This window comes from Bubalus kerabau, chromosome 5 (genome assembly GCF_029407905.1).
Source record: "Bubalus kerabau isolate K-KA32 ecotype Philippines breed swamp buffalo chromosome 5, PCC_UOA_SB_1v2, whole genome shotgun sequence".
Lineage (NCBI taxonomy): Eukaryota > Metazoa > Chordata > Mammalia > Artiodactyla > Bovidae > Bubalus > Bubalus kerabau.
In genome coordinates this window covers 64,343,376-65,496,808 of record NC_073628.1, presented here as the reverse complement: position 1 = coordinate 65,496,808, position 1,153,433 = coordinate 64,343,376, and the positions used below count along the sequence as shown (strand labels likewise).

Sequence of the window (1,153,433 nt, the reverse complement as noted above, 5' to 3'; positions counted from 1 at the left end):
TAAAGGCAGTAATCATTTAACTCTCCTCTCTCCAATAGCCTGTTTTTTTAAAATTAAAATATCATGTTATATGCTTAGTCACACAATAGAGTTAGGTGTCACTTTCCTGGGGTTGGGGGTCTCCTTTCCTTGCTGGGACTATGGAATTAAATTAAATTGACCTTATCAAACAGTTAAATATTCTCAGCAATGTGACCTGGATTGACAAACTGAAATGCAAGCTGGGCATTTTGACGTGAGCAGGAGTGTGGGGAGAGTGTCCTCTAAACTTGTTTCGCTCAACCTTGAAGGCAGGTTAAGTGTTCATTCCCTGCCTCAAATAAAGTGTACCCAATGTACGCAGTGTTCCTGAAAGCTTCCTAATGAACTGAAAAACAAACAGTTTGAGGTGGGAAGCAACATATTTCATCAGCCCCCTGCACAGCGGTGATTTACCTCAGCTTGTCATACCTACTTGATTCTGATTAGAAAAAGGCTAAGGAGCTATTTTAACCTTTCTTGATAAAGAAATTGCACTTGTATTTAATAAAATCTCAGACCTTTTATCATTTGGGTTTTATACATTCACTGTTAATGTGAGGCTAGATGGGTATATGAGATGGTTAAATCGAGGAATGTATTTCAGAGGTCACGGCTGGATAGAGAATTTGTCATTTTAAAATGATCCAAATGACAAAGATGACAGGATTTGATGTGATGACCTGGTTAAGGAGGCTTTCGAAGCTCGTGATTTAAATGTTAGTCACTCAATCATGTCCAACTCTTTGCAACCCCATGGATGGTAGCCCACCTGGCTCCTCTCTCCATGGAATTCTCCAGGCAAGAATATTGGGGTGGGTTGCCATTGTCTTCTCCAGGGCATCTTCCTGATTCAGGGATCCAACCTGGGTCTCCTACACTGCAGGCAGATTCTTTACGTTCTAGCCACCAGGGATACCTTGATTAAAGCCAAGTCCTCCTCAAATAGTTCCATTCTTTTTTGATATTTCTTGTAGTTGGGTTAATAAAAGCCACAATGGTGACTGATGTTTCAAGAAAGAAAAACAATATCTTAGGGGAAAAACAGAGGCAATGCAAAATGAATTAAGTTTCTTGTGCTACAGAAGACAGATGAAGGGTAGCAAGACAAAAAGGTAAAGATGGTCCCCAGGCTCTCCTTGCATCGCTGTTCCCACTGCAGGTCTGAACAGGAGAGGGTCAGCTTGAAGCTTGTTGATATACTGTAGGCTGCCTGTTAACAAGCTAGCTTCCTACCTTCTGAAGGCATCTACTAGGAACAGCAAGACTTTTAGAAATGATCTACATAATTTTAATCAAAAGGATATTCTGCTTGACTAGTAATAAACCAAGATGATTTTGTAGTTAGTATGATGGCTTATGTTTTATAAAGCAAGTTCAGCATGTGATCTCATGCATGTTTACAAGGACTTTGGAAGACACCCTCATCCTTTAAGGATGAGGTTCACAGAGATTAAGTTGAATAACTAGAACATGAAATTGGATTTTCAGATTTCAGATTTAGAGCTATTCTACCATTTTGATGTCTATATTTCTTACCTGAAGGTCTTAGTGAAAATCATCTTGACAGAGAGCATCTAACAGTGACTAGGCATTAATATCTACTATTATATCTATGACTGGTTCTTGGAAATACAGAGTGTGGCTTTCTTCTTTCTGCACTAGGCATTTCAAACTTTGCATTGTAGAATGTAATGTAAAGATATAATATGACTTTGGTTCTTTATAACATTTTAATATGATATACAGATATCTTCTCAGAGAAGGCAATGGCACCCCACTCCAGTACTCTTGCCTGGAAAATCCCATGGACGGAGGAGCCTGATGGGCTGCAGTCCATGGGGTCGCTGAGGGTTGGACACGACTGCGCGACTTCACCTTCACTTTTCACTTTCATGCATTGGAGAAGGAAATGGCAACCCACTCCCGTGTTCTTGCCTGGAGAATCCCAGGGATGGGGGAGCGTGGTGGGCTGTTGTCTATGGGGTCGCACAGAGTCGGACACGACTGAAGTGACTTAGCGGCAGCAACAGGTATCTTCTATAATGCTACTGTCTAATTTCATGTTAGGATCTTTATGTGTGTGATTCAGTAATTCACTGTCCTTTGGAATATCCTGATTATGAATATGTTGGTTTCTGATTACAGAATTTTGGGTTGTTGTGTTTGCTGTGTGTGCTCAGTTGTGTCCAACTCTTTGCAACCCCATGGGCTGTAGCCTGCCAGGCTCTTCTGACTGTGGGATCCTCCAGGCAATAATACTGGAGTGGGTGGCCATTTCCTCCTCTAGGAGGTCTTCCTGACCCAGGGATTGAATCCACATGTCCTGTGTCTCCTGCATGGAAAGCGGGTTGTTTTTATTACTGAGCCACCTGGGAAGCCTTGGGATGCTGAGGGCCCTGCTAAAGAAAGGCTCTTAATGGTCATATATTTTTATCTGAAGAAGACAAAATATTTTTTCATGGGAATATTATTATTTTTTTGGAATTTAAATATGCTTTTATTTGCTAATAATTCTGTGGATCAGAAAATTGGGCTGATTTTTAAAAAAAATTTCATTGGAGTATAGTTACTTTACAATGTTACATTAGTTTCTGCTGCACAGCAAAATGAATCAGCTATATGTATACATGTATCTCTTCTTTTTTGAATTTTCTCCCTATTTAGGTCACCACAGAGCATTGAGTAGAGTTCCCTGTGCTATGCAGTAGATTATTATTTATCCATTTTATACATAGTAGCAATAATATATATATGTCAGTCCCAAACTCCCAATTCATCTTAATCCCCTTTCCTCCTTGGTGTCCATATGGTTGTTCTCTGTCTGTGTCTCTATTTCTGCTTTGCAAATAGGTTAGTCTATACCATTTTTCTAGATTCCATATATATGCATTAATGTACAATACTTGTTTTGCTTTTTCTGACTTAACTTCACTCTGTATAACAGTCTCTGGGTCCATCCACATCTCTGCAAATGGCATGATTTTGTTTCTTTTTATGGCTAAATAACATTCCAGTGTATATATATACCACATCTTCTTTATCCATTCCTCCATTGATAGACATCTTGGTTGCTTCCATGTCCTGGCTATTGTAAATTGTGCTACAGTGAACACTGAGGTGCAGGTATCTTTTGAAATTATGATTTTCTCCATGTATATGCACAGGATTGGGATTTCTGGGTGATATTATTATTATAGTCAATGTTTGTTTATTGAAATACACACGTACAGACACACATATATATATAAATGTACATATACATCCTGATATTCAAGATGGCTGTGAGGAATTCTACATTATTTTTAAGTAACATATAACATGTATATGGAACACTTTTATAACCCACCCCTTACACATAACCTCTGTTTCATTCTCAGGAGTTTATTCAATTTTATTAATCTTTAGGCAGAATATTTAATATTTTGAAGGTATATATTTTCCATAAAGTAATAAAATCTATAATGTCAATAACATTTCCAGATAGATTTTTTTTGAAACTTAGAAACATGAAAGTAAATTTCAACTGAAATTTATTTGTAAAAATAACAGGAACTTTTTGAAAAAGTAGAGTAACACAGGAAAAGAATGGTTTTAAAACTATTAGGACATTGACACTAGCAGAGATGGTGGAACAAGATAGGGTCCAGAAAAGGCCCTTATGAATATTCATGATATGTAAATGGCATTTCAATTCAGTAGAGAGATGGTTCACTCAGTAACTAGTATTGGAGAACAGTGGTTCATGTGGAAAAATGAAGATGAATCTCAATCCTTGCAGCAAGTGGGACTTTTGCTTTTCACTTGTACTATCTTATCCTACTTCACATTTGTACTCTGTTCATGTTTTATTTTTATAAAAAATTATTTAAAAATTAATGATCTCATAATTTGACTGTCGTGTGAATACCAGTTTATGCTGCTGTTACCATAAAATGAGTGATTTGTTATTCTAATGTTTCATATTTTAGTCTATGTAAACATTGAATACACATTTTAAAATGTGGACTTTTAAGTTGATAACAACAACAGAATGCCTTGCTTAGATAATGAACTGTTATGCAAGTACTTTTAATAATAAGTTTTAGTTCCCTGATTTTCTTATGATGCTTCTTGTTGATGGCTTTTGATTCTGCTTTAAGTCTCTGACTTTATAAAACTCAACTTTCGCTAACGCTGCAGTGCCTGTGATGTTCCTTGTGGGCAGTGATATTTCTGTTCACCGTTTAGTCTGTGGGTTCCTTTTCTGAGCTGAACTTTGTACAGCTGTGACTCAGTTGTCAGCATGGCACAGCTTCTGTTACCCGGAAGGAAGGGTCAAAGAGGAGCCTCCCTCATGGGCCTCAGTTCTTGGTGAGGACACAAAGAAGAATCTGAGGTCTCACCCACGGTAGAAACAAATTTATTAAAGAAAGAACAGAAAGAACACCTCAAGGGAGAGGTGGGCCAAGCCAAGAGAGGCACTGGTGCTGGAATGATGAGTTGTGGGTTTTTCAAAACAGGGGTTTTGTGGGCATGGACTAGCAGTTTTGATTGACATTTGCAAGTTACATAACAACAGGCTCCATTGGACAAGTCTTTCCCACAATTCTGTCTGTTAAAATCAGATATATGTATGTATAGAGCATTTATGAACTCTTAATGGGCTCTTGGCTACTTAAGGTCACTTGAGGACAAAGCTTTGCCTCAAGAGCAGTGTCTAGGAGCTGGAGAAGCCACTGTGGTTAGTTTGTAGCTACTGTGTGCCTAGGGTGCATGCCTGGAGCTGAAAAAGTCTCTGGTTATCTTGTAGCTTATCCAGGAGCTCTCCCTGTATCTGGGGTGGGATTTAAAGATAAGCTTGTGTCCTTTTTGGCTAGTCCACCAGTCCTTGCTCATGCTTTACTTCCTCCCTGATGCTTTGACTTTAGTAAAATCTAGATGCCAATAGGAGCACATTAGAAACAAGATGTCTTCATCTAATAATAATTGGAGATGAACTTGCATGCTTGAGATTGTTATACTATCTCAGAACACAAGAATCCTAAATGGAGGGTAGCATTTCCTAGAAATGAAATATTCTCTGCCTCTGTTTTCTGGTGATATAGCCAAAGGGGTGCTTTATAATACCTCTAATTTAGCCTATAGATAAATAGATAAAGTTTTCTGTGGAGTAGGATATATAAATATATGTGTGTATATGTGTGTGTCTCTGTGTGTTTATTGCTTAAAGGAGTGTTTTACATTATGAAAGATGGTTAATACATATTCATTATAAGAATATTTGAAATACCAAGTAGACTGGTAGCTGATAGTAAGATTCAGACAAGCACCCAATTTTCCATAAGCTGACTTATATTGTTTTATTTAAGTCTTTAACTCTCATATTTACTCCTTCCTGATATTTTTTTCTTCTTTCACCTAACCTGCAACCTCATTGTACCTTTTCAGTTACATGATAGAGAAACAAGAAGAGGTACATGCTGAAATCTTAACCTGCTTTCGTAAGACCTCTGGATAGTGTGAACTTTTAGTTAATAAAAGGCAAACATTTCAGATTGGATTGAGAATAAGGTCAAGTCTACTGCTTCAAATAGATGTCAGCTCCACATGGACTTACCTACCAGAGAAAAGAAAATCTACTTTCCAAATCCATATCACATACAGAGTTTATGTATATATGGGTGTGTGTGTGTGTGTGTATGTATATAAAATTAAGACTTTTTAAAGGTCAGTTTAAGGTTCAGAAAATTTTGTAAAGCGGCAAAACTCCCCCTGGCCCCTCATGCATAGCTTCCCCCATTGTCAACATTCCCTGAAGTGTACATTTGTTACAACTGATGAACCTACAGTGACACATCATAATCATCCATGGTCCATATCTTAGGGTTCAATTTTGTTGTTATACATTCTATGGATTTTGACAAATATATAATAATGAGTATCTACCTTTGGGGCTTCCCAGGTGACTCAGTGGTAAAAGAATCCACCAACCAATACAGGAGATGTGGGTACCATCCTTGGATCAGGAATATCCCTTGGAGAAGAAAATGGCAACCCACTACAGTATACTTGCTTGGAAAATACCATGAACAAGGAGCCTGGCTGGCTGCAGTCCATGAGGTTGCAGAAAAGAGTTGAACACAACTTAGTGTCTAAACAATAACATCTACTCTTATTGTATCATATACTTTCACTACCATAAAACTCCTCTGTGCTTTGTCTATTCATTCCCCTACTACTCCAGCCTGTACTTAGAGGCAATCTCAAAAATGACAGAATGATCTCTGTTCATTTCCAAGGCAAACCATTCAATATCGCAGTAATCCAAGCCTATGCCCCAACCAGTAATGGCTGAAGAAGCTGAAGATGAACGGTTCTATAAAGACTTACAAGACCTTTTAGAACTAACACCCAAAAAAGATGTCCTCTTCATTATAGGGGACTGGAATGCAGAAGTAGGAAGTCAAGAAACACCTGGAGTAACAGGCAAATTTGGCCTTGAAATATGGAATGAAGCAGGGCAAAGACTAATAGAGTTTTGCCAAGAGAACACACTGGTCATAGCAAGCACCCTCTTTCCAACAATACAAGAGATGACTCTACACATGGACATCACCAGATGGTCAACACCGAAATCAGATTGATTATATTCTTTGTAGCCAAAGATGGAGAAGCTCTATACAGTCAGCAAAAACAAGACCGGGAGCTGACTGTGGCTCAGATGATGAACTCCTTATTGCCAAAATCAGACTTAAATTGTAGAAAGTGGGGAAAACCACTAGACCATTGAGGTATGACCTAAATCAAATCCTTTATGATTATACAGTGGAAATGAGAAATAGATTTAAGGGACTAGATCTCATAGACAGAGTGCCTGATGAACTATAAATGAGGTTCGTGACATTGTACAGGAGACAGGGATCAAGACCATCCCCATGGAAAAGAAACACAAAAAAGCAAAATGGTTGTCAGGGGAGGTCTTACAAATAGCTATGACAAGAAGAGAAGCAAAAAGCCAAGGAGAAAAGGAAAGATATAAGCATCTGAATGCAGAGTTCCAAAGAACAGCAAGGAGAGATAAGAAAGCCTTCCTCAGCGATCAATGCAAAGAAATAGAGGAAAACAACAGAATGGGAAAGTCTAGAGTTCTCTTCAAGATAATTAGAGATACCGAGGGAACATTTCATGCAAAGATGGGCTTGATAAAGGATAAAAATGGTATGGACCTAACAGAAGCAGAAGATATTAAGAACAGTTGGCAAGAATACACAGAAGAACTGTACAAAAAAGATCTTCATGACCCATATAACCATGATGGTGTGACCACTCACCTAGAGCCAGACATCCTGGAATGTGAAGTCAAGTGGGCCTTAGAAAGCATCACTATGAACAAAGCTAGTGGAGGTGATGGAATTCCAGTTGAGTTCTTTCAAATCCTGAAAGATGATGCTGTGAAAGTGCTGCACTCAATATGCCAGCAAATTTGGAAAACTCAGCAGTGGCCACAGGACTGGGAAAGGTCAGTTTTCATTCCAATCCCAAAGAAAGGCAATGCCAAAGAATGCCCAAACTACCACACAATTGAACTCATCTCACATGCTAGTAAAGTAATGCTCAAAATTCTCCAAGCCAGGCTTCAGCAATATGTGAACTGTGAACTTCCAGATGTTCAAGCTGGTTTTAGAAATGGCAGAGGATCCAGAGATCAGATTGCCAACATCCGCTGGATCATGAAAAAAGCAAGAGAGTTCCAGAAAAACATCTATTTCTGCTTTATTGACTATGCCAAAGCTTTTGACTGTGTGGATCACAAAAAACTGTGGAAAATTTTGAAAGAGATGGGAATAACAGAGCACCTGACCTGCCTCTTGAGAAACCTATATGCAGATCAGGAAGCAAGAGTTAGAACTGGGCATGGAAAAACAGACTGGTTCCAAATAGGAAAAGGAGTACATGAAGGCTGTATATTGTCACCCTGCTTATTTAACTTCTATGCAGAGTACATAATGAGAAATGCTGGGCTGGAAGAAGCACAAGCTGGAATCAAGATTGCTGGGAGAAATATCAATAACCTCAGATATGCAGATGACACCACCCTTATGGCAGAAAGTGAAGAGGAGCTAAAGAGCCTCTTGATGAAAGTGAAAGAGGAGAGTGAAAAAGTTGGCTTAAAGCTCAGCATTCAGAAAGCTAAGATCATGGCATCTGGTCCCATCACTTCCTGGGAAATAGATGGGGAAACAGTGGAAACAATGTCAGACTTTATTTTTTTGGGCTTCAGAATCACTGCAGATGGTGATTGAAGCCATGAAATTAAAAGATGCTTACTCCTTGGAAGGAAAGTTATGACCAAAAGCATATTCAAAAGCAGAGACATTACTTTGCCAACAAAGGTATGTCTAGCCAAGGCTGTGGTTTTTCCAGTGGTCATGTATGGATGTGAGAGTTGACTATAAAGAAAGCTGAGCACTGAAGAACTGATGCTTTTGAACTGTGGTGTTGGAGAGGACTCTTGAAAGTCCCTTGGACTGCAAGGAGATCCAACCAGTCCATTCTAATGGAGATCAGTCCTGGGTGTTCATTGGAAGGACTGATGCTGAAGCTGAAACTCCAATACTTTGGCAACCTCATGTGAAGGGTTGACTCTTTGGAAAAGACTCTGATGCTGGGAGGGATTGGGGGCAGGAGGAGAAGGGGATGACAGAGGATGAGATGGCTGGATGGCATCACCGACTCTATGGACATGAGTTTGAGTGAACTCCGGGAGATGGTGATGGACAGGGAGGCCTGGCGTGTTGCCATTCATGTGGTCTCAGAGTCAGACAGGACTGAGCGACTGAACTCACTGACTGACTGACTGACTGACTACTCCAGCCTATGACAACCACTGATCTTTTTACTGTCTCCATAGTTTTGCCTTTTCCAGAATGTCACATAGTTGAAATATAATATGTAACCTTTTCAGATTGGCTCCTTCACCTAATATTATGCATTTAAACTTCCTCTCTGTCTTTTCATGGCTTGATAGCTCATTTCTTTTTAGTGCTGAATAATGCAGGCATACCTTAGTGTGAGTTTAGTTCCAGACCACTGCAAGATAGCAAATATTGCAGTAAATGAGTCCCATGATTTTTTTGGTTTCCTAAAGCAAATAAAAGTTACATTTACATTATACCATAGTCTATGAAGTATACAATATCATTGTGTCTCCAAAAGTTATGTTTATTAATTAAAAACTCTTTCTTGCTAATAAATGCTAGCATCTGAGCCTTCAGCAAGCCATAATCTTTTCACTGAATGGAATAATTCATAATCTTTTCATGTTTCTGCTGACTGATCAGGATGGTATTTGCTGAAGATTGGGGTGGCTGTGCCAGTCTTAATATAAGACAACAGCAAAACTTCCTGGACTGATTTACTTTTCCTTTCACAAACAGCTTCTCTGAAGCACACAGTCTGTTTGATAGTGTCTTACTCACAGTAGACCTCCTTTCAAAATTGGAGTAAATCCTCTCAAACCTGTCATGAAACCTAACCAATCCTGGGTCTGCTTACACAATGCACAGCAAAGCCAATCTATAGACATCACTTTGCTCATTCATAAGAAGTAACTCCTCATTCATTAAAGTGTTATCATGAGATTGCAGCAATTTAGTCACATCTTCAGGCACCACTTCTGCTTCTGTTGCTATTTCCACTACTTCTGCAGTTATTTCCTCCCCTGAAATTTTGATCCCCTCAAAGTCCTCCAAGAGGTTTGAAATAAGCCGTATACAAACTCTATTAATGTTGATCTTTTGGTCTCTTCCCATGAATTATGGATGCTCTTGATGGAAGCTAGAATGGTGAAACCTTTCATGAAAGTTTTCGATTTACTTTGCCTGGATATATGAGAGGAATCACTATTTCTGGCAGGTGAAGTTTTACCAAATGTGTTTCTTAAATAATAAGACTCACAATTTACAGTTGATCCAGATCCATGGGCTGGAGAATGGATATTGTGTTAGTAGGCATGCAAATAACATTAATCTTGTACATCTCCATCAGAGCTCTTGGGTGACCAGATATATTGTCAATGAACAGTAATAGTTTTGAAAGTAATCTTTTTTTTTTTTTTCGGTCTGAACAGTGGGCCTCAACAGTGGGCTTAAAATAGTCAGTAAACCATGTTGTAAATGCATGTGTTGTCATATAGGTTTTCTTGTTCTATTTCTAGAACACAGGCAGATTAGATTTAGGATAATTCTTAAGGATCCTAGGATTTTCAGAATGGTAAATTAGCACTGACTTCAACTTAAAGTTGAAGCTGCATTAGCTGCATTAGCCTCTAACAACAGAGTCAGCCTGTTCTTTGAATCTTTGAAGGTAGACATTGACTTCTCCTTTCTATCTATGAAAGTACTCAATGGCATCTTCTTCCAATATAAAGCTGTCTCATCTACAACTGAAAATCTGTTTTCTAGTGTGCTGTGCTCAAGTAGCTTAGTTGTGTCCGACTCTGTGACCCCATGGACTATTGCCCACCAGGCTCCTCTATCCATGGAATTTTCCATGCAAGAATACTGGAGTAGGGTGCCATTTCCTTCTCTAGGGGATCTTCCTGACCCAGGGAGTGAACCTGCATCTCCTGCTTGGGAGGCAGATTCTTTACCACTGAGCCACCTGAGAAGCCCATTGTCTAGCCACCTTCATTAAGTATCTTAACCAAATCTTCTGGTTAACTTGCTGTAGCTTCTACACAAGTACTTACTGTCTCACCTTGCACTTGTGTGTTATGGAGATGGCCTCCTTCCTTAAACCTCATGAACAATTCTCTGTTAACTCCAGATTTCTGCAGCTTTCTCACCTCTCTCAGCCTTCAAAGAATTGAAGAGAGTTAGGGCCTTATTCTGGATTGAGCTTTGTCTTGGAGCAATGTTGTGGCTGATTTCATCTTCTAGCCAGACCACATAAATTGTCTCCATATCAGCAATATGTCTGATATGGAGGAAATTAGTTATTAATAGATGAGTTAGACCAACTAAGTCTTAGATGGAGAATATTCAACTTCTAGCTTGAAGAGAAGGAATTCAAACCTTGGTAGCCTAGAAGCAAAGCAGACTGAAGGATTTGATTTTCCTTTCTTCTCTTTTGACTTAAATTTCAAACCTTGATGTGACTATTTCAGTGTGAGAAAACATCAGTTAATCATATGGTAAGTGGATGAAAATCAAGAAACGTGCCCATGAGCTGAGGGCAGCACCTGTGCCAGATGTGTTTCTTGGATCAGCTTGGGTTGTTTAACAAAGTACCATAGACAAGGTGGCATATAAGTAACAGAAATTTATTTATTGCAGTTCTGGAGGTGAGGAGTCTGAGATCAGGGTACCTACATGATTTTGGATTTTGGTGAGCACTGAAGAGTTGATGCTTTTGAACTGTGGTGCTGGAGAGGACTCGAGATTCCCTTGGTCTACAAGGAGATCCAACCAGTCTATCCTAAAGGAAATCAGTCCTGAATATTCATTGGAAGGATTGATGCTGAAACTCCAACACTTTGGCTACCTGATGCAAAGAACTGACTCATTTGAAAAGACCCTGATGCTGGGAAAGATTGAAGGTGGGAGGAGGAGGGGACGACAGAGGATGAGATGGCTGGATGGCATCACCAACACAATGGACATGAGTTTGAGTAAACTCTGAGAGTTGGTGATGGACAGCGAGGCCTAGCGTGCTGCAGTCCGTGGGGTTACAAAGAGTTGGACATGACTGAGAGACTGAACTGTTTTGAACTGAGCTGAGAGCCCTCAGTCAGCAGGCTGCTGACTTCTCCTTGTATGCTCACCTGGTGGAAAGAGTGAACTAGCTTTCCTCTTGTAAAAGTGCCAACCCCATTTACTAGGGCTCTACCCTTGTGGTCTAGTCACTTCCCAAAGTCCTCACCTCCAAATATAATCACAGTGGGGTTTAGATACCTACACATGAATTTGAGGAAATAAAACATTCAGCCATTAACAGGGATGATGGGAAGGGGGTAGTTCTCAAGCCAGTTGCATCTAGGATTTAGGGCACATCTTTATGTGGGGGAGAAAAAGCAAGCATCTGAAGAGAGAAAGTTCCAGCTGAGAGTGATATGACTAATAATTCCGTGTTGTAAAGCCTGTTGAATCACAGCAGCACTTTTTCTCCCTAGGGATAGAGGGTTGCATGGTGGACAGAGAGTGGATGGAGAAAAGCCATGAGCTTTCCTTTGAACTGTGGTCCTCATTCATTTCTTATTTTTTTTTCTATCCCTACACACAAGAGCATTATTATACTAGACCACCAGTAAACAATGGACCTCAGTGGCAGGGAAGGATATAAATCACTGTCTTGGAAGTGAATTGGTCTATAAGGGAAGGACAGGTATGTTGTTGGAAGAAACCCCTTCCTATTCAGGGGTTCTGGTGCACTGTGCTCCCTTCTGATTCAATAGGAATCTTGCCTTCAGATTTCATTCACAGGAAAACGTAGTGTAGGGAGAGGGGATCAATGTGAAAGACATAAAATGTAATCTCTATAGGTACATTCTGGCTTATGCAAGACACTGAAATGAAGAGGAATATATGAAAAAAATAAGTGATGACATGTCATGTTGTTCAGTCACTAAGTCATGTCCAACTCTTTGTGGCCTCAGGGACTGCAGCAAGCCAGGCTTCCCTGTCCTTCACCATCTCTCAGAGTTTGCTCAAACTCATGTCCATTGAGTCAGTTGTCCATCTCACCCTCTGTTGTCCTCTTCTCCTGCCTTCAATCTTTCCCAGCATCAGGGTCTTTTCCAGTGAGTTGGATCTTTGCATCAGGTGACCAAAGCATCAGACTTTCAGATTCAGGATCAATCCTTCCAAAGAGTATTCAGGGTTGATTCCCTTTAGGATCGACTGGTTTGATCTCCTTGCAGTCCAAGGGATGCTCAAGAGTCTTCTCCAGCACGACAGTTTGAAAACATAAATTCTTCAGTGCTAAGCCCTCTTTATGGTCCAACTCCCACATTTGTACATGACTACTGGAAAAATAATAGCTTTGACTAGGCAGAACTTTGTTGGCAAAGTGATATCTCTGCTTTTTAATATGCTATCTAGGTTTGCATAGCTTTTCTTCCAAGGAGCAAGTACCTTTCATTTTATGGCTGCAGTCACTCTCTGCAGTGATTTTGGAGCCCAAGAGAAGTGAGGTGGAGGTAAAATGTAACTAAAATGCAAAGACAAATATCCTTGACTATCTGTGGTCTAAAAAATGCAGTAGGCTTGCTAACAGTAGTGAACTGTGGAAGGTGTGTTGGCGTTTGTCAGTGATCAGCGTATGGATCACTGAACATGTGTGATTTCTCTTGAGTGCAACATATCCATCAAGCAGGCTCTACAAGAAATTTGATGATTCTGTGAAGTCTGGATAAAGACTTTTAGATTTATTCTGTGGTACCATTGAAATATTTAAAATAGTCTCATTTTTAAAATTTAAATTATTATTTTTTACCTATAAACTAGTTTTTTTTGTTTTATTTTTAAAATTAAATGTAGTTAATTTATAATATTGTGTTAGTTTCAGGTGTGTGGGAAAGTGATTTAGTAATATGTATATACATAGACATCCATATTGGCTTCCCAGGTGGCTCAAGTGATAAAGAATCCACCTGCCAACTCAGAAGATTCAGGTTTGATCCCTGGATCAGGAAGATCCCCTGGAGGAGGAAATGGCACCCTACTCCAGTATACTTCGCTGGAAAATCCCATGGACAGAGGAGCCTGGTGGGCTGTAGTTCATGAGGTCACAAAGAGTTGGACATGACTGAGCACACACACATACATATATATATTATTTTCCACATTCTTTTCCATCTAGGTTACTACAAGATATTGAATATAGTTCCCTGTTCTATGCAGATGGTCCTTGTTTTTATCTATTTTATATATAATAGTGTGTATATGTTAACCCCAAACTACTAATTTAACCCCTCCTCTTTGGTAACCATAAATTTGTTTTCAATATTTGCCTGTTATGATTATCAAAATATTTTACAAAGACAGTTTCACCTTTTTTTATTTTTTTAAATATAAACAGTTTCACCTTTTAAAATTAAGAAAGTACTACTAAAAATCACACACACACATCTGCGGCTATAATTCAGGCAGTTCCTCAAAATAATTAAAAATAATTATCATATGCTTCAGCAATTCTAATCCTGGTTGTACACTCAAAAGACTTGAAAGTAGAGACTGAAATAGATATTTGTACAGTTAGTGTTCACAGCCATAAAGCGGAAATAATCTAAATCTCCATTGATGGATAAATGGATAAACAAAATGAGGTATGTATAAATAAATGTATCAATTCAGTTCAGTTCGACCCCATGAATCGCAGCACGCCAAGCCTCCCTGTCAATCACCAACTCCTGGAGTTCACTCAAACTCACGTCCATCGAGTCGGTGATGCCATCCAGCCATCTCATCTTCTGTTGTCCCCTTCTCCTCCTGCCCCCAATCCCTCCCAGCATCAGTCTTTTCCAATGAGTATATGTGTGTATATATGTGTGTATATATGTGTATGCACATACTTACAAAAAAAATAATTCAGTGGTTTATACAAGTTCTTATTCTGCAATAAAGTGGTAATATGCAGATATTTTAGGACTGCCCCAGGGAATAGTGAGTAATAGTGAGATATTTCCTGTGCTCCTCTGGATTTACCCAGTGGTATGAAATTGAATCATTGTGAAATATCAGACAATCTGTGGAATGATTTCCTCTTACTCTAAGATTCCTCACCAGAATATTCCACCCAATTCTTGGCTGATATTATTTCAGTGACTTTTGAGAAGGTAAACGAAGCAGATTCCTTTCCATGTGTTTATGGACCAGAAAGGACAGATCTCTAGGCAAAACAGGATGATCTTGAACCTAGAGCTTTATATGTAGAAAAGTGCCAGTATTTAGAAACTAACATGACTTACTTTGGAGATTGCTCTTCAAGCCTAACTCATGTAAACTCTACATAGTAACTGATTAGCATTTACAATATAGAAAACTTCCATTCATGTAGCTTTTTATTTTGCCTGTTTATCAGTTCAGAGCATACTCTGGTATTCAGCAGTTTTATACCCTTAGGGTATAATAGTGAATAATCTTTACAAAATATCTCAAAGTCATTGAAAAATTGTTAAGTTCTTTGTGTCATCAAAGAAGCATAATACCCTATTCAAAATAATTGTGTGAAATATGCTTACTACATTGAGTTTTTTATTTTGAAAATTGTAATTGTTATAAGGGACTTAAAAGGAGTTTTCTACTTCTCAGTCATATCATATAATACAATTTACTGTGCTGAATTGATTTACTATATTTATATATTTTTATAAGTTATATCTTAGTCCAAGACTGATTTTCTTTTGTATATTACTAACAAAACAAGGACTTTCACTTTGAGGCAAGAAAATAGAGGCTAGTAAGGCCAGCATGTGAAAAAAAAGGTGAAAGTGGTAGTCTGAGTTGTGTACAACTCTTTGAGGCCCCATGGAATGTAGCCCACCAGGCTGCTCTGTGCATGGAATTCTCCAGGCAAGAATACTGGAGTGGGTTGTCATTCCCTTCTCCCAGGTATCTTCTTATCAAGGGATCGAACCCAAATCTCCTGCATTGCAGGCAGATTCTTTACTAGAGTCCCCAGGGAAGCCATAGATCTTATAATAAAATGGAAAAAAAAAATTATGGACCACTATAAGAGTTATGCTGCATAATTTTAAAGGTGTTTGTATATGCAACTAAAAGGAATTTAAATATATTCTATGGTGATTTTTTGTGTCCTATTGAGTATCTCTATATAGACCTCCTTTAACCTTTCAAGAACAAATACTGTTTAATCATATACCATTGACATCGAAGAATATCAACAAACCTAGAAAAAGTAAATCTTGTTAAAACACATTTGTAAGGGGACTATTAATAGGCCCCTCACCTAGTCCCTACTCCAGTTACTAAAATCTGGTTAGCATTAATCAGATATGGTTTAGTTGTATCATGTGGAGGATTAAAAAAATGCTTCATAAAAATGCATCATACAAATAACTGAAGGACTTGTGCAGAATACATGAATTCACAATGTAGGATGATGAATATAGGCAGTTTCTCCTGCAGTTAAAGTAAACATAGTTATATGCAATACACACCAATCACATTCAGTGAAGTTTTGCTATTCTTTTGGGGCTTCCCTTGTGGCTCAGACAGTAAAGAATCTGCCTGCAATGTAGGAGACCTGGGTTTCACCTTTGGGTCAAGAGTATTCCCTGGAGAAGGGAATGGCAACTGACTCCAGTATTCTTGCCTGGAAAATCCCATGGACAGAGGAGTCTGGTGGGCTATATAGTCCATGGGGTTGCAAAGAGTCAGACATGACTGAGTGACTTTCACTTTCACAGCCAACTGAGGTGAAGTCATGCTTTGGAAACAGCCAACTGTCAACTCTCAGTTGCTCAGTTCACCAGCGATTATTTGGTTCTTGTCTTCTGCATAACAGAATTTGGCCTTTTCTCTGCTCCGTGTCATCTTCACCCCAACATCAGGCTGACTGAATGATTTTTGCTGGAACATTTATGGGCTCAAAGCAGAGGGGAAAAATGGCAAACTGTGAGCTTTAAGGTTCGGCTCAGAGGTAACATACATATCTCTGTGGTATGTTTCACATTTCACATCTGGGTTCAACAGCATGGAGGTGAGTACACTTCCCTAAAGAGGGGGTCCATGGTGAGGTGCAAATTCAAGAGAGGAGCCACAAATATATGGGGCAATAATATACTCTCATGTAGGTTTGAATTTCTAGTTTATCCTCATTAAGGAGCTGATAGAAACCCTTGGGCTCAGTTCAGTTCAGTTCAGTTCACTCACTCAGTCGTGTCCAACTCTTTGCGACCCCATGAATCGCAGCATGCCAGGCCTCCTTGTCCATCACCAACTCCTGGAGTTCACTCAGACTCACGTCCATCGAGTCAGCGATGCCATCCAGCCATCTCATCCTCTGTCGTCCCCTTCTCCTCCTGCCCCCAAGCCCTCCCAGCATCAGAGTCTTTTCCAATGAGTCAACTCTTCGCATGAGGTGGCCAAAGTACTGGAGTTTCAGCTTTAGCATCATTCCTTCCAAAGAAATCCCATGGCTGATCTCCTTCAGAATGGACTGGTTGGATCTCCTTACAGTCCAAGGGACTCTCAAGAGTCTTCTCCAACACCACAGTTCAAAAGCATCAATTCCTTGTTACTCAGCTGTCTTCATAGTCCAACTCTCACATTCATACATGACCACTGGAAATACCATAGCCTTGACTAGACGGACCTTTGTTGGCAAAGTAATGTCTCTGCTTTTGAATATGCTATCTAGGTTAGTCATAACTTTCCTTCCAAGGAGTAAGTGTCTTTTAATTTCATGGCTGCAGTCACCATCTGCAGTGATTTTGGAGCCCCCCAAAATAAAGTCTGACACTGTTTCCACTGTTTCCCCATCTATTTCCCATGAAGTGATGGGACTGGATGCCATGATCTTCGTTTTCTGAATGTTGAGCTTTGAGCCAACTTTTTCACTCTCCTCTTTCACCTTCATCAAGAAGCTTTTTAGTTCCTCTTCACTTTCTGGCATAAGGGTGGTGTAATCTGCATATCTGAGGTTATTGATATTTCTTGTGGCAATCTTGAGTCCAGCTTGTGCTTCTTTCAGCCCAGCGTTTCTCATGATGTACTCTGCATATGCTAAATATGTTGCAAAGGATGATTTCAGTTTGCAAATCCCATGCTTTTACTATGAATAGCTTGTCATTAGTGAATTTTTAAAATCATTTTTTTCTTACTATTGCAGAAAACTCTCATACCCTATTATAACTGCGGCTACTCAAAAGTTTATGTTATTCATCAAATGCTTAATACTCTAATGTAATCATGAATATGATAAAATTCTTACCCCTAAAACCTCAGCATTTAGTTGAGAATAGAGATAGTTATGCCAAATCTTTTGAGGACAGTAAAATGGAAATATAGGTTTATTTAGAGAAGGAACTGACAATCCACTCCAGTATTCTTGCTTGAGAAATCCCATGAACAGAGAAGCCTGGTGGTCTACAGTCCGTGGTGTCACAAAGAGTCAGGCACCACTGAGTGTCTGAGCATGAACACATGTTTATTATTGTATTCTGTATTATTTTAAAAAATATGAAATGTACTTTATGTAGATTTTCTCATTTAATGCAGCAGTGTACCAGGTGGAGGTCATTATTTTTTCATAATGACAGGCTTAGAGTGGTTAGTGACATGCCCAAGGTTATAGGCTATGTTCAACTCAAACCAGGAAATCTGTCTAGAGCCTAAACTCTTTTCTAACACTATACTTTCAGCACCTTTGTTTTTTCCTCTGAAAAGGTCTTACTTTCAGCCTATGTGATCCTGAGGTTACTGTCTACTGTGTGTCCTGCATCGGGGTTATCAGTAGTGTCAAGGGCTGTTTTCTCTCACATTTGGTAGCATGAGTGTCTTCTACTTCCGGGTCAAAGCTGAATGTTTGTCCCATTGGAGATGCATCACTTCCTGCACATCTTTCTTCAACTTCCCCAGCAGCAGAAATTCAATACTGTTTCACCATTTGTAGGCTTCATAGTGGATCTAATTATGTTCAGTGTGCTTTACTATGAGGGAATCATGATGGAAGGGACTCAGCATGCACGCATGCGCTTACTCTGAAACAAGAAGGAATTTAAAACTTAATGATAAATAGATTTAAATACTTACAGTAGTTTTAGGTACTCTCACTTAAATCACTAAGCCTGAACAGAATGGAAAATAAATTTATCCAAAATACTTCTATTGTTGAATAGAGTGCAATCTACTTATTAATGAAGACTTTTTACACTTTAAACATAATCTTTGTCAAGCTCCCATGCTTTGAAAAGACTGATCAAAATTATGAAAAACTCAAAACCACTTTTGTGAATTCTGACGATTTGAGGGCAATAAAAATCTAGTTAATTTAGTTTTTTAAATTGAGGGAATTTGTTTCTCTGTATCTCAGAAGTAACTACAAGGGTTCAGATTTTGCCTGAATATAAGGAAGAATTATTATTATTACTTTTTACATTAAAACTTTTCTCCAAAAACTTGAATTGTTTTGGAGGTGGAGAGTTTTAAAGTCATTTTAGAATACAAATAGAAAATAGATATCTACTTTGCAGAGAGGCGATGGAGAGTTTGTAGCATTAGACAGAACCTAACAGATATCGACAATATTGCTTGAGGCCTCAGTTTGTAACTCTTGAAGCATGACTCATATTTCTGATGCCCTTGACATCTTAATGTAAATTTATTTCCCAAATTCAAATTAGTAATGGATGTTTTTATGACAATTTCTTGGGATGAGAAAGGAGAAACCGTGTCACCGGCCATACAGCAAATAGCTTTATGAAATCTCTATTTGACATCTTGTTCTTCCAAAAGGACTTTCTTGGTAGCTCAGCTGGTAAAGAATCCACCTGCAATGCAGGAGACTCCAATTGGATTCCTGGGTCGGGAAGATCTCCTGGAGAAGGGATAGGCTACCCAGTTCCTGATGCTTTACTTGACAGGGTATCTCTTGCTCTCTGCCTTCCTTCCTTTCCCGCTCAGGCATCTAAATTTTCCTCAGTCTGGTTTATCGCCTCAATCCTCTGCCACTTGGTATTCTCTTCAACTCTCTAATGCCTCCTTTTTAAAATCAGAGCAATTTGGCTCTTTATTATTTCTCTAATACTATCCCTGTCCTCTTGGCCTTGCTTTGCTAACAAAACACTTTTGCCTAGAAATTTCTTCCATGATTGCAGTGGAGATTGTCAAGAACAAATATAATTTGCCTGTGATATATGTAGGTATGTACACTTTGGGATGAGAACTTCTAAAAAAAAATGATGAAGATGCCATATGGATTGAAGAAGAAAATTGGAAGTACAAAAAAGGCATTATTTCTAAAGTTAATAAGCTGAAATGTTTGCAGCTAGATACTGTATTTGGTGATGGAAATAAATCATGCCTAGAAGGAAACCAGAAGATCTGACACTAATATCCTCCTCTCATGTTGTTGCAAATATAACTTAGTACTTAAAAAAAATTAAACCATTAGTTAAGATGTACCTTACACTTTATTTACGTGCAGTGTATCCACAGTTGCTAGAAATCACAAGAGGAATATAGACGGGAAAGACTAGAATTTTTTTTTTTTTTTTCTTATATCTATTTAACACAGACTATCATGACTCCGACTACAGTCCATCCTTTTTTGTAACAAGTGTTGGTATCTTCAGTTAGGACGTTCAGTCGTGTCTGACTCTGCTACACCATGGACTGCAGCATGCCAGGCCTCCTGTCCATCACCAACTCCCAGAGCTTGCTCAAACTCATGTCCATCAAGTCGGTGATGCCATCCAACCATCTCATTCTCTATTGTCTCCTTCTTCTCCTGCCATCAATCTTACCTAGGATCAGGGTCTTTTCAAAGGAGTCAGTTCTTCAAATCATGTTGCCAAAGTGTTGGAGTTTCAACTTTAGCATCAGTCCTTCCAATGAATATTTAGGACTGATTTCCTTTAGGATTGACTGGTTTGATCTCCTTGCAGTCCAAGTGAAAGTGAAGTCACTCAGTCGTGTCTGACTCTTTGTGACCCGTGGACTGTAGCCCACCAAGCTCCTCCATCCACGGGATTCTCCAGGCAAGAATACTGGAGTGGGTTGCCATTTCCTTCTCCAGGGGATCTTCCCGACCCAGGAATCGAACCCAGGTCTCCCACATTGCACGCAGATGCTTTAACCTCTGTGCCACCAGGGAAGTCCTTAGGGGCTGTCAAAAGTCTTCTCTAACACCACAGTTCAAAAGTATCAATTCTTTGGTGCTGGGCTTTCTTTATAGTCCAGCTCTCACATCCATACATGAATACTGGAAAAACCATAGCTCTGACTAGATGGACCTTTGCTGGCCAAGTAATGTCTCTGCTTTTTTAATATGCTATCTAGGTTAGTCATAGCTTTTCTTCCAAGGTGCAAGCATCTTTTAATTTCATGGCTGCAGTTATGATCTTCAGTGATTTTGGAGCCCAAAAAAGTAAAGTCTGTCACTGTTTCCATTGTTTCCCCATCTCTTTGCCATGAAGTGATGGGACCAGATGCCATGATCTTAGTTTTTTGAATGTTGAGTTTTAAGCCAACATTTTCACTCTCTTCTTTCACTTTCATCAAGAGGCTCTTTAGTTCTTCACTTTCAGCCATAAAGGCGGTGTCATCTGTGTATCTGAGATTATTGACATTTCTCCCGTCAATCTTGATTCCAGCTAGTGCTTCATCCAGCCTGGCATTTCTCATGATGTACTCTGCATATAAGTTAAATAAGCAGGGGGACAATATACAGCCTTGTACTTCTTTCCTGGTTTGGAACCCGTCTCTTGTTCCATGTCAAGTTCCAACTGTTGATACTTGACCTTCATACAGATTTCTCAGGAGGCAGGTCAGGTGGTCTAGTATTCCCATCTCTAAAAATTTTCTGCAGTTTGTTGTGATCCACACAGTCAAAGGCTTTGGCATAGTCAATACAGCAGCAGTAGATATTTTTCTGGAACTCAGTTGCTTTTTCGATGATCCAAGGGATGTTGGTAATTTGTTCTCTGGTTCCTCTGCCTTATCTAAATCTAGCTTGAACATGTGGAAGTTCACGGTTCACATAGTTTTGAAGACTGGCTTGGAGAATTTTGAGCATTACTTTGCTAGTGTGTGAGATGAGTGAAATTGTGTGATAGTTTGAACATTCTTTGGCATTGCCTTTCTTTGGAATTGGGATGAAAACTGACCTTTTCCAGTCCTGTGGTCACTGCTGTGTTCTTCAAATTTGCTGGCATATTGAGTGTAGCACTTACACAGCATCATCTTTCAGGATTTGAAATAGTTCAACTGGGATTCCATTATATACTAGCTTTGTTCTTAGTGATGCTTTCTAAGGCCCACTTGACTTCACATTCCAGGATATCTGCCTCTAGGGCAGTGATCACACCATTATGGTTATCTTGGTCATGAAGATCTTTTTTGTACAGTTCTTCTGTGTATTCTTGCCACCTCTTCTTAATATCTTCTGCTTCTGTTAGGTCCATACCATTTCTGTCCTTTATCAAGCCCATTTTTGCATGAAATGTTCCCTTGGTATCTCTAATTTTCTTGAAAAGATCTCTAGTCTTTCCCATTCAATTTTTTCCTTTATTTCTTTGCATTGATCACAGAGGAAGGCTTTCATATCTCTCCTTGCTATTCCTTGGAACTCTGCATTCAAATAGGTATATCTTTCCTTTTCTTCTTTCGCATAATTTCTCTTCTTTTCTCAGCTATTTGTAAGGGCTCCTCAGACAACCATTTCGCTTTTTTGCATTTCTTTTTCTTGGGGATCGTCTTGATCACTGCCTCCTGTACAGTGTCACAAACCTCTGTCTATATTTCTTCAAGCACTGTGTCGATCAGCTCTAATCCCTTAAATCTATTTGTCACTTTCACTGTATAATTGTAAGGGATTTGATTTATGTCATACATGTATGGTCTAGTGATTTTCCCTACCTTCTTCAATTTAAGTCTGAATTTGGCAATAAGGAGTTCATGATCTGAGCCACAGTCAGTTCCTGGTCTTGTTTTTGCTGACTGCATAGAGCTTCTCCATCGTTGGCTGCAAAGAATATAATCACTCTGATTTCAATATTGATCATCTGGTGATGTCTCTGTGTAGAGTCTTCTCTTGTGTTTTGGAAGAGGGTTTTGCCATGACCAGTGCATTCTCTTGGCAACATTGTTAGCTTTTTGTACTCCAAGGCCAAATTTGCCTGTTACTCCAGATACCTCTTGAATTCCTGCTTTTGCATTCCAGTCCCATGTAATGAAAAGCCCATGTGTTTTGGGTGTTAGCTCTCAAAGGTCTTGTAGATCTTCATAGATCCATTCACCTTCAGTTTCTTTAGCATTACTGTTTGGGGCATAGACTTGGATTACTGTGATATTGAATGGTTTGCCTTAGAAAAGAACAGAGATCATTTTGTCATTTTTGAGATTGCACCCAAGTACTGCATTTTGGACTCTTTTGTTGGCTACTCCATTTCTTCTGAGGGATTCTTCCTCACAGTAGTAGACAAAATGCTCATCTGAATTAAATTCACCCTTCCCATCCATTTTAGTTCACTGATTCCTAAAATGTCATTGACCACTTCCAATTTGCCTTGATTCATGGACCTAACATTCCAGGTTCCTATGCAATATTGTTTTTTACAGCATCAGACTTTACTTCCATCACCAGTCACATCCACAGCTGGACATTGTTTTCGCTTTGGTTCCGTCTTCTCTGGGGTTATTTTTCCACTCTTTTCCAGTAGCATGTTAGACACCTACTGACCTGGGAAGTTTATCTTTCAGTGTCATATCTTTTTGCCTTTTCATACTATTCATGGGGTTCTCAAGGCCAGAATACTAAATTGGTTTGCCATTCCTTTCTCAAGTGGACCACATTTTGGTATCTTGAAAATGAAATGACAGTGAAAGTCACTCAGTCATTTCTGACTCCTTGTGATCCCATGGCCTATACAGTCCATGGAATTTTCCAGGCCAGGACACTGGAGTGAATAGGTTTTCCCTTCTCCAGAGAACCTTCCCAACCCAGGGATTGAACCTAGGTCTCCCACATTGCCGGGCAGATTGTTTACCAGCTGATCCACAATGGTTAGTAGCTGTCAAAGCTGCTACTTTTTCCTCTTCTTCCTTCTCTTCCACCAGAGTCCTTTTTGAAGGACAATCTGAAAGGCCACAGAAAGATGAACCAAAAATTCTGACCTGCAGAGCTGAGTTTGTGAGACACAAACTTTTTTTCTTGACTCTTTGAAGCTCTTTTGTGGATATAGTAAATATTCCTGGAACTAACTTATGATAGTGAGTGAAATAGAAGAACATTATTATAAACATAATTTACTTTTAAATGCAGTGCCACTTGAAATTGAAAACATTTCATCATTATATGAACTATGGAATGTACGCTACAGTGTCTGTTAAGTCTTGGACTTCTACCAGTCTGATGATCTTTCTCAAGATTCATGAGGTAATGTACAAAAGAGGTACAGTAACATAGTTTTATTAAAACTGTTTTGTTCTGCTGAGCTTTGGCACTGTTCTTCTCTTGTCATGCTGGGGCATTATTGTCATAGCTGTCTCAGGGGGTGCTGCCTTGAATATGGTTAGCAAATAACACACAAATAAGGAACATGATATTCACTATAAAAATAAAAAATAAAACTAAAAGTGTCCTGAAATTGACAGAGTGATAGAAACAAAAATAATAACCTGGTCCCTATTTCTTTCATATTTTATGAAATTAAAATACAACAAAATGTCATGGGATGTTGTTCTATCTCTTGAAGGGTATCATACAACTTTAATATAATCGATACATAATCTCAATTGTTTGGTTTTTAGTTTATACTCAATTATAGATCTTTTTCTGTCTTAAATATGTATTAATTTTCCATGTGGACCTTACCTTCTCAGTCTTTAAAGCATTTTGGGAATATATGGTTTCATTGAACTCTCCTTACTGAGAATGTGTGCAGAGTAATCAATATTTTAAAATAATTTGTTACCTTATCTTGGGACATTTCTATTTTCTTTACCTTATGAAATAGTAACCTATTTGAACTAAAAGTTAAACAAGAGCATTCCAGTTTTTTTTTGTTTTTTTTTTAACAGGGATGAGTTATTAATTTGGGACATATGAGCAATGTCAATAAACTTCAAAAAACAAGATAGGTTTATAGTAAATAACAGTCTTAAGCAGTCTTAATTTTGGAAAATGTAACAAAGTAGAGTGTAATCTTTTATTCTTTAATAATGTCTATTACTGCAACATTGTTTTCAATAAATTAAGGAATCCCAGTAGAGATTCTTAGAACATATTAGAAATTAAAGAAGTGATTGCATTTCAATTAAGCCCATACCATGTTAATTTTCATGATATTTTATATAATACATCTAGTATTTGCAGTGTTCTATATATATGTAATGAAAATATGTAGTTACATGTGTATTTCATGATTAACTTCTTCATTAAAACATTACTGTTCAGAACCTTCAGGAATTAAAATTATCATAGATAAATTTATTTTCCATGCAGATAGGGTTTAGTGTTTAAATCAGGCTATCTAAAACTAGTATATATTAAGATTTATTTGATACATTATAAGATTTTATTTTATATTTTAGAGTATACTGAACATAGTTCATATTTTATTTGAGTCTGAATTTGTTGTAAACACCCCACTTTAATTTACTACTTTGGGAGCTTTCAGATGTAGACTGTAGATTGGGTTGGGCCTGCATGTGTTGACCAGGTGTTTATGCCCACTTTGGCTTTAAATCTTTCCAAATGATTCTTCAACATAAAAATTAATAAAGTATTATTTTACTGATTGACCCTGCTAGGTAAAACTATTGAACATAATCAGATGTGAACCAGTTTTATCTAAATTATAAAGGTATTCCTTTGTAAACTAAAAGAGTGCCTGACCCCATGTTATGTGCTGAAGTCAAGATTTACTGAATGAGTAGATGAATGCACTGTAGATTTTTTAGTCAACTCAGTCGTGTCTCTTTGTGACTACAAAAAGAGCAGTAGTAGCAAAAAGAGTTGTTTCTGACTCTTTACTACTACCGTGAACTGTAGTCCACCAGGCTTCTCTGTCCGTGGGATTTCCCAGGTGAAAATGCTAGCGTGGGTTGCCATTTTCTTCTCCAGGGGATCTTCCCAACCCAGGGATAGAACCCAAGTCTCCCGCATTGGAAGCTGGGTTCTTTATCACTGAACCACCTAGGAAGTCCGGATGAATGTATACCTATTCTGTAGAAATATTTGGCCATTTTTCTTCCATGCCATTTTCAGGTCATGGGTAGATAGCTATTTCACTTTGATGATTGCTGTAATTTTCTTAACCATATGCATTTTGCCTTTTATTCAAAGTATTAGTTGGTTTGTTATGTTCCTATTTGTATATGACAGTACACAATGTGGAACTACTGCAGAGTTTTAGAATTTATTTTGTCTTTCATTTATTCACTTACTAAGCATATATTCATTATTTTCTATTTGCCTGATCCTTTGCTAGGAGGATGTGATACAAACATTAGACCTACTCTCAAGAAATGAGAGAAATAGAAGTGTTCACATTTATTATAATTATAAAACAGTCTATAGCATACACACTCAGTAAAGCTCAGGCACAACGTACTTTGGGACATTACAGATAGGGTGACTTATGGTCACCCTTGTGCTCAGTAAACAAACACTGAATGCACAGAAAAGTGGAAGTGAAGGAAATTATAAAGGGTTAGTTTTAAGTCTGAAGAAGGGAGTATGGATATAAGAAGCTATAAGGGATGAAGAAACAGACTTCCTAGAGGATACTGCAGAAAGGAACTGAGTAGAGAGTGATCTCTTTCTATCAATAGTGGACCAAAGGTGTTCAGGAGATTTTGCTTTGGACACAGCGTGGGAGAAGGAGATGAAACGTTCTAGGGCACTGGCTAGCTTCTGTCCTTCAATTTTTATTGTTTCTTATTTAATTAAATTAATTTATTTAATTTATATTTAAAATTTTCTAGACCTTGTTTCATGGCATGTGGAATCTTAATTTCCTGACCAGGGATCAAACCCATGCCCCTGGCATTGGAAGTGCTGAGTCTTAACCTCTGGACCACAAGGGAAGTCCCATATATTTCTATTTCTTCTAACCAGTTATGAACTTTAATGACATTTTAGTCTTTTAGTATGAATACTTTACAAAGAGGGCCCTCCTCAAGCCTTCACTCTCTCCCATTTAGGTTGACATCCTTTTCAGTCTTTACATGCATGCTAAGTCACTTCAGTCATGTCCAACTCTGTGATCCCGTGACCATAGCCCACCAGGCTCCTCTTTCCATGGGATTCTCTAAGCAAGAATATTAGAGTGGGTTGCCATGCCCTCATCCAGGGGATCTTCCTGACCCAGGGATCAAACCCATGTGTCTTATGTCTCCTGCATTGGCAGGTGGGGTCTTTACCACCAGCGAATAAATCTGAATTCTGGCATGCATCCAAAATGGCAAGTGTAAGAAGCCAGAAGGCACAGCTGTGTAGGTGGGGTAGGGCAGGGGATGTTTCTTATGATTAGCTGTTAATTTGCTTTTCAGATCAGATCAGATCAGATCAGTCGCTCAGTCGTGTCCGACTCTTTGTGACCCCATGAATCGCAGCACGCCAGGCATCCCTATCCATCACCAACTCCCGGAGTTCACTGAGACTCACGTCCATCGAGTCAGTGATGCCATCCAGCCATCTCATCCTCTGTCAAGCATTTACAACATGGAGATGTCTCAGCACATTCTCACTGTGTGCATTGCTCCCTCCTGGGATTCTAGTGCTTAGCATTAATCCTTTTATAATATATCCTTCCTCTTCATCTGATTGCTAGCTTTGCTATTGTTGTTCAGTCACTAAGTCATGTCCAACACTTTGCAACCCCATGGATTGCAGCACACCAGGCTTCCCTGTCCTTTACTATCTCCCGGAGTCTGCTCAAACTCATGTCCATTGAGTTGATGATGCCATCCAACCATCTCATCCTCTGTCATTGCTTTCTCATCCTGCCTTCAATCTTTCCAGCCATCAGGGTCTTTTCCAGTGAGTCAGTTCTTTGCATCAGGTGGCCAAAGTATTGGAGTTTCAGCTTCAGCATCAATCCTTCCAATGAATATTCAGGGTTGATTGTCTTTAGGATTGACTGGTTTTATCTCCTTGTAGTCCAGGGGACTCTCAACAGTCTTGTCCAGGGCCATAGTTTGAATGCATCAATTCTTCAGTGTTCAACCTTTTTTATCCTCCAGCTCTTACATCTGTACATGACTACTGGAAAAACCATAGTTTTGACTGTATGGACCTTTGTCAGCAAAGTGATGTCTCTGCTTTTTAATATGCTAAGTGTGTCATAGCTTTTATTCCAAGGAGCATGTGTCTTTTAATTTTATGGCTGCAGTCACCTCTACAGAGATTTTAGAGCCCAAGAAAATAAAGTCTGTCAGTGTTGTTAGTTTTTTAACATCTCATTTGCCATGAGGTGTTGGGACTGTATGCTATGATTTTAGTTTTTTAAATGTTGAGCTTTTAAGGCAGTTTTTTCTCTCGCCTCTTTCACCTTCATCAATAGGCTCTTTAGTTCCTTTCACTTTCTGCCTTTAGGGTGGTGTCATCTGCATATCTGAGGTTATTGATTTTTCTCCTGGCAATTTTGATTCCAGCTTGTGTGGCATCCAGCCTGGCATTTCACATCATGTACTCTGCATAGAAGTTAAATAAGTAGAGGGGCAGTATACAGGTTTGACATACTCCTTTCCCAATATTGAACCAGTCCATTGTTCCATGTCTGATTCTGTTGCTTCTTGACTCATACACATTTCCCAGGAGGCAGGTAAGGCTGATATTCCCATCTCTTTAAGAATTTTCCAGTTTGTTGTGATCCACACAGTCAAAGGCTTAGCATGCTCAATGAAGCAGAAGTAGATGTTTTCCTTAAATTCCCTTGCTTTTTCTATGATCCAGCAAATGTTGACAGTTTGATCACTGGTTCCTGTGCCTTTTCTAAATCCAGCTTGTACATCTGGAAGTTCTCAGTACATGTACTGTTGAAGCCTAGCTTGAAGGATTTGAACATTACCTTGCTAGCATGTAAAATGAGTGCACATATATGGTAGTTTGAGCATTCTTTGGCATTGCCTTTCTTTGGGATTAGAATGAAAACTGACCTTTTCCAGTCCTGTGGCCAGTGCTGAGTTTTCCTGATTTGCTGGCATATTGAGTGCAGTGCTTTACCAGCATTATCAAAAGGTTTGAAATAGCTCAGCTGGAATTACATGAGCTCCACTAGCTTTATTCACAGTAATACTTCCTAAGGCCCACTTGATTCACACTCCAGATTTCTGGCTCTTGGTGGGTGATCACACCATCACACATAATAAACACATGAATGGTGTTTATCATCTAGGTCCTGCAAAATTTCAGCCTGGAACCCAGGCTTCTAATTCTCAGCCCACTTTCATTCTCACCTTATGTTTCTCTTTAACTTACTGACTATTCCATGTGAAATTCTTGCTTAGTTTTATATCTCCTAATGAGTGAAGCTGGGATTCCCTTGTGGCTCAGTGGTAAAGAATCCACCTACCAATGCAGGAGACACAAGTCTCATCCTTGGGTTGGGAAGGTCCCCTGGAGAAGGGAATAGCAACCCACTCCAATGTTCTTGCCTGAGAAATACCAAGGACTGAGAAGCCTGGTGGGCACAGTCTGTGAGGTCACAAAGAGTCGGACATGATGTAGTGAAAAAACAACAATAAATGAGTGAAGCTAAGTACTTTTAAATGCTTAAAAAAAAGGTTTTTTTTCCCCCCTGTGTTAACTGTTTATTCATGTCTTTTATATGTTAATTCTTCTGTTGGATTTTTTTTTTTTAACTGCATCTCACTTTATTGCTTCCTTTATGTATTAAGGAACTTCACCCTTTGACATAGATATTTTTCCCATTTCATGGTTAGTGTTTTGGGTCTTCTCATGGTGTTTTGCCCTATGGATGTTTTCATTCATTTTTATGGAGTTGACATTATCAATCTTTTTGTGACTTCTGGACTTTGACGTATGGTTATGTCAAATGTGGACTCCTCAGAAGGCAAGTATGAAAAAGCCTGTTAACCCGAGTAAAGTTAAGCTAATTAGTGTGGTTAATTAACAAAAGAGGAGAGAAGGGGAGAACACCAACTTGACAGAGTAAAGTAGTATTTCAAAATGAGGAAATTAGGGCACAGATCTATAGGGTTTCAGGGCCTGCAAGGATGAATGTAAGGCAAGTTTTACACAACAAGTGTTGGCTGAGCTTATGCAAAATACATGGCAAAATTGCTTTTGGTTGATGAGAATGACAAAATGAGGATCTTGAAGAGAGCCTTGGTAAACAAGCTGTTAATATTGATTGGAAGGCGAGATCTTAGTCTTAGACCTGATAGTTCTTGGAGAAAACAGCTAAGCTGTTTTTGCCTGCTCCTGATATTGTTTTGTACAAAAACAGTAAATTGTCTCCATTCTCTATCATTCAACATAAGCATAGGGCAAAATGTTAGATTCACTTCTCAGTTATAAGGATATGTTACCCTTTTCTCTCATTTTACCTTTCTTTGCTTGAAAGTGAAAGTGAAGTCTCTCAGTGGTGTCTGACTCTTTGTGACCCCGTGGATTGTAGCCTACCAGGCTCCTCCATCCATGGGATTTTCTAGGCAAGAGTACTGGTGTGGGTTGCCATTTCCTTCTTCAGAGGATCTTCCAGACCCAGGGATCAAAGCTGGGTCTCCCACATTGTAGGCAGATACTTTACTGTCTGAGCCACCAGGGAAGTCCTGTATATATGACTTAGTTTTATATTTAATTATTTATTATTTATAGACTTTATCCTGATGGACTGTGGATTTAGCTTTGTTTCCACACAGAGTCTACTTGGTTATCTCAGTACTATTCATTAAACAATTTAATGTTCCTCCAGAGATTTGAGATTTTATTATATATAAATTTTCATCCATTTTTGATTCTCTTTCTGCACTTTACCTTCTGATTCATCTAGGTGTCTACCTTCATATGACCATCACGCTATACAAATTCCAGACTCTGGGTATGTTTTGAAGTTTGTTAGTGGTTATTCTCCCTTAAAAAAAACAAAGTACTACTTTCTTTTCAGAGATATTTCTGGTTATTCCTATATGTTTATTTTTTCCATGGGAACTTTAGAATCAGCTTTTTTTCCTGAAACTGATATTTTCTAAGACATTTTAGAATAAAATCAGAATATTTTCTAATAAATTATTTGTATTCTATAGGAAATAAAAAATTGAATTAGTTTAGAAATTACTTTAGAAAAAATTGGCTAATTTTTCACAAAGTAAAGTAAACTCAACCAGACCATGGGTACACTACAGAGTGTTTTGGTATCTTTATACAGTACCTGCTTCTTTTTTCAGAACTTTTATTTTTGGTTGACTGTCTTTTCTACTTGGCATCATAAATGAGAGCTCTTCCTCTATTTTTGGTTGACTGTCTTTTCTACTTGGCATCATAAATGAGAGCTCTTCCTCTAGCTGTTCATATTCAAATTTATGATGGATTTTATTATTTAAAGCTATTATGTTTTGTCATTTATTTACCCTATCATGTTACTAAATTCTCTCATTGCTTATATAGTTTTTAAGTTTATGCTTTTAATTTTCAAGATGGACAGTGATTTCATCAGCAAATTTTACACCTTCTTTTAGTTTTACATCTTCTTTTCAATGCATATCCCTTTTTTGGGCTAACTGAATTGACTAGTACCTTAAATAATAGAGGTGATGGTGGACACTTTCTTGTTTTGTTTTTTTTTTTAATTTTTTTAAAATTTTATTTTATTTTTAAACTTTACATAATTGTATTAGTTTTGCCAAATATCAAAATGAATTCGCCACAGGTATACATGTGTTCCCCATCCTGAACCCTCCTCCCTCCTCCCTCCCCATACCATCCCTCTGGGTCGTCCCAGTGCACCAGCCCCAAGCATCCAGTATCGTGCATCGAACCTGGACTGGTGACTTGTTTCATACATAATATCTTACATGTTTCAATGCCATTCTCCCAAATCTCCCCACCCTCTCCCTCTCCCACAGAGTCCATAAGACTGTTCTATATATCAGTGTCTCTTTTGCTGTCTCGTACACAGGGTTATTGTTACCATCTTTCTAAATTCCATATATATGTGTTAGTATACTGTATTGGTGTTTTTCTATCTGGCTTACTTCACTCTGTATAATAGGCTCTAGTTTCATCCACCTCATTAGAACTGATTCAAATGTATTCTTTTTAATGGCTGAGTAATACTCCATTGTGTATGTGTACCACTGCTTTCTTATCCATTCATCTGCTGATGGACATCTAGGTTGCTCCCATGTCCTGGCTATTATAAACAGTGCTGCGATGAACATTGGGGTACACGTGTCTCTTTCCCTTCTGGTTTCCTCAGTGTGTATGCCCAGCAGTGGGATTGCTGGATCATAAGGCAGTTCTATTTCCAGTTTTTTAAGGAATCTCCACACTGTTCTCCATAGTGGCTGTACTAGTTTGCATTCCCACCAACAGTGTTAAGAGGGTTCCCTTTTCTCCACACCCTCTCCAGCATTTATTACTTGTAGACTTTTGGATTGCAGACATTCTGACTGGTGTGAAATGGTACCTCATAGTGGTTTTGATTTGCATTTCTCTGATAATGAGTGATGTTGAGCATCTTTTCATGTGTTTGTTAGCCATCTGTATGTCTTCTTTGGAGAAACACTTTCTTGTTCTTGACTTCTGTGGGAATGCTTCTGGATTCTCCTCATTAAGCATAACCCTACTTTTAAGCAGAGTATCAGTGTTTTATCATGTTAAGAATATTTCTATTTCTGTTTCAACGCCTAGTGACTTTACTAGGTTATGTCTTCAGTAGAAAGTATTAGGTCCAAATTTCCTTTGCCATGTGTCCTTTTTAGTGTTGCTGGATTCAAGTTTTCCTTTCTTTGATGGGGAAATTTTTGAATTATAAATTACATATTTTTTCCTTTCTGTACTTTTGGTTTTCTTTGAGAATACATTTATATATTGAATCTGCTTTGCATATATTTACGTATCTATGTCTTTTTCTACTTCTTTCAATTGTGTATTTTTCTTCATTGGCTTAATTTTTTTCAGAATTATGACCATTTCGTGCTTCCTCCAGTACTTATTCTTCTTTATGCACTCTCCAATTATTATGTTTATTCCTGTGAATTTCTGTGTTCTTTGTTCAAGTCCTTTTACTATCAGTTCATGTGTCTCCCTCTGTTTTATTCATTATCTCCATGTTGAGTCCCTGTGTGCTAGTTTTGTGGTCTTAAACTTTTACTGGTGGATTCCATATTTTTTTTTAAAGATGACATGTATAGTCACAAATTTTATCTGCTCTCTAATATACTCTTTTCTCTTAAATGTTTTCCCACTGTAGATGATTTCACTACTGTTTTTTGTAGTTTTCTTATAGTATCTTTGCATCGAATCTATACCATGGTATTATTATGGATTTCTCTTTCATAGCTTTTGAAAGAGGTTCCTTTGGGGATGGGGATGGATAGCTTTCTAGTCTCTACAGCCCAGTCCTCCCTTCTTCCCCCAATCCTATGACACAGGGACAGAGTGATTCTTGCATATGGGGTGTGTGTGTGTGTGTGTGTGTGTGTGTGTGTGTGTGTAGATGAACCTCTACCTCTTCTCTCCTCTGTGAGTAGACCATTTATAGTAAAACTTAAACTGACTTTTGTAACTTTTTTTCCTCTTTCTTTAAAGACTGTAGTCCTTATTTCCCAAGGTAGACTCTTCAAAGAGTGTATTTTTGTTGTCACAGTTTGAAATTTTCCATCTGTGTTTCCCTTAACACGCCCCTGAAACTCTCCTAATGGGTTGTGACCATTCTGACATATATTATGCACCCCTTCTTAAATTTTGAAGTCTCAGATTTAAATACCTAAAATTGGTGTTTGTGAGACTTTAACAATTCGTAGCTTTATGCACATTTCAGAAGAAGGAAAAGCTTTGAATTAAGATGGTATCATGTTTAAGTCAGAAATCTGAATGGCCTTTAATTAGAAAATTGGGTACTCATTACTTAAAAGATGCTGTCAGCTTAGGATGGGTTAGGAGATATTATTTGTAGCTTGGTTACAAGTTATTTAAAAAATTTTTATGTTTTACACTATTAATATTTCTATAGATTGCATAAAATATCACTTACAGATCTTTGCCTCCTGTCTCTGTATACACACCCTTTGCCAAGTCCTATCAATAAATGGAGTCTATTTCTCCACCCTCATCCCTCCTGGCTAACCTTGTAACTAGCTTTGGCCAATAGATTAGAGCAAAAGAATTCCTGGCTTCTGCCCACATTCTTGTGGAGCTCTGTCAGCACCATGTGCAGACACCAGGCTGACCTCTTTGAAGGTGACAGAGAGACCCAATTTAACTTCAGCATTAACTCCTAGATAACTGATTGACACTGTTTAGACTGTCCAGCTGCAGTTATATTGAACAGATGACTCCAAGTGAGACAGCAAAATGTCTGTGCAGTTGAGTCTAGCCCAAATTGTTGACCCACTGAATTGTGAACAAATAAAATGGTTTTGATTTTCAGAATATGTATTTGGGGATTTTGCTATAGTGCAATAGAATATTGATGTAATAGTTCAGTATATTTAATAAATATTTCACTATATCTATGCTGTCGTTAAACATGGCATGAAAATAATAATAAAATAGTGCTCATGCATTATTACTATTTTTAAATAATAGAGTATACCACATTATAGAGTAAGATTTAGTGATGTGCAGAAAATAAGCTCTTTGATACTACATGAAGACCCTGATGCTGGGAAAGATTGAGGGCAGGAGGAGAACGGGACGATAGAGGATGAGATGATTGGATGGCATCACCGACTCAGTGGACATGAGTTTGGGTAAACTCTGGGAGTTGATGATGGAGAGGGAGGCCTGGCATGAAGTGGTTCATGGGGTCGCAGAGTCGGACATGACTGAGCAACTGAACTGAACTGATTAATATATTAAGTATTGCTTTATCTTAAAGATTCAGTGCTCTAAATTATTGCTCTCAATCTAGTCCTGTGGTTGGAACTCTGTGGCAATACTTGTAAATGTGTCAAAATTTAATAACTTACCTAATAAATTTTAGAAGTGACTAAAAGCATTCTAAAATTATAGAATAAAATATATATTTACCAGTTGGCATAAGATAGTCTATCACTTTTTAAAATTAATTTTTTATTGAAGGATAATTGCTTTACAGAATTATGCTGTTTTCTGTCAACCTCCACATGAATCAGCCATAGGTATACATATATCCCCTCCCTTTTGGACCTCCCTCCCAGATCCCTCCCCATCACACCCCCCTAGGTTGATAACAGAGCCCCTGTTTGAGTTTCCTGAGCCATACAGCAAATTCCCCTTGGCTATCTATTTTACATATGGAAATATAAGTTTCTATGTTACTCTTTCCATACATTTCCCTCTCCCCTTCCCTTTCCCCATGTCCATAAGTCTATTCTCTATGTCTGTTTCTCCATTGTTGCCCTGTAAATAAATTCTTCAGTACCACTTTTCTAGATTCCGTATATATGTGTTAGAATATGATAATTTGATAAAGTCCAGAATTAGTATTTTTCTTTTATGGTTTGTACTTTTTGTAAAGTCACATCTAAAATATCTTTGTTTTCCCCAAGGTTGCAAAAATTTTCTCTTATGTTCTATTTCTTTTTTAGTAATCTCAACTTTTCATTTAGATCTGTGATCCATTTTAAGATAATTATTGTGTGTGGTAAAGGTCAGGAAGCGTTTATTTTTTCCATATGGTTATGGTGTTGCTCAAACATCATTTATTTGAAAGCTCTCTGCATTGAATTACCTTTCTACTTTGTTGCAAGTGAATATGTATGTAGAGTGTATTTCTGCATTCACTATGAGCATGGGTCATTTTTTAAAAGTAATTATCATCTGTAGTTCACTTTTATTCTGATTCCCTCTAACACGTAACTGTAGTTTAGTCACACTGCAGGACTGACTAGCTAGGGGAAGGAGAACTGGAAAGGAGGTATTGTAAAGAATGAGAGGTGGTGGTGGGGCAACCCCAGCCAGGAATGAAGGCTCAGAACAACATTCATGGCTTGAACACTGGCCAGCAGGAGAAGGATATTCCCTGAGAAAGGTTCTCAACAAATTTTAACTAAATAATGAATGAATTGATATATGAATAAATTGGGAAGTGGAGTAGCAAGTTAAGTTTTCTGTTCTTATAAATTATTACTGTTTATTCCTACTTTTTTCTTAAGGCTTTCAATGGGGTTTCATTCTAAGACCTATTTGGTATAGTGTGTCAATAACTAGAATAAATTTAGATGCCATCTGGTAAAAGTTTCTCATTTTACATGTTAAAAAAACATTCCACTCAGAGAGAGAGAGTGTTCAAGGCACACAGTAAATGATCAGAGCAGAATCTTGATTCAGATCTTTGGACTTTTTGTGCAGGTTTGGGTTCTTTTGACTGTACTAAATGTTTTGTTTCAAACACTGAACATTATGCTTTTAAGTGAGTAATGGAATCAACTCTGGCAGACCAAAAAAATTTTTTTTTAATCTATAAAGGAAACCTTTTAGGGGAAAAAAAAAAAAAGTCCAGGGAGTAAATGTTTTACTAATTGTTAAATCTAATGCTTTCTTCCAGCCAAGATCAGTTTGGGTCTAAATAATGTTTCAAGACTTTGTAGTTCAGCATTGGGATATAATGCCTAATTTTCTGGTGTTCAAATCAAGCAAGAGATCCATGCACAGTCCCTTCTTTATTTTTTTAAATAGGGCTACTGTTGCAGATATCAAAATCTGTTATATTTACTGAAAAACAATTTTCTCTGAAGAATGTAGAATTAAGGCTGCTTTCTGAAAACTAAGTGACATAGTTAATACATAATGAGTCAGAATAAAGATATTCAATGTTAGCTTTAAGAAACAGTGACTTTCACAGTCAAAACCAGACATGACATTAAACTATTTTGAAGTAAATAATCTGTTTAAAGAATGAATGTCATTCAGGAGAAAGGTTAGTCAGTAGAGGAAAGACAGGGGAAAAAAGGGAGGCAGATGCATGCAAAGAAGTCACTGTGGTACTTAAAGAAGAGAATGTTCTAATTTTTAAAACTCTTTTTTGTTAAGAATAGGTAAGTTCTACTTTCTTAGCAAATTTCAGTTATACAGTACAGTGCTATCAACCACAGTTAACATGTTATTATACATTAGATCCTCAGACCTTGTTTATCTTACAAATGAAAGTTTGTCCCCTCTCACCAACCTTTCCTTTTCGCCACCCCATCCCCAGCTCCTGGCAACTACTTTCTACTCTGTTTCTGTGACTTCATTTTTTTTTTTTTTTTTTAAGATTCTACATTTAAGCAATACCATGTGGTATTTCACTTAGCATAAATGTTCTCCAACTATGTCCATGTTGCTTTAAATGACAGGATTTCTTTCTTTTTTTAAGAGCAAATAGTGTTCCATTGTATACACATAGCACAGTTTCTTTATCCATTCATCCTTTCATGGACACTTAGGTTGTTCCCATAGCTTGGATATTGTAATAATGCTTCAGTGAATGTGAGAATGTGAGAATGTGAATGTGAGAATGCCCATATCTCTTTGATATGATGACTTCATATCCTTGAGTGTATACCTACAGGTGAAACTGCTGAATCATATGGTAGTTCTATTTTTAATTTCTGGGGGAACCTCTATACTCTTTTCCATAGTGACTACCAGTTTACATCCCCACCACCAGTACACTAAATTTCCCTTTTCCCCACATCCCCACCAGTATTAGATGTCTCTCGATTTTTCAGTAGTAGAAATCCTAATATCTCATTGTGGTTTTAATTTGCATTTCCCTGCTGATTAGTCATGTTGAACACCTTTTCATGTACCTATTGGCCATTAATATATCTTCTTTGGAAAAACGTCTGTTTAGATACATTGCTCCTTTAAAAGGATTTAATTTAAAATTAGATGATGATGATCCTGTTCTAATGAGTTATATAAGCTTCTTGTGTATTCTGGATATTAACGCCTTATCATATATGTATTTGCAAATATTTGCTCCCATTCCATGGGATGATCTTTCATTTTTTTGATAATTTCCTTTGGTGTGTAGAAGCTTTTTAGATTGATGCAATCCCATTTTTAACCTTTGCTTTTTTTGCCTTTGCTTCTGGTGTCATATCTTTGTCAAATGTCAAGGTGTTCCCACTTATATTTTCTTACAGAAGTTTTGGAAATTCAGGTCTTACTTTCAAGTCTTTAATTCATTTGAATTGATGTTTGTATATGATATAGGATAATGGTCCAGTTTCATTCTTTTGCATGTGGTTATTTTTCCCAGTGGAGAAGGCAATGGCCCCACACTCCAGTACTCTTGCCTGGAAAATCCCATGGATGGAGGAGCCTGGTAGGCTGCAGTCCATGGGGTCGTGAAGAGTCGGACACGACTGAGCGACTTCACTTTCACTTTTTACTTTCATGCATTGGAGAATGAAATGGCAACCCGCTCCAGTGTTCTTGCCTGGAGAATCCCAGGGATGGGGGAGCCTGGTGGGCTGCCGTCTATGGGGTCGCACAGAGTCGGGAACGACTGAAGAGACTTAGCAGCAGCAGCAGCATTTTCCCCAGTACCAGTTATTGAAGAGACTACCCTTTCTCATTGTATACTCTTGTCTTCTTTATAAAAAAAAAAAATTGACCATATATGCTACTGCTAAGTCACTTCAGTTGTGTCCGACTCTGTGTGACCCCATAGACGGCAGCCCACCAGGCTCCCCCATCCCTGGGATTCTCTAGGCAAGAACACTGGAGCGGGTTGCCATTTCCTTCTCCAAAGCATGAAAGTGAAAAGTGAAAGTGAAGTCGCTCAGTCGTGTCCGACTCTTAGCGGACCCCATGGACTGCAGCCTTCCAGGCTCCTCCGTCAATGGGATTTGCCAGGCAAGAGTACTGGAGTGCGGTGTGGTTCTCTTTCTGGGCTATCTATTCTTTTCCACTGATCTGTCTATTTCAGGCCAGTACTGTACCATATTGATCACAATAGTTTGTAATGTAGTTTGAAATCTGAAAGTATGATACCTCAAGCTTTGTCCTTTTTCACAAGATGGCTTTGGCTTTTTGGAGTCTTTCATTATTCTATACAAATTTTAGAATTGTTAATTTGATTTAAGTGAGAAAAATGCCTTTGGAGTTTTGATAGGGATTACACTGAATATCTTACTTGTTTTGGGTAAAGAGATATTTTAACAATGTTTATTTAATCCTTCCAATCCATGAATATCAATACCTTTCTATTTATTTGTGACTTTTCCAATTCCTTTCATTAGTGTCATAATTTTCAGTGAATAGATCTTTCACCTACCTGCTTAAATTTATTTCTAAATTAAAATAATATATTTTAGATGAGATTGCTTTCTTAACTTCTCTCTCTGATAGTTTGTTGTTGGTATATAGAAATGCTACTGATTAATTCTCTTGACTTTATATCCTATAATTTAACTGAATTCTTTTATTAGTTCAACATTTTTTTAAATAAAGTCATTAGGGTTTTCTGTATATAATATTATATTATCTACAGAGAGAGACAGTTTTACTTCTTTCCCAATTTGGAGGCCTTTTATTTATTTCTCTAGCCTAATTTCTCTGTCTAGCACTTTCTGTAGTATGTTAAATAAAAGTAATGAGAGTGGGAATTCTTGTCTTAGAAGAAAATTTTCACTGTTTAGCCATTGGGTTTGATGTTAGCTGTGGGCTTGTCATGTATGGCCTTTATTCTGTTGAGGTACATTCCTTCTGTACCCAGTGTTGGTGAGAGTTTTTAACCATTAGAGGATATTGAATTTTGTCACATACATTTTCTGCATCTATTGAGATGATCAGATGATTCTTATCCTTCCCTTTTTATGTTGTGTATTACATTAATTGATTTGTGAGTATTGAGCCATCCTTGTGTTCCTGGAATATATTTCCCTTGATTATGTGTATATTGTATTTTTTTATGTATTCTAATATATTGTTGAATTTTGTTTGCTGATTTATTGTGTTAACTATTTTTGCCCCTATGTTCCTCAGAGATATTGATCTGTAATTTTTCTTTTTTGTAGTGTTTATATCTATCATTAGTATTAGGGTAATTCTGGCCTCTTAAAATGAGTTTGAAAGTGTTTCCTCCTCCTTTGAGAGGGTAACAGGCAGGAAAGCCAGGGGTCTCCAAACAGAAGAAATAGGCTGCCAAGTGTCACATTTTTTATTTCTCTCTTAAGCAGCAGGAGGAAACAAACTAGTGTTATATTTTTTCCCCCTTCTCTATACAAATTTAAAAAGAGATTTCTCTTAAAATTCTGTGTTGCCATAATAACACCTGGTTCCACCTGAACTTAACTTTTCTCTAACCAATGCATTTTTCTTATGAAAATGTTTGTCTTAAGCTATGTTAATGTACCATGTATTTATCCTAGACTCTGTCTTCAAGTCAGTTACACCTGACTTGAACTTGACAAACCAGTATGTTATACTCATACATTGTTCTCCTAATCTATGTTAATGAAACTATATATTTGTATGGAAATTTGTCTTTCTTCAAGATTCATGTCAATTGATTTATGGCCGGGGACGACTCACCTGGTGCCAATGTTATCTCAATGCATGTTGTGGGTGAGGGGCCTGGTGCCATTCTCTTGAGTTTTGAGACATTTCCTTTCTCTAATTAGCAAACTGCTAGCAGCTATATAATATCTGGCTAAAGAGTAGCAGAGGGGCACTCTTTCTGCCCCCTTCTGGTGTCTATGTCAGAAGCTTTCTCTATCTCTTTTATACTTTAATAAAACTTTATCACAAAAAAACAAACAAACAAACAAAAAAAAACCTTTATCACACAAAAGCTCTGAGTGATCAAGTCTCGTCTCTGGGCCCAGATTGAATTCTTATCCTCTGGAGGCCAAGAATCCCAACATCTTTTGTGGTTCAGCAACAACTTTTCATCTTTATTTTTAGAAGAGTTTGAGAAGGATCGGTACTAATTCTTCATTAAGTATTTGGTAGAATCAAACTGTGGAGCCATCTGGTCCTTGTTTATGTTGTTCAGTCACTAAGTTGTGTCTGACTTTTTACATCCCCATGGACTGTAGCACGCCAGCCTTCCCTGCCCTACACTATCTCCCAGAGTTTGCTCAAAACTCATGTCCATTGAGTCGGTGATGCCATCCACACATCTCATCCTCTGTTGCCCCCTTCTCCTCCTGCCCTCTGGTCCTGGACTTTTTTCTTGAGAGGTTTGACTTTAGTGATGCAGTCTCCTTACTTGCTATTGGTCTGTTCATATTTTCTACTTCTTCCTGATTCGTATTGATTGGTTTCATGTTTCTATAAATTTACCCGCTTTTCTAGGTTATCCAGTTTGTTGGAAAGTAATTGTTTATAGTAGTTTCTTAAGATTTTATGTATTTCTGTAGTATCACTTGTAATATTGCTTCTTTCAACTTGGACTTAATTTATTTGATTCCTCTTTCTCCTTTTCTTAGTTAGTCTAGCTAAAGTTTTGTCAATTTTATTTATATTTTCAGAAACCCAACTCTTAGTTTTGTTTATCTTTTCTGTTGTTTTTCTGTTCTCTATTTCATTTCAAAGATCCACTCTGATCTTTGTTATTTATTTTTTCTTTGGACTGATTTGGTTTGTTCTTTGTTTCAAGTTCCTTGATGTTTAAAGTTAGGTTTTTTCTTCTATAGAGATTTTCTTATTTCTTGATGTAAATGTTAACTGTAAAGTTTATGTAGCTATAAACTTCCCTCTTAGAACTGCTTTTACTCTGTCTTTTGCTATATTATATCAGAGAAAATAGATTTTTAAGCCAAATACTGTAACAAAAGATCAAAAGGTAATTGTATTATGATAAAGGAGTATGTAACAATTGTGTATACAATATACAAAGGATATAACAATTGTAAATACTTATGAACAAAATATATGGGCCTCTAAATATATATAGCAAATACTGACAGTTCTGAGGGGAGACATAAATAAAATAGTGATACAACAATAGCATGGGATTTCAGTCCTCTACTTTCACCAATAGATAGAATATCTAGATAGAAAATCAACATGGAAACATTGGACTTAAACTACACATTCAAATGGATAGATCTAACAGGATTATATAAAACATTCCATCCAACAGCAGAATATACAATGTTCTTAATTTCACATGGAGTATTCTTTGGAATGGGTCACGTGTTAGGCCACAAAACAAGTCAGTAATTTTAAGATTGAAATCAAATCAAGCATCCTTTCTTAACACACGTGTATGAAAGTAGAAATTAACTACAGGAAGACAACGAGAAAATCCACAAATATGTGGGCATTAATCAAAATGCTCCTGAATAACCAATGAGTCAATAAACAAATCAAGACAAAAACAAAACAAAACAAAACAAAAACAAACCTTGAGATAAATGAAAATGAAAGTCCAACATGCCAAAACTCACAGAAGAATCCTCTGACCTGAAGGCATGGTCTGTCTTATTTGGGTATCCAAAAAAATCCTACTTTAAGCAGGAATAGTTTAGATTACCTCATGTCATTTAACATTTGAATTTTATGTCCCACTTCCTATGCTCTAATCTGTGGTCATCAGGTCATCTGCAATGTATATTTTTACTTCCCAAAAGCACACTCCTGTTGACAGTATTCTGCCAAGAAGAAGTTAGTTTCTGGTTCTATTAGTTTAATATTCTGAAAGTTACTGATTAAAGTACCATTTTGATTTTGTATCTCAGCCTCCAGCATATTTAGGTACACACTCTGTATCCATGAATTTTATAAGCACCTGAGGAGATAAACATCTGTAAATCTGCAGAGGAGACATGGTAGAAAAAAACTCTTCCTTGTGGGGGATAAATAATGGCAACATGTCAGATGTTATTGAGTTAGCCAATGAGGGGTTCGGAGAAGGCAGTGGCACCCCACTCCAGTACTCTTGCCTGGAAAACCCCATGGATGGAGGAGCCTGGTGGGCTGCAGTCCATGGGGTCGCTAAGAGTCAGACACTACTGAGCGACTTCACTTTCACGCATTGGAGAAGGAAATGGCAAACCATTCCAGTGTTCTTGGCTGGAGAATCCCAGGAACGGGGGAGCCTGGTGGGCTTCCATCTATGGGATCACACAGAGTCGGACACGACTGAAGTGACTTAGCAGCAGCAATGATGGGTTTCATCTGTGGAAGGACTCTGGGATCAGGAATATTTGAAATTCAGCTTTAAATTTTTCTTACCCATGTTGTAATTAATTTACATGGCTTTATGATTTTCAATATTGAAGCTTATGAAGATATACATTGGAAAGAAAGGAATATATTTTGTTCATCTCTGTATCAAAATTAAATTCAGCTACAGAAAAGCCATGAATTAGTTGTGAATATGAGAAGGAGCCAAGAGAGTAGCCCAGAGCTCTGCAATGGCTCTAAATCATCAGGTGTGGATTTGCCAAGTAGCAAAGCAAAAGAGTGAATGTCCTTTCATCCTCAATAAGAATGTGCAGTGCACAGAAGTATTAGATATATTGTTTTCATTATTTCTATTTGTGCAGTAACTGTCTTTCAGGAACTAAGTTGAATAAAGAGTCGTATAGAGTTTTTTTAAACCTCAGGTAACATTTATATGTTTTACTTAAAAATGCAGTTTCTTGTAGGAAAAAACATACTTATATGGTTAAAATAGAAGTCCAGATGATTTTTTCCCTCAAGGGTGTCATTTGATGTGTGGAAAAAATATTAGCCTGACATTGGTGATCATCTTTTGTCACCACCTGGCTCAAATGGATATGTTTTAAGCTTAGATTTTGGAACAAGAAAGACATAGCTATGAAAAATGATATCATCATTTTCACTGGGATAATCTCCAGTAACTTTTGATAATGATAGAGTCTGACAGAGTATTTTTATCTAAACACTTTTTTGTGAAGTAATATAGTATAGAATCTCACTATCATTCTCCCACTAAGCAAGATTTAAGGGTCTGGTGAGTGTTTCCCCCTGGACAGTGTTAGAAGTTGCACATTTGTAATCAAATGAGTTACGTTCTTCTTTACTCAGTTCAGAAAAGAAGAATGTGAACCTCTTTCTATTTGCTCACTACAGATGAAATCAGGCATTCTGCTATTCCCTTAATAACGTATAGACAGGGCCATGTCATAGATTGAGAAAGCATTTGATAAATTAATAGAAGCATAGGCTTTAGCACTATTTCTGTGAAAATTTAATATACTTAATATGGAATTCAATAGAGTGTGTCTAAACTAAACAGAGCAGTAAATTAAATTTGTATACCTTCATTTTGATTTAAGAAAATAAAAGAATTATTGGTAGAGCATAGAATGTGGATTATTCATAGGACTGGCAGAAATTATTAGTTTTAGATAGATGACCACTCTTACTTAAAAGAATGTTTGGATAGTTAACCTAAGGCATAATTTGTGAGCTTAAATGTATAGCAAGAGAAGGAAGATATTTGTGTTAAAAATGAAAGGTTAGAAATATCATTTTGTCTGTATCACTTACTTGGAGGAGGAAAAATCTAAAAAAAAAAAAAGACAACAACTGGAATTAGAGAACAGAGATTCTGCATGGAAAACATGGATTAATGTTTGGAGAAGTAATTTAAGGGGATAACTAGTGCACCTCACAAAAAATTCTCAAATAATAAATGAAAAGATGCAGTTGAGGGATTTAACTGTGTGGGCTGGCCTTAATGCCATAAACGTCTAGGAAACTGAAGGAAGTACATGAAACATTGATTTAATATATAGAAAGACAAACAGGACATAATTTTGATCTCTGAGAGAAGAGAAATAAGCATAGTGAACCCTATGCACCATGGCTTTCTGACCAAAGGAAATGTCTAGGCTTCAGTACAGGGACGAGTAGCCACAGAGACTGGCACTCAGAGACAGAGACCATAGCTCAGGAAGGTCAAGGTGGTTTGGACTGGGCAGGGGGCTGGAGGCAGAGTGTTAGAGAATTGGGATTAATAGAGAGAGAGTGAGAACTCTAAGACTCAGTGAAGTGACTCTATCAGTTCTTCATGCAGGAGAAATTCCCACAAGATCAAGCAAAGAACCACTGTAAAAAAGCCATAACTCAAAAGTACCAGAGAGATATCTTTGTTACTACTAGTCACAGTGAACATTTGATAGAGAATCTATCAATATCTCACACCTTTATTGGGGGGGGGCGGCAAACTTACTATAGAGTAAAGGTGACTCTAGAACCATACTAACAGAGCTTAAAAAGCAAAGCTTCAAAAGATGAAGCTGATTTGCAAGAACTCTGAAGGGTCTGTGTGAAATTTCATGCTACCTATATGTTCACATGTTAGCCTGCCATGGTTTGATGGAAACTGGGCAAGAGACACAAGTATATTGGATGTGAGACAGAATACAGTTTATTATCTACAGCAATGATGTTAATAGTAAGCAGTGGTCATGTATTTTTGTGTTGGTTTTCTGAATCTCAGTTCCCATTGGCAATGCAAAGAATAGTGTGTAATAGTGGGGTTTGTTAGAGGAGAGGAAACCAGATCTCAAGGAATCTGAATCTTAATAGAAAAGTTAGCTTGCCTATCCTTCTGAGGGAGACATTAACTGTATTATAGTAGACAGTGAAGATACTTGGCATTTGCTCTGAAGGGAGGCAACATCTCTATCTTCCCAAGGTTGATTGCTATTAAAATATCTTTGAAAAGATAGTACAAAACCAGGAGAAATTTTTGACTTGCTCATAAGATCTGCAGAATCCCATGGAGAATTGTTTCCCAACAGTATTTGCCATCATTTCTGTGCCATTTTGTCATCTGTTAAATTTTCCCATGAGTAAGCCACTGTCTTGGCCACTCTGTAATATAACTGGCAGTGTCTGGGACCAGACATATCCTATTTATTTCATGGAGCATTTAATTAAGGCCAATATCAACAGAATTTCAAGGAGGAGGATAAGGCCAATCTGTAGTTTTGACCTCAACCATGCCCCACACCAGCTAAACTAATACCCATAACCCAACATTAGGAAGAAGCTTGAAACAACCTAGCTCATAGAAAATATCATGGGATACATTAGAAAATATTTGGAATTGAATGATAAAGATAACATAAAGCCATGGAATACAGTGAAAGTAGTGTCTGGACAGAGATTTATAGTTTTAAATGCTTATATTGGAAGATAATTAAGATCTAAAACCTATGCTTTAACCATCTACCATAAAAAGTTTGAAAAATAACAAATTAAACCCAAAATATATAGAAGAAAGGAAAAAAATAAAAAGAAATCAACAAAATAGAACACAAACAATAGAGAAGCAACAAAACTAGAAACTTGTTCTTAAAAAGGAAAGATAATTAAAATCAATAACCCTATACAGCCAAACTGGCAAAGAAAAAAGAGAGAGATGATACAAATTTTGAACATCAGGAATGAAAGAAGTGATAGTCACATAGATAAAAGAGAAATTAAGTAGAAGATAAGAGAACTTTATGAGCAAATATATGCAATAAAATAAACAACTCAGAAGAAATGGACAAACTCTTGAAGCAAATAACCAAGGTGACACAGGAAGAAACCAAAAATCTTAATGTGCCTATGTGTTAGTTTTATTAGGCTGCCATAGCAAAGTACCATAGGCTAGGTGACTTAAGCAACAGAAATTTATTTTCTCATAGTTTAGGAAATTGAAAGTCTGAGATCAAGGTGTAGGCAGATTGATTTCTTCCAAAGACTTTGTTCTCTGCTGTCCCACTCTGTCTTTATGTGATCTTTCCATCTTGCCTCTTGGTGTGTATCTGTCCTCACCTCCTTTTACATAGATCAGATCAGATCAGTTGCTCAGTTGTGTCCGGCTCTTTGTGACCCCATGAATCGCAGCACACCAGGTCTCCCTGTCCATCACCAGCTCCCGGAGTTCACCCAGACTCACGTGCATCGAGTCAGTGCAGTAATACTATTGTTGTTGTTCAGTTGCTAAGTCTGATTGTTTGTGACCCCATGGATTGCAGCAGGCCAGATTCCCCTGTCCTCCACTTCTTAGAGTTTGCTCAAATACATGTTCACTGAGTTGGTAATACTATCTAACCATCTTATCCTCTGCCACTCGCTTATCCTTTTGCCTTCAATTTTTCCCAGCACCAGTGTCTTTTCCTATGAGTTACCTCTTTGCATCAGGTGGCCAAAGTATTGGAGCTTGAGCTTCAGCATCAGTCCTTCCAATGAATATTCAGGGTTTATTTCCTTAGGGTTGACTTGACTCCTTGCTGTTCAAGGGACTCCCAAGGGTCTTCTCCAGCACCACAATTCAAAAGTATCAGTTCTTCAGTGCTTAGCCTTCTTTATGGTCCAACTCTCACATCCATACATGACTACTGAAAAAGCTATAGCTTTGAATATGCAGACCTTTGTTGGCAAATTGATGTCTTTGCTTTTTAATATGCTGTTTAGGTTTGTCATAGCTTTCCTTCCAAGGAGCAAGCATCTTTTAATTTCATGGCTGCAGTCATTGTCTGCAGTGATTTTGGAGCCCCCAAAATAAAATCTGTCACTATTTCTACTTTTTTCCCTTCTATTTGCCGTGAAGTGATGGGACTGGATGCCATGATCTTCGTTTATTGAATGTCGAGTTTTAAGCCAGCTTTTTTGCTTACCTCTTTCATCCTCATCAAGAGGCTCTTTAGTTCGTCTTCACTTTCTGACATTAGAGTAGAAACATATGCACCTCTGCATATTTGAAGTTGTTCCAGCAATCTTGATTCCAGCTTGTGATTCATCCAGCCCAGCATTTTGCATGATGTACTCTGCATATAAGTTAAGTAAGCATGGTGACAGTATACAGCCTTGTAGTACTCCTTTCCCCATTTTGAACCAGTTCAGTTATTCTGTTGGTTTCTAACCACATACAGGTTTCTCAGGAGATAGGTGAGGTGGTCAGTTATTCTTCTGTCTTTAAGATTTCTCCACAGTTTGACCAGCCTAGACAGTCACAGCGGTTTGTTTTGACCCACACAGTCAAAGGCCTTGGCATAGTCAATGAAGCAGAAATAGACATTTTTCTGAGAATCTCTTGCTTTCTCCATGATCCAGAAAATGGTGACAATTTGGCCTCTTGTTCCTTTACCTTTTTGAAGCTTAGCTTGTACATTTGGAAGTTCTTGGATCACCTACTGTGGAAGCCTAGCCTGAAGGATTTTGAGCATAAACTTGCTAGCATGTGAAATGAGGTTAAATGTATGGTAGTTTGAACATTCTCTGGCAAAGAAGGATATTTGGTATTTTGCCCTTCTTTGGGATTGGAATGAAAACTGATCCGTAATATTATTGGAGAAGGAAATGGCAACCCACTCCATTGTTCTTGCCTGGAGAATCCCAGGGACAGGGGAGCCTGGTGGGCTGCCATCTATGGGGTCGCACAGAGTTGGACACGACTGAAGTAATATTAGATGAGGTCATTTAATCTCACTTTAATTTAGCTTAATTTCATGCAAAGATGGGCCCAATAAAGGACATATATGGTATGGACATAACAGAAGAAAATATTAAGAAGTGGTGGCAAGAATACCTAGAAGAACTGTACAAAAAAGATCTTCATGACCCAGATAATCACAATGGTGGTATGATCACTCACCTAGAACCAGAAATCCCGGAATGCGAAGTCAAGTGGGACTTAGAAAGCATCACTATGAACAAAGCTAATGGAGGTGATGGAATTCCAGTGGAACTATTTCAAATCTTAAAAGATGATGCTGGGAAAAATGCTGCACTCAATATGCCAACAAATTTGGAAAACTCAGCAGTAGCCACAGGACTGGAAAAGGTCAGTTTTCATTCCAATCCCAAAGAAAGACAATGTCAAAGACTGCTCAAACTCCTGCACAATTGCACTCATCTCACATGCTAGTAAAGTCATGCTCAAAATTCTCCAAGCCAGGCTTCAACAGTGTGTGAACCATGAACTTCCAGATATTCAAGCTGGTTTTAGAAAAGGCAGAGGAACCATAGATCAAATTGCCAACATCCATTGGATCATCGAAAAAGCAAGAGAGTTCCAGAAAAACATCTACTTCTGCTTTATTGACTACACCAAAGCGTTTGACTGTGTGGATCACAACAAACTGTGGAAAATTCTTTAAGACATGGGAATACCAGACCACCTTACCTGCCTCCTGAGAAATCTGTGTGCAGGTCAGGAAGCAACAGTTAGAACTGGACATGGAACAACAGACTGGTTCCAAATAGGGAAGAGTACCTCAAGCTGTATATTGTCACCCTGCTTATTTAACTTATATGCAGAGTATATCATGCAAAATGCTAGTCTGGATGAAGCACAAGCTGGAATCAAGATTACCAGGAGAAATATCAGTAACCTCAGATATGCAGATGACACCACCCTTATGGAAGAAAGTGAAGAAAAACTAAAGAGCCTCTTGATGAAAGTGAAAGAAGAGAGTGAAGAAGTTGGCTTAAAGCTCAACATTCAGAGAACTAAGATCATGGCAACCAGTCCCATAACTTCATGGTAAATAGATGGGGAAACGGTGACAGACCTTATTTTTTGGGCTCCAAAATAACTGCAGATAGTGACTGCAGCTATGAAATTAAAAGACACTTGCTCCTTGGAAGAAAAGTTATGACCAACCTTGATAGCATATTAAAAAGCAGAGACATTACTTTGCCAACAAAGGTCTGTCTAGTTAAAGCTATGGTTTTTCCAGTGGTCATGTATGGATGTGAGAGTTGGACTATAAAGAAAGCTGAGGACTGAAGAATTGATACTTTTGAACTGTGGTGTTGGGGAAGACTCCTCAGAGTCCCTTGGAATGCAAGGAGATCCAACCAGTCCATCCTAAAGGAAATCAGTCCTGAATATTCATTGGAAGGACTCATGCTAAAGCTGAAACTCCAATACTTTGGCCACCTGATGGGAACAGCTAAGTCATTTGAAAAGACCCTGATGCTGGGAAAGGTTGAAGGTGGGAGGAGAAGTGGACAACAAAGGATGAGATGGTTGGATGGTATCACTTACTCAGTGGATATGAGTTTGAGTATACTCTGGCAGTTGGTTAAGGACAGGGAGGCCTGGCATGCTGCAGTCCATGGGGTCGCAGAGAGTTGGACACGACTGAGCATCTGGACTGAACCCAAAGGTTCCATCTTCAAATTCCATCACATTCTGAGGAACTAGTAAAGCTTTAACATGTAAGTTTTGAGGGGACACAATTTAGCTTATGACATTTTACATATTAAAGAAATCAAATTTGTAACACAATTTCTCCACAAAAATGTCTAGGTCCAGGTGCTTTCACTCATGATTATTTATTATACTTTAAAAAAGAAATAGTGTCAATCCTGCACAAACATTCAGATAAAAGTAGAAAGGATAATGCATCCCATCTTGTTTTATAAGGCTGTCATAACTCTGATACAAAACACAAGACATTATGAGAAAAGAATAGATACAAATATCTTCCAAACTGACAAGTTGAATCCCGGAATAAATAAGCATGATAATACATTATGACTGACTGAAGTTTATTTTAGTAAAGGAAGGTTGGTTTTGCCTTTAAAAATCAACATAGTTCACCTATTAACAGAATATAGAGAAAAAAACCATACAATTACATCTGTCTTTCCAGAAAAATAAAAAAAGAATAAGCAGGCATTCATGATTTAAAAAAAAATTATAACAAACTCAGAGTAGGAGGAAATTTCTTCATACTGGTAGAGTTAATCTTCAACTATCTTAAGTTAATGTCATACTTAACGGTCAGAATGTAAACCCTTTTACTTCAAGTTCAAAATCAAAGTATGTCCACACTCACCACTTCTTCTCAACATTAGAGAGGAGTTCTGGCCAATGTAATAAGGCAGTGAATATATATGAAGGCACACATGTTTTAAATGAAGAGGTATAGCTGTATTTTCAGACAACATGATCATGTCTGTGCTTCCCTTGTGGCTCAGCTTGTATAGCATCCTCCTGCAGTATGGGAAACTTGAGTTTGATCCCTGGGTTGGGAAGATCAGCTGGAGAAGGGAAAGATTACCCACTATGGCATTCTGGCCTGGAGAATTCCATGGACTGTATAGCCCATGGGGTCGCAAAGAGTCGGACACAACTGAGTGACTTTCACTTTCACTGATCGTGTCTGTAGAAAAATCTATGTGATCTGTAAAATGCCTGTGGTTTATAACATTAATGACCTTAATAAGGCTGAAAGATATAAGGACAATATAAATTATCAACTCTATTTCTATTTACTAGCAAATAAAAATTGAGATTAAAAAATTTATGTCAAACAATGAAATATGTAAAAATCAATATAAGATACAGATGACTTTTTACACTGAAAAGTATAAAATGTTGCCAAGAGAAATTAACAAAGACCTAAGAATAACTGAAGAAACATACAGTATTTATGAATTATAAGGATCAATATTGTTGAAATATAAATTCCACCAAAGTCGAATCTTTACAGGGTTTAATTTTATTGAAATTAATAAGTAAATTCTAAAATTCATATGAAAATTAAAAACATCTTTGTGTGGTTGCTAAAATAATTTTGAAGAAAGCTGGAAGATTTATATTCATGATTTTAAGATGTACTAATTTTCAAATAGTTATGTCTATCTCTCTTGCCAAATAGAATAGAGCCCTCAAGACTTTTGGGGTGATGGAATTATTCTTTGTTGTGATGGTAGTTATATGGATATATGAATATGTGTGTGTGCGTGCATGTGTGCGCTCTGTGTGCTAAATCGCTTCAGTTGTATCCGATGCTGTGAGCTCCTCAGACTCCTCCCTCCATGGCTTTCTCCAGGCAAGAATACTGGATTGGGTTTCCATGCTCTCCTGCAGGAAGATCTTGATCCAGGGATCAAAACAACATTTCTTAAGTCTCCAGCATTGGCAGACAGGTTCTTTACCACAAGGACTGCCTGGCAAGTCCCACGTACATGCAGACACACACACACACACACACACACACATATGTGTGTGTATATACATATATACTTTTAAAGACACTACTTGTATACTTAGAAAGGATGCCTTTTAATTATATATACATTTTATCTCTATATTTTGTTGTTCAGTCACGAAGTCGTGTCTGACTCTTTGCGACCCCATGGGCTGCAGCACGCCAGGCTTCCCTGTCTTTCACCATTTCCTGGAGCTTGCTCAAACTCATATCCATTGAGTCAGTGATGCCATCCAACCATCTTGTCCTCTGCCTTAAAAAAACTATAAAAAGAGTGAAAGAAGAAATCTGGGGTTAAAACAGTTGGCTTGTCTTGAACTATTCAAAACTATTTATAAGTAGAATTGAACTTTTCACTCATTTGAATTTAGAGTCAGTCAATATTTAATTTATTTAAGGCAATACGAGAATAGGTCATGTGTCACTTCTTGTTGGAAAATTAAAACAGATAAAAGGATTCCCCAAGCTCTATTTCCCTCTGATGGTATTTGGGATGGTGATTTCTTTATTAGCACAGATTTCTGAGTGACTTGGGTTAAGGAGAGGCTGCCTGTTGATGCAGGATAGCTGTGTAATGCAGCTTGGTGGTTTAAACTACTAAGATTTTGTTTTTATTCTAATTTTGGGTTGTTTTTGCTGTCGTAGGTTAAAAATAGCCTACCTGGACTGGCACAAAAATTTTTCCTTATATAAATGTGCCTGGCTTAATTATAGTCTTACTGTGTGTATGGGCCCATAATTTCCTAAGGAAATGCAGTCTATTTATATAGCTTTGTCCATGATTTCTATTCTTAGGTATGCCTGTTGGTTTCTTTCTATTTTAATACTACACCCTCTGATTCCTATATTCATTGAGATAAACAAAAAGATGTTGTGAGGGCAAACTACCACGTCTGCCAGAGAGTATCTTCATTGCAACTAAGTCCTTCAAATATTCAGCTGAAGAAAAGTCACATAAATCAGTTAAATTCTCAGTGTCATATAACTACCACTGTTTAAAGAAAATGAAAGTGCTAGTCACTCAGTCATGTCTTACTCTCTGTGGGCCCATGGACTGTAGCCCACCAGGCTCCTCTGTCCATGGAATTCTCCAGGCAAGAATACTGGAATGGGTTGCCATTTCCTTCTGAGGGGGCTCTTCCCAACCCAAGGATTGAATCCGGGTCTCCAACCCAAGGATTGAATCTGGGTCTCCTGCATTACAGACATGTTCTTTACCATCTGAACCACCAGGGAAGCCCTTAATGGTGACTCATTCCAGTATTCTTGCCTGGAAAATTCCAGGGACAGAGAAGCCTGATGGGCTACAGTTCAGGGGCCCGCAAAGAGTTGGATACAATCGAGCACAACAACAAATCACTGTTTATCCATTCTGTAATTATTGAACAGAATTTAAGTTACCTGTTTAACATTTTTTTAATAAATTTTTCTTTAAATTTTATTTTATTTAACTTTACAATATTGTATTGGTTTTGCCATATATCAAAATGAATCTGCCACAGGTATACATGTGTTCTATTCCCCATCCTGAACCCTCTTCCCTCCTCCCTCCCCATACCATCCCTCTGGGTCGTCCCAGTGCACCAGCCCCAAGCATCCAGTATCGTGCATCGAACCTGGACTGGCAACTCGTTTCATATATGATATTATACATATTTCAATGCCATTCTCCCAAATCATCCCACCTCTCGCTCTCCCACAGAGTCCAAAAGACTGTTCTATACATCAGTGTCGCTTTTGCTGTCTCATATACAGGGTTATTGTTACCATCTTTCTAAATTCCATATATATGCATTAGTATACTGTATTAGTGTTTTTCTTTCTGGCTTACTTCACTCTGTATAATAGGCTCCAGTTTCATCCACCTCATTAGAACTGATTCAAATGTATTCTTTTTAATGGCTGAGTAATACCCCATTGTGTATATGTACCACTGCTTTCTTATCCATTCATCTGCTGATGGACATCTAGGTTGCTTCCATGTCCTGGCTATTATAAACAGTGCTGCGATGAACATTGGGGTACACAAGTCTCTTTCAATACTGGTTTCCTTGGTGTGTATGCCCAGCAGTGGGATTGCTGGGTCATAAGGCAGTTCTGTTTCCAGATTTTTAAGGAATCTCCACACTGTTCTCCATAGTGGCTGTACTAGTTTGCATTCCCACCAACAGTGTAAGAGGGTTCCCTTTTCTCCACACCCTCGCCAGCATTTATTGCTTGTAGACTTTTGGATCGCAGCCATTCTGACTGGCGTGAAATAGTACCTCATAGTGGTTTTGATTTGCATTTCTCTGATAATGAGTAATGTTAAGCATCTTTTCATGTGTTTGTTAGCCATCTGTATGTCATCTTTGGAGAAATGTCTAGTTCTTTGGCCCATTTTTTGATTGGGTCATTCATTTTTCTGGAATTGAGCTGTAGGAACTGCTTGTATATTTTTGAGATTAGTTGTTTGTCAGTTGCTTCATTTGCTATTATTTTCTCCCATTCTGAAGGCTGTCTTTTCACCTTGCTTATAGTTTCCTTTGTTGTGCAGAAGCTTTTAAGTTTAATTAGGTCCCATTCATTTATTTTTGATTTTATTTCCAATATTCTGGGAGGTGGGTCATAGAGGATCCTTCTGTGATGTATGTCGGAGAGTGTTTTGCCTATGTTCTCCTCTAGGAGTTTTATAGTTTCTGGTCTTACATTTAGATCTTTAATCCATTTTGAGTTTATTTTTGTGTATGGTGTTAGAAAGTGCTCTAGTTTCATTCTTCTACAAGTGGTTGACCAGTTTACCCAGCACCACTTGTTAAAGAGATTGTCTTTAATCCATTGTATATTTTTGCCTCCTTTGTCAAAGATAAGGTGTCCATATGTGCATGGATTTGTCTCTGGGCTTTCTATTTTGTTCCATTGATCTATATTTCTGTCTTTGTGCCAGTACCATACTGTCTTGATGACTGTGACTTTGTAGTAGAGCCTGAAGTCAGGCAAGTTGATTGCTCCAGTTCCATTCTTCTTTCTCAAGATAGCTTTGGCTGTTCGAGGTTTTTTGTATTTCCATACAAAATATGAAATTATTTGTTCTAGCTCTGTGAAGAATACCGTTGGTAGCTTGATAGGGATTGCATTGAATCTATAAATTGCTTTGGGTAGTATACTCATTTTCACTATATTGATTCTTCCAATCCATGAATATGGTATATTTATCCATCTATTAGTGTCCTCTTTGGTTTCTTTCACCAGTGTTTTATAGTTTTCTATATATAGTTCTTTAGTTTCTTTAGGTAGATATAGTCCTAAGCGTTTTCTTCTTTTCGTTGCAATGGTGAGTAGAATTGTTTCCTTAATTTCTCTTTCTATTTTCTCATTATTAGTGTATAGGAATGAAAGGGATTTCTGTGTGTTGATTTTATATCCTGCAACTTTACTATATTCATTGATTAGTTCTAGTAATTTTCTGGTGGAGTCTTTAGGGTTTTCTATGTAGAGGATCATGTCATCTGCAAACAGTGAGAGTTTTACTTCTTCTTTTCCAATTTGGATTCCTTTTATTTCTTTTTCTGCTCTGATTGCTGTGGCCAAAACTTCCAAAACTATGTTGAATAGTAATGGTGAAAGTGGGCACCCTTGTCTTGTTCCTGACTTAAGAGGAAAAGCTTTCAATTTTTCACCATTGAGGGTAATGTTTGCTGTGGGTTTGTCATATATAGCTTTTATTATGTTGGGGTATGTTCCTTCTATTCCTGCTTTCTGAAGAGTTTTTATCATAAATGGATGTTGAATTTTGTCAAAGGCTTTCTCTGCATCTATTGAGATAATCATACGGTTTTTATTTTTCAGTTTGTTAATGTGGTGTATTACATTGATTGATTTGCGGATATTGAAGAATCCTTGCCTCCCCGGGATAAAGCCCACTTGGTCATGGTGTATGATCTTTTTGATGTGTTGTTGGATTCTGATTGCTAGAATTTTGTTAAGGATTTTTGCATCTATTTTCATCAGTGATATTGGCCTGTAGTTTTCTTTTTTTGTGGCATCTTTGTCAGGTTTTGGTATTAGGGTGATGGTGGCCTCATAGAATGAGTTTGGAAGTTTTCCTTCCTCTGCAATTTTCTGGAAGAGTTTGAGCAGGATAGGTGTTAGCTCTTCTCTAAATTTTTGGTAGAATTCAGCTGTGAAGCCGTCTGGACCTGGGCTTTTGTTTGCTGGAAGATTTCTGATTACAGTTTCAATTTCCGTGCTTGTGATGGGTCTGTTAAGATTTTCTATTTCTTCCTGGTCCAGTTTTGGAAAGTTGTACTTTTCTAAGAATTTGTCCATTTCTTCCTCGTTGTCCATTTTATTGCCATATAATTGCTGATCATAGTCTCTTATGATCCTTTGGATTTCTGTGTTGTCTGTTGTGATCTCTCCATTTTCATTTCTAATTTTATTGATTTGATTTTTCTCCCTTTGTTTATTGATGAGTCTGGCTAATGGTTTGTCAATTTTATTTATCCTTTCAAAGAACCAGCTTTTGGCTTTGTTGATTTTTGCTATGGTCTCTTTTGTTTCTTTTGCATTTATTTCTGCCCTAATTTTTAAGATTTCTTTCCTTCTACTAATCCTGGGGTTCTCCATTTCTTCCTTTTCTAGTTGCTTTAGGTGTAGAGTTAGAGTATTTATTTGACTTTTTTCTTGTTTCTTGAGATATGCCTATATTGCTATGAACTTTCCCCTTAGGACTGCTTTTACAGTGTCCCACAGGTTTTGGGTTGTTGTGTTTTCATTTTCATTCGTTTCTATGAAAATTTTGATTTCTTTTTTGATTTCTTCTGTGATTTGCTGGTTATTCAGCAGCGTGTTGTTCAGCCTCCATATGTTGGAATTTTTAATAGTTTTTCTCCTGTAATTGAGATCCAATCTTACTGCATTGTGGTCAGAAAAGATGCTTGGAATGATTTCAATGTTTTTGAATTTACCAAGGCTAGATTTATGGCCCAGGATGTGGTCTATCCTGGAGAAGGTTCAGTATGCGCTTGAGAAAAAGGTGAAATTCATTGTTTTGGGGTGAAATGTCCAATAGATATCAATTAGGTCTAACTGGTGTATTGTATCATTTAAAGTTTGCATTTCCTTGTTAATTTTCTGTTTAGTTGATCTATCCATAGGTGTGAGTGGGGTATTAAAGTCTCCCACTATTATTGTGTTATTGTTAATTTCTCCTTTCATACTTGTTAGCATTTGTCTTACATACTGCGGTGCTCCTGTGTTGGGTGCATATATATTTATAATTGTTATATCTTCTTCTTGGATTGATCCTTTGATCATTATGTAGTGACCTTCTTTGTCATTTTTCACAGCCTTTGTTTTAAAGTCTATTTTATCTGATATGAGTATTGCTACTCCTGCTTTCTTTTGGTCCCTATTTGCATGGAAAATCTTTTTCCAGCCCTTCACTTTCAGTCTGTATGTGTCCCCTGTTTTGAGGTGGGTCTCTTGTAGACAACATATGTAGGGGTCTTGTTTTTGTATCCATTCAGCCAGTCTTTGTCTTTTGGTTGGGGCATTCAACCCATTTACGTTTAAGGTAATTATTGATAAGTATGATCCCGTTGCCATTTACTTTATTGTTTTGGGTTTGAATTTATACACCCTTTTTGTGTTTCCTGTCTAGAGAATATCCTTTAGTATTTGTTGGAGAGCTGGTTTGGTGGTGGTGAATTCTCTCAGCTTTTGCTTGTCTGTAAAGCTTTTGATTTCTCCTTCATATTTTAATGAGATCCTTGCTGGGTACAATAATCTGGGCTGTAGGTTATTTTCTTTCATCACTTTAAGTATGTCTTGCCATTCCCTCCTGGCTTGAAGAGTTTCTACTGAAAGATCAGCTGTTATCCTTATGGGAATTCCCTTGTGTGTCATTTATTGTTTTTCCCTTGCTGCTTTTAATATTTGTTCTTTGTGTTTGATCTTTGTTAATTTGTTTAATATGTGTCTTGGGGTGTTTCACCTTGGGTTTATCCTGTTTGGGACTCTCTGGGTTTCTTGGACTTGAGTGATTATTTCCTTCCCCATTTTAGGGAAGTTTTCAACTATTATCTCCTCAAGTATTTTCTCATGGTCTTTCTTTTTGTCTTCTTCTTCTGGGACCCCTATGATTTGAATGTTGTAGTGTTTAATATTGTCCTGGAGGTCTCTGAGATTGTCCTCATTTCTTTTAATTCGTTTTTCTTTTATGCTCTCTGATTCATTTATTTCTACCATTCTATCTTCTAATTCACTAATCCTATCTTCTGCCTCTGTTATTCTCCTATTTGTTGCCTCCAGAGTGTTTTTGATCTCATTTATTGCATTATTCATTATATATTGACTCTTTTTTATTTCTTCTAGGTCCTTGTTAAACCTTTCTTGCATCTTCTCAATCCTTGTCTCCAGGCTATTTATCTGTGATTCCATTTTGATTTCAAGATTTTGGATCAATTTCACTATCATTATTCAGAATTCTTTATCAGGTAGATTCCCTATCTCTTCCTCTTTTGTTTGGTTTGGTGGGCATTTATCCTGTTTCTTTACCTGCTGGATATTCCTCTGTCTCTTAATCTTGTTTAAATTGCTGAGTTTGGGGTGTCCTTTTGGCAGTTTGTGGAGTTCTCTTTATTGTGATATTTCCTCACTGTGTGTGGGTTTGTACAGGTGGCTTGTCAAGGTTTCTTGGTTAGGGAAGCTTGTGTCGGTGTTCTGGTGGGTGGAGCTGGATTTCTTCTCTCTGGAGTGCAATGAAGTGTCCAGTAATGAGTTATGAGATGTCTATGGTTTTGGGGTGACTTTGGGCAGCCTGTTTATTGGAGCTCAGGGCTGTGTTCCTGTGTTGCTTGAGAATTTGCTTGGTATGTCTTGCCGTGGAACTTGTTGGCCCTTGTGTGGTGCTTGGTTTCAGTGTAGGTATGGAGGCATTTGATGAGCTCCTGTCAATTCATGTTCCCTGGAGTCAGGGTTTGGAATTAAGCCTCCTGCTTCCAGTTATTGGTCTTATTTTTACAATAGTCTCAAAACTTATCCTTCTATACAGCACCATTGATAAAACATCTAGGTTAAAGATGGAAAGTTTCTCCACCGTGAGGGTCACCCAGAGAGGTTCACAGCGTTACATGGAGAAGAGAAGAGGGAGGAGGGAGTTAGAGGTGACCTGAATGAGATGAGGTGGAATCAATAGAGGAGAGATCAGGCTAACCAGTAATCAATTCCTTATGTGCACTCCACAACTGGACTGCTCAGAGATGTTAACGGAGTTATACAGAGAAGAGAAGAAGGAGGAAGGAGACAGAGGTGGCCAGGAGGATAAAAGGAGGGAATGAAAAGGAGAGAGACAGATCCAGCCAGTAATCAGTTCCCTAAGTGTTCTCCACCGTCTGGAACACACAGAAATTCACAGAGTTGGGTAGAGTAGAGAAGGGTTAGGGAGGAGACACAGGTGACCTGGTGGAAAAAAAAGGAGAGTCCGAAGGGGGAGAGAGCAGTCAAGCCAGTAATCTCACTCCCTAGTAAAAAATGGGTACTGAAGGTTGGGTTCTTAAAGGTACAAAATTGGTAACAAATACCTAAAAGCAAAAATTAAAAATCTAGAGTAGAGTTTGGAATTTCAAAAATACAATGTTAAAGAAAAGAAGAAGGAAAATAAAGAGAGAAAAAGAAAGAGAGAAAAAGAAAAAAAAAACAAAGTCACAAAAATAAAGAAATTATAGGTACAAAATTGATAACAAATACCAAAAAGCAAAAGTTAAAAAATCTAGAGTACAGTTTGGAATTTCAAAAATACAATGTTAAAGAAAAGAAGAAGAAAAAGAAAGAGAAAACAAAAACAAAAACAAAAACAAACAAAGTCACAAAAATTATAAAGAAGATATAGGTACAAAATTGATTTACAAATAACCAAAAAGCATAAATTAAAAATCTAGAGTAGAGTTTAGAATTTCAGGAATACAATGTTAAAGAAAAGATGAAGAGAAAGAAAGAGAGAAAAAAAAAGTCACAAAAGTTATAAAAAAAAAATAGGTAAAAAATTGATAACAAACACCAAAAAGCTAAAATTAAAAATCTAGAGCAGAGTTTGGAATTTCAAAAATACAATATTAAAGAAAAGAAGAAAAAAAAAAAACAAGGTCACAAAAGTTATAAAAAATATATATATGAAGTTTGCTTTTTTTAAAAAAAAGGGTCTTTTTTTTTTTTTGAAAAATAATAGTAGGTTATAAAAGTGAAAAAGGAGTAATAGAGGACTTAAAAATTTAAAAAAAATTAAAAAAAAAGAAAGAAAGAATGATCATAAAAATAGTAAAAATATATATAGGACTTTCTCTGATGTTGTTGTGGGTATTGTGGGTTTAGTTCATTTTCAGCTAGTTCCTTGTTCTGGCTTGTATTTCTCAACATCTATAGGCCCTTTCCTATGTAGTCAGTACTAACCATGGGTTTTAATCTATTGCCTGTCGCTTCCAAGGCGATTCCCTCTGTTATAACTTCTTCTGTTTGCTGGTCTCTTCAGTGTCTGATTTCTGCCCTGATACAAAGAGGGTGGTGGACACCTTTTTTTTTTTTTTTTTTTAAGGCTCACTTGTTCAGTCGTGCTGTGGGGAGGAAGGGACGCTGCAAATAAATAAGACTGGCGTGTGCTTGCAGTGCCTCAGCCACACTGGGCCTGCCCCTGCTCACGGCGCATGTAGCCTCCTGCCCACACTGCTCAGGCTCTAGATTGCTCTGCCGGGAACCATCCGAGGCCAGCTCTGGGCTGCTTGCACCTACCAGGTCTAAGCCGCTCAGGTTCAGGCACTCGGGTAGTTCTCAGAGGCACAGACTCGGTTGGGCCTGCGTTTTGTGCCCTTCCCAGGTCTGAGCAGCTCAGACAAGAAAGACAAGACATATACTTGTCTTTCAATGATGAGGTGTTTGGCGAGTGCTGTTGCTGCGACTTATCACCTCCCTGTCACTCTGTTATCTGGGTGTACAACTGGCACAACTTCGCAGGCGGATGTTGACTGTCCAGAACCCTAAGAAGTTTTAGTTAGCAAAGAAGCCTGCTTACAGTTTTGTAGATAATGTCTCTCTGGGGCTGCAATTGCCCCCTTCTGGCTCTGGCTGCCTGTCACTGGAGGGGGACAGTCTGCAGCTGGCTATCTCTGTACAGTCCTTTGTTCTGTGCGTGGGCCTGGCGGTGTCTTAGGTTAGGGCTGGCTTTTTGCGTGGTAGATATCCCACAGTCTGGTTTGCTAGCCCAAATTATTTCGCTCAGGTAGCACTCGGGGTATTCAGGCCAGATCCTTACTCTAAGCAATGCAGCCCGCGCCACGCCTCCCTGCCCAGCCCCCGCTTGCTAATGGCGGATGCAGGCATCTGCGCTGCTTCTCCGCTGGGGGAGTTACCGTAAGGCTCGTAATCTGTGGGTTTTAATTGTTTATTTATTTTTCCTCCCTGTTATGTTGCCCTCTGTGCTTCCAAGGCTCAACACAGACTCGGCAGTGAGAATGTTTCCTGGTGTTTGGAAACTTCTTTCTTTTTAAGACTCCCTTCCTGGGATGGAGCTCTGTCCCTCTGTCTTTTGTCTCTTTTTTTTTTCTCTTTTATATTTTTTCCCTACCTCCTTTCGAAGACAATGGGTTGCTTTTCTGGGTGCCTGATGCCCTCTGCCAGCATTTAGAAGTTGTTTTGTGGAATTTACTCAGCGTTTAAATGTTCTTTTGATGAATTTGTGGGGGGGAAAGTGTTCTCCCCATCCTATTCCTCCGCCATCTTCCCTGTTTAACATTTTAAGGGACATTCATTGTTAAAATTATTCATAGATTCATTGGGATGACACCAGATTTAGAAGAAGGAAAAAACAGTAAATTTAAGATTCATGAGAATTCAATATAAGAAAATGTGCAGTATTTACAACAGAATGACATGTTACATTTCTCTTTCCAAAGGCCAGGAGTTATGGACTTTTGGTTAAATGACTGGAAAACACAGCAGTTGAGAACATGGTCTCCCAAGGCAGGCTCCTTCAGGTCAAATCCCAGTTCTGCTATTTACTCATTACTTACCCTTTTTAATTTGATTAACATCTCTTTCCCTCAATTTTTTTTCAAGTTTAAAAAAAGACAAAAAGTTATTCTCTACATCATATTGTTGCTTTGATGAATGGATTCCCTGGTAGCTCAGTTGGTAAAGAAGAGTTGGCAGGAGACCCCAGTTCGATTCCTGGGTTGGAAAGATCTGCTGGAGAAGGAATAGGCTACCCACTCCAGTATTTTGGGTTTCCCTTGTGGCTCAGCTGGTAAAGAATCTGCCTGCAATGAGGGAGACCTGGGTTCAATCCATGGGTTGGGAAGATCTCCTGGAGAAGGGAATGGCTACCCACTCCAGTATTCTGGCCAGGAGAATTCCATAGACTGTATAGTCCATGGGGTCACAAAGAGGTGGACACTACTGAGGATTTTCACTTTTCAACATCTCTTTCCCTCCATTATTTTCAAGCTTGAAAAAGACATAAAATTGTTCTCTACATCATATTGTTGCTTTGATGATTGAAATGAGTCAACAGAGAAATTAGAACAATGCCTACTATCAGGTATTATTTTTGTTCTCTTACATTCCTGCCAATGTACATTTCAAGTGAGCACCACTCCGCTTAAACTTGCTTCCCCAGCACTGTGCACAGTTGCTTGGGGCTTCTCTTCATCAGCTGGCCAGCAGATGGATAAAGAGTAGCCTCAGTCAATGCAAATGTGTTTGCCTTTAGAACTCTCTGCTGATGAAGTTCTTTCTGAATGGATATGAAATTAGTTTATACCCTTTAAAAGACCAGTCTGTCATGTATGTTAAACTAGAGACTGATTAATTTACTGAATATTCCATGCATACACAAAACCAGCAGTTTTGGATTGGATAACGTGTAAATCTATTTTCAGTCTATTTTCGATAAAATGTTTGTAAGTTTTGGGTAAGGTTGTACACTGGAGAGCATTGTTATTTCCTTTCTAATGCCTAGGGGCAAGCTGCCAGGAATAATAGATTTTGCTTTTATTAACTTTTGCTCAGTCTTTGATTCTGGGGATAGGAATTGTTATGGGCTAAGTTTAATTGGCTGAACATAAACTCTTGACAATCGATTTCCCTGTGGAAGCTGAATTGTAGTATTGTAGTAGCTACCTGAGAGTCAGGCCGTGCCTCTGTCTCTTAATTGTTAGTGATTTCCAGTGACACAAAAGAGGGGTATTTTCTCTCTTTCCCTTAAAAACATTTTCCTTAATAAATCAATGGTGCTTAGTCATGTGTGACTCTTTGTGACCCAACCAGGCTCCTCTGTCCATGGGATTTCCCAGGCAAGAATACTGGAGTGGGTTACCATTTGCTATTCCAGGGGGTCTTTCTTACCCAGGGATTGAACCCATGTATCTTGTGTCTCTTGCATTGGTAGGCAAATTCTTTACTGCTATACGTCTCAGAAGCCCAAGTCAATACTATTTTTTAATTAACTAGACATTGTTTTAGTGAATGGAAGGAGATGAATTTTCTTATACCTGACAATGCTAAGAAAGAGATATGAAATTACAACTGAGATGCAGATGAAGAAAATTATGGAGACTACTCCATTAATACTCCAAATAATGCTCCAGCTTTATTCATTGCTCTAGTCTTCTTGTAGACCACAGAAAAAATTTCTCACTTCTAGCTCAAAGGACTTCGCTAAAAATCTATTTTACAATGGTTAATGAATAAGTTTCTTGTGAAATTTCATCTCCAAAACATGTGATCATTCTAACAGTTTTGATATCTTCCTTTACTCAAAGACAACAATATAAAATAGAAATGATTACATACCATTACAGAGAAGGCATCCAGTCATTCTTTAAGATTACAGTGACATAATCAATCCTGTAATTGCCTTAGAGAAATTGTGTCTTATTAGCTCATCTCAGAGATGACTCTTTCATTAAAAGGGGGCACACTGCTTTTAGTGTTATAACAATAAAGCCTTTTCTTATTGTCTAATTCACAGTGTGAACTCATTTCCTCTTTTAGAACTCTCCATTGGGTGGATATTTTGAATGTTACAGCCAGAACCAACTTTCTCTTATGTTCCTGAAAAGAAATGTAAGATCTTTCTAAAAAATTCTGTTTCAGACCTGACTGATTACCTCCCCTCAGAGTCAGTACATGGTCACTCTACATTATATTGTGTATCTTTGATTTTCTCCATTTCTGTGGCCCTTTTTGTTTGAAAGAAAGGATCAGGCAACCTGAGTCCAGAAAAGGCCTCACAACTGAGATGAGATATCAATGGTTGGAATTGGGAAGACTTAACTTAATTCTTTTGAAGTGAGAAATGGACCCAACATTGAGAAAAATGGGCAATCTCAAGAGGCTTATTTACAACTTTTAAAATATGACCCTTAGGTATCTAAGTTGGTGAAAATTTCAAAAAACAAAAAGTCAATTAAAAAAACAAAAAGTGTGTAACACTTGAAATAGTCAAAAACTTGTGTTGCTCCTGACTGTATTGGTGTGTAGTATACTCATCTTGTGAGGCTTAAATATTCAGGCCCAGTAATTAATATGTACCAAACTTTTGTACATTGAAACTTCAAACTGAATTTTTCCAGAACTAACTTTATATTGCCACATTATTAACACTGTTTTCTACTTTTTATTTTTTATCAAAGTATAGTTGATATATGATGGTTTTATAAGTTACAGATGTACAGCATAGTGATTGACAATTTTTCAAGGTTATACTCCATTTATAGTTATTATAAAATATTGGTTATATTCCCTATGTTGTACAATATATCCTTGTAGCCTTTTTTGAATATAAATTATGTATTATTTTTGAATATAGACTCATAGAATTTATGGTTATTGTTTCTAAAAAATGGCTTGTGTTTTAACTATTTACACAGCTCAGCCTGTAGCACTTTTCTCTTCTCTTGGCTGTTCTGAGGCTCCTGTATGTTTTCAAGAGCTAGACCTTTGAGAGGAGACTGTATAATTGGGTCAAGTCCCTGGAAAATAAGGTGAACAAATTGTGTGCCCAAGTTCACAGTGTACTCAATTATTTTTGTAGCCTTTCTGTCATAGCCTCTTGTTTAATCCACAAACTTCACTTATTCCACCTTACTCACTAGTCAAAGAGGTAACATGAAACATGATCAGTAAAACCTGTAAAATCTATTCAATATAATAATATAAACTATCTAGTTGGCATAAAAAATAAAACTATTAAACTGTTATTGGTTTAATTGAAGTTGATAGTCATTCAGTTCAGTCACTCAGTTGTGTCTGATTCTTTGCGACCCCATGGACTACAGCACACCAGGCCTCCCTGTCCATCACCAACTCCCAGAGTTTACTCAGACTCATGTGCATCGAGTTGGTGATGCCATGCGACCATCTCATCCTCTGTCATTTTCTTCTCCTCCTGCCTTCAACCTTCCCCAGCATCAGGATCTTTTCTAATAAGTCAGTTCTTCACATCAGGTGGTCAAAATATTAGAGTTTCAGCTTCAGCACCAATCCTTCCAATGAATATTCAGGACTGATTGCCTTTCAGATTGACTGGTTTGATCTCCTTGTCATCCAAGGGACTTAAGAGTCTTCTCCAACACCACAGTTCAAAAGTTCAAAAGAATTTTCAAAAAAATTCTTCAGCGCTCAGCTTTCTCTATAGTCCAACTCTTACATCCATACATGACTACTGGAAAAACCATAGCATTGACTATGTGGACCTTTGATAGTCATTAATCTGTCTGAAATAATTCTATTACAGAGTTAGTGCCTCATGTATATGTCTGCCTTCCTGAAGACAACTCTGGAAAAAGTGTTGGCAATAAGGTCTGAATTCCCATTGCTGCCCTCTTTCAAGACTTTTGCTAAAGTTTAATTCAAATTCCTAAGATTCCATTTGAAATAAAAGTACATGCTTTCTAGGGATATGAAAGCCCTTCATTCAAGAGAGACAAGTTCTATTTTCATCACTATAACCATTCTTAATAAGAATGTTCCACAGGAAAATGATAGTTATACTATCATAATAATAACAGTGATGCTGCCAACTAACTGGAGAAAGGAATGGCAGTCCACTCCAGTACTCTTGCCTGGAGAATCCGATGGACAGAGGAGCCTGGCAGGCTATGGTCCGTGGGATCTCAGAGAATCAGACACAACTGAGCGACTAATATTACACACTACACTGCCAAGTAATGTGAGTTCCCAAGCATCTCTCTATAGCATCCAATTCTGCCAAGACTGCACAAGAACTGCTCTGTCTGCACAGAAATTCCTCTTTAAAAAAAAAAAAAGGCAAATTAAAGTTTCCTCTGGAATATGAGTCATTTGTAACTGACTTCACTGAAGTACAGACTCACTGTGTGCCTGATGACTGAGACTGTGGTTAAAATGAGAACGTATTGCTTTCCCCGGGATACCAGAAAAATTACTGCCAACTGTTGGCTTAAAACAATAGACATTTATTGTCTTGTGGTTCAGGAAGCTAGGAATCTGATCTCAAGATATTGGCATGGTTGGGTCCTTCTGCAGGATCTGAAGAAGCGATCTTTGCCTCTTGCTTAGCCTCTGGGGGCTCCTGCAATCCTTGGCATCCCTTGACTTGTGGCTGCATCCCTGCAATCTCTGCCTTTATCTCTGCGTGGCCTCCACCTGTGAGTATGTCATCTGTGTCTCTGTGTCCAAACATCCCACTCCTTCCTCTTATAAAGACCCCGGTCATTACATTGGGGGCTCACCCTGATCCAGTATGACCTTGGCTCAACTTGATTACATCTGCTAAGATCTTATTTCCATATAAGTGTACATTCACAAGGACAGGGGTAAGGATTTGTATCTAACTTTTGAAGAAATATAGTTCAATACACTTGGCAACTCAGTGTTATAGAACCTACCAGTCAATGCAGCACCCGCAGGAGATGTGGGTTCGATCCCTGGGTCAAGGAAGAGGAACTAACAGCTACTCCAGTATTTTTGCCTGGGAGATCCCATGGACAGGTGGGCTACAGTCTATGGGGTCACAAAGAGTCAGACATGACTTAATGAATAAACAACAATAACAAATGCAATACACTACAGAGGGGATAGGTAAGAATATGTCAAAGAACTGAATGGAGACGCAAGACAAATTAATTCCTTATAATGGGATAGACTTAAACATTTTGGTTCAATTAATCAGCTAAAATTTAAATATCATTTTATAGATGATTTGTAGTTATATTATCAGTTCTATTTTGTTATCATTATTGTTGATTACAATTTCCTAGACACAGATGGCTCAAAGAGAGAAGGAAAGAGAGCAAAAGTAAAATCATCAGTTTTTTAATAAGATTCAAACTTTAGGAGCAAAATTAATTTGAATATGAGGAATTACAAATAATTACAGTTCAAAGCTTATTTTTTCCCTCAAATAAATACAATCTTTTTCTAAAAGACAGCTTCAGAAAAGTGCTATTATTCTGGTGGTAAATAGCCAACATTTTCAATTTGCTGTATGATATTAGTTTCAATAGAATAATTTTTTAGTATAGTCATTGCCAATCTGATCTAGGTCAGATTTTTGGAGGTCCCTAGTTACTTCTATCACATAATAATCTGGCTGTATTATCTCAATCTAGGAATTGCTTTAACAGATAGCTCTACACAATATTTATTTATTATTTGATATAAAGGTTAAAAATAAATACTGAAAAAGATAGTTTACTATCTAGGTAACATAATTACATCTCAAACTAATTTATGGAAAATAATGTTACATCAGGTCACCTTATTCAGATGCCTTCCCCCCCCCCCCTCCCCGAAAGAGACTCTCTTGGGAAGTTTACTAGAAGTAGTACTGTATAAAACTGGGTAGACTATGAATGCTTTGTAGAGATTTATTTTTATGACAGAGTTAGACATTTGGTTCCTCTTTTCAAATTTTAAGCTAAAATTAACCTCTGGATAGTGATCTCTGTATTATAAATTTGTGCAAAGTGTTTTGTTTATTCAAAGAGGCTTTGTATCCTTCTCTGCAGATATTCCCTTAGTTTAACATTGAAGAAAGTTCTGCTATCCTAATTTCAAGTACTTGTTCTTTTTATTTTCCTTAATTTCTCAAACAGCAGTGTTACTTCTATTTCTGAATCCTTGAGTTTCTCTGGTAAATAACTTCACTTCATAGCAAGTTGTGTAAGGATGCTTATGAGTTTAGCTTATATGCTCTGCTTCATTTCTAACCTCTACTTTGTATGTAACATATCTGGTTTTTCTGAAATGTTTGCTCTTGTCGGTAGGGGCCATTGGCCTTTTAAAAAAAACATCTGTTGCTCATTTGAAACTTGTCCTTTGTTTCAGCTGTTACATCACTGCTCTCATCCTCTCCAAATATTCTGTCCAGCTGACTTCTCATATTCTGTTCTCTGAGTCAGCATCTTATCCAGGACATTCTAACTTGTGTACTCCTTCCTCCTGGTCTGGATTAAATATGTGTTCCCATAATTATAGTGATCATATAATTGTCATTCCCTACCAGGACACTGAGAGTCAAGTAGGGTACTAACCAGATGGGGCTCTAGGGAACTGACATAAATGAATTTTCCTAGGTTACCTGACAGGCATGGTCAGAGGATAGTGTATTTATTGTGGGTTACATTATAATTATTATTATGCTTTCCACAATACTGCTAGCTTTCTGTGGGTAGTGATTATGTCCTCTAATTCTGGACCCCAGTACTTGGTATTTCATAAATTTTTCTTGAAATGAAATAAAAAATAAAGTGAAATCAATGAATGTATAAATATGTAAAGAAGGAGCTGGAATTGGTAAGATCTGAGCCTGCTAGGCTAGGCTCCTCTGGCCATGGAATTCTCCAGAAAGAATACTGGAGTCAGTTGCCATTCCTTTCTCCAGGGGATCTTCCTGACCCAAGGATTGAACCCTGGTCTCCTGCATTGCAGGCAGATTCTTTACCATCTGAGCCACCAGGGAAGCCCCAAGCCTCTTTTCAGTTATACAGGAATTTAGCACTTATGATGGTTATGAAAATGCCCCATTTACCTTAACCTTTGTACCAGGCTTCTCATGCTGCTCCCAGCCAGTGGTCGAGCACAGTGGGGGTACTAATACAGGCTCATTCCAGCAAGAAAGTTTTTCATATTTATTCATTTACTCTGTTAACAGGCAGCTTTGGCTGAAAGACTCCACATAGACCTGGCAGATCTTTCTTACCCCTGCAGAGCAGTCAGATTCTTCCCACCAGTTCCCCCTCCTTTTCCCTTTTCCTTCAATGGCTTACATATCTATATTTTTTTTCTCTCCTTTATCCACGATTGGCATGTCCCCCAATAAATTTGTTGTGTATTATTGTAGGATAAATAATATCCCCTAAAAGATATCTATGTCCCAGTGCCCCAAATCTGTGAGTTTACATGACAAAAGGGACTTTGCAGATGTGATTGCATGAAGAATTTGGGTATGGAAGGTTATCCTAGATTATCAGGGTGGACCCAACATAGTCATGAAGATCTTTATAAGAGGAAGGCATAAAGGTCAGAGAGAAAGAAAAGGCACTGTGATGGCACAACCAGAAGAAGGAGAGGTGACAATGGAAACAGAGGCTGACATGAGGCAGCCAGGGGTCCAGGAGTTCAGGGAGCTTCTAGAAACTGAAAAGGCAAGAATTGGATTCCCTCATAGAGACTCTGGGAGGAACACAGCCTTTTTGATTCTAGCCAGTAAGATCTGCTTCAGAGTTCTGTCCGTCAGAATTCTAAGGTATACATTTGTGTTGTTTTAAGCCCTGGCATTTGTGGTCTTATATTACAGCAGTTATAGGGATTCCCTATAACACTAACAGAGTTTTGCCAAGAGAATGCACTGGTCATAGCAAACACCCTCTTCCAACAACATAACGGAAGACTCTACACATGGACATCATTAGATGGTCAACACTGACATCAGATTGATTATATTCTTTGCAGCCAAAGATGGAGAAGCTCTATATAATCACAAAAAAACAAGACTGGGAGCTCACTGTGGCTCAGATCATGAACTCCTTATTGCCAAATTCAGACTTAAATTGAAGAAAGTGGGGGAAACCACTAGATACCATTCAGGTATGACCTAAATCAAGTCCTTTATGATTATACAGTGGAAGTGACAAACAAATTCAAGGGATTCGATCTGACAGTGCTGAAGAATGATGGACACAGGTACGTGATATGGTACAGGAGGCAGTGATCAAGACCATCTCCAAGAAAAAGAAATGTAAAAAGGCAAAATAGTTGTTTAAACAGGCCTTACATGTAGCTGAGAAAAGAACATAAGCTAAAGACAAATGAGAAAAGGAAAGATACACCCATCTGAATGAAGAGTTCCAAAGAATAACAAGGAGAGATAAGAAAGCCTTCCTCTGTGATCAGTGCAAATAGACGAAAACAATAGAATGGGAAAGACTAGAGATCTCTTCAAGAAAATTAGAGATACCAAGGGAACATTTCATGCAAAGATGGGCACAATAAAGGACAGAAATGATAAGGACCTAACAGAAGCAGAAGATTTTAAGAAGAGGTGGCAAGATTACACAGAAGAACTATACAAAAAACCTTCATGACCCAGATAACCATGATGGTGTGATCACTCATCTAAAGCCAGACATCCTGGAATCTGAAGTCAAGTGGGCCTTAGAAAGCATCACTATGAACACAGCTAGTGGAGGTGATGGAATTCCAGTTGAGCTATTTCAAATCCTAAAAGATGGTGCTGGGAAAGTGCTACACTCAATGTGCCAGCAAATTTGGAAAACTCAGCAGTGGCCACAGGACTGGAAAAGGTCAGTTTTCATTCCAACCCCAAAGAAAGGCAATGCCAAAGAATGTTCAAACTACCACACAATTGCACTCATCTCACACGCTAGCAAAGTAATGCTCAAAATTTTCCAAGCCAGGCTTCAACTGTATGTGAACTGTGAACTTGCAGATGTTCAAGCTGGTTTTAGAAAAGGCAGAGGAATCAGAGACCAAATTGCCAACATCCGTTGGATCTTTGAGAAAACAAGAGAGTTCCAGAAAAACATCTACATCTGCTTTATTGACTACACCAAAGCCTTTGACTGTGTGGATCACAACAACCTGTGGAAAATTCTGAAAGAGATGGGAATACCAGACTACCTGACATGCTTTCTGAGAAATCTGTATGCAGGTCAACAAGCAACAGTTAGAACTGGACATTGAAAAACAGACTAGTTCCAAATTGGGAAAGGAGAAAATCAAGGCTGTATATTATCACTCTGTTTATTTAACTTATATGCAGAGTACATCATGTGAAATGCCAGGCTGGATGAAACACAAGCTAGAATCAAGATTTCTGGGAGAAATATCAGGAACCTCAGATACACAGATGACACCATCCTTATGGCAGAAAGCTAAGAACTAAAGGGCCTCTTGATGAAAGTGAAAGAAGAGAGTGAAAAAGTTGGCTTAAAACTTATCATTCAGAAAACTAAGATCATAGCATCCTGTCCCATCACTTCATGGCAAATACGTGGGGAAACAATGGAGACAGTGAGACACTTTATGTTTTATGGCTCCAAAATCATTGCAGATGGTGACTGCAGCCATGAAATTAAGACTCTTTGTCCTTGGAAGAAAAGCTATGACCAACCTAGACAGCATGTTAAAAAGTAGAGAGATTAGTTTGCCAACAAAAGTCCATCTAGTCAAAGCTATGGTTTTTCCAGTAGTCATGTGTGGATGTGAGCGTTGGAATATAAAGAACGCTGAGTGCTGAAAAATTGATGCTTTCAAATTGTGGTGCTGGAGAACTCTTGAGAGTCCCTTGGATTGCAAGGAAATCCAACCAGTCCTTCCTAAAGGAAATCAGTCCTGAATATTCATTGGAAGGACTGATGCTGAAGCTGAAACTTCAATACTTTGGCCATCTGATGTGAAGAACTGACTCATTGGAAAGGATCCTGATGCTGGGAAAGATTGAAGGCAGTAGGAGAACAGGATTACAGAGGAGATGGTTGGATGGCATCACAGATTCAGTGGGTATGAATTTGTGTAAGCTCTGGGAGTTGGTGATGGACAGGGAAGCCTGGGGTGCTGCCGTCCATGGGATCGCAAAGAGTCGGACATGACTGAACAACTGAACTGAACTGATAGGACTTCCCTGGTTGCTCAGATAGTAAAGAATCTGCCTGCAATGCAAGAGACCCTAGTTTGATCCCTGGGTTAGGAAGATCCCCTGGGGAAAGAAATAGTTACCCACTCTAGTATTTTTGCCTGGGAAGCGCCATGGACAGAGGAGCTTGATGGCTACAGTCCATGAAGTCACAGAGTCGGACAGGACTGAATGACCAACACTTTCTTACTTAGGAAGCTGACACAAACATCTCATTCTTTTTTAACATCTTCTTGGGAATCTGAACTAACCCAATTTTGATTGTTTAGTTTCACTATCTGATGAAAAAAAATATATATATATGAGCAATGACTTAAGGGATTATTCATAAAGTTTTTTCATTGTTTTGTCACTTTTGAAAGTCTTTAATTTTTAAGGAAATAAAAGTACTAAGATGAGATGAAGTTCCCCTCAAACTTCAAACCGCAGCTTAAATCATTTAGAAATATTATACATAATATCTGTGCTGGAGGAAAGATGTTTCCCAGACATATACGTTGATAAAATATTGAGAAATCATCCTAAATAATGGATGATGCCAGTTAGAGGGAGAAAGCAGTAGTCTCAATCTTTGTCCTGGAATACATTATAGAGTTTTGTCTATGTTTATTAGACTGAAAAGCCTAATTTCTTAGGCAAGTTCTAAGAAGGCTTTTATTGTTCAGAAATGTCGATGGACAAGGAGGGTATGAGACCCTGCCTGCCAGGCATTTAGCCTGTGTGCCTGCTGTGTGCACAGAGCAGCATGGAAGCCACCCCACAATGCTGTTTTGTTCAATTTCATGCTTTGACTCCATCTGAGAACTTACACGGTACAGAGAACATTGTGCTCTTCACAACAGTCTTTGATATTAGTCAAGTCCGTGATAAGTAAGCCTGATGGTAACTTACAGACCAGTAGGCTTGAAACTTTTTAGAATTCCTTAGAAACTTAAAATCAAATTATCTGTTAAATCTGAAGAGAGGGCTGTAAAACATGTTGTCTTCATACCTTTCTTTGTGTGAGCTTGTCATATCTTACCTTGTTATCTGCTCTGCTTAGATTTCATGTATTCTGATGCATTCTGTGGAGTGTCTTTATTACTCTGGTAGTCTGAGTTAAATTAACTAATCAGTAATGGCTCATATTACCTGATAAATTTGAATTTAATGATGGGAATTGATAAGATTAGCCTTTCTTTAAAAGGAGGAAGCAAATTCCAGGAATACTAGCAGTTTTGGTTATGATCAAGCCTTTTGTGGGATCTTAGCTCAGTTTCTTATAAAACATAATGGTAATTTTCCAAGTAGCATTTTGACACACACCTGTAATTTTTAATTAACTGACCACAAATTAAATGGGACATGGCGCTTACATATTCTATATCACAAGAAGAGTTAGAAGAATGGTACAGTGGACAATTAATTCAGATCTATCCTACTGTATTATATATCAATCAACACAAATTTATTTGTTGATTCAGTATTTGCATTTCTAATGCAATCTCTTTGAGAATGTATGTGTTCAGGACATGCACACTAGGCACAGAGAAAAGTAGTTACAGCCCTTACCTCTAACTATTTCACAACCAAGTGAGACTTGGGCAGGTAAGTAAATGAAGTGTGACAATGTGTTATGGGAAGAACTGCAGTAGCATTAATTATGGGTAGGTGGAAACACAAAGAAGTGTGCCAATATCTGGACTGGTGGGTGGGTTAGGAAAACCTTCTTGGAGTAGGTGTTGCCTCTGCAGAGAAGTCGGTGGGAGTGATTGACTAGGGAAGAGAGGGGAAGGATGAGTTGTCCACACGGTGGGAACGGAATATGAAAGGTGAGAAAAGTCGCAGTGCATTTGGAAAAGTGGTTTGCTTGCCATTGTTCAAATCTGGGTGCCCCTAAGGTGCCTGTGCCTGCATGCATGTGTGCTTAGTCGTGTCCAGCTCTCTGCAATACCACAGAGACTCTTTGTGCCACCTGGGAAGTTTAAGTTGGTGGTAAGAGATGCGAATGAAGCATTAGGCAGACACTCCGTGCACTCTTGCCTTTACATACTTGCCTCTAGAAAATCTCTCTCAATGCCCATTGAGTGTGTATGTGTGCTAAGTCACTTCAGTCGTGTCTGACTCTTTCTGACCTGCCAGGCTCCTCTGTCCATGGGGTTCCCCAGGCAAGAATGCTGGAGTGGGTTGCCATGCCCTCCTCCAGGGGATCTTTCCGACCCAGGGACTGAACCCGTGTCTGTTATGTCACCTGCATTGGCAGGTGGGTTCTTTACCACTAGCATTCTGGGAAACCCCTCGATGGCCATTATTACCTCCAAATTTCTTTCTCATCTTCTAATTTTATTTGTGTTTTCTTCCTTGCCTTTTTATGGAAGATAATTTAGTTGAGATTCCATTCTTGCTTTGTGGCTTCCCCTCGGGGTATATCTTTGGAAACTACTTTTTTCTTGGCTTGAGTCTTGGATCGTGATTTCTGGTTTGTTTCATTCCCCAGTGTGCAATGTGGGCACTACCCGCTTTTATATTTTCTCATATCTGAAAATTCAGCTTGGATGCTTGCTGTGAGAGAGAGGGTAGAAAGTAGAGGGAAGCCTGAGAGGCTGGGTATGCCATGATTATGTTTCCTAAAGAATGTGAAATTTAAATTTCTGAGATTTTAATTTCAGAAGGTTTACCCTGGTCATAGTGTTTGGTAGAGTCAAGTGATTGAGCAAAGGAATTAGGAGTCCAGAACAGAAATTGAATCAAGAAATAAGAATGATAACAGTGGGGAAAGTAAGGAAAGGGTGGCTTTTAAAGTACAGCTAATAAAATTGATCACAAATTAAATTTTTTCAATTTTCTAGCTTGAGTGTCTGAGTGGATACTAGTATGATTACCTTAGCTAGAAAACAAGAATAGAAAAGCAAGTATAGGGAGACAGATGGTGCCTTCCTTTTTGCTGACAATTTGAGTTTGAATTGCTGGAGATATCTTTCAATAGAATATTACTTATTGGTATAGACAATCTTATTTTCAAAGCAGAAATAGAGATATAGACATAGAGAGCAAATGTATGGTTACCAAGAGGGAAAAGGGGGGTGGGAGGAATTTGGATTGACCTATATAAACTCTTGATACTATGTATGAAATAGATAAATAATGAGAACCTCTGTATCATGCAGGGAACTATACACAGTGCTCTATGGTGACCTAAATGGGAAGGAAATTCAAAAAAGAGGGGATATATGTATATGTATAGCTGATTCACTTTGCTGTACAGTAGAAATTAAAACAACATTATAAAGCAACTATATTCCAATACAACTTTTTTTAAAAGAATGGAATTGCATATATGGCTCTGGAAATCATGGAGTCAGTTCTAGACTTGTAATATGGTTTGGAGTGTTACCAGTCAAGAGGTAATCATGAAGACTGCCATAAATATCACTCAGTTCATAGTAACTAACATGTAAAAAATACTGTGGGTTTCCCTTGTGGCTCAGATGTTTAAAGAGTCCTCCTGGAATGCAGGAGACCCAGGTTCGATCCTGTGTCCAGGCACTGTTCTAACTGCTTTATGCATGTTAAGTCATGAAATTATCAGAGCTCTATGAGACAGGTTCTGTTTTATCATCCCTGTTTTGTAGATGGGGAAACTTAGACACAGAGAGGTTAATTATCTTGTCCAAATTACAGGTATGTGTGGAAGAGCTGACATTCCACTCAGCCTGTTTTCCATTCTCTTGATCATTATGCTACATTGTTAGGAGAAGCAGAACAAAAGAGAAGCATCTGAGCATTAGATCTCTGAAGGAACACCAGTGTGTCAGTTGATGGAGACAAAAGAAGCCACAAAGGAGCCTGAAAAGGAACAGGGAATAAGCAAAGGGGAAGAAAGAGAAATTGGTTAGAGAAACAGATGAAAGAGACAGAGGGAGTGGTCAGTGGGACCAAATACTGGAGAAGAGCAAGTAGGTTGAGGCTGAAAGTGCCTATTAAAATTAGCATTTAATTCGATGGTCTTTGCCTGTATTGCTCATAGACTTTTTATAATGATAAATAATTCTGCAAATATGCAGAAAACAGTGAATCTCCAGATACATGTACTTTTATTATTGTGGGTAAGGTACCAGACTATTACAATACTCAGCTTTTGCTCCTAGTGGGCATTCAGTTGAGTTGTATATCTCTGTTATCTTTGAAGATAGGTGAAGCCATATGAGTTTCTTGGAAGAATATGAGTTGAAATGATTTCCGTCCCTTCTATGTATAAGCACCTATGCACATTTTGCTGGTTCCCTTTCTCTTCCTTGGCAACGGGAGCTGCTGTTAGCTCGGGCACTGAGTAGCCCCGCCCTGTGCGGAACATGTGATGTGAGGCGTGTGTGTTAAGTCACTGTGGTCCAGAGGGTCAGTTACTTCTTTGCTTCCATAGGCTTTTTGTTTGTTTGAAATCTCATTGTCATAATAAGTCAGTGTAGTAGAATACCTTACAGCAGAGAATGAAAGTATATATTATTCTGATACTCTTGGAAATTAAATACAAAAAATATTTTACTAGTAAAGATACCCAAGAAATTAATTAAACACAATTTAATAATGAAATAGACATATTTCTAGGTCAAGGTTTTTTGGTGCTCTAAATTTATAAAATCATGTTTTTGGACTCTCCAACATATGCAGTATGCACAGATATATAGAATAAACCATAGGCCAACGTTTTGGCACAGTGATAAAGAATCTGCCTGCCAATACAGGAGATGCAAGAGACTCTGGTTCAATTCCTGGGTTGGGAAGATCCCATGGAGTAGGAAACGGAAATCCACTCCAGTGTTCTTGCCTGAAAAATTCAATAGAAAGAGGAGCCTGGCAGGTCTGTGGGGTCGCAGAGTCAGGCATGACTGAGCAGGGTCCATGCACGCAAGCATTTTTAGAGAGCTGATACAACTTAAAAAATTGTAGTGTGTTTATAATAAATAAGGTTAAAATCCATTTTATTATAATTTGAAAGTCTGTTGATTTATAGGTAAAACTTTTTACTGTAGTTCTACAATTATATGAAATTCTACTAAATAAAGCATTAAAAATGCCTTTCTTCTTCAAGTTTATACAGAGCTTTTAAATTTACAAAACACTTTTTGTGAACATTATTTCACTTAATCAACTAACATTTGAAGTCTCTGCTCTTTTAAGAAATGAGAAAACTGAGGATAGAAGTATACATTTAAAAAAGATTTATAATAATAAATTTTCCTCTGAAAAAAGTATGTGCTGCCTATAGTAAATTCACTCTAACATTACAACACAATGAGTATTGTCATAGTGGGGAAAAGGCCACAGAATATCTTGTCATGTTTGTACTGGTAAAGTAGGTGTTTATAATCGAGGTACTTAGACAGGCAGGGCTTTAAAATGGAAATAACACATACTCTGGTTTTTTAGATAATTTCTTGATCTCTCTTCTAAACTTCACATTCCAGAATTTACTTTTAACTCAGCATGAAGTCTAAAGAGCATAAATGTTTATCAGTTGTGTTTTTGAGTCTTTCCCCCCCCCCCGTATATAATATGATCCTGATTTTTTGGAATCACGTTTCTTCGCAAAATCTATTGACATTTTTCTCCTGTGAAAATGTGAAAAAACAGAGAGTTGGCAGCTGTGATACATTTGGTGATGGAAGTGGTCCAGGTGACTGGTTGTGTGGCAGATCTTGAAAGGGGGATATGGAGAAAAAATCAGTATAACCAGGAAATTCCTTTAAAGAGAACCTGTTTATGCATTAAAGGCAAAATTAAAGTTAAGGTTTGAGGAAGCACAAGGATGAGGAACAGTATCTCAGGTCTATAGATAAAAAGAGGATAAATATATGCATATGGGGTCCTCACGCTCCTGGGGGCTGGGATGGTGGAGCGGAAGGGATAACAGGAAGAAAGAATAACTGCAAATGAGAATACACATGTGTTATAATAGAGGGCACGGGGGTCCTTCAGGTGCCAGAATTACTCTTACAAATTTGTTCTCAGTGAGACATATGCCAAGGAAATGAAGAGTCCAGTGTTTACTAATAGGGAGTGAGCTTCTTGCAGTTGGAAACCATGCCTAATGTGTATATATTTCTAATTCTTGGTTCCTAAAAGGAATGGTGATTTGACTGTTGTATCTACTTCAATCAAGTGGCAACAGTGATGCCAAAGAAATGGAGGAGAAAGGAGAATTTTAGTAAAATTCATTATTATCTAGCAAGGTCATATCTAGTGAAAGCAAAATTAAACAGAAATAATAGGATATATAGTTCAACTGGGATTGGAACTAAACTTCAAATAGTTTTTTAGTATAGATGTGTCTTAGATATTGCCTGTTTATCTTATCTAGCAAATGTAGTGATATTAAACGCCTCAATGCCACCTTGCCCCTGTGCCTATATGACTGAATTTACTGTTTCTTTTCTCTAAACATTTCTCAATTAAAAATGTTTAATGGTATAGCTGCAACTATAAGTTTGTTTTTTGTCAACAGAAATTCCATTGCAATTTTATCTTTCTGTAATAATATAAAGTATAGTAATAGCTTGAGGGCTATACCCATAGAAGATGATAAAATCTATACTTCTGAGGACAATGTAAATTGATCTTATTGTAATTCTTATGGAATCAGACTGTAAATTCCCTGAGTACAACTAGCAACATCTAAATAACATGAATCATATCTTATATTATCCTACTCAAGCTGGATAAAGCAAAGGGATTTATAGCCACAGCTGCCATTCCTTTATTTAGGTATTTATTCATCTCTTTTCAAACGAAGTTCCTACTCTCATTACTTTTATCATTTATCTTGAAAGTGTCTGACACTGGTAAGACCACATTTTCCTGGACTAGAGTGTAAGAGGTTTTCTGACTAGCACTTGGACATACGTATTCATTGTAGGTTTTATTTTTTCTCTAGTTTCTTCTGGTCGGAGAAGGCAATGGCACCCCACTCCAGTACTTTGCCTGAAAAATCTCATGGATGGAGGAGCCTGGTAGGCTGCAGTCCATGGGGTCGCTAAAAATCGGACACGACTGAGCAACTTTACTTTCACTTTTCACTTTCATGCATTGGAGAAGGAAATGGCAACCTACTCCAGTGCTCTTGCCTGGAGAATCCCAGGGACAGGGGAGCCTGGTGGCTGCCGTCTATGGGGTCACACAGAGTCGGACACGACTGAAGTGACTTAGCAGTAGCAGCAGCAGTTTCTTCTGGTGGGGTGAATTGGTTTAGGAATCTTTAGACTACAGAATACATGGCTTATAGACCTTTATTTCTGTTTTTAGAATTTCAGTTCTCAAATTCACTCTGAATATGTATTGTTGTTAATGATGAACTAAATTAAAAAAAACCCCTAATTTTCTTAATACACAATGTCTAATTCAGACCATTGCTTATTATTCAGCCTTTTGTGTTTTGACTACTCTAAAAGTAGTTATTTTCCTTAACATGCATGCAAAGGTACATGCAAAGAAAATATATGTGTCATGTGGTCTTTTTTGAAATGTGGTCTGTAATTTCAGGCTTTTTACATGTAATGACATAAAATAGCTTGTGTGTGCTTAAAGTTTTATCATTTATTTTAAAACCTGTTTTAATACTGTGGTTTGGGGTCCTGTCTAGATGTTAGCATTTCACAATTTTATGCACTAAGGAAATTGGGCTGTAAGTAGCAATATATCAAAATAAACAATAGTTTAAATGTCTAAGAAAATAATGATAATTATTCCATAGAACCGAAGACTGGAGTCAGTGTTTCCAGTATTGGGTCAACATCTTCAGAATCCTGTACCCCCATCATCAAGATATCAGCCTTTCATTTTCACTACATGATTTTAAGTTGGCTGCTACGGCTTTACTGCCATATCTTCTTCTTATCAGGTTTAAAGTCCTGCAGCTATGAGGTCAGAGTAGCTAAATAGCTCTCTTTTCTGTTTTAATCAGGAAGCAGAATATTTCCCAAATGTTTTCAGCAGCTTTCCCTTCCTCTCTGTAGGATGGATTCATGTGAGTGCGCTGCATTTTCCCGTTTTGGAGAAGACCACCCCTCCAGTATAATAGACTCCATAGTCTGCATGTCCTGTGTCTTATTACGGAGGTTTAACCCTTACTTTCCTTTTCACAGACTTTGGGAAAATGAGGCTGTGATGGAAAATGAGATTGTGATGGAAAATTTGGATTCTAAATTTTAATTGATGTTTTTTTAGTTCCTGTATTCTGTGTTTGCATTAATTTTGAATAAAGTAGAAAATGTGGAGAATGTTGTTACTGTTACAGGGTGAACTTGATTTAGTCTATATTTTTTATATTATGCCACTGAATCAAGCCCGATCATATGGTTTCAATGAGCTTATGATATAATCTAATGACATAAAAATAGGTTAATAATAAAGGCTAATGCAAAGACCTAATGGTCTTTAAAAATTTAAGTGAAAAGTTGCATTTTAGCTTCATCATTCAAAATGTACCTTTTTTGCTGTGATTTTCAAATATAGGTTAAATTTCTGTCTTTTAATTTGACTTTATGTTCTTATTTTGGGATGTTGTTGACAGGAAGTGAAAAAGAGGTGTGCTAATAAAGCTAGGTATAGAGTAAGAAATGACTTCTGAAAATGTCTAGTAAGAACCCTTCTTGTTGAGCCTTGGAAAAATATTAATGCTGACATTATATTTATTTAGTAGTAAGCCAATGGCCCTTTAACATCGTGTTCTACCCTTAAATTAGTTCAGTGAAATTTCCATGTGGCAGTAAGGGCAGATGATGTCCAGTGGGTACCAGGATAGGAAACCTGGTCAGTCATGTAGGAAAGCAAATAAAAAATTGGACAGGCAGGACAAAGTTAGAATAGACATGTAAACACAAATTTGAGACATCATTTTAGGATCTAAGAGACAGTTATATAACAGAAGATGAAACAGCAGCCAAAATATATGGGCAGATCAGGAAATCGAGTGATGTCACCAGTTTTTCAGAACATCAGTATAATTCTGGTGCAAAGACTGTGGGTGGATGAGGAAGTTGAGAACTGCCACTTATCTCTCTGAGTAGATACCCAGATTTTGCAGGTTGTAAGGGAAAGATTTTGTTCTACAAGTGTAAACTGAGACAAAATCTTAGATCACTCAAAAATAAAAGAAATCACGTCATCAAAGAAAAACAGAGGATGGGGCTTCATTTTCTTCCCAGCTCTTTGCTTCTGCTTCCTAATTCTCCCATGGCTTAAGAAAAAGAAACAAACTGGAGAGATAAGTAAAATTCTGGAGCATCATTTTCCTCCTTTTGAGAAGACTGACTGAGAAAATACTTTCCCGTAGGATCTTTGACAAAGATATAATTTTATTGATCTCTTTATAAAGGGATAGAAAGTTACAAAATTGAGTAGCAGTAATATTCTCTAATAGAGTATTCAGTAAGAAGCATTAAATATATAGAAATGTATAACATGGAGCTATAAATTAGATTTTCCTATTAAGGAAATATTGTCTCAATTTATTTACAATAATTAAATGCCTGTCCTAGGCCTGATAATTTGTGACTAATTTGGTGAAATAAACGAAGAGCTGATGGCTACTGTTCTGTGAAAACTTACAGTTTAGGAGGGGAGATAATATTCATTTGACAGGTCTACAACTAACTTGTTAAGTTAGAAAGTGAAAAATGAAAGTGTTAGTCATTCAGTCATGTCCAACTCTTTGCGACCTCATGGACTGTAGCCTGCCAGGCTCCTCTTTCTATGGAATCCTCCAGGCAAGAATACTGGAGTGGTTGCTGTTCCCCTCTCCAGTGGATCTTCTCAACCCAGGTCTCCCACATTTCAGGCAGATTCCCCATCTCAGCCATTAGGGAAGCCCCCAAGTTACAAAGAACAAGTTCCAAATCCTTGTGTATAGGCCTTGTTCTGAAAGCTTTCTCCCAGGTGATAAATTACAGTATTCTTGAATACAAGGAAATATGTTATCAAACATATTCATCTCTCAGAAAGTATCTTGGACTTAAGTATGACGATCAATAAGAAAATGAGCAGAGGGGCAAAAGTGACATATTTTCTGAAAATTTCTTTCGCTAGGTGGAGAAATATAAGCTAGAGTTGTGGCTGCAGATTTTAGAAGGTAGATTTTATCTGCTCTGACGGACACTTTGTGTTCCTGTATCTTGACTGCTATGAATAAGGCTTCAGTGCACCGTGGGTAGGTGTATATCTCATTGATATCCTGTCTTCATTTCCTTTGGTTGTATACCCAGAGGCAGAATTGTTGGATCGTATGCTATATCTATTTTTGATTTTTCGAGACACTTTGATGGTTGTTCCAATTTACATTCCCACTAACAAGGCACAAGTGTTCCTTTTCTCAACATCCGCACTGGTACTTACTTCTTATCTTCTTGGTGATAGCCATTCTAATGTGTGCTATATGTAGACAATGGAATTTTACTCAGCCGTGAGAAAGTAGGAAATCTTGCAACAACATGGATAGAGCTTGAGAACATATGCTTTGTGAGATAAATCAGACAGAGAAAGACAAATACTGCATAATATCACTTATATGTGGAAGTTAAAAAAAACTAAGCTTAGTTACAAAGGGCTGGGGAATGGAGGGATGGGAGAGAGGTTGTTTAAGGGTCCAAACTTGCAGTGAGTTGTAAATAAGCCCTAGAGGTCTAATGTGCAGTACAGTTAGTGTTGTATTGGGCTCAGTGGTAAAGAATCTGCCTGCCAATGGAGGAGACATGGGTTCGACCTCTGGGTTGAGAAGGGCCCCTGAGGAAGGAAAAGGCAATCCACTCCAGCATTCTTGTCTGAGAATCCCATGGACAGAGGAGCCTGGTGGGCTAGAGTCCATGGGGTCGCAAAGGGTAGGAAATGACTTAGTGTCTAAATCACCATCACCATTGTATTATAATCATCAAACTTGCTAAGAGACTAGTTCTTAGTTATTCTAACCACAAGAAAAAATGGTAATCATGCCATGTGACAGAGGTGGTAACTGTGGCTACAGTGACCATCTTATTACAACATACACATAATTAAATCAGCAGGTTCGATGCACGATACTGGATGCTTGGGGCTGGTGCACTGGGACGACCCAGAGGGATGGAATGGGGAGGGAGGAGGGTTCAGGATGGAGAACACATGTATACCTGTGGTGGATTCATTTTGATATTTGGCAAAACTAATACAATTATGTAAAGTTTAAAAATAAAATAAAATTAAATTAAAAAAAAATCAGCATGCTCTATACCTTACATTTACAGAATGTTATATGTCTAATGTTTTTCCATAAGAAAGAAGGCAGATTTTGATAGTTATAGAAAAATATTGGTAAGAACTAAGTATGATGACGGTGGTTTAGCCGCTAAGATGTGTTCAACAATTTGAGACCCTAGGGACTATGGTCCACTAGGCTCCTCTGTCCATGGGATTTCCCAGTCAAGAATACTGGAGTGGGTTGCCATTTCCTTCTCCAAGGTCTAAATACAAATTCTCAAAAAATGAAATTTCAATAAATAAATCACAAGCTTATTAGATGAGAAAGAAAAGGAGGAGGTGTTTGATGAAAGTGATTTAACTGAATAAATAATTTCTTTGACTGACATTGGGCTCAGTTTAAGTTGAGAGGGAGTGTATAGATGGATGGCATTGTGCTCTAATATATATGATGAGAATTATGTCATTTAGATAAGGACTCAATAGAAAGAGGCTTGCAAAGTGTTAAAACAATAAAACACATATTTAAAAATGTCCACCAAGCAAAGGGAAGAATAAAGAGGTGTGTATTTTGAGATCAGTGATGATATGAACAACTGAGGATGAGAAGTATTGCTATTCAGTTCTTGTGTTGCCTGGTTCTCTCTGTTGTGGAGACTGCTTGTCAAATCATTCCATGCAGGAGTACTGTTGGTAGGAGGATAATAAAGCCCAAAATAGTTGAGAAGAGGCAGAGGACTCATTGGTGCTTTATGTGGGTTCATTTCTTCTAACAGGAGCTGGTTTTATCACCAAGCACACAGAGATAATGCATGAAATTGGTGAACTGCTATCAGTTACTTTGAAGGAATAGAGGTAAACCAAAGGAGTTCCAGATTAGAAATGAACTAGAAATATTATTGGATCCAGTATATGTGTAAACTTTCCATAGAGATTGGGTGAAATATAGAATTATTAAAGATCGTTTGTGAATTTTCAAAAAAAAAGTCCAGATTTCCTACTTAAAATGATAATTTTAAGTAGTCCAAATTGAGAATTTCCTTGCTTTAAAATTCTTAGTAAAAATGAATAACTAGAGGAATATTAAAAAAGAAGATCTGATACCATTCTTGGATCTTAATGTAGCATGTTTTCCACGTGTGAGAAAATTCTTCAGTATGTAGTTCAAGAGAGTTCAGATTGGGGAAAAGATCAAAGATAAATAATATACGAGGTGTGAAAGAAAGGTTCTCCTGTAAAAGCACCCCAGAATAAACCTAACAGTTTTCCCTGAGTGAGAGAACAGATGTGAGTGAAGGTCAGGGAGCAGATAATTGGGCAATTCCCCCTCCTACTAGGGTCTTTGGATTCTCCCCCGTTGATGGAGCCACAGGTGCCAGAGCAAATTGTCTCAGAAGGTAAACTTCTGCATTATAGATACAGCCAGCTTTAGCTATTTCCTCAGACCAGTGCATCTTCACATAGGTTAGTTTAGACTGCAGTCATCTATATTTTCCCTTATCCTTTCATCTGCACCTACAGTATTAGATCAGAGACCACACAGTACTCATTTTTTTTTTTTTTTTTTTTGATATGAGAAAAAAAAAAGAAACCAACTCAAAACCCTTAGTTTGTAAGATAAACAATGAGAAAAAAAATGCTGGGGTTTACCTGGTGGTCCAGTAGTAAAGAATCCGCCTGCCAGTGCAGGGGTCACAGGTTCCATCACCAGTCCGGGGAGATTGGACATGCTGGTGGGGCAGCTCAGCCCGCATGCTGCAGCCACTGAAGCCTGCACACTCCAGAGCCTGTGCTCTGCAACGAGAGAAGCCACCACGCTGGGAAGCCCGGACTCCACAAACTAGAGAAAGCCTGTGAGCAACAGCAAAGACCCAGGGCAGCCAAAATAAATACATAAATAAAATTAAAATACTGAGTATACAAAAATATTGATCAGCTCAACAGTTGGGGAAATTCTAAGAAATAAATTTGTTCTTTATGAGAGTGAAGAGGAAGCAGTAACAGATTTAATCATAGACCGTGGGCAGTATATTTTTCCTCTTTCAACTGTGGTAAGCAAATTAAAATTCTGGAGAACTCCCAAGTGGACTGGAAAGCAGGAATGGTCAAAATTCAAGCTGGTTTTGTTCTTTACTTGGTGCCAGCTAGTGTCTGGTATGGTCTTTAGTGAAACTAAGTTCTTGTACTGGAAACACAGTTTTACAGAGATAACTACTATTAAGGTGGCATGTTTCATAAACTTTTGGTTTGCTGGGCCAGCGCTGTGACCCCTAGGGTCACACTGAACTATTCAGTTACAGAGACCTTAAAGAACCATACCCAGCCTGGTGAGAGGCAGCGTGGGATGCAGCAGTGAAAACTCCCATTTCTACCTGCCTGATATTTGGAGCCCCACCAAGAGCAGGAAGAAAGAAGCTGTTGGGGAGCATAAGTTTGGGACTCTAAGTTTCATTTATCCCATTCCTGTATCATCATTGCCTGTCAGGTATATGGGCAGCAGGGAGCTTGTTGTTGAATTCATAGCTCTTTGATTTGGAAGGAACCAAATTCCAGGATACAAGGCAGAATAAACCTCATCTCTGCCTGGTCCTGATTTGGGAAATCAGGGTTGTGCTGAATGAAAGTGTAGCATCTGTTGCTGGTGCTGAGCAGTGAGTCAGGGGTGACTAGTGCTTAAAAGACTGAAACTCCCTGAAGGTTTTCAGGGAAAGGTTTATAAAAGCAGGGTGAGGGAGGGGGATGTGGGGTGTGTGATCATCTGGTGGACATGTTTCTAATTGGCTGGTGGCGAGGTAATCAGGAGTCAACATCATCAACCTCTGACTGACCTGGTGTCTATGTGCTCACAAGCGTATAGTTAAACATATAATTAACTTCTTCCACCTGATGGGGGTTTTAGTCACTGAAAAACAGTTCAAAGGACATGGCTCAGAATATTGTCTATATCCCCTGAGGAGGAATGAAAAGTCTTTGACTTTGTTTCATGGCTGGTGGTGGTGGTTTAGTTGTGAAGTTGTGTCTGACTCTTGCGACCCCCTTGGGGTAGAGCTTGCGAGGCTCCTTTGTTCATGGGATTCTCTAGGCAAGAATACTGGAGTGGATTGCCATTTCCTTCTCCATGTTTTGTGGCTAAATTATTGTTATTTTGTCTTGCTTGACTTGACTGTTTGCTTTCTGCATTTTCTCACTTCTCTGATTAAATTTATTCTTTGAAGTTTTTCTACAGACAAAAGGCAGACAGAGATTGTGGGTGGCAGTCTGTTCTGGGAAGGCCTTGAAGGGTCCTGCTCAGTTGCACAAGTGGGAAAATGCAGTTCATGGCCAAAGGGTAGACTATGGCAGCTGAAAGATAAGTGGACCTTGTCTAGTAATCCTCTCACTAAACTATGATGTCTCTGTCCCTTCCCTCTGATTTGGGCTGGGCTGATGTTCACGGTAATCTAGGATGGTAGCAATACTCTGTCAGTTCCAGGCCAGGCTTTGAAAGGCCTGGAGGTTTCTGTTTCTTCCTCTTGGGGCCCTGAGCAGCCATGTAATAAGTCTCACTGTCCTGCTAGAGAGACCTGGAGAGGAAGAGCGGGGCTGAGTGCCGCCTTCCTGCTGTCTTCACCCAACCTGTGCTGCAGCCATGGAAGGAAGCACACAAAGAGGGCTGTGGGGGAGGCTGCCATGACCGAACACATGCGTCTTCCCCAAACTCATGCACTGAAGCTGTAATCTCCAGTGTGATAACAGGAAGTGCGGCCTTTGAGAGGTAATTAGGCCATGAGGAAGGAAAGCTTTGACAAACCTAGACAGCATATCAAAAAGCAGAGACATTACTTTGCTGACAAAGGTTATGGTCTAGTCAAGGTTATGATTTTTCCAGTGGTCATGTATGGATGTGAGAGTTGGACCATAAAGAAAGCTAAGTGCCACAGAAGTAATGCTTTTGAAATGTGGTGTTAGAGACGACTCTTGAGAGTCCCTTGGACTGCAAGGAGATCCAACCAGTTCATCCTAAAGGAAATCAGTCCTGAATATTCGTTGGAAAGACTGATGCTGAAGCTGAAGCTCCAATACTTTGGCCACCTGATGTGAAGAGTGAAGACTCATTGGAAAAGACCCTGATGCTGGGAAAGATTGAAGGCAGGAGGAGAAGAGGGCAACAGAGGATAAGATGGTTTGATGGCATCATCGACTCAATGGACATGAGTTTGAACAAACTCTGGTTGATAGTGAAGGACAAGAAAGCCTGGTGTGCTGCGGTGCATGAGGTCACAAAGAGTCAGACACAACTGAGCACTGAACAAAAAGCCATATGGCAGAGATGGTCTTTCTTTTCACCATGTAAGGATACAGTAAGAAGGCAGTTAGTTGTCTGCACATCAGGAGGAGGGCCCTCATAATGCACCAAATCTGCTGGCATTCAAGGTGCTTACGTATCCACTTGAAGTTATGTATCCAGAATATAAACTGCAAGGACATGATGGTGTTTCTGTTCTCATTTTTCTGAGGCAAGATTTTCTTTGAAACCACTTATGTTTTCTTAACCTCGCACTGGAACTGGAAACATGGGGGGAGGGAGGAGGGCTAGATTTGCATAGTTCACCCCTTGTGCCTCTCTTCATTTTGTGAAACAGCTACTTATAGGATGCACACAATTTTGTTTGCTTCTCTGTACCTTAAGTGAGGAGGACTGAGTTTGTTTCTCAGAATGCTAATTCTAGCCTGTTGCTGATACATGAGTTGGCCATATCTTCCCCTTGAGCTTTCATTGATGACAAAGCTGATGTTCTGATCTCTAACTTCTTTTTCTATGTGTTTCTTGCTGCTGCTGCTAAGTTGCTTCAGTCGTGTCTGACTCTGTGCGACCCCATAGACGGCAGCCCACCAGGCTCCACCGTCCCTGGGATTCTCCAGGCAAGAACACTGGAGTGGGTTGCCATTTCCTTCTCCAATGCATGAAAGTGAAAAGTGAAAGTGAAGTCGCTCAGTCCTGCCCGACCCTCAGAGACCCCATGGACTGCCGCCCACCAGGCTCCTCCGTCCATGGGATTTTCCAGACAAGAGTACTGGAGTGGGGTGCCATGTGTTTCTTAATTGGTTCCAAACTCTTGACAAGAGAAAGGGTGTCATTTATTGATTCCCTGAAACCCAAGTATCTAGATGCTTTGTCAGGCCCCACCTGGTAACACTTTCACATAACTTTTTTCAGGTGAAAGTAAACAAGGGCACTCTGTGAGAAACATGGAGTTGAGAAAAAACATGTGGATGTTTCAGTCTGTCTCAGTCATGTTCTCTGAGCCATGCTGATGTAGTTGTAGCTCAATAGTATGTAGATTATCTAGAAAATGGTTTTCGTGCCAGGCAGTTCACAGAACTATTTTGTTAAACTCTTTAGTGATAAACTCAAGAGATGGTTAGTTAAACTAAAACTGGTTTAAAAGAAAATGACTTGGATAATGATAAGATAAAATCTTTGGCCATTGAAACATTTTTAAAGTTTGAGATGCTTGGCTTTGAGAAGGACAGACTCGGGGATTTGAAAATTTTCTTCTGCTCCTGCACATTCATCACACAGAAGAAAAATGGGCCTTGTGTGAGCAGCTCTTGACTCTGTTTGCAAGTTTCAAGGAAGCAGATCCTCTCCAGTTTATCGTTTTCCATCAAATGAGAAGGGTATCCTTGGGAGATGGTGAAAAACCTCCAGAGGCTTTTAAGCAGCAAACATTGAGCAAATGTTTGTAAGTGATATTTTAGAGGACATTCAAGTACCAGATAGCAACTAGGATATTTCTAAAATTTCTTCCAATCTTGACTTTTTAATCTTTTAATTCTGTGATTTAGATAATGTGATACAGTCTAGAGCGCTGTGGAAAGGTGGGCATAACACATAAAAGAGAGAGGGCATTGCTAACCGAAGTTACCTGAAATATCCCAGACGAGGCCTCACAGTCTGATATGATCTTTGGCATCCACTCCATTCTGCTCTGCATAGCACAAACATTATTTTATCATTCTGCCAGAGTGGATCAGACTCAGGAACACTTGCAACTCTAAAGAAGTTAGCACAAGACTGATGTATAAAACCAGAATGCTGATTTATTCATTTACAATGAGAAATAAATCTCTAATGGAGTATATATTCAGTTCCTCTGGCTAACACATCTCTTTGTAGGCACGCTATATTGAAAGCCAAATTAAAATCAGACTGTCGTTTGATTAGAATGGGATCAGAACAACCTGGAACAACTCTAGGAATTTAATGTTGGATGATATGAAGCCACAAGAGCCTGATGCATCTTCTCTGTGGTGGGGGTGTACCCTCCGGCCTGGAATAGTAGGTCTTCTTGTTTTATTACCCTCTCCTTTGGTTTGCATTTACTGGAAGCCTCTGTGCTTCACTTTCAGTTATATTTTTTCCTAGGCTTTCTGGAATGAGCCGTTAACTTTCTTTAGTGGTTAAGAATACAGGCTGTGTGAGTTCTAATTTAATTCTAACACCACTGAGGTTTCTTGGGCAACTTGCTTAACATCTCCATAGCTGTTGCCACATCCATAAAAAAACATAATAATAGTGCTATCTCTCAGTATTGGTGTGAAGATTTAGTGAGTGAATATGTCTAAATGAGCTTTGAATCATGCCTGGCACATATGAAGAACTAATATTAATTATTATTATTACTAAAGTGGCCACAGTTAAGTGACTTTGTTCTGAGACACTGGTTTTATTTCAGTTTATTTTGAAGAAAAATATTTTTGTTGATATTTTAATTTCACTTCAGATGATAAAGTTTTTGTTTTTATGTCAGTGTTCTTAGAAGATATTTCACTATTTCCCTGTCTACCCACACGTATACCAACACCAAGCATGAAGGTAAAGAAAGACAAAAGAGTCTTCCTTGGTGGTGGCTCAGTGGTGAAGAATCCACCTGCCAGTGCAGGGGAGTGAGTTTGATTCCTGGTCCGGGAATATCGCACATGCAGTGGAACAACTAAGCACGTGCACCACGACTTCTGGGCCTGTGCTCTGGAGCCTGGGAGCCAGAACCACCGAGCCTATGTGCTGCAACTACCGAAGCCTGTGCTCTGCAGATAGAGAAGCCACCGGAGCGAGAAGCCTGAGTATTGCAACTAGAGAAAAGCCTGTGTGGCAACGAGGACCCAGTGCAGCCAAAAATAAATAAATAAAATTTAAAAAGAGAAAGATAAAAATGTTACTGTAGGCTATGATTAGTCAAGGGAAAGTTCGAGATCAAATGAGTGTTGAGGGTGGGATCAAGATGGCCAAGTAGGAAGATGCCAACTCACCTACTGTCATGAACACACCAAAACTACAGCTACACAGAGAATAGTTACCTTTTAGAATGACCTGAAGACTAACAGAATGGCTCTTCTACAACTAAAGATATATAAAAAAACACACCAAAATAGGTAGGAGGGGCAGAGACAGTCTCTTCAGAACCCACACTCCTGGTACAGAGACACTCAAGCAGGAGGGGCTGTCTCAAGTGTAGAAGGTCTTCCCTAAGAGTTAAGGTCTTCCACAGAGTTAAGAAAATGAGGAAACAAAAGAAAAGTTCCAAAGAAAAGACAAAAGCAAAACCTCAGCAAAATTCCTAAACAAAACAGAAATAAGTCATCTAGAGTTCGAAGTAAAGGTCCTAAAGATGCTCATTCACTCATTCACTTCAGTCGCTCAGTCGTATCCGACTCTTTGCGACCCCATGAACTGCATGCAGCATGCCAGGCTTCCCTGTCCCTAAGAATGAGGGGGTTTCTAGTCCTAGATCCAGTACCCCAGCCCTGGGAACCTGCTTTGGGGAGATGATCCCCTATAATATCTGCCTTTGTCAACAAGGGGGACTTATGTCTGGGAGAGCTGGAGGGCAATAGGAAATTGAAACCCTGCTCTTAAAGAGCCCTTGCACAAGCTCACTTGCCTGGTGTCCCAGAGTGTACAGGCAGCAGCTTGAAAAGCTATACGTGAAAGGGATTCATTGATAAGTTTAGGGCGAATACCAAAGGGACAGGGGTCTGTTGAAACTTTCTTCACAGACTAAAGCACTAGCAGGCATCATTTAAAAAATTTTCCTCTAATTTTTTTTAATTTAAATGTATTTATTTTAATTAGAGGCTAATTACTTTACAATATTGTATTAGTTTTGCCATACCAAAAAAAAAAAAAATTTTCTACTGAGTTTTCCAGGAGCTGGCAGAGGCCATTTTTAACATTTTCTGTCTCCTTGCTAGCATATTCATCCTGTCCTAGTGTTCCCTGCAGACCTGCCCAACCCAGGACACTTGCCTTGACTGGCCATCCTCCAAAGTAGTCCCTGTCCCACTGCACCCAGTGAGTGGTCTCAGCTTGGACTGGGGCCTCCACAAAGTGGCTTCTGCACCGGGGCTCCGCATGCCCACCAGGTTGCAAGCAACAGTCATGGCTGGACCTCACAGACATCTAGCCCTGGAGCCAGTGCCACCCACCAGTAGGCACACAGCAACCACAGCAGTGCCACAACTGAAGGGCACACACAGCCCACACAGGGGACACCTCTGGTGCTCCTAGCTCTGGTAACAAGGCGGGGGGTGGGGTTGTTTTTCTGAGCACTACAGGAAGTCTTCTACAGAAGCCCACTACCTCAAGACCAGAAGATGTAGCTGAACTACCCAACACACAGAAACACACACACACACAGAGTTAAGAAAATGAGGAAACAAAAGAAAAGTTCCAAAGAAAAGACAAAAACAAACCTCAACAAAATTCCTAAACAAAACAGAAATAAGTCATCTAGAGTTCAAAGTAAAGGTCCTAAAGATGCTCACTCACTCACTTCACTTCAGTCGCTCAGTCGTGTCCAACTCTTTATGACCCCATAAACTGCACACAGCACGCCAGGCCTCCCTGTCCATCACCAACTCCCAGAGTCCACCCAAACTCATGTCCATTGAGTCGGTGATGCCATCCAACTATCTTATCCTCTGTTGTCCCCTTCTCCTCCTGCCCTCAATCTTTCCCAGCATCAGGGTCTTTTCCAATGAGTCAGCTCTTGGCATCAGGTGGCCAAAGTATTGGAGTTTCAGCTTTAGCATCAGTCCTTCCAAAGAACACCCAGGACTGATCTCCTTTAGAATGGACTGGTTAGATCTCCTTGCATTGAAGGGAATCTCAAAAGTCTTCCCCAACACCACAGTTCAAAAGCGTCAATTCTTTGGCGCTCAGCTTTCTTTATAGTCCAACTCTCACATCCATACATGACCACTGGAAAAACCATAGCCTTGACTAGACGGACCTTTGTTGGCAAAGTAATGTCCCTGCTTTTGAATATGCTATCTAGGTTGGTCATAACTTTCCTTCCAAGGAGTAAGCATCTTTTAATTCCATGGCTGCAGTCACCATCTGCAGTGATTTTGGAGCCCCCAAAAATAAAGTCACCCACTGTTTCCACTGTTTCCCCATCTATTTCCCATGAAGTGATGGGACCAGATACCATGATCTTAGTGTTCTGAATGTTGAGCTTTAAGCCACCTTTTTCACTCTCCTCTCTCACTTTTATCAAGAGGCTCTTTAGTTCCTCTTCACTTTCTGCCATAAGGGTGGTGTCATCTGCATATCTGAGGTTATTGATATTTCTCCCAGCAATCTTGATTCCAGCTTGTGCTTCCTCCAGCCCAGCATTTCTCATGATGTACTCTGCATATAAGTTAAGTAAGCAGGGTGACAATATACAGCCTTGACGTACTCGGTTTCCTATTTGGAACCAGTCAGTTGTTCCATGTCCAGTTCTAACTGTTGCTTCCTGACCTGTAATAGAAAATGGATGAGCACAGTGAGATCTTTAAAGAGAGAGAAAACATTAAAGAGCCGAGCAACGCTGAAGGATACAATAACTAAAATAAAAGCACACTAGGTGGAATCACGGAGAAGGCAATGGCACCCCACTCCAGTACTCTTGCCTGGAAAATCCCATGGATGGAGGAGCCTGGTGGGCTACAGTCCATGGGGTTGCTAAGAGTCAGACACGACTGAGCAACTTCACTTTCACTTTTCACTTTTCACTTTCATGCACTGGAGAAGGAAATGGCAACCCACTCCAGTGTCCTTGCCTTGAGAATCCCAGGGATGGTGGAGCCTGGTGGGCTGCCGTCTATGGGGTTGAACAGAGTCAGACACGACTGAAGTGACTTAGCAGCAGTAGCAGCAGGTGGAATCATCAACACCTTAGATGGTGTAGAAAAATACATCTACAATCTGGAAGACAGGGTAGTGGAAAGCACCCAATCACAACAGCAGAAAAGAATTTTAAAAAATGAGGATAGTGTAAGGAACCTCTGGGACAACAGTCAGTTGTACTGTCATTTGTGATATAAAGATCACAGCATGAGAAAAGTGAGAGAAAGAGGCAGAAATCTTCCCTAATCCGAGGAAGGAAATACATACCCAAATCCAGGAAGCGCAGAGAGTCTCAAACAAGATGAACCAAAGAGACCCACACCATGACACATTATAATGAAAATGCCAAAAGTTAAACAGAATCTTAAAGGCTGCAGGAGAAAAACATCTAGTTATGTATCAGCTAATTTTTTAGCAGAAGCTTTACAGGCCAGTCATCCTGGAATGTGAAGTCAAGTGGTCCTTAGAAAGCATCACTACAAACACAGCCAGTGGAGGTGATGGAATTCCAGTTGAGCTATTTCAAATCCTGAAGGATGATGCTATGAAAGTGCTGCACTCAATATGCCAGCAAATGTGGAAAACTCAGCAGTGGCCACAGGACTGGAAAAGGTCAGTTTTCATTCCAATCCCAAAGAAAGGCAATGCCAAAGAATGCTCAAACTACTGCACAATTGCATTCATCTCACATGCTAGTAAAGTAATGCTCAAAATTCTCCAAGCCAGGCTTGAGCAATATGTGAACCGTGAACTTCCTGATGTTCATGCTGGTTTTAGAAAAGGCAGAGGAACCAGAGATCAAATTGCCAACATCCACTGGATCATCAAAAAAGCAAAAGAGTTCCAGAAAAACATCTATTTCTGCTTTATTGACTATGCCAAAGCCTTTGACTGTGTGGATAACAATAAACTATGGAAAATTCTGACAGAGATGGGAATACCAGACCACCTGACCTGCCTCTTGAGAAACCTATATGCAGGTCAGGAAGCAACAGTTAGAACTGGACATGGAACAACAGACTGGTTCCAAATAGGAAAAGGAGTAGGATTTCTTTGGAAGGAATGATGCTAAAGCTGAAACTCCAGTACTTTGACCACCTCATGCAAAGAGTTGACTCATTGGAAAAGACTCTGATGCTGGGAGGGATTGGGGGCAAGAGGAGAAGGGGACGACAGAGGATGAGATGGCTAGGTGGCATCACTGACTCAACGGACATGAGTCTGAGTGAATTCCGGGAGTTGGTGATGGAAAGGGAGGCCTGGCGTGCTGCAATTCATGGGGTCACAAAGAGTCGGACACGACTGAGCGACTGCTCTGATCTGATCTGATCTGATTTCAAACTATATTACATAGCTATTATGAGAAGAACTGTTTGCAGTGGCACAAAAACAGACACATGGATTAACAGATTGACCCAATACCATTTATTGAAGAGACTTTCCCCTGCCATATGTCACTGCCTCCTTTGTCCTAAATTTGTTGGTATATAATGGTGGATTTATTTCTGGGCTCTCTATTCTGTTCTGTTAATCTGTGTCTGTTTTTGTGCCACTACCATTCTCATCATAATAGCTTTGTAATATAGTTTGAAATCAGGAAATGTGATACCTTCAACTTTTTCTTCCCTTCTTAAGATTTCTTTGGCTATCTTCGTCTTTGATGGTCTATACAAATTTTAGGATTATTTGTTCCAGTTCTGTGAAAGATGCTGTTGGTGGTTGGATGGCATCACCGACTCAATGGACATGAGTTTGAGCAGGCTCTGGGGGTTGCTGATGGACATGGAAGCCTGGTGTGCTACAGTCCATGGGGTCGCAAAGAGTCAGACATGACTGAGTGACTGAATTGAGCTGAAACTCTGGACAACTGTATGCAAAAAGGTGAAATGGGACCGCTTTCTTACACCATACACAAAAATAAACTTATAGCGGATCACTTAAAGGCTTAAATGTCAGACCTAAAGCCGTAGAACTCCATAAAAGAAAACATAGGAAGTATACTCTTTGACATAAGTTTTAGCAATGTTTTCTGTATCTGTCTCCTCATGCAAGGGCAACAGAACCAAAATAAACAATGGGACTACATTGAACTAAAAGCCTTTTGCACAGCAAAGGAAAGAGTCAATAAAATGGAAAGGCAACCTACTGAATGGGAGAAGATATTTGCCAGTGATGTTCCTGATAAGGGTTAATATCTGAAATATATAAAGACCTCACACAACTGAGTATCTAAAAACCAAATTATCTGATTTAAAAATGGGCAGAGTGCCAAAATAGACATTTTTTTTTTTGCAAGGAAGACATTTGCATGTGTGCTCAATCATGTCTGACTCTTTGCAACCCCATGGACTGTAGCCTGCCATGCTCCTCTATCCATTGGATTCTCCAGGCAAGAATACTGGAGTGGGTTGCCATTTCCTACTCCAGGGGATCATCCCAATCCAGAGACTGAACCTGCATTTCCTGTGTCTCCTGCATTGTCAGGCAGATTCTTTACCACTGAGCCACCTGGAAACCCTAAGGAAGACATACAGATGTCCAACAAACACAGGAAATGATACTCAGCATCACTAAATATCAGGATAATGCAAATAAAAACCACAGTGAGATATCACCTGACACCTGTTGAAATGACTGTTATAAAAAAGACACACATACAAAAAAGTGTTGGAAGATGTGGAGAAAAGGAAATCCTTGTACTGTTGGTCAGGATGTAAATTTTGAAATCAAGGTGTCAGCCAAGTTGGTTCTTCTGTAGGCTCTGTGGGAGACCCCATGTGTCTCTCTGAGCTTCTCTTGACTCCTGTAAATCCTTGACATTCCTTATCATGTAGCTGTATCACATGCTTCTCAAAGTTGATCTAGTCTCTATTATCTGACTCTACATCCATTTCCACATGTCTCACTATTTGTTACAGCAGTATTCCACCTCCTGGTATCACAATCTGTGTTAGGATCCTAGGCTCTCATTACAAATTACTTCAAACTCGATGGCTTAAAGCAACAGAAATCTATTCTTTCCCAGGAGAGAAGTAATCTGAAGGCCAGTAGTCTGAAACTAAGGAGTTGGCAGGGTTGGATTCTTTTGGAAGCTCAGAGAGAGAGACTGTCCTGAGCCTCTCAGTTTATGGGGTTTCTGGCAGTCCTTGGTGTTCCTTGGCTTGTGGATGAATCATTCTAATTGCTCCTTCCCTCTTCAATCACCTTCTTCTCTGTTTCTCTGTGTGTTTCTCTGTATCTTTTCTTGTCATAAGGACACCAGCCATTGGGGTTAGGCTCAACTTACAACCACAAGGAGGTCATCTCGAGATCCCTAATTAATTATACATGGAAAAATTCCATTTCCCACTAAGGAAATGTATTTATATTTTTGGTGTAAAGTAAAAATCATATTTCATTAGGTTCCCAGAGGTTTCATATGTATCTGAATTTTGTGGGACACTATTCAACTCACTACAGCTTCCACTATGTAGATAGAAAAAGGAAAGATGAATGCCCATGGGAATAGGTGTGTTGGTGGGACGTTTTGTTGTGATTTCCAGATACGCTGTGTTTGTGTGTATGCCCACATGTGAAGTAGGTTCATCAGCTAAGTCTGAGAATCATGTATCAGTAATTTCAACTTGATTAACATATGCCTTAAAAAGGCTGGAATCGAGTGTATGAGTAGACTGACAACATCTATTAGAATTGAGGTTTGTGATGAGTGTACTGAGGTCTCCATCTGCTACTGTGACTTCTAACTTTCGATTCCTTGGTATGGTCTTCAGGTGATCCCAATGCAAGTTATATCTTCAGATTTTCTGTTTGAACGTTAGCCTATGATGCAGCCATATAGTTATTGCTGTTGCATAGAATTTCCTATCAAAATTCATACCTCTGTTCCCTTACTCTTTATTTTTTTTTAATTTTTTTTTTTTTACTTTACAATATTGTATTGGTTTTGCCATACATCAACATGCATCCACCACGGGTGTACACGTGTTCCCCATCCTGAACCCCCTTCCCACCTCCCTCCCCGTACCATCCCTCTGGGTCATCCCAGTGCACCAGCCCCGAGCATCCTGTATCCTGCATCGAACCTGGACTGGCAATTCGTTTCTTGTATGATATTATACATGTTTTAATGCCATTCTCCCAAATCATTCCCCGCCCCTCTCTCACAGAGTCCAAAAGACTTCTATACACCTGTGTCTCTTTTGCTATCTGGCATACAGGGTTGTCGTTACCATCTTTCTAAATTCCATATATATATGCATTAGTATACTGTATTGGTGTTTTTCTTTCTGGCTTACTTCACTCTGTATAATAGGCTCCAGTTTCATCCACCTCATTAGAACTGATTCAAATGTATTCTTTTTAATGGCTGAGTAATACTCCATTGTGTATATGTACCACTGCTTTCTTATCCATTCATCTGCTGATGGACATCTAGGTTGCTTCCACGTCCTGGCTATTATAAGCAGTGCTGCGATGAACATTGGGACACACGTGTCTCTTTCAATTCTGGTTTCCTTAGTGTGTATGCCCAGCAGTGGGATTGCTGGGAATCTCCACACTGTTCTCCATAGTGGCTGTACTAATTTGCATTCCCACCAACAGTGTAAGAGGGTTCCCTTTTCTCCACACCCTCTCCAACATTTATTGCTTGTAGACTTTTGGATCGCAGTCATTCTGACTGGCATGAAATGGTACCTTATTGTGGTTTTGATTTGCATTTCTCTGATAATGAATGATGTTGAGCATCTTTTCATGTGTTTGTTAGCCATCTGTATGTCTTCTTTGGAGAAATGTCTATTTAGTTCTTTGGCCCAGTTTTTCATTGGGTCGTTTATTTTTCTGGAATTGAGCTGTAGGAGTTGCTTGTATATTTTTGAGATTAGTTCATTGTCAATTGCTTCATTTGCTATTATTTTCTCCCATTATGAAGGCTGTCTTTTCACCTTGCTTATAGTTTCTTTTGTTGTGCAAAAGCTTTTAAGTTTAATTAGGTCCCATTTGTTTATTTTTGCTTTTATTTCCAATATTCTGGGAGTTGGGTCATAGAGGATCCTGCTATGATGTATGTCGGAGAGTGTTTTGCTTATGTTCTCCTCTAAGTGTTTTATAGTTTCTGGTCTTATGTTTAGATCTTTAATCCATTTTGAGTTTATTTTTGTGTGTGGTGTCAGAAAGTGCTCTAGTTTCATTCTTTTACAAGTGGTTGACCAATTTTCCCAGCACCACTTGTTAAAGAGATGGTCTTTTCTCCATTGTATATTCTTGCCTCCTTTGTCAAAGATAAGGTGTCCATAGGTGTGTGGGTTTATCTCTGGGCTTTCTGTTTTGTTCCATTGATCTTTATTTTTTCAATTTGGAATTTTCTTGCCCTCTGTTCTTTATTGACAGTCTGTCCAAGAAGATGTCTTCATGTGTCTTTATCTCAGAAAGGCAGTTTTAAAATTAGTTGCTCCATTTTTGTATTTCCACAAGGTTCCTTTATATTCAGCTGATTTCATCCTTACCTCTGTTAAGAGTTAGGTGTAGTCTACCTGTCTGTCATGCCAGCCAGACTGTAAGATCTTGTCGGTGAAGGAACTGGTCCCACTTAAAGTTTTGGATCTAGTACCTTGTGCAGAGTAGACACTTGAGAAATGTTTTTAGGCTTGGATTGGTGACAGCTTGCTGTTTTATTTATGTTTTCCAGTTCATATGGGAAGATAAACCTACTGAAAAGAAAAATTGTTATGCTTGCTTGTTTTTCTAGCAAAGAAGATAGATTAAAAGCAAATCATATCTTCTCCTTTGCCAAGAATTTCTTGGTCTTATGGCTGGCCATGTTAAATAGTATAAACCAAGGGCCTGTAAACAGAGTGAAACAAATTAGCTTATACAAGAATTTAATTTGTAACTTAGTCTTGTAATGATCTTACCAAGAGATTTAGCTTATTGCTAGCATATGGTCTCCAAAGATTGGCATTGTTTATTATTATCAATACATTGCTTATTGTACTTTTTTCTAAACAGTGAGCTATGCTGTGGTTGCATGCTCAGTTGTATAAGACTCTTTGTGTCCCCATGGACTATAGCCCATTAGGCTCCCCTGTCCATGGGATTCTCCAGGCAAGAATACTGGAGCCAGTTTCCGTGCCGTACTTCAAGGAATCGTCCTGACCCAGGGATCAACCCTCATCTCTTATGTTTCCTGCATTTGCAGGCAAGTTCTTTATCACTGGCATCACCTGGGAAGCCCTAATTACATAAAGCTTTCTAAATAATATCTCAGTGAAAAGCTGCATTTTTTTTAACTCAAGGCTGTATCCATGCACTTTAAATCATTTACTGAATGTCCGCTTGGTACCCACTGCTTTGTTCTACACTGAGGGGAATCTAGGAGCGAATGCAGTCAATGGGATCTGCCCAGAGTTCGTAGTCTTAAATACAGAGGGTTACCAGGAGTGAGACCAGTGAGTTTATGTATGTGTCAAAGATATAAAGACATTTCTCAGGATGCATATTATATGCAAAGATATTTTATCATCTTAATTCATTAAGATGTGCCCTACATGTTATTATTCTTAAAAGGCAGGCATGTTTTCCGCTTGCACTGATGTTACTATATATGCTATCTCCAGACTGTTTTAGTTTCCTAGAAAACTAAGTATATTGATATAGACATTTGATATTTGCATAAAAGTGAAAAAAATTTTTCACTTGGAATTTACCAAAAAAAAAAAAAAAAAGAAAGAAAATGTTCAATTAAAAAAAATGATAGGGAACTTAGAAAGACACTAAGAACAATCACTCTTATCCCAGGCCAAATCAATCTAAGACTTTAAAATCAATTTTAAAACTATTTAAAAATCTAAAATTTACCCCATAAAATGAATTTGAAAACTTTGAAAACAGACTCTTTTGTTTGGGAAATAGGTACATTTAGACATTAATGTCTAATGGCTAACAAATAAGAGTATAAAATTGTATTAAAAGCATTGTTTTGAGACTTCAGTTGTCATGGAAAACAAAAGCTGTAAGATCAAATATTTCCTTGAATATAATATAATAAAAATAAGATATAATTTCTAGCTCAGAATTTGTTCATTCACAAACATCTCCAGGACCAGGAAGTGTTTTGGTCTTAAGAAATGAATGGTGAGAGCCCTAGAAATTCCCTACTTCTTGCAAGCCTGCATTCTAGTGTCCGGAGATGGTGTAATTACAGATTACATAAATGCTTTCAATAAAATAAGTATGATGAGTTTAATGAGGAGCTTAATCTGATAATATGGTCATTTAGCAATAAGCCAAGACCTGAAAGCTGAGAACAAGCTTCCTCTGCTTCACATCTTATGGTTTATTATGTTAGATCAGGAAATGCCCATGCAAAAATGTATTTATGTTTTTATTCAGAAGTAGAAATTACATTTCATTATATATCTAGCTTTCCTTGGTATGAACACACTTTTTTTTTTTTCAAATGAATCATATGCTTAATAAGGTGAAAAATATGCATTTTAAGATGAAGAGTAATTTGCATTAAAATAAAATGAAGCTTGTAAAGTTCAATTGCCTATAATCTCACTAAGCCATTCTAAAGTGTACTTTTATTGAGTTTCAGTTTGTTACAGCATGACTGCATAAAGAAGCACATTCTCAATGGGGAAAAAGGCAGGGTTTTAAAAAATACATCCAGAAAAACGTTTTATTTAAATTTAATGACAGTACAAAGAAGGTTAAAGCTTGAATTTCGAGAAGAATATTCATTGGAAATAGATTTTCCCATAATCATTCAGTTTTTCATATCATGCACGTCTGAATATAGCATTGGGCCAGCATTATATATCATGATTTCTAGTTTCTACTATGTTTGTTACTCAGTTCCTATGTCACAATAGAGTTATTTTAAAAAATGAGAAAAAGATTATGGTAGTTCTGATGGGGTTGTTGAGAACATATCTGCCAGTATTTCTCAATGAGAAATTTTATGATAGAACTTCTCTCCAAGCTGGTGAAATTAAGCCTGTATAATGATAATACCACTAGGCAGATATAACTGTTTATATCACCATAATCAGAGTGATGTTTATTGCATTGATGTCTCCTTTGAGGGCCATTGAAAAATTTGAGAATTATTAGGGAAGTAGAGTATCTAATCAGAGAAGGCAATGGCACCCTACTCCAGTACTCTTGCCTGGAAAATTCCATGGATGGAGGAGCGTGGTAGGCTGCAGTCCATGCGGTCTCTAAGAGTCGGACACGACTGAGCGACTTCACTTTCACTTTCCACTTTCATGCATTGGAGAAGGAAATGGCAACCCACTCCAGTGTTCTTGCCTGGAGAATCCCAGGGACGGTGGAGCCTGGTGGGCTGCCATCTATGGGGTCGCACAGAGTTGGACACGACTGAAGCGACTTAGCAGCAGCAGCAGAGTATCTAATAGTTTTTGAGCACATAGTTATTTATTTCCTTTTTTTTAACATATGCATAATGAATGCCTGCTGTGTTCAAGGTACCTTTGTACAGTGTTTCAAGTTAACATATAATCTGTTATATCATTTAATCCCTAGAACAAATGTGTAAAGGAGGTAAACATTCAGACATTGTACTTATTTTGCTAAGCCACTAGTTTCTGCTAATCTCCCCAGGCTTGTATTATGCATCATCCTTTTTTAATACAAGGATTTAAAAGAGAAACAGAACTCTTTGAATTCTCTTAATTTCTTATTTTGCTTCTGAAGACATGTTTCTGAATTCCTCCTTCTTAATGTGATTTGGACACATTTTCTAACTTCTCAAGTAGATATTCTCATCTTTAAAATATGGATGTTCATCTCTGTAAGCTTTATTAAGGTTTATTATACAAAAATACACAAAATAACATATACAGTACAATTATTACAATGCTGATCATAAAGAATAAGTAAAATAATATATATAGAACAATGATGACAACAAGCAACACATATTGGTTTGTGATTTCCATTTTCTGATGATGACATTGATGATGTTGAATGCCTTGTCTTATGATAGTGTCATAAACTCTTCCCGTTTATTCAGTCTCTCTGCCTACCATTTGAAATGGCTTTGGGATTTGCCTCTTCCTTTCTGTTGCCACAGTCGAGGCAAAGGGCTATGTGAAGTTTTGGAATGATAATGATGAAAAGCATTCTTTTAACCAAAGTACGTTTTAACATGCTCAGCTGTACTATATCACCTCACTCCTAGACTATATCTTTGGAGAACTATTCCATTTGAAGCCATCTGAAATCAGTGTAAGAGATTCGGACTCAAACCCTCTGACAGTGGTCTTTGACAATGAAATGAATAACCGTGAAACCAGCTTACAAAATGAAGCAAAGCACTTGGTGCCACTGCGTCATGCCTGTCTTCAATTGAACTTCAAATAAATTGCAAAGATACAACATTCACATTTTCAAAAGGTAGAAAAGTCAAATAGTTATATTCATGAACACTGTTTATTAAGGCTATGCCACTTAATCTGAATCCATAAATCAGGTTTAAAAATACACTTGAAATAGCACATACAAGATAGATGAATTTTTCTTTTCTTGGGAAAAAGAACAGAATATATGTGCCTGTTGATAGATGGGAGAAAATTATTTGCAAATAAAGTACTCCTTCACAATGGGCTGTGGGTATTTGGTGATTTAAGATGCCTGAGTGGCCAGTCCAATCATCTGGACCTGGACTGCCTATATTAAGTCACTTGTACTGATGGCCCCTAGCCACACATGACTGTTAAAAACTTGGAGTATGCTAATAAACAGTGAGACATGCTATGACTGTGAAAAACACTGGACTTTGAAGAATTGGCTTTATAAAAATAATGAAAAACATCTAATTTATAATGTTTTATGATTATATGATGAAATAACAATTCAAATATATTGAATTAAGTTAAAATATTATTAAAATGAATATCACTAATTTTTTTCTTTTTTATTGTAGGTATTAGGGCATTTTAAATCACATCTGTGCCTGGCATGATGTTTCTATTGGACAGTGCTGGTTTAGAATCTAGTCATTGTATTTGCCACTAACAAGCTCTTTGTCATGGCCTCAGCATCCTAAACGTCAGGTCTAGTTGATTTCCAAGGTCCTTTTGCTTCCTGAATGTTCCATGGTCCAGTTGTAAGTCTGACTTCACACACTTCAAACTTAGAGAAGTCCAGTCCTTGTGTAATCCATGTTTTACTCAACTTCTCTGTGTTCTTGTTCTGCAGTACCTTGCCCATATGGAGAACATTTTGGTAAAAATATTTTCCAAACTGATGCATTTTAACAGAATATCTTTCTTGTGTGTAAAACCACTTGTGTAGTTTAATAAAAAGCTATTAGTATTATTTCTAAACTTTGGAATTGTTGTACCATGCTAAAGGTAAAATCTCTAACTTAATCTCAACACAGGATTAATTTCAGGTACAACTTGTAACAACAGTCAAATATTACCAAAAACCATTTTATTAAACCTGGCAATGTATTTGATATTTGACTCATTAATAAGATTAGTTTCTTTGAAGGCCATAGTAAAATTATCCTGTGATATAATTGTCATATGAGGTCTTCTTTTAATTCCTAAAAAGGAGATCAATCCTGAATATTCATTGGAAGGACTGATCTGATGCCAAAGTTTCGATACTTTGGCCACCTGATGCAGAGAGCTGACTTATTGTAAAAGACCCTGATGCTGGGAAAGATTGAGGGCAGGAGGAGAAGGGAATGACAGAGGATGAAATGGGTGGATGGCATCACCAATTCAATGGATAGGAGTTTGAGCAAACTCTGGGAGATAGTAAAGGACAGGAAGCCTGGCATGTGGCAGTCCATGGGGTCACAAAGAGTTGGACATGACTGTGTGAACAACAGCAAGATTTTAGTTTATAAAGATCTGGGGTTAAGAAATTCACTGAATGTTTAGTGATTGTGCAATGGGGGGAAAACCCATCAACAGATTATATTACCCTTTGGCTATAAATTTCATGACAGCTAATAGATTTGTTAAGTGGATAATAATAAAAAGAATATTGCATGGGCTCAGCACATGACTGCATAATGTGAATTCCACTGCTTACTCAATGTCATTATTCGAAGGAAAAAAGTCAAGAAGATAAATTGAAACAATTAGATGAACTAAAGTATTTGGAAGAAAAATGTTGTCATTAAGATCCCTTCTAACCCTACTTTTTAAACTTATTTCCTATTCTTTCACGTTTTAGTAAAAAATGAATGAATGTAATCCCACAGGCATCAATTGATCACCCAGGATGTCAGCACATGTAAACAGGAATCAAATGGATTAACCATGGTCTAATTTGGGGCTTAAAATTGCTACAGTGTATGCATGCTCTCATTTTAGGAAAATAAATTTCTCTATTATGTTGCAAGGTATGAGATTAGATACTGTAAGAAGAAGCAGACCCTGAGACAGTTCAGTGTTCAGATATGCATTAGGGACTTCCCTGGGGACACATCACTGGGGAAGAGAGGAGAAGGATGTCTTGTGTGAGAGAGGGGAACCTGAGGTGCCATGAAGTCCAGACAAGATTCTCAGATGACTCCTTGAAATCAAGGCTGAAGTTGTTCAGTTGCTCATTCTTTGCAACCCTGTGGTCTGCAGCACACCAGGCTTCCTTGTCCTTCACTATCTCCCAGAGTTTGCTCAGACTCATGTCCATTGAGTCGATGATGCCATCCAACCATCTCATCCTCTGTCATCCACTTTCATCCTGCCCTCAATCTTTCCCAGCATCAGGATCTTTTCCAGTGAGTCAGTTCTTTGCATCAGGTGGCCAAAGTATTGGAGTTTCAGCTTCAGCATCAGGCCTTCCAGTAAATATTCAGGGTTGGTTTCCTTTAGGATTGACTGATTTTATCTCCGTCCTGTTCAAGGGACTCTGTCCAAGGGTGAAGTGGTCAGACCTTTATGTTGTTGTTTGCTAGCCATGTCTGGCTCTTTCGCGACCATGAACTGTAAACCCACCAGGCTCCTCTGGCCATGGGATTTCCCAGACAAGAGTACTAGAGTGGGGTGCCATTTCCTTCTCCAGGGGATCTTTCTGACCCAGGAATCAAACCCACGTCTCCTGCTTGGCAGGTGGATTCTTTACCACTGAACCACTGGGGAAGCCCCAGACCTTTATATCCTCAGTAGTTGGAACAAGCCATCCTTTAGAGGTTCTGGGTCATGGATACTGTGTTTGCTGCAGGGAACATTTATATAATTTACAACATAGACTGTGGCACCCTGGTCTTCATGATACTTATTTACTCCTTCATTTAATAAACATATATTGAGAGCTCTGTATACGCCAGGCTAAGATTTCTTGACACAGAGAAAGTGGGTTGGATCCCAGGACTTAGGATTCCGGCAGCTCTAGCACCCGAGTCCTCCTCCCCTACTTGCTCCCTGACTGCACCAGGACTGCCGCCCGATGCAGATGGTCATGTCTGCATCCTGCCTTGCATCTCTCTCGTCTCTTTTCTTCCTTCCCACCTCTGCCCTGTGGTCCACCATGATAACCCCCAGTCAGTTCCTCAGCTCCCTTTTCCTCTCTTATACTAACAAAGCCCCTGCTCTGTCTCAATTTTTAGTCCTTCCAGGGTTCTCCAATCACCTGATTGGAGAAAGGTGTGCACACAGGCATACACACACACACACACACACACACACACACACCCTGTGCTGACTTTGTCACCTTGAATTCACACACACACACACACACACACCCGGTGTTGACTTTGTCACCTTGAATTCACACACACACACACACACCCGGTGTTGACTTTGTCACCTTGAATTCATGACCGTGAACCTCAAGTGAGCCCTCTGTGCTTGCTTGCAATCCTATTAGACCATATTCCCCTAATGACTTCACGTTACTGTCTGGATGATTCATTCCAGTGATACACTGAGACATAATTAAACTCTAGCTTGCCAGTGGGTGGAGGGGGAGCCACCTTGACTTGTAATATTGTGCACATAGGCGGGTTTCAGGTTCCCAGTCATACATTGCTGAAAGTAGTGTTGGGAACACTCAGCTCTCTGGGACTTGGAGGAGCCAGCACCTCCACACTCAGAGTATATACCTGGTTCTGTTTTCCTTTCTCTCCAAGCCTGGAATGGTATCCCCTTCCTTCACATTCAGATGATGACCTGTCTTCTTTCTTCAATGAAATATTAGAAGCAATTTTAAGAAAGCATCCATATCCTCCTTTACACTACCTCCCCTGTACCTACCCCCACCCCCAGCACCCCTCTTGTTGCTGGGGTGGACCTGTCCTGCCTTGTGGCCAAAGCTAAGCCCTCCGTTCATGCTCTGGTTTCCATCCAGCCTTGTCATCTCGGTTATTTTGCTCTTGGAACGTTCCCTCCACAGCTATGCATCATTATCGCTTTCCTCTTCACAGGATCATTCTCATCAGCATCTCCCATTGAAAAATAACACTCCTTAGCCAGAACTCTCTTGGAGAAGGCAATGGCCACCCACTCCAGTACTCTTGCCTGGAAAATCCCATGGACAGAGGAGCCTGGTGGGCTGAAGTCCATGGGGTCGCAAAGAGTCTGACACGACTGAGTGACTTCACTTTCACTTTTTCCTTTCATGCATTGGAGAAGGAAATGGCAACCCACTCCAGTGTTCTTGCCTGGAGAATCCCAGGGATGGGGGAGCCTGGTGGTCTGCCGTCTATGGGATCGCACAGAGTCGGACACGACTGAGGTGACTTAGCAGCAGCAGCCAAAACTCTCTACAGCTAACTTCTCTCTCTCTCTCTCTATCTCATGGAGCAAAATGTAAGAGTTAGATGAACCACTGTCTATAGTTTTTCTACTTGCAGTTTTTATTGAAACTACAATAATCAGAGTTCTGCTGTCACTTCTTTATTTTTAATTTTTATTTTATTTTGGACTATAGTTGATTTACAGTGTTGTGATAGTTTCAGGTGTATAGCACAGCTATTCAGTTGCACATAGATATATACCTATTCTTTTCCAAATTCTTTTTCCATTTAGGTTATTACAGAATACTAAGTAGAGTTCCCTGTGCTATACAGTAGGTCCTTGTTGGTTATCTGTTTTATACATAGTACTGTGTGTATGTTAATCTCAAATTCCCAATTTATCCCTCCTCATCACCTTTCCCCTTTAATAGTATGTTTGTTTTCTATGTATGTGAACCTGTTTCTGTTTGGTAAATGAGTTCATTTGTATCTTTTTTTTTTTTAATTTTATTTTATTTTTAAACCTCAAACACTGTATTAGTTTTGCGGTGTGGGGAGGGAGGAGGGAGGAGGGTTCAGGATGGGGAGCACATGTATACCTGTGGCGGATTCGTTTTTTTTTTTTTTTTAATTTATCATATCAGGCCGTCACTTCTTGAGCTTACTGTTTACTAATTCTCTAATAACCTGCATATTGCCGAGTCCAGTCAATTCTCAGTCCTCTTGCAACTCAGTCTTTCTGCATCTATCTTTGAACAGTTGATCCTTTCCTCCTTCTTAACCTGATCCCTGTGGGAGCCTTTTAGTTATCTGCTCCCTGTTCCCTTCCATGGTCTTCTGTACTCTGTAGGTAGCAGCCCAGGTGGTATTTTTAAAACATGTCATGCCTTATGTTTGTTCTCTTCATCTATGTCTCTATCTCTACTTTGCAAATAGGATTATCTGTTCCATTTTTCTAGATTCCACATATATGCACTAATACATGATATTTGTTTTTCTCTTTCTGACTTCAGTCTTTGTGACAGTCTCTGGGTCCACCCACATTTCTGTTCAGTTCAGTTCAGTCACTCAGTCATGTCCAACTCTTTGCGACCCCAAGGAATGCATCATGTCAGGCTTCCTTGTCCATTACCAACTCTGGGAGCTTGCTCAAACTCATGTCCATTGAGTTGGTGATGCCATCTAGCCATCTCATCCTCTGTCGTCCCCTTCTCCTCCTGCCCTCAGTCTTTCCCAGCAGCAGGGTCTTTTCCAGTGAGTCAGTTCTTCGCATCATGTGGCCAAAGTATTGGAGTTTTAGCATCAGTCCTTCCAATGAATATTCTGTAAATGACACAAATTTGTTCCTTTTTATGGCTGAGTAATATCCCTTGGTATATATGTACCACATCTTTATCCACTCCTCTGTTGATGGATATTTAGGTTGCTTCCGTGTCCTGGATATTGTGAATAGTGCTGCAATGAATGCGTAAAAGGCACATGGGATGAATTCAGAGATTGGAATTGACATATATACACAATTGATACTAAGTGTAAAATATAATAAGGACAAACTTATGCCACCAAAGGGGAAGGATGGTGAGGAGGGATAAATTGAGAGTTTGAGATAACCAACAAGGACCTACTATATAGCATAGAGAAGTCTAGTCAGTGCTCTGTGGTGTACTTTGGTTTATACTTTGTGGTGTACTTTTGGATGTAAATCCAAAAATGAGGGGTATATGTATCAGATCAGATCAGATCAGTTGCTCAGTTGTGTCTGACTCTTTGCGACCCCATGAATCGCAGCATGCCAGGCCTCCCTGTCCATCACCAACTCCCGGAGTTCACTGAGACTCACGTCCATCGAGTCAGTGATGCCATCCAGCCATCTCATCCTCTGTCGTCCCCTTCCTCTCCTGCCCCCAATCCCTCCCAGCATGGGAGTCTTTTCCAATGAATCAACCCCTCTCATGAGGTGGCCAAAGTACTGGAGTTTCAGCTTTAGCATCATTCCTTCCAAAGAAATCCCAGGGCTGATCTCCTTCAGAATGGACTGGTTGGATCTCCTTGCAGTCCAAGGGACTCTCAAGAGTCTTCTCCAACACCACAGTTCAAAAGCATCAATTCTTTGGCGCTCAGCCATCTTCACAGTCCAACTCTCACATCCATACATGACCACAGGAAAAACCATAGCCTTGACTAGACGAACCTTTGTTAGCAAAGTAATATCTCTGCTTTTGAATATGCTATCTAGGTTGGTCATAACTTTCCTTCCAAGGAGTAAGCGTCTTTTAATTTCATGGCTGCAGTCAGCATCTGCAGTGATTTTGGAGCCCCAAAAAATAAAGTCTGACACTGCTTCCACTGTTTCCCCATCTATTTCTCATGAAATGATGGGACTGGATGCCATGATCTTCGTTTTCTGAATGTTGAGCTTTAAGCCAACTTTTTCACTCTCCTCTTTCACTTTCATCAAGAGGCTTATGCATACATATAGTTTATTCACTTTGCTGTATAGCACAAACTAATAACATTATAAAGCCACTATATTCCAATGAAATTTTTTTTAAAAAACATGTCATGCCATGTTTTTCCCTTGTTCAGTGTTGTAAGAACATAAATGTTTGTTTGGTATGATAAAGTCAGACGTGGCCATAGGAGGAAAAGGGAATGGAGCTTTGAAATAATAAGTGTAAGGCACTCACAGGTCCCATAGAGGGAAGGTCCCTGCTTGTCATGAAGTGACTCAGACACAGTGTTGGTCAGGAAGCAGAAGGGCTAGGGGCCTGGGGGTGGGGCTGGGGCCATGGTCTTTGCTGGAGTTTCCATGAGAAGGTCAAGGTGGGGCAAGGTAAACAGTGTCAGATATGCTAGTCTGAGTTATTTGGTGAGCTCTAAAGTGTAGGAGTGATCCTTCCTTGTCTGGTCCTTGCAGTGAAGACTGGCATGGGGACCTCGTTCACACAGAGAGGGTGATGGAAGCCATGGGCAGGGATGAAGCCCAGGAGAGTGTAACATGAGGAAAAAAGAGCACAGGAAGGTACCTGGCGAACACTGACTTTTAAGGAATGGTTTGAGAAAGAGAAATACATAAGGCAGTCTCAGGAAAAGCTACCAAAGGGGGAAAAGGGAGGAAAATGTGAACTTGCAGAAGGTAAAGAAGTGAAGGGTTTTCAGCAATCAAATGAATGGCCACAGTGTATCAAAACTGCAGAGGTCCATGAGATAAGACCAGAAACAGATTCCTATAGTCTGAGCAACAAGCTCAGGGTCCTGGTGGACACAGTGTGACTATAGCACTGGGAAGGGAATCCAGAATTCAGTGAGCTAGATTTTAACAAGTAGAAACCACGAAGAAAGGAATTTTTTGAAATATAGCCATGATGGCTAAAGAGAGATAGGGCAGATATTTTAAGGGAGGTGTAATTTTCAGGATTAGCTTATTTATTTTAACTGAGATGAACAAATTTAGGTGACCAAGAACAGCATTTTTTCTTTTTGTAAAATTTATGTTTTTGAAGAATAGTTGATTTATAATGATGTTAATTTTTGCTGCTGCTGCTGCTGCAAGTCGCTTCAGTCGTGTCCGACTCTGTGCGACCCCACAGACAGCAGCCCACTAGGCTCCTCTGTCCCTGGGATTCTCCAGGCAAGAACACTGGAGTGGGTTGCCATTTCCTTCTCCAATGCATGAAAGTGAAAAGTGAAAGTGAAGACGCTCAGTCGTGCCCGTCTGTTCACGACCCCTGTACTGCAAAATGATTGTTTTATATATATACACACACATTTAAAAAATTTTCTTTTCCACTATGGTTTATCACAAGATATTGAATATAGTTCCCTGTGCTATATAGTAGCACCTTAGTTGTGTAGCCATCCTAAATATAATAGCTTGCATCTTCTAATTACAAACTCCCAGTCCACCCTTCCTGCACTCCCCACCCCACTGGCAGCCCCAAGTCTGTTCCCTATGTCTGTGAGTCTGTTTTTGTTTTGCAGATGTGTCCATTTGTGTCATATTTTAGATTCCACATGTAAGTGATATCATATGCTATTTGTCTTTCTCTTTCTGACTTACTTAACATAGTATGATAATCTCTAGGTTCATCCATGTTGCTGCAATGGAATTATTTTGTTCTTTTTAATGACTCAGTAGTATTCCACTGTATATGAATACTACATTTTTATTAATTCATTTGGTATCAGTTCATTCATTTAGGTTGTTTCCATGTCTTGGCTATTGTGAGTAGTGCTGCTCTAAATATAGGGGTGCATGTATCTTTTTTGGATTATGGTTTCTCCCAGACATATGTCCAGAAGTGGGAGTGCTGGATCATATGGCAATTTTATTTTTAGTTTTTTGAGGAACCTCCTGTCTTTCTAGTCACACTGTTCACTGTACCCAGGCTAGATAAGGCACATGTGGGGAAGCTGGAAGAAAACTTGGGGAACCGTAGGAACTGCAGACATGTTTATTGTTTCCAGGCTGGCACAACAGCCATAGCAGCAGCAGCTATGCTGTATTCTCTTGAAGCTGACCCAGTGGACACAGCCATAATGCAGCCTCAAGGGCTTTTAAGGTGGAGCTTATATATATTTACAGAACAAAAGTGGTCTGTGGCCAAGCAGGCACATCGTGACATGCATGTGCAATGCTATAAGTGATCTTAGCTGTTACATAACCATGTATTTACAAAATATGGGGAACAGCAACAGGCCATGGGGTCAGAGAGCCTGATCACTGCCATCTTGGTTAATTTGTTCTTTCTCTACACCTCCATTATGTTTTCCACAGTGGCTGTACCCATTTACCTTCCCACCAACAGTGTAGAAAGGTTCCCTTTTCTCCAGAGCTTCTCCACTGTCTGTTATTTGTAGACTTTTTAATGATGTGCGTTCTGACTAGTTTGAGGTGATACTTCTGTAGTTTTGATTTGCATTTGTCTAATAATTAGCAATGATGAGCACCTTTTAATGTGCCTCTTAGGTGTCCATTTTCCTTGGAGAAGGAAATGGCAACCCACTCAAATATTCTTGCCTGGAGAATCCCATGGACAGAGGAGCCTGGTAGGCTGCAGTCCATGGGGTCGCAAAGAGTCGGACACGACTGAGTGACTTCACTTTCACTTAGCATCTGTATGCAGGAAGAGCATTTGACATGGGGGTTCCCAGATAATCTTCACTGCCCCTCTGTTCCTTAAGAGAATGCAGGACAAAGTAAGTGTGAGGAAAGGAGGAAAGATTTTGCTTTCTTGTAGGTCAGCTGTTATCCAATGAGATTGAGGTTTTGAGGAATTCCAGCTCAGGTGAGCAGGTAAGCAGGTGAGCATGGGATTATTTGCTTGTCCATTTTCTTTTTCTCTGCGTGTGTTAGAAACAGACTAGTCTTTTGTAATATAGATATGTCTTTTGGGCAGAATCATCCTGGTCTGTTTGTTAGGGCACTGGTCCCAAGAAAGGCTGTGTTTGTGTTGGGTCTTTTGGATTTCACTGTGTGTTGGAAATGGCAGATTTACTTCACAAGAAGTTTTTCCTGTATATTTTGATCCTACTAAAAAATACTATTGATTTATATGAGTGGTAGATATTGACCTTCCTGCCTCCAACCTTTGCACTTTTAGGGAGCTTGTAATTGGTATTAAATAGTTGCTTTATGATCTAGTTTAAGACATGCTGAAAAGTTGCACCTGTGAACCCAGCTCCTCTGCTACCTCTCTTGAAACAATTATACATTAGAGAATAATTTTTTAATTCTTTCTTTAAATCCACACTCACCATGAAAGGACCCATAGGTGTAGCCTAGCTGGACATTCACATTTTAATGACATCATTAAATCTTACTTTGAGGTAGAATATGACTATTGAGGATTCTGAGGAACATGGGCATAGGGCGGGAGTCATATGGGTACAGAAAATAGAAGGCAGAATATTAAAGCTACATGAACTAGGTAACAAAGAGTCTACACCTAGTGTGTGCAAGGCTTTTTACTAAGTGTTCTACAAATATTAACATATTTAATCCTCATAACAGTCCCATATAGTGGATACTATTATTACCATTCCCACGTTACAGATGAGGAAAATGAAGCATAGAGCAATATAAGGAACGTATCCAGGGCTGCACAGCTGAGTGGGCTGGAGTCTATCTTGGGCTAATTGAGAAGCAGCTGAGCATAATGGTTAACTAATGCCATTCCCAGTATATTCACTCGTCCTGGTGGTTAATCAGTCTTGGGTTTCTAAGCAATTTGTAAGGGATGATGCAGAGGACTATTTAAAAGAACCAATAGCATTTGCATAATTTAGAAGAGAATTGAGAGTGATAAAACTGTCAGTATCCTCTCCTGTGGTGATTATGCATGGCAGAGAAACTAAATTATATCCAATCAAATCTCAAACTCCAACTGTAGTGTGGAGTTTTCATTAGTTGTGGCGAAGACAAACATGTACACATTGGATTTTTTATAAGAAATTAATGATATATTAAAATTAAAAACAAACTTAAGCAGCATATTTTAGAGGCTGTGTTTTAATTGCTTTCCTAATTATGTTTTAATATGGTATATTTCTAGATCATGTACCAAGTGGTGGAGTCTGTGACCTTATACTATCCCAAAAGGCTTGGGACGATCCCACCTGGAATTAATATTTTCCCCAGATTCTTTATAAAGGATTCTAAATAGTGGAATTTAATCTAAAAAATTACACCTAGTCATATATATATGTACACATATATACAGATTTAATGATGAAAGGCATGTGGAATTGTGGAATTCAATCTAAACAATTACATTTAGTATTATATATATTGTTCTATTTTGTTGTTTTTAGTTAGTCATGTCCAGCTCTTTGCTACCCCATTGACTGTAGCCCCCCAGGTCCCCTGTCCATAAGATTTCCCAGGTAAGAATACTGGAGTGGGTTGCCATTCCTTCTCTAGGGGATCTTTTCAACCTCGGTATTGAACTCCTGTCTCCTGCATTGCAGGTGAGATCCTTACCTTTCCTATCCTACCTGATTTGAGCCATCAGGGAAGTCCACTATATATATATATATATATATATGAACATATATATATATATATATATATTCATATTTACGGAGAAGGCAATGGCACCCCACTCCAGTACTCTTGCCTGGAAAATCCCATGGACGGAGGAGCCTGGTGGGCTGCAGTCCACGGGGTCACTACAAGTCAGACACGACTGAGCGACTTCACTTTCACTTTTCACTTTCATGCATTGGAGAAGGAAATGGCAACCCACTCCAGAATTCTTGCCTGGAGAATCCCAGGGACGGGGGAGCCCGGTGGGCTGCCGTCTGTGGGGTCGCACAGAGTTGGACACGACTGAAGCGACTTAGCAGCAGCAGCAGCAGTTCATATTTATGAATAGCTCATTTTATATATATACATATATATATGTTTATTCATACTTATAATGATAAAAGGCATGTAATTTAGTATATTTTATACTAATAAGGAAAGGAGAAATTATTCAATAACCGGTACTGAGAAATTTGATTGGATTACAATTATAGAGGTCCGATTTCTATTTAATTCTACACACCGAAGTATGTCTTGCATCTAAACAAAGTTTTCCAAATGGTATCATAAAGTTTAGTGTATAAAAAAAAAAAAAGAAGATTGAACTGGTTCCTAGGATTCAATTCAAGGAGGCAGGTTATCTTGTTATATTTCGAATTCAGTTTCATATAGCATGTGATTCCTGATTCAGAATCTGATGCTCTAAGCTTCCTGGTGAAAGCATCACGCAAATGTGAGCTGAGAAGATGGAAGTGCCCAGAGCTGAAACACCTGGAGGCCCAGCCGTCTCTCTTAGGTGGGGAGGTGCTAAGGGAAGGACCCTGATGAAGCGTCAGCGGCCATCTTCCCAGGACCAGCAGGTGCAATCCAGCCCCGGCCGAGGCAGGTCGGATGCACCCCTTAGTCTACATTCCTCTCTTTTTATCCCAAGGGTCTGGAATGGCAGAGAACGCTTGGTGTGATGCCAAAGGTAAAAAACAGTGACGCTCAGCGTAATGTGATCACACGGTTTCTTGGGCCTGGATGAATTGTTTGCTGAAAGCTCTCCTTCTGAGTGTGAGAAGTTCTGGCAAAGTCAGCAGGTTACTTAGGAGGGGAGGTTTTCATGGATTATTGTTAAGAATTCCCGCAAAAGTTCTGGATATCTAACTAGTTTGGTCATTGTAGGAAGCGTGATTTTATTTTAATTTGACTTGAGGGATTGCGTGATGCCTAAGAACAAAGGGTTTGGAGACGGGCTTTGAGTTAAAGTCTAGCTTCCCCCTTCTCTTATCAGCCACGTGTTTCCTAAAGTTTTGACAGTACCTGAAAATGTGAATTCCAGTTTAGTAAACGTTCTGCCATTCTTCCTGTAACAAATACAAATCTAATTCAAAAATTCAACCTTTTCCTCTTTTCTTTTGCTGTTCTATGAGGGAAACATAATTCCGGTGTGTTTTTATGGAGGATGGAGGATCCGAGGGGCTTCCCAGGTGGCGCTGAAAGTGAAAGTTGCTCAGTGGTGTCCGACTTTTTGCGACCCCATGGACTACACCAGGCCAGGCCTCCCCATCCATCACCAAATCCTAGACCTTGCTCAAATTCATGTCCATAGAGTCGGTGATACCCGTCTGAGCAACCAGGGAATCCTCCAGGTGGCGCTAATGGCAAAGAATCTGCCTACCAATGCAGGAGACATAGATGAGGGTTTGCTCCTTGGGTTGGGAAGACCCGCTGGACGAGGGCATGGCAGTCCTCTCCAGTATTCTTGCCTGGAGAAACCCCATGGACAGAGGAGTCTGGTGGGCTAGAGGCCATGGGGTTGCAAAGAATGGAACATGACTAAAGCACATACCCAGAGCAAGGAAGGACTTCAGGATCCTGACAGCATGAAAAACTGGCTTTGTCTGTATCAGATGAGGGTTCATGCTTGTCTTATTCTCACCTGGGTCCCCTCTGGCCCCCACCCATCTTGTTGGGATGATGTTGCTTTTCCCAAGCAGGCATAAGCCCATGGAATGCCAAAGGCCAGACCTGCCCTTGTTTCTTCTTCCTTGTCCTCACCCGTCTTCAACAGGCTAGTCTCTGGACTCCTTCTCATCTCCTCCAGAAGCACATCTGTCTTTTCCTATATCTGGATTCTTGCCCTGAGCCTCCACACCATATATCCCTTCCTCCCTTCAGTCCTCTGCCTTTCCTTGTATTATCAAGATTAATTACTACACAGGGTGATTGATAGTCCATAGATAAGTTTCCCTTCAAGGACAAACATCATCATCATCATTTAGTCCAAAGGCTAAATCATTAGACTCTGGTAACATTTGGGTGCAAAAATTTGTTAGGTGTGGGTCTTCAGTGTCATCCATGATTTACCTTGTTTGTACTCAAATGATAACTTTCGTTTGCTTACTAACTGTAAGATATGATATGATGAATTTATACACATGATACATATCCAGATTCCTCGTGACCATCCTACATGGTGGTTACCGTTGTCCTCATTTTATTAAGTGGAGGAATGAGGAATTGAGGCTGGACAATTCAGTATTGTGCCTCAGATTACACATCTAAGTATAAGAGTTAGAACTCAAACTAAACTCTGACTTCAAAATCTTTTTCCTAATTCATGAAATGAATTTTTACTTATTTCTTTTCTTACTTTCAACTGCAGTACATGTTTTATTTTTATATCAAGCATTTATAAAAGCATTTCTCCACTCTTAAGTAGGAATGAATTATTATTAATTTTTTAAATCAGAAAATGAACTGAAATTATAGCTGGCTTTACTTGACTAAATTACATTGATTATTTTAACTGACCTTATTGATTAAATGAAAAAAATAAATAGTAATCAAATCTGGTTATGAGAAAACATTTCCTTTAGGCAAATCAATCAAAGAAATCTACTCATAAAAAGGACTCTAGTTTAAGACATTGCTTGAGGTTTGATCAGCTTTAAAATACCTGAAAAAGTTTTCACATATGAACATATGCCAAAATCATATTTGTCCCATATACATGAGAATTTTCTCCTGCAATTACTTATAACTTACTCTAAATATTTGTGTTTGAGTTGCATGTACCTTCCCCTGAAGTATGTAGAGATATTTTCACTATAAGTGTGCCCTGAATAAATTTGTCAATGAATTTTTTCAAATATATTTGATATTTTATATTAATTTTTGCATTAATTTTGCAGTATATTCCTAGTGAGAAATTAAAAACATATTTTGACCTTTAAGACTGCTGAGTATAGCAAAATGAGTGCCATTGTATTTTAAATTAGGTTCAAGGGAATGGAACAAACTTATATTTGTCACAGTTGAAAATGCTCCAATGTAATCTCTTTTGATTTATGGACCAAAAGCTCCCTGGAGATTTTGTAAATCAAAGTAATGCTCAAAATATTCAAGTTTGCTGTTGGATTTCTGATTTAGACAAAGATCTGAAATGTCACAATTTAACCACTTTCGTTTTAACCCACCATCACAGAAGATATTCTGATTTTGTATATCCTTTCTTATGTAACTGGATGATTTTTATGACCTATGAAGCCAAGGTAAATTCCAGCATGAAAGCAAGAAAGGATATTTAAAAATTCCTACTACTCTCACAACAGAATTTTGATCATGAAATGTCAAATATTAAATTATAGTCAGATATGCCTACAATTTCATAACAAATGTCCAATATACCCTCAAGTAATTTTTTTTTTTAAAGTGCTTCTGCTTTTCCAATTGCAAGAAAATCATCTCCTGATCATCCTCTGAAGATCAGAAGGACACTAATTGCTCATGTCACTAAGCCCAGTTTTAGTATTTCAAAGTAGAGATTAGGTGGCATTTTTGTTTTTGTTTGCTTTTTATGTTTTATATTTCAACTTGTTCAAAGTTCACTTCGATCACTTATAAATATATTCATCTTTCTTCAGGTACCAGAGCATGATGACTATGAAAACACATTGATTCCAAAGAAATATGTGTACTTGGGAAATAAGAATGGATCTGGATGTGCAGGAATAAGCTCTAATCAGAATAGCATCCACATGGGTGACTCCTTGAAAACCATTATCTCCCAAGGCAAGTAAAATCCATTAGAAGATTGGATAATACACAGATAACATCCCATGTATGGCATCTGGACCCCAGATTGGAAATGGAACAACTCTGCTGACAGTGACAAAATTTAACCTCATTATGATTTTCCCAAACCTATAGGTAAGATTTTCTGCTGTATGGTACCATATGGACTTCTTGGTTATTTTTAAAAATTCCTAACTTTTGTTAAAAAGTCAAAGCTTAATCTTGATTTTCTTCTCATGTAGCACTGTTCCTTTCAATTAAGAGCCTGTTGAACAAAGACTGTCCATTCCTCTCCTTCCTAAGGAGGAAGGGGATACAGAGGGGAGTTATGCCTTAGCAGATGGTCCTCAGTGTGGGCTAGTATTCTGGCCTCCTTCCCAGATTGTCTCTGCTACACTAGGCTTGAAATCTCCACATCAGTTGCTGCCTGGAATTATAGCTTTGAAAGGCCACGTTCAACTGTAAAGAGCATTACAGTCTAAGAGTAGCATTTGATACATACACTACTCTATATAAAAGAGATGACTAATAAGGACCCACTGTATAGCACAGGGAGGTCTACTCAATGCTCTGTCATGGCCTATATGGGAAGAGAATCTTAGAAAGAGTGCCTATATGTATATTTTTAACAGATTCACTTTGCTGTACACCTAAAACTAACACAACATTGTCAATCTACTATACTTCAATAGAATTTTTTTTTTTTAATAAAGCTTCTCTGGGCCAATGAAATTTTGTCAGATCAACCCCAGTGACTAGCAAAGCCCTTGGTACATGAGTGAGCAGAAGCATGTTTTAAAGGGAGAGGGGTAATTTATAAATGTAAGCTTCGTGTTACTCTTGATTATTCACTTTCCTGTTTATCTGAACTTATTCTTCAGCCACTTCTAATTTTCCAGGTTCTTTAAAAACTAGGCCTCCAATTCCTTCCAGATACCATTTTCTTTCTTATTCTGCTATGAATTTCCTCCCAAGCCCTCAAAAATACTCTCAATTCTTGGCTTTCCCATTTTATCCAAATTGGACATTTTCAATCTAGTAACTACCCTCTGCTACATTATTTAAATTTCCCTAAAATTTTTGAGAACATCCATAAAATTGGTGGAGATCTACCTTCCTTTCTGTCTGCCTATCTATCTACCTAACTATAATATTAATAAACTGAGATTTCCAGTCTCATCTGGATACAGGCCCACTCAGCAGCCTTCATAATTTTGTGGCCAGGTTGCTCTCCTATTGAACTTTATTTTTCCAACTTTAATCTTTTTTATTATGGTCCCTATTTAAACTCTTCCCTTTAGCAGTATGTGTTCTTTGACCCCATAAAGACCTTCTCCAATCATCCTAATGTCCTTTAGCCACCAAATATGTCTATCAATATAAGTGTGCCATCTGTAACTCCTCTATTAAACTTTTGTGAAAAAGAGAATTTTTGTTGTAAAAGAAAAATCTCTTTGTTTGCATTTTAATTCATATGCCCATCTATATTCTCAGATTTTTATTCCATGAATTATATAGTCTTTCCATTTTAAAGCTTTCTCTACTTGTTGACTTTTCAAGTAGCTACCATCCACACTCAGCCCTCCTTAGAGTTGACCAGCTCAAATGATCAACCTATTGCTCCCTTTTTCACCATGATCAAGTACTTGAAAAGAGTATCTATCTCATCATCTGCACTCTTCAGTGTCCGTTTCAATGACTGTAATTTCTGCTTTTATTATTGCATTAAAATGGCTCTTGCAGTATCAGTAGTGATTTGCTCATAGCCACTTCTTGATCCTTATGGTACTTGACCTCCTCACAGCATCTGGCCTTATGATTATACCCTTATTAAAATGAATTTCACTTTACAAGATATTTGTAATCATTTGGTTAATACTTGTACTATATAACCAGTGAGGAACCTGGTAAAAATGTTCAATTCTTTCCCCCTAGTATCACAAAAGTTCACAGGGATCATAAGTACTGCTGGTTGTACTCTGAAATAACGGTCTTCCTATGCAGCTCCTGTTCATCACTAATGTTACTTTTGTAGGTAAAAATATTACCAACTTTTTATTAGCCTACTAAAATGTTCTTGTAAGTAATCTTCATTTAAAAATTGAGAAAGGATCTGACTTCTCTTTGAATCATTCTCCAAATTCCCACTAATTTTTTTTTTCAAAATGCCAATCTAGTCATGTTTATCTAATTTACACCAATAATGTTGCTTAGGCCATGGTTCCAAAGTATTAGTTCAATGACCTTCTTTGTGGTGTATATATATATATATATACTGTTGATTCCCCAAAAGGAGTATGGCCTATTTTTATTATATCAGAACCCTGATTTTATTCATTTATTTTTATCAGATATTGTGTATTTAGGTATTTCATGGAAGTCCATGTCTGTTCTCAGAAACAAGAGATGAATTCTGGTTAGCTGTCATGGTAAATCCACAGCCCTTGACAGTGGCTGGTTTCGAGGGGCTATACAAGGATGTCTTGGATAATGAAACATGAGGAAGTAAATTAGAGATACCAAAGGACCATTTCATGCAAAGATGGGCACAATAAAGGACAGAAATGGTATGCACCTAACAGAAGCAGAAGATATTAAGAAGAGGTGGCAAGAATATACAAGGAGACCTATGCAAAAATGATCTTCATGACCCAGATAATCATGATGGAGTGATCACTCACCTAGGGCCAGACATCCTGGAATGTGAAGTCAAGTGGGCCTTAGAAAGCATCAATATGAACAAAGCTAGTGGAGGTGATGGAACTCCAGTTGAGCTATTTCACATCCTAAAAGATGATGCTGTGAAAGTACTGCACTCAATATGCCAGCAAATTTGGAAAACTCAGCAGTGGCCACAGGACTGGAAAAGGTCAGTTTTCATTCCAATCCCAAAGAAAGCCAATGCCAAAGAATATTCAAACTACTGGAAAATTGTACTTATCTCATATTCTAGCAAAGTAACGATCAAAATTTTCCAAGGCAGGCTTTAACAGTACATGGACCGAGAATTTCCAGATGTTCAAGCTGGATTTAGAAAAGGCAGAGGAACTAGAGATCAAATTGCCAACATCCGTTGAATCACTGAGAAAGCAAGAGAGTTCCTGAAAAATATCTACTCCTGCTTTATTGCCTACACCAAAGCTTTGACTGTGTGGATCACAAGAAACTGTGGAAAATTCTGAAAGAGACAGGAATACCATACCACCTGACCTGCCTCCTGAGAAATCTGTATGCAGGTCAAGAAGAAACAGTTAGAACTAGACATGGGACAACAGACTGCTTCCAAATTGGGAAAGGAGTACATTAAGGCTGTGTATCATCTAAGGCTGTGTATCGTCACCCTGCTTATTTAACTTACATGCAGAATATATCATGCAAAATGCTGGGCTGGATGAAGCACAAGCTAGAATCAAGATTGCTGTAAGAAACATCAATAACCTCAGATATGCAAATGACACCACCTTTATGGCAGAAAGTAAAGAAGAACTAAAGAGCCTCCTGATGAACTTGAAAGAGGAGAGTGAAAAAGTTGGCTTAAAACTCAATATTCAAAAAACTAAGATCATGGTATCCAGTCCCATCACTTAATGTCAAATAGATGGGGAAACAAGGAAAACACTGACAGACTTTGATTTTGGGGCTCCAAAATCACTGCAGATGGTGATTGCAGCCATGAAATTAAAAGACACTTGCTCCTTGGAGGAAAAGCTTTGTACAACCTAGACAGCATATTAAAGAGCAGAGACATTACTTGCCAACAAAGGTCTGTCTAGTCAAAGCTATGATTTTCCAGTGGTCATGTATGGATGTGAGAGTTGGACTGTAAAGAAAGGTGAGTGCTTAAGAATCGATGCCTTTGAACTGTGGTGTTGAAGACTCTTGAGAGTCCCTTGGACTGCAAGGAGACCCAACCAGTCCATCCTAAAGGAGATCAGCCCTGGGTGTTCATTGGAAAGACTGATGTTGAAGCTGAAACTCTAATACTTTGGCCACCTGATGGGAAGAACTGACTCATTGGAAAAGACCCTGATGCTGGGAAAGATTGAAGGTGAGAGGAGAAGGGGATGACAGAGGATGAGATGGTTGGATTGCATCACCGACTCAATGGACATGAGTTTTAGCAAGCTCCGGGAGTTGCTGATTGGCAGGAAGGCCTGGTGTGCTGCAGTCCATGTGGTCTCAAAGAGTCAGAAACAATGTATGACTGAACTGATCTGTTGGCAGGGGCATCTCTGATAGTTTTCTTTGCCCATAAAAAGAGAGACACAAGAGAAGAGGATTTCTTTCACTGGGTATTGTTGTATGAGGATATAAACCCCAAGGCTACTGAACCTACCTCAGAACCAAGAGGTGGAGTAGCTGACACTGCAGCGTGTAATGCAGAAAAACAGAATCTGAATCCTTGTTGGCATCATTGGGCTACTAAATTATTCAACAGTGGAACTGTCCCATCATGAGACTACTTACTATATAAGATGCTACATCTATTTAAGGTTCTTCCTATCTGAAGCCTGATATAATTATATCATAGTTACCTGAAAACCTGTTCAAACTATTTACCCCAAGGTGATTCTGATTCAGTAAGTCTGGAGATTAGACTCAGCAATCTATATATATGTAACAATTTTGATGAGCAGCCAGGTTTGGGAACCACTACTGAAAAACTTCTTTTTAAGTTGTTTTGTATGGTTAATACTTTGTAAGATATGACCCTTGCAGACCTTCTTGTTTTTTTCTCATCTCATTGTTCACTACTCTGTAAAATGTATTATGTCTTCAAGTTACTTGACATTCATCCTTTCTCTCATCCTCTAGCTTTTCCTGGAATGTAATTTTCTTCTTCTCTTACTTGGCAAAATTTTACTTATGTTTAATGTCTCAATTTGAGCTTTTCCTTTGTGATTTCTTTCCTATTTCACCAATGTGCCATTGTTTTACATAGTGTCACTGTTTTACTCAGTAACAATGTTTTCATTATTTAATGTATGGCACTGTAGCCTAATTATGTTTACACACTGTATTTGCTGTTAGGTTCAGAGTTTCCTTGGGGGTAGAGGTGATGTATTTAATTTAGTCCTAGTGAATTAACTGCATAGAGAGGTTCTCATTACAAGTTTGTGAGATGAAATTAAATTGATGAAAAAACCAGAGCTTCTTTTACATGTCAAGGAGTGGTGGCGAAATGATACCTTAGCAAAATTTGGCAACTAAGAAATAGCTGGAGAACAGATTCTCCTTTGACTAACCTATGCTCATGAGAAATTGAAGATGAAAAATATTTTAGATGAAACAAGATAAAAAGTTTACTATTATATATGTTCTAGTAAAAGCATACTTTTTACTAGAATTACTAGACGAGATGGCAAGAATACACAGAAGAACTGTACAATAAAGGTCTTCATGACGCAGATAACCACAGTGGCGTGGTCATTCACCTAGAGCCAGACATCCTGGAACGTGAAGTCAAGTGGGCCTTAGGAAGCATCACTACAAACAAAGCTAGTGTATATGATGGAATTCCAGCTGAGCTATATCAGATCCTAAAAGATGAGGCTGTTAAAGTGCTACACGCAATATGACAGCAAATTTGAAAAACTGAGCAGTGGCCCCAGGACTTGAAAAGGTCAGTTTTCATTCCAATCCCAAAGAAAGGCAATGCCAAAGAATGCTCAAACTACTGTACAGTTTCATTCATTTCACATGGTAGTGAGATTATGCTCAAAATTCTTCAAGCTAGGCTTTGGCAGTATGTGAACCGAGAACTTCCAGATGTTCAAGCTGGATTTAGAAAAGGCAGAGGAACCAGAGATCAAATTACCAACATCTGTTGGATCATTGAGAAAGCAAGAGAGTTCCAAAAAAATCTACTTCTGTTTCATTGCCTATGCTGAAGCCTTTGACTGAGTGGATCACAACAAACTGGAAAATTCTTAGAGATGAGAATACCAGACCACCTTACCTGCCTCCTAAGAAATCTGTATGCAGGTCAAGAAGCAACAGTTAGAACCAGACATGCAACAATGGACTGGCTCCAGATTGGGAAAGGAGTAGGTCAAGACTGTATATTCTCACCCTGTTTATTTAACTTATACGCAGAGTGTGTGTGTATGCTTAGTTGCTCAGTCATGTCTGACGCTTTGCAACCCCATGGACTGTAGACTGCCAGGCTCCTTACTGCATGCAAAATGCCAGGCTGCATGACTCACAAGCTGGATTCAAAATTTCCAGGAGAAATATCAGCAACCTCAGATGTGCAGATGATACCAATTTAATGCCTGAAAATGAAGAGGAACTCAAGAGATGAAGCTGAAAGAGGACAGTGAAAAAGCTGGCTTAAAACTCAACACTCAAAAAATGAAGATCATGACATCTAGTCCCATCACTTCATGGCAAATAAATGGGGAAAACATGGAAAGAGTGACAGACTTTCTTGGGCTCCAAAATCACTGGGGATAGTGACTGCTGCTGCTGCTGCTAAGTCACTTCAGTCGTGTCAGACTCTGTGCGACCCCATAGACGGCCGCCCACCAGGCTCCGCCGTCCCTGGGATTCTCCAGGCAAGAACACTGGAGTGGGTTGCCATTTCCTTCTCCAATGCATGCAAGGGAAAAGTGAAAGTGAAGTTGCTCAGTCGTGTCCAACTCTTTGTGACCCCATGGACTGCAGCCCACCAGGCTCCTCCATCCATGGGATTTTCCAGGCAAGAGTTCTGGAGTGGGTGGCCATTGCCTTAATTAAATAACACTTGCTCCTTAGCGGGGGTGGGGGGGTGGGGGGGAGCTATGACAAACATAGACAGCATATTAGAAAGCAGATGTATCAATTTGCCAACAAAGGTCTGTATAATCAAAGCTATGCTTTTTTCCAGTAGTCATGTATGGTTGTGAGAGTTGTACCATAAAAAAGGCTGAACACTGAAGAACTGATGCTTTCCAACTGTGGTCTTGGAGAAGAGTCTTAAGAGTCCATTGGACAGCAGGGAAATCAAATCAGTCAATCCTAAAGCAAATAAGCTCTGAATATTCTTTGGAAGGACTGATGGTGAACCTGAAGCTCCAATACTTTGGCCACTGGTTGCCAAGAGCCAACTCATTGGAAAAGACCCTGTTGCTGGGAAAGATTGAAGGCAGGAGGAGAAGGAGACGTCAGAGGATGAGATGGTTGGATGGCATCAATGACTCAATGGACATGAGTTTGAGCAAACTCTGGGAGATGGTGAAGGACAGGGAAGCCTGGTGTACTGCAGCCCATGGGGTCTCAAAGAGTCAGACGCCACATAGCAACTGAACAACAACAAAAATAGTGACTACTGTTAAGAAAGAATTTATCCATCTCTGGAGTTTTTTGTACCCTCTGTTAAAGTGAAGTCACTCAGTTGTGTCCTACTCTTTGTGACCCCATGGACTGTAGCCTATCAGGATCCTCCGTCCATGGGATTTTCCAGGCAAGAGTGCTGGAGTGGATTGCCATTTCCTTCTCCAGGGGATCTTCCCAACCCAGAAATCTAACCTGGGTCTCCTGCATTGCAGGCAGACGCTTTACTGTTTGAGCCACCAGGGAAGTCAAAGAAATATATAGTATTTGATTTTATCTAAAGTGTTCTCAGAATTAAGACAGAAGTGATGTGTGTGTGTGTGTGTGTGTGTAAACTTCATCCCAGATAAAAGCAGAACTGTCAATGTAATATTTTTAAAATTAGCCTAAACTGGAAATTTTTGATATTTCTATTATTTAGTTCAATAAACTTTAATGATCTCTGACTATCTACCAAGTATTTTTCTAGATTCATGGAATATATCAAAGTACATAATTATTGATATTCTCTAATACCCATGAACCATACATTCTAGTGGACAAAAATGTGATTATTTGAAATAGTCAATTATTAATAATAGCATATTTACATTTTTCCCTCAAGGAAAAACTGTTGTCTTAAAACTTTCATAATGGATCTGCAGTATTCTGTTACCTGATATTGTTTTTAATGCTGATTTAACCAGAGATTTTATTATTCTTGCATGAACTAGGTTAGTTATGATAAAAATTCCTAAGCCATGAATTGTCTTATTCAATTAATATATTGCTCAGAATTTCAGTATATAAAATAGAGATGACGGTTGAACTGCCCTGGTTACAGTGGATCTGAAACCTCACCTACGTAGCTTCCCTTTTCTGCCCTCCAGCACTTCCTACCTCGAGGTTACCTCTGAAAAAGCTCCAAGGTTTCTCTCTGTTCCCAAGACATCTAAAGAGCATAATTTTAAACCCATTAAATAGATCATCCATGCAGGTAAGAGATTTTTCTGTTTCCTTTTTTATGACCATTTTCTTCAAATTTCTGAGACAAATTAAATACTTAAATGAAGTTAACGGTTGGTTTGAAATTAACTGCTGATATATATGTTTGAGTACACAGAGTTATTTAATAGTTCTTTGGGGTTTTCTTCAAGCTCTACTTCATTGAATTACAGAATCTCAAGGGTTGGAAATAGCTCTAGATAATTTAGCATAACCTCCCACTCAATGGAAGTCTCCCTTCTACAACATCCCTAACAGATGGTCACTTAGCTTCTGCTTGAACATTTCCCGCCATCAGAGTTCATTACTTTCTGAAACTATTTCATCTTGGCTAGCTCTGAATATTACAAATTTCTTTCTTTACTGATCCCAACTGTGTATCAGGGTGATTGCCAGTAGTTATTAAAAATTATTGACCTGATTTCTTTCATCTCCCCCTCACCTGTTCTGATTTATAGATCTTAATATACTTACATTCTTCAATGTGTATTCTACTCTCATAACATTTATGTCTTTATTCTTAGTGGGAAATTGTGGAGAATGCATTGACTTCAACAAATGTACGTGAGGGAGCAGTGTGCAGGTACACTACTCAGAAAGCCATCCCATAAGAATGTTTCTTGTAAGCTCAGGAATAAGTCTGATACCCAGGACCCATGAGAGGTTCCTACCTGAGGTCCTCTGAGTGGACTTCCTTTTAGATTAATCTTACGACTTTTCTTTTCCCCTACCTCCCTCTCCTCCTCTCCTTCTCCCTTATATGTGTGTAAGGGTGAGGAGGCTATTATATACAATAGTTAAATAGTAAGTTATTATCTAAATAGTATTAGCATAAATTATTAGCTACTGATGTTAATCTTTTCTATTCATATTTTAATAGAGGGGAATGAATGTAGGGAAGGACATGAAAAATAACTTGTCAAGTTTTCATTTATAATTGTGCTTATTCTGTTGCACACAGTTTTATAAAAGCAAAGCTTTCTAAATCCTCAGAATAAAACTTTGCTTATGTTATAATTTAATGATTAGTGAAGACATATAGATAGCCAAAAGACATATGAAAAGATGCTCAACTTTGTAAATTATTAGAAAGATGCAAATCAAGACTACAGCGAGATATCACCTTACACTAGTCAGAGTGGCTGTCATCAAAAAGTCTACAAACAATAAATACTGGAGAGGGTGTGGAGAAGAGGGAACCCCCTACACTGTGGGAATGTAAATTGGTACCGCCACTATGGAGAACAGTACAGAGGATCCTTAAAAAACTAAAAAGAGAGATTCCATATGATCCTGAAATCCAACTCCTGGGCATATATCCAAAGAAATATGTTCCAAAACGATACATGTACCCCAATATTCACTGTTTACAATAGCCAAGATATAGAAGCAACCTAAACGTCCAACAGATGAGTAGATAAAGAAGATGTGGCATATTTATACAGTGCAATATTACTCAAACATAGAAAATGAAATAATGCCATTTGCAGCAGAATGATTAGACTTAGAGATTATCATCCTAAGCAAAGTTAGCCAGAGAAAGACAGCTACCATATGATATCACATATATGATATAAATCTTCAAAAGATGCTGCTGCTGCTAAGTCGCTTCAGTTGTGTCCGACTCTGTGCGACCTCATAGACAGCAGCCCACTAGGCTCCCCTGTCCTTGGGATTCTCCAGGCAAGAACACTGGAGTGGGTTGCCATTTCCTTCTCCAATGCGTGAAAGTGAAAAGTGAAAGTGAAGTCGCTCAGTTGTATCCGACTCTCAGCGACTCCATGGACTGCAGCCTACCAGGCTTCTCCATCCATGGGATTTTCCAGGCAAGAGTACTGGCAGATTAACTTATATGTAAAACAGAAGGAGACCCACAGAAGTGGAAAACTTATGGTTGCTGAAGGGGAAGGAGTAGGAAGGGATAAGTCTGGAGTCTGGGATTAATATATGTATATACACTATTATCGGAGAAGGCAATGGCAACCCACTCTAGTACTCTTGCCTGGAAAATCCCATGGACAGAGGAGCCTGGTAGGCTGCAGTCCATGGGGTTGCAAGGAGTCGGACACAACTGAGCGACTTCACTTTCACTTTTCCCTTGCATGCATTGGAGAAGGAAATGGCAACCCACTCCAGTACTCTTGCCTGGAGAATCCCAGGGATGGGGGAGCCTGGTGGGCTGCCATCTATGGGGTCGCGCAGAGTTGGACACGACTGAAGCGATTTAGCAGCAGCAGCATACACTATTATATATAAAATTGGAGAAGAAAATGGCAACCCACTCTAGTGTTCTTGCCTGGGAAATCCCATGGATATACGAGCCTGGCAGGTTACAGTCCATGGGGGTCACAAAAGAGTTGAACATGACTTAGTGACTTAACAGCAAAACAAATATATAAAATAGTCAATAAGGACCTATTGAAGAGCACAAAGAACTATACTTAATATTTCTTTATAAGCTATAAGGCAAAAAGATCTGATCTGAAAAAAATATATATATACACACACACATAACTGAATTACTGCTGTACCACTGAAACTAACACAACATTATAAATCAACTGTGCATGTGTGCTAAGTCATTTCAGTTTATCTGACTCTTTGCAACCCTATGGACTGTAGCCCACCAGGCTCCTCTGTCCATGGGATTTTCCAGGCAAGAATACTGGAGTGGGTTGCCATGCCCTGCTTCAGGGGCTCTTCCCACCCCAAAGATTGAACACACATCTTCTGAGGCTCCTGCTTTGCAGTTGGATTCTTTACCCCTGAGCCACTGAGGAAGCCCGTAAATCAACCATACTTCAATATCAATACATAAGTAGTTTTTAAGAATGGAGAAGGAAATGGCAACCCACTCCAGTATTCTTGTCTGGAGAATCCCAGGGACGGGGGAGCCTGGTGGGCTGCTGTCCATAGGGTCTCAACAGAGTTGGACACGACTGAAGTGACTTAGCATGGATGCATGCATTGGAGAAGGAAATGGCAACCCACTCCAGTATTCTTGCCTGGAGAATCCCAGGGACAGAGGAGCCTGGTGGGCTGCCATCTATGGGGTCACACAGAGTCAAACATGACTGAAATGATTTAGCAGCAGTAGCAGCAGTTTTTAAGAAAAGATTAATGGAACATCTAAAGTTTAGATAGTTATCCATGCTAATTGTAGCTAAAGATAGAGAATGCCATATAAAATCCAGACATATTTGTCTATTTTTTTATTATGATTTCTTCATGTGGACTATCCTCCTCACCTACTTCTAAGTGTTCCAAGTCTTACTATGCCCGTGAATCTCTGCAAGCCCTAATATTTCCTTAATACTTTTCCTGAATATTATAATTTCCAATGAGCTCAGCTTCCCAAACTCCCATATTTGTGTTTAAAAACATTTGTTGAATAATTAATGGTTTGCCAAGCTTTGTAGTAGATACTACAAATAAAATGATGAAACTAAAATGTTCAAACAGCTTAAGTTCAGAGGGGACTAAGAAGGCAATCAAAAATTAGAAAATAGTGTGAAAATGCTATGACAGAAATAAAAACAGGGCTATTTTTGTGAAGAGACAAAGGACACTCAATTTTCCTGGCATGTGTTTCTGGCAGATACAGAGTGATCTAGTGCCCGGGTGCTGGGGAAGAAGTCTTGTGTCCTGAAGTGCTGGAGGACATCTCATTATATTGTAGCCATTTATTTATATGTCTATTGTAATACGTTATTGCTAGCAGTAAATTAGTGGCAGTAGTAATCAGAGACTGTTTCCAACCCATATGAGTTCAGTTTGTAGATTATCTTTTTGTCTTTGGACACCTTCAAGCTATGTGTGCAAACATAAGCATTAGTTACCTTCAGAGTCCCATCCAAAAATAAGCACCTATGCTTTTTCTTATTTATTTATTTATGACTGTGCTGGGTTTTCCTTGCTTCGTGGGCTTTCTCTAGTTGCCGTGAGCCAGAGCTACTATTCTTCAGTGCAGTGTGGGCTGCTCATTTCAGTGGCTTCTCGCTGCAGCACATGGGCTCTGGGGCGATCTGGCCTCAGCAGCTGCAGCACACAGGCTTGGCAGTTGTGCTCTAGGGCTTGAGAGCGCAGGCTCTGTAGTTGTGGTGAATGCACTTAGCTGCTCCCAGGCATGTGGAATCTTCTCAAACCAGGGCTCGAACCCGTGTCTCCTGCATTGGCAGGCAGATTCTTTACCACTGAGCCATCAGGGAAGTCCTATAATTTTTTGATTACATATTAATCTTTTTAGTATTTGATTTGTAATATTCTCCAAGAGTTTTGTTAGTTATATTGAACAGTTGTGTTTGGCCCAGCTTTTGTTAAGGTTGTTTTATTTCTGAATGTTTTCAGCTTAATTTTATGGCCAGTTTTTTCTTTTCTTATTGATGTTTATGCTTCTCAAATATTTATTATCAGTGATCACAATTTTAGATGTCTTTCACCCAAGCCATGCATATTTAAGGACTTAGTCTAATTTATACATTGCTCATTCTTCCAAAGTCAGTTGTGCTGTGTTCTTTGAAATTCCTACAGGTCTTTTCCAGCTTCCTGGGTTTGAAATACCTGGTTGAATATATTACATCTCACTTATATTTACTGTGTATTTTGCATATTGCCTCCTGTCTTGTAGTTGTTTAGTTTGGTTCTATTTGGTCCTAGCTTCCCAATCAATACCCACAGATAAACATTTCTAACACAGATGATGGCAAATAGCTATTTTACTTACATTGAATCCCAGGTTAATGTGATAAAACCAAATAATATATAAGAAATTTAAAAACTAATTCATAGCTATTAGCTAACTCATGCATAATCAGATCCGTGTATAGAAATGTTTTATATTATATTCACTGGAACTATCAGTAAGCTTTATTTGAAATCACACTACATCTCCACAAATTTTGTTTTGCTCATTTATCCAAATAAAATGCACAAGTTAAACTCAAACATCTTTTATTTCCTACAGTATAACCTCTACTCAGGAACATTCCTTCAAACAACAGATTTAAAATTTAAAACATGTTTGCCAACATTTAAAATTCCCCAAAGCTCAGATTAATTACCAAATGCTCTTGCATACTCAGCAGCAAGAGTACCCTGAGTGCAACAGACCTTATTTTGTACAGAATTGGCATGTTTTTGAACTTTGTGAACCCTCTGTAGACTTCTTATGCATGGCTTTCTGGCTAATTCATGAAAAGTTCATTTTGCAATAATTAAATGTTAGTCTAGGACTATAATCAACAAACTTTAAGAAAGTGTTGGAAATTATCAAGCAAATTTGGCCAATATAAATGAATTACATAATTAAGTTATATGACTTTCTTTAAAGGTAATTTAATACACAATGAGATTTCCTCAGTCAATCTCATAGTAATTAACATCTACTAATTGTCATGATAGTAAACATTTATTACTTTCTAAGAATTTAGTAGTGATCTCATCACTGAGGATATAGTGATGGTTAGTTCTAGTACTCACGAAGTTCATATTTGTGTAAGGCACAGTACACTCATGTTAGGTACTGGAATAGAGGGTACAGACATTTTTTTAAATATAGTATTTTTATTTTATTTTTAAGTTTTTTGGCTGCATGGCCTGTAGGATCTTAGTTCCCTAACCAGGGATCGAACCTGAGTCCCCTGCAGTGGTAGTGTGGAGTCTTAACCACTGGAAGTCCTGGGATGTAGCCTTTTCTGAAGAACAGGATAGATTAGGGAACACCTAAGGGAAAAATCAAGATTGGAGATGTCACTGAGGAATACTTGTAGGACTAGTGAATACTAGAGAAGGGAGCCTGGAAAAGGAAGAGGTAGGGAGAAAAGGGCAAGACCAAAGAGTTTGTGCCCAGTGGTATGAGAAAGGTTGGTGCAGTCATCATTATAACTAATTTGCTTAGATTAGTGTGGATGGCTTATATTGGCCAGTGCTGAGTTGAGTCTAGAAAATGGGCAAGAAAGAGTCAGATAATACTTTTAATTTTATACTAAGAGGATTACAATTTTTCTTTGATAGACATCAGAGTTGGTGACACATTTTTAAAGTATAATGATCTCTTTTTAAAAATATCTACTTACTTATTTATTTATTTGTGCTTGGTCTTAATTGTGGCATATGAACTGTTGGTGAGAGTATGTGAACTCTTAGTTGGGGCATGTGGAATCTAGTTCCCTGACAAGAGATTGAACCCAGGACCCCTGCATTGGGAGCATGGAGTCTTAGCCACTGAACCACCACAGAAGTCCCTCTAATAATATCTTGAGTAAGTGTGTAGGTCAGCCCAGTGAACTACCAGTCTTTTCCCTCTTGTCTTCTATCCACCCTGCCTTCCGTCCTATTTACTTGCTCTTCTTTTCCTCCTCTCTTCTTTCTCACCTACTGTCCTTCCGTACTCCCTTCTATACTTTATCTCTTTTCTCCTCCCCTTCCTCCTAATTTTCCCCTGCCTCAATAGATTACTTTGTATTACATTGTTTTTTTTTTCTATAAAATCTGATTATTTTAAAATATTTTAAACATTTAATGCTATGCCACAATATTGCTTTTTAATTTATTTGACAGTTTCAAGAATCTTTGAATCTATAAAGTTTAAAATAAAAATTAGTTATTTATCCATTGTAAGATACAAATTCCAATAACCAAAACAGAATAGAAAAAGAGTAATCCATCTAAACTAATCATTTAAAATATGTAAATAAGAATGCAATATTATTAGAAGAGTTAGTCTCCCAATTTTATGCAAATTACTTAATGATGTATGGCAAAACCAATACAATATTGTAAAGTAATTAGCCTCCAATTAAAATAAATAAATTTATATTAAAAAAAACTTCTAGTGGAAGTATAATACATACTGCTTTTTTATTTTTTAGGACACTTTCCTAATGAATGCTTATTTTGGTGCTAAATATTTTTCTTTCTGATGGTTCTTTAAGATTTAAACTTTTAAATGTACTAGTGATTCATTATTTTACAAACTATCAAGAAATGTACTTGAATTATACTTCTGTACTGTACAAGGTTTCCAAAGGTATCTGTATTTTTTAAAATAAGTTATTCCAGTAAAATGTTAAAGAGAAATGTTAGAGTAATTTCTGTTAGAATTAAATCAAATAGGTTTAAAGACTGTCTCAAGTATTGAGTGAAGATTTAATGGGACATTTGGAAAAAAAATCTCAAGGTTGGAGAAGATGAGTATTATGGCAGGGAAACTAAGATGTTACTTTTGAAGGATTATGTGACTTTCAATTATTTACTATGAACTAAGCTATTTAATTCTGCCCTCTTACTCAACCTGATGTCAGATTTTATACAGGTAAATGTCATCTGCTTTTATTATTCAGCAGCCACTTATTTGTATGATACCTTCCCTTAAATTACTATTTCTGAGTTGTATAGGAGGTTCCTTGGCAAGTTTGAACCCAGATATTTTATTTCCAAAGCCTCTAATGAAGTTGCCTGTTAATGCGACCACAGTGCCTAATAGAAACTGGATAATGTCTAAATATTGATTGTGATGTCTGTCACAGCTTTCCAAGTACTTCTATTTAATTCAGTTTAAAGAAATAAGGAGTAAGAAACTGGCAGATGAAGAGAGTTCATTTAATTTTGAAACATAATTCAGCATATTTGTGTAATATTAAAAATGAGAACTTAAGAATGTTATAGTCATATTAATAATAGTGTTGAATTATAAAACCATTGCTCTTCAACCCATGCTATATGTGGATTTGAGCCTTCTGTATTTTTTAATGGGATATATTTTAGTGAATTCAGCAAGCTGGCAGCATAGGCGCTTTCCACTGTTATCCCATCATAAAACATTGATTTTTGACTACCACTCATGGACAAACGTACTTTTATGGGAGTCCAGAAGTCCAGTGGCGAAGTTATAACATACTGTTGGAGCAAAAAACATACAAGGCAATTGAAGAAGGTAGGAATAGTTTTACTTCATCTACATCACCCCTCTCCTAAGACAGCTCAGTTAGTTCACTGATAAGGGAAACCTCTCAGCCCCCAGTATCTCCCAGAGAGAAAAATGAGTACACAGTGCATAAGCACCTAGCCTCCCCAGATGTGCAGGAGATGCCCAAGGCACCCACTTCTTCCTCATCCCACCAAGAGCACTATAGAGATGGGCTCAGCTGAGAAATTGGGAGAGGCTGGGCAGACAGCAACCAGGACTCAGAACTCTCTGGGGGACTGCAGGAATGTTGCAGACTCCATCAAGAAGACAACTTATGAGCTCTTCGGGACACCTCTGCTGTGGAGGCCCCAGCTACCCTATGGGCAAACCCACTGCTCCATGTGCTGCATCCCTTCCTGCCTCGTGGCTGACTCCCAGAGCAAGCATTTGTAGCTGAATTATGAACACATGCAGAAAACCTGCCCAACCCTGCAGGACTGGGAGAAAACACAGAAGCTGGAGCATTTCAGGGAACTGCCCTGGGGAACCCCAGTGGAAGGCTCTTGACACTTGACCTGGCTTTGCCGGGTTGAAAGGAGGCATATACTCTTAAGAATTCCCCCTGCAAGAGGGAATAAGAGATGTGAAAATGGGCATATCCATAGAAAAGGCCTGAGAGAACTTCAGACTGGGCTGACATGTAAAGGCATTTTTTTCCTAAAGCCAGTCAGTAAGGACTAGAGGAAGTGACTGCTGCTTCCAGCGTGAAGACAGCAGCGCAGTGTCCAAGGAACACTAAAAATCAAGGAAACGTGACGCTGCCAAGAAAACAGTAGTTTTCAGTAACCACTTTCAAAGAAATGGAGATCTATGAATTGCCTGACAAAGATGTCAAAATAATTGTTTTAAGGAAGCTAAAGAGCTATGAGAGAACATAGACACCTCAACAGGATGGGGAAAACAATACATGAACAAAACGAGCAGTTCCACAAAAAGATAGAAATTATAAAATAAAAGACAAATTATGGAGCTAAAGGAAACGAATACATGTGACAACATAAAAATGTAAGAAAGTGTAAAGCTAACTGGTAAAAGTACATATACAGTCAAACTCAGAACTCTATTACTGTAGTTTTGGCATGTAAATCACTCTTAACTGTAGAATAAAGGTTGAAATAATAAAGTATTACAAATAACTATATTTATAATGACTTGTTAATGAATATACAATATAAAAAATTACCTATTTTATATCAAAATATAAAATAAGGGACATAAAAGGGTATGTGACCAAAGTTGTTACCAACTTTAACTTATAAATATGTGATGAATTTTGCAAGCCTAGTGGTACACCATGAAACAAAAACTTATAGTGGATACACAAGAGAAAGAGAAAGAAAAGAGCATACCACTAAGAAAATCATCAAATCACAAAGCAAAACAGAAAGAGGAGAAGAAAGGGAGACTGAAATATAAAACAGTCAGAAAATGAACAGGATGGTGATAGAGAGTCTTTACCTATCAACGTGTGAGTGCACACTCAGCGGCTTCAGCCATGCCTGACTCTTTGTGACCCCGTGCCTGCCAGGCTCCTCTGTCCATGGGATTTCCCAGGCAAGAATGCTGGACTGGGCTTCCATTTGCTCCTCCAAGGGATCTTCCCAACCTGGGATATCAACCCTGTGTTTCCTGAATTGTAGGCAGATATTTTACCACTGAGCCACTGGGGAAGCCCTACCTATCAATAATTATGTGTAAATAGATCAAACTCTCAATCAGTATCTATAGGGTAGCTAAATATATAAACAAACAAACAGTAAAAAAACAAAACCCAACTATATTCTGCTTAAAGACTCACTTCGGCTTAAAGACACACATAAGGTGAAAGTAAATGAAGGGTAAAAGATCATTCCATGCAAGAAACAAAAGAGCAGAGTTAGGTATATCTATATTGGACAAATACATTTTAACAAAGTCTTTATCAAAAGATAAAGATCATTATAGAATGAGAAAAGTGTCAACACATCAAAAGGATACAATAATTTTAAGTATATATGTAGTCAGCATCAGAGCACTTAATTACATGAAATCGATTTTACCTAATATGAAGCAAAAAATAAACTACTTTTTCTGACTATAATGGCATAAAACTAGAAATAAATAACAAGAATCCTAGAAAATTTACATATATGTGGAAATTAACTAATACATTCCTGAATAACCAATAGGTCAAAGAAGAAATCAAACAGGGACTCTAAAAACATCCTCACACAAATGAAAATAAAAACACATCATATCAAAACTCAATGGGTGCAGAAAAGCAGTTCTGAGAGGAAAGTTTATAGCAATTAATGTCTCCAATAAGCAAAGAGAAAGATCTCAACCAACCTAATTTTATACCTCAAGGAATTAGAAAAAGAACAAAACTAACCCCAAGTTAGCTGACAGAAAGAAAAAAGCTCAGAACAGAAGTAAATGAAATAGAGATTGAAAAATAATACAAAAGAATAATGAAACAAAGAATTGGTATTTTAAAAAGATAAAAGACAAATCCTTATCTTGACTAGCCAAGAAAAAAAGAGAGTACTCAATAAATATAGTTATAAATGAAAGAGAAGACATTACAAGGATAGACAGAAATACAACGTATCATAAGACTTCACATGTGCTCAGTCCTGTCCGACTCTTTGTGACCCCATGGAATGTAGCCCACCAGGCTCCTGTGTCCATGGAATTTTCAAGGCAAAAATAATGAAGGGGGTTGTCATTTCCTCCTCTAGGCAATCTTCCCTACCCAGGGATTGAACCCTTGTCTCTTGAGGCTCTTGCATTGGCAGGCCAAGTCTTTACCACTGTGCCACCAGGAAAGGCCATCATGAGACTCTTGGGGCAAATTATATGCCAACAACCTAGAAGAAATGGATAAATTATTAGAAAACATAATCTATCAAGACTGAATCAAGAAATAGAAAACTGAACAGACCAAAACTGAGTAAGCAGATTGAATCATCAGTTAAACATACCCCAAAAAGAAAAGTTCAAAACCAGATTGTTTCACTGGCAAGTACTTCTAAACATTTCAAGAAGAATTCACAGCAGTTCTTCTCAGATTCTTTCAAATCACTGAAGTGGTGGGATCATTTAAAAACTCATTTTACAAGGTCAGCATTACCTTGATATTAATGCCAGATAAGGACATTACAATAAAAGAAAATTGTAGGGCAATATCCCTTTCAACGTAGAAACAAAAATTCTCAACAAAATACTTGCAAACCAAATTTAATAGCATTTTAAAAGGATCATACACCATGATCAAGTGGGATTTATCCCTGAGATACAAGGATGATTCAGCTTATGCAAATCAATAAGTGTGAGCACCACCTTAATAGAATGAAATAAAAATGATTTGATCATCTTATGAGATGCAGAAGAATCATTTGAGAAAATGATACCCTTTTATGATAAAAACTCAGAACAACTAGGCATAGAAGAAATGTACGTCAACATAATAAAGGCTGTACATGACAAATTTATAGCTTACATCATATTCAATGGTTTAGAAAAAAGGTTATTTCTCTAAGATCAGGAACAACACAAGGGTGTCCACCCACTCTTGCCACTTATATTGAACTTAGCCCTGGAAGTCCTAGCCCAGAGCAATTTGGCAAGGAAAATAAAGAAAAGTCTTCCAAATCAGAAAGGGAGAAGTAAAATCATCTCTGTTTGTATATGACATTGATCTTACACAAAGAAAACCCTGGACTCCATAAAAAACTATTAGAATAAATGAATTAAGTAAAGTTGCAAGATGTAAATCAACATACAAGATCTGTTGTGTTTCTGTATGTTAACAACAAAATGTCCAATAAAGAAATTAAGAGAACAACCCTTTTTATAATAGTGTCAAAAAGAATACTACATTTTGGAGTAAATTTTACCAAGATGTGATCTAATCAAGGAAAGCTATGAGACATTGATTTAAAAAATTAAAAGACACAGATAAATGGGAAGATATCTCATGCATCAGAAGGATTAATATGTTAAAATGTTCTTACTACCCAAAGCCATCTGCAGATTGAATGCAATCTCTATGAAAATTTCAACAAAACTGGAAAAAAAGAAGGGCAGCGGGAGCTTAAACACAGAAAGAGAAGACCATGTCAAAATGGAAGCAGAGATTGGAGTGGCAGCTACAGTCAAAGAACGTGGCTTGTTTCCTCCTTGCTCTAACATGGCGTTATTAAGAGGTGAAGTTTGAAAGAGCTGGCCAATTTGCAAGGAAGAATGAAAATAAAAAGAAAATTTTCAGAAATGGGACTTGAAAAAGGCAATGGCTTTCTAAATCCAAACAGCAAGAGAATATGAGAAACACTTTAGAAAATTATGAGTGACCTTTGCTCCATTAAAGATCAACCTTTTGTCAAAGACAGATTAAGAATATGGTCTCCGCACTTTGGAGAAGGCAATGGCACCCCACTTCAGTACTCTTGCCTGGAAAATCCCATGGGCGGAGGAACCTGGTAGGCTGCAGTCCATGGGGTCACAAAGAGTCGGACACATCTGAACGGACTTCACTTTCACTTTTCACTTTCCTGCACTGGAGAAGGAAATGGCAACCCACTCCAGTGTTCTTGCCTGGAGAATCCCAGGGACGGGGGAGCCTGGTGGGCTGCCATCTATGGGGTCGTACAGAGTCAGACACGACTGAAGCGACTTAGCAGCAGCAGCAGCAGCAGCTCCGCACTTATTCTTAATTATCCTCAATGGATTATTGTGCATAAGGAGAAGTTCAAGTTAAGACAATGGGCCAAGTAAAAGTTCAAATTCAGATAAAATGACTTTGGGACAAAAGCACAAAGTTGTGGCTCTTTTAATGAAGTCCAGATGTTCAAAGTGCCTACTGCTGATTTGTGAGAGACATGAAGGCAGGAAAGCAAAGCAATATTGGTATTTGTATTGGTTCTGGTATTTCTGTTAAGGAAGTAGAATTCTAAGTATGGTTACAGGAATATGAAAAGGTTGGTATAAGGTAGTTATGAAGCCTATTAAATTTTTGAAAGACATATATTGGGTTGGCCAAAAAGTTTGTTTGGGTTTTTCATATCATTTTATGAAAGAAGCCCAAGTGAATTCTTTGGCCAACCCAATACTTCCAGAAAGAACTAAGAGTCTGTGACTCAGGTTTCAAGTGATGCTTGGACTCCCAAATATTTCTTACTAATCCTTGAAAACCTCCCTTTTTACTGTTCAAGAAATTCTATTGCAGTTGCTTAGTGGAGGCATGTAATAAAATAGGTGCAAATTTGGCTGTTATTCAGTGAATCTGAAACTTTTCAAAAGCAAGTTATGAAATTAGGTAATAAAATAAGAGATGTAAAATATATGGATGTTGTAAGATATAAGAACCAGACTAGAAATCTTTAGTGTCGCCTTTATGCTCCAATATATAGTTCTATATTCTTAGCCAAGAAATCATACCTTTCTGTATCACACTGCTTTTTCAAGGCAAAACTGCAGTGATAGTATATCAGCTAGCCCTTTAAGAATTTCGTTTTGAGAATATAATGGAAGGGAACATACTTTGAATATGTTACAGAGTTGTGTAAAGTAAAACTTGAGCCCCACAGGCAATCAGAGGTCTGTAGCTATCTCCTATTGGTGATGCAGCCTCAACCGTCACCTAACTGCCAGGATCTATTTAGAATATCCACTTTGTTTTGATCCTGTAAGATTATGTGCACCTGAGCATTAAATGTTCATTTAAACACTGAACATTTAAACAAAAAAAAAAAATGCCTTTTTCTAAAAATAAAGCTTTCAGATGGAATGGTTTGTAACACCTAAGGTTGAAAGAATGAGACCATTGTCTTTCCAGATTATATTAAATTTTAACTGTGGCAAATCAAGTAATTCAGAATAAAAGTAAAAATTTAAAAACAGCAGGTTCTGTTTTAAAGATAAAGATCTAAGGAAAGCTCAATAGAAAATGTTTTCATTTAAAGTGAATTTACATTCTGGGCATAGCAAATTGTATTTCTTTTTTAAACTACAGACGAAGTGAAGTTTGAGATGTGAATGTATGCATTTCCCCGAGTGCCTCATGAATGCTTTCCGGAGCCCCGTCAAAGATCAAAACCACTCTAAGCAGTGCCATGTCAATTAAAACTGTCTACAAATTGAATGCATTTTGGCTTTTGTTCAGTTACTCCAAATAATGTCAAATGCCTGAAAGGGTCAGTCATCTTCAATAGTCTGAACTGAAGGCCAATTTTTCAAGTTTGGTTTATAATTCAAAATAGAGCCTATGCTGTCTTGACAAATTTAAAACAACCACCACAAATTACTTCCTGCCCATGCCATATGCATAGATGAGCAGGCCTGGGAGTTCTACTCATTAAAGCTCTCATTCTGGGATCCAGAATAATGTATCAACTACAGTGAACAGTGGTGGTAACTATAGCTGAGGGAGAAGAGTGTAGTACACAATTGTCAAAGCAGGCACTGCACTGTCTTTTTGCCCTTCTCTCTTTGCCCATGGCAATGAACACAGCCATGACTGAAACACGTGGCACAAGAAGGTGAAGCCTCCTGCAGGCAGGGGAGCCATGGAACATAACACATTCAACACATGTGGCTGCTTACAGTGCAGATTTATCACTCATGTTCCAATGACTACTTCAGCAAATAGAATATTTTTTTAGAAAGAAAGCGTTAGTTGCTCAGTCGGTCTGACTCTTTGTGACTCCATGGACTGTAACCTGCCAGACTCCTCTGTCCGTGGAATTCTCCAGGCAAGAATACTGGAGTGGGTTAGTGATTCCCTTCTCCAGGGCATCTCCTTGACCCAGGGATTGAACCAGGTTTTCCAAACTGCAGTCAGATTCTTTACTGTTTGAGCCACCAGGGAAGCCCATAATGCTGTTTTCCCCATGTCCCAAACTTACTCAGGACTCAGCCAAGTTTTCAGATACTATGTTAAAACAAACAAACAAAAACCACAAAGCAGCCTTCTAACAACCTATGGACTAAAATATAGTTTTGTTCATAAATAACATTTGTGCTGCAACTCTTCCTTCTCTGGCTGTGTTATAGTTCACAGGGGATCAGTTCAGTTCCGTCGCTTAGTCATGTCCGACTCTTTGCGACTCCATGAATTGCAGCACGTCAGGCCTCCCTGTCCATCACCAATTCCCAGAGTTCACTCAAACTAGTGTCCATTGAGTCGGTGATGCCATCCAGCCATCTCATCCTCTGTTGTCCCCTTCTCCTCCTGTCCCCAATTCCTCCCAACATCAGGGTCTTTTCCAATGAGTCAACTCTTTGCATGAGGTGGCCAAAGTATTGGAGTTTCAGCTTTAGCATCAGTCCTTCCAATGAACACCCAGGACTGATCTCCTTTAGAATGGACAGGTTGGATCTCCTTGCAGTCCAAGGGACTCTCACGAGTCTTCTCCAACACCACACTTCATAAGCATCATCAGCTTTCTTCACAATCCAACTCTCACATCCATACATGACCATTGGAAAAACCGTAGCCTTGACTAGATGGACCTTTGTTGGCAAAGTAATGTCTCTGCTTTTTAATATGCTATCTATTTTGGTCATAACTTTCCTTCCAAGGAGTAAGTGTCTTTTAATTTCCTGGCTGCAATCACCATCTGCAGTGATTTAGGAGCCCCCCAAAATAAAGTCTGACACTGTTTCCACTGTTTCCCCATCTATTTCCCAGGAAGTGATGGGACTGGATGCCATGATCTTAGTTTTCTGAATGTTGAGCTTTAAGCCAACTTTCACTCTCCTCTTTCACTTTCATCAAGAGGCTTTTTAGTTCCTCTTCACTTTCTGCCATAAGGATGGTGTCATCTGCATATCTGAGGTTATTGATATTTCTCGCGGCAATCTTGATTCCAGCTTGTGCTTCTTCCAGCCTATCATTTCTCATAATGTACTCTGCATAGAAGTTAAATAAGCAGGGTGACAATATACACCCTTGACATACTCCTTTTGCTATTTGGAACCAGTCTGTTGTTCCATGTCCAGTTCTAACTGTTGCTTCCTGACCTGCATATAGGTTTCTCAAGAGGCAGGTCAGGTGGTCTGGTATCCCCATCTCTTTCAGAATTTTCCACAGTTTATTGTGATCCACACAGTCAAAGGCTTTAGCGTAGTCAATAAAGCAGAAATAGATGTTTTTCTGGACCTCTCTTGCTTTTTCGATGATCCAGCGGATGTTGGTAATTTGATCTCTGGTTCCTCTGCCTTTTCTAAAACCAGCTTGAACATCTGGAAGTTCACGGTTCACCTATTGCTGAAGCCTGGCTTGGAGAATTTTGAGCATTACTTACTAGCGTATGAGATGAGTGCAATTGTGTGGTAGTTTGAACATTCTTTGGCATTGCCTTTCTTTGGGATTGGAATGAAAACTGACCTTTTCCAGTCCTGTGGCCACTGCCGAGTTTTCCAAATTTGCTGGCATATTGAGTGCAGCACTTTCACAGTGTCATCTTTCAGGATTTGAAATAGGTCAACTGGAATTCCATCACCTCCACTAGCTTTGTTCATAGTGATGCTTTCTAAGGCCCACTTGACTTCATATTCCAGGATGTCTGGCTCTAGGTGAGTAATCACACCATTGTGATTATCTTAGTTGTGAAGATCTTTTTTGTACAATTCTTCTGTGTACTCTTGCCACCTCTTCTTAATATCTTCTGCTTCTGTCATGTCCATTTTCTGTCCTTTATTGAGCCCATCTTTGCAGGAAATGTTCGTTTGGTATCTCTGATTTTCTTGAAGAGATCTCTAGTCTTTCCCATTTGGTTGTTTTCCTCTATTTCTTTGCATTGATCTCTGAGGAAAGGTTTCTTATCTCTCCTTGCTCTTCTTTGGAACTCTGCATTCAGATGCTTATATCTTTCCTTTTCTACTTTGCTTTTCGCTTCTCTTCTTTTCATAGCTATTTGTAAGGCCTCCCCAGACACACAGGGGATACTGATGGGTAATTAGAGTATGCTGCTGGTGCTAGAGGGGGCTGTCTCATCTCTACCAGAAACTGGTGCCATTAAAAATGCTCACCTGTCAACACTCACACCATCTTGGCAAAGCCTGCAATTCCTCCAGTACTGGCTGGCCGGAAATGCCACGTTGGGGTAACTTGAAATTATTAGAGAACTGCTGTATGAAAGACGAAAATATGAAAGGGACTTAGGTTGTCAGAGTGTGAAAAGTTTGAGTTTTATTAAAGCCCAGCATCTGAAAAATCAAAGACAATTTTAATGTATTTTTATACATTTTTTTCTGTGTTAATTGTATATAGTCACTGTAGATTGAACTTTGTATCAAGGTAAAATGAGTCTTCAACAAATTTAATATTTTAAAAATTTAATAGTTTTAGCCTGGAATCCTACTTTTTTTGATTCATATCCTGCTTTCTTTGTGTTTTTTTTTTTTTTTTGGATATATTTTACTCATTTTTTATCTTCCTATAAGTTTTTATCTTTTTTTTCTTATAAATAGTATATATTTTTAACCTTATTTGAGAACTTTGCTCTTTTAGGAAGCAAGGTTAAGCAGTTTATATTCATTTAAATAAGTGGAAAGTGATGTCAGGAAGGAGTCCCCTGCTTAGGGCTGTCTTCAACAAAAATAATTTGGCACTTAAATGGGCACGGGAAAAAGCCCCTTTCTGCGAGCTTTGGGATGTAGACAGGAAATTGTGAAACTGTTAGCAGCCCTCCTGAGTCGGACCCCAGCAAGTGTCCTTCTGCCTAGTGTCGCTGCAGCGAGTAGGAGAAGGTTGAGTTGGGTTCTGAAGCAAACGAAAGCTTTACTGTGATCAGAGGTGTGAGCTCAGGCTCTAGAGCACAGGCTCTCCTGGTGACAGGCTGCGGTGGGGCTGCTTTGTGTGGTCCCTGCAGCTGGGGTGGGGGGGGTGGGGGGCCGGGGAGGGCGCTCAGCGCTGCCGCTCACTCTCCAGAGCGCAGTGCCGCGCGCAGCATCTCCGCACAAGGCCCACTCCTGCCATCTCGGATGGCGTGTCCTGCGCAGCGTCTGTATGTGGCCCTGAGCTGAGGTGCTGAGGCAGGCGTTTTGCACTGGGAACTCCAGTCTGAAGGGCTGCGTCTGAGACCTCTGTACACAGGATCCTGTGAGCCAGTGAAACTAGACTAAGCACAAAGGAAGAGGGAAAAAAAGAAAAGTTTAGATTTTATTATCCAGATTCTATTTTTATTTCCCTGAAATTGCTACTGGATCTTGCTGGTGACAAATCCCTCCTCTGCCTTTTGTCCTGCTCCTCATCCTTGCCTGGTGGCTCAGACAGTAAAGCATCTACCTACAATGCGGGAGACCGGCTTCAATCCCTGGGTCGGGAAGATCTGGTGAAGGAAATGGCAACCCACTCCAGTATTCTTGCCTGGGAAATCCCATGGACGGAGGAGCCTGGTGGGCTACAGTCCATGGGGTCACAAAAAATCGGACACAACTCCTGACTTCACTTTCACTTTCATTCTTGATGCTGCTGCTGCTAAGTCGCTTCAGTCGTGTCCAACTCTGTGTGACCCCATAGACGACAGCCCACCAGGCTCCCCCGTCCCTGGGATTCTCCAGGCAAGAACACTGGAGTGGGTTGCCATTTCCTTCTCCAATGCAGGAAAGTGAAAAGTGAAAGTGAAGTCGTTCAGTCATGTCTGACTCTTTGCGACCCTATGGACTGCAGCCCACCAGGCTCCTCCGCCCATGGGATTTTCCAGGCAAGAGTACTGAGGGGCGCGGAAAGGATGCAGGTCTGTCTTCTGTAACTGTTTCCTGCTAAGTGTGGGCATCATCACAACTCAGGTGGAGGAGCAGAATGTCCCCCAGTGGCCTTTAGGTGTGTTTGTCTGTCACGAGGCCTCAGGCCTGACTCTTTTTCTCCATCATCCCACTAACCTTTTGGAGACAAAGGACACCAGACAATTTAAGATACATGCCTAAATACTAGCAAGAGGACAATGGTCACTTGTCCACTTTTTCCCAAGAATGTAGCTATCTTGGTTTTGGGCCTGTAGGCAAGTATGTCCTGATGTCCAGGCTTACTGCTGTGGCCTGAATCTCCCTGCTCACACTTGTGTTTTTCAGAAGAGAAGCTTCAAGTCAGAAAGTGTTTTGCATGTGTAGTCGAGGGCACCCATTGCCCCAGGCTATCCCTCCAGAGGTTAGTGCGAGGTTCCCAGAGAGTGACCCCTGCAACTCTGGGGCAGTGTGAGTGGTTAGGGTCATTGAGTGGGGTCCGTCTACTTTAGAATGAGCTGAACTTGGGGGGCTGCTGGTTTTCTAGGTTTTGGGGTACACTCAGACTCCTGGCCAGAAGGGGTGGAAGGCCAGGTCAGTGGAAGCAGGCAGTACCTGGTGACCATATCTCATGAGAGCTTTCATGGCTTCTGCTACCTGGTGGACATAGCTGAGTTACGCATTTTAAGTGGGCCAGGGTGTCCTGTCTGTTGGACTTGGGGAATGGGTCTACCCTACATGAGTTCAAATGTACTTAACTTTAACTTATCCTTTGTGGCTAACTACATGGGGAGCAGGGCCATGAGAAGCAACCTAATCCAATTTTCTTGAGTTTCCTGTCATAGGTTGGCCAAGGCCCATTTCAAACTCTGAATGGATCTTCCTATTTTCCCCAATGGCAGTTGGGTCTCCAGAGTGAAGGCACATTCCATTTTTTATGCCCAGGGCACTCATGGAGTGGCCAGCAGGATGTAGGGAATAGGGACCACTGGATGTATATCCTTGGTGGCTTCATTGGCTGCCCTGAAGTCCTATAGCTTCAGGTTTAGGACTTCATTGGGTTTAAGGAGAATGGGAGTACTACAGACTGATTGGATGGTCTAATAGGGCCCTTGTCAATTGGGCCCTAGATAATAACCAATCAGGTCTCCCAATGGAAAGGGTACTGTTTCCTCTTGGGCCATGTTTATCTGGGTTTTAGATGGGCTATCATGGGACTGAATCCTGAAGCTCATTTCACCTGTCCCTGGGCCCAGACCTCAGGATTGACTCTGTGGAGGTCAACTTGCCCTGTCCGGGGAGGTCTGTCCTCAGCCGTTAACCTTATCATCATGTGCCCTCTATATAAGGGAATGACAGTCTCCAGTTGTCTCCCACTGAGTGGAGGTAGTCCCCAGTTTATGCAAGATATCTCTTCCTAGCAGGGGTACAGGTCATTCAGGGACATAAGGATGGGATAGGTGAGCATGTGGTTACCCAGTTTACATTCTGCTGGCTCTGTGAATGCCTGTTCTTGAGCTTTCCCTAATACCCACATAACTATGCTACTCTTGTGACAAAATTTGTCTGATGTGGTGTTCAGAGCCAAGTAAGTGGCGTCAGTGTGGACTAAGAATTTGACAGGCTTTCCCTTTATGCCTAATGTCAATTGGGGCTCCTTGGAGATTGGTTGGCATGCCAGCCCTCAGCTCCATCATTTTTAATTTCTTCAGACCATCTGCCTTCAAGGTGGGGATCTGCTATTTCCACCCCACTTTGGGGGTGGTGTGAGCCTTCTCTCTTCCTGTGTCTCTCTTGTTTATATATGGCACATGGCTTGGGTCCTATTTCTTTGGCTCACTGTCTCCTCTGCTGACCAGTTGACACTGGGGGGCAACAGCCAGTAGGTGGGTTTGCTCTGGAACGTTTATCCTCCAGCTTCTATTTGTCAGTTAAGAAAAACCAGCTAGGCAGCCTCTGCTTGGCAAGGTCAAGGGGTTTTCTGTTGGCTCCTGATTGATTGTCTTTGTCTTATTCCGATTGCCAGGGTACTTTCCTGCTACTGCCTGGATTCTGTTTAGGTTCGGATTTTCACTGTGGGTCAGCCTCTGTCTTCCAGTCCCTTCTCCAGTGCCTTGGTGGCCCCAGTGGAGCTCGTTACCCTGAAACCCCCTGATTCCTCATTCTGAAAGAGCATGGCCTGCATTATTTCTTTCTCCTCGTCTGCTTCCTCTTGGGCTTTTGAAAATACCTCTTGGTTTTTATTCCCCCATTTGTCTTTTTTTTAAATTTTATTTTATTTTTAAACTTTACAATATTGTACTGGTTTTGCCAAATATCGAAATGAATCCACCACAGGTATACATGTGTTCCCCATCCTGAGCCCTCCTCCCTCCTGCCTCCCCATTCCATCCCTCTGGGTCGTCCCAGTGCACCAGCCCCAAGCATCCAGTATCGTGCATCGAACCTGGACTGGCGACTCGTTTCAAATATGATATTATACATATTTCAATGCCATTCTCCCAAATCATCCCACCCTCTCCCTCTCCCACAGAGTCCATAAGACTGTTCTATACATCAGTGTCTCTTTTGCTGTCTCGTATACAGGGTTATTGTTACCATTTTGGTGGCTCTGTGTGTCAGCCTTTGTGGAGACATTGGTCTGAAAGAGTCCCCTAAGCAGATTCAGGAACCCCTCTGGATCTTCTCTCAACCCCTTACTATGGATTCTCCTGTTACACAAGTCAGAAGTGGTAAATGGGATGTGTCCCTGGATGGGCCCTCCTTCTCCACTGGGGATTTGCCTCCAAGGAAATACTTTTCCTGTTGTGTTGGTGGACCCTTACTGGTAATTAGTCCTGCACTTTGTCCTTGCTGGACTGCGTTCTGAAGGATGGGGCTGGTAGGGAGGGGCCCATATTGGAATATAGGAAGGAAGGCAGAAGGGACAGAGCAGAAAGAGGAGGGTAAGAGAGGAGATCAAGAAGGTCCTCTGGAGAAAGGTCAAGGACTGGTATTTCCTCAGTGGAGAAGAGTCCATGTCCCTTTTGAAAGGCTTTGTTCTGATGTAAGGCCATACAAGGACACAGGGAAATTCATCCCCTTTTCTTGCATAGCAGATTCAGTTTTTTTTTAATATAAATTTATTTATTTTAATTGGAAGATAATTACTTTACAATATTGTCTTGGTTTTGCTGTAGATCAACATGAATCCACCACGGGTGTACATGTGTCCCCCATCCTGAATCCCCCTCCCATCTCTCTCCCTATACCATCCCTCTGTGTCATCCCAGTTCACCAGCCCCGACAGATTCAGTTGTAAAGTGGTATTGTAATTTAGAGACCCACTGGTGAGCCAGCTTTGCCCATCTCTCAGCATATATTGGGACCAGGCTATACTACATAGTATGTTTTGGGGGTCATGGGGTGATACCTGAAAAGCTTTCAGTTCTGTATAATGCATTCTTTAGTATGGTGGACATTTGGTTCCCCTAGATTCTTTGGGTTTGTTTCCAAGTACTGAGGGGATTGGTTGGAATGACTCATTGGCCCAGAAATGCAACACAATTTGACCCAAATAAGATTCTAGTTCAGGAAATTTGGAACCAGCCCCAAACTATTAATGGACTCCTCAAAGTCCAAAATAGGAGGCATCCAAATGGCCTGGGGACCACCTGATGAAATGGAACAAGGATGCCCAGTGCAAGTTCAGGAAAAGGCACTGGGGTTGCCTGAGTGATAAATGGTACCAGGGTAGGTGCACGACAGTAACTTGGCCTTGTGTGGTCTGCGCTCGTTTCTCTGAAGTGGAAAGAGGAACTTTGTGAGCTACTCAGAAGACCAGGAATCCCATCAATGGGAAGTTCTGCGAGCTGCTGGTGAGAGTAGGAAACACCCACCGACCTACCTCTCCTTGCCCTTTGCTTACGCGGCACACTTTAGACAAAGCTTTGTCATCCAGGGTTCCCTGAGCTCTCCTCCCATTATCAGCACAGAATTCCAGGCACCCCAACAATCTGGTGAGTACCCTGTAGGAATCCCTTGTGCTTTTAGTTCTTACCTGGCAGGAAGTCCCCAAACTCCTCCTTTTCAGCTGAAAGGAGGAAACAGGAGATCCCCTATCTTAGACAGCTGTGTCACTCCATATGAGACCACATTGGTCAGGGACTAACATCATTAAGCTGCTCCGGCCTGGAGATGGTCCTGTCTAACCTCCCATGAGACATTCTGCCTGAGTAACTATCTCAAGCACAGGCCATTACAAATTTAAGGGAAATATCCAATTATATGAGAGTCCATGTCACTGGTCTTCCCTGGGACTCAGTGGTAAAGACTGCATCTGCCAATGCAGCATACACAGGTTTGATACCTGGGTCAGCAGGATCCCCTGGATGAGGAAATGTCAACCTATTTCAGTATTCTTGCCTGAGAAATCCCATGGACAGAGGAGTCTGGAAGGCTACAGTCCATGGGGTTGCAAAGAGTGAGACACAAACAACAAATGGCATGGTTGCTTGGTTGATTATTCTTAGTTGTGTCCAATTCTTCACGACCCCATGGACTGTAGCCCACCAGGCTGCTCTGTCCATGGGATTTTTCAGGCAGGAATACCTGAGTGGGTTGCCATTTCCTCCTGTAGGGGATGTTTCTGACCCAGGGGCTACACCTGCATCTCTTGCATTGACAGGTGGATTCTTTACCACTGAGCCACTTGGGAAGCCTATGAGGGTATACTATAAAAAATATAAAAGAAATTTATACTATGCAATAGGAAAAATGCTGCAATAATCTAATTTTAAAAAATGCGCAGAGTACCCAAAGGGATGTTAATTTTTTTTTAAGGTGATATATAGATGGTCAACCAGAATATAAGAAGTTGATCAAATTATTAGGAAAAAGAAAATCAAAACCAATATCAAATCAAATCAAATCAAACCAAAAAATCAAAATCAATAACGCATATATATGGAATTTAGAAAGATGGTAACAATAACCTTGTGTACGAGACAGCAAAAGAGACACTAATGTATAGAACAGTCTTATGGACTCTGTGAGAGAGGGAGAGGGTGGGAAGATTTGGGAGAATGGCATTGAAACATGTAAAATATCATGTATGAAATGAGTTGCCAGTCCAGGTTCGATGCACGATACTGGATGCTTGGGGCTGGTGCACTGGGACGACCCAGAGGGATGGAATGGGGAGGGAGGAGGGAGGAGGGTTCAGGATGGGGAACACATGTATACCTGTGGCAGATTCATTTTGATATTTGGCAAAACTAATACAATTATGTAAAGTTAAAAAAAAAAAAAAAACACTCACAGCCGTCAGAATGGGTAGCATCAAAAAAGACAAGAGAGAACAACTGTTTGCATATAGTAAAACTGAAACCTTGTGCACTGTTGGTGGAAATGTAAACTATTACAGCTATTGTAGAAAATATGCATATTCCTCAAGAAAATAAACATGGAAGTACCTTCAGTCAATTCAGTCACTCAGTCGTGTCCAACTCTTTGCGACTCTGTGGACTGCAGCACGCCAGGCATCCCCATCCTTCACCAACTCCTGAGCTTGCTCAGATTCATGTCCATCAAGTCTGTGATGCCATCAAACCATCTCATCCTCTGTCCTCCCCTTCTCCTCCTGCCCTCAATCTTTCCCAGCATCAGAGTCTTTTCCAATGAGTCAGTTCTTTGCATCAGGTGGCCAAAGCATTGGAGCTTCAGCTTCAGCATCAGTCCTTCCAATGAATATTCAGGACTGTTTTCCTTTAGGATGAACTGGTTTGATCTCCTTGCAGTCCAAGGGACTCTGAAGAGTCTTATCCAACACCACAGTTCAAAAGCATCAATTCTTCGGCACTCAACTTTCTTTATAGTCCAAGTCTCACATCCATACATGACTACTGGAAAAACCACAGCTTTGACTAGATGGACCTTTTTTCAGCAAAGTAATGTTTCTGCTTTTTAATAAGCTGTCTAGCTTTTCATCCAAGGTGCAAGTGTCTTTTAATTTCAAGGCTACAGTCACCATCTGCAGTGATTTTGGAGCCCCCCAAAATAGTGTCTGTAAATGTTTCATTGTTTCCCAATCTATTTGCAATGAAGTGATGGGACCAGATGCCATGATCTTAGTTTTTTGAATGTTAAGTTTTAAGCCAACATTTTTACTCTCCTCTTTCAATCTCATCAAGAGACTCTTTAGTTCTTCACTTTCTGCCATAAGGCTGGTGTTATCTACATATCTGAGCTTACTGATATTTCTCCCTGCAATCTTGATTCCAGCTTTTGCTTCATTCAGCCTGGCGATTCACATGATGTACTCTGTATAGAAGCTAAATAAGGAAGGTGAAAATATACAGCCTTGATATACTCCTTTCCCGATTTGGACAGTCTGTTGTTCCTTGTCCAGTTCTAACTGTAACTTCTTGACCTGCATACGGATTTCTCAGGAGGGAGGGAACATGGTCTGGTATTCCCATCCCTTTAAGAAAATAGTGAACTGGAATGCAAGATTAGGAGGTCAAGAGATACCTGGAGTAATAGACAAATTTGGCTTTGGAGTACACAATGAAGCAGGGCAAAGGCTAATAGAGATTTGCCAAGAGAACACGCTGGTCATAGCAAACACCCTATTCCAATAACACAAGAGAAGACTCTCCACGTGGATATCACCAGGTGGCCAATACTGAAATCAGATTTTTCTGATTTCTTTGCGGCCAAAGATGGAGATGCCTTATTCAGTCAGGAAAAACAAAAGTGGGTGCTGACAGATGCAGGGAAAGTGCTGCACTCAATATGCCAGCAAATTTGGAAAACTCAGCAGTGGCCACAGGACTGGAAAAGGTCAGTTTTCATTCCAATCCCAAAGAAAGGCAATGCCAAAGAATGCTAAAACTATCACACAATTGCACTCATCTCACACGCTAGTAAAGTAATGCTCAAAATTCTCCAAGCCAGGCTTCAGGGATATGTGAACTGTGAACTTCCAGATGTTCAAGCTGGTTTTAGAAAAGGCAGAGGAACCAGGGATCAAATTGCCAACATCCGCTGGATCATCAAAAAAGCAAGAGAGTTCCAGAAAAAACATCTATCTCTGCTTTATTGACTGTGCTAAAGCCTTTGACTATGTGGATCACAATAAACTGTGGAAAATTCTGAAAGAGATAGGAATACCAGACCACCTGACCTGCCTCTGAGAAACCTGTACGCAGGTCAGGAAGCAACAGTTAGAACTGGACATGGAACAACAGACGTTCCAAATAGGAAAAGGCTGTATATTGTCACCCTGCTTATTTAACTTATATGCAGAGTACATCATGAGAAACGCTGGGCTGGAGGAAGCACAGGCTGGAATCAAGATTGCCAGGAGAAATATCAATAACCTCAGATATGCAGATAGCACCGCCCTTATGGCAGAAATTGAAGAAGAACTAAAAAGCCTCTTGATGAAAGTGAAAGTGGAGAGTAAAAAAGTTGGCTTAAAGCTCAACATTCAGAAAACTAAGATCATGGCATCTGATCTCATCATTTCATGGAAAATTGATGGGGAAACAGTGGACACAGTGGCTGACTTTATTTTGGGGGGCTCCAAAATCACTTCAGATGGTGATTGCAGCCAAGAAATTAAAAGATGCTTGTTCCTTGGAAGGAAAGTTATGACCAACTTAAACATCATATTAAAACGCAGAGACATTACTTTGCCAACAAAGGTTAATCTAGTCAAGGCTATGGTTTTTCCAGTGATCATGTATGGATGTGAAAGTTGGACTAAAGAAGGCTGAGCGCCGAAGAATTGATGCTTTTGAACTGTGGTGTTGGAGAAGACTCTTGAGAGTCCCTTGGACTGCAAGGAGATCCCACCAGTCCATCCTAAAGGAGATCAGTCCTGGGTGTTCATTGGAAGGACTGATGTTGAAGCTGAAACTCCAATATTTTGGCCACCTGATGCGAAGAGCTGACTCATTTGAAAAGACCCTGATGCTGGGAAGGACTGAGGGCAGGAGGAGAAGGGGACGACAGAGGATGAGATGGCTGGATGGCATCACTGACTCGATGGACATGGGTCTGGGTGGACCTTGGGAATTGGTGATGGACAGGGAGGCCTGGTGTGCTGTGGTTTATGGGGTCACAAAGAGTTGGACACGACTGAGCGACTGAACTGAACTGACTGTGGCTCAGATCATGAACTCCTTATTGCCAAATTCAGATTTAAATTGAAGAAAATAGGGAAAACCACTAGATCATTCAGATATGACCTAAATCAAAGCCCTTACAACTATACAGTGGAAGTGACAAATAGACTCAGGGGATCAGATCGGATAGACAGAGTGCCTGATGAACTATGGACGGTGGTTTGTGACATTGTACAGGAGGTAGTGATGAAGACCATCCCCAAGACAAAGAAATGCAAAAAGGCAAAATAATTGTCTGAGGAGGCCTTACAAATAGCTGAGAAAAGAAGAGAAGCTAAAAGCAAAGGAAAAAAGAAAAGATATGCCCATTTGAATGCAAAGTTCCAAAGAAGAGCAAGGAGAAATAAGAAAGCCTTCCCCAGTGATCAGTGCAAAGAAATAGAAGAATACAATAGAATGGGAAAGTCTAGAAATCACTTCAAGAAAATTAGAGATACCAAGGGAGCATTTCATGCAAAGATGGGCACAATAAAGGACAGAAATGGTATGGACCTAATAAAAGCACAAGATATTAAGAAGGGGTGGCAAGAATACATAGAAGAACTATACAAAAAAAGATCTTCATGACCCAGATAACCACAATGGTGTGATCAGCCACCAAGAGCCAGACATCCTGAAATGCGAAATCAAGTGAGCCTTAGGAAGCATCACTATAAACAAAGCTAATAGAGGTGATGGAATTCCAGTTGAGCTATTTCAAATCCTGAAAGATGATACTGTGAAAGTGCTGCACTCAATATGCCAGCAAATTTGGAAAACTCAGCAGTGGCCACAGGACTGGAAAAGGTCAGTTTTCATTCCAATCCCAAATAAAGGCAATGCCAAAGAATGCTCAAACTACTGCACAATTGCACTCATCTCACATGCTAGTAAAGTAATACTCAAAATTCTCCAAGCCAGGCTACAGCAATACGTGAACCGTGAACTTCCTGATGTTCAAGCTGGTTTTAGAAAAGGAAGAGGAACCAGAGATCAAATTGCCACCATCCATTGGATCATTGAGAAAGCAAGAGAGTTCCAGAATACATCTACTTCTGCTTTATTGCCTACGCCAAAGTTTTGACTGTGTGGATCACAACAAACTGCGGAATTACCTTATCATCTGGTAATACCACTTCTTTTTATTTACTTGAATGAAGTGAAATACTTATTTTAAAGAGATATCTATATTACCATGTTCATTCAAGCATTAGTTGCTATAATCAAGACATGGAAACAACTAAAATGTCCACTGATGAGTGGTGAAGAAAATCTGGTTTATATATTCAGTGGAAGATTTCTCAGCCATTAGAAAGAACTGCTGCCTTTTGAAGCCACATAGATGGATCTGAAGGGCATTATGTTAAGTGTGATAAAACAGAGAAAGACAAGTATTGTATGCTCTCACTTATATGTGGAATCTCAAAATGTTGAACTCATACACAGAGTAGATTGGTGGTCACCAGGTTCTGGGATGCAGGAGAAATAGAAAGATGTTGGTCAAAATGTACTAATGTGCAGTTATAAGATAATTAACTTCTGGGGATCTAATTTAAAGTATAGTTAGCAAAGTTATGGAGAAGGCAATGTCACCCCACTCCAGTACTCTTGCCTGGAAAATCCCATGGATGGAGGAGCCTGGTGGGCTGCAGTCCGTGGGGTCACTAAGAGTCGGACACGACTGAACGACTTCACTTTCACTTTTCACTTTTATGCATTGGAGAAGGAAATGGTGACCCACTCCAGTGTTCTTGCCTGGAGAATCCCAGGGACGGGAGCCTGGTGGGCTGCCGTCTCTGGGGTCGCACAGAGTCGGACACGACTGAAGCGACTTAGCAGCAGCAGTAGCAGTAGCATAGTTAACAATACTACATTGTATACCTTAGAGCTGCCAAAGAGTAGATCTTACATCTTATCATCACAGGCGTAAAAGTGGAACTATGTGAGATGTTAAAAAACAAAGTTCAACTGAATTAATTTTAAAGGTGTTTTTGGTTTTATTCCATAATTTATGAACTGGACAGAATCCAATCTAACAGATAGAAAGAAGCTCCAAGGATCTGTACAAAATGAAAGACTTATAGATAGAAAGGAATGAGAACAGTGATGCTATATTATACTAGGCAAAAAAGCAGGTTGTTTGTTGGAAGGTTATCTTCTCTATAGGGGATGGCAGGTGTCTGTTGGGCAGACGACCTCGCTAGTGCTGATCAAGCAACCCTGACTGACTGCTGTAAGAGTCCAATTCTAGGAGAGCTGAAACTAATTAAGTCTCTGGTGGTGTTGGACTTAACATAAGTAGCTCCATTTTGGGCTAGTTGTTTTGTTTCTATGAGAGGTAATGGGTTAACCTCAGAACTAAACACTGTAATCATTTCATGAGGGAAATACGATGTATATTAAATCATCACATTATAATCTGTAAGCGTACACAATTTTATATGTCAAATAGATCTCAATAAAGCTAGAGAAAATGAAATATTTTAGCATTAATTCTTTTATAAGACTGAATAATTGATATATTTTATGGTTTTTTTTTTTAAGTTTTCCTTATCATGCTTTATAAAATAATGTTTAGATTTTGGTGTCACAGCTATTTCAAAGCTATTTTTAAGGGTATGCTATAGAAAATTTTAAATATTATGAAGCTACATTTGTTCTTTCCTTAGCATTTCCTACCTTAGAATTTCTCATTATTGGCAGTTTTACTCTTCTGATTGTCTAGTCATAAACCTTGGTGTTGTCTTTGTCGCCTCTCTTTCTTTTATTGATACATACCACATCCAGTCAATAATGAGTTATTTTTGGTTTTAATTTTATATGTAGTGAGAAATACAGTTACCTTCTGCCACTTCCACCTGTTAGGTTTTGCTCCGGGCCCCTGATGTCTTTGGTTACATCACTGGGGCATCCCTTGACTGCTCATCCAGTTTCTACATTTTCCCACATGAGCTAATCTCAGCACAGGATCTAGAGAAGTCCTTTTCATATATGTTTGGGGCTTCCCTGGTGGCTCAGCTGATAAAGAATCTGTCTGTAGTGTGGGAGACCTGGATTAATCCCTGGGTTGGGGAAGATTCCCTGGAGAAGGGAGGGGCTACTCACTCCAGTATTCTGGCCTGGAGAATTCCATGGACTGTATAGTCCACGGGGTTGCAAAGAATCAGACATGATTGAGTGACTTTCACTTTCACTTTTCATATATGTTAATTTACCTGTCTTCTCTGCTCAAATCCCTCAATGATTCTCCATTTCTTTAAAGTTCCATACAACAACCCACAAGGCTTCTCATGATCTGTGTGGCTAATGTCTCCCCTCATTTATACATATATATGTTTCTATTCTTCTTTCCCCATTTAGGTTATTACAGAGTATTGAACAGAGTTCCCTGTGCTATACAATATGTCATCGTAGGTTAACCATATTATATATAGCAATGTTCACATGTCCATATCAAACACCCAATCTGTCCCTCCCCTACCCAATCTTCCCCCTGGTAACTATAAGCTCTTCTCTAAGTCTGTCAGTTTGTTTCTGTTGTGTAAATAATAGAACACATTTAAACACCAAATATTGAGAGTTATATTAAAGAAAAAGAAATGCAAAAAAGAAAAATGGTTGTCTGAGGAGGCCTTACAAATAGCTGAGAAAAGAAGAGAGGCTAAAAGGTAAAGAAGAAAAGGAAAGATGTACCCACTTGAATGCAGAGTTCCAAAGAATAGCAAGGAGAGATAAGAAAGCCTTCCTCAGTGATCAATGCAGAGAAATAGAGGAAAACAATAGGATTGGAAAGACTAGAGATCTATTTAAGAAAATTAGAGATATCAAGGGAACATTTCATGCAAAGATGGGCACAATGAAGGAAAGAAATGGTATGGACCTAACAAAAGCACAAGATATTAAGAAGGGGTGGCAAGAATACACAGAACTATACAAAAAAGATGTTTATGACCCAGATAATCACGATGGTGTGATCACCCACCTAGAGCCAGACATCCTGGAATGTGAAGTCAAGTGGGCCTTCGAAAGCGTAACTACAAACAAAGCTAGTGGAGGTGATGGAATTCCAGTTGAGCTATTTCAAATCCTGAAGGATGATGCTGTGAAAGTGCTGCACTACATATGCCGGCAAATTTGGAAAACTCAGCAGTGGCCACAGGACTGGAAAAGGTCAGTTTTCATTCCAATCCCAAAGAAAGGCAATGCCAAAGAATGCTCAAACCACCGCACAATTGCATTCATCTCACACGCTAGTAAAGTAATGCTCAAAATTCTCCAAGCCAGGCTTTAACAGTAGTACATGAACTGTGAACCTCCAGATCTTCAAGCTGGATTTAGAAAAGGCAGAGGAACCAGGGATCAAATTGCCAACATCCATTGGATCATTGAGAAAGCAAGAGAGTTCCAAACAAAATCATCTACTTCTGCTTTATTGACTATGCCAAAGACTTTGACTGTGTCGATCACAACAAACTGTGGAAAATTCTTCAAGAGATAAGAATACCAGATCACCTGGCCTTCTTCCTGAGAAATCTGTATGCAGGTCAGGAAGCAACAGCCAGAACTGGACATGGAAGAACAGACTGGTTCCAAATCAGGAAACCAGTACATCATGGTTGTATATTGTCATCTGAATATTTAACTTATATGCACTGTACATCACGTGAAATGCCAGGCTAGATGAAGCATAAGCTGGAATCAAGATTGCCAGGAGATATATCAATTACCCTCAGATACACAGATGACACCATCCTTATAACAGAAAGTGAAGAAGAACTAAAGAGCTTCTTGATGAAAGTGAAAGGAAAGTGAAAAACCCAACATTGAAAAAACTAAGATCATGGCATCTGGTCCCATTCAGTTCAGTTCAGTTGGTCAGTTGTGTCTGACTCTTTGCATCCCCATGAATTGCAGCACCCCAGGCCTTCCTGTCCATCACCAACTCCCAGAGTTCACTCAAACTCATGTCCATCAAGTCCGTGATGCCATCCAGCAATCTCATCCTATGTCTTCCCCTTCTCCACCTGCCCTGAATCCCTCCCAGCACCAGAGTCTTTTCCAATGAGTCAACTCTTCACATGAGGTGGCCAAAGTATTGGAGTTTCAGCTTCAGCATCAGTCCTTCCATTGAACACCCAGGACTGATCTCCTTTAGAATGGACTGGTTGGATCTCCTTGCAGTCCAAGAGACTCTCAAGAGTCTTCTCAACAGCACAGTTCAAAAGCATCAATTCTTCTGTGCTCAGCTTTCTTCACAGTCTAACTCTTACATCCATACATGACCACTGGAAAAACCATAGCCTTGACTAGACGGACCTTTGTGGGCAAGTAATATCTCTGCTTTTTAATATGCTATCTAGGTTGATCATAACTTTCCTTCCAAGGAGTAAGTGTCTTTTAATTTCATGGCTGCAGTCACCATCTGCAGTGATTTTGGAGCCCCCAAAAATAAAGTCTAACACCGTTTCCACTGTTTTTCCATCTATTTCCCATGAAGTGATGGGACTGGATGCCATGTTCTTAGTTTTCTGAATGTTGAGCTTTAAGCCAACTTTTTCACTCTCCTCTTTCACTTTCATCAAGAGGCTCTTTAGTTCCTCTTCACTTTCTGCCATAAGGGTGGTGTCATCTGCACATTTGACGTTATTGATATTTCTCCTGGCAATCCTGATTCTAGCCTGTGCTTCTTCGAGCCCAGCGTTTCTCATGATGTACTCTGCATATAAGTTAAATAAGCAGGGTGAGAATATACAGCCTTGATATACTCCTTTTCCTATTTGGAACCAGTCTGTTGTTCCATGTCCAGTTCTAACTGTTGCTTCCTGATCTGCATATAGGTTTCTCAAGAGGCCCCAGTCCCATTATTTCATGGCAAATAGATGGTGAAACAATGGAAACAATGAGAGATTTTAATTTGGCGGGCTCCAAAGTCACCACAGCCATGAAGTTAAAAGATGCTTGCTCCTTGGAAGACAAGCTATGACCAACCTAGAAAGAATATTAAAAAGCAAAGACATCACTTTTCCAACAAAGATCTGTCTAATCAAAATTACGGTTTTTCCAGTAGACATGTATAGATGTGAGAGTTGGGACTATAAAGAAAGCTGAGCGTCGAAGAGTTGATGCCTTTGAACTGTGATGTTGGAGAAGACTCTTGAGAGTCCCTTGGACGGCAAGGACATCCAACCAGTCCTTCCTAAAGGAAATCAGTCCGAATATTCATTGGATATACTGGTGTTGAAGCTGAAACTCCAATACTTTGGCCACCTGATCTGAAGAACTGACTCATTGAAGAAGACGCAGATGCTGGGAAAGATTGAGGGCCGGAGGAGAAGGGGATGTCAGAGGTTGAGATGGTTGGATGGCATCACCGATTCGATGGACATGAGTTTGAGCAAGCTCCGGTAGTTGGTGATAGACAGGGAAGCCTGGTGTGCTGTAGTCCATGGAGTAGCAATAAGTGGACATGACTGAGCTGTTTAACTGAACTGATTGAATGTTATCTCTGGGTTATGGTTTCAGTTCAGTTCAGTTCAGTCACTCAGTCGTGTCCGACTCTTTGCGACCCCATGAATCACAGCAGACCAGGCCTCCCTGTCCATCACCAACTCCCAGAGTTCACTCAGACTCACATCCATCGAGTCAGTGATGCCATCCAGCCATCTCATCCTCTGTCGTCCCCTTCTCCTCCTGCCCGCAAGCCCTCCCATCATCATAGTCTTTTCCAATGAGTCAACTCTTCGCATGAGGTAGCCAAAGTACTGGAGTTTCAGCTTTAGCATCATTCCCTCCAAAGAAATCCCAGGGCTGATCTCCTTCGGAATGGACTGGTTGGATGTTCTTGCAGTCCACGGGACTCTCAAGAGTCTTCTCCAACACCACAGTTCAAAAGCATCAATTCTTCGGTGCTCAGCCTTCTTCACAGTCCAACTCTCACATCCATACATGACCACAGGAAAAACCATAGACTTGACTAGACGGACCTTAGTTGGCAAAGTAATGTCTCTGCTTTTGAATATGCTATCTAGGTTGATCATAACTTTCCTTCCAAGGAGTAAGCGTCTTTTAATTTCATGGCTGCAGTCATCATCTGCAGTGATTTTGGAGCCCCCAAAAATAAAGTCTGACACTGTTTCCACTGTTTTTCCATCTATTTCCCATGATGTGATGGGACCAGATGCCATGATCTTCGTTTTCTGAACGTTGAGCTTTAAGCCAACTTTTTCACTCTCCACTTTCAATTTCATCAAGAGGCTTTTGAGTTCCTCTTCACTTTCTGCCATAAGGGTGGTGTCATCTGCATATCTGAGGTTATTGATATTTCTCCTGGCAATCTTGATTCCAGCTTGTGCTTCTTCGAGCCCAGCGTTTCTCATGATGTACTCTGCATATAAGTTAAATAAGCAGGGTGACAACATACAGCCTTGATGTACTCCTTTTCCTATTTGGAACCAGTCTGTTGTTCCATGTCCAGTTCTAACTGTTGCTTCCTGACCTGCATACAGGTTTCACAAGAGGCAGGTCAGGGGCCTGGCATTCCCATCCCTTTCAGAATTTTCCAGTTTATTGTGATCCACACAGTCAAAGGCTTTGGCATAGTCAATAAAGCAGAAATAGATGTTTTTCTGGAACTCTCTTGCTTTTTCCATGATCCAGTGGATGTTGGCAAGTTGATCTCTGGTTCCTCTCCTTTTTCTAAAACCAACTTGAACATCAGGAAGTTCATTCTTCACGTATTGCTGAAGCCTGGCTTGAGAATTTTGAGCATTACTTTACTAGCATGTGAGATGAGTGCAATTGTGCGGTAGTTTGAGCATTCTTTGGCATTACCTTTCTTTGGGATTGGAATGAAAACTGACCTTTTCCAGTCTTGTGGCCACTGCTGAGTTTTCCAAATTTGCTGGCATATTGAGTGCAGCACTTTCACAGTGTCATCTTTCAGGATTTGAAATAGCTCAACTGGAATTCCATCACCTCCACTAGCTTTGTTCATAGTGATGCTTTCTAAGGCCCACTTGACTTCACATTCAAGGATGTCTGGCTCTAGGTCAGCGATCACATCATCATGATTATCTGGGTCGTGAAGATCTTTTTTGTACAGTTCTTCTGTGTTCTTGCCACCCCTTCTTAATTTCTTCTGCTTCTGTTAGGTCCATACCATTTATGTCCTTTATCGAGCCCATCTTTGCATGAAATGTTCCCTTGGTATCTCTAATTTTCTTGAAGAGATCTCTAGTTTTTCCCATTCTGTTGTTTTCCTCTATTTCTTTGCATTGATTGCTGAGGAAGGCTTTCTTGTGTCTGCTTATTTTCTTTATTTATTCTAGCTTTAACATTGTCATAGTGAACATATATAAAGAAACAAAATTCTAAATAGAAATACTCATTGTTTGTAAGAAATGATAGTGTAGTTTAACGTTTTTTTTCCCTACATATCCTCTAAAATGCCATTTATTTTGCCCTTCTCCTTTTGGAATGTGAGTATCTCAAAAGATAGGTGACATTAACACATGTAATTTTTCATATTGTTTGGTTGTTGAAGATTGCTTTTAATGACTGAAGTCACCCTACTTAGAAACTTTAAGACCCAGAGGGATGGTATGGGGAGGGAGGAGGGAGGAGGGTTCAGGATGGGGAACACGTGTATGCCTGTGGCGGATTCATTTCTATATATGGCAGAACCAATCAATATTGTTAATTTTAAAAATAAAATAAAATTAAAAAAAAGAAACAACTTTACTGAGATATCTTTGATATATACAAATTGTAGAATTTAAGGTATACAACTTAATATTTTGATATATGTCTTGTACATTGAGAAAAGGTCGCAGTTAAGCAATGTATCTGTCACCTCTGCATAGTTACCATTTTCTGTGCCTGTGTCCAGAAAATTTAATACATATCATCTTGGAAAATTTCAAATATGCAATTTTGTATCATTATCTATACTCATCAAGCTGTACATTGCATCTCTATAATTTATTCAGCTTGTGTAACTGAAAATTTATAACCTTTTGATCAAAATCATTCCATTTCTCCGTCTGCCATACCCTTGCAATCACCATTCTACTCTACTTTCATGAATTTGACTATTTACATTCCACAAAGTAAGATCATGCAGTATTTTGCTTCTTTTTTTTTTTAAATTTTATTTTATTTTTAAATTTTACATAATTGTATTAGTTTTGCCAAATATCAAAATGAATCCGCCACAGGTATACATGTGTTCCCCATCCCGAACCCTCCTCCCTCCTCCCTCCCCACACCATCCTTCTGGGTCGTCCCAGTGCACCAGCCCCAAGCATCCAGTATCATGCATCGAACCTGGACTGGCAACTCGTTTCATACATGATATTATACATGTTTCAGTGCCATTCTCCCAAATCTTCCCACCCTCTCCCTCTCCCACAGAGTCCATAAGACTGTTCTATACATCAGTGTCTCTTTTGCTGTCTCGTACACAGGGTTGTTGTTACCATCTTTCTAAATTCCATATATATGCGTTAGTATACTGTATTGGTGTTTTTCTTTCTGGCTTACTTCACTCTGTATAATAGGCTCCAGTTTCATCCACCTCATCAGAACTGATTCAAATGTATTCTTTTTAATGGCTGAGTAGTACTCCATTGTGTATATGTACCACTGCTTTCTTATCCATTCATCTGCTGATGGACATCCAGGTTGCTTCCATGTCCTGGCTATTATAAACAGTGCTGCGATGAACATTGGGGTACACGTGTCTCTTTCCCTTCTGGTTTCCTCAGTGTGTATGCCCAGCAGTGGGATTGCTGGGTCATAAGGCAGTTCTATTTCCAGTTTTTTAAGGAATCTCCACACTGTTCTCCATAGCGGCTGTACTAGTTTGCATTCCCACCAACAGTGTAAGAGGGTTCCCTTTTCTCCACACCCTCTCCAGCATTTATTACTTGGAGACTTTTGGATCGCAGCCATTCTGACTGGCATGAAATGGTACCTCATAGTGGTTTTGATTTGCATTTCTCTGATAATGAGTGATGTTGAGCATCTTTTCATGTGTTTGTTAGCCATCTGTATGTCTTCTTTGGAGAAATGTCTATTTAGTTCTTTGGCCCAGTTACCCACTCCCGACCCGGGGAGGTAGTGATGAAAAATAACAACACAGGACTCTTTCAAGGCCCAGTATTTTGCTTCTTATGTCTTGCTTATTTCACTTAGCATAATGTTCTGTGAACATAATGTTCACAGAGCTGTAATTTCACATGGCTCTACCCATGTTATTGCAAATGGCAGGGTTGCTTTTCTGTAAGGCTGAATAATATTTCATTGGGAATATGTATGTGTGTGTATGTATATATAGAGAAGATGTAGAGACACATACCTATATATATCTGTGTCTTACATTTTTAATCCTTTCATAGACACATTGGTTGTGTCCATAACTTGGTTATGGTACGTAATGCTTCAGTTAGCATAGGGGTACAAATATCTTTTCAAATGCTAATTTCAAGTATTTTTGATATGTACACAAAAGTGGAGTTGCTGGATCATGTTACTTCCAGTTTTAAGTTTTTAAATAACCTCCATACTATTCTTGAAAAAGCAAGAGAGTTCCAGAAAAACATGTATTTCTGCTTTATTGACTATGCCAAACCCTTTGACAGTGTGGATCACAATAAACTGTGGAAAATTCTGAAAGAGATGGGGATACCAGACCACCTGACCTGCCTCTTGAGAAACCTATATGCAAGTCAGGAAGCAACAGTTAGAACTGGACATGGAACAGCAGACTGGTTCCAAATGGGAAAAGGAGTACATCAAAGCTGTATATTGTCACCCTGCCTATTAAACTTCTATACAGAGTACATCATGAGAAACGCTGGGCTGAAAGAAGCACAAGCTGGAATCAAGATTGCCAGGAGAAATATCAATAACCTCAGATATGCAGATGACACCACCTTTATGGCAGAAAGTGAAGAGAAACTAAAAAGCCTCTTGATGAAAGTGAAAGAGGAGAGTGAAAAAGTTGGCTTAAAGCTCAACATTCAGAAAACGAAGATAATGGCATCCAGTCCCATCACTTCATGGGAAATGAATGGGGAAGCAGTGGAAACAGTGTCAGACTTTATTTTTGGGCTCCAAAATCACTGCAGATGGTGACTGCAGACATGAAATTAAAAGACACTTACTCCTTGGAAGGAAAGTTATGATCAACCTAGATAGCATATTCAAAAGCAGAGACATTACTTTGCCCACAAAGGTCCGTCTAGTCAAGGCTATGGTTTTTCCAGTAGTCGTGTATGGATGTGAGAGTTGGACTGTGAAGAAAGCTGAGCGCCGAAGAATTGATGCTTTTGAACTGTGGTGTTGGAGAAGACTCTTCAGAGTCCCTTGGACTGCAAGGAGATCCAAACAGTCCATTCTAAAGGAAATCAGTCCTGGGTGTTCTTTGGAAGGAATGATTCTAAAGCTGAAACTCCAGTACTTTGGCCACCTCATGTGAAGTGTTGACTCATTGGAAAAGACTCTGATGCTGCTAGGGATTGGGGGCCGGAGGAAAAGGGGAAGACAGAGGATGAGATGGCTGGATGGCATCACTGACTCAATGGATGTGAGTTTGAGTGAACTCCAGGAGTTGGTGATGGACAGGGAGGCCTGGCATTCTGCAATTCATGGGGTCGCAAAGAGTCGGACACGACTGAGCGACTGAACTGAACTGATACTATTCTCCATAATGGCTGTACCAATTTACATCCCCAGCAACAGTGTACCAGTGTTCCCTCCTCTCCACATCCTCATCAATATTAATCTTTTTTAACTTTTATACTAGCCATGCTGACTAGTGATAGTCAGGTGAGTTTGTGGTTTTGACCTGTATTTCCCTGATGAATAGAGATTGTGAATATCTTTGCATGTACTTGTTAGCCATTTGAATTTCTTCTTTTGAGAAATGTTTATTTAAGTCCTTTGGCCATTTATTTTTTAAGAGTTTATTTTTTTAAAGAAGCTTTTGGTTTACAACATAATGAAGGGGAGGATATAGAAGTTTCTCATATACCCTTGCCTCCACACTGTGTAGCCTCCCCCGTTTTCAACATCCCCTATCAGAGTGGTACATTTATTGCAACTGATGAACTACATTCTCACATAATAATCATTCAAAGTCCATAATACACATTATGGTTCACTCATGGTGTTGTACCTTCTATGGGTTTGGACAAATGTATAATTACATGTATCCATCATTGTGGTGTCATTATAGAGTATTTTCACTGTGTTAAGAATTTTCTGGGTGCTGTCTATTCATGCTTCCTTCCCTAACCCAACCCCTGGCAACTCATCTTTTTACTCTCTCCACAGTTTTGTCTTTTCCAGAGTGTCATATAGTTGGAGTCATACAGTATGTCGTCTTTAGAGATTGGCTTCTTCACTTAGTATCGTGCACTTATGTTTCCCTCATGTCTTCTCTTAGCTCAGTTGGTAAAGACTCTACCTGCGGTGCAGGACACCCGGGTTTGATTCCTGGGTAGGGAAGATCCCCTGGAGAAGAAAATGGTAACCCACTCCAGTGTTCTTGCCTGGAGAATCCCATGGACAGAAGAGCCTGGCAGGCTACATTCCATGAGGTTGCAAGACTCGGATACGACTTAGCGACTAAACCACCCGCATCCATGTCTTCTTACAGCTTGATAGCTCATTTATTTTTCATGCTGAATGATATTCCATTGTCTGGATGTACCATGGCTTATTCACTCATTCTTCTACTGAAGGATGTCTTGGTTGCTTCTAAATTTGGAGAATTATGAATAAATTTTTTAAAAACACTGGTCTGCAGGTTTTCTGGATCTGTTTTCAGCTCTTTGGGGTAGATACCAGGGAGCATGGTTGCTGGATCATAGGATAGGAGTATGTTTTTAGAACTAGAGCCAATGGTGAGTCCTGTAGGGCCAGTCTCACTTGTGCTGGATCTTGGTGCTGGGGTGCCTGGGGCACTCCTCACTGGGGCTTTTCTGGTCCAGGGAGGGGGGTTCTATTGGCTCAGGCAGCTGGCATCTCTGAGGACAAAAATTGTGGCTCCTTTGGTGATGAAAGCTTCAGGGGATCTGCAGCAGATGCAATGGCTATTAACCAGCAGCCTGCTCAGTGGTGGAAGCTGCGGAGATGCTCTGATACAGGCTGCTGGTGTCCACTCCCAGGTCCAGACTGTGAGAGTTGGAGGGGGTCTGCAGTGGCCCCAAGGGCTACTCAGGCCCACAGCAGATGGTCTCCTCAGATGTTGTGGTCTCCACAGAGTGCTCCACAGGGGCCGTGGTAACACCCTGCCCTTATGTCCCTTCTTTTCTTCTGTCTCCAGTTGCCTCTGCTGTGCCCATCACCCCCTTGCTCTGGCTGGGATGAAACAGCTCCTCAGGCAGCACCTGGAGAGGTTGGGGAAGGAGGAAGCTCACTCTGCTTTAGTTTCCTGCCTGCCTGGCCCATGGAATCCTCCAGTGAAGGGGACCCTTTGGGTGCTGAGCTGTGCCATCCTGGGGTGCAGGATGATGCAGGTGAGAGGAAAACTTTCTTCCTACCTGTTCTTTGTGGTTCTTCTTTTATTTATGTATTTTTCCTTTACTGTACTGCTGTACCTTCATGACTGGAGTCCAGAGTTCTCCTGGGGCTGTTTCTGTTTGCAAATAGTTGTCCAGCTGTTATTCTCTTGTGGAGAGATAAGGGTGAGTTTTCCTACTCTGCCATCTCACTGACATCACCTGATAGAACATTTATAGTTCATTCATTTTCAGTTATATAGGGTGTGCCTACATTTTATCATTAAGTACAATTGTTTATCTGTTCCACTATGATGACACCTCCCTTTATATTTTGGGCTTCCCTGGTGGCTCAGATGGTAAAGCGTCTGCCTGTAATGCGGGAGACTCAGGTTCAATCCCTGAGTCGGGAAGATCCCCTGGAAAAGGAAATGGCAACCCACTCTAGTACTCTTGCCTGGAAAATTCCATGGACAGAGAATCCTGGCAGGTTACAGTCCATGAGGTCACAAAGAGTTGGACACGACTGAGTGACTTCACTTTTTTTCCCTTTCCCTTTATATTTATTTAGCTTTTATGAACAATATAGCTATGAATATTCTCCTGTTTGCTCTCTGGTGGTTGTATACAGAGTTTCTTTAGGGAATTCTTCTCCTGGCCCAGCTAGGGAAAGCTTCTGTTGTTGCAGGCATTTGATGGCTTGATTGGGTCTGCTGGGTCCATGGTGGCTTCACTTAGTCTGTCTGGCAGTCAGTGCTGGTTTTGGCTAAAATAGATCTGTTGTCCTCCATATTGAAGAAGGCAATGGCACCCCACTCCAGTACTCTTGCCTGGAAAATCCCATGGATGGAGGAGCCTGATAGGCTTCAGTCTATGGGGTCACTAATAGTCAGACACGACTAAACAACTTCACTTTCACGCATTGGAGAAGGAAATGGCAACCCATTCCAGTGCTCTTGCCTGGAGAATCCCAGGGATGGGGGAACCTGGTGGGCTGCCGTCTATGGGGTAGCACAGAGTTGGACACGACTGAAGCGACTTAGCAGCAGCAGCAGCAGTCCTCCATATAGCTTGTGTTCTTCCAGTTGACTGGATTGGGTTTTTGCAAAGCAATATTGTCTCAGGGTTGTAAGAAGTTTGGAGGAAGAGACACAAGGTCTCAAGTTCTAGGCTCTGTCCTTCTCACCTATGCTTTTGGTCAGAGGAAGGCATGACACCCGCCTGGATTTAAGAGGCAAGGCTATGGTTTTTCCAGTGGTCATGTATGGATGTGAGAGTTGGACTGTGAAGAAAGCTGAGCACTGAAGAATTGATGCTTTTGAACTGTGGTGTTGGAGAAGACTCTTGAGAGTCCCTTGGACTGCAAGGAGATCCAACCAGTCCATTCTGAAGATCAGCCCTGGGATTTCTTTGGAAGGAATGATGCTAAAGCTGAATCTCTAGTACTTTGGCCACGTCATGCGAAGAGTTGACTCATTGGAAAACACTCTGATGCTGGGAGGGATTGGGGACAGGAGGAGAAGGGGATGATAGAGGATGAGATGGCTGGATGGCATCACTGACTCGATGGACGTGAGTCTGAGTGAACTCTGGGAGTTGGTGATGGACAGGGAGGTCTGGCGTGCTGCGATACATGGGGTCACAAAGAGTCGGACACGACTGAGCGACTGAGCTGACTGAACTGACTGAGTGTAGATTTCACTTCATGTTGCCAAGTTTGCAAGTTAACACAATCTCTAAGATACCACTTTAGTTATCTATCACTGCATATTAAACCATCTCAAACTTAATGAAATAACAGTGCTTTAATATTTTCTGTGTTGTGGTTGGCAACCTGCTCAGTTTTTGTGCTTTTTCTATCTTGGGCTATTTAAGAGACTGCAGTTCACTGAAGGCTAGAATGGACCCAGAGGATCCACGCAGGTCTCAGAATCTGTCTGGCAGTTGGAGCTGGTTATTTCTGGGATCTCCTCTAAGTAGTGCTCCATTCTTCAGTAAACTGCATTAAGAAGATTCACACCAGTGTGGTCTCAGAGGTCCAAGAAAGTGAGGGCAGAATTCACAAAGACTGTAACTGCCTGAGCTCTGCAGCCCACCCAGCATCACTTCCTACAGGTTATTGGTCACAGCAGGACACAAGTCCATCCCAGTTTTAAGGGGTAGGGGAATGAGCTTTTATTCATGTAAGGAGTTGCAATATAATCACGGAGATATTTTCAATCTACCATAAACTGCAAGGTTTTTCCCTTCTTTGTTTTAAAGATTTAGTAATGTACATCAACTTTTAAAAAAAAAATAGGTAATATTTGCTTGGTTTTGTTTGGTCATTTACATTTCAATCTTTTTTATTTCTTCTGCTTTAATGAATATGTGGTTTAACTCTTAAAATCCATCTAAAAGTATATGTATTTTCTAACCTTTGTTACATTTTTTTAAAATTGTTTTTTCCTGAGAACTAGTTTTAATGTTAGAACATTAATTTTATCCTCATGTTATTTGATGCATTATAATCTCTGTTGCATAGATTCACTGGTACTTCTCATCTGTCACTGGATTGGACAGAATTGCAGAGTAAGTGTCAATTTTGGTTTAGAATTCAGACAACACCCTAAGTAGGAGAAAGTACAGGAAAATGTAGATAAATGTATTTTCAGGGAGTATTACAGAATTTCTATTTTAGCTAGAAAATAGTACAACTAAAATTTTTTGTTTGATGATGATTTTTAGTTATTTATTTCCAGAAAGACTCGTAGCTATTAATACTTTTCTTGATGCTATCTTCAATAGGAAATACTATCCTCAATAGAAATTTCTGGATTTTTAAAAGTTTAATTTAATTTTATTACTAGTATAAAATTTTCTTATAATAAGCAAAGCTTTCAATAATATAAAAAAAACCCTTATTTAAAAATGAATTTCTCTTTGATTTCTTTAAAGTAATTTTTATCAGAAATGCCTCTTCAATATTTATTTGATTAACTTAAAGTCTTACTTTGGAGGTTGAACATACTTTTGCCCTTATTTTCTGCTACATTTTAAATTTTGCCAAGATTTTTAAGCAAACTATTTTCTTAATTATTTGTAAGGCCACATGTTACTTTTATAATCAGAACTATTCTTGAATTTTTTTTCTTAATTTTCTTAAATGAAAGCCATCTGTTTAAATTTATAAGCAATGACTATGCTAAAGTAAACAATTATGGTAACAAATCTGAATCTGTGAGCATATAAACTATGACAAAGTCATCTCATTTAGCAGGGAAATTAAATGAATAGTAATTGTTCCATGTGTGTGTTAGTCACTCAGTCGTGTCTGACTCTTTATGACCCCATGGACTGTAGCCTGCTAGGCTCCTCTGTCCATGGAATTCTCCAGGCATGAATACCAGAGTAGGTTGCCATTCCTTTCTCCAGGGGATCTTCCTGACCCAGGGATCAAACTGTAGTCTCCTGCGTTACAGGCAGATTCTTTAATTTGTAATTTCTTCATAATTTGTTGAGCCACAAATTACATTTTTTAAGTTCCAGGGCAAGAGCAGAGACTGGAGATCATAATTCAGTATTTCCTCTTGCATATTACTGAAAAACATTACCTTGACTTTTTTCTCAAAATACAGCTGAACGTATTCTTTTGCATAGATATTAGTCATAGCAGCTGTGAAGTCTTATTTAATGGGTGGACAAGGGAAGATCACATGCCTTGGAAAAATGGCTAAAATAAAGTCAATATTTATTTTCTGAGGGTGTGGTTTAGTGGATGAACAGACCTATGGATTTCCTTTAGATGAAGCACAGCAGAGAAATGGAAGTTTATCTCTTTTGGAGACTCAGAATTAGTCTAAATGGACTAAAACTGAGCTCAAGCTCATGGCTTATTTTTCTTTCCTTTTGGACAGTTAATGGGTATTAAAGCCATGCCTCTGGACTTGACCTTCTCCAGGAGAGAGGGGGCACACAAGACTTTAGGGAAGGTAGGTTCCAGACCTCCCGGTTTCAACCTGAGGGCTGCTCCCAGGGCTCTGCCCTTTTCTGTTTCCTGACCAGGTTCTTTAAGCATCATCAGTGAGCAGCCTGCTGACCCCTGAGCAGCACAGATAAGGTGCATAGGCTCAGGCGGTTTGACCACAGTTACTAAAAATCAATTAATCTCAAATAATTGAGATTTTTCAGTATTTATGAACCTTTACTATTCCATTAAGCTCACAAATAACCTTATTAAAGTGTTGCTTTAGTAAACTCCACCCTGACAGACCTCAAAAAAAAAAAAAAAAAAAAACATCACGAGAGTCAGCTTCATTATCAGCAAACTACAGGCTTTGCATGAGTCCCTGGAGCAGGTGACAATTTGATTTTTAAGTGGCTTACTGATACTTTGCACTGATGTAGCACCATTCAAACCATATCTCAAAGTGCTTTACAAAACATTAATTAATAACAGCTCATAATATCCCATGGAGGATGGTACATTTTGCAGCTATCCTTTTAGAGAGGAAATTTCCAGGGGTTAAGAGGCTTCATAAAAGTCACACTTCAAAAGCAGTTGTGAAGCTATGGACTGAGTTAAGAATATGAAACTATCAGTTTCTAGCACTATCAAACAGGACTCACTTCTTCTTACTGTGTTAATAATCAAACTAATTGACATGTTGTTTTTCAAGTTTTTAAAGCAAAAGCAGCACAATTCAGAAGGTAAAAAAAGGTCAATGCTTCAGAAAGGCTTTTGAAATAAGTCTGAAAATGGCTATGAATTTCTTGTTGTTCAGTCGCTAAGTCATGTCCAACTCTTTGTGACCCCATGGACTGCAGCACACCAGGCTCCTCTGTCCTCCACTATCTCCCAGAGTTTGCTCAATTTCATGTCCACTGAGTTGGTGATGCCATCAAACCATTTCATCCTCTGTCACCCCTTCTCCTTTTGCCTACAATATTTCCAGCATCAGAATCTTTCCTAGTGAGTCACCTCTTCATATCAAGTGGTCAAAGTATTGTCTCTTCAACTTCAGCATCAGTCCTTCCCATGAAAATTCAGGGTTGATTTTCTTTAGGATTGACTGGTTTGATCTCCTTGCTGTCCAGCGGATTCTCAAGAGTCTTCTTCAGCACCACAATTTGAAGGCATCAATTCTTTGGCTGTCAGCCTTCTTTATGGTCCAACTCTCACATCTGTACAAGACTACTGGAAAAGCCATAGCTTTGACTATATGGACTTTGTTGGCATAGTGGACTGTATGGACTATATGGACTCTGCTTTTTAATACACTGTCTAGGTTTGCCATAGCTTTCCTTCCAAGGAGCAAGCATCTTTAATTCCGTGGCTGCTGTTACTGTCTACAATGATTTTGGAGACCAAAAAAATTAAATCTGTCACTCTTTCTATTTTTTCTCCTTGTTTGCCATGAAGCAATGGGACTGGATGCCATGATCTTAGTGTTTTTTTTTTTTTTAATGTTGAGTTTCAAGCCAGCCTTTTCACTCTCTTCTTTCACCCTCATCAAGAGCCTCTTTTGTTCCTCTTCACTTTCTGCCATTAAAGTGATATCATCTGCATATCTGAGATTGATATTTCTCTCAGCAATCTTGATGCAGGCTTGTGATTCATCCAACCTGGGATTTCTCATGATGTACTCTGCATAGAAATTAAATAAACAGGGTGACCAATATACAGCCTTGTCATACTCCTTTTCCAATTTTGAACCAGTCAGTAGTTCCATGTCTGATTCTAACTGTTGCTTCTCAACCCATACATAGGTTTTCAGGAGACAGATAAGGTGGTCTGGTACTTTCATCTCTTTAAGAATTTTCCACAGTTTGTTGTGAGCCACACAGTCAAAGGTTTTAGCATAGTCAATGAAGTAGATGTTTTTTTCTGGAATTCCTTTGCTTTCTCCATGATCGGATGAATGTTGGCAATTTGGTCTCTGGTTCCTCTGCCTTTTCTAAATCCAGCTCAGTTCATGTATTGAACCAGTTCACTGCTTAAGCCTAGCTTGAAGGATTTTGAGCATAACTTTGCTAGCAAAAATAGTTGAATTTTTAAAATGAAGGTATTTACTGTAAAAGACACTAACTACTTGAAAACTGTGTTGTTGGAAGAGGGAAAGGTTAAATTTGGCATTGAGTATTGATTTAAAAGTAACATTTAGAGATACCTAGTTGTAACTAAAGAGCATGTACTGTATGTTGGTTAAGACAATAGGTTTTGGAGTTGAAAAAAATTGAATTTAACCTTCAGTACTGCAGTATAATTGCTGTGAGACTTGCAGAAATTACTAAGTCCATCTGATCTTCTGTTTCTTCATCTGTAAATATACAGGATCTGACTCTGTTAAAATGTTCCTAATCACATACATAGACATAAACATGAAGAAGAATGCCAGGTTCTTATTATAAATGTATCCCATTTCTCTGAGTGGTGTATCTGTAAAAATCAACTGGAAATTTTTGCCTCTGTAAATTTAATGTTTAAAACTATATAGCCCACAAAGATCATATAACATTTAAATTTTACAAAGAATATAAAATTGAAAAGTATCTACCTCTTTTGCTTGTTTTCTAAGCCACCTAGATAATCTCCAAAAGGAACCTCGAAATTTCGTAAGTGGGTTTCCAAATTTAGACGTGAATGTATTGACATTCTATTTGTGGATTTGCTCATGCAACTAAAATTATATTGTCCTAAAATTCTCTCTTAATATATCAGAAATCATTTCATGTTAGTATGCTTAGAGCTATTGTTTTTTGAGCTGCATATTATTTCTTTTTAATTCATTAAAAGTGTTAGTTGCTCAGTCATGTCTGACTCTTTGTGATCCCATGAACTGTAGCCCCCACCAGGCTCCTCTGTCCATGAAATTCTCCAGGAAAGAATACTGGAGTGGGTAGCCATTCCCTTCTCCGGGGGATATTTCCAACCGAGGGATTGAAACTGCTCTCCTGTATTGCAGGCAGAGTCTTTACCATCTGTGTCAGCAGGGAAGCCTTTTGAATTCTTTAAAGGCAGATTCTTTACCAGCTGAGTCACAAGGGAAGCCCATTTTTGTATATAAGGGTAGAATAAATACCTGTAGCGCAATTGTTGTCAAATTGTATGTGTTTTTAATTTTAATAGATATTGCTTGTTTGTATTATAAATTTGGCAGTTCCATCTGTATCTCTTTGCCACGCCAATAGTAAACACTATCACTTTTTAAAAAATTTTGTCAATGTTATAGGTATAAATGTTTCATTAATTAGAATGCATATAAAATATTAAAATTAAAAGACATGTAGATAACATAACCAACGACAAAGAATAACTTCTGTTGATGCTAAATTTTGACTGATATTTTGTATATACTCTTCAATAATTTAAATATACCGGGCTTCCCTTGTGGCTCAGCTGGTAAAGAATCTGCCTGCAGTGTGGGAGACCTGGGTTTGATCCTTGGGTTGTGAAGATCCTCTGGAGAAGGGAAAGGCTACCCACTATAATATTCTGGCCTGGAGAATTCCATGGAGTGTAGAGTCCATGGGGTCATAAAGAGTCGGACACGACTGAGCAACTTTCACTTTCTTTCAGTTTAAATATACCACCTGCCCAGTATTATATTGCATGTATTTGGGCCATATTGGTTTGTATTGTATAGGAAAATATAATTCTCAAGAGTCATTCTAAAAATACCATCAATTTTTAAGTGATATGTTTTTTCTGAAGTTTTAAGTGGTGTTTTTATAATATCAAATTGTTTAAATTACCTTTTCTTAAACACTAGCCTAAAATATATTATCGGGTTCCCAGGTGAGTAAAGAACCCACCGGGCAGTGCAGATAGAGGTAAGAAAGGTGGATTTGATCTCTGGGTTGGGAAGATCCCCTGCAGGAAGGCATGGCAACCCACTCCAGTATTCTTGCCTAGAGAATCTCATGGACTGAGGAGCCTGGCAGGCTGCAGTCCACAGGGTCACTCAGAGTTGGGCATGACTGAATATATTGTCAGGATACATATTTGAGAAATTCGGTGCAAAATTTTTGAATACTTTATCTGTTGAAATTTTGTAGGAATGAAAGTTTGGTTTGCATGATTTTGTATTTTCATTTGTAGTTGACTATTTGTTGAAAGAGTTGCCAGTCCAGGTTCGATGCACGATACTGGATGCTTGGGGCTGGTGCACTGGGACGACCCAGAGGGATGGAATGGGGAGGGAGGAGGGAGGAGGGTTCAGGATGGGGAACACATGTATACCTGTGGCGGATTCATTTTGATATTTGGCAAAACTAATATAGTTATGTAAAGTTTAAAAATAAAATAAAATTAAAAAAAATTTTTTTTTAAAAAATCTTACAATGCACTTGGAGCGCAGCATATGTGTGTGTGTATATTAAATGTGTGTAGTGAGTACTGTTTGTATTGTTATATTTTTCTACATGAAATAGTAGAAAAGATTTCACTAATGTCACCTATGTTTTCATGAGAGAGCATTCTAATTTAACAGAGTTATTCTACTAACAGATTGGAGTTGACATTCATGAAATTGAAATTTATTTTACTTGTGTATGAGATGAAAGTTTTAAGCAACTATTCCTATAATTCTTTGGCCTTATTTATGCTCATGTACAAAAATAGTATTCTTTATAGCCAGGATGATTTCTGTAATTGAATTAGTCCCCTACTTCATTTTCCTTTTATTTTTTAAAAGTGAAATAGAGAGCTCGAATTTTTCTGTGTCTGTATCTCTCTTGACAAAAGAAGCTTAATATGAGCATTCAGAGGTGGGGATGGTATACATGGAGGGGATTGGTGATAAAGCTCATAGTGGCCAGCATAAATGATATTTTTCTAATTTGCTTACAATTTGTATTTTATTCCATATTATCTCCTGGCTTTAAATGTGCTTCCACTCACATCATTGCATAAATCTGTTGCTTCAGTGTTATGTACCACATTTGTTGGGTGACTATTCCTATCCTTGCCACAAATAAGCCCTGTGCACAGTTTGAGAAGGACTGGCATGTGTTGAGTTAAACGAGCAATTCACTGGATAATTGAACTGATTCAATCAAAGTCAAAAGACTTTACCCAAAAGGGTATAGAGCTAACATTTTTCCTACTAAATAATTAAATCAAACACAATTGATTTTATTTAAAATACAAGTATGCCTTGGAGATATTGTGGGTTTGGTTTCAAACCACCTCAATAAAGCAAATATCACAATAAAGCAAGTTTCACTCAAATTGTTTTGTTTCTCAGTACATATCAAAGTTATGTTTACACCATGCAGTCATCTCTTAACTGTGCAACAGTGTTATGTCTAAAAAAACAATGCACATACCTGAGTTTAAAAATGTGTTGCTAAAAAATGCTAACCATCATCTGAGCCTTCAGTAAGTTCTAATCCTTTTGCTGATGGAGGGTCTGGCTTGATGCTGATGACTTCTGGCTTTGCTGATCAGGGTGGTAGCTGCTGAAAGTTGGGGTAGTTGTGGCAATTTAAAAAAATAAGACAGCGGTGCAGGTTGCCACAGTGAATGACTTTTCCTTTCATGAATGATTTCATGAAATCATTTTAAGGAATGATTTCTCTTAACATACGATGCCGTTTGATAGCATTTTGTCCATCTGCTAAGTCACTTCAGTCGTGTCCGACTCTGTGCGACCCCATAGACGGCAGCCCACCAGGCTCCCCCGTCCCTGGGATTCTCCAGGCAAGAACACTGGAGTGGGTTGCCATTTCCTTCTCCAATGCATGAAAGTGAAAAGTGAAAGTGAAGTCGCTTAGTCGTGTCTGACTCTTCACGACCCCATGGACTGCAGCCTACCAGGCTCCTCCATCCATGGGATTTTCCAGGCAAGAGTACTGGAGTGGGGTGCCATTGCCTTCTCCAATTTTATCCATAGTAAAACTATTTCCAAAGTTGGAGTCAACCCTTTCAAACCCCGAAGCTGTGCTTTATCATTGATTTTATGAAATATTCTAAATCCTTTCTGTTATTCGAGTAATTAAATTCACTGTCTTTGATGGTTGGGATTTGTGGTGCCCCGAAATGCTGATAATGGTGGCATCTAAGATCATTTATCACAGATCATTGTAGCAATTATAATATTGATAACAATGAAAAAGTTTGAAATATTGTGAGAATTACCAAAAACATGACATAAAGACACAAAGTGAGCAAATGCTGCTGGGAATGGTACCAATAGACTTGCTTGACCTAGGGCTGCCACAGACTTTCATTTTGTTTTTTTTAAAAATAAATCACAGTTATCTGTGAAACACAGTAAAGTGGAACATGATAAAATGAGATATGCCTGTGCTCTTGAAACCCAATATGATATTTACCCTGTTTGGGCCAAACTTTGCACATTTCAGTGAAGAGCAAAACAAAATAACTGACTTTCTTAGATATTTGCCTTCAACTAGTTGCTCTGCCCTGGCGTTCCAAGATCATCTGTTGTGAGGATAAGGAGTGTTTGCTCTTCCCAGGCTGCTTCACGCTTTGTCTAAGGGGAGTCTTAATCAGAAAGTAGACACTACTTGAAAACAACCACTGTTTGTCTGGGTTTTGAGTTCCCAAAGCCTGGTATCCTAAGGGAAAGAGCTGAAGCCGCTGTGGAGAGGAAAGAGGTGAGCCCATGGTTTCTTTTTTCCTCTGGTTCTGGGTCAAGGTTTAATTTGATGGGTGGGGGGTATGGGAAGGCGAAAGCTGTGCAGTGCACTAGACTTTGGGTTCCAGGATCCTTCCACTTCCCCCACCCCCACACCTACAAGCAGTTCTCTGGCCAGTTTGGCAGAGAAATACTGAAGGTCACAGAAATTCCAGGGAACCTGTGATCCTGGACAGCAGACACAATTGCAGTAATGGGTTGACGGTGACCAGAGGGCCTCCCAGGTGTTTAGTCACCTGGAACATTTCTGGAAATATTACTTTGAAGCTTGGCTTACACCTCAGAGATATCATTGTAATCAGCCTGGGTGGGCAGACTATATGTATGCAGGCAGATGTGTGTACATGTAAGTGTAATTACTGTACAAATACATATACTTAGGGCTTCCCTGATAGCTCAGCTGGTAAAGAATCCACCTGTAATGCAGGAGACCCCGGTTCGATTCCTGGGTTGGGAAGATACACTGGAGAAAGGGGTAGGCTACCCACTCCAGTATTCTTGGGCTTCCCTTGTGGCTCAGCTGGTAAAGAATCCACCTGCAATGCAGGAGACCTGGGTTTGATCCCTGGGTTGGGAAGATCCCCTGGAGAAGAGAAAGGCTACCCACTCCAGTATTCTGGCCTGGAGAATTCCATGGACAGAGGAGTCCTGGGGGGCTACAGTCCATGGGGTTGCAAAGAGTTGGGTATGACTGAAGTGACTTAGCATACATGCACATATGCATATATATTCAAGGTGAGTCTGATGATGGTCTTCACAACAGCTTTTGAGGTGTGTATTAGTTTTCTCTTTCAGAGGATCTCAAACTTTAGTGTGCATTATAAAACAAAGATTGATGGGCCCACCCCTGAGTTTCTGATTCAGATCTGTGGAAGGGCCTGGGAATTTGCTAGTTTAACAAGTTCCCAGGTGCTTGCTGAGGCTATGAATTGGACACCACACTTAAAGAGCTAGAATCAAAGAAGCTCAGAGACTTGAAGGGAAATAAGGACCTTTCCAAGTTCACACAGCAAGACAAGCTCAGTCTTGAAATTGGCATTCTAATTTTAAGTCCACTGTTTTGTTTTTATTTTTTAATTGAGACTAATGTGTTAAACTTTGTAAATTATTTTTGATCTATTATATCTCAAATGATGCTTGAAAGAACAGGGCTGATGGGGGATATTATTGTGTAATCATGGAGAAATTTAAACTCAGATTAATTGAAGTGATTTCTGCATGTCCATATAACAAGGAAATAAACAAAGAATAGAAATTAATTGAGATACCTAATTTTCAAGTCCATGTTTTTCTAGTTTTATAAGTTGTTCTAATCAGCCAAAATGAAATGACCTCATACTTTTAAGTACTTTTATTTTTTATTTTTATAACATACAACAACTTTTTATCAACTACATTCTAACTGAATGGAGAGACATAGTATTAGAACTACTTACATGACAAAATTTGCATCAATATTTAAAATAAATCTTTTGGTCTTAATTTCAGTTTCTGTACTATTACAATAAATTAAATTTTTATAAATCTTCCCATAACATTCCCAAGAAATATGTTTATTTGGAAGATAAACCTTCTAAATATACCTCATTTGTGATAAATTGATAGGAAGTATAAAGGTTGCTTTATACCTCATTTGTGACAAATTGATAGGAAGTATAAAGGTTGCTTAATTTATTTAAAACATACAGAGTGTTGTGTTTTTGAAACATCCATGGGTAGATACAGATTGTTCTGTTTGAAACTATATTTGCTTCTAAACATTCAAATCATGCATTTCATATAGAAGAGATGTTTAAAGACCATCAGTTCAGGATCTAAGTTTTTACTTGGCGCTTTCCCCTTTTCTTTGGATTTGGCAGAACAAATAGTTATTCCTTTAAAAGACTGTTTCATCGCTATGCCTGCCTGAGGCTTCATCTTTCTACATACACTATAAAATGCACATTTGTCCCTTTCAAGGGACTCTATCTCTTTGCCAACATCTGCAGAACACTTCAGTGAAAGATATCCAATGGTTGCTCAGACTTCATCTGTTTAGAAGCTACCAGGAACTCAGCCAGACTGACAGCTGCTTCTTTAACAGCATCAAAAGTAAGTCACACACACACACACAATTATGAATCTGGAAAGGTGTTTAAATTTTGAGGACCCACAAGAAATATTTCTAGAAATAAAGTTTAAGCTAGCTGTACATGTTACACAAAGTCTGTTTTAATATTTACAGCATAAATGAATAGATGTTACTTTGCCCCAAACAAAAATAGCAATGTCGAACAATAGCACACTCAGTTAGAAAGTGTGTGAAGAAGACCCCAACCAAAGGCCTGAAACATGGTAAGCAAAGACTTTTGAGAAGAAGGTAGCAAAAAGCTTTAACAGGGTAGAAATGCAGATGTATTTAATTTGAATGAGGTGGGGGTCATTTTTAATGTTGAATTCTTGTTAATATTCTCAACCACAAAGAAACGGTTGGATTTTAAGAATTACCTGTGCCTCTGGTTTAAGATCGGTTCTGTCTGGAGCTTAAATAATCCTCTCTGACCATGAATGCCTGGTAGCTTGAACACTAGCAAATTTAGAATAGTATTCTCTCTACAGTGAGGAGGGTGGGCTGGGGGAAGCATCACTCTAACAGTTGTAATGATGAAGTAGACTAGCTCCTTGCCCAGCCATCTGCACTGAGCCTGAGAGCCTGCACAATACTGTCCCACTAAGATCCCTTCCCTATCCCCACCGCCACCTGTGTCCATGAGGCTTCCACGTTAATATCAGGTATTTTCTTACTGTCTTGGTTTCTGTGATGGGTCGATTCATTTATCCCTCTTAACTCCTTGCGGTCCTTTCATCATCTCCCCATCAGATTGTCAGCTTCTTAGACACCAAACCTAATTCTGTATCCTTTGCACTGTGCCAAACCTAGGAGAGTCTAGGCATGCAAAAAACAACCAACAAGTGGGTGAAACAATGTTCAATTTTATTACAGGGGTCTGAAAATTCCCTGTGGCTTGAAACAGTCAGCTCACTGGTAGAAATATCTGGATTCTGTGAGGATCTAGTTCAACTGTCTCCATATTTTTTAAACAATGTCTGGAATATAATTTTAAGGTGGGATTACTGAATCTTGGCAACAGGCAACTATTACTTGCTGTGGATAGAACGCCTTTGTTTCAAATGTTCCACCACAGAAGAACCCGGATTAGTAATGAGGAAAATTGTTCATGTAAAATGTTAAACTTTCAAAAATATTCTATTTAAAATTGGTTAGCTTCAGAATTGTTCACTGATTGGAGCATTCATATGAGCTAACAAAATTTGTAGGAATTTCTTAATTTAATCAGAATAAGCAACTCAACCAAGGGCCCCAAGTAAAAACTATCAATGAGCCTATCAATAAATCACCCTAATTGGCCACTTATCTGGAGGGTGAGATTTAAAAGAAAAATCATTTAAGAACAATAGATATGATTTGTAAAATCACTAGAGCTGACAGATTCTGAGGCTTATCCTTAAGTCCTCCTTTTAGGCAAAGTTATGTTTATTTTGCTATCATTATTGCTCAAAACATCTTTCTTTCTAAAACCCTGAAAACTAATTTTTTAATTTATTTCATTCTCTGTCCCCTGCCTCCTTTCCATCTTTCCTCTCTACTTTCCTTCTTTCCTTCCTTAATATCCTGTAGCCTGAACAATAGGATGAAAGTGTAAGAGGAGAGTAAAAAAAACACAACATTCAGAAAGCTAAGATCATGGCATCTGGTCCCATCACTTCATGGCAAATAGATGGGGAAACAGTGGAAACAGTGACATATTTTATTTTTTTGGGCTCCAAAAAATGCAGATGGTGACTGCAGCCATGAAATTAAAAGACGCTTGCTCCTTGGAAGAAAAGCTATGACCAACCTAGACAGCATATTAAAAAGCACAGATATTACTTTGCTAACAAAGGTCCATCTAGTCAAAGCTATGGTTTTTCCAGTAGTCATGTATGGATGTGAGATTTGGGCTGTAAAGAAAGCTAAGCACCAAAGAATTGATGCTTTTGAACTGTGGTGGTGGAGAAGACTCTTCAGAGTCCCTTGATTGCAAGGAGATCTAACCAGTCTATCCTAAAGGAGAGCAGTGCTGAATATTCATTGGAAGGACTGATGCTGAAGCTGAAACTCCAATACATTGGCCACCTGATGTGAACAACTGACTCATTGGAAAAGACCCTGATGCTGGGGAAGCTTGAAGGTGGGAGGAGAAGGGGATGACAGAGGATGAGGTGGTTGTATGGCATCACTGACTTGATGAACATGAATTTGAGCAAACTCTGGGAGTTGGTGAAGGACAGGGATGTCTGACATGCTGTAGACCATGGGGTCTCAAAGAGTCGGACATGACTGAGCGACTGAACTGAACTCAAATGGGGCTAAAAATGCATGTCCAGTTTTTAGAACCTAGTTATTTCTTTTGGCAAAATAAAGAAACTGGAAGACCTTATTCTATGTTTTCTAGTATTTTTCTCAGTATCAAAAAAAAAAAAAATTAAGCAACATATGGTGAAAAGATGATAAGCATTGCTGACCAGAGAGGAAATCTAAATAATACAATTTTGGCAATTCAGATCAGATTCTATTAATATTCTGTCACATAAGACAGACCACTCTATCAATTCTTTATCAAGGCTAAAATAAGATATATTAATTAGAGTCTGACAGCTGTAAACATTTATTAAAGAGCACAAAACAATAAAATAATGTGTGCTTCTATAAAGTTTCTCTGGATTCTAGTGGAAAAGTTTGAGGAAAGATGATAGATGACAGAAATTTTTCTAAACCTCAGGTAAATGTTGCTAGACGGGAAGTATATACAAACATTCCAAATTGTGTTGAAATATGAACACAATTTCTTTTTTTCTTCAGTATATCCATGGCCGTTTCTCTAAATTCCCTTTCTGTCATGGAATGCTCTTTGATTTTCAGACATGTATTATGCAAAGCCAAGAATAGAGGCTTTCAGAAATCATTCATTCTCACAAACTTAACTTCAAAGTTCTTAACATATGGTTGTTGTTGATTGAATTTATCTTGCAGAACAAGAAACTAAGATAGGAGTTGATTCAGCAAAGAATACTATGAAGTATTACTTTATGGAAAGCCATTAGCTAGGACTCTAAAGTATGAAGTAGCATGAGAAATGCAAATAACAACAATGTAATTAAGCTGTCAAATGTGATAGAGAAATTTATGTGAAAATGCATGTAGCCCCAGTATTCTCTGCTTCTTTTCCCTCTGGTTTTTAAGGCAACATCAAAACAGTTACTACTGAGAATATTTATAACCTGTCACGAAAAAGGAGTGAAGAGGAGGTAGCAATGTATCCCTGAAGGAAAATGTTAGTTTCAAAGCACCATTGATGTAAATATTGCCTCTTTTCTATTTTGTGAAATGGGTTGCTATGCTGATAAGTTTATTTGTGTTAGAAAATGGCATTAGAAACATGAGCAAATTTTTGTAATAGAAATATAGATGTGGTTTCATCTTTAATATAGGGACATAAATCTTAACACAAAGATTGCTTTTTATGTGGTGAAATATGGAATAGTACAGTAACATCAAAAAGATACTTAAGAGGAAGTTTGATATGGTTGTAGGGAGACAGTGTTGAGAGAAGAGAGATCCTTGTAGAGAAATGTTGCTATTTCTGCTAAGCTGTGCGAAAAATTGGAACATGTTCAAATTTTTATTGTCACAGGTGTACAAAGCATTCTTACAAACACACCCAGAATGTCTTCTCATTGGTTTTCTTTTGGTTTTATATATACACTGAGATTATTTTATATATGAAGTGGAAAAATATCCCTGCAAAGGAAAAAAATGACTACAACAAAAATGTCCATTATATCATTCAAACTGAGCAATATAACACGGAATATGATACTCTAATGAGAGGGACTTATGCCTCACTAATGGGAGTTAAATATTATTAACAAAGATGAAAGAGGCAGTTTGCATAATAATGGATGTAGGAGAGAGGAAACAGATGGGTGTATCTATGTTTTTTATTTAAAAAATATAAAACTTTTTTTGGTTGAACCTAAGGGAATTTCATTTTAGCAAACCAATTTTTTTTTATGGAATGAATGCAAAATCTATAATTTCCATGTGTTCACTAACAAACACTCTAAATAATAGCAATTTTATAAGGCTATTATAAGTACAGTATTATATGTATGACATATGTGATATGATTTTGTATAATATGTAAAAGTGCACACAGAAAGCAGAATTAACTCCAAGCTTTAGAAGAAAATATTTCTCAGTATTCCTGGGTATATGAAATGCCCTTAATGCAACAGCATGGCCAGTTGTAATAACAGAGAGCCTTGTTGTAGTTCTGTCTGTTACATGCCAGATCACATATATTCATTGATTCTGTTTAGGTGATCAATGATTCTGTGTAGTTTCCAGAAGTAATAGTATATATTTATTTTGATAACAAAAACTGATGTTTTTTTTTTTTTTTTTTTTAAAAGATAGGGCAGAAGAAAGTAAGAAGGAAGGGAATGGGGAGATGGGGGAAGGAAGGAAGGAAGAAGAGATTTCATTTCTCCAACATGATAAAAACACAGACAAAAACACATGGATAATCTCCAGAATTCATTGGAAGGACTGACGCTGAAGCTGAAACTCCAATACCTTGGCCACCTGATGCAAAGAACTGAATAAGACCCTGATGCTAGGAAGGATTGAAGGCGGGAGGAGAAGGGGATGAAAGAGGATGAGATGGTTGGATGGCATCACCAACTCAATGGACATGAGTTTGAGTAAATTCCGGGAGTTGGTGATGGACAGGGAGGCCTGGCATGCTGCAGTTCATGTGGTTGCAAAGAGTTGGACATAACTGAGCAACTGTGGAGAAGGCAGTGGCACCCCACTCCAGTACTCTTGCCTGGAAAATCCCGTGGACGGAGAAGCCAGTGGGCTGCAGTCCATGGGGTCGCTAGAGTCGGACACGACTGAGCGACTTTACTTTCACTTTTCACTTTCATGCATTGGAAAAGGAAATGGCAACCCACTCCAGTGTTCTTGCCTGGAGAATCCCAGGGATGCGGACGCCTGGTGGGCTGCCATCTATGGGGTCGCACAGAGTCGGACATGACTGAAGCGACTTAGCAGCAGCAGAGCGACTGAACTGAACTGAACTGAATCTCCAGAAGTTGTGCCTATTTAGCTTCCCCAAACCCAGCCATCATCCTTGACTCCTTTATTCCCTTTTTGTTCCTCACACTTCACCTCCATTCTGGGCTTCCCTGGTGGCTCAGACAGTAAAGAATCTGTCTACAATGCAGGAAACCTGGGTTCAATCCTTGTGGTGGGAAGATCCCCTGGAGTAGGGAATGACAACCTACTCCAGTATTCTTGCCTGGAGAATTCCGTGGACAGAGGAGCCTGGCGGGCTACCATCCATAGGCTCAAGGAATCAGACGTGGCTGAGCAACTAACAGTTTACTTTCAATTTCCACTTCCATTGCATGATAATCCTGCCTTTAAAAAATCAGTATACATCAGCTTAAAACAACACATTTGTTCATAAGTGATTTTGCGAAAGCTATTTCTTATGGCTCCAACTAGGATATGTTTTATTTCTCTCAGGGAAGTTGTCACTGAACACTGGTTCTTTATAAAGGGAAGGGGGAAATAATCTTTCTGGTATGTTTTCCTACATTTTTCATGTAGACTTTATCAACACCTTGTTATCTGTTTTGTGAGGACTGTAAATCAGGATAAGGGGCTGAGATCTGAACAGATAACCTCCAGCCTGTGAAGTAAATTCATGTCTTACCCATCCACTGGGTCTTTGTTGCTGTGAACTCGCTTTCTGTAGTTGTGGCCAGCAGGGGTTACTCCCTGGTTTCAGTGCGCAGGCTTCTCATGCTGTGGAGCACAGGCTCTCGGGTGCACAGGTAGCACGTGGGCTCAGTGGTTGCGGCTTCCTGGGCTCTAGAACACAGGCTCGGTGGTTGTGGTGCACGGGCTTAGTTGTTCCTTGGCATGTGGGATCTTCCTGACCCAGGGATCGAACCTGTGTCTCCTGCATTGGCAGACGGATTCTTTACCACTGAGTCGCCAGGGAAGCCATGCATCTTCTGAATAAAGTGTGCAGTGCATATGTGTTCACCCTTCCTACTGGGCACACATGCACAGAGAGATCATGCTAATATACTCATCCAAAGAGCCTTATAATATGTATAACTTTCATATATTTATGTGATTCTATGGCTCAGGACTGTAAATGAACAGCAGAGTTACTTTGAGGCTTTCCTAGCATTCTGGATTCACGTTAGTTGCTATACATGCATTTTTAATATCAGAACAGAGACAGCCAAAAACTTAAGTGCTGATTTGAAAAGTTTTTGTTAATTTAGGTCTGTATGTTCTGAAACTCTCTGAAATTGAAATTTTGATATACTTTTATAAAGCATACTACTTTTTAGAGTGACATAAAATCAGTAAGAACCAGGTAATGAGCCTCCAGTAATTAATGCATTTTGTAGAGGTTTTTTTTGAAATATTTATTGAGTGATCAATATCCCATCTCTGACTGTTATGATATTATTATGAGCCTAAAACTAGTAACACGATTGACACGAATTCCACACAAACAAAAAATAGTAACAGGAGTCTTAGAACTTTCAGACAGTGTATTTGACATTTTAGGGAGAAAATGCTTAGTTGACTTAGAAAAAGTCAATCCAATTTCTCTGCTCTCTGTTCATTTTGTTTGTCTTCTAAGTGAGTCAAGATCAATAGGATCACCATGTTCATCTAAATCAGATTGGAGATATTGACCTGAAAATAGATAATTCCATTATCCTCATGGGCATGGTTTTACTGTTTGTGTTATTGGTACTTACCAAGACTTCTTGGAATTTCTACTGAAATTTTGTGATAAATTGTGTTCAACTCAACAAGGGTTTCTTCAGTTCCTCCAATGGTGCCTAGATGGATTAAGTTGGAATGGGTGGTGTTAAAACTGTGTTGTCGAGTAATGTGAAGGAAAGGGTTACAAGAGAAATGCCAGGATTGCACCAGAGCTATGCAGACAGCACTGTCTGCAGCACACAAGGTCAGATGGCTCTCTTTGTTTGGGGTCCATAAGCAATTTTCAAAACAGTGGGATGTAGTTCTCAGCTCTTCAGCTTTTCCAGGCCTTCGAACTCTCCACCAAGATGGGAGGTACAGTCCTTGTGCTCTTTCTGGAAACGTGAGAATCTTTTGAAGCCGAGTTTGCTTGTAGTTAGTGCAAATGGCAAGAAAGAGAATTTAGTCAAACTATTTGCAGAAGGCTATGTAAAGAATTACATGCAGGATTGATTTACTAGTTCTGGGGACTTTAGGAGACCTATTAGAAGATTTTAGAAAAATAGCTGAAGTTAGCTTGAGAGGAAGTAAGCAATATCCCACTGGGCAAATCACACAATTCTAAAAAGAACTTTTGTATCACAAGAGAAAGCTTTTTTTTTTTTTTTTAATCTCATTTGTGTTTCCATTCTGGAAAACCATTTTGATTTTGTTGTTTAAAAAAAAAGTTTCAAGCAAATCTATTTATATCAAGGTATGACTTATGGGCAACAACAGTAAATGTGTCTTCTTGAATTTATTTTAGGTTCCTATATCCATGTGGCTTATTTTGGCAGCATCCAAGTCACAATCTCTACTCATACCAGTTTCAAAATTATGAAAGTGGTAGATGTACCCCTCTTTGCATTTCTCAACATCACCTCTATTGTGCATTAATCATTAGTTCTCCTTTTGCACATATGTTGGAATTTTATATTTTAAGCTACAGATTTAGATACAGTATGTTACTGCCTTGTCCCCTTCATGGATCAAATAATTATTATCATTTATATAATTTGGATGGTACTTCCAAGGATATGTCGCTGACTCTAAAATGGCACAAAGCTAAATTTCAAGAATAACAAATTTTTCTGTACTTTAAATTCACCATTATTATTCTAATCTCAAATTTTAAATATACTGTACTTTTTTTCCCCATAAATATTTTTCTGAGACTAGGTAGGAAAACTTTCTGTGATTGATTACTTGACAACTATTTACTTGGTTTGAAGTAGCCTTGGTATAATTCTAATATACTTCTGTGAGACTGGGATTGTAAAAGTGTTCATCTGACCCGAGTTATTGTGAGAATTAGTCAAATAATTTATGCAAAGTGCATCTGCAAAATATTTGGTATGTTATCAGGAATCTGGCCTTTACTAGCATTTGTATTAGGGCTTCCCAGGTAGCTCAGTGGTAAAGAATTCACCTGCCAATGCAGGTGCCACAGGAGATGTGGGTTCGATACCTGGGTCAGGAAGATCCCCTGGAGGAGAAAATGGCAACCCACTCCAGTATTCTTACCTGGAAAATCCCATGGAGAGAGGAGGCCTGGCAGGCTACAGTCCATGGAGTCGCAAAAAATTGGACAGGATTTAATGACTGAACACACACATAGCATTTGTATTGCACTTTATATGTTTATAAATTTGCTCATACATATCTTTTATTTTCTTAATAGCTTTATGAAGTGATTAAGATTTAATATACCTATCCTGGGGCTTTCCTTGTGACTCAGTTGGTAAAGAATCCGCCTGCAATGTGGGAAACCTAGGTTCGATCCCTGGGTTGGGAAGATGCCCTGCAGAAGGGAATGGCTACCCATTCCAGTATTCTGGCCTGGAGAATTCCATGGACTGTATAATCTTTGGGGTCGCAAAGAGTCAGACACGACTGAGTGACTTTCACTTTCACTTTTCATACCTATCCTGATCTGATAGAATAAGAACTTTTAAATTTCTTTATTTCTAGGGAATATAAGTAATCTTATAAAAATACATTTAATAAAACAAGACTCAAAGCAACATAACATAATTTTCAAGGTTACATAATAATTAGTAAGATACCTAGGGCCAGGCCTTAGGTGTCTTGAGTTTCAGTCTAATTTTTTATTCCATCTTGATTCCTTCCAGATGGATGAGTCTCAATGGATGTAACTGTGTTTTATTCTAAAACCATGAGAAAAATTACATAACCACAATTGAATTTTTATAAAATATTGTGACAAAAATTCTTATTTTGGAGAATTCCATGGTGATCCAGCGCTTAGGACGCCATACTCCACTGCCAGGGGCCCAGGTTCAATCTCTTGTCAGGGAACTAAGATCCTGCAAACCATACACCACCACCAAAAATAAAAAAAGATAAAACATTCTCATTTTCATCCTTTGATCCTAATAAGTGCTTGAAAAATATTTTTATACCAAGTCTCCTTAATTATTAATGATTGTCTTTTAGTTGAAGGGGATAAAGCATAAGACTTTCTTCATTTGCTATACATTAGTGAAGATCATACCCCAGCTTATCTATAACATTTTTTTCCTGGAAATTTTTAATGTATTCAGTTAAAGGAACTCTGTTCTTTCCAATATGAAAATAATTTTCAGTGACAAACTGGATCTTAGTACTTTTTTCTGAATTCTTAGGGAGCATACACCTTACAGCACATAGGCAACGATTTGGTGCCAATGTCATATGAAACTGCAAGATTAATGTGAAGTCCATAAAACAGATTCTTTTTAATCTCTTGGTTGATTGCAGGGCAGAGGTTTACCTCCATTCTCTGCCACTTCCTTCAACATAGCATGTAAACAGAAGTTCAGCGGATCACTAATTAGAACACGACCAGTGATACAGTAAGTTAATTAGTTACGTGTTTTGCTGGCTACTCTTCTTGGCAGCAGATATAGCACCTGGGGCACGGAAAATAGAAAATGGCGAAGATATGGACAAAACAGGTCCCTGTCACAGTTTAAAGCAGACATCTCACTCTAGGCAGAAATGTCCTCAAACGTAACGATGCCTGGCACATGACAGAGGATTCATGAAAATGTAGATTATGAAGTGCTTTATGAGTGTCCTAAAGGGATTTCAATAATTCTAAGTAAGCAATATCTATGGTGTACAAATAGAAATTACGTTCATTCATTTTCTTTTGGTCCATTTCAACCCATTCTGTGGTTGGTTTTCTGCCCTTGGGCAGACTCAGTCCCTGTGTGTGTGTGTGTGTGTGTAGGAATTCGCTCACAGATAATCAACCATTCTCTGATTATGAGTGGTTCTATAAGAATTCCCCGGTTTAGTAATTATCACGTATAGTCCAGTGTGAGGATAAACTGCTTACTTCATTGAAGTTGAATCTTCCTCCCTCGCTCTGCTGCTGCTTTGGTCTCGAAGACTGGCATGGGAAAAGGCAGCACAGCGCATTTTCCTAGCATGTTCCCATCAACGATTCCACTGCCTCCTCCCAGGGCCTTAGACTGCCCAAGACTCCTCCAGGACCCCAAAGGAGGAGAGGCAGGACATGGGCTCTTTGAACTTGAATTGATCTTCTATCGATGGGTTCTCCCTGGTTATGGCAAGTATGGACTCGTTTTCTTTTCTTTCCCCCCCTTCAAAACAAAACAAAACAAAACAAACTTTGCTGGAGATCTCATATCTGCGATTTCTTTGGGACAGTTACTTGTGAAGGGTTCCTTTATCTGGTCTCTTAAGATATGTCCTTGGGACATCTGCTAGGACTTCTCTAGTTTTTCTCTTCTGAGCTGTGTTGTCCCCACAAGCCAGCTGTCTTGAGTACGATGGAAGGTGAGGCCAGACTAGCACATTCTCTCTCTTTTTGACCCTTACTTTTCCATGGCTTATGCAAAATCATATAGTTTTTGCTCCTATAAATTCAGGAGGAATAAAAGCTTTCCTTTTCATTACTCAGCTGTGAAAGAAGCTGGCTTGTGGCAATCATCTCTTTTGCAAAGTCTCTGTTATCAGGTGTCTCCTTTTTTTTTTTTAATCTTAGCAGTGTAAAATGAACAGAAGAAAAGTTCATTTCTCATGCATATGTTTGAAGGAACTAATGTTTTGTATATTAGGAAGGAAAATAGAAGTGCTTCCTAGTATGAAACTTTTCATTATTAGGTTTCTCTGACAAACGAAATGTTCACTGCTGAAGGGGAAACGGGAATGTTACAGTTCCCTTCACAATTATATAATCCCTCATGTTACAGACCTTCAGTCCCAAAGAGTAAGACATGTCAACTGTCTTTCATAGAGTGTTCCCAGTAGCATTGTCTGCATTGTTCATGTTGCTGCTCACAGGAGGAAAAGGTCATTCTGTCAATGAGACCTGGTGCCTGTGAGCTCCAAATGTGAAGCGTGTTGTGCTTTAAGGCATATCCACCAGGGTTGCAATTAGGCTGAATTTGGATAGATGGGATGGTGTGCAGGGCAGGAAAAGAATATTCAACAGACATCATTTAAGTAAACACTGAAAATGGGAATATTTTTGTATTTTGCTATCTGGAAATATTCTCTTAAGCAAAATTTGGCGAGTTCTTTGAATTTTGTGTTAAAAGATTAATAATAGGTTAATGGATCTTGATGTTTTTCTCCCCAGAGGACGATGATGTAGCAGATAGTAAGAGGTCTGAAGGAGGATGTGTAGCATGACCAGTAACAAGGCTAGGACCACCTAGTAGGTCTGGGTCTGAATTCTGGCCCAACCATGTGCAAACCAAGTGAGACACTCAAGCTATTTGCTATAACATAAGTGGGATAAGACTGATTCATTAGGTTGTGATGAAAATGAATGAGAACAAATGAAACATTCTTGGGATATTGTAAGCATTTTGGGGTAGGGCACACTTTATCGATATTTATTTTTATCAGAATATAATTGCTTTACAATGTTGTTTTAGTTTTTGCTGTACAACAGAGTGAATCAATTGTATGTGTACATATATCCCCGCCCTCTTGGACCCCCTCCCATCCTCCCCATCCCACCCATCTAGGTTACCACAGAGACTGAGCCGAGCTCCTTGTGCTATACAGCCGCTGTTTTACACATGGTAGCGTATTTGATAGATGATAGCTGTCACCATCGCCATCATTATTTTAAAGGTTCACTAAGAGAAGATTCTGAGTTAATATCTGTTCTATCAATCTATGTATCTGTCTATCTACCTATGTATGTATCTATCTATATCATCTCTTTCCAATATTAATAATGATTAATATTCAGCTCCAAAGGTATACATTAGAGGTCAGACAGTGGTTATCTGTAGAACTGCATTTGTGTAATCTCAGGCAGCAAGGCTAAGAAATGCTTAAAGAACACTGAAAGATAGTTTAAATAGTTATGATTTTGGGAGGGAGAAAGTAACAAAAAGAACAGTTATAGTAAGAGCTGCGAAGCCTTGAAAACTGTATATTTAGCAAACAAATTGACATAAAAATTTAAAATAAAATTCCCTCATGTACTAGTGTCAGCTTTTATGTCTTGAGACTTTACTCTGCTTTTCCTTATGCTTTGAATGTTTCAGTTATCAGAAATATCTGGTCATTAGCCACATTCCTGCTCCATGGACTGAGGACAAATCTAAGATTTCAATGAAAAATCACCTTATTTTTTTGCTAATTCTGATTAGACTTCATATACATTTCTTTCCATTGTGTGAAGATCTTTAAGCTCAAGGTATATATGTATTTAAGAAAAATATGTTAACATACTTTAAAAATAATAGTTTATAGTTTGTAGTGCCAGACATTAAAATGAAACCAAATGATCATGGTCTGTTTATGAGTATCCTTGTGGATACTGGCCTCTTTAAACAAGCATTAACATGGTTTATAGTCATAATTCAGTACAGTTCAGTTCAGTCACTCAGTCATGTCTGACTCTTTGTGACCCCATGGACTGCAGCTCGCCAGGCTTCCCTGTCCATCACCAACTCCCAGAGCTTGCTCAAATTCAAGTCCATCAAGTCGATGACATTCAACCATCTCATCCTCTGTTGTCCCCTTCTCCTCCCACCTTCAGTTTTTCCCAGCATCAGGGTCTTTTCCAATGAGTCAGTTCTTCGCATCACATGGCCAAAGTATTGGAGTTTCAGCTTTAGCATCAGTCCTTCCAATGAATATTCAGGACTGATTTCCTTTAGGATGTACTGGATGGATCTCCTTGCAGTCCAAGCGAATCTCAAGAGTCTTCTCCAACATCACAGTTCAAAAGCATCAATTCTTTGGTGCTCAGCTCTTTTTATGGTCCCAAGTTTCACATCCATACATGACTACTAGAAAAATCATAGCTTTGACTATACGGACCTTTGTTGGCAAAGTAATATCTCTGCTTTTTAATATGCTGTCTAGGTTGGTCATATCTTTTCTTCCAAGGAGCAAACATCTTTTAATTTCATGGCTGCAGACACTATCTGCAGTGATTTTGGAGTCCAAAAAATAAAGTCTCTCACTGTTTCTATTGTTTCCCCATCTATTGCCATGAAGTGATGGGACCAGATGCTATGATCTTAGTTTTCTGAAAATTATATTTTAAGCCAACTTTTTCACTCTCTTCTTTCACTTTCACCAAGAGGCTCTTTAGTTCTTTCTGCCATAAGGTGGTGTCTTCTGCATATCTGAGGTTATTGATATTTCTCCCAACAGTCTTGATTACAGATCGTGCTTCATCCAGCCTGGCATTTCTCATGATGTACTTTGCATATAAGTTAAATAATCAGGGTGACAATATACAGCCTTGATGTACTCCTTTCCCGATTTGGAAACAGTTTGTTGTTCCATGTCCAGTTCTAACTGTTGCTTCTTGACCTGTATACAGATTTCTCAGGAGGCAGGTCAGGTGGTCTGGTATTCCCATCTCTTTAAGAATTTTCCACAGTGTGTTGGGATCCACACAGTCAAAGACTTTGGTAGTCAATAAAGCAGAAGTAGATGTTTTTCTGGAACTCTATTGCTTTCTCGATGATCCCATGAATGTTGGCAATTTGATCTTTCGTTCTTCTGCCTTTGTTAAATCCAGCTTGAACATCTGGAAATTCACAGACAGTTCATGTCCTGTTGAAGCCTGGCTTGGAGGATTTTGAGCATTACTTTGCTAGCATCTGAGATGAATGCAATTGTGCAGTATTTTGAATATTCTCTGGCATTGCCTTTCTTTGAGATTGGAATGAAAACTGACCTTTTCCAGTTCTGTGGCCACTGCTGAGTTTTCCAAATTTGCTGGCATATTGAGTGCAGCATCTTCACAGCATCATCTTTTAGGATTTGAAATAGCTCAACTGGAATTCCATCACCTACACTAGCTTTGTTTGTAGTGATGCTTTCTAAGACCCCCTTTACTCTGCATTCCAGGGTGTCTGGCTCTAGATGGGTGATCACACCATCATGGTTATCTGAGTCATGAAGATCTTTTTTGTATAATTCTTTTATGTATTCTTGCCACCTCTTCTAAATATCTTCTGCTTCTGTTAGGTCCATACAATTTCTGGCCTTTATTGTGCCCATCTTTGCATGAAATGTTACCTTGCTATCTCTAATTTTCTTGAAGAGATCTCTAGTCTTTCCCATTCTATTGTTTTCCTTTATTTGTTTGCATTGATCTTTGAGGCTGGCTTTCTTATCTCTCCTTGCCTTTCTTTGGAACTTTGCATTCAAATGGGTATATCTTTCCTTTTCTCCTTTGCCTTTAGCTTCTCTTCTTTTCTCAGCTATTTGTAAGGCCTCCTCAGACAACCATTTTGCCATTTTGCATTTCTTTGTCTTGGGGATGGTCTTGATCACTGCCTCCTGTACAGTGTCACAAACCTCCATCCATAGTTCTTCAGGCACTCTGTCTATCAGATCTAAACCCTTGAATCTATTTGTCACTTCCACTGTATAATCAAAAGGGATTTGATATTTATGATTAATAACATTATTTTGTTGAAACAGAATTAGTTTTCTGAAAACTTGATAATAATGGTTCCAGAAAGAGGACCAAAGCAAACGTTAATGATCCCAGTCATAGACATGAAAAGCTCATACTTTCATTGTAAATTAATTCTATACAGAAAAATCATTTTGAATCATTTGGCTGTTATTATCTTTGATCTAAAAAATATTAAGTAGATTTTCTCCTTTAAACAAATTTCTTTGATATGGGAGATAATACACAGATGTGCTGTGATTACACTGAGAATACATGAATTCTCTTGTCCAGTTTATTTCAGATAATGTTTTAATTGAAGATTATTTGCCCAATGGGTAAGATATAAGCAGTTGAAAGTTGAGACCTCTAATAATTTTCTGAAAATGTTGTTACATAACATAGATGCAATGATGCAGGCAATATCTGAGACATTCCATGATGGATTCTATTCTCAGAAGGACTCTTGTGTTGACCAAGGAAACAAGGAGGCTAGACTATGCATGGATTTTTTAGAAAAGCACCATCAGTTGATTGTTTCATGAGTGTAAATTTGTTAAAATCAGATAATCTGCCTTGAATGTGTACAGTTTAGTGTACTTCAGTTATGCTTCAGTAAAATTAAAAATAGTCACCATCAAGTGTGAGATAAAAAATTTGGGGGACCATGTGGATAAAGATAAAAGCTGTACTTCCTGCCACAACACAGGATAAGAAATAATTGAGTCTCCAATTGGAAGAGGAGAAGGAATTTAGAAAAGAGTTTTTTATTTTTTAATTAAAAAAAAAAACAAGTAAGCTAGCTGCTTCCTATGCCTCTCATAATCTCTGTGGTGGGTGGCAGTGAAGAGAAGCTAGGAATAGAAATGAGGAGTCATTTATGTTGAGGAGAATAGGACATCCTGAGATATTGCTTTTTGGCTAGAGCTTGAAGGCAGAAGACTTGTAGAAAGGTCCAGCAACATTGACTTGAAGCACATAGCAAACAGGATGGAAATATATGTTTCTAACCTCAGATATGCAGATGACACCACCCTTATGGCAGAAAGTGAAGAGGAACTAAAAAGCCTCTTGATGAAAGTGAAAGTGGAGAGTGAAAAAGTTGGCTTAAAGCTCAACATTCAGAAAACAAAGATCATGGCATCTGGTCCCATTACTTCATGGGAAATAGATGGGGAAACAGTGGAAACAGTGTCCGACTTTATTTTTGGGGGCTCCAAAATTACTGCAGGTGGTGACTTCAGCCATGAAATTAAAAGACACTTACTCTTTGGAAGGAAAGTTATGACCAACATAGATAGCATATTGAAAAGCAGAGACATTACTTTGCCAACAAAGGTTCGTCTAGTCAAGGCTATGGTTTTTCCTGTGGTCATGTATGGATGTGAGAGTTGGACTATGAAGAAGGCTGAGCACTGAAGAATTGATGCTTTTGAACTGTGGTGTTGAAGAAGACTCTTGAGAGTCCCTTGGACTGCAAGGAGATCCAACCAGTCCATTCTAAAGGAGATCGGCCCTGGGATTTCTTTGGAAGGAATGATGCTAAAGCTGAAACTCCAGTACTTTGGCCACGTCATGCGAAGAGTTGACTCATTGGGAAAGACTCTGATGCTGGGAGGGATTGGAGGCAGGAGGAAAAGGGGATGACAGAGGATGAGATGGCTGGATGGCATCACTGACTCGATGGACGTGAGTCTGAGTGAACGCCGGGAGTTGGTGATGGACAGGGAAGCCTGGCTTGCTGCGATTCATGGGGTCTCAAACAGTTGGACACGACTGAGTGACTGAACTGAACTGAAGAAGCGTCACTCATGTCTGAGGATAGTACGGATTAGACGTGGACATTTCTGTGTGCCCAAGTAGCGAGGAGTAGGACAGAAGTAAGAGAATGGGCAAATCAGATGAATACCATTTACGTGGAAGCAGGGCTAAACCACAGGCCTTCCTGGTGGCTCAGCTGGTAAAGAATCCGTCTGCAATGCGGGAGACCTGGGTTCTGTCCCTGGGTTGAGAAGATTCCCTGCAGAAGGGAATGGCTACCCACTCCAGTATTCTGGCCCGGAGAATTCCATGGACTGTATAGTCCATGCGGTAGTGAAGAGTTGTACACAGTTGAGCGACTTTCACCTGCATACATAGGGCCAAACCACAGAGTCAGACATGACTGAGAGACTGAACATGGATGCACAGCTAAGCCTAAAAGTGAAAGCTATTTTGAGGGTCTGTGAGAAGTCTGGAGGTGTAACTGTAGAAATGATTGCTACCCATTAGAGCCAGCAAGCACACCAATAGAATGGAGTTCAAGAGTTTTCAACCAAGGACGACGGTAGAGAACAACTGTAGATCATATGAACCTCACGTCACCCCTACGCCTATCATGCATGACAGTCTGTAAACCTCACTTTCCAATTTTGAGGGGAAGGGAAAATTGCTTAAGTGGAGTCATGTTAAAGTTTGAATTTTTGAGAATAATCCTAAATGGGCTCTCTACAAAAAATTTAAAATACCTTGAATTTTCTCTATTAATCTGAATTCTACATAAAGAAATGAAGACAGAATCATTGCTGAATTCTGTGGACAGTTTTCAAGTATGAAAAATTCAGTCCTACTACCAATATTTTGATCTGGGAAAGAATTGGAGAATAGAGAAAGAAAACACAAACACACAAAAAAGCAAAACAAAATAAACAAGCACAAAAATTGCTCTATTGGTATGGGTACTAAAACAATAATTTTTTTTTTACCTGCATCTATATTAACCTATATATCTTAACCCTGTAATAATTCATAGCAGTATTCTTGCTATGTTTGTAATTTCGATTATATGAAATCAGATTTGAAACCAAAAATCTTATAAATTAATTTGCTTGTAATGAGAAAGTGAGATGAGAGAATGATATGTATTTGTTTCCACAAAAATCTACCACTAATAAAAGTAGGAGGGAAAGAAGCAAATGTAGTGAAAACATCTATTTGAGAAATAGATTATTCATATCTGAGAATTCCATTGAAATTATGCTAAATACTTTGAAAATAATATTTTGATAATAAATCTTGCTTTGATTTTTATACTATATGTATATGTAAAGCTAGATAGATTCATGTATATAGCTTTCTGTAAGTGTGTATATATATATGTATATGAAGATTAATTATTTTTTAAGTTTATGTTATGATACAGTACATTTAAGTTTTGCTTTAATAAACAACTCAATAATTACCAGCATTCTTTTGAGGACTTCTTTTTTATCAACAAAATAAAAATCTAATGTGCACTAGTATGGCTTCCCTGATAGCTTAGTTGGTAAAGAATCTGCCTGCAGTGCAGGAGACCCTGGTTTCCTGAGTCGGGAAGATCTGCTAGAGAAGGGATAGGCTGCCCACTCCAGTATTCTTGGGCTTCCCTTGTGGGTCAGCTGGTAAAGAATCCGCTTGCGATGTGGGAGACCTGGGTTGGAGACATGGGTTCATTCAATATCTGGGTTGGGAAGATCCCCTGGAGAAAGAAAAGGCTATGCATTCTAATATTTGAGGCTAGAGAATTCCATGGACTGTATAGTCCATTGGTTGCAAAGGGTGGGACACGGCTGAGTGACTTTCACTTTCACACTGATATGATTAAATTAACATAAATCATTTAATAGATCTATACAAGAGTTTGAATTCTTTGATAATCTTTTTTTAATCAAAGATGAGGAATTCACTGTTTATGTGTCCTTTTCTGAAAAAATTGTCTCTACATGACCCTTGCTTAGTTCCCTTAAGATTCACAGCTCCTATGTTTTGCAATTATTCAGGTTGTGAAACTTTAAACCAGCTTAGGATTCTCTTAAATCATTCTGTCACCTCAGATCCACCCCTAATTTCTCACATTTACCCATTAATGTGCAGTCTTTCCAATATAAGTCCTTGGGAAATTCATACTCAAATGTCTCCTTTTCTGCATCTCTCTCTTAATATAAAAGTTTTCTGAAGTTTGCCATTTAAGTAAGTAAAGAGAAGTCAAGATCTGTTCACATGCTGATAATGACTTAAAAAAATGTTATATTTATCTAAAATTCTTGTCTAAGCCTTATTATAGAAAATAAGTGAAATAAGTGTATCTTTCTGTCTTCAGCAAATTCATTTACAAAATTTAAATTTGCAAAGTTTAAATAATCAAAATCTGTTACTAAAGCACATTATTAATGTTAATGCTTTTTCCCCCCCAGTTTTTTTTCTTCTTTCTGGTGACAGAGAGAATCTATGTCAATTGTCATCCTCAGTCATTTTATTAATTATGATCTCTAAAATTCTTTACCTGTGTTAATCTTTTGCTCTGTGATGTCCAGACAGATTTTTCTAAAAGCAGAAATATGTATTCCCTCAGTTAAAAACTGGGCTTCCCAGCTGGCGGTACTGGTAAAGAAGCTGCCTGCCAATGCAAGAGAAGTAAGGGAAGTGGGTTTGATCCCTGGGTAAGGAAGATCTCCTGGAGGAGGGAATGGCAACCCACTCCAGTATTCTTGCCTGGGAAATCCCATGGATGGAGCCTGGCAGCCTGAAGTCCATGGAGTTGCCCAGAGTTGGGCAACTGAAGCGACTTAGCATGCACATAGTTAAAATGTGACCTACTATATACCGAAAATTCACCAAACGTTTAAAGAAGCACAGGCTGGAGAGCTGTTTGTTATGAAGGGATTCTAAAGTAGATCAGAAAAGGCTTGATTTTGTATGAATGGTATCATCCTCTCATATCCTGCTGGAGAAATCTTCTGCTTTTGACTTCACTCTCCTCTGTCCAGAACATTTAGGTACCTCTCTGCTTTCAAGGGCAGGGTGTATTTTATTAATTCTTGTGTTTGGCTCATCAGACATGTTCCGTAAATGTTGAGGGATGACTCAACAGACTCTTGAGAATAGAGAAGCAGAGTCATTACCAAAGGGTCTGGATCTGGGAGTCTCACGAAAGCTTGTTTACCCGGAGTGGAGAGAGATTTGGGTGTCTGAAGGCAAAGCACTTGTTGTTTTGCTTGAGGTCAGCCCTGGCTTTAAAAATGAATAGTGAAATTAGAGTGTTAACTCCGCTAGACTATTAATGTGTGGTGTTTCAATTACAACCAACGACTTGGTTAAGTAGTAATGACAATCCCTAATTTACAAATGAGAAAATGAGACTATGAAACTTGCCCAAGTAGAGGTTGTAGAAGGGTCTTTCAGGTTGTATTCATTCTTCCACTATGGGGTACTTCCACTTGTGTCCACTCACTTAAGTGACAGGAAACCTCTTTTTATCTCTCTTGCGAAAGATCTCCAACATCCCTGACACTGATAAAATAATGCTGCTTACTATTTAGAAATTATTTTCATGTCATTTCATATACTTTAAATTATGTAACAAGTCAGTGAGATTAGCAAAGGGTGATTATTTCCATTTTGTATATGATGAGAATTAGATTGTGGAATATTAAGATAATTGACCAAGTTTATATGTTGACAGTAGATACTGGACTCTAATCATCTTGCTCTAAGTCCAGTGCTCTCCATGATAACAAGATAATAATAATAATTAAAAAGAAACTGTTAGCTGTAGACTGTCTATTAATGAAGTGTTCTTATCCTGCAAATAGTCTTATAGGATAATCATATGTATGATTCTTAACTTTATGTTTGATTCCCTTCCCCTTCATCAGATATATTATTTAAATGTGACTAAATAGCTTGGCTGGCTAATGTCACAACTTTTAACAGGAGGCAACTGATAGAATATTTATTGAATTACTACTTGTTTGCTTAAATAAAGATCTATACTTTCTACAGTCTAGATAGTTGCCACAGTTTACAAAACTGTAAACACTCTACAGGACTTTTCAGACCTAAGCTAATTGACAGAAGAGAATGACTGTGTTGCACTTAGGGGAAAAAAAAGTGTTTCAAGATGATGCATAAGATTCCATTTGTTTGTAGTTGCTTCCCACACACAGAGTTATTAAACTTAAAGGCATGGGTACAGAAATATCTTACTTATATAGAAAAGGAAAAATATGAAAAGAAATCAGAAAAAGAGGTAAAATATTCATTTATGTATATTTAATTTAGAGTCTGCTGTGTTCTAGGCTGTGGTGCTAGATTATTATTTAAGCTTTATGCCATCTTAAAACAACATACATATTCTAATATTTTGCAAATAATGAAACTGAATCTCATTTATGTTATATGACCTTCCCAAGGCCCCATAGGTGATGTTGGGACTATTAACCAAACCTAGGGTTTCTGATTTACAAGACTTCATTTTGTTACATATTTTATCATATGATGGTGAGACATAATAGATTGATTTTTAAAATTTTTTTCTGTTAATCACCCAATAAGTTGGGACTATTTGTGAATCTGAATCTTTTCCTCTTTCACTCCCTTCTGAAATATAAGCTCTTACTATTTTCTTCCTCTTGTCTGAGAGTGACTATGCCAAGTAAGGCTTACTTTTCTTTGCAGTTTTTACCATAAGCTGTTCTGTGATATTTCCTAAGACTTCATTCTTATACAACTAAATTATACTGAATGAGGCAAACAAATTTATTTTGTCTCTTGCAGAAGAATATACAGTAAATACTGACGGAATTAATAGACCTGTCAACTGGCTGCTGAGTAAATGTGTGAGATATTCATGCCATTTTCTCTCTGAAAGTAGCATTTCTCATTGATTTATGGTTAAGCATATCACTAATAAGAAACTGCCAAATAAAAACACCCGAGCTGATAATTTAAGGAAATATTCAAAGCGAAAAGAAAGTCACTGGAGCTTCACAATTGCTATAGTCATGGCTGGATACACTTAAAGTCAAGAGCATGCACAGATCTTATTGTTGTACCTGAGGTGATGTAGGGTGCACGGTACTGGCTGAACTCTGCACCGAGGAATAGAAGCTTCTGGGAGAAAGACACATTTCACACCTGAGCAGATTTTTGCAAACTGAAATTGGTGCTTCCTTCTGTCAAAGAATTCTGGTCCTGAAGGATTTATTTTTTCTAAAAATATCCCCTAAATGATTTCACACCTGATTTTGAGTTAAGTTTCCTACAGAGGTTTTAAGGCTGTATTTTCATCTAGTTATTTATTTTCTTAATTTTATTTATTTAACATTTAGCACAGTTCTGAAGCCAGTACCATGGAATATATATGTGTGTATATATATATATATATGCATATATATGTGTATAGATATGTATATATACATACATATATGTACAAACCCTGGAGGAGGGCATGGCAATGCACTCCAGTATTTATGCCTGGAGAATCCCATGAACAGAGAAGCCTGGCAGGCTACAGTCCATAAGGTCACAAAGAGTCAGACATGACTGACTTAGAGCATGCATGACTTAGCATGCATGCACGTACACATACAAACATACATACTGGTAATACATACACATGCATCCATACACGTGGATACACAGTGCTAATCAGTAAGAAGAGGCCCTGTTCTTGCAATTCTTTTTATTTAAAGAACCACTTTAAAAATTATTTATTTATTTATATAATTTTTGGTTGCTCTGGCCTTCATTGCTGTGTGTAGACTCTCTAGTTGCAGAGATCTGGGGCTACTTTCCAGTTGGAGTGTGCTGGCTTCTCAGCACAGTGACTTCCTTGCTGCAGAGCACAGGCTCTAGGCACACAGGTTTCAGTAGCTGCAGCAGGAGGACTTCAGTAGTTGGGGTGCTTGGGCTCATTAGTTGTGGTACATGGGCTTAGTTGCTCTGTGGCATGTAGATCTTCCCAGACCAGGAATTGAACTTGTGTCCCCTGAATTGGCAGGCAGATTCTTATGCACTGTACCACCAGGAAAGCCCTGTAATTCTCAACTTGCAGAATTTATTTTAGTACTTCTGCTTCTATTCTTTAGGAAATAATTTTAGGAAACTCATTGCACTTAATAGCATTTCACATAGCTAATTGCTAACAGTACCATAGAAGCTAAAATTAAATTTGAAGCTGTAAACAAATTGATCATTCTTATACAAGTTTTTTCATATGTTAAAAGTATCTTGTAAATATTCTGAACTTGAAATCTAAGCTGTGCTTTAATTGAAAGAGTGATCGAAGAACTATAAGCATATACAGGTAAGGCCTGAAAGCTAGTTTAAATAAAAATGGAAAGAAGATCTTTCCATTCTGTCAGTATTTACTGTATATTCTTCTGCAAGATCTTCTGCTCTGATCTTCATCTTCAAAATTATATTGGTAGCCAGAAGGCCATTTTCTTGGAATATCTTTCTAGCAGTGGAGGGCCAAGGGAAGAAAGAAGCAATGGAGAAAAAATGACTGCATGTTAATTAGTGAGACTTTTAGAGAAGTGCTCACTAGGCAAAAATCATAGTGATAAGTACTTCTTGATTTGGCTTTCATCCCAAACCTCTTAATGCAGTGATAGTACTGTGGCATGTGGGAACTGAATCTCAGATTATTTTGTGACCAAAAATACTCCCTTTATCACTACTTATGTACCCTTCCTAAGCTCTTAAACTTCAGATACGCGAGCCCCACCCTGCCATGGCACATTTCCTCCTTCTCTATCTCAAATCTTTGTTAAGGACCATCTCCACATGTTGGATCTTTTCCCCTTTCTCTTATAATCATTGGAGGTGACTAGTCTAATAAAGAGAGTTACATGATAAGGCATTGTTATATCAGATACCATATTGCCAACTTTATGGTAATTTTTAGTGTGAAGTTTTAGCGACAATAAGATGTTATAAATTCAGACTGCAGATTTCCTTTCAAACACACTGCAGGGAAAATGAGGATTTTATATCAGCAGACTTGCATGTTAAAATATTGACATATTAATAAGCATAAATAGTAGCATATTTTGAGGACAAATTTCAAAATAAACAAAGTCATACTTTGACAGATTTTCTCCTTCTTTTGTGTAACTGCTCCTGACCACACCCCTTTAGGTCCTCAATCCTCTTCCATAGTCTGCATCCTCAGTACTGTTCCCTGGTCAAACCTGGTTATTCTGGGCTGCCCCATGTCGATCTTCTTTTGCCCACAGCCACCCAACTTCTCTCAAGTTCATGGTCTTGTTGCTGCCGTATTCCAAGGTGATTAAAGAAGATTTGTCCAGCAGACAGAGTCTGTCATGGTGTCATGCAATCAGATCCATGCAGATCAAGGCAGGAGAGCAGGGCTGGGTGAGATTTGTGACGGGTAAGAAGTAGTTGTCATGGTAATGACAAGTGTGCCTGTAAGAGTGATAGTGATGTTCAGATAATTCAGTGTCAGACTGTTGAAAATAGAGAGACATAAGCAGGAACTTTCATAGGAATAGAGAAGCATTTTCTGTACCATTTTGATATCCTATGACTGCATCCTTTATAATAACACTATACTAATAGATGATTTGTTTCTTTCAAAAAAAGACAGTGGATTCCTTGAGTTCATGGACTGGGCCTTTGGTCTTTATATTCCTAGTGCTTATCTCACAATGTATGTGTGTATATATGTGTGTTAGTTGCTCAATTGCGTCTGACTCTTTGCAATCCTGTGGACTTGTAGCCTGCCAGGCTACTCTGTCCATAGAATTCTCCAGGCAAGAATGCTGGTGTAGGTTGCCATTCCCTTCTCCAGGAAATTTGCCTGACCCAGGGACTGAATGCAGGTCTCCTGCATTGCAGGCAGATCCTTTACTGTCTGAACCACCAGTGAAGATGCTCAAGTAAATACATGCATGTTCAGGAGTTATAGAGGAATTAAGACTTTAAAAAACCTTCTCTGCTGGAATAATTCTTTTACTCTGGACTCTTCAGAGCTGTTCCTTGGATTTCTATCTGTAGACTTGACTGACGTCAGTAAGTCTCAAATGTTCTTGGTTTATAAATCATCAGTTATGCTGTGTGTGTACTAGGATGAGGGGATCTGGGGGAAAAGGAGTCTCAGTTCACATATTTAGATAAGTTCAAATCAGAGAAAGAAATTAAGAGATTTGCCTCAAACCTGTTTTCTCTCTTCTTCCTACAGTTTTAGCTAAACCCTGTATTAAATAACTTCCTGCTTTATTATTGTTCAGTCGCTCAGTTGTGTCTGATTCTTTGAGACCCCATGGGCTGCAGCATATCAGGCTTCCCTGTCTTTCACTGTCTCCTGGAGTTTGCTCAAACTTATGTCCATTGAGTTGACGATCCCATCCAACCATCTCATCCTCTGTCGCCACCTTCTCCTCCTGCCTTCAATCTTTCCCAGCATCAAAGTCTTTTCCAATGAGTTGGCTGTTCACATCAGGTGGCCAAAGTATTGGAGTTTCAGCATCAGTCCATGAATATTCAGGGTTGATTTCCTTTAGGATAGACTGGTTTGATCTCCTTGCAGTCCAAGGGACTCTCAAGAGTCTTATCCAACACCACAGTTAAAAAGCATCGATTCTTTGGTGTTCAGCCTTCTTTGTGGTCCAACTATCACATCCGTACAGGACTACTGGAAGAACCATAGCATGGCTTTGACTGTATGGACTTTTGTCAGCAAGGTGATGTATCTGCTTTTTAATATTCTGTCTAGGTTTGTCATAGCTCTTCTTCCAGGGGCAAGCATCTTTTAATTTTATGGCTGCAGTCACCATACCCAGTGATTTTGGAGTCCAAGAAAATAAAGTCTGTTACTGGTCCCACTTTTTCCCCATCTATTTGCCACATGAAGTGATGGGACTGGATGCTATGATCTTACTTTTTGAATGCTGTGTCTTAAGCCAGCTTTTTCACTATCCTCTTTCACCTTCATCAAGATGTCCTTTAATTCCTCCTTGCTTTCTGCCATTAGGGTAGTGTCATCTGTATATTTCAAGTTATTGATATTTCTCCTGGCAATCTTGATTCCAGTTTGTGCTTCATCAAGCCTGTCATTTCACATTGATATATTTTTCATGTAAGTTAAATAAACAAGGTGACAATGTACAGCTTTGTCATACTTCTTTCCCAATTTTGAACCAGTCCATTGTTCCATGTGGGCTTCTATCTGTTGCTCCTTGACCAGCATACAGGTTTCTCAGGAGGCAGGTAAGGTCGCCTAGTATTCCTATTTCTTATTTTCCACAGTTTGTTGTGATCTGCACAAAGGCTTTAGTGTAGTCAGTGAAAGAGAAGTAGATGTTTTTCTGGAATTCTCTTGCTTTTTCTATGATCCAACAGATGCTGGCAATTTGATCTTTGGTTCCTCTACCTTTTCTAAATCCAGCTTGAACATCTGGAAGTTCTCAGTACCTGTACTGTTGAAGCCTAGCTTGGAGAATTTTAAGCATTACATGGCTAGCATGTGAAATGAGTGCAACTGTGTGGTAGTTTGAGCATTCTTTTGCATTGCCCTTCTTTGGGATTGGAAAGAAATCTGACCTTTTCCAGTCCTGTGACCACTGCTGAGTTTTCCCAATTTGCTGGCCTACTGAGTGTAGCATTTTAACAGCATCATCTTTTAGGATTTGAAATAGCTCAGCTGGAAGTCCATCACCTCCACTAGCCTTGTTCTTAGTAATGCTTCCTAAGGCCTGCTTGACTCTGCACTCTGTGATGTCTGGCTCTAGGTGAGTGACCACACCATCATTGTTATCTGTATCATAAAGCCTTTTTTATACAGTTCGGTATATTCTTGCTGCCTCTTCTTAATATCTTCTTCTTCTGTTAGGTCCTTGCCATTTCTGATGTTTATTGTGCCCATCTTTGCATGAAATGTTCCCTTGGTATCTCTAATTTTCTTGAAGAGATCTCTAGTCTTTCCCATCTATTGTTTTCCTCTATTTCTTTGCATTGTTACTTAGGAAGGCTTTCTTGTCTCTCCTTTCTGTTCTGTGGAACTCTGCATTTAGATGGGTTGATCTTTGCCTCTTTCCTTTGCCTTTTGCTTGTCTTCTTTTCTCAGCTATTTGTAAGGCCTCCTCAGACAACCATTTCATCTTCTTGCATTTCTTTTTCTTGGGGATGGTTTTCACCATGGCCTCCTGTACAATGTTATGAACCTCCGTCCATAGTTCTTCAGGCACTCTGTCTATCACATCTAATCCCTTGAATCTATTTGTCACTTCCACTGTATAACCATAAAGGATTTGATTTATGTCATATGTGAATGGCCTAGTTGAATTAGAAACATGACATTTCTTATTCATTTTAAAAAATCACAGTAAAATACAGAGTTGAGTTCTGGAGACTGGAAACTAAGATCTGTTTTTTTTAACTCTATTGTGGTAATAAAAAAGTTTTTTTGAAGTCTTTGCTTCTTCTATTACACTATCTAGTTTTATCAATCTTCTATTTCTTTACACATTTATAAAGAAAAGCATATCATGATGTGTGTGGTGGAGAAAAGTAACCAAAAAATAACCATCAAGGCCACTTTTGAATATTGGCAAATTGAGTGGTGAGGATAAGAGATAGGATACTAGTCTGTTTAAATTCCTTAATAAAACTGGATCCTAATTTTAAAAAAATTATCAAATTGGATTTATTTGCCCCACTTACCTGAAATTAAAGACTTAAAAGATTAATTATAATTTAAAGATGTCATTGATATTTTCTAACATGCTTCTTGAGACTCAATATTGAAGGTATTTGTTATTTATGTAACAGTATTTATATGTTATTTATGTAAGAACTGGGACTGAGTAGAAACTACATTCATAGCTAATATGTTTGATTAGCGACACACCTTCCTAACAATTTAAGATTTTGTGCACCTGTGTTGTTCTCATTAATATATTGCTATCAGATCAGATCAGTTGCTCAGTCGTGTCCGACTCTTTGCGACCCCATGAATCTCAGCATGCCAGGCCTCCCTGTCCATCACAAACTCCCGGAGTTCACTGAGACTCACGTCCATCAAGTCAGTGATGCCGTCTAGCCATCTCATCCTCTGTTGTCCCCTTCTCCTCTTGCCCCCAATCCCTCCCAGCATCAGACTCTTTTCCAATGAGTCAACTCATCGCATGAAGTGGCCAAAGTACTGGAGTTTCAGCTTCAGCATCATTCCTTCCAAAGAAATCCCAGGGCTGATCTCCTTTAGAATGGACTGGTTGGATCTCCTTGCAGTCCAAGGGACTCTCAAGAGTCTTCTCCAACACCACAGTTCAAAAGCATCAATTCTTTGGTGCTCAGCCTTCTTCACAGTCCAACTCTCGCATCCATACATGACCACAGGAAAAACCATAGCCTTGACTAGACGAACCTTTGTTGGCAAAGTAATGTCTCTGAGGAAGCGTCTTTTAATTTCATGGCTGCAATCACCATCTGCAGTGATTTTGGAGCCCAGAAAAATAAAGTCTGACACTGTTTCCACTGTTTCCCCATCTATTTCCCATGAAGTGATGGGACTGGATGCCATGATCTTCGTTTTTTGAATGTTGAGCTTTAAGCCAACTTTTTCACTCTCCACTTTCACTTTCATCAAGAGGCTTTTGAGTTCCTCTTCACTTTCTGCCATAAGGGTGGTGTCATCTGCCTATCTGAGGTTATTGATATTTCTCCCGGCAATCTTGATTCCAGCTTGTGTTTCTTCCAGTCCAGCATTTCTCATGATGTACTCTGCATAGAAGTTAAATAAACAGGGTGACAATATACAGCCTTGATGTACTCCTTTTCCTATTTGGATTCAGTCTGTTGTTCCATGTCCAGTTCTAACTGTTGCTTCCTGACCTGCATACAAATTTCTCAAGAGGCACATCAGGTGATCTGGTATCCCCATCTCTTTCAGAATTTTCCACAGTTTATTGTGATCCACACAGTCAAAGGCTTTGGCATAGTCAATAAAGCAGAAATAGATGCTTTTCTGGAACTCTTGCTTTTTCCATGATCCAGTGGATGTTGGCAATTTGATCTCTGGTTCCTCTGCCTTTTCTAAAACCAGCTTGAACATGAGAAATTTTCCTTTAATTTTTGACCTAGGGATTTAAGGAGCCAAGACCTTTCGTGGACTCTGAGAACATTATACTATTTTAACTCTATATGAAAGTGAAAGTGTTTGTTGCTCAGTCATCTCTGATTCTTTTAGACCCCATGGATGGTAGCCCACCATGCTCCTCTACCTATGGAATTTTCCAGGCAAGAATGCCCGAATGGATTGCCCTTTGCCTTCTCCAGAGGATCTTCCCACCCAGGAACTGAACTCGGGTCTCCTGCTTTGCAGGCAGATTATTTACTGTCTGAGCCACCAGGGGAATCCAAAGTGCAATATTCATAGTCAGCTCTGGAGAGTAAAACAGGGGTAGTTTTTGCCAAAAATGAATAATGATTAGGTTACAGAAAATTGAAATATTCCTCTGTGTATTTTTTTTTACTGGATTTTAATTTTACTTTATGAAAGTATAGTTGATGTCCAATGTTGTTTAAATTTCTGTACAGTAAAGTTATTTAGTTTTATATATATTTTCTTATTCTTTTCCATTATAGTTTTTTACAGGGTATTGATTATTAGTTCCCTGAGCAGTACAGTGGGAAATTTTTGTTTATCTACTTTGCATATAGTAGTTTGTATCTGCTAATGCCAAATTCCTAATTTATCACTCCCTACTCTTCACTTTCCCTTTTGTTAAATGTAAGTTTGTTTTCTATCTGTAGTTTAGTAGGTTTCTGTTTCATAAATAAGTCAAATGAACCTGTATTTCTGGTTTTATCAGAAAAGACAAAAACTTTAGATTTATGTGCCCATGAAAAACTGAGGGGAAAACAATCTACTTAAAAAAAAAATGTTTGTCTCACTTTACTAATAAGTGAATATCAGATTTTTCCAGAAGATGCAAAAGATATTTTATCAAAGTACATTGGGTATTAGGGCAAAGAATGAATTAAAAGGGAGAGTTTTATTCAACTTGCTCCAGCATATTGATGTCCTAAGAGACTTTTCCATAGGGGAATCCATCCAAATGTATATGGATAGAAAGCCAAAGAGGAAGCAGAGGTGGTAACAAAAATCCATTTCTCATGATTTTGGATTTTGGTAGGCTGGTCTTTCTTCTGTTCTATTCTTCCTCCTCCACCTCCTTCCCATTCTCCTCCTCCTTTCTTCCCCTTTCCCTCCCCTACACTCCCCTCATCCTCTTTTAATTCTCTTTAACTTTTATTGAGTTCATTCCATTCATTACAAGTACTTTACACTGATAGCCTGTTAAAATTATACTACCTTAAAAGAAGTTCCTTTGGTATCTTTGCAAAACTGGTAGTTCATTAGGTCAGCAAATTGTGTCTACCCTATGGAAAAGTAATGTTTATAGTAAGATCTCTGCTTTGGCTCAGGCTCTTCGTTTCTTCTGGAGCTGTTTCTACAATCTTCTCCAGTAGCATATTGGGCACTTACTAATCTGTGGAGTTCATCTTTCAATGTCATATCTTTTAGCCTTTTCATACTGTTCATGTGGTACTCAAGGCAAGAATGCTGAAGTGGTTTGCCATTCCCTTCTTCAACGGACCATGTTTTGTCAGAACTTTCTACTTATGACCCGTCTGTCTTGGGTGGCCCTACATGGCATGGCTTATGGTTTCATTGAGTTAGACAAGGCTGTGGTCCATGTGACCAGATTGATTAGTTTTCTGTGATTGTGGTTTTCATTCTGTCTGCCCTCTGATGGAGAAGGATAAGAGGCTTGTAGAAACTTCCTGATGGGAGGAACTAGCTGTGGGGAAAACTGGGTCTTGCTCTGGTGGCTAGGCTATGCCCAGTAAATCTTGAATCCAGTTTTGCCAATGGGTGAGGCTGTGTTTCCTCCCTGTAGTTTGGCCTGAGGTGACCTCCTTCCAAGGGGTTTATGCCAGCTCACCTAGGCTCCCAGGACTGTTGTAGTCAGTGCCCCTGACCCTGTGGCAGGCCTCTGCCAGAGACTCTTGAAACTCACAGAGAAGTCTGTTCATTCATTTGTGGGGTTACTTCTCCTTTCTCCTGGGTCCTGGTGTGCAGGAGGTTTTGTTGTGCTCTCCAAGAGTCTGTTTCCCCAGCCCTGTGGGAGTTCTGTAACCAAATCACACTGGCCTCCAAAGTCAAATTCCCTGGGGTTCTCAGTGTCTTTGCTGAATCCCCAAGTTGAGAAATCTGTTGTGGGCCCTAGAACTTTTGCAACAGTATGAGAAATGCTTTGGCATAATTGTTCTCCAGTTTATGGGTTGTCTTCTTGGTGGCTCTGTAGTGGAGCTAATGGTGACTTTCTCCAAGAGGACTGATGCTTTATGCAACACCTCCCAGGTCTGCTGCAGCCAGAACCCCTGTCCTCACAGCAGGTCACTGCTGACCTGTGCCTCCACAGGAGACACTCAGACACTCAAAGGCAGGTCTGCTTCAGTCTCCTGTGGAGGCCACTGTTCCTTTCCCTGGGTCCCAGTGCACACGAATTTTGTTTGTGCCCTCTAAGCTTCTCTAGTGGGTCTGCAATATAACTTTAAATGCATTGCACCTCTCCTACAGTCTTTTTGGAGTTTCCTTTTTGCACCTGGATGCAGGATATCTTTTTTTGGTGGGATCCAACATCCTCCTGTCAATGGTTATTCAGTAACTAGTTGCGATTTTGGTGTTCTCACAAGAGAAGATGAGCACATGTCCTTCTCCTCTGCCATCTTAAGAAAAACTTAAGAAAAAGTGAATTCCTATTCTCTAAAGAACAATATTGTATAGCAACCTGGAATGTTAGGTCCATGAATCAAGGTAAATTGGAAGTGGTCAAACAGGAGATGCAAGAGTGAACATCGACATTTTAGGAATTGGTGACTAAAATGGACTGGAATGGTGAATTTAACTCAGATGACCATTATATATTCTACTGTGGGTAGGAATCCCTTGGAAGAAATGAAGTAGCCCTCATAGTCAACAAAAGAGTCGGAAATGCAGTTCTTGGGTGCAGTCTCAAAAACAATAGAATGATCCCTGTTCATTTCCAAGGTAACCCATTCAATGTCACAGTAATCCAAGTCTACGCTCCAACCACTAATGCCTAAGAAGATGAAGATGAACGGTTCTATGAAGACTTACAAGACCTTCTAAAAACAACACAAACAAAGATGTCCTTTTCATTATAGGAAACTGGAAAGCAAAAGTAGAAAATCAAGAGATACCTATAGTAACAGGCAAGTTTGGCCTCAGAGTACAAAATGTAGCAGCATTTTGCCAGGAGAACACATTGGTCATAGCAAACACCCTCTTCCAGCAACAAAAGATGACTGTACACATGTACATCACCAGATGGTCAATACCAAAATCAGATTGATTTACAGATGAAGATGGAGAAGCTCTATACAGACCGCAAAATCAAGACCAGGGACTGACTGTGGCTCAGATCATGAACTCCTTATTGCCAAATTCAGGCTTAAATTGAAGAAAGTAGGGAGAATCACTAACCCATTGGGGTATGACCTAAATCAAATTCCTTATGATAGTACAGTGGAAGTGACAAATAGATTCAAGGGATTATATCTGACAGAGAGAGCCTGAAGGACCATTGATGGAGGTTCATAACATTGTACAACAGGGTGTATTCAAAACCATCCCCAAGAAAAAGGAATGCAAAAGTCAAAATGGTTGTCTGAGTGAAGTAAGCCAGAAAGAAAAACACCAATACAGTATACTAACGCATATATATGGAATTTAGAAAGATGGTAACAATAACCCTGTGTACGAGACAGCAAAAGAGACACTGATGTATAGAACAGTCTTATGGACTCTGTGAGAGAGGGAGAGGGTGGGAAGATTTGGGAGAATGGCATTGAAACATGTAAAATATCATGTATGAAACGAGTTGCCGGTCCAGGTTCGATGCACGATACTGGATGCTTGGGGCTGGTGCACTGGGACGACCCAGAGGGATGGAATGGGGAGGGAGGAGGGAGGAGGGTTCAGGATGGGGAACACATGTATACCTGTGTCGGATTCATTTTGATATTTGGCAAAACTAATACAATTATGTAAAGTTTAAAAATAAAATAAAATTAAAAAAATAAATAAATAAAAATAAAAAGCAAAAAAAAAAAAAAAAAAAAGGTTGTCTGAGGAGGCCTTACAAATAACTGAGAAGAGAAGAAAGGCTAAAGGCAAAGGAGAAAAGGAAAGATATACCCATTTGAGTGCAGAGTTTCGAAGAATAGCAAGGAGAGATAAGAAAGCCTTCCTCAGTGATCAGTGCAAAGAAATAGAGCAAAACAATAGAATGGGAAAGACTACAGATCTCTCCAAGAAAATTAGAGATACCAAGGGAACATTTCATGCAGAGATGGGCACAATAAAGGTCAGAAGCAGAAGATATTAAGAAGAGGTGGCAAGAATACACAAAAGAACTATACAAATAAAGATTTTAATGACCCAGATAACCATGATGGTGTGATAAGTTACCTAGAACCAGACATCTTGGAGTGCAAATTCAAGTGGACTTAAGAAGCATCAGTACGAACAAAGCCAATGGGCTGAGGAATTCCAGCTGAGTCATTTCAAATCCTAACAGATAATGCTGTTAAATTGCTGCACTTAGTATGCAAGTAAATTGAGAAAACTCAGCTGTGGCCACAGGACTGAAAAAGGTCAGGGATGTGAACCAAGAACTCCCGGATGTTCAAAAAGGATTTAGAAAAGGCAGAGGAACCGAAGATCAAATTGCCAACATTTGCTGGATCATAGAAAAAGCAAGGGAATTCCAGAAAAAACATCAACTTCTGTTTCATTCACAACGTGAAAGACTTCGACTGTGTTGATCACAAAAAAACTGTGGAAAATTCTTAAAGATAATGAATACCAGATAACCTTACCTGCCTCCTGTGAAACCTGTATGCTGTCAAGAAGCAACAGTTAGAGCTGAGCATTGAACAGTGGACTGGTTCCAAATTGGAAAAGGAGAACAAGGCTGTATATTGTCACTGTGCTTATTTAACTTATATGCAGAGTACATTATGTGAAATCCCAGGCTGGATGAAGCACATGCTGGAATCAAGATTGCCAGGAGAAACATCAGTAACCTCAGATATGCAGATGACACCACCCTTATGGCAGAAAGTGAAGAGGAACTGAAGAGCCTCTTGATGAAGGTAAAAGAGGAGATTGAAAAAGCTGGCTAAAATCTCAACATTCAGAAAATTAAAATCATGTCATTTGGTCCCAACATATCATGGCAAATAGATGGGGAAACAATGGAAAACAGTGACAGACTTTATTTTCGTGGGCTCCAAAGTCACTGAAGATGGTGACTGCACCCATGAAATTAAGACATTTGCTCCTTGGAAGAAAAGCTAAGACAAACCTAGACAGTGTATTGAAAAGTAGAGACGTTACTTTGCCGACAAAGGTCTGTATAGTCAAAGCTGTAGTTTTCCCATTAGTCGTGTATGGATGTTAAATTTGGACCATAAAAGGCTGAGCGCAGAATTGATGCTTTTAAACTGTGGTTGTGGAGAAGAGTCTTGAATGCCTTGGACAGCAGTAGGATCAAACAAGTCAATTCTAAAGGAAATTAATCCTGAATATTCATTGGAAGGACTGATGTTGAAGCTAAAGCTCCAGTACTTTGGCCACCTGATGCAAAGAACGGACTCATTGGAAAATACCTTGATGCTGGGAAAGATCGAAGGCAGGAGAAGAGTATGATAGAGGGCGAGATGGTTGGGTGGCATCACCAACTCAATGGACATGAGTTTAAGCATACTCCTGGGGATAGTGAAGGACAGGGAAGCCTGGTGTGCTGCATTCCATGGGGTCACATAGAGCTGAACACAACTGAGCGACTGAACAATACTATAGTAAGATCTCATTTTGGAGTGGAGTGTTAATTGCTCAGTTGTGTGGAATCTTTGCAATCCCATGGACTGTAGGCTGCCAGCCTCCTCTGTCCATGGAATTCTCCAGGTAGTAGTATTGGAGTGGGTTGTCATTGCCTTCTCCAGGGTATCTTCCTGACCCAGGGACTGAACCCAGGTCTTGTATTGCAGACAGGTTCTTTGCTATCTGAGCCACCAGGGAAGCTCCTCAGATATGAATTATCTATTTGTAAGATCTCAGTTTAGTATAATATAATTGTAGGTTATTTTCTCTTTTACAGATTATTCTTTTGTTTGGTCACACGTAATCTTGCTCAAAACATTTCAATTTAGAGTCATAACTTTGCATTAAAAAATGTTGGAAGAATTCTGGTGATTTGTACTTTAAAAAAAACTTTGATCTCTTTTTAATATGCCATATAAAACATGAAATTCTAATACCTTGCTTAATTAAATTTATAAATAAATCTTGACATATTCTTAGGTATATTTGTTTGCTACTATATGGCACACAAATATAAAATGTATGTCATTAAAATAGATTACTCAGTATTGAAAATATGGCAGACTATGTGTTTTTTTAATACTCAATACTTTTAGTAAATAAGATAGTATGTGTTGCAAATGTGTTTACACACAGACACACACACACACATCTTTGTCTTTGCTGATTTCTTCTATCTTCTTTATTCTTTACCCACATGTGAAGTTTTCCTTTAACTTTCAGTTACTTCATATTACTCATCATTAGGCTATGAGCTTATTAAGGTCAAGGATGTTGTGTATTCAAACTTTACCATCAATGCCTAGCAGCATATCAGGCACACAGTAGGAGATAAGTAAACGCCATGTGGCTCCTGTGTAGACTTAATGTAATAGATTCTGTAAGGAGGCTTGCTTAGTGTGCTTGAGGGGTAAGTGAGCAAAATGTGAGAGAGTCACACAAGGGAAAAATCTGACCTCTGGGCACATGGTGGCTGTGGCAGCCCGTTTTTCTGAAGCAGCTTTGGTGAACATCTGCTCCCCACCTCACATGCCTTGGGTTCTGAGCAGCAGGGGTGGAGCAGTGGCGTTTCACCTGTACTTGCCCAGCAGGCCAGCCACTACTTTTGTCTGTTAACACACACATCAAGTCCTCTGGCCCTCTTGGAGATTCCTTAAGCTCCATGGGATATTTCTGTAGACCCTTTGTTGCCTAATTAGCAGCATTGAATTCTGTTGTTTGAAAACATGAGCACTAATCGATTATATCTCAGAATGCAGTAATGTGATTACAGCACATCTCTAGGCCACCCTAAGACTATGAATTACTGCACCTTTAATTGAAAGATGTGGAAGAGTATGGAGGAATGTATGAATGAGAGTGTGCGATTTATATTTTCACAAATTTTGTGTCAAATGGGTTTTAGTTCCGAAGTACATAAATGAAGTTATTTTGATATTGATTCAATATATTTCAATTGTAGACTATTGCACTGCATTTTCAACATTTAAGTGCCTTAACATGTTATTTCATCTGATAATTTCAAAAATCTTAAAAAGAATAAGTATAACTTACAACTTTCATGCTAATCAGAAGAAAATACAAACCTAGGCATAGGTGCCTCATTCTTAATTCATGCTCTGTCCAAAGATTATTCTCTGTGTTCTTACTTAAACTATGGTTGGTCTTAAGTATGTGGACATTATATGGCTTTGGTATCTACACTTATTTCTCCTTTTATTTAAGGGACAGAAGTATTGAGTCTCTGGGTATTTTTGTCTTGACTGACAGGAAGCATCTATAAATTGAATTATTAACTAGATGTGTCAAGTCATCTCTACTATGTGAAGATTGAAAAAGCACTTAGACATTATTCACATATTTAGTTTTCAGTATATTCCTTGAAAATTAAAAATATCTATTTTTAAATTTAGACCACTCTCCTTTACAGCATAAGAAAAATGATTTTTAAATCTTATTTGGGCATAAAGTCTCAAAAAAACTCCCTTGAATTTATTTCCCACTAACAGTGTCTTTAAGAGATTATAATATAACATAAAAACTTCACTAAGAAAATCTGCACTTATTGTTACAGAATCATAATAATGTTTCAACTATGGGAATAGAATTCTGTGCTTACCTGTGCAATATGCCATTTCCTGATAGTTTACCAAGAGCTTTTCAGAAGTTCTAAGTTCTGCATAAATTGTTTCTGTAACTTATGAATATACTGCAGAAACAAATAAAAATATAGAAAAAAGAATATGTGAGAAAATATCAGATTCTAGTAATATTTAATGGTCTTGTATCTATTCATAAAGGGAAAAGAGGTTTTTATGACTAGTTCAGGTACTATTTGGAAAACCTACCATGGTCACTCTTTATTTCTCAAGGTTCCACATACTAATTTTCAGGTTTGATCTGAGTGATGCTATTTTCAGAAAATCTGGTGATACTGAAATCATGCATATCGACTTCTGGATCATGCTTCTGAATAACTGGTTTCTCAGTTTAGTGAGGGACATTCAGAAGCACATTAATATTCTCATGTCACTAAGATATGAATGATGCATTATCATGGCAATTTCACAAATGATGTCCTGGAGTGTTCAAAAGTTAATGCCATCCAGACAGTAATTAATTACATCTAAAGGGTTGTGAAATATTTAACTTGATTAGAAAGTACATTTAAATATATATTTACTTCTGGAAAACCATATGGAAACATATACCATTTATTAACAAAACCTAGAATCAGACATCTTGAATTGACCTCATGTTAAACAATTTTGAAGAAATCTGCAAACAGTTCCATTGAATTTTTACCGTTGATGTGACTTTAATCCTTTCCAGAGACTAGTTGAACCTTTTAATGGATAACATAATACTTTTTATATTAACACATGGTATTATAGGACATAGATGATATAGAAGGCTTAATTTACTCATGAATTCTGCTTAGATTATGCTGTCATTTGGATAATTCAGAGAATTGAGGGGGATGTTGATGGTACATTGCAAATTTAATTTTTGAAATGTTTTATTTTATATCGTTTTAAAAGAACTGAATATAAGGGCTTATCATATTACAGAAATTAAAGCTCTAAATGCAGAGGGAGAGACGCATTGCAAAGATATTGCTGCAACTATATTGGCCATTTTATTGTAGAGTAGTCTTTTATCACTCTATATTATTAAAATATCATACTCTTAATTAGATTAATTATTTAGAGCAAAGCAATACCCAAACAAACAAACAGTGTTCACTGGCTCACAATCTGGTACTCTGGCACAGGGGTGATAATGTGGGTAATTGCTTACTCTATACAGAAACAAATAAAGAGATCCATTTGATGAGGTGGTATCTTTCAGGTAGATAAATCTGAGTAGAACACTGTTCATGCTCTCAGGATCATCATAAACTCTGTTTCCCTATTCCCCTCTTCCTCACCCTGCATGCGTGCGTGCATGCTAAGTTGCTTAAGTTGTGCTGAGACTGTGCGACCCTGTGGACTGTAGCCTTCTAGGCTTCTCTGTCCATGGGATTCTCCAGGCAAGAATACTGGAGTGGATTGCCATGCCCTCCTCCAGGAGATCTTTCCGACCCAGGGATCGAACCCCCATCTCTTATGTCTCCTGCATTGGGAGACTGGTTTGTTTGTTTGTTTGTTTTTACTTTTAATGCCACCTGGAAAGCCCCTTCCTCACCCTATTATATACCTAAAACACATCCACACCTTTTACATGGTTCACTGATGTCTATAAATACGTGTTAGTCTCTTTGGGTAGAGGCTTTGTTTTTTCCTACTAAGTGGATATTATTGGTAAAAAGTAGCACTTTTTTTTTTTTTTCCTATCAGGCTTTTTCCTATGCTTTCATGAGTGTATTAGAAACTCATGAGATGATGTGATGCAGGAGGATTATTTCTGAGGAGGGGACAAATGTTCCTGGAAGTATCAGTTTGAAGGACTTGGCACTGAGTAAGAAAAAAGTGAAGCAGGAAAATAGGTGATAAAGAAATGATTCACGAATCTGTCTAAGACTGTCTGGTTGTGGGAAGGAGAATGTCTGTGCTGCTTTTACTGTGGAGTGAATGAGAACATCCAACTGAAGATGCATTTCAAACAGTATTTAGACTCACATTGCTTAATGAAACAGGGCTATGAGAACTATAAAAAAATAGTTAGGAGAAAAGAAAGAAATAAACAAAAAAGAGACCATGTAGGAAAATAAGCAAATTAGGTACATTGTACTTTAAAAATATCATTAGCAAATCTCATTATCTTACATACTGGCCATCAGAAGAAGTTGTAAAAGGATATAAAAACAGAATTAAGGTGGAAAATATGACAGTACTAACAAGAAACTTTTTCCAAATAAGCGGTCAAGTATTTTATTCAGTCCTTTTTGTTCCTTATAATACTTGTACAGCCTTTCAAAACTTGAGCCAGTGAAAAAAGAAATAATAATCAATGTAGCTAAGAACTTTTGACTCCTTCAGGCATTTTAAGAAAAACTTCTGACTCAGTGATATATTCTAAAGAGAATCTAAACCACAGCCTTGGCTTCTGTTTTTATACTGACTTTTAATGAATTCATTGTAAATCCATAAGGATGCTGAGACCCAATTATATTTGTTAAAGAAAAGTGTTAGCTAAATAATTCATTGCTATTCACCTATACTTTCTCTCTTTCAGTTCCTAAATCCTGTCTAACCTTTGAACATATTCTTTCTGATTTCATTAACTTTTAACTTTCGGTGGTTCTTTAGTTGCTTCCCTGTGATAGTTCTCTGAGTGCAGGAAACGTGTTCAAAGATGATGTTCAGTGTGTAACTTAAAATTTATCACGTGATGAATTATTTTAGAATTAAGATAATTAAAAATAGCATGTTAGTGGAGAAAAGCAGGACTAGATCAATTGAGAAGCTTTTTTTCTTTAATATTTCTTGATCATTCAAATTAGTTACTTTAGTAGAGACTTAAATAAAACCCACCAAACTGGTGGACAGGTGAACAGACAGATACTGTGAATCCTCAGAGAAGCCAAATACTCTTACAGGCAATAAGATCAGTTGCTTAGATTTTCTTTAATCTCTTTTGAGCCATTCAAGTTTAACATCATTTTTTAGTGATTATTTGTTCTATGAGCTTTCTTGTTAGGTTGCTCAATTTAAAATGAATACATGAAACATGAACATACTTGTAAAATATAGTAATAATGCTACATCTCTGTTTTTGGATGTGATGCATATTTCCCTTTCAATTTTAATTATTGATATTCTACCTGTTCTTAAAATAGAAGAATATGTGGAAGCTGTAGTTTTCAAGGTCTAATTACCTGTGAGAATGTAGTAAGGAGTGCAAGCAAGTAATGATACCAAATAAGCAATTCTACAACTTTTGCAAGTGTGATTAGCGTGTGGCAAGAATATATGTGTTTAAAGCTGACTGTGTCATCTTCTTTCCTCAAGCTTTTTTGCTGTGATTATTTTTAATGTCACTTGAAATTCACTTGGCTCACTATTCTACTAGCTCAGGAATAAGTTTGAAAATGTTTAATAAAGTTTCTTGCTTTAGATCTCTCAGGAATATGTACTAATTAGATTTGTGTTTGGGAAAAAGGTAGCAGAAAATGTTACAAGGCATCACAAAATAGTGTACATTTATTCCTTGAAAAGCAACACAATTTGAAATATTAGAAAATGATCTATTGGCACAAAAAAGTAAAGACACCCTCAAAAATGACCATTTTATGGCCAAACTGATTGCTTTTAGAAGAGCAGATTCATCTTGTTGTTAGGTTAGAAGTGTGAATTATTCTTCCCAAGTCAGTTTTTGTCTCAGAATGTTGCATGTGGCTGATTTCAACTTTATATATAGCCCTGGGCTGAAAGTTAAACCCCAAGGATTGTGACTTCAAATTTAAAGACAACTGACACTTATTTTTTAAGAGACTCACATACTAATATCCATGGGAACAGAACTTACTAAATTAAAGGATCATCAAATTGACTTTTTGAATGTAACTTTTGTATAAATCCTTTTGAAAATCACAATGGGGACCTTATTCTAAAGGAAATAAAGTAATCCTTATTTTATATTATGATTTTAGAAATCCCATTAGATTTTTAAAATATTTGTTACATAATATGTACAGGCCAGGCAGTGTGCTGAATCTTAATATTAATTTAATCAATATTTATCAAAATAACTACCATTTAGTTGGCATTTTGTCCACACTGAGAATAGAATAGTAACCAGATTAGACAATGTTTTCAAACTTACTTAAGTTTAAGCACATGATTTCAACTGGAAGTTGTTCACTCAGTCGTACCTGATACTTTGTGTCCCCCATGCACTACAGCACACCAGGCTTCCCTGTCCTTCACTAACTCTCAGAGTTTGCTCAAACTCATGTTCTTTGAATTGGTGATGCCATCCAAACATCTCATCCTCTTTTGTCCACTTCTCCTGCTGCCTTCAGTCTTTCCCGGCATCAGGGTCTTTTCCAGCGAGTCGGCTGTTCACATCAGGTAGCCACATATTGGCGCTTCATTTATAGCATCAGTTCTTCAAATGAATATTTGGGACTTGATTTCCTTTAAGATTGACTAGTTTGGCCCTCTAGTGGTCCAAGGGACTCTCAAGACTCTTCTACAGCACCACATTTCAAAAGCATCAATTCTTTGGTGCTCAGCTTTCTTTGTGGTCCAACTCTCACATCTGTACAGGACTACTGGAAAAACCATAGCTTTGACTAGACGGACCTTTGTCGGCAAAGTAATGTCTTTGCTTTTTAATTCACTGTCTACGTATGTCTTGGCTTTGCTTCCAAGGAGGAAGTGTCTTTTAATTTCGTGGCTGCAGTCACCATCTACAGTAATTTTGGAGCCCAAGGAAATAAAGTCTCTCCATATTTCCATTTTTTCTCCATCTGTTTGCATGAAGTGATGGGACCAGCTGCCATGATCTTAGTTTTATGAAGGTTGAGTTTTAAGCAACTTTTTCACTGTCCTCTTCCACCTTCATCAAGAAGCTCTTTAGTTGCTCTTTGCTTTCTGCTCTTAGGTTGGTATCATCTGGATATCTGAGGTTACTGATATTTATCCAGCAATCTTGATTCCAGTTTGTGCTTCATCTAGTCTGGCATTTCACATGATGTACTCTGCATATAAATTAATAAGTTGGGTGACAGTATACAATCGTGTTGTACTGCTTTCCCAATTTTGAGCCAGCCCATCATTCCATGTGAGATTCTAACTGTGACTTCTTGACCTGTGTACAGGTTTCCCAGGATCCAGGTAAGGGGGTCTGATATTCCATTCTCTTTAAGAAATTTCCACAGTTTGTTGTGATCCACACAAAGGCTTTAGCATAGTCAATGAAGTAGAAGTTTTTTTATGGTCTAACAGATGTTGGCAATTTGAATTCTTGAACCTCTGCCTTTTCTAAATCCATCTTGAACATTTGGAAATTCTTGGTTCATATACTGTTGAAGCTTAAGGATGTTGAGCATGACCTTACTAGCATGAGAAATGAGTGCAATTGTGTGATACTCTGAACATTTTTTGGCATTTCCCTTTTTTGGGTTGGAATGAAAACTGACTTTTTCCAGTCCAGTGGCCACTGATGAGTTTTCTCAATTTGCTAGCATACTAAGTGCAGCAATTTAATAGCATTATCTTTCAGCATTTGAAATAGCTCAGCTAGAAATCCATCACCTTCACTGGCTTTGTTCATAGTGATGCTTCCTAAGCCCACTTGACTTTGCACTCTAAGATATCTGGCTCTAAGTGACTTATAACACCATAGTGATTATCTGGTTCATTAAAGTCTTTTTTTGTATAGTTCTTCTGTGTATTCTTGCCACCTCTTCTTAATATCTGCTGCTTCTGTTAGGTCCATACCATTTCTGTCCTTTATTGTGCCTATCTTTGCAAGAAATGTTCCCTTGGTATCCTTAATTCTCTTGAAGAGATCTCTAAGTTTCCCATTCCATTGTTTTCCTGTATTTCTTCACATTGATCACTGAGGAAGGCTTTCTTATCTCTCCTTGGTATTCTTTGGAACTCTGCATTCAGATAGATATATCTTTCCTTTTCTCCTTTGCCTTTAGCTTCACTTCTTTTCTCAGTTATTTGTAAGACCTCCTCAGACAACCATTTTGCCTTCTTGCATTTCTTTTTCTTGGGGAATGTTTTAATCACTGCCTCCTATACAATGTTATGAACTTCTCTCCATTGTTCTTAAGGCACTCTTTCTATCATATCTAATCTCTTGAATCTATTTGCCACTTCCACGGGGGATTTGATTTAGGTTGTACCTGAATGGTCCACTGGAGAAGGGAATGGCAAACCTCTTCAGTATTCTTGCCTTGAGAACCCCATGAATAGTATTAAAAGGCAAAAAGATAGAACAATGAAAGATGAACTCCCCAGGTTGGTAGGTGCCCAAAATGCTACTGGAGATCAGAGGAGAAGTAACTCCAGAAAGAATGAAGGGACGGAGCCAAAGCAAAAACAACACCCAGTTGTGCATGTGACTGGTGATATAAGTACAATCCAAAGCTATAAAGAGCAATATTGCATAGGAACCTGGAATGTTATGTCCATGAATCAAGGCAAATTGGAAGTGGTCAAACAGGAGATGGCAAGAGTGAACATCAACATTTTAGGAATCAGCAAACTGAAATGGACTGGAAAAGGTGAATTTAACTCAGATTACCATGATATCTACTATTGTGGGAAAGAATCCCTTAGAAGAAATGGAGTAGCTATCACAGTCAACGAAAGAGTCCAAAATGCAATACTTGATGCAAATTCAAAAATTAAAGAATGATCTCTGTTCATTTCCAAGGCAAACCATTCAATATCACAGTAATTCCAGTCTATGCCCTGACCAGTAATGCTGAGGAAGCTGCCATTGAATGACTCTATGAAGACCTACAAGACCTTCTAAAAATAACACCCAAAAAATATGTCCTTTTCATTATAGGGGACTGGAATGCAGAAGTAAGAAGTCAAGAAATACCTGGAGTAACAGGCAAATTTGGCCTTGGAGTACAGAATGAAGGAGGGAAAAGGCTAATAGGATTTTGCCAAGATAATGCACTGGTCATAGCAAACACCCTCTTCCAACAACGCAAGAGAAGACTCTACACATGGACATCACCAGATGGTTGATACCATATTGATTATATTCTTTGCAGCCAAAGATGGAGATGCTCTCTACAGTCAGCAGAAACAAGACTATGGCTCAGGTCATGAACTTCGTATTGCCAAATTCAGACTTAAATTGAAGAAAGTAGGGAAAACTACTAGACCATTCATGTATTGCCTTCCTCCATGATCAGTGCAAACAAATAGAGGAAAACAATAGAATGGGAAAGACCAGAGATCTCTTCAAGAAAATTAGAGATACCAAGCGAACATTTCATGCAAAGATGGGCTTGATAAAGGACAGAAATGGTATGGACATAACAGAAGCATAAGGCATTAAGAAGAGTTGGCAAGAATACACAGAAGAACTATACAGAAAAGAACTTAATGACCCAGATAATCTCGATGGTGTGATCACTCACCTATAGCCCGATATCCTGGAATGTGAAGTCAAGTTGTCCTTAGGAAGCATCACTATGAACAAAGCTAGTGGAAGTGATGGAATTCCAGTTGCGCTATTTCAAATCCTAAAAGATGAAGCTGTGAAACTGCTCAATATGCCAGCACTTAATATGCCAGCAAATTTGGAAAACTCAGCAGTGGCCACAGGACTGGAAAAGGTTAGTTTTCTTCCAATTCCAAAGAAAGGCAATGCCAAAGAATGTTCAAATTACCACACAATTGTACTCATCTCACACGCTAGTAAAGTAATGATCAAAATTCTCTTGATCCCAGCTTCAACAGTCCATGAGCCATGAAATTCCACATGTTCAAACAGGATTTAGAAAAGGCAGAGGAACCAAAGATCAAATTGCCAATGTCTGCTGGATCATCAAAAAAGCAAAAGAGTTCCAGAAAAAACATCTACTTCTGTTTTATTGACTATTCCAAAGCCTTTGACTGTGTGGATCACAATAAACTGTGGAAAATTCTGAAAGAGATAGGAATACCAGACCACCTGACCTGCCTCCTGAGAAATTTGTAAGCAAGTCAGGAAGCAACAGTTAGAACTTGACATGGAACAACAGACTGGTTCCAAATAGGAAAAGGAGTAGGTCAAGGCTGTATATTGTCTCCCTGCTTATTTAACTTATATGCAGAGTACATCATGAGAAACACTGGGCTGGAGGAAGAACAAGCTGGAATCAAGATTATTGGGAGAAATACCAATAACCTCAGATATGCAGGTGACACCACCCTTATGGCAGAAAGTAAAGAAGAACTAAAGAACCTCTTGATGAAAGTGAAAGAGGAGAGTGGAAAAGTTGGCTTAAAGCTCAACATTCAGAAAACTAAGATCATGGTATCCAGTCCCATCAGATCAGATCAGATCAGATCAGTCACTCAGTCGTGTCTGACTCTTTGCCACCCCATGAATCGCAGCACACCAGGCCTCCCTGTCCATCACCAACTCCCGGAGTTCATGCAGACTCATATCCATTGAGTCAGTGATGCCATCCAGCTATCTCATCCTGTCATCCCCTTCTCCTCCTGCCCCCAATCTCTCCCAGCATCAGAGTCTTTTCCAATGAGTCAACTCTTTGCATGAGGTGGCCAAAGTACTGGACTTTCAGCTTTAGCATCATTCTTTCCAAAGAAATCCCAGGGCTGATCTCCTTCAGAATGGACTGGTTGGATCTCCTTGCAGTCCAAGGGACTCTCAAGAGTCTTCTCCAACACCACAGTTCAAAAGCATCAATTCTTTGGTGCTCAGCCTTCTTCACAGTCCAACTCTCACATCCATACATGACCACAGGAAAAACCATAGCCTAGATGAACCTTTGTTGGCATAGTAATGTCTCTGCTTTTGAATATGCTATCTAGGTTGGTCATAACCTTCCTTCCAACGAGTAAGTGTCTTTTAATTTCATGGCTGCAGTCACCATCTATAGTGATTTTGGAGCCCAGAAAAATAAAATCTGACACTGTTTCCACTGTTTCCCCATCTATTTCCCATGAAATGGTGGGACCGGATGCCATGATCTTCGTTTTCTGAATGTTGAGCTTTAAGCCAACTTTTTCACTCTCCACTTTCACTTTCATCAAGAGGCTTTTGAGCTCCTCTTCACTTTCTGCCCTATCATGGCAAATAGAAACAATGGAAACAGTGAGAAACTTTATTTTCTTGGGCTCCAAAATCACTGCAGATGGTGACTGGAGCCATGAAATTAAGAGACGCCTGCTCCTTGTGTCTTGGACTGCAAGGAAATCCAACCAGTCCATCCTAAAGGAAATCAGTCCTGAATATTCACTGGAAGTACTGATGCTGAAGCTGAAACTCCAATACTTTGGCCACCTGATACAAGTAATTGACTCGTTTGAAAAGACCCTGATCCTGGGAAAGATTGAAGCTGAGAGAGAAGGGGACAACAGAGGATGAGATGGTTGGATGGCATTGCTGGCTCAATGGACATGAATTTGAGTAAACTCCGGGAGCTGGTGATCACAGGGAGGCCTGGTGTGCTGTAGTCCATGGGGTCGCAAAGAGTTGAACACGACTGAGCTACTGAACTGAATGGTCTAGTGGTTTTCCCTACTTTATTTAATTTATGTCTATATTCTGTAAAAATCTGAGCTACAGTCAGCTCCTGGTCTTGTTTTTGCTGACTGTGTAGAGCTTCTCCATCTTCGGCTACAAATAATATAATCAATCCAATTTTGTATTGACCATCTTGTGATGTTCACGTGCAGATTTGTCTTTTGTGTTGTTGAAATAGAGGGTTTTGGTATGAGCAGTGTGCCCTCTTGGCAAAACTCCATTAGCTTTTACTCTGCTTCATTTTGTGCTCCAAGGCCAAACTTGCTGGTTACTCCAGGTATCTTTTGACTTCCTACTTTTGTATTCTCGTCCCTTGTGAGGAAAAGAACTTCTTTTTTTTTTTTTGGTGTTAATTCTAGAAAGCCTTCTAGGTTTTCATAGAATTGTTCAACTTCACTTCCTCAGCATTAGTGGTCAGGGCATAGACTTGGATTACTATAATTTTGAATGGTTTGCCTTGGAAATGAGCAGAGATCATTCTGTCATTTTTGAGACTGCACCCAAAAACTGCATTTTGGACTCTTTTGTTGACCATGTTTTCTAAGGGATTCTTGCCCACAGTTGTTGATATAAAGGTCATCTAAATTAAATTTGCCCATTCCTATACATTTTAATTTACCAATTCCTAAATTGTTGAAGTTCAATCTTGCCATTTCCTGTTTGACCACTTCCAATTTGCCTTGATTCATGGAACTAACATTCCAGGTTCTTATACAGTCTTGTTCTTTACAGCATTGGAGTTTATTTTCACCACCACACACATCCACAGCTGGGCATCATTTCCACTTTGGCTCGACCTCTTCATTCCTTCTGGAGCTACTTCTCTAGTAGCATATTGGACACCTACCGACCTGTGGGGTTCATCTTTCAGTGTCATATTTTTTTGCCTTTTCACACTCTTCATGGGGTTCTCAAGGCAAGAATGCTGAAGTAGTTTGCCCTTCTCTACTTCAGTGGACCATGTTTTGACAGAATTCCGCACCATGACCCGTGTGTCATAGGTGGCTCTACATGGCATGGCTCATAGTTTCATTAAGTTACACCAAGTTGTGATCCATTTGATTGTTTTGGTTCGTTTTCCGTGACTGTGGTTTTCATTCTGTCTGCTTTTTGGTGGATGAGGATAAGAGCCTTGCACAAGCTTCCTTATGGGAGCTACTGGCCATGGGGAAAACTGGGTCTTGCTCTGGTGGGCAAGGCCATGCTCAGTAAATCATTAATTCAGTTTTCTGCTGATGGGTGGGGCTGTGTTCCCTCCTTGTAGTTTGACCTAAGGCCAAACTATGGTAGGGCTAATAGTGAAATCCTCCAAAAGAACTTATGCCAGCATGCTGCACCTCCCAGGACTGCTGACGTCAGTGTCCCCAGCCCCAGCACAAGCCACTGCTGGCCCAACTAGAAATTAGGAAAAATATTTTAAAGTAAATTAAAAGGATGATGAAAGATACACAAGGTTATAGGAAAAAGTTTCCTTAGGAGATTTTTTTCAAGCTGTGATATGAAAGGTTAGAAATAAGACCATAGGAATGAACATTCCCAAAGACAGAATGTGTGTACAAGCCTTGAGAATCTGGAACAAAGTAAGGGTGATGGACAGATATGACTGAGGAATGACCAGAGATGGAGTTTTAAAGTCTTGGCTATTACACTGTTATTTACAGACCCTAATATATGATTACCTTCCATGTTAAATATCTCCCTTCAGATCGTCCATGGGCCCCTTACAATCAAAATATTGAAAGCAAAACTAAATATTGCCATGTTCCTCCTCCTTTATTCTTTATATCTGTAAATACAACCATGATATACCCTGATGTTGAAGCCCAAATCATTACTGCAAGTTCTCTCTGTCATAGGCCGTGAGGTTTACTCCATTCTGTCTCTTTAGCATCTCTGAACTAAGTTCTCTACTCCCCAACCCCCACCCTACCACCCCCCTCCCCAGCTCCCCCTTTTATCCCAGGCACTTGGACTGCTACAATCTCTTAACTATTCTTTGGTTGCTTTGTGGAAGACGCAATCAAACTCCTAGTGAAAATCTGGTTTAAATATACAGACTGATGATACCACAGGCATGCCGATAGGACACTAAAAGGGTTGTACCCCCTTAATGAGTCTTCTAAGCTGAGAAACCCAGGTTCCAAGATGGGTACAAAAATATCTTCAGGGAGCAGGGGGAGGAGATTGATGTGGAGTTTATCGTCCTTGAGGGGTGGGGCTAGGGGAATGGTTCCATACAAGAGTTTAAAAGTTTGCTTTGTTGGTTTGTACTTCTTGCTGACACCAAGGCAGACATGAACTTTCTCCTCAACTTGCCCACTTGTGAGATAAACAGGGATCTTAAGGTTGTCGGTGGTTTAACATCAGAAATGGAGTCAAACTTTTTATTACACAGGTCCTCATGACTCAGTATTGAGCTCCTAAATTTACTCCTGTGTTACAATCTAAGGGACTCTTCTAAAATTTAGATTATTTCATATTTTTTTGTTTGAGTATAACTCCATTCCTGATGCTGGGAAAGATTGAAGGCAGGAGGAGAAGGGGACAACAGTGGATGAGATGGTTGGATGGTATCACTGACTCAGTGGACATGAGTTTGAGCAAGCTCCAGGAGATGGTGATAGACAGGGAAGCCTGGTGTGCTGCAGTCCATGTGGTCGCAAAGAGTCAGACACGACTGAGTGACTGAACTGAACTGATAACTCCATTGCCATATACGAAATTCTGAGTTTCTTAAAGTGGCATATAAGGTCCATCATTCTGGTGTTCTGCTCACATTTTCAAATTTTCTCTCACTATTTCTACCTTCAGGCTCTATTTTCCAGCCACATGGATTCACTGAAGCATCATAATGTGCCTAATTTCAAACTTCTGGATATTTGAGGGTATTCTTAACCAATGTCTGAAGGACTATTCTCTGTTTTGGTCCCATAACCTACTTTTTGAGTTTTTAGTTTCAGGTTTATTGAGGTATAATTTACATGAAAATTTAACCCTTAAAATTTTTTTAAGTTTATTTTTTTAAATTGGAGCATAATTGCTTTACAGTGTTGTTTTCATTTCTGCTGTAGAGCATTGTCATATGTATACACAGAGCCCCTCCCTCCGGAGCCTCCCTCCCCCATCCCCAATTCCATCCCACTATGTCATCACAGGGCACCAAGCTGAACTCCCAGAGTCATAAAAGGTGAGGTACATATATATAGTGGAATATTACTCAGGCAGACAAAGGAAGGAAATGTCACCCTTTTTAAGTGTTTAGCTCAGTGAAGCATGACAAATGTATAGAGTGATATAGTTACTATAATCAAAATATAGAAAGTTTCACCCACAACAAGTTGTCCTTTTATGCCACTTTGCAGTCAAAATACATCCTGTCACCATTTCCAGTCCTAACCCTAACCGATCTGATTTATATCCTTGTAGTTTTGCCTTTTCCATGATGTCTTATGAGTGGAATTATGGGGAAACAGTGGAGACAGTGTCAGACTTTATTTTTCTGGGCTCTAAAATCACTGCAGATGGTGACTGCAGCCATGAAATTAAAAGACACTTACTCCTTGGAAGAAAAGTTATGACCAACCTAGATAGCATATTGAAAAGCAGACACATTACTTTGCCAACAAAGGTCTGTCTAGTCAAGGCTATGGTTTTTCCAGTGGTCATGTATGGATGTAAGAGTTGGACTGTGAAGAAAACTGAGCGCCGAAGAATTGATGCTTTTGAACTGTGGTGTTGGAGAAGACTCTTGAGAGTCCCTTGGACTGCAAGGAGATTCAACCAGTCCATTCTAAAGGAGATCAGTCCTGGGTGTTGTTTGGAAGGAATGATGCTAAAGCTGAAACTCTAGTACTTTGGCCACCTCATGTGAAGAGTTGACTCATTGGAAAAGACTCTGATTCTGGGAGGGATTGGGGGCAGGAGGAGAAGGGGACGACAGAGGATGAGATGGCTGGATGGCATCACCAACTCAATGGACATGAGTTTGAGTGAACTCTGGGAGTTGGTGATGGACAGAGAGGCCTGGCATGCTGCAATTCATGGGGTCGCAAAGAGTCGGACATGACTGAGCGACTGAACTGAACTGAACTGAATGCTTTATTTATAACATTTCCACTTAGCTTAATGTTTTTGAATTATAATCAATAATTATCTTCCACATATTTGAATATATTCAATAGTTTGTTCCTTTTTATTGCTGAATAAATATTATGATGTAGATATACTGCAATGTGTTTATGCATTGACCATAGACATATGTGTTGTTTCCAGTTTAAGGCAATTATTAAATAAATTTTCTGTAAATATTTTCAAATAGACCTTTTTGTGTGGGTATAAATTTTAATTTTTTAAGATAAGTATATAGGAACAGGATTGCACATTTTATGGTGAGAATAGATTTAATTTTTAAAGAAAGTACAGAACTTTTCAATGTGGTTGTACCATTTTAAATTCTTACCTGATATGTATGAAGTGTTCACTGGCTCAAATACTTACACTGATATTTTTAGTTGTTAAAAATATCCATTCTAGTAGGCAGATAGTACATCTTATTGCATTTTTAAAATAACTAATGATGATGCATATCTTTTTATATGCTTATTTGACGTTAATATATCTTATTAATTGATGTACCTCTTCATATGTTTTTGATCACTATTTTAATTGAGTTGAGGATCTTATTATTCAATTGAATTGTCAGAGCCTTTTATGTTCTTAGAAAGATCCTTTGGCTGAGACATATCTGAGTCTGATAACTTTTGTTTGTCCTGTTCACTTGGCTTCAGTGGTCCTTTGCCTGGATCTGCTGCCCTACCCCAGCATTAGGAAGCTTTTAATTTTATTCCTCCACAGGAGGCAGTAGCTTGGGACCACAGAATATGGATTTTCCTGACTTTCACAGAGTGACCTATTTTTTGCATGGTATGTAAGAAGGACCTATGAAATGTTGGGGAGTTTGTGTTTTTGTACGATATAGAGGGAGGAAGGCACTCTTTCGTATTGCTGTTTCTCCTGTCTTTTTTTTTTTTTAATTTATTTTATTTTTAAACTTTACATAATTGTATTAGTTTTGCCAAATATCAAAATGAATCTGCCACAGGTATACATGTGTGCCCCACCCTGAACCCTCCTCCCTCCTCCCTCCCCATACCATCCCTCTGGGTCGTCCCAGTGCACTAGCCCCAAGCATCCAGTATCGTGCATCGAACCTGGACTGGCAACTCGTTTCATACATGATATTTTACATGTTTCAATGCCATTCTCCCAAATCTCCCCACCCTCTCCCTCTCCCACAGAGTCCATAAGACTGTTCTATACATCAGTGTGTCTTTTGCTGTCTCGTACACAGGGTTATTGTTACCATCTTTCTAAATTCCATATATATGCGTTAGTATACTGTATTGGTGTTTTTCTTTCTGGCTTACTTCACTCTGTATAATAGGCTCCAGTTTCATCCACCTCATCAGAACTGATTCAAATGTATTCTTTTTAATGGCTGAGTAATACTCCATTGTGTATATGTACCACTGCTTTCTTATCCATTCATCTGCTGATGGACATCTAGGTTGCTTCCATGTCCTGGCTATGATAAACAGTGCTGCGATGAACATTGGGGTACATGTGTCTCTTTCCCTTCTGGTTTCCTCGGTGTGTATGCCCAGCAGTGGGATTGCTGGATCATAAGGCAGTTCTATTTCCAGTTTTTTAAGGAATCTCCACACTGTTCTCCATAGTGGCTGTACTAGTTTGCATTCCCACCAACAGTGTAAGAGGGTTCCCTTTTCTCCACACCCTCTCCAGCATTTATTACTTGGAGACTTTTGGATCACAGCCATTCTGACTGGCGTGAAATGGTACCTCATAGTGATTTTGATTTGCATTTCTCTGATAATGAGTGATGTTGAGCATCTTTTCATGTGTTTGTTAGCCATCTGTATGTCTTCTTTGGAGAAATGTCTATTTAGTTCTTTGGCCCATTTTTTGATTGGGTCATTTATTTTTCTGGAGTTGAGCTGTAGGAGTTGCTTGTATATTCTCGAGATTAGTTGTTTGTCAGTTGCTTCATTTGCTATTATCTTCTCCCATTCTGAAGGCTGTCTTTTCACCTTGCTAATAGTTTCCTTTGTTGTGGAGAAGCTTTTTAGGTTAATTAGGTCCCATTTGTTTATTTTTGCTTTTATTTCCAATATTCTGGGAGGTGGGTCATAAAGGATCCTGCTGTGATGTATGTCAGAGAGTGTTTTGCCTATATTCTCCTCTAGGAGTTTTATAGTTTCTGGTCTTACGTTGAGATCTTTAATCCATTTTAAGTTTATTTTTGTGTATGGTGTTACAAAGTGTTCTAGTTTCATTCTTTTACAAGTGGTTGACCAGATTTCCCAGCACCACTAGTTAAAGAGATTGTCTTTAATCCATTGTATATTCTTGCCTCCTTTGTCAAAGATAAGGTGTCCATATGTGCGTGGATTTATCTCTGGGCTTTCTATTTTGTTCCATTGATCTATATTTCTGTCTTTGTGCCAGTACCATACTGTCTTGATAACTGTGGCTTTGTAGTAGAGCCTGAAGTCAGGTAGGTTGATTCCTCCAGTTCCATTCTTCTTTCTCAAGATCGCTTTGGCTATTCGAGGTTTTTTGTTTTTCCATACAAATTGTGAAATTATTTGTTCTAGCTCTGTGAAGAATACTGTTGGTAGCTTGAAAATGAGTATACTACCCAAAGCAATTTATAGATTCAATGCAATCCTGTCTTTCTCAGAATCATCAGTGGAGCACCTGGAGAAAGCTGGAGAATGAGTTCAAACACCTCATATATCTGGGCTCCTGAGAATTCTCAACCCTTGCTCCAGCCTAAACTTGGCATCTATAAATTTTTTAACAGTTAATTTTTTTTCTTCTACTGTGATACCATGGTGGCTGCTTCTTTCTTGCTGACCAAAGACTTGTGGGTAGAAGAAAGTTGAGCAGAGTAGATTCTGTTGCTCAGAAAATTCTATAGTTGAGGGTGGATAGGAAGAGATAACAAGGGGAAGTGTGGGTTGTTTCTGTCTGTATAGACATCTTGATGTGTGTCCTTAGTATAATTCCAATAGAGGAGTAGGACTGCTAGAAACGTCTTTGTATAATTTTGAATCTCTTATTTTACCCAGGTAAATTCAGTATTTAAGTTCTAAATCAAAAGTTTATTAAATTTTTTTTCACAGTTTACTTGAAGTTCACATTTAAAGTCTTAACCCCTGAAAGTGAAGGAAAATAAAATGCCTAGTGCAACACTTTGTTCTGTTGAAAACTCAAGAATTTAGTTGTTATTGCGCTAACCAAATAAACTTATACTAAAAGTTGAATTTATGTATTATATCTATATTGCATCATATACATTAAGTTTATAATTAGTAAACAATGTATATATACAATAAAAGATATAAATTCATTAAAATGATATATTGGGTTAATTTTTCACTGAAGTCTACTAGGAATATATATATTCTAAATGCTGAATCAAAATTATTTAAAAATTCATTGACTGTTCACCTCCTCTCTTTTCTCATGATGCACGGTCTTGAATCTCTTTGACTTTCAAGAGTTCAGCCAATCATTAAAATGTCTCATAATTTTGAATGGGTTTGAGGGATTTCTTTTCCAAAATATCAGCCTCCTATTAGAAGTCAACTTCAAGTATATTTAACTTCTGTCCACACAGATCTGTTCCTTGTTTACAAAGATGTAAAAACCCAAGAGAATGTATTAAAAACAAGTAGGAAAGCCTGATTGCATGTAAGAGTCAACACATTTGACCTGGAAGAGAACATAGAGCATATTAACAATTTGCTTCTTATTAAAAAAGATAAGCGCCAAAGCACCTCTATGGTACTGTAAACTTAAAAGTTTAGTTATCAGGACTATTGTGAAAATCTCCTCTAATTCCAACAACTCTCTTCTTCTTCCAGGATCTCTTTCCTCCTTTATGGATAGAACGCATGGGCAGCATATGAGCACTGGGCAGCTCTACTTTTATGTCACAAAGCATTCTCCAGTCATCCCAGTTTTCCCCATCTTGCCTTTGGTTGGACTCCTGGACTATAACCCCCTTTGTTTCTTCTAGAAAGTGTCAGTGGTGATCAAATAATGATCATATTTATCCAAGCCAGGCCAGATTTTAATTGTCTACAATAGCACACAACTATTCAGCTTTACTGAAAACTCGGGGGATAATTTAAAAATTATGACTTAGAAGGAGATGATTTGTTTAGACTCTATATTATGTATAAGACTAATTGAGGCAAAAAGTGTGTTAAACATTCCGTAGGTTGTACCCTTCATACCCCTTAAGGCTCATTTCTCCCCAGGTTTTATCTCACTTGATATGGGCAAAAATCCTCTCTTTGGCTTGAGGCTTTGTGCTAGATCCATTTTATTTCCTCTTCCAGCAACTAAGGTCAGAATGGTTCCATTTACCCTGCTCTGGGGTGTGGGAGGTTGTGTGAGTGAGGATTGGCTGCAGCTGGACTGTCCATAGTGAGCTGTAGCCCTCCGTGACCGAAAGAGCATTCCAGGGTGGGCTTTGTTATGCCAAGTTCAATTCCCTTCAACATCTGTGATACAGTGACTGTGAGGCAGAGAGTAAACATTCTTCCTGATTCAGATGGAACCAGTTTAACTATGCAAACCCACAGGTCTGTGAACACAGCTGCCCCTCCCTACCATCAGTCTCACATACGAAAACACACATCTCGAAACTAATCGTCCACCAGTTTACCATCTTGATCAGTATGTTTTACTTGGGATATGCACAGCACAGATGGTGGGCAAAATAATCTTGTGTAATATGACAGACATTTAAGTTTTACTAGTTATATGTCCAGTATGCAGTATTCTTCCAGCTTTATTACTATGTTATGCTTTACTATACATATATACTGTAAAATAATGATCACAATAAGGCACTTGGGGTCTTCAGTTTACATGTATCATCCTCCACCCGAATTACTGCCATGTTTCTCATCTAATCAAGAGTCTGTTCTCCACTCTCATTCTCCAGTAGTAATGAAACACAGGGAAGCAGCCAGGGAGAAGCCTTGCCCAGGCATCTTGTGGTGTGTTTATGTGGTCTGGGCACCAAGAGGTATATCCTTTCACAGGAGAAAAATTCTCAGCCATGAACTCAGGCACTCAACAGGCTCTGGTGCAGATTTATAGATTCAGTGGTATGGAAAGTAGGGGTAATAGAAGTGGAAGAAGAGATTATAAATAAATCAGATTTGTGTCTCAAGTCCAGTAATTCCTCTAGGTTAAGTTTCTGGTCAAGACTAACCAAAATTTTAAAGTAAAATATTCTTAGGAGTGTAAGGCTACCATATCTTTAATATAATTATGTCCAAGCAAATATAAATGTACACCTGATTAATCAGCTACATTCTTCTCATTTAAAAACGTTTGCATTTAAGAAATTGCATTATTACTTTCAGTTCAGTTCAGTTCAGTCACTCAGTCATCTCCGACTCTTTGCGACCCCATGAATTGCAGCACACCAGACCTCCCTGTCCGTCACCAACTCCTGGAGTTCACTCAAACTCACGTCCATCGAGTCAGTGATGCCATCCAGCCATCTCATCCTCTGTTGTCCCCTTCTCCTGCCCCCAATCCCTCCCACCATCAGAGTCTTTTCCAATGAGTCAACTCTTCGCATAAAGTGGCCAAAGTACTGGAGTTTCAGCTTTAGCATCATTCCTTCCAAAGAACACCAAGGGCTGATCTCCTTTAGAATGGACTGGTTGGATCTCCTTGCAGTCCAAGGGACTCTCAAGAGTCTTCTCCAACACCACAGTTCAAAAGCATCAATTCTTCGGTGCTCAGCTTTCTTCACAGTCCAACTCTCACAACCATACATGACTACTGGCAAAACCATAGCCTTGACTAGACAGACTTTTGTTGGCAAAGTAATGTCTTTGCTTTTTAATATGCTGTCTATGTTGGTCATAACTTTTCTTCCAAGGAGTAAGCATCTTTTAATTTCATGTCTGCAGTCACCATCTGCAGTGATTTTAGAGCCCAGAAAAATAAAGTCTGACACTGTTTCCACTGTTTCCCCATCTATTTGCCATGAAGTGATGGGACCAGATGCCATGATCTTCATTTTCTGAATGTTGAGCTTTAAGCCAAGTTTTCACTCTCCTCTCTCACTTTCATCAAGAGGCTTTTTAGTTCCTCTTCACTTTCTGTCATAAGGGTGGTGTCATCTGAATATCTGAGGTTATTGATATTTCTCCTGGCAATCTTGATTCCAGCTTGTGCTTCTTCCAGCCCAGCGAACTTCATTTTGTTTAATTTAAGCTTTTTAAATGGCATAATTTTTTTTCTATTTATATTTATGGTCATCTATTTATTGTAAGTGCTACCAGTTTCCCTTAATGTAGTAATATGTAGTTTGTCTTAAAAATAAATTTGCTCAAATATAAAAATTTTATTTGAATAAAAATACTAAATAATAATATAGACAAGTCAAGATGTGACCCAAAAGCATGAAGTTTGTTTGAAAATGATACCAACTTGAAAAGCAATGGCTTTAGGGGGAGAAAGGTTTAACGACTTAAAAGATTTTAAAGGTTTAAAGACTGCAAGACAGTCTGAGTAGGATTCTAAGCACAGTTGAAAGAGCACATTAACAGGTCCTGTAGGCCAGGCTACTGCTATGCTTCCAGACTTCTCATTTCAGAGGTGTCCACCCACTGAGGTTTACACAAGTCTGCAAAGTTACAGTATAATTGCTTCTTGATATCTATGTCATGTATCGTTTTTAGCTATGATGTTTTCAAACTATTCTTTCCAGCAGTGTTGGAGAAAAAGTCATTGGATACATTGTTCATTTTATGTGAAAAAGTTTCCATTTTAGAGTAGGAAGAGTGATCTTTGAAACTAAACAGCTGTGGGTTTGAAATTCAAAATTTAGTTTTATATCAACTGTGAGGAAACTTGGGCAAGATTCTAAAACTTTCTGTACTTTTCTGTGCTTCTTCTGTCTAAAATTAGAATAGTAATTCCACAGTAAGTTAAGAATATTAAATGAGAATATATATGCATGTGTGTGTATGGGATACACATATATATGGCATCCTGACTTTGTTAACATGAAGAACAGAGCGGTTGTTGATATGTTATGATCATTTTATGAAAATAGTCTTAAAATGCAGCTCATAAAAAGAAGGGATTTCCTCTTCTTTTGTTAAGAAGAGAGTCAAATGGAGTAATCTTTAAGTTTCTCTCAGTATGGAAATGTTGACCTTGCCACTTTTAAAGTTGAGCATGACCTAGGAAAATGAAAAATATGATAGAAATCCTTGCCAGAGAAATCATATGTGGAAAATTCATTGCTTTCTAGTCAGGTGGATTTGGGGGCGGGGGAGGGTGGCGTTGAAGTAGCAATGCTGGGGGATTGCCTATGACACATCTCTAAATGTGTTACGGGAAGTGAGGGTGTTCAGTAACTTGGTGGTGGGGGGGTGGAGTCAGAAAGCAAGATGACCGCTCTCTATGTGGGACACTGGGAGGAAGGTACAGGTATGTCTTTTATCAACTTGAGTTTGGTAATACAGCAGCAGTGTTCAGGTGGATCAGACTGAGAGGGTTTTCCTGCTTTCCTGTGACCAGCACAGGTTGACAGGATATGCAGAGTTTCCCTGTGCAACATTAAGCAGTTACAGAGAACTGGAGTCAGGATAAAGAGGCTGCCTTTCTTGCTTGACTTGGTGACTAGAGGCTGATGCTATGCATTTTGAACTCTGCTGTGGTCTTATGTCACATCTCTAAGGTTACCTAGTGTGACCATAATGCCTTAACTGTCACTATTTCTGGGATGAGACAAGGATAACCTTTGACTAGCCATTGAGATTCTGGAAAACACTCAGGAATTCAAAACTCACTCTTTCCCATCACTTGAGGTTATGTAAATGGCACTTCTCCCATACACTCAGATGCTGTGTCTAAGGTGGTGAAGGAGGGAGGTGAGTCAGGAACACTGAGTAGAAGCAAAAATCAAAGACTCTTCTTTTTGTTAAACAAAGTCTTTAAAATAGGACTGAGAAGAAGTTGAACTTTAAATTGGCTGACTCACAGCATAGATGACTTAAGTGTGAAGATACTGATATAGTATTAATCGGCAAGCTTAAGTTACTTCATTTCTAAAGGTAGAGAGTTGTGAGGAAAAGATGATTGGATCAGTTATGGAAAAAATACAGAACTACATTTTCTTTGCAAATCTGAATGATAGTGTGATTAAAATTTGACCACATGACATACATCACAGTGCTAGAGTTCTAACAATAAAATATTAATTTCCTTTACCCTATACCATGCTTAAAGAAACAAATGGCGACATTCTAATAAGAGTTTAACATGTCCACTCTGTAATTCATTAAGTCACACCTCATATATATCCTACTTATAGTTTTTAGGTGCATAAAGTTAAGATTTTATAAATTGGAGACTGATAATAAAATGAGTCTTAGTGGTTCCTCTGTAGATTTCTAATGTCAATGGACCTTTCACAGTGACAATCAGTCTCATTGTATTTCTTTTTTTTTCACTCTTGGGAAAAGTTTAACTCCTTCCTGGGGAAATGAGGCTGAGAGGATCTGAAGTCTCCATCATAATCTCTTATCCTCATAGAGAGAGCAAATCTGAGAATGGTCTATCTATGATGAGACACTGAGGACAGGCATACCTGGCTGGTGTTTTCTGAGCCACTGATCAGGCTGTGTTTAAGTTTCAGTTTTGTTAAACAATATATTCCTTTAATATATTAAAGGAATGTTTAATATATTAAATATATTGTTTCTTTAAGCATGGTATAGGGTAAAAGAAATTAATATTTTATTGTTAGAAATCTAGTACTGTGATATATGTCAGGTGTGGTCAAAATTGAATCACACTATCATTCAGATTTGCAAAGGAATATTTGGTCAGATATTCCATCATTTTTTTCTGAAAAAATCTGACTAATAACAGAAAACAAGAGCCATGGACAGAGTAAAGGGTCCACATAGTGTTTGGAAAGATGTCCAAATTGAGCTTAGAGGGTAGGGCCTTAAAACTGATACTTCCCTGAAACATCCTCATGGCAAGATGAGGGAGCCCAGGGGGTTTGTGCATTAGCCATGCTCCTTATCATCTCATTTAGATTTATACACATTGAAAGACAATTGAAATTGTTAATTATGAAAGAGTAAATGAATCACATTTGATGAAATTTATGGAAATTAATCAGGCTGAGTTTCACTCAGTCGTACTTTGTCAACAAATAAAAGCATAGGCCTGCCCATTCACGTTTTAACATTAACCATGTTTTAATTGGTTCTTTACTTTTCATAAAAGTACCCCAATGTTCATCGCAGCACTGTTTACAATAGCCAGGACATGGAAGCAACCTAGATGTCCATCAGCAGATGAATGGATAAGAAAGCTATGGTACATATACACAATGGAGTATTACTCAGCCATTAAAAAGAATACATTTGAATCAGTTCTAATGAGGTGGATGAAACTGGAGCCTATTATACAGAGTGAAGTAAGCCAGAAAGAAAAACACCAATATATATATACTAACGCATATATATGGAATTTAGAAAGATGGTAACAATAACCCTGTATACAAGACAGCAAAAGAGACACTGATGTATAGAACAGTCTTTTGGACTCTGTGGGAGAGGGAGAGGGTGGGATGATTTGGGAGAATGGCATTGAAACATGTATAATATCATATATGGAACGAGTCGCCAGTCCAGGTTCGATGCACGATACTGGATGCTTGGGGCTGGTGCACTGGGACGACCCAGAGGGATGGTACTGGGAGGGAGGAGGGTTCAGGATGGGGAACACGTGTATACCTGTGGCATATTTGTGTTGATATATGGCAAAACCAATACAATATTGTAAAGTTAAAAAATAAAATAAATATAAAAAAATAATAAAAAAATAAAAGTTATTGTTCTCCTTAATTCCATTCTTTTCAATACTTTTACATTTCCTATTCTTCCTAAACCTGGCCTGCAAATAGCACTTAGCTAAGAGATTTATTCTGTATTTGTTGGAGATCATTTTGAGACTAGTTATAAGCATCTCTTGAAAGAAGTGGAGGGTGCAACCATATGCTAAATGTTCAGTATTTCCCCATTAAGGAAGAGAACAGAATGGCTTTTCAAAGTCCTTCATTCTTCCCTCCATCTCAGCATTATGTGCCTCCATCCTAGGAGATTTAATGAAAAAGCTAATTCAAAAGGATCCTTCCAATTAAGCAACTGAAGACAAGAAAACAATACAAAACACTTAAACTCTTTTTAAAATCAACTTTCATTCCTTCACTTCTTATTCTGTACTTTTCCCCCTAGGCTACTTTAGGAATGTCTATGACTTCACTAGTGATTGAGAAAATGACTTATAAAATTATTTCTCTAGCCCAGTGTTCTCCTCTAAGTTCCAAACTGATATAGCCAGAAGCTAACTGTTTTTATGTTTGATTTAATTTATTTTTGAAACCTTTTTATTTTGTATTGGAGTATAGCTGATTAACAATGGTTTGTAAATTTCAGGTAAATGGTGAAGGGACTCAGCCATGCATATTCATGTATCAATTATTCCCCAAACTCCCCTCCCATCCAGGCTGTCACATAACATTGAACAGAGTTCCCTGTGCTATACAATAGGTCCTTGTTGATTATCCATTCAAAATATAGTAGTGTGTACATATCCATCCCAAACTCCCGAACTATCCCTTCCCTCCCCATGTACTCCTGACAACCATAAGTTCATTATCTAAGACTGTGTCTGTTTCTGTTTGTAAGTTCATTTGTATAATTTCTTTTTAGATTCCACATATAAGGGATGACCTACCATATTTCTGACTTACTTCACTCAGTATGACACTCTCTAAGCCCATCCATGTTGTTGCAAATAGCATTATTTCATACTTTTTAAATGACTAAGTAATATTACTTTGTGTATGTATATACCACATCTTCTTTATCCATGCCTTTTTCAATAGACAATTAGGTTGCTTCCATGTCTTGGCTATTGTAAACAGGCCAGCAACTAATTTTATCTCTCTTTTTTAAAATATGTTAAAAGTAATCCAAAACTCAATGTGTCTAAAATTGAATTTATTACCAACCTCTTCCCAGTTCAGGAAATCAAGGGATGCCTATACTATTCCCCTGATGCTGGGAAAGATTGAAGGTAAGAGGAGAAGGTGACAACAGAGAATGAGATGGTTGGATGGCATCACCAACTCGATGGACATGAGTTTGAGCAAGCTCTGGGAGTTGGTGATGGACAGAGAAGCCTGGCGTGCTATAGTCCATGGAGTCACAAAGAGTTGGACACAACTGAGCCACTGAACTGAACTGATACTATCCCCCATGTTTAATCCATCACACTCAAGTTCACCATTTATATATCTTTCACATCTCTTTAGTTCTCTCTATCCTTGTAGCAGTGATCTGTTCAAAATACAAATATAATAATGCTACAACTATCTCCTTACGCCACACATACTATGTTTAATCTATCCAATGTCTTTGTAAGGAAAGAGACCACGTGTGCTTTTGCTTACTGTTGTATGCTCAGCAACTCAACAGTTCCTATCACATGTTAAGAAATGAGTAAATATTTAGGACATATTTACTCATTTCTTAACATGTTGCAACGGAAAGAATAAAATACTTAGGAATATATCTACCTAAAGAAACCAAAGACCTATATATAGAAAACTATAAAACACTGGTGAAAGAAATCAAAGAGGACACTAACAGATGGAGAAATATACCATGTTCATGGATTGGAAGAATCAATATAGTGAAAATGAGTATACTACCCAAAGCAATTTATAGATTCAATGCAATCCCTATCAAGCTACCAACGGTATTCTTCACAGAGCTAGAACAAATAATTTCACAATTTGTATGGAAATACAAAAAACCTCGAATAGCCAAAGCGATCTTGAGAAAGAAGAATGGAACTGGAGGAATCAACCTACCTGACTTCAGGCTCTACTACAAAGCCACAGTTATCAAGACAGTATGGTACTGGCACAAAGACAGAAATATAGATCAATGGAACAAAATAGAAAGCCCAGAGATAAATCCACACACATATGGACACCTTATCTTTGACAAAGGAGGCAAGAATATACAATGGATTAAAGACAATCTCTTTAACTAGTGGTGCTGGGAAATCTGGTCAACCACTTGTAAAAGAATGAAACTAGAACACTTTGTAACACCATACACAAAAATAAACTCAAAATGGATTAAAGATTTCAATGTAAGACCAGAAACTATAAAACTCCTAGAGGAGAATATAGGCAAAACACTCTATGACATACATCACAGCAGGATCCTCTATGACCCACCTCCCAGAATATTGGAAATAAAAGCAAAAATAAACAAATGGGACCTAATTAAACTTAAAAGCTTCTCCACAACAAAGGAAACTATTAGCAAGGTGAAAAGACAGCCTTCAGAATGGGAGAAGATAATAGCAAATGAAGCAACAGACAAACAACTAATCTCAAGAATATACAAGCAACTCCTACAGCTCAACTCCAGAAAAATAAATGACCCAATCAAAAAATGGGCCAAAGAACTAAATAGACATTTCTCCAAAGAAGACATACAGATGGCTAACAAACACATGAAAAGATGCTCAACATCACTCATTATCAGAGAAATGCAAATCAAAACCACTATGAGGTACCATTTCACGCCAGTCAGAATGGCTGTGATCCAAAAGTCTCCAAGTAATAAATGCTGGAGAGGGTGTGGAGAAAAGGGAACCCTCTTACACTGTTGGTGGGAATGCAAACTAGTACAGCCACTATGGAGAACAGTGTGGAGATTCCTTAAAAAACTGGAAATAGAACTGCCTTATGATCCAGCAATCCCACTGCTGGGCATACACACCGAGGAAACCAGAAGGGAAAGAGACACGTGTACCCCAATGTTCATCGCAGCACTGTTTATCATAGCCAGGACATGGAAGCAACCTAGATGTCCATCAGCAGATGAATGGATAAGAAAGCAGTGGTACATATACACAATGGAGTATTACTCAGCCATTAAAAAGAATACATTTGAATCAGTTCTGATGAGGTGGATGAAACTGGAGCCTATTATACAGAGTGAAGTAAGCCAGAAAGAAAAACACCAATACAGTATACTAACGCATATATATGGAATTTAGAAAGATGGTAACAATAACCCTGTGTACGAGACAGCAAAAGACACACTGATGTATAGAACAGTCTTATGGACTCTGTGGGAGAGGGAGAGGGTGGGGAGATTTGGGAGAATGGCATTGAAACATGTAAAATATCATGTATGAAACGAGTTGCCAGTCCAGGTTCGATGCGCGATACTGGATGCTTGGGGCTAGTGCACTGGGACGACCCAGGGGGATGGTGTGGGGAGGGAGGAGGGAGGAGGGTTCAGGGTGGGGCACACATGTATACCTGTGGCGGATTCATTTTGATATTTGGCAAAACTAATGCAATTATGTAAAATTTAAAAATAAAATAAAATTAAAAAAAAGAAAAAAATGAGTAAATATTTAGGATATAAAAGAGAATCAAACTATTCATATGGAAATATGGGAAAGAATTAACTATGTATTCTGAAAGGTTCTGGCTGGAGATGTAATGCGGAAAATTTTAAAACACTTCTGATAATATTTTGGATTACTTTATAGCACATGTTCACTCTCCTCCCCCTTCCACTGTAGTCAGGGTATACTTCTGGGATTCTTGACTTTGAGATCAGCCACATTACTTGCACTGTTTAAAGGGAATTTAGGAGACATGATATAAGCACAAGGTTGAATTATGCATATGAGCTAATGTTTGCACCTCCATCGATGCCATGTGGAAGACTTTTCCTTGGGTAACTATTGCAGCTTCAGCCTCAGCTGAGTCTCTAGTAAAACTCACAGCTTCAACCCCATCCAGATCAGCTGAATCATGAACAACAACAAATTATTGTTCTAAGGTACTAGGTTTAGGGATTGTCCAAATAATTAACAATGGTTAAGTATTATAGCTCCCATGACAGGTGCCTAAATACAACTTAAAAAGCAAAAAAAGATGCTGTTTTGAATAGTGAAGTATTTGGGGTAGATCACTGGACTTAATGCTTAACAAGATGGCCTTGATGTTTCCCTCTTTAGACATGTTTCATCCTGACTATAGGTTCCTGACTTTTCTTAGAGCATCTACTTTAGAAAAGTTTCACTTATAAATACTTTCCCTGCCCCTTTGAGATGTAAACCTTCTCATAACCTCTGGCAGTATTGCAACCTAGGACGCTAGAAATGTAATCAAGAAAGGTAGAACCCTATCTCCCAGTCTCTGTGGGAAGGTAGGAGACTAACTTTCATAAACACCAGTTAGCAAACACGAGTGGCCTGATCACATTAAACAAATTCTCCACTAATATATAACAATATATAACAATAGTATTTTTCCACCAGCTAACCCTAACAATTAAACACTTCCCTGCCTCTTATGTATTTCAACAGATTTGAATTCATTCTTTCCCTTATTGACTCTTATGGCAATACTCTATTTTTAAATTGAAATATAGTTGACTTACAATGTTATATTAATTTTAGATATACAACATTGTTCTTCAGTATTCATATATATTATGACATGATCACCATGGTAAGTCTAATTAACATGTTACCCCATACAAAGTTATTATAGTATTGTTGTCTCTATATCACATACATTGTGCTGAGCTCTTCTTAGTCACTCAGTTATGTCTGACTCTTTGTGACCCCAAGGACTATAGCCTGCCAGTCTCTTCTTGTCCATGGGATTCTCCAGGTAAGAATACTGGAGTGGGTTGCCGTGCCCTCCTCCAGGGGAATCTTCTCATCCCAGGGACTGAACCCAGGTCTCCTGCCTTACAGGCAGATTCTTTACCATCTGAGCCACCAGGGAAGCCCAATACTGGAGTGGGTAGCCTATCCCTTCTCTAGGGGAACTTCCTGACCCAGGAATTGAACTGGGGTCTCCTGCATTGCAGGCAGATTCTTTACCAGCTGAGCTACCCAGGAAGCCCATCATGTACATTACATTCCCTTATTTATGATCTGAAGTTTGTACCTCTTAACACCCTTAACTTATTTTGCCCAATCCTCCTCTCAGACAACCACCATTTTTTTTTCCTTATCTATGAGTGTTTCTGTTTTGTTTTGTTTGCTTTAGATTTTGCATGTAAGTGAAATAGGCCTTTTTGCTATGAACTTCCCTCTTAGACTGCTTTTGCAGTATCCCATAGATTTTGAAAGATGTGTTCCTTTTTTCATTTGTTTCAAGTTTTAATTTCTTTATTTATTCATTGACCTGTTGATTGTTTTAGTAACATTTTGTTTAGTTTCCACATATTTGTGTTTTTTTCAGTGTTCTTATAATTTATTTTTCATTTCATACCATTATGCTCAGTAAGGATGCTTGATTTATATCAAGCTCTATCCAGGAAAATGTTCTATATGAATTTGAAAAGAAATTATCTTTGGTTGCTTTGGGGCTGAATGTTCTGAATACACACACACACACACACACACACACACACACACAAACATATATGTAATCTATCCAATCCAATGTATCCTTTAAGGCCAATGTTTTCTTATTGATTTTCTGTATGGATGATCTATATATTGATGTAAATGGAACATTTAAATTTCCTACTGTTATTACACTATTGTCAATTTCTCCCTTTATGTTTATTAACAATTGCTTTATATAGCTAGGTTTTCTGATGTTGGGTGCATAGATATTTGTAATTATTTTATCTTGTTGCATTTTTCCCATTATCATTATGTAATTCCCTTCTTTGTCTCTTGTTAGTCTTTCTCTAAAGTCTATTTGTCTGAAATAAGTATTGCCATACCAACTTTCTTTTTGTTTCCATTTTCTTGGAATATCATTTTTCATCATTTCTCTTTCAGTGTGTATATATTTTAGATCTTAAGTGAGTCTCTTGTAGGCAGCATAGGTGGGTGCTGTTTTATTATCCATTCAGCCATGCTATGTCTTCTTGGGGCATTTATTCCATTGACGTTTAAGGTCATTATTGATCAGTTCAGTTCAGTTGCTCAGTCATGTCCGACTCTTTGTGACCCCATGGACTGCAGCACGCCAGGCTTCCCTCTCCATCACCAATTCCCAGAGTCTGCTCAAATTCATGTCCATTGAGTCAGTGATGCCATCCATCTCATTCTCTGCCGTCCCCTTCTCCTCCTGCCCTCAAGCTTCCCCAGCATCAGGGTCTTTTCCAATGAGTCAGCTCTTCACATCAGGTGGCCAAAGTATTGGAGTTTCAGCTTCAACATCAGTCCTTCCAATGAACACTCAGGACTGATCTCCTTTAGGATGGACTGATTGGATCTCCTTGTAGTCCAAGGGATAGGTATGTGTTTACTGCCATTTTGTTCATTGTTTTCTGGTTGTTTTTGTAGTTCCTCTGTGTTCTTTCTTCTTTTGGTCTCTTCTGTTGTGGCTTGAGGATTTTCTTTAATTTTATGTTTCACCTTCTTTCAATTTATTACTGTTATCTGTTTATCTATTATAGGGTTTTGTGCTTACCATGAGATTCATGTATATAGATAGATTTTCATCCATTATTTTTTCAAATAAGTTTTCTGCCCTTTTCTTTCTCTCTTCTCTTTCTTGAACTCTTACAGTGTAAAAGTTAGATTCCTTGAACTACCCGCATTTTTAAAAATTCTTTTTCTTTCCTTTTTGCTGTTCTGATTGACTGATTTCTCCTATTTTGTCTTCCAGATCCCTCATCCATTCTTTTGGATTATCTAATGTTGATTTCCTCTAGTGTATTTTTCATTTAAGTTGTGGTCTTCTTCAGATCTACTTGATTCTTACTTATATTTTGTAACTGTTTGTTGGTATTTTCATTGTCATTATCCATTCTACTCTTAGGTTTGAGGAGCGTATTTATGAACATTAGTTGAAATCTTCTTCGGGTAATCACTGATCTCTGTTTCATTTTTTCCCCCCCTCTGGGCTTTTACTTTGTTCCTTTATTTGAAATATATTCCTCTTTGTCCTCATTTTTTTTTAACTTCATATTTCTTGTTTTGGTTTTTTTTTGTTGTTGTTGTTAATGAATTAGGTGAAAGTGTTACTTCTCCTGGTCTTGAAGTTATGGCTTTCTGTCAGCACATTTTCTATGTAGACTCTGTGTGCTGATGGCATTGTCAGGCTGCATGGATCTGGAGATAAAATTGCTTGGAGGGTGCTAGAACATGTCACCCTCAGGCTGTATTGGCAGGAAGGCTAGCACTGCAGTGGATGTGGACTGGAGGAATCCTGGTTGTACCATTCCATGGCTTCTTGGTGGGAGAGCTGGAGTTGGGGAAGGTGGGCAGGAGTCGGAGGGATGTTGCGCTGTGGCTGCCTTGGGTGCCAGCTGAAGCTGATGTGGGCCGGGGACTTGGAGTGTGCTGGTGTGGTCCTGGAAGGCTGGAAAGAGTGCCTGTACCATGTTCCCGTCTGTGCTATCAAGAGATGGGTCACGAAAAATGCTCTCTGGTGTCTCTGACCCTTAAGAGAGTTTCAGCAGTTCCCTACCCACTTGGCATTTACTCTAGGGTTAGCGAATGGGTTTTTTTACATATAGTCAATATGCCTTTTGCACTGCTGTTATTTTGCTGTGCCACATGGTGGGTGAACCTTAGTACAGGCTCTTTAGTGACATTTTTCCCTACTGCAAGCCTCTGTGTCCTGGATGGGGTTCCCATCAGTGCCATGGCTCCATGTCTTCTACCAGTCTCAGTATGGTCCCTTTTTTGTTTGTTGAGAGGCAGCAGTTGAGTCAGCCCAGAGTTACGATATCTTTAAGAGGAATTACCTTGTATGTAGTTGTGGATTTGGTATGTTCTTGATAGAAGGTGAATTCAGAGTCTTCCTTGGGAACCATCTCAGACTAGACCCCCTACTGTAATAGTCCTGAGTGATGTCTTCTCCATCTGGTGTGACTGTCCTTTGATAATGCACATAGAAACTGTTTTCTAGGGAAACAATGAGAAGAATGGGCATGGTCATAAATAATTCACAAGTTAGCTGCAGTGCTTTACAGAGAGTATTCATTTTGTGATGCATGTGCTATCCATACTCTGGCAAGTAATCTCTTTCACGTAAAATAAAAATAATTAATAAAAATAATATGTAACATCTATTGTAAATTTATATTAGCTAGTATTTCATGGACTTTCCATTACCTAGCTTGAAATATTTTAATCTGAATGATATTTTGGTATGGTTAGCACTATAAACACATAAAATGAGGATCAGTGACGTTAAATATATTCCTTCAGGTCACAATTTCTACATAAGGTTGTTCATTTCCAGCTTATTGCTTGTAGAACCCACATCATTAACACTTCCTGGACAACCCTATGTATATTCTGGAAGTTGTTTTGTGCCCTTCCGAACATATTTTGGAAGAGAGATGTGAGATGCACACAGATATGTTTTCTTTGATTTATGGTCAGTTAGGAGAAGGAAAACTGAAGATATATAGAAAAGTACTAAAAATTTAAAACTATGTGAAAAGCAGAGAAAAACAATTGATTTAAACCCTGAGACAAATGTATCATTTGACTCCAGGCTAAACTAGTAATCTTAATGTTCATAAATGATTTTTTGTTATTTCAACAATTTCCATCAGCCCACATGGGGATATTTGACTCTATCTATAAATGAACATTTTATATATAAGAATATACAGTAAATTCAAAGATTTTAAAATGTATATATGTAAAACCAATGATTTAGATAGATTTTTATTCAGATAGTTATTAATTTTGTTTATTTGGAAGTAGTTTCCTAGTATAATGAATTAAAGGCTAAAAATATACAATAAACACAGGCACTGTCTCTGTGAATCACAGCATACTAATATAATATATTCTAAGATATTAGTAATTTGGTTTTGAAATTAAGATTTTAGACTTAATTGTTGAGATGATTTCAAGGCATAATCTCTAGTTAATTTTATCTATATTAAAATGTATATCTATATTAAAATGAAACTCTCTCTACATTTTATCTATATCTAAAATGTATTTTATCTATATTAAAGTGTATACATAAAATGTATATATATATATATAAACAATGCTGTTTATATATTTCATAAAGAATGCTGAGCATCAACAAATTGATGCTTTTGTATTGTGGTGTTGGAAAAGACTCTCGAGAGTCCCTTTGAATGCAAGGAGATCAAACCAATAAATATTTTTTTTAATTTAATTTTATTTTATTTTTTAACTTTACAATATTGTATTGGTTTTGCCATATATCAAAATGAATCCGCCACAGGTATACATGTGTTCCCCATCCTGAACCCTCCTCCCTCTTCCCTCCCTGTACCATCCCTCTGGGTCGTCCCAGTGCCCCAGCCCCAAGCATCCAGTATCGTGCATTAAACCTGGACTGGCAACTCGTTTCATATATGATATTATACATGTTTCAGTGCCATTCTCCCAAATCATCCCACCCGCTCCCTCTCCCACAGAGTCCAAAAGACTGTTCTATACATCTGTGTCTCTTTTGCTGTCTCGTATACAAGGTTATTGTTGCCATCTTTCTAATTCCATATATATGCATTAGTATACTGTATTGGTGTTTTTCTTTCTGGCTTACTTCACTCTGTATAATAGGCTCTAGTTTCATCCACCTCATTAGAACTGATTCAAATGTATTCTTTTTAATGGCTGAGTAATACTCCATTGTGTATATGTACCACTGCTTTCTTATCCATTCATCTGCTGATGGACATCCAGGTTGCTTCCATGTCTTGGCTATGATAAACAGTGCTGCGGTGAACATTGGGGTACACGTGTCTCTTTCCCTTCTGGTTTCCTCAGTGTGTATGCCCAGCAGTGGGATTGCTGGGTCATAAGGCAGTTCTATTTCCAGTTTTTTAAGGAATCTCCACACTGTTCTCCATAGTGGCTGTACTAGTTTGCATTCCCACCAACAGTGTAAGAGGGTTCCCTTTTCTCCACACCCTCGCCAGCATTTATTGCTTGTAGACTTTTGGATCGCAGCCATTCTGACTGGCGTGAAATGGTACCTCACTGTGGTTTTGATTTGCATTTCTCTGATAATGAGTGATGTTGAGCATCTTTTCATGTGTTTGTTAGCCATCTGTATGTCTTCTTTGGAGAAATGTCTATATTTAGTTATTTGGCCCATTTTTTGATTGGGCCATTTATTTTTCTGGAATTGAGCTGTAGTAGTTACTTGTATATTTTTGAGATTAGTTGTTTGTCAGTTGCTTCATTTGCTATTATTTTCTCCCATTCTGAAGGCTGTCTTTTCACCTTGCTTATAGGTTCCTTTGTTGTGCAGAAGCTTTTAAGTTTAATTAGGTCCCATTTGTTTATTTTTGCTTTTATTTCCAATATTCTGGGAGGTGGGTCATAGAGGATTCTGCTGTGATGTATGTCGGAGCGTGTTTAACAGACCCATCACAAGCACAGAAATTGAAACTGTAATCAGAAATCTTCCAGCAAACAAAACTCCTGGTCCTGATGGCTTCACAGCTGAATTCTACCAAAAATTTAGAGAAGAGCTACACCTATCCTACTCAAACTCTTCCAGAAAATTGCAGAGGAAGGTAAACTTCCAAACTCATTCTATGAGGCCACCATCACCCTAATACCAAAACCTGACAAAGATGCCACAAAAAAAGAAAACTACAGGCCAATATCACTGATGAACATAGATGCAAAAATCCTTTACAAAATTCTAGCAATCAGAATCCAACAACACATTAAAAAGATCATACCCCATGACCAAGCGGGCTTTATCCCAGGGATGCAAGGATTCTTCAATATCCACAAATCAATCAATGTAATACACCACATTAACAAATTGAAAAATAAAAACCATAGGATTATCTCAATAGATGCAGAGAAAGCCTTTGACAAAATTCAACATCCATTTATGATCAAAACTCTCCAGAAAGCAGGAATAGAAGGAACATACCTCAACATAATAAAAGCTATATATGACAAACCCACAGCAAACATTATCCTCAATGGTGAAAAATTGAAAGCATTTCCTCTAAAGTCAGGAACAAGACAAGGGTGCCCACTTTCACCATTACTATTCAACATAGTTTTGGAAGTTTTGGCCACAGCAATCAGAGCAGAAAAAGAAATAAAAGGAATCCAAATTGGAAAAGAAGAAGTAAAACTCTCACTATTTGCAGATGACATGATCCTCTACATAGAAAACCCTAAAGACTCCACCAGAAAATTACTAGAGCTAATCAATGAATATAGTAAAGTTGCAGGGTATAAAATCAGCACACAGAAATCCCTTGCATTCCTATACACTAATAATGAGAAAATAGAAAGAGAAATTAAGGAAACAATTCCATTCACCATTGCAACAGAAAGAATAAAATACTTAGGAATATATCTACCTAAAGAAACTAAAGACCTATATAGAGAAAACTATAAAACACTGGTGAAAGAAATCACAGAGGACACTAATAGATGGAGAAATATACCATGTTCATGGAATGGAAGAATCAATATAGTGAAAATGAGTATACTACCCAAAGCAATTTATAGATTCAATGCAATCCCTATCAAGCTACCAAGAGTATTCTTCACAGAGCTAGAACAAATAATTTCACGATTTATATGGAAATACAAAAAACCTCGAATAGCCAAAGCGATCTTGAGAAAGAAGAATGGAACTGGAGGAATCAACCTGCTTGACTGCAGGCTCTACTACAAAGCCACAGTCATCAAGACAGTATGGTACTGGCACAAAGACAGAAATATAGATCAATTGAACAAAATAGAAAGCCCAGAGATAAATCCACGCACATATGGACACCTTATCTTTGACAAAGGAGGCAAGAATATACAATGAATTAAAGACAATCTCTTTAACAAGTGGTGCTGGGAAAACTGGTCAACCACTTGTAAAAGAATGAAACTAGAACACTTTGTAACACCATACACAAAACTAAACTCAAAATGGATTAAAGACCTAAATGTAAGACCAGAAACAAATCAATCTTAAATGAAATCTACCCTGAATATTCATTGGAAGGACTGGTGCTGAAGCTGAAGCTCCAGTACTTTGGCCACCTGATGCGAAGAGCTGACTCATTGGAAAAGACCCTGATCCTGGGAAAGATGGAAGGAAAAAGGAGAAAGAGGCAGCAGAGGATGAGATTACTGACTCCATGAATATGAATTTGAGCAAACTTTGGGAGACAGTGGGAGGACAGAGGAGCCTGGCATGCTGCAGTCTGTGGGGTTGCAAAGAGTTGGAGAAGACTTAGTGACTGAACAACCACAGCAAGGATCAACACTTTAAGACCCCAAGAATGAAGGCCTCCTTAAATTTTGCCACAGGCTAGTTCTTGTACTGCAATGGGCCAAGCCTGAAAGTAACAAAGGTTGGCCACAGAGTTTCCAACCAGGCAGCTCTCTCCCAGTGACAGAGCCTTCTGTGAAAGGAGGACATACCTTTTGATGAATTGCTTGTATTCATAATAGTTTGATAGGTCTTTAAAATAGGACCTTTGAGTTCAGTTCAGTTCAGTTGCTCAGTTGTGTCTGACTCTGTGACCCAGCACGCCAGGCTTCCCTGTACATCACCAACTCCTGGAGCTTGCTCAAACTCATGTCCATCGAGGTAGTAAGGCCATCTCATCCTCTGTCATCCCCTTTTCCTCCTGCCTTCCATCTTTCCCAGCATCAGGGTCTTTTCCAATGAATCAGTTGTTCACATCAGGTCAGCTTCAGCATGAGTCCTTCCAATGAATATTCAGGACTGATTTTCTTTATGTTTGACTGGTTTGATCTTGCTGCAGTCCAAGGGACTCTCAAGAGTCTTCTCCAACACCATATTCAAAAGCATCTATTCTTCATTGCTCAGCTTTCTGTATGGTCCAGCTCTCACATACATACCTGATTACTGGAAAAACCATAGCTTTTACTAGACAGATCTTTGTCAGCAAAGTAATGTCTCTGTTTTTTAATATGCTCTCCAAGTTGGTCATATCTTTTCTTCCAAGGAGCTGCTGCTGCTGCTGCTAAGTCGCTTCAGTCGTGTCCGACTCTGTGCGACCCCATAGACGGCAGCCCACCAAGCTCCCCTGTCCCTGGGATTCTCCAGGCAAGAACACTGGAGTGGGTTGCCATTTCCTTCTCCAATGCATGAAAGTGAAAAGTGAAAGTGAAGTCACTCAGTCGTGCCCGACTCTTAGCGATCCCATGGACTGCAGCCCGCCAGGCTCCAAGGAGCAAGTGTCTTTTAATTTCATGGCTGCAGTCACCATCTGCAGTGATTTTGGAACCCTCCCCAAAATAAAGTCTGTCACCGTTTCCATTATTTCCCCATCTATTTGCCATGAAGTGATGGGACCGGATGCCATGATCTTAGTTTTTTGAAAGTTGAGCTTTAAGCCAGCTTTTTTGCTCTCCTCTTTCACTTTCATCAGGAGGCTTTTTAGTTCCTCTTCACTTTCTGCCATAAGGGTGGTGTCATCTGCATATCTGAGGTTATTGATATTTCTCCCAGCAATCTTGATTCCAGCTTGTGCTTCATCCAGCCTGGCATTTCTCATGATATACTCTGCTTATTAGTTAAATAAGCAGGGTGAAAATATAGAGCCTTAATGTACTCCTTTCCCTGGGACCAGTCTTTTTTCCATGTCCAGTCTAACTGTTGCTTCTTGACCTGTATATGGATTTCTCAGGAGGCAGGTAAAGTGGTCTGGTATTCCCATCTCTTTAAGAATTTTCCACAGTTTGTTGTGATCCGCACAGTCAAAGGCTTTGGCTGAGTCAATAAAGCAAAAGTAGATGTTTTTCCTGGAACTCTTTTGCTTTCTTGATGATTCAATGGATGTTGGCAATTTTATCTCTGGTTACTCTGCCCTTTCTAAATCCATCTTGAACATCTGGAATTTCATGGTTCACGTACTGTTGAAGACTGACTTGGAGAATTTTGAGCCTTACTTTGCTAATGTATGAGATGATTCCAATGGCACCCCACTCCAGTACTCTTGCCTGGAAAATCCCATGGATCGAGGAGCCTGGTGGGCTGCAGTCCATGGGGTCGCTAAGAGTCAGACACAACTGAGCGACTTCACTTTTCACTTTCATGCATTGGAGAAGGAAATGGCAACCCACTCCAGTGTTCTTGCCTGGAGAATCCCAGAGACAGGGGAGCCTGATGGGCTGCCGTCTTTGGGGTCACACAGAGTCGGACACGACTGAAGTGACTTAGCAGCACTTAGCAGCAGCAGAGATGATTGCAATTGTGTGGTAGTTTAAACGTTCTCTGACAGTGCCTTTCTTTGGGATTGGAATGAAAATTGACCTTTTTCAGTCCTGTGGCCACTGCTGAATTTTCCAAATATGTTGGCATATTGAGTGAAGCACTTTCACAGCATCATCTTTTAGGATTTGAAATAGCTCAACTGGAATTCCATCACCTCCACTAGCTTTGTTTGTAGTGATGCTTCCTAAGGCCCACTTGACTTTGCATTGCATGATGTCTGGCTCTAGATGAGTGATCACCGCATCATGGTTATCTGGGTCATGAAGATTTTTTTTGTATAGTTCTGTGTATTTTTGCCACCTTTTCTTAATATCTTCTTCTGTTAGGTCTACAATATTTCTGTAACCTGTGAGTTACTTACTATCTTACCCTCAGAGTACAGGATAGTGATAACTGAAAGAAAAAAAGTACTATTTCCAGGGGAAAGAGAAAAAGGAGAGGGACAGGAATGGGGAAGATTTTTACTTTATCATTATGTCAACAAACTGACTGGAATGTATTTAAATTATTAATAAAAATAAATGTATTATATATATAAAATATTCTTTTTAAATTATTTCATCTGATTCTTATAAAAAAAACTCAACAAGAAACAAAATCAAACTTTTTATCATAATTTTATAAATAGAAAGATTAACACCTACTATGGGATAGTCATTTTTTGGTCAGAATTTATGATTGTCAATTTAAATCTCTTTAATACCTTTCTATGTAATTGTATTTTGAACAATTGTGGTAGTCATCTTATGTTAACATATTCCCTATAGTGAAAAGTAGCCTAATTTTTGATTAAATATTATCTTCAATACCTGCAAATGCAGTTATTATATATTTTGAAAATTATATTATCCATTATCATAGAGTGTTTGATTATAAATAAAACTTTCAACAATAGACTTTTATTTTTATCATCCTGTTTAGAATTTCTCGAGGTACTATATTGCTTCAGTGTTCCCCAAATATAAAAAAAAAAAATTCTAATCTTGTTATAATTTAGATACTTAGATATAACATTTCCATAAAAATTACATTAGTTCTACCATTTAAGTAATCAGCTTCCGTTAGTGTTTTATAGATGTAGAAATACATTCATTTAAATGATAATGAAGATGGTAGTTTTTCTGGCACTGTGGTCAAAGATATTTAATCTATTTTATGACGAAGATGAGATGAAAATCTCAAGCCTACTGTATGTCAGAACATTCCTATGCTTCTTTTTGTTATATCATTTTTAACATTGGGGCTTTCTTTTGTTTTAATTTTCATGCTTGTTTGCTACTGGTTTAGAAAATAAGCATGTTGGGAAAAATGTGTGAATACATATATTATGAAAAATATATACTACAGAGGTCATTATTGGAAATGGGAAATCTGTATCATCTATGTGTGTGTGCTTAGTTGCTCGGTCATGTTCGACTCTTGTGACTCCATAGACTGTAGCCTGCCCTGCTCCTCTGTCCATGGGATTCTCCAGGCAAGAATTACTGGGTGGGTTGCCATTTCCTTCTCCAGGGGATCTTCCTGACTCAGGAATCAAACCTGGGTCTCCAGAATGCAGGCAGATTCTTTACTGACTATGAGGGAAGCCCCTGTATCATCTCTGGGTCTATGAAATTTTCACACAAAATCTTTTACGGGTAATTTGAAGTCATTCTTCTATTAGTAAGTTTGGTACACTCTGGGGAATTTAATTGTTATTGTCTTCTCCAGTAATTTATTAATCAGTGGGAGACATTCTTTTAAGAATTTTGATTGAAAGCCTATTTTCTTAGCTGGAAACTAGCAACTGTGTTTGTGAAGTATCTTAAAGAAGACCCACATGAGTGCCAATTTAGAAAACACTTGGTAAAGGAAGTGCTTTCACGAACACTTAATTGTGGATAACCTGCTTCACTATATAAATAATTGTTTAGGATTGAACTACAGAAATGAATGGAAGGAAAAATCTTAAATATACACTTATCTTTAAAACATATTCTGCTGCACAGGACATTTTAACAGAGAGTTTTGCAATGAGGGCAAATGAAAAGTGAAGTGTTTGTGTGTGTGTGTGCCTGTACATATATATGTATATAATGCATAATTACATATTGAGTACCATATGTATATGTGTTAGTAAAGACATTTTGTTAGGTGATATACATATATGTAAAGAGAGAAAATGTAGTACTTATAGGAGGTGTAAAACCTAAGTGGTTATATATATGTATGTTGCATACATAGGTACATATATGCTTACATATATGCTTACACGTATGTGTATGTTACAGATGTTTGTGTGTGTACAAACACATAACCAAATGGTTTATCAGAGTATACATTTCCCGGGGATATGTGCTGCATTTGTGATATGGACACAAATGCTAAGAAAACAGAAGGATAAAACAGAAGAAAGGCTGGATTAAGTCTCAAAGGATTCGGAGCACGTGCAAAATCAGAAAAGGGGAAAGGTAACACAGTGGCCCCACAGGAAGCTCTGGAGTTAGAATGCTGGGATGACCTGGGCAACATGAGAGAAGGTATATGGCAAGAGTTTTAATACATTGTAGAGGTGAGCTCTGAGTATGCCGTGTCCAGTATAGCATCATCTGAATTCAAATATCAGCAAGTTTGGTCACACGTTGGCAACACTATCCTCCTAGTCAGGTTTCTCTAAATATACCATTGTGGCAAATTGTACTGCTGACAAGACTACCTACTTACCACAGTTCGTGTTTCCTGCCTGCTCCCATTTCAAGCCATTTCACAAATCATCACCTCTCTCCAAATAGCTTTCTCAATCTTCTTTCCAAAAATATGTCACTGTCTCCTCCAAGAGCTTACTGACTACTCCTCTTTCTTTGTGACAGTTTCAAAAAGACTTTCCAAAAAAGTTTGACTTAAACACTCCATTCATTCCAGCAAATACTTTTGCTGAGGCTGGGCCAGATTCTCAAAGCTCTCTCTCCTTTGTCCTCTGAAGTTTATCCATTTATCCAGCTTCCATCCCAGCTCACATCTATCTTCACAGACCTGATCACCTCAGTCTGAAGTGGTCCCACCCTCTCCTGAACTCTTATAGAATTTATTGTCTGAATAATTCATCCAGCAATGAATCATGTTCTGCCTTGTGACATATCTTTTATAATTGTCTGGTGCTGTTATTTAAATATTTTGGTCTTTTTTTTCTCTCTTCACATGACTATACATCTCTTTTCTCACAAAATAGCACTTATATATTTTATATTCGCCACAGTTCCTGACTCACCACATTGAGATATAGGCATTTAGTAAATATCTCCTGATTTGAGTTGGCTTTCATTATATTAAAACTCATACAAAGAAATTCCCATCATTTTGCTTTTTATTTTATCTAAGGATTGTGAGTGATTAATCTGGTCCCTCAAAGAGCTCTTTCTGCTCACATCTATCCCACCTACAAATGATGTGATTCAGAAAAATAAGTGACATCAATGAACACAGGGTTAGAATATTAACAATAGGAAAGTTTCTCAGCATAGTAGAAATCATGTAACAAGGTAAAGAGAGGTAAGATCATTATGTATTCATAGGATTAGTAATTTAATATAAATCCAGTTGAAAAAATATTTATGTGACAAGCATCAACAAAAATTTCATGTATTAATGATTAAACGAGATTTTAAAATTCAAAGTTGCACAGTTGCTGTAACAGCTTATAGAGTTTTAGCTTTTATATTACAGATAAAGAATAAAACCAAGACCTGTAATTATAATGCTTTTTCATATTGTATAAAAGCTGGTCGGTCACAGAAGTTTGTATCAGCTCTAGCATAACATGGGCGAGGAGGAGATTGAGATAAATGGGAAGAACGACAGCACACTCAGGTGGTTTCATAATCGGTGATAAACTGTTCCACAAGTGCTCACCCATGAATCAGTGCCAGCCTGGAGACTTCATATAAAATCTCCTTCATACTCTTTGTACTTGTTCACATCTATTCAGTGGCTTGGGAATTCTGAAGATTTGTGATTGCTCAGATGCAAGGAGAGATTGATAACATGGACTAGTTGGCACTTGGGACCTAATTTTACAGAAATAGAATTATATCTATGTGTTATGTGTATGTGTGTGTGTGTGTGTGTGTGCATAGTTGCACACATAGTTGCACACATAGTAAATTTGTGTAAAAGCAACTCTGCCTCTAATCTAGTTCCCAAGTACAAATAATATATATATATATATATATGCATATTATATATAATATGAACATAATGTTTACATACTGTACAAGTTGAACAGAGATAGGTGGGAGACAGAGAATGAAGGGCACATATTAAAATGACATGAAGTTTTAGTTACCTTAAGTTCAGCTTGAACTGGATGATTGCCGTGAGTTATATATATGGCATTAAAATTTTTTATTTACTTTTGTGTTGGTTTGAATTTATTATTTGGCTTAGTTTTAATTTGAGTTTGTTTGTGGAAAATTCATGTGTATATTTTGGGGGTTGAAAACTGGTCACATGGGAGATAAGGAAGAAGGTGAGGTTGTAGGTTTTTAATCTTTTCAATTTTTACCTTACTGTTGTGTGAAAATTGTATAAATCTTAATTATGTTGAATTGGTTCATAGTGCTTTTCAGGTCTACTGTAGCCTTCTACTTTTCTGTATATTTATTCTGTTAATTTTGAAAGTTTGATATTGAAACTCAAAATCTTAGTTTTCACACTTTAAAAAATAATTGTAATATATAGTGCGATACTTTGTTCTATATTTTCTAAGTCTCCTGTAAATATGTAATCATGCTTTCATAATTTAAAAATAAAAAGAGGAAAAATAAATAAAATGAATAACCAACAAGGACCTACTGTGTAGCATATGGAACTCTGGTCAGTGTTATGTGGCAGCCTGGATGGGAGGGGAGTTTGGGGGAGAATGGATACATGTATGTGTGTGGCTGAGTCCCTTCGCTGTTCACCTGAAACTATCACAACACTGTTAATCAGATATACCCCAATACAAAATAAAACGTATGTTTGTTTGTTTTAATAAACAGAATATTTTAGAGGTCTGCACTTTTTGCGCAGAGAAGTTGAATTCTAATCATTGTGCTATATCTCTGAGGGGTAAAGCAATAACCAAGGAATGGAAGCCATGAGGAGATGGATTTTGGTTACATTAAGCGACTTAGCAGCAGCAGCAGCAGCAAGGAAGAACTAACCTTTAGAGTAAAGGTCAGAAAAGTTAGCCAGTGGAAGTCCTCAGATTCACTGAGGAATATCTTCCAGGGAATTTATTTAATCAAAACCTATTGGATTAAATGAGCCTTATGCATTTGACACTAATCCTAGGACCACTTTGGTTTTCAAATGCATGTTGGACAGTATCATCTTCCTTTTTTAATTTTTAATTTATAATTTATATTGGGGTAGAGTTGATTAAGAATGTTGTGTGTTTCAGATGTACAGCAAACTGGTTCATTTATACATACATGTGTATCTATTTCTTCATTTAGGAGTCTTACTGTATGAAAACAGAGCAGTCACATACCTAGTATGGGTGCCCTTCCTATGAATCACAGACTCTCCTTACAAACTATAAGGAAAACGTGTCTAATTTTGTGGTTTTGCTTTAAAATGGCTTTTATATGACTTGCCTGGTGGCTCAGATGGTAAAGCGTCTGCCTACAATGGGGAGACCTGGGTTTGATCCCTGGGTTGGTAAGATCTCTGGAGAAGGAAATGGCATCCCACTCCAGTACTCTTGCCTGGAAAATCCCATGGATGGAGAAGCCTGGTAGGCTACAGTCCTTGGGCTGGCAAAAATGTTAGACACAACTGAGCGACTTCACTTTCACTTTCTACATATTTTATAAAATGCTATCATTTTTAGTGTTTATAATTATGTATTTAAAAATATAAAGTGAGACTGAGAATAAGATAATCTCTCTGAATTGTCTTCAGAAAGATTTTCTGTTAAATTGTAAGTTTCTGGTCCCTTCAAACACTCAGTGGCATCTGATCATCATTTCAAAGAGTATTATTTAAATATGGCCTCTTGAACTTTGGAATGCCTCCCTAACTGCTACTATTGTAGCTCAGGGCCTCACCTTACCATGTTAGTTTTCTAACAATGGCACGGATTCAGCTTTTCTTTCCTAAATTGACCTTCTCTATAACTAACTACTGATTGTCATTTCAATATTACTACAGAAGACGTCTCCCCAAGTTCAATGGCTTAAAATAAAAACTACCTACTGTTTCTCATGATTTTACCAGTTGACCAGATTTTTCTAGTGATCTGGGCTGCTCTGAGAAACACTCATCCTCAGGTCTTTGATCAGCAGAGGGTCAGCAAGGTACTTTGTCCATCATTTCTAGGCTTGATCACATGTAACACATCTCACCTGGGCTGTCTGACTGACTTGGCTCTGTTCAATGTGGCTTTCCATTCTTCAGCAGGCTCACTTGTCTTTATTCTCATGGAGGAGTTAGGGTTTCAAAAAGACAGTTCATTTCAGTTCAGTTCAGTCACTCAGTCGTGTCCCACTCCTTGCGACCCCATGAATGGCAGCATGTCAGGCCTCCCTGTCCATCACAAACTCCCGGAGTTCACCCAGACTCACGTCCATTGAGTCAGTGATGCCATCCAGCCATCTCATCCTCTGTCGTCCCCTTCTCCTCCTGCCCCCAATCGCTCCCAGCATCAGAGTTTTTTCCAATGAGTCAACTCTTCGCATGAAGTGGCCAAAGTACTGGAGTTTCAGCTTCAGCATCATTCCCTCCAAAGAAATCCCAGGGCTGATCTTCAGGATGGACTGGTTGGATCTCCTTGCAGTCCAAGGAACTCTCAAGAGTCTTCTCCAACACCACAGTTCAAAAGCATCAATTCTGCGGTGCTCAGCCTTCTTCACAGTCCAACTCTCACATCTATACATGACCACAGGAAAAACCATAGGAGTAAGCGTCTTTTAATTTCATGGCTGCAGTCACCATCTGCAGTGATTTTGGAGCCCCCAAAAATAAAGTCTGACACTGTTTCCACTGTTTTCCCATCTATTTCCCATGAAGTGATGGGACCAGATCCCATCAACTCTGTTTTCTGAATGTTGAGCTTTAAGCCAATTTTTTCACTCTCCACTTTCACTTTCATCAAGAGGCTTTTTAGTTCCTCTTCACTTTCTGCCATAAGGGTGGTGTCATCTGCATATCTGAGGTTATTGAGATTTCTCCCGGCAATCTTGATTCCAGCTTGTGCTTTTTCCAGTCCAGCGTTTCTCATGATGTACTCTGCATATAAGTTAAATAACCAGTAGAAGTGTGGAACTCTGAGGCTTGAGGTTCAGCTCAGAACAAGCTTGCTGTCACTTCTTTTGCATTTCATTGGCTATAACAGCACAAAAACTAGCCCATATTCCAAGGCTCCACTTCAGGACAGGTAGAGCAGCAAAGCCACATTGCAAAGCATGTAGTTACAGCAAGGATGTGGAGACTTAGAGCAATTTTTGCAAGCAGTCTTCATATAGATTCATTAAGAATATACTAACTTTAAGCCAAAGAATTCACAGGGACTGCCAAATGCCTAAATTGAATCAAATCCAAACTTTCCAACCTGTGATCAAGGACCTAATCCTTGTTACATAGCTTTCTCTAACAGCTTACACAAGGGGCCAGCTCTGCCTGTAAAATAGTGCCATGGTTTGGTGGGAAGAGAAGTTATGGCCTCAAAAAATCTGACCACAACTTATTAGGCATGTGAGGCATTAAAGCCTATAGTCTATAATTTGCACCTTAGACCTATCTCAGTTTTTTTGTTTTGCTTTGTTTTTACTATATGTGTTGTTTACTAAATTGAGTTGTTTGGTGAGAATGCTGGAGATGGCTCCAGTGGTTCCTGCCTTCCTAAGTTTTCATGGCCTTGTGCAGTCACTTCCTCTTGAGTAATTTGCTCCTAGCCAGAGTACTAGAAAGACCCTGATGCTGGGAAAGATGGAGAGCAGGAGGAGAAGGGGTGACAGAGGATGAGATGGTTGGATGGCATCATCGTCTCAACGGACATGAGTTTGAGCAAACTCTGAGAGATAGTGAAGGACAGGGAAGCCTGGCATGTTGCAGCCCATGGTGTTGCAAGGAGTCGGATGCAATGAAACAACAAGAATACAGTGGTATAGATGGACTTCACTTCCATGATTATGTTACACAAGATTGTGACTTCTGTCTTGCAAGCATGATCTCCCATTGCCTCCTCAGCTTGCACACATCAATAAAGCTGCTGACATGTCGGAGAGGCTCAGGGGGCAAGGACCCGAGGGCAGCTTCTAGCCAAGAGTCAGTGAGGAGCTGAAACCGTCAGTTCAACAGCTCATTGGCAACAGAACTGTGACAATGATGATGTAAATTTGGAAGCAGATCCTTCCCTAGCTGAACCTTAAGATGACTACAGCCTAGTTGACACTTTGATTGAGAGATTCTGCAACAGAAGACCCAGCCCAGCTGTGCTGAGGTCCTGCCCTATAACTGCTGTGAGATTATACATATGTGGTCTAACCCATTACATTTTGGGGTTATTTGTTATGTAGCAAAGATACAACAAAGGTCCATCTAGTCAAGGCTATGGTTTTTCCAGTGGTCATGTATGGATGTGAAGAAAGCTGAGCACTGAAGAATCGATGCTTTTGAACTATGGTGTTGGAGAAGACTCTTGAGAGTCCCTTGGACTGCAAGGAGATCCAACCAGTCCATTCTAAAGGAGATCAGCCCTGGGTGTTCTTTGGAAGGACTGATGCTAGAGCTGAAACTCCAGTACTTTGGCCACCTCATGCGAAGAGTTGACTCATTGGAAAAGACTCTGATGCTGGGACGGATTGGGGGCAGGAGGAGAAGGGGACGACAGAGGATGAGATGGCTGGATGGATCACCGACTTGATTGATGGACATGAGTTTGGATAAACTCCAGGAGTTGGTAATGGACAGGGAGGCCTGGTGTGCTGCGATTCATGGGGTCGCAAAGAGTGGGACACAACTGAGCGACTGAACTGAACTGAACTGAAAGATAATTAACACAGATTGTAAGTATTTTCTATCAGAAATTTATTTTCATGAACAGAAGGGAGTGAGTCTGTCATATACCTCAATATTTAAGCCTTCTAAGCATTCTCGTTTTTGGTGTATCCTTGACTCTTAGGACTTCCCAGGTGGCTCAGTGGTAAAGAATCTGCCTTGCATCACAGAACACCTGGGTTCAATTCCTGGGTCAGAAAAAATCCTATGCAGAAGAGAATGGCTGCCCACTTCAGTATTCTTGCCTGGAGAATTCCATAGAGAGAGAAGCCTGGCAAGCTACATACAGTCCATGGGATTGCAAAGAGTCAGACATGACTGAGCAACTAACACTAAGCATGTGGCTAAAAGACCAAATTCCATATCTATTTCATAGGATTGTTGTGAGAACTAAACAAAATATCAAACAAATTGTTCCTAGTACAGAATTGTGCCATGAATTTCATCTCCCTCCCTTTCTCCTTTTTCTGCATAGTGTTCTCTTTGCCATTTTCAATTGAAGTTTCCCTTTTACAGTCCATATTTTTGAATGAATTGGTTAAAGGAAGATATGAAATGGAGGTAGAGGGGGTACAATTGATTCATTTTTACCGAATTAATCTTACGATGGATGGCAGATTATTTGTCTTAGTCTTGGCTCACCTGAAAGTAGAGCCTGAACCCAAGGGTTATATGCTGATATTTTAAAAGAGATTTCATCAGGGAAGCAGGGGTTAGTGACAGTGAGCCAAGCAAAGGTGTGTTACTGAGCTGGGCTGCACTGAGTGAAACAACCTGCTTTTCAGCCCGAGGGGCAGGGGACTTGTGTGGGGTATGGAGAGGAGACACGTTATTTGCCAGCTCCTGATCCTCAGGTTTAGGTGTGAAGCACTGACTCATGTACCCTCCACCCCATATATCATGTACAAATAGCAGGTCTCCTGTGGCATATTAGCTTGAGCACCAACATAGAGACGAGAAGCTTGGCATAATATCAGCACTCTAAGACCACAGCTGCATCCAGGTGGTCAGAAGTCATGCCAGAAGGGATGCCATGTCTCCACCTTGGGTTGGAACCAAAGGTAGGAGAGCTGAGAGGTCCCAGAGCATCACAACATGTACCTGGAGAGGGGTTGAGAGTTTCAGAGGCAATTTTCTGAAAAGGTTGTGCTGTAGACTGACTTTGTGTCCCCCATGGCCCCCAAATTCATATGTTGAAGCCTAATCTCCTATGTGATGGTATTAGGAGGTGGAGCCTTTGGGAGGTGATGAAGTCATGAGTGGGATTAGTCCTCAGATCCAAGAGACCCCTAATGGCTCCTGAGCTCATCTGCTGTGTGGGGACAGTGAGAAGAGCCATCTATGAATCCAGAAGCAACTTCTCACTGGACCCCAGTCCACCAGATGCCTTCACCATAGACTCAGCTTTTGGAACCATGAGAAGGAAATTTCTGTTGTTTATAAGCCACCCAGTGTACAGTATTTTGTTAGAGCAGCCCAAACAGACTAAGGCAGGTTGTTAAGATGACCCAGTTTTATTGCCTTGTATTATAAAACATTCCTTATCATAAAACATTCCTTCTTTGGAAGGAATGATGCTAAAGCTGAAACTCCAGTACTTTGGCCACCTCATGCGAAGAGTTGACTCATTGGAAAAGACTCTGATGCTGGGATGGATTGGGAGCAGGAGGAGAAGGGGACGACAGAGGATGAAATGGCTGGATGGCATCACTGACTCGATGGACGTGAGTCTCAGTGAACTCCAGGAGTTGGTGATGGACAGGGAGGCGTGGCATGCCGCGATTCATGGGGTCGCAAAGAGTTGGACATGACTGAGCAACTGATCTGATCTGATCTGATTATAAAACAATGTAATGTGTCAATCTAGGATACATAGATTATAGCACAACTGTGAAGACGAAGGCAGGGTTTTGCTAGAGATCAGGTAAAAAAGTGAAAAATGAAAAATGTCAATCACTTTTAATATTAGGGGCCAGAGGGATGGGAAGGTGTGAAAACCACATTCTGTAAGATATACAGGAGCACTTTGTGTACAGAAGAGCAAAACATCTTGAAAAAAGAGGAAAATTTGACCCAAATCTGGAAAATAATGCAAAATTAAATATACATAGCCTTCTCAGTTAAAATTAATGAGGGACACAACTGCTACGAATATCTGAAGGGTGTTAACAGGAAGAAGGGAGCATAATTACTTAGCACCATACCTGTAAACATAATTAGGAATAATGGGATGCAATTAAGAAAAGAAAAATTTAGTCACAACATTATGAGAGTTCCTCTGTGCTCGTGACATCTATTAAGCTATGGCATCATTTTCCAAAGCAACTGGGAGGAGTCCTATTCTCTGAACCACAGAGGATAAATGAAACTAGGCAGCAAAAAGAACACCTCCTAGTGCTAACAGAACAAAACAAAAAGAGATGCTTAGCAGCCCGAATAGGTCTGTATCATGGATTTATGTGTATCTTTGAATTGGCCGCTTAGAGAGGAGAGAAGTACCAGGGTTTCTGTTCTTAACTCTCGCTATTTGCTGTGCGTGACCTCACTGTTTTGTGTTCGCATGAAAACCTGGGGCATTTGCTGAATAGCTCTTTGTTCACAAGTCAGTATCCATCTCAGCCCAAGCCTTGACGGTCTCTCCTGTACTTCTAAGGTGAATCTGACAATGGAAACAGCACTTTTAGGGCAATTAGAGTATTTAGTATTCTTTTCTTCCTCCGAAAACAGCTTGGCGCACTCCTTTTTAAAATAGATGGGGATTAAGTAGTGATCTGCTGCTGGATAAGAAAAGGGCAAATGAGGGTGCCTGCTCTCAGCTCCAAGATTCCAAAGCGATTACTGCAAAAGTGGCAAAAGAAACAGGAATCGGTGGCCTATTAGAGAGACCTCAGATTGTTAAATGGGGAACTAATAGTAGGAAGAAAAGGGTAAAGGAAATTGAATGGTAATTTTTTTATGGTCTGCTTTAAAAAATGCCAATGCTCCAACTCTGGTTGCTTTAATAACTCACAAGACATTTAGGCTTTTGCAGCAATTGTGCACATTTAAGGAACAGGAGTTGGCTGCAGTGTAAATATTCTTTTATTAGTATGAAAATGGTCCTTCCTTCCCATTTCCCTTTGTGATGCTGACAAGACACTGACCTGATGGATGCATGAATTATGTATTTTCAGAAGACAGAGCTTCTAGAAATTGAAGAGAATACTTATTTTATATTGTTTTGTGCTTTCCCTACAGAGGGAAATATGCTTAAATTGGCTGTGGTTAATTTATGAGGGCTGCCATCTCCTTTTAATCTCTAGTGCACAGAAATCTGTTCTTCGCATCTTTATTTCTAGATATTTTAGGATATTTCTGGAAAGCAAGCTGATCTGTGCCTTTTCATAGGAGTAAAAAGTAATCAGAATTGGTTATGAGTTCAGTAAAGCTAAAAGATATAGATCCCTCTCAAATGTCTTTCCCATCCAGAATGTGACAGTGTTTAAATTCTTCTTTTTAAATTCAGTTCTTTAGGTGAAGGTATGGTTTCCTAAGTACCCTTTTAAAATCCAAATATGTTGTTGCTATTTAATAATAGTAATATTTATTCCATGGAATTCTTGAAAGGATTATATCAAATAACTTAATGCCTTTAAAGTACTTAGCATAGAGCTTGGCGCAGAGTAAAGATTTAATAAACATCATTTTATTATCATTATGAGTGCTCTCATTACAGTTATGATTACTGCATTTACCTGTATAAGAAATAACCTCACAGCATTTTAATATAATGGCAATCCTTGACTTGTGACTTCTTTAGCAGACATCGGAGCCCTGAGAAATAGTGGACAAGGTAGGAAATTATTCAGGAGGGTGTGGAAAGACCAATTTGAATGGTGCTAGTGGCTGGTCTCCTCCCCATTTTGCTGGGGGAGCCTAGAGGTAGCTCAGCAGATGAATTAGCTCAGCAAAATCCTTAGGCTAATTCCAGTCACTGGAATAGCTGATGGTGCTCTGACTCCAGGCTTTCCGGGTGGCTCAGTGGTCAACAATTCGCCTTTGAGATAGGAGACGCCATGGGTTCGATGCCTGGCTTAGGAAGATCCCTTGGAGGAGGGCATGGCAACCCACTTCAGTATTCATGCCTTGGAGAATCCCATGGACACAGCAGCCTGGCAGGCTATAGTCCCTACTGTTGAACAGAGTCAGACACGCCTGAAGCGACTGAGCACGCATGCGTGGAATGACGCCACCTTTTGAACAAGGCCATTTTCTATAGTTACTTAGGAGTACAAACATTCAACACCACCCCCACCCTGCTGCTTCCTACCTCCACATCTATTCCTGTAAATATATAGACCGTTACAGGTTTAGGACTTCTCTGTACAGGATTGCCAGCTACAATGCTGTGTGCCCAGCCTGGGCTATAAGGAGAGCGCTCAGGGGACCACATGTGTTCCATTCCTTCTCTGTCTGTGAGTCTTGCCCAGTAAACCCTGTGTCTGTGCCGCATGACATTAATAGTGTAGGTCCATGGGTGCTTTGCAGAACAGGTTGGGGTGGGCAGATGCCTCATTAAGAAAGGAATATAGGCTCTTGGGTAACTCGAGAGCATTGTACCCTGTTAAAAAAAATAGTGTACAGTGCAAATGACTCAGAAGTTATTAGCTCTGCATAAAATTCACAGTGGTATGTGGCCCTTGTTACAAGGAACACTAGTGCTAATGCTATAGCATTTTCTGAAGAAAATTAATGCATGAAATTTTAACTTGGTTTATTTCTCTTTTTCCCTGATCTTTGCTCCCTGATACAGTCTGCTAATTTCTAATGTCTTTTAGTTCAGTTGCCAATCAAAGAGGCCATTAAAACGTTGGATTAATAATTAGTGCTTTTGATAAATGTTATTATGGTCATTTGAAATATTATACACAGAGGCATATATATTACTGTTATCTGTTTCTAATTAGAAATTAATAATCTACGAGTAATTAGAAATGAATGATACACTATTAAGTGAAGATTTAAATATAGTAGTCATACTAAATAAGAAATAAGAAAATGTCAAAAGAGATTCTCCTTCCCCAAATATATTTAAATTAAAAAAAATCAAGATGATCTCCTTTATTAAAGGAAGTATGTTTGAGATAAAGGGAAGAAATCTTTATTTCAGCAAATCACTAAAACAGAAAATATAGACAGAAATAAAACCACTCCCATCTGACATTGAAAAATGCCCATCTCTTAACAGCCAGTATTAAAAATAAGTAGGTCGTAAAGATGAGAATGTAAAATGCTATGATATTGGCTTCTTATCTTTAAATGAAATTCTAATTTGACTATAGCACAAGGAAAAGGAATGAATACGGTATGTTTTCCCTTGCGAGCTGTCAGAATGATAAAACTGAATACTCTCTAAATCAGCTTTTCCATGGACAGCTGGTTCATCATCATTAGTATGTATATCCTTATTAATATCTAAGCCACTCAACTATAGGAGGAAACTAGATTGATGCTCTTTGAAATTCTGCACTACTCCAATCAGTTGCTAAAGTCTACACACAAATATCAAGCTATAATGAACAAAGAAATACTATTTGTTCTTACTGGTTTCTTCAAAAAAGTGATAATATTTTACTATAGCATTCTGTTCTAAAAATACCCTAAAGATTTTCTAATAGCATAGACTATGCTTATTTAGATCTCTACAAATCTGTGCATGTCTTACTCCCTTAGCTCTAGAAGGAGCTGGATATGCTGTGTGGGTTGATGCGTTTTCTCAGATGGTCCATGTGCCCTGGTGGGGAGCAGAGAGCCTTTAATTTTCAAGTGAACTGAATTAAAATAATTGACCATAATATCTGAGTTCCTATCTAAGAGTTTAGTTATATTTCTTGTGATCATTATCAAACTATATTTGAATGTACAAAAATCAGGTAAAAGAAGCATGAGTGATCAACTCTAACTTTATTACAAATGCAAAATTGAGTCAAAGACAATTCAGTGAATTACTAAAGGACAGAAAGCACAGCAAGGACGTGAATTTAGATCAAAAGCCCAGGGCCCTTCTCTAGACCACACTGCATGCAAGAACATGAAAACCTTTCCTGATGCTCTTATCAACACACCCACATGCTTTGCCCAATGTTGGTATAGAATTTCTGGTACTCAAACACTAATAATCCCTGGTGGCTTAGCGGTAAAGGATCTATCTGCCATTGCAACAGCTTTAGGTTTGATCCCTGAGTCAGAAAGATTCCCTGGAGAAAGAAATGGCAACCCATTTCAGTATTCTTGACTGAGAAATCCCATGGACAGAGGAGGCTGCTGGGCTTGCAAAGTCCATGGGATTGCAGAGAGTTGGACATGACTTAGTGACTAAACAAGCAACAATGCTCCAATAATATACAGTATTTTAGGCACAATGGAATTTTCCCTGCCTTCCTCCCTCCCTCTGTCCTTCCGTCCTTTCCTTTTACCCTCCTTCCTTTTCTTATTTCATTTATTTTTTGTGTCATTTGATTTCTTTTTCTCCACTAATTGGTGGTTGAGGCTATTTGAATAATAGACTCTGCCTGAGGAGTGCATTCCTCTGATAAACCATAAAATCACAGGAATTTTTCTCAACCAAATGCTGTTTCAGTCTTATTTCCTATTCTTGAGCCACAGAAGCAATTTACTTTTCAATTCTTAAAGATCCCTAAATCTTGGACTCTATTCACTTGCATTTACGCTCTCTAACCAGAAGCTCTTTCCTGAGCTCATTCTTTATTGTAATACTCAAATATAAGGAGGGAAAAACCAAACATATAATGTTGTAGCTCTCACTGCCTCCTGAAGCAATTGGTTTGTGTTCAGAGTTACCAGAGTTTACCTAATGTTTTGACACATCTTATCAGGGCTTTCCAGCCTTTCAGCCTTGGAATGTATTTTCTTATAAGCCCTCACCTTTCAACTGTTGCCTCTCAACCCATTCAATGGCTGTGCCTATGTTTTCCAGGCTTCTCTTATTATAGCACCCCAATTCAAGTTTTCAGCTTCTGTATCACACTTAGACATCCGTTGTTTTAATAACAAAAGAATATTAAGCATTTATAAATTTAAACAATCATATTTACAATAATTCCAAAGCAATATATGTTATTACTCACCTAATAATGAAAAGTGGTTGGGTGGGGTTGGCAAAGTAAAATCACATCAAAGTTAACCAATGAAGAAGATTTTATTCAAGACTATTTCAGTAAGGGAGAGAGGTTGAATTTGACTGAATCAAATGGTTGGGAAGATTTTAGGCACTGGAGTGGGCTAATGAGAAAGTGCTAGAGGATTTTTTTTTTTGGGGGGGGGGTGTGGTGATCAGTTATTCCTGTGTTTACAAATGTTTTCCTCTGAGATTAGGCTATCTGTGTTTGCTCATTAGCCATCCATTGAAGTAAGACTTCCTCCCTCCCACAGGGACTGAGAGAGAAGAGTATTATCTCTTTCTAGCTTTATATTTCAAAGATAAGGTTCTTAGGTCCTTAAGAAAGATATGTTCTGAGTTATAAAGTTGGAAGGAGGCTGGGAGATTTACATACATTTTGAAGGGTAGAGAAGAATGGACATAGGCTTCTAAGGTCAAGCTTCATCACCAGCTGAAGGAGGAAGAACATTGAGAAAGAAACGTAAAAAGTATTTATTGGCCAGAATGGTACACATCACTTTTGCTCACATCTGTTCACAGTCGTCCCCCCATGGCTCTATTATCTCCAAAGGTGGCTAGTGTTTGTGATCTTAAAGAAGAGAGAACATGAATTTTGCTAGCTGTTTTTACCACAACCGAATGTTTAGTAGGATCCATGCCAAATCAGTAAATAGATATGATATTATTTAAATACTGTGAAAATAACCTGAGAAGCAAGTATTAGTGTCCTCATTGTGGAAAGGAGAGCTGAAACCGAGAGAGATTAATACTTTGCTCAAGACTCACTCATGTAATCAATAGCTGAATAAAATTTCAAATTAAATCTTTAGGGGTAAATAATGGCAACTCACTCCAGTACTCTTGCCTGGAAAATCCCATGGACGGAGAAGCCTGGTGGGCTGCAGTCCATGGGGTCGTAAAGAGTCAGACACGACTGAAGTGATTTAGCAGCAGCAGCAGCAGCATGCAATCTTTACCTTTATGATATAAACACAGACGCATACATACTCAGAGGGGAAGGGGGGGAAACAGAGAATGTATGTGTGTGATTATGTGTGAAGAGTGAGAGAGAGGAAAATGCAATTTCCCTTTGTTTGTTCCTCTTAACATGACCATATGGTACAGTATCAATGGCATTATAATTAATCATATATATTTTATTATAGTTTCCCCTCAATTCTTCTTTGATACATTTCTAATTTCCTAAATGCCTCCCTCCTATTCTATCGCTATCCTTGCCTTTCTCTCTCCCCATTTCCATTCTTTTCATTTTCTCATGGTGTTTAACCTCAGATTGCTACTGCTGCTGCTAAGTCGCTTCAGTCGTGTCCAACTCTGCGCGACCCCATAGACGGCAGCCCACCAGGCTCCCCCATCCCTGGAATTCTCCAGGCAAGAACACTGGAGTGGGTTGCCATTTCCTTCTCCAATGCATGAAAGTGAAAAGTGAAAGTGAAGTCGCTCAGCCGTGTCCGACTCTTCTCGACCCCATGGACTGCAGCCTACCAGGCTCCTCTGTCCATGAGATTTTCCAGGCAAGAGTACTGGAGTGGGGTGCCAATTGCCTTCTTTGAGAGGATAGAGACTGTACCTTTTTTTCCTGTTTCTCTGGTTTGCAATAACAACATCATTCTGGTGGGGAAAGCAGACCAGCTTTGGCAGCCCTGGTGGGAAAAGTGGATCTTGCATTTACCTAGGTTGGGGGTGGGAGGACCCTCTCTGGAGGGAATGCTAAACGGGGTATACATGAGTGAGACAGGAGGCTCTGGGTTCACACACCCCCGTGACAACAGGGCAGGCTGGGCTGGGGGCCCTGCCCTTGCGTTTCTGAAGCCCCAGGGCTCTTGCTGCCTGAAGTGTGGGCTGTGATTATTCAGGAACACAGTCTTCCTTCTCAGGCCCGGAATGGCCAGAAGACTGGCTGTAAAATGCCAGTGGGGAAGGGTGAGGGGGCCTGGCTGGGGAGCTTATGCTCCACAGCGAATTGTCCAGAAGCCAGGCAGCGTGGCTTTTCCAAGCAGGTAGATGTCCTCATCTGTGCCAAGGTTGAGGTGCTTCACCAATGTCTTCTCAAAGAGGAATGGGTGGTAGGCGCCCATTGTGCAGGCACTGTGGAAATACCTCTGATAGTAGTAGCCCACGTCAGTCTTGCGCTTGGATGGGAGGAACTCGGAAATATCCACCTGGTCACACAGTGACATCATAATGGCAATGCCAAGCATCCCAGAGGATGGGGGGTTTGGCTGGATCAGCTCTGAGGAGATTTCTTGAATGATGTCCCACAGCTCCCAAGGCATCTGGGGCTTGAGGATGTAAAAGGGCTGATTAGGATGCAGCTTACCATAGCTCTTGAAGTTAACCTCAGATTACCCCAACTTTATTTGAATAGTACCTTTTTCAACTCAGTTAGTATACCTTCAACAAATTATGCATTATATACAAAAGACAGGGGCTTCCCTGATGGCTCAGTGTAGGAACCTCAAGAGATGCAGGTTTGATCCCTGGTTTGGGTCGGTGAGATCCCGGGAGGAGGAAATGGTAACCCACTGTAGCATTCTTGCCAGGAAATCCCAAGGATAGAGGAGCCTGGCAGACTAATGTCCATGGGGGGTGGTCACAAAAAGTCGGATATGACAGAAGTGACTGATCAGGCATGCATGCGTACAAAAGACAAGAAAAGTATACTTTTTTGGAACATGAATCTCAGGCTTGCCTATATAATTTGATTTTTCAGAAGAAAATGATTATGGAAGATGACATTGAAAAACACAGAAGAAAAGAAAAAACTGAGAAATATTAAAACATACAGGGAGATAAGAAGGGGGTAAAACATACAGGGAAGAAGACAGAAGAGAAATAAAAGATAAGGAAAGTCAGGAATTAGATAAAGAAAATACAAAAATGAAAGAATTGGTCTGCAGTTAACTGTACTGCATCACTCTAGTAAATTAAATTTTTAAAAAAGAATGAATATAATGATTCCTGGATTTTTTTAACGTTTTAACCAAAAATGAAAGATGTTTCTCAAATGTGGAGACATACTTTCTAAAGTTTCCCTGTTGAATTTTATGTTGGGTATATTTTATATAATAGACTGGGTCCATGTAATCACAGTGTATGAAGGTCTTTTCCAAATTACATGCAGTGGTTACCTGCCACAGAATGAAGGTGCACTATACGACTCAAGGTAAAGCCTACATTTTTATATCAAAGCGCAAGTGTTGCTCAAGTTTTCTATCTTTGGGACTGATTTTATATATGGTCAAAGTTCCTTGAGCTTAACTGCTAACGATGAACATAAAATGTTGTTCATTTAAATCAGAGGCTACACACACACACATACACACACATTTTCTCACTTATGCTTAATTTCTTCTATATAATTTTAAGTTTTCTTTTAAAAATAATATGAGTCTACATTTACAGATATCCCCTGCAGTGGCATAATATGAATCTGTGTGATAGCTTATGATGAATGGTGCTGCTGGATTCTTGCTCTTCAAAGGAGAATATTTAACTCCAGGCCCAAAGACAGGTCTCAGTCACTCAGGGCTTTGTGTGCAAAATTTTAAAGCAACAGGACAGAGAAAGCTTCTGACATGGACATCAGTTCAGTTCAGTCACTCAGTCATGTCCGACTCTTTGAGACCCCATGAATCGCAGCACGCCAGCCTCCCTGTCTATCACCAACTCCTGGAGTTCACTGAGACTCACGTCCATCGGGTCAGTGATGCCATCCAGCCATCTCATCCTCTGTCGTCCCCCTCTCCTCCTGCTCCCAATCCCTCCAAGCATCAGTCTTTTCCAATGAGTCAACTCTTCGCATGAGCTGGCCAAAGTACTGGAGTTTCAGCTTTAGCATCATTCCTTCCAAAGAAATCCCAGGGCTGATCTCATTTAGAATGGACTGGTTGGATCTCCTTGCAGGCCAAGGGACTCTCAAGAGTCTTCTCCAACACCACAGTTCAAAAGCATCAATTCTTCAGCACTCAGCTTTCTTCACAGCTCAAATCTCACATCTATACATGACCACAGGAAAAACCATAGCCTTGACTAGACGAACCTTTGTTGGCAAAGTAATGTCTCTGCTTTTCAACATGCTATCTAGGTTGGTCATAACTTTCCTTCCAAAGAGTAAGTGTCTTTTAATTTCATGGCTGCAGTCACCATTGGCAGTGATTTTGGAGCCCCCCAAAATAAAGTCTGACACTGTTTCCACTGTTTCCCCATCTATTTCCCATGAAGTGTTGGGACAAGATGCCATGATCTTCGTTTTCTCAATGTTGAGCTTTAAGCCAACTTTTTCACTCTCCACTTTCACTTTCATCAAGAGGCTTTTGAGTTCCTCTTCACTTTCTGCCATAAGGGTGGTGTCATCTGCATATCTGAGGTTATTGATATTTCTCCTGGCAATCTTGATTCCAGTTTGTGTTTCTTCCAGTCCAGCGTTTCTCAGGATGTACTCTGCATATAAGTTAAATAAACAGGGTGACAATATACAGCCTTGACGAACTCCTTTTCCTATTTGGAACCAGTCTGTTATTCCATGTCCAGTTCTAATTGTTGCTTCCTGACCTGCATACAAATGTCTCAAGAGGCAGATCAGGTGGTCTGGTATTCCCCTCTCTTTCAGAATTTTCCACAGTTTATTGTTATCCACACAGTCAAAGGCTTTGGCATAGTCAATAAAGCAGGAATAGATGTTTTTCTGGAACTCTCTTGCTTTTTCGATGATCCAGCGGATGTTGGCAATTTGATCTCTGGTTCCTCTGCCTTTTCTAAAACCAGCTTGAACATCAAGAAGTTCACAGTTCACATATTGCTGAAGCCTGGCTTGGAGAATTTTGAGCATTACTTTACTAGCGTGTGAGATGAGTGCAATTGTGTGGTAGTCTGAACATTCTTTGGCATTGCCTTTCTTTGAGATTGGAATGAAAAGTGACCTTTTCCAGTCCTGTGGCCACTGCTGAGTTTTCCAGATTCACTGGCATATTGAATGCAGCACTTTCACAGCATCATCTTTCAGGATTTGAAATAGCTCAACTGGAATTCCATCACCTCCACTAGCTTTGTTCGTAGTGATGCTTTCTAAGGCCCACTTGACTTCACATTCCAGAATGTCTGGCTCTAGGTCAGTGATCACACCATCGTGATTATCTGGGTTGTGAAGATCTTTTTAGTACAGTTCTTCTGTGTATTCTTGCCATCTCTTCTTAATATCTTCTGCTTCTGTTAGGTCCATACCATTTCTGTCCTTTATCAAGCTCATCTTTGCATGAAATGTTCCTTTGGTATCTCTGATTTTCTTGAAGAGATCCCTAGTCTTCCCCATTGTGTTGTTTTCCTCTATTTCTTTGCATTGATCGCTGAAGAAGGCTTTCTTATGTCTTCTTGCTATTCTTTGGAACTCTGCATTCAGATGTTTATATCTTTCCTTTTCTCCTTTGCTTTTTGCTTCTCTTCTTGTCACAGCTATTTGTAAGGCCTCCCCAGACAGCCATTTTGCTTTTTTGCATTTCTTTTCCATGGGGATGGTCTTGATCCTTGTCTCCTGTACAATGTCACGAACCTCATTCCATAGTTCATCAGGCACTCTATCTATCAGATGTAGGCCCTTAAATCTATTTCTCACTTCCACTGTATAAGATAAGGGATTTGATTTAGGTCATACCTGAATGGTCTAGTGGTTTTGCCTACTTTCTTCAATTTAAATCTGAATTTGGCAATAAGGAGTTCATGGTCTGAGCCACAGTGAGCTCTGGTCTTGTTTTTGCTGACTGTATAGAGCTTCTCCATCTTTGGCTGCAAAGAATATAATCAGTCTGATTTCTGTGTTGACCATCTGGTGATGTCCATGCTTAGAGTCTTCTCTTGTGTTGTTGGAAGAGGGTGTTTGTTATGTCCAGTGCATTTTCTTGGCAAAACTCTATTAGTCTTTGCTCTGCTTCATTCTGTATTCCAAGGCCAAATTCAAATTTGCCTGTTACTCCAGGTGTTTCTTGACTTCCTACTTTTGCATTCCAGTCCCCTATAATGAAAAGGACATCTTTTTTGGGTGTTAGTTCTGAAAGGTCTTGTAGGTCTTCATAGAACTGTTCAACTTCAGCTTCTTCAGTATTACTGGTTGGGGCATAGACTTGGATTACTGTGATATTGAATGGTTTGCCTTGGAAACGAACAGAGATCATTCTGTCGTTTTTGAGATTGCATCCAAGTACTGCATTTTGGACTCTAATAAATGGAAATCCACAGCTGCATGGAGTCTTCAATCTTTTTTGCTTTTACTTCTCAGAGGGAAGATGACCAGCCATAAAGTCCCGTGGAGAGGTTATGTGCTTCTGCTCTGATGAGTCATCATCTCCCAGAGAGAAGACCTGTGATTCTCAGTGTTTCAGGGTTCCTGGCTGTCTGGTTATGAGAGTAGGAATTGGGGTGTGTCTCTCCTCCCACTCTGTGCTACATTCAATCTTTCTGATGAAGACTTTGTTTTCGATATTCTCCATGACACCTTCCAGCTCTTACATTTTATAATTCTGAGGTTTCTGAATAGAGAATGAGCATACAAAAACATTGTCCATAAAAATCAATTGAATTTAAGCATAATTAAACATTTCTATCATTTTCCTCAACTACCAGTTACCAATTAGACTAGAATTTAAGATTCAGTTTTTAGATTTGCCATTGAGAGGCATCTTCAAAGAACTAATTTTGAAGATAAGGCATCTTGCTTTATAGAACTTCCTCCATTCTAGTTTCAGAAGACCCATCATGACCCAGGGACTAGAGTGAAACTTATCAGCTGCCCCTGATTTAAAAGTTCTGGGGAAAATAGAATATTTAATGTTCAAAAAATATTGTCATATTTGACCAAATATGGTCATATGTTTTTGTTTAAAGGATTTTTGTTTTCTTTTCTGGATCTTTGAATGTTTCTCTCAATACTCTATAAATAAAATGAAAATGACAGAGTTTTTTTTTCTCTATCCCCTGAGGCAATTCATGTATTACCAGTTAAAAATATTTTAATTAAATAAAAAAGAAAAATTTTTTTTTCCCCACAGACATTTTTGTGAAAGTTGTCACTGAAAAAAAGTAGCTTGCATTTCCAAAACTTTCTGAACCACCTTCTCCTAACTAGTGCATTGTCCAACGATGACAGAAGGAGACTAGTTTTTAAAGCTTAAACACTTTACACTTAATTTTTTTCCAATTTTGTTGAAAACTAAGAAGAGGAAAAAACTCTTGTATAATGCACTGCTGTGAAAGAAAAACTCTTAATTTTAGCCTTTTGGACATTTTAATTTGTACCCATCTTATTCACAACTATTATAACCTCACAGCTTTCATAACCTTATCTAATGAGAGATTTTCTGATTGACTCCATTACCTTGTCTGAGCATGTCATATAATTTATCAGTTCATTTGAAGTGTCTTTTACTAAGACTCTACTGCAAAAATGTCATGGTAATATAAACAAACATTCGTGCATATGATGACTCAAATACAGTCCTGGGATGGTGTATCCTGTTCTTTTTAGCTCATCTAAAATAAAACCCCAACCTAACAGATGGCTAATAACAGAATCCTTAATTGTTCTGCAGAGAGACATGAAATAAAAGATGTTACTTTGATCTGTCAGAACGTCTGTTTCTGATCACAGCTTTAAAGATAACCTTAGGCTCTTTTTCAAATTATAGTATAAAACTTCCATTTGTAAGAGACTTTCATTTAGCACATTGCTACTATTTTATTAATTGCGGCCTCTAATAGCCTTGAATAAAGCTAGAGTCCAATTGTTTTATTTGACTTATTTTTCCATATTGCTTCCTTCCAGAGTCTGATTTCATACATAATGCATATTTTTCCTTGAACGGTGCATTTTCTTTGTTTCCATATTTACCCACATATCATTCTTCAAGATTTCTTTTTCTTTTAATCCATTTCTCCATTATGCTTTGTATATACTGTTAACATTGAAATACACTGTTCAGTCTTGACCCACTTTCAAAATTCTTAGAGAATCCTATTAAGTCATCAATATCCTCTGTCTTCCGCCTAAATGTGATCTTTCAGACTCTGTATGTTTAACTAACCTTTGGTGGATTTTTAAGGCACAGTTCAGGGAGATACCTGAGGCAAACCTGAATTTGAACCAGCGAGGATGATGTCTGACCTGGGAAGCTATCACTGTAGGTTACCCTGGAGTGATTACCAGTGCTGTGATGTTGGACAGGGTTAGGATGAGGTCTGTAGCAGAACACTTGAAATCTTCACCCTGATTAGGTGTATCACCATTGGGATGTATGGCTACAAAGTTTCATTTATTTAGTTTAGCTTATGAATACATTTAAACTACTTCAATGTCCTCCTAAATATTGAATTGAATGGAAATTTCTGATGAGTTATAGATATAGATATACACACACATAGTTTTTAAATGCAAGTGGAGAGGAAGGAGGAATTTATTATATATAATATTGATATATATGTAAATTTATTAATCTACAATTTATATATATAATATAAACCAATGATATCATCTGTTTGTACTTGCTTCACCTTTACTATGATAATAGAGGTGCTTAGGTGATTAACTTTACCCTTTCTAATCATTTTTGCTTTTTCTTCCCTGTATTCCTTATTTTAGATTTTCAATATTAGTTAAGTGGTATTGACTTAGTAAACTATTTTTGCTTTGATTATTTCTGGTGGTAAAATTAAGTAAAAAGGTAAGTAGAGCTTAGAATTAAGTGAAGAGAATAGCAATAAACAAAGCTTCATCGATTTAATAGAAACATAATACACTCACATATTTCTATTTTTTTGAATGTCCCAGAACGATAGGTCTTTTTTCCATTTTCATTGATAGCACCTATGTTTTCTGAGGTAGGACACCTCCATGACTCATTGTGTTTTAACCTCCTCTTTCTCCTCATTCATTCCTTATTCTGTAACTGTCTCTTGGCTACTTTTTAAAGAAGAGTCATAGGAAGAATTTACAGTTATTATAATGCTCCATGATGTGCGTTTACTTTCTCACAAGTGTAGTAAGTAGAAATTATTGTCAATATTTTGTTGCTAAACTGATGTACACATCATAACTCAGGAGCAAACACCTTTTAATACTCCACAAGCAGCTACCTGAAGATCAGGTAGGTAGCTAGGATTAGGGAGTTGAAGTTAGTAAATGACTCAACTTTAAAATCTTTTTGGCAAGAACACTCCTACTGTGAGATAAATGAAATGAGTGCTGTTAAACATCTGTTGTATCCATCACAAAATAAAAACCATAAGGTGCTCTTAAATATTTCTTTTAATTATTTACAATTATCCTAATTGTATGATCATAAGAACCTGTTAAAAAAATTTGTTGTCCAGTATCAGTTTTCTTTTAATGATGGCATGTTTTTTATCATTAGTATTCTAATACTTGTATAATATTTTCAATTTTATATCTTATTCTGAATTTATATTTATGTCATGTGAACCTGGTTAATGAATCTTTTCTGGTTATGTTAACAAGTAAGTTTTCTCATATTAAAAGTTTTGGAACTGACATGGTAACATGGCAGATTTACCAAGGTCTTGAGAGCTAGTGTGAAAGATCACATGGCTATTTATTACACGTGTAGCCATCCCAACACAGGCATATGGGATCATGCACAAGGCTTTACAATCTTTAGAGAAATTTAAAATGAAGCCAAATAATAGTATTATGCTGTGATTTCTGTGATTTTTGCTCTTACTTGCTCTTTGTCAGTTCTAAGATTGGAAATGCAAAATCTCACAAAGTGCTACACCCCACATAATTTGTAAGTTCCCACTGGGTACAAGCACATCCTATCAGCTAGCATATTTTGCCTGTGTTTTTCCTTCTGTGTCTTTAACTCTAGCCCAGAACCACTTTGGGGACACTTGACATTGAGAATCATTTATTTGAGCAATCCTGTGAATGTCTTGAACTCACTGATGTAATTTTAACTCTGTTTCCACCTTTTTCTGTCTACTCTTTCAGTTTAGAGCCCGTGATTTGTGAAGATCATTACTACTTATTACTACTACCTATTATACCTTTGCAATAATGCTCAAATATCTTTCCATTTTGCACTCATGTTGCTGAATATTGTTGGAAAAAATACCCACGCATGCCTGTGTTGATGTCACTATACATGTATAATCATCAATTTTAAAATAAGACTATAAACTCACACTTTATAAAATCACTTTCCTACCAAATCATATCCTTTCATAACCTTTCAAACTTCTTACTCCATATGTTTCTTTAATTTCAATGGTTGCCCTTTCCTTCTTGGGTGAAGGGGAATCTCATGTGTAAAGTCTCTCACCTTGCCATCACCATGTCTTTCTATCTGTCAGCCCATCTTCCCCTATAATCTTAAAGAAGAGACTCATTATCAAAGGTCAGTGTATCTGCACTTGATTCTCACCAAATCCCTTTTTCCTTATCAGGATTTTTCTCCTGCAATTATCTCCATTCTTCCGTGTGTCATCTGTTACTCCGTTCCAGATGAATGGTTGTCCTCGCCATCCATACATGCTCCAGTAAGCACCGATATAAAATTTATTATCTTAACTACATACTCTTTCTTCATATATTCCCCACTTTTTATGGAAGCATTTTTGTATTCATCTCACTTCTTCAAATTCTGTTACATCCTCTCTCCATCTGGCTTTGTCAGCTTTCCTGATCTTCCACTGAAAGGATCAACAAAAACCCCATTGTTGCCAATATCAACAAATTACCACAAAGATAGTGGTTGAAATAACATAAATTCGTTCTCTTACAGCTCTGGAGGTCAGAATGCCAAAGTGATTCTTACAGGACTAAAACAAAAATTCCAGCAGTTCTAACTCCTACAGGAGATTCTGGGAGAATCTATTCCTTGTCTTTTCCATCTTCTAGGATATGACTCATTCCTTCATCCTGGTCCCACATCACATGCTCTCTCCTCCCTCTGCTCCATCATCTGACTCTGCTTGTCTTGTGTCCCTCTTGTGAGAACCATGGTGCTTACCCCAGGCCCACTGAAGTTAACTTCAGAGTTAACAGAATATCCTTTTTAGCTTGTTGTCAGCTCCCAGTAAATTTGGCAAAAATGTGGAAAACAATACATTTTTGTTTACATGGTTTGAGTCATTATTCATTACTTATGTGTGCAGAGTCACGTGAGCTACCCAGCTACTCAGTCTGTCCATAGACTCTGTGCCCAGCGTCCTGTCCCCAGGTCCCATCCACGTGCATAGAACATTCCCAACATGCACTTCCTTTTGTAGGCATGTGTAATAATCATAGCTTCCTTTTGTGAGAAAACATCATGCATAGAAATATGTCTATGAATGTCCCATTTTTAGAACTTTGAGCTTCAGTTATCTTCACAGGTACTGCTTGTCTTCCAGTTTTTACTAGTGCTTTGGGATTTAGTCTAAAAGTACACATCCTTATCTCATGATTTTTACTTCTTTCCTTTTCTTTTCCTACCTAAAAACTACTTATGTGGTATAAATGATTATTTCATTATTTTAAAATCTATTATTTGATTCCTTTGCAGATTGATGAAATATGTCTTCAAGTAATTTTCACGGAGTCTTTACGTATCAGTGAATATAATTCCAGTAACTTCACAGAAAAATATTAACTTCACCGTGTATATTTTTGCCATACTTTTCTCTCTCTGTTAAACATCACTTGGTGTTGTAAAATATTCTTAGATATAGTTATTAGACGCTTAAAGCCTAGTTTTTATTTCCTTATAAATAGCCTAATTATTTCTTTCCTTTTATCTTTGTAGAAATTTATTCTTTAAGCATTACCAAAAGGATCATGTGTTTTTCTTTCATTTCAGCTTAGTTTTATCTTAAATATTTGTGATTACTTTTGTCTACTTTTCTATTTTTTTCTGATAAAATGCCTATCGTCCCATCATTTAACCTCATTGTCTGTCTTACTCTTCATAACTAATTATATCTTCTGTGGTAAGATTCTAGTTCTTTGAGACTTCCAATAGAGAGATTGAAATCTAATGTAAAATTTTAGCTTCTTTACTGAAGAAGCTTCACAGCTTATTTCAGTCAGCTTCTTTTTCATTTCAGTTTATATACCAGGCTGTTGCTTTCCATTTCATTTTCTTTTTTCTGTTTCTTATAATCCATATTCTATTTTATTTATTTTTTTGCTTTTTATTTTTTTAATTTTATTTTATTATTTAACTTTACAATATTGTATTGGTTTTGCTATATATCCAAATGAATCCGCCACAGGTATACACGTGTTCCCCATCCTGAACCCTCCACCCTCCTCCCTCCCCGTACCATCCCTCTGAGTCGTCCCATTGCACCAGCCCCAAGCATCCAGTATCATGCATCAAACCTGGACTTGCAACTCGTTTCATATATGATATTATACGTTTCAATGCCATTCTCCCAAATCATCCCACCCTCTCCCTCTCCCACAGAGTCCAAAAGACTGTTCTATACATCAGTGACTCTTTTGCTGTCTCATATACAGGGTTATTGTTACAATCATTCTAAATTCCATATATATGTGTTAGTATACTGTATTGGTGTTTTTCTTTCTGGCTTACTTCACTCTGTATAATCGGCTCCAGTTTCATCCACCTCATTAGAATGGATTCAAATGTATTCTTTTTTAATGGCTGAGTAGATAAATGGTTTAACTTTTCATTTTGTTTTGGGTATTAAACTTTTTAAAAAATATTATTTCATTATATATATAGATATTAGATTGCAGAATTGTTTTTCATGCCCCACTTTTATTTTCCCTTTAGTGGCCCTTGAATTCCTTATTGTTTATTTGAGTGTTAGCCCAATATTTTTTTCAGATTTTAAGCTGAATGTCATTTATATGTAAACCCCCGTTTTAGTTTGAATTAGACTCGTTTACTGAAACAGGCTTCCCAGGTGGTGGTGCAGTGATATAGAATCTGCCTGCCAATGCAGGAGATGATAGAGATGCAGGTTCAATTCTTGTGTCAGGAAGATTCCCTGGAGAAGGAGATGGCAACCCACTCCAGTAGTCTTGCCTGGAAAAATCCCATGGACAGAGGACCCTGATGGGCTACAGTCCATTGGGTCACAAAAGTTAGACATGGCTAAGAGTCTGCATACACACACAAACACAGAAACAGAGACCACAAAACGCAGTTGCTTAAATCGGATAAAAATTTAGTTCTCATGTAAAAGTCTGCAGGATAGTTATTCAGGCTGACAGGGTCTCAAACTGCAAGAAGCCCAAGTTCTTTCCATCATCTCATTTCAAAGAATGTTTTCCTTATCTATCAAGTCAAAGCTGGGCCACTTCTGCACCATGTTTCAGTCTGAGAGAAGGGGAAAGACAGCAAGTGAAAGTAAAATAATTTTCCTTTTTTGTTTTTAATTAATTTATTTTAATTGGAGGCTAATTACTTTACAATATTGTGGTGGTTTTTGCCATACATTGACATGAATCAGCCACGGGTGCACACATGTCCCCCATCCTGACTACCCCTCCCACCTCCCTCCCCATCCCATTCCCCTGGGTTGTCCCAGTGCACCCGCTTTGAGTGCCCTGTTTCATGCATCGAGCTTGGACTAGTTGTCTATTTCACATATGGTAATATACATGTTTCAGTGCTAGTTTCTCAAATCATCCCACCACCCTCACCTTCTCCCACAGAGTCCAAAAACCTGTTCTTTATATCTATGTCTCTTTTGCTGTCTCACATATAGGGTCATTGTTACCATCTTTCTAAATTCCAGATATATGCATTAATATACTATATTGGTGTTTTTCTTTCTGACTTACTTCACTTGGTATAATAGGCTCCAGTTTCATCCAGCTCATCAGAACTGATTCAAATGCATCCTTTTTAATAGAGTAATATTCCATTGTGTATATGTACCACAGCTTTCTTATCCATTCATCAATGATAATTTTCTTTCAAGCTAGTTGCTTAGGAGTCATAAGCATCATTTCCACTCACACATCCTCTAAATAAAATAAGAACACATCCTTTAAAATAAGAACTTTATTACCTTACCACCATTAGCTGAAAAAGAAGCTGGATAATGTAAGCTTTAACTAGGTAACTATGTGCTCAGTTAAAACCCTATTACTATGGCAATAGGAGAAATGGAATTGGATGGAAAATGGCCCCAATCTTTAATGATTCTGTTTACAATTCTGTTTTTTTTTCAATAAGAAGAAAGTTTTCCTAGATAATATGTATCAACCATCAACTCAGTTTTCTTGGAAACCCTCGAGTAAATGTTTCCCTAAAAGCTCAACATTCAGAAAACTAAGATCATGGAATCCGGTCCCATCACTTCATGGCAGATAGATGGGGAATAGTGGAAACAGTGGTGGAGTTTATTTTTCTGGGCTCCAAAATCACTGCAGATGGTGATTGCAGCCATGAAATTAAAAGATGCTTACTCCTTGGAAGGAACATTATGACCAAACTAGAGAGCATATTAAAAAGCAGAGACATTACTTTGCCAACAAAGGTCTGTCTAGTCAAGGCTATGGTTTTTCCAGTGGTCAGGTATGGATGTGAGAGTTGGACTATAAAGAAAGCTGAGCACCGAAGAATTGATGCTTTTGAACTGTGGTGTTGGAGAAGACTCTTGAGACTCCCTTGGACTGCCAGGAGATCCAACCAGTCCATCCTAAAGGAGATCAGTCCTGGGTGTTCATTGGAAGGACTGATGTTGAAGCTGAAACTCCAGTACTTTGGCCACCTGATGTGAAGAGCTGACTCATTTGAAAAGACCCTGATGCTGGGCAAGATTGCAGGCAGGAGGAGAAGGGGACAACAGAGGATGAGATGGTTGGATGGCATCATCAACTTGATTGATTAACATGGGTTTGGGTGGACTCCGGGAGTTGGTGATGTACAGGGCAGCCTGGCGTGCTGCGGTTTATGGGGTTGCAAAGATTCGGACATGACTGAGCGACTGCACTGAACTGAACTGAAGCTCCACCTATCTCTTTCTCGACTTGTTGATGTCACATCTCAGACTATAATGTCTTGCTTTCTGTTCTCTTACACCAGGCTTTGTCTTAACTGTAGTCCCTGAAGGTTCATAAAAAGAAGTGCTGAGAGAATGAGTTGTCTTCAGCCCATTCAAAGAATCATTCAAAAATTTACAGCAGACATGATGGAAGGTGAGGAGCAGAGGGACACCTGATTTTGTGTATTAAATGACAGGAAAATGACCCTATACAAAATGGCTAAAGATATTGGATGGAAGGAAAAACTTTAGCCTCCTTTGCTCTAGAGATTAAAACACGTTATTGGAATCACAGGAAAAATGAGAACAGGATCAAAACCTCATAACTTAGTGTTCAGAACGTGAAGTCTTTTCTCACACCACATACCATCAGTCACTCAGTAATTATTTTCTCAGGGTTGAGAGTACATTTACTGCCATGAGGCCTTTCAGAGTTGCACATTTTATGTATGCAACTGTTGAAGTTATGGTTAGTAATTTATTTTCCCAGGAGGGGGTTTATAGAGAGGAGGCTGTGTTTTTCTTATCAGTTTACATGACAGGGGGCTACATATTTTGAAACAAAAAAAGTCACAAAAGTATTTGTGTGTTTTTCATTTAGAGATATAGTCTTTGGTTTTACGATATGGTTATATTACTGTGCTAAATGCTTCGGGACATACAAAGATAGATAAACTGCAACAATAAAGTAAAGGGATTAATTTTGGTGTTCTTCACAATCATGCCAGTATTTGAACGGTGACAAAGAGATATATCACCATTCTTCAGACATATTATGCAAACAAAATTCAATCTATGAAGTAATTTCCAATGGAGAATTTAGTACAGGTAATTTCAATAGTAGTGTAATTTAACAAATAACATTTTAGAACTTCTGAGGATCTGGTTTTGCATTAGAACCATGTTACTATTTTCCAAAGATAACTCATCCTTTTTTTTTCTGTTGCTGGCAGTGGGTTTAATATTGGTAAATTTCCAAAAGCATTCTTTTCAAGTTCACTCTATATAATATATGCAAGCACATTTAATATATGCAAGAACATTTGCTAATTCTATTTATAGTTACATGTGAGGTGACAACCATGTGAAGAAACTGACTTTACTTCATAAGGGACAACCTTAATGACTGATGCCCCAGGCTAGGCAATAAAGCATGTTAAATGTGTCAGTCCTTCTTAATCAGTTAATTAATTAATATTAAGTTAATGAAATTTAAGACAGTGCTTGCTTTAAGCTTAAAAATTATACAGCAAATTTTATCTGGGATAAAAGGGATTTTTGAAAAAGAAAACAATGATTGGGAGCTAATTCAACAACTAATATGAAATTTTATGTATACATATATTAATAAAATCATTCTGATACAGTTGTAGATACAAACAAGCCTGACAGGCCAGGATGAAGAATAGGGAAGTAGAACCAAGCATGTATGATATTACATAACAATTAGAATTGTAGAAAAAGATTTTAGATTTCTATTTCTTACTATGTTAAGAATAAATTCCTAAGAGTTCTCCTTAAGCTTTTAAATATGTGGTTTAATTTTCCTTTTAAAACATTGGAATGCTTGTATAAGATGTAAAAGGCTTTCTTTATTCCAAATGGTGATATATTATTCTATTTTTATTTTTTTATAATTTTTAAGATGTTTATTTCTTCCTTGAAAATAGTAAAACAAAAAATTTTAAATGAAACCATAAAATTGAAAGAAAACAATTGGGAAAATAGATGCAACACTCATTTGTAGAAAATGAATTGGTATTCATAGTGCTACAATGTATTTTATAAAAAAAAGAAAAGAAAATATGTGCACCTATAGTTTATAATAAATTTTTATTTATTCAATTCAAATTATTTCCTCTTTATATTTAAATTTTAGATTCCATTCTTTGTTTTTAACAATTAAAGAAGAAGAAAATTGAATCAAATACCTCTTGCCATAAGAGAGAATTTTATCTCTATATTGAGTCTCTTTTTCTTACTCAAATACACAGCAATAAATAGACTGTACATTTTTAAATGTACAATTTGATGTGTTTGCAGCTGTGCATACACCCATGCAACAATTGCCACCCACAAAATGGTGAATGTATTCATCACCTCAAAGCTTCCTTAAAGTATTTTGTAATCTCTCCCACCCATCCCATACTCTCTCAAACAAAAAAAGTCACAAAAGTTTTTGTGTGTTTTTCATTTAGAGAAATAGTCTTTGGTTTTATGATATGGTTAATTACTGTGCTAAGTGCTTTGGGATATACAAAGATACCTAAATTTCCTGTCTACTGCTAGGCAACCACAATCTCTTTTCTTTCATAATGGATTAATTAATTTCTCTAGAATTTTAGATAAGTGGGACTATATGCTTTGTCTTTTTTTGGATGTCTGTCTTCTTTCACTCAGAATACATATTTTAAGATTGATCCATGTAGCATATATGAACAGTTTATTCCTTTCTGTTGCTAATTAGTGCTCTGTTGTATAGATATTCTGAAATTTGTTTTTCCAATTATTGCTTGGTGAATAGGTAGTTGCTTTCAATTTGGGGGTATTACAATTCTCTTAGGTAATTATCTAAGAGGAGAATGGGTGGATCATATGTTAGGTAGGTTTAAATTTAAATTTTAAATTTAAAGGGCATTGCCAAACTCTTTTACAAAATGGTTATAAAATCTTGCATTCCTTCCATCAGGGTATGAGTTCCAGTTCCTCCATAACCTCACCAATACTTGAAATAGTCATTGGTTTTAATCTTAAAAATCCTAATAGATGTACAGTGGTAGCTCACTGAGGTTTTAATTCACATTTCTCTGTCTCCTGATGTTGATCTTTCCTATGTTGTTATGTATCTTATGTATACCTTCTTTCATGAAGTGTCTATTCAAATCTTTTGTCCAATTTATCCACCATTGGCTTGCTTGTTTTCTGATTTTTGAGCTTCAATGTTTCTTCATATATTTTAGCCCTTTATTAAATATATAGCTTTCAAATATTTTATCATTATGTTTGCTTTTATTTTCACATTCTTCCTTTCTTTATTATTATTCTTATTATTTTACTTTTGAAAAGCAGAAGTTTTCAATTTTAATTAAGTCAAATTTGTAAATTTATTCCTTTATGGATTGTGTTTTTGTGTCATATGTAAGAAAATTTTCCTAATTTAAGTAAATATTTCTTCAATTTTTTCTCCTAGAAGAATTAGAATTTTAGGTTTACATTTAGACATAAAACTTGTTTTGATATAATTCTTATGTTTGGTGTGAAGTATGGCTCAGGCTCCTTCGCTGATATCTCAGTGGTAAAGAGAGCACCTGCCAGTGCAGGAGACAGTTTCGATCCCCGGTTAAGAAGATCCCCTGGAGAAGGAAATGGTTACTCACGCTAGTATTCTTCCCTGGGAAATCCCATGAACAGAGGAGCCTGGCAGGCTACAGTCCACGGAGGCACAAAGAGTTGGACACCACTGAGTGACTAAAGAGCAACAACGGCGCAGAATCTCTTTTTTCCCTTTTCAACAGAGAAATCCAGTTGTTCTAGCACCGTTTCTTGGAAAGACTATCCTTTATTCTCTGAATTATCTTTGCAACCTTGTTGAAAATCAGTTATCCATCTGTGTGTTAGTCGCTCGATCTATTTGACTATCTATGTGAAAACACGACACTTCCCGGAGGCCTGTGACATTTGCTTGGGAACTGAGCGAGACTGATGGGCAGCATCTGGTCTTCCCCTTCTACGGCTCTGAAAACTCCCTTCAGGCATTTTCTGGGGCAATTGTAGTCCCCTCGTTTGTTCACTTCTCCCAGGGATCACTGTAATGTGCTAACCGTTTAATGTTTGAAGTCTATTTCTCATCTATTTCGCTTAGTCTTGTGGTATTTTAAGGTGTGAGGGCAAATCTTGTACCCTTTACTGCATCTTGTTCAGAAGTACAAATCCATACTTATCTCTTTTGACAATCTTAGCTTTCAATTGGGCTATTTATGATGTTAATAATTTAATTATTCATAATGTTTCAATTGTCATCTATAATTTTACTCTTTTCTCTGTTGTACCTGTTGTCTGCATTTCCCTGTTCCTCCTTCCCTTCTTATTTTGACTGATTTAAATATTTGTAGAGTTCCATACTTACTTACTTACAGCTTTTGGCTATACCACTTTACCTTTTCCGTATTTCAGTAGTTAGTCAATCATTTTTTAATGTTGTTTACAGGTCTAAATTATCTTTATATAAACAGTACAACAATCATATTTTTCTCTTTTTTAACATTTTTTCTTGATCTCTGATTAAAATTGAACTGATATATTTCTTAATCTTATGTTACAAGTTCAACTAATAGGACCAGTTTTATCAATTAGGATGAAGGTGGGATTAAAGATCTGGGCTGGTAATGGTAGTGTCTTGGGCATAGATTTTACATGAGGACACAGGATATGAAGATCATAGGGTTTCAGGATGATCCTACCTAGCTAGTGATGTTTATGATAATTCTTATTTTCTTAATAACTGCTGTGTAAACAGGTGAACCCTGATCTATTTCCTTCACTTAAGATGAGTTTTGCAGTGTTTCCTGGTTACTGTTTAAATTTGCAAGGCTTGATTGGATTCAGTCAATTTCTTTATGCCTTATTGAAAGTTAATAGCATCATATTTTTGACATATTATTTTTTAATGACATTCCATTTCAGTGTTACATTTCTACTCTGTATTCTCATAGCTGCATGACCTTGGGCAATTATTTAATTTCTCTCAGTCTCATTTTCTTCATATGTAAAGTGAAGACGCTAATAGAACAGGTTCAGAAAGATGCTATAAGCATTAAATGATGCAATACATGTCAAGTGCTTAGCACAATGGGTGATGGATCATAATTTTAACTAAAATTGGTATTATTAGAAAGTGCTGCTATTGACCTTCATATTAATGCAAAGACTTTGAGCTTTCTTTCCTAATGAAGGACCTCCATTTGTGATGGTGTGTTCACACACTCTCAGTCAAGTCTCACTGGGATACACAGTGTACTTACGGTGGCTTTCCTTGCTAACTTACACACTTCTCAGGTAGATTGCCCTAATGTGATCTGAAAACACCCTAGTGCATGGATGTTTCATTCATTCATTGAATCTCTGTCATATATCTGTATTTGTTTATTTTACTACTGGGTGATGCTTCTGCACAGATAAAGGGAAAATGACCAAATGGTTTTGTTTGGTTTAACTTCTTGAAATAATTTATCCAGCACTGACATGACATCTTAACTAAGGTGGTAAAAGTGTGTGGGGTGATTTACAGTATTTATTTTGTAACATTAAAGGGACAGTCAAAGAGATTGAATTGAATTGAAGTGAGATGACAAGGGCTGTTTATGTTATATGTTGACTTTGTGGAATGCTAAAAATTAGGAACAAATAATATCTACCCTAAAATAAAATATTACTTTCTATGTTTCTCATTCTTCATAATTTGAGGTGCATGCAATATTTGTTTTCATTGAAAGTGAAGTGAAAGTGAAAGTCACTCAGTCGTGTCTGACTCTTTGTGACCCCATGGACTATTCAGTCCATGAAATTCTCCAGGCCAGAATACTGGAGTGGGTAGCCTTTCTCTTCTCCAGCGGATCTTCCCAACCCAGGGATCAAACCCAGGTCTACCGCATTGCAGGCAAATTCTTTACCAAGTGAGCTATGAGGGAAGCCCTTTCATTGAAAATAATAGTTAATTCCTCTTGCAAACAGTCTTACCATTCATTAGAAATTTTAGTAATTTTCAATGGCACTTCAAAATCTGTCCATAGACTAATTATAAGATTCCAAATATTTAATTTGTTAAAGCTCACAAAATCACAAGCTTGGTGACTGGATTGGACACGTAACACCAAAGTCAGAGTCTTCATTTTCCATAAGAGCTGAGAGGGATGACCTGTCCGTACTAGCTAATATGTTAAAAAGTCTTCCAGCATACACTATTATTAATTCTGTGTGGATCAGCAGGATGAAATACTTGTAAAAGTTTTAACAACTTTTTTGTTAGCACACTTTCTAAGAATTAATTATAATTTAATGAACAAACTGGAGCAGTTTGGAATATCAGTGGAATTTTACATTTAAATCATTGAGTTCTTTTTTCTTGGCATTTTAGGCTTCACTGGAGCAGAGCAGTGAAAGGACTTTTTGCACTTATGATGTGTACTTTTCTGTTCCCATACTGCATTAGCTTCAGCTTAAGATTTCTACATTTTTGTTTGTCATAAAGCTATTCTTTTAATACTCATTTAACATATTTGACCTAATCATGCCATCATGGTAATCTATACTTGAGTAAAGACAATGGAATTGACCTCACAGCTGAAATTTAATTTTGTTCCAGTCACTATACAAACAAAGCAATAAAACTTCAAAGTCATTTTAAAACCTGGCATACTTAGGTATATAAAAATGCACATGTGTCATGTTAAGATTTTGCTTTTCCTTTTAGATTTAAAGCTGCTGCTGCTAAGTCGCTTCAGTCGTGTCCGACTCTGTGTGACCCCAGAGACGGCAGCCCACCAGGCTCCTCCATCCCTAGGATTCTCCAGGCAAGAACACTGGAGTGGGTTGCCATTTCCTTCTCCAATGCAGGAAAGTGAAAAGTGAAAGTGAAGTCGCTCAGTCGTGTCCGACTCTTAGCGACCCCATGGACTGCAGCCTACCAGGCTCCTCTGTCCATGGGATTTTCCAGGCAAGAGTACTGGAGTGGGTTGCCATTGCCTTCTTTGGATTTAAAGCTATACTTCAATGAAAAATCCATAAGTGATTGTTTATCATTTATTAAAAAATAGAGATAAAATATAATACAAAAGCCCATTTCCAGTTTTTTGACCATGCATTTGTATACCTTTTATTCTTACCATTTTTAGATATTTATCAATTTATAATGCTATTTCAACCTGGAGGGATACTTTATTAGAAGTCCAATTAATTTGGGCTAAATATATAGTATCTTTTCCCAAGGATGCCTAATCAATTTTCATTTAAAAATAGAATCAATTGATAATTAATTCTCTAGAATCTGTCATCATTAGGAGATAATTTATGATGGGGGTTGTATTTCCACTGAAACAGAGTTATGCATTCACAAAGATTCATCAGTGCCAGTGACTGAATGCAATGATGGCTTAGTTGTTTTGGAAATATAATTTTTCTACAAACTTACTTCTGAATATTACCATTCAGGAGTAGAAAAAGCATCCCAGTGATTTTATGTTAATAGTACAAAAACAGAAACCATGCTGATTCATGGTTTCTTCAGAAAATAACTTTACATGTTGCGCTGATAAGTATTTTGACAAAGGCCATGCAAACTCTTAGTCCAGATACCATGTGTGAACTTTCATGAAGGTATATGTAATTTCCACATATTCACATTCACCAGTTCACATTATAAATCCCTTGACAGTTCAGCCCCTTCCTTATCTCAAATGCATCCCATTAAAGCACTCTCAGGAGGGTTTATCAGCAGAGATGGGAAGAGCAAGCCTGGTCTGAAGATCTTGTGTTTATTTTCCATATTTCAAGTTATCATACTTCTGTTTTGAAGGCTATTCATGACATTCAAATGTGCATATGAGTGACTTTATCTGGGGAAAAAAAGAAAATGTGGAATATTAGAAAAATATATGTTAACACAAAATTCTTCTTCTTATGCCAGGTATTTTTATGCTTAGATTGACTTCAATAATACTACATTGTCGGTATCTTCTTTCAAAGGTATACCTCAACATTTTCTGCCTCTTTGATTATTTATCTAGTACACAGCTTTCTGACTAGTAGCAGGAATCTATTACTAGTAGATTCCTACTAAACAAATCTTATTTAGATTTGCTTGCTTTTTCAAATATGCAATTCAATTATATCTTTTGGGCTGCTTTAAGCAGTGAGTAATCTTGACCAAACTGATTTAAATGATAAAGAAATGTTTTGTTTCTCATCAGAAGTAGTTCTAGTGTCATGAGTATTTTGCCATCCTCTGTTGTCTTGGTAACAATGATTCCAGGTCCAGGTTTCGTATTTGGGTATTCAGGGAAGATGAGGCTGGGACTCTTCCTATATCTATATCGTAGGAGCAGTGGAAACTTTCCCAGAAGTCTTACCTACAGACTTTTTAACATGTCTAATTGACCAAAAATGGCCATAGGCCCATTGCCGGGGTCCAGCCCCGGCAGGATCCAGGGGTACCCTCAGGATGACGGCATAGGCGAAAGGATAGCAAAGTGGAGAGAACAGAGGCTTGACCTTCCTTGGTTAACACAGAAAGCCAATAAAGCTCCTGGCACGGAATTTGCTCTGTTCATGGAGGCCGCAGGCCCCCTCTTGGTGGGGTGAGGACACAGGATGCCCCCTCCCTTGGGAAGATGCAGGGCGCCTTCCTGATCGGGTCTTAGAAGCCCAGGCAAAAAAGTGAACTCAGAGAGCCCCTGTGCCCCAAGGAGTCATCCTGAAAGAAGAACAGAGAGAGAAAAGGAGAGAAAAGGAAAAAAAGAATGACATGGGGAGACCAAGCTTTGGTGAGCGAGGCCCATAACTTTATTTGCAAAAGGAACTTTTATGCCTTGGCTTGTACATAGAGGGAAATGAAAGATGCAAAGTCATACAGAGTCAGCCAAAACATTACATCTGTTTCATCTTTATCGAAACCAGGATTTTTTCTGCATACCTTTCCCATAAACAATGTTGTGTACATTATCTTCTGGCCTTGGAGGCCTGTGAACATTTTATGACCCTTTTTTGATAAAGGCTGCTCAACCAGAAAACTTATTTTCCCTTGAAATGTTTTTTCTTTATATTTCTAATCTATGTCAGCCTCAGAAAGTGCTAAACAGAGTTACATTCTCATGGAGCAAAGGTGCAGTGAGTTACAACAAAGAAAGAACCAATTAGCTCAAAGGTCTGATGTGGTTAATTCCAAGGCTACTACTTGTTTTTCTTACATTCCAACTATGTTAACTAATGCACTCCCAGGTGCACAATAGATAAGGGATATGGGAACTTGGCAGCAAGCATTGGCTCAACAATGAAATCTTACACCAGTACTACTCTAATAGTTTTTAACTCTTCGAAAGGCTCTATGTTTTTAGAATGTTTTAAGTTTCCTCTCACGGTGGGGAGGCTGTGAACAATCACATGCGTAGCTGCAAGAATCTAGATAAACCTGTCAGGGAAGCTAGAAAGCCATCAGAGGAGTTTGAATTGAAACACTCTTATCATGCCCAGGAGACTTATTAATTAGAGCCCTAAGTTGACTTTTTCCAGAGAAAGGTGGTCGGGGATAGCCCCCTGTTAATGTCAGAAGAGTTGGTGAAGGACATAATATAATAAACAGTAGACAGATTTTGGTTTTGGGGTAGATGCTCGAGCAGATCCAGGGGGTCCCTTGAGTTCTGATCCACCTTGCTCGTCAGATCTCTTCCACATGACCTTGTCATGGGTGGGATCTCCCGTGGTGGCTCCTGGCAGTCCCATTATTAAACAAATCACCAGCCAGGGAAATGAGAGTCCTATGATTGAGACTCATAATTAGAGAAATCGGTTTGTCAATTTCTTTCACCACCTACAAGAGTATTTAAACATCTCAAAACATTGAGGGCAATTATGATTTAATTCATACATAATTAATTATATTAAATTAGTTATATCAATTAATAATTAATATATATTTAATTCATATGGGCTTCTCTGGTGGCTCAATTGCTAAAGAATCCGCTCTCAATGCAGGAAACTCAGGTTCAATCCCTGGGTGGAAAGATCCCCTGAGAAGGAAATGACAACCCATTCCAGTATACTTGTCTGGAAGATTCCGTGGACAGAGGAGCCTGGCAGACCACAGTCCATTGGGGTCACAAAGCGTTGGACATGACTTAGCCACTAAACCACCACCATAGTAATTATTATTAGGGACAAGCTATTTGAATAGTGTTGGGACTTCCCTGTTAGCTCAGTTGTTAATGAATCTGCCTGCAATGCAGAGACCCCTGTTTGATTCCTGGGCTGGGAAGATCCACTAGAGAAGGGATAGGCTACCCACTCCAGTATTCTTGAGCTTCCTTTGTGCCTCAGCTGGTAAAGAATCCACCTATAATCCGGCAGACCTGGGTTCGATTCCTGGGCTGGGAAGATCCCCTGGAGAAGGGAAAGGCTACCCACTCCAGTATTCTGGCCTGGAGAATTTCAAGGGGTCACAGAGTTGGATACGACCGAGGGACAGATATGCAGATGACACCACCCTTATGGCAGAAAGTGAAAAGGAACTAAAAAGCCTCTTGATGAAGGTGAAAGAGGAGAGTGAAAAAGTTGGCTTAAAACTCAACATTCAGAAAGCAAAGATCATGGCATCTGGCCCCATCACTTCATGGGAAGTAGATGGGAAAACAGTGGAAACAGTGTCAGACTTTATTTTTTGGGGCTCCAAAATCACTGCAGATGGTGACTGCAGCCAGGAAATTAAAAGACACTTACTCCTTGGAAGGAAAGTTATGACCAACCTAGATAGCATATTGAAAAGCAGAGACATTACTTTGCCAACAAAGGTCCGTCTAGTCAAGGCTATGGTTTTTCCAGTGGTCATGTATAGATGTGACAGTTGGACTGTGAAGAAAGCTGAGCACCAAAGAATTGATGATTTTGAACTGTGGTGTTGGAGAAGACTCTTGAGAGTCCCTTGGACTACAAGGAGATCCGACCAGTCCATTCTGAAGGAGATCAGCCCTGGGGTTTCTTTGGAAGGAATGATGCTAAAGCTGAAACTCCAGTACTTTGGCCACCTCATGCGAAGAGTTGACTCATTGGAAAAAACGCTGATGCTGGGAGGGATTGGGGGCAGGAGGAGAAGGGGACGACAGAGGATGAGATGGCTGGATGGCATCACTGACTCGATGGACGTGAGTTTGAGTGAACTCCGGGAGTTGGTGATGGACAGGGAGGCCTGGCGTGCTACGATTCATGGGGTCACAAAGAGTCGGACACGACTGAGCGACTGAACTGAACTGAACTGAGGGACTTTCACTATTTAAATTATTTTAGGTTTTTACATAATGCAAAATTAGTTTTTTATTTATTTTTGTCCTGTTTTGCCATTTGACGCAATTAAATAGTGATTCTGCAAGAGGGTCTTTTGGCATTCCTTTTTATTTACTCTGACATGTTTTATCATTTTGCTGATTTTTGTTAATTCTATATCTCTTTTGTTAATGGTAGTGAAAAAGATTTATAGTTGGGTTCTTATTGTTTTGATATTTTTAGTAGAGCCTTTTAGGTTTCTAATGATATATAATCTCATCATTTATCAAAAATAATAATGTTGCCTCCCACCTTTGATACAGGATTTTGCAATTCATTTTTAGTGCCTTTTCTCATGGCATTCCTTAGAAACTTCCCATCACTGTTCAATATCAGAAGTAATAGGGGGCAGGCCTGTCCTCTTTCTGATTTTAATGAAACTGCCCTTAGTAACTTTATATTAGAAGTAGATTTTTACTTTTGTTTCCTACCTCAATACTAATTGATCTTACAAACTTTCTACAGTATCATGCTTAAAGACCAATGAGATTCGGCTGCAAAATTTACCACGTTCTTTCTAATGGTTCTTCCTAAAATTTATCCTAACATATTCTAGTGAAAGGAAACTTGATAGATGTTCTAATGATAGAATCATCTTTTCATTCATGGGATAATTCGTAACTTGCCATGTTGTGTTATTCTTTTACAATGCTGCTGGGCTTTTTTCTTATTTTTTATTAATCATGTATTTATAACTTATCATTAGATTTTATAAATACAACTGAGATTTTATTTTATCAGTTTGTGATAAGAGGTGTATGTTAGCATTGCAAAATAAGTTGGGAAACAGTAGACTATGTACTCTGATATATTTTTCATACCCAAGAAATTAATCTACCTCTTGAAAATTAGGTTGCAGTCACTTTGCATTCAGTAAATAAATGTGTGCTCAGTCTATCAGTCGTGTCCAACTCTTTGTGGCCCCATCAACTGTAACCCACCAGGCTGCTCTGTCCATGGAACTTTCCAGACAATAATACTAAAGAGGGGTGCCATTTCCCACTCCAGAGAGTCTTCCCAACCCAGAGACCCACATCCTTATGTCTCCTGCATTGGCAGGTGGATACTTCACCACTAGTTCCACCTGGGGAGATGCCATTAAATAAATGGTATTGCTGTCCAGTCGCTAAGGGGTGTCCAACTCTTTGTGACCCTATTGATTGGAGCATGCCAGGTTTCCCTCTCCTTCACTATTCATTAAATAATTTATAATAAAAAGTTTGGCTCTTACTGAAACATTCAAATACTTTTATTTATTAAATGCCTCAGTATTTCTAAATAATATAATTTTAAGCTCTTTTCTTATTTTCTTATTTATCATTTCCATGGAAGATGACTTAGCATGCTTTCACCATTACACTATAGTTTTATTTCTTCTATAATCTCAGTATATTCACTATCATATAATCTCTTTTCCTTGTTTATCCTGGTTTCAGAAATTGATAGGACTATATAGTGAAGGGCCTCATGAGTTTTTGTAAGAAAATGGATTTTATTTTATATGAAATAGGAAGCAATTAGAGTAGATTTTTAGTAGAGAAACGGTGTAATCTGATTTCATCTTAAAAAGATCACTTCTTTTATTGCACAGAGATATTTTAGGAAGGCAAAAATGGAAGAATGGCAAAAATGGCAAGCTGTTGCAGTGGATTAGATAATGGATAGAAGTGGTTTGAATAGAGGAGTAACACTGGAGATGAAGAGAGTACACAGTATGGTATGATGTGGAAGTAGACTCAACAAGACGTCGTAATTGGATATAGGGACTGAAGGAGAGTCCTCAGTGATGACTTCCGAGTTTTTGGTCACAACAGCTGAACGGTGCTGTTATTTTCTCAGGTGGGAAAGATTTGGGAGGGATAGATAGAAGTGAGTTGTGGGTAATTCTGAATTCTGGTTGAATCTATTTATTTTGAAATACCTATTGTGTGTTATAACTTCATCGAGTTACATGGCTGCTGTCCGAGTTTCCGGACACCACTTGCCAAAGAGACTGTCTTTTCTCCATTGTGTATCCTTGCCCCGCTTTGTCAAGGATTAATTGACTATAGGTGTGTGGGTTTACTTCTGGATTTTCAGTTTTATTCAATTTATCTGTAAGTCTGTTTTTACACTGGTACCACAGTGCTTCTCTTACTACCGCTTTGTGCTAAATGTTGAAATCAAGATGTGTGAATCCTCCATCTTTGTTTTTCTTTTTCAAGATTGTTTTATTTATGTGGGATATCTTGCAAGTTCGTATGAATTCTCAACTCAGCATTAAATGTCTGCAAGAAAGACTTTCAAGATTTGATAAGGATTGCATTATATCTTTGGGGCATTATTGGGTTTGGGGTATTATTTCCACCTTAAAAATACTAAACTTTCTAATCGATATACATGGATATATTTCCATTTATTTAGGTCTTTAATTCCATTAAGCAAGACCTTATTCTTTTCTGAACAGGTCCTCTACATCTTTGGTTAAATTTATTCTTAAATATTGTATTTTTTGTTGCTATTATAAACCATATTATTTTCTTATTTTGTATCCATTGTTTGTGCAATGAAATACAATTGCCGATTTTTGTGTTTTGATACTGTACTCTACAATAATAATAAATTGGTTCATTAGCTTCAATAAGTGTGTGTGTAAACGTAAGGATTGTTTGTGTATAGGACCTTGCTATCTGTGGTTAGATTAGTTTTACTTATTCCTTTCCAACATAAAGGTCTTTTATTTATTTTACTTGCTGAATTACCCATTTACAACTTACAGTAAAATGTTAAATAGCAGGGCCAAAAGTGGGCATTCTTGTTTTATATCTGATGTTGGGGTGAAAAAAGTCTTTCAACATTGAGTATGATGGTAGTTGGGGATTTTCTTATAAATGCCTTTCATATTCTCCTATTTTGCTGACTTGTTTTAAATCATGAAATGTTCAAATATGTCAAATGTTTTCTTTCCATCAGTTGAGATAATAATGTATTTTCCCCCTAATTCTCTTAATGCAATGTATAACATTTATTTTCTTTTGTTGAAATATATTTTCATTCCTGGGATAAATATCACTCAGTCATGGTGTATACTCATTCTTATATACTATTGAATTCAGTTATTAGTATTTTGTTGAGAATTTCTTTAGCTTATATTCAAAAGTCTTATTGGACTATAACTTTTATTCCCTTTGATATTTTGTTTCATTTTTTGGCTTTGGAATTAGGATAATGCTGATCTCATGGAATAAATTAGAAGGCATCCCCTCTTCCATTTTTTGGAAAGCTTGAAATGCTAGAATTCAGCAGCAAAGACATCTGGTACTGTGTCTTTCTGTTTGGAGAATTTTTAATTAATGATTCAGTGTCCTTATGTGTTACAGATTTGTTTAAATTTTAAATTTCTCTTTGAGTTAATTTTGTGTAATTCTAGAATTTGATCAATTTACTTAAAATTATCTATTTTGTTAGTACATAATTGTTTAGAATATTGTCCTATAATCACTTCTATTTCTATAATTTTAGTAGTAATGGCTTCACTGTCACTTTTGATTTTAGTGATTTTCTTTCATTCTTCTTAGATAATCTGCTTATAAATTTACCAATTTTTAAAAAAGAATATTTTCTAAGTGTCAACTTTTGTTTTTGCAGATTCCCTCTTATTTTTCTATTCTTAATTCTCTTTATGTATTAATTTTTATTCTATTCTTCCTTTCACTAGCTTTGAGTTCCAATTTTATCTTCTTTTCCTAGTTTCTTATGGTAAGAAGCCCTGTGACTGACTTGAGAACTTCTTTCCTTTTCAATGGACATTTAAAGCTATACATTTCGGTTTGAGCACTGCTTTTGTCTCATCCTGTAAATTTTGTTATGCCATGCTTTTAATTTATCTCATTTATTTAATGAAATGTTTAATTTATTCTCATTTTCTATGTGATTTTTTTCTTTGAATCATTTGTTATTGAAGAGTGTGCTGTTTAATTTCCACATACATGCAAATTTTCAGTTTCCATTTTGTTATTGATTTCTGGTTTCATTCCAGTGTATTTGGAAAAAATATTTTATATGATTTTAATTTGCTGAATATTATTTACATTTTCCTTGTGACCTAATATCTGTGATCTGTCTTTGGGAAATATTTTGTTTGCATTGAGGACAGTGTGTGTTTTGATGTTTTTTGGAGGAATGTTTTCAATTTGTCTGTTAGGTCTAGTTGGTTTACAGTGTTGTTCAGTTCCTCTTTTTCCTCACTGATCTTCTTTCTAGTTATTCTATCCATTGCTGAAGGTGGGACATTGAATACCTCATTATTGTAGAATTATTTCTTGCTTCATTTCTGTCTATTTTTCCTTCATATATTCTGAGCTCTGTTTTGAGAATCTGTTTGTAATTGTTATATTTTCTGAATGGATTGACACTTTCATGAATATGTGACATCTTTCTTTGTCTCTTGTGCCAATTTTTGACTTAAAGTCTATTTCATCTGATGTTAGTATAACTACCCAAGCTCTCTTTGGTTACTATTTACATAATATATGATTTTATATCCTTTCATTTTCAACCTATTTGTATCTTTTCATCTAAATTGAATTTCTTGTAGATAGCAGATAGGTGGGTCATTTAAAGAAAAAAATCTAATTTGCTCATCATCTGTCTCTTTATTGGAGAGCTTAAAAATTTTGACATATAAAGTGATAACTGATAAGGAAGAACTTCTGCCATTTTGCCTTTTTATATATATCTTATACAATTTTTATTCTTTTTATTCCTTCCTTGCTGCCTTCTTCTGTGTTTAACTTTTGTAGGGCGATCATTTTCATTTCCTTCTTATTTATTTTTCTTTATATTTTAAAATATTTTTTCTTAATGATTATGATGAGAACCATACATCAATCAATATAAATTTATCTAAAGATAGTTTACATTAATACCTATTTAGATGGTACATAAGTCTTTGCTCTTATACTACTTCATCTCTCCCTATTCTATTGTCACAAGTTATATCTTTTATATGCTATGTGCTCATTAACTTGATTTATAATTTTTATGTATTCATTTGTCTTTTAAATATTATAGAGAAAAAATGATTGCGAATCAAATAAACAATAATAGCACTTTTTTACATTTACCTATTAAGTTTCTTTGACTGGTGTTCTTTATATTTTCATATAGCTTGAGTTTGTTGATCTGTTTGGTGCTTTTTTGAGGCTGGATCTAGTGCTAGTATTTCCTTTTGCTTTTTTTTTTTCTGAGAATGTCCTTATTTCTCCTTCACTTTTGAGGGTTAGTTTTGCTGGATATGGAATTTTTGGTTGACATTTTTTCCCAGTACTTTAAATAAGGATATTCCCTTATGTGTCCTGCTATGAATATTTAAACATTCATTTTATTTGGGGTTTGGTGAGCTTCTTGGATATGTAGAGTCATGTCTTTCATCAATTTTGGAGGGTTTCAGGCATTATTATTTTAAATATTATTTCTCCTTCAATGCTTAGTCAGGCTATTTGCATTTCTGCTTTATCCTACACTGACTGCTTAATGATAACCAGAGATAGAAGCTTATGGTCTTCTCAGTTCTTTTCTGAGACTTCATCTAGCTTTGGTCATGTGTATCTGTCTTCTGTGAATGCCCATTTAGGAGGTCTTTAACACCTTTATTTCCAATGCATATCCCCCTACCCAAAACTTTTACTTTGTTGAATTTTTGGTCTGTTTTCTGCTTGCTCCATCTGTTGTATCTTACCCCAGGTGGCAGCAGGTAGTATATACCTTTAAATGTTTTCAATAATTGTCATAGAAGGATCATTCCAGCCCTGATGGAGATCTCAAGGAGGTGAAACAAATCCTTGAGCAAATTCCATAGGGATTACAAGTTAGGCCTTAATGTATAATTTGTTTTTTTGAGAGCAAGGTCTATACTCTGTTTTTTACCTCAGTGACACCAGGAAGTTTCACAAGAAACATTGTCTTACATCCCTATGGCCATGGCTTTTATTTTTTAATGTTTTGTTTTACTCAGTGGGTTAAGATATTATTTTATATTGATGGATATTTAGTCAAAACCTGCAGAAGCAAATGGAAACCCACTCCAGTATTCTTGCCTGGAAAATCTCATGGACAGAGGAGCCTGGTGGGCTATAGTCCATGGGGTCGCAAAGAGTCAGACATGACTTCACTTTCTTTCATTTAGTCAAAACATATATTTTTTAAAATATTTATATCAGCTTTATTAGTTTTGGTGTTAAAATAATTCATTTGTAACTTCTAATTCCTTTCTATAATTTTGTAAATTTGTATGTGATAATGGAATTGCTGTAATTATTTTCCAGATCTGACCTAACATAGTGTTAAATACATCCAATCCTGGTCATTTTTGAAAATATGTCATGTGTGTGTGTGTAGGATAAAGGTTGGATACTGGGGAGAGAGAATGTTCCTTAATGACCCTATTAGCTTTCCTAAACTCAGTCTTCTGCACTTTTTACTTATTAAACTATTATATTGGATTTTTAATTAATTTAAATTAAATTTTTAAAGTATATTCAGTTTCTTGATGTATAAATACAATAATTGTGCATGATTTTTAATTATTTTATATATTATTTCTTATCCACTTGTTAAATTATATTTTATTTCTAATTTTGCTTATTACACTGTTTTCTTAACTCTGTTTTTAAAGTTTATTTTATCTTTAAATATGACTCTGTGACATATGAGAAAAGACAGTGTGAGTGATGAAAATTAAAAAAAAAAACTATTGCTCTATTTATTTTCTATGATTTTTGTCAACTGAAAATTGTATCTAAAAATTTCCTTTGAGATATAACTAATGATTTTGAATATCAATGTGCACTAAGAGTCTTTTCCTTTCTTGGAAATTATTCCATGTTTGATACACTGATACAGGTTGCTTACCTAGTATTTACTTGTTCCGTCAGTAAATTATGAAGGTCAGAATCATCTGGGGTGAAAATATTTTTTATTTTCACAAAGCATTTCCTACAGAAAGCCAGTGTAAATATTGGAGGTACTTGGTATCATTTTCTGGTATCATTTTTCAGTTACCAAAGCAGTTCTTCAGGTGAAATATGACTTTCTGGTTTGAGAGTCATATTTAAAACAAACTAGTGGGATAGTTTAAAATATATACACAACTGTATTTTAAAGAATATGGAAGAGGAACTAAAGAGCCTCCTGATGAAGGTGAAAGAGAAGAGTGAAAAAGCTGGCTTGAAACTCAACATTCAAAAAGTGAAGATCATGGCATCTGATCCCATCACATCATGGCAAATAGATGGGGAAAAAGTAGAAAAAGTGATAGGTTTTATTTTCTTGGACTCTAAAATCACTGCATAAAATGACTGCAGCCATGAAATTAAAAGATGCTTGCTCCTTGGAAGGAAAGCTATGACAAACCTAGGCCTCATATTAAAAAACAGAGACATCACTTCACTGACAAAGGTCCATATGGTCAAAGCTATGGTTTTTCCCACAGTGTATGGATGTGAGAGTTGGACCATTAAAGCCCTGAAGAATTAATGATTTTCAATTGTGGTGCTGTAGAAGACCAACCCTTGAGAGTCCCTTGGAGAGCAAGGAGATCAAACCAGTCAATCCTAAGTGAAATCAACTCTGAATATTCATTGGGAGGACTGATGCTGAAGCTGAAGGTCCAATACTTTGGCCACCTGATGCTAAAGGATGACTCATTGGAAAAGACCCTGATGATGGGAAAAAGTGAAGGCAAAAGAAGGAGGGGGTGACAGAGAATAAGATGGTTAGGTAGCATTGCCAACTCAATGGACATAAATTTGAGCAAACTCTGGGAGATAGTGGAGGACAGAGGAGTCTGGCGTGCTGCAGTCCATGGAGTTGCAAACAGTTGGTCATGACTTAGTGAACAACAATAACACTTTCAAATACCTTTTAGTGACGACAATTAAAATAATGTTGATGGTTCTTAGTGTACAAATACTGTGATTCAGGAGAACATTGAGTACAAAGGCACTTTCTTCCTACATAGCTCATGATAAATTTTTAGATATGAAAGTTATTTTATTTTTGAAGAAAAAATATTTGCCAAACTGGAAAAAAAAAAACATTGGAGAATTAAGTAGATTCTTGTTATAATGATAGCTAGAAAATATTAACAGATCCTATTTGTGACATCATGCCATGAATGGTCTATACTTGATTCATTTTTCACAGATACTGCTGAGGATGTATTTAAAAGGTGAGGAGTACCAATGCCCTCTCATTGACAGAGGAAAGAACTACCTCCCAATAAGTAGATATAATCTTAGATGTTTATATCTCATATTCTAATGAGAGAAGATAAATTATGGTAGAATTGAATGTGAGATTACACAGTGAGAAAATGAGTGAAATTTTCCATTAAATTCTGAGTCATAATGTGCCCCTGAACTTTTTAAATATCCCCATTTTTTTGGTTCAGTTGTTCTAGTTGGCTAGTCTTTGATTTATCCTATCTTCTCTCAGTTCTTGGAAAGGCAATGATAGACCTTATGGCATAATATAGAAAATTTCCAAAGTTTGTTCAAGCAATAGAACCTCTTTCTTCTCCTCTAAATGCAATCTTATTCATAATGCCATATAGATTGTAATAAAAGGAGAGCCCAACTCATCCCCTGCTTACCATTGCTTAATTTACAGTGTTTCATGAACTCTAAAAAAGGAATCAGCTTTTCCTAGCAATAAAAAACAAACAAACAAAAACCTGTATTTTTGTTTGTTTTGAAGCCGAGGCTTCCTCTGCAACTAACTGCAGCATTTAAATATAGTTTAGCAAGACATGTCTAATTTGATTTTATCCTTTTTTAATTCACATACTCTGTATGTTGAGGATCATGCATTTCAGTGTAAGTTAAATTGTGGTGCAATAGTTAAACAGATTTAGCATACTGAGAAGTATATAGAATTTTTTAACATGATATCAACTGCTTGGTTGTTTCAGTGTGTGCCTGTGGGTGACTATGAACATATACAAATGTTCCGTCTTCACTATGACGGATTTTTCATTGTTATAAACAGAAGCATCTTGCTAGGTCAGACTGATTGCCAGTTGAAAATCTCATTACTTACAACTGTGCTATTGGCATATTCCTCTCTTATGCAAAATTTGGTGATAAACTTCCCTGTTCTTTATAAATATTGGGAATTACTTTTAATTTTCATTCTGACTTTTTATGATTTAAAAAAGTATATGTATCATCATTAGGGAGTTATTAGATGGTGAAACATATTGCTATAAAGACATACTGTTAAAATAAATTTTTAGCAAAGAATCCAAGTCAGTTGTAATTAATATAATTATATAAAATTCCCAATTGAAAAGTGATATTTTCAGTAAGAGTTGCTGTGATGGCATCTCAGGCTCAGGTATTAGCTCATATTTGTTTTTTATTTAGAAGTGTGGAGAGGGTAGACAAAGTTTAATAAAGCAGTGCCTTTAAAATCAAATCTTTTAATGAATGACTTTTAAGATTTATTGTATGTTCTCTCTCCCCTTGATCTGCATGTACCCCTCTCCTGCCATGTGCCATTTTTAAAAGTGATTAGATCCTTCATAGAGCAAATAGAACAGATTTGATTTCACTTTTTCCTATGTCAAGTAATTTTATATCAAGATTAATGAGATGAATGTTTTCCTACATTTATTCTTAGTACTGCATATCCTGTACTTGAATTGGTTTCATTAATTATGCATCCAGCACTCAAGAGAAGATGAGATATCCAGGAAAATAGGATGATATTTGCTTTAAAAACTCTTATTAACTTAATATCGGGGCCAAGTGAAACCTGTCTTAAAGCCTAGTAGTGCTGTGTTGCCAAGAGGTTCATTGACGCTAATCAGATCCTCTTTGTGCTAATGACAGTCTACACTCTATTGTCTTCTCTCATCTGCTAATTCTAATTGAAATTGAGAGTCTGTGCTTCCGTACTCCTTTCTCATACTTAATTCAAATATGTGTATGTGTGTTCAGTATTTCTTCCTGCAATATGAGGAATACCAGTTCAGTCTTTTATGTGTGTTTGGATTCAGCATTGTTTATATACACTCCTTCAAACTGAAGGCTCAAAAAATTTCTATATAATACTAAATCCATTATTGGTTGGTTCTAAGTCATGCTATTTCAGGAAAAAAGCCTTAATATTAACTTGTTATTTACCTAATGAAGGAAATACATTTCTTTTTTGAGTTTGACTGACTTTTAGGTTTGATACATGGTATCATCAGATATTTAGGTAAGATTATCACTTTAAAATATTTTAATACAAGACATTTGTTGTTTTCCTATAATTCACATTTCAAAAAAAGGACAGAGATACAAAAACTCTAGATAGCATTTTAAAATTTTTATTTTTATCTGAAGGAGATATATTGGAGTTCCTTGCTTGTTTATTGAAGTTGTAAAGTATTGATTCTTTAAAAATAACTTATTAAGAAATATTTGACAGATGTTACGCTTTTAAAACTGGTAATGCAGGATCTATTTTGTCCTTTTGGTTTGTTTTTTGTTTTGCTGTTAGGCAAATTGAGAGCTTACCCCATACTGCCAGAGCCTAATTTTGTCCAAATAAATGTTTTATATCTGCTGCTGGAAAGCCCAGTGAAAGAGAACACTTGATTGAGTCTGTGGGGAGCAACTCCCCACTGAGCCTTTACAGAAGAACAACTGCATAAAGAAGAATGTAAAGTAGAACAGACACAAAGTTACAAGACAAATGTGCAGACTCCTGCTTGTAATGGTATTTCAGGGTTTAGCAAGCCATTAACTTTAGTGCTGCAGAATTGCTGAAAGGAAGATTTAAAAATAAAAAGTTGTGACTATCAAGGGATTAAGATGCTGAAGGATCCAGAAAGATCATTTGCTGTTGGAGAGGATCTCCAAGCATGAAAGCTCAGAGTCAATTGAAATATTGAAACGGTAATTGACTCTGCCTGAAAATCTGGTGGCCAGTACAGAGAAGAAGAATATAGAAATTGGCAAATCATTGATGTTTTAAATATTAGGAAAGCCACTTTCTTAATATCTAAATCATTCCAAATATCACTAAATCTTTACAGCCTATCTTACATTTTCTTTTATATTTAATAATGACAGTTGTGTGTGTGCCAAGTTGCTTCAGTCATGTCTGACTCTTTGTGACCCTATGGACTGTAGCCCAGCAGGCTCCTCTGTCCATGGGGATTCTCCAGGCAGAATACTGGAGTGGGTTGCCATGCCCTCCTCCTGGGGATCTTCCCAACCCAGGGATCTAACCCAGGTCTCATACATTGCAGGCAGATTCTTTATCATCTTAGCAACCAGGGAAGCCCAAGAATACTGGAGTGGTAGTCTGTCCCTTCTCCATGGGATCTTCCCTACCCAGGAATTGAACTGGGGTCTCCAGCATTGCAGGTGGATTCTTTATTAGCTGAGCTACCCAGGAAGCCCATAAGGACAGTTGCCTTTGTGCAATTAAATTATCAGTAAGTACTTAAAATGAAAACTGTCAGCATTGTTGAAGATTTGCTTATGAAGTATTGGGGACAATTCCCCATAAAATATCATATTTTGTCCTGCTGAAGTATCAATCCCTGGTGCCCTTCTACATTTTCTAGAATAAGTTGCTTTGGTGTAAAACCCCTCAATACCTTCTGCTATCCACTTCATCACTCATTCTCCATCTCTTATGTGAATTTTAAAATATCACAAAGAGCTAGAAATCTTGTTCTTTTCTTTTGAAAATAAGACATCAGTTTTAATCCTGGGACTGTGATCAAATTTTATAATGATGTGGCATTCTATTAGTGTGTTTAAGTTTTTAAAAAACAGAAAAATAAATGTGGTTTTCCTTTCAATGTTAATGTGCTATCCCCAGAGTAGAGAGGGGAATCCTATCTAGGTTTGATTAATTAGCTCTAAAAATGGTTTGCAATAAATCTTTGTGTGTGATTCTTCTTAATATAAAAGGAACCTGACTTAGAGCCAAGTTACCAGCAAGAAATAAATGCCTTTTACAGTTACACTTATTTAGAGATAAGTCTTGGAGTGAAGCCACATGTGTAAAAGGAACCATGCATGGTTCATGACGGAAGAGAGTGCTGTAGATGAAAATGGAAACTTGCATCCTACCGCAGGATAGAGACTAGAAAGCACTTAATGCCAGCCAGGTGGCAATTACTTCTGTACACACTAACACACTCAGTACAAAGTTAAATGCTCTAAAGCAGCAGTGCCCAACATTTTTGGCACCAGGGACCAGTTTCATGGAAGACAGTTTGTCCATAGATTGGGGGTTTGGGAGATGATTTCAGGGTGATAAAAGCACATTACATTTATTACACTTTATTTCTGTTATTACATCAGCTCCACCTCAGATCATCAGATATTACATCCTGGAGTTTGGGGACTCCTGCTCTAAAGCACCAAGGAAATTATACCATATATAGCAAGATGCATTACAATCTCAAGGTATAGTCCTAGAGTTAGACCACTTGAACTTGATTCCCTGCTTTGTCACATACTAGTTACACGATGTGGGCCAAATGCTTATTTTTATGTGCCTGTTTCCTTACTTGTAAAATAATAATACTGATGAGGTTTTAAGGATTTTAAGGGTCAATATTTATATGGTTTTTAGCACAATGCTAAACATCCAACTGCTAGATGAAGGTTTGCTACTGCTATTTATAAGGATAAAGATTTAATATCATGAAGCATTGCCTCATATCTCTTTATAATCTTTAAGATATTATTTGCACATAGCTTGAAAAGTAAATGCAAATATCTTAATAGTAATACTAGTATTAATATTATTAGATAATGCTCTATCATTACAATTAATTAATAATAACATACTTGCTTTAATAGATTGGTATTTACAACATTGCTTTTGGTATTAATAATGTGTTTTTGATAAATTGATTACATGTTATAGCAAGGTGGATGGTATAAACCTAAATAAATGACTACATTTTTAACTGGATTCTTCTTGATTTTTAGTTTGCTTCCTAGAACATGGAGTTTAAGGATATTCTGATGCCTGTAAAAGGGAACTGAGCAATTTTGTCATATTGTTTCTAAGATATTTTGGCTTTACAGAAAGACCTGGGAATCTACATTTAAAAAATTCCCAGCACCACTTGTTAAAGAGCTTGTCTTTAATCCATTGTATATTCTTGCCTCCTTTGTCAAAGATAAGGTGTCCATATGTGCGTGGACAAAGAGTGAATATCAGTCTCAGTGGGTTGAAACATTTAGAGATTCAAGGCAATCCCTATCAAGCTACCAATGGTATTTTTCACAGAGCTAGAACAAATAATTTCACAATTTGTATGAAAACATAAAGTACTTTTAAAATAAACCTATATGAGAAGGGTTTGTAGGTAAATTTCAAAAGATCTGCTGTTTCATGTTGAGGGTTTGACAGAAAACAGGAAAATTCTGTAAAGCAATTATCCTTAAATAAAAAATAAATTAATTAAAAAAAAGATCTTGAGCCAGCCATACTGCTTACTATAGACATTAACATATAACTAGACAATAATTGTATAATATATATAAATTATAAAGTTATTTTTAAATGTCCAGCAGACCAAGACATTCAACCATATAAATAGTTTCAATTCTATAAGAAATTATGATGTATTTACGACTGTGTGCCTTTGAATACCAATAAATATTTAATTTTTGTTTTATTGCAGTAGTCTCATATCATATGAAAATATTTGTTCTCACACATGTCAAGTTATATTCTTCCATTTGAAAGCAATCTTTTTCTGAGTCCTATGGATTATTTCTAAAATGGGTCAAGAATGACAACTTCAAATAACTTGAAATATCTTCTGCTTTTGATGCTGAATAACTGCCGATGTTTGATTTTATAAATAGACTATTTTAAATATGGAAATTCATGGTTTTGTAGTAGATGAAAATGAGATCTTAATATTTTATAAGCAACTTCTTTTTCCATTTATAATATAATAGTAAGTAGCAATGAATTATTATTAAATTTCTTCAGTATAGCTGATATTGAGCACATTTAAACTTTTATAACTTGCTTTTTAATTATTCTGTAATATTTTATGCATATAGATTAAGTTCTTAAATACATGAAAAGAGATAATTATTTTAATAACAATAATGTATGAGTTGATATTCTTCTTGACTATACAGCAGAATAAAAAAGGAAAGTGATTTAAAACCTTTAATGAAAAATTATATCTGGGTTTAATATCCTTTTGCTTATGTACTAGTAATTACATTCATTAAAGTTTTAATTTCAAGAAATATTGCCTAGATAAAATTAGGTAAACATCTCCTGTTAGTATCTGTTTATATTCTGAATATCATTGCCTTTTACTCTTCATTTCTTGTAATCTACATTCAATTATAATGATCTTTTCTCATTTAATGCTTGCCCATGTTGTAAAAATGATGCATGTACTGCAAAATTATATAAAGAGCTTCTTAAAGATGTGAAATATTTATTATACATATAAAATAAGCTCTATATAGTCATCCTGAGTTTCTATTTAATAAGTACTATGTCATCTTTAAAACATTTAAATTAATAATCCTTGGAATAATAGCCTGCTGTTTTAGATAAAAGTTTACATATTTTTTTTGCCAAATTCAGTCAATATTTTTAATAATTATACAGATAATTCTTTTTTTATTGCAGTATAATTGCTATGTAATGTCGTGTTAGTTTCTGCTGTACAACAAAGTGAATCAGCTATATGTACACATATACAGAGCGAGTACTTGGCAAATGTTGATATTCCAGTCAATAATTGCCAAAGTAGTTTCTTTTTTTAATGGAGTTGAGGCTGAGTGATGGTCACAAGCAAGCATGATTCATCTTTAAAAATGAATTTGGCTCGATTTTTTAAACCTATATAAAGGAAGAAATCAAATTTTTCAATTTCTTCCAGAATCTTCCCCATGCTGATATCCTTATTGTATAGTGTACACTCTTCATTCTAAGATATGTGAAGAAAGGAAAGGAAAGAAAAGGTGGGAAAAAAAGAGATTTACAATAGGTAGAACATGCAGTGATTATTGTAATGAAAATTATCTCCTGTAGGGATTTTTACACAATGACGTATATTCTTCAGTCTATGCAAAAGACAATATAAATGCCTCCGAAATACAAGTGGAATAGATTCTTGATGGCTTGGAATAGACTTGCAGTTTTCTGTCCATGCTTTTTTTTTTTTTTTTTTAAGAATCCTAATTTTCAAATAAAACCTAATTAATAAAATGGATGATACAAGTAAAAAACTAAAATCAACTTAATACAGAGGAAACACAATTGCAAAAACTAAAAGAACAGAGTAGAGATTTACCTTCCCTGAACATACTGATTAAATTTTCCCATCCTATTCTGATTTTTTCTTAACTAGATATAACTCAATGCCATCTTTAAAGGAGATATAGGCATTTTATTAATTTTTTAAATATAGTTATTATGAATCATTACAATATTCTTAATTTTGATGCAGTCTAAATGAAATGTGAGACAGAGTAATTAATCATATTTACCATATTTTCTTAGCTATCATATTAGTATAATTATTATCATTACTCTGTTATTATCCTTTTGTACTGCACAATCTACTGAATATTGGTAGTTTAAGTCAAGTCTCAAGAGTTTAATTTTTTCTAATGTGGGAAATTAGAGCTTTGAAAATGAAGAGTATTTTTTTTTTGTTTTACATGATTTTGAGTATCAATCAAAACTAGGAAAACCATTTGTGATATATTTGTAGATAAGCCATTCCCAAATTAATGAGATCAATGTATTACTCACAGATAATGTAATTATGATCCAGAAATTAATGTATATCATCTTCCAAGGAGGATGAGTGTCTCTTCATAAGTTAGAGAAATGAAGGAGGAAAAAAAAGTCAGGTCTTTAGAAAATGGTTTGCCATACAAACAAGATGTATTATTTTTTCCTAATAAGTTCATAATATCTGAGCTGATAATTTCATAATATCAAGGATATATACACATATATATTTTAGATTTTTCAGAAACGCTTGTAGGTTTATTAGGTCTGCATTTTAGGTCCACAACTCAGGCAGAGCAGCACATAAGGGAACTATAGAACTTAGTTGAGAAAAGTAAACAAACAAAATTGTCTTAGCAAGATGATATACGTTAATTTCTGGGTCATAATTACATTATCTGTACTAATATTTTGACCTGATTTGGAAATGGCTTATCTACAAATATACCACAAATGGTTTTCCCATTTTGATTCATACTGTTCATTCTCAAAGCTCTAATTTCCTATAGGAAAAGGGGACGGCAGAAGATGAGATGATTGGATGGTATTACCGACTCAATGGACATGAGTTTGAGCAAGCTCCAGGAGTTGGTGATGGTCAGGGACGCCTGGTGTGCTGCAGTCCATGGGGTCGCAAAAAGTTGGACATGACTAAGCAACTGAACTGAATTCAGCTCCCATGCAAGAAGTGAAGACATTATAGAAGTTTGAAGTTTGAGTAGCCAAAAAACTGATGCCTATAAATTCCATTGCCTGGTTAATATTTGTTTTATTTTTATAATTATTCTTAGAATCATATTTAACTAGAAATTGGTATTAATTAAAATGGTCACTAAGAAGATTATAGACAAGTATCATTAGAAACTGTAAATGTGTCTGTCATAGGTTTATAAAAGCCATGACTAAGGAAAAAAATAGCAGTAAAAAGGGGAGTGATATGAAATCATTGGTTGTATTATGGAAAGAAAAAGAAAAAAAAAAAAAAACAAGATAGACTATTACAACTAAAAGATGAGAGAGCTAAGGTAATTCCAGAGGACAAGTCCAACAAGTTTCATTATAAAATATAATATTTGGTGTAATGAGGCATTGAGCAAATGAGCACAAATGAGCAACTAATTTGTGTCTGACTCTTTGTAACCCCACAGACTGAAGCCCTCCAGGATCCACTGTCCATGGAATTCTCCATGCAAGAAAATTGGAGTGGGTTTCCATTCCCTTTTCAAGGGGATCATCCCAACCCAGGGATCATATTCAGGTCTCTTGCATTTCATGAACCTTCTTTACCATCTGAGCCACCAGGGAAGCCTATATATATATATATATATATATATATATATATATATATATATATATCTCCCATATATATCTATATATCACATATAGATATATAGATAGATATCAGACTATCAGATTTGTTTTGTAATTGGACTCAAGGGAGACATGAGTTTTATATCTAAATATTCATTGATTTGTATCTTTCTGTTTTCACACATATCCTCACATACAAACAAATAATGTAAGTGACATATCCACATATCCATGTATACATGAGAATTAATGTACAAACATATATGAGCATCAAAGCATGTGCATGTAGACTTAAGTTGATGGCTATGTGTATAATTGCATGTATTAGTACATCACATGAATAGAAATAAAAGTGAAACTACAAACTTTGTAATATGAAAAGTAATACAGACTGAGACATAGAGTGCTGAAGATAGCTTTAAAGAATATTCATATGTAAGGAGTATGATGGACAAATGGAATTAGAGAGGAAGTGACTGATGATACAGCTAATATACTATAGTAGTCCCGTCTGATGGAAGCTAAAGGATAAGAAATTTTCAAAAAGGCTATACATATTCTGGACTTCCCAGGTGGTGCCAGTGGTAAAGAACCCACCTGCCGATGTAGGACATGTAAGAAACATGGGTTTGATCCCTGGGTTGGGAAGATCCCCTGGAGGAGGGCATGACAACCCATTCCAGTATTCTTGCCTGGAAAATCCCATGGACAGAGGAGCCTGGCAGGATACACCTCACACGGTCGCAAAAAGTCTGAGATGACTGAAGTGATGTAGCAAACATGTTCAAGTAGCACTTAAATGAATCCTCCATCATGGCTATTAGACTACTGAGAGTCAAATTACAGAGCATGAAGGAACAAGACGGTAAGATATGGAGCTGGCTGTTACAGATTAACAGCCAGCTACATATGGAACAGCCAGCTCCGTATGGAAAGTAATGGAAAGCTCCATTATGGAAAGTAATGCTCAAAATTCTCCAAGCCAGGCTTCAACAGTATGTGAACTGTCTGTGAATTTCCAGATGTTCAAGCTGGATTTAGATAAGGCAGAGGAACCAGAGATCAAGTTGCCAACATCTGCTGGATCATTGAAAAAGCAGTGAGTTCCAGAAAAACATCTATTTCTGCTTTATTGACTATGCCACAGACTTTGACTGTGTGGATCACAACAAACTGTGGAAAATTCTTCAAGAGATGGGAATACCAGATCACCTGACCTGCTTCCTGAGAACTCTGTATGCAGGTCAGGAAGCAACAGTTAAAACTGGATATGGAACTGGTTCTAAATTGGGAAAGGAGTACGTCAAGGCTGTATATTGTCACCCTACTTATTTAACTTATATGCAGAGTATATCATGTGAAATGCCAGGGTGGATGAAGCACAAACTGGAATCAAGATTGCTGGGAGCAATATCAGCAACCTCAGATATGTAGATGACACCATCCTTATGGCAGAAAGTAAAGAAGAACTAAAGAGCCTCTTGATGAAAATGAAAGAGGAGAGTAAGAAAGCTGGCTTAAAACTCATCATTAAAAAATCTAAGATCATGGGATCCAGTCCCATCACTTCACAGCAAATAGGTGGGGAAATAATGGAAACAGTGAGAGACTTTATTTTGGGGGGCTCCAAAATCACTGCAATGGTGACTCCAGCCATGAAATTAAAAGACACTTGCTCCTTGGAATAAAAGTTAAGGCCAACCTAGACAACATATTAAAAAGCAGAGACATTACCTTGCCAACAAAGGTCTGTCTAGTCAAAGCTATGATTGTTCCAGTAGTCATGTGTGGATGTGAGAGTTGGACTATAAAGAAGGCTGAGCACTGATGAATTGATGTTTTTGAACTGTGGTGTTGGAGAAGACTCTTGAGAGTCCCTTGGACTGCAAGGAGATCAAACAAGTCAAATATAAAGGAAATCAGTGCTGAATATTCATTGGAAGAACTGATGCTAAAGCCGAAACTCCAGTACTTTGGCTACGTGATGCGAAGAACCAATTCATTGGAAAAGACCCTGATGCTGGGCAAGATTGAAGGCAGGAGGAGAAGGGGATGATAGAGGATAAGATGGTTGGATGGCATCACTGACTAGATGAACATGAGTTTGAGCAAGCTCTGGTGATGGACAAGGAAGCCTGGCATGCTGCAGTCTGTGGGGTCACAAAGAGTCAAACACAACTGAGTGACTGAACTGAACTTATGCGTTACTCAATTTTAAAAGTTGTCCAGTGGAAGAAGTGGGTGAAAAATTGCATTTTAATTTCATCCTCAATTTTTTAATGATATCTTATAATTTATGTTTCAGTGGAAATATCGTAAACTTTTCAGAGTATCCACTAATCTGAGAACTTCAAAAAGTAATTGAACTATATTCACTAAAGTCACATGCTATAGTCTTGCCTGACTCTGTAATGCATTAAAAAAAAATTATTTATTTGGCTGGGCTGTGTCTTTGTTTCCACGTGGGCTTTTTCCTAGTTGCAGTAAGTGGGGGCTACTTTTTTGTTTCAGTGTATGGGTTTTTAATTGTGGTGGCTTTTCTTGTTGCAGAGCAGAAGCTCTAAAACCTTTGGGCTTCAGTACTTGCGGTGCATGGGCTCAGTAGCTGAGGTGCGTGGGCTCAGTAGTTGCAGTTCCCAGGCTCTAGAACACAGGTTCGGTAATTGTGTCATATGGGCTATCATGCATTTTGTTGCCAGTGTGTGTCTGTATTATGTTTACAGCCATCTCAAGACTCAGGGTTCCAATGTGCTAAATCTTAAATATGCCCTACTTTATTGCAGAGTATTTATGAAGGTTAATTCCATAGATTAAGTTGAACATTAAAATATATTGCATTGACAACAAAAAGATTTATCAAATAGGGTCTAAAATTTCAGAAATTAGTGCAAAATTAAAAAAAAAAAAAAAAAAGGGTGGAAATGGATAAAGTATAGGCCAGAAGGAAAGAACCCATGATGTGAAATAATTACATAAATAATTCCATTTATAACCTAAATGGAATGTAAATGATTTAGGTCATAGAGAAAGCAATAAGGGACAAGATATGCAGCGTATTTTAGGAATTAAAACAATTTTCACTTTATTAATTTATGTTATTTTCTTTGACAAAATATATCTAGAAAATATAGACAGTGTCTAGAGATAAAGAGTGAATTAGATTCTGTTGGATTAAGACAGTCATTCATTTGGTCACCAATGCTACATAAATATAAAATAAAACAGGTAATACAAAATTTTATCACATCATGCACCTCTGTTTTAAATAATTTCTTTTGAATTAGGCTGGCTGATCCACATAGTGCATGCCTGTTTATATTGTTTTAAACCCTGGTTAGAGTTGAGTGGAATTGATGAAATTAAAAGATACCCCATGTCCAAAGACAAGAAGCCACAGCAAGATGGTAGAAGGGTTCAATCACAATAAAATCAAATCCTATACCGGCTGGGTGGGTGACCCACGGACTGGAGAATAATAATACCAAAGAAGTTCTTGCATTGTTGTGAACATTCTAAACCCCACGTCAGGCTTTCCAGCCTGGGGATCCAACCGAGGGACTTGGAGTTTAGGAAATATGTCCGGGAGGGCCAGTGGGATTTGATTATAGGACTTCCAGAAGACTGGGACAAGCAGAAACTCCAGTCTTGGAGGGCACACACAAAATTTTGCTTGCACCAAGCCCCAGAGGAGAGGAACAGTGACCCTACAGGAGACTGAACCAAAACTACCTGCTAGTGTTGGAGGACCTCCTGTGGAGGCATGGGTCAGCAGGGAGTGGAGCACTGGAAGGTCTCCCTTGGCATAACCCCTTTTGGATTACATAACCCTACCCCAGGGCTGGGTCACCTCAGGCCAGACAACTACCAGGGAGGGAGTGTAACCCCTCCCATCAGCAGATAGTTGGATTAAAGCTTTACTGAGCAAGGTCCTGCCCACCAGCTTTTCCCATCACCAGTCCCTCCCATCAAGAAGCTATAGTATTCAAAAGAGTATAGTACTGGTACAGAGTGGATAAATAGATCAATGGAAGAGGATAAAGATACAAGAAATAAACCTAGACACCTATGGTAAATTAATCCCAGCAAAGGAGGCATAGTCTCTTCAATATAGTCTCTTCAATATAGTCTCTTCAATAAATGATATTGGGAAAACATAACAGCTGCATGTACAACATTGAGATTAGAATGTTTTCTAATACCATATACAAAAATAATCTCAAAATGGATTAAAGACCCAAATGTAAGACCAGAAATCATAAAACTTGTAAAGGAAAACATAGGCAGAACATTCTTTGATATAAATCACAACAATATTTTGAGGGGTCTTTTTCTTAAAGTCAAGGAAAGAAAAGCAAAAATAAATAAATGGGACCTAATTATTTTAAAACCTTTTTCACAGCAAAGGAAACTATTGAACAAAGCAAAAAGACAAACTACTGTATGAGAAGAAATATTTGCAAATGCTATGACCAACAAGGGAGTAATATCCAACATATATAAGTAGTTCATACACCTTGACATCAAGAAAACAACTTGATTAATAAATGGACAGAAAAACTGAAGAGACATTTATCCAAAGAGAAAATTGTTGTTGTTCAGCCACTTAGTTGTGTCCAACTCTTTGCAACTCCATGGACTGCAGCATGACAGGCTTCTGTGTCCTTTACTATCTTTCTGAGTTTGCTCGAACTCATGTACATTGAGTCAGTGATGCCATCCAACCATCTCATCCTCTGTTGTCCCCTTCTCCTCCTGACTTCAATCTTTCCCAGCATCAGGGTCTTTTCCAATGAGTCAGCTTTTCTCATCAGGTGGCCAAAGTATTGGAACTTCAGCATCAGCCCTTCCAATGAATATTCAGGGTTGATTTCCTTTAGGATTGACTGGTTTGATTTCCTTGCAGTCAAGGGATTCTCAAGAGTCTTCTCCAACAGCCAGTCAGGTCAGTTGCTCAGTCATGTCTGACTCTGTAACCCTATGGACTACAGGATGCCAGGCTTCCCTGTCCGTCACCAACTCCTGGAGCTTGCTCAAACTCATGTCCATCGAGTTGGTGATGCCACCTAACCATCTTATCCTCTGTCATCCCCTTCTTCTCCTGCCTTCAATCTTTCCCAGTATCAGGGTCTTTTCCAATGAGTCAGTTCTTTGCATCACATGGCCAAAGTATTGGAATTTCAGCTTTAGCACCAGTCCTTCCAATGAACACCCAGGACTGATCTCCATTAGAATGGACTGGTTGGATCTCCTTGCAGTCCAAGGGACTCTCAAGAGTCTTCTCCAACACCACAGTTCAGAAGCATCAATTCTTCGGCACTCAGCCTTCTTCACAGTCCAACTCTCACATCCATACATGACCACTGGAAAAACCATAGCCTTGACTAGATGGACCTTTGTTGGCAAAGTAATGTCTCTGCTTTTGAATATACTATCTAGGTTGGTCATAACTTTCCTTCCAAGGAGTAAGCGTCTTTTAATTTCATGGCTGCGATCACCATCTGCAGTGATTTTGGAGCCCAAAAAGGTAAAGTTTCTCACTGTTTCCATTGTTTCCCCATCTATTTGCCGTGAAGTGATGGGACTGGATGCCATGATGTTAGTTTTTTGAATGTTGCATTCTAAGCCAACTTTTTCACTCTCCTCTATCTAGGTCTTCTTTGCTTTCTGCCATAAGGTGGTATCATCTGTCTATCTGAGGTTATTGATATTTCTCCCGGCAACCTTGATTCCAGCTAGTGCTTCATCCAGCCTGGCATTTCACATGATGTACTCTGCATATAAGTTAAATAAGCAGGGTGACACTATACAGCCTTGACATATTTCATTCCCAATTTGGAACCAGTCTGTTGTTTCATGTCTTGTTTTAAGTGTTGCTTCTTGATTTACATGCAGATTTCTCAGGAGGCAAGTAAGGTGGTCTGGTATTCCCATCATTTGAAGAATTTTCTACAGTTTATTGTGATCCACATTTGGATTTGCATTGATTTTGTTAGCTCACTATTTGTCATATAATATAGGTACATATTAATAAATTTATCTTGTTGTTTTTTATTATGCTTGTGACATAATTTCTTTTTATTATAAAACCTCTTTGCTCTCATCCTAAAATTAGAAGTCTCACTAGAACCCAGAAGGATAATATTGTTTATCTTATCATATTTTCAACTAGTCACAAAAATCAGTTGTATTTATTATTGAATCAATTGTATTAGTGTATCATTCAGCATTACTGCGGAGAAGGCAATGGTACCCCACTCCAGTACTTTTGCCTGGAAAATCCCATGCACGAAGGAGCCTGGTGGGCTACAGTCCATGGGGTCGCATAGCATCAGACACGACTGAGTGACTTCACTTTCAACTTTTCACTTTCATGCATTGGAGAAGGAAATGGCAACCCACTCCAGTGTTCTTGCCTGGAGAATCCCAGGGATGGCGGAGCCTGGTGGGCTGCCATCTATGAGGTCACACAGAGTCGGACACGACTGACGTGACTTAGCAGCAGCAGCATTACTGGCTGTAAGTTTTGTACTCTGTTACTCGTACATGTTGATTCTGAATATATCAAATAAAGTTGTACTAGTCTTAGTGTTAAGTTTTATTAAAATGTGTCAGTTTTAAGAATAGCTTTTATGACAAATTAAAAGGAACGATGTTTTAAACTATATGCTCTTTATCTCTGTTTATTACACAAAATTAATTCGTGAAAGAATTGTTGAGTTCCTTAAGAGGAAAATGTTATATCATGAAATGTACCACAACTCTTAAAATTTCTTACAATTACAAAATTGCCAGATAGGTGGAATTCACTTCAATTTGTAATACACTTAATAAACATTATGTGCCTCACAGACAAAATAATATATATTTTTTTCAGTTGTCTGAGGTTCTGTAAGAGAGGAATAAATTTAAAGTAAGTGAGGGAAGTAATTGTGACATATTCTTAACTGATTCATGTAAGCTGGGCATGGGAAGGACATTGGAGTAGTGCCTCAGCATATTTTAGCATATAAATCTTCATGAATTACCACTCAGAGTCATTGCTTCCTTCTTAAATTAAACAATTTCTTAGATGAGACAAGTAGGTAGTTGATTCATCTTTTGTCCATTAGGTTTTTGCTTGAAAGACAGGCTTTCATGAAAAAAAAAAAAAATCAATTTCATGTTGCTGTACAGAGTGAGGTTATCCAAGATGTTTATTCTGGATGGTGCTGATTTTATTTTCCCTTTGTGATAAAAGAGACAATTGTTTAAATAGTTGTACAACGCACATGAGATGGTGTGATTTTTTTATATAGAAAATATATTATCCAATGTTAATAAATAACAGTTTTATTGCACATTACAAGTAATTTTTTTCTATGAACCCCTTATTTCCCTCTATTTAACACTGTATTTCTATTTCTCTTCACAGCCATATTTCTTCAGTTTCTTTGCTATTTCCATTTTATTATGTCTCATCCAAATTTCTACCAATTGAACTCTACCTTCCAGCATAATCATTCCACGCAAACATTTCTCTCTGAAGTACCAACAGTGTCCTTATTGCCAAATCCAGTGGACAACATTTCCTTCTCCAATTTTGAGGTGTTCATTTACATTGAGAATTTTTCTCACTATGTTTAAAATTTTTCATTCCATATCTTGAAGCTGGTAGTGTATCCTGAGCTAATACCTTAGGGAAGAGTCTGTAACAAAGCAGAAAAGAAAAATGCATATTTTGCCTCCAAAATCTTGTCTTAGATATGTGAATGACATAATAAAATGGATTCATGGGGCGGGTAGACACCAAGCTTTGAAGAGGTCCTTGCAAAAGATTTTGCCTCAGTTTTGCACAAGGGAAAAGAAAGATCTGTGGGTCCCAAGAGCCCCTAAAAAGAAGGGAATATATGTCACTATTTTCAGCAATACTTTGGGACAATTGGGATCACCCTGAACAGACATAATTATTTGGACTGTCTAGATTATTTATCCATCAGCAGCCTTGCACAATATTGCATATTCTGAACATGACCCAACTATAACAGAAAACTTATCATGGGTCATGTGAAAAGGTTAGGCAAGTGTCTCAGAAATACAACGTATAAACAGAAGATCCATCACAGGTGGCATCAACCTTAGTGCTATAACACTAAATCTTGGAAACTAAGACATAGTTTTCAGAACTGAAGAAAATGAGATTGGAGAGTTCTGCCAATCTCATTAAATTATGAGTTCGGCATTGAAGGTAAAGCTTGTAGAAAATGTTTCTTGCATTTCTTATTTGTTATGAACTGAATATTTGTGCCTACCCCTAGTCCCCTGCAAATTTATATATTAAAGCCCTAACACCCCAGATGATATACTTTGACATGTTCAACCAAATCCTTGCAATACTCACGTATTCAAGTTAAAAAATGACCCTGTTCTGTCATGTGGTCTGAGCTTTATCTTGTACCTAGACTTAAGAAAATAATATCTGCTTATTTCAGAAAATGTGGAAAATAAATAAAAATAAACCCTGTATGCGAGACAGCAAAAGAGACACAGATGTATTGAACATTCTTTTGGACTCTGTGGGAGAGGGAGAGGGTGGGATGATTTGGGAGAATGGCATTGAAACATGTAAAATATCATATGTGAAATGATTCACCAGTCCAGGTTTGATGCAGGATACAGGATGCTTGGAGCTGGTGCACTGGGATGACCCAGAGGGATGGGATGGGGAGGGAGGTGGGAGGGGAGTTCAGGATGGGGAACACATGTACACTCATAGTGGATTCAAGTCAATGTATGGCAAAACCAATACAATATTGTAAAGTAAAATAAATAAATTAATAAAAGAAGATTTTCATAAGTTTTTAACTAAAAGTTTAAATATTTAATTCCTGGTTTTTAAAAACTATACCCACTATTATTTATATAAATTCAAAAAAGATAATAGCTAACATTTGATAAACATTTACTATGTGGCACACTCTTAAGAGTTCTACTTGTGTGAATTCAATGAATACTCACAATGCTATGAGGGAGATTCCATTAGTATCTATTTGTCTAGGATAGATTCCTAGTAATATAAATCTTTGGAGCAAAAAATTGATAAATTTCATAACTCTTAATTTGTACTGTCAGATGGTATTCTAGAATATTAGATTAATTTATGCTTCCTTCAGGCTTATGTGAAATTGTCTTTTTACTCTTGACAACATGATTTTTATTATTATTTTTTAATATTTTAAAATATATATGTATGTCTGGTAGGTTAGAAGCTCCATCTCATTTTGGAGTAGATGGTTCTGCACGTCTATATCACAAGAGGTGAATCCATGGATACATGTCCATGTATGCCTGAGTCACTCTGCTGTCCACTTGAAAGTATCACCACATTGTTAATGGACTATAATATAAAATAAAAAGTTAAAAAAAATGCTTTGTTCATGATTCTTTTATTAGATGGTGCCAACTACCACAAGTCTTCAGCCTCTGTTATAAATATGAGTCATCCTTCATTCTTCCCTTCCCCTCACCACCCTATTCTTATTCACTCCATCATTAACTCCTATGAACCTGGCCATCACAACGTATCCCAAATCTGTCTACTTCTCTCTATTTCCTCTACTGACATTCTCAGTCAGGTCAAAGTCAGCTTTTGCCTAGATTTCTTGTAACCTGGCTCACTACTTCCATCCAAAGTCTGATTTTCCATTTTTAGGCCCTAAAATTCTTTACAACAACTATGATTGTAGTAGGTTGTTTTAACTTCCCCAATTATTCATTGCCCCTCCCTGTAAAGGGTTATGTACACTTCCTTGCCCCATGCTTTAGACTTTGCCAAATGAGTCACTTTGCCTATTAGAATGCGAATAAAAGTGATGTGTGTCACACCTGAGAGGCGTCTTTTAAGGGCATCGTGTGGTGGTACCATCACTATTTTTCTTTTCCTGCTAGAGCAGTGACGCCCTTGACAGGGCTTGTTCCTTCAGTCTGGGGTGGGTGTGTGCTGAGTTGCTTCAGTTGTGTCTGACTCCTCTCTCCTTGGGATTTTCCAGGTAAGAATACTGGAGTTGGTTTCCATGCCCTTTGCCAAGGGATCTTCCCAAACCTAGGGATTGAAGCCGCCTCTCTTAAGCCTCCTGCATTGCAGGGTGGTTCTTTACCACTAGTACCACATGGGAAGCTTTAGTCTGGATCTCAGCGCAAAGAAGGTAAGCGGTGTAAAGCCATGGCATATTGTAACCTAGATTCTGTGCTTGTATGGGGCAGCCTCACGTTTCAAAATATAAAACAAATAGTGTTGCTTTCCTGTTTCAACTCTGCAAAGGTTTCTTATGACATTCAGGGTCACCTGAAAACTCCTCACCACGACCTTGAAGGCTGTCTATTATAAGGAGCTGACTACACCCAGATATCATCTTGCATGATTCTCACAGTTCTGTGTTCAAGTACAGTGATACTCATCACAATCCCAGAACCAACAATCTTACCCCTGCCTCGTGGCCTCTGGGATAGGTGTTCTCTTCTCACAGTAGTGCTCTCCCCTCATATATGTCCCTCTCTATTAGTTCATCCCATTTTATTTCATTCATATCATTCTTTACTCTCAGAATATCTTTGTCTAAGTGATTATTTTCTTTCTCCTCCTTCTCAAATCTAGAAGCAGGGGCTTAATACATCCTGTCTCCCTTCTGCCTAGATGAGACTTGCCCTGCAGGAGGTACTAAACAAACAAACTAAATGGGAAAATGAATCCAATTCCCATTGTCAAGTGAAATTTGGTGCTAAGACAATTGCTGTTTCCTCTCAGCTTTTCTCGTAGTATTTCCTTTTCACTGAATGTCTTTTAGTTTATCTTAAATTACAAAATATGTGTGTGCATATGTTAGTCACTCAGTAATGTCCAACTCTTTGCAACCCCAAGGACTGTAGCCTGCCAGGCTCCTCTGTACATAGAATTCTCCAGGCAAGAATACTGGAGTGGCTAGCCATTTCTTTCTCCAGGGGATCTTCGTGACCCAGGGATTGAACCTGTGTCTCAGAAGCCCTAGAAATATTACCCACTTAAAAACAAAACAAAACAAAAACAAAACAACAACTTGAGTGTTTCTGTAGCATGGTGGCCGTGACTTTATTTCAATGCATTTTCTTTTTCATTTTTTTTTAAATTTATTTTTATTGGAGTATAATCACGTTACAATGTTGTGTTAGTTTCTGCTGTGAAACAAAGTGAATCAGCTATATGTATGCATATATCTGCTCCTTCTTGAACCTCAATGCATTGTTTTATACACTAAAATTTTTCTTGTAGTTCCCCCACTGGCTGTGTGTTTAGGGACAATGAGAACACAGTGCTGTGGTGAACTGCTCGAGAGCTGAAGCCATGATGCTCAGGTTCAAGTCTTGGTTCTGCTGCGTATCAGCTACGTGCCCTTGAAATTCCCAGAATCCCTTTGAGCTCAGTTTTCCCATCTGTGGAATTTAATTTGACAGTGACAGCATGTTCCTTAAAGTTCACTGTGAAGATTAAAAGAGTTAATACATGCAAAATGGTTTCAGCAGGGCTTTCATGAAGTAAATTTATATAAATTTGAGTAAATACAAAATTAAATTTTGTCATATTCATTTTATTTCCACAACCCCTGGAATGTAACTGCTGAATAAACACATTTAAAATAAATTGAACCAAGTTTTTAGGTCTTTAGGCAGAAACTTTGACTTTCCTTGTGGTAGATCAAGAAGTGTTGTACTAGGAAGAGAAAGTGAGGATCTGAGTTTAATATACTGTTTTTGAAGGTAGAGCTGATAGGACTGACATGCTAAGAAACAGAATGTGAGGTGTGAGAGAGAAATACCGAAGGTGACATAGAGTCTTCTCCCTGGTGTTTGGAGGGTGATGCTTTATATCAAAAAGGGGAAATCTTGGAGCTAGGAGGTTTGAGGGATGAGGAAAAATACTATTCTGTTTTGGCAACATCAACTCTGAGTTATGTATTGAATATTTGATTTCCATGTAATAATATCGAAGTCTTTTGTATACTGTTGCACATAAACTCTTGAGCTCAAAAGTCCACAAGATACAATGAGATCATCATGAAAGAGAGTAAATACAGATAAGCTCTGGGTGAATTTCTGAGCATTTAGACAATTAAAAGCCAAATGGAAAGGGTGGAAATGTTATTGCTTCTAGACTAAAAAACAATTGCCAGAGATATTTAGAGAGTGAGTATTAAAAACTTATGTAAGAATTTGCTATCACTTTCAAGGAGTTAATAATCTAAAATGGAGCTTGCCTCCAAATCACAAATATTTTGAGAATATAGAGCATCTAACATTTGCAAATAGTGCTAACTTGTGAACTAAATTCTTTCATGTTCCCCTCTCATTAGCATTCAACCGTATAGTTTTACAAGTAAAGAAAGTTCTTGAAACTTATTCTCATGCATTTTAATTGGTGAAGCGTTTTCAGATGTTTCTAAAGTTCCATGTATTGTGACAGTACACAACATTGGTTTTTCAGTGAGCAGTTAAATCGGGCAATAATTATTTTTCTGTACAATTAAAAAATCCCTATTTTGACAAAAAAGCCCTGGATGCTGCATGCTCCTCACTTGTGTTCCAGGCCATCACTTTCCATTTCTATAGCTTTTAGTGCTCTCATTTTTAGCTAAAATTGTGTCATGTCTATCAAGTGTAATTTCCATATCTTTAACTTCCCACTTCTGTAATCAGTCTCCTGTGAATTTTTCAATTTCAATTGAGGTCATTGTGGTCTGGATCACATCCAATTTACTACAAATATCTCTGGCATCATTTCCATGTAAGTCTGACATGCCTGATGCACCTGTTCTTTGCCATATTAGAAGAAAGAGATCTTGAAATGTCTTCAGTTTTTCTTCTTGATTTTCAAAACTTTGATGACAAATTAAAGATTATGAATAATCCAGTTTATTATTATTTGCTTATTTTGCATGTTTATTCTTCAATACTAATGATGTCATAAACCTATAATAGAATATGTTTCAGGGTCTGTAGAGAAAAAATTTGTTGAAAAATTATATTCCCTTTTATATATTGTTGTGAACATGAAGCAGTTCTTATAATTAAGGATTATAACTATCAGCCCTCATTCAATTATGAATACCCTTATAAGCTTGGTGTAAAATCTCAGAATTAATAGTCAGAAGCATTTTGTTATTTTTTTTCAAAGAGCCAAAGTATAATTTTAATATTTTAGGATGTTTAGTTTTGAAATTGTGTTTTTAATGACAATTAAAATATTAAGCAATTCTATCTCTTGGAAGGTTATTATATCAAGCAGAAAATTTCTTAAGTCAATTTATTAAGGATTAAATACTAAGAGGGAATATTTTAAGCTGTTGAATTAGCTTTTCTGCAGGAGCTAAAGGAAAGTAAGATAAATGTCTTTTTATTTATAAATCACAATCTCTAAACAGGATTTCATTTTTTCTTATTAACCAACAGAACCTTTTATGTGCAAAGATTTCACACACAATTAAAAACATAATGTTAAGAGAAACCATATGTATGAAACCTAACATCCCACTAAAGTGAAAGTGAAAGTCGCTCAGTCGTGTCAGACTCTTTGCAACCCAATGGACTGTAACCCACCAGGTTCCCCTGTCCATGGAATTCTCCAAGCAAGAATACTGGAGTGGGTTTCCATTCACTTTTCCAAGGGATCTTCCTGACCCAAGAATCAAACCTGGATCTCTGTATCACAGGCAGATTCTTTATCATCTGAGCCACCAGGGAAGCCCCAATTGACTTTATGTTAAACATAAAGTTTAGTGGGAAACTAAATGACTACCACTTCTAAAATAGGAATTTAGTGTCCACAGATTGTAAATTCTCAGATGTTATTTGGGGATTATATTTTCCAAGATTAGTTTAAAATGAGATTAAAGTTAGGAATGTAGCATTTTTTAGAGACAAGTTATTGGTTAAGGATTTTAGCTTACAGGTAGATTTTGAAATTGATCCAGGCCACACTGAAGGTAAATGGAATAACAGTAACAGGAAAGGAAGTATGTCAGTTATGCTCATCATTATCTCTCCAGCACATAACACAGAATCTGGCACATGGAAAACAGACAAAATGTATTTGTTAAGGGAAGAGGAAGGCACATACACACACACACACACACACTCACTCATTCACTCACACATGGGCACACTTCATAAAATCATTCTCTCTACAGAGTTTGTCCCAGAGACCCCAAGCTGGCTTCCACAATATTTTCAGCAGAGCTAGTCATACTCTTGAAGAGATGCTACCCTACCCTTCATCACTTACTGGCAATTCCATCCATAACGCTACAAACTGCCCAAGAAACTAGTCTCAGGTAAGAATTGAAATTCATTATCCATTAAAACAATACTCAGTACTATAATGCCAACTAATTCTGTTTTCCTTAATCATCAGGAAAAAGTCCAAGTTTCCTCAGTCATTTCTCATCACCAGGACTTTTACCCTCATATTCAAGTTGACCTGATTCTACATCCTTTTCTGGACTCTCAGTACTTCCAATGCGCTCTCTAGAAACTCGAATTTAGTTATAACCTTACGTCTTTGAAAATTCCCTTCACTTTCCATGAATTACTTAGCCTAAGATTTAAGTAATAAGCAACCTTTGCTTATCACTCCACCCCAGGCCATTGTGACTATCTATGTCCTAGTGAGTTCCTTGATACACACACCACCAAGTCTGTCTCAGCTACCATTTATTTAACTAGTCATCCGTAGTCCTTGGGCTCTGCATCTGCATTCCCTTCTCCACTTTTTTTTATTGTATCCATTTGAACTGGGACCTCCTTTGGTTCTACATCTGTATTCCCTTCTCCATTTCATTTCTTGCATCCATTTAAAATAGGTCTTCAGATATTGCCATATCCAAAGTCCTATTCAGTCTACAACCTACTCTACTCTCAAAGATATACGATTCAGTTGATCACTCTCTTCTTGAAACTTTTCATTACTTTGTCATGGAGACCACATGTTCCTGTTTTACTCAACTTCACTGGGGGTTTCTTCCCTGAGCTTTAACATCTTCATCATTTTGCATTCTCAGTATCCTGATATCTCATTAGACAATGGGCCTCATTTTTGTTCTCTAAGTCATGTCACGGAGTCCTATGCTTTTAAATTCAGTTTAAACATTAGTAGCTTCCAAATTTATATCTCAAATCACAGCTTTTTCCCTGAAGTCCACATTCCTATATCCAATATTGAAGTTGATGTCTTCATTGGTTGTCTAACAAGTGTCTTATGCTCAACAGATCCAACCCTCATTTACGGAACCCTGAACCCTGCTTCTCCCCGTGTTAATCAAGGGCATCACCACTCTCCCAGTTGCACAGGGAGAGAAACCTAGAGACTTTCTTGTATCCCTTCTCTTTCTCATCCCTTACTTCTAATCCACCAACCACTTCTACTCTTTCTTCCAAATATTTTCTAAATCTATTTCCCACCACTTCCACAGCTCGTGTAGTGTTTCATATCATCGTTATTGTTTGGACTGTTACAAAAGCCACTTGGCTAGGCTCAGTGTTTCCATTCTCAACAGTGTATTTACCATTGGTTAGTCAGACTAACAAGTTAAAAATATGAGTGGTTTCAGTTCAGTTCAGTCGCTCAGTCGTGTCTGACTCTTTGCAACCCCATGAATGGCAGCATGCCAGGCCTCCCTGTCCATCACCAACTCCCGGAGTTCACCCAAACTCATGTCCATCGAGTTGGTGATGCCATCCAGCCATCTCATCCTCTGTCGTCCCCTTCTCCTCCTGCCCCCAATCCCTCCCAGCATCAGAGTCTTTTCCAATGAGTTGACTCATCGGAGTTTCAGCTTTAGCATCATTCCTTCCAAAGAACACCCAGGGCTGATCTCCTTTAGAATGGACTGGTTGGATCTCCTTGCAGTCCAAGGGACTCTCAAGAATCTTCTCCAACACCAGAGTTCAAAAGCATCAATTCTTCGGTACTCAGCTTTCTTCACAGTCCAACTCTCACGTCTATACATGACCACTGGAAAAACCATAGCCTTGAGTGGTTTACCCCTTGCCATAATTTTGTTGTTGTTTTTATGGTAGACATTTCATTATCATTTTGAAATGAAGCTGATTTGCAGTGTTGTGTAGTTTCAGGTATACAGCTAAATGATTCAGTTGTACATATATATAAACTTATATATTCTTTCTTACATTGTCTTCCATTATAGGTTATTACAAGATCGTGAGTAGTGTTCCCTGTGCTATACAGTAAGTCCTTGTTAGTTATGTATTTGTATATGGTAGTATGTATATTTTAATCCCAAACTCCTAATTTATCCCTCCTCCCCCTTTCCCTTTTGGGAATCATAAATTTATTTTCTGTGTCTGTGAGTCTGTTTCTATTTTATAGATAAACTTGTATAATTTATTTTTAGATTCCACATAATGGTCATAATTTTTATAATAGAGTTCTAAATCCTTGTGATGATTAGAAGGTCGCATAGAATCTAAGTCTGGCTATTTCTTCTATCACGACTTTCAACTTCCTTCCTAGCTTATGTTGTTTACTTCTTTGTGGTGTCTCCAACAAGTCAACCACACTCTCATATCAAGGGCTCTGGAGGCTGGCAGTCTTATCCACAGATATTGCCATGACTCATTCCCTTAGCTCATTCTCATGTCTGTACCCATCTTCTCTGAACACTCAAACTAAAATAATTACCTTTATCACTGTGCTTAGCTCACTCACTTTTAGTTTTATAATCACTCTCCATGGACTTCATTTGACTTATTCTTTTCTATAAGCCTTATACCAAGAACAGGACCTCACATAAAGGATTTCAGTACTTGTTAAAATAATAAGTGAATAAAAGTTGCATATTTTTCATATGACAGAGTTTTTCTCATAGGAATCATATAGTGAATTATTTATAGAGTAAGTGGTTTTTTTCTTTCTGAAGCATAGTACATATTTGGCAAGTGTTAGTAGGGGGGACTTGAAATAACTCAAATCATCTGTAACAAATCTGTTAAGTATCAATACCTAGGAATCATTAGATGAGAAAAATACTCATTTTAATTTTTAAATGACTGTCCTTGTTAGAAAATAAAACAACACTTAAAAATAACTCCATGTGACTACTCTATACTGTATTATTATTTTATCAAATCATTTTGTCACATGTATGGGTGAACATCTCTGTTACTCTGCTGAAGCCAAATGAGTGTAGCGCTGTTCTCATATGCTTTTATACTTACAAGGCTATGCCAGAAGCTTTGGACACTAGACATTATCTTATTTTTTTTGGTTTTATTTCCAATGAAACATGCAAAATTAAGACGCTCTGTGTAAATTAGACTGCCAGATACAGACTAGGGAATGGAATATTGAAAAGAAATATCTCTTACATAGATAACTAGAAAGAAACATCCACATCATTACACACAATAGATTTTACAATTGGACTATGAATCCAACAGCCACATGGCAGGTGGCTTGTTTTCCACATTGACAGAATTTATCTCTGTCTATATAATGGCCTTGCTATGTGATGCAAGAATAACCACATGCCTTTTTGACCCATCAAGCAAGCTATTTTAAAATATCTAATCTTTTGGCTTGTGTAGCTTTCTAAGATGCAAATGCACTGAGCTTCCTCACATTTTGTGTCTACATTTTATGACATAATGAAATCTTGTAAAGTATTTATGTTTGATTCAGGGCATTTATTAGAATATCAAGCAATTACTTCTCCCTCTAATGAAGAAAATTATATTTACACCCATAATAAATGAAACAAAAATAATATGACTATTATTTGAGAACAAAATCAAGTTACCTACTGGGAGATAATAGATATTTTAGATTAAAATCATAAAATATAGAACATATGTCTTGGAAACTTTAGAAAGACATACTTATGTTAGATATCCCAATAGGATTGGTTTTTTTCTACTTGCAGTCCAGAGATCTAGTTTAATAAATGTATTAGTTTTATTTGCTGCCTTAACAAATTATCATGAATTTAGTTGCTTAAAACAATGCACTTCATAGTTCTGTATATGAGAAAGTCCAACACCGACCTCTCAAGGATAAAATCAAAGTGTTCTTGGGGCTCTTTTCTTTACTAGAGGTTCTGTGGAAGAATTTTCTTCCCAGCTTATTCAGGCTGTTGGCAGAATTCAATTCTGTGTGGTTCTAAGACTGAAGTTTCAGTTTTACTTGCTGGTTGTCAGACACAGACTGGTCTTTACTCCTAGAGGTTGCCCATATTTCTTCTCATGCTTTCCAGAAATCCTTTTTCTGGGCCTTATACCTGGGCCCCTCCATCTCAGAGCCTTGCATCCAGCCTCCCATACTTTGAATATCTGACTTCTCCTTTTGTCCAATTTCTCTTTCTTCCACCATATCTCTCTGAGTCCATCAGAGGGAAACTCTCTGCTTAAAGGGATCACTGGGATTAGGTTGGCTTTACCTGAATAATCCAAGATAGTCTCTCTACTGTAAAGTCCGTCACCTCGAAGCCACCTCTATGCCATCTCTTCACAGATTGGTATTAGAATAATCAGGGGGTGGGAGTTTGGAGAGAATTCTACCTACTACACTGAGTTTATATTTTAAAACTAAAGTCCACATTTTTGTTTTGTTAGCTTTTTAAGCTAATACAGTGAGCAAATGTATTGCACAATATGCTAACTTTGAAAATTCAGAGGCAGACATATTCATCCCATGACTTACTTTCAGATTATTTGACATCCTGAATGACTAACCAATGCTGTCTACTGAATTCCATTGGAATTATATTTTTGTAATGTTCTGACTGAGCGACTTCACTTTCACTTTTCACTTTCATGCATTGGAGGAGGAAATGGCAACCCACTCCAGTGTTCTTGCCTGGAGAATCCCAGGGATGGGGGAGCCTGGTGGGCTCTATGGGGTCGCACAGAGTTGGACACGACTGAAGCGACTTAGCAGCAGCAGCAGCAGCAGCAGCAATAACTGCATGAGAAAATTATTTTCTCCTTCTCCTTGGCCTTCTCTTTCATCTCTTTTCTTCCTGTTTTTCTTCCTTTTCCACTGTTCCTCATCCTTTACATCTTTTTTCTCCTCATCTTCCTTTTGTTCAGTCCTCATTCTCTTATTTCTTTTTCCTCCTCCTCTGATCAATTATTATTTTAAATTATTTTTCTTGCTTTATTTTTGCACTCCTTATGCACATATGTTATTCTCAAAACTATTTTGGTGAGATAGGTATATTTGATATTATTATTGCCTCCTTGATATAACAAAGTGGAAATAGAGTTGTTAATTATTTTACCAAGCCTACATTTGTTGTGAGGAATAAAAGTCTATAATACAGACATCTGCTCCTATTACAGTATTCTATCCACTATATTATGTATTCTATACAGTATTCTATCCACTATTCTATTATGGTTTGGCTTTTGAAGAGCAAAAATAAAAACATGTTGATTATTTATGCTATTAAATATGTAGACAATATAATTTACACACAAACACACACATATTTATATATATAACAAAGTGCTAAAAAAGCTTAAAGTCTAATTAATGATATAAAATATGAAACACAAAAAGTGAAGTTTGCACAGTTAAGGGCTAAATGTAGTGCTATTAACTTTAAAATGTAGAAGTTAAGATAAAGAACATTTTCTGCAGAAGGAAGTGTGTATGATTAAATTCAATAAGGTGAGATCCAGCTTGAAGTGTTTGTGGAGAAGGGAAAGGACTTGTAAATACAGCAGATGTTAGGGAGTATAGAAAAACAGGTTAGAAAGATAATATCAAACCAGAATATAAATTTCAAGTAATAATTATCAAATAAGAGCTTAATATTACCCAAAGAAATATGACACAGAATTTTAACTTACCAGTTTAGATAGTTCATGTAAGAGAGAAATCATCCTTAAAATAGCCTGTACTTTAGTGTGGAGGATGTAACTTCAGAGAAAACTAAATTGTCTGTATTTAAAAGGTGAAAAGAGAGTATATGCTATCTAAAAAGATTCTATTCCTAAATATATCTTCCCTACACAAAATACCATGTTTCATCTAATTTGTCCACATACTATTTTTTTTTTCACATGGTGTTTTTTTTTACCTTTCAATTTTATTTGATGATATTGTTACATTTTTACCATATCATCTATAACACATTGTTTCTTTTTTTTTGAGATATAATTCGCATTTAAAAATTTGTGGGTTTATCAGATTTCTCAAATGAATGTTTGTGTGTGTGTGTGTGTATATATATATATATATATAAATATAAAATCATATAACCCACAGTCCAATTAAACCATAGACATAGTCACTGATGTACTTGTTTTATCACTACGTTTCTAATTAGTGACATTTAACCCTGTTTTCTATCACAATAGATCACTTTTGCCTTTTCTAAGAAATCATCTAAGATGCGAAGATGTTCCTTTGTGTCTAGCTTACTTTGCTCAATGCAGTATTTTTAAGATTCGTTCATGGTCTTTTGTATATCATCCCTTTCCTTGTTCCATTTTATAAATATACCAAACTTTGTCTATTCATTCTCCTGCTGATAAAGGACATGCTGTTATCACTTTTTGTCTATTAGGGCTAAAGTTCTTATAAACATGCTAATACTAGTCTTTTTGTGGATTTATGTTTTCATTCCTTGGGGCAAACACTTAAAAGTGATTGCTGAGTTGTAGGATACGTATATGTTTAACTTTAAATAAACTGCCAAATGCTCTTATAAAATGACCACAACACTTTATACTTCCATCAGCAATCCTTAAATATCTGATTGCTTCATCTCTTCACCAATATTTGATCTCTTCAGAGTTTCAAAGTTTAGGAATTAGAGTGACTGAAGTAATACTTCATGGTAGTTTTAATTGGCAATTTCTAATAATAAATAATCTTGAGCATGTCATATCTAGTTATTTGTGCATCTACCTATATGAAGTGTCCATTTCAGTATTTTGCTTTATTTTTAGTCAGGTTGTGATTTTAAATTATTGAGTTGTAGCAGATATTTATACATTTTGAATTTAATTCTTTTGTCAGACATGTAGATATTTCAAGCAGTTTATGCAGGCTGGATATTTTCATTTTTTTTCCCCAAGAATTAATGGGAATTTTAATTAATATTTTTCACAGTTTCAGTTCAGTTCAGTTCACTTCAGTTAGTCGTGTCCGAATCTTTATGACCCATGGACAGCAGCATGCCAGGCTTCCCTGTCCATCACCAGCTCTTGGAGCTTACTCAAACTCATGTCCTTCGAGTTGGTGATGCCATCCAACCATCTCATCCTCTGTCATCCCCTTCTCGGCCCACCTTCAATCTTTGCCAGCATCAGGGTCTTTTCCAATGAGTCAGTTCTTCAGATCATGTGACCAAAGTATTGGAGTTTCAGCTTCAGCATCAGTCCTTGCAAAAAATGTTCAGGACTGATTTCCTTTAGGATTAACTGGTTGGATCTCCTTGCAGTCTGAGGGACTCGCAAGAGTCTTCTCTAACATCACAGCTTAAAAGCATCAATTTTTCAATGCTCAGATTTCTTTATAGCCCAACTCTCACATCCGTTCATGACTACTGGAAAAACATAGCCTTGACTAGATGGACTTATGTTGGCAAAGTACTGTCTCTGCTTTTTAATATGCTGTCTAGGTTGGTCATAGCTTTTCTTCCAAGGAGAAAGCATCTTTTAATTTCATGGCTGCAGTCACCATTGCAGTGATTTTGGAGCCCAGAAAAATAAAGTCAGCCACTGTTTCCACTGTTTTCCCATCCATTTGCCATGAAGTGATGGAACCAGATCCCATGATCTTAGTTTTCTGAATGTTGAGTTTTAAGCCAACTTTTTCATTCTCCTCTTTCACTTTCATCAAGAGACTCTTTAGTTCTTCTTCACTTTCTGCCATAAGGGTGGTGTCACCTGCATATCTGAGGTTATTGATATTTCTTCCAACAATCATGATTGCAGCTTGTGCTTCATCCAGCCCAGCATTTCAAGTGATATACTCTGCATACAAGTTAAATATGGAGCAACCCCACGTGAAAGGAGTGGTGGCTGTGTGGGCACAGGAGGCCGGAAAGGAGCTACTCCACGTTCAAGGTTAGGAGGGGCAGCGGTGAGGAAATACCCCTCATCCAAGGTAAGGAGCAGCAGCTGCATTTTGCTGGAGCAGCCGTGAAGAGATACCCCACATCCAAGGTAACAGAAACCCAAGTAAGACGGTAGGTGTTGCGAGAAGGCATCAGAGGGCAGACACACTGAAAAAGTCAATCTAATCACATGGACCACAGCCTTGTCTAATTCAATGAAACTAAGTCATGCCGTGTGAGGCCACCCAAGACAGACAGGTCATGGTGGAGAGGTCTGACAGAATGTGGCCCACTGGAGAAGGGAATGGCAAACCACTTCAGTATTCTTGCCTTGAGAACCTCATAAACAGTATGAAAAGGCAAAATGATAGGATACTGAAAGAGGAACTCCCCAGGTCGGTAGGTGCCCAATATGCTACTGGAGATCAGTGGAGAAATAACTCCAGAAAGAATGCAGGGATGGAGCCAAAGCAAAAACAATACCCACTGTGGATGTGACTGGTGATAGAAGCAAGGTCCGATGCTGTAAAGAGCAATATTGTATAGGAACCTGGAATGTCAGATCCATGAATCAAGGCAAATTGGAAGTGGTCAAACAGGAGATGGCAAGAGTGAACGTCGACATTCTAGGAATAAGCAAACTAAAATGGACTGGAAGGGGTATATATAACTCAGATTACCATTACATCTACTTGTAATGGTCAGGAATCCCTTAAAAGGAATCCCTTAGAAGAAATGGAGTAGCCATCACAGTCAACAAAAGGGTTGGAAATGCGTACTTGGATGCAATCTCAAAAACAACAGAATGATCTCTGTTCATTTCCAAGGCAAACCATTCAATATCACAGTGATCCAAGTCTATGCTCCAACCAGTAATGCTGAAGAAGCTGAAGTTGAATGGTTCTATGAAGACCTACAAGACCTTTTAGAACTAACACCCAAAAAAGATGTTGTTTACATTATAGGGGACTGGAATGCAAAAGTAGGAAGTCAAGAAACACCAGGAATAACAGGCAAATTTGGCCTTGGAACACGCAATGAAGCAGGACAAATGTTAATAGAGTTTTGCCAAGAGAACGCACTGGCCATAGCAAATACCCTCTTCCAACAACACAAGAGAAGACTCTACATATGGACATCACCAGATGGTCGACATTGAAATCTGATTGATTATATTCTTTGCAGCCAAAGATGGAGAAGCTCTATACAGTCAGCAAAAACAAGACCGGGAGCTGACTGTGGCTCAGATCATGAACTCCTTATTGCCAAATTCAGACTTAAATTGAAGAAAGTCGGGAAAATCACTAGACCATTTAGCTATGACCTAAATCAAATCCCTTATGATTATAGAGTGGAAGTGAGAAATAGATTTAAGGGACTACATCCGATAGATAGAGTGCCTGATGAACTATGGAATGAGGTTCGTGACATTGTAGAGGAGACAGGGATCAAGACCATCCCCATGGAAAAGAAATGCAAAAAAGCAAAATGGCTGTCTGAGGAGGCTTCAAAAATAGCTGTGAAAAGAAGAGAAGCAAAAAGAAAAGGAGAAAAGGAAAGATACAAGCATCTAAATGCAGAGTTCCAAAGAATAGCAAGAGGATATAAGAAAGCCTTCCTCAGCAATCAATGCAAATAAATAGAGGAAAATAACAGAATGGGAAAGACTAGAGATCTCTTCAAGAAAATTAAAGATATCAAGGGAACATTTCATGCAAAGATAGGCTCAATAAAGGACAGAAATGCTATGGACCTAAGAGAAGCAGAAGATAGTAAGAAGAGGTGGCAAGAATACACAGAAGAACTGTGCAAAACAGATCTTCATGACCAAGATAATCATGATGGTGTGATCACTCACCTACAGCCAGACATCCTGGAATGTGAAGCCAAGTGGGCCTTAGAAAGCATCTCTATGAACAAAGCTAGTGGAGATGATGGAATTCCAGTGGAGCTATTCCAAATCCTGAAAGATGATGCTGTGAAAGTGCTGCACTCAATGTGCCAAAAACTGGGAAAACTCAGCAGTGGCCACAGGACGGGAAAAGGTCAGTTTTCATTCCAATCCCAAAGAAAGGCAATGCCAAAGAATGCTCAAACTACCACACAATTGCACTCATCTCACACAATAGTAAAGTAATGCTCAAAATTCTCCAAGCCAGGCTTCAGCAATACGTGAACTGTGAACTTCCTGATGTTCAAGCTGGTTTTAGAAAAGGCAGAGGAACCAGAGATCAAATTGCCAACATCCGCTGGATTATGGAAAAAGCAAGAGAGTTCCAGAAAAACATCTATTTATGTTTTATTGACTATGCCACAGCCTTTGATTGTGTGGATCAATAAACTGTGGCAATTTTTCCAATAAACTGTGGAAAATTCTGAAAGGGATTGGAGTACCAGACCACCTGACCTGCCTCTTGAGAAGCCTATATGCAGGTCAGGAAGCAACAGTTAGAACTGGACATGCATGGAACTACAGACTGGTTCCAAATAGGAAAAGGAGTACATCAAGGCTGTATATTGTCTCCCTGCTTATTTAATTTATATGCGGAGTACATCATGAGAAACGCTGGGCTGGAAGAAGCACAAGCTGGAATCAAGATTGCTGGGAGAAATATCAATAACCTCAGATATGCAGATGACACCACCCTTATGGCAGAAATGAAGAGGAACTAAAAAGCCTCTTGATGAAAGTGAAAGAGGAGAGTGAAAAAGTTGGCTTAAAGCTCAACATTCAGAAAATGAAGATCATGGCATCTCGTCCCATCACTTCATGGGAAATAGATGGGGAAACAGTGGAAACAGTGTCAGACTTTATTTTGGGGGGCTCCAAAATCACTGCAGATGGTGACTCAGCCATGAAATTAAAAGACACTTACTCCTTGGAAGGAAAGTTATAACCAACCTAGATAGCATATTGAAAAGTAGAGACATTACTTTGCCAACAAAGGTCCATCTAGTCAAGGCTATGGTTTTTCCCGTAGTCATGTATGGATGTGAGGGTTGGACTGTGAAGAAAGCTGAGCACAGAAGAATTGACGCTTTTGAACTGTGGTGTTGGAGAAGACTCTTGAAAGTCCCTTTGACAGCAAGGAGATCCAACTAGTCCATTCTGAAGGAGATCAGCCCTGGGTGTTCTTTGGAAGGAATGATGCTAAAGCTGAAACCCCAGTACTTTGGCCACCTCATGTGAAGAGTTGACTCATTGGAAAAAACTCTGATGCTGGGAGGGACTGGAGGCAGGAGGAAAAGGGGACGACAGAGGATGAGATGGCTGGATGGCATCACTGACTCGATGGACATGAGTTTGAGTGAACACCGGATGTTGGTGATGGACAGGGAGGCCTGGCATGTTGCATTTCATCGGGTCGCAAAGAGTCAGACACGACTAAGCGACTGAACTGAACTGAAAATCTTTTTTGCATAGTTCTTCAGTGTATTCTTGCCACCTCTTCTTAATATCTCTGCTTCTGTTAAATCCATACCATTTTTGTCCTTTATTGTGCCTATCTTTGCTTGAAATGTTCCCTTGGTATATCTAATTTTCTTGAAGAGAACTCTAGTGTTTCCCATTCTATTGTTTTCCTCTATTTCTTTGCCCTGACCTCTGAGGAAGGTTTTCTTATCTTTCCTTGCTATTTGGAACTCTGCATTCAAATGGGTGTATTTTTCCTTTTCTCCTTTGCCTTTCACTTCTCTTCTTTTCATAGCTATTTGTGAGAACTCCTCAGACAACCATTTTTCCCTTTTGGATTTATTTTTCTTAGGAATGCTCTGATCACTGCCTCCTATACAATGTCTGTCCATAGTTCTTCAGGCTCTCTATCAGATCTAGTCCCTTAAAACTATTTTTCACTTCCACTGTATAATCGTAAGGGATTTGATTTAGGTCATATCTGAATGGTCTAGTGGTTTTCCCTACTTTATTCAAATTGTCTGAATTTAGCAATAAGGAGTTCATGATCTGAGTCACAGTCAGCTCCCAGTCTTATTTTTTGCTGACTGTATAGAGCTTCTCCATTTTTGGCTGCAAAGAATATAATCAATCTGATTTTAGTATTGATCATCTGTTGAAGTCCATATGTAAAGTCCTATACATGTCAATTTGATTAAGTTGATTGATAGTGATGTTCAAATTTTCCTTGTTATTAATGATTTTTTACTATAGATTGTCTCAGTCACTTAGGGGAAGTATTTAATTTTTCAAATGTAGACATAAATTTGGCAATTTTACCCTTATTTCCATCAGTTTTTAGTTCACCAATCTTGGAGCTCTGTTATTAGATACATGTAAAATTAAGGTTTTTATGTCATCTTCCCGAAGGGATTAATTCTTCGGCATGAAATCTCTCTATATATGTAGGTTAAACATCGTCTGGACATCTTTAATAAGAATTAAAAAGTACGTGTTACTTTCTTATACCTAGTGTTTGCATGATATATATTTTTTGTACTTTTTCTTTTAACTTATTTGATATTTATATATGTAAAACACATCTTTGTGAATAGTTTTTAGTTGTATCTTGCTTTTTCCTTCAATCTGACCATCTCTGTCTTTTAATTGTAGTGTTCAGTTTATTTATATTTCTGTCTATGGGGTCGCACAGAGTCGGACACGACTGAAGCGACTTAGCAGCAGCAGCAGCATCATAAAGAAGGCAGTTTGTAAATTGAAAATAATTAAAATTTAAAAATATCAAATTCTCTATTAAGAGTATAAAAAAGGCAAACTGCAACATTGAAATTAAATATATGGAAAAGTTTTTATATTAAGAATTTGTAATTTACTCTGACCAATAAGCCAATAAAAATCCAATAAAAAAAGGAAAGACAACCCAGTAGAGAAATGGGTAATGAATTTAAAACCATCACTTTAAAAAAAATAATGCCAAGTATTCAGTAATGACTGGGAAGGAGGATGCTACAAATATTCAACACCTTATGTTAAATTTGTGTATTCAATCTGTAAAAATGTATTGGCCAGTACAATAGTGATTTGTGTCATTTTCTCAGACTTTTTTACAGTTCATAACAATGCTGTGAAAACACACATATTTTCCAATTAGTTTATCAATGGAATTGTGTGACTCACACAGCGTCTTTCTCTCTCTCTCTCTTTTTTTTTGTCTGCCAACTTAGGTAAGAATCCATCAAACTGAATTTTCTGTATCATAATTTTATTTTCTCTTTAATTATAATCTTGAACTCATGGAATTTTCAGGGCTAAATGCTTTCTCTTTAATTTTTTAATTGAAGTATAGTTGGTTTACAGTTTTGTGTTAATTTCAGGTGTACAGCCAAGTGATTCAGTTATATGCATTTATATATCTGTAAAGATTGATAGAAAGAGGTATAGATTCTTTTTAGATTCTTTTTTCTTATAGGTTGTTACAAGGTATTGAGCATAGTTCCCTGTGCTATACAGTAAATCTCTGTTGATTATCTCTTATATATTTATATAGTAGTGTATATATTTTGACTTCCCAGGTGGCTCATTGGCAAAGAAACTGTCTGCCAAGCAGGAGACATGGGTTTGATCCCTAGGTCAGAAAGATCCCCTGAAGAAGGAAATTACAGCCCATTCTAGTATTCTTCCCTGGGAAATCCCAGGGGCAGAGTAGCCTGGGGGGCTACAGTCCATGGGGTTGCAAAGAATTGGACATGATTTAGCAATTAAGCAAAAAAGTTCATATATTTTAATCCCAATCTCCTAATTTATTCTCTCTTCATTACAGTTTCCCCTTTGGTAACTGTATTTGTTTCCTATGTCTGTAAATCTGTTTTTGTTTTGTAAATAAGTTCACTTGTATAATTTTTTTTTTTTTAGATTCCACCTATAAGCAATATCATGTGATATTTATCTTTGTCTAGCTTTCTTCACTTAGTATGATAATCTCTAGGTCCATCCATGTAGCTGCAATGGCATTATTTTATTTCTTTTTATGACTGAGTAAGAGTCCATTTTATACATGTACCACATCTTTACTCATTCTTCTGTTGATAGACATTTAGGTCGCCTTCATGTCTCGGCTATAGTGCCGCAAGTATCTTTTTGAACTATGCTTTTCTCCAGACACATGCCCAGAAGTGGGATTGCTGGATCCTATAATAACTCTGTTCTGTAAATTCTCAATTTTTATTGTTCAGATTTTGAGGTATTAGCCATTAGCGGACTTCTCTCAAATCTGACAAATCTATCATTGAATTTATCATGAATTGCTTCATACCTAGCCATTATTTAAACTGCTTTTCCCTTCTGTTGCCAACTGAAAGAAAAATTTATCCATGTTTATCTTGAATTTGACTGCCACAAAGATTAAACTAGTTAATGACCACCCATTCAGAAATAAATAGTGAGAGAGGGCACATGCTAGTCTTTGTGTGTGAATAGAATAATGGGGCTTCCCAGGCGGCACAGTGGTAGAGAGTCCACCTTCAGTGTAGGAGACTCAGATTAGATCCCTGGGTCAGGAAGATCCCCTGGAGGAGTATCTGGCAACCCACTCCAGTAATCTTGCTGATAAAATCCCATGAACAGAGGAACCTGGCGGGCTACAGTCCATGAGGTCGCAAAGAGTTGGACAGGACTGAGTAACTAAGTGCACACCTGGAATAATGCAGGTACACATGAGAAGTGCTTGGTAATATAGCATAAAATTACGTGTGTTTTTCAAAATGCTCTGAGCTAAGGTTGATTTTCTAGTCTTTTCTGAGCCAGTTGTCTTTCCTTCTCTGAGTATTATTTCCATTTTCCCTCTAGTTCAACAACATATTGTCATAGTCATATAAATAATTGAACAAATATGTTCAATTTTAGCCAAAATTCAAATTTTTGTTTCCTCCTTTAATAAGCATTTATGAAGAATCTTCTGTTTAATTTCAAAATACACAGATCTAGATGAACTTCCTTGCCGTTAGCAAGCAAATGGTCAAAAAACATTCCATTCTGCCTGTATGATAACACCAGATAATTTAGAGACAGAAAATTTCCTCTGTCAGAATTATATTTGCATGTAAGATAAGATTTTGAGATTCTCTGAAAATATTACTGTTTATTTCTTTATTTTCTTGAAGAAATATAATTAAAGATACTTGAAACATAGACCTATAGCATTTTACTAATAATCATATAATATATTGAATAATCATGCAGAGATACAACCTTAAAATAGGCAACCTTTCCCTACTCTTTTATGGATGAATTCTATGAAAATTTCAATTAACAGATAATGTCTACATTTATTTTCTTTCATCACCTTAGAAGGTCATCGTCCACATAAATAAAATCAATAGTTCTCTTAACTACATACATTGTCTTAAAACCATTAAAATTCAGTTAATTGTGGTTCTTAAAATCACGTGCAGCATAGTAAATCAATGCAGTAACATTTTAATATTCATCTCTTTCCCAAAAGAACTTTTTAAAAGTGCTTCTTATAGTCTTTTAAATATGAAGGTTTCATTGACTAAATGTAGTTCCAATATTTCGATTGGAGAGTCTATTTCAAGGAAAGACTTATTTCTGAGAGCAGATTCCCAAATGCAGTTTTTCAAAACCAAGTTTATTTGCAAGTTACAGGATTCTAAGTCTCTGTTCCTTTTCATATGAGAAGTTCTTAACATAGACTGCTACTTGCTGATCCAACATCTTTTTGCCTTTTTATTACTAAAAACAGATATCATTCTGAGTAGGAACGATCCCAAGTAACAGCCTAAATCTTTCAGTCTTTCTTACAGTTGGAAAAATCAGTGGAAGTTATGTACATGGTGATTTCAAGCATCCTTAAATGGACTGGCTCGCTTCAGTATTGTTGCTGTTTTTCTTTTATTCCCTTATATCATCTTTTTGCTGAGAATATTGGTGGATGCTCACAGTATGTGAACAAGGATATACTGTACAGCACAGGGAACTCTACTCAATATTCTGTGATAATCTGTGTGACAAAAGAATCTTAGAATGGATATATGTATATGTATAACTGAATCACTTTGCTGTACACCTGAAACTAGACAACATTGTAAATCAACTATATTCCAGTAAAATTACCGTGTTTTTCAAAAGGCAAGCAAATAAATAGCGGTTGGCTCCTGCACACATTAAAATGAAGCTGGTGAGAATTCAATCAATATGTTATTAATGGTTTTTTTTTTTTCCTATGGGATCTACCTGCTTTTGACTAATTCCTGAACACACAAACACACTTTCTTTACAGAACAAGCTAGAGAAGTGACTGTTGATATCAACTTTTCTCTGCTTCAGTCTCACCCCTTGGCACATCCATAAACTTGGCAGTTATTCAATATTTGTCTAAAAAGTTGTCAGCTACCAATCTAGCTGGTGTTGAAGGTATGCTTTCATGACACGCATGACTGTGGGTGATGTCTCCACCCCATAATATCAGGCTTTTTTACTCTTAAACCCAGATTTCTCAGCTGCTCGTTCCTTGTTTCAAAATTCCCTAGAAAGCCTCTAATGCTAGAATTCACAAGAGTAGTCTGAACATTTTCACTGTGGTCATTTAAGATTGCTATTTATTTTCAGTTCAAGGAAATAAACAACTTGGGATTAAGGTAGAACTGGATTTAGGTCATTAAAGCAATTGTGCCTTAATTTTCCAACAGTCTTGCGATCTTTTCACAAGGCTGGCACAGCCTTTGATGACACTTGGTTTCCCTGTGGTTTCTCCCCAACTCTCTCAAAACAGTTTATCTCCTGACTCAGTTACATTTTGATGTCTTCAGCACAGTCACTAAGATACAGTGTTATATAATAGAGTCTAGTGTAGTTGGAATGTGTGTATGCATGTTCCTTATTAAGATTTATTCCTAAATATTTCTAACATTTTGTTTTATTTTATGAATGGAATTTCCTATCACAATTTTTCAATTAGTTATTGTTTGTTTGCATAAGAAAATATTTCAATATATTCAAATTTCTAATTCAGTGAGTTCTCTTCTATTAATTGATTAAAAGATTTTTTTCCAGTTTCTCTTCTTTTTTAGCTTTTTACTTTAATTGAAATATAGGTGATTAACAATGTTGTTTTAGTTTCAGTATACAGCAAAAGTGATTCAGTTATTCAATACATGTATCTATTCTTTTTCAAATTCTTTTCCCATTTTGGTTGTTAACATATTATTATGTAATGCAGTTCCCTGTACTATAAGTAGATCCTTGTTGATTTTCCATTTTAAATATAGCAGTATGCACATTATCAATCCCAAACTCCCTATCCCTCCTTTTCCTACCCACTCCCATAACCTTAAATTCATTCTCTAAGTCTGTGAGTCTGTTTCTCTTCCTCTTGATTTCCTTGTGAAACAAGCCTATTAGGTGCAAATAATTGCAAATTTCTTCTTTTATTTCCAAGAATTCCCTTATTGCATTGGCCACTATTTCCAACAGCAAATTGCAATTGACATCCTTATTTTGTTCATAAATTTAATGTATTACATTTTATTTTAAAATTTAATTCATAAACCTTTATTTAATTTTCATTATAAATTTTATTTAATAATATTATTTTGAACAATACAGAAATAAAATTTTGTAGCAATATCTTTATAAAAGTAGAATTCAGAGTGTAAAGTGAATACATAAAAACTGAACAACTAAATTGGAGGAAATTGTTGTATATGATATAAAAGCTTACACATTTTATCTACTTTAAAAAATCCACTGTATACTCCAGAATCAATCTCTCCTTATCAAAAGGTCTTACATAGTCATAGGGAATAGATTCCCCTTATTTTATACAACTGCTGATTCTTTTATGTCTGTATTAGCAGTTATTACATACTTACTGTTTTAGTTATCCTCACTGGATTGTGAAGTGTTCAGAACTATAAACAATGTTCTGTGATTTGTATTCATCACATAATCTAGCTTTAGTGCCTTGTACACAGCAGGTATTCAATATGTGTTTATGATGGAGAATACTGTGTTGTTTATTTTGCAAAATTCAGAAAGAGTCATATTATTGTTGTCATCAGCAGTGTCTGTCTGTCCAAATGTGTTGCCCAGTTAATCTGTGAGTCTAAATGGTTCTGGCAAGTTATACAAAACCAGAATCATGAAAAATATAAAAAGAGTAGACAGTATTTTGGGGGACTATTTTATTTTATAAAATTATATTTTTAATGTGAGTTGATGAGAGTAGGTTATAGATTTTTTCAGTTTTTCACAATATATTTAAAATAAAGTGATCTTAACTAGCATTTCTTCCAAGCTATTTTTAAAATGCCAGGGCAAAAATTTTAAGTAAAACTGTACACTGTATTCGGAGAAGGCGATGGCACCCCACTCCAGTACTCTTGCCTGGAAAATCCCATGGATGGAGGAGCCTGGTAGGCTGCAGTCCATGGGGTCCTGAAGAGTCGGACACGACTGAGCGACTTCACTTTCACTTTTCACTTTCCTGCATTGGAGAAGGAAATGGCAACCCACTCCAGTGTTCTTGCCTGGAGAATCCCAGGGACGGGGGAGCCTGGTGGGCTGCCGTCTATGGGGTCACACAGAGTCAGACACAACTGAAGCGATTTAGCAGCTTAGTACACTGTATTAATTAATTATGATCTGAACAACAAATACAAGAAGTATCTTGCAGGAAAAAGATATATTTCTTTGTCCAGAGGCATTTATGTTTCTGGCAAAGGTGTTTTAGAGAATCAGGGACTTTCTGCTCAAGGGTGTCTTCATTTTTGTCTTTCGGCTTAGAGATTTTAGGCTCTGAAAAGGACCTCCTGCTAATGCGTGTGGGAGTGAATGGGTATCAGAAGCACAGCCACTTAAGACTAAAGCAATGAAAGACGTGAATTATATTGCTCTTCCCTGTACAAGAGACTCAGGGTAGAAAGAAGTGTAAAGCTTGTTTCATTTTTTGAAATAGGAAAAAATATATATATATAAATGGCCTCTAACTGGACCTTATGACCTTCAGTTCTTCCTGACAAACTCCTTTTATACATGAGAAATCTGAGTTCCAATTAAAATAGCTTATCTAAGTTTAGTATTGATAATGGGCAAGATACTATTATTGATGTGGACCTCAACTCCCCTGATTGCCAATACAGGGGCAATAGTTACATAGATTATTTCATCTAATTTTCAGAACAAGTGTTAGCTTTCATACTGATATACTATATATAGATGAAAAAAAAATGTATTCCAAGAAATTGTAGTTAAAGTTTTCCAAGGTCACATAGCTGTCAAGTAGGAAGATTGAGATACAGTCATTCAATTCAGTTCAGTTCAGTCATAAGAAAAGTAAATAGCTTAATTATTAAAAGTTTAAAATTTAAGTGTATCTGAATTTGGAAATTAAATATTATATATTTAATTTACAAATTTCTATTACCTATATAAATAATGAAATAAGTCCTAAAAATTTAATTATTTTGTGACAATACTGTGTTGCACACGTATCTTTATCAGTCATGTGAAGTTTGCAGGAAGGGAAATTTGTTCTGAGTTAATTCTGTGGGAATACCATTTCTAAATTTATACATGCTGTAGCTGAGTGATTATAAGCAAGTAAGCTACAGAATGAGGCTTTCTTCCTCATCAAAAGAACCAGACAATCTTCTAGCATATGGGAGCATTTCTGCACTACAAGTTATTCTGAGAGGGACACACATGATTTATAAATACTGTCAAATAAAATATGCACTTCCAAATGCTAGTAATATGGTAAAAAATATAGCATGGATAAAATGCCCTTCCACACCTTCTTATAATAACTTCCTGATGCACTTTGCAGTTGAGCCAATTCAAGTTCATATATGACTGCGCTATTCATAGTCCATGTGGTCTGGGGTGAGTTACTTGATCTCTCCTGGTCCTTCTCCTTTCTCTTATCTGTAAAATGTAAGCAACAGTTACTTCTATATATGGTTGTTGTAAGAGTCAAGCTAGATAATATTTGTAAGGCAACTAGCCCTATGCCTGATATCTATCATTCAAAAAGTGTTCATTCTCATCTGTCTTCTGTAAAGCTATTGCATATATTTCTCTTGCATATATACAGGAAAATCCAGGCTGAATTAGGTAACATCAGTGTTTCTAGTTTCTTGGTAGCAATCTTTATGCTTCTACTTATGAGCAGGATTATCAACACATAAGATATAATCAACACTCATATCTCACCTATTAGACTGGTGCAAATCCGAAAGGCATTTGACATCACCTTTGTCGGTGGATTGTGAGGAAAGCCAAGATCATAGAGCGTAGGTGTATGTAAAGTGTCAAACCTCTGTGGAGGGCAATTTGACACTTTCTGAAAAAAACTCAGAAATACATACATTCTTGGACTCAGTAATATCTGTATCTCTATATATAGATATATGGAAATTGGCTTACATGATTATGGAGACTGAGAAGTCCCATGATCTGCCATCTGTAAGCTGCAGACCCAGGAAAGCCAGTGATATAATTCAGTTTGCATTCAAGGGCTGGAGAATTAGGGAAGTCAGCAGTGTCAGTTACAGACTAAGGGCTAGATAAAATGAGGTGAGGTGTCCCTGCTCACGCAGCAAGGTAGGAGAAAAGGGATCACTTCTTCTTCTGCCTTCTGTTCTATTCGGGGCTTCCATATTGGGAGAGATGATCTATTCGACTGAGTCCCCTGATTCAAATGCCAATTTCAACTAGTAACAACCTTACGCAAACTCACCCAGAAATGTTTAATCTGGGAACCCTGCAGCTAGTCAAGTTGATGGTTAACCATCACAATGTTTATCTGTGTAAAATACATATGTAAAAAGAAAAATATCTACATATGTATATAGATATCTCTCTATCTCTGTCTATCTGCCTATATTTATTGGAAGGACTGATGCTGAAGCTAAAGCTCTAATACTTTGGCCACCTGATGGAAAAAGCTGACTTACTGGAAAAGACCCTAATGCTGGGAAAGACTGAGGGTAGGAGGAGAAAAGGGCAACAGAGAATGAGATGGTTGGATGGCATCACCAAATTAATGGACATGAGTTTGAGCAAGCTTCTGGGAGGTGGTAAAGGACAGGGAATCCTGGCATGCTGCAGTCCATGGGGTAACAAAGAGTTGGACATGACTTAGTGACTGAACAATCTATCTACTGTAGCCCCCCAGGCTCCTCTGTCCATGGAATTCTCCAGGCAAGAATACTGAAGTGGGTTGCATCTCCTTCTCCAAGGTATCTTCCTGACTCAGGGATCAAACACATGTCTCTCGCATTGCAGGCAGATTCCTTACTGTCTGAGCCACCAGGGAAGCCCCAGCTATCTATCTATCTGACTCCAAATGGTAACAGTGAAATATATCATGGTATGAGTGGAATATATCACAGTTTGATTTTTTACCAGCTGAGCCAACAGAGAAGCCCATGAGTGGGTTGTTTAGGAGGAAAAACAAATAACTCATTTAAATTTTCTTGTTAATACAGAAAAGAATTTTGGGGAGATCCACAGGAAATGAATGGGAGTGAAATATATAAAAAATGTGTGGGAGCTAAGTGTGGGAGAAAGTTTTCAGTTTGCCTTTATAATATTTAAGGGATTTGATTATAGGTGTATAGAATTTGGGGCTTCCCTGGTGGCTCAGAGGGTAAAGCGTCTGCCTGCAGTGCAGGAGACCTGGGTTCGAACCCTGGGCTGGGAAGATCCCCTGGAGAAGGACATGGCAACCCACTCCAGTATTCTTGCCTGGAGAATCCCATGGACCGAGGAGCTTGGTGGGCTACAGTCCACGGGGTTGCAAAGAGTCAGATACAACTGAGCGACTTCACTTTCTTTTCCTTCCTCTTTCTTTCTATATAGAATTTGAAGATTAAAGAGAGGTAGAAAATCAGTAGGAGGCCTCTCAAGCAGCACACTAGAAACCAGATACCTTACCAACGTGGCCACTCGGATAGTAAATATTTTGTTTAAATCATGTGGATACAACTTAAATCTTTTAGTTTTCCTTTTTAAAAAATGAGTAGTTTGAACTTCATAGTGTGTTGCATATTATTTAAATACTTTAATTGTTTGAAAATGGGTTTCTTTTTTGCACATTTTACTTTTTTTTTGTTTTAAATGTTGTTTTTTTTTTTTTACTGTGGTAAAAGTCACATAATATAAAACATATGTTTTAAACCATTCTTAACTGTACACTTCAGTGGCATTACATATATTCCCATTTTTGTGCAACTCTCATTATCCTTCTCCTGACCTCTTCACCCTCCCAAACTAAAACTCTGACTGAATTAAGCACTAACTCCCTCTTCCCCCTCCACAGTCCCCTTCCTGATGCTCCTGGCATCTATTCTTGTACTTTCTGAATCTATGAATTTGACTAGTCTAGGTGTCTTGTATGAGTGGAATCATACAGCCCTTGTCTGCACTCAGTAGATATTGGGATGCATTTTTAAGCTTAATATATGTCCTACAGATTGCACCTTCTTCACTTTCCCCCCCACCATGATATACAGTAGGTTCTCATTAGTTATCTCTTTCTGACACATGTAATGTTTATACATAATCAAATGCAAGTATTCAACTCATGAAGATAAGGTGTAAATCAAGTGAGGCAATGTGTTTTTGTTTATAAAACGAGATATGTCTATAACTTGGTTAGTCCCTGCTATGATTTTGTTGAATTAGCATTTGTTAAGTAGAGCCCAGCGGTGTTGGATGGTGAGCTTGGGTTTAGTAAAGTGCCACAAAGGAATAGGAATGCCTATGTGCTCAGTCATCTCTGACTCTTTGCAACCCTCTGGATTTTGCCACCCCACAGACTGCAGCCCACCAAGCTCCTCCTTCCTTCCATAGAGTTCTCCAGGCAAGAATACTGGAGTGGGTGGCCATTTCCTACTCCAGGGGATCATCCTAACCCAGTGATTGAACCTGTGTATCTTGCATCTCCTGCATTGGCAGGCAGATTCTTGATCACTGTGCCACTTAGGAAGCCCCTTATTAGTCAGAGGTCTTGGAAGAAGTACCAGTTAAGCCTTGAGGAGGGTCACATGGGGAGACCAAGGCAGGGTGCAGGCAGAGAGAGAGAGGACCTGGGGAGAATGCCTCATTAGGGTCCGAGGGTGGAGGACTTTGGACTTCCTGGGCTAAAGCTGGATTGATCAGTTCACATCAAAAAGAGTGGGGCTCTGATAAGCACTGTGGGACTCTTATCTAAGAAGCACACAATGGAGGGATCTGGGAGGCAGTAAGACCATTCCTCACAAAGGCCTTTGGGAGAGTCGTATCAGGAACTTGATTCCAAAGCCCATATCGTATCCTTAACCACTTCATAATGAATACAAAGCAGAATGTGCATGTTGATATTCAAGAGTCAAAAAATATTTAAAGACAAAACAAATCTCCAGACTTCCTCGGTGGCCCAGTGGTTATGGTTAAGACTCTGGGCTTCCAGTGCAGGAGGTGTGGGTTCCATCCCTGATCGGGGTAGCAAGTTCTCACATGCTGTGCAGTGTGGCCAAAAGGTTAAAAAAAAAAAAAATCTCTAAGACTCTGGCCATATTCTTTTTGTTGTTGTTGTTGGAATATAGTTGTAACTCCTGTTCCTTAAAATAAGGTGGCCATTATCTGAGATTACAGACATTTGACCATGCTGTAAATCCTGTCCTCTGTAGTACTTGTGGGATCAACAGTGAAAGGAGGAAAATAAGTATTTAATAAGGGCCACTCTGAGACTAACATGATACTAAATATTTTTCAAGTCATTTCACTTAATGTTCACAGTCATTTAGATAATATCTATTACCACTGTAATGAAAATTGATACAGAAAGAGGATAAATAAGCCTCCTTAGGGCCTGTAGACTGGTGATGGAGCAGGAATTCAAGTCTATTTTCTATTAAAGCCTAGTTTCCACCACATTTCATGATATTCTCTATACATATGCAGTAATCTTTTTCTTAATTTTCTACTCAAATATAAAGACATATAAAATATGTTTTTTAGATAAGGCACTTGAGAGTCCCTTGGACAGTAAGGAGATCAAACCAGTCAATCCTAAAGGAAATCAACCCTCAATATTCACTGAAGGACAGATGTTGAAGCTGAAGCTCCAGTACTTTGGCCACCTGATGTGAAGAGGCAGCTCATTAGAAAAAAACCTGATATTGGGAAAGACTGAGGGCAGGAGAAGGGGGCAGCTGAAGATAAGATGGTTGGATGACATCACTGACTCAATGAACATGAGTTTGAGCAAACTCTGGGGGAGAGTGAAGGACAGAGAAGCCTGGTGTGTTGCAGTTTATGGGATCACAAAGAGTTGGACATGACTTAATGACTGAACTACAATTTAAAGTATGTATTTACGTTTCACCAAATAAGTAGTTTTAGAGACCAAATAGAACATGTTCTCAACTTTTAAAACGTATTTTGTGGAAGTTGTTAGAAACTTGGGTCAACTTTTCTCAGAAGAGGAACATGACAAATCATAATTAAGATGTCTGGTTAGTCCACAAGAGCTGATAATGTAGCTGGCCAAATAGGCTCATAGGACCATACAACTTAACAGCCATTTTGGAAAAAGATAAAAAGAAAAACAAAAACTTCATATTCCCATCGTGATGTCTGGGGAAATGCCTTTTTATCTCATCCCTAAGTTTGGGAATCCATCTCTTCCCATCTCCATAGTTTGTTCAGGGAACAAACTCCCTTCCAGGATAATTATCTGTGACAGCAGAGATAGAACATGTATGTATCAGGGGAGAAGAAATGGAGGACAAAGTGTCTCATGCTGATACTTATGTGTTTAGGTCTGATGAGTGTTTCTAAAATGTTCCTGTGGAAAACTATGATTATAAAAATGTTACTGTATCTCAAAGGTAAAAGTTAAAAATGTCAAATAAAAATATATATTCCAGCAGCAGTGGTTTTCAGAAAGGGGCAGGCCCTCTTAGAGGTGAAGTGTTCATAAAAAGAAGCCTGCTTGGGGTTATTTAATCTGTTTTAAAATCTTCTATCTGTTTTATGATTACCCAGAGGTTGGATCAAGTAAAGCAATCATATTATAGGTAACTGAATTTCCCTCCTTTCTGTGAAAGGAACATATTGAGGCAATTAAATAGACAATATAAAATAGCTGAGAAACAACTCAAAATGAAAAAAAGAAATACACTAAAGACTAGGAAAGGCAGCATTCTTGGTTGCCAAATAGTTTTAAGTGTTACGGAATAAAGGCCATCGGAAACATTTCCTTTATAATGAACAGCTGCTAGCGGAAATCAAACTTTGTGTGTACACAAAAAGCTTTTGCCATGGTCCTTGTGTGGGTGGAATAATAGTCAAAATGATTCTAATAATCGAAATGAAGTAGGCCGTACAGTTCCCAACTGCCACAACAAAAACATTTTAGAAAATTGGATCTTTCCCATGGCTGAAACATGTAGCAATTTGTTTTTATGGAAATTGCATTTATAAGCTCAGTGTTAAACTGAAAGCAAGGTCCTAGCCTAGACCTCTCTTCAAGATTTAACATATCCAAGTAAATTAACCTGCTGAAATTCTTCATTTGTTTAAATTGATTCATTTAAGAAGTTGTAAAAGCCTTTATTAAAGAACTTTCTGTAAGGTTCTTTACATCTTTATATAGTCTGGGTAGACTCTATCATTCATTACCCTGTGGCCATATAGTCAATAAGGAATAGACCCTACTATTACCATTTGATATGTAAGTATAACTGGGGGAAAGGGACATGTTTGTGTGTGTGTGAAAGAGCTGTTGAAGTATTTTAATTCATCAGAGAAACTAGAATTGTGAACCTGCTTGCTTTGTGTCCTCTAAGATCAACTTCTAAGGACAGAGTCAAGAAGGCTCGCTACCCAGTGTTTTCCGTTAGGATCAACCACAGTCATTGCGAGGGGACGGGAGGATAAGGCGGGCTTCAGGCGGACACCTAACCCCCTTGTTTCTTCCTGCTGAGCTGGAGTTTGCCAGTGGCTGGCTCTGTTCCTCTGCCAGAGGGTTCTGTCCCGTGTCTCCAGCTAGCTCTGGGTCTGGTGTCTGCACAGAGGACAGTGTGAGGACCAGGGAGGGGACAGCCATCCACAGGCTGGGGAGAAGTTCCTGGAACTGTTCTTTCCCTCACAGCCTTCAGAAGGACTAACTCTACTTGACCTCTGACTTCTGGCTTCCAGGACTGTAGGAAAGTAAATGTGTCCGTATCTGTAAGTTCTACATCAGCTGATTCAACCAACTGTGGGTCAAAAATATTTGGGGGGAAAAAAAATCCCAGAAATTTCCAAAGAGTAAAACTTGTATTTGCTGTGCACCAGCAACTATTTACGAAGGCAATGGCACCCCACTCCAGCACTCTTGCCTGGAAAATCCCATGGATGGAGGAGCCTGGTGGGCCAGAGTCCATGGGGTCGCTAAGAGTCGGACACGACTGAGTGACTTCACTTTCACTTTTCACTTTCATGCATTGGAGAAGGCAGTGGCACCCCACTCCAGCACTCTTGCCTGGAGAATCCCAGGGACGGGGGAGCCTCCTGGGCTGCCGTCTATGGGGTCACACAGAGTCAGACACGACTGAAGTGACTTAACAGTAGTAGTAGCAGCAACTATTTACATAGTAGTTATATTGTATCAAGTATTACAAGTCATCTAGAGAAGATTTAAAGTATATGGGAGGCTATGCATAGGTTATATGCAAATATTGTGCCTTTAGCCAGTCCATTCTGAAGGAGATCAGCCCTGGGATTTCTTTGGAAGGAATGATGCTAAAGCTGAAACTCCAGTCTTTGGCCACCTCATGCGAAGAGTTGACTCATTGGAAAAGACTCTGATGCTAGGAGGGATTGGGGGCAAGAGGAGAAGGGGATGACAGAGGATGAGATGGCTGGATGGCATCACTGACTCGATGGACGTGAGTCTCAGTGAACTCCAGGAGTTGGTGATGGACAGGGAGGCCTGGCATGCTGCAATTCATGGGGTCGCAAAGAGTCAGACAGGACTGAGTGACTGATCTGATCTGATCTGATTTAATCTAAGATGCTTGAGCATCCCTAGATTTTGGTATCCGGTGGGAGTTCTGGATCCAATCCCCTAAGGATATGAGAGATAGCTGTGTGTTATTTAAATCCCTTAGTCTGTGGTATTTTGTTTTGGGAACCTTTATAAACCACTACAGATTCTTCTCATTGCCCCTTCAGAGCTAGGCATGGTAACAGCTTTCTGAGTTGGGATGTTGAAAATGAACTTGACATAGTCTAATATACCATGAAAGGTTGTTGAACATGAACCACAGCATACAGTATATTCATGTGCAAATGTTCTAGGAGAATGTAATATCCTAAGATTGCTTAAAGATTTAGGAGAAAGCCTCACAATACCTGAGTGTATTCATAATAAGAAAAAAATTGAACTGTTAAACTTTGTTACTTTTTTAGAGAAAGCTTTCTGATATGTATGGTCCTCTCTTTTCAGTTTTTGTATTATTCAAAAGAAGAAGTTTTACATTTCTTACAGTATTTCTTAAAGTAATTTCTGTGTTCTATTATTTTGCTGCACTGAGAAGATTTAGGGTTTGACTGAGTTAAATGCTCAATTTGGGTGACTAAATGACATTTTCAAAAACTGATTAAAAGTTGTGAATAACATTAAAAATGACCACATAGAAACTGCACTGTTGAAGTTTCGACCTTACGTCTAGATTTTGGAAGATTAAATCATTTCCTGATTGATTTACTTATTTGATTTTTTTTTTATTATCGGTGAAGTAAAAACATGCAATCTGTATGTTAGGTTTGTTTCTGATGTTGTCCATAAAAGTAGAGAGCTCTGTGAATGTCTGTTGTAAACAGGATATTACAGACTAAAGTAAATGCAAATAAAATTAAAGCAGACATTGTTAAAACATTTTAGGAATCAAAATTTTGCCCTGACATTTACTTTAGGTGGTATAGGGACTTGATTACCTAAAGGGTTTTCCTATTAAAAAACAACAATAACAGCCTCTTGGGGAAATAAAAAAATAATATTGTTTATAGTATATTGATAGTCTTATGAAAATAAGTTAAAGAGAAAAAAAAAAAAAACCAACAACAACTAAGGTGTTGTTGTTTAGTCACTAAGTCCTGTCTGATTCTGTGCAGCCCCATGGACTGCAGCCCTCTAGTCCTTCTGTCCATGGGATTTCCCAGGCAAGATACTCGAGCTGGTTGCCATTTCCTCCCCCAGGGTATCTTCCCAACCCAGGGATAGAACCCACATCTCCTGCATTTCCTGAATTGGCAGGCAGATTCTTTACCACTGAGCCACCAAGGAAGCCCACTATAAAAGCAAAAAATGAAAGTAACAGAGCAATGAGCACTAAGCATTTGTATTTGTATTCAGTGATAATGGAGCCTTTCGACAGAGCACCACAAGCCCAGGAGACACCTGCATTAGTCAAGAGAAGGCTCCAAGTGCTGGAAACATTTTGTAGGAAGGCAGAATATCTAGCTTCTGGATGAAACAATTGCAAATTTATGTGCATAAAAGAATCTTCCATTTAGATACTTAGCATTCATACAAACTAAGATTACAGTATAACCATACATAAGCTATTTTTTTTTAAAGAGAGAGATAAGGGGGAAAAAAACAGCTAGAATGAAAGATTTGCATTTATTGGAGAGATAGGAAAATAAAAGAAGTCAGACTCTTAGAAATACAAAATTGAAATGCATTGGACATGTGGATAAAATGATGGAAAGCAGGTTAGATTTAGCTAAAAAGAAAACACTTTCATCAGAACATGAACCAGAGGAAATACTCAGAGCAGAGCTAAAAGAAATAAGGATATGTAAAATGTAGAAAACAGATAAAGAGGTACATAAAAACTCAACAACTTCTATATAATTCTTACCAAAATTGAATCAAGAAGAAATAGAAAATCTGAATTATTCCTATTAAAGGAATTAAATTTGTAACAATAAATAAAAATATTCCCAGGGAGAAATCTTCAGAATAAGGTGATTTCATTGGTTAAATCATTGGTGCATCTTCACAGACCTTTAAGAAAGAAATAACATAAGCTTTGCAGAAAATCTTTAGAAAACAGAAGAATGAACATTTTCTAGCTTATTTTATTAGGCTAACATAACATCTATAAATAATTTTGACACATAATGAAAATAAAAGAAAAATTACAGATCAATATTCCTATTCACATAGAAGTAAATACATTCAACAAAATTTTAGCAAGTAAAATTCAGCAATATTAACAAGGATAGTAAGCCCTGATAAAAATAGAATTCATTACTAAATTTAATCAAGGCACAGACTAGCAGTCAGCAATCAGAAACAATGTTATTTCTAGATAGTAGCAAAAATCAATTAGGAAAAATACTAGGCTGTACCAATAAAATACCATTAATATCATAAATTACTTTGAAATATAATTGATAAAGAAGTCCAAGCCCTTTACCCAAGACAGAATAAAACAATGAAGAATAAAGATGTTGTTCAGTCACCCAGTCATGTCCGACTTTGCAACCCCATAGACAGCAGCATGCCAGGCCTTCCTGTCCTTCACCATCTCCTGAAGTTTGCCCAAGTTCATGTCCATTGCATCAGTGATGCTGTCCAGCCATCTCATCCTCTGATGCCCTCTTCTTCTGACCTCAATCTTTCCCAGTATCAGAGACTTTTCCAATGAGTTGGCTGTTAGCATCAGATAAGGCAAATACTGGAGCTTCAGCTTCAGCATCAGTCCTTCCAGTATTCAGGGTTGATTTCCCTTAAGATTGACTGGTTTGATCTTGCTGTCCAAGGGTCTTTCAGAAGTATTCTCCAACACCACAGTTCAAAGGCATCAATTCTTTAGCATTCTGCCTTCTTTAGGGTCCAGCTCTCACAACTGAACGTGACCGCTGGTAAGATCATAGCTTTGATTATATGTTCCTTTATTGGCAGAGCAATATCTCTGCTTTTCAACACACTATCTAGGTTTGTCACAGTTTTCCTGCCAAAAGGCAATTTTCTTCTGATTTCATGGCTATAGTCACTCTCTGCAGTGATTTTAGAGTCTAAAAAGAGGAAATTTGTCACTACTTCTACATTTTTCCCTTCTATTTGCCATGAAGTAATGGGGTTGGATACCATGATCTTAGTTTTTTTTTTTTTTTTTTTTAATTTAGTTTTAAGCTGGTTCTTTCACTGTCTTCGCTTTTTGCCATTAGAGTGGCATTATCCATATATCTAAGGTTGTTGTTTCTCCTGACTGCCTTGATTCCAGCTCGTAACTCATCCAGCCTGGCATTTCTCAGGACGTGCTCAGTGTATAGGTTAAACAAACAGGGTGACAGCAGACAGCCCTCTTGTACTCCTTTCCAAACTTGAACCAATCAGTTATTCCATACAGAGTTTTAACGGTTACTGCTTGACCCGTAGTCAGGTTTCTCAGGAGACAGTTAAGAAGGTCTGGTATTCCCATCTCTTTAAGAACTTTCCATGGTTTGTTATGATCCACACAGTCAACGGCTTTAGGGTAGTCAATGAAACAGAGATAGAAGTTCTTTTGGAAATCCATAGCTTTCTCTATGATACAGCAGATGTTAGCAATTTTATCTCTAGTTCCTCTTCCTTTTCTAAGCCCAGCTTGTACATCTGGAAGTTTTTGGTTCACATAATGTGGAAGCCTAGCATGCAAGATTTTAAGCATGACCCTACTAGCATGGGAGAGGAGTGCAGTTGTCCAATGGTTAGCACATTCTTTAGTACTACCCTTCTTGGGTATAAATAAAATAAAGAAGCCTAAATAAATGGACAACTACACCATATTTACTTTTTATTGTAATCAATAGTATTGAGTTCAGTATTCTCAAAATTGATCTATAGATTCAAAACTGTCTTTACACTTTAAAAAAAAGGCCAACACACTTTTTTCTTTTAGAATTTGTTAAATGTATTCTCAAATTTGTATGAAACTTCTTCAAGACTTTCTTAATAATTTTGAGAAGGAACAATTTTGAAAAGGAATAAGGTTGTAGAATATATAAAACCTCATCTGAAGCTGTACTTCTCAGGTGGCTCAGTGGTAAAGAATCTGCCTGTCAATGTAGGAGACATGGGTTCGATCCCTGGGTCTGGAAGATCCCCGGAAGAGGAAATGGCAAGCCACTCCAGTATTCTTGCCTGGACAATCTCATGGACAGAGGAACTTGGGTGGCTATGGGGTCACAAAGAGTCTGATGTGACTGAGCACTCATGCACACCCATCTGAAGCTGTGCCATAAAGCTATAATATGTGGCATTTGTTTGAGGATAGTCAGTTAGGTAGATGAAACAGAATTAAGTCCAGAAATTAACCCACACTTAATATGGTCAAGAAAAAATACAATGTTATCTATTTACTCAGAAAATGCAAATTAATATTACAATTAGATATCACTTCACATCCACTAGAATTGATACAGTTAAAATAATTGGCAATATTAAGTGCTGACCAAAACATAGAGCTACTGAAACACTTGTATCACTTACCAGATTGTGAAATGACACAACTACTTTTGAAAATGGATTGGCAATGCCTTTGTAAATTTAAACTTATACTTACCATATATTTCAACAATTATACTTCTTGTAAATAACCAAAATAAAAGCGACTGTGTGTCTACAAAAGGAGTTGCACTTGTTATTCACAGTATCTTAATTCATAAGAGCCAAGTACTGGAAACAAGCCAAATGTACAGCACCAGGTGTGTGCATCAGCAAATTGTGGTACATTCACACGGTGGAATATAAGTGGGCAGTACAACAAGTGAACGTTTGATAAGAAAGCAATAGCTGGGTAATGGAAATCAGAATCGGATTTTGCATATTTCATTTGAAATTTTAGAATAGGTAAAGCTAATCTATTAAAAGCAAACATACTTGTGGTTAACTGGGGCACAGGTTTGGTGGAATTGATTGTAAATGGACAAGAAAATTTTTTTACTTAATAAAAATGTTCTGTACATCTATTGAGCTAGTGATTAGAAGGATTTAACCATTTGTCAAAAACTCATAAGACTATATACATAAAATGTGTTCTTTATATTGTATGTTAACTAAACCTCATAGTGTTGATAAAAGACAAATAGCTAAGCGAAGTAAGATAGATTCTCTACAAAGAAAGGACAGTTGTACTCAGAGCAAACTTTTCGATGTCAAAGAATGAAACTAAGTAAAGTGGTATAGCCTCAAAATCTTCTGAAAAAATAAGCATCAACTTAAATTGTGTATTCAGCAAAAGTATCTTTCAAGAACAAGGGCAATACGGACATTTTCAGATAAACAAAAACTAAGACCACCCACAGAGCTTCAGTAAAGGAACTTCTAAAGCATATACTTTAGTAAAAGAAAGAAAAAGAAACAATGAGCCCTGAAAATGAGCCTGAAATTCTAGAAGCATTTTTGATAAAGAAATTGGTAACCATATGGGTATCAGAACACATATTATTTGTATGAAGTAATGTTTTAATTTTCAAATTGAGCTAGGCTAAAGAGACCAATGTCTCCTGAGAAATTTGTATGCAGGTCAGGAAGCAACAGTTAGAACTGGACATGGAACAACAGACTGGTTCCAGATAGGAAAAGGAGAACGTCAAGGCTGTATATTGTCACCCTGCTTATTTAACTTATATGCAGAGTATATCATGAGAAACGCTGGGCTGGAAGAAGCACAAGCTGGAATCAAGATTGCTGGGAGAAATATCAATAACCTCAGATATGCAGATGGCACCACCCTTTTGGCAGAAAGTGAAGAGGAACTAAAAAGACTCTTGATGAAGGGGAAAGAGGAGAGTGAAAAAGTTGGCTTAAAGCTCAACATTCAGAAAATGAAGATCATGGCACCTGGTCCCATCACGTCATGGGAAATAGATGGGGAAACAGTGGAAACAGTGTCAGACTTTATTTTTTGGGGCTCCAAAATCACTGAAGCCATGAAATTAAAAGACACTTACCCCTTGGAAGAAGAGTTATGACCAACCTAGATAGCATATTGAAAAGCAGAGACATTACTTTGCCAACAAAGGTCCATCTAGTCAAAGCTATGGTTTTTCCAGTAGTCATGTATGAATGTGAGAATTGGACTATAAAGAAAGCTGAGTGCCAAATAATTGATGCTTTTGAAGTGTGGTGTTGAAGACTCTTGAGAGTCTCTTGGACTGCAAGGAGATCCAACCAGGAAATCCTAAAGGAAATCATTCCTGAATATTCATTGGAAGGACTGATGCTGAGGCTGAAACTCCAATACGTTGGTCACCAAGTGTGAAGAACTGAATGTGAGAACTTCACCTTCCAGTGAAGGTCTTTTCACTGGAAAAGACCATGATGCTGGGAAAGATTGAAGGTGGGAGGAGAAAGGAACGACAGAGGATGAGATGGTTGGATGTCATCACCAACTCAATGGACATGAGTTTAAGTAGGCTCCGGGAGTTGTTGATGGACACGGAAACCTGGCATTCCACAGTCCATGGGGTCGCAAAGAGTCAGATAAAACTGAGTGACTGAACCGAACCAATCTGAAAAAACACAGGAAAATTTCAAATAGAAATAATTATTTATCAATAATAATGGATAAAAGCACTTATCAAACAATGGTGGATCCCAGTGAAAGCAGTTCATCAAGGACTATTTTTTTTTTAATCAAGGACTATTTTCTATAATACAGAAAGGAGTGGTTGTAGAAAAAGAAATAATGTTAAAATTTAGAAAACTTGTCATCCAAATTGAGAGTGGGAAAATAGCATTATAATAATGAAATAAATAACACATCATTATAACAAGAGAAGAAAAATAAGCAAAATAGCTATAGAAGCTATTTTTCAAGTACAAAATCAATAGAAACTCAAAAGAAGGATGAGCAAGATGTGGAAGGAGCCAAGGGTGAGTGTGGCTCAAGAGGTCAGGCGAGAACCATAGTCGAATGGAAGAGGCAGAGAAAGAGGAGGGGAAAACAGAGGAGGGAGGTTTTTCGGGAGGCAGACTCTGTGGGTGAGGGGCAGACAGGCAGAGAGATGGAATACAAAGGTATCAGCACTTTTAAGGATTAGTATGTTTTCATTCTTAAATTAAGAAGTCGGTAAGCAGCTATTCATTTTATTATTGCAATTCACATGTCCGTACTATGGTACATATAATATTATTTGATTATTTTATTATACAATATAAACATATTAAATGTAGGAAAATTCCATGTCCTCACCACCCAGATCAATAAATATTGGATTTAGTCTTCCTTAGTAAACGGGCACAGAATGAAAATAGATGAGGAAATTTTTTTTAAGACATTGGGTAACCCTTCTCACAGGGCTTGATGAGTGAGAAGGAGAATTCCACCCTCTTTGTGTGCTATGTATTCATCATGAATTTCTACCTCAGGGCACAGGGAGGTGGAGCCCAGAGATCAGTGATCTCATTAGGGGAAAAAAAAAAAAAGAAAAAGAAACTAGAACTTTCAGGGTCATGAAAAGAAGGAGCCCAGAAATCTGCACAGGGTTTCCTTGAGTTATGACTAAGCATTAGGCTGTGTTTGTTCAGAGGCTTTTGTATACATTTATTTAAAAATACATGCGTGTGCCAAAAAAAGGTTGAAACAAATGTAAAATATTAACTACAAAAAAAAATCTCATATTTGTGCAAAATATAGTGATATAACAGAAGTAAACATAACTAGAGAAGGCCATGGCAATGCACTCTAATATTCTTGCCTGGAAAATCCCATGGATAGAGGACCCTGGCAGGATACAGTTCATAGGGCTGCAAAAGAGTTGGACAAGATTGAAGCAACTGATCACGAGAAAATATTAAATTATTGGAGGGAAAATTTCAATATTTGAAGATTCAATTCTGCTCCACATTAATCCATAAATCTAATGTGAAAGTGAAAGTTACTCAGTTCAGTTCAGCTATTCAGTCATGTCTGACTCTTTGCGACCCCATGAATTGCAGCACTCCAGGCCTGCCAGTCCATCACCATCTCCCGGAGTTCACTCAAACTCACATCCTCCATAGAGTCGGTGATGCCATCCAGACACCTCATCCTCTGTCATCATCTTTTCCTCCTGCCCCCAATCCCTCCCAGCATCAGAGTCCTTTCCAATGAGTCAACTCTTTGCATGAGGTGGCCAAAGTATTGGAGTTTCAGCTTTAGCATCAGTCCTTCCAAAGAACACCCAGGACTGATGTCCTTTAGAATGGACTGGCTGGCTCTCTTTGCAGTCCAAGGGACTCTCAAGAGTCTTCTCCAACACTACAGTTCAAGAGCATCAATTCTTTGGTGCTCAGCTTTCTTCACAGTCCAACTCTCACATCCATACATGACCACTGGAAAAACCATAGCCTTGACTAGATGAACCTTTGTTGTCAAAGTAATGTCTCTGCTTTTGAATATGCTATCTAGGTTGGTCATAACTTTTCTTCCAAGGAGTAAGCGTCTTTTAATTTCATGGCTGCGATCACCATCTGCAGTGATTTTGGAGCCCTAAAAAATAAAGTCTGACACTGTTTCCACTGTTCCCCCATCTATTAGCCTTGAAGTGATGGGATGAGATGCCATGATCTTCGTTTTCTGAATGTTGAGCTTTAAGCCAACTTTTTCACTCTCCTTTTTCACTTTCATCAAGAGGCTTTTTAGTTGCTCTTCACTTTCTGCCATAAGGGTGGTGTCATCTGCATATCTGAGGTTATTGATATTTCTCCCAGCAATCTTGATCCCAGCTTGTGCTTCTTCCAACCCAGCGTTTCTCATGATGTATTCTGCATAGAAGTTAAATAAGCAGGGTGACAATATACAGCCTTGACATACTCCTTTTCCTGTTTGGAACCAGTCTGTTGTTCCATGTCCAGTTCTGACTGTTGCTTCCTGACTTGCATATAGGTTTCTCAAGAGGCAGGTCAGGTGGTCTGGTATGCCCATCTCTTTCAGAATTTTCCACAGTTTATTTTTATCCACACAGTCAAAGGCTTTGGCATAGTCAATAGAGCAGAAGTCGATGTTTTTCTGGAACTCTCTTGCTTTTTTGATGATCCAGCAGATGTTAGCAATTTGATCTCTGGTTCCTCTGCCTTTTCCAAAACCAGCTTGAACATCTGGAAGTTCACGGTTCACATATTGCTGAAGCCTGGCTTGGAGAATTTTGAGTATTACTTTACTAGTGTGTGAGATGAATGCAATTGTGTGGTAGTTTGAGCATTCTTTGGCATTGCCGTTCTTTGGGATTGGAATGAAAACTGACCTTTTCCAGTCCTGTGGCCACTGCTGGGTTTTCCAAATTTGCTGGCACATTGAGTGCAGCACTTTCACAGCATCATCTTTCAGGATTTGAAATAGCTCCACTGGAATTCTATCACCTCCCCTAGCTTTGTTCATAATGATGCTTTCTAAGGCCCAGTGGTGTCCGACATTTTGTGACCCCGTGGAGTATACAGTCCATGGAATTCTCTAGGCCAGAATACTGGAGTGGGTAGCCTTTCCCTTCTCCAGGGGATCTTCCCAACCCAGGTCTCCATCATTGCAGGCAGATTCTTTAGCAACTGAGTTATCAGGGAAGACGTAAGTCTAACTTAATCCTCATTAAAATGCAAAAGATCTTTTAAAAAGTTTGACAAAATGACTCTTATTCAGACGGGTAAGTGTACCTTAAAAATACAGAACATTTTTGGATAAAAATAATGTTGGAATGATTTATGCTATCAGCATATCAAAATTTACTCTACGGTTCCTTAACTAAAATATTGTACTGTCTTGCACAAGGACTCATGAATAGAATAATGAAACACAGACCATAAATTGAATCGTGCCTATATGGAAACTTAATATTTGCATAAATGGTATTTCAAATCTCTGATAAAAGGACAGATTATTAAGCTTACTTATGTATGTTGAATTGTGAGTATTTAGCAATTCAATATATATTATATTAAAGAAAAAGTACCTGTCTCATAACCTCATACTATGGAAATATATCAAAAAATGTTTGTAGTGGAAATTATTACATTACAGTAAAACATACATAGAAAAATTAAAATGTACAATATTTGGCCCTACCTATATTTATAGTCCCAGTCTTATAAATATATCTTAAGGAAATTTTATTCTCAAAGTTATTTGTATGATTTTTGAAAAGATATTGAAAAAGAATGAAGTAAATAAATATATGTATTACCATGGAACTGAATTCAAGATATAATATGGGGTGAAATATAGAACTATATGTTATGAAAAGTATATTATATATATAAAACATAAATTTTTATAATATTAAAGAGATACTGTGTGTGTTTTTAAAATGTGTATAAAATGCCAAGAAAGGACAAAAAATATTTACTTTTGTTTCCTCTAAGGGTTATAAAATAAATGGTTTGGGGACCACAGTGGAGTTGAGAAAATGTGAACAGAGATAGGATTTACATCGGGGATGGTATATGTCACTCTAAATCCTATAAAGCCTATATACACAGTTTTAAATTGTTTCTCTGTATATGAATTATAATTTTAGAACTAACTTAAAAAATAAGTGGTTATCACATATGCAAACTATATCCAGATAGAAGGCATTTAAAAAATAAAAGCACCATTTTATATAACCTCACAGAAGAGATCATACAGAGAAAAGTGAAAGTGAAAGTTGCTCAGTCATTTACAACCCCATGGATTATACAGTTGATGGAATTCTCCAGGCCAGAATACTGGAGTGGGTAGCTGTTCCCTTCTCCAGGGGACCTTCCCAACCCAGGGATTGAACCCAGGTCTCCCACATTGCAGGTGGATTCTTTACCAGGTGAGCCACTAAGGACGCCATACTAAAGCAAAATGGGAGCCATAGCAGGAGCTAAATGCTAAGAAAAAGAAAAACAGCTGTGCAAAACTTTAGCAAAATGCTAACAAACAAAAAAAAAAACTGCAAAACTTCCATGAGGAAATCTTTAAAATATTCCTGGAGATCCCCAAAGTAGACCTGAATAGATAGTTATATTGGAAGACATCCCTTTATGAATCAGGGGTGCACATTTTCAGTTTTTGGAGCCCACTTTATCCTGATTATTAGGCACTTTCTGCAGTGTCCACTTGACTCACATAGAAACGTATATGTTCTTGCTTCGTTTTTCAATAGAATATAGAATGTCAACTGGGCACTCTTATTCTGCTTCATCATCCCTTTGCTGCCAGTTTCACCATGTTTTAGCAGGCTTACCAGCACAGATCTCTGAACGGCGAACCCACTGTCTCAGGACTTTAATAACAGAAGTTATTGTAGAGCAAAGATCTAGAATCTGTAGAGAGATGTGTAGGGGGTGAGTGTTATTGTGTTAGCTCCATTCAAACAATATGTCTCAACCAATCCTATGATTAGGAGCTGTGCCCAAGGCTGATAATTTACTTAGACATAGAATGCATTAAGGCCTTTTGTTTTCAGATGTGGATTTAACTTAGGAGTTTTGGGAACAGAAATGACATCACTTGTGGGTGTACATCATTATAGCACACACACACACACACAGAGCCCTAACAATAATTTATCCAAATTTTATATGTAGAAACTGAAGCTTGGATAAGATGTCATTTTTTTTTTAATTGAAGCATAATTGCTTTACAGAATTATGTTGTTTTCTGTCAAACCTCAACATGAATAAGCCATAGGTATACATATATCCCCTCCCTTTTGAACCTCCCTCCCATCTTCCTCCCCATCCCACCCCTCTAGGTTGATACAGAGCCCCTGTGTGAGTTTCCTGAGCCATATGGCAAATTCCTGTTGGCTATCTATTTTACATATGGTAATGTAAGTTTCCATGGTACTCTTTCCACACATCTCACCCTCTCCTCCCCTCTCCCCGTGTCCATAAGTCTATTCTCTATGTCTGTTCCTCCATTGCTGCCCTGTAAATAAATTCTTCAGGACCATTTTTCTAGATTCTGCATATATGTATTAGAATACAATATTTATCTTTCTCTTTCTGACTTACTTCACTCTGTATAACAGGTTCTAGGTTCATCCACCTCATCAGAACTGACTCAAAGACATTCCTTTTTATGTCTGAGTGATATTAATATTCCATTGTGTATACGTGCCACAACTTCTTTATCCATTCATCTGTTGATGGACATCTAGGTTGCTTCCATGTTCTAGCTATTGTAAATAGTCCTGCAATGAGCAATGGGATACATGTGTCTTTTACAATTTTGGTTTCCTCAGGGTATATGCCTAGGAGTGGGTTTTCTGGGTCATATGGTGGTTTTATTCCTAGTTTTTATAAGGAATCTCCATACCATCTTCCATAGTGGCTGTATCAATATACATCCCCACCAAAAGTGCAAGAGCATTCCCTTTTCTCCGCACTCTCTCCAGCATTTATTGTTTGTAGACTTTGTGATGGTGGCCATTCTGACTGGTGTGAGGATATCTCATTGTAGTTTTGATTTGTTTTTCTCTAATAACGAGCCATGTTGAGCATCATTTCATGTGTTTGTTAGTCATCTGTATGTCTTCTTTGGAGAAATGTCTGTTTAGGTCAATGTTAAGTTTCTTAAGATATAGTGTTTAATGAGTGACAGGATTAGAATTTAGCCCCAAGTTGGTCAGAGGAAAAAGCTCATGTTATAACCTCCAAACCACAATGCCTCAATTTAGCATGTTCTTTCCTAGCAATATCAACATGAAATGTTATTTAAAATATTTTAGCATTTATTTTGTTTTTTTTTTTTGAAATATTATTCTAGAATATTTGTCTTAAAGAGAGCTCAAGAGATCATGCATCAGAAAGAGACTGAGAGAGAAAAAAGTGAAAAGAAGAAAAGAGAGGGAGGGAGAGAGAGAAAAACAGCCTTTGTAAATAAAGATTCCAAGATTAGGAAACTTTTAATTTTAATGATTTAAGGAGATAAAATGGAATAAAAAATAAATGGAACCTAAAAATCCAGAGGGAAATGAAAGTATAGGAAAAAAGGAGTGTTTTATGGAGCCAACAATAGCAAGAGTTTCACCAAGGTAAAGGAAATCAATGCTGACCAAAGGAGCTTTAAGGTCAGGCAGATTGAAGGCAAAAACATCTTCATAAGAACAATGTGAGTTACTTTTAGTCAGCAACATTGTTTACATTATCTCAACAGCTTTCCAAGTTGACTTTTCCAACCACCTTCCAAATATTTTATCTACTTTTGTCACTAAGATTTCTTTCAAAAGCACTTAAGGGCTTCTCTAGGGTGATCTTATCCTTAATTGTGTTTGTGATAGAGACACTAGAGGAAAGAGAAGGTTAAGGTCTCATTATGAAGCTAAATTATCACCAGTGATTAAGTTTGGTGGTGCTAATATTCCAAAATGGGCTTCCCAGATAGCTCAGTGGTAAAGAATCCACCTGCCAATGCAGGCAATTCAGGTTCAATCCCTGGGTCAGGAAGCTCCCCTGAAGAAGGAAATGACAACCTACTTCAGTATACTTGCCTGGAAAATCTCATGGTTAGAGGAGCCTGGCAGGCTACAGTCCCTGAGATCACAAAAGAGTTGGACACAACTTAGCAACTAAATGACAACAACAATATTCCAAAACATTTAAGCCATGATTTATGTTCATAATTATCTACAGATGTATAAAATTATTAAAGAGTTACTCTTCATAGTTTTGTGGAGAAATGCATATGGTACTTAAAAAACCATACTTCCTAAGCTTATGTAGTATCCTCCTGTGATTCTGTGTTTTGAAGAAGAGATGGAGAGACTTATCACTGCATACTCTTTTGGGTATCCAAAGGTCATTATTTCTTCCAATGTAAAAGTACTACATTTTAAGTCTTAACTCATAAAAGATGTCTTCTGGGAGTGAGACTCTTCAGGAGAAAGTGATGAGACATGAATATATGAGTTGCTGAGTTGGTAAAGAGAGCAAGATATAAATTCAGGTCCACTAAAATTTGTTAGAGCAGTGAAAGTGCTGGCTTCAGTGTGAAAAGTTCATTGTGATTTTTCTAGATAAACTGGTAAGCTGCCTTCTTTGTGTTTGTATAAGGCAGGTCTTTACTTGAACCAACTACCACACTATACACTGTTTTATTGCCAAAATTGCAGACCAAAAGAGAACACATTGTGGAAGAATTTAAATTGGTAAATAAATGAGCATTTCTTTTGGTTTTTGTAAAATTGTTAAATAGATAATTTTTTACTTTAGGGAAAACATATTTCTTTAAAAAAACTTTGAGATATATTTCAGATATCATAAAACCCACTCATTTAAATTGTACAGTTCAGTAGTTTTAATATATTCAGAGTTGTGCCACTACCACCCCTAAATTCATTATGTTTTAATTACCCCCCAAAGAAACTGTGTCTGTGGCAGTCACTCCTTATTACCTGCATATCTCCATACATAAACAGTTATTAAGCTACTTTCCTATCTATAGATTTGTTTATTCTTGACATTTCATAAAAACAGAACCATGAAATGTATGGTATTTAGTGACCTGCTTTCCATTTAGCAAAATGTTTTTAATATCATTCATAGTATAGCACGTTTCAGTATTTTATTCCTTTATCTTTTTTTTCCTGAGGTGTAATTTGCATATAACATTATGTTAATTTCAGGTCTACAGCATAATGACTCTATACTTATATATATTGAGAAGTGATCACCACAATAAGTCTAGGTAACATCCATTGTTCCTTTTTATTGCTGAATAATATTCCATTGTATGGGATACCCCATCATGTTTATCTATTCATCCGGACAGTGGGTGGCTTTAACTTTTTTTGTCTATTAGGAATAACGTGTTTAGTTTTGTACACGTTTTTGTTGAATACATGTTTTCATTTCTCTTGGGTAGATAACCAAGAGTGGAAATGCTGGGTCTTACAGTTACTCTATGCTTAACCTTTTGAGTAACTGCCAAACTGTTTCTCAGTGTGGCTGCATGAAAAGAAGGCCCTTCTGATAGTTTAAAAATAATTCTTTGGTGTACAAGGGAAGTCAGCAGAGTTCAGTAGAAATTAAGCAGGGAATGTGAAAAATTTGGACCTAGTCCCAGCTCTACCACTAATTAGCTGCTTGACCTTAAGCAACTCATTTACATTCCCTAAACCCAAGTTTCTTCATTTGTAGAATAACTCTGTTTTCTCAAACAAGCACGACTTTTGAATATTATTATATAATTATAGCTAATTTACTTTTTGTTTTTTGTTGTCTCTTTAAATTTGCTTTGAGGTCTGTTTCCTTGGCCCTAAAAACAAAACAAAACAAAACAAAACAAAACAAAAAAAAACTCAGTAGGGCCTGTGACATCTCTGACTATTATTAGGTATTATAAAGATTTCCAGTCACTTTCTGTCAGAAAACATGACCTCAATTCAGTAACCGAATTGTCCATCTGTATATAATAACCGAAACTCTGAATTTTATGTCAGTTAGAGATTTCTTTCAGCCTCAAATAAACAAGGAGGGCAAGCGATCTTGATCCCTCAAGGGTTAGAATACCAAGAGGAGTAGGAAGAGAAGGGAGCAGATAGTTTTCTCTTTGTCGTGATCTCTAGTGATGATATGACTTGGGCATACTCTGCATTGGCAGATGTTTAAAACTAATATTTTCTCCTGGTGATTTGTGATAAATCAGATTATTATTCCTGTATCAGTTTGCTAAGGCTGCTATAACAAAGTACCACAAACTTGGTAGCTTAGCAACAGAAATGAGTTATCTTGTTGCCAAAATCTTGGCCCTGTGTACCATGCCAAATAGAAATACAGAGACAGAGTCTGGAGGAGATGGAAAGATGGCTTTATTCCTCTGCCAGGCCCTGGGGGAAGACAGAGCAGGCTAGAGCCTCCTGGTCAATAGAAATTGATCAGAGGCCAGACAAGAATCTTAGACAAGGCTTTACTGGGGCCCCTGCAGCATGATGAAGGAGTGGGGACAAGCAATAGGTTCCCTTGCTCAATCTCTGAAGAGGGTGAATGGTTCCTTATATGGGGTGAGGGTAGGGGGCATGTCCAGCGGTTGGGCCAGAGGGGTGACTTAGGTGGTTTGCACACCTCTCTGGTGGTGTTGAGTGCAGGGGTGTGCACAGTACCCTGCTTGAGCTCCCAGCTCTTCAGAAATGACAATTGGATTTCTTTGACCTTTCTGTATCTTCTGTCCATAATTTGCCCCAACTGTTCATGCCTGCAGTTATTTTTAGTTCCTTATAATTTTGTATTTTGTTGTTCAAGGAGATGTTTGTCTAGATGCTAGCGCTGCAGCAAAGGGTCCTAGGTCCAGCCAGTCTCAGCAGGATTATTCTCCTGTGCCCTTTGCCATGTGACTTCATCTTCCTTCCCTATCGGCACTTCATCCTGGTGGCTGTGGTGCATACACTTGTCTACGTCCATGCAAATGGGTAGGTGTGACAGTGTCAGCATGTCTGTACTGAGCATGTGTGTTCAGCTCCTCTCCTTGAGATTCTGTTGTCTGCCATGAAAACAGCAGGCCCTCCATATTCCTCCATATTCAGGAAGAAGAAACGCAGATAGAAGAACTTCTGAGCTCTCACAGAAGTTAAGCTGCAGGGAAATTACAGACATCATGTAACAAGAATGAGAAATATGCTTTGTGATGATAAGCCATTGTGGTTTGACTTGGGGTGTGACTTGTAGCCACAGCAAAATGTGGCTTACAGAGTTTTAATTTGTATTTGAAGATACCCTCTTCACTGAGACTTCTCACCTATGCATCCTCGATTCCAGTGATGCATCTCTGGGTTGTTGTTAATGTCTTCTTCAACCCCAGTTCATTGATGATGTTGCTAGTCTCTTATCTTAGGTCTTTCCTAGCAGTCACCTTTGACTGGCAACACAAATCATCCCACATTGACATCATCCCTTTCTGGCCCATCCTTACCTTGGAAAATGCATGTACATTCTTTGCCAGGACAGACTGAGGAAATGAAGAACATCCAGAGCAGTCAGTTCCTTTTTGACTCCTCCATTTTAATAGCTAGCCAATTTGTCTCCTGCCTTCTAGGTTCTTCAACAGAGAGTCAGACATCAGCCTACAAGGTGTCTCCTATCTGTAGGAAATGCATATTAAGTGCTTCTAGTTTGTCTAGCAAGTCTGGGGCAGCCAATGTAATCACCCTGCTCCTATCTCCTTCAGGATAATCTACTGTGAGGAGTGAAGTTGACTGACAGTCACAGCTGCTACTTCTTTCATTCAGTTACAATGTTTGTATCAAGGCCCTACTTCCTCTCCTTTTTCCCACACCATGACTAAACACAGTGGAAAGCACCATTCTATTCCTGCCTGCAGGGAATTCCAGTAAGCAAGGTTGCCAAATAAAATGCAGGACATCCAATTAAATTTGAATTTCAAATCAACAATTTGTAAGTTTTTAGTATAGATATGCATGTAGCAGGCTTCCCTGGTGACTCAGCAGTAAAGAATCTGCCTGCAATGCAGGAGACCCAGGTTTGATCCCTGGGTTGGGAAGATCCCTTGGAGGAGATTCTTACCTATAGAATCCCATGGACAGAGGAGTCTGGCAGGCTACAGTCCATAGCGTCACATAGAGTTGGACACGACTGAAGTGACTAAGCAGCAGCATGGATGCGTCATTTGGGTACTATGTATTCTAAAAACTATTTGCTGTTGTGCATTTGTATTTTTATTTGCTAAAGGTACTTATAATGACAGTTGTTATTTTTACATAGTGGGGGTAGGGATTGGTTCCAGGACCTGCCAAAGGTACCAGAATCTGGGGATGCGCAAGTTCCATGGTCAGCCTACAGCCTCATGAGTCATACTCATTGTTCTGTAGCTGCAAATTCAAACAATATTGGATTATGTATTAAGTTTGCTCTCCACGGTTCATTGAATCCTGGGATAAATAACCAGGGGATATGGAGGGTTGACTATAGCTTCACTGAAGAAAATCCTCATGTAAGTGAATTTTGGAATTCAAAAGCTTTGTTGTTCAAAATCATCTTTGTCTTTGCAAATGGCACAATTTCATTTATTTTTATGGCTGAGTAATATTCCTATATATATATATACACAAAACATATATACCAAATGTCCATCAATTTGTCTGTTGATGGGCATTTAGGTAGCTTCCATGTTGTGGCTATTGTAAATGGTACAGATGAATCTCTTTGCAAAGCAGACATAGAGACACATGTACAGAATAAACATATGGACACTAAGGTGGGGATGGAGGGTGTGATGAATTGGGAGATTGGAATTGACATATATACACTAATGTGCTTAAAACAGATAACTAGTGAGAACCTATTTTATAGCATAGGAAACTCTACTCAGTTCTCTGAGGTGACGTTAATGGGAAGAAAATCCTAAAAAGAGGGAATAAATGTATATATGTAGCTGACTCACTTTGCTGTACAGCAGAAACTAACACAGCATTGTAAAGCAACTATACTCCAATAAAATTTAAAAATTGAAAAAGAGGTCACCTTGAGCACATTCCGGGACCCTGGCTGAAAATTCCTTATAAGTGCATGAAACTCATATGCTATCCTTCTTTATTTCTCCCTTTTCACATGTGCCAGATCCGCATCATAGTTTGAATGTTTGCCCTGCCTATTCCTGCATGTTTCCTTTTATCTTTGACAGGCATTTCTCCATAAAAGCTCTTGGAAGTCTAATCACATCTTGGCATTTTCTCAGAGGACCTGAACTGACACATGGAATTTGATGGAATTGGTATATTTATCTGCACTGAAAATTCCACTGTAACTCTGCCATGTGGATATTGGACCAGATGATTGCTGACGTCCTTCCAGCTCTATCTCCTGATTCTGAGTTTCTCCCTCCTAGGCAGAGAGATCACACTGTAAAAAATTCCACTGTGACTGTATGAGAATGAAAGTGAGACTTTAACTTGTTGTAGATTGATGTCTTCCTCTTCTTGGTTGTTATTCAGTTGCTAAGTCGTGACTCCTTGGACTGCAGTACATCAGGCGTCCCTGTTCTTCACTATCTCCCGGAGCTTGCTCAAACTCATGTCCTTTGAGTCGATGATGCCATCCAACTATCTCATCCTCTGTCATCCCCTTCTCCTGCCTTTAATCTTTCCCAGCATCAAGGTCATTTCCAATGAGTTGGCTCCTTGTATCAGGTGGCCAAAGTATTGGAGATTCTATAAGACTCTATGATTCAGCTTTCTCTAAGATTCTATGGAAATTGGCTATAGTGAAATGCTGTAAATGGTAGTTAAAAGAGCTTCAACTTATGTTTTGCATTCAAGCTAGTGCCTACCTCACTGTAAATGCTGAGATGGTAGAACCAAGCCGGAGAGCAAGTTTCTGTTACACTGGACTGCTGAGTCTCTGGGCTTGAACTTCAGCCTGCTGACCAAGCCAAGGAGGAGCCAGCTCTTCTACAATCACACAGCTAAAAAAATCCCACTACTCAAGGGCCAGGCTGCTCTCTCAGAATCTGCATCTGGTCCTATTGAATTGAAGTGGACAGTGAGAGACAGATCCACTATTTTGGGGGGTGGGTTCATTGATTTTCTGCAGTAAAGGCTTTCCAGCAGAGAAAATGTATCCTCTCTGGTCATTGTCTTCGTGTTATTGAAATCAGCACTATGACCAGAAGATTTATGTTGGCCTCCAATTTGGAAGGCTAGAAACATCCCAAGTGACTGGAAGTCAAAATCTATGCCAGGAGTGGGAAAAGCTGACCTTTGGTTGTTGTGATATACATGAGGTCTGAGGTGGGCTTCTGTTTCTACTTGCTACATAGGTCAGTAAAATGGGAATCATGAGAAGGGGACACTACATCCCTTGACCCATGTGACCTCCACCATTCCCATCCATAAATAAAAGAAACAACCCCCATGCAGACCAAATGAGTCAACAGAACTACCAAGTGGGCTTGGCACATTTATTTTTGAAAAATGTGATGAAAATGATATTTCCCCATCCCACTTAGTTAGATTAACCACTTAGTACACAAGATAAAGAATATTAGAAAAAGATGCAAACAATCTGAAGGGTGGAGATACAGAGACTCCAAAACTATGTCTAAATCATATTAGAATAGAAGGGGGATGCCTCTGAGAAGTACTGGTTCTGAACAGTTCACACCTCTATCTTTCTGAGAATTGTCCTTGACTAAAGGGAATAATGGGCTTCCCAGGTGGTGTTAGTGGTAAAGAATCCACCTGCCAGTGCAGGAGACAGAAGAGATGCGGGTTTGATTCCTGGGTCAGGAACATCTCCTGGAGGAGGACATGGCAACCCACCCCAGTATTCTTGCCTGGAGAATCCCATGGACAGAGGAGCCTGGCGGGCTACAGTCCATGGAATCACAAAGAATGGGACATGACTGAAGAGATTTAGCATGCACACATGTGTGGGAATAATGCACCCAGAAATGCCAGGGATGTTACTGTTTCCCTCAGAGGCAGCCTATAGCCAGTTACTAATAGACACTGGCCATAAAGGTCATCTTGGTTGCCTCAACCTGGGGTGACTCTATGGTATTTTTCATGCTCCAGCATTGCCCCCATTAGAACCAGCTATGGTTGGACTTCTGCTGAACCCACCTCTTTCCCTAAAGTTCTCTTCCATTAAACCCAGTTACCTGCTCCTGTGGGGCTTCCCAGGCGGCTCAGTGGTAGATAATCTGCCTCCAATACAGGAAATGCGAGTTCAATTCCTGGGTCAGGAAGATCCCTTGGAGAAGGAAATGGCAACCTATCCCAGTATTCTTGCCTAGGAAATCCCATGGACAGAGGAGCCTGGTGGGTTACAGTCCATGGGGTTGCAAAGAGTCAGACATGACTTACTGACTCAGCACAGCACACATGCTCCTGCTCCTGTACTACATTCAGCTGAGATCACTTTTTCCATCAATCATTTGCTCAAGAATCCTTGTTTCAGGTCTGCTTCTACAGAACCTGACCCAAGGCAGAAAGACTTATGTCCTCAGGGATGATAAATGGTGAAATAGAGGAACATGGCAGAGGGTTGTTATTTCTCAAGACATGCTGCTGTTGGATCCCAGCACTCTTATTACTGGTATGGAGGTTGGTATTTCCCCCACTGTAAAACTCAGTCATCTCCATAACTTAAGGATCAGGATTGCTCCTCTGGAATCTGATGTCTGACAAGCCCTGTTAAATTTCTCTGTGTGAATTCAGAAAGTGATAGATAATGAAGGAACATGAAGGAACACACAGCTAATATTGCTTCTGGGTCTATGATTTATCCCTAATAAACATTAAACCAGAATTCCGATGAGAATCATGTATTATATATTCTTTGATCAACAGAACATAGTCCCTCCAGACACCATGAAAAGGACAAGAATTTGGAGGAAAGTGACTGTGGAACTTCCAAACATTTTGCATCCAAATTCTTAAGAATGGATAGAAAGGTACCACAGATTAAATTATTCATGTTTCTATCACTTGCATTAGCTTAAACTTATTAATGTATTTTTTTTCTTTCTGCATGATCAGCTTGTCACATGCTGCTTAGAAATAATATTCACATGCTATTACTCTCAGCAAACAAATGAGAAAATTGAAGTGGAATTTAAATCATGATTTCATGATTTCCCCAGAGTGGAAAGCGTGGGCCTAGTTTTATATGTGAAACTTTAGAAATAGAGTAGTTGCAATCTATAATTTTAGTCTGAGCTTTACTAATTAGGTTCTGTGGACCTCTTTGTGTGCAAATACTTTACTAAACTTTGTCAAAGGGCTACTTCTCATGTTTCTATCAGATATCTTCCCAAATCTCTTAGGCTGTTATTACTTACTATTAATTCATTAATGAGAAAGGAAAACAGAAAGGGAACTGACATTTAGAGAACCAGGATTAAAATTAGAACATATCACCCTAGGTTGAAAAGGAGAGAAACACTTCCACATTTTAAAGAAAAAAAATTGGAGCTTACCAGTGTATTTCTAGGTCTAAATCATTGCTATATTTGGCTGCAGAGAACCATGTAATCTCTTCTAATTTGTGTTAAACTTGTCAATGAAAAGAAAGAAGGCCTCTTACAGTTACTGTATGCCTCTTCTCCTTAGGTTAAACATTCACACACCACGACTTACCAGTTTACAGGGAGATTGACTACATTTCTTTGTGTCAGATGTTTCCTCATCTGTAATATAGGAATGCCTTCCTCAGCGATCAATGCAAAGAAATAGAGCAAAACAACAGAATGGAAAAGACGAGATCTCTTCAAGAAAATTAGAGATACCAAGGAAATATTTCATGCAAAGATCAGCTCAATAAAGGACAGAAATGGTATGGACCTAACAGAAGCAGAAGATGTTAAGAAGAGGTGGCAAGAATACACAGAAAAACTGTACAAAAAAGATCTTCATGACCCAGATAATAGGGATGGTGTGATCACTCACATAGAGCCAGATATCCTGGAATGTGAAGTCAAGTGGGTCTTAGAAAGCATCACTATGAACAAAGCTAGTGGAGGTGATGGAATTCCAGTTGAGCTATTTCAAATCCTGAAAGATGATGCTGTGAGAGTGCTGCACTCAATATACCAGCAAATTTGGAAAACTCAGCAGTGGCCACAGGACTGGAAAAGGTCAGTTTTCATTCCAATCCCAAAGAACAGCAATGCCAAAGAATGCTCAAACTACCACACAATTGCATTCATCTCACACGCTAGTAAAGTAATGCTCAAAATTCTCCAAGCCAGGCTTCAGCAGTACGTGAACCCGTGGACTTCCAGATGTTCAAGCTGGTTTTAGAAAAGGCAGAGGAACCAGAGACCAAATTGCCAACATCTGCTGGATCATGGAAAAAGCAAGAGAGTTCCAGAAAAACATCCATTTCTGCTTTATTGACTATGCCAAAGCCTTTGACTGTGTGGATCACAATAAACTGCGGAAAATTCTGAAAGAGATGGGAATACCAGACCACCTGACCTGCCTCTTGAGAAACCTATATGCAGGTCAGGAAGCAACAGTCAGAACTGGACATGGAACAGCAGACTGGTTCCAAATAGGAAAAGGGGTAGGTCAAGGCTGTATATTGTCACCCTGCTTATTTAACTTCTATGCAGAATACATCATGAGAAACGCTGGGCTGGAAGAAGCACAAGCTGGAATCAAGATTGCCGGGAGAAATATCAATAACCTCAGATATGCAGATAACACCACCCTTATGGCAGAAAGTGAAGAGGAACTAAAAAGCCTCTTGATGAAGGTGAAAGAGGAGAGTGAAAAAGTTGGCTTAAAGCTCAACATTCAGAAAACTAAGATCATGGCATCTAGTCCCATCACTTCATGGTAGGTAAATGGGGAAACAGTGGAAACAGTGTCAGACTTTATTTTTTTGGGCTCCAAAATCACTGCAGATGGTGATTGCAGCCATACAATTAAAAGATGCTTACACCTTAGAAGGAAAGTTATGACCAACCTAGATAGCATATTGAAAAGCAGAAATATTACTTTGGCAACAAAAGTCCATCTAGTCAAGGCTATGGTTTTTCCTGTGGTCATGTAGGGATGTGAGAGTTAGACTGTGAAGAAAGGTGAGCGCTGAAGAATTAATACTTTTGAACTGTGGTGTTGGAGAAGACTCTTGAGAGTCACTTGGACTGCAAGGAGATCCAGCCAGTCCATCCTGGAGGAGATCAGTCCTGGGGGTTCATTGGAGGGACTGATGCTGAAGCTGAAAATCCAATACTTTGACCACGTCATGCGAAGAATTGACTCATTGGAAAAGACCCTGATGCTGGGAGGGATTGGGGGCAGGAAGAAAAGGGGACGAAAGAGGATGATGGCTGGATGGCATCACCAACTCGATGGACATGAGTCTGAGTGAACTCCGTGAGTTGGTGATGGACAGGGAGGCCTGGCGTGCTATGATTCATGGGGTTGAAAAGAGTCGGACACGACTGAGCGACTGAAGTGAACTGAACTGAACTGAATATAGGAATAATGATAATATTTTCCTTAAGATGTTACAGAAAAACCCAAACAAACTTTTTTGGTCAAACCAATAGAATAAAGCTATCAGCACATGGTAGTAGATCAATAGATTATACCTATTTTATGTTTCTGTTTGCTTTTTGTAGCTTTTACTTGTGTGATCTTTTGACTTAGTCAAAAAGGTCAAAACCCACATGGCCACTTCAAAATATTTGGTAAAATAATGAATGTTTAATACTACTCTTTGTTCTTTCACATTCTTTTCAAATATTATAAAAAGTTATTTTGAGCATGTTAAATATTCTATTCTATTCAGTAAATGTACACTGTTTAAATTTACTATGTAATTACTTACTCTTTTTCTGCTTGATCTGTCCCTCTACCCACTGAACGTTTTAGATGTGGCTCTGTAAGCACTCAGTTGGACTTCCCTGGTGGCTCAGACTGTAAAGTGTCTGTCTACAATGCGGGAGACCACGGTTCAAGCCCTGGGTTGGGAAGATCCCCTGGAGAAGGAAATGGCAATCCACTCCAGTACTATTGCCTGGAAAATCCCATGGACAGAGGAACCTGGTAGGCTACAGTCTATGTGGTCACAAAGAGTCACACCTGACTGACCGACTTCACTTTCCCTTTCACTTTTTGTAAGCAGAATAGAGTTGTGTTTGTTTTGCTACCCAGTATTTTAACTGAAGAATTACATCTGTTTATCCTGTCTCTTTTCACTTCTCTTCTTTTCACAGCTATTTGTAAGGCCTCCCCAGACTGCCATTTTGCTTTTTTGCATTTCTTTTCCATGGGGATAGTCTTGATCCCTGTCTCCTGTAGAATGTCACGAACCTTAGTCCATAGTTCATCAGGCACTCTATCAGATCTAGTCCCTTAAATCTATTTCTCACTTCCACTGTATAATCATAAGGGATTTGATTTAGGTCATACCTGAATGGTCTAGTGGTTTTCCCTACTTTCTTCAATTTCAGTCTGAATTTGGCAATAAGGAGTTCATGATCTGAGCCACAGTCAGCTCCTGGTCTTGTTTTTGTTGACTGTATAGAGCTTCTCCATCTTTGGCTGCAAAGAATATAATCAATCTGATTTCGGTGTTGACCATATGGTGATGTCCATGTGTAGAGTCTTCTCTTGTGTTGTTGGAAGAGGGTATTTGTTATGACCAGTGCATTTTCTTGGCAAAACTCGATTAGTCTTTGCCCTGCTTCATTCCGTATTCCAAGGCCAAATTTGCCTGTTACTCCAGGTGTTTTTTGACTTCCTACTTTTGCATTCCAGTCCCCTATAATGAAAGGACATCTTTTTTGGGTGTTAGTTTTGAGAAGTCTTGTAGGTCTTCGTAGAACCGTTCAACTTCAGCTTCTTCAGCTTTACTGGTTGGGGCATAGACTTGGATTATTGTGATATTGAATGGTTTGCCTTGGAAGCAAACAGAGATCATCCTGTAGTTTTTGAGATTGCATCCAAGTACTGCATTTCCGACTCTTTTGTTGACCATGATGGCTACTCCATTTCTTCTAAGGGATTCCTGCCCGCAGTAGTAGATATAATGGTCATCTGAGTTAAATTCACCCATTCCAGTCTATTTTAGTTCGTTGATTCCTAGAATGTCAACGTTCAATCTTGCCATCTCTTGTTTGACCACTTTCAATTTGCCTTGATTCATGGACCAGGCTCCAAAATCACTGCAGATGGTGACTGCAGCCATGAAATTAAAAGACACTTACTCCTTGGAAGAAAAGTTATGACCAACCTAGGTAGCATATTGAAATGCAGAGACATTACTTTGCCATCAAAAGTCCATCTAGTCAAGGCTATGGTTTTTATAGTGGTCATGTATGCATGTGAGAGTTGGACTGTGAAGAAAGCCGAGCTCCGAAGAATTGATGCTTTTGAACTGTGGTGTTGGAGAAGACTCTTGAGAGTCTCTTGGACTGCAAGGAGATCCAACCAGTCCATTTTAAAGGAGATCAGCCCTGGGATTTCTTTGAAAGGAATGATGTTAAAGCTGAAACTCCAGTACTTTGGCCATCTCATGCAAAGTGTTGACTCATTAGAAAAGACTCTGATGCTGGGAGGGATTGGGGGCAGGAGGAGAAGGGGACAACAGAGGATGAGATGGCTGGATGGCATCACTGACTCGATAGACGTGAGTCTGAGTGAACTCCGGGAGTTGGTGATGGACAGGGAGGCCTGGCATGCTGCGATTCATGGGGTCACAAAGAGTCGGACACGACTGAGCGACTGAACTGACATGAACTGATCCTGTCTCTGTTTACTCACGTATTTGGACCCATTTCTGTTAAGTTATTTTATACTGTCCCTGGGACTTTCTTTTTCCTTCTCTTTCCCTTCCTTTTTTTCCCCCTCAATCTTTCTTCTCTTTTCTTTTTGATTGATTGAGTTTCTCTTGCATGTCATTTTTTTTTTCTTCTGCTACTAGTGTGAAAATGTACATTTGGTTTCAAGTATTTTAAAGGTTACTCAAGTGATTTAAGTGTGCAGTATTTATATATCATATATAAATATAATTCATATTTTACCACTTCAAGAATAATTGTATTCACCAAACTCTCTTTCATCATTTATGATGTGATTTTTCAGAATTTTTTAATTTAACTTGACTTTGTCCTTCAAGTTATACATTAAACATTCATGTTTCATTTTTTTAGGAAATCATCCATTTATTATTACCTTTTTTAAGTGATTTTCTTCTCTGTATATTGGATTTTTATGTTCTTGTTGTGTCACATTGTATGCCTAGTTGTGGAATTCTTGGGATTCAATGGGTTTATTAAATAGGAGAATGACATTTAAAATTAATTTTTAGAAACACTTAAGCTATTATGTCTACTCTTATTGCCTCTTTCTCATAATTTCTGTCATCTCCTTTGGAATTCTGATAAGTTTATTACAGGTCTTTTCTCTCTAGCCTTGAAATACATCCACCTCTCAAACTCAAGAGGACAATGTTTTATCTCTTAGTGGTATCTTTCTATAGTACTGCCTGTATTTTCCATCCCATCAGCAGTCTCTTTAGTTACGCCTTAATCTTCTGATTCAACATTTATTTGAATTTATGTTTTTAATTATAATTTGTCACATATAGTTATTTTAAAAATCAGCCTGATTAATTTAAAAAGAAGCTTTCTTTTGAAACCTGTTCAGTTTACTTTGTTACTGCACTTTTGACTCTATAAACCATCCACTGCTCTCCTTCATGTGGAAACTTGTTCATGACATCTGTATTCTTTAATTAATATGGGATTGTGAACACATGCTTCTTGCACCTTATTTTTGTGGAATTCTTTGAGTCCTCAATTTAGGGTGAGTTTATTCAGCAAGGATATGCTTTTGCTAGGCTCCTTATTTTCTTCCCTGGTGGCTCAGATGGTAAAGAATATGCCTGTAATGCGAGAGACTCGGGTTTGATCACTGGGTTGGGAAGATCTCCTGGAGCAGGGCGTGGTAACCCACTCCAGTATTCTTGCCTGGAGAATCCCCATGGACAGAGGATCCTGGCAGGCTACAATCCACGGGGTCAGAAAGAGTCAGACACAACTGAGTGACTAAGCACAGGCTTCTGAGTAGCAACACCAACCCAAGGTCAATTTATTAAATATTTGCATCAAGATTTTACAGGTCACATATGTAAGATGAATTCTAGTTACAACCCCTTGAATGGAGGGTTCCTACTAGAAATTCTCAGGGAGACTTTTATTTCTATTTTTTTCTCTCTACTTAGAGCCCAGACTGAAAAAAGAAAGGGTATTCTTCTGCTCTCCTTTCACAGGAGAGATTTCTATTAGATTTCTATTTAATAGAAAATTCCTATTAAATTTTCTACTATTGAAATCTACTGAAAAGTTTGGATTGTGCCCCTTTTTTCCCCATTTGCTTGCCCACACCCATCCTTCAGTCTTCTCTAAGCAGCTGACCTCCAGAGACCACATTATCCAAGCTTTTTGCACACCAGCTTCTTCTTGGATTCAGGCAGTGTATGGACCAGAAATGGTTCAGAAGGTTGGAGAGAAGGATTCCTTCTCTTGTTTTCTCCTTGCCTGATGTAGATCTGGGCATGGTGTTACATTCTCATTTAAAACCTGCCTTTTAAAAAGTTTTTTTTTTTTTTTTTAACTGCCTTAAAAAAGAAGAGGAATGCAGACTAGTATAGCCACTATGGAGAACAGTGTGGAGATTCCTTAAAGCACTGGAAATAGAACTCCCATATGACCCAGCAATCCCCTGCTGGGCATACACACTGAGGAAACCCAAATTGAAAGAGACACATGTACCCTAATATTCATCACAGCACTGTTTATAATAGCTAGGACATAGAAGCAACCTAGATGTCCATCAGTAGAAAAATGGATAAGAAAGCTGTGGTACATATACACAATGGAATATTACTCAGCTATTAAAAATAACTCAATTTATTTGAATTGGTTCTAATGAGATGGATGAAACTGGAGCCTATTATACAGAGTGAAGTAAGTCAGAAAGAAAAACACCAGTACAGTATATTAATGCATATGTATGGAATTTAGAAGGATGGTAATGATGACCTTATATGCAAGTCAGCAAAAGACACAGATATAAAGAACAGACTTTTGGGCTCTGTGGGAGAAGATGAGGGTGGGATGATTTGAGTGAATAGTGCTGAAACATGTATATTACCATATGTGAAATAGATCGCCAGTCCAAGTTTGACGCATGAAAAAGGGCACTCAAAGCCGGTGCACTGGGACAACCCAGGGGGATGGGATGGGGAGGGAGGTGGGAGGGGGGTTCAGGATGGGGGACAGGTGCACCCATTGCTGATTCATGTGAATGTATGGCAAAACCCTCTACAATATTGTAAAGTAATTAGCGTCCAATTAAAATTAATTAATTTAAAAAAGAAGAAGAAAAGGGGTAGTTCTTCTTCCATGGTCTGTGCGTCTCTGGCCTTCTCTAATACCATTCCCTACAGATCCTGGAATAGGTATAATGTATATCTGTTGGTCTCTGGGTTCTTCATGGTCCTTTTTGTTCCCTAATGTGAATCACCCCTTGAGCTGCTTCAGAGGCATTTTAGACTCTTTAAATCCCACCCAGCTTTAGTAATTAGTGCTTCCATTAAATCCCTTACCTTTGAGAATTTCACCTGTTTCCTGCTGGGACCCTGCATGCTATACTACTACTATTGCAGTTTTGTAGGTGAGGGAAGTGAGATACAGAAAAAACAGTGCTTTTTTCTTTTATTAGACTACAATTGCTTTACAATATTGTGTTAGTTTCTGCTGTATAACACTGTGAGTCAGCTACATGTATACATATATAGTATATGCATACCTCTTAAGCCTCCCTCCCAAACCCTTCCCATTCTACCCTCTAGGTCATCACAGAGTACCAAGCTGAGCTCCCTGTGATATACCATAACTCAAAAAGACACATGTACCTGAATGTTCACTGCAGTACTATTTACAATAGCCCAGGATTTGGAAGTAGCCTAGATGTCCATCAACAGAGGGATGGACAAAGATGATGTGATCCATATATAAAATGGAATATTACTCAGCCATAAAAAGGAAGATTTTTTAAAAGAGAGAAGTAAGGTTGTTGCATTGTTTCAACCTGGGTAAACTGAGATCTATGTTTTCAAGACTCCTTGCAATGTTTCTAGATCAGAGTTGGCCAAATGAAAACTTGCCTGGAACTTGGAAAGCATTAGTAGGGTGATGTTGGTCACTCCCTGAGGTTCCTGGTCCTAAAATAGAAAGAGGGACAAACCACAGGTGCCTAGTGGTTCCTGTCTTATCCTCACACTCTTCTGTACTTTTTTCTGACTGCTGAGTCCTTCCACAAACAGGACCCTCAGACCAACCACCAGAGATTTCACTGCAAACTCACAGGTTAACTGCTACACAGGAGCAAAAACTTCTGTTTCTCACTGTGAAGATGTCTGGGATAAAAGACATCTCAGCAGAGAGAGGCCCAGAGATCACAGCCATTCCAACCATCCTAGGGTTGGCCTCAGACTTGTGAGTGAGGTCATTATGTACCCTCCAACCCCCATCAAGTCATCCAGGTAATTAGCGCCACATGAGTGACCTCAGGCAAGATCAGCAGAAGAAACACACTATCAAACCTTGAGACAAAAAATACATCATTATTATTTTAAGCCATTAGTTTTGGGGATTTTTAAAAATGTAGGCTCTAGACATTAGTATTATAAGTACAGTATGGCTGTAATAATAATTGATAAAAGACCTTAAGACATGTGACATTGAGTTTGGGACTGGAGGATGGGAAAAAAAATCTAGGATAGTTTCAAAGAGGCTGCTACCAGAGATGACAAAGTCCTGGGGAAAATAATCGGAGGCAGAGAAAAGGCAACCTGCGTTCTTTAGTGGCAGAAAATTGGCCAAAACGTTGCCTGTGGTAATTTGGAAGCTAGTGTGAACTGTTGGATCTGCCTGCGGGTGCTTTCAGGGAGAACACTGAAAAGCTAATTGGCTTCTTTTAGTATCATGTGGTCATATATAGGAGGAAAGATGATACAGACATGGAACTATGAATTTTAAACAGAGTTGATAAAATAAGGACCAATACTTTAATGTTGGAAAATAAAACCATCTCACCCCTCATCTCCCCAGCCAATAAACCATCATCAAAGTAATATGAAACCTAGGGCTACACATGAAACAAAGGTGCATTTCAAAGACCTCCTGCTAATACTTACAAAAGATGTAAGGTGGTGTCAAGTATACACTGTCAGCTAGAACAAAAGCATTACAAAAGTAAGGATTATTGTCAAAACAACCTCATATGCGCCCCCAAAAGTGTGAGGTCATCTTGAACCCCCCCAACACCAGTTACACTGTTAGATGCAATCCTAGGTGACAGGGGTCGTCCCAAGTGATGCCAACAGAAGAGCTACTCAGATTTCCAGCAGTTCTCTGTCATGTGATGCAAGACACATGCAAGCTACTCTTCACAATTATTTGTAACCAGGGGTATGGTTTAATGCTGAGTCAATTATCCTTTTTGTTTGTTTATTTGTTGTTCAGTCTCTAAGTCATGTCCAACGCTTTGTGACCCAATGGGCTGCAGCACTCCAAGCTCCTCTGTCCTCCACTGTCTCCCAAAGTTTGCTCAAATTCGTGTCCTCTGAGTTGGTGATAAGCTATCTATCCATCTCATCCTCTGCTGCCCCTTCTCCTTTTGCTGTCAATCTTTCCCCTCATCATGGTCTTTTTCAGTGAGTTGGCTCTTTGTTTGTTTGTTTATAAAATGCTAAAGAACAACTTAAGTGATCAGCTGCTGCTGCTGCTTTGTATCTTCAGTCGTGTCCGACTATGTGGGACCCCATGGACTGTAGCTCACCAGGCTCCTCTGTCTATGGGGAGTCTCCAGACAAGAATACCGGAGTGGGTTTCTATGCCCTCCCCCAGGGGATTTTCCCAATCCCGGGGTCAAACCCAGGTCCCCTGCATTGCAGATGGATTCTTTACCAGCTGTGCACATGATCAGCCTACCATAGCAAAAATATGCAACACCAAAGCATTTGTATTCTCCTTTTAAAATTGACAGATGAAGAAATTCAACTAGGAAGAGTTTAGAATTACATAATAAGATACGGTAGTATTCCATGTAGAATAGAATATAAATAGAAAGGATTTAGCTAAACTTTCTTTTGCTTTGGGGTATTATTGTTTATCTTCATTTTGCCAGTTTATCCTTTTTCTAAATATATTAAAAAAAAAGTTGTGTGTGTGTTCAATAATACAGAATAATAAGTAGCTTAATCACTCAGTCATGTCTGACTCTTTGTGACCCTTTGAACTGTAACGCACCAGGCTTCTCTGTCTGTGGGATTTTTCAGGGAAGAGTACTGGAGTGGGTTGCCATTTTCCTCCTCCAGGGGATCTTCCCAACCCAGAGATCAAACCCGTGTCTCTTGTGTCTCTGGCATTAGAGGCTGATTCTTTTTCAGCTGAGCCACTGGGGAAGCCCATAATAAAATTAACCTGACCCCCAAACTCCATCTTAGAGCTAATAAATCATCTTTCTCTTATTCATAAGCCTAGTCTTCCTGGGACAGTATTACTCTCCAAAGGACTTATGATATCAGCACCCATCGTTTTTCCTCAGCACTGTGGCATGAACCCCTCCTGAGAGAGGGAGATTCACAATCATCATTTTTTTTTTTTCAGCATGGTAGCATGAATCCCTCTTGAAAGGAGATAATCACTACCTGATGCTAGAGATATAGAAGCATGCCAGTTGGCACTCGTGGTAAAGAATCCAGCTGCAATGCAGGAGACCTGGGTTTGATCCCTGGGTCAGGAAGATCCCCTGGAGCAGGAAATGGCAATCTGCTCCAGCATTATTGCCTAAAAAAATTCCATGGACAGAGAAGCCTGGCGGGCTGCAGTCCATGGTGTTGCAAAGAGTCAGACACGACTACGCAGCCAAGCACACACAGACACATATTTTGGCTCTTAACAGTACATTCAGAATTTCCAGCTTTAGCTACCAGCACCATCATTCTCACTGCTGTGAGAGAACCAAACATGTGGTCCCCTGTCTCACGCTGGGTCTCTCACCCCTACCCAGAATCAAGGTCTCCTTGCCCTGTGCTTGGCGCCTGCAGGATGCCAGCCTTGTGAGACTTGGAGCCACACACAACTGGCAGGTCGTCTTGGAAATGCTCCCTGCTCAGCACTGCCAGTCTCTCTGCTCTCTCTGCCAAGGCACCAAAACCCACGATTTCTATTGAAGACAGACAGGCAGGCTGTTCCCTGTCGGCCCTAACCAGGCTGTGTTGATGACATTTGTGGTTTAGCAGTGTTTCTCGAGTTCCAGAAGGGAAATCTCAGTGGCCCCCCTCTGGTGTCTAACTTAGAGTGTGTTCCTTCCACCAAGCTATGCTTCTTAAAATCTAAATAGCAGACTTATTTGTTTACCCTTGCAAACACAACTACTATTTATGAGGCAGATTTGGAATTATAGGTGTCTTAAGGCTACAGAAATGTCTAGACTCAGCAGGAAGCTGCTCCATGGACCCATCCTCTCTAACCAGCATTGAGCCCATCTGGATTTCTCTAAGTGATGAGTCCCTGCTTACAAGCTCTTAGTATCTACTTCTGTTGCTTAACATAGGCTGCACTATGAACGCCTGGCACAGGTAACCTAATACTATTGTACTTCAAAAGGGACAAAACCAGTCTTTCTTTTTGCTCGGCAGTACATTGGTTTATATGAAAATTTGTTCTTCCTAAACAAACAACACTTTCCAATTGACACTTTGGAACTGTGGTGCTGGAAGACTCTTGAGACTCTCTTGGACAGCAAGGGGATCAAACCAGTCAATCATAAAGGAAATCAACCCTGAATCTTCATTGGAAGGACCGATGCTGAAGCTCCATTACTTTGGCTACCTGATGTAATGAGCTGGCTGATTGGAAAAGAACCTGATGTTGGGAAAGACTAAGGGCAAGAGGAGAAGAGGGAGACAGGATGAAATGTTTTGATGGCCTCACTGACTTAGTGGACATGAGTTTGAGCAAACTCCCGGAGATAGCGAAGGGCAGGGAAGCCTGGCATGCTTTTCAGTTCATGGGGTTGCAAAGAGTCAGACACGACTTTAGCGATTGAACAGCAACAATAAAGCAAACAACACATGTCTTCTACCTCTAAGAGAAGAGAAGTAATGTAGTCAGCTGTAACAAAATAAAATGTGGCAGAAAATTATTTCTAGTAGTTGGGCTGTCAGTATCAAAATTGATTCATTATTTCATTCACCATGCCTGGAGAAAGAGTCAGAGCCCACTTAATCGTTTTCTGCTGTAAGTGGGCTCACGATTTTCTGTGTCTGAAGTATGAGAGAAAGAGGTTCTCAGGAAATCTTTTAAAGGTGCGAAAGACGCTGTAAGGATTTCCTGTCATAACACCTAGAGTATGATTCTGTTTCTGAACTGTCAATCTAACTTTTGCTAAAACGTGTTGGCAGCCACTTCCCTCAGAGCTGTCAAAAGTGTCATTGATAAGAGTTTTGCATCACAGAGGGGAAAGGGGATATTAGGAACATAATTCTCGACACTCGTCAGCAGTGTCATCAGCAGCTTAAAACAAGAAGTAGTCTAATTCCTCTGAACATCTAATCCAAAATCTTGCAAAGTGATGGAGTGTGTGAAGGGGAGAAAGGAAGAGGTGTTTATTGTAGATCTATGACTTGTTTTGGAGAAGGAAATGGCAACCCACTCCAGTACTCTTGCCTGGAAAATCTCATGGGCGGAGGAACCTGGTAGGCTGCACTACATGGGGTTGCGAAGAGTCAGACACAACTGAGCGACTTCACTTCACTTTCATGCGCTGGAGAAGGAAATTGCAATCCACTCCAGTGTTCTTGCCTGGAGAGTCCCAGGGACAGGGGAGCCTGGTGGGCTGCCATCTATGGGGTCGCACAGAGTCGGACACGACTGCAGCGACTTAGCAGCAGCAGCATCACTTGTTTAGTGTCTCTGTATTTCAAATTCTGCACAACCCAATGGGGCCAAATTAATTCTCTTCCAGTTTCATAGAAAGGGATGAGGCAGGTCCCATAGCTGTTGGTGTCTCTTGGGAGACACCGGAGTGGACACCAGAGGCCAAATCATTCTCACTGAATCGTGTTGCTGAGCACATGTTCAGGAACGTGTGAAGTGAGGGACTGTTAGTTTGCTGTCTCTCTTCATCAAAATAGGTAAATAACAAGTACAGTGATCAGTGTTATTAGAAAATGGAGATCCCTAGTAGTACTCTGTGTGTGTGTGTGTGTGTGTGTGTGTGTGTGTGTGTTAGTCACTAAGCTGTGTCCGACTCTTTTGCAACCCCATGAACTATATAACATGCCAGGCTTTTCTGTCCATGGGACTTCCCAGGCAAGAATACTGGATTAGTTTGCCATTTCCTTCTCCGGAGGATCTTCCCCACCCAGGGATCGAATCCATAGCTCTTGCCCCATCTCCTGCTCTGTAGGCGGATTCTTCACTGCTGAAACACCAGGAAAGCCCGACTATAAGTCCTAAATGACAATATTACTATTTTATAAGCTATTCAGTGCTACAACAGTTTGGACTGTCATAGGTAGGACTGCTGCCGCCCGTCAGACTATCATGTTTTCCCCAACAGAAAATTATTTTTAAAAATGTGGTATGCTTATTGTTAAGCCCCTGGGCATAGGTACAAGAATGCAAACATCATTTACATATCTATTATCTATTAACTGACACTGCATTTGCCAGGCATTTGACACAATTAAGCAAATGCTTGACTGAACAGATGGGTCTTATAAGGATCCCTAAGGGCATGTCTGCATTAACTATGCCAAGGGGGGTTAATGCTCTCATTTGGCATCTGCGTGTATTTTCCCATAAGCTGACTTGTGTTGCTGCAAATGGGTCCATTTTTGTCTCAGAGGACTAAGTGTAAATGAATTGAACTATTTCCAGTTTATTCCATTTTTGTCTTCTGTTTGAAATGTATCCACAACAACAGTATGTTACATTCCATGCTTGTGTCCTGTATTCATTTACTTTAAAATACCCTAATGTTTTTATTTAGTTTGCTAGTGATGGTTGTAGTAGGTAGAGGAAGGAAAAGAAAAAAAAAAAAAACACAATTCAGATCTTACTAGTAAAAATAAAGAATTTTATATTATGAAAGCTGATAAGCATTTGTCTTTCACTAAACTATATCATAGGGCTTCCCAGGTGGTGCTAGTGTTAAAGAACCTGCCTGCCAATGCAAGGGATGTGAGAGATATGGGTTTGATCCCTGTGTTGGGAAAATCCTCTGCAGGTAGGAAATGGCACCCCACTCCAGTACTCTTGCCTGGGAAATCCCATGGACAGAAGGGCCTGAGGGCTACAGTCCATGGGACCACAGACAGCCAGGCATGAGTGAGTGACTGAGCATGCACAGAAACTATTTCATGGTGTCTGAAATTAAAACCCCACCCCAGACGTACATACTGAGGTCAATACCATAGACTCTCCTTGCTGTCTCCTGGAAATCTATCTGGGAAATGATCTCATCGTGTCAGGTAAACTTTCTAATTTTTGTTCTGGCTAAGACTTTGAGGCCTCCTTTAAAAGCTCTCCTAAAAGAAGAACAGTTCAACACCTACTCTGGGGGGTAATGTATTTTGTTCATTGAGGGAATAATGCTGTTCCATGAAACAAAACATGGATAGAATAAGTGTTGGGGTTAATTACATGTGAAGCTGTATAGACTACAGTCTTTGAATCTTGCATCGATCTATAGCTTTATCAGACATTTTTGGTCCAGTGGGCTTTGTGCCATTCTTGATACCTAGTAGAGTTTAGCATGAAAAGTAAAGGAGTCATGAAAGTATGTTGCACACTGCAGATCACTGTGTGAGAGGATAAACTTAAGCGGAAAACAAAATTGATGAAAATCTCAATATTGATTCAGCTTTGTGAGGCAAGTAAATGTACAGAATTACTAAATTAAGTGACAGTCTTATCAAATCAGGCATTAGAACTAGAAACTTTTCTATGTTTAAAAAGAGTCAGCAGTGTTTTATCAATATATATATTTGATTTATTAAATGGAACATAATCTCACACAGGGAAGATCCCATATAACATTTTTTTCCACATCCCATGCTTTTATTTCCTTATTTACTAAAAAGAAAAGGAAAAATTTCCAAAATCCATAAATATGACCAAAAGGATTTGCTTTTTTGCACTGCCTAAGTTCTCAGGATTTTCTATAGAGAAACCTGAGAAAGGTATTCCATTTTTTTAAAGTATATTCAGAAATTCTAGTGTGTGCATTTTGAAAGTGAAAGTCACACAGTCGTGTCTGACTGGAGTGGGTTGACATTTCCTTCTGCAGTGCGTTTTTTAAATTTCGGTTAATACACTAGCAATGGAAAAATAAACAAGAGTTATCCAGGATTATTTTCATTGTTTCTATTTGTTTCTGTCATTTCAAGATATTTACTATAGTTTGGTTGAACATTTGGAGTTGCTGATTCTAGAATGAAAAGAGACCTTTGTATTTTTCTACTATAGCACAATTATTTGAGAAATTGAGACTTTCACAGCATATGAGTCACTCAGTCAAATAAATAGTTAATGATATTCTAGTGTTAAAATTGCAGAGAAGGCGATGGCACCCCACTTCAGTACTCTTGCCTGGAAAATCCCATGGACGGAGGAGCCCGGTAGGCTGCAGTCCATGGGGTCGCTCAGAGTCAGACATGACTGAGCAACTTCACTTTCATTTTTCACCTTCATGCATTGGAGAAGGAAATGGCAACCCACTCCAGTATTCTTGCCTGGAGAATCCCAGGGATGGGGGAGCCTGGTGGGCTGCCGTCTATGAAATTACACAGAGTCGGACACGACTGAAGCGACTTAGCAGCAGCAGCAGCAGTGTTAAAATTGACTGTATCAAAACTCAACTTGTTTTTGAGCCTAGTACAATGCTACCCAGAATCCTAGATGATTTTGGACTTTATTTTCTTTAGATTAGTTATTACCTAGAGCATTGTTGTTCAGTTGCTAAGCCGTGTCTGACTTTTTGTGACCCCCATGGATTGCAGCATGCCAGGCTTCCGTCCTTCACTATCTCCCAGAACTTGCTCAAATTCATGTCCATTGAGCCGGTGATGTCATCCAACCATTTCATTCTCTGTTGCCCCCTTCTCCTCCTGCACTCAGTCTTCCCAGCAGCAGGGTCTCTTCCAATGAGTTAGCTCTTCGCATCAGGTAGCCAAAGTATTGGAGTTTCAGCATCAAACCTTCCAATGAGTATTTAGGGTTGATTTCCTTTAGGACTGACTGGTTTGATCTCATTGCTGTCCAAGGGACTTTCAAGAGTCTTCTCCAGCACCACAGTTCGAAAGCATCAGTTGTTTGGCACTCAGCCTCCTTTATGGTCCAACTCTCATATCCATACATTGTGCATAATATATGCAATAAAACAAGTATTATATGCTCATGTACACGCATGCATGCTCAGTAACTTCAGTTATGTCCGACTCTGGGATCCTATGGACTGTAGCCTGCCAGGCTCCTTTGTCCTTGGGATGCTCCAGGCAAGAATACTGGAGTGGGTTGCCGTGCTCTCCTCCAGGGGATCTTCCCAACCCAGGGATCAAACCCACATCTACTGCATTGCAGGTGGATTCTTTACCACTGAGCCACAAGGGAAGTCCATTATATGCTCATATAAGCACACAATTTAACAACTAAAATTTGAGCAATACTGTTAAATAAAACTTTATATTTATCCTCATAATAGTAATTAAAATTTAGTACAAATTAAAGCATATATCATTTCCCTAGAGATGTTATATCCACTGTTAACAATTTTATGTACATCCTGAAAGCCTCTGTGTATTAGTATATGTTTAAATATTTAATTTTACACAAAAGGTATCACACAATAGATATTTTTCATTTTTACTTTTCACTTAACAATACATTGTAGATATAATTGTCTGTATATGTATCTATTTTGAAATAAATATTGCAGTGCCTTTTCTTATCTATATTTCTGTACTTACTTGGACTGAGTACTTTTATATGACAGATTTGTAGAAAAGATATAATGCTGATGTTACTACATTAGACCCCCATCACTTTTGAGTCAATTAGTCAAGAACAGACATATGAGCACATCTTGAAGATTAAATAAAATTCATCTTTTCCTGGTTTATGCTAACAAAATATGGCTATAGTTCTAATATTTTTGTCTCAGTTCTAATGTAGACCTTATATTAAAATCTAAGACCCATTCAACAAAATACTGAAAATTAAACTACCACATCTTAAAATATCCCACTTGATCCCTGGATGCTAAGGCCAGAACTTCATGGTAATTAATCCGTGGAGCTTTGGCAGCGAATCTAGGGAGAGCTGTCAGCCCAAACGCCCAGCCTGCCTGGCACCGTGGTCTAAAGACTCCGTGGAGAGCAGAGGCTTTCAGTTGTGTGACCTCCCTCCTGCCCTGGAAATACATCAGTGTCAGTCATGGCCTGGAGGTGAAGGCAGAGCATCTCAGAACTCAATCTAGCAAATCGCACTCAACAGAGTGCGGGCTTGCCTCTCAGGGACTGGATCGGGGATTTGCATTTACTGCCTCCTCAAGTTTTTCCTTTTTCCTATTTTCTCATTTACACAATACATTTTATATTTAATGAGCTCTTGGCAGAGATGATACACTTCAAAGCCAAAACCACACATTTCTCTCTTGGAGGCTCTATTAATACAAGTTAATCATGTAACATAGTACCTGAACCGCATCTATTAACAGGCTTTCTTATTCCAGGAGCTTCATAGACCAAAGTGTGATAGCCCTACTCACAGAACCAAGTTAGTTATAGTAGAATATCAGTGAACAGTGAATACATTTTCAAGATAAGTTCATCTATGATTTATCCTTTCTATTTGAACTATCACAAAGATACTAAGTAGTTACGTTTGTTCAAGGAAAAAGACTTATTATGCATCATCAGAATATACTGCCTAGTTTACACTAGTGGTAAAGAATCCATTTGTCAATGCAATGGCAACCCATTCCAGTGTTCTTGCCTGGAGAATCCCAGGGACGGGGGAGCCTGGTGGGCTGCCGTCTATGGGGTCGCATAGAATCAGACCCGACTGAGGCAACTTAGCAGCAGCAGCCACAGTAAGGACTTCCCAGGTGTCACTTGTGGTAAAGAATCCATTTGTCAATGCAGGAGACATATGTAAGAGACACGGGTTTGATCCCTGGGTTGGGAAGATCCCCTGGAGGAGGGCAGAGGAAACCCCTCCAGTATTCTTGCCTGGAGAATCCCATGCACAGAGGAACATAGGGGGTTACGTGGGGTCACAAAGAGTCAGACACAACTGAAGTGACTTAGCACGTATGCAAGGAATATCCTTCATTATTTGTCATAGATGGATAGATATTACTTATTTGATCATCTTGAGAGTACTTCTGGCAGAAATAGACCAGCTTCTCAGATAAATTTAGAGCTGATCCTGCAAAGTGAAACTATGGGCACAGTTTCTTCAATGGTCAGCCACGTGATTGCTTTCTTTTTTTATTTGTCATCTTCTACACACACGCACACACACACATACACAAAGTATGCATTATTTAAGAGTTTATAAAATATTCCTGATTAACTTATTAGGAGAGTTATACCCTGAATCGCATATAAAAATAGTTCTTTGTTCTACTCTATTTCTGATAAAACTTTCACTTTCCTCAAGATTAGTTTTGGGGGAAATCACTATACTACAGAAGCTGCAAACATTGTCCTGTTTATACTCATGTCTGTAATGGAAATGAATATCCAATAAATGAAATCTGCAGTTTTATTTCCAGGTTTCATTATAGAGTCATTTCATAGTTCTTCTCTGGTTAAGTTCTGGCAGTATAAGAGTTGTACAGAGTAGCTCAGAATTCATGGAGCACAGAGCACAACCATCATCTGCTCAGGTTTCCTGTAAGAATCCTGAAGGAGCCATATGCCAAGGCAAGGCAAGAATTTGGTTGTATGTAGCTACCTGCATCTCGATCCAAGATATATCTTAGATTTTATCACAAAGTGAGAAACTGCAGATTTTTCAGAACAATGCCACAACCATCTTATTTAAGTTTTGTCAACTTAGTCCTTTCTTCATAAGTAATAATTTGACCATAGTATTTTACAAGCACATAGCGCATTATTGAAATGAAATAAGAAAATCAAAGTGTTTCCTTTGCCACTTCACTTCTCTTTCGGTCAGTAGAATGAAATAGAATTATGGCGAGCTAAATACAATTTACTTTTTCTTAAAATAAATCCTTGCTTTCAGAAAGAAAGTGCAGTGGTACAAAGTCTCTCCACAGTAATTTTTCTGCCCATTTGAAACTTTAAGTCAACTCTTCAGTAAGAAATTCTGTTCAAATCAAACAGCAGGTGGAAGAGTTGGAGCATTGTTAAAAGCTGCATAAGGATATGTGATTTGTTCTATTTTCAAAATATGGTGAAGGGAAATCTATAGTTCTCTTCCTGTGTAGGAAGAAACCCAACTGTTTCCTCCTGAGACTCTGTCACGTGTGTCCTTTGCTCCATCACACATGACACTTGATTTCTGATGCTTCTGGTCACCACAAGTGTGCGGATCCATCTCTGCACACCCCGCCACACCAAAGCAATTCTCTGTGACACTGTCTGAGTGTTCCACAATTTAGCTCAGTTCTGACGCTATCTATCAAGAGATAGTGTCAGATTCCACAGATTTGGGGCTCAGTCCCATGAGACTGCTCCCGTCCTGCTTCTGTTGCCAGGTTACCCACAACTTCTGTCCAATTTGGCTGCAATCAGAGGTTTAGACCCTTTCCTTGGGTTTGACTGTTTCCCTAGAACAGCTCACAGAACTTAAGGAAACGTACTCTTGCTTGCCAGTTTATTAAAGGATACGATAAAGGATACAGATGAACAGCCAGGTGAAGAGTTCCTATCTTGCTGTTCCTTCATCTGGGAGGTCCTGGAGTATCATTGCAGGAGTGCTGTCCCTGTAAAGCTGGAGTGTGTCACCGTCCTGGTGTGGATGTGTTTTCCTACCTAGGTGCTCTCCAAACCCTATACAATTCATATTTTATGGACGCTTCCTTACATTGCAGTCATCAGTTCTGAACTTCATTTCCAGCTCCTCTCCTTTTTCTGAGGGATGAAGGGTGGAGCTGCAAATGTCAAGCTTGTAATCCTGGCTTGTTCCTTCTGCTGAATAGCCTCATCCAGGAGCCAGGCAGGAGTCCACCAGGACAACCTCATTAGAATTAAAAAAGCTCCTAATGCTCTGATCAGTTAGGAACTTATGAGGTTATGGGAGCCCTGCATGGGGAAAGAGGAGAAAGACCAAATACTAGAATAAGAGATACTCTTATCACTTAGGAAATTGCAAGTGTTTTAGAGGCTCCATGCCAGGAACCTGGAACAGATATACATACATACATATAAATATATAATATATATATATATGATATATATACACACACACACAAGCACACACACACACGCACACACACATATATACATATATACGGGGGCTTCCCTGGTGGCTCAGATGGTAAAGAATCCACCTGCCAATGCAGGAGCCCCAACTTAGAAATGTGGGTTGGGAAGAGTCCCTGGAGAAGGAAATGGTAACCCACTCCAGTATTCTTGCCTGGAAGATCCCAGGGACAAAGGAGCCTTGCGGACTGCAGTCCATGAAAGGGTCAGACACAATTGAGAGACTAACCTTTTCACTTTTTCATACATACAGGTTCTAATCTATAATTTATTTCTACTCCTTTTAAAAAATTCTCTATGCTTGAGCCTTGTGGAAAAAAAATCAATCTGTTTTCTTTTAAAAAAGATTGTTTTCTACTTCAATATGTGATATTTAAATGACCACTAAATTAAATGTATTTTAATGTCACTTTCTCTACAACGGATGTGTGCTATTTTCTTCTACTCTATGCTTAATATTTATCTTTATCAGCATTATCCTGAATGTCAATGTTAAATTTCTGGAACAGACTAGGTTACTATTTACTTGAAGCAAATGAATAAATGTCTCAACTTCCATTTGCCCAAATTCTTACCCCTGGAGTGGTGATATGAGAAGCAGATGTAGTCCTTTCCATGGAGTGGGGGCTCTGTATGTGAAGAGCTCCAAAATGAGCCCAGCATTTATACAGGAAAGAGAGGTGGCTGACCTTGCTCTCCCATCACCTTGGAGACATAATGGAGACGATATTGATTCTTCACTCTTGGTAATGTTAAGCAAGTTTCTCTTGGAGGAAAGTAAGACTAGTGTCTCCAGCTTAACAAAGCAAGGGATGCCCTTTTGCTCCCAAGTCTTCTCCCTCTTGAGATATAAACATGTACCTCCTGGGAGGTGCATCTCTCTGGCATGCTCACGATTCATAGTTTAGGTCCTTTTAGCCCAGGTCTTAATAAAATTTTCTCATAAAGCTCTAACTATGTAGAAATATATAAAATAAAATATTTTCTCTGCAGCACCATGTCTTCCAGGTAGTCACTTTCCATTTGGCTTGTCCATCAAATTTGCAGAGCCGCTTTTATTTTTCTTTTGCATATATACTATTAGGACAGATCAGATACCATTTTGGACATGACCATGGAAAGTGACTCTAAAATACATTAAATTTAGTGGTCATTTAAATGTCACATATTGAGGGAGAAAACAATCATTTTAAAACAAAGATGAGAGACCAAATTTTTAACAAGGCTCAAGCATAGACCATTTTTTAAAAAGACTAGAAATACATTACGGATTAGAAGTTATCTTTGTGATTATGTATATATGTTCCAGGTTGAGTAATTTCATGGTTAGCTAAAATCAAGCAGGTTGAGGAACAAGGCGCATAGGGCTCCAGATGATGGCAGAGACCATCGAATTTCAGAGCTTGGTCTCAGCATTTTTGTCCTTCAAGTAAGTGGTTCGACCAGCAAGGCATCCTCAGAGTGATTGGTTTGAAGGGAAGTTGGAGAGCAGACTCCGTTTAGAGTATAGTCCTAGCCTGAGAGATCATTTTGGATAATGATGGTAGATATTTTAAAGAGATTTCTATTCATTACATATCATGTGTAAATGGGTGAGAGAAGAGTAGAAATTAAATTCTGTGGGAACATTTATCATATTGCCATGTGTAAGAATGTAAGGTCCACGAGGACAGGAGCTTGTTTTTTCATTTGATGTATTTTCTTTATCCACAGAAATGCCTTGTTCATAGCAAGCACCTAATCTATATTACATAAATGAATGAATGAATAAACAATAGTAGAAGGAATTAGTAAATGTGAAAAAGACACTAGTATTATTTGAAGGATGCTGGTCTTTTGGTATCACCTTATTTTGATTATGTTGACATTTAACACCTTTTTCCTTATTAAATTTATATCGGTCCTTTGTTTCCTTTGACATAATTTTTAAAACATTCATTCCATCTCTATGGACAACCTCTTTAGTCAATTACAATCGCTGAGCTCAGTTCTTAGAATATGAGGTTACCCCAGACGCTGTCTTTGTCACTCCTCCTTCTCTGCCTTTCCCCTGGATGATGTCATCCCAGACCTTGGCCTTGACCACTCACTATGTATACATACCTTCTAAACTCTCACTTTAGCACAGACATCCCTGCTAAGCTGTTCCTTAATGTTTGGTACCTAGTGTATAAAGTTGAACTTATCATCTTTCCTGTCTAGTGATTCTTGTCCTAAATGTCTTCCTTTTGTGTTTAGAACTAATATTTCACTTGGTGCACAAACCCAAAGCAAACTTCCTTCATTTCTCCCCTTTCCCTTAGAGTCTATTATTCAAAATCACTGGCAGAGGAGGTCATAGAAGAGATGATGCAACCCCTAGTTTATTCCAGAGCTGCCAGCAATCAAAGGCTCCTTCCCTCCCCTTGGAATGTAGTACTGCCCACTCTCCCTGCAGTGGAAGCTGTTTTCCAGAATGGAGCATGGAGAGAGCAGTGTTTTCCAGACCATCTGGATGAACCCGGTAAAGCCTCCGTCTAAACTTTCACATTCCTGGCAGGCACGTGGGCGAGATCTAAACTTGCAGTGCCCAAGATGAGCCTTGTAAGTTCCCTTGCTTATTAAACCTACCACCTACTATCGAAAGCTGTTCTGCTTCCTCCGTGTCTCCTTGCCTTCCATGTCAGAGGCCAGTTTGAGGTTCACTCAAGAAGTTCCAGGGTTTCTCACCAGCAATCGCTCATTTACTATACTTTCTGTTACTGCTGGCGCTTTCGTCTCTCATCCACTTCGATGATGTCCCTTTGTTTCTAGTTTTCCTTGCTTCCCTTCTGTCCTTTATGCTTCTGCCAAAGGGATCATACAACAAAATAAATATGCTCACACAGCTAATTAAATTTTAATGAATAAAATCAACTTTCAAAGTATGGCTCAGATCTTCACTTTCTGTACTCTACCTTCCTTGAAATCCTCAGATTTTACTCTACCTACAGTTTCTTTGTTCCTCTCAAAAATTTGTTATTTTATTCACAAGTTAAATGTTCATTTTTTTTCTCACTCAGCAATCATTGAATGAGAGAACCTGTGATGACCCAGGGGTTTTACTAGGAGCTGAGGATGCATCAGAGCATAACACAGTTAAAGTCTGTTTCTTTGGAGTATAGTACAAAGATTAGAGATTAAGAATCCAAGCAATGAAACATGTGAGCAATGGTGTAAACAAGAATTACAGAGTGCCCGTAACAGGGATGTCTGTGATGGAAACCATAAATAATGAGGAACAGTGAACTAGATATGAGGGGGGAAGCATCATTCCAGGAAGGGGAAGGAGTGCTGAGAAGAGCCTGAGACAGGAACAAGCATATGTCTGGAGCAATTGGAAAGCTAGGACGTCCATAAAGGAGGGAACAAAGGGATAGGGGGCCTCTGTTCACTATAGCGTGCTATTCTATTCCTCCTTCCTTTACTGGGTAGCTAATATTTCAGATGGAGAAGGCAATGGCAAGCCACTCCAGTACTCTTGCCTAGAAAATCCCATGGATGGAGGAGCTTGGTGGGCTACAGTCCATGGGGTCGCCACGAGTCGATCGCGACTGAGCGACTTCACTTTCACTTTTCACTTTCACGCAATGAAGAAGGAAATGGGAACCCACTCCAGTGTTTTTGCCTGGAGAATCCCAGGGGTGGCAGAGCCTGGTGGGCTGCTGTCTATGGGGTTACACAGAGTCGGACATGACTGAAGTGACTTAGCAGCAGCAGCAGCAGCAGCAATATTTCAGAACTTGTTAAAACAGCCCCACCTCCTTTATGAAATAGCCCCACTCCTCTTTATTGGAGTATAGTTTATTTATAATGTTGTGTTACTTTCTGTTGTACAGAAAAGTGAGTCAGTTGTATATATATATGTATGTATCTCCAGTCTTTTTTAGATTATTTGCCCATATAGGTCTTTACAGAGTATTGAGTAGAGTTCCTTGTGCTATACAACAGGTCCTTATTAGTTATCTGTTTTATTTATTTCTTGTTCAGTCCCTGAGTCATGTCTGACTTTTTGTGACCCCATGGACTACAGCATGCAAATTCCTCTGTCCTCCACTGTCTCCTGGAGTTTGCTCAAATTCATGTCCATTGAATTGGTGATGCTACCTGACCATCTCATTCTCTGTTGCCTGCTTCTTCTTCTGCCTTCAACCTTTCCCAGCATCCGGGTCTTTTCCAGTGAGCCGGTTCTTCACATCTTGTGTCCAAAGTATTAGAGCACCAGCTTCAGCATCAGTCCTTCCAATGAATACTCAGGATTGATTTCCTTTAAGATTGACTAGTTTGATCTCATTGCTATCCAAGGGACTCTCAAGAGTCTTCTCCAACGTCACAATGTGAAAGCATCAATTCTTTGGCACTCAGCCTTCTTTGTGGTCTAACTCTCACATCCGTATGTGACTATAGTAGTACATAGAGTATGTCAGTCCCAGTCTTCCAAGTTAACCCCCGCCCTAGCCTCGGAGAAGGCAGTGGCACCCCACTCCAGCACTCTTGCTTGGAAAATCCCATGGACGGAGGAACCTGGTGGGCTGCAGTCCATGGGGTCGTGAAGAGTCAGACACGACTGAGCGACTTCATTTTCACTTTTCACTCTCATGCATTGGAGAAGGAAATGGCAACCCACTCCAGTGTTCTTGCCTGGAGAATCCCAGGGACAGAAGAGCCTGGTAGGCTGCCATCTCTGGAGTTGCACAGAGTCGGACACGACTGAAGTGACTTAGCAGTAGCTACCCTCTTAGAAACTATAAGTTTTTTTTCTATATCTGGAACACTTTGATTTTTATCTGGTATGTGTGTGTGTGTGTGTGTGTGTGTGTGTGCTCTTAAAGCACCCTGTGAAGACTTTAGTCATAAATTTACCATGTGTTTATCCCCCACTAAGATTATTATCTCCTCATTGGAAAGAACTATCTGCATTCTTGAGGCTCTGCAGAGAGCCTGGTAGAAAGAACAACTGTTTGATATAAGAATGAGTTACAGTCCTTAGGTGAGCATGGGCACTGTGGATGCTTTATGATAAAGTACTACACATAATAGCTCCTCTTATGACTTGATATGAGTGGATTTGTTGCAATAATTAATTAGTATTAGAATCATACATGTCTGTAGTTTAAACCATGTATCAATCTGGCAATCTCCCATATATATATATATATATATATATATATATATATATATAAAGATTTAAGCTCCCCAAATGTTCAGCATCTCTCTGAGAATCAAATGGGATGAAAGCACAATTTTCTTCCTTCAAGAAGTTCTAGAGAAACTGGAGAAGCTCTTCTATATGGATCTTCAGGGAATACATTATTTCAAGCAAAGTTTTGCTCAGCACCTTAGGGACCGACTGCTGAGAAAGAAAGGGCCCTGTAGAAAGAAACCTGAGTTCTCATCAAATTGCTGCAGTTGCTATTATTAACTTGGCAGGACAGATCTTATATGTATTAAAGAAAACATATTTCATCTACCCCAGCATTATATTTTGCATCTCACATTGGCTTACTCTACCTTTTGAACTCTTTAAATTTAAAATTTCCTTAGCATCTTTAGTGACATCTTTTATATAGGTTAATAAAGCCTCATTGGTAATCTGCATGCATTGTTTACATGACTTTCTTATATATGAATAGGATTTTGATTTTGTGTTTAGGACTCACTGACCATGTACTCTATTTAAGCAGGGCTATGTATTGTAATCAATCATGGACCACTCTAAAAGCATTTTCTAAAAGCTCTATAAGGTCCTAGCATAGCAGAAACTCAGGACTAAAAAAAAAAAAAAAAAAAAAAACCACCACCACCATCATTACACAACAAGGTTTCAATTTATACCTTCTGGCCTTTACAAATGAAACTTTAAGGTGTTAATTAAAGATGTATATTTTAACTTGTAAGAGTATTTATCTCCTTTATACTATGTGTGTGGTTTTTCAATATAAACAGTTATGTGTAACAGAATTCTTTTAGACTTGAGAGTTTGGTTGAGTAGTTTGTATCTCTAAGGAGAACACCAATCATTGATGAGGTCTCTAAGCTACAGCCAATTCATACTACAAATATAAGTTTTATTGGTTACAATTTTGGGTTATCCATTTACATGGGAATAGTGCTGGAATGGTGCCATGAATTCCCAGTTGGGAAGGATGGATTCAAAAGAGGTTTAAACAGTACAGTTACATCATATGCATTGGATTTAATTCAGATTCTCTGTCCATGAGATTCTCCAGGCAAGAATATTGGAGCAGGTTGCCATTTCCTCCTCCAGGGGATCTTCCTGACCAGGAATTGAACCCATGTCTTGTGTATCCTGTATTGGCAGGCAGATTCTTTACCACTAATGCAATCTGGAAAGCCCTAACATGTTAAATTAAATGTGATCTTACAATGTTACCTATTCTTCTTGAGTCTCCCTCAAATAATATCATCTTATGGGGTTGTTAATTAAGATAAATTATATATATATATATAAATATATATATAAATATATATATTTATATAGATACAGCAGCAGCATATAGATATATATATATATTTATATATAAATATATATAGATAATTAAGTTATCTAATTAAGTTAATTATATAAATTAAGTAGTATACCTAGTGTGCTTAGCAAAATACCTGACATATTGTAAATGCTCAATAAATGGTAGATCACATTGTTATTATAAAAGAAATAATTATAAAGGAAGAGCCGCATATATTTTTTGGTGAATTTACCATTACTGCTGACTAGGACCCATTTCACCTTGCAGATGTAGCCTCTGTATTTACTTACCTTAGGTTTGTATACTTTTGCTTGAGTTAGTTGCCCTGGTTAGGGAGGAGATTGGTTTTGCTTAACCTAGGATACAAAAAAACATGAAACTAAAGCAGTTATAAGCAAGTTTTTTTAGGCAGCTTTACTGAGATATAGAGTCTTTGGATTTGCCTTTTCTACACATTTCATACAAAAAGATTCATATGATATTTAATTCATGTGACTTGCTTTTTTCTACTTGTTGTTGTTCAGTTGCTAAGTTGTGACCTCTTTGCAGCCTCATGGGCTGCAGCACTCCAGGCTTCCCTGTCCTTTTACTATCTCCCGGAATTTGCCGAAAGTCATGTCCATTGAGTCAGTGATACCATACAACTATCTCATCCTCTGTCACCCCCTTCTCCTGCCCTCTGTCTTTACCAGAATCAGGGTCTTTTCCAATGAACTGACTCTTTGCAATAGGTGGCCAAAGTATTGGAGCTTCAGCTTCAGCTTCAGCTTCAACATCAGTCCTTCCAATGAATATTTAGGGTTTATTTCCTTTAGGATTGACTTATCTCCTTGCTGTCCAAGGGACTCTCAAGAGTCTTCTCCAGCTCCACATTTTGAAAGCATCAGTTCTTCAGCACTCAGCTTTCTTTATGGTCCAACTCTCACATCCATACATGACTACTGGTAAAACCATAGTTTTGACTATATGGACCTTTGTTGGCAAAGTGATATCTCTGTTTTTTAATATTCTATCTAGGTTTGTCATAGCTTTTCTTTTAAGGAGCAAGTATCTTTTAATTTCTTTCACATGGAAGAATATTTTTGAGGATTATCTATGTTGTAACACTTATTATAGTACATTCCTTTGAATGAATTCAGTGATATCAACATTGAATGAATATGGAACTACATTCAGTTCAGTTTAGTTCAGTCTCTCAGTTGTGTCTGACTCGTTGTCACCCCATGGACTGCAGCACTCCAGGTGTCCCTGTCCATCACCAACTCCTGGAGTTTATTCAAACTCATGTCCATTGAGTCAGTGATGCCATCCAATCACCTAATCCTCTGTTGTCCCTTTCTCCTCCCACCTTCAATCTTTCCCAGCATCAGGGTCTTTTCCAATGAGTCAGTTCTTTGCATCAGGTGGCCAAAGTACTGGAGTTTCAGCTTCAACATCAGTCCTTCCAATGAATATTCAGGACTGATTTCCTTTAGGATGGACTAGATGGATCTCCTTGCAGTCCAAGGGACTCTCAAGAGTCTTTTCCAACACCGCAGTTCAAAAGCATCAATTCTTTGGCGCTCAGCTTTTTTCACAGTCCAACTCTCACCTCCATACATGACTACTGGAAAAACCATAGCCTTGACTAGACGGACCTTTTGCAAAAACAGCCAAAGCAAAAACAACATGTAACTATATATTCAGTAGTTATTCACAAGTTTATTTGTATTAAATGTATTGTTTCCAGTTTTTGGTTATTATTAATAATGCTGCTGTAACATTTTTGTTAAATAAGCAGGGTGACCTCTTGATGAAGGTGAAAGAGGAGAGTGAAAAAGTTGGCTGAAAACTCAACATTAAGAAAATGAAGATCATGGCATCTGGTCCCATCACTTCATGGGAAATACACAGGGAAGCAGTGGAAAAGTGTCAGACTTTATTTTTGGGGGCTCCAAAATCACTGCAGCCATGAAATTAAAAGATGCTTACTCCTTGGAAGAAAAGTTACGACCAACCTAGATAGCATATTCAAAAGCAGAGACATTACTTTGCCAACAAAGGTCCATCTAGTCAAGGCTATGGTTTTTCCAGTGGTCATGTATGGATGTGAGAGTTGGACTCTGAAGAAAGCTGAGCACCGAAGAATTGATGCTTTTGAACTGTGGTGTTGGAGAAGACTCTTGAGAGTCCCTTAGCCCGAAAGGAGATCCAACCAGTCCATTCTGAAGGAGATCAGCTCTGGGATTTCTTTGGAAGGAATGATGCTAAAGCTTAAACTCCAGTACTTTGGCCACCTCATGCAAAGAGTTGACTCATTGGAAAAGACTCTGATGCTGGGAGGGATTGGAGGCAGGAGGAGAAGGGGACGACAGAGGATGAGATGGCTGGATGGCATCACTGACTCGATGGACGTGAGTCTGAGTGAACTCTGGGAGTTGGTGATGGACAGGGAGGCTTGGTGTGCTGTGATTCATGGGGTCAAAAAGAGTCAGACATGACTGAGCGACTGAACTGAACTGAACTGATCTGAACTGAACATTTTTGTTAAAGTTTGTATGGATATATGTTTTCATTTACCTTGAATATATACACAGAAATGGAATTGCTATAATAAATCAAAGATAATTATTTGTTTAACTATTTGAGCAACTGCTGGGCTGTTTTCCAAAGTGGCTACATCATTTTAATTTCCAAAAGCAATTATGAGAGTTCAAGTTTCTGCACATTCTCACCAGAACTTGTTACTTTCTATCTTTTTTTTTAATCAAGCAATCCTGGTGAGGATATAATTGTTGATCTGCTTTGCATTCACCTGATGGCTAATGATGTTGAGCCTATTTTCATGTGCTCATTGGCCATTTGCAAATTTTCCTTGAAGGTATATCTATTCAGATTCTTTGTCTGTTTTTTAAATTGATATTCCCTTCTTTTTATTATTGAGTTGCACATGTCTTATGTATTGTAGGATGGGTCTTTCAATTCAAAGCCAGAACTTTCCACACTCCAAGGAAATATTAAGGAATGAGTACCACTCAGATTGAGATTGCAGGGTCTACAAAGGGTCTGAGAGCAAGAAATTGAAATATTCAAGTCATGCAGAGTTTTTTGGAACAACCTGGAATTACAGCTATGAATTGTAATATAATATAAATAGTAAGGTAATTTTTGAGTTCCAAAAAACCTGACTTGCAGATGAATGCAGCTATTTTGTAATGTAGAGAAGGAAATGGCAACCCACTGCAGTATCTTTGCCTGGAGAATCCCATGGACAGAGAGTCGGACACGACTGAGTGACTAACATACATATTTTGTAATGAGTAGACCCAATTGATATGTACAAATTATAAAAAAACTCCCTTCCACAAAGTGATGTGAGTTTGCTTCCTGATATCTCATTGCAATTTCATTTTCAGTCAGCATTTTCAGACCATTAATTTGTCAAATACTGTGAGAAGAATTTATTACTTTTTAAATTCAGTTTTTAAGGCATTCTCCTAAATATTTAAACTTTCCAATTCACTGGATATTTTCCTCACCTTCCTTCATTCGGTTTGTGTGTTTGGATGTATATATGTATTTGTGTGTATGGAGACATTCATTCATATGCATGTATACATATGTATTCATTTATATACATATTTACATATTTAGTATCTTTAGTATTCCAAATAAGACCACTTGTACTGATCAATATGTATATATAGTATCCATTGCAGGTTTCTTTTTTTTAATGTGTTTAATTGGAGGATAATTACTTTACCGTATTGTGATGGTTTTTGCTGTAAATCAGCATGAATCGGCCACAGATATACATGTGTCATCCCCTATCCTGAACGCCCCCCGCCACCTCCCTCCCCACCCTATCCCTCTGGCCTGTTTCTGGGACGCCCAGAACATTGCATGTTTCTGATCTTGATGGAATCCTTTCACTTGCCAGTCCTTTTGATCTTTGAAATTTATTTGGAAATATATAATAACATCGATTACTTCACTATTCTAAGATCTTCTTCTCTTTCCTGCTCTCCATGTTGCACAGAGACCATGGTTTCTCCTCCTAGATCCCAGTCATGATTTTTTATGTGCTTTTAGGGCAAACAGAGGGCCATTTGAAAGGAATGACACTGTGATCATGTTTTCACACTTTTCTACATTGTCATTCACATCAGCCTATGCACTGTCTTTTCACTTTCCTGACGGAATCTTTTACTCTGGTTATTTTAAAAAAGGGTCAGTGACAGAAACTGAGAATTCGTGATCTACTTTTAAGCCAGTCTAGTGTAACTCCACAGTATTAACAGTTTTTTTTGTTGTTATTTTTCACAATGCAGGAATGAAATGATGTGCATACAAATGAAGTTGCATTTACAAAATACACACATTTTGTAGGCACTGGAATAGCTTCAGGACCTTCGTCTTTTCCTCCAGCTTCTGTAACTGGCTCTGGGGGGGGGGGGTCACATGTATTTCACATAAGCCCAGGAAAAGACCCCCTCATGCCCTTTATCCTTGGTCTCCTTGTCATTATGTAGCGTCCAAAGTTCAATGGATGGAGCATTGCATTCATCACTCACTGCTGCCAGTCACCTCTATGAAAAATACGTTCTCTACCTATAGTGAAAGTGAAAGTTGCTCATTCGTGTCTGACTCTTTGCGACCCCATGGACTGTATAGTCCCTGGAATTCTCCAGGCCAGAATACAGGAGTGGATAACCTTTCCCTTCTCCAGGGGATCTCCCCAACCCAGGGATCAAACCCAGGTCTCCCTCATTGCAGGTGGATTCTTTACCAGCTGAGCCACCATGGAAGCCCGAGATTAGTGGAGTGGGTAGCCTATCCCTTCTTCAGTGGATCTTCCTGACGCAGGAATCAAATTGGGTCTCCTGCATTGCAGGTAGATTTTTTTACCAACTGAGCTATGAGGGAAGCCCTCTAGTGCAATCTCCTAATTTCTTCTTTTCTGTTTAATACAGAAATGAGGAAAGGGTCTGTAATATCTTGGTAACTTGCGTCAAACTCAGTCTCAACTAGTGTCTCAAATAGGATAACAACTGCCACACTAAGTAAATTTTATTCAAGGTAATTCAAGTAAAGAAAAATTGTAGTGAGGCATTGCATTCTACATAGGAATATCACAGGTCTATCATTAACATTCATTTGGAGGGACTCTGCAGTCTGCCCTCCTCACACCATTGATCACAGTCTGAGAAGCTAGATCTTGCAAGTCACCACTGGTGTGAATGTACTTGAGAAAGCACCAGCACTGGACATAATCCAGAGATATCAATTTGGATTTGGCTTGTCACTAACTAGCTTTAGGAATGTATGATGCTGGCTTATGTGTGTGTCTCACTTTGCCCGTTTCTAAAGTAGTAATGATGATCTTTCTCGTGGGCAGTGTTGATCTGTGGCACAGCGTCCTGGAAAGCTGGAGGTTTGGACAATAAGATGACTTATATTTAAAGGCAGGAGTAGCCTTCTCTATATGGATTAATTTCTCTCCAGTTCTCAGCTCAGTGTCTGAATGTGAACATGCCCTTCATGCTTAAGAGATGCTCTTGATATTACTGTTCCAAAGGTCTTGAATTAATGGAAGGTGCTTTTTAAGTCACGCACAATTTTTTTATCTGAAATTTTGAATTAATCAAACTTGTTCAGAATGCATCTCAGATTGAATTAATATAATTCTGCTCTAAGTCTTTAAAGTACAATATAAACACCACATTAGTGAAAATGTAATCATACCATAACCATTAACAATCAAACATCTATAACTTCTCTCCCTGCTTCCTGCCTTGTTCCACTCAAATGCATTCTCCACACCTTCTCTACTGTAATCTTTTTAGAAATAGAAATTGAGTCGTATCAGATTTTAACAACATACAACAATTTCCCATTGCCTAGTCAACAAAACTCTGGCTCCTCAGCATGATATGCACATGTGTTTGAAATCTCGTAAGCTTCTCTCTCTCCAGGATTTTTAATGCCTACTCTGGATCATGAACCTACCACTCTCGTAACAGGAGACTGTGATCTAGGCATTTTTTCCCAATGCTGTTTGTTTGCATATGCTACTTTTTTTCCATGGTATGCATGCATTCCCTTTCTGCTCCACTGACTACTTTAAAACTCAACACAAAGCCTTTCCTCCTGACCCTTTCTCTGAGTAGAACATGCTCAGTTGAAGCCCTGCTTTTATGTTCACATAATTACCTGTGTGTGTGCTGTTCAGTCACTAAGGCATGTCTAACTCTTTGCAACCCCATGGACTGCAGCACGCCAGACTTCCCTATCCTTCACTATCTCCCTTCACTGTCTAACTTTGCATTTATCCTGTTTATTAAATGTATCTCTTAATGAGTCCTGTTTTAAGTAAGTTCCTTGAAGGCAGAGGCAGTCTCTCTCATCTTTGAGTAAGACTCCAAGCATTGTATAGGAACCCCACACAGAGGCTAGGTTCTTTGCTAAGCACTTTATATGCATTAGGTAATCAAATTTTCACAATCACATTATATGGTACTTCAGTTTTATTAACAAGGAAAGTGAGACTTGGAGAGAAATAAATACTTCTCCAAGCTCATGCAGCTAGGCTTCGCTGGTGGCTCAATGCAGTGGTATATAATCCGCCTGCAATGCAGGAGGCGCAGGAGATGCAGGTTCGATCCCTAGGTCAAAAAGATCCTCTGGAGGAGGAAATGGCGATCCACTCCAGTATTTCTTACCTGTGAAATCCCATGGACAGAGGAGTCTAGTGGACTACAGTCCATGGGGTGGCGAAGAGTCCGATATGACTGAGTGACTGAGCATGAACACAAGCAGACTCATGCCGCTACCACATGACTGAACCTGCTCTCGTGCTTTTCATTTTTGAGCCGAAGCACTTACTATATATACCCTTGTACTGCTTCTGAAGTATCATTTTACATTAAACACTCAAATATCCTCTCACAAACTTCACTAGTTCTGCCTGCAAATATGTTCCTTCCCAATCATTAACTAAGTCTTTGATTGAGCCTATTTTAATCTTCCATGTGTCTCTTTATTCTTTTTTCATTTCTTGACAGATGTCTTTGTGGAATCCCCCACCCCCAGCTCTTGTCATCTAGGTCCTTCTCTGAATTGTCTAACTCATCAAGGACCCACATTGTCAACTCTAACAGCGTTTTTCAAGACAGCACTGAACATACGCATGACATTCCTTCTGCCAGCAATACCATTTTCTTTCCATTCTGCTAGAAGAATCTTCACGAGACTCAAATACTACTTTTTATGTGAAATTCCCAGATTCCCTGGGCACTTAGCTGTCTGTGATCTGTAGCCCTGTTAATATACTAGGAATGGCTGAACTATAGCCACTGCCACACAGCATCAAAGCTGCCTTTCTTCCTAAATTGGAAAATAATAATGGGGAAGACTCTGAGGTACAATAGTCCCCCAATTTTTGAAATGTAAGAGATACCTAAAAGGGCTACAGAATAAAGAAATATAAATGTGATACTTAGTACTGGTATATATAAATATATTTAAAATTAAAGCTGATATTGTATGTGTGTGTGTGTGCTCAGTCGTGTCTGACTCTGTGCAACCTCATGGACTGTAGCCCACCAGGCTCCACTGTCCATGAGATCTTCCAGGGAAGAATCCTGGAGCAGATTGCCATTTCCTTCTCCATGGGGATCTTCCTGACTCAGAGATTGAACCACTTGTCTTACCTCTTCTGCATTGGCAGGTGGATTCTATACAACTGCACCACCTGGGTAGCCAATGCTGTTATTAATTTACTCTATATAATTTATATAATGTGTGCTTAATCGCTCAGTTGTGTTTGACTCTTTGCAACCCCATGGACTGTAGCCTGCTAGGGTCCTCTATCCATGGGGTTCTCCAGGCAAAGAATACTGGAGTGGGTTGCCATGTGCTCCTCCAGGGGATCTTCCCAACCCAGGGATGGAACCCAGGTCTCCTGCATTGCAGGCGGATTCTTTACCACCTGAGCCACCAGGGAAGCCCAAATTTATATAATATATAACCATAAATTAATAGTTGTTTATATCTGTATATAACACTAGTTTATTCAATACCAATTTATTCACATAATCTTAGGCTTATATTTAGACTCAAGGCAAGTTCCTGTGCGCTATTGAGGTTTACAGTGGTATTATATTGAAAATGTCATATGATTTTTGGATGATGAGATGAAAATTTGTTGACATTTGGATCTGTATTCCCTCTGCAAAGTTTAGGCTACTTCTTCCAAGCAAAACTCCAGAGAGTTTTCTTAAATATCAAAGAGTACTTCAATTATATTTTGTTTAGTAAGAGTGAAATATTATAAAATTAAGTTAAGTTGAATTCAGAATAATTGACTAATTGTTGACACATTTGAAATGAGATATTTCAAATATAAATGCCATTTTTAATAATAACTATGGGCAGGCTAACTGTGTGACTTCACTTTCACTTTCCACTTTCATGCATTGGAGAAGGAAATAGCAACCCACTCCAGTGTTTTTGCCTGGAGAATCCCATGGAAGGAGAAGCCTGGTAAACTGCAGTCCATGAGGTCGCACAGAGTCAGACACGACTGAAGCGACTTAGCAGCAGCAGCAGCAGGCTAACTGTATGATCATAATTCTGCATAAAAATGTCACACTCTTTGATGTCTTGTGGATAGGTAGATTTTAGTTTATGTTCATATGTTAGGTAGCAGCTATTATGCTAAGTAGTCCTAGATCTGACTGTATTCTTCAGTCTTAGAGAAAATGCAGTCACAAATCAGATCACTGTAGTATACATCACTTGCTCTAATACAGGGCTGGTTTTGTTACAGCACAGATGGAGACAGACATTAGGGGTCTGGGAGTCTTGTAGACTCTGCAGAAAGACTCTGGGATGTTTGAGAGGATGCAAGCAAAATACACTGGTGAAAGCATAGACTCAACCATTTTTTACCTTGTTAAAACTTTCCAGTGAAGCTTCTTATCATGTGGAAGTTCAGATATTTCTCTATCACTTCCACCTTTCCAGATCTGGTAATTTCCTACTCCAAGGTAAGTGATTTATAAATAAAATTTCAGAATAAGTATGTCCTCCAAGCACATGACTATGAAATTTTTTAAAAATCTCATTTTTAATTTAATAAAACTGCATTGTACTTGCAAAATGAGTTCTGATAGTTACTGTTTTAGTTGTAACTGTGGATTAATATTGCTTATGAAATTATACTTATATGGGGACTCAGAAGAAATTACCTCTTATGAAAGGGATAACAAAAAAGTTCATGTCTGAGTTTTGTTTTTTTAAACACTTAATCAAATTTTTTAAAGAAAGACTTTGATGTCAGAGAGAACTAAATTGAATGTCTAATATTCTGGTAAATCCATTGTGAAGACCTAGAGCTTTTGTTTTTTCCAATCTCCATGTAGATAACAGTACTAAATCAGTAATATTTGTGTGTTGGTGATAAATAACATGTCACAGGGCTTCGTAGGTGGTGGTAGTGGTAAAGAACTTGCCTGCCAATGCATGAGACACAAGACACGTGGGTTCAACCCCTGGGTCATGAGGATCCCCTGGAGTAGGAAATGGCAACCCGCTACAGTATTCTTGCCTGGAGAATCCCATGGATAGAGGAGCTCAGTGGGCAACAGTCTTTAGGGTTGCAAAGAGTTGGACACAACTGAAGTGACTTAGCACACACACACGTGCAATAACATGTCAATATTATACTGATGCCTCGTGTGAAAAATACAAGGCATCAATACGTTTATCTGATTTATTATTGTAGGAAAAATTATATCAATATTTATGTCACAGAATTATTGCTAGGATTAAATTTACAATAAATATGATTCAGGAAACACTACACTATTTCAGTGAAATACTCACTGATTCTCTGGTTAGAAGGTGCTCTTCACCAAAAATTTTCCTATTCTACCTTCTCGATACGAGGAGCTAAGTTTCTGGATCTGAAATACAATTTAATTATATACTCTGTTATCTTTGGTATGATAATAACTTCCACAAAGAGTTGTTTTGGGAAGATAGTCAGAGATAGAAGTAAAGCACTTCCTACATTGTTTGCCAGAAAATAATAAATATGTGCCAATTTCATAATTATAATTATGATTTACCTACACATTTAAATTCAGTTAACCAAACCATCAGACTTAGAAAAAATATGAACTTAGGAAAATGTCTTTGGAAAAGCTCTAGTTTAAATCACAGATGACTGAATGTTAAATCAGACATATTCTTCTCATCGCTGTCCTAGTAATCAGGTACAGAGAGATTGTCCCCAGATTGTACCTTACTTTTACCACCTGATTACTTGCCCCACATTCCTGTCTTTCCTTTTGACCTTAACAACTTTTCTTTCCCTGTTGCTCAGTGAGAGCCATCCTACCCAGAACCCTAAATCCCCTACCTGAGGTCCTGCCACCTTGAACCATGGGGTAATTTGGTTGCCCGGTTTTCTGTGGCTTGGTTTAAACTGTCTGAGCAGGGCAGTTTTTCTGAATTGATGGTTTTGATTCTGAGTACTTATTTTGCTGGCTAACCACATGTGCCATTTTTGCCTGACTGAACTGATTTCTGGTTAACATTATCAGGGGCAAGTTTAACTCCAGCCAATCTACCATCATGCTCATGCACATGCATGCACATCTGTGAGTGTGCAAACACACACACATGAGGCAATTTTTTCCTGTTTTCCCAGCTTACCCTGATCACCAAAGTACATTTTTTTTTTTGCATAATAGTAGATGTCAGCACTTAAGATGACTAAATCTAGATCCTTGGTGAGCAATATAAGATTTTTAAAAATGAAAACATATTTGTTAAAATCTTTATATTTATTTATTGAAATTCTTTAATTCAGTTAGAAATAAGTACACATAGTACTTAAGAATCTGCACTCAGGGGTAAGGTTTCTCAAAGTCCCATCCCTGTTCTGCTGCTTAAAAAATTGTGATAACTTAGGTGAACAACATAATTTTTTCTGTGCTTTAGTTTTATAATCTCTATAATAAGGATATATTGCTGTCATGATTAAATGAGTTAATTCTTACACTGCTGGGAAAACTGAAAGATGGTAAGCATTCAATGAGTATAGATTAGCTTTATGTTGTTATGATATTATATTTCATGGAAGTAATCCTGCTAAAAAAATATTCACCTCTAAAATAGAACCCAGATTTTTATACTAATATTTAATTTTTTAATTTGACATATTCACACATGGCAGAATAGATTTAGACTTATGACTATGAGGTCTTTGGCATCCAAGGGAAACAGTAATCAATCAGTAAAATGGGTTCAGTGAGTTTATGAAACATATTCACAAAAAGATGATTACATTTATTTCTGCTACTTAGGAAATATCTTTGAAAAATATGTATAAACGTATTAAGTCATTCTTTCTTCATGATGACACCATATACTATATGAAATGGTCATATAACTATAGTATATCTAGAAACACTTGCATTGACAGGAATTAAATAAAATGTGAATAAAGATTAAGTAAAATACTATTAGTAATATTTACTGTGGTTATATTGGGCCAAGGTCAATTGGTAAAATGTCTATGAAGAACAGTGATGTTTCTATATCATTAGTTTTAACTTTCACCATTAAACATGATGAGTTATAGAAACCACCATAAATCTTGTATGGAAAAATACCAATGAAGTCATAATGCAAAAATAAAATTAAAAGTGAAAAAAAATGGATAAATTAAAACAAAACCAGAAGTAATCCACACTAAATACTTTGGAGAATGTAACTATTTGGATAGATATGGAATTTATCAAACCGTAAATGTATTTCACCACAATACAGCTGTGGTTGGACACACCACTTAGAGTCAGAACTTTGGGAAAATCTCAGTGTTTGGAATAGTCAAGCTTACTTGGAGCCTAGATTAAAGGAAGAAAAGGAAACACAGCTTCGGTAGAAATAAAAAAAACTTCAACATCACAAATTTTTAATTTTATTATTATCAAGTAAGTTATGGAATTCTTAAATTCCCAAAGAGAGAGGAATACCAGACCACCTTACCTGCCTCTTGAGAAACCTGTATGCAGGTCAAGAAGCAACAGTTAGAACCAGACATGAAACAATGGACTGGTTCAAGATTGGGAAAGGAGTACATCAAGGCTGTATATTGTCACCCTGCTTATTTAACTTATATGCAGAGTACATCATGTGAAATGCTGGGCTGCTGTTGCTGCTGCTGCTAAGTCGCTTCAGTCATGTCCGGCTCTGTGCGACCCCATAGACGGCAGCCCACTAGGCTCCCCCGTCCCTGGGATTCTCCAGGCAAGAATACTGGAGTGGGTTGCCATTTCCTTCTCCAATGCATGAAAGTGAAAAGTGAAAGTGAAGTCGCTTAGTTGTGTCTGACTCTTAACAACCCCATGGACTGTAGCCCACTAGGATCCTCCATCCATGGGATTTTCCAGGCAAGAGTACTGGAGTGGGGTGCCATTGCCTTCTCTGAATGCTGGGCTGGATTGGATGAAGCATAAGCTGGAATCAAGATTGCCAGGAGAAATATTAATAATCTCTGATATACAGATGAGAGCACCCTTATGGCAGAAAGTGAAGAGGAACTAAAGAACCTCTTGATGAAGGTGAAAGAGGATAATGAAAAAGCTAGCTTAAAACTCAAAAATTGAAGATCATGGCATCTGGTCCCATCACTTCACAGCAAATAGATAAAAATGGAAACAGTGACAGACTTCATTTTCTTGGGCTCCAAAATTGCTGTGGACAGTGACTACAGCCATGAAATTAAAAGACACTAGCTCCTTGGAAGAAAAACTATCATGAAACTTGACAGGATATTAAATAGTAGAGGCATCACTTTGCTGACAAAGATCCATATAGTCAAAGCTATCGTTTTTCCAATAGTCATGTATGGATGTGAGAGTTGGACCATAAATAAGGCTGAGCACCAAAGAAATGATGCTTTTGAGCTGTGGTGAGGAAGAAGACTCTTGGGAGTCCTTTGGACAGTAAAGAGATCAAAGCAGTCAATCCTAAAGGAAATCAACCTTGAATATTCATTGGAAAGACTGATGCTGAAGCTGAAGCTCCCAATACTTTGGCCACCTGATGGCAACCAACTCATTGAAAAAGACCCTGATGCTGGGAAGAATTGAAGGCAGGAGGAGAAGGGAACAACAGAGAAGGAGATAATTAGATGGCATCACTGACTCAATGGACATAAGTTTAAGAAAACTTTGGGAGATGGTGAAGGATAGAGAAGCCTGGTGTGCTGCAATCCATGGAGTTGCAAAGAATCAGACATGACTGAGCAACAGAACTGAAGTTATGAAATAAATAGCAGATATATTATTTGTTTTCAAACTTTGATTAGAAAATAGTGACAGCCTGTATCATATACTTTTCAACAATTAGGTGAATGTTGATGGTTTTCAAGATGTGTAAGTCTGGGCTAGTAGGGAAACCCTCAGCTCAGATTAAATCTACTGTTGGAATCTTGAAGGCTGTTGATATTTTCAAAGTAGTGAAGGGATTCTTGCTAAATAAATATAAATATTAAAAAGTCATGTGCTTTGTGATATGATAAACAGTTTTCAGTGCTTGGGAAATTTACACTTTACCTGTAGCATCTCTATATATCTATATATTTCTGCATCTATATCTCTATTTCTTCATCTCCCTGTTTATGGGGGGGAGGGTCATTGCCAGCACCACCATTGCTTAGAAATCCCTGCATTCTATATCCTCATGGATATTTGGTGACCTTTTATTTTTTCTCCAAAGTTGTTATTAAAAAATCCTAGTATTTTAGCTAATATATATTTTTCCTTATCAGTAACTTTTTCACATTATTAATATTTCTTGGATTGTTTGGCTTCTCATACTGATCTGTAATCCTTTATATTTTCAAGATAGCAATCCAATATAATTGATATATACTCGAGATACATAATTCTAGTTTTAGCTTTTAATTTTCTCCAGGGTATCATCTAGCTAACATAAATCCTTAATTTTGAAAATAGCCAAATTTATCAAACTTTTCTTTAATTCATTTCTTCTAAGAACTTCTTTTTTGTTTTAATAAACCTGTTTCTATCTTAATTACATATGTTCCTGTATTTTATTCTAAAGGGAAAGTTTTTTCTTTCACCTTTAAAGGTTTAATTTCTCTGTGATTTCTCTATGAATGTGAGATAGGAGGCTAATTCCATTCTTTCCATAAACATAACCAATAGTTTCAGATCATTTATTGAAAAATCCATGTTATCAAAGTACAGTAATGAAAGCTAAGTCATATATCAAGTTTCCATCAATGGGTGGATTTGAATATAACCTTTTAATTCCTTTCTAGTAATTTTTATTTTATATTTTGACAACAACATTGTACTACTTTTACACCAGCTTTATTATAAATCTTGATTTCTGATGAGGCAAATTCTCCCTATTAGGCCTTGGCTGTTCTTGAATTTATTACATCATATTATTTTTAGATTTTTATTGAATATCAGTTCAGTTCAGTTCAGTTGCTCAGTTGTGTCCGACTCTTTGCAACCCCATGGACTGCAGCACGCCAGGCTTGCTTGTCCATCACCAACTCCCAGAGCTTACTCATATGATGCCATCCAACCATCTCATTCTCTGTCATCCGCTTCTCCGCCTGCCTTCAGTCTTTCCCAGTGAATATCATGTTCTATCAAATAGAAAAACAGACAGCTTTTATGTGAATTGCCATTGCAGTGAATGTCTGGGTCCCTTTGGGAAGAGTTGATATTTTAAAAATATTGATAGTCATTATTTACAAAGATGTCTTTTGTGTATCTTATTATATTGTGGGGTATGTACAGAAATGCAATTGAATTTGTATATGCTGATTAGGTAGTTTTGAAACAAACTAAATTTCTTGATTGATTTTAGTAATGTATTTTATTAATAGAATACTTTTCCTTTTCTATATACACAATCACATAATGTCATAATAATGACAGTTTGAGTCATTCTTTCCAATCCTTTTAGTCATGATTTTCCCCACCATTGACTAAGAATATTTAGAAGAAATTTTAATTTAAAGAAAATTTAATTTAATTTAAATTTAATGACATTTTAAATTAAATTTTAATTTAAAAATTAAAATTTACTTAAAATTTAATTTAATTTTAAAATTTAATTTTAATTTAATTTAACTCCAATGTTCATCATTAAATTCTATGTGTCTATTTGTGTGTGTGTATCATGTATATAGTACATGCATACATATATACATTCTTATGTGCATACATACACACATGTATATAGTTACTGAATTTCTTCTTTCTAATTTTTCTTTTAGTTGAAAAAATTTTAAATTATGAATGAATATTGAGTGCTAAGTAATTTTTTTTTGCTTTAATTTGTTAATCTGCTATTGTGAGTAAATTAAACTAAGCGCTTGCCTAATATATTTGGATAAACCTAAGTTGCTTTTCGGAGAAGGCAATGGAACCGCACTCCAGTACTCTAGCCTGGAGAATCTCATGGATGGAGGAGCCTGGTAGGCTGCAGTCCATGGGATCGCTAAGAGTCGGACACGACTGAGCAACTTCACTTTCACTTTTCACTTTCGTGTATTGGAGAAGGAAATGGCAACCCACTCCAGTGTTCTTGCCTGGAGAATCCCAGGGATGGGGGCAGCTGGTGGGCTGCCATCTATGGGGTCTCACAGAGTTGGGCACGACTGGAATGACTTAGCAGCAGCAGCAAGTTGCTTTTGATGAGTTGGTCATTATAAATATTGATGAATTCAATCTAATTTTATTTTATTTTTCATTTTTCCATGGTCAATGTGAGAAACTGATCATTTTAATTTCTTAACCTATACTTGTTTTAAAGTTTTATTGGCTCTATAAAATGAATTCTGGGAATGTGTCCTCTTCTCCGATTCTCAAAGTATTTTTGTAAGGTTGAAATTCTGTCTTCCTTGAAACTTTGGTAGAAACTCACCAGAAGGAAAACATTTGGCCTGATATTTGACTCTTTAAATGTGAAAGGAATATCTAGGCTTTCTAATTTTTCTTTGCTTCCTTTCATGAGCTATATTTGACAAAATTTTCTTCTACTTTTCTAAGTTTTCAAATTTATTTTCATGTTTTTTTTTCAGTACCTTCTTATCTTAAAAAAAATCTCTTCCACCTCTGTATTAATGCATCTATTTGATTTTGAATATTATGTAATATGGAGAAGGCAATGGCACCCCACTCCAGTACTCTTGCCTGGAAAATTCCATGGATGGAGGAGCCTGGTGGGCTGCAGTCCATGGGATCGCTAAGAGTTGGACACCACTGAGTGACTTCACTTTCACTTTTCACTTTCATGCATTGGAGAAGGAAATGGCAACCCACTCCAGTTTTCTTGCCTGGAGAATCCCAGGGGCAGGAGATCCTGGTGGGCTGCTGTCTATGGGGTCATGCAGAGTTGGACATGACTGAAGTGACTTAGCAGCAGCAGTAGCAGTAGCAGCATTATGTAATATTCCTTTCTTTTGACTTTTTTGACTGACTTCTGTGTGCTCTTCTTTGTAGAATTCTTTTCAAACTCCTCTCTTTATTATTGTTCTCCTTAACATATAGCTACTTATTTTGGAAGAGAGGGGTCTATTAAACAGTTTTTTTTTTTTCTTGTCAAGTTCTAAATGTGGATGTTTAATTTACTCCTTTTAGTCACTGTTTTAGTTTATCATTCCCTCTTAAATCTCAGACTTTCTATCTGAAGTCATATTTATTTGATCTCAAATGTAACCTTAAATATTAGCATTAATGAAATGTGTTTGTGGAAATCACAACATATTTTTGCGTGTTCTAAATGCTATTTAAGTTATCATTCCCTGCATTTTGACATCCTTTCTGTCAAGAATCCAGTTAATTTTTTTTCCTTGTTTGATTTTATGATCTCTGTTTTTTTGTTTGTTTAATATATGTTCATAATATTATAAATTTTTAAAAAATCTAACAATTTTACTTGGCAATTTAAAAATCTGCTTGTTTATCTGTTACTTTTTTTGTCCTAACTCATATTTTCAATCTTTTATCTTAATTTCTTTAAGCACATTTCAATTTCTTTTCATTATCTGTGTCTGAAAATGCCATTCGTAAAAGTATTTGCACATCTAATTCTGACAACTTTAAAAAATTACAAATTTCTAATTGAAACAGCTATATACATGTAGAAAACTGCAACTATTACATGAGCTGAGAAGGCTGAATTTTCATTCTTGCCTGGAAAATCCCATGGACGGAGGAGCCTGGTAGGCTGCAGTCCATGGAGTCACTAAGGGTCGGACACGACTGAATGACTTCACTTTCACTTTTTACTTTCATGCATTGGAGAAGGAAATGGCAACTCACTCCAGTGTTCTTGCCTGGAGAATCCCGGGGACGGGGGAGCCTGGTGGGCTGCCGTCTATGGGGTGGCACAGAGTCAGACACGACTGAAGTGACTTAGCAGCAGCAGCAGCAGCATTCGTATCTTAATAGCACCCAGATCAAGAAGTGAGACATTATTGGCAGCAAAGAAGCCCCCTTGGTGCTCTTGGTCAGGCCTGAGTCTCTCCTAAGGGAATTCCTTTCCTAATGGCTTCACTAAAGGTTAGTTTTGCCTATTTTTAGTCAATAATGAGTATTTTGTGTCTATATGTTCTTTAATCTTTCCATTCTTTTGCAAAATTCCTCCCTGTTGGCACCTCAGTTGTGGTTCATTCGTTTCCACCATCGAAGGATATTTCACTGTGTGTGTAGAAGTTTGTTCTATTGCTGATGGGCATTTACGTACTTCCTGTGCTCAGTTGCTCAGTCTCAGTCATGTCTGACTCTTTGCTACCCCATGGACTGTAGCATGCCAGGCTTCCCTGTCCTGTACTATCTTCCAGAGTGTGCTCAAACTCATGTCCATTGAATCGGTGATGTCATCCAACCATCTCATTCTCTGTTGCCCCCTTCTCCTCCTGCACTCAGTCTTTCCCAGCAGCAGGGTCTCTTTCAACGAGTCAGATCTTCTCATCAGGTAGCCAAAGTATTGGAGTTTTAGCATCAGTCCTTCCAATGAATATTCAGGGTTGATTGCCTTTAGGATTGACTGATTTGATCTTTGTAAAGATTGGGTTTACATTTTAGCTTGTGTAGAAAATATACTTCTGGTGCAATGGGAATGTTTTATTTCAATTTGCATTTTGCTGAGGAGAGATAGGCAGGGAAGGAGAAGAATGAAGATGAGACGGGGTAGGGGTAATTTCTTTTTAAAAAAAAATGAGAGTGGGGAGCCAAGATGGCGGAGGAGTAGGACGGGGAGAACACTTTCTCCCCCACAAATTCATCAAAAGAGCATTTAAACATCAAGTAAATTCCACAAAACAACTTCTGAATACTGGCAGAGGACATCAGGCACCCAGAAAAGCAGCCCAACTCTTTGAAAGGAGAGAGAAGAAATACAGCTCCATCCACCAGAACATTGACACAAGCTTCCCTAACCAGGAAACCTTGACAAGCCACCTGTACAAACCCACACACAGCGAGGAAACGCCACAATAAAGAGAACTCCACAAACTGCCAGAATACAGAAAGGACACCCCAAACTCAGCAATTTAAACAAGATGAAGAGACAGAGGAATACCCAGCAGATAAAGGAACAGGATAAATGCCCACCAAACCAAACAAAAGAGGAAGAGATAGGGAATCTACCTGATAAAGAATTCCGAATAATGATAGTGAAATTGATCCAAAATCTTGAAATTAAAATGGAATCACAGATAAATAGCCTGGAGGCAAGGATTGAGAAGATGCAAGAAAGGTTTAACAAGGACTTAGAAGAAATAAAAAAGAGTCAATATATAATGAATAATGCAATAAGTGAAATTAAAAACACTCTGGAGGCAACAAATAGTAGAATAACAGAGGCAGAAGATAGGATTAGTGAATTAGAAGATAGAATGGTAGAAATAAATGAATCAGAAAGGATAAAAGAAAAACGAATTAAAAGAAATGAGGACAATCTCAGAGACCTCCAGGACAATATTAAACGCTACAACATTCGAATCATAGGGGTCCCAGAAGAAGAAGACAAAAAGAAAGACCATGAGAAAATACTTGAGGAGATAATAGTTGAAAACTTCCCTAAAATGGAAAAGGAAATAATCACCCAAGTCCAAGAAACCCAGAGAGTCCCAAACAGGATAAACCCAAGGCGAAACACCCCAAGACACATAGTAATCAAATTAACAAAGATCAAACACAAAGAACAAATATTAAAAGCAGCAAGGGAAAAACAACAAATAACACACAAGGGAATACCCATAAGGATAACAGCTGATCTTTCAATAGAAACTCTTCAAGCCAGGAGGGAATGGCAAGACATACTTAAAATGATGAAAGAAAATAACCTACAGCCCAGATTATTGTACCCAGCAAGGATCTCATTCAAGTATGAAGGAGAAATCAAAAGCTTTTCAGACAAGCAAAAGCTGAGAGAATTCTGCACCACCAAACCAGCTCTCCAACAAATACTAAAGGATATTCTCTAGACAGGAAACACAAAAACGGTGTATAAATTCGAACCCAAAACAATAAAGTAAATGGCAACGGGGTCATACTTATCAGTAATTACCTTAAACGTAAATGGGTTGAATGCCCCAACCAAAAGACAAAGACTGGCTGAATGGATACAAAAACAAGACCCCTACATATGTTGTCTACAAGAGACCCACCTCAAAACAGGGGACACATACAGACTGAAAGTGAAGGGCTGGAAAAAGATTTTCCATGCAAATAGGGACCAAAAGAAAGCAGGAGCAGCAATACTCATATCAGATAAAATAGACTTTAAAACAAAGGCTGTGAAAAGAGACAAAGATGGTCACTACATAATGATCAAAGGATCAATCCAAGAAGAAGATATAACAATTATAAATATATATGCACCCAACACAGGAGCACCGCAGTATGTAAGACAAATGCTAACAAGTATGAAAGAAGAAATTAACAATAACACAATAATAGTGGGAGACTTTAATACCCCACTCACACCTATGGATAGATTAACTAAACAGAAAATTAACAAGGAAACACAAACTTTAAACGATACAATAGACCAGTTAGACCTAATTGATATCTATAGGACATTTCATCCCCAAACAATGAATTTCACCTTCTTCTCAAACGCACATGGAACCTTCTCCAGGATAGATCACATCCTGGGTCATAAAGCTAGCCTTGGTAAATTCAAAAAAATAGAAATCATTCCAAGCATCTTTTCTGACCACAATGCAGTAAGATTAGATCTCAATTACAGGAGAAAAACTATTAAAAAATCCAACATATGGAGGCTGAACAACACGCTGCTGAATAACCAACAAATCACAGAAGAAATCAAAAAAGAAATCAAAATTTGCATAGAAATGAATGAAAATGAAAACACAACAACCCAAAACCTGTGGGACACGGTAAAAGCAGTCCTAAGGGGAAAGTTCATAGCAATACAGGCACACCTCAAGAAACAAGAAAAAAGTCAAATAAATAACCTAACTCTACACCTAAAGCAACTAGAAAAGGAAGAAATGAAGAACCCCAGGGTTAGTAGAAGGAAAGAAATCTTAAAAATTAGAGCAGAAATAAATGCAAAAGAAACAAAAGAGACCATAGCAAAAATCAACAAAACCAAAAGCTGGTTCTTTGAAAGGATAAATAAAATTGACAAACCATTAGCCAGACTCATCAAGAAACAAAGGGAGAAAAATCAAATCAATAAAATTAGAAATGAAAATGGAGAGATCACAACAGACAACACAGAAATACAAAGGATCATAAGAGACTACTATCAACAATTATATGCCAATAAAATGGACAATGAGGAAGAAATGGACAAATTCTTAGAAAAGTACAACTTTCCAAAACTCGACCAGGAAGAAATAGAAAATCTTAACAGACCCATCACAAGCACGGAATTTGAAACTGTAATCAAAAATCTTCCGGCAAACAAAAGCCCAGGTCCAGACGGCTTCACAGCTGAATTCTACTAAAAATTTAGAGAAGAGCTAACACCTATCCTGCTCAAACTCTTCCAGAAAATTGCAGAGGATGGTAAACTCCCAAACTCATTCTATGAGGCCACCATCACCCTAATACCAAAACCTGACAAAGATCCCACAAAAAAAGAAAACTACAGGCCAATATCACTGAAGAACATAGATGCAAAAATCCTTAACAAAATTCTAGCAATCAGAATCCAATAACACATTAAAAAGATCATACACCATGACCAAGTGGGCTTTATCCCAGGGATGCAAGGATTCTTCAATATCTGCAAATCAATCAATGTAATACACCACATTAACAAATTGAAAAATAAAAACCATATGATTATCTCAATAGATGCAGAGAAAGCCTTTGACAAAATTCAACATCCATTTATGATCAAAACTCTCCAGAAAGCAGGAATAGAAGGAACATACCTCAACATAATCAAAGCTATATATGACAAACCCACAGCAAATATTATCCTCAATTGTGAAAAATTGAAAGCATTTCCTCTAAAGTCAAGAACAAGACAAGGGTGCCCACTTTCACCATTACTATTCAACATAGTTTTGGAAGTTTTGGCCACAGCAATCAGAGCAGAAAAAGAAATAAAAGGAATCCAAATTGGAAAAGAAGAAGTAAAGCTCTCACTGTTTGCAGATGACATGATCCTCTACATAGAAAACCCTAAAGACTCCACCAGAAAATTACTAGAACTAATCAATGACTATAGTAAAGTTGCAGGATATAAAATCAACACACAGAAATCCCTTGCATTCCTATACACTAATAATGAGAAAACAGAAAGAGAAATTAAGGAAACAATTCCATTCACCATTGCAACAGAAAGAATAAAATACTTAGGAATATATCTACCTAAAGAATCTAAAGACCTATATATAGAAAACTATAAAACACTGGTGAAAGAAATCAAAGAGGACACTAACAGATGGAGAAATATACCATGTTCATGGATTGGAAGAATCAATATAGTGAAAATGAGTATACTACCCAAAGCAATCTATAGATTCAATGCAATCCCTATCAAGCTACCAACAGCATTCTTCACAGAGCTAGAACAAATAATTTCACAATTTGTATGGAGAAACAAAAAACCTCGAATAGCCAAAGCGATCTTGAGAAAGAAGAATGGAACTGGAGGAATCAACCTACCTGACTTCAGGCTCTACTACAAAGCCACAGTTATCAAGACAGTATGGTACTGGCACAAAGACAGAAATATAGATCAATGGAACAAAATAGAAAGCCCAGAGATAAATCCATGCACATATGGACACCTTATCTTTGACAAAGGAGGCAAGAATATACAATGGATGAAAGACAATCTCTTTAACAAGTGGTGCTGGGAACTCTGGTCAACCACTTGTAAAAGAATGAAACTACAACACTTTCTAACACCATACACAAAAATAAACTCAAAATGGATTAAAGATCTAAACGTAAGACCAGAAACTATAAAACTCCTAGAGGAGAACATAGGCAAAACACTCTCTGACATACATCACAGCAGGATCCTCTATGACCCACCTCCCAGAATATTGGAAATAAAAGCAAAAATAAACAAATGGGACCTAATTAACCTTAAAAGCTTCTGCACATCAAAGGAAACTATTAGCAAGGTGAAAAGACAGCCTTCAGAATGGGAGAAGATAATAGCAAATGAAGCAACTGACAAACAACTAATCTCGAGAATATACAAGCAACTCCTACAGCTCAACTCCAGAAAAATAAATGACCCAATCAAAAAATGGGCCAAAGAACTAAATAGACATTTCTCCAAAGAAGACATACAGGCTAACAAACACATGAAAAGATGCTCAACATCACTCATTATCAGAGACATGCAAATCAAAACCACTATGAGGTACCATTTCACACCAGTCAGAATGGCTGCGATCCAAAAGTCTACAAGCAATAAATGCTGGAGAGGGTGTGGAGAAAAGGGAACCCTCTTACACTGTTGGTGGGAATGCAAACTAGTACAGCCACTATGGAGAACAGTGTGGAGATTCCTTAAAAAACTGGAAATAGACCTGCCTTATGATCCAGCAATCCCACTGCTGGGCATACACACTGAGGAAACCAGAAGGGAAAGAGACACGTGTACCCCAATGTTCATCGCAGCACTGTTTATAATAGCCAGGACATCGAAGCAACCTAGATGTCCATCAGCAGATGAATGGATAAGAAAGCAGTGGTACATATACACAATGGAGTATTATTCAGCCATTAAAAAGAATACATTTGAATCAGTTCTAATGAGGTGGATGAAACTGGAGCCTATTATACAGAGTGAAGTAAGCCAGAGAGAAAAACACCAATACAGTATACTAACGCATATATATGGAATTTAGAAAGATGGTAACAATAACCCTGTGTACAAGACAGCAAAAGAGACACTGATGTATAGAACAGTCTTATGGACTCTGTGGGAGAGGGAGAGGGTGGGAAGATTTGGGAGAATGGCATTGAAACATGTAAAATATCATGTATGAAACGAGTTGCCAGTCCAGGTTCGATGCACGATACTGGATGCTTGGGGCTGGTGCACTGGGACGACCCAGAGGGATGGAATGGGGAGGGAGGAGGGAGGAGGGTTCAGGATGGGGAACACATGTATACCTGTTGCAGATTCATTTTGATATTTGGCAAAACTAATACAGTTATATAAAGTTTAAAAATAAAATAAAATTAAAAAAAAAAAAAAAGAAAAAGCAAGAGAGTTCCAGAAAAAAAAAAAAAAAAAAAGAGACTATAAAGGTTATCTTTCAATCAAAAAATGAAGGGATACCACTGATACTAAACCATTTTTAGCGCATCTAGTCCTGATTTTTACTATTATTTTTACTGTATTTTGGCCCATTTTTGCAGTCAGAAAATTATCTTCCACCATTAAACATATTTTGCTTATCATTGCCCTGAGTTTGTGAGCAAATTAGTGGCATACCAGCTATGCTGTCATATGCTCTCAGAAGCACTGTTCAATTCAGTTCAGTTCAGGTGCTCAGTTGTGTCCGACTCTTTGCGACCCCATGAATCGCAGCCCGCCAGGCCTCCCTGTCCATCACCAACTCCCGGAGTTCACTCAGACTCATGTCCATCGAGTCAGTGATGCCATCCAGCCATCTCATCCTCTGTTGTCCCCTTCTCCTCTGCCCCCAATCCCTCCCAGCATCAGAGTCTTTTCCAATGAGTCAACTATTCGCATGAGGTGGCCACAGTACTGGAGTTTCAGCTTTAAGCATCATTCCTTCCAAAGAAATCCCAGGGCTGATCTCCTTCAGAATGGACTGATTGGATCTCCTTGTAGTCCAAGGGACTCTCAAGAGTCTTCTCCAACACCACAGTTCAAAAGCATCAATTCTTTGGCACTCAGCCTTCTTCACAGTCCAACTCTCACATCCACACATGACACAGGAAAAACCATAGCCTTGACTAGACTGACCTTTGTTGGCGAAGTAATGTCTCTGCTTTTCAAAATGCTATCTAGGTTGGTCATAATTTTTCTTCCAAGGAGTAAGCGTCTTTTAATTTCCTGGCTGCAGTCACCATCTGCAGTGATTTTGGAGCCCCCCAAAATAAAGTCTGACACGTTTCCACTGTTTCCCCATCTATTTCTCATGAAGTGATGGGACCACATGCCATGACTTCGTTTTCTCAATGTTTAACTTTAAGCCAACTTTTTCACTCTCCTCTTTCACCTTCATCAAGAGGCTTTTTAGTTCCTCTTCACTTTCTGCCATAAGGGTGGTGTCATCTGCATATCTGAGGTTATTGAGATTTCTCCCGGCAATCTTGATTCCAGCTTGTGCTTCTTCCAGCCCAGAGTTTCTCATGATATACTCTGCATATAAGTTAAATAAGCAGGGTGACAATATATAGCCTTGACATACTCCTTTTCCTATTTGGAACGAGTCTGTTGTTCCATGTCCAGTTCTAACTGTTGCTTCCTGAGCTGCATACAAATGTCTCAAGAGGCAGGTCAGGGGGTCTGGTATTCCCAACTCTTTCAGAATTTTCCACAGTTTATTGTGATCCACCCAGTCAAAGGCTTTGGCATAGTCAATGAAGCAGACATAGATGTTTTTCTGGAACTCTCTTAAAACTTGTTTTTTCCATGATGCAGTGGATATTGGCAATTTGGTCTCTGGTTCCTCTGCCTTTTCTAAATGAGCTTGAACATCTTGAAGTTTACGGTTCACATATGGCTGAAGCTTGGCTTGGAGAATTTTGAGCATTACTTTACTAGTATATGACATGAGTGCAACTGTGCAGTAGTTTGAGCATTCTTTGGCATTGCCTTTCTTTGGGATTGGAATGAAAACTGACCTTTTCCAGTCCTGTGGCCTCTGCTGAGTTTTCCAAATTTGCTGGCATATTGAGTGCAGCACTTTCACAGCATCATCTTTCAGGATTTGAAATAGCTCCACTGGAATTCCATCACCTCCACTTTGTTCGTAGTGATGCTTTCTAAGGCCCACTTGACTTCACATTCCAGAATATCTGGCTCTAGGTGAGTGATCACACCATTGTGATTATCTGGGTCATGAAGATCTTTTTGGTACAGTTCTTCTGTGTATTCTTGCCACCTCTTCTTAATATCTTCTGCCCTTGTTAGGTCCATACCATTTCTTTCCTTTATCGAGCCCATCTTTGCTTGAAATGTTCCCTTGGTATCTCTAATTTTCTTGAAGAGATCTCTAGTCTTACCCATTCTGTTTTTTTCCTCTATTTCTTTGCATTGATTGCTGAGGAAGGCTTTCTTATCTCTTCTTGCCATTATTTTTTTTTTTAATTTTTAATTTTATTTTATTATTAAACTTTACAAAATTGTATTAGTTTTGCCAAATATCAAAATGAATCCACCACAGGTATACGTGTGTTCCCCATCCTGAACCCTGCTCCCTCCTCCCTCCCCATACCATCCCTCTGGGTTGTCCCAGTGCACCAGCCCCAAGCATCCTGTATCGTGCATCAAACCTGGACTGGCAACTCGTTTCATACATGATATTTTACATGTTTCAATGCCATTCTCCCAAATCTTCCCACCCTCTCCCTCTCCCACAGAGTCCATAAGACTGTTCTATACATCAGTGTCTCTTTTGCTGTCTCGTACACAGGGTTATTGTTACCATCTTTCTAAATTCCATATATATGCGTTAGTATACTGTATTGGTGTTTTTCTTTCTGGCTTACTTCACTCTGTATAATAGGCTCCAGTTTCATCCACCTCATTAAAACTGATTCAAATGTATTCTTTTTAATGAACTCTGCATTCAGATGCTTATATCTTTCCTTTTCTCCTTTGCTTTTCACTTCTCTTCTTTTCACAGCTATTTGTAAGGCCTCCCCATACAGCCATTTTGCTTTTTTGCATTTCTTTTCCATGGGGATGGTCTTGATCCCTGTCTCCTGTACAATGTCATGAACCTCATCCCATAGTTCATCAGGCACTCTATCAGATCTAGGCCCTTAAATCTATTTCTCACTTCCACTGTATAATCATAAGGGATTTGATTTAGGTCATACCTGAATGGTCTAGTGGTTTTCCCTACTGTCTTCAGTTTAAGTCTGAATTTGGCAATAAGGAGTTCATGATCTGAGCCACAGTCAGCTCCTGGTCTTGTTTTTGCTGACTGTATAGAGCTTCTCCATCTTTGGCTGCAAAGAATATAATCAATCTGATTTCGGTGTTGACCATATGGTGATGTCCATGTGTAGAGTCTTCTATTGTGTTGTTGGAAGAGGGTGTTTGCTATGACCAGTGCATTTTCTTGGCAAAACTCTATTAGTCTTTGCCCTGCTTCATTCCATATTCCAAGGCCAAATTTGCCTGTTATTCCTGGTGTTTCTTGACTTCCTACTTTTGCATTCATAAGCACTATTGCTAGTTAATTAGAGAAAGGTGAAACGTTATGCCATGCTCAGAACCAGTGTTCATACATTAAATGCAAAATGATGCTATTAATATTTGTTCTATAACAGTTATTTCAGTCATGAAATAATCAGCAAATTCAAACTTATTTATAAATTCTTACATAATCTTTATTTTATAAAATGTCATTAATTATTCTTGCCTGGAGAATCCCAGGGACCTGGGAGCCTGGTGGGCTGCTGTCTAGGGGTCACACAGAGTCAGACACGACTGAACCGACTTAGCAGCAGCAGCATTAATTATTAATGCTCAGATGAGTTCAAGTAACCTTGTTCAATGTATCATAATACATTGTTCAAATTGGCCACTTCTTTGTAAGATGTTGGTAACTTACTTTGTTAACAGTGGGCCCATACAGGCATTGAGAGTATGAAGATAACAAAATTCTGTTTTAAATACTACTCAGTAAGCAATAGGGACTGTCCAGTTCAATCTTGTGTAACTGATAAGGCATGCAAATCCAGTGTGCCTATCTGTAATAAAATGTTTTCCATTATTTATTAAGACATATGCAGTGATTTTACTGAGCTCACGCATTTGCAAGCTCAAATGAGAATCTACAACTCAGTTAAACAAAGAAAATATATTGTGAAAAATAAAGGATAGGAAGAATTTAAATAAAAATCAAATTATTGTTTTATTGTCACCAATTCCTCCTACATTATTGTGTAATCATGAACTAACTTGCAGTGATTAACATTCTGTTTGAATAGGGCAACACCACATGCAGAATTATGTTTGTAATTCAACAATGATTATATGGATTATTATTTTCAAAACCCCCAACCACAATTTTCAAAGAAAATCACAGCAAATTTGTTGATTTTTAGATTCCCACGAAAGGGTGTATATTTTAGTCACTTACTAAAATAAAAGTGAAATCTTCCCATGTATGCATCCCTGATAAATGTGACCCATCTTATCTCCTATTATTTTTTGGAATGATAACATTAATTGTGAGAAGTTTGGTGAATAAAGGGACTCATCATTTTCTTTTTCAAATGGACCAAGAATATGATTAGGTCAGCCTGGAATTCAGCCTTCATTCCTGAGAGCTGCTTGCCAATATAGATGATGCTTCACATGACTATGCATTTGTGTACAGACACACATGCACACACACACATACCCATATACACACAATGAGGGCTTTTTAAAGTTTTGACAGGGGAAAATGAAATAAGACTACATAGCTACATATACATGTCATGATCTTTAAAAAAAATAAATACTTTAGATTTATTTTAACATAATAACAGAAATCTGAGTGATTTCTTTTTTGCAACTCAGAATATACTCTAGGAAAAATAGAAAGAGACAAAAATCTTTATGGGGAAAGGTACATCACATAATATGATGAAATGAAGCTCAGAATTCTACAACAGAGTGAATTAATAGGTATTCTAGATTAGACTTTTCATTTTAAAAATGAGGAAATGTGGCTTTCAGAAGTTAGTTGGTGGTTTACAAAAAAAAAAAAAAGAGAGAGAGCATTCTGAAAGGTTACCTGAAGTACAGCTGGATATTTCTATGTTGTTCTCTCTCTTGTGTTAGCACTTTTATAAAAATTAACTTTATAGAACTAATCCAATGTATTATTATCTCAATTGTTGATTTATCCATTCATTGTTTTGCTGCTGCTGCTGCTGCTGCTAAGTTGCTTGAGTCGTGTCGGACTCTGTGCGACCCCATAGACGGCAGCCCACCAGGCTCCCCTGTCCCTGTGATTCTCCAGGCAAGAACACTGGAGTGGGTTGCCATTTCCCTCTCCAATGCATGAAAGTGAAAAGTGAAAGTGAAGTCGCTCAGTCATGTCCGACTCTTTGCAACCCCATGGACTGCAACCTACCAGACTCCTCCATCCATTGGATTTTCCAAGCAAGAGTACTGGAGTGGGGTGCCATCGCCTTCTCCACGTTGTTTTTCTACTAGAATATAAATCGTATGATGGCAGAATTTTGTTGCTGTTGATCACTTCATCTTCAGTGCCTGAACAATGTCCAGCAAAAATATATGTTTGATAAATGAATGTTGAATGAATTTGCCTATGAATAAAACTTGCCACTCACTGCTTAAATTACTGTACTCTACCTTTTATACTGACCACACCACATATAGTACTCAGGCAAAGTTCACCAGTGAATTTTGTGTTGAAATGAAAATATCTCCTTCCAGTATTTTTCCTACATCATCTTTGCTTTATATGTTATTCTGGGAACTACAATTTCCATAAAATAAAATGCATGAGTTTTAAGTATCCTTGAGTAACATTTGTAATCGCTATGTAATTATCATCCTTGTCAAATTAAAGAATATTTTTGTCACCCTAGGAGATTTCCTGATGGTTATTTTCAGTCATCCTCTCCTCACAGATAACCATTACTGTGATTTCTATTATATAGGTTAAATCTATCTGTTCTTCTTGATTAAGTTTAAACTTTATATAAATGGAGTTACAGAGTGTGTACACATTTGTATCTGGATTACTTTAGTCAAATTAATATTTTGAGGTATGTCTGTGGTATGCCCTATTTCAGTCAATTTTTTTGTTTTATTGAAGTATAGTACATCATTCCTTGAATATACCAAAATTTATTTATTCATTCATCTATTGAATAACAATCTTGTTTTCCTGTTTTGAGCCATGATCATTAAATCTGCAATGTATATTCTGACACAGATCTTTTTGCCTTTACATATATTTTCTTATTCAAGTGAATAACTGTCTAGATAAGGAATTCCGGGGGTATAAAGTGGTTTTATATTGAAATTTAAAAGATACTCTCTGAGAGTCTTCCAAATGGTTGTATCATTTTATATCCTCACAAGTAATAGCAAGGGAGTGCAAGTTATTGCATATTTTCTTCAATAGTTTATTTCATCTTAGTCTCTTAATTGAGCATTTAGGGACATCTCATTTTTTTTGTTTGTTTGTTTTAATTTTCATTACTCTAATGACAAATGACAGTGGGCAACTTTTCTTATTCTTGTCTACCATTCATATAGCTTAATTTTTTAAGTGTGTTATTCAAATGTTCTAACCATTTAAAAATTTTTAAAAAATATTGTGTTGATGTATAGTTGATTTACAATGTTGTGTTAGTTTCAGATGTACAGTAGAAGTTAATCAGTTATAATTGACATATATCCACTCTTTTGTGGCTTCTTTTTCCATATAGGCCATTACAGAGTGTTGAATAGGATTCCCTGTGCTATAAGCAGATTCTAATTAGTTATCTATTTTATATGTAGTATTATGTATATGTAAATCCCAATCTAATTTATCCTCCCCACCATTTTTAATGAATCATTTATTCTATTATTGATTTATATATTTTTGTATGTCTATATAAGTATCAGTTCAGTCGCTCAGTCATGCCCGACTCTTTGTGACTCCATGGACTGCAGCATGCCAGGCTTTCCTGTCCATATATTCAGTCATGTCTGACTCTTTGCAAACCCATGGACTGTAGCACACCAGACTCCTCTGCCAATGGAATTCTCCCGGCAAGAATACTGGAGTGGGTTGCCATCCCTTCTCTAGAGGATCTTCCTGACCCAAGGAGTGAATCCGGGTCTCCCGCATTGCACGCAGATTCTCTACCGTCTGAGCCACCAGGGAAGCCCTATACATTTCATTTGTTTATGTATATACGCTCTTCATTGTGACTTGATTTTTGCTTCCTCAATCTTAATTTCAATGATCCCGATTTTGTTATTGCTATTTATTCTACCTCTTAACTTAAACTTTTTGTCTATTAAAGAAATCTCATCTATCTCAAAGTTTTGTAAAGATATTCTTCTTTCTTATCTCCTATATGCTATATAATTTTAGGATTTGCATTTAGCTCTATAAATCTAAATAGATTTCTGTGGATAGTGTGAGGTAGGAACTGGAGTAAATCTTTTCTTCATATGGATGTATATTTTTCAGCATAATTTATTGGAAATACCATCATTTCTCCCCTGACTTATTTTGATATCTTTGTCAAAAATCAATTGACCATATATATGTGTGAATTGATGACTATGCTTTTCCTTTTTAGTCATTGATTTAAATGTTTATCCTTAAGTGAATAACACAGTCTTGATAGCTGTAACTTTTTGGTAGCCTTTAAAATCAACTGTTGTAAATCTTTCAATTTTTTTTTCCTTTTCAAAAATGTTTTGCTCTTCTAAATCTTTTGCATTTTCATGTACAATATTTATATAATCAACTTGTCAATTTCTATAACATAAATTTGTTGATTGGAATTGTATTGAATCTGTGTAACAATCTGGAAAGCATTTGTATCTTAACAGTGAGTCTTATTCATAAATACAGGTTTATGCATGCATGCTAAGTTGCTTCAGTCCTATCCACCTCTTTGTGACCCCAAGGGCTGTAGCCCACAAGGCTCCTCTGTCCATGGGATTCTCCGGGTAAGAATACTGGAGTATGTTACCATGCCCTTCTCCAGGGTATCTTCCTGACCCAGGGGTTGAACTCATGTCTCTTAAGTCTCCTGCATTAGTAGGCAGGTTCTTTACCACAATCACCACCTAGGAAGCCCAAATATAGGGATGTTAGTTATTAAAATTATTCTAATTCATGAATGTTTGGAGATTTTATATTTTATAATATATATTATATAAAATTATATTGTTATACATTTTGTATTACATCTAATGTTTTAAGCAACATGATCTGTATGATTACATTCTTTGACACTTTTGATAACATTCCATTGCCTTTCATGTAGTCTGTTTTATGTTCTATGTGTATTTACAGAGAATTGAATGTTGAATCCTGCAACAGTTTGATTTAAGAATCTAAGAAAGGGATGGTATGGGGAGGGAGGAGGGTTCAGGATGGGGAACACATGTATACCTGTGGCGGATTCATTTTGGTATATGGCAAAATCAATACAATATTGTAAAGTTAAAAAAAAAAGAATCTAAGAAAGATGATTAAGTCTTGATAGTATTATTTACATTTTCTAAAGTCAAACCTTCTAAAACCTTTTGCTTCTTATTTACTAAGAATATAGTGTAAAAATATCTCTGTATATGATTAAATATATTTAAGAATTTTTGTATTTTTCCCTTTACTTCTGACAACGTTTGCTTCACACATCCGGAAACTCAAATCTCTATTGTTAGGTACTTCCACATAGATAATTCTGTTGACCTTTCTACAAGATCAGTGACCCATTCCTCTGTAGTTTCCAGTCTATTACTAATCCCATGTAATATATTTTTGATTACATATATTACATTTCTCATTCCTAGCATTTATTTGCATATAACAATTTTTAGAGTTTTCATATCTCTCCTGCCTTTCCCAACTTTAGCAATTAAACATATTTTTCTTCAGATTTTTTAACAAAATTTAATAGGATTATTTTAAAGTCCTTTATTTAAGGTCGTTTGTGTCAACTCTTTCTTTTTTTTTTAATTTTATTTTATTTTTAAACTTTACAATATTGTATTGGTTTTGCCAAATATCGAAATGAATCCCCCACAGGTATACATGTGTTCCCCATCCTGAACCCTCCTCCATCCTCCCTCCCCATACCATCCCTCTGGGTCATCCCAGTGCACCAGCCCCAAGCATCCAGTATCATGCATTGAACCTGGACTGGTGACTCGTTCCATATATGATATTATACGTATTTCAATGCCATTCTCCCCAATCATCCTACCCTCTCCCTCTCCCACAGAGTCCAAAAGACTGTTCTATACATCAGTGTCTCTTTTGCTGTCTCGTATACAGGGTTATTGTTACCATCTTTCTAAATTCCATATATATGCGTTAGTATACTGTATTGGTGTTTTTCTTTCTGGCTTACTTCACTCTGTATAATAGGCTCCAGTTTCATCCACCTCATTAGAACTGATTCAAATGTATTCTTTTTAATGGCTGAGTAATACTCCATTGTATATATGTACCACAGCTTTCTTATCCATTCATCTGCTGATGGACATCTAGGTTGCTTCCATGTCCTGGCTATTATCAACTCTTTCTATTTATTGATTATTTTAAGTATGGATTATATTTTCCCTTGTCTTCTCAAGTCTATTAACATTTGAATATTCACTCATTATTATAATTTTGAGAAGCTAAATTATTTTATCTTTCTCTAAAAAGTCCCTACCCTGGCTTTACTGTAGAGGTGGTCATATTAATGGTGGTCTACTTTATTTAATGTAAACTTGGTTTTAGCTTTATTGGGAAAGATCTGTTTTAGTTTTTTCCTTATTTCTAGGATATACTCTTTCTGGAGTTTCAGTAGCAAATTTGAGATGATTACTAAGCCTATCCCATATTGGCAGAACTTGAACTTAAATCTTATTTTCTAACTATTGGGCAACTGCTGAAATCTCTAATCAAGTTTTTTAGGTCATTTGCTTTAGTTCATACCTTAGCTTACTAGAAATCTCTCCTTCATAATATAGACCAGAAATCAGGCAGAGATTTGAGAGGAATTTGCTAACATGATTTTGAGACCTATATTCTGCAAATCTTTCCTTTATGGTATTTTTCCTACTTTTGCATTCCAATCCCCTATGATGAAAAGGACATCTTTTTGGGTCTTAGTTCTAGAAGGTCTTGTAGGTCATCATAGAACCATTCAGCTTCAGCTTCTTCAGCATTACTGTTTGGAGCATAGACTTGGATTACTGTGATGTTGAATGGTTTGCCTTGGAAATGAACTGAGATCATTCAGTCTTTTTTGAGAGTGGGTGCAAGTATCGTATTTTGGACTCTTGTTGACTATGATGGCTGCTCCATTTCTTGTAAGGGATTCTTGCCCACAGTAGTAGATATAATGGTCACTTGAATCAAATTTGGCCATTCTGGTCCATTTTAGTTCACTGATTCCTAAGATGTCAATGTTCACTCTTGCCATCTCCTCTTTGACCTCTTCTGATTTACCTTGATTCATGGACCTAACACTCCAGATTACTATGCAGTGTTGTTCTTTACAGCATCAAACTTTACTTTCACCACCAGACACATCCACAACTGGTTGCTTATTGCACTTTTACTTAGCCTCTTCATTCCTTCTGGAGCTATTTCTCTGCTCTTCTCCAGTAGCATATTGAACACCTACCAATCTGGGGAGTTCATCTTTCAGTATCATATCTTTTTGCCTTTTCATACTGTCCATGGGTTATCAAGGCAATAATGCTGAAGTGGTTTGCCATTCCCTTCTATAGTGGGCCATGTTTTGTCCAAACTCTCCATCATGACCCGTCTGTCTTGGGTGGCACTTCAGAGCATGCCTCATAGTTTCATTGAGTTAGGCAAGGTCATAGTCCATGGGATCAGTTTGGTTAGATTTCTCTGATTGTGGTTTTCATTCTGTATGCCTTCTGATGAATTAGGATAAGAAGCTTGTGCAAGCTTCCTGATGGGAGGGATTGGCTGTGAGGAAAACTGGGTCTTCTTCTGGTGACTTAGGCCATTCTCAGAAAATCTTTAATGCAGTTTTCTCCTGATGGGTGAGGCTGTGTTCCCTCCCTATAGTTTGGTTGAGGCTGAAGGACTAAAGACAGCACACAGCACATAAGTGTTAGACCAGTTTTGAACTCATTGGTCACCAAGAATTGACTATATGAAATCTGAGTAGTTAAATATAAAATCACTTCCCGTGTGTAAAGTAGCTAGCTAGTGGGAAGCTTCTGTATAGCACAGAAGCTCAGCTCAGTGCTCTGTGATGACCTAGAGGTGTGGGATGGAGGGGTGGGTGGGATTGAGGGGTTTGTGGATTGGGAGTATGGGGTAGAGAAGGGATGAGGTGGAGGGAAAGTGGGGTGGAGCTGGGTGGGAGGGAGGCTCAAGAGGGAGAGGATCTCAAGAGCAAGGTGATATGTGTATACTTATAGCTGATGCACTTTGTTATACTGCAGAAACTTCCACAACACTGTAAAGCAATTATACCCCAGTTATATATATACACACACCATATTTCTAAATAAATAAAATAATAAAACTACTTCCCATTCCTATACATATGTTTCCACCTTTCAGGTTATATGGTAAAAAATAACTACTGTTGCAAGTGAAGGCAGCTATCAGCTACACAGAGTGTATTTGTTTGGATTTAAAATTTCAGCTCCATCATTTTAGTAGCTGTGTACCACTGTTAAAGTAACAATGTATCTGACCTTAAGACTTTTCATCTATATTGAGAGTAAATAATAACACACTAATTTCAAGGTTGTTCATAATAAAAATAGCTAAAACGATTGAGTTTTAGCTATGTGTATATCATGGGCCTTCTAAATAACTATCAAAACAATCCTCTGACATTATCATTAGCCCTAACTTTACTAATAAGAGACCTGAGAACTAGTAAGATGAAGTAACTTGACAAAAGTAAGTGTTGCTGCTGCTGCTGCTGCTAAGTCACTTCAGTCATGTCCGACTCTGTGCGACCCCATAGACGGCGGCCCACCAGGCTCCCCTGTCCCTGGGATTCTCCAGGCAAGAACACTGGAGTGGGTTGCCATTTCCTTCTCCAAGTAAGTGTTAGGAAGCTGCAAAGATAATATCTGAATCTGATATTTTTTTTTTCCTCCAAATCTATTTTCTAAACCACTAGCAAAATGAGAAAACCATAAAACTTTCTCAATGTACTGGAGGTGTTTGATTAATGTTAGTAATTATTATATCTTTCTTCCTTTACCTTAAAAAAATTCTACCGATAATCTTCCATTTAAAATAATGACAAGTCAGTGTAGCAGAGACTCTTGTCATAGGAAAAAAAATGGTTCCACTAAATTTATAAAACTCAAAAGCTGCCTTACAATAAAGAAGTGACTATATTTGATTGTTGATATAGGTCTTTCCAATTAACCTTTCAGTTCTTTGCAGTGAACCATGCAGAACCTACTTCAAGATGTATAAAAACTCAGTTTTCACCTGTATTAGCAGAAAGTTAAATCTCCTAAGAAATAAACTATATCAAGAAATAACATATTGTCAAAGACTATTATCCATGTTAAAAGTAGAGTAAAATATTTTAAAGATGTTTTATGCTTTTTTGTCTTTGAAATCATATTTTACAGGTAGTCAAAATATTTAGAAAACCAATGATTTGACTCACAGCTGTGTGTTCTTATGGGCTTCCCTGGTGGCTCAGGGATTCAAGCATCTGCCTGCAATATGGGAGGTCTGGGTGCGATCCCTGGGTTGGAAAGATCCCCTAGAGAAGGAAATGGCAACCCACTCCAGTATTCTTGCCTGGAAAATCCCATGGATGGAGGAGCCTGGCTGGCTACAGTCCACGGGGTCGCAAAGAGTCAGACAGGACTGAGCCACTTTCACTTTCACTTGTGTGTTCTTAGTTCTTAGTCAATCAGTAGTATCCAACTCTTTGTGACCTTTTGGACTATAGCCCACATGGCTCCTCTGTCCATGGGTTTTTTCAGGCAAAAATACTGGAGATGGTTGCCATTTTCCTCCTCCAGAGGATCTTCCTGATCCAGGGATGAACCCATGTCTTTGTGTCTCCTGCACTGCAGAAGAATTCTTTACCTGCTGAGGCATCTAGTTGTGCTGGAGTGTCCTAGGTGGGGTTTAGAATGCTAGAACAGATGAAAATCCAGGGAAAATACCATTGTTGTTTGTTGTTTTTCAATCATTCAATCGTGTCCAACTCTTTGCGACCCTATGGACTGTAGCACACCAGGTTTCCCTGTCCTTCACCATCTCTCAGAGTTTGCTCAAACTCATGTCCATGGAGTCAGTGATGCCATCCAAACATCTCATCCTCTGTCATCTCCTTGTCCTCCTGCCTTCAATCTTTCCCAGTATCAGGGTCTTTTCAAATGAGTTGGCTCTTTGTACCAGGTGGCCAAATTATTGGGACTTCAGCTTCAGCACCAATCCTTCTAATGAATATTCAGGGTTGATTTCACGTAGGATGGACTGGTTTGATCTCCTTGGTGCCTAAGGGACTGTCAAGAATCTTCTCCAGCACCAAAGTCCAAATCATCAATTCTTCAGTGCTCAGCCATTTTTATTATCCAGCTCTCACATCTAGCTCTCAAATCCTTTTGAAGGAGGTGCCTTGACTCTTTCTGACTGCATGGCCTGTGATCCACCAGGCTTCTCTGTCAATGGGAATTCTCCAGGATAGAATACTAGAGTGGGTTGCCATGCTCTCCTCCAGGGGATCTTCCCAACCCAGGGATAGAACTCAGATCTCACACACTGCAAGTGGATTCTTTACTGGTTGAGCCACCAGGGGAAAATGTTTGCCATATTTCCTACTGGCGGCTTGTGATATATGAATTGTGTGTGTATATATATGCACATATACCTACACAAGTATTAATATTGGGCCTTCAAATGTGGATGACTGCTTGGTTTCCTTTATTACACTTATAAATAAAATATCTGTCCACACCATGTGGGCTTCCCTGGTGGCTCAGATGGTAAAGAATCTGCCTGCAATATGAAAAATCTGGGTTCAATCCCTGGGTTGGGAAGGTCCCTGGGAGAAGGGAATGGCCACCCACTCCAGTATTCTTGCCTGGAAAATCCATAGGCAGAGGACACTGGCAGGCCACAGTCCACTGGGGTCACAACGAGTCATACATGACTGAGCAACTAACACTTTCACCTGGGTGATCCATGCTACTTTCTACACCATTTTCTTAACACTTCATTTTTTTTTAAAGAGTAATTGAGGTTCATAGCAAAATTTGAAAAGGAGATACAAAATTTTCTATATACTCCCTGCCCTACACATACATAGCCTTCACTGTTGTAAAAATCTCCCTTCAGAGTGGTACGTTTATCATGATTGATTAACCTACATTGACACATCATATTCACCCAAAGTCCATGGTTTACCTTAGCTTTCACTCCTGTATATTCTAAGCATTTGGAAAAATATATAATGACATGTGTGTATCATTACAGTATCACACAGAGTGCTTTCACTGTTTAAAAAATCCTCTGTGTTCTGCTCCTACATCATATTAAAATTGGAATAAAAAGTTTACTTAGTTACTAAAATCTAGTATTAATGAGACTGTAGACATATGACTTCAAAAATGTTTTTCATCCCTTTAATCTTTAAAATTTAAATTAAAAAAATTCACCTTCAGAATACATTATTTTTGATATACTGAATATAAATGATATTTTTCTTCACAGGTTATTGCTGGTTTAGCTTTAATTCATATCAAAAGAAAAAGGGACATTATGTTCCTTTTTGCAACCAATTTTTTAACCTAAAAGACGGGCAAGAATTCTCATCAATCTTCCTGTCCCTGTAGTTCATTATCATGCTTTTCTATTTGGTTCACTGGTGGAAGGTCCACTAGGCCCCATGTTTTCATTTTCAAATTGCAGTTTGAATCCTTCATACTAAATCATTTTGATAGCAAATTTTTCCCCCTTTGGAGATTAAAGAACACAACTCTTGACTCAGTTTGAAGCCAATAATCCTTTTAATGAGAAGATGAACTCAGCCACAACACTTCTTTGATTTTGTTTAAGGGACAAGTGTGTTAATTAGGAATAAATCAATGGTAACAGAAAGGGTTGGTACCCAATTTATTTACATTTCCTTGAAATAATAGAAGTAGGTAGCTGTAACACTATATTCTTCCAGATAGGCATTAAAAACGATTTTGTATTATTAGTAAGAACTTACAGTAGTTCAAATAATGATTTAACTTGCATTAGATAAGTCTTTTCAGATTTACTTTTAATTGAAACATAAGTGTAACATTCTTGCAGAATTTGTATGATGCATTTGAAACTTTTTTAGAAAATGCAAAGTTTTTATTAAAACTACTATAAATGTAAGACAAAGCAAACAGATTAATAAAATAGAGCAGTATCTTATTTTTGCACTAGTTAGATTACTGATCTTGAAAAGTCTTAAAGTCTCAAGGTGATTGACTTAAGATCTCTGTATTAGTGGCTAATTTAGGTGCTAATATAATTTTGTCCTCATATGTCCAAACATTATACATACTCTGACTTGCTTTCAATTACATTTGAGGAAGTAAACTTTATTTTTTATTTTTTTAAATTTTTTTAATTTAATTTTATTTTTTAAACTTTACATAATTGTATTAGTTTTGCAAAAATCAAAAGGAAGTAAACTTTAGATTTAATGTCACCTGTGAAATAGGTTTAATGTCACCTGTGAAACATTTTTGTATTAACTCTTATTGAAATATATCTATTTAAGTGTCTGTAATTTGATTTTTTCAACATTTATAGGCTCTCTATATTGTTTATTTACAACTTAGGAAAAATTTATGAGACAATTTACCTTTATTTCTTCTCCTAAATAATTCTTTTTCCTATAAATATCAGTTGCTCTTCTAATAAAAATATTCATCTCTCTTGAAATTTGATTATCCCAAACTATCACAGCACTTTTCTCCTATCAGAAATATTTTTTATTCTAAGTTTAGGGGACCTGAAGGAAGATTAAATTTCCTCTATAACATTAGCTAACATTCTTTATGGGATTTAGTTAAAATATTAGTGATGAAAATGTACACTGTAAAGGGTAAGTAGATGAATAATGCATAATTTCATATGTGAGTAACCTAAAGAATCTCAAAAATAACATTAATGTGTGACCCTAAGGATATAATAGATACTAGGGAAAATACACCTGTATCTTTGGTCAAGGATTATTTTCTTGCCTGGGTATAACATGAAACAAATTTAATACACTTCTAATTGTAAAATAAATGAGTGCATTGTGTTGTTAAGAGCAATGAATTAAAAATTGTTTCCTTGAATAACATGTTCTTATCTGATATGTGTGTGTGTGTGTGTGTGTGTGTTAGTTGTTCAGTCATGTCTGACTCTTTGAGACCCCATGGACTGTAGCCTGCTAGGCTCCTCTGTCCATGAACAGCTGAGCTGAGATATTTCTGAAAATTGATATATGATGGATTACTTCTGCGCTGGTTTTTGTGATAACTTCTTTTGATATTTTGAAATATCACTTAACCATCTATTTGAATGATACAGACTTGAAGCAGTGATCTGACTGTGGAAGAATAAACATCCACAAAGGACTTATTTTCACTCTAGAGATTAGAGAAATATGACATATTTAGAGCACCCTTTTCAAAACTATTGCAGAAGTAGGGCACAAACGGCTAATCAATACACACTTGACTAACATATCGTGTAAGCTTTATTACTTTTTCATGTAAAACAATGTTGACCTACAATAAGATTCTTAGGTTTGAAAAAAAAAATGTAGGGAAATAACTTCTCCCCCTTTATTCTTTATTCATTTGTTCCTTTAATTGAATTTATTCATTTTCAAGGCCATTTATCATAAATAATTAAATATTAGTCATTAATTGAAACATAGATTCTAAAGGCACAGGAAAATAGCCAATTTTAGCTAATTGTCTGTGTTTTTAGGTTCATTCAGTTACAAAGACACTGAATTTAACTATATACTATTTTTAAAAAGTATACATTTAAGTACATAATACAAAATATATAGTATATAAAATGTATGATACATTATTATTGATATTGTATAAGAACTATATTGGAGAAAGCAATGGCACCCCACTCCAGTACTCTTGTCTGGAAAATCCCATGGATGGAGGAGCCTGGTAGGCTGCAGTCCATGGGGTCGCTGAGAGTCGGACACAACTGAGCGACTTCACTTTCACTTTTCACTTTCATGCATTGGAGAAGGAAATGGCAACCCACTCCAGTGTTCTTGCCTGGAGAATCCCAGGGACGGGGGAGCCTGGTGGGCTGCCATCAATGGGGTCGCACAGAGTTGGACATGACTGAAGCATATTTTGTGCACATATGTGTAATATATGAAATATTTTTTTTATTTTTAAATCCATTATCTGTCAAACTTCATTTTCTGCACTCACATACAGCAGCTTATCTACCCAATAATCAAAAACATAGTGTATTTGTGGTTTAAAATTAGAAGTAAACTGTGGCCTAAGACTAAGAATGCCACATTGCAGTCCTGACCCTGGGAAATCTAAGTAATCACTCATGCAAGTGATTTTTCTTCCTGATTGATGGTTTATTTTTGTGAAAAGAAGTTTGAACTAGTTTCTCTACCACACTTGAATGATATGAATTGATAATCAAATTTCAGTAGTTAAAGAGAAAGAAGCCACAACCGCTTATTAGGTGCCTAGAGAATTTAGGGTTTCTACCAGATGTGAGTCTGTGCTCATCAGTTATAACTGACCTTGTTAACGTTACACTTTGCTTCTCAATTTTAATCTAGCATTTAAAACATGAATGATCACATGAATAAGTTATAAATAGGAATGCAAACTGGAAATAATAACAAGAGAGATTAATGTCCTATATTTCTACCTTTTCCACTAAGAATTTCTAAGAATTGCAGAAATGTCATAAAATAACAGAATCAATTTGTTGTAGATCTGGAAACTTAGAAAATTATGTCATCAGCAGAAGAAAACTTTGAAAAATTCTTGGAGACTAGAAAGCAAGTGGAATCATATTGCTGGAGGGCAAAAAAAGCGGAGAAAAGTACAGGTCAAAGCAAGGTTACCAAGCAACTACTACGGAGGTAAAAGCAATTGCAAAAATATTCAAGTTCAGAGACAACATACACAAAAAAGAACCTGAAGGTTCAGGGCCAATTGTCAAAATAATTAATGAGGATTACATTAAGGACTAATGGGTACTGCGCCCGCCTTATCAGGAGCTGTAGCAGCTGTTCTAGATACACAGGTTAAATTTTGAAACTGCTTTCAAAATGTGAACTGCTGTTAAGAGAAGGGCTCTGAATGTAAGTACCAACATTTGGAAAGAAGCAGGAAAGAGCCTAAAGAAGCTCTAGCTAACAGGACTTAAGTAGGAAAGGGAGCCTCTGATTCTGGGGTTAGCCATCCAACTAAATTGTGTGCTGTTGCTCAGGGGAGTGGTGGCTTTCCGGGCTAAGACCAGCATTTGAATGGAGCTCCCAGCTAAATGACAGCCCCAAGAAGGATGCAGGATATTGGCATCCAGAAGTCAGACGAGCTCACATTCTGCTGAGACCACAACCCTTTCGTTACAATCCCTTGGGGACCAACCACTCATTCATCAGAGATAGTCAATAAAGCTGAGAAAAGACAGCAAAGAAAAAACTAGTATTTGATGTAAAAAAATCAAGACATCAAATTTAGCAAATGAGACTTAAAAAAAAAAAAGTATGACATATGGTACTTCTATTTTTAGTTTTTTAAGGCCCCTCCATATTGTTCTCCAAGGCGGTTTTATCAATTTACATTCCCAACAGTGCAAAAGAGTTGCCTTTCCTCTACAACCTCTCCCGCATTTATTTTTTGTAGATTTTTTTGATCATGGCCATTCTGACCCAGTAATCACACTACAGGGTGTAGACTCAGAAAACAATAATTCAAAAAGACACATGCACCTGTTCATTGTAGCTGTTTACAATAGCCAGGATGTGGAAGCAGCCTAAATGTCCATCAACAGATGAATGGATAAAGAGTGGTACAGTCTATGCAATGGAATATCACCCAACCATAAAAGGAACGATATTGTGTCATTTGTAGTGACCTGGAGGGACCTAGAGTCTGTCCTACAGAGTGAAGTAAGTTAGAAAGAGAAGAACAAATATCATATATTAACACATAAATGTGGAATCTAGAAAAATGATTCAGACGAACCTATTTGCTGGGCAGGGATAGAGACACAGAGGGAGAGAACAGATGGGTGGATTTAGGGAGGAGAGAAGGGGCGGGATGGATCGGGAGATTGGAATTGGTGTCTGTGTACTGCCGTATGTGAAACAGACAGCTGGTGGGAAACGGCTCTGTAGCTCAGGGAGCTCGACTGGGTGCTCCGTGGTGAGCTGGAGGGGTGGGATGGTTGGGAGAGGGAGATCTAAGAGAGAGGGGACACCTGTATACATATCGCTGATTTGCTTTGTTGAACAGCAGAAACTAGCACAACAGTGTAAAGGAATCATACCCCAGTAAAGACAGAAGTATGACACATGCATCCCTCCTTACCAGGCAGCCCTGAATTTTCAGTGATGAGAATAACAGTGTGTGCTGGTGTGGAGTTTCATCAGTGAGTCTCTGATAGTTCTGGTTCTGGAAATTGGGCTGATGGAACAGCTACTATCTAGAACATTGCTACTCATAATTTTTGATGGGAAAAGAAAGTGTCAATTATCATCTAGGTCCTAAAGCTTCCACCTATATCCTACAGATACCATTCAGGTCCCATTTCATTTGCAAAGCTAGTCTCCTGCTCACATTTCACTTCAAAGGGATAACTGATCTTATCACGTACCTGAAAACAGGGGAGAACATACCTGGGCACATCCCTAAAGAGTATCATGGTAAGTGCAGTGAAATATCCTAAAGAGAGTCATGAGTAAATCATACCCATAAAAGAAGAATGGAGCACTGTGAAAATTTCTGAATTCAAGAAAATTAAAAGCACTAGATTAATAATACAATAATAATTTAATAGATTCCTGATCATTAGAAAAGAAACACGTTTACATTGGGTTCATGAGAATGTAAATTCAGCTAAGTGTAGCGTAAAAGATGTAAAATAAAAGAAATTCATAAACAGAAATAGAAACTAAAACCAGAATTTCTAATACTTACCATAAATGCTTCGTCACTCAGTTGTGTCCAACTCTTTGCTACTCTAGGGATTGTAGCCTGCCAGGCTCCTCTGTCCATGGGGTTTTCCAGGCAAGAATACTGGAGTGAGTTGTTATTTCCTACGCTAGGGCATTTTTCCCAACCCAAGGTTCGAACCTGTATCTCCTTCATCTCCTGTACTGGCAAGTGGATTCAGATTCTTTACACTAGCACCACCTGGGAAGCCTTATCATGATGAACTTGTATTCTAGAAACAAAAGAGGGAAGTAGGAGAAAATTTCCCAGAGATGTGTGTTTTCTGACCAGAAAATTCCACCAAGAAAAAGCAAAACTGTTGAGAGAGAAACATACGGAGATAAACACAATATTTTAGAACTGCTAAAAAACTGTAAGGGTATAAGTCAATGAGTTAAATATCCATCTCATTAAATGTCCTAGAATAGATTTTGTACTCTGTAAGTGATCCACTTTACAAAAACCTAAATACTCCCTAATGTAGGAAATGTTAAATTATGGAATAATCATTCTATGGCCTATTTATTATGTGGCATTAAAAATAATATGTAAACGTTATATGTATCAATATTGATATACAGATTATACCATTGTTAGTAAATTCAGAACAGTAGGAAAATGTGACCTTTTTATTCAAAAGAAAGCGTATTCAACAAAATCCCACAGCTAGTGTGTATGTGTGCTTGTGTGTGTGTGCGTGAGTGTGTGTGTGTAAATGTTTTGAAGAATTTGAGTAATTCTGGTCAGAGAAGTAGATTTTTGAAAAAAAGAGCTCAAAGCTCTCACTTTTTTTTTCTATTTTTTTTTTAGTTTTTATAGACTATTCATACATAATATTTATATATAGTAACTGAGTTATTTTAATGTCGTGAGAGATCCCACATCATTCACAACCTTTTGCCATCATTCTAGCTCTCTCTTCTTATCTCCCAAGCCATTATTTGTCACCCATTGTGCTACTGTTAAATAGCTTCTTCTCTAAAGCCTTGAAACCTGACAATCTCATATGTCCCACAAAGACAGCTAACAGATGGTGGCTTTTACCAAACATTTTCTCAGCAAAAGAGTTTCTCGAGACAATACTCGTCTCATCTTGTTCAATACCAACTGTTAAGAGACTAAGCCTCCTTCTGTGGTCGGAGGAAGAAGGGAGTCCTTGTAGAGAGCTGTAATTTCATTCCATCAACACAGAGATTTCACAGATGCTCTAGATAGCTATGAAGTGACTTTAGTATATACCCATCACTGCCAGGGGTTATAGTGTTAATATTACTCTATTTAAAGTAAATATAATGACTATCAACAAGAATGCTTCTGCTGACAAATGGCTAGTCTCATGTGATATTAATTTGAATTGTCTTACTAATTGAAGTACAATTAATTTACTTTATAATAAATATCTTTTATATCTGCTTTTATCTTAATTTATTTTAAGGAACTATCACAGGATTGTTAATTGGCTATACCCCAAACAAAATGTTTTTAATATTAAAAAATTAAATAAATATAATAATACTGGGAAAAAAAAGACTTCTTATTCTAAAATAACAAAAAAAAGTGGTTAATTCTGTTGAGATTTCATGATGATGGCAGCTGTGGTATGTTTTTCCTTAACATGGCTTTCTAGAAAGCTTGTCATTGAAGTTGCTTAAACATTTCTGTTACTCTTCAGTCTTGTCTTAGAAAATATTGACTATAGCAGTAGGAAACAATCTTTCAACAAAAATGCATTTTTAAAAGAGAATAAGCAAAATAATAATTTGGAAGTTAAAATCGTTTCACTATTTTACCTCTTGCATAAGAGACCCGTAGTTTTTACTTTCGGAGGTATCCATGTGCCTCTAGGGAATTACTGAATGGTTACTAAATAGTTTGAGAGGTGTAAAAATCAGTTAAGGACTTGGACTTCCCTGGTGACTCAGACAGTAAAAATTCCACCTGCAATGTAGGATACCTGGGTTCAATCCCTGGGTCAGGAAGATTCCCTGGAGAAGGACATGGCAACTCACTCCAGTGTTCTTGCCTGGATAATTCTACAGACAGGGGAGCCTGGTGGGCTACAGTCCAAGGGGTTGCAAAGAGTTGGACACAACTAAGTGACTAACACTAACTAAGAACTTGAAATATGCATAGACAAACTCTTCAAAGTTTGACCTTGGTAAAATTATACATGTTCTTTTCTTAAAAATACATAGCCACTCCCCAAGGGACATTTAATTTTATTATAATCTAGAGAACTATTTATAATGGGTCAGAATAGTGGATGTAGTGGATGGGATATCTCTGCTACAAAAAGAATACTAAATAGCTAGCTCTTCAATATGTGTAGGTCATGGGAAAGAGGAATGAGTTGGACTTACAAGATGACCCATGTTATTCTTTTCTTTGCCTTTCAAACTAAAATCCTTCATTATTGGGTCTGTCAGATAGGTTGGTGGGAAACTAAATGCAGAAGTGTTTTACCACATTCCCTCATTTCAACCTTAGGAGGAGATGACCATCCAGGCTAATGCAGCACAAACACAGCCTAGGGAAGGGAGAAAAACACATCTGTAGGTGAGGGAGATGATTATCCAGATTAACTTTCATCACCCCCTCATGACATGGAAGGATCTGAGACATTTCTAGTATTTGACTGTGAAGCAGAGGAGATGTGTTAGCAAATACTGCTGAGAGTCTGGCTAGGGTTTCCAGCTGTGCTGCCAATGCGGCACACAGTGGTTTTCTGATCAGATTCTTCAGGGCAGCCTGCCTAGATTACAAAGTCACAGGCAAATATCAGAGCATCATCTGTAGATCAGGGTCCTGCTGCACACAAGATTCTGTTTGTGCCCTCCAAGAGTCTATTTCCCAGTCCTGTGTAAGTTCTAGAAATCAGTCCTGAATATTCATTGGAAAGATTGATGTTGAAGCTGAAACTCCCAATACTCTGGCCACCTGAAGCGAAGAACTGACTCATTTGAAAAGATCCTGATGCTGGGAAAGATTGAAGGCAGGAGGAGAAGGGATGACAGAGGATGAGATGGTTGGATGGCATCACTGACTCAATGGGCATGAGTTTGAGTAAACTCTGGGAGCTGGTGCTGGACAGGGAGGCCTGGCATGCTGCAGTCCATGGGGTTGCAAAGAGTCAGACATGACTGAATGACTGAACTGAACTGAAACAGAGCAAGATTAAGAAAAGCAGACTGTCAGTTCCCCAGCTCATAGTTAGGAGCAGAAACCAGAAGGGCTCCCAGAGATTAAAGAGTACTAACCACCTCAGTGAACACCAATGGGCACTCTCACTGAGAACAGACTGGCTGAGCCTAGGCAGAATCTGTCAGAATCCACCAGAGACTCATGTTGAAAGAATTGCTGGGCATACACACTGAGGAAACCAGAATTGAAAGATACACATGTAACCCCAATGTTCTTCGGAGCACTGTTTATAATAGCCAGGACGTGGAAGCAACCTAGATGTCCATCAGCAGACAAATGGATAAGAAAGCTGTGGTACATATACACAGTGGAGTATTACTCAACCATTAAAAAGAATACATTTGAATCAGTTCTAATGAGGTGGATGAAACTGGAGCCTATTATACAGAATGAAGTAAGCCAGAAAGAAAAAAACACCAATACAGTATACTAACACATATATATGGAATTTAGAAAGATGGTAATGATAACCCTGTATGTGAGACAGCAAAAGAGACACAGATGTATAGAACAGTCTTTTGAACTCTGTGGGAGAGGGCGAGGATGGGATGATTTTGGAGAGTGGCATTGAAACATGTATAATATCATATGTGAAATGAATCGCCAGTCAAGGTTCGATGCAGGATACAGGATGCTCGGGGCTGGTGCACTGGAATGACCCAGAGGGATGGTATGGGGAGGGAGGTGGGAGGGGGGTTCAGGATGGGGAACACGGGTACACCTGTGGAGGATTCATGTTGATGTATGGCAAAACCAATACAATATTGTAAAGTAATTAGCCTCCAATTAAAATAAATAAATTTATATTAAAAAAAAGAAAGCGTAGAGGCAGGCAGACCTGATCCCCACTCTTCCACTTTATCTTTGTGCAACTTTAAATGAGAATGTATTTTAAGGCTGAGAAGAGCTTATCATTAAATGGTAAATGTCCATAATGGGATGATTAAGTCATATATAGAAATAAAAAAACTGTCACATGTCTGTGTAGGGCTCTTTAGAGCAAATCTAATGTCACTGCCAAAATGATGATAAAAATGTACTATTTTAATTAAATATGTGGCTCTATACTGACTTTTCTGTTTCTTTGCCTGTTAAGTGGACCTTTAGTACAGCTTTGAGAAGAAAATTAAAATATTTTGGTTTCAAATAAATTTAGGAATTATACAACAAAAATGTATAGAAAATGTTTTATGAACAAAAATGCTAACTGCAGTGAATATATGATATATAACATTAGATAAATTCCTTTTAAAGAATATCAGTGATTATGGTTCAAATACACTTAAATTTATAGCTACAGAACATGCAGTTCACACATCAAAATCAAAATCTTCTAAAATTACACTGGTTTAATCCATAATTTTGGAGTAGGAAATGGCAACCCACTCCAATATTCTTGCCTGGAGAATCCCATGGAAAAGGAGCCTGGAGGACTGCAGTCCATAGGGTCTCAAAGAGTCGAAGACAACTGAAGTAACTGAGCATGCACGTATGCACAATCCATAATTTATAGGTATAGTTTGGTACATAGTCTTGCTGTCTGATTTCATAATGGAACATAATGGGGAAATGCAGACTCTAGAGCCAGGCTGACTGACTCTACCTTCATGTATTTGTTGGCCATTAATTAGCATTTTGTTCTTCAATTTCCTCATCTGTAAAATGGTGATAATAACAGTACTCACTTCACTGGATTGTTTGGCACAGTAAAATTAGAAATTATTCTAAATTAGGTAGAGTGATTAGATAGTGCCTGCATATTGAGGCATTATATGAGGCTTGACTTTTATTAACTTCAACCAGTCTCCAGCAGAAAAAAAATCCATAACAAATATCAGATAATGCAAATTCCTGTAATCTTAATTTCAAAATCAGATATAGTTAAGTGTTTTCTTTCTCATTTCTGACCTTGGAAGTATTTAACATTCCAATTCCCTGTGTAGAAACACCAGGTCAGTACATAATTGTTCCAATTTAAATTTTGCTCCTAAGTGATTTTAGCTCTTATTTTGGAAGCAGCTTATACAAAAATAGATTGAAAAATCATAAGCATTTTTGGTAAGCTGTGATACACGTTCTCCAGAATTATTCTTTTTTTTTTTTTATGCTTAATTTTATTTTATTTTATTTTATTTTTTTTAATTTAATTTTATTTTTTTTAATTTTATTTTATTTTTAAACTTTACATAACTGTATTAGTTTTGCCAAATATCAAAAAGAATCCGCCACAGGTATACATGTGTTCCCCATTCTGAACCCTCCTCCCTCCTCCCTCCCCATTCCATCCCTCTGGGTCGTCCCAGTGCACCAGCCCCAAGCATCCAGTATCGTGCATTGAACCTGGACTGGCAACTCGTTTCATACATGATATTTTACATGTTTCAATGCCATTCTCCCAAATCTTCCCACCCTCTCCCTCTCTCGCAGAGTCCATAAGACTGTTCTTGAACACATCACTTAGAGTTCTTCGAGAAGTCTGTGAAATGAGCCTGTAGTGCTGCCTAGCTGCGCCGTGCTTGGTTGCTCAGTTGTGTCTGACTCTTTGTGACCCTGTGGGCTGTAGCCGGCCAGGCTGTTCTGTCCATGAGGATTCTCCAGGCAAGAATACTGGAGTGGATTGCATGTAATGCTATTAAAAGCTAATATGAAAGCATCTTCAGCTCAGAGACTTTACAAACTTCCATAGTAATGGGCAGACTCTGGAAACTGACAGTTATAATGGCTCATCTTAGGCAAATGCAGGCCTGGATCTCCTCAATAATTAAAATCAACAAACTTATTAAAAAAAACCTCCTCATTATGAGGGTCAGTTCAGTTAAAATCAACAAACTTATTAAAAAAAACTCCTCATTATGAGGGTCAGTTCAGTTCAGTTCAGTCACTCAGTCCTGTCCGACTCTTTGAGACCCCATGAATTGCATGCAGCACGCCAGGCCTCCCTGTCCATCACCAACTCCCGGAGTTCACTCAAACTCACATCCATCGAGTTGGTGATGCCATCCAGCCATCTCATCCTCTGTCATCCCCTTCTCCTCCTGCCCCCAATCCCTCCCAGCATCAGAGTCTTTTCCAATGAATCAGCTCTTCGCATGAGGTGGCCAAAGTACTGGAGTTTCAGCTTCAGCATCATTCCTTCCAAAGAACACTGATGTCCTTTAGAATGGACTGGTTGGATCTCCTTGCAGGCCAAGGGACTCTCAAGAGTCTTCTCCAACACCACAGTTCAAAAGCATCAATTCTTTGGCGCTCAGCTTTGTTCACAGTCTAATTCTCACATCCATACATGACTACTGGAAAACCCATAGCCTTGACTAGACGGACCTTTGTTGGCAAAATAATGTCTCTGCTTTTGAATATGCTATCTAGGTTGGTCATAACTTTGCTTCCAAGGAGTAAGCGTCTTTTAATTTCATGGCTGCAGTCACCATCTGCAGTGATTTTGGAGCCCCCAAAGATAAAGTCTGACACTGTTTCCACTGTTTCCCCATCTATTTTCCATGAAGTGATGGGACCAGATGCCATGATCTTCGTTTTCTGAATGTTGAGCTTTAAGCCAACTTTTTCACTCTCCTCTTTCACTTTCATCAAGAGTCTTTTTAGTTCCTCTTCACTTTCTGCCATAAGGGTGGTGTCATCTGCATATCTGAGGTTATTGATATTTCTCCAGGCAATGAGGGTACAGTGATACTTTTCATAGCCTCAGCAAGCCTACTATGTTTGGTTAGAAAGTATCATTAAGTTGGCATTAAAAATTGTCCTCCAGGGAAGTCCCTGTGGTTCAGTGGTAAGAACTCTGTGCTTCCATCATGGGGGCTGGGGTTCACTCCCTGGTTGGGGAACTAACATCCCACAAGCCATGCGGTGTAGCCAAAAACAAAATTATCCCCTACTCTGAATGCTCCTACACTGCTTCAAAAAAGAAGGTATCTTCTCTTCTTTTTGTATCAATCAGGAAAGTAGGATAACTTACAAGATCAGTTTCTTGGGAATTTTCTGGTGGTTAGGACTCTGAACTTTCACAGTCAAGGGCCTGGGTTCGATCCCTGCTGGGGGAACTAAGATCCCACCAGCCATGTAGCTTGGCCCCCCAAAATAAATTTCTTAAAATTCTTCAGAAAGTTTAGGACACAAAGAAACAAATATGAACCAAATCCACTAAGTGAGAAGCCTGCCTGGGAGAGGTACAAAGCTTCTTTTAACCCCAAAGGAGGAGAAGAAATCATCCACCGATGAGGGTAAGAAAAAAACAAGAAAATGTGGAGAATTTGTATGGCTCAGTGGGGGCTAGCAGATGATTCAGAGTCCCTGGGAGCACAGGTCACAAAGAGAATCTGCACCCCCAGCTGTTTCTGATGGGACTGAATCAAGGCTCAGTGGGATACGGGGGCCAGGAATACTGGGGACAGGGCAGGAAAAAGCTCTCCCTGTCCTGGGATCCGCGGTGCTCCAGGCAGTGGCTTCTGAGAACTGGCATAAGAGCAGGACAGCTCATAGTGACCTCGCTTATGGCTCAGGTCCACACCTGCCAGCTGAGGGCAGGACAGCACTGAGGAAAAAAAAAAAAAAATTCTGAGGGAAAACCTCTGAATTTTGTGTGTTACGGAATGCATGGCAGAGGCCACTACTGTCGGGCTAGGGCAGGAGTGCGGAAAAAAATGCTCTGAATTAGAGGCACACGTATTTTTGCTGAACTCTTCAGCCAGACAGAGGAAATGAGAAAAATCCTCTGTGTACTTGGGATCATCACTGAAAGATGAGGTGACTGTTAGTGGCTGGGCGAGGGGCAGGAGAGCCGAAATGTACAACGTGTGGGACAGACATGCAGGAGTGCTGATGGCTGAGAATATGAACGCAAAATTGAGAGCGGACCCCCATCCCAGGAAGGCATACAAGCTCATACTTGTATGGACTGTTAAAAAATTATTCTGTATTTTGATCTGTTTATTTTTAAATTTTAATGGCATATAGTGGCTTTATGGTGTATTAGTTTATGCTATACAGCAAAGTGACACAGACATACAGAGATCAAACCAGTCAATCCTAAAAGAAATCAACCTGGAAATTCATTGAAAGGACTGATGCAAAAGCTGAAGCTCCAATACATAGGCCAACCTGATGCAAAGACCTGACTGACTGGAAAAGACCCTTATGATGCGAAAGATTAAGGGCAGGTGGAGATGGGGGCAACAGAGGATGAGATGGTTGGATGGCATCACTGACTCAATGGACATGAGTTTGAGCAAACTCTGGGAGTCAGTGAAGGACAGGGAAGCCTGGCATGCTGCAGTCCATGGGGTCGCAAAGAGTTGGACACCACTTAGTGACTGAACAACGGTCTTGTTTTTGGATTTCCTGCCCATGTAGGTCACCGCAGAGCACTGAGTAGCGTTCCCGGTGCTATACAGTAGATTCTCATTAGTTACCTATGTTTTACCTACATTATAGTAGTGTATACACATCAATTCCAATCTCCTAATCCACCCCACTCCCCCCGTACTCTCCTTGGCATCCATACATTTGTTTTCTACATTTGCGTCTCTATTTCTGCTTTGCAAATAGTTTCATCTGTACCATTTTTTTAATTACTCTCTTAAATTACACTTCAATTTTCACATCCTGACATGTAGGCTCCCCATAATCCTAGGGACCTCCTCCTTCACAGTAAGTCCTTTTATACAGAGGTCATGCTGTGAGTCTTTCTGTTTCAAAAGGTCACCCTTCTTATTGACCTTAAAGTTCCATACAGTTTTAGCTGGCCTGCCAGTGCCAGGCCAGCTAGAAGGAAGGAAGAAAAAAATTGGCATCCACCAGTACTTTCTTTTGGAGAAAATTCCACCACATCTCTGCCCCTCTGGCATATGCCCTAAAATGAATCAGTGAATCCACATCTTATATATGACCCAGGCACTTTTCAAGCAGCTTCTCCACGTGGTGACTTGAAACAAGTGAGTTTGTGCATGAACATTTCAGGAGTGGGGTACTGGTTTCCCTTAGCTCTTCAGCTCTTCCCACTGGAAGCCCTGCTGGTTCTTAAGCCAGATGTTATCGGGCCTTGTCTTCCTGGTGCAGGTCCTCTGTGCTGAGGAGCAGGGTGTGGGGAAATCTCCATAGTTGTGACATCCCTCCCATTCCCTACATTGTGGCTATTGGTCGAGAGTAGAACATGTCTCTTCTTCTCCTACCATCCCAGTGTGTCATTTTCTTTATAGCCTTACATACTTGTGTTCAGTCATTAAGTCCTGTCAGACTCCATAGACTGCAGGACTCCAGGCTCATTTATCCTCCTCTATCTCTTAGAGTTTGCTCATGTCCATTGAGTCAGTGATGCTCTCTAACCATCTCATCTTCTGCTGCCCTCTTCTTCTTTTGCCTTCAATCTTTACCAGCATCAGGTTCTTCTCCAGTGAGTTGGCTCTTTGCATCAGGTGGTCAAAATATCGGAGATTCAACTTCAGCAGCCAATAAATATTCAGGATTGATTTCCATTAGGATTGACTGGTTTTATCTCCTTGCAGTCCAAGGGACTTTCAGAAGTCTTTTCCAGCACCACAGTTCCAAAGCATCCAGCCTTCTTTATGGTCTAACTCTCACATCCTTACATGACTACTGGAAAAATTATAGCTTTGAATTTACGGAACTTCAGTTCAGTCACTCAGTCATGTCTGATTCTTTGCAACCCCATGGACTGCAGCATGCCAGGCTTCCCTGTCCATCACCAACTCCTGGAGCTTGTTCAAACACGTGTCCATTAAATCGGTGATGCCACCCAACCATCTCATCCTCTGTCATCCCCTTCTTCTGCCTTCAGTCTTGCCTGGCATCAGGGTCTTTTCCCAATGAGTCAATTCTTCTCATCAGGTGGCCAAAGTATTGGAGTTTCAATTTCAGCAGCAGCCCTTCCAATGAATATTCAGGACTAATTTCCTTTAGGATTGACTGGTTTGATCTCCTTGCAGTCCAAGGGACCCTCAAGAGTCTTCTCCAATACCACAGTTCAAAAACATCAATTCTTGGGCACTCAGCTTTCTTTATAGTCCAATTCTCACATCCAAACATGACTACTAGGAAAATCATAGCTTTGACTAGACAGAGCTTTGTTGGCAAAGTAATGTCTCTGCTTTTTAATGTGCTATCTACATTGGTCATAGCTTTTCTTCAAAGGAGCAAGCGTCTTTTAATTTCAAGGCTGCAGTCACCATCTGCAGTGATTTTGGAGCCCCCCCAAAAATAAAGTCAGCCACTGTTTCCCCATCTATTTGCCATGAAATGATGGGACTGGATGCCATGATCTTAGTTTTCTTTTTTTTTGAAATTTATTTATTTTAATTAGAGGCTAATTACTTTACAATATTGTATTGGTTTTGCCATACATCAACATGAATCCACCATGGATGTACACATGTTCCCAATCCTGAACCCCCCTCCCACCTTCCTCCCCATACCATCCCTCTGGGTCATCCTGAATGTTGAGTTTTAAGCCAACTGTCAATATGAACCTTACTTGTAGAAAATCTATTCCACTAGTCTTTTTTTTTTTCCCTAGTTAGTATTTTTATTTTTATTTATTTTTATTTTTTTAATTTTATTTTATTTTTAAACTTTACAAAATTGTATTAGTTATGCCAAATATCATAACGAATCCACCACAGGTATACATGTGTTCCACTAGTCTTAAGGTCATTCTCAGTGACAGCTATTTTATATGTAATTGTAATTCTAGAATGTATATGGGAGGAAATTAGCTCATAGTCATCCCAGTCTACCATCGTGACCCAAACATGATTTTCGTGTGTTCAATTTCATTGATTTCATCAATTTCAATGATTTAATTCTAATTGTTATTATTTCTTTTTTTGTGCTTACTTTAGAATTAACTTGCCATTCTTTTTGTAGTAAAGAAGAAAGCTTAAATGATTGATTTTACAATGTTTCTTGTATATGCATTCAGTACTGTAAAATTTCCTCTAAGCACTCTTTCAGTGCATCCCACATATTTTAATAGGTTGTGCTTTCATTTTAATTCAGTTCAAGTTGCCTGGCTATCTGGGTCAGTAGAGCATGAGACTCTTAATTTGATTTGAATATTTAAAATTTTCTCTTGAGATTTCTTCTTTGACTCATGTTATTTAAATGCATCTTGCTAAATCTCCCAATATTTTAGGATTTTCCAGTTATTCTTCTTTTGTTTATTTCAAGTTTAGTTTCATTTTGTCTGAGGGCAGAAATCGTATGGTTTCTACATGTTAAAATTGTTAAGGTGTGTTTTATTGCTCAGTATTTGGCCTATCTTGGTGAATGTTCCGTGTGAACTTGATAAGAATGTGTTCTGTTGTGGAAATGAAATAGCCTATAGATGTCAATTATATCCAGTTGATTGATTTTGTTGTTGTGTTCAACTATGTCATTTCTGATTTTCTGTTTATCCATTTCTGAGGGAGGGGTTTTGTGTATCCTGCAATGGCAGGAGAGTTCTTTACCACTAGTGCCACATGGGAAGCAGATTACCTAATTATAGTTTTTTTCTCAGCATTTTAAATATGTCACTCCATTCTGTTCATGAGCTTCCCAGGTGTCTCTGACAGTAAAGTATCTGCCTGCAATGCAGGAGATCCCAGTTGGATCCCTGGGTTGGGAATATCCCCTGGAGAAGGGAATGGCTACCCACTCCAGTATTCTTGCCTAGAGAATTCTATGGACAGAGGAGCCTGGTGGGCTACAGCCCACAGGATGGCAAAGAATCAGACTTGACTGAGTGACTAACACTTTCACTTTCTTTCTGTTCTTGCTTGAATGGTTTTGGAGAAGTTGGATGTAATGCTTATTTTTATTCCTTTGTAAGTAGAGTGTTTTTTTCCCTTAAGCCTTTTTCAGAATTTTTTTTTTTTAATTTTTGATTATTTTTATAACTTAAAAGTGATATGCATAAGGGTAGTTCTTTGGCATTTATTTTGCTCTAGTGTTTTCTGGGATCTATAGTTTGATATCTAACATTAGTTGAAAATTCTAAGTCATTTTTAGTTACATATTTCTTCTTCTTCTTTTTTTGTTTTTTCCTCTTTCTGGCCAGAAATATTGGAGTGGGAATTCAGGACTGAATACTGGGCTGGATTCAGGCCAGAATACTGGAGTGGGTAGCCTTTCCCTTCTCCAGGGGATCTTTACAACCCAGGGATGTAATCCAGGTCTCCTGCGTTGTAGGCAAATTCTTTACCAGCTGAGCCACAAGGGAAGCCCCTTTCACTTTCACCTCCTGGTATGCCCCTTCATGTACGTTATACCTGTTGTAGTTGTCCACTGTTCCCTTGTGGCTCAACTAGTAAAGAATCCGGGAGACCTGCGTTCGATCCCTGGGTTTGGAAGATCCCCCGGAGAAGGGAAGGGCTACCAACTCCAGTATTCTGGCCTAGAGAATTCCATTGACTGTATAGTCCATGGGATCACAAAGAGTTGGACACGACTGAGTGACTTTCGCTTTCACTTTTCACTGTCACTGTCTCTAGATATTATGTTTTTTCCAGACTTTGTTCTCTCCACTTTTCAGTTTTCAAGGATTCTATTGATGTATCCTTGTTAAATTAAAAAAGGCCAGCCTTGAAAATTCCCCGTGTAGACAAAATCAGTTTATTCATACAAATAAAGCTTAAGTTAGCTTGTTCCGCTAGGCTAAGTTGACCAGGGCCATTTCTTGTATGCCTTTCAAATTATTAGCAAAATGTAAATTTTTACCAAAGTTGGTATGAGGTAACCAGTGAGTAATTCTCTATCATTTAAGGAAATTTTAATATTATAAACAGTCATTGACTTCTCACTATGTAAACCAGTTTATAACAATGGACCCTGAGCCTCATTCCATGTTTTGGTTAGAGTGCTTTGGTTCAGGACCTGTCTTTTTGGTGTGTGTACAATAAGCTTTTACTTATTACTGCTTCAGTCATTCATTGATTTTATTTCAGACATGTATGCCCTTTTGACATCCTCTAGCTCAGCGATTCTTACTTCAGCTGTGTTCAGTCTGCTAATGAACCCATAAGAGTCATTCTTCATTTCAGTTGTAGTGTCTTTTATCTCTTGATTTCCTTTTTTGGCCCTTAAGATTCCCAACTTTCAGCTTATAATGCCCTTCTGTTCTTGAATGTCATCTGTTTACCTGTTAGACCCCTTAGCAGAGTAATCATAGATGTTTCCAACTCTCAGTCTACTAATTCCAATATCCCTGCCTTGTCTAATTCTGGTATTTCTTCTGCCTCTTCAAGCTGTAATTGCTGTCTTTGATATGACTTGTAATTTTTCTCTTGATAGCAGACATGATGCCCTGGGTAAAATCAGCAGCTGTAAATGGGCCTTTAGTAAAGTGATGTGGAGGGTGGGGGAGGGGGAGTTTTCATAGTTCTGTAAGTAGGTCTCAGTCTTTATTTCCTTTTAAAATATTTATTTATTTGTCTGTGCAGGATTTTAGTTGTGGCCCCTGGAATCTTTAGTTGCAGCAAGCAGGATCCAGTTTCCTCACCAGGGATCTAACCCAGGTCCGCGCATTGGGAGCCTGGAATGTTAGCCCCTGGACCAGTGGAGAAGTCACAGCCTCAGTCTTTTAATGAGCCTATATATCTGCACTGCAAATTGCTTACATATTTCTCATTCTCTCTTTCTTTTAGGGGACAGGATAGCTAGTATGGTCTGCAGATGGGCAAGTCAGGTTTAAAAGCCAGCAGTTAAGGCCATGCTTAAATAGTTTCTCACCTGCTGGCAGCCTTATTGAAGAACAGTAAGTTCAGGTGTTTTTCATAATAGTGCCTTTTTCTCTTTCCTCGCCTGAGGCTCTGGAATCTTTTTCTCCAGTATTTACTGTGAAAACTTGGTCAAGTTTCTGAGGTGAAACTCAGTTGTGTGAAGGGCCCCTTGGAGTTTTTTAATTCTTGGACTTGTCTACTCTGAGCCCCCATCATCGAGTTACTTACAGTCGGGCTTTTTCCCTCTGGGATGAGTTCTGGGGGAGTTTCAGCTCGTGACTTTCTGCTCTGGTAAGTTGTGATTCTTTGTCTGCCTTTCTGCTCTCCAGTTTTGGGTCGAGTTGTTTGCTCTGTGGCCTTTTCTTTTAAAAAAGTTGTTGATCTTTTAGTTTGTTCAGGCTTTTACTCGTGTTTAGAACAGAGTTTCAACTTCAAATTTCCTTACAAGAAGATTCAAGATACATGAGAAAATTTTAATTGTTTGGTGTATCTAAGACATTTAATAGATTACTTTAGTGTGGGATATTTAACATTTCAAATTATAAAGATGATAATGTGGTTTATCCTTCTTATAAAGCACTGAGGTTTCTCCATTAGAAATTTATATTTGCTTTCATATAAATTTTTCAGTTTATATGAATTATATGCTATATTTAATATTTTAAATAACATTTGGTTTTTCAGACCTTTAAGATTTTATTCGTTAAATATTTTCATGACCTATTCCGAGCAGAAACTGTTAACTAGTGCTGTTTAAGCTGTAGTTTGAAGACAAAATGGCATGTCTTCATGGACTGTCCAGTGAGATTTTTATTGAAATAATTTTTTATTGGTAAAATTTCCATTTTGCCTTCCTTATAAACTTTTATATTTTGCTTAAAATTTCTACCTTTTTAAATGTATCTCAAATAGTGTTCCTTTACCACATAAAACATAGTTTCATAATAGCTGCTTTAAAATCTGTATCAAATAATTTTATCATCTGAGTCATCCCAGAGTCTGTGTCACTTTTGGTTGCCTTTTCCCCTGAGAATGACTCATATTTTCCTCAGTTTTGGTGTGTTAAGAATTATTATTTTTTTAACATTTTATTTTATATTGAGGTATAGCCGATTAACAATGTTTTGATAATTTCAGGTGAACAACGAAGGGATTCAGCCATACATATACATACAAAGAATTATTATTAATATTATTATTATTATATCCTGGATGTTGTGAATTGTGTAGACTCTGGGTTTTGTTTTAATCCTGTGGAGAACGTTGATGGTTTGTTTCTGCAGGAGATAGAGTTTATTTTGTTCAGACTGCCAGTTGTGTTTTACCTTTTGTTGCCATGATTCAAATCTCAGTTGTTTTCTCAAAACGTTGGTCATGAATATTTTGGCCTGTGAGGCATGCTTATTTGAACCTGTGAAGTTCAGGGCTTAGGCTGATTCTGCAGGTGGTTCAAATGTTAGTTGAATGCTCAAAATTGCTCTGCTGATAACGGGTTTGTGCAGAGCAAATGCAGCTCACACGTTAGGCTGAGAGTTTTATGTGCTTCTCCACAGAAATGCCAGCTTCACCTCCTTTAGGATTTTCTTGCATGCTCTGGCCTAACTAACTGACTTTCTTCCATTGTTCCCTGGAAGAAATATCTTAATTTTCTGCCAAAGTTTTAGCTGTGCATGCTACATACCCCTGTGCAATTGGTGTCTACCCTTGGTGATAACCATGAAAGAAGAATCAAAAACGCAGCCTGCAACCGGTTTGCTTCTCCAACTCTTAACTCATTCCCATCACTCCTCTGCTGTTGTTTACCTTCCAGGTCCTCAAGTCATGTTATTTGTTTTCTTCTCTAATGTCACCACATTTACTGTTGAGATCGGTGAGAGAGATGGGTGTTAGGGGCCTGGATCTCATAGGCAGAATGGGAACTCCTACAGAGTATACACTGATATTAAGCACACATTTCCCTTGACAGTGAGACATTAAGGAGTTGCCACTCACATTTTGAAAAGCAGTATGTTTGTAGCATCTCTGAAGGTATGTCTGATGGGTCAGTGGTTGGTATAGGTTTCTGAATCTGTACTGGATTCAGCACTAAACTGAACCCACCTGGTAGTTAATTGGCACCAATTAGGTAAGTGTACCTTATGGCTGCCCAGCTGCTTGGCAAGAAAGTAAGACTGGGAAATAAACTTTCATCTTTGCTATTTAAAATCACCCATGTCTGTTATTTTTGAATTTGAATTTGCTTATTTTGAAATTAAGCAGAATTTCTCTTCTGAAAATTGAACACATCTGTCTTAGTAAGCTGTTAGATTTAAACAACATAAAGGTTTGTCTCAAACATTTAAAAACAAATTAAATCCTATTGCTGCTACTATCAGGTACTCACATGCAACTTATGTTTTAACTGGAAAATAAATTCACCCAGATTGTACACACTTTTATGCTTTAGTAATTTATTACCAAGTGGAGGCAAAAGATAATAGTTATTAGTTGAGTGCTTCATCTTTATGTGATAACTGCCATAGTCAAACCCAAATTAATGATTAGATTTCAAAAAAAATTTTTATAATTTTCTTGCTGAGGGTAACCAATCTGGTATCCTATATTTGGACCCTGTTGTTAAACATTTTGAGCCAGCAAATTGTTTTAAAACACACAGGAATAAAACATAACTATTTATTATGTATATTCCCAAGATGAAGATGGGGAGAAAATCATGGAATCAATAAATACAGGATGCAATTCTATTTTATTAGGCCTCTGAAGATATCCTGCAAGTCTGTAACAGTTTTCTTATTAATTCTATATTTGTGTGTTATATCCCTTGTGTTTTGTAAATGGGTGTGTAACTGATTTTAATTTAGTATTATAACACCAAATCGGGTTCTCTATTTTTCTCATTCTGAGAGCTTTATTTTTGTTATAATTTCTTAAAGCTGATGGTCATAAATCGAATACATTATGTACAAAAGTTTTTATAATTGCTAGAATCAAATGGCATTTGCCATTTTATAAATTACCTAGAATATAATGATTAAAGAAATTATCTTTTTCTATGATAATGAAAAATAAACTTCACAAATAGGTTTAATGATTACATACATAAGCAAATTGAGAATTAGTGAGATGTTTCTAACACTTGACCTTTCGATGAATTCTGTGCTTTCAAAAATATCAGTATTAACTATTTCATAAGGACAGTAGTATTAAGAGCAACATATTTTTATGTAGAAAAATAACAAATAACTAGATATCTCGGCTCCTGTATGAGGTTGCTAGGGCTGCTATAACAAAGTTCCACAAGTTGAATCTCTTAAACAATAGAAATGCATTTGTCTACACTTGAGGAGACTAGACATCAGAGAACCAGGTGTCAGCTTGGTTGGTCCCTCTTGTGATCTGTACTTGCCTCTCTCCTAGCTTCTGGTGGTTTCCTGATGATCATTGTCATTCCTTGGCATAGATACTGTTCTGCCTAAGAAAAATCTTTATCTTTACATGGCATTTTCACTGTGTCTGTGTTGTCCAAACTTCCTTTTCTTATAAGGACACCAGTCATATTGGATGCTCACTACTGATCTCATTTAAAACTTGATGGTCTCCAATAAAATCACATTCTATGGTGCTAGGAGTTTAGACTCCAGAGTATCTTTTCTGAGTAGAAACAATTCAACCCATAATATCCAAAATCAGGAAATATGTGCACTAGAGATTTATTTATTAATCATGCCCTTGCTTTTGAATATTGAAGTAATTTCCAAGAATACAACAACCCATTTTTGTTTTGTTTTTCTCTATTCAGTTCTTACTTCTTTAGGAAAAACAAATATACTGATGAAAATTTAATAAAACAAATTATTCTATAAGGGCTTGTTTTGATATAAGAATAACTCATTCATTTATTTTCTCTTTCATTCAAATACTTTTGAGTACACTGGGGAAACAGACTTCATTAAGAAGAATTCAAAAGATTCTGCCATGAATTGGGTGTCTCTGGACTTAACTTGTACAGATTAAGAAGTAGCTAAGTATTAAAAAAAAAAAATCAAAGATTGAATTTTCTAATAGCTGTACTTCTCCAAGAAAATTTTATCTTGTATTACTCTGATAAAAAGCCTACAGCACAGGGCCAGAAACTTCGAAGCTCCTGTAATCTGAGTCAACAGCTGTCATTATTCTTACTGTTACAGGTGATAATATACTAATGAAAGACTTGAAGCTCTTTTTTTTTTTTTTTTTTTTTAAGACTTGAAGCTCTTGAGTTCACTTCTGCTTCCCTGCATTACAAACATTGGTGTCTAAGAGCCTCATGTCTAGAAGCCCAAACTTATTAAAGAAGTGTAGACTTAATAACACTGAACATATACAAAGGCTTTGGGAAGCATGCATGGAAATGGCAGACATAATCCAGCATAGCAAACACACTGAGAGCCAAGTGAAGGCTAAAGCCACCACACACACAAAGGGAAGCAGGACTACAGCCTGAATCTGACTTTGAGTATGTGCTGATGAAACAAAAGTAGACGTCTATCTAGTATAGAATTCACATTATCCAGAATATAATGCAGATGATTTGACATATAAGCAATAGGGAGAATAAACAGTGAATATATGCCAATACTCAGCTGTTTCAATGTTGGAACTATTAGACAAAGGCTTTAGATCAGCTATTTTAAGTATGCACCATGAGGTAAAGGAAAAAAAACGTCAAACACATAAAATAAGTTTATCAACAGTTACTCATATTTTATTATTCTAAATATTCCATCTAATAAGCACAGTTCTTCAAAGAGGATAAGAGAGCATGACATCACTACTTTGCCTACCAAAGTAAAGAAAACCTCTTTTAATAACATAAAACATCAAAATAATGATAAAATCAGTATTACATAATCAAAAAAATGGCTTAATTCTCCTAAAAGAAAAGGGGGGAATGAAAGTGTCAGTTCCTAGGCAGGTTGATAGGGAGTCTAGGGGTCCCCAAGGAGAGAGGGGTCTGGAATTCTCAAGGTGGAAGAAAGGACAAACTTTTTTTCTTTCTCCACATTCCTTAGGATTATATAAGAATAATGTATCTTGCCTAAGGACAGTCTTTGGATTAAACCTTCTGGCTAATTCTGTTATCTTAAAATGTAACTTATGGGAGTAGGTCTGATGAGGCCTTTACAACCTCCAGACATTCTTTGGATTCATTGGAGAGTATATAACTTCATTGTTAACACTAGCAAGTGGGTACTCTTTCTGCCCCCTTCTGATGCCATGTCAGAAGCCTTCTCTATCTCTTTTATACTTTAATAAAACTTTATTACACACACACACACACACACACACACACACAAAAGGAGCTTATATACAAGGCACATGTCTACAAGTCTCAAAATATAGAATTAAATTTTTGGCACCCGATTAATAAAAATTGCAGAAAAATAAGTCTGAAAGATTTGAACAAGATTGGCAAATCCTTGATCTAGCTGACCTTTTTAGAACAATATATTCACTAACTGGAGAATACTCATTTTTTTGGCGTTCCCATTATGTATTCACCAATGTAGACCACAAGCTTTGCCATAAAATAGGTCTCCGTAAACTTAAAAGAACTGAAAATATACAATGCCTTCTCATCATAACAAAATTGAATTAGAAATCAACAATAAGATATCTAGAAACATCCTAATATCTGGAAAGTAGACAGCATGTTTTTAAACAATTCATGAGCCAAAGATGAAATGAAAAGTGATAATAGGAAGTGTTTTGAAGGGAATGGACAGACATCAGCTGATACCAATGCTCATGGGATATAGGCAAAGCAATTCATAGAGGGGAAGACTATCTACTATCTTTAGTGCTTCTAAATTCAAGGACTAAGGATCTACATTTCCAAGCCAGGGAAAGAAAAGTAAAGTGAAACCAAGTAACTGGAAGGAAGTAAATAATAAAGAGCAGAAATCAATGAAACAGAAAAGTAGATACATGATAGAGAAGTTTAAAAGACAAGAGCTAATTCTTTGAAAAGATCAACAATGTTTACACATCCTTAAAATAACTTGACCGACTAAACAGTAAAAGAAAAGAACAAAAATCAATAATATCATAAATAAAAAAGCAAGGTTATCACAAGAGAGAGAATGAGTGCAGTAACACTATGAAAAGAGTTTTGACCTCCAGGGCTGGACACAGTGTGGGCATTAATGCTATAGAGGAGTCAACTATCAATGTAATTATTGTTTCCATTGGAAATCAGATGTCTTTTCTTTCTGGATGTTTTAGCATTCTTTTTTCCTTCATGTGGCTCAGTATAGATTTTTTTTAATACTGTTTAAAATTTGGGGAGCTATTCTTAAACTTTAGGATTATTATCTTTTCACCAGCTAATTAAATCCTTATTCACTATTTTTTTTTTCAAATACTGTCTTATATTCACCATTATTTCCTTTTGTAATTCTAATTAGGCATGTTAGAACTCTTCAATATTTTTTAACTTGATGACATCTAAAAGATGTTTCATCTTTTCCATCTTATATTTTATGTAGCATTTATATGTCTGAATATCTACCTTTCTATTTAGCCATGCATATTTTGCTTTCACCTAGACAGTGACATTCTAATTTCAATTATTAAAATTTTATTTATAGACATTCTCTTTGTTCCTGAGATATCACTTATCCATTTTAGGAGTCTACTTTTACTCACACAGTCAAAATATTCTTGTATCTTTCAAAATACTTTAAAGTCTTTTTATGACTTTCTATGTACAGTTTTCACAGACCTAGGGCTATGATTTGTTGATTTTGCTAGTTAGTAATATTACTAATATTATAGTTTATATTTTTAACTCTATTTTTTTGTGTATTTACTGATTTGTTATTGCTTGTTCATGTTCCATTAAATTTTATCCTTGCTAATTTTTTTAAGTCCTGGTTTTAAAAATTGTCTCTCTTGAGAATATTTAAATTTGATCCTTCCAGTTGAGTTCCCTGGTGGCTCAGATGGTAAAGCATCTGCCCACAATGCAGGAGACCTGGGTTCGATCACTTAGTCAGGAGGATCTTCTGGAGAAGGAAATGACAACTCACTCTAATACTCTTGCTTGGAAAATTCCATGGATGGAGGAGCCTGGTAGACTACAGTCCATGGGGTTGCAAAGAGTCAGACACGACTGAGCAACCTCATTTTCTCTTTTTCACTTTTCTGTTATGTTTAGACTATATTTCAGTATGGGATTTTTAAGATCAATGGATAGTATAAATCTTTGCTTGTGTCAAATTGTGATAACAAATTCTCCTGGCAAATGTTTATTCTTTCTTCCTGTGCAATTATGGCCAAGGGCAAAGTCTTTATTTTCTCCCTTGCTGAGACAGATTTTTGTTTGTTTGCTTGGGATTGTTTTCTTTTGCTTCCCTCCCAGACCCTAGTGACTCACTAAGGGTCTTACTTCTTGGAATTACTAACTTCAGGTTCTATTGTGAATCATTTCTCTACCAGGGTACTTGCCTTCTCTGTAGCTCTAGTGTGCAGCTGCATCTATGGATTCTTCTTTTTTGTTTGGGGATGAGGGGAGTTTAGGAAGAATGGAGAGAGGGCTGCTGACTTGGTTCACTTTATCTTTTTCCTTATTATTTTATCCAGCATTTTTAGGTATGTACTCAAAAGCATTTTTTGAGCACTTAATTTGCGATATCTCTCATTACAGAAACTATATCATTTTTTAAAATTTAAAGTTATTGATTTTAATTGGATGCTAATTACTTTACAATATTGTATTGGTTCTGCCACACATCAACATGAATCTGCCACGGGCATACACGTGTTCCCCATCCTGAACCCCCCTCCCACCTCCCTCCCAGTACCATCTCTCTGGGTCATCCCAGTGCAGCAGCCCCAAGGATCCTGTATCAAACCTGGACTGGCGATTCGTTTATTATATGATATTATACATGTTTCCATGCCCTTCCTCCAAATCATCCCGCCCTCTCCCTCTCCCACAGAGTTCAAAAGACTGTTCTATACATCTGTGTCTCTTTTGCTGTCTCTCATACAGGGTTATCGTTACCATCTTTCTAAATTCCATATATATGCATTAGTATACTGTATTGGTGTTTTTCTTTCTGGCTTACTTCACTCTGTATCATAGGTTCCAGTTTCATCCACCTCATTAGAACTGATTCAAATGTATTCTTATTAATGGCTGAGTAATACTCCATTGTGTATATGTACCACAGCTTTCTTATCCATTCATCTGCTGATGGACATTTAGGTTGCTTCGATGTCCTGGCTATTATAAACAGTGCAGCAATGAACATTGGGGTACACGTGTCTCTTTCAATTCTGGTTTCCTCAGTGTGTATGCCCAGCACTGGAATTGCTGGGTCATAAGGCAGTTCTATTTCCAGTTTTTTAAGGAATCTCCACACTGTTCTCCAGAGTGGCTGTAAAAGGAAACTATAAGCAAGGTGAAAAGACAGCCTTCATAATGGGAGAAAATAATAGGAAATGAAGCAACTTACAAAGAACTAATCTCAAAAATATACAAGCAACTCCTGCAGCTCAATTCCAGAAAAATAAATGACCCAATCAAAAAATGGGCCAAAGAACTAAACAGACATTTCTCCAAAGAAGACATACAGATGGCTAACAAACACATGAAAAGATGCTCAACAACACTCATTATCAGAGAAATGCAAATCCAAACCACAATGAGGTACCATTTCACCCTAGTCAGAATGGCTGCTATCCAAAAGTCTACAGGCAATAAATGCTGGAGAGGGTGTGGAGAAAAGGGAACCCTCTTACACTGTTGGTGGGAAAGAAACTATATCATTTTAAATCTACATTTATTATGGCATTTGGAGAGTTTATCGCTTTTTTTTCTCTACAGACTGATTCAATATATTTACAAGTTTGCATATTATTTTACAACTCTTAACTGTCCAATTTAAATGATTTGTTAGTTTACAATATGACTAATAGATTCATATCATTTTACTTTTGCTTTTAAGATGTTAATGCCTATTTAGAAATATTATCAACATTAAAGTAAGATATGAATTTTGTAATGCCTCATCTCCCCACTATTAATGTCCACTGACTTAATTGCCTCTGAGACCCATTAAAAGCTAGGCTGCATCCAACTTCCTAATATCTTTGTTTTTCTAGAGATGAAAACTATTTAAAATCCTTGTCTCTTCTCTCTGGGGAACTTAAATGCACTACCCAGAACTAAATCTGGTAGATGTGTATTTACTCTTTTCGAAACTCAGGCAAAAGGCAAGTCCTAAAGAAAATTAAAAATAATAATGGCAAATTGTGGCAGAATAGACAAGAAATTAGTAGCATTGTGTTTTAATTCATGCATGTGTTTTAAGACCCATGTTTAGAGACTGTTTAGTGGAGCTAGATCTTTTAATTTTGAAAGCACACATTTACTGAAATTACAGTTACAGTGTGAAACATTTCTCTGTGCCTGTGATCTTTTCATTGTATAACAAATTGTAGCTTTCTATTTGTCCGTCTGTGGCTCCTCCATGATCACTTTGAAAAGTGTGTCCCAAGAGATGGAAGTCGTAAGACCTCAAATTACTCCTCACCCCGAAGATCAGAGTAGTTCAATTTGTCCCATCTTGTATTCTTTTCTGAAAATAAAGCCAATCCTGTTACTCTGGCCACAGATAATTAGGTCAGTGATTCACACAGCTGTTGGGATAAGTATGTATAGGCTCAGAAAAAAAATTAAAAAAAAAGAGTGTGCGGGGAGGTGGCGGTGGGATCTAGCGAGTCAAAACTGATGATGCTCTCCCAATATGTTAGTCAGTACGGATGCTGCCTCTTTCTCTTGGGGAAGCTGTGACTTGTAAGCGAGGGGAGAAAGTCAGACATTAAAGCTGGCTTCCTTGTATGTAAACTTTGTATTTCAGTTTTTGGGGATACAAATAATACATCTCAGAAAATCTCAAACCCGGAAGTCCAGATGGGTAATGAAATGACATCTGTACCATCTTTTCATACTTTATTCTGTATTTAGCCTAAGATTCCTGAAGGTATTATTATGTATTTTCTGGGATGAGGACGTGGTGCCTTATACTAGAAACTCTTTGGATTTTCTATTCATCCACAGTAACTCCCTAATTTGTGTAGAATTGTTCCTTGTTCATATAAATGTATTTTCATAGGAACCATGATTGGATTTAGTAATTGTGTGTATTTACATTAAAAATTGCATCATGTGTATAAATTGTTATGACTGAAGTAAAAATAAGTTTGTCTTTGGAATAGCCAAAATCTCCCTAGGGTCAGAGGCCTCATAAAAAACTCAGATTCTGACTTTCTTAGCAACATATATGAGGTAACTAGATGGATAGATCAGGATAACCGATTGGAGGCCAACAGGTAAATATTGTGGTAATGTTGCAAGGTAATAACATGGCAAGGAAATATTAATATTTATTGAATATTTAAATATATGCCAGTCACTGTGCGAAATGTTTATGTTCAACAAATGTAATCCCCAGAAGAGACCTGGAAATGGTTCTAAGACATGTAACTTGTTTTTCATAATGGCAGTAACATTAGAACAAGTGAGCTGATCCTCATCTGAGTGGTTTTAAAACCTATAATCCTAGTGACACCCCCATTTTTTTTTTTTTTTGCTGTTTTTTAAATATGTTTGTGTATTTTCTTCATCAGGACTGAATCTTATTAAAAATCAAATTCCTAGTAATCATGGAAGTGAAAGTGTTAGTCTCTCAGTGGTGTCAAAATCTTTGTGACCCCATAGCTCACCAGGCTCCTCTGTCCATGGGATTCTCCAGGCAAGAAAACTGGAGCGGGTAGCCATTTCCTTATCTTGGGGATCTTCCTGACCCTGGGATGGAACACAGGTCTCCTGCATTGCAGGCGGATTCTTTACCATCTTAGCCACTAGGGAAGGTCTAGTATCCATATTAAATACTAGTAAGATTAAGAATTTTACTCTCTGAGTTCCAGTGAGAAATTATAAATATTTAAAAAGTAATGAAAATCCTGTGTGATTATGATACCCAGATTCTTGAAAATGTAGGTTAGATTCTAGCTGTAATAGGACAGCAAACTAAGGCTAAGAAAATACTTAAATGGAAAGAAAATAGCTTAAGTGGGAAATACTGCATAAAACTGAGAAATAGAAACAAGATTTTTTTGTTTGACCATGGCTGCACAAGGAAATCACTTTAATTTTTTTTTTTTTTTTTTAAGCCCATGCCTTGGCTCTACATTAGACAGAGTAAGCCTGAGCCCTGCCAAGCAGTACTAGTAGAAGGCTCCCCGGATGGTTTTCAATGAGAAGCCAGCATACAGTTGTTCATTAGCATACAATTCTAACTAATTTTCAGAAGAGTTTCTGTTAAATGAGACACAAAAATAATTTAAAGCAGCCCCTGTAACCTTCTCTGTTATATTTAGCAGACTCTTGGAATGCTTTAGAGAGTGCCACCTGGCTATTTTTCTCAATCATGGTAGTTTACAGGTCATAAATAATCCATGCGTATCTAGTCATCTTAGTATTGGTCTTAAGGAAAATAATAGTGATGATGTAGTGAACTTCTCTCTATTTGACATTATAAGGACAAATAATCATCAATTCATGTTACCTCACGATGATTTCTGGCATAATTCCTTGTCACTGCCCAAACTGAATGTTAAGATTATAACTGAAGGTTGATCTAAGAATTTGAGGGGGAACTAAACTTAATCACCAGAGTAAAACTATCCTATGTTCTCAGATGTATGCACCTAGATCTGAGAAGTATATATAGACATTCTAGTAAACAAACTTATTAGTCTTAAATTCACTAAAATGTTTCATTTCCTCCCCTTAAAATTTATTAGGACCATTTGTTCTCTAATTTGAAGATTCTGTATCCCTGCCATAATGGAGGGAGATAGAAGTGCTTAGTCACATAGTCCTGTCTGACTCTGCAACCCCATGAACTGAAGACCGCCAGGTTCCTCAGTCCGTGAAAATTTTCCAGGCAAGAATACTGGGTTGCCATGCCCTTCCCCACGGGATCTTCCCAACCCAGGGTTCGAACCCAGAGCTCCTGCATTGCTGATGGATCTTTTACCATCTGAGCCACCAGGGGAAAAAGTGAAAATAGGATAGCAAAATGTACTGTAAAATTTTTAATAAAGGAAAGGGGCTTCCTTTGCTTCTATTGGTGAAGAACATGCCTGCCAATGCAAGACTTGGGTTTGATCCCTGATTTGGGAAGATACCCTGGAGGAGGAAATGGCAATCCACTCCAGTATTCTTGCCTAGACATTCTTGCCATGGACAGAAGAGCCTGGAAAATATGGTCCACAGGGTCCCAAAGAGTCAGACACATTGAAGCAACTTAGCATACATGCATGAACAAGAAAATAGAATTGGAAGACCAGAAAGGGGAACTCTCACACCCAATGACACCTCAGAGTTCAATAAGAAGTGGAAAGACTCGGGACTCAGCCAATGAAAAGCTATGACTTCTTGTTTCCTTAGTCCTCCCAACATCCTTTTCCATCTATAAGGCTTTCTTTTTCCTTCATTTTCTGAGGAATTTCAGATGTCTTGCCATGGTTGCAGACCCTGAATTGAAATTCTCTGCCTATCCCAAATAAGCCTGTCTTTGCTGGAGAAATATCAGCAGTCTGTTTACTTCAGATGCACAGTACTTTAGAAATACTAATTTTATTTGAAAACTCACTGCTAAGGCATATGAAATAAAGTGTCTAACCAATGATTCACAGTAATTTGGCTCTACTTTGCTTCACTTAAATGTCTGACAGATATTCAGCCTCATGGATGTTTTTCTTAGAAAACTACTAGAATTCATAAGCAAATAAATGTTTTTTAGATGAATACATAACTCTTTAATACATAACTCCTGAATGTGAAGTCAAGTGGGCCGTAGGAAGCATCACTATGAACAAAGCTAGTGGAGGTGATGGAATTCCAGTTGAGCTATTTCAAATCCTAAAAGATGATGCTATGAAAATGCTGCACTCAATATGCCAGCAAATTTGAAAAACTCAGCAGAGGCCACAGGACTGGAAAAGGTCAGTTTTCATTCCAATCCCAAAGAAAGGCAATGCCAAAGAATGCTCAAACTACTGCACAGTTGCACTCATCTCACACGCTAGTAAAGTAATGCTCAAAATTCTCCAAGCCAGACTTCAACAATCCAGATTGTTTTAACTTTAACTTCCAGATGTTCAATCTGGATTTAGAAAAGGCAGAGGAACCAGAGATCAAATTGCCAACATCAGCTGGATCATCAAAACAGCAAGAGAGTTCCAGAAAAACATCGATTTCTGCTTTATTGACTATGCCAAAGCCTTTAACTGTGTGGATCACAATAAACTGTGGAAAATTCTGAAAGAGATGGGAATACCAGACCACCTGACCTGCCTCTTGAGAAACCTGTATGCAGGTCAGGAAGCAACAGTTAGAACTGGACATGGAACAACAGACTGGTTCCAAATAGGGAAAGGAGTACATCAAGGCTGTATATTGTCACCCCGCTTATTTAACTTCTATGTAGAGTATATCATGAGAAACACTGGGCTTGAGGAAGCACAAGCTGAAATCAAGATTGCCAGGAGAAATATCAATAACCTCAGATATGCAGATGACACTACCCTTATGGCAGAAAGTGAAGAACTAAAGAGCCTCTTGATGAAAGTGAAAGAGGAGAGTGAAAAAGTTGGCTTAAAGCTCAACATTCAGAAAACAAAGATCATGGCATGTGGTCCCATCACTTCATGGGAAATAGTTGGAGAAACAGTGGACACAGTGGCTGACTTTATTTTTTGGGGCTCCAAATCACTGCAGATGGTGATTGCAGCCATGAAATTAAAAGACACTTACTCCTTGGAAGGAAAGTTATGACCAACCTAGACAGCATATTCAAAAGCAGAGACATTACTTTGTCAACAAAGTTCTATATAGTCAAGGCTATGGTTTTTCCAGTAGTCATGTATGGATGTGATAGTTGGACTATAAAAAAAACTGAACACCAAAGAGTTGGTGCTTTTGAACTGTGATATTGGAGAAGACTCTTGAGAATCCTTTGGACTGCAAGAAGATCCAACTAGTGCATCCTAAAGGACATCAGTCCTGGGTGTTCTTTGGAAGGACTGATGCTGAAGCTGAAACTCCAATTCTTTGGCCGCTTGAAGTGAAGAACCGACTCATTGAAAAAATACCTCATGCTGGGAAAGGTTGAAGGTGGGAGGAAAAGGGGATGACAGAGGATAAGATGGTTGGATGGCATCACCGACTCCATGGACATGAGTTTGAATAAACTCCAGGAGTTGGTGGTGGACAGGGAGGCCTGGTGTGCTGCAGTCCATGGGATCACAAAGAGTGGGACAAGACAGAGCAACAGAACTGAACTGAAGAAGGACAGTTTTTTAAAAGTAGATTTTTTAAAAAACAAATAAAATCCTTCACTAATCCTTGCTAGGAAAACATTCATCAATTAAGTTAATATCCAAATATTTTCCCCTATTTTCTAAATGTTGTTTGTGATTTGATTGTATGGGGAAATTCTCAGATAAGTTGGCTACTGTTTGACTATATCAGTCTATTTTACATCCCATACTTTTTTTTTTTTTTCATTTTATTTTTTAACTCTACAATATTGTTATGGTTTTGCCATATATCAAAATGAATCTGCCACAGGTATACATGTGTTCCCCATCCTTAACCCTCCTCCCTCCTCCCTCCCCATACCATCCCTCTGGGTCGTCCCAGTGCATCAGCCCCAAGCATTCAGTATCGTGCATCGAACCTGGACTGGAAACTCGTTTCATATATGATATTATACATGTTTCAATGCCATACTTTTGAATAATTTTTGTTTTTTGGATGAATTCCAAGAGAAATAAGGCATTACTAATCGATGCACATAAAACTTATTTATCAACCTCTTATTGGTATCTACCTTATCATTGTATTGTTGTTCTTGACCAGTTGCTCAGTCATATTCAACTCTTTGCAACCCTGTGGACTGCAGCATGATAGGCTTCCCTGTCGTTCACTATCTCCCTGAGTTTGCTCAAACTCATGTCCACTGAGATAGTGATGCCATCCAACCATCTCATCCTCTATTGCCCCCTTCTTCTCTTGCCCTTAATCTTTCCTATCATCAGGGCCTTTTCCAATGAGTCAATGTTCGCTTCAGGAAGCCAAAGTATTGGAGCTTCAGCTTCAGCATCAGTCCTCCAATGAATATTCAGGGTTGCTTTCCTTTAGGATTGAAAGTTTTGATCTTCTTGCAGTCCAAGGGATTCTCAAGAGTCTTCTCCAGCACCATAGTTCAAAAGCATCAATTCTTTGGTGCTCAGCCTTCTTTGTTAGTCCAACTCTCACATCCAAGCATGACTACTAGAAAAACTATAGCTTTGATTAGATGTACCTTTGTAGGCAAAATGATGTCTCTGTTTTTTAATACGTTGTACACACGTTTCTCAGGTGGCAGGTAAGTTGGTCTGGTATTCCCATTTCTTGAAGAATTTTCCACAGTTTGTTGTGATCCACATTGTCAAGGGCTTTAGCCCAAACAATGAAGCAGAAGTAGATGTTTTCTGGAATTCCCTTGCATTTTATTTGATGCAACAGATGTTGGCAATTTGATCTCTGGTTCCTCTGCCTTTTCTAAATCCAGCTTGAACATCTGGAAGTTAAAGTTAAAACAATCTGGATTGTTGAAGTCTGGTTTGGATAATTTTGAGCATTACTTTACTAGTGTGTGAGATGAGTGCAACTGTGCAGTAGTTTGAGCATTCTTTGGCATTGCCCTTCTTTGGCATTGGAATGAAAACTGACCTTGTCTAGTCCTGTGGCCACTGCTGAGTTTTCCAAATTTGCTGGCATGTTGCCCGTAACACTTTAACAGCAGCATCTTTTAGGATTTGAAATGGCTCAGCTGGAGTTCTATCACCTCCACTAGCTTTGTGGTAATGTTTCCTAAGGCCCACTTGACTTTGCACTCGAGGATGTCTGGCTCTAGGTGAGTGATCACACCATCATAGTTATCTGGGTCATTAAGACCTTTTTTTGTACAGTTCTTCTGTGTATTCTTGCCACCTTTTCTTAATATCATCTGCTTCTGTTAGTTTCATACCATTTCTGTCCTTTTTTGTGCCCATCTTTTTATGAAATGTTCCCTTAGTATCTCCAATTCTCTTGAAGAAATCTTGTCTTTCCCATTCTAATATATTCCTCTATTTCTTTGTATTTTTCACTTAAGAAGGCTTTCTTATCTTTACTTGCAATTCTTTGAACTCTTCATTCAGAAGGGCATATTTTTCTTTTCTCCTTTGCCTTTTGTTTCTCTTCTTTTCTCTGCTATTTGTAAGGCTTCCTCAGACAGCCATTTTGCCTTTTCACATTTCTGTTTCTTGGGGATGACTTTGATCACTGCTGTACAATGTTATGAACCTCCATCCATAGTTCTTCAGGCACTCTGTTTATCAGATCTAATCTCTTGAATCTATTTGTGACTTCCCCTGTAAAACTGTAAGGGATTTGATTTAGATCATACCTGAATGGCCTAGCAGTTTCCCCTTTTTTTTCTTCTGAATTTAATTTAATTCTGAAATTTGAAATAAGGAGCTGATGATTTAAGCCACAGTCAGCCCATGTCTTGTTTTTGCTATAGATCTTCTCCACCTTCAGCTGGAAAGAATATAATCAATCTGATTTCTGTGTTGACCGTCTGGTGATGTCCATGTGTAGAGTTGCCTCTTATGTTGGAAGAGGGTGTTTGTTATGACAAGTGTATTCTCTTGGCAAAACTCTGTTAGCCTTTGCCCTGCTTCAGTCTGTACTCCATGGCCAAACTTGCCTATTACTCCAGGTATCTCCTGACTTGCTACTTTTGCATTGCTGTCCCCTGTGATGATGAGGACATCATTTTTGGTGTTTATTTCTAAAAGTCTTGTAGGACTTCATAAAACCATTCAGCTTCAGCTTCTTTAGCACTAGGTGTTGGGGCATAGACTTAGATTACTGTAATATTGAGTGATTTGCTTTGTAAGTGAACAGAGATCATTCAGTTATTTTTGAAGTTGCACCTAAGTATTGCATTTGAGACTGCCCAACTCTTTGCGACCTCATGAACTGAGCCTGCCAGGCTCCTCTGTCCATGGGATTTCCCAAGATAGTCTCCCTTCACCAGGGGATCTTCCCAACCCAGGGGTTGAACCTGGATCTCCTGTATTGAAGACAAATTCTTTACTGTCTGAATTAAAAAATGATTATCACAAAAAATTAGTTAATACATGCTTTGCTTCATATATTTACAGTTTTATTGAAAAGCTTTAGCATCTACTCCTTTGGTAGCTTGCAAATAAACAACAAAAGAATGTTAACTGCAGTCCCCTACTGTACCCTACATTCCCAGAACTTCTCAAGCATATTCTAGAAGCTTTCACATTTTGATCACCTTCACTCATTTCCTCCACCTGTCTCTGTTCCAAATAGCCACCTATCTACTCTCTGTTCCTGTGAATTCACTGTTTGCAGAGGGTGGGGAAAAAAGAAAACACTTATGCATGGTTAGTGGGTTGGTGTGAATGTTAATTGGTGCAGCCATTTTTGGTAATTGGTTTGAGAGTTTCTCAAAAAAAATAATAGGACAATAGCGCTACCATAAGATCCAGCAGTTTTACTTTAGATATAGATCTGAAGGAAGATTAAATCACTATCCTGAAGAGGTATTTGCACCTCCACATCACTGCAACATTATGTATTATAGCCAAAATATGAAAACAACTTGTGTCCAATGACCAATGAATGGATTAAAAAAAAATTGTGGTGTGTGTGTACATATATATGGTCAATGTACTGCTATGGTAGAAAATGTGAAAAATATAAAAAGTATATGGAAATATCTCCTCCTCTAATTTCCATCTTCTGTCTACCTAGTTCCTATCTTCCTTAATACTTTGATAGTAGCTACTGATCCTAGGACTTGAGAGTAATGGTTTTTTTGGGAACATTTTTTAAATGTTCTTTGCAAATGTGCCTGTTTAGATTTTATCTCTACATATGACATTTATAAAATATAGCTTTATATGTGGTGTTTTCATTGTGGCTTATTTGTTTTTCTTTACTATCCCCCCAAATGGAGATTGCTTTTGCTTTTTTAAAAAATTATGGTTTGAAGAGACTTTTCTAATTTGTAATTTTATGGTACAATGATCTGAAATTTTTATACTATTTCTATTTTTTGAAATTATTGGAATATACCTTGTGTGTTAACATGAAGTCAATGTTTGTAAATAGTGAATGAAAACCGGAAAAGATGTGCCCTATTTTCAGGTTCTAAATTATGATATATGTCAATCATATATATCCAATTAATTGTATTAAATACTACTATATATTTTTTGTTCTATTCATTACACATGGGGTAAAAGTCTTTACTAGCCATTTCCAATGATTTGTTTCTCTTTCTCCTATATGAATGTCATTTGCTGTTATCTTCATTTTTAATATTTTTAGCATTATATAATGTTATTACTGATGTCATTTTATGTTTTTACCCAGATTATACCTATTTTGATAAAATTGTCTTAGTTTTCTATTCATGAATATTAAAGAATTGATGCTTTTGAACTGTGGTGTTGGAGAAGACTCTTGACAGTCCCTTGGACTGCAAGGAAATCCAACCAGTCTATCCTAAAGGAGACCAGTCCTGGGTGTTCATTGGAAGGACTGATGTTGAAGCTGAAACTCCGATACTTTGGCCACCTAATGCAAAGAGCTGATTCATTTGAAAAGACCCTGATGTGGGAAAGATTGAGGGCAGGAGGAAAAGGGGACGACAGAGGATGAGATGGTTGGATGGCATCATCAACTCAATGGACATGGGTTTGGGTGGAACCTGGGAGTTGGTGATGGACAGGGAGGCCTGGTGTGCTGCGGTTCATGGAGTTGGAAAGAGTCAGACACGGCTGAGTGACTGAACTGAACTGAACCCTTTATTTATTATAAGATTCTGTTCAATGGCGATTTGAGCTAGTCTTAGCTGGGGAGGGGATGTTTTCTGTCTTAGATGGCTTCACTTTGCTTCTAACCCAAGGTACCAGATTGGCTGGAGACTGGCACATGTTGTAGGGCCTCATCTTGTCATCTGGATGTCTGGTGTCTTGTCACTAGTTTCTAGGGTGTCTCATCTTCCAAATAGGCCAGGGCAACTTGTTCCCCAAACAGTGAGACTTTTGCAGCTCTGTAGAAAGTGTTCCATAAGTTGGAGCTGGCATTGCATCACTCCTGTGACTTCCTATCATCTCAAACATGTCTCAAGACCAGTTCAGATACAAGAGGAGGGGAATAAACTCCACTGTTTAATGGGAGTAACTTTAAAGTTACACTGCCAAGGGCATGTCTCTAGGAAGGAATAAAGAATGTGGCTAATGTTACATGAGAACGTGCTGTGGTCTGTGCATTTATATCAGTGTAAATGGCACCCCACTCCAGTACTCTTGCCTGGAAAATCCCATGGATGGAGGAGCCTGGTGGGCTGCAGTCCATGGGGTCGCTAAGAGTTGGACAGGACTGAGCAACTTCACTTTCACTTTTCATTTTTATGCACTGGGGAAGGAAATGGCAACCCACTCCAGTGTTTTTGCCTGGAGAATCCCAGGGACGGGGAAGCCTGGTGGGCTGCTGTCTATGGGGTCGCACAGAGTCGGACACGACTGAAGTGACTTAGCAGCAGCAGCGGCAGCAGCAGCAGGGAAGGAGTCAAAAGAAAAATATTTTCTTAAACGTGTGCCTATTTAGTGTTGGTTGCCTTTGTTCTTAGAAATTGGGTTCGTTTATGTCCCTAAGGGCTTTATAAGTGTTCTTTGCCTGTGTTGTAGTGTTAGATGGAGAAACCTGCGACCAGTATGATTTTTCTTTCTATGATTTGATTTGTTTTCTTTGTTAGATGTTCAAGAACTCTTACTTTATATTAGAAGAATAATACCTTTGATAGGGTATCCTTGTGTTAACTATTATACCTCAGTGTTCCACACTATATGGTATTCTCTTTCAGTATGTAGAACTGAATTATCTCTCATTTTTGGTAAATGTTTTCAATTCCAGCTTACTTTTTTCTCACTGGAGACTCTAATCTGTCATATGTTGGTGTTCCTTACTGTATTTTTTATGTCTATTTTGCCTCTAACACTTCTAATTCCTTTTAAGCGTTTTCTATCATCGTTCTCCTTTCTCTTCCCTCCCCTTTCCTCCTTTGTCTGTGTTTCTCTTTCTCTGTCTCTCTTTCTCCCTCCTCCTCTCCCTCCATCCATTCTGTATGACTCTCCATCTGTCCATTTATCTATCTATCCATCCGTTGTCTATTACCCATCTGTCCACCTAATCTAATCTCTCTGGTGTTGCCTATGATCTTCACCCCTGCTCTCTGTCTCGCTCTTTCTGTCTCCTCCATCCCTTCTCTCTCTCTCTCTACCTATTCCATTTTATCTCTCATCTTCCCTTCAGCTTCCTCCCTCCCTCCTTCCCACTCTGCCTTCCTTCCTTTTCTTTCCTTCCTTTTCCATTTTCTGTCTCTTGCTGTGACGTAACAGTGATAATTATTCTTCCCTATCCTTTCAATTTCCTATTTCTGTGACTATTTTTTTTTTCTGTATTTCATACGTTCGTTCTGTCATCTCATATGTTCTCTGCTTAGGTTTTTCCTTTTTACCCATTTCTTCCCTGAGCTCTCCTCATACTACCTTGTCATTTTTATAGAGAAAATTAAAATGTAGGTCATATTTAAATTTATTATAAATTTTTAATGAACCACATTCATTTTCTTTTTGGCAGTGTTCTTTTGGCAAGTGTTCAAAAAGTGATGTTCAATTTTCCAATCTTGTCTTCATTTTCCTTATCCTTCTGAGCATGCTGCATCATTGTCATGTTTATCACTCATATTTGACTCTGTATGTTTTCCTGAATCAACAATCATTGGCCAAGCTTCTTCTAGACAGAAAATGTTTCCAGGCTGTCTGGCATTTGCAACGCAGAAGGACTCTTCTTGTCTGATGCATCAAATGGAGATTATGTCATTAAAATTGTCCTGTCCTATTTGCTTTTGCTGTAGCTTAATTCCCCCCAGCTCCTCACTAATTCTTAAACTACTAATTCCAGTGTCTATGTATTTGATTGCAAATAAGAAGTAAATAATTTGCACATCAGGGCTTCTCCTACTAAGTGTGTTTTGTTTTGTGTTTTTTGTTTGTTTGTTTTTTTCTAGTGTTTTCTGAGATCCTATTATCTGATCCTCTTTTTTTAATTAATTTATTTTTAAATTTTATTTTATTTTTAAACTTTACAATATCCTCTTTCTTTATGTGTTTCTTTTCTTTACATTCTTTCAAATGGGTTCTACCATCTCTTCTAGCTGTGACACAGGTTGAAACTGAAGCTTAGCTGTTACCTACTCCTACCAAAAATAGGTATATCTTTTTATATTTCTTATCTTTATTATATTTAAATGCACTATATAAAGACTGAAGGAATTAAAAATTTAGAATCCATGTCTCTGTTCACAACAATGTATTATTAGTCATATTTATTTCACAAGTGAGGAAATTAGAGCACACAGATATTAAGGTGTACACACTAAATTAGGTAACCGGTTAGGACGAGTGATAGGACTCTACTCAGGGAATCTGGCCCCAGAAGCTACACTCAGACATAGATAATATTCCTGAGAATTCACATATGGATCTAGTTCTAGGTTATAAATAATTTCCCAAGTAGAGCAAAATATTTTCTTCAAATAAAACTACCTGTTATTAAAGATATATTTCCAAAACCATACTTTATTTCATGAATTCTCATCTGGAAATTGTAGTAACTAGTGCTCAGTCGTTGCCTATTACACCAACTCAACAAATGTATTTATATTTATAAAAAGGTATGCCTATTCTCTTATGTAGGTTTATATACATAACTGTTCTTTATGTTTAAATTGGTTTTAAATCAATTTTGTTTTACAGTCTTTTAAATTGGAACAACTTTGCTTATCTTTGTATGAATTTTGTTTAACTGCTGTTTCAAAAAGAGTACATTTTGTTTTTTTCTGACATCACCTTCATAGCTGTATTCATACCCTAGTCCTTGTATTCTGTTTTTTATTTTTCACATGAAAAAATTTTGTCACTGAACATTTTTTTGTTTGTTTTTCATGTTCTGTATGTTATATTCTCTTTCTGTTTTATTATTCAGTTTATTTTTCAACTTTTCCTTTTCTCTGTGTTCTAAAAAGCTGAGAGTTCTGTCATAAGTTTGTGCTATTATTTAAAAAACTCACTCTTCTGCAAGTGTTGGGAGTTACGTCCACATGGAGAATGTCTTTCTGTTTGTTGACTTTGATATTTGAGTAAAAATTCTATGTTTACTTAATTTTATTGTTACTTTTTCTTAATATTTAGCTTTAACTTCTGAATGAATGTGTCCTATGTGTTCTGTGAGGTGACTTTATTTCAATTTATTTCCCGTATCTCATTCGCCTATGATAGTTTATTTCCTTATGTTTTGCTGTAGAACTCATACCAATGATAAAACAGAGTAAATAGATTGTAAACATTCTTTTCTTTTTCTATTTTTGAAAGTAAATAGTAATTATTTCTAAGTGTTTTTTAAAATATAAATTTATTTATTTTAATTGGAGGTTAATTACTTTGCAATATTGCATTGGTTTTGCCATACATCAACATGAATCTGCCATAGGAATACACGTTTTTAAAGATTCTTACATTTATTGTATTTCTTACACCTATTATATTTCTTATTTTACTTTCTAGAGTTGAGTATAGTTCAATAACAGAAAACTCAAGAGATTGTTTAAACATTAAGTCTTGTTACTTTCTGTGTTAGGTTAAAAGTTTTCAACAGCTTGATTAAATACTAAATTGACCAGTGTTGACTCAATGTACCTGCCAGATTTTCAGGAAACATTGCTTTGCTGGTTGATAAAGTCATTTGCCTTGGTTTATGCTTTTTCCTTTTTACTTACAGTATCTCATATGTACAATGTGGAAAAGTATCATTTTGAAATTTAAAGAAATATATAGTTTGTGACAATTTAGACTATGTTAAAAATATTTATTGAAAATGTCACAAATGGCATTGCTAAAACAATGAACTATATTTATTCAATCAGTACAGAAAAACATTTGAAAGTTGGGATCTAGGGAAGCTGAAATTTTTGCTAAGATATTAATAGTTTATACATATTTAATGGTAAATGCTTCATTATAAGAAAAACCATTACATTAGAGCTGAGAAAGAGAAAGTATAGAATCTTCATCAGAAACATATGATGACTCAGGGTAATCATTTGAAAAAAGAGATTTTGATCTAGACTTATGAAATAAAGAGAATTGTCAAGACCACTCTAATTTTGTAATATGCAATATTGTATTTTCCTCATATGACAATGAATGTATTAAAATAATAATGAATAAGCCAAATTTTATTTCAGAAATAAATCTTTTGTCAAGAAATTAAATATCCAAAATCTAATATAATGCATTATTTAATTAATTCCCAGTCTCTGAAGAGTCTGTTTTCTGTATTGGTGATGATGGTTGAGGCAGTGAAGTTTTGGCTAATGTATTTCTGAAGTCACCTGGCTAGCAAGAGCTACAATTCCTGGTTACATCTACTAGGCGTTGGTACGCAATTTTTACAAAATGAAATAAGATGTTCTCAATGTGAGTATAATTTTTCTTTGACAGATATTATCAGTTAATCAGTTAATATAGATTGTTTCTTATGTAATCTTTAAGCATTTTCAAGATAAAAAGGCAAAAGAGCAAGTTTTAAGTTTAAGCTTGGAAATAAAATAAAAATTTACAAAATATGTAATAATAAGATATGTATGTATATAACTATGGTTAGTGGTGCTTTAGTTGCTAAGTCATGTCCGACTCTTTTCAACCCCATGGACTGTTGCCCGCCAGGCTCCTGTGTCCATGGGATTCTCCAGGAAAGAATACTGGAGTAGGTTGCCATTGCCTTCTCCACTATATAACTATAGATATATGCATATATTACTATAAATATGTACTACTAAACACTAAAAACCTTTACTGGTAAAGCTTGAATGATTGAATAGTTAAAGCACAATGATAATGAATAAGTTGGAAAGCCACATGACTAATTTACTAATATAATAATACAGTACAAAAGTGGATAGATGGAAAATATGGATAAAAAGCTATAGAATTTAGATCATCAGCTGATAAATTTCAGCATCTTTATAATGGAATTTTGAGCAGAAGAAATAGAGTGAATGGCTACAAACAATTCTAAGAAATGCTAAAAAGGAAAATTTTAACTAACTGAAGAAAACAGAATATCAAAAATTTAGAGTCCATTGAGTGCCAACCAAACAAACTCCCTGTTGATGGTTTCCTAAAAAACCATCTAAGAACTAAAAAAATAGATGTGAGAATAAGAATCACGTCCCTCAAATTTGATAATTTGAATTATCAAATTCAGATAATAGAAATCAATAGAATATCTTTGCTGAGGAAAAACAACTCTCAACTAGGATATGTCCACACCATGTAAGACTTAATAGAAATTTGAAGTGAGTTGAAGATATTCTCAGTCATTCTCTGACTCAAATTTCACTACCCACGGAAACTACAAAAAGAATTGTTAGCATGTATACTGCAGCAAGAAGTATATAATGAATTCAGGGGAAGACAGTTGGGTAAATAAAGCAATTAAAAATAAATAGAACAAAAAACAAGAAAGAAAGTAGCTGCTGCTGCTAAGTCGCTTCAGTCGTGTCCGACCCTGTGCGACCCCATAGACTGCAGTCCACCAGGCTCCCCCGTCCCTGGGATTCTCCAGGCAAGAACACTGGAGTGGGTTGCCATTTCCTTCTCCAAAGCATGAAAGTGAAAAGTGAAAGTGAAGTCGCTCAGTTGTGTCCGACTCCCAGCGACCCCATGGACTACAGCCTACTAGGCTCCTCCGTCCGTGGGATTTTCCAGGCAAGAGTACTGGAGTGGGGTGCCATTGCCTTCTCCAAAATAAAGTAGCAGGAATTCCAAATTGAATTCATGTTATATGACAATCACTAACTATATTGGTTGCAGTGTTTTTTGTTGTTTATTTTTTGTCTTTGGCTGTTCCAAACTGTCATGCAAATTAAATGCTGTTTTAAAACAGTGTGTTATTTAAAATAACATATTTGTAGTAAATAAAGATGCCAGCTGTACACTTGCTACTCAGGTAGGCCAATGTGTTATTTAGGATCCTACTCCTTGCTATTTTAATTTTCCCATTCTACTTCTTTGTAGTTGGCTCCAGTCTCAGTTACAACCTTCGTTGGATAACCCTAAGATCATCTCTGTGTCTCTTTTCACATACAAGGGGAAAATCATGCTGTTTTTATTAACCACTTTTTGAATTGAAGTATTGTCAGTTAAAACTGTTAGTTGCAGGTGCATAGCAAAGTGATTCCAATTTTTTTCCATCATAGGTTGCTATAAGACATTGACTATGGTCCCAGGCTATACAGCATGTCCTCATTTTTTATTTTATATACTTGCTGCTGTTGTTCAGTTGCTAAGTTGTTTCTGACTCTTTGCAACCCCATGCACTGCAGCACATCAGGCTTACCTGACCTTCACCATCTCCTAGAGTGTGTGCAAATTCATGCCCATTCACTCACTGATGCCATCCAACCATCTCATCCTGTGTTGCCACTTTCTCCTCCTGCCTTCAGTCTTTCCCAGCATCAGGGTCTTTTCCAATGAGTCGGCTCTTCACATCAGGTGGCCTAAGCATTGGAGTTTCAGCTTCAGTGTCAGTCCTTCTAGTGAATGTTTAGGATTGATTTCCTTTAAGATTGACTGGTTTGATCTCCTTGCTGTCCCAAGGACTCTCGAGAGTCTTCTCCAGCACCACAGTTCAAAAGCATCAATTCTTCAGCACTCAGCCTTCTTTATGGTCCAACTCTAACATCCAATTTTATATACAGTAGTTCAGTTCAGTTGCTCAGTCATGTCTGACTCTTTGCAACCCCATGAATCACAGCACGCCAGACCCCCCTGTCCATTACCATCTCCCAGAGTTTACTCAAACTCACGTCCATGGAGTCAGTGATGCCATCCAGCCATCTCATATTCTGTTGTCCCCGTCTCCTCCTGCCCTCAATCTTTCCCACCATCAGAGTCTTTTCCAATGAGTCAACTCTTCGCATGAGGTGGCCAAAGTACTGGAGTTTCAGCTTTAGCATCATTCCTTCCAAAGAACACCCAGGACTGATCTCCTTTAGAATGGACAGACTGGATCTCCTTGCAGTCCAAGGGACTCTCAAGAGTCTTCTCCAACACCACAGTTCAAAAGCATCAATTCTTCGGCGCTCAGCCTTCTTCACAGTCCAACTCTCACATCCATACATGACTACTGGAAAAACCATAGCCTTGACTAGATGGACCTTTGTTGGCAAAGTAATGTCTCTGCTTTTGAATATGCTATCTAGGTTGGTAATAACTTTGCTTCCAAGGAGTAAGCGTCTTTTAATTTCATGGCTGCAGTCACCATCTGCAATGATTTTGGAGCCCAGAAAAATAAAGTCGGCCACTGTTTCCACTGTTTTCCCATATATTTCCCATGAAGTGATGGGACCAGATGCCATGATCTTCGTTTTCTGAATCTTGAGCTTTAAGCCAACTTTTTCACTCTCCACTTTCACTTTCCTCAAGAGGCTTTTTAGTTCCTCTTCACTTTCTGCCATAAGGGTGGTGTCATCTGCATATCTGAGGTTATTGAGATTTCTCCCAGCAATCTTGATTCCAGCTTGTGTTTCTTCCAATTCAGCATTTCTCATGATGTACTCTGCATGTCAGTTAAATAAGCAGGGTGGTAATATACAGCCTTGACATACTCCTTTTCCTATTTGGGCCAGTCTGTTGTTCCATGTCCAGTTCTAACTGTTGCTTCCTGACCTACATATAAGTTTCTCAAGAGGCAGGTCAGGTGGTCTGGTATTCCCATCTCTTTCAGAATTTTCCACAGTTTATTGTGATCTACACAGTCATAGGCTTTGGCATAGTCAATAAAGCAGAAATAGGTATTTTTTCTGGAACTGTCGGGAAACCGGGTAGAAGGAAAGAGATAAATTAGAGGTATGGCATTAACATACACTTTGCTCAGTCATATCTTTGTGACCCCATAGACTGTAGCCTACAAGTCTCCTCTGTCAATGGGATTTTCCCAACAAGAATACTGGAGGAGATTGCCATTCCCTCCTCCAAGGATCTTCCCAACCCAGGGGTCAAACCTGTGTCTCCTGAATCTCCTGCATTGCTGGTAGATTCTTTACAGCTGAGCTATTGACATATATATACTACTGTATATGCACTCATCTCACACACTAGTAAAGTAATGCTCAAAATTCTCCAAGCCAGGTTCAGCAATACATGAACCATGAACTTCTAGATGTTCAAGCTGGTTTTAGAAAGGGCAGAGGAACCAGAGATCAAATTGCCAACATCCTCTGGATCATTGAAAAAGCAAGAGTTCCAGAAAAACATCGATTTCTGCTTTATTGACTATGCCAAAGCCTTTGACTGTGTGAATCACAGTCAAAGGGTGGATGAGGTGGGTGGATGGCATCACCGACTCAATGGACATGAGTTTGAGTGAACCCCGGGAGTTGGTGATGGACAGGGAGGCCTGGCGTGTTGCAATTCATGGGGTCACAGAGAGTCAGACATGACTGAGTGACTGAACTGAACTGAATCCTGTTTCCCAATAAACTCTTTTTATATTGTATGTCTGTGAGCTTATTTCTGTTTCATAGACTATGCTCTTTTAAACCAATATCTTATTTTTCCTGTTTTCATTTTCATTCTGAGTCATTCCTGAATCAATTCCATAGTCCAATCTGTTTCATCTTTAGAGGAAGAGGTAGAGGTCAACCCCAACCAAATCACTGGCATGAAATATGGGTACCATAGGATAGGATGAAGGAGGTAATGGATATGGGGAGGGATCCCCCAAAATCTGTCACTGTACTCACCTACTAAAGACAGAGAACTCAAAGTGGATTTAAAAACTGAACTCAGGCAATATGTTATTTTAAAGAGAAATATATATATTCACAATGCACAAATTATGTAAAATAGTAATTGAAAACAATACAATAGGAAGATGCTAGCCAAGAACTGTGAATGTATAGATATCAATATGGAAATACTATCATCAAGCTGACATCACTCTTATGGCAGAAAGTGAAGAGGAACTCAAAAGCCTCTTGATGAAAGTGAAAGTGGAGAGTGAAAAAGTTGGCTTAAAGCTCAACATTCAGAAAACAAAGATCATGGCATCCGGTCCCACCACTTCATGGGAAATAGATGGGAAAACAGTGGAAACAGTGTCAGACTTTATTTTTTTGGGCTCCAAAATCACTACAGATGGTGACTGCAGCCATGAAAATAAAAGACACTTACTCCTTGGAAGGAAAGTTATGACCAACCTAGGTAGCATGTTCAAAAGCAGAGACATTACTTTGCCAACAAAGGTTCGTCTAGTCAAGGCTATGGTTTTTCCTGTGGTCATGTATGGATGTGAGAGTTGGACTGTGAAGATGGCTGAGCGCCGAAGAATTGATGCTTTTGAACTGTGGTGTTGGAGAAGACTCTTGAGAGTCCCTTGGACTGCAAGGAGATCCAACCAGTTCATTCTGAAGGAGATTGGCCCTGGGTGTTCTTTGGAAGGAATGATGCTAAAGCTGAAACTCCAGTACTTTGGCCACCTCATGCGAAGAGTTGACTCATTGGAAAAGACTCTGATGCTGGGAGGGATTGGGGGCAGGAGGAGAAGGGGACAACAGAGGATGAGATGGCTGGATGGCATCACTGACTCGATGGACGTGAGTCTCAGTGAACTCCGGGAGTTGGTGATGGACAGGGAGGCCTGGCGTGCTGCGATTCATGGGGTCGCAAAGAGTAGGACATGACTGAGCGACTGAACTGAACTGAACTGATCATCAAGCCTGAAATATTATGAAGGAAAGACTTCATTATTAGTAAGGAGTAGTCTAAGAAGTAGATGTAATAATATTAAAATCTTCCTTACCAAAACATATAATTAAAAAAGAATCCTCAGGCCTAATTGCATCATCTAATGTCACCATTTATATAAATTACCATAATTCAAACCAGAATCCAGGGTCATTTCTCATTTACTGCATCTAGGGCTCCTTAGCAAATTGGGTACCCCAAGCCTATTTCCTCTATATTTTCCTTCAATCTGATTTGCTGTACTTTTTGTAACATATAATAATCTCACAAATGATACTCACAAGTGTACTTGTCTGTAGCACTTTATTAGAGTATAAACTTCATCCTTAGTAAAAGAATAAGTAAATCAACAATTAAAGTAAGGATATAGGGAAATTGAGTCAAACAATATAAGATTTTGTTAGAAATCTGTGTGCTGTGCTTAGTCGGTCAGCTGTGTCTGATTCTTTGCGACCCCATGGATTGTAACCTGCCGGGCTCCTCTGTCCATGGGGATTCTGCAAGCAAGAATACTGGAATGGGTTGCCATGCGCTCGTCCAGGGGATCTTACCAACCCAGGGATAAAACCCAGGTCTCCTGAATTGCAGGCGGATTCTTTATCATCTGAGCCACCAGGTATAAGCATAAAATATTCATATATGGCCATATAGTAAGATAAATATTAACAAATTCCAAAAGTTATCATTCAGGATAAACTCACTGACCAGAGCATAATAAATTTGAAAATCAATAAAGTAAATTTCTTTAACCTGTTATTGATAATAGATTTTTTTGGGGGAACTATAAGTATTAGATGTAAGAAGAAAAATGTAAAAAAGAGGACCAAAACCTCAGTGGTGGTGGTAGTGGTGGTTTTTGTCGCTAAGCTGTGTCTGACTTCAAAGCCTTGGACATGAGACCAAATTAGCATAAATGTTAGCTGAATTTATTAGCAGCAAAAATAGTTCAATTTTGAATTAAGTTATATAAAGAAAATAGAGAATAATCCAAAGAAATTTAAAGAAAATAATGGAGGGGAATATGCTAAAGATCAGAACAATACATAATTATAAGGCAGGTACATGATAAAGTTAATAAATAAAATGAAGGCTAGTTCTTTTACAACTCAGGGAAATAGATAACATTTGATAAATAGAATCAAGAAAATTATAGAGAATCAGCTAATAAACCACAAAGATACATAATAAAGTGATTACCTAATTTTAGATACAGAGATTTACAAATTTATAGGTGACTCTCAGGACCAAGTTATTTCAAAATGAATGTGAATAGGAAGATAAGAGGGAGATATTTTAGGGGGAAAATCACACATTAACTGAAGAAGAACATTTGAAATAGCCATTAGATACAGAAAAATTTAAATTATATGTTAAATGTCTTCATATTTGTCCCTTGGACGCTGGCAAAGGACTAGTACAAAACTTTTTTTTGGACCTGGGTAAAATTAAACAAATTTTAAGAAGCTGTTACATTCAGTCTCAAAATGAGAAAAAAATAACTCATTTTACAAAGGTAAGATAACTGATAAAAACACAAATATTACTATGGAACAGGCAACTATAGGCCAATTTTGCTTTGACAAATCATGCAAAAAATTTTAAGGTGATTCAGTAGAATAATTAGTAAAAATGCTCTAGGAACAAATAGATACAAGGATGGCAAAAGATTAGATCATTTTTGGAGTCACTACATTAATAGATTAAATTAGTACAATTTATGGCATTTAATGGGCTTCCCTGGTGGCTCAGATGGTTAAAGAATCTGTCCACAATTCAGGAGACCTGGGTTTGATCCCTGGGTTGGGAAGATCCTCTGCAGAAGAAAATGGCAACCCACTCCAGTATTCTTGCCTGGAGAATTCCATGGACAGAGGAGCCTGGTGGGCTACAGTCCAGAGGGTTGCAAAGAATCAGACAAGACTGAGTTACTGACACTTTCACTTTCACTAATGGCATTTAAGTGGGCCTTCCCTGGTAGCTCAGCAGTAAAGAATCTGTCTGTAGTGCAAGAGATATGTGTTGGATCCCTGGGTCAGGAAGACTCTCCAGAAGAAGGAAATGGCAAAACACTCCAGTATTCTTGCCTGGGAAATCCCATGGACAGAGGAGCCTGACGGGCTATAGTTAATGAGGTTGCAGAATTGAATACAACTTGGTGGCTACACCACCCCCCACCATGGCAAATAAGAAACATAAGTATCTTATAGATAGAAAGAAAGCATCTGTAAAATTTAGCAAAAGCAAGAGAGACGGAAGGAAATGCCCTTAGCTTGATAGAGTCTAGTATCTAAAGAAGTTGTCATGCTTGCTGGGAAATCATTAGAATATTTCCCGTCCACAGCCCCACGGTCAGTGAATGAGTGTTCCCACAAACTTTTGCAATCTAGGGTTTTGTTTCGTTTTTTTTTCCAAGTCTGATAAGGATATCAATGTCTCTTATTGGAATTTTAATTTTGCATTTTTCTGAATAAAAATTAAGCATCTTTTAATATGTTTATTTGCCATTGTAATTTATCTTTTGTGACTTTTGCTAGTTCATACTTCTGTGGTTTTTGCAATGTTTGTTTTTCTCACGAATTTCCTATAAGTTCAGTTGTTCAGTTGTGTCCAAGTCTTTGTGACCCCATGGAATGTAGCACACCAGGCCTCCCTGTTCATCACCAACTCCTGGAGCTTATTCAAATTCACTCCATTGAGGTAATGATGCCGTTCCACCATCTCCTCCTCTGTCATCCCCTTCTCCTCTTGCTTTCAATCATTCCCAGCATCAGGGTCTTTTCAAGAAAAGAGTCAGTTCTTCACATCAGGTGGCCAAAGTTTTGGAGTTTCAGCTTTAACATCAGTCCCTCCAATGAATATTCAGGACTGATTTCCTTTAGGACGGATTGGTTGGATCTTCTTACAGTCTGAGGGACTCTCAAGAGTCTTCTCCAACACCACAGTTCAAAAGCGTCAATTCTTCGGTGCTCAGCTTTCTTTATAGTCCAACTCTCACATCCATATATAACTACTGGAAAAACCAAAGATTTGGCAAGACAGACCTTTGTTGGTAAAGTAATATCTTTACTTTTTAATATGCTGTCTAGGTTGGTCAAGAAGCAAGGAGCAAGTGTCTTTTATTTTAATATCTATTTATCTCCTCCCTTTGCTGCTCTGTTTATATCTCTCTTGAATCCTTTCATTTATATTGGTTGCAGACAGACTTTCTACCTTATAGATTGTCTTTTCACTGTAATATTTTTTTGTGTGTGAAGCAGACTTTAAATTTTTTGAAATGGTAGAATTTGTTACTTTTTTCCATTATACTTTGCATGTTTTGTGTTTTGCATTTAAAAAAAAAATCCTTCACTATGCATATAATAATGCAGTGATTAAGAACATGGCCCAAAGGCAGGCAAACCAACTTTGAATTCTCACTCTCTCCTATACTAGCTGAGTAACCTCAGGCAAGTTATTTAAATCCTGTGTGGTAAGCAGAATTCTAAAATGGGCCCTCTTTAGCATGCATATTCTCTATGATACCCTTCTCCTAAAGGTTGGATATAATAGCTTACTAATCAATTGTCTTTTGGTTAATCAAAATGGGGATTACTTGGATGGAGTCCACCTAATCAGGCACAGCTTTGAAAGGGACTGGATCGTCTGTCCCTGAGATTGGACGGAATGAATTCTGACAGGGTAACGCCTACAGGGAGGGTTCCATTAGTACAGAGAAGGCAGAATGAAGTGTCAGAGGGCCTTCAGAGAAGATTGTGTGCCAAGGACCTGAAGGCAGTTAGTTTTGGGTCACTTGCTAGCAAGGCAGTGGAGACCTCAGTCACACACACCCAAGGAAATGAATTCTCCCTACAACCAAGGAAACCTGGTGTGGGGATCTTTCCGGAGTTTTGTCTCCACAGCAAGAGAGAGTCAACCACCACCTTGATTTCAGCCTTGGAAACCTGGGAGCAGACAACCCACCTCGGCTCCTGATCCATAGAAACTTTGAAATAAGGAATTGGTATTATTTTCAGTTTTAAGCTTTGTGATGGTTCGTTAGCAGAAAGCTTCCTTTTTTCTAAAACGCAGGTAATAGAAGTGTCGTTCACAGACTTGAATGTTAAGACTGCATGAGTCGTCAGTACAAACTTGGAAAGTGCTTAGCAGTGCACAAGGAAACACTGTATAAATGATTATTTTAAAGATACTATGAAGAATATTATCTTCTATATTTTATTCTAAATCCTTTTATAGTTTTATTCTTTAATTTTAGCTTTATGATCGATTTGATGTTTATTTTTGGGTAGGAAGGATCAGAGGCAGGAATCCATTTTTCCTTCCTCCTTCCCTCCTGCTGTGCCTTCCTTCCATGGAGAAATAATTGGATCACTTGAAAATTACATACTTTTCTCAATGATCTGAGTAATCATCTCTTTTATAGGTTAGCCATTCATGAATACATTTATTTCTGTATTCTCTGTAGTTTTCAATTCTTTTGTTTCTTTTCTTGTACCAATAACTCACTTATTAACATAAGTCTTAATATCCACCAGGGAAAATCTCATCAATTTACTCTTCATAGGTTTTTCTTCTTTTTTTTTTTTTTTTTTTGGAGAAATAAGACATACATATTAAAGTGCATTCAGTCACTCGGTCATGTTCTGACTTTGTGACCCCATGACTGCAACCACTCAAAGCTTCCCTGTCCTTCACTGTCTCCTGGAGTTTGCTCAAACTCATGTCCATTGAGTCAGTGATGCCATCCAACCATCTCATCCTCTGTTGTCCCCTTCTCCTCCTGCCCTCAATCTTTCCTAGCATCAGGGTCTTTTCCAATAAGTACACTCTTCACATCAGCTGGCCAAAGTATTGGAGTTTCAGCTTCAGCGTCAGTCCTTCAACAAATGCTTAGGGTTAATTTCCTTTAGAATTGACTGGTTTGATATCCTTGCTGTCCCAGGGACTCTCAAGAGTCTTCTCAAGCACCACAATTCAAAAACATCAGTTTCTGCACTCAGCCTTCTTTATGGTCCAGCTCTCACATCCATACATGACTAATGAAAAGACCATAGCTTTAGCTATACAGACCTTTGGTGGCAAAGTAATGTCTCTGTTTTTTAATATGTTGTCTAGATTTGTCATAGCTTTTCTTCCAATGTGCAAGTGTCTTTTAATTTCATGTCTGCAAGCACTCTCACAGTGCATTAATGTTAACTATATGGATCAGTAGTTTCTATATTCATGTACTTCAGGCTAACTATCAAACAGACCAAGATGTAGAATGTTAGCAATATGCATGTCTGTCATGCACAGTACAATCTCTGTAAAACCCCTTCCTAACCACAGAGCTAACCACTATTTGGGTTTCTAAAACACAGATTTGTTTTGATTGTTTTTGAACTTCACCTAAGTATTATTATACTTTTTTATATATTTTGTTTTTGTCTATATTCTTTCACTAAACAGTGTTTTTGAGATCCATCTATTTTTGTGTGTAGTAGGAATCTGATTTTTTTTTTTTTTTTTTTTTTTTTTTTGCGGAGTGGTATTCTATTGTGTGATTATACTATAGTTTATTAATCAGTTTTCTTGTTATAGGCATTAAAGTTCTTTTCTTTTTCAATATTTTGAGAAATGCTCCTAAAAACAATCTCTTAGAAGTCTTTTTTGGAGAAGGAAATGGCAACCTACTCCAGTATTCTTGCTGGGAAATCCCATGGATAGAGGAGCCTGGAGGGCTACAGTCCATGGAGGTCACAAAAGATTCAGACATGACTTAGTGACAAAACAAGAAAGAAGTTTTTTTTTAATTATTTTTATATGCACTTATTATCTTGGATATACTGAGAAAATCTAAATGACTGGGTCATAAAATAAATACATGTTTAATTAGAAACTTCTAAATAATTGTCCAAAATTGCTGTATAATTTAACTTTTACCAGCATTGTATGACAATTCTAGTAACTGTTTTCACAAATATTTATTAACATAGTAAGTCAGTTTATTTTTGACCAACCTATTTAATTTTATCCAGTCATTTCCTCATTTTACTTTCCATCGGCTTTTCCCTGGTAGTGCATATTTTATGTTTATGTGCTTATTCACCGTTTTAAAACCTTCTTAATGAAATGTCTCTTCAGGTATTTTTTGAGTTGTTTGTCTTGTTTTTACTGACTTCTGATTGGTTTAACATACGTACACAGTACCTACCTGTGTATGTGTAAATATGCATATGTGCGTGCTTAATTGCTCAGTCATGTCCAACCCTTTGTGACCCCATGGACTATAACCCGCCAGGTTCCTCTGTCTATCAGACTCTCCAGGTAAGAATACTGGAGTGAGTAGCTATTCATATTATATATTTAGTTTTCTTAAAATATAAATTGTGGTCCTACATATGATTTTATTGAAATAAAGGATTTCATGCAAAAAAGTTTGAAAGTCATGATACATTCAATTAGCATTTACTGAGTACATAATGACTAAAGACACAGACAGTGTTTTGAGCCCTGACTATTCTGGAGACCATGCTTGCTAATGAGAATAAAGCAGTGAGGCACATAAATGCAATCCTGATCTCTTGAAGCATAGAATGATAGACAATAAGCAAATTAATATTTAATTGCAATATGTACTTTAAAAATGATGAGGCTTCTCTTAGTAACAGTCAGTGTATCCTAATTAAGAAAGTCAGGGAAAGGAATCTCCAAGAAGGACCATTGAAGTCAAAGACTTAACCAGGGCAAAGAAAGCAGCCAAGTTTTTGAACTCCAAGTATCATGCACTCACATAGAAAGAACAACCAACACAGTTTGGTTAGAAGTCTTATGAGAGGAACTGATGATAAAACACCTAACAAAGATATCTGACATTTTAAAAATAATTTCTGAATATTAAATGTTTACTCCTATTGTACTTTGCTTTTCTGATTTATTTTCTTACATTTAGGAAATATCATGGTACTTAAGCTTTAGGTATCTAGTATCTTTATGGTACATTAACTGCAAAAAATATTAGGCCCTGGACTCAGGTACCATACAACGACTGAACTTGATGGAGTTTGTTACCATTTATATACAACCAGGTGGACAAATATGTCAAGTGGACCACATATAAGTGATATGAACTGACCTAACATAAATTACAATGAAATATATTATTTACGTTTGGCTTTTAACATAAATTTAAAGCAAGTTTGTGTCAATGGCACCCATGATTTTTGAACAAGGGTAGCATTCTTATTTTGGAGAAGGCGATGGCACCCCACTCCAGTATTCTTGCCTGGAAACTCCCGTGGACCGAGGAGCCTGGTGGGCTGCAGTCCATACGGTCGCTAAGAGTCGGACACGACTGAGCGACTTCACTTTCACTTTTCACTTTCATGCATTGGAGAAGGAAAGGGCAACCCACTCCAGTGTTCTTGCCTGGAGAATCCCAGGGACAGGGGAGCCAGGTAGGCTTCCGTCTATGGGGTCGCACAGAGTCGGACACGACTGAAGTGACTTAGCAGCAGCAGCAGCAGCAGCAGCATTCTTATTTAAGGGCCTTTATTGAATTCCGTCGACCCACAAAAAATTTGCATGCATGCAACACAGCATACAGAATAAATTAGGACACAAATTAATCAACTGGGTAATACCCAACAATTACCTTTTTTGCACACAAGGATAAATCATCAAAAACTGTCTCAGATTTGCTTTTTTAGTGTCTAACATGATTAATTATATTTTTATGATTTGAAAAGAAAAATTATTTGCTGTTATGGAGAATGACATTATTGGAGTTTTAAAGCCGTGCTCTTTTCCTCCATCTGGAAATTCTTTCATTCGATAACACCAATCAAAAGCAGCTTTCAAAGAGGACTTTCCTCCCCTTTCAACCTTGTTTCACATCTAGCAGAGTGCTACTTTCTATAAGGAATGTTTCCATTTCATAAGATTTCAAATCATAGATAAATCATCATGTACTAGGACGAAGTTAACGTGGAATAAATATTTTGTAATCTTCTTGTTCCAAATGGATAGAACTGCTTCCTCAATTTAACAGATTTTGAAAATATTAAATGCCTTATAATTCTTTGAAAAGTAAGATACTTTTGTTCTAAGCCTATGAAAAAAAAACAGGTTATTGTTGTTCAGTTGCTAAGCTGTGTCCCACTCTTTGTGACCCCATTGACTGTAGCATGCCAGGCTTCCCTGTCCGTGATACCATCCAACCATCTCATCCTCTGCGACCCGCCTTTTCCTCATGCCCTCTGTCTTTCCCAGTATCAGGTTTTTTTCCCCCAGAGAGTCAGCCCACCCAGTCATAAAACACAGAGTAAATAAGTTGTAAACATTCTTTTCTATTTTTGAAAGTAATTAGGAATTTTTCTAAGTTTTTAAAGATTTTTATACTTATTGTACTTTTCACACCTATTATATTTCTTATTTTACTTTCTAGAGTTAAGTATATGGTGCATGAACAGAAAACTCAAGAGATTGTTTTAACATAAAGTCTTGTTACCTTATGTGTTAGGTTAAAAGTTTTAAAAAGCTTGACTAAATACGGGATTGACTCTTGTTAGCTGAATGGAGGGCTTCCCTTGTGGCCCAACTGTAAACGAATCCGCCTGCAATGCAGGAGACCTGGGTTCAGTCCCTGGGTTGGCAAGATTCCCTGGAGAAGGGAAAATCTACCCACTCTGGTATAGGAGCTGAATGGGAGAGTTGTTCAGTCGCTCTGTCATGTCTGACTCTTTGAGACCCCATGGACTGCAGCACACCAGGCTTCCCTGTCCTTCTGGAGCTTGCTCAAACTCATGTCCATCAAGTCAGTGATGCCATCCAACCATCTCATCTTCTGTTGTCCCCTTTTCCTCCTGTCTTCAATCTTTCCCAGAATCAGGGTCTTTTCTAATAAGTCAGTTCTTCGCATCAGGTGGCCAAAGTATTGGAGCTTCAGCTTCAGCATCAGTCCTTCCAGTGAATATTGAGTTGATTTTCTTTAGGATTAACTGGTTTGATCTCCTTGTTGCCCAAGGGACACTCAACAGTCTTCTCCAGTACTACATTTTGAAAGCATCTATTCTTTGGCTCTTAGTCTTTGAAACAAGGGAGACAGGAGATACAGAAAAAGAATATTTTTCTCAATTTTAGATTTCTCTCCTTCAATTTAAACTTGTAAAATACACTGCTTGCAATGTAATGATGACTTATTTGATTACTTTTATTTTCTGTACATTTGATTTGAATTTTGGAAGCTGCCACTTTTTTATTGACCATTTGCAATTGGCACTAGTGGTAAAGACCTGCCTGCCCATGCAAGAGATGTAAAAGACATGGGTTCAATACCTGGGTCCAGAAGATGTAAGAGCCACAGGGTTGTCACCTGGGTCAGGAAGATCTCCTGGAGGAGGAAATGGCAATGCACTCCAGTATTCTTGCCTGGAGAATCCCATGGACAGAGGAGCCTGGCAGACTACTGTCTGTGGGGTCATAAAGTCAGACACAGCTGAAGTGACTTGGCCCACAGAGCCCACTCTTTTACCATTTAAAGGAAGGGATATATATATACCATCCTAATGCTGTTCATAAATATTTTTTATTACTCAATGTCAGATGCTTTCTTATAATGCTGAAATCAGTGCCAATGTTTTATATAAGCTGTGCTTGAGTAAGCTGCAAATGATGAATAAATACATGAAAACATTCTTCAGGAAAATTGACCTGAATAAAAGTATCTTTCTACCTACCAAATCCGGGCCTTTACAGCCAACACAGAAACAGAGAAAACAGCTGCCGGAAGTCACAAGCAGAACATTATAAATTCTGATTTTAGCAGCCAAGGGATCACCTTGCAGGGTCATGTTGGAAGACAGCACCAAGGCAGGAATATTGGAAGGTGAACAATATACTCTGTACAGAAAGTGGATGACAAAACTGCTTAATATTCAGTTCAGATTGAAATGGATAGTGCAGAGTTAAGCATATTAAATAATTCAAAAGATGAAGCATCAGGAAAGAGGACCTCTTTTTATTAGAATAGGATTCATATGTCTTTTTTATCATAATAAACAGACACTGAGTAAATCAGGAAAATAAATTTTTACCCACCACAGTTGGCAAATGCTTCTGTAGCCAGGAAAAATGATACACAAGTTGATACAGCCAGGAAAAATGATACAAATGATACACAAGTCAGAGGGCCCCAAGAAATGATAGAATAAAGTTCAAGAAGGAAAAACAATTTAAGATGAAGAAATACTCCTTTTAATCTAAATATGCTGGGATGTTATTAGTTTTGATAGGGAAGTCACACATGGAGATGATACATAGAGTGTACAGATAAGGACTGTGACGCCCGCCTGCTGGTATCCTAGTCCATGCTTATGCACCTACAGTCCTGAACTGTCTTAAGTCCAGTGTGTATATTAGTATCCTTTCTCTTTTTAAAATAAGGGTTACCGCATCTAAGTTACGTGTGTCCCGTGAATCTGATAGAATATTCATATTGCATACCCATTCCTGATTCTGACACATGGTAGGCACTCAATAAATACTTGGTTAGTGAATGCGGATTCATGTTGATATATGGCAAAACCAATACAATATTGTAAAGTTAAAAAATAAAATAAAATACTATTGCAAGTGGAAAAAAAAATAAATAGATGGGTTATATAAGTTTCAGTAAATAAGATCTTATATTTACATCTATTGAATTTTAGTTCTATGCTCCTTTGCTTTCAAATTCAATTAAATAATGCACTAATCTAGCACACCTCTCCAGTCTGAACTCCCATTGTATATATTGAAAGTATTCCATAAATGGCCTACTCCTTATTCCTTGAATATACTCTAACCTGCTAATTTTTGCTTTGGTCACCCCAAAATGCCCTAGTTTCTTCTCATTCTCCTCTCAAAGTTATGTTTATCCATAAAGTGAAAAATCTGATGAACTCTTCCATCACTGAACACTCACTTCCAAATAATGATATAATCATAACACTGTATTTTTGAGTAGTTCAGTTGTGTCTGACTCTCTGTGACTCTGTGGAGTGTAGCCTGCCAGGCTTCCATGTCCGTGGGATTTTCTAGCAAGAATACTAGAGTGGATCGCCATTTCCTCCTCCAGAGGATCTGCCTACCACAGATTGAAACTGCATCTCCTGTGCCTCCAGCATTGAAGGTGGATTCTTTACCACTGAGCCACTGGGAAAACCTATCATAACACTAAAATTGGTATTATGATATCTTATGATTGGTTTATAAAAGCATTTTAACATACAGTACTTCTCATTTTACGTTAATTCTAATCCCTTCCTAAAGCAAAATAGTGATGTCTCCCATAATGTATATATAGTCTTTCTTGTTTGTAAGTTTGTAATTTTTCTAGACATTTTTCTTCTGGATGATGTATTGACATATGAATTTGTGTGCATGTATAACATTTCTTTTTGTGTTCCACTCTGTTGTGATTGGTGTAAGTTTGCTAATATGAACTAATGAATCAGGAGCTTAGAAAACAGCCTGGTAACAGGCTCTTGTAACAAAGGTAACAGACAACAAATGTTTACTGAAAAATGACTTGAGGTCCCTCGCTTAAAGAATTCTTTTTTTAAAAAAATATTTATTTATTTTTGATTACACTGTGTCTTTGCTGCTGCACATAGGCTTCTCTAGTTGTAGCCAGCAGGGGCTACTCTCTAGTTCAAGTGTGTGGGCTTCTTACCGCAGTGGCTTCTCATTCCACAGGCTCCAGGGTGTGTGGGCTTCCGTAGTTGCAGCTTCTGGGCTCACTTGCCCCATGGCATGGAGAATCTTCCTGGACCAGGGATCAAACTTGTATCCCCTGAATTGGCAGGTGGATTCTAAACCACTGGACTACCAGGGAAGTCCTTAAAGAACTCTTAACTCATGATCTGATGAGCTCTTCCAATGCAATTAGATACTGATGTATCATCACCATGAGTTTGTAACAGGGACCTAATTGCTATATCCAATGTCACTGCTAATACAGAATGCACTTCTTTCCTGTGATAATACCTTTTTAAAAGCAAGTCCAGAGCTGAAGATTATTACATTACACCACAATTTGATTCTAAGGGTGAAGAGGGCTCTGGTTTTATGCCACAATTTCTTACTTTTCAAATCTGCTAGTGAAAGTCATTCATATTATTATTTTGTGAAGTGGCCTTCTTTTTTTGTGAGTGAGATGTACTCACTCTATATTCTAACTCATCAAAATTTCACATAAAATATAAACCTGTAATGATATAGGTATATCTGTTTCAGTTTTCAAATATATAAGAAAATATTGACAAGTATTTATAGACTGTCAGCTTAAATAGGAAACTGGAGGTGTCAGAATTATGATATAATATTTGCCAGACTCTTAGGACTTCATTAATAATGTGTGATTATTAGGTGATAATTATTCTCTTCACTCTGATAGAGGTGGAAGTGCATTGTGAGTAAAGTTTCCCTTTTATGAAGAGGGATGATCAAAAAAAGTCAGGACTTTATAATCAAGGGTACAATGTAGGTCATTGATTTCCTACTAAATTCTTAACATTTTTTGAAAAACTTTAGGTTTGTGTATACTCTTAGTTCGGAGAAGGCAATGGCAGCCTACTCCAGTACTCTTGCCTGGAAAATTCCATGGATGGAGGAGCCTGGTAGGCTGCAGTCCATGGGGTCGCTAAGAGTTGGACACGTCTGAGTGACTTCACTTTCACTTTTCACTTTCATGCATTGGAGAAAGAAATGGCAACCCATTCCAGTGTTCTTGCCTGGAGAATCCCAGGGACGGGGGAGCCTGGTGGGCTGCCGTCTATGGGGTCGCACAGAGTCGGACAGGACTGAAGTGACTTACCTTATACTCTTAGTTAACTATGAGTTGTCAGTATTGACTGACAAAAAGTTTAGAGTCCTTTAAAAATCTATGGCCCTTTCAGGAAAATGCAGTTCTAGACTGTTGTCATTTTAAATACACGCACAAAAATCAGGATGCTGAGCAGCTTCTAAAGTATAATGATGTTAGACTACAAATGTCTTTCTTTCAGCTAAGGCCATTCTGCATGTCAGAATGGTCTTTCAAACTGTAAATACATGAGGATGAAAAATTTAAAAACAGTTTTGTCCTAGAACTTACAGTTCTGATATGACTTGGCCTCCTGCAATGCAGAAGATCCAGATTTGATTCCTGGATCAGGAAGATCTGCTGGAGAAGGGATAGGCTACCCACTCCAGTATTATTGGGCTTACCTTGTGGCAGAAAGTGAGGAAGAACAAAAGAGCCTCTTGATGAAGGTGAAAGAAGAGAGTGAAAAAGTTGGCTTAAAACTCAACATTGAGAAAACGAAGATCATGGCATCCGGTCCTATCACTTCATGGCTAATAGATGGGGAAACAGTGGAAACAGTGGCTGACTTTATTTTTCTGGCCTCCAGAATCACTGCAGATGGTGATTGCAGCTGTGAAATTAAAAGACATTTACTCCTTGAAAGGAAAGTTATGACCAACCTAAACAGCATATTCAAAAGCAGAGACATTACTTTGCCAACTAAGGTCTGTCTAGTCAAGGCTATGGTTTTTCCAGTGGTCATGTATGGATGTGACATTTGGACTATAAGGAAAGCTGAGCACCGAAGAATTGATGCTTTTGAACTGTGGTGTTGGAGAAGACTCTTGAGAGTCCCTTGGACTGAAAGGAGATCCAACAAGTCCATCCTAAAGGAGATCAGTCCTGAGTGTTCATTGGAAGGACTGATGTTGAAGCTGAAACTCCAGTACTTTGGCCACCTGACGTGAAGAGCTGACTCACTGGAAAAGACCCTGATTCTGGGAAAGATTGAGGGCAGGAGGAGAAGGGGATGACAGAGGACGAGATGGTTGGATGGCCCCACCAACTCGATGGGCATGGGTTTGGGTGAACTCCGGGAGTTGGTGATGGACAGGGAGGCCTGGTGTGCTGTGGTTCATGGGGTCACAAAGAGTCATGAACTGAACTGAGCAACTGAACTGAACTGAACTTGTGGCTCAGCTGGTAAAGAATACTCCTGCAATGCAGGGGACCTGGGGTTGATCCCTGGGTTGGGAAGATACCCTGGAGAAGGGAAAGGCTACCCAGTCCAGTATTCTGGCATGGAGAACTCTATGGACATATAGTACATGGGTCAAAAAGACTCGGACACAACTGAGCTACTGTCACTTTTCACTCCTCCTTGGAGAACTGGGTTGGCTACAAAGTTCATGTTATTCTTCTGCTGTCCTATGTTCACAGAAGAATAGATATTCTCAAGTTAGGCAATTAAAAAGCAGTAAAATCTATTGAGTCTGACTTTGACTAGACTAAGGGGCCATTTAGGAGGTACCATTTCAAAAGTTCTGGTCATTTTTAAAATACTTTAATGAAAATTTAGAATTAAATGGACAGCATTGTCTGTTTTGTTTTAGAAATTTAGCCCTCTAGGTTTTCTAGGTATACTAATGTGAATATAACTCATGGGCTTCCCAAGTGACTCTGTTGTAAAGAATCTGCCTGCCAAGAAGGAGCTATGGATTCGATCCCTGGGTCCAGAATATCCCCTGGAGAAGGAACTGGCAGCCGGCTCCAGTATTCTTGCAAGGGTAATACCATGGATTTAGGATCCTGGCTGAGTCAGACCCAATTTAGAGACTAAACAACAACGATGAAAAATATAACTCATAGTTAAGATTTAAGAAGACCTGGAGCTGACTGTGGCTCAGATCATGAACTCCTTATTGCCAAATTCAGACTTAAATTGAAGAAAGTAGGGAAAACTACTAAAACATTCAGGTATGACCTAAATCAAATCCCTTATGATTATACAGTGGAAGTGAGAAATAGATCTGATAGATAGAGTGCCTGATGAACTATGGACTGAGGTTTGTGACATTGTACAGGATACAGGGATCAAGACCATCCCCAAGGGAAAGAAATGCAGAAAAGCAAAATGGCTGTCTAGGGAGGACTTCCAAATAGCTGTGAAAAGGAGAGGCGAAAAGCAAAGGAGAAAAGGAAAAACATAAGCATCTGAATGCAGAGTTCCAAAGAATAGCAAGAAGAGATAAGAAAGCCTACCTCAGTGATCAATGCAAAGAAATAGAGGAAAACAACAGAATGGGAAAGACTAGAGATCTCTTCAAGAAAATTAGAGATACCAAGGGAACATTTCATGCAAAGATGGGCTTGATAAAGGACAGAAATGGTATGGACCTAATAGAAGCAGAAGATATTAAGAAGAGGTGGCAAGAATACACAGAAGAACTGTACAAAAAAGATCTTCATGACCTAGATAATCATGATGGTGTGATCACTCATCTAGAGCCAGACATCCTGGAATGTGAAGTTAAGTGGGCCTTAGAAAGCATCACTACAAACAAAGTTAGTGGAGGTGATGGAATTCCAGTTGACCTATTTCAAATCCTGAAAGATGATGCTGGGAAAGTGCTGTACTCAGTATGCCAGCAAATTTGGAAAACTCAGCAGTGGCCACAGGGAAAGGTCAGTTTTCATTGCAATCCCAAATAAAGGTAATGCCAAAGAATGCTCAAACTATTGCACAATTGCACTTATCTCACATGCTAGTAAAGTAATGCTCAAAATTCTCCAAGCCAGGCTTCAGCAGTACGTGAACTGTGAACTGCCTGATTTTTAAGCTGGTTTTAGAAAAGGCAGAGGAACCAGAGATCAAATTGCCAACATCCACTGGATCATAGAAAAATCAAGAGAGTTCCAGAAATTCTGCTTTATTGACTATGCCAAAGCCTTTGACTGTGTGGATCACAATGAACTGTGGAAAATTCTTCAAAAGATGGGAATACCAGACCACCTGACCTGCCTCTTGAGATATCTGTATGCAGGTCAGGAAGCAACAGTTAGAACTGGACATGGAACAACAGACTGGTTCCAAATAGGAAAAGGAGTATGTCAAGGCTGTATATTGTCACCCTGCTTATTTAACTTCTATGCAGAGTATATCATGAGAAACGCTGGGCTGGAAGAAGCACAAGCTGGAATCAAGACTGCCAGGAGAAATATCAATAACCTCAGATATGCAGATGATATTACCCTTATGACAGAAAGTGAAGAGGAACTAAAAAAAAGCCTTTGATGAAAGTGAAAGTGGAGAGTGAAAAAGTTGGCTTAAAGCTCAACATTCAGAAAACGAAGATCATGGCATCTGGTCCCATCACTTCATGGGAAATAGATGGGGAAACAGTGGAAACAGTGTCAGACTTTATTTTTGGGGGCTCCAAAATCACTGCAGATGGTGACTGCAGCCATGAAATTAAAAGATGCTTACTCCTTGGAAGCAAAGTTATGACCAACCTAGCTAGCATATTGAAAAATAGAGACATTATTTGCCAACAAAGGTCCATCTAGTCAAGGCTATGGTTTTTCCTGTGGTCATGTATGGATGTGAGAGTTGGACTGTGAAGAAGGCTGAGCACCAAAGAATTGATGCTTTTGAACTGTGGTGTTGGAGAAGACTCTTGAGAGTCCCTTGGACTGCAAGAAGATCCAACCAGTCCATCCTAAAGGAGATCAGTCCTGGGTGTTCATTGGAAAGACTGATGCTAAAGCTGAAACTCCAAATCTTTGGCCACCTCATGTGAAGAGTTGACTCATTGGAAAAGACCCTGATGCTGGGAGGGATTGGGGGCAGGAGGGGACGAGAGAACAGAGGATGAGATGGCTGGATGGCATCACCGACTTGATGGACATGAGTTTGAGTGAACTCCGAGAGTTGGTGATGGACAGGGAGGCCTGGCGTGCTGCAATTCATGGGTTTGCAAAGAGTCACACATGAATGAGCGACTGAACTGAACTGAGCACTTTAATGTATTTACTTTAATAATTGAAAACCATGTTTATGCAAATATTTATACTTAATTATTTGACAGTAAGTATTGGATTCTTTTTCTGTTGAACAAACTTTTAAGGTAGCTGGAGGCTTAGAAATAATTATTTTATAGGTATTTCACTTTTATCTTTCAGATTTTCCTGACACAAGTATATAATTTTGTGTGTTATCATATCTCTTAACTTTTCTAAACAAATATTAGCCTTGACCTGGTGTTCCTTTTTTTTTTTAATCATGTTTTATATCTTGAGGCAGCACTTGGCTTTGTTAAATAATACCAAAGACAGGGGCATCAACAAGCTATTGAACTCTTCCCTTTTTTGGTTTTTAAATCCTTTTTATATATTGTTTCACTTTTTATTTTTTTGAATTTGTTTAACAAAATTCAGCTATCGCTTCCCTGTCAACAAGAGACCCTCTTTTTGGAGGTCTTTTGGTTTCTCATAAACAATTGTGATAATTTATTGAGGTGCTTTCACAATACATAAAATATTTTGTGATTTTCTATATCTTAGTGTGTACTGAATTTGCTATAACATGTCTTAAACTTTTATGATTATGTATTCCAGCGTATCTCATAACATTCAATAGCCATGCATAAAACATCTGATGATTATGCTGTTTGAAATCTAGCTTCAAAGATTGTAATTTAAATAATTAGGAAATTGGTGAAATATTTTCTTGCATGTCATTTAACAATTTTTTTTCTCTAAACTTCTAAAACACGTTTCTACAGAGTACTATACTTGATAACCACCAACACACACCAGGTGTCACTTACGATTCTATTAAAACTGAGATTTCAGTTAGTCATTATAACAAAAATTCTTATGTGTAGATTCTATACAGAGCAATGCTTAGTGTGATAGGATGAGACAAGTGATATCAGTATATTGTCTATTGGACCCAATGTACAATAAATAAGATGAAAACTTAGCCCACAGGCTGCACTTCAGAAAAATGATAACCAGTCTTGGAGAGCTTGAGGTGTTATAAAAATCGTTTTTGTTTTTTTGTGTTTTTTTTTTCCATTGTATGAGAATGATTGTTTTAATCTGTCTTAACCATTTGAATGAACTTGCATATCTTATTCTCAAGGTGCTGTATATCTGCGTGGATGGAAATGGACTAGCATGCTTTCATTTTTCAAGAGAAGTCTAAATATTATTGTACAAAGACAACACTTTTAGCAACCCAGGCACTCATGCAATAAGGATGGTTGTAAAAATTATAAGCACGTGTTTAAAGCATAATAAGACTTGCTATAAGTTTAGATAAATAACAATGATGATTTGTATATATAGAGAAAATTTAATATTATTGGCTTTAAGCACCATTAGTCTGCAAGGTGTATACCACACCTCCCCTTCAGAAAGATTTCCAACAATATAAAATTGGTTAAAGTCAGAAAGAAAAACAGAGGTCTGAAATGTAGTTTTATGGGACTTACAGTTATAAGCCTTCTGATGTAATGTTTTCTGAAGAAAATGTCTTTTTAATTAGAATTTTCTGTTTTTGTTTTGTTTTTTAATTCTACCCTTTAACTCAACCTGTATTTGGAAAGAGAAAGGCACTCAGTCACACTAGTTCACCATCCCGTGAAAGTTCCATGTGGTAGCCATGGTTAGAGGGGCTTCGCAGGTGGCACTAGTGAAAAACCTGCCTACCAATGCAGGAGATATAAGAGACGTGGGTTCAATCCCCATGTCAGGAAGATCCCCTGAAGGAGGCCATGGTGACCACTCTAGTATTCTTACCTGGGAAACTCGGTGGACAGAAGATCCTGGCAGGCTACAGTCCGTACGGTTGCAAAGAGCTGGACACTACTGAAGTGACTTAGCACATACGCACATGGGTATGTTAGTGTCCTCCCCCACAGCCTGTGAATTTAAATCAGCTTTGCTTTATGTTGCTGTTTAGGTCATTAGGACATGAACAGCCATCCTTTTCTCTGGCATCTTTTATCCCAGTATTTTCAGTGAACCTAGGGCTACTTGCGTATGTTGGAAAAAAGCCATTGCTTTTTGTTAGATTTTGCCATTTATCATTTGTTATCTAAGAAAGAGTAATTAGATTATCACCTAGAAGGTAAAATTCCTATATGATGGATTTCAAATAGTCTTGCCTTTAGGCCTTTGCTTTCTGGGCCAAATGGTGAGCACTGAGGCCCCTGTGTGGTGCTACATTACAGATTAAATCACTGTTTTAGATGCTCTTTTCAGTGTCTTCAGACAAGGCACTTACCTAGTGGTCCAGTGGCAAACTCTGTACTTCCAATACAGAGGGCCCAGGTTGATCCCTGGGCGGAGAACTATAACCCACATGCCACAACTCACATGCTGCAGTTAACACCTGGTACAGACAAACACATAAATAAATAAAAAAGAATATTCGGACAGACGTCTCTCAATTCAGTTATAAGGACATTATTAGTAAAATCATTTCTGCACTGTGGCAGGCAGAATTTTAAGAGGCTCCCCAAGGTTCCACACCATCCTGGGGATTGAAAAGGAGGTTGACATCATATTATTCCTGTGATCTGATAATGTTATATGCCATGGTTGACTTCAGAAGATATTATGGACTTGTTTCAATTAATTTTAACAAGTTGTTTAAAAGCACAGGAGGTTCTCCTGCTGGTTCTAAGAAGGGAAGTCAGAGATTTTAAGAGTCAGAGGGTTTCGATACATGGACATTTTCCATTGCTGAGATGGAGCGGGCCACGTGGCACCGACTTGATGGCAGCACTTGGATCTCTGGTCCAAGCCAGCGGAGCCTCAGTCCTCCAACCACAGAAATGAATTCTGCTCACAACCTGAATAGACGTAGAAGCACATCTTTGCCCAGTTTCAGGTGAGGATGCGGCAGACTGACACCCTGATGCTAGTCTCCTGAGACCCTCAGAACAGTTCAACTGGGGCAGACTGCCGACCCTAGAAGGTATATGTGTTTTGTTTAAAACTGCTATAACTTGTGCCAGCAGTCAAATTGAAACCAGGTACGGAGTGTTCCTCTGTCCCTTTCATTAAAGTTCCTCTCAGGCTTCTCACATGTCCTCAGTATTAAGATGTGTTCTGTCAGAGTCAGACCCACTTCAGCCCACAGGCTAATTTGGATAATTTGCAAGGTCAAAAGGAAGAGAAAAGACCACATGTTCTTTTCACAAAGAAGAATAGGGAATAAATTAAATTAAAATAGATGTGCAAAATAGGTACCCTGATAGGCCACCAATCGTTGCCTGTTGTGTAGTTCAGTTCTAAAGCCCTCCACAGTTCATTCTATAAGCCATGAGCCGTGGCTGCATTTTGCATTACCTTCGCATCATAACAGGGTCTAATTAAGAAGGGCCCAGAAGTCAAATATTTGTGGTTGTTGTTTAGTTAATATTGACTATAAATTTCGAGATAGCGATTTACAAAATAGTGATAAGGTTTTATGTTGTTGTTTGATTACTTATATCAGTTTTAGAAAATTGCAAGGCGTCTTTCAAAGATTGCTTGTTTACACTTCATTCTTTTCTGTCTGGCAATATAATCCTTTTAAAGAGTCAGACACGACTGAGCGACTGAACTGAACTGAAAGATGTTTGTTTGTAGTCTATTCCTTAGATCTCTTACTCTCGTTTTCATATTTTTATATTATTTTTGCCTCTCTGTATTTTACTATAGTTATTCTATAGTATAATATTAGCATAGTAATAGTATAATATATAGTATTATATAATATATAATATAATAATATAGTATAGTATTCCATAGTATAATACTATACTATTATTATCTTCCACTTCATTTTCAGTTTCACAGTTTTATTCAGATGAGTCTAGATGGCTGTTAAATGTACCTATTGAGCCATTCATTCTGTTGTATTTTTCAGTTCTATAATTTGCATTTATCTTTTGATTCACATTGGTTCGCCTTTTATTTCTTGACCAAAATTATAATACTGCCTTTTATAGTAAATAGGGGATTCCCAGTTTGTGCTAGTGGTAAAGAACCCTCCTCCCAATGCAGGAGATGTAAGAGACGAGTGGAGTCTTCGATCCCTGGGTGAGGAAGGTCCCCTGGAAGAAGCATGGCAAACTACTCCAGTATTCTTGCCTGGAGAATCCCACAGAAAGAGGAGCCTGGCAGGCTATGGTCCGTGGGGTTGTACAAAGTCGAACATAACTGAAGCAACTGAGTATGCACACACTTACTCATGGTGAATATAGCTGTTTAAAGTCAATATTTGAACACTTCATTATTTGGATTCTCTATGGATCTATTTTTTCCCTGTTTTTCCTCTTGTATTTGTCTGATAATTTATCTAATTTCATACGTACATGCTTATCTTCTTAACTTTATAAAGAAATGGGATCATGGAATGGTATCAGCTTCCTTAAAATAATTTAATTTTCATTCTGATAAAGTTGGATTACCTTAACCAGCTATAAAGACTGAAATGATTCAAAGCTAGGTTGACTTCCTTTATGAATATGTCTAATTTTGGTTAACCTGTAGTTCTAATACTGCTTGTTGGAGTCCAAACTCAAAGCCTAAGTAGGAAGATTACCAAGACATCAACATATTTTCTGGCAGCCTGTTAACCACAGTTTTGTCTCTCCTAGTCTCAGAAAGCCATCAATCGCTCCTTATCTCTTCTCTGATTCTTACTTTTTCAGCTGTCTCTTTCTGACAGCTAGTTTGTATCCTAGTTTGTTATCAAAAGAAAGTTTATTTGAATTGTATGTAACTGTCAATAACAACAACAACAACAACAACAACAACAACAAATTGGTCTAGCTATATTGTTATACAAAAGTGTTAGTTGCTTAGCCATGTATGACTCTTTGTGACCCCATGGACTGTAGCCTGACAAGCTCCTCTGTCCATGGAATTCTCCAGGCAGAAAACTAGAGTGGGTTGCCATTCCCTTCTCCAGGGGAGCCTCCCGACACAGGGATTGAATCTGGGTCTCCCACATTATAGGCAGATTCTTTACCATCTGAGCCACCAGGGACTGAAATCTTTTTGTTTTATATATATGTATAATTATATATACTTTATATATGTTATCTATTATATATATGTTATATATATATATGTTTATATATGTTATTTTATATATATATATATATATATATATAGGCTTCCCAGGTGGTGTTAGTGATAAAGAATCTGCCTGTCAATGCAAGAGACTTAAGAGGTGTGGGTTCGATCCCTGGGTCAGGAAGATCCCCTGGAAGAGGGCATGGCAAACCACTCCAGTATTCTTGCCTGAAGAATCCCATGGACAAAGGAGCCTGGTGGGCTATACAGTCCATGGGTCACAAAGAGTCAGACACGACTGAAGCCACTTAGCGTTTAGCATAGCATGAATCAAACACAACTTAGCAACTAAATAACAACAAATTATAAACACATGTTTTATTCTTACAAAATAACTTTGATCATAGGTTTAATGAAAAGTCCATAAGCTTACTGTTCAGTACTTACCTGAGTGTTAGGTTATGAAAACATTAAAAATATATTCTTACAGAATAGCTTATTTGAAATCTCTACTCTGTACACATCAGAGTTTTGGATAGTTGAAAAGACATTAAAAGAAAAGTAATGCATTATATTAGAAGTTTTATAGTTAATAATGTTTATTATGTGCAAAAATTGTAATTTAAGAGAAAAAAGAATAACCTAATCAAAACTGTCAAAAACTCTATAAACTGCGAATAGAGTTTTTGCTGTTTTAGAAATTTTGCAATGAAAATTAAATTTTAGGAAAACATATTGGAAAGAAAGGCAATAAATTCATTTTTATAGGTTATTAATATACAAATGATATTTTGGATATTTGAATTTTCATTATGGTTATTGTACTTTTGTAGACAAATATATAATTATTGGCTATATAAAAAAGCTCAAAAAGTAATTTGTGTAGCCTCAGGTAGTTTTCCCTTTTGCTTTTGAAATAACATACACAGGATAAATTTTTGTGCCTTCAGTAAAAGTCACTTCAGTTCAGTTCAGTTCAGTTGCTCAGTCATGTCCGACTCTTTGTGACCCCATGAACCACAGCACACCAGGCCTCCCTGTCCATCACCAACTTCCAGAGTTCACTAAAACTCAAGTCCATCAAGTCAGTGATGCCATCTAGCCATCTCATCCTCTGTCATCCCCTTTTCCTCCTACCCCCAGTCCCTCCCAGCATCAGGGTCTTTTCCAATGAGTCCACTCTTCACATGAAGTGGCCAAAGTACTGGAGTTTCAGCTTAAGCATCAGTCCTTCCATGAATACCCAGGACTGATGTCCTTTAGGATGGATTGGTTGGATCTCCTTGCAGCCCAAGGGACTCTAAAGAGTCTTCTCCAACACCACAGTTCAAAAGCATCAATTCTTCGGCACTCAGCTTTCTTCACAGTCCAACTCTCACATCCATACATGACCACTGGAAAAACCATAGCCTTGACTAGATGAACCTTTGTTGGCAAAGTAATGTCTCTGCTTTTGAACATGCTATCTAGGTTGGTCATAACTTTCCTTCCAAGAAGTAAGCGTCTTAGTCGTGTCAAACTCTTTGTGATCCCATGTAGCTTACCTGCCAGTCTCCTCTGTTCATGGAATTCTCTAGGCCAGAATACCAGAGTGGGTAGCTATTCTCTTCTCCAGGGTATCTTCCCAACCCAGGAACTGAACCCAGGTCTCCCACATTGCAGGCAGATTCTTTACTGTCTGAGCCACCAGAGAAGCCCTTGTGATCTCTAGGGATGAATTTTTTTTTTCTCTAATATATAGTCCAGAAACTGCAATTCTTTCCCTCTAAACAATACTGTCTTCCAAACCAAGTTCTTTTACTCGGAACATAAACTGAATACAGTATGTACACCAATGTATTAGTACAAATATATCATTCATAGGAACTAAAGTAATGATAGAACAAAGATAGAACACTGAAGTATTATATACTTAGAAAATAAGGCATATTCACAAATAATATTTATAGCTATTTTTACTGGCATTATGTATGTTCTTAAATTCATACATTGTAGTATATTATTTCTTCTAGTGATACCTTTTAATTAAGAACACTAATCAGAGCCCCAAATAATCTTCATATTTCCTGGATATAATTAGATGTCACAGAGTACAGATATAGTCTCTTATTTTGCCAGAATCCATCATAATTTTTTTATCTCATTTGGCAACTCTTCTAAGAACATGTTTCTATGAAAATATTAACTATGAAGTAAATATTTATGTGAATTAAAAATAGTTATATTTGATTATCAGTAACTCCCATTAAGACTAAGTAAACCCAATGTGAGCCAACATATCTTCATTCGGAGAAACATTTGTTTTAATAGAAACATGCTATCCTGTGAACTTTGGTATGAAAACCCTAGACCCAAAAGAAAAATGCCATTATAAAAATAAAAATATGGCTTGTTCTGGTGGTACTTTGTTATATATTCATACTCTTGCAAAGAAAATTAAACTCAAAGGTAGAAAGACATGTATAAAGAGATGAGTTCAATCAAGAATAAAATGAAAATTTTGAAATTCTCAAAAGATGCTATGGTATTAGATTACTAAGACACATTATTTACTGGGAAAGTACAAAGTTTTTTTTTCAAAAGCAGAAGGTGTGTTCTAATTTTGTTTCATCTCAAATAAGAATTGTATAATTTATGCTTTGATATTCTAAAACCATTTAAAATTTATATTTTTATTAAATTGTATAAATGCAAAATAAGTGCCTTTCTACTTAAGACAGGCATTTAAGCAAAAAGTAAAGGATTCTGAAACTTTTATTTACTGTACCAGAAAAAGCCTTAAGTTTAGATTTATTCATTAGTTCCTTCTTTCCTTTAACATGAATGTATTAAGCTTCCACACTCTATGCCAAGACTCCCTGGCTGGCAAGAAATATGCAAAGATATATGATGAATACAATAAATATCTAACCTAAAGGATTTGATATTTAATTTTTAAAAAAGCGGGATATATAACCAAAAAGGAAAGAATACAAAGCCCTGAATGCAATGCTGGAGATGAGATGTGATATGGCTTGTTCTCAGGGGTGGGTACTGATGATTAAGAAGTTTCCTTATGGAGAAAACTTGAAAAAAAAAAAAGTGGCTTAAGAGGCTGAGTAGAGCTTATTTAACAAGAAGATGTGCTTACATAATGTTACAGAGTCTAGGAAAAGCGTGTGGTGAGAAGAGCTACAGTTTGGTGCTGATCAGAGAATTGCAGAATGTGGGACCACTTTATAAAATAAGGTGTATTTATGGCACCTTAAAAATCATGGTTTGTACAGACCATGCACTGATAGAGCTTGTTTTTATTCTGATGTCAAATATCAGGCAAAAATCCAAATCCTGTGTCACAATTGCCTCCAACATAGAAACGGAAAGTTGAGGAAGGCTTCTAAACCACTGTGTTATATGGGTAAATTGGCCATTTAGAAGATCACACTGGAAGCTGTTAAAAGACAGAAGGAGTTTGATGGAAAGTCCTAGAAATAGATTTCAGCCAAGACAAGTTAGCGTTACTATAACTGCAGTGATTCTTAATGCCTGCATTTTAGTGTGTCCTATACATTCTAGGCACAGTGTTAATCAGTTTATATATTATCTCATTATAATGTGAAGGACAAACTTATGAAGACAGAATTTACATCTCTAGTTTTAGTCCAGATTCTTGGTAAAGCAACACCAAGAGGGGAACAAATGTGCAAGGTTTTTTTTTGTTCGTTTTTTCCTTCCTAGAAAAATGCCCATGATGGAGAAATGGGAAAAGATCCAGAGAAAGGGGAAAGTCTTCAGACCGTGATGTAGGACTAACTTAAGAGTGAAGAGCAAAGGGTCTGAAGACTAGGTGGGAATGATCTAAATGGCTATGGATTCTAAAATAGTTGTGCCAAGACTGTCAGCCAATGTTTGCATTTTACAGTTAGGTATCTATATATTTGTAGTTAATTGAAAGTATAACCTCAGGATCTAGAGTCTTTTCTTTTTTGCATATGGATGTCCACTTGTTTTAGCACAATTTATTGACAAAACTACCTCTGCTCCACTGTATTGCCCTTGTTGCCCTTGGTCCTTTGTCAGTGATCAGTTGACTATATTTTTTAAACTATTGTTTTTTGTATTGGGGTATCACATATGCAGATGACACCATTTAATGGCAAAAAACAAAGAGGAACTAAAGAGCTGCTTGATGGAAGTGAAAGAGGAGAGTGAAAAAGCTGACTTAAAACTAAGCATTTAAAAAATTAAGATCATGACATCTGATCCCCTCACTTCATGGCAAATACATAAGGAAACAGTGACAGACTATTTTCTTGGGCTCCAAAATCACTGAGGATGGTGACTGTAGCCTTAAAATTAAAAGACACATGCTCCTTGGAATAAAAATTATGACCAACCTAGACAGTGTATTCAAAAGCAGACATCACTTTGCTGACAAAGGTCTGTCTAGTCAAAACTATGGTTTTTCCAGTAGTCATGTACGGATGTGAGAGTTGGACCATAAAGAAGGCTGAGCATTGAAGAATTGATGCTTTAGAACTGTGACGTTGGAGAAGACTCTTGAGAGTCCCTTGGAAAGCAAGGAGATCAAACCAGTCCATCCTAAAGAAAATCAACCCTGAATGTTCATTGGAGGGAGTGATGCTGAAGCTGAAACTCCAATAGTTTAGCCACCTGATGCAAAGAACTGAGTCACTGGGAAAGATCCTGGTGCTGGGAAAGATTGAAGGCAGGAGGAAAAGGGGACGACAGAGGATAAGATGGTTGGAGGGCATCACAGGCTCATGGACATGAGTTTGAGTAAATGCCAGGAGTTGGTGATGGACAGGGAGGCTTGGCATGCTGCAATTCATGGGGTCTCAAGGGGTCAGACATGACTGAATGATTGAACTGAACTGAAATTTTTCTCTGCCAAACTTTCCTCCCATCCTGGCTGCCACAGAACATTGAGCAGAGTTCCATGTGCTATACAGTAGGTCCTTGCTTGTTATCCATTTTAAATATGGCAGTGTGCATCACGTCCGTCTCAAAACTCCCTAACTTTCCCTCCCCACCCACCACCGGCAACTGTAAGTTTATTCTCTAAGTCTGTAAGTCTCTTTCTGTTTTGTAAGTAAGTTTCAGTTTAGTTCAGTTCAGTTCAGTCACTCAGTCGTGTCTGACTCTTTGAGACCCCATGAATTGCAGCACGCCAGGCCTCCCTTTCCATCACCAACTCCCCGAATTCACCCAAACTCATGTCCATTGAGTCGGTGATGCCATCCAGCCATCTCATCGTCTGTTGTCCCCTTCTCTTCCTGCCCCCAATCCCTCCCAGCATCAGAGTCTTTTCCAATGAGTCAACTCTTCGCATGAGGTGGCCAAAGTACTGGAGTTTCAGCTTTAGCTTCAGTTCTTCCAATGAACACCCAGGACTGATCTCCTTTAGAATGGACTGGTTGGATCTCCTTGCAGTCCAAGGGACTCTGTAAGTAAGTTTAATTGTATCATTTGAGTATCATACTGAGTTATATTCCATTGAACTATGTGTCTGTTCTTTCATCAATACTTTTACCACACTGCCTTGATGACGGTAGCTTCATGATGGGTAGCATCAGTCCTCTAACTTTGTTCTCTTTCAATATTATGTTGGCTATTCTTGGTCTTTTGCCTCTACACATAGCCTTTAAAATCAGTTTATCAATATCCACACAGTTACTTGCTTGAATTTTGTTTGGAATTGCATTTAATCTGTAAATCAAATTGGGAATAACTGATATATCTTGATGATATTAGTTCTTCTTATTCATAAACATGGAATAAAGAGTACTCCTAAAGAAGTGTGACAGATTCCAGAGTCCACAGGATATAGAGTTGGTTGCACCTGGTAAGTGATTTGATTGGCTGAGGGCATTTTATTATAAATGTATTGATAGCCTGGGATTCTTGCTTAACATGAATTGGGTAATTGTGGCAGAGATAGCTAATTCAGAAAAAGAAACTGGTTTGAGGCATGGATCTTGAGAACATTTTTGGCCATGCTGATTTCAAAGGGCAGTATGGTGACTGACTAAAGGTTTGAAGGACACAGCTGTATGGATGAGTCAGAATTTTGGGTGAGTGGCCTGTCCAGAAATTTTGGGTGAGTGGCCTGTCCAGAAATTTAAAATATGTATTATTATAACATAGTTTATTGGTCCATCTGAAATCAGTGATGTACAAATGCAAAATGGCCTTATTTTGATCAAATTATTGCCTTTGACAAAGAAAAGACATCGCCCCTCAGTTGTCAGCTGAGAGTTGACCTTGAGGTCACAGTGTGCTACAGAACAGAATCATTTCGCTGAACACCAATATCACACGAGGCCATTCTGTGACTGTGATGGAGTGAGGCCCAAACAAGACCCCTCATGTGGTCATGAGCACAGATAAATGCAGCAACACTACCCAGACCACATAAAAGAGGAAACAGTGCCTTCTCCAGGCTAACATGAATGCCCACTTTTGTGCTGTCAATTCCGGCATTTGCTGTGCTCTGTGGGCTCTGCCTCCTAGTTAAAAGCATTTGATACTGATCCCAGAACAGTTCACTCTGAATGCCATCATCCAATTTAGAGCAAAACCATGGTGTTCCTGCCAGATGATGTGTGTGCTGCTGGTACACACTTCAGCCTCATGTTCCTTGGCATCTTTGCTAAAAAGTCCTGTTGTGTAGGGTTTCAAACATACACTTGAGTTATAGCAGCCTTCCCCTGGAGCCACAGAGAACTTCTTGGTAGGCCAAAATGCAGGAATGTCTGTGCTTTACTGATGCTCCATGTGTCTGTTATAACATCACGTGTTCTGTTTACTTCCTCTACTCAGATGGGCCAACAAGATTAGCTGAGCTGTTCTGTGCGAAGTAGGTATGGGATGTCAACCTTCCTTTCTTGCTGTCATTCCTGATAACTCTGTTTTTGGACATCCACGTTTCTGAAGATGGAGCTCCCTTCTTTGATACTAATAGTGATGATAGAAAAAAAATGTACATTTTCACCATGTGGAGAAAGGAAGGGGATAAATACAATAGCACCATGGCTTAACTCTTCTATCCAGTAGCTGTTAGCCATATGTGGCTATTTACATTTTAATTCATTAAAATGGGACAAAATTTAAAATTCAGTTTCTTAATCTTACTGGCTACATATTAAAGGCTCAATAGCCATGAGTGGCTTCGTTGCTACTATCCTCTATGGCTCATATGCCGAACGTTTCCATCAACAGCGAATTCTACTGGACAGACTGCCCTAGACTAGAGAAGGAGATGCATTCTGGTTGAATGGAATAGGAGAGCAGAGCGATTTCATTGGTGTATTCATTTTTTTTTATTGCTTTGTAATGTTTTCGCTGGTAGCTCAGTGGTAAAGAATCCACCTGCCAATGCTAGAGGAGTGGGTTCGATCCCTAGGTCAGGAAGATCCCCTGGAGAAGGAAATGGCTACACACTTCTGCATTCTTGCCTGGGAAAACCATGGACATAGGAGGCTGGTTGGCTACAATTCATGGGGTCAACAAAGAGTTCAGACATGACTTAGCAACTAAACAACAATAACATTTTAGCAGTGTAGGAGCTTGGATAAACACATTTTATTAACCTACAGTTTCCAGGAACCAGGAGTATGAGCTTGGCTTAGCTGGAACCTCTCCTCAGGTCTCAGACTTATATCAAGACATTGAACAAGCTGTGTTCTCATCTAGGGCTTGGGTCCTATACCTGGCAAATTTAGGTGGTTGGAAAACTTCAATTTTTTGCAGTTATGTGACGGAGGCTCTCAGTTTCTTCCCAGCTTCCAGTCAGGGACTCCTCCTAGATGCGCCTGTAGTTACTTGCCCTGTGCTTTCGTAGACAGTTTGCAGCATAGCTGTTCCATTCTTCAGGGAAGTTCTTGTTGGTCAATTGCTTAGTCGTGTCCGACTCTTTGCAACCCTATGGACTTCAGCATATGAGGCTTCCCTGTCCTTCACCATCTCCTGGAGCTTGCTTAAACTCATGTCCATTGAGTCGGTGATGCCATCCAACCACCTCGTCCTTTGTCATCCCCTTCTTCTCCTGCCTTCAATCTTTTCCAGCATCAGGGTCTTTTCTAATGAGTTGGCTCTTCACATCAGGTGGCCAAAGTATTAGAGCTTCAGCTTCAGCATCACTCCTTTCAAAAAATATTCAGGACTGATTTCCTTTAGGATTGACTGGTTTGATCTCCTTGCAGTAGGAGTAGCTTATCTGATTTTTTCTCTGTGAGAAGCCTTCAAGAGCTCACCTGATTAGGCCAGACCCACCCAGAATAATCTCCCTTTTCCCATATAAAACATAATTATGTGAATTATATCTCATAGTTATAAGTTCCACCCAAACTCACCATAGTTATGCAGGGTGTTTATTCTAGGAGGAAGATACTGCCTGCCACAATTAATCTCTTTGTTCTCAAATGGGTGTTTTGGTCCCAAGGCATTGCAACTTCTTCTTCAATGTAAAAACAGTTGACACAGATTTGATTTAGATTTAGAACTAGTTTATCAGATTTTCAGTTAAAATGACTCTTCCACATTTCTTAAGGCATGAACATGGTTGAGATTAAGCAGAGAGATTGCTTAACACTGTAAGATCAAGGGGAGAGAAAAATTAATCCTGGAGGTCAGCAAATGTTTAAGGGATGGATGGAGGTCATGGAATGAGGCAAGAATAGCCAAAGAATCCAAAGAAAAGTAGAGACAGTGTTCCTCTCTTAGGTCAGGAAAGCTAAAGGAATAATAAGTGTTAAGATAAAACAAGCAAAACATTTCACAACACAGTCACATGCAGCAGAAAGTTTGCATTTTAGGGAGACTCATTGCATTCATCATTGAGTTCAGTAGTGGCAAGTGGAGCAGAATCATGGTGGCAAGATACTTTAGACACGAGTAAGGGGAAATTATATACCATGTCTGTTTGAATGAGGATGTTATAGGAGACATACTGAATGAGGTCAACATATGTTAATTTGCATTGTGTTTTTTTGTGCTTATTTATTTCTAATATAGAAAGATGAGGCTGTATAGTTGCAGGCATTAGGGGAAAAAAACAGGGAAATAAACAAAAAGTTTAAAATTCCATGATACGCAAAGGCTACTTGATAGACTAGGAATCTGTAAGAGAAGATAAAAGATAGTTCTTGGGAGAAATATTTTCCCTTCTTCTTTTTTAGGTTGTTTTCCTGCCCTAATAAGTAAATTGACATAGGAGAGATTAAGAGAAGAAAAACAAGTCTAATTGTGTATAAATGGGAGCTCATAAAATAAGAGACTCAAAGAAATGACCAAAGAAAGCAGCTTTTATGCCTTTAGATAACAAAATAATAAAGGTGTCAAGAATTGACAAGACAAAGACATTTGGACTGGGAGTAGTAAATTAGTGAAGAAGTAACCTGATTTGTTTATACAGCTTTCATGGCCCTGAATTCGGTTCCTTGTGATAAGGATGCCTTCTACTCTCCAGGTGCAAGGAAAGTACCCTTAACATGGGCAGCTTATTTCCTGCTTTCAGAGGCACAAGGAAGAGTCAGAAGATCCTTTTTGCATTGGCTATTTCTTAAGTACCTTTAATTCAAAATTACTAATATGCCAAAGTGATATGTTTGGGGATAACATATTTTGTTTTCTCTCAATAGAATGAAGGATAAATGTATAATAAAAACTAATCCAGGGATGCTTCAGATGACAAACTTGGGTATAGAAATATAAATAGATACATTGTATAGTAGATGTTTTTAATTTTCTAAATGGAACAAATACAAAGAGCAGTGTTATTTGTTGGGAGTAAGAGTTATGGTCATTGAGTATGAAACTTTATTAACCTGATAAGGATTGGAAAATATATTGAAGTCATGAAATGATCATAGCTAAAAAAGAAAAAAAAAAAGGAATGCCATATGAGACTGAGGCACAGTTGAAGTGGGGGTTAATATATTTTATTGGCATCAGTTTTCACAATTCTACGACTTTCCACAGCAAAAGTTTATCACAGTTTATATATTAAAACATGAGTTCAATTGTAGCATTGAGAGAGGGTTTGCACTCTCCTTCTTTACATAGGATTAAAGAAAGTTGGATTGTGGTGAAAGGTAGCTGATTTGAAATAGGAAGAACAAAGCAGAGGAAAAAGAAAGGCAAGGCCAGGACAGGTAAATGGAGAGAAAATACCAAGTTAGAAAGACTGTGTTTAGAAAGAGTTAGAAAGATTGGGCAAAAGTTGAATGGGAAGATGTCAAAGATAAAGATACTATTTATTGTTGTTAGAGCAGTTATTATTTTATATAAATAGTTTTGTTTATTGCCCGTGTAATCTTAACAAGTTTTTTTTTTTAATTAAATAACAGTTGAGCTTTTTCCCAATATGCCTGCAAAACCTGAAGAATTAGTAGAATTCATTAGCATTTTCCCAAAAGAACTGAGATAATGTGCAGTTATCTATTTCAGTGTGGCCTTAAATGTGCAGAAGCAATGAGACAAAACATGCAAAGATAATAGTGTTCCTTTGCCAAATAAATAGTAAAGAATGTGAAAAAATGGCAATTCTTGATACCACAAAGTGTCATTTGGGGAGGAGGCACTCAGGTCTACGCTGTCAGTTTCTTTTACTGGTTGTCGGTCTGGAACCACTCTGTGAAAGGTGAAGGCTGACAGCTTGAGTAAATTATTGTGCTTCTAAAATCACTAAATGCTGTCTTCCTTTTTGAAGGAGAGCAAAATATACCGCCCCAAAATATGCCACCTTGAAGTATTGATCACTTTGAATTAAAGGTACTTAAGTAACAACAGGTACATGAAGACACCTTGATCCTTCTTTTTCCTCCTGAAAGCAGGACATCAATCTCCCACATGAAGCTACCCTGCCTGCCCCAGGAGGATAAATGACATCCTCCTTGTGGACGGAGATAGGAAACTCAGGGCCAAGGAAGCTGAATGGACACCTCTCTTGTTACTTCTTCACTAATCTCTCATCCTGCATCCAAACCCCCTTTTTTGTCAACTCTTCTTTTTTTTTTTTTAATTTTATTTTATTTTTAAACTTTACAATATTGTATTAGCTCCGCCAAACATCGAAATGAATCCGCCACAGGTACACCCGTGCCCCCCATCCTGAACCCCCCTCCCTCTCCCCTCCCCACACCCTCCCCCTGGGTCGTCCCAGTGCACCAGCCCCAAGCATTCAGTATCGTGCATCGAACCTGGACTGGCGACTCATTTCATACATGATATTATACATGTTTCAATGCCATTCTCCCAAATCTCCCCACCCTCTCCCTGTCCCGCAGAGTCATTTAATTGTATCTTTGGCTGCACTGGGTCTTCGTTGCTATGGATGTGCTCTCTGTATTTGGGGCGAGCAGGGGCTGCCCTCCAGTTGCGATGCGTGGGTTTCTGTGAGTGTGGCTACTCTCGTTGCACAGCACAGGCTCTAGAGCGCAGGGTCGGTAGTTGTGGTGCTTGGGACTTAGCTACCCACAGCATCTGGGATCTCCTGGACTATGGACTGAACCTGTCTCCCCTGCATTGGCGGGTGGATTCTTAACCAGTGGACCACTGGGGATGTCCCATTTTGTCATTTCTTTACAAATGTGTTTTTTACATGTCGAAGAGGTATAAATGGAGAAGGAAATGGCCGCCCACTCCAGTATTCCTGCCTGGAGAATCCCCACGGACAGAAGACCCTGGTGGACTACAGTCCATGGGGTTACAAAGAGTTGGACACAACTGAAGTGATTTAGCAAGAGGAATAACATCTGCCTGCTTTGGTCAATCCTTTGAGTTTCATACTTTATGAGCTCCTATTCCTGAAAAATTAAATGTTTTTTTCCTGTTAATCTGTTTTATGTCAATTTAGTTATTAGGCCCAAAAACCAAGAAGGGAAGGGAACCTCAACATTCTATACAATTAATGTCTCTCAAATTTTATAAATTTTTATTCTATTTAGGACGATTATTACTGTTTTAGTGAAAGCTCATAAAAATAGTTTACTTATAAATTAGACATTACATTTGAAAGAAGCTGTTAAAAATAAATTCTGAACCTGAATGGACAGTATCACATTGAGAAAGCCTATTAATTCATTGTCTTAAGAGACACTTTTATGGAAATTTCTAATGAAAAGCAAAACAACCACATTTTATCTTGACTATGATGCTGCTGCTGCTAAGTTACTTCAGTCGTGTCTGACTCTGTGCTACCCCATAGATGGCAGCCCACCAGGCTCCCCATCCCTGGGATTCTTCAGGCAAGAACACTGGAGTGGGTTACCATTTCCTTCTCAATGCATGAAAGTGAAAAGTGAAAGTGAAGTCTCTCAGTCGTGTCCGACTTTTAGCGACCCCATGGACTGCAGCCTACCAGGCTCCTCCATCCATGGGATTTTCCAGGCAAGAGTACTGGAGTGGAGTGCCATTCTTGACTATGGAGCCTCATAAATGATAGTTATTTTGTATTTCAGTGAACAGGTGTCAGAGGACAACACCAACAAAGAAATTAAATGTAAGAAAACAAAAATAATCTGCTGTCTGGAATAGTGTAAGAGTCTATTTCTTATATGAAAAGGAAGACATTCTTATTCAAAAGCACATTAGTTTAATTACACATGTATGTCTTTAAGCTTATGTCACCAATTTTAGAATATAAGATAATTTTTCAATGTCTCCTGTTTTATAAGCACAATAATTATTCAAAGTGAAATCCAAATGACAGATTTCAGTTTCATTCAGTGGAATGTATGGTGTTGTATTTTAGGATATGCAAACACACAGATATATACAAACACACATATATGTGTGTATATATACACATATATATGGGGCTTTCCTGGTTGCTCAGATGGTAAAGAATCTGCCTGCCATGCAGGAGACCTGGATTCAATCCCTGGGTTGGGATGATCCCATGGAAAAGGGAATGGCTACTCACTCCAGTATTCTTGCCTAGAGAGCTCTATGGACAGAGGAGCCTGGCAGGCTATAGTCCATGGGATCACAGAGTCAGACACAACTGAACAACTAACACACACACATATACACACATATGTATGTGTGTATATGTGTATATATATGCATGTATGTATGTATATATGTATATTCCTTCTTTCCTACATTTATTTGGTGACATCAGAAAAAATGTCAAGTTTGTAATTAACACAGTAAAAACTGAAATATATCTGACACCAAATTCCATTTTATAATACAGTTGTTGCTAAAGAACTTTTTCTTAAACAAATTCTAATATGTTTTAATTTATTTTCTTAGAATGGCTTTTTAATATTGTGATTTATAATAAGTGCATACCTGTTTCTTTTCCCTGTTTCTGACACCTACGTTATGTTACTATCACTGTCACTGTTTCCATTGTGACAGTATTTCTTTTTAAATAAAGTGACAGACTTTATTTTTGGGGGGCTCCAAAATCACTGCGGATGGTGACTGCAGCCATGAAATTAAAAGATGCTTGTTTCTTGGAAGAAAATCGATGAACAAACTAGACAACATATTAAAAAGCAGAGACGTTATTTTGCCAACAAATGTCCATCTAGTCAAAGCAATGGTCTTTATGATAGTCATGTATGGATGTGAGAGTTGGACTATAAAGAAAGCTGATGCTTTTGAACTGTGGTGTTGGAAAAGATTCTTGACAGTCCCTTGGACAGCAAGGAGAGCCAACCAGTCCCTCCTTAAGGAAATTAGTCCTGAATATTCACTGGAAGGACTGATGGTGAAGCTGAAACTCCAATACTTTGGCCACCTGATGTGAAGAACTGACTCCTTGGAAAAGACCCTGATGCTGGGAAAGACTGAGGGCAGGAGGAGAAGGGGATGACAGAGGATGAGATGGTTGGATGGCATCACCTACTCAATGGACATGAGTTTGAGCAAGCTCCAGGAGTTGGTGATGAATAGGGAAGCCTGGGCACCCCACTCCAGTACTCTTGTCTGGAAAATCCTAGGGACGGAGGAGCCTGGTAGGCTGCAGTCCATGGAATCACTAAGAGTTGTTCACGACTGAAGAGACTTCACTTTCACTTTTTACTTTCATGCATTGGAGAAGGAAATGGCAACCCACTCCAGTGTTCTTGCCTGGAGAATCCCAGGGACAGGGGAGCCTGGTGAGCTGCCGTCTATGGGGTCACGCAGAGCTAGATATTACTGAGCGACTGAACTGAACTGATATTATGTTAATGAGGTAACTTTTGGATCCCACCTAAAGATGAGGCTGTTTGCCAGCAGAACCAACTAGGTAATTAATTAACTAATTAATTAGCTTTCAATCATACCCCTTGTATTCTGAGATGGGGTGGGCAGCAGGAGGTTGACTCAATTACCAATGCCCAATGAATTAACCAGTCATATCTATGTAATGAAATTTGCAGAAAAACTCAAAAGGACAGGGTTTGGAGAGCTTCCTGGTTGATCATGTGGAGATGTTGGAAGAGTGGCACACCTGGATGTCATGGATGTTCTTCACTTTCCATACTTTATTCGCTGTGCATTTTTTGCCATCAACTGTTCCTGAGTTACATACTTTTATATAAATGGGTGTTTAGTAAGTGAAATGTTTCTCTGAGTTGTCATTTGTAAATTGTTGTTTTTCAGTTGCTAAGTTGTGTCTGACTCTTTGTGATCCCATGGACTGCAGCACGCCAGGCTTCCCTGTCCTTCACTGTCTCCCAGAGTTGCTCAAACTCATGTCCATTGAGTCAGTGATGTCATTCAACCATCTCATCCTCTGTTGCCCCCTCTCTTCCTGCCTTCAATCTTCCCAACATCAGGGTCTTTTCCAGTGAGTTGGCCTTTTGCATCAAGTGGCCGAAGTATTGGAGCTTCAGTTTCAGCATCAGGATTTTCATAGCTTTTCTTCCAAGGAGCAAGTGTGTTTTAGTTTACTGGCTGCAATCACCATCCACAGTGATTTTAGAGCCCAAATAATATAAAATCTTCCAGTTTCCCTTTTCAGTTCAGTTCAGTTCAGTCTCTCAGTCGTGTCTGACTCTTTGCGACCCCGTGAATTGCAGCATGCCAGGCCTCCCTGTCCATCACCAACTTCGGGAGTTCACCTAAACTCATGTCCATCGAGTCAGTGATGTCATCCAGCCATCTCATCCTTTGTTGTCCCCTTCTCCTCCTGCCCCCAATCCCTCCCAGCATCAGAGTCTTTTCCAATGAGTCAACTCTTCCCTTTTATCCCCATCTGTTTGCCACAAAGTGATGGGACTGGATGCCATGATCTTAGTTTTTTGAATGTTGAATTTTAAGCCCACTCTTTCACTCTCCTCTATTTAAATTAATGAAACCCAAAGAGGAGATCTTAGGAAAGTCTAATAAATAGCCTGATCAGTCAAAAGTACAGGTAACAGCTCAGGCTTTTTACCAGCATCTGAAATGTGAAAAGGGCAGTTCTGAAGGAATGAATCTGTAACCTGTGGAATCTGATACTGTTACCACATAGAGTCAGAATTGAGTCAGGGTTCTAAGTCTCATTTGTTGGTGTCAGGGGAACTATTCCCTCACGTTGGAAATTGGGTCCAGTAACCTGATTTAACACTTCATTATGAAGTGACTAAACTAACAAGAAATTAATATATGCAAAATAAAAAAATGTATAAAAGTTTAAATATTTAGTTCAAAATTATATTGCCTTATCTTAAATCTCTAGTTCAACACATTTATTTTTATCCATTCTTGTTTTGTTGGTCTTATACTACCATAAAAAGAATTATCAAGCTTATCCTTCTTATATTATAATTTTTAGACAGATTCTTCTGGGTCTCCTCTGAAAAATGAAAATTTTTCTCACATCTCAACTCCCTTCATCTCAGTACCAAATAATTCATGCAAATCCTTTTACTACTTGTCATTGAATTTAAATATGATACCCAAATCTACATTTCTTGATAAAATCAATTTTTAAAAATCTTAGCTACTCTAGATAAGGAAAACAGTACCTCTCGATTGCTTCTTTACACTTATTGCTTCCAATTCTGTCATTTGTATATCATTATTATAGAAATTTCAAGTACACAATATCATGAATCAACATCTCTGTACATTGCAGTTACCACCTCCACGTGTCTTATTAACGCACATCACCATTACATTGACTCCTTCCTTGCATTTTGTCTCACCTAAACACCATCCCTTCTGGTTTATCTTTGTTTTTACTTTGACCATTTTGTTCATTTGTTTGATTAAATTAGCAAAGTGTTTAGTTTTCTCCATTTGACTCATTTGACTTACCTTGCAAGTCTACCCATGTTGGATAATTTTATTGATTTTTTTTGTCTACTTCATTTACTTCTGCTATAATATTATATTTATTTCCATCTGTTAATTTTGGACTTTGTTCTTTTTCTAGTTTTTTTAGGTGTAAGGTTAGATTGTGTGCTTGAGCTTTTTCTTGTGTCTTGAGGTGAGCACGTGTCTGGGGGCTTGCCTCTCCTCTTTGGGGTCTAAGGGCTATGGTGCATGAACAGGGAGCCCAAGTCACTTGCTCCTCAGGAAAAAATAACTGGACCTTTGTGATCCTTCCCAATTATGGGTCACCAGTACTGGGGTATGGGTTTGTCCTTATAAGATTATATCTGTGTCTCCTACTCATCTTGATGCTGTTCTTTTACCCCTTTTTTGGTGGAGACTGTTCCTCTGTTTTTCATAATTTCAGAAGAAATTATTCTATATCTAGTTGTAGATTTGTTGTGCCCATGGGAAGAGTTGAGTTCAGAATCTTCCTCCTTCATCATCTTGAACCCTTAGGCTGTATCCTTACTCCTTAATGCATAAAGTTTAAATTTTGAAAATATGTCTTTTGTACTATAGCCCATGCTTCTGTGATGTCTATTGGTTGAACAAAAATGTAAAGTCTGTTGGTAATTCAGAATACTATTGACAGTAGATCCAGATTGATTTGACCATACAGAAAATGAATTATCGTATCACAAGCATGTGTTTCAATGGAAAAACAAATCTCATACAGGATGAAATGATCTTTGAGCACAGGGCACTTTTATCTGTCAGTGCAACAAAAGAAATTCAGTCATCACACTGTATTTGACACAAGACTCTGACATCAGTCAATCTAATCTACCCTTTAATACAACAGAAATGAAATAAAATAGCTGCTGAACAAATATTTGTAAGCTAACATTAAACATTATAGAAGGAAAGTGTCACAATGATATGAGAGCCTTTAAGGTATAGTGGTTTGTGATTCAAGGCAAGAGTGTTAAAAAAACAGAGTGACCTTTACATTTATTCTGCATTACAGCACAATGAGTTACTGGGGGGAGAGGGAGGCAGTCCCATTCTGTCAGAGGGAGGCAGTCCCATTCTGTCAGAGGGAGGCTCTGTATCAAGCTTAACTTTCTGTAGGAGCAGAAACTTCTTTTCACTTTCTAAAATGGAATTCCAGTTTTCCACGAGCTGCATATCTTCATCTGTTAGACAACTGGTTTTCTCAGAGAATTATTATAAGTAGTTATTATTCAATGGAGAAGGGAATGGCAACCCACTGCAGTACTCTTGCCTGGAGAATCCCATGGACAGAAGAACCTGGTAGGCTGCAGTCCATGGGGTTGTGAAGAGGTGGACATAACTGAAGCAACTTAGCAACAGCAGTTGTTATTCAAACCCAGTAGCACTTGGCCTACTATTTTGTTGTTAAAGTTGTTCTCAGGCTATAAAGCAATAGAGAGGGATGTGATCTGAGTACTGATGTCCCACTTCTCCCCAGCATTCACATGTTGAAATCCTCACACACACACACAGTGGGATGGTGTTAGGAGAGGGAGCCTTTGGGAAGTAATGGGTGATAGGGGTGGAACCCTCACAGGTGGAATTAGTGCCCTTGTACAGTAAATCCCACGGGGCTCCCACACTCCTCCCACCCTGTGAGGACACAGTGAGAAGCTGGTTGTCTGCCCTCCAGCAGAGGGCTCTCACCAGGACCCTACCATACTGGCACCCTTATCTTGGACTTCCAGCCTCCAGAATTGAGATGAATAAATTTCTGTTGTTTCTAAACTATGTAGTCCGTAGTATTTCGTTATAGCAGTTTGAATAGACTAAGACAGATTGAAGGTCTTTCCTTAGAAGGCATACTCCTATGTGTCCAAAAGGGCTGGTTCTGAGAGAACTCTCCAGTGTCCTTTTCTTGCTTCCCCAGTTTGAATGTGTCTTCTGACAGCCTGTTCTTCTGTTTATGCATGGTGTGTCACGTTGTGGAAGATATCCCAGGATCTGGTATGCTGTGCAGTGAAGATACACAGTAAACCTCTGACCTGGTAGTCTGCAGCTGGACTGCTGGCTGTGAATTCTGGCTACACCACTTAACCAAGTTTCTTTTTTTTCCAATTGGAGGAAAATTGCTTTACAATGTTGTGTTGGTTTCTGCCATAGTGATATAGCCACTATAGAGAACAATATAGAGATTCCTTTAAAAACTAGGAATAAAGCTACCATATGACCCAGCAGTCCCACAACTAGGCATTTACCCTGAGGAAACCATAATTGTAAAAGTCACTTGTACCCAAATGTTCATTGCAGCATTAGTTGCAATAGCTAGGACATGGAGGCAACCTAGATGTCTGTCAACAGATGAATGGATAAAGATGTGGTACATATATGCAATGGAATATTACTCAGCTGAGTTTCTTAACTTTGCCAAGCTTCAAGCCCCTCATCTCGTAATTGAGATTGATAATAATTGATAATGAGATAATAATCTCATTTCGTAATTAATAATGATAATAAACCTACTTCCTAGGACTGGTCTAATGATTAAATAGGTTAATAGTTATAATGCAGATGCAGATGGTGACTGCAGCCATGAAATTAAAAGATGCTTGTTCTTAGAAGAAAAGTTATGACCAACCTAGACAGCATATTAAAAAGCAGAGACATTATTTTGCCAACAAAGGTCCATCTAGTCAAAGCTATGGTTTCTCCAGTGGTCATGTATGGATGTGAGAGTTGGAGTATAAAGAAAGTTGAGCTCTGAAGAACTGATGCTTTTGAACTGTGCTGTTATAGAAGATTCTTGAGGATTCCTTGGACTGCAAGGAGATCCAACCAGTCCATCCTGAAGTCCTGACTATTCATTGGAAGGACTGATGCTGAAGCTGAAACTCCAAAATTTTGCATCCACCTCATGTGAAGAACTGACTCCTTGGAAAAGACCCTGATGCTGGGAAAGACTGAAGGCAGGAGAAGAAGGGGACGACAGAGGATGAGATGGTTGGATGGCATCACCTACTCAGTGGACAGGAGTTTGAGTACACTCTGGGAGTTGGTGATGGACAGGGAGGCCTGGTGTGCTGCAGTCCATGGGGTCACAAAGAGTTGGACATGACTGAGTAACTGAACTGAACTGATAATGTGGTTATTATAATAGTTATCAGTTTTATGAACAATTTGTACGATTAATCACTGCACCTTTTTTAATTTTTTTATTGGAGTATAGTTGCTTTACAATGTTCAGTCTGTTTCTACTGTACAACAAAATTGAACCAGCTATATGTGTACATATGTCCCTCCTTCTTGAACCTCTCTTCCACCTCACCTGTCCCTAGATCATTTATGCTTCATAATATTATTGTATCAGTAGTTCTTTATTATTTGAACAATTGTTTGAATTTTAAAATTTTTTTCCTGGACTTTTTCAATGATTTTTTTCCCTGTTGATCAAAACAACATATTATAGTTATACTCATCAGGACTTTTCATCTATCTCAGATCAATATAAAAAGATAGCATTCACTTGATTTATTCTGAATGCCACTGAATAATATTTGGGGTTTTATTAATGGGATCATACATACATTACTCTCAGGCACACTAATAAGATTTATGAAGTAAAAAACTATATGTAGCATTTGTTTTTTACTCCCTTTTGCATAAAACAGATAGATGTTACGCCTTGGTTACATTTTTAAATTTAAGTTTTTCTGGTTTCTTAAGAAAAGGAGTGTTAAAATCTAGTAGCTCAATGTGTTTCTGGCTTTTCCCAATCAATTCATTGGCAACTAGAATTTAAATCATAGTGTAATTTTTCTCTAAGTCAATGTTTATTCTTTTCAGGCTTAAAAGTCAATATTTTTCTTTAAAATAGCTATAGCTTATTTCATTTTATGAAGTTTTGCTTATAATATTTAAATATCATTAGCACTTTTGAAAATATACACAATAACACTAATATTAATAAAGATGCAATATTATCAATTAGAAATAGACTAAGACACCAAATAACATTTTGGTGAAGTTCATTTCTGTCTTATTCATTAACATTGGTAAGCCATGTTAAGACTCTATTGGACGTGCAATCTTGGTCTTGTATCAACTTGTATTTTAACCTGAGTCAGTTATTTCAGTTCATTTAGAAACTTTTAACAATCATTTATAAAGATTAAATTTCATTGCCTTGCATGTGAATTTCCATACTCTTTTGTTATATATGTAGGGAGTTTTCCTAAACTTCATTTAGAAACCATACATATTGCCATAATAGGAAGGTCAACAGATTACATTTCAGTGATCAGATCAATACATCTGTTAATTAAATAATGTTTATTTAGCTTGGCAATGAACATATAGAATTATTCAGAACATCTAAAGAGAATAGGGAAAAATTTTAAGTAATCAGCCCTAGCTTAGAAGACTTCCCTGGGTTTATTTATCTTCCTGGGTTTATTCAATGTATTTTTTTTTTTTTTTTGCACAGAGTGAGTCTTGTTGAACATAAGGAGAAAAATCCAAGCTCCTCACTCACCTTATATAAACCTCACTTTTCAGGGATACTCACAGATACATACAATAGTAAAGAAAAAAAAAAAAGTATTCAACTGACTATGACACCACCCTTATGGCAGAAAGTGAAGAGGAACTAAAAAGCCTCTTGATGAAAGTGAAAGTGGAGAGTGAAAAAGTTGGCTTAAAGTTCAACATTCAGAAAACGAAGATCATGGCATCCGGTCCCATCACTTCATGGCAAATAGATGGGGAAACAGTAGAAACAGTGTCAGATTTTATTTTTCTGGGCTCCAAAATCACTACAGATGGTGACTACAGCCATGAAATTAAAAGACACTTACTCCTTGGAAGGAAAGTTATGACCAACCTAGATAGCATATTCAAAAGCAGAGATATTACTTTTCCAACAAAGATTCGTCTAGTCAAGGCTATGGTTTTTCCTGTGGTCATGTATGGATGTGAGAGTTGGACTATGAAGAAGGCTGAGCACCGAAGAATTGATGCTTTTGAACTGTGGTGTTGGAGAAGACTCTTGAGAGTCCCTTGGACTGCAAAGAGATCCAACCAGTCCATTCTGAAGGAGATCAGCCCTGGGATTTCTTTGGAAGGAATGATGCTAAAGCTGAAACTCCAGTACTTTGGCCACCTCATGTGAAGAGTTGACTCATTGGAAAACACTCTGATGGTGGGAGGGATTGGGGGCAGGAGGAGAAGGGGACAACAGAGGATGAGATGGCTGGATGGCATCACTGACTCGATGGACGTGAGTCTGAGTGAACTCCGGGAGTTGGTGATGGACAGGGAGGCCTGGCATGCTGTGATTCATGGGGTTGCAAAGAGTCGGACATGACTGAGCGACTGATCTGATCTGATTTGATGAGTTATAAAGCTTACCGTGATATGTCTCTCTCTACCACAATTACTACCTGGTTTTGAGACTCTTCATTGCCATTGTAAAATTCATCCTCATATTTTACTAACCATATTATTTTCAAAATTAGAATTTTCTGCTATTAAACATTACATGTTTCATATAATGAATACATGAATAATAAAAATATTCATTAATCTTATTCACTTTGAGAAATAATGCATGATAACAATCCCCTCTCACCATCAAGATATTTTAATATTTCCCTGATTGTCCACTTTTTGTATATTTTCTGTATAAATTTTAACTAAAAAGTAGATAGTTTTACGTTTAGTGAATATCAGTATCCTTAATAGTCTGTAATAGTTATCAAACCTTTATTCATCAATATTTTTCAGTCTTTGTAACAGCTTTAGATTGTTTTAAACATTTATTTCAATTTCTTCTCAAATTTTGCCTATTTCTATGCATTTGCCTTTTGCACATTCATAAAACTTCCATGACAGTCTCCTTTCATTGGCACTTTATATTAATAGCCAAAATTATGAAATATCAGGAAATTACTATTAAAGATCATATGCTGTTGCTAAGTCGCTTCAGTCGTGTCCGACTCTGTGCAACCCCACAGACGGCAGCCCACCAGGATCCCCTGTCCCTGGGATTCTCCAGGCAAGAACACTGGAGTTCATATGGTAGATGGGAAAAGTGAGAATTTCCAAAGCTTTGTAACCTACCCAAGTCTCACAGCTAGTAAATGACATAGCTGGGACTTGTCCTTAGATTTTTCTGCCTGAAATCTCATACTTACCCAGTGTTCTGCTGCTTCTTAGATACTATTATAGTTATTTATGTATTACTCTATAGTTTTCTGTGTCTTTTGAGTAAGATTGGCTTTTTAGACAACTTATATGCCCTTGTTGCACAATGCCTGCTTTGAATAGATGCTTCGTAAATGTTGCACCCCCTTTACTTGTTAATCATAAAAATGAATTGTCTTCTTCTGTTTTATTGTTCAGAGGCTAAACAGACTTAATAGTACTGTTAATCAGAATTAGAAAAGACCCTGATGCTGGGAAAGATAGAAGGCAGGAGGAGAAGGGAACAATAGAGGATGAGATGTTTGGATGACATCACCAATTCAATGGACATGAGTTTGAGCAAGTTCCAGGAGGTGGTGAAGGACAGGGAAGCCTGGAGTGCTGCAGTCCATGGGGTCACAAAGAGTCAGACATGAGTGACTGAGCAACAACAACAAATCAGAATAGGACAGTCAAGTCACTCAAACAGTCCAAGTTTACTTGCCAATAGACATAGAATGCATCCTCTGATTTGAATTGACAGATACTATACATCTTAATAAAGGTGAAAAACTGTACACCCATTTTTAAGACAATTTTATAAATTTTAGGTATATAGTATAGGAATCAGTCTTTAAAAACAGCAAGAAAAATTATCAACATGAAAAAAGAACAAAAATCTTCTATATAGATACAGGCCATAAACTATTTCTGTGATTAAGATTTCAGAATGCAGGAAAACCACATGTGGAATCTAGACTGAAATTATCTGACCCCAAAACCAAACAAAAATTTAAAACTCTACCTTCTCTTACTGAGTCAAAGTTCACTCTGCTTGCCACAGGACAGGCCAATAAATTGGATATGAGGTGTTGAGGAAAGGAATAGCAACTATATTCTGAAAGTTAACAGATGGAGAAGATGGTAGACCAGTGTCTCAAAATAACCGTCTTATTGGGGTCTGGATGCCAGGTTATGTTATTGAACAGAGAGAAGGACGTGAGAAAGTAAGCACTTAGCATCTTTACTCAGAAAGATAACTGATGGTAGGAGAAAAGCCAGCTGTGAGATGAAGGATGAATAATGTCTGTAAAAGAAGATGGATAGCTAAATATTTATATGAGTAATTCTAACCAGTACAGAATGTTAAAATATGTATTTTATGTAATGTCAACATTAAAAATAAGATAGCTGGTTATTTTATCAGTTATATGTTTATCCAGGAAGAGCAGAGAATTGCAATTCAGGACAGGAAAACTATGGTGACTCACAGGCAAATCTGGGGAACAAAGGGGAAAGACTTGCTTTTATTAGGTACTGGGAGGAAATTAGGTTGTTCACTTTTGTCCCATGAGCTGAACAAGAATTCAAGGCTGTGGCAGCTTCTCATTTGTTGTACATGGAGGGAGGAACATTGTGGCTGGCAGAGGGAGGATCTTGCTTTTTTTTCAAAGCAGGGGGTGAAATTCCCATGTTATTAGTGTTTCCCTTGCCTACATGGTTCTCATCTTTCTCGTCTTCCTATTTATGCTGGCTGCATGAGTGGTTCATGTGAGAACCTTCCCCTTGCACAGGGCCTCCTGACTTCACTTAAATGAGGTTTGGTTTTCTTTCTTTCTTTCTTTTTTTTTTTTTTAAGATTTTGGCCTCACCCTGCAACATGAGGGACCTTAGTCTCCCCATCAGGTATCAAACCCACACCTCCTGCATTGAAAAGCAGAGTTTTTAACCACTGGACCACCAAGGAAGTCCTGAGGTTTTCTTTCTTTATTTCACAACAATTCTTCCTCCATTTATAATTGGGTTATGTCCTAATTAATTCACTGGAGGTGAAAATATCATTAAGTCTGAAATGCATTTAATACATTTAAACTTAGCAACATCATACTTAGCCTAGCTGATGTTAAGCATTCTCAGAACACTTAGGTTAGCCTACAGTTGGGTAAAATCATCTATCACAAAGCCTATTTTATACTGAAGTGTTGAGTATCTCTGGAGTAGGAAATGGCAACCCACTCTAGTATTGTTCGTGGGATAATCCCATGGACAGAGAAGCCTGGAGGGCTACAGTCCATGGGGTCCCAAAAGAATAGGACATGATTGAAGAACTGAGCACGCATGCACGTTAAGTATCTCATGTCATTTCTAGAATACTGTACTGATGTGCTGGAGAAGACAATGGCACCCCACTCCAGTACTCTTGCCTGGAAAATCCCATGGACGGAGGAGCCTGGAAGGCTGCAGTCCACGGGGTCACTGAGGGTCGGACACCACTGAGCGACTTCACTTTCGATTTTCGCTTTCATGCATTGGAGAAGGAAATGGCAATCCACTCCAGTGTTCTTGCCTGGAGAATCCCAGGGACGGTGGAGCCTAGTGGGCTGCCGTCTATGGGGTCGCACACAGTCAGACACGACTGAAGCGACTTAGCAGCAGCAGCAGTACTGATGTGCAAAACAGGGTCCATGTGTAGGTAGAAAACAGTTTTAAAAATATTGGCTGTTCACTCTTATGGTCACCTGGCTGGCTGGGAGCTTTGGCTGCCACACCCACCATTGGAGAGAGTATCTTACTGCATAACACTAGCTCGGGGGAAGATGAAAATTCAAAATGCAAAACATATCATTTTCATGTCATCATAAAGTAAAAAATTTAAGTTGATTCATGATGAATCAAAGAGGTCAGATGTATAATTTTGCACTTTTCTAAACAACTACACTGTACCTAGACATAGCTACTAAGCTATGGATTTTTTTTTTTTACCAGAAAGTGATTAATATGCCTTATTTGAATTAATATGTATCGTCAATGTTAGGAATCATCACAGGGATTACTTATCAATTCAATTTATTGTGATATAGTACATATGAAACTTGCAACACGTGAGAAAATAATTATACAATGCTTTATTAATATTATCTAGAAAGCAACACTGCTTTTATTGTGATAGAAGGAAATTATTGCTTTTCTTTTTTATGTAGCATGTATCTTACATATTGTTTAAGGAATCAGCAAACACCGTTCTTGTTAGGTGAAGAAATGTAAACACCTGAATTTATTTTGTAATATAACTAGGATATTCTTCATGATCAACTTAATGCCTAGCTAGCAAGAAGAAAAATATATATAAAAAAAAGGAAAAAAAGTGAAACGGGTTGAGAATTAAGAAAGATGAAAAAAAAGTTCTCTGAAATCTTTTTTTTTTTTAATATTGATTTATTTCTGACTATGTGTATTTTTCTCTAGTTGTGGCAAGCAGGGGGCTACTCTGTAGTTCTGGTGCAGGGTCTCATTGCGGTGGCTTCTCTTGTTGCAGAGCGCAGGCTCTAGGGTGCACCGGCTTCAGGAGTTGCAGCAATTAGGCTCAGTAGTTGTGACCCGTGGGCTTAGTTGCTCCTTGGCATATGGGATCTTCTGGGGTCAGGGATCAAACCTGTCCCTCCTATGTTGGCAGTCGGATTCTTAATACCCATTGTCGTTTACTGTGAGCTACTAAATGAGATTCAAAGTGAAACTAAAAGGTACAAACACTTGGACTGCTGCTGTTGAAGCTGCGCATGTAGAAGCATCTGAGGCACTCTTCCTGAGGCCAGGAGTGTCAGCAGCAGCAGTCAGCCATACAAGCGCCAAGACAGCTTTCCTTACATGTGTGTGCTCACTCACGTCTGACTCTTTGTGATCCCATGGACTGTAGCCCACCAGACTCCTCTGTCCATGGGATTTCCCAGGCAAGAATACTGGAGTGGGTTGCCATCTCCTCCTCCAGGGGATCTCGCCAACCCAGGGATTGAACCCACATCTCTGCGTTTCCTGTATTGGCAGATGGATTCTTTACCAGTGAGCCATCTACGTGGGTTTAATTAAACAAGGAGGCTGTTAGACTGAGGTGACCTTAATACATTAGCTGTGTACATAAGCACCCCCAAACCTTAAATGCCTCAAAGTTAAAATTCAAAACCTAAAGGCAACCAATCACAACCAACCAACTAGCCTTTTCCAAACACTTAAGCTGTAACCTATCAAAGAGTGCCCTGCCTTTGCTCCCTCCGTGTCTTTCCCCAGGTCTGTTTGGTGCAGGGCTCTTCACTCTTTCCAGTTTGGCACTGCTTGATTCAAATTGTATTTTGCTGAAATAAACTCTTAAAAAGTTAATATTCCTCAGTTTATCCCTGAACAGGTGCTTCTTAGCCTTTGGACCTGATAAAAAGTTAGACTGTGGCCAGTCCTTTAATAAAAGTATTGGCATCTTCATGACTATAAACAGCCACAGTTCCAACTATGCTTAGATCTTCTCAGACATGAGCTATTCCTGTAATTAGAGATCAAGCACTCCTGGTGCTATTAGATTTCCTTATACTGAGTAAATGGTGCTTTGAAGAAGTGAAATCAGAAAAGATGTTAATCTAAAAGCAAGAACTCTGCACTGGCCATGACGTTAACCCTAATTCCATGTATAAATAAATCCCTAGAGAAAGGTTTGTCCTACACAAACCTCCAATATTACTCCCTAGGTGTAAAGTTATAAAGATTTCAGAGCCTGATATCCCTTATGTTCGGTGGACCTGAGTAGAGAGTTGCAGCATATGCAGTGAAAATATGTCAGAGGAATTTGTAAAAAGTATTTTAATAAGATATGCCTATTGATAACATTATTTTCATTATAAAAATTAACAGTTTAGTGGCATTGTGTATATACACACAAATATACACATGTGATGTTTCAATGAGTTAACTTAAAACTAATAATTATTACTGATGATATCAGTGTCACAAACACATGATCGAATGCATGTTGCAGAAATTTAACAAGTACTAATAATAAGTGTTAATCTCCAGGGGAACTGGAAGAAATATCATAGATCCTTGAGCTGAATTTGTTGTGTGATGTGTCCTGGGTCCATAAAGGGAAGGTGATTATTATCTCTATTCAGTCAGTCAATCAGTTCAGCACTCAGTCATGTCCCACTCTTTGCAATCCCATGAACTGCAGCATGCCAGGCCTCCCTGTCCATCACCAACTTCTGGAGTTTACTCAAACTAGTGTCCATTGAGTCCGTGATGCCATCCAACCATCTAATCATCTAATCCTCTGTCGTCCCCTTCTCCTCCTGCCCTCAGTCTTTCCCACCATCAGGGTCTTTTCCAATGACTCAGCTGTTTGTATCAGGTAGCCAGAGTATTGGAGTTTCAGCTTCAGCATCAGTCCTTCCAATGAATATTCAGGACTGATCTCCTTTAGGATGGACTGGTTGAATCTTCTTGTAGTCCAAGGGACTCTCAAGGGTCTTCTCCAACAGCACAGTTCAAAAGCATCAATTCTTCAGCACTCAGCTTTCTTTATAGTCGAATTCTCACATCCATACATGACCACTGGAAAAACATAGCTTTGACTAGTTGGGCCTTTGTTGGCAAAGTAACATTTCTGCTTTTTAATATGCTGTCTAGGTGATCATAAGTTTTCTCCCAAGGAGTAAGTGTCTTTTAATTTCATGGCTGCAGTCACCATCTGCAGTGATTTTGGAACTCAAAAAAATAGTCTGCCACTGTTTCCTCATCCATTTGCCGTGAAGTGAGAGGACCAGATGCCATGATCTTAGTTTACTGAATATTGAGCTTTACGCCAACTTTTTCACTCTCCACTTTCACTTTCATCAAGAGGCTCTTTAGTTCTTCTTCACTTTCTGCCATAAAGGTGGTTTCATCTGCACATCTGAGGTTATTGACATTTCTCCTGGCAATCTTGATTCTAGCTTGTGCTTCATCCAGCCCAGTGTTTCTCATGATGTACTCTTTATATAAGTTGAATAAGCAGGGTGACAATATACAGCCTTGACGTACTCCTTTTCCTATTTGGAACCAGTCTGTTGTTCCATGTCCAGTTCTAACTGTTGCTTCCTGATCTGCATACAGATATCTCAAGAGGCAGGTCAGGTGGTCTGGTATTCCCATCTCTTTCAGAATTTTCCACAGTTTACTATGATCCACACGGTCAAAGGCTTTGGCATAGTTGATAAAACAGACGTAGATGTTTTCTGGAACTCTCTTGCTTTTTCCATGATCCAGCAGATGTTGGCAATTTGATCTCTGGTTCCTCTGCCTTTTCTAAAACCAGCTTGAACATCTGGAAGTTAATGGTTCATGTATTGTTGAAGCCTAGCTTGGAGAATTTTGAGCATTACTTTACTAGTGTGTGAGATGAGTGTAATTGTGCAGTAGTTTGATCATTCTTTGGCATTGCCTAAGAAAGGGACTGGAATGAAAACTGACCTTTTCCAGTCCTATGGCCTCTGCTGAGTTTTTCAAATTTGCTGGCATATTGAGTGCAGCACTTTTACAGCATCATCTTTTAGGATTTGAAATAGCTCAACTGGAATTCCATCAGCTCCACTAGCTTTGTTTGTAGTGATGCTTCCTAAGGCCCATTGGACTTCACATTCCAGGGTGTCTTGCTCTAGGTGAGTGATCACACCATAGCGATTATCTAGGTCATGAAGATCTTTTTTGTACAGTTCTTCTGTGTATTCTTGCCACCTCTTCTTAATATCTTCTGCTTCTTTTAGGTCCATACCATTTCTGTCCTTTATTGAGCCCATCTTGCACAAAATGTTCCCTTGGTACCTCTAATTTTCTTGAAGTGATCTGTAGTCTCTATTAATTATCTATTATCTCTATTAATATTTATATAAAAATGACAACCCACTCCAGTATTCTTGCCTGGGAAATTCCATGGGCAGAGGAGCCTGACAGGGTTCATTGGGTTGCAAAGAGTTGGATATGACTGAGCAACTGAGCATGAAAACACAAATGTAAAACAGAGAAATCAGGTTAGTTGTGTGAGGTTAACTGACTAACGTGAAGGCATGGTCCTTACACAGGTCAGGAACTGGAGTCACGAGCAGATCAATGAAAGTTATGAACTAATTCAAGGCATATGTCCAGAGAAACAGTTTGTACTGTAACCAGGAAACCAAGGGGTTCATCAGTGTGGTTCCTTGTTTTTAAGATTGGTCTGCATCAGTGGTTCTCAAGGTTTAGTGTGCATTATAATGGCTCACAAAGCTAATTAAAACACAGAATTATGGGTCTTACCCCCAGAGTTTCTGATTCTGTGGGTTTAGGATGCGACCCTAAAATTAGACAGTTCTAACTTCTCAGGTGATATTTATGCTTCTGGTCCAAGGACCACACTCTTGGAAGCACTGGACCAAATCGTTCTGTTCAAATTTATAGGAATGTAGGAATTAATGTATAGATCTTGTCTAACATCCTTATCCCATGGCATGACTGCTCCCCTGTATACAGTCTCATTCATTGAGTCTGGATGACCTCAACAATTTGTGATCCTTTTTCAGACACCACATGTGATTCTTATGATGGAGTAGGACTGTGAAACAGAAGTCTAGATACCTGGGGTGAGGAGGAGGAACAGAAAGAGTGATTGACTCTCTTTGCCGAGCCCTGTATATTGGGAGCTCCTCAAGCTCAGATAGTAGCACTTTTTTGCTGAGGAGTCTTGTACATATTGGCTTCCCAGGTGGGGCAGGTGGTAAAGAACCCACCTGTCAGTGCAGGAGACATAAGAGATATGGGTTCAATCCCTGGGTTGGGAAGATCCCCTGGAAGTTGGCATGGCAACCCACTCCAGTATTTTTGCCTGGAAAATTCCATGGACAGAGGAGCCTGGCAGGCTACAATTCATGGGGTCACAAAAAGTCAGACATGACTGAAGTGACTTAGCACTCATACATATTGACCATCTTCATTTTCCCCATAGACAGACCTGCATTTCTGTCATGGTAGAGCTGTGGATTATTATCTTATATGCTTAAATTAAAATGATTTAGGAATGAAGCCCTTGGACACTCAGCAATCAAAACAACTTCTGTAATTCTTACTCATCTTGAAGACAGAAGGTTTGTGTTTTGGAAGAGGATAATTGAGTTTGATGCTTTTAATTAGAAATGTCCTCAATTAATAAACAGAATTTGTATCAAGGGAAAGAATATTTTTTTCATGCAGTTTCAATTCTGAGAGACTTTTTTAGGCAAGTTTTAACTGTAAGTGTTGCAATGGTTTTCATGATCCATACATCTTTACAAAAGTAGAGCACCTTTGTAAAACATTGAAACACTGTGAAACTGTATACTATCACTCTTAAATATCAAGATTCATGTATATTTTTCTGCTTCTGATTTGAATTAAAGTAGTATACAGTGAATAAGAATCATTTAGAAAGTAATTCAAATTTTAAAATGTAAAATGATACTTATATATTGGACTTCCCTGGTGGCTCAGTGGGAATCCTGAGACAATGCAGGAGATGCCTGCAATGCAAGAAATGCAGGAGACACAGGTTCAATCCCTGGGTTGGGAAGATCCCCCGGTGGAGAAAATGGCAATCTACTCCAGTATTCTTGCCTGGAGAATTCCATGGACAGAAAAGGCTAGCGGGCTATGGTCCATGGGGTCTCAAAAAGTTGGACACTACGTAGCAACTGAGCATTTATATATTAGGTAATTTGAAAGTATACTTTATTGCTTCTTGATATGTGAGATCTGAATGTCAGTTAAAGAAGAAATTACTGCACCAGCACCTTCAAATAAACGCAATAAAATAGAGGATTTAAAATTGATTTTAGAAGATGTATGGTTGACAAACTGAAAAGAAAAATGTGAAGTGTCATTACCTGTCCTATCAAAAATTTCAAAATATTATATGTCATTCCTATCTCCTCTTAGAAAAACTGCTTAACGTAAAGTTTCTAACAGCTAGTATGTAACTCGTGTATTTTTAGTCATTCCTGTATTTCATAACTGGCAGTTCCTGAGGAAATATTGAAGTGGACAAATGCTACATCTAATAAGATATGACTGTAATACAGTGTAGCACAAGAAAAGCTAAGTGTGTTTTCTGTGTACATGCACTGTTTCTACAACTCCAATAAGAATAAATGCTTCTGATATAATAAGATTTTTCTGAGACATGTGTTAGTTTTCCGAAAAAAATTCTTTCATAATTTCCAGGAATGTAATTAGAGTCAGCAAACAGTTTCATACAATGGCAAATATCCACTTGAAGTAAAATTATAAAATTGAGAAACTAGGGAAAGAAAATCTGAACAGCCCATCAATTCAACAACATAACATAGAGTACTTTAAATACAAGACAAATTCTACTAAATACTCTGTAATGACCTAAAAGGGAAAAGAATGTAAAAATGAGTGGATATTTGTATGTGTATAACTAACTTACTCTATTGCACTTCAGAAACCAACACAACCTTGTAAATTAACTGTACTGATTTAAAAAAATTAAGGCATTTTATAGATATGTACACATTTTAAGTTGTAGAATCAGCAATATTTTTAAATTGATAGAAATATGGCTATATGGCTTATCTGTCAGAATAATTATTAAAAGCATGAGATGTCTACTTCTTTAAGAACAAAATAATGCTGAAAAAAATATTAAATGTGAAATGTTCAGATGGATAATGTTACTAGGCAACTTAAAGATGGGGCTTCCTAGGTAATTCAGGAGAAAGAATCTGCCTGCCAATACGGGAAATACAAGAGACTTGGGTTCAATCTCTGGGTTGGGAAGATCCCTTGTAGTAGCAAAGGCAACCCACTGCAATATTCTTGCCTGGGAAATCCCATGGATGGAGGAGACTGGTGGGCTTTAGTCCATGGGATTACAAAGAGATGGACATGACTGAGTGGATGTGCACACACGTGCACACACACACACACACAAAACTTAAAGATAATTCTTGATTTACTGAATCTTTTCATACACGTTTATTGAAACATACATTACTGTCACCTACGCAAATAGTATATAATGAATACTATTCATGTCTTTAAAAATACCTCATTGTGACCATTTTGTAGAAATGTTGCCCATCTTTCTGGACATACGATTCAAGACAGGTTCTTGTGTAGTCTTGAATTAAGGGAGAAAATGATTGAATTGACATCTAATACTACAGTTATTGGAGAAGGAAATGGCAACCCACTCCAGTATTCTTGCCTGGAAAATTCCATGGACAGAGGAGCCTGGTAGGCTACAGTCCATGGGGTCGCCAAAAGTCAGACACGACTGAGCCACTTCACTTCACTTCACTACAGTTATTGGCATTAGACACTGGAAAAAATATATGAGGCAATTTATATTCAGGCAACACAGGACTGCAAACCCTCAAAGGGGAGAAGCTCACAAGGTGAGGTGATTTTCCTGTTCTCTGCCTAAGCAGAAATAATTGCAAAAATGAGGTGGAATCTGCACAGAGTATGGTGATCCTACTGAGCTGAGGAAGCAGCAAATAGAATATGGGGTAGCGGCAGCTGGAGTTTTTTTTTAATATGTATTAGCAGCAAAGAATTAGGAAATTTTGGATAGCATCTATTGATAACACAAGTAATTTTTGAAATTTAAAATGGGAAATTCTGGTATGTAGGCATGTGCATGTGTGATCAGTCACTTTAGTCATGCCCAACTCTTTATGACCCTGTGGACTGTAGTCCTCCAGGCTCCTCTGTTCATGGGGATTCTCCAGGCAAGAATACTGGAATGGGTTGCCATTTCCTCCTTTAGGGGATCTTCCTACCCAGGGATCAAACTTACATCTCTCATGTTTCCTGCATTGGCAGGCGGGTTCTTTACCACTAGCACAACCTGGGATTTTCATAGTATGTAGTCATCTTCCTAGATAAGTAACAATTTAGCCCCTGGCCCCAGTGTTAAGCAGTATGTTTCTCTGCTGTTTCCTAGGGATCAACTTCCCCCCCTGAGTTCATGGGATTTGGTGTTTTTTTTTTGAATCTATCTCTAGCACAGATAAATAAAGCTTGAGGTTGCAAGGAGATCCAACCAGTCCATTCTGAAGGAGATCAGCCCTGGGATTTCTTTGGAAGGAATGATGCTAAAGCTGAAACTCCAGTACTTTGGCCACCTCATGCAAAGAGTTGACTCATTGGAAAAGACTCTGATGCTGGGAGGGATTGGGGGCAGGAGGAGAAGGGGACAACAGAGGATGAGAAGGCTTGATGGCATCACTGACTCGATGGATGTGAGTCTCAGTGAACTCTTGGAGTTGGTGATGGACAGGGTGGTCTGGTGTGTTGCGATTCATGGGGTCGCAAAGAGTTGGACACGACTGAGCAACTGAACTGAACTGAACTGAAGTATGTGTTGTTGTTATGATCAATTTTAGTTTATTTGTCTGTAATTCTACTCTTTCTTGCTCTTGAACTAAATGAAGGGTGATGGTCCGTAAACTTCTGGACATTGTAAATTGAGAGTCTGGCTACTGACTACCATACCTAGACCCCAAACCTGTCTTAAACCTAGAAAATATGTCTAATGTTACAAACCAATCTCTGTGTAATATGTCAAAATAGCATGCCTAAGTGAAGAATCCCAAGATTTTACCACTGTTATACATAGCTGTTTTATTAACTACCTTTTACTGATGTTAATACACCCCACTGATGCTGGGAAAGATTGAAGGCAAAAGGAGAAGAGGGCAACAGAGAATGAGATGGCATCACTGATGCAGTGGACATAACAGGGCAAACTCTGGGAGATGGCGAGGGACAGGGAGGCCTGGTGTGCTGCAGTTCATGGTGTCTTGAAGAGTCGGACACAACTGGGCAACTGAACAACAACAGCAATACACTCCATGAATATTTTCTGTATGAATTACGAACACCAAATCTAACATAGGTGCTTTCTTCTTCTTATTATTTTTTTTGTATCTGTCTTGTTTTATCTATATGTTTTTCACTATCCACTGCTTGTGCTGCAGTTTTGAGATATAGTTTACTTCCATAGCAGGTCTAGATGATTTCTCTGTTACGTGATCGGTAAGGAGAATGATAATGATCAGCCTTGGAAATCCATTCAATCCAAGAAGAAAATAGTCCTGGTTGTGACCATGTGATGTGATATGGATGGAATAAAAAAGTGAAAATTGATAATACATACATCTGAAAGCCTCACAGATGTATCAACATCCCCATCAGTTCACACTCAATCTTCTCTGCCACTTTTCTTACTGTTCATACAGCTACTTCTCCCATCTATTGTCCTAGGTCCTCAGGTCCTCATATTGGAAATCTCATTGACGTCTTAAGTGCTGTAATATTAAAAGTGGAAAAAAATACACTAGAGATATTTTTACAAGAGAAATATGAAGGTTGATTAATTTTGGAATGCTTTATTATTATGTAGTTATTGCAGCTGGTGTTGAAATGAAGATGCCAAAAATCCATAGAGCAAGTGTTGTTTAGTATGGACCACTTTCATGAGAAGTACAAGGTATTTTTAACTCATGAAAATTAGTTGTAAATAGCCTGGCACCAATTAGAAGTAATGTTCCGTTAAAACTCTTTAACATTTCATCTATTTTGAAGCAGGACTCTGGCCATTTCCATTGAAAATATCATATTCTATAAAGCAATTCACCTTTTGGGAGTTTTCCTCAGAATTTTGACCTATTTTTTTTTAAATCCTATACTCATTCTACTCCCAATTTCTTTACTGAGAGACGTAGATTTATAAAGAAGAGTTAGTGGTATGAGTCATCTTTGTGTTTTGATCAGTTTTATTGGCTATTGTAGATTAAAGATATAGAACATAGGTTAAGACATGAAGTTAGACTATGAGAATTTTTGTCATTCAGTTGCTCAGTCATGTCTGACTCTTTTGACCCCATGGACTGCAACACACCAGGCTTCCCTGTTCTTCACTATCTCTCAGAGTTTGCTCAAACTCATGTCCATTGAATCGATGATGCCATCCAACCATCTCACCCTCTGTTGCTCCCTTCTCCTCCTGCCCTCAATGAGAACTTAGTATATATCATTAATTAGAATATGCTTAGAGACAGAGCTTGGGATATGGTGATCAGGGCATAACCAGTGATTTATAATCTGGACTCTCAGGATCATTGGGCATGACTTTGAATCAAGCAGGTAGGTGATCCATGAAATGGGAAATACAAAGAGAAGATCCCACGAACAGTGCATTAGAAGCCTGAGCCCTGTTGTGAAGTTCTAACAGAATGACCTCAGGGGGCAAAAGAAAAGGGAATAAAAGAAAAACAAACAAAAAAAAAGTGACTCCACCCGCATCCTCTGTTTCACATGATCCCTTTACAATCTTCTGACTAGAAAGAGGAGGATATCTTTCATAGTTTTGTTTTTTTTTCCCCTGTGTTGACCCACAATTCAGTTCAAGGACTGGGCCCCACCCTCTGCAGACATGGGGAGAAAAAAGCAAAAAAAAAAAAAAAAAAATTGTGAAATTTATCCACGTACAGGTCCTAAAGTTTAGACTGTGCTCTCCTCTGATACCCACTATTGTAAACTTATCTTTGTTTTCTCGGAGTTGCTGTTAGTGTTGTGCCCTCAGTTTCTAGTTTTAATGAGCAGCAGAAACAGGCTACAGGGACTTGACTCCATCTTGCCTTACATTGCTGCCAACCCCAAGGTTAGTGTTTGAATATAGTAAGATTTATATAGACTAGCAGTACCAACTAGAATATACATGCATTTGGGTTGTACAGCATAGGAGACAAATAAGATTGGATTTCTAATGAATGCCTTATATAAAGGTAAACTCCAGGTGAAATAAGATCTAAATGTGATCTATGAAATTGCCAATAGTATGGAAAATGTGGAGGATATCATTGTGTCATGGGTAGAAAAAATACTTATATATACCTGAAAGGCACAAAATATAAATGAAGAACAAAAACAAAAAAATAAGACGACAATCAGAAGCAGGTTGCTTTCAGCTGGTAAGGCCAGTACGACACCTTCACTGTCCCACCTCTGGGGTATATCAGCTCTCCAGCTATATATCATGATTTAGAAAATAGAGGACTTAGTTGCATTTCTCTTCCAGTGGCACCTTGCTTGCCCATTGCATTAGTAACATTATGCTGATGGGACCTAGTGAGCAATAACTAGCAAATACTGTAGTTATTGGTAAGACATCTGCATGTAAGACAAAAATGCAGAGGCTCTCTTTCTTTAGAAAAACATCTAGAGATACAGTGGTGTAGGACATGTGGAGATGTTCCTTCTAAGGTTAAGCATGAATTGTTGCATCTGGTTGTTCTTCTTTTCATTTCTCTTTTCCCCTTTCCAGGGGATTATTTGAACATTTGGGTAGGGGGACGGTTCCCTGTACATTTATTTGTTATTATTAAATGTATCTCTTTGTATATTTGTTATTAAGTTTGCTTTGGATATTGCAATACATGTATAGCATAATACATATACTTCTTCCTTTCTTTTTATTGAAGTATAGAGAAGGAAATGGCAACCCACTCCAGCACTCTTGCCTGGAGAATCCCATGGACAGAGGAGACTGGTGGGCTGCAGTCCATGGGGTCGCTAAGAGTTGGACATGACTGAGCGACTTCACTTTCACTTTTCACTTTCATGCATTGGAGAAGGAAATGGCAACCCACTCCAGTGTTCTTGCCTGGAGAATCCCAGGGACCGGGGAGCCTGGTGGGCTGCCGTCTCTGGGGTCGCACAGAGTCGGACACAACTGACGCGACTTAGCAGCAGTAGCAGCAGCAGCATAGTTGATTTACACTGTGCTAGTTACAGGTGTCAGCTTCCCAGGTGGCACTAGTGGTAAAGAACCCGCCTGCCAATAATGCAGGTTCTATCCCTAGTTTGGGAGGATTCTCTGGAGCAGGGCATGGCAATCCATTCCAGTGTTTTTTTGCCTGGAGAATACCCACAGATAAAGGAGCCTGGTGGGCAATAGTCCACAGGGTTGCAAAGAGTCGGACATGACTGAAGTGACTTAGCAGCAGCAGTTTCAGGTATACAACAAAGTGGTTCAGTTATACATATAGATATTTTCATTCTTTTTAAGATTCTTTTCCCATATAAATCATACAGCATATTGATTAGAGTTCCCTGTGCTATATGGTAGATCTTCATTGGTTTTATATTCTGTATACAGTAGTGTGTGTATGTTCATCCCAAGCTTCTAATTTATCACCCCACATTTCTGCTTTGGTAACCATGAGTTAGTTTTCTATATCTGTGGGTCTTTTTTGTGAATTCATGAATTCACAAAACTTATGGATTCATTTATATCATTTTTTTAGATTCTACATACAAGCAATATCATATGATGTTTCTCTTTCTACATATACTTGTAACAAATGTTGGTAACAAGAATACTCACTTGGAGAGAAATGTGGAAACCTTATGTCCATTTAGGTACCTTTTACTTTTCTACTTTTAAGTATCATTGTCTTAAGTATCAGTTTTAAACATATTTATTTCAGTTATCAAATATGATTACAAAATTCATGAGAAAAGAATAGTTTATTATATATATGCATAATTCTATTTTCTTTCATTCTTTTTCATTCTTGATCTAAGTTAACTGTTTTTCTAAAATCATATCTTTTCAATTTGAAGAACTTCCTTTAACCAGTTGTCGGGAATAGGTCTGCTAGTGATAAATTGTTTTTGCTTTTCTTCACTTGAGAATGTTTTTATTCCCCATTCATTACTGATATGTAGCACTTGAAAAATACTGTGCCACTTTCTCCTGGCTTCCATGGTTACAGATGAGAAATTTTCTGTCATTTCAATTGGCATTTCTCTATGGGTAATGTGGTCTTTGGCCTTCTCTGGTGGCTCAATAGTAAAGAATCTGCCTACCAAAGCAGGAGATGTGGGTTCAATCCTTGGGTCAGAAAGATCCCCCAGAGAAGGAAATGGCAACCCACTCCAGTATTCTTGCCTGGGAAATCCCATGGATAGAGGAGCCTGGTGGGCTTCAGTCCTTGGGGTCGCAAAAGAGTAGGATACAACTTAGCAGCTAAACAGCAATGTGGTATTTCTGATTGTTAAGATTTTTTTTTTTTAATTTTTAAAAGTATAATTATAGCATATCTTGGTGTGAATTTCTTGGGCTGATCAGATTTGCAGTTTTTTGTCTTCCTGTGCCTGTAGAAAGGTTTAACAAAGACCTAGAAGAAATAAAAAAGAGTCAATATATAATGAATAATTCAATAAATGAGATAAAAAACACTCTGGAGGGAACCAACAGTAGAATAATGGAGGCAGAAGATAGGATAAGTGAGGTAAAAGATATAATGGTAGAAATAAATGAAACAGGAAAAAAGAAAAAAAGAATTAAAAGAAATGAGGACAACCTCAGAGACCTCTGGGACAATGTTAAATGCCCCAACATATTGATCATAGAAGTCCCAGAGGAAGAAGACAAAAAGAAAGACCATGAAAAAATACTTGAGGAGATAATAGCTGAAAACTTCCCTAAAATGGGGAAGGAAATATCACCCAAGTCCAAAACCCAGAGAGTCCCAAACAGGATAAACCCAAGACGAAACACCCCAAGACACATATTAATCAAATGAACAAAGATCAAACACAAAGAACAAATATTAAAAGCAGCAAGGGAAAAACAACAAATAACACACAAGGGAATTCCCATAAGGATAATAGCTGATCTTTCAATAGAAACTCTTCAGACCAAGAGGGAATGACAGGACATACTTAAAGTGATGAAAGAAAATAACCTACAGCTCAGATTACTGTACCCAGCAAGGATCTCATTCAAATATGAAGGAGAAATCAAAAGCTTTACAGACAAGCAAAAGCTGAGAGAATTCAGCACCATCAAACCAGCTCTCTAACAAATGCTAAAGGATCTTCTCTAGACAGGAAACACAAAAAGGGTGTACAAACTCAAACCCAAAACAATAAAGTAAATGGCAACGGGATCATACTTATCAATAATTACCTTAAATGTAAATGGGTTGAATGCCCCAACCAAAAGACAAAGACTGGCTGAATGGATACAAAAACAATACCCCTATATATGTTGTCTATAAGAGACCCACCTTGAAACAAGGGACAAATGCAGACTGAAAGTGAAGGGCTGGAAAAAGATATTCCATGCAAACAGAGACCAAAAGAAAGCAGGAGTAGCAATGCTCATATCAGATAAAATAGACTTTAAAACAAAGGCTATGAAAAATGACAAAAATGGACACTACATAATGATCAAAGGATCAATCCAAGAAGATGTAACAATCATAAATATATATGTACCCAACATAGGAGCACCACAATATGTAAGACAAATGCTAACAAGTATGAAAGGGGAAATTAACAATAACACAATAATAGTGGGAGAATTTAATACCCCACTCACATCTATGGATAGATCAACTAAACAGAAAATTAACAAGGAAACACAAACTTTAAATGATACAATAGATCAGTTATACCTAATTGATATCTATAGGACATTTCACCCCAAAACAATGAATTTCACCTTTTTCTCAAGTGCACACGGAACCTTCTCCAGGATAGATCATGTCCTGGGCCATAAATCTAGCCTTGGTAAACTCAAAAAAATTGAAATCATTCCAAATATCTTTTCTGACCACAATGCAGTAAGATTAGATGTCAATTGCAGGAGAAAAACTATTAAAAATTCCAACATATGGAGGCTGAACAACACGCTTCTGAATAACCAACAAAGCACAGATGAAATTAAAAAAAGAAATCAAAATATGCATAGAAATGAATGAAAATGAAAACACAACAACCCAAAACCTACAGGACACTGTAAATCAGTGCTAAGGGGAAGGTTCATAGCAATACAGGCATACCTCAAGAAACAAGAAAAAAGTCAAATAAATAACCTAACTCTACACCTAAAGCAACTAGAAAAGGAAGAAATGAAGAACCCCAGTACCGGGGTCCAGCCCCAGTGGATCCAGGGAATTCAAAGGGGAGACGGCTTTGGCAATCGGGATACAATAGAGTTAAAAATATAAAGTTAATATAGAGTTAAAGATATAAAGTTAAGATAGAGTTAAAGATATAAAGTTAAATAAGGATAGCTCAGTGAGAAAATTCAGTGGAGAAAAGAGGCTGAATAACTTGGTTTACGTGGAAAGCTAATAAAATTCCAAAATAAGGAATTTGCATCACCTACGTAGGCCACAGGCATCCTCCTGTTCTCCCGAAGAAGAGGAGACACTAGGGCCTCCCCGGTCAGATCTTAGAAGCCCAGGCCTAGTTAGTAGGCTTGACGAGCCTCCACGACCCAGATGGGAATTCAGCCAGAAGGTGAGAGAAAGAACGACATGGAGAGACCAAGTTTCGGTGAACAAGGCCCACACTTTATTTTCCAAAGTAGTTTTTATACCTTAAGTTATGCATATAGGATAATGGGGGAAGGGGTAGAGTCAGCAGTAAGCCAGGCTTTCTTCCTGCAAACTTATCATATACAAAAGTTAGGTGATTTACATCATCTTCTGGCCTGGAGGCCTGTCAACATTTTAAGATCCTTTTTTCAGAAAACTTATTTTTCTCTAAAGTCAGGCGCCACCCTCTGAAAGCATTAGATAAAGTTGGATTCCTAAAGGGCAAAGGTGTGGTGGGCTGTAACAAGAAAAGAATTAACTCAAGGGTCCAAGGTCACAAACATTAAAGCTACTACTTAAATTCCTATACACCAATTATATTAATCAATACACTTCCAGGGACACAGTAGGTAAGGGATATGGAAACTTAGCAGCAAACATTGGCCCAACAAGTGAAAAACCCGTCACCAATACAATTTCTAATCAATCTTTTAACTGCTCAAAGGAATCTGTATTTAGATAGTTTAGACACTCTTGTCATGCTCAGGAACTTTATTAACTGGAGCGGTAAGTTAACTCTTTTTCAGAGAAAGGTGGTGGGGGACAGCCCCCCATAAAGTCAGAGATGTAGGTGAAAGCACAAAGCAGCAAAGTAGGCAGACTCTGGTTTTGGGGGTAGATGCTCGAGAATTTCCAGGGGTACTCCTGAGGCTCGATCCTGCCTTTGCATATGCCGAGCCTCCTTCCTCAAGACCTTTGCCATGGGAGGAGTTCCTTACACTGCCTCCCAGCACAGGGTTAGTAGAAGGAAAGCAATCTTAAAAATTAGGGCAGATATCATGACCAAGTGGGCTTTATCCCAGAGATGCAAGGATTCTTCAATATCCACAAATCAATCAATGTAATATACCACATTAACAAACTGAAAAATAAAAACCATATTATTATCTCAATAGATGCAGAGGAAGCCTTTGACAAAATTCAACATCCATTTATGATAAAAACCTTCCAGAAAGCAGGAATAGAAGGAACATACCTGCCTGGAGAATCCCAGGGATGGGGGAGCCTTGTGGGCTGCCGTCTATGGGGTCGCAAAGAGTAGGACACGACTGAAGCGACTTAGCAGCAGCAGCAGCATGACAAACCCTCAGCAAACATTATCCTCAATGGTGAAAAATTGAAAGCATTTCCCCTAAAGTCAAGAACAAGACAATGGTGCCCACTCTCACCACTACTATTCAACATAGTTTTGGAAGTTTTGGCCACAGCAATCAGAGCAGAAAAAGAAATAAAAGGAATCCAGATTGGAAAAGAAGTAAAACTCTGTTTGCAGATGACATGATCCTCTACATAGAAAACCCTAAAGACTCCACCAGATAATTACTAGTTCTAATCAATGAATATAGTAAAGTTGCAGGATATAAAATTAACACACAGAAATCCTTTGCATTTCTATACACTAACAATGAGAAAACAGAAAGTGAAGGAAACAATTCCATTCACCATTGCAATGAAAAGAATAAAATACTTTGGAATATATCTACATAAAGAAACAAAAGACCTATATATAGAAAACTATAAAACACTGGTGAAAGAAATCAAAGAGGACACAAATAGATGGAGAAATATACCGTGTTCATGGATCAGAAGAATCCATATAGTGAAAATGAGTATACTACCCAAAGCAACCTACAGATTCAGTGCAATCCCTATCTAGCTACCAATGGTATTTTTCAGAGAATTAGAACAAATACTTTCACAATTTGTATGCAAATACAAAAAACCTTGAACAGCCAAAGCAATCTTGAGAAAGAAGAATGGAACTGGAGGAATCAACTTGCCTGACTTCAGGCTGTACTACAAAGCCACAGTCATCAAGACAGTATGGTACTGGCACAAAGACAGAAATATAGATCAATGGAACAAAATAGAAAGCCCAGAGACAAATACACGCAGCTATGGACATCTTATCTTTGACAAAGGAGGCAAGAACATACAATAGACAAAACACAATCTCTTTAACAAGTGGTGCTGGGAAAACTGGTCAACCACTTGTAAAAGAATGAAACTAGAACACTTTCTAACATCATACACAAAAATAAACTCAAAATGGATTAAAGATATAAATGTAAAACCAGAAACTATTAAACTCTTAGAGGAAAACATAGGCAAAACACTCTCCGACATAAACCACAGCAGGATTCTCTATGATCCACCTCCCAGAATATTGGAAATAAGAGAAAAAATAAACAAATGGGACCTAATTAAACTTAAAAGCTTCTGCACAACAAAGGAAACTATAAGCGAGGTGAAAAGACAGCCTTCAGAATGGGAGAAAATAATAGCAAATGAAGCAATGGACAAAGAATTAATCTCAAAAATATACAAGCAACTCTTGCAACTCAATTCCAGAAAAATAAATGACCCAATCAAAAACTGGGCCAAAGAGCTAAACAGACATTTCTCTAAAGAAGACATACAGATGGTTAACAAACACATGAAAAGATGCTCAACATCACTCATTATCAGAGAAATGCAAATCCAAACCACAATGAGGTACCATTTCACACCAGTCAGAATGGCTGCTATCCAAAAGTCTACAAGCAATAAATGCTGGAGTGTGTGGAGAAAAGGGAACCCTCTTACACTGTTGGTGGGAATGCAAACTAGTACAGCCACTATGGAGAACAGTGTGGAGATTCCTTAAAAAACTGGAAATAGAACTGCCATATGACCCTGCAATCCCACTGCTGGGCATATACACTGAGGAAACCAGAATTGAAAGAGACACATGTACCTCAGTGTTCATTTCAGCACTATTTATAATAGCCATGACAAGGAAGCAACCTAGATGTCCATCAGCAGATGAATGGATAAGAAAGCTATGGTACATATACACAATGGAATATTACTCAGATATTAAAAAGAATATATTTGAATCAGTTCTAATGAGGTGGATCAAACTGGAGCCTATTATACAGAGTGAAGTAAGACAGAAAAACACCAATACAGTATATTAATGCATATATATGGAACTTAGAAAGATGGTAACGATAACCCTGTATGTGAGACAGCAAAAGAGACAGAGATGTATAGAACAGTCTTTTGGACTCTGTGGAAGAGGGAGAGGGTGGGATGATATGGGAGAATGGTATTTAAACATGTAAATTATCATATGTGAATGAATAGCCAGTCCTGGTTTGATGCATGATACAGGGTGCCCAGGGCTGGTGCACTGGGATGGCACAGAAGGATGGGATGGGGAGGGAGGTGGGGGTGGGGGTTCAGGATGGGGAACACATGTACACCCATGGTGGATTCAAGTCAATGTATGGCAAAACCAATACAATATTGTAAAGTAAAATAAATAAATAAACAGAAAAAAAATGTATAATTATAGCATATCTTGGCATGAATTTCTTGGGCTGATCAAATTTGCAGTTTTTTGTCTTCCTGCGCCTGTAGGTTTCTGTTTTTTGCCAAATTTAGGAAATTTTCTGCTATTACTTTTTAGAATTTTTTTTCAGTCCTTGCCTTTTCCTCTCCTCTTGAAATTCTATTATACAAATGGATCTTTTGTTGTTCCATTAGACCCTGAGGCTCTAATCAGTTTTCTCTTTCTCAGTCTATTTTCTGTTTTCAGAGTAGGTGAACTCTATTTCTCTGTCCCCAATTCACTGATTTTTATTCTCTATTATCTCCACTTTAATAAAAATTTCTTGAGATTTTTATAGTTGCTTTATATTTTTCATATCTATACTTCCCATTTGTTCTTTTCTATTAGTTTATTTCTTTGCTGAATATTTGTAATTTTTCATTTGAATAGGAGAGTGTGCTATTGAATGTTGAAAGGATTTTATGAAGGCTGCTTTCAAATTGTGGTCAAATCATTTTAACATCTGATTCAACTTGAGGTTGGTGTTAGTTGATTTTCTTTTCTCATTCCAGTTATGATATTATTGATTACTGGTGTGATTGGGTCATTACTGTTTCCTGGGCTATTTTTATTATGTTAGGAGTCTCTGGGCCCTATTAAAATCTATTATTTTAGCTGTTTATCACACTGTTGAGAGTTAACATATGGGTATTGGCCTACTTCCGAGGTGGCATAATGGTAAAGAATCCATCTGCTAATGCAGAAGACACAGGTTTGATCCCTGGGTTGGGAAGATCCCTTGGAGTAGGAAATGGCAACCTAGTCTACTATTCTTGCTTGGAAAATTCCATGGACAGAGGAGCCTGGCAGGCTACAGTCCACAGAGTCACAAAGAGTTGGACACCACGAGGCGACTGAGCAGATTGGCCTACTTCGGTGTGATGTGTTTCCAGTGACAGTTTCATTTTCACAGCTCTTTGTTCTGCTTGTTTTTTCTGGTGCTGCTATTTCTTCCATGGGACTTTGGCAGTACTTCCCTGCAGAGCAGAAAGCATGTCTCCTGTCCAGGTTGCTTGGTCTCTTTAGGTAGAGGAGGGGTTACCCTCTCAGTGCCCACCTGCTTCCCCATGTCCCTGAGCAGATGAAGGGATCCTCAGGTCTCTGAGAACAGAGAGGCTGCCTGGATCATGCTATTTGTTGTGACTTGGTCCTTTCTGCTTGTTTAACTCACTTGTCAGGTATGTCTGGATAGGCCAGGATGTCTTAAGCATGTAGGACAAATAGGCTTCTAGGGTGAGGCCACATGTGTGACTGGATCCCTGTGTCTTGTCCCATGAACCCTCTTCAGTATCCCTGAGTGGGAAGGAGAGTCCTGGCCGGTAAGGATGCTCTTATTGATCGGGCTGTTTTCTGGATTTGGGTCTCTCTCGTACCTGCTGCCTGCACACCTTAGGAGCTCTTGTTCTAAATGGAAAGTCCCAGGTCCGGCAGCTAAAGAGAATGATTCCAACGGCCACTTATTGTTGGGTTCCCAGCAGATTTTCTCTGCCCAGTAGGTCTGGCTTTTTCAGAGGTTTTCAGAAAAATTTCTGTTCAAGGTGACAGAGAAATAAGGTTTTCTAGCTTCATTTTGTCACTAGATGGTGAGTTGGGATTGGGGGTCTGAGTAGTCTTTATCTGTTTGTTGAGGAGATAACACATTACCCTGTTATTGGTGGATTCTTCAGTCCTGAGGTTCTGAAGAAGTATGCTTTCTTCTGGTTTAGAATTCTCCTTTAACATTTAAGAATTCTCCCTTGGTTTGATATGTGTAATTTCCTGAGTTTTTAATTGTGATTAGCAGGATAGAGTAGAGAAGAAAAAAAAAAAGAAATTCTACATCATTCTTTCTAGACCAGACCCCTTTAACTATTATCATTAAAAACTCGATTATCATTCCTAGTTCCTTCTTGTGAAATTTCAGTTGATCTCTGCCCATCATTTAAAAATATATAATATTTGCTCAATATCTTTATATGAATTCTGTGTTTGGTATCTATTTATGTCATCTCACTTATCACTCACAATGTAATATATCTTCATTTTACGATGAAGAAAAATTGTATGTGACTTACTTAATTATGCTTAAGAAGAGCAAGGATGGAAATTCTAATTGGACTGAGTCCTGATACCACTCTCTTCTCTTGGCTTTAAACAGCCTCTTTCATGAGTAAAGCTCACATAGTTGTGTGCTTCTTCCTTTAATATATATAAAGTAATTAGGTCTCCGTGTGTGTGTGTGTGTGTGTGTGTGTGTGTGTTTTAATAAAATCTTGGATGACACTCATTCATATTCTGCAGATAAAGCCAAGTATACGCTTTGTTAGGGTAGTAAATTTTAATAGTACTAGTGTTTTTGCTTATGACAGCAGTATGCCCATTTCTGACTGTAGCAAGGCTAACTTAATTACCAGAGGGACTTCCTGGTGTGTGTTTAACAATACAAACTACCACTGGACATCTGTGTATCTTAGTGAGCTTGTGTTATAAAAGGGGGAAATTATTTGCTTATCTCAGAGAATGATTTTTCCTGACTGTATTTTTGTGCTTCTTCCTTTTAAAGATTCTTTCTTGTTAATTGCTGTTCAAGTTTAAATCAGTTATAAAATATATGTATATACACCCAGGAACTCCTGCCATCTGGTGTTCAGTAAAAATAGCATAGAGATCACCTTGTATACACTAATTATTTCAGGCTACCAGTTCATCATTATACACTGTAGATGGTATCTATTGGAAGGAAATGAATTCCTGAAAGATTCTTAGCATTTGAAGAAAGCAGCATAAAAACATGGTCTGTTTTTCCTTCCCTCCATCTGGAAAATATGCAAAACGTGTTATGAGCTGAAAACCAATCATTTGATACCATTAATAAAGAGCATTTTGAGGAATTCTACTCCTATTCAAGATAGAAAAATAGGGACTAGTTTTCTCCTTTTGATAAATCTTTAAATTTAAAATGATTTACCATTTAAAAAAATTTAAAAAGTAAGTATGTGCCATAATGATTTTATTGGGTTAGTCATAAAGTTTGTTTCCATTCCCAAACAAGCTTTTTGGCCAACCCAATAGAAGTGTGATCCTTAAATACAGGATAAACAAACATGGTGGGTGACCAACTCCTCAGCTCACTGCCTTGAGAGGTTTTTCAGACTGTGGTATGAGGAGCAAGTGCCCAGGCAGGGCTTGGCTGACTCTCTGGGTTGAAGTGATGTCATTGAGTTTAGAAAAGCCCTGGTGGGTAAAATTCCCAGGGCAGAGGAGTGGAAAGAAAAGGGATTCAGAGGGAGAGCTTCAGAAAAGTGCAGAAGGACCCCTGGGTATTGAGTAGAACAATGATGAGTTCATACAGCTTGTACTAGCTGAGAGCTGGGAAGGATCTACTTGAAAGGACCAAAAGAAACAGTGCTTATACTCCTGCAAAGTAAAAAACTGGGCCTGTTTTTGGCCCACATTATGGAGCAGTGGGAAAAGCACACAAATAGAGCTTGTCCAGCAGTGGAGGATACTTAAACTTAGGCTAGATGCTGCCCTAGACCTGCCTAAGAAATCTTCAAAACAAGACATGATAACTATTGAACAGTTCCTCATTGCTCAATGGACATAACCGATTAGTTATGCCAGATAAATTTATTGTAGAGATCTGTCTTACAGCACAGGGCCTAGAGTTTCTAATATGGTATTGTGCACTTCACAACTTGTTAAGAGAGTGAATCTCACAGTAAGTGTTCACACTACGAAAAAATGCAAATAAACCACCACAACAAACCAAAGATACTCAGAAACTCTGGTAAGGTTCTTTTACTATATGTAAAGTGGCATAATATCATTTAGAGATAGATGGAAAGTAGCTAACAAAGGGTAGTAGAAACTCTCACACAGCCTCTAAAAGTTAGTTAGAGTGTTATAGCTTCAGTTCAGTTGCTCGGTCGTGTCTGGCTCTTTGTGACCCCATGGACTGTAGCACGCCAGGCTTCCCTGTCCATCACCAACTCCCAGAGCTTGCTGAAGTCCATCGAGTCAGTGATGCCATCCAAATATATCATCTTCTGTCATCCCCTTCTCCTCCTGCCTTCAATCTTTCTCAGCATCAGGATCTTTTCCAGTGAGTCAGTTCTTTGCATCAGGTGGCCAAATTATTAGAGCATATTGTTATAGCTTATAAATCAACAAAATATATAAAATGGAATAATAATATTGGATTAACCCAAACAAAGCAAAAAAGAAAGAGAAATACAACAAAGACCAGATGAAACAAAGGTAAACAAATTGCAAATGAAAGATTTATGCACAAATGTAAATACTCATGCATAGTAATTAAAAGGTAAAGATGATCAGATTGCATAAAAAGCTAAGAACCAAGAATATGTTTCCTTTATAATATTATTTTATATACAAACACACACTAAATTTAAAAGTAAAAAGAATCAGATGTAGTTTGTTAATATTAATCAAAAGAAAGCTTATGTGACTATTTTAATATCAGATAAATTAGTCCAGATCAATAAATAAACCAGATTTTTAAAAGTTTATTTTGTAATGACAAACAACAATTTGTAAAACAGTCATAAAAATCCTAACACTAATATTATTATACTCTTAATAACAGCGCTTCAAAAATAAGAAACAAACAATGATAGATCTCTAGGGAGGAATAGATAAAGCCACAATTACAGTTAGATATTTTAATAGCAGATCTCTCAGTATTTGAGGGACTGATACAGAAGGCTTGACAGTAATTTAATGGATTAAAATCCAGATATATCCCACCCAACAAGTGATGAATACACATTTGTTTAAGGACACATAAAACGTTTGACAGAATATTCTGTCCATATTCTGGACAATAAAGCATATTTAATACATTTTAAAGAGTGTTATATCATACAAAATGCATGCAGTCAATGGTATCAAATTGGAAATGACCTTTGAAAATTTCCAAATATTTGAATATCAAATAATGCAGCTTTAAATTACCTGTACATTGAGGAAGACATCAAAAATAGATAAATTGTGTAAAAGTAAAACACAACATATCCAAATTTGTGGTATGATACTAAAATAATACTTAGGAGACGGCTTATCACACTAACACCTATTTGAGTAAAAAAGAAAGGTCTCAAACCAAAGCACAACTTTTGTTTCGAAAAACAGAAAATGAAGAGAAAAGGAAAGCCATATAAAGGAGAAAAATCAACAATAAAAATAAGGGTAAATATAAAAGGGAGAAGCATAATAAGCAAAAGTTAGTTCTTTTAAAAGATCAATAATATTGATAAGATTCTAGCCAAACTGATTAGAAGGAAAAGAAAGAACACACACATGACAAACACCAGGAATTGAGAAGGTTGCATCACTACAGATTCTACAGGGATGGCAATATTAATACGGGCTGATGTATCATTAAAAATTTTATGACAGTAAGGACGACTATATAAAAAATGGACAAATGTAAAGGCTGCTCCTAAGAAAAACTCTCAGCACATAGAAATACCAGGAAACTTCCTCAGCTTGAAAAGAAGGTCTGAGAAAAACTTACTGCTAGTATCATATGTAATGACAGAAACTAAGTACTATGAAGATTAGAATATAAGAAGAATGTGTATTCTCATCACTTCTATTCAAAATTGAATCAGTCAAGCCAATGCAATGAGAAAAGATGAAAATCAAAAGCACTCTGACTAGAAGTAAAAGTCATTACTAATGGAATACATTATCAAGTAGAAAAATCCTAAGAAATCTACTGCAAAAGCTACTAGACCTAATGGAAAAGTAAGTTTTCTAGATATAGGAAACATTTTTAAAAATAAATTCCTAAATACAACAGTAATCACCCTTAAAATAAGATGTAAAAGATACAATATGCAACAGAACAAACATGGCTGATTCATGTCAGTGTATGGCAAGAACCATCACAATATTGTAAAATAATTAGCCTCCAATTAAAATAAATTAATTTAAAAAAGCTTAATTCAAAAAAATAAGCTGATTTTAAACTTTACTTGAAAAGTCAGAGATTATAATACAAGCAAAAAAAAAACTTTGAAAACAAAAAACTTGAGAGATATATATATCTGACTTTAAGACTTATAAAACACTATTATACAGTTGCTAAGTTGTGTCCAACTCTGCTGCCCCATGAACTGCAGCATGCCAGTCTTCCCTGTCCTTCACTATCTCCTGGAGTTTGCTCAAACTGAAGTCCATTCACTCAGTGATGCCATCCAGTCATCTAATCCTCTGTCACCCCCTGTTCCTTCTGCTCTCAATCTTTCCCAGCATCAGGGTCTTTCACAAAGAGTTAGCTGTTTGCATCAAGTGGTCAAAGTTTTGGAGCTTCAGCATCAGTCTTTCCAATGACTATTCAGGGTTAACTTCCTTTAGGATTGACTGGTTTTATCTCCTTGCTGTCCAAGGGACTCGCAAGAGTCTTCTCCAGCATTACAGTTTGAAAGTCTCAATTCTTCTGTGCTCAGCCTTCTTTATGGTCCAACTCTCACATCCATACATGACTACTGGAAAAACCATAGATTTCACTATATGAGCCTTTGTTGGCAAAGTGATGTCTCTGCTTTTCAATATGCTGTCCAGATTTGTCATAGCTTTCCTTCCAAGTAACAAGTGTCTTAAATTCATGGCTAAGGTCACCATCTGCAGTGACTTTGGAGAACAAGAAAATAAAACCTGTCATCATTTCCACTATTTCCCCATCTATTTGCCATTAAATTCTGAAAGAGATGGGAATACCAGACCACCTGACCTGCTTCTTAAAACTAATACAGCGTTTCAGGTTTAAAAATAAAATAAAATAAAAATGCAACAACAACAACAACAAAAAGGGAAACCTATATGTAGGTCAGGAAGTAACAGTTAGAACTGGACATAGAACAACAGACTGGTTCCAAATAGGAAAAGGAGTACGTCAAGGCTGTATATTGTCACCCTGCTTATTTAACCTATATGCAGAGTACATCATGAGAAATGCTGGGCTGGAAGAAGCACAAGCTGGAATCAAGATTGCCGGGAGAAATATCAATAACCTCAGATATGCAGATGACAACACCCTTGTGGCAGAAAGTGAAGAGGAACTAAAAAGCCTCTTGATGAAAGTGAAAGTGGAGAGTGAAAAAGTTGGCTTAAAGCTCAACATTGAGAAAACGAAGATCATGGCATCTGGTCCCATCACTTCATGGGAAATAAATGGGGAAACAGTGGAAACAGTGATTTTGGGGGGCTCCAAAATCACTGCAGATGGTGATTGCAGCCATGAAATTAAAAGATGCTTACTCCTTGGAAGGAAAGTTATGACCAACCTAGATAGCATATTGAAAAGCAGAGACATTACTTTGCCAACAAAGGTCCATCTAGTCAAGGCTATGGTTTTTCCAGTGGTCATGTATGGATGTGCGAGTTGGACTGTGAAGAAAGCTGAGCGCCGAAGAATCGATGCTTTTGAAGTGTGGTGTTGGAGAAGACTCTTGAGAGTCCCTTGGACTGCAAGGAGATCCAACCAGTCCATCCTAAAGGAGATCAGTCCTGGGTGTTCTTTGGAAGGAATGATACTAAAGCTGAAACTCCAGTGCTTTGGCCACCTCACGCAGAGAGTTGACTCATTGGAAAAGACTCTGTTGCTGGGATGGGTTGGGAGCAGGAGGAAAAGGGGACAACAGAGGATGAGATGACTGGATGGCATCACTGACTCTATGGACGTGGGTTTGAGTGAACTCCGGGTGTTGGTGATGGACAGGGAGGCCTGGTATGCTGCAATTCACGGGATCACAAAGAGTTGGACACGACTGAGCGACTGAAATGAACTAAACTGAACTGAACTGATGGGACCAGAAGCCATGATCTTAGTTTTTTGAATGTTGAGTTTTAAGCCAGCTTTTTCACTCTCTTCTTTCACCATCATCAAAGGGCTCTTTAGTTTCTCTTTGCTTTCTGCCATTAGAGTGGTATCATCTGCATATCTGAGGTTGTTGACATTTCTCCTGGCAGTCTTGATTCCAACTTATGATTTATCCAGCTTGGCGTTTCACATGAAGTACTCTGCATATGTTAAATAAGCATGGTGACAATATTCAGGTTTGAAATAGTCCTTTCCCAGTTTTGAACCAGTCTGTTGTTCTATTTCTGGTTCTAAATGTTGCTTCTATCTCTGTATAAAGATTACCCAGGAGGCAGGTAAGTTGGTCTGGTATTCCCATATCTTAAAGCATTTTCCACAGTTTATTGTGATCCATACAGTCAAAGGCTTTAGCGTAATCCCTGAAACAAAAGTAGGTGTTTTTCTGGAATTCTTTTACTTCCCCTATGATCCAACAGGTGTTGGCAATTTGATCTCTGGTTCCTCTGCCTTTCTAAATCCAGCTTAAACATCTGGAATTTCTTGGTTCTTATACTGCTGAAGCCTAGCTTGAAGGATTTTGAGCATTGCTCTGCTAATATGTGAAATGAGTACAATTGTACAGTAGTTTGAATGTTCTTTGGCATTGTCTTTCTTTGGGATTGGGATGAAAACTGACTTTTTCTAGTCCTGTGGCCAATGCTGAGTTTTCCAAATGTGCTGACATATTGAGTGCAGCACTTTCACAGCATCATCTTTTAGGATTTTAAATAGCTCAGGGAATTCGTCACCTCCACTAGCTTTGTAGTGATGCTTCCTAAGGCCCATTTGACTTCATACTCTAGGATGCTTGGCTTTAGGTGAGTGACCCACACCATCATGGTTAACTGGGTCATTAAAACTTTTTTGTACAGTTCTTCTGTGTTCTTGCTACCTCTTCTTAATATCTTCTGCTTCTATTAGATCCTTGCCATTTCTGTCCTTTATTGTGTCCATCATTGCATGAAGTGTTCCTTTGGTGTCTCCAATATTCTTGAAGAGATTTTTTTGTCTTTCCCACTCTATTGTTTTCCTTTATTTCTTTGCATTGTTCACTTAGGAAGGCTTTCTTTTCTGTCCTTGCTATTCTCTGGGACTCTGCATTCAGTTGGGTATATTTTTCCATTTATGCCTTGGTTTTTGCTTTTTTTCTCAGCTATTTGTAAGGCCTCCTCAGACAACCACTTTGCCTTCTTGCATTTCTTTTTCGTGGGAGATGGTTTTGGTCACTGCCTCCTGTACAGTGTTATGAACCTCTGTCCATAGTTCTTCATGCACTGTGTCTATCAGATCTAATTCCTTGAATATATTCATTACCTTTACTGTATATAAGGGATAAGTCACCTCTACTGTGTATAGAACTGCCTAGTAGTATTCCCTACTTTATTTAATTTAAGTCTGAATTTTTCAATAAGGAGTCAATGATTTGAGTCACTCTCAGCTCCAGGTCTTGTTTTTGCTGACTGTATAGAGCTTCTCCATCTTTGACTGCAAATAATATAAATAACCTGATTTTGATATTGACCATCTGGTGATGTCCATGTGTAGAGTCATCTCTTGTATTATTGGACGAGGGTATTTGCCAAGACCATTGCATTCTCTTGGCAAAACTCTGTTAGCCTTTTCCTACTTCATTTTGTACTTCAAGGCCAAACATGCCTGTTACTCCAGGTATCTCTTTACTTCCTCCTTTTGTGTTATAGTCCCTTATGATGAAAAGCACATATTTTTTAGTGTTAGATCTAAAAGTTCTTGTAGGTATTCATAGAACCATTCAGCTTCAGCTTCTTTAGCATTAGTGGTTGGGACATAGACTTAGATTACTGTCATGTTGAATGGTTTGCCTTGGAAGTGAATCAAGATCATTTTACCATTTTTGAGATTGCACCCAAGTACTAGATTCCAGTCTCTTGTTGAATATGTAGGCTACTCCATTTCTAAGGGATTCTTTCCCACAGTAAATATAAAGTTCTATATTCCATGTCAATGTGATATTAGATAAAGATAGATTAATATATTAATGATAATACTAAACAATTCAGAGATATTTATGTGGCTATATATATATATGCACGTGTGTGTGTATATATATGTAAATGAGGCAATCAACCCTGAATATTCATTGAATATTCTTTGGGGGAACTGATCCTGAAACTCCGATAATTTGGCCAACAGATGTGAAGCATTGACTCATTAGAAAAGGCCCTAAGGCTGGAACAATTGAAGGAAAAAGGAGAAAGGGAGGCAGAAGATGAGATGGATAAATAGCATCACCAACTCAGTGGACATAAATATGAGCAAACTCCAGGAGACTGTGAAGAACAGGGGAACCTGGTGGGTTACAGTCCATGGGTCACAAAAAGTCAGACATGACTTAGTGATATGATAATAACAACAGCGTGGAGGGAAAGTGTGTTGAGAAAGAAGACATGGTATAAGAATCTTTTAAAAGGTGCTGCATTTGTATATCAATATGCGTAAAATAGAAAGGAAGAACAGAAGAAACTTAAATACATATCATGAATGGTATATTTTTAAAAAGTCATAGTGTATTATCAACTGGAACATAAACTTAACATTTTTAAACTTTTAAAAACATTTGATAAAATCTTTGTTCTTTGCTCATTTCAAAGTATGATTTCTTAAAAACAATAAATTGAACTTAATATCTGTTTTTCATAAAATATCATTAAAATTAAAAAATCAGGCAAGGAAAATATTTGAAAAATCACATGTCTAATAAAAGATTTCTATCAAAATACACACAGAATTCTCAAACCTGATAATAAAAAAGCACACATATCAATAAAAATAAGTAACAATATTTCAACAGATTCTTCACTCAAAAGAAAACTACACAGATGGCAGGCAAACAAGTATATGAAATGTGTTCAAAATCATGAGTCATTAGGAAAATATAAACTAAAATTACAGTATTATATTACTACATATACATTAGAATGGTGAAAACAAGCAAACAACTGGAAAAAAAAAACAAAACTAAAAAACCTTTAGCAATGATTTAAAAGTTTTAGCAATGATTCGGAGGAATTGAAATTCTCATATAATATGGGTACAAATGTTAAATCTTAGAAGATTTTCTGCTTGGGAGAAACTTTTGAAAGTTTTTAAAAATATGTTTTTAAATGTTAGATATAGAAATAACATTATCCTTGTATTTCTAGGTATTTATCCTAGCAAGTTAAAGCATATATCTCAACTCAAAGACTTGTGTATGAATGTTCATAGTCTCTTTATTTGTAATAGCTAAACCTGAAAATAGCTGGAATGTCATAAAAGTATGCATAGATCCAGAAACTATGGTATAGCAATACAATGGAATACTGCTTAGCATTAAAAATTAATTATTAATATGTAACACAACATGAATGAATCTTAATTATCATGACTGAAAAATCCATAAAGAATCCAACTCTATGATTATATTCATATGGATTCTAGAAAATTCAAGCAAATATATAGCAAAAAACAACTCCACTGATTAGTGGTTTCCTGGGCACAGGGGATTGGTGAGGAAGGGCTGAAGTTCATTCAGAGAGGAGGAGACTTTCAGGGGTGATGGATATGTGCAGTGAGACATCATCATTGTTTCTGGAATACATGCCAAAAGTCATAAAGTTAAATACTTAAAGTACAGTTTATTTTTGCAGGTTATAAAAGCATTTTATTAATAATTGACCTTCAAAAGAATGTGGAGTCATGTTTTCCCACATATATCACAGGTACTACCTCAACAAAGTTAAACGTTATTTGGAAAGTAATCTCAATAACATACTTAAACTTACAAAGCTTCAGCGTCTTAATCACCAGCATCTGTGTGGAGGTATTTAGGTAGATAATGTAGCTGATGTGATATGTTTATTTCGCCCTGTGAGCACTGTTAACAATTATACTCCTCAAGCTAATAGAACATTCATGTTTGATGTTTAAATAATTTCATTATCAAGATGAATAATAGCATTGACTTTGACAACTTTCTTAATTACTGATTTTGACAGGAAGCCAACACTAATTAGAATTTCATTTTTTTTAAAAAAATGAATACACTGTTTGTAATCAGCTAAACACCCCTCAATTAAATCAGAGCGCTAATATTGCCCAAGTTGTCATTTTAATTACTGCATAGTACATGTAGAAAAATAAGTATTTATGCCAATTTTAAAATACTGCTTTATAAACAGACCAATACATATGTGAATTTTTGGTGGTCTGCAATTTCTGCTACATGTGACGGAGACATAAAATGCATGTTTGGCACTTCAATTATATTTAAGAAATACAAATTTCTAAAGATTAACATTTTCTCATCCTAGAAATAAAAAATATTATACTCTCCTATGGGAATGAGAACATTAAGATAACCTCAACAAAACCCAAAGGCTTTCATTAGGGTTCCTCAAGTTTGACCTGTGGGACACAGGTTGACATTGTCTAATTTCCATCCCTCATCTAACTAGCTGGTAAACATATGGTTTCTAGTTCAGTTGGGATTGTTGAGTCTTGTCTGATTTTGGAGGAACTGGCAGAGAGAAGTCATTCCAGTCTGTCCTCTATCTATGCTAACACCAAGAGGACATTGCCACCATATGAAATGACTGAGGTTGGAGGTTGGAACTCTGAGAGTTCCCAAAAATGGTGAATAACCTCTTCTTTTCAGGAGACCTTGTATGTCATTGGGATTGTGTTTCTATGGAAAACAGGGTGTTAACTTTCTTTTTTTTTTAATTTAAATGTATTTATTTTAATTGAAGGCTAATTAAAATATTGTGTTGGTTTTGTCATGCATCAACATGAATCCACCACGGGTGTACACATGTTCCCCATCCTGAACCCCACTCCCACCTCCCTCCCCGTACCATCCCTCTGGGTCATCCCAGTGCACCAGCCCCAAGCTTCCTGTATCCTGCATTGAACCTGGACTGGCGATTCGTTTATTATATGATATTATACATGTTTCAGTGCCATTCTACCAAATCATCCCCCCCTCTCCCTCTCCCACAGAGTCCAAAAGGCTGTTCTATACATCTGTGTCTCTTTTGCTGTCTCGCATACAGGGTTATCGTTATCATCTTTCTAAATTCCATATATATGCGTTAGTATACTGTATTGGTGTTTTTCTTTCTGGCTTACTTCACTCTGTATAATAGGCTCCAGTTTCATCCACCTCATTAGAACTGATTCAAATGTATTCTTTTTAATGGCTGAGTAATACTCCATTGTGTATATGTACCACTGCTTTCTTATCCATCCATCTGCTGATGGACATCTAGGTTGCTTCCTTGTCCTGGCCATTATAAACAGTGCTGCGATGAACATTGGGGTACACATGTCTCTTTCAATTCTGGTTTTCTCGGTGTGTATGCCCAGCAGTGGGATTGCTGGGTCATAAGGCAGTTCTATTTCCAGTATTTAACTTTCATCTCCCTGCAAAAATAATGCCTCTACCTTAGAGTTTGTCATGAGTGCATCAACTGTTCAACCTCATGGTAGGAATCCAGGGTAAGCTGAATTGACAGCCAACTGCCTGGACAGTAGGCTGAATTGTTGTACCTATTGTCCAAGGTGGGATCTGGGCAATCTTGATTACATCCTGTTGGACCCAAATTTATAACTTGGTCCTGTTGACCAAGTAGAAAAGTCAGTACAGACACTTAGGGGAAATACCACCTGGCTTTCTAAGCCAGACACTGATAGTTTATCGGGTTTGTTCACCTGAGGATGCAACATACCAGGCTGAAGTCAATAGTACAAGTTGTCATTTTGCTGTTAGGGTCTTGTTGATAGTAGCATTTAGTTAGATGCTCTATAAGATGTTTCAAACAGATTTAGTTCCAGCCCATCAGTCAAATCAGAATCAGAGTGGCTGACAGATGGCATATACCCATATGAGGAAACTCGCCAGTAGTGAAGTGGTCTAAAAATTATGGTTATGCATTGTTGGGAGATAATTCTCCATGAATCTCATTCATTTCTGAATGATGTAGGTTAAATAGTGTTGTTTGGACTGACTTTTCAAGGATGTTTGTACAACAGGCAGCATTGGAAGATATAGTATCTTTCTCCGGGCAGAGGGAACAGGAATTTACTGAACAATACCCAGCTCAGTTGGTAAAGAATCTGCCTGCAACATAGGAGACCTGGGTTCGATCCCTGGGTCGGGACGATCCCCTGGAGAAGGAAATGGCAACCCACTCCAGTGTTCTTGCCTGGAGAATCCCGTGGACAGAGGAGTCTGGAAGGCTACAGTCCATAGGGTCGCAAGAGTCGGACATGACTTAGTGACTACACCACCACCACCTTTATTAGATGGTGTATCTTCAATGGCAACAGGTAGGCAAGCACCCCAAGGTTTTTCAGTTGCAATGCAAAACTACAGCACTCAGAACATGCATCTAGCCCTCCTCCTATTGCTTCGTTGGCATGTCAGCTACAAGAAACTGATAGGAACATGAAGCTCATGGTATCTACTGCAAAGTGAGTGATGAAGTCCTTTTGTCTCTAATGCCCCTCACCAGCATCTATGAAACTAGGATAGTTACTTATTTTGTAAGCAGTGGAAAAATCTCAGGCCTTTCACAGTTCTTGACACCCTTCCCCCTTGCTATAACTGTAGCATTGATTCCCAAGGACCAGATTGGTGAATCCTTGCATAAAGAGACAAAAGTCATTGGGCAGTAGTCCTAGTTTGTTGTTTTGTTTTCTTTTTTAAAAAAATTTCCATTCCATTTTTATGTTTTTAATTTATTTTTTGATTGGAGAATAATAGCTTAACAATATTCTGTTGGTTTCTGCCATAAGACAATGTGAATCAGCCATAAGTATGCATATATTCCCTCCCTATTGAACCTCCCTCCCACCCACACCCTCTGCCCCATCCCACCCTTCTAGGTTGTCACAGAGCCTGGGTTGAGTTTCCTCTGTTATACAGCAACCTCCCATTAGCTATCTATTTTACATATGATAATATATATATATATATTTCAATGCTACTCTTTCGATTCATCTCACCCCCTAGAGAACAGACTTTGGACACAGTCCTAGTTTTTAATGATTATTTGTACATCTGTTGTGTTACTCTATGAAAGCATAACTCCTCAGGAATCCAGAGAATTTATCTTGGCAAAACCAAAAATCCTTGAAATGTTTGGTATCACCATTTTCCGAACATAAAATCATTCTAGCAGATTGTCATTGTGAATAGAATTGAGGGAGTCATTATAGTGTATCTTTGCCATGACTTTGAATGGTCCTTCTCTCTTGGAACCTGGCCACTTCTTTAGTCAATCAGTTCAGTGGATGAGAACTGGTTCAGGTCTGAAGTGGAATATAAGGTATGTTACTTGAATCTGGATGGGACACTAATTACAAATCCTCTTTTATTTTGTATAGACTAAGCAACTGCTTTATTAGTTATCTGTCTTATCTCAAGTGAATCTGTGTTGTCTTAACCATCTTCAGAGAGCTCAAAGAGTGTATTTACCTGTCTTCCACTGAGATATTACTATTCTTTACAATAAAATTGAGGACAATTTTTTTGCTTCTGATGGTTAAGCACCATCATTATTGCCTTTTACGTCATGCATGTTGCTATCTGGATAGTCAGATCTGTTCTAGTGTTTCCCACCATCACCTCTGACCTACAGAGAACACCCACCACATTGCATCTCAATAATACCAGTTTCCCTGTCACCCATGTGTCTTCAAGGCACGCCTGTGAATCATAGCCAATTTTTATATATAAGGTTCTTTTTTATATATAATTTTATTTACTTATTTTTGACTATGCTGGGTCTTCATTGCTGTGTGGGCTTTTCTCTAGTTGTGGAAAGTGGGGGCTACTCGCTAGTTGCAGTGCACAGGCTTCTCATTACAGGGGCTTCTCTTGTTGCAGAGCACAGCCTCTAGGGCACACTGGCTTCGGTAGTTGTGACTCATGGGCTCAGTTGTTGTGGCTCCAGGCTCTATAGCACAGGCTCAGTAGTTGTGGCATAGTGCTCAGCCTCTCCATGGCAGATAGGTTCTTGATGTTATATATTTATGCACATCCATTATAGCATGCTGAGTTTTATCAGTATTTTTACCATTTCCTCTACTTGACCTAATTTTTAGCAAATATTCTGGTATTTCTACTTTACCTAGTGTGGACCATCACTTTCACCAAACTTTCCAGAGGTTTCCTACCAGTATGATAGTATTACCTTCTGCATCCTTTCCAGAGAATTGATTCTTTTTATAGGAGATTGCTCCCATGTTGATAACATTTACCAACTTCAAGTTCTGCCCTTTTTGTTCCAGCTCCAGTTAGATCCATTGTCTCCCACCCTCTGCAGGCACATGTGGATGGAGTCCTACAGATCATTGAAAGTAACAGTGTTGTTTCTTCCTTAGTGAATATAACCTTTGCTTCACCAGGTTATGTAGTGGCAATCCTGGCTATGAATTTTATGGCCAGGAGGGAAGGCATGCTGTTGGAAAGACAGAGGAGTGGGCCACTTCTGAAAATCCTGTGAGTGTAGGAAACCTGAGATTCCAAGATTTTCAAGTGCATTTTACTGTAGTTTATTAATCTCATACTGCAGGGCCTTAGTCCTCCCAAATCGGAGCTCTTAAGCTGGCATAGCAGACTTGCTGGGCTTGAGAACTGAGTCTTACCTTCAGCTCCATGGCTGACAAAGTGGATTTGTGATAGAGTATACCAATCTATGGAACCCCACTCCAGCACTCTTGCCTGGAAAATCCCATGGATGGAGGAGCCTTTTGGCCACAGTCCATGGAGTCACGAAGAGTCGGACATGACTGAGCGACTTCACTTTCACTTTTCACATTCATGCCCTGGCGAAGGAAATGGCAACCCACTCCAGTGTTCTTGCCTGGAGAATCCCAGGGACGGGGGAGCCTCATGGGCTGCCGTCTTTGGGGTCACACAGAGTCGGACACGACTGAAGCGACTTAGCATACCAATCTACGTTAGCCTGAAAATAGAAAATCCAAACCAAATCAGGCATGGGAGCTGTATCCACATACTGACAGGAAGTGGAGGAGATGGAGTCTCAGTTTAGAATCCTGAGGGCAGTCTGGTGATCAGAGTCTAAGATCAAGCAGAGTGGCAGCAAATAAATGTGGTTCCTCTTCAGATTCTGTTGATGTCAAATTTAGGGAGGTGGGAGGGGAGGTTAGTCGGATCTAGCCAATGATTGAAAGAGGAAAATCAAACCTGAGTGTTCCTGAGGTGATCCAGTCAACTTGTTAGATACTAAATAACATATTCTAGTAACTTTGTTCCAAAATGAAAAGAAAGGGTAAGGTAAAACTAGAGTGTGGGCAAGTTACAACATATTGGACCTATAAGAACAAAGCTGACACTTTCTTCTGGCTCTGTTCCTCCTGCCTTGTTCCTTTATAGCCTGCAAACCCTTTCCTTCTCTCAGCTTTTTGTTTCCAAGTTGGTCTTTGAGGATAAAGCATTCTGTTTAAACAGAATGTTTAGACAACAGTATCCTAAGGTAATGCTGGGGGTATTACAAAGAAAATGCGACTGATAAATGGGCAGGTAAGTGATTTCAAACCTCTTTCATCCCTGTTCTTTTCCAAGTGCAATGTGCTTGAATCAGATAGCATCTCACTGGCTCAGAGAGAGGGATGGGTTAGGCAGGGAGTAGAAGATGGACCCCCTCGGAACACATGTGATGGAGGTAAAAATGGAGCAGAGCTAATAATCTTTCATATTTAACAGAGAGAAATCAACCCTAGGAGCAAGGAGAATGATGGGTATAAATCTTTATATTGAAACATGTTGTCAGTAAAAGAAAGTATAATCTATATATATAGCCACAGAAGAAGACATTTGTGAGAGAAGACTGGAAGATCAAAAGAATAGTAAAAATTTATTGTTTATTATTAGCCTGTTGAAGAATAGTAAATGGCATCAATCTATTATGTGATCAAGAATAGTATGTGGATAACAGTGCTTTAAGATGAAAGAGATGTATGTTTAAACAGTATTAGCAATTAATGTAAACAAAATGTTCATATTAAAGCCAATAGAGTTAAAAGTATATTTCCTTTATCCCTTTATTGATTTTCCCTCAGGAAAAAACTAAATGCTATAAAGTCAGTAATTGCAGGAACATTTCCTTTTAATGTTATAAGGGCTGTTGAATTCTTAGCAACTGGATTACCTTTCCGAAGCACAGAGTATAATATGGACATAAATGTGATTGTTTTCTTCCTTTCTGAATACACATAAACATCCCATATTATTAATTTAGGTGATTATTCTCATAAAGCAATTTCCTTTCAACTATTTTTTTTTTAACTGAAGCATTCCCTAATAACAGGATTCTAGTATCTGGTATAGTTTAGAGAAAGAATGTATAGGACTTTAGAGACAATTATCAACTTTCATAAAGAAGTCTGAGTCAATTATTTTCTCAGAAAAGATAATTTATAACTATAGAAGGAAAAACAGAAATTTTTATATCTCATGTTATATAAACAGAGGCACTAAAAAGGATATATGTCATGCAGCTTCATCAATAGTAGATGTTGGTGGTTTGGGATTAGCACATGCAAGCTATTATATTAGATTATAGAGTGAGAAAACAGCAAGATCCTGCTGTATAGCACAGGGAACTCGGTTCAGTATCTTGTGATAAACCATTTTGAAAAAGAATATGGAAAAGAATAGGTACATATATATTCTTACTGTTGTTTAGTCTCTAAATTGTGTCCAACTCTTTGTGACCCCATGGACTGAAGCCCACCAGTCTCCTTTGTCCATGGGATTTCCCAGACAAGAACACTGGAGTGGGTAGTCATTTCCTTCTCCAGAGGATCTTCCTGACCCAGGGACTAAACCCATATCTCCTGCATTGACAGGTGGATTTTTTACCGCTGAGTCACCAGGGAAGCCCTTTACACACACACACATACATGCGTGTGCACACACACACACACACACATGCACACACACACATACAGCTGAATCACTTTGCTGAACATCAGAAATTAACACAACATTGTAAATAAATCAAATAAAATAAGTTAAAAATAATAATACATGTTTAATAAATGCCTCTTGAATTTATTGGCTATGGGATTATGGATATACAGACCTTCTCTAGAGGGAATTAATGTAGATTTTTTAGGAAGTGGCATCTGCCTGGTGTCAAGAGCAAGGTGCCCATGTGGATGAAATATGGCCATGCTGAAAAGGATCCTGTGGCCAGATTGTATAGGGCATTTTGAAGCATAGTAAAGATTTCTGATTTTACGTGAGGTGTGAGGGCTGAATGATTGTAAACAGTGAAGAGATAATAGTCAGATCTATATTTTTAAGTGATTACTCAGACTGATGTATGGAAAATAGATTATAGGGGAAATCCACTGTAAATTATAATAAATAAATAATAGCAATATGGGGGCTATTGATTAGTTAGATAAGTGACTATCATGGCTTGGATTAAGACAACTTGGAATTGTTGATACACGATCATATTTGGGAAATATATTTGAAAATATCTGGCAGCATCTTCTGTTTTTATCTGGGATGAGAAGAAAGGGTCATGATGCTTCCAAAGTCTTTGGCTTGAACAACTATGTGAATAAGATTGACATAATGAAATAAAAAATTGAGAGTGGAGCAGGTTGAGTATGGGATATCAAAATTTATATTTTAGATGTGAATATTTAGTGGAAAAAGTCTTCCCAGGTGGCTCAGTAGTAAAGAATCCACCTGCCAAGCAAGAGACCCAAAGGAGACTCTGGTTTAATTCCTGGTCAGGAAGATTACCTTGGAGAAGGAAATGATAATCCATTCCAGTATTCTTGCCTGGTAAATCCCATGGACAGAGGAGCCTGGCAGTCCACGGGGCCACAAAAGAGTCAGACACAAACTAGCGACTAAATAACAAGAACAAATTCAATGGAAGAATATATAAATCTACATTTTGAGGGGATATTGGAACTAGAAAAAAAAACTGTGTCATCATCACTACATCTATGCCTTTGGAAATTATAGGATTAGTCTACCAATAGAATTATCATGTATTCCAGTCTAATCACAGTGTAGCAGTGAAGAAAAGAATTTCTAGGACAAAACCTGAAGACACTTTATATTAACACATCACTGACCAGAGACATACTGCAGCCACAGGTGTTAGATTCTGCAAAAATCCCCTAGTCATGTGATGTGTAGAAGTGTTGATCTGGAAGGAGGGAGGAACCATCAGAAAGATGAAGAAGAGGGGCCTGGGAGGCACCCAATATTAAACCCATGACTCTTCACTAAATAACTTCTCCTTTTCCTTCACACCTTTTTTGCAATGTTAGTTATTTATTTAGCTGCTCACATTATTAGCATTTGCATTAAAATGCAGACAATTTGGTAGTAGGGAGTGTGCTTTTTTAAATTTATTTTTAATTGAAGGATGATTGCTTTACAATATTGTGTTGGTTTCCGCCATACATCAGTATGAACGAGCTATACATATACATATGTCCTGTCTCTCTTGAGCCTTCCCTCCACATTCCACACCTTCCCATGCCTCTAGATTGTTACAGAAGTGTATTTCTTTAGCTCACCACATTCTACCTAATTCCTGCCACTGGGTCCAACACACTTAGATGCTAAAAAATTTATTTTGTGATGAAATAAAATAATTACTTTGTAACATTATCCATAAAATATTCCTTAAATGCTTAATATGGTAAGAAGTACTGCATTTTATATTTGAGATTTCTATTGAATTTTCTTTCTGTGACTATAAGTATAATTATATCCAAATATTTGGTCACACTTTTATTGTTTTTCTGAACACTTATACTTTAAAGGGTTTTATTATTAAATATTAAATATATTTATTAATATAAATACTAATTTTTATTTATTTAAATTTTATAATTTTGTGTACATTTACTACCTTTCATAGACTTACATTTCTTGGTGATTTGTATTTTTCCATTTTAAAAATTTGTACAACTGTTACATACTGAGAGCCTATAAATAATCTCTCTTCTGTATACATTTTTAATAAATTATTTTACATTTATCTCTTTAATGTTTCTTAAGTATACCCTGATGGTAGTTGTGATGTAAAGAGAAAAATAAACTTTTTTTCCTGTCAAAAAATAACCCCATCGCCTTTTATTTAGTACTTATTCCTTCCAAGATATGCACAAGATATTATCTTAAAAATTTAATCTAATAAAATATACTTATGCCAAGAAATTTATCTTGCACACACTCCAGTCCCCTTCTCTCCCCTAAGTAACACTGCCATCCTTAACCTCTACCAAGAGAGTTTTGAATTTTTAAACAATGGAATAAACTATACATTCATATATCTAGGGTTTCCTTTTTTTTTTTTCTTATCTCAATGCTGTGTTTGTAAGATTAATCCCTGTCATTGTAGACCTATAGTTCATTCTTTCTCATTGCTTCAGTTCAGTCACTCAGTCATGTCCAACTTTTTGTGACCCCATGAACCGCAGCACACCAGGCCTCCCTGTCTACCAACAACTCCCGGAGTTTACCCAAACTCATGTCCATTGAGTTGGCGATGCCATCCAAACATCTCATCCTCTGTCATCCCCTTCTCCTCCTGCCTTCAATCTTTCCCAGCATCAGGGTCTTTTCAAATGAGTCAGCTCTTCGCATCAGGTGGTCAAAGTATTGGAGTTTCAACTTCAACATCAGCCCTTCCAATGAACACCCAGGACTGATTTCCTTTAGGATGGACTGGTTGGATCTCCTTGCAGTCCAAGGGTCTCTCAAGAGTCTTCTCCAACACCACAGCTCAAAAGCATCAATTCTTAGATGCTCAGCTTTCTTTATAGTCCAACTCTCACATCCATATATGACCACTGGAAAAACCATAGCCTTGACTAGATGGACCTTTGTTGGCAAAGTAATGTCTCTGATTTTTAATATGCTGTCTAGGTTGGTCATAACTTTCCTCCAAGCAGTAAGCATGTTTTAATTTCCTGGCTGCAGTCACCATCTACAGTGATTTTGGAGCCCCCAAAATAAAGTCAGCCACTGTTTCCACTGTTTCTCCATCTATTTGCCATGAAGTAATGGGAGTACATCATGAGAAACGCTGGACTGGAAGAAACACAAGCTGGAATCAAGATTGCTGGGAGAAATATCAATAACCTCAGATATGCAGATGACACCAACCTTATGGCAGAAAGTGAAGAAGAACTAAAGAACCTCTTGATGAAAGTGAAAGTGGAGAGTGAAAAAGTTGGCTTAAAGCTCAACATTCAGAAAATGAAGATCATGGCATCCGGTACCATCACTTCATGGAAAATAGATGGGGAAACAGTGTCAGACTTTATTTTTCTGGGCTCCAAAATCACTGCAGATGGTGACTGCAGCCATGAAATTAAAAGACGTTTACTCCTTGGAAGGAAAGTTATGACCAACCTAGATAGCATATTCAAAAGCAGAGACATTACTTTGCCAACAAAGGTCCATCCAGTCAAGGCTATGGTTTTTCCTGTGGTCATGTATGGATGTGAGAGTTGGACTGTGAAGAAGGCTGAGCACCGAAGAACTGATGCTTTTGAACTGTGGTGTTGGAGAAGACTCTTGAGAGTCCCTTGGACTGCAAGGAGATCCAACCAGTCCATTCTGAAGGAGATGAGCCCTGGGATTTCTTTGGAAGGAATGATGCTAAAGCTGAAACTCTGGTACTTAGGCCACCTCATGCAAAGAGTTGACTCATTGGAAAAGACTCTGATGCTGGGAGGGATTGTGGACAGGAGGAGAAGGGGACAACAGAGGATGAGATGGCTGGATGGCATCACTGACTCGATGGACGTGAGTCTGGGTGAACTCTGGGAGTTGGTGATGGACAGGGAGGCCTGGCGTGCTGCGATTCATGGGGTCGCAAAGAGTCGGACACAACTGAGCGAGTGAACTGAACTGAACTGAATGGGACCAGATGCCATGATCTTAGTTTTCTGAATGTTGAGCTTTAAGCCAACTTTTTCACTCTCCTCTTTCACTTTCATCAAGAGGCTCTTTAGTTCTTCTTCACTTTCTGCCATAAGGGTGGTGTCATCTGGATATCTGAGGTTATTGATATTTCTCCTGGCAATCTTGATTCCATTTTGTGCTTCATCCAGCCCAGCGTTTCTCATGATGTACTCTGCATAGAAGTTAAATAAGCAGGGTGACAATATACAGCCTTGACATACTCACTGCTTATTCTATGGTAATCTACAGTATTATATGTCATAATTTATGTATTCATTCTTTTATTAATAAACATCTATATATTTATTAAAATTCAATAGTTATTCCAATTCTTTGCAGTGTTACTAAAAATTAAGGCATATATATATATTTCTGTATATGTGTCTACAGTGGAACAGCTGAGTCATCTTCTTAGCTTCAGTAAACACATCAAATAATTGTAATGTTTTCTAGTCAAAGCTATGGTTTTTCCAGTGGTCATGTGTGCAACTGAGAGTTGGACTATAAAGAAAACTGAGTGCCAAAGAATTGATGCTTTTGAACTGTGGTGTTGGAGAGGACTCTTGAGAGGCCCTTAGACTGCAAGGAGTTCCAACCAGTCCATCCTAAAGAAATCTGTCCTGAATATTCATTGGAAGGACTGATGCTGAACTTGAAACTCCAATACTTTGGCCACCTGATGCAAACTGACACATTGGAAAAGACCCTAATGCTGGGAAAGACTGAAGGCAGGAGGAAAAGGGGGCAACAGAGGATGAGATGTTTGGATGGGATCACCAACTCAATGGACATGAGTTTGAGTAAACTCCAAGTTGGTGATGGACAGGGAGGCCTGGCGTGCTGCAATCCAGGGGGTCACAAAGAGTTGGACACAACTGAGCGACTGAACTCAACTGAATGTTGTACCAGTTTAAAATTTTACCATCAGTGCACACAAATTCTAGTTGCTATTTATTTTCAACAAATATTCTGTCCTTTAATCCATTTTGGTGATTTGAGCAATATTTTGCTATGGTTTTTTTACATTTCCTTAGTGATTGGAGAAGGATATGGTAACCCACTCCAGTGTTCTTGCCTTGAGAATCCCAGGGACAGGGAAGCCTGGTGGGCTGCCCCATATGGGGTTGCACAAAGTTGGACAGGACTGAAGCGACTTAGCAGCAGCAGCAGCAGTAATTGATGAAGTTGAACACCTTTCCATATTTTCATCTGTTATTTGAATATCCTCTGTTTTGAAATGCTTCTTCAAATCTTTTACTTATTTTTCCACTATGTTGTCTTTTTCATGTTAATATATGGGGAATATATATGTGTTTACATATTGTCTCCTTTTAGAGAGAGAGAGAGAGAGAGAGAGAGAGATAAAATATCTTTTTTTTTTTTAATGTTAAGCCCTGTAACTTACCTTTTAAACAGATTTATGGTGTTTACCTATCTATTTTAATGTGGTCAGTTTATCAAGTTGCTTTGTTTTCTTTTAAAGTTAGTAATGTGTGTTTGTGTGTTATTTGCTCAGTCGTGTCTGACTCTTTTTGACCCCATGGACTGTAGCCTGACAGGCTCCTCTGTCCATGGAATTCTCCAGGCTAGAATAATGGGTTGGGGTGACATTTCCTTCTCAAAGAGTTGGTAATATTTGTATCTTAATTAAAATATTTATTTATTTTAAGGTCATATAATCTCTGTTTTCTTTTAAAAGCTTTATTATCTTAAAATTTACATGTGGATTTATGATCTGTCTAAAGTTGAGATTATGTATGGTGGCGTGTGGAAATATTAATTGTCAAGATTTTTCCCAGCCCCACCATATATATCCCCAAGTGACATTGCACCATTTATTAAAAAGACCATTGTCCCCCTGTGATGACGAAGTGGTATCTTCTTGTAACTCATCTGCAAGTCCGTCTTTGTCAATCTATTTTTCCCCCACATTCTCTTTATTCTTATGCCAATATCACATTTTAATCAGTGTGACTTTATAATCAGTTTTAATGTCTGATAGTATAAATCCTCCAACTTGATTCTTTAAGATTGTTCTTGTCATTTTAGGTTACTTACATTGCCATTGCAGTTTGAAATCAGCATTTTGATTTAAAATTGCTGTATTTTTGATAGGAATTATGATAAACCGATACATAGAGTTTGAGGTAAATTGACATCTTTACATTATTGAGGAGTCTTTTAATTTGCCTCATGGCATGTTCCTTCATTCATGTCATTTTAACTTCAACTGAGTTTAATAATTTTAGGTATAAAAATATTAAACATCTTCTTTTAAGCTTTTTAATATTTTATAGCCTGTTACAACAGTATTTCTTTAATGAAAATTCAAATTCAGTTTTTGTGTATCCAAAAGTGTCTTTATTTAACTTTCATTTTGAAAAATATTTGAATAAGTAGAACTTTCTGAATTGGCTGTTATATTCACATTTTAGGATGAAATCTTAAAACCCATCTAATTCATTCTTAATTTTTGTTTTTTTTTTATTTTCTAGTTTTAGAAATACTGTTTGACTTTTTTTATGGATTCCAATTCTTTGGAGAAAGGCTCTAAACTTGTACCTAGTTTGTCAATTGTAGGTTTTATTTCCTTGAACTTATTAATTACAGCATTTTTAAAGTCTTTGATAACTTGAATATGTGAGTCACATATTGAATCAGTATGTAGTAAATTTCTCTTGGTAGTTTTTGTTGTTAGCTTTGTTTGTTATTTTAGTTTGCTTGGCAATTTGTTAAATTAAAAACAGACATTGTGACTGAAAATTATAAAGGCTCTGGATGATGCAAATGTCTCTAGAAAGAGTTGCCCTTTTCTTTACAAAAAAGGTCCATCTAGTCAAAGGTCTGTCTAGTCAAAGCTATGGTTTTTCCAGTAGTCATGTATGGATGTGAGAGTTGGACTATAAAGAAAGTTGAGCACTGAAGAATTGATGCTTTTGAACTGTGGTGTTGGAGGCAACTCTTGAGAGTCCTTTGGATTGCAAGAGATCCAATTAGTCCATCCTAAAGGAAATCATTCCTGAATATTCATTGGAAGGACTGATACTGAAGCTGAAACTCCAATACTTTGGCCACCTGATGTGAATCATTTGAAAGGACCCTGATGCTGGGAAAGAATGAAGGCAGGAGGAGAAGGGGATGACAAAGGATGAGATGGTTGGATGGCATCACCGACTCAGTGGATATGAGTTTGAGTAAACTCCGGGAGTTGGTGATGGACAGGGAGGCCTGGCATGCCACAGTTCATGGGATCGCAAAGAATCGGACATGACTGAGTGAACTGAACTGATATGTACATATTTGTATATATAAATTGTATTCATTTTATACACAATGTACATGTACATTATAACTATTTCAGTTCAAATGTTGCAGAGATCAATATCAAGCAATATGTCTTCAGAATATGTATATAATAGGCAGCAGCAGAATTATATTATTTTAAAACTACCTTTGTTTATTTGGAAGAAAATTAAACTGTATTTTGTACTAAAATGTCTTTAGAAGTTTTCAACATTTGATGGAAGAACATACAATTAAATACAATTTAGCTTATTTAAAACTTTGGTTTATAAATGTTGTTACCAGAGTAATGACTGCATTTAATGAAAACAGATGAATCACATTGGGGACATTAAAAAGTTCAGTTAAATAATAATTTATTCAGAGGATGAAAAGAGAAGTAACCTTTGCCTATTATGAGGTCTTTATTCATTTTTTTAAGAGGAGCTTTAATGGATTCCCAAAATGCATAATAGAGAAGCAAATTGGGTCATAATAAGTAAGGATTCTGGCATATTTCATTTTTAAAGGTGCAGAGATTTCTGTATTGAGAATTTTCAGGAGAAAAATAACTGACAATGGATAATTTTGGAAGATGTTATCATGCTAATTAAAGTATTAACATAGTAATTACAGTTAGTTAAAATTTAAACAGAGTAGTGGTTAAGAGTCTTAACATTATGGGTGAGTTTGCCTTGGTTCAAATTCCAGTTCTACCATTAACTAGCTGCAGGTGTATGAAAAATTACAGTGTCTCAGTCTCCTCATCTTAATAATTGAGAAAATAATAGTATTAAACAGAAGGATTAGTGTTGGAATGAAGTTATTGTACATGAGGTGCTTTGAGCAGTACAATGTAAGTTTTAGCTGTTATTATCATTTAGATCAAATAATGAATAGTTTCTGAAGAGTATAGGTAATTTGTTCATTTTCATTTTATTTAGAAGAAAGTTTCTTCAGTTTATTTTACTATTATATTTCAACATTTTGAAAAGGTGCTGGAAACAAAACTTTGCACCTGCCCACAGGATCTCAGTGTTTGCCTTTTTCAATATTAAGAATCAGTCATATTGTTGAGATTTTATTTTTCTTTTCCTAATTAGTATTTTATATGAGGTGTTTCTCTATTATTGGAATTGACATCCTAAGCATAGGGTGAAAAAAAATAGCCTTTTTTTTTTTTTTTTAACAATGAGAAGTTCAATCAGGCTCCTATTACCTTTAGATCAGTATCCATCAATCTTTGAGCAGTTCTTTTTTTTTCCCCATAGCAAGATATTCCAGGTTAATTTTACATTGTCCTGGTTCTACTCATTAGAGTAACAAATTCTCTATAAGACTCTCTGTTTTCTGTAAGGGAGAAAAGTAATTAGAACCAAGATCTGGGTACTAGTATTTTCATTGCTTCTGGGTTTCATTACTTCTACACACCATCAGCAGACAGGAGTTTATTATTATATTTGTGTCTCTATCTATGTATGTATTCATCCATTCATCTACCAACCTATATATATGCATGTAAAACCTGAGATACATATTAAAATCCTCTGATTCCAATCCAATTAGCACAAGTTTCTTCTAGCATTTCATATATATATATGTGTGTGTGTGTGTGTGTGTATATATATATATAAAATTCTCTTGTCCAACAGTGAGACATTATTTATAAAAAATTGTTTCTCATTATTTATAAAAATTTCTTATGTGCTTAATCTGAGAATATAAGTGATGTACATGATTCAGATTCACTAATCCATATCACTGTGGAAAGCAAACCTGCTGGCAAGCATTTAGCCTGAGTTGAGATTACAGTCATTTTGATTTTTAGCTTGAAGAACAAGAACTTTCCAGCTCTGTGTGTGACATTTCCTGTGGATTTGTTGGCCAAAGCAAGGCAATTTCAGTGCAAATAGAAAGAAATTTCACAATTGCATGTATACAGAGAAGTGTGATGCACTGTGGAGCAGTGTTACTGTAACGATCCACCACAGTGTTCCACTGAACCCAGTGATTCATAATCCTTCATATGCAACATGCACACCTTCTGCCAAGATCTCCAGAATCTTATCTCATTATGGCACCAGGCTCAAAATCCAAAATTTGTGAGCACATCGCCTGGATGTGAGTAAATGAAGCTATTCTGAGGTCCCAAACTTCATTCACAGACCTCTGAGTTGAACAGCAACAGGGGACTTCCCTGGTGCTCCAGTGGTTAAGTCTGCCTTCCAATGCAGGAGGGTGCAGGTTCAATCCATGGTCAGAAAGCTAAGATCCTATATGCCTCTCCACAAAAAAAAAAACAAACACAAAACAAACAAACAAACAAACAAAAAAACTCAAAACATAAAACAGAAGCAATATTGTAACAAATTCAATAACAACTTTGAAAATGGTCGACTTCCCAAAAAAAAAAAAAACACACATACACAAAAAAAACTTTAAACAACAGATTATTCAGCCCACAATCTTGATATGGTAGGCAGAATTCTAAATGCCCTCAAGATTCTCTCTTCCTGGAATATGTTCCCTGAGTGTAGATGAACAGTTAATATGATAGAATATCTTTCCTACAATTGTTGCTGTTATTGCAGTTCAATCACTAAGTTGTGTCCGACTCTTTGCAACGCCATGACTGCAGCATGCCAGGCCTTTCTGACCATCACTGTCTCCTGGAGGTTGCCCAAGTTCATGTCCATTGAATTGCCAATGCCATCCAACCACCTTATCCTCCGTTTACCCCTTCTCCTCCCGCTCTCAATCTTTCCCAGCAGCAGGATCTTTTCCAGTGAGTCAGTTGCTCACATCAGTTTGCCAAAGTATTGGAACTTCAGCTTCAGCATCAGTCGTTCCAATGAATATTCAGGTTTGATTTCCTTTAGGATGGACTGGTTGAATCTCTTTGCTGCCCAAGGAACTCAAGAGTCTTCTCCAACATCACAGATCAAAAGCATCAATTCTTTGGCACTCAGCCTTCTTTATGGTTCAACTCTCACATCCGTAAATGACTGCTGGAAAGACCATAGCTTTGACTATACAGACCTTTGTTGGCAAAGTGATGTTTTTGCTTTCTAATATGCTGTCTAGATTTGTCATAACGTTCCTTTCAAGAAGCAAATGTCTTCTAATTTCATGGCTGATGTCACCATCCACAGTGATTTTGGAGCCCCAGAAGAGAAAATCTGTCACTGCTTCCACTTTTCCCCCATCTATTTGCCACAAAGTGATGGGACTGGATGCCATGACCTAAGTTTTTTTAATGACGAGTTTTAAGCAGGTTTTTCACTTTTTCTTACCATTAGATTAACAGTTTTCTCATCTATAGTTACTCAAAAAGGCAATTATACTAAGTGGATCTGACCTAACCAGGTGAGCATTTTAAAAAGAGGTGAAGCATCAGAGATTTCTGCTCCTGTTGACCTCAGAGGAAGCAAACTACCAGTTTGTAAAGAGAACCATGAAACCTGGGATGACGAGTGTTCTTTAGAAGCTCAGGTCCTTCATCCTGCAGCCATGGAAAACTGAATGCTGCTAACAGCGATCTTGGAAGAGGTAACACAAGAGGTCACAGCCCTGGCTGACACCTTGAATTTAGCCTCAGGAGACTCTCAGCAGAGGGCTCAGCAAATGGTATCCAGATTCCTAACCCCCAGATACAATGAGACAATAAGTTTTGTTATTTTAGGCAGTGAGTTTGTGGTAATGTACAGTGTAGCAATTGAAAATTAATACAGGGGCCGATTTAATGTAGGAGAGACAGCATAATAACTGGTCCAGAGAACTTCTGAAATCCAGACACCTGTTTCTGGACCCTATTCTAGGGGCAAGGACTGGTCTCTGACTAGACCTCAGTTTTCCTCCCTGGACACAGCTCCTTATGCTGATTTTCTCTGTAGTTCTTGGCTCCACCCTTTAGATTACCCGCCCTTAAAAAATAAAACAGATGAAGAAATATAACAAAACAGAAACAAACTCACAGAAAAAGAGAGCAAAATAGCAGGTACTCCTAGAAAAGGGAAGAGGGGAGGGGCAAGGTTAGGGTAGGGAATTAACAGGTACAGACTACTGTGAATAAAAGAAATAAGTGAAAAGGATATATTGTTACAGCACATGAATATAGCCAATATTTTATATCTATAAAAGGACTATATAAAAATATTGAATGAATATATTGTACATCTGAAACTAATATTGTAAATCAACTATGCTTCAATTAAAAAACAAACACAAACAAAAAAGAAATAGTCCATGCTTTTGGCAAAGCATTCCTTCTCAAAATGCATTTCAAAAGTAGGGCCAAGAGGCCTCATTTAATTTTGAATCCTCTCAGTTCCTGCTTCTCCATCCAAGCTGTCAGGATTTTTAGTAGTACACTTATTTAAAGACCTTTATGAATTTCCTGGGATATTTTGGAGAACTTGCTTTGTGCCCCTGAAGTCATTCATTTCATAATATACCTCTATCTCCTTCTGGATGTTAGGCTACTGTGTAGCAATGTTAATATGATATTTTAATCCATCTTTGTCAAGCTGAACAAATCTTTTGGCATACCCTTAAACCACTCTGAGATTCTAAGAAAAGGCCTTCTACCACAACTTTGCTGATCTTTCCCTTGAGGCAACTTACTGCTTTATGGATTTTTGCCAGATAGACTGAAAATGTAAATGCTTTATTTTCCAAACCAACGAGTCACTTCTATTTTTCCTCGAAAACGCTTGCAAAATGAAGGGTTCCTTTTTGTCTCTCCTCTTTGTCCTCATACCTTAGGAAACTCAGCTGAAAGAGGCCAGATGATACTTGCAAAAACTGCCAGGACATGTCCTTAGCCAGATCCAACAATTCATTAGATACAGTGACTTTTCAAGGCTGTTTCATGCCGGCTAATTATTCTACCTCAGCTTATATTGGTCCTCAACCCCCCATGCCCCTCCAGCAGCCCTTTCTTCACCACTTTTACAGAAATAGTAGCAGTTTATTTGCAGTTCCTCCAAACTGACTCAGGCCTCCTCCTGGTTTTCTCCTTTATTATCAATCTCCTTATATTCCTTGACAATGCCACATCATTTTAGGCTTTTGCTGTGACAGTGCTCCATTTCAAGGTACTGTTTCTATGTTGCTCTTGTTATTTACTTGCTCAGTTTTGTTCAACTTTTTGTGAGCTCATGGATAGTAGCCCACCAGCCTCCTCTGTCCATGGAATTATCCAGGCAAGAATACTGGAGTGGGTAGCCATTTCCTTCTCTAAGGGATATTCCTGACCTAGGGATTGAAACTGCATCTCCTGAATTGGCAGGCAGATTCTTTACCACCGAGCCATCAGAGAAACCCAAATCAAATATTTATCTGTAATTCCACACACACAGACAGCTCAGCTGGTAACGAATCTGCCTGGCATGCAGGAGACCCCAGTTCGATTCCTAGATCAGAAAGATCCCCTGGTGAAGGGATAGGCTAGCCACTCCAGTACTCCTAGACTTCCCTGATGGTCAGAAGGTAAAGAGTCTGCCTGGGTTCAATCCCGGGGTGGGGAAGATCCCCTGGAAGAGGGCATGGCAACCCACTCCAGTATTCTTGCCTGGAGAATCCCCATGCACGGAGTCACAAAGAGTCGGACATGGCTGACCAACTAAGCACAACAAGCACAGTGCCCACACACACACACACACACACACACACACCCCAACAATTATTGGCTTAAAATTATCATTAAATTATTATAAACATTTTCTCATGATTCTGTGGCTCAGAAATTTGGCCTGGACTCAAGTGGAGGTTGCCATGGTTGTTCTCAATGGGAGATATCATGTGGCTTCAGTCATTCATTTGAGGCCATGTGGCCTCTCTGCACACTAGGTGGTTAATGCTACCTGTCTTCTAAGACGCATGTCTGTAGCTTATTATCCTGGGCGTCTTCACATGTGGGAAGTGTGCATAGTTTAAGCTCCAGTGTAAAAGAGTGTTTTATGTCTCTGCTTGTGTTAAATTTCTTCTTGTCCTGTTGGCCACAGCAAGTCACACGGCCAAACCTAGACTCAACGTGGAGGTGACTACAGAGGGCATAGATACAGCAGGTTCAGGAAGCTCCAGTGGGAGGTGTTATTCAGATGATTTTCAGTCTTTTAATAGGAATATCCTCTGATGTTTATGCCCATGACTTGAAAATTCTATCACCCCCAAAGTTACTATTATTTAAAATTTTGGGTACCATGATGGGGTTAGCTACATGTGTTTCTCGGTGTTCATTGGACCATCTGGTTGCTCTCATGGAGGTCACTTCTTTTACAAAACCATTCTCCTTAGTCCCACTAGATCTGATCTGATTTTTCCCCTGCCATTCTATTAGTCTGTACTGATGAGGTTCGGTGGTTGTCTCAATGATTGCACTTGAGTTTCTAGAGGCACTCTGTTCTCTTCACACTGTGTCCTGATATTTTATATATATATAAAATTTATATATATATATATATATATAAAACCTAGAATATATGTTCTATTACCCTCAGGTACAAAGTGCCTTTTTCTCTAAAAGAGATATACTGCATATTTTGAGTTACAGTAATGCCTATGATTTTTTTTTCCTCAAATAAGTCATGTTCTAATTAAAAAGGAAGATTTCCAAACAACTTAATTTTATATTAACTCTAATTTAACTTAAGAAGACATGATTTTGAAGAAATCTTGAAAGAATTCTTTTGTCTTTCTGTCATGATTTCTTAATAAAAGTTGTTGTGAGCTAGAGGCATAGTAATAAGAATGCTTTTAACTTAAATCAATCATATCAGTTCATGGCCTCAATGTATTTTAAACTGACTCAAAGTAAAGAAACCACTTTTATTTTCGATGCTATTGGCATTAAAGCTTGATCTCTGAATTCTACAAACTGTATGTCCTTCATGCTGGATGGGGATGAGGGTTTGAAGAGGAAACAAAATAGAGAAAGAAAATCCCAGTGAGTTTTGAATCATTTTTTTGGTCAAGTGAAAATGTTACTACATTTTTCTCCTGGATACATTTATTAATAATTTATTTATTTTGATAATTATTTAGGACTATTTTTTCTGTCAGTTGCAATCCCTGATTAATATAAAACCTAATTAAGGCATCGATTCTTTTAGTTAGGTTATTGCAAGAAAAATTCAATTACAATCACATACAACCAAAAATTAATGATATTCTTTCTTTGTGCCATGTAATAAAAGTTGTATTTTTACATATAGTATGTTCAGTCTCAATTGATATCCTTTCCATAAAAGTCACCACCCTGTCATCTTCCGCATCATCTATTTAGTCTCCCTCATATTAGTCATTAATTTTGCATATGAGCATTTGTCACTTACTTTGATTTAGACACTATACTTTGTGATGTGGAATAATCATTAACAAATATACTGCCTTCCCTCAAAGAGTTTTTATCCACTTTAGGAAGAGAGACAAACAGTCAACTTAAGTACAAAACAGTGAAAGTTGACAGGGGAACTTTCTGGCATTATGGAAATTTATTCATCTTAACTGTGTAGTGCAGGTGTACACATCTATCAAACTCATAGAAATTTAAAAATAAAATTGAAATATTTTATTTGATATAAATTATATTTCAAAACAAAGTTTATTGTGATGAGGGGCAGTCATAGGAGTAAATAATAAAGAAACATGTATTTTGGGGTTTGCACAGCTTTGAACCAAGGCCATTTTCACTTTATAGCCATCTTACAGTATTCCAGTTTGCCTTGCAATTATGTTTTTCTTTCTCTATTTTCTTCTCTTTAGATTTCTTCCTGTCACCTTCAACAAACTTTAGCCATAAGCTTGGATTTGATCAAATACTCTTCTAGTGGTCATGAACCTGCTGAGTGTCACAGAAAATTACACAATATGCTTGACTGTAAGGGGGAAATATAGTAAAAAAGGAAAGCAAAAATAAAAGTAAAATAATGGGAAATGTTTTGGAAAATATTTCAGGAAAAGATTGATAAGAGTGAGCAGTTAATAGAGACTGAGGGAATGAGTGTCAAAAAATAAAAACTATTCAGCTTAAAAAAACACACAATTCATTTGTGTTTAAATTTCAACTTGGGGTTTCTGCATTTTGGTTTTGATCTGTTTGATAATTAGTTTCTTGAATTTCTCTTGCTCTTTCATTTAAGAAATGAAACATATTACTCAGAGGTAAGTAAAATAACTCCAGATGAGGAGCAATGTATTCGACCACCATCTAGAAGAGTGAGCCAAGCAAAGACCCCCGTGCTGCCCTTTAATGTACGTGTTCCATGTTCTTTAATATGAATCTAGAGTCTCTCACCTGGAAGTAACTTATATGCAGAGAAATTACTTCAGTGGAGCTCTAGGGGACTATCTTCCTTTATTTATCCACCTTGCATGTCTTTTTCATAGGGATTTCAATAAAAAATAATAAACGATATTTGCATATTTATTTTGCAAGTAGTTTTTGAAATGCAGATTTCAACTTTTACGTCCTTACCAGGATTATTTTAAGTGCCAGGATCTAGATCTTAATTTTAGCTATTAAAATATCATTAATATCTTTAATACTATATAAATAAAGTACTTTGTAATAGTTCTCTGCTATGTGCTTTGAACACATATTGATTTCTCAGCCTGTTAGTACTTCAAAACAGCCTTATGTGGGCCTTGTTGCTGTTCAGTCAGTAAGTCATGTCCAACTCTTTGCAACCCCATGGACTGCAGCACACCAGGCTTCCCTGTCCTTCACCATATCCTATAGTTTGCTCAGACTCATGTCCATTAAATCAGCGATGCCATCAAGTCATCTCATCTCTGTTGTCCCCTTCTCCTCCTGCCTTCAATCTTTCCCAGCATCAGGGTCTTTTCCAAGAAGTCTGCTCTTCACATCAGGTAGTCAAAGTACTGGAGCTTCAGGTTTAGCATCAGTCCTTCCAATGAATATTCAGGGTTGATTTCCTTTAGGATTAACTGGTTTAATAAGATGTACGTATGCAGGAATTTTTTTTTTTTTTTTTTTTAAAGAAAGGCTGCATTAAATTGGTAGGCCCAGGGCTTCCCTCCCCTTTTGCCAGTGCCTGCCTGAGGTTTGTTTTTGTGTTATTTAATCCTTTAGTCTTTTTTGATTCTTTACAACCCCATGGACTGAAGCTCGCCAGGCTTCTCTGTCCATGGAATTTGCCAGGCAAGAATACTGGAGTGGGTTGCCATTTCCTCCTCCAGGGGATCTTCCAGACCCAGGGATTGAATCCATGTCTCTTGAGTCTCCTATATTGGCAGGAGGGTTCTTTACCCTTGAGCCACCACAGAAACCCTTGCTTTAGGTTTAAGGAACCACATCTCCAAGGCTGTCAAGATTTAGTAGGAGGAAAAAGAAAATGAGTTTGTATTTCTTTTCACCATAGATAGAAGGTGATTTTGGAAATAGTTTATAGGTTTAAATTTGTAAGAATTGACTTTGAAAAGTATTTCTCTTTCTCATAAGCAATGATCCTGAAATTAAAACTCACAATCTATATGCTGTCAATATTCTGTGTGTGTGTGTGTGTGTGTGTGTGTGTGTGTGTGTGTTTTGCTTTGTTGAATGTGGGATCTTAGTTTCCTGACCAGGGTTTGAACTTGCACCCCCTGCATTAGTAGCACAGCACTTTAACTACTGAACCACCGGGGAAGTCCCTTTTTATGTACTCTAAATTAAATTTAAACAGAATGATATTATTTGTAAGCTGTTGTCAGATAATTGCCACACAACTTCCATTCCTTTGTTTTCAACTTCGAATTAAGAAAGCATTTGATTCAATAGAGAAATATCCTGAATTTCAATTGAACTCAAAAAAATGTTTGTATAAAGTAACTGATTTACTAAATCAAATTTGTTTGTATCCATCAATATATCATCTATTTAAGTATGCATTTTAATCATGATGTGATTTAGCAAAATAATCTACTTAAAATATTTTTCTGAAAAAGTGCAAAGTAACATCAAATTACAGCAGTGATCCTCTTTCAAATTGTTATGTGGGGGAAAAATAGATTTTCTAAAGAATAGATACTTTATTATACATCAAAAGTGTCTCCTCTGGAAGCTTTTGGAGATCAATAAAAAAAGAAAAAAGATTAAAAAGTAAACTGTAAAATAGAACAGTTTTATGTGGCTGTATAGACCTATCACTTTTTGAAAAGTGGTTGGTTGAAGGATTATTTTAATATTTTAAAATCAATACTACTACACAGAATAAAGGGAAGGCTTCAGATGATTTTATTTTGCTTTAAATAGGCAAATAATGCTCTTCCAATGTCCTTTGCCATTTTGTGAGAATGTTTTATTGGCAAAAATTTTGATTACATGCAATTCTAAGTGGTATACATTTTTCTGTGATGGATAATACAACATTATTTGGCCAGTGCCACTCAATTTGTCTAGTTTCTGGTGTTCCCAGTATATATTGTGTGTTGTAAGCCACCCCAAAATCAAATGACCTAAATGATTTTAATATTCCTATGGACTCTGTCAGCCAGAGAGGGGGTAGTGGGGTCCGACCTTCTTAGCCTACAATATCTGGAGCCTCATCTGGATAGCCTGAATGGCTCAGGGTGACTTGTATAGATAGGGCCAAAATACTTGAAGCTGGAATATCTGATTCTAAGATGGTTTTTTTTTTAAATTTTATTTTTTAACTTTACAATATTGTATTGGTTTTGCCATGTATCAACATGAATCCGCCACAGGTATACATGTGTTCCCCATCCTGATCCCTCCTCCCTCTCCGTACCATGCCTCAGGCTTTTTAAAGTCACACATCTGGTTTCTGCTGGGAAGGCTGAAGGCAGACACAGCTTCCATTGGTTTTTGTTTGTTTGTTTCATTTTAAAAATTATTTATTTATTTACTTGTCTACGCCAGATCTTAGTTTTGGCATGTAGGATCTTTTAGTTGTGGCAAGTAGAATCTTTAGCTGCATCATGAACTCGTAATTGCAGCATGTGGAATCTTGTTCCCCCACAAGGGATCGAACCTAGGCCCCCTGCATTGGGAGTAGGGAGTCTTAGCCACTTAGCTGGATGACACCAAGGAAGTCATCCAGCTCCCATTGGTGACTGGGGTGTTTCATAAACAACATGGAAACTGAATAGTGTGTAGGACACAGCTTCACTATGCAGCTTTCACAGTGCCAACTGGAACACTTTTTCTAGAAATACTTCTACTTGGAACCCTGATACTCCACTCTAGAGAGGTCATAGACATTTTAGTCCACAGTCGAAAGTCTGTGCTCTACCTGCCCCTCAACCAACCCAGCTCAAATCCAAAGCCCTACATGTGATACGTCTTTAAAATAAATCTGAAACCAATACTTATATTTGCACCAATCTGCTAAGTATATATAATTACTGAAAAAAAAATGCTTTAAATATTCCAGCCCTATCCATTTTTATTGTCAGCTATGGTAAGCCCATTACTTTATTGCCTATGATTTTTTAATTGTAATAGCTATTCCTTTTGAGAAGGCAGATTATTTCTTAATTTGTGACCATACTCATTTTTGAAGTTTTATGTTTTTCCACAGAGAATAATTGACACTCTCTATGTTTTGTGCTATTTTCTGCATATCCATCTATCATCTCTCTATATATATATATATACGGGATGAGTTCATTTAAAATTCTTTTAAAAAAATCTTTAGTGGAGTAGAATTGTCTTACATTGTTATGTTACTTTATGCTGTATTGCAAAGTGAATAAGATAAACATGTATTCACTTTTCTATAGATTTTTTTTCCCCACATAGTTCATTACAGAGTATTGAGTAGGGTTCCCTCTGCTATACAGTAGGGTCTTATTGGTAATATATTTTATACATAGTACTGTATATGTATCAATCCTGATCTCCCAATTTTTCCCATCCCCTCTTTCTGCCTTGATAATCATGTTTGTTTTCTACATCTGTCACTGTTTCTGTTTTGTGATCAAGTTCATTTGTATTTTTTTAATATTCCACATATAAGTAATATAATATCATATTTGTCTTTCTTTAACTTCACTCAGTATGGCAATCTTTAGGTCCATCCATGTTATTGCAAATCACATTATTTTGTTCTTTTTATGGCTGATTAATATTCCATTATATATATATATATATATATATATATATATATATATATATATCCCACAGCTTCTTTATCTATTCCTCTGTCAATGGACATTTAGGTTGCTTCCAGCCCTAGCTATTGTAAACAGTGCTACAGTGAACACTGGGATGCAGGTACCTTTTTGAATTATGGTTTTCTCCAGATATATGCCCAGGAGTGGAATTGTAGGATCATATGGTAGCTCAATTTTTAGTTTTTTAAGGAATTTCCATACTGCTCTCCATAGAGGCTATAACAATTTACATTCCCACCAAGAATGTGTTAGGGTTCCCTTCTCTCCACACTCTCTTCAGCATTTATAGTTTGGAGATTTTTTGTTGATGGCCATTCTCACCAGTGTGAGGTGATACCTCATTGTAGTTTTGATTTTCATTTTTCTAATAATTAGTGACATTGAGAATCTTTTCATGTGCTTTATGGCCATCTGTATATCTTCTTTAGAGAAATGCATATTTAAGTCTTCTGCCCATTTTTTTTTTTTTTTTTTTTTTTTTACTGAACTGCATAAACTATGTGTGTGTATTTTGGAGATTGATCCCTTGTCAGACACTTCATTTACAAATATTTTCTTCCTCCATTATGAGGATTGTCTTTTCATTTTGTGTATGATTTCCTTTGCTGTGCAAAAGCTTTTGAGTTTAATTAGGTCCCATTTGTTTATTTTTATTTTCATTACTCTAGGAAGTGGGCCAAAAAAATCTTGCTGTGATTTGTCAGAGCGTTCTCCCCATGTTTTCCTTTAATGCTCTCATAAGATTTTAGTTTCATTTCAACAAACTCTATTAAGGTAGCCAATTCAAGGAACATTCACAGGTTGGTATTACCCCCTAGATACTCAGATCTTTCCAATCTTTAAACTGGGGATAACCACTCAGTTGTAAGGAGATGACAACCCACTACAGGATTCTTGCCTGGAGAATCCCACAGACAGAGGAGCTTGGTCCAAGGGGTTGCAAAGAGTAGGACATGACTGAGTGACTAACTCACAACCACTCAGTATGTAAACTGAGATTTCCCAGTTCCCTTCACTGAGGATAACCCACTCAGTGCCTAAACTGAGCAAAATTTACCTAGTCCTTCAATTGAGGATAACCCAGGTACCTCTTCTTGAAACTAAGTTTCAAGGATAACCTATTCCCTCACTTAATAAAACAGTATCATCAACCAATAACAGTAAATCCTAGAGCCAGGATAGATTCACCCAAATTCATCTGAACTCCATGGAGGTGGATGGGCACAGGAGGCCTCTGCTGGTACCAAGGCTCTGAATCCTTGTAGAGTTCAAGCAAAGTAAGGGAATCTGCTCTGGTACCTTTGTTGGCTGGTCATAATCTTCGACTAAAAAATATTTTCCCAACCTCAAAATTGAAAGTTATGTTTTATTCAATGAAAACTTTTAATACTTCAAGCCCAAGAGGCAGAATCTCAAGTGACCCTGAGAGAAATGCTCCCTAAAATTCTTAATTGTAATTTTTGTAATTTATAAGAATTAAAGAAGTGTTCAAATGAAATGCAACTAAATTGATGCAGCTTATGCATCAAGATGATGACTTGAGTATATACCTTTGCTTCCTGTTCTTTAAAGAAACAATGTAATGACAATAAGCAGACACAAAAGGAAATGACTCCATTTGTTGAAAAGGATTCTTTGGATGATTAAAGATTTTAATAAATTTCTAGAAGAAAGAAAGGAAAGGATGATGATGAATAAAACAGAGCCAAGAAACTCGAAGCCTAGAATTGCTCACTCTGGAGCAGGAGTGAGGAAAGAAAACTAATCTATACAGTAAACCTCAGTCTCCAAATTTAGAATCAGGAGGAAAGAAGGTGGGGGGTAAGGTTAGGGGAAAAGTAGGCCTCAAAATAGGTCAGTTGACTAAAGATAGGTCCGTGGAAAGTTAAACCAGTATGAGTCTGTTCCCCCTCATTCTTTAACTATTATTTTTAGCACTTCCACATTTTTTCCTTTTCTTCCATTAAACTGAGCAACTTATATTAAAAGGTGGATCATTGACTTAATAAAAAATGAGAAAACTCACTTTCTTATTGTAAGATTATACTACCTATATCTAAAACTATAGAAAAATTATGTATAAACTGACATACCAAAAATTTCTCTCATTAGTGGAAGAGAGAAAGAATTAAAAATTGCCAATGAAAAGCACAATTATTAAATTATAGATTTCTTTTGGCTTTGGGTATATTAATAATTCACCAAATTGTTATCTCATGCCATATAACTTATTTCAATAGTATATGCAACCAGTTAAGTTTCAATTCCATGCTAAGTCCAAAGATTCAGAATTATCTTTAAAAGAGAGAAATAGTATAAAAGTAGGTGTGGTAATCTCTTAGTAGCCAACCATTGTTTGCATTTCAAGTTAGAAATGAAGAAGTCAGAGAAATGTCTGCCATTAAATTATCTTATTTTATTGACAGGAGAGAATACACAATGACTGAGAGACCGACAATGCGTTGAACTGTTGACACGACTGAATGCTTGCTGGGTGAAAAATCAGCAAAGCCAATGATGGCACTGCCACTTTCCAATAAGAGAGCAACTTCTAAACTTTCAGATTTAACTGCAAACAGTAAGTTAATAGCTGATCTGTGGATGAATTTATGAATGAAGTATACCTGGACTTGATGTTTTTCTATCATCTAGAGTCAGTTCCACATTTTTCCTGAAGATGTGTGTGTGTTTGTGTGTGTATAAATAATGCTCATTAACAATGAGTGCTGACATAATCCAGTGTAGAATACATTCTTTAAAATTTCCTGATTTATCCTAGAACAACTCTATGTGATAACATTTCCTCTGATGGTATGAAATCATAGACTGTAAAATTGCTGGTACCTTAGTGCAAGTCAAGGCAGTACACCAAAACATGTAAGTAGTCACTATTCTTCACTGCCATGTACTGCTCCCCCTCCAAAAAAAAAAAAAAAAAAATCAAATTTCATTTAATAAAAATGAGTATCTTTGAATGTTATTAAATTTGCACACTTGAATATTTGTCAATTTTAATATGTCTACTGAGATTTAATTGAAATATCATAAATTTCATATATTTGGGGCATGCAGTTTGGTGTGTTTTGACTAAGGTATACACTTGAGAAACCATCACCTCAATCAAGATAATGAACAAATCCATCAGGCTCAAGTTTCCCATGCTCAAGAGCAGCTTCTTCTCTCTTTCAGGCCAACTGCAGCAGGACTATGTCTTAATGGTGAATGATTTGCTTCACTCTAGTTTAGTTTGTATTTTCTGTATGTCCACAATCTTGCTATCTGTTTATCTTCTTTAGTGAAGTATCTGCCCAAATCCTCTATTTTTTATTCAGTGGTTTGGTTTGTTACTGAGTTTCAAGATCTCCTAGAGTCTAAATATAACTCTATTATCGGATTGTGATTTTCATTCTTTTCTCTCAGTCTTTGTCTAGCCTTTTCATCTTCTCATGGCATGTTTTAAAGAGCAGAAGTTTTAAAAATTTTAATGGAGTCCAGTTTACCACTTCTCTTCTTTAAGACACTACCACTTAATGAGTTTTGGTGTAGTATCTAGGAATAAGATCTAAGATGATCTGAAAAGATTATTAAAATAATGTTATCAAAGTACTATAAGGTAAGAATTTCTTCATAAACTTCAAACAGAGCAAAGTATAGCAACATGGTAAAAGCAGAAGCAGATAAAAGAATTCAGCTCTTTTCTATCAATCTAGACATTAAGGAACTTGTAAAACTGTAACTCACTAGCTTTATTGTTGTTTAAAAACTGCAGCTAATTTTTATAAAACATGTCTTTATATTAATATGTGGCAGGTTTATCACAATTATTTTAAGTAAATTAATATATACACTTTAAATTTTTTTTCTCAGTTCTAATTTCCAAGCTGACAAATGTACATCTAAAATTTATCCAGTATAAAATCTATTTTGGGTGTCCTGATAATTTTCAAGTGTGTAAAAAATCCAAAAACCGAAATATTTGAGAAATACAAATTAATACATATTGAGGTAGAGGTAGACAGGCTCCAGATTTGACATTTACAATCAGCCAGCCTCCTCTCTGCCTTTCCTGAGATAAAAGATTGGTGGGCTTCAGTATACATGTCCAGGACTGATACTGAAGTTGAAACCCCAATACTTTGGCTACCTAATGTGAAGAGCTGACTCATTTTAAAATACCCTGATGCTAGGAAAGATTGAAGGCAAGAGAATGGGACAACAGAGGATGAGATGGTTGGATGTCATTACCGAGTCAATGAACACGAGTTTGAGCACGATATGGGAGATGGTGAAGGACAGAGAAGCCTGGCGTGCCATGGGTTGCAAACAGTCGGACATGATTGAGAGACTGAACAACAACAACACATGCCCAGAAAGGACCCTTGGATTCCAAAGTCAGAGGATAATTCCAGGCCATAATGAATCTTGCTCCTCCCAGAAACCTTCACTTTGAGATCCATCTTGGCTAAGGTGTGCATGTGCACCCCAGGGGAGGGTCCTAAGACAAATCAACCAGGGGAAACAAAGCAAGGTGTTCGGCCAGAGGTAAGACAAAGACTCAACTTGGAGAACTGCCCCCTTATAAAGGATTTAAACTTCCCAAAGGCGCGACTTGCTCTCTGAGCTCACGCATGTGCCTTTCTGCGTGTACTTTTTTTTTTTCAATCAACTTTTTACTTTACTCTTTACCTTCTGCCTTCTTGCCTGATTTTGTTCTTGACTAGGCAGGCAAGACTAGGGACCTTAGCCATTACAGCTGGCTCCTGTGGTCCAGTGGTTAGGACTCCTGGTCTGGTAAACTAAGACGTTGCTTCCAGCTACTGCTTGCTGCAAGCTGCCACTTACTGCTAAGAGCAACTGGAATCAATATAACTAAAACATATATGGGTAGAGTTATCACTTTTCATCTAATTCACAAGAGAATTAATTCTCAGGTAAATCAAGTAATTTTTCCAGTGCCATCCAGGCTTTGATTTAGGAAATGAATTTGGAGAATGATGGAAAATATCAAGAATGCAGAAAAAGCAAAAAATACATTTACAAATAGGAAAGGTTGAAATTTGATTGAAACAGGAGAGAAGAGGACAGAGCACAACCTTTAAGAGAAGGATATAACCCAAGGACATGACATAAACTGATCAGACCAAATAGGAAGATGACAGTCAACTCCCACTAGAACTTGAACCTCAGTATATGCTCATTGGAACATATTCCCAAGTTAAATGACACCCACAGATGCCATGACAGTTCCAAGGCGAATCAGAAAGGTCAAAGTGTGGGCCGTGGCCCAATTTTTGGAAATCCCCACCCCCTTCCCCCAAATAGCCAGAATATTCCTCCCCCTCATTAGCCTATGGAATTACCCACCCCTATGAAAAAAACTGACAGTACTGAGAGCACTCTTGCCTTCTGAAACAGCCAACACTCTGTGGACTGTTTCTCTCTAAATAAATTCACTCTTTGCCATCAGGGCTTCACTGATGGCTCACATGATAAAGAATCTGCCTGCAATGCGGGAAACCTGGGTTCAATCCCTGGATTGAGGAGTTCTTCTGGAGAAGGGAATGGTTACCCACTCCAGTATTCTTGCCTGGGGAATTCCATGGAGAGAGGAGCCTTGTGGGCTACAGCCCATGGGGTCACAAAGAGTTGGACAAGACTGAAGGACTAACACTTTCACTTTCACAGACTTGTATCTATCACTTTGTCTCTAACTGAATTCTTTCTGAGACAAGACCAAGAACCTGAGCTTCATTAAGTCCTGAGACCAGGTGTGTCTTAGTTAAAGACTGACTTTTAGTCCCAATCTAGGTTTTGGTTGGGTTTGAGTCTTCACCCGTGGGTTCAAGCCCCAGTCTGAGTTGCATAGTTTCAACATCATGAGAAAGAAGAGGGGATTATGAATTCATGCTATTAGACCCTATTTAGGAAGTCTAATGTGCTTTCAGAATCTGTACTTTCTTATACTCTTCTTACTCTGCTGAAATTTCTGGAAGATTTTACTGTTGTTTAATTTTGAGTGTTGACTTTAGAAATCATCTTTGTTATTTTATGCTATTTTTATGCTTTTGCCTTCAAAGCTTCATTGAGAGAAGTTAGGCTTGGATATAATAAACATTTGTTTGTAGCTAGTAATGACTTCAAGAGATTGTAAAGAACCTTTTACCTTACTGTTCCTCTATTATTTTTTCTCTCCCATTAATTTCTGTTTCTTTTAAGTACTGGCACACAGTGCTCTTAATTTTTTTTTTTGAAAGCTCTTTTCAGCAGATGTCTGAAAAATGTCAAATTTCTTCTAACTCCACCTTTCAGCATTATTCTTTTTCCTAATAACTTTAATATTTTGTTCTATTTTCTCTATATTCTTCTCACATAGTCTGGGGATTCATAACTTGCCTTTAATAATTTGTTAAAGAAAAGCAATGACATTAATGATTCCTGCTGCCCACAGACATGTATCTCTGCAATGAATATGATTTTTAGATGACATATTTACCATAGATCCTTTCCTTTATACAAGTGATTCTTTCATTTATTATATTTATTTTTGTAAAATTTTCATTAAAACCTATTCCAAATATATATTGAGTTGTTTAATGAATGTCAGACACTGATCAAGTATTGTGAAATAGTTGTAAAAAGCAAATAAGGTATCTATTTTCAAAAACCTTATATTTGAGTAAGCACAGGCAAAGTAATTTAATTATTAATGAAATAAGACTAATGCAGATAGTATTAAGAATTATTATGAGAGTAAAATAGAAAAGCGATATGAACTAAATGACAGTAAGTTGTATTTTTTTTAAATAGGTAGGACAGAGAAGCCTTCTAAGGAATTTGGACTGAAAAGTAAACAAGTGAAGGAACTAGTTGTAAGGGAGGAAAACTTCCTGATCAAGGCGGACCGCAGTGCAAGTATTCATATACAGAAATAATTTAGGTGCTCTAAGACAGAAGAAAACAAAGCTTGTCAGCTCACAGTAGCTAGAGTAAAGGATAAAGTCAACTGTTAGATGAGAGCTAAATCATTCAGAGTTTTGCAGAACAAAATAAGAAATTTATCTTGTATTCTGAGTGCAATGAGAAGACATGGAGAAGTTTAAAGCAGAGTGACATAAAGTTATGACGATTATTCCAGCTACTTGGTGAATAATCAACTGAAAGGGCAAGAGCAGAAGCAGGAAGATCATTTAGGAGGGTGTTACATGACTCCAAGAGAAGATCTAGAGTTGGCTCTCACTAGGATGGTACAATAAAGAGAGCAGACTGATGGAAATCAAGACATACTTTGGTGGAAGAGACTCGCTGGGGAATGATTCAGGCTGTTACTCAGTGTTTGGTCCCTACTTGTCTGGGGAAGGACAGTAGCGAGATGGGAAAAATGGAATTGGAGGTATCTACATTATGTTTGTTGTTGAAACTGTCAATGCAGGCTTGTCCATAGCAATTATATTTACACTCATCCCATACAAATGCACATCAATGGAAAAGGAACAGTGCAGTTTTATGTATGTTCATGTGAGTCTTTGCTATTTATTTTTGGTTTGTTTAAACAACTTGTTATTTATGATGATTGCTTTCACATCTTGTTTAACTTTTCAGTAAAAGATGTCCAACAATTAGAATACTAGAACTCTTTTGCTATTATTAAAACCATACTTTTCAATACTCACCCTTTAATGAAATTAATTTATTTTTCTTAATAAGTTTTAGAATGTTCATAATTTATAATTTATGGTCTCATAACATATATTGTAGTGTTGTTTCAAGATCTATTTGATTTTTCAGTAAGCATTTTAATTGAACTTACAGTTTGAAAACATCCCACATTTTCTTTTTATTTTTAATGTTGTTACCATGGTAACAATAGCTGTTTCTCATCTAACAATTTCACCTCAATGAAAAAGCTATGCCATTTTAGACAGAAATGATAGGGTGTATAGTTTCCTGATCTCTCCCTATCATTTTCTCTTTATCATCATGATGACCGAATGTAATGCTTATTTTGAAATTCTGATTGTGTAATGCCATCTTGCTCTAAGGTTTAGAGCAAGTCTTAATTCTTTTTATTTCATGTTGCTGTAATGTACATGCTAAATGGCTACCTGATTTTACCACTTAAACAATAATCATTCTACTATTATAGTTTTGTGGTGTGAAAGTTGACTTACAAAGCTGAAACTCCTGCTGGGATACTCAGTGTATTTAAGCTTTGAGCTTTGCAATGTGCTGTCTCTGCAAGTCTAAATTTAAAGTGGGTACCCTGATGCAAAATTTTGTTTTATTTGAATCAAATGCCTGTTTAAGCTCATTTAAAATTTTAAACACTGCCCCCCCTTTTTTTGAGAAAACCTTATATAGGAGCTATCTGCTACTTGACTGTCCAATATCTATTCTCCCTTTAAAATATTGCATCTTGATTTTATTATGAGCTATGAAAGGATGTCAGTTGAACTGTCTTCTGGGAGACCATGAAAGGTTCTCTTTCAGCTGTGATGTACACTTGTTTGTTTCTCTTTTCTTCTTACATGCTTTCTATAGATGTTGACCAATCATTTCAGAGACCATATTGGGCCATGAATAAGTAATTTGAGCATAAGCATCATGAGGCAAGGATGGCCAGGGAGAAAGTTAAAAGAAAAAAAAGATCGAGCTTCTTCTGGTCATTTTGGACCCTCCATAACAGCCCTGTACTATCTACCTCTGGATTTCATGTTATGCAAAGAAAGCTGAGTGCTGCAGAATTGATGCTTTTCAAATGTGCTATTGGAGAAGTCTCTTGAGAGTCCCTTGAACAGCAAGGAGATCAAACCAGTCAATCCTAAAGGAAATCATTCCTGAATATTCATTGGAAAGACTGATGCTGAAGCTGAAGTTCCCATACTTTGGCCACATCATGTGAAGAACTGACTCATTGGAAAAGACCCTGATGCTGGCAAAGGCAGGAGGAGAAGGGGATGACAGAGGATGAGATGGTTGGATGGCATCACTGACTCAATGGACATGAGTTTGAGCAAACTCCAGGAGTTGGTGCTGGACAGGGAAGCCTGGTGTGCTACAGTCCATGGGGTCTCAAAGAGTCGGACACGACTGAGCGACTGAACTGAACTGAAACAACATAAACCTTTATACTTTGCTTAAGTCATTAGATCTTTTAGTATCTTTCAAATGTATTGCCTAACTCATGTGCCTTATATAATAAAGCCAACTGTGGTGTCTGTACACGTTGATATTCAACATCTGATAATATTTATAATTCTCTCTGAGATTTAATTTATGTTAATTCTGTGAGTTAATTTGAACCTTCCATTTGACCTTCACAGCAACTCTATGAAATATGTATTATTAACTCGAATACTCTGGCCACCTGATGCAAGCTTCTGACTCATTGGAAAAGACGCTGATGCTGAAAGATTGAAGGCAGAAAGAGAAGAGGACCACAGAGGATGAGATGGCTGAATGGTATCACTGATGCAATGGACATGAACTTGGGTAAACTCCAGGAGACGGTGGGGGACAGGGATGCCTGACATACTGCAATCCATGGGGTCATGAAGAGTCAAACATGACTTGGTTACTGAACAACAATGAACAATTATCATCTCCTTTGTTTAGATGAGAGAACTTAATAATATGGGGTGGGAAAGAGTGCTTATGAAGGTCACATGGCTTCTGGGTTGTGTTGGCCATTGAATCCACTCGACTTGTCCCAGATGAACATTCTTGACTAATAGCTTTATATGCCCTCTAGAAAGATGTCGTCACAGACTCAATGGACATGAATTTGAGCAAACTCTAAGAAATAGTGAAGGATAGGGAAGCCTGATAAGCTGCAGTTCATGGGTTTGCAAGGAGTCATACAGGGCTTAGCAGCTGAACAACAAGAAAGCTGTAGGTCTGTATTGAAATAGGGCCCTAAATGGAGTCTGAAAGAATATTTTGCCATTAAAGGGAAACAGCTCTAAACCTGGTTAATGAAGTCACAATAGTTTGCAGTTTTACTCAACATCTTATTCTTTTTTAAAAATTAATTTATTTTGAATTGAAGGATAATTGCTTTATAGAATTTTGCTGTTTTCTATCAATCCTCAACATGAATCAGCCATAGGTATACATATATCCCCTTCCTTTTGAAACTCCCTCTCATCTCCCTCCCCATCCCACCCCTCTAGATTGATACAGAGCCTCTGTTTGAGTTTCCTGAGCCATACAGCAAATTCGTGTTGGCTATCTATTTTATTAACAGAAGCAGAAGATACTAAGAAGAGGTGGCAAGACTACACAGAAGAACTGTACAAAAAAGATCTTCATGACTAAGATAATCACGATGGTGTGATCACTGACCTAGAGCCAGACATCCTGGAATGTGAAGTCAAATGGGCCTTAGAAAGCATCACTACGAACAAAGCTAGTGGAGGTGATGGAATTCCAGTTGAGCTATTCCAAATCCTGAAAGATGATGCTGTGAAAGTGCTGCACTCAATATGCCAGCAAATTTGGAAAACTCAGCAGTGGCCACAGGACTGGAAAAGGTCAGTTTTCATCCCAATCCCAAAGAAAGGCAATGCCAAAGAATGCTCAAGCTACCACACAATTGCACTCATCTCACACGCTAGTAAAGTAATGTTCAAAATTCTCCAAGCCAGGCTTCGGCAATATGTGAACTGTGAACTTCCTAATGTTCAAGCTGGTTTTAGAAAAGGCAGAGGAACCACAGATCAAATTGCCAACGTCTGCTGGATCATAGAAAAAGCAAGAGAGTTCCAGAAAAACATCTATTTCTACTTTATTGACTATGCCAAGGCCTTTGACTCTGTGGATCACAATAAACTGTGGAAAATTCTTCAAGAGATGGGAACACCAGACTACCTGATCTGCCTCTTGAGAAATTTGTATTCAGGTCAGGAAGCAACAGTTAGAACTGGACATGGTACAACAGACTGGTTCCAAATAGGAAAAGGAGTTCGTCAAGGTTGTATATTGTCACCCTGTTTATTTAACTTCTATGCAGAGTACATCATGAGAAATGCTGGGCTGGAAGAAACACAAACTGGAATCAAGACTGCCGGGAGAAATATCAATAACCTCAGATATGCAGATGACACCACCCTTATGGCAGAAAGTGAAGAGGAACTCAAAAACCTCTTGATGAAAGTGAAAGTGGAGAGTGAAAAAGTTGGCTTAAAGCTCAACATTCAGAAAACGAAGATCATGGCATCCGGTCCCACCACTTCGTGGGAAATAGATGGGGAAACAGTGGAAACAGTGTCAGACTTTATTTTTCTGGGCTCCAAAATCACTGCAGATGGTGACTACAGCCATGAAATTAAAAGACGCTTACTCCTTGGAAGGAAAGTTATGACCAAGCTAGATAGCATATTCAAAAGCAGAGACATTACTTTGCCAACAAAGGTTCGTCAAGTCAAGGCTATGGTTTTTCCTGTGGTCACGTATGGATGTGAGAGTTGGACTGTGAAGAAGGCTGAGCGCCGAAGAATTGATGCTTTGGAAGTGTGGTGTTGGAGAAGACTCTTGAGAGTCCCGTGGACTGCAAGGAGATCCAACCAGTCCATTCTGAAGGAGATCAGCCCCAGGATTTCTTTGGAAGGAATGATGCTAAAGCTGAAACTCCAGTACTTTGGCCCCCTCATGCGAAGAGTTGACTCATTGGAAAAGACTCTGATGCTGGGAGGGATTGGGGGCAGGAGGAGAAGGGGACAACAGAGGATGAGATGGCTGAATGGCATCACTGACTCGATGGATGTGAGTCTTAGTGAACTCCGGCATTGGTGATGGACAGGGAGGCCTGGCGTGCTGCGATTCATGGGGTTGCAAAGAGTTGGACATGGCTGAGCGGCTGATCTGATCTGATCTATTTTACATGTAGTAATGTAAGTTTCCATGTAAGTCTCCATACATCTCACCGTCTCCTTTCCTCTCCCCATGTCCATAAGTCTCTTTTCCATGTCTGTTTCTCCATATTCTTTAATTATCTGATTTAACATACCTTTGTGGGCATTGATGTTATGCAAACACTCTGTAGAAGAATGCTTTTTTCTCCCATTAAATTACCATTAGTAGTCTATGAATCAAAATAAAAGAGTGAAATTCAGTCTCAGAGTCAGAAATAAAGGAAAACAATAATGTCTTAATAAAGAATAAATACTCTGTCTAGAATTCTATGGGAATTACTAAGATGGGTCCTAAAATCACAGGGATATCAATTATTTATTGACTAAATTCTATCTGCTGTAGTGTACAGCACTACAAAGCTCAGTACAGAAATTGTCATATTTAAGCAACAGCATTATGTCTAGAGTACAATACTTTCCCCATTTTATAGATGGAGAGATGGAGAACTAAGTGAATATTAGGCAGTTCAGAACATTCACACTCCATGAGTATATAAAGAGCATCTTATTTCATGTTGTATTGCTTCTCCTTAAACAGTGCCTGTCATATGGTAGATACTCACTAATAATGATCTTGAATAAAAATCACACATCTGGAAAGGGATGCTGTTGGTTTTAACACTCCATGTTTATGCAATGCAACTTTACACCACTATTCTGTAGTGTTTAATTTGGAGAGAAGTTGAAAAGTCTGTTCTTAAGATAGAATTCCAAAGAGATAACAGTTTAAAAGATGCTTGCAAAGTAGATAATTATCACGCTTAGGCATTGGTTTGGGGGAAGAACCCTTTGTTATTAGAAGAAAACCAGGAACTTTAACTCCAGATCAACATGAAGCAAATTATTTATATTTATATATAGTTATTCCTGTTTTTGTCATCAACTCATTTAAAGATATAATTATGAATGTTAGCTTTGAAACCTGTATTTCTCCCTTGGCTCTATTTTGTCAGGAGCATGATGCATTATCACATATTATTAAGTTCAAAATTTTTCTCAACTACTAGACTTATAATTAAAAAAAAATTATTGGCTATAAATTTGTAGTGTTAATGATAGTAACTCAGGAGTACATTTACTCTGGCTTTTCTTATTCCTCATACTGACTCTGATGATGTATTGTGATAATGCATATAGAAGCATTAAACTCATGCTTTTGATTAAACTTGTGCTCTAAATACCATTTTAATTATATGAATGTGTGTTTCAGTGTGTGTGTGAATAGATGTAATATTTTTTTCATGGTCATGTGAAAGATTTTGGTTGAATTAACCGTAAAACCAGATAATTGCTTCTTAAAGTATTTAACTGTTCAGCAACTATACCTGACATATATAAAGATGTTACAATAATTAGACAAATTAAATCGCTATCTTATTAAAACAGAAATTAAATCACTTGTCTTTAGCCTGTTTATTTTTAACCCTACCAGGAGTTCTTAGACATTATTTTTCTAATTACTCTCATGTGAAGTTTTATACCACAGTATACTGTGTATTTCTATACTTTATGCATATCTGATTTATACATTAAAAGGTAAATACATTTCACTATCCCCACCATCTGTTTCAGCATCCTTTCCCAGGTGGTGCAGTGGTTAAAAAAAAAAAAAAAAAGAAACTGCCTGTAGTGCAGAAGACTTGGAAGATATGGGTTCAATCTCTGGGTCAGGAAGATCCCCTGGAGAAGGAAATGGCAACCCACTCCAGCATTCTTGCTTGGAAAATTCCATAGACAGAGAAGCCTGGTGGGCTACAGTCTATGGGGTCTATGAGGTCACAGAGAGTTGGACACAACTGAGCATGAGCATGCACATCATGCATAGTAGCTTTAGTAAGAACTTCATGATAATTAAAATAATTGACTTGATGCAGATTGAATGAGACCCACTGTATTACTGGATCATAATAGTGAGACTGAAATTTGAAGTGTTTACAAGTGTGCACAAAATTTTTGCTAGCTCTCCTTTCAGGAAGTAGAGCTTGATTCTCCTTCCTTTTGATGGTGGTGGTGGTGTTCAGTCACTCAGTCATGTCCAACTCTTTTCAACCCCACTGACTGCATGCCAAGCTTCCCTGTTCTTCACTATCTCCCAGAGTTTGATCAAACTCATGTCCACTGAATTAGTGATGCTACCTAGTCATCTTATTCTCTGCCACCCCCTTCTCCTTTTGCCTTCAACTGTCCCCATTATCAAGGTCTTTTCCAGTGAGTCAGTCCTTCACATCAGGTGGCTAAACTATTGGAGCTTCATCAACAGTCCTTCCAAAGAACATTCAGGGTTAATTTCCTAAAGGATTGAGTGGTTGAATCTCCTTGCTGTCCAATAGACTCTCAAGGATCCTTTCCAAAACCACAGTTCAAAAGCGTAAATTATTTTGTGTTCAGGCTTCTTCTCACATTCATACATGACTAATGGAAAAACCATAGCTTTGACTAGACAGACCTTTGTCAATAAAGTGATGTTTCTGCTTTTTAATTTGCTGTGTAAGTTTGTCATAGTTTTCTTCCAAGAAGCAAACATCTTTTAATTTCATGGCTGCAGTCACTGTCTGCAGTGAGTTTGGAGGCTGTCACTGTTTTCATTTTTCCCCTTCTATTTGCCATGAAGTGATGGGACTGGATGCCATGTTCTCTGTTTTTTGAATGTTGAGTTTTAAGCCAGCTTTATCACTCTCTTCTTTCACCTTCATCAAGAGGTTCCTTAGTTCCTTTTCACTTTCTGCCACTAGGGTGGTCTCATTTGCCTATCTGCGTTTATTGATATTTCTCTGGCAATCTCGATTCCAGCTTGAGCTTCATCCACCTTGGAATTTCACATGATGTACTCTGTGTGTAAGTTTAATAAGCAGGGTGACAATATACAGCCTTGGATGTACTCTTTTCCCAATTTTGAACCCGTCTGTTGTTCTATGGTTCTAATTGTTGCTTCTTGACCTGCTTGCAGGTTTATCAGGAGACAGGTAAGGTGATCTCATATTGCCATCTCTTTAAGAATTTTCCACAGTTTTTGTGATCCACACAGTTAAGATCTTAAGCATAGTCAGTGAAGTAGGACATATTTTCCTGAAATTCCCTTGCTTTTTCTATGATCCAGCAGATGTTGGTGATTTAATCTCTGGTTCCTCTGCTTTTTCTAAATCCAGCTTGTACATCTGGAAGTTCACGGTTCACATACTGTTGAAGCCTAGCTTGAAGGATTTAGTGAGTTACTTCTAACAAGTAGAATACAACAAAACTGACGGGGTAAAACTTGTCATCAAGATTATGTCAGCCTCCACCTTACTTTCTTCTTGAATCACTGGCATTGGGGAAAGAGAGCTGTCATGTTGTCAGAACACTCAAGAAGTACTTTAGAAAGGTTCCTATGGTGAGGATCTGAGGCCACCTGTTGACAGCCATGTGAATGAGACATCTTGGCAAGTCTTCCGTCAAGTCTTCAGACTGCCCCAGACACAGCCAGTACATTGACTGCATCCTGGTGAGACTTCCAGATGAGAACCACCCAGCTTAGGCTTCTGAAGAACCACTCCCAGAATTCTGACCCATAGAAACTTGAGATTGAAAGTTTGTAATTTTAGGGAATTCCTGGGCAGTCCTGTGGTGAAGACTCTGCATTTTCATTGCTGAGGGCTGGATTCATTTCCTGGTGAGGAAACTAAGATGCTGCAAGCCATGTAGTGTGGCCAGAAATAAAAATGTGTGCATATATGCTCAATAGAGTTCAACTCTTTGTGTCTACTTAGTCTGTAGCTCCCCAGGCTCCTCTGTCCATGGGATTTTCCAGACAGGAATACTGGAGTGGGTTGCCATTTCCTCCTCCAGGGGAATCTTCTCAACCTAGGAATTAAACCTGTGTCTCTTGTGTATCCTTCATTGGCAGGCAGATTCTTTACCTCTGTGCCACCTGGGAAGCCTGAAAAAAATAAAATAGTTTGCAATTTTAAGCTGTTAAATTTCATGGCAGTTTGTCATGCAGCAATTGATAAGTAATATACCATGGTTAATTATTTTTTGCACATATTTGCTTTCCTTTTGATATAATTATTTCCACTGTGGGAATAGGTTCTATTAAATTGTGTTATTACATTTAAGCTATACTCATAAATTACCTCTTTTAATATTCCAAACTTTTCAGTTCAAGTATCTGCAGATACCCTAGGTTTTAAGGCTGTGGTCATAATGAAATTTAATTTTATGTTTTCATGTTATTTAGAGTTTATAAACACTTGAACAAGTATTGCTATGTTTAAATCTTAAATAATGCTAAAAGATGCATTAATCATATTTTCTGACTTTCTAAGATTAAAAAATGACTCAGCACTTTTATACATTATGTTCTCAGAGTCACACAGCAGGTGAATCAGTGCCGGGTCTTTGATTCAGTAATAATGTTTTTTCCAAGGCTTCATGTTGGAATGGTTTCTAATGTATGCCATGTAAAGATGAAAGAAAGGGATATTGGCTACTGTGTTGCCATGAATAAAATGTATCTATCTGAGACATGTTTTATTGGAATGTTAAAATGTATATTTATGATATGATCATTTTAAAGAAATTATCAAAATTAACTATATTAAAACATTTTAAAATATGATTAACCCATTAGAAATACATCACTTATTTTGATTGAGTTTCATTATAAGAAGAGACTAAGAATGAATCACAATGTCCCAGCTCCTCTTTACTGTATTAAGGATAAATAATTAGTTTGAACATAACACGGTGAAGAGACATAGCTATATCTTTTTCACTTGCTGTTTGGTTTTAGATACTTTCTTTTCCCTCTGTGTTATTTTTACATTTTAGTGGAATGTTTAGGGACTGTGGGACAATTTTGTTACTGCTTGTTATTTGATAGCTAAAAATATAATTACATAGATTGTGTTAAACGGTGATTTTTTGAACAATACTAATTTTTGTAATTAACAATAGCTACAATATTGAATTGCTCATTATAAGGAATTAATTTTAATCATATTAAATATTTACTTATCAGATGGACTTACTTGTAAACATAGAAACAGCATCATATTAACTTCAAAAAGAATGGATCTAAGTTTTGTAAAAGAATCTTGCATATATTAAATTTGCCTTCTGAATACCTAAAGAAGATAATCAGCCTTGAAAATGACATAAATGATATATGAAAGTGGGGTTTCCCAGGTGGCACTAGTGGTAAAGAACCCACCTGCAAGTGCAAGAGACCTAAGAGATGCAGGTTCAATCCCTGGATTGGGAAGATCCCCTGGAGGAGGGCATGGCAACCACTCCAGTATTCTTGCCTGGAGAATCCCATGGATAAAGGAGCTTGGTGGGCTACAGTCCATAGGGTCAAAACAGTCCGACACTACTGAAGTGGCTTAGCACACATGTTGAAAGTTATTGTCTACTTTTTCCAGGAGGATCCACAGGTGGGACATATAAATTAGGTGGGATATGAAGGCTACACCAGATATGAAGCACTAATGAAGATATACCAGATATGAAGTTATGAAGGAGAAATACAATCAGGTAGTTAAGCATGTGGGTTTAGTTGACAGACTATGAGTTTGAAATCTAACTCTACCACTTACTGTATGTGAGATCCTGGACAAGCTATTTGAACTTAATTTTCTATATCTTTCTTAAGCCAGTGGATTTTCTCTTGTATATTAATGGTTACAATTTCTAACTAATGAATGTGGTATTATATCATCATCTTTGCACAATTTGTTATAATATTTTTTTTTACTATTAATAATGCTAAATGTTAGTACCTAGAACAGTAGCCTACACAATTAGTCTTCAGTACTATTAGAATTAAAGCTACCTGTATTGAATCCAAACTAGTGATAGGGTCCATCTATGTTATAATTTCTTCCAAGATTTATGTCTATAAGTTAGCATTTTATATTTCCAAAAGCTACTCTAGAAAATTTCCTTTCCCTTTAGGCCAAACAGGCTCAAAATGAAGGTTTATTTTTTCGTTCTATTAGTAGAATATTAAATTTTAATAATATTCTACTAATAGAGAAAATAAACCTCATAAATAAATAAATATATTTATATATAATTCTTTTATATTCTTTTCATAAAAATTTTTGTTGGTTTTACACTGTAACAGGAGAAGGAAATGGCAACCCACTCCAGTATTCTTGCCTGGAGAATCCCATGGACAGAGGAGCCTAGCAGGCTACAGTCCATGGGGTTGCAAAGGGTCAGACAAAACTGAGTGACTGAGCTCTAAACACGATGTTCATACTATCAAAATGTAAATTAAGTTTCTGGTCACACACCTGGATTCTGCTTTTACTTGTTCAAATCTGCAGGATGAATGGGGCCCTAATATTACCAACCATGTGACTTACTTTAACCAATAGGAAGTGAGGAGATATGATGGCAACAGAGAGTTGATACACTTGTGTGGTCATGATGCCTTTCTTGCATGTCTGACATTGCAGTGAGAAGTTACCCCAGCTCGTCCCTTCCTCCAAGGAGTTACATGGAACAGACCCAGATCCAAACTGAAGCAGAGAGCCAGGCTGAGCCCAGTCTGACTCTACATCTTTCAACCATCTGATGCATAGACACATGAGGCTGTTTTCTAATGCTTTGTATATAGTATTGTGGCAGTAACTGCTTGACACACCCACTTATAAGGATGAGTCAACTATGTAGAAAATAGTTGCTAGGGATCTGAGGAAGTTAAATATAGGGCCTTAATCCTGATGTTGTTTTGGAGAAGGAAATTGCAACCCACTCCAGTGTTCTCGCCTGGAGAATCCCATGGATGGAGAAGCCTGGTAGGCTGCAGTCCATGGGGTCGCACAGAGTTGGACACAACTGAAGCGACTTAGAAGAAATCCTGATGTTATTTAAAATACGTGTATGTATACTAAGTTGCTTCAGTTGTGTCTGACTCTTTGTGACCCTATGGACTGTAGACTGCCAGCTCCAGGGAAAAATACTGGGGTGGGTTGCCATGCCCTCCTCCAGGGGATCTTCCAGACCCAGGGATCGAAACCGTGTCTCCTGTGACTCCTGCATTGCAGGCAGATTGTTTACCACTGAGCAACAGGGGAAGCCCTATTTAAAATATAGTTAATAAAAATTTGAGAAAGTAAATATGTTTTTCCATTCAAACAACAGAATGGTGTTGGTGCTGCAATATGTCATCAAGCTGGGAATAGTTATGATTAGCCTTTGCTGTCATATCCACTCTCTACCATTTCCAATAGATAATTTTTCCTAGAATGCAGCTTAGAAATTTAACTACAAATGATACATTCCATTGCATGTTGGTCTCTGAATATGGGTAGTGATGCTACTGGCTAGGAGTGCCTGAGGCACTCACAGGGCCATACTGCTTGTACAGAGCTCCCACAGACATTCAGACAGTAGGAGCCAAGCTTGTGGTTCTTTTTATTAGTGCAAGATATTGTAAGATACACCTCAGTAACAACCAGCAGGTAATTGAAAAAACAAGGTTTATTCTCCCAGGTCCTGGAGGCTACATGGTGGGCCTAAGAGTCACATAGGGAGGTCATGTAGGGGTGGGAGAGAAAGAGAGAGATGCCAAAATCATGGCCCCTGTGTTATTGTTGTTCAGTTGTTAAGTTGTCTCCAATTCTTTGCAGCCCAATGGACTGCAGCACACCAGGCTCCCCAGTCCACCTCTACCTTGTGGAGTTGGCTCAAGCTCATGTCCATTGAATTGGTGATGCTATCTCACCACTTTAACCTCTGCCACCTCTGCCTATCAGTGCCAAATAACATCTTGAAGACAGAGCTTTGAGTGAAATAGAAAAAAAAAAAAAAAAAAGCTTTATTGCTTTGCCCACCCCACCCCCCTGCAACTGTGTCCCAACTTAGGAGGATTTGATGAGGAGTTTTGTAACAATGGTTCTTCAAAAGCAGGGATACTCATAAGATTAGGGTGTGTTCAGGAACATTACTCTGTTGTTGTTGTTTTTACTCAGTTGCTAAGTTGGGTCTGAGGCTGTGATCCCATGGACTATAGCATGCCAGACTTCTCTGTCCTTCACTGTCTCCCGGAGATTGCTCAAACTCATGTCCATTGAGTCATTGATGCCATCCAACCATCCCATTATCTGTAGTTCCCTTCTTCTGTTCTCAGTCTTTCCCAGCATCAGGTCTTCTCTAATAAGTCAGCTCTTTGCATCAGGTGGCCAAAATATTGGAGCTTCAGCTTCAGCATCAGTCCTTCCAATGAACACCCAGGACTCATCTCCTTTAGGATGGACTGGTTGGATCTCCTTGTTGTCCAAAAGACTCTCAAGAGTCTTCTCAAGCACAGCACTTCAAAAGAATCAGCCTTTAGTGCTCAGCCTTCTTTATGGTCCAATACCCACATCTGTACATGACTACTGGAAAAAATCACAGCATTGACTATATGAATCTTTGTTGGCAAAGTGATATCTCTGCTTCTTAATATGTTATCTAGGTTTGTTATAGCTATTCATCCAAGGAGCAAGTGTTTCTTAATTTCATGGCTGCAGTCACAGTGACATTGGAGCCAAAGAAAATAAAATCTGAGACTGTTTCCACCTTTTCCCCATCTATTTCCCATGAAGTGATGAGACTGGATGCCTTGATCTTAGTTTCTTGAATGGCTCCTTTAATTTCATCAAATTTTTTAAGTTTTTTTTTTTAATGTGTACCATTTTTAAAGTCTTTATTGAATTTGCTACAACAGTGCTTCTGTTTTAGGTTTTGGCTTTTTTTGGCCTGGCAGCATGAGGAATCTTTTTTCCCTGGCTAAGAATTGAACCCACACACCCTACATTGGAAGGCAAATTCTTAACCACTGGACTGCCAGGGAAATCCCTCAAGTAATCGTCTTGATGAGTTCCTCTGGTTCTTTTAATGTAGCCTCAGGTGATCTTTCTCTGGTTTGAAGAATGCTGATACCTTAAAGAGCTCAAAGATACTGTTATGTGTATCCCTTGAAAGGGAACCAGGACCTGCCCCAAGACTGCACCGTTGTTTCCTGGCTGCACTTCCCTTATCTCTGCATCCCATCCCTTCCAGGATATCAACTGTCCTAGAGTATATGCTTTGGAACTCAAGGAAGGTCATGGAGGCTGGCGCCAAAAAGCAAGGAAGTGAAAGGTTTTCATACCTAGAAGCCCATAGGACCCTGCTCAGTTTCAAGAGTGTGTGTGCATATGGACCTCGAATTCTGCCTTTCCTGGGGATGAGGATGGGGTGCCTAGAATTTTGTGGGCTCGCTATTACTGTATTTAGAGTTTAAGAGTAGGAATTAGGATGAGGGAAGGGAAAAGCTTTTTGTTATCTATTTCACCCAGAGCTTTCTATAAAGGAAACTTCATGTGTGAGGTGGCCTGGTTCCTTATCTAGTTGTTTTGTTAGTAGTTGTGACTTGAAATCCAGTACTCTTGCCTGGAAAATCCCATGGACAGAGGAGCCTGGTAGGCTGCAGTCCAGGGCATTGCTAAGAGTTGGAAACGACTGAACGAATTCACTTTCAATTTTCACTTTCATGCATTGGAAAAGGAAATGACAACCCACCCCAGTATTCTTGCCTGGAGAATCCCAGGGACGGGGGAGCCTGTTGGGCTGCCGTCTATGGGATCACACAGAGTCGGACACGACTGAAGCGACTTAGCAGCAGCAGCAGTGACTTGAAATTGTTAGTTGCTCAATGATGTCTGACTCTTTGCAACCCCATGGACTGTATCCCATCAGGCTCCTCTCTCCATGGGCTTCTCCTGGCAAAAATAGCAGAGTGAGTTGCCATTCTCTTCTCCAGGGGATCCTCCTGTTAGGTAAGTAGAATAAGAAAAAGGAGTCCAGAATGGTGGTGGCTAAAAGACAATGAAGGGAAAAGCCCACAAAAATAGAACAAAGGAAGGTCTGAGGACTGGAGTGAGAACAGATCTCCTGGCTAGCCAGATTTACATAGGGCAGGCTCAGGGGGAGGAGAAATAGCAAATAAAAAGAGGAGCCAAAATTGAGCCAGGGGTTTCTCTTCTTTTCCAGTCTTTTGGGTCGGCCCATCCTCATGCCTCAAGGATGTATTTCCCTTTGCTTGCTAAATAAAACTGAGCTGTAACATGGAGCTGTTAACACTGGTCCATCCATTCCTTCAAATTTTTGCTGTGGCAAGCAGAAGTGAGGAAGTTACAAACTCCTCCAACATTCCCAACCAAGGGATTGAACCCGGGTCTCCTGCATTGCAGGCAGATTCTTTACCGTCTGAGCCACCTAGGGAAACCGATTCAGTTGGCAATATATTTGTTAAAGAAGGATGACTTTGAAATGGATTTCTCAGCAATCTAAAGCTTAATGTCAGGCACATATATTACAATCAAAAAAGCTTCTTTTTATGCACTTACAATACTTGCTTATATAATTTTAAAGAATGGTTGGTTGGTTCAGTCACTCAGTCATGTCCAACTCTCTGCAACCCCATGAATTGCAGCACGCCAGGCCTCCCTGCCATCACCAACTCCTGGAGTTCACTCAAACTACGTCCATCGAATTGGTGATGCCATCCAGCCATCTCATCCTATGTCGTCCCCTTCTCCTCCTGCCCCCAATCCCTCCCAGCATCAGAGTCTTTTCCAATGAGTCAACTCTTCACATGAGATGGCCAAAGTATATTTTAAAGAATGGAGTGTCTTTTAAACTGTTATGTTCATAGAATGCTATGAAAATATGTGTATGTGTATGTGTGTATGTGTATAATATTTACTACTTAGCAGGGAAATCTGTAGGCAGGTCAAGAAGCAACAGTTAGAAATGCACATGGAACAACAGACTGGTTCCAAATCGGGAAAGGAGTATGTCAAGGCTGTATATTGTGACTCTGCTTATTTCACTTATATGCAGAGTACAGCATGTGAGATGCCAGGCTGGATGAAGCACAAGCTAGAATCAAGATAGCCTGGGTAAATATCAATAACCTCAGATATGCTTTGATACCACCCTTATGGCAGAACTTGAACTGCTGAGCCTCTTGATGAAAGTGAAAGAAGAGACTCCATGGGATTTCAGAGTCAGACATGAGTGAGCTACTGAACTGAGGGAAATATTTAAATAATAGATTTCCAATCCCTACAATTCATAATTAGAAATTATACATTTCAATTTCTCCTCATAAGAACAACTCTATTCTAAAGTTTGAGTATTTTGTGTTTTGTGATATTTTCTAACTCTTCAACCAGCAATGATTAGAATACAAGAATAGTATATTTTCTAAGTTTTTTCTTTCCCTGAATGTACCTCCTAAACCTTTGTGATGGAGAAGGCAATGGCACCCCACTCCAGTACTCTTGCCTGGAAAATCCCATGGATGGAGGAACCTGGTGGGCTGCAGTCCATGGGGTCGCTAAGAGTCGGGCACGACTTAGCGACTTCACTTTCACTTTTCACTTTCATGCATTGGTGAAGGAAATGGCAACCCACTCTAGTGTTCTTGCCTGGAGAATCCCAGGGATGGGGGAGCCTGGTGGGCTGCCATCTATGGGGTCACACAGAGTCGGACACGACTGAAGCAACTTAGCAGCAGCAAACCTTTGTGAACACTGCATTGTTTAGAGAATAGCTTATTACACTTGGAGAGAGATTTTGAAGATAGGAGCTTGTGATATACTGTTGGGCTGAACCCCACAGGTGTCTAAGACCTGCACTTGCCCAGCTTCAAGGTCAAGTTTAGTTCAGTCACTCAGTCGTGTCCAACTCTTTGCAACCCCATGGACTGCAGCACACCAGGCTTTTCTGTCCATCACCAACTCCTGGAGTTTACCCAAACTCATGTCCATTGAGTTGGGGATGCCATCCAGCCATCTCATCCTCTGATTTCTCCTTCTCCTCCTGCCCTCAATCTTTCCCAGCATCAGGGTCTTTTCAAATGAGTTAGTTCTTCACATCAGGTGGCCTAAGTATTGGAGTTTCAGCTTCAGCATCAGTCTGTCCAATGAACACCCAGGACTGATTTCCTTTAGGATGGACTGGTTGGATCTCCTTGCAGCCCAAGGGTCTCTCAAGAGTCTTCTCCAACACCACAGTTCAAAAGCATCAAATCTTTGGTGCTCAGCTTTCTTTATAGCCCACCTCTCACTTCCATACATGACTACTGGAAAAACCATAGCCTTGACTAAATGTACCTTTGTTGACAAAGTAATGTCTCTGCTTTTGAATATGCTGTCTAGGTTGGTCATAACTTTCCTTCCAAGAAGTAAGCATCTTTTAATTTCATGGCTGCAATCACCATCTGCAGTGAAGCTGATTGCAGATGGTGATTGCAGCTTCAAGGTCAAAGAAACAGTCAAAGTCAGTGACAGAGACATCAATGGTTTAATAGATGGGGAAAGGGGCTTACATGTTGGAAGCAGGGTCCTGGATAGACACTCTACAATGTACAGCACACAAGAGGCAGGACATTGTCAACTACACATTGGGTCTCCCAAGGGCATTTACAATCTACCTCTGCTGGACTGAATCCTGTGTTGCTCTATTTGTTGACTTTTGTCATGCTCTGAAAGGAGTTCAGGGTAGAGAACAAAGCTGAGGCACTTGTGTTCCAGGAAAACTGGTGGAACAGGTCTTCAGATAGTTAAATATTTTTAGGAACTGATTTTGTGAGCCCAATTCTTGCATCTCCTTATATCTAGAAAAGCACTAAATCCATTCATGGTGACATTAGCTCCTTGTGACTAGCAGAAAACCTTTTGTAGGATAAGTGCTCGATTGCATTGAACTCCCTCTTCACCAAAATCACATATATTTACCTTCCCCCTCTGCTTCTTTGGAACAGTTTCTCAGAGCTATCCGAGGTGCAGCCTCTTGGGCTGCAGTCCTCATATTGCCTGAAAGAAAACAAGTCGCAACTCTCACATTGTGCTTTTTTTTTTTTTTAAGTCCACAATATGGTGGCAAGCTTTATTTGAGGAGAATGGAAGATTACCAGTAACCAGTTACGGGGGAATTGATGTCAGGTGGGCTCATTATTTACCAGGGAAACAGCAGAGGGACACACCACTCACTACCCTTTTGACAAGAACCATCACTAGTTGGGGTCTAGCGCAAATACATAGGAAGGTCAGTCATTTGAGTAGGGTACAGTTGAAGCAGGCGCTGGTTGGGCAAGGAATGTACAGAGAACAAAAGGACAGCTGTTTTGAACATGCATATAATTTTTTTTCTTTTCAATTTAAATTATTTTGATTAAATATGAAATCACAATGCCTTCTCTTTTAATTGAAAAGCATAAATCTAGGAAATGTTTGTGTGTGTGTCTTTGAGTAGCTCAGTTGTGTCTGATGTTTATGCCTATATAAATCATCTTCCTCAAGTATGTAAATCAAGTACATTGAGGAAATAATTCTTTGCTTTTGATCAGAAATGAACATTTTCCATGATTAATCTTTTGAGTGGATGAAACTTTTCAATTCTACAAATTTAAGGATAAAATAATTATGTTTGAAAGAATTTCTTAAACTGCGTTTGGCTTCCCAGGTGGTGCTAGTGGTAAAGAACCTGCCTGCCAGTGCAGGGGATGCAGGAGAAGTAGGTTTGATCCCTGGGTTGGGAAGATCCTTCAGAGTCAGACACAACTGAGTTAAGCATGCATGCATAAAACTGAATTTTGACACAGTTATTTTTAAAGTTTACTGCTTAGAAATATGTATGAAAACTGACAAAATGTTCCTTTTCTTTTTCTAAATACATCTAGAAGTGATTCTAAAAGGGAGTGGGTGGTCATTCTTTTCCCAGAAGGGCCATTTTGAGAAAGATTTTTACTTATAAACAATGTTTTTATTGTCCTGGTAATGGACATGTGTTATCTCCATGAACTGGTATATTGGAGATCATATAAAAATTGTGATAGTGCTAAACAACAAAAACATTAGGGTCCCTGAAAATGTTAAAATGATGACAAAATTTTGGCATGTCAGAGGCTGATGTATCATATGTAGTGGTTATTATCACAGTGATTCTGTTTGCACATCATTGTATCTTCTGCTCTGGTGGTGCCTAAGAACTACTTATATCATGAGATAGGTATTCATTTATTAAAATTTGATTTCCTTTTTATCCTTCATACTAGAATTACAAGGCAGAATGATAAAAATATATTTTAATATTTAGATCCAGTGAACACTTTGATTTTGGTGTCAGGTCAATACTGTCCTCACAATGAAATCAGAGTATTCCTTCTTTTTCTAGTTTCTGAGTTTGTCTAAAATTGAAATTATTTATTCATTAAATGTCTGCAAGAATTTACCAGTTTACTCTCTCAGAGTTTTCTATGTAGTGAGATATTGCATAATGAAATTTATTTTATATAAAGACTACTTAGGCTATCTATTTGTTTCATAGAATAGCTTTCTAAATTTGTGTCTTTCAAAAAATTTGCCCCATTTATTAGTTGGGAAATATATTGGCATAAAGTTTTTCGTATGTCCATATTATCATTGTAAGGTCAGTAGCATCTGTAGTACTATCCCCATTTCATTTCTGCTGTTTCTCTGTATGTTCTCTGCTTTTAATTTTAACAGTCTGCTGGGAAGTTTATCAATTTTCTTGGCTTTTCACGAAACTAAAGGGTTCTGTTCATTTTCTCTATTCTTTTTATACTTTTAAAGTTACTGATTTCCTTTCTTATCTTTCTTATCTTCTTTATTTTTTGTTTTGATTTTAATTTACTTTCATTTAATGTTTTTAGAAGCTAGATATTTCATTTGAGATACTTCTTCACTGACATTATGTACTTATTTTTAAAGATATATAAATTATGCATTAATAAATGCTTTAGGTGCATCTTGCAACTTTTGATATGTTGAGTTTTCATATTAATTCAATTTAAAACATGTTGTAATATTTCAAGTGGCTTCATTTATTAATGTATTATTTCTTTTGCAAGTTTTTGGTGGGACCTTTTTCTTGTTAATTTTGTTTTAATCCCATCATTATTATAAAATGCAGTGGATCCTTGAACAACATGTGTTTGAACTGCATAGGCCTGCTCATACATGAGTGTTTTTCAATAGTAAATACTGTGCTACTACATTCACAGTTAGTTGAATTGCTAATACAGAACCACAAATATGGAGGATAACAATAGATACTGAGAATCCACGTATACAGAGTACCAACATATTATAGGGGAATTTTTGACTGTGCGGACAGTCAGCATCCCAGTTCCTATATTGTTTGTTCAAGGGTCAACTGTATGCTTTATATAGTCTAACTTCTTTTAAATATGCTTAGACTTATTTATGGTCCAGGACATAGTTTACTTTGGTGAATATTCCTTATGCTTTTGAAAAAGAGTATATATTCTGCTCGTCTTGGGTGGAACATTCTAGAATTTTCTATTTAATCTATAATTACCCATTAGTTCAAGTTGGTTAATAGTGTTATTAAATATTTCATATGTTTACTGAATTTTTAACCTCATTGTATTGCTTAATAAGAGAAGTTTAAAGAACACCTTTATAATTTTGGGTTTATCTATCCTTTTAGTTTTATCACAACTTTTTATGTATTTTGAAATTCTGTTGTAAGACACATACATATTTAGGGTTAACATGTCTTTGTAAAAAATTGCCAAACTTTTCACAATGATAATGTTCCTCTTATCTCTGGTACTATTCCTCGTTCTAAAGTCTATTTGGTCTAGTATTTTAGTCACTCTATTGTTCTTTTACTAAGTAGTTAGATACTATATTTTCCATTCTTTTTTCTTAACCTACTCATGTCTTCTTGTGTTTATATAATTATGCATAGATGGCATTTTCTTTCTATTGGGGTGTTGTAGAACATCTGTATTTAACCTGATTAAGATGTTAAAGTTTACCATTTTGCTACTTATTTTTGTTTGTTTGTTTGTTTTTGTTTTTTCTCTTTCTCTATGCTTTTGGTTTATTCAGTAGTGTTTAAAAAATCATTCCATGTTGTCAACCTTTTTGGCTTACTGCTGCTGCTGCTGCTGTTGCTGCTACTAAGTCACTTCAGTCGTGTCTGACTCTGTGTGACCCCATAGATGGCAGCCCACCACTTATTACTTATATTTAATATGGATTAATATATGACTTTGGATTGGGGCACCCCATATGGAACATGAGATGTAAGTGACTGAAAAAGTTTGAACCAAAGCTAGTTTTTATAATTTAAGGGATTCTGCAGTAGAGAATTGCCCCCTCAGGGAGCCTGGGAGAGCTCACACCTGTGCCTTGTGAGAACACCAGCATTTGGACACCTGCTACAAAGAGGTTATTATTGTGAATCAGAGCTTCCCTGATGGTTCACCGGGTAAAAAATCTGCCTGCAATGCAGAAGACAAAGCAGACACAGGTTTGGTTCCTGGGTTGGGAAGATCCCCTGGAGTAGGAAACGGCAAACCACTCCTGTATTGTTGCTTAGAAAATGTCATGGACAGAGGAGCCTGGAGGGCTACAGTCCATAGGGTGGCAAAGATTCGGACATGACTGAGTGACTGAGCAACCAGCAACCAACATTGTGATTCAGAAAAAAGTGATCATCAACTTAGACCTAAATACAAATGCTAATTAAAAATGTGTCACATATTCACACATTCTTACTCTTAGCATTTCAACATACCAGAGGTGAGAGAACAGATTTTTTTTTAAAAAAGGAGGAAATTACTTTATTCGTATTTCAGGATATTTGTCCCACTAGCATGATTAGCAGTGGAGAGAGAAGATATTTTAAATTAGATAGAACATTATGGTTTTAAGGTGGATGAACATTTAATAACGGAAATGTACAAGAGAGTTATATAATCTTCCCAATACATGGTAAAATATCTGCCACTGGGGGAAAAGAAGATTTCACTTAGTACAGTTGGATGAAATAAATGAAGAAAAGTGAAAGGACTTTATGCGTTGGTGAATTGAGGTTTTCAGTATGCTTGTCTCATGTTTATTTAACTCTCCAATAATTCTTAGGCTTTTTTTTTTCAGTTGCCTAGTATATGGAAGGAGAATGGTACACTCTATCAGTAATACCAACTGAATCTAGCAGTGATTATTATTTTAACCTGTTTATGCAGAAGCCCTGAAAGTTAAGCCAGTTATCTCAGGATATCTAAGTTAAAAATACATATAGTCAGAAAAAGTTTCTCATGTGATTCTTAAAATTAACTCATTGAGAATCACATTTTATGTTGCAGAAGGAGAAAAGTAATAATGAGACAGGAAAAACTGTCAGTGAGAGCCAGTTCAAAATAGTTTAGAGTTTGCTACTGGAGGGAATATTTTTGAAAGGTTAGGATGAAAATGTAAATGCTACTGAGAAATCATGACTGATGATCTTTGGATTTAGCATTTAGTAAGCCATTGTGGTACTGGAGAAGACTCTTGAGAGTCCTTGAACTGCAAGGAGATCCAACCAGTCCATCTTAAAGGAAATCAGTCCTGAATATTCATTGGAAGATCTGTGCTGAAGCTGAAACTCCAATATTTTTGCCACCTGATGTGAAGAGTCGACTCACTGGAAAAGACCCCGATGCTGGGAAAGATGGAGGGCAGGAGCAGAAAGGGATGACAGAGGATGAGATGGTTGGATGCTGCAGTCCATGGAGGTTGCAAAGAGTTGGATATGATTTAATGATTGAACAACAACAAAGATATCAAAGAGGGTCAAAGATAATAGTTTCAGGGCTATGATTATCATAGTAATAACTTTATAGGTACGGCAGAAAAGTATTTGACTAAGATCATTTATTCAAAATATTTGTGAAGGTAATATGAAAAAAATACTGCCTAATAAATAATGCAGAGTGGCAAAAGAAATAAATCAGAGTAGATCTGTAGATATAAAAGGATAAAGAGGTGGAGACTGAAAACTGAAGGTTTATCAATAGTAGGGCATCTTTGAAGAAAGAAAGAAAGAGGCAAGTGGGATAAAAAGGAGGAATCAGTAATTAGTTCCTAAATAAACCCCTTTCCCCATCTTGGGCCACAAGGATAAGAAAAAAGAATGGGGAATTCAACTTTACCCATGGATTGAAAATGAAGTTGTAATGCATATATTATTTTGGAGCTGTATTAAAACCCTGGCCTTTTGGGAAAAACCCATTAATTTCTTTATCTTGTGGTTCCTTTAAAAGGTAAAGGATCTGGAGAAAAAAAAAAAAGAAAGTCATTCTCTTTACCACCAGAGTTGATGCCAATAATTCAGGCGCATTGGCCTTTTCAAAACAGATCTCTAAGGAAAGCAGAACTGAATCTCCAGGGATCAAACTTATCAGTCAGATTGTCTTTCTGGTATTGTATTCAGATTGGGTTTCTGAATTCTGAAAAAGTTAAACTGAAATCAACAGAAATCCCATGGGTCTTGTAGCATTATTATGTTTACTTTTTATGTGTTTGTGCGAATCATTCATCTCCCAGTTCACCACATACAACTGTCCATTCTGGGTGCAGCTAGTATCCCCTCATGTATCCACAGAAAGGATGTGGGCTATCTTCTTAGAATAGTGATGTTGTAAGAAGCTCTCATAATTCACATAAGATATTGAGATTCTTTCTGCAAGGTTAAATGACATTTAATTTGCATTTGTACCTCCAGGCTTTTTCGTTTGCTGGTGAGCATTTTGAAATGCTTGTACAATCTTTCAAAAACAGAAAATCTTGCACAAGCCTCCCACCAAGTCCACTCACTTACCATGATAGTAGGTGGTAATCATTTTAACTGAATATTTCATATTGGGGGTAACTAGCACTAGATTATTTTCCCTTTAGTATTTTGTCGATTAAAGTCTGTATTTACTCTTTCTCCCCTCCTCCCCCTCCCATGTATTCCAATATGCATTTCTAAGGAATATCTCTCAGGCATTCTGTTAAATATTGGGAAAACCACAGGGAGTCTAGCTAACAGCAGCTTCTCATTTCACGGAGTTTACAATCTAGCTAATAAAATTTAAACATGAGATTATAGTTGAGATTGTGTGCAGAAAGTATTGTGAAGCACAAAACAGGGTGCTTATGGTAAATCAGGGTACTTGTTTGCCCAAACAGAAATATTGTAACTTAGGCAGCAAAGGAATCAGTTTCAGAAGATACCTAGTAGTTCCGAGAATGGCAGGGAAAGCTGGAGGAAACCTGTCTCAGATGGGAACCACAGGAGGACGGACAGAGACACCACCCTCCCACAGGCCCTTCATTCAGTATTTACACGTTGTCTTGACTCTGAAGATGCCATTCTGAGTCATCCCAAGGATCTCACAACACTGAATCACTCCACAGGATTCAAAGTCCTGTAGCAGGAATATTTTTAATTACCAAATCTAATATTCATCATCTAGTCAAGGCTATGGTTTTTCCAGTGGTCATGTATGGATGTAAGAGTTGGACTGTGAAGAAAACTGAGCACCAAAGAATTGATGTTTTGAACTATGGTGCTGGAGAAGACTCTTGAGAGTCACTTGGACTGCAAGGAGATCCAACCAATCCATCCTAAAGGAGACCAGTCCTGGGTGTTCATTGGAAGGACTGATGCTGAAGCTGAAACTCCAATACTTTGGCCACTTCGTGTGAAGAGTTGACTCATTGGAAAAGACTCTGATGCTGGGAGGGATTGGGGGCAGGAGGAGAAGGGGACGACAGAGGATGAGATGGCTGGATAGCATCACCGACTCGATGGACGTGAGTCTGAGTGAACTCCGGGAGTTGGTGAGGGACAGGGAGGCCTGGCGTGCTGTGATTCATGGGGTCACAAAGAGTTGGACACGACTGAGAGATTGAACTGAATATTCATCATGTGCTGCTGGCTGTTCTAAGCTCTCTATATATTTTAACTCAAAACTCATCATAACCTGGCATCACTGACTCAATGGACATGAGTTTGAGGAAACTCCAGGAAATTGTGAAGGGCAGGGAAGACTGGCACGCTGCCGTCCATTGGGTCGCAAAGAGTCGGACACAACTTAGCAACTGCACAACACTATAACCTAAGGAGCTGGCGAGTGTCACTGTAGTTATCTTATCCACCTTTTCCATTGGAGGAAGCTGAGGCAGAAGAAGAGAATTCCTGCAGTCGTCACACAGCCAGAAAATGACAAGGCCTCGTGTTGCACTGTGTTGCCCTGGCTGACTGATGTCTGAGGTCAAGGACATGAACAGGGAGAGGTAATTTCTGACCATCGTGCTTTCCTTACAAGGAAGTGGCACTTTGTTTCCCATTTATCTAGGGGTTCACTTCAAGTTGGGACTTGGATCCTGGACAGCCAAAGTGAAAATTGTTCACTAACGAGTTTGGAAAATAGGAAGGTGATACGTTGTAGGGTTTCTGGGGATTCTGAGTAGAGTAATTGTGGAGCACTGGTGCTGTGTCTTCTGTTGGGAGGACTCAATCTCCATCCACCTTCTTTACCTACTTCTGACTCAATTTTCAGTATATGCCTTGTGTTGTGCATGCTAAGCCACTTCTGTTGTATTTGACTCTTGGCGTCTATGGACTTTAGCCTTCCAGGCTCCTCTCTTATGGGATCCTCCAGGCAGGAATACTGGAAAGAGTTGCCATGCCCTCATCCAAGGGACCTTCCTGACTCAGGGATAGAATTCATGGTGTCTTATATCTCCTGCATTGGCAGGTGGGTTCTTTACCAGTAACGCCACCTGGGAAACCCCCAGTTTGTGCCGTATATCTCCCTTTTTATGAGAAGATCATTTTTGAAGGGATAGAAGCTTCTTTTATATGTAATCATCATGCCCTCAAATAGCATCATAACCTCTCATCATTACCAAATTCTTCAGTTTTCACATTTTAAAATGTAGAAGGAATAGTTTGAGTGAAAAGAAAATCATATTCTTTCATTCTTGACTTTGCCATTTATAAAATACAGATTTAATGTTTTTATTGTGCTGTGTGGTCAGTAGTCACTCGGTTGTGTCTGACTCTTGCAACCCCATGGACTGCAGCCCAACAGGTCCCTTTGTCCATGGGATTTCCTACGAAAGAATACTGGAGCAGGTTGCCATTTCCTTCCCCAGGGAATCTTCCTGACCCAGGAATTGAACCCTTGTCTTCTACACTGCAGGTGGATTCTTCTACCACTGAGCATCAGAGAAACCCTCAGTGTTTTTATTAGTTTAATAATAATTGTCAGTGTAATTACAAATTGAGTGGCATGCATTCCAAATCAGCAGAAAGTAAAGAACACATGTCATAGAATAAAGAGTTCAAATCAAGCTAAATGCACAAAACAAGATGTTAAAATCATGCACGTTATAAAAATATGCATAAACATTTTCAACTCAGAGTTAATTAAAAGTTATTTTTAATTGGATCATCAGATACAGTGCCAGGCAAATAGTAAGCCCTCAGTAAATACTTGCTGAATGCACAGACTTTTCAACTTACAAAAGATTTATACTAGATAATAAGTAAAAACAAAAGGATGATATAATATTGACTATAAAAGTTCAAATTAAATGTTTATCATTAAAAGTTAGTTTTATACAAAGTTAAATGAAAGGTATAGAGAAAATTTTAGTTGTAAAATGGACGGTTACATTTAAAAACTATTAGTTTAAAATATTTAAGTGGCAAATTACATGTCATCAAATATAAAGTGAAAACTGTTAGGTTGTCTGGTTGATCTCATTAAAAGTCCCAGGCAAGTTAAACATGTCAGTAGTGCTTATCACAATCTGGCAGAATCATCTACTAAAAAACACCATCATTATTTTTAATAATCCTTATTGCCATCTTTGTAATCTGTTAGAATTACAAAGTTATGTAAAAATATTAGAAAAGAAGAGCAAAGAAGTCAATATGTGTTCAGATTAAATACTAAGAAGTGATAGAAAAATAACAGCAACATTTTTTGGAAGAGGCAACTTATTTTCTGCCCTACCACTCTTCCCTTTTTTCTTACTAATAACCTTTCTATTGGAATCCAATATATACAGGTAAAAGACATGTTTTGGAAATCATTGAGAGTTGGTTGGGTAGTGTGACTATTACCTAACACATGGAATAAAAGCTAAACCTATTGGAAAGTTTGTGGATGATTCCATAAGAGGTGCGTGTAGGTACAGACAGCTGGGAAGGTCACATTTACCCTTACACTGATACCTGATACCTGGAGTACAGATGTGTAGATAGAGCTTCATCAACTTATTTTGGGCCATGAGAATAGAACTTTGAGTCAGAAGAGAAAGTTAGAAGCATTGTTCTTGATAAAACCATTGATCTACTGTATCAAACCTAAACTCCAACCTGTAGACATTTTTGTATGAGGAAGAAATACATTTTATCCTGTTTAATTCACAATTGTTTCTCAGAATTCTTAATATCAGTTCATTATAATTCTAAATAAACACTGCTGCACATTGTAAATATTTCAATAGAGCAACCAGATAAAAATAAAAAAATAGTAGATTTTAATGTATCATTAACATTTGTTAGATTATATAATGAACAAATGAGTCCATTCACTTCCATGTCTTCGCGATTGTAAATAGTGATACAGTGAACATTGGGGTGCATGTATATTTTTGAATCAGAGTTTTCTCTAGATATATGCTAAGGAGTGAAATTTCTTGATCATGTGGCACCTCTATTTTCAGTTCTTTATGGAACCTCCATATTGTTCTCCCTAGTGAATGTACCAATGTATGTTTCCACCGGTGTAGGAGGGTTCCTTTTTCTCCACCCCCTCTTCCAGCATTTATTGTTTGTAGACATTTTGATGATGGTCATTGTGACAGGTGTGAGGTGATAGTTCACTGTAGTTTTGTTTTGCATTTCTCTGATAATCAGAGATGTTGAGCATCTTTTGATCATGTGGATTTTATTCTTCAATATGTCAATATGGTACATCACACTGATAGATTTTTAGATATTAAAAAATTGTTACATCCTTGGGATAAATTCCACTTGGCTATGGGATATGATTCTTTTAATGTATTGTTGGATTCAGTTTGCTAGTATGTTGTAGAGGATTTTTGTGTGTATGTTATCAGTGATATTGGTCTGTAATTTTCTTGAAGTATCTTTATCTGGTTTTGGTATCAAGGTCATGTTGACATCATAGAATGAGTTCAGAAGTGTTCCTTCTGCATTTTTTGAAAGTTTCAGATTTGTTAACTCTTCTCTAATTGTTTGGTAGAATTTGCCTGTGAAGCCATCTGGTCCTGGACTTGTGGCTGGGAATTTTTTTAATTAGGTTCAATTTCAGTACTTGTAACTGGCACATATTTTATGGTTCAGTCTTAGGAGAGTATATCTTTCTAAGAACTCATTCATTTCTTCTAGGTTGTATATTTTATTGGCATATAGTTTATTGTAGTAGTTTCTTACTGTCCTTTGTATTTATAAATTTATTTCAAATACATTTAATATTTGCTATCATGTCAGTGATTCAGTTAATTCAATGATGAAACTCTTGAGAGAGCAAATATAAGTTGGAGAAGCTAAAATCAAAATCTGTCAAATATCTGTTACTATGACAGACTCAGAATCATGTAGATAGTTAACATATTTTAATGCATTGTAAGTACAACATTGTGAAACACATTTAAAGTGACATGTTATAGTGTTTTATGATTATTTTTTAAAAATTTTAAGTAAAAGCTTAGATAACGTAATTTTTATAAGCTTCTATAATCTTTTATCTGTCAGTGTTTAGATTTTTAATGACAAGTATGTTACTTACTTGTCATTAAATATATTTGAAATGGTCATGCCAAAGTCATCTCCCTTCAAGCCTGGGAACATCTTAGTATATGAGTAGCATGTCCTCTGTGTATAGAGCTTAAATATCTTCTTTTCCCTTCCCATTGTTTTTCGGGCTTTGTTTCTTGCTTGTTTGTTTTCAACTACTTTTGTGGAGAATTCATAGATTACTTGGAAGGTTGACAGCAAAATCTTAGATTAAGATGAAATGTGTGACACTGAATATTTCTTCCTCTGGATTGCTATGTTAGGAGTGATGAATCTCAAAAGTTTGCCTTACCAAGATATTTAACTTGGATATAACCCATCAATTCTAAATGAAATCAGCCCTGAATATTCATTAGAAGGACTGATGCTGATGCTTTGATACTTTGACCAATTGATGCAAAGAGCCTATTCACCGGAATAAGTCCTGATGCTAGGAAAGGTTGAGGACAGGAGGAGAAGGGAGCGACAGAGGATGAGATGGTTGGATGGCATCACCAACTCAGTGGACATGAGTGTGAGCAAACTTTGGGAGATAGTGAAGGACAAGGAAGCCTGGTGTGCTACAGTCCATGGGGTCACAAAGAATTGAACACGACTTAGAGACTGAAAGAAAAACAAAGGAAGCCACTCTGAGGAGGAAGATAAAAAAATGGAACCTGAGATCAGGTGATGTCATGCCCAATTTATCTAACTGTGCCTATAAATAACACCAGTGATTTATTCTTCAGAATTATTCAATTCCTATAAATCATAGTTGTAGTTTAAGGGTATTTGATTTGGATTTTCTGCAACTTGTAACTGGAAATTATAATTGGATTTATATTCTTTGAAAATGATGCAATGCGCTAAGCATATAAAGTGAAAAAGATAGTTTACAAGGGATCAGAGACCTTAGCCTAGTTCTCTTGGTGAAGATATTATACTAAATAAACAAGTCTGGGTGTTTAGGGGAAAACACTAGACATTCAATGGGAGGCACACCATAGGAGTTGAATATAATAGAAGAGGGAACATGCCAGCAAAAGTAAAGTTAGGTATAGTGGGCTGGGAGAGAAGTTATGAATTTTGAACCAAAAAGAATATTCAGATAATGACTAAGTTTCATGGTTACAACTTGCTGAGTATTTATTGAGAAAGCGTTTAATCACTCAGTCATCCCCTACTCTTAGGGACCCCATGGACTGTAGCCCACCAGGCTTCTCTGTCCATGGGATTTCCCAGGCAAGAATACTGAAGTTGGTTGCCATTCCCTTCTCCAGCGCACCTTTCTGACCCAGGGATGTAACCCAGGTCTCCCGCATTGCAGGCAGATTCTTTACCATCTGAGCCACCAGGGAAGCCCCGAGTATTTATTGGTCTTGACAAATTTTGAGCAGGTAATAGATCTATGTGATACAATTCAGACCACATCACAAGAAGGTACAAGACAGTGGGTGGTTAGGCATAATTTGTGTTTCTACTGCCTTTTAATAACAAAATATATTTGAGGACAGTGATGCCTGACATTGGTGTGGAGGGAGCAAGTAAAGAAACTTGAAGATTTTCTTGCTAGTTTTTATCATCTTATTGCTGAGCAATAAATATTCCTCCCTGTAGGTTAGCTGTTTAGCCAATTAAAGAAACTGCAATAATCTATTCCAGGAATAAATCTGCATTAGCCCTTCACCCCTGCCATACTTCTTTATTTCATTCTCTCAGTGCCCCATAAGCAGGATTAGAAAGTGGAGTCAGCCAAGGGTGAGACTGACATGTAACTCCCAATTCTGAACAAGAACAAGGTGACCCGAGGAAGAGATTATCTCACTGCCCCCCCAATTCTACTGGGATCCCGAGGTCTTGAACAGCTGTGGTCCCTGTAACATTCTCACTCCCCAATCACAGATATCTCTAACCCTGGAGGATTATTACAGGCAGTATAACTGGATGACTATGAACAAGCATATGTTCCAAGCTTCCTCAGCATGAATTTTGGACCCTCTTGACAATAAGCTTTTATAATTTTCCAAGCCTCTTAAACAACTTTTTCTTTTGTAAAATGAGAATAATAAGAACAGTATGGCATCAGATTGTTTTGAGAATTGTTTAATGCATATAAAGAGCCCAGCAAAGGTCCATAAAGGAAATATTTTAGCTAAAGATCTTTAACAATTCTTTTTTTCTATTTAAGAATTACTCCTTAAAGATCAATAAGTATAGTTTTACAACCACTTCATGATATTTGTGCTCATTGGGAAATTAAATCACATGAAAATTCATGTCCAACCATGACTTATTGTAATTCTACTTAGTTGATAGAGATATTTATTCTACAGGATACCCCAATATATTAGATTTTCATCATGAAAAACTATGATATTACAACTGAATTGTCAGAGAAGTTAATCAGGGTAAACAATATTGTAATTTATTCTGATTCATTCTAGAACACCTAGCCGACCCTAGAAGACATAGAGTCTATTGTATTGTAGACTCTAGAATACATCCTAGAGTATTAAAACATTGATTGGATAAAGGATGTGTTACTTCCAGTATGCTTCTAAAATTCAACAAGTGGTATTGGAAATATAGTCTCTTTGAAAAAAAAATTTTAGTAATTGTGATATAAAACAAATATCTTTAAAAATACTAAGAAAATTTAAAAATATAAAAAATTTTATAATGCTTACTTTATAAAAATTGGTGAAAGAAATGCACAGTTAGTATTTAACATAAATGTATAGGACTAGAAACAAAAAGTCCAACCTTAATAACAGAGTATAAAAATAGTATTATATATAAAATTAATAGAAGCATTTAAAAGCTATTTTTTGCTTACCTCTGGGAATACTATAGTTATGATTTCTCATTTATTACCTATAGGAATATAAAAAGGAAGAGTCTTTTTAGAGTAAAATTTGGTAAAATTTTAAAACTATTCATATTGCCATTTGTAAGATCATGATAAACTATTAACATAGGAAGAAAAAGCACATTTCTATTCCTTATTTATAATTGTAAAATATTATAAACTGTAGCCAGGTTGAACAGTGGTTAATTGCCTTATATATACCTATTGAAATGTTAAATAGCCATTAGCAATAAGATTTTGAAAATATTGACAAGGGAAACATCTGGCATAATAAATTAAGAGTCAATGTTCAACACTTTGATTCAAGCGTGTAGATGTGTGTGTATGTGTGTCTGTGTGCATGCATGCGTGTGACTTTGCAATACTACCCCTGCGTCTACTGTATGTTAGATCATCGGCCAATCCTGATGATTCCACTGCCTTTCCTACCTGCTGATTAAGGGACAACGATGTGGCTTAAGTCCAAATAATGCATCTGGAGAAAAGCTGGGGCGTTCCTGGAGCAATTCCTTACTCCCAAGGGAGACACACAGGAAATGACACACTCTCCTCCCTCTAAGGGCCATTGTGCTTAAATTCTAGCAATTGTGTCTGTTTCAGCAACTACTACAGTCTTTCTATCCCATAATAATTAAGTCAACATTATAGACTGCAGGACCTCTGACTGATTCAGTTTTGAGGTCCATCTACCACTGAACTTGATGTTATTTTTGTATGTTTTTTATTGAAACTAATTGTCAATTTTAGCCCAACATGTATTAATTAATACTTCCTATATCATCGCCTATATATTAATCTGTACAGAAAAATATTTAAAAAATATATATACTGTACTATATATATTTTAAAAATATACTGTAGTATATATTTCAGATTTGGTTATGTAGTATATGTTTCAGATGTGGTTATGTGGAGATGGGCCATTCTTTTGTCATTACTCAGGATTTTCATTTTTGATGGGCTTGAGTTATTCTTCAATACTTTTTACTTGAATTCCTGTTTTGAAAAACTGGTTTACTTACCCTTTTTTGAGTTTATCATATTGGTTCCCATTTTATTATTCTTTTCTTTTTTAATTGTCTTCTAGTATCTAACACTTCTGAATTTTCTGTCAAATTATGTACTTTTACATTTAATATTGGTTCATTAAGAGACACAGGCTACTATATATAAAATTTGTAAGCAACAACAATATATGGTACAGCACAGGAAAATATAGTCATCACTTTGTAGTAACTTTAAATGGAGTATATATAACCTATAAGAATATCAAATCAGTATATTGTACACCTGGAATTAATATAGTATTGTAAGCTAGGTATATGTCAATTAAAAATTAACAAAAAATATACCTTCAGATTTCTTCTTAAAGAAGATATTATGGCTTACAGTAAAGTTGTGATGACTCTTTTTATAAACCACAAAGACCACCCTAGAGCTACATTGAGAATGCAAAAAGTTAATCCATAAGTGTGGGCAAAGAAATCAATTAAGGAATGGTACGCAACCAGGATACTATTCTTGTCTTTTCTCTGTTTCTTTTTTATGTATCTGCTTCACTTTTAACATTGATTACAAAAGAGCTTCCCCTCCACTCCCATCTAGGTTACAATACCAGCGTGTTTACTTTTTCTTGGCAGCAGCAAATCAGATTAAGCCTTTGGATCTCATAGTTCCAATTCCAGATTGTCAGAGCGAACACTGCCTTTAAATCCTAGACTAATCAAATTTGAGAGAATGTGCATTCTAAATTGTGCAAAATGAGCCAAAGAGCTTGCCTTATAAGGATGTTAAAAGAAGACACAGTTCCTAGAAAGTTTTCTGTATGTGTGCAGCAGAGGAGGACTGGATATACAGGCACATAAGCATCCATTAGGTAGCATTAGTATGTGAGAATAGAGGGAACATTGTCCTGGATTCCAATCTTCAACTTGCTGTTATCCAGATGTACATTTTTGGAAAGTCATTTACAGTCTGTGAAATAATTTTTCCTTCATAAAATTTTGTGTTGGACACAATTCTAGCTTGACTTCTTCTTATATTAATGTTTTTTTTTTTCTTCTTATATTAATGTTATAGTTTTCTCCAGGTGTATAATTTATTTTAAAATTCTTTTCAATTCCCACCCATTGATATGCATTGCAGTTTAATCGACTGCTTTTTTGGTTATGTTCTATAACATTTGTTATCATTAAGATCAGTTCCTAATAAATAAACTGTAAATATCATAGGATACAGACTGTATATAAACTTGATAGTGCCACCCACACACACACACACACACACACATACATATATATAGTAGGTACTTATATATATATATAGGGGCTTCCCTGGTGGCTCAGACGGTAAAGCATCTGCCTGCAATGCAGGAGACCCAGGTTCGATCTCTGGGTTGGGAAGATCCCCTGGAGAAGGAAATGGCAGTCCACTCCAGAACCCTTGCCTGGAAAATTCCATGGATGGAGAAGCTTGGTAGGCTACAGTTCATGGAGTCACAAAGAGTCGGACACGACTGAGCCACTTCACTTCACTTCATATATATATAAACATTTATGACTATGTGTGTTATATACACACACACACATACGTATATATTCAAAAGGCTAGAGAAGACACTGTGCCTATATTTGAGAAAAATCTTGATAATTATTTTGACATGTATAATATGAAAAAGTCCTATACAATTTAAAATCTGCCAACATCATTACAAAATTTTTCAACATTTATCCAAGAAACAAAAGAGCCACTAAAAGAATAATTACACACATATAATAAAAATTGATTGAGCTCTTCAAATTGTATTAAATTGCAAGAACAGAATTTGTTAAGTGGTTAGAAAGGAAAAAAAGCAGTCAGATCTCTCTTGCAGTTTGCTCTTAACCTGTGTGATAAAGCATCTTATTGATGCTGTCAGAAATTCTAGACAGCATCACTTAATATTATGATAAAAATTATAGATGATCATTTTAGCTGTTAAAGTTGATGTTAATTACAGTTAAGTACCTCATTAAAATTTAAAATTTTTTCATTTGAATATTGTAAATGATTTTAACATACATTGCCATTAACTTTTATTTTTTGATTACACAATTAGTTTGTATAAAGACAATATAATTATTTTTTTGAGACTTCTATAAATACCTTCAAAACCCTCTCTAGTTAACTCAAGTGTGCTGTGAAAGTTTTATTTTGTTGTGTAGTACCATATGGAAATGTTAGCTACCTCTGGTCTGCTTGGTCTGAAATAAGTAAGGTACATAACATTGTGGTTTTCAAAATTAACTGATGAACACATTTTGATACATAATCAAGGCAAACTCCATGCAGCTGTAAAAAAAACATAATGAAGATTGTATGTTTTTATACAGTGATATGATATAATATATAATGGTTTGTCAGGTATATTTTAAGTGTGACATGTTTGTGTCAGACAATAGAGCAAGGGAAATTTATATACACACAATAAAAATTTATATACACACAAATATATACATACATGTATGTGTATGTTTATATAAATGGAATATATGTGATATATGGGTTTCCCAGGTGATGCAGTGGTAAAGAATCTGCCTGCCAATCCAGGAAATGCTAGAGATGTAGGTTCAATCCCTGAGTCAGGAAATGGCAACCTACTCCAGTATTCTTGCCTGGAAAATTCCATGGACAGAGGAGCCTGATGGGCTATAGTCCATGGGATCACAAAGCGCCAGACGTTACTGAGCACCATCACCACCATATTTGATATATGTGTGCGTATGTATTTTATATTTACATTTGGAAATGAAAAAAATGGTAATAAAAGCCTGAATTAAAGTTTTTTAAAGGAGAAAAGAGTGTGGTATTGGGTGGAAAATGAAATGTACCTTATAGTATAATAAAATAAAAAAATGAATTGTACCTTGAAGCCATATAACTATTTTAAATGAAAATGGTAAAATGCTATCTCAAAGGACGAATAAAAATCAATCCTGCATAACTGCAAACAAGCAGAGGAATCTCAATATATGTCAAATCAGTGGTATAATAACCCAGAGAAAAGATGAACTTCAAGTGACTTTAAAAAAGACTTTTTTGTGTATGTACTCACTGTTTTATATCCTGGTCACAAAAAGAACCTCAAATAAATTCTATCATGATTTTAATAACCTTAATATTGTTAATGATATTTGTATTATTATTCAGAAGTTGTTTTAAGTATATATTGTAGGCATATGTTATATTGGTTGCAGAATGAAGCAAAAAGAGTTGATCCTCATTATTCACAGAATGTTTATTTGTGAATTCATCTACTCATTAAAATATATTTTCAACCTCAAAACCAAACAGTGCTTTGGTGACCATTTGAGGGCAAATGCAGAGTGGTCATGAATTTGAGTCCCTGGACACATGTTCCCTGCTGGAGTCAAACCAGGTGATGCTCTGCTTTCTCTCAGCTCTCTTACTGTAGATAAGGGTCTTTTTTGCAGCCTGTTATAGTTCACATTTTTTTTTTCAATTTAATTTTATTTTTTAACTTTACAATATTGGTTTTGCCATATATCAAAATGAATCCACCACAGGTATACATGTGTTCCCCATCCTGAACCCTCCTCCCACCTCCCTCCCCATACCATCGCCTCTGGGTCGTCCCAGTGCACTAGACCCAAGCATCCAGTATCGTGCATCGAACATGGACTGGCAATTCGTTTCATATATGATATTATACATGTTTCAATGCCATTCTCCCAAATCATCCCACCCTCTCCCTCTCCCTCTCCCAGAGCCCAAAAGACTATTCTATACATCAGTGTCTCTTTTGCTTTCTCGTATACAGGGTTATTGTTACCATCTTTCTAAATTCCATATATATGTGTTAGTATACTGTATTGGTGTTTTTCTTTCTGGCTTACCTCACTCTGTATAATAGGCTCCAGTTTCATCCACCTCATTTTGTTATAGTTCGCATTTTATTATGGTTCGCATTTTGTGCTCTTTGTTGGTGACTTTGCTATTTATAATGGTCCATACATGTAGTGTTGAAATGCTTCCTAGTGTTGCCAAGTGCAGGAAAGCTATGATGTGCCTGATGCAGGAAATAAAATTTGTTCCATAGTTTAAAAACTTTAATTTTAGATTCCCAAATATCAACTAGGATGATGAATTCAATTGCTATTTTCATTTCTATATATGAATTTGCTAGTCTTTAATATTTACATCTCCCTTCACATATTGTTTTTAACTTATGAATCATTTCAAGTGAAGTTTGATGTACAAACATGAGAGTTAAAAGAACATTGTCATGCATTTTTATAGTAATGTGGAATAATCCATTTTTTTGTCACAGAACGTTCTGTAATGAATTTCTTCCTATTGAATAATTAATTGGAGATAATAATTTATTTTTGTCCTTCATAATATATATTTTTAAAAATATAAAAATAACTAATTTCAAAATAAGAGAAGTAGCATCCATAGTCGAGTTTTGGGTAGAGATTATTAAGTAAGGCCAAGGTAAACACTAGTTGTGCATACATTGTGTCAGATAGAATAACCAAACAGTCCATGAGGAAAAGTGGAGAATTTTTTCTTTGCAGAATGATTTCACCTAATACTTGAAAAAGAAGTGATAGCCTTTCTTATAGTTACAAATTTAACATTCCTATTGGAGTTCATACATTTATTTAATATTCCTACAACCAGGTGAATGGTTAATGGGTGATTTGTGATAAAGGAATCAAGTCAAAACCATCTGGCTTATTTATTTGTTGTAGCATCACCAGTTATGAGACTGACAACACATAATATTGTATATGTTTCCTAATGGGAATGTCCTAGAAATGACAAAACACCACCTGTAAGGTATTCTTGCCCCAATCCTGAATTTTAACATATTTGAGGCTCTAGATATTTTATAATGGATGTGGGAGTGTTGGGATCCAGAGATTCTGATTTAATTTCCTTTGGATAACTGCTCAGAAATGAAATTGCTGAATCACATGGTAGTTCTATTTTTAATTTTTTGAAGAACTTTCATACAGTTTATTATAATGTCAGGAAATTTTTCCATAAATTATATTCTTGCCAACACTTCTTATCTTTTGGCTTCTTTGATAATAATAAAAATCCTAGGTGCAAATTGACTTCTCACTGTGGTTTTGGTTTTTATTTTCTAATGATCAGTGATCAGATCAGATCAGTCACTCAGTTGTGTCCGACTCTTTGCGACCCCATGTATCGCAGCACGCCAGGCCTCCCTGTCCCTCACCAACTCCCGGAGTTCACTCAGACTCATGTCCATCGAGTCGGTGATGCCATCCAGCCATCTCATCTTCTGTCGTCCCCTTCTCCTCCTGCCCCCAATCCCTCCCAGCATCAGAGTATTCTCCAATGAGTCAACTCTTCGCATGAGGGGGCCAAAGTACTGGAGTTTCAGCTTTAGCATCATTCCTTCCAAAGAAATCCCAGGGCTGATCTCCTTCAGAGTGGACTGGTTGGATCTCCTTGCAGTCCAAGGGACTCTCAAGAGTCTTCTCCAACACCACACTTCAAAAGCATCAATTCTTTGGCGCTCAGCGTTCTTCACAGTCCAACTCTCACATCCATACATGACCACAGGAAAGACCATAGCCTTGACTTGACGAACCTTTGTTGGCAAAGTAATGTGTCTGCTTTTGAATATGCTATCTAGGTTGGTCATAACTTTCCTTCCAAGGAGTAAGCGTCTTTTAATTTCATGGCTGCAGTCGCCATCTGTAGTGATTTTGGAGCCCAGAAAAATAAAGTCTGACACTGTTGACACTGTTTCCACTGTTTCCCCATCTATTTCCCATGAAGTGGTAGGACCGGATGCCATGATGTTCGTTTTCTGAATGTTGAGCTTTAAGCCAACTTTTTCACTCTCCACTTTCACTTTCATCGAGAGGTTTTTGAGTTCCTCTTCACTTTCTGCCATAAGGGTGGTGTCATCTGCATATCTGAGGTTATTGATATTTCTCCCAGAAATCTTGATTCCAGCTTGTGTTTCTTCCACTCCAGCGTTTCTCATGATGTACTCTGCATATAAATTAAATAAACAGGGTGACAATATACAGCCTTGACGAACTCCTTTCCCTATTTGGAACCAGTCTGTTGTTCCATGTCCAGTTCTAACTGTTGCTTCCTGACCATGATCAGTGATACCGAGCTCATTTTCACATAACTGTTGACCATTTGTATGTCATCTGCAGAGAAATGTCTATTTGGTATGTTGCCCATTTTGAAACTGAATTATTTTTTTCTTTGCTATTGAGTTTTAGAGGTAACTTATGTATTTTGCCTACTAACCTCTTATCTGATATGTTTGCAACTCTTTCATTCCATTTGTTACCTTTTCTTTTATTGATTGTATCCTTTGCTATGCAGAAGCTCTTTAGTTGGATGTAATCTCACTTGTTTAGTTTTGCTTTTGTTTTCTGTACTTTTGGCATAGCATCCAAAAATATCATTGCCAACATCAACATCAAGCAGCTTCTTCCCTGTTTTCTCCTAGAAGACTTATGGTTTCAGTCTTATTTTTAAATTTTCAATTAATTTTCAGTTTATTTTTACATGTGGTGTGACATATGAATCCAATTTCATTCTTTCACATGTGGCTATCCAGTTTTCAGAACACCATTTATATGAGAGACTACCCTTTGCCCATTATTTATTCTTGTCACTCTTTTGAAAATCAGTAGACCACATATATGTGGATTTAATTCAGAGCTCTTTATTTTGTTCTACTGGTCTATGCATCTGTTTTTATGAGATTTTTTTGTTTTTGTTTTTATGAGGATACATAGACCAATAGAACAAAATAAAGAGCTCTGAATTAAAAACTGACTTTCATTAGAACCTAATTTGAATGGACTAACTACAAAGATTGTTTGAGGTATTTGGGGAAATGTAACCATTAAGATTTTATTAGATGATGTTGAAGAATTACATTAATTTTGGTAGGAAGTAGTGTATTATGGTCATTACTATATTCATAGTAATATATAAGATTATTATGTTTTCCATGATGAAGTATCTGTGGGTAATATAACATCTAGGATTTTTTTTTCAAAATGCTGGATTGGCCAAAAAGATCCTTAGGGTTTTACCATAAGATGTTACAGAAAAGTGCAAATGAACTTTTGGCCAACTCAATACTTGTGATTAAAAAGGTGTAGATGGATAATGCATTAAATGAATGAAAAACTGCTTACTTTTGAAGTTGAGTGATAAGTAATTAGACATTATGTCATTTTTTCTGTGTTTTGTTTCTGAAAATTTCCATATTCACAAATTAAAAACAGTATCATGAAAACATTATTTTTTTTTTACCTTCCTTAGAAATAATCAAACTGTGGTAATATAAGTAATGTGAACACTGAATATTAAAAAGCAAAAAATTTTCCGGTTAGGGTTAGTATTTTTAATAGGCTTCTTATTTTTATCAGTTTTCTCATTATTTTTGTTTTATCTTCTCCATTCTATGAAATTATTCTTTTTAGAAAAAGAAGAAATCCTGCTTTAGAAATTGTTTTCTTCATTTCTTCATGCTATTTATTCTGAATAGTTTTCTAACTTTGTAAATATCCTTCCTCCAGCTATCTCTTCAGTCTCACATTGTCATTTTTGGCTTCAGAAATCTTTAATAAAATATTAAGGACTAGTCTTTTGTTTTGCTGAAAATGAAAGTATTTCTTTTTTTAAAAAAATATTTCTTAATATTTCTTTGAGAGTCACCCGTGATTTTGCCCTATGAAAAGTCTGTCAGTCTTCCCTGCCACCATGTCTTCTGACTTCATCTCTAAATATTAACTGGCTCTGAACCACTGACCACAGCTTTTGTTTGTCTTTGCCATGAGTGAAGAAAGGATCCTTTCTATCTATGCTTTCTTGCTTTCTAAAGTGTGTAGCAGACTTTTAATTACTCATAGTCCTCCTGAGATAAAGTTGTAAAAGCTTATAGGATTTAATGGAACCCTTAGGAAGAACAGATATGAATTAATTACATAACACAGAGTAACTTAAACCTGCTGCTCGACGTGAATATTTTACAGCCTTCTGGTCTAGATGTGTCTTTGGGGGCTCTGAGAATACATTATGTTCTTGTTTCTGATCTCCCTGTGTATAATAGATCCCAGCTGTCCTGTGTCATCACAAGTGAGCAGGTCATGCCTAGATACTTCATAATTCAACTCGCTGTAATTTCCAAAGATGCTGATATTCACCTCTGTACACCATTAGAAACCAAACATCTGTCCCAGGAGCCTAAAATGTAGATGGGGATGGGAATGCAAATGCAGCGTGGGTGACAGAAGACCCTGGTCCTGGCGTATTCTTTGGAAGTGGTGCCTGTTACCGTGTGTGGTAACACATGGGCTTCCCTGGTGACTCAGCAATAAACAATTTGCCTGCAGTGCAGGAGACCCTGGAGAGAGGGGTTGATCCTTGGGTCAGGAAGACCCCCTGGAGGAGAGCATGGCAACCCACTCCAGTGTTCTTGCCTGGAGAATCCCATGGACTGAAGAGCCTGGTGGTCCACAGTCCTTAGGGTCGCAAAGAGATGGACATGACTGAAGCGACTGAGCACAGCATAACACCTTAGGGTAACACATGGATGTGATGAGTATGAAAATAAAAGCTGTAGTGGAAGCCTTTGAAAACAAGATTGTGAAACCCTGAGAGAGGTCAGTCAAAGACGGAGCCTACATTTTATTTCCTTGTGTAAACCATTTAGGTGTCATCTAGCAAAAGCTTGTTTTACTCGTTCAGGTATTAGTACTTGGTTAAGTATAGCCATGAAATTAAAAGAGGCTTACTCCTTGGAAGGAAAGTTATGACCAACCTAGATAGCATATTCAAAAGCAGACACATTACTTTGCCAACAAAGGTCCGTCTAGTCAAGGCTATGGTCTTTCCTGTGGTCATGTATGGATGTGAGAGTTGGACTGTGAAGAACGCTGAGTGCCAAAGAATTGATGCTTTTGAAGTGTGGTGTTGGAGAAGACTCTTGAGAGTCCCTTGGACTGCAAGGAGATCCAACCAGTCCATTCTGAAGGAGATCAGCCCTGGGATTTCTTTGGAAGGAATGATGCTAAAGCTGAAACTCCAGTACTTTGGCCCCCTCATGCGAAGAGTTGACTCATTGGAGAAGACTCTGATGCTGGGAGGGATTGGGGGCAGGAGGAGAAGGGGACGACAGAGGATGAGAAGTAGATGGGGATGTAGATGGGGATGGGAATGCAATGGCTGGATGGCATCACCGACTCGATGGACGTGAGTCTGAGTGAACTCCGGGAGTTGGTGATGGACAGGGAGGCCTGGCATGCTGTGATTCATGACTTAGCGACTGAATTGAACTGAACTGAAGTATAGGTGGTGTTTCTTCCTAGAATTGGTGATAACTGTTATTTTTCAGAGGTGGGTTTGGGCTTGACAGAATTCTTCTGAGCCTATGATATTCGTCAGCATCCTCAAGGCACTCAAAATATGTAGCCTACTTGCATAAAAATATGTTTGTGTAATACATGTACAGCTTTATAATGAATATCTAAATGTCCCTTTGTCTTTCTGCCACATAGACTGCCTCTCTCACAATGATTTTGCTCTTTCTAAACTCACCTATGGAAATCCTGGAACACAGTGGTCCACTACTAGCTCATTTCTCAAAGTTTTCAAACAAAAATAAGTTTTGATATTTAAAATGTATTACTTATTTCTAAAATGTTATTTAATTTCTAAATATTTGAGAAATTTATTTTATTTTTTAATTTATTTTTATTATTATTTTTTTTACTTTACAATATTGTATTGGTTTTGCCATACATCAACATGCATCTGCCACGGGTGTACATGTGAGAATTTTCTGCTCATCTTTCTCTAATTGATTTTTAGTTCAATTTTACTGTGGTCAGAAAATACCTGTATGATTTCAAATATTTGAACTTCCTAAATCTGGAGTTACGTAGTGTATAGTAAAGTTTGGTAAATGTTTGAGGTATACTTTAAAAGAATGTGTATTCTGCTGTCTTTGGGTGTAATGGTCTATATCTTATTTAAGTCAAGTATATTCGTATGTTTAATTATTATATCATGTTACTGATGTTTATTTGCCCCTTCTTAAAGAACAACTGGATAGGGATGATAAAATATTCAAATATTTTTGTACATGGATCTACTTCTTGTCATTGTATCAAATTTTCATAATAACATTAAAATTATGTTATTTTTTGCATGCAAATTTAGGACAGTACATTTGTTCCTTTCAAATGGAATATTTGCTAATTTTCTTTCTTTGAATCTAGAATGATTATTAGCTTAAAATGTTATTTTTTCATCAATTTATCTTCAAAAGTCTTATTTAGGTAAGCATTCTCATTGCTTAGTGGCTCTGCTGCTGCTAAGTCACTTCAGTCGTGTCCGACTCTGTGCGACCCCATAGAGGGCAGCCTACCAGGCTCCCCAATCCCTGGGATTCTGCAGGCAAGAACAGTGGAGTGGGTTGCCATTTCCCTCTCCAGGGCATGAAAGTGAAAAGTGAAAGTGAAGTCTCTCAGTCTTATCCGACTCTTAGTGACCCCATGGACTGCAGCCCACCAGGCTCCTCCATCCATGGGATTTTCCAGGCAAGAGTACTGGAGTGGGGTGCCATTTCCTACTCCAGGGAAGCATTCACATTGTGTGTGTGTGTGTATATTCATATACTGCTGCTGCTGCTAAGTCACTTCAGTCGTGTCTGACTCTGTGTGACCCCATAGATGGCAGCCCATCAGGCTCCCCCATCCCTGGGATTCTTCAGGCAAGAATACTGGAGTGGGTTGCCATTTCCTTCTCCAATACATGAAAGTGAAAAGTGAAAGTGAAGTCGCTCAGTCTTGCCCGACTCTTAGTGACCCCATGGACTGGAGCCTACCAGGCTCCTCTGTCCATGGGATTTTCCAGGCAAGAGTACTGGAGTGGGGTGCCATTGCCTTCTCCGATACACACATACACAAACCCAATTATAAATTGGGACTATATGTGTATATATAGAGTCCTGAAAAGGACAGTTTTAATTCCAATCCCAAAGAAAGGCAATGCCAAAAATATTCAACTACTGCAAAACTGCACTCATCTCACAAGATAGCAAAGTAATGTTCGATATTCTCCAAGTGAGGCTTCAACAGTATGTGAACCAAGAACTTCCAGATGTTCAATTGGATTTAGAAAAGGCAGAGGAACCAAAGATCAAATTGCCAACATCTGGTGGATCATAGAAAAAGCAAGAGTTCCAGAAGAACATCTACTTTTGCTTTATTGACTCTATCAAAGCCTTTGACCGTGTGGATCACAACAAACTATGGAAAATTCTTAAAGAGATGGGAATACCAGAACACCTTACCTGCCTCCTAAGAAATCTGTATGCAGGTCAAGAAGTAACAGTTAGAACCGGACATGGAACAATAGACTGGTTCCAAATTGCGAAAGGCTGTATGTTGTCATCCTGTTTATTTAACTAATATGCAGAGTACATAATGAGAAATGTTGGGCTGGATGAAGCACAAGCTGGAATCAAGATTGCTGGGAGAAATATCAATAACCTCAGATATGCAGATGACACCACCCTTACAGCAAAAAGTGAAAAGGAAATGAAGAGCCTCATGAAGAAAGTGAAAGAGGAGAGCGAAAAAGCTAGCTTAAAAATCAACATTCAGAAAACTAAGATCATGGCATGTGGTTCCATCACTTCATGGCAAATAGATGAGGAAATAATGGAAACAGTGAGGATTTTATTTTCTTGGGCTCCAAAATCACTGCAGATGGTGACTGCAGCCATGAAATTAAAAGACGCTTGCTCCTTAAAAGAAAAGCTATGACCAACCTAGACAGCATATTAAAAAGCAGAAACATTAATTTACCAACAAAGGTGGTCTAATCAAAATAAAGGTTTTTCTAGTAGTCATGTATGGATGTGAAAGTTGGACCATAAAGAAAGCTGAGCACCAAAGAATTGATGTTTTTGAACTGTGGTGTTGGAGAAGACACTTGAGAAGTCTTCTTGGACTGGAGAAGACCCTTGGACTGGAGAAGGCCCTTGGACTGCAAGGAGTTCCAACCAGTCAATCCTAAAGGAAATCAGTCCTGAATATTCATTGGAAAGACTCATGCTGAAGTTGAATCTCCAATACTTTGGCCACCTAATGCGAAGAACTGACTCATTGGAAAAGACCCTGATGCTGGGAAAGATTGCACGCAGGAGAAGAAGGGGATGACAGAGGATGAGATGGTTGAATGGCATCACTGACTTAATGGACATGAGTTTGAGCAAGCTCCAGAAGTTGGTGATAGACAAAGATTCTGGTGTTCTGCAGTCCATGGGATTGCAAAGAATCAAATACAACCAAGCAACTGAACTGAACTGAATAGAACATCCATTTATTTTAAAATATTTTTGTATTTTTATATTATCATAAGTTTTTTCTTAAAATTTCTGGATTTTGCAGTTTATATATAGAAAAACTGTAGATATGTATCTGTTTAAGTCAATTTTGCTGTTTGATTTATGTTTGTTTCTTCTTTGTTAATTTTTCTCCTGTCTGGATAAGTCATATATTTCTGTGAATCATATTTTTATTATTTTATATATGTCACATTTTACATCTCTTATAGATTTATATGCATTTTATGCATACAAATACTTATTATCTTATGGTTCTCGTGTAGTAGATCCAAAATTTGAACCATCTGTGACTTTGTTTCTAATGTCTTCTTCTTCCTATTGACTTTAAGTCACAAGGTTTTGTTTTTAGCTTAAAAATTAAGAAAACTCTAAAAAGCATTTTCTTTTAAATAGGGATTTATTTTTCTTTAGACTTCTATGCTCCTGGGATGTCCAGTCAGAGGTTTGGCACCTAATGGAAATACCTACCTACCTTCCTACAGGTGGGCCTACCTGTGCATACCTGATAAAGAAATCAACCTAGCTCTTGAGTAGGTGGGCAGTTGCCCCTCTATAGGATTGACATGATGAGTATCACCATCACCACCACAGGAAGGAGATTGGAAGGCCCAGATGAAGTACATAGTGCCCTTATTTCATCTGCTATCACAACGCTGGTCCAGGGAGCTGGCCTGTGGCCACACTATCAGTAACACTGGGCATGAGTATTTCTGTCCATCAAATGGCACAGGCAACCATCTCACTGATAATCAGAAGGATCCTAAAAATATAACCGCTAGGGTCTTGAATATCTGTGCTCAGATTTGGAATGCATTTTTGTGGCTTACACCAGTCTATGGACATTTGAGCAACTGGGTTTGGATACAGAAAAATCATTCTAAATAGAGTTAGCCCAACTGTACTGGGCATATAAGAAGGATATCCTATCACCCTAGAGGATAGCAACTGATTTTGCATTGATGGGTTGTGCCACTCAGGTATTTATTGGGTCCACCTGAATGGGACTCAGTGGTTGTATAGTACAAATTTTTGGCCATACCTTCTACCTGGGAGGTTGGGCTGCTGTATTCTGGGTTTTTCCTAGGTACAGGGAGAATCTACCCCACAGTAACAAAAATTTCCAGCCTTCTCTCTACAAGGCCAGATGGCACATTCTTTTTTGTGTTGGTATGATCATTTTGCTGCCATCTTTGTTACCCTCATTGGCCTGAAGGACATAAGCAAATACATGCCCTGACTAAATTCACCCACCAAGCCTTAAATGATGGTTGGCCAAGCTTGTCTTTACTGAACACTGATGTATGTCTAATGAGGAAGCTGTCCTCCAAAATACAATGCCCTTGGACATTTTTATGACTTTGCAAGGAGGCTGTATGTTCATACCTGATGACTGTGTTAATGAATCATCTTTATTAAACCACATTGGGCCACAAATGAACATCTCGAGTGATCTGACCTCCAGTTGAAGGGAATTAACACATCAATGATTTGGATCATGGAGCTCCTATTGGAAAACAAAATTTTTATTTATTTTGGTAATCATTTTTTAATCTGTTTCTTATTACATGTGCCTCTATTATTGCTGTGACATCTGTTCCAAGGCAGTCAGATAGCCACCAAATGAACCATCCCCCATGATGAAACCCCTTGCTGAATTCTTCAGTGCATGGCAGGAGGTGAGGGGGGCATGTGGGATTGGCAGAGGAGGTCCCCAAGGTCAGGGTGTTGGGAGAGGTCATCAAGAGAATGTGACCAATGGTTGAACTGAGAGCTGAGCTTGGGCAGTTGGAGAATGCTCACCCTCTCCTGTCCTTGGCATGTACATTCTGCCCACTGTTCACATAGCAGGGGCCTTTTTCAAGGGCCTTGAGAGAGCAGTGCATTGTTGAGACCGTTCTGCATGGTATTCCACACAGGACCCAATTAAGGCCTCTGTATAAATGTTTAAGATTCTAGTGGTTAGATGAGAAGGTCTCCTCTTCTGCCTTGTGATTGCCCAAGAGAAAGAATTACCAAGCTCAAACATTTATTTACTTTTTTAAACTTTGTATTTTGTGTTAGGGTATAGCCAATTGACAATGCTGTGACAGTTTTCAGGTGGATAGCAAAAGGACTTGGCCGTACATATACAGGTATCCGTTCTCCCCCAAGCTCCTCTCCCATTCAGGCTGCCACATAACATTGAACAGGGTTTTCTATGCTGTACAGTAGGTCCTTGTTATCTGTTTTAAATATACCAAGTTCAGAAGTTTAAATAAGTATTCCAAGGAAACACCTATTGGCTGAGCTAGTCATCTTCTTTCTAGTGTTTCTACATTTACAATAAAATTGAAATAGGGATTTGTGTTGGTTCAGTGACCTTTGGCATTTACAGTTTGGGAAAGGAGTATGTATGTGTGAGCATAGTGTGTATGTGTGTGTTTCCTTCCCATGTTCGATATGTATATCCTCCTAGTGTGCACGGTTTTATATAGAATAATTCTCTATAAAAATGCTGTATGCATTAGGACTAAGAGAGCAACTCTTTCCCTAATACGTGTTATTGAATGATTAAATGTTTGCCAAAGTTTTAAATCATAGATAAAATTATTTGTTAGTAATTCAAGCTTATTTAAATTTAAAGTGAAATTCATATTCTTAAGTATATTTTTATGAAAATCCTTTTGGAAAAATTACATGTCCATACAATATTCCCAACTATTGGGTTGGCTAAAAGTTTGTTTAAGTTTTCCAAAACATCTTATGGAAAAACCCAAATGAACTTTTTTCCAACCTAACATAGCTTGAGAATTAGACCTATGATTATAAAAACATTCTATGATTCAAAGTTGAGGCTGAAAGCATTAGTTTAAGCCCAAGGAAAAACTTATTTCTTTTAAAAAATTACTTTCTAAAAAATGAGTTTTGGTGTAAATCGTGCAGTATTTGTGGCAATCAAACTAAGTTACCATTTTTATTGTGCACCATGATATGAAAACTTTTATTTTTTTAAATCTCATTTTAAGAAATTTACCTTCACTAGTTACTTAGATTTTGTGATGTGACAAACTCTGAAATAGCCTATCAGTCTCTAAATTACATTGACTACTTTCTGCTAATAATGAAGGACTTTTCTACTAATCAATAAGGTAGTACTTCAACTTTCAGTTAAATCTTTTTATCCTTTTTGATTAATAGGACCCTACTTAATAAGACATAGATAATCAAGGTATTTAGAGTTGACATAGCTTTTAAAAAACTAAGAGTAGAGGTGCTTAATATAAAATATAATCATTTTTTAAAAAGAAAAAAATTAAACAAAAGCAATATTTTCCTCAGCCTAACTACAGGTGATTATCCTGGTATTATGCAGTTAAACAAGGATAAATAACAGGCAATGCTTTATGCAAGATACCATCATATCCTTTACCTGATATATGCTGTAAATGGGGCTGGGGAAGTTTTACTAGCCTAATAATTCATTCATTTTATGTTTGTGATACTCATTTGTGAACACAATCTTTGATTGTCATGAAAAAATAGTTGCATGATTAAAATGTATACTCCTGAAATCAGAGGCTTTTCCCTTCCTTCTTTTGTATCTTTAGTTAGTACAGAAGAGAATTTATGTTATGAAATTGCAGCTGTAATAAATGACCCAATCAAAAAATGGGCCAAAGAACTAAATAGACATTTCTCCAAAGAAGACATACAGATGGCTAACAAACACAAGAAAACATGCTCAGCATCACTCATTATCAGAGAAATGCAAATCAAAACCACCATGAGGTACCATTTCACACCAGTCAGAATGGCTGCTATCCAAAAGTCTACAAGCAATAAATGCTGGAGAGGGTGTGAAGAAAAGGGAACCCTCTTACACTGTTGGTGGGAATGCAAACTAGTACAGCCACTATGGAGAACAGTGTGGAGATTCCTTAAAAAACTAGATATAGAACTGCCTTATGATCCAGCAATCCCACTGCTGGGCATACACACCGAGGAAACCAGAATTGAAAGAGACATGTGTACCCCAATGTTCATTGCAGCACTGTTTATAATAGCCAGGACATGGAAGCAACCTAGATGTCCATCAGCAGATGAATGGATAAGAAAGCAGTGGTACATATACACAATGGAGTATTACTCAGCCATTTAAAAGAATACATTTGAATCAGTTCTAATGAGGTGGATGAAACTGGAGCCTATTATACAGAGTGAAGTAAGCCAGAAAGAAAAACACCAATACAGTATACTAACGCATATATATGGAATTTAGAAAGATAGTAATGATAACCTAGTATGCAAGACAGCAAAAGAGACACAGATGTATAGAACAGTCTTTTGGACTCTGTAGGAGAGGAAGAGGGTGGGATGATTTGGGAGAATGGCATTGAAACATGTATAATATCATATATGAAATGAATCACCAGTCCAGGTTCGATGCAGGATACAGGATGCTCGGGGCTGGTGCACTGGGATGACCCAGAGGGATGGCATGGGGAGGGATCTGGGAGGGGGTTTCAGGATGGGGAACATGTGTATACTCATGGTGGATTCATGCTGATGTATGGCAAAACAAATACAATATTGTAAAGTAATTAGCCTCCAATTAAAATAAATAAATTTAAAGGTTAAAAAAAAAGAAATTTCAGCTGTAGATGTGGTTTCACTAACTGAATAAGGGCTTAAATAAGGTCTGCTTTTAAAGACTTGATGTTGTGCATATGTATGTGTTTTATGTGAAGTGCTTAATTCTTATGTGGATGGACTTCTTAGGTAAGTTAGATTTAAATAAATAATATTTTTCTATTGATTAATGTTGCTCAGTCACTAAGTTGTATCCAACTCTTTGCAACTGCAGAGCTGCACACTAGGACTCCCCTGTCCTTTGCTATCTCCAGGAGTTTGCTCAAACTCATGTCCATTGAGTCAGTGATGCCATCCAACCTCTGTCGCCCTTTTCTCCTTTTGCCCTCAATCTTTCTTTTTCTGTGTGTAATAAAGTGTGTGTAATAAAGTTTTATTAAAGTATAAAGGAGATAGAGAAAGCTTCTGACATAGGCATCAGAAGGGGGCAGAAGGAGTACCCGCTTGCTAGTGTTAACAATGAAGTTATATAATCCAAAGAATATCTTAAAGGTGTAAAGACCTCATCAGACCTACTCCCATAATTTACATTTTAAGATAATACTGTCCTTAGGCAAAATACATCCTTGTAAAGACCAGGTCTACTCCCATAATTAACATTTTAAGATAACAGAAGGGTGAATCCAAAGACTGTCCTTAGGCAGGATACATTACTGTTATATAACCTTAAGGAATGTGGAGAAAGAAAAAAAGTTTGTCCTTTCTTCCTCCTTGAGAATTCCAGACCCCTTTCTCCTTGGGAACCCCTAGACTCCCTATCAACTTGTCTAGGAACTGACTCTCTCATTCCCCCCTTTTCTTTTAGGAGAATTATGTTGCCTAGGGAAAAGGGGCATCGTTCTCGTTCCATAACTACTTCCGAGCTGACAAGGGGCATTGTCCCTAAATTGGTGAGGCAACATATTCTCCTAATCCTCATATTGAGGATATCTGATCTAGGGGCCCCAAATAGTAGCTGGAGGAAGCTACAGCAATAGCAGGAGTTTGAGCCACCATTTGTAACTTAAAAGCTTTCAAGCGGCTAGAAACAAACCCAGTTATACAGTTACAGATGTAGGGAGCAAACAGCAAAAACAAAACAATCAGAATCAAAATTAAAAGTCACATTATGTCCGTAGTTAAAGTGCAACGTGTTGCACCAGTCCATTTTAGGGTTGGTAGATGTCATCAGATGAAGAAGAGGCATCGCATGTGATTGTTGTCGAAGGTATTCACAGACTTGGAGAAAGTCTTTTCCTTGAAGTGGAGATGTCCACCATGGGAAGCCTTCCACTGACGAAGAGGGGAGTGCTCCACAGACCCAGCAGTTAGACAAATTGTGGAATGCAGCATAGGAGTGAGCCCAGGACAGGAAGGCATGGTCTTGAGGATCAAATGGCAGACTCAGGATTTTTGGAGTCAGCAGAAGTAGACTCACACAGATTATCAGGCCCATCCGCTGCCCTTTGTTTAACTCTAGAGCTCGGGTCAGAGCCACAAGCTCCGCTAATGGAGCACTGGTTCCCTGGGGGAGAGATTTTGCTTCCAAAACCTGTTCAGCAATCTTTCCCAGCATCAGGGTCTTTTCCAATGAGTCAGTCCTCAGGTGGCCAAAGTATTGGAGCTTCAGCTTCAGCATCAGTCCTTCCAATGAGTGTTCAGGGTTGATTTCCTTTTGGATTGAATGGTTTGATCTCCTTGATGTCTATGGGACTCTCAAGAGTCTTCTCCAACACCACAGTTCAAAAACATCAATTCTTCACTGCTCATCCTTCTTTATGGTCCACCTCTCACATCTGGACATAGCTACTGGGAAAATTATAACTTTGATTATAGGGACCTTTGTTGGTGAAGTGATGTCTCTGCTTTTTAATACACTGTCCAGGTTTCTCATAGCTTTTCTTCCAAGGAGCAAGCATATTTTACTTTCATGGCTGCAGTCACCATCTTCAGTAATTTTGGAGGCCAAGAAAATAAAATCTGTCACTATTTCCACTTTTTCCCCATCTATTTGCCATGAGGAGATAGGATCAGACACCATGATTTTCGTTTCAAATGTTGAGTTTTAAGCTAGCTCTTTCACTCTCCTCTTTCACCTTCATTAAGTGGCTCTTTAGTTCCTCTTTGCTTACTGCCATTAGGATAGTATTATCTGCATATCTGAGGTTATTGATATTTCTCTCAGTAATCTTAATTCTGGTTTGTGAGTGATCCAGCCCAGCATTTCACATGATGTACTCTGCATATAAGTTAAATAAACAGGGTGACTAAATATAGCCTTGACGTACTCCTTTCTCAATTTCGAATCAGTCAATTGTTCCATGTCTAGTTCTAACTTTTGCTTCTTCTCCTACATATGGGTTTGTCAGGAAACAGGTAAGGTGTTCTGGTGTTCCCATCTCTTTAAGAATGTTCCACAGTTTATTGCAATCCATACAGTCAAAGGCTTTAGTATAGTCAGTGAAGCAGAAGTAGATTTTTTTTTTTTTAATTCCCTTGCTTTTTCTATGATCCAACTTTTTCTATGGTAAAATTGATCACTTGAATAATTGTAAGAAGGCTTTATGACAGATTCTCAGAAGTAGGAATTAAGAAGTTAGTTAACATTGACCAGCTATGCACAAATGGAACTTTAGGACTTGTTATATAAACTGCTAAAAATAGTTCTTTAGAAGAGGAAAGGCTGACCTTGGTAGAGCAAATCTGTTGATCAAGAGGGTACGTGCATATGTCCATGTTCAGTTGCTAAGTCACATCTAACTCTATGAGACCCCCAAGGACTGTAACCTGTCAAGTTCCTCCATCCATGGGATTTTTCAGGCAAGAATACTGGAGATGCTTGGCATTTTTCTCCTCCAGGGGATCTTCCCAACCCAGAGACTGAACCAACGTCTCCCGCATCGACAGGCAGATTCTTTATTGCTGAGCCACTGGGGAAGTCTATAATAACACAAAGACTGGTATATATTTGTATGTATATATTTGCCTACTCTGGGTAAAGTAAATGAAAATGAGATAGACTATCTAGTGTCTTTTATGATCTCGAATCATTTGGAATATTGCTTCTTTCAAAACCTAAATGTTTCCTTGAAATCTCAGAAAGCATCCTTTGCCACACAAGTGTTATTTTTATCCTCACAGCATATTTCATTCTAATGCCTTTGACTTATTTATTTTTCTGTAAAATAAATATAATCATAATAAATGCATCACCACTGGGAACAATAAGATATGATTTAATAAAAATGTCTTTATTAAGAAGAAAGTTAAATAAGTAAAGCAGTTCTTTTTTTATTTCTCATCTAAACATATGGAACATATTTGTATGTTTTAGAATGTTTTGATGAATAGTATTTTTGACATCTTAGATTTGTATATAAGTACTGACATTAAGAGTGAATGTCGACATTCTAGGAATCAGCGAACTGAAATGGACTGGAATGGGTGAATTTAACTCAGATGACCATTATATCTACTACTGTGGGCAGGAATCCCTCAGAAGAAATGGAGTGGCCATCATGGTCAACAAGAGTGTCCGAAATGCAGTACTTGGATGCAATCTCAAAAATGACAGAATGATCTCTGTTCGTTTCCAAGGCAAACCATTCAATATCACAGTAATCCAAGTCTATGCCCCAACCAGTAATGCTGAAGAAGCTGAAGTTGAACGGTTCTATGAAGACCTCCAAGACCTTTTAGAACTAACACCCAAAAAAAATGTCCTTTTCATTATAGGGGACTGGAATGCAAAAGTAGGAAGTCAAGAAACACCTGGAGTAACAGGCAAATTTGGCCTAAGAATACAGAATGAAGAAGGGCAAAGACTGATAGAGTTTTGCCAAGAAAATGCACTGGTCATAAAAAATACCCTCTTCCAACAACACAAGAGAAGACTCTATACATGGACATCACCAGATGGTCAACACTGAAATCAGATTGATTATATTTTTTGCAGCCAAAGATGGAGAAGCTCTATACAGTCAGCAAAAACAAGACCAGGAGCTGACTGTGGCTCAGACCATGAACTCCTTATTGCCAAATTCAGACTTAAATTGAAGAAAGGAGGGAAAACCACTAGATCATTCAGGTATGACCTAAATCAAATCCCTTATGATTATACAGTGGAAGTGAGAAATAGATTTAAGGGCCTAGATCTGATAGAGTGCCTGATGAACTATGGAATGAGGTTCGTGACATTGTGCAGGAGACAGGGATCAAGACCATTCCCATAGAAAAGAAATGCAAAAAAGCGAAATGGCTGTCTGGGGAGGCCTTACAAATAGCTGTGAAAAGAAGAGAAGCGAAAAGCAAAGGAGCAAAGGAAAGATATAAACATCTGAATGCAGAGTTCCAAAGAATAGCAAGAACAGATAAGAAAGCCTTCTTCAGCGATCAATGCAAAGAAATAGAGGAAAATAACAGAATGGGAAAGACTAGGGATCTGTTCAAGAAAATCAGAGATACCAAAGGAACATTTCATGCAAAGATGGGCTCGATAAAGGACAGAAATGGTATGGACCTAACAGAAGCAGAAGATATTAAGAAAAGATGGCAAGAATACACAGAAGAACTGTACAAAAAAGATCTTCACGACCCAGATAATCACAATGGTGTGATCACTGACCTAGAGCCAGACATCCTGGAATGTGAAGTCCAGTGGGCCTTAGAAAGCATCATTATGAACAAAGCTAGTAGAGGTGATGGAATTCCAGTTGAGCTATTCCAAATCCTGAAAGATGATGCTGTGAAAGTGTTTCACTCAATATGCCAGCAAATTTGGAAAACTCAGCAGTGGCCACAGGACTGGAAAAGGTCAGTTTTCATTCCAATCCCAAAGTAAGGCAATGCCAAAGAATGCTCAAACTACCGCACAATTGCACTCATCTCACACGCTAGTAAAGTAATGCTCAAAATTCTCCAAGCCAGGCTTCAGCAATATGTGAACCGTAAACTTCCTGATGTTCAAGCTGGTTTTAGAAAAGGCAGAGGAACCAGAGATCAAATTGCCAACATCCACTGGATCATGGAAAAAGAAAGAGAGTTCCAGAAAAACATCTATTTCTGCTTTATTGACTATGCCAAAGCCTTTGACTGTGTGGATCACAATAAACTGTGGAAAATTCTGAAAGAGATGGGAATGCCAGACCACCTTACCTGTCCCCTGAGAAATCTGTATTCAAGTCATGAAGCAACAGTCAGAACTGGACATGGAACAACAGACTGGTTTCAAATAAGGAAAGGAGTACATCAAGGCTTTATATTGTCACCCTGCTTATTTAACTTACGTGCAGAGTACATCATGAGAAATGCTGGGCTGGAAGAAACACAAGCTGGAATCAAGATTGCCAGGAGAAATATCAATCACCTCAGATATGCAGATGACACCACCCTTATGGCAGAAAGTGAAAGGAACTCAGGAGCCTCTTGATGAAAGTGAAAGAGGAGAGTGAAACAGTTGGCTTAAAGCTCAACATTCAGAAAACGAAGATCATGGCATCCGGTCCCACCACGTCATGGGAAATAGATGGGGGAAACAGTGGAAACAGTGTCAGACTTTATTTTTCTGGGCTCCAAAATCACTACAGATTGTGACTGCAGCCATGAAATTAAAAGACGCTTACTCCTTGGAAGGAAAGTTATGACCAACCTAGATAGCATATTCAAAAACAGAGACATTACTTTGCCAGCAAAGGTTCTAGCCAACATAGTCTAGTCAAGGCTATGGTTTTTCCAGTGGTCATGTATGGATGTGAGAGTTGGACTGTGAAGAAGGCTGAGCGCCGAAGAATTGATGCTTTTGAACTGTGGTGTTGGAGAAGACTCTTGAGAGTCCCTTGGACTGCAAGGAGATCCAACCAGTGCATTCTGAAGGAGATTGGCCCTGGGATTTCTTTGGAAGGAATGATGCTAAAGCTGAAACTCCAGTACTTTGGCCACCTCATGCGAAGAGTTGACTCATTGGAGAAGACTCTGATGCTGGGAGGGATTGGGGGCAGGAGGAGAAGGGGCAACAGAGGATGAGATGGCTGGATGGCATCACTGAGTCGATGGACGTGAGTCTGAGTGAACTCCGGGAGTTGGTGATGGACAGGGAGGCCTGTCGTGCTGCGATTCATGGGGTCGCAAAGAGTTGGACACGACTGAGTGACTGATCTCATCTGATCTTACTGCCATTATGGCAACCGTCTCCCATTTTATTGCCTGTGAAATCCCAAGGAAAGAGGAGCCTGGCAGGCTATAGTCCATGGGGTGGCAAAGAGTAGGATGTGAGTGAGCAACTAACACTCACTTTCAAGGTCTACATATTAACACATTTCATTGATAAATTATGTGATTTGTGGAGACTTAAAAGTCCACACTCTGATCTATTCATTGGCTTGGAGAGTCTTTATGAGAGGAAATATTTGCGTTTGCTGAAATGTTGAAGATTTTTTTTTTCGTATAAATACTATAGTCCTAAGGTTAGAAAGTTTTTTCTGATAGATCAGCTGGAAAATAAAAAGTACTTCTAACGTTTTCCACTCTTCCTACTATTCTCACTCTTAAAGCATTTCTTGCTAATATTATGACATGTCACATCATATATTTCAAATTTCTAAGCATCAGAACAAAGCCCTGAAAGGTGTTTTGTTTTTGAGACTTAACAGAGAACTTTTTGTTTCTTTCCAAATTGTTATTTTTTTTTTTTTAACTTTCAACTTTGCCATTTTAAATTAGGATAAGCTCCCAGTACTATTTTAACTGTACAGCAATGTGAATTTTGTAAGAAAGAAAACATCTGTGTTGGCCACCCACATCAGTAAATGGAAAATTACAAGCTCCTCACAGTCCAATTACTCATCTCTTCTTATTCCTATCCCACATAGTACACTACCAGGCTTTTTTTTTTTTCTGTGTGCCAATCCTTTATAGTTTTTTTTGTTTTTGTTTTTAATTTAAGTATGAATTCCTAAATAGTGTCATTTAGTTTTGAATAATTTTGAATCATATATAAATGGGAATGTAGGGTAAATATTATGTTGTCTGTAGTTTTCAAATTTTTTTGTGTAATTCACCTATATTGTCTATATCTATAATATGTTGATTTTCATAGTACTTCGTTAATGTAGCACACTTTAGCCAATCATTCATTTCTCATAGAAAGTAGCCTACATCCATATTTGGTCACTGCAGAAATGTCTCTTGTTGCATATGCGTTGCTGTTATGTAGTTCAATTTTGGTATTAATAGTTCAGCAGCTATTATATTTTCCATCTCAGAACTCCATTTCATTCTTAAGAATTATTGAGAAACTGAAGACCTTTTATTTATTTGAATTAATTCTATTGTTTTTCATATTAAATTTGATCTTGGTAGTTACTATATTATAAATTAAAATGAGAATATGTATATTATAGTGTATACATTCTCTTAAAAGCAATAACATTAAACTTTATAAAAGAAAAATAAAATGAAAGTTAAAGTCACTCAGTTGTGTCTGACTCTCTATGACCACGTGGACTATAGCCCACCAAGCTCCCTTGTCTGTGGGATTCTCCAGGCAAGAATACTGGAGTAGGTAGCTATCCCCTTCTCCAGGAGATCTTCCTGACCCAGAAATGGAACCAGAGTCTCTTGCACTACAGGCAGATTCTTTACCATCTGAGCCATATTTATTCCCTTAAAAGCAATAACACTAATCTCATTATCATTTATTTGCTAAGTTGTGTCTAACTCTTTTGTGACCCTATGGGTTGTAGCCAGCCAGGCTCCTCTGTCTGTGGGATTTTTCAGGCAAGAATATTGGAGTGTGTTGCCATTCTCTCCTCCAGGGGATCTTCCTAACCCAGGGATTACCCATGTCTCCTGCACTGCTGGCAGATTCTTTACCACAGAGCCTCCCGGGAAGCACAAATAATATATTTTTTTTGTGAAAAAAATGTATATATTTTCCAAAGAAATTAAATACTGAGCAAATGACATTGATTTTTGCATTTTTGCAAATCTCATTAATGTCCTTGCTCTTAGGTCTGATAAAGACAGGTGACTCCCATATCTGCTTCTATTGATACATTCTGTCTGTTGAAATTCTACACATCATGGAGCACTATTTACCCCTGAGTATATAGAGTATATAGTGTATAGAGTATATAGGGCTTCTCTGGTGGCTCAGAGGGTAAAGCGTCTGCCTACAATGCAGGATACCCAGGTTCAATCCCTGGGTGGGGAAGATCCCCTGAAGAAGGAAATGGCAACCCACTCCAGTACTCTTGCCTGGAAAATCCCATGGTCTAAGAAGCCTGGTAGGCTACAGTCCATGGGGTCACAAAGAGTCGGACATGACTGAGCAACTTCACTTCACTTCATATAGAGTGAAGCAGAAAATCATGTCTTAGCTTTGTGTAAACATTTTTCACCTTACAGACCTTTAAGAGAGCTCTTAGGAACCCTCCAGAAATCTCAGGACTATCCTATGAGATTTGTGGTAGATAATGTCCAACTGATTTGTAGATGAATTGTACTCTCACTATTGATAGCTTATGGATTCATGATCTCCGAAGAAGATTTAGCCTTGGGATCAGGGACCAGGCTTGATTACTCAGAGCTTTTGTGTGGCAGATGTTTTGTTACAGTGAAAAAGGGCAGAGAAAGCTTCTGACATAGACATCAGAAGGGGGACAGAGAGTTCCCCCCTCGCTAGTCTCAGCAAGGGTGCTATATACTTTTTCAATTGTTTATTACAGAATCAAAAGAATGTCTCAAGGTTGTAAAGGTCTTACCAGACCCACTCCCACAATTTACCTTGTGTTTTATTATCATTCAGTTTCTTATTCTTATTCTATTCATTAACTTCATTTATTATATAGTTCTTTACTTTTGACTTTTTATTCTGTGTATTATACTTTGTGTCTTCTACTTTGTACATATCATTTAGTTGATAAAATGATTGTTATCTGGAATTCTTCTAAATGTATTCATATTTTTTTTAACATTCCTGTTCTTACCCACACATTCCTGATTATTTTTCTTATTTGAACGATACTGCATTTGAAAAATTGTAGAAACTATTTGAGGTCAGAGATCATGTTATTTTCCTTCTGAAATCTGCAAGTATTGGTGTTTGATTCTATTGATATCAGACACATATGATCACTGACAAAGAGGCCACAGCTCAGCCCCTGACATTTGATTCTGTGCTTCTAGTTTACTGATATTATACTTTACATACCTTTCTTTGAATTGCTTCTCATCTACATTTTGTATTATCAACATTACATATTCTGCCTTAGACAGGTTATTTTAGAAGCAGAATAGCCATAGGAGCTTGATCACTCTTCCCTACTTAAAACCTTGGACTTCACCACACTTCAGTCTCTCCCACAGCAGTATCTTCTCGCCATCAGTCTTTTTATTAGCTCATCTCTCTGATTTCTCAGTGTTGGAGTGACTCAGCACCCAGTGTTTGACTCTTCTGTTCTTTACCTATATTCACATCCTTGGTGGTTTAATCCCATTTCTTGGATTGAAAAACTATGTCTTGAAGAAATACCAGTGTATACCTGCAACTTGCACTTGCGTCTTGAACTTCAGATGCATGTATCTTGCACGACATCTCCACTTGAGTGCTTAATAAGCATCTTAAACCTAACCTCCAAACACAAGTTTTGACTTATTCACCTCACCCCAAAATAACTTTCCATTTCAATTTTTTTTTCTATTTCATAAATGGAAACTTCATTCCTCTCGTTTTTCAATATTCTTTGACTATTTTTTCTTTCTCTTACACATGTATCTAGTTCTCCAGGCAATGGTATCTCTAAGTCCTTCCAAATATATCTAGGTTGTGACCACTTTCTGGGATCTCTCTATAGTCATCTTGTCCAGGTCATCAGCACTTAACTCCTGAATTACAAGTTCAATATGGCAGAAATGGCTCTCACAAATCACAGAAATGGCAGAAATCACTCCTGACCACTCACCTAATGACTATTACGTAAAAAGTGAACTTTATCTACTTTAAGCCATCTTATTTTTGAGGGACTTTTTCCAAAATATATGTTTAGCATCTACCCTAAATAATGCAAATATATAGATACCACTTTAGTGAGTTTTTAGAAAAATAGCTTTTATGGTAATGATGAAAGGCATATATTATAACTTTGCTTCTCAAATTCTAATGTGCATAGAATAACCTGGTGATCTTAAAATATAGATTTCAGATTAGGGCATCTAGATTTCTGTCTGAGAAGCTCTAAAACCGATGCCCCTGGTCCAAGTACCACGTTTTGTGTGTCAATTGCTGAGAAGAAACTATATCAATTTACCCATCCTTATGGATGGCATTAACAACTACTTACCTAGTTTCTTTTTTTTTTTTTTTTTAGTCAAAACAATGAGATTCATGAATAGGTTTTTCAGAATTAGTTCCCCAAAAGGAGACAACAATACAATTAACTCTTGAGGAAACATAAGCACAATTGACGATTTGAATTAAAGCCCAGTAATAATGAGCCAGGAAAATTCCCACTACCACCATAAAATCTCATCACCCAATTTGAGGGGATATAGAAGTATGAATCTGGAACATCCAGAAATTTAAATGAGAGGAAAAAAATAGTTCAAATGAGGGTTTTAATAAAATCCAAACACCTGGCAGTTAGATTAGAGTTTCTCTGTCTCAAGAGCGTAGGAAAATTGAGGTTGTCACTGGGGAAAGAAGCAGGGAAGAATTTAATTTGTTGTGAATCTTGTTCATTTCCTTCTTGTATTTGAGAATTGAAAGGTTTTGCTGCAAGAGTACACTTTCTATGCACTTTTAGAAAGAATTTAAGGGAGAATGACAAGTTATGGCATTTACCATTTTGGAAGATAAGTCAAAGTTCACATTGCTAGGAAATGTGAAGCTCATTTGAGGATCTTCAACATTTCACTTTATACCACCTAAATTGTTTTTCTTACTTTTTTGTTAAAATAAATGAACATAATTTTTTAAAATCTAGCTTGTGATGATGGAACTGACATTATTTTAGAGTTCAGGAGGAAATTTTGGCATGAAGACCCTCCTTTAGAAAGTTGACATTTTGGGCCATACATTGAATAAGAAGTTTTAATTTTTCTCAGTGACTCAGTTGTGACTGATTCTGTGACCTCATGAACTGCAGCATGCCAAGGTTCCCTGTCCTTCACCATCTCCCAGAGCTTGATCAAACTCATGTCCATTGCGTCGGTGATGCCATCCAATTATCTCATTCTCTGTTGTCCCCTTCTCCTCCTGCCTTCAATCTTTCCCATCATCAGGGTCTTTTCTAACAAATCGGCACTTGCATCAGATGGCCAAAGTATTAGAGCTTCAGCATCAGTCCTTCTAATGAATATTCAGAGTTGATTTCCTTTAAGATTCACTGGTTTGATATTCTTGCAGTTCAAGGGACTCTCAAGAGTCTTCTCAAACACCACAGTTTTAAAGCATCAGTTCCTCAGTGCTCAGGCTTCTTCATGGTCTAACTCTCACATCTATACATGACTATTGGAAAAACCATATCTTTGACTATTCAGACCTTTGTTGGCAAAGTGATGCCTCTGCTTTTTGACACAGTGTCTAGATTTATCATAGCTTTTCTTCCAAGGAGCAAGCCTCTTTTAATTTCATGGCTGCAGTCATCATCTGCAGTGATTTTGGAGACCAAAAATAAAGTCTGTCACTGTTTATATTGTTTCCCCATCTATTTGCTATGAAGTGATGGAACCAAGTGCCATGACCTTAGTTTTTTGAATGTTGAGTTTTAAGCCAGCTTTTTAACTCTCCTCTTTCACCTTCATCAAGAAGCTCTTTAGTTCCTCTTCACTTCCTGCCTTAAGGGTAGTTTCATGTGTGTATCTGAGGTTATTAATGTTGCTGCCAGCAAACTTTATTCTAGTTTATGCTTCATCCAGCCTGGCATTTCTCATGATATACTCTGCACATAAGTTAAATAAGCAGGGTGATAATATACAGCCTTGAAGTACTCCTTTCCCAATTTTGAATCATTTGGTTGTTCCATGTCTGGTTTTAGCTGTTGCTTCTTGATGTGCATACAGGTTTCACAGAAGGCAAGTAAGGTGGTCTGGTATTCCCATCTCTTTCAGAATTTTCCACAGTTTATTGTGATCCACACAGTCAAAGGATTTAGAGTAGTTAGGAAAGCAGAAGTAGATGTTTTCCTGGAATTCCCTTGCTTTTCCTATGCTCCAACAGATGTTGGCAATTTGATCTCTGGTTCCTCTGCCTTTTCTAAACCCAGCTTGACACATGAACGTTCTCACTTCATGTACTGTTGCATCCTAGCTTGGAGAATTTTGAGCATTACTTTGCTACTGTGTGAAATGAGTGCAGTTATGTGGTAATTTGAACATTCTTTGGCATTGCCCTTCTTTGGGATTGGAAAGGAAAACTGACCTTTGTCAGTCCTGTGGCCACTGCTATTTTCAAATTTGCTGGCATATTAAGTGAAACACTTTCACAGCATCATCTTTTAGGGTTTTAAACAGTTCAGCTGGAATTCCATCACCTCCACTAGCTTTGTTTGTAGTGTTGCTTCCTAAGGACCACTTGACTTTGCATTCCAGAATGACTGGCTGGAGGAGAGTGATCAAACCATCATGATATCTGGATCATGAAGATCTTTTTTGTACAGTTCTTCTGTGTATTCTTGCCACCTCTTCTTAATATCTTCTTCTTCTGTTAGATCCACTTTGTTTATGTCCTTTATTGTGCCCATTTTTGCATGCCCTTGGTATCTTTAATTTTATTGAAGAGATCTCTAGTCTTTCCCATTCTATTTTTTTCTTGTATTTCTTTGCATTGTTCACTTAGGAAGGCTTTCTTGTCTCTCATTGCTATTCTTTGGAACTTTGCATTCCGATGGGTGTATCTTCCATTTTCCCTTGTCTCAGCTATTTGTAAGGCCTCCTTAGACAACTATTTTCCCTTTTTGCATTTCTTTTGGAAAGCATATGATGCTGGTTCTACTTACCTGTAGTATCATTATAACTTAATAAAAGCAGTTGTAGAGTATATAAGAGATTAATCAAACTGTAAAATGTACAAGTCTTTACATCTCCCAGTCTCCTGTTGCATGAGTTTGCTGAAAAACAACTTGAAAAATTAATGGCTTACCTAAGCATTTTGCTTACTCATGAATCTAGAGGTCAGTGTTTTGGGCTGGGCTCTCCTGGGTTGTTTTCTATTAGTCTTACCTGGAGTCACTTATGTGATTGTAATCACTTGACAGCTCCACTGAGAATGAATAACCTAAGAGGCTTCATTCCCATGTCCATTAGTTCTTGATGGCTATTTGCTACGTGGCCTAGTTTCTCATTTTCTTTTTTTTTAATTAATTTATTTTTTATTGAAGGATAATTGCTTTACTGAATTTTGCTGTTTTCTGTCAAACCTCAACATCAGTCAGCCATGAACTCTTGATTACATTGTCTTTACTAATGATCCATTGACCAAAGTAATCACATGACCAAGCACAACTTGAATATAAGGAAAAAGACTATGTAAGTGCTTGGTGAATCCTTGCAGAGAAGTGATTCACTGGGGGCTATTGTTGTAAAAATCTACCATGCTTCCCTTCATGAGTCAAGAAGGTAAATCCAATTTCACTCCAGAAATCATAAAATTAAAGATTAACACTGTATAATTTAACCATAAATCATAATTACTTCATCATATTTGTTCTTTTGTGACTTTATGTTTCTGAACCAAACTTGGATCTGCTCATCCACATACAATTAAACCAATATACTGACACTGAGTTATGTTGAATGAAAGTGAAGTATTTATTGTAAGGTGCCATATAAGGAAGGAGAAGGCAATGGCACCCCACTCCAGTACTCTTGCCTGGAAAATCCCATGGACGGAGGAGCCTGGTGGGGAGTCCAGGCCAGCTAGTGTTCAAAAAAGCCTGAACTCCCCAATGGTTTCAGGAAAGCATTTTTATAGTAGGTAAGGGAGACACATCTCAGGGTATGTGATGAGCTCTTGCACAATTCTGATTGGTTGATGATGAGGTAACAGCTTGGTGTCACAGGGGTTAACATCATCAGTCCTGAGGCTCAAGTATGCCTGACTATGTGCTCATTGTCATCAAATAACTATGGTCTTCCATTTGGTGGAAGTTTTAGTCCCTGATGGCTCAATGCAGGAGACACAGGAGATACAGATTTGATCACTGGGTCAGGAAGATCCCTTGAAGGAGAAAAATGACTATCCACTCTAGTATTCTTATCTGAAAAATCCCATGGACAGAGGAGCCTGGTGGGCTACAGTCCAAATACAAAGAGTTGGACATGACTGAGCGACTAAGCAGAAAAGAACTCAGGAAATCTGTATCAGATACTGTTATCTAAGTACTTTTTGTTAATTTCTGAGTCATGTTTGACTCTTTGCAACCACATGCACTGTAGCCTACCAGGCTCCTCTGTCCATGGGATTTCCCAGGCAAGAATACCAGAGTGGGTTGCCATTCCCTTCTCCAGTGCATCTTCCTGATCCATGGATTGAACCTACATTCTCTGTGTTGCAGGTGGATTCTTTACTGTCTGAGCCACCAGGGAAGCCCATCAAAGGACTTTAGAAAGGAGCCAAAGCATAGGATATAGGGGAGGGGTCTTTCCAGGGATGGCCTTTTAGGGTCCTGCTCAGTTAGGTTACACTTCCTTGCAGTGCTAAGTCACTTCAGTCATGTCTGACTCTGCAACGCTATGGACTGTAGCCTATCAGGCGTCTCTGTCCATGGGATTCTCCAGGCAAGAATACTGGAGTGGGTTGCTGTGCCCTCCTTCAGGTGATCTTCCCAAGCCAGGGATTGAACCTGTGTCTCTTAAGTCTCATGCACTGGCAGGGTGGCTCTTTACCACTACTAGCTTCACTTGAGAAGCCCCAACTTCATAAAGGGTCTTTCAAAAAGCAAGAGTCATTGAAAATATTAGATTTCCATTAAGACTCTTACAAATTTCTGTGGTATGCTCCTTTTCAGAAACACATGGTTAATTTATGAATAATTGAAATGTGCATTATATTGTACTTCTTAGTTGTCTGGTTTCTTAACACTTTAGGCATATTACATTTGATGTTTTGAAATATGAATATGGCTGTTCTTCCCTGAACCCTGGCTCTTCTCTTTGAAGAATCAAAAAATGCACATGTCTAATTCCAAATTTCTTGAGACATAGTTTGGATTTTAACTATTAATATAATATAGTCTTGTCAGTGAGGCTTACTCTGACTCCTTATTTAACACTGTTTTTGCCAACTTGATACTTATTAGTATTTAAAACATATTGTATTTAACTATATAAAATGTGTTTACCTGTCTTTACCCTCTAGAAAGTAAGCTTCAAGAAAGCAGGCATTTGTTTCTGACCTGCTTTATTCTAAGAATCAGAATAATGACCATCGTGCTGTTGTTGCTCAATAGTCTTCTTCAAATGAATGAGTGTATGATTGAATTAATAAATGCTACCTCAAAAGGATAGTTTATTAGTTTTAGTTTATTTATTTAAATATAAATTTATTTATTTTAATTGAAGGCTAATTGCTTTACAATATTGTATTGGTTTTGCCATACATCAACATGAATTTGCCACAGGTGTACACGTGTTCCCCATCCTGAACCCCTCTCCTACTTCCCTCCCCATCCCTCTGGGTTATCCCAGTGCACCAGCCCCGAGCATCCTGTATCATGCATCGAACCTGGACTGGCAATTCGTTTCACATATGATAATATTCATGTTTCAATGCTATTGTCCCAAATCATCCCCCCCTCGCCCTCTCCCACAGAGTCCAGAAGACTGTTCTATACATCTGTGTCTCTTTCGCTGTCTCGCATACAGGGTTATCGTTACCATCTTTCTAAATTCCATATATATGCATTAGTATACTGTATTGGTGTTTTTCTTTCTGGCTTACTTCACTCTGTATAATAGGCTCCAGTTTCATCCACCTGATTAGAACTGATTCAAATGTATTCTTTTTAATGGCTGAGTAATACTCCATTGTATATATGTACCACAGCTTTCTTAAATCAGCATACTATAAAGGCAAACTCCTAAATCCACAAACCAGCAAAAACCTCAAATGTTGACAAATGATGTAAATATTGTAAATTTTTGTAAGGTGATCTAGTCATTTTAATTGACTTGTTAAGGAAAGCCTCTCATAAGAAACACATTTAAACTTAGACCTTTAGTACAAGAAAAGTCACAGGCACAAGTTTCACTCCAGGCAGAAGTCACAATAAATACAAATGCCAAAGGTGAAACTTACATTCCTGTGGCTGAGAAACATGTCAACGAGTGTATCCTATGCAAAATGGCATAGAGGAAACTGTTATCAAGTTATCAAGGGTTCATTGCTCAGTTGTGTCCAACTCCTTGCGACCCCATGGACTGTAGCCTGCCAGGCTTCTCTGTTCATGGGTTTCTCCAGGCAAGAATACTGGAATGAGTAGCCATTCCCTCCTCCAGGGGACTTCCCAAAGAAGAGGGTATCTTGCACAAAATAGCATGGAGGAGACTAAGGTTTACTAATTCTGTAAATTTTTATGGAACAACAATTCTGTCAGGAATTGTGTATGAAACAGGAAACAAAGTAAGTGTCATGTTCTCATAGAATTCAGAATATTAATTTTAGTGGGAAAGAGAAGTGGAAATCAGGTCATGTGGGGCCTTGGGCACAGTCAGAAGAATGAAGTTCATTGTTATGATCAGAGCTTGATTGAGAAATTTGATTTCTCTTTGAAAATAAGTCACTCTATATGAATTTAGAAAGATGGTAACATTAACTCTGTGTACGAGACAGCAAAAGAGACACTGATGTATAGAACAGTCTTATGGACTCTATGGGAGAGGGAGAGGGTGGGAAGATTTGGGAGAATGGCATTGAAACATGTAAAATATCATGTATGAAACGAGTTGCCAGTCCAGGTTCGATGCACGATACTGGATGCTTGGGGCTAGTGCACTGGAAAGACCCAGAGAGATGGTATGGGGAGGGAGGAGGGAGGAGGGTTCAGGATGGGGAACACATGTATACCTGTGGCAGATTCATTTTGATATTTGGCAAAACTAATACAATTTTGTAAAGTTTAAAAATAAAATAAAATTAAAAAAAAAAAGAAAATAAGTCACTCTGATGCAGAGCAAATGGAATATAGAGAGGCCATCTGCAGGCATAATGAGATGAATGTATATAGCAGGCATGACTTGGAGAGAACTGTGGGAATGGACAGGCATGGTCCCTGAAGGTGATGAGTCAGAGCTGGCATCCACAAGACTGACTGTGCATTCTGTGTGGGCTGAGACAGAGTGTAGTCAGGCGTGACTGAATTTTCCTTCCTGTTAACAGCTCGGTTGTAACTTGGCTCTTTTGTGTCCTACTAAAGAAAAAGTAGCTTCCATTTTGAGGACACTGTAGTTATGAATTTCTAATCTTCAAATGTTTTTGCTAGTATGTCCCAGAAGTCTGGCAGTAGAATTGCTTTTAACCAATTTTTTATGTTGGTGGATGTTATTAAATTTACTAATTTAGGAATTTTAACTAATTTTTAAAATCACATCAAAATTTAATGAGCGAGGACTCTGTTGTAGGCATTATAAAATATCTTCTTTAATCTCACAGCTGAAAAACATTTTGCCATTGTTATTTTGGTCTGTTTCTCTTTCTTTATGAACCTAAATTTCCTTTTATATATTTATTGTTCATTTATGTATTTTTCTATGTATGTCATGCCTATTGTCCATTTTGTTAGCTTATTGTTCTTTCTCATAAATGATGCTAACAGATTTTATATATATATATAATCTTGGAATTAATTTTTCCAGTTGTTTTTTTTTTTTGTTTGGGGACATTTTGAACTTCCAGTTATCAGTGATTTTTAATGGCTTTTTAATATTCTATAAAACATTGCCCAACACATGTAAAAATAAGAAAACAAAACAAGTTAGGCTTTTTTTCTAGTAACTACACAGTTTTTCTGTGTATGTTAAATGCTGGTGTATTTGATAGTTATTTGTTTCAAGGACTGATTATTAATAAGTATTATTTCCTCTCTCTTTCCCTTCTCCCTTTATTCCTACCTTTCTTCAGTTCAGTTCAGTTCAGTCACTCAGTCATGTCCGACTCTTTGCGACCCCATGAATCACAGCAAGCCAGGCCTCCCTGTCCATCACCAACTCCCGGAGTTTACTCAGACTCACGTCCATCGAGTCAGTAATGCCATCCAGCCATCTCATCCTCTGTCATCCCCTTCTCCTCCTGCCCCCAATGGATTTTCAAAGCATCATTTGTCTCTAAAAAGAAATGCCACTTTCATATATCATAAATTTGCATATTCAATTTGATCTATACCTGAACCAACCTGTTTATTAGTCTGTTTATATTCCATTACTAAATAGTTTATTTTCCTGCAGTTTCATAATGCATTTTTTATAAAGAAAGTGTCTACTCTTTACTGTAACTATTTTCTTTCTATATATTTTCTAGTATTGAATGTCTAGGGTTGCTTCTTTTAAAATTCTGAATCAAGTTATAGAATTCAAACAAAATTAAAAACTATAGGTTTTTAAATTTAAATTTAAGTGGCAATTTAAATTTAAGTGGCAATTTCAGTCAAATGCACATATTTACATTATTGGATCTTCCTAAGACAAGCTATGATTTTTTTTTCATATTTTCATACTTGATAGAAATTTTAACAATTTTCTCATAGAGAATATATCTGCACATTTATTCTTAAGTATATTTGTGTGCTTTGTTTTCATTGTAACATGTATATAAGTAACCTACTGAGTTTCATATATTAATTTTTAACCATCTGGCATAGTAAATTTTCATGATTTCTGTCATCTGAATATAATACAAAAGCATAAACCAATTACTATGTTGTTAAAAGTTTTAATTGAAATAAGTAGGGTTATACAATAATATACACATGCATTGTATAAATATTTTTTATTTAAATATCCACACATGAATAATTAATACTATTACTATTAAAGTGTTTAATGTTACTGATGCTGAATTGTATTAATTTTATTTGAATTAAACTTATAAGGAGAAGAGATTGATTATATATAATCTATACTTTTAATATAGATACACACATATATAAATACACATGTATTTATAAATTAATTTAAGGCTTCCCTGGTATTGGGCTTTAAATAAATTTACTGTACTTTAATCACAGCTGACAGAGAAGGCAATGGCACCCCACTCCAGTACTTTTGCCTGGAAAATCCCAAGGACAGAGGAGCCTGGTAGGCTGCAGTCCATGGGGTTGCTAGAGTTGGACACGACTGAGCAACTTCACTTTCACTTTTCACTTTCATGCATTGGAGAAGGAAATGGCAACCCACTCCAGTGTTCTTGCCTGGAGAATCCCAGGGACGGGGAACCCTGGTGGGCTGCCGTTTATGGGGTTGCACAGAGTCGGACATGACTGAAGTGACTTAGCCGCAGCAGCAGCAATCACAGCTGAACTTTATCAGAGGTTATTTCTGTTTCTCTGAAATTTGTCCTAGGGCTTGCATTTTTTTGCCTGTCAATATATTTCATGTTTATGAATACAAAACTCCTTTAAAATCTATTTATTGGCATATTGATCTTGCCTAGTACAACTGGAATCTATTTGCTGTGATTTGGATTTTCACATTCATGGTCAAAGTGGATTGGTGTGTAGCTGTCATTATTTTGTACTCCTTTATTTAAATTAGGAAATTGGTATTTTGCTGATTTCATATTTGTGAACACCCTCTTAAATTCTGGAATTATAGACGTAGATTTGGTATAGTCTCTATTCATAAAGTGATAATATCCTGTGATTCATTCTGTATTTAATACTTTTTTTGAAATGGGTGGGTAAGTTGTTAGATGAATTAATCATCAAAATTTTACATGTGAATTATTTGGTTACATTTTCTTTTATAGTTCTTTTAGTGTCATTTTCTAGTAGTTGACATTTTCCTAAAAGTATCTTGTAACATGCAAGATTTCAATGTGTTTTATTCATGAGATATTATACTTCTATCATTCTTTATATCAGCCATCATTTATTCAATTTCATATCTAATTTTGTAAAATTTCTCTTACATTTCTTAAGTAAGTTTTTCATGAATCTTTTTTTGTTGTTTCCTTTTCCTTTGACTTGATCTTTGATGTGCTTTTCAGATTTCGTGCCATTTGTAAAAATAGATTTTGTGTAATCTTATAATTTCCTTATCATTTTTTGATAAATATAAATATTTTCAGCTGAATGTTAATTATTTATCTTTCTTGGTTTGAACTATTTATGACAATTTTTCTGGATTTTTAAAAAGTCATCTTTGTAGGTCATGAAGTTACAATTTGACTATAATTTGTTTCTAGATATTTTATAATTGGTATTTGTCCCCCTCTTTGGCACAAGTTGTTGAAAGATCTTTGTGTGTATTGATGTCACAGAAATAACACAGTGGAGATCTCCAAAATTTGGTCCTTCTCCTGAAATGTTAGGCTGGCAAAAGCTGACAAAGTCAACTTTTTCCTAAGTCTGGAACCAAAATTTAAAAAAAAAAAAAAAAATTTAGATAACCATGGGTCTGTTTAAATGAAGAAGGAGGCTACTAAATTTTGATGAATTAGCCCACCTCCCATTTCTCACTCCCCAGATTAACACCAACCATTGCCCATGTTCCTGGGGCAGCTTGCTGGTAGTGGGTGGTAGGGAAGGTTTAAGAGGAGAACAATATAGATCTTGATCTAAAAAAAATGTTTTTATGCATTTTGATTGGTCTGGAGGTCCCTGGGAGACCAGTGTAGAGGCTGACCTTTTTTCCAACCCCCTTTTGAGCCACAGGAGCTTTCTTAACAGCAGCTTAGGTAGCATGCAAAGGCATATCCCACCCAAAGCTTCCTGGAGCAAGGGAGACAGGCAGAATAAGTAGTGGTTAAACTCAAATGCATGAGGAGGAGGCTGAGAAAGATGTTCTTGAAGGAATAATGGCTTAGAAGGACTGCCATGTATACCAGGGAGTCTGGTGTGCCACTCACATGCCCAGGGCTGGATGCATACTCTGAAAATACCCGAGGAGCTTAGGTTTACACCAATGTTGATCTTTGTGTTGTGTGAAAACGGACATGAAAACTGAAGCAGAGTTGTAGATGAGTAGGCTTAGCATTAAATAAGTGCCCTGCACAGAGCCATTCTGTAAAAACCAGAATAGAATATTTTCTTTGCTCTCACAAGCATTTAAAGAAATCTTTGTCAACTAGCTGACCAATGAAATAATGGAATAGGCACTTCAGTGACCACGCATGAAAATAAATACAGTCTTTGGAAAGATAATTTGGAAAAGTCACTAAATACTGATACTTGGACACCTAAAATTCTCAGTAATCAACAAGAACAAACTCTGGGGAGGGGGAAAGTTTGATTTCCAATATTATCACATTATAATATATAAAATGTCTATATTTTGACAAAAAAGCTTAAAGTATGTGAGGAAATAGGAAAGTATGATCTATTCAGAGGACTAAAATAAATGGACAGAAACTATCCCTGAGCAAGTATGGATATTGAATTTGATAGAGGTTTAAATCAGCTGTCTTAAATTTTCTCTAAGAGCAAGTGTTGATCCCAAAAGTTTTATGAAGTTAAATGAATCTTTTATTAATTAAGAAACAAGAAGAAAAGAATGAGATTGTAGATATTACATGTGAGTATTGATTCAACATAGAGTCATGTATTAGAGGGAGGAATTATAATTATATTACATTTTGAGAAACTTTGCCCTAAAAGTAGATACCATATAGGTATTTCTTAACTTTGTAATCAATAGAGCAAGTTTTCCTACCCACAATCTTTTACTGGCCTGATCAGTATAGATCACAAAGGAAGTCAAATAACACATGCTATCAAGAACCAATGAGGATACACCATTCAAGTTCACATTCCTAACTCCTATGGGATATCCAGTGTCTGTTAAGTTGGGCTTTACATAACTTTCCTTCTAAAATCCAATGAAAATAACTACTAATGCATGCCGAGATAAAGATGTGCAGCCATATTCATGCCTTTCTCATGAATATCAGTTTTGCACACCCTGCAGTCATTCTTCTGGCAAATATAAATGAGGACAAATCGATATTTGGTGCTACTCACTAAAAGTTAGGTGCTTAAACTTGCTGAGGCTAAGAGTATATTATCATAAAATAAGTCATACTTTTGTATAGTGTATTATTTATTTCATAGCTTGTCATATTTGCGTAAAATAGAATATCAACTTTGATGTAATAAAGCTAAAATTTTTAAATAATGACAGCATATAACATGATTTTTTAGCATTATTTGAATTTAAAGAATGTATCATGTCCTGACTAACTATGGGATATTTATGTGGTTTCCTAAATATGTGGATCATGAGGTACCTGCAGTAATCAAATCACTGTTGATAAGAATGTTGTGCTGAATTAGTAGTACATTAATAATTAAACTGCTGTTTCTACTCCTTATCACTTTGGAGAAAATTGAATCATACTTTCTATAGTATCATACTGTCCAAGTATCATACTATCCATACTTCATGTGAAAACAGAGGAGCCTGGTAGGCTGCAGTCCATGGGGTCAACTTCACTTTCACTTTTCGCTTTCATGCATTGGAGAAGGAAATGGCAACCCACTCCAGTATTCTTGCCTGGAGAATCCCAGGGACGGGGGAGCCTAGTGGGCTTCCGTCTATGGGGTCGCATAGAGTCCGACACGACTGAAGCGACTTAGCAGCAGCAGAAGCAGAAAGTAAAAGTGTTTACTCATTCAGTCGGGTCTGACTCTTTGTGACCCCATGGACTGTAGCCTACCAGCCTCCTCTGTTGAGGTAATTCTCCAGGCAAGACTACTGGAGTGAGTAGCTATCCCCTTATCCAGGGGATCTTCCTGACCCAGGAACTGAACCTATGTCACCTGTATTACAGGCAGATTCTTTACTGTCTAAACCACCAGGGAAGCTAGAATCTGTGCTAAATGTAATTATGCTGAAATAGATTTTACTCTCATTAAAGCTAGGAAGCATATGAAATCATTATGGACACATGTGCTGCTTTCCTTCGTAGAAGGCAATGGCAACCCGCTCCAGCACTCTTGCCTGGAAAATCCCATGGATGGAGGAGCCTGGTAGGCTGCAGTCCATGGGGTCGCGAAGAGTTGACATGACGGAGTGACTTCACTTTCACTTTTCACTTTCATGCATTGGAGAAGGAAATGGCAACCCACTCCAGTGTTCTTGCCTGGAGAATCCCAGGGACGGGGGATCCTGGTGGGCTGCCATTTATGGGGTTGCACAGAGTCGGACACGACTGAAGCAACTTAGCAGCAGCAGCTGCTTTACTTACATTATTTTGAAATGTTTTCAGAATAGAGCAAACAAAGGAACTGCCATTCCATCATCTCCTGGTTGTCATAATTACATTACAAAATGAAGATGCATTTGTAATCCTCATTAGTTTAGGAGAAAATGGAGTTGTGTCACTTGATGAAAATCTGTGCCAAAATGTTCTGTGAAATTTAGTGTTATTCTCAACGTGCAGGCACATAAAATGCTAGCATTATCTAACTGTATGATGTTTCTTTGACTTTGAAGTGCCAGGAAAAATTATTTCATTACAAAATAAAAGAACCTTTGTACTACTTTGTACTACTGAGTTTGTTTCTTAATCACTTAACTTGGGCACCTAACAACCTCTAAGTTCAAGGTCATCAGAATCAAGACTCTAGGGCTAATGAAAATTGAATCAAAGCAAAACACTTTGAAAGAAGTAAAGTGAATGTTGTCCTGAGGTATTGATTCAAACAGAAAATGCTACTTGAAGTTTATTTTTGAGTCAAGCAGGTGGGAAAGTCACTGAGGGAACACTTCCAAGAAAAGGTACAAAGGAAGGTACTGGCCTTTCACTTGCCTTGTTTCCCAGGCTTTCCCAGTAGAAAGTCGAGATATGCTCTGGATTATTTTTGAGGATGGAGTTCTGTTTCCAGAAATGCTATTCTGTTCTTCCTGTTCTAATTACAATCCTGTTAGGCCCATTGTGTTGGATTGCAGGTCTTTCCTACTGTCTGCAGTTTGCCATCGTAATGATAGGAAACCTCAGTGAAGACAAGGTGAAACTGCAGAGAGAGTGGGCATAGAGTCAAAATGTATGTGATTGGTTACCTTTTTTTTTTTTTTCTTTTTAAATTATAGCCTTGATTGGTAAGATGCCTGAGTCTCATACAGATTCAGAGTTTAGCAAGAATGAGGACTTGGAACTTTTCAGTCAGTTTCGAGACAAATAAATAATCCCAAGTTTTTAACTGGACAACAGTACAGAGAATACATGGATACATCTTCTGCAGTGGGCACAGTAACTCATAGAGGTGGTCAGGAAGCTTGCTGAGAGTGAGAAATCATTTAAGTTTCAGTAACTCCGAGTCATGGGCTTGCTTCCTGCTATATAATTAAGCAGATTGAGAAGTAATGCTTTATCTCACTTACTGCTTACTGACTCATTTGATTAACTGCAGGCCTGGCTGTGTGTGGAAATGAAGAGTGTAGTGGGAACATAGAGGAAGGTAAACCAGAAGGTAGCTTCACTCCGTATTTATCTCTTGTTGTCCATTGCCTGTTTGTATGTACATTACTCTGCCTCTTGATAAAAGCAACATGTAACCCATACTTACAGAGTTTACATCAAAGGCCCTCTAAATAATGAACCAGCCACTTCATGGTAGTAAATTATAGTCTGGAGAAATAACAAAAACAGCAAAGTATATGCTGTTCAGGTGGATTGATGGAATAAAATAATTTGCTTATGATTAATACTTGAAAACGCTTGGGGCCGACAAGTTTTCCACAAGATGAGTAGATGAGTATTCTAAAAACATTATTTCAAAATCAATGCATTCTCTCTAGTCACTGGACATCTAAATGTCAACTGGAAAGGTAAATGCAGATAGAGCTTGATTTGAGGACATACTTATTAGTGATAAGCTACAAAACAAAGGTTAACCCAAAACTGACTCATCTATACAATGTACTTGTTGATTTCACATATGACTTAAATCCAGTGGCTCTAAGAATTTCATTACAGGCTCCCCCATCCCACATCTGAATGTTTGTGTTTTGTTGTTTCAACTGAATCATCAGCCTTCACAGGGTGACTGTTGCTCCCCTGAGAGTGTCGGAGATGTTGCTTTGTAATTAAGTATCTGTAGTGTCCTTGTGGGGCTTCCTTGGTGGCTCAGCTGTAAAGAATCTGACTGCAATGCAGGAAACCTGGGTTTGATCCCTGGGTTGGGAAGATCCCCTGGAGGAGGGCATGGCAATTCACTCTAGGTCTCTTGCCTAGAGAATCGCATGGACAGAGGAGCCTGGCAGACTGCAGTCCTTAGGATCACACAGAGTCAGACATTACTGAAGCAAGTAAGCGGCAGTGTGCAAATACGTCACATAGTCAAAATTTATCTTCTAGGGGAAAAGAGAGAGTCTCTTTTGAGAAATCTAACAAAAATCCTACATTCCACTCTCTTTGGTTAGACAAAACTCAATTAAATTCTCATACTTGAACAAGTTACTGTTACCAAAGAGGAAAGTTACTTAATTATCTTAATTCATAGAGCTAAAGGAGGAAACTTTATTGCTATGGAATTTATGGCTGAGAATAGGGGAGTGGTAAAGGGAGGAAAAAAGGGGAAAAAAAAGAAAGAAAAATAGTGGGGGCATGTCAGAAGGGCACAGACACTACCAATGGCCAAAGCGGAAGTAATTTAAACAACTTTAGAATTGAAGATAAATGGTATTGGATTATAAGTCAAAGAACAAAATAAATATTCCTGACTCTGACAGTATAATAAATAATCAAGTAATATAAATAAATAAGTAGGAAGACTGCATAACTCTATTAGAAAAGAATTTCAATTAATTAATGTGTAAAAAATAAAGGAAGAATAAAATCACCGTTAAAACTCCACAGCAGTATTTCCCACAGACAAGATCCAAAAATGTGTATTAAGATAAAAACAGAATATATACATGTTCTCAAAGTATCTCTCTTTAAGTAAATATGTTTTAATTATAGAGGGAATAATGGAACAATTCAGTGGAGAAACCTGACACTATCTTAACCAAATTTCTAAGTTAGTCTTGCCAGAAAGGGGACTTAGCATCATGTACTCCTGACAGGCACTGAGAGAGACACATCACTTTGGTGCTTTTCTTTCCAATAATGCATAATTTGAATGCAAGTACAAAAAATACTGTCACACTCAAACTGAGAGTCATTCTGAAAAATGACTTAGCAGTACTCTTTAAAATTTCAAGACAATGAAAATCAAGACTGATGAACCAGTATTATGTATTTCAGCAGGCTAAAGAGACATGACAAAATGCCGTCTGACTCGAGCCAGAATGCTCAGTGGCTCCACGTCAGCCCTGGAAGGCATTCAAGTCAACCTTGGCTCACCATCCAGTGTGGTTCCGGGTGATAGAGTGACCTTAGTCTTCCTCCTTATGGGATGGTGTGCAGTCCATAAATCTCTAACACATCCTACAGTGCCTAGATAAATACCTCAAATCGGTGTCAAAGTTAATACCAAATCTTTGGGAGACTCTAACTTAGACCCTGAAGGCTTGCAAGATTTGTTCACAGTTTGTTCACAAGTTTGTGTTCAGGTCCTGGGAACGCAGGTTGAGGTCAGTTCTTCGAAGTGACTTCTTATTGCTGCTTGGAGTGCTTTTTATAGGTTCCTTATTTAAATATTGTATAGAGAAAAATAAATGAATTTGGTTCTAGATTCTATTGGTTAGAATAATTATATTGGCCAACAGAGTGGCATACTTATGGGAAAATTCCCAAAACCCAAGATTGTATAGATAAAAGTGGATATTGTTTGACAAGATTATGCTGGATAATTCTTGCAGAAAACTCAAGATAATATGTTTAAAACTGAACTTACAATCTCTGTATTTTAAAAATATTTTACTATTTTTTGTTTTCTCATTAGCTACAGCATGAACCAATCAAGTGCCTAAAAGTTATCTGGTTTTCTTTTATATCCTATATCTTACCAACTACCTAGTTCTGAACTTTCTCAAATTGTCCCTATTTTTTCCATGTCCACTGTGGCCCTGGGTGCAGCTTTCATCTTATTTTCTGTGTTTATATTGTGGTGCTCAAAGTTAACTTCTCTGTTGCTGCTATTAATTTCTCTCCTTTGTTGATGCCATGTCTGTGCTGTGCTTAGTTGCTCAGTCATGTCTGACTCTTTGTGACCCCCCAATGGACTGTAGTCCACGAGACTTCTCTGCCCATGGGGATTGTCCAGGCCAGAATACTGGAGTGGGTTGCCTTGCCCTCCTCCAGGGGATCTTCCCAACACAGGGATCAAACCCAGGTCTCCTGCATTGCAGTCAGATTCTTTACTGTCTGAGCCACCAAGGAATCCATAAGATAAAATAAAAATTAGCTCATGATTCAAGTACCTCTGTAAACTATTCCCTGTCTACTTTCCAATGTTGTTTTGTGCCACTTCTTATTTTGAAGTCTGTGGTCAAGCAATAGTGAACTAGGAATTTCTACTTCAGTCCTACAAACATATAAATACTCTTTCAACTCCCAGATCATACTTGTGATGTCCCCCTGGAACACACACAACTGGAATAATTCCATTTTTACTGTGTTTCTAGAAAAGGCAGCTTTTCTTTTAAGAATTGGGACTAACTTCAGAAAACCCCTTCAGTCTTAATAATTCACTATTATTTGGTATTACATTACTTATTTTTGGTACTCTCACAATATGTTGTGAATTTCTTTTACTGAAACTATAGTTATTTTTGATCATGTTTGTCTTTCTGTGTTTTCAAGTTGGTGAATTCCTTAAGGTGAGGTGAAGTCAGGAAATGTGCCTTTTCCATCTGTTTTTTTTTTTTTTTTTTAATTGTTTTTGTCAAATACAATGGCTGGTGAAGGCTCATGGATGAGGCAATTGAGTTAAATGAACAAATGCAAATCATATCTATATCTACATCTACCTACATGAATGCACACACATACAAATAAGATCTGCTCATCTATGACTAAAAATTATTGTTGTTGTTCAGTTGCTCAGTCGTGTCCAACTCTTTGATCCCTCATGTACTGCAGCACACCAGGCTTACCTGTCCTTCATTATCTCCCAGAGTTTGCTCAAAGTCATGTCCATCAAGTCAGTGATGCCATCCAACTATCTCCTCCTCTGTCATCCCTTCTCCTCTTGCCTTCAATCTTTCCCAGCATCATGGTCTTTTCCAATGAGTTGGCTCTTCACATTAGGTAGCCAAAGTATTGGAGCTTCAGCTTCAGCTTCAATCCTTCCAATGAATATTCAGGGTTGATTTCCTTTAGGATTGACAAGTTGGATCTCCTTGATGTCCAAGTAACTAGGGTGTTTTTGGCTTCTCTGAAGCAATGTTTGGCTGTTCTGAAGCAGTATTTATTAAATCATAGCAAAGCCCTCTCTGGATTGCCCTTTAGCAGAAGCAGCAAAATTCAATGTCTATATTTAGCAAACTGGCTTAAGAGCCTATGTGAAGCTACTTCAGACTCATTTCCAAGTCATTTATTTTAACAGCTAGAGCATTTCTTTAAACCATTTCTACCTTAATTCTTTCCTCCTAAGCAAATGTGTGTTTCCCACTAAGAATGACATACCCTGGTAGCACCATGAACACCTCCTGCCATGTGCTTAGTTGCTCAGTCATGTCCAGCTCTGGGACCCCATGGACTGTAGCCCACCAGGATCCTCTGTACATGGGATTCTCCAGGCAAGCATACTGGGGTGGGTTGCCATTTCCTTCTCCAGGGGATCTTCCCAAACCAGGGATCCAACTCGCATCTTCTTTGTCTCCTGCATTGCGGGCTGATTCTTTACTGGCTGAACCATCAGCAATAACATAATTCTTATCTCCTAAGTGCCAGTTATGTAAAGAATAATTTATGTATTCTTTTTTGTTTTTTTTTGACTGAACATTACATAATAATTTAAAGCATACCCACTATTGAACATGTGCATTGAAAAATATATACATATTAACATATATTTTGTACTTTCAGATATTATTATGGCACACATATATAATACATAATTTTCAATAAGTAACTGATATTTGTCTCTTTTCCAAAGCCATACTATAGGATTCTACCTTCTAGAAAAGACTTTCATAACCCCTTCTTATATTTTTAGGTGCCACAACACGTTTCCTCATGAGAATGTTTGAAAATGCCGTCTAGATTTCTGCCAGATTTCTAGTCCTATTTTGGGGCAACACAATAATGGTAATACATTTAAATGCTACTAATGTTTAAAAACAAGTATTAGTCAAGCATTGTTTTTTCAACACCTCAAATCCACATAAATATCAGCATTCATCGACTCTCAAAATACTTGTATGTCTTTGCACTAGCTCCTCAAATGGCTCACATTAAGACCAAATTGGGATCATGGAAAAAAAAATAGAAAATATTTTAACAATATAATTTTATCTAGAAACAACCATAAATTTTAGATTGAGTAGTTTTAAATATTTAATCCAACTAGACTTCTCTTTAGATATGAGTCTTTAAAATTATGATTTATTTACAAAGGTAATACATACACATCATTTAAAAATGAAGAATTATTAGACTAATAAAAATATCAGATCCTTGTCTAATCATTCCTGAATATAAATTCCCACTTCTTTGATTATATGATTTTTATTATGCTTAATTCTTTTTTGAAAGTTTTCCTCTACATTGCTGCTGCTAAGTCGCTTCAGTCGTGTCCAACTCTGTGCGACCCCATAGACGGCCTCCTACCAGGCTCCTCTGTCTCTGGGATTCTCCAGGCAAGAACACTGGAGTGGGTTGCCATTTCCTTCTCCAATGCATGAAAGTGAAAAGTGAAAGTGAAGTTGCTCAGTCATGTCCGACTCTTAGCGACCTCATGGACTGCAGCCTACCAGGCCCCTCCATCCATGGGATTTTCCAGGCAAGAGTACTAGAGTGGGGTGCCATTGCCTTCTCCGTTCCTCTACATTACGCCATTATTTTTTAATGTTTCTGTTTTAGAAATAGTTTTAACTTCTTATTTTGAATGGTAACTACTGTATAGCAATTCACTAAGGGGCTATATGCTGCTGTATTTACCCACTCTATCACTGGATATTCAGGTAGCTCCTAGACTTTGTTTAGTTTTGTTATAAGTAGTCCTGTTTAGATGTTTAGTGTTAGTGCTCCATTTCTTTTACAGATTATTGTTACTAATGAAAATTTATTGTCATTATGATTCCTATCTTCTAAAAATCCAGAATGATGTGGTTGGATGTGTATGTTTTATTCATTGTGTACAGTACCCAGAAAGTTATTTCATCATCAACATCCATAACTTTACTCAAAAATAATGTGTTACAATTTGATAGTTTACATCTAGTTCTTCTTTAACTTTGTTTTATTTGTACAGTGAATCTCTTAAAATAATTTTCTAAACCTCTTATCTCTTTCACTGATATTTTATTGCTTTTTAATTTTGCCTTTTTTTCTCAGAAGATTTCCTTAATCTTTTTTCTATTTGTTTTTTGAGAATTTGTCTTTTTTGAGCTCATATTTTTATTCCAAAAGTACTTTATATTTCTAATTATTTGGTCTTCTCTTTTCAGTAGACTCCTCTGTGTTTCGATAATGAAGTATCTTCTGTTTTAGAAAAAATCATATATTTGAAATTTCAAAATAATTTTTTCTGTCCTAATATTTTAGGTTGATTTTTTTTTTTGGCCTTGATCTGTTACAATAGAGATTTTTCACAAATATTTGTTATTCTTTGCTTTCATATTCATATTTACTAATGAGGACCTAACATTTTGGTATGGTGGTTTATCCATTGCTGGGCACTGAACATGCCATTGAGGAATTTCAAACACCTGTAACTTTAACAAGTGGTGCTGGGAAAAACAGGTCAACCACCTGTAAAAGAATGAAACTAGAACACTTTCTAACACCATACAAAAAAAAAAAATAAACTCAAAATGGATTAAAGATCTATATGTAAGATCAGAAACTATAAACCCTTAGAGGAAAAAATAAGCAGAACACTCTCTGACATAAATCACAGCAAGATCCTCTATGACCTACCTCCTAGAGTAATGGAAATATAAACAAAAATAAATGGGACCTAATTAAACTTAAAAGCTCTTGCACAATGAAAGAAACTATAAGCAAGGTAAAAAGGCACGCTTCAGAATGGGAGAAAATAATGGCAAATGAAACAACTGATAAAGAATTAATCTCCAAAGTATACAAGCAGCTCATGCAGCTTAATACCAGAAAAATAAATGACCCAATCAAAAAATGGGCCAAAGGACTAAACAGACATTTCTCCAAAGAAGACATACAGATGACTAACAAACACATGAAAAGATGCTCAACATCACTCATTATCAGAGAAATGCAAATCAAAACCACAATGAGGTACCATCTCACGCTGGTCAGAATGGCTGCCATCAAAATGTCTACAAACAGTAAATGCTGGAGAGGGTGTGGAGAAAAGGGAACCCTCTTACACTGCTGGTGGGAATGCAAACTAGTATAGCCACTATGGAGAACAGTGTGGAGATTCCTTTAAAAAATGGAAATAGAACTGCCAGATGACCCAGCAATCCCACTGCTGGGCATACACACCAAGGAAACTAGAATCGAAAGAGTCACATGTACCCCAATGTTCACTGCAGCACTGTTTACAATAGCTAGGACATGGAAGCAACCTAGATGTCCATTGGCAGGCAAATGGATAAAAGTAGTGCTACATATACACAATGGAATATTACTCAGCTATTAAAAAGAAAGCATTTGAACCAGTTCTAATGAGGTGGATGAAACTGGAGCCTAATATGCAGAGTGAAGTAAGTCCAAAAGAGAAACACCAATATAGTATATTAATGCATATATGTGGAATTTAGAAAGATGGTAATAACTACCCTATATGCAAAACAGCAAAAGAGACACAGATGTAAAGAACAGACTATTGGACTATGTTGGAGATGGTGAGGGTGGGATGATTTGAGAGAATAGTATTGAAATCTGTATGTTGCCATATGTAAAATAGACGACCAGTGCAAGTTCGATGCATGAAGCAGGGCACTCAAAGCTGGTGCTCTGGAACAACCCAGAGGGATCAGGTAGGGAGGGAGGTGGGAGGGTGTTTCAGGATGGGGGAACATATGTACACCTGTGGCTGATTCATATTGATGTATGGCAAAAAACATCACAAATATTGTAAAGTAATTAGCCTCCAATTAAAGTTAATTAATTAAAAAAATACCTGTAACATTTTTATTTTATTGAAGATCCATTTTCCCAAAGAATTGCACTTCTCTTTCTTCTTATAGTGGTTTGGTTTGAGCATTCTGTGTGTCAGGGGGAGCAGGATGGGTAGAGGGTTGGAGATCTTGTGGTATATGTACTTACACTTAAATTCACTGTTTTCAGCATGCTTTCCACCATTACAGTGCTTTCCAGGTTCCAAATTTTTTGAAATATTTCTATTTCCTTCTATTATCTCTCACTTCATTCTTTTTGACCTTTAATCTATGCCTTTTAAAAAATATGAATTTTTAGTAGCAATTTTAGTGAAGTTTTAAAAGGAAAGGGAGCTGGAGATAAAGTACATTCAAGCCACCATATTTAATTTGAAAGTCTCATATGACCTCTAAATTCAATAGCACTCTTGAAAGTTATGACAAAAGGATTCATGAAAGTTTATTTAGTCATATTTTACTTTTCTCATTGATCTTTTTTTTTTTAAGTGATTTTTTTTCATTTTCTTTTATTTTTTTATTTTAATTTTATTTTTAATCTTTACAATATTGTATTAGTTTTGCCAAATATCGAAATGAATCTGCCACAGGTACACCCGTGCCCCCCATCCTGAACCCCCCTCCCTCTCCCCTCCCCATACCATCCCTCTGGGTCGTCCCAGTGCACCAGCCCCAAGCATCCAGTATCGTGCATCGAACCTGGACTAGCAACTCGTTTCATACATGATACTATACATGTTTCTATGCCATTCTCCCAAATCTTCCCACCCTTTTTATTCAATCATTTAATAACTATTTATCGAGAGTTTAGGAGCTGTGCTAAAAATTGTATTACATAGTTAAAAAAATAGACATGACCTTTACCTTTAGGATGGCCCTCAGCCATCTCCCATGGTGTTTAAAAGAGGAGTATTTCCTGATGGAGGGGATTGAGTGAAGGAGCCATTTCATCCATGGCAAAGTAGTGAAGAATGGATGGGTTTGAGAGAGAAACTAAAGCCCTGAGCTTCAAGGAACAGGCAGCAATAATTTCCTGGGATGAATTCTAGACACCTTGCACCTACCAGGATGAAAATCTGGCCTTAGGATGTACATGAGTGACTGGGTTTTTTTTTTTGTATGGATGTGTGAGTGAGTGCCAGTGTGCGTATCTGTGTTTGCATGTAATTGTTTCCTTTTCTCCACCTACTGTGTGAAATGTACTAAGCTGAGTTCATTGCTCTTTTTCAAAAACATCGTCAGGATGAAAAGCCCAAGGTACCTCAGGATCAACCGTATAATGTGTACTCATTACTACACCTGTGGATCTGGGAGTAAAGGGACAAAACAAAGTCAGTTGGGGATTTTAGGTCTCAGTATATCAAGTGAAATGTGTATATCAAGAAAAACTAATAAGAGCATCTTACTGTATATAAAGTTGAATAGTCAAATCTTGGATACCAGGGTGGTTTTCCTAAGATATCTATGGTTAACATTTTACCTAAAGGGTAAGTAAAAGTAGGCAGCATAAATCTGGGAGCATTTCAGATATGAGGAAAGTTATATTTAGTGATTCTGAGGTGAGAAAGAACTTTGATTATTTCTAGGAATTTAGAGTAACACCTTTTCCTGTTCTTTTGACTAAATGTAAGCAAACCCTTAGACATTATGTACAAAATAAACTTAAGAAAACTCTGAGAGGTGGAGCAAAATAGGCAGACCAAACAGGGGCTCTGGAATCTGAGGAATGATGTGATGAAGTCCCTAGGTTTTTAAAGAAAAGAAAATTATCAAGAGATGAGAATTTTATATAAGAGTCAATCCACCAGGAAGAGTAACCCTACAGGTATATACACTTAACAACAGAACTGCAAAATGTATGATGCTAAAACTGATATACCTGGAAAGAGAAGCAGACAAATCCAAAATTATGGTTGAAAAATTTAGCACTCAATTCTCAACAGTTGATAGAGCAACTGAACAGAAAATCAGCAAGCATATAGAAGAATGCAACAACTCCATCAACTAACAACCTCTAATCAGCATTGATAGAGCATCCCACTGAATAATGACAGGATATATCTTTTCAAATGCCCATTGAGTATGTACTAAGATAGACTGTGGGGTCATAAATAGTTGGACACAACTGAGTGACTAAGCACAACACACACAGGGTCATAAAATGTATCTGAACAGTTTAAGAGAACTGAAATCTTACAGAATATGTTCTCAAAAACACAACAGAATCAAGCTAAAAAAATCAATGCGGAAGATAGGAAAATTTCCAACTACCTGAAACTAAACGTTTCCGAATAACCTCTGAGTCAAAGAAATGAAAGAATACATCGAACTGAATGAAAATTTCAAGGCTTATCATATACACAAGACTGTCTTATAGGCAGAGGTATTAACATATAGATCAAAGTAGAAGAAAAGATAACCCACATGTAAATCCATGCAAATATACTAAGTTGACTTTTGGATAAAGTTTTAGAAGCAGTCCACTGAGAAAGTATGGCATTTTCAACAGTGTGACATCAATTGGATATTTATAGGCAAAATGTGAACTATAGCCCTTCACAACTTATACAAAAGTGAATTCAAAATAGATTATAGACATAAATGTAAAATATGGAATTCTGAAACTTTAGTGAAATCAAACAGAAGAAAATCTTTAGAACCTAAAGCTAGGCAAAGTATTCCTAGACTTGACACTAAAAGACTAATACATAGAAGCAGAAAAGAATAAACTGGATTTTACAAAATAAGAAACTTTTCCTCTCTTAGAGAGATAAAGAAACAAGATGTTAAGGAGATAAACTTTAAGGTGAGAGAAATATTTTCAAGCCACACATCCAACAATGGACTAATATCTAATATTTATAAAGAACTCTCAAAACTAAGGAATAAAATGAAGATGTTCAGTGAAGCAGACATACAAGTGGCAAATCAGCATGTGGAATGGTGTACAATTTACTTAGGCAGTAGGGAAGTTCAAATTAAAACTTCCATACCTATAGGTAAAACAAAACAAAACAACATCAAATACTGCTGAGGATGCAGTAAAATTGATTTATATATACATCAGAATAATTTAGTGTAAAAATAGTATAGCAACTAATTGCATAGCAAAATACTATAGCAACTCTGGACTATACATTGTCTTTTTCTTTCAAAAAAAAATGTAATTAATATATGGTCCAGCACTTAAAATCCTGAGGATTTATCTCAAAGAAATAAAAACTTATGTTCACACAAATTCCTTTACAGCCATGTCTATGCTAGCTTTACTTGAAGCAGGCATAAATATAAAGAACCCAAATATCCTTCAAGATATGAATGGGTCTATAATACATCCATTCCTTAGAATATACTTAAACTACATCGGCACAAAATTGATACATGCAACAATTTGCATGGGCACATTCCCAGAAAATCATCTTATATAAAAAGGCCAATCCAAAAAGGTTCAATATTCTATGATTCCATTTACATAACATTTTTGAAATCTTAGTATACTATAGTAAAAGTGAAGATGTTAGTTGCTCAGTTGTGTCCGACTCTTTGTGACCCCAGAGACTGTAGCCTGCCAGGTTCCTCTGTCCATGAAATTCACCATGAAAGAATACCAGAGTGTGTTGCCATACCCATCTCCAGGGGATCTTCCCAACTCAGGGATCAAACCCCAGTCTCCTGCACTGCAGGCAGATTCTTTACCGTTTGTGCCACAAGGGAAGCCTTATACTGTATTAACATGTTTAAATAGCGTGAAATGCTAGTATACAGAAACAGATAACAGTTTACCAATTGCCAGAGTTTAAAGAAGTCAGGTGGTCAGGAGGGAAGTAAATGATACAAGGGATCTTTGTGGTTATAGAAATGTGCTGTGTCTCAAATGTATTAATGCCAATATCCTGATTGTGATATTGAACTATTATTTTGCAAAATATTACCATCTGGGGAGACTGAGCAAAGAGTACATGAAATCCCTCTATATTGTTTCTTACAGCAGAATATTTAGGATTATCTTAAAAAAAAAGAACTTTATTTAAAAAAGAAATGAGTGGCTGAACCAATCCCCAGGTTATATGATACACAACTCCTGAAAACGTTGTACTCCTTTCTGTTCCCACCTTAGTGTTAGCTCACTAGCTATAAGTTAATAGTTCTTCTATGAATGTATATATGCAAGTGCATAAGTGTATCCACATCACACACACATCATGTTTTTTAGCATAAGAAGGAGCCCAAGCTGTTTTAAGTTATGCCAACCTGGACTATTCCAGTTATTTCCTGAAGTAATAATTATTCAGAAATTCATTTATTCATCTATTTATTCTTATGTTTTTATGTGTTAATGCCTTGGTAAAAAAAAATTATAAGGTGGTTTTGAGTGGTCTACCATTAATCTGAGACTGACCCAGACTTGCCTGTGAGTGTCCAGGAGCCTCTGGCTGAGGCATGGGTTGACTGTGGCCTTCTGCAGGGTTGGGGGCACTCAATGAAGCAGTGAATGCATGGGGCCTTTTGAAGGAGGTCACCATTATCTTCATTACCTCCACCATAGTTTGGCCTCAGGTCAAACAACAGGGAAGGAACACAGCCCCACCCATCAACAGAAAATTGGATTAGAGATTTACTGAGCATGGCCTCACCCATCAGACTAAGATCCAGTTTCCTCCACAGTCAGTCTCTCCCATGAGTAAGCTTCCGTTTGCATCTTATCCTTCTCCATCAGAGGGCAGAAAAAATGAAAATCAGAATCAGAGAAAACTAACCAAACTGATCACATGGACCACAGCCTTGTCTGACTTAATGAAACTATCAACAATGTCCTGTATGGCCACCAAAGATGGATGGGTCATGGTGGAGAGTTCTGACAAAATGTGGTCAACTGGAGAAGGGACTGGCAAAACACTCCAGCATTCTTGCCTTGACAACTGCATGAACAGCATGAAAGGGCAAATAGATAGGACACTGAAAGATGAACTCCCCAGGTCGGTAGGTGCCCAATATGCTATGGGAGCTCAGTGGAGAAATAACTCCAGAAAGAATGAAGACACAGAGCCAAAGCAAAAACACCACCCAGCTGTGGCTGTGACTGGTGATGGAAGTCAAGTCTGATGGTATAAAGAACAATATTGCATAGGAACATGGAATGTTAGGTCCATCAATCAAGGCATATTGGAAGTGGTCAAACAGGACATGGCAAGAGTGAACATCAACACTTTAGGAATCAGTGACTAAAATGGACTGGAATGGGTGAATTTAACTCAGATGACCATTATATCTACTACTGCAGGCAGGAATCCCTTAGAAGAAATGGAGTAGCAATCAAAAGAGTTGTCAAGAAAAGAGTCCAAAATGCAATACTTGGATGCAGTCTCAAAAACAACACAATGATCTCTTTTCATTTCCAAGGCAAACCATTCAATATCACAGTAATCCAAGTCTATGACCAAAACAGTAATGCTGAAGAAGCTGAAGTTGAACGGTTCTATGAAGACCTATGAGACCTTCTAGAATTAAAACGCAGAAAAGATGTCTTTTTCATTATAGGGGACTGGAATCCAAAAGTAGGAAGTTAAGAAATACTTGGAGTAACAGGCAAATTTGGCCTTGGAGTACAAAACGAAACAGGGTAAAGGCTAATAGAGTTTTGCCAAGAGAGCACATTGGTCATAGCATACACTCTCTTCCAATAACACAAGAAAAGACTCTACACATAGACATCACTAGATGGTCAATGCTGAAACCAGATTGTAATATTCTTTGCAGCCAAGATGGAGAAACTCTATACAGTCAGCAAAAACAAGACCGGTAGCTGACTGTGGCTCAGATCATGAACTCCTTATTGCCAAATTCAGACTTAAATCAAAGAAAGTGGGGAAAACCACTAGACCATTCAGGTATGACCTAAATCAAATCCCTTACCATTATACAGTTTAAGTGACAAACTGATTCAAGGGATTAGACCTGATAGACAGAGTGCCTGAGAACTATGGATAGAGGTTTGTGACATTGTACAAGAGGCAGTGATCAAGACCATCGCCAAGAAAAATAATGTAAAAAATGAAAAATGGTTGTCTGAGGAGGCCTTATAAATAGTTGAGAAAAGAAAACAAGCTAAAGGCAAAGGAGAAAAGAAAAGTTACATCCACTTCAATGCAGAGTTCCAAAGAATAGCAAGGAGAGATAAGAAAGCCTTCCTCAGGGATCAATGCAAAGAAATAGAGGAAAAGAATAGAATGGGAAAGACTAGAGATCGCTTCAAAAAAATTAGAGATACCAAGGGAACATTTGATACAAAGATGGGCTCAATAAAGAACAGAAATTGTATGGGCATGACAGAAGCAGAAGATATCAAGAAGAGGTGATAAGAATACACAGAAGAACTATACAAAATAGATCTTCATGATCCAGATAACCATGTGGTGTGATCACTCACCTAGAGCCAGACATCCTGGAATGTGAAGTCAAGTGGGCCTTAGGAAGCATCACCATGAACAAAGCCAGTGGAGATGACAGAATTCCACTTGAGCTATTTCAAATCCTAAAAGATGATGCTGTGAAAGTGCTCCACTCAGTATGATAACAATTTGAGAGGCCCAGCAGTGGCCACAAGCACTGGAAAAGGTCAGTTTTCATTCTAGTCCCAAAGAAAGGAAATGCCAAAGAATGCTCAAACTACCACACAATTGCAGTTATCTCACATGCTAGCAAAGTAATGTTCAAAATTCTCAAAGCCAGGCTTCAGCATTACATGTACCATGAACTTCTAGTTGTTCAAGCTCGATTTAGAAAAGACAGAGGATCCAGAGATCAAATTGACAACATTCGTTGGATCATTGAAAAAAAAAGAATGTTCTAGGAAAACATCTACTTCTGTTCTATTGACTATGACGAAGCCTCTGACTGTGTGGATCACAACAAACTGTGGAAAATTCTTAAAGAGACTGGAATACCAGACCAACTTACCTGCCTCCTGAGAAGTCTGTATGCAGGTCAAGAGACAACAGTTAGAACTGGATGTGGAAGGGACAGGTTACAAATTGGGAAAGGAGTAAGTCAAAGCTGTATTGTCCCCCTGCTTATTTAACTTATATGCAGAGTACATCATGTGAAATGCCAGGCTGGATGAAGCACAAGCTGGAATCAAAATTGCCAGGGGAAATATCAATAACCTCAGATATGCCTTGATATCACCCTTATGGCAGAACTTGATGAACTAAAGAGCCTCTTGATGAAAGTGAAAGAGGAGAGCGAAGAAGTTGGCTTAAAACTCAGCATTCAGGAACTTAAGATCATGGCATCTGGTCCCATCACTTCATGGCAAATAGAAGGAGAAACAATGGAAAGGGTGGGAGACTTTATTTTCTTGGGCTCCAAATTCTCTGCAGGTGGTGACTGCAACCCTGAAATTAAAAGATGTTTGCTCTTTGGAAGAAAAGCTATGACCAACCTAGACAACATATTAAGAAGCAGAGACTACTTTGCCAACAAAGTTCCATCTAGGCAAAGCTGTGGTTTTTCCGGTAGTCATGTATGGGTGTTAGAGTTGGACGATGAAGAAAGCTGAGCACTGGAGAATTGATGCTTTTGAACGTTGGTGTTGGAGAAGACTCTTGAGAGTCCCCTGGTCTGCAAGGAGATCCAACCTGTCCATGCTAAAGCAAATCAATCCCAAATTTTCATTGGAAGGACTGATGCTGAAACTGAAACTCCAGTACTTTGGCCACCTGATGCGAAGAACTGGCTCATTAGAAAAGACCCTGTTGCTGAGAAAGATAGAAGGCAGGAGGAAAAGGGAATGACAGACGATGAGATGGCTGGATGGCATCACCAACTCGATGGACATGAGTTGAGCAAGCTCTGGCGGTTGGTGATTGACAGGGAAGCGTTGCATGCTGTAGTCTTTGGGGTCACAAGGATTTGGACACAACTGAGTGACTGCACTGAACTGAACATGCATGCGTGCGCACATACACACACACACATATGTATATATATATACATATCTGTGTTTGTATATGTGTATATGTATATACATATGCACATATACACATATATGGTAAAGAATGTTACCATCTCAGATGGTAAAGAATCTGCCTGCAACGCAGGTGCCTTGGGTTTGATCCCTGGTTGGGAAGACACCTGGTGAAAGGAAATAGGTACCCAGTTCAATATTCTTACCTGGAGAATTCTGTAGACAGAGGAGCCTGGTGGGCTCTGGTCCATGAGGTCTCAAAGAGTCAGACATAACTGAGCATCTAACACTTTCACATATATACATATACCTATATGTGTGTGTGTATATAATTTTTCAAAAAATCTGGAGTTAAACCACCCACCTGGATCAGTATCCAAGCTACTTGTTCATGAACTACAGATAATTTCATAAGAAAGTAGGTGCCAACATTAAAAATAGGTTTTTGTTTCCTTATTCTTTACCATTATTTGTAGCACCAAGTAGATTCTACTTGCTATGTGGCCATGCCTAAATTAAATGCAATAATTTACATATTTGCCATATAAACCTTAATTGATGCAATTGCTATTGCTATTGCTAAGTCACTTCAGTCGTGTCCGACTCTGTGCGACCCATAGACGGCAGCCCACCAGGCTTCCCCGCCCCTGGGATTCTCCAGGCAAGAACACTGGAGTGGATTGCCATTTTCTTCTCCAATGCATGAAAGTGAAAAGTGAAAGTGAAGTCGCTCAGTCGTGTCTGACTCTCAGCGACCCTATGGACTGCAGCCTTCCAGGCTCCTCCATCCATGGGATTTTCCAGGCAAAAGTACTGGAGTGGGGTGCCATTGCCTTCTCCAATTGATGCAATTAACCTACCCTAATTAATTCTTCAATGTTTCTATATTACCCAAAGATTTTTGGAAGTCAGTGTTTGTGTACAGATCTTTGAACTTAGGATGGAAACATCAGTTACATTAAGATTCTGGCTTCCAGAATGCTGGATCTTTTAGCTCCTAATAGATGACAAATGTATAGAACTTGTAAATATATTTATGTAAGGGAATTTGTAAGTTTTATCTTTATATATTTCTCATGTTTTGGATGGAATGCAGGATTCCATAATTTGAGGTACTATCTGGTTTATGATGCAGTATGCCAATATCAAAGTGAAAATAAAACTCCAGTTTGAGACTGTATGTGTGACATAAATGGGAAAGGTTAATGATTGGGTGTGTGTATATGCTGATCAGGGAAAAACTGGTAGAGAAAAAATAGAGAGTCACTAAATTTGAGCAAAGTGAAAGCTTAAAATTGGAATTTAGTGGGCTAAGAACAAGATTAGTAGAGACTGATAAAGGAGCCAAAGAAATTAAAGTAGCACATAGAGGAAATGTAAAAACTAACCTAGTTGTCTCTGTTAATTTGCTGCAACTCTCTGCCCATCTTTGGCAAGGTCTATTTAAAGTTCTATCATTTATTCCTTATTTTTATCAGAAAAGAGTCAAACTCAGCATTCAGATTCTTGCAGTCTGTGTTATATTCTGTTCTGTAAATTTCCTATTTACCTTCCCTGCTACTTGTCATTGTATGTCACTGAGATAATTCTCCTCAATATCAGCATCTCTGCTCTCTTCCTATCTCTAAGTGGAGCAGTTCCTATTTAATAAAGATAATTTCCATTCTATGCCTGATATATTTTAATTCAGTAATAATAGTGGGATTTTAAAACATTGAAACAGAATAATAACATGAATATATTAACAAATACTAGTAGCAACAAGAAAGGACTTTTACATTATCTTCCTGCAGAAATTAAAAAACATGGGACTTTACAAGTTACAATGGTTTGTACGTTCTTATAAGGAAATGCATGTGATTTATTCAGAGGAAGATATCATATCATACTCAAAATAAGGCAGCAATTAAGAGCAATTTACGGAATGAAAATGCCCTATTTTTTCTTGCCAAATTATATCTGGAATTCTTCTGGTAGTGACATGAGTGCTAATGTTCTCTGGAGCTACTCATATAGAACTATGGAATCAGATGAAGATAATAAAAATTGCAGGTATAGAGAAATATTGTCACACTAAATGAGATAGTTCAGAGTATTCAAGACACTTAATCCAAATAACGGACTCTTAACAGTTCATTTCCTTTTCATTTTATACTCTCCTATTTTAACAAGACTAAAATAATATTAGTGTAAGGAATCAGTATTACCAAGTATCATTGATGATTTTCCTATGAATACTTCTAACAGTGTCAATATGGGCAAAGCTCCAAATGTTTCTCTAACAATGGAATTAGAATAGTACAAGACCAGTATGACATACATCAAGAAAATGAACAAAAATTTCTTTGAAAAATATGTACATATCAGTATTGTGCTTACGGATATCTTGAAGATACAATTTGGCCATACCTTAAAATCAGCAATGCCACAGAAGTAGGGAAAACTCAGTACCCATCTCACTTCAATTAGCAGTTTGGTGTAAAACTCTGGCAATTCACTTCCCAGATGTCTGCCTTAGATTTCTATCTATAGGTGAAAATAGTTTTTGTCTCCAGAGAAATGCTGTGAGGGTCAATTTCTGATTTTTAAAGCAATGTAAGGAATATCCCACGTCTAAGGACAGGGGCGGTGGCCGAGAGGAGCACGTCCGAGGTCAGGGATGGTGGCTGAGAGGAGCTGCCCCATGTCTGAGGTCAGGGGCTGAGGCCGAGAGGAGCTACCCCATGTCCGAGGTCAGGAGCGGCCGCAGAGAGGAACAACCCCATGCCCAAGGAGCAGCGGCTGCACGGGTGCAGGAGGGCCTAGAGGAGCTACTCCAAAGTTCAAGGTCAGGAGGGGTGGCCATGAGGAGATACCCCCCGTCCAAGGTAGGGAGCAGCAGCTGTGCTTTGCTGGAGAAGCTGTGAAGAGATACCCCACATCCAAGGAAACAGAAACCCAAGTAAGACGGTAGGTGTTGTGAGAGGGCATCAGAGGGCAGACGCACTGAAACCATAATTACAGAAAACTAGCCAATCTAATCACACTAGGAACACAGCCTTGTCTAACTCAATGAAACTAAGCCATGCCATGTGGGGCCACCCAAGACAGATGGGTCATGGTGGAGAGGTCTGACAGAATGTGGTCCACTGGAGAAGGGAATGGCAAACCACTTCAGTATTCTTGCCTTGAGAACCCAATGAATAGTATGAAAAGGCAAAATGATAGGATACTGAAAGGAACTCCCCAGGTCAGTAGGTGCCCAATATGTTACTGGAGATCAGCGGAGAAATAACTCCAGAAAGAATGAAGGGATGGAGCCAAAGCAAAAAAAATACCCAGTTGTGGATGTGACTAGTGATAGAAGCAAGGTCTGATTCTGTAAAGAGCAATATTGCCTAGGAACCTGGAATGTTAGGTCCATTAATCAAGGCAAATTGGAAGTGGTCAAACAGGAGATGGCAAGAGTGAAAATCGACATTCTAGAAATCGGTGAACTAAAATGGACTGGAATGGGTGAGTTTAACTCAGATGACCATTATATCTACTACTGCGGGCAGGAATCCCTTAGAAGAAATGGAGTAGCCATCATGGTCAACAAAAGAGTCCAAAATGCAGTACTTGGATGCAGTCTCAAAAACGACAGAATGATCTCTGTTCATTTCCAAGGCAAACCTTTCAATATCACAGTAATCCAAGTCTATGCCCCAACCAGTAACACTGAAGAAGCTGAAGTTGAACGGTTCTATGAAGACCTACAAGACCTTTTAGAACTAACACCCAAAAAAGATGTCCATTTCATTATAGGGGACTGGAATGCAAAAGTAGGAAGTCAAGAAACACCTGGAGTAACAGGCAAATTTGGCTTTGGAATATGGAATGAAGCAGGGCAAAGACTAATAGAGTTTTGCCAAGAAAATGCACTGGTCATAGCAAACACCATCTTCTAACAACACAAGAGAAGACTCTACACATGGACATCACCAGATGGTCAACACCGAAATCAGATTGATTATATTCTTTGCAGCCAAAGATGGAGAAGCTCTATACAGTCAACCAAAACAAGCCCAGGAGCTGACTGTGGCTCAGATCATGAACTCCTTATTGCCAAATTCAGACTTAAATTGAAGAAAGTAGGGGAAACCACTAGACCATTCAGGTATTCAACCACTAGACCTAAATCAAATCCATTATGATTATACAGTGGAAGTGAGAAATAGATTTAAGGGACTAGATCTGATAGACAGAGTGACTGATGAACTATAGACGGAGGTTCGTGACATTGTACAGGAGACAGGGATCAAGACAATTTCCATGGAAAAGAAATGCCAAAAAGCAAAATGGCAGTCTGGGGAGGCCTTACAAATAGCTGTGAAAAGAAGAGAAGCAAAAAGCAAAGGAGAAAAGGAAAAATATTCCCATCTGAATTCAGAGTTCCAAACAATAGCAAGAAGAGATAAGAACTCCTTCCTCGGTGATCAATGCAAAGAAATAGAGGAAAACAACAGAATGGGAAAGACTAGAGATCTCTTCAAGAAAATTAGAGACACCAAGGGAATATGTCATGCAAAGATGGGCTCGATAAAAGACAGAAATGGTATGGACCTAACAGAAGCAGAAGATATTAAGAAGAGGTGGCACGAATACACAGGAGAACTGTACAAAAAAAGTGCATTTCAACCCAGATAATCACGATGGTGTGATCACTGACCTAGAGCGAGACATCCTGGAATGTGAAATCAAGTGGGCCTTAGAAAGCATCACTATGAAAAAAGCCAGTGGAGGTGGTGGAATTCCCGTTGAGCTATTTCAAATCCTGAAAATGATGCTGTGAAATTGCTGCACTCAATATGCCAGCAACTTGGGAAAACTCAGCAGTAGCCACAGGACTGGAAAAGGTCAGTTTTCATTCCAATCCCAAAGAAAGGCAATGCCAAAGAATGCTCAAACTACTCCACAATTGCACTCATCTCACACGCTAGTAAAGTAATGCTCAAAATTCTCCAAGCCAGGCTTCAGCAGTACGTGAACCCGTGGACTTCCAGATGTTCAAGCTGGTTTTAGAAAAGGCAGAGGAACCAGAGATCAAATTGTCAACATCTGCTGGATCATGGAAAAAGCAAAAGAGTTCCAGAAAAACATCTATTTCTGCTTTATTGACTATGCCAAAGCCTTTGACTGTGTGGATCACAATAAACTGTGGAAAATTCTGAAAGAGATGGGAATACCAGACCGCCTGATTTGCCTCTTGAGAAACCTATATGCAGGTCAAGAAGCAACAGTTAGAACTGGACATGGAACAACAGACTAGTTCCAAATAGGAAAAGGAGTATGTCAAGGCTGTATATTGTCACCCTGATTATTTAACTTATATGCAGAGAACATCATGAGAAATGCTGGGCTGGAGAAAGCACAAGCTGGAATCAAGATTGCCAGGAGAAATATCAATAACCTCAGATATGCAGATGACACCACCCGATGGCCAAAAGTGAAGAGGAACTAAAAAGCCTCTTGATGAAAGTGAACGAGGAGAGCGAAACAGTTGGCTTAAAGCTCAACATTCAGAAAATGAAGATCATGGCATCTGGTCCCATCTTTCATTGAAAATAGATGGGGAAACAGTGGAAACAGTGTCAGACTTTATTTTTCTGGGCTCCAAAATCACTGCAGATGGTGACTGCAGCCATGAAATTAAAAGATGCTTACTCCTTGGAAGGAAAGTTATGACCAACCTAGGTATCATATTAAAAACAGAGACATTACTTTGCCAACAAAGGTCTGTCTAGTCAAGGCTATGGTTTTTCCTGTGGTCATTAATGGATGTGAGAGTTGGACTATGAAGAAAGCTGAGCGCCGAAGAATTGATGGTGTTGGAGAGGACTCTTGAGAGTCCCTTGGACTGCAAAAAGTTCCAACCAGTCCATGCTAAAGGAGATCAGTCCTGGGTGTTCATTGGAAGAACTGATGCTAAAGCTGAAAATCCAATACTTTGGCCACCCCATGCGAAGAGTTGACTCATTGGAAAAGATCCTGATGCTGGGAGGGATTGGGGGCAGGAGGGGAAGGGGACGACAGAGGATAGGATGGCTGGATGGCATCATTGAATCCATGGACATGAGGTTGAGTATACTCCGGGAGTTGGTGATGGACAGGGAAGCCTGGTGTGCTGCGATTCATTTCGTCTCAAAGAGTTGGACACAACTGAGTGACTGAAGGAATAAACATTAATTTTGTAAGATGGCAGTCGTCAAAATATATTTTATCTACATACTGGACTGTGTTTTATTAAGTTTGTATTTGGGACTTCTGACTTCTGGTTTTCATGGTAGAATATGAATGATTTCTGATTCCCCTATACTGTCAATCCCATTAATGCTTAGGAAAATATGCACATATTTATGCCTGTGTTTCTGTTCTCTCAGGGTTTACATTCCCTCTCCTAGAAGTATTCTCTTTAGTATTACTCTATATAGGTTCTGATGGTGAAAATCAAGATTTTTTTTTCCCCAGAAAACCTTTGTTTATTCTCAATATTTAGCGACACTTTTGCTTAATTTTAGAAAGTAGTTTTTTCTCTATACCCCTTTTATAATGATTTCACTTATATTTATAACTATTTTTTATTGCTCTCATTTTTGCCATTTCTGTTAAAAAGTTAGTCATCAAACTTACTTTTGCTTTTTTGAGGATAATACATTTCCCTCTGTCCTTATCTGTGTATGGGTTTTTATTTTCTAGATTTTAATTTAGTTAAAATGAGCTATGGTAGGATATCTTTATTATTGTTGCTTTTGCTTTTTATTGCATTTATGCTGCTTGAGATTATTTGAGATTCTGGAGTATCTAATATGCTTTTGAAGCTACCTATTAAGTTCTTGTTTTTCAGTCAATAAGTCATGTCCAACTCTTTGTGACCCAATGGTCTGCAGAATGTCAGGCATCCCTGTCCCCCACTATTGAGTTCTTAGCATCAGGTATAACATTTTTCAGTTTTAGGATGTCAATTTTGCCTTTTTTCTAGATTCTGATCTCTTGCAATTTGTCATGCATATAAGAACTTTTGTCATTTACTTTTGCTTTCCTGAACTTCCTAACATTGTTATTTTTAAGTTTGTGTGTTATTCACATCCTTTATACAGTCTGTATTTTGGCAGAAGTGTCTAAATGGGAGAAAATAAAGTTATGAGATCATAAGGGAGAAACTCAGTCCTGGTGATAAAATGTTCTACTTTAAAGAAAGGTTGCCTGAATCATTATCATTATGTGTGGACTTTTCAGTTATATGAGCAAAAATATTTACTATATATTTCCTGTGTACAGATTCATTCTGGTTGTGGTGTTCTGTCATCTGTGGCAGTTGAGTAGCAGAATTAAGGTTAAATAAGTATTGAGACAGTGAAGAGAAAGAACCAAATCACTGCAATAAAAACTGCTGGAGTCCTGTGGCATTTTCTACCCCAGGACATGGAAGGTCAGGGGCAGAACAAAAAGTATTTTTCTCTCACCTCAAGGTGTAAGGAGATCAACCTGAGGGCACAATAGTACAATAGAATTCCCTGGAGTGTGGGGCTCGCAATGGTTTCTAATATAAATCTCAACAATCTAAATATATATAGACTTGTGACTATAGACTCAGTGGCAGACAGAAGGGCATGCATCCGCCATCTACCAGATATGATGTCTAAATTGTGCTCTAAGACAAGAGTATTCTTGTGCTTTTCCCCAAGAGAATAGTCACTGTAATAAAAGTAGATATTTTTGACAAGGTGATGGGGCATATAATGCCCCATTTTTCTCTAAGAGGAAGATTTCACAAACGCGTGTTTACATTACCGGTAAATGACTCTAGACACCCGACTTAGATTCACTCTCACTCTTGCAATGTTAAAAATTGTTTTCTCTCTTATTTCCTTTCTACTGTGTCTACTCACCCCTCTCTCCTCAGTAAACCTGTCTAGTATTATAAATGTGGGGATTATCTTTTTATTGGTAGAGAATACTTCCATAAGCTCCATGAGTTTTTGAAATTTAAACTGGGGATATTATAATCTTGTAAGTCTGTTCAGTGTCTTGGATCTTTGAAAATGTTTTCAACTTCTCTGGCCTGAAAGATTTAGCATTCAGTTATTCCTTTTTAAACAAATTATATCCAGGTGTTACATCATCATTTCAGCAGTTTCTAAAGAAAAAACAAAACAAAACAAAACAAAAAACCCCACAACTAATACCTGGCCAGAGTAGAAAACAAAATTCCTGAGGACATCCACATTGCCTATAATTTCTAAGTTTACCAGGGTTTCATTACTGGTCACTCTTCAATTTGTCTTTGAGAGGAAGGAATATATTTCTGCAGAAGCTTGACTCTAAGAGGCTTCCCAGGTGGTGCTAGTGGTAAAGCACCAGCCTGCCAATGCAGGAGATGTGAGAGACACAGGTTCAATCCCTGGGTCAGGAAGATCCCCTGAAGGAGGGCATGGCTCCACTCCAGTATTCTTGTCTGGGGATTCCCACAGAGAAGACTGCTGGGCTACAGTCCATGGGGTTGCCCAGAGTAGGACACGACTGAAGTGACTCAGTATATGCATACTGACACTAAAAGGAGTTTGTATATTTTTAGTTTCTAGGTTTGTATACTAGTGAGTTTCTGCTGCCAAATATAACTCTGGTGAAACAGAACTAATGTATGCTTAAGTCAGAGAACTCTGGGTCTAATTTTTTGGTTCTGGTATTTAGACTGTAATGGGAAGCAGTCACCTTGTTCTCTTTTCTCATCTCTCAGATGGGTGCTACAGCGGGTGTTACAATGTGGTATCAGTTCAGTTTAGTTCAGTCACTCAGTCGTGTCTGACTCTTTGTGACCCCATGAACTGCAGCACACTGGGCCTCTCTGTCCATCACCAAACTCCTGGAGTATACCCAAACTCATGTCCATTGAGTCAGTGATGCCATCCAACCATCTCATCCTCTGTTGTCCCTTCTCCTCCTGCCCTCAATCTTTGCCAGCCTCAGGGTCTTTTCCAATGAGTCAACTCTTCACATCAGGTAGCCAAAGTATTGGAGTTTCAGCTTCAGCATCAGTCCTTCCAATGAAACCCAGGACTGATCTCTTTTGGGATGGACTGGTTGGATCTCCTTGCAGTCCAAAGGACTCTCAAGGCTCTTATCCAACACCACAGTTCAAAAGCATTAATTCTTCAGTGCTTAGCTTTCTTTATAGTCCAACTCGCACATCCATACATGACTACTGAAAAAGCCTTAGCTTTGACTAGACAGACCTTGTTGACAAAGTAATGTCTCTGCATTTCAATATGCTCTCTAGGTTAGTCATAACTTTCCTTCCAAGGAGCAAGCATCTTTTAATTTCACGGCTGCAGTCACCATCTGCAGTGACTTTGGAGACCCCAAAAATAAAGTCTGATACTGTTTCCCCATCTATTTGCCATGATGTGATGTGACTGGATGCCATGATCTTGGTTTTCTGAATGTTGAGCTTTAAGCCAAATTTTTCACTCTTCTCTTTCACTTTCATCGAGAGGCTCCTTAGGTCTTCTTCACTTTCTGCCATAAGGGTGGTGTCATCTGCATATCTGAGGTTATTGATATTTCTCCTGGCAATCTTGATTCCAGCTTGTGCTTCCTCTAGCCCAGTGTTTCTCATGATGTAGTCTGCATATAAGTTAAATAAGCAGGGTGACAATATACAGCCTTGATGTCCTCCTTTTCCTTTTCGGAGCCAATCTGTTTTTCCATATCCAGTTCTAACTGTTGCTTCCTGATCCACATACAGGTTTCTAAACAGGCAGGACAGGTGGTCTGGTATTCCCATATATTTCAGAATTTTCCACAGTTTATTGTGATCCACACAGTCAAAGGCTTTGGCATAGTCAATAAAGCAGAAATCGATGTTTTTCTGGAACTCTTGCTTTTTCAATGATCCAGCGGATGTTGGCAATTTGATCTCTGGTTCCTCTGCCTTTTCTAAAACCAGCTTGAACACCAGGAAGTTCATGGTTCACATATTGCTGAAGCCTGGCTTGGAGAATTTTGAGCATTACTTTACTAGCATGTGAGGTAAGTTCAATTGTGCGGTAGTTTGAGCATTCTTTGGCATTGCCTTTCCTTGGGATTGGAATGAAAACTAACCTTTTCCAGTCCTGTGACCACTGTTGAGTTTTCCAAATTTGCTGGCATATTGAGTGCAGCACTTTCACAGCATCATCTTTCAGGATTTGAAATAGCTCAACTGGAATTCCATCACCTCCACTGGCTTTGTTCATAGTGATGCTTCCTAAGGCCCACTTGACTTCACATTCCAGGATGTCTGGCTCTAGGTGAGTGATCACACCATTATGGTTATTTGGGTCATGAACATCTAGTTTGTATAGTTCTTCTGTGTATTCTTGCCACTGCTTCTTAATATCTTCTGCTTCTGTTAGGTCCATACCATTTCTGTCTTTATTGAGCCCATCTTTGCATGAAATGTTCCCTTGGTGTCTCTAATTTTCTTGAAGAGATCTCTAGTCTTTCCCATTCTGTTGTTTTCCTGTATTTCTTTGCATTGATCGCTGAGGAACGCTTTCTTATCTCTCCTTGCTATTCTTTGGAACTCTGCATTCAAATAGGTATATTTTCCCTTTCTCCTTTGCTTTTCGCTTTTCTTCTTTTCACAGATATTTCTAAAGCCTCCTCAGACAGCTATTTTGTTTTTAGCATTTCTTTTCCATGGGGATGGTCTTGATCCTTGTCTCCTGTACAATGTCCATAGTTTTTCAGACACTCTGTTTATCACATCTAGTCCCTTAAATCTATTTATCACTTCCACTGTATAATCATAAGGGATTTGATTTAGGTCATATATGAAAGGTCTTGTGGTTTTCCCCACTTTCTTCAATTTAAATCTGAATTTGGCAATAAAGAGTTCATGATCTGAGCCACAGTCAGGTCCCAGTCTTGCTTTTGCTGACTGTATAGAGCTTCTCCATCTTTGGTGGCAAAGAATATAATTAATCTGATTTCTGTGTTGATCATCTAGTGATGTCCATATGTAGTCTTTTCTTGTGTTGTTGGAAGAGGGTGTTTGCTATGACCAGTGTGTTCTCTTAACAAAACTGTATTAGCCTTTGCCCTGTTTCATTCTGTACTCCAAGGCCAAATTTGCCTGTTACTCCAGGTGTTTCTTAACTTCCTGCTTTTGAATTTCAGGCCCCTATAATGAACAGGACATCTTTTTTGGGTGTTAGTTCTAAAAGGTTTGTAGGTCTTCTTAGAATCATTCAACTTCAGCTTCTTCAGCATTACTGGTCAGGGCATAGACTTGGATTGCTCTGATATTGAATGGTTTGCCTTTGAAACGAACAGAGATCATTCTGTCATTTTGGGGATTCGTTTCGGACTCTTTTGTTGACTGTGATGGCTACTCCATTTCTTTTAGGGGATTCCTGCCCACAGTAGTAGATATAATGGTCATCTGAGTTATATTCACCCATTCCAGTCCATTTTAATTTGCTGATTCCTAGAATGTCAATGTTCACTCTTGCCATCTCCTGTTTGACCACTTCCAATTTGCCTTGATTCATGGACCTAACATTCCAGGTTCCTATGCAGTATTGCTCTTTACAGCATCAGACCTTGCATCTGTCACCAGTCACATCCACAACTGGGTATTGTTTTTGCTTTGACTCCCTCACTTCATTCTTTCTGGAGTTATTTCTCCACTGATCTCCAGTAGCATATTGAGTACCTACCAACCTGGGGAGTTCATCTTTCAGTGTCCTATCTTTTTGCCTTTTCATACTGCTCATGGGGTTCTCAAGGCAAGAATTCTGAATGGTTTGCCTCTCCCTTTTCCAGTGGACCACATTCTGTCTGACCTCTCCACCATGACCCATCCCTCTTGGGTGGCCCCACATGGCATGGCTTAGTTTCATTGAGTTAGACAAGGCTGTTGTCCATGTGATCAGATTGACTAGTTTTCTGTGACTGTGGTTTCAGTGTGTCTGCCCTCTGATGCCCTCTCACAACACCTATCGTCTTACTTTGGTTTCTCTTATCTTGGACATGGGGTATCTCTTCATGGCTGCTCCAGCAAAGTGCAGCCATTGCTCCTTACCTTGGACGTGGGATATCTCCTCATGGCCACTGCTCCTGACCTTGGACTGGACTTGGGGTATCTCTACTTGGCTGCTGCTCCTGACCTTAAACTTGGGGTATCTCCTCTCGGCCGCTGCTCCCTACCTTGGATGTGGGGTAGCTCATCTCAGCTGCTCCTCTGGACCTTGGACTTGGGGTATCTCCTCTTGGCCGCTGCTCCTGACCTTTGGCTTGGGCTGTCTCCTCTTGGCAGCCGCTCCTGACCGTGGATGTAGGGTATCTCCTCTCGGCCGCTCCTGTGCTGCGCAGCCACCAATGTATGCTTTAGTTGTGTTATGCGCAGTCTAAGTAAGCTTACTGGTTCTAGTCAGAATTTCATCCTTCAGGAATGCTCCGCTAGCCTTTGATCACAGTAACCACACTCTAGAGGCAGTTACTAAACAACTCATTTTTCTTTATAGGCAATGAACATCTGAAGCCTTTCTATTTAATGTAAGAAATATTACCTTTTAAACTTTCATTGGCTTCCCAGTTGGCTCAGTGGTAAAGAATTCACCTGCCAATGCAGGAGCCACAAGAAACATGGATTCAATTCCTGGGTTGGAAAGATCCACTGGAGAAGTAAATAGTAACCCACTCCGGTATTCTAGCCTGGAAAATCCAATGGACAAAGGAACTTGGTGGGCTATAGTCCATGGGGTCACAAAGAATCGGATAAAACTAAGTGACTGAACACACATAGACGCAAACTTTGATTGATGAAATCAGTGACTACCTTTGCATAGTGAAGGATAGCATGACATCTCATGGATAAAATAAGTTATATTTAAGCTAAGTGTGTTAACTGGAACATTTTGGCATCACTTCTTAACACTTCTGTGTACAAAGGAAGTCCTGCAGTTTGTACTTTTTAGGGATAGAATCCAAAGCTTGATCCTTGAATAGTCTAGTGTTTAATTATTGGGTGAAAGAAAAATTGAAGGGATATAGTTGCCTGAAAATAAGGTAATGGAATCCTGACTCTAGAATAAGATTGCATCTTATTTGAATAAACTTATTTGTCATTATGTTGGATTACCTGGCAGGTCAGAGAACTGGAGACTGTTTTATATCTGCTTACTACTGAATTCATGTGTAATAGATGATTGTGCATTTGTCTTGGAAACAAGTTGTGGAGACCAAAACTTTTGGCACCTATACTTTTTAACCAAAAGCATTTCAAATTAGTGATTACCTTGTTGTTTTAGTTCAGTTAACTAAAATGGTTATTCCAAAATTACTTATTTCATGAGGTGATATTAAATAAAATAAAGTGCTTAACACAGTGTGAGTACATATGAAGTGCTCAATAAAATTCTAGCTCTTAGTATTAGAATTATAAGATAGATTGCCCATTTTGTTATATTGTCTGTCTGGGAATCTCAGCAGGGTGGGCAAAAATCTAGAAGGTAGTTAGGATAAGTGAATTCTGCAAAGTATAAACTAGAATAATCTTGATTAATGGCTTAACTGGGTTCACTTCACAACTTCTAGATGATACATAGTAAGTGAATGAGAGAATATATATGTATCTGTGTGTGTGTGTGTATATATATACACACACACACACATGCATGTATGTATAAATACATATACACATACATGTATATATTTATATATGATGTGTATCTATTTTTTCTTAATTAAATTTATTTATTTTAATTAGAGGCTAATTACTTTACAATATTGTATTGGTTTTTCCATACATCAAATTCCTGTAGATATTATTTTAAATCTGAAATTTTGACCTACTCAGTAAATGCCTCAAATAGAGTGTTATAAAAGATTCATGTGTCTTTCTAAAACTCCTCATTGCATCAACACCCTTCACTTTAGGTCAATAACTATAGATGTAATTGTCCATGAGTTGAACATCTGTTTTTCAGTTTATTGAGGTTTAATTAGTTATGTGACTCTGAGTTGTAAGCAGTTATGTTAAATATGCATTAGAGTTTAAAAAATAAGTTTGAATAAGCTTTTTTTTGTAAGCAACTAGTGAGGTGATTATTGTTTATTTCCTTCTTTTTTTCTACTAGAGAAACATGAGATGGAGATTGATTAATAAAGCCATTGACTAATGAAGTCGTTCAGCTGATAAAATATTGAGCTAATATTTAAACTATTCAGGGTTTTTCTCTTCAAAAATCTGTGTGCTACAAAGTACATCACATGTTACTTCTTATAATATTTAAGTTTTTATAACTTAAAAAATTCATTTTTAATATTAGATTCTGTAAGTCTTGAAATAGGAGTGAATCATTAGACTATTTTTCTTACTAATGTATTTTTATTATATAACCTATATCTTCAATCTAGCTGGAGAATTAAATCTTTACAAACCATATATGTGCCACACATGTCTGCCATTTTTCATATTATTTATTTTATAATATTTTAACAAAAGCTATTATTTGTATCTTTTAAGAATATAAATAATTGCAAAGAAATTGAATTTTCTTATAGATAAAATGTGGAACAGAGACAAAAATTTTCAGAAACATTGGATTATTACTTTGCCATTCAAAAATATGCTATACAACTTCTAAATGATGAGCAAACTTTTAAACTGAAAGCTATATAGAAAAACAAACTGACAAAAATTTCATATACTATGTTGCTGCTGCTGCTGCTAAGTCGCTTCAGTCATGTCCGACTCTGTGCGACCCCATAGACGGCAGCCTACCAGGCTCCCCCGTCCCTGGGATTCTCCAGGCAAGAACACTGGAGTGGGTTGCCATTTCCTTCTCCAATGCATGAAAGGGAAAAGTGAAAGTGAAGTTGCTCAGTCGTGTCTGACTCTCAGCAACCCCATGGACTGCAGCCTACCAGGCTCCTCAATCCATGGGATTTTCCAGGCAAGAGTACTGGAGTGGGGTGCCATTGCCTTCTCCATCATATACTACAGAACAGTTTTAATAGTCTTCACTCATTTTGTAAAATGGTACCTCAAATACTCTTAACTGATTAGACAGTTTTTGATATTTTGAATACTATAATCATGTAGCAATACTCACTAATGACAGAGTTTATTATACATGGCAATATATCTTGGATTCATCTTGTGCATTTATACTCTGATTTTAATGAGATTTCATCTTTTAATAAAATATAATTTTATCTCATGTAATTTTAACAAGCTAGAAAAAGGAATTTGTTCTGATTTCTTTTTTTTTATAAAGTCACCCCCCTCCTTTTAAACCAGTGCTTTAAAATGTCACCATTAACACTTCCTCTTATAAGTGTTAAAATTGTAATGGGCCCACATAAATAAGTGGGAGGTGCTAATGGAAAATTTTATTTTTCTTGAATGCAAAGTATCTATTAGAAAAGAGATGCTGTGTAGCTTTTAACAGCTTAGTGGTTTCTCTTCTTCTTAACTGAATTTTACATAAATATCCAAAAATGTAACTGCAGTAGACTTTTATGTTATGCAAAATAGATACAGAGTATAAATGTTATAAAAATTTTAATATAAATTATAGGCTTTTTTGCATAAAGGATTCTTTTGTCTGGGTCTATATGTTTGTGGGCCCTAAGACTTATTGCTTGTTCATGATACACCAGAGAGAAATCTATGTACATATTAACTTTCACTGAGAATAACATAAAGAAATAACATGGACAATAATAGCTTTAAATTGGTTTGTGGTGCACTATACCATATGTTTCTATCTGGACTTTTCAGAATCCCAGTCATCCAAAAGCTTGAACAGCTGCTGCCATTTTGCAGATAATTGCTGTAAGATGCATTCTGTCCTTCCCTGTGTTGATTTCTCCTTCTGTTTCCATAAGTCAAATTGGATGCTTATCACAGCCTTCTTCTAAATGTGTCTGCTTTCCTCCCGAGTTCACTTTGCAAACTAAATACTTTCATCCAAGAGAAATTTTTTCCAGGTATTGTCTTTCCAAGATATATGAAAACCTGTGATAAATATTTACCCTTCTGTTTACACTGTCTTCTCAACAAATATTTAGATTAAGTCTAAACTTTAAAAACATGCCATCCTTTTTCTCAATAATAGATTATGATGCTTTTTCAGAGTTATAAGCATTGAGAACTTGTAAGCCAAAGGGGAGGAAGTTGTCTGGTTTTGTTTTGTTTTTTGGTTGGTTGTTTTTAAAAATTTAAAGAACATTTCTAAATCTGAAATGGTTTTGTTTAAATATTAATTTTAGGGAGATAGAAACAGAAGGTTTGCAAAAGACTAATGGTGATATTAAATCATTAGTTGTTCTTACAAAGCCTTTTTCCTTAAGTATTTCTTACCTGTGAGTAATAAGTTTTATAATCATGTTTTATATAAATGTTTATAACCTTCTGGTCATTTTTTGAGAAAGGTTTGAATATCTGTTTTGTCCTCTTAAAATTTGTTCTCAACTTTTAAGTTTGCATTTCTAGAAATACAAAGTGATTAGAATAACATAAGAAGGTGAAATGAATTGCTTTTCTAAACCTATAAGATCATTGAAAACTATACCTATAAAAAGGGTGCTTGTTTTTTTCCCTTTAAGAAAAGTCTACCTGTAATATTCCTCCTTCTCTGTCTGACTTCATTCAGTATGACAATCTCTAAGTCCATCTGTGTTGCTTCCAATGGCATTGTTTCATCCTTTTTAGTGGCTGAATACCATTCCATTGTATATATGTTGCTTCCATTTCTTGACCATTGTAAACAGCGGTGCAGTGAACATTGGAATCCTTGAATAATGTCCCTTATATGTGGACTCTAAAAAGAAATTATACAAATGAACTTACTAAACAGAGACTCACAGAGAACGAATTTATGGTTGCTGATGGGAAGGATGGGGAGAAGGGATAGATAAGGAATTAGGGATGGATTTGTGCACACTGCTATATTTAAAATGGATAACCAACAAAGACCTACTGTATAGCACATGAAACTTTGCTAGATATTATGAGGAAGCCTGGGTGGGAGGGGAGTTTGGGGGAGAATGGATACATGTACATACATGGCTGAATTCTGCTTGCTGTTCACATGAAACTATACAACCTCTTTAACTGGGTATACCCCACTACAAAATAAAAAGAAAGAAAGAAACATCTGCCTGGAATCCAGGGTTCCAGAGATACTTAAGCTGTATCAATCAAGCTAAGAAATTAACACTCACCAAAAATATGACTTTGGCAGGGAAGAGTGATTTCTTTCTTCTCTTAAAACACCTCTTTTAGCATGGAAAATAGAATGCTGTCTTCAATGACCTTTTATCAAGTATGCATCTTAAGCTTTTGTGGAAAAGGTTACATCTGCAGAATTATTTCCATTTAATGTGTTGATCAATTTTGTTGTAACGCTCATCTTCCCAAGAGAATTTACCAATCTGAAATGGATGAGAGTCTGGAAAAGACACAAAGAATGTGGCTCATTTGAAAAAAACAGGTTTGCAACCACTTAAATCATATGGTCTGGTTACCAGGCTCTGATTTGTCTCACTGTAGTTCCTTATCTTTCATCAAACAAAAGCATTGCATTTTCTTTTCTTGATTGACATTTTTTACTTCGTCTATGTTTCTCTGAACTTAAGATAATGGTTTACAGTCACAGTTTCTTTCTAGAAACTGTGTTATAAAGGGTGATAATTGGAGCAAATTGTAGACTTTCATGTCAAGTCTATTAGTTGGTGGGTTTCATGACACCCACATGATGTTTAACCTCTAAAAGGATAATAACAAGGGCCGAAGGGAGAGAAAGTGTTTTTCTGATACAAAGATGAAATGTTACTGCTAAATAAAACACAGATTTGTAGCTTCAATATTTGTGTTATGAAGGATATTATCGATGTGGGCTAACAGGAAAATTTAATGCAATTATCTAGATTCAAGAATACTTCTTTCTACTTTATGTAGGGAAATCTTGCTAAAATTAGTAAGGAGTTACCTTTGAGTATTTATAACCCATTAAATATCTAAAGAAAGACACTTCCACTTGGACTACAGGTAAATAATTCTTTCTACTATTAATGAAATTAAATATAAAGTGAATTTTTCACTATCATTCTTAGATACATAACATATTTTTCTTCAAATATCTAATATATAACCAAGCAATTATACCAAAGGCCTGGTTTAACATTATAAAAATATGTCTAATATATGCTTACAGATTATAATTAATATATATTAATCCAATAATTTTATATCCAATTCAGATAATTTATGTAAATATATTAAAATATATTAAAAATTTTTATACTTATTTTTGTGGATTTCAGATGCACAAAATTAACTTATAATCTGTGGGTTTTTTTTTAAAATTTACTATTTAGTTCATGTTTCCTCTTATTTTATTGCACTTAGTCATATCTTATTAATATAATAGCATTACATTGGGTTTGCCAAAAACTTTGCTCAGATTTTCTATAAGATGTTATGGAAAAACCTGAATGAACTTGTTGGCCAGCCCAATGTTGTGCTATAATTTGTTTTGTTATGATATGATGTTAATTTCCTGACAAAGATAGCCTACCATTCCCCTTGGCTTGATGAAAGCTTAGAAGATTTTCCTGACTTTCGGCCCTTTGACCTCCCTTTTCTTGGAGGCTTTACTTTAGAAAATAAGACTGTAAATACTCTCTTCCCTTTTATGATGTAAATCTTCTTCACCCTTTTGAAGTTTGGCAACCCAGAAATGTCTTCCTCGGGGACCTCTTATTGATCCCTTTGAAATGTAATCATCAAGACAGTGCCCCTGGCTTCTGGACTGTAGAAGGGTGAGTCTAACTTCAATAAGTGCTACTCAGCAAGCTCAGATGGTCTAATCCCACTGCTGAGCCTGCCTAATATCACCAGAACTTTTTCACTACATCAGCCCAGTTCTTAAAGTAACTCCAGGCCCTTTATTCAACAGAATTGAATTAAATTTGTTTTCCCTATTGCAATAGTCTTGACTTCTATTGTGATTATCTTGAATATTCTTTGCCTTTCTAACTTTATCTTGTGCAATTTTTCTTTGAGAGTCTCAAGAGCTAACATCATTTTTAATTAACTTTTTCCATTAATGCTAATTTTGTTTTTCTTTTTAATTTTAATTAGACATACAGTATTCTATTAGGTTCAGGCATATAGCATCAGTTCAGTCAGTTCAGTTCAGTTGCTCAGTTGTGTCCGACTCTTTGCAACCCCATGAATCACAGCACGCCAGGCCTCCCTGTCCATCACCAACTCCCAGAGTTGACTCAAACTCATGTCCATTGAGTCAGTGATGCCATCCAGCCATCTCATCCTCTGTCGTCCCCTTCTCCTCCTGCCCCCAATCCCTCCCAGCATCAGGGTCTTTTTTTTTTTAATATAAATTTATTTATTTTAATTGGAGGGTAATTACTTTACAATATTGTATTGGTTTTGCCCAATGAGTCAACTCTTTGCATCAGGTGGCCAAAGTATTGGAGTTTCAGCTTCAGCATCAGTCCTTCCAATGAACACCCAGGACTGATCTCCTTTAGGATGGACTGGTTGGATGGCATATAGCATAGTGACACAATATGCTTATGCATTACAACATGATCACCACAACAGGTCTGGTTACTGTCTGTCATTCCTGGTCAAAAGATCCCCTGGACCAGGGCATGGTAACCCTCTCCAGTATTCTTACCTGGAGAATCCCCATAGACAGAGGAGCCTGGCAGGCTATAGTCCAAGGGGTCACAAAAGGATCAGACATGACTGAAATGACTTAGCATGCAAAAATGTACCATACAGAGATAGTACATTTTTATTGCCACTGTGCATTTTGTCCTCAAGACTTCTTTACCTCATAGCTGGAAGTGTGGATCTCTTATTCCCTACACACACCTTAACCCCCAACCTCACTCCCCTCTGACAACTATCAACTTGCTCTCCTTATCTAAGAATTTGTTTTTGTTTTGCTTATTCATTTGATTTTTTTTTAGATAACATACAAGTGAAATCATACATTATTTGTCTCCCTCTGACTGATTTCACTTAGCATAAAACCCTCTAGATTCATCCATGTCAACATAAATCACAAGATTTCATTCTTCTCATGGCTGAGTAATAGTCCATTGATGATAAATTTATGTGTGTGTGTGTGTGTGTGTGTGTGTGAGCATATGTGCATGTGCTCATTCATGTTTGACTCTTTGTGGCTCCATGAACTGTAGCCCACTAGGCTCCTCTGTCAATCAGATTTTACAGGGAAGAATACTGGAGTGGGTTGCCTCCAGATTTTCCCAATCCAGGGATCGAACCCATATCTCTTGCGTCTCCTTTGTCTCCTGCATTGACAGGCAGATTCTTTATCCCTATTACCACCTGGGAAAATACACACACACACACACACACACACACGTATGTATGTGTATATATATGTGTGTATATATGTATATATATGCACATACATATATATATGTATACATGTGTGTATATGTCCATTTTTTTATCCATTCATCTTCTCAGCAGACACTTACTGGTTCCATATCTTGGCTATTGTAAACACTGCTGCAATAATATAGCTGTACACATATATTTTTAAAAATTGTTTTCATTTTCTTCAGATAAACAATCAAAAGTGGATCACTAGATTTTATAGAAACTCTATTTTAATTTCATAAGGAACCTCCATACTGTTTTCCAGAGTGGCTACACCTATGTACGTTTCTATCAACAGTGTAAAAGTGTTATCTTTCTCCACGTTCTCACCAATACTTACTGTTTCTTATCTTTTTGATTATAGCCAGGCTGACAGGTGTAAGGGGGCATCTCATTTGCATCTTTCTGATAACTCATGGTTTTGAGCATCTTTTCATGTGTCCGTTGGCCATCTGTATGTCTTGTGTAGAAAAATGTCTATTCAGATCTTCTGTCCATTTTTAATGGGATTGTGTGATTGTTTTGATATGGAGTTCTTTAAGGTTTTTTGTGTGTATTTCCTACATCAAACCCTTACAGATGTATCATTTTCATATTCTTTTCCCATCCAGTAGGTTAACTTTTGTTTTATATGGTCCTATTTGATTATTTTTGCTTTTGCTGCTCTTACCTGAAGAGATAGATAAAATATCTATCTATCTATCTATCTATCTATATGTATATATATTGCTCAGACCAATGTTAAAGAGCATAGGGCCCATGTTTTCTTTGAGGAGTTTTTAGGATTTCTGGTGTTGCATTTAAGTCCCTCCTTCATTTTGAGTTTGTTTTTGTATATGGTGTAAGAAAAGGGTCTAGTTTCATTCTTTTGCATGTGATTATCCAAATTGTATAACACCATTTATTGAAGAGACATTTTCCCATTTATATTCTTGCCTCCTTTGTCATACTGTCTGTATAAGTGTGTGTTTGTATCTAAGCTCTGTTATGTTCCACTGAACTGTAGCTCTGTGGCTGTTTTTGTGGCAATACCATGCAGTTTTGACTACTATTAAAAAAAAAAAAAGAAAGTGTTATCTTTAATCTTCATCATTTTAATTATATTGTGTCTTGCTTTATATTTCTTTGGCTTCATCTTATTTGGAATTCTCTGGACTTCCTATACCTGACTGTTTCCTTCCCCAGATTATGTAGGTTTTTAGCTATTTCTTCTTCAAATAATTCTGTGGCTCTTTTTCTCTCTTTTCTCCTTCTGGGAGCCTCTGTAATGCAAGTGTTATTCCATTTGATATTGTCCCAGAAGTCCCTTAAAGGATTCTCACATCTTTTAATTATTTTTTGTTTAATTTTGCTACTTTGTCTGAATGCTTTTAATTGCTTTGTCTCCCTGCTTGCTGATTTCTGCTTCTGTTTCATCCATTCTGCTGTTGACTACCTCTTGTGCATCTTTCAGTTTGGTTATAATTAGTTTGGTACTCCCTGTTTTCTCCTTTCTTCTCTCCAGTCCTGGGGGCAGAGTCTTACTCTGTGCTCTCCCCTCCCTTATGGACCCAAGCATTGTTGGTTCTTCAGCCTGTGCATTTTTTAACTTGTTACGATGGATCAGCAACTTCCAAGCTCCTTACATATGGGCCTGGAAACTGGAAATGTGTTTGCATTTTGAGAAGGTTTTAGCTAACAAAAGGGATTTCATTTCAGAAAGTAGAGAAGGAGAATGAAAGGAATAGTGTGTGATGTTTACGAATGGGGACCAGGAGGCCTAATGTCAGAGCTTTGAATCTCAGCTTTGCCACAGCTTTGCCTGTCTGTGATTAGTTCTCTTTGACTACAGTATTGGATAATAGGAGTATATATATCTTTAGAGAGCTGAAGTTTAAGATATCATAAAACTTGAATATTTAGTACTATGCCTGATGCATGCTATGTATTCCATAAGACTTAGCTGTTTCTATAGAATTTATATAAGCTGTTAGTATAGTGATAGTTTGGTAACAATTGAATAGTCCAACTCCCTATCTTTAAACATATGCTTGTAGAATTCCAGAAAGTTGTGCATCTTTCATTTCTAGTGTACTATTACTCATACTGAGTCTCAGCCTCATTCACATTTATGCCCTGTTGATTGAAATTCTTCCAAATATTTTATAGGATAATGTAATTTCAGGAATAGAGCAAGATCTGAGATCCTTACCTAACTTCCAAAGCTAAAAAGAAGGTAATTTATAATACATAATAAATTATTATATATTTATAACTAGAAAAATATGTGACAGAATTATCTACCTCTTCAAGAAACCCATGCAATTTTGTAATTACTTACTTTATAGCATGCACACATCTGTGCACACACACACCTGTATGTTTAAAGTAGCATTAAAATCTTTTTTTTTTTTTTTTTGGCTATATAATCAAATATTTTCTAACATCATTTAATGCAAGTATATAATGAATTCTAATTGGACGTTTTCCCCGTCATCCTTATATGCTTTAATAGTATATGTTTTTGTATTCAACTTTTACAGGTTAACAGAGAACAAGGCCTTTGACTACCCTCTCTCCTGATTCAAGGACAAAAATATTAAAGATGTAAGCTTAGACACAGTTAAGGTAAGGAGTTATTTTTCACTTTAGAGGATGAATCCACAGATCTTTTAGCTGTTAGCAAGAGAAAAGAGATGAGACAATATAATTCCAAAAAGTAGATATGTATAAAAATTCAAAAGATATACATTTATAATTGTTATATCTTCTTCTTTGATTGATCCTTTGATTATTATGTAGTGACCTTCTTTGTCTCTTTTCACAACCTTTGTTTTAAAGTCTATTTTATCTGATAGGAGTACTGCTACTCCTGCTTTCTTTTGGTCCCTATTTGCATGGAAAATCTTTTTCCAGCCCTTCACTTTCAGTCTGTATGTCCCCTGTTTTGAGGTGGGTCTCTTGTAGACAACATATGTAGGGGTCTTGTTTTTGTATCCATTCAGCCAGTCTTTGTCTTTTGGTTGGGGCATTCAACCCATTTACGTTTAAGGTAATTATTGATAAGTATGATCCCGTTGCCATTTACTTTATTGTTTTGGGTTCGAATTTATACACTGTTTTTGTGTTTCCTGTCTAGAGAATAGTATTTGTTGGAGAGCTGGTTTGGTGGTGCAGTATTCTCTCAGCTTTTGCTTGTCTGTAAAGCTTTTGATTTCTCCTTCATACTTGAATGAGATCCTTGCTGGGTACAATAATCTGGGCTGTAGGTTATTTTCTTTCATCACTTTAAGTATGTCTTGCCATTCCCTCCTGGCTTGAAGAGTTTCTATTGAAAGATCAGCTGTTATCCTTATGGGTATTCCCTTGTGTGTTATTTGTTGTTTTTCCCTTGCTGCTTTTAATATTTGTTCTTTGTGTTTGATCTTTGTTAATTTGATTAATATGTGTCTTGGGGTGTTTCGCCTTGGGTTTATCCTGTTTGGGACTCTCTGGGTTTCTTGGACTTGGGTGATTATTTCCTTCCCCATTTTAGGGAAGTTTTCAACTATTATCTCCTCAAGTATTTTCTCACAGTCTTTCTTTTTGTCTTCTTCTTCTGGGACCCCTATGATTCGAATGTTGTAGTGTTTAATATTGTCCTGGAGGTCTCTGAGATTGTCCTCATTTCTTTTAATTCGTTTTTCTTTTATGCTATCTGATTCATTTATTTCTACCATTCTATCTTCTTTTTTTTTTTTCTTTTTTTTTTTTTTTTAAATTTTATTTTATTTTTAAACTTTACATAACTGTATTAGATTTGCCAAATATCAAAATGAATCCGCCACAGGTATACATGTGTTCCCCATCCTGAACCCTCCTCCCTCCTCCCTCCCCATTCCATCCCTCTGGGTCGTCCCAGTGCACCAGCCCCAAGCATCCAGTATCGTGCATCGAACCTGGACTGGCCATTCTATCTTCTAATTCACTAATCCTATCTTCTGCCTCTGTTATTCTACTATTTGTTGCCTCCAGAGTGTTTTTAATTTCACTTATTGCATTATTCATTATATATTGACTCTTTTTTATTTCTTCTAAGTCCTTGTTAAACCTTTCTTGCATCTTCTCAATCCTTGCCTCCAGGCTATTTATCTGTGATTCCATTTTAACTTCAATATTTTGGATCAATTTCATTATCATTATTTGGAATTCTTTATCAGGTAGATTCCCTATCTCTTCCTCTTTTGTTTGGTTTGGTGGGCATTTCTCCTGTTCCTTTATCTGCTGGGTATTCCTCTGTCTCTTCATCTTGTTTAAATTGCTGAGTTTGGGGTGTCCTTTCTGTATTCTGGCAGTTTGTGGAATTCTCTTTATTGTGGTGTTTCCTCGCTGTGTGTGGGTTTGTACAGGTGGCTTGTCAAGGTTTCCTGGTTAGGGAAGCTTGTGTCGGTGTTCTGGTGGGTGGAGCTGTATTTCTTCTCTCTCAAGTGCAATGAAATGTCCAGTAATGAGTTATGAGATGTCTATGGTTTTGGGGTGACTTTGGGCAGCCTGTATCTTGAAGCTCAAGGCTGTGTTCCTTTGTTGCTGGAGAATTTGCTTGGTATGTCTTGCCCTGGAACTTGTTGGCCCTTGTGTGGTGCTTGGTTTCAGTGTAGGTATGGAGGCGTTTGGTGAGCTCCTGTCAATTAATGTTCCTTGGAGTCAGGAGTTCCCTGGAGTCAGAGTTTGGAGTTAAGCCTCCTGCTTCCAGTTATTGGTCTTATTTTTACAGTAGTTTCAAAACTTCTCCTTCTATACTGCACCACTGATAAAACATCTACTTTAAAGATGAAAAGTTTCTCTACTGTGAGGGTCACTCAGAGAGTCTACAAGTAATAAATGCTGGAGAGGGTGTGGAGAAAAGGGAACCCTCTTACACTGTTGGTGGGAATGCAAACTAGTACAGCCACTATGGAGAACAGTGCGGAGATTCCTTAAAAAACTGGAAATAGAACTGCCTTATGATCCAGCAATCCCACTGCTGGCCATACACACTGAGGAAACCAGAAGGGAAAGAGACACGTGTACCCCAATGTTCATCGCAGCACTGTTTATAATAGCCAGGGCATGGAAGCAACCTAGATGTCCATCAGCAGATGAATGGATAAGAAAGCAGTGGTACATATACACAATGGAGTATTGCTCAGCCATTAAAAAGAATACATTTGAATCAGTTCTAATGAGGTGGATGAAACTGGAGCCTGTTATACAGAGTGAAGTAAGCCAGAAAGAAAAATACCAATACAGTATACTAACGCATATATATGGAATTTAGAAAGATGGTAACAATAACCCTGTGTACGAGACAGCAAAAGAGACACTGATGTATAGAACAGTCTTATGGACTCTGTGAGAGAGGGAGAGGGTGGGAAGATGTGGGAGAATGGCATTGAAACATGTAAAATATGTATGAAACGAGTTGCCAGTCCAGGTTCAACGCACGGTAATGGATGCTTGGGGCTAGCGCACTGGGACAACCCAGAGGGATGGTATGGGGAGGGAGGAGGGAGGAGGGTTCAGGATGGGGAACACATGTATACCTGTGGCGGATTCATTTTGATATTTGGCAAAACTAATAGTTTTGTAAAGTTTAAAAATAAAATAAAATTAAAAAAAAATTCAAAAGAGAGGTGAAAAAGTAGAAAAAGATCAAGATAAAAACTTACAAAAATTCAGTGCATAGAGAAATATAGAGTAACATAGCTGCCTGGGGACAGAGATACTCAGATACTGTGTAATTTAAGCAGCCATTTTGCATAACTTAAAGTATCATTCTTAAAGTGTTCCATATCCTCACTATATTTATCTCTGAGTATTTCTCTTTGAATAGTTTAAATGATAATTTTGATTTTTTTTAAATTTTATTTTATTTTTAAACTTTACATAATTGTATTAGTTTTGCCAAATATCAAAATGAATCCGCCACAGGTATCCCCGTGCTCCCCATCCTGAACCCTCCTCCTCCCTCCTCCCTCCCCATACCATCCCTCTGGGTCGTCCCAGTGCACTAGCCCAGAGGCTCATAAGTGTATGAGTATAAGAGGCTTATGGAAGCTTCCTGATGGAGAGACTGACTGAGGAGGAAACTGGGTCTTGTTCTTTGATAGGGGTCTATGGTCAGTAAATCTTTAATCCAATTTTCTGTTGATGGGCAAGATTGTGTCCCCTCCCTGTTGTTTGACCTGGGGCCAAACTATGGTAGAAGTAATGAAGATAATGGTTACCCACTTTGTGCATGCACTGCTGGACTCAGTGCCCAGGAGTCTGCAGCAGGCCACTGCCGACCCCCGCCTCCACCAGAGACTTCTGGACACCCATGGGCAAGTCTGGGTCAGTCTCTTTGGGGTCACTACTCCTTTTTCCTGGGTCCTGGTGTGTACAAGGTTTTGTTTGTGCCTTCCAAGAGTCTGTTTCCCCTGTCCTGTGTAAGTTCTGGTGACTCTATGGTGGGGTTAATGGCGACCTCCTCCAAGAGGGCTTGTACACAGATATATTTAAAATTTTGTGTCTCATATATTGTTATTAAATGTCCACAGGATATTTAGAAAAACTGGTGAAAAGATAAATGTTACTAAATTTCAAAAATACATATACACATATATTATTTTTAAATTATTTTCCATTATAGATTATTATAAGATATTGACTATAATTCCTTGTGCTATATGGTAAACTTTTGTTGCTTGTTTCATATCTTTTTTTAAATTAGAAATCTAGCATTCTATTTATACTAAATTGAACAAGTAGAATCAAAATGTCATGAATTTTTTAGTTAGGCAAAACTTCATAAGTTATCTAAAATATACATAATGCCTGTATTCATATGTGTGTGTGTGTATGTATGTATGTGTATATATATATATATATATATATAAAACCTTTTCTACTGTGCTTGCTAAAGTCTTGAGAAAGAACATCAAAAAAAAAGAAGAGATGGAGAAATTGCTCTTTGTTATTTTTAATTAGTTATCACCTTGTCACATTAGACAATATTAAAAAATGAATTCTGATTTAAATTATTCTCTCTAAATTTCCAAATTTACTTAAATAAATATCATACAAGTTCTGATTTGGAAACAGATGTAAGAATTAGCTAAAGGATGTTAGCAGCTTTCTTATATTTCAAATCAGTCTGAAATGATTCAGAAAGATGATTAGGATCTGCTTTAGCACAAAGGGTATAATTAGGGCTTGTCAAATCAATCTGCTTAAAATTACTTTACAATGGAAGGGGCATTTATGATTCTTCAGCTGAATCTTATGTAATGCTTTAAAATAATACATCCTCCATCAGTGCCATGGTAATCTGTCAATAGTTTATTATAAGCATATAAATTCATATTCAAACATTATTACCACACAGTCATTTAATATATTTTAGTTTCTTCCCAAGCACTTACTTTTTCTTCCCCCACTTTCTCACTTTTAAAAAAATCTTATTTCTCTCTTTGATTCTTGAACCCCTGATCTTGGCCATCATATTAGAAAGGCCATATTTATTTTCTTTCCTTTTGTGGACACCAGCTTGGGTAGTGTTGGCTGCAGAGTCCTCATTTCTGCTGATTTTACTCAGAATATTCTCGGGGTCTTCCTGCCTTTATTTAATCTTCATACTACTCATCACCATGTTTCCTCACATCACCAAAGATGAAGGTTTGGGTCTCACTCTCTGTTTCTTTCCCCCTTTCCTTGTTGTTTGTTTTGTTATTTTAGAGAAGAAAAGTAGTAAAGAAACTTGCTATACCATCTTTAATATAAAATCCTAATTTTCTAGCATTTATTATAAATTGTGAAAGCAGTATCAGAAACACTTTTCTTCTAGTAATATTGTACTTACTAGGTTAGATCTTACACAGGTACTTTTTCTTCTTCTTAAAGAATAACACCCTAAGACAAAAATTTTAATAGTAACTAAAAGTTCATCCATACATATAAAGGGAAGAAGCATATGTCTTGTTAAATAGTTTTTATATTGTACTGTATTTTAAAGACAGCTTTAATAGAAATATTTACTAGCATTTAACTTCATTTTGTAAGAGTGGCAGTATTTTTAGAAGACTCTTGTAATCAATTGTATCATCAGTAAAATATAAATATATGTCACATGTTCATTCTCAAACATAGCACACGGAGGGACTTCCCTGGTGGTAGAGTGGTTTGGACGTGGTGCTTCCACTGCAGGGGTCACATGTTTGATCCCTGGTCAGGGAACTAAGATCCCTCAAGCAGTACACTTAATAATATAAAAGAAAGCATGTGGAGAATCTCTGCAAGCATGAAATTCAATCAATAATAATTTTGTGAATACTGGAGAGGAAGTTATAAAACATACCATCCTGTTTGTAACTTAAATATAGCGTTGTCTCTGAAACCCTGGGCTATCATTTTGTAAATAGTTTCAATAACCCTTTAACAGCTTAACTGTATTAAAATTGTCCTGGATATCAAGAATATTAGAGTGGCTACTTTATATTTAGTATATATAATATTTCCATGCAGTCGCGAAGAGTCGGACACGACTGACTGACTTCACTTTCATTTTCACTTTCATGCATTGGAGAAGGAAATGGCAACCCACTCCAGTGTTCTTGCCTGAAGAATCCCAGGGATGGCGGGGCCTGGTGGGCTGCCGTCTATGGGGTCGCACAGAGTCGGACACGACTGAAGCGACTTAGCAGCAGCAGCAGTATGTATTTATTTTCAGGTTCACTTTCTAGTTCAGTACCAAGTATATAGAATAAGAGCACAACAGTTTGAAAATTAAAAATTAAAGTTTTCTAAAATAATAACAGAAAGAAAAATACCAGCTCATATATATTATGGAGAAGGAAATGGCAACCCACTCCAGTAAGAGGAGCCTGGCAGGTTACAGTCCATGGGGTCACCAAGAGTCGGACAGGACTTAGCGACTACTACCCCATACATACATGCTGCTGCTAAGTCACTTCAGTCATGTCCGATTTTGTGCGACCCCATAGACAGCAGCCCACCAGGCTTCCCCGTCCCTGGGATTCTCCAGACAAGAACACTGGAGTGGGTTGCCATTTCTTCTCCAATGCATAAAAGTGAAAGTGAAGTCCCTCAGTTGTGTCGGACTCTGCGACCCCATGGACTACCGCCTACCAGGTTCCTCCATCCATGGGATTTTCCAGGCAAGAGTACTGGAGTGGGGTGCCAGTGCCTTCTCCAACATATATACATACACGTATATATATGTATGTGTGTGTGTATATATATATATATATATATATGTATATATATATGAAACAGAATACCAGCTCAAATATATGTATATGTATGTATATAAATATATATACATACATACACACATACATACCTATGCCTAGATACAGACACACATACATTTTTTAACCAGCTATTTTTTAGAGCTTATAAATTGTATAAAAGTTGATGTGTATGCCTTTGTCTTAATTTTAAATATGAAGCAACTGAGTCTGAAAATGTCAGTTAGTGGAGGTCATCAGAGGGTTTTAACCCTCATCTATCTATTCATCAGGCCAACTCTCTTATTATAGTAATATAATATTTCCCTGTTGGTATATACTATTTTAAAATACATATTCTAAAAGCCCTTATAAAATCCTAAATAAAAGTTAAAAAGCTAATCAAATTTTGATTTGGTGGCAAGTTGTCATTAATTGAAAAAGGAAAGTTCAAGATGTTCAGAAAGCAAGGCCCTGTATCTATATGCCTGTATTTTATTGACAGTCTATAAATTTTAATGAGAGGTTCTTAAAATACTTGATAACCTATGAATTTATGAAGAAGATTTGTTTTAAAAACATCAAGAGCTTATCATTTAGAGGCAACAACTGTTATAATTTATATGTATCTTCTATCATTTCCCTCTTTTTAAATATGCAAACACCAACAACTTTTAACTGAGATCATATGTTGAGGTTTATAGCCTGAAGACGGATGGTAATTAAATTCAACCATAATAGTTTTTTCTGTAAAGGATGTCAGAAAACCCATCTTAAACAGTCCATACTGTCCTGTTTTATGGATACATTTTAATTGATTCAACGTTTAGTATGCCATCTATTTTTTTCCTCCAGAGGTATCTGTATATACGTGTTGTATTTTTGCATGTGTGTCTATATATATGCATGAAATAAAGTCTTATTCAAGAATATGCACATATACATTACTTAATTTCTAAGATAAACTTTTACAAAATTAAATACCAAGCAAAAATTGTAACTATTTCTAAACCTTTTGATCTATATTTTAAACCTTTTTTCAGAAGAGGTTTTGTCTATACCATTCCACAAGCCATGAATGCAGATAGTAATTTTGCTGCATCCTTACTCTAGTTATTATTTTTAATTTTGAAAATCTTACTCATTATGAACTCATATGTTTTCATAGTAGTGTGGCTGAAAATGTTTTATGTTTACTGAGTACTGGTATTTTTATGATTTTGGTCTCCGTAAACTTAACTCACTTGTCTTTTTATCTAGTGATCTTTTGAGTAAATATGCTTTTAATTCTCTTTCCTTGTTATACATACTTGCATTATCAGTGCTCCATTCCTTGTGAGAGAAGGCAAAAGAAAGAGTGTCTGTGGAAGTAGATTATAGAAAGTACATATCTCCATTTTCCAGCATACCACCAAGGTCCTCTGCTCAAATTTTTCATAATCTGAAATAATGAAAGTCACTACCAAATTATTATAACCATCTATAATCAGGTTAACACAGATTATTTAGACTTCTACCTCAGGTGCTTTGTGACTGCAGTTTAATTGAAAGAAAATCACACTGTCAATTAAAAATAGAGTGAAAAGTGGATCGTGGCTGAAATGTAGTTTCTTAAGAAGCAAAAGGAAATAAGGTATAATTAATAGAATACTAATTGGACAATGTGAAAACACAGATAATTTTTCTTTTCTTTTGTTCTTCTATAATTCAAGGTATATCATTTGAGTAAAGACATAAATAAAAGATATGCATAAAATTATATTCTGATGAAAACAATTAATAATATTGTACTTTTAAATTAACTTAATTTTCTTCAAAATCAATGCTAAGAATTCTAGTTTAACATAGGATCTCCTTCAGGGGTAAGCATTAAATGTAAGATCAGATATCTCCTGACATGTGAAAAGTAAAGAGAAAGAAATAATTCTCTAGGATTGTTAAACTCAGAGACATAAGTCTTTTTGAGATCAGCAGTAAGGGAAAATGAACCCTGAATTGAGATCAAGTGCCAGTCACCATCAGGAAACAAGCAAGAACAGCAAGTACCCCTTGGGAATATTGTTTGTGTGATTATAATTCAGCAGGCCAAGCTGTAGCTGAGGTACATCCTGAGTACTCATGTGCTTTATCAATTTAAAAAATTAGAGAATTCAAAAATACATTTAAGGACATATTCTACCTTGAGAACATTGGAGACCTAACAGATGACAGGATTCTGGAAATGGGATGTAATTTTCAAGCTGTTTGTGAAAACATACATGAAATTGGAATTTGACAAGGCCACTGATGTATTAAAACTAATTCATGAAGAGAAAAAAGGGAGAGGTCAATTGAATAGAAGCAGAAGGAAAAAGAAGAAAGGTTTGAATTATTTGATTTACCTGGAATAAAATACAGTATTTTACAAGTTTGCCAAAGACATATTTTCTAACCCTTTCATCTTCACACAAAAATGTTTACAATAATTTACAAGGGTTAAGAAAACATGTGGGCATGGAAGACCAGTAATATCTTTTGCAGAATGATTTTCTGTCAAAAAGTTGTCATCATATTCCTGTGAGATGAGAAAAGGAGAACAATGTATCCCCTTTTCTAATATGTGCAGTGAAGAGGTATTCATAGCTCAGACTAAACAACAGACAGTGCTTTATCTTCTTGTCCTGGAAAATGACTTCTAAATTTGTTTTTTATTTTAAATAATTAAAAGGTTGCATGCAGCTTGCCATTATCCTTGTGCCGAGCTTCCTCCCCTCTGAGTCTGCCTCTCTACTGTCCACCCCAACTTCCTCACCTTCTAAGACACTTTGCTCAGGAGCCACTGAGAGTTCAAGGCCTTTATTTTAATGATGGAAATAATGAGCAAAGACACAAAAACCTGGAGTCAGGGAGGCTAAATGGATTTATTGCACTGTGAAATGTTGAAATTATTTCTTGAGAAAAATAGAAGACTCCAAAAAAGCAGGCAAGAAACTTCATGTTTTTATTTTTGTGTTTCATTTTAGCTTTTTATTTGGGGGGGGGGGGAGGCGGAATTGAGAGGAGAGTGAAGAAAATCAGGGGAAGAAGTTTTTTCTCTAAAATGGAATTTTAAAAACTGTATGAACATAATTTAAATTTCAAGTATAATGATATATAAAGAATGAAAGTTTAAATTTAAAATGTTCTGTATCTCTTATAATTAACATTCTCCAACTTTGAATCCTAATATTATATATTTCTAAAGTAATAATACATTATTGTTATTCTTCTCATTTTTATATATAATTGTGTCTTGAAAGTCCATCCCCTGAGACTATCAATGAATTATTTTCTAGCAATGACATGAACAGATATCAGAATAACCTATTAGGGTAATGATCTGATGCACTTTCAGTGGTACAAAGTAAGTAGTTTGGGATGTAGTTTGTTATAATTTTTCTTTTTTTTTTGCTTCCTAAATTTGTATATATTCATGGTTTTGTATTGAAAACATATTGTCTTTAAGAAAAAAAATCACCATTTCTAGAGAGAAAATATCTTCCAACTTTAGAGTTCACATTGTTCATCACTCATTAACAAATGATTTGTGTGGGATTTAGAAAATACAGCTCAGAAAGCTCCAGTACCTAGAAATAACCTTGCAGTTCTCTCAGTTTTAGTTTTCTGAATTTTGATGTGCTATTCTTATGTAGATAATGTTAAGGGTTATTTTATCTTCTTGGAGAATTGGTCCTTTTATCTTTATATAATGCAACTCTTTATCCCTGGTTAATTTCCCTATTCTGAGCTCTGCTAGGTCTACAATTAATATATTTTGATTAGTTTTAGCTGTGTGTTAGTCTGCCCATATACTGGTGGCTTGTACAACAGAAACGTACTGTCTAAAATTCTGGAGGTAAGAAGGTACTAGTGAGGACTTAGGGAGGAGGGTGATAGGGAAGGGGAGAGATAGAGTTCTCCTGTCTCTTTACAGAGTCAACATAGGGTTGGAATTTTTCACAGGTCATTTTCATACATATTGTTCAAAGACCACAGAGTAGTTAACTTGTTTCATGAAAAGTGAAAGTGAAGTCACTCAGTCGTGTCTGACTCTTTGTGACCCCATGGACTGTAGCCTATCAGGCTCCTCCGTCCATGAGATTTTCCAGGTAATAGTGCCTAAATGGATTGCCATTTCCTTCTCCAGGGGATCTTCCCAATCCAGGAATCGAACCCAGGTTTCCCGCATTGCAGGCAGACCTTTACCGTCTGAGGCACCAGGGAAGTCCAACGGCATTTCAATTCTAGATACCATGCATGCAAAGATGGGCTCGATAAAGGACAGAAATGGTATGGACCTCACAGAAGCAGAAGATATTAAGAAGAGGTGGCAAGAATACACAGAAGAACTATGCAAAAAAGATCTTCACAACCAAGATAATCACGATGGTGTGATCACTGACCTAGAGCCAGACATCCTGGAATGTGAAGTCAAGTGGGCCTTAGGAAGCATCACTACGAACAAAGCTAGTGCAGAGCAGCCTGGCAGGCTACAGTCCATGGGGTCACAGAGTTGGACATGACTGACTGACTAAGCACACAGCACTCTAAATTGTCAGTTTTGTAGTTTGTCCACTCCTGCTGGTTATACAGAAATAATTTTATATAGTTGTGATCATTGTGTATGCATCATTTTAAATTCTGCATTTTTTGCTCATTGATTTTGTGTGTGTGTCTGTTGCTGTTTTTAATTTTCAATTGGAGGATAATTGCTTTACAATGTTGTGTTGGCTTTTGTCATACAGCGACATGAATCAGCCATAAGTATACATATATCCCCTCCCTCTTTAACCTCCCTCCCATCCACGGAGGACGAGCTTCCTGTGTTCCTGTATTATACAGCAACTTCCTATTATTAGTGCCAACTTCTTAACCACCTACATCAGAGTCTTATAGTTTATTTTCTTGGGCCCATCAGCCTTGCCTTGCCAAATAATTCACATGTGATCTCTACCTTTTGTGTACCAAGAATCTGAAGTTTTAATCAGCTTCTCTAGTGAATTTCAGGCACATTATAGTTTGAGAAACACTTCAGCTTATATTTATGGTTAAGACACATTCTTTCAACATTTGAACATTTAAAAAAGTACCAAAAAAAAAAATCCTCCAAAGTTATATATTAAATATCTACTATTGTCAATCACTACTTAAGTGCTTCTTTTTTCTAGGAGAAACAAGGACAAAGTACATATTTGAAATTATCACAAACATCTTAGATTGATGTTTAGAATGTTTGAGACCAAAACAAGAAACATCACACTAATTCATATCTACTTTGTTGGACACTTTTTTTTTTTTTTTGCATTATGTTACTTTATTTTTTTTTTAATTTATTTTATTTGGAGGCTAATTACTTTACAATATTGTATTGGTTTTGCCATACATCAACATGAATCCGCCAAGGGTGTACATATGTTCCCAATCCTGAACCCCACTCCCACCTCCCTCCCCATACCATCCCTCTGAGTCATCCCAGTGTGCCAGCCCCAAGCATCCTGTATCCTGCATCGAACCTTGAGAAGGTTTAAATTCATTAACGTTAACAGTTAATTATAACTTCTTCTTTTTTTTTTTTTTTTTAGCTTAAAAGTATTCAGTATTGAGCAGACACTAAATTAAATCTGTTTAAATAAAAATAAATAAACTCCTCAGGCTTGTACCAAGGTACCGTGTCTCTTGCTTTACCACTACAATTCTTACCTGAGTGTATTCAAATATTTATGTAACTCATAGATAGTGTTCAATCCCTGGGTCAGAAAGATGCCATGGAGTAGGAAATGGCAACCCACTCCAGTATTCTTGCCTGAAAAATTCCATGGGCAGAGAAGCCTGACAGGCTAGAGTCCATGGGGTTGTAAAGAGTTGAATATGACTGAGCACGCATGAAAGGCAAGGTTTCTGTCTTTAAAAACAAAAACAAAAAAAAAAAAAAAAAAAAAAAAAAAAACACTTTCACTTATCCTTAGAGTAGGGAGACCCAAGATACTACCTTTTTATGGGGCTGAGTTATTGCACAATTATTTTATAGATAATTATAAAATTATTTATTCCAGCCTATATATTTCTAGGCTATAAAATTTGAAGCACAATCCTGCTCACATGTAATGTATGCATAAGAGACACAAGCTGATTATATGTCCATTATCTGTCTGATCAGATTTCAAGCCTGATATCTGTGTCATTGTTGTTCAGTTGCTAAGTCATGTCCAGCTCTTTGCAACCTCATGGACTGCAGCACAACCGGCTTCCCTGTCCTTCACTATCTTTCAGATTTTGCTCAAACTCATGTCCATTGAGTCAGTGACGCTACCTAACCATTTCATCTTCTGCCGTCCTCTTCTGAGTCCTACCTGGCATCAAATTTGATGTTTATCTTCAGAAAAAGAACCTTGCATTTATCTGTTTTGAAGCAAGAACTTATGTTAATAATTACTCAAAATGTTTTGCTATTTTTCCACATGTTCTGTGTGTGTGCACACATACAGTTGAAGCTGTTTTCATTTTTTGAGATACTGTACTTTCTGATAGTCATACCACTGATTAAGAGAGTCAGTTCAGTTCAGTTCAGTCGCTCAGTCATGTCTGACTCTTTGCAATCCCATGAACCGCAGCATGCCAGGACTCCCTGTCCATCACCAACTCTCGGAGTCCACCCAAGCCATTGAGTCGATGATACCATCCAACCATCTCATCCTCCATCGTCCCCTTCTCCTCCTGCCCTCAATCTTTCCCAGCATTTGACTCTTTTCAAATGAGTCAGCTCTTTGCATCAGGTGGCCAAAGTATTGGAGTTTCAGTTTCAATGTCAGTCCTTCCAATGAACACCCAGGACTGATCTCCTTGAGGATGGACTGGGTGGATCCCCTTGCAGTCCAAGGGACTCTCAAGAGTCTTCCCCAACACCACTTTTCAAAAGAATCAATTCTTCAGTGCTCAGCTTTCTTTATAGTCCAACTCTCACATACATACATGACCACTGGAAAAACCATAGCCTTGACTAGACAGACCTTTGTTGGCAAACTAATGTCTCTACCTTTTAATATTCTGTCTAGGTTGGTCATAACTTTCCTTCCAAGGAGTAAGCATCTTTTAATTTCATGGCTAGAATCACCATCTGCAGTGATTTTGGAGCCCAGAAAAATAAAGTCAACCACTGTTTCCACTGTTTCCCCATCTGTTTGCCATGAAGTGATGGGAACGGATGCCATGATCTTTGTTTTCTGAATTTTGAGTTTTAAGCCAACTTTTTCACTCTCCTTTTTTGCTTTCATCAAGAAGCTCTTTGATTCTTCTTCACTTTCTGCCATAAGGGTGATGCCATCTGCATATCTGAGGTTATTGATATTTCTCCTAGCAATCTTGCTTCCAGCTTGTGCTTCCTCCAGCCCAATGTTTCTCATGATGTACTCTGCATATAAATTAAATAAGTAGGGTGACAATATACAGCCTTGACGTACTCCTTTTCCTATTTGGAGTCTGTTGTTCCATGGCCAGTTCTAACTGTTGCTTCCTGACCTGCATATAGATTTCTCAAGAGGCAGGTCAGGTGGTCTGGCATTCCCATCGCTTTCAAAATTTTCCACAGTTTATTGTGATCCACACAGTCATATGCTTGGCATAATCAATAAAGCAGAAACAGGTGTTTTCTGGAACTCTCTTGCTTTTTTGATGATCCAATGGATGTTGGCAATTTGATCTCTGGTTCCTCTGAAACCTTTTCTGAAACCAGCTTGAACATCTGGAAGTTCACTGTTCATGTATTGCCGAAGCCTGGCTTGGAGAATTTTAAGCATCACTTTACTAGTGTGTGAGATGAGTGCAATTGTGCGGCAGTTTGAGCATTCTTTGGCATTCCCTTTCTTTGGGATTGGAATGAAAACTGACCTTTTCCAGTCCTGTGACCACTGTTGAGTTTTCCAAATTTGCTGGCATATTGAGTGCAGCACTTTCACAGCATCATCTTTCAGGATTTGAAATAGCCCAACTGGAATTCCATCACCTCCACTGGCTTTGTTCATAGTGATGCTTTCTAAGGCCCACTTGACTTCACATTCCAGGATGTCTGGCTCTAGGTGAGTAATCACACCATCATGATTGGTCGTGAAGATCTTTTTTGTACAGTTCTTCTGTGTATTCTTGCCACCTCTTCTTAATATCTTCTGCTTCTGTTAGGTCCCTACCATTTCTGTCCTTTATTGAGCCCATCTTTGCATAAAATGTTTCCTTGGTATCTCTAATTTTCTTGAAGAGGTCTCTAGTCTTACTAGCCCCTTAATACTGTGTCTGTGCCCTCCTTATTTCAATGAGTTGTATCACCATTCTCTTAAAGAAATTTGAGTAGTCAAACTGAACTTCTTGTCTTTTACTCCATCCCTCTAATCATTGAATGTTATTGATCATATATCTTAAAAACAAGTGAATCTCTACCACCATTTCTTTAGGATGAAGATGTAAAATGAGACCTCAGCAGTTGTCTCAATTTAAGATGATGCACCATGCTATTGAAAACTGGTCAAATGATTGCTTTAATTTTCTAAAAAGATACAAAGTACAGTTCCAATGCTTTCTAATGAGACCCCTCAGGCTCATCAACCACGGTCCAGCCTAGATGAGAAAACAGTTCATCAGAAAAATTTAGGGAGATGTTTTACAAAAGCTTTCCAATTACCATGGCTGTTCATTCTTGTGTTCCAACCCTTTCTTCAATCTCAAACCAAGAGGATTAGATTCAAGGAATCTTTATCAGATTCTTAAGACAACTATTTAGATCGAACAACCCCATCTGAAAAAGTCTGTGTATGGTTCCCCCACCCTAGGCTATTGCCTCCGGGAAGAATAATAAGAGACAGTCACTCTGATGCTGAGTAACTATGATTGCCTTGCTAGAAAATGGATTGCAACCATGAGGTCTGTAGGGCATGGGTAGAGATATTCTGAATGTGCAAAACAGCTCTCCAAGGAAATGACCAGCCTGGAGCACCTGCCCCACAGACATTGGCTGCACCAGCTCTAGATAATAGCAACACTAGTCAAGCAGGCCTATTTTGATCCCTTAATATTCTTTCCTTCATTCATCCAAAACCTGGGTGAGGTATGACTGCCTCTACGTCCCCACTATTAGAGAATTTCCTGGACAAGACAAATTAGGAAAATCAAGTGTTCATTTGGGTGAGATTGATATTTTGATATTGCAGTGACCTTTCTCATGTTGAATATGATATTGTTATTTACCACCTTCAAGTGCTTGGGAAGATATAGGATGCAAGCAAGATGGTTTGGGGATGAGGAAAAATATGACAAGAGCAAGCTTGAATATAAGGTGAAAAATAAATAAATTTGTTTCCTTCCAAACAATTGAATTTAGCTCATTCTGGATATGTGAATTTCTCCAGCAATGTTTACTGCAGCAGTCTACTTTAATAGTATATTCACTTCAAATTCTCCCAGCTCTTAGAAAAAAAAAATGACCTTATGGAAGTCCAAGTGATCATTCTTATATATAAATACGTTTATGTCTGAGTCATCGTTAATATTGTTTGACTGTTTCCTTTAGCTTAAAGATAAATGGTGAGATTCTTAACCTGGGTCTCCTTCCCTCTTTAGCCTCATCTTTTTCACTGTACCCACTTCCCAATTCATATTTCCTTTTCACCAACAGTTGACATTTTTTATAGAGATATAACTGACTTATAACACTGTGCAAGTTTAAGATATATAACATATTTAGTTGATACATTTATGTAGTGCAGTCTGATTACCACTGTAGCATTAGTTAACACTTCTTTCACATCACATGATTATTTTGTGCGCATATGGTAAGAAAAATTAAGATCTGATCTGATCATTTTCTGATGTAGCTGGTCTTTTACAATTTCTTCTCAATGTGTAATATCTTTTTCTAACACTCCCACTTATTTATCTGGCCCACTCTCCCTCATGCCCTTGTTGCAGCTTGTATAACTCTTTTTACATATTTCCCTAGAGACTTAAGATGGGATCAGATGTTTATATTCATGAGACATGCTTCAAACTATATACTTTCACAGTCAGAGCTCTTATAATAGCTTTTCATGGTAATGTTAATTTTTGGTATCATTTAGTAATCTGTAAGGGGACTTCCCTGGTCAACTACTGATGCCAAGTATTGTGGTTTCTCTACTGTCTGTTATAGGCCATTGTAGTGGCATTTAACATATTTCTGAATGACTGTTTGAATGGAAGAGGAAAAGATCTGGAACAGCAGAACCATGTAGAAAGCTTGTTATTGTCCTGCAAGTAAGTTTATCAGGCACAGTGGAAGACTATCTTACTTTTTTAATGTTTTATTTTGTATTGGGATATAGTAGATTAACAATGTTGTGATAGTTTCAGGTGAACAGCAAAGGGATTCAGCCATATATTTATATTAATACATGTATCCATTCTCTCCCAAATTCCCCTCCCATCCAGGCTGTCACACAGCACTGAGCAGAATTCCATCTGCTATACAATAGGATCTTGTTGGTTACCCAGTTTTGAATATAACAGTGTATACCTGTTCATCCAAACTCCCTATTTGTTCCCCCATCCTTCCACCCACTTACCCACCTCTAGCAACCATAAGTTCATTGTCTGTGTTGCTGAGTCTGTTTATGTTTTGTAAGTAAGTTCATTTGTATCATGTTTTTTAGACTATCTTATGTTTTTAAGAATATTTTTGGCTTCATTGTGTCTCAATGAAATATAAACATACTAAAGGAGAATCTTTAGTATGCATTGTCTCTGGAAGCCTCACAAAGGCAGATATGTTGTCTTTATTGCAATGGCAAAGATACTCTGTCATTAGAGATAATAGAAAAATGGAAAAAGATGATAAGATAGCTGAAAATGAAGGGAAAAAAAAAAACTTTGTCAAGGAAGCCTAACTTAATAATGTATTTTATGGGCATTTATGGAAATTTTGCCTGATATTTTTTCTTCTTTTACTCCTTTGTGGGCTTGTGTGTAGGTTAGTCCCTGCTAATTGCACCCTTCTTGTAGTCTTGACTCTTCACTGAGGTCAGCCTTTGGCAAGTTTACAATGGTCCCTTTGTTAACTAAAGATCAGAGATTTAGCAATCTTGGTGCATTACTCTTTTAATGTAATGTAATGATGTTTATTATTGTGGCTTTCTTAGTTAATATCTAAAGACAGGTCTTTGACAATCATGCTACTCTCTCTGATTTAAAAGGCAAAATTAGATTACTACATTTGCCTTAGTTCACAACACATGGCCATTAGGTTTCTTAATGGATTTGGAAAACTCAATAATTCCTTGCTCAGATTAGATTTTATTAGATTTGGATGTCTTTTGTACTAACTTTTAAAGAGCTGTAGACAGTATAATCAGATTAAAGTCCCAGACTCAATGGCTTACAATATATTATAACATTTTTATTGGCTCTTTATAAGCACCTAAAGTCACATTGAGAACAATATGGTACTGAGACTTCACAAAATTAAATTCAGAAAGTGAGAAATTGCCATATCCTTACATTGTAGAGTTATTTTTCCCTTTTCAGGATATTTCTTTGTTTTCACATACTCTTATAGTTATCAGGAAGAAGAAGACATATGTTGTTTATAAAATAATAATAAAAATATTATATGTATCTTACATATATTATCTATTACATAAAATAAGAAAAGATAGTATGTAAAACATAAATTACTTCTCATTTTGTACATAGTTTTTATGATGCACATGGGATAATTAAATGCCATATCAGTGCTATCATAATTGAAATCTACATCTTTGATTAAATTACCAGAAAATAAAGGCCATGCATTACAAAATTTTTCCTATATACTGACTACAGAGACAATGGCATTTTAAATACATATTTTACAATAAATGCCAGAGAGGACATGGAGAGAAGGGAACCCTCTTACACTGTTGGTGGGAATGTAAATTGATATATCCACTGTGGAGAATAGTATGGAGGTACATTAAAAAACAAAATAGAGCTACTATTTGGCCCAGCAATCTCATTCTTGAGCATGTAAGCAGAGAAAAACATGATCTGAAAGGATATATGTACCCCCATGTTCATTGCAGCACTGTTTACATGTGAAGACATGGAAGCAACCTAAATGTCCATCAACAGAGGAGTGGATAAATATGTGGTACTATGCAATGGAATATTATCAGCCATTAAAAAGAATGAAATAATGTCATTTGCAGCAATATGGATGGACCTAGAGAGTGTCATATTGAGTGAAGTAAGTCAGACAGAGAAGGTGAAATATTGTGATATCCCTTATATGTGGAATCTAAAAAGTAATGATACAAATGAACTTACTTCTAAAACAGAAACATCCTTACAGACATAGAGAACAAACTTATGGTTCCCAGAGAGGTGGCAGGGGGAGGAATAGTTAGGGAGTTTGGGATGGACTTGTACACACTGCTATATTTTAAATGGATAACCAACAAGGACTTACTGTATAACATATGGAACTCTGCTCAATGTATTGTGGCAGCCAGGATGGGAAGGGAGTTTGGGGGTGAATAGATACATGTATATGTATGGCCGTGCCCTTTTGCTGTTCACCTGAAACTATCACAACATTGGTAATCGGCTATACCCTAATACAAAATAAAAGGTTCAAAAGGAAAAAAAAAAAAAGAAGAAATAGTCAAGAAAACAAATACAGCTGTTTTAATAACTGACTTTACTTCTGATAGTAAAGTTTTCTTGAAAATGAAGGTTAGAGTTCAGTAAGTGACAAAGACAACACAATAAAATCAACATCAAAAATAATTTTAAGCATATAAGGCAAATGCTATATCTTAAGTGTGTATAACTCATTCAAAGTAACATGTCATTGTAACATTGAAAGACTTTGGATCTCTATACATTTAAGAAATATGTTTATCAAATTATTTTTTTCATCCTTATGGTATTTAATTTTTAATCTTGTATTTTTAAATTAATTTTTATTGGAATATAGTTGATTTGTAGTGCTGTAAATGTTTTTGTTGTACAGCAAAGTGAATCAGTTATACATGTACAGTTCCCTTTTCTATACAATAGGTACTTCTTAGTTATCTATTTCATATATAGTCATCCTGTGTATGTGTCAGACTCAATCACCCCAATGTAAAATGAACATTCTTTAGCATGTGTGCCTCACAGAGTCCATTGTCTCCTGGGAGTAGTTCCTTTAGTGCTTACGTTTCTTTACATCAACTTAACTTTGATTCTTTAGGAGTTTGGCTGATCATCTTTGCATATGTTTCACTTCTACCATAAACATCTGATGTGCTTGGTTTCCTGGGTGTTACATTTGGAACTGTCTGACTCTTTGTCCTTGTTGCAGGGCAAGCACTGGAGTGAGAGGGAGGGCATATGAGGTTGGATGAAGTTGGGTCATACTGCAAACACTCCAGGAGAAAGGGTCCAACAGTCCCAGCTACAGTCACTTTATCTCAAATTAAAAACCCCTGACCTGTTCTCTAATATGGTAGTTCTTGTCACCTCAAGTCTTATAAGCATTAGACATTTTCTAGTTTATCTGGGTAACTACTTTCTCCTTCTATAATCTGAAAATATGACCTTTTTGTTACACCCCATGCTTGTCTCTTTGAATAGAGTATAAATAATCCCAGCTATAAAATATGTTGATTCCCTGATGGCTCAGACAGTAAATAATCTACCTGCAATGCAGGAGACCTGGGTTCGATCCCTGAGTTGGGAAGATCCCCTGGAGGAGGGCATGGCAACCCACTCCAGTATTCTTCCCTGGAGAATCCCCATGGACAGAGGAGCCTGGTAGGCTACAGTCCATGGGGTCTCAAAGAGTCAGACATGACTGAGCAATTAAGCAGCAGCAGTAGCATAAAATATGTTAATGTTTTGTGTGACAGTTGATGATAGTTAACATATTTAATGGTTTTTCTCACGTGACTGAGAACAGAGGGTCTTCTCTGAATTATACCCTGGGACCACACAAGTTGTTATCCAAATCGAGATGATATTGTGACTAGAAAGGACAGTATTAATAATTATGCTGGGGAAAATGGGTGTAAACTATTACTGTTCCAGGCAAACCAATATGTATGGCTATACTCTAAGTATAATACTTTAGGATTTATATATTAAAAAAGAAAATTATATTGCACTCAAGGATGCAATCATTTATATTGAGCTATTGTTGCTTGTGTATGTATTTATTGTTGTTCAGTCACTAAGTCCTGTCAGATTCTTTGTGCCCCCATGGACTGCAGCATACCAGGCTCCTCTGTTTTCCTCCATCTCCCAGAGTGCATATATATATATTCTCACAAATGAGAAGAGCAACTCTTAGAAACCTAGGCTATATTTTGTGATTATTTTCATTTTCTCCAAGGTACAAAATCAATACTTTTTCTAAGTAAATGTCTATAATTGAAGTACCCATGACATGAACTGTTTCATAATTATTCTGACCATGACCTAAGTGGCCCAGATTACAATAAAGCAGTTGACATTTTAAGTATACCCCAGGAACATATTAATCTCTAACAACTATGAGGGTTTTATACATTATTCTCTTTGACTGAGTGTTAACTAGTAAATGGGATGGCTTGATTAAAATATATGTAATACATTTTCCTCAAACACAGAATTAATTGCTTCTTTCTACTAAGCTCTCACTTTACTGAGTTTTTTTTTTTTATGTATTGCTGTTTACTTCAATTATTGTTAATCTCCACATTGCATTATCTATGGTGTTATTACTGTTATTATTATCAAAATTATTAGATAAAGGAAACTGAACAAGTTGTAGTTAAATGGGTTGGTACTTTCATCTAGAACTAAAAATAAAGTAGAGATAGTAGAGATTAGGAGACATTTTACACAGAAATGTCAAGATGGCAGAGAAGAAGGAAGTTCGCTCATCTTCTCCTGTGAGAACTCCAAAATTATAACTCCCTGCTGAGCAACCATCGAGAGGAGATTGTTGGGTCCCACCAAAAAAAGATACCCCACGTCCAAGGGCAAAGGAGAAGCCCCAACCAGATGGTAGGAGGGGAGCAATCACGTTTGGAATCAAACCCCATATGGGCCAGAGAGGCTCAGAGGGCTCAAAGAAAAACTGCTGTGCACCAGGAGACCGCACAGAGACTGAGCCAGATCTGCCTTTGGGTGTTTCTGTGTCTCCTGTGGAGGTATGGGTCTGCACTAGCCTGCCATAGGGGCAGGGGCTCTGGGTGCATCAGACCTGGGTGTGGCATAAGCCCTCTTGGAGGAGGTCACCATTAACCCCACCATAGAGCCACTGGAACTTACAAAGGACTGTGGAAACAGACTCTTGGAAAGCACAAATAAACCCTGTGTGCACTAGGACCCAGGAGAAAGGAGCAGTGATCCCACAAGAGACAGATCCAGACTTGCCTGTGAGTGTCCAAGGGTCTCTGGTATAGGCATGGGTTGGCATTGTCGTGCTGCAGGGTCAGGGGGTACTGAGTGTAGAATTGCATGCACAGAACCTTTTGAAGGAGGTCGCCATTATCTTCATTACTTCCACTATAGTTTGGTCTCAGGTCAAATAACTGGGAGGGGATACAGCCCCACCCATCAGGAGAAAATTGGATTAAAAATTACTGAACATTGCCCAACCCATCAGAACAAGACCCAGTTTCCCCATAGTCAGTCTCTCCCATCAGGAACCTTTCATAAACCTCTTATCATTATTGGTCAGAGGCCAGTCAGAATGAAAACCACAATCACAGAAGACTAATCAAAATGATCAAATAGACCACAGCCTTGTCTAACTCAGTGAAACTATGAACCATGCCATGTAAGGCCACCCAAGGTGTACGGCTCATGGTGGAGAGGTCTGACAAAATGGGGTCCACTGGAGAAGGCAATGGCAAACCTCTTTAGCATTCTTGCTTGAGAACCCCATGAACAGTATGAAAAAGCAAAAAGATAGGACACTCAAAGATGAACTCCACAGTTCTGTAGGTGCCCAATATGCTACTGGAGATCAGTGGAGAAATATCTCCAGAAAGAATGAAGAGACAGAGCCAAAGCAAAAACACCACCTAGTTGTGGACGTGGCTGGTAATGGAAGTAAAGTCCAGTGCTGTAAAGAGCAATATTGCATAGGAACCTGGAATGTTAGGTCCATGAATCAAGGTAAATTGGAAGTGGTCAAACAGGAGATGGCAAGAGTGAACATCAACATTTTAGGAATCAGTGAATTAAAATGGACTGGAATGGGTGAATTTAACTCAGATGGCCATTATATCTACTATATGGACAGTAATCCCTTAGAAAAAATGGAGTAGTTCTCATAGTCAACAAAAAAATCCAAAATGCAGTTCTTGGGTACAATCACAAAAAACAGAATGATCTCTGTTCATTTCCAGGGCAAACCATTCAATATCACAGTAATCCAAGTATATGCCCCAACCAGTAATGCTGAAGAAGCAGAAGTTGAATGGTTCTATGAAGACCTACAAGACCTTCTAGAACTAACACCCCAAAAGGATGTCCTTTTCGTTATAGGGGACTAGAATGCAAAAGTAGGAAGTCAAGAGATTCCTGGAGTAACAGGGAAATTTGGCCTTGGAGTACAAAATGAAGCAGGGCAAAGGCTAACAGAGTTTTGCCAAGAGAACGTACTTGTCATACAAAACACTGACTTCCAACAACACAAGAGAAGACTCTACACATGGACATCACCAGATAGTCAATACCAAAATCAGATTGATTATATTCTTTGTAGGAAAGATGGAGATGATCAATACAGTCAACAAAAACAAGACCAGGAGCTGACTGTCACTCAGATCATGAACTCCTTATTGCCAAATTCAGACTTAAAATTGAAGAAAGTAGGGATAACCACTAGACCATTCAGGTATGACTGGTATAATCAAATCCCTTACTATTATACAGTGGAAGTGACAAATAGATTTAAGGGATTAGATCTGATAGACAGGGTTCCTGAAGAACTACAGACAGGTTCATGACATTGTATAGGAGGCAGTGATCAAGAGCATCCTCAAGAAAATGAAATGCAAAAGGCAAAATGTTTGTCTGAGGAGGCCTTACAAATATCTGAGAGAGAAGAGAAGCTAAAGGCAAAGGAGAATAAGAAAGATATACCCATTTGATTGCATTTCCAAAGAATATCAAGGAAAGATAAGAAGGCCTTCCTCAGTGATCAGTGCAAAGAAATAGAGGAAAACAATAGAATGGGAAAGACTAGAGATCTCTTGAAGAAAATGAGATACCAAGGTAACATTTTATGCAAAAATGGACACAATAAAGGACAGAAATGGTACGGACCTAACAGAAGCAGAAGATATTAAGATGAGGTGGCAAGAATACACACAAGAACTATACAAAAAAGACCTTCATGATGCAGATAACCACGATGGTGTGATCACTCACCTAGAGCCAGACATCCTGGAATTTGAAGTCAAGTGGGCCTTAGGAAGCATCGCTGCAAAGAAAGCCAGTGGAGCTGATGGAATTCCAGTTGAGTGTTTTAAAATCCTAAAAATTGATTCTGTGAAAGTGCTGCACTCAATATGCCAGCAAATTTGGAAAACTCAGGCTTGGACAAAGGAGTGGAAAAAGTCACTTTTCATCCCAATCTCAAAAAAAGGAAATGCCAAAGTGTTCAAACTTCTGCACAATTGCACTCATGTCACATGCTAGCAAAGTTATGCTCAAAATTCTCCAAGCCAGGTTTCAACAGTACATGAACTGTGAGCTTTCAGATATTCAAGCAGGATTTAGAAAAGGCAGAGGAACCAAAGATCAAATTGCCAGCATCCATCGTATCATCAAAAAAGTAAGAGAGTTCCAGAAAAACATCCTACTTCTGCTTTATTGACCATGCCAAAGCCTTTGACTAACCCTAACCCTAACCCTAACCCAACATATGGTGGAAAGTAAAAGACGAGAGTGAAAAAGTTGACTTAAAACTCAACATTCAGGAAACCAATATCATGGCATCTGGTCCCATCACTTCATGGCAAATAGATGGGGAAACAATGGAAACCTTAACCCTAACCCTAACCCTAAACCCTAAACCCTAACCCTAACCCTAACCCTTTAAAATAAAGAGACTTTATTTTTTAGGGGTCCATATTCACTGCAGATGGTGACTGCAGCCATAAATTTATTTATTTATTTACTTTTTTTTATTTTTATAACATTTTATATAACATAAAACAGTGCTTGTATAAAAATTCACACAGTTGTAGAGAGCATACAATTTCCAAAAAATGTCCTGGGTTTTTGTTACATTCAGTTTTCTAAGGGTGCACTCAAATCAATGGTAAAATGCAGACATTATGCAATGTTTCATTATCTTTGGTAAAACTATTCTCATTATTTTGTCTCCTCACAGTATTAACCCTGATATCCACTTTGCGCAGGGTCTGCTATCACTAGGATGTCAGAAAAACATTAAGACTGGATCTACAAGAAACAAGTATCTCTGAATGACATTAAGAGTCCCTTGGCCCAGGGGCCCTACTTCTTTTTTGGCCCTATAGCATGTGAGATCTTAGTTCCTTGACCAGGGATAGAAACCGTGCCCCCTGCAGTGGAAGCAGGGAGTGGTAACCATTGGACCACCAGGGAAGTCCCACCACTTCATAGCATCTCTCTCCATGGTGAGGCAGGGTTAAGAGCTCAATGGCCTCCAATCTGAGGTCTTGAGACCCTCCTCCTCAATCAGGCAAGAAGTAAACATTTGGGGCAAAGGTGGAAAATGAAGCCATGTCTGCAGGAACCCAAGTGGCCATACTATGGTGTGGTCAGGCCAGTGACTCTTAGCATTTAAACAGTTAATCCACTTACCACTAAGTAGATCCCATTGGTTGGTTGATGATTGCTGCTGATGTGGTAACTCCTCCCACGAAACTTAAAAAGCAAGGAAGGGTGGGGTCCAACACTGAGGGGGAGGGGCACACTAACACCCATGACACTGGGCACAACTTTATTCTCTGTCAAACCTGTGTTGTCATGTAGACACAGCCAAAGTGAACGGAAGCAGGATTAGAACACTTAGTACATTCGTGACTATCTTCGTACATTCTTTTAAAACTCACTAACGTAAAAACGAGGGACACTACCACCTATTGTGACGTGCTATTTTACTCAACATCAGAATGTGTCTATGCTACTTCTGGATGTGAGGGAGAAAAAATTCCCCAAACACAAACAAGTATTAACAAAAATCAAAGAATTTAGATGGGGAGGGAGTAGGGGTTTTACCAACAGATTTTATGGAAAACATTACATTTTGAAAAAAATTTAGGTATTTTATAATTCTATTGCTTCATGTAAAAAAAAAAAAAAAAAAAAGCCCTTGGAGCCCACCTGTATGGCTGGAGGCTGAGGACACCACACAGACAGACTCAGGACCTGCAGGTGGTTCCTGGTGAGTCGGTCCAGAGAGACAAGATATAGCTCACACAGAGAGCGTCCACCTCTCTTCACTGGAAGGGACTCTAAGATTTAGGGGAAGAAGCCCCATACAGGAAAGATATTAAAGAAACCATCAAAACACGGTTTCCAAAAATTGGACATGCTCTAGGTTGTAAAGAGATATATTTAATTCCTAGAACCTGTTGACGTCTCTATTGTGGGTAGACAGGATGATTAAAAAAAAAATTATTAAATGATTGTGCTTCTGAAGTTACAGGGTCACATTCCATTCTCTAGAAAGCAGGGCAATTTTCACATGGCTTGGAATCCTCTTGGATACATCCTAGAGACCAGAACAAATTCCACAGCACCCTCCCACTCGCGGGATCGGTGAGGGAGAGAGTGCCACTGCCATCTTTGGGTGTGTGTGCACGCACATGCACGCAGGCATGCATCTGTGTGCTGGAGAGACTAAGGCATAGAGAAAGGCCCAGGAGAGGGGGAAGTGAGTCTCCGGCTGCTCCAGTCCTCCTCCTTTCCAGGCACAAAGAGGTTGAGCTTGTTATTCATGTCGGTCCCCTTCATGTCACTTCAGTTTTTTACTAAGAAATGTGTGTGTACACATGTATGTGGGTGGGTGAGAAAGAGTCATTAAGTCCCTGTGTTTTCCAAATTGTAATAATTTAGGCCCGCAGTTAACAACTGAAATAATCTGTAAATGACATTTAAAAGCAAATTTACTAAAGTTAGATCGGCAACTTCACACTGCTCAGAATCCTGGCATTAAAAAAAAAAAAAAAAATGGCTGCGAGTGCAGGCAAAGTTCCATCAGTCACTAAAGCTGAAGTCCTTATCTGTATGAAAAGAATTCACAGATTGTTTCTATTATTTCTGCATTTTAAGGTAGCAAAATATTAAGCCATTAGGTTATTAAATTAACATTCCACAAGGGTTTTAGGACTACCCTGTGTGATTCAGCAGGGCGGGGTCTGCTGCGTTTGCACACGCGATCGCCTAGCCGGTCACGGCCACGACAAGGAAGCCTCGCATTTGGTCTCTTGTACTTAAAACTTTTGTCCTGTGTTCCTGGTGGTGCAGCCAGAGTCTGGGAGAGCAGAGCTGCGAGAGCAGAGGGGCCTCAGGAGTCAGGGTTCCCTCTCCTCGGCAGTGTCCTCCCAGTCCCCTCACCATTTGAAATGCAAATCAAGCAACCCTCTTGTTCCTCTGCCCACATTTTACGTCTTCAATTTTTATTAAAAAAAATTTTTTTTTTAATTAAAAAGAAACCCTTTTTAAGTAAATTATTGGGCTCTGTGGAGGCCATTTTACTCAGAAAACATTTTTTTTTTTTTTAATATTTGAGATGAAGTACTGTAAGATGACTTGAGTCACTGGGAATTTTTTTTAAGATGGTTTCAGATATATGAAATTTTTAGAAGTGCCATGTTCATGCATGATGGCTGATAGCTTCAGGTGGCATAGAGATGGATTTTGCTGACCTTGTCTTTTATTAATACATCGGATTTTGGAAGAGTCAGGACGCCTCTTGGATGGCGGTGGAGGGGATGAGGTAGTTCGGTGTCCTTTCTGGCCACGGTCAGTTGCACTCTCCCTCCCACTATGGTGCTGAGGAAGGGGCTGCGGGGACGGCTGGCCTGGCCTGTCTCACACTGCTGTGCCAGGTGAATGTTGCTCACCCTGTAGACAAGAACACTGGATGGTGATGATGGTGATATGAATGTAGACAGACGTGGAGACACGTTCACAGTGTCTTCATTTGAGCTGTGTCCTTCCACTGCCCTCTTTCCTTCCTCCTCAAGGATGCTGGTTAGAGAGGCAAACACATTTCCTTGGAAAACTGTGTGTGGTTATTTGGCTTCTTGTTTAAGGATGGGCCCCATTGGGCTCACCAAGAACTGTTTACTTTCCATGTGTGTATTTGTATAAAACCCAGGTTCTGGGAGCTGTATGGTGGCTTCAACACACCTCAGTGTTGGCTCCTCCAGTCAGTACACATCCTTGTTCCTCAGGGCCGGGCCTAAACCGTGGGCTCTCTTGAGGATACCTGGTGTTGGAAGGACACAGGCCATCCGAAATAGGGCTCCCATATCCCTTTCTGGGGTCCACTCAGAGCTTTCCCTTTGGGCCCCCAGAAGGTCCTGCTCTCCTACATCTGGCCGGTCCCTAGGCCTCAGGATGAGACACCTCTTTTCTCTTCCCTGGTTGGGAAGGTCACACTGCTCCAGGCCAGTGGCATGCTCTCCAGGATTCCAACGAGGAAACTCCCCAACAGGTAAAGTCCTTAATGTAAAAACAGTACTTTTACCTACCTGACTTTGGGGGCTAGTGCCTAAGAGGGAAAGGGAACAGTCTAAACACAATACATTATACCAGAATGCAGCCATAAATTTAAAAGATGCTTGCTCTTTGGAAGAAAAGCTATGACCAAAGTAGACAGCATATTAAAAAGCAGACATTACTCTGCCAACAAAGGTCCATCTAGTCAAAGCTATTGTTTTTCCAGTAGTCATGTATGGGTGTGAGAGTTGGACTCTAAACAAAGCTGAGTGCCAAAGAATTGATGCTTTTGAACTGTGATGTTCGAGAAGACTCTTGAGAGCCACTTGGACTACAAGGAGATCCAACCAGTCCATCCTAAAGGAAATCAGTTGTGAATATTCATCGGAAGGACTGATGCTGAACCTGAAACTCTAATACTTTGGCCACCTGATGCAAGGAAATGACCCCAATGCTGGGAAAGATTGAAGGCAGAAGGAGAAGGAGACGACAGAAGATAAAATGGATGGATGGCATCACTGACTCAATGCACATGAGAGTGAGCAATCTCCAGGAGTTGGTGATGGATAGGGAAGCCTGGAGGGCTGCAGTTCATGGGGTCACAAAGAGTCAGACACGACTGTGCGACTGAACTGAAATTACACAGAAATTCAAATAATAAAATTTTTTAGTCTTTTAGACCACATATGATCTCTGTTACATATTCTTTATTAAAATTTCCTGTCCCTTAAAAAAGGAACTTGATGAAGCCCATGGAATGCAGTTTTTCCCCACATTCTATAATGCACAGCATAATTTCTCTATCCCATACATAGTAAAATAAATGTTTTATGATTCTATGAATCACCTATAAATAACATACTTTCTTTGTGCCCTCAAAATCTCTACTCCTGACAAACCTGACTAGAATTGTTCCAAATTCATGCATATTTACTTAACTTCATTATTCACAATGCCTGACCACATTTTGTAGAGAACCATTGACCATGGAACATCCTTCCTATTAGCTTTTGTATTCCTTTGGGCCACTTCACATCTCTGAAGAACAGGAGGGTGGGCAGCATGTGTTCTTAGCTTCGATTTCTATGCCTTCCTGGTCATTTATTGTCAGTGCGATCTTGGGTAAGTAAATTGACTTTGGTGGTGGCTCAGTTGCTAAGTTGTGCCCCCATGGACTGTAGCTCTCCAGGTTCCCCTGTTCATGGCATTTTCCAGGCAAGAATACTAGAGTGGGTTGCCATTTCTTTCTGTTTACTGTGCTTCAAATTCATCATCTTTAAAAGGTGACTAAATGATACAACCAAACTTTCTGTGTTGTTCCAGTTTAAAACAATGTCAAGCACATAGTAAGCCCTCAATAAAGCTATTATTATTATCTTTTTTTATTTTAGCGCTAGCTAAAGTCTATCACTAGAATCATACCTACTAGAATATTTTCAGTTTCTTTCACTTTAGTAATAATGTACTTAACTATAGCAACATGAGACACTTGCTACCAGATGCAAGGGATTTAGTGTATCTTTTTTAAATTAATAAGGCAGTGTCCCTGCCTTGTCAATATTTAAAATGATTATCTGAGTAATTATAATATCTGACTGGATATGATGAATGGTATTGTGGTTCAAAGTAAAGCTGTGTTAGTTTTCTCTATTAGAAGGAATAGCAAAGGCTTCATAGAGAATGTATAATGTGTGAAATATCTTTGAAAATTTGGGAAAACAATTAGTAATGAGTAGAGGACCATTGTAAAATTTTCAAAGAAGGATGACACAAAGTGTTATCCTGATTGGTGAGATGTGTGTTTGCCTTGACAAGCTCTCAGGAAACATTGAATGTATAATACATCTCTTTCTAGAGAGTAACACAGTGTTGAGATATTTGATCTGACTGGGAAATGCAGGATGGTTCATAGCCACAGGAGACTGCATGCTAAAAAGTTATGGCAAAGGTGTAAGTTGAAGGTAATCTAGATTCAAGAGAGTGTGATGGTAACCAAAAAGGTAAGATTGACTAGAAAGGATAAAATTTCTACTGGTAGCTTCCACCAACTACACATTTTTGTGTGTGTGTGTCAACCATATGTAATCAAAGGTTAATGTCTGTCTTAAACCCTTTTGTAATAAGGATAATCCTGTACCATTAATAGGGATTGGGAACTTAAATGGAAAAGTTTTAGGAAATGGAGGAACTAGTGAAAGAGCAGGCAAAAAAATAGGATTCCTGGACAGAAAAGCAGAGAAATGGGTCCTCCTTTAATAAATCATAGTTGAATCTATGGATCTCAAAATTCAACTCAATAGCAGAGACTTAGAAAAAGAAGGAGGGATACCAACACTGTTTTAGGAAGGGATGTGTACAGAAAATGAGAACATTAAAAGAAATAACTTCAGAATTAGCAATGTCCAATCCAAAAAAATGTGAAGAAGGAAAGTGATATATTCTGTCACAAATTAACTGTTTTACGCTTATTCCCTATCCTGAACTTCAGAATTTTGGGTGTGCTGCTGAGTGACATTCTGAACTGAGTTCTAACAAATACGGAAGCTATGTGAGAGTATTAGGAAATGCTAGTCAATTAATTCAGAAAGACCTATGACAGTTAAGTCTCAGAATCTTATTGATACCTAAATTTAGGTTTTAAATTCTGTGTGGGCTGGATACTAGCACAGTCCCTGGAATATGTCAAACATTCAGTCAGTAATCATTGAAAACCTGCTGGTCATCACATAGTCATCCTCACAGACATTCATTCTCTTGCTATTATTCCTTTTGGGATATTTAATAATATCATGCTGTTGTGCATCCAAGAAGTGAATGGTCACTCTCAAGCCCCCTATTTTATTGTGATATCAACTGTGGGATCCTAAAAATATACTAAATGATGGCAACCATAGGCATCATTAACAAGAATATTAGTTAGCTACTGCCACAAGAACCCCAAAACTTAATGTTTTCAAACAACAGTAATGTAATCTGTTCAATATCTTATGTGGCAGTTACAATCAGCTGTATTCTGTTCCTTAGACTTCAGGTTGGCCTGGATCATCTTTCTGTATCTCTTGTCTCTTTAGAACAGAACTTATCTTGAGTGTATGGTGTTCTCCAAGTTTTCTGTCCTGAAGCACTGGTTACCTGGGTACTGCTATTATAGAAAATCATGTATAAGAGGTGAACCCCAAACTCACCTTTTTAAAGGTAAAGTCATATCTGTTGATATGTCATTGGCTAAAGCAAGTATATGGCAAAGCACACACTCTAGTGGTAAGGATACCAAGTAATAAGAGGACACAGCAAGACGCAAGCATATGATAACACCTGGAGAATAAAGTATGAGGATCAGTCACAACCCAGGATCCCTTATCCCTGCCCCCTCAACTTTTCCCTTTAGTACTTTTCTTAGTGGATTCAGTATTATCATTAATGCTGGATGAAGCACAAGCTGGAATCAAGATTGTTGGAAGAAATATCAATAACCTCAGATATACAGATGACACCACCCTTATGAAGAAGGGTGAAGAAGAACTAAAAAGCCTCTTAAAGAAAGTGAAAGAGGAGAGTGAGAAGTTGGCATAAAACTCAGCATTCAGGAAACCAAAATCATGGCATCTGATGCCATCACTTCATGGCAAATAGATGGGGTAGCAATGGAAACAGTGACAGACTATTTTGGGGGGCTCCAAAATCACTGCAGATGGTGACTGTAGCCATGAAATTAAAAGATGCTTGCTCTTTGGAAGAAAAGCTATGACCAACCTAGACAGAATTAGCAGAGACATAACTTTGCCAACAAAGGTCTGTCTAATCAAAGCTATGGTTTTTCCAGTAATCATATATGGATGTGAGAGTTGGACTATTAATAAAGTTGAGCACTTAAGAATTGATGCTTTTGAACTGTGGTGTTGGAGAAGACTCTTGAGAGTCCCTTGGATGGCAAGGAGATCCAACCAGTCCATCCTAAAGGAAGGAAATCAGTCCTGCATATTTGTTGGAAGGACTGATACTGAAGCTGGAACTCTAATATTTGGCCACCTGGTGTGAAGAACTGGCTCATTTGAAAAGACCCCGATGCTGGGAAAAATTGAAGGTGGAAGGAGAAGGGGATGACAGAGGATGAGATGGTTGGATGGCATCACTGAATCAATGGACATGAGTTTGAGTAAACTCCAGGAGTTGATGACGGACAGGGAGGCCTGGCGTGCTGCATTCCATGGGGTTGCAACGAGTTGGACACAACTGTGCAACTGAACTGAACTGAAGTTATCAGCAAAGAGGTGTCTTTTAATCTAAGCTTAAAGAGGCTCTTCAGTTCCAAATGCCTTATATCCCCAGCATAGACTCATCATGGATTTCATCACATTTTACATCCCCACCAATAAGGTTTTTTCATTAAATATGTTTCTGCTTCTAAAAATGATCATATCATGTATGTTCAATTACTATTTATCAAATAAAATATAAAGTAATTCTTTGAATCACTATATATACACTAAGTACTCTATGTTTGATAAAATTATGAAGCACTAACATATGTATTTTCCCCTGATTTTACATTTGTCATATAGTGGACATTAACTGTATTCCATAGTGAGATATGCACAATTGTAAATATAAATATCCCTGCTTATTAAATGTGTGCCTTTGGGAAGCATATTAAAGCTCCTCTTTAGGCATAAAATGAAGATACTAATATCTATCTCATAATATGTTATGAACACTAAATAAGTTACATTAATCATGTGGCCTGCTCTTCAGTATGTATAGTTACTAAAATTTTTCACCCATTCCCCAATAGATTTAACAATGGCTTAATTGCTTTTCAGAAACAATAATCAATCCAAGCGTCTATTTTTATATCAGTTTTCACCCATTCCCCAATAGATTTAACAACGGCTTAATTGCTTTTCAGAAACAATAATCAATAAATCCAAGAGTCTATTTTTATATCAGTTTTATACTTATTTAAGTCCCAGCTAGAAGAGTGTATCTCTTTTTTTGCATTAAAGTTGTTTAATAATTTTTATTTAAAATCCTCTGCTTAAAAATTTAGCATGATGCTCTAATACTTCTCACATTTTGATCTAATGATTATATGAAAACTAAATAAAATAACAGCTACTCTTTGGCTCTGAATGATGTTGTTCTTCTAGCTTATTTCATGCCTAATGTTCAGATAAAATAATTTGTATTGCTATCACAAAATAGCATGTTATATTTAATTAAAGTTAATCAGTTGGATCAGTTGGTTTCTAAAAAGTGTTATTTTTTTCCTGCAAGAATAAGTACAATGTCTTTATCAACAGTACGTTGTAACCTATTTTTCTCATAATACCCTCTCCTAAGCAGCTTCAGAGAATTGAGGTACAGATGAATAAAACATGTGTTTATCACAGTGGGTGAAGAGACAATGACAAGTTTCTCATCTTCTTTCCATGGCTTCTGTCAGACAGGGGAGGAGTTGAGATGGCCAGAAAATAGAATGACCCATCGAACTGCATTTAGATGTGATTGCTTTATTTTGGTTTTCTTAGGAAGTTTAAGTCACACTACAAGTGAAAATAAAGACATAAAATTACAAGCATAGGAACTACTTTTAATTATAGGTATCATTAAAATGTAGCCATTATAGATGAAAAACTGAAAAAAAGTTGTATATCTTCATACTATGGTATATTAAGCATACTCTTCTAATTAAAATAATAACACATATAAAAACATGTAAAGTTTCATGTCCCGCTCTGTTTGGAATATAACTGTACAGGGCAAGCTGGAGTTAGGATCCCACATTCTAGCAGCTACAACTCTGTACATTTGGGGAAAATGGCATGAAGAAATAATGAGTAAAAAGAAATGATGACAAAGTATCAGGGATGATATTCACTAGTAAATACTAAATGAGAAAGATTGACTTAAGTAAACAATGTGATGCATTCTGTTTTAGTGTATTAGTAAATGAAAATTCCTTCTGTATGTTTAAAAACTTACAGTAACTTCCCACAGGACAAAGGTGATAGACACAAAGGAGAAAGAAAATCTGTGCTTTATAGTGAAAAGCAATAATAATATCCACACTTAAAGATATGTTAGTATATATTTTAAAATTACATTTTAACCTTTTTATTAAAGTATAGTTGATTTACAATGTTGTGTTTGTTTCAGGTGTACAGAAGAATGATACAGTTATATAGATATGTGTGTGTGTGTGTCTATACTTTTTCAGATTCTTCTCCATTATAAATCATTACAAGACATTGAATATATATTCCTGGTGCTATAAAGTATGTCCTTGTTGTTTGTTTCATACACAGTAGTGTGTATCTCTAAATCCCAAACTCCTGCTTTATCTCTGCCCCTGCTCACTACCACCCTTGCTATCCCCTTTGGTACCAAAAGTTTTGTTTGTTTGCTTGTGAATCTATGAAAGTTTTCTCTGGGTATGTGCCCAGGAATGGTATTGCTAAATCATATGGTAAATTATATTTGTAGTTTTTTAAGAAGCCTCTGTACTGTTCTGCACAGTGGCTGCACTAATTTTATATTCCTACCAACAATGTGGGAGGGTTTCCCTCTCTCCACTCCCACTCCAGCATTTGTTACTTGCAGACTTTAATGATGGCCATTCTGACCTGTCCGAACTCATTATATTTTGATTTACATTTTTCTAATAGTGATATTGTCTTTTAATGTTTGTGTTTTTTGGAGAAATGTCAATTAAGTTCTTCTGCCCATTTTTTGAGTTGTTTTTTGATATTAAGCTATATGAGCTGTATGTATATTTTGGAAATTAATCCCTTGTGGGTAGCATCATTTGAAGATATTTCCTTCCAGTCTGTAGATTATTTTTGTCTTGTTCAAAATATGTCATTATATTTTAACGTGAGGAATGTCTACTTATTGTATGACAAGATACTGCCTACTATCCACTTGATCCAATCAAAGATATTAAGAAGTCTTTCAATAAAGTCATTAGCTTTAGCCTGACATATTCCCATAAAACTATTTTTCTTTTAATTATATGTTAAAATGTATAATTTAAAAGTATATAATAAAATAAAAATATCACTTAGGCAGGAGAAGAAATGCTTGATGGGTTCTTATTAGTGTCCTTCATGTATACGAGGGTTTCAGTAAAAGAATGGGGGACAGTGATTCTTTTCTTTTCCAAGTGACTGTGAAAGTCATTGAAATAGTTGGAATAGTGTTAAGTATAGCAATACATTTTGAGAAAAAAAAATCACATGGTGAATATACATTATTGAAGAAGTAAATAACCTATAGGGCCTTTTCTTTTTAACATATATGACAGTTAAGGTAGAAGTTTGCTCATGGGCAGAGAAATAGCTAAATTATCTACCAAGTCTTTTTAGTTTGGATAATTGATATCTACATCAAGAAATTTAAAATACTATTAGATTAACTTCCTAAATTTTCTTCTTATAAATCAAACAGTTAAGCACTTATTTTATGTGTAAATTGCAGATTTAATATGCAAAAGTATTGCACAGCATCCCTGCTCAATGTTATGACACTGTAACAGTGGAACTTATGAGACACATTACTAAAAAGTAATAAAAAAGAACCTAAGTCATAACATCACACCTTAGCTCTCATGAAACATTTACAATTGGCTTATAAATGGCTGGAGCCCAAAGTCGTAATAACAGAAAGATGATTATGCACTTTTACTAGTGTCCTGATGTAAGGCACCGTGGTCTCAAAAAGTAGTAAGTTATGAGGGGTTATATGTTTTCCATGGCTTTCAGGAGAGCCATTGATTGTACCACTTAAAAAGTTTATTAATACCTGGAGATTTTTGAACAGGATATGAAGTATGTAAATGTGAAATGAGTCACTTATAACCATTTCAGTGGCAGGTGCAAGAGTATTATGTATTAACTAAAAAAGAAGCTAAATACAGTTATCAAAAACCACGGGCTCTTAAAATGCCTCATACGCAGAATTCCAGAAGGGAAAAAAAAAAAAAAAAAAACAGAAGATAGAAGAAATTGAAAAAAAATCTAACAAATTAACTATTTTGACTAATAATGTTATTAAACATAAAGTTTTATAGTGTAATACTGTGTACTAATAGTTATTAAAATTAAGTTCTAAAACATAAAAACTGAGATTCTTAGAAGTATCTTTCACATACAGTCCTATGCTCAGGCCTCTCATCTTTTCTTACTATTTTTCCTTGATGATCTGTTTTAGTCTCACAGTATCAGAACATGTGCAGATATTCCACCTTTGAGATTTATTTCCATGACATCCTAACACAGTTATGCTAACCTGTGTTCACACTGCCATGGCTCTAACTTGGATTTTCATTGCTTCTAATGAACACACACATACACACATCTTTCCCCTCCAAATGAAGGCTCTTATATATCTGTAATTCATTTAAATTACATATCTCTGACAGTTCTGATCACTCTATCTCCTTATTTTTTATATTATTGTAAACCCTTTCTCTATTCTCTCTCATCAAATATATAAACACCATCCATTCAAATTTCTTCAAGAAGACTTCTAGAAAAAATATTCCAGTTTTTGTGTTGATAGAATATTTTGCATTAAATAGTTATGACACTTGCCACATTCTGCCTGTATTTCAATGCAATTTGTGCTTACCTCTGCTCTTAGGTTACAACTATGTAAAGTTATTGTTTTCATTATTATATTTACCAAAATAAGAGGCAATTTGTGCAAGTTTGCTGAATTGATATGAAATGGCAAGATAGAAAGTTACAGTCTCAACTTGGCAATTGCAGAGTAAGAGACAATTGAAAAAAAAAATAGACCTTTAGTGATTTTGATACTCATATCATTTAACAATACAAACAATGAAATTAGTGTCTAAAACATTTTTTGCACATATTCAACAAGCATTGATTAAGTATATATGCTATGTCAGAAACTGTCAGTGTTGGGGTATAAAGGCAGCATTCAAATTCCTCCATAAGCAGGAAAATGGGCTTCCCAGGTGGCTCAGATGATAAAGAATCTGCCTGCAATGTGTGAGACTGGGGTTCGATCCTTGGGTTGGGAAGATCCCCTGGAGAAATGGCTACCCACTCCAGGACTCTTGCCTGGAAACTTCCATGGATAGAGAAGACTGGTGGCCTACAGTCCATGGGTTCACAAAGAATTGGACATGACTGAGCAGCTAACACTTTGACTTTCACTTCAAATGAGAAAATGAAGCATGCGTGAGAACAGTCAGTGACAGAGCAGTGTTACAAACACAGTGATCCTGCCAGGCAGGAGAGCCTCTGGAAGCCTAGGGGAGGGGGTTCCTACCCCGGTTTCGGGTGTGAAGGGGCCAGGGAAGTTCATAGGGACTTCACACATAAACTCCTGACATTTTAAACTTCTTGTCAGATAGGAATTATGCTGAAGTAATCAATAACTTTAAACACACCCATAAATATTACATCAGTCATCTTTAAGGTATGAATCTCGGATAGCTACTGAAAGGGCAATTCAGTTACTGAGGAAAGTGGATAAATAAAATATTTAGACTACAAGGTGTCTTCATGTTGATTTTAAAAATGGAAAAAGACATTTTACCATATACAGAAAAATCAACTGAAAACGATTTAAAGACTTAAATGTAAGACATAAAGCTCTAACACTCCCTGAAGAAAACATATAGGAAAAGCTTCTTGACTTTGGTATTGGTAATAGTCTCTTGGATTTAACACCAAAAGTACAAACAAAGCAAAAATTAGACAAGTGGGACTGCGTCAGACTAAAAGCTTCTATACAGCAAATAATCAACAGACTGAAAAGGCAAGCTGTGTAATGATAAAAAATAATTGTAATTATATATCTAATCAGGGATTAATATGCAAAGTATATTAATATCTCTTACAACTCAATGACAAAAAAATACAAATATTTTGGCCTAAAAATAGGCAAATAACTTAAATGAATGTTTCTCTAAGAAGGCATGCACTTGGCCCAGAAGTATGGGAAAAGGTGCTTGACATCACTAATTACCAGAGAAATGAAAATCAACCCACGTGAGCTATCACTTCACACCTGTTAGAATGCCTGTTATAAAAAACCAAAAAACCCACAAATGATAAGTACTGGTGAGGATGTAGAGAAACTAGAAAACATATACATTGTTTCCGGGAGTGTTAAATGGTGTGGCCACTATGGAAAACAAAGTTTCTCAAAACAAAATTGTAACCACTATGGAATCCAGCAATGCTGTTTCTGGGTATATATCCTAAGGAATTGGAATTAGAATCTCGGAGAGATACCTATACCCCTATGTTCATAGTAGCAGTAGTCACAATGGGTAAGATACAGAAGCAGTCAGAGTGTCTATCAACAGATGAATCAAGAAAATGGGCCATACGTTACATGTGTACAGGGGTGTTATTCAGCGTTAAAAAAAAGATGTTACTATTTATGTCAACATGGGTGGCTCCAGACGCTTTTATGCTATGTGAGATGAGACAGTCACAGAAGAATACTGCATGTATCCTTTTATATAGGATCTAAAACAGAGTCTTAGAGGCAGACAAAAGAATGGTGATTGCCAAGGAGGAGCAGAATGGGAAATAGGAGTTTTTGCTTAGTGGGTATAAAGTTTCAGTTGTGGAAGATGAGTAAGTTCTAGAGGAACGCTGTAAAACACAGTGCCTATAGTTAACAGTATGATATTGTGTACTTAAAAACTTATTGAGAGGGTAGACATCATGTTAAGTATTCTGGCCACAAAATACACCCACAAACACACGGACATTTTTGGAAGTGATAGATGTGTTTAGTGCCTTGATTATGGTGATGGTATCATGAGTGTGTACTTAGGTCCAAACTCATCAAAATGTATCTATTATATATGTGCAATTGTTTGTGTCCATTACACCTAAATCTTAAGAAAAAGAGAAGAGTAAAGGTAAGGTATTTCATCCTGGTCTTCCCCCACCATGAGGCCATGGCTCTGTTTCTCCCCTGAAGGCCGCAGCTGCTCTCAGATGCACGTGCTCTTCAGTCACTATAACTGATGCCACTATAACTACATCTTCTGTTGGGTTCAAAGATACTCTTTCCTCTTGTTCCTTTTTACTTTGGGATGATAATTTCATGCTGTAGCTCCCTCCTGGAAAACCCCGTCTTCCTTGTTTATTTCTCCTAACTGCCATCATCTTCATAAGTAGCTCCTTTAGTCAACACTACTCAATGAACCTATTTGAATGTCCCTTCTCTTTCCTGCTAAGGTATGAGTGCATGCTAAGTTGCTTCAGTCATGTTCCAGTCTTTGTGATCCTGTAGACGGTAGCCCACCAGTTTCCTCTGTCCATGTTTTCTCCAGACAAGAATACTGGAGTGGCTTGCCATGCCCTTCTCCAGGAGATCTTCCCAACCCAGGGATAGAACTTGTATCTCTAGCTGCAGGTAGGTTCTTTACCACTAGCGCCACCTGGAAAGCCCTGCTAGGGTATAGTTTTATACTTTTATTTGACTAAAATTGTTAATTGTATTGGTACCTTTTATATACCATAGCTTTTTTGTAGGCAGGTCAATTATTAACAGCAAGGTCTTAAGTGGTAAACATACTAATGGGAGAATAGCTAATTTACCATTTTAAATTCTTGGTGAATTTTTACTTTTATGTAGCCATCCTATTTATAATTCATTGTTTTTGTTGTCATTAGTTCACATCATACATGTTTACATTTCAAAGTCTAATACAGTATAATTCATATACTTTTTTAAACTCTATGAGCTATAAATAACACCAAAATCAAGATTTACATTAGTTTTATTGCATTCTGCCTAAGCATTTTCTATTTTTTTTTAAATGAAATATAGTTGATGTATTATACTGTGTTAGTTTCAGTGGCACATCATAGTGATTCAGCTACATATATATTTATACATTTTAGCTATATCTCTTTCAGATTACATTATATTTTAGGTTACTGTAAGATATTGAATATGGTTCCCTAGCTAAAAACTAAGTCCTTGTTTCTTATCTATTTTAAGTATAGTGACTTGTATCTACTAATCCCAGACTCCTAATTACCCCTCCCTCCCTCTCCCATTTGGTAACCCTAAGGTTTGTTTTCTATGTCTGTGATTCACTTTCTGTTATGTATATAGAATCATTCATATTATTTCTTAGTCTCCACATGTAGATGACATCACATAGTACTTGTTTTTTTTTGCTTGACTTACTTCACTTAGTGTAATATTTCTATGTCCATCAATATTGTTTGAAATGGAAATATTTCTTCTTTTTAAAGACTGAGTAAAATTCCATTTTATATATATATATATAAATAATATATAAAATATCACATTGTTTTAAATACATATATATATATATATATATATGTATACACCACATCTTTTTAAGCCAATCTCTGTTCATGAGCATTAGAGTTGTTTCCATGTTTGGCTATTATAAATCGTTATTCAGTCACTCAGTTGTGTCCAACTCTATGCAACCCCATGGACTGCAGCAGCCAGGCTTCCCTGTCCATCACCATCTCACAGTTTGCTCAACTCATGTCCATTGACTCAGTGATGCCATCCAACCATTTCGTCCTCTATTGTCTCCTTCTCCTCCTGCCTTTGATCTTTCCCAGCATCAAGGTCTTTTCTAATGAGTCAGCTCTTCACCTCAGGTGGCCAAAGTATTAGAGCTTCAGTATCAGTCCTTCTAATAAATATTCAGGATTGATTTCCTTTAATGTTGACTGGTTTGATCTCCTTGCAGTCCATGGGACTCTCAAGAACCTTCTCCAACACCAGAGCTCAAAGGCATCAATTCTTCAGCATTCAGCCTTCTTTATGGTCTAACTCTCACATCCTTACATGACTACTGGAAAACCATAGTTTTGACTAGACAGAACTTTGTTGGCAAAGTAATGTTTCTGCTTTTTAATATGCTGTCTAGGTTGTTCATAGCTTTTCTTCCAAAGAGCAAGTGTTTTTTAATTTTGTGGCTGCAGTCAGCAACTGCAGTGATTTTGGAGCCAAAGAAAATAAAGTCTGTCACTGTTTCCATTGTTTCCCCATCTATTTGTCATGAAGTGATGGGACCAGATGCCATGACCTTCATTTTCTGAATGTTGAGTTTTAAGCCAACATTTTCACTGTCCTCTTTCACTTTCATCAAGAGGCTCTTCAGTTCCTCTTTACCTTCTGCCATAAGGGTGGTGTCATCTGCATATCTGCTGTTATTGATGTTTCTCCTGGCAGTCTTGATTCAAGTTTGTGCTTCATCCAGCTTCTATATAATAAGATAATTATATATAACATAAATGTTCTGATTTATGTTATTTTATATAAAATGTATATATATATATATATATATTTATATAATGTTTAGAGCAACACTGTTTACAGTGGGTTGACATAGATCCATGCAGTATAAATAGTGCTGCTCTAAACACTGGGGTGCAAGAATTATTTCAAGAGCATCTCCACTCCTGGATGTATATCTAGGAAGCACAAACTTTCTTCAGAATTTCTTATTTTTCTAGTCAACTTCCTTCTCTCAAACCTTTTCCTGACATATTTCATGCCCCTATAATTTGTCTTTCCAAGAATGCTATGTAAACCCAATTATACATCACATTGCCTTTTAAGTCTGGACTCTATTCTTGGCTTAGTGTATTTGAGATTCCTCCATACTATTGCATTTATCAGTAGTTTGTGATTTGTGCGTTTTTATTGCTGAGTAGTGTTCAGTTGTATGTATAAAGCATAGTTATGTACTTACCAGTTGATGGGTATTTGTATTGTTTCTATATTTTCCTAATTATGAATAAAGCTATTTTTAACGTTTGGCATAAAATGTAAAAAGATTCAGTATCAATTATTTGATATTTTGGTAATTTTCAATAATTTATGTTATATATAATTATAATAACATTTAATATATCTAAATATCTAAAACTTGCTATAAATATCCATTTCACTTAAATTATTAGATATTTGGCTTTAATCATAGTAAATTTTTAAATGTGTAACTATATATAAGTAACCTTATATTCTTTTTAATGAAACTGTTTCCAAAATAAGCAATTGAGAATATTTAATCAATATGGATAGGCTACCCACACCAGTATTCTTGAGTTTCCCTGGTGGCTCAGATGATAAAGAATCCACCTGCAATGCAGGAGACCTGGGTTTGATCCCTGGGTTGGGAAGATCCCCTGGATGAGGGCATGGCAAACCACTCCAGTCTTCTTGCTTGGAAAACCCCCATGGACAGAGGAGCCTGGGGTGCTACAGTCCACTGGATTGCAAAGAGTCGGACACGACTGAGCGACTAAGCACGGGACAATCAATGATGAAAATTTAAGTAAAACTTACTCTAGGTAAATTATACAAAATGCAGTAATAGAAAGGAAATGTGTATAAAATAAAGCTAAATTGTATTGGAATTTGGGTCAATTTGAGACTCTCAATGATGGGACCACACATATAGTCCTTTATTTCATACATAACACTGGAACACTGTCAGAGAAGCAAAATTGTTAATGACATTTTCTTATAAGCCTATACCCTTTTCATCATTTCATTATGAACTTACAAGAATGATTTTGAAAGGCCTTAGAAGGAAGAAACTGTGTTATTAAAGTGAGTTCTCCAAATTACTATCCCTGAAATTAATCATGATGAAAATGTTTTGTCAATACCTAGTTGTTTTTAATTATGGTTAGGTAACAACAGTTATTTAAATAAGTTTTGCCAAGTTGCTAATTTGGTTTTCTTTCAAAGTTGATAAACATCAGTACAGATTTATGGTAGACAGAAGGTCTGATAAATTCTTTTTATCAGTACTTATTAACAAAGCACCAAGGAAACATCAACTATTTCGTCATTTTTTTCTTATTTATAAAAACATATAAAACTACTATGTAACTGCTTAAAGTGACCAGTAATTTCTGCCCTGATATCTGAAAACTCTCTTCTCTTTATGGTATACTTCATTCACTTCATTTTGCCATTTGAGATTATATATGTCCTGAAATGTTGTTAATATTAAGGAGAAATCCATACCAAAAATAAATTAAGAATTCCATTTTAAAAGAAGTATATATGGGACTGTTTTATATCATTTTTTTAAATTGAAGAATAGTGAATTTACAATGTTGTATCAGTTTTAGGTTTATAGCAAAGTGATTTTATATATATATATATATAGTATGCCAAATTGTTTTCCAGAGTGACCATATCATTTTGAATTTGCATCAAGAATGAATAAGAGTTCCTGTTACCCCACATCCACACCAGATTTGATTTTGTCAGTGTTCTGGGTTTTGCATATATATGTAAATATAACTTTCAGTCCAGAAATTTATACCCTGAAAAGATTTTCCAAGAAAATGTTCAGGCAAACAAGAATTGGGAGAACATATTACCAAAAGACCACCCTATCAGTTCAATTCAGTTCAGTTGCTCAGTGGTGTCTGACTCTTTGTGACCTCATGGATCGCAGCACATCAGGCCTCGATGTCCATCACCAACTCCTGGAGTTCACCTAAACTCATATGCATAGAGTTGGTGATGCCATCCAGCCATCTCATCCTCTCTTGTCCCTTTCTCCTCCTGCCCCCAATCCCTCCCAGCATCAGGGTCTTTTCCAATGAGTCAGCTCTTCACATGAGGTGGCCAAAGTATTGGAGTTTCAGCCTCAGTATCAGTCCTTCCAATGAACACCCAGGACTAATCTCCTTTAGGATAGACTGGTTGGATCTCCTTGCAGTCCAAAGGACTCTCAAGAGTCTTCTCCAACACCACAGTTCAAAAGCATCAATTCTTCGGTGCTCAGCTTTCTTCACAGTCCAACTCACATCCATTCATGACCACTGGAAAAACCATAGCCTTGACTAGACGGACCTTTGTTGGCAAAATAATGTCTATGCTTTTTAATATGCTGTCTAGGTTGGTCATAACTTTCCTTCCAAGGAGTAAGCATCTTGTAATTTCGTGACTGCAATCACCATCTGCAGTGATTTTGGAGCCCCCCAAAATAAAATCAAACACTGTTTCCCTATCTATCCATGAAGTGATGGGACCAGATGCGATCTTCATTTTCTGAATGTTGAGCTTTAAGACAACTTTTTCACTCTCCTCTTTTACTTTCATCAAGAGGCTTTTGAGTTCCTCTTCACTTTCTGCCATAAGGGTGGTGTCATCTGCATATCTGAGGTTATTGATATTTCTCCAGGCAATCTTGATTCCATTTTGTGCTTCATCCAGCCCAGCGTTTCTCATGACATACTCTGCATATAAGTTAAATAAGCAGGGTGACAATATACAGCCTTGATGTACTCCTTTTCCTATGTGGAACCAGTCTGTTGTTCCATGTCTAATTCTAACTGTTGCTTCCTTACCTGCATATAGGTTTCTCAAGAGGCTGGTCAGGTGGTCTGGTATTCCCATCTCTTTCAGAATTTTCCATACCCTATAAGAAATGTTAAAAGAAATTCTTCAGGAAAAAGTTGCATATAAATTTAAAACTTGGAACAAGGTTCCAAGAGAGAAATGAGTTTTGAAAACATAAATTAATATACAATAAAATGAATTATTTTTACTTACCTTAATTGCTCTCATTAATAATTGACTTTTTAAAGCAAATTTAGTAGCAATGTGTTTTCTTTATAGCACATGTAAAAATAAAATATATGATAAATATAGCAGAAAGTACATCAAGGAAAAATGCCATTGTGTAGTTTTAAGGGCTTTCTTTTATATATGAAAGTGAAAGTGAAAGTGAAGTCACTCAGTCGTGTCTGACTCTTTGCAACCTGTGGACTGTAGCCCACCAAGCTCCTCCGTCCATGGGATTCTCCAGGCAAGAATACTGGAGTGGGTTGACATTTCCTTCTCCAGTATATGAAATAGTATACTATTATTTGATAGTAGACTCAAGTTATTAAAAATGTATACTGTGAAATATAAGACAACACATTAAATTTTTTAAAAGTATAAAAATTAGTCAATAGAGATGTGAGATAGAATCATTAAAATGCTCAATTAAGTCCAGAGATGGGGGGAAAAAAGTTAAAATAAATGAAATATAAATATTAAAATAGAGTACATGTAGAAAGGTGGTAGATTTACTTCAATTATGAATTATAAGCTTTGTAAAGAGGATTTATGTGTGTGTGCATTTGAGTTATATCTCAACAAAGTTGTTACAGTCAAAAATCAGGGATATTGTGGGTTCAGTTCCAGACCACTGTAATAAAGCAAATTACGCAAAGTTTTTGGCTTCCCAGTGCATATAGAAATTATGTTTACACTATACTATAGTCTATTATAGGAGAAGGCAATGGCACCCCACTCCAGTACTTTTGCCTGGAAAATCCCATGGATGGAGGAGCCTGGTAGGCCTCAGTCCATGGGGTTGCTAAGAGTTGGACACAACTTCACTTTCACTTTCATGCATTGGAGAAGGAAATGGCAACCCACTCCAGTGTTCTTGCCTGGAGAATCCCAGGGACTGGGGAGCCTGGTGGGCTGCCGTCTATGGGGTCGTACAGAGTCGGACACGACTGAAGTGACTTACCATAGTCTACTATGGAGAAGGAAATGGCAACCCACTCCAGTATTCTTGCCTGGAAAATCCCATGGGTGGAGGAGCCTGGTAGGCTGCAGTCCTTGGGGTCGCAAAGAGTCGGACACGACTGAGTGACTTCACTTTCACTTTTCACTTTCATGCATTGGAGAAGGAAATGGCAACCCACTCCAGTGTTCTTGCGTGGAGAATCCCAGGGACTGGGTAGCCTGTTGGGCTGCCATCTATGGGGTCGCACAGAGTCGGACACGACTGAAGCAACTTAGCAGCAGCAGCATAGTCTATTAGGTAAGCAGTAGTATTATGTCTAAAAATCAATGTACATAACCTAAATTTGAAAAAAAAATTTACCTCTAAGAAAGCTAACCATCTGAGCCTTCATCAAGTCATAATCTTTTTGCTGTTGGAAAGTCTTGCCTTGGTATTGATGGCTGCTGACTGATTAGGGTGGTGGTTGCTGAAGGTTAGGGTGCCTGAGGCAATTTCTTAAAATGCATAGTCTTGGAGTTTGCCATATCCGGATTGATCCTTCCTTTCACAAAGAATTTCTCTGTAGCCTGTGATGCTCTGTGATAGCATTTTACCCACAGTAGAGATTCTTTCAAAATTGGAGTCAATCATCTCAAACCCCGCTGCTGCTTTGTCAACTAAGTTTATGTAATATTTAAATCCTTTGTTGTCATTTCGATAATCTTCACAGAATTATCACCAAGAGTAGTTTCAGAAGCAACTTCTTATCCTTCAAGTTTTATAATAAGTGAAGTGAAGTTACTCAGTCGTGTCCGACTCCTTGCAACCCCATGGAGTGTAGCCTACCAGGCTCCTCCCTCCATGGGATTCTCCAGGCAAGAGTACTGGAGTGGGCTGCCATTTCCTTCTCCATAAGGTTGCAGCAATTCAGTCTCATCTTTAGGCTCTAATTTTTAGTTCTCTTTCTATTTCTACTGAATCTATAGTTCCTTTTTTTTTTTTTTTTTTAATTAAGTCTTGAACTCCTCAAAGTTATCCATGAGAGTTGAAACCAACTTCTTTTTTTTTTTTTTTTTTGAAAGAAAAAAAAGTTTGTCCTTTATTCCTCCTTGAGAATTCCAGACCCCTCTCTCCTTGGGGACCCCTAGACTCCCTATCAACCTTCCCAGGAAATGACTCTCTCATTCCCCCCTTTTCTTTTAGGAGAATTATGTTGCCTAGGGAAAAGGGGCGTCGTTCTCATTCCATAACTGCTTCCAAGCTGACAAGGGGCATTGTTCCTAAATTGGTGAGGCAACATATTCTCCTAATCCTCATATTGAGGATATCTGATCCAGGGGCCCCAAATAGTAGTTGGAGGAAGCTACAGCAGTAGCAGGAGTTTGAGCAACCATTTGTAACTTAAAAGCTTTCATGCGGCTAGAAACAAATCCAGTTATACAATTACAGATGCAGGCAACATAGTCATTAAAACAAGTTAAAATCGAAATTAAAAGTCACATTATGTCCATAGTTAAAGTGCAACGTGTTGCACCAGTCCATTTTAGGGTTGGTAGATGTCATCAGATGAAGAAGAGGCATCGAATGTGATTGTTGTCGAAGGTATTCACAGACTTGGAGAAAGTCTTTTCCTTTAAGTGGGGATGTCCACCATGGGAAGCCTTCCACTGATGAAGAGGGGAGCGCTCCACAGACCCAGCAGTTAGACCGATTGTGGAATGCAGCATAGGAGTGAGCCCAGGACAGGAAGACATTGTCTTGAGGATCAAATGGCAGACTCAGGATTTTTGGAGTCAGCAGAAGTAGACTCACATAGATTATCAGGCCCATCCGCTGCCTTTTGCTTATTTCTAGAGCTTGGGTCAGAGCCACAAGCTCCGCTAACTGAGCACTGGTTCCCTGGGGGAGAGATTTTGTTTCCAAAACCTGTTTAGCAGTCACCACGGCAAAACCTGCTTTACGCTTTCCATCCTGAACAAAAGAACTGCCATCTGTAAATATTTCCATGTCAGGATTGTCTAATGGGGTATCCTTTAGATCCTTCCAAATTTCTGTTAATGTTAATATTTGACCTCTTCCCATGAATCTTGAATGTTCTTATGGTGTCTTGAAGCTAAAACCTTTCCAGAAGATTTTCAATTTACTTTGCCAAGATCTATCAAAGGAATCACTAATCACTATCTATGGCAGCTGTGGCCTTACAAAATGGATTTCTTAAACAATAAGACTTGAAATTTAAAACTATATCTTGAAAAAAAAAAAAAAAAATAAAACTATATCTTGATCTATGAACCGACAGAATGAGTGTTGTGTTAGTGGGCATGAAAACAACATTAATCTTATACATTTCCATCAGAGCTTTTGGGTGACCAGGTGCATTGTCAATGAGCAGTAATGTTTTGAAAGAAATCTTTTTTTCTGAGAAGTAGGTGTAAGCAGTATGTCATCTTGAAAATGAATGTGCTGTTATACAGGTTTTATTGTTCTATTTGTAGATCATGGGCAAGATAGACTTAGAAAAATTCTTTTAAGGATCCTAGGATTTTCAAAATGGTAAATGAGCATTGGCTTCAACTTACTGTCACCAGCTGCATTAGCCCCCAGCAATAGAGTCAGCCTGTCCTTTGAAGCTTTGAAGACAAGCAGTGACTCCTCTCTAGCTATGAAAGTCCTAGATGACATCTTCTGCCAGTAAAAAGTTGTTTTGTATACACTGAAAATCTGTTGTCTAATGTAACCACCTTCATTAACAATCTTAGCTAGATCTTCTGGATAACTTGCTGCTGCTTCTACACCAGCATTTTTTGTTTTAATTAATTTATTTTTTATTGACAGATAATTGCTTTGCCGAATTTTGCTCTTTTCTGTCAAACCTCAGCATGAACCAGCCATAGGTATACATATATCCTCTCCCTTTGGAACCTCCCTCCCTTCTCCCTCCCCATCCCACCCCTCTAGGCTGATACAGAGCCCCTGTTTGAGTTTCCTGAGCCACACAGCAAATTCCGGTTGGCTATCTATTTTACATATGGTAATGTAAGTTTCCAAGTTACTCTTTCCATACATCTCACCCTCTCCTCCCCTCTCCCCATGTCCATAAGTCCATTCTCTATGTCTGTTTCTCCACTGTTTGCCTGTAAATGAATTCTTCAGTACCATTTTTCTAGATTCCGTACACCAACACTTGCTTCTTCACCTTGCACTTTTATGTTATGAAGATGGTTTCTTTTTTTGAACTTCAAACTTTTCTACAGCTTCCTCACTGTTCCCAGCCTTCATAGAATTGAAGGGAGTTACAATCTTGCTCTGGATCAGGCTTTGGCCTTAAGAGAATGTTTCGGTTGGTTTGATCATCTGTCTAGACCACTAACACTTTCTCATATCACCAATAAGTCTCTTTCCTCTTATCACTTGTATGATCACTGGAGTAATGTTTTTAATTTCCTTCAAAAATTTTTCCTTGTCATCACAATTGGCTAGCCATTTGGTGTAAGAGGTCTAGTGTCTGTTTTGGCTTTCAACATGCTGTCCTCACTAAGCCTAATCATTTCTAGCTTTTGATTTAAAGTGAGAAACATGTGACTCTTTCTTTCACTTGAATACTTAGGGGCCACTGTTAAAGTTATTAACTGGCCTAATTTCAATACCGTGGTGTCTCACGAAATAGGGAGATTGAGGAGAGGGAGAGAGATTTGGAGAATGGCCAGATGGTGGAGTAGTCAGGGCACACACATTTATAGATTAAGTTTGTCATCTATTACAGGTATGGTTCATGCACACACCCCCTCCTACCAATTACAATAGTAACATCAAAGATCAATGATCACAGAGCATCATAACAAATGTAATAATAATAAAAAGTTTGAAATATTATAAGAATTACAAAATATGACACAGAGACACAAATTGTGCTGAAGCTGTTGGAAAATTTGCACCAGTTGTCTTGCTGGACATGGGGTTGGCATAAACGTTTGATTTGTTTAAAAAAAAAAATGCAATGTCTGAAGAGCACAATAAAGCACAGTACAATACCATGAGGTGTGCCTGTATATTAAATATAGGTAAATGGTCCAAATAAACATACCAGTTAAAAGACATAGATTATTGGACTAGATAAAAAACCAAGATCCACTTATATTGTGTCTACCAGAATCATTTAAATATAAACAAAATTAGAATATAAAAGTAAAAAGATTAGAGAAAAAATGCCATGCAGATACTGACTGAAAGAAAACTGGAATAGTTATATTAATTTCTAAATGAAGACTATTTTCACAGATAAAAAGTACATGTGTAATAATAAAGGAATAATTTCTCAAAGAATATATAACAGATATATAACACATAGCAAGAGTAAATCAAAATGCATGAGATAAACACTGATAGATCTGAAGTGACAAATTAACTTCAGTACTCACAGTATATTGATTAATGAAAAACTCAGTAATTAATGAAAAACTTCATAAAAAAACACTATCAAGCAACTTAATGTAATCAGCATTTATAGAACACTTCACACAATGGTAGAATATACACCTGTCTTTACTGTGCATGGAACATCAACCAAGATAGACATGGTCTATCTTGTAATGTATGGTCTATCATGTAATAAAATGGTCTATCATGTAATAAAATATAACTTTATGAGAATATAAATTATATAAAAAACAGTCTCAGGTTATATGAAAACAAACTAAAATTAAGTAATAATATATCTGGGAAATCCACAATTGTTTAACAAATTTAAAAATACAATTCTAAATAATTCACATTTCAAAGAATCAGTTTCAAGAAACTTTAAATCTGTCTACCTACCTACATAGCTACCAACCTACATAACTACCCACCTACATAACCACCCACCTACCTATCTATCCTCTATCCATATTCAACTAAGGAAAAATTAAATGCAACATATGAAAATTTGTGCTACAAATATAAAGCAAAACCTAGAAAGTAATTCACAGCAGGTGATAAAAACCCAAAATAATTTAAAAGAAAACTTTCTAATTCTAACCAACAGACCGAAATTATGAGAATACTTCAAATTAGAATTTTTTCCTTAAATTATCAAAGCTATAGTATTATACTTGCTGTGACAATTCGAGTGGCTTTTCTTGTATTCATATGCTTTAACTTCCTACATTATTAATGTCTATGTCCAAATATTCACCTCCTTAGAGAACCCTCCCTGATACTCTGTGTAGAATAGTCATTGTGCAACATTTCATCACTTACTCGATTTTATTAGACATCAGTGCACTTATTATCTGAGATCAGAATGTATAGTGATTAAAAAAAAAGTGATTTTTAGTGTTACTTGTTTATGCTGATAGTGATTTCCACCTGATTTGACATCTGTTCAGTTCAGTTCAGTCACTCAGTCATGTCCAACTCTTTGCGACCCCATGAACCGCAGCACGCCAGGCCTCGCAGTCTATCACCAACTCCCAGAGTCCACCCAAACCCATGTCCATTGAGTTGGTGATGCCATCCAACCATCTCATCCTCTGTCGTCCCCTTCTGCTCCTGCCTTCAATCTTTCCCAGCATCAGGGTCTTTTCAAATGAGTCAGCTCTTTGCATCAGGTGGCCAAACCACTGGAGTTTCAGCTTCAACATCAGTCCCTCCAATGAACACCCAGGACTAATCTCCTTTAGGATGGACTGGGTGGATCTCCTTGTAGTCCAAAGGACTCTCAAGAGTCTTCTTCAACACCACAGTTCAAAAGCATCAATTCTTCAGCACTCGGCATTCTTTATAGTTCAACTCTCACATGCATATGTGACCGCTGGGAAAACCATAGCCTTGAGTAGACGGACATTTGTTGACAAAGTAATGTCTCTGCTTTTTAATATGCCATCTAGGTTGGTCATAACTTTCCTTTCAAGGAGTAAGCATCTTTTAATTTCATGGCTGCAATCACCATCTGCAGTGATTTTGGAGGCCAGAAAAATAAAGTCAGCCACTGTTTCCACTGTTTCCCCATCTATTTCCCATGAACTAATGGGACCAGATGCTATGATCTTAGTTTTCTGAATGTTGAGCTTTAAGCCAACTTTTTCACTCTCCTCTTTAACTTTCATCAAGAGGCTTTTTAGTTCCTCTTCACTTTCTGCCATAAGGGTGGTGTCATCTGCATGTCTGAGGTTATTGATATTTCTCCCGGCAATCTTGATTCCAGCTTGTGCTTCTTCCAGCCCAGCGTTTCTCATGATGTACTCTGCATATAAGTTAAATAAGCAGGGTGACAATATACAGCCTTGATGTACTCCTTTTCCTATTTGTTGTCTGAGAGAAGTCATATTTTTTCATCACTATCCATGTTTATATTTCTTATTTCCACTTTTTGGCTGAAGGGTGTAGGAAAAATATGCAGATACAGTGGGACTATATTTTGGTCCTAAATGTAGGAAAATGGCAACCAGGCTCATACAATAACCTCAAATAGATGAGGTGTTTTCACAAATATTTCTGAAAAGTCAGTATTAAATTTGAGACTCATGGATCATTTTCAATAATGGGTAAATTGTGGATTGTCCTGAGTGCTTTTCCCTGGCTGTTAGAATTTGCTGAAGCATTCTATTGATATTTCAGTCCAGTTCAGTTCAGTTGCTCAGTCCTGTCTGACTCTTTGCGACCCCATGAATTGCAGCACTCCAGGCTTCCCTGTCCATCACCAACACCCAGAGTTCACTCAGACTCACGTCCATCGAGTCATTGATGCCATCCAGCCATCTCTTCCTCTGTTGTCCCCTTCTCCTCCTGCCTCCCATCCCTCCCAGCATCCGAGTCTTCTCCAATGAGTCAACTCTTCGCATGAGGTGGCCAAAGTACTGGAGTTTCAGCTTTAGCATCATTCCTTCCAAAGAAATCCCAGGGCTGATCTCCTTCAGAATGGACTGGTTGGATCTCCTTGCAGTCCAAGGGACTCTCAAGAATCTTCTCCAACACCACAGTTCAAAAGCATCAATTCTTCGGCGCTCAGCTTTCTTCACAGTCCAAATCTCACATCCATACATGACCACTGGAAAAACCATAGCCTTGACTAGACGGACCTTTTTGGCAAAGTAATGTCTTTGCTTTTCAATATGCTATCTAGATTGGTCATAACTTTCCTTCCAAGGAGTAAGCGTCTTTTAATTTCATGGCTGCAGTCACCATCTGCAGTGATTTTGGAGCCCCCCAAAAATAAAGTCTGACACTGTTTCCCCATCCATTTCCCATGAAGTGATGGGACCGAATGCCATGATCTTCGTTTTCTGAATGTTGAGCTTTAAGCCAACTTTTTCACTCTTCTCTTTCACTTTCATCAAGAGGCTTTTTAGTTCCTCTTCACTTTCTGCCATAAGGGTGGTGTTATCCGCATATCTGAGGTTATTGATATTTCTCCCGGCAATCTTGATTCCAGCTTGTGCTTCTTCCAGCCCAGAGTTTCTCCTGATGTACTCTGCATATAAGTTAAACAAGCAGGGTGACATTATACAGCCTTGACGTAGTCCTTTTCCTATTTGGAACCAGTCTGTTGTTCCATGTCCAGTTCTAAAGGTTGCTTCCTGACCTGCATACAGCTTTCTCAAGAGGCAGGTCAGGTACTCTGTTTTTCCCATCTCTTTCAGAATTTTCCACAGTTTATTGTGATCCACACAGTCAAAGGCTTTGGCATAGTCAATAAAACAGAAATAGATGTTTTTCTGGAACTCTCTTGCTTTTTCGATGATCCACCAGATGTTACCAATTTGATCTCTGGTTCCTCTGCCTTTTCTAAAACCAGCTTGAACATCTGGAAGTTCACGGTTCACTACTGACATTTTCTGAATACTAGTTGTATGTCCAGCACTGTCTCATGTACCTTTTATATGATAAAATTCTTTATTTTGAAAATACACAATAAAGTCTCTTTATTTTAAATCATGTGAAGAGGAGAATCCTGTAGGGATTAAAAAAAGTAGTGAATATTAAGCAGTATCACACTTACAACCTGCATCCATTTTATATAATTTATAAATACCAGGAGGATACTATGTTCAATGTGTATGTGTGTGTATGTGTAGTACCTGTGTGGGATGCTTTAAACAACTAATCAGGTTGAGGAGAAAGGTATTTTAAAAAGAATCCACCAAAAGGGGATTCATTCTACATTCAAAGGCCATTTATACAGGGAAATGAAGTGTCCTTTAGGCCCAAGGATCAACTAGTGTCAGAGCCTAAGGAGACTAGTGTTGAGACAGAAGGTTAAAGTGCTGTGTAACACATCACCCACACAAAAGCAGGAAATGGTCACTTCTCTATTCTTTGGAAAATTACCTGTTCTTTGTGGCTCATGCTGCTTTACTCTACCACTGTCTTTTCCTTCTTGTCCCTGTTTCACAATTCTCTTAATCATTACTGTCTTCAAGTACCTGATACCATAATTTTATCTATATTTCAAGAACTTCCATTATCCCCCTAGTTTTGAATGTTCTTATAGAAGATATTTATAGCTTTTCATTATCTTGACCTCTCCATGTTAAATGACTTTTCTATTCATCCCCTCTCAGCAAAATATGGTCATATTCTAGAATTTACAATTACCAAACCTGCTCCAATACTCAGACCTTGATATAAAATGCCACTCTCTTAAATTCAGTGTATTATTCTTTTATTATTCATTCAGTTACCCACACTAGACCTATTTTCCATCCTAATAAGTTTTTATCCCTCTGTACTTAAGAGTTCCCAGTGCTTTTTTCTTATTCTATCTATAAGTAAGCTGATGATTCCCAAAACTGTATCTGAAGCCAATATCTTTTTTTTTTTTTTTTTAAAGTGTGTACTTTCTTACTTGTATTTCTGGTAGACACAACAAACTCAAGGCATTTTGTATTGAATGTATGATCCTTTCCTTCAACTCACTTCTCCAGAGTTCTCAATCTCAATAATGATACTACTAACTAAACAATAACTTAAACAAGAATTTAGACTTTTATCTTTGATTCTTCCTGATCACTCATTCCTCATATGATATTGTCAAATGTTCCCAAATTCATCTTTCAAATATTTCTCAATCCTACCCTCACCCTCCCGGGGCTTTCCAGGTGGTGCTAGTGGTAAAGAATGTGTCTGCCAATGCAGGAGCCATAAGAGATGTGAGCTTGATCCCTGAGCCAGGAAGATCCCCTGGAGGAGGGCAGGGCAACCCACTCCAGTATTCTTGCCTGAAAAATCCCATGGACAGAGGAGCCTGGTGGGCTATGGTGCACAGGGTTGCAAAGAGTCAGAAACAACTGAAGTGACTGAGCAGGTACCCTCACTCTCCTAAGGGAATACCCTAAGGCTTCCATCATGTCTTGGCTAAAAAGCTCTGACAATGTTTTAAATATTCTTTCCACAGCCTTGAGACACTTCCAATCTATTCTGTATACTGAAGACAGAGTGATATATCTGAAATACACATTTAAGCAAGCAAATTCCTGATACATCTTGGATAATGGTAGTAAAATTGGTGAGGACAACCTAAATGTTCAAAAACTAAAAAGCGGTTAAAAACATTTGGTTGCATCTTTTATTTGCAGGTATATAACATAGTCGGTATAACAATTGGAGTAATAGGTGCTACTAGCCAAGAAAAAATGCAATGAGATGAACAAAATTTGTCTGCTAACTTAATATATGTAATTGAATTATGTCCATCTATATGTACACACATATAAAAATCTCAATTTTACAAAATGTATATGTGTGTACACATAGATGGATATATATAATTCAGTCATATATTTTAAATTAACATGAAATTTCAGTTAACGTTGCAATTGTGTTTCATTTTACTGTAATATATATGTCCTTTTGGGGGGATATTTTCAAATGTGGTATACTCATTAATACATAGTATTGTAAACATAAATATTGATAAAATAATAAAAGCTCATTTTCTACTTCCTGGTACATTTTATTTATGTAAGTTTATAGACAGGGCTTGGCCATAGTGGAGTACAAAGAAGGTTATGTGAAAACTCAGATGGACCTGAGCTCAACAGCAAGCTCTGCCAATTAAACAATAACCTTGGGCACTTCTGTCAACCTCTCTAAGGCTTTGTTTTCCTTATCCTTAAAGTAAACAAAATAATACACATCATTGTGTTAATTGTGGGGATAAAGTCAAATAATTTAAAGGCTAAAGTAGCATACAGTAAGTCCTCAATAAGAGTGAATTCTATTCTTAATTTATACTGAGACAGTTGTCATTTTTGTGGAGCCACAACATACTTCTGCTTCATCACGGTGGGCTGCCTTTCTCTGCAGCGGCACCCACTTGGGTTACACAGGAGGACCTGGTATGTTCATGGCGCTTCTCACAGACATGATGGAGTTACTACTCTTATATCTGGCCTGAGATATGTAAAAGAAAATAAGCTCTCTGAGTTTATTGCATGTTATTCTCTCCCATTTCAATTTATGTTTTCAAAAAATGGAATGTTTTACCAAGACAAAACAGTAGGAAGAAGCAAAGCAAAATAACTTTTGGGTAACATGGAATAACATAAACATCAACTGCATCACAAACTTAAACAGATGTTCAGTAATGATCGAAAAAATTATCTTTGTGAAATTTAATTAAAATATATTTAAAAATAACATCAGTTAAAGAGAGGCTTCGGTGACCATGATGGTTATTCCAATTAATACCAATGACATAAGAAAAAAGATAAATCAGTTATCTTTACTCTCAGTTTTCAAATAATTTTAGGCATGCACTCAACCAATAGTAATGATATATTAATTTTCTATACAGTATAACATAAGAGAAACTATGATTTTATTAATTTAAAAATAGCAACCATTGTTTCACTTTTTAAAACTTTCATTGACTGAGCTTGATTTTTTCTCCCCTAGTTGTTATAGTTCAATTCAGTTCAGTCACTCAGTTGTGTCTGACTCTTTGAGACCCCCGTGGACTGCAGCATGCCAGGCTTCTGTGTCCATCACCAACCCCAGGAGCTTGTTCAAACTCATGTCCATGAAGTCAGTGATGTCATCCAACCATCTTATCCTCTGTCATCCCTTTCTGTTCCTGCCTTCAATCTTTCCCAGCACCAGGGTCTTTTCCAATGAATCAGTTCTTTGCATCAGGTGGCCAAAGTATTGGAGCTTCAGTTTCATCATCAGTCCTTCCCATGAATATCCAGGGTTGATTTCCTTTAGGGTTGACTGGTTTGATCTCCTTGCAGTCCAAGGGAGACCCAAGAGTCTTCCAGCACCAAAGGTCAAAGGCATCAGTTCTTCAGTGCTCAGCTTTTTTTTATTGTCCAGCTCTCATATATGTGCATGACTACTGGAAAAACCATAGCTTTGACTGTATGGACTTTTGAGGCAAAGAAATGTCTTTGCTTTTTAATATGAAGTCTAGGATTTTCATTGCTTCTCTTGCAAGAAGAAAGTGTCTGCTAATTTTGTGGCTACAGTCATCATCTGCAGTGATTTTGGAGTCTAAGGAAATAAGGTCTGTCACTGTTTCCATTGTTTCCCCATCTATTTGCCATGAAGTGATATAACCTGGTGCTATAATCTTAGTTTTTTGAATATTGAGTTTTAAGTCCACTTTTTCACTCTCTTCTTTCACTTTCATCAATAGGCTCTCTAGTTCCTCTTTGCTTTCTGTCTTAAGGGTGGTGTAATATGCATATCTGAGGTTATTATTTCTCCTGACAATCTTGATTCCAGCTTGTGTTCATCCAGCCTGGCATTTCGCATGTCTCTGCATATAAGTTAAATAAGCAGCATGACAGTATACAGCCTCCCTGTATGTATGTATGTATGTATGTATGTATATATATATATATATATATATATATATGTATACACCACATCTTCTTTATCCATTCATCTGTCAGTGGACGTTTAGGTTGATTCTATTTCCTGGCTGTTGTGAACAGTGCTGCAGTGAACATTGGGGTGCATGCATAACATCCCTTATATGTGGAATCTAAAAAGAAATGCTACAAATCAACTTATTTACAAAACAGAAACAGACTCATAGACTTAGGGAATGAACATATGGTTGCCTGTTGAAGGATGGGGGAAAGGTATACTTTGGGAGTTTGGAATGGACATGTATACACTGCTATATTTAAATGGATAACTGACAGGTCATACTATATAGCACAGGGGACTCTGTTCAATGTTATGTTGTAGCCTGGATGGGAGAGGAATTTAGGGGGAACAGATACATGTATAATGTGCCTAAGTCCCTTTGCTGTCCACTTGAAACTGTCATAACATTTTTAATCATCTATACTCTGATATAAAATAAGTTTTTCTTTTTTTTAAAGAACGAATAAGTGAGAATAAAGAATGGATAGTCATTTACTGGGCTTCCCAGGTGGCGAGAGTGGTAAAGAACCCACCTGCCAATGCAGGTAGACATAAGAGACCCGAGTTCCATTTCTGGGTCTGGAAAATCCTCTGGAGGAGGGCTCAACAACCCACTCCAGTATTCTTGCCTGGAGAATTCATGGACAGAGGAGCCTGGTGGTCTATGGTCCATAGGGTCGCAGAGAGTCAGATGTGACTGAAATAACTTAGCACTCACAGCACGTACTTACTGATGGGGCAAAGGTGGACAAATAAATATTTTAACCAAGAAACAGTATATAAAAAGTGAAAAAAAAAGTCCAACAGTTTGACACTATAAAAATTTCTCCAAATAAGAGTAGAGGCAAATGAGGTTCATCTAAGCTTCCTTCATTTTAGAACCAGGAAGACTGTGATAAAAGTACGATTATACATATTTTCTAATTAAATTGTTGGCCTTTAGTCCTTGCCTATGGCTTACCTACATACTTGTGCTGTCTTGCTAATTTGAGGAAAAATAGTTAAGCAGGTATTTTATAAGCTTCTTATCAAGAAAAACAAAAAAGTCAACAGCTTCCTTCTGGGTATGTTACATGTGAGAAGACAGTAAATGAAGAGCTATATTCTACATTCAAAGATATTTATTTGAGGTTTACTAGTCTTTAAGAATTAAAACATCATTTAACTTTTAAAAATACTCAAGATAAATTAATTCATAATAAAGGTCATTAACTACAATTGGGATATTTTCATTAACGTTTTAAAGTATTTGCTGGAATAGTTAACAAAACTGAAAAAACAGCTTAATGAGCTGTTTACCATTACACTTTACCAAAGGCCAATTTACTAAACATACTTTTAAAATTTCATATTTACATTCAGTTCAGTTAACTCAGTCGTGTCCAACTCTTTGCAACCCCATGAATAGCAGCACGCCAGGCCTCCCTATCCATCACCAACTCCCGGAGTTCACCCAAACTCACGTGCATCAAGTCAGTGATGCCATCCAGCTATCTCATCCTCTGCCATCCCCTTCTCCTTCTGACTTCAATCCCTCCCAGCATCAGGGTCTTTTCCAATGAGTCAACTCTTCACATGACGAGGCCAAAGTATTAGAGTTTCAGCCTCAGCATCAGTACTTCTAATGAAAACCCAGGACTGGTCTCCTTTAGGATGGACTGGTTGGATCTCCTTGCAATCCAAGGGACTCTCAAGAGTCTTTTCCAATACCACAGTTCAAAAGCATCAATTCTTCAGTGCTCAGCTTTCTTCACAGTCCAACTCTCACATCCATACATGACCACTGGAAAAGCCATAGCCTTGTACACAGTCTATAATTGTAGTGATTTAATGACTACTAATAGGAATAGGAAAAGGAGTATGTCAAGGCTATATATTGTCGCCCTGGTTATTTAACTTATATGCAGAGTACATCACGGGAAACGCTGGGCTGGAAGACCCACAAGCTGGAATCAAGTTTGCCAGGAGAAATATCAATAACCTCAGATATGCAGATGACACCACCTTTATGGCAGAAAGTGAAGAGGAACTAAAAAGCCTCTTGATGAAAGTAAAAGAGGAGTGAAAAAGTTGTCTTAAAACTTAACATTCAGAAAATTAAGATCATGGCATCTGGTCCCATCACTTCATTGCAAATAGATGGGGAAACAGTGTCAGGCTTTATTTTTCTGGGCTCCAAAATCACTGCCGATGGTGACTGCAGCCATGAAATTAAAAGACACTTAGTCCTTGGAAGGTAAGTTATGACCAACCTAGATAGCATATTCAAAAGCAGAGACATTACTTTGCCAACAAAGGTCCATCTAGTCAAGGCTATGGTTTTTCCAGTGTTCATGTATGGATGTGAGAGTTGGACTGTGAAGAAAGCTGAATGCCGAAGAATTGATGCTTTTGAAATGTGGTGTTGGAGAAGACTCTTGAGAGTCCCTTGGACTGCAAAGAGATCCAACCAGTCCATTCTTAAGGAGATCAGTTCTGGGTGTTCTTTGGAGGGAATGATGCTAAAGCTGAAACTCCAGTACTTTGGCCACCTCATGCGAAGAGTTGACTCATTGGAAAAGACTCTGATGCTGGGAGGGATTGGGGGCTGGAGGAGAAGGGGACGACAGGGTGAGATGGCCAGATGGCATCACCGACTCGATGGACTTGAGTTTGAGTGAACTCCGGGAGTTGGTGATGGACAGGGAGGCCTGGTGTGCTGCGATTCATGGGACTGCAAAGAGTCGGACACGACTGAGTGACTGAACTGAAATGAACTTAACTGAGCAGCAGAAAAGAACTGAAGACTTTGTAAACATAAAACATAAAATAATAACCCAATGAATCATTCAATCAGAAAAGAATCTACTATCCACTTTTTTTTTTCTTTGACAAACGATACAACTAGAAGAGGTGGATAGTACATATCAGCAAAGTGAAATTTAAACAGTTGTTTACTAAATTTGGTCACATTAGTTATTGCTGTTATAAGCTCTGCTTAAAATAACTGTGTGTCCTTGTTTTCTTCTCTTTCTCTTTTCTTTAAAGAACAATATATTTACTAGTAAGTAAAGTCGTTCTAATTCTTGTTCTGCCACTACTAGTTATGAGAAGCTGAGCTATTACTAATGTTGGTTTGAGGGAAAATGCCATAGGGTATGAAAAATGTCACAGAGCTTAAGTACTGAATAAATATTCTTCCTCCCTTATGCTAGCATCCTCCCCTCTTTTTTTCCCTCTCAAATTCTCTTTTCCTCAAGATACTCCTCATAGATAGAAACAAAATTCAATCATTAATCTACTATTATTACCTCCTGGTATGACTTGGTTTTCAATGAACATGCCTTGATTGAGTGATATAGTAGGTATTATGATGATAACAACTAAAAGTCAGTACTAATATTTCCAGGTACTGGTCTACATATTTTCTTATATTAATATGTTTAGTGTTTTTAGTAACTTCTTAAGTGGGTGTAATTGTTATTTCCAGAAGGTAGATAGGAAAACTGAGACATAGCACATTGTGTCATTTCTTTTTTCACATACAGTCTTTAAGTGGCAGAACCAGAATTTAAATACATGAAATTCAGCTCTGTAGTCTATGATTTGAGTGCTGCATTCACTCAAGGGAGAGGACCAATCTTATCTGCAGCAGAAATTTTTATTCTCAAGAGAGGGAGATATTTTCAGTACCTCTGAAAAAGCAATCCTGACACATTTATTTAACCATGAAGGCCATCACTGTTTATTCTTATAAGACAATTCTTTCCTGTGTCATTTCATTATCATTGCTATAAAGTTCTACATAATTGCCCAGAATTATTATTTAGCTTTCATAGGGATATGATTTCTCCAACAACTCAGAATATGTCCAAAGATGGTTTTGCTATAAGTTAAAATATAACACCTGTTGGATCATTAAAAAAAAAAAAAAAAAAGGCAAGGGAATTCCAGAAAAACATCTGCTTCATTGACTACACTAAAGCCTTTAACTGTGTGGATCACAACAAACTGTAGAAAATTCTTAAAGAAATGGGAATACCAGACCACCTTACCTGCCTCCTGAGAAACCTGTGTACAGGTCAAGAGGTAATAGTTAGAACTGGACATGAAACAACTGCTGCTGCTAAGTCACTTCAGTCGTGTCTGACTCTGTGCGACCCCATAGACAGCAGACCACCAGGCTCCCCCATCCCTGGGATTCTCCAGGCAGGAACACTGGAGTGGGTTGCCATTTTCTTCTCCAATGCATGAAAGTGAAAGTGAAGTTGCTCAGTCGTGTCCAACTCTTAGCAACCCCACGGACTGCAGCCCACCAGGCTCCTCCATCCATGGGATTTTCCAGGCAAGAGTACTGGAGTGGGATGCCATTTCTTTCTCTGACATGGAACAACAGAATGGTTCAAACTTGGAAAAGGAGTACATCAAAGTTGTATATTGTCATCCTGCTTATTTAACTGTATATTGTCATCCTGCTTATTTAACTTATATGCAGATTATGTCATGCAGAATGTCAGGCTGGATGAATCACAAGCTGGAACCAAGATTGCACAGAGAAATATTAATAACCTCATATAGGCAGATAACACCACCCTAATGGCAGTAAACACAGAGGAACTAAAGAGCCTCTTGATGAAGGTGAAAGAAGAGAGTGAAACAAACAAACAAAAATGGCTTAAAGGGCAGCATTCAAAAAGTGAAGATCATGGCATCCAGTCCCATCACTTAATGGCAGATGGATGGGGAAACAATGGAAACAGTGACAGACTTTATTTTCTTGAACTCCAAAATCACTGTGGATGGTGACTGAAGCCATGAAATTAAAAGAGACTTGCTCCTTGTAAAAATAGCTATGAAAAATCTAGACAGCATATTAAAAACAAGAGATATCACTGTGCTGACAAAGGTCTGTATTGTCAAAGCTGTAGTTTTTCCAGTGGTTATGTATGGATGTGAGAGTTGGACCATAAAGAAGGCTAAGAACTGAAGAACTGATACTTTTCAACCGTGGTGTTGAATACTCTTGAGAGTCCCTTAGACTGCAAGGAGATCAAACTAGTCCATCCTAAAGGAAATCAACCCTGGTTATTCATTGGAAGGACTGATGCTGAAGCTGAAGCTCCAATGCTTTGGCCACCTGATACTAAGAGCTGACTTACTGAAAAAGACCCTGATGCTGGGAAAGATTGAGGGCCGGAGGAAAAGGAGGCAACAGAGGGTGAGACGGTTGTATGATGTCATCTACTCAATGGACATGAGGTTGAGCCAACTCTGGGAGATAGTGAAGGACAGGGAAGCCTAGTGTGCTGCAGTTCATGGGGTCACAAAGAGTCAGACATGACTGAACAACTAACACCCACAGAGTACATTTAAGATATTGTCATTACATCCTCCTGCCAACACAGAAGATACAAGAGACATGAGTTAGATCCCTGGCTTGGGAATATCCCCTGAAGAAGGAAATGGCAACCCACTCCAGTTCTTTGCCTGTGAAGTCCCACGGACAGAAGAGTGTGGCAGGTTCTAGTCTGCTTGCAAAGAGTCCAACATGACTGAGCACACACACACATACACACACGCACATACATAATATTTATTTTTCTGGGCAAAGGCAATGTTGAATGGGGGTCTCCATTTTACTGTTCCTTATAAAAATGAAAATGTAGTCCTTTTTTGGAGTCAGGAGTAATTTCCTAAGTGCTTTACTTTTGTCTTGCTTAGAAACATGAAAGATATGCTAATATAGTGAATGGGTACCAACAAATTTTTTACAGACAAAAATGGGAAGAAAATTTGGAGAAGGATTTTTTTTCTAAGCTTGAATTCTGGGTTGATAGATCTTGAATTGTGAGGCCATCACAGAGATTTCAGCCTTAACATGGTCACTTAAGTCCCTCCTTGTACCACAATGCCACAGGCAACAAACATGCTCTAGTCAAGATACGAACTCCCATGTCCAGTGAAAATCTGTCTGCCCATACAATTTTTCTTCTCATGCTCAGCCAAGTCCCAGAGGTTAATTTTCCTCAGGTATGGCATAGCATTCAGGTGCCACTGCCTCCTAAACCATAATTTCCAACACGTGTCTTATGACAGACCACATTCAAGTGTCTGGATGCAGTTCCAGATCTGGCTAGGAGAGTGAAGTGCTAATATGGAGAGGAAACCTGTTTAAATACACTAACTTTATGTATTCAGAACCAAGAATTGGCACCATAGCCAATGAGTACAAAAACATAGATTCACATTCCAGATAAACAGCAATAGTTTGTCCAAATCAGGGGAAAGAGCAACAACAACAACAAAAAAACAAACATGACTGGGTAGATGATTCAGCCAAAGCCTAGGCAGCAATGGCTATGAAATGCGTTAGGCTGAGGACCAATGGCAGTAACAGTGTGAAGAACTAATACTGAATTGGCCAAAAATTTTGTAACATCTTATTGGAAAACCCAACATATTAAAGGAAAATCCCAAATAAACTTTTTGGGCAACCTAGTAAAAGTTGGCAGGAACTCAGTCCTATGAAGAAAGAGGCACAGAGATACAGGGAGGAAAGATGAAATCTAGGGTGAATAGGGAGTAGTGGAGAGCTTGGTGATCAGTAATGAAGTGAAATAGTAAGAGAGATTGATTCCCCCTGGACTTGTTTTCTGGGCAAGTGTGCAGATGCCCTGCATACTCTAGATTAACCTTTGGGTTGAGTTTTCAGCATCATAATGGCCAAGTTGAGGAGGGCAAAGTAAATTCGAAGAAAGGGACTAAAACTAAAAACCCCTTTTTGTTTGGATTGAGATGGTCCTTCTTCTTCCTAGAAGGGAGGATTTATATTTCAGAATAAAACTCTGAAGTTACTGTCAGCCCACTTTCACACTGCTTCACCAAAAACTGAGTTAGCAAGAAACTGTCCTTTCAGTTTTAGAGAGCTGTACTGTATCTGTAAGCATGGAAAGAACAATAAGCTCATTTTACACTAACTGGGTGGGTGGTTTTTCTATGTTTCTCTGTGCTCAGAATCTGAAATTCTACCTCCTTCTTATCCAGCAGTGGACCCAGGTGAAAAATATCCACATCCTGCTGATATTCATGAATAATGACAAGCGCAGAGAGAGGTCCCTAAACTAGAAAGAGTTGGAAAGTAGGACAGACAAAATAATGGAAAAAATTAAAGGGACATAGAAAAAAAGAAAGGTAGGCATATGAAAGAGAATAAAGACATCCCTGGAGAAGGACAAAAAAAGCTTTCATGTGAAAACACCTAGAAAAGATCATGTCTCAATATTCAGGCAAAAGAATGTGCCAGCCAGGCTGTGAGCATCAGAGGTAAATTACATGATATTACTCCTATCCCTGACCACCTGTTCTGGCACACCCCTAGCATCAGCAGGCTAGAGAAATCCCTTAACAGTGGCCACAAGATGACAAAAATTTGCAGGTTTCAGTTATTTGAGCTATAAACTTATATAATTATTTCTCTGATTATTTTTCTCGGTTAAAGCATTTCCCCTTTTGGCTCTTATAATCCTTTGCTTAGCTTTGTCATTTATTTGTCATGACTCATAATAAAGATAATACTTTGAAAAATCATTTACTTTTCTATTTTATGTTCTCATGTTCAGGGTTATTCTTTAATCTGCCAGAGTCATCCATTTGCTACAGAAATAAATAGAATTTGTAGGAGGAATTCAATGAGAAATAAGGAATAAATATGTTTACATTTTGATATCTAGATTACATTCAACAGTAGTCTTGAAAATCAAGCTTTTTCAGAAGATTTTCTTAGTCGATTCATTTTCCATTGACAAAGAACATTTTTTATTGATTAAATCATAGAAATTTAGTAAACTCAAGCTGCAGAAATAAGGATTTGGGGACTTCCCTGGCAGTTCAAAGGTTAAGACTTCACCTGCCGAAGCGGGGCATGTGAGTTCTGTCCCTGGTCAGGGAACTAAAATCCCACTTGCCTCACAGCCAAAAAACCATAACATAAAACAGAAGCAGTATTGTAACAAATGCAGCAAATATTTTAAAACAATGCTTTAAAAAAAAGAAGTAAAGCTTTGAAATATTGAAGTTCCCCAATGAGTGAAGGGAATAAAAGGGGAAAAAAAGTGAAGGGAATAAAAAAAAAAAAATGATTCTAAGTCCCAGAAGACTGGGGAAGGAAGGGGGGTCAAACCAGTGAAACAGTGCTTATCTCCTGGACACAGAGATGGGTTCAAAGGCTGAAGAGGATGGTCAGAGGGGCGGGGCTTTAGTCTGCTTTTCTCATGGAAGCTTGGGAAGAGACAGTTGTGCAAAGGCTTTATTCCCAGGTGAGGATTGGTAGCACAGCAGTTGTAGCAGCTAGAATGTGGCATCTGGTGTGTGAGTCTGATTCAGTGCTCCTGATGCACCACAACCCTCATGGCAAAACAAAACAAAACAAAACAGATTTAGGAGGTTGTTTATGTCATTGAGGTCATGAAAATGTGTGTCTCTTATTTCTTGCTTTTGAGAGCTAAATTGAAGTGCATCCCCAACACTCTTTATTTGCCACTGACTTTTTACCTAGTCCAAATGTTCAGAGGCTTCTCCAGGCCAGAGAACTGAGCCTGAAAAGTGGTAATAAGGCAGGCCCACTTCTGTGAGGTATCAGGTATTTCTAACAGGCAACTTTGGCTCAGGGCCCCCTGTGGCCACAACCCAGATATTCTTAGAAGGAAATTGTGATATAAGACTCTTGCATGCAATCCTCCCCACTTTTTCCTCTCCTTCTCTGTGGGCAGACTTGTATGATAAACTAAAAGGTCTCTGTGCTCCCCCTGCAAAGGACAGATGGTTCCATCTGCAGCCCCATTCCACAAAGGAAGCACAGTGCCTGGTAGTCTGCCTTGGGTTTAAGAGACAATGCATTCTGTATTGGAAATTAGGCCACATTTGAGTGTCTCAGAGCAAGAAAGGGCTATGTAGCCAATGTGGATTTTGAGGAAAATAACCCTGTTGCTTACTCCTTGGAAGGAAAGTTATGACCAACCTAGATAGCATATTCAAAAGCAGAGACATTACTTTGCCAACAAAGGTTCGTCTAGTCAAGGCTATGGTTTTTCCCGTGGTCATGTATGGATGTGAGAGTTGGACTGTGAAGAAGGATGAGTGCCGAAGAATTGATGCTTCTGAAGTGTGGTGTTGGAGAAGACTCTTGAGAGTCCCTTGGACTGCAAGGAGATCCAACCAGTCCATTCTGAAGGAGATCAGCCCTGGGATTTCTTTGGAAGGAATGATGCTAAAGCTGAAACTCCAGTACTTTGGCCACCTCATGCGAAGAGTTGACTCATTGGAAAAGACACTGATGCTGGGAGGGATTGGGGGCAGGATGAGAAGGGGACGACAGAGGATGAGATGGCTCAATGGCATCACTGACTTGATGGACATGAGTTTGGGTAGGCTCCGGGAGTTGGTGATGGACAGGGAGGCCTGGCGTGCTGCGATTCATGGGGTCACAAAGAGTCGGACACGACTGAGCGACTGAACTGAACTGAACTGAACCCTGTTGCTGCTGCTGCTAAGTCACTTCAGTCGTGTCCAACTCTGTGCGACCCCATAGACGGCAGCCCACCAGGCTCCCCCGTCCCTGGGATTCTCCAGGCAAGAACACCGGAATGGGTTGCCATTTCTTTCTCCAATGCATGGAAGTGAAAAGGGAAAGTGAAGTCGCTCAGTCATGTCTGACTCTTAGCGACCCCATGGACTGCAGCCCATCAGGCTCCTCCATCCATGGGATTTTTCCAGGCAAGAGTACTGGAGTGGGGTGCCATTGCCTTCTCCAGTAACCCTGTTACGTGGCCATAAAAGCCAGTGAAATCTATGGTGTCAGAAATATCAGTGGTAGGAAGCAATGCAATGAGGAACTCACCACGAATCCCAGAGGGAGGAGTAGAATGTATGCCCCTGAGATTCCAGAGGGAGGCTAAGAATTAAACCCCTTGCAACCCTCAGCTTCAGTCTTGTTACTGGTTCCTGAAGAGACAGAATAGTTAGCACCAAATGACCGTGCACCTGGAACTGCACACTATGACTTCGGGTCTGTCAGTCATGAAATTAGACAGGCCTATCCTGGGGCTTCCCTGGTGGCTCAGATGGTACAGAATCTGCCTGCAATGTGGGAGACCTGGGTTTGATCCCTGGATCCAGAAAATTCCCTAGCGAAGGCAATGCAACCCAGTCCAGTATTCTTGCCTGGAGAGTTCCATGGACAGAGGAGCCTGGTGGGCTATAGTCCTTGGGATGGCAGAGTCAGACAGGAATGAGCAGCTAACACACACACACACATATCCATACTCCATCACAAGAGAGTCCACCATCAAGTTTGACCAGTACCAGAGGCACAAGGAAGCCACAGAAGCACAAGGTAGCCTAGACTGCTATATCACCCACCTCAGTGGCCCCAAGGCCTCTCCCTTGACCCATACCCATGACCACATGGGGAGGTCTCTTTTTAACAGGTAAAGGAGGGATGAAAAGCCTAATTTGGACTTATGGATGAATTGGCTCTGGAAATGTTGGTAATGAGCTATTTTTACATCACAGCCACATTCAGTAGTGACCTCAAAAGATAGTAATGAGGACAAATCTTCTCCATGGATGGAGGTAGGGGTAAGGGTATCATCTACTTTGTATGGGAAGAGAAGTGGTCTGTGACGAGAATACATATTTATTTTTGGATAGGTAGTGAAATGGTCAATAAAAAGGTCACACATGAGGTGTGGAGCCACAGCCTGAAGATCAACATGAGAGTGGACACAAACTCTGGAGCATTTCACATTTTAACACCAATGAGAAGGCACTCACCAGGAAAGAGACATTGAACAACTAAATATGAAAATGCCTTCTCTACTTGACATTAGCCAGCTTTTGTCACTGGCCATAATGAAATGGCTAAAATGGTGCAAGAATAAACTGATTGTGAGATCAGGAAGACTTAACACAGCCAAGAGGAGCACACTTTTCCCTCAATATCAAAGAGAGATTTGAAAGCAGAAGAGGGATAAAATTTGGAATTAAATATTGCATTGAGTTTAGTTGTCCTGCTTCTGTCCCATCCTAGCCCACCAGCCTTTTATTCTGGGAGTTGGGGTTTGTAATAGGCTGATTGTAGCAATTAGAGAAAATGATAAGTTGCATTTCCTCTTATAGCTATACACTGAGTTTATGTGTCAGCTTTCTGCACATGGATTCCAGATATTGCAGATGTGTATATATATAATATGATTTGCACAATTCCTGTGACACTGCTTTATACTATTCTCATTCATTAATTGCTGTAAATGTTCAGTTCCTGACTTGATTTTTTTCAAGATACTCCATAATCTTGCCCTACCATACTATTATCTATTTTTTCTTCAAATATCCTATGTCAGTTTTCACATATACCTAGAAAAGTCTAGGTAGACTTAGCTCTGCCTAGATTGGTCTCTTCAAGGTCTTGTGGAGGCAGTAATCATATATTATACAGCAATAACTGTTGAATTTATAGCCTAAATGCTTGGGTTATGATGCCTGCATATGAACACTGTGACCTGGGGCAATTAGGGAGGATTACTGAGATTCAGACTCTTCTGAAAAATGGAAATTTTAATACTTTCTTTTCAGATATTGAATTTTTACAAAGATCAAAATTAAACAAGGTAAAGGATAGGCAAGCACACTGTAAGGTGGGAGAATGCTAAGCAAATGTAATTAATTACTGTCATTAAACATCCTTTTCTAGTTTTTTTTTGCAAGCTTTGGTGCTCAATCTATATGTCAGTGGCCAAGTTTCACATCATTCCTGAAGAAGGCACTTTTCTTCAAGACTTTTTAGAAACACCTGGAGAGTTTTGAAAGTGCATAGTGATGTCTTGTCTCCCAAAAATCAATTACATGAGAAACTTGAGTGTTGTGCCTGAGCACATATCCCCCCATGACCATAATGTACAGGCAGTATTGATCTGCAGGTGTGATCTCTCTTCTAGGATCTCTTGATAACTTATCTGAAATGCAGATTCTCTGGCTCTAACCCTGGGGATTGGAGACTCAGCTGGAGGGAGGTTAGGTGTGGAACAAATGCCCAGTAATCTCTATTTTAACAAATGAGTCTCATGCACATTAAGATTTGAAAGCCACTACTTTTAGTAGGAACATATAGCTTTTTTCTACATCTAGTTTTGTATTCTACATTTTAAACTGTGGCTGAAATATGGAGGATTTTAATATGAAGTTTTGTGAATTTTATAAAACAAGATTTTTTTTTCCTCTTCAATATTGGTCATCTGTCTTCTCTGAACTTTCCTGAGGCCATCCTAAAATTATAGACACATTTTACTGTCTCTTATTCTCTCTTAAAATCATCTAGGACTAGCTATTATTTATAAAAAAGACAAGTGTTAATAGTAACTATAAACAGAGTAGGGAGAAGCCCTCTATAGTTATATATTTAGTCAAAAACAAAATATCTCAAAAAATATATTCATATATACTTTCACCTTGTTGATATACCTTCTTGATGAAGGAGAAACAGAAGAGTGAAAATGCTGACTTAAAACTTAACATTCAAAAAACTAAGATCATGGCATCTGGTCCTATCACTTCATGGCAAATAGAAAGGAAAAAGTAGAAGCCATGACAGGTTTTATGTTCTTGAGCTCAGAAATCACTGCTGATGGTGACTGAAGCCATGAAATTAAAAGATGCTTGGAAGAAAAGCTATGACAAATCTAGACAGTATATTAAAAAGCAGAGATCTCACTTTGCCAACAAATGTTCATAGAGTCAAAGCTATGGTTTTTCCAGTAGTCATGTGTGGATGTAAGAGTTGGATCATAAAGAAGGGTGAGCACCTTAGAATTGATGCATTTGAATTATGGTGTAGGAGAAGACTCTTGAGAGTCCCTTGGACAGCACGGAGATCAACCAGTGAATCCTAAAGGAAATCAGTCCTGAATATTCACTGGAAGGACTAATGCTGAAGCTAAAACTCCAATACTTTGACCACATAATGCAAAGTGCCAACTCTTTGGAAAAGACTGATGCTGGAAAAGATTGAAGGTAAAAGAAGAAGATGGCAGCAGAGGATGAGATGGTTAGATAGCATCACTGACTCATTGGATATGATTTTGAGGAAACTCCAGGAGACAGTGAAAAGACAGGGAAGCTTGATGTGCTGCAATTAATGGGGCTGCAAAGAGTCAGACATGACTTAGTGACTGAACAATAGCAACAATATGCCTTTAAGTGTTTGCCTGTACAATTTGTATTTATTTTAGTGCAAAAGAATAGCTTCTGGGTGACAATAACTTTTATTATTGTATTAAGTTATCTTTTATGTCAGTTAAATGGAAAACACCAATCCTATCAGTTGATCAAGAGATGAAATAACACTGGTCGAAATGACTCAAATTATTGACTTATAGTGAGTGCTTAATCAACATATATTCAAGACTCATGGAATATTTTTCCCAAGAGAAACAAGCAAGCTTTGAGTTAAGGGCTGAATTTACAATTCCAGAGATATAAGAGATATGGACTAATATTATTTTACTTCAGAATTTGACATCAAATACATATTTTAGAGAGCCAAGTTTAATTAAGAGAATTCCCTAGATGATATCAACAATATTAATATTCCACAGATTTTTGATTATATGAATACAAATTATGTTATTTGTGTGAAGAAATCAGAAAAATAAAATGTTAGTGAGTTGCTTAGCAGTGTAATGATTGGGCTAACATTGCTATCTGAGTATAATAAAGCTATAATTTATGTTTTTATAGGACATTAAGTGCTAATAATTAAAATTAATATTTGCATATGACTATATATAAATTTTAAATGTTCATCATCTGAAAGTCTCTATGTATCCGTTTTTCACTTTTCTCATTTAATTGGATAAATATAGGTTCGATTTTAGGTCAAGTTGTTACCCAGTAACAGAATTTGTTGGCTTTTATGTTTTAAGGAAAATTAAGGTTTAGACCATTGATACTAAAATATAGAGAATATTTTCATTGCCTGAAGCCTAGTGTTAATATAATCTATAACTTTCAATGACAGGATTAATGCTTTAAAATCTTAGATACCAGGGTATCTAAGCCTATCACTTGTATTTCCTTTTATCAGAAGAAATGAATAAAAATTGCAGTGTAAAACACCTGCTGTAAAATGTTTATATCAAATATAAAATATAGACTGCAATAAAATATACACTATGAAAGATTTAGTCATGTTTCTTTTATTTCTTGTTAAACAGCAGGAAAATATTTAGCGGTAAGAAGCAAAAGTTACACTGAGTAACAGGAAAATGGTCCTCACTTTTTATTTATTTGTTCTTGGCTGCATGGCTTGTGGGATCTTAGTTCCTGGACCAGGGATTGAACCCTGGTCCTCAACAGTGAAAGCTCCAAGTCTTAACCACTGGGTTGCCAAGGAATTCCCTATCCTTGTTTTTAAATTGTTTAGAAGTAGACCCAATCAAGAGTTTAAACTTCCCTTTGATTTTAATGAAGTTGCATCATTGTAGAAATACAGTTATATCAACCAGCTCTTCCTCACAGTTAGTTCCAATGAGTGATGCTATTTGTAGATTCTATGATGGAGGAAGCATTGGAGTGTGTAAGAGGAGGTACTTTGTGTCACAATCCCAGGAGGAACACTCAAGTTGTGATTGATACATTTTCAATTTGAAAGATCCAATTCTGTCCTTACTCCTTCCCTCCATCTCTCCCTTCTTTTTTTTCTTTCTTCCTTTCTCTCTCAATACCCGCCCCCCTCCATTTCACTCTTTCTTTCTTCCACAGTGTTTACTTAGTACGTAACATGAAGAGTGCCTTAGTCCTAATCAGAACAGATATCATGGAACTTCTTTACATGAGCCAAGAGGCTTTTGGGGCTTCCCAGGCGGTTCAGTGGTAAAGAATCCACCTGCTAATCCAAGAGACATAGGAGATGTGGGTTCAATCCCTGGGTTGGAAAGATCCCCTGGAGTGGGAAATTGCAACCCACTCCAGTATTATTGCCTGGGAAATCCCATTCATGGAGGAGCCTGGTGGGCTACAGTCCACGTGGTCAAAAAGAGTCAGACATTATTTAGCAACTGAGTATGCTCACAAGAGGCTTTACCTGCAGAAAGCAAACCACATAATCCCAGTATGTAAGATCTTCCAGGCATTGGTTTTCCTGCTATCCCACAGGATTTAATATCACATTATGCATCAAGTTACCTTAAACCATCATGCTAACTGCTTATATTTTAGAAGATACAGAGGCAAAAGTAGTTATAGCACTGTTTATCCATCTGCAGAAGGATATAATCCTCTTTAAAATTTTCTTTATTATTTTGGAAATGGTGTAAAATGAATCCCATAGCCTATATAAAACAAAAAGAAGTAAAATGCTAATTCCACAGATGCTAAGGCAATTTGTCCCTATTTCCAGACCCTACTTATGAGAATGATGTCATTATTTTATGATAGACATTTTAAAGCACCTGTTGAATGTCAATCATTGTAACAGGCAGTGGAAAGAGAGAGATAAAGAAAGCCAGCTTTTTCTAATTAAGGACTTTCCAGCATAGTAGAAGAGACAAACTGCAGAGAACAGATAATTTCCAAAGTCTGCCAAGGAGAGATATTATAATGGTGTGTTTGGGTTGTATAGTCAGTAATAAGGGGAACTCAGTCCATCTCAGAGGTCCAGGAGAGGAATTATAGAGAAAATATTTGATTTGATTCTTTGAAGATAAATAGGGTTTTTTTCATTAAAGAAGCAAGATGGGAGAAATCCCTTCCTATCAGAGTACTAGGAAAATCATAGAGATGGGAAAGAGAATATTGCATGCAGGATATTCTGACCTATTCTGCATCACTTTCACTAAAATAGATAAGTGAGGGCAAAGAGAGAGTTGGATGTGGGTAAGTCACAGGGTACCTTGTGTCTTGGTGAGAGGTATCAGTATTACCACTTGAATTATGATTTCCTGGACATCTGTATGGAGCTTCATAATTTTCCCAAGATAGCCTCATATTCTTAAAATTGTAGAGTTCTAGATAGAATTATGATTTTTCAAGAGTTTCAAAAACTTGGGTTACATGATTCTTGAAGATGTAAACCAAAATACTTCATGAGTTCTTAGTCACTTATGAAATTATTCATAGGAAACTTGTGTTTGCCAATGTCTTAGTTCCTTTTCTATTACTTACTCATTTATCCAGCTTTTAAAACCAGTGTTCTTTGGTCCTTCCTCTCAAATTTGTTGTCTGTTTTTTTTTTTTTTTTTAATTTTGTGGAATTAAAAGATAGTAACAAAGTGTATTTTAAAGCTGGAAATTGTTTTTCTTTTTTCTAATTATAGGCTAAAAATTTTTCAAAATATAGATGTTTGTTAAAGTTTTTTATTAGATCATTTTACTTTTTTGTTTTCCACTAGAGAAAAATAGAGGAAGCGATTTCAATGGGTAGGGGAAAACAACAACAACAACAACAACAACAACTTAGAAATGTAAGAGGAAGTAATGCTCATCTTATGGGCTTCCCAGGTAGCTCAGTGAGAAAGAATCCATTTGCCAATGCAGGACAGGTGGGTTAGATCCCTGGGTCGGGAAGATCCCTGGAGGAGGAAATGGCAACCCAGTCCAGTATTCTTGACTGGGAAATCCCACGGACAGAGGAGCCTGGAGAGCTACAGTTCATGGGGTCGCAAAGAGTCAGACAGGACTTAGCGACTTAACAACCACCACCACAATGGCAAGTAGGGTGGATATTCATGTGTGAGGATCTCCTTCAAGGAAAGAGGTAAGATGTCAGTGCACATAGTCCTTGCTTGAGATCTCTTTTTCTGGAATCGCTTCTTGATCTTTTTGTATGTACTATCACAGAACTGATGTTTGCATTTTCTTCTTTACTTACCTTTCAATCTGTCTATTCACATATATGTCATAGAAAGAAAAGTGACTATGTTTTCTACATAACAATTTGAATTTATAGTCTGAAAGCAAAAAGTAGTAGTTTCCCCTTATCTGTCATTACATTATTTTTCATCATTGGAAATTTAATTAAATAATGTTTCTTCTTTCAAAGTCACTGTCACTGAATAGCTTACCTAACCTGAGTCTCAAAGGAATTTGGCAAAGCTGTATCTTTCTGTCTTTAAAATTGTATTCCTTTCTGTTTTCATCAGTCACTTATGACATAATAAATATTAAAAATGGCAGGTGATATATTTTAACTGCTACTGATAAAGTATTGTTTTGCTATAAACAAACAAGCTGTTTCTCTAGAGCTTAAATAGGAGTAAAAATTTGACACATTGTCTTCCCCCATCAAGCAGCTGTGGCAAGATGCCATTAGGGAGTTGTTAGATTTGCTAGAGGTTTCCATTATACAAGATATTAAATTAACTCTCATATGTGTTCGGGGGTGTATGGAAAGTTGTAATCTTATGAGGATGTTTAAACATACTGGCATTTTCATTCCTCTGAATATAAGAAGATGTAATTATTGACACTTGCCATAGGTTTTTACATGATGTGTTGACCAGCAGCAATTAACATGATTGTGAAGACATTAAACATACACAAATAATGTGATGTTTTTCAGGAAATGGATCTTAGTACAAGCATAAAGCACCTTGAATTATTCTGTACCAATAAATGAGTGGTGGGGTATAGGTTACAAATATCCATTGGAAGGACTGTTACTGAGGCTGAAGCTCCAATACTTTGGCCACCTGATTCAAAGTGCCAACTCATTGGAAAAGATCCAGACTGGGAAAGACTGAAGGCAATAGGAGAAGGGGGTGGCAGAAGAACAGCATCACTGACTCAATGGACATCAGATTTAACAAACTACGGGAGATAGTACAGGACAGAGGAGCTTGGTAAGCTACAGTCTATGGGGTTGCAAAGGGTTGGACACAACTTGATTACTGAACAACAACAACAACAAATAGGTTACAAAAACTACAAAAGTAGATGGTGTATGAGAACAGATGCTGTTGGAATGAGAGCAGACCAGCTGTAGTACCAGCCATAGTATGTACATGTGCCCTATAATATGTCCACATTTGACAGTGCTCACAAGCTGAGGGATTCACAAGACTTAGTCCCTAGCCTACTTTTCCCATGTAATAGGACTGTCTTTCTGCTTTTACTTTTGCTTCTGCGCTCCCATTAATCTAAGTTTCTTATATACTATACATACTGAGACTGGATAACTGCCACTCAGCAAATACTTAGTAATTTATAGGCTGTGTCATTGGTAGTTGAGTGCTACTTGTTCTATAGGAAATCTTTTGCTTATTTTTTCTGCCATATTTTTCCAGAATTTCAAATATTGCTATTAAAATCTAAGTTGATATGATGGAGCTACTTGTCCCCTTGGACAAGTAGCTTGGTGGATTTCTGAATAATTTTCTTCTTAAATATACCATAAAGATCACCTGGCTCTTTTGTATTCTGATTATTTTGTGAGAGAAAGCCTTGCCATTCTGAAGAGAAATCAGGAACTATATACTAATTTTTAGTTTAAAAGTAATTTTTGTAATAACTTATCTGGTACATAAATTTCATAAATGAGTAGGAATGAAAAGACTATCATTTCTGATTGAATATTCAAATATCCAGAGATGTTTAAATATAACTCTAGGACTTTGCTTTTCAGAATCATTTATTCACTATTTGAGTCATTCATTCATACTTAAAATAATGAGAACCAAATATTTGTCAATCTACTATAGCCTTTTGGGATATATCTGTAAAAAATTTCTGTAAAACTGTAAAATATAAATGCATAAAGATTTCTTACATTGAGGATTTTATATTTTAAAAGGAAATACCTGTGAAAATATATTAGGTAAATTATGTACTATTATAAAAGTGTATAAAGCTTATGGAAAAAAATGAAGTGAAGTTTGGGAATGTAAGTATCTGTGTTGTGTAGCAGAGATAAGAAGTAGAGCAAAGTCCTGGTGTGTTCTTGTGTTTTAGCATCAGCAAGGGGGCCAATGTGAACAGAAAGGCATAAAAAAGGAAAGAATAAGAGGAGATCAGGCAGAATGGAAAGGAGGCAGGAATGTTTCAGGTATTGTGACCCCTGTAAGCAGCTACAAAGATGCTCTACTCTAGTGAAGGAACCATTGTAAGGTACTGAGTATAAGATTAACCTGTCTCACTGGTACTCTATGGGGATTATTCTAGTGGAAGTGTTGGTAATGATTTGTGGATAAAAGGTAGAAGCTGAGAGAACTCTCTGAATGTTCCAGGTATGAAATGATAGTGAGACAAGGCTGTAGCAGTGGAGACAAAGAAAACATATGTTTTGAGAACAAAGCCAAAATGATTTTGTGATAGACTGCACTTGAAATGTGAGAGAAATATAACAAAAATGATTTATGTAATTTTTGCCAATCATCTGGGTCTCACCTAACATTTAAGAAATAATTAATTGCATAATCTGCACTGTAGATGTGATGCTCTCCATGAACTAACTTTCGAGAGCAGAAGGTAAAAAATTAAACATATTTCATGGATGAAACATCAACATTTTCTTTTTAAAATATAAGCAGGGTTTTTTAAGCAGAAATTCTTATAATGAAAGGGACACAATGGGGAACAACAAGAATGTATTCAGTAAAATGGGTCAGTTCTCTCTAATAAATGTTTATTGATAATCAACTCTATGCCAGGCAAGAATGAGGAAGAAGCTTTGGGGGAAAAAAAAAATAAATAAAACCTCCCACAAGGAAACACACACACTTTGAAACATCCCTAAACATCATAAAATATCACAAGTCATCACAAGCAAAGCACAATTAAGTTCAAGTTTGTACTTTTCTTTGGTTATTCAGGTCATGCACTATTATATATATATATATATATATATGCATGACTATGTTTATTTAGGACTTATTTTTTTTAAGGACATGTTTGCTAAGTAGTACACTGCTTGTACATTTAATTTGTTCTGGAAAGCAAGTAAAGAAGCTACTGTGATAACTTCAGTAGACTTAAAGTTGTAGTTACTATAAGATGGTGCTCATGGGAACAACGGAAAAAGAAACAACAAAGAACAATAACAAATGAAAGCCAAAATTAAAAATGCTAGTTATTCAGCAGTATTTTGTCTGCATATTTTTCAATTTTGTATATTTTCCCTACTCAATTGGATTGTAGTAAGTGAATTTAAGTAAGTGAAGTTGCTCAGTTGTGTCCGACTCTTTGCGACCCTGTGGACTGTAGCCCACCAGGCTCTCCCATCCATAGGATTCTCCAGGCAAGAATACTGGAGTGGGTGGCCATTTCCTTCTCCAGGGGATCTTCCTGACCGAAGGATCAAACCCAGCTCTCCCACATTGCAGGCAGACTCTTTAACCTCTGAGCCACCAGGGAAGCCCTAATTGGATTATAACCTGTGTATTAAATTATAATAGTATCTGATTAAGTGTGAAATTATTCTGGGTTAAACATTTAAAAATAATCTAACAATATAGTGTTTCATGTCAATTATACCTCAATAAAAAAGGAAAGATTCAAAAAAAGAAAACTAAAAGAAAACATTAGAGAGAATTCCTTCTATGATAAACTGAGAAGAAAATTTAAACAATCAGCATGCAACATGACAACCTGAAACTTTAAAACACTGTTAATAGGCTGATATATATAAAATAATTAATCTGAAAAGAAAACAAGGAAATAAAAAAGACAAGAATCCAATTTTTTATGACTTTATCATGTAATGACAAATATATTGAGTATGTCAATATTATTTTTCCTTTTTTTTTCCATTTTTTAACATAAATTCTTAATATTACTTGTTGAAACACACACATGCACACACACACACACACACACACACACACACACACACTCAAAGAGTGATGGTGAAGTTGCCAGAGCAGAAATGCTGGTCAGCAGGGACCATCCACATAGACTCTTAATGTCATTGCACACTTCCCTTATGGGCACTCACAAAATATAAAACAAGAGAAAGTTTTAAAAAATATACTTATGAAGTATGTTGATTTCCTTGCAAAATGTTTGAAACACTCTACCACAACCAAAGAATTTGTGCTAGCTCCAGTGCATATTTCAAACTTATCTTTCAATTTTTTTCATTGTAAATGCCATGAAACACAAAGCTAGGCATTATTTTCCATATAATTTCTATGATGATATTCACATTTCCTAACTGAGGCTGTAGATATTCATAACTATATTGTTCTTAGGTATAGATTTGGACATTTGCATCCTAAAGATGGAGGGAATACTTCTTCTTCTTTTTTTTTAAAATAAATACATCTAAATCTCTATTTAAAGGGTGCCCTGATCAGCACAACTAATCATGTAACTGACATTCTTGAAAAACTTTTCATAACAGTGTTATTGTAAAATATTTGAGGAGAAGATAGGGGTGCTATGATATTGTAATTTATAATAAGAAATAGATATTTAGTCTCCAGCCCTGTTCCTGGCAAAGAGCTCCTAAAGTCTTGCAGTTTTCTAAGTGTGAGAGACATATTAAGTTGTCTTATGTTAATCACTCATCTCACACGCTAGTAAAGTAATGCTTAAAATTCTACAAGCCACGCTTCAGCAATACGTGAACTGTGAAATTCCAGATGTTCAAGCTGGTTTCAGAAAAGGCAGAGGAACCAGAGATCAAATTGCCAACATCCTCTGGATCATGGAAGAAGCAAGAGAGTTCCAAGAAAACATCTATTTCTGCTTTATTGACTATGCCAAAGCCTTTGACTGTGTGAATCACAACAAACTGTAGAAAATTCTGAAAGAGATGGGAATACCAGACCACCTAACCTGCCTCTTGAGAAATCTGTATGCAGGTCAGGAAGCAACAGTTAGAACTGGACATGGAACAATAGACTGGTTCCAAATAGGAAAAGGAGTTCATCAAGGCTGTATATTGTCACCCTGCTTATTTAACTTCTATGCAGAGTACATCATGAGAAACACTGGGCTGGAGGAAGCACAAGCTGGAATCAAGATCACAGGGAGAAATATCAATAATCTCAGACATGCAGATGACACCACCCTTATGCAAGAAAGTGGAGAAGAACTAAAGGGCCTCTTGATGAAAGTGAAAGAGGAGAGTGAAGAAGTTGGCTTAAAGCTCACCATTCAGAAAACTAAGATTGTGGCATTCGGTCCCATCACTTCATGGGAAATAGATGGGGAAACAGTGTCAGACTTTATTTTTGGGGGCTCCAAAATCACTGCAGATGGTGATTGCAGCCATGAAATTAAAAGACACTTGCTCCTTGGAAGGAAAGTTATGACCAACCTAGACAGCATATTAAAAAGCAGAGACATTACTTTGTCAATAAAGTTCGTCTAGTTAAGGCTATGGTTTTTCCAGTAGTCATGTATGGATGTGAGAATTGGACTATAAAGAAAACTGAGTACTAAAGAATTGATGCTTATGAACTGTGGTGTTGGAGAAGACTCTTGAGAGTCCCTTGGACTGCAAGGATATCCAATCTGTCCATTCTAAAGGACTGAAATTCCAATACTTTAGCCATCTCATGCGAAGAGCTGACTCATTGGAAAAGACCCTGATGCTGGGAAAGATTGTGGGCAGGAGGAGAAGGGGACGATATAGGATGAGATGGTTGGATGGCATCACCAACTCAACAGACATGGGTTTGGGTGGACTCCGGGAATTGGTGACAGACAAAGAGGCCTGGCGTGCTGTGGTTCATGGGGTTGCAAAGGGTCGGACACGACTGAGCAACTGAACTGAATGTTAATCAGGTGACTTTTGGATAAAACAGTCTAAAGATGGGGGCTGATGTTAAGAGAACCAGCCATGTGATTAGAAGTCAAAGCCATGGCTTTGACTTGATTAGTTCCTTTCGTTTTCCTGGGTCAGAATTTTGCATCAGACTGAATCCTATATTCAGTCATTAAGGTAGTTTTTTCATTACAGAAGAGAGTAAAGTTTGGGTGAGATGGGAGTGGAATTAAAAATTCTTAAGAATTTTTGTGATCACATTCAAAAAATTGCCCTCTAAGATAATAATTTCTAGACATTTGGATTTTAAAAAGCACTGAAGCAATCTTTGGTGCATTGTTATAAATTTAACAACATTTTAAAAAGAAGACTATTAAAGCAGAAAAGTTGTCATCTAATATAATTTCCTTAAAAAAAAAAAAAAAGTAAACCACAATAGAAAAATATCATCATTCATGTATTTGTTCCATACATGTTTCCTGGGGACAAATTAAATCCCAGGAATATTTATGGGTCCCTGGGCCTTTCACTGTTTGAGGGTCTCCTGCAGAGGTAGAGGTCACCAGTTTGCCTTAGAGATGGAAGCTCTGGCAGCAGCAGTCCTGAGAGGCATGGTGTGTGGCTTAAGTCCTCATGGAGGAGGTCACCATTATCCCCACTATAGAGATGCTGAGTGGGCAATACACAAACTGGAGAACCATTATACCATAGATGTTCTCACACTGTTGCAAAAGTTCTAGGCTCCACAACAGACTTCCCAGTCCCCTGGGGATCTGGCAAAGGGACTGAGAATCCCCAGGGAATCTGACTTTGAAGGTCAGCAGGATTTGATTACAGAACTTCCACAGGACTGGGGAAACAGAGACTCTTGGAGGGCACCGAGACACAGGGGAAAGGAGCAGTCACCCCATAAGAGACAGAAGCAGACATGCCTATGAGTGTTTGGGAGTCTCCAGTGGAGGTGTGGGTCTATGGTGACCTGCCATAGGGTCAGAGAAACTGACAGGAGCAGTCCTGGAAGGTGCAGCTCCCTGGCATACCTCCTTTTGGAGGAGGTTGCCATGACCCCTAACATCTTTTGGCCTCAGCTAAACTACTGTGGTGTTGGAGAAGACTCTTGAGAGTGCCTTGGACTGCAAGTAGATCCAACTAGTCCATTCTGAGGAGATCAGCCCTGGGATTTCTTTGGAAGGAATGATGCTAAAGCTGAAACTCCAGTACTTTGGCCACCTCATGCAAAGACTTGACTCATTGGAAAAGACTCTGATGCTGGAAGGGATTGGGGGCAGGAAGAGAAGGGAACGACAGAGGATGAGATGGCTGGATGGCATCACTGACTCAATGGACGTGAGTCTGAGTGAACTCTGGGCATTGGTGATGGACAGGGAGGACTGGCTTGCTGCGATTCATGGGGTCGCAAAGAGTCGGACACGACTGAGCAACTGAACTGAACTGAAACTACAGGGAGGAAACACAGCCACACTCATCAATAGAACATTGGATTAAAGATTTACTGAGCATGGCCTTACCCATCAAAACAAGACCCGGTTTTCCCCACAAGCCTTCCCTCCCATTAATACACGTCCATAAGCTTCTTGTCCTCATCCATCAGAGAATAGACAGAATAAAAGCCACATCACAGAAAAATAACCAAACTAATCACATTTTAGTCTTTCTGATTTTGGTAAAACCATTGCCATGAAATAAGCTTTAAAGACACGCAATATGATTCATTTTTAAATACAATTATTGAATTTGGTGAATTTAGATGTCAGTAAATGACACTTTTGAGAAAGCATGCTTATATTTAAATTGATCTCCTGTGAAAATGGATCAGACCCATGGAATTCCATTCAACAATCAAGATATTTTATAGACAGCTTTCCACCTAATTAAACTGATAAGAACAGATACTACACTTGATCTTAGCCAAAAGGCTGAGAAAATATTTCACAAGATGGTGGAGTAGAAGGATGTGCACTCATCTCCCATGAGAACTCCAAATTACAACTTGCTGCCAAACAACCACTGACAGGAGAATGTTGGATCCCACCGAAAAAAAAGATACCCAATGTCCAAGGGCAAAGGAGAAGCCCCAGAAATATGGTAGGAGAAGCAAAATCATGTTTAGAATCAAACCCTATACCTGCCAGAGATGCTTAGAGGCTCAAAGAAAAGCTTGTGCACACCAGGAGACCCCACAGAGACTGAGCCAGACCTGCCTTTGAGTGTTGGAGTGTCTCCTGTGGAGGTACAGGTCAGCAGTGGCCTGTCTCAGGGGAAGGGGCTCTGGGTGCCCCAGACCTGGGTTTGGCATAAGCCCTTTTGGAAGAGGTCACCATTAATCCCACCATAGACCCACAGGAACTTACAAAGACGAGGGAAACAGACTCTTGAGGGCTCAAACAAAAGCCTGTGTGCACCAGGACCCAGGAGAAAGGAGCAGTAACCCCACAAGGCACTGATCCAGACTCTCCTGTGAGTGTCCAGGAGTCTCTGGTGGAGGCTTGGGTCAGTGGTGGCCTGCTGCAGGGTCAGGGGCACTGAGTGTGGCAGCGCTTGCACAAGACGTTTTGAAGGAGGTCTCCATTATCTTCATTACCTTCCCCATTGTTTGGTCTCAGGTCAAATAACAGGGAGGGAACATAACCCCACCCATCAACAGAAAATTGGATTAAAGATTTACTGAGCATGGCCCTGACCATCAGAACAAGACCAAGTTTCTTCCACAGTCAGTCTTTCCAATCAGGAAGCTTCCATAAGCTTCTTATCCTTATCACTCATAGGGCAGACAGAATGAAAACCACAATGGCATAAAACTAATCAATCTGATCACATGGACCACAATCTTGTCTAACTCAATGAAACTATGAGCCATGCCATGTAAGTTCACCCAAGATGGATGGGTAATGGTGGAGAGTTCTGACAAAATGTGGTCCATTGGAGAAGGGAATGGAAAATCACTTCACTATTCTTGCCTTGAGCACCCTATGAACACTATGAAAATGCAAAAATATATGATAATGAAAGATGAACTCCCCATGTTGGTAGGTGCCAAATATACTACTGGAGAAGAGTAGAGAAATAACCCCCAAAAGACTGAAGAGACAGAGCCAAAGCAAAAACAACATCCAGTAGTGGATGTGACTGATGATGGAAGTAAAGTCCAATGTTGTAAAGAGCAATATTTATTGCAAAGGAACATGTAATGTTAGGTCCATGAATCAAGGTAAACTGGAAGTGGTGAAACAGGAGATGGCAAGAGTGAACATCAACATTTTAGGAGTCAGCAAACTAAAATGGACTGCAATGGGTGAATTTAACTCAGATGACCATTATATCTACTACTATGGGCAAGAATCCCTTAGAGGAAATGGAGTAGCCATCATAGTCAACAAGAGTCCAAAATGAAGTACTTGGATGCAATCTCAAAAACGACAGGATGATCTCTATTCATTTCCAAGGCAAACTATTCAATATCACAGTAATCCAAGGCTATGCCCCAAACAGTAATGTGGAAGAAGCTGAAGTTGAATGGTTCTATGAAGATCTACAAGACCTTCTAGAACTAACACCTAAAAAAAGGCATCCTTTTCATTATAGGGCACTAGAATGCAAAAGTAGGAAGTCAAGAGATTCCTGGTAACATGTAAATTTGGCCTTGGAGTACAAAATGAAACAGGGCAAAGGCTAACAGAGTTTTGCCAGGAGAATGCACTGGTCATAGCAAATACCTTCTTCCAACAACACAAGAGAAGACTCTACACATGGACATGATGAGATGGTCAATACCAAAATCAGATTGATTATATTTTTTGCAGCCAAAGATGGAGAAGCTGTGAAAACAAGATCAGGAACTGACTGTGACTCAGATCATGAACTCCTTATTGTCAAATTCAGACTTAAATTGAAGAAAGTAGGGAAAAAAACTAGACCATTCATGTATGACCTAAATCAAATCCATTAAAATTATACAGTGGAAGTAACAAATAGATTTAAGGGATTAGATCTGATAGAGTGCCTGAAGAACTGTGGATGGAGGTTCGTGACATTGTACAGGAGGCAGTGATCAAGACCATCCCCAAGAGAAAGAAATGGATAAACCCAAAATGGTTGTCTGAGGAGGCCTTAGAAATAGCTGAGAAAAGAAGAGAAGCTAAAGGCAAAGGAGAAAAGGAAAGCTATACCCATTTAAATGCAGAATTACAAAGAATTGCAAGGAGAGATAAGAAAGCCTTCCTCAGTGATCAGTACAAAGAAACAGAGGAAAACAATAGAATGGGACAGATTAGAGATCACTTGAAGAAAATTAGAGATACCAAGGGAACATTGCATGCAAAAATGGGCACAATAAAGGACAGAAACTCTATGGACGTAACAGAAGAAAAAGATATTAAGGAGAGGCGGCAAGGATACAGAGAAGAACTATTCAAAAACAATTTTATGACCCAGATAACCAAGATGGTGTGATCACTCACCCAGAGCCAGATGTCCTGGAATGTGAAGTCAAGTGGGCCTTAGGAAGCATCACTATGAACAAAGCTAGTGGAGGTGATGGAATTCCAGTTGAACTATTTCAAATCCAAAAAGATAATGCTGTGAAAGTGCTGCACTCAGTATGCCAGCAAATTTAGAAATCTCAGCAGTGGCCACATGGCTGGAAAAGGTCAGTTTTCATTCCAGTCCTTGAGAAAGGCAATGCCAAAGAATGTTCAAACTACCTGACAATTGCACTATTCTCACAGGCTAGCAAAGTAATACTCAAAATTATCCAAACTGGAGTTCAACATTACTTGAACTATGCACTTCCAGTTTTCAAGCTGGATTTCAAAAAGGCAGAGGAACCAGAGATCAAGGTGCTGATAAATTTTGGATCACAGGAAAAGCAAAAGAGTTCCAGAAACACATCTACTTCTGCTTTATTGACTAGCCAAAACCTTTTCCTGCATGGATCACAACAAACTGACGAAAATTCTTAAAGAGATGGGAATACCAGATTGCCTTACTTGCCTCCTGAGAAATCTGTATGCAAGTTAAGAAGCAACGGTTATAACTGGACACAGAACAACATACTAGTTCCAAATAGGGAAAAGCATACATAAAGGCTGTATATTGTCACCTTGCTTATTTAACTTATATGCAGAACACATCATGCAAAATGCTGGCTGGATGAAGTACAAGCTGGGATCAAGACTGCTGGGAGAAATATCAGTAACCTCAGACATGCAGATGATACCACCCTTATGACAGAAAGTGAAGAACTATAGAACCTCTTGATGAAAGTGAAAGAGGAGAGTGAAAAAGCTGGCCTAATATTCAACATACAGAAAACTAAGATCATGGCATCTGGTCCATCACTTCATGGCAAATAGATAGGGAAACAATGGAAACAGTGAAAGAATATTTCCTCGGGTTCCATAATCACTGCAGATGGTAAGTGCAGCCATGAAATTAAAAGAGGTTTTCTCTTTGGAAGAAAAGCTATGACCAAATTAGACAACATGTTATAAAGCAGAGACATTGCTTTGCCAACAAAGGTCCATCTATTCAAAGCTATGATTTTTCCAGTAGTCATGTATGGATGTGAGAGTTGGGCTATAAAGAAAACTGAGCACCGAGGAATTGATGCTGTTGAACTGTGGTGCTGGAGAAGACTTTTGAGAGTCCCTTGGACAACAAGGAGATCCAATGAGTCCATCCTAAAGGAAATCAGTACTGAATATTCATTGGAAGTAATGATGCTGAAGCTGAAACTCCAATACTTTGGCCATGTGATGTGAGGAGGTGACTCATTTGAAAAGACCCTTATGCTGGGAAAGATTGAAGGCAGGAGGAGAAGGGGACGACAGAGGATGAGATGGTTGAATGGCATCACAGAATCAATGGACATAAGTTTTAACTAGCTCTTGGAGTTGGTGATGGACATTGAAGTCTGGCATGCTGCAGTCCATGGGGTCACAAAGAGTCAGACATGACTAAGCAACTAACTGAACTGAACTTCCAGCTAATTATCCTGCACCTCTATGTTTTCAAAGTTGAAAAAACAGCCAAAGATTAAGAAACAGAAGACAAGCAATTAAAATAGGAAAATTTCTGGAAAAGATGATGAGTCTTTGGAGTAGTACTGAAAGAATGTGTATAAAATATGTGCATTAAAAATAAAAGTTTGTTCATGTTCTAATTAAACAACATACAAAAAATCCAATATACCAAGAACATATTTGAGACTATTAAGATTAATGATATATCTTCAATATAAGCCTAAGTTATTTTAATATGTTTAAAAATGTATTCATATTGCCAAAAAAAAAAAAACCTACCAATTTTCATTTACACTCTTCAGAAAAAGCCGATTGTTTTACAGGGAGAGCATCTAGTCCCAGAGAAAACACTAAATATAGATCTCACAATGAAAGCCTAAAATTAAATATATTTTCTTAAGAGGAAAAAAAATGTAAAGTGAATTTATTCTTGCACTTCCCTGTTTAAAGACACTAACATCATGGCAGTTTATTTGTTGTTTCTCATAATGTTTTAGGGAGATTTAAAATGCAATTGTCAAAGAAAAACAACTAGCATTTACTAAGGGCTCTCTGTGTTGAAAGAGTAAGGCTAAACCCAATGGCAAAGATAAAGATGATAAGACTCGGGCTCTTCTCTCTGTTTACCATGTAATATGGTAGAAACATTAAAAAAAATTAAAAATCACAATTGAGGGCAGTGGGTGCTGAACATAGTTATATACTCTCTGAACAGATAAACTGAAGTAGTTTTTTCCCATGAAGTAGCAGAATCCTTCAAAGAGTATGTGCATTATGTTGTGTTTTGAAGGAGCAGAATTTGTTATAGAAAAGTGAGCAGATATCAGAGTGAATAGGCTAGAAAGAGAACCACAAATTCCTCTAAAAAGAGCCACAGAAAGAGATTTAGCAGAGTGCTTTGTGTGTTAAGGATTGAAGAATTAAGAGTCATGTCAGAGAGTTGGTCTGCAAAGCTGTCCTGTGATTTAAATAGTCTAAGTGACCAAGTAAATCAAGAAAAAAAGAGCTGAAAATTGTGCCTAGAGGTTTGTTTTTCTTTTCTCCCCTTATTATTTTTTAATCTGGCGGCAAGAGAAGAGCCAGTAAAGTGGGCTTATAATTAATAATTGCAGATACAAGAGCAGTGCATTATTAGGCAAAAAAAATTGAGAAAAGATTTCTAGAATAACAGTGTGAAAGAAAAAAAAATAACATGCAGAATGTGGTCGGAGGAGTGAAATATTTCAGAAGGTTTAACAAGATGCCGACTGATAACAGATCAGAGGAATTAGCAATGAAGATGGGTACTGAAGATTTTTAAGAAAATACAGCCTTGCTTGGATGAATATAAGACTTTAGGTATTTAGGTATAAACTTATATAGAGAAAAAAAAAATACCGTGAAACTATAGACTACTTCCAAACTGAGTTTTTATGCAATTTTCTATTCTTCACCAGAAGAGTAATTTGGGTAATAGAAAAGATCTTCAGATTTCTTCCTTTAATTTAGTATGTTCTTACTTCTGCATCACTTAATAGGGTTTTTCTCACTCTTATGTCATTTATATTATGTTTTTTATGGGCAATTTTTGTTGGTGAGTGGAGGTCAATCATTCAGACACTGAAAACTGTTGACCTGTGAACTGTGGAGCACTTCATTTTACAGCTTCTTTTCACACTTTTAACTGACCTTCAGCTGAACTATTTCTTAAGCGGGAACCAACGGATGGAAACCAGTCCAAATCTATGCAACCTTTTTCTTGCATTGAGCCTATGAACACTTGAGACTTTAAATGATCCCAACAAAAACCTGACATACATGAAGGAGGTCCAGAGATAAGCAAAATTTGATGTTCTGTATTTAATAAACACTTTAAAAGTGAAATTATCAGGTAAAAAAAAAAAAATGATCTTGGGCTTCCCAGGTGGTGCTAGTGATAAAGAACCTGCTTGCCAATGCAGGAGACACAAATGATGCGGGTTTGATCTTTGGGTTGGGAGGTGCCCTGGAGGAGGGCATGGCAGCCCACTCACTCCACTGTTCACGCCTGGGGAATCTCGTGGACAGAGGAGCCTGGGAGGCTACCGTCCATAAGGTCACAAAGAGTTGGACAGGACTGAAGCAACTTAGCATGCAGATTGTTTGGAACATTCTTCATTTCTTTTTTCTGGATAATATAAATGCCAAATTTTAGAATAATATTCTGGCAGCCTGGAAAAGACCAGAATTTCCTTCTTGTTTATTTTAATTGACTGGCAGCAAAGAGACTATTATGTCATTAGAAGTGCTCTAAATAGCAGATGGTTACCATTATAACAGATACTTGAAAGAACAACCAAGAAGACGATGCCCTTGAGATCTAAAAGTCAAAATGACAAACAGGAAAAAGGCTAATGAAAGCTAATTATTTCAGTTCAGAGAACAGAGAGGAAGAATAATTAATATCTTAGAAGATACCTTTTCTAAACTTAAGGTACCTCATTTATTTCAGTTTTTTATTAAACTGCAGCTGTTAAAATTAAAGGGAACCACATGATTTCTTACTCAGTCCTCCTCTTCCTTACACTTCTGTGGCATCACTGACTGGCTTTTATTGAGAACTTTATCTTGTCTGTAATATTATATTATCTTGGCTAGGTATGCAATAATTTCTCAGTGTTTTTTTTCTCTGAACTCATCCCCTAAATGTGAGCATGAGTCTAAAGAGACAGCAGGCTAAGACAGATGCTGATGCCAAAGCACCTGTGTCTGCTCTGCCACATATTAGCTGCGTAAACTGGAATAAATGACTTACACTCTTACGATTTCCAAGTTCTCTTTCACTTTCCTCTGTATCTCTGCTTCTATCACTCTGACTTAGAGTGTATCAACTGCATTATTAATAAAAATGATAAAAATCAAAATAAGCACAGTGCACACTTTCTACAATTGAGTGATTTATTTGGTAGCATCTTATTTGTGTAGCCCTCTTGGAAATTCCACCTGTCTTGTAACCTTTACAATTACCCTTACATATCTTGTCCCATCCTTTACTCAGTAATCACCTTTTATACTTTCAGATATCCTTGATTTTTTCCTCCCTGGTATCCAGCTAAAACCTTAGTAGCTACATCTGGTCTTCAACCAGCTTTTTATATGCTATTAGTACCCACAGTTATATGACCTGATGATTGGAATTAATTTTTATATGCCACCTGTCTCAATGACCAAACATTCTAAGTTTTTCTTTTGAGTATCTCTGATATGCAATTTTTGATTTTTTCACTTTAAATGTAAGTATTAAGTATTTGCCAAGTGCCTGGAGAATTCCATGAACAGAGGAGCCTGGTGGGCTGCAGTCCGTGGGGTCACAAAGAGTTGGACACACTTGAGTGACTAACACTTTCACTGAACTTTCTGATAATGGGGCAGCAACAATGAAACAGATCAGGTAGACTCTCGCATGCAGAATACACTCTAGCAGTGAAGAACAGAACATCTGAATATGGCTAATACCATAATGGTGAAATTACAGGATGATTAAGGAGGATAATCAGGAATATTCAGCCTGTGGGTTAAATATTACTCTAGATGTTTTGCTGAAGGTTTTTCTGTTGTTTTTGTGGAACTAACATTTAAATCAGTAGATATTAAGGAAAGCAGATTGCTCTCTATAATGTGGTGGGCCTCTATAATCAGTGAAAGATCTTAAAATAATTGACCTTCTTGAAGAAGAGAATTCAGTTAATTAGGCTATGTAAAGACCTGAACAAGTCTTCCCTGCATCTTTAGCCCACAAGCCTGAAATCCAACATCATGCAGATTTTGGACTTGTATCTACATAATTTCATGAACTAGTTCCTTAATTGTTCTTTGTCTTCCTCTATCTCTCTGATTGTCTTACTCTTTCATTTCTTTCTCTCACTCTCTCTGTGTATACATGCGTGTGTGCTCAGTCACATCCAACTCTTTGTAACCCTAGGGTTGCAGCCCAGCAACTTCCTCTGTCCATGGTATGTTTCTAGGTAAGAATACTTCAGTGGCTTGCCATTTTCTCCTCCAGGGGATCTTCCTGACCCAGGGATCAAACACACATCTCCCATGTCTCCTGCATTGTAGGCAAATTCTTCACCACTAAGCCCCTAGGGAAGCCCTCCCACCCCCCCACCCCTCACCCCCCCCACCCCCGCCCCAGTTCTAGCTTCCCTGAAAGTTCTGCTTGAAATATGAGACCCAGGTTCAATCCCTGGGTCAAGAAGATACCCTGGGGTATGGATATTAGAATACCCATTCTAGTATTCTTGCCTGGGAAATTTCATGGACAGAAGATTCTGGTGGGTTACACTCCATGGGGTTGCAAAGAGTCTGACATGACTGAGTGACTAACTGTATACACACACACACACACACACACATGCATATATATATATATATATATATATATAGACATACACATATGCATCATATTTTTTCATTTTGCCATGTGTCCGTAGCCTTATCCATTTTAAAGTCCCCCACCACTGTGGCACCTTTGTTAAAACTGATGAACCTATATTGACACATTAAAATAATCCAAAGTTCATAATTTACATTAATATTCATTCTTGGGGTTGTGCATTCTATGAACTTGCACAAATGTGTGACATGTACCCATCATTATAGTATCACATGAAGTGTATTTATTGCCCTAAAGATTCTGCATATAAATTCTTCCCACTCCTCCTGGAAATCCTGATATTTCTACTTAATGTCATATCCTTGAAACTATATAGTATGCAATCTTTTAATCTAGCTTCTTTCACTTAAAAATGTCAATTTAAGGTTTTTCCTTGTCTTTTCATGGCTTAATGTTTCAGTTGCTTTTAGTATTGAATAACATGTCATTGTCTGAATGTACCACAGTTCATGTATTCACCTACCATAGGCCATCTTGATTATTTCCAAATTGTTACAATTATGAATAAAGTTACTGAACCCAACCATGTGCAAGTTTTTTTGTGGACCTAAATTTTCTGCTTTGAGTAAATACCAAGATGTGATTGCTCCACATCCTTACCAGCATTTGGCACTGTCAATGTTCTGTATTATTTACTTTTCTAATAGATGTGTAATAATATCTCATTTTTTAAAGTTTCATTTCCCTGTTACCTATGTTGTACAGCACCTTTTCATATGCTTATTTCACTTATTTGCCATCTGTTTATCTTCTTCAGTTCAGGTCTTTTGTCCATTTTTTATTCAGGTTGTTGGTTTTCCTGTTGAGGTTTAAAGATATTTTGTACATTTGAGATGAGTCCTTTAATAGACCGTGGCAAAATTTTTCTCCTGATCTGTGGCTTATTTTCTCAGTCTCTTGGCATTATCTTAGAACAGAAGCTTTTAATTTCAATGAAGTCCAACTCATCAGTTTTAACATACTTTTACTTTCAAAACTTCTTTTGCATTTTTTAAAATTTAAATTTATTTATTTTAATTGGAGGCTAATTACTTTACAATATTGTATTGGTTTTGCCATACATCAACATGAATCCGCCATGGGTGTATACGTGTTCCCCATCCTGAAACCCCTCCCAAAATCTGCTGCTGTTGAAGACTCTCAGTATTTTTTTGCCCCCCAATTTTTTCTATTTTGCCTTAATTTTTGCAGGTTTTTTTCTTTTTCTTTTTTTTTCTACTTGTATAATTCTTTGTTGGTTTCAATTGTTATTTTTATTTCAGCTCTTGAAAAAGAAGTCATCCCATGGCCTTGTTTTCCTCTCATTTATGTTGCTGAGTCAATTCTTCTTCTTATTATTTTTAAACATATCTAGTTGCTTATAATATTTTCTTTTTGACATTTTAAATGTTTTCCTATAATATGTGTTATTTTCACTATATATATTCTATTTAGAGTTTGAAAATTTCCTTAAATCTTTGAATTGTATAATTGACTAGTTTTGGAATCATCAGCTATTATTTTTCAGATAATTTTTTTATCTCATTCTGTTTATCCTGCTAGGAGTCCAATTATATGTATGTTAGACCTGTTCATGGTAAACCTTTTTCTGTTTTCTCCTCTCTGGATATTTATATTTGACTTGTTATTCACATATCCAAACTTGTATTTCACTATGTCTCATCTGCTTTCTAATCTAGCTCTTTAATTACTAATTTCACTTACAGCATGTTTTTCATTCTCCAGTTTTCTAAAATCATTTTATATAACCCAACTTCCTGATTTAAAAAAATTCCAACTTCACCTCTATTGTTTTTAAATACTAATTTAACTTAGCTTAAAGACTATGTCTCAAAATTCCAAGCTTTCATCTGGATCTATTTTTTGTCTTTTTTTAAAAAATCTTCATCTTTATTATTATCATTATACTAATCCTATTTATTTTTATCTCTTCTTACTCAATTTTAAAATTGATTTCTGGACTTTCCAGAAATCATGTAATATATTGGATTATCTTCTTTTATTGAGGTTTTGTTTTGTTTCTCACAGGCATTTCAATATGGTCCATCTCATCCAATATGAAATTCAGCTTATTTAAAGCCAGATATCAGTCGTTTGGGGAGTTGCTTGCATCTCCTTGAGTATATCTGAAGACTATTGTCTTCATCAAAAATGCCCCATCTCTGCAAGCCCTGAATTCCATGAACTCCATCTTTCTTCCAGGTCTAGTGAGATTACTGACAGCTATCTTCAGTTTCCAATCTCTGGGGCTTTATATAAGTTATGGGAAGATTACCATAATTCAGTCAGTTATTGAGCTCATCTTTGTTGTGATTTCAGTCTTTAGGAGAGCTCGTCTATTTATAGGCTGCCATTACATTAGCAGTTTATTCCTCCATGTCTTGTAAATGAAAAGCTAAACGCTGAGTACTCGTCTCCCTTAGAGGAGGGCATGGCAACCCACTCCAGTATTCTTGCCTGAGAAATTCCATGGACAGAGGAGCCTGGTGGGCTACAGTCCATGGAGTCACAGAGTCAGACATGACTGAGTGACTAACTCACTTTCCCCCTTGATGGATCTTACGTTTAATTTCTGTTATCCCACCTTTTCAGAGATTGCAAAAGTCGTTCAGCATCTTGGCTTCTACAACACCACAGTTGGATTGTTGGATGCCTCAAGGAAGAGAAAGTCAGTAAGTCCAGGGCAACCCCTCTTCTTCCCTTCTGTCCAGAATCCTGCATCCTCAGACCTTGGCAGCCTTAAAGTAACAGTTTGAAAAAATATATCTATGGTTTCTAGTTTGAGTTTGTAAGATTTGTATGACACAGGCTGATTTGACATCACTGGAAGAAGTGCTTCTGTTATTTTTATCCCTAAAGACTTACCTATTTGTTCCCTAGAGAAAACTATGGACCCTTATCAATGGAGAAAGCAAAGACTTAAGTCTGTATAACAAATATTACCCTCATTTACTATGCTTTTTCTGATAGTCTCTCTGTAACTGCCTCCCCTAGCCCCAGAAATCCTTTTTCCTTTTCCTGTTGTCTTTAGGTGATGATATTAGTATTTAGCTAGAGTTCTAAAATACTTCTTTATCAAAAATTATTTATTTTTTCATTGAAGGATAATTGCTTTACAGAATTTTGTTGTTTTCTGTCAAACCTCAACATGAATCAGCCATAGGTATACATATATCCCCTCCCTTTTGAACCTCCCTCCCATCTTCCTCCCCATCCCACCCCTCTAGGTTGATACAGAGCCCCTGTTTGTGTTTCCTGAAACATACAGCAAATTCCCCTTGGTATCTGTTTTACATATGGTAGTATAAGTTTCCATGTTACTTTCTCCATACATCTCACCCTCTCCTCCCCTCTCCCCATGTCTGTAAGTCTATTCTCTGTTTCTCCATTGCTGCCTTGTAAATACATTCTTCAGTACCATTTTTCTAGATTTTGTATATATGTGTTAGAATATGATATTTATCTTTCTCTTTCTGACTTATTTCACTCTGTATAATAGGTTCTAGGTTCATCCACTTCATTAGAACTGACTCAAACGTTCCTTTTTATGGCTGAATAATATTCCATTGTGTATATGTACCACAATTCCCTTATCCATTCATCTGTTGATTGACATCTGGGTTGCTTCCATGTTCTAGCTATTATAAATAGATCTGCAATGAACAGTGGGATACATGTGTCTTTCTCAATTTTGGTCTCCCCAGGATATATGCTTAGGAGTGGGATAACTGGGTTTTTTAAACTATTCCTAGTTTTTTAAGGAATCCCCATAGCATCTTCCATAGTGGCTGTATCAATTTACGTTCCCACCAACAGTGCAAGAGCATTCCCTTTTCTCCACACCCTCTCCAGCATTTATCATTTATAGACTTTTTGATGATGGCCATTCTGACTGGTGTGAGGTGATATCTCATTGTAGTTTTGATTTGCATTTTTTAAATAATGAGTGATGTTGAACATATTTTCATGTGTTTGTTAGCCATCTGTAAGTCTTCTTTGGAGAAATGTCTATTTAGGTCTTTTTCCCACCTTTTATTTGTTTTTCTGCTGTTGAGTTGTATGAGCTGCTTGTACGTTTTGGAAATTAATTGTCAGTTGCTTCACTTGCTATTATTTTATCCCATTCTGAGGGTTGTCTTTTTGAAATATTCTTTTCCTCTGGGTATTTCTCTAGTATTCATAAGATATACATGTTAATAAACATCTGTATGTTTTTCTCTCTTTAATTTGCCTTTTATTACAGGAGTTTCAAGTGAGAACTCAAGAGTAAAGGGAAAAAATAGTTTTCCTCCCCTACAGTATGAAATATTAAATTAAATTTATTTAGTATTGTACACTAATTTCATTTAGTATTGGCTGTGATTAACTGCAGTGGTCAAACCCAGAATTTTATATATGCTATCATGTAGATTGAACATAAATGTATTAAATACTTTAAAAGTCTTTTGTAGTCATAGATTGTAACTTATCAACCTCAGAAATATGCTTAAGTAGCAAAATTTTATTATGTATTTGTCAAGGGACAGTTACTGCTTCAGGCACTGTGTTTGATATAGGGGTATGATAACTCACTTCAAGACCACATGGTCTAACCAAAAATAAATAAATAAGAATACTTACACTTAAGAACAATGCACATAGCTTCCAGCATTCTGGGGGTTTAGAGTTTGACCTCTTAATTCAGACAAAGTGAGGATAGTGGGATTCCAAGGGACATAGGAGAAGCAGAGGGAGTTACAAATAACATGAGTTATGGATGAGTTACAAATAACTCATGATGGCTGAATGTAGAATGCAGAGATCTAGAGAGAGGTAATAAAATGTGAAAGATAGCATACAGCAAATACACCTGTTAGTGGTGAAACTCAGGCACCTTACTTTTTTCCCTTTACCCTAAAACTTATGTTAAAACAGGTCTGAAACTGAAAGTGTTTTATTGCAACCCCAAGGGTTGTAGGCAATTTATAGAAGAAAAGGATCTTGATGCCTCAAGTGGTCAGTAATATAAAGGAGCTCTAGAATTGACAGCTTAGCATCAGGAGGCTACTCTTCCTGGGATTTTTAGTAATTGATTATTTTTAAAGTAATTTTATTTGTTTTTGGCTGTGCTGGGTCTTCACCGCTACGTGGGCTTTCCTCTAGTTTAGGTAAGCAGGTGTTACTCTCTAGTTGAGGGGTGCAGGCTTCTCATTGCAGTGGCATCTCTTGCTCCAGGGTATGAGGGCTTCACTAGCTGTGGTACATGGGCTTAGGTGTCCCATGGCATGTAGATTCTTGCTGGATCAGGGCTCAAACCTGTGTCTGGATTGGCATTGGCAGTGTCCAACAGGTTGAACACTGAGCCACCAGGGAAACACAGTAATTGGTATTTTTTATCATGAGGTATTAATTGGCAAATATTCTTCACAAACCAAAAAATAAAATACAAATAAGATATTAGCATCATTTACAAATTTGCATTTTAAATTAGACTCAGTATGGCAAGCTATTGTTATAGAAAGTGAGAAAATCAGTATATATTATTTATTCTAACTTTAACATCTTCTGATTTGTTACCTAGAGTGTTGATTTTAAAATATAAAGGTTCATGGCTTTTATATTCTGTTCTTTTTTCAGACATTTTCTTTCTGTTCCTTCCTAAACATATTTGATGCTTAACAAAAATCTTTCTTAATGCATTCATTCTGCTTTGCTTCAAATAATATCCTGTCCTGAGAATTGATCTTCATATAAAATTTTAATAGTTTTTTGTATCTGCTTTATTTTCTGGATTCTGGTATGATGCAAGCATCTGTATTTTCCCATCATACCTGGAAGATCGTTGGATATTTATTATTGGATATTTATCACTTGATATTTATTACATGCTTCATTATTTTTATCAGATTTTTGTTAGAATTACCTTTTTGTCATCTGTAGATCAGCAGAGTGTGGCTGCAGAAATTCTGAGGTCTGATTTTCCACATGTCAGTGATGCATTATTAATTATTTTTACCTAAACTCACATTTGATTTCATCTTTATGATTAAATTCATTGCCTTTACTTGGATCATTCTTTTTCCCTTTCTGATAAAAGTAAGGCATTCAATATAACACAATATTTAAGTAAATGTTTTTTTTTTCTCTTAGACACATGAATATTTTTCTTTCATTTTTGTTTATTCTATAGAAATACTAGTTATTCATGATAAATCTTATTTATTGGTTTATGTAATTAAATAGTTCAGTCACTCAGTTGCGTCCGACTCTTTGCGACCCCATGGACCACAGCACACCAGGCCTCCCTGTCCATCACCAACTCCTAGAGTTTACCCAAACTCATGTCCATTGAATTGGTGATGCCATCCAGACATCTCATCCTCTGTCATCCCCTTTTCCTCCTGCCTTCAATCTTTCAAGCATCAGGGTCTTTTACAATGAGTCAGCTCTTCGCATCAGGTGTCCAAAGTATTGGAGTTTCAGCTTCAGCATCAATCCTTCCAATGAACACCCAGGACTGATTTCCTTTAGGATGGACTGGTTGGACCTCCTTGCAGTCCAAGGGACTCTCAAGAATCTTCTCCAACACCAGTTCCAAAACCATCAATTCTTTGGTGCTCAACTTTCTTTATAGTCCAACTCTCACATCCATACATGAGTACTGGAAAAACCATAGCCTTGACTAGATGGAAATAATCGGTAAATATTCTCATGTGTTCATCCTACTCCATTTTATGTCTTGTGCTCTCCTCAAGCCTGATACCAATTATTGTATCACTTGCTTTAATTTTTAGTTTGATGCTTATCATGAGGCTTTCAATGCAGTTTAAACTCTTGAATTTCTTATACATATCTTTCTAGGATGTTTGTCTGATGCTTTTAATACTCTGTATTTTTCCTTAAACTCTTCTAAGTTGATGTTTTAGAAGATACCTAATGTTACATATAATCTTTTTCATATTTTGATGAACTCTTCTTTCTTTCTTTGAATGAGAATGCTTGTGAGGTTTCTATTATCTGCCTGTTAATTTTGTCCTTTACTTTCTTTTCTTTTTAATGTCTTAAGACAGATGTCTACTATTGGTTCATTTGTGATAATTTCTGAATTTTGAAAAAAATAGCTTTTGCCAAAAACTTTGTCCTTGAATCAAAATTACTTTGTATGGATGTCTCTTATGATCAGATAATGTATATACCCTGCAGAACTGCTTGGGGTCAGAGATAGCATCACCAGCTCTCAGCCTGGGATGGCCATTAGAGCACCAGCCATGCTGTATTATCACAGTTTGACACTGAGGCAACTCTTCATCCTTTTATGTATTTCTTGTTGCTGCTGTGTTTTGTAGGGTACAAAAGAGGGAAATAAATAAGACTTTACTCCACCATCTTTAAACAAAAAATCCGCTTCATAAAATACTCAAATGAAAGGGACCCTTCATAGCCATTTCGTTGAAACACTCTATTTTGCAGATTGGAAAATGGAGTCCCAGGACTCAGTGGTAGAGCTGGAACTAGAAGGCAATGCTCCTTACTTTGAATTCATGCTTATATCACTTTATCTTACTGTCTTTCTGTAGAACGAACACACCTGTCCACAGAAGACCTTGTGGTTGCGTTCACAGGCTGAAGAGTTTCTGTTCCACAGTCATCTCATTGTCATCACTAAAGCGCCTCTTCTTTTAGACTCTGAGCCACAATTGAACTTCCTACCTTTCTTTGATTTTATTGGGGAAATCTGATTGTCTTGGATAGAAAGCAGGAGGTGCAGATGGAATCACAAGTGGTATGTTGTTTAATTTTTCTTGGCTGGAAAAGAACTCTTAGGCAGAAGTAGTAATAAATGAATCAACAGTATTCACATTCAGTATAAAATTTATTTGTGAAGCTAGAAGGTCAGTGATAGTTTTCGAATCTATAGCCTACGTGGAATAAATATCCGGTTATTTATTTATATGTTTTCGGGTATCATCCTGTCAGAACTGATGTAACAGACCCAGCTGCAATGCCTCCTTTGGCATCCTAGGGCTCTGACCTTCAGAGATGCAGATCTTAATGATTTTTAATCACCCACATCCATCAGGGTAAAGAGAATCACATCTGAGAGGAAGGAGCCTGTGCCTTAAGACCAGAGGTTAAAGCCTTATTGTTCACATTGCTATTCTCTGCTTTTCACCCATTTTTCAACATTAAGTACTTTAAGTCTAACAAAGTAGACTTTAGCTACTTGTTCTAATTTGAAAGTCCTGACTGAATCTCAAGGCCCCATCAACCTTGATCAGGACTCTAGCCTCACCTGCCTGACTACCTGGATCTCAGTACTGGCATTCTCTCTGGGTTGCACTTGCCCAGGGTTTGATTTATTGACTGGTTAAAATGCTACTGTTTCTGAGTCCTCCTCTACAAGATGTATTACTCTGCTGGTCTTCTTTAATCTGTTTCAGCCCAAAGAACATGATGTGTTTCCAAAAGTATACAACCAGTCTGTTTTTAGAATTTTACATTCTTTTTTTTTTTATATTTATCTTTTCAGAGTTCTATCTAAACATGTTGTTTATAAATACAACAACTACTTAATCTTTGGGGGTTTTAATTTCAATTGAATTAATGATGGCAATGCCCCTTTTCTCCTAAGTGAGTATATAAACAGTAGAATGTGAGTTCTCAAAAATTTGAATTTCACTTTTTAAATCTGTCTTCCTCTTACAAGTCTTTTATAATTCAGTTCAAGCATAAACATTTCCAGAATTATTGTTCTGACTCCTTCAGGTTACCCTTTGTAATTCAACAATTCCCATTCAAAGCTTTATTTGTGTCTTTAGTAATTTTATAATAATCATATGCTTATTTCATTTCTTTCACATTGCTGCACATTCCTGAAAAACTTATTCATCTTGATTTTCCTGATGCTTAGCATAATGTCTACAAAACTTTCAATAAGTTTTTGATGGACAAATGAATAAATCATATAAATTGAATTTTCAGCTATGCCATTTCTATAGCCAAAAGAGGCTGAATTAGGTGAATTGTAATGTTCCTTCCAAGTCCGAAATTCCATTTTTCATTTTTCAGATATTTGGAGTATAGAAAAAAAAATAGAAATTTAAAATGTTAGAGTCATGTCCATTGAGTAAGTTATCTAGACACAAATCTTTATTTTGTAAGCCAGAAACAGAATTTCACTTGCAGAGAATACAGGATTAGAGTTACATATTACAGGATTAGAGTTACATTCTAATTCTTAAAATAATTGTGATGTATTTTTTTCAGTGACATACGGCACTTTCGAGGAAGTAAGAACATATTTAAAAGTTAGCAAAAATATATAATGACAATTATAAATTGTAAGTAAGTGCAGTAGGTATTAAGGAAAGTAATTATGAGAGATTATGGATGAAGTGGGATAAATATTAGACACAGAAATTTGGTAGGATTTAGATACAAAAGAGGATGCAGACAGATGTTATTAATATATTTGTGAGCATGTTTGGCTTGTTTAGGTACTTTAAGAGGGAAGTTGTAGTCAAAAGTGTTGTTCATTTACCAAGTTGTGTCTGACTCTGTGACCACATGACCTGCAGAACTCTAGGCTTCTCTGTCCCTCACTATCTTTCAGATTTTGCTCAGACTCATGTCCATTGAGTCAGTGATGCCATCTGGCCATCTCATCCTCTGTTTCTGGACCATCAGTTCAGTTCAGTTCAGTTGCTCAGTCGTGTCCGACTCTTTATGACCCCATGAATCGCAGCACGCTAGGCCTCGCTGTCCATCACCAACTCCCGGAGTTCCCCCAAACTCACGTGCATCGAGTTGGTGATGCCATCCAGCCATCTCATCCTCTGTCGTCCCCTTCTCCTCCTGCCCCCAATCCCTCCTAGAATCAGGATCTTTTCCAATGAGTCAACTCTTCACATGAGGTGGCCAAAGTATTGGAGCTTCAGCCTCAGCATCAGTCCTTCCAATAAAACACCCAGGACTGGTCTTTAGGATGAACTGGTTGGATCTCCTTGCAGTCCAAGGGACTTGCAAGAGTCTTCTCCAGCACCACAGTTCAAAAACTGGTCTTTAGGATGAACTGGTTGGATCTCCTTGCAGTCCAAGGGACTTGCAAGAGTCTTCTCCAGCACCACAGTTCAAAAGCATCAATTCTTCGGTGCTCAGCTTTCTTCACAGTCCAACCCTCACATCCATACCTGACCACTGGAAAAACGATAGTCTTGACTAGACGGACCTTTGTTGGCAAAGTAATGTCTCTGCTTTTGAATATGCTATCTAGGTTGGTCATAACTTTCCTTCCAAGGATTAAGCGTCTTTTAATTTCATGGCTGCAATCACCATCTGCAGTGATTTTGGAGCCCCCCAAAATAAAGTCTGGCACTGTTTCCACTGTTTCCCTATCCATTTCCCATGAAGTGATGGGACCAGATTGTCATCTCTATTCTGACATTTAGGGTTCTCTTATTACTACTCTTTCCTTTTCAAAGCTAATATCTTTTAATAGTCTCCCATATTTCTAATTATTTTTGTGTCTCTATGCTTATTTTCTTTTGATGGTGTTCTCTTTGTTTATAGATTTTTAAGTTTATATATATTTCCCTGTTTTTTTATATTTCTTTAAGATTTTGAAAAGTGTCATAAAAACTGTCAACAGTGCATTGATAGTGTTTAGAAAAATATGCAGTTTAATGGAAAGTCTCCAGTTTTAGAACTGATCTTTGTAAGTCTACAGTCTTCTTTTTTTTTCCATTAATTACTTCTGTTTATTGAATTATTGAAATAACACATATTTATTGTAGAAACCAAGGACTATAGAATTTAAATAAGGAAAATTAACACAGTAGAAATAATTTTTTAAATTTTATTTTATTTAACTTTACAATATTGTATTGGTTTTGCCATATATCAAAATGAATCTGCCACAGGTATACATGTGTTCCCCATTCTGAACCCTCCTCCCTCCTCCCTCCCCATACCATCCCTCTGGGTCGTCCCAGTGCACCAGCCCCAGGCATCCAGTATCATAAGACCTCACTGGAAATTTTAGCTATTCAATAGTAATATTGCATTTATTTTATCGATAAAACAATTTTCTTTGCTAGTGTTAATTATTTGACAAAATAATGGCTTGATCATTTAGCCTAGATTCTAGTCCCAATAGTGGGAGCACTGATCAGTTTTTTTCTGATATATATATATATAGTTGAATAGATTTTGTTTATAAATCATGTTTCTTTTTTATATTTTATTGAAGTATAGTAGATTTACACTGTTGTGTTAATTTCTGCATAGCAAAGAGATTCAGTATGCATGGATATATTCTTTTTCATATTCTGTTCCTTTAAACCAGTTTCATTTTTAAGGCACAATTACATGTGTTAGCATGTAATTGTTCTAGAAAATATTTAATATTTAATAATTGTCTGCTTATTTTATGCCCTTAAGGTATGCATAGATTTCCAAAGTACCAATGTTTTGTTACTATTTTTATTTCCATTATGTAACCACAATATATTTGATTGTGTTTGCAGATAACACAAACATTTAAAAGAAAACACATGAGTAATTAAAAAATTTTAACATGCTTCTGATTTCAAACTTTCTTGCTATTTCTTTTTTTCTTGCTATTTCTAAATGCAAAATTCTTTACTAAGACTCTACCTTCATATTTTTATTAAATTATACCTCCTCCTGTTCATGGTTGAATTTTGTCTTCCTAAGAGATAATTTTGCCCTCGAGATATTAGGTCACTCTCTGGCATTCTGTGAAAGAGCCCACTTCTCTTCCCATGTGGATATTCATTTGTGGGGGAAAATATATATATGTATATCCTCACAGTTATAATTTAATTTTTCTTTCAAGCATGTTCTATTGTTACAACTGAAGTGAGGACCAATATGTCCCTTATCCTTGTACAGGTGGCACAGTGGTAAAGAATCAGCCTGCTTATGCAGGAGACATAAGAGACACGGGTTTGATCCCTGGGTCAGGTAGATCCCTTTGAAAAGGGAATGGCTGCCCACTCCGCTATTCTTGTCTGGAGAATCCCACGGACAGAGGAGCCTGGTGAACTACAGTCCATGGGGCCACAAAGAGTTGGACATGACTGAAGCGACTTAGTATGTACAAAGAAAAAATACAGTATTTTTATGGGATCTACAGCCAGAAAATGACCTTTTAATAATGCTAGGTGAATATTAGAGGCTATCAAATGTTCCCATTTTCTGATTTAGCCCCTGACAAATATACTTGTTTATACTTAAAAATATAATTTATGTTCTTTGATAACTTCTGCACATTTTCTCCATTGATTTTTCAAAATAAACTGGTCTTGCTTGGGTTGTTTATTTTTTTGTCTCTTAAATGACCAAACTGTGCAAAACTAGGTGAAATCAGCATTTTAAAAATTTCCATGGATTGTTACCTGTATTTCTAGACAAAAAGATTATTGGAAAATATATTCCCTTATCATAATAAACATCCCAATTATTATGCTTACAGAAAAAATGGGTAATTGGTCAATGCAGTGGGAAAATGATTTAATTATTTTTTAAAATATTTTTATTGAGGTGTGATTGGTATACAGTCTGTATATATTTAATGTATATATTTTTAAGTTTGAATTGAAATATACACATGTGAAATCATCACCATATACAGTGCCCTAAGTTGAACTATTATCTCTAAAGTTTCCTCTGTCCTCAATTATTTTGAAAAGAATATTTAACATTATTAAGTTCTTATCGTTTCTTCCCATATATTGGAAGCATTCACTCCCCCCATTTCCCCCTGCAATCTTCTATATATTGTGAAATCACACAATAATATTGTGTACACTTTTTAACATTTTCACTCTATGTTGAAAAAAAGGTAACCTTTGAAGTTTAATTAACCAGTTTTATTTTTATTATAAGTTACCTGTTAGTTTGCTTGTCAATATTTTCTCACAGAAATATCTTTTATCAATATTTTAGTTCTTCAATTAGGGAAATCTCTTTATTTTACCCTTAAACTTGTTATTTTCATTTCTTTAACATAGGATCCATATTCAAAATTATTTTTTTCTTCAGAGCTAAGGGTTTAGGTCCATCATATTGCTTTATGCTGGAAATAAATAAGAGGCAGATATAACATCTGCCTCATTTAACAGGTTACCTGTTTGCTGTTTTTATTGTTTTGTTTTCTCAAAAATTTTGATTTTTATTTTTAATTATTGGAGTTTGTACATTTTACTATTTTGTATCTAAGTGTTTCATTATTTTCACTATGTTCCAAGAAAGTCCCCTTTCTTATGATATTACTTTAATGATGTCTACATCTTTTTTTGTAATTGCATTCTTTTTTTTAATTTAATTTTATTTTTTAAACTTTACAATATTGTATTAGTTTTGCCAAATATCGAAATAAATCCACCACACGTATACCTGTGTTCCCCATCCTGAACCCTCCTCCCTCCTCCCTCCCCATACCCTCCCTCTGGGTCGTCCCAGTGCACCAGCCCCAAGCATCCAGTATCGTGCATCGAACCTGGACTGGCGACTCGTTTCATACATGATATTATGTTCATGGATTGGAAGAATCAAGATAGTGAAAATGAGTATACTACCCAAAGCAATTTATAGATTCAATGCAATCCCTATCAAGCTACCAACGGTATTCTTCACAGAGCTAGAACAAATAATTTCACAATTTGTATGGAAATACAAAAAACCTCAAATAGCCAAAGCTATCTTGAGAAAGAAAGATGGAAGTGGAGGAATCAACCTACCTGACTTCAGGCTCTATTACAAAGCCACAGTTATCAAGACAGTATGGTACTGGCACAGAGACAGAAATATTGATCAATGGAACAAAATAGAAAGCCCAGAGATAAATCCACGCACATATGGACACCTTATCTTTGACAAAGGAGGCAAGAATATACAATGGATTAAAGACAATCTCTTTAACAAGTAGTGCTGGGAAAACTGGTCAACCACTTGTAATGAAACTAGAGCACTTTCTAACACCATACACAAAAATAAACTCAAAATGGATTAAAGATCTCAACATAAGACCAGAAACTATAAAACTCCTAGAGGAGAACATAGGTAAAACACTCTCCAACATACATCACAGCAGGATACTCTATGACCCACCTCCCAGAATATTGGAAATAAAAACAAAAATAAACAAATGGGACCTAATTAACCTTAAAAGCTTCTGCACAACAAAGGAAACTATTAGCAAGGTGAAAAGGCAGACTTCAGAATGGGAGAAAATAATAGCAAATGAAGCAACTGACAAACAACTAATCTCAAAAATATACAAGCAACTCCTACAGCTCAATTCCGGAAAAATAAATGACCCAATCAAAAAATGGGCCAAAGAACTAAATGGACATTTCTCCAAAGAAGACATACAGATGGCTAACAAACACACGAAAAAATGCTCAACATCACTCATTATCAGAGAAATGCAAATCAAAACCACTATGAGGTACCATTTCACACCAGTCAGAATGGCTGTGATCCAAAAGTCTACAAGCAATAAATGCTGGAGAGGGTGTGGAGAAAAGGGAACCCTCTTACACTGTTGGTGGGAATGCAAACTAGTACAGCCACTATGGAGAACAGTGTGGAGATTCCTTAAAAAACTGGAAATAGAACTGCCTTATGATCCAGCAATCCCACTGCTGGGCATACACACTGAGGAAACCAGAAGGGAAAGAGACACGTGTGCCCCAATGTTCATAGTAGCACTGTTTACAATAGCCAGGGCATGGAAGCAACCTAGATGTCCATCAGCAGATGAATGGATAAGAAAGCAGTGGTACATATACACAATGGAGTATTATTCAGCCATTAAAAAGAATACATTTGAATCAGTTCTAATGAGGTGGATGAAACTGGAACCTATTATACAGAATGAAGTAAGCCAGAAAGAACAACACCAATACGGTATACTAACGCATATATATGGAATTTAGAAAGATGGTAACAATAACCCTGTGTATGAGACAGCAAAAGAGACACTGATATATAGATCAGTCTTATGGACTCTGAGGGAGAGGGAGAGGGTGGGAAGATTTGGGAGAATGGCATTGAAACATGTATAATAATATCATGTAATTGCATTCTCAAGCTGCTCTGAGACAAAGGTTGGGACTTCAGTATATTTATAATCTGTGACATTTTCATTTTACAGTATGTTTATTTCACATTTGCTGCCCAGTGACTTAAGTTGCAGCCCTGCTTCTGTGCTATTAGGTTCAAATACTGAGTTTTTAAATGGTTTATTTCAGTTTAAACAGGTTTATTTATATATTTCAAAACCTCTTAATTTTTATCAAAATTTTTATCAAAGCCTCTTCTTGACTGTGGATAAATATCCTCATACTATTTTTGTATATATTATTTTTTCTTATTTTAATATGTTGTTTCTTTAACTCTTTTGTTGGTAGGGAAAAATTTCCAAACGCTTAAGCAAAGGGCATCCAAACTGGGGCCAAGCATTGTCATAAATATTTAGCGTTCAGGATCAACACATCTTTTTGTTGTTGTTGTTCTACCATCTAGTTATAATTTTTATCCTTTTGAAATTTAAATTTTATTTATTCATTTATGTATTTGTTTTGGCTGCGCTTCGGTTGTCATTGCTGTGTGCAGGCTTTCTCTAGTTGCAGCAAGTGGGGCTACTCTTCACTGAGGGGTGTGTGCTTCTCACTGTGGTGTCTTTTCTCGTTGCAGAGCACAGGTTGTAGGGTGTGAGCTCAGTATTTGCAGCACACGGGCTTGGTTACCACACAACATGTGGGATCTTCCCTGACCAGGGATTGAACCTGTGTACACTGTGATTCATGGGGTCGCAAAGGGTCGGATATGACTGAGCGACTGAACTGAACTGAACTGAACTGATACTGTATTGGCAGTCAGATTCTTAACTGTGAATCACCAAGGAAATCCCTAACTTCTAATCACACTTCTCAGTGAGAAATTAATATTTTTTGGCAGTTACTTCTGATAGCACATTTTCTTCTGTGTAGCACTGCTATAAATTTATATCCACTGACTGTCTTTTCTCCAATGATACTTGGAAGGACAGAAAGGTGAGGGCAGGATTTGCTGATCTAACTTTTATTAACTTGGTTGCCACATTCTCCCCAGAAGCTGATGCATAGTTAACACATGTGTAATATGGGTTGAAAGTTGTTGTTATTGTCAATCTTATCTTTGTGATTTTTGAATTATCAACTTCTTTTTTTGGCAGTAAATTCATATAGTTCTATTAGTTTCTTAGAAGTGCACATCCTGCTTCTAAGTTACAAGTCCCTAATTATATACTTGTTTTCAATACTAAACCTATATCCAGAAGGAAAATTAGGCATAATAACAGTAATATATAGTTCCCCTAATCTGCAGGGATGATGGTTTATAGAACCTATGATGAAATGTGATTGTTTTCTAGTAAAAAACTCATCAGTTATTATACTTTGAAGTCTTTCCTCAGATTGTTCTTATGAATTAAGGAACAAACAGTGAATCTTACTTCATTTGACTTTCAGAAAGTAGTAATTGGAAGAGACTTCTTAACATTATAGCTATTTCACAGTGTTATCAGTATTATATTATTGCTTTTCAGAAAGCAATATATCTCCTGTTGAGGAGATGGAGTGAGAGAAATCAATTGAATGCTTCAAAAGATGTTTCCTAAGCTTTTCTTGAAATTCACTTTTTTTTTTAAATCACTGCACTTGACAAGTGAGACTATTAAACAGAGACCAATGAATATATAACATAAATGATTGCATTTTAGCATAAAAGTCCTTCTGACAGTGGACATTTTTAAAAGGAAATAACATAAAAACAAAAAAGTTGAAAATGCATTTAGCTTTACCAAATATATGACTACCTATATGTAATGAAAAAAAAAACACTTGAATAAATATTCATTTTATGATGCCTATTTCTGTTGCATTTAAAAATATAGCATCTGGAAATAAGGACTTGTAAATTATAGTCTCTTTTGCAAAAGAGTAATAAATAACCTCATCTAGAATTAGACAGAAAATCAAATTAAAAAGCTTAAAGAAAATGCATGATGTTCTTTTAAAAGCAAATTTATAAAATGTAAATCTAAAGGAGTAGACTGTTTATCTAAATTAATAGTTCTTTTTTGTTGAAAATCTGCTTCCTCCTCTCAAGCATGACCTGCAGTGTGAATGTATTTTGAGGTAGTATGGATTCAGGTCATTTTCTAAGTGGGTCAGAACAATTTTCAGGAGGCTGTAGGACCTTGGAAATCCACAGGACACCCACCAGGATATTGGGTAAATAAGCTGAAGAAGATTCAGAGATGAGCCTTTGGGAGGGATTGTTAGGATTCTTCTTTATTCCTCCAAACCACTGTCAAGGTATTCATGGTGATTCAGGTGACTCCCCAGTGCTTGCCAGTAGAAGTCTCTCCCCTCGCTTCCAAATAACTAACCTTCAAGCTGCGAGTCTGTGGTATTTCTATACATAATGAGGGTAGAGGATTTCTAATCACAGCATGGAGATATTTTAATGTGACTTGAAGACCTTGGGCAAGTGCATTGGTATTTGAGTCTTACTTTATGAATTTTGAAAGAGACCAAGTAAAATTCCTGTTAATGTTATTTGTTTGCTAAGTCCTGTCCAACTCTTTGCAACCCCATGGATTGCAGCATGCCAGGCTTTTCTGTCCTTCACTATCTTCTGGAGTTTACTCAGACTCATGTCCATTGAGTCAGTGATGTCATCCAACCATCTCATCCTCTGTCACCCCATTTTCCTCCTGCCCTCAATTTTTCCCAGCATCAGGGTCTTTTCCAATAAGTCAGCTCTTTTCATCAGGTGACCAAAGTATCGGAGCTTCAGCTTCAGCATCAGTCCTTCCAATGAATATTCAGGGTTGATGTCCTTTAGGATTGACTGGTTTGATCTCCTTGCTGTCTAAGGGACTCTCAAGAATCTTCTACAGCACCAAAATTCAAAAGTATCAATTTCTGTTCAACAGGGCCCATTTGTTTACTAAGGCTGCTGTAATAAATTACCTTGGACATTGTGGTTTAAAACAACGTACATTTATTCTTTTACACTTTTGGAGGCCAGAACTTTTGAGACAGAATCCCTGGGCCATGATCAAAGTATCAGCAGGGCCATGCTCCTCCCAGAGACTCTGGAGGTGACACCCTCTTCCTTATCTTCTCCTGCTTATGAGGGCTGCCATTCCTCCATGGCTTGTCACTGCCTCATTCCTATCATTAAGGCTAGAACCTTCAGATCTTCTCTGCCTTCACATTGCCTTTCCTTCTTTGTGTGTTTAAAATGTCCCTCCCTCCCATCCCCACACAACTTTGTCTCCTTTTTACAAGAATTCATATAACTGTACTGATGGCCCACTCATAATAAGAATAATATAGCTCAAGATCCTTAATCTAATCTGATGAAAAGGCCCTTTCTTGCCAGATAAAGTAACATTCACCAGTTCCAGAAATTAGGATGTGAATATCTCATGTGGAGAGGTGGGTGCAGGATCAGTTTCGACCTATTACTTGGGGTAGAAGATATGGCACAAAGAGAGAGATTCTGCTTTTATAGCCAAGGCCAGAATGATGACGCAGGGGTCCACTTGAGGAAGGCATCTGGACTTCTTTGCACTGAAAAAACAAAAACAAAAAGCACATAATATGTCCTTGAAGCAGGAATTGGAATTTGCCTAGAGGAAGAATTGCCATAAAGTATCAAGCTCCAGGACTCACTTGAAGAGTCCAGGCACTTAAAGTGCTGAGTGTATGTGGTCAAATGTATTTTTTTTCTTATGATAGATTTCCCCAAATGTGTAAGTCGCATGCTCCACTAATCCTGGACTTGCCTGACTCTGTCTGGGAGCCATTACTTCCACCTAAGGAGCATTACTTCCATGTCTAAATTCAATGAGCCATTGAAATGTCTACGTAAAAATCTTAAGAGATAAAGGAAATACTAGACTCTTTCAGATAAAAACAATAAATTGTTTAAAAGGGAAAAAGGCATATTTGAAAAGGACTGTACAAAAATTTTCTAGAAGTAAAAATCTTGTAATGAATTTAAAATCTCAGTACACAAGTTAATGGAAAAATAAAAATTGTTTAATGGTATTTAAATGAAAACTAATGAATTCTTTAAATTATAATGAACTAACCCTGTTCCAAGACAGGTTATTTTGATTTATTTATTTTAATTAAAAAAAAACAACTTTTTATTTTGTAACAGAGTGCAGATGATTGACAATGTTGTGATGGTTTCAGGTGACCAGTGAAAGGACTCAGCCATACATGTACATTATCCATTCTCCCCCAGACTGCCCTCACATCCAGGCTGCCACATAACACTGAGCAAAGATCCATGTGCTGTACAGCAGGTCCTTGTTCATTATCCATTTTAAATATAGCAGTGTGAACATGTCCATCCGAAATGCCCTAACTATCCCCTCCCCACATCCTTCCCATCTGCAACCATAAGTTCCTTCTCTAAGTTGTGAATCTGTTTCTTTTTTGTAAGTAAGTTCATTTGTATCATGTGTGTGTGTGTGTGTGTGTGTGTTTAAGATTCTGTGCCATATGGTATTTCTGTTTATCTGCTTTACTTCACTCAGTATGACAATTTATATGTCTATGTTGCTGCAAATGGTATTATTTCATTCTTTTAAGAGACGGAGTAGTATTCCATTGTATATATGTATCACATCTTGTCTATCCATTCATCCCTTGATGGACATTTAGGTTGCTTCTGTGTCCTGGCTATTATAAACAGTGCTGCAATGAACATTGAGGCACATGTATACATGTATCCTTTCAGACCATGTTTTTCTTTGGATATATGCCCAGGAAAAGATCAAAAGTATAGGATGAAGGGGGCAAAAGAGAAAAGTAAGACTTCCCTACATCTATCTTGTTTTGTTTTGACTTTTAAAAGAATGTAACTATTATATATATTTTAGAAAGCAGTAAGGAAAGAAAAAATATAATTTCTAAACCTTGAAAATGAATAGGGACACACTACATAAGCACATATAAATTGATGGTAAACCTAGGTGCAGAGTGTAAACAGATATGCAAAAAAATGTGACATTTCATTCAGGAATCTTATTTTAGCATCAGTATCATTATTGTCATTTGAAAGTCTTATATGTGTACTGCAGCATAAAGCAGTCAAGAAAATACGCTGATGTTTTAAGAGCCAATATTTTCAGCATAAAAAGTAAAACCAGAGTAAAAATTGTTCAAAGTACTAACATTGTCTTCAAATTCAAGTTACTTTTGAGACACATACATTTCTTAGCTCTCTACTGGAATTGACTGGAAAATGACGTTCTAATAATAATTTGCATTACAAACACCCATAATATGGGTTCTTAATGCCTAAAAGAACTGGAGTTGTGGGGGAGTAATGGGGCAAGGTGGAGGTGGTGAAAGGTTTAGCTCTCATTCTGAAAAGAACAAGGAATCTTAAATCAGAAAGCAAGAAGCTACTGGGATTATGTTAAAAAAGAGAAATGCACTTGAAGGGGGTTCCCCTACCTGAGAATGGAACAATTTGATCTTTAACATGAATAATGACTGATACTTATTGAAATACATCAAATATATCAAATTTAGGATTTTAGGAAATCAACTTTTTACCCTCAAAATTAATAAGGGGAAATATATTCTTTCTTTCTTATAAACACACAGGAAGTGGAGAAAACATTCTTTTGCATAACAAATGAAGAAAGATGTCTCCTGTAAAGCAATAATAGTTATAGTCAATTATCATGAGTGGATTCTGCAACAATCCTGATAAAGGTTAATAAGAAATTCTAATGATTAGATCATACTGCCAACACCTGAACTCTCTAATCAGTCCTCAATCTTAGCAACCTTAAAGTCATACCACATATGTTTTGTGTATATTAATATGATGCAGTGGGAGTACAGAATGCCACTTATGAATTGTGCTTGCCAAAAAATTTCCTTATCTAAGCAAATCCCTAGATCTACCTACAAATTACTCACTTACTTTAACAGGAAAATTTTTAAAAATTTAAAACTAAAAAAAATGAGTTAGCTAGTTTAAGGATATTATAAGGAAACAAACAGGCACATCCAGGAAGTATTTGCAGTAGTGATTCAATTTCTTCAGCACATAAATGGCATGTAAAAGAAAAAATAAAGCAATTGATACATATTAAGAGAGTTAAGAGATGTAGCATACCCATGCAATTTGTGGTTCTTGTTTTGGTTCCTATTTGAATGAGTCAATGTTAAAAGGCATTTTAATCAAATGGCAAAATTTGGATATGCACTTTGCATTAAAATATGTTAAAATATTATTGTTATTATGTATTATGTTAGGTTGATAATGGCATTGAGATTACCATTTAACAACAACAAAAAAAAAGCTTAGGCATTGTAATGTATATTGGCTACTTTACTGTTTATTTGCTGAGTCCTGTCCAGCTCTTTTGTGACCCCATGGACTAAATAGTCCATCAGGCTCCTCTGTCCATGGGATTTCCCAGGCAAGAATACTGGAGTTGCCATTTCCTTTTCCAATATTGAACTACTTACCTGTTTAAAAAAAAAAAAAAAAATATATATATATATATATATATATATATATATATATATGCTGGAAAATATTCCAAATAGGAAAAAGTGGAGAGAAAAACATTGATAAAAAGATTGAAAAAATGTGTATAGTTCTTAAAGTTGGGTGTATGGGGTTCAATATACAATTCTTGCTATTCATTTGTAAAGTAAAATTTTCATTGGGGAAAAAAAAAAAGGGAAAATATACATTACCACATAGGGAAACTATCATTTATCATGTAGTGGACAGTAAATTTCACAGCTGCACTAATAATGGCTAAAAGATAATGGAATACTATTTTCAAAATGCTAATGCTGCAAATTCAAGAATGAATGAGGATCCCATGGGTAAATGCATAATATCTAGTCAAAGATGACATGAAATCAGATCAAAAACTTAGATGGGAAAATTAATCTTGAACTGTGATAGTACATCTAGTTTTGGAAGGCTGGAGAAGAAAAATGAAGTTACGAGCAAATAGAAAGTTTTATATATGAGCAAGCATGGGATTGAATGCATTTCCCTGTGAATTAGAAAGCAAGGATATAGGTTAAACATAGAACCCAGGAACAGAGGTGTATATCTGATAGGAGTTCAGTTACTAAGACACACTTACCAACCTACTGAAGTTATTAAACTTGTTTTGTGTTTTTCTGCACCACAAAATGAATGCCTCCAGAGAGCTTGAGAATAAGAGTGGAGACTGTGGGTAGTAGCCCGAGGGTAGGGGATTTATACTTTAGAAGCAGCGAAGAAAGGGGTGATGAATTGAAAACTGTGAAAAGGGTGGTGAAAAAGAGTCACCCTTGATAAAAGTGTGAAATAGATAAATCTTATGAAGATGAATGGAGGATTTTCCATGAGAATGCAGAGTTGATTATACCTACTAAAAGGACCCAAACTGTGTGAATCTTAAGATAGTTTTTTTTTTTTTTTTTTAAAGAAAAATCATTCATGAGTTTTTGAAGAGAAATTCACTAGGTGATTGTCTGAGGGGACTCACTCCCTTCTTGGTCCACTTTCCTCAGTTTTCACTAAAATCTCACATAAGAATTAGATTTGGGGAGAATGACAGACATAGCAGGTATGAATAATGATCTATTGCAAATAATGGATGTAATTCTGGTGCCCTCAGAAACAGGGTCAGGGAAAAAGAGGTAACACTTCAGTACATTTCTGGCATATGTAGAAAATCTGTGCAAAACAAATGTCTCTGTCTCTGGAGCAAGTTTTCCAAAAAATAGTCCAATAACCCCTAAATTACAAAAATGTGAGTATATATATAAATACTTATGAAAATTTCTATGCCAACAATATACCCAGGGAAGTGAAAAATAGCTGGTTCAGTTATCTATATATTTGTGTATTTGCATATTTGTGTATTTGTACATTTTCCATTTTACTATGATTTTGTAATTATTTACTAATTGAGACTCAGGGAAGAGACCAGGGGTAGTTGATCCAAGGCAGGAGGTTTATAGCTTAGAAGCAAAGACTTTTAATTTTTAAAATTAAATAGATTTCTTTATATTTTGCCTTCTACATGAGTTGGCACTAGTGTTAAGAACCTACCTTCTAAAGTAGGAGCTGTAAAGTGGTGCAGGTTCGATCCCTGGGTTGAGAAGATCCCCTGGAGATGGAAATGGCAACCCACTCCAGTATTCTTGCCTGGAGGGTCCTTTAGACAGAGGAACCCGGTGGGCTACAGTTCATAGGGCTGCAAATGGTCAGACACAACTGAAATGACTTATCACACACAAACACACAATAATTATGAAGTGGCAATGGGAAATTATAATGGTTAAATATGTCCTTTGGAGTTCACTAGAATAAGTTCAATTCTTGCCCTTGTTTTGATTGACTCCATGGAGGTCCCCTGACATCTCTGAGTTGTGACTACCTCATGTGATGAAAAATGCATCCTCAGTAGATGTGATATGGGTCTTGGAGGGTGGTGACAGAAATCTTGCTCTTTTATGCATATAGCTCAGGTATGCATCAAGTACACAGAGCTGTGCAGTATATATGTGATATTAAATTTAATGAAAAATATGATTAGAAGAAAAAAAGTATGAAATTACTCCTGGTGAGAGGTAGTTGATAAGAAAACAACACTGATAAATACTCTGATGAATTAATGTACCTCTACTTACTGAAGATCAATTTCTGTTCAGTCGCTCTGTCATGTCCGACTCATTGTGACTCCATGGACTGCAGCACACTAGGCCTCCCTGTCCATCACCAACTCCTGGAGTTTGCTCAAACTCATGTCCATCAAGTTGGTGATGCCCTCCAATCATCTCATCCTCTGTCGTCCCCTTCTCCTCCTGCCTTCAATCTTTCCCAGCATCAGGGTCTTTTCCAATGAGTCAGTTCTTCATATCAGGTGGCCAATGTATTGGAGTTTTAGCTTCAATATCCGTTCTTCCAATGAACACCCAGGACTGATCTCCTTTAGGATGGACTGGTAGGATCCCCTTACAGTCCAAGGGACTCCCAAGAGTCTTCTCCAACACCACAGTTCAAAAGCATCAATTCTTCCACGCTCAGCTTTCCTTATAGTCCAACTCTCACATCCATACACCACTGGAAAAACCAGAGCTTTGACTAGACTAACCTTTGTTGGCAAATGTTTCTGCTCTTCAGTATGCTGTCTAGGTTGGTCATAACTTTTCTTCCAAGGAGTAAGCGTCTTTTAATTTCATGGCTGCAGCTATCATCTGCAGTGATTTTGGAGCCCAAGAAAATAAAGTCTGTCGCTGTTTCCATTATTTCCCCATCTACTTGCCATGAAGTGATGGGACCAGATGCCATGATCTTAGTTTTATGAATGTTAAGCTTTAAGCGAACTTTTTCACTCTCCTCTTTTACTTTCATCAAGAGGCTTGTTAGTTCTTCTTCGCTTTCTGCCATAGGGTGGTATCATCTGCATATCTGAGGTGATTGATACTTCTCCTGGCAAACTTGATTCAGGGTTGTGCTTCATCCAGCCCAACATTTCTCAAGATATACTCTGCATATAAGTTAAATAAGCAGGGTGACAATATACAGCCTTGATGTACTCCTTTCCCTATTTGAAACTGGTCTGTTGTTCCATGTCTAGTTCTAACTTGCTTCCTGACCTGCATACAGATTTATGAAAAGGCAAGTCAGGTGGTCTGGTATTTCCATCTGTTTAATGATTTTCCAGTTTGTTGTGATCCACACAGTCAAAGGCTTTGGAATAGTCAATAAAGCAGAAATAGATGTTTTTTCTGGAACTCTCTTGCTTTTTTGATGATCCAACAGATGTTGCCAATTTGATCTCTGCTTCTTCCGCCTTTTCTAAATCCAGCTTGAACATCTGGAAGTTCACAGTTCACATACTGTTGAAGCCTGGTTTAGAGAATTTTGAGTATGACTTTATTAGTGTGTGAGATGAGTGCAATTGTGCGGTAGTTTGAGCATTCTTTGGCATTGCCTTTCTTTGGGATTGGAATGAACACTGACTTTTTCCAGTCCTGTGGCCATTGCTGAGTTTTCCAAATTTGCTGGCATATTGAGTGCATACTTTCACAGCATCATCTTTTTGAATTTGAAATAGCTCAAGTGAAATTCCATCACCTCCACTAGCTTTGTTCGGAGTGTTGATTCCTAAGGCCCACTTAACTTTGCATTCCAGGATGTCTGGCTCTAGGTGAGTGATCACACCATTGTAATTATCTGGGTCATGAAGACCTTTTTTTGTACAGTTCTTTTGTGCAATCTTGTCACCTCTTCTTAATATCTTCTGCTTCTGTTAGATCCATACCATTTCTGTCCTTTATTAAGGCCATCTTTGCATGAAATGTTCCCTTGGTATCTCTAATTTTCTTGAAGAGATCGCTAGTCTTTCCCATTCTATTTTTCCCCTCTATTTCTTTGGATTGTTCACTGAGGAATGCTTTCTTATCTTTCCTTGCTATTCTTGGAACTCTCCATTCAAATGAGTATATCTTTCCTTTTCTCCTTTTCCTTTCACTTCTTTTTATTTTCACAGCTATTTGTAAGGCCTCCTCAGGCAACCATTTTACCTTTTTGCATTTCTTTTTCTTGGGCATGGTCTTGATCACTGCCTCCTGTACAATGTCGTGAATCTCAGTCCATTCGTTCTTCAGGCACTCTATTAGATCTAATCCGTTAAATCTGTTTGTCATTTCCAGGTCATACATGAATGGTCTAGTGGTTTTCCCTACTTTCTTCAATTTACCTCTGAATTTGGCAATAAGGAGTTCATAATCTGAGCCACAGTCAGTTCCCAGTCTTGTTTTTGCTGACTGTATAGAGCTTCTCCATTTTGGGCTGAAAAGAATATATAATCAATCTAATTTTGGTATTGACCATCTGGCAATTTCCATGTGTAGAGTCTTCTGTTGTGTTGTTGGAAGAGGGTGTTGGCTATGACCAGTGGGTTCTCTTGGCAAAACTCTATTAGCATTTGCCCTGTTTCATTCTGTACTCCAAGGCCATATTTGCCTGTTACTCCAGGTATCTCTTGACTTCCTACTTTTGCCTTCCATTTCACTATAATGAAAAGGACATCTTTTATGGGTGTTAGTTCTAGAAGGTCTTATATAGAACGGTTCAACTTCAGCTTCTTCAGCATTACTGTTTGGGGCATAGACTTGGATTACTGTGATTTTGAATGATTTGCCTTGGAAATGAACAGAGATTATTGTGTCATTTCTGAGACATCACCCAAAACTGCATTTCAGACTCTTTTGTTGACTATGAGGGCTACTCCATTTCTTCTAAGGGATTCTTGCCCACAATAGTAGATATAATGGTCATCTGAGTTAGATTCTCCCGTTCCCCTCCATTTTAGTTTGCTGAATCCTAAAATGTCGATGTTCACTCTTGCCATCTCCTATTTGAATTTGTCTTGATTGATGGACCTAACATTCCAGGTTTCTATGCAATATTGTTCTTTACAGCATCAGATTTTATTTCTATCATCAGGTACATCTACAACTGGGCATTGTTTTTGCTTTGGCTCCATCTCTTCCCTCTTTCTGGAGTTATTTTCCACTCTTTTCCGGTAGCATATTGGGTGCCTACCGACCTGTGGAGTTCTTTTTTCAGTGTCATATCTTTTTGCCTTTTCATACTGTTCATGGGGTTCTCAAGGCAAGCATGCTGAAGTGGTTTGCAATTCACTTCTCTAGTGGACCACATTTTGTCAGAACTCTACACCATGATCCGTCCATCTTGGGTGACCTTACATTGTATGGCTCAGAGTTTCACTGAGTTAGACAAGACTGGTCCATGTAACCAGATTGATTTGTTTTCTGTGATTGTGGTTTTTATTCTGTCTTCCCTCTGAGTGATAAGAATAAGAGGCTTATGTAAGTTTCCTGATTGGAGAGACTGACTTTGGAGGAAACTGTGTCTTGTTATGATGGGTGGGGCCATGCTCAGTAAATAATCCAATATTCTATTGATGGCTGGGGCTGTGTTCCCTCCCTGTTGTTTGACTTGAGACCAAACTATGGTAGAGGTGATGAAGATAATGGCGACCTCCTACAAAAGGTCCTGTGCCAGCACTGCCACACTTAGTGCCCCCGACCCTGCAGCAGGCCACCCCTGACCCACGCCTCCACCATAGACTCCTGGACACTCTCAGGCAAGTCTGGGTCAGTCTCTTGTGGGGTCACTGTTCCTTTCTCCTGTGTCCTGGTGTGCACAAGGTTTTGTTTGTGTCCCCCAAGAGTTTCCCCAGTCTGTGTACGTTCTGGCAGCTCTGCTGCTGCTGCTGCTGCTGCTAAGTCGCTTCAGTGGTGTCTGACCCTGTGTGACCCCATAGACGGCAGCCCACCAGGCTCCCCCGTCCCTGGGATTCCCTAGGCAAGAATACTGGAGTGGGTTGCCATTTTCTTCTCCAATGCATGAAAGTGAAAAGTCAAAGTGAAGTCGCTCAGTCGTGTCTGACTCTTAGCGACCCCATGGACTGGAGCCTACCAGGCTTCTCCATCCATGGGATTTTCCAGGCAAGAGTACTGGAGTGGGGTGCCATTGCCTTCTCCATCTGGCAGCTCTATGGTGGGGTTATTGGTGACCTCCTCCAAGAGGGCTTATGCCACACACAGGTCTGGGAAACCCAGAGCCCCTTCCCCTAAGGCAGGCTACTGCTGACCTGTACCTCCACATTAGATACTCAAACATGCAAAGGCAGATCTGGCTCAGTCTCTGTGGGGGCCTCCTGGTGTCCACAAGCTTTTCTTTGAGCCCTCTGAGCATCTCTGGTGGATATGGGGTTTGATTCTAAAAGTGATTTTGTCCCTTTTACCATCTTGCTGGGGCTTCTCCTTTGCCCTTGAATGTGAGGTATCTTCTTTTGGTGGGATCCAACATTCTTCTGTCAATGGTTGTTCAGCAGCAAGTTGTAGTTTTGGCGTTCTTGCAGGGGAAAATGAGCACATGTCCTTCTACTCCACCATCTTAGTGTGCAAACAAAACTTATAATTAAAAATAACATTTTAAATGTAAATTAATATTATATGATTTTTAGTGCAGTACTAATACAATTATTTTACATTCCTTACCTCTGAATATGTTTTCAAAGCATAGCATTCATGATATAGAGAAAAGTAGTCATAATTCTAGGGAATTTATATTTCTAATAACTTAATGTAATCTTTACATGCAAGCACATTTTCTACAAATGCCCTAAAAAGAACAAGTAACCATCAAATATAGGAAATGTGATGATCTAAGAAGCAGAATTATCTATGACATGTACCCAATCACAGGAATTCCTGAATCTCAGTTACTTTTCACAGATGAAGAATTAATTTATATGACTGTCTAATAAATAGTATCAATAATTCACTCATTGACTTATTAATCCTTTCATAAATATTTCAATATGTTTTAAAGTGTCAAATAGATCTTGGATGTGACTGCAAGCATTAAAGAACTATAGTTTCTTCCAATACTTACAATCTGATAAGTCTTTCCACATTAGAATTGAAAGTGAATTAGTTACTGATAACCTACACAGACATGTTGATTTCTATACCATACATCTTGTAGTTTTACTTATTTAATCCCTATAGTATTTTATTGGATATATATCATAGTAAGATTTAAAGTTGACCTTGGCACTTAGCCAAGGGCTTTGAGATACACCAAGTCTGCAAACAATTTAAAGTAATGAATGTATATTTTCTCCTGTATAAAACCCACAGATATTTAAATTATTATATAAAATCCCTAAAATAATTTTATTCTCTGCTATCCAAGTTTTAAGAAATAGAAGTAAACAGGCTTAGAACTCCAGGTGAATAAACTTTTACTTTTATTTTTGTGGTTTAAAATTTGAAGCAGTATCATATGAAGAAAGAGTGGGATCAGTCAGTAAGTATACACTATATTACAACTTGGTAACATTTACCTAATGAAAAACAGTGTGTCACATGAATACTGATCAAAAGTGTTCATTGTTTAAATTGTGAATTTGAAACATTTGAAAAATGAGTATATGCTCTTTAATAATCAATTGCACCTAGAAAAGTAGTATACCTGTATTTGAAAAAAATTTTTTGATTTCTCATTTTTACATCATACTTATATTTCTTTTTATAGACATCTGTATAGAAGGTTTAGGAAAATGTATATATTACCTTCTTAAATAACAATAGGATGTCTATCTTGTAAGGCATTTATGATCTCTCTAATCTTATATATATATTATACAAATTTCTAAAATGATACACAAAAATTATTAGAAAATTAATACCTTAGAGAAGAGAAACTAAGGTACAGTAGATGTCACATTTCAAAAAACAATTTTTAACTTAACAAAATTAGTAGTGATTGAATATATTTTTATTTGGTGGCTTAACAAAATTGATCAAAGTTTTAAGGAATTACAAATATCCCCTCTACATTCCAAAGAATATAAAATTTTAGTATATATGTCATTGTATATGATACCCTAGAAATCCCCATTTCACTAAATATCTTGTTTCTAAAAAATATAATTCAGTTCAGTTCAGTTCAGTAGCTCAGTCATGTCAGACTCTTTGCGACCCCATGAATCGCAGCACGCCAGGCCTCCCTGTCCATCACCAACTCCTGGAGTTCACTCAGACTCACGTCCATCGAGTCAGTGATGCCATCCAGCCATCTCATCCTCTGTCGTCCCCTTCTCCTCCTGCCCCCAATCCCTCCCGGCATCAGAGTCTTTTCCAATGAGTCAACTCTTCGCATGAGGTGGCCAAAGTATTGGAGTTTCAGCCTCAGCATCAGTCCTTCCAGTGAACACCCAGGACTGGTCTCCTTTAGGATGGACTGGTTGGATCTCCTTGCAGTCCAAGGGACTCTCAAGAGTCTTCTCCAACACCACAGTTCAAAAGCATCAATTCTTTGGCATTCAGCTTTCTTCACAGTCCAACTCTCACATCCATACATGACCACTGGATAAACCATAGCCTTGACTAGACGGACCTTTGTTGGCAAAGTAATGTCTCTGGTTTTGAATATGCTATCTAGGTTGGTCATAAGATACACTTAATCCTTTTTTTTTTTTTTTTGGCCTTGGCAATCTTTGAAAAAATTTTCCAAGCTCTGAAGACATTCTGATTTTGTGTTCAACCATACTAGAAAATGTGTTATTAAATATCTTTTTAATTTAATTATATTATTCATCCACTTATTTGAAAAATCGGTACTTTTTAACATTTGAAAAACGATTTGAAAACAATTAATTTTCAATGATTTAATCATTAATAGATACTCAACCATTATTGAATATGCATTATAAGCTAGGGATACTTTTAAAATCTGAAATTTTAGATTCAAGATACTTTATAGAGACTGAATATTACAATTTAAAGCAGTGATTTTTTTTTTTTTTTTCATACAGCCAACAAGGGGAGCCTTATTTGGGACTTTGTTTCATGAATATATCTTTCTTGTCTTCAGAATCTTTCCTCTTTAGATTATCTTAATCCCAGCTATCCTTTGATCATGATTGGTCATTTGCTCTCATTTTCTCCTCATCATTTCTTCACAATCTAGATAAGCAATGGGACCCCTCATATAAAACCTTTGCTCAACCATATTTCCCCGCTTGCTCTCAGTTCATCACTACAGAATGGATCATGAAGATGCAATGAAGTTTACACCTGAATTTCCCCTTCAGCAGGGATGCCACTCCCTGTGGTACAGCCTACATCTGACTTGAGAACGATTATGTAGATCAGGGTCCACCATCCCAAACCACATCACTGACTCATGCTGGACAAGCAGTTAGAGAAAACCAAGCAAATCTTCATGGACTTAAGCTATTGAGGTTGCAGGGTTAATCTGTTAGTACAGCAAATGTATTAATAATTTATCCTGTTTCATCAATGATCCATAGTTCACTCTATCTGAGGATGTTTTGGGGGCAAAGGAGTTATTTGATTTGAGTAGAATCACAGTTATGTTATTCATTTAATCTAAGAAAGGTATTTAATGTCTTTACTTCTTAGTGTTAATGGGCGTCTTCTCAGTAGCCTTCTATAAATTGGTAATACTAATCACTAAGTCATAACTTTGTTGTAAAAAAAAAAAAAAGAATGTTAAATAAATATTCTTGTCTCTCTTCTTTCCCTTGAATAACCTGGTTTCTATATCATTTTAATCTCCAAATGTGCCTGAGTTTTCAATTTTCTCTGCTGCCTTGGATGACTCATGTACCCTTACTCAGCAGCTTATAATAAATAGCACCAAAGCACCAGTCTCAGAATCTCTCTTTATTACACCTATTTTTTCCCCCTCAAAATTCTGATTTCTTTTCATAACTTAAACTAACATTTCTATGATCTTATTCTCCAGTCAGGACCCCTCTTCTGACACCTCTTCTCTTCTTACTTCCCATTAGAGCTTTCTCATATTATGCAACAGCCCAGCATGTCCACTTGTTTTTACCTAGATCTGCCTCCCTCAGTAACGTTTTCTTCATGCTCCTTGTTAGCACGCCTCTTCTCAGATGAATTATTAAAATGTTCTCTTTGACCAATAGATCATAAGCTGTTCGATTATTTTGTTGCTATTTTATAATCATTCTCCTCTTTCCTCATGTGTGCTCCATTTGTTCAAGCTTTATTAGGCTTATACTTAGCCCACATTACATACAGAATAAACACACACACACACACAATTTAACACTTTAAATCTATCACAGTAGAACCTCAAATCTCATCTTCCAAATTTTGACACATACGTCTATCCCATACTCTGTGAACACAGGGGATTCCAGCCTGGAAAAGTGTGAGAATAAGATCATAGAAGTTTGATTTTTGTTAGTTTCCTCTCTGCAACCACATCTGAATACATATTACCTGCATGTCAGCCCTGCACTATAGAAAGATTATTTAATCCAACAGACAGTCATCTCTCCCTAATCTCCTACAGAATCTGGTTCTTGCTTAATCACAGTATGGCTTACCCATTACTAACCAAACTGTTAATACATACTCTATTAACAGGCTGCTCATGCAGAACAGCAAGGAAGGTCTAATTTCCTTCTATTTCTCACAATACCCAGAACAGACTGGAGAAAGTTGCTAAGGCTATAAAATTGGAGCAACCATCCTTATTAGATTATGTATTAAAATATGATCTTATTTATAATAATTATGTGAGCAGTGCCTATAACGTATTAATTGTAGTTTATGGATGTTGTCTGTAAACTTTGTGTAGGGCCGATGCCTGGATGCATTTTACAACTTCCCACCCTGGCAAATGGAACAGATAATGCTGTATTTGAAAGCAAGTTATATTGGAGCACTTTGGAACATAAAATTAATTTATTTTTATATTAGAAAGCCCATCTGTCCATGTTTTATTAGCATTATTTCTGTACGTGTCTACTATTTAGCCAGAGCACATACCTTTATTAAATAATATGCTACACTAAACACATGGTATAACATAACTTTAAAATTAAAACCATTGTGAGACACCATTCCACATGGTCCCACTAGAATCAAAAAGCAATACCAAGTGTAGGAAGGATATTTCTGTTAGGGGTGTTCATATTGGCATTTAAAATGGGTAATTGATGTTTTACTCATAATTCAAGTTATAGTTGTAGAATTTCAATGTTTGTTGACTTTACTGCTAAAATCAGGAATCCTCTTTTGTAAGTATTTAGCATTCTTCTGGTAATTAATTTTTATTATATATAAAATATTGTTCCATATTTGAGAGCATAATATAAATTATATTATGGCATATCATGATAAATATTTTAATAAATACATATACAGGGTTCTTGCCTAGATAATCCCAGGGACAGAGAAGCCTGACAGTCTACAGTGCATGGGGTCACAAAAGAGCTGGACATGACTTAGTGAGTATAAAAATGCAAAATATATAATACAAAGCTGACCTTTTACCACCCATGACTTGGAAGCACTCCTTACACCCAGTGAAAGGATACACATATGGCAGACACTTGGAAAAAATTATTGCAGACAGAGACCAGTGGGATTTCACTGACTGGGAGTGAGTTTGATACTCACCAAATATCACTAAGGAAGAGATTCATGTGCTGTGGCACTCTTTTAATTATGGGAGGCAGTGTATTTATCTGAGTCATTTACCTTGTACCTAGTCAAACTGCTCAAATTTAAAGGAATCCATAGGGACATATTTTTAGCAAGTCCACGTTCCCCATGACTCATCTGATTATGAAGGGTTGGAGTTAGTGACACTCAATCATATGAAATGACCCACTTTTAAATGAGTTACTTGATCCTCAAAATTATGATTTCAGATAATCTGGAAGTTTTATGACTGCTGGAGGGAGTCTGGTCAGCTGGAAGTTTCAGGCTTCTCATGTCATTAGAAGAACAGAAATAAAAGAGACTTACAGTATGGAAGGAATGATGCTAAAGCTGAAACTCTAGTACTTTGGCCACCTCATGTGAAGAGTTGACTCATTGGAAAAGACTCTGATGCTAGGACGGATGGGGGGCAGGAGGATAAGGGGACGGCAGAGGATGAGATGGCTGGATGGCATCACTGACTCGATGGACATGAGTCTGAGTGACCTCTGGGAGTTGGTGATGGACAGGGAGGCCTGGCGTGCTGCGATACATAGGGTCGCAAACAGTCAGACATGACTGAGCGACTGAACTGAACTGACAGTATGGTTTGAGCTCATGGGATTTATAGGCAGAGACTAACAGACTCCAGTTTCTTCTTTCACTGCAGTTACTACAGTGAGAATTAATGGAAGAGCATTGCAGTTATATGCACAATGGGTGCTGAGAATCTCTGAAAGTGGAGGCTAGATTATCTCCACTAGGTAAGGGGAGTCACTTGAAAATTCAGCAAAAGGCAAGAGAAACCTGGAGGTGGTAAAAGAGGAAGGAAGGAATAAGATCCTGGCACTGTGACGGACTTGGTTGTAGGCTTAAATTTCACATTAGTTTTCTTTTTGTTACTCTTCGTTTAGTCACTAAGTCGAGTCTGACTCTTTGTGGCCCCATGGACTGCAGACCTTCAGGCTCCTCTGTCCATGAGATTTCCCAGGTAAGAATACTGGATTGTGTCACTGTTCCCTTCTCCATGGGATCTTCCTGACCCAGGGATTGAACTCAAGTCATTGCACTGCAGGAGAAGGCAATGGCACCCTACTCCGGTACTCTTGCCTGGAAAATCCCAGGGACGGGGGAGCCTGGTGGGCTGCCGTCTATGCGGTCGCACAGAGTCGGACAGGCCTGATGTGACTTAGCAGCAGCAGCAGCTGTGGCAGCATTGCACTGGATGTGGATTCTTTACTGCTGAGCCACAGGGAAGCCCCTTTCTGTTACTAATGAGTATGGTATTTAGGTACTTAGAAATTACAGGAAATATTTACTTCCAGTTTTTATCTTTACTGATCAGTATTCACTGTACTAAAGCCTTTACCATTTGATGCACAGAATAAAATGTAAGAATACTGAAACTGAAAGAAATTACAGAAATACTATAACAAATGGTTACCAGCTAGTCCACAGGTTGCAAACTGGCAAGAAGTAAGCCAATTAATGGGATTGCTATGAAAAAATTGACACAAGTTCACATTGCCATGTGATAATGGACTCTAAGGCTTGAAAAGTCACTCCAGGTGAATAAACATCTATAAGTGAAATTGAGTGAAGTTGCTCAGTCATATCCAACTCATTGCATCCCCATGGACTGTAGCCTATCAGGCTCCTCCATCCATGGGATTTTCCAGGCAAGACTGCTGGAGTGGATTGCCATTTACTTCTCCAGGGGATCTTCCTGACCCAGGAATTGATGCAACTTTTGAGCTACAACAGGGACCACTCCATAAATTGAAGGCAACTCTGTATGGAAATACAATGAAGACATTATGAATGTCAGCGCCAGAAGCAATCAGTCACTATTTTCCATTTGGAAGTATAATTTCAGGAAAAAGAAAATGAGTAATATCCTTCCACTCAGAATCACTCTCCTTGGTTAGGAGGTCATTGACTATGCCTGTGTGTGAAGAATTCTTAAACAGAACCACTGATATTCTGCTAATTCCTTTTCAGACTCCTGTATCTTGGCATTGAACTTCCATTGTTGTAAATGATATGAGTATAAATTTATCTCAGTTTCTCAGCAGTCTGGCCAGAAAGTTCATGGGAATACTGTTGGGTACCTATAAGAAAGTAAGAAATGTATTACATCAGTTGTGAGATTTTCTTACTCATTATTTCCTCCTGAAGGACAGTGATTGTGTCCTTTTAAATATATTATCTTCATTCCCGAGCACATTTTCAGCTGGATCATATCAATGATTCTAAACTTCATTGAAAAATATGGAAAATACAAGTAACCTAGAATACTTACATTTGTAACCTTTGTCAATTTCCACAATGGAAGATTAGGACTAGGAGTTGGAAACGATTGAATTTGGGAATAAATTTAAACATGGAAGAACATGTATGGAGGGATAGAACAAAACGAGAGGAGCTCTGTTGGATGCTTCCTAGTCTGTATCTCTTGATTTCAAAGTTATAATTGCATGTAAGTCCTCCTGCATGTACTTTGCCATGCAATATATCCTATACAAACAGAACCTAGTACAGAAAAGAAGCTCCCCATGTAATTTTAGGCTAATGGACAGATACAGGAAGAAAATAAAATCAATAATAAGAAGAGAAACCTGATAGAAACAACTCTGGAGAAAAAAAAATCAGGGGAAATGCTCTAAAGAAAGAAATGGAGGAACATTCACAGTGAAGGAGCTGGACTCCATGGGGTTCCACATAATATATTGACTTTCACGTATTAGATATGTTAAGGCGAAGATGTTTTTATATGCTTACAGGAACAGGGGAGAAAGAGTATTATTTTTAATATTGAGAATTTGGAATAGAAATATTTAATCTCCTCACTTGGAGGAAATTTGGTTTATGAGTATGACAAACATGTAAAATAAAACTAGATTTAAGATTTTTTTTGTCTCACTTTCAGATTTTTCACTTTACCAGTTTTGCTTTAGAAATTTACAGAATTTTTTAAACATATTTTCCAAGATGAGTTTGTTCCATGCCTGTTGTGTATGTTTTGTATTACAGCAGACATGGCAGGATTGGGTGTCTTGGATTTAGAAAATCTGCTGTTGCCTCCTAATCTTAATTAGTTACCTGCTACACTTGTTCATTCCTGCACTATCTTTTCCACTCGGTTGCCTTACGGTGACAAGCACTGATGCACCATGCCTGCCCAGGGCTTTACTTGTCAAATTGAAGTCACAGAAAGCACAGCACCTTGTTTTGGATGGAGCAGGATAAGATAAATCTTGTTTTTCTCTTCTTTCTGTTAACAGCTAGCTGCTTTTGAAAAAATTGGACTCTTTCAAACTGAATACATAAAATTGGGAAGGTTGAAGCTACCGAGGTCAGCTTGCAAAGGCTAAAGCCAAATAAACCACACTCTGTTGGGGTATCAGCATGTAGGAGACTTACGGTCTTTTTTGCCCCTTGTATTGGGTTTAGATCAAAGAAGGATGAAGTGAAACTCCAGCTCTCGTGGGTGAAGAGGGGCTGATGGCTGTGAGTGGTTTTTGGTTTTGACAATGACATGACATTGACAATCTAGGTTAAATAATAGGTCCTTAAAATGAACTCCTAATAGATTGCAAAATATGATAATGATAAATAAGAAATGTCATTATCACATAAACATCTTGAAAAGAGTGAAAGTGTTAGTCTTTTAGTCGTGTCCGACGCTATGCAACCCTACGGCCCATAGCCTGTCAGGCTCCTCTGTCCGTGGGATTCTCCAGACAAGAATACTGGAGTGGGTCATCATTCCCTTCTCTAGGGGATCTTTCTAACCCAGGGCTCAAGCCTGGGTCTCCCGTATTGCAAGCAGATTCTTTACTGTCTGAGCCTCCAGAGAAGCCCCCATAAACATCTTGGTTGTATCTAAATTTCTGTAAGAATAAAATACATAAAAATGGTAAGCAACTTGAATATTATATAATGTGATATAATTTTTAATTTTATAGTATTTGTTTGTGATGTTAGTCTTTGATTCTATTGTCTGTGCTTTATGCTTAAAGTTGAAATGAGAATGATGACAATGAAATGCATATATAGACCTTTATAGATACATAGCATATTCACATATATTTTCATAATTGTAATAATAAGGGTGGTATAAGACTGTGACTGAGACCCTTAGAGAGGGATGGTATAAGGCACAAGTACAAAATAGGAAGTGGTTAATAGGAACCCATGTCATAAGAATGTCTTCCTTCTCCAAACCATTGTCTCTGGATAAGAATCGAAATAGCCCATTTTTAGTTATCCTTGAGCTTTTGATCATTTCCTTGGGAAAATATGTAATCATATAATATAGCAAGTAATTTTTGATTACCTACTAAGGAAGAGCTACGCTTCTTGGCAAAGATATAATGACAATCAGTATGAGAGGACCTTCTACTGTCATATAGCAAAAAAAGTATGTGGAAATAAAGAGAATACACACAAAAAATCACTTCTTGATAAGCATTATAGTGAATTGCACAATGGTGGAGGACCATAGAAAAGATAAGTGACCTAGTCTTGAAGGTAAAAGACTTCCAGGGAAATAGCTAGTAATTTGGGGTGAGACCCTCGTGAGAAGATAGGTGATAAGTTTGAAATTTGTGCTAAAGAATGGAGGACACAAAAGAAAAGATCTGAATATTTCTTTTACTGATTTAGTCACAGTCAGTGTCAGCAAGTGAAGTAGTAAACAGGGCAGCATCTCCCAAGTTATAAATATTGGCATCTCTGCCTTCGAAATAGTCTTGTTGGGAAAATGAACTTCATTTCCTAATGACCTGCATAAGTTTATTAAAAAAAAAAAAATTGGCACCTAAAGAGTGAGCTTTTTTTTTTTGACGTTACTCAATCAGTGGCTGAGCCAATATGAAACAGATTCCCTTGATTAATACTCTACAACACCAAAACAATTCAAATTAAAAAAAAAATCATAAATACAATGACACTGTAATGTTCTTCAAACCATTTTGCTACCAAGTTAAATCTGTTTTGATAACAAAGAAACTGCAACCAAAATGTGTCCCCTTACATTTAGAAAAAATGTACAGCAGTCCGTTTATGATAGCTTAGAGCCTGCTCAATAAAAATATTTTTGAGATTATTCCATGGTTCTTGTATGCAAAGTGTCTTCAGTTGTGTCCGACTGTTTGCAACCCCGAGGACTGTAGCTTTCCAGGCTCCTCTGTCCATGGTATTCTCCAGGCAAGAATACTGGAGTGGGTTGCATTGATCTCCTCCAGGGGATCTTCCTGACCCAAGGTTGAGCCTGTGACTTTTACATCTCCTGCATTGGCAAGTGGGTTCTTTATCACTAGTGCCATCTGGGAAGCCCATGGTCCTTATAGGCTTATAATTCCTAAATTCTTTGTTATTAGTTAAATGAAAACAATAAAGAATCATAACCCAAGAATGAGGTATCTAAAGGAATATTAAAGGCTCTTAGTTTAGCCCCTACATTTTAAACTTTCATGTAGAAGAATTGTGTGAATTGTTTTCATTTGAAATTTTTTTTGTTTTGTTTTTTGTCCTTTAAGAAAATATGCAGTCACTCAATATACTACTTGTCAACACCTGCCAAAATAATTCTAGTATGTTGTTTTACAGACAGACAGTTTTTCAATTTTAAATCAAAGAAAGACTGTTGTTGAGAACTAAATGTAGAAAAGTATTGGTTGTGTTTTGGTTTTGTTTTTGCAAGAAGAGGAAAACTAAAACACACAGAGCATTTGTTCATTAAAAGTGTCTAAAACTTACATAGAAAAAAAAAAAAGAATGACTTCCGTTCTCCTGGTCAGACTCCAAATTGGGTAATTGCATTTTGCTTTCTTACAGTTCCTTGCCAGCTTCTAGCACAGATGTCATCCTCTTCTATTTCTATGCTAAACTACAGTGCAGTGTTTTATGCATAATGGGAAGCAGCAAATTGTTTTACCCTCCAGAGAGAGGTGAGGCTCTGAAAAGGGATGGATTCTTTACTTCCCTTCTCTGATTCCAGGAATGTTATATAAATATTTTGAAAAAAAAAGAAGTAAAAAATACTGTTGTGTATGTAATATTTTCCCGTTGTTATCAGGCTCTGCCTCCAGGCACTAGCTCTAATAAAAGGACATACTATAAAACAAAACATAAGGTTAAATACAGCTTCAACCAAATGATCAAATACATATGTATAGAATACATAAAAATCTATGGGGGCATATAATTGAATGAGCTTAAAGTGTTCATATAAATGTTTCTTAGATGAGGTTTTAAGTAATTTTTTTAGTATATAGAGGCTTTTTAACTGTGAGAATTGTGAGATCCTATAATGCATAGATGTGATTTTTTTTTGTTTTGTTTAGAGAAGAGTGAATTAAAAACCCTTAGTCATCATCAATCTGCCTATTTACTTATAAATAACTTTTTTCCATAAACTTACTAAAGCTGAGGATGTGCATACCCATACCTCATAGGAAACGTATACAGGTGTGCACCAAAAAATATGTGCAGCTAATGATTATAGCAATAGAAAAGTAAACTATTATTACATGCAACAGAAATAAAGTTATGCAGATTACATAACTCCATTGATATAAATTTCAAAAAGAAATACTACTACTTTAAGGTGTTACAAGAATATGGTGATGACTGGACCAGGACTGTGGGATTTTTCTGGGCTATTATTAATATCCTGTAGTGCATCTGGCTTTGGTTACATGGCTGTGGTTCACCAGCAATATACCTATGCTTTGCAGTGCTTTCTAATGCATACTTTATTAAAGAATATGATAATTTAAAAATTTGTTGATATTTTCAACAATTCCAGTTTATCCATCTGCTAAGAGTTTCCCATCTATATTTCATGTAGTGCTAGTATTGATAATTACTAATGCTAGTATTGATAACTGTGGCTTGGATTCCATGATTTTCTTTGGAGATGATCAAATATTTTCATTTTTGACTCAACAGCACTGGGCATAGTATCTAACAAAAGAAAGTGCTCAATATTTGTTTTTTAAAGAAGGAACAGATAAATAAATAAATTACTTTGCTGACAGAAGTCTGTGTAGTCAAAGCTATGGTTTCTGCAGTAGTCATGTATGGATGTTAGTGTTGGACCATAAAGAAGGCTGAGTACCAAAGAATTGATGATTTTGAACTGTGGTGTTAGAGAAGACTTGAGAGTCCCTTGGGCTGCAAGGAGATCAAACTACTCAACCCTAAAGGAAATCCGTCCTGAATACTCATCGGAAGGACTGATGCTGAAGCTGAAGCTCCAATACTTTGGCCACCTGATGCAAAGAACTGCCTCATTGGAAAAGACCCTGATGCTGGGAAAGATTGAAGGTGGGAGGAGAAGGGGACAACAGAGGACAAGATGGTTGTATGACACCATAGGCTCAATGGACATGAGTTCCAGAGAGCTCTGGGAGATGGTGAAAGACAGGGAAGCCTTGTGTGCTTCAGTCCATGGGGTTGCAAAGAGTTGGACAAGACTGAGCAACTGAACAAGGGTGGAATTCAGACTCTGAGAGTTTAGAATCAGAAAATTAAAAGTGAAGTTTGTTGTTCTACAGACAGGTGTCAAGTAAGCAATGAGAGAAAATAATAAAATGAAAGCATCAAAGGAAAAGAGAAAGAACATGAAAAAGCAATCAGGAAATCTAATAAAACCGGAATCTGTAACCACTTAGTTTAGTGATAGACATTACAACATACTTCTATGGACCTTATAGATATCTCTAAAATAAACACACTGGAGAGATGGAAGTGATTAAAACAATGGAGGGCTTTTGGGTTTTGTATCTATTTTTAACTGCACTCCTTCAAATAAGGACATATACAAGAAATGTTTTGATATGATGGTTTTACTGCACATTGCTTTACTTTTCTGTTTAGAAAGGATTCTATTGGATGGTATCTAGAAATGTCTCTTTTAAGCCCTTGTTCAAGATCAAAGAGATATTTATGGAAAAACTGAGAATGCATTTTCCCAGTGAATTCCTCCGCCAGGTTAATTATCCATTCCACCATGTCCACATTTCTCCTTCAAAAAATCTTTGCATTATTTTAGTGGTTGATGTAATCATTGACATGAATTGAAATAGTGTATTTGTGTATTTAACAACTGTGTCTGTCTGCCTCACTGAACTGCCTCACTGAACTGCCTCACTGAAGTTCCTGGACAGCAGTCATAGATTCACTCCTGTATCTCCTGCTTTTGGGATAGTTTTGGGGACAGAACAAGTTTATAAAAATGGGTTAGCATAGTGATATTTTGTGTTAAACCTAAAAGTTACAGTGGACAAATTCTACACAACTTCAATTATCTTATAATTCTGATACATAAAGAGAGTTTGCTATATTTATTTACATTGTTGAAAAAGTGAGTTCTCTATTGTTAACAGGATATCAACAACATAGTCATTTTGGGAAAATGTTTCAGGTGCTATTCAGATGCTGATGTTATTAGCATTCTAACCCAATCAAGTTGCTATATAGAAATATAAATAAATAGCTAATTGTAAATGTGTCCATCAGAAAACCTTAGCAACCTTCAGTCTGTCAATAATAGTGTTGTTACATCATTCTATAAATACACTAAAGCCAAAGATATGCATACTCTTAACTCAACAGTCCTACTCTTAGCTATATTAAGCATAAATGTGTACATCTGTGCACCAAAATATGTACCGGGATGCTGAGGGCAAAGGATTTGTAAACAGTTGGATGAGATAGTAAACCACATTCTCATTTCAGTCTAGGTCACCATGGCTCCATCCAACACTGTACTACATTTGTTATTCCCATGTTATTTACTGACTGTAACATATATTTGTACAGTTATCCAGGTCACTATTTTTTTATTATTATATGTAGTGTCATTTTATTAAATGATGATCGCACATGGGTTCTGAAGTTAAACTTCTGGGGTTTGACTCTCACCCAATTATAGTTCTCCCTGACTGTGTAAATTTAACTTTCATGCCTTCCTTCACCTTCATCTTGCAAAATGAGGAAGAAAGCTAACAAAAACCTAGGACAACTGTGAGGTTTGAATGAAAAAATAGTTGTGTGGCACTTAAACAGTGCTACTCATAGTAAATGTTCAGTATGATCTATATGATGGTGACTATTAGGAATTGTATTGGCATATACAATGTCTATTTGAAACTAAGATGTATAGAAAATTAAAAAGGTAGTGAAAAAGCCTGGATTACATAGAGGAAGAACTCTGTGAGTTTCTGCTCTGATGCCCATAGTGTGTGATGTCATTAAATTTAATTAACCCCTTACAGCCTCAATAATCCCATGTTTAAATGAGATTCAGTTCAGTTCAGTCACTCAGTCATGTCCGACTCTTTGCAACCCCATGAACCGCAACATGCCAGGCCTCCCTATCCATCACCACCTCCCAGAGTTCACCCAAACTCATGTCCATTGAGTCGGTGATGCCATTCAGCCATCTCATCCTCTGTTGTCCCCTTCTCTTCCTGCCCTCAATCTTTCCCAGCATCAGGGTCTTTTCAAGTGAGTCAGCTCCAATACCACAGTTCAAAAGAATCAATTCTTTGGCATTCAGCTTTCTTTATGGCCCATCCATACATGGCTACTGGAAACACCATAGCCTTGACTAGATGGACCTTTGTTGGCAAAATAATGTGTCTGCTTTTGAATATGCTGTATAGGTTGGTCATAACTTTCCTCCCAAGGAATAAATGTCTTTTGATCTCATGGCTGCAATCACCATCTGCAGTGATTTTGGAGCCCCCAAAATTAAAGTCAGCCACTGTTTCCCCATCTATTTGCCATGAATTGATGGGAGCAGATGCCATGATCTTAGTGTTCTGAATGTTGAGCTTTAATGAGATTAATAATTTCAATTCCATAGGGATCTTATGAGAATCTCTTTCTTCTTTTAAATGCACTTGTTTCATAAATGCAAGGATTTCTTTTTTAAACTTTATTATTTATTTTTTACTGTGCTGGGTCTTTCTTGCTACATTGGGCTTTTCTCTAGTTGTGCAGAACGGGTACTCTCTAGTCACATTGCGTGGGCTTCTCATTGCAGTGGTTTCTCTTGTTGCAGGGCATGGGCTCTAAGCTCATGGGCTTCAGCAGTTGCAGCTCCCAGGCTCCAGAGCACAGGCTCAGTAGTTGCAACACATGGGCTTAGTTGCTCCACGGCATGTGGGAGCTTCTCAGACCAGGAATTGAACCCATGTGTCCTGCATTGGCAGACGGATTCCTTACCACTGAGCCACCAGAGAAGACCTGTGGATTTCTTAACATCAATGATATGACTGTGCTTGACATATAAAATATATTTTAAATGGAAGAATCCCTTCTGGTAAAAACACACAGTGAGACATGAACAAAAGTAATGCAATGTTAATCTCCTTTGTCTCCCTTTGATATTATCCTTTATGGAAATTAAGTTTTCCTGATTAAATAAATACATTCTGCTTTACTATGAGTTAATAATATAGACCCCTAGACCCAAGGAGATTATGCATGGAATGAATAAACTCACTGACAATAGGAAAAAGAAAGAAAAGAGGCCAGGGTTAGCATGAGCAACACCGAGATGACTGCTAACAGTCCTGAGAGCAACAGAAAAAGACAACTGCCTGACAGTGTTTCCTCCTGCTTGGGCTTGACATTTGGAAAGTGCTGAACCAAAAGAACTGTTTCGGCTCCCCACTGCCCAGTCTGGACCGAATGGTTTTCATACCTTGTTTGTGTTTTTACCTTTCATTTTGCCTCAAGAACAGGGCATGGTGTGTGGTGTCTGGCCAGACCGTGTCTCCACAGTTTGCACACCCTTGAAAGGCCTTCTGTTACTTTGCCTGACAGTAGAGTTGCCTATCAATGCTTTTCTTTCAGTTGACATCACACAGAAGTTATTTGTCAATCCTCTATTTTCTATGAAGTTTTGAAAATCTTGAGGAGATAGACCCAGAAAAATCACAGAATCGTCTTTCACAAGAAAGAGAGTTGTGAATATAATTTTGCCAAATGGGTCATTGATGTATTGTTCCCATCGACAGAATGAACAGAACCAGAAATAACTTTATATATGCAGAAGTAAATGTTATTTTGCTGAGAATTCCAGAGTTATAAAAATGAAAGTAAAAACAGATGAGAAATATAACAAGATATTGAATATAGTTCCTGTGCCATACAGTAAGGGCTTATTTTCTATCCCAAACTTCTAGTTTATCTCTCTATTCCCTTTGGTAACCATAAGTTTGTTTTCCCTACCTGTGAATCTATTTCTGTTTTGTAAACAAGTTCATTTGTATCAGTTTTAAAAATTCCCTTTGGTAACATGTTTGTTTTCTATGTCTATAAATCTACTTCTGTTCTGTAAACAAGTTCATTTGTATTATTTAAAAAAAATGCTATACATAAGTGATGTCATATGATACTTTGACATTTCATTAGTATGACAACCTCTAGGTCAATCTACGTTGCTGCAAATAACATCATTTCATTCTTTTTTACTGCTGAGTATTTTATCACACACACACACACACGCCATATCTTCTTTATTCATTCACCTGTCTATGGACATGTGTGTTTCTTCTAAGTTTTGGCTATTGAAAATAGTGTTATAGTGAATATTGGGATGCATGGATCCCTGCGAATTAGAATTTTCTCCTGATATAAGCCAAGAAGTGGGATTGCTGGATCATATGCTAGTTCTACTTTTGGTTTTTTTTTGGAACCTCCATACTGTTCTCTATAGTGGCTGTACCAGTCTACGTTCCCACCAATAGTGTACGGAGGGTTCCTTTTTCTCCACATCCTCTCCAGCATTATTACTTATAGACTTTTAGTGATAGTCATTCTGACTGGTGTGAGATGATACCTCATTGTAGTTTGGATTTGCATTTCTCTTATATCAGTGTTGTTGAGCATCTTTTCATGTGCCTGTTGGCCATCTGTATGTCTTATTTGGAAAAAAAGTTTCTTTTGGTCTTCTGCCTGTTTTTTTGATTGGGTTTATATATATATATATATATATATATATATATAAAAACTGTATATTTTGGAAATTTAATTAATCCCTTGTAGGTAGCATTGTTTGCAAATAATTTAATTTAATTGCTTCCTTATTGGTATCATCGATCACAAATATTACCTCTCAGCTCGTAGGTTTTCCTTTGTTGTTTATTCCTGGTTTCCTTTACTGTGCAAAACTTTTAAGTTTAATTAGGTCTCATTTGTTTAATTTTGGTTTTATTTTCATTACTCTAGGCAATGGATCAAAAAAAAATGCTGTAATTTATGTCAAAGAATGTTCTATGTTTTCCTTTAGGAGTTTTATAATGTCCAATCTTACATTTAGGTCTTTAATTCATTTTGAGTTTATTTTCTTGTACAGTGTTAGAAAATGCTCTAATTTCATTCTTTTCCATGTAGCTGTCCAGTTTTCCCAGTACCATTTATTGAAGAGACTTTTTTCTCCATTATATATTCTTGCCTCCATTGTCATAGGTTAATTGACCATTAAGTGTGTGGGTTTACTTCTGGGACCTCTGGCTTGTTCCATTGATCTATATCTCTGTTCCTGTGCCAGTATCACACTGTTTTGATTACTTTAGCTTTGTAGTATAGTCTGAAATCAGGAAGTCTGATTCCTCCAGCTTTGTTCTTTCTCAGGATTGTTTTGCCTGTTTATAGGAGATTTTCTATCACCAATTTAAAATTTCAGTTTGAAAATAACACAAAAGAATATATGGATAAAAATCTTTAACCTGCTTTATTTTGGAAAGTGATTCATGGGGTCACAAAAAGTCAGACACAACTGAGCTACTGATCTGATCTGATCTGATCTGATTTTGGAAAGAGGTATAAAAAGATGTTATGTTGGTAGACATAACACATTTACTTGAATAAATAATACAAACTTACAAATTTTTCTTAAAATCATATGTGTTCAAATCAGTCCATCTGCCTTTTCTTTTAATACTTTAAATTACAGGTAGAAATTCCATTTTAGATTGTGTGATGCTGAATTTTTTCTTAATTATTTCTCAATACAGTTTATTCTTAACATGAACAGACAAAAAAGCTGGATTCTGATTGTATTCTGTTTCTATACTGAGTATGAAGTTTATTTTATATTGATATTTAATGTACAATCCTGGTACATATAACAGCTTCTACTTGGACACACTAAGGCATTGCTCTGCTTCATATCATTATAATCATTATGTAAAAAGCGTTGAATCTGCATTTCATTCTTTTTTTTTTTTTTTTTTGAGGGTTTGCACTGGGTCTTTGTTGCAATGTGTAGACTCTTTGTTGTGGCATGCAGGCTTTTCTAATTGTGACCTATGGGCTTAGTTGCCCAACCAGGGATCAAACCCATGTCCCCTGCATTAAAAAGCAAATTCCTAACTACTGGGCAGCCAGGGAAATCCCTGAGTCTGTATTTCTTGTTCAGAGTCAGTACAGCATAATGATTAAATACAATGTATTATTAAATAAAATTATTTATTTTAATAATAAATTAAATGCATAATGATAATACAATGTATTTGTAAAATGTTTCAGTCTGTTGACATCCAGTCCCACCACTTCATGGGAAATAGATGGGGAAACAGTGGAAACAGTGTCAGACTTTATTTTTCTGGGCTCCAAAATCACTACAGATGGTGACTGCAGCCATGAAATTAAAAGACGCTTACTCCTTAGAAGGAAAGTTATGACCAACCTAGATAGCATATTCAAAAGCAGAGACATTCCTTTGCCAACAAAGGTTCGTCTAGTCAAGGCTATGGTTTTTCCAGTGGTCATGTATGGATGTGGGAGTTGGACTGTGAAGAAGGCTGAGCATGGAAGAATTGATGCTTTTGAACTGTGGTGTTGGAGAAGACTCTTCAGAGTCCCTTGGACTGCAAGGAGATCCAACCAGTCTGTTCTGAAGGAGATCAGCCCTGGGATTTCTTTGGAAGGAATTTGCTAAAGCTGAAACTCCAGTACTTTGGCCACCTCATGCGAAGAGTTGATTCATTGGAAAAGACTCTGATGCTGGAGGGTTTGGGGGCAGGAGGAGAAGCGGACGACAGAGGATGAGATGGCTGGATGGCATCACTGACTCGATGGACATGAGTCTGAGTGAACTCCGGGAGTTGGTGATGGACAGGGAGGCCTGGCGTGCTGCGATTCATGGGGTCACAAAGAGTCAGACACGACTGAGTGACTGATCTGATCTGATCTGATTCCTCCAACAATACTTTGCCTATGTACTAATTGCTTTATACCTCTAACCATGTACATCTTGCCTAAGTCCTATAATCTTGAAAAACAGCAAAGATTAAGAAATTATTCAACCCTTATGCTATAGAAAACCACTTATTCTAAACAACCACCTTTCCCCATATGACTTTAGATAAAGACTTCTAGGTCCCCACTTTGTTTACCTAGGACAAGACTAAAATCAGACCCCCCACCCCAAATTTCCATTCTCTGGTTCATAAATGATTAGCTGAACTGCTTGTTTTCATTGATTCATTGGAATAAATGCTTATTATTCAAACTAAGGTTAAGATAATCTCCTACCCCCAGACTCTGGAACCTCTGGCTCACCCTCACCCTGAGCCAACAGACAATCCACCCTCAAGCGGTCCTCTTGGGAAATAGGCTGGCTTTAGGTTAAGACATTCTCAGACCTGCTTTCTGATCACACCATCCTTTCTTCCCAGTTGCAACACCTTTCATTCTACTTCCAAACACACAATTATTTTCAGCTTTGTTGACTTCTTTCTGTAAAAGAAAATGTTTTTGGTTTTTAATAACCCTTGACTCACTTGATGATTTATGATCAGAAAAAGCCCCTTGTTGCTAGGGTCCCCATCCTTCTGTAGGTTTTCCCCACATGACAACAATTCCTTTGAATAAAGTCTTTGCTTACTAAGTCCAGACTTATTTTCTTTTTGCTTTTGTTTATTTCAAAGTTCTCATATTGCTTCAATTTGACTTAAATGTGTAAATTATGACTCCTTGACTCAGCATCGCTTAAAATGTGAATTCTATTTTCTAAGGGTGGATGACAATTTATTTGCTAATATATATGATAGAAGGAGTATACATTTCTGAGATTTATGCATGTAATAAAACTTTAATCATCCTTGCACATTTTGTGAGAGCTCAAATATTCTCTCATCCAAACAGTCCAAACCCAAAATCAGACTTGAGGAAGGAAAAAAAAAAATGATGTGTAGAATTAAACAATGCAAAGACTTTATAATTCAAGAATTCTAAATGCTTCATTTTACAGATGAGATAACATGAGAGTACAGAGGTGAACTCTGTCACCCAAAACAAAAGAGATAGTAAGAAGTAGAATCCTGGAGAAGACATTTAAAATACAAGCAAAAATTATTATATACTGCATCTGGCACTAAAAATGCCCTTCTGCTCTCTTTCAGAACCTCTTAGATACAGTCAGTCAACCTCAAAGCTCTCATTCATTTTATAACACTTTGTATTGAAGTACAAAACACATTCAGACAACTCCACATATCAGAATTGTATAAACTAGCTGAATCTTCACAAACTGAACCTACCTGTTTAATTTTAAAGCCAAGTCTTGAAACTGTCAGTGAATAAATCCTCTGGAAGAGCAAGAGAACATAATTACCTCATCATGAGCTGTGGTTCTAAGCAAACTTGTGTCTGAATTAGGATGCACCACTTATTGACTGTGTAACATTGGAATGCCGATTAACCTTTCAGAACTCAGTGTAGCCATTTCTAAAAGAGGTTGTAACCCCCTCCACAGATTCCTTATGGGATAAAAGAGATGTGAAATGTAGAACACAAGTTTAGCACATAGCAGACACTTTGAAAAATTCTTAGCTATTAGTATTGATCTGAAAGTGAAAGGAAGTGTTAGTTTCTGGGTGGCATTCAACTCTTTGTGATCCCATGGACTTTGTGGCTCTATGGACTGCAGCTTATCAGGCCCTTCAGTCCATGGAATTCTCCAGGAAAGAATACTGGAGTTAGTTGCCATTCCCTTCTTCAGGGGATCTTCCCCACCCAGGGATCGAACCTGGGTTTTTTTTGCATTGCAGGCAGATTCTTTACCATCTGAGCCATCAGGAGAGCCCATTAGTATAGGGGAAATATAACCTGATGAAGGAGTATTCAGCAGGAAAGAGGGCATAAAAAGAGAGAAGGATGGTGAGATTATTTTAAGGACAGGGTTTTTTTAGTGTCTTAAGTCACTCTTCAGCTGATTTAGAGGGTCCTTCTGAGGCCCTTTTAAAATGATCTTTCCATCCCTCTCTGTAAACTCTCATACATGCTGAATGCTCCTTCATCAGGTTATATAACCCCATGCCCCTGGGTAGCCAAAACCTACCAGCGAGAAGTGACCTTAACAGTGTTAATTGCCTCATCAAAGTGTATGATTTCTCACCTTGGATAGGTGTGCAGCCCTACTCAGCAATCTTATTTAGCCCTAATTGGCTTCTTTTCCCATTTTCTACAGTGCCAATTATTTTTTTTTTTTTTTTACTCCTCTCAAACCTTTCATCTTCTTTCAGCCACTTAATGCACATGTGGATGTTCTTTCTCACAGGTCCCTAAGAAGATCAAGACCAGCAGCCCTTTGAATTCCTTCAGCTCCTCCTGGTCCCATCTGTTTGATGGCCTGTATCTTTTCTAATGGCCCTCCGTCATCCTTGCCTGCTCATTTGTTTAGAATCATCTTTTGAATCCACATTATTGTGTATGTCTTTCAATCTTTTCCTTTAATTAACCCAGCAGGTTTCCAGTGACTCATATTTTCTTATATTTGATGTATCAGTCTCTTCCAGTTTGGCCTGACCCAAGATGACCTGCCTCTCTTTTTCCATTTATTATTTTTTTTTTTTCATTTTTTCATGGGATGGATCTAAACCTATGAAATTAAAACCAGGATACTTGGTAAAGGAAAGAAATTTGGAATGCTCCCTATAAATGTTCAGTAACTACTCTTTTAAAAAAATTTTCTTTTAATTGAAAGATGATTTCTTTACAGAATTTTGTTGTTTTCTGTCAAACACCAGTAATGACTCTTAAAGCATAATAGCATAGCTGTCCACTTCACTTGTCTACAGAAACAATATCTGTGAAAAAATAATCTGGAGTAGTCTGTTTTTGTAAAAAGATATGGTTCAGAAGCAAATACTGTGATAGGTCTTTGGAATTTTGAAGTTGCAGTTGAGTGATCTGAGACTGGAGAGAAATTTACTGTTTTAATTCTGCTGATGTTACAGGAGCTGAATACTGTCTTGGTGTTACACAGATTCAGAGTGACAACTGATAAATGCCACTGGGCTATGTGACTCCATTATTTATTTTTATTTTTTAAAATTTTCATACTAGGTATGAAATATCATTTTCTAACAGTAAAGACAAAATCAGAAGTTGTACTGATGAAGGAGTTCAAACTTTGCAAAATCATGATTAAGAATTTAACTTTTCAAATGCATGCAGGAAAAAAAAAATTGACCATGATTTTGTATATAATATACAATATAAATAAGAATTTCCAGTCATTTATCTGTGACTGCCAGTGTGAGCAGTTAAGGATAATGAGAATGTGTCGAGGGAAGCTTGGGTTGGGGGTAGGGAAGTGATGAAGTGGTGACAGGTGAACAGGACAGGAAAGCTGAGAAAATGGGCCAACTTTCTGAGATCTCTGACATGATGGCTCCTAGATTGGCCTAAAGAAACTCACCTTTTATACTTTGGGAAATCACTTGCTCTATTTTATAGTTTTTCTGTTCTTTTACTTTTTTCCCCTGCCATTTTAAAGCCATATCTCAATTACAGCAGTTACCATTTCTTGTGGATACGATACCATTTTGATTTGAAAGAATACTTTTATATAGCTTCTGTGTGTTGTACTTAAACTGATATAGAAGTATTAGAAAGTTAACTTGATTAATTCATTGATTAATCCACTACAGAAGTGGATTCAGTAAACAAATAATTTAATTCTTTACTTAATTTAAATGATCATTATGAAGGAGTAGTTTGTGTATGCAACTTTTTTTTTTTTTTGTCAAATACTTGTGACAGAAAATCACCTTCTTTCAGAGTTTCACTTGTCTCTCATCAAAGATTAGAATAAGTTGGACTCTCCACTCCAGACAGCTGTGGCAGCCATGAGTTTTCTTCTGTCTCTGTTCCTACTCAGGCAGTAGAGAACTTCTCATTCTGCTGTGTCTGCAGAGGCAAATATTCAAGTAAAGGAGGCTGTGATGGCTGAGGGCTCCTCTCCTACACCCAAGCCCCACTGAAAAGAAGGGAGCTCGATGCCAGACACGGCAGGCTGACAATACTAAAGCCCTGATTTCTTACCCAAGTTTGCTAGTTGGTCAAAGTCTCTAGTCCAAGAGAGACAAGCTCAAAAAAAACAGATGCTACCCTGATCGCCCCCCTCCCTTCTCATAAAGCAGGAAAATCTCTCTCAGAGAACTTTACCACTTCTGTGCACTAGAGCAGCGATTCAGATATTATGGCCATGGAGTTAGGCAATATATATATAGACATCCATGGGTCAGGTAACTTAAAAAGAGTTTTCAAAATATGGCCTCAAAAACTACCCATGCAAAGGGATCCATATTTGATTGGATTAAACTACAGAGCAAAGTATGCCCCAATAGAGCCATTGACTGATGGTTAGTGGAATCTAGCATCTTGGCATGATACTGACAGAGGCAGAGAACAGAGATGAGGGGAGGCAGTGATGAAAGAGAGCCTGGCTGAAACCGCTATCATCGTGTAGTGTTGTAGACATGCCCATGGCTGATACCTCTGAGGAGCAACATCAGAACCTCCACACTGTAAAGATAGTTAGGCTGAGTTACCAGTAAACGGATAACCAATAACAACAGCAACAATGATGAACCCCACAAGGGAAGATGGAATGGGCATGCAGACTTGGTGATCATCTAAAGTGTTCTATTTTCAAAAAATTATGAAAACTGAAAAATAAAAAATATGAAAAGTATGATACATCACAGAGGGAGAAAGAGCAGACAAAAACAATCATCTGCAGGAAAATAAAGATGTAGACTTAGTAGAGAAAGTGTTCAAAGCAGCCATTATAAATATCTTCAAAGAACCAATGAAACCACACTTAAAGAATTTTAAATGTTTATATGGTAATAACCCATCAAGCAAACACTAGCACTAAAAATTAGAAATTACAAAAAAGGATCAAATGGAAATTCTGGGATTGAAATATACAATAACTGAAATGAAAAATTCACTAAAGGGACATAACACACACAGTAAGAGAAAATATTTGCAATCATGTTTCTTATAAGAGATTTTTATCTAAAATATATAAAAAACTCTTAATATTCAATTTAAAATACAATTTAGTAGTGGCTAAATCTTGTGGCTAAAGTATCTGAATAGACATTTTCCAAAGAAGACATGCAAATGGACAATAATCACTTAAAAATATTCTCACCGGCATTAATTATCAAAACTACAAGGAGATACTACTCACATAACTAGGATGTCAGTAAATGAAAAAGACAGATAGCAAACATTATAAACAATGATGTAGATTTGCTGAAATACTTATACATTGCTGGTGGGAGTGTGAAAAGGGATTTACATTCTGGCAAACAGGCAGTTTCTCAAAGGTTGAACAATGTTACCATGCTGCTGATCCAGCAATTTCAATCTTAGTTATATAAACAAGATAAATGAAAATAAATACTTACAAAAACTTGTAAAAGAATGCTTATAGTGGTAATATTTATAAAACCCAAATTTGGGATAAACTAAATCAATCAACTAATGTATAAATAAAAAAATGATAAATTAACACAGTGGAATATTATTTATCAATCAAAAGCAACCAAGTATTGAGACAAGCGGCAACTTGAATGGACTTGGACATGTTAAGTGAAAGAAGGCACAGGAGAGGTCACAAAAGACCATATATTGTAGGAATTAATCACAAAAGATCACATATGAATTCACATGTAGGTAATACCCAGACAGGCAAATCTATAGAGCTATGAACTAGATTGGTTGTGTTGGTCTAAAGAGGGGGCACGGAGAGGAAAAGGGAGTTATGACTGGTTTGGAGCTTCCTTTATGATACTAAACATCTTCTAAAATTGATTCTGGGCATGTTTGTACAATTCCTCTAATACACCAATAAACACTGAATTGTCATTTAAATGTGTGACAAGTATACAAATTATAGGTCAATAAAATTATAAGTATATGAATTATGTCTCAATAAAATGGCTTCCCTGGTGGCTTCGATGGTAAAGAATTTCCTGCAATATAGGAGAGCAGGTTTGATCTCTGGGTCAGGAAAATCCCCTGGAGAAGGAAATGGCTACCTACTCCAGTATTCTTGCCTGGGAAATCTCACAGACAGAGGACCTTTGGCAGACCACAGTCCATGGAGGGTCATAAAGAATTGGACATGACTCAGCAATTAACAATTTCACTCTCAAATATATAAAAAAGCATATATCAAAGAACAAATAAAAATAAGACCTGTATATTAATTAAAAGATAAATACCAAACATTATTTTTATAAATGGGTAAAGCCTTCAGAAGATACTTTATGAAAGCTGATTGATATCCAAGCACCAAATGTAACATCATTTTGTGAACTTTATGACTCATTTAGTTCCGTTCAGTTGCTCAATCACGTCCGACTCTTTGCGACCCGGTGGACTACAGCACAGCCAGGCTTCCTTGTCCATCACCAACTCCCAGAGTTTGCTCAAACTCATGTCCATCCAGTCAGTGATGCCATCCATTTCAGCTTCAGCATCAGCCATTCCAATTAATATTCAGGACTGATTTCCTATAGGATGGACTGGTTTGATCTCCTTGCAGCCAAAGGGACACTTGGGAGTCTTCTCCAACACCACAGTTCAAAAGCACCAATTCTTTGGTGCTCAGTTTTCTTTATGGTCAAACTCTCACATCCATACATGACTCCTGGAAAAACCGTAGCTTTGACTAGACAGACCTTTGTCATTCCTCATTAGGGAAATATAAATGAGATAAAAAATGAGATAGTCCATATTGTCTCTATGAGTCCGCTTTGGCTAAAATTTTTTTGTTTAATGTATTTTACACATGTATCCAAGGTATGTATATCTGGGTCCCTTTACTATTCACCTGAAACTGTCATAACATTGTTAGTCAGTTATACCCCAATACAAAGTAAAATTTTAAATATATATATATATATATATATATATATTTTAAAATATATTCAAGAAGATTTAAAAGAACTTGACCTCTGAAATTGTGTTGATAGGAGTTTTACTTAGTACTAACACTTTGGAAAGTTGCCTAAAAATCCCTACTGAAGCTGAAATTTTCAACCTAATATGTTAATATTTAAATTCCATTTGTAGTAATAGATCCAACAAAAATGCTTAACATTTTCACCAAAATGCACACATCAGTTTTCTTTGAAATATTATTCATGTGTTCTAAACTGGAAGCAAGCCAAATATCCATCTGTTGTAGGATGGATAAATGCATTTTTGTGTATTCATACAATATAGTATTATAAAGTGATGAAAATCAACAAGCTGTTGCTATAAGCAGTGATATGGAAGCCTCTCTCAGAAATAATGCTGAGAGAAAAAAGCCAGATGTAAAATAGCATTTATGGTATAATCTTGCTCACATGATATTCAAACACAGATAAAATCAATGTGTTGACTAGAGGTCAAGTAATGCTTACCTCTGGAGGGTGATGGCTAAGAGGAGGCAGTGACGAGACTTCTGGAGTGTGCTTAAGTTCTCATTTTATCCTAGATAGTGGTTACACAAATACGTACATTTTTTGGAATTTCATTTGAATATTTAAGATTTGTGTATTGAAACTACATATTTCTAGAATGGTCTTTATTTTCTATTCCTTCCAAATTTGAATTAAAGGTGAAACTATAAACCATTAAGTTTTATATCATAAGCATTTTTAGGTGAAAAAGTAACAATGCTGAATGGCAATATCAGAAATATGAAAGGCACAATCTTTTCATAGCAATAGGGTGAAAATGAATAGCGATACAAATAATGAAATTTTGATATGTTCTATCTCGTTTGGTTGCTTTAATATCTGAGTTGACTTGAGGTATTAAAGCAACCAAATGAGGCAGAACACATCAGATTTTCATTGCCTCCCTGGTGGCTCAAATGGTAAAGAATCTGCCGGCAACATGGGAGACCTGGGTTCAGTTCCTTGGTTGGGAAGATCCCCTGGAGAAGGGAATGGCAACCCACTGCAGTACTTTTGACTAGAGAGTCCCATGAACAGAGGAGTCTTACGGGTTACCCCATGAGTCCATGGGGTCTCAAAGAATTGGACACAACTGAGCTACTGACACTTTCACTATATCTGACTTGTCCTTAAGTCTCATCATATCGCCTCCTCTAATAAATTCTTTTTTATTAAAGATATCACATAAGATTTTTTCTATATGAGACCTAAAAACATGACATTAAATTGAACTAAATTAAGAAGCATCAAAGAGTACAGTATAATAAAATTTAAAAGGTCAGTGTGTTTTAAAGCAGGAATTCCTTTACTTGAGAAAGCTCTCATTTAAAATTTCAAACCTCTTTTCTTCATATATTAAACACTTTTGTTGGCTTAAAACTATTAAAGAATATTATAAATTTTATTTTCTTGACTGTGAAATTATAATTCAGTTCAGTTCAGTTCAGTTGCTCAGTCGTGTCCGACTCTTTGCAACCCCATGAACCCCAGCACGCCAGGCCTCCCTGTCCATCACCAACTCCTGGAGTCCACCCGAACCCATGTCCATTGTGTCGGTGATGCCATCCAACCATCTCATTCTCTGTCGTCCCCTTCTCCTCCTGCCCCCAATCCCTCCCAGCATCAGGGTCTTTTCCAATGAGTCAACTCTTTGCATGAGGTGGCCAAAGTACTGGAGTTTCAGCTTTAGCATCAGTCCTTCCAAAGTATACCCAGGACTGATTTCCTTTAGAATGAACTGGTTGTATCTCCTTGCAGTCCAAGGGACTCTCAAGAGTCTTCTCCAACACCACAGTTCAAAAGCATCAATTCTTCTGGGCTCAGCTTTCTTTTTTATAGTATCCAATGGCAAGATTTTTATATAATGCATAAACATGGATATTTTCAGTAAGACCTTACTTAGCCATGACTTATTAATTTTTGTTATGAATATAAAGAGATAAACTCTGAAGCTGTGTCAGTGTTGTTTTTAAATATTTACTGGAAACTAAATAAAAACAACATGAATATACTATAAATAAAATGCATCTGTTTCTCTCACTCTTCAGCAAAATATGAGATATATTTTTGAGAAATTCTCAACATCGGTTGTTAAAAGTTCTGGAAGTCATTGTGAATTCAGTAGATGGTTCAACTCCTTGTTGTATATTTCATTAAAATGATTGCTTATTATTTTATACATTAGGTCATCACCTATTGTATATGCTAGACATATTATAATCAAACTTCATATCAGTGCTTTTAATTTAAATATTAGTATTTAGTACATATATATCTATATTTTCTGAAAATAGGTTATACTTTAGTTGAAAAATCAGTCTTATGGTGGTATTCTTACAACTATATTTTTCTGAGAAACTCTACATAGTCAAGGATAAGGAAAGAGTCTACATTTTCTTTGTTTGGCTTTATAGGTGTTATAACTTCACTTTTGTGAATTGTTAGGTAATATTCAAATGAGCCTGTGGTCATGTATGGATGTGAGAGTTGGACTGTGAAGAAGGCTGAGCACCGAAGAATTGATGCTTTTGAACTGTGGTGTTGGAGAAGACTCTTGAGAGTCCCTTGGACTGCAAGGAGATTCAACCAGTCCGTTCTGAAGGAGATCAGCCCTGGGATTTCTTTGGAAGGAATGATGCTAAAGCTGAAACTCCAGTACTTTGGCCACCTCATGCAAAGAGTTGATTCACTGGAGAAGACTCTGATGCTGGGAGGGATTGGGGGCAGGAGGAGAAGGGGATGACAGAGGATGAGATGGCTGGTTTGCATCACTGACTCGACGGACGTAAGTCTGAGTGAACTCCAGGAGTTGGTGATGGACAGGGAGGCCTGGTGTGCTGCGATTCATGGGGTCACAAAGAGTCGGACACAACTGAGTGACTGAACTGAACTGACTGATTCAAATGCAATTATGAAAATGAAAGCAAAATATATAGATCTGTAGGTTCACAAATTACTGAGATTGATTGTCTAAGGGAAAAAAGTAGATATTCCTCTATATACTGTAAAGAGCACCAATATTCATTTAGAATTTAACTCTGTGAGTATTAGTTTTCTTATCTAGAAAAGTACAGTATTGAATTAAATAATCCCTGAGATGCTATGGTTCAAAGTTTTTAATGTACTATAATTTTATATTATCAGTGTGATAACCGAGCCTATGTATTGTAAGCTCTTGAAATACAAATACAAGATAGAATTTGTTTTTCTCATCATCTAGTATAGCACCTGGCATATTTAATTATTCATTGTTCCATTAAATTTTTCCTTAAATAAGCATAAATTGAAAAGTTATATTTATAATGATGGAAATTCTTCCCTCAATAGCAATAAGTTCATTTTCTAAGTTTGGGAGTCTGTTTCTATTTTGTAAATGAGTTTATATATATATATTTATTTATTTATTTATTTAAATTCTGCATTTAAGCAATATCATATGATATTGTTTTTCTGTATATAACTTACTTCACTAATGATGATAATTTCCAGGTCCATCCACATTGCCAGGATGGGGAGGAAGGGATAGATATGGATTTTGGGATTGATATATACACACTGCTATATTTAAAATAGACAACCAAAAAGGACCTAGTGTTAAAAAAAATAAAAAATAACTAAGGGAATTGAAGCTCATTCAACACGAAGCGAATTTTGAGACATCTCAACTTGTATCACTGACTGCTCTTTATTCAAAGTGATTAGAAGGTAAGGAAATGTAATCACAGGTGTCTTCCCAGAGGAATTAATGGCAGAGAATCGGAAGGATAGAGGAGTGAAAACACTGCTAGAACCAGGGGAGAGCGGAAGTACAGAGAATGATTTGGTCGGGATGCAGCTAACCCATGGTGACCCGGCAGGAAAGGACACAGTTTAGCAAATAGTGCTACTGCCTTGGGCACACACCTTGAAATACAAATACAAGATATAATTTGTTTTCCTCATCATCTAGTACCTGGCATATTTAGTTATGCATTGTTCCATTAGACCTCCAGTCTCCTGTGGGATCTTCCCACTGGTGAAATCTAATAGAAACCAAAAGACACTGGAGCTTAGATGAAACGATCTCTTGGGGGTAAAACAAGGTAAAGCACAATGGGGAGTGCGTGTGAATGTGTTTGTGTGTATGTGTGCATGTGCATATGTGTTGCAGGAACCAGAAGACACCCAAACACCAGCCATATTATTAATAGCTTATTTTTATGAAAGAAGCTATAAAATCTTATTTTTCAAAATTTTAATTCTCAAGACAGCATTTTGAAATAGCCTCATATGTTTGAGATACTTGGGTAGCTTCCTTGTTTTTTTTTTTTTTTAAGTTTAGTTACAGATTGTGTAATGTAATAAACACATTCTTTAATTTGTGCATAATTAACCTAAATATTATTTTTTCTTTGTAAGCTTCTTCCTAATTATCTTGAGAACTTGACACAAGTGACAAGGGGGAATACCGCAGGAAATAAGAAGGATAGACCCCATTAATGAAAGACACATTGCTTGACTGTGATTAAGTTAAAAGAGAAGATCACCTGATTGTGTTTAATTGTGCAGAAATGACTTTTATTTCTCTTTATATTTTGGTAAGAGGGATATATTTCAAAACTCTAGCTCTCTTCCAAACCTTATGTACTGTGACTATTAGCTTCTGGTTTTCATAATTTAAAAATACTACTATAAATATGAATTAGAACAATACTTTTGATGTTTTGCAGCTGGAAACCATACAGTAATTTTTCTACCATATTTTGGAAAAAATGCTAGTGAAAGTGATTCAGTTGTTTGTATGTGTGTGTTCTCTATGTCTTTGTACATTTTATGTGTGCACATACATACTAGTTTATACCTCAAAACAACTGTATAATATAAGCACTGTTATTATTTGTCTTTGATAGATAAAACATTTAAGGCATACAGAGTTAAGAAACTCACTCTATTATTAGTTAATGGTTGGGAAAAAATTGAAATGAGCCCAGGAAATCTTGCTACAGAAATCCAGTATTGGAACACTACACTGTATTGCTTCAAATGGAAATATAAATAAAATACACTCTGTAGTTTAAAAAAATCAAGACATGCACTATAAAGAAGTTACAAAGTAAACATAAGTGCAATGACATTGCATGCACTGCATGCATTAATCTTTTCGAGGATTCAGAAAAAAGTATCAAAGAATAGAGGGAGTGGATCTGAACTAGAAGCTTCAAGTAGCAAATTCCAAGTGTAATCTGAGGACCCCTAGGGGAGGCCAAGCATACTGCAGGGGATCTGCCAGGTTTTCTGTATTCAGTTATATATCTGTGTGAGGCTGGATTTTCTCATACTCAACCAAGAAAATACCTTGCAAAAAATCGTACAATTATGTTTCCAGTTTTAACTTCTAAAATGGTAAATGTCATTATATTCAATCAACATAAACAAAAGCTTTTAAGGGTCCACTCCTCTCACATGCTAGTAAAGTAATGCTCAAAATTCTCCAAGCCAGGCTTCAGCAATACGTGAACCATGAACTTCCAGATGTTCAAGCTGTTTTTAGAAAAGGCAGAGGAACCACAGATCAAATTGCCAACATCTGCTGGATCATCGAAAAAGCGAGAGAGTTCCAGAAAAACATCTATTTCTGCTTTATTGACTATACCAAAGCCATTGACTGTGTGGATCACAATAAACTGTGGAAAATTCTGAAAGAGATGGGAATACCAGACCACCTGACCTGCCTCTTGAGAAACCTATATGCAGGTCAGGAAGCAACAGGTAGAACTGGACATGGAACAACCGACTGGTTCCAAATAGGAAAAGGAGTACGTCAAGGCTGTATATTGTCACCCTGCTTATTTAACTTATATGTGGAGTACATAATGAGAAACGCTAGACTGGAAGAAGCACAGGCTGGAATTAAGATTGCCAGGAGAAATATCAATTACCTCAGATATGCAGATGACACCACCCTTATGGCAGAAAGTGAAGAGGAACTAAAAAGCCTCTTGATGAAAGTGAAAGTGGAGAGTGAAAAAGTTGGCTTAAAGCTCAACATTCAGAAAACGAAGATCATGGCATCCGGTCCCATCACTTCATGGGAAATAGATGGGGAAACAGTGGAAAGAGTGTCAGACTTTATTTTTCTGGGCTCCAAAATCACTGCAGATGGTGATTGCAGCCATGAAATTAAAAGATGCTTACTCCTTGGAAGGAAAGTTATGACCAACCTAGATAGCATATTGAAAAGCAAAGACATTACTTTGCCAACAAAGGTTCATCTAGTCAAAGCTATGGTTTTTCCAGTGGTCATGTATGGATGTGAGAGTTGGACTGTGAAGAAAGCTGAGCACTGAAAAATTGATGCTTTTCAACTGTGGTGTTAAGAGAAGACTCTTGAGAGTCCCTTGGACTGCAAGGAGATCCAACCAGTCCATCCTAAAGGAGATGAGTTCTGGGTGTTCATTGGAAGGACTGATGTTGAAGCTGAAGCTCCAATACTTTGGCCACCTCATGGGAAGCATTGACTCACTGGAAAAGTCCGTGATGCTGGGAAGGATTGGGGGCAGGAGAATGACAGACGATCATATGGCTGGATGGCATCACTGACTCGGGAGTTGGTTATGGACAGGGAGGCCTGGCATGCTGTGATTCATGGGGTTGCAAAGAGTTGGACATGACTGAGTGACTGAACTGAACTGAAACCAAAAAGATGGATAATGGAAGGATTTAAATAGCGAGAGCAATAGGGAATGGTTCTTATTCTTTAGTCGCTCAGTTATGTCAGACTGTGACCCTATGGACTGTAGCCTGCCAGGCTCCTCTGTCTGGGATTTTCCAGGCAAGAATACTGGAGGGGTTTGCCATTTTCTCCTCCATGGAATCTCCAGAACCAGGGATTGAACCCACGTCTTCTGTCTCTGGTATTGGCAGATGGATTCTTTACCACTGAACTCCCAGGGAAGCCCAGGGGAAGAAGGTTCAGTTCAGTTCAGTCACTCGGTTGTGTCTGACTCTTTGCGATCCCATGGACTGCAGCACTCCAGGCCTCCCTGTCCATCACCAACACCTGGAGCTTGCTCAAAGTCATGTCCATTGAGTCGGTGATGCCATCCAACCATCTCATCCTCTGTTATTCCCTTCTCCTCCCACCTTCAATCTTTCCTAGCATCAGGGTCTTTTCAAACGAGTCAACTCTTTGCATGAGGTGGCCAAAGTATTGGAGTTTCAACTTCAGCATCAGTCTTTCCAATGAACATTCAGGACTGATTTCCTTTAGGGTTGACTGGTTTGATCTCCTTGAAGTCCAAGGGAATCTCAAGAGTCTTCTCCAACACCACAGTTCAAAAGCATTAATTCTTAGGTGCTAAGCTTTCTTTATGGTCCTACTCTCACACCCATACATGACTACTGGAAAAACCAAAGCTTTGACTAGATGAACCTTTGTTGGCAAAGTAATGCCTCTGCTTTTTAATAAGCTGTCTAGGGGAAGGTTGCTGCTGCTGCTGCTGCTGCTGCTAAGTTGCTTCAGTCATGTCCGACTCTGTGTGACCCCATAGATGGCAGCCAGACAAGACTAAAGCCAGACTAAAGCGAGGATGAATAATGAAGCCAAAGGTGATCATGACGTATATTGATCATATTGAGAGGTCAGTCTGATAGAATTGTTGAATGAATGGCTTAGTCCTAAAGATAGTGGGAAATATGTTTGTTAGGGTAGGGCAAGGACATTTCTGAAGTATTTAAAACAGTAGAGTGAAATGTTTGTTATGATCTGATAATGATATTTAAGACTCAAAAAATGCTGTGTTTTTTTGTGGTTTAAAGACTTACTGTATCCTGCTTAAATGAGGAGCTAAGAATTCCTTCCCATGACACTTAATGGATTTTTCCATGAAAATCAAGATACAGAGTGACTTTGAATAGAATAAATATGATGATGATGGGGTTATAGAAATACAGCCTATTCTAGACATATGAAAAAGTAAACTTTGCTAAAACTTGGCTGAGTGTGGCCAGTGCAAATGAAGTAAGAATCAAAATTAAATATAGGATTCTGAATATTGACTACTGGAGTAGACATCAGTACATTTTCCTTATTCTGTGTGCAATATCGTCTAACACACCTTACAAGTCTTGCAATATTTATTGATTCCAGAGCTATCATTGAATACATGCTTTGATATTTCATTACATGTTTTAGAATTTCTCTTGCCTATGGATATAAAAGTTCAAGCAAGTTGTTGATTAAAATATTTTCTTCAAAGAGCAACACATTTGTGTGTTGCGCAGCTAGTCAATGATATTTTGGTATATGAGAACTCAGCCTGTGAAATAGGCAAAATGACTAGATACTTGAAGTCGCACCTAAGGTTGTACTACAAATATTTAACAATTTGTAGAACAGAGAAACTGAAAGACTGGAACAGAGTTTGTTTAAGGAATCTGCATATCCATGTCAGAGTATACAGTTGAAATTATCTACTAGCCTCCAGATAGGATAGCTCTGTGTTATATATTTGAGGACATTCAAACTAACTGAAGGTTTTAATTCTAATGTTGTCACCAAATAAGAACACCAGTCATATGACTGAAGGTTGCAGTGTAACAGGCTCCTTAATGGCCCTGAAGTAGAGTTCAAGGTCATTAACTTGAATTTCATTCCACCAGACTGAGAACAGAATGATGTTCTTTGTTCAGATGTGCATAAACAAATTAACAGTAGTTTGTGAAATGTAGAACTCTGATGGAAACCTTTATTACCTTGTGAGTGTGTGTTTTAGTCACTCAGTCATGTCTGACTCTTTATGACCTCATGGACTGTAGCCCACCAGCCTCCTCTGTCCATGGAATTCTCTAGGAAAGAATACTGGAGTGAGTAGTCATTCCCTTCTCCAGGGGATCTTCTCAACCCAGGGTTCAAACCCTGGGCTCCTGCATTGCAGGCAGATTCTTTACCATCTAAGACACCAGGGAAACTTGCTATCTTAGAAAGTAACAAATATATTTTGTTTTACTTCTATCTATGTGTTAAAGAAGATCAGGTGAGTGAGTGCTTGACTGAAATTGTTCAGTCTTGTCTGACTCTTTGTGACCACATGGACTATATACTGCCAGGCTCCTCCGTCCATGGGATTTTACAGGCAAGAATACTGGAGCAGGTTGCCATTTCCTTCTCCAGGGGATCTTCCCAACCCAGGGGTTGAACCTGGGTCTCCCACAATGCAGGCAGACTCTTTACTGTGTGAGCCACCAGAGAAGCCCTGTGAGTACTTAATTACCTTTTCAATTCTATCTAAAGCACAGTTGTGTGTTAGTGAAATTCAGAATCATTGTTCAAGTTTTTTCAATGAAGTAAAATATCTGAGATATTTATTTCCTACTTCTAGTTCTCCTAGATCTGAACTATTTATTAGTTTCAGAGCAGACAGATGTAACCATTGGTAGCCATCATCACATCACTTCATTGGTACAGAAAATGGAGTATACATAGTTATTCTGGTTCAGTATTTTAATTTGAGATAGTTTACTATTGAGAGTCAGTAATGGCACAGAAGTCACAAGTGGGGATATTTTATTCATGCATCCTGAGGTTAAAAGTCATAAACACTGTATGATCTTAAATAAATCATGTAATCACTCTCAATCCCACTCACTTCATCTACAAAGTAAAAATGATGATAGTACCTACCTCATAAGTTAAGGTGATGAATAGATTTATTTATAGTATATACCTATAAAAATATTAAATAGATATACATGCATATTAATATATGGATTTCCCAGGTGGTGCAATTGGTAAAGAATCTGCCTGCCAATACAGGAGATGCAAGAGACGTGGGTTTGATTCCTGGGTTAGGAAGATTTCCTGGAATAGGAAATGGCAACCCACTCCAGTATTCTTGCCTAGAAAATTCTATGGATAGATAAGTCTGGGAGGCTACAGTCCATGAGGTCACAAAGAGTAGGACAAGACAGTGACTGAGCACACATACATATGACATATGACTGGTAATTAATCAACATTATTCTATAAAAGTATTTAAATATTTTATGTTTTTTGATGAAAACCAGGTAGTGAAATAATCATTGTCAAAAACATTTTAATATGATTCAAAGACCCCTCACCTTAAGTAGTAGGTATATAGATAAAAATTTTTAACAGCAGGATCTTGAGATTCTTGCTGTTGGAAGCAATATAAGATATAGTCACTATTTCTGAGTTTGGCTGGAGGTACCAATACATAGTGAAACAATCTGTCTTCACGTGAGGTTATGTTCAACAGATTTAAAGATAGTGCTAGAACAAAATAACAATAAAAATATCTGACTGCATTCTTTTTACCATCTGCATAGACTGGCATCCAGGAAGCCATATGTAAATTTCTTTTTGTAACAACTTTGTTACATCTGTGCTGTTAAAGAAAAATCCAGTAACATTTCACAAAGTTCTATAGGCTAAGTCTATGATTAATGAATGATTCAATATAGTTTGTGTATATTATGGTCAATACAGAAATCAAAGTGATAACATTCTTTCTAGTCAATAATGGAGAAGTTATATAAAGTGAGCAAAAACAAGACCAGGAGCTGACTGGCTCAGATAGTGAGTTTCTCATAGCAAAATTCAGGCTTAAACTAAAGAAAGCCAGGAAAAGCACCAGGACAGTCAGGCAAGACTTAAATCAAATCCTCTAGAATATGTGGTAAAGGTGACAAATAGATTCAAGGGATTAGATCTGGTAAAGATCTAATCTTCTGCCTGAAGAACTATGGACAGAGATCCATAATATCGTCCAAGAGGCAGAGAACAAAACCATCCCCAAAAAAGGAAAAGCAATAAGGCAAAGTGGCTATCTGAGGATGCTTTACAAATAGCTGAAGAAAGAAGAGAAGTGGGAAAAAAGAAAGAAAGGGAAAGGTACATCCAACTAACACAGGGTTCCAAAGAATAACAAGGAGAGACAAGAATGACCTCTTCAGTGAACAATGCACAGAAATAGAGGAAAACAATAGAAGGGGAAAGACTAGAGATCGCTTCAGGAAAATTGGAAATATCAAGGGAACAAAAATGCCAAAGATGGACATGGCAATGGACAGAAATGATAGAGACCCTAATAGAAACAGAAGAGAATAGATGAAAGAACTGTCCAAAAAAGATCTTAATGAATCAGATAACCACGATGGTATGGTCAGTTACCCAGAGCCAGACATTCTGGAGTGTGAAGTCAAGTGGACCTTAATAAAGCTAGTGGATGTGATGGAATTCTAGTAGAGTTATTCAGAACGCTAAAAGATGATGCTATGAAAATGTTGCACTCAATAATAGCAAATCTGGAAGACACAGCAGTGGCCACAGGACTGGAAAAGGTCAATCCTCATCCTAATCCCCAAGAGGGGCAGTACTGAAGAATGTTCAAATCACTGGACAATTGCTCTCATCCCCCATGCTAGTAAGATAATGTTTAAAATCATGCATACTAGGCTTCAGCATTATATGAATCAAGAGCTTCCAGATGTCCAAGCTGGGTTTAGAAAAGGGAGAGGATCTAGAGACTAAATTGCTAACATTCACTGGATCATGAAGAAAGCAAGAAAATTCCAGAAAAATATCAACCTTTATTTCACTAACTACACTAAAGCCTTTAATTCTGTGGGTCATAATAAACTGTGGAAAATTCTTAAAGGAATGGGAATGCCAGGCCATCTTACCTGTCTCCTGAGAAACCTGTATGCAGGTCAAGAAACAACAGTTTGAACCCTGAATGGAACAACTGATTGGTTCTTGTTTGAGAAAGGAGTATGACAGGGCTGTTGCCACCCTGTTTATTTAACTGAGCACATCATGAAAAATGTCAGGTTGGATGAGTTACAAGGTGAAATCAAGATAGGCAGGAGAAAAAAAAAAAAAGATAGGTGGGAGAAACATCAACAACCTCAGGTATGTGGATGATATCACTCTCATGGCAGAAAGCAAAGAGGAGCTAAAGAACCTCTTGATGAGGTTGAAGGAGGAGAGTGAAAAAACTGGCTTAAAACTAAATATTAAACAAAGATCATGCCCTCTGGCCCTGTTACTTCACGGCAAATAGAAGAGGAAGAGGTGGAAGCAGTGACAAATTTCCTCTTCTTGTGCTCTAAACTCACTGAGGATGGTGACTGCAGCCATGAAATCAAAAGAGGATTGCTTCTTGGCAGGAAATCTATGATAAACCTGTTGATAGTGTGTTGAAAGTCAGAGACATCACTTTGCCAACAAAGTTCAGTATAGTCAAAGCTATGGTCTTCCTAGTGGTCATATATGGTTTTGAAAGCTGGACTGTAAAGAAGGCAGAGCACCAAGGAATTAATGCCTTTAAACTGTGGTGCTGGAGAAGACTCCTGAGAGTCCCTTGGACAGCAAGGAGATAAAACCAGTACATTTTAAGGGAAATCAATCCTAAATATTCAGGAAGGAAGATCAGTGGAAGGACTGATGCTGAAGCTGATGCTCCAGTATTTTGGTCACCTGATGCAAACAGCCGACTTACTGGAAAAGTCCCTGATGCTGGGAAAGATTGAGGGCAGAAAGAGAAGAGGGCAATAGAGGATGAGATGGCTGGATGGCATCACTGATGCAATGGATATGAACTTGGCCAAACTCTGTGAGATGGTGAGGGACAGGGAGGCCTGGAGTGCTGCAGTCCTTGGGGTTGCAAAGAGTCGGACATGTCTGGGTGACTGAACAACAACAACATAGTTTGTGTAACCCTTAAGCATGTGATGAAATGTATTGAATTTCACTTAGAGGAAGTGTGCATGTATACATACAAGCATCACTTATATCAAGTCTTTAATGTCTCCCTTGAAAGTCATCTGTATACCTGATCTATACAGAAGAAACAAAATAGAGAAGACATATTCCAATAACTGAAAGATATTTGTAAATTCAAGCTTTTAATAAAATATTTGAGTGTATTTTATGTTATTTCTATTATATAAAAAAGCATGTACATGCCATTAATTATATGTAGGAATAAATGCATATCATATTTATGATAAGTATGTATAAGTATATAAACGTTTATACACACAGATATAAATGCATACACATATACCTATGGGGAGACAAAAATAGGAAAAGGAAGAATCTGATTAAAGCACATAGTTTTTCTTCAAAATTTTTGTGCCATTATTCCTCAGACAGTTGCTTTAGAAATGAATTTCATTTTATTGATAAACACATCATTCTAAATAAACTTTACTGTTTTTCTTTAAGAAAAAGTCTCAATCATAGTATTTTATTTGGCAGGAACATATTACCGAATTAAATATATTCAGTTTATTACAGCTATAGAGAAGTACTTCAAACAACTACATTTAGTTTTTGCCTTTAAGCACTAAATCTCAAATGTATGTGTATTCATTGAGAAGAGCTTCATGAGCCTGGTAATTCAATTGTGAAACACTAATTGATTCTCAACTCTATACAAAACTATCAACCAAAATAGAAATTATAACATTTTTTAAAAAATAAAAATGATTCTTTTTTTTAATTTTATTTTAACTTTACAATATTGTATTGGTTTTGCCATATATCAGAATGAATCTGCCACAAGTATACATGTGTTCCCCATCCGGAACCCTCCTCCCTCCTCCCTCCCCATACCAAGGGTGTATAAATTCAAACCCAAAACAATAAAGTAAATGGCAACGGGATCATACTTATCAATAATTACCTTAAATGTAAAAGGGTTGAATGCCCCAACCAAAAGACAAAGACTGGCTGAATGGATACTAAAACAAGACCCCTACATATGTTGTCTACAAGAGACCCACCTCAAAAGAGGGGACACATACAGACTGAACGTGAAGGGCTAGAAAAAGATTTTCCATGCAAATAGGGACCAAAAGAAAGCAGGAGTAGCAATACTCATATCAGATAAAATAGACTTTAAAACAAAGACTGTGAAAAGAGACAAAGAAGGTCACTACATAATGATCAAAGGATCAATCCAAGAAGAAGATACAACAATTATAAATATATATGCACCCAACATAGGAGCACCGCAATATGTAAGACAAATACTAACAAGTATGAAAGGAGAAATTAACAATAACACAATAATAGTGGGAGACTTTAATACCCCACTCACACCTATGGATAGATCAACTAAACAGAAAATTAACAAGGAAACACAAACTTTAAACGATACAATAGAGCAGTTAGACCTAATTTATATCTATAGGACATTTCATCCCAAAACAATGAATTTCAACTTTTTCTCAAGCGCACACAGAACCTTCTCCAGGATAGATCACATCCTGGGCCATAAATCTAGCCTTGGTAAATTCAAAAAAATTGAAATCATTCCAAGCATCTTTTCTGACCACAATGCAGTAAGATTAGGTCTCAATTACAGGAGAAATACTATTAAAAATTCCAACATATGGAGGCTGAACAACATGCTGCTGAATAGCCAACAAATCACAGAAGAAATCAAAAAAGAAATCAAAATTTGCAAAGAAATGAATGAAAATGAAAACACAACAACCCAAAACCTGTGGGACACTGTAAAAGCAGCCCTAAGGGGAAAGTTCATAGAAATACAGGTATACCTCAAGAAACAAGAAAAATGTCAAATAAATAATCTAACTCTACACCTAAAGCAATTAGAAAAGGAATGAATGAAGAACCCCAGGGTTAGTAGAAGGAAAGAAATCTTAAAAATTAGGGCAGAAATAAATGCAAAAGAAACAAAAGAGACCATAGCAAAAATCAACAAAGCCAAAAGCTGGTTCTTTCAATAAAATTGACAAGCCATTAGCCAGACTCATCAAGAAACAAAGGGAGAAAAATCAAATCCATAAAATTAGAAATAAAAATGGAGAGATCACAACAGACAACACAGAAATACAAAGGATCATAAGAGACTACTATCAGCAATTATATGCCAATAAAATGGACAACGTGGAAGAAATGGACAAATTCTTACAGAAGTACAACTTTCCAAAACTGGACCAGGAAGAAATAGAAAATCTTAGACCCATCACAAGCACGGAAATTGAAACTGTAATCAGAAATCTTCCAGCAAACAAAAGCCCGGGTCCAGACGGCTTCACAGCTGAATTCTACCAAAAATTTAGAGAAGAGCTAACACCTATCCTACTCAAACTCTTCCAGAAAATTGCAGAGGAAGGTAAACTTCCAAACTCATTCTATGAGGCCACCATCACCCTAATATCAAAACCTGACAAAGATGCCACAAAAAAAGAAAACTACAGGCCAATATCACTGATGAACATAGATGCAAAAATCCTTAACAAAATTCTAGCAATCAGAATCCAACAACACATTAAAAATGATTCTTCTAAGATTATTTAGGTGATTAGGACAGGAAACAAGATATTAAAATACAATTTGTATTAATACCCTACTTACTTTTGCCATTGAGATATACATAACTATCTCTTTATCAATGAAATGGCATTGGCTAGTTTACAAAGCTTAAGCAAATTGTTTTGTTTACAAATATATCACATTTTAAATTTATATTTACCAATAGCTTACCAGTTCTCCTTTTTAGTTACAGTAGTTTTATGTCACTGCTGTGACAGTTAAAATACGGTACTTTAGAAATCAGAAGCTTTCTGCTGTCGTTGGCAGTGCACAAAAAGCTCTGCAGGGTTTTCCCTTTTGCAAAACTTATCCCCTCAATATAAAAAGCCTTAAGCAAATCTACAAAAGTCAAGGAAGCTGGTATAACAGAGAATTGTGAGGCTAGAGCTGGCACAATCACAGTTAGGTCTATTCATGAGGGAACAACATATGTGACCCAAATGATAAAAGCTAAAATCATGCCAATGACTGCATTCTGAAAGTTCAATACAAGAGTAACTACTTCATAAGTCAGGTGATTTTTTTTTTTTTCCTGCAGAAATTTGCATTTCATTATGCACTTTGGAGTGTTTAACTAGTGCATTAACTAGTAAGTAAGAAAACATTTGTTCTCCTAGAGGAAGCCAGAGAAAAACACATATACCTTCTTATGTGAATATCTTAGTGATGATTCATACAAATCAATAGCTGAAGGGTTAAATTACAGCGTCTTTACTCATGTGGTACCCAGCAGGCTGCCTCAGCTCAATCTCCTCTCTACCAAGTCTAAGCCCGTGAAATATTCATTTTGGCATAAGCAAACAGAGGATTTCTCTCTTTATAATACAGTCAAAATCCAATAGGTGGAAGAATAATTTTACTTATATAGTCTCTTCTTTCTCTGAGGCTATGCTAGATAATTGTTACAAACTTGGTAATTGTCTATTTCTAAACTTCCCATTTACCAAAAAAAATTACACATTTTAAGTCATGGGGCTTTTATGTGTGTGTAGAAATAAACTTTTGAATGTTTCGAACATTACTGATAATGCCTGAATAAACAATGAATCTAGTTAACCTCACTTTGGAAGTTTACCTTCCTCTGCAATTTTCTGGAAGAGTTTGAGTAGGATAGGTGTTAGCTCTTCTCTAAATTTTTGGTAGAATTCAGCTGTGAAGCCGTCTGGACCCGGGCTTTTGTTTGCTCACTTTGGTACATCATCCAATATCTTGAAGTCCAGCAATGTGAAAATATCTGATAGAATTGTGATGTATATATTTCTAATCTATTTGACTCTATTATGGCAAGGAAATAAAATATATTTTTTCTAAGAAACCACCTCTGTAAAAATTTGTCTGATATTTTTCCTTAACAGATTTGGTTTTCTAGCTATTTTAATAGTTTTATTAAATATATATCACACAATATACAATTATAATTATAATATATATTATATTATATTTATATATATATTGTATATATGTATATACTTGTATTATAATTATAATATAATTATAATACAAGTATGTAGGCTGATAATAATTAGTATATTCACAGTTGTACATCCATCATCCCCATAAGAAATTCATGGCCATTTTCAGACACTCCACATCCCTCCTCACCATTAGACAAGGACAAACCTATTTTTTAAAATAAATTTGCCTAATTTGACTTTTTAATGTACATGGAATCCTACAATTTTTGAATCTGATTTTTTTCACCTAAGTATAATATAGTTAAGGTTGCCTATGTCCCATACTTTATTCATTTTTATCTCTGAATTATATTGTATTGAAATGTCACTTTTTATTTATTGATGCATCAGTTAATGGATATTTGAATTATACCAATTTTGGCTACCATGAATAATGTTGATAAGAACATTTATGTACAGTTTTTTAGTCTATGTTTGTCTTCGTTTATCTTGTATATTTTCATTTCTCTTGGATATGTATCTAAGAGTAGAACTGCTAGGTATATGAGATCTTTAAGGGGCTTCCCTGGTGGCTGAGATGAATGAATCTACTCGCAGTGTAGCACAGATTTAATACCTTGGTTGGGAAGATCCCCCGGAGGAGAAAATGGCAACCCAATCCAGTATTCTGCCTGGAGAATTCCATGGACAGAGGAGCCTAGAGGGTTATAATCCATGTGGTCACAAAGAGTCATACACGACTGAGTGACTAACACACATATACACGGGAACTTTAAGTTTGACAGAGACTGCCCCACATGTTTTCCATAGGAGTTTTCACCATTTTTCATTTCCTTCAATGATGTATGGGAGTTCAGAATCTTCCATATCCTCACAAATGCTTATTATGTATTTAAAGATAGCCATTCTAGTGTGTGTGTGTGGGGGGTGGCTGGTGGTGGTAGAATGTTATTTCATTATGGTTTTTCTTTGTATTTTGATATTGGATAATGTCACACATATTTTTAAATGTGGCCATTTGTGTAATAATTTAATAGAAATATCTATTCATATTCTTTTCTCAATTTTGAGTCATTTATCTTTTTGTGGAAATACACGTTTTTTAAAAATTTTTTCTTAGCATCATTCCATTATCAGTTCTATGATTTTCAGATATACTTTCCCACTTGATGGGTTATATTTGCCCTTTCTTGAGGTATCCTTTAAGCTGGAAAGTTTTAAAATATGATTAAGTCTAATTTATTTCTTTTCATGGGTTGTGCTTTTGGTGTCCTTCTAAGATTTTTTGCCTAAATCTAGTTCACAAGATTTAATCTTATATTTTCTTCTAAGACTTTTATAATTTTAATTTATACATTTAGAGACATGATTACTTTTGAGTTAATGTTTGTTTGTGGTGTGGAAGAGGTCCAAGTTCTTTCTTTTGTTTGTGAATATCTAGTTGTTCCAGCACCAACTGTTGACAAAACTATTCCTACCCCAATGAATTGTCTTGGTACCCTTGTCAAAAGTTAATTGACTATAAATATAAAAGATTAATTCTGGACTCTCAATGCTGTTCCATTGATCATGTTTTCTACTTTCTTGCTATTATCATACTTTATTGATTGCTGTTGCTTTATAGTAAGTTTTTTTTTTTTTTTGAACAGAATTGAACATTTAATTTTGTTTCTGTTTTTTTTTTTTTTTTTTTTTTTGGAATGGATAGTACATTCACATGATTCAAAAGTCAGAACAACATAAATAGTTACATGTTGGGAGGTGTCACATCCATTCCTTCCCCTATCCTCCTGTTACCTGTACCTTTATCCCCTAGAGGTAAACTTTTTTTTATTAATTTCTTTTTTTAAATTTAAATTTATTTATTTTAATTAGAGGCTAATTACTTTACAATATTATATTGGTTTTGCCATACATCAACATGAATCCGCCACGGGTGTACACGTGTTCCCAATCCTGAACACCCCTGCCACCTCCCTCCCCATACCATTCCTCTGAGTCATCCCAGTGCACCAGCCCCAAGCATCCTGTATCCTGCAACAAACCTGGACTGGAGATTCGTTTCTTATATGATATTATACACGTTTCAATGTCATTCTCCCAAATCACCCCACCCCACCCCCTACAGAGTCCAAAAGACTGTTCTATACATCTGAGACTCTTTTGCTGTCTCGCATACGGGGTTATCGTTACCATCTTTCTAAATTCCATATATATGCATTAGTATACTGTATTGGTGTGTTTCTTTCTGGCTTACTTCACTCTGTATAATAGGCTCCAGTTTCATCCACCTCATTAGAACTGATTCAAATGTTTTCTTTTTAATGGCTGAGTAATAATCCATTGTGTATATGTACCACTGCTTTCTTATCCATTCATCTGTTGATGGACATCTAGGTGGCTTCCATGTCCTGGCTATTATAAACAGTGCTGCGATGAACATTGGGGTACACATGTCTCTTTCAATTCTGGTTTTCTTGGTGTGTATGCCCAGCAGTGGGATTGCTGGGTCGTATGACAGTTCTATTTCCAGTTTTTTAAGGAATCTCCACACTGTTTCCAATAGTGGCTGTACTAGTTTGCATCCCCATCAATAGTGTAAGAGGGTTCCCTTTTCTCCACACCCTCTCCAGCATTTATTGCTTGTAGTCTTTTGGATCGCAGCCATTCTGACTGGCGTGAAATGGTACCTCATTGTGGTTTTGATTTGCATTTCTCTGATAATGAGTTATGTTGAGCATCTTTTCATGTGTTTGTTAGCCATCTGTATGTCTTCTTTGGAGAAATGTCTATTTAGTTCTTTGGCCCATTTTTTGACTGGGTCATTTATTTTTCAGGAATTAAGCTGCAGGAGTTCTTGTATATATTTTTAGATTATTTGTCAGTTGCTTCATTTGCTATTATTTTCTCCCATTCTGAAGGCTGCCTTTTCACCTTGCTTATAGTTTCCTTTGTTGTGCAGAAGCTTTTAATTTTAATTAGATCCCATTTGTTTATTATTTTTTTTTATTTCCAATATTCTGGGAGGTGGGTCATAGAGGATCCTGCTGTGATGTATGTCGAAGAGTGTTTTGCCTATGTTCTCCTCTAAGAGTTTTATAGTTTCTGGTCTTATGTTTAGATCTTTAATCCATTTTGAATTTATTTTTTTTGTATGGTATTAGAAAGTGTTCTAGTTTCATTCTTTTACAAGTGGTTGACCAGATTTCCCAGCACCACTTATTAAAGAGATTGTCTTTTCTCCATTGTATATTCTTGCCTCCTTTGTCAAAGATAAGGTGTCCATAGGTGTGTGGGTTTATCTCTGGGCTTTCTATTTTGTTCCATTGATCTATATTTCTGTCTTTGTGCCAGTACCATACTGTCTTGATGACCGTGGCTTTGTAGTAGAGCCTGAAGTCAGGCAGGTTGATTCCTCCAGTTCCATTCTTCTTTCTCAAGATTGCTTTGGCTATTCAAGGTTTTTTGTATTTCTATACAAATTGTGAAATTATTTGTTCTAGGTCTGTGAAAAATACCATTGGTAGCTTGATAGGGATTGCATTGAATCTATAGATTGCTTTGGGTAGTATACTCATTTTCACTATATTGATTCTTTTGATCCATGAACATGGTATATTTCTCTATCTATTAGTGTCCTCTTTGATTTCTTTCACCAGTGTTTTATAGTTTTCTATATATAGGTCTTTAGTTTCTTTAGGTAGATATATTCCTAAGTATTTTATTCTTTTCATTGCAATGGTGAATGAGATTGTTTCCTTAATTTCTCTTTCTGTTTTCTCATTATTAGTATAGGAATGCAAGGGATTTCTGTGTGTTGATTTTATATCCTGCAACTTTTCTATATTCATTGATTAGTTCTAGTAATTTTCTGGTGGAGTCTTTAGGGTTTTCTATGTAGAGGGTCATGTCATCTGCAAACAGAGTTTTACTTCTTCTTTTCCAATTTGGATTCCTTTTATTTCTTTTTTTACTCTGATTGCTGTGGCCAAAACTTCCAAAACCATGTTGAATAGTAATGGTGAAAGTGGGCACCCTTGTCTTATTCCTGACTTTAAGGGAAATGCTTTCAATTTTTCACCATTGAGGATAATGTTTGCTGTGGGTTTGTCATATATAGCTTTTATTATGTTGAGGTATGTTCCTTCTATTCCTGCTTTCTGTAGAGCTTTTTTTTTAAAATCATAAATGGATGTTGAATTTTGTCAAAGGCTTTCTCTGCATCTATTGAGATAATCATATGGCTTTTATTTTTCAATTTGTTGATGTGGTGTACTATATTGATTGATTTGTGGATATTGAAGAATCCTTGCATCCCTGGGATAAAGCCCACTTGGTCATGGTGTATGATCTTTTTAATGTGTTGTTGGATTCTGATTGCTAGAATTTTGTTAAGGATTTTTGCATCTATGTTCATCAGTGATATTGGCCTGTAGTTTTCTTTTTTTGTGGCATCTTTGTCAGATTTTGGTATTAGGGTGATGGTGGCCTCATAGAATGAGTTTGGAAGTTTACCTTCCTCTGCAATTTTCTGGAAGAGTTTGAGCAGGATAGGTGTTAGCTCTTCTCTAAATTTTTGGTAGAATTCAGCTGGGAAGCCGTCTGGACCCGGGCTTTTGTTTGCTGGAAGATTTCTGATTACAGTTTCAATTTCCGTGCTTGTGATGGGTCTGTTAAGATTTTCTATTTCTTCCTGGTCCAGTTTTGGAAAGTTGTACTTTTGTAAGAATTTGTCCATTTCTTCCACGTTGTCTATTTTATTGCCATATAATTGCTGATAGTAGTCTCTTATGATCCTTTGTATTTCTGTGTTGTCTGTTGTGATCTCTCCATTTTCATTTCCAATTTTATTGATCTGATTTTTCTCCCTTTGTTTCTTGATAAGTCTGGCTACTAGTTTATCTTGTTTTTGTATCCATTTGTATCCATTCAGCCAATCTTGGTCTTTTGGTTGGGGCATTCAACCCATTTACGTTTAAGGTAATTATTGATAAGTATGATCCCGTTGCCATTTACTTTATTGTTTTGGGTTCAAGTTTATACACCATTTTTGTGTCTCCTGTCTAGAGAAGATCCTTTAGCATTTGTTGGAGAGCTGGTTTGGTGGTGCAGAATTCTCTCAGCTTTTGCTTGTCTGTGAAGCTTTGATTTCTCCTTCATATTTGAATGAGATCCTTGCTGGGTACAATAATCTGGGCTGTAGGTTATTTTCTTTCATCACTTTAAGTATGTCTTGCCATTCCTTCCTGGCCTGAAGAGTTTCTATTGAAAGATCAGCTGTTATCCTTATGGGAATCCCCTTGTGTGTTATTCGTTGTTTTTCCCTTGCTGCTTTTAATATTTGTTCTTTGTGTTTGATCTATGTTAATTTGATTAATATGTGTCTTGGGGTGTTTCGCCTTGAGTTTATCCTGTTTGGGACTCTCTGGGTTTCTTGGACTTGGGTGATTATTTCCTTCCCCATTTTAGGCAAGTTTTCAACTATTATCTCCTCAAGTATTTTCTCATGGTCTTTCTTTTTGTCTTCTTCTGGGACTCCTATGATTCAAATGTTGGAGCATTTAATATTGTCCTGGAGATTTCTGAGATTGTCCTAATTTCTTTTAGTTTGTTTTTCTTTTTTCTTCTTTGATTCCTTTATTTCTGCCATTCTATGTTCTACTTCACTAATCCTATCTTCTGCCTCCATTATTCTACTATTTGTTGCCTCCAGATTGCTTTTGATCTCATTTATTGCATTATTCATTATATATTGACTCTTTTTTATTTCTTCTAAGTCCTTGTTAAACTTTTCTTGCATTTTCTCAATCCTTGTTTCCAGGCTATTTATCTCTGATTCCATTTTTATTTCAAGATTTTGGATCATTTTTACTATCATTATTCAGAATTCTTTATCAGGTGGATTCCCTATCTCTTTCTCTTTTGTTTGGTTTGGTGGGCATTTATCCTGTTCCTTTACCTGCTGGTTATTCCTCGGTCTCTTCATCTTGTTTATATTGCTGAGTTTGGGGTGGCCTTTCTATATTCTGGCAGTTTGTGGAGTTCTCTTTATTATGGAGTTTCCTCGCTGTGGGTGGGGTTGTATCGGTGGTTTGTCAAGGTTTCTTGGTTAGGGAAGTTTGTGTCGGTGTTCTGCTGGGTGGAGCTGGATTTCTTCTCTCTGGAGTGCAATGAAGTGTCTAGTAACGAGTTATGAGATGTCAATGGTTTTGGAGTAACTTTGGGCAGCGTGTATATGGAAGCTCAGGGCTGTGTTCCTGTGTTGCTGGAGAACTTGCGTGGTATGTCTTGCTCTGGAACTTGTTGGCCATTGGGTGGTGCTTGGTTTCAGTGTAGGTATGGAGGCGTTTGATGAGCTCCTATCGATTAATGTTCCTTGGAGTCAGTATTTCTCTGATGTTCTCAGGATTTGGACTTAAGTCTCCTGCTTCTGGTTTTCAGTCTTATTTTTACAGTAGTCTCAAGACTTCTATATATCACCATTGATAAAACTTCTAGGTTAAAGATGAAAAGTTTCTCCACAGTCAGGGACACCCAGAGAGGTTCACAGAGTTACATGGAGAAGAGAAGAGGGAGGAGGGAGTTAGAGGTGACCTGAATGAGATGAGGTGGCATCAAAAGAGGAGAGAGCAAGCTAGCCAGTAATCACTTCCTTATGTGTGCTCCATAGTCTGGACCGCTCAGAGATGTTCATGGAGTTAGAAGAGAAGAGGGAGGAAGGAGACAGAGGTGGCCAGGAGGATAAAAGGGAGGAATAAAAAGGAGCAAGACAGATCCAGCCAGTAATCAGTTCCCTAAGTGTTCTCCACTGTCTGGAACACACAGAGATTCAGAGAGTTGGGTAGAGAAGAGAAAGGGGAGGGAGGAGACAGAGGCGACCTGGTGGAGAAAAAGGAGAGTCCAAAGAGGGAGAGAGCAATCAAGCCAGTAATCTCGCTCCCAAGTAAAAATGGGTACTGAAGATTGGGTTCTTAAAGATACAAAATTGATAAGAAATACCAAAAAGCAAAGATTAAAATTCTAGAGTATAGGTTGGATTTTAAAAAATATAATATTAAAGAAAAGATGAAGAAAAAAAGAAAAACAAAGTCACAAAAATTCTTAAAAATATATATATATATGAAGTTTGCTTTAAAACTAGTCTTTTTTTTGAAAAGTAATAGTAGGTTATAAAAATGAAAATTAAAAGAGTAATAGAGGACTTTAAAATTAAAAAAAGTTAAAAAAAGAAAAAAGAAAAGAAAAATAGAATTATTGTAAAAATAGTAAAAATATATCTAGGACTTTCTCTGGTGTTGTTGTGGGCAGTGTGGGGTCAGTTCTTTTCAGATAGTTCCTTGGTCCAGCTTATATTTCTCAAGATCTATTGGCCCCTTCCTATGTAGTTGGTGCTAATTACAGGGTTTTAATCTATTGCACCTGTCACTTCCAAGGCGGTTCCTTCGGTTTTAGCTTCTGTTTGCTGGTCTCTTCAGTGTCTGATTTCTACCCTGGCACAAGGGGGGTGGTGGTGGGCACTTTTATTTTTTTTTTTAGGCTCACCTGTTCAGTCGCACTGTGGGGAGGGAGGGACACTGCAAACAAATAACACTGGTGTGTGCCCACAGTGTCTCAGCCACACTTGGCCTGCCCCTGCTCATGGCACATGCACCCTCCCTGCCCACACAGCTCAGGCTCTAGGTTGCTTTTCTGGGAACCATCCAAGGCCAGACCTGGGCTGCATGCACCTCCCAGGTCTAAGCCTCTCAGGTTCAGGCACTCAGGTAGTCCTCAGAGGCACAGACTCCGTTGGGCCTGTGTTTTGTGCCCTTCCCAGCTCCGAGCAGCTCAGGTGTTGAGGTGTTTGGTGAGCGTGGTCATTGCGACTTATCACCTCTCCTGTCCCTGCCACTCGGTTTTCTGGGTGTACAACCAGCACACCTTCTCAGGTGGATGTTGACTGTCCAGAACCCCAAGAAGTTTTAGTTAGCAAATAAGCCTGCTTGCAGTTTTGTAGATAATGTCCTTCTGGGGCTGCAATTGCTCCCTTCTGGCTCAGGCTGCCTGTCACCGGAGGGGGATGGTCTGCAGCTGGCTAGTTCTGTTCCGCCCTTTGTTCTGTGTGCGGGCTTGGCGGTGTCTTAGGGCTTTTCGCTTGGTAGCTATCCCACAGTCTGGTTTGCTAGCCCAAATTAGTTCACTCTGATTATCCTTGGGACATTCAGGCCCAATCCTTACTCCAAGCAATGCAGCCCGCGCCTCCCTGCCCAGCCCCCACTTGCTAGTGGCGGGTGCAGGTGTCTGTGCTGCTCCTCTGCTGGGGGAGTTACCGTTAGGCTCGTAATCTGTGAGTTTTAATTATTTACTTATTTTTCCTCCCTATTATGTTGCTCTCTGTGCTTCCAAGGCTTGCCACAGACTCGGCAGTGAGAGTGTTTCCTGGTGTTTGGAAACTTCTCTCTTTTTAAGACTCCCTTTTGGGGACGGAGCTCTGTCCCTCCCTCTTTTGTCTCTTTTATATTTTTCCCACCTCCTTTAGAAGACAATGGGCTGCTTTTCTGGGTGCCTGCTGTGCTCTGCTGGCATTCAGAAGTTGTTTTGTGGAATTTACTCAGCGTTTAAATGTTCTTTTGATGAATTTGTGGGGGAGAAAGTGGTCTCCCTGTCGTACTCCTCCGCCATCATTGCTGCTGCTGCTAAGTCGCTTCAGTCGTGTCCGACTCTGTGAAACCCCGTAGATGGCAGCCCACCAGGCTTCCCCATCCCTGGGATTCTCTGGGCAAGAACACTGGAGTGGGTTGCCATTTCCTTCTCCAATGCATGAAAGGGAAAAGTGAAAGTGAAGTCGCTCAGTCATGTCTGACTCTTTGCGACCCCATGGACTGCAGCCCACCATGCTCCTCCATCCATGGGATTTTCCAGGCAAGAGTACTGGAGTGGGGTGCCATTGCCTTCTCCATCCACCATCGTAGGACCGCCCTGTTGTAAGTTTTGAAACTGGTCTTTATAAGTCCTCCTACCTTTGTTCTTTGCTATGATTGTTTAGCCTATTCATAGTGTGAATTTCTATTTCCATATGAATTTTATAATCTATCAATTTCTGGAAAAGAAGTAGTTGAAATTTTGAAGGATATTGCATTACATTTGTGGATAAATTTGAAATGTCTAATGAAATCTCATTTGGTATTTTTAATGATATAGTTGAATTCGTGTCAGCCACATTATGTTTTGGTTTTTATGTCTTTTTTTTTTTTTTATTCCTCTGTTGCTCTTTTACTGCTCTCTTTTGCACTATGTGAATACTTTCTAATGTAACACTTTAACTTCTTTAATTATTTTATCTATATACTTTGATTTTTTTTTTAATGATTATCCTACCATGCTTATTATGTGTGTATGCTGTGTGCTAAGTCACTCAGTCATGCCCAACTCTTTGCAGCCTTGCGCACTGTAGCCTGCCAGGCTCCTCTGTCCATGGAATTTTCCAGGCAAGAGTACTGGAGCAAGTTCCCATTTCCTACTCCAGAGGATCTTCCTGACACAGGGATTGAACTCATGGCTCTTATGTCTCCTACATTGGCGGGAAGATTTTTTTTACCACTACCCAGCTGGGAAGCTCACAGTATAAATCTTATCAAAATCTACTTCAGATTCACAGTCAGTTAATTCTAGTGAATTACAGAAAGATTTTGGTTATAAAGCTTTATGGCCTCTCTTCTGTGCTGTTGTTATTATTATACATATACATCTATATATGGTATATTCCCTAACATACTTTGTTATGAATGTTGCTTTATATGATTTTATTTCCCTTAAAGAACTTGAAACAAGATAGGAGTGGGTTACTAAGTTGCTAAGTCACTTCAGTCGTGTCCGACTCTGTGCAACCCCATAGATGGCAGCCCACCAGGCTCCCCGTCCCTGAGATTCTCCAGGCAAGAACACTGGAGTGGGTTGCCATTGCCTTCTCCAATGCATGAAAGTGAAAAGTGAAAGTGAAGTCGCTCAGTTGTGTCCGACTCTTAGCGACCCCATGGACTGCAGCCTACGAGGCTCCTCCATCCATGGGATTTTCGAGGCAAGAGTACTGGAGTGGGTGTATATATATATATATATTCACCTGGAGTGTGTATATATATATGTATGTGTGTGTGTGTATACACACACTATGTATATGTGTGTGTGTGTGTGTGTGTGTGTGTGTATATATATATATATATATGTATGTATATGGCTTCCCTAGTAGCTCAGCTGGTAAAGAATCCACCTGCAATGCAGGAGATCCAAGTTTGATTTCTGGGTCTGGAAGATCCCCTGGAGAAGGGATAGGCTACCCACTCCAGTATTCTTGGGCTTTCCTGATGGTTCAGCTGGTAAACAATCCACCTGCAATGTGGGAGACCTGGGTTTGATCCCTGGGTTGGGAAGATCCCCTGGAGAAGGGAACAGTAGGACATATTATATTTGCTATTTCTTATCTATCTTTTCTGTTCTATTTTGCTTTTTCCATTTCTTCCTGGTGATCCAAGTTACCAGCTAGTGTTATTTGACTACTCCAATACAGCTTATCCCCACTTACTCCTTTTATCTTATTATTATCAAATACATTGCATGTTTATATTTTATATTGCTAACAATTATACACATGCGGTTTTTGCAATAGCTATTAAGTAAGAAAGAAAAAGAAATATGCAATAATACTGTTTTTGTCAACATTTGCATAATTAATTTTTGGGTGTTTTCGTTTATTTGTTTTAATGTAGCTTAGAATTACTCCCTGGTGTCACAAACTTTCAGGCTGAAAAATTTCCTTGAACATTTTATTGCAATGAAGGTTTACCAGCAACACATTTTCTTAGTTTTTGCAGATATGTGAATGTTTTTATTTCATGTTCATTTTCAAAGGCTATTTTTGCTGGATATTAGAATCTTGGTTGAGAGTTATTTGATTTTTTTCTATCAGCACTTTGAACATGCCCTCTCACTGCCTTCTAGTCTCTATTATAAACAGCTCTTAACATTCTCGGTTTCCTCACATATGATAAATCATTTTACTCTAGATCCTTTAAAGATTTTCCTTTTGTTTCTGGCTGTCAACATTTTGAATGTTCATCTCTTAGTATTTATCCTCCTTCAAGCTCATTGAGCTTCATGAATGTGTAAATTAATGTTTTTCATCAGGTAGGAGAAGTTTAAGCTGTTATTCATTTGCACATTTTTCTGCCCCTTTTTGTCTCTCTCCTCCAGGTTCTCCCATCATGTGTAAATTGGTATATTTTATGATGTCGCACATTTCTCTGATTCTTTCTTTGTTCTGTTTCCTTTTCATTCCTCAGATTGAGTAATTTCTGTCAATCTATTTTCAAGTAATTTTTGTCAATCTATTTTCAAGTAGTTTCTGTTAATATATTTTCAATTTCACTAGTTCTTTTCTCTGCCAGCTTAATTCTATCTTTGAGCCTCTAGTAAAATTTCCATTTCATTTATTATACTTTATGATTACATCATTTTTATTTGGAGATATATTCAATTTTTAAATCTTCATATTTTCCATTCAGTGAGATATGATTACCATAGCTTGGCCTCCTTTCTTTACTCCTTTAAATTTTTAAAAATATATTTTGATAGTTATTAAAACCTGAGCCTTCTTATAGGCAATTTTCTATTGGCTGCTTTTCCTCCTGTAAATGAATCACATTTTATGCCTCTTTCCCTGTGCCTTTGAATGTTTCATAATTTTTGTTGTTGCTGCTGTGGTTAACAAGACACATCAGGTAATGTCTTAAAGTAGTACTAGATTCTGACCCCTACCATCCCACAACTGCTCGCTGTTTGCTTTCCTCTTTATCAGCTTAGTAACTTGTGTAGGTGATTCCAATGAAGTCTAATTCTTCTGCAGAATTGAAATCTCTAATGCTGGTTTTCAAAGAGTGCAGCCTTGAGCTTGTGTCAGTTACCCTGACTCCTTGTCCTCAAGGATTACAGTGTTTTTTAATAGGATTCTCTTTGACAGTCTCCTTCCCAAATCTCTGTTAATCTTTCTGCTTTTGTTAGCTTCACACACAGCTATTAGGTTTAACTAATTTTCAGCTACTAGCTATGGAGCTACCGAGGTCTGTTTTTACAAATTGTCTCCAGTCCTGGCAGGAGTCCTGCACTACTGTTTTGGAAGTGGGTGTGAGACAGCAATCTGCCTCTCTCAGAGCAGCACTCCTGCTTTATGAGCAGAGTTCTGGGCAGTTTAATAGTCTCTGGGCTTTTTGCCATTTTTCTTCTAGAATGGAACATGTGACTTGAAGGTCATCTGGGGAAGGGTGGTTGGTGCTCAGTATTCTGTGCCTTCAGTGTCTGGGGTAGTGCTTCCACCCTACAAGTGGGTACTGGATGGAAGAACTGACCCTCAACCTCTTGCCTCCTCTTGTCTAAAATAGCACTTTTGCTACATGGAATTGGGGAAGATGAGAAATGCTGTTAGCCTCCTCCTCCTGGAATAGCGTTAAACTAGAAAACTAGGTAACAGGGGCCCCTTTTCTCTTAGTTAAATTCACCTGGAGTAGAGCTTCTGAAATATAGATCTGAGTTGGGGGTGGTGGTGGAAAGAGATGGTTTGAAATATGTAATTGACTCTCACTGTTCTTATAGAGATTTAATAGATTTTCTTGAATAAATGTTTCTATACTTGCTTTATTCCCTGAGTACAGTTTCCAGAGATTTTAAATGGTCATTTTACAATAATTTCACAAGGTTATAAAGATGACAGTGTGATAACATGGTCATGGCTGCCTGTAGAGGTATTGGTAGCTGGGGAAACAGCTTCACAAAGGTCATCACAGAGATGTAGGCAGGAGCAGGGTAGTGAACAGTGACCCCAGTTCCCAGTGCGGGGCTGGTGGCGATGGCAGATTGGCCCCGGAGAGACCAGTGGCAGCGGCAAGGCCTGGGTACCTCCGGCTCCTGGGCAGTGGATCGGCTCCGTGTTGGACAGCGGCTCCTGGGCTGCCGTGGATCCTGGGCAGCGGATTGGCTTCACAAAGGCCAATGGCTCCTGACCAGCTCCAGAGCGGCCAGCAGCAGCAGTGAGGCCAGGGTGCCCTCTGCTCCTGGACATCCTCCAACATCAGCTCCAGCCTTCCCTGGAACCTCTTGCCAGCCATTATTGCAGGGCCTTTGCTTCTAGCCCTGACCACACATTAACTAACACTCAATGGCCAGGGAAGGTTTAAACACTCAATGAAGACCAGCAGTGGGACAGCAAGTGCACCAGGCATGTCATCCATGTACGCTGAGTGGCTGAAGGGCATGTTCCTGCTAGTTACGACCTGACAAAACATAGTCAACGTGGACTCTACACATGGACATAACCAAATGGTCAGTACCAAAATCAGATTGATTATATTCTTTGCAGTTGAAGATGGAGAAGTTCTAAACAGTAAGAAAAACAAGACTGGGAGCTGACTGTGGCTCAGATCATAAACACCTTATTGCAAAATTCAAACAAATTTGAAGAGTGTAGGGAAAACCACTAGGCCATTCAAGTATTACCTAAATCAAATCACTTATGATTATACAGTAGAAGTCACAAATAGATACAAAGGATTATATCTGATAGAGTGCCTGAAGAACTGTGGATGGAGGTTTGTGACATTGAGAAGCAGGTGGTGATCAAAACCATCCCCAAGAAAAAGAAATGCAAAAAGGCAAAATGGTTGTCTGCAGAGGCCTTATACATAGCTGAGAAAAGAAGCAAAAGGCAAAGGCGAAAAGGAAAGATACATCATCTGAATGCAGAGTTCCAAAGAATACCAAGGAGAGATAAGAAAGTCTTCCTAAATAAATAATGCAAAGAAATAAAGGAAAAGAATAGAATGGGAAGACTAGAGATCTCTTCAAGAACATTAGAGAAACCAAAGGAGTATTCCATACAAAGATAAACACGATAAAGTACAAAAATGGTAAGGACCAACAGAAGCAGAGGAGATTAAGAAAAGATGGCAAGAATACACAGACAATCTGTTCAGAAAAGCTTTAATCACAATGATATGGTCACTCATCTAGAGCCAGACATCTTGGAATGTGAAGTCATGTGCGCCTTATGAACCATTACTAGGAACGAAGCTAATGGAGGTGATAGAATTCCAGCTGAGTTATTGCAAATCTTAAAAGATGACGTTGAGGTACTCCACTCATTATGCCAGCAAATTTGGAAAAGTCAGCAATAGCCACAGACTGGAAAAAATTCATATTTTATTCCAACAAAGAAAGGCAATGCCAAGGAATGTTCAAATTACCATACAATTGCACTCATTTCACATGCCAACAAGATTATACTCAAAATCCTTCAAGCTAGGCTTCAGCAGTACGTGAACCAAGAGATTCCAGATGTACAAGGTGGATTTAGAAAAAGTAGAGGAACCAGACATCAGGTCAACATCCATTGGATCATAGAAAAAGCAAGAGAATTCCAGAAAAAAACATATAGTTCTGCTTCACTGACTATGCTAAAGCCTTTGACTGTGTGGATCACAACAAACTGTGGAAAATTCTTCAAGAGATGGGAATCTCACACCACCTTACCTGCCTCCTGAGAAACCTGTGTGCAGGACAAGAAGCAACCAACAGAACTGGAAATAGAACAACCGAATTGTTCCAAACTGGGAAGGGAGTAAGTCAAGGCTGTATATTGTCCCCCCATCCCTGCTTATTTAGTTTCAATTCAGAGTACATAATGTGAAACACTGGGCTGGATGAATGACAAGCTAGAATCAAGATTGCTGGGAGAAATGCCAACAACCTCAGATATGCAGATGACACCACCCTAATGGCAAAAAGCAAAGAAGAACTAAAGAGCCTCTTAATGAAAGTAAAAGAGGAGAGTGAAAAAGCTGGCTTAAAACTCAACATTCGAAAAATTAAGATCATGGCATCCAGGTCTATCATTTCATGGCAAATATATGCAAAAAATGGGGAAATAGTGTCAGATTTCATTTTGAGGGGTTTCAAAATCAATGAGGATGAGACTGCAGCCACGAAATTCAAAGATGCTTGCTCCTTAGAAGCATAGCTATGATAAACCTAGACATATTAAAAAGCAGAGGCATCACTTTCCCAACAAAGATCTGTGTAGTCAAAAGTATGGTTTTTATAGTAGTCATATATGGATGTGAGAGCTGGACCATAAAGAAGGCTGAGTGCTGAAGAATTGATGCTTTTGAACTGTGGTGCTGGAGAAGACTCTTGAGAATCCCTTGGACTGCAAGGAGATCAAACCAATCAATTCTAAAGGAAATCAACCCTGAATATTCATTAGAGGGAATGTTGCTGAAGCTGAAGCTCCAATAGTTTGGCCACCTGATGGGAAGAGCTGACTACACTCACTGGAAAAGACCCTGATGCTGGGAAAGATTGAGGGCAAGAGGAGAAGGAGGGGACAGAGGATGAGATGGTTGGATGGCATCACTAGTTCAAGGTACATGGGTTTGAGCAATCTTAGGGAGATGGTGAAGGACAGAGAAACCTAGTGTGCTGCAGTCCATGGGGTTGCAAAGAGTCGTACACAAGTTAGTGACTGAACAACAACAATGGTTGTTTTTCAGGGGAGGAGAACTGCAAAGCTACTCATACTCCCATTCTGAAACTGCTTTCTGCATCAATTTGGGAGGAGTTTTTGATACATATAACTTTTGTATATTTAGGAACTGCCACCACATCAAACTTAACCTTTGTTTGAATAGGAATAAATATTAAATATGTAAGAGTACATTTATATTAAAGATAAGGATGTAGTGGGATTGTAAGTGGGAATAGCTTACTCTTATCAGACCTTTACTGTTGTTTCTCATCTTAAAGCAACATCCTAACATTAGTCTTGTGTCCACTTTCCTCAAATGGTCCTTGGTGAAAATGTAAATTTTCTTCATACTTCAAGTATGCCTTTTTATCATGTGTAGTTTAAATTAATAGTTGAAAATGAGAACAAAATAGATACATTGAAGTAATAAACTCAACATAATTCTTATTTTTGTCTTAAATTTGTTTTTCCTAATCACTCAGTGATTTCCTTCTATGCTTACACCTAATCTTAGCCCAACAGTCTCTCATAGATAGAAATGGTAACATGCCATTTAACTCATGGGAAAATACATTCTGGTAAAATTAAATGCTTTTAAAATAATATAAATGTTAATATATTATTTATTAATATCCATGTATTTTGAAATACATGTCCTCAACTCTAGTTGTTTTCCAATATAATTTCTAGGAAGCAATACTTTTAAAAAGTTAGAACAAGTTTACAGAGTGAGAAAAATGTCTTTCAGTTCTGTCCCTTTTGCTTATAGAAGAAATTTAGCTTTGCAACATAGACATTTCCTGAGGTAATATACCTTCTTTGTAAAATATATTTCTGCTAAGAAATATGGTACTGGGAAATGAAGTGCTGCTATAACAAATACTTAAACATGTGGAAGCGGATTTGGAATTTGGTAATGGGTATGAGCTAGAAAATTTGGAGGCACATGGTAGAAATGTCCTAGATTGCCTCATACAGATTTTTCATAAAAACATGAATGCTGAAGGTGTTTCTTGTGAGAGCTAAGAAGGATTGGGGGACATGTTGAAAACTAGAAAAGAAGGCAATGGGACCAAGAAGTCATAAATTGGCATTATCTGGCCATTGACCCAAACATAGCTAGCAGTCATCAAAGCTGAAGAAACAAGAAATGATACTTATCTTGAGCTTTGGAAGAAGGGTGGGTCTACCAACACCTTGATTCCAACCCAGTGACCCTAATTTCAAACCTCTGACTTCTAGATTCATATGATAATAAATTTCTGATGTTTTAAGCCACAAAGATTGTGGTAATTTATGATTGCAGCCACAGGAAACTAACCCATACTTTCTCTGCTTTTTAGTCTATTTGCCTCTGAGTGGGAATTCTAGATGAAATGCGTTTCCCACCCAGAATTCTTTGCTGAAGTGTATAAATATTCCAACTAAGAAGAGATAAAATATGTTTGTGAGAGAAGTGAACTTTTTCATTTTTTTTCACTCATTCAAAAACTGTTTACGTGGATGAAATAATTAATTCAGTGATGTTATTTGAATATCTTTCATATGTTAAATACCTGTCACATTGTAGGATATAGACAAAAATATATTGACATGTACACATTGCTATATTTAAAAAATAATCAACAAGAGCCTACAGTATAACACAGAGACCTCTATTCAATATTATGGAAAAAATAAATAGGAAAAGAATTTGAAAAAGAATAGATACATGTGTATGTATAACTGAATCACTTTGCTCTACACTGAAACTAAGACAAAATTGTTAATCAACTGTATTCTAATACAAAAGATTAAAAATTAAATAAAATAAGAAAACACCCCCCCAAAATATCTTGTCCATCATAGAAATTACTATTAATGTTGAAACTCATATGTAAGAGAATTTGTTAAACACCATGAAGCCTGGCATATAGAAGTTGTTATTCAGTCACTCAGTCTTATCTGACACTGTGACCCCATGAGCTGCAGCACACTAGGCTTCTCTGTCCTTCATTATTTCCTGGAGCTTGCCCAAACTCATGTCCATTGAGTTGGTGATGCCATCCAACCCTCTCATCTTCTGTAATTCCCTTTTCCTCCTGCCTTCAATCTTTCCCAGCATCAGGGTATTTTCTAATGAGTCAGCTCTTTGCATCAGGTGGCCAAAGTATTGGAGATTCAGCTTCAGCATCAGGCACTCCAATGATTATCTGGGTTGATTTCCTTTAGGATTGACTGATTTGATCTCCTTGCAGTCAAAGGTACTCTCAAGAGTCTTTGCCAACACCACAGTTCAAAAGCATCAGTTCTTTGGTGCTCAGTCTTCTTTATGGTCCATCCATACATGACTACTGGAGAAAAACAGACCTTTGACTATATGAACCTTTGTTGGGAAAGGAACGTCTCTGCTTTTTAATACACAGTCTTTGTTTATCATTGCTTTTCTTCCAAGGAGCATGCATCTTTTAATTTCATGGCTATAGTCACCATCTGCAGTGATTTTGGAACCCAAGAAAATAAAGTCTGCTACTGTTTCCATTGTTTCTCCATCTATTTTCCATGGAGTGATGGGACCAGATGCCATGATCTTCCTTTTTTGAATGGTGAGTTTTAAGTCAGCTCGTTCACTCTCCCCTTTCACTTTCATCAAGAGGCACTTTAGTTCCTCATTGCTTTCTGTCATTAGGGTGGTGTCATCTGCATATCTGAGGTTATTGATATTTCCCCCAGCAATCTTGATTCCTGCTTGTGCTTCATCCAGCTTGGCATTTCACATGATGTACTCTGCATATGAGTTATATAAGAAGGGGGACAATTTACAGCCTTGATACTCCTTTCCCAATTTGGAACCAGTCTGTTGTTCCATGTCTGGTTCTAACTGATGCTTCTTGACCTGCATACAGGTTTTGCAGGAGGCAGATAAGGTGGTATGGTATTCCCATCTCTTTCAGAATTTTCCACAGTTTGTTGTGATCCACATAATCAAAGGCTTTAGCATAGTCAATTAAGCAGAACTAGATTTTTCCCTTGAATTATTTTGCTTTTTCTATGATCCAGTGGATGTTGGTAATTTAGTCTCTGTTTTCTCTGCCTTTTCTAAATCCAGCTTGAACGTCTGGAAGTTCTTAGTTCATGTGCTGTTGAAGCCCAGCTTGGAGAATTTTTAGTGTGCTTTGCTAGCATGTGAAATGAGTGCAATTGTGAAGTATTCTTAATTTTCCTTTTTTTGTGACTCAAAGGTGAACATTCTGTGGCATTGCCCTTCTTTGGAATTGTAATGAAAGCTGATCTTTTCCAGTCCTGTGGCCACTGCTGAATTTTCCAAATTTGCTGGCATATTGAGTGCAGCACTTTCACAGCATCATCTTTTGGGATTTGCAATAGCTCAGCTGGAATTCCATCACCTCCACTAGCTTTGTTCATAGTAATACTTCCTAAGGCCCACTCAACTTCATATTTCAGGATGTCTGGCTCTGGGTAAGTGATCACACCATCCTGGTCATTAAAATCTTTTTTGTATAATTCTTCAGTGTATTCTTGCCACCTCTTCTTAATATATTCTGCTTCCATTAGATCTATACCATTTCTATCCTTTATTGTGCCTATCTTTCCATTAAATTTTCCCTTGCTATCTCTAATTTTCTTTAAAGATCTCTAGTTTTTCCCATTTTATTGTTTTTCTCTATTTCTTTGCATTGTTCACTTAGGAATATATAGAAATTAGTCTATTTAAATGACCCAAAGGATTTTACACTGAAGCATCCCCAGACCTCTGCTCACTCTGATAGCTCAAACTGTTCCATCAGATATTTGGACAGTGTATTAGAGAAGGAAGCATATCTTTTCAGGATTCACTCACTAACAGTATTTGAGTCATAAAAAAAGGAAAATTAAGAAAATAAGTTACATGCAATTTTTAAAAATTTCTTTTAATTGGAGGCTAATTGCTTTACAATATTATTGTGGTTTTTGCCATACATTCACATGAACCAACCATGAGTGTACATGTGTTCCCCATCCTGACCCTTCCTTCCTGCCTAATTTTTTTAATGAAAAAGGAAATAGCTGTAATTGCAGAGGCAGCATCTCTGTGTTTGGCACTCAGACATTATCCTCATGATGGACGATGTGAAATGTTAGTGATTAGTAGGACATACTCTCTTGATATTCCCTCCCTCTCTCTTTTCAAATCGTACTGCTCATTATGAATCCAAATGTAACTAAAATCTCAAAGGGATAAAAGAGACAGTGGACTCTCTTTATACTTTGCATATTTTCATCTTAAAAAAAATACGAATGATGAACTTATCTGTGACATAAATATGTGATCTCTGGAAGAAATAGAATAAATAGATGTCAGCCATTCCTAGAGTGTTCCTGATACTAATTCAACCAATGTATATGGCTGAGGTTGATATATTACCTGAAAAGGAATTGCTTCATCATCTCCATGACTTAAAATTAGAGCATTTGAAGTAAAATCAGGATCTTTAAGGTGGAGGAGGGCTTGGTAGTGTCATGAAGGAGTTTACATGGCCAAGAGAAATTTGGAAGTTGGTGCTCCCCTTCCATCTTGTGTGTGTGCATGCATACACACTCAGTTGTGTCCAACTCTTTGCAACCCCATGAACTGTGGCCCACCAGGCTCCTCTGTCCATGGAATTTTCCAGGCAAGAATACTGGAGTGGGTTGTCATTTCCTACTCCAGGGAATCTCCTGATTCAAGGATTAAACCATTATCTCTTGTGTCTCCTGCATTGGCAGGTGGATTCTTTACCACTGACGCCACCTCGAATCACTTAGAGGTTGCCATATCCTGGAGTATTGCTGCTCTATATCCACAATTAGGTTATGAGCCCCTCTCTGGAGATGGATGTTCTTGTTGTCTTAGGGTCCCAAGGGTCTCCATGTCTGGAAGTAGGTAAGACTGTACACCTCTACAGAAGAATATCCTAAATGAAATTTGAGTGTCCTCAGTAAAATCTTGTCTGATTTTTATCTTCCCAGGCTGCTTCATATTTTCTAGTTACATACTTTGTATTTCCATATTTTTAATTCTATCTACCAATCTTAGGAATTTGGTTCATAAATGGAAGTCTGCAATGGAAGACCGAGTTTCTAGTATTTTTCAGTCACCTAAAGAAAAGTCATTCAGGTAAACAGAGGATAACTATAAAACTACAATGAGACAAGAAGCCATTTAAAGGTATATTCAGGTAAAAGGAAGGCAAAATGCCAAAGAATTTATGCTTTCGAAGTGTGGTGCTGAAAAAGACTCCTCAAAGTCCCTTGGAGAGCAAAGAAATCAAACCAGTCACTCGTAAGGGGGATCAACCCTGAATATTCACTGGAAGGACTCATGCTGAAGCTGAAGCTCCAGTATTTTGATCATGTGATACGAACAGGAGACTCATGGGAAAAGTCCCTGATTCTGGGAAAGATTGAGTGCAGAAGAAGAAAAGGGCATCAGAGGATGAGATGGATGGACAACATCACCAATGCAATGAACATGAACTTGGGCAAACTCCAGGAGATGATGAGGGACAGGGAGTCCTGGCATGCTGATGTCCATGGGATCACAAAGAGTCAGACATGACTCGGCAACTGAACAACAACAGCAGCAAGATATATAAAAGATCATTTTTTTTAATTTTAGTTATGGTTGATCTTCAAAAATATGCATGGCATCAGTTCTATAAGACAGAACATTCATATTCTCATTATCTAAATATTGTGGTTATTTTAGACTCTGTGGTGATTTTATAAATTACTAAATGTTATGATTATATGATGAGAAAAAGAATTTTACTTATAAATTACTCTGAGACTGTTTTATGTCATTGCATGGAAATGATAAATGTGATTTTAATGGAAGCTAAATCCAAGAATAATTTCCAAATCAATAAACATCATTATTATGGTAAAATAATATTATGTGATTTAGTTAGAATGTATAATATATAATATTAGAACAAAAGGTGACTTAATATTGAATTTCTACATTAAACATACTTTCACATATATACATATTAATATATTGTTTATGTATTAGGGTTCTCCAGAAAAACAGAACCAGTAGTGAAAGTTGTTGCTGACCCATGAAAAGACGCTGGGATTCTTAGCCTCCAGAGGAGAAGAATTCAATCTGGGGCCAGAGATGAGGCTTGATCACTCAGAGCTTTTGTGCAATAGAGTTTTATTAAGTATAAAAGGCATAGAGAGAGCTTCTGACATAGGCATCAGAAGGGGGCAGAAAGAGGACCCCCTTGCTAGTGTTAACAATGGAGTTATATACCTTTTAATTAGTTATTACAATGAATCAAAAGAATGTCTCAAGTTTGTGAAAATTTTACCAGACCTACTCCCACAATTTACATTTTAGGATAAGAAGATTAGAATTTAACAATAGAACAATCCTCCAGACCCACTCCCATAATATACATTCTAAAATATCAGGACTAGTTAGAAGGTTTTCAGGAAGGAGAAACTGTCCTCAAGCAGGATACATTGTTGTTGTATAATCCCTAATACAGAGTTTAAACTGAGTTGTGTAATTGACTAAGAAACCCTGGGCTGGAAGAAGCACAAGCTGGAATCAAGATTGCTGGGAGAAATATCAATAACCTCAGATATTCAGATGACACCACCCTTATGGCAGAAAGTGAAGAGGAACTAAAAAGCCTCTTAATGAAAGTGAAAGAGGAGAGTGAAAAAGTTGGCTTAAAGCTCAACATTCAGAAAACAAAGATCATGGCATCTGGTCCCATCACTTCATGAGAAATAGATGGGGAAACAGTGGAAACAGTGTCAGACTTTATTTTTTGGGGGCTCCAAAATCACTGCAGATGGTGACTGCAGCCATGAAATTAAAAGACACTTACTCCTTGGAAGGAAAGTTATGACCAACCTAGATAGCATATTCAAAAGCAGAGACATTACTTTGCCAACAAAGGTCCGTCTAGTCAAGACTATGGTTTTTCCAGTGGTCATGTATGGATGTGAGAGTTGGACTGTGAAGAAAGCTGAGCACTGAAGAATTGATTCTTTTGAACTGTGGTATTGGAGAAGACTCTTGAGAGTCCCTTGGACTGCAAGGAGATCCAACCAGTCCAGTCTAAAAGAGATCAGTCCTGGGTGTTCTTTTTTTTTTTTTTTTTTTTAATTTTATTTTATTTTTAAACTTTACATAACTGTATTAGTTTTGCCAAATATCAAAATGAATCCGCCACAGGTATACATGTGAAGGAATGATGCTGAAGCTAAAACTCCAGTACTTTGGCCACCTCATGCAAAGAGTTGACTCATTGGAAAAGACTCTGATGCTGGAAGGGATTGAGGGCAGGAGGAGAAGGGGACGACAGAGGATGAGATGGCTGGATGGCATCACCAACACAATGGACATGACTCTGAGTAAACTCTGGGAGTTGGTGATGGACAGAGAGGCCTGGGGTGCTGAGATTCATAGGGTCTCAAAGAGTCAGACACGACTGAGTGACTGAACTGAACTGAACTGAAGGAACAAGAGGAAAAAAACAAAGTTTGTCCTTTTATCCTTCTTGAGAATTCCAGACCCCTATCTCCACTTTGAGAGCCTCAGACCCCTTTCTTCTCCTTGGGGACCCTGGGCTTCTTATTAATCTGCCTAGGAATTGACTCTGTCAGTAGGATATATGTATATATATTTGAGTTGTTGCAGTGCTATGATTTGAGGGCAGTAGCTACAAAATATGCTCCCTCTAAAGACCTATATTAATCACTGTTGGAATCATCCATTTTATACTGTGCAGGTGTTTACAAGTACAAAAGAATACAAATGCAAAGAGATCCCCATAAGTAACATGTTAATAAAATACACTGGTAGATTTTTTTCTTTTTTACTTGATAAAAACTGTTACACCTGAGTCTTACTAAGTCATTGCAATTTCCTTCCTAGAAAAATAGATCATATATAACCATTTCATTTACAAGAAGTCTGAGACTCAAGAGAGCAAAGTGAAAGTGAAATTGAAAGTCACTCAGTCCTATTCGACTCTTTGCAACCCCTTGGAATTCTCCAGGTCACAATACTGAAGTGGGTAGCCATTCCCTTCTCCAGGGGATCTTCCCAACCCAGGGACTAAACCTGGGTCTCCCACATTACCAGCAGATTCTTTGCCAGCTGAGTCACAAAGGAAGCCTAATCCCAAACCAGGGAGCCTTCGGGGACAGGCCGGACACAACCAGCTCCTCTGATAAATGCCCCAGCACATCTTCCTTGTGGTACTGACCTCTTCTTTCAGATTGCAGGTGTGCACTTGTATATTTCTCATTCTATTAACATATACTCTTCTACCACATAAACCCACTGTTGTCTTTTAAAGACCAAGGATATGAGAAAAGAGAATACCTAAGTAGACAGAGTTTTTAATCATATTTCAGTAGTGAAGGGCTTAGAAGTTTAATAGTTTAGTGTTGTTATTATTTTGTCTTGAGTGGTTCAGGGGTATATGAAGCACATGGAAACAAAAAAGGTAGGTAGTATTAAGAAATGAAAATAAGTCATTAAATATCATTGTTGTGATAACAGAGAATCTATGACATATATTTTTATTTTTAACCACCAAACTAGTGAGCATTAAAAAGTGATGACATAAATGTTAGAAGTATAATGAGTCATACACCCTCATGTTGCATCAGATTTCAAATTGCTATGGTCTTTCTGGAAATGTATTTGTAAATATGTTAACATATGTGTTAAAATATCTGCCATGTTTGGCTTTGACTCAATTACTTTCCATAATATTTCTCAAGAAAAGAATAAAGATATAACTAAACATTTTACAAAACAGCTATTTTATGTGATGTACATTCTTAAAATATGTTTTTATTTTTTATATATAATCAACAAAGTTATTGGAAATAACTTACTTATTCCAAAATAGGACAAAGTAAATAAGGATATAATTAAAAGATAAAATATGTAGCAAATAAAATCCTTTGTGAAAAATAATGACATATTAATAGACTCATACTCATAAGATTATATTATATGAGAACATATATGCAAAAATTATAAATGTTTCAGATATACACAGAGACATAGTTATATAGATATATATGATCATATTAATTTAAAATTTACATAGAAAACTCTGAAAGAAAATAAAATATAAACAATAATATTATCTTAGAAATGATAAAGATAGCTTTTGATTTTTGTCCCAGATACTTTTCTCTGTTAGTTTTCAAATTTCTAAAATAATTGTGCATAATTTTTATAAACATTATTTTTCATGCTGTACTATATAATACTATATATATTCCTATATATTTTATAGGAACTATGAAGATAAGCTTTTCCTGGTTAATTCTTTGCTTTCTTTACTTTTTGAGATTTTTAGCTTCTGAAAGTAATGTTCAAATATTTCAGGGTTCCTTCAGGAATTCTTTGCTTCAGGATTCTTTGCTTAAAAAGTAAAATAAATATGTGAACCTATAAAGTCCACAGTGAAGCATTGATTTCCCCTGGGAATGCTAATTACCTAGGGCAGTGTATTTTATTTTATTTTATTTAGTGGTTATGTTTTTAAGAGAATTTGCCAGTCATCAGTTTTTGGAGTAGCCGAGTGATGAGTGCTGTGATGTATCTTGGGGTTGAGCAATCCTCTCTAAACACATTTATTCTACTTATATGACATGTAATGTGACACAAGAGTAGGTTCATGTCCTTGATATTCTCCCCACCTAAATTAAAAAAAAAAAAAGTAGTTTAAATCACTTCAAAATATCTGCTCTGATTGGACTGAATCTAACTGATTCTGCATATTAATAGATGCAATGTTCTGGGGAATACTCAAGTCAATTGGTGTGATTTAAGCTTCATTTAAACTGTTCCCTAAGGTGAGAGGTCTCCTCTTTATGTCTGTTCTGGAGACTACTATATATTTTTTATAAACCTGAGACTGGTATTATCTTAAAAAGCTTAAAAGGATGCTATTAAATGCTATTGGACTCTAAGGGCTGAAGATAATTGTCTATCATTATTTCCTTTAAACTGTAGTGTATATTCTGATTTATATGATAGAGCTTGGGGAAAAGATGAAACAATAGATGCAATTCTTGGTACATCAATTAATAGGAATAAATTATATTTAATGTTAATTTTATAAGGGTATGCTCTTATCCTAAAACATAAAATTATTTAGATCTAAAAATTTTAGTAGTTTGCACTTTAAATATTCTATTTGTGATGTAATCATAATCAGCATGGTAATACAGGTTTAAATTCCAGTCATATAGTATAATAAACATATTTTTCTGACCATGAATTTTTTATCATTTTAAATATTTCACAAAATAAGACAATCCAATAGCCACTTTTGAGTAGACAGTGAAGGCATAGATAAAATGTAAACTTGGCTTTGTAGTTTAAATGCATAAAAATGTTAAAATTGATAAATTTGTATGGGTTAAGTATCCTTACAGAAATTCTGATTTTTATTCTTATGGCCTACTTAGCTAAATTCATATCTTGAGGTCATTTATTTTAGCAAACTTCAAATTGTTGTTTTTTTTTTTTTTAAGTGTTTGTAGCTATTCTTCCATTTGTTTAAGTTAAAAAAAAAAAAAGTAAACTTAAAAATCTGCTTATATGGATTACCACTACCATTTAGGGCATGTAACAAGCAGAATAAGCTACAAAATCATAGTATTTAAAAACAGAGTGCTGAGGACCCAAAGATCTCATAAAGAAAGTTCTGAGTAGATACAATCCCTTACTAAAGACAAAGAGACCCATGACTATGTTAACATATGTTTGAATGGTAGAAGGAAAAATCTACCACAGAGAGAAATAAGGAAAAATAAACAGATTTTTCAATGAACCAGTAGTAGCATATGCATTATACATGCTGAAATGACAAGTATCCCCAGGTCCAAGTGAGTCTGCTGGCACTCACCCACCCATGCTCCTGTGGGCTTGCACCAAGAGCCCAGGGAGGCAAACCCAAAGCTAGCAGCAGGGCAGGGGACTGAGACACACCCTCCTGGTTTGCACAGGGTTTTCCCAATTTTCTTGGGCTCCAAAATCACTGCAGATGGTGACTGTAGCCATGAAATTAAAAGATGCTTACTCCTTGGAAGAAAAGTTATGACCAACCTAGATAGCATGTTAAAAAGCAGAGACATTACTTTGCCAACAAAAGTCTGTCTTGTCAAGGCTATGATTTTTCCATTAGTCACGTACGGATGTGAGAGTTGGACTATAAAGAAAGCTAAGCAGTGAAGAATTGATGCTTTTGAACTGTAGTGTTGGAGAAGACTCTTGAGAGTTCCATGGACTCTCTCTCCTTGGACTGCAAGGAAATCCAACCAGTCCATCCTAAAGGAAATCAGTCCTGAATGTTGATTGGAAGGGCTGATGTTGAAGCTGAAACTCCAATACTTTGGCCACCTGATGTGAAGAACTGACTCACTGGAAAAGACCCTGATGGTGGGAAAGATTGAAGGCATGGGGAGAGGGGGATGACAGATGATGAGATGGTTGAATGGCATCACCAACTCAATGGAGATGAGTTTGAGTAAACTCTGGGAGTTGGTGCTGGACAGGGAGGCCTGACATGCTGCCGTCCATGGGGTCGCAAATAGTCAGACACAACTGAGTGAATGAACTGAACTGAACTTCCCAAATACAAGTAGCAGCTTTCTGAAGAGCACTTCCGAACTTCACCACACATATGGCAGGAAACTACTGAACCCAACAGGCAGAACTGCTCAGAGACACTCTGAACCCTCACCAAGTGCACTGCAGTAACCCTCCAAAACTGGAGTCTGGAAAGTCAGTGAAGCCAGGGTAGGAGTGTTTTCCTTAGAGGCAGGATTTCAGAGCAAGAGAGTCCCCCAGAACACAAAAGTATGAAAATAAATTGTAAAATAGAATACATATCCCCAGAGTTAGAAAACTGCTGTTTAGAGTGTAATCATAAAGAGATCTGGGTTTCAGCAGTGTTCATGTTCTGATTTGCTGAAGGAAAAATCACCTCACTCTCCCAACACTTTGGAACAAATAGTCAACTGGACCTATCTAAAACTGCAACAAACAAGACACTTCTGTACTTGCATACTCAGCTGTAGTGCCCCAGTGTGCAACATTCTAGGCACAAATGTCATTACTTCCACTTCTACTGATGTTTCATACGCAATATGTGCTATACAATAGAAATAATATATGAGAAATGTAGAGAAGCAAGTGAACCCATTGCATGAGTCAAAAAGAATCAACAGGAACAAATACAGAGAAACAGAATCGAATTATAAAACAAGGACTTTAAATGACTATTCAAAAGTGTTGAAGGAGACAATGGAAAATATAGATACTATGCATGAACAAATATATTATTTTAGTAGAAATTGGAGTTGATTTTAAAAATTCAAATAGAAATGGTATAAAATATATTGCAATTGAAACAAAGTATTCATTTAGTGTGCAAACAAGAAAGACACACATCAAAGGAAAATAAATCAGTAACCTAGAAGACAACTTAAATAGTTTTTTGTTCCAATGGAATACAAATCGCTAAAGGAAAAAAAAAAAAAAAAAAAAAAAAAACACAACCCACAGAACAGAGCATCTGAGATTTGCCCATTAACCAGTTTAACTTTGAATAGCTCAACTGAAGTAGTCTCTCTTTATTTTTGAATTTATAATTTCCTCATTTTTGTTATTTTTTACATAATACAGTAGTATGATCATAATGATGAAGTGGAACTGTAGATATGATAGATTTGATACTTGTTGATAATTTGTTACCTCTTTTCAATTTTGGTTTCAATACCACCAAATATGACAGAAGTGGAAAAAGGTCTGTAGAGACAGAAAAATACCAAATCATATTTTTAAAATATTTTACTACAAAAATGATGAAACATTTCAGGTTAATTTTATTTAAGAAGTATTTTTTGTATAGTTTTGCTCATGCATATTTCCAGGTGTATTTGAATAGGATTTTCTTTGTGGTACATCATAGTTGATCCATAGAATTGCTTTCTTGGAATTTTTTAAGTTGGGTAAAACCCAAATTGATCCTGAATTTAACAATTCCCTAAGCCCTTCAGTTATCTGTGTTTTATTAAAGTTAATTTATTAAGTGTTTTTGGTGTTCAGTCACTAAGTCACATCAGATTCTTTGCAACACCATGGAAGGCAGCATGCCAGGCTCCTCTGTCCTACCCCATTATTCTGCTCAAATTCATGTCCCTTCTGTTGGTGATGCTATTGAACCATCTCATCCTCCACCAGCCTCTTCTCCTTTTACCTTCCAATCTTTCCCAGTATCAGGCTCTTCTTCAATGAGTTGGCTCTTCCCATCAGGTGGCTAAAGTATTGGAGCTTCAGCTTCGTCATCAGTCCTTCCAGTGAATATTCAGGGCTGATTTCCTTTAGGATTGACCGCTTTGATCTCCTAGCAGTCCAAGGGACTCTCTAGAGTCTTCTCCAGGACAACAATTCAAAAGCATCAATTTTTCAGCCCTTGGCCCTCTTTATGGTCCAACTCTTTATGGTGTTGCTTTTCAGTTGTTCAGTTATGTCAGACTCTATGACACCATGGACTGCAGCACTCCAGGCTGCCCTGTCCTTTACCATCTCCTGGAACTTACTCAAACTCAAGCCCATCGAGTTGGTAATGCCATCCAACTATCTTGTCCTCAGTCACCCCATTCTCCTCCTGCCTTCAATATTTTCTAATGAGTTGGCTCTTTTCATCAGCGTCTTTTACAATGAGTCAGCTCTTCACATCAGGTGGGCAAAGTGTTAGAGCTTCAGCTTCATTCCTTCCAATGAATATTCAGGGTTGATTTCCTGTAGGGTTGACTGGTTTGATCCCCTTGCAGTCCCAGGAACTCTCAAGAGTCCTCTCTAGCACCACAGTTCAAAAGCATCAGTTCAGTGCTTGACCTTCTTTATGGTCCAACTCTCACATCCATACATGATGACTGGAAAACCATAGCTTGGACTAGATGGACCTTTGTTGGCAAAGTAATGTCTCTGCTTTATAATATGCTGTCTAGATTTCTAATGGCTTTCCTTCCAAGGAGCAAGCATCTTTTAATTTAATGGCTGCAGTCACTGTCCACAGAGATTGGAGAGCCCAAGAAAATAAAATTTGTCACTTCTTCCATTTTCCCCCTTCTATTTGCCATGATGTGATGGGACTGGATACCATGACCTTAATTTTTTAATGTTGAGCTTTAAGCCAACTTTTTCACTATCCTTTTTCACCCTCATCAAGAGACCTTTTAGTTCATCTTCACTTTTTGCCACTAGAATGTTATCATCTGCATATCTGAGGTTGTTCATATTTCTCCGAGTAATCTTGATTCCAGCTTGTGAGTCATCTAGCCTGGCATTTCATATGATGTGTTCTGCATATGAGTTGAATAAGCAGGGTGAAAATATACAGTCTTCCCCATTTTGAGACAGCTTATTGTTACATGTCCAATTCTAACCTTTTCCTCTTGAATCATATATAGGTTTCTCAGGAGACAGGTCAGATGTTCTTGTATTCCCATGTCTTTAAGAATTTTCTACAGTTTGTTGTGATTCACACATACGAGTCTTTAGCATAGGTAGAAGTAGATGTTTTTCTGGAATTCCCTTGCTTTCTCCATGATCCAGTGAATGTTGGCAACTTGCTCTCTGGTTCCCCTGCCTTTTCAACACCCAGCTTGTACATCTGGAAATTCTTGTTTTACTTACTGCTGAAGCCTAGCTTGAAGACTTATGAGAAAAACTTTGCTAGTATGTGAAATGAGTGCAATTGTATGGTAGTTTGAACATTCTTTGGCATTGCCCTTCTTTGGGATTGGAATGAAAACTGACCTTTTCCAGTCCTGTGGCCACTGCTGAATTTTTTCAGATTTTCCAGCATATTGAGTGCAGTGCTTTACCAGCATCATCTTTTAGGATTTGAATTAGCTCAGCTGGAATTCCATTATCTCCATTAGCTTTGTTCACACTAATGCTTTCTAAAGCATACTTGCCTTCACACTCCAGGATATCTGACTCTAAGTGTGTGACCACACCATCCTGGTTAGCCAGCTCACTAAGACCTTTTTTTGTACCGTTCTTCTTTGTTTCTTGCACCTGTTCTTATTTTTTTCTGCTTCTGTTAGATCCTTATCATTTCTGTCCTTTATCGTGCCCATCCTTGCGTGAAATTATACTTTGATATCTCCAATTTTCTTGAAGCAATTTCTAGTCTTTACATTCTATTGTTTTCCTCTATTTCTTTAGTAGTAGTGTTAGTTGCTTAGTTGTGCCTGACTCTTTTGGCCACATGGCCTGTAACCTGACAGACTCCTCTGTCAATGGGATTTTCCAGGCACGAATATTGGAGTGGATTGCCATTTCCTTCTTCAGAGGATCTTCCCAATCCAGGAATTGAACCAGGGTCCTCTGCACTGCAGGCAGATTCTTTACCATCTGAGCTACAGGGAAGTTTATTCTAGTTCTTTGCATTGTTCATTTAAGAAGGCCTCCTTATCTCTCCTTGCTATTTTCTGGAATTCTGCATTCGGTTGGGTATATCTTTCCATTTCTCCCTTGCCTTTCACTTCTCTTCATTCCTCAGCTATTTTTAAAGTCCCCTCAGACATCCAGTTTGCCTTCATGCATTTCTTTTTTCTTTGCAATGATTTTGGTCACTGCCTCTTGTACAATGTTATGTACCCTCATCCATAGTTCCTCAGGAACTCTGTCTACCAGATATAATCCCTTGAATCTATTAATCACCTGCACTATATAACCATAAAGGATTTGATTTGGGTCATACTTGAATGTCCTAGTATTTTTCATACTTTCTTCAATTGAAGCCTGAATTTTGCAGTAAGCAGCTCTTAATCTGAGCCACAGTCAACTCCAGATCTTGTTTTTGCTGACTGTGTTGAACTTCTCCATCTTTGACTGTAAAGAATATAATCAAATCTGATTTCAGTATTGACCATCTGGTGATGTCCACATGTAGAGTTTTCTCTTGTATTATTGGAAGAGGGTGTTTGCTATGACCAATGTGTTCTCTTGGCAAAACTCTGTTAGCCGTTGCCCTCCTTCATTTTGTACTCCAAGGCCAAACTTAAACCTGTTATTATAGGTTATCTCTTGACTTCCTACGTTTGCATTCCAAACCCCTATAGTGAAAAAGAATTTATTTATTTATTTTTTGGTGTTAGTTCTAGAAGGTGTTGTATGTCTTCATAGATTTGGTCAACTACAGCTTCTTTAGCATCAGCAATTTGGGCATAGACTTGAATTAGTGTGATATTGAATGGTTTGCCTTGGAAATTATCCAAGATCTTCCTGTCATTTTTGAGACTGCACTCAAGTACTGCATTAGGTATTCTTGTTAACTATAAGGGCTATTCTATTTCGTCTATGGGATTTTTGCCCATAGTATTAGATATAATAGTCAATTGAATTAAATTTGCCCATTTCCATCCATTTTAGTTCACTGATTCATAAGATGTTGATGTTCAGTCTTGCCATCTTCTGCTTGACCACATCAAATTTACCTTGATTTATGGCCTTAAACTTCCAGGTTCCTATGCAGTATTGTTCTTTACAACAGTGGCCTTTACTTTCACCATCAGACACGTACACAACTGGGTATCATTTCCACTTTGGCTCAGTTCTTTCATTCTTTCTAGAGCTATTAGTAATTGCCCTCTGCTCTTCCCAGGTAGCATATAGCATATTGGAAACTTTGTGACTGTGGTGGGTACTCATCTATCTGTGGCATATCTTTTTGCCTTTTCATACTGTCCATGGGGTTCTCTAGGGAAGAATACTGGAGTGAGTTGTCATTCCCTACTCCAGTGGACCATGTTTTGGGAGAACTCTTCACTATGACTCATCTGTCTTGGGTGATCCTGCACTGCAAGGCTTATAGATTAATTGGGTTATGCAAGTCCCTTCACCATGACAACACTGTGATCTATGAAGGGGTTATTAAGCGTACTTCTATGTATATTTGTGGTAGTGACTGGATAATTTAATCTCACTAACCTATGTCTTAGATAATATGCATACTAATTCTAGACCTAACCCTAAAAACTGACCACCTCATCTGTCATTTGATCTCATCCCCTGTCTAGTGACTGGAGAAAGTGAGAGCATTTGCTATTCTGGGCCTAAGCGAAATGGGTTAGGATTCAGTTCAGTTCAGTTCAGTTGCTCAGTCATGTCTGACTCTTTGTGACCCCATGAATAGCAGCACTCCAGGCCTGCCTGTCCATCACCAACTCCCAGAGTTAACCTAGACTCACATCCATCGAGTCAGTGATGCCATCCAGCCATCTCATCCTCTGTCGTCCCCTTCTCCTCCTGCCCCCAGTCCTTCCCAGCATCAGAATCTTCTCCTGTGAGTCAACTCTTCGCATGAGGTGGCCAAAGTACTGGAGTTTCAGCTTTAGCATCACTCCTTCCAAAGAAATCCCAGGGCTAATCTCCTTCAGAATGGACTGGTTGGATCTCCTTGTAGTTCAAGGGACTCTCAAGAGTCTTCTCCAACACCACAGTTCAAAAGCATCAATTCTTCGGTGCTCAGCCTTCTTCACAGTCCAACTCTCACATCCATACATGACCACAGGAACAACTATAGCCTTGACTAGACAAACCTTTGTTGGCAAAGTAATGTCTCTGCTTTTCAATATGCTATCTAGGTTGGTCATAACTTTCCTTCCAAGGAGTAAGTGTCTTTTAATTTCATGGCTTCAGTCACCATCTGCAGTGATTTTGGAGCCCCCAAAAATAAAATCTGACACTGTTTCCCCATCTATTTCCCATGAAGTGATGGGACCAGATGCCATGATCTTCATTTTCTGAATGTTGAGCTTTAAGCCAACTTTTTCACTCTCCACTTTCACTTTCATCAAGAGGCTTTTTAGTTCCTCTTCACTTTCTGCCATAAGGGTGGTGTCATCTGCATATCTGAGGCTATTGATATTTCTCCCGGCAATCTTGATTCCAGCTTGTGTTTCTTGCAGTCCAACATTTCTCATGATGTACTCTGCATATAAGTTAAATAAGCAGGGTGACAATATACAGCCTTGACGTGCTCCTTTTCCTGTTTGCAACCAGTCTGTTATTCCATGTCCAGTTCTAACTGTTGCTTCCTGACCTGCATACGAATTTCTCAAGAGGCAAGTCAGGTGGTCTGATATTTCCATCTCTTTCAGAATTTTCCACAGTTTATTGTGAGCCACACAGTCAAAGGCTTTGGCATAGTCAAAAAAGCAGAAATAGATGTTTTTCTGGAACTCTCTTGCTTTTTCCATCATCCAGCAGATGTTGGCAATTTGATCTGTGGTTCCTCTGCCTTTTCTAAAACCAGCTTGAACATCAGGAAGTTCATGGTTCACATATTGCTGAAGCCTGGCTTGGAGAATTTTGAGCATTACTTTACTAGCGTGTGAGATTGCCTGACTCCAACTCCCATTTCAGCACTTTCACTCAGAACCAATTAAAACTGATGTTTAATGAGAAGTAACAATTCTCTAAATTAAATCACTGGAACTCAGTGTGTATCTATTATAGCATCTTGTGATCTCCTAACTAGTATAACAGTTTATAATTTATATTGTCTTGTACTAAAATAAAGAACATGTAATGAATGGATAAGTTTAGGACTTCCCTGGAGCTCAGGGTGCTAAAGAATCTGCTTGCAATGCAGGAGATCTGGGTTCAATTCCTGGGTGGGGAAGATCCCCTGGAGAAGGGATAGAGTACTCACTCCAGTATTCTTGGGCTTCCCTGGTGGCTCAGATGATTAAGAATCCTCCTGCAATGTGGGAGACCTGGGTTCAATCCCTGGGTTGGGAAGATCCCTGGAGGAGGGCATGGCAACCCACTCCAGTATTCTTCCCTGGAGAATCCCCATGAACAGGGGGGCCTGCTGGGCTACAGTCCATGGTGTCACAAAGAGTTGGACACACTTGAGTGACTAAGCACAGCACAGCACAATAGAAACGTTTAAAAAAGGAAACATCGCTTTCCTTCTCAATATCTGCTTTTTTGTGGAGATCTTGATATAGTTTTATTATAATTCTGTGTTAATCATGCTTTTGGTTTAAGTGTCTCCTTGTTCTACCTTTTTAGCCCATTTTGCAAGGACAGAAATGCTCTTTATATCTTATATGGTGCTTAGCAATGTGTTATACATAATTTCTGATAAATACATATTGTTCTTACAAAATAAGAACTTATTTAACTGACCATGTTGATATAGTCCACTTTTGTAGGGAGCATCACATAACTGCCTGAACATATTTACACATTTACATTATCTTACTTTATAGAAAAAACTTAAAAACAGACATATCAATTTAAAGCATACCACATAGAAAGAAAGAAGAATGGCAATACTCTTTGGTAATTTTTTGATTGAATAATCAAACATTTATTAGAAGACTTCTATATTTAAGATATCATGTGATATAGTGATTATAAAAAGATATAAACTTATATTTCCTGATGCTGTATTCTAGTTAAAAAATAAGTGAAAATTACAGTGAAAGCCATATTAATAGAGAAGTGATATTATAAGCAAATCACATACTAGCAATGGAGGACTAAAACCATAAACTACTCTAAAATGCTCATGGTATGAAAATAGCTTAAAACAAAATTTCATAAAAATAAAATAAAATTAAAAAAAAAATCTCAGAGAAATGTTTTGTGTGTGTGTGTGTGTGTGTATTTTGAAACATTCTGGCCAAGAAAAGGAGGTGGGGAGAGATTTTTCCTAAATGGAAGAAGTAGCTGTGAAAAGGCATGAAAATATGAGCAAAGCAATGTCTCTTCATGGAAAGATAATATTTCAGAAATTAGCAAAAACTGTGGTAGGCAGGGTTGAACCCTGAAGTGCTATGGATATCATTCAAAGTTTATGGAATTTAACCAGAAAGTTGTGTAGATGTCATTGGCATATTTTAGTCTGTTACATGACATGATCACTTTGACCACTTCTCACTGTGTCCGCCAGCCATCTCATCAGAGGAATCAAAAGCTTCCTAGCTGTTGTCTGTTGTTAATTTAATTCCCCTGCAGTCTATTTTTGTGTAGCAAGCACAGTATTTCACAGTAGCTTTAGTGTGATAATGTTTCTCCCATGCTTAAAAACTTCCAGAAGATAACAGTGAAGTCAGAAAATAAAAGTCAAATTTGTTTCCATGACCTACATGAGTGGGATGCTCTCTCCCTCCCTAAGGCCATATCCTACAACTACTCATTTTCTATTTTCTTGCTACACTGGGCCATCTTCTCTTTAAAAAAAAAAAAAAAGGATCTTATATTTTTTTCTCTTACATATTATGCATAGATTGAATAAAAGATTCTTCTAAGTTCATAGTATCTTTTAATCACTGGAGTCTATGCTAAGTCTATGATTGATTTTTCACTATACTCTTTCAGTTTTATAGCCATCACCTAGTATCCTGTCTTTGTATAAAAATAACCATTCTCATGTGTTTTTTAATTTTTTTTAGTTTTTTTTAAATTTTATTTTATTTAACTTTACAGTATTGTATTGGTTTTGCCATATATCAAAATGAATCTTCCACAGGTATACATGTGTTCCCCATCCTGAACCCTCCTCCCTCCCCGTACCATCCCTCTGGGTCGTCCCAGTGCACCAGCCCCAAGCATCCAGTATCGTGCATCAAACCTGGACTGGTGACTCGTTTCATATATGATATTATACATATTTCAATGCCATTCTCCCAAATCATCCCACCCTCTCCCTCTCCCACAGAGTCCAAAAGACTGTTCTGTACATCAGTAATAATGTATTCTTGCAAAAGGGGATTTCTTATCTTGTGCACATATTTTTGTTGTTATTTCTGTACAGTTTGTTTTGCTATATATGTTATACTTCTTTCAGTAATAACTTTCTTTTTTAAGACCCATTCATGTTGCTAATTGTGCATCTAATCTATTACCCCAGGCAATAGACATGTTCCTTCTTTCTTTAATGGGGGCTTTCCTGGTGACATATGGTAAAGAATATACCTGCCAGTGCAGGAGATGCAAGAGATACAGGTTTGATCCCTGGATTGGGAAGATCCTCTGGAGTAGGAAATGGCAACCCACTTCAGCATTCTTACCTGGTAAATTTCCCAAGGACAGAGGAGACTGGTGGGGTACAGTTCATGTGATCACAAAGAGTCAGACATGACTGAGCACGCACCTAATTCTTTAACTAAGGTAGGGATTGTTTTTAGCTGTTGTTTCTAGCATATTAAGTACTCATTAGTAGTAGTAGACAGGGCAGCTTCAATGAGGGAAGAATTTGTATTGAGCAAAAATACTTGCTACATGTTATTGGTTGAAAAGATATGTTTTTGCTTCAAAATTATAGTGGTCTCCTCTATAAGTTTTCTTTCTAGACTTTCTTCAGACTCAATAGAAAATATGACATCCCACAGAGACTTTGAACCCAATTGGCTGTGCTGGATCATAAAATAAGATTAAAAAAAAAAAAAAAAAAAAAAAGCTCACTTTGCATCTTAAACCGTTGTAGTGAACACTCCCTCCCAAGAAACCCTGACTGTGAATTGAGGAAAGGATGGCAGGATGGCAGATAAAGGCATTTTGGAAAAGTGAGCAACATTCCATGTAACTTTCTTACACTTGGCACATGTATATCCTAGGTCTCTATAAATCAGATCTGTTTAATGAGAAAATGATACTAGGAAAGCCTTAGCTTACAGCTTTGTTGATCAGGTTATTCACAATTCATAGTGGAAAGCTAGGGTCCCAGTTTAATGTTTGACTTCATGATCAGGCATATAGTCTCCACAAAGATTCCTTGGAGAAGGGAATGGCAACCCACTCCAGTGTTCTTGCCTGGAGAATCCCATGGGGACAGAGGAGCCTGGTGGGCCATGGTCCATAGGGTCTCAAAGAGTTGGACATGCACACAGTCTGATAGAAAACCAAGAATTATTTTCCATCTCTAGTAAATGCAGCTTATTAAACAATCTACCAAATATGAGTCATTTCTTTCTTTGAGTTTCTGTTTAGAAAATGAGGATAATCCATCAACATAATGGACCAGTGTGGTGGCCTTTGGGAGGGTGAGATAATCCATGTTCCTGCAGAATAAACTATAGTCAACATTGAAGAACTTATATAAATATGGGAGAGGAAGAGGGTGGGATGATTTGGGAGAATGGCATTGAAACATGTATAATATCATATATGATACGAGTTGCCAGTCCAGGTTCGATGCACGATACTGGATGCTTGGGGCTGGTACACTGGGATGACCCAGAGGGATGGTATGGGAAGGGAGGAGGGAGGAGAGTTCTGGATGGGGAACACATGTATACTTGTGGTGGATTCATTTTGATATATGGCAAAACCAATACAATATTGTAAAGTTAAAAAAAAAATAAAAGTCCCCCCCCCAAAAATAAATAAATAAATATGAAGCAGGATCGTCAGAGTCTACCACTGCTCCTGCTGCTCTCTCTGTGCACTAGGACAGGTTTCTAAAGCAATGGCCATATTAAGAGTTGCATAGGGCCAGCTGGGGGCTCTATAATAAATTCAAGTAACAGTAGCACACCTGGAAGGATAGGTTTTATTATGACTTATATCTGCTTTCCATAACAATATCTTTCAGAATATCCAAAATAAGAACATTATACATTCAGTTAACTGATATTTACTAGGATTTTAGTAGTGGGAATAGTGGGTCACTGCCTCCAAACTTGGAAACTATCCAAAAACAAAGGACAAATTTATTGTCAGGCTTAAACACCATGGGCTGCCCAGGCTTATCTGCTCTAGGAGTGTCCCTAAGGGATAGGGTTTCTGGTGGGTTCAGCTCTTCCTCCTGGGATTCATCTAAGAATGTGAGGCACAGAGTTTTTTCTCATATATCCTTCAGCACATGACCTGTGCTTACATTCTATTTAGTTTCCAGTGCCTTCCACCCTAGCCCAACTTCACAACAAGAGGAAAGGAAAATAACTTTAATTATATTAAAAATATCATATTGCATTATTTTAAAATTGCTCTGATCACAGAAAGTAGCCAATAGCTATTTTGATCTGCATGCCCATTTTAGAGTTATTCAGTCACTCAATTTACTTATGATTTGTCTTAATGGTATTTGATTCTCTCCTTTGTCTGAACATAGTGCTATCAAGTCACTTTTATTTCTTCCTTAAGTTTGAAAGATTGGAGAATAAACTCTGAGAATAATAATGACACAGGTGTTAAGATTACTTGACTTTAGAATATTTAATACTTTCAAGTAATTGTTGTTTTGTTGTTCAGTTGCTAAGTCGTGTCTGACTCTGTATGAACTGCAACATACCAGGTTTCCTTGTCCTTTACTATCTCCAGGAGTTTACTCAAATTCATGTCCATTGAGCCAGTGATGCCATCCAAACATCTCATCCTCTGTCACCCCTTTCTCCTCTTGCCCTCAATCTTTCTCAGCATCAGGGTCTTTTCCAATGAGTCACCTCTTCTCATCAGGTGGCCAAAGTTTGGAGCTTCAGTTCAGCACCGGTCCTTTCAGTGAATATTCAGGGTTGATTTCCTTTAGGATTGACTGGTTTGATCTTCTTGCTGTCCAAGGAACTCTCAAGAGTCTTCTCCAGCACCGCAGTGCAAAAGCATCAATGCTTTGGTGCTCAGCCTTCTTTATAGTCAACTCTCACATTCATACATGACTACTGGAAAAATCATAGCTTTGACTATATGGACCTTTGCGGGAAAATGTCTCTGCTTTTTAATACACTGTCTAGGTTTGTCATAGCTATTCTTTCAAATAATTGTAAAATATGAATTCTGAAGAGTAATAAACATTATGTGACAACTTTATGAAATCATTTTCTAAAGGGTAATACTTTTAAAAGAAAAAGAAAAATTAATAGATGCATATTTTCACTATATAAAATACCATTGTTTGTAGACTATCATCCTACAATAAAATTTTACTAAAAGAACCTTGTTATAATTTAAAATGGAAAATAATATTTGAGAAGATCATAAAGTAACCTATAAAATTAAGCTGGATAAATGTTTCATAACAATGGAATAGCATAAATCAAGGCTATTTTAGGATGCCCTTTAGAAACACAAACTGGATAAAACAGCAATTTCTTTTGAAAGGAAAATCAAATTCTCCCACTCTAATATAAATGAGCAGAGGATTTCTCCAAAAGCTTTTAATCCACTCCAGCAGTCAATCTTCTTATAGACAGAGCTGTCCTATTATTTAGACATTCTAAGTAAAATTCTACCTGAATTAATGGTGATTGCATTGTAATACGATAATAAAAACTGGTTTGTATGTATAAATTCTGTTCCTTTAATTGTGAATAGAATGTATGATAAGGTCCATTATAAAACAAAAAATATTCATAGTAATGGCAAGTCACTTCTAGTCAGAGTACATATATAGTTCTTTCTGGTTTAAGGTTCCTAGTATAACCCACTTAGTGTCAATAGGGATTTGAGAACACCCCTCCCCTTTATTCAGCTCACTTAAAACAACTCAAGAAAAATATTCTTTAATCTTGGCTGTTAAGTCCACCCCATGTGACCTGATTATTCTTTATTTCAACCTCAATTGCTCCGTTTCCCTCACCCCATGCCCATGCTCTCACCTCAGGATTTAAGAGTCAGTCATTTCCAAGTAACATGTAATTAAGCTACTTGATGTACTGGGTTTGTATTAATATTTTATGGGTGAGGAATAGGAGGGGGGAATAAACAGCCTCTTGCACTGGCCCACCTCCAGGTGATTTATCTTGATGTATTTTAACTCTGTGGGCCTTATTTTAAAATGGTCCCTGTTGAATTTGCCCTGCCCCAAATCTTCTACTTTTATTCAGTTTTCCATGAAAGAGGAGTTTGTAAAACAGCTGTCTCACCATATGTTTTACATAAATTGAGTTAACAACAACAACAACAAAAAACCTTTCTGAAGGGAACTGCATTTCTGATATATCAGAAAATATACTTCACTTTTCTAAAAGCTCTGATTTGTATTATTCCTTAACATAAAGAAAAAAAACTCACTGTTCTTCTAATTTCTTGAGTCATGTTCTACAAATCTTTAGACTGTTTATATGTGTCTCTCAGAATATGTCAGTTATTATCAGTCCATGGGATTGCAAAGAACCAGACACAACTGAGTGACTGAACAACAAAAATCAATCTGTTCAAATTATTTTCTCATTTCAATTATGATATTTTAATCAGTCATGTCTGAATCTTTGCGACCCCATGGACTGTGGCCCACCAAATTTCTCTTCACATGGAATTACCTAGGCAAGAATACTGGAGTGGGTCTCCTCCAGGGGACCTTCCCAACCCAGGGATTGAACCTGGGTCTCCTGTATCACAGGCAGATGCTTTACTGCCTGAGCCACCAGAGGAGCCCCAAACAATGAATGGTTCGATTATATATTATCATCCTTCTCCTCTCCCACAATATACTCAGCATCAACGAAAATTTATCTGCTGTGCCCTAAGAGTTATCTCTATTTCACACTTCCACTGAGGTTGTATATTTTTTGAGTTCTGTATTTTTGAGAAAGAGTTGGGTCCCTATCAGTCTCTACTTACATCCTGGGATTTCAAAGTTGTTATTCTGGTCCCAAAAGTCAATCAAAACAGGAAATTCTATACAGCAAGTGCATGTTCTATGCATCACATGTTTTTCTCAGTTCTTTCACCCAAATGCTGACATGATATTTCCTTAATATTTTGTCAGCTCTTCATTTTTCATTAAATATTTTAAAAAATATATTTTATAAACAACTGTATTATTTTATTCATGAGATTTTATTCAATTATTCCAGCCCATAATTTCCTCCCCATACCCCAAAGTAAGAATATATGCTTCAACTTTACTGGAGGTATCCAATCAAGAGATGTTGGTATGCTTGGGATAAGATATTAGCCAAGTGATTTGATTGGATACTAAATAAATGGTGCTTATAGTACTATATGGGGGTTGTGGGGAAATAGATGAATAAAGTTTCAGTGAATGTCACTAACACTAAAATCATGTGTATGTGTGTGATATTTGTGTGTATGTATATATATTTTTTCTCCTTTGCATTTGCTTTTTTCTGAACTCACCCATATTGTTTATATTTCTTGAGTGTAATGTCTTCTACTATTTTAAGCACACTACTCAGTTTCATGAATTTTTCAACTATGTCCTTTATTGCCTCATGTTATTTGGGGGATTTATTTTTATCTCTTGTTGAAAGAGGGTTTTCCCCTGATGCCTGATTATTCTGGGCTATTAGATAATATTATGAGCAAAAGGGCTCATTCTGAACCCTAGTTATTTGGAAGGAGCTTGTTAGTCATTGATTCTGACAAGTGGATAATGCAAGGGTGCAGACATTTCTTTAGGGAACAAATTTTAATGTCACTATCTGTAGGCTTTCTTTGTGAGCTGGACATTTCTCCTGGAAAGGAAGGCAGCATTAGGGAAAAGGCCTTACCATTCTGTTTACAGGCTTTCACCTAATCCTGCCGATTTTAACGTGATAGCACACAGCGGTTCTCATCTCCCACCGGTGTCTATGTTATGAATAGAAAATTTTATTTTCAAACTCTTCCTGGAATAAACTTTTGAAGCCCTATTATAGGGAGAAGGAGAAGTTGTATGCCCCACGCTGTAATGGAAGGAGTCTTGACTCCAAGTTTTGACCCTTCCATTTTGTATTTTTTTCCCACGTCCCTGAGTCAGTGACTGCTAATATACTACTTTGTTACTGTTGTTGTTTAGTCACTCAGTCATGTCTGACTCTTTATGACCCCATGGACTGTTGTATGCTAGGTTCCTCTGTCCATGGGATGTCCCAGGCAAGAACACTGGAATGGGTTCCCAGTTTCTCTTCCAGGGGATCTTCCTGGCCCAGGGATCAAACCTGCATCTCCTGCATTGGCAGGCACATTCTTTACCACTGAGCCACCTGGAAAGCCCAATATCCTGCTACAAGACCATAAACTGAACTGAACTGAACTGAGTTTTGGAATAAAGATTGCATTTTTCTGGTTTTCCTTGAAAAGCTAATATATTTACTTTGGAAGTGTTTTCTACCTATATTCTTACCAATGAGAGGCAGGAGGATGTATGTGGAATTTTTAAAGACATTTGCTTCAAAATTGCTGACTCTACTAGATTAGGGCTTCCCAGAGGGTATTAGTGGTAAAGAACCTGCCTGCCAATGCAAGAGACATAAGAGATATCAGTTTGATCCCTGGGTCAGGAAGATCCCCTGGAGGAGGTCATGGCAACCCACCCCAGTTTTATTACAGTTCATGGGGTCCCTAAAGAGTTGGACACACCTGAAGTGATTTAGCACTCCCAGTAAATTGTCTTTTTGCCGTGGTTTTGTCCTTCTGTCTTCTAACCTGTGATGAGTATATGATGACTGAGATGCCCACAGTCATCTTCGCTCATGAGGGCAACCTGAGGATGGCAGCAAGGCAGTGGGATGATAAATAAGAGACCTGGAGTCGGAATGTGTAACAGCACCACATAGGATCTGAGCTGCCTACCTCATTTTTTTTTTTCATAAAAGAGAAATAAAATTTTATCTTGATTTAGTCATTTTATTTTTGACTTTTAGAATTATATAGTATTGAATTTAACTGAAAGAAAAATTTCTTTCAGTGACATTTGTTGATTCTGATTCTTGAGACATTGCTTAGTTTTGTGACACAAATATTCTTATTCTTCATGCTGGTTCTCCTGTGTCTTCAGGTTTTTCTCTTGTTCTGTTTGCCAAATCAGTTATCTGCCAACCATAGTGTGTTTCCAGCTTTAAACCTTCTATTATTACTGTTTTTTTGGTTGTTGTTGTTTATTGTTTTCTTATATTTTATCTCTGCTATTTCAGTGATATTTAGGGAAGGATCAGGTAAAATATTTAATATGCCATATTTACCAGTGCTATTGTATTTATAACTTATAAAATATTATCTTAATGAAATAGCAACCTGAGATTGCAATAAGATATGCAAATGGATACTGTGGTATGCAAAATAATCATTACCACCACCCCACCACTACTTACTACCAGAGCTGTTCATTTCCTAATCCTTGGAGCTATTGACTATGGTATATGATGTGGCAAATGGGAATTAAGATAGTAGATAGAATTGAGATTATGATCAGCTGACCTTCAAATAGAATCTTCTGGATTATAAGAGCAATGTGAAAACAAAGACTGTGTACTATGTAAGAGGGAGGCAGAGGGTCAGTCAGGAGGGTGCAGCACAAGAAAGTCTTTGCTGGCCATCACTGGCTTTGAAGAAGAGGAAGGAGGTGAATCACAGGTAGTGTTTGGAAGAAGGAAAGGCAAGAGAACATGTTCTTCCCTACCTAGAGGGTCCAGAAAGAAACAGCCTGCTGACACTGATTTTAGTCTACTTTGAAACTATAAAATGTATTTTGTTGTTGCCAGCCATTAAGTTTGTGGAAGTTTGTTAAGACAGGTTAAGACAGCCCCTAGAGAAAACCACTGTGCTTCTCATTTACTCATACAGACATTAATTCTGACACCAGATATATGGGTTTTTCCACCACAGCAAACAATTTTCTGTGAACCAGCTAGGTGTCTTACAACTCAATTCAATTCTGACAATAACCTGGGTTAGTGCAGATAGAGGTTAAGGGCTCAGTCTCATAAAAATATTCCCTGTCTCAGACACCAATTGCAAGTGGTACATTGCAGTAATTCATAACTTCTATCCAACATGGCTACAAATCAGAAGGTCCCATAATTCCTTCCTTGTATTCAATCATTTGCTAGAAAAGCTCACAGAACTCAAACATAAAGTTTCACTTATGTTTGCCAGTTTATTATGTAATAAAAGCCATGATAGAAGATGCAGGTGACTGCTCAGATGAATGAATAAAGATAAAATGTATAGGTGACCCTATCTGGATGAATGAATAGTGCTAGGTCTGGAAAGGTCCAGAGTTTAGGAGCTTCTGTTCTCATGGAGTTGGGCGGTGCCACCCTTCTGGAATCCTGAATGTATTCACCAACATGAAAGTTCCAAACCCCACACTGTTGGGATTCTTATGGATGCTTCATCACGTACATATGACTGGTTACTGACTCCATTTCCAGACCCTCTCTGGAGAACAGGAGGTGGGGTTGAAAACTTCTGATCAAAGCTTGATCTTCCTGGTGATCAGGCTCCACTCAGAACTGAACAAGAGTTGTCTTACTAGAACAAAGGATATTCCTATCACTGAGAAATCTACAAGATCTTTGTGTCAGGAACCAGGATCAAAGACTAAATATTAGAACAAAGGTTCTCCTTTCATCTCTATTTACTTGAGTTTTAAGATCTCTGTCAGGAAATGGGGACAAATAGCAATATATATTTTCTATTATTTTGTAAGTAGCCAAAGGAAACTAATACATACATTAACTTTTACCCCCTCTGTTATCAGCTTAGTTAGATTTTGGTTTTGGTTTTCACATTAGGAAGTGGAAGTGAAATGCTTTACTGCAGGTCCACATGTGAGGGGAGAGGTGCAAAAGGGGGTGAGATGAGAGACAGAAAGACACAGAGGGAAAACACATTCATGTGCTTGTGAGGGAGAAGGAAAGAGATGATTCTGGATCGTTATTCAAAGGGAAATAAGTATTTTAAACAAGTTTGTGAGTGAATGACATGATTATTCGCTGAAAGGGTATGCTGAAAAGGAACAAATCTAGGGGAGAAAGACCATTATTTTGGTTTATACATATTGACTTTAAGATACCCAAGAAGATACATCAAGTAGACTGCTGGGCATTTAAGTCTGGAACTAAACATAGAGCACATGATTTCTCCCACTTTCCTCTTTCTCGCTGAGGGACTTTTGCTACTAATTTATTTTGCATAATAATAATAATGTCATCCCATCCAGTGAAAGCAAGAAATGGAAACATGAAAGGCATTGTGCTGTGAATAGTTTAGTCACTTAGTTGTGTTGGACTTCTTGCAACCCCGTGGACTGTAGCCTGCCAGGCTCCTCTGTCCATGGGATTTCCCAGGCAAGAGTACTCGAGTGGGTTGCCATTTCATTCTCCGGGGGATCTTCCAGACCCAGGGATCAAACCCATGTCTTCTGTTTGGCGGGTGAATTCTTTACAACTGAGCCCCTGGGAAGACCAAAAGTTATAACCAGGAGCAAAACAGTTAAAACAAAACATTAATTTTCCCCTGGTTATTTCCTGGAGTTACATTAAGTACTATCTCAAATTTATGCCAGTTCTTCTTTACATAATTTATAATACTGAGTCTCCTTACAGTCCTGATAGTTAATGTTTCTGAAAAACACTCTCTGACCTGTCTTGCTGATGCCTGAGCTTCTGACTGAGATGTGCTTGTATTACCTTGTTCAGTTAGAAAACAATCAGTCCTCTATGAAAACCCAGTTGCAAGTTTTCTTCCCTTCTAATATCCTAGTTAACACCTTCCAGTTGGACTTTTTGGCTTCTAATGTGCTCTATTATCACCTCACATTAACCAGATGAAACCTAAAGAATTTTTTTATGACACCATAAGGCAATGGCACCCCACTCTAGTACTCTTGCCTGGAAAATCCCATGGATGGAGGAGCCTGGAAGGCTGCAGTCCATGGGGTCGCTGAGGGTCGGGTGCAACTGAGCGACTTCACTTTCACTTTTTACTTTCATGCATTGGAGAAGGAAATGGCAACCCACTCCAGTGTTCTTGCCTGGAGAATCCCAGGGACGGGGAAGCCTGGTGGGCTGCCGTCTACGGGGTCACACACAGTCGGACACGACTGAAGTGACTTAGTAGTAGTAGTAGTAATCAAATCATTATGGTTACAGGGTGTACATGTAGTGCCCCAGATAGAATTTCTGGTGAATAAAATCCACAGAATCTGGAAGAATGTGAGGGAAAAAAAATAGTTTGAATTTGAGATATATATTAAAATCCTTTAAAGGGACACTACGAATAGGCTCAGTGGTAAAGAATCTGCCTGCCAAAAGGAGACAGGGGTTCAATCTTTGGGTAGGGATGATCTCCTGGAGAAGGATACAGCAACGCATTTCAATATTCTTGCCTGAGAAATCCCATGGACAGAGGAGCCTGGCGTGCCTCAGTCCCTGGGGTTGCAGAGTCAAACGTGACTTAGCCAATATACAACAACAAGAATGCTGAACTAATCAGTAGTGGTTAATCTGCCCTTTTCTGTTATCATAATTGCCACCAATTTTCCTCCCTAGTGAGGACCTCCGTTCTTCACCATTTTCTATGAACACAAGATGGAGAATCCCAGAGCATATTCTTCCTCTTGAACCATCCATCTATTCCTCCTCTCTCCTGGGTTCATTTATCTCTATTTTTACTGCTAGTCACAGACACCTTACTTTTCTTATATTGACTGAATCACTTAAAAGTCAACTCTCTCAATGTTTTGGTGTACAGGAGGAAAGAAAAAAAGTGGGTCTTTGCATAAATTTGCTCTCAGGGTGCATTATCATGAAGATAATGAGGCTTCTTATACCTCCCAGTTTAACAATCCTTTGATCATCTTTAGTATGATGTTTATGCTAAAAGAGTGTCTCTACTTGTCTGTTATCTGTTTTGTGTTTGACTCTAGAGGAGAAAGAAATAGGAAGCAGAGAAGCCCTGCTCATTCTCAATATGCAGTTGGTTAAATTTCATGTACTGAATTGATGAGATTATTAAAGGCAGGTCCTGCTTCCTGTTTATCTTTACATCCTTGGCATCTAGCATGGTTTGGAAAGCATTAAGATCCTTCATATATGTTTCCCAGAGTTTAAGAACATATTTATTATTTATATAAAACTTATATTTAACTCATTGAAAATAAGTTGGGTTTATGTTAGCCAATAATAATATCTGCAGCACTTGCAGTATAAAATTTGAAATTATTTAGTCAGAGGCATTCTTATGTACTAACTAGAAATGCTCTGGAGTTTGTAAATATGTGTGTACTTTCGTTGGCAAATTCTTTATGTAGCTGGAAAGAAGAGCATCTTTTTAGAATAATCAAAACTTGCCACCACTTTAATGACTCAGCCAAATAGTATTTGAGTGCTCAGAGAAAAGTTGCAAAATAAAGTTTCCCTCCCTTTTGAGCCTCCCTCCACTCCCCACAATTCTACCCCTGGAAGCTGAACTCCCCATGTTATAGAGCAGCTTCCTACTAGCTATCTGTTTTACACTTGGTAGTGTATAAATGCAAATCAAAAGTAAATGAGGTATGCCTCACACCAGTCAGAATGGCATCATCAAAAAAATCTATAAACAATAAATCCTGGAGAAGGTGTGGAGAAAAGGGAACCCTCCACTGGTGGGAATATAAATTCGTACACTCACCATGGAGAACAGTATGGGGATTCCTTAAGAAATAAGGAATGAAACTACCATATGATCCAGCAACCTGACTCCTGGGGATATACCCTGAGAAAGCCATAATACCAAAAGACACATGTATCCTAGTGTTCATTACAGCACTATTTACAATAGCCAGGACATGGAAGCAAACTAGGTGGCTTTTAAATGTATATCTGCCTTCATGCATGCACACATACACACACACACACACACACACACACACACTCACGCACAAAACAACTAATAGAAATCATGCACTAGTGTCTTTGCTCTCAGGTGTGTAGGTGAACTCAATCCATTGCTTGCAAACAGCATTGAGAACCTAATATTATGCTCTAGAATTATTATGATCTAGACTTGACACTACACTGAAGAATTGTGGCTCCTGTTGCAGGTTAGATTTCCTGGGATCTGTGAGATAAAATTTCTAGTGGAGGTTTCTATAAGGAACTCTGAAGTGGAGATGATCCTACAAAGTTGTCCCAAACTGGGGAAAGGAGGCAAGGAATTTCTAACTCACAGAGATCAGTCATTGGATACAGGCCACCCTGAGAAGGGCACATACCCTTGAGTGAAGATACTGTTTTCAAAAGAGGCAATTCTGGTTGTTGTTGATTGTTAAAAGCTATCTGCTAGCAATACTCACATAAGGTAGAAAATGTAAGGATAGGTAATATATAAATAGATACATGCTAGATTAAAAAGATAGAGCCTTATTAAATTACTATTGACTCTCTATTTTAAGCAATAAAACATAAATTATAAAAATCCATTCTTATTGATAAAACAGAAAGGCATAGATTATTCCTTAGTGGACTATTTTATACATTATTACATTAAAATTTTTAAGATACAGAAAAATTCAGTCTTGGTAGTTTTTATGTGAGTTGGCCAAGTTAATGGATTTGACCCTGCCTACTAAAGGTAATGGACTGATATCTAAGCTTAACTAGAAATGAAAATCTAAATGTCTATGTGAAATACAGATTTGAATATCCAGCTGGTGATAATATCACTCTAAGTTAAAATTAGTTTTAGTTCTTCAAAATGTATGATTTTGACCTTCTCCAAATCTCTCTTATGCAATTCATTTTATCTTTAATGGAAAAAGAATGTTAGGCAAATTTTAACACTCCAAGAATCATAGATTTCTGTCATCTATATATTTTACTTCATAGCTCATAACTTATCCTGAACAGGCAAAATGATTAAGTGATTAATTAATTCTATAATTTAAAATTGTATATATATATTATTTATAACTTTTAATCCTATATTTAAGTATAGGATAAGTATATTTAAGTATAAATCCTTATATTTAAGTTAATTTAATTGAATATTATTTTATTACTAGTCCTTTGAATTTTCTGAATTTTTGCATAATCACAGGGTCATTTTGGGAATAATAAGAAAATGGTATTGTGAAACATTAAAATTATTTATATTTTATCCATTAATGATGACATTCATTAGTAATTCCATCACATCAGCTGCTTTCATATGCCATAAGAACCAAGCAACATGCTTTTTTACACTGCAATATTTGAACCCAGGAAATATAACTTAATGATATGATTCAAATACAAAACAGTAGGGTTAATAAATAATATTTAACTGTCAAGTATGCTTGCAAAAAGGAAATGCAACTTCTTAAAAGGAAATGATGCTAAAATGCAAATACTTATAAAATATCACTTTAATCTAAAGTTAAGTTTCTCCTTGAAATTGCTATTGCTGAAACTTGAAATGTATACAGTAGATGGAAATGTATTACTTAAAACTTTCTTGAGGTCTGTGCCAAGGATGGAGAATGTGGTCGGCTTCTTTTCCAAGCCGCAACAAACATATCTGAAAGTCCTGGCAAGTCAGGAAAATTTTTGAAAGCACACAAACCCTGACACACAGTGGCAGTTAGAAAATGAATACATTCTGCAGCTCTGTTCATTTCTCTTTGCCAATTTGCAAATAGTCTCTTTTTATAGACAGTTGGAATTATCCTTGAATTCAAAATTTAAGCATTGTTGAGGAAGTATCTGGCTTTTAAAGATATTTTATGAAAGATTTTGATCAGGGCCTCAGTTATACAGTAAAAAGTATGTTAGTACATGCTTATCATTTATTTTAAAATGTATCAACAGTCATCAAATTAACATAATTTAAAGGCTATATTAGATATTTCACATAGGTAGTTGTGTAGCCTTAAATATATGACTATATACCTTTAGACTGGGTGAGTGATAATCACTCAGTTGTGTCTGACTCTTTGCCACCCCATGGACTGTTGCCTGCCAGGCTACTTTGTCCATGGACTTCTCCAGGCAAGATACTGGAATGGGTTGCCATTTCCTTCTCCAGGACTACTTTAGAAAACAAACAAACAAACAAACAAAAAACAGAAATATTTGCTACTTATTTTCTGATTTTGAGTATTTAAAAATTTTTTGAAGTACACAATTTACTGTGTTATACTAGTTTCAGGTGCACAACATAACGATTTGATATTTTTATACAGTCCATTTGAAGTTATTACTGAATAATGCCTATATTTCCTTGTGCTGTATAATATATCCTTAATGATTATTTATTTTAGATGTAGTGGTTTGTATCTCTGAATCCCATACTTCAGTTCTGCCCCATCCCCAATCCCTCTCCCCACTGGTAAGCCCTAGTTTGTTTTCTATATCTATGTTTCTGCTTTGTTATATACATTCATTGGTTTTATTTTTTAGATTCCACGTATAAGGGATATCATGCAGTATTTGTCTTTCTCTGCCTGATTTATTTCACTTAGCATAATACCCTCTATGTCCATACACATTGTTGCAACTGGCAGAGTTTCATTCTTTTTTTTTTGGCTGAATGTATGTGAAAAGTATGTGTCAGTGTGTGTTGTGTGTGTGTGTGTGTGTGTGTGTGTGTGTGTATGTATGTATATATATCTTATATCTTTTTCATTCATCTCTTTATAGACACATAGGTTTCTTCCATATCTTAGTTATTATAAACAATGCTACTTTTAACACTGGGGTGCATGTATTTTTTGAATTAGTGTTTTCATTTTCTTCAGAGCTATACCCTGTAATGAAATTGGTGCATTTGTAGGGTAGTTCTACTTTGAGTTTTTTGAGGAACCTCCGTACTACTTTCCAAAGTGGCTGCACCTATTTACATTCCTACCAACAGCGTAGTACAGTTCCCTTTTTCTACATTCTCACCTACATTTGTTGTTTTTAAACTTTTTGATGATAGCCATTCTGATATATGTGAGGTAATATCTTATTGTGGTTTTGGTTGGCATTTCCTTGATGTTTAGCAATATTGAGCATCTTTTTGTATGCCTGTTATCCATCTGCACTTCTTTGAAAAAATGTCTACTCATGTCCTCTACCCATTTTAAAATCAGTTTATTTGTAGGTTCTTTTATGTTTAATTGTATGAGTTTGTATACTTTGGGTATTATCCCTTATGAATCATATAATTTGCATTTTTTGCATTCTATAGGTCAGAGGAGACTGGTAGGCTGCAGCCCATGGGGTCGCAAAGAGTCAGACACGACTGAGCGACTTCACTTTGACTTTTCACTTTCATGCATTGGAGAAGGAAATGGCAACCCACTCCAGTACTCTTGCCTGGAAAATCCCATGGATGGAGGAGCCTGGTGGACCGCAATCCATAGGGTTGCTAAAAGTTGGACACCACTGAGAGACTTCACTTTCACTTTTCACTTTCATGCACTGGAGAAGGAAATGGCAACCCACTCCAGTGTTCTTGCCTGGAGAATCCCAGGGATGGGGGAGCCTGGTGGACTGCCGTCTATGGGGTCGCACAGAGTCGAACACGACTGAAGCGACTTAGCAGCAGCAGCATAGGTTAATTTTAAATTTTATCCATAGTTTCCTTTGTTGTGCAAAAACTTTTACATTTCATTGGATCCCATTTGCTTATTTTTGCTTTTGTTTTGTTTTTTAAGTGACAGATTCAAAAAATGTTTCTAAGATTCATGTTAAAAGTGTTCTGCCTGTGTTCTCTTGTAGGGATTTTATGGTTTTAGGTCTTATTTTTAGTTGTTTAATCCATTTTGTGTTTATTTTTATATATGGTGTGAGAAAACATTCTAATTTCATTCTCTTCCATGTAGCTGTCCAGTTATATTTTACTATTGTTATGCCCTTTTCAGGAATAACTGAAAGTTTTGTAATTTTTTTTTTACTTATTCAAATGTTATACTTAAATTAACAGTGTATAAATATCAGCCAATTTTAAATATATTCACAGAAATTAAGCCCACATTATCTTTATATCAAAAAGAAATACATTAAACTTTAAAAGAGGTAAAATACTAAAAGAAATATTAGAAACTGTTATTTGATTTTTTTGTCTTCAACTTTCATCTTTATGTTATACATACACTTAAGTATAAAAAATGAAAAACTATTTGCATGCAAATAGCATTATTTTTTTGTATTTAACTCAGAAGTTATTCCCAGAATTTTTTTTTTGCAATCAATTGCAATATACCCCAAGACTACAAATTAAAATATTATCCATCACTGGCTTATTTTTTTTTTTTTTACAGATTTTTCAATTAAGTTGCAAGAATGCTTAAACAAAATAAATTGCTGCTGCTGACGTTAATTTAAAAGTTTTTTTCATTTTCCAGTGAACAATAAGCCAGATATTTGACATATAGATAGATGATTAAAACACATCAAAACATACATAAAATTGTCATAACTCAGAGAATAAATATTCAGAGAAACAGATGCTCTTAACAAAAAAAAACATTCTTTGAAAGGATTGATATTTCAATTCTAAAGAAATTATTTTGAACAATAATTGCTGTTAGCATTAATTCATTTACATTCTAATACAAACAATTTATTCTATTTTAAAATTCATAGGATTTCTTGGATCTACCATTTGATCTTTTTTGGAATTTTAAGAAAATTCTCAGACACTCTCTTCAAATATTGATTTCTATCATTCTCTTTTCTTTGTACTGTAAAAAGCAACATTCACTTCTCTTAGGGGTTTACATTGTATAAGTGGTGACTTTTGTTCTTTATCTAAAATGCCCCTTCCCTCCTCTCCTCCTCTCCTCTCCGCTCCTCTCCTTTTTTTCTTTCCTTTTCTCTCTTCCCACCTCTTTCCCCTTGGTCCTCTTCTTAATCTTTCCCTCCTTCGTGTTCTGTTTCCTTAGGTATGTTTATACTAGGATACTTCACCCATTATAGGTTAAAAGACACTACAGTTTTGTAAGTGTAAAATGCCCCTGGAGTCACCAATTACCTATAGGCAGAAAGTGAATTCAGAAAGTATTCAGCCAGTAAGGAAGACAAATTTTCCAGTGTCCAGCTACTAACGGCAAAAGTAATAAAGAAGAAAGATAACAGTTGAAGAAGATGGGAAAAAAATCTACAGGTAAATGAACAATATTTCTCTCTCAGTAGACAAAACTAGAATCTACTCAAGAAATGTTTTCTATTATAAACAGTGCTGCGATGAACATTGGGGTACTCGTGTCTCTTTCCCTTCTGGTTTCCTCAGTGTGTATGCCCAGCAGTGGGATTGCGGGATCATAAGGCAGGTCTATTTCCAGTTTTTTAAGGAATCTCCACACTGTTCTCCATAGTGGCTGTACTAGTTTGCATTCCCACCAACAGTGTAAGAGGGTTCCCTTTTCTCCACACCCTCTCCAGCATTTATTACTTGTAGACTTTTGGATCGCAGCCATTCTGACTGGCGTGAAATGGTACCTCATAGTGGTTTTGATTTGCATTTCTCTGATAATGAGTGATGTTGAGCATCTTTTCATGTGTTTGTTAGCCATCTGTATGTCTTCTTTGGAGAAATGTCTATTTAGTTCTTTGGCCCATTTTTTGATTGGGTCATTTATTTTTCTGGAGTTGAGCTGTAGGAGTTGCTTGTATATTCTCGAGATTAGTTGTTTGTCAGTTGCTTCATTTGCTATTACCTTCTCCCATTCTGAAGGCTGTCTTTTCACCTTGCTAGTTTAAAAAATAAAAAAAATAAAATAAAAAAAAAAAAAAAGAAAAGAAATGTTTTCTATTCCTAGTGTAAGATGCCCACTCACTGTCTGTTCTGGGATTTCAGGACCATTCTGCCATGTTTTGCACCTGCCTCCTCCACTTCAAATTGCAGTTTCTGGTGTCATTTTAGAGTTTCTTTTTCTCTAATTATATAGAAATCCATTATATTGCACATAATATCATGTTAACATGCTATCACTGTAAGGATTCTTTTCTGCTACTGTGAAGTGATGGGTGTATTTTTAGTGGGAAAAGGAGAATGAACTTAAAGGTGGTTAAGTAACTGAAACGGAGATTGTTGTTGTTCAGTCGCTAAGTTGTGTCTAACTCTTTGCGACCCCATAGACTGTAGCACGCCAGGATCCCCTGTCCTTATCTCCGGGAGTTTGCTCAGACTCAAGTCCATTGAGTTCTTGATGCCATCCAACCATCTCTTCTTCTGCATCCCGTTCTCCTTCTGCCCTCAATCTTTCCCACCATCAGGGTCTTTTCCAGTGAATCAGTTCTTTGCATCAGGTGGCCAAAGTAATGGAGCTTCAGCTTCAGCAACAGTTCTTCCAATGAATATTCAGGGTTGATTTCCTTTAGGGTTGACTGGTTTGATCTCCTTGTAGCCCAAGGGACTCTGAAGAGTCTTCTCCAGCACCACAGTTTGACATTGTAGACATTTGTACTAGGGACAGACATTTCATTTTCCTTTGTTCTAGGCATGAGGTAGGATTATACTTCCCAATTCCCCAGATATTAAGTTTGGCAAAATGATTTACTTTATCTGGTAATATGAAATTGGAGGCATGCTTGGTCATTTCTGGCAGGATCTTGAAGATTGAGTGCAGGGTGGGCCATATTTTGACTTTCCGTCCTCCATAATCTCTGGCTGTTTCTCCCAGAATCTAGTTACTGCAAAAAGGACAACATGACTATGTCCCCGGTGAGCTGTGTACACAGCATGAGCCAGAAATAAACCATCACTGTTTTACAACACAGATTTGGGGTTAGTCTTTATTACAACAAAATATAACCCATGTTTCCTGATATTATTACCTTCCCATCTCAATACTCGATTTTCTCTAAACTTAAAAAAGTCCACAATTTTTGGTATATATTGCGATACTATCCATTCAAGTAGAGCTTATTTTTTAAACATTAGTACTTAAGTATATAATGTAAATATATATATATAGACATTAAAATACATATTCCAAATAGGAACAATAAAGCGTTTATATTAAATAAGAATGTATATTTTGAAAGAAGCATTTTTGATAATAAATTATTAGATGTTTTGGAGTGTGTTTGGACTTCCCAGGTGACAGTAGTGGTAAAGAACCTTCCTGACAGTACAGAACACACAGGGGATGCAGGCTTGGTCCTCGGATGGCGAAGATGCCTGAAGGAGGAAATGGCAGCCCACTCAAGTGTATCTTCCTTGAATAAGACAAATTATGTAGAGAATATTAAAATATATTTCACATATTTTTTTTCAATTGAAATTGGCTTGATTTCTACTACCCAGAATCTTGTGTGATTAAGTTTTATAATATTTGAGTTGTATGCCTAAATTATAATATGATTCTTCCAAGACTGTACTATGCAGAAAGCTACTGAGTATCTTTGAGTTTTGCAAATCAATATTAAAATAATATACTCTTTGAAATCAGAACATGCTACAAATCTAATAATTCTTTCATATTTACAAATTATTTAATACCACACAGTACAATGAGAGTTCATATATTATTTGCTATAGTTTTACTACTAAATCAGTTTTATGATAAAGGACGTGTTGTCAGGATTTTGCAGTTATGGGATTTTTTTCACATTCATTATTGGCCTTAAAGTTGAGTAAGTCAAAATTGCTGAAAGTAAATCAGAATCATGTTAGACTTGCTATCAAAGTATATAATACCCCAAACCACAATTAGCAAGCTGGATTTATCTTCTTCAGGAAAATGAAAATTCTTTCATATAATTTTAAAAGTCATTTTAACAGTGTTTGATTTGTCATTCCTCTCATCTATGTCAGGATCTTCAGGCCTTTGAGATAGCACATACAATATGAAACATAAACTTACATGTATGTAGTGTTTGAACAAAACCTGAACTATTCCTGGCCACTTCTAGGAGATGCATAATGGTGTGGCATGGAATTCCTTGGCCTGCAGAGTCTGTTTTTTGTTTATCCTCCAGTATGCAAAGAAAGGTTTTGAACTTTCATATCTATAACATATAATAAAGAGGAAAGAGAATCCATGAAGAAAAATGCAGCTGCCTCTGCCTCAATAAAAGATCAAAGAGAATACAGATTTAGAAGATTTGATTTAGTGAGACATCACACAGTTTAGACTGTATTTGGCATCACATATTGGAGCTTAGCATTCTGAATAAATCAACTGATAAAGATCTACTGCTCACAATATATTTTGAAGAAGTCAAAAAGCAAAGCTATAAAGCACAGCACACAACTAAGGATTTCAGACCTGGAAAATGGTGTGGAATCAAAGCAATGTAGGACAAAAGTTACACCAATCAAGGACACAGAAAATTTCATTTTCACACTGGTTAAATGTCTGTGACATTCTCTTATTGAAGACCTGGAGTTCTACACCACAGATTCTTCACATTGATGAACATAAGTATATTTAATACATTGTGTGATCAATTCCTTCAACAGCAAAGAGAAATTCAATCATTCTTAACAACTTGTTGTATATCTGTGTAGATATGTTCTGTTTGCTTTTCCCTAAAGCCTCAAAATTAAGAAAATTCCCTCTTAGAGCTACTCAACATTGAAATAGCTGTACTGTACAAATTTCTTGATTTTTATGATAAGATTTTTCCATGCCTAAATTTCTATTTTTTATGGAACACTTTATGCATATGTCTGTAGGGATACTTAAAAATAGTAAAAATTCATATCATCAAGGTGCTTACAATTTAATAATACAAAATAAAAATATTTAGCATATAATTGGAAGAAATAAAAAATTGCTACTGATATTCAGACAAAAGTACAAATATTATGTATATTCAATGAGAAAAAAGATAATGGATGCAGTAATATGTGATTAAAACCTGAAAAGAAATTGGAGAATTTGATCAGCGAAAAGTAAGGAAAAAATTGTCAGATAATGTATTATAATTTTTTTCTTCTCTTTCATATAGTTTATTCCCTATTGTAACTTCATACCTAAATTAAATGCATTTTTATCATGGTATAAACCCAAATAATTCTATTAATTGTAAGCTATTAAAAAGTCTAGGAACCAAGAATCATTCAAAAGTACAAAAATTTTGGAATGTCCTCAGTTATTGGTAACAGATATTTGGCTAGAATATGGGCTTCCCAGAAGGCAATGGCAGCCCACTCCAGTACTCTTACCTGAAAAATTCCATGGATGGAGGAGCCTGTTAGGCTACAGTCCATGGGGTCACAAAGAGTCAGACACGACTGAGCGACTTCACTTTTTTCTTTCTATAGTTCCTTTTGGAGAAGGAAATGGCAACCCACTCCAGTGTTCTTGCCTGGAGAATCCCATGGATGTAAGGGCCTGGTGGGCTACAGTCTATGGGGTTGCAAAGAGTCGGACACGACTAAGCAACTAACACACACACACAGGTGGAGTAGTGGTAAAAAATCCACCTGCCAATGCAGGTGTCTCAAGTGACACAGGTTTAATCCCTGGGTCAGGAAGATCCCCTGGAGGAGGAAATGGCAACCTACTGCAATATTCTTGTCTGGGAAATCCAATGGACAGAGGAATCTGGTGGACTACAGTCCATGGGGCCACAAAGAGTCGGGCATGACTGAGCAACTGAATGCACACACACACACACACACACACACACATTTGGCTTGAATATTTTTAACCTGAAAAAGTTTATTCTCTCATGAAAGAAAATACTGGTGTAGGGACTCCGTGCCTGGCTTGGGATCATTTTGTCACATTGTTGTTGTTCAGTCACTAAACTGTGTCCAACTCTTTGTGACCCCATGGACCGCAGCAAGTCAGGCTTCTCTGCCCTCTACTATCTCCCGGAGTTTGCTCATGTCAGTTGAGTCAGTGATGCCATCCAACTATCTCATCCTCTGCTGCTCTCTTTTCCTTTTGCCTTCAGTCTGGGTTGGGAAGATCCCCTGGAGAAGGGAAAGGCTATCCACTCCAGTATTCTGGTCTGGAGAATTCCATGGAAAGTCCATGAGGTCTCAAATAGTCGGACACAACTGAGTGGCTTTCACTTTCATTCTTTAAGAGCATAAGGTTCTTTTCCAATGAGTCAGCTCTTCGCATCAGGTGGCCAAAGTATTGGAGACTTTAGATCATGCTTTTATCTGCTGCATGAGTGTCCTTAGCTAAGACTGGTGAAATTCCCACTGTTATGCAAGTTCTCCAGTTAGCAGGAAGGAGGAAGAAGAGGAGTTTCAATTCTAACCTCTTAAAAAGTGCATTCCTGAGAGCTCACACAAAACTATTACCTATAACATATTGGTGAGGATTTAACTTTATGTCCATTTTCATTAAAAACTAAAAAGATTTAATTCTAGCAAGCAAAACACATTTTCCTCTTAGGCAGGTACATGTTCAGTGATATGTTGGGGATCTGAAGGTAGGGGCAATGCCCTACAATAAGCCAATACCACAGAAAGGAGTTGTGTCCATTGCAGACCCACCAGCAAGAACCCAGTGTCCCCAAAGGAGACCAAAGATGATTTTTGAGAATTACTGGCAAGCTACACTGAGACTGAGTAGGCCTGAAAGAAAGTCCTCTCCATTCAAGTTCAGAAACAATAGAGATTTAGAGAGAGAAGTTAAGTATATAGAATTCAAAATTAGCATTAATATGGAGGAAAGTTAAGTTGGAGAAAATCTTGATAGTGCAAATAAATACCCTTTCCTGCTACTTTGAAATTTTGTTGCAAAATTTTTAAAGAAATGGTTTGCTCTGCAAAGCAGGCATACTTCAACCTGTTACTGGAAAGGTTAGATATGGGGGAGAAAAATTTACAGTCTTTAAGACTTGATATGCACTTAAATGAAGAAGGTATACAAATCAGTGCAATGAATTTATTGGTAAAATTTTTAGTATACTGTTTCTACAAGACAGTGTCAAACCACAAGGCAGAGCTTGATAAATTATCACCAACTGAGCACAAATTAGATCAGATCAGTCACTCAGTCATGTCCGACTCTTTGCGACCCCATGAATTGCAGCACGCCAGGCCTCCCTGTCCATCACCAACTCCCGGAGTTCACTCAGACTCATGTCCCTCGAGTCAGTGATGCCATCCAGCCATCTCATCCTCTGTCGTCCCCTTCTTCTCCTGCCCCCACTCCTTCCCAGCATCAGAGTCTTTTCCAATGAGTCAACTCTTCGCATGAGGTGGCCAAAGTACTGGAGTTTCAGCTTTAGCATCATTCCTTCCAAAGAAATCCCAGGGCTGATCTCCTTCAGAATGGACTGCTTGGATCTCCTTGCAGTCCAGGGGACTCTCAAGAGTCTTCTTCGACACCACAGTTCAAAAGCATCAATTCTTCGGTGCTCAACCTTCTTCACAGTTCAACTCTCACATCCATACATGACCACAGAAACAACCATAGCCTTGACTAGACGAACCTTTGTTGGCAAAGTAATGTCTCTGCTTTTCAATATGCTATCTAGGTTGGTCATAACTTTCCTTCCAAGGAGTAAGCGTCTTTTAATTTCATGGCTGCAGTCACCATCTGTAGTGATTTTGGAGCCCAGAAAAATAAAGTCTGACACTGTTTCCACTGTTTCCCCATCTATTTCCCATGAAGTGGTGGGACCGGATGCCATGATCTTCGTTTTCTGAATGTTGAGCTGTAAGCCAACTTTTTCACTCTCCTCTTTCACTTTCTTTTTATTTTATTTTATTTTTAAACTTTATGATATTGTATTAGTTTTGCCAAATATAGAAATGAATCTGCCACAGGTATACCACCCATCCTTAAACCTCCTCCCTCCTCCCTCCCTATACCCTCCCTCTGGGTCGTCCCAGTGCACCAGCCCCAAGCATCCAGTATCCTGCATTGAACCTGGACTGATGACTCGTTTCATACATGATATTATACATGTTTCAATGCCATTCTCCCAAATCTCCCCACCCTCTCCCTCTCCCACAGAGTCCATAAGACTGATCTATACATCAGTGTCTCTTTTGCTGTCTCGTACACAGGGTTATTGTTACCATCTTTCTAAATTCCATATATATGTGTTAGTATACTGTATTGGTGTGTTTCTTTCTGGCTTACTTCACTCTGTATAATAGGTTCCAGTTTCATCCACCTCATTAGAACTGATTCAAATGTATTCTTTTTAATGGCTGAGTAATACTCCATTGTGTATATGTACCACTGCTTTATTATCCATTCATCTGCTGATGGGCATCTAGGTTGCTTCCATGTCCTGGCTATTATAAACAGTGCTGTGATGAACATTGGGGCACACGTGTCTCTTTCCCTTCTGGTTTCCTCAGTGTGTATGCCCAGCAGTGGGATTGCTGGATATAAGGCAGTTCTATTTCCAGTTTTTTTAAGGAATCTCCACACTGTTCTCCATAGTGGCTGTCTAGTTTGCATTCCCACCAAGAGTGTAAGAGGGTTCCCTTTTCTCCACACCCTCTCCAGCATTGATTGCTTGTAGACTTTTGGATCACAGCCATTCTGACTGGCGTGAAATGGTACCTCATAGTGGTTTTGATTTGCATTTCTCTGATAATGAGTGATGTTGAGCATCTTTTCATGTGTTTGTTAGCCATCTGTATGTCTTATTTGGAGAACTGTCTGTTTAGTTCTTTGGCCCATTTTTGGATTGGGTCATTTATTTTTCTGGAGTTGAGCTGTAGCAGTTGCTTGTATATTTTTGAGATTAGTTGTTTGTTAGTTGCTTCATTTGCTATTATTTTCTCCCATTCTGAAGGCTGCCTTTTCACCTTGCTAAAAGTTTCCTTTGTTGTGCAGAAGCTTTTAAGTTTAATTAGGTCCCATTTGTTTATTTTTGCTTTTATTTCCAATATTTTTGGAGGTGGGTCATAGAGGATCCTGCTGTGATGTATGTCAGAGAGTGTTTTGCCTATGTTCTCCTCTAGGAGTTTTATAGTTTCTGATCTTACATTGAGATCCATTTTGAGTTTATTTTTGTGTATGGTGTTAGAAAGTGTTCTAGTTTCATTCTTTTACAAGTGGTTGACCAGATTTCCCAGCACCACTTGTTAAAGAGATTGTCTTTAATCCATTGTATATTCTTTCCTCCTTTGTCAAAGATAAGGTGTCCATATGTGTGTGGATTTATCTCTGGGCTTTCTATTTTGTTCCATTGATCAATATTTCTGTCTTTGTGCCAGTACCATACTGTCTTGATAACTGTGGCTTTGTAGTAGAGCCTGAAGTCATGTAGGTTGATTCCTCCAGTTCCATTCTTCTTTCTCAAGATAGCTTTGGCTATTCGAGGTTTTTTGTATTTCCATACAAATTGTGAAATTATTTGTTCTAGGTCTGTGAAGAATACTGTTGGTAGCTTGATAGGGATTGCATTGAATCTATAAATTGCTTTGTGTAGTATACTCATTTTCACTATCTTGATTCTTCCAATCCATGAACATGGTATATTTCTCCATCTATTAGTGTCCTCTTTGATTTCTTTCTCCAGTGTTTAATAGTTTTCTCTATATAGGTCTTTCATTTCTTTAGGTAGATATATTCCTAAGTATTTTATTCTTTCCGTTGCAATGGTGAATGGAATTGTTTCCTTAATTTCTCTTTCTGTTTTCTCATTATTAGTGTATAGGAATGCAAGGGATTTCTGTGTGTTGATTTTATATCCTGCAACTTTACTCTAATCATTGATTAGTTCTAGTAATTTTCTGGTGGAGTCTTTAGGGTTTTCTATGTAGAGGATCATGTCATCTGCAAATAGTGAGAGTTTTACTTCTTCTTTTCCAATATGGATTCCTTTTATTTCTTTTTCTGCTCTGATTGCTGTGGCCAAAACTTCCAAAACTATGTTGAATAGTAATGGTGAAAGTGGGCACCCTTGTCTTGTTCCTGACTTTAGAGGAAATGCTTTCAATTTTTCACCACTGAGGATATAATGTTTGCTGTGGGTTTGTCATATATAGCTTTTATCATGTTGAGGTATGTTCCTTCTATTCTTGCTTTCTGGAGAGTTCCTCTTTCACTTTCATCAAGAGGCTTTTGAATTCCTCTTCACTTTCTGCCATAAGGGTGGTGTCATCTGCATATCTGAGGTTATTGATGTTTTCCCAACAATCTTGATTCCAGCTTGTGTTTCTTCCAGTCCAGCGTTTCTCATGATGTACTCTGCATATCCAGATCTAAAACTAAAAGGTGAAAAGCACCTCTTAAGCTTTCTACCTCATATCTCTTGATCACTACCTACTCCCCCCATTCTGACTTTCTTATTGATATTTTTTTGCTATTTTTGAACTTTACAGAAGTAAAATCATTCAGTATATGTTATTTTGTGCCTGGCTGATTTACACAATATTTTCTTTGTAGGGTTCATACACATTGTTGGGTATAGCTGTAGCTCATTTATCTGCTTTTCTGTATAGGGTTCCCATATATGTTTATCCCACTGTATGTTGAAATCAATTCTTTGATTGTTTGCAACTCCTATTATTGAAATCATGCTGTTATGCACATTTTGGGGGCATTACTGTGTGCAGATACGCATGTATGCATTTCTTAGTCGTATAACTAGTGTTAGAATTGATGGTTCACTGAGTATATATACTCAACTTTTAACTTGACAACTTCCAGAGCATTGTACCAATATATGCACCCAACACACACACACACCCTACAAAAATGCTTTCTGTATTTCACTGACATTTTCAGTATGTTCTTACAGACTTTAAATTGCCAGTCTACATTTTTATGCCTGAAGGCTTTTAAAATGTCAAAAAGAGGATGGTCAGTTAAAAGGAAAGGCAGGTATTGTTACCCCACCACCCTTCAACTAATAGCTCAGGGGAGTTGGTCTGTAAATCCATTTCACAGCTGCCTTGGGGAAAGTAATTTTGAGGTGTGTGTTGCACTATTTATCAGACTTTCTCCGCTGAATTGAAAGAGGGGGATAAACGTTAAGTATAAGACATAATACACTAAGTTTTGACAGAAGCTATACTGGCTCGTGATTAAAATGAAGACTAAAAAGCAACCTCTTGACATGACTACTTGCTTCTAACCAGTGATGCACCAACACCACCTTGTTCTGCATTTACAGTCATTACTTAATCCTTGCTTCTCCCAATCCTGCTGCAAAAACAGCAAACAACCCTGAACTGGCACCTAGTTCTCTTAAATTCGCCAAAGAGTTCTTCTTTGGAACCTGAACCATACAAAATAGCTTTTCCTTCATTGGGGCTTCCCAGGTGGCTTGGTGGGTAAAGAATCTACCTGCAATACAAGAGACACAGGTTCTATCCCTGGGTTGGGAAGATCCCCTGGAGGAGGGCATGGCAGCCTACTCCATTATTCTTGCCTACAGAATCCCATGGACAGAGGAGCCTGGCAGGCTATAGTCCATAGGGTAGCAAAGAGTCAGACATGAAAAGTGTCTGAGCACACACACACTCTTTCTTCTTGAGTGATTCTTCTTGGTTCTTCTCAAGTTCCCTCCTATACAGGATGGAGTCAATAAATATCATTTTGTCATATTACATGTGGTTCTAGTGGTCTTTAACTGATAAGATTTCATCAAGATCAAAGGGCAGTCACGTCCAATAGAAACTGTCTAAATACACACACACACACACACACACACACACACACACACACATATGTACATATATATATATATGTATATATTGACCCTTGGACAACAGTCAAAGGTTCGTATCTCCTTATCAAATGTTTATGTATCTTTTTTATTGAATGTTTCCATAACCTGAATTGCTGCCATACTCCCCAACTAGTGATTCTTTCCTTAAAACACAAACTGCTTTAACTAGAGCCCTTGTCTCAGAGTCCACTTCTGGGGAACTGAAAGACATTATGCATTTAGATCAGCAAAGAAGAGACATTACAAGCCCCTTAGGGAAGTAGTGAGAAGTACACTCTCAAAACAGTAGAGTGATAGAGAGTGGGGAGTACAAATGGTTGTGTATCCATGCCTATAAGAAAAATAGTTACCTACATTAGGGCTTATCATTAAGAGCATACCAGGACAAGCAACATGGTGTAAGTAGTGGATGATTAAATGAGGTACACCTCACCATGGTTCAGTTTGTGTAGGTTAGGGTGCATATATTGCCTGCTATTTGAGGGATTATTAGGGAAGCCACAGAGAAAATGGGGCTTTTTAAGGGGGAATTGGAATAGCAATTAACAACATGCAGATAAATTACAATGTGTAAATGTATACATTTTTATAATAAACTAAAAAATCAAAGTATAAATCAATATGTTGTTCCTCTTCATTTGCAATAAGGTGATATTCTATTAGATAAAATTGTTCAGTCAAGCAATGTGCTTAAGGTGTGGTTTTCCTTTACTGTTTAGGTTTGTGTAAATATCTTTTTTTTTTAAAAAAAAATCTTTTTTTGGGAACAATAAACATCTCAATAAGAATAGGACCTCATGTTCAGAATTTTTCTACATATTTCATAGAAAATAAGCTAAAATACCAATGATAAATTGATCCTGAAATTAGTACATAATTTATTGTTGGTTAATTGTGAAACTTGTTGAACAACCTAGAGATAAATGTGTGGTAACATGTATTATTTTCCAAATCATTCACTGCTGTTCCCTTAGAGGATTATATAGTCCTGTCTCCTGATACGTGGGTTTCTGAGCTTCCCTCTGCCATTGACATTAGCCTTGGTTGTGAATTGTCCTTTGAAAGATGATGAAGAATCAGCAGTACAAGGGAAGTTAGTTCTAAAAAGAAGCTATAGGTGTCATTGAATGTTTCACACACTCTCTTACTGTTTCCCTCTGGCATAAGAATGGCATGCCCCATTACCTGTGTTTCTTCAATCTGGATCCAGGATGAAGAGGCATGCGGTACCTGTAACATGTCACTCACCAGGTAGATGGTGAGAAAGATAAAGAAATCCATACTGGATACTTCATTCAGATAATTTTGAAACATTTGATTTCTCTTGAAATCTTTATCAGTTCAGTTCAGTTCAGTCGCTCAGTCATGTCTGACTCTCTGCGACCCCATGAACTGCAGTACGCCAGGCCTCCCTGTCCATCATCAACTCCCAGAGTCCACCCAAACCCATGTCCATTGAGTCAATGATGCCATCCAACCATCTCATCCTCTGTTGTCACCTACTCCTCCTGCCCTCGATGTTTCCCAGCATCGGGGTCTTTTCCAATGAGTCAGCTCTTCGTATCAGGTGGCCAAATTATTGGAATTTCAGATTCAACATCAGTCCTTCTGATGAACACCCAGGACTGATCTCTTTTAGGATGGACTGGTTGGATGTCCTTGCAGTCCAAGGGACTCTCAAGAGTCTTCTCCAACACCACAGTTCAAAAGCATCAATTCTTCTGCGTTCAGCTTTCTTTATAGTCCAACTCTCACATCCATACATGACCACTGGAAAAACCATATATATAAGCTTTACTAATTAAAAATTAGTTTTATTAGTAATTAAAAATTAGTTTTATTAGTAATTATTAATTTTGCTATTCCATTCAAAAGTAATTAGCTTTACTCTCAATTATTACTTTTGCTGTTCGAAAGGATTCATAGAAAGCTGTAAAGGAGGATTCTGGTTCTCTTGAGTGAGCATTAAAGAAAGCTTTTCTGGAATCAATCTTTTCATTGTCACTTTGGTGCTTGGCAGTGTACAATGGTAAGATTTCAAGTGGATGAGGAGTGTGTCTTTCTTTTCAAAGGGGAAATGGCTATTGTTGAAGGGTCAAGAGTAGGTGTAAGAGGGGAAAAAATCCAGCAGGTGGTCACAGAGAGAGTAGTGTTGTCCTTTTATCAGGCCAAAAGAATTGAGAACTGAGTATATAGGAAAGTTGAATGTCTAGAAATGTGTGTGTGTGTGTCTTTATGCCTGGAAATTGTTTGTAGGGCTTTCCCACGGCCCTAGAGATCGGGATGCAATTTAACATGTCTGTATGCTTAGAAATGGGACATCCAGGTGGCTCAGGGGTAAAGAATCCTCCTGCCAGTGCAGGAGACACCAATTAGATCCCTGGGTTGGGAAGATTTCCTAAAGCAGGAAATGACAACCCATCCCATGGACAGAGGAGCCTGGCAGGCTGTGGTCCATAGGGTCACAAAGAGTTGGACATGACTGAGAAACTGAGCATGAGCTTGCTTAGGTATATAATCTCTGGGTTAAAGAAAGTACAGGTTAAATAGTATCCACTCACTAGTTATGTCAAAAATTTTTCCACAATGTTGATATTGTTCAGTAGAACAGCAATTCATCAAGTTGTCTTTTCCTCCTACATACCTTGGTTTTATCAGTCTTTTAGGGATTCCAAAGTCATTGTTTATAAAATCTCATTATTGTTTTAATGTGTGTTACATTTTCTCCAATACTCAAAGGATGACTCTTTCTAAGGGTATGTTTTTTATTTAGGCTCTTTTGGTAAGTTGCTTGCTCTGACCCAAGTAGCTTATTTTCTTATGTATATAATTTAAAAATCAAGAGCCTGTAGGATCTTCTGTAATGTCTAGGTTTTTGCATCTTCACTTATTTAATTCAGATGTAAAAAATTAAACTATTTCTAAAACTTCGATTTCAACATTAGATATTGTTTAATTATTATAATCTTTAATTTTATCTTAACAATGATATCAGTTGCTATAACCCATCATCCAAATAAAAATGAAAACAATCACATCATTAAATTGTAGCTATCAATGTGTTTCTCTCCAATCTTTTCAATCTGCCTTCCTTCACTGAAGAAATAATTGCCTTTTAGTTTTTCTTAATCTTTTGTTTATCATGCCCTTGCTTTATATACATGTGTCAACACGCACATACACACTATCAGTTCAGTTCAGTCACTCAGTTGTGTCCAACTCTTTGCAACCCCATGAATTGCAGCACATCAGGCCTCCCTGTCCATCACCAACTCCCAGCGTTCACACAAACTCACGTCCATCAGGTTGGTGATGCCATCCAGCCATCTCATCCTCTGTCGTCCCCTTCTCTTCCTGCCCCCAATCCCTTCCAGCATCAGAGTCTTTTCCAATGAGTCAACTCTTCTCACACTATACAGTTTCATAAAATATATAGGATTACTGAAATACATATCATTTATTATTAATCATTTTAAATTCAATACAAGGAAATCATATTTATGAAATGTATTTTCCACTTAATATGTATTTTAAAGATTAATCATATTTTAAAATATTTTTATGTTTTACTTATTTTCAAGATGTTACTGTTTCAGAATATTTAGACACAACTCTGTTCCTGGAAGATTTTATTGTTTCCAGATTTTTGCCACTACAGAGTTGCTAAAAATACATTCAAAGAAACACAAACTGAAAGAGGTTTTCACCTCTTGCACATTATGGTATATACTTAAAGTAAAACTTCAGTTGATAGCATCCGTGCCTCTAAACATTAACATAAAAATAATGTATTTTTTGTATATTAAAATTCAACTTAAAACCAAAACTCTAAAAAAGGACCACATCAATTAGGAGACTGGTTTTCAAATTTAGGCATATTCTAAAACAATTACATTGATTAGATAATAATATTGATTCAATATAGGCTTAACAGAAAATGTTTAAAATTTATTATGTAACAATCAAAGTAATAGAAGTGTAACATAATCCAGGTTTCCAGTGTAATCTCTTGGCAGTTTATTAAATTGAGTATACTGTCAGAGTTACTAAGAATAAGGGGATGTAGTTTGGATTATGGGTAATACCCGCATCTCAGTGAAGTGTTTTTTGGTGCAGTACATCCCCAGGAGGATGTAATATATTAGGTAGCAAAGGATTCTGGGGAGATAGTGGAATGAGAAGCAGCAGGACTCTCTCTTCACCTAGACAGCAATCTCACTGACTGTCTGAGGTAACCATTTTGGAACTCTGTAGTCTCCTGAAGTTTTTCAACTTTGAGGAGTGGCTTGGACAATAAGTTGTAGTTAATTTTGATCAATTTCAGAACTCAAGTGCAGTATCAGCAACCCATCCCCCACTTCCTAGGCCTGTGACAGGCATCCTTGCACACATTTCAAGAGCAGTTTGTATAACTGGACCAAAGGAACTTGTCATCCAAATATTGGAGATCTGAAATGGCCTTCAGGGCTTTAAAGGGCCAGTGCCCTCATGCTGTTAATACTACATAAAACAACCAGATGAGAACTAGACAAATAGATACTTGATAATACAATAAACCAATTAGATATAACAGAATTCTACAGAACACTCTTCCCAAAATCAACAGAATACACATCTTAAGTACGCAAGGGACATTTTCTAGGATAGATCATATGTTAAGCCACAAATTAAGTCTCAGTAGATTTAAAAAGATATCATATAGACTATTTTATTCTGATGACAATGGGATAAGGCTAGATATAACTAACAGAATAAAATCAGAAAATTTTAAAAATTTGTATAAACAGCACACTCTATAATAACAGAAAGAGAAGACATCACAAAGGGAATTAGAAAATACCTAGAGATGAATGAAAATAGAAACACACAGATATACCTTGAAGATATTGAGGGTTCAGATTCGAATCACCCGCAATAAAGTAAATACTGCAATGAGGTGAATCATATAATATTTTTGCTAAGTGCATATAAAAATTATATTCACACTATACTGTAGTCTAGTGAGTGTACAATATCATAATATCTTAAAAAGTTAATTAAAAATACTTCATTGCTAAAAAGTGCTAATCAGCATCAGAGCCCTCAGCAAGTCATATTGTTTTTGTACCAGTAACGTCAAAGATCTCTGATTTCAGGTCATCATAACAAATACAATACTAATGAAAGAGTTTGAAATATTGTGATCTTAATGAAGAAAGTATGAAGAGCTCTCTCTCATACACACACACACAAAACTATTAGAGCTACTAAATTCAGCAAAATAACAGAATACAAAGTAAACAGAAAATGACATCAGTTGCATTTCATTTCTAAATAATAACAATTAAAAATATAAAAAGAAAACTAAGAAAACAATTCTAATTTTAATAGCACCAAATAGAATAAAACTCTTTGTCAATGAGGTGAATAATAAACAACTACAGAGGCGTATGGCTTGTACAGTGAAAAGTTCAAAATACTGCTGAAAGAAATTTAAAAAGATATAAATAAATGGAAACACAGCCTATTTTCATGCACTGGAAGACCAAATATTAAGATGTTGATATTATCCAAAGCAATCCATAGATTCAATGCAATTCATATAAAAATCCTAATGGTATTTTTTTTAAACAGAAAAATTCATCCTAAAATATATACAGAATTTCAAGGAAACCAGGGTAGCTAAAACAGGCTTGAAATTGAACAAACCTGGTAGTCAGACATTTTTTCATTTCAAAATATACTACAACATTTAGGACTCCAAACAGTATGGTATTGACAGAAAGATGGAAATATAGGTCAGTGGATTACAACAAGGAACCCAGAAATGAACCCTAATATGTATGCCCAAATATTTGACAAGGATGCTAGACCATTCAATGAGGAGAGGATAATCTTGCAGCAAATTATGCTAGGAAAGTTGGATATTCACATGCAAAAAGAATAAACTTGGATCTTTACCTAATATCATATACAAAACATTCAAAATGAATCAAAGAACTAAAAATAAATGCTAAACCTTTGAAACTTCACAGCGTTGGATTTGTCAATGATTTCTTGAATATGCTATCAAAAGAATTAGAAAACATAGACTTCATAAAATTATTTTAAATAGTTGTGCACCAAATGATACTATCAACAGAATAAAAATGGAACACAGAGGATGGCAGGAAATATTTGCAAATCATCTATCAGATAAGTGATTAGTATTCAAAATATACAGAGAACACCTACAATTTAACAACAAAAGTATAACACAATCCAATTCAAGAATGGTACTTTAATTAGATGATTCTCCAAAGAATATATACAAATGACAAATAAGCACATGGACATATGCTCAACAATCATTAATCATTAGGGAAATGCAAATGAAAACTCCAATGATATACTACCTCATGCCTTTTAGGATGGCTACTATTTTTAAAAAGCAGATAAAAGTGTTTCTGAGGATGTGAAAAAAATAGAACTCCTCTGCACTATTGGTGGGAATGTGAAATAGTAGAGTCACTGTGAAAAAGAGCATGGTGACTGCTTAATAATTAAAAATAGAATCACCTAATAATACACTAATTCTACTCTGGGAATATACTCAAAATAGTTGTAAACAAAGTCTTAAAGAGATATCTCTGTACTCTTTTTCATGGCAGCATTATTCATGATAGCCAAAATATACAAACAACCCAAATATGTCTATTGATTATTTCCATACAAATTTTAGGATTCTTTGTTCTACTTATGTGACAAATGCCATTACTTTTGATAGAGTTTCATCAGAGATATATATATATATATATATATATATATATATTTCTTTCCATAATCAACATTTTAGCAATATTAATTCTTGCAATTCATATTTTACTTATTGTGTGATGTTCAATTTATTTTATTGTCTTATTATTTGCAATATACAGGTCTTTTTCTTCCTAGGTTAAAGTTATTCTTAAATATTTTATTGTATTTGATGCAATTATTTGATATAGATATAGAACTAGTATTTGATCCAGCAGGTCAACTTCTGTGCATTGATCTGAGAAAAAAAGACACACACACATAATACTTGTTTGAAAAAATATATGCACACCCATGTTTATTACAGCAATATTTATGACAGCTGGGATGTGGAAACTTTTTTATCAGATAGATAAAGAAATTGTGGTATATATACATGTGTGTTAGTTGCTCAGTTGTATCCAACTCTGCAATCCCATGGACTACAGCCACCAGGCTCCTCTGTCCATTGAATTTTCCAGTTCTCCAAGTAAGGATACTGGAGTGGGTTGCTATGCCCTTTTCTAGGGCATCATCCCAACTGAGGGATCAAAGTCGGGTCTCTTGCATTCAGGGAGATTCTTTACCATCTGAGTCACCAAGGAAACCCAGGTAAAGAAATTGTGGGATATATAATTCATTCATAAAAAAGAATGAAATCTTGCCATTTGGAACAACATAGTTGAAACTTGAGGGCATTATGCCAAGTGAAATAAGTCAGAGAAAGACAAATGCTGACTATATATATATATATATATATATATATATATATATATATATATCTCATAGGTACAGAAAACAGATTGGTGGTTGCCAGAGGTAAGAGTTGGGGAGTGGGAGAAATGGGTTAATTGATATTGTTTTTAATTTAGACACAAAACCTCTTAAGATGAAACCTGCAAGAATATTCTTCTCTCTCAGATGAACAGCAAGGTTAGTTTATCAGAAGTGATTTTTCCCTTCTATTGGTTATGAAAGGGACTTCCAGATCTTATAGTCCACTCTGGCCATGAATAACCATGAGAATGAAGTAACAGAAAGAGACCAGGAATTTCCCCAAGCATTTCTTAAACTTGGTTTTCAGATTATATGTCCAAGATAAGTTTGCCCAAAGTGCTTTCTCTGATTGGGTGGGGAGAAGATAAGCATTTCAAAAGACAATACTGCAGTGTTGTTGGCTAGAGACTGGCATCAGTGTTTGGGAACCTGTAGTTGAGGTCAGGTGGTATTGGAAGCCAGAACAACAAGAAAAAATTGTGGAAAAATATGAGGCGTTAATTTGTAATCAAAACACATCTCATATTTTATAAAGAGAAATGTACTTCTTTTTTTTTGGCCAGTGTGATGTTTTGGTCTGATTTTTTTTATTGATAAATTATCTACATGTTCATCACGTTCTATTTGTTGCGATCACAGCATCTTCTGTACGAATGACAGTGACATCATATCGCAACTGACAAGAGAGCGTATGACGGTAAATGTCTTCAGCTATTTGCAAGAGCAAGCTGTACATTCATTTCACTTTAATAGTAACTCATTGATTCCTCCTTCAGGATCACTGAAGGAAAATGTGCAAATACTAAATTTGAAATGAAAAAGTGGGTGTTTGGTTTAAAGTTGCTTAATATTAGACTTGTCAATTAAGTTTTGAAGCACTTTATCTAGAATAAGACATAATACTCTTTACAAGTTTTCAAAGAAAATGTAATAATATTTTGAGATTGTTGTATAGTTTGGGGTGTTAATGACAGTAGTAACAGGTCAAGCTGTATATTTATAAATTGCTTGGACTTGATTATTTATGATTTTAATGGAGATTTTATTGCACATTTATGGTAATTTCCCCTTTCAAACTCATTATTTTATTAAATCAGTTGAGTCTCACATTCTGTTTTTTTCCTGAAATGAGAATGTTAGCAGTTTGTTCCATTTTATAATGAACTACAATTATCATATATTAGAAAATGATTTTTACTTTCTGATGTCAAATTATTTTAAAAATGACTCCCAACTGAACACAAGGGTATAATTTAATTTCTGCTGACATAATAAATTATATGAGTTCAATATAAGTAGTTTATGAAAGATAGGAGAACAATTAAATTATACCCTAAAGATTTATTCTAACAAAATAAAAGTTTAAAAAAGCACCTTTTACTGAAATTCAAATAATGTATTTTCTTCACAAAGGGCAGTGAGGCAGAATATTTTCCCTAAAGAAATGTTATTTTGTAAGTAAGGTTTACATAGTGTAAAAGATATTTATAAGATGAATTAATTTCACATAATTAATATATGGTCACAGGGTCTATTTTAACTATTTTAAATATACTGCCAATTTGTTAATATTTTATTATTTAAGTCTTTGTAAAAGTCACAAAACATATAGTGTTCTTTTTCATATTGTTAATTATAAATTCAAGACATCATAGCACTTATAATGAGTAACCCTGACAGAATATTATTCTATGAGTTGTAGGTAGATCATGTAAGATCCAGAAGGAAGTTCAGTCACATTATCATGTTCTAAATGAGGGAAGTGCCTGGCTTCTTTGAAGATTATGATAACTTATTATTTTACAATTAGCAATGAGCACTTTCCATAAGGATTACACGAAACTATGGGTATACCAACAGGAATATTTTCTTTGCATGCATCAATTCCATCATTGCAATAATTGATGCCTTTTTATAAATATCTTTTAATTTCACCTTCTCCTCTTAATTTCCATTATCAGTCACTTAGTTTAACCCAAAGTAACTCTTTTCTTGTCAAATCTATGTATTTTTCCCTTGATTGCAGCAGTTTGTCGTCCCAGCACATATATATTGAAGTCTTATATACTTGGTCTATTTAAAATTCATCAGTGGGTACTCACTCCTCAGATATAAATCTACAACTTGTATAGGATATATAATACTACTAAATATATGTTTGTAACTGCTCTCCCGTTACTCCATGAAGGGAGAAAATGAAAGTGAACCATAGGATTATCAATATTATGAGTCTTGATAAGGAACTAATGGATGCTGAGTACCTAAGACTCTTCTTTTCAGGCCTGAATAAATCTTGGGTATTGCAGGAGTGGAGTAGTGAGATAAAACCAGCAGGCATTAGATGCTCTTTTTATTTCATTAGGCCCCGAGGGTATAATTGTCAGATTGCTAAACACTTCCACAGTATATCACTAATCCTGCCTCTAAATTCTACCTGATTAACGTAAACGTTTTTGGAATGGAGTGTGAAACAAACATCTTTCTTTCTAATTTATTTTAATTTAAAAATATTACAGTTTCAACTGCCCAACGATGTTTATTTACTTATCTCTTGATGGATATTGTACAGAAGCTGTGATGGGCACCCGAGCAATACAGTTGAGGTAATTTGTATAGCAGACAGAAAGTCTTCTACCCAAGAAAACTTTGCTGTGACTCTGCACCATCCCTTTCTACTTCAATGATGTTACAATGAAAGCAGTGCATATTCTCCTAATAACAGAACATCTCCCTGTCTGAAACTGAATTTCTACCTGTCAGCACTATACCTTTGGTTATTCCTTCTTCTCTATGATATTCAGGATATGCCTTTCATTTTTATTCTACTCATTGGTATTTAAATATACATGAAGTTCTCCCATTTTCTGCAAAACCTTTGCCTTATGCCACTCTAGTTGTGGAAATTTCTCTTATTTCTGCTTTAGGACCAAGTTAGATTTTTCAGCACTCATTTTCCTTTTTTTCTGCTTCCATTCATTCCTAAATCCATTAAATCTAGATATCATACTGTGAAACTCTGTTTGTTGAATCTAAAAGTTTTTCTACTGACTTTCTTGACTTTTCTAATTTGACAGTTTTGGACAATATTTAATTCTTGAAATAGTCTTTAGCATTTGTGTGTGAATGTATGTAAACACACATAAATACATGTATATGTGGAAGTTCTATAATTGAGTCCTATTGGCCTTAAACAGAAGTAGAAGATATAAAGAAGAGGTGGCAAGAATACACAAAAGAGCTATACAAAAAAAGATCTTGATGACCCAGGTAACTGGCTCCTGTAGAGCCAGACATCATGGAATATAAAGTTAAGTGGGCCTTACGAAGCATCACTGCAAACGAAGCTAGTGGAGGTGATGGAATTCCAGCTGAGCTATTTCAAATCCTAAAAGATGATGCTTTTAAAGTGCTGCATTCAAAATGCCAGCAAATTTGGGAAGCTCAGCAGTGGCCACAGGACTGGAAAAGGTCAGTTTTCATTCCAATCCCACCAAAGAAAGGCAATGCCAAAGGATGTTCAACGTACTGCACAATTACACTCATTTCTCATGCTACCAAGGTAATGCACAAAATTCTTCAAGTTAGGCTTCAATGGTATATGAACTGACAACTTCCAGATATACAAGCTGAATTTAGAAAAGGCAGAGGAACCAGAGATCAAATTGTCAACATCCACTGGATCATAGAAAAAGCAAGAAAATTCCAGTAAAAACATCTACTTCTGCTTCACTGACTATGCTAAAGCCTTTGACTGTGTGTATTACAACAAACTATGGAAAATTCTTCAAGAGATGGGAATACCAGACCACTTTACCTGCCACCTGAGAAACCTATAAGCATGTCAAGAAGCAACAGTTAGATCTGGACATGGAACAATGGACTAGTTCAAAATTTGGAAAGGAGTATGTCAAGGTTCTATCTATCAGATCTAGGCCCTTAAATCTGTTTCTCACTTCCATTGTATAATCATAAGGGATTTGATTTAGGTCATACCTGAATGGTCTAGTGGTTTTCCCTACTTTCTGAAATTTCAGTCTGAATTTGACAATAAGGATTTCATGGTCTGAGCCACAGTCACCTCCCGGTCTTGTTTTTTGTGACTGTATGGAGCTTCTCCATCTTTGGCTGCAAAGAATATAATCAATCTGATTTCGGTGTTGACCATCTGGTGATGTCCATGTATAGAGTCTTCTCTTGTGGTGTTGGAAGAGGGTGTTTGTTATGACCAGTGCATTCTCTTGGCAAAACTCTATTAGTCTTTACCTTGCTTCATTTCGTATAACAAGGCCAAATTTGCCTGTTACTCCAGGTGTTTCTTGACTTCCTACTTTTGCATTCCAGTCCCCTATAATGAAAAGGACATCTTTTTTGGGTGTTAGTTCTAAAAGGTCTTGTAGGTCTTCATAGAACTGTTCAACTTCAGCTTCTTCAGCGTTACTGGTTGGGGCATAGACTTGGATTACTGTGATATTGAATGGTTTGCCTTAGAAACGAACAGAGATCATTCTGTCGTTTTTGAGATTGCATCCAAGTACTGCATTTCAGACTCTTTTGTTGACCATGATGGCTACTCCATTTCTTCTGAGGGATTCCTGCCCATAGTGGTAGATATAATGGTCATCTGAGTTAAATTCACCCATTCCAGTCCATTTGAGTTCGCTGATTCCTAGAATGTCGACATTCACTCTTGCCATCTCTTGTTTGACCACTTCCAATTTGCCTTGAATCATGGACCTGACATTCCAGGTTCCTATGCAATATTGCTCTTTACAGCAACAGACCTTGCTTCTATCACCAGTCACATCCACAGCTGGGTATTGTTTTTGCTTTGGCTCCATCTCATCATTCTTTCTGGAGTTATTTCTCCACTGATCTCCAGTAGCATATTGGGCACCTACTGACCTGGAGAGTTTCTCTTTCAGTATCCTATCATTTTGCCTTTTCATACTGTTCATGGGGTTCTCAAGGCAAGAATACTGAAGTAGTCTGCCATTCTCTTCTCCAGTGGACCACATTCTGTCAAATCTCGCCACCATGACCCGCCCGTCTTGGGTTGGCCCATGGGCATGGCTTAGTTTCATTGAGTTAGACAAGGCTGTGGTCCTAGTGTGATTAGATTGCCTACTTTTCTGTGAGTATGGTTTCAGTGTGTCTGCCCTTTGATGCCCTCTTGCAACACCTACCATCTTACTTGGGTTTCTCTTACCTTGGGCGTGGGATATCTCTTCACGGCTGCTCCAGCAAAGCTCAGCCATTGCTCCTTACCTTGGATGAGGGGTATCTCCTCACCGCCACCCTTCCTGACCTTCAACGTGGGATAGCTCCTCTAGGCCCTCCTGCCCCCGCGCAGCCATGGCTCCTTGGATGTGGGGTTGGTCCTCCGGGCCACCGCCCGGGGCTTCGGTTGTGAGGTTGCTCCTCCCTGCTGCTGCCCTTGGCCTCTGGCTTAGGGGCATGGGGTATCTCCTCCCGGCCGCTGCCCCTGACCTCGGATGCAGGGTAACTCCTCTCGTCGCCGCCCCTGACCTCGGATGCTGGGTATCTCCTCTCGGCCGCCCCCCCCCCGCCCCCACCTGACCTCGGATGCAGGGTAGCTCCTCTCAGCTGTTCCTGAGCCATCACAGTCTGGTACTCTAGGCCGCTGCCCCTGACCTCGGATGTGGGGTAACTCCTCTTGGCCGCCACCCTTCAGGCATGGGGTCCTCCCGGCTTCTGCCACTGACCTTGGACATGGGGTGTCTCCTCTCGGCCACACTTGGGACACCCGTCTCAGCCACCTGATGAACTATGGAATGAGGTTCGTGACATTGTACAGGAGACAGGGATCAAGACCATTCCCATAGAAAAGAAATGCAAAAAAGCAAAATGGCTGTCTGGGGAGGCCTTACAAATAGCTGTGAGAAGAAGAGAAGCAAAAAGCAAAGGAGAAAAGGAAAGATATAAATATCTGAATGCAGAGTTCCAAAAAATAGCAAGAAGAGATAAAAAAGCCTTCTTCAGCGATCAATGCAAAGAAACAGAGGAAAGCAAGAGAATGGGAAAGACTAGGGATTTCTTCAAGAAAATCAGAGATACCAAAGGAATATTTCATGCAAAGATGAGCTCGATAAAGGACAGAAATGGTATGGACCTAACAGAAGCAGAAGATATTAAGAAGAGATGGCAAGAATACACAGAAGAACTGTACAAAAAAGATCTTCATGACCCAGATAATCACGATGGTGTGATCACTGACCTAGAGCCAGACATCCTGGAAAGTGAAGTCAAGTGGGCCTTAGAAAGCATCACTATGAACAAAGCTAGTGGAGGTGATGGAATTTCGGTTGAGCTATTCCAAATCCTGAAAGATGATGCTGTGAAAGTGCTGCACTCAATATGTCAGCACATTTGGAAAACTCAGCAGTGGCCACAGGACTGGAAAAGGTCAGTTTTCATTCCAATCCCCAAGAAAGGCAATGCCAAAGAATGCTCAGACTACCACACAGTTGGACAGATATCACACGCTAGTAAAGTAATGCTCAAAATTCTCCAAGCCAGGCTTCAGCAATATATGAACCGTGAAGTTCCTGATGTTTAAGCTGGTTTTAGAAAAGGCAGAGGATCCAGAGATCAAATCACCAGCATCCGCTGGATCTGGAAAAAGCAAGAGAGTTCCAGAAAAACATCTATTTCTGCATTATTGACTATGCCAAAGCCTTTGACTGTGTGGATCACAATAAACTGTGGAAAATTCTGAAAGAGATGGGAATACCAGACCACCTGATCTGCCTCTTGAGAAAGCTGTATGCAGGTCAGGAAGCAACAGTTAGGACTGGAAATGGAACAACAGACTGGTTCCAAATAGGAAAAGGAGTTCATCAAGGCTGTATATTGTCACGCTGTTTATTTAACTTATATGCAGAGTACATCATGAGAAACACTGGACTGGAAGAAACACAAGCTGAAATCAAGATTGCCGGGAGAAATATCAATAACCTCAGATATGCAGATGACACCACTCTTATGGAAGAAAGTGAAGAGGAACTAAAAAGCCTCTAGATGAAAGTGAAAGTGGAGAGTGAAAAAGTTGGCTTAAAGCTCAACATTCAGAAAACAAAGATCATGGCATCCGGTCTCACCACTTCATGGAAACAGTGTCAGACTTTATTTTTCTGGTCTCCAAAATCACTACAGATAGTGACTACAGCCATGAAATTAAAAGACTCTTACTCCTTGGAAGGAAAGTTATGACCAACCTAGGTAGCATATTCAAAAGCAGAGACATTACTTTGCCAACAAAGCTTCGTCTAGTCAAGGCTATGGTTTTTCCTGTGGTCATGTATGGATGTGAGAGTTGGACTGTGAAGAAAGCTGAGCGCCGAAGAATTGATTCTTTTGAACTGTGGTGTTGGAGAAGACTCTTGAGAGTCCCTGAAAGGAGATCCAACCAGTCCATTCTGAAGGAGATCAACCCTGGGATTTCTTTGGAAGGAATGATGCTAAAGCTGAAACTCCAGTACTTGGCCATCTCATGCGAAGAGTTGACTCATTGAAAAAGACTCTGATGCTGGGAGGGATTGGGGGCAGGAGGAGAAGGGGACACCAGAGGATGAGATGGCTGGGTGGCATCACTGACTCTATGGACGTGAGTCTCAGTGAACTCCAGGAGTTGGTGATGGACAGGGAGGCCTGGTGCGCTGTGATTCACAGTGTCGCAAAGAGTCAGACATGACTGAGCAACTGATCTGATCTGATCTGATGTCAAGGCTATGGTTTTTCCAGTGGTCATGTGTGGATGTGAGATTTGGACTGTGAAGAAAGCTGAGTGTGAAGAACTGATGCTTTTGAACTGTGGTGTTGGAGAAGACACTTGAGAGTCCCTTGGACTGCAAGGAGGTCCAACCAGTCCATCCTAAAGGAGATCAGTCCTGGGTGTTCATTGGAAGGACTGACGCTAAAGCTGAACCTCCAATACTTTGGCCACCTCATGTGAAGAGTTGACTCATTGGAAAAGTCCCTGATGCTGGGAAGGATTGGGGGCAGGACGAAAAGGGGACGACAGAGGATGAGATGGCTGGATGGCATCACAGACTCAATGGACATGAGTTTGAGTGAACTACAGGAGTTTGTAATGTATAGGGAAGCCTGGTGTGCTACGATTAATGGGGTTGCAAAGAGTCAGACACGACTGAATGACTAAACTGAACTGAACTGAACTGATGTCAAGGGTATATATTGTCACCCTGCTTATTTAATTTATATGCAGAGACATCATGAGATACGCTGGACTGGATGAAGCACAATTTGGAATCAAGAACGCCAGGAGAAATATCAATAACCTCAGATATGCAGATGACACTACCCTAATGGCAGAAAGTGAAGAGGAACTAAAGAACCTCTTAATGAAGGTGAAGGAGGAGAGTGAAAAAGCTGGCTTAAAACTCAACATTCAGAAAACTAAGATCATGGCGGCCAAAAGTTATCTTCAGCCAAGTAAAAAGGCTCTCGCTAGAACCCAATTATACTGCATCCTGATTTTGGGATTCAGCCTCCAGAATGATGTGCAATTAATTTCAGTTATTTATAGTCTATGCTGTTTTGTTTCAGAAGGCTGAATGGACTGAAAGAGTCATCTTCCCCTTACAAAAATGGTTCTATGCCAGTTCTCTCTCCATCTTAGTAACTGTCACTGCCATATCTTCAGTGAAGCCCCTAAAGTTGACAATTTAGATCACATTCAGTCACCTAAATCCAAATATAATAGCAATTCTTAATTTTGAGAATTATTGGATTTGTTCATTCTTCTTTAACAGATCTCTACTACTGCCCCACTCCAGGTCACCATCCACCCTCATTAATATTATGTGCTGTGCTGTGCTGTGCTTAGTTGCTCAGTCATGTCTGACTCTTTGTGACTCCTTGGACTGCAGCACACCATGCTCCTGTCCATGGGCTTCTCCAGGCAAGAATACTGGAATGGGTTGCCATGCCCTCCTCCTCCAGGGCATCTTCCTGACCCAGGGATCAAACCCCAGTCTCCCCTATTGCAGATGGAGTCTTTTCAGTCTGAGCCCCCAGGAAGTCCCATGAAGTTTATGAGAGGCTTCTAATCATTGTCCTCTAATTTATTTTTTCACCCTACAGACTCACTGATTTTAGTAAGATTCACATTTATTATTGTTGTTTTTTTTTGTATTTGAATTTTATTTTATTTTTAAACTTTACATAACTGTATTAGTTTTGCCAAATAAGATTTGGGAGAATGGCATTGAAACACATTTATTATTGTTACTCCTCTCTTTTGTAGTGACCCTACCCAAACTATTTGATAATTAATCATAATAATTTTAAAATAATATATGAGGAAAAATGATATATATCAAGTGTCACATAGCAGGTTCTAAGTGAATTGTGTATATTAACACATTTATTAATGAAAATATCACTGTGAAATATGTACTGCTGTTATACTCTTTTGTCTTCATTTTGCCATTGTTTATTTATTTATGTATTAATTTATTTAAAGGTAAAGAAATCAAGACAAAAACTCTGGCTCAGCATCACACAGCTGATAAAGTTACCAGCCAGGTCATACAAAAGATAAAAATCACAAAACTTCATTCCTTCACATGAACTTTAATGTGTAGCCCTAAATAATTTTGCTTCCTTAAAGTGTTTATTTTTTCTCTTGCAGGCCTTCTTACCTTCTTTACACTAGAAGACTATTTGGCTAGTCTTGTTTCACTCTACAACCTCTATTTTAAGAACACTTCCAATCAGAGACATTTTGGACTCCCTGAGTCAGGGTTTTCTTCTCACCCCCTACCTCTGCTTCAGCACTTCTAGAATGCTCTCTACCACTTTTGTCACATCTCTGTCTCTGCCTTGTGTGAATTACCTGGTTATTGTTCATTTCCTTTGCTGGTGTTCAAGCTTACTGAGGCCAGAAGCTTTCAACATCTTGCTCATTGTTTTGTCTCTAACCCTGGGCATTGTCTCTTCTGTGACAAACACTGAATAAATATTAGTTCAATCAATTAAGAGTCTAAAGACTAAGTACTCAGTATCAAGCAAATTTGAACACTTAAAAACCTGAATACTGAATATAACTATTGCATTGCCTATTAAGTATCTTAAACTTTTTATGTCTGCCAAAGATTGTAGTTTGTCATTTAAATGGTGGCTAGTAATTTGGGGCACTGAAAAAAATGTGCTCCTTCCACTTGTCTAAGTATCAGTTTGACTGTCTTTTATCTTGTAGGGTTATGATAAGCATCTTGTACAAAATAAAATGAAACTCTATTTTTTTAAAGCAGATGTGTATTATAAATGCTCTCTTAATATGTCCTAGCAGTTCCTGAAATGGAATATGTAAACACTGAGAACTATTTTGAATTAAAGAAAAAAATCACTAAAATATTGAACTTAAATCAGGTGAGTTAAGAATAGAGTGGTCAGCTATCTAAGGTTGAAGAAGAAAGCAGGAAGGAAGTAATTTAGGAATGTGGTTCACTCTTGGATAAAAAAGTCATGCCAGAAAAAGCATAGATATACTTTTGAACAGTTGGAGGGGGTGGTGATTGCTGCATTTTTAAATTTTATTTTTCAACGAAAATTGTGTATATTTCAGGTGTAAAACATGATAGTTTTATATACATATGGTGTGCAGTCACTCAGTTTTATCTGACTCTTTGTGACCCCACAGGCTGTAGCCCACTAGGCTATTCTGTCCATGGGATTTCCCAGGCAAGAACTGGAAGGGATTGCTGTTTCCTCCTCCAGAGTATCTTCCCGACCAAGGGATTGACCCCGTATCTCTTGCGTGTACCAATATTCAGAGTGCAATAATTACTACTGTCAAGCTAATGAATGTAGCAGCCCCTCACCACAGTTACCATTTTTGTGTGTGCTTCTGTGTGATAAGAATACCCCAAATCTACTCTCTTAGCAAATGTTCAGTATTCAGTACAGTGTTAATAACAGTAGTCAGCATACTGTACGATAAATCTCTAGACTTTTTTATCCTAAATAACTGCATTTGTACCCTTTGATCATTTACCCAATCTCCTGCTCTGAGTTACCACAAGTCCACTTTCTGATTATGTATTTATCCTTTTTAATTCCACATATAAGTGAGTCATGTAGGTTTTTTTTTTTCCTTTTTGTTGTTGTTATTTCATCTCTAGGTCGTGTTTAACTCTTTGCAACCACATGGATTGTAGCCTACCAGGCTCCTCTATCCATGGAATTTCCCGGGCAAGAATACTGGAGTGGTTTGTCATTTTCTTTCTATATCTGGTTTATTTTACTTTGCATAGTTTCCTCCAGGTCTATTTATATTGTTGCAAGTGGCATGATCACCTTCTCTTTTAAGATTAAATAACATTATATAGATATATATTTAATTTAATGTAACATTATATTTGCTGTTGTTCCTATATATAAAATATTTTCTTTGTCCATTCATCCATTGACAGACATTTACATTTTGTCCATTCCTTAGGTATTGTAATGTTGTAATGAACATAGGAACATAGATATCTCTTCCAAGTACCAATTTCATGTTACATGGATATACTCAGAAGGATTACTAGATCATACGGTAGTTCTATTTGTAATTTTTTGAGTAATCTCCATATGGATTTACGTAGTCACTCAACCAATTTACATTCCCACCAACAGCATACATAACATCTCTTTTCTTTACATCCTTTCTAACACTTATCTCTTATCTTTTCTGAGATGCAACTGCAAATCAAAACTAAGACCTTGAGTCTGAGATCTCAATCTGTCAACCAACCATACTGATTTTAAGGGCAAAACTCTAGTATATAACAGATTTTGTGTGTGTGTGTGTGTGTGTGTGTGCTTCTGTGTGATAAGAATACCCCAATTAGTTTTGCCAGCAAGACCAACTTAAATTTTATATTTAAGTAGCATGGGCTTCCCTAGTGACTTATATGGTAAAGAATCTGCCTGCCAATGCAGGAGATGTGGGTTTGATTCTTGAGTCAGGAAGATCCCCTGGAGAAGTAAATGACGACCCACTCAAGTATTCTTGCCAATGGTCAGAAGAGCCTGGTAGGCTACAGTTAATGGGGTTGCAAAGAATCAGACACGACTGAGAGTCTAACACTCTCACTCAGCATTGGCTATATACTTTAAGATAAAAAGAAATCAAAATCCAACTAATCAGTCTTTCTTATTGTGAAGTAGTTGAGTTTTGATATGCATATGTATGTGTGTGTCTGTGTGTATGTGAATTGAAGACCTCTTTAATCACTTCTGCAGAATTTTAAATTGCACTGGATTTCAATGGATTCTAGGATATTTATGACCTGCACAATTTATTTGCACAGATGGGTTGCTCAAAAATTAAAAGTTCATCCATCATATACTGCTTATGCCAAAGCATGAACCTCAGATGTAAATACGGTTGTCTAAGGTAAACATATATTGAACAGAAAGAATTTTCAAAATTTGACCTCTTGACTTCTGAATCTAAACTAAAACAGATAAGCCTGTTCAGTGGGAAACAGAAACAATACTTAAAAGTCTAAAACAATAAAACATATTCACGGAACAACAAAGGCCAACCCACAGTTTACTACATAAATGGTGTGTACTTCATAAATTTGCCAACCTGAGCTAATATGATTCCATATCTTGGCTCATTTTGCTGTGGTCAGAGGGATCACTTGTGAGATAAATATTTTTTGACATTTTAAGGAACTATCCCCTCATATTATTCATTTTTAGAATGCAGAGTTCAATTGTGGGTCATCACAGAAACTATTTTTCATAAATTCCTAGACTTTATCAGTTTTTATCTGGAAACACTTCATGAGTTCCAATGTAATACTGTAAAAGAGAAGCAGCTTTTCTAAAACCACAATTTCTTATGTGAACAGAATCCTTTATCTCTGCTCAGTCTACAGGGACGTGTTACAATGACGAATGACTTTCAATCCCCCTACTTTTCTCTCCTTAGCATTGCAAATTTTCATTTGGTAGGCCACTCTCCTGTCTGAGGAGTTGCAATTCTCAGATTGAAAAGTCTCATTATGGGGGCGTTTGAATCTTCCTGTCAGTCGTGAATCAGAGCAAGTTTAGTCTGTTTATAATTTCTGTCATTTTCTAGCTTGTACAGTGCATTATTGTAACTAATATTCTGACTTAAATAATGTTCATGCTGTTGTCATTGAAAGGTTGCCTCACATTAAGTGATGGGCCTTTTTTGCAAATATAGGAAAACTGCCTTTTGTGAAGTCTTCAAGAACTAAGATCAAAGAATCCAAACTCCCAACTTTCACTCCCTGAGCTTTAATTTAAAATTGGAATGGCTCTGTTTCAGCCCATGGTATTACAGATCCCAGACAAGTCATATTTATTTTGCCAAGTTAAACCATAGATTTAATAAGTTTTGTCCTTCCTTTAATTTTACATCAATATCAAATAATGAGGGGAAATACATGTGTCTTTTTCCCACTTAAAAACTAAAGATAATGATTTTTGAAAGACATAGGTAAAAATGTATAATGTTGGTAACTTTAAAAAATATATTTTTTATATGTTGGGTTAATAAATTTTCAGCCTCTCCCTCTGAAATCAATAAAGTAAATTTATTGAGTCAGTGGGGAGCCTGACAACCAGAAGTACCATACTGGCAACAGAATGTTTATCTCAGGAATTGGTCCTATGCACTTCCCTTTTGGAAAACAGCTTGCATAGAAATGAAGAGGTTGACAACTCTTAAGGACACAATTTGCCTGAGCCTAAGAAGCAGGTTAAATTTCCCACTTGATAGTTAGACTCTGCAAGAAGGGAAGAGGCCATGAAAGCTCAAATGATCCACCCAAGGCAGGAACAATGAATCTCTAGCAGGAATTTCAAAGTCCCTGCAGTTGTGGGTTTAGCTCCCAGTAAACAGAAAAGCTGAGAAAGCATATGCAAATGCAGAGATGAATTGTATCATACCTCAGCAAAATTAGGAACACTGTCCCTGCAACTCAAGATTAGGTCACCTTCATGGTCTGTTCCTGGTCTGAGCAGAATTTCCTTCATCATGGAACCCCTTCCCTCATCAGCTTTCAGTTTAAATCATTTGAAAACAACGGCATGAAGGATATTCAGAAAGAAAACACATTATTCTGGAGTAGGATGTCATGAAGTCCGCTAGGCATGCAACAAAGCATAGAAGAAAAGGAAGATGGTAATTGTGAGACAAGTTGTCTTCTATATTTGTGATAAAACTGAAGTCAGAAAACATGATAATAGCGACACCAAAAAACGGAAGTTAAATTTTGGGTGCTTTACTGATACATACCTATGTCTCAGATGTCACCATTTCAGAATACAGCCGACAGTGGCCTCTACAACAAACAGATGCCCGCTCAGCAGTGCCTTATAATGCCATTGGACCCCTTGTCTGATCACAGTGACAACAGCACAAGGTGTAGGGGAGGATGTTAGCCGTCTTCACAGGTGGCAAGTGTCTCTGGAATAGGATTTATGAGACCAAGAGTTGGATGTACTTTTGTGCAGAGAGATTAATGTGGTTGTAACCACAGCCTGCCCTGAAGTGTTAGGCCTATGTGTGTTATTCTACTTCCAGCATAGGTAAATGGAACTTTTAAAAGTTGACTTTAATAGCTTGAAAATAAGCATTTATAAATAAGAGTTTCAGTTTAGGGAAGGGCATGCAATGGGTCACTTGTTTCAGAGGCACTTGTAATAAATAACTAATAATAAAATATGAATTTTAAAATTGACTAATAAATGTATTCACAAAATTATTTCACATGATAAGTTTTCTCTTTCCTCCCAAGAAGTATTTATTTATTACTACACACATATGAGAACTTCCCTGGTGGCTCAGATGGTAATGAATCCACCTGCAATGTGGGAGATCCACATTTGATCTTTGGGTTGGGAAGATGCCCTAGAGAAGGGCATGGCTGCCCACTCCAGTATTCCTACCTGGAGAATACCAGGGACAGAGGAGCCTGGTGGGCTACAGTCGAAGGGGATCACACAAAGTTTGACATAACTGATAGACTAAGCACACACACATATAAATTGAACAATTATTATAGCTCAGCCTCTAGACTGGGTTTACATCTTGGTTTTTCCATTAATCCTGGGGAAGCACTGACTGGATTTTCTTGATTTTCTTATCTATACACGCAGGTCATAATAATTCTTTATTCTTGCATGTGTTGGGAGGATTCATTGCATTAGTGCATGTAAGCCAGTAAGCCATTCTATAAAAGTTAGCAATTATTATAATTAACATTGCCATCACTATTAGCCTTTTGTAAAAAGTGTAATGTCCTCAAAATGCTCAACACAGAATATTATGTGAATACAAAATAAAAGCCAATAGTCTATATGCATATCTATCATATAATTTGAGTTATTTTAAACATGTGACTGCATAGAAAAATAAACAATTGCTTTACCTTAGGTGAAGGGATCTAGTAGAATCAGTATAGACTAGACTAGTGTTTTGATGAAATTATTCTGCATGTCATCTAGAAAATGGATTAGTAGGGATCAAATGTGGAAGAAAAAAGACCCAGATAGGAGTAAATATATTAGTTAAAGCCATAGTTATTTAAAAATTGAATTAAGATCGTGATGGTCATGGGAATAGAGACTGTCAGTCTGAGAGATTATTTTGGAAGTACAATGGATGGGTTCAGGGATACATTGGTGTGGAGCCTGAGATCAAAAACCAGTCATTTTCTGGCCAGCAGAATTGTGGAGTGTCTGGGTTACTTCTAAAGATATTGAATATTGGAAGAAAGACAAGTTTTGTGGGAGGAAAAATCATAAGAAAATTTGGAGCTTGCTGAAATGGACCTAACTTTGTACATTCAAAGGGTAGTTATAAGGAATGTATAGGGTTTAGTGATGAGGGGTTTGGGCTAAAGATTAAATGTAGAAGTCCTTGGTTTAATCCAATGTGGCACAGTGGTAAAGAATCCACCTGCCAATGCAGGAGACACAAGAGACACAAGTTTGATCCCTGGGTTGGAAAGATCCCTTGGAGGTGGAAATGGCAACCCGTTCCAGTATTCTTGCCTGGAAAATTCCATGGACAGAGGAGCTGATGGGTTACAGTCCATGGGGTTGCAATGAGTCAGACACAACTGAAGTGACTTAGCATGGCACATCACAGACTGTAGCCTGCCAGCTCCTTTGTCTATGTGATTTCCCGGGCAAGAATACTTCAGTGGGTTGCTGTTTCCTCCTCCAGGTGATCTTCCCAACTCAGGGACGAAACCCATATCTCCTGTGGCTCCTGCATTGGCAGGTAGACTCTGCCACTGAGCTACTTGGGAAGCCTGGCAGGGGTTGATAAGGCCATCATATCCTTGGTGACTTAAAAATTCTGGCTCCTTTCCAAGATTACATCATCATGTGAACACATGGCTTTTAGTGTCAGTGTGGCAGGAAAGAGAGAAACTGAGGAGGCACACGGCCCTTAACTACCTGAAACCCAAAGTGACATATCCCGGAAAAAATAGTCCACTGGCCAGAACCAATGAAGGATTCTCAACCCACCTGCAAAAAAGGGTTGGCTATACAGAGCGTTACCAGATGCTTAGTGAGCATTGTTGTTGCCTCAACTTGTCTTCCTACTTTTATATTCACCCCCAACTTCTGGTTAATACTTTTAACAAGTTTCATTAGCATTATGGAATTCACATTTAAGTTGTTAGACTTTTGGAATGATTGGCTTTGCTAGCATACTTAGGCATATTTTAATTGGTTGCATGTTTTCTTAACATTGTTAAAATGACTTTCAATACTTATTAAATTAGTGACAAAAATACTGAATGAGTCTTGAGTTTAAATTCCTTATTTAACATGTATCCCCTACATAATATATTAAACTACTATATAGTTTAAAACAGGTCTTCTTGGCTATATGAAAAATGCAACAGAAATCTCTTCTATTTTTAAAAGTATTATATAGACTTAAACATAAGAAAATATTTTTAATCTACATATTGCAATACCTATATTTCAAGAAAAACATTATTAACAGATTATTAGGACCATGAATGCCTGATAATCTCTTTTTAAAATTCTAAACATTATGATTTTTTGCCTCCCTGGAATTGTATTTACAGGATTAGGCTTCTTCTGGTAAATCCTACTTAGTAATACATTTGCTTCTTTAATATGAATATATACCATTAAAATATTCTATTAACTTTATAAGCTTGTTGAAGTAAAATTTTCAGGCTCTTGTAAGCTGTATGAGAAAGACATATATGAAAAATATTCCTTTTGCATTTATACAATTATTAATGTATACTTTCAATTAATCTGTAATATTTGTGGTGGGAAATACTAATGGCTAAACAAACCAACAAATGAGAATGTACAACTTACTTGTTTAAATAAATGAAATCTATTCTTGAATAAAAAGACATTTTAGAAAGAGCTCTTAAAAGTTAGCCTTTCTGCCCTTTCTTTTTGTCTCTCACACATGCTACAAACCTTTCTTCAACATCTATTAAATGTTGGGTTCTCTGTTGAGCTCTAGAGTCACACATACACACACACACACAAACACACACATACATACATGATATAATCTCTGCCCCTAATCATGTAACAGTCTAAAAGGAAAATTTAGACTTGGTCACAGAGATACTAATTTAAAGCCATTACAAATTCTGCACCAGAGATACAGAGAGCCCATTAGAGTTAGTGCTTAAGAGACCCAAAATGATAAATGATGAAGCACATTTTCTTTATGACTTGATTGCAATTTAAAGTTGCATTTTCACTTTTCTGCATTCAACATCTTTATGAACTTTTCCATCACTTCAAAGAACTTGAAGTTTCGGGGCAATTCCAGAGACACTTTGAAATTCCTCCCATGCACTCTGCTTTTATTGCAAGTGTCTGTCAGTAGGTGATTAATGATTGTTCATTAAGTATAGTTACTCTGGCCAGACTTTTCATGCATAAATAAGAAAGGAGGAAATAGGAATATTACTATTTAAAATGCTCACTGGTTCCTTTTTATAAATTAAAACATATATTTTATATGTGACACAACTTATTTAGTGTTAAGTTTCTACATATAATATGTAAAAAGTGTACTATAAATGTTTAAAAAAGTAGCAAATAATTCTCAGAACAAATCATATATCTTGTTACTAATTTATACTGGGATCCATTGTTTCTAGAAGTATTCAGATGCTTGTCCGTTGAATCTTTAGGCTTTCCAAGAATACATTTTGTTTTTTTGATTTTTAAATAATTAGTTTATCATTCAAGTTTCATTTTTAAAACATTTTAGAAGTAATGTACTTATTGTGAGGCTTCCCCTGAGGCTCAGCTGTAAAAAATCTTCTTGCAATTCAGGAGACTCAGGAGATGCATTTTCAATCCCTGGGTCAGGAAGATCCCCTAGTGGGTAATGGCAATCCACTCCAGCATTCTGGCCTGGAGAATTCCATGGACAGAGAAGCCTAACGGGCTACAGTCCATGGGGTTGCAAAGAACTGGACACCACCAAAGCCAAAGCAACTGAGCACACATGCACGTACATGTGTTGTTATTCACTAGCTCAGTCGTGCCTGACTCTTTGTGACCCCATGGACTGCAGCACGCCAGACTTCCCTGTCCTTCACCATCTCCCGGAACTTTCTCAAGCTCATGTCCATTGAGTCAGTGATGCCATCCAACCATCTCATTCTCTGCTGTCCCCTTCTCCTGTCTTCTATCTTTCCCAGCATCAGGGTCTTTTTCAGTGAGTCCGCTGTTTGCATCAGGTGGCCAAACCATTGGTGCTTCAGCTTCAGCATCAGTCCTTCCAATGAATTTTCAGGGTTGATTGTAGGACACTGCATATCCTTTCTCTTTGAATCTCTGTATTATTCACTATTTATATTCTTTCAGGAAATATGATCTTAATACTGGTTAAATGTTACTCTCCTCTAAGTTGCCTACTTAAGGACAAATAGTTCAAGTTAGTTTGTGCCCCATTACCTCTTAAATCTCTCAACTTCTCCCATTTCCTTAACTTTTTCAGTGGGCTGAATCAGGAGACTTCAACCTTTGGTTTGCTGTGTGTTAAACTTCTGTAGGATTCTTTTTAAAATCCAGAATACTGGAACCTGTCTTCCAAGATCTTTTTCCTTAAAGCTGGGTGTGATCCTAAGAACAGGACACACTACTGCTGATTTTTTTTTTTTTTTTTTTTTTTTTTTTTCCAAGCATTTAAATGTTTTATTGTCCAAATGACTATTAAGCAACAATACCAAGGAAGAAGAAAATCTAAGAAGACTACTCATTGGCTTAAAATAAAATATCGTTTTGTAATTTCCCTTTATCCTATATCTTAAATAATGATAAATGAATAAATAAAGCAAATGATGTAATGTATATAGGCATCATGCAGCTCATATATGTTCAATAGTGTTGGTTTCTTTTGTGGGATACAGAAGTTGAGAGGAAAGATCTTATATCTCAAACTTGCTAATCCTAATGAAAGTCTTATTGTAAAGTATACTGCATAGTTATTGCATTCATTCAAGGTATATACTGCATTCATTCAAAGTGTGAAAAGCACTGATATATTTCAGTCCTACCAAATAAAAGTATATTCTGGTTTCACCTAATTTTTATTTGATGCAGGTGACTTGCATGATACAGACCATACTTTAAGAAAACTGTAAAAAGCTAAGAAGAGTCATGTGTATTGGATTTATTATTAAGCTAGCAATTTAAATATTATTATTTTAAAATTCACGTTAAGTACTAAAACTATAGTAGACAAAATAGCAGCTTTCTCAAAGATGCCCACATTTGATTCCCTTGTGACTAGTTATTAACATACAAAGGGTGAGTTAAGGCTGCTAACCACCTGTCTTTAAAATATGCAGATTAGCCCAGATTACCCAGGTGCATCCAATGTACCACAAAGGCCCTTAAAAGTAGTAAAAGGAGAAGGGATAGAAGTGACAGAAGGAATCACAACAGTAGAAGGGTAGTTGGAAGGTCATGACATGGTAGGCTTGGAAGATGGAAGAAGGGAGCCTAAGTCAAAGAAGGTGGTCAGCCTTTAGAAACTGGAAAAGGCAAGGAAAGAGATCCTCCCCTAGAACCTCTGGCAGAGACACAGCTCTGTCAGCATCTTGATTTTGGTCCCTTGAGACATATGTCGGACTTCTACAGATGTAGAAGGTAAGAAGTTTGTGTTATTTTAGGTCCATAAATTTGTGGCAATGTGTCCCAGTAGTGATATAAAGGGCTTCTCTGGTGGCTTAGGGGTAAAGAATCTGCATGCCAGTGCAGGAGACCCAGCAAGAGCTGTGGGTTCAATCCCTGCGTCAGGAAGATCCCCTGGAGAAGGAAATGGCAACCCACTCCAGTGTTCTTGCCTGGAGAATCCCAGGGATGGGGGAGCCTGGTGGGCTACCGTCTATGGGGTCGCACAGAGTCGGACACGACTGAAGCGACTTAGCAGCAGCAGCAGCAGCCACGAAAATCAGGTCTCCTTTCCTGTACTTTACTTTTCCAGCTCTGCTACTGGAGTGACTCGTTTTTAATCAGTTTTCTCTTTAGTGTCACTGGTGTTCATTTTCAAAGTTGTAAATATTATTCTTATGCTTCAATTTTCTGATTTTGTTAAATGAGGCAATATCAACCTCTGGATAAAAATGGTAAGGATTAAAAGATATACACTTGCCTCCAGATCCCATTATCTCTTCTAAGAAACAAAAAAACTTTATAATTCATTCTTTGTTTGTGACTGGGCTTCCCAGGAAGTGTTGTTGTGAATAGCACTTCCCAGGTGCTAGTGGTAAAGAACCAGCCTGCCAATGTAGGAGATTTAAAACATACAGATTCGATCGCTGGATGGAGAAGATCCCCTGGAGGAGGGCATGGCAACCCACTCCAGTATTTTTGCCTGGAGAATCCCATGGACAGAGGATCCTGGCGGGCTACAGTCCGTAGGGTCACAGAGAGCGGGACACAACTGAAGCGACTTGGCACACAAGCATGCACGCATGTATGACAAAAAATAGCACAAAGTGTCAGAGAGTAAATGGAAATAGCATTTTGTAAGGTACTTATATTTCAAATTAGTGGGTAAAAATTAACTCTAAAGTAGACTAAATTAGGAATGAAAATCCTAACACCTCGTAGAGAAAAATGATGCAAAAGGGGTAGCTAAATTTCCTACAGAAGGAATAGAGTAATAAAAAAATATTTCTTTAAAACAGTGAAGGCAGGAGAGGAGTTACACAGAAAGGAAAAAAAAAGTAGTGAGGCAAGTATAAAGATAACAGTAAAAAGATGTTTAACTGAACTCCAAACCTATCCATAGTTATCTGGTAACTATGAATGGGTAAGTGAAGTTTTCAGATATTCTAAATATAGGCAATTTTATTGTACAATATAATATCACACCAACCACTTCTCAAAAGCTTTAAACTTTGGTAATCTGTCAAAATCTAGTAGTGTCTAGAAGTTGTCAACAATTTTAACTTTTCTTTAAAAGCTTGAATTGTATCATTGGCTACATGTGTAGCCAAATCCCTTAAAGTGACAGGTTCAGTTCATTCATTTTTAAAGAAAATATATACCAAATTCCCAAGCAGAAACACCATAGTTTGTTTGGCTATCATGTATTCTTCCATGCAAAACTGGTATTCCATAATGAAGCAGCTGGTCTTTATGCTTCATTGAAATGTACAAATGTGTCTTCTTAGGACAATCAACTTCTATGTGCATCAGAAGAGCTTTATACCTATTCACACTTCATCAGATATTTTATTAAGAAGACGGATATTCAGAGGTTGAGATTCAGTGTCTACCAGTTTTATTGCTTAATCAAGGATGGATTTGAATATATTTGGCTTTTTCTTCTGCACATTTGTGAGAGTGGAAAATGCAGTAATTACTTCCAGAGTTTAGTGCTACTTTCTTGATTCATGATGTACCAACAGTTTTACTACCATAGCTTTTGAATCACTAGTGGAAATATCACCATGGTGAAAAAGATCACTTTGTCTTGTTATTAATAATATTGTTAATAGCATGATTTTGATTTCACCGAGTCTTAAAGGTATCCTGTGTCTTGACTGTATTTTGAGAATTACTGTATTAAATACTAGTATTGTACTAATCATAAAATGTCCAATCTTCATAATTATGCTGTAGTTATATCATGCTTTATCCTTGAGTGTAGAGAGTACACAATAAATTAGAGTATACTATCTCTACCACAATCTCAGCAATTTTATAATATTTACATACATATGTAAGTATGTACACACAAACATATAAAATATATATGTATGTGTGTCAAAAATCCAGAAAAAGAAAAATGTAGACCACTAGATTAATAAAACAATTACTCAGGGTTTATTTTTTATGTGTGTGCACATAAAAACAGTTTGCTATCTGGCAGCTCTAAACCAACAGTGATATGCAACTCAGAGGTAGATTATTATAGAACAACTTATACAGTGAAAACCCGAGGCTGTTTATTCTTATAATGATAGGTTATAAAATAGAATTTTCATAATGATAGGAATCGGTTAAAAATGTTGCTGAATGCCAATTTAGAGAAGAGCTTAAGTTTTATTTATGATTTTTAGACACATTTATAAGAAGCAACCCTAGTTTGACTTATTTTGCAGAATAAGGTAATTAACTTATGCTTATGTGGTATAACTGGTTTTGCCTGCTCAGGGAATTTTCATGTCTGGTCTTCACTTTGTATTTAATTATAACATGTAATATAAATGAACTATATATGTGTATGTGTATAATATGTAAAGTGTATGTGCACTTATATACATATTTCATATTTCTACAGTGAAAGAACTGGGCAAAATATAAGTCTGGTTAAAGGGTATACAGGAATTCCTTGTACCATTCTTATGCTTAAGACTTGAGATTATATCACAATTAAAAATGGACATCAGAGGTGGTGCTATAGCAAAGTGCCAGATTGTCATATCAGACACACCAGAATGAGAAATGAAACCAATTCTAAGCATTTTAATAATATTATGTGTGTAAGTAATTATGCAGCAGAGGGAAAATACAAAGCAGTCCAAGATTTCAATGCTACCTTCCAGGTCCTTTCTTGCCTTGTGTAAATGGTTTCTGACCCAGATTCAACATCTTAAATCGCTGAGTGAGACAAGTGGTCCTTGTTTACATAAAAGGAATCTGTCTCAGTCATAATGCTTCCCTGGTAGCTCAGATGGTTAAGAACGCACCTGCAATGCAGGGGGCCAGAGCTTGATACCTGGGTTGGGAAGATCCCCTGGAGAAGGGAATATCACCTCAAGCCAGTATTCTTGCCTGGAGAATTCCATGGACAGAGGAGCCCGATGGGCTACAGTCCATGGGGTTGCAGAGTTGGACACGACTGAACAACTAACGCTTTCACTTTCTCTACATCTCAGTCATAAGACCCTTCCAAGTTTTACTCCAACAATTACATCACTTACATGAAAAATGTAAGGAGCCATGCCCCTTAAATCCATAGACACTGGGTTAGTTTAACATAATCTAACTTAGACCAGATAAGGACTATCCACTAGTAAATAACTTTATATATTTTCCAGGAGAGGTATAATAAGCACTTATAAGGGGATTTGACTAGATCATCTTTGTTACTTTGACTGGCTGTCCCTGATAAAGGGTGAGAATGGATTGCAGGACAACTCCTAATAATCATTTTGTTTCCAACTGGAAGGCAAATATGTGTATGTGGACTCAGTTCTGTCCAACTCTTTGCAACCCCAAGGACTGTAGCCCACCAGGCTCCTCTGTTCATGGGATTTCCCAGGCAAGAAGACTGGCATGGGAAGGCAAATGGGGGAGTGCTAACTTATTTTTAACAATAAGTAATTCTATATTAATGAAACTAAAACAATTAGATACTCATGGAAAATTTCTTAATTGATTTTATGATGTGGTACTTTACATGAAACCAGAATTTAACAAAAGCTTCACATAGACACAAAGGCTAAATATATGTGTATATAAACACATATGTTTAAGTGAATATGTGTGTTTATTCAGCATTTTGACTCACATAAGCATTGATTACTTTTATTTTTCTTTGGGAAATATAAAGGAAATTATCAGCCTGTATACAGAGTTTTCCTACAGAGTATTTATAAGTAGATCTTGCTTCTTAAAAAAAGTAGTTATGAATGATTTTAACTACATTTTAGGTTTAAGTATGAACACAATTGTGCTTTAAATGTTGCTGTTCATAAGGATTGTATTGTCCCTGATAATTTTGAATAGTTTATTAAAATAAATTTAGGAACTTATACCAAAAAAAATGAAACTCCTATATTTTTAAGTAGACCATAAGAAAAATAAGTTCATAAGAAACAAATCCACTTCTCTGAGTCAAAAATTCTTTCAAGAAGCTGATCCCTGTATCAAATGCTGCAGTGCAGTTAGGATGAGAACTAAGAACGACCATTGAATTAGGCAACGTATTGCTGACCTAGACAAAACAGAATTAGCCATCCATGGGAGAGAAAGCACAGATTTCTGTGTGTCTGGGGGTGAATAGATCAGAGAAATGCAAAAGCTTTAATAAAGGCCATCAGTGTTTTGCTATAAAGACAATCAGATTAGTAAATGGAAAATCACATGGATTTGTAGAATTTTATTTAAAATGGGAGATGGTATACTGTATTTCGATTCTGATAGGAAAGTTCCAGTAGAAAAGAATTTCATAATGTAGGAAAGAGTAGGATAAATTGGAGGATCATAATCTTTGTGTAGATCAAGGAATAGAATCCAGTAGAGGAAAGAAGAAACGTGAGCAGCAGAAAGAATCCATCCATTGTTATTGGAAGGAAGACATAATATGGGTGCAGGACTTTTATGGAAATATTTTATGATAAAAGGATATTGAGAATGCCTACTGACAAACAATGAAAAGCTTGTGTTTTGTTTTCCAGCGAAATAGAAACCAATTTTTTTGTTGCTCATTGTAGTTTTATTCATAAAACAAAACAAAACAAAAAAACTGGACATAGTCCAGGAAACTAGAGAAATAAACTGTGAAGCAATGGAATAATACTCGGCAATAAAAAGAAAACAATTACTGATAAATGCAACCATGTAGGTGAACCAAGATTTTTGACTGAGGATTATGACTGGGAATCTTGAGGTTTTAAGAGAAGGTGTGACTAAACTAAGCATAAGAGAAAAATACTCAGCAAAGTGTAGGATAGTCAGGTAGGATTCTGGCCAACAATAGGTTTGTGCATTGAGAACAATGGAGATGAGTCAGCATGGTTGGCATGTCTCAGTTGCTGAAGGACAGCGACCTTGCCTAACTCATCTGTATATATTCAGGATCCATCAGGGAACCAGGCATACAGCAAACATTTTCTTGGAATGAATTAACTATATTTATCATATTGATAGGGCTTCCCTGGTGGCTCAGACAGTAAAGAATCCGCCTGCAATGCAGGAGACCTGGGTTCAGTCCCTGGGTGGGGAAGATCCTCTGGAGGAGGGCATGTCAACCCAACTCCAGTATTCTTGCCTGGAGAATCCCCATGAACAGAGGAGCCTGGCAGGCTACAGTCCATGGGGTGGCAAAGAGTTGGACATGACTGAGTGACTAAACACAGCACAGTACATAACATTTTGACAAATGCTAATAAAATATGCATTCTAATTAAAAGAGATGGAATATTCAAGCAAACTAAAAATAGAATAAAATCCCCTCAACATTATAAAGAGTATGTATTCAAAGAAAAGAGCAAACAATTTTCTAAAATGCTAGAAGCTGTATTTTTTAAGTGTGACTCTCAGGAAAACCACCCCATCAAGAGGTGAAGTCTTTTCTTCTCTTGAATATGAATGAGCTTTTGATTGGTCAGCAAATAGAGTACTTGGGAAATGATGCGTTCTAACTTTCATGGCTAGGTTGTAAAAGGTAATAAAGTTTCTGCCTTGCTCTCTGGAATATTTGCTCTTGAAGCCTTCGGGTGTCAAGTAAGCAAACTAAATGCTCTGAGCATACAATGCCCTAGAGGAAGCCCAAACCAGCCTTTGCAGAGACAATAAGGAGAGGCCATAGGAAAAGAAAGCTATACCTGGTCAGCCACCATCCAAATGGTGCCCCCATCACCCACCACTACTGGAGCTTCTGTCCGCCAATATCTGACTACAGCCATATTTGAGACCCCAAGCAAGAAACACCTAGCCAAGGACTTTTTGAATTCCTACCCAACAGAGATTATGAAAGTAAATGATTTTTTAAACCACTGATTTGGGAGGAGATTTGTTAACAGAGCAATAAATAAACAGAATAAAATAATGTAGTCAGAAATGAAAGTATTTTATTTCTTATTTTTTAATACATCTCAAGTTTTTTCAGTTTGTATTTTATTATGGAGTAAAGTTGATTAACAATGTTTAGTTTGAAGTATACAGCAAAGTGATTCAGTTAGACATTTACAAGTATCTATTCTTTTTGGAATTATGCTCCCATTTAGGTTACTACAGAATGTTGAGCAGAGTTGCCTGTGTTATACAATAACTCACTGTTGGTTTTGTATTTTAAATATAAGAGTATGTACTTGTCAACCTGAAACTACTAATCTACCCTTCCTTCCTACCCTTTCTACCTGGTAACCATAAATTTATTCTCTAAGTCTGTGAGTCACTGTGTTTTGTAAATTAGTTAATTTGTATAATTTTTTTTTAGATACAAGTCATATCAAATATCATTTGTCTTTCTGTCTGACTTACATCTCCAGGTCCACCCATGCTGCTACAAATGATAATCTTTTAAAACTTAGTGGATACTGTTCTCTCATTTAAAAATCAGAAAAAATGATGTGTGTGTTTGTGTGTGTGTGTATAGAGAGAGGGAAGATATGAACTTAAACTTAATGGTTTCAAAATTTGTCACATTATGACCTAGAAGGTGATAAAAAAAACAAAAGAAAATAAAAATATCAATAAAAAAAGTATTGTGACCTGATAAAAGAAACTAGGTAAATGCATATAAATCAGTTTTATTTTTCATAACTTAAAAATCCCATGACTAAATACAAGAAAATAATTTTTAAAATAATAAAATTAACAGTATTTAGAAATAAATTAACAAGTACCTAGGAATAGTATTGAAGAAATGTTAATGTATAAATGAGACATAAAATAAGACCTGACTCAATGGAGAAATTATGTTTTTCTAAACTTGAAGCTCTGAGATTCTGAATATTTTATTCTTAACAAACTAATATGTCAAAGTTAAGGTAATTTTTCAATGTAAACCAGTAAAGTGAAGATAAATTTCATTTGGTTAAATAAAAAGCAAGATACAAAATTTCTCTATATTACCGGAATGAGCAAATTTAATTCAGATGGCCATTATATCTACTACTGTGGGTAAGAATCCTTAAAAAGAAATGGAGTAGGTCTTATAGTCAAGAAAAGAGTCTGCAATGCAGTATTTGGGTGCAATCTCAAAACTGACAGAATGATCTTTGTGGTTTCCAAAGCAAACCATTCAATTACAGTAATCCAGGTCTATGCCCCAACCACTAATGCAAAAGAAGATGAAGTTGAATGGTTCTATGAAGACCTACAAGACCTTCTAGAGCTAACATTTAAAAAAAAAAAAAAAATGTTCTTTTCACCATAGGGGACTGGAATGCAAAAAAAAAGAAATCACGAGATACCTGGAGTAACAGGCAAGTTTGGCCTTGGAGTACAAAATGAAGCAGGGCAAAGTCTAACAGAGTTTTGCCAAGAGATTGCACTGGTTATAGCAAATACCCTCTTCCAACAACATGAGACGACTCCACACATGAACATCACCAGATGGTCAATACTGAGATCAGATTGACTATATTCTTTGCAGCCAGAGATAGAGAAACTATAGAGTTAGCAAAAACAAGACCAGGAGCTGACTGTGACTCAGATCATGAAACCCTTATTGCAAAATTCAGAATGAAATTGAAGAAAGTAGGGAAAACCACTAGACCATTCAGGTATAACCTAAATAAAATCCCCTGCTATTATACAGTGGAAGTGACAAATAGATTCAAGGGATTAGATCTGATAGAGTGTCTGAAGACTATGGACAGAGGTTCATAACACTATACAAAAGGCAGTGATCAAAACCAGCCCCAAGAAAAAGAAATGCAAAAAGATAAAATGGTTGTCAGTGTGAGCCTTACAAACAGCTGAGAAAAGAAGTGAGAGACAAAGAGGAAAAGGAAAGATATAACTATCTGAATGCAGACTTCTAAAAAATAGCAAAGAGACATAAGAAAACCTTCCTAAATGATCAGTGTAAAGAAATAGAGAAAAACAACAGAGTGGGAAAGACTAGAGATCTCTTCAAGAAAATTAGAGCTACCAAGGGAACATTTCATGAAAGATAGGCACAATAAAGGACAGAAATAGTATGGATCTAAAAGAAGCACAGGATGTAAAGAAGAGGTGACGAGAATACACAGAACAATACAAAAAAGATCTTAATGACCGATATAATCAAAGTTGTGTAATCACTAACCTAGAGTAAGATATCCTGGAGTGTGAAGTCAAATGGGCATTAGGAGGCATCTCTATGAAGAAAGCTAGTGGAAGTGATGGAATTCCAGTTGAGCTATTTCAAATCCTAAAAATGATGCTGTGAAAGTGCTGCACTCAATATGCCAGCAAATCTGGAAAACACAGCAGTGGCCACCGGACTAGAAAAGGTCAGTTTTCATTCCAATCCCAAAGAAAGGCAATGCTAAAGAATGTTCAAACTACCTCACAATTGCACTCATCTCACATGCTAGCAAAGAAATACTCAAAATTCTCCAAGCTAGGCTTCAACAGTATGTCAACTGAGAACTTCCAGGTGCTGAAGCTGGATTTAGAAAAGGCAGAGCAACCAGAGATCAAATTGGCAGCATCCACTGGATCATTGACAAAGCAAGAGAATTCCAGGAAAACATCTACTTCTGCTTCATTGACTACATTAAAACTTTTGATCGTGTGGATCACAACAAACTGTGGAAAATTCTTCAAGAGATGGGAATACCAGACCACCTTACCTGCCTCCTGAGAAGTCTGTGTGCAGGTCAAGAAGCAGCAGTTAGGACCAGTCATGGAACAACAGCCTGGTTCAAAATTGGGAAAGGAGTATGTGGAGTCTGGATATTGTCACACTGCTTGTTTAACTTATATGCAGAGTATATCATGTGAAATTCCAGACTGGATGAAGCAAAAACAGAAATCAAGATTACCAGGAGAAGTATCAATAACCTAAGATATGCACATGACACCACCCTTATGGCAGAAAGCAAGAGGAATTAAAGAGCCTCTTGATGAAAGAGGAGAGTGAAAAAGCTGGCTTAAAATTCAATATTCAAAAAACTAAGTTCATGGCATATGGTCCCATCACTCCATGAGTAGTAGATGGGGAAACAATGGGAACAGTGACAGACTTTATTTTATTGGGCTTCAAAATCACTGCAGATGGTGATTGCAGTGATGAAATTAAAAGATGTTTGTTACTTGGAAGAAAAGCTATGACCAACCTACACAGCAGACCCTACACATTCTATTAAAAAGCAGAGACATAACTTTGCCACAAGGTCTATCTTGCCTGAGCTATGGTTTTTCCAGTAGTCATATATGGATGTGAGAGTTGGACTATAAAGAAAGCTGAGGGCCAATGAATTGATGCTTTTGAACTGTGGTGTTGGAGAAGACCTTTGAGAGTCCCTTGGACTGGAAGGAGATCCAGCCAGTCCATCTAAAGGAAATCAGTCCTGATTATTCATTGAAAGGACTGATGCTGAAGCTGAAGCTCCAATGCTTTGGCCACCTGAATTGAAGAACTGACTCATTAGAAAAAAGACTGTGATCCTGGGAAAGATTGAAAATAGGAGGAGAAGGGGACGACAGAGGATGAGGTGGTTGGATGGCATCATTGACTCAATGGAATTGAATTTGAGTAAACTCCAGGAGTTGGTGATGGACAGGGAGGCCTGGTGTGCTGCAGTCCATGGGGTTGCAAAGAGTCAGACATGACTGAGTGAATGAACTGAACTGAACTGAACAGAAGGCCATTGTCAAGACCACCCCCAAGAAAGAGAAATGCAAAAAGGCAAAATGGTTGTCTGAGGAGGCCTTACAAGTAGCTGAGAAAAGAAGAAAAGCAAAAGGAAAAGGAGAAAAGGAAAATTATACTACTTGAATGCAGAGTTCCAAAGAATAGCAGGAGACATAAGAAAGCCTTCCTCAGTGATCAATGCAAATAAATAGAGGAAAACAATAGAATGAGACAGACTAGAGATCTCTTCAAGAAAATTAGAGATACCAAGGGAACATTTCATGCAAAGATGGGCACAATAAGGGACAGACATGGTAAGGGCCTAACAGATGCAGAAGATATTAAGAAGAGGTGGCAAGAATACACAGAAGAACTATACAAAAAAGATCTTCAAGACCCAGATAACCACAATGATGTGAAAACTCACTCTTTCTACTGTGGAACTATTAATATGTTTGGTTAAATTATATAAATGCAGCATGATAAACAGGTTTTCGTATTGATAGGAATTTTGTTTTTCTTTGAGATTAAAATTGAACTATAGAGGTGTTATTTCTTTAGTCTATAATGGAGTATGTCAAAAAAAGAACAATCAGAAATTCTTGGCACACAACAATTTCCATCCCTCCCAAATGCTACCTTCTATTTATTCAACCTCATAAATGTTTGGGAAGGAATTTATGACTCTAACTGCTGTGAAGTTGCATTTATGATGATGCTCCTGAGACCACTTTATATGGTGCCTCATAAATGTCAGTGAAATGTTTATTTTTAAAACATGGGTTTTAAAAGTTAACACTGCATTTTTATTCGATTTAATCTTTCATTTTATGATGAAGAATTTGCATTGCCAATAACTTGGCATCATGGTGTATTAATGAGAAGCATGAAAAAAATTATATAGACCTTTCAGAAATTGTCAGTGGAATTGTATTTTGATCCACAAAGTATTGGCATTTAAAGTATTCCTAAGATCAGTATTCTATTTTGTGATCCATAAAAGCAGGTAAATTAGTATATGGTACACTGTAGAAAAGAAATTCATTTTTTATTGGATACTTCCTTTTATCCCAAAATTTGAGATTCCTGTTGGTGGGATAATAGTAGTATAAAATTCTGCCTGTAAACTAGTCCTTAACCCTAATGTAATAGAGCAGGGATTCCCCAGCTTCTAGGATATAATGCCTGATGATCTGAAGTGGAACTGATGCAATAATAGGAATAAAGTGCACAATAAATGTAATGTTGTTGAATCATCCTAAAACCACACCACCCAACCATTCATGGAAAAGTTGTCTTCCACAAAACCAGTCCTGGTGCCAAAAAGGAGGGGAACTGCTGTCATAGAGTACTCTGCACACACTTTGTGCAGTGGATTTGGGGATGCACAAGTGACAATGACTAAGCTTTTAATTTTTACCTTCACTGTCATTTATATTAGATTATAAAACAGATATATATATATACACACACACACACATTATATCCAATAAATAGCATTGTATGCAATCTGAGTTTTCTACTTACTGTTAAATATGTGTATACATATACAAATATATAAAGAATCACAATGTGTGCAATATTTTATAATATAAAATGTATAAAGAATTATGTGTGCAATATATATTATATATCAGATATGATAACTATAATATCATAGAGATTAATTCTCTGACACCCAGAAATTTCAGAATATTATTTAATGAGCTTGTTATGGTTTACAAATGATATAGTAACTTATTTAGTCATTTAATTAATAATTGGTGAACTTATGGAAAAAATTACATGAAGCTAACTCCATTGGCACAACACATTATTATATCCCAAACATGACAACTATTAGATTTATTTTATTCAATATAGAAATTCGTATCAACTAGTTTGATGTCATTGTCTATCATTGTTGTTCAGTCACATCAGTTCAGTTGCTCAGTCATGTCCAGCTCTTTGTGATCCCATGAACCACAACACTCCAGGCCTCCCTGTCCATCACCAACTCCCAGAGTCCACCCAAACCCATGTCCATTGAGTTGGTGATGCCATCCAACCATCTCATCCTCTGTCATCCTCTTCTCTTGCCCTCAATCTTTCCCAGCATCGGGGTCTTTTCAAATGAGTCAGCTCTTTGCATCAGTGGCCAGAGTATTGGAGTTTTAGCTTCAACATCAGTCCTTCCAATGAACACCAAGGGCTGATCTCCTTTAGGGTGGACTGGTTGGATCTTCTTGCCCGAGGGACTCTCAAGAGTCTTCTCCAACACCACAGTTCAACAGCATCAATTCTTCAGTGCTCAGCTTTCTTATGGAGAAGGCAATGGCACCCTACTTCAGTACTCTTGCCTGAAAAATCCCATGGACGAAGGAGCCCGGTGGGCTACAGTCCAGGGGGTCGCTAAGAGTCGGACACGACTGAGTGACTTCACTTTCACTTTTCACTTTCATGCCATGGAGAAGGAAATGGCAACCCACTCCAGTGTTCTTGCCTGGAGAATCCCAGGGACGGGGGAGCCTGGTGGGTTGCCATCTATGGGGTCTCACAGAGTCGGACACGACTGAAGCGACTTAGCAGCAGGAGCAGTAGCAGCAGCTTTCTTAGTTTAGATTAAGTAGATCAATATATAATAGACAATTGATGGGTGGATAGATAAATAAACAGATAGAGAGTCATACAGAATGGATGGAGGGAGAGGAGAAGGGAGGAAGAGAGACAGAGAAAGAGAAACACAGACAAAGGAGGAAAGGGGAGGGAAGGGAAAAGAGAACAATGATAGAAAAAAAAATGCTTAAAAGGAGTTAGAAGTGTTAGAGGCAAATAGATACAAAAAATACAGTAAGGAACACCAACATATGATAGGTTAGAGTCTCCAGTGGAAAAAAAGTAAGCTAGATTGAAATAATTTACCTAAAATAAAAGATAATCAGTTCTACATACTTAAAGAACATACCATATAGTGTGGAACACGGAGGCATAACAATTAACACAAGGACACCCTATCAAAGGTATTATTCTTCAAATATAAAGTAAGAGTTCTTGAACATCCAACAAAGAAAACAAATCAAATTATAGAGAGAAAAATCATACTGGTCACAGGTTTCTCCATCTAACACTGCAACATTGGAATACAAGAACATCTTATCCATCTCCTAAGAAACCTATATATGATTCAAGAGGAAAAATTTAGAATTGGACATGTAACAACAAGCTGGCTCAACACATTATTATATCCCAAGCATGACAACTATCAGATTTATTTTATTTAATATAGAAATTAGTATCAACTGGTTTGATATCATTGTCTGTTGTTGATGTTCAGCCATATAGTCAGGTCTAACTCATTGTGACCCCATGGACTGCAGCATGCCAGGTTTCCCTTTCCTTCACTATCTCCCAGAGTCTGGTCAAATTCATGTCCATTGGGTCAAGGATGCCATCCAGCCATCTCATCCTCTGGTGTCCCCTTCTCCTCTTGCCCCCAGTCCCTCCCAGCATCAGAGTCTTTTCCAATGAGTCAACACTTCGCATGAGGTGGCCAAAGTACTGGAGTTTCAGCTTTAGCATCATTCCTTCCAAAGAAATCCCAGGGCTGATCTCCTTCAGAATGGACTGTTTGGATCTCCTTGCAGTCCAAGGGACTCGCAAGAGTCTTCTCCAACACCACAGTTCAAAAGCATCAATTCTTCGGTACTCAGCTTGCTTCAGAGTCCAACTCTCTGTCTCATACATGTCTTATACATGACCACAGGAAAAACCATAGCCTTGACTAGACGGACCTTTGTTGGCCAAGTAATATCTCTGCTTTTGAATATGCTATCTAGGTTGGTCATAACTTTGCTTCCAAGGAGTAAGCGTCTTTTAATTTCATGGCTGCAGTCACCATCTGCAGTGATTTTGGAGCCCCAAAAAATAAAGTCTGACAGTGTTTCCACTATTTCCCCATCTATTTCCCATGAATTGATGGGACCAGATGCCATGATCTTTGTTTTCTGAATGTTGAGTTTTAAGCCAACTTTTTCACTCTTCTCTTTCACTTTCAGCAAGAGACTCTCTAGTTCCTCTTCATTTTCTGCCATAAGGGTGGTGTCATCTGCATATCTGAGCTTATTGATATTTCTCCCAGCAATCTTGATTCCAGTTTGTGCTTCTACCAGCCCAGCGTTTCTCATGATGTACTCTGCATATAAGTTAAATAAGCAGGGTGACAATATACAGCCTTGACGTACTCCTTTTCCTATTTGGAACCAGTCTGTTGTTCCATGTCCAGTTCTAACTGTTAGTTCCTGACATGCATACATATGGTAAAATAAGATTCCATGTTACTCTCTTGATACATCTCACCATCTCCTCCCCTCTCCCCATGTCTGTTAAGTCTTTCCTCTATGTCTGTTTCTCCAGTGCTTCCCTGGAAATAAATTTTTCAGTAACATTTTTCTAGATCCCATATATATGCATTAGTATATGATATTTATGTTTCTCTTTCGAACTTACTTCACTCTGTATAATAGTCTCTAGTTATTCACCTCATCAGAACTGACTCAAATGTGTTCCTTTTTATGGCTAATATTCCATTGTGTATATGTACCACAACTTCTTTATTCATTCATCTGTTGATGGACATCTAGGTTGCTTCCATGTTCTAGCTATTGTAAATAGTGCTACAATGAACAATGGGATATATATGTCTTTTTCTATTTTGGTTTCCTAGGAGTCGAATTGCTGGGTCATATGGTGGTTTTATTCCTAGTTTGTAAGGAATCTCTATACTGTCTTCCATAGTGGCTGTATCAATTTACATTCCCACCAACAGTGCAAGAATGTTCATTTTCTCCACACCCTCTCCAGCATTTAATGTTTGTAGACATTTTTATGATGGCCATTCTGACAGGTGTGAGGTGATACCTCATTGTAGTTTTGATTTGCATTTCTCTAATAATGAGCGATGTTGAGAATCTTTGCATGTGCTTGTTAGCCATCTGTATGTCTTCTTTAGAAAAATGTCTGTTTAGATGTTTTTCCCATTGTTTGATTGGGTTGTTTGTTTTTCTGGTATTGAGTTGTATGAGCTGCTTGTATATTTTGGAAATTAATCCTTTGTCAGTTTTTTCATTTGCTAGTATTTTCTCCCATTCTGAGGGTTGGCTTTTCACCTTGCTTATAGTTTCCTTTGCTGTACAAAAACTTTTAAGTTCAATTGGGTTCCACTTGTTTACTTTTGTTTTTATTTCCATTACTCTAGGAGGTGTGTCATAGAGAATCTTGCTTTGATTTATGTCATTGAGTGTTCTGCCTATGTTTTCCTCTAAGAGTTTTATATTTTATAGTCAATGGCAGCCCACTCCAGTACTCTTGCCTGGAAAATCCCATAGATGGAGGAACCTGGTGGGCTACAGTCCAAGGGGTCGCTAAGAGTTGGACACGACTGAGCGACTTCACTTTCACTTTTCACTTTCATGCATTGGAGAAGAAAATGGCAACCCACTCCAGTATTCTTGCCTGGAGAATCCCATGGATGGAGGAGCCTGGTGGGCTACAGTCCACAGGGTCACAAAGAGTCGGACACGACTGAGTGAGATATATATAGATATATATATAGATATATATACACACACACATATATATATGTATATATATATAGTTGGTGCAGTGGTTTGTGTAAGCTTCATATAGGGTGAGATTTGTGCTGAGTTTTTTTTTTTTGTTTGTTTTTTGTTTTTTTTTTTTTGGTTGCTGTTTGTTTGTTTGTTTTTCCTCTGATGGGCAGGGCTGAGTGAGGTAGCAATCCTGTCTGCTGATTATTGGGTTTGTATTTTTGCTTTGTTTATTGTTTGGATGGGGCGTCCTGCACAGGGTGCTACTGGTGTTTGGGTGATGCTGGGTCTTGTATTCAAGTGGTTTCTTTGGTGGTAGTCCTCACCGTTAGATACTCCCTAGGGTTAGTTCTCTTGTAGTCTAGAGTCTAGCCCAAGTGACCCTGAATGCATAGATATAAGACTATTTTTGCCTCTGGCAACTCTGCCCCAGTGAGGGTTGAGCATGAAGGTGGCACAGCTGCTTGGGTCGCGGGGACCCTGGTGGCACCAAGTGCGCAGGGACCCACACTGTCTCAGCCACAGGAGTTATGGCCCTATCAGAGTCTTTTTTTGAGTCTCTGGTAGCTGGTGATCAGAAGGTCTCTTTTGCTAGTCTTTCTCCATAGTCCACCCATTCAGACACTTAGAGGTCTCCCTTGCCTGGGGTCCTTTTCTGTTGTTCAGTGTATCAGGCAGATAGAGGGCCCACCCCCCCCACCCTCAGCTGGGGTCTGGTGCATCAAGCACTTAAAGGGGCACCCTGGGTGGGGTCCTACGCTGCAGTTCATCAGGTGCTTGATGGGCCAGCATCTTTATTGTTCAGCTGCTGATGCTGGCCTGAGGGGAGGGAGAGGCTATGGTGATGGCTCCATGGGCTATGCATGACTCAGCAGTATCACCTTGCTTCCATGGCTGCCTGGCATTTCCCACCACAGTCTCCTCCCTCACATCCCCTTGGTCCATCTCTCAGCAGTCAACAGCAGCCCTCACCCTGGGATTGCTCCACATACCTAAACTCCAGCACCCAACTACAGCACCTTCTAAAGGACCAGCATCCCTGTCCAGGGTACGTATGGCTGCAGCAAGGACTGTCTGATTCTCATTCCATTCGGGTTGCCACAAATCAACTATTTCATTCTCAGCCTTAAATGTTTCTCCTCTGATTCAGACAGTTGGCCTTGATGTGGGGATCAGACCCTTGTTTCAGTTCCCCCACCCACCGAGGGTAGGTCCAGTCCTAGTAACACTCCTGTTTTTTCCCCTAGTTCCTTAGTCCTACCGAGTTTTTGCATGGTTCTATATATTTTCTACTGGTCAGGTACTCCTGTCCACTCTCTGGTGTTGTACATGCACTTCTGGCTCTGAAGGTATATGCCTGATGTATCTGTGGAGAGAGATGTACTCCACGTCCACCTACTCCTTTGCCATCTTGTTCTCCTCCTGGGCATAGATTTTCTTCCAAGTAGCAAGCGTCTTTTAATTTCATGGCTGAGGTAACTCTACAGTGATTTTGGAGCCCTCCAAAATAAAGCCTCTCATTGTTTCAATTGTTTCCCTATCTACTTTCCATGGAGTGATGGGACTGTTGCCTTGATCTTAGTTTTATGAATGTTGAGTTTTAAGCCAGCTTTTTCACTCTCCTCTTTGACTTTCATCAAGAGTCCCTTTAGTTCTTCTTCACTTTCTACCATAAGGGTGGTGTCATCTGCTTATCTGAGGTAATTGATATTTCTTCCCAGCAATCCTGATTCCAGCTTGTGCTTCACCAGCCCAGCATTTCACATGATATTCACTTCATATAAGTTAAATAAACAGGGTGACAGTATACAGCCTTGACGTACTCCTTTTCCTATTTGGAACTAGCCTGTTGTTCCATGTACAGTTCTAACCGTTGCTTCTTAAACTGCATACAGATTTCTCAGGAGGCAGATTAGGCGATCTGGTATTCTCATCTCTTGAAGAATTCTCCACAATTTGTTGTGATCCACACAGTCAAAGGCTTTGGCATACTCAATAAAGCAGAAGTAGATGTTTTTCTGAAACTCTGTTGCTTTTTTGATGATCCAGAGGACGTTGGCAATTTGATCTCTGGTTCCTCTGTCTTTTCTAAATATAGATTGAACATCTGGAAGTTCACAGTCACGTACTGTTGAGGGCTGGCTTGGAAAATTTTGAGCTGTACTTTGCTAGTGTGTGAGATGAGTGCAATTGTGCAGTAGTTTGAACATTCTTTGGCATTGCCTTTCTTTGTGATTGGACTTCCCTGGTGGCTCAGACGATAAAAACATCTGCCTACAATGCGGGAGACCTGGGTTTGATCCCTGGGTTGGGAAGATCCCCTGGAGAAGGAAATGGCAGTCCACTCCAGTATTGTTGCCTGGAAAATCTCATGGACAGAGGAGCTTGGCAGGCTGCAGTCCATGGGGTCGCAAAGAGTCGGACACAACTGAGCGACTTCACTTTCACTTTCTTTGGGATTGGAATGAAAACGCCTTTTTGAGTCCTGTGACCACTGCTGAGTTTTCCAAATTTGCTGGCATATTGAGTGCAGCACATTCACAGCATCATCTTTTAGGATTTGAAATAGCTCAACTAGAATTCCATCACCTCCACTAGCTTTGTTCATGATGATCCTTCCTAAAGCCCACTTGAGCACATTCCAGGATGTCTTGCTCTATGTGAGTGATCACACTATCGTAGTTATCTGGGTCTTGAAGATCTTTTTTGTATATTTCTTCTGTGTATTCTTGCCACCTCTTCTTAATATCTTCTGCTTCTGTTAGGTCCATGCCATTTCTGTCCTTTATTGTGCCCATCTTTGCATGAAATGTTCCCTTGGTATCTCTAATTTACTTTCTTTTTTCTTTTTTTTTTTAATTTAATTTAATTTTATTTTTAAAATTTACAAAATTGTATTAGTTTTGCCAAATATCAAAATGAATCCACCACAGGATATCTCTAGTCTTTCCCATTCTATTGTTTTCCTCTATTTCTTTGCATTGACCATTGAGGAAGGCTTTCTTATCTCTCCTGTGTTTTCTTTGTAACTCTGCATTCAAATGGGTATATCTTTCTTTTTCTCCTTTGCCTTTAGCTTCTCTTTTTTTCTCAGCTATTTGCAAGGCCTCCTCAGACAACCATTTAGTCTTTTTCCATTTATTTTTCTTGGAGATGCTCTTGTCACCGCCTCCTGTATAGTGTTACAAACCTCAGTCCATATTTCTTCAGAAACACTATCAGATCTATTCCCTTGAATCTATTTGTTGCTTCCACTGTATAATCATAAGGGATTTGATTTAGGTCATACCTGAATGGTCTAGTGGTTTTCCTTACTTTCTTCAATGTAAATCTGAATTTGACAATAAGGAGTTCATGATATGATTGACAGTTGGCTCCCAGTCTTGTTTTTTGCTCACTGTATAGAGTTTGTCCATCTTTGGCTGCAAAGAATTTAATCAATCTGATTTTGGTATTGACCATCTGGCGATGCCCACGTGAAGAGCCTTCTCTTGTGTTGTTATAAGGGTGTGTTTGCTATGATCAGCACATTCTCTTGGCAAGAAAACGAAGCAAGGCAAAAGCTAACAGCATTTTGCCAAGGCTCTAAGATATACTTTAAATAATTTAAAGCATTAATGAAGAAAGAAAAGGAAAAGCAGAAAGATATAAGAAAACACAATTTAGAAGCTAAAAGAGAAAACATCAAAGCCAAAAGAGTAGATTATTTTTATATTCAGATATTTTGTAAGATCAATCACAATATTCAGCATTACCAATGGAGAAAAAAATATTTTTAAATACTAATACTGAAATCCATTAGGGGAAAAATGTATACATTGATTAAAATTCCAGGTAAATATTATGAGTCCTTATTTGAAAAATCACTCTTTATTACCAAAAACTTTTCATAATTTTTTTATATTTAATTTTAAATGTTTTTTTCTATAGATTTTGATACTTAAACTGTATTTGTGAACATTTACATTCATATGGCATCTATTAATAGTTATTGAAGTATAACTGGCCTCATTCTGTTTCTCAGAGCTGACTAACAATGAAACCACTTAGGGGCTTTTAAAAACTTGCATATGGGATCTATTCCAGAACAATTAGATAATAATAGTTAGATGTATTCTTTAAAAGCTTCTCATCTGATGATCATGTTCACCAGAACTAGGATACTTAGCTGTGGCAACTCTGCAGATTCATCCCACCAGTGAACTCATGTCCTTACAATACTTCATCTCGTTCAGCAGCTCCTCCAACAGACATACTACTGTCTTCCATCTAGTTGCATGAGCCAGCCTGGAAAGTCTTCATACTTACCTTTCATCTCCTGTATCAGATACATCATGGAATCAGCTTTACCTCCTAAAATGTTTTGTACATTTGGCATTTGTTATGTTTACATCTCTAACATGCCAGTCCACCCTCACAGCTAGCAGCTCATTTCTTCCTGCCCTCATTGTCCCATCTGTTATACATCAAGACAATTCTCCACAGTCAATGTATTTCTATTAAGAAAAAAAATAGAATACCTAACTTTAGTGTAACTATTATCTATTATGTAACTTTCTTCCATACAATGTCTATTAACGTAAATTTCAAATGCATCATACAGAGATATTTTATTAAAATTAAATCATAATAACTTTCATGTTGTGAAGCTATTATTTTCTAGGAAAAATAGTGAGGCTTGTCTTACAATGACATGATCAGCTTTATGTAGCAAAATGTTCTTTTAATAGCCACGGGAGGCTATTAAATTATTCCCTACTGAACCAGAATTGGTATTGAAATAATGTGCAATTACATATATACACTAGGTTTCTATGTAGTTGAAGTGACTTGGTTTTTAAATAATTTTAACAGTTTTTACAGTGTCATGAATAGTCATTTGGTAAAAATGAAATTAATAATTGTTATAATCTTAAAATTAAATATTTTATACTGAAAGGACCCTTAGAATTCACAAAGAATCGACAGGACAGAAATACTTTTAGGTATATTTGTAGTAGCTATTTTCTGTCTAGTTATTTTTATAACATACCTAATACTAAATGCAGTCTTTTAATTTAGCTGTTTTATTTTTATTTACTTTTAATAAATAATTCCTTAGTGATAAATATGCACTTGCTCCACCTAAAATATATGCTTTACACTCCACAGATAGTCATTTGCCCTTATCATCTTATAAGCCTCCTGGCTCTGGGATTTGGAAAAGGTAATTAAATATAAAGCAGAGCGTATTTTTGTGGAGAAAGCACCTAATAATAGAGGTTAATTAGCTGCTTGAAAAGCAATAGGGCTATAATGAGAAACCACAAAGGAATGCACAAGCAATTAAAAGCAGAAGAGGTACACTAGAATCCTAATGTATTTTATACATACCTAATTTTATAAACACTGAACAAGTGTTTTCCAGGATTCACACATCTATTTCTAAAATACAACAGGATACCATATTTTAAAAATGAAAATTGTACATCTCACTTTGCAGCTTAGTTTTATTTCTTTATTATAATAATATGTTCTCTCTTTACTCAGTATTATCTAACAAATTTAATAGGTTTTTGCCCTTTGAAACTTCATATCTTCTTGCTGTAAGTGTATACCTCTTTATATTCTCTGCTTAACAAAAGATGCAAAAAGGGTGGCAAAATTTCTGTGACACCTATAATTATAGAATTCAAATTAGAGTGTTTTAAAGTGGTACTGCTTGACCTCTTTTCATACCTCATTTCATACATTCACTGTTTTATGTTTCAGTTCGTATTACTGCTCTATTATATCTCTATATTTAGTTGGATATTTTACTAGCTTGAAACAAAGAGTATGATTATACAGAATGTTGATAGATACTACATAACAAGAGGTTGAAAAGAGTTCATCATTCCACTTTCAAACACATAGGAATAAGAGTTCTCAACTAAAAATGACGATAATGAAGTAAACATTGATTGCCTTTTTATTCCAGAAACTAGGTCAAGAACCCTCAAGAATTCTTGGGGAGACAGCCTTGCAACCCCAACACTTGGATGACAAAAGTTATTGTATTACTTAGTTTGTGAAACTGTGAATCCCTCAAGATGATTCTCCTCAATAGCACTGTCCCCATTCACTGTGGTCCAGGAGGTTAACAGATACAGAGGAAACCCTGCCTCCATAAGGTGGATCAGAGAACAGTGGATAAGAGAGTTCGTCTAGAAAGTAGGGTCCAATCTAATGAAAATCTATCTTTTGCTTGAGGAAATGTTTCCATGTTTCCAGCAGGATTTTATCATTGCATTTGACAACAAAATAGTGAAAACTATATCTCAGTGTGAAAAAATGCCCTAAATTATTTCAATATTTCCCACTAATATTAGTTATTGATGAAGTTAGTTGAAAATATATTAATAAATTATCTTGTTGTTTGGTCCACACTAAGTGTGGACACTTGCTGCTGCTAAATCACTTCAGTCATGTCCTACTCTGTGCGACCCCATAGATGGCAGCCCACCAGACTCCCCCGTCCTTGGGATTCTCCAGGCAAGAACACTGGAGTGGGTTGCCATTTCCGTCTCCAATGCATGAAAGTGAAAAGTGAAAATGAAGTCGCTCAGTCGTGTCCGACTCTTCGCGACCCCATGGACTGCAGCCTACCAGGCTCCTCCATCCATGGGATTTTCCAGGCAAGAGTACTGGAGTGGGGTGCCATTGCCTTCTCCAAAGTGTGGACACTTAGTTGTGTCTAACTCTTTGCAACCCCATGGACTGTAGCCTGGCAGGCTCCTCTGTCCATGGGATTTCCCGGCCAAGAATATTGAAGTGGATTGCCATTTCCTTCTCCAGGGGATCTTCCTGACCCAGGGAACAAACCTGTGTCTCTTGCATTGCAGATTCTTTACCACTGAATCGCCTGAGGAGCCCCTTTTAAATTACCTAATTATGTTTATTGATTTAATTTTTCTCCCCCACGTTTTTTTTTTTTTTTTTGAGGAAGTAGATTCTGAAAGAATCCTGTTACTGCTCCTTGAGCTGTTTGACCACTTATTGAGAAAGTCTAAAATCTCCCAACTGGTTCTTCATCTCCACTATAGATAAAAAGAGAGTTGGAGCTGAGTACTTCCTGTGAGAGCCTTGCTAAGGGTTATTCATGATTTTTTAAGAGATCAGTGCCCCAAAATTGCATCACCAAATTAACATCATGGGTATGAAGCAATGCAGGAGACAGTGGAGAAGAAAGTTCAGGCTTCTTAACAGTGAGGAAACAGGAAGCTTTGTAATATCCAGACCCCTAATAGATGTGAGATACTGTCCTAGAATTCTCTGACCATGCTAAGCTTTTCATTAGCTGCAAAAATGCCAGCTTTGCTGCCATAGGAACATAAAGAATATGAGTCTATATGAGACCCATGAACTACTAGCAAAGGAATTTTTCTTTTTTTTTTCCCAAAGGAAATTTTCTAACCTTAAAAGAGCAGTTGCCCATTTTTTCAAGGGGTGTCTTTTGATGGAGAGTAACTCATCTTACATATATGCACCAAAATTGATGAGAGATGATGGTGCCTTTACAAAAAGAACTTTCAGTGTTTGCTGAATAGCAGGTGTCATCAACAAGAAAGTATTCTTTCCATGGGTAGTTGAAATTATTCCCTAGGGTAAGGTCATGACAGTTGAGGATTATAAAGATAAATAGGCAATGATCCTGAAAGGTTTTTTGCCTTGTGTTTGAGGATGACCCTGAAGCAGTACCAAACCCACAACTAGTAACATGACACTAATTGTCACTACCAGTTCAGTTCAGCCGCTCAGTCGTATCTGACTCTTTGTGACCCCATAGACTGCAGCACACCAGGCTTTCCTGTCCATCATCAACTCCCGGAGCTTGCTCAAACTCACAGCCATCGAGTCAATGATGCCATCCAACCATCTCATCTTCTGTCATCCCCTTCTCCTCCTGCCTTCAATCTTTCCCAGCAGCAGAGTCTTTTCCTATGAGTCAGTTCTTCACATCAGGTGGCCAAAGTATTAGAGTTTCAGCTTCAGTGTCAGTCCTTCCAGTGAATATTCAGGGTTGATCTCCTTGCACTCCAAGGGACTCTCAAAAGTCTTCTCCAAAACCACAGTTCAAAAGCATCAATTCTTTAGTGCTCAGCTTTCTTTATAGTCCAACTCTCACATCACTTCCCTGTAGCTCAAATGGTAAAGAATCTGCCTCCGATGCAGAAGACTAGGGTTCAATCCCTGGGTTGGGAATTCCCTCTGGAGAAGGAAAAGACAATCCACTCCCATATTCTTGAATGCAGAATTCCATGGATAGAGAAGCCTGGCAGGCTACAGTCCCTGGGTTCTCAAAGAGTCAGACACGACTGAGCAACTAACATACACACTCATATCCATAGATGACTATTGGGAAAACCATAGCTTTGACTAGACAGAATTTTGTTGGCAAAGTAATGTCTCTGCTTTTTAATATGCTGTCTAGATTGGTCATAGCTTTTCTTCCAAGGAGTAAGCGTCTTTAAATTTCATGGCTGCAGTCACCATCTGCAGTGATTTTGGAGCCCAGGAAAATAAAGTCTGTCACTGTTTCCCCATCTATTTGTCATAAAGTGAATTCACTACCAGAATTAGAGCTAAGAAGTGAAGGATGTTGTAATATACCATCTCCAATTTTAAGGAAGTGACAAAGGAAGGGGAGCAAAGACTCTTGGCATGAGAATTTGAGTTCATTATTTTTTATTGATGGTTTGTGATAAGAAGTATATGATCTTTTCATTGATGAGTTTATTACTTTTAATATCCCAGATCTAGACCCCAAGTCTTTGAGAGAGGCAAGAAAACTTTCAGATTCAATCTTGCTGTATTGTTTGTCCTCCTCTAAGATTTAGGCCCGTCAGTTTATTCAAACTACAATAGCATTGTTTCCTTTGTTTCCCCCCGGAAATCCATAGATCACACATGAGCTCCCTCCTATTTTCCTGTCCTTGAACTAAGGCTCTTCTCTACATGAAGACTTTACCCACTTTATTGGAGGAAAGAGCTAGAGCTTGTGAGTCATAGTCACTTGATCTTTCTAACCCTCTGTTTTTGTCTTTGCAGCTTCAGGAAAGTGAAAGTCTCTCGGTTGTGTTCGACTCTTTGCGACCCCATGGACTGCCTTCCATGGAATTCTCCAAACCAGAATAATGGAGTGGGTAACCTTTCCCTTCTCCAGGGGATCTTCCCAACCCAGGAATTGAACCAGGTCTTCTGCTTTGCACGTGGATTCTTTACCAGCTGAGCCATAAGCTTCTTTCAAATCATAGCATCATAAACGTCCCCCGCCCCCAGCTCACTTTCAGAGAGATTTTACTTTTCCATAAGTTGGTTGTCTGAGCACAATAGACTGATGGTAGATAAACACATATGCAGATAGATAGCATGCATATTACAGACTGTTTACATGTAAACACATATTTTATATGTATACACACCTGGTTTATATGACTTTTTATAATTTCTAGACATATATATTTTAAATTTAAATGTATGATTCATGGCCTAAATATAAACCTTTTACATAAAATATATGTTATAAAATATTCTTCAAAAGCTACCTAAAATGAAAAGTTAAGTAGCCTTGTTTTAGAAAATTTATTAAAGGTTTTTTATTAAATATTCTAATATGATGGAAACATTTATAAAGAAAACAAAAACAGTTTGATAATTTTGTTCAATGTGAAATAAATGTTGCACAATCATATAAAGTCTGTATTAGTGAATCATATTAAATAATAGAAAAAATAAATTTCTATGTCTGATAACAAATATGATTACAGGTGTATTGTTTTTATCCATACAATGAGATATTTCTTAGTATTTCATGAAACTTAACATAATTTTCCCTAAAAATGTGATGTGAATTAACAAAAAGTTTGTTTTTTTCATGTAAGTATATTCAGACTTGAGTGGAAATGGCAAATAAAATACTAGATTTTCTCCTATTAGAGTTGTGCTTTAGAATATCATGGGCTTCCCTGGTGGCTCAGCAGGTAAAGAATCCACCTGCAGTGTGGGAGACCTGGGTGCAATCCCTGCATTGGGAAGATCCCCTGCAGAAGGGAATGGTTACCCACTCCAGTATTCTGGCCTGGAGAATTCAGTCCATGGGGTTTCAAGAGTTGAACACAACTGAACAACTTTCATAGACACTTTAAAATATTATATTGTGAATTATTATGAAAGAAATATAGTGATGACCTTGATTTTTAGAAGGTATTAAATAGAACGGTGGAAACTTTGCAAGGAAAAGTTCACTGGACTGGGAATTTCTAACTCTGGCACAATTCAAGTAAAAAATATCTAATGCCTAATAGGAAAACAGGTGCATTTTATAGTTGCAAATAATATTTCTCAAAAGTATAAAAATAAATATACCTTTTGGGTGACTGATAGGATAAATGGAATAGTGATACCTTGTGGGATTTTTTTTTAAAGGGATCTCAATCATTTATGCACATAAAATGGTAGATTATATTTAGAACACTAAATTTATTTCTGTCAATTAGTAGTTTTTCAGTTTCATTGGGTGAGACAGAGGGAACGATATAATGCTTTTCTGAGAAGTTTGAGATATAGTGGGCTGTTCTATGCAGTTTTTAAAAGTTCTGATAAAAGTGCCAGGTCATGAATTCATGACTACCTTAACAAAAACAACTGAATAAAAATAAAGCAGATTTGTATTCAAAATATTCAAATCAGAAGGGATGGGAAAACATCTTTTCTTAACAATTTTTTGTAAAGAAAATTCATGGGAAAACAGCTTTTCTTTACAATTTTTTAAAAGTTGTCTTGTATAAAAGTAAGCACTGTTGGAAACTCAGGACTTAGGAAACAAAGGATAAAAATAAGATGAGAGACATAAAGAGCACATAAGTGATCATTAAGGTTTTTGCAATCTATTATCACAATTTTCTCTGATATTAAAACAGATTCACATAATTAATTTGAGGTAATATATCAGAGATATGATAAACATTTGTTGTTTTCTAATAACTTTTCAACCAATAGCTTCAAAGAAAATCTTAAAAGCTGTTTAGTTATTAATATAGAAAAAAGGTGAATTAAAATTAATATAAACATTTATTCAAATACAAATTTATGAATTCGTATAAAGTTTATCTGAATTCTAGCAGTTGGATTGCAGTCTTCTCAAAATCCTGCTCATTTCATAAAACCATTTTATGTAATTATATCTCCTTAAACTAAGCAGTCTAAGTAGTGAATATTCTGTACCTATTTTTACATTTCCTGCTTGTTTGATGAATTTTAGAAATTTATTGAGGGAAAATTTGTCAAATATAATTGTATATATTTCAAGTGCACAACATGATGATCTAATGTACACACACATTGTAGAATGATTACCATATTAACATAATTAACATCCATCATCTCTGTGTATGTGTGTGTGTGTGTGAATGTGTGTGTGATGAGAACACTTAACGTCTACTCTCAGGAACATTCAAGTATATGATAGAGTATTATTAATCATTGTAGCTATGCTATGTGTTAGATCCTCAGAATTTACTGTTTCATAACTGAAAATTTACATTATTTGACCTATACTATCCTATTTCCTGCTCCCCCAGCCCCTTGGCAATCAGCATTCTTACCTCTTTTTATTTGATAATTAGCTTTTTAAAAAAAGATTTCACACATTAGTTATTCCATACAGTATCTGTCTTTCCATGTCTGACTTATTTCACTTAGCCTAATGACCTACAGATTCATATTCATGTTGCTTTGTTATGGCAAGTGGTAAGACTTCCTTACTTTTTATGGCTGAATAAATAATATTCAATTATATATACTTATATGTCACTTTTTTCTTTATTCAATCATCCATTACAAGACATTTAGGTCATTTCCATGTCTTAGCTATTTTTCATTGCTGCAATGAACATGGTATGAAGGTATCTTCTTAAGATACTGATTTTAATTCCTTTGGATAAATAGCCAGACATGAAATTTTTGAATCATAAGGTAGTTTAATCTTTGAGAAATGATCCTATTATTTTCTGTAATGGCTGGGCTGTTTTACATTCCCACGAACAGTGTGTAATAGTTGCCTTTTCTCCACATCCTCATCAGTGCTTTTCACTTGTCTTTTTGATAATAGCCATCCTAAAATGTGTGATGTGATACCTCATTGTGGTTTTGACTTGCATTTTCCTGATGATTAGTGGTACTGAGCCCTTTTCATATACCTATTGGCCATTTGTATGTATTCTTTGGAAAAATTCCTACTCAGATTCTTTGTATATTTTTAAACTGCATTCTTTTTTCTATTTTGCTTTTGAGTTGTATGAGCTTTTTATGTACTTTGGATATTAAATCTCTTACCAGATATAAGATTTGAGGGCATTGTCTTCATTCTGTAGATTGCCTTTTCAATTTTCTGATTGTTTCCTTTACTACACAGAAGGGTTTTTAGTTTGATACATTCCCACTTTTTCTCTTTTGTTGCCTTTGCTTTCAGTGTCTTGTCCATGAAATCACTGCCAAGACCAATATCAAGGATCTTTTTTCCCAGTGGTTTCCTCTAGAAGTTTTGTAGTTTCAAGTATTATTAATACATTGAAATCTTTTATCTATTTGGACTTAATTTTATGAGTGGCATAAGACTGGGGTCCAGTTTCATTCTTTTGCATGTGGAAATCATGTTTTTTCCCAGCAGCATAATTTATTGAGGAGATTGTATTATGTTCTTGTCAAATACTAGTTGACCACATATGTGGTGGCCTATATCTGAGCTCTGAAGTTTGATTCATTAGTCTGTGTGCCTGTTTTTAGCCCATACTTTATTGTTATGATAACATACCTTTGTGGTATAATTTGGAATCAGAGTATGACATCTCCTGATTTCTTCTTCCTCACAATTGTTTGGCTATTCAAAGTCCTTTTGCTTTGCACAAATATTTGAATAGCTTTATTTTCTACTTCTGTGAAAAATGCCACTTAAACTTAGATAGAAATTACATTGAACCTTTAGAATTTTTTGAATACTTTGGACATTATCACAAATTAATTCAACTATTTCAACCCAAGAACATGGAATAGCTTGACGTTTATTTGTATCTTTTTAATTTCCTTTCATCAATATATTTAGATTTCAGTGTACAGGTCTTTCACCTCCTTTGTTAGATTTATTCCTAAGTATTTTACAGGTTTTAATATTGTTGTGAATAGGACTGTTCCTTAATTTCTCCTTAACATAATTCATTAGTGTATAAAATACAAGATTTTTGAAGTTAATTTTATTTCTTACAGTTTTATTATTTTATCCTAACAGACTGGCTCCAAATAGGAAAAGGAGTATGTCAAGGCTGTGTATTGTCACTCTGCTTATTAAACTTATATGCATGAGAAATGCTGGGCTGGAGGAAGCACGAGCTGGAATCAAGATTGCTGGGAGAAATATCAATAACCTCAGATATGCAGATGATACCACCATTATGGCAGAAAGTGAAGAAGAACTAAAGGGACTGTTGATGAAAGTGAAAGAGGAGAGTGCAAAAGTTGTCTTAAAGCTCAGCATTCAGAAAACTAAGATCATGGCATCTGCTTCCATCACTTCATGGCAAATAGATGGGGAAACAGTGGAACAGTGTCAGACTTTATTTTTCTGGGCTCCAAAATCACTGAAGATGGTGATTGCAGCCATGAAATTAAAAGACACTTACTCCTTGGAAGGAAAGTTATGACCAACCTAGACAGCATATTAAAAAGCAGAGATATCACTTTGTCAACAAAGGTCTGTCTAGTCAAGGCTATGGTTTTTCCAGTGGTCATGTATGGATATGAGATTGAACTATAAAGAAAGCTGAGCCCTGAAGAATTGATGCTTTTGAACTGTGGTGTTGGAGAAGACTCTTGAGAGTCTCTTGGACTTCAAGGAGATCCAACCAGTCCAGGAGATCAGTCCTGGGTGTTCATTGGAAGGACTGCTGTTGAAGCTGAAACTCCAATACTTTGGCCACCTCATGCGAAGTGTTGACTCATTGGAAAAATTCCTGATGCTCGGAAAGATTGAGGGCAGGAGGAGAAGGGGATGACAGTGAATGAGATGGTTGGATGGCATCACCAACTCGGTGGACATGAGTTTGAGTAAACTGCAGAAGTTGGTGATGGACAGGGAGGCCTGGCATGTTGCGGTTCATGGGGTTGCAAAGAGTTGGACACGACTGAGTGACTGAACTGAATTGAACAGTTTTGTTTGGTGAAAATTGTCAAGTTTTTTATGTATAAGATTATATCATCTGCAAATAGTTAATTTTACATCTTCCTTTCTCATATGGATAGTTTTTTATTTCTATTTCTTGTTAACTTACTGTGGGTAGCATTTCCATTATTATGTTGAATAGAAATGGTAATGTGGTCCTATCATATGTGACCTTTACTATGCCAAGGAGTCTCTTTCTATTACTTGTTTGTTGAGAATTTTTATTATGAATGGATATTGAAGTTTTTCAAATATTTTTCGATACCTATTGAAATAATCATATTATCTTTTTCTTTCATTCTGTTAATGTGGTGTATCATCTTTGGTGATTTGCATATTTAGAATCATCTGTATATTGCAAAATTAAGTCTCATAATGTAGATCATTTTATAACATATTCTTGAACTCAGCTTGCTGGCAAGTTGTTGAGAATGGTTATACCTACGTTATCAGACATAACGACCTGTAGTTTTCTTTTTCTTGCCGTGTCCTTGACTGTAAGTCTTTGTCAGGATAGTAAAGTCCTTGTCAATCTTTAGTCAGGATAATGCTGGTCTCATTAATGAGCTCTTTCCTCTTCAAGTTTTTTGTTAGAGTTTGAGAAATAGTTGTATTTATTCTTCTTTAAATGTTTGGTAGAATTCATCTGTGGAGCCATCTACTCTTGGGCTTTTATTTACTGGAAGATTTATAAATTATTGGTAAAATCTTCTTGCTAATGATCAATCTCTTCAAATTTCTGTTTCATGATTCAGTCTTGGTAAGTTGTTTGTTTCTAGGAATTAATGCAGTTCTTTCAGGTTTTACATTTTCTTTGTATATACATGGTTATAGTAGTATTTTACAATCCTTTGTATTTCTGTGATATCACAATGATTTCCTCATTCATTTATAATTGCATGAAATGGCATCACATCTGTTTTCTTCCTGGTGAGTCTAGCTAAAAATACTTATCAATTTTATTGACTTAGAAAAAACTTCATTTTGTTGGAATTTTCATTATCTTTCTAGTCTCTTTTTCAGTTATTTTGACATCAGTCTTCATAGTTTTTCTTTCTGTAAATGTTGAACTTAGTGTATTCTTACTATTTTTTTCTCTTGAGATTTAAGATCAGGATGAGATAATTTGAGATATTTTAAAAATGTAACCCTATGTCACTATAATCATCCATCTTAAAACTGGTTTTACTCCACCATATGAATTTTGGTATGTTGTGTTTTCACTGTTTTTTATCCCAAGATAATTTCTGATACTCATTTTGATTAATTCTTTGATCCATTAGTTGGTCAGAGATGTGTTGTCTCATTGTTACATATTTGTGAATTTTTAGCATTTGTCCTGCTTTTGACTTCTAGTTGTGTTAAGAAAAGATATTTCTTATATTTTAATTTTCTTAAATTTATTGGGACTTGTTTTTTGATCTAACATATTGTCTGTTCAGAATATTCCATGTGCGCTTGAGAAAAATGTGTATTCTGGTGCTATTGGATGGGATGTTCTGTGTATGTCTATTCATTTGATATAAAGTATAATTCAAATCTATTATTTTCTTTGATTTTCTACCTGGATGATCTAGCAATGGTCAGCAGTGAGATATTGATATTCTTTACCATTATTATATTGCTATATATTTCTCTCTTCAAATCAGTTAATAATTGTTTGATATATTTATATGCACCATATTGAGTTTGTGTATGTTTACAAGTTTTCAATCTTCTTTGGGCTTCTCTGGTGGCTCAGTGGTAAAGAATTCTCTTGCCAATGCAGGAGATGTGGGTTCAATCCCTGGATCAGGAATATTCCCTGCAGGAGGAAATGACAACCCACTCCAGTATTCTTGCCTAGAAATCTCATGGACAGAGGCATCTGGCATGGTACAGTCCATGGGGTCACAAATGAGCCAGATACAACTTATTAGCTAAACAATAGCACATCCTTTTCAGGAACTGACCTTTGTGTTAATATATACTGACTTTCTGTGTCTTGTTACAGGTTTACACTTGTAGTCTATTTTGCCTGAAATAAGTATAATTACCCCCACTCTCAGTGAAGATCTCTTTGAGTTGAACACCTTTGGGGATATTTGAGCTTTTGGTACCTGAATGGCCATATTTTAACCACAGTTTAGGGGAAGATTTTAGCCATTACTTTTTGGAAATAAATGGTTTGTCCCTTTCTCTCATTTTAATCTAAATTTCCATAACATGTTTAGTTTTGTTAGCTCGTGTCCCATAATTCACGTAGATCTTATTTACTCTCTTCATTCTAATATCTTTTTTTTTCCCTCCTTCGACTGGATAATATCTAAAGATCTTTGTTGAAGTTCATAGGTTCTGTCTTCTGTCTAATTATGTCTGCTGTTGAAGTTCTCTATTTCATGTTTTATTTTGTACACTGTATCCTTTGTTTCAAGGATTTGTTTAGTTCTTTTTTATGGTTTCTTTTTATTGAACTCCTCATTTTGTCCATGCATTGTTTTCCTGAGTTTATTGAATGGTCTATCTGTAGCCTCTTGAAACTTGCTCAGCTTCCTTAAACCAATGATTTTGAATTCCTTTTAGATAACTTGCAGATCAACATTTTTTATGTAGAGTTACTGGAAAATTGTTTTCCTTTGGTGTAATGTTTCCTGGATTTTTGTGTTTTTCATGCCTTTGTTCTGATGTCTGCACAACTGAGGGCACAGTCACCTCTTTAAGTCTTTTTGAACTCAGTTCAGTGGGGAAAGACTTTCACCCAATGGTGGCAGTGAGGACACCAGCTGGATGGGTTGCAGTAGCTTTGGTTCTTTGTAAGTCATGGTGGCCCAGCAGCTCTGTAGCTGTAGCTCTATTAGCTATGGTACATGACTTGTGGGGAGGGGTGTCTTCTGCAGCCAAGACTTCATTGGTCCTTGGGGCAGTTGTGATTAGGGTTATGAGTATCCTTAAAAACAAGGTTTGGAGAAGGAAATGGAAACCCACTCCAGTATTTTTGCCTGGAGAATCCCATGGAAGGAGGGACTTGGCAGGCTACTGTCCATGGGGTTAGCAAGAGTGTCAGACACGACTTAGTAACTAAACCACCACCAACAGAGACAAAGCTACTAGGGTCCTCTTGTGTTTTTTTTTTTTTTTTTTTTGCCTTGGAAAGGAGGTTGTAACCAAGGGGATCCCTCCTAGAATCCGGTCTTGCGTGCTGGGACTCAGAGCAACAGCAGAGCTAGAATCCTGAGATCAGGCACATGCAGAGCTAACATATCACCTGGATACTGAGGTACAAGTTGACCTGCTACAGAAGTAGTACTGCTGTCTAAGGTGTGGCCATGTGCAGATCTCCTGTGGAACCAAGGGTCTGTGTCTCTGGAGATCACCATGGTAACTATGGCTGAGGGGTCAGCGCAGCAGTAGCAGGGGTCCTGAAATGACAAGGACTAGTGGATTAGGCACAGAGGGCAGGGTGTGGTATCAACACAGCCTGGAGAAGGTGGATCTAAGTCCCAGCTGGAGCTGCAGGGAACAGCAGCAGGACAGCAGCAGCATGTCATGATCCATCAAAGCCTTGTTTTGGGAACCTGTACCAGAGCTCAGCAGAGGCTACCCAGATATCCTGGGACAAATCTGACCTGGAACTGTGAAGCAGTCTGAGTATTGACAGCTGTGGTCTGTGTGTGCTGAGGCACTATGGTAACCTGGTTTTGGAGAGCAGGGCCCAGCACTGACTGGGGCCCCTTGCAGTCAGGTCTCATCAGAGCAACACCCTATCCCCTGGAGTAGGTATAGCAGTGGGGGGCTCTAGGCAGCCCCATCAGCTGGTGTCAGCTTTAGTGAAGATTGAAGGAGATATTTTTATCAAAGAGTGCAAGAATCCACGTGGCTAGCCTTCCAGGGATCCTCCTACTCTCTGTTTCCTGTGGGCTATCTTTCTTCTAAGGCAATCCCACCTGGCACTGTGCTGTTCTTGACTGGAGGATGGGGTGAGAGGGCGATGCAGGCAAAATGTTCCCTGTGATTTTCTATGTGGCCATTCTCAGTTTTTTATCTTGGTGGAATTTTTGCTGCTGCTTTTCTGTAATTCAAAGCTTTCCCTGAGCTATTTTTGTTGAATTGCAGCTGTTCATTTGTTGCATTTTCTTTTTTGGGGGGAGTTGGGTGAGATAAGTGTTGGAACCTCCTAACCCTCCATTTCGCTGACCTCACCTCCCCTAATGTATTTTTAAAATTACACTAATCTATGTAGATTTGGGAACTTAGGCTAGGGACACACAGGTTCATTGCCTGGAAAATATCTTATGGTTAAGATTCCATTTGGATTTTCCTGTCTTATATATTTTGGTATTGAATTAAACACGCAGAGACACAGCACATATTGTGCCTCAACTCATTCTTCATCAAATGTAGAAAGAGCCTTAGGTCAGAAACATCAATATCCAAATTATCATTGCTATTTTAGTACATACTATGTTCAAGATACTGTTTAAAGAACTGCTTCAACTCTGAAGGTCTATAATATGATCCCTTTTCCTCTTGAGATGCCTAGTGTCTAGCTATGATACTGAAAGTATACATAGAAGATTACTATGACCCATTTGAGCTTTTAAAGTGAAAAAGCATTTATAATAGGAAAGAGAGCCTGTTTTGTGAAGGCACAGTGATGAACTAGGGTTATTACAGAATAAGTTTGTATTATAGTTACTGAGGCTTTCCTCATATAAGAATTTTTAACAGTAAGGGTACATAATCTTTTTCCTTTCACAAATGTTTCCAATCCAGATATATTTAGGAAACTCAAGAAAATCATATTACTGAAGTTCTTGCAGCAAATATGCATTGTGAACATATAACCAAGGGTAATTGTATTCTGATTTCCCAAACTAACATGGCAGGAGAATCCATTTTTGGGCACAATATCTCAATATTCTGTATATGATAGGCTGAAAATTGTTGCCATTGTTGAATAAAATTGAATAATACTTTCTTTCAAATGCAATATGAAGGGAAAATTATGATATTAATTGCATTGATTAATAAAACATTAATATATACAGGACATGAACCTGGTACCGCTGTGTTACAGATGAGATGTTAATCAATCTCTACATTTTCAAAGATTACACAATAGTTAGCATTCTCTAATCTCATGTATATAGTGATTTGTAGCATTAATGTTAACTGAGCACCAGAATGATGAATTTTCATTCAGCTGGTTAGTTCATAATAAGTACTTAAAGCTTGTCCCAGAGATGCATCAGAAATTCATGAACACTTGCAGATAGATGGTTTGCTGGCACTCTGTTTCATCAGGGCTCTCATCTCTTCAAATATTTAAGGATGGATTTTACTCAGTTAATATTCTTTTTATTCTAGGGAAACATTTATTTTTTTGGTTGAGGGAAATTTGATGTACAGTTTTACCAGTTAAAAAGTGAGCTATACATTTGATTTTAAATAGACATGACTCCACACCTTTTATTTTTTGTGTTGTCCCATGGACACACATTTGTTTGTTTGAACTTCTGTGAGTCAAGAATTTGAAAATACCTAGTTTTTTAGAATGCAGTCAGCTAATCTCTTTTAACCTCCTTTCTCTAGTTCATATCAAAATTCTGACATTTATGGGAAAAAAGCATATTTTAAACTTTAAATAGTGCCACTAGCATAATAAAGTACATTTTTACCATTTTGAGTTTTCCAATAACAGTTTTTACAGTAAAATCATGAGTTTTAATAAATCCTAAATAGTCAACTGCTTTAGGAGGTCATTCATTTAAAAAAAAATATTTACTGATCATTGTCAGTCATTCAAAGATGGAAGGTAAATTTTTGTGTGTCATTTTTATTTTTTAATGTTCAATTGACACACATGTAAAGACTGTGTATTTTACATTGTCACCAATAAACTTTATCTTTTATTTTAGGGGTCTCTCAATCTAAAAACTATGGGAGAGGGAGAGGGTGGGATGATTTGGGAGAATGGCATTGAAATATGTATAATATCATATAGGAAACGAGTCACCAGTCCAGGTTCGATGCATAATACTGGATGCTTGGGGCTGGTGCACTGGGACGACCCAGAGGGATGGTATGGGGAGGGAGGAGGGAGGAGGGTTCAGGATGCGGAACACATGTATACCTGTGGCGGATTCATTTCGATATATGGCAAAACCAATACAATATTGTAAAGTTAAAAAATAAAATAATAAAATAAAAAACTATATCTTGTGCACACATTAGCAAGAATGACTGAATTGACTATATAGATAAGTTCCTTATTTTAGTTTTATCAATTCTTTTGATACCTTCCCAAGCATGACTATTGTTTCACATATTTTGTTGTTTCTTTCCACTTGGAAGTAAATAATAACTTTGTTTATACCAGACAATAGATATTTTCAGCAATAACATGACAAGCTATGGTATGCTTTCAAGTATGTGTATCCATCAATCATTAAGAAATTATGTTCCATTATGTTTACATTTGTATAGCTTTTTACCATGTACTTTCATACACATAGTTCGGTTTCAAACTTTACTTTATGTTCTCTTAGTTTTCCAAATTAGATTAAATTCTCATATTGACTTTTTTGACAAATGTAATAGCATATGTGGTAATAAACTTTTTGCAAGGTGTATATTAATCATTCAGACTAAAAGCATTTTTATTAATTTTATAATGAGAAAGCAAGAAAACTTTTACAATTATACATTATAGTCTAAATCAACAACACCATTTAAAGGATTTTAACTCCCTTTTGCCTTTTTTATTATTTTTATCCTCTTATCATGTCTCTGTCTCAGAAACAACCACCAAATTTCTGTGAGAACAATTCACAATTACTTCCAAATGCCCTCTGGTGCCATTGCTGCTGGTGCTAAGTCGCTTCAGTCATGTCTGACTCTGTTCGACCCCATAGACCGCAGTCTGCCAGGCTCCCCCGTCCCTGGAATTCTCCAGGCAAGAACACTGGAGTGGGTTGCCATTTCTTTCTCCAACGCATAAAAGTGAAAAGTGAAAGTGAAGGCGCTCAGTCGTGTCCGACTCTGTACGACCCCGTAGACCGCAGCCCACCAGGCTCCCCCGTCCATGGGATTTTCCAGGCAAGAGTACTGGAGTGGGGTGCCATTGCCTTCTTGGAAATTCCCTCTAGTGATACTTAATTAACCAATGCACATATAATTTATAAATATCAGTATAGCTCTGCTGCTGCTAAATCGTTTCAGTCGTGTCCGCCTCTGTGCGACCCCATAGACGGCAGCCCACCAGGCTCCCCCGTCCCTGGGATTCCCCAGGCAAGAACACTGGAGTGGGTTGCCATTTCCTTCTCCAATGCATGAAAGTGAAAAGTGAAAGTGAAGTCGCTCAGTCGTGTCCGACTCTTTGTGACCCCATGGACTGCAGCCCACCAGGCTCCTCAGTCCATGGGATTTTCCAGGCCAGAGTACTGGAGTGGGGTGCCATTGTCTTCTCCGAGTATAGCTCTAGTGTTCCATATTAGAAGAAAGAGTATCTTTACATTACTTTTCTTTTTCCATAGATTATCTACATTGACAGCTTGAGAACTGTAGCTTGAGAACTGTAAACAAAAGGGTATTGTACTCTAATTAAAGACATGATTTAACAGAAAAACAAATGTACAGGAGTATTTTGAAAGTAAATGCAAAAGAAAGACAAGCCTAATAAAACTTTCAAGAGGTTAAGAATTAAAATGAGCAGAAATATAAGAACATTTTTATTTCTATTTTTAAATAAACTTTTTAGGATGCTTAGTTTCAGAAAAACTTAAAAAATAATACAGAGAAGTCTTATATAACTCCCTCACACCCAGTTTCACCTATTATCATCATCTTACATAAGTTTGGAAACTTTGTTACAATTAATGAACAAATATTGATAATATTATTTTTAGCCAAAATCCATAATTCAGATTTCTTTGTTTATTTACTTTTTTACTTTTTATGTTCTTGAATCCTATTCAGGATCTTACATTTAGTTATTATATCTCTAGGTTCTACTTGGCTCGGATATCTCAAACTTTCTTTGTTTCTCATAAAGAAAAGAAAAAACTTTACTTGAAATACATATACCTATGACTGATTCATGTGGATATATGATGGAAACCAACACAATGTTATAAGGCAATCATCTTCCAATTTAAAATAAATAATTTTCTTAAAAAAGGAAATTGCATGGAGTATGTGTCAGCCATCTGTAACATGTCCTTCAATTGGGAACATTCCTGATGCTTTTCTCATGATTAGACTGCTCCTGTGTCTTTTGGGGAGAAAGACCACAGAGGTAAAATGCCACTTTGATTACATCATATCAAGGTTACATGCTCATCCATCTGATTTATGTTGATATTGACCTTGATCATGTGACCGAGATTGTATTTGACAGTCACATTGTATTTGATTGTATTTAGGATTGTATTTTCTACACTGTAAAGTTATTCTTTTTTCTTCCTTTTCATGCTATAATCTTTGGAAATAGGCCACTACACCCACATTTAAAAATGGGAAGTTATGCTCCCTTTCCTCAAGGGAGGATTATTTACATATTTAAAAAAAGTTCTCCCTGAGATTTATCTCCCAATATCCATTTATTTATTTATTAAATTATTTATATCTTCATGAACTCATGGATATTTTATACTTTGGAATATAATCTAATACTTTTCAGTCAGATTATTCTAGCTTTGACCGGGTGGAGCTCTTTTGCTTGGTTCCTATGCACCTTTGAAATGCCCTTTCTTAATGGATTGTGCACTTGTGTGTATTTTATTTTGCTTTTGAAGATTTCCATAAGCTGATTCTTGTGTATTTCCTGTTCCTGTCCTGGAATCAGTCACTTCTCCAAAAGTTCTAGCTTCTTTTATTAGGGAATGATATGAAACCACAGCCTTAAGTGCTAGATACAGTCATTGATATTATTTTGGCTTTACCAAGTCTTTTGTCTTTCCATATAGAATTTACAGGCAGTTTGAGCATATGTACAAAATAGTTTTATGGGATACTGATTGAGGTTGCATTGTATCTATAGGTGAATTTGGGATATACTAACATCTTAGCAATATCAAATCTTCTACTCCATAAACATGAAATGTAGCTCCATTTATTTAGAACTTTGATTTCTTTTATTAGAATATTCTATTTTTCCATAAATAAATTCTGTACATATTTGATTAGATTTACACCCACATATTTCACTTTTTGGTGCAGTTTAACTTTTTACGTTTCAAATACATATTATGAATTTTTTTGTATATAGGAAATTAATTGATTTTTTTAATGTGAATTTTGTATACTACAGACTGGCTATATTCACTTTTAGTTTCAAGATATTTTTGTTGATTCTTCAGAATGTGTTACATAGGCAACCATATAATCTGTGAACAAGGATAGTTTTATTTCTTTGTTTCTGATCTCTATATTTTCTCTTTTATGACATTCAGCACATTGTTGAATAGAAGTAGTCAGAAAGGACCTTCTTGCTTTGTTCCTATCTTTGGGGTCAGAAGGTCAACTTTCTCTCATTAGTATTCCTTTAGCTATAGAGTTTTTGTAGAAATTCTGAAGTCGAGGAAGTTTCCCTCTATTTCTAGATTTCTGAGAATTTTATAATAAAAGAATGTTGGAATTCTTCAAATAGTAGATGTTGTTGTTGTTGTTTACATTGATCAATACAGTCATTTGTTTCTTCTTCTTTATCCTGTTGATGAACTGGATCACTTTTACTAATTTTCAAATAACAGCCGGAATTGATCCCAGTTGGGTATGGTGTAAAACTTCTTGTATGCATTTTTATGTTTAATTTGCTAATACATAGTTGAATTTTAGGTACGTTTTAAGAAAGCAAAAACCCACATAATATTACATAACATGCCATTTTTTGATATATGTTACTTTTGCTACTTATGTTAGTGAAAAACTATCTTCAATTATTGCTTTTATTTACCTAAGACAGCCATGTATTTTTGTCACAATTATAGCTGTAATGTTTTTAAACATTTTTATTTTTCAAACTTTCATTTTAAGAATAATTATCATTGGCATATAGATTTTTGTCTACTATAAATATTCATATCTCTGGTTTACTCTTTATTTTTGATATTATAGGCTTAATATTAATAACCAGATGACATACTTTTTACCTTACACATCATTTTTTCACTAGATCTATTCACACTTTATATTTTTATAACAAGTAATGTTAAAGGTTAAAGAACATTTTATTGTATGTATAAAACATACATGTATGAAGATAATTTCATTTCTATCCTTTGTAATTGTACATAAAATTAATATTTTTCTATTTGGGTTTGAATGTAGACAATATTTAAAGACTATGATTTAGAAACACATAATCTGTATTATGGAGCTTCTCTGGTGGCTCAGTGGTAAAGAACCCACCTGCTAATGCATAAGACATGAGTTTGATCCCTGATCCAGGAAGATCCCCTGGAGAAAGAAATGGAAACCCACTCCATAGCCTAGAAATTCCCATGGACAGAGGAGCCTGGTGGGCTATAGTCCATTGGTTGCAAAGAGTTGGATATGACCTAGTGATCGAAGAGCAACAATCTCTTATTATATTTTCAGTACATACCTTTGGTAATAGTCAGTATAAAGTATATAGTATATCATGACTTTTCTTATGTTTTTATATGTTAATTGCTGAGAACCATTCATGTGCAGTTCTGCTAGATAAATGATGCTTGCACTATGCAATCCAATCTAACTCTTTATTTTTCAATGGATAAAACACTCAAAAGTCAGAATTATACAGTTATTATAGGATATATTTGGAAGTATAGAAATAAAACGTTCTCTGGCTTCATGCTTGTTGTCACATATTGCAGGATTTCCTTCTTTTTAAGGCTGAATAATTATAAGAGCCATGTTTTCTGTATCCATTCATCCATCCATGAATTTTTAGTTTGTTTCCACATCTTGGCTATTGTGACTAAGGCTACAATGAATATAAAAGTGTACTAGTTATTTCAAGATTTGCATTTCAGTTCTTGTGGATAAATACTCAGAAGTAGGGTTGTTGGATCATATCATAGATATATTTTAATTTTTGAGGAATCTCCATATTGTTTTCCATAGTGACTTTACTATTATAACTTTCCACCAATAGTGTACAAGAGTTCCAACTGCTCCACATTTTCACCAACATCTGATATCCTGTTTTTTGGGGTTTTTTGATAATATTATTCTAATGGGTATGAGGTGACATCTCATTGTGATTTGATTTCCATTTTCTTGATGAATAGTGATGTTGAGCATCTTTTTATATACCTGTTGACTATTTGTTTGAACATTCTTTGGCATTGCCCTTCTTTGGGATTGGAATGAAAACTGACCTTTTCTGGTCCTGTGGCCACTGCTAAGTTTTCCAAATTTGCTGGCATATTGAGTGCAGCACTTTCACAGCATCATCTTTTAGAATTTGAAATAGCTCAACTGGGGATTCCATCACCTCCACTAGTTTTGTTCATAGTGATGCTTCCTAAGTCTCACCTGATTTCAAATTCCAGGATGTCTGGCTCTAGGTGAGTAATCACACCATTGTGGTTATCTGGACCATGAAGATCTTTTTTGTATAGTTCTTCTGTGTATTCTTGCCACTTCTTAATATTTCTGCTTCTGTTAGGTCCATACCATTTATGTTCTTTATTGAGCCCATTTTTGCATGCAATGTTCCCTTGGTATCTCTAATTTTCTTGAAGAGATCTCTAGTCTTTCCCATTCTATTGTTTTCCTCTATTTTTTGCATTGATAACTGAGGAAGGCTTTCTTATCTCTCCTTGTTATTCTTTGTAACTCTGCATTCAAATGAATATATCTTTTCTTTTCTCCTTTGCCTTTAGCTTCTCTTTTTTCTCAGCTATTTGTAAGGCCTCCTCAGAAAACCAGTTTGCATTTTTTGCATTTACCCCCCTTATGGCAGAAAATGAAGAGGATCTAAAGAGCCTCTAGATAAAAGTGAAAGAGGAGGGTGAAAAAGCTGCCTTAAAACTCAACATTCAGAAAACAAAATAATGACATCTGGTCCCATCACTTCATGCAAATAGATGGGGAAACAATGGAAACAGTAACAGACTTTATTTTCTTGGGCTCCAAAATCACTGCAGATGTTGACTGCAGCCATGAAATTAAAAGATACTTACTCCTTGGAAGAAAAGCTATTACCAACCTAGCATATTAAGACTCAGAGACATTACTTTGTTGACAAAGGTCTGTCTCATCAAAGCTATGGTTTTTCCAGTAGTCATGTATGAATGTGAGAGTTGGACTATAATGAAAGCAGAGCACTGAAGAATTGATGCTTTTGAACTGTGATGTTGGAGAAGACTCTTGAGAGTCCCTTGGACTGCAAGGAGATCCAACCAGTCCATCCTAAAGATCAGTCCTGAATATTCATTGGAAGGACTGATGCTGAAGCTGAAACTCCAATGCTTTGGCCACCTGATGCAGAGAGCTGCAAGGAGATCCAACCTAATGGAAATCAGTCGTGAATATTCATTGGAAGGACTGATGCTGAAACTGAAACTCCAATACTTTGGCCACCTGATTCAAAGAACTGACTCACTGGAAAAGACCCTGATGCTGGGAAAGATTGAAGGCAGGAGGAGAAGGGGACGGCAGAGGATGAAATGGTTGGATGGCATCACCAACTTGATGGACATGAATTTGAGCATGGTCTGAGAGTTGGTGATGGACAGAGAAGCCTGGCTTGCTGCAGTCCATGGGGTCACAAAGAGTTGGACATGACTGAGCGACTGAACTGAACCGAGCTGACTGTTTATATTCTTGGAGAAATGAATATTCTAGTGTTTTCTGCATTTTTAAAGAAAATAAATGCATAACTGAGAACATTTTAAATGTCTGTTGTGTGCCAAAGATAGGAATAACAGAAATCTTCATCAAGAGGGCATTGGTTAAAAAACATTTTAGAAAAGGAGATTATAGAGAAGAATTGTTCTTCGGGGCCTATTGGAATTGTTCTGTATTAGAGTAAAATGGCTAATTCCTTACGTCTTCTCCATCATTGAAAACGGACCATCTCAAGTGTGAGCTTGGGGCAGGTTGGCCCTTTGAAGCTGAGATGTACCCTGAAGGGACTGACAGTGACAATGCTGAAGGTCATACACTGATGACACTCCCAGAAGTTGTGCATAGATTTTTTTCTTGCATTTCCATGTCCATCAAGGCTTACCTGGGATGCTTGCTTCCATTACCTTATATGCCTTAACGAAGAAGCTCCTCCAGGAACCACATGGGCGTCTATTCCTAGAGAAAGCTTAAAAGAAAGGACTAGTGATAAGAACTTCAGATTTTGTTGCCTCAGCTTCCCCTGGGACATAACTGATAATTATGTTTTTCATTGTCTACTTTTATTCTAAATTTTTCTCAGCCTCAGATGGTCATGATGTTGGTCTTGGTGTCATACCTGTTGGGGGTAAATCAGATGCTTATTACTGAGGCTTCTGAGTCACTGGTCACCATTGTATGTCTCATTCTGGGATTACTGCTGTTTTTAAGGTATTATTAGAATTGGATAAGGGAGCAAATAAATGGGGAAACAATGGAAACAGTGACAAACTTAATTTTTTTAGGCTCCAAAATCACTGCAGATGGTGACTGCAGCCATGAAATTAAAAGATACTTGCTACTTGGAAGAAAAGTTATGACCAACCTAGATAGCATATTAAAAAGCAGAGACATTACTTTGCCAACAAAGGTCTGTCTAGTCCCGTCTGTGGTTTTTCCAGTAGTCATGTATGGATGTGAGAGTTGGACTATAAAGAAAGCTGAGCACCCAAGAATTAATGCTTTTGAACTGTGGTATTGGAGAAGACTCTTGAGAGTCCCTTGAACTGCAAGGAGATCCAACCAGTCCATCCTAAAGGAAATCAGTCATGAATATTCATTGGAAGGACTGATGCTGAAGCTGAAACTCTAATACTTTGGCCACCTGCTGGGAAGAACTGACTCATTGGAAAAGACCATGATGCTGGGAAAGATTGAAGGTGGGAAGAGAAGGGGATGACAGGATGAGATGGTTGGATGGCATCATCAACTTAATGGACATGAGTTTGAGTAAACTCTGGGAGTTGGTGATGGACAGGAATGCCTGGCATGCTGCAGTCCATGGGGTCACAAATCTTTGGACATGACTGAGTGACTGAACTGAAGTGAACTGAAGGGTGTACTGAGCAGTATTACCATCCATTTCTTCCTGCACCCATTGGTTAACAGCAATGCAATCCTAGTTCCCCTTTCAGAAATAGGAAGTACAAATTTCCCAAGGGAGTCTTTGGGAGTGGTAATAAGTGGGACCACTCCTACTCTTGGCATCAGTATCTTATATACTTCCAATTGGTGACACAATACTAAATAAGGAACTTTGATTCAACTATTAACTGCAAGTTTTCAATTAGTATTGTCAATCGCTTACACGTAACCTCTATCAGTCCCTCCTGTGAATGCAGTATGATACAGCGAGTGGATCTCATGATCATTAGCTGGTCTTACACCCCCTTGGTCTGATGCTTTTTTCTGTGGGATAACATGCTGGTGGAGCAAACACTCTGTAAGACCCTGGGTGGTTGTGCTGACTAAGGTCTGGAATAAAGTGGTAAACTTTTATCTGGGATATGTATCTACTTTAGTCAAAATGCATGAGTTGTTTTCAAAAGGATAAGCAACTATGCCTGGCTGAAGGCATGACTTTCTCTGGAACACTAGGGGCCCATGAGGTAATTTTTCCACTGAGACCTTTCATGAATGTAGCACTTTTGTACAAATACGACTAGGTTCTTTCATTTTCTTGAACATCGTAGGGTCTGCCAGGTTGTGTGGCCCAAACAGCAGGGCTATTGTGGAGTAGCCTGCACTACTTGCGGATACTTTTCAGCTCCATGTATCCCCTCCAAATTAAAACCCTTTGTGTTATTCATCATAAGACCCTAAGTTCCTCATATACAGATTGTGCCTTTTCTGGAATTTGAAGACACCTCCAGCATTGTCCTTCTTTCTTTGTGGCAGGAAATGTAATTGACAATCATTTTTCTTAAGATGGGATGTCCTTGATTACTAGGTCCCTAAATTTTACTGATGTGACTGGCCTCTGATCATTCTTCCTAATGATGGTGTGAGTTTAGTAGATCCTTGCTCTTCTTTTCCCTTTGAGTTCTTTGTTTTCTACTAACTATCTCCACAATTTGCTGAAGCCTGGCCTGCTAGGTAAGTGAGGCTATCTTAATACTTTTCATCCAGTCTAGCTACTCAGTGTCATGAAGCATGTAAGAAGTTGTTCAGTCCTTTATCATCAGAGAAATGCATATCATAACCACAATGAGTTACCATTTCATACCTGTTAGAATAGCTCTCATTAAAACACACGCACGTATACATGTAGTAAAACCACAAAATAACAAGTGTTGGCAAGGACATGGAAAAAATCAAACCCTCTTGCATAGCTGGTGGTGATGTAAAATAGTGTAGCCCCTGTGGAAAACAGTTTGCAATCCCTCAAAAAACAAATAAACAGAACTATTTTATGATCCATCATTATACTTCTGAATATATACCCAGATAAAAGAAAAGACTTTAACAGATATTTGTACACCTATGTTCATGATAGCATTATTCACAATAGCGAAATTAGGAAACAATCCAAGTGTCCACTGATGAATAGATGGATATATACATGTATACAAGGGACTATTATTCAGCCTCAAAAAGAATCAGATTCTGATGAATGCTGTAATGGATGGATCTTGAAGGCATTATGCTAAGTGAAATAAACTAGTCACTAAAGAAAAAAATATTGAATGAACCCACTTAAATAAGGTATCTAAAGTAGTCAAATTCATAGAAACAGAAATTAGAATGGTGGTTTCCAGTGGTTGGGGAAGGCTGGAAAGGGGGTTTAATATTTAATAGGTATAGAGATCCTAACTGGGAAGATGAGAAAGTTCTGGACATGGATGCTAGTGATCGTTGCACAACCATGTAAATATAGTTAATTCCACCAATTTGTCCACTTAAATATGGTTAATTTCATGCTATGTGTAGTTTCATTTCTTTGTTTGCATACTCAGTTGTTTCCAACTCTTTGCATCCCTAAGGACTGTAGCGTACATGGCTCCTCTGTCCATGGGATTTCCCAGGCAAGAATACTAGAGTGGGTTGCCACTTCCTCCTCCAGGGGATCTTCCTGACCTAGAGACCAAATCCACATTTCCTGCATTGGCAGGCAGATTCTTAGTTTTTATATATATATATATATATATATATATTACTAACCTAGATAGCATATTCAAAAGCAGAGACATTACTTTGCCAACAAAGGTTCGTCTAGTCAAGGCTATGGTTTTTCCTGTGGTCATGTATGGATGTGAGAGTTGGACTGTGAAGAAGGCTGAGCGCTGAAGAATTGATGCTTTTAAACTGTGGTGTTGGAGAAGACTCTTGAGAGTCCCTTGGACTGCAAGGAGATCCAACCAGTCCATTCTGAAGGAGATCAGCCCTGGGATTTCTTTGGAAGGAATGATGCTAAAGCTGAAACTCCAGTACTTTGGCCAGCTCATGCGAAGAGTTGACTTATTGGAAAAGACTCTGATGCTGGGAGGGATTGGGGGCAGGAGGAGAAGGGGACGACAGAGGATGAGATGGCTGGATGGCATCACTGACTCGATGGACGTGAGTCTGAGTGAACTCCGGGAGTTGGTGATGGACAGGGAGGCCTGGCGTGCTGTGATTCATGGGGTCGCAAAGAGTCGGACATGACTGAGCGACTGATCTGATCTGATATATGCTATATAGTTTACTAATATATATTATATATTTGTTCATTTTCTAAAAATAAAAGGTATATCAATACTTTCTGTTCCTTCATCTCAAATGATACCACATAATATTGCATGCTCTCAACATTTTGTGAAATTTGCTTTTCTCAAGATATTAATCCTACATACCAGTTCATGAAATAATAATCTAATAACTTAATAAATACAAATAAAACATTCATTCAGAATTGTATAAATATTTTTTCACTAAAACATAGTGCTATTAACATTTGAGGTTGATTAATAATCTTCCCCAAAATATTAGTAATATTTTCTCACATTCTCTACAGTCTCTGGACTAATTATAACATGACAAACTTGATTTTCAAGACATCTAAGTATCTTCTCTGTCCTTACTCTGTATCAGTCCCTTCCTGTGTCATATTACTTATTTACTTCAATATTTTGTTATTGAATGTAAACTCCATGAGGAGGAAGCTTGTCCATTTTATTCATTCAAATAATACCATCCCACTCTCTGTAAGGGTGCTGAAAATATAATAGAGTTCCTAATAAAATGGTCAAACAATTAAATAAATGTTATTTTCTTACTCTTGATTTCAAGTGAATATATTACTAGATACCACTCACTGGATGCTATTCACCTATTTGGGCTTCCCTGATAACTTGGTTAGTAAAGAATCCACCTGCAGTGCAGAAGATCCCAGTTTGATTCCTGGGTTGGGAAGATCCCCTGGAGAAAGGAAAAGACTACCCACTCCAGTATTCTGGCCTAGAGAATTCCACGGACTGTATAGGTCATGGGTGTTAGGTAAAATGTGTTATGAATTTTAACTCAATACATGTAAGCAATTGCAATTACTAGATGTATTTATGAATTTTGCTATTTAAAGTGCAATTTTTTTTTTTTTTTTTTTTTGGTTGTGCAGTGAGGCTTATGGGATCTTAGTTCCCCAACCAGGGATCGGACCCAAGCCCTTAGCAATGAAAGTGCAGAATCCTAATCACTGGACCACCAGGGAATTAGCAATACATTTATTTAAAACAAACTAAAACTAATATTTTTTGTTCATCTTCATGTGTTATTGACTACCCCTAGATTCTGTATGCTTTCTTGGATTATTTTCAGAAATTCTGTGTTTGTAGTCAGACTCTGTTCAGAAATCTGAATAAATTGTTCTTTGGGAATATTTAGTTATGGTAACATTTCAGTTGTACTTGTTTTCTGTTTGTCTATTTGTTTCTGTCTATGGTGATTCTATTGGATAATATTGTTTCTTCTCTTGAAAAAATCTCTAGTACTATATGTGAATTGATTTGGATATCTGGATAGTTATGTAACTAGGTAGAAACATTGGTGTGCAAATGTTCTTATGCTCTTAGTCCTGCCATGTCATGAGTCTGTGTCTAGTTCATATTTACCTCATCTGCAGTTATAAAAGATCCAAGTTCCAATGAGGTGAATGGATAAATAAAATATAGTGAAAGCTATTATATAGGAAACATCATATTAAAGTTTTTCTTTGTTACTGAATATTATTAGCTCCTAATATTCTGGACTTGTAGAATAGCAGGAACTATAAGAACCAACAGTGTTTGTCTCTAAGCCTTGTGTGTACTCTGTGAAGCAAATTCTTTAAAACAACAGAAACAACTTCAAATACCTACCACTTATTTTTCAACAATCAGGTGTTAGTGTTAGGTTTATTCATTTATTTTATTTCATGTATAGCTTAAATGTTAATAATTTGTAAATCATCCTTCTATTATCTGTTAAACTTACAAGTAATCCAGTTGTTATAAACCATTTTATCATTGTCTTAGATTATTTTAAATTTTAATATGAAGACTTGGCTAAATCACAAACAGCACAGTTGTTTTCTCTAGTCAGAGACTTGCAAACATTTATTCTCACAAAAGTATATTACTTGTCACCAAAGAAGTTAGATGCATGGATAGAGATTGCTCAGGGAAAATCTTTCACTGTAACTGACAAAACAGGAAATGTGCTTGCCCAGTTGAAGGCTGGTTAATAGTGTTATCTCTATATACAAAGGATAGCATATTAAACACAGAGCGAATTGGTATGATACGAATAAAAATACTTATTTTACCAATAGAATAAGACTTGCATAGATTTTAATATTAAACATATATTTATATACTATTTGCAGAAAACTTAATTAAAATGGAAATTGGATTTACATTGAGAGTAGAAAAAAATAGCAATATTGAGTAAATTTATTGTTGCATGTATCTATGACATGTGACCGCAGCATAATTTTGGCTGTATAATTGGGTTTCTTACAAAAGTCAAAGACCCCAATTTTACCTTCGGTTCAAAGCAGAAGGTAGACATATATTATTGTGAGTTTTATATGAAAAACAAATGATAGAATTTTACTTATGTTTATTTCATGCTAGCTACTGAAAAATATGAACAATATATTTAAAAACAGGCAATATAATTTGATTATATGTTTTGGAAGGAAGTAACAAACACATTTGGCTTTGAAGCAATCTTGACAATTATCAATATTTTATAGTAATTTTTCATAATTATATATGTTTACTTTTTTAATTAAACTACCATAAAAATGTCTCAAGTTATCACAGTGAGAAAAATAAACATGCTTTTATTTAGTATTAGCCTTTGACATATGCTTTATATAAAGTTCTGTCACCGATTTTAATAATTCTAAAGACAAGGAAATAGTAACTCCACTTTCATATTCAAAATACAAATGTACAGGCTTAGGTATTAAATGCCTTTCTCTACTAAATACTGCTAGTATCTGAGACTCAAATTTACTAGATATTCAGACATGCTTTAATTTTGTAATGTCCTGATGCTTTTTGCAAGAAATAAAACTGCTCCAGATTTTGTCATATTTTCTGACATATTTCTCTAAAACCTAATGTAGCTATATTAGCAATGTAAATTATCAGACCATGAAATAAGCATTAAAGTCAATTTTTAACAATATCATTATCTTTTTGCTAATATACTTAAAAAAAATACTCTCAGTAGATAAAGCATAGCCATGGGTCAAAATTCAAAAGTTCCAGGGACTAAACATTTACAGTGAATTCTTGTTATGCTCTGGCCCCTCATAACATTGTTCCCTTTCCTAGCGCAGCTTTTGTTATCAGTTCTTCCTGAGTGTAACTAGAGACAATTTATTCATAGAAAAACAAATAATTAAATAGTCTTGACCAGAACTGTTACTTCTCTTGATAGAATCTTTACTAACTTAATTTATATGCATTGATTTATCTATGGATGGATAGATATGATTATCTATGGATAGGTATTAAAAATAAAACTATGTAACTAGACAGATGTTTCAGTTCAGTTCAGTCACTCAGTCATGTCCGACTCTTTCCAACCCCATGGACCAGAGAACGTCATGCTTCCCAGTCCATCACCAACTCCCAGAGTTTGCCCAAACTCATATGTCTCTATAGGAGGTTTTCTGAGAGACTATTTTCTTGTATTTAAGGGAGTGTCTGATGAGGACTGCCAGGTTTATATGTGTGTGTTTTAACTCTGTGTTCTGTGTTGTGATTTTTGATGGCCATTTTGCTTTGTCTGGCCACCATTTGGAGAAGGCAATGGCACCCCACTCCAGTACTCTTGCCTGGAAAATCCCATGGATGGAGGAGCCTGGTGGGCTGCAGTCCATGGGGTCACTAACAGTCGGACATGACTGAGCGACTTCACTTTCATGTCCATTGAGTCAGTGATGCCATCCAATCATCTCATCCTCTGTCGTCCCCTTCTCCTCCTGCCTTCCTTCTTTCCCAGCATCAGAGCCTTTTCAAATGAGTCAGCTCTTCGCATCAGGTGGCCAAAGTATTGGTGTTTCAGCTTTAGCATCAGTCCTTCCAATGAATACTTGGGACTGATCTTCTTTAGGATGGACTGGTTGGATCTCCTTGCAGATAGATAGATATGCAGAATCTGGAGAAATTGTCCTTTTCAGATCATAATGCTGTGGTAGTAATTCAGTCATGCTTTCTTTTCTTGTGTTGATTGGTTTCCGCCTGTGGCAATTCTCTTGGATAAGCTTTACCAAGTGCTGCAATGATGTTCAAGGTTCCACAAAGCCTGTGATAGGAGAACCCAGCCAGTCAGTGATTTACCAAAGTCTTCCTCATTAAGTCCCTTTTTAATAGGACTTGTTGCTACTCTTGACATTGAGTAGAGCTTAGCTGGGCAAGCAATTGAGAGTGAGGCTAAGGTTTCAGCCACTTTGAAGATCTACAGTTAGGAAACATGTTCAGACACCTTAGAGGAAGCCAATATGGATAAAGAGAGAGGTTTGGAGGGTGAGGTGCAACTTAGAGAGTAAGAAGTAGTGTTTCCATGTGTTAACTATGGAAGAGTTTAGTATCCAGATAATGCAGGCCTTTCTCAGTCATGTGAACTATTTAGATAGCATGTAAATATCATGGAAGATTTTTAAAGAAATGATGGGACCAAATTAAGGAGTTCAAAAGTTCATAAAATAGTGAATTAACCTTAGTGTGAGAAGTGAGAGAGACAGACACAAAAGGATAAATAGGAAGATGGCATAGAAATTGAGGCAAGATTTGACATAAGCCTTTAAAAGTGGCAGCATTTGACATGGAGGGCAAAGGTTTTCAGAGAAGACAGGAAATTAAAATTAGTAAAAGTGGTGGTGATGTAGAAGACCAAGTGAGAGCCTCTGTCAGTGCCTTGTGCTTTTTATCTGGCATGCTTCCCTGTGTTCTGGAAGAGAACAGACCACGCTAGTTTATCTCATGAGTACAGAAAATGGAAAGACTGGATCTGGGAACCCAGTGTGTGGTCCAGTTTTCTGGACTTGACACAATTCCTTTAGTTCTTTTGATTAAACATTTATCTGTTTTTGTTTTTTGCTTGGAGATTAAATCCTAAAAACCAGATATAGGAAATGAGGTAGAATGTAGCAAGAGGTTGCTTATGCCATATACTGACTTCTGACTACCAGAATCCTCCCCTGAAATCCTAGTGCTTATTTCTAGCAGCCACTGTTTCCAGAGCACAACCCTCTCCTGGGTTCAGTAGGCAAATCAAATTCTTTCTTTGCTGCCTTTGTTGTTGCTGTTCAGTTATCGACACATATCCTACTCTTTGTGATCCCATGGACTGCAGCACACCAGGCCTCTTTGTCCCTCACCATCTCCTGGAGTTTGCTCAGACTCATGCCCATTGAATCAGTGATGCCACTCAACCATCTCATCCTCTGTCACCCCTACTCCTCCTCCCCTCTGTCTTTCCCAGCATTACAATCTTTTCCAATGAGTCAGCTCTTAGCATCAGGTGGCCAAACTATTGGAGTTTCAGCTTCAGCATCAGTCCTTTCAATGACTATTCAGGGTTTATTTCCTTTAGGATTGACTTGTTTGATCTCCTTGCTGTCCAAGTGACTCTCAAGAGTCTTCTCCAGCACCACATTTTGGCAGCATCAGTTCTTTTGCACTCAGTCTTCTTTATGGTCCAACCATCACATCCATACATAACAACTGGAAAAAGCATAGCTTTGACCATGTGGATATTTGCCAGAAAAGTGATGTCTTTACTTTTTAAGATGTTGCCTAGGTTTGTTGTAGCCTTCTCTCCAGGAAGCAAGTGTCTTCTAATTTTAAGGTTGCACTCAACATCCGTAGTAATTTTGGAGCTGAGAAGAAAATCTGTCACAGTTTCCATTGTTTCCCCATCTATTTGCATTGAAATAGATGCAAATCACACTGTTGGCAATTTGATCTCTGGTACTTCTGCCTTTCCTAAACCCAGCTGTACATCTGGAAGTTCCTGATTCACAGACTTCTGAAATCTAGCTTAAAGAATGTTGAGTGTAACCTTGCTAGCTTGGGAAGTGAGCAAAATTGTCTGATAGTTGGAACAATTTTTAGCACTGCCCTTCTTTGGAATTGGGATGAAAACTGACATTTTCCAGTCCTGGGGCCACTGCTGGGTTTTCCAGATTTGCTGACATATTGAATGCAGCACTTTAACACTATCAACTTTTAGTATTTTAAATAACTCAGCTGGAATTCAGTCACTTAGACTAGCTGTACTGATGGTAATGCTTCCCAAGGCCCACCTGACTTCACACTCCAGGATGTCTAGTTCTAGATGTGTGACCACACCATTATGGTTATCCTGGTTATCAAGACCATTTTTGTACAGTTCTATGTAGATGATGTATGGCTGAGTTTTAAAGGGTTGAACCACAAGCTTTTTCCTTCAACTATTCTAGACAATTCTTTTCTAGCATTTAGTATCTGGATATGAAGTATGATGATTTTCATTTTTAAAATTCTTTTTCCATACATGAATGCTTGAATGACTTTGTTCTATTTAAATTCCCACGCTTTTAATGTCTAATAAGGAAAATTCCTCTTGTCAGATATAATTTTTAAAATTATAGCAATTAATTTTGATAACTATTCTACTGAGAGTCACATGTACCCTTTATTTTTACATCATTTTCTGTAAATATATTTGAAATAATAGACTTAACTGGAGGAATACAAGAAATAGTATTTAATACTTAAATAAAGTTATTCTATAACACAAGATAATTGGAATCCCAGAGAATCTCTCTCTGTCCTTCTTCATGGTGAATTCCTACATTTATGGGGTTTCATCTTGAAGGTGAAAAGCAGAATCTATCACTAATTGTTGTTTCTGTCACTAATTTTTGGAACCCATTAGTGCCTGTCTTTCTTAAATGAATTCCGTAGCAGGCTCTGTGTGTGTGTGTGTGTGTGTGTGTGTGTGTGTGACCCCATGGACTGTAGCCCCTCAGGCTCTTCTGACCTTGGGTCTTTTTCCCAGCAAGAACACTGGAATGGTTTGCCATTCCCTCCTCCAGGGGATCTTCCCAACCCAAGGGCAGAACCCAAGAGTCTCTAGTATCTCCTTCATTGCTGGCAGATTCTTTACCTGCTGAGCCATCAAGAAGCCCAAAGCAGGCCTTGGATTGTATGCAAATAAGCCTATAACTGCAGTGCCGGCTATCTCCAATTCCCAGAGCAGCAGTCTTCTTTTCTTGTACTGTGTACTTCAGTTGTTCTGCTAAAAAGTGATATATTATCTATTAATATGCATAAAATATTATAAGATTTTGATGAATTCATAGTACTGTATATATGTGCCAGCAATCTTTTTCATTGCCAAAGACATTGCATTTTATGTTTAAAATATATCTGTCCTTTATTTTGCTGAAGTACTTAGTGGACATATACATGGCTCTAATTGGGGTTCTCAAACTAGCAAGGAGATCAAATCTGTCAATCCTAAAGGAAATTGGGCTTCCCTCAAGGCTCAGATGGTAAAGAATCTGACTGCAATGTGGGAAACCTGTGTTTGATCCCTGGGTTGGGAAGATCCCCTGGAGGAGGGCATGGTAACCCACTATAGTATTCTTGCCTGGAGAATCCCCATGGACAGGGGAGCCTGGATACTGGCCACCCTGAATATTCATTGGGAGGATTAATGCTGAAGCTGAAGCTCCAATAATTTGGGCACCTGATGCAAAGAGCCAACTCATTGAAAAAGACCCTTCTGCTAGGAAAGATAGAGGGCAAGAGGAAAAGTGGACGATAGAGGATGAGATGGTTGGATGGCATCACTAATTCAATGGACTTGAGTTTGAACAAACTGCAGGAAATAGTGAAGGACAGAGAAGCCTGTCATGCTGCATTCCAGGGTGTTGCCAAGAGTCAGACATGACTGAGTGAACAAAAATGACAGCGTGGCTCTGATAGTTTGGTAGACAGACACTAGTGTTACTTCCAGTTACAGCTGCTTACTGGCACAATTGTTAATCCTTCCTGCCCTTAGTGTTTGCTAGACTTACTGATTCATTTCTTACAAAAACTATGGCAGAAATTATGGGATGTCAGCCTGAAATTAAGTTATCAAAATTGATGGTCACCAAAGCGGTCTTTGGTGTTGTCTTATCTTTATCTTGCATTGTCCTACGGAAGCCATTTGCTGTGACATTAGGAAAGCTCATTGAGATATCCACATGATGAGAAACTGTCCTACCAATAACCACAGGGCAACTCAGATGCAGTCTCTTACTCTCAGTCAAGCCTTCAGATAAGACCACAGCTTTGTTTGACATCTTGCCTGCAAGCTCATGATGAACATTGAGTCCAATACATGTGCTAAATCGTGTCGGGTTTCCTGCACTGAGCTAAAGGATTTTGGGTATTTAGACCTCCTAAGTGTTGATGCAATTTGTAGATTAAAAATACAGTGTTTTTCCTGTTTAAATTATTCTTCTCTCCAACTCAGTAAGAGTAATATTCTCACATACTAGGGTGGGGGAATCTATTAGAATACAATTAATCATTGACAACTTTTGTAGTCAAAGTAATTACCCAAATTAATCAGGTCAGTAGATAATGTTCTATGTCATCTGGCCTGTAATTTGACAATCTGATTCAATCTGAACTGATTTTATTTTTTCAAGATTTTTCCTTGGTTCTCCTTTTCCAATGTAAATTCCCACATGTTATTTTTGTTTTTGTCATTTCTGTTGTTATTGTTATTAATTTTATAGAAATTCATCAAGAGCTAGGCTTTATTCAAATGAAGCCAAGAACTAAAGTTGGGAGATTTATACATATTCTTAATTCCCTATTTTAGACTAGTTTTAAAAACAATGAAAATTGCTGGAATATTTCAGGATATAGCTCCTTTATGTCAATAATAAAAGTAAAAAGATCTAATGCATGTATATTTTATATGTCATTTTTGGGAATTGAAAACAGAGACTATATCCATCTCTTTTGGAAGTTACCTTAACATATTGAAGTCATTAGAAAAAAGATTATATAATGCCAAAGCAAAAAAATACCAACTGATTTAGGGTAATTGTGTATTCCCAAATTTATTTTCATAAATATTTGTCTATCCTAAATTGCCCTTGACAAGCATTTTTAAAATGTTTTTGGTGTTAACATTGTTGTTTTAAAGTACCTCAGAAAGCTGTCATAAAAACAGCCTTCAAAATGTCATGAAATGTTAAAACACAATGTCAAATAGGAAGTTCATTAAGTCAAGAGGTCAGGATTTTTTAAAATGCCAGAGACTATGTGATACAAGCTGTTATGTTGAGTGAAAATTAATCCTTCAGTTCATTTCAGATCAGTCGCCCAGTTGTGTCCAACTCTTTCTGACCCCATGGACAGCAGAATACCAGGCTTCCCCATCTATCACCAACTCCCAGAGTTCACTCAAACTCATGTCCATCGAGTGGGTGATGCCATCCAACCATTCTCTCTTGTCCCCTTCTCTTTCCACCTTTAATCTTTCCCAGAATCAGGGTCGTTTAAATAAGTCAGTTCTTTGCATCAAGTGGCCAAAGTATTGGAGTTTCAGCTTCAGCATCCGTCCTTCCAATGAATATTTAGGACTGTTTTCCTTTAGTATTGACTGGTTGGGTCTCCTTGCTGTCCAAGGGACTCTCAAGAGTCTTCTCCAACACCACAGTTCAAAAGCATCAATTCTTTGGTGCTTAGCTTTCTTTATAGTCCAACTCTCACATCCATACATGACTACTGGAAAAACCATAGCTTTGGCTAGACAGACCTTGTTGGCAAAGTAATGTCTCTGCTTTTAAACATGCTGTCTAGGTGGGTCATAGTTTTTGTTCCACGGAGCAAGAGTCTTTTAATTTTATGGCTGCAGTCACCATCTGCTGTGATTTTGGAGCCCAAGAAATAAAGCCTCTCACTGTTTCCATAATTTCCCCATCTATATGACATGAAGTGATGCAATTGGATGCCGTGATCTTAGTTTCCTGAATATTGAGTTTAAGTTAACTTTTTTAGTCTCCTCTTATACATTCATCAAGACGCTTTTTAGTTCTTCACTTTCTGACCTAAGAGTGGTGTCATCTGCATATCTCAGGTTATTGATATTTTCCCTAGTGATCTTGATTCTATCTTGTGCTTCATCCAGCCTGACATTGACATTTCACATGATATACTCTGCATATAAGTTAAATAAGCAGGGTGACAACATATAGCCTTGACATACTCCTTTTCCTATTTGTAACCAGTCTGGTGTTCCATGTGCAGTTCTAACTGTTACTTCTTCACCTGCATACAGATTTCTCAAGAGGTAGGTCATGTGGTCTGGTATTCCCATCTCTTGAAGAATTTTCCAGTTTGTTGTGATCCACACAGTCAAAGGCTTTGTCATAGTCAATGAAGCAGAGTAGATATTTTTCTGGGACTCTCACTTTTTCAATGATACAGAGGATGTTGGCAATTTGATCTCTGCTTCCTCTGCCTTTTTAAAATCCTGCTTAAACATCTGGAAGTCCATGGTTCACATACCGTTAAAGCGTGGCTTGGAGAATTTTGAGCATTATTTTTCCGGTGTGTGAGATGAGTGCATTTCTGTGGTAGTTTGAACCTTCTTTAGCTTTGCCTTTCTTTGGGATTGGAATGAAAACTGACTTTTTCCAGTCCTGTGGCCACTGCTAAGTTTTCCAAATTTTCTGGCATATTGAGTGCAGCACTTTCACAGCATCATCTTTTAGGATTTGAAATAGCTCAACTGGAACTCCATCCCCTCCACTAGCTTTGTTCATATAGGGCCCACTTGACTTTGCATTCCAGCATGCCTGGCTTTAGGTGACTGACCATACCATTGTGGTTATCTGGGTGATGAAGATCTTTTTTTATGTAGTTAACTGTGTATTCTTGCCACCTCTTCTTAATATCATCTGCTTCTGTTAGGCCCATTCCATTTTTGTCCTTTATTGTGCCCATCTTTGCATGAATATTCCCTTGGAATCTCTAATTTTCTTGAAAAGATCTCTAGTCTTTTCCATTCTATTGTTTTCCTCTATTTGTTTATGTTTATTACTGAGGAAGACTTCCTTATATTTGCTATTCTTTTGATCTCTGTATCCAAATGGGTATATCTTTCCTTTTCTCCTTTGCCTTTAGCTTCTCTTCTTTTCTCAGCTATTTGTAAAGCCTCCTTAGACAACCAATTTGCCTTTTTACTTTTCTTTTTCTTGTGGATGGTCTTGATAACTGCTTCTTGTACAATATCATGAACCTCTGTCTGTAGTTCTTCAGGCAATCTATCAGATCTAATCCCTTGAATCTATTTGTCATTGCCACTGTATAATTTTAAGGGATTTTATTTAGGTCATATCTGAATAGTCTATTGGTTTTCCCTACTTTCTTTAATTTAAGTCTGAATTTGGCAATAAGGAGTTCATGATCTGAGCCACAGTCAACTCCAGTCTTGTTTTTGCTGACTGTATAGAGCTTTTCCACCTTTGACTGCAAAGAATATAATCAATCTGATGTCAATATTGACCATCTGGTGATGTCCATGTGTAGAGTTTTCTCTTGTGTTGTTGGAAGACAGTGTTTGCTATTACCAGTGCTTCCTCTTGGCAAAACTCTGTTAGCCTTTGCCCTGCTTCACTTTGTACTCCAATGCCAAATTTGCTTGTTACTCCAGGTATTTCTTGACTTCCTACTTTTGTATTCCAGTCCCTTATCATGAAAAGGACATCTGTTTTAGGTGTTAGTTGTAAATGGTCTTGTAGGTCTTCATAGAACTGTTCAACTTCAGCTTCTTTGGCATTACTAGTTGGGGCATAGACTTGGATAACTGTGATGTTGAATGATTTTCCTACAAATCAAATAGAGATCTTTCTGTCATTTTTGACATTGAATCCAAGTGCTGCATTTAGGACTCTTGTATTTACTCTGATGGCTACTCCATTTCTTTTAAAAGATTCTTGCCCATAGTAGTAGATATAATGGTCATCTGCATTAAATTCACCCATTCAAGTCCATTTAAGTTCCCTGATTCCTGAAATGTGAATTCTCACTCCTACCATCACCTTTTTGACCACTTCCAATTAATCTTTACAACTTTTTATTTTAACTTGACTTAAAAATACTTCAATAGGTTACTAGTCTTCAACTTCATTTGAACTGTAACAAGTTAGACTCAGTAATTTATATTTCCAACCACAGATTCAAAAAAGAAGGCAGGTCTTAATTTATGTGTGATGTTAAATCTTTTAATCCTCTATGTTCTATTGTCTTCTTTTAAAAATATTTAAGAAAAGTTTAGGCACCAGAGTGGTTTTCAAGACTTGGTTACAAGCAATGGTATTATGACTTATTTACTTGTAGTTCACTGTTGCATAATAATGTTTTCATGTGCAAAACAAAAATATAACAAATGTGAGTTAAAACTTTACCCAAGTCCCTCTTCTCACTATATACCAAATATGTTTTGGTCAATATTGAGCTAGTATATCATTTCTGGACAGAGTAGTACAAAGAGTTAAAAAGAATGAAGATTGCTCTTCAACATCATTTTTTCCCCATTCTTGCTGCTCAAGCTTGTGATTGAAACAAACTCCTTGATAAATTTTTAAACCACAGAAGTGAAGATGTTATCAACCCAGTATTAGTCCATTGCAGTCTTTCAGGCTCCCCTGTCCATGGGATTTTCCAGGCAACCAACTGGGTTGTCATTTCCTTCTCCGGGGGCTCTTCCTGACCTGGAAGTCAAACCTGTATCTCCCACATTGGAGGCAGGTTCTTTACTATCTGAGCCACCAAGGAAGCATGTTGTAATTTTTTCAAACCCCACTGAAAATAGAAGAGGAAACATATTGACTTCTGTAAATGAGAGTGGTAGGTAGTGAGTGGGCAGTGGGGTGGTAAGGTAACCACATAGGAGGACACTTAGGTGCCCTGCTGCTGCCGCCAAGTTGCTTCAGTCGTGTCCGACTCTGTGCGACCCCATAGATGGCAGCCCACCAGGCTCCCCCATCCCTGGGATTCTCCAGGCAAGAACACTGGAGTGGGTTGCCATTTCCTTCTCCAATGCATGAAAGTGAAAAGTGAAAGTGAAGTCACTCATTCGTGACCGACTCTTCGTGACCCCATGGACTGTAGCCTACCAGGCTCCTCCGTCCATGGGATTTTCCAGGCAAGAGTACTGGAGTGGGGTGCCATTGCCTTCTCCGCTTAGGTGCCCAGTCATGTGCATTTTGTTTTTTTCATCTTAAAGACTGAATGTTTTCTCAATTTCTCTTTAAAGCCTCCAGGATCTTTACTTTCTACTTTCTAGGAATTCTTCTTCAGCTTTACCTAATTCTAGTCACACATAGTTTTCTGCAAAGTGATTTTTGAATGGAAGAAATAAGTGATAAAACAGAACTAACCATAAACCTCAAAATAAGATTAAAAAATTAAATTCTTCCAGTTCTTATGGAAATATTTCCTTATTTCACTTTGGTGAACATCGAGTCTTCATTTCATTGAACTTTTATTACATATAAACTTTATTATTTAACCACCTTTTTCTTACTTTGATCTACATAGAGTTTCAGTTCAGTTCAGTTCAGTAGCTCAGTCATGTCCTATTCTTTGTGACCCAATGGACTGCAGCATACCAGGCTTCCCTGTCCATCACCAACTCCTGGAGCTTGCTCAAACTCATGTCCATTGAGTTGGTGATGCCATCCAACCATCTTATCCTCTGTTGTCCCCTTCTCTTCCTGCCTTCAATCTTTCCAAGCATCAGGATCTTTTCAAATGAGTCAGCTCTTCGCATCAGGTGGCCAAAATATTAGAGTTTCAACATCAGTCCTTCAAATGAATATTAAGGACTGATCTCCTTTAGGATTGACTGGTTGGATCTCCTTGCAGTCCAATGGACTCTCAAGAGTCTTCTCCAACACCATAGTTCAAAAGCATCACTTCTTCGGTGCTCAGCTTTCTTTATAGTCCAACTCTTACATCCATATATGACTACTGGAAAAGACATAGCTTTGACTGGATGGAACTTTGTTGGCAAAGTTATGTCTCTGCTTTTTAACATGCTGCCTAGGTTGGTCTTAGCTTTCTAAATGTAGAGTTTAGGGGATATAAAATGCTAATCTTGTATTACCCGTGAAAGGGAAGAATATGGTAGAAATTTAGAGGAAGTACATAGATTTATGTTACGGATTGAATGTTGTGTCCAGCCCCAATTCATACCTTGAAATTCTAATGCCTAACATAATGGTATTAGTAGATGGTGCCTCGGGAAGTAATTAGGGCTAGATGAATCACTCAAGTAGAATCTCCATGATGAGATAAGTGATCGGATAAGAGGAGAAAGACACCAGAGTCTCCCTCTGTACTATATGAGGATATAGCAGGAAAAAACAAACAAACAAACATCTGCAAGTCAGGAAGAGTGCTTGCACTGGAACTTAATCATGCTGATACCCTGATTTTGGACTACTCACTCTCCAGAACTGGGAGAGATAAATGTCTAAATTCTTAAGCCACAAATATATGGTATTTTATTATAGTAGTCCAAGCTAAGGCAGAGATTAGTACTTTAAATATAAGTGTGTCACATGACCACTTAATCAAATACTGAAGAATGTTTCTGGGATATCCACTTGTTCACCACACTTAACAATTGTTTGAAAATTTTATGAAACAGCATGGAAACTGAACAGAGCTGAAGAGACTTTGATGACTTTAAAGTACTCTATTGGAAATAGCAACATACAGGGCACAGCATTTTGTTCAAAGACGCACACCTGGAATTGTTGGAACCATGGTCGTTGCTTCATGAAATCTTGTCCAATGAACCACAGTAATCTCTCATTTAATAATCTGAAATAAGAGTGTGATTACTTTTGTCATTTTCTAAAATTACAAAATAGATGATTATGTAACCAGTTCTGATGAAAAAAGCATAATAGTGCTGCATTAGCAAGTGGAAGCCTAATTAACCAAATACAAGTAACAACTGAATAATTACTTCTAATATTAAAATAATTATATTATAATTACATAGTTTCAAATAGACAAAAATGCATTGTATGAAGCCCATCAAAAAGTAAATGTCACATCTTACTGTATATAATTAAAACCCTGTACAACACTTTCATTTTATTTATAGACAACTATATGTTAGTACTTTATTTTTTAACTGCATCCATCATACTTTATAGAACTAGCTTTTGGTGTCAACAGATGAAATCTCTAATGAGCTATGATCAGAAAAAGGAATACAGATGTACTGTACATCAAATTTTCCTTTCCTAATTAGCACAGCAGCTGTTTGGCTGACAGTTTGAATGATGTTTTTTGTGTTTATTCTAAATTACCTGTATAATTTATGGATCTTTTTGTTGGAACTTGCCATATTCTTTTGATTTCTTTTCAAAAAAAGCAGGATAAACTAAGCTTAGGTGAATTACCTATTCTAGTATTAAACTACAGTTATATACACAATGACCAAATAACCAAATAGTATAAGTTGTATTATAAAAATGAAACCAAAAAACAAAAGACAAAAATATATTTCAATATATAAATTTTTGTGATTTGTGAAATCTGTATGACTATGTAACATCCTACTTATAAATATAAAATAGACCTACATATAAAATATAAAATATAATATATAATATAAAATATTTATATAAAATATAAAATAAATATAAAATAGAATATAAAGTAGACCTATGCATCTTAACTATTTTAAGAAATACATTATCTCAAGCACATTCCTGTACACAATAAAATTTAAATAAAAAGCTAACTGAGATTTACATGAGAAAGTGATTAAAAATTTGTAGGACTTATGTGTATGTGTTCAGGATGGGGAACACATGTATACCTGTGGCAGATTCATTTTGGTATTTGGCAAAACTAATACAATTATGTAAAGTTTAAAAATAAAATTAAAAAAAAAAGAATCATATGAACCAATAAAAAAATAAATAAATAAAATAAAAATGCAATAACAGTCTAGAAATATCTGGAATATAGAAAGAATATTGTGGACAAAAAAATGCCACCTGCTATTTCAATAAGCCAACAATGTTGCATCTATGAAGCCATCAGCCACCACAGTTGCCCGCATGGCTATGCCCTGATGGGAAATCAGGATGGAGAAAAACAGGATACTGGTCCTAGATAGTTGAGATGCATATCAAAGGAATAATTTTAATGAGCCCAGACTCTTGCATCTTCCTACATAGTAAAGCACTAAAATCATTAACTTGAGATGTCTGTTTTTTGTGATTAGCTGTAATCTTTGGATGTTCAGTACTTCCCTGGTGGCTCAGATGGTAAAGTGTCTGCCTACAATGGAGGAGACCAGGGTTCAATCCCTGGGTCAGGAAGATCTCCTGGAGAAGGAAATGGCAACCCACTCTAGTATTCTTGCCTGGAAAATCCCATAGCTAGAGGAACCTGGTAGGCTACAGTCCATAGGGTCACAAAGAATCAGACATGACTGAGTGACTTCACTTTCTTTCTTTGGATTTTCAACTACCTGTTTTATTTTCAGCAAAAACTCCTATATATCCTTGCTCCTGGCTTATCTCTTTAGAACAGTTCCTCAGAGCTATCAGAGCTGTATCCCAAGCTATAGTCCTTAGTCATGCCCTGATTAAAACACAATTCTAAACTTTCAGGTTGTGTAATTTTTGTTTTTCACTTGATAATATACTACAGAATAATTTGTCTTAAAATATTACATAAAATATATAATTAACAAGAACCTACTATAAAACACAGGAAATTCTAATCAGTACTCTAATGATCTGTATGAGAATAAAATCTAAAAAAGAATTAATATATGCATAGGTATAACCAACTCACTTTGCTGTACAGAAGAAATTAATACATCATTATTAATCAACCATACTGCAATAAAAAATAATTAAAAATGAAATATTACAAAATATCACTTATTGGTGCAGAGATGGGCATATATACTGTGAAAAGATAAAAGATGCAAATACAATTGCAATTTCATATAAAATGTACTATATGATACAGTTATCACTATGAGTTCAGTCGCTCAGTTGTGTCCAACTCTTTGTGATCTCATGAACTGCAGCATGCCAGGCCTACCTCTACATCACAACTCCCAGAGTTTACTCAAACTCATGTCCATTGAATCAGTGATGCCATCCAACCATATCATCCTCTGTTGCCTTCTTCTCCTCCTGCTATCAATCTTTCCCAGCATCGGGGTCTTTTCCAACGAGTCAGTTCTTTGCATCAGGTAGCCAAAGTATTGGGAGTTTCAGCATCAGTCCTTCTAATGAATATTCAGAACTGATTTCCTTTAGGATTGACTGGTTGGATGAACTCTCAAGAGTCTTCTCCAACACCACAGTTCAAAAGCATCAATTCTTCGGTGCTCAGCTTTCTTTATGGTCCAACTCTCACATCCATACATGACTACTGGAAAAACCATAGCTTTGACTAGATGGACCTTTGTTGGCAAAGTAATGTCTCTGATACAAGTAGCATTTGAATGAGAAAATGACACTTTATATTAAATCTAAATTTATTCCTGATGCATTTAAGAGTTATTATTTCTTTTTAAATCAGCCATGAAATAATAGGAAAACACATGTAAACTTTTGCCTCCATAGATTGATTTAACATTAAAAGATAATTAGTACAAGTGACTGGCCAAGGGAACCTTAACATTACCCATAGCTTGACTTAATTTTAAAGAGGCTATTTCCTGACTCTAGACCCCTGACCTCCCTTTACTTTAGAAAACTTGTCACTATAAATCCTTTCTCTGCATCTTTGAAATGTAAATCTTTTAAACAGCCTTTGCCTGTTTTACAACCCAGGAATGTCTTTCTCAAGGACTTGGGAGACATCCTTTTGATAAGTAATCATCAAGAAAGATAGCACATCTATCTCCAATTTCCTGTGCAGGAAGGTAGGAGCCTAACTTCTCTAGACAAGGGTTCCTTACTCCAAGCTGCAAAATTGCTTCTAAACATGAAGCTAAGAGAACACTGATTTTTTTTTTTTCAGCGAATTAGTAAACATGGAAGGAGTAAAGTAGTCTCATTCCAACTTTTAAAACCCTATCATATTTTTCTTTTTCTTTGATTTTCTTTATTTTCACTGAAGTATAGTTGATTTACAATGTTGTGTTTCTCTCTGCCCTACAGCATAATGATGTGGTTATATGTATATAGATATTCTACTTTATACTATTTTCCAATAGGTTTTATCACAGGATATTGAATATAGTTCTCTGTGCTATACAGTAAGAACTTGTTTTTTATCCATCCTATAGGATGTTTTGCTTTTTATTTCAGTGGGAGTTGAGTTTAGACTCAGTTTTGGCAAGTGTTCCTTATTGCAATAGTCTTAAATTAAGTCTTCCTTGTCTGTCTGTCGGGTGCAATTTTTGCATTGACACAAGACTTCAGACCAGTCCAAGGACCTTGTTGTTATGGTTGTAAAATTGGAGGAAAGATTACATAGCAACTGTATAATTTACATCAGAACATGCATAGATAGTAGTAAAATATAGTAAAATAATTTGAAAGTGATGATTTTTTGAGTATTTTTTATCTTTGCTTTTAATATCATGTATTTACTTGAGATTTCTTTGGCCTGAGAAGGAATTTATGCTCTCCTGTTTACTCCCATTGCTACGGATTCTCCAAGCATTTGCACACAAGGCACAAGTAATTGATGACATCTTCAGAACATTGTTGAGCACCTTCTTGAAATAACTAATGAAGAGTTAATTGAAGGTCATTTTCCAGGCTGACCAACACACTAGCAAGAATAAGTGACTTCTATGCCAGGTGCTGTGATTGAAAGAGTAATGGTGCAAATGAAATTATGTGATAAATATAGATAATCTGCTACTAAGCTAAAAGATATTTGAAACAGTTTGGGGCTGAGGGAAATTCAGTGTATAAATTGATATAAGGATTAAACACATAGTGTAGAGAGGATATAATAGACCTTGAATTGGGTATATAAATTCATTACAAAAATTCATTACAAAAAATAGTTTTAAAACAAACTCTTCTCCATATATATCATAATTATACCAAGCTTAAACACATGACTGGAAGAATTTTTCTGAAAAATGTTTTTACTGCCCAAATGCATTGATAAATCTGACTTCACTCTTAGAAATAGTAACAGTAGTTCTTGAATATATTTCTTTGACAATATTTCTCTAACAGGCAATGATAAGTAGTCATGGTGACATATTAGAATCTTAGGTTAAAAAAGTCACTGCAAACCTGTTACAAACATGAGGAATTTATATTTAAATAAATACCTACGAACCTCATTCCATAGTTAATCAGGCACTCTATCTATCACATCTATTTCTTACTTCCACTGTATAATCATAAGGGATTTGATTTAGGTCATACCTGAATGGTCTAGTGGTTTTGCTTTTGAACTGTGGTGTTGGAGAAGACTCTTGAGAGTCCCTTGGACTGCAAGGAGAGCCAACCAGTCTATTCTGAAGGAGATCAGCCCTGGGATTTCTTTGGAAGGAATGATGCTAAAGCTGAAACTCCAGTACTTTGGCCACCTCATGCGAAGAGTTAACTCATTGGAAAAGACTCTGATGCTGGGAGGGATTGAGGGCAGGAGGAGAAGGGGACGACAGAGGATGAGGTGGCTGGATGGCATCACTGACTCGATGGACGTGAGTCTGAGTGAACTCTGGGAGTTGGTGATGGACAGGGAGGCCTGGCGTGCTGCGATTCATGGGGTAGCAAAGAGTCAGACACTACTGAGCAACTGAACTGAACTGAACTGAAATACATATGAATGTAGTGCTTTTTTAAAGTGTTAGGATAGTGTTTTAAACAATTTTTGAACTTTATGTATTTTACCCATCTGAGCCTAAGATCCTTAATAGTTTTGTATACAATAGAAGCAAATGAGTTGTTCAGTTGCTCAGTCATGTCCTACTGTTTGTGACCCATGGACCGCAGCACTCCAGGCTTCATCATCTCCTGAAGTTTGCTCAAACTCATGTCCACTGAGTCGGTGATGCCATCCTACCAAATCATCCTCTGTTGCCCCTTCTCCTCCTGCCTTCAATCTTCCAAGGCAGCAGTAATTTTTTCCAATGAATTGGCTCTTCACATCAGGGGGCCAAAGTATTAGAGCTTTAGCCTCATTCCTTCCAATGACTATTTAGAGTTGATTTCCTTTAGGATTGACTGGTCTGATCTCCCAAGGGACACTCAGTAGTCTTCTCCAGCACCACAGTTTGAAGGTATCAATTCTTTGTCGCTCAGCCTTTTTTTATTGTCCATTTCTCACATCTGTACTTGACTACTGGAAAATCCATAGCTTTGACTATCTGGACATTTCTTTGCAAAGTAATATCTCTGCTTTTTAATATGCTGTCTAGGATTCCCTAGTGGTTCAGATGATAAAGAATCTGTCTGCAATGTGGGAGATCTGGGTTTGATCCCTGGGTCAGGAAGATCCCCTGGAGAAGGAAATGGCAACCCATTCCTGTATTCTTGCCTAGAAAATCCCATGGATGGAGGAGCCTGGCAGGCTACAGTCTATGGGGTCACAAAGATTTGGACATGACTGAGCGACTTCATTTCCTTTCACTTCTAGGTTTGTCATTGCTTTTCTTCCAAGGAGCAAACATGTTTTAATTTCATGGCTGCAGTCACCACCCACAGTGATTTTAGAGCACAAGAAAATAAAGTCTATCACTGTTTTCATTGTTTCCCTGTCTATTTGCCATGAAGTGATGGGATCAGATGCCATTATCTAGTTTTTTTGAATGTTGAATTTTAAGCCAGTTTTTTACTCTCTTTTAACTTCATCAAGAAGAGTTTATGTATAATTATATTGAAATATTGAGCCATTGAGTTAGTTGTAGGAAATGTTGATTTGAGGTTGAACAAACATGATAAATTATTAATTTTTAAATTTCAGATTCTGTCAATGGCACTCAAATTTCTATGCTGATTCAGGATGTTTTGCTTCATTCAGGTGAGTGATTTCATTTTAACACTGTTAATAAATATACATTTAAAGCTAGAAAATTACATTGGTTTAAAAATGCTCTCACTAGAGACTTTACTTCAAAGTATAAAATGACAGAAACATTGCATCATTTAATTTATCCTTATTTGCATACTAATTTAGTAACTTTCATTTTAAATGACCCTTAGACAACTTAAACTTTTAAGAAAAATGTGTTAGATTTTGTTTTAAAAAGTGTAACCTATAACACTTTTTAAAAAATTAGGAAAATGCAAAATATATCGAAAAATTATGTGAGCATATTACAATTCAATGTTATACCTACTTAGCTTTTAAAATTTTTATATGACCATAGAGAACAAGATGTTTACTGATTTCATAGTATTAAAACATTCATAAGCTTTCATTTTTACTTTTATTCATGTGATAAAATGTTTCCTTTATCATTAATGCATAGCCTAATATGGTTTTCTATGCATAATCCAGAACAAGTATCTACATTACATAGATACTTAATTTGTCAAAGTTTCCCTGATTACCTTGCCATTGTTACGTCCTTGGGTTAAGTCATTTGTTTTCTTTAAAATGAGAGAATGAAGATTTCTTACAATCTCAGATACCTAATGCTGTCAGAGGAAGTCACTTCCTTTCTCTTGTACATAGAGCATCTTGTAATAAAAACAAGCAAAAAGAATAGTAAAAATTTCTTCTCCTGAACAACATTGCAGGAATTGTTTCATTAGAGCAAATACCTTCAGGTTCTGGTGGCTCAGATGATAAAGAATCTGCCTGTAATGCAGGAGACCCAGATTCCATCTCTGCATCGGGAATATCCCCGGGAGAAGGGACTGTCAACCCATTCCAATATTGTTGCATGGAGAATTCAATGGATAGACTAGCATGGTGGGCTACAGTCCAGGGGGTTGCAAAGACTTGGACACGACTGAGTGAGTAAACACACACACATCCTTCCATTTTTATTTCTGTCTAGGTATTGTTAGAAATTGTGATTTAATTTACAGCACCTATAGTATAGAGAGTATTAAAATGTATTTACAATGTATGTGTATAATTATCATTTAAATAAAAGAACAAAAGGATAGTAAGGAAATGCAGTAGGAGAAAACTAAGATAGTTTAGAGTCAGTGAGAAATGTACTTATGAAGGATAATCATTTTCACATTCCTAAATTAATTTGTTTATATGAGCAATATGTTTTTAATAGGCCAGGCACATAATCCAAAGTTTGTGGAGCATAACACTCTAAATATACCAAATGTTTACTTTTGAAGAGTATTAGTTGTACTTCTTCAGATTGTCATATTTTTAGATTGATTTCACTTTTATGTGTCAATATTTGATCATGAAATTTTATGGACAAAATTATAGAAAATAGTATGGGTAACAGAGGCAGAGAAAGAAAAACATTTAAATGTCAATTGAGAGTACTTTGCTTCCATTTTAAACCTATAGGAACCCAAGGAAAATATTTTGTATTATAAATACGAAAGCAGCAAAATCTCAAAACACATAGCATCATTGAAATGCTAATATTTTTCTGGGTTAGAACATGATTTCCTAGCTTCTGCAACAACCCATTTTTTCCTAAAGATGTATCTGAAATATATACTGTGTTTTAAACATAAAATAGTTTTATGTTACTAGTTGATACATTTACTTTCATCTATTTTCTTTTCATTATTTTTATCTTTTTTACTCTTTGTATATGTTTGCTGTTCTTAGAATTGTAAAAACTCAGAATTATTCGTAGGTTTACTTAAATTTTCCCAAGTCAATTTACCACTGATACTTTTGCTCCCTTTGCAATCTTTCTAGAAATTTAATTGCAGTCAAGTAGCAGCATATAAAATTGTCTTCTTAAAATAAATAGAGCAAAACAATACAAAATGTCCTTAGAATCTACTGGCAGCCATAAACCTAATTTGGACACTCTGCTCTGGTTATTATTATTGTCATTTTCAATTCCCTGTTCAGTTGTTACATAGCCACTTACCATTTCTGTAACTATATTCGATGACAGTAGATTTTTTGTAACATACACAATTGTGAATATATTGCAAAATTAGGAAATGTAAGAATAAGAATTTTGACCATAGTATATTGTTCATTCAGTTACTACAATAAACACACTGTCTCATAATACGTGCACATTTTAATCATCAATTTCTTTGGTCATATAGTTTATAGAGTAGCAATAGTGTTCCCCAATCACCACTAGTGCGGATCTCTAAAATGCCGGACAGGTATTTGTACCACAGAATAATGTTAGCATATTTAATTTATGGGTCTATTATTTTTCTCATGAAAATCTTAAGTGGAAAATTTGTGTTAAAAAGTAGAATTCCTCAGGAACCATTGTTATGCAATGAATTCCTTGTGCCTGCAATGCCTGATGCTTTATTCCTTGAAATGGTCAGTGCATGATGTGATGTAGGATCAGTTCCATATTGTGGCCTGTGCTTGTTGAACTCCGAGTTGGTACAATTTGAATGTGGAAAGCAGAGAGGATTTTCCCTTAGAATCATCCTCCCCTGATGTAGTCGACCTTCCCAGCACAGGTGTTTCTTTCACCTCCTTTCTTGTACTCTGAGTATTCTGCCTCCTCTGGGAGGCACTCAGGGGCTGTTGTCGCATTAGATGACCCTCTACATCAGTTGTCCCCAACCTTTTTGGCACCAAGAACCAGTTTCATGGAAGACAATTTTTCCATGGACTGGGGGTAGAGGGGATAATTCAAGTGCCTTACATTTATTGTACAGTTTATTTCTGTTATTATTACATAAGCTCCACCTCAGGTCATAGCATTAGATCCTGGAGGTTGGGGACCTCAGAGTCTAAATAAAATGCAAAACCTACAGGAGTGGATGCAGAATCAAAGCCAGAATGGTGCAGTGGGAGTCCTCTGCCAGTGTGTCATACCACTCTTCCTTTTAACAGTTACTAAGTTCTTCTTTTTTTTGCCTCCTTTTCCCCAGATAACTATGTCCTTTGCGGGTGGCGTCTCCAATATTCTTTTGGAATTTATTTCTCTTTTAGAGTTTCATCAGAATGCTTTTAGCCTGATGATTTCCTAAATATCTTACTTTAATTTTTTTTAAAATTTTATTTTATTTTTAAACTTTACATAATTGTATTAGTTTTGCCAAATATCAAAATGAATCTGCAGACTTGCAGTAGAGAAGAAGACAAAGATTAAAATTCCAGGTAACATTTTTTTACTTTTAAAGGAGAGGTAAAACATGCTGGGATAAGTCACATACAGAGTTAGATAACTAAGAAAATAAAAATGAGATGTAATCATTTTATATCATTTTGATTGAAAAAGTTCTAGGTTATTGTAGATTACAAAATAAACTCCTGGGAATGATATAAGTTTTAGACATTATAGTAGTTTTTCAGCAATGAGAGTGAATTAATAGACATTAGAATGCTTCCTCAAGAAATTATTATAATGGCTAGATTTTTTATTTTATTTTATACCATCTGAAGACAGATTATATGCTTAAAATTACCTTTAAATCCAATGAATTTGTGTACAAAATTTGCATTTGTTAATTTCCCCTTTTAAGGACATAAGCCCTTATGAATGTGAATATGATTTAGACCTTTTCATGTGTGGGCCATTTTACATATAAACACATAAATAAACTTTCTATCAGTGTGAATATTATTTAGAGATTTTCATGTTTAAATTAGTTCATATTTGAGTGTCTTGTTTAACATCATAATATAATAAATAGGATTTAGAGTATATTAATGATTCTTTCATTGTTAGTAAGAAAAGCAGAGTCATTCTTCAAAACTCCCTCTAAAATAATTAAAACATTCTTTTGCATGTGAACACCTACATATAAATACACTAAGGTGTATATAGGATAGTCCAAAGAATACATAGTAACATATAAATGGCAACAACTTCTATTCAAAATAAATGTGGAAAACAGGGATGCTTAGAATACCTATATTGGACAGGCAGGGGCAAAATGGCTCATTATTGAACTGGGAAATCAGAGAGGACTAGATGGAAGAAGCCACTTCTGACTGGGCTTGAGAATATGGGCAGTTTCATAATGTAATGTGTTATTTGTGAGGCAAATTAATTGCACTCTTTGAGTCACACAGTAACCAGATGGTATAATGGATTAATAATATAAATTTGCTCACAAAAGCTCTGAAAGCTATTTGAGCTCAGTCAGTTCTGTTGAATCTCTCCACAAAGTGCTTTGCGAAGAGAATGGCTCTATGCCTGGTGATATTAAATTAGGTTGCTTTTGAAAAAAAAAATACTGCATATTTTGATTACGGTGAAAATGAACACATTTTAAAGAAGGCACCCTTATAGATGGTTGAAAATAACATCAGTGACCAAATATAGCTGACCTTTGAATGTCACAAAATGTCATTCTAATCTTGAAGCATAGAGTGAAAAAGTTCCATTTCCTATGGTTAGAAAATGGTACATTTAGTTCCTGGCTTATATATTAACATGCCTAGAGCACCTAGTAAAAGTCTATTTCATGTTAAATGAAAAGAACCACGAGTGGTATACTTTCAGTGCAAAGATTTTTTTGTTGTTGTTAAAAATTCTCATCATATTTTGAATGATCAAATATTAGATACAATAGAGGACATTATCATTTCTGTTTCTAGCATACCTTGTAGAGATACAGCCATTGTAACAAAATGGGAATCAGTCAATTTTTATGTAAGTATTGATTATATATTTTGTGCTGAATAACATTTTACTTGGTAGGAATATGAACAAAGAATTTAAAAACATGGCTTGGGAAGAAGTAAAGTGCCATTGAAAAAGAGAACAAAATAAGACAAACCATGCATTGCATTTATGTAAAAGGATTCATAAGGATCTTACACTCTTGGAGAATAAGTAATTTAAGGTGAAATCATTGTAAAAGTTAATAACTTGGGAATACTGCAAATTGTTAGACATAAATAGGCTGAGCCAGGAACCATAGAGAAAAGTTCAATAGAGGATATTTTATGAAAAATGGTACAAAATATAATTTTTATAAAAGGAAGGAGAAGCAAGCTGAACTTACTGAGTACCTACTATTACTACATCCCAGATAATGTGTTACCTTGGGGTTATTTATCATTATCACTAATATCTACAAACATTTTTAAAGCCCATACACCTAACAGGTAGCTGCCTGTACTGAGATTAAAATTCAGGTTCATCACTGACTTGTGATTCTACTGCTCTGGTCTTATCCCTGCCTCTAACTTGTGTGTAGTTTTAAATGGAATGGCTCTAATGATGAAGAAATTTATACAATCTGACAGATCATTGTTTTGTTTTCAGACTTGGATTTATTCTATTTTTCTTTAATTTACTACAGTGTGACAATTCATATATTCTTATACACTCACCAATTGGCTCAATGTAGAAACAGATATCAGTGAACATAATGGCCAAGTATACATAAATAATATAACTGTATTATGTAATAAAAGTGTAAGCATACTTCAACTTGGAGTATAATCTTCAAGAAAAGGTATCCTTATATCTTGGTCATAAAAATAATTTGAGTCACTGGAGAGAGAAATAAAATATGAAACATTAAAGGAATAAACTGAGTACAGGCACACACAGATTTCTGAGAAAAACTATGCTTCTCAGTAATTAGTTATTTGTAGTCACGTACAGATGTGAGGGTTGGGCCAAAAAGAAGGCTGAGTGCTGAAGAATTGATGCTTTTGAACTATGGTGTTGGAGAAGACTCTTGAGAGTCCCTAAGATTGCAAGGAGATCCAACCAGTCCATCCGAAAGGAAGTCAACCCTGAATATTCATTGGAAGGACTGATGCAGAATCTAAAGTTTCAATACTTTGGCCACCTGATGCAAAGAGCTGACTCAATGGAAAAGACCCTAATGCTGGGAAAGATTGAAAGCAGAAAGAGAAGGGGACGACAGAGGATAGGATGGTTGGATGGTATCATCATCTCAATGCATATGAGTTTGAGCAAACTCTAGGAGATAGTGAAGGACAGGGAAGTCTGTCATGGTGCAAATTCATGAGGTTGCAAAGACTCAGACATGACTGAGTGACTGAACAACAAAAACAATAAGTTATGAATTTTTGATAAATGAATTACCCCACTACTTAGCATCATAAAACACCAAATGCTTAATATATTTTAATTCCTGTGGATCAGAAATGTGATAATAGTTCAATTGGGTGGTTCTGCCTCAGGGTGAGTGAAGCTGTTGGGTATGTGGTCATGTCAAGGTTCTACTGGGGCTAAAGAATCTTCTTCCTGCTTCACTACCTTGGTTGTTTGTGGCCTCAGTTCCTCACTGGAATCTGACAAAGGCTTCTCATCCCCACCATGTGAGTTTCTTCACAGGGCTGCTTACAACATCACAGCTTGCTTCCCTCCAGCAGGTGATCCAAGAAAGACAACTCATGGTGGAAACCATGGTCTCTTTAAAACCTAACGTTGGTTGGAACATACCATCATTTCTGCCAAATACTATTGGCTGCAAAGACTATAGTCTTGAGGTCATCCTAAAGATGACCTAAAAAAGGATGACCTAAGGAAGCTGTGAATAGTAGGAGGCAGGGAGGTTTGGCTGCCCTTTAGGAGATTGGCTACTTACACAGATCAGGGAATTCTATACAACCAGGAGCAATACCACTCACTCTTCTCCAAGAAACATTTTCAACATCTGCAGACAATTGAGTTTGTCAGAGCTTCTGGTTCCTAAAGAGTAGAGGCCTGAGATGTTTTTTTCTTATAAATTCTTTTCCATGGTGGTTTATCATGGGATATTGGGTACAGTTGCCTGTGCTATACAGTAGGACCTTGTTGTTTATCCATTCTGTATATAGTGGTTCCCATCTGCTAAGCCCAAACAAGCACTCCATCCCTCCTCCTAGCCTCCTTCCGCTTGCAACCACAAGTCTGTTTTCCCAACTGTGAGTCTGTTCCTGTTTCATAGGTAGGTTCCTTTGTGTCAGATTTTAGATTTCACATATAAGTGATATCATATGGTGTTTGTCTTTATCTTTCTGACTTACTTCACTTAGTTTGATAATCTCTGAGTTCATCCATGTTGCTGCAAATGGCATAATTTCATTCTTTTTTTGTTTGACTGAGTGGTATTTCATAGTATATATGTACTGCATCTTCTTTATCCATTCATCTGTTGATGGATGTTTAGGTTGTTTCCATGTTTTTGCTGTTGTGAATAATGTAATGTTGGGGTGCATTAGCCATCCTACAGTGCATAGGACAGGCCTCCAAGCAAATTATCCATTTCAAAACATCAATTGTGCTAAGTTTAAGAAACACTGTTCAAGAAATCTAGAAAGTGTGAAAGAGGCCATAATAGAAACAATTTATGACATATGAATTCTCTAAATATTCTTTGTATGCACCATTCTGAGGGAATTAATGAAGGAGATACTCAGGTAAAACAAAAGAATTAAAAATAATACCAAAAATAAAGTGAATTAAAATGATCAAAAATAAAAAAACATGTATGCTCAGGTAATATGATTTTACACACACACACACACACACACACACATACATGTAGAACCAATTAAAAGCTTTTGACAAATTAACTAAACATTTTGAGTTGCAATAAAAATTGCTTTTACATAAACTAAAATATATAACTTGCAAATAAATCTTTTCTTGCCTTTTTGATTTTCCTCTTTTATCCATGATTTAGGAATGTTCCTATCAAACCTGGAAGTAGGGTTATCATGTTTTTCTAATTTTTTAAATATTATTTAGATTTTTCCCTGCCTAGCAGAAATTGCCATCTGTGTATTTCTATATTTTTAAAGAAATAACTGAGCTTTTATTTGTTTTATAGTACACAGTAAATTTTGTAACCTTATATATTTTTTGCATCATATTTTGCCAAGTTTTTCCAAAATTTCAACCAATTTAATTGATATGTTCCATTTCACTTTTGTGGGTATTATAATTAATAAAAAATAGTTTAAAATATTAGTATTTTTTGAGAGAATTCCTTATAAAAAATCTTTCTCATGTTAAAATGTTCTCCAAAATGGTAACTGAAATTTACAATTGTGCTTGAAGTTAATGTCATTTAGAAAGATAAATACAAGAATGACAACTCTTTACCCACTCAGGAGGAAGTGCAAGTTTATCAGCAATGAATTCATAAAGAATCAACTGATAGTCAAAAATGAAGCATCAGTTGAGAATATTTTGGTAAAGAAATCAGCACTCTCCCAGAAAGTAGACTATGTACAGAGTAGTTCTCTTTCAATGCTAGTTACTCATTGTGGTCAAGATGCAGAAATATCTTTACGAGCTTTGTAAAACATCCCTTAAATAGTTTATATGAATGATACATTCTTAGGGGAACTTAATTTGTTAGTCCTTGAGATGAATTCAGGAGACCAGTATATTTTCTCTTCATCTATCTCCTGCCTTGTGAATTTAGCTTAATAGACATTCACCATGGGAATGCTCTGAGGGGTAAGGGATAAGTCGTTTGTATGTGTAAGAATCTGCCTACAATGCAGGAGACTCAGGTTTGGTCCCTTGGTGGGGAAAATCTACTGGAGAAGGTAATGGTTACCCACTCCAGTATTCTTACCTGGAGAATTCCATGGACAGAGAAGCCTGGAGGGCTACAGTTCATGGGGTTGTAAAGAGTTGGACACTACTGACTAACACTTTCCTTTTCACTTTTTGCTGTAACCAGGAGACAAGCAGATAGAATAGTTAGCAACAAAGCCATGTTCTTATAGACATTCAGCAAAAAAAAAAAAAAAAAAAAAAAGTAAAATTCTGATTCTACACCCAAAGAGACATGGGGGAGTTTATTCCTAGGATAAAGTAAATAAACTCAGCCTTGCCTGTATCAATGAGATATCAAAAACTTCCACGACTTAAAAACATACAACATAAGAGTTGTGAGTTTATTCAGGGGCCTTTCTGAGGACTATAGCCCAGGGGACACCCTCTCAGTAGCTCTAAGGGAACTGCTCTGAGGGATAAGGGACAAGTCATTTGTATGTGTATTTTTGGCTAGGGCATGCATGTAATTGAGCATACATCTTGGTAAAAGATTGCTTGCCAATCACAAAGAACACATATCTCAAGTTAATGATTTTAAGTGCTTTTCTGTGAATGGGAAGATGTAAGAATCAGAGTTCATAAATTTTTTTCTGGGATATCTCTAATTATCAAAGAGGCCTGTTTTTCCAAACACAGGTGCCTCATCCTGCTTTTTATCCTAACTTCCTCTTGGGGGGCTTGTCAATCAGCGACTGCAGTGGCTAATGGTTTAATCCCTCTCTTCTTTGTTTATCCTGTGATTCAGCTTAGAATCTTTGATGGACAAGTTAGTCTTGTGTGGGTTGAGATGCCTAGACTGTTTTAAAAAATTATTTATATATTTGGCTGTGCCAGGTCTTAGTTGCAGCATGGAGGACTGTTTTTTGTTTTTTTGTTTTTTTAAGTTGAGTATGCAAACTCTTAGTTGCAGCCTGTGGAATCCAGTTCCCTGACCAGGAGTTGAACCTGGGCCTCCTGCATTGGCAGCACAGAGCAGAGTCTTAGTCACTGGACCACCAGGGAAGTCTCCCTGAGTTGTTTTGTGTTGGTCTCAATGCCTAGAATCATTCACCTGGGCTCCAGGTGAACTTCCCACAGACATCTCTCCTTTCCAAACCAGTAAGACCACTGGACTGACCCTTGGGGTTCTTATTATGATTTCAAGATGACTTGCAGTAATAACCAACAGGGAAATTTGATGAAAAAGAAAATGTATTACTTACAATGATTGGGGCATACGAGGGGCACTCAGTGAGGTCATGGATTGAGAGAGAAGAGTATGCTTAGGTCTGGGGTTCTTTTATTGGAGTTGAGAATGAGGGTCTAAGGTTTCTCAGGCTTAGTCTTTATTAGCAAATTTAAAACATCAGAACAGGTATTAAAGCCTAGGAAGAGAGAAAAAGGAGGAAAGGGAATGCATGACCAGTTATCTAGATCAATCAGGGTCTTTCCATTGAAGGAGATTGCCTGAGGGAAGGGGGTCATGAATGTCCAGTTGTCCTGGCTCTTTAGTCCTGTGTTGGGAGTGTGTTTTATGTTTATTAGAGATCCACTTTGTTGAAGTGGATGCTCTATGAAGTGGATACATTGCCAAGAAAAAAAAAAAAAACCTTAAGTTGGGCACTCGAATTACAAAAAGAAAAATCACCTGTCAGGGCATCCACTACCTGAGTCCACAGGTGTGAGGATTTTGGCCAAATCTGGTAGAAACTTTCAATCCTTAGAAGCCCATTAGGCAATTGCTAACAAACACCTCTCTACTTAAACAGTTTGCCTAAATGCTTAGTGACCCAATAGGGAACATATAACAAAGAACAGGAGAGTGTCTCAGAAAGAAGTAAAGTCTAAGACAAAGTACTTTAAAAAAAACTGGGGAGACTAGAATCAGTCTTTCTTTGGTCTTGGCAAAGTGAGTCAGGTTGCAAAAAGAGTTGAGAGTTGCTTGAGCAGTAAGTAGAATGCATGAGGCTGTGGAATTGCTGTTAAATCAGTTTGCCTATAATAGTCTAGAAAGGTGAGTCTGAATGTGCTGCTTAAGTGTTTGTCTTGCATATCAGGTTAATTTTTTTGGAAGTGATGATACAGTTTTGCAAGTTTTGGTTTATATATCTGTTCTTAGGGGCTTGTTTTTATTTTATGCACCATTTCTGTGTGGCATGTAGTACATGTTTCTTTAAGATATCTCACATTCAGTATTGATAGAAATGAAAATGTCACATTATTTTGAAAATGACAAAAGAAAAATATTTTAAATACATGAAAACCTTACATTTATCTTCACTCTCATGAATGGCTCTGATGTCGATTTCAGATGTATTCCTCTTTCCCTACATCAACACATACCTCAATAAGTAGGACTCTTAATTCAAGCATATCATTCAAAGGTAGATCACATCTAAGTAAACATAAAAACACTGAACAGCTGAATCACTGATGCCTGAAGTTAGGAAGGTTGTTTAATATTACACAGTGTCACTGATTTTGCATATTTAAATAAATTTTTACTGTGCACTCAACCTAAAAATTATTCTATTCTTGCCCAAGTTCAGTCCAGCATAATACATATTTTCTACTTCAAAAGAGCATAGAGAGAGGAATCATTTTCAGGCATGGCTAACAGATGAAATTTCAGAACCATGTTTTCAAGAAAGGTAAATTTTATTGCATGAAACTGGTCAATTGTTGAATAGTTTTACAGCAGTTGGGGAATATACATAAAATCTGAGTTTTTATATTTTAGGCAAAGTTAATGACTTTCTCTAAATTTGGAATATCTATCCTTTAAAAGCCTGATTCACTTGGTCCTTCAATTATTGTAGCACTGAGGATTCTGGTGATCATAATACTTATACTCTCTAACAATCATCAGTGTTAGAAGATGATTATTTCTACTTGAGGTGATCCAAGTTAAGAGTGCTAATAGGGAGTGAAGAGGAAGAGAATCGATGGATGGATTTATGTCTATGTCTGTGTGGGTAGTGTGTTTGCACTTTATGTAAGAATGTAAAGGGAGTTTTCTCGGGTAAAGCCATCTGCATTTGTAAGTTAGATACTTCTGTCAAACTCTGCTGCTGCTGCTGCTAAGTCGCTTCAGTCGTGTCCGACTCTGTGCAATCCGGTAGAGTGCGGCAGCCCACCAGGCTCCCCCATCCCTGGGATTCTCCAGGCAAGAATACTGGAGTGGGTTGCTATTTCCACTTCCAGTAAATGAAAGTGGAAAGTGAAAGTGAAGTCGGCTCAGTCGTGTTAGACTCTTAGCGACCCCATGGACTGCAGCCCACCAGGCTCTTCCGTCCATGGGATTTTTCAGGCAAGAGTACTGGAGTGGGATGCCATTGCCTTCTCTGGTCAAACTCTATTATTCTATATATAAACAACATGGATAATGTAGGTAAATAGTTGTAATACACATTTATAATCATAAATGAAAGCTAAAACCAAACTTTACTAATGTCCCAATGTAATTTAATCTTTTTCAATTTATTATTTTTATTTGTCTTCACTGGATCTTAGTCGAAGGATGTGGGATCTAGTTCCCCAACCAGAGATTGAACCCAGGCCCTTTGCACTGGGAGTGTGGAGTCTCAGCCACTACACCACCAGGGAAGTCCCTCATTACAATTTAATTTATATGTGTGAATGAAATTCGAAATCCACATATATTAAAAATAAATATATTAAATATATTTATAACAGCATTTTTCTAATCAGTGTGCTAGGGGATAAACTGCCATTTATTTATTAGAACAGTAAGAGAGACAAGTAAAAGTAGAGCCATTTATTGTGTACTGAAATATAATCTGACATATATTTCTTAAAAATTATTCTATTATGTATAAAAGAATAAATTCTATAGAAGGAATCCTGGAGTTATAAATCAACAATATTAGAGTCTGAAATAATTATCTTCCCAACAGTTATTGAGGCATTTTAAATATTGATGAACTTAAAAATATGTGTGACAAATTCATGTTTTATTTTATTAAAGTTATACCAAATAAAGAAAACAATGGTATTGCAGTAGCATGCCAAGAAAGAGAGAAAGCTGTATTGCTCGACATAAGCTCAAGAACAGAAGGAAAAATTAGTCTGGATCCCTTTGAACACTTGTTTCCCTTCAGTTTCAAATTGACACTCAGAGGTATATGTCACCAAACTGACTAATGTGGTCCAGAACAGAAAGTAAAGTGCCAGAAAAATTCTTTTTCAGATTATGTCAAGATTAAAAATAGCAATTTTAAAAAATGGTCTGTGTGTATGCCAGTTTCAAAATGTCAGCTTCAATATGGTATGGTGGCTAAAAAGGAATGAAGAGTGGCATGGAGCAATGATTTCACAAATAGGAAAATAACTTGAAATAAATATAAATGTCTCTTTCTGATATGAAATGCCATTGTTCACAGCTAAAATACACACCATTATCCCTCCAATGTTTATTTCCATTCTAATTTTCAATATATCTATGAGATTTTCCAATTGAATATATAAAATAGATATTCTAAAGACAGGCATACTTATACTTAATACCTCCATGATTATTCAAAACATACTTCAAGGTATTTTCATATGGTTTAGTAAGCATTAGCTTGCATAAATTAAATGATGGAGAGCATGATTAGAGATTGAGTTACAGCTTTGCAATTTTTATATATCCGAGGGGAGAAGTTAATCAGTAACCAATATGATGTTTCATTTTACAATGATTTCACAGACACATTCTGTAGAAAGTGTATGCTCTTTTTGATTCTTTTCTGTTTTTATTATCTAAGTTAAAGTTATAAAATTAGGTTTACTATACATTAAGCCTTATGGGTTGCAGAAATCATCCACTGAACATTGATTTCACATATTTGCCAAAGTAAAAGTTTTGGGTGTTTCATGACAGAAGTTTACTAATTACATATAACAGCTTCCTAGAGGAAATAAGGGTATTGATCACATGTTGACTCCTGAAGCTTTTTAGCATTTTATATTTACACAACAGTGTATGTAAAACTTGTGCCAATGAATAAATAAAATAAATGAAAAGTAAAAACTGGTGTCTGGAATAACAATATCAGATTGGTGTATTTTTATAGCTATTCTGGTAGATATCCTAATTACCCTTACTGTGATGGTGATTTAGTCACTAAGTTATGTCTAACTATTGTGACCCCATGGACTATAGCCTGCCAGGCAGCTCTGTCCATGAAATTTCCCAGGAAAAAAGAGGGTGGGATGATTTGATAGAATAACACTGAAGCATATACATTGCCATATGTAAAGTAGATGCCCAGCCCAAGTTTGATGCATGAAGCAGGGTACCCACAGCTGGTGCTCTGTTACAACCTAGAGGGATGGGGTGGGATTGTATGTGAAAGTTCAGCATGGGGGAGCCCATGTGTAACTGTGGCTGATTCATGTTGCTGTATGGTGGGGATCATCACAATATTGTAAATTAATTATCTACCAATTAAAATAAATAACTAAATAAAGTTTAAAAAATACTGGAGTGGGTTGCCATTTCCTTCTCCAGGGGATCTTCCTGACCAGGGATGTAATCCAAGTCTCCTGCATTGCAGACAGATTCTTTACTGACTGAGCCACCAGGGAAGCCTAACCTTACTGTAATTATATTTACAAATAAAAATATGTGCTACAAAGTAGTCTCTCAAAGTTTATAGTAATATTCACTACCAAGGAGAGAGCCTCTCTGCCTTAGCCAATGATATACTTTTAGATTTTTTCTGCATCTTAGCTACATGGCATCTTCTTTGAACATGCTTCTATAAAACTCTTCCTCTCTGCCTTATTTGATTGCAATACCTAGTCTGTCTAGCTCATCACCAGATTATTTATTTTCTCATGAATAAACTTGAATTTGATGCCTCAGACTTGTTTGACCTCATGCCAGGAAGTACCAAGTTGAGTAAGGGGTTGGTGGTGAGGAAGAATCACAGTAGACATTCATCTAAGTGAAAGCTAAACTGAAATCAAAATGTACCGAACTCAGGAGAGGCACTGGGGTTGGGTAGCAAAGCCTAGTCAGGACATATCAATAGACTTATGGGAAAGATCCATGGAAGCCAACAGTTGCAAGGGTTCAATCAATAATTAGATGAATTAATACAAATATTAAAACCAGTACATGGAAAATGAGGTTACATAGGTGAGGTTAAGCAGGAGGAAGAGGAGTAATGCCATGTATGCACAGGAGCCAAAATAAAATCCAGCCAGAGAACTAGATGCTTTCTTATTATGTATTCTTTTAATTTCTGAATAGTACATATGCATTCTGAGTGAAAAGAAAGAAAAGTGAAGCCGCTCAGTTGTGTCTGACTCTTTGTGACCCCATGAACTGTAGCCACTAGGCTCCTCTGTCCATGAAATTTTTCAGGCAAGAATACTGGTGTGGGTTGCCATTTCATTCTCCAGGGGATCTTTCCAACCCAGGGATCAAACCTGGGTCTCCCACATTGTGGGCAGATGCCTTACCATCTGAGCCACCATGAAAGCCCTTGTGTATGAAGCAGCCAGAGATGACAGTTCAATGCCACCTCTTCAAATGATGGTCAGTGGTTTGATGAAAACTCTATTTGGAAAAGTGAGGATATATTCAAGTCTAGATCACATTCCCTACGTGCTAACATTCCACTGAAAGGGAATTAGAATGAACAATTTATATAATACAGTTGGATATAATATGCTTTGGTATCGAGAAAGATACATTATTGATATAGTTAGTGACTACATAAATGATAACTTTCACTAGGCACATTTGGAAGCATTTAACTCACATGGACACATACAAATATATATAATACATTCATACATATACCTATTTTTCACAGTAAATTTTCATAACAGCGATGTGGACATTTATTAGGTACATTTATTATCTTTATTTTAAAAATGAGAACACTGAGATGCAGAGAGATCATAATACCCACCCAGTGACAAACAATTCATTAATGTTGGAGCTGTTATTTTAAGCACCGTTTGGCGCTGGGCTAGAAGAAGCACAAGCTGGAATCAAGATTTCCGGGAGAAATATCAATAACCTCAGATATGCAGATGACACCACCCTTATGGCAGAAAGTGTAGAGGAACTAAAAAGCCTCTTGATGAAAGTGAAAGTGGAGAGTGAAAAAGTTGGCTTAAAGCTCAACATTCAGAAAACGAAGATCATGGCATCTGGTCCCATCACTTCATGGGAAATAGATGGGGAAACAGTATCAGACTTTATTTTGGGGGGCTCCAAAATCACTGCAGATGGTGACTGCAGCCATGAAATTAAAAGGCACTTACTCCTTGGAAGGAAAGTTATTACCAACCTAGATAGCACATTCAAAAGCAGAGACATTACTTTGCCAACAAAGGTCCGTCTAGTCAAGGCTATAGTTTCTCCAGTGGTCATGTATGGATGTGAGAGTTGGACTGTGAAGAATGCTGAGTGCCGAAGAATTGATGCTTTTGAACTGTGGTGTTGGAGAAGACTCTTGAGAGTCCCTTGGACTGCAAGGAGATCCAACCAGTCCCTTCTGAAGGAGATCAGCCCTGGGATTTCTTTGGAAGGAATGATGCTAAAGCTGAAGCTCCAGTACTTTGGCCACCTCATGTGAAGAGTTGACTCATAGAAAAGACTGATGCTGGGAGGGATTGGGGGCAGGAGGAGAAGGGGAAGACAGAGGATGAGATGGCTGGATGGCATTACCGCCTTAATGGATGTGAGTCTGAGTGAACTCCGGGAGTTGGCGATGGACGTGGAGGCCTGGCATGCTGCAATTCATGTGGTCGCAAAGAGTTGGACGTGACTGAGTGATTGAACTGAACTGAACTGAACTGGCTCCATTAACTGGCTCTAAACCAACCCTTGGTTGATTTTCCTTCAGTTCATTTCAGTCACTCAGTCCTGTCTGACTCTTTGAGACCCCATGGACTGCAACACACTAGGCTTCCATGTCCATCACCAACTCTCAGAGTTTACTTAAACTCATATCTGTCCATTTGAGTCAGTGATGCCATCCAACTGCCATCTGTCGTCCCCTTCTCCTTCCACCGTCTATTTTTCTAGCATTAGGGTCTTATCTAAAGAGTCAGTTCTTTGCATCAGGTGCCCAAAGTACTGGAATTTCAGCATCAGTACTTCCAATGAATATTCAGGACTGATTTCCTTTAGGATGGACTGCTTGGATCTCTTTGCAAGAAGATCCTCAAGAGTCTTCTCCAATACCACAGTTCAAAAGCATTGGTACTTCAGTGCTCAGCTTTAGTCCAACCCTCACATCCAAACATGATTACTGGAAAAGCCACAGCTTTAACTAGATGGACCTTTGCTGACAAAGTAATGTCTCTGCTTTTTAATATACTGTCTAGGTTGGTCATAACTTTTCTTCCAAGGACCAAGCGATTGTTAGTTTCATGGCTGCAGTCACTATTGGCAGTAATTTTGCATCCCCCCAAAATAAACTCTGTCACTCTTTCCACTATTTCCCCATCTATTGCCATGAAATGATGAGACCAGATGCCATGATCTTAGTATTCTGAATGTTGAGTTTTAAGCCAACTTTTTCCCTCCATTCTTTCACTTCCATCAAGAGACTCTTTAGTTCTTTGCTTTCTACCATAACTGTGGTGTCATGTGCATATCTGAGGTTATTGATATTTCTCCCAGCAATCTTGATTCCTGTTTGTGCTTCGTCCAGCCTGATATTTTGCATGATGTCTCTGCATATATGTCAAATAAGTAGGGTGAAAATACACAACCTTGACATATTCCTTTCCCAATTTGGAACCAGTCTGTCCTTCCATGTCTGGTTGTAACTGTTGATTCATGACCTACATACAGGTTTCTCAGGGGGCAGGTAAGATGGTGTGGTATTCCCATCTCTTTAATAATTTTCTGCAGTTTGTGTGATCCATACAGTCAAAGGCTTTGGCATAGTCAATAAAGCAGAGTAGATGTTATTTCTGGAACTCTCTTGCTTTCTAAAAGACCCAACAGATGTTGACAATTTGATCTCTGGTGCTTCTACCTTTTCTAAATCAAGCTTGAACATCTGGAATTCATGGTACATGTACTGTTAAAGCCTTGCTTGGAGAATTTTGAGCATTACTTTGCTAGCGTATGAGATGAGTGCAATTGTGCGGTAGTTTGTACATTCTTTGGCATTGCCTTTCTTAGGGATTGAATGAAAACTGACATTTTTCCAGTCCTGTGGCCACTGTTGAGCTTTCAAAATTTGCTGGCATATTGAGTGCAGCACTTTCACAGCATCATCTTTTAGGATTTGAAATAGCTCAGCTGGAATTCCATCACCTCCACTAGCTTTGTTCATAGTGATGCTTCCTAAGGCTGACTTGACTTCACATTCCAGGGTGTCTGGCTCTAAGTGAGTGATCACACCATCATGATTATCTGAGTCATGAAGGTCTTTTTTGTATATTTCTGTGTATTCTTGCCACTTCTTAATATTTTCTGCTTCTGCTTCCACACCATTTGTGTCCTTTATTGTGCCCATCTTTGCGGGAAAAGTTCCCTCGTTATCTCTAATTTTCCTGAAGAGATCTCTAGTCTTCCTCCTTCTATTGTATACCTCTATTTCTTTGCATTGTTCACTGAGGAAGGCTTTCTTATCTCTCCCTGAAATTCTTTGGAACTCTGCATTCAAATGGGTATATCTTCCTTTTTCTCCTTTGCCTTTTGCTTCTCTTCTTTTCATAGCTGTTTGTAAGGCCTCCTCAGACAACCATTTTGCCTTTTTGCATTTATTTTTCTTGTGGATGGTCTTGATCCCTGCCTCCTGTACAATGTCATGAACCTCTGTCCATAGTTTTTCAGGCACTCTGTCTATCAGATCTAATCCCTTGAATCTATTTGTCACTTCCACTGTATAGTCCTAAGCGATTTGATTTAGGTCATACCTGAATGGTCTAGTGGTTTCCCCTACTTTCTTTAATTTAAGTCTGAATTTGGCAATAAAGAGTTCATGTCTACAGTCAGCTCCCAGTCTTGTTTTTGCTGAGTGTATAGAGCTCGTCCAGCTTTAGCTGCAAAGAATATAATCAGCCTGATTTCAGTATTGACCATCTGGTGATGTCCATGTGTAGAGTCTTCTCTTGTGTTGTTGGAAGAGGGTGTTTGCTCTGACCAGTGCATTCTCTTGGTAAAACTCTGTTAGCCTTTGCCTTGCTTCATTCTGTACTCCAAGGCCAAGTTTTCCCATTGCTCCAGGTATTTCTTGACTTCCTACTTCTGCATTCCAATCCCCTATAATGAAAAGGACATCTTTTTTGGATGTTAGTTCTAGAAGGTCTTGTAGGTCTTCATAGAACCGTTCAGCTTCTTCAGCATTACTGGTCAGGGCATAGACTTAGATTACTGTGATACTGAATTGTTTTCACAGATGTAGATATAAACATAGATAATGAAACTCAAATTATAAAGCATAAATGTACACACAAAACAGATATAGGCGTCAACGCTTTTCACTACATTATCTAGAATAGTCAAGAATGGTGTCTTAGGAGAAGACACCAAAGCACACTCAAAAATAAATTATAAAATGTGTGAGGGTTGAGATATAAGAAAGAAATAAAAACATTGAAAACCATGGACTAATGCAATTTCCCTCCATTTTATGAAAAAAATTTATTATGAGATATTTCCTGCCACTTTATAAAAAGATGATATAAAATGTATATTTACCATAAAAACCTTCCCATCTTTTTTTTTTTGCAGATGAAATAATGTGAATACACTTATACTTTTCTAACTGCATAATTATTATTTTATATGCACTGCGAATGTGAGCAGTATTTTTTTTTTTTTTTTTTTGCTATGTGTGTTCAGTAACAGTGATTCTGACAAGAAACGTTGAATCAACTAAGCCAAATATATTTTTAAGGAAAACCAAAATAATAAACAGCTTACTCAATTCTAAGAGTTTGACCAAGCTGTTAGGATCAGCTTAGGCTTATCCTTATTCATACTTACAAATAATCCTGGAGCCTGACAGACAATATCAACAAAATAATTGCTTACTGATTTATTTATTCTCTAAATAAAAAGTAGGAAAAAATTAAAAGTATTTGATAAATTAAGCCTTCTATGTACCATATCTTGTATGTGAGTGAGTGATAGTCACCCAGTTCTTTCTGGCTCTTTGTGACTCCATGGACTGTAGCCTACCCAGGATCCCTTGTCCATGGAATTCTCCAGGCACAAATACTGGAGTGGGTCACAATCCTATATCTTGTATAGAATGCCACAAAGGCCAGATCTCACTCATGAAATATTCACTTAAATGCATAATATAAATGTAAAAGGATGCATTTTATAAATGAACTGATAGGGAAACTGAAGGAAGTTAAAACAACATAGGCTTGCTTTTTAAATTGAAATATAATAAAGTATTATATTACTGTATATTTCAACCATTGTCATTAGAGTTTCTAGCTTTCCACTAAGTTTAAGGTACTGATGAAGAAAGAAAAACCCTTCAGAGGAGCAAATGTTACTCAGTCGATAAAGAATCTGCCTGCAATGCAGGAGACCCAGGTTTGATCCTTGGGTGGGGAAGATCCCCTGGAGGGGGAAATGGTTACCCTCTCCAGTATTCTTGTTTGGAAAATAACTTGGACAGAGGAGCCTGGTGGGCTGCAGGCCATGGGGTTGCGAAGAGTAGGACATAACTGAGCAACTAAACTACCAACTTAAAATCCAAGGTAAAATTCAATTGGATTGTTAAAACATTTTAAAATACTCTGTTATATTTCATTATTAATAACTTAACATACTGAAATATGGAGAAGGCAATGGCACCCCACTTTAGTACTTTTGCCTAGAAAATCCCATGGATGGAGGAGCCTGGTGGGCTGCAGTCCATAGGGTCTTGAAGAGTTGGACACGACTGAGCGACTTCACTTTCCCTTTTCACTTTCATGCATTGGAGAAGGAAATGGCAACCCACTCCAGTGTTCTTGCCTGGAGAATCCCAGGGATGGGGGAGCCTGGTGGGCTGCCATCTATGGGGTTGCACAGAGTCGGACACGACTGGAGAGACTTAGCAGCAGCAGCAGCACTGAAATAAATTCCTCTATAGACACAATATATGAGCAGTTTGATCACATACTTTCTCCTGATGAGAGTGGAGGCACACAAAAGTAGCTTTTGAATTAGAACTTCTAGAAGGCTGCTTTGTGTGGATTTTAGTCCCACTTAACAAGCTAATTCCAGCTCACAGCCCGCTCCCTGCCACCCTCCCATTAGCCTCCCATCTGGCAGGCTTCCCTCGTTTGTGCTGACTGGGTTCCTTTGATTGCTTCATTTGGGATGAAATCAGGACAGTGCCGCTGACATCAGCCTGTCTCATCCAAACTGGGCCGATCAGGTAAAATCAGAGAAGAGGGAGCTGTGTGAGCTCCTGCGAGTTTGGACAGGAGTACATGTTGTCCTTGTTCCTCCTTCAGGTTTTACATCTCTCAACTGATAGATGAGAGGAAAATCTTTTGCAGAGAAGGTTTTCATAAAACGTACCTCAAAAGTGTTTCAAAATTATCTAATCTCACCCAAGCCTCCTCCTCCCATATTCTTATGATGTAGATATCTGTACCATTTAGCTAGTCTCCTAAGTTAGAACGTGTCTCTCCAGTGTCTTCCCACACTACCTCCCAACCAGATTATGCTCTTTGTTAAAATATTATTCTATTTACTGTAACTTATTAAAAGCAAGCTACCATCTTAAAATTTCTGTACTAGTCTGCGCATTTTTCATGAAAAGCCTGTGGGACCTCTCTAGAGATGAAAGTTCTCAAACTTCAATATTTTCTGCCATTCATACTTATCATCTCTCTGGTTACACGCCTAACTCTTGTCCCTGTAAATGAGAGTTCCTTTTTATTAATTTAAAGCTATTGCTCAGTAATAAATATTAAATTTGTAATAAATGGAAGTTAGTCATAAACATAATATCTTCATTCTTAGCTGTAAAAATGCTCTGATTCTCTTCCTGACCCGGGGATCAAACTTGCACCTCCTGCATTGCAAGTGGATTCTTTACCACTGACCCACGCGGGAAACAGCAGAGTTTTCATTTGTTTTCATCTATTTTGCACCCCCTACAGCCTGTGAAGGGAATTAGGGGGTCACCAAGGTGAATGATGTGCCCCTGGTGGTTCTACAGCCTAGCTGAGGAAACAAGCGTGTGGCAATCCTGTATCACTTATAGGGGATTCTAGCAAACTGCCCGTTCTGTCGGCCAGCATCTTTCTTGTTCTGGACAGTACATAAATCTGTCCTCTATTTTAGGGTAAGGCACGAGCCCTGTCTTCCAAGGTTGTTTGCTGTGCAAACATCCTTGACATGATCACCCAGAACAAAAGATAAGATGCACAGAAACTGGGAAACCCATGAAGAATTGTTTCCTAATATGCATTAATTACTGAATAGTGGTTTTAAAAAATTACAAAAGGCATTTGAAAGTTTCTAGTCAAATAAAGCAAAATGCACAATTTAAATTAATGTTTGTGGTAGCTTGTACTGTATTTAAACTGTGTATCAAATTTTCCATAGTAACAGCATAAGCATTCATTATTGTTTTCACTTAATAGAGTCCATGTACATGTTCTTATCAATTGTCATCAAATTATTTGGCCTTTTGATCTGTTAAATGAAGTAATCTTTAAGAGCAGGGATGGCTAATAGGTGTAAACTCACATTATATGTTTACTAGCTTGGTGTTTCAGTTCCCTTAAATGTTGAGTTAGAAAAATTTTGAAGTTCCAACTGTGCTCAGTATATATATATATATATATATATATATATATATATATATATATATACACACACACACACACACACACACACATATATATATAAAAACACTTAATGACTGATTTAAACTGTTTTTTTTTTATTTTTATACTAGCTTAAAAACAAAGCAAACAAAATACCAATTCATTAAAACAACATGCTGAGATTCACACAGCTATTTATTTTATGAAGCATTTTATTTAATGTAAAATACAGAATACAAATATTATTTATAACTCTTTTCTTTTTCCTATGTGTTTAATTACCCTCAGCAAGAGATAGTTCTAAAGCTAAGACAAAGATTGAGCTATTTCATTAGCATGCACATAGAGTATTTTGACAAAAACAAAAATATTTAGCAGTTGAAACAGGCTGGACAAAGCAATCTGTCTCTGAGAACACTGAAAATATGCAGTGAATTCTTTAGTTGATGAAAGAAAGAAAAACAGATGATTCAGAATGACCTGAATAAAGAAGATTTGAATCCTGTTCTTGGTGTAGAGTTAATGTGAGTCATCATTGAGCCTTGCCTAATGGTTCCCTTAATTTTCCTGAATTTAGTTCTAGTCTCTACTCAGTTCTGGGTGATCTGCTCACTTATTTGATAAATGTATGCTTATTTTTTTTAATTATTATATCTGTCCATACTCTTCCATACTCTTGATGTAGCTTTCAAGTTGTATATGTTTAGTAATAGCACATATTTGAAATAAACTCTGTGCCATTAGTAGGGTGGCTTGGGAAATACCAAGCATCCCAAAAGAGAATTTGCATATAGATATGACTGTCTAGCCAAGGCTATGGTTTTTCCAGTGGTCGTGTATGGATGTGAGAGTTGGACTGTGAAGAAAGCTGAGCACCAAAGAATTGATGCTTTTGAACTGTGGTGTTGGAGAAGACTCTTGAGAGTCCCTTGGACTGCAAGGAGATCCAACCAGTCCATTCTAAAGGAGATCAGTCCTGGGTGTTCTTTGGAAGGAATGATGCTAAAGCTGAAACTCCAGTACTTTGGCCACCTCATGCGAAGAGTTGACTCTTTGGAAAAGACTCTGATGCTGGGAGGGATTGGGGGCAGGAGGAGAAGGGGACGACAGGATGAGATGGCTGGATGGCATCACTGACTTGATGGACATGAGTTTGGGTGAACTTGGGAGTTGGTGATGGACAGGGAGGCCTGGTGTGCTGCAATTCATGGGGTGCCAAAGAGTCGGACATGACTGAGCGACTGAACTGAACTGAACTGATATGGACTCCCCAGGTGGCTAAGTGGAAAAAGAATCCACCTGCAATGCAAAAGATGCATGTAGGAGATGTGAGTTCAATCCACAGATTGGGAAGATCCCCTGGAGATGGAAGGAAATGGCAACCCACTCCAGTATGCTTGCTTGGCAATCCCATGGACAGTGGAGCCTGGTAGGCTTCAGTCTGTGGATCGCAAGAGTTGTACACAACTTAGCAACTAAACAACAGCAAACACGGCAGTACTATAAGGTGGAATATAAAATCTCTATACCCACCAGGAGGAGGGGATGCTGTGTGAAAGAGTTACAGTAGGCATTAGCAAAGCAACTATATATATATATATATATATATATATATATACACACACACACACACACACATTTTTTTTTTTTCTTAACAGTCTGCTGTGTATTTACTAAACTAAAAAGTGCCAAAGTGCAAAAGCTCTACCTTAGAAAATAGGGTGAAATAATTCAAGATTGACTTCTGTGTGTTCTTCCTGAGGGCTCTTAACAGAGCTTGGAATGGAACATTGTAGATTTTAGCCCCTAGTTGTCGGGGCGAGGGGAGGAGGGTGGCTAAACTTTTGGCAACCATATTGTTGACCTGGAGACTCATATGTAGCAAAACAAACAGTAGTACATCAATTGAGTGATGCAAAGGATTGTAAGATTCACTAGTCCTGTCACAGAAACCATCATACAAAATTGTTTGGTTTTAAAGTGACAGCCAGCATCACTACATTAAGAAGCTGCAATGCTGCCTGGAAGTATTTCTGATAAGTTGATCTTTCCAATAGAAATGACACTGCCAGTTTTCTGTTTGTACCATTGATTTTATATAGGCTCTGTTGGTAGCGATTAAATGTAACATTTATTCCCTAGACTGAAGAATCCTAGGGAGTAAAACTAGATAGGTTTGGGAATAAAATTAGAAGGGAACTGGAAAACTGGATGTTCTGAATTCTGAACTAATCAAAAATAAAATAAATTTGGCCCTGTCTACACCTTGGAATGAATTATACTGAATTGACATTGGATTACTCTCTGGATTGGGAGTAAATTAATGAACCTGTTGGTTCATCATTGCTTAGGTCATATTAGTGGGAAATATTTCAAAGTATATGCTTTGAATGAAGATTGTGTTGATAGTTTCCAACCAAGAGAGTATATAATGTACAATATTAAGAACAATTGCACTATGGTTTACTGCATAGATTATTTGTAAAACACTGTTGTTTACACAGGAGCATGTAAATTTTTGTTTGTTTTGGCTGACTGTATTCTATTTGTCTCCTGTGATTCTAACTCCAAAAGACACAAATAGTTGGTCTAAATATAGGCCCCTGAGGCAAAAACCAGAGCCCATCTGTCGGCCAGCACATTAGGACTTGACCTAGTGGAGTAGGAAAATGGCAACCCACGCCAATATTCTTGCCTGGAAAATTCCATGGACAGAGGAGCCTGGCAGGCTATAGTTCATGGAGTCCCAAAGAGTTGAACGCAATTGAACACACACACACACACACAGATACACACACATACTAGTGTGAACCCATTTTTAAAAAAAAAGGACTAAAGTTATTTATAAATATGGATAGGGTTCATTATCTGTGTAAATTAGGCTTTCTTAGGAATTTCAACAGAGAATACAGTGAAAGCTTTAAACTTTAGATGACAATGCGTGTTTGAGTGCTCAGTCATTTCAGTTGTGTCCAACTCTTTGCGACCCTTTGGGCTGTAGCCCACCAGGCTCTTCTGTCCATGGAATTCTCCAGGCAGGAATACTGGAGTGGGTTGCTGTGCTCTCCTCCAGGGGATCTTCCCAACCCAGGGATCAGACCTGCGTCTCCTGCATTGCAAGCATATTCTTTACAGCTGAACCACTGGGGAAGCCCCTTTGATGACACCAGCAATGGTCAAAGGAGAAAAAAGCAGGTTTACAGGGAGTTCTTCAGCCCAGGTTAAAAGTGATGCACTCGAGGGCTGATTCTCAGCCCTCGTGGTGATTGCAGAGTCACCTAGAAAGATTTTAAGAACTGCCAATGCCCGCCCCCCTTTCCAGAGTTCTTTGGTCTTGGCTGTTACCTACATGTCAGAATATTTTTTAAAAACTCTCCAGTTTTGATGTGCAGCACACATTGAGAATAACTGCACTAAACTCCAATTTCTGCAACAAAACTCCCTAGATCAGTAGGCTTGCATTTGCTTTTAGTTCAGAAAGCCTGCTGGATCAGGGTGAGTTTCAGCTCTTAGGAACAGAAAAGTCCCCAAACCAAAACACAAACACACAATACCTTACCCTCATCTAGAAACCCAGTCAGGCATTTGAAAAGGTGACTGTTCTTATCAGGGACCAGCTCTCTCTACTGGGATCCCTTTCATGAGGCAGAAGGAGAGAACACACAGGGAGGGGGGACCAGCATTTCCACAGACTGAAAAGGGCTGTTTTCCTGCTCTCTGATTCCCTCTCAACTCTGTTTAGGAAATATTGTGGAGAACAAAGTAAAACACTTTCCTTTGTGGCTGAACTCTTCCATCTCAAATATACATAAAATGTTTCTGAATTGCCAAGAGAAATAGAATGTTTGGCATTTTCCAAATTTATTTGAAGAGTCTTTAAAATCTCACTTGACTCTTTCTCTTTCATTCTTTCTCTTTCTCTTCTCTCTCTCCCTCTTTCCATCCCTCCCTCCCTTCTTCCCTCCCTCCATCCCTTTCTCTGTCTCTCTGTCTTTGGAAGGCAGTTTAAATAGGCAGAAATCATTTTGAGAAACACTATAATACACATTTCCATCATGGTTACAAATATACAATAACTATCCCTTTCTTCCTCTTTCCTTTCAGGATAGGAGTTTTACTGGATTTAAACATTTTAAGGTATCAGAAATAAGTTTTATAATTATTCAGGTTATTTTATATGCAGTTATAATTTCATAGGAAGCTATATTAAACTTGCTCCATTTTCATATAACCCCAGGGAAAATTTTGCAGATAGTCCTGGATCACACTGGGCTTTGTTCACTCTTTTTACTGCAGTTTGAACAGAGGGTCCTGGTTAATACATGAAACAGAGATCATGATATACTATTCTAAGGAATTAATTTTCATGTTATGCATCAAAGGAATAATAATGTCCCATGGAGAGGAACTTAAAATACCTCTTCTTTTATAAGATTCAGCCTCATGGTGCTTATTCCAGTGTAAATGTTCCTAACATTATGACAGACATGCAGGATCAATGTATGTTTAAGAAGACTAAAGGCTTGGACTTTCACATTCAAGTCAATTCAGAAACTACCTCATTTAAATAATAGTTATTGACACTAACATGAATGGTTATTGACTTTTTAACAAATGGTGATTTCTGCATCTAATGAATATTTCATTTTTCTATTTATTCTGTTAGTGGGATAAACAGAATAGATTGATTTTTATATGTTAAATTGATCTTAATTTCCTGGAATAAATCAAATTTGGTCATCTTGCCAGTTTTAAATTTGCAGAATCAGTTTGTTAATATTTCTTTAGGATTTTGCACCTGCATTAATGAACAAGTTTGACAAATAAACTTTCCTTCATTTTTAAATTCTTTTTCTCTATTTCCAGCACTACTGAGATATAATTGACAAACAAAATTTATATATATTTAAGGTATACATCTGCTGGTTTGATACACATATACATTTTAAAATAATTACTATAAATAAATAGCACATTAATTTCCTCATATAGTGAACATTTTTTAAAAGCTCAAATTATTCACTTAGCAGAATTCACCTATACAATAGACTGTTATTAGCTATAGTCATTATTAACTATAATCCATCTAATAATGTACATTAGGTTCCCAGAACTTGTTCATCTTGTAACTGAATTTTTTTGTATTGTTTGACCAATATTTCTCCATTACCCCTATCCCCAAGTCCACAGTAACTTCAGTGGTAGAAGTTCAAAAGTTTTAGAATCCACATATTAAGAGTTAACACAGTATATGCTTTCTTTATCTGGCTTACTTCACTTAGAATAATGTCTTCCATGTTCATACATGCTGACACAAATAGCAAGATTTTCTTATTTTCTATGGCTGAATAATATCTCCTATGTGCACAATTTATCCATCACATTTTCCCATATCTTGACTATTTTTAATAATGCTGCAATAAGTATGAGAATGCAGATATCACTTTGAGACAGTGAGTTTATTTCCTTTATATAATTACCAATAAATTACTTGCTAGATCATATGGTAATTCTATTTTTAATACTCTGAGGCACTTTCATTCTATTTTCATAATGGCTGTCTTAGTTTACATTTCCATCAACAATATATTAAGATTCATTTTTTTTTTTCTGCACTCTTACCAACACCTGTTATCTCTTGTATTTTTAAGGACATAACCATCTTAATAGATGTGAGGAGAAATTTCATTGTGGTTTTAATTTACATTTCCTGATGACTAATGATGTTGAGAAACTTTCATCTATCTGTTGCCTATTTGTATGTCTTCTTGAAAAAATGTCCATAGATACTTCGCTAAATTTGAAATAAGGTTTCTTGATTTTTTTGGCTTGTGAGTTGTATGAGATCGTCATATATTTTTCATATTAACCCCTTATGAGATATGAAATTTATAAATGTTTTCTTCAACTCTGAAGGTGGACCCTCCATTTGCTGATCATTTCCTTTGCTGGGCAGAGGTTTTTGGTGAGTTGTAATTCTACTTTTGATTGCTTGTGCTTTTGGTGTTTTACACAAAAATTCATTGCCACACCAATTCTAAGGAAGTTTTTCCTATGTTTTCTTCTTGGAGTTTTATGGTTTTATGTCTTAAATTTAAGTCTTTAACTACTTTTAATTTGATTTTTATATTTGCTGCAAGATAAGGAGTCCGATTTCACTCTTTGGCATATAGTTATCCACTTTTCCAAAAGCTATTTGTTGAAAAGGCTACCTATTCCCTATGTGTTTTCTAGGCATTCTTGTAATAGATTATGTATACATGTATAGATTTATCTCAGGACTCTATTTCTATTCCATTGTGTCAATTTTTAACATGCATACCGTCAGTTCAGTTCAGTTCAGTCACTCAGTAGTGTCCGACTCTTTACGACCCCATGAATGTCAGCACGCCAGGCCTCCCTGTCCATCACCAACTCCTGGAGTTCACTCAAACTCACGTCCATCAAGGTGGTGTTGCCATCCAGCCATCTCATCCTCTGAGGTCATAAGAGTCGGACACGACTGAGTGACTGAACTGAACTGAACACAGTCAAAGGCTTTATACAGTCTTTATTACTATAGTTTTGTGAAATCAGGCAATATGACAGCTCCAGTTTTGTTCATTTTTCTCAACATTGATGTGATTATTCAGGGTTTCTAGTAGTTCCACATAAGTTTTATGATAGTTTTTTTTTTTTTTTTAACCATTCCTGAGGAAAAAATACCATTGGAGTTTTGGTGGTCATTTTATTCATTATGAAATTATCTGTGAGCCTTTATTCAGTTCAGTTCAGTTCAGTCGCTCAGTAGTGTCCGACTCTTTGTGACCCCATGAATCGCAGCACGCCAGGCTTCCCTGTCCATCACCAGCTCCCGGAGTTCACTCAGACTCACGTCCATCAAGTCAGTGATGCCATCCAGCCATCTCATCCTCTGTCGTCCCCTTCTCCTCCTGCCCCCAATCCCTCCCAGCATCAGAGTCTTTTCCAATGAGTCAACTCTTCACATGAGGTGGCCAAAGTACTGGAGTTTCAGCTTTAGCATCATTCTTTCCAAAGAAATCCCAGGGCTGATCTCCTTCAGAATGGACTGGTTGGATCTCCTTGCAGTCCAAGGGACTCTCAAGAGTCTTCTCCAACACCACATTTCAAAAGCATCAATTTTTCGGCGCTCAGCCTTCTTCACAGTCCAACTCTCACATCCATACATAACCACTGGAAAAACCATAGCCTTGACTAGATGAACCTTTGTTGGCAAAGTAATGTCTCTGCTTTTGAATATGCTATCTAGGTTGGTCATAACTTTCCTTCCAAGGAGTAAACGTCTTTTAATTTCATGGCTGCAGTCACCATCTGCAGTGATTTTGGAGCCCCCCAAATAAAGTCTGACACTGTTTCCACTGTTTCCCCATCTATTTCCCGTGAAGTGATGGGACTGATGCCATGCTCGTAATTTTCTGAATGTTGAGTTTTAAGCCAACTTTTTTACTCTCCTCTTTCACTTTCGTCAAGAGGGTTTTTAGTTCCTCTTCACTTTCTGCCATAAGTGTGGTGTCATCTGCGTATCTGAGGTTATTGATATTTCTCCCAGCAGTCTTGATTCCAGCCTGTGCTTCTACCAGCCCAGTGTTTCTCTTGATGTACTCTGCATATAAGTTAAATAAGCAGGGTGACAATATACAACCTTGACGTACTCCTTTTCCTATTATTAGATATCCTATTATTAGATATTAGAGCCTTTATTATTATTTTTTTATGGTATGTTTTTCTTTCTTTCTTTTTTTAAATTTTATTTTATTTTTAAACATTACAAAATTGTATTAGTTTTGCCAAATATCAAAATGAGTCCACCACAGGTATACATGTGTTCCCCATCCTGAACCCTCCTCCCTCCTCCCTCCCCATACCATCCCTCTGGGTCGTCCCAGTGCGATAGCCCCAAGCATCCAGTATTGTTTATTGAACCTGGACTGGCAACTCGTTTCATACATGATATTTTACATGTTTCAATGCCATTCTCCCATTGAGGTATATTCTTTGTATTCCTAATTTATTAACAGTTTTTATCATGGAAGGGTATTGAATTTTTTCAGTTGTTTTCATGCATCTATTGAGAAGGTCACATATTTTAATCCTTTATTTTGTTAGTGTTTTGTATCATATTTATTGATTTGAGTATGTTGAACTATAATTGCATCCCAGGGATAAATCCTACTTGATTGTGGTGTATATTTTAATGTGTTGTTGAATTTGAATTGCTAGTATTTTGTTGAAGATTTTTACATCTATTTTTTTTTTTTAATTGATATTGGCCTGTAATTTTCTTTTCTTATAGTATCTTTGTCTGGCTTTGGTATCAGGGTAATGCTGATCTTTTAAAATAGATTTGAGAGTGCTCCCACCTCTTCAGTGTTTTTATGAGAGTTTGAAAAAGATTGACATTAATTCTTTAAATATTTAGTAGAATTGCCCGAGCTTTGCTGTATTGGGAGACTTGGAGTTAGTGATTTAATTTCCTTACTTGTTATTGGTCTGTTCAGATTTTCTATTTCTTCATGATTCTGTCTTGGTATTTTTTCATCTCAGGAAATGTATTCATCTAGGTTATCCAATTTAATGCATACAGTTGCTCAGAATAGTCTATTATGATCTTTTGTATCTCTGTTGCATCAGTTGTAAGGTTTCATCTTTCATTTGTAATTTCATATTTGAATCCCCTCTGTTTTTCTTGGATCGTCTAGCTAACAGTTTGTTATTTTTCTATATTAAATACAATTATTGAGTTTTATTTCCATTGACTTTCTGGTCACTAGATCATCTATTTCTGCTCAGTTATTTTTTAGTATTTCCTTTCACCTGCTAAATTCTGCACTTAATTTATTCTCTTACCAGTTCCTCAAGATATGAAGTTAGGTTGTTTATTTGAGAATTTTTTCTAACTGTAGTCATTTTTAACTATAAGCTTCTCTTTTAGAATGTTTTGGCTGCATTCCATAAATTTTTACCTGTGTGATTTAATTTTTATCTGTTTCAAGGTACTTTTTGCTTTCTCTTTTATTTCTCCTTTGACTTATTGGTTATTGAATAACATATTTTTTAATTTCAAGATGATGGTTAATTTTTCAAATTTGATTTCTAGTTTCATATTATTATAGTAGTAAAAATGCTTGATATGTTTTTAATCTTCTTTTATTTTTACAACTCTCTTGTGACCCAACATATTATCTATTATGAAAACAGATGATCCTTCCAATGATCCATCCATTGTTAGAAGTGGGAATAGAAATATATTTCTATTTCTGCCTTCAGTTCTGTTAATACTGTTAATATTTAGATAGTCAAATGTTGGATTCAAATATATTTAGGATTGTTATATGCTCTTGATAACCCAATCACTTTAACACTATTTAGCAGACTTCTTTCTCTTCTGACTAATTTTGACTGAATATATATGCATTTTGTTTGATGTAAGTACTGACAATTTGGTTCTCTTTCTGTTAACATTTGCATGAAAATTCTTTTTCCACTCCTTCATTTCAGCTTTTGTGTGGTTAAAGCTAATGTGAATCATGTAAGCAGCACATTGTTGGATCTTATTTGCTGTAAATTCTGTTGTTTTGTTTCTTTTGATTGGAGAATTTAATCCATGTACATTTAAAGTAATTATTGATAGGTAACAATAAACTGTGGAAAATCCTGAAAGAGATGGGAATACCACACCACCTGACCTGCCTCTTGAGAAACCTATATGCAGGTCAGGAAGCAACAGTTAAAACTGGACATGGAACAACAGCTTGGTTCCAAATAGGAAAAGGAGTATGTCAAGGCTGTATATTGTCACCCTGCTTATTTAACTTATATGTAGAGTACATCATGAGAAAAGCTGGGTTGGAAGAAGCACAATCTGGAATCAAGATTGCCAGGAGAAATATCAATAACCTCAGATATGCGGATGACACCACACTTATGGCAGAAAGTGAAGAGGAACTCAAAAGCCTCTTGATGAAAGTGAAAGAGGAGAGTGAAAAAGTTGGCTTAAAGCTCAACACTCAGAAGACTAAGATCATGGCATCTGGTCCCATCACTTCATGGGAAATAGATGGGGAAACAGTGGAAACAGTGTCAGACTTTATTTTTCTGGGCTCCCAAATCACTGCAGGTGGTGACTGCAACCATGAAATTAAAAGACACTCCTTGGAAGAAAAGTTATGACCAACCTAGATAGCATGTTGAAAAGCAGAGACATTACTTTGCCAACAAAGGTCCGTCTAGTCAAGCCTATGGTTTTTCCTGTGGTCATGTATGGATGTGAGAGTTGGACTGTGAAGAAGGCTGAGTGCCAAAGAATTGATGCTTTTGAACTGTGGTGTTGGAGAAGACTCTTGAGAGTCCCTTGGACTGCAAGGAGATCCAACCAGTCCATTCTGAAGGAGATCAGCCCTGGGATTTCTTTGGAAGGAATGATGCTAAAGCTGAAACTCCAGTACTTTGGCCACCTCATGTGAAGAGTTGACTCATTGTAAAAGACCCTGATGCTGGGAGGGATTGGGGGCAGGAGGAGAAGGGGACGGTAGAGGATGAGATGGCTGTATGGCATCACTGACTCGATAGACATGAGTCTGGGTGAACTCCGGAGTTGGTGATGGACAGGGAGGCCTGGCGTGCTGCGATTCATGGGGTTGCAAAGAGTCGGACACTACTGAACAACTGAACCGAACTGAACTGTACTGAAGGACTTATTATTTTCACTTGATTGATTGATTTCTGACATTTTATATTTTCTTTGATCTATTCTTCCTTTATTTGTATTTGTATGCTTTAATTCCTTTCTCATTAATTTTTTGTATCTAATTATAAGTTTTTTCCTTTTTTGTGTGTTTATGATGAAGCTCACATAAAAATCTTAGACCTAGCAGTCTATTTTAAGAGAGCAACAATTTACTTTCAATTGCATTTTAAAGCTCTAGACTTCTCTTCCCCACATATTTTATGCCAATGATGTCATGCTTCACATCTTTTTATATTATGCATCTATTAAAATTTACTGAAGCTATACTTATTTTAATACTCTCACTTTAAACTTATATTCTGGAGTTAAAAGCATACCGTAATTATATTACAACAATCTGACTTTATATATTTACCATTACCAGTGAGTTTTATATTTTCATATATTTTCATATGGTTACTTAGTTTCCTTTACTTTCAATTTAAAAGGCTCCCTTTTTAGCATTTATTTTCTTGTAAGACAGTTAAAGAGTCTGTTTGAAATGCAGGAGTTGCAGGAGATGCGGATTTGATCCCTGAGTAAGGAAGATCCTCTGGAAGAGAGCATGACAGTCCACTCTAGTATGCTTGCCCAGAGAATTACATGGACAAAGAACCCTGGCAGGCTACAGTCCATAGTGTCACAAAGAGTCAGACACAGCTGAAATGACTTAGCATGCAAAATGGTTCTAATAGTGACAAACTTCCCCAGCTTTTCTTTGCCTAGGAACATCTTTACTAAGCCTTCATTTCTAAAGCACATCTTTTTCCAAATACACTGAATATTTTTTGTTGGCAGGTATTTGTTGTTTGTTTTCAAGGATTCAGGCAGACACTGATTTGTCTGGTCCCTTACTGGATGAAACTTCCTGCAGACCTTATTTGATATCAAGGTAATGGTGAGATTTTTTTTTTTAATTCCCTGTAAGTCTCTTGTATTTCTGCATATTTATTACATAAGGCCCAGACTGTCCATTGTTTCAGACAATTTTTCAAATTGTAACTGAAAAGCCTTTGAAAATAGAAATATCGTCTCACTTTGGCACAGGAAGGAGGCTATTGCTGTCCAGTATATACAGATAATGGGACTTCCCTGGTGGCTTAGTGGTAAAGAATCTGCCTGCCAATGCAAGAGACAAGGGTTTGATCCCTGGATCAGTAAGATACCCTGGGGGAGAAAAATGCAACCACCCGAATATTCTTGCCTGGAAGTCCCATGGACCAAGGAGCCTGGTGTGGTACAGTCCATGGGGATACAAAAACAATTGAATAAGAGTTAATGACTAAACAACAACAATAAAGATAATTTCTCCCTCTAAATCAAAGATTAGGCAAACTTCCAAAAGACTTGGATTCCCTAAGCCTGATATTCCTATCCTATAATAAAACTCATTGCATGTACAGATGTCAAACAGCCCTCTTTACGTTACACTGTCATAATGGCCTCAGTTCAGTTCAGTCACTCAGTCATGTCCAACTTTTTGTGACCCCATGGACTGAAGCATGCCAAGCTTCCCTGTCCAGCACCAACTCCCAGGACTGACACATCATGTCCATTGAGTCAGTGATGCTATCCAACTATCTTATCCTCTGTTGCCTCCTTCTCCTCCTACTATCAATCTTTCCCAGTATCAGGATCTTTTCCAATGAGTCAGTTCTTCACATCAGGTGGCCAAAGTATTGGAGCTTCAGCTTCAGCATCAGTCCTTCCAATGAATATCCAGGACTGAGTTCCTTTAGGATTGATTGGTTTGATCTCTTTGCAGTCCAGGGTACTCTCAAGAGTCCTCTCCAACACTGCAATTCAAAACCTTCAATTCTTTGGTGCTCAGGTTTCTTTATAGTCCAACTCTCACACCCATATATGGCTACTGGAAAAACCATAGCTTTGACTAGATGGACCTTTGTTGACAAAGTAATGTCTCTGCTTTTTATATGCTGTCTAGGTTGGTCATAGCTTTTCTTCCAAGGAGCAATTATTTTTTAATTTCATGGCTTCAGTTACCATCTGCAGTGATTTTGGAGCCCAAGAAAATAAAGTCTCACACTGTTTCCATTGTTCCTCCATCTATTTGTCATGAAGTGATGGTTCCAGATGACATGATCTTAGTTTTTTGAATGTTGAGTTTTAAGCCAACTTTTTCACTGGCCTACCTTAAAATATGTATAAAATTAAAATGCATGATAACAGCAAGTAAAAAGTACACAGGATATAAATGGAGTTGTATCTATATGTCTTACAATTTAAAGGAATTTATAAAATGATTTTTTGTGAAGATATATATATATATATAATTTTCTTATATAAAATTATTAATTTTGTAACTCATATAAACACAAAAAGAATTTTAAGTCAATATACAGTTAACAAGAAAACAGAAAGGAAAATGACATAATAAAAATATATCATTTATTCAAAAATGTTTAGAGAGAGAAGTAACAAATAGATGGCAGAATTATTAAACATGTAATAAAATGGCAGACTTAACCAAAACATGATAGTTATATTAAATGTATATGCACTAATATACATAGCTTAAAATCTGTTAGTCTATATCAAGATGGACAAATATTTTCTGCAAAAAGCCAGATAGTATTTTAGACTTCGTTGGCCACATGGTTTTTATCACTACCTGCTCAACTCTGAAGTTAAAGCATGAAAACAGCCACAGACAATACATGACTGTATGAGCATCATTGTGTTTTAATAAAATTGAATTTAAAAAATAATGGCAAGCAAGACTTAGTTGAACATAGTCTGCTGACCTCAGTGAAGAGTTTAATAAGCTGTTTACTAATGACTTCATAATCATTCATAAGAAATACTTTAAATATAAGCATATGAAAGCTTGAAACTTGCAGGATAAAAATGGTAAGTATTAAGCATACAAATGTTTAGCTGTGCTAATAGCATATAAAGGGAATTCCTCCATGGCACTAGCTATGAAGAACCCACCTGCCAATGCAGCAGACATAAGAGACATGAGTTTGATCCCTGGGTCAGGAAGATCCCCTGAAAGAAGGCATGGCAATCACTATAGTATTCTTTCCTAGAGAATCCCATAAACAGAGGAGCCTAGTGGGCTACAGTCCATGGGGTTGCAAAAATCAGACACAATTGAAGTGACTTAGCATGTATGCACATAGCATATAAAGTATGATCACAGATAAAACTCATTACTTGAGATGAAAAACAATCTCACAACTGTTGTTATCAAATATCAGCAAAGATAAAATGCTAAATTGCTATAAACCTAAATATATATCCTGAAAATATTTTGATCAAAGTAATAGGACAAAAATAGGAGAAAGAGACAAATTTAGAAAGTAAGAGATTGATTAAAGTAAGAGGTATATTATTGTTTTGGAAAAAGGCCAAAATTCAATAAATATATGAAAGAATTAGAATACCTGAAAATAATAGAATATATGAAAATAAAAATTGTCTTAAATTACATTTATAGAATACTGTATACAACTACTGTTATCATGAATTTCATTGAGTATATATTTTAAATTTATTAAGACATTATCATTGCTAATAGATATTAGATTTGTTTGGTTAGTCTTTCATTGCTTTCTATTTTTTGTTTCCTGAATACCTATATTCAATCTGTTAATCTATATTAAGATCGACAAATATTTTCTGCAAAAAGCCAGATAGTATTTTAGACTTTGTTGGCCATGTGGTTTTTATCAATACCTGATCAACTCTGAAGTTAAAGCATGAAAACAGCCATAGACAATACATGACTGCATGAGCATCATTGTATTTTAATAAAATTTAATTTAATCTAAATTTAATATAATAAAATTGAATACAAAGTTCAATGTTAGCATGCATCTGCCAAAAGAATGCCTTCATTGCATTCTCCACCACAGTTTTTTTGGTGACAGTCTTTCAGATTTAGTTTATTAGAAAGTTTATTTTTTACCATCATTTTTGAAGGGTAGCAGTTTGTAATACATCAAATTCTTAGTTAGTAGCTACTTTGTTTGGGTACTTTAAAGATATAATTCCATGTTCTTTGTGACTCAATTTTCTCTTAAGAAGCCAGATGTAAATGTTATGTCTGTTTCCTTTAAAGAAATATGTTTCCTGCTCACCTATTTGTATGCTTTTAAGGTTTCTACTTTATCTTTGTTTGTCAGTGTTTTATGATTTGCCCCCATGTTGTTTGATTTGTATTCATCATGAATTTGGTTCACAGAACTTCTTAAAACCATGTCTTTGTGTCTTTTAACAAATACAGTTTTGGTTATCTTGGGAAATAATTTTAATATATTAGAACTTTGTCACCATGTTCCATATATATTTTTATTTCATTTTTTTCCAGTCATCTTTCTCTGCTTATACAAATCAGCATATTTTCTACTGTGGTATTTTTCAGTTCACTGCTTTTTTTTTTCAACTGTATCTCATCTAATATTAAATCTATCCAATTTGTTCTTTCTGTTATTGTTTGGGTTCTTAAATTGCCATTTGAGAATGTTATATATGTTCCAAGCATCTCATGCTCTCCAGGTTGCTGTTTAAATTTGTTGATCACAGAGATTGAGCTTGTTTAAATGCAAGTTTGAGTTTTAATTGTTTTATAATTTCTTTGTATGCCTGTGTTACAGCCTTTGGGAGTTCCAAGTGAAAACCCAAGCTGTTTTTTTCAGTGATTCTCCTTCTTGCTGGTGTTTGAACTGCAGTTTTGTCTGCCCATCCTCATGTGCATGTCTAAATCTTTATCCAGCATCATAGCCTCTCCTAGTTTCTTCTCATATCCTCAGCTTTAGCTTTACAACTGTACAATGCCACATTGTTTCCCCTTCTCTCTAAGGTCCAGGCATCCCCATTCCTTATACTTTACTGGCACTTTGACACTTTCATATAGATTTTATTTTCCAGTTGTGTCTACTTTTTCTAGGTGCTCACAGTGGGAGTATATTCATATCAAGCTTATTCATCTTCCCCCAAAACAGAATACTCCTAACTCAGGGTTTTGGTGCTGACTTTACTGAGATGGGAAAAAAATAGAAAACTCTTAGTTTGATGTTTATAGTTAATTCCATCTTGAGCAAAATAAAGGTGAGGCACTAGTGGGATACAATAACAGAAGTTTCCAGATGGAAGATGTTGTTGTTCAGTCATTCAGTCATGTCTGACCGTTTGTGACCCTATGGACTACAGCACACCAGGATTTCCTGTCCTTCACAATCTCCAGAAGCTTGCTCAAACTCATTTCCATTGAATCGGTGATATCATCCAACAGTCTCATCCTCTATCACCTGCTTCTCCTCCTGCCTTCAGTCTCTACCAGCATTAGGGTCTTTTCCAGTGAGTTGGCTCTTTCCATCAGGTGGCCAAATAGTGGACCTTCAACATCAGTCCTTCCAATGAATATTCAGGGTTGATTTCCTTTAGGATTGACTGGTTTGATCACCTTATGGTCCAAGGGACTCTCAAAAGTATTCTCCACTACCACAGTCCAAAAGCATCAGTTCTTCAGCACTCAGCCTTTTTTAATGAACTCGCACATCCATACATGACTACTGGGAAAACCATAGATTTGACTGTTAAGAGGGTAACGGCAGGAAGGCTAGGGATCTCCAAATAAAGGAAATAGACTGCAAAGTGTCAGACATTTTTTATCTTTCTTAAACAGCAGGAGGAAACAAACTACAAGTGTCAGATTTTTTTTTCCCTTCTCTTAAATGAAGTGAGCGAAAGTTGCTCAGTCTTGTTCAATTCTTTGCGACCCCATGGACTCCAGAACCCCAGTCTCCCACATTGCAGGCGGATTCTTTACCAGCTGAACCACAAGGGAAGCCCAAGAACACTGGAGTGGGTAGCATATCCCTTCTCCAGAGGATCTTCCCTACTCAGGAATCAAACCAGGATCTCCTGCATTGTAGCCGGATTCTCTACCAACTGAGCTATCAGCAAAGATGTCCATTCTTTATACAAATTTAAATGGAGGTTTCTCTTAAAATTCTGTGTTGCCATGATGACACCTGGTTCCACCTGAACTTTCCTTAAACCTTGAGCTACACAATGTGTTTTTCTTATGGAAATGTTTTTTTTTTTTTTATTAAGCTATGCTAATGAACTAAGTACTTACCCCTAGACTCTGTCTTTCTTCAAGTCCATTCCACTTAAGACTCAGAACCAGAACTGTTAAGGGCTCAACAAACCAGTATGGTTTTCTCATATATTGTTCTCCTAATCTATGTTAATGACACTATATATTTACTTGGAAACCTGCCTTTCTTCAAGATTTATGTTAATTGATTTATGGTCCAGGATGACTCACTCTGTGCCAATGTTATCTCAAATGCATGTTGTGGGTAAGGGGCCTGGTGCCAGTCTCTGAGTTTTGAGACATTCCCTTTCTCTAATTAGCAGCCTGCTAAAGCTAGTGGAGGTGATGGAATTCCAGTTGAGCTATTTCAAATCCTAAAAGATGATGCTGTGGAATTGCTGCACTCAATATGCCAGCACATTTGGAAAACTCAGCAGTGGCCACAGGACTGGAAAAGGTCAGTTTTTATTCCAATCTCAAAGAAAGGAAATGCCAAAGAATGCTCAAACTACCGCACAATTGAACTCATCTCACATGCAAGCAAAGTAATGCTCAAAATTCTCCAAGCCAGGCTTCAGCAATATGTGAACCATGAACTTCCACTTGTTCAAGCTGGTTTTAGAAAAGGTAGAGGAACCAGAGATCAAATTGCCAACATCCTCTGGATCATCGAAAAAGCAAGAGAGTTCCAGAAAAACATCTATTTCTGCTTTATTGACTATGCCAAAGCCTTTGACTGTGTGGATCACAATAAACTGTGGAAAATTCTGAAAGAGATGGGAATACCAGACCACTTGACCTGCCTCTTGAGAAACCTGTATGAAGGTCAGGAAGCAATAGTTAGAACTGAGCATGGAACAACAGACTGGTTCCAAATAGGAAAAGGAGTACATCAAGGCTGCATATTTTCACCCTGCTTATTTAACTTGTAAGCAGAGTACATCATGAGAAATGCTGGACTGGAAGAAGCTCAAGCTGGAATCAAGATTGCCGGGAGAAATATCAATAACTTCAGATATGCAGATGACACCACACTTATGGCAGAAAGTGAAGCAATTTTGAGAACTAAAGAAACTTAAAAATTTACCACTTTAAAAACACCAAGTAAAACTATACAGAATACAACTGGCATTATTTCAAATGCATAAATGAATTTGTTGGAATATAAAAAATTCCTAGAGGCTAGAAAGAGCAAAGGACTGAAAACAAGACTTTAAGTTGAAACAGAAATCCCTGTTATCCATTTCTGTAATAAAAGACTTGCATTTTTAACACTGAATAATACTATTACAAAATATAATACATGTTAGACAATTCTTGAAAATAAAATTATATACAAAATGTATTAGGTTGAGTAAAAACAGAATGAAATGTTTCAAAGTGCTTTAGACAGAAGACTAAAAATAATGAGCTAAACTTAGATATAGAAAGTAAGAAAAAGATAAACAGAATAAGTCAAAGGAGTAAGAAGAGGAAAAGATAAAGTTCAAAGAAAAATTAATAAATTAATAGAAATGACATAGCTAAAAATTAGCTCTTTTAAAAGATGAATGCAAACTTCTCAGTTTTGGCAAAACAATTAAATAAAAGCAAATGATGAGTGAGAGGGAAGAAAAAACCACTTAAAAAATACAGCATGTGAACTATTTACTGGATTTGGCATGTTGATTATTAAATAATTTCTCAACTTTAATTTTATCATAGAAAGAAAGAAAGTGAAGTTGTTCAGTCATGTCTGACTTTGCAACCCCATGGCCTGTAGCCCACCAGGCTCCTCCATCCATGGTATTTTCCAGGCAAGAGTACTGGAATGGGTTGCCATTTCCTTCTCCAGGGGATCTTCCAGACCTAGGGATTGAACACAGTTCTCCCTCATTGCAGGCAGAATTTATCAAATTTTATCATAAGCTGCTAATTAACTTGGAATATTTCAAAAGCAATAGAAAACCTGAATAAACTTGCATTGACTAGAAAACTGGGTTCAGTTATAAAACTATCCACAAATATAAAATGAGAAAACAAAGCATTCAACAATGAAAATCAGATAGTAATTTCATAGGAGGCTTTATCAAACATTCTAAGGCCATATTATTTTGAACCTGTACACACCCTAAGATGATAGATATTAATTTTTTTATGATTATATAAGCTAGATTGCAAAACTACCTACTCAAATTACATCCACTTTTTCCTTACTAGCAGTTATGTGAATATGCAAAATGAAAAATAAACTCTAACCCATCAAAGTATGAAATAAAGTATATATTGATCAAATTTGGTTCTTACAAGGAATAAAAGACTGTTTTGACACTTAAAAAAATCTGTCAGTGTAATTTACCACATTAACATAATAAGCAGGAAAAAATGATAAATGATTCATATCAATAGACATAAAAAGGACCTCAATAAAATTAAAAAGTCATATGTAATTTAAAATATTTGATCAAGTGAGTTAATTTCTAATTTTAATGAGAAATATTGATCAAAAGTCTATACAAACTATATATGTTATGATCAAATATTAAAAACACTTCCTTTAAAAAAATAAGATAGTTAAATTAGCACTTTTATTCACTATTGCCCTACCAGTTCTCCAAATACTGTAAAACAAAGAAAACACAAATTAATAAGGAGGGAGCAAGACAATCATTATTTCCAGGTGATCTGTCTAACAAACACATGAATAGATGCTCAACATACCTCATTATCAAAGAAATGCAAATCAAAACCACAATGAGGTACCATCTCACACTAGTCTGAATGGCTGCTATCAAAATGTCTACAAACAATAAATGCTGGAGAGGGTGCTGAAAAAGGGAACCCTCTTACACTGCTGGTGGGAATGCAAACTAGTACAGCCACTATGGAGAACAGTGTGGAGATTCCTTAAAAACTGGAAATAGAACTGCCCTAAAACCCAGCAATCCCACTGCTGGGCATACACACCAAGGAAACCAGAATTGAAAGAGACACATGTACCCAAGTGTTCACAACAGCACTGTTTACAATAGCTAGGACATGGAAGCAACCTAGATGTCCATTGGCAGACAAATGGATAAGAAAGCTGTGGTACATATGCACAATGGAATATTACTCAGCTATTAAAAAAAACTCATTTGAATCAGTTCTAATGAGGTGGATGAAACTGGAGCCTATTAAACAGAGTGAAGTAAGTCAGGAAAAAAAAAACAAACTAATATAGTATATTAATGCATATATATGGAATTTAGAAAGATGCTAATGTGACCCTATATGCGAGACAGCAAAAGAGACACAGATATAAACAGACTTTTGGACTCTGTGGGAGAAGGCAAGAGCGGGATGATATGAGAGAATAGCATAGAAACATGAATATTACCATATGTGAAATAGATCGCCAGTCCCGGTTCGATGCATGAAACAGGGCACGCAAAGCCAGTGCACTGGGACAACATGGGGAGGGATGTGGGAGAGGGGTTCAGGATGGGAGACACATGGGCACCCGTGGCTGATTCATGTCAATGTATGGGAAAAACCACTATAATATTGTAAAGTAATTAGCCTCCCATTAAAAATAATTAATTAATTAAAAAAAAGCATGAGATAATAATGACAAAATTTTGGGATCTCTCTGAACATAAGATTACATAAAATATACTTCCTTGTGATATATATTGCTACTGCCGCTAAGTCACTTCAGTCGTTTCTGACTCTGTGCAACCCCACACACGGCAGCCCACCAGGCTCCCCTGTCCCTGGGATTCTTCAGGCAAGAACACTGGAGTGGGTTTCCTTCTCCAATGCATAAAAGTGAAAGTGAAGTCCCTCAGTCGTGTTCGACTCCTAGCGACCCCATGGAGCAGCCTACCAGGCTCCTCCGTCCATGGGATTTTGCAGGCAAGAGTACTGGAGTGGGGTGCCATTGCCTTCTCCGTTTGATACACTAATATCACCCAATTATGGAAATAGGCGTATATTAAATATTTATAATAGCAGCATTAACAACCATTGTAGCAGCCTAGTGGAGCAGAGACCAGAACCTGCCCCCTGACTGGAGGGTGCAGCAAACTGAGCCCTCCTGATTGTCCCAGTAAACATGCTGAGCGGACGTTCTTGGGCAGGACGTGCTCTCTTGCTCCGCTTTACTACCTTGCACCTGCCTCCCTCCCCATAGAAAGAACGCAAAATGTTCCTGATCAACAGCAGAGCCTTAACTACTGATCAAACTCCCCAGTCTAGATATTTCCTAGTGATCTCATGTTTTTATTCTGCCAATAAAAGCGTGAGCTGAAAGGAGCCATTTTGTCATCCTGGCATGGAGAGCAGGAAGGCCCCCAGATGCTCCGCTTGGCAAATTATATGTGTCTGTCTTTTCATTACGTGCTGGCCCCATTTCAGGTCTTTCTCACCCGCTGTGTTGGACGTGACAAACAATGATAAAAATTAAGTCCATCAGAATATAGTTTCATAGGCATAATTGTAAAGAATCGGGAACCTCTAGATTGCCTAATGAACATATGGAAACTTGAAAAATAACCAAGTTAGCATTTCAGATCATGGTGAATATTCAATAAATAATTTGGCACAACTGACTGTATTCCTAGCAATTTAACAGCATATAAAAATTAGTCTAGAATTAAATTCTTAAATATAAAATATCCATATGTATAATATTTATGTTTTATAATATATATTATAAATTATATATATATAAATTACATGTGCAAATATATTTATATAATTATAAATGACATGTGCAAATATATTTATAGTTCCCCTGGAAAGAAAATTTTCTCCAATGGCACATGAATTGTAAACAACAAGAAAATGATTGATACATTTTATTACATTTGTATTAAAGTTATAAAAACAGTCCTGAGGGATATGAAAATGCCAGTTTCAGTCTTGGAAAAGTCATTGGACACATATACATATTAATGTTTAGAATTCAAATGTGTAAGGAGAGTCCAATTAAAGTATCATTCTTTTAGTCAGCTATTGCTGAGGAACAAAAACCCTCCAATAAAGAAGCATACAAAAACAAAATGAAAAATGTCTCTGAATGATCTCTGCTGTTATACACTGGCTCTCTAGAGGTGAATTCTGGTAAATTATTTAATTGGCAGCTACTCAGCAACCATTTTATCCACCCTTCTTCTTGACCCCTATCCAGCAAAGTATTTGGGTTCCCCGAATATCCTGTGAGGAACCCGAATTCTATTTTTGGTACAGTTAGCACATATAAACAGAATTATATATTGTGGTGGCAAGGACATACATTTCATTCCCACCATAATTGATTAACTAAAATATACAATTGAACAAGAAGAACGTCTTGTCCTTTGTGCCTTCTCCCTCATGAATAACATGAATAACACAGTGGTATTTTTAGTGCCTCATGTACCCGCCATGAATTCTGGCTTTAAAAATAGATGCAGAGTATAATGCCATTTGGGGTCTATTGTTCCTAAAGAATCCACCTGCCAATGCAGGAGATGTAGGAGATGCGGGTTCGATCCCTGGGTTGGGAGGGTCCCCTGGATGAGGAAATGGTGATCAACTGCAGTATGCTGGCCTGGAAAATTCCATGGACAGTGGAGCCTTGTGGACTGCAATGCATGGGGTTAGAAAGAGTCAGGCGGGATTGAGTGAGCACCCATGCACACACAACATTATTGGGGAAACAAAGATTAAATTTAAAATGTTGAATACTGTGAGAGTAATGAAATTTAAGGACATTCTTAAATTTAAGATAAAGATGGAAACATTTCTGCAATCTCTCAAAGTCCATTTAATAAAAAATAAATATAGCACTAAGTTTTGGAAATCAACTGCTATTGATTTTCATCAGTATTCAACATGAGTTTACACTGAAGAAAGCTGTAGTCTAGAATGGCATTGCAAGTTGATATATGTGAAGATTACACAGATTTTTGATGTATAACACAATTGTGATAAGTATTATGCTATAATTTGTGGCCTTTAGGCTTAATGGATATTATAACAATAGAGATAGCAATAAAAGCTTACAACCACCCAGGAAAAAAAGGAAAAAAAGTTTTAAATGGGAAAATACATAAAAGGTAATTGTGGGAAATAATATCAGCAATTCAAAACCTCAGAATTTTCTGAGGAAGTAGATTGAGCAGAAAAAGATTTCAATCTAAAATTTGAGCATTTATTTTGTCTAAGGACTATGCTGCTGCTGCTACGTTGCTGCAGTTGTGTCCGACTCTGTGAGACCCCATAGACGGCAGCCCACCAGGCCCCGCCGTCCCTGGGATTCTCCAGGCATGAACACTGGAGTGGGTTGCCATTTCCTCCTCCAATGCATGAAAGTGAAAAGTGAAAGTGAAGTCTCTCAGTTGTGTCCGACTCTTAGCGATCCCATGGACTACAGCCTACCAGGCTCCTCCGTCCATGGGATTTTCCAGGCAAGAGTACTGGAGTGGGGTGCCATTGCCTTCTCCCAAAAGCACACATGTGTGTGTTAGTCACTCAGTCATGTCTGACTCCTTGTGATCCCATGGACTCTAGCCTGCCAGGTTACTCCATGGGATTTTACAGGCAAGAATTCTGGAGTGGATTGCCATTTCCTTCTCCAAAAGCACACATAAATGTATAGAAATGAAAATATCATCTTTAAAATATAAAGATCTGAGAACTATCTATGAAATAAAATAAGATTTTTTTAAAAGTTCTCAAATACACAATCTGCATGATCAGAAGATAAGTATAACAAACAGTTGTAAACATTGAGACTAAAAATATTGTGTTCTGGGGTTTATACTAAATACTAAAATCATCTTTGTGCATGTATGCTTGCAAACATTGAGCCCAAAATAGAATGCTCTTTCACAGGCAAGTGTAATACTATTCAAATACTTGTTTAAAGAAAACACTTAAGTGATTTTTAACAGCCTTTTAAAAGATAGTTAAAAAAATAATATTCTCAGGATGTCAAGAGTTCTACAGTGGATGTTCTAAAAACCAATATGTTACTTATCTTATATATTATTCTAACAAACCAAAAAAGTAGTTATTTTCTCTATAAGTTTAAAAAACCAGCACAAGTCAGGTTAAAAATAAGTATGTGAAGTGAAAGTGCTCAGTCATGTCCGACTCTTTGTGACCCCATGGACTATACTGTCCGGGGAATTTTCCAGACCAGAATACTGGAGTGGGTAGCCTTTCCCTTCTCCAGGGGATCTTTCCAACCCAGGGATTGACCAGTTGAACCACAAGGGAGGCCCAAGAATACTGGAGTGGGTAGCCTATCCCTTAGCCAGAGGTTCTTCCTGACCCAGGAATCGAACTGAGGTCTCCTGCTTTACAGGCAGATTCTTTACCAACTGACCTATTAGAGAAGCCCTATAAATAAGTATACAGTATATAAAATACAAACACAAAAATGTTCATTTACAGTACCTCACCCAAAATTTGTAGTAAATATAGTGAATTCAGTAACTTACTAATGATATGAAAACTGAAGTGGCCAAATAAAGTCAGTTTTGGCATAGGAACTTGATATTGTGTTCAACACCTTATGTCACAGTATAAAAACAATTAAATGATACACAGAGAAAATAAATTTCATAAAACCCATATACTCCAAGTTGAAAATACATTTAAAGCTGGAAAGAAAATGATTCTTTTTAATACGAAAAGAAATAGTATCTACTTTAAAACATATATGGTGAAGTTTAAAGAAAACGTGAGGTAGCCCCATTGTTTTAAACAATGATTTAAAATGTTACTCTGCATGCATGCTTATATTTGCTTCAATTGTGTCCGACTTTTCCAACACTATGGACTGTAGCCCGCTAGGCTCCTCTGTTCTTGGGATTCTCCAGGCAAGAATACTGGAGTGGATTGCCATGTCGTCCTCCAGGGGATCTTCCCAACACAGGGATCAAACCTGCATCTCTTACGTCTTCTGCACTGGTCGTTGGGGTCTTTACCACTAGTGCTACCCGGGAAGCCCAAATGTTACACTACAAATGTTTTAATTCTTTTCTTTTCTTTTTATTTCCAACTCCTCTTGCTCTTTGCTGTTATTTCATCCACAGTCTCTCCCTGGGCAACTCATGCTCATAACTTGATGTATGTCCTTTCAAACAATCTTAAACTGAATATGTATATGGATCTAGCTCAACCTCTGTGTTTATCTCTATGTCAAAATTACCGATCTAAATACTTGTCTAGATAACCATCTTAAAAGAGACAGAAACCATGCTCACTATTTTCACAGAGAGAAATTTAGTATCAATAATTGTCAACTAGATATATAGAATTAGGAAGTTAATACAAAAACTTGCAATAGAAAGAGAATATTAGTATATCACAGAGGTTGCAGCCACAGAAAACAGCCAGCACCCTCCTAAAACATGAAAAATGGTGCAACTAGTAAAGTACGAGTCCTTGGCAGAGGAATTCAAATGGAAGGGATTTTTTGCCAAGATAAAATTACCTTTAAATTACCTAGAGGAAGAGCTACTGGGCATCCAGGACTGTCCAGATTTGCCCATTCTTACTCATCCTATTCCAAATGAATGATATTCTTTAATATAAAAAAAAAGTCATAAAGGATATAAGAAAAAAAAAAGCATAAATTACAATGTTACCTTGGGTGGAAATGATCTTTGTATCACAAACCAGGCATATAGTTATGTGAAAAAGCAGATGCGAAATCAGCAGACACCTTCTCTATTAAAATGAAGCATTGTTAGGATATAGAAACACGGAAACCTGTAATAGCATTTTGTCTTTCTAATCCAGTTTCTAAGACTAGCATAGACTTTTCTTGTTATGGTGAAAAATAATATAAACATTTTTTATGTTTTTAAGTACTATGTATAAATTACTTGTCAGCCAACTATTTTCTTCAAACTTTGACAGAACAAATGATTCCTAGGTTGCATACACTAAGCATAATATTGTGTTTAAAAATGATCAGAATAATCCAAAAATGGCAATTTTATAGGATGGAAGCATTAGAAGAAATTTAAATTGTTTTTTTTTTATTTTTATAATCAATCTATTATTTTTAAATGTGGCCAGCACAAATTGGAATGGGACTCATTCCTCTGAAGACTGTTCCTGTTTCCACCCACTCCAGCCATATGGAGAAGCATATGACTGTAATCGCCTTCAAGTCCTTTCTTAAGTGTCGCCTTATCAGAGAAGTCTTCCCTGACCTGGGAATTGGACATATTGGACATGATATCTCTCCTTTGTTATGGCTTTATGGTTGTTATGGCTTTATCTTTTGTGCTATCATAACCTGATACATTAATATATTTGTTTATTGTCTTTGTGTCCCATCAGATTATAAATTATAGTAGGAATTATGTGAGTTTTATTAGCTATCATATGTCAGATGAGTAGAACAGAGCAATGGATGCAATAGGAACTCAACATTTTTGAATGATTAAATAAATGTAAAAATTGAATACTTATTGATCACATTTTACCTTGGGAGAGGTCTCTTGACTCTTTCAAAGTACTTTTCCAAGGGTTTTACTCTTCCTGTTAAGTAAAGAAGGCTATTTTGTCTTGTGATGGCAACAGTATGAGACATTAAGCTACTGACAGTTGGCAGCTCTTTGAAATATTATGGTAGAGGATGGTCTAAAATAATGAGACTGACATAAGGAAAAAACAAAGATAATCTAAGAGATAGCCCACATAAGAACAGAGCTGCTTATTCCAGTCATACTTAAATTTGAGCTGCGTGTGCCCTTGCCATGGTTTATTTATACGAGCAATATATTCTTCTTTTGCCTACATTTGTAACATTTGGGTTTCTGTCACTATCTAATAATATATTCCTGACCAATGCTATTAGAAGTATATAATATGCTATAAGGATATAAAACTATAAGGCTTTGAATAATTCTTAGTAGATTTGAAAAGCAAAATTTAAAAGCCCACCGGGCTCCTCTGTCCAGGTGATTCTCTGTTAGCAAGAATACTAACTGGGTTGCCATGCCCTCCTCCAGGGTATCTTCCAAACCCAAAGATTGAACCAATGTCTCTTTACATCTCCTGCAATCACAGATGAGTTCCTTACTACTAATGCCACCTGGGAAACCCTATAAAATTAAGTAAAATGTATAATTAATGAAACCTATTGGACTGAAGAAATGAGGAAGACAGTTGAATTTATGAGAGACAAAATTATGGTACTCTGATGTTTGATTTTATTATCAACTTCTAGCTCCTCATTATTAGAGAAAATGTGTAACTCCAAAACAACTTTGGCTAAGGTCTTGTAAATATCTCAATCCTTTCCAAACTTGCTCATGCAAAGTACACAGGAAGAACTAAACAAATGTTATTTATTGTTATCAACCACAGTATTTTCATTGTTTATCAATATATTTTCTTCAAATATAGCATGTGATTGTTGAATACTTATTTATTTTATTAAAAATACTGCTGCTTTTCTATTTTCTTTGCAAAATATCAGCTGTTAGTGTTATTTTTTAGGAGAAATATCTGTGTAATGGTACTTCTCTCTCTCCCTACTTCAATTTGTAATTAGAATACAAAAAAAATGGAGGGCATGCACTCTCTCTACTAGATATAAAAAGAAGAGCATTTTAAATCCTTTATAGCAAATAATCTTTGCCTCATAAAATTAGAAGTGAAAAGAGCCTCTTCATTGATCAGCACCAGTGTATTTTGTTGGACCATTAAATATACCAATTATCAGCAATAAATGCAGAGATTTCCTGATTACACATTTAATGCTAACTACAATTTACTCTCAAAACATCTCTCATAATTAAACTAATAATCTTTCTAATCATAAGAATTTGATTTACCTTTGTAACTTTGAGATATATGTAGAGCATGGCACACAGTAGGCATTTGGGAAATATTTCTCATGACTATCTTTGGACTGAATTGATCATTAACAAACTAGAAATTTTCCTAAACTTTTTACAAAAAAAGTATTTATATTTGGTTATACTGGGTCTGGAGAAGGCAATGGCACCCCACTCCAGTACTCTTGCCTGGAAAATCCCATGGACGGAGGAACCTGGTAGGCAGCAGTCCATGGGGTCGCTAAGAGTCGGACACGACTGAGAGACTTCACTTTCACTTTTTACTTTCATGCATTGGAGGAGGAAATGGCAACCCACTCCAGTGTTCTTGCCTGGAGAATCCCAGGGACGGGGGAGCCTGGTGGGCTGCCGTCTATGGGGTCGCACAGAGTTGGACAGGACTGAAGCAACTTAGCAGCAGCTTCAGCAGCATTCTGCATATAAGTTAAATAAGCAGGGTGACAATATACAGCCTTGATGTACTCCTTTCCTGATTTGCAACCAGTCTGTTTCATGTCCAGTTCTAACTGTTGCTTCTTTACTGGCATACAGATCTCTCAAGAGGCAGGTCAGGTGATCTGGTATTCCCATCTCTTTCAGAACTTTCCATAGTTTGTTTTGATCCACATAGTCAAAGGTTTGGCATAGTCAATAAAGTAGAAATAGATATTTTTCTGGAACTCTTGCTTTTTTGATGTTTGCAATTTGATCTCTGGTTCCTCTGCCTTTTCTAAATCCTGCTTGAACATCTGGAAGTTCATGGTTCATGTACTGTTGAAGCCTGGCTTGGAGAATTTTGATCATTGCTTTGCTAGCTTTGTCTACATAATTTCAATTATTTAAAATTTGGTAAAGCTTGAATTTTTGGGTCACAATATAGTCTATCTTGATGAATGCTCCATATGCATTTCAAAATAATGTGTATTTGCTTGCTTTCTAAATATACAATTTTTAAATATATGTAATGATTTGGTTTATATTTAGTATAAATATACATTAAAGATGGTTATTTTTCTTAATGCTGCAATGAACATAGGGGTGCATATGTGTTTCCAAAACAGTATTTTTTTTTCTTTGAAAAATACTCAAATATGGAATTGCTGGATCATATATAGTTATGTTTTTCATTTTTTGAGGAACTTCCATTCTGTTTTTAATAGTTGTAATAGATTTGGTGCAATGTTGGAAAGAAGACTTGTTCCTCAATCATATTCTGTGCCTATTTGGTGCCAGTGGTGGATTCTTCTGTTTTCATTTATCTTTCTCCAGACCCATGGTGAACAAGCGTCCACTATGTACAGCTTTTCTGGTCTCAGTTCTATTTTTCACCTAAACATATGATTTTTTAACATACCCTTGCCAGGAATAATAAAATTCTGGTGTTAAGGAAGGTAAAATTGCATTATTTTTAAAAGAATATGGGAAGATTTCTTTATAAAAACGATTAAGCAACTAATTTTTACAATGTAGAACAAAAATTGTGTCTATAACTTAACAAATTTAATTTTAATAAAAGCTTTAAAAGAAAATTGTATATAATTTGTAATTTAAAAATAGAAGATTCAATTGCAGAAAGGAAATCATGACATTGAAGGCGATTATAGGCCCAGATTTTGGAGAGAGACATTATATGATAAACCAAAAACAGCTATTTTGAGGTACTAAAACAAAATCATGAAATTCACTTAGTATCAGTGATCTAATTTAAGGAGAGTTAGCCGCTGGATCATGGAAAAAGCAAGAGAGTTCCAGAAAAGCATCTATTTCTGCTTTATTGACTATGCCAAAGCCTTTGTGTGGATCACAATAAACTGTGGAAAATTTTGAAAGAGATGGGAATACCAGACCACCTGACCTGCCTCTTGAGAAATTTGTATGCAGGTCAGGAAGCAACAGTTAGAACTGGACATGGAACAACAGACTGGTTCCAAATAGGAAAAGGAGTACGTCAAGGCTGTATATTGTCACCCTGTTTATTTAACTTATATGCAGAGTACATCATGAGAAACGCTGGACTGGAAGAAACACAAGCTGGAGTCAAGATTGCCGGGAGAAATATCAATAACCTCAGATATGCAGATGACACCACCCTTATGGCAGAAAGTGAAGAGGAACTCAAAAGCCTCTTATTGAAAGTGAAAGAGGAGAGTGAAAAAGTTGGCTTAAAGCTCAACATTCAGAAAACGAAGATCATGGCATCCAGTCCCATCACTTCAAGGGAAATAGATGGGGAAACAGTGTCAGACTTTATTTTTCTGGGCTCCAAAATCACTGCAGATGGTGACTTCAGCCATGAAATTAAAAGACACTTACTCCTTGGAAGGAAAGTTATGACCAACCTAGATAGCATATTCAAAAGCAGAGACATTATTTTGCCAACAAAGGTTTGTCTAGTCAAGGCTGTGGTGTTTCCTGTGGTCATGTATGGATGTGAGAGTTGGACTGTAAAGAAGGCTGAGCGCTGAAGAATTGATGCTTTTGAACTGTGGTGTTGGAGAAGACTCTTGACAGTCCCTTGGACTGCAAGGAGATCCAACCAGTCCCTTCTGAAGGAGATCAGCCCTGGGTGTTCTTTGGAAGGAATGATGCTAAAGCTGAAACTCCAGTACTTTGGCCACCTCATGTGAAGAGTTGACTCATTGGAAAAGACTCTGATGCTGGGAGGGATTGGGGGCAGGAGCAGAAGGGGATGACAGAGGATGAGATGACTGGATGGCATCACTGATTCAATGGACGTGAGTCTGAGTGAACTCCAGGAGCTGGTTATGGACAGGGAGGCCTGGCGTGCTGCGATTCATGGGGTCGCAAAGAGTCGGACACGACTGAGCGACTAATCTGATCTGAGCAGATATCATCTTTATCAGAAATGGTGCTTTTGCTCAGTCACTCATTTGTGTCCGACTCTTTTCAATCCTCTGCACTGTAGCCCACTAGGCTCCTTGGACCATGAGATTTCCCAGGCAAGACTACAGGAGTGGGTTGCCATTTCCTCCTCCAGAGGATTTTCCCAATTCAGGGATCAAACTAACATCAGTCTCCTGCATTGAAGGTAGATTCTTTACCACTAAGCCACCAAGATAGCCAATAGGGGTATTGTATAAGTTAAATAAGTATATTGTATCAGTATAAATTTAATACAACCTTGAGGAGAAAAAGCTTGTTAAGAAAATCTCCATATTATTCAGTTCAGTTCAGTTGCTCAGTCGTGTCCGACTCTTTGCGACCCGGTGAATTGCAGCACGCCAGGCCTCCCTGTCTATCACCAACTCCTGGAGTTCACTGAGACTCACATCCATCGAGTCAGTGATGCCATCCAGCCATCTCATCCTCTGTCATCCCCTTCTCCTCCTGCCCCCAATCCCTCCCAGCATCAGAGTCTTTTCCAATGAGTCAACTCTTCGCATGAGGTGGCCAAAATACTGGAGTTTCAGCTTTATTTCATTCCCTTCAAAGAACACCCAGGGCTGATCTCCTTCAGAATGGACTGGTTGGATCTCCTTGCAGTTCAAGGGACTCTCAGGAGTCTTCTCCAACGCCACAGTTCAAAAGCATCAATTCTTTGGTGCTCAGCCTTCTTCACAGTCCAACTCTCACATCCATACATGACCACTGGAAAAACCATAGCCTTGACTAGATGGACCTTTTTTGGCAAAGTAATGTCTCTGCTTTTCAATACGCTATCTAGGTTGGTCATAACTTTTCTTCCAAGGAGTAAGCGTCTTTTAATTTCATGGCTGCAGTCACCATCTGCAGTGAATTAGGCCATTAATACAGAGGGGTTTAAGAGAGTGTCTAAAATTTTAAATGTTCTTAGTGCTAAAATGAGTGAATGTCACTCAGTCATGTCTGACTCTTTGCGACCCCACAGACTGCAGCCTGACAGGCTACTCTATCCATGCAATTCTCCAGGCAAGAATACTGGAGTGGGTTGCCATTTCCTTCTCCAATTGCTAAAACATTTAAAATTTTAAAAGATCTATCATTCTCCTCTCAACCTTATTTGGTACTTGAAACTAAGTTTTAAGGGGAGAAAAGTTATTTTAAAATCAACATTGTAGTTTTACTTATTTATGTACTTTAAAGGAACTTTTAGAATCCTGCTTATCCAATTGCTTTGTAAAAACAAAATTATTTTGAATTATGTATAGAGCACTACATACTTTGCAAAATACATTATTTCCTAAAGAACTAGTTCATACCAATAAGAGAAAAAGGTTTTAATTCAAAGTAAACCATTTATTTCTCTGAAAATTATTTTTACTTGTAGGATAGAAAACTGTCTCAGTGAAAGATCATGATTCCTTGGATGCAGTAATTATATGACTTTGAATCATATGTTAGTTTGAAAATATGCTCTATTACTTAAAAATGCACAGTTTTCATTTTATCTCATTGTCATGGCTATGCTGTTTGTAAATTATAGGATGTCCTATAGTATCTGTTGAATTTGCAGATGTTAAGAATTGCATCGATTCATAGTAAGCATTTTCATCAAGCTGAACAAATGTGTCATACACTTTTCTGTGTAATATAGAGCATGCTGGCCTCCATTACTGGCTCATTACTGTACTGAACATTTTATTTCATGAACACATATACTGGCAACTCTTACCATTCATTCTGTAGGTTGCATAAAAAATAGAAGTGATTAAAAATATGGACCAAGTTCAAATCAGTGCCTTGCACATTGCCTAGCATTGGTAGACATTCAGTAAATGTTGAATATTTAATAAGTCAACAGCATTGCAAATCCATTCTTAGTCACATTGTGGAACTATAATGTGTTTGCTTTCTAGAAAATAGTCCCTTAGTTAGAGTTGTAATGTTTCAGCTCTTTGTGTCATTTAATCTTTACAAAATATATTATATGAAAGCAAAGATAAATAAGCAAAAATAATTTTTGTATGTGCTATGCCTAAAACATAATCACGTGCTATTTCATATTCTGAGAGGCAGTTTTTCATCCTTTGTTTTATAGCAAGGTTCTAAAGTAATTATTTGCTCGAAAAGGTTCACCCAGTCATTTTCAGTGAAAGTGGCTACATTTGAGCCTATTATATCTCCCATGGGTCTTACACCTTTTTTTTTTTTTTTTGCTTGTTTTGTTTTGTCTGTGCTGCATGACATGTGAAATCTTAATTCCCTAACCAGAGATTGAATCCATGCCTTTGGCAGTGACAGCACACAGTTCTAACCTAACCACTGGATCACCAGGGAATTCCCAATACTTCTTACTCTTTATAAAATAAGTTATTTATACAAGAATAGAAGGAACCATTTATCCCAACTCCTTTAAATTATAGTATGAAGAAATATATTTAAGTAAAATATAGGCAAAAAAAAATCAATGAACTCCTGGAAATTCTAAGACTACACTGTAATAGACTTTCAAATTGATTTTTAAATAATTATGAATTTCTATAATGTTGTTGTCAGTTGCTAAGTTGTGTCTGGCTTCGAGACCCCATGGACTGCAGTTAAGTCAGACTCCTTCACTATCTCTCAGAGTTTACTCAGATTCATGTCCATTGAGTTGATGATGCTATTTAACCATCTCATCCTCTGCCACCCCTTCTCCTCTTGCCCTCAATCTTTCCCAGGATCAGGGTCTTTTCCAATGAGTCAGCTCTTTGCGTCAGGTGGCTCAAGTATTGGAGCTTCAGCATCAGTCCTTCCAATAAATATCCAGGGTTGATTTCCTTTAGGATTGACTGATTTGGTCTTGCAGTCCAAGGGACTCTCAAGAGTCTTCTCCAGGACCATAGTTCCATAGCATCAGTTCTTCAGTGCTCAGCCTTCTTTATGGTCAAGCTCTCACATCTGTACATATTGTAGTTACATTCATTATTATAAATGCATGTGTTGTTCAATTTTTTTTTAAGTTCTTTATTTTCTCAGCTAACCTCCCTCTGCTTCTCTCTGTAAAAGGATTTTTCACTTTATGAAGTAGGAACAGGTGAATTACATTTAGTTGTAACATTAAGGGAAAAGAAGCACCTAGGCTCATGGTGCCTTTTGGGAGTGACTTAGCAGGCGTGACCCACTTATCATTACACATGCAGTTACCTCTAAATATAAGCTGGCATTTCAGTCCACCAGCTTATATCACACTCTTGGGTAGAATTAGCGGTTCTCACTTCCTCCATCTCTCTCTACCTTCAGCCCATGTGATATTCGCTACACCTTCCATCCACCACTGATGGTGGTGGTGGTTGTTCAGTTCCTGAGTCATGTCCAACTCTTTGCAGTGCATGGACTGAAGAACACCAGGCTCCTCTTTCCTCCTGGAATTTGCTCAAGTTCATGTCCATTGAGTCAGTGACGCTATCTAACCATCTCATCCTCTGCCACCCCCTTCTCTTTTTGCCTTCAATCTTTCCCAACATCAGGGTCTTTTCCAATGAGTCACCTCTTTGCATCACTATTGAATCTGAAGCTCCAATACTTTGGTCACCTGATGCAAAGAACTAACCACTGATGGGCCACACCACAATTTCTGTCCTCTTTCCTGGCATCAGAATTCATCTCAGTGACCACCATGGAGAGAACACTGGTTATCTGTAGGAAACACTAGGAAGTCAATGATATGAAAAGAAGAAATCACCCTTGTAATCTAATCCAATCTAATCTAATGGAATGAACTCTAATTCTAATCTGATCTAATGGATTGGATATGGATCTGAGCTTAGTATCAGAGATATACTAGCACTAAAGAAAATAAAGTGTAAAAGAATTTGACAAAGAAAAAAAAAGAGATTGAATTTAGGGATAAAGATTAAAATTATGCTCCTTGGAAGGTGCAGGATGGTGATGAACTCTAATAACAGTATGAGGAAAGCCTATTAGATCATTTTTAATTTTATTTGGGTATAGTTAATTTACAGCATTGTGTTAGTTTCAGGTATACAGCAAAATGACTCAGTTATACATATCCATATATTCATTTTCTTTTACCTTCTTTTGTCATATAAGTTGTCCTAGAATATTGAGTATAGTTTCTGTGCTATACAGCAGTAGGTCCTTTTTGGTTACTTATATATAGTAGTGTGTGTATGTTCATCCCTAGCTTCTAATTTATTCTGCCCCTTCATGTTTCTCTTTTGGTAACTATAACTTTGTTTTTAATATTTGTAAGTCTGATTTCATTATGTAAATAGGTTATTTCATTTTTTTAAAGTTCCACATATGAGTAATACCACGTGACATTTGTCTTTCTCTGTTGGAGTCTCTAGGTCATCCATGTTGCTGCAAATGGCATTCTTTCTTTATTTGTGGCTGAGTAATATTTCATTGTATACATATGTGACTGTTAAAAATATAGAAACATATTATCTCACTATTGCCCTAACTCGGTACCTGATGATCTCATTCATTTTCCTTTGTTACTTTCTATTTTCCATTGTATTATATTTCTATGTGTGTATCCATGCTATTAAAATATAATCATTTATCTGTAGAGCTTCCTTGGTAAAATATTTTCATATTATACCTTCTTCAAAAGTATGTAATAAAAACTCTTTAATTATATAGATTAAATACAGAAACAGGTACTGTGAACAATTTAAAAATTACTAGATTTTTTATATTTCCACCTCCTTATTTACTTAGCAAAATTTATTTAATGTCCCTTGGCACAAAGATATTTCAACTAATAGTATATGTGAAACACCTTATAAAAACACTACTCTGAAAGGGACATTGTTATTATGATTATTTACTTGAGAATAGGAAAAAGAAAAGCACATTTTATTGCCATGTCTGTTTCAACATGTCCAATTAAAGTTGGAAGTAATGTCATTTTTCTGAATATTATCCACAGTCTATTTATAATTTGATTATTCCACATCTACTGTAATGTGTTTTGGAAATTTTGTATTCACATGGTGGAATACTGTACAGCAATAAAAATAAATTAACTTCAAATATACACAAAATAAAAATCAATCTGAGAACTGTAGTAATGAGCAAAAGAAGACAGTCACAAAAGAATATATTATTATATGATTTCATTACATAAAGTTAACTAAAACTACCATGCTGCTGCTGCTGCTAACTCACTTCAGTTGTGTCTGACTCTGTGCGACCCCAGAGACGGAAGCCCACCAGGCTCTCCCGTCCAGGCAAGAACACTGGAGTGGGGTGCCAGTTCCTTCTCCAATGCAGGAAAGTGAAAAGTGAAAGCGAAGTCGCTCAATCGTGTCTGACTCTTAGCGACCCCACAGACTGCAGCCCACCAGGCTCCTCCCTCCATGGGATTTTCCAGGCAGGAATACTGGAGTGGGGTGCCATTGCCTTCTCCCATAGGTTATTAGAAATCAGAGTAGACATGATCCTGTACGGAGGAGGGGTGGTACACAGGAAATGGAAGGGAACTTGAGACGTGTTTCTGGAACACTCATGTATTATTTGTTCTGGTTACTGCATTTTGTGAGATTGCAGCAAACTGCATACTTTGATGTGTGTACCATTCTGTATATAAAAGATTGAGAAGGGAAAGTAGACTGATCAGCTAGTCACTTAGGGGTGTGATTTTTAAGGTGGATATATAATTTTACTTCTATTCCTTCTGGCCAATCTAGTATCATGGCCATAATTAGCTGGAAGAAAGATTGGTAATGTGGTCAGTTTTCTGACAGTGAGGTACTGGGCTAAAATTCTGGTGTTCCATTACCCTCACTCCTTGAGGGACAGCTAGGAGTTTCTGCTGCTCTGAGTCGGGCTTTGTTTTCAAAAATGAAGTTAAAATGATATTTCAGTAGTGCCTTTGCTCAGCATTAAGAAAGCATATTATAAATTAAAGTGAAATTCAAGGGATAATGAGAGAGTAATTTTCTCAAAAGAAAAAAAATCTTGATGAAATATTATTAATAGAAGATTACTTATGTCTTTATAAAAATAATCACAATAATGTCCCACAGCATTTTACCCACCTATTGCTTATATTGTATAAAAAAGTAGATTATATTTGAACTGTTTTTTGTGGGTACATACAACTTGTCTGGAAAATTGTTTTATGTGGATCATTTAAAATCAACACCATCTGTACAGTCAGCTAAACAACAGATATCACTGAATGAGGATTTTATTTAACTTGATGGAAAAATCATCATTTATACCAAATGTTTTTACATTTCCATAATAGTTTGTGGCACCAGTTTCTCAAACAAAAGTTTGTTTTTATAGCTTTTATATCATTTTTATTTATTTATTTTTTTGGCTGATGATCTCCTACACCTTGTCTCATCTAAAAGTTAGTCTAATAAATATAAACTATAAGATTAAGCATCTTATTATAATTTTTCAGTTTTAATAACTAGTGAATGTCTTAAATGTCTTTTATTGTGTGACCATGGCATATGTCAATCAAAAACAAAAGTTATGAATGATGCTGAAATAACTTATATGAAGAACAAGGACTAATTTATCTTTATCATTTGAAAGAGTAAAGCTATGTAGGAAAAATGTGTAGGTTATTATCTGGCTTTATGTCATTCATACCAGCCTTTCCTGGTAGTTCAGATGGTAAAGAGTCTGCCTGCAATGCAGGAGACCCAGATTTGACCCCTGAGCCAGGAAGATCCCCTGGAGAAGGAAATGGCAACCCACTCCAGTATTCTTGCCTGGAAAATTCCATGGACAGACCTTGGGGTTGCCAAGAGTTGAACATGACTGAGCGACTAACACTCATTCATATTAGATAGTATTAAATCTGAAATATTTCCAGAATCATTTCTAATAAGTTAACATAATCTATTAACTGGCCAAATAAGTAATATAAAGGAAAATAAGAAGTCTAATGTGATACAGGGGAATGGGGAAGGGGGTGGAGTGTGGGAATCCAAGAGTACCTGGCCAGGGAGATGGGCATCTTCCCTCCTGGTCAACTGTCAGTATGTGATGAAATGTGAGCTTTGCAGTATGTGATGAAATGTGAGCTTCAAGGTTCTAAAAACAAAACAGCAACCGAAACAAACTCCCTCACCAATTGTGAGATACCTTGCTATAAAAAATACCAACAAAACCCCTGATAATTAATTTGATTTTAAAATGGCTAAAGTGTATATAACAATTTTGTGACAGAACTGATCTATGGACCATCATATTGCAAATGCTGCATTAGATTTTGAAGTTTATACGAATGTATTTCAGGTTAAATAGGTCACTACAACAAATGTTTACTGATTTTCATTATGATTTCTTAATCTTGTTAACGTTGATCCTTCATAGTTGAAGAACATTTTGGAGAACTTTTTATAGGAAAACTAAAAAAAAAAAATTATTGAATAAGAAGTTTGTAAGAGACAGTAAGAGGGCTTCCCTAGGTGGCTGAGTGGTAAAAAAAAATCTGCCTGCCAAGCAGGAGATGGGGGTTCAATCCCTTAGTCAGGAAAACCCCTGAAGAAAGAAATGGCAACCCACTCCAGTATTCTTGCTGGGGAAATCCCATGGATAGGGGAGCCTGGCAGGTTACAGTCCATGGGGTCGCATTCATGGGGTGCATGGTCAGTCACCTCTGACTGACCAAGAGGCACCACCAAGAGGCAGTAAACTCATACACTTAAAGAAATTAAAAGGATGTAGACATCACATTGATGAATTTTCACACAAAAAAAATAGATTTGCATTATAGAGCAATAGGATAATTTGTAAGCAAGATGCCATATTACTAATGTCTCATTTGTATCTAGGTTTTCTATATTTAAGAACATTTAAAACCTCAGGGTTAAATGTAGATATAATAAATGTATTTATACCATTCAGTCAATATATTTGTCAAAACTAATACAATTATGTAAAGTTTAAAAATAAAATAAAATTTAAAAAATAAATAAATAAATAAACTTTTCAGGAGGCACCTTCATAAATAGTACATTTCCATAACCTTATTTTCCTTCTAAAGGTATGTAAGATACTTACATACATAAACTATGTAGGCAAGGGAGAAAACAAATCTCTATGTATATGCATAATTTTGCCTTTCTGAAATTCTGTACACTTAACTATGTATTTTCTATAAGTGATCTATTAAAATCCCCTTTTCATCTTGAGTGTGTTGTTAAAATTTTGAATTCTTCAGTTCAGTTCAGTTCAGTCACTCAGTCTTGTCTGAAGCTCTGTGACCCCGTAAATCCCAGCACGCCAGGCCTCCCTGTCCATTAACATGTCCCAGAATTCACTCAGACTCACGTCCATTGAGTCAGTGATGCCATCCAGCCATCTCATCCTCTGTCATCCTCTTCTCCTCCTGCCCCCAATCCCTCCCAGCATCAGAGTCTTTTCAAATGAGTCAACTCTTCACATGAGGTGGCCAAAGTACTGGAGTTTCAGCTTTAGCATCATTCCTTCCAAAGAAATCCCAGGGCTGATCTCCTTCAGAATGGACTGGTTGGATCTCCTTGCAGTCCAAGGGACTCTCAAGAGTCTTCTCCAACACCACAGTTCAAAAGCAACAATTCTTTGGCGCTCAGCTTTCTTTGTAGTCCAACTCTTACATCCATACATGACAACTGAAAAAACCATAGCTTTGACTAGATGGACCTTTGTTGGCAAAATAATGTCTCTGATTTTTAATATGCTGTCTAGTTTGGTCATAACTTTTCTTCCAAGGAGCAAGCGTCTTTTAATTTTATGGCAGCAGTCACTGTCTGCAGTGATTTTGGAGCCCCCCAAAATAAAGTGTCTCACTGTTGTTGTTTCTGCATCTTTTTACCATTAAGTGATGGGACCAGATGCCATGATCTTAGTTTTCTGAATGTTGAGCTTTAAGCCAAATTTTCACTATCCTCTTTCACTTTCATCAAGAGGCTCTTAGTTCTTCTTTGCTTTCTGCCATAAGGGTGGTATCATTGGCATATCTGAGGTTATTGATATTTCTCCTGGCAAGCTTCATTCCAGCATGTGCTTCATCCAGCCCAGCATTTCACACGATGTAGTCTGCGTATAAGTTAAATAAGCAGGGTGACAATATACAGCCTTGGGATACTGATTTCCTGATTTGGAACCAATCTGTTGTTCCATGTCCAGTTCTTACTGTTGCTTCTTGACCTGCATACAGATTTCTCAGGAGGCAGGTCAGGTGATCTGTGCCTTTATCCAAGTCCTCCTGCTTCTTTAAATTCATAGACTTAATACTTTATTGTTATTAAAGCAATGTTATCAACGTTGTAATGACTTCAAAAAGATGTAATTAACATCAGGAAGCAGATAGGAAGATACATCATAGTTAAATTTGAAAAAAAAATTCAGAATGTTTGTATTTGGAAATTCATTAAGCCTATAATTTAGTTGTAAACAATTGTCATTGCTGCCATTCACTGTTTTATATTTTTTATCTGGGTACATATAGAAAATGTACCCAGTGTCCTTCTCAGTCTATCAAGTCAAAGGTTTTGACAACTTTTTGTTTCTTATAGATTTTGAACATACGCTATCAATATTGTGACTAAATTGTTAATTTCTTGATGTTTCTTACATGGCATGCTTGTCTATAGACTGTTTAAAATTGCTATTTGTAATAGACTGGAAAGCTATGGAACTGTAATTGTTTAGTTACATAATTATGTTTCACTTGATTGGGGGGATTTCTTTATACCCCACAAGATTTTCTGTGGATAATTAAATTCTGCCACTGTTGTCAGGCCCTTGAAATTGTCCATCTATGAAAAGCATGAAATCTTCTCTGAATAAAATTAAAGATAATTTAGCAATTTTTAAAATATACTGACTCCTCATCATAACATGGATAATTGAAGGCTGACATGTGACTAGGTAACAATCTGCTAATCCTTTCTGGTTTATATTTCTATTAAGGATGTGCTGTTGTTCAGTCACTAAGTTGTGTCTGACTCTTTCTGACTCATGCGTGACCCCATGGACTGTAGCACACCAGGCTTCCATGTCCTTCTCTATATACAAGACATAAAAATATTAAAACAAACTATTTTAGATCATTGTGACTGTGAAATAAATTGGGTAAGGGTTAAAGAAAATAAATAGACATGACTATATGTTATTTTATGAAGATTTTTTAATGCTTGAATAATTGTTTAAATGATTCAATGGGAAGTCTTGTATTTTGGTAAATTAATCTTATGGGGTGAAACATAAAGTGGACATGGAGTACTAAGATGGAACTTGTGAGACTAAATGGGGCTTCTGGCATAGTTAATTTATTCTCACTTGAGTTATGTACAGATTATTTGTCACCAAATTAAACAGTGATTCAGGATGATAATTATGAACCTCAAGATAATATTTTCATCGAACTTCCTATTTTAAAAGCTCAGCAACATATGCAAATCTACTACTACTACTATTACCAATTATAGTTTGTAGATGTAGAAGCTAACTTCATCTTGAACTAGTAGCAAGGGAAATCTGGGATAAATTGAAGAAGCTACATGGAATGTCCAAGGATAGTAGCCTTCCTTTCACAGATCTACCGAGTCCCAATTAAAACTTGTATAAAAGCTTTTTAACATAAAGGAAAGTTGGTGGTTCTATCTTTGAAATGTAAGTATTTGTAAGTATATATGAAGTTCAAAGGTGGTAACTCTAAATTATTTTAATAATAAATGAAAGATAAGAAAACTATGTTCACGAGGACACTGTGAGAAAATAATTAAAGTAGGCATTCATCAGGCTTTTGAAGTTACTGTCTACATCCATCCATCCATCTCTCCATCCATCTATCATATCTATATCTATTTATAATATAAGTATATCTGTATCATTAGGTGAATTAACCTTTGGTTTTGTGGATTTCATCTAAGAATTATGTTGATTCATATTCCCAAGCATCTTTTAGAGCATTCCAAATATCAGTATTCCACATCATTTGTAATATGAATGACTGACACAAATAGCCACTGTCATTTGAGAATCTGTATATCTTTTGAAAATGATAGAATGATAGAATATAAATCAAATATTTTATGAAGAAATTCTGAGCACATTTGATTGGTCATTATTCATATTCCTGCTCTTGCACATTGTTGTACAAATTTCTTAGATGTACATAGCTAACAATATTCCTCTTGATTATCAGAGAATTGTTCTATGTTAAATGTATTATTTTCATTCTGTATTGTACTCTCTCACTTTCTCTCTGGGATTCTCTCTGTTCTTCTCTCTCTCTCTCTCTCTCAACCCCCAGCCATCTTGGCAGAAATATGTTCAACTCAAAATATAACCCTGATAAGTAAGAAATGAACAATAAGCTTTCAATTATAAATGCTATATAGTTTACAAATACTTATTGCCCTGGTGATTATGAGTTTTGTTAATTAAATCCATGAGTAAATATTATTTCTTTGAAACTGTATAGGTGATTACATGGGATTATATTTTTTATAGTTTTCATTGTCCAATGGAAATGATAGTCAAGACTAATCAATAGCAGGAGGTAACTATAGGAACAATGAGCCAGTTTGTTTAGTCATAGAAAACCCAACTGTATCATCAGTCCATTTAGCCATGTGTAAAACAAATATCTTTCATTTCTTGAAAAAAAAGATAAGTGCATATCCAAGAATAAAAATATTCTTTAGGTGAAGGCAATCCCTCATAATATTTTTTTCACATTGAGTGGTGAAACTGATTAGGGAAATATTTGTATGCCTTACTTAAAAGACAGATCCTTTATTTCCAAACGTTTTATGATCAAAGGTTTTGACTGAAGTTACTAAGGCAGCATTGATTTGTTTTATTTTCCATGCTTTAGTCAGCAATATCAATGTCTGAAAAGTAAACAAATTGATTATTTATAAACATGCTTGATGGCAAAATATATAAAGGCTTGGATGCTGGATATTAGCTGGTGGGAACTAATATAAAGAACTCCCTTTCTAGTCATAAAGACTCCCTTTCTAGTCATGTACCCATTTATTTCAGATGCTAAGGATTTGGTTCCTAAGTAATACATTGACCATTCAAGTAATGTAACTACTCCTCTAGAAAATTTCAAGTGTATTTTGAATGTCAAAGTTGACTAGAGATATTTTCTGGTAGATCAACCACTCAGATAATTGAAATTATTCTCCCTAAAGAAGGCAATTCTAGTTCACAAGCTTAGAAAATAAAATGCACAGTCAATAAACAGTAAATAGCATAATGCTGATAAGTGGCATATGGTGCTAAAAATCTAAGAAGTTGACAATTGATCATAAATCATTATATCTATTATTATTATGTCTATTAACTGATATTTTAGTTAGCAGAATATTTAATGTCTCTTGAGTATTTTATAAATTGAAAATCTCTGACAATACTTTTTCTAATTATTATGGATGCCTACAAACAATTACAAAAGTAATGTATAGTCACACACAAGCACACACTTAGTGACAAATTAAAGGTAAGTGTAATTGTTGATTCAGATGGTAAATAATCTGCCTGAAATGCAGAATACCCAGATTTGATTCCTGGGTCAGGAAGATCCCCAGGAGAAGGGAATGGCACCTGACTCCAGTATTCTTGCATGGAAAATTCCATGGACAGAGGTGCCTGGCGGCCCATAGTCCATGGGATCACAAAGAGATGGACACAACTGAGTGTCTAATACACACACAAATTTTTTAAATTTTATTTATTTACTTTTATTTTTGGCTGTGCTGGGTCTTAATTGCTGTGCAGGCTTTTCTCTAGTGACAGCAAATGGGGGTGGTGTGTAGGCTTCTCATTGTTGAAGCAAGCAAGCTCTAGGACATGTAGACTTCAGTGGCTGTGGCTCCCAGGCTTTGGAGCATCGGCTCAGTAGTTGTGGAGCATGGGCTTAGTTGTCCCATGGCAAGTGCAGTCTTCACGGAACAGGGATTGAACCCATGTCCCCTACATTAGCAGGTGGATTCTTTACCACCAAGCCAACATGGAAGACTTAAGTGAAGAATAGTTTACTGTAAATACCAGGCTTTGTGTGGCAATGATCAGATTTTAAAATGTATGTTGAGCAGGCACAGAGAGAAGCCAGGAGAAAAGAATTAGGTCCTTTCTGGAAGGATGATGAGATTCTGTAGATCCAGGCCCAGTGGCTTATCTGATGGAAAGTGTAAAGCCTCTGAAACCTGTTCTATCTCAGGTTTGAACCTGAACCTGGAGAGAAGAAATCCAGCTCTACCCACCAGAACACCGACACAAGCTTCCCTAACCAAGAAACCTTGACAAGCCACCTGTACAAACCCACACACAGTGAGGACATACCACAATAAAGAGTACTCCACAAACTGCCAGAATACAGAAAGGACACCCCAAACTCAACAATTTAAACAAGATGAAGAGACAGAGGAATACAGAGCAGGTAAAGGAACAGGATAAATGCCCACCAAACCAAACAAAAGAGGAAGAGATAGGGAATCTACCTGAAAATAAACTCAAAATGGGTTAAAGATCTAAACGTAAGACCAGAAACTATAAAACTCCTAGAGGAGAACATAGGCAAAACACTCTCTGACATACATCACAGCAGGATCCTCTATGACCCACCTCCCAGAATATTGGAAATAAAAGCAAAAATAAACAAATGGGACCTAATTAACCTTAAAAGCTTCTGCACATCAAAGGAAACTATTAGCAAGGTGAAAAGACAACCTTCAGAATGGGAGAAAATAATAGCAAATGAAGCAACTGACAAACAACTAATCTCGAGAATATACAAGCAACTCCTACAGCTCAACTCCAGAAAAATAAATGACCCAATCAAAAAATGGACCAAAGAACTAAATAGACATTTCTCCAAAGAAGACATACAGATGGCTAACAAACACATGAAGAGATGCTCAACATCACTCATTATCAGAGAAATGCAAATCAAAACCACTATGAGGTACCATTTCACACCAGTCAGAATGGCTGCGATCCAAAAGTCTACAAGTAATAAATGCTGGAGAGGGTGTGGAGAAAAGGGAACCCTCTTACACTGTTGGTGGGAATGCAAACTAGTACAGCCACTATGGAGAACAGTGTGGAGATTCCTTAAAAAACTGGAAATAGAACCACTTTATGATCCAGCAATCCCAGTGATGGGCATACACACTGAGGAAACCAGAAGGGAAAGAGACACGTGTACCCCAATGTTCATCGCAGCACTGTTTATAATAGCCAGGACATGGAAGGAACCTAGATGTCCATCAGCAGATGAATGGATAAGAAAGCAGTGGTACATATACACAATGGAGTATTATTCAGCCATTAAAAAGAATACATTTGAATCAGTTCTAATGAGGTGGATGAAACTGGAGCCTATTATACAGAGTGAAGTAAGCCAGAAAGAAAAACACCAATACAGTATACTAACACATATATACGGAATTTAGAAAGATGGTAACAATAACCCTGTGTACGAGACAGCAAAAGAGACACTGATGTATAGAACAGTCTTATGGACTCTGTGGGAGAGGGAGAGGGTGGAAAGATTTGGGAGAATGGTATTGAAACATATAAAATATCATGTATGAAATGAGTTGCCAGTCCAGGTTCGATGCAGGATACTGGATGCTTGGGGCTAGTGCACTGGGAGGACCCAGAGGGAGGGTATGGGGAGGGAGGAGGGAGGAGGGTTCAGGGTGGGGAACACATGTATACCTGTGGCGGATTCATTTTGATATTTGGCAAAACTAATACAATTATGTAAAGTTAAAAAAAAAAAATAATTCTGAATAATGATAGTGAAATTGATCTAAAATCTTGAAATCAAAATGAAATCACAGATATATAGCCTGGAGACAAGGATTGAGAATATACAAGAAAGGTTTAACAAGGACCTAGAAGAAATAAAAAAGAGTCAATATATAATGAATAATGCAATAAATGAGATCAAAAACACTCTAGAGGCAACAAATATTAGAATAACAGAGGCAGAAGATAGGATTAGTGAATTAGAAGATAGAATGGTAGAAATAAAGGAATCATAGAGGAAAAAAGGAAAACGAATTAAAAGAAATGAAGACAATCTCAGAGACCTCCAGGACAATATTAAACACTACAACATTCGAATCATAGGGGTCCCAGAAGAAGAAGACGAAAAGAAAAACCATGAGAAAATACTAGAGGAGATAATAGTTGAAAACTTCCCTAAAATGGGGAAGGAAATAATCACTCAAGTCCAAGAAACCCAGAGAGTCCCAAGGCAAAACACCCTAAGACACATATTAATCAAATTAACAAAGATCAAACACAAAGAACAAATATTAAAAGCAGCAAGGGAAAAACAACAAATAACACACAAGGGAATTCCCATAAGGATAACAGCTGATCTTTCAATAGAAACTCTTCAGGCCAGGAAGGAATGGCAAGACATACTTAAAGTGATGAAAGAAAATAACCTAGAGCCCAGATTATTGTACCCAGCAAGGATCTCATTCAAATATGAAGGAGAAATCAAAAGCTTTACAGACAAGCAAAAGCTGAGAGAATTCAGCACCTCCAAACCAGCTCTCCAACAAATACTAAAGGATATTCTCTAGACAGGAAACACAAAAACGGTGTATAAATTCGAACCCAAAACAATAAAGTAAATGGCAATGGGATCATACTTATCAGTAATTACCTTAAACGTAAATGGGTTGAATGCCCCAACCAAAAGACAAAGACTGGCTGAATGGATACAAAAACAAGACCCCTACATATGTTGTCTACAAGAGACCCACCTCAAAACAGGAGACACATACAGACTGAAAGTGAAGGGCTAGAAAAAGATTTTCCATGCAAATAGGGACCAAAAGAAAGCAGGAGTAGCAATACTCATATCAAATAAAATAGACTTTAAAACAAAGGCCGTGAAAAGAGACAAAGAAGGTCACTACATAATGATTAAAAGATCAATCCAAGAAGAAGATATAACAATTATAAATATATATGCACCCAACATAGGAGCACCACAATATGTAAGACAAATGCTAACAAGTGTGAAAGGAGAAATTAACAATAACACAATAATAGTGGGAGACTTTAATACCCCACTCACACCTATGGATAGATCAACTAAACAGAAAATTAACAAGGAAACACAAACTTAAAATGATATAATAGAGCAGTTAGACCTAATTGATATCTATAAGACATTTCATCCCAAAACAATGAATTTCACCTTTTTCTCAAGCACACATGGAATCTTCTCCAGGATAGATTACATCCTGGGCCATAAATCTAGCCTTGGTAAATGCAAAAAAATTGAAATCATTCCAAGCATCTATTCTGACCACAGTGCAGTAAGATTAGATCTCAATTAGAGAAGAAAGGCTATTAAAAATTCTAACATATGGAGGCTGAACAACACGCTGCTGAATAACCAACAAATCACAGAAGAAATCAAAAAAGAAATCAAAATTTGCAAAGAAATGAATGAAAATGAAAACACAACAACCCAAAACCTGTTTGACACTGTAAAAGCAGTCCTTATGGGAAAGTTCATAGCAATACAGGCATACCTGAAGAAACAAGAAAAAAGTCAAATAAATAATCTAACTCTACACCTAAAGCAACTAGAAAAGGAAGAAATGAAGAACCCCAGGGTTAGTAGAAGGAAAGAAATCTTAAAAATTAGAGCAGAAATAAATGCAAAAGAAACAAAAGAGACCATAGCAAAAATCAACAAAGCCAAAAGCTGGTTCTATGAAAGGATAAATAAAATTGACAAACCATTAGCCAGACTCATCAAGAAACAAAGGGAGAAAAATCAAATCAATAAAATTAGAAATGAAAATGGAGAGATCACAACAAACAACTCAGAAATACAAAGGATCATAAGAGACTACTATCAGCAATTATATGCCAATAAAATGGACAACATGGAAGAAATGGACAAATTCTTAGAAAAGTACAACTTTCCAAAACTCGACAAGGAAGAAATAGAAAATCTTAACAGACCAATCACAAGCATGGAAATTGAAACTGTAATCAGAAATCTTCCAGCAAACAAAAGCCCAGGTCCAGACAGCTTCACAGCTGAATTCTACCAAAAATTTAGGGAAGAGCTAACACCTATCCTACTCAAACTCTTCCAGAAAATTGCAGAGGATGGTAAACTTCCAAACTCATTCTATGAGGCCACCATCACCCTAATACCAAAACCTGACAAAGATGCCACAAAAAAAGAAAACTACGGGCCAATATCACTGATGAACATAATGCAAAAATCCTTAACAAAATTCTAGCAATCAGAATCCAACAACACATTAAAAAGATCATACACCATGACCAAGTGGGCTTTATCCCAGGGATGCAAGGATTCTTCAATATCTGCAAATCAATCAATGTAGTACACCACATTAACAAATTGAAAAATAAAAACCATATGATTATCTCAATAGATGCAGAGAAAACCTTTGACAAAATTCAACATCCATTTATGATAAAAACTCTCCAGAAAGCAGGAATGGAAGGAACATACCTCAACATAATAAAAGCTATATATGACAAACCCACAACAAACATTATCCTCAATGGTGAAAAATTGAAAGCATTTCCCCTAAAGTCAGGAACAAGACAAGGGTGCCCACTTTCACCATTACTATTCAACATAATTTTGGAAGTTTTGGCCACAACAATCAGAGCAGAAAAAGAAATAAAAGGAATCCAAATTGGAAAAGAAGAAGTAAAACTCTGTTTGCAGATGACATGATCCTCTACATAGAAAACCCTAAAGACTCCACCAGAAAATTACTAGAACTAATCAATGACTATAGTAAAGTTGCAGGATATAAAATCAACACCCAGAAATCCCTTGCATTCCTATGCACTAATAATGAGAAAATAGAAAGAGAAATTAAGGAAACAATTCCATTCACCATTGCAACGAAAAGAATAAAATACTTAGGAATATATCTACCTAAAGAAACGAAAGACCTATATATAGAAAACTATAAAACACTGGTGAAAGAAATCAAAGAGGACACTAACAGATGGAGAAATATACCATGTTCATGGATTGGAAGAATCAAGAAAAAAGTCAAATAAATAACCTAACTCTACACCTAAAGCAACTAGAAAAGGAAGAAATGAAGAACCCCAGGGTTAGTAGAAGGAAAGAAATCTTAAAAATTAGAGCAGAAATAAATGCAAAAGAAACAAAAGAGACCATAGCAAAAATCAACAAAACCAAAAGCTGGTTCTTTGAAAGGATAAATAAAATTGACAAACCATTAGCCAGACTCATAAAGAAACAAAGGGAGAAAAATCAAATCAATAAAATTAGAAATGAAAATGGAGAGATCACAACAGACAACACAGAAATACAAAGGATCATAAGAGACTACTATCAACAATTATATGCCAATAAAATGGACAACGAGGAAGAAATGGACAAATTCTTAGAAAAGTACAACTTTCCAAAACTCGATCAGGAAGAAATAGAAAATCTTAACAGACCCATCACAAGCACGGAAATTGAAACTGTAATAAAAAATCTTCCAGCAAACAAAAGCCCAGGTCCAGATGGCTTCACAGTTGAATTCTACCAAAAATTTAGAGAAGAGCTAACGCCTATCCTGCTCAAACTCTTCCAGAAAATTGCAGAGGATGGTAAACTTCCAAACTCATTCTATGAGGCCACCATCACCCTAATACCAAAACCTGACAAAGATCCCACAAAAAAAGAAAACTACAGGCCAATATCACTGATGAACATAGATGCAAAAATCCTTAACAAAATTCTAGCAATCAGAATCCAACAACACATTAAAAAGATCATACACCATGACCAAGTGGGCTTTATCCCAGGGATGCAAGGATTCTTCAATATCCGCAAATCAATCAATGTAATACACCACATTAACAAATTGAAAAATAAAAACCATATGATTATCTCAATAGATGCAGAGAAAGCCTTTGACAAAATTCAACATCCATTTATGATCAAAACTCTCCAGAAAGCAGGAATAGAAGGAACATACCTCAACATAATCAAAGCTATATATGACAAACCCACAGCAAACATTATCCTCAATGGTGAAAAATTGAAAGCATTTCCTCTAAAGTCAGGAACAAGACAAGGGTGCCCACTTTCACCATTACTATTCAACATAGTTTTGGAAGTTTTGGCCACAGCAATCAGAACAGAAAAAGAAATAAAAGGAATCCAAATTGGAAAAGAAGAAGTAAAGCTCTCACTGTTTGCAGATGACATGATCCTCTACATAGAAAACCCTAAAGACTCCACCAGAAAATTACTAGAACTAATCAATGACTATAGTAAAGTTGCAGGATATAAAATCAACACACAGAAATCCCTTGCATTCCTATACGCTAATAATGAGAAAACAGAAAGAGAAATTAAGGAAACAATTCCATTCACCATTGCAACGGAAAGAATAAAATACTTAGGAATATATCTACCTAAAGAATCTAAAGACCTATATATAGAAAACTATAAAACACTGGTGAAAGAAATCAAAGAGGACACTAACAGATGGAGAAATATACCATGTTCATGGATTGGAAGAATCAATGTAGTGAAAATGAGTATACTACCCAAAGCAATTTATAGATTCAATGCAATCCCTATCAAGCTACCAACAGCATTCTTCACAGAGCTAGAACAAATAATTTCACAATTTGTATGGAAAAACAAAAAACCTCGAATAGCCAAAGCGATCTTGAGAAAGAAGAATGGAACTGGAGGAATCAACCTACCTGACTTCAGGCTCTACTACAAAGCCACAGTTATCAAGACAGTATGGTACTGGCACAAAGACAGAAATATAGATCAATGGAACAAAATAGAAAGCCCAGAGATAAATCCACGCGCATATGGACACCTTATCTTCGACAAAGGAGGCAAGAATATGCAATGGATTAAAGACAATCTCTTTAACAAGTGGTGCTGGGAACTCTGGTCAACCACTTGTAAAAGAATGAAACTAGAACACTTTCTAACACCATACACAAAAATAAACTCAAAATGGATTAAAGATCTAAATGTAAGACCAGAAACTATAAAACTCCTAGAGGAGAACATAGGCAAAACACTCTCTGACATACATCAAAGCAGGATCCTCTATGACCCACCTCCCAGAATATTGGAAATAAAAGCAAAAATAAACAAATGGGACCTAATTAACCTTAAAAGCTTCTGCACATCAAAGGAAACTATTAGCAAGGTGAAAAGACAGCCTTCAGAATGGGAGAAGATAATAGCAAATGAAGCAACTGACAAACAACTAATCTCGAGAATATACAAGCAACTCCTACAGCTCAACTCCAGAAAAATAAATGACCCAATCAAAAAATGGGCCAAAGAACTAAATAGACATTTCTCCAAAGAAGACATACAGATGGCTAACAAACACATAAAAAGATGCTCAACATCACTCATCATCAGAGAAATGCAAATCAAAACCACTATGAGGTACCATTTCACACCAGTCAGAATGGCTGCAATCCAAAAGTCTACAAGTAATAAATGCTGGAGAGGGTGTGGAGAAAAGGGAACCCTCTTACACTGTTGGTGGGAATGCAAACTAGTACAGCCACTATGGAGAACAGTGTGGAGATTCCTTAAAAAACTGGAAATAGACATGCCTTATGATCCAGCAATCCCACTGCTGGGCATACACACTGAGAAAACCAGAAGGGAAAGAGACACGAGTACCCCAATGTTCATCGCAGCACTGTTTATAATAGCCAGGACATGGAAGCAACCTAGATGTCCATCAGCAGATGAATGGATAAGAAAGCTGTGGTACATATACACAATGGAGTATTATTCAGCCATTAAAAAGAATACATTTGAATCAGTTCTAATGAGGTGGATGAAACTGGAACCTATTATACAGAGCGAAGTAAGCCAGAAAGAAAAACACCAATACAGTATACTAACGCATATATATGGAATTTAGAAAGATGGTAACAATAACCCTGTGTACGAGACAGCAAAAGAGACACTGATGTATAGAACAGTCTTATGGACTCTGTGGGAGAGGGAGAGTGTGGGAAGATTTGGGAGAATGGCATTGAAACATGTAAAATATCATGTATGAAATGAGTTGCCAGTCCAGGTTCGATGCACGATACTGGATGCTTGGGGCTGGTGCACTGGGACGACCCAGAGGGATGGAATGGGGAGGGAGGAGGGAGGAGGGTTCAGGATGGGGAACACATGTATACCTGTGGCGGATTCATTTTGATATTTGGCAAATCTAATACAGTTATGTTAAGTTTAAAAATAAAATAAAATTTAAAAAAATAAAAAAAAAATTAAAACAAATGATACAAATGGACTTGTTTAAAAAGAGAAACAGATTCACAGACATAGAAGACAAATGTATGGTTACCAGAGGGGAGGAAGATGGGAAGGGATAGTAGGGAGGTTGGGACTGATATGTACACACTAATGTATTTTAAATGGATAACCAACAAAGTCCTACTGTATAGGACATGGAACTCTGCTCAATATCCTATAATAACCTAAACTGGAAAAGAATTTGAAAAAGAATACATGTATATGTATAACCAAATCACTCTGCTCTACTCCTGAAACTAACACAACATTGTAAATCAACTAGACTTAAAAAAATAAAATGAAAAAACTTTTTAAGAAAAAAGAATCCACTAGACTATTACTGACACTTCAGGAAATATCAGAAAAAGAAATTTTTTTTTTAAATGAGGACAGTTTTTTCTAACATAGTATCAGAGGAGAAAATGCATAGGAAATAAGACTAGGAGACAAAATGGTTGTTAAGGTTTTGGAATCTTGATTTCTTTTTCCCTTGTTTTCCAATGTTCTTATAATATGCTTATGATGTTAGTTTTGTAGTTTAAAAATGTTTATAGCTCCTTCACTGAAGCTTTTAAAAAAAGCTTTAAGCTTTTTTCTTGTTCCCTTTCTCACTACTTCTTGCATGTATACTCCGTGCTCCTTTTCTTTCAGTTTGTAATTAAACATTTATTTGTACAATTTACTGATTAATGCTTGTCCTCTGCTAAGCTCCTCAAATGAGAACTCTTTCAATGCCTTTTATCTCCAGTACCTGGCATATGACACACACTTCATTTAAAAAAAAAAAATCTTGACTAATGAATAAATGAGAGAACAGAAAAAAAATGAGGACATTTTAAGAGACCTCTGGAACAATATCAACTGTACTAATAGTTGCATTATAGGGGTCGCAGAGAAGAGAGAAAGAAGGGGCAGGGACATACATGAAGACATAACAGCCAGAAAATTTCCTAACCTGTGAAAGGATACAGACATCCAGGTCCAGAAAGCACAGAGTCTTGAGTAAGATGAACTGAAAGAAGTCAGCCCAAAACACATGATAATTAAAACCGTAAAAATTTAAAAGAAACAGAAAATGTTAAAAGTAGCAGAGACAAAGTGACCAGTTACATGCAAATAAATTCCCATAAGATTGTCAACTGACTTTTCAGCAAAACTCTCCAAACCAGAAGGGAGTCGCATGATGTCATCAAAGTGGTGAGAGGGAAAAACCTACAACCAAGAGCTTTCTACCTGGCAATGCTATCATTTAGATCTGAAGGAAAGAAGAGTTTTACAGATAAGCAAAAGCTAAGCATTCAGTACCACTGAATAGTCTTCACAAGAATGTTAAAAGGAGCTTCTAGGAGACCTCATGTGAAGAGTTAACTCACTGGAAAAGACTCTGATGCTGGGAGGGATTGGGGGCAGGAGGATAAGGGGACAACAGAGGATGAGATGGCTGGAGGGCATCACCGACTCGATGGACGTGAGTTTGAGTGAACTCCGAGAGTTGGTGATGGACAGGGATGCCTGGCGTGCTGCGATTCATGGGATCGCAAAAAGTCGGACATGACTGAGCAACTGAACTGAACTGAACTGATGAGGCTTCCCTGGTGGTTCAGGCGGTAAAGCGTCTGCCTGCAATGCTGGAGACCCGGGTTCAATCCCTGGGTTGAGAAGATCCCCTGGAGAAGAAAATGGAAAACCACACCAGTACTCTTGCCTGGAAAATTCCATGGATGGAGGAGCCTGGTAGGCTACAGTCCATGGGATCGCAAAGAGTCAGACATGACTAGTGACTTCACTTTCTTTCTTTATGAGCAGAAAAGTCCTCAACTAGAAATATGAATATTACAAAATAAAAACCTCATTGGCAAAGGCAAACATATGCTAGATCAACCACTTATAAAGCTAATAGGAAGGTTAAAAGACAAAAGTAGTAAAATCATTTATATCTACAATAAGTAGTGAAGGGAGACAAAAAATAAAGTAAAATACGGTGTCAAAACGTTAAAAAAAAAAAAAAAAAGAATCAAGATAGTGAAAATGAGTATACTACCCAAAGCAATTTATAGATTCAATGCAATCCCTATCAAGCTACCAACGGTATTCTTCACAGAGCTAAAACAAATAATTTCACAATTTGTATGGAAATACAAAAAACCTCAAATAGCCAAAGCTATCTTGAGAAAGAAGGATGGAACTGGAGGACTCAATCTGCCTGACTTCAGGCTGTACTACAAAGCCACAGTCATCAAGACAGTATGGCACCGGCACAAAGACAGAAATATAGATCAATGGAACAAAATAGAAAGCCCAGGGATAAATCCACACACATATGGACACCTTATTTGTGACAAAGGAGGCAAGAATATACAATGGATTAAAGACAATCTCTTTAACAAGTGGTGCTGGGAAAACTGGCCAACTACTTGTAAAAGAATGAAACTAGAGCACTTTCTAGCACCATACACAAAAATAAACTCAAAATGGATTGAAGATCTAAACGTAAGACCAGAAACTATAAAACTCCTAGAGGAGAACATGGGCAAAACACTCTCCGACATACATCACAGCAGGATCCTCTATGACCCACTTCCCAGAATATTGGAAATAAAAGCAAAAATAAACAAATGGGACCTAACTAAACTTAAAAGCTTCTGCACAACAAAGGAAACTATAAGCAAGGTGAAAAGACAGTCTTCAGAATGGGAGAAAATAATAGCAAATGAAGCAACAGACAAACAACTAATCTCAAAAATATGCAAGCAACTCCTACAGCTCAATTCCAAAAAATAAATGACCCAATCAAAAAATGGACCAAAGAACTAAATAGACATTTTCCCAAGAAGACATACAGATGGCTAACAAACACATGAAAAGATGCTCAACATCACTCATTATCAAAGAAATGCAAATCAAAACCACTATGAGGTACCATTTCACGCCAGTCAGAATGGCTGCGATCCAAAAGTCTACAAGTAATAAATGCTGGAGAGGGTGTGGAGAAAAGGGAACCCTCTTACACTGTTGGTGGGAATGCAAACTAGTACAGCCACTATGGAGAACAGTGTGGAGATTCCTTAAAAAACTGGAAATAGAACTGCCTTATGATCCAGCAATCCCACTGCTGGGCATACACACTGAGGAAACCAGAAGGGAAAGAGACACGTGTACCCCAATGTTCATCGCAGCACTGTTTATAATAGCCAGGACATGGAAGGAACCTAGATGTCCATCAGCAGATGAATGGATAAGAAAGCAGTGGTACATATACACAATGGAGTATTACTCAGCCATTAAAAAGAATACATTTGAATCAGTTCTAATGAGGTGGATGAAACTGGAGCCTATTATACAGAGTGAAGTAAGCCAGAAAGAAAAACACCAATACAGTATACTAACACATATATATGGAATTTAGAAAGATGGTAACAATAACCCTGTGTACGAGACAGCAAAAGAGACACTGATGTATAGAATAGTCTTTTGGATTCTGTGGGAGAGGGAGAGGGTGGGAAGATTTGGGAGAATGGCATTGAAATATGTATAAAATCATATATGAAATGAGTCGCCAGTCCAGGTTCGATGCACGATACTGGATGCTTGGGGCTGGTGCACTGGGACGAACCGGAGGGATGGTACGGGAAGGGAGGAGGGAGGAGGGTTCAGGATGGGGAACACATGTATACCTGTGGTGGATTCATTTTGATACATGGCAAAACCAATACAATATTGTAAAGTTAAATAAAATAAAGTTAAAAAAAAAAATAAAACACTACCACCAGGGAACAAAGATCCTGCATGCCTCGTGGCCAAAAACCCAAAAAATAAAAAAAATTAAAAAAAAAGAAGAAAAAATAAATAAAATGTATGTTGATGGCTGTGTTTGTATAGTTTGTGAATAATGAACAATTGCAATATTTGTTTTTGATACCTGTCTAGATTATCTAACTTAGATTTATGTTTGAAACATACTATCACTACTCTTAGTAATAGTAAGAAGTATAAAGTTTAAATATCTACATATAATGCTATTTTACTATAATAGTAAGTAATTCAAGAGTCAAAGTATCAGAAACAGGTGGTTTTTGGGTCAAGAGTTCCCAGTAGATAGACATTTTGAAGCCTATACTTCCCTTTAATATTAGGAATTAGTATGCCTTTAATCTGGTAAATACTTGATGTATGTCAAAGAATCCTGTATTTTCTATTATTTTATCTTTGTCCAGTCTCAACATTTTGTTTTGACTGCCTGATCCTTGTAGGCATTTCCTACAGGAAAACTATTTTCTATGATCTCTGATAATCAGTTACTTAGTATTTCCTCCTCATGTCTGATACAGAAGGTGTGCAATATCACAGGCCAGGTAGCATTTGAAATTAATCCTTGGCTGGTACCCAGCCTGTCATATAAAGACATGTTTGTTTCTAATACTAAGAGGGTGACATCAACAGAATTAATGGGAAACATTATAGAATTTACATGGACTTAAATGTTTTCAGACTAGCTCAAAAGAATTGTATCATTGACTTTCTCAGTGTCATTCTTCCTTTTCTAGCCCAAGATGCTATAAATGCCTCTACTTAATTAAAAGCAGGATTATTACTGGTCATTTTGTTTCTCCTAGCTGAATCATGACACTCTCATTACCCTAACCAAAAGGTGACTTTTTTTTTTTCCATGAAAAAATGTTATATCACCTTATGTTATAGTAAGTATGATTTCTTCTCAGATATACTCCTTTTGTAATTTTGCAACTAGATATAATTTCACTTGGGTTTACTTTCTCAACAATATTTCTGTGTAAGGCAAAGACAAATTTCAGCAAGGTCAGTTCACTCAAGTGTGTCTGACTCTTTGAGACCCCATGAAGTACAGCACGCAAGGCTTCCCTGTCCATCACCAACTCCTGGAGTCCACCCAGACCCACGTCTATTAAGTTGGTGATGCCATCCAACCATTTTTCCCTCTGCTGTCCCCTTCTCCTGCTGCCCTCAATCTTTCCCAGCATCAGCGTCTTTGCCCATGAGTCAGCTGTTCGCATCAGGTGGCCAAAGTATTGGCGTTTCAGCTTCAACATCAGTCCTTCCAATGAATGAATACCCAGGACTGATCTCCTTTAGAAAGGACTGGTTGGATCTCCTTGAAGTCCAAGGGACTCTAAAGAGTCTTCTCCAACACCACAGTTCAAAAGCATCAATTCTTCGGCTCTCAGATTTCTTTATAGTCCAACTCTCACATGCATACATGACCACTGGGAAAACCATAGCCTTGACTAGATGGACCTTTGTTGGCAAAGTAATGTCTCTGCTTTTGAATATGCTATCTAGGTTGGTCATAAATTTCCTTCCAAGGAGTAAGCGTCTTTTAATTTCATGGCTGCAGTCACCATCTGCAGTGATTTTGGAGCCCCCCAAAATAAAGTCTGACACTGTTTCGACTGTTCCCCCATACATTTCCCATGAAGTGATGGGACCAGATGCCATGAACTTAGTTTTCTGAATGTTGAGTTTTAAGCCAACTTTTTCACTCTCCTCTTTCACCTTCATCAAGAGGTTCTTTAGTTCTTCACTTTCTGCCATAAGGGTGGTGTCATCTGCATATCTGAAGTTATTGATATTCTCCCAGCAATATTGATTCCAGCTTGGGCTTCCTCCAGCCCAGCGTTTCTCATGATGTACTCTGCATATAAGTTAAATAAGCAGGTGACAATATACAGTCTTGACGTATTCCTTTTCCTATTTAGAACCAGTCTGTTGTTCCATGTCCAGTTCTAACTGTTGCTTCCTGACCTGCACATAGGTTTCTCAAGAGGCATGTCAGGTGCTCTGGTATTCCCATTTCTTGAAGAATTTTCCACAGTTTGTTGTGATCCACACAGTCAAAGGCTTTGTATAGTAAATAAAGTGGAAATAGATGTTTTTCGAAACTTGCTCACTTTTTTTGTTGATCCAGCAGATATTAGCACTTTGATCTCTGTTTCCTCTGCCTTTTCTAAAACCAGCTTAACATCTGGAAGTTCATGATTCACATATTGCTGAGGCTTGGATTGAAGAATTTTAAGCATCACTTTACTAGCATGTGAGATCAGTGCAATTATGTGATAGTTTGAGCGTTCTTTGGCTTTGCCTTTCTTTGGAATTGAGATAAAAACTGACCTTTTCCAGTCTTGTGTCCACTGCTGAGTTTTTCAAATTTGCTGACATATTGAGTGCAGCACTTTCACAGCATCATTTTTCAGGATTTGGAATAGCTTAACTCGAATTCCATCACCTCCACTAGCTTTGTTCGTAGTGATGCTCCCTAAGGCCCACTTGACTTCACATTCCAGGATGTTTGGCTCTAGGTGAGTGATCACACCATTGTGATTATCTGGGTTGTGAAGATCTTTTTTGTATAGTTCTTCTGTGTATTCTTGCCACCTCTTCTTAATATCTTCTGCTTCTGGTAGGTTCCTGTCATTTCTGTCCTTTATTGAGGCCATTTTTGCATGAAATATTCCCTTGGTATCGCTAAAGAGTCTGAAATGCAGTACTTGGATGCAATCTCAAAAACGACAGAATGATCTCTGTTTCCAAGGCAAACCATTCAATATCATGGTAATCCAAGTCTATGCCCCAACCAGTAATGCTGAAGAAGCTGAAGTTGAACAGTTCTATGAAGAGCTACAAGACCTTCTAGAACTAACGCCCAAAAAAGATGTCCTTTTCATTATAGGGGATTGGAATGCAAAAGTAGGAAGTCAAAAAACACCTGTAGTAACAGACAAATTTGGCCTTCGAGTACAGAATGAAGCAGGGCAAAGGCTAATAGAGTTTTACCAAGAGAATGCACTGGTCATAGCAAACACCCTCTTCCAACCACACAAGAGAAGTCTCTACACATGGACATCAGCAGATGGTCAACACCAAAATCAGATTGATTACATTCTTTGCAGCCAAAGATGGAGAAGCTGTATTCAGTCAGCAAAAACAAGACTGGGAGCTGACTGTGGCTCAGATTATGAACTTCTTATTGCCAAATTCAGACTGAAATGGAAGAAGTGGAGAAAACCACTAGACCATTAGGTCATTCAGGTATGACCTAAATCAAATTCCTTATGACTATTGGAGAAGACTCTTGAGAGTCCCTTGGACTGCAAGGAGATCCAACCAGTCCATTCTGAAGGAGATCAGCCCTGAGATTTCTTTGGAAGGAATGATGCTAAAGCTGAAACTCCAGTACTTTAGCCACCTCATGTGAAGAGTTGACTCATTGGAAAAGACTCTGATGCTGGGAGGGATTGGGGGCAAGAGGAGAAGGGGACGACAGAGGATGAGATGGGTATATGGCATCACTGACTCGATGGATGTGAGTCTGAGTGAACTCCGGGAGTTGGTGATGGACAGGGAGGCCTGGCATGCTGCGATTCATGGGGTCGCAGAGAGTCGGACACGACTGATCTAATCTGATCTGATACAATGGAAGTGAGAAATAGACTTAAGGGACTAGATCTGATAGACAGAGTGCCTGACGAACTATGGACTGAGGTTCATGACATTGTAGAGGAGACAGGAATCAAGACCATCCCCAAGAAAAAGAAATGCAAAAAAACAAAATGGCTATCTGAGGAGGCCTTACAAATAGCTGTCAAAAGAAGGGAAGTGAAAAGCAAAGGAGAAAAGGAAAGATATACCCATTTGAATGCAGAGTTCCAAAGAATAGCAAGGAGAGATAAGAAAGCCTTCCTCAGTGATCAATGCAAAGAAATAGAGGAAAACAATAGAATAGGAAAGACTAGAGATCTCTTCAAGAAATTCAGCAAAATTTCACCCAAATAATTGTAGAAAGATATTTGACATGTTGTAAAATTTCTATACAGCTCTAACTATTTGTGATAATTTTATATAAATAGGAAATCATTAGCTCAACCTATAAATAGAGCCATGTCTTTGAATCAGTAATTTCACAATTTCTAGAGAAATCTTGAAGAATTGAGTTTAAAAAGTGCTATGAATCAAAGTGCACACTGGAAAAGTATCAATGATATTAACAATTAAAATGGATTAGAATTGTGAGAAAACACACTCACCAGCCGAACCAAGGGATATGTGTGTGTGTGTGTGTGTGTGTGTGTGAGTCACTCAGTCGTGTCCGACTCCTTGTGACCCCATGGGCTATAGCCCACCAGGTTCCTCTCTATATGATTTTCTCCAGGCAAGAATGCTGGAATGGGTTGCCTTTTCCTTCTCCAGAGAATCGCCCTTCCCGACCCAGGGATTGAACCCCTGGTCTCCCGCGTTGCAGGCAGACTATTTATGGACTGAGCTACCAGGGAAGAGAACAAAGGGATGGACTCAGAGAAATGAAGCACAGCGAAAATGACGCTTTTAATGACAGTTTTGAAAGATTGTGTGTCTAGCTGGCAGGCACACCCAGGGCGGTTACAACAAGCAATTTATTCCCTAAACACAGGTCCCACCCCCTGGTTCCTCATTGGTTGAGTACTATGGTGTGTACAATCTTCCTGGACTTTGCCTAAGTTTCATCATTTCTTTACAGGGTATCCTTTTTTCTCCTTTGCCAACTTAACATCTGCATTTTTCAACAAAGAGTTTCTTGTTAGTTTATCCCTTCTGCCAACATCCTGTTTGCTTAGGAACCCTCCAGGTAAATGAACTATGTCACGTCCGTAAGTCCTTAGGCAAGTTTGCAGTCAGGGCACAGGCATTGGATGGAGTCCTATCTCTTTAGGATCCAGTCTAATCTCTCACCCTGAACTTGAAATTTTCTACAGTCCAGGCCTCAACTTTCTCATGTCTACAAATGCAATAAACAATATTTGATTTTTACTACACTAATCATAAAGTCTATAAAAATATCAGAATATAAAGACCTAAATGAAAGACCAGAAACTATAAAACTCTTAGAAGAAAACACAGGCAGAACACTCTTTGACATAAATCAGAGAAAGATCCTCTATGACCCACTTCCCAGAGTAATGGAAACAAGAAACAAAATAAATGGGACCGAATTAAACTTTAAAACTTTTGCACACCAAAGGAAACTACAAACAAGGTGAAAAGACAACCCTCAGAATGGGAGAAATTAATAGTAAATGAAAGAACTAACAAAGATGTAATCTCCAAAATATGCAAGAACTCATGCAGCTCAATATCAGAAAAACAAACAACGCAATGAAAACTTGGGCAGAAGACCTAAACAGACATTTCTCCAAAGAAGACATATTACAGATGGCTAATAAACACATGAAAAGATGCTCAGCATTGCTCATTTTTAGAAAAATGAAAATCAAAATTACAATGCAGTATCAACTCATACTGGTCAGAATGGCCATCATCAAAAAATCTACAAACGATATAGTGAAAGAGAAGGTGTGGAGAGAAGGGAATTCTCTTGCACTGTTGGTGAGGTAAATTGATACAGCTACTATGGAGAACAGTATGCTGCTGCTGCTGCTGCTAAGCCTCTTCAGTCATGTCCGACTCTGTGCGACCCCATAGACAGCAGCCCAGGCTCCACCATCCCTGGGATTCTCCAGGCAAGAACACTGGAGTGGGTTGCCATTTCCTTCTCCAATTGATGAAAGTGAAGAGTGAAAGCGAAGTCGCTCATTTGTGTCCGACTCTAGCGACCCCATGGACTGCAGCCTACCAGGCTCCTCTTCCATGGGATTTTCCAGGCAAGAGTACTGGAGTGAGGTGCCACTGCCTTCTTCAAGAGAACAGTATAGAGATCCCTTAAAAACTAGAAATAAAACTACCCTGTGATCTAACAATCCCACTACTGGGCATATACCCTGAGGACTCCATAATTGAAAAGATACATTTCCACCAAAATACAAGGACGTGGAAACAATCTAGATGTCCATCCACAGATGAGCGGATATAGAAGTTGTGGTACATATATACAATGGAATATTACTCAGCTACAGAAAGGAACACATTTGAGTCAGTTCTAGTGAAGTGGATCAACCTAGAGCCTATTATACAGAATGAAGTAAGTCAGAAAGAGAAAATCAAATATAGCATATTAGCACATATATAAGGAATCCAGAAAGATGGTTCTCATGAACCTATTTGGAGGGCAGCAATGGAGAATGTTCACTATGAACAAAGCTAGTGGGGGTATTGGAATTCCAGTTGAGCTATTCCAAATCCTGAAAGATGATGCTGTGAAAGTGCTGCACTCAGTATGCCAGCAAATTTGGAAAACTCAGCAGTGGCCACAGGACTGGAAAAGGTCAGTTTTCATTCCAAACCCAAAGAAAGGCAATGCCAAAGAATGCTCAAACTGCTGCACAAATGCACTCATCTCACACGCTAGTAAAGTAATGCTCAAAATTCTCCAAGCCAGGCTTCAGCAATATGTGAACCGTGAACTTCCTGATGTTCAAGCTGGTTTTAGAAAAGGCAGAGGAACCAGAGATCACATTGCCAACATCCGCTGGATCATGGAAAAAGCAAGAGAGTTCCAGAAAAACATCTATTTCTGCTTTATTGACTATGCCAAAGCCTTTGACTGTGTGGATCACAATACACTGTGGAAAATTCTGAAAGAGATGGGAATACCAAACCACCTGATCTGCCTCTTGAGAAATTTGTATGCAGGTCAGGAAGCAACAGTTAGAACTGGACATGGAACACCAGACGGGTTCCAAATAGGAAAAGGAGTTCGTCAAGGCTGTATATTGTCACCCTGTTTATTTAACTTATATGCAGACTACATCATGAGAAATGCTGGACTGGAAGAAACACAAGCTGGAATCAAGATTGCTGGGAGAAATATCAGTAACCTCAGATATGCAGATGACACCACCCTTATGGCAGAAAGTGAAGAGGAACTCAAAAGCCTCTTGATGAAAGTGAAAGAGGAGAGTGAAAAAGTTAGCTTAAAGCTCAATATTCAGAAAACGAAGATCATGGCATCCAGTCCCATCACTTCAAGGGAAATAGATGGGGAAACAGTGGAAACAGTGTCAGACTTTATTTTTCTGGGCTCCAAAATCACTACAGATGCTGACTGCAGCCATGAAATTGAAAGAGACTTACTCCTTGGAAGGAATGTTATGACCAACCTAGATAACATATTCAAAAGCAGAGGCATTACTTTGCCAACAGAGGTTCGTCTAGTCAAGGCTATGGTTTTTCCTGTGGTCATGTATGGATGTGAGAGTTGGACTGTGAAGAAGGCTGAGCACCGAAGAATTGATGGTTTTGAACTGTGGTGTTGGAGAAGACTCTTGAGAGTCCCTTGGGCTGCAAGGAGATCCACCCAGTCCATTCTGAAGGAGATCAGCCCTGGGATTTCTTTGGAAGGAATGATGCTAAAGCTGAAACTCCAGTACTTTGGCCACCTCATGCAGAGAGTTGACTCATTGGAAAAGACTCTGAAGCTGGGAGGGATTGGGGGCAAGAGGAGAAGGGGACGACAGAGGATGAGATGGCTGGATGGCATCACTGACTTGATGGACGTGAGTCTGAGTGAACTCCGGGAGTTGGTGATGGACAGGGAGGCCTGGCGTTTTGCGATTCATGGGGTCACAAAGAGTCGGACACGACCGAGTGACTGATCTGATCTGATCTGATATGAATGGAGACCCAGACATAGAGAACAGACTTGTGGATACAGTGGGGGAAGCAGAGGGTTAGAGGAATTGAGAGCGTACCTTTGAAACATGAACATGTACAAAAGAGCTGGCCAGTGGGAATTTGACACAGGAAGCTCAAATCTGATGCTCTGTGACAACCTAGATGGGTGAAAGGTATGAGGGAGGTTCCAGAGCGTAAGGACATATGTGTAGCTATGGCTGATTCATGTTGATTGTATGGCAGAAATCAACAGAATATTATAAAGGCCTTATATTCTGATTAAAATTAAATAAATAAAAAATATTTTAAGAGAATATAAAAATTTAAGCATATTAAAATTCATATAAGCAATGTTAGTAATTGCATCATCTATTACAGTAACATATAGTAAATAGTATAGCTACTAAGTAATAAATAGTTGGGTAATTAACATGTTTATTAACATAACTATTAATAATTACATTGAGAAGAAGGAAGTAAACAGAAACAGTTATGAAATCATTGTTACTTATGAAATAAGAATTCCTGGAAATAATTTCCCCTATTATGAGGCTCTGCATTTACTATTTTTTTAAATAATACTCTTGATTTTCAAGGGAGGATGTTTTAAGTTACTCTTTTAAATTGCATAGTATTCAAATATATAATTTCACAACAGAATAAGGAAACATTAAAAATGCCATTTTTTGTCAACAATAATTAGATAAATTACAAGGCAAGTAAGAGCTATATAATTTTTGTGTCATTGTTCAAACTGCAATCAACAACTGTAATGTGCAGAACCAAAGCCACCACTCACCTCATTTGCCATATAAAATAGAATATTGAATTTTCTTTTTTACTTCTTCTTACTTTCTTTCCATTTGTAAAGAGTTGTTATTTTTAAGTGCAAGACATATATGATTCACATTAATTTGGTCTTCAGGAAATATTTAAGAGCAAAGCCTTTGTGTTAATGCTTTAAATTACTTTTTTTTTGCTACTATTAATAATAAAATGATAAACGTTTGATCAAGGAAATAATGAGGGTATAACTTACATTTTAAAACTTTTTTGATTTTATTATAAAACATTATGAGTTATTTAATTCTGGTCACCTTGTAGAAAAAATCTAAAAAAAACACAGATAAAACTTAATAAACATAATAAAATCTATTCACACTCATAGAGCATTTTTGCATACTGATAAAATTTACAGCTACATTCCACATATAATTTTTTTAAAGTCAGGTTTATTGAGTTAAATTTTACATGATGTAGGTACATCATTTGCACCTCGTTCTCTGAATTTTAACAAAAATGTTGTAATTGCTACTGTGGTGAAGATGCATGTGGTCTTTAATACACAAAAATCTTCTTGCTCCATGAAGTTCCTCTCCTTCTTCTTTTACCTTATGTTCTGGTCACAACCAATATGTTTCTTATACCATTGTTTTTGCCTATTCAAGTACGATTTAGGAACTAAATCTTCTAATATCTAATCCTTTGAGTCTAGCACCTCTCACTTAATCTACTTGGATCTCATTTCCGTTGTTGAATGTATCAGCAGTTCATTCATTTGTTGATCATTAACTGTACATTACATGTCTGTATCATAGATTGTTCAAACATTAGAGTCATACACATTTGGGTAGTCTTCATGTTGTGTTTAAACCACTGTAACCTTTATATACAGATTTTTATTTGGACATATATTCTTATATTGCTTGGGAAAATAGCTAATCAAAATGCAGGGCTGTATGAATAAGTTTTAGTATAGGAGGAACATTCCAATTAATGTAATTTTCTATATTCACATGTTATTCCTCTGTCTTTTCTAACTTTTAACACTCCAGATTAAAACTGGGTCAATTATATTTTAAAACTGATTTATAGTTCTTTAAGTATCTACATATAAGTACTTTGTTGTGAATATTTTATTTTTTCAAGTTTTTGAATGATGTTTTGATAAACAATTTTTTTTAAATTTAATGAGATCCAATATATCAATGGGGCCCAGGTTGTGACTGTGGTAAAGAACCCAACTGCCAATGCAGGAGACTTAAGAGACACCAGTTCAATCCTTGCATGGGGAAGACTCCCTGGAGAAGGAAATGGTAACCCACTCTGGTATTCTTGCCGGGAGAATCCCATGGACAGAGGACCCTGGCAGGCTACAGTCCGTTGGGTCCTCACAAAGAGTCACAAAGTGTCAGACATGACTAAAGTGACTTAGGGCACAGCACAATATATCAATGGGCTTTCCTGGTAGCATAGATGATAGAGAATCTACCTGCAATGTGGGAAATCTGGGTTCAATCCCTAGGTCAGGAAGATCCTATGGAGAAGGGAATAGCAACCCACTCCAGTTTTCTTGCTTGGGGAATTCCATGGGCAGATGAGCCTGGCTGTCTATAGCCCAAAGAGTCAGGTGCAACCGAGCAACTAATACTAACACTAATATATCAATGATTTTTAATCCTAGACACTGTATATTGCTAATTTATGTGCTTAGTTACTCAGTCATGTCTGAATCTTTGTGACCCTAAGGACTGGAGCCTGCTAGGCCGTCTGTCCATGGGATTCTCCAGGTAAGAATACTGGGGTGGGTTGCCATGCCCTCCTCCATATCTTCACAACCTATGGATCAAACCCAGGTCTCCCACATTACAGGTGGATTCTTTATTATCTGAGCCAGCAGGAAAGCCTAATTTATGTATTTAGCTAATTGTACTGTATATCTATGTCTGTATCTGTATTTATCTACAATTATTTATCCACATGTCTAATTAACATCTTCACTGGTTGTCTTATAGACATTACAGAGTATTTTACAATGCTTGAGCTCATTAATCAACTTCTTAATTTTTATCCTTTCCAGACTCAGTAAATTACATCTTAATCCATGCAGTGGATCAATTTAGACTACCTTGGTTTCATGCTTTATGTATTTTTTTTCCTCACACGGCACATCCCATTCATCATCAACACTGTGAATTAGGACCACAGGTTCTGTCTTGGCTCCTTGTATTTCCTTTCACATCAGACCTGAGCTCCATCATCCAACTTCCACCACCTCTCCTCCACGATGGTTGATAAATTTCCTGTTGACTACTACAGTGCATTTTGTTGTTGTTGTTCCTCATCAGCTTTCTATACAGAACCTAGAGAGATACTTAAGTGTTCATTGGGCATCCATTTCACTTGGAGTCAACTAAAATTCCTTAACTCTATCAAGTAGTCCAACCTCAAGTTTTGTGTAATCATTTTCATTTTTTTTCAACTAGAGTCTTGATGGATCATTAGTTCCTGAAAAATCCCAGGTTTGTTTCTATCTGTGGTCTTAACATGTATTGTTATGTCTCATTAGACATTCTGTTTTGATCTTGCAGACTCTTTCAAGTAGCAGGTCACTTATCTTGTCCTCACCAGAAACTTGACAGCCTCCACTGTTAAAATTTTGAAGACAGTTTGTATCCTAATGTGCCCTGTATAGCTTGCTCACAGCAGCTTTACCTAACATTGTTTATCCCTAATATACCTTCAGAGTAACTTAAAAGATGTCTTATCAGGGATGTTCTTAAAAAAGAAGACTCATTAACCATAAAAAATATTCTGAATGAAAAAGTTTGAACTTATTATTTCTTTTCATACCTTGGAAAGCAAGCTGAATCTCCCACTAATAAAATTGCCAAGGACAATAGTGCCAAAAGATAAAATAATGGAATGTGGAAAATATAGGAACCTGTAAAATATTGAAACCAATAAAAATAATAAAAATGAAATATATATATTCTTTTGTTTATTCTTTCATTGGTTGTTTCTCATTGGTCTCATCAATTTTTATCAGTCACATAAATCAAAAAAATGTTTTATCAATCACACAAATAAAGTAAGACTACTTTATACCCATATTGTGATTTACTAACAGCCAAGGGGATAAACATTTTAATTAACTTGTGAGCAGTCTATTGGATTTATTACAGCACAGTAGTAAAATTTTATGTTTTCACCACAAACAGCAATGACCTTTATATAATTTCCTTTTGGAAGAAACTGTTGAACAGATAAAAGAAATTAAAAATCATTACCACATATTAATAATTTTAGGGAAGATTACTATTCTCAATGTAACTTGCTTTATCCATCTATTGATTATAGCTCTTCATTTACAAAAAAATTTTAATAAATTTCATTTATAAAATCTGTTTAGAAATTTTGGCAATAGTGATAGATATTTAACAAAAATTCATCATATAGAAATTCAAAACCTATGATTCTTCATAAGATGTTCTCAAAAAAACATGAAGATGAGAATTAATAGATGATTAATCTATTAAATAGCTCTGTATATATGTAAATATAAAATGTTCAAGTAAGAGGCACTTGTTTAACAACCTGTAGTAAATGTTCATAGAAATATTTTAATGTACTTGTATTTGAATTTACTAAAGAATACACACATTTAAGTTTAATATCTCTAATTTCTCTATACTGGTCTGTTTTGCATGAAGTCTTTAAGGGAGATATGAATCATCACAAAAGGACAAAAGTATTTTCACCGAATTGCTTTGGCCTTCTCTTCTTGATTTCATCTTTCCCGCCTCCTTCTTCCTTTGGTTCTGAGTCTATGACCATCTGCTCCTAGAACTTTACAATTTTTTTTTTTTCATCCTAATGTTGCATGTTCTCATTTTACTCTACTTTTGACCTGTACTTTTTCTTGAACATCATTTGGTAAATGGCTTACCCTCTATTTAGGCTGTCTGGGACAAACAGCAGGTAACTCAATTTTCTGAAAGGGACTAGAAAATATTCTAAACATCTCAACACAGAAGAGATTGAATGAGCACATAGTGTACCATCATCATGCCTCTTACTGATGGCAAGAAAGCATATAAGAAGCATTTGTGATCAGTCTGTTTTTTTTAAACCTGGGATTTTAAAAATAGTTTTAGAGTATAGATGATTTACAATTTTGTGTTAATTTATGCCATGCAACAAAGAATCAGTTATACATATACATATATCTACTTTTTAAGATTTTTTCTCCCATATAGGTCATTACAGAGTCTTGAGTAGAGTTCCTTATGCTATACAGTAGGGCTTTACTAGTTATCTATTTTACGTATGAAGTGAAAGGGAAAGTTGCTCAGTTGTGTCTGACTCTTTGCGACCCCATGGACTGTACAGTCCATGGAATTCTCCAGGCCAGAATACTGGAGTAGATAGCCATTCCGTTCTCCAGGGGATTTTCCCAACCCAGGGATCAAACCCAGGTCTCTTGCATTTCAGGCAGATTCTTTACCAGTTGAGCCACAAGGGAAGCCCATTTTACATATAGTAGTATCTATATGTCAATCCCAGTCTCTCAATTTATCCTCTCCCTGACCCCCTTCCTGGTAACTGTAAGTTGGTTTTCTATATCTGTGACTATTTTGGTTTTGTAAATAAGTTCATTTTTACCATTAAAAAAATATATATATTCCACATGTAAGTTACATCATATTTGTCTTTCTCTGTCTGAGTTACTTCACTCAGTGGGAGAGTCTCTGAGTCCATCCATGTTGTTGCTATTGATACTGTGTTCAGTCTTGGAGAACAGTGCTATGTGCCACTCAGGGTGATCATGAGAATGGTGAGATGGTATTATCTTCTTTTGCTGAAGAGATAGAGCTAATGTCAAATTCACAACAGGAGGAAAGGAAAACTGGAATTCTTCTTCCAGGCATATCTTTATCCCCATTAATTTTTACACAAAAGCAATTTGAAGCCCAAGGTATCTGTTCTTCCCAAGCAACTCATTGTTTCACAATATACTGCAAATTTAGCTATAGATCAACTCCTCCATAATTTAAACCATTTAAATAACTTTCATATAGTACAAAAGAATACACATAATCAAAAAAACAATCTGCTTCTATATATTTAATAAAACTCTCTATAAAAGAACAAAACTAGACAATTGTGAATAGTTTAAAACTAAAACTAAAACCTGGTCATTCTATTCATGGTAAAGGAAGTCAGAGTGAGCCAGAGGAGAGTAACACTGAAAAAAAAAACCATGGCAGAGAAAGTCAGATTCACAGAATTTTAGTACCAAAAATAAAATACATTCTTGTCTATTCTAAACTTCTTTTAGAGATGAGGGTACTGACATGTAGACCATTACACAATTTGCCATAATAGAAAATGCAATTACAGAGTCAAGATACTCCTGATAAAACAAGAGCAATCACAAAGAACAACATAAAAGCAACGAACAGTATTCTGTTTTTTGGCATTAAGAGACAGCTGCATTATAAGATTTCTGTTTTACAGTGAAGGAAAATAATTGTCCATTGGGTGCTACTAAAAAGAAAATATTCACTTTTTTCTCTGAAAGGGTATTAAATGATATCATGGTAACTTGATCAATAACAAACTCATAGATGTGAAAAATAATTTCATACATATGAAAGCCATCACTGGAAAATATATGGAGAGAAAATCAAAACTGCAGCCCTACAGAAATTTTCAGTAAAATATGTGAATCTGGTGCCCCCCTCTGTTTGGCTGATTCTGAACTCACCACCATGTAAGCAACTCTCAGAAGCAAGTCTCTAAACCTTCAGTGTATTCCTCAAAGTTGTTGGCAATGCACTTGTTTATAAGAATATTTGTAGAATTATGGGGGCTTTTTCTGTGTGCTTTCTCCATTAATGATTATCATGCAGCTCTTGGACTCCATAATTAATTTGAGCTCTTAGCTTTTTTTGTCAAGGTTGATTAATTTTCATTGTTCTTCAGTGTGCCTGAAGAACTACGGACAGTGGTCCGTAATATGGTACTGCTGCTGCTGCTGCTTAGTCACTTCAGTCATCTCCGACTCTATGCGACCCCAGAGACGGCAGCCCACCAGGCTCCCCCGTCCCTGGGATTCTCCAGACAAGAACACTGGAGTGGGTTGCCATTTCCTTCTCCAATGCAGGAAAGTGAAAAGTAAAAGTGAAAGTGAAGTCGCTCAGTCGTGTCCAACTCTTAGCGACCCCATGGACTGCAGCCCACCAGGCTCCTCCATCCATGGGATTCTCCAGGCAAGAATACTGGAGTGGGGCACCATTGCCTTCTCTGATAATATTGTACAGGAGGCAGCAAACAAATCATCCCAAAGAAAAAGAAAAACAAGAAGGCCAAGTAGTAACCTGAGGAGGCTTTACAAATAGCAGAAGAATGAAGAGAAGTGAAAAGCAAGGGAGAAAGTGAAAGGTACATCCAATTAAGTACAGAGTTCCAAAAAACAGCTAGAAAATACAAGAAGGACTTCTTCAATGAACAGTGCTTAATAATAGAAGAAAACAACAAAAGGGGAAAGACTAGAGATCTCTTCAGGAAAACTGGAAACATCAAGGGAGGATTCCGCCCAAAGATGGGCACAATAAAGGATAAAAATGGTAGAGTCCTAGTATATGCTGAAGAGATCAAGAAGTGATGGAAAGAATACACAGAAGAACTGTATAAAATAGATCTTAATGAACCAGATTACTACAATGATGTGTTTAGTCACCCAGAGCCAGACATTCTGGAGAGCGAAGTCAAGTGGGCCTTAAGAAGCACTGCTGTTAATAAAGCTAGTGGATGTGACGAAATTCCAGTAAAGCTATTCAAATCCCTAAAGGATGAGGCCATCAAGGTTTTGCATTCATTATGTCAGCAAATCTGAAAGACCCAGCAGTGGTCACAGGACTGGAAAAAGTCAACCCTCATCCCAATATCCAAGAAGGGTAGTACCAAAGAATGTGCTAACCATCAGACAATTGCACTCATCTCCCATGCTAGTAGGGTCATGCTTAAAATCTCGCATGCTAGGTTTTAACATTATGTCAACCAAGAACTTTCAGATGTCCACTCTTGGTTTAGAAAAGGAAGAGGAACTAGAGATCAAATTGCCAGCATTCACTGGATTATAGAGAAAGCAAGGGAATTTCAGAAAATCATCTATCTTTATTTTATCAACTACGCTAAAGCCTTTGACTGTGTGGATCATGGCAAAATGTGGAAAGCTCTTAGAGAGATGGGACTACCAGACCATCTTACCTGTCTCCTGAGAAACCTGTGTGCAGGTCAGAAAACGAAGATCATGGCATCCGGTCCCATCACTTCATGGGAAATAGATGGGGAAACCATGGAAACAGTGTCAGACTTTATTTTTCTGGGCTCCAAAATCACTGCAGATGGTGACTGCAGCCATGAAATTAAAAGACACTTACTGCTTGGAAGGAAAGTTATGACCAACCTAGATAACATATTGAAAAGCAGAGACATTACTTTGCCAACTAAGATCTGTCTAGTCAAGGCTATGGTTTTTCCTGTGGTCATGTATGGATGTGAAAGTTGGACTATAAAGAAAACTGAGAGCTGAATAATTGATGCTTTTCAACTGTGGTGTTGGAGAAGACTCTTGAGAGTCCCTTGGACTGCAAGGAGATCCAACCAGTCCATTCTGAAGGAGATCAGCCCTGGGATTTCTTTGGAAGGAATGATGCTAAAGCTGAAACTCCAGTACTTTGACCACCTCATGCGAAGAGTTGACTCATTTGAAAAGACTCTGATGCTGGGAGGGATTGGGGGCAGGAGGAGAAGGGGACGACAGAGGATGAGATGGCTGGATGGCATCACTGACTCGATGGACATGAGTCTGAGTGAACTCCGGGAGTTGGTGATGGACAGGGAGGCCTGGCGTGCTGCGATTCATGGGGTCACAAAGAGTCGGACACGACTGAGAGACTGATCTGATCTGATCTGATCTGATGGAACAACTGATTGGTTCAAGATCGAGAAAGGTGTACAACAGGGCTGCCTGCTGTCACCCTGTTTGTTTAACCTATACACTGAGTGCATCATGAGAAAAGCTGGGCTGGGTGAGTAACAATCTGGAATCAAGACAGGAAAGAGAAACATCAATGACTTCAGATGTGTAGATGATACCACTCTAGTGGCAGAAATGACGCATCACAGATGCAATGAACATGAACTTGGGCAAACTCCAAGAGATGGTGAAAGACAGGGAGGGCTGGCGTGCTGCAGTCCATGGGGTCACAAAGAGTTGGACATGACTGGGTGACTGAACAACAACAACATTAAAGTATTTTTGTCAAGATTGGTTAATGTTTTTGCAGATTTAGTGAAATATGAACTTTGCTTTTCTCTTTGGCTTCCTTTAATGTACTTAGGTTCAGACACACCCTTCATTATTTGGAGAGTCAGCTAACTGGGGTCAGGATCTTACTTCCAGTCTCTGGACTATGTCCTTACTAGAATCACCTCTAACCCATCCCATCCCACAGTCTGGTTCTGGATATCTAGAAGGAGGAATCTTGAGATCACAAGCTTCTGAGAAGGCCACAATTGAGAGTTTAGTATTATTTCAAGTTATCTTTTGGTTTAAAATTGTATGATTCATATTAAAATGTAACAGTAATAATAAAATAACACATATAAACTTATTAAATGATAATGAGTATCTAGTACTAAATCATCTGAGTTTTACTAGTATACTTTAACCTTTTACACAGGAGAAAGTAATGTGTTAAGTGAAATTAAGATTAATTGTTGCAGTTAATTTTAATGTTAATTTGTATCACTGATTTCCAAAATACCCATGTAAAACAAGGCACATAATCCTGAGCATAGATTTAAATTACAAAATGGACATATTTAGATAAATATTTTCTTTCCTATGTCTATGTGCATGTATGTATGTAAGTTTGTATATATACATGACTGTTCATTATTATTATTTTTGCAATAAAATAAAAATGGAAAAATTACAAATTTTGAATAGTAAAATAATGGGCCAAGAGAAAATAATTTTACTTTAAAAATTTATAATAATTATAATGCACGGAAAAATCTTTTTTCTATCAGACAACTTGCTATGCATATGATGTTTTCCTTCATACAGTAGTTCAAAATGGTACTTTCCTGAATAAATGATTTTCTCATTTCAAATATTATTTCAGATGAAGACATTAGCCATAACCTGCATGATTCTGAATTTCAATATTTAATTCTGGCAACTTTTTTTTTTCCTTTGTCCCCTGATGAACTTTTTTTCTAAATAGTCTGAGTGTAAACGTGCCAGCTACAAGAAAATATTTCTGCTTTATTTCATTGTGAGATTTAAGAAACATTTCTGTAAGCACATTAAAGTTATTCAGCAGTGAAATTAATGCTCTATATACAATATCAACATTTTCCAGACTGCCTTTCTGATTGGCATGACTTGGATTTGGCTTAAGCTGAAAGTTTCAACTCTGGCAGGATCTTGATTCATTCTTAAGAAAATAATTCAAACTAAATAACAATGCATGTGTAAGCATCTAACATCAGATATAATTATCTTAAACATACATATTTTGTATACTGAGAAAGAAATAATCTAGACAACCAGTTAAATTAAGTTTCCTATCTTTAATTGCATTTATATATAATGAGTGTTTAGTTGCTAAGTTGTGGCCAACTTTTTGCAACCCTTTGGACTGTAACCCATCAGGTTCCTCTGTCCATTTGATTTCCCAAGCAAAAAGACTGGAATGGATTGCTACTTCTTTCTCCAGGGGATCTTCCTCTAGGGTTCAAACTCTCATCTGTGTCTCCTGCATTGCAGGCAAATTCTTTACCCACTGAGCCATCAGTGACTCAACTGAAATAATAAATTCATGGATATATATTTATATATATGTAAATAGTTGAGAATATACACAAAGCATAACAATGAAGATAGATACCCATCTATTTCTGCACTATGTTTCTCATCAAAATTTCAGTTTTAGCATCTACTATAAATTATAAATAAAGTGCAATCAGTTCAGTTCAGTTCAGTTGCTCAGTCATGCCTGACTCATTGTGACCCCACGAACTGCAGCATACCAGACTTTCCTGCCCATCACCATCTCCCGAAGCTGCTCAAAACTCATGTCCATCGAGATGGTGATGTCATCTAACCATCTCATCATCTGTCATCCTTTTCTCCTCCTGCCTTCAACCTTTCCCAACATCAGGGTCTTTTCCAATGAGTCAGTTCTTCACATCAGGTGGCCAAAGTATTGGAGTTTCAGTTTCAGCATCAGTCCTTCCAATGGATATTTAGGACTGATATGCTTAAGGATGGACTGGTCTGATCTTGCAGTCCAAGGGACTCTCAAGAGTCTTCTCCGACATCACAGTTCAAAAGCATTAATTCTTCAGCACTCAGCCTTCTTTATGGTCCAATCTCATATCCATACTTGACTAATGGAAAAACTATAGCCTTGACTGGACAGACCTTTGTTGGCAAAGCAATGTCTCTGCTTTTTAATATGCTGTCTAGGCTAGTCATAGTTTTTCTTCTAAGGAGCAAGCTTCTTTTAATTTCATGGCTGCACTCAACATCTGCAGTGATTTTGGGGCCCAAGAAAATAAAGTCTGTCACTGTTTCCATTGTTTCCCCATCTCTTTGCCATATAGTGATGGGACCAGATGCCATGATCTTCATTTTATGAATGCTGAGTTTTAAGCCAGCTTTTACACTCTCCTCTTTCACCTTCATCAAGAGACTCTTTAGTTCTTTGCTTTCTACCATAAGGGTGGTGCCATCTGCATATCTGAGGTTATTGATATTTCTCCCAGTGAGCTTTTTTTTTTTTAATTTATTTACTTTTTAACTGAAGGATGATTTGTTTACAGAATTTTCTCCCAGCAATTTTTATTCCAGTGTATGCTTCATCCAGCCCAGTCTTTCACTTGATATACTCTGCATAGAAGTTAAATAAGCTGGGTGAAAATATACAGCCTTCACATACTCCTTTCCCCATTTTGGACCAGTCCATTGTTCCATGTCCGGTTCTAACTGTTACTTCTTGACCTGCATACAGATTTCTCAGGAGGCAGGTCAGGTGGTCTGGTATTCCCATCTCTTGGAAAAATTTCCACAGTCTTTTGATCCACATAGTCAAGGCTTATTGTATTTTATGAAGCAGAAGTAGATGTTTTTCTGGAGTTTTCTTGTTCAGTGTGCTCAGTGAGATAATAAAATGAACTCTTCCTTCTTTAGTAGTTTTCACTTAGCTTCTATCCCATTCATTTATTCTTTCATATGTATATCTATAGTTAAATATCCTCGTTTCTCTCTCTCTGTCTCTGTTTTTCTCTCTCTTTCTGTCTCTCTGTTTCTATGTATAATATATATAATATAATATATATATATATATACACACACATGACGTTTGTTTGCCATGTTAGGAAATATGTCATATAAGTCATTACAGAATTATAGAATTTTTTTTTCATTTAAGGAAACAAAAGTCACTCAATTGTGTCTGATTCTTTGCAACCTCATGGACTATAACCCATCAGACTTCTCTGTCCATGGAATTCTCCAGGCAAGAATATTACAGTGGGTTGCCATTCACTTCTCCAGGGGATCTTCTTGACCCAGGGATCAAACCCAGGTCTCCCACATTGCAGGCAGGTTCTTTACCATCTGAACTACCAGATGTCATATAATTCACTGCTATAATGTATGACACATACACAGAGCTAGTTCTACCACCAATGTCCACTGGAGCTGTTGGTTTTCTCATATCTATTTCCAGTCCAGCATCATGCTTTTCTGCCGGGAGCCGGCATATTGCATATTGAGTGCATATTGCATATTGCATATTGAGTGTAGCACTTTTCACAGCATCATCTTTCAGGATCTGGAATAGCTCAACTAGAATTCTATCACTGCCGGGGAGCAGGCGCTCCGCCCATGGCAAAGGTCATGAGGAAGGAGGCTCGGCATACGCAAAGGCGGGATCGAGCCTCAGGAGTCCCCCTGGAAATTCTTGACCATCTACCCGCAAACAAGAGTCTGCCTACTTTCTGCTTTGTGCTCTCACCAACACCTCTGACTTCACAGGGGGGCTGTCCCCCGCTACCTCTCTCTGAAAAAAGAGTTAGCTTACAGCTCCAGTTAATAATTCCTGGGTGTGACAGTGTTTCAACCTACAAACTCCTTTGGAAATCCTCTAGCCTGCCTGAATAGGTTTTTCCGGTCACATGTGATTGTTCAGAGCCTCCCAACTGTGAGAGGCAGGAGATGTTCTAAACTGTCTAAACACAGATTCCTTTGAGTAGTTAAAAGATTGATTAGAAATTGTATTGGTGAAGGGTTTTTCACTTATGGGGCCAATGTTTGCTGCTAAGTCTCCATACTCCTTACCTACTGTGTCCTTGGCAGTGTATTGATTGATATAATGGGTGTATAGAAATGTAAGTAGTAGCCTCAATGTTTGTAAACTTGGACCCTTGAGTTAATTCTTTTCTTGATTGAGCCCACCTCACCTTTGCCCTATAGGAATGCAGCTTTGTCCAATGCTTTTTTGGAGGCTGGTGCCTGACTTTGGAATAATCACCTTTAGAGAAAAATAAGTTTCTTAAAATGTTAACAGGCCTCCTGGCCAGAAGATGATGTCAATCACCTGAACTTTTGCATATGATAAGTTTGAAAGCCTGGCTTCGATTAGAACCAGGAACTGCTGTCCTTGCATGACTCCACCCCTTCCTCCGTTATCCTCTATGCATAACTTAAGGTATAAAAACTACTTTGGAAAATAAAGTGAGAGCCTTGTTCACTGAAACTTGGTCTCCCCATGTCGCTCTCTATCTCAAATTCTGGCTGAGTCTCCACCTGGAGCGCGGAACCCGCCATGCTTGCTAATTATGCCTGGGCTTCTAAGATCTGACCGGGGAGGCCTCAGTGTCTCCTCTCCTTCGGGAGCACGGAAGGACGCCTGTGGCCTACATACGTGGCGCAAACTTCTTGTCTTGAAGTTTTATTGGTCTCCCGCGTAAACCAAGCTACTCAGCCTCTTTTCTCCACTGAATTTTCCTACTGAGCTATCCTCATTCTATTACTCTTTATATCTTTAATTAATATCTAATTGAAGCTATTGTATCCTGATCCTCGCCAACGCCATCCCCGCTTCCAATACCCTGGATCAGCCGGGGCTGGACCCCGACACTTTTCTGTCAGTTGTCACATCTCTTTATTTTCTCATAATATATAGCAGTGTCTCACATCATTTCTTTGGTGTTCCTAACCTTGTTAATTTTGAAACATACAGGCCAGTTTATTTGTAAAATGCCTTTGCAAGGTGGGGTTACACGGTCATTAGATTCAGAGTATTTAATTTTCAAGAATATCTGTGAACTGATTTGTCCTTCATCGTGCTGTCTTTTTAGGAAGAATGTGCTTTTTATTTTTTATTTTTTGGCTTGACCCCATTACAGTGATATTAGTTTTGATGACTTAAGGTAGTGGCTAAAAGTTTTCCATGCTGGAAAGTTACTCTTTTTTCATTTATAATTAATGGTCTGTTGGAAGATACTTTATGTCTCTTTATAACTTATAACTCTTTATAACTTTATAACACTTTGTAACTCTTCAAAATTTAACTCACTAGTTTTAACATACATTACAATTTTGAAATACATTATTTCTTTTTTATTTACTAGTTGTCATTTTGGTTCTATCTCATTTACTTATTATATATATATATATACATATATATGTATATATATATATATATATATCAGAATATATAACAATGGGTGCCATGTTAGGAAATTCCCAGGTGAAATTTGAAACTCACAGCAGTATATGGAGAACAAAGAGAGAACAATAAATGAAGCAGACCACTCTAGGTTGGTAAGTGGTTAATTTAATAAACAAGCAAACTTACATAGGAGGCTTGTCTTTGGAGCTGCAGGACAAGAAGATCTCTGCACCCCCCCCTTGCAACTCTTAAGTTTAGAGGGGCATTAACTGGGTTCAGTCATATATTCAGTCCAGATCAGATCAGATCAGTTGCTCAGTGGTGTCTGACTCTTTGCGATGCCATGAATCGCAGCACACCAGGCCTCCCTGTCCATCACCAACCCCCAGATTTCACTGAGACTCATGTCCATCGAGTCAGTGATGCCATCCAGCCATCTCATCCTCTGTCATCCCCTTCTCCTCTTGCCCCCAATCCCTCCCAGCATCAGAGTCTTTTCCAATGAGTCAACTCTTCGCATGAGGTGGCCAAAGTACTGGAGTTTCAACTTTAGCATCATTCCTTCCAAAGAAATCTCAAGGCTGATCTCCTTCAGAATGGACTGGTTGGATCTCCTTGCAGTCCAAGGGACTCTCAAGAGTCTTCTCCAACACCACAGTTCAAAAGCAACAATTCTTTGGCACTAGGCTTCTTCACAGTCCAAATCTCATATCCATACATGACCACTGGAAAAACCATAGCCTGGACTAGATGAAACTTTATTGACAAAGTAATGTCTCTGCTTTTCAATATGTTATCTAAGTTGGTCATAACTTTCCTTCCAAGGAGTAAGGGTCTTTTAATTTCATGGCTGCAGTCACCATCTGCAGTGATTTTGGAGCCCAGAAAGATAAAGTCTGACACTGTTTTCACGGTTTCCCCATCTATTTCCCTTGAAGTGATGGGACAGGATGCCATGATCTTCGTTTTCTGAATGTTGAGCTTTAAGCTAACTTTTTCACTCTCCTCTTTCACTTTCATCAAGAGGCTTTTGAGTTCCTCTTCAGTTTCTGCCATAAGGGTGGTGTCATCTGCATATCTGAGGTTATCGATATTTCTCCCAGCAATCTTGATTCCAGCTTGTGTTTCTTCCAGTCCAGCATTTTTCATGATGTACTCTGCATAGAAGTTAAATAAACAGGGTGACAATATACAGCCTTGACATACTCCTTTTCCTATTTGGAACTAGTCTGTTGTTCCATGTCCAGTTCTAACTGTTGCCTCCTGACCTGCATACAAATTTCTCAAGAGGCAGATCAGGTGGTCTGGTATTCCCATTTCTTTCAGAATTTTCCACAGTTTATTGTGATCCACACAGTCAAAGGCTTTGGCATAATCAATAAAGCAGAAATAGATGTTTTTCTGGAACTCTCTTGCTTTTTCCATGATCCAGCGGATGTTGGCAATGTGATCTCTGGTTCCTCTGTCTTTTCTAAAACCAGCTTGAACATCAGGAAGTTCACGGTTCACATATTGCTGAAGCCTGGCTTGGAGAATTTTGAGCATTACTTTACTAGCGTTTGAGATGAGTGCAATTGTGCGGTAGTTTGAGCATTCTTTGGCATTGTCTTTCTTTGGGATTGGAATGAAATCTGATCTTTTCCAGTCCTGTGGCCAGTGTTGCGTTTTCCAAATTTGCTGGCATATTGAGTGCAGCACTTTCACAGCATCATCTTTCAGGATTTGGAATAGTTCAACTGGAATTCCATCACCTCCACTAGCTTTGTTCATAGTGATGCTTTATAAGGCCCACTTGACTTCACATTCCAGGATGTCTGGCTCTAGGTCAGTGATCACACCATTGTGATTATCTGGGTCGTGAAGATCTTTTTTGTACAGTTCTTCTATGTATTCTTGCCATCTCTTCTTAATACCTTCTGCTTCTGTTAGGTCCATACCATTTCTGTCCTTTATCGAGCCCATCTTTGCATGAAATATTTCTTTGGTCTCAAATACACCTCACTGTATCAAGACTGTGAACTTGAAAGGGCTCTTAGTATGGGAACAATGCTTTTTGTTCAGCCTCTCAGTCATGTCCAACTCTTTGTGACCCCATGGACTGCAGCATGCCAGGCTATTCTGTCCTTCACTATCTCCCAGAGTTTGCTTAAACTTATGTCCACTGAGTCACAAACAGTAGGCTGAGCCAAGGATAGGAGAGGGGTTAAGGAGCTTCAGATAGCCTAGATCTAGCCAGGGATCAACCTGCAGTCAGGTCATGTCCTTTCCACCTCCTCCAACAAGGTATCCTCCTTTTATTCAAAGTTACAGTCCCTGAAGATTTTTATTCATTTTCATATTCAAGATGTCACAGATTTAGCTGCAAAGGCTCTTCCTCATGGACTTTCATGTGTTTTGACATAACCCATGGCTCTTTGAGCCTTTTCTTGCTTCCTGTTCAAACAAAATATTTCAGGTTCTTCTTGTAATTATACTATCCAAACCCCAAATTAGACATAAGTGCAGGAGTCCTTGTTTCATTAAGTGAAGAATTTTAGAGATAAGAATGAGACATGACTTAGAGGCCAAGAGCAAGGTTCTAGGTCCTGAGGGACCTGAGATTTTTGTTCTGGCTCTGCTGTGGCTTCTAGTGCTGAGATCTTGGGAAACTTCCTTACTATGTTCTTATGTTTCCTCACTTATAAAATGGGGATAATAATAGTATCTAGCTTCTAAGATTATTGTTATAATTAAATAAAGTTTAATTACATCTAGGACATGGCCCTTAGTTCGAGTTCAATTAATGTTAACTGTTGCTTTTCTATGTGCCCAACATTCTATCTTTTGATTTGATTTCAGTTTTCCAAATAAGTGTACATCCAGGAAAAGAGGGGCCATCTAGTCAGATTTTTGTACTATTTTAGCTATTTGTTGTTGTTGTTGTTTTGTTGTTTAGTCACTAAGTTGTGTCTGAATCTTTGTGACCCCATGGACTTGCAGCCTGCCAGGCTTATCTCTCCATAGGATTTCCCAGGCAAGAATGTTGGAATGGGTTGCCATTTCCTTCTTCAGGGCATATTCCTGAGCCAGGGATCAAATCTACATCTCCTGAATTGTAGCCAGATTCTTTACCACTGAGTCACATGGGAAGTCCATTTTGGTTATATATTAGAATGTGATTTCAATGAGAGTTTCACCAATCAGTAGCATTGCCAGGCACTTATTCTTTCTTGTCATTTTTATATCTTTTTTATTGAAATATTGTACTCATTTAAAAAATATATTTTATTTTGAATTAATAGATGCTCTTATCTAGTTAATTATCATATCTGTCACTTTAAATGTGTACTTTTTATGAATGTATAGGAACATTTAAGTTCTACTTTCTTAGCAAATTTCATAGAACACAGTATTACCAACTACAGTTGTCATATTACATATGAGATCCTCAGAACTTAGTCATCTTATAATTAAAACTTTATACCCTTTTACCAACCTCATCATATTGCTCTAAATGCCCAGGCCCTGGCAACCAGTTTTCTGTTATTTATTTATATGAGTTCTTTTTTTTTTTTTTGATTCTACATATAATGATTTGTCTTTCTCTGTGTGGCTGCTTATTTAGCATAATTCCCTACAATTTAACCCATGTAATTGCAGATGGCAAGATTTTCCTTTTTAATTTTGACTGAGTAATATTCCATATATGGTATATATGTATATATATATATATATATTTATAGTCCAGTTGCTTTTATTTATTTATTTTTTCCCCAATTATATTTTTTTTGATTCCCTTTTTTTTTAAATTTTATTTTATTTTTAAACTTTACATAATTGTATTAGTTTTGCCAAATATCAAAATGAATCCACCACAGGTATACATGTGTTATATATGTATATACACACAAATATATAGCTGAGAATGTTTTATATTTTGATTGTTGTATTAGTTACACATGAACATATTGCCAAGATTCAGAATTTACACTTAATATTTATGCATGTCACTAGAATTTGACTTAAAAAATAATAATATATAAAACTGAACTAGTGCACACAATTCAGGCTTGTATTCATGTTGTTATTTGACAGAAGCCAACAAAATTCTGTAAAGCAATTATCCTTCAATTAAAAAATAAATAAATTAGAAAAAGAATTGAGCCAATGCACTCAATTGAGATTTGGAAGTAGTCATTTACATCTTCATCCACCATCTGGTGGAATTTGGAAATTTTTTAAAAATCCCAATGTATATTCAACCTAGAATACTTAGTCCAAAAAACTTGTTGTATTTCATTCATTGAATCACTTAAGTATGAGAAATTTACATATGTCTCTTGTTATAATGCCTATATCAGAAAAAAATGGATTCTTTGCCAAATTGTATCTCCACAATAATTTTCCATGACATGCTATCCATTTGGCTATCCATAGTTTTGTATCTAAGAGAACTTTGTTTCTCATTATCTCATTGCTTTCTGATAAGTCTACATCTAAAAAAATGAAACATTAATCTTCAGTCAGGTTATTCTGTCATATCTTTGATATAGCTGATCTTTTCATATTCACAGAAATCATAAGAATGGTTTCTAAATTAAATGCCAGTATATTTTCTGTGTTTGAGATTTCCTCAAAAATGATTCTTCAAAATAAAGGACATACTAAAATTGTAAGCAAAAACTTCCCCCACAGTTTGAAATTATGTTAGCTTGGACTCAGTATATATCCTATTATAGCAATTGTTTCATTACAGGGAAGGTAATATCTCCCTTCCCTTGAGATACTAAAGGAACACATTTTATTCAGTATTAAATTTGGGGTAATATCTATGGTTTTAATGCTATTGTTTCCACAATTAAGATTATTGTTCAAGCCTATGTGTCCCATACAAATAAAGGCATATTTAACAAAACCCTGACCCAAGGATCAAACCCATGTCTTTTACATCTACTGCATTGGCAAGCGCTTTCTGTACCACTGGCACCACCTGGGAAGCCCCCGTTTATCAGAATAACAAAGCTAAATGTCACTTCAAACAAGTCCTGTAATCTGGGTGGATTAGTTTATTGATATTTCATTTCTTGGTGGTCCTGATATGAGTCTGGCAGCTCTTCTTCAGTTAGTAATTGCACCATGGTTGCACCATGTGGAACCCTTGCTCTCTGAAGTCTCAGTACATGCAAGGATTGATATATATATATATATATATATATATATATATATATATATCAAACACACACAAACATATATATATGTTTGTGTATGTGTGTATGAAGGACAATAGCTCTTAACAGCTTCACAAGTGGTACAAGCAACCTTCCCTCAAAGTCATGGAATAGCAGCTCTGCTGCTTCAACCTAACTGCAAGGGAGACTAGGAAGTGGAGAGCTCAGGAAATACTGTGAGCACTATCCTTGCCAGCAAGTAACCCCCAGATGCCCTGCAGATGAAACAGGTCAGTCTGGACACACATCCAGTCAGATTTTGCACAGGTCCTCCAGTCTCAGGGCGCTCTGTTGACACAAGGTAGAAGCTCCACATGTGCTGTTGGAGACTCCACCATGTGGGAATCCAGGATTTCTGGGTTAGAAGAATTTCACTGTTTTTGGTTTTTTGCTCTTCCCCCCAAGATTTGAATTTTCTGTTGTTCACTCACAATGCTACATCACACCACAGTCCTCAAGGATATAATACAACAGGGAATGAAATGAACCAAACTATACCAAGTGTGTGTATGTGTGTGTATAAAGAGAAAAGCAAAGCAGAGAAGGAAAGATATACCCATTTGAATGCAGAGTTCCAAAGAATAGCAAGGAGAGATAAGAAAGCCTTCCTCAGTGATCAATGCAAAGAAATAGAGGAAAACAGAATAAAAATAGAATGCGGGAAAAAAAAATAGAATGGGAAAGACTAGGGATCTCCTCAAAAAAATTACAGATACCAAGGGAACATTTCATGATAAGATGGGCACAATAAAGGACAGAAATGGGATGGACCTTACAGAAGCAGAAGATATTAAGAAGAGATGACAACAATACACAGAAGAACTGTACAAAAAAGACCTTTATGACCCAGATAATCATGATGGTGTGATTACTCACCTAGAGCCAGACATCCTGGAATTAGAGGTCAAGTGGGCCTTAGGAAACATCACTACAAACAAAGCTAGTGGAGGTGATGATATTCCAGTTGAGCTATTTCAAATCCTAAAAGATAATGCTGTGAAAGTGTTGCACTCAATATGTCAGCAAATTTGGAAATTTCAGCAGTGGCTACAGGACTGGAAAAAGTCAGTTTCATTCCAATCCCAAAGACAGGCAATGTCAAAGAATGCTCAAACTACTGCCCAATTGCACTCATCTCCCACACTAGCAAACAAATGCTTAAAATTCTCCAAGCCAGGCTTCAACAATATGTGAACCATGAAATTCCAAGAAGTTCAAGCTGGATTTAGAAAAGGCAGAAGAACCAGAGATCAAATTGCCAACATCTGTTCGATCACTGAAAAAGCGAGAGAGTTTCAGAAAAACATCTACTCCTTTATTGTGTATGCCAATGTTTTGACTGTGTGGACAACAAAAAACTGTAGAAAATTCTTAAAGAGATGGGACTACCAGACCACCTGACCTGCCTCTTGAGAAATCTGTATGCAGGTCAAGAAGCAACAGTTAGAACTAGACATGGAACAACAGACTGGTTCCAAATTGGGAAAGCAGTATGTCAAGGCTGTGCATTGTCACCCTGCTTATTTAACTTATATGCAGAGTACATCATGAGAAATGCTAGACCAGATGAAGCACAAACTGGAATCAAGATTACTGGGAGAAATATCAATAATCTCAGTTATGCAGATGACAGCACCCTTATGGCAGAAAGCAAAGAAGAACTAAAGAGCCTCTTGATGAAAGTGAAAGAGGAGAGTGAAAAAGTTGGCTTAAAGCTCAACATTCAGAAAACGAAGATCATGGCATCTGGTCCCATCACTTCATGGCAAATAAATGGGGAAACAATGGAAACAGTGACAGACTAATTTTTGGGCTCCAAAATCACTGCAGATGGTGACTGCAGCCATGAAATTAAAAGACACTTGCTCCTTGCAAGAAAATTTATGACCAACCTAGACAGCATATTAAAAAGCAGAGGCATTACTTTGCCAACAAAGATCCTTCTAGTCAAAGCTTTGATTTTTCCAGCAGTCATGTATGGATGTGAGAGTTGGACTCTAAAAAGCTGAGTACTGAAAAATTGATGCTTTTGAACAGTGGTGTTAGATAAGACTTGTGAGAGTCCCTTGGACTACAAGGAGATCCAACCAGTCCATCCTAAAGGAAATCAGTCCTGAATATCCTTTGGAAGAACTGATGCTAAAGCTGAAAATCCAATACTTTGGCCACCTGATGAAAAGAAGTGACTCATGAGAAAAGACCCTGATTCTGGGAAAGATTGAAGGCGGGAGGAGAAGGGGATGACAGAGCGTGAGATGGCTGGAAGGCATCACCGACTCGATAGACATTAGTTTGAGTGAACTCCGGGAGTTGGTGATGGACAGGGAGGCCTGGCGTGCTGAGATTCATGGGGTCACAAAGAGTCGGGCATGACTTAGCGACTGAGCTGAACTGTACTGTTGTCATCCAGAGAATGTTTCATATCATTGGGTTCCCTATTGACTATATTCTTGGTCTTTCACTGTTTATTTCTAACAGTAATACTTCTGCAAGTTTATCTTAGGCTATAATTAGTTCATTTATGGTCTTATTCTAACTGGTATGATAACTTAAATTTTTTTTTTTAATTATCTGAACAATATTTAGTTGTTCCATGGTGTCACTGTCATCAATTGACAGGCAAGATAAGGAAGTACTTGAAATCTTTGGTAGCTCTCTTGCAAATCCATTACTTCCATAAAAAAGAAAATGTGATGCATGTGAGTTCTGTTCAGATTCATTTAATAGCATTAATAGGTCAAGATAGAATGTCAGTTTCTCTCTGTCTCTCCCTTTGGAGGGAGAAGTAGTGAACTGATATAAGAAATCTTAAACAGAGAATCTTCAAAAGAACATAACAAGAATGTCTTCTTCCCCATACATTAGGATAATCATATATTGATTAATAATTATTTCATTTAACTCAAAATACGTACTAAGTATGTATTTTGTCATAGAAATAAAGATAACCTGTTTTAACAAATACTGACTTCATTACCAGAGGTGTTTTAAGCTGTCTATTTATGACCACTTAAAAATGTGTAAGAAAAAATAGAATTATCATATTAGTGACTTAAATCCCTTTGAACTTGGAATTTTAAGTAATAAAAATGATAGGGACTAAGAGGGATAAAGTATAAAGCTACTACATAATCCCTGACTTCCAGGAGCCAACTTCTAAAGGAGATACTACTCTGCAGAAATATGTATTCTATTTTTTAAATTACGTTCTGTTAAAAACATTGGTTAGCTCCATAACATCATTATTCTTAATTTTGCATATAAACCAGTAAAACATTTGTTATTAACTTTGCACAAATAAGAAAAATATGGGCTATATATAGGATCTGCATAATGGTGCATTTTAGTTAAATTTTTGTAAGAGGCATAAGGTTACACATGGTGAACAAAGGTTATCAGATTATTTTTAAAGACCCTGCCCTGAAATGTTCTGTGAATTTCACTTTGGCATGATTATCAAAAAATAACCTATCCACCCAGAACCACAAACTGCATCAAGAACAACAACAAAATATTCATTAACATTAATCTAATTTAGATCCTTTATCAACAGTATCTTTCCATATCCATATTTAAAAATCCACAATTATTAGACAATCTTTTAAATGTAAATTAGATGTTGTCAGTTCTTTACATGCCATCAGATTTAAGACAAAAAAGATAACACTTAAATTTTAGTTTGGAGAAAAAATAGCTATTGGAATGATTTTGTTTTGGTGGTGGTAGTGGTGGTAATGTGGTGTTTTTTTTTGTTTTGTTTTTTGTACAACTTAAATGAAAGCTGCAAGAAACTTTGTTTGAAACCAGGCAAGCTTTATAACTGTCCCAATGAGAAAAGTTATCTTTATATTTTAAGAGGATTTACAAATCAAGTCAAAAATTATCCATTATTCAAATAGGATATATATGTATATATATCCAGATATTATCATTTCAGCCTTAACAAATATAGATTATAGGTGAATGATTAAGAGATTATACTAGGAATGCAGATTTGTATGATTACTATTCTGAAATCAGTCTCCAATCACTATTGTAGGTTTATGCTTATTAATTAAATTATTGTTGAAAATTAGTGTCATGAAATTCTGGTCTCCTCTTCATTTTAAAAAAAAAGTTTGCTTGACAAATTAATACTCAGAATTCTTCATTAGTATTTAGGAGTGCTGACTGAGTTATAATTATTATAGTTTAATTTGCTATTAAATAGACATGTTCCACAATGAAATATTTTATATTAAATAACTGTTTTGTTTATTTATTGAAGATTAATCTAGCCTCATCTTTGCTGTAGTTCCCATTAAAATTATATAAAGTTATTTAATCTCTAGTAGAAAAAGGAAGGGTCATATTAAACCCTTGACATAACCATATTTTGGAGTTAAGGTCACTTCACTTTTAACTGAATGTTGAAATGTTTCAAATTATTTTAAAATATATTATGCATTTGCCCTCTCCAATATTTTCTCTGTGTGTTGAAAATGCAAAATGAAGAGAAGACAAAATGTCAGGCACATTTCACTGGGAACTGAACAAAAAGATCACCTGATTCAATTCTATAAATTTATTTACTAAATTACACCACTACTTATATTGGACGAACTTTTTTAACTTAAAAAGGAAAACAGAGAAAAGGGAACCCTCCTACACTGTTGGTGGGAATGCAAACTAGTACAACCACTATGGAGAACAGTGTGGAGATTCCTTAAAAAACTGGAAATAGAACTGCCTTATGATCCAGCAATCCCACTCCTGGGCATACACACCGAGGAAACCAGAATTGAAAGAGACACATGTACCCCAATGTTCATCGCAGCACTGTTTATAATAGCCAGGACATGGAAGCAACCTAGATGTCCATCAGCAGATGAATGGATAACAAAGCCGTGGTACATATACACAATGGAGTATTACTCAGCCATTAAAAAGAATACATTTGAATCAGTTCTAATGAGATGGATGAAACTGGAGCCTATTATACAGAGTGAAGTAAGCCAGAAAGAAAAACACTAATACAGTATACTAATGCATATATATGGAATTTAGAAAGATGGTAACAATAACCCTGTATACGAGACAGCAAAAGAGACACTGATGTATAGAACAGTCTTTTGGACTCTTTGGGAGAGAGAGAGGGTGGGATGATTTGGGAGAATGGCATTGAAACATGTATAATATCATGTACGAAACAAGTCATCAGTCCAGGTTCGATCCACAATACTGGATGCTTGGGGCTGGTGCACTGGGACGACCCAGAGGGATGGTATGGAGAGGGAGGAGGGAGGAGGGTTCAGGATGGGGAACACATGTATACCTGTGGCAGATTCATGTCGATATATGGCAAAACCAATACAATATTGTCAAGTTAAAAAATAAAATAATATATATATATATAAAAAGGAAAACAATGTTTTATACATTCTGCCATTTAATTAGAAATATAAAAGCAAAATGTTTTGGGCTTGAATCTTCATTAATATAGTTTTATTAGTAGATAATCTTTCAAAAGTTATGGTAAAAATAAATAACTTCAGGCAAAATAATATTTGAAAAATATTAATTTTATAAATATTTCTTCTTTGTGTTTTTATGTTAAAGAGAGATTGAAAACTCATAAAGAGGGTTGTTTGATTTAGTAAAATATATAGCACTAGCAAACAGAAGACAGTTTCCAAGGTTATTTTTCCTCCTATTCCTTATTCCTTCTTATCTAAATGCATACAGCTTTCAGCCTGAACAAGCACTGAATTCACTCTTCAAATTATGTATGTACACTTGACTTAGCTCCAATGCAGGAATGGAACATAAACAAGAAAATCTGCACAGCAAACAGCCATCAGAAAAAATCTTTGTGGTGTCCTATGTGGTCTGAAAATCATAATAAAAGTTAGCAATATATATTTAAAGAATTTTTTCAAATATATTAAAAACATGTATTTCCTCTAAACAAGTTTGCATCTGCTATCAATGGATGATGTATTTTAAGGAGACCATGATTTTTAATGAGGTAGATTTTAGAAACTCATAATTATATCAATAAGAACCCCAAGTAGATTCCTATAAAAATAAAGTTTTATTCAACATACATCAGAAAAATAGTTCAATTTGAAAACTCTTCTCACTGTGTGAGTACTATTTTAAGGTAATTTCATATGTACATGAAAGTATTTTGTAATAACTTCCAAAGTCACAAAGTGATGATTTAATTGGTAAGAGATGTTTCTAAAGGTCATGAAGATGTTGTTGATTACATAATTTCTAAACTTTCTCTGACTGCTCATCTGTTCACTCACATCTGTTAAGGACACTCCTCCAGGTCCATGTTAGCATTTCATCTGTTACACTTGATCAGATTGAAACAGAACAGAAGTAAACAGCAGATATTTGCCCAAGGCAGGTTGATTTTAAATTATTCTGGGGAAAGTTAGCCAGTTTGTAAAGTTTTGGAGAAAACAATTTTATTTGCTTAGAGAAAAGTTATCTTTATATAGGATCAAATTCTTTCCTAGCAAAAAAGTAGAGAGAAATGAAATAATTAAAGTTACTCTATTGTTAATAGCAATAATGATTGCCTTTAACAAAAATACTGATAATGCAATATTTTACAAAAAAATTAGTATAACATCAGTGTAACAGTGACTGTAAGGGAATAAAAATGGGAAATTGACATGCAGCTAAATATGTACACTTTCACAGAATGTAAATACATCTTAAACTCGTCCTCACACATTTAGATATAGAGAGTAAACAGAAGGTGACTAGGTGTCTTGGAGCATGCTTTGAAACAAAATTGCGTTCAACACATGGGAAACTTGCCTGACTTACACTTAAAATTCAAAATTTTCTATAAATCTGTGTATATATAACTGTGCTAAAATGTGTTATAGAACATATAAGGAAAATTCATGCGACAAAGCCAGAAATCAGCCCTTTAGGCACAGAATATTGTGCCCCTGGTTCTCTGCCCACTTTCTTCTCCTTGGGTCTAACCACCAATCTTTGTTTACCCAGATGGAGGAGGAATCCATGAAATTCTCACAGTAATCCATTATTGTGCTAAGATATATGCGTTCCTATTTATTTTTGTATCTTAAAAAGAATGATGATAACTTTGCTTATATTGAATACGTGGATTGACAGTAGAAACCCTTTCCCATCAGTTAGTCATATGTCCAGACAGCCCTAAGTGGCTTCCTAGATATGGGGTATCCTGAAAGAGGGGTGAGATTTTCCCAGTACTGGGATGTGAAGGTGGGGAGACAGAGAATGAAAGGTGTCGAGGAGTGGAAGGAAAAGGAAGATGTTTAACTTATAATCTGAATCATGATATGTCTGAGTAAAAGGAGTCCAGTTAATAATTGGCCAGGACATTGGTATAAGCCAGCACCATTCTGGCCAAGTGCTTGGTGTTATTAAAAAGGGGTAGAAAGCTTTGTGTTCAATGCCAGCTTATTGGGACATATGAAAATGCACATTCACTAAGGCCAATGCAGTTAAATATCACGTTATAGGGACAATTAGTTATTTTTTATTAAATAAGCCATTGCAAAATAGACAGAAGGTATATAAATTAATGGTTCTCAGTGTTCATATACATATTTGCTTAGGAAACCTCTCAGGGGCAGATGTCCTGCAGAATTTAGAATTTTCAGATTTATAAAATTTATGAGTAATACCGTCCCAGCAGGTGTGGAGAAAACTCTAAATTTGCATATTTTCACATATGTTAACATATTTTCAACAAGACATATATAAAATCACAGCAAAATACATAAAGGTCATAAATAACTTCATGCTAATTCACACAAGGTTTCCATTAATGGACCATATGATTATGCTTGCTACTAGAGCTTTTGAGATTTACAAGGTGTGGAAAAGGAGTTGTGGACATGTACTGTATATGTACTCCAGTATGCTACTGGAGATTAGTGGAGAAATAACTCCAGAAGGAATGAAGGGACGGAGCACAAGCAAAACCAATACCCAGTTGTGGATGTGACTGGTGATAGAAGCAAGGTCTGATGCTGTAAAGAGCAATATTGCATAGGAACCTGGAATGCTAGGTCCATGAATCAAGGCAAATTGGAAATGGTCAAACAAGAGATAGCAAGAGTGAACGTCAACATTCTAGGAATCAGCGAACTAAAATGGACTGGAATGGGTGAATTTAACTCAGATGACCATTATATCTACTACTGCGGGCAGGAATCCCTTAGAAGAAATGGAGTAGCCATCATGGGCAACAAAAGAGACCGAAATGCAGTACTTGGATGCAATCTCAAAAATGACAGAATGATCTCTGTTCATTTCCAAGGAAAACCATTCAATATCACTGTAATCCAAGCCTATGCCCCAACCAGTAACACTGAAGAAGCTGAAGTTGAACGATTCTATGAAGACCTACAAGACCCTTTAGAACTAACACCCAAAAAAGAATGTCCTTTTCATTATAGGGGACTGGAATGCAAAAGTATGAAGTCAAGAAACACCTGGAGTAAAGGGAAATTTGGCCTTGGAGTACAGAATGAAGCAGGGCAAAGGCTAATAGAGTTTTGCCAAGAGAACACACTGGTCATAGCAAACATCTTCTTCCAACAACACAAGAGAAGACTCTACGCATGGACATCAGTAGATGGTCAATACTGAAATCAGATTGATTATGTTCTTTGCAGTCAAAGATGGAGAAGTTCTATACAGTCAGCAAAAACAAGACCGGAAGCTGACTGTGGCTCAGATCATGAATTCCTTGTTGCCAAATTCAGACTTAAATTGAAGAAAGTAGGGAAAACTACTAGACCATTCAAGCATGACCTAAATCAAATACCTTATGATTATACAATGGAAGTGAGAAATAGATTTAAGGGACTAGATTTGATAGACAGAGTGCCTGATGAACTATGGACAGAGGTTCGTGACATTGTACAGGAGACAGGGATCAAGACCATCCCCATGAAAAAGAAATTCAGAAAAGCAAAATGGCTCTCTGAGGAGGCCTTACAAATAATGTGAAAGGAAGAGAAGTGAAAAGCAAAGGAGAAAAGGAAAGATATTCCTATTTGAATGCAGAGTTCCAAAGAATAGCAAGAAGAGATGAGAAAGCCTTCCTTAGTGATTAATGCAAAGAAATAGAGGAAAACAACAGAAGGAGGAAGACTAGAGATCTCTTCAAGAACATTAAAGATACCAAGGGAACATTTCATGCCCAGATGGGCTCGATAAAGGACAGAAATGGTATGGACCTAACAGAAGCAGAAGATATTAAGAAGAGGTTGCAAAAAAAACACAGAAGAACTGTACAAAAAAGAGCTTCACGACTCAGATAATCATGATGGTGTGATCACTCACCTAGAGCCAGACATCCTGGAATGTTAAGTCAAGTGAGTCTTAGAAAGCATCACTACGAACAAAGCTAGTGGAGGTGATGGAATTCCAGTTGAGCTATTTCAAATCCTGAAAGATGATGCTGTGAAAGTGCTGCACTCAATATGCCAGCACATTTGGAAAACTCAGCAGTGGCCACAGGACTGGGAAAGGTCAGTTTTCATTCCAATCCCAAAGAAAGGCAATGCCAAAGAATGCTTAAACGACCGCACAATTGCACATTGCACTGATCTCACATGCTAGTAAAGTAATGCTCAAAATTCTCCAAACCAGACTTCAGCAATTACATGAACCATGAACTTCAAGATGTTCAAGCTGGTTTTAGAAAAGGCAGAGAATCAGAGATCAAATTGCCAACATTCACTGGATCATCAAAAAAGCAAGAGAGTTCCAGAAAAACATCTATTTCTGCTTTATTGACTATGCCAAAGCCTTTAACTGTGTGGATCACAATAAACTGTGGAAAATCTGACTGAAATAGATGGGAATACCAGACCACCTGACCTGCCTCTTGAGAAATTTTTATGCAGGTCAGGAAGCAACAGTTAGAACTGGACATGGAACAACAGACTGGTTCCAATAGGAAAAGGAGTACGTCAAGGCTGTATATTGTCACCCTGTTTATTTAACTTATATGCAGAGTACATCATGAGAAATGCTGGGCTGGAGAAGCACAAGCTGGAATCAAGATTGCCAGGAGAAATATCAATAACTTCAGATATGCAGATGATACCACCCTTATGGCAGAAAGTGAAGAGAAATTAAAAAGCCTCTTGATGAAAGTGAAAGAGGAGAGTGAAAAAGTTGGCTTAAAGCTCAACATTCAGAAAACTAAGTTCATGGCATCGGTCCCATCACTTCATGGCAAATAGATGGGGAAACAGTGGAAACAGTGTCAGACTTTACTTTTTGGGCTCCTAAATCACTGAAGATGGTGATTGCAGCCATGAAATTAAAAGACACTCCTTGGAAGGAAAATTATGACCAACTTAGATAGCATATTAAAAAGCAGAGACATTACTTTGTCAACAAAGGTCTGCCTAGTCAAGGCTATTGTTGTTCCAGTAGTCATGTATGGATGTGACAGTTGGACTGTGAAGAAAGCTGAATGCCAAAGAATCGGTGCTTTTGAACTGTGGTGTTGGAAAAGACTCTTGAGAGTATCTTGGACTACAAGGAGGTCCAACCAGTCTATCCTAAAGGCAATCAGCCCTAGGTGTTCATTGGAAGGACTGATGCTAAAGCTGAAACTCCAATACTTTGGCCACCTCATGCGAAGAGCTGACTCATTGGAAAAGACTGATGCTAGGAGGGATTGGGGGCAAGAGGAGACGGGGACGACAGAGGATGAGATGGCTGGATGGCATCACCGACTCAATGGACATAAGTCTGAGTAAACTCCGGGTGTTGGTGATGGACAGGGAGGCCTATCGTGCTACGATTTATGGGGTTGCAAAGAGTCAGACATGACTGAGTGACTGAACTGAACTGAACTGTATATAAAAGGTCTTTCTTGGTAAAACTTTATATTTTTTACATTTATAAAATAATTGATTTGTTCCTTAGTTCACTAATTGGAGATCAATCTTTACAAAACTTTTGCTTTTCTTGGTCTTGTGCTTAAATCTGAAAAGAAAATGTTTTCATTATCTTAATGGCTCACACTATAAATTTATGCATGACCACGAACCTTCTTTGAGTTCCCACTAATAAAATATGTATATTATCTAGTAATTATTGACATTGAGAGATGATATCTAATATTGCTTATATCTTTAAGCATATCAAACAGAATAAGTCTGTCAAATCTGAATTTCTCAATAGAACAATATTAAAAGTCTCATCCCATTTAAGTGCAAGTTATTGCCAAGTTGACTAGTATGTTTTCCACACCCATCTACTGTATTGTTCAAAACAGATTTTCCACCATTTATTGTCAATCATGATGCATAATGTAATTAAAGGCTAATAAATAACAACCACATATTAAGAGGATTCAATGGAATGACAATTTCTCTTCTTTTACTCCATCATTTTTCAACTCCAAAATAATGCCATTGGATAGCTTCCCTAAATCATAGTGTTTTATTTGATATATATGTATAATATCCCCTATGGGAAGAAATGGTAAACTACTCCAATATTCTTGCCTACAGAATTTCATGGACAGAGAAGCCTGGCAGGATGTATAGCCCATGGGGTCGCAAGGAGTCAGACATGACTCAGTGACTAACACACACACACGTGTGTGTGTATAGATATGCATATATGTGTATATATATATATGTTTATATTTTTTAACCTTCCACTGAAGAATTGTTTAGCAGATTTCAAATACAATAGTTGGAATTAAATAACGCCTTATAATTTTCTATTTATATAGAAGACAGAAAAATGGAATAATTTGCACTATTAAAAGATAGAACAAATACTTAAAGTAATTTATGTATTGGTGGTGTCTTATGGACTCTGTGGGAGAGGGAGAGGGTGGGAAGATTTGGGAGAATGGCATTGAAACATGTAAAATATCATGTATGAAATGAGTTGCCAGTCCAGGTTCGATGCACGATACTGGATGCTTGGGGCTGGTGCACTGGGACGACCCAGAGGGATGGAATGGGGAGGGAGGAGGGAGGAGGGTTCAGGATGGGGAACACATGTATACCTGTGGCGGATTCATTTTGATATTTGGCAAATCTAATACAGTTATGTAAAGTTTAAAAATAAAATAAAATTAAAAAAAAAAAAGAATCACAGATAAGAAAGCCAGATAAAAGAAACAGCTATTTCATACCCCCCCCCAAAAAAAAAATAAAAAAAAAAATAAAAAAAAAAGAATAAAGGTATCAGCATTTCAAATCAACTGATAAATGAGTTAAGAAATTCTTCTATAATGTTTTAAAAATCCTAACACTTTCTTTCTGAGCTAAATTTAATGTGCTTTAAAGTTTTAACCCCTCCTCCCCCCAACAGTATAATTTTGCCAACAAATTTTTCAGTAACTAAAGGAGAAATGGTTTCAACACATTTTGGAAAACACATAACTGCAAAACTGGTACTTTAATTTTATATTTGTCAATATGGAAGATCTGATAGATTATGAGTTTTAAAGTTGAAAGATAAGGATGTAGGTTTATATATAATAAATATGAGCCATGCATATATTTATAAATTGACTAGTAGCTCTATTATAATGAATACAAATAAAGGAATCTTCTGGACTAAAATAGTACTGAATTAATCTTCCATGATCAGTTGCAAATTCTTATAAAAATGGACATGAAACACCCTTAAAAGAGAATTATTGTAATAATCAGCCATTTGCTAGAGTTTTCAAGGAATGTGAAATAAGATGCTGAAAGGACTAAAAAGAAATTATCAGATACTGTGTTTTAGTCTCTGTGATAGAACAGCAGGCACAATAAAATAAAAGACATTAAGAATCCAGGCCCTGAGATGAGTTGAAGGAGGTTTTATGAAACAAAACAGCTATTTCAGGATATCCATAGCTTGGTCCAAGTTTCTATTATTTAAAAAAAAAAAAAAAAAAACTTCATTTGTTATATCTAAGCTTAAATTAGTCTTATGTTTATGGGATTTACCATATATAATGTGAAGCCATCCTAAACCAAAATGATTATAACCATAAAGAATCACTACCAATTCAGTATCTTTTACTACTGTTACTGACATACATGTTTATAATTCCTGCCATGAATAGACTGTTTAAGTAACACTGAAATAAAAATAACTGAAAAACTATCCAATATTCTGTTTATTAAAAATGAAAAACAAAACAAAAAACAAAACTAAAAACCAAGACGATGGAAAATTCAGTAAAGTAAGTGGAATTTCAAAGAACAAGAAAGATAGAAGTGTAATATAGATAGTTTGTCTTATGGTTTTCCAGATATAGAAAAAGCTTAAATTTTTATATCAATAGATAAGGAATACTGTAGACACATAAACAGTATTAATAATATTTTGTAGTTTTCATCACTAATTTATGAAATGAGAGTTTAATT

At 37.5% G+C, this 1,153,433-nt stretch overlaps 2 protein-coding genes, 2 long non-coding RNA genes and 1 pseudogene across 42 annotated transcripts; 3 read left to right on the top strand and 2 right to left on the bottom strand.

The window, feature by feature from the left end:
• Window positions 1–114,845: 114,845 nt before the first annotated feature.
• LOC129652816 (uncharacterized) lies at window positions 114,846–165,993 on the top strand. Of its 7 annotated transcripts, XR_008714793.1 has the most exons (5): window positions 114,846–115,018; window positions 117,960–118,245; window positions 126,294–126,400; window positions 126,933–126,991; window positions 130,007–131,756. It is a non-coding gene; the product is annotated as an uncharacterized LOC129652816 (long non-coding RNA). The 7 variants fall into 7 exon arrangements; XR_008714796.1 differs by lacking the exons at window positions 126,933–126,991; window positions 130,007–131,756 and adding an exon at window positions 165,685–165,993; XR_008714791.1 differs by lacking the exons at window positions 126,933–126,991; window positions 130,007–131,756 and adding an exon at window positions 165,680–165,993.
• Window positions 165,994–272,132: 106,139 nt separating this feature from the next.
• LOC129654242 (beta-galactoside alpha-2,6-sialyltransferase 1-like) lies at window positions 272,133–280,722 on the bottom strand. Its single transcript, XM_055583757.1, has 3 exons — window positions 280,614–280,722; window positions 278,378–278,472; window positions 272,133–272,525 (listed from the first exon to the last, which is right to left on the bottom strand). Exons 1-3 carry the CDS (start codon window positions 280,720–280,722, stop codon window positions 272,133–272,135), a joined length of 597 nt encoding a protein of 198 aa, XP_055439732.1.
• A 42,694-nt stretch (window positions 280,723–323,416) lies between these two features.
• On the top strand, window positions 323,417–329,700 carry LOC129653908 (uncharacterized). Its single transcript, XR_008715266.1, has 3 exons — window positions 323,417–323,552; window positions 327,564–327,707; window positions 329,580–329,700. It is a non-coding gene; the product is annotated as an uncharacterized LOC129653908 (long non-coding RNA).
• Window positions 329,701–459,253: 129,553 nt separating this feature from the next.
• On the top strand, window positions 459,254–1,101,084 carry LOC129652815 (craniofacial development protein 2-like). 33 transcript variants are annotated; one of them, XR_008714759.1, is made up of 7 exons: window positions 459,254–460,715; window positions 596,102–596,253; window positions 1,034,448–1,034,504; window positions 1,035,299–1,035,445; window positions 1,062,781–1,062,829; window positions 1,068,410–1,068,503; window positions 1,082,721–1,084,782. XR_008714759.1 is itself a non-coding variant. In XM_055581827.1 (6 exons), the coding sequence occupies exons 3-6, from the start codon at window positions 1,034,487–1,034,489 to the stop codon at window positions 1,100,695–1,100,697; spliced, it is 291 nt and encodes a 96-aa protein (XP_055437802.1). In that variant the 5' UTR covers window positions 459,254–460,715; window positions 596,102–596,253; window positions 1,034,448–1,034,486; the 3' UTR covers window positions 1,100,698–1,101,084. The 33 variants fall into 33 exon arrangements, 3 of the variants coding, with proteins under 3 accessions (XP_055437802.1, XP_055437801.1, XP_055437803.1); XR_008714769.1 differs by lacking the exon at window positions 1,068,410–1,068,503 and having other exon boundaries at window positions 1,082,721–1,084,784; XR_008714771.1 differs by lacking the exons at window positions 1,034,448–1,034,504; window positions 1,035,299–1,035,445; window positions 1,062,781–1,062,829; window positions 1,068,410–1,068,503; window positions 1,082,721–1,084,782 and adding exons at window positions 713,067–713,133; window positions 713,441–713,525; window positions 730,332–730,435; window positions 730,610–730,892.
• Window positions 795,764–795,920, bottom strand: LOC129654421 (uncharacterized; annotated as a pseudogene).
• Window positions 1,101,085–1,153,433: the final 52,349 nt, after the last annotated feature.

What these genes read in the sequence shown, in the direction of transcription:
- LOC129652815 (XM_055581826.1), top strand. Translation starts at nt 596,190, where the DNA reads ATGATGGCACTGCCACTTTCCAATAAGAGAGCAACTTCTAAACTTTCA. An exon ending in TTCAGATTTAACTGCAAACA is followed by an intron (nt 596,254 to 653,553) that starts GTAAGTTAATAG and finishes TCGACATTCTAG; the next exon opens with GAATCAGCGAACTGAAATGG.
- LOC129654242 (XM_055583757.1), bottom strand. Translation starts at nt 280,722, where the DNA reads ATGTATGGATGGCGAGGACAACCATTCATCTGGAACGGAGTAACAGAT. An exon ending in GATAAGGAAAAAGGGATTTG is followed by an intron (nt 278,473 to 280,613) that starts GTGAGAATCAAG and finishes GAAACTTTGTAG; the next exon opens with CCATACATCCCAATGGTGAT. An exon ending in TGTCCAACATCACAGCACTG is followed by an intron (nt 272,526 to 278,377) that starts GTAATCACTCCA and finishes GGGTAATCTGAG; the next exon opens with GTTAACTTCAAGAGCTATGG.